Here is a 1,153,433-nt window from a genome sequence, read left to right as displayed (position 1 = left end):
CTTCTTAATGATATTGAAATTTTAGAGGTAATTCACATTACTTTCTCTTACAACATCGAAGCATACACAAATATTTCAAGGACATAGGAAGTTCTCGTGGACAATTTTTAAATAAGCTCACACTTTCCTGATTTCTACTTAAAAAGTATTTAAATTATAATCTTCCATTCCTTTAAAGTCTCAGAAAATGCTGATTCAACACTACTTAAAATGTTTACTTATATCGGCAGCAAAACACCAAGTAATTCCTTTTTAATTTTAAGGTAACCATCCACTTCTTATATTTTTAACCCAAGTTTATTTGGTTGCAGCCTGTCTTATTCTCTAATATTAGAGATGCTATATTAATGTTTACTGAAAAAAATGATTATATTTCTAATCTATGGGTATATTGTTTTTCTTATAAGAAGCTAATAGTTTTGGTTGAACATTTCTGAAGAAAGACTCCCCAGGGGAAGGTTTTATTAAATTCATCAAACATTTATTAAACACAGATGATATTCCTGGCTATGAGTAAGAGCATCGAAGATGAATAAGACTCCATCCTTTTTCTTATAGTGCTTACAAGAGATACACAACCAGAGTAAGATACAAGGCATGAGAGGATATGGGTTAGAAAGATTAATTTTAATTGAGGACGTCAAGGAAGGTGGCATTTTAAGGGAACTATGATGGTAGGGAAGGAGAGGAAGGACATTCCAGGGAGACAAAGTTTGGGGGAATTATTCATAAGACCAAGGGATAGGATGGCCATGTATATAAAGCTGTTGGAGCACAGGGGACAATGGAAAATAAGTTTGGGAGGCCAGATGGCCCAAATTCTGGAAGGCCTTGGATGTCATGTTAAAGAGATTGCATTTCAATCTGTGTTCAATGAAGAACACTGTAGAAGCATTTGAGCAGGAAAATGATCTGGTCTTTCTGATGGTATTATAGAAAATGGATTAAATGAAGCTGAGGCCAGAACCTGGGACATCATACAAAAAAAGCTATTAAGGAAAAGGAAGTAGGAAAGTAGCATATACTGATAGGCTACTGTGTTCCCCAAACAATATCGAGTATTTTCACATGCATAGTCTTAGTTAAAAGAAGGAACACAGAAGGAAGAACACAGGCAGATGTCACCAGTGTTTACTAATCTCCTATCTCTGTGTACACAGAGCATTAGGCTTCCCCGGCTGTCATATCTAGGTGGAAGCACTTAAACACTGGTTCATGGTTCTCCATATTTTCTTTCCCTACTACAGTGGTTATGGGAGTGTATGGGGATACAGAAGGGCTACAAAACCAAAATGGCCTATAATACTGAGTTATCACATGGAGGATAGTACCCTAGAGTCATCTTGACTTGCAGCAGATTTTCTGTGCTCAGAAATAAATTTTTGCTGTGTTAAACCTCTGAGATTTTGGTATTGTTACTGCAGCATAACCTATATCAGGTCTGTCTGATAGAACATTCTGAAGTGTTGGAAATGTTCTGTATCTGCACTGCCCAACACAGTATCCACTAGCCATATATGACTATTGAGTAGGTGGGGGCTGAAGGCAGGCTATGTCAAGATGGGCCACTTTGGCATGATTATTTTGAGCTGAAGGCAACTGGTACCCTGCAGGCTCAAGAGAAACTTTGCTCCTCCTTTACAGAGAAGAATCTAAATTGGGGGTCTTTCCTAGAATAAGGGTTATTAGCAGAGATAAATTTTAATTGAGTGGCCCATCTGTGTGGCAGAGCAGACATTCACCCTTTTTCTTATTGCCGTGTGAATTGGATTCCTTTCTTCTGAATTCCCAGAGCCCTGCCCCCTTCTCCTTAGCTCAGGATGACATGTAGATCTCATTTTGCCTGACTATCTTTGGAATTTCCATGTCTGTATGGATGTCCTATATGCATGTGCTATCAAATTTGATTTTTTCCTGTTAATTTGCCTCATGTTAACTTGATTCTTAGTTCAGCTAGATGGACCTTTGAGGGGACAGGAATTCTTGCACCCCCCCCCCCAATAAGTACTTGAAATGTGGCTAGTATGATTGAGGAATTGAGTTTTAAATTTTATTTAGGTTTAGTTAACTTAAATTTAAACAAACCTCTTGTCTGCTACTTTAAAAAGTTTCTTTAACTACTAGAGAAAGTCTGGCAAAAATTTTCTAACTGGACAGAAAATAGTGGGGGTGAAGAAACCTTGAACAAAAGTGAATTAGAAAGAAATGGAGATTTCCCTTATAAAAGTCTCTAACAAAAGGTGAATTCCATTCAGTTTTCAGAGCTTCACCCTTGTCTTCTGTCCCTTAAAAATAACCAGCTCAAAATAAGCAATACTCCAAAGAAATATTTTGGGGTGTTATATTTTGCTCCCTTTCAGGGATAAAGGAGTATGAGGCTAGTCTACTAGACTACTTGAATTATCATTAGTCATGTAGGATAGGCTTCACAAAGGTGGTAGATTGAGCTAAGCCCTGAAGGAAGGGTGGGTGTCTTCAAGCAGACAAAGGAAGGGTGAAGACAGATATTCTAACTACAGGCCACATTATGGGCAAAAACAGTTCTGTGTGGGGAGAGGGTAGGGGCACAGGCAGGAGCCAGATTGTGGAGTATGCTGTGGTATGGTGTCCAGGGCCTAAGGAATGTGACTTTATCGGAAACATCTGGACTGTGCTGAAGGAAGGGCAAGAGAGAAGCACCCTGAAATATGTCATTTTGGCATATTGATTATTTATTTATTTATAGACAGAAAGAGCATGCATATGCATAAGCCGAGCTGGAGGTGAGGTGGGGCGTAGGTGGGAGAAGGGCAGGGGGAAGAGGAAGAGAGAGAGAGAGAGAGAGAGAGAATCTCAAGCAGGCTCCACACCTAGCATGGAGCCTAAAGTGGGGCTCAGTCTCATGACCCTGAGATCATGACCTGAGCAGAAACCAAGAATCAGATGAATGTTCAACCAACTGAGCCACCCAGGCACTTCCATGTTGGTTATTTTAAACTAAACCTACTTAAGATACAGCCGGTGCAAGAAGGACACTTTGAACCTCCTTTGTCTCCTGAAAGCAGTAAATAAATATCCCACGTGAAAGGTACTGCTTGGAAGGAAGAATTTTCTCTACTCTTCAAGGTCCTTCTAGCTGGACTAAGAATCAAATTGACATGAGACAGATTAACAGGAGAAAATAAAATTTAATAATGTTCATACAGGCAATCCACACAGACATGGAAATTCCAAAGACTGTGAGGCAACATGACACTTATATGGGCTAAGGAGAAGAGTTAGCTTCTAGGGATACAAAAAAGAGAAAGATCTTGGCAGGAGGGTGAAAGGAGATGTTTGCAAAACCAAGGTTGCCCTATTATGAAGATAATTTCTTAGGTGAAGGGGAATCTCTGTTAGTAGGTCTCTTCCTGGTACAAGGAGGCAGTCAAGGGGGAGGTAAAGAACTTTTCTTGAATTCGTGGGGTTTTGATCGCTTTAAACTCGATGTATAGGCCAAAGTGACTCATCTTGCAGCAGCCTGCCCTCAGCTCCTATAATAGCCTTCCTGCACCAGGATTTAGAAGGCATTCTTATCACCAGTAATAGGGAATTTCATGCTGCAGGGGAGCACCAGGAAGAGAACTATCAGCAAAGATAACTTTGTTGTACATAGGAAAGACTTCTCCACATGGTGTGGGAAATATTTGTTTACCAAGCATTTGCTCTTCTTATCTCCTTGTGAATTATATTCCTCCCTTTTGAAGTTCTAAACCTCTACCCCCTTCTCTTTAGCTCAGGGTAACACATAAGTCTCATTTATCTGACTGCCTGTGGGTCTCATATTCTTATGGGAACCCTGTGTGTGCATAATTAAATTTGTTTTTTTTTCTTGTTAATCTGTCTCATGTGAATTTGATTATTAGACTAACCAGAAGAATCTAGAAGGGTAAAGGAAATTGTTTTCACCATGATGGGCTGGGAAGGCTGTGTAAACAGAACTAGTTACTTCCTTACTAATTTACTACCCCAAGCCCAAACTTCTTTGTCTTGTCAATTCGTCACAAATTTATTGTTTTGTCATCTAAAAGGCATAAGAGCTAACTGCTTTGGTCACATTTTGGAGGCCCATATGTACCAAATTAATTATTTTCTCCTGTTACTCTGTCTTATGCCAATTTAATTATTAGACCAGCCGAAGAAACTAGAAAGGAAATGTTTTCTGCTCCTACATGACCATTTTCCTACCAGACTGAAATAGACAGTTCTTACTGAAAAGAATTCAACGGGAAGAAGCTGAAGCTGTTAGTACTGAATTTGTATCTCTGAGGACATTGATGTTGTTAGATGGAATCTCAGCACGTATGAAGATTTTGAAGGTTGTATTGAATGGCGACATTTTAAAAGCCTATTAAGTGTATGTGGCTTACAAAGTTTTAACAGAAGGGGGTACTTTGGAAGTGGAAAAATGCCCAGAAAAGAGTCAAAGGCTGGTGGTTCTAGAACACCAAGAAGAAGTCAGTGTGACCTGGCTTGCTTGCAGAACAGTCCTGCAGCTTTGGGCAGGACCTTTGGCTTAAACGTAGATAATGACAATACTGGCCTCATTGAGTTGTCCTGATGATTAAATAGGAAAGCACTTTGTAAATTATTCAGTATCCTATTACTCTTTTTATCAAAAAAAGCACATAATAAAAAATTTTTTTTAATTTATTTTTAATTTATTTTTTATTTTTTTTAATTTTTTTTTTAAGATTTTATTTATTTATTTGACAGAGATAGAGACAGCCAGCGAGACAGGGAACACAAGCAGGGGGAGTGGGAGAGGAAGAAGCAGGCTCATAGCGGAAGAGCCTGATGTGGGACTCGATCCCGGAACGCCGGGATCACGCCCTGAGCCGAAGGCAGACGCTTAACCGCTGTGCCACCCAGGCGCCCCTAATAAAAAAAAAAAATTTTTTTTTTTTAAAGTCACATAGCCTTGTATTGGTCAGAGGGCTCACTAGCACCATCGCAACCAGTGGCAAAAAAAATAACGAACAGCACCAGGAAGGCTGCTAACTTACACTTGCAGTGGCTGGCTGACTAATGCCTGCCAAAGACATTCGTGTCCTAATCACTACAACCTACGAGTAGTGGCATAGTGATGAATATTACCTAATATGGCAAAAGATGTGATTAAGTTAAGGATTTTGAGATGAAGGGATTATCCTGAATTATCCAGGTGGGCTTGAAATGTCATCACATATCCTTATAAAAGGGAGATAGAGGGAGAGTCTATCTAGAGGAGAAGGTTATGTGACAGAAGCAAATAGAGATTTGAAAGTGCTACCTGCTCTCCACGAAGGTGGAGGAAGGGGCCACGAGACAAGAAATGTAAAAAGTGCAGCTCTGGAAGTGGCAAAGGCAAGGAAATGGATTTTATTCTAGAGCCTTTATAGAGAGCATGGTCCTGCTAACAACTTGACTTTAGCCTTTTCACTTTAGTGAAACTGATTTTGGACTTCTGGTCTCCAGAACTGTAAGAAAACAAGTTTGCGTTGTTTTAAGCCATTGAGATTGTGGTGATTTTACATGACAGCCATAGGAAACTAATACATTCACTAAAGACTTATTGAGGACCTGTAATGTTCAAGACACTGTGTTGGTCTAGCTGAAACTGTAGCAAAGAATAAAAATAATCAAGTATTTTCCCCTCTTGATATTTACTCTTATGTAGGAGAATGGTAAGGCCGGAAATGCCAATAAAGGTGAAAATGTCAGAACTACAGAGAGAAACAAATTATATATTACATTAATTCAGGGGATGGGGAGATTCTTGAGCCAGGTGGTAGAATCAAGAAAGCCCATGTGGAAGAGGTGAGAATTAAAATCAGGTGAAAAGCAAGTAAAAATAATGGCAGGTGGACGTAGGATAGATGGTAGAAGTGGGGGTTGTACGAGGCAGAGGGAAGAGAATGAGCATAATCACGAAGATGGGACAGTAAAAGATACATTCGAGGAATAAGGAATAGTTCATTTTTGCTGTCATGTAACATACTTGGATTTGGCTAGAAAGAAAGATCAAGGCCATACAATGGAAAGCTTTGGATGCGAACCTAGAGGATTTATATTTTTTGACTAGACAAGGGAACAACATTAAAGATATTTCACAGAATAGTGACATGCAGGAAGCCTGTTTTATATTGAATATATTTGTTTAGTCATAGATTTAGGGGAAAAGTATAATTGTTGTATATGAAAATAACTGTGGTAAATAAAATAATTTGTAGTCAGTACTTTTGTAGTGCAGAATTTTCTTATATATTATGATGACTCTAGTTGTATTTTAGATTTTCAAGATTGCTTCTGCAATCAGAAAATAAAGATGAAATAAGCCCATTAAAGGAAGACAGCTTCCCCCCCCCCCCCGAATTAAAAAGTAGGCTCCTGAGTCTGTACTTTGGAGAGAAAGTCTAATTGGAGAGGTAGCCAGTGACAAACAATATATTAACTCATGAATTGGATAGCTGTTCTCAGTCTGACAAGCATAAGTTTCTAATGTCATGAAATTGTTCAAAATGATATAATGAGCAGAAAGAAAAGACTGCCACGTGTACAGGTAGAGTCAGAGAAGTGTAGGAGAAACCGGAATTGAAATAAAGCAGAAGTGATTGGAGTTAAACAGTAGGAAGCCCATCTTTAAGGACTGGAATGTAGAAATAGTAGATTATAGTTTTGAAGAAGATTTTTACTTCTTTAAGATAAGAAGCCTCCACCAGTTTTTGTTCATGTAATTTGTTTGTGGCAGGCAAGACTTAACAAACATTTTCTGCTTTCAAATATATATATTTGGTGCCTGACACTCAACTAATGTAAAGAGGGGAGACATTTTCTTATAGCTGGTGGAAGATGGTCCTTTAAGCAGAAAATGGTGCTTTTATAAGAAAAGATTCTATGTTATCTAAATAATCTGAACATGCTTTTAAGGGAGCATTACATTCACTGGCTCATTGACCAAATGCTGGAGTCCCTCTAGTGAATCTTGCCAGTGAATGTGGGGAAAAGCAGGGAAGGTACGCTGGTGTATAGAGCATGAGACCAGGAAGTGAGCCTTTCCAATGCTCAGCGTTTCACCTTTCACGTTTTATGAAATTGGGTGTTTTGTAAGTCTGATTATATAAAGAAGCTCAAAATGAAAAAAAAAAAAAACAAGAAGTGATCTACTGTAAAATATATTAGCTAGACAAATAATGGAGTATTGTTCTCTGGATAACTGTAATGGAAGATAGAAGGCGTGTGTAAAAGCATTCATTACAAAAGCACGTATTGCCTTGGAAACCACATGAAAGAAATTAGTGACAAAAACCAAACAGACAAAAGAAGTGGCAAAAAGGAGCAAATCACACAGTAAATCAAAATTTTGAGAGAATCACCTTTGAAGGTGGAGTACAAGATAAAAGGGGAAAAAAGCAGACATAAGAAAGGAGGCTCATTCTTCCTTTCCAAGATAACCTCACCTGTGCGAATTTACCCAAGACAACACTGAATGTTCCTTTGTGTTACTGGGTGCTTTTGAGGTTAAAAGACAATCTTTCAGTAGAAACCAAGTTCTTTCAGATTCATATCTGCCATCTGAACATTCCTCAGATCAGGGATATCTGGGTGGCTCAGTCAGTTGAGCGTTTGACTCTTGCTTTTGGCTCAGGTCACGAACTCAGGGTCATGACCTCTGAGTCATGAGAAGGAGCCCTGAGTCAGGCTGTGCACTCAGTAGGGAGTCTGCTTGAGATTCTCTCCCTCTGCCCCTTACCCTGCTCACGTGCTCTCTCTGTCAGATAAATACATACAATCTTTTTTTTTTTAAATAAACATTCCTCAGGTCACAATATGGTCTACTTCTTCCCTTTGCTGCAGAAAACACCCCGTTGCTGATTGTGCCAAAGCTTTCCGTGATACTTTAACAATTTCCATCAGTGAGGGGCCTGGGTGGCTCAGTCGTTAAGCGTCTGCCTTCGGCTCAGGTCATGATCCCAGGGTCCTGGGATCGAGCCCCACATTGGGCTCCCTGCTCAACAGGAAGCTTGCTTCTCCCTCTCCCACTCCCCCTGCTTGTGTTCCCTCTCTCGCTGGCTGTCTCTATCTCTGTCAAATAAATAAATAAAATCTTTAAAAAAAAAAACAAACAAAAAACAAAAACAAACAAAAAAACCTAATCTCCATCAAGGTCGAATAGTCCAGTGAAAGATTGGCTCAAAACGGGACAATTGTAGTAAAGAGATTATGACTCCTTTAAATGAGGGTTTGGGTTAAATATTCATAAATGTATTCATAATTCACATAAAATTATTGATTTCTAATTATCCAATTATTCCCTTTCCTCTTCCTTAGTATGTTATTCAGAACAGGTTATCGCAGATACAATAAATCCAGGGAAGGACAGCAACCCTTTCAGCATCTACACCCTGAGTCCAAGATTCATCCACGTATTATGAGCTGGCCATTTGGCTTCATCTCTTCTACAGGTATTTCAGTTAACATGAATATTATATCAGCGTAGACTCTGCTGACTTATTGACTAGTGTCAAAGAAAACAGTGATTTATTCTTAACACTTGTTCGGGAATGGTAAGGCAGACTTATTCAGGACCATCATGATAGGTGTAGAGACAGTTGCAATGGGGTTTTGCAGTGGGAAAAAGAGATTGCGCTCAACTCTGAATACAAGAAAAGTGAAAATTTATAACCTAAGAGCAGAGCAGGGGTCATCAGATGGAAAATTACTAAGAGGAAACATAAGGGGTAAGGGGAGAGTTAGCTAAACTGACCTAACGGGTTTCTTGTTGAAGGGCCAAGATGATCAAACATCCCCAGGAGGATGGTGGGGGATGAGGAACTGATCAGATATTGAAGATGATCAGATATCCAGGGCGGGAGATTCTGGCTGAACTGACTTAGCGTTAAGTATTCATGGTAAAATCATATAGTGACTATCAGGGAAGCCCAAAAGGCAGGGTCTTGTTGAGAAGAGAGTTCAGGGGAGCCTGACTAAGGGTTGGTCAAGAAGAGTCTCTCTGTCACTGGATATCCTGTGTGTGTGTGTGTGTGTGTGTGTGTGTGTGTGTGTGTGCCTGTGTGTGCCTGTGTGTTCCTGTGTGCCTATGTGTGCACACACACAGAATTTAGATCATTCCAAACACTAGCATTGTTAAAACGATCGGCTTGGGTTTAGATGTAGGAAAGCAAAATTTGCCATCCCAAAATGTGTCACTTTGGCATTGCTGAATTTGGGTTATCTGGATTATGTATTATTACTTGGATAATTTTAGGTTGATTATTTATAATAAACAGGTGGCTCAGGAAGAACCTTTGACCTTCCCCCTAACTGCCTAAAAGAATTTAGATGGACGGCCTGCTGTGTGAAGGGGGCTATCACCATATATAATATAAACTAGGGTTAGTAGGGAGAAATTTGCAAAATTTGGTTGTTAAAACTTTCTCTCTATGTCCTGTTGTTTCTATACGGCCCAGCAAACATTTGTTTATCGAACATTTACTCTTTTTCATCTTCCTGTGAGTAGTTTTCCTTCCCTTTGAAGTCCCAGACCCCTACCCCCTTCTCTTGGGCTCTGAATGGCAGGCATATGAACCTCAACTGCCTGACAGCCTGTGGGCCTCATACGCTTATGGAGCCCTTATTAGGTACATGATTGCATATGCTTTTCTTCTGTTAATCTGTCTCCTATAATTGAATTCTTAGACCATCCAAAAGAACCTTGAAGGCTGGAGGAAAAATTTTGCTCCTTACCGTGGAGTGTATTTAAAATAGAAAACCCAGCAATGGCTATATGTTAGTTGTTGGTTTGACTGTACCAGACAAAATAACAGTGGTTTAATAAAACGGAAGTTTAATCCTCTCCCATGTAACATTAGGGGCCAGCTGGAGGCCAGGCATGACAGGCAGGACAATTAGCAGTCTTTGCTACAGGCTGTACTGGTCATTAATACTCCACTTAAAGGAGATGTTCATTCATTGTGCTTTATCATCACAAGATATTAAATAACAAAAGCCTGGGATTCCTATGTTAATGGTGGCACGACCTAGATTTAGTAAAATAAAAAGGAAGCAAACAGCAAACAAAGCAATACACACTGGCATCACGAAGTTTGCTTGCCACTGCTCATTTATTTTTCTACCATACTAGATAAATTGTGAACTTATTAAATACACGGTGACAAGTTAATTAATGGAGCTTAACAAGACACGGGACCAACTTAGTACTTTTAGGCTAAATGGGATTCAAAAGCACTAATTACTAGAATTTTTGAGTTGTGTGAAAACCACTCACATGTATAAACCTTTAAATTGTAGTATTAATCATACAACATGATAACTTTAGAAACCTTCATATTCTTTCTATCTTACGAAGAGCAAATTATGGGAAAAAGTTTTCTTTTTAAGTGCAATGTTTAAATTTTGATAACTGAATACACATTTCAAGATTAGTTATTCAAGACATAATGAAGGATATAAACACAGTTTCGATCTTAAACGTTTCATTTGGTGTACGGGTTTTATTGTGTCTTTCCTTAAGGAACTTAGATGCCACTGATGGCCAATGATTGCCAATCATCGGATTGACTTGTGGGGCATTAGGACAAGTAGATTCGAGAAGGGCTATTCTCTTGGAGATTCTGGTTTTGTGGGTCTCAGGTGAGGCTTAGGAACTTGCATTTTTAAAAAACTTTCCAGATGCTAGAAGTCTCTGGTTCGGGTAATTTACTCGGAAACATGGGTTTATGTAAGAATACTGTCTCGCATATTTGAAATGTTCGATGACCTGGGACGTGCTATTAGATTGTTTTCTTTGTCTTACAAAAACATTTCTTTCTTTTTTTTTTTATTAATAATGATTTTTTATTATATTATGTTAGTCACCATACAGTACATCCCCGGTTTTCGATGTAAGGCTCGATGATTCATTAGTTGTGTATAACACCCAGTGCACCATTACAAAAACATTTCTAATACTGCTACTATTTTGGCCAAAGAGGCCCTACCTGCTTTCTCATGACCTTTATGACTAATGACCTGATGGCTAAAAAGAGATCTCTTAAAAATCCACCCAACACCTAAGATGTGATTTTTTCCCCTCCCATCTCTTAATTTTTAAATATGTTTAGAGAGAAGCTCTTCCCAGCTTTTGATGCCAGCTGTATTGTTTTTCACTGGCTGTGTCATTTTCTTGCAATCCATTGCTCTAAGGACTGTTATATTAATTCAACAAGGAGGCCACCAGACTGAGGTGGCTCTAACACTGTGGTGGCCTGCCTAAGCACCCCCAAACCTAAGCCAGTTAATGCTTCAAGGTTAGGAAATCAAGAGGCTAAGAACAGCCAATCACAAACAGCCAGCTAGGCTTTAAGCAATAGCCAATCCAATACTTTCTTGTCTTTGCTTCTGCACTTGATGTAAGTCTTTCCCTGGCTCCTGTTCACCCACGGCTCCCCTTCACTGATGGGTCCTCAACGCTTCTTCTTTGGTGCTGCCCAATTCAAATGGACTTTTGCTCAAATAAAATGAAAATGTTTCATATTCTTTGGTTTATCTTTAACAGAACATCACCTAAGGGGGGCTCTGCCTAAGGAACGAGGAGTATAGAGTCATTAAGTTTTTTGAAAGTTGGTTATTTCCCATGAGCACAGTTAATCTTCATGACTGTGATGGCGAGCCGTCCGTGCAGGACCCCGTCTATCTCTGCCAGTCATGGCAAAATACAGTCTGGGCAGGTTTCCAAGTGCGGCTGACATTCCTAAGCCAATAAGAAGTGTCCAAAATGGCTTCCAGCTTTCTCTCCAGGGGGAAGAGTTGGACGTGTTGTCATGGAGACCGACCTTTACCAGCTTGAACACATTTGCCATTTGACACAGAGGAATAAATCAGCGGCCTGACAGTGGGCACCGGCTGAAGGCTGATTCTCCTGGCGCAGTACCATCCGTTTGCTCAACAGTTCTGCTGACTTTCTTCTAGAAACTGTGCCACAGCCTCTGTAAGAGCAGGACTCAACCACGCCAGCAGTCTCCGTGAGCCCGGAGCGGCCTCCACTTGAGGATTTATAGCCTTAGCAAACACAAAGCACATTTCTTTGTTTCCTCTCAGAAATCGAGGAGTGATTCATTTTCAGTAAACAAAGAGAGGATTACCGACCGCCGTGTTTACTAGTCTGGAATCCAACTCCCTCTGAATGCAATTCCTTCAGTTCCTGGGAAAGGCATTGTGCATTTCAAGCAGTTCTCTCCTTTAATCCACTTTCTTTCTTCCTACTTGGAAAAGACGTATAATTTAGCCCTCACTCACATCCAAACGAGACAACTTTCAAAGGCCATTTAGGCCCTGATGTTTGTCCTTTGCAAGAACAAGCAACTGTGATTCTGAAGAATTTAAATGCAGCTACTGTTGGCAGCCAGAGATGTTTTCTGCTGTTGAAATGCAAAAGAAAATTTCGCTTTACAAGCGCACTGTGCCACTCCTGACATTGATGGCTCCTGTATTCACCAGAGGGGGGGAAATTAAAATATCTTCCCTGCCTGCACGGTATCTTCGGTGGTTATACAACAATAAAATATTCAGTAGTCTGATCCATTCACTGTTAAAACTGACAGACCAAGCTGAAACTGGTTGAGAAACGTGTGCGATGTATCATGTCCCTACTCTCTTTAGATTAACTTGCTATCATAACACCTGCATTCAGTGGGGCTCATATTGTCTCAATTATAAAGTCAACTCAAAGACATTAGCACTATACTGACTGCTTCAGCCAAGCTGAAATATTTTTAACTGTTGACAAAAGGTTCAGTTTCATTATAGCGAACTCCAGAGTAAAACTATGGTAATGTAATCGCTTTCTCAGAGTTTTATCATTTATGGCCCCAGAAAATCATTATAACTTTCTAGAATTATCCCAAAATGGTCCAAAGTAAGCAGTTTTCAAGTCAGTGGGAATTGCAGAGGCAGCTGTTATTCACCTATTCGTTGATTTATTAGAAATAGGTCACAGATAGCTAATTTTTGACATGAAACTTCTCCTTTCAAAAGAATGTTAGAAATAGCTCGGCCAATGTACCATAAAAGTCAATTCAGGTTTTGATAACAAACCTAAAAAACCTATTAACAAAGGAACTGATTGCCTATGTGCCCCAAACTGAAAGTTTTATTTTCCCTTCTCCTCCAAACCCCAGTATAAACAAATTCTGGCAGAAACTCAGCATCAACTCAGAAACTCAGCATCAACTCAGAAAAATTCATTGTCATTAAATATTTTTATTCATATGTCACTGTTCAGTGCTGTCTCCCAGAGTTCAGAGATATCCTTAGCAGAGGAGGGGAGCTTTGAACCTTATGATTCTGGATTTTTAAACCACTAGCGTCATTAGACTCATAGGGTGTGTGGGGAATGAAATCTTTTAAAATCCAGGAATTTTGACTGGTCAGAAGGAGACAACAGGCTCAAAATAGAGTCACCTGTGCTGAGCCCACATCACCAGACTGAGACTTAATACCCAGCCTAACTGCAGTTTCAACCTCCCCCAGGAATGTAGTCTTAAACAGGCGGGTCTGGACCTTCCTGGTCAGTACTAGCGATGTCATCCTCCCCATAGATGCCATGTCCACCAAAGAAAGATGAGGTAATTCACTCTTTTCTTATCCCTGTCCCTTCTGCCTATAAAAGTCTCCCATTTTGTACAGCTCTTCACAGAGTCTTCCTATTTGCTAGACGGGATGTGGCCCGATTCACGAATTGTTGAATAAAGCTAGTTGGATCTTTAAATTTAGTTCATTGAATTTTGTTTTTAACACCATCTATTGGCAGAAGGCCCAATTTCGTTAGACTGAATAATGCAATAGCTCTGTAGCCATGTAATAAAAATGGGGTTAAAATGCTTTTCCTTCCTTCTAGCAAGATCTCTGTGCTCTGAAAATAGCCTGAGAGTGAGAAGAGTTTTATTTCTCTTTATTTAGTAAGGATTAGGTACCTTGACTTTCTTTTATCGTGTTTCAAATTGTATGCTTTGATGAATTTACCCACCTACCTTGCTTTTATATCTTAACCAGGGACCTGAGTGTTAGTACAAGTATCTCTATATTTGTATTTTAGTCATCAGCATTTCTTGAGTTTTGGTAATGAATTTGAGCATATGTTGAAATTTTAACTGTTAAATGCATTTGGTGACCCAGAGCGTTCGAGAGTTCAGAATTATTCTGATCTTGTATATAGTTCAAATTTAATCCCATTTCCCAGACAATTTTTTCTATCATAATTATGTGATTTCTCATGAGCTAAAAATTACCACTCTGGTTCACTTAATAAATGTAAAAATTGGAAACCTCTATACAGCTTACTCTTTAATACAATTTAATATTAAAATCAAGACTGTATTTCCCAGTTTGTGTAAAGACTAATTCAACTCAATTTCCATTGCATTTGGGAAAAGCAAAAAGCAAATTGCATTTAGGGAAAGCAAGAATCTAAATGTTCTAACCCTGGTAATCATCTGTCATTTCTACTTGCTAGGAAAATGTCATTTCATCTAGAACTCTCTAAAGGGAAACAATTTGAAAATATTCGTTGAGCCTTTTGGTCCCAAGTTCCTTCCCGGTTGTCAGCTCAGAGAAATGATGGCCTAAGTCTTAAAAGAGAGCACAGCTCACTGAGTAGCAGTTCCCACTGTGGGTCATTTAGGACTCCCAGAAAAAAGGGATAAGCTTAAAACAGTGGGAGGAAGAAGTGTTAACATTCTTAAGCTAAAAGTTTTACCTTTTATGCCATATAAAATAGTAAAATCTGAGCATTACTATGTTTAAGATAGCAACAATAAAATACCATCAGTCTTTGATTTGGCTATTGCATTTCAATGCTTTTACGTATATAAGCTCATCTGGATCTTTCCACATCTCCTAGATGTACTAGCTGGCTGCTACTGATGAGGGAACAGAAGGCTGGCTGAAGACAAAGCATTAACTGACATCCAGCAACCTCCCCCTATCCCCCACTCGTGGTGGGACATTCTTCCAGGAGGCCCCCAACCATGTTAGTGCTAATGACTTGCTAGAGGGAAAAACAACCTTGACTTGACAATGACAAGGCCTCTGGTATCCTAAGAGTCTTCTCTAATGTATGAAAGTACTTTCTCAACCACCCTGTTTCCTCACCTCTCCCAACCCCATAGTATGTAATCAGCTGCCCCTCACAACCCCGGACAGCAGCTCTTTCTGCCCATGGGTCCTGCCCCTGTGCTTTAATAAACCACCATTTTGCACCAAAGACGTCTCAAGAATTCTTTCTTGGTCGTTGGCTCCAGACTCCACCCCCACTGAACCTCACCGATATTCCAAAACCATATCACTACCATCTCTTTACAGTTAAGAATTTAAAGGCTCACAGAGGTTGAGTTTCTAAAGTTCATACCACTAATAAAGGACAGCCAGGATTCAAATCCACTTCTCCAATACTTTTGAATGTAATACAGATAAGATAGTTTTATAAGCATCTGGAACAATGTCTAATGTGTATTAGCTCTTTATTAAAGAATAGTTTCCATTCCCTTATGTTTCTTTCTTTTCATGTCACTCAAACTATCAGAGATCAGGTCAGTTTTATATGAAAGGAAATGCTTTTTCCTTCTCTCTAAAGTAAAAGTCACTATTACATGGGTAAAGTTGTAAAGGCCAGTGTATCCTATGTGAATTAAATGCCAAATCAAAATAAAGTGGGTGCAAATAGACCGATCAAAAAGTATATAGCAGTGAGGACCTACTATGTGCTAAGGGTATAAAGGTGAATAAGACAAGGTCTCTGCTCTGGGATGGTATGGCTTTTGGACTCAGGCAGACCGGTCTTCAAATTCAGGCTCTGTAATTGACTAGCCTTGAGACACAGGGCATATTAATTACCCTCCGGATCCTCAGTTTCTCCTCTGTAGAATAGGATGGGAGAAATCCCAAGGGCTGGATTCAGAATGGGTATGCATATGATTGTCTTAGTAATGATAATTGCATATATGCTTGGATCTGTTTCTGGGCTTTCTATTCTTTCCGTTGTTCGGTTTATCTATATTTCTTCAATACTGCACTGTCTTAATTATCATAACTTTACGGTAAGAATTTACATCTGGTAGGGTAACTATTTCTAACTTCTTTTCTTCTTTGGCAGTGGTTTTTACTTTTCCTGGCTCTTTGTTTTTCCTTGTACATTTTAGAATCAGTTTTTCAATATTTAAATCAGGATTTTATTCAGATCTAAAGGGAAATTTAGAACATTTGTCATCTTTTTGGTATTGAGTTTTACTATCCATGAACATGGTACAGAATATTTCTCAGTTTTAGAGATCTTTAATGATTTTAAGAAAAATATGAACATTATTAATCTTTTTCTAGATTCATTCATAGGATCTTTAAGATCTTTAAGAATTTTTATTGCTTTTGGAAACAGCATTTTTAAAAATTTGTGCTTTGTAACTGTGGCTGGTATATAAAAATGTTACTTTTTTTCTTATGTTGTTCCAATAATGGCTGGCTACCTTGCTAAACTCTCACATTCTTCCTAGTGTATTTAAAAATTTTTTCTATGTAGAAAGTCATATCATTTGTGAAGAATGCTGATTTTGCATCTTCCTTTTAAATCTTTATGAATTTAATTTTCCTTTTCCTTTTTCATGCTGATTAGGACCCCAAACACAATGTTGAATAGGAGAAAGTGCAATGGGCATCCTTGTCTTGATTTTAACAAACTAATTCTAATGTTTCCGTGATATGAACAATGCTTTCTCTGGGTCATTTTGTAGACTTTTAAAAATCAGATCAATGGGTTTTGATTTTCTAATGTTAGACCATTTTTGTGTCCTGGATTAAATTTTCTATTGTCTTATTTAGAATTTTTGCATTTATTTTCATAATTTATATTGGCCTGTTAATTTCTTTGTTTTCTCCTTGTCTGGTTTTAGTATCAGTGCTATACTGGTCCAATGGAATGAATTGGGGAGTATTCTCCCTTTTTCCATTTTCCGAGAGAATTTGTTTAAGAGTGAAATGTTGTTCAGTTCCTAGGAGGTTGGTCATATTTCTTTCTGAATTGTCTAGGCTCAGTGTTTTTCTCGTGGGAGGATTTCAAACTATTGCTTCGATTTCTTTAACAGTTATAGAACAATTCAATTTTCTTTTCTTTTTTTTTTTAAGATTTTTTTATTTATTTATTTGACAGAGAGAGAGACAGCCATCGAGAGAGGGAACACAAGCAGGGGGAGTGGGAGAGGAAGAAGCAGGCTCCCAGCGGAGGAGCCTGATGTGGGGCTCGATGCCAGGAATCTGGGATCACGCCCTGAGCCGAAGGCAGACGCTTAACGACTGTGCCACCCAGGCGCCCCGCCATTCAATTTTCTTAAGTTGATTTGGGTACAGTATGTTTTTCTAGGAATTTGTCCATTTTGCATAAGTTTTCAAGTTTATTGGTATAAAATTGTTTATAGAATTCCCTTGATTTCTTTTAAAATGTCTTCTGCATCTGTACTTTTATCCCATTTATTCCTTCCTAATACACTATTTATTTATGCTTTTTCTCTTTTTTCTTGATCGGTTTTGCCTGAGGCTTGCCTGTTGTATTAGTCAGTCTTTTCAAAGAACAAACTTATGATTTTATTGATTCTCTCAGTTATAAATATTTTTATTTCATGAACTTCTGCTGTTATCTCCTTTCCTCCTCTTTCCTTGGGTTGGTTTTTTTGTTTTTTTAATAACTGCCTGACTGGATACCTAAATCACAGGCAGTCTTTTATAGTATGTGAACATAACTAATGCTTTTACTGCATCCCACAAGTTTTACTATGTAGTGTTTCCATTATTTTTTGGTTCTAAAATTTTTTAATTTCCATCATGATTTCTTCTTGAACCCATGAAATTCTTTACAGTGTGTTTTTAAAAGCCCCAAGATATGGGTGCATTCTGCTATTAATTTCTTTTTTTTTTTTTTAAAGATTTTATTTATTTATTCGACAGAGATAGAGACAGCCAGTGAGAGAGGGAACACAAGCAGGGGGAGTGGGAGAGGAAGAAGCAGGCTCACAGCAGAGGAGCCTGACGTGGGGCTCGATCCCATAACGCGGGGATCACGCCCTGAGCCGAAGGCAGACGCTTAACCACTGTGCCACCCAGGCGCCCCTCTGCTATTAATTTCTAACTTAATTGTAGTGTTTTCAGAGAATATGCTTTATATGATATTGATGTTTTGAAATTCAATGATGTCTGGTCTAGTATTCAGTCAATCATTGCAAATGTTCACGTATGCTTGAGAATAATGATTATTGTCTGGTTCTTGAGTACCAAGTTTAAAATGTCATTTGGATCAAGCATATTAATTGTGTTCAAATATTTTATATATTTTTGAGTTTTTGTCTCTGAGTAATTAATAATTGAGAGATGTTTTTAAATCTCTGATTGTGATGTTGAATTTTTCAATTTATTTCTATAATTCTTTTCAATTTCACTTTATATATTTTAGGCTATTATATAAGGTGCATCAAATTTAGAATATTCCGATCTTCCTTGTGAATTGAATTTTTATCATTATGTATCAATATTCTCATCATTTAAATTTTTTGTCTCAAAGTCTGTTTTGTCTGACATTCATGTAGCCCTACATTTGTCTGATATACACTTTTTTCTTTTTTTTACTTTCAAACTTGCCATGCATTAAGAGGATCTCTTGCAAAGTACACAACACACACACATGTATGTATATGTATGATCTGACAGCCTTTGTTCTTTAACTGGCAAGTTAGTCCATTAATATTTACTATGATTTATATATTTGGAATTTTTTTTTAAAGATTTTATTTATTTATTTGACAGAGAGAGACAGCCAGCGAGAGAGGGAACACAAGCAAGGGGAGTGGGAGAGGAGGAAGCAGGCTCCTAGTGGAGAAGCCTGATGTGGGGCTTGATCCAAGAATGCCGGGATCATGCTCTGAGTCTAAGGCAGACACTTAACAACTGCGCCACCCAGGCGCCCCTATATATTTGGAATTTTTAAACTATCTTACACATAGATATTTATTTGTTGCACTTTTCCTATTTTTCTCCTTCTTCTTCTTCTTCTTCTTCTTCTTTTCTTCTTCTTCTTCTTCTTCTTTTTAAAGATTGAGTTATATATGTTCTGTGCATTCCACTTTTTTCTCTGGGTTTGAAATTTATTAATCTATCTCTATTATTTTGTTGATTATCTTTGACATCTTAATGTAATATTTAACTCCAAGTTTAAGTTCTCAGATTGAAGAATTTTCAAAAGAAATCTTTATGATAGTGTTTGACTTTAGATTTTCCAAGGAAAAATAGCTACAACACAGAGGATATCTTCATTGCTTTCCTGCCATTCATAGCCCCAGAATCCTCCCTCTTCACTGATGAACCAGAAGAAACTGGGCAGAGAAGAAAGACCATGATACTTAATGGGGGTTGCAAAATATGTAGGACACAAGGAGGGACAGGAGGACTAAGAGATGATTACTTTTATAAAGAGGGGTGAAACAGCCTGGGGAAAGGTGGAGAGCTTGTAGACGCTAGATACAAAAGACATTAAAGGAAGAGTACTTTGGAGTTTGAAGAGAGAGGGGAAGAATTGGGGAAGAAGTGATCATCCAGATGGGGCATTTCTTAGAGTTCTAGAAAATGAGAACTTTCTCCTGTATACAAGTGAGTGAAAGATTGAAACTAGGATGACAAAGCACGGTCCTCTAACCCGCCACCCCAACCCAACTCTGTCTTTGCCAACCTGCCTAAACACTACAAGAAAGAACTCCTTGAACCTTCATCAAGGTACCAGGTAATAAAGTGGTATTAGGAGCAGGTAAGAAGAAGCATCTCCCTTGATGGTCACCAGTGGACACAATGAAGACTCTTGCTGTGAGTTGCAGAGAAGTGAGGGGCAAATATCCCAGAGTACAATCCAATTAAAGAATAGTTTTCTGAGTTTTTCTTCTGCAGAGGAACACCGTATAGCACAGCAAAGGGAGAAACTTATCACACGGTTTAAATAAGTACAGTAGTGTCCAACATCATATAATGAGTACTGTGATGGGCGAAATACAGTGTGCAATGAACAGAAACCCAGGAAAGGACTTAACTTATCTGGGTGGAGGTGATGGCACTCCTTTAGATGAGGCAAATGTTTATAGCCACAGAAAACACATGATCAGGTCTTAAAGGTGAGAGAGAATATGCTATGTGTGAAGGACTGAAAACAGTTTAATGTGGGTCATTGTGAACAAGGAAGGGAGCGGCATGAAATGAGTCTGCAAACGTAAACCGGGAGCAAATGCTTTGAAAACCATGTCCTGTATTTGGATTTAATCCCCAGGCAGTAAAAAGTTACTACAGTTTCTAATTTGTGTTAACAAGTAAGTGACATGATCGAGTCCGCATTTTCTAAATGCATTCTGGTTGCTGTGTAGACTGGAAATGGGCAGGGCAGGAAGAATGGCTCCGATGTCTGCTGTCATAATCCAAGTGCACAATGATGGTGGCTGGACGAGAGTGAGATGAAGGCGGAAGTGAGCACATTTGAGAGATACTTAGAAGGTAAGTTAAGTCTGGTGATGACTACATAAAGAAAGAGAGAGAGAAGTCAAGAATGCCTCATATCTCTGAATCGATTAGGTGCGACATCATGTATCAAACCAGGTAACCTGGGAGGAGGAGCAAGTATGACAGATGCGGTAGGGGAGAAAGACAATGAGCCCAGTTTTATACGAGTTGACTTGAAGAGAGGTAGCCACGTAGAAATGTTTAGGTGTGCTCCCACCCTGGGACTTTTGCTCTTGCCTCTACCTAGAACACTCTTCCCACAGAGCCCGCTTTCCCGCCTTTGTCAGGTGTCACTTCCGTAGTGAGGCTCTCCCTGACTACTCAATTTTTAAACCTAGCAGTTCCCTCCCTTTACTTCACATTCTCTTTCTTCTCTCTCTGCCTTACTTTGTTTCATAGTTCTTATCATTTTAACTTTTCCTGTATTTCCTCTATCTGGATTGCCTCTTCACTCGGTCAAAAGCTGCAAGGAACAGCTCCAAGCTAAGCTCCTCCGGGAAGCTTTCCTGAGGTCCCCAGGCTGATTTGTGAGCACTCTGCTCAGGGGTGTCATTCTTCATCTTGAACATTTCCTTCGTACTACATTGTAATGTCTGCCAAATCGGGACTCTCTTCCACTGGCCTGTGAGCTCCAGGGCAGGAACTGTGTCCATATTTTTATACTCTTGCCACTTAGCACAATGCCTGGCACAGAGTGAATACTCTGTTAATATTTGTTGGATGGAAGACAAAATTCATCGTGGAGCACGTAAAAGGATATCTTTCCTCTCATCTGCCACTAAATGAATATTTAGTTGTTTGTTCGATTCTTGGTGTATTTTACTTTCCAGGATGTATTTCCCCTTCTTCAAAATAATGCCGCCTCTTTTGCCTTTGAAGAATTATTTCTTCCCCATCACCTATAGTATTAGTTGGATTCTCAGTCAAGATATCTTGCCTTACTAAGGGAAGGAAGAACACATGATGCAAAGTAAGACAAGCAGTATCTCTAACCTTAGAATTCAGGTCTTGAATAAAGGATGAAAAATGGTTAGGACCAAATAATCACATCAGTGTTTCCTGGACTATTCCATTTTGTAGGTCCTACTCCCCAGGTTACTGGAAATTTCCTAGTTCCTGTCATTTCTAGAGCCTGGTTATTCAGGTTTCCCTTTGATTTGGTGAGTACTCCACTTCCTTCTAATCAGTTCCTTTTTGGGGTTAAGTTGGCAAGAGTTGATCTCTGTTGTATGCATCCAAGAATCTTGATATAAACTTAGGTTAATACTAATAGTTGGTAAAACAATAAAAAAGTCTACTAATGTGTAGACTGTGTAAGGTGTACTAAAAATGACATACTCATATCTTAAACATTTTATTTGATCACCATGCATTTGATACTCATTGGCCCACCTTTTGATTTAGGGTCAAGGCCATTTATTTAAGCATAGTTTTATTTCCTTTTGTAATATACATACCCATAATGCATGTCCTGTGCTTTCCAATTCCATTTTTTAAAAGACATTGTGAAACAATTTGAGTACGGAATTCTTCTAGGTTTTCACAAAATATTCTTGATCATTTATAATTATTTTATTAGATTTAGTTGAACAGGAATTCTTTTCATTCTTTATTGAGTCTCTCTAAACTTTCTACTTAATTTTTACATGAACAAAAGCCTCTTTTTTTCTCATTCATATTTCATGTATGTTTAATTAGATTAAACAATTACACCAACAAACAACTGGCAAAACAGGTTTGGGAACAAATACATTGGGCCACTGTCAATAGAAAGCACAGGACTCAACTGGTGGGGAAAATGCAGGGGGCATATCAGAGACAACCTGCCAGCTGAGAATGCTGAACTTGTTTTGGGTATCTATCAGGGCATTAAAGGACTTAAGTCATTTTTTAGATAAGGATGCCATTAAAATGCACTTTTATTGAACTCATATTTAACTTTAGAGCCTCTCAAGGAAAAAATGCTTTTTTTTTTTTTTTTTGGTTTTGTATTGCATAATGCCTCTTCTTGAATTTCGTTAGCTAACACTGCGGTGTAATCATATTGCAATACATAAGTGAATTAAATCAACATGTTATATGCCTTAAACTTATACAATGTTATATGTTCAATTATATCTCAGTAAAGTTGGAAAAAAGAAGATAATGGATTATTTTGGAATGCGGTAAAAATACTTTTCTCAGAATCATTAATATCCACCATACTCAATGAACTACTGGTTGGGGAAATATAATTGTGGTTCAAAAATACTTTAACACTTCTAACGTGATTGACTGTGTTGCTGTATGCAGGGCATACACAGATGAATCAGAAGTGGTCTGGGTCTACACAAAACTCACAATACAGAAAGGCGAGTAGCTATTTAAGCACCAGGCTAATGAGACATGAAAGGATCAGACATGGCTTATGGCCTTGATGTGCCCACAGGTTAGTTGTTGAGAGACAGGACAAGGACACGGGAAACTAGCTAGCTCGTTATCCAAGGCAGCTGGGGATTCAGTATCAGAGCGATGGCAGCAGTGCTCCGGACGGGAGGGACCCAGGGTGCCTGTTGCCGAAGGTCTCAGGGTGCTGACGTCCATTTATTCGTTCATCATTTATGTAATTTTTACTGTGCACTACCTCGTGCCAGGCACTATTCCAGATGTTGAGGTTATGAGGGTGAACAAGGCAGGCAAGTTTCTTGCCTTCAGAGAACCGAGCTGGAAGCACGTGAATGTGCGGGGCAGCGAAGGCAGGAGCCTATGAGCGATTGGACACATTTGCGACAGAAGAAAGACAACCAGGGTTATGAGTGGGACTCGTGCTGGGAAGAGCGGCTCTATGGAGATGAAATCTCTGCCGGATGGAGAGAGGGAGGCAGTCATGTGGAGATTTGGGGGAAGGGTGTTTCAGGTGAAGGGATCAGCTGTTGCAGCGGTCCTCATGCAGGATTACTCTTGACATGTTAGGGGCAGAAAAGGGGTGACTTTCAGGAGGTGGTGGGTTTCTATTTCTGTAGAACTAATAGAGAGCATTAGCAAGCTTCTCCTGCTGTGTGTAAGTAGAGGACCACTATGGCCTTTTCCAAGCTCCTCTGGGGAGCCACGGACAGTACTGTGGGGAACTGAACTTACAACATTAGAATTACATTGAACACACCTCGGAGACACTGCGTCAGGTAGGCACACTCTCTTGCTCCTCTCATTCCTCAGGCCGTGCTTTGATCCACGTCAATTTTCAGAATAATCTAGAAGAAACGGCAAACTCAAATAGGAAACTTCGACTCTATCATTTTATTTTTCCATTTTATAGTTTTCCCTTCTGTCTGGGCTCCGTTCTGACAAGCCAAGGCTTTTTGGCAAATCAGCTGAAAAGTAAACTTAAACAAATGAATATGATTATAGGGATCCAGCCTACCAGGATTACTCTATTAGAGAACTTGTTTAAACAAACCTACTTTCTCATTCCTGCAACTGACAAAACTGTAGGAAAATCACTCATGTTTGAAAGCAAAGTGTAGTCAAGTGCTACATTATACCTCTGGCTTCGTCAAAGGGAAAATAAACAAATGAACCACAAGCAATAATATGTTGCTGAAAATGATAGGTCAGAGATTTATTTAAAAAAGGAGAAAATCCAAAAAATCAGACCGACAGTTTGATTCCAAAGGTTGATAAGAAATGTGAAATAAAAGCTTTATAAAGATCAGTACGCCATGATTTTCTAAGTTTGACTGTAAGATGGGGTGCATATATTAACAAACAAGAGTTTGGGGAAAAAATTAGCACACTGGTTGCTCAATGGAAGAATCGAGATCAACCTACATTTTTTTCTGCACATGTTAATCTCTGGAGGACTGATTTAGACCACAGCTTGGTTTAAAAACAAGGCAATAAAAAGTCATCAGAAGTTTTCTTGGCAAATATGGAACCAATGAACAGTGGATGGAGCTGATGGTGTAGAAAGATTGAATAAAAACTATATTTAGGGCAGCCGTGGTGTCCAAGATAGTTCCACTTCTTACCTGTTGTCCCAACATAATCATTAACAGCAGCTCCCTTTCACTCTCAGAAATGTTTTGTTAGCTAGAGCACATCCTGAAAGTAACAGTCCTCCCCAGGATGGAAACTGTCTGTCCAGCAACTTTGCCTTTCACTAGAATTTAAGTACGGGTTTCATCCATTTATTCACCAATATTTCTGAAAAGTGCAAAACCAGATATTTTTCTAGTCACTGAAATGAGAAAAACAAATAAGAAACAAGTATACCCCTCAAGGAGCTCAGAATATCTAAGGATCCCTATGGGATGGACATAAATTGTTTTTCTCAATTCAGTGCAATGAGCATTAATGAGAACACACTATGTGTTAAGCACTGACCAGGTCCCCAGGGAAAAAGAGGTGAGCAAGACAAGGTCTGAATCTTTAAGGAGTCATGCTGCTGGATCTACTTGTCTCCACTTATTAATCTGGTGATTAAAAGTCTCCAAAGACTTCCCATTTCACTTGGAACAAAATCTGAGCACCTCATCATGGTCTTGAGGCTCTGATCTGGCCTCTGCCTGCCTCTGTGACCCTATTTCACACTACTTCCCCCCTGGTTCACTAAACTCCAGACACATTGCCCTTCTCTGTGTTTCTGGCCTGGTCTGAGTGTGTCTCTGCCTTTCGGTGTTTGCACTTGCCAGTTCCACTATTTATAAACCCCCCTCCCCAGTTATCCTGGGGCTGGCTCCTTTGCACCTTTCGTGCCTAGGCTCAAATCTCATGTTTCCCCTCCCTCTGCCCCATTTTAATTTATCATCCTCTGAAAGTAATTTTGAAGTATGTGTTGCTTTTTTGAAAGTGTAAGCAGGCTCTTATCTGTCTTGGTCACCCCTAAATCCTGTACCTAGAGCAGTGCCTGGCATAGTAGGTGCTCAGTAAGTGTTTTTGAGTGAATGAGTAAGTAAACTTAGTGACTCTTTCCTCGGCTCTATGCAAATGTCTCACAATTCAATAAGCTTTCTTAAAAGCCTTTGTCTTTCTTCTTTTACATGATTCTTTTGGCACTTTGAGTCCTTGAGCTTGTTATTTTCAGTCCATTCTCTTGACAAGAGCGTTATTTTATGTTGCCTGCCCAATACACCAGTGTTGACTTTTGAAGCTCACAAGGATGCAGAACTGCTCTGGTTGTTGCCTTCCGTGCCTCCCTGTTCTAATAAAATACAAACCTGAGAAGATTTTCAGTTATTTCTCTTGCCTCCTTTCATATCTGGGGAGTGAATACCAATCCATTTCAGTCTGAAGGGTCAATGAGAGATCTGGGGCCTGATGCTGGCAATGGTGGGGCTGTGTTTGGGATTAGAAGATTATACTCCTAGTCCAGTGTAAACAGGAGAAACATTTTGAATATTTAATCCTGTAATGGTGACAGTTTGTCTGTTCCCTTTGGAAAAGGGGCTACGGATGTAGTTGAGCGATGCCTCATTTGTCCTTAGTTCAAAATCTGTTGGTCAGTGAGGAATTAAGCTTGCAGTGTAGGCTGCGTTACCTTCATACTTCAACCAAGGACAATAGCCAGAACAACTTATTGGAATTATGCGTAAGCTTTGCTATCCTTTTACATGGAATGATCTTGTATTTTCTCTAAAATCAACTTCTCAATGAAATGCTGGGGACCTGACCAGGGATAAAAAGAGGTGCAGTAATTTAAATGTGGGTAGTAAGGAGGGCACGTATTGCATGGTGCACTGGGTGTTATTCGCAACTAATGAGTCATCAAACTTTATTTATTTATTTATTTATTTATTTATTTATTTATTTAAAGATTTTATTTATTTATTTGACAGAGATAGAGACAGCCAGCGAGAGAGGGAACACAAGCAGGGGGAGTGGGAGAGGAAGAAGCAGGCTCATAGCAGAGGAGACTGATGTGGGGCTCGATCCCATAACGCCGGGATCATGCCCTGAGCCGAAGGCAGACGCTTAACCGCTGTGCCTCCCAGGCTCCCCGAGTCATCCAACTTTATATCGGAAACCGGGGATGTACTGTATGGTGACTAACATAATATAATAAAAAATCATTAAAAAATAATAATAATAATAAATAAATAAATAAATAAATAAATAAAAGAAAAAAAATAAATGTGGTGCCAAATATGGTGTCTTGAATGACAATGACATGCTTTCGCATAGGTTCTCTCAACAATCCTTTGAGGTCGGCAAAGCAGAATTAACCCATTCCTGAGCTTAGAAAGTTGAAGGCTATTGGGCCAGAAAATGGCAAAAGTGAGAGCTTATTTCAGGTCTTCTGAGGGCAGTCCGCTGTGATTTCCATTACATCATACTTTGTCCCTATTTCCACCCTATAGTATATTTGGCTTGAGTATGTCACTTTGTTTTTTTCCTCTTGAATGGGACCAATGCAGCAATTTTTACTTCACGTCTTATTTTATTCATCATTTACATAGAATCTACTGGTAGTCAGTCAATTCGAAATAAACACAAAGAATGTCAGTTGTCTTTTCCGAGTAGAAGATACCAACAGGGGACTGATGTGCAAGAAACTTTATTGGCTGAAATGCCCATGAAGAATAAAGGAGGAAGAAAGAGGAGTAGGCAGGGAGAGTAAGAGTAGACAGGTCTGACACCTGTGAAAGGAGGGAAGGATGGAAAGATTGGGTAGGAAGAGCCTCAGACTGTAGCATCTGAGAAATTTTTAGCTGGTCAGTGGGGAGTTCCCGAACTAAGTCCTCCCCACCTCTTAGAGTAGGCAAACTATGGCTCATGGGACAAATCCAGCCTACCACCTGGTTCTGTAAATAAAGCTTTATTGGAATACAGTCACACCCATTCTTTTACATATCTTGTAAGGCTGCTTTCATGATAAAATGGCAGATTTGAGTTGTTGCCACGGAGAGCGTATGCCTGGAAAAATTAAAAATATTTATTACCTGACTCGTTACAGAAAAAAATTTACTGACCCTTGCTTTTAAGTAATATCATGTGGGAATGGCCCATTATGGTACTGTCATTATGTTTAGTTACTGTCTGAGAATAGCCTTAAAAAATGTGGTCTTGGTGCAAATGCTGCCTCTGGGTGGACCCAAGATTATGGAGTTGAAGGCTTTTAATGAGGTATGTTTCTCATAATAGGTTCTTGTGTAGGGAGGGTTTTGTGGGGGCATCTCTGTGCCTGCCACATAAGGAGATCTTAAATAGCCATTAATTCAATAGTTTGGTTGGAAAGGGATCTCCCAACACATTGTATCAGAAGTGGAAATACAGAGACTCTATGGCTACAAATCCTGAAGCATTTACTATGTGGCTCTTCACCAAAAAAGTTTATCAACTCTTGGTCTAGATAAAAAGTATTGTTTATCCCACAAGGGAGGTGGTTCTTTCTCATAAATGGGCCAATTACAGTTGATGCTTGAACAATGCTGGGATTAGAGGCACCAACTCCCGTGCAGTAAAAAATCCATATATAACTTTTAACTCCCCCAAAACTTAACTACTAATAGCCTACTGTTGACCAGAAGCCTCACTGATAACATAAGCAGTCGATTAACACATACCTCGTGTGTTTGTTATGTGTATTATATACTGTATTCCTACAATAAACAAGCTAAGTAAAGAAAATGTTATTAAGGAAACCATAAGGAAGAGAAAATATATTTACAGTACTGTCTGTATTTATTGAAAAGAAAACAGCGTATCAGTGGGCCCGTGCCCGTCAAACCCATGCTGTTCAAGAGTCAGCTGTAATCATCTGCTTTATAAAGCAATTTCTTATAAGACTGCACAGCAGGAATTATTTTTCTAGGATTGGACTTGATCAACTCTGTTTCAGTTGATAAAGCTGAGTTGCTGAGGGAGGCACAGGTGCTGGAAAGAACAACGCACGGTCGGAAGACTGGGCACCTTGTCCAGTATTGGCAACTAATTACCTTTGTGACCTCCGTGTACTACGTCCCCTCCAGGCTTCAGAAGTCTCATTTGTAAAATCTGAGGTTTAGACTGGAGGGCTGTTAGTTCTTCCTAAGTGCAAAAAGAGGGTAATACAGAGAAGTACGAATCAAAGATGTTGTTCTGAACCAGCAGTTGGTCCTTTGGTAGATAAACCAGGTGAAGATGAGCCCGTGTGGATAGGAGGTGTTCCCTACCTAGCGTGGGAAAAACTGTAGCAAGGGGAGACTTGAAATCTTGCAGTAACACACATTGTTCCCTTTTCAAGTTTCAGAATAAGCCAGGTTTTATTTATGGAGATGTTCAATTACATGATACTGTGGTCCATCAAATGGACTCGTTCAGTAAAGCAGCTAATGGCAGGGTAGCGCCTTGGAGCCTGACTGGTGGTTGTAGCAGGGCCCTTGTGTTGGGACCTAGAAGAGAGCTTTCCTCCCACTTATGTGATCTGCTCCATCTTGTTGGAGGAAAGTGAGAGGAACATGTGCTTATTAACTGTGTGTGTGTGTGTGTGTGTGTGTGTGCACGTGCAGGAGGAGATAAACACCAAGGCAGTTCAGAAAGCACCACCGTCTCTATGAAACCCAGACCCTGAACATTTTGTATACGTGTAACAGAGATTGTCCTTGTTTGATCTGCAGATAGAGCTCTGTGGTAAGAGTACCGGTGTCAAATCCTAGCTGGGAGGGGCGCATAGAGGGGAGAACAGTTCTTCCAGTAATACTACATGCAGGGTTGTTAGAAAATAAACATACAGGATGCCCAGTTAAGTTTGAATTCAGATGAACAATGAATTTTTTAGTGTCAGCAGTGTCCTGGGCAATATTTGTTTTGTATTCGACAACCTTAATCTAATGAGATCCATTTCCTGGGAGAGTTAAAAAATCGAGTAGATTTTAATGCCATGTAAAATGGTTGGAAAGAACGAGGGCACCTTAGAACAGGGAGAGCTGTGGTCATTTTAATTCCTATCTTTACCGTCTTTTCTCATCCTCTAGCCAAGTATGTGATACATTTTTTAAAGAGATAACATAAGAAATAAGCTTTAACTTTGCCCTTAGAATGATCAGAGTTTATTTGCAGAACCTACTAGAACTTTAAGTCCAATGGTAACTACAGAACTGACCCAGACCCCATATCAAACACTGTGATAATTGAGTTTTTTGAGTCATAGCAAGGGTGAGATGGAAAGTTATATTGTGGTTGAGCTAAGAATATATTCTATCATTTTACGGGAAAATAAACTGTCCTGGAAATATAAACATCTCTTTTTGGACTTTATCTGAATCCCACTGAACTTACAAAATGTGAAACTTTGTAGTTGATTCGAAGTAACAATGAGAAATGTCACCCCTAGACCCTTCCTCAGTGGGCAAAGAAACACTGATAATACTGTCACTTGGAGGAGCGTGAAGTACTAGAGGGCTTTCTTAAGAAAAAGAAAAGAAGGCCACACTGAAAAAGTGAAAAAACTTTCCATTAGGAGCAAAATCACATTATAAACTTTCTTTTCCAATACCTTTCTCTATGATGGTTCAATGTAAGCTTGTGCTTATGGCAGCATAATTTTGACAAGCCTCAAAATATCTACAACTATAATTGCAGGATTCCTTTTTTAAATAAAATAAAATTCAATCTACATCGCAGGGGGGAGGGTAGGGAGTTGCAAGACCTAAAGAATCATCGTGCACATGTTATCAAAAGCAGGCCAATTTAACTTGAGTTTCATCCCTTAAGGTGCACAGAGATATTAACTAGAAAGTTAACCTTCACAAGGTTAGAAGCTGCTGGCAAAGTTCCTACACACAGAAACCTTTTGAGATCTTTTGCTCCTTTTTTCCACACAGTGTTTCTCTTCCTTTCATCCAATCACTCATGTCCCAGGGCACATTCTCCCCCCAGTCCCCTATCCCCTTATTGGCATGCAATTAGCCTCACTGACCCACACTGTGCTTAACATGGGGACTCTAATTTCTCATCATATGTTGCTTTTAAAAAAACTGGATTCTCAGCTCGTCCTACCTTCTTCCCAACTTAAAATCTGGCTGGCTTTTTGAGATAATGTTCAGGACATGTTTGTTCATTCTGTCGTGTTAGTCTGCTGTCTTCCAGTCTCTGTCATGGCTGGCCAGTGCTTCAATTATCCGTCGCTGCAGAGCAAATTCCCCCAAACCTTGCGCTGTCCAAAAACAACTGTTTTATCATGCTCACTGACTCTGTGGGTCAGGAATTCAGACAGGAAACAGAGGAGATGGTTTATCTCTGCTTTTAGGGGTCTGACACTCAGCTGGGAAGTCTCAAGCAATGTGTGTGTGTGTGTGGGGGGTGTCTTGAATAGCTGACGGCTGGAATCATCTGGAGACTTTTGCACACGTATCTGGTGCCTGCGCTGGGGTGTCTCAAATGTTGGACTTAGGTGGGACTCTCAACTGGAAAAAATACACGTGGCTCTCCCTGTGGCTGGAGCTTCCTCAGAGCACGGTGACCTCAGGGTAGTTGTCCTACGCACACGGCAGCTTGGGACTGCAAGAGCAGGTGTCCAGCAGCAAAAGGGAGATGCTGCATGGCGTTTAATGGCCGAACTTCAGAAGTCGCAGAGGGTTACTTCCCTTCTCCTTTATCAAGGCAGTCACAGGCCTGCCCAAGCGCAAGGGCAGGAAGCATAGACGTCACCCCTTGATGGGAGAAATGTTCAGGAATTTGTAGCCATGTGTTAGGATTGCCATACAATAGTAGATGTCAGATGGGTTTCTTATCTATGTGAAAAGCAGAGTCACCTATGGGAGCATCCTAGACATTGCTCATCCTAGATGTTGCTCATATGAAGATAGTAAGCTGAAGATGCATTGAATTCGTGACTGACAGGAGTGAAACATACACACACACACAGGAAGAGAGAGAGAGGGAGGGAGGAGAGATTTAAGAGTACCGGAGATAGACAGACATGCTTAAAAAGGGGGTCCAAGGCCTCTGGAGGATGTGCTTTTCAGGGCATGTATGTGCCTTTGAAATTGTTTGAAGCATTCTGTGCATTTTTGGTAGCGTTTTGCTATTGTACATGCGAAGACTTTCACTTTCAAAAATTTAAGAAATACCAAGTTGAGGCAAGCCAATGTAAACTAGAGTTGTATGAGGAGAGAGGCTGTGCGTATTTCATATCAAGGGAAGGATTTTGGGAGATGTTGACACTAAAACAGAGAAATCAGGCAGGACGGGTGCAAGTTCTGATGCGTTACGGGTCCACAGACGCAGGTATGCAAGAAATAGCGTATTTAAATTTTTCTATGCATCAGTTTAAATGTGGTTCTAAATCCTCACTCTGCTGAGCTCTCAGTCCCTCACACCTGGCCTGGGGCTGTGCCAATGACTTGCAGTTCTATCCACAGTCGGACACGAGGATGCCTGGTCTATGGTCCCTATTGGTACTAATTGGGCACTGTGACCTCATGCAATGTGGTTTCCTCAGGTTCAGAAATCACTTCTATACCACAGTTGTAGTCAAGAATCCTTGAGAGGTTGGGAATTTGCTGCTCAGGAGTCAGTGAACTGTGCAGTTTTTCCGTCTAGTATCTTGCCGTTTCCCATAATGGGAATTTTGTGACCCATCAAACTTCGTCTTCTGCCCACTTGGAGATGAGCTCACTATTTTCTCTCTCAACCCATCAGAATCACAGTCTCTTCTTTCCTCCTCCTCCTGGTCACCTGGAACAATCTCTTCAACAGTCTACGGCTTTTCTTTTCTTTCCTTTTTTAAAGATTTTATTTATTTATTTGACAGAGATAGAGACAGCCAGCGAGAGAGGGAACACGAGCAGGGGGAGTGGGAGAGGAAGAAGCAGGCTCATAGCAGAGGAGCCTGATGTGGGGCTCGATCCCACAACGCCGGGATCACGCCTTGAGCCGAAGGCAGACGCCCAACCACTGTGTCACCCAGGCGCCCCTGGGGCTTTTCTAAAAACAGAAAGAGTAGATGACTTCAAGGAACTTCTGTTTTCTATTCTGTAAATCTTCTATGCAAAGTCTATGAGCTTCTAGAAATGGGGATGCAAGAAAGATTAGAGAGAACAAAATACAGATTATCATCTAAAAAATACATCCTGCTGCTTGAGTCTTATTTCATTGGCAGGTGGATCACAGTATTGGTTTAGCAGTTAGTGAAAATCTTTTGGCCTTTTCTTTATGCTTACTGTCTTATGCCCTCAAAATGGCTTCAGCCACTCAAGACAAAGTGCCTACATTCCAACAATCTACGTATTGCCTGTCTTCTTCTCCTTCTCCTTCCCCTCCTCCTCCTCCTCCTTCTTCTTCTTCTTCTTCAGAGAGAGAGCACATGAGAGAGTGAGGGGTGGGGACCAAGAGCAGAGGGAGAGGGACAGATACAATCTGAAGCAGGCTCCCTGCTCAGCACGGAGCCTGACACAGGGTTCAATCTCACAACCCTGAGATCACGACCTGAGCCGAAACCAAGAGTCTGCTGCTTAACTGACTGGGCCACATAGGCGCTCACTGTATTACCTGTCCTAACCTTAGGCCATCTTCTTGGTTTACCCCAGGTTCACTTGCATAAAGCACTATAATTTGTTAATCCTAAAGCCATCATATCACCATAGGATCTCAGAATTTGAAATTAGAATATAATCTTACCTTTTACTTCATGTCTCAAGGTAAGAAAAAGAAAAGTCTTCATTCCCTGAGATAAAACAAACAAGCAAAACCAGGGTTACTCTATCTCGTGCTATTTCTCAGTGTCTGAGATTTTGATTGCTTTTGTGTAAGTCACTGATGCTTTGCTTCTGAGTTTTCCTTTCCTAAAAGGAGACAAAGGTCCAATCCCTGCTTTGCACGAACTATTCTTCTGGCATTCCTAACAATCGCCATCCAGCCCTGCCACTTCTGGGGTGGAGAATGCCCCTCTGCTAAAAAAAAAAAAAAATTTGGTCTACTCCAGTCACTAGAAAATTCTTTCTTATACTGAGTCAGATTTGTCCCTTTGCAACTTCCATACATTACCTTGGTTTTGTCTTCTTATATAATATAGTCAAACCTAGTTTTTCCTATTTATTTGTTACTTCCAATATTTGAGGACAGTTATAAAATTTCTCTTTAGTTTGCTCTTCTGCCAATGAAACAGAGTTGCTTCTTTCAACTAACTTATTTCTTAAATACCATGATTTCCACACCTGTGATTGTCTTGGGCATTCTGTTACAGATGTAACTGCTAGCTCACAGATTTGTCTCTCCCATGGCCCTGCTCTCTGAGGTCAAGACTATGCCTCTTGTTTACCACTGCGTCACTGCGTCTAACACGGTTAGAACCGTAGGCACATTATAGGTACTCAATAAATACGAATTGAATTAATGAGATTAGAAAGTGTAGTACCTGGAAATAATTTACAGTGGTTACCAGTAAACAATTTCGATATTCCATCTTAAGCTTTCCTATACTTCCCCAATTTTTTACAATGAGAATACATTGCTTTTATAATCTGAAAAGCAAAACAACACCACCACTCTATTTTTTAACATACTGTACAAGACCAGATGTGATATTTCAGATGTAATAGACTAATGCAGACCCTTGTGGAATTATTACTCTCCTTGTACTCCTGCTGTAATACTTCTGTTGTAGTTTAATGTTGCATTTACCCTTTTCAATATTGCTCATTCAAAACATGTGTTTTGTGCCTATTTTGTACAAACCACCCTGACACGTCTCAGGCAGCTGGCTCTGCCATCTTGAATTGAGCTTGCAGGTGCCTTCCCTCTAGGTATTTTTCATACGAAGGAAGGAAGGAGTGGGGAAAACGCAATCATTTCTGTTGGTCAAGTTATCCTCATGCTCAGATTATGAGTTCCTCAAAGTGGAGCTCTTTTTTCTTGGTCACCTTTGCACTGTGTACCTGTCACACAGTCTTCAAAAGATGAATGGGTCTTGAACATCAAGTAATCTTCTCAATCAATTTCCGTCCTTTGAAAATTGAATATGCTTCTTGACAAATAAAACTGGGTTCAGCATTTTCTCTGATATCTGGGAACATTTTAACATCTTCCTACATCAGGAAGCTGATCATGAACTTATGCTTTCTTTATTCTATTGCACATAGTATTTAAAAATACCTTCCCCACATTAAAAGTATGAAATGAAAGCTGCAAGAGGGCGAATATCATTTTCTCTGTTTGCACACATCCTAGGACTGTGCCCAGTACTTATTGAATGCATTCTAATAGCTCATATTTACAGCGAGGCATATATACAGAGTGCTTTACTTGCATTTTTCATTGAATATTCTCAATAACATAAGAGATATTATTTTCTCTATAGGGGTTCTATTATTTGATCCATCCTATTGATGATGAAACAGGCTTAGGGAGATTAAGTAGGTTATCAATATCGGATGGCCAGTGAGTAGTCGAGCCAGGATTTGAACCCAGAATACCCAGTATCAGGAGCTGACTTCTCACCCACTATGCTTCAATACTATCTTAAGTAACCGAATGACTAAAAAACTTTGTATCATTATGGATTGTGGCCTTCCTAGTACCATTCATTCAGCCCATCTCTGCTTATTTACCTTGACTTTTTTAAAAAAAAATTTTATTTATTTATTTGACAGAGAGAGAGAGCCAGCCAGCGAGACAGGGAACGCAAGTAGGGGGAGTGGGAGAGGAAGAAGCAGGCTCCCAGTGGAGCAGGAAGCCTGATGTGGGGAGGACCCTGGGATCACGCCCTGGGCCGAAGGCAGATGCTTAACGACTGAGCCACCCAGGCGCCCCATTGACTTCTAACTTTTTTACCTTTAGGAATGAATTTGGTACATTCAAGGTATGACAAGAAGGCCCGTGTAGCTAGGATATCGGGAACAAAAAGGAGATGAGTGGGATATGGGGTTGGAGAGAAACGTGGAGACCAGAGCACACAATCTTTGGAGAACTTTGAATTTTATGTAAGTGAAATTGAAAGTCATTTTAAAAATTTATTAGATCTCATTGGATTTAAACATTTTGTTTACTGTTGTAGATAGGAGTAGTTGGGGCAAGAAGAGAGGGAATTTAGACTGGTTTGGCTACAGTAGGGGTGATGAAAGTACATGGAATTGGGATGCATTTTGGAGGTAGAGGTCCTTAATAGATAGTTGTTGAATTACTGAGTATATAACAGGTAAAAAGTACTCAGCACAGTTATTGGCATGTAGCAAGTACTCGGTAAGTGGTGGTGATTATTATAATCATCATTATCCCTTCACTTCTGAGAGATGAAATGACAGTATTAGCAGTCATGACTGATCAACTTCTTACTCTGCTCTTTATCCCGGTCCCTTTAGCCCTTGCTACTCATTCTTCAGAAGCTACTCTCTTAAAGTGACCTCCAAGCTGTTGAAATCAGTGTAATTTTATTTTTTCATTCCCTGATATCTCTCTGAGCCTTTGACTTCCTGCCCCTTGAAATGCCTTGACACCTGGAATGATATACTCCTCTAATTCTTCTTGCACATCTCTTGGGGCTCTTTCTCTGTGGCTCCTTTTCCTCCTGCTGCCCTCTCTGAAGAGAGGTTACCCAAGAATCTGATCTTGAGACCTTCATTCTTATATGCCAGGTCCACAAGACCAAGTCCTCATCTCTGACCCTATTTCAAGGTTAGTTCTTCCTTTCCAATTGATACCTTTTTCTTTCAAAGTCATGGCTTAAAACTAGAAGAAGGAAGGGAACTTTATCTGTATCCTTCAGTTTCCCACTGAAGATTATAAAAATATATATAATTGGAAATCTAGGGAGGCACACAAAACATAATTTATCAAGGATAGGGTTCTTATAGAGAACTAAATATCTGTTGAGGGAATTAGGAAGAGTTTTGAATTTGGCCTAAAATATCCATTCCTAAAATTAATTTTACATGTGCTTTTTGGCACTAGCTTATATGATATTCATTTTTACATCTTGAATAATTCATGTACCACTGACCAGCACAATAAAATATTTCCTTTTAAGCATATATCTATATTTCCTAACTCAGCTCTCAATTCTAATTACTACACTCAATTTCTGTTTCTCGATGGGAAGTGGAATCCTACGTATAACTGAACAACAGATAATGAACCTTGTTAAATGGGACTGACTGTATAGGGCTTACTGAGAAGATTTAAGCACAAATTGAATTTTCTTTCTTGAGTTAGAAGTTTCATAAACTCTCAAATAGGTAAAAATTTATCCACAGATTTGTCAGACTTTGAGGTGGGGGGCATACCCTACTGTATTCCTTTCTAGTCTCGGGAGTTCTTTGTGACCCTTTCAGTTTGATCCTGGCATACACCCATTTTCCTGTTTTCTGAACTATGTTTTTTTAAAAAATGAAGATGAGTTTTGGAAAAGGGGAAAGGGGAGGGCTGGTCGGGTGGCTTCATCATCCTCTTGTATCCTCGAACATGTTCTTCTAATCCATGGGGGGAAATTCTGCTATGTTTAAGAAATCAGGAGATGTTCAGAACATTTCTGAGAGACTCTATGGGGCTACAAGATATGGAGCTTTGCTGGGGAGAAGCAGGGAAAAGGAAATCTATTCATGTAGTTTACTCTTCAAATTTCTGCCTTGGGCACAAGTTTCAGGGCCCAGGCTCCTGACCTTGCAGTAGATGAGGGGGTCAGACAGCTTTTGGAATTCTCCCAAAGTGAAGAATTTAGGCCGTGGAGGCCTACAAAGGAGGATCCCCCATGATACCCGGATCAGTGCCTCACACACAACGAATACTTCATAACGGTTAAACAAGTGAGCAAATGGGAAGAAATGGCTCTTTTTACTTTGATTTTCAGAAACACTGAGGTTGTCAATGCTACTGGTCTGAGTTGATTGGTATTATAGTCAGTACTTCGAAAGCATGGAGTTGAAAGGAACAAGACTGCAACTTTTTCTTCTCAGTGTCCTTTCTGACTGGATTTTCAAAATGCTCCATTGTAAAAATTCCCAGCTTCCAAAGTGCTCTGTATTAGATCCTTCCATGAGAAAAAGTAGCTTTCTAATGTTGTTTTTTTCTTTGTATCCCCATTTCCTGTTCCTATCCCCCACCTGCTCTTCAATTTGTAACCACGTTCATGTTTATTGTGATCTTTTTAGTTCTATATTTTGTAAAATATGAGTTATTATATTGTGTGCATTTATTACAGTTTACATGGTATTGGGCTACAGATCTTCTCACTATTATTATTTTAACTTTTTTTCTGTGAACACTACAGTCTACTGGGTAGCTGAGTGAATATGCAATCCACAGCCTTTAATCCTGTGTGGTCCTCCATGGGGCTCATCCATCACATTTGACATGTTCACTCCTCGGGTGTCGGATACCCAGATTGCCTAGGATGTCCCACTCCGAAAGTGGTATTGGGGCAAACATGCTAGTACCTGTCACCCTTCTGATGTAGATGATGATTTTTCAGAGCATATATACCCAGGAGCGGGATTAAGAAGGCATATGTGTTAAATTGTTTAACTTAACTGCAGCCACTTTCTCTTCGGAGTGCTTTCCTGCTCTGCCTTCCTACCAGCAGTTATGAAAGCTCCTACATTTTGTGCTCCTGCCAGCTTAGCATTATCCAGTGCTCTATTTTTTGCTGGTCCAATGGATATAAAGGGGTATCCCATTATTGCTTTAACTTACGTTTTATTTATTTATTTTTTTTTAAAGATTTTATTTATTTATTTGACAGAGATAGAGACAGCCAGCGAGAGAGGGAACACAAGCAGGGGAGTGGGAGAGGAAGAAGCAGGTTCCTAGCAGAGGAGCCTGATGTGGGGCTCGATCCCATAACGCCGGGATCACGCCCTGAGCCGAAGGCAGACGCTCAACCGCTGTGCCACCCAGGCGCCCCTAACTTACGTTTTAAAAACTAATATGTTTTTACTAATGTTTCTTTTCATATGTTGACTTTTTTGTGTTTCGTCTTCCCTAAATCGTTTTCTTTGCTTGTTCTCTCTTGGGGTTCCTGTCTTTTCCTTGTTGATCGTAGGAATCCCTTGTCAATTTCAGACATTGCAAATACATTGCAAATACCTTTTCCAAATCTGTCATGTCTCTGTTAACCTGGTCCATGACATGTTCTGTTGGAAAAAATCTTTAATTTTTATAAAATCAAATTAATGTTTTTGGCCTTACATTTTATAGTTAGGGTAAAGAGCTTTATTAAAGGTTTATTAAAGTAATATTTTTATGACATTAAAAAAGGACAAGGGGCGCCTGGGTGGCACAGCGGTTAAGCGTCTGCCTTCGGCTCAGGGCGTGATCCCAGCGTTCTGGGATCGAGCCCCACATCAGGCTCCTCCGCTATGAGCCTGCTTCTTCCTCTCCCACTCCCCCTGCTTGTGTTCCCTCTCTCGCTGGCTGTCTCTATCTCTGTCGAATAAATAAATAAAATCTTAAAAAAAAAATAAAAAATAAAAAAGGACAGAAGAAATGTTTTTTTGATAGTATTATGTCAAGTAACATTTCTGCCCAATTGAGCATGAATCTCTTCTAATAACACTAGGCTTCTGCATTACTAGGATACCTGAAGGTTTCTGTAGACCTAAGCAGAGAACGAAGTTTGCTTGTGCCATGTATGTTAAAGAGCTTTCTTACCCAAGTGGAGAAGGCTTTTTGAAGAATAATCTTATTCCCGGCAAAATCCAGCTATTTGGCTCAGGGTTGTCTGGCAAAGAAGCATGGACTTGCCCAGGGGCTGAAGAATTTAAATGCTATTTTGTCCTCCATGCATCCTCACTGAGTGACTTTCTATCAGGTCTTATTAAAAATGGATGACGAGAGAAAGACTGCACTGTGAAGCCACAATGGTTTATACTTACTAGGTTTCTGTTTTCCTTTTTGACCCATTATTATAGACTGAATGTTTGCATCCCCTCGCCTCCAAATTCATATGTTGAAATCCTAACCCTCAATATGATAGTATTAGGTAGCGCCTTGGAAGATGGTAGATCATAAAGATGGAGCCCTCATGAATGGGATAAGTTCCTTATAAAAGAGACTGGAGAGAGCTCTCTCTTGCCCTCTCCACCATATGAGGATATAGCCAGAAAATGACTATCCAGTCTATGGTATTCTGTTACAAATCTGAGCTAAGTAAGATGCCAATCATTACAATGAGTGAGAAAAATGTAGCTTGGTCCCAAAGAAACTAGGTAGTGAACAAGTCCAAGCTTTATTTACAGTTGCAATGAATTTGGTGGTGTAGTAATTTAAGTCATGAGCTCCCAAAGTTTGTGTCTACTTGGAACCTCAGAATGCGACCTTATTTGAAAATAGGACCTTTGCAGATGTAATTAGTTAAGGTTCTTCCGATGAAATCATCCTGGATCTAGGGTGGGCCCTAATCCAGTTATCTGAGGAGAGAAGAGGACACAGAGAGACATGTAAGGAAGGAGGCCACCTGAAGATGGAGGTAGAGATTGGAGGTACGTGGCCACAAGACAAGGAATGCCAGGAATCACCAAATGTTGGAGGAAAAAAGAAAAGATTCTTCCCCCAAGCCTTCAGAGGGAGCATGGACCTGCGGAAATCTTGATTTTGAACACCTGGCCTCTAGAGCTGTGAGGGAATACATTTCTCTTGTTGTAAGCCACCAAGTTTGTGGTAGTTTGTAACATCAACCTTAGGAAGTTAGGCCAGGTGGAGTGATGACATGCCTGCTTTTCAGGCTGCAGATGTCCAGTGGTTACTGGCACCTGGAGAATCAGGAACAGAATGAGGAGATTCTAAAGACTTCTGAGGAACCCTCTTGCTAAGAAAGCTGTTTTTATTAGTTATTATCACTCAGAAAGTTGCCTGGTTTTGATGTAAAGACTCTGACACTCCAGGTCAGTCCAAGTAATGGTCTAATTTTCCACCGTATAAATCTGAGACTTCGGCCACAACTTAACTCAAGTTTCACCTCATGCTCCTCCAGGCATTCTATCTGGCAGATAATCCCCAATATCCTTTCTTTATAGAAACCCTTCCTTTCCCCTTCATCTCAGGAGCATTTAAATGGCAACGAAGGTGGGGAGGGGAAGAGTCAGGGGGATAAACCCCATGTAAGTCTTGGTGAAAGGGTTTATCCAACAGAAGCCCCATGAACACCATTAATTTATGCAGTAGTTCTTTGTTGAGAGGTTTGTATCTGCCAGGCACTGGAGAGGCACTGGAGAGGGCCAACCTCTGGCTTGATGTTCTTCTCAGGTTTTCTCTTCAGATCCGTGTGATCCATGTGAGTGATTGCCAACCATCTCTGAGGCTGCCTGTCCTCTATGTGTGGTGCCTCTTGGTGCAAAGTGATGCCCTGGGCTTTGGTGAGAGCCTGATGCTTCCTCTCTGTGATCTCAACAAACCATGCTGTGACTCTAATCTTTTGGCTCCTTTTTGTGGCCTCCTGGGGGTGTGTGGCCCATCTGTTCCCTTGGCACATAGCTTTCTAGCTCTCACGTCACAACTTCAGGTGAAGGAAACTCACAGAGCTTTGAGAGCTGGCCGAATTTTATTATTTCTTATCCAGTGTCTAGGCTAGTTACACTCTATCTCCTAGATTCCTCCTTGGTGCCCAGATTCTCTTGGAGCTTGACAAGAATGTCTCAGGATTCTAAACTCTATTACATTACTTATACTTTAGGAGTTTCTTCTTGACCACCACACTCAAGGTTATTTCTAACTCCCTGGCAAAGATGTAGACACCATAAGAATATTACTGTTACTGAGAGACAAGTGTGCCAAGAAGTAGAAACCACAGCATTATGGGAGGCAAAGCACATATGACTTAATTAGATATATATGAGGAAAGAGATAGAGTGGAGATATTCACTGTCTAGGAGACAAAATTCATGGTGGGGTGTCAGTGGATCAGTGAATGTGAGGAAAATGGTTTTATAACCGCAAGAAGGATCTCAGTTGAGAAAGTCTGGGTGGCACTGAGCTGGCTTGGATGCCTCCAGAGCTGGGTGACCCCAAAGCCAGGGATATTACAGGGATATCCAGACATTCAGTCTGGGTCTCCAAATAGGCCATTTTGAGTCACATTCAATTTGCAGAGAGTAGAACTTGGGTCCCGTCATGGGTCCATCCACTGTCAGGTCCTTTAGGTGCAGTGGGAGAAGGAGTTGGTCAGTGGATGCTCAGGAAGACTCATCCTCAGACCTCATGGTGGCATCGGAGGCTCAGGGCTGACCTTTGCCTGGTAACTGCATCTGTAGGAATCCTTCGTTTCCGTCTTGGTTCTTGGAGCTACCTTTATTTCAGTTTATTGGAAAGCCCAGTATTGACTGAGGTTACCAAACTCCGCCTGACATTTAGAGCTCTTCACAATTTGACCTTTCTCTTCTTTCCACGTTTAATTCTCAGTGCATTTCTCCATACACCTGTCATCAGTCATACTCATCCCCTCACTGTTTCCCGTATGTGGCCTTCAGTCAACCGATGCTAAGCTATTGCTCAAGCTATTCCCTTTACTTACTTAAGGGCTACACAAGTCCTATGCATTCTTTATGTCTCAGCTTAAATCTCCACCCTCCCTGGAGTCCCCTTGGAGGATTTACTCTTTCCCCCTCCCCTTCCCCTTCCTTTCGAATGTCTGCTATATAACGTATCACATTTTGTCCTGTGCTGAAGTTATTTTATATACATTTCCAGTTTCTTATCCAGTTTGGAAGTACCATGTTTTTGTTGCTGTTGTTGTTAAATCTATGTAACTCTGTTATACCTAAGACAGTGCTTTGCATTTAGAGACACTCAATAAAGTTTGTTGAATTGAACTCTCTAAAGTTGAGGTAAATCCCAGATGTGATTGCATATTGAAAGTAAAAGACTGAATGGATTTTCAACATTTAAAAATACTTCCTTAACAATTGATACAACATCCCAGAAGTCTTTAGATTCTTTTTCTTGGCTCCGTTCCACTTCCTTACCATAGTCCCAGACCGCCTTGGGCTTTAGCCCTTCCTTCAGTCTCTGGAGGGCCCAAGGCACACCCTTCATTGGATCCTGGTAGAGCTTGCCGTGCTGTCAGCTTCCTGGTTCACGTTCCAGCCCAGGAGGTGCCCACAGCCCTCCAGGTCCCAACTGCCCCTGGGAATCCTGTTCCTCTGTTAATACTATTAGACTTTTCCTTTCAAGCTGATTCCTTTGTCTCTGATCTTACAATGTACCCTAGAGCCCCAAAGCCAGGAGTGTATAATAGTTAAACATGGACTCTGGAGTACCGTTGTCTGGGTTCGAATTTCAGCTCCGCCATCTACTATGTGTTGTCTTGAGACAGATACTTAACGCTGCCAAAGAAATTTTTTCAGTGGTAAAATAGAAATAACATATCAACTCATAGAATTCTCCTGAGAATTAAATGAGATGCATGCAAAGAACATAGACAGATACTTAAGTAAATAGTGGTTCCTATTCTTTGTCTCTTTTTCTACATATTTTGTTACAAGTATTGTTTGGTACTCTTCCTTGTATTATGCTCTGTAAATACAATGTACCTTTTTCCTCTACAACGTCCCCATCAGAGAGACTTAATATGTATTTGCAGGATAAAGGCAAGCTTCCATTTCCTCTGAGTAATCCCTGTCTTCTTCCCTCTCCCCAACCCTGGCTTTTGTCAATATTGCTCATATCTGAGGCCTTTTGTTTATATTTTCACCTAGACACTAATGCCCTCACTGTGGGGCTATTCCCTCAATTTACACTAACTTTTATGGAGAAAGATGTTTTATTATTTTTCTCTAGTATAAAAGAGCAGAGATATAAATTAAGCATCAAGAACAACGCTATTTCCGAAGCACACCAAAAGCAACAAGCGAATCATAAACCGAGAAGCCTCCAAACTTAAATTCCCCTTGTGTTTAAAAACCTTCACAAATGTTAAATGAGTCAACTCTTAGAGGAGCTCTTTCAGATAAGCCCTTAGCTAGACACACTCTCACAATTTTTGAATCCACGTCAATACTGGAGGCTCGCTGGCCAACCTCTTATCCTGTCCCTGAATTATGCATCTCATCTCCCAGGAAGGCCTGAAGTGATGCAGGAGGTAATCGATCGAAGGGCTTAATCGATGTTCAATAGAGGAAGGAAAGTCTAATGAACAAAATATAGGACTGGGAGCTAAGCCAGGTCTGAATCCCAATCTTTTCTTAGCCAGCAAGCAGAAACCTAACTAGGTGATTTCATTCCTGGAGCCCGTTCATCCCACTGCTTCTGTCTCCCCACAGTGGGGATGCCTGTCTGCTCCAAACCTCCTAGTGACGTGGGCAAATGGTTGACGAGATCAAGAGAAAAAGACACATTGCAGCAGCGTGAGGGCAGGACCTGTATTTTTCATCATTGTTTATCCCGGGTCCCACAGTGTGTGCTTACAAGTGTGTGTGTGTGTGTGTGTGTGTGTGTGTGTATGCAAGGTGTAGGTACACACTTGCGTGCATTTCTCTCCCTTGGTCTCTGTTTATTGATTCTGTTTCTGACCTTTGCCACTCCAACATTCATTCAATCAATGTCTATATACTGAGTGCCACTCTCTGTGGGAGAATGTGCTGGTGACCAGGAATTCAGATAAAGTATAAGAAGAAATCTCACCCTCAATTCTTAATGATTTATTAGAAGAAAGGGTTTGGCTTTATTTTGTTGCTTTTTTTTATTATTATGGACATTTTCAGGCTTGCAAAAACAAAAAAGGAAAAAACAGTGAAACAAATCTCAACGTACTTATTATCCAACTGCAAAAATTATTAGTAAGTGGCCAATTTAGTTTCCTGTTTTTACCTTCATCCACTAATTTCCCATCCTTCAGTGCACACATACACACAGACTACGTGATTAGGCAGCCAATCCCAGTGTTTGTTTGCAACGTCCTCGGGAGCTTCCTGGGTGTAATCTGAAACCGGCTGCCAGACACAGATGACAGGGGGAGATGGAAGAAAGATGGAGGCCATCCCAGATTGGCAGGTGGCAGGTTTAACAAGCAAGGGAACTTACATATGGGGTTTGTGTTGGCGGCCACAGGATGAACAGATCTCAGAACCTGCCTGCAGAATCTTACAAGTTTGTGTGGAAGCTTTAACTGGCATCAGTCACATATACGGTCCAGATGGTTTGAACACCCAATTCTATCTCAAGGCTACATCCTTGGGGCAGCTTCTGGGAGCAGGGAAGGCAAGAAGAACACACATTCCAAGTACAGGGAAGGAAGTGAGGAGCCTGTAATTACCTGAATCCAGCTCATGGGTCGACCGGCAGTCACGTCTACCCAATGACCTCCTCCAACACCCTATTTGGGCAGGACAGTTTTGGTTTCCCTAGATGGAGAATGAAGAGAGGACTCCTGTCTTATGAATGCTTCTTCTGTTTGCTTCTTTGCAGTACCTCTTCTCACCTTCAGATGTTGATTTCCACACTGCAGAGACCTATTGAGAGAACCTTAGTCAGACCAGGCCCCTGGAAGAGCACACTTACCCCTAATGCTTTTGTTTTCAGAGACCCCACACCTGCAGCAAATTTCCAGAAAAGGGCAATGACATCGGGTTTGGGTATGGGGCAGGACAGGGCTATGACCCTACTCTACAGAGTAGATATGAACCCACGGGCTGCTCTGCATGGCCCAATGCCCATGGCTCCTGAACTCCCTTCCAGCAACTTCCCAGGTTCCTTAGGCCCAAGCTTGACTAAAAGTGTCAGGTCTGTCTTGAGCTGGATTCTAGGCCATTGCCATTTGTGAGCTTTTTCTTGCCCTGTGTTAGGAATGTGGTGCTTGGGCTTGAGGTCGAACTGGCAGGGAGGGAGCTTGAGAAATAGGAGTGTGGGAATAAGAGGAGGAGTAACAAGGACAAAAATAGGAGCAGTAAAAGCACTACTTCCTGGGTTTACTATATGCAGGCCCTGTCCCGAGTCTCTTACAGGCACTCATCTGATGTAACAATTCTATAAAGTAGGTAGTATTATTGTCCCTGAGGCACAGAGAATTCAGATAACGTGACTACAGTCATATGGCAACGAGAGGCAGAGCTGGAATACAAACTCTGACCACCCAACAAGCCCTGGCAGCCTAGTTCCAGAGCCCACCCTCTTAACTGCAGTATTTCTAGGAACAACCACTAGCCTCCAGGGGAAAAGACTATGGCAAATAAAAGATAAGCACAAGGATGAGAGAAAGCCATCTAAAGAAATCAATCAACAGGGAGGTCTAGTTGCAACAAACATATCCTACTAATGCAGGACATTAATAATGGAGGGGACTATGTGTGAGAGGGGATGGGGTCAATAAGAACTCTGTATTTTCTGTGCAGTTTTCCCATAAACCTACAACTGCTCTAAAAATAAAATCTTTAAAAAGGTGGGGTCTTCCCAAGGTAATATTGAATGATACATTGGGACAATTGGCATGGTTGAAAGCAGAGGTTGGAAAAATGAAAACTTTCATGTCTAAAGACCATCAGGGGAGATTCCTCAAAAACCCGATCCCTTACCGCTTCTAATACATTGTAAGGATTCAATGAGATTCATGTGTGTTAAAGCACTGAGTTAATGGAAAAGCCTCATACTTCTGCTGATTTATATTCGTCTTCTTCTTGGGCCTGCGTCCCTGCTTTTGTGGTCTCTGTTTCCTGCAAGTATGTCCTTCCAAGTCAATGTCTGTGCTGCTGGAAACTGCTTCCTTGTGTTCTGTGTTGTGCCTGTATTTTTGTTTCTGACCTCATCCTTGCCCAAAGCACCTCTGCCCCGGGGCGACTCTAAAGACCGGTCTGGTCTCACCACAGCTAATACTGGGGATGGAGGTGGAGTTGAGGGTGCATGTGGGTTAGTGTGAATGGTGTGGATTTCCAAGCAGGATCCTGCTTCCCATGCATATTCATGAGTATGACCAGGCAGCCATGTGCCCCCTAATTATTGACTTATACATTTCCATTTTTCTTTTAAATAAATGGATTGGGCAACCTCTGTTCCTTGGGGCTAATAGAACTAAGAGCTGAGATACTGGGATTAGTGTGCTACAAGTAACAAAACAAATATTCCCGAAAGCAGCTAGATACTGTCCCATTTTGCTTATCTGCATGACCCAAGAGGAGATCACGAGGGACCCTAAGAAGGTACATCAAAGTTTTTACTTAGCTAAATGGTTCAACTTTTATGAGTAGATTATAAAACCACAGGGCAGAACTTTGACATCTTCATTAGGTTTTATGGCTCTGGGTAGACAGTGCTTAATAAATAGTAGAGGCAATACTGCTCAATTGATAAAAATAGATCTTACGACACAGAGAGCATTTGGGAAGCACGAGGATTAAGTCACAGTTTATTCCATACATTGTAATTCAATCATACTTCAGAAGTTTCAGCCATGGGAAATTTCTAGAACTATAAAAGTAGCAAATCATCCCTCTTTCCTTAACGAGTTTTGAGGAACATGTAAAATAATCTAACAATAAAATCAAAACAGGGAAAAATTAAGCTCATATGTTTGCTAAAAGAAAAAAACAAGCAGAGGTATAATTTAGGAGAAACAAAAGCACGATGTTTGAGAGTATACAAATTTTGAGAATTGTTTCCAGGTGCTACAAGTGAGATTAAAAGCTATTTCTGGATGTTAACTGACAAAAGTTGTTTTCCCCATGAGCAAGATGTTTGGGTACGCACGCTACCATTGCGTGACCGTGCAGTCGTCCCTGCATGAAGGCTCTCGGATACTTCGGGGTATCTCTTTTCAGGGCTCTGTTTCCCACCCAAAGGTCAGCACTCCCCTGGGAAACAGCAAAATCTGAATATGTATCCCAGACACTCAGGTCTTCCAATTGTGGCTCCTCCCCAAACTACAGTCAAGATTGCTTGGTCTCTGTCCTCTGCTGTCCTTTGCTTTCTGTCTATGAACATTGTCACCCTCTCAAAATGGGACCCCATCTAGAGTCTCTAAGGCATCCGATCATAGCTTCAGTTCCTGGTTTTACTTCCACTGGAGTCCCCATCATCATGTAGTATTTTCTCAGACCCTTCATGTCTCTTTGTTCAGCATGTGACACCTAGTGGGACAACCCTATTTTTATTAACAGCTGTCGCACTTGTGAGCATTTAAAATGTACAAGTCACTTTTGTATATTTGTGAGCGTACGGGGCACAAAAATAAATCAGGGCCTAGTAATTCCATTGCTCTTGTGCAACCTTAAGTGAATAATCGCCATTGTATGTTAGGGTTATAGGGTTAGATAAGATGTGTTCTTTCTTATCTTCTTATCATGTATACTGGATATTGGATTTTAGCCTCTGTTTTAGGAGGTGTGCCTCGGTAGTTATTTATTTTCTCTCTTTGGAATGGTCAACAGGGAGACCCATTACCGTCAAGACACAATGCTTCCCACATGGCACCATCCCGTACTCCATGGGTTTTGTTCTGTTGGGAACATGAAGCCCCAGCCTTGGACTTCCTTCCATCATGTATGAAAACGCTAGCTAACACTGATATAGTGCTTATTATTTTTAGGCATTCACTTAATCTTCACAAAAATCCAGTGATGAAAATACTGTAAATTTCCTTCACTTTATAAATGAGAAAATGGAGCGACAAGAAGGTGGATTAACCGGCCCAATGTCACACAGCCCGTGAGTGCTGGCGTCATGATTCAAACCAGATTGCTGGGCACCAGCAACCATGCTCTTGACTCCTCGCTGCCCTGTTTCTGATGTGGTTGATGCGGCTTATGCAGTCCTGCGAAGGCTAGAAGTCTGCGAGGCTTAGATACGAAATGTGATGCACTGGTCAAGTCTGCACCTTGCATTACAGGAAATGAACCAGGATAATTCATGGAGACGCCAGGGGGAAGGGAGTTTTGCGTTTCTCAGAATCTTTATCAATCTCTGCCTCTTCCAACCTGTACCAAATGAATATGCGATCCAAAGAAAAAGAATGTGTTTGCCATGAAATACATCATCAAAAGAATTTCTAGTATTCTATTCCAACAGACTGCTGCCTGAGGCCCTCCTTTATAGAAATTCCAGAGCCCCCTCTGTTTGGTTTACAACAGCTTCAAAGGTTACAGATGGTCTCATTGCTCTAAAAATAAATATCTTGTAGGTCTTTGAAACTCGAAACCCCTCCATCTCTTGGTACCCTCTTGATTAATGGATTCATGAAAGTCACGTAAAAATCAGCTTCCAAAGGGTTAACGTCTTTGACTAATGTTGAATTTAGGCACTTGCCTTTTCTTCATTTGTATGACAAATTTTTAACTTCTGAGGAAAACTTCTAATAACTTTTTGTGTTAGTTCCTTCATGAAAAGTTCAAAGCCAAAGCAGGTAGTAGCAGCATTGGACTACAGTAATGAAAAAAAATCCACATAATTAATCATTGCTTCAACAAGTACACTGGCATTCATCCAAGAAAGGGGAAACTTTAGAAGAGAGTTTGATATCACAACTTATGTTTACCTTGATTAATGGCCTCTTTGGGAAACCCAAAGCAAAAAAGATTATTAGTGGAATGCTCTGACTCTTTCTTTGCCAGATGCAAATGACAGGCTGAATTCTCCAGGTATGGAGATTGAATTTTCAGAGTGGGCTTTCTGGGTCCTGAGATTATTTGCTTTCAAATGCCTATTTTTTATTCATGCATTATTTATGAACTATCATATTTCACACAACTCTCAGGGACCTACTAAGCCTCCAACTCACTGATTCCATATCATGTCAAATATTACAACTAATATGTCTGCTTTCTAATTCTACATAAAACTGTTCTTTTTTGTAATTTGCACTTGGAAATGTAGAATGATATTTTCAGTTGTATGGAAAAGAGTGTGCTTGTATGTACACACACACACACACACACACACACACAAACAGAGCTAACTTCTTATATGCTTTTAAAGTGGTGCCACAGTCTGTGGAACTGAAAATGGTAAACCAAGCAAGAGACTGGCCCTGTCGACTGTAATGACAGTCCTCATTAACTATTACTAACATATCAAAGTACAGTAAAGTTATTATTATTGATTCCTGAAGGAAAATAAATGGACACAACAGAAATTCATCATTTTTCCTCTATCAATGAGTACCTTGTAATATATTAGCATTCACAAGATAAGTAGCAGGCATTGGTTAAATGAACTAATAATAAAGTTGAAAGTGGAAGTATCCATAGGCCCACTCTACTGAAGCTGTCGATCCGTGTTAGCCAGGGCATCGAGATCTACCCATCTGACAGGCTGTCCCTGAGGTCTGTTTTCTCTATGAAGACCAGTTGACAAGGAAGTCCTAGACTATATCAAAACTTAATAACTAAAAGAATTGCATTCAGTGGGAGAAGATAATTGAGAACAGCAACCCAAAGGAAACAATTATGTCCATATTAAATATTACCTCTAGATATCTGTAAGTATCATGAAGGATGCACAGATGAAAATATCATAGTCTCTAGGCTCCTGGAAAATTCACATTCTAATTAATCACAGCGATCAATCTCAATCATTCTCTGATGACTTGGAGTCTTTATAGAGTCTCTTGCCTCCACCCAGAACTGAATCTTTTCATGTATTGCTAAGGAAGCTTCATCCCCCTCTTATAGTGGATGCAACATGATTTTCGTTGGAAATTTACGACCCAGGCATTGGCTTGCTGGACATTTGCTTGACTATACACCTTATTAGACCTTGGGGTTAGAGTTCTACCGTCTCATATTTCATATGTGGACTGCCCCAGGGCTTTGGTGCTTGGGGAGTTTTATTCTGCCTTCTTTGGTGGGAAGAGTAACTTCCTGTTTGCGATCTGAGATGAAAACGAAATCATTCATTGTCAGAGATACAGACGTCAGAGCACTTCAGTTGTAAAGTCCTCAAGTCTCTCCTCTGGGTCCCACCGAAGTCTCAGAGATTCGGGGTCCAACTTTTAACCATTTCATCTCTACCATCAGGTAGGCTGTGCAAGATTCTGTGACTGCTTCTTAAGTTCCTAGAATTCTTGAGTATATTTCCACTAAACTAGGTCTAGGCACACATGACGCGGGACTTTGGGGGGATGAAAAGGATACTAAACTCCCCCTCACTTTTTAAAACTTCAGATTGATTACATAAAATTCCCAAATCTAAAATAGCAATTTAAAATGCTCAAACGGACATTTCCACGAAAGTAAAATTCGTGTAAACAAAATCATATATCACAAAATTATACAAACTTTTATATATGTTTATAATGGCATACCCCCAACCCCCCACCCATAAATAAGTTAAGTTGTAAATTGACAGGATTAATACAAAAAGAATGATTAGGAAATATAAGGAAAATACTAACTGATGAAGCTGAACTCATTTTTTTTTTAATGTTTTTTTATTAGATTATGTTAGTCACCATACAGTACATCCCTGGTTTCTGATGCAAAGCTCGATGCTTCATTAGTTGCGTATAACACCCAGTGCACCATGCAATACGTGCCCTCCTCACTACCCATCACCAGTCCATTTTAAAACATGGCGTGCTACCAAGAATGGTTTCAGAAGAGCTTTCCTTTCTTTTTAAACAGTGATATTCAAATGTGCTGGTTAACCATCCCGACAAGTTACAAAATTCAGGAGCTTAAATGAAGAACAGTTGTATATTAGTGGTGATTTTTTTTTTTTTTTTTTGTAATCAGTGACTAAGAAGTGAACATTTACCAGTTAGCCACTGAAACTCTCTGGATTTCTGGCCGACTAGAGGTCAAACCACTGACTCATATTTCACAACTCCTTTAGCTTTGATTCATAAATCTTGAATTTCTTTAATTGCTACTGGGTGAAGATAGCTGTGGAGAGCCATTTTCTTAATGATGGAAAAATTTCCTGATAAATTAGGTGTCAAAACTCGGTGAGAGTTCTTGTATTATCATGGAAGATAGGTAGGGCATTTAAAGAAATGTGTTCATGGAGAAGTGAAAAGATCTTCATGTATGCTCTAGACTTTTGGGATTGATTTTTTGAGCTAAAGCCATTCTTGAAAGCACAAGAGTACTTGAAATAAGCTGTATTTTATTTTTAAATCTCAAAACCAGAAGCTGCTTGCACAAAGACTCTGTGGAGTCCTCGGTGAGTAGACACAGTAAGAGGGAGTGGTGTTTCTGTGAGAGCGTTGTAATGGTCAAGTATCATCGTGCCTCTTTGCCCAACATTTACTCAACGCTTAAGCAGCCACATAATTTGTTATTGCTTTGGGTGCAGAGGGTCTGATCTCATGAAATATGCTTATAAAAGAGGCAAAATACATAACAGCAGAAAATACAGTGTTCATCACTGTCATTATCTGATATCGTAAGAAACCTTTGATGTCTATAGAGGACTCCATGGCTGGAAACCACCTCCCAGAGGAATAAAAGGCGACTGAGGCTATAATGAGTCATCAGAATTCTGTGAGTGCTTCAGGAATGCCCCTCGATTTGTGCCCTTTATGTCTTTCAATATCCCTTGGTTTTGACCTGGTCGTTTTTATTCACTGCCACCATCATGGGCCATTCTTGGTTTTACTCTTTCTGGTTTTCCAGCTTCTGTGGTTGAATTCCTCTTTTCTCAAAAACTCTCATCCAAGGATTTACTTCCTGGATGTCACTTTCTAACTCATCTTCACTCCTCGCTTTGACTTTTGCATGAGTTTAAGAGCAACTATACTGGTGACTGCACATACCCTCCTCCCTGCCTGTTTCTGGGCAATACACAAGGACATGATTGTGGCGGGAGATGGGTTCCAAAGTCCTCAGCGGGGATGAAGTTAAAGAAATATTTTCCAGTATTTACAAAACACAGAGAAACACATTATCTTCCTTTTTATTTACAGATTCTTAAACAAGGATCTCAAAAATATATTTATATTTTTCCTCTAAGCAAGATTTGCTTCTTCTTCTTCTTCTTTTTTTTTAAGAGAGACAGAGAGGGAGAGAGAACTTTAAGCAGGCTCCAAGCCCCGTAGGAAGCCCAACGGAAGCCTCGATTTCATGACCCTGAGTTCGTGACCTGAGCAAAAATCAAGAGGCAGAGGTTTAACAGACTGAGCTACCCACGTGTCCCAAGATTTGCTTCTAAGAATTGCTAATGTAAGGGGCTTTCACAAAGTGATATGTTGACTTACATGTGCACTAGGTGAAAAACTATCATGGGGCATAGGAAAAGAGTAGTGCCAAATTTTGACTGATGTTAAAACCAGCCATGTTCATTTTGAGCTTATTTAAGGCGGAGTCTTGTTCTCTAATTAACATATTTGCTAAGTTCCTATTAGGAAAAAGTTGTTCTAGATGCTTTACATTTACCAGGATGCTAAGAATGATATTTTTTCACTTTCAAGGAACTTATACTTTCTTTGGAGAGACAAGATATAGGCTAGGTGAATTATAAACCAAAAATGAAATATAAGATTTAAATCATGTAACTAGTACAAAATTTGGCGTGCTATATTTAGGATTTATTATTTTGTCAGGCCAAGTAATACTTCTTTTTATCTTCTTGCATTTAGTCATAAATTTGAGCCACTAATTTTTTTTTAGAGTTTTGGGGGGGTTGATGATTAAACTGCATATAAAGGGCTTATTATTAACTTTAAAAATTCGAGCTAGTGATTTAGTTAACTCACCTGCTTTTCAGCTTGGAATTTTTATGATTGTTTTACGTGCGAGAATGACTAGTTCATAGGTATAAAATCAAGAACCATATACATTACATAGTTGTTCTAATAATATTCATTATATTATTTTTACCTTTATTGTGTCATTATAATAGGGAGATATTAGATACTACTTATGATTGTATGGTTTTCAGGTAAGACTTAAGAAAGATAGGTTCCGGAGTTGTGAATCAGAAACAAAAATCAAAGGAGAGCTGTAGAACATAAGGGTTCCTGGTCAAGAAAATAATATCATTGTAATCCCCAAAGTTAAGAAGTAGAATAAGATTGTCAAAGTCCTTGGCAACAAATTGATTCTGTGACTCGAAGGGAGACTGAAAGAAAGATTGAGATATATCAGCAGGATACAAGGGGACCTCAAGGGAAAACTGACATTGATGCCACAGGAGGCATCTGCTGGTCCTGCTCATTTCACTGCTCAACATTTTGTGCACCTGTCATGGATAATAATGAAAATGAACTCATTTAGGAAATGACTCTCTTTCTCTCTGCATGGACATATCTCGAAACTTTATCCAAGGAGCAGTATTTTAAATAAGTCACTTAAAATTACAACGTTAGGCCAAAGAATATCTTATATGTCAAACAAGTTTGCCTTTGAATAAAACCAAAATGTTTTTTAAGCCAAGAATTGGGGCAGCCAGCTCATTTTTGGAGAACACATTGCTATATCCTTTTTTCCTTTTCTTTTTTAAAGAAAGTCAGGACCTTTTAAAGTGACAGGTTAGAAGATGTTTTGATTTGTCCTCTTCTCGATTCCTAGGAAATATGAAAGACTTTTTATGTAGTAACACTAATATCTATTCATTTCCCCTTATGTCAAATGTATTCACAACTCTGCAGCACAAAATAGCATATAAATTACAAAGGAAATAGTGTGCTTTCTCATTTATATTCTTATCTTCAAATTCCGACTATCAGCCCAAGTTTAAATGTAGAATTTAAAACTGAACAGGGCTGTAAGATCACCTCATCCTAGGCTGCTTATTTTACAGATGAAGAAACAAGCTTGAGAGTGACCTGTCCAAGGTCACAGGCGCTGTGAACAGAGGGCTTTTGACTGTCAGCTCAATATTCTCTTTATATCACACATCCTCTTAGGCTAAACCATGGAAAAGAAAACTTCCCCACAATGTCACGCAAAGCAGAGCTATTTTCTCAGTTATTTTTCCTTGGCCACAAACATATTTGTAATCTATATTAGAGACCTAATATAAAACAGGGCTAGCAGAAATGTTAATATACTCCAGGACTTAAGCATTGTTCTTCCTGCCAAGATACAAGAGCATACCAACTACTTACTTAGAAAGGAAATTCTAGATTTAATTATACAAAGGTGCCCTTGTAATTGGCCGTCAGGAGGTCATATGCCTTATAACACCGTGGGGCATAATCACAGACCCTAGAATTGGAAGAGGCCTCTAAGAGCATCTTATCCAAGTTTACATTTTCATATGAACTAAATGTGCCTCAGAGATGCTAAGTGACAGGCCGAGGTAGAGCCATGTTGACCTCTCCATTCTCCTGTTTAAATTTTTCTTGTGACGGAGGACCCACATGTATGAGATAGCTATTCAAGGTCAAGAGCACATATGGTCATGAAACAAAACAGATTTTCTACCCACATGAGAATCAAACCAATTTCTAGTTCTCATAAGCAGTGTTGAGCTTTTAGTAAGTCTTACCGTAAGATGTAGGTACAAGTCCAAAATACAATGAGATTCAAGGAGGGTTCAAATAAGTCTTGGATATCAGCTTTATTTAGGAGATGTTAGGCCTGTTTTGAAGTATTATAATAATATTTTGACAAAATGTGATAATTAATAATACAGGTACTAACCTAGACTGGATTAAAATGTTGGTTCTGCCACTTTCTCGTGGTGTGAACTAACTTCTCTGATTCAAAACAGGGATAAGGCTACTTCCGGTTTCACGGATTTGGTGGGGGGGGGATTCAATGAGCTAATATACACAAATGGCACTTAATCATTCAACAAATGTTGGGTTTTTTATTAGTGTTATTGACGCCATGGAAAGTAATCCAGCACTTTCCCAAGATAACCGCTGGGAAGATAGTGTGACTTAGTGGCAAGGATGTTGAATTTAGTTTCTGGAGTTTTCCAGTTGTAGCTCCACTACTTACTAGCTATGTGGTGGGTAAGCCATTCACTTCTCTGAGATTCTATCCCTCTGCTGAACATGTTGGTAATACTGTTTTTTCCTTTTACTTCTTGTGGGTAGTTGTAAAAATCAAGTAAGTTAATGAATGTCAGTACGCTTTCTGCAGGGTAAAGCTATTGACAAACACCACTATTATTTTTATTCTTTTCTGCCACCTCTGTGTTAAGTGGTACAACATGGCTGGACCAAAGTTCTAAGTCAGTGTGAGAATTTAAGGATCCTACACACCCAAAGTTTCCTTATAGACTCACGACAGCTGAAAGTGGGGGATGGAGGCCTGGTTAATCAACAACATTTATTGAATGCTTACTCTCAGTAGGACACTCTGGACAAAGAAATTGCACATAAATTCTAAGGACTCTCATTAAAGCAAAAGCTTTATTTAAAGGTGGTATTCAGGGCGCCTGGTTGGCACAGTCAGTAAAGCATGCAACTCTTCATCTCAGGGTTGTGAGTTCAAGCCCCTTGTTCTATGTGGAGCCTACTTAAAATTAAAAATAAAAAAATAAATAAAAGCAGTCTTCAGGCATGTTCCATGATAAAGGACACCACCCCTGACTGCAATTTCCAAGTATAGTGTTGTGAAGCATAGTTTCCAAGATGGCTGCCGCTGCCATCACTTCCTTTCCTCCCTGTACATGCTTTCTGCTTCATACATCATGAGATGGTGTTCAGTTTCCCTCTGCTTGAATGTGGGCTGGCCTTAGTGACTTTCTGGACCAGTAGAATGTAGCAGAAGTGATTGGGATTTCTGAAGTTCACTCGTAAGAAGGCTTTCAGCTTCTGCATGGACCTCCTGGAACGCTCACCCTTGGGGCACTCCCTCTCAGAGCCCACCTGCAGAGGCCACCTGCAGAAGCTGTCATTGGCCGCTCTAGCTGACCTTCCACGAGTAGCCAGCAGTGGCTGCCAGGCGTGTGGGGGAGCATCCTGGATATCCAGCTCAGTCAAGCCTGCACATGACTCCAGCCCCAGCTGCCCTCTGGTTGCAACTGCGTGAGAGACTGCAAATGAGAACTGTCCCGGTTGAGCTCGGACAACATGCAGAAGCTGGAGATGGTATAAATTAGGTTAAAGGCACTAAGTTTTAGGGCTGTTTCCTTTGCAGCAATACATAGCTGAAACACACACTGTCTTCTCCGGAGGTAATTTGTGAATTGTGAACATTGGCAAGAAGTGGTTAATAAAAGTGTTTGCGTGCACATTTCAAGCTTGATTTACCTGGTAGCTAAAGGCATCTGAAATAGGAAATGTTTCACTCTCACTTAAAATAACAATAAAAACATTTACTAACATGTGTATGTCAGTCACTCATCAAATATATGCTTATCTCAGAGCTGGGGTTTAAAACCAGATTTCTTTAAAAATCCCAACTTCTTATGACATCACACAGCCCACTAGAAATTTTATCTCCTTCAGACTATGAGGAATTTTATACTTTCCGGGTAGGAAGTTCTAAACCCTATAAGAAAGCGGTACCTTGTATACCGGATTTTTTTTTTTTTTTCTTTTGCGGTTGGCATAGAACCTGATACATGTAGGTGCTTAATAAATGGCTGTTAACCTAGATATTTATTACTTGACTAGTTTTTCTCTAAAGGTACCATGTATACCATGCAGCTCTTCACCACTTTACCTCCATTCATTATCCAACCATCTGAGGCCTTTTCTTCCTCATAGCTTGGTTGCCAAACTTCAGTCGTCATACTCACAATTCAAATTCAACTGAAAAGTTAGCCATATTCCTACTGTCCTCCTTTAAATATTTTCAAGATCGTATAGCCTGGGCAGAGCCCCGCTTCCTCTCAGACCTCTCCTGGAGCAATATTGCTCCTCGTTCACTCTGCTGTGGCCACACGGGTCTCCCTGCTATTCCACTCAGTCATCAGGCATGTTTCTGTCTCCACGCCTCTGTGCCAGAGGTTCTCTCTGTTCCCTTCAGGTCTCTGTTCAGGTGTTACATTATCCTGAAGTCTTTCCTAACCACCCTTTTAAAATGGCGTCCCTCGCCCCTTATGTAGCTTCTTAACCCTGCTTTATTTTTTCCTCATGGTATCTGACAAAGTACATGTTTGTTCTTTAGTCCCTTTATTAGAATGTAATCTCAGGGGTAGAGACTTGGTTTTACTCTCTGTTATATTTCCAGCAGCAAAAACAGTGCCCACATAGCAGGAGCTGAATGAGTGGATATTATTGAATGAATGGGTATCTGTGACCCAGTAGCTGGGTTGGAGTCTGGAAATGCCGGCACTGTTACAGCTTTCCCGTTATGTTTTACTAAGAGGCGTTGATTCACAGTTTGGACTTGTGCTGTAAAGAGGACAAAGCTGAAAGTGTTGAGAAATTTTTTGTGGCATACTCTAGAAAAAAGAACTCATCAGTTGATGTTGGCTGACACAAAGTGGTTGCAAAGATCTTTGCTGCAGGGTTGGCCAGGAGCTCTGGAGGCCCAGGTCTCTCTTGTGAGGGGTACTGGAGCAGGCAAGAGAGGAAACTCGAATCTGGGGACCAGACTAAAATCAGAATCAGCTGTGACCAGTAACAGTCTATATTTGTGTGATGAAGCTAAATCCTACCCAGGTTTTTGTGTGGGACTTTGGCTTAAACACTATGTATGCTTAAAAAAATATTCCACAGTTATTTTAATGAAGGGCTAATTTTTATAAAAATAGATCAAATCTATGTTTCTTACAAGCAAGTATGTTTTTAGATACGCCTGATTATTTGAATCAAGCTTCTACACAGAGACACTACCTTTTCTTAAAAGAAAGATCTAAGATAGAAAAGAAAATTCTCCTAGAGTAAAAATGCTCAAGATATAAAGTTAGAAATCTCAAGAAAGCAATAAGGTGAGAGAAAATGAAAGCCTGTGTAATAAAGCGGGATCTTTGTGCATGGCAGAGTGAGGCAGGAACAGAAGCTGTTCAATTGGCTTTCCCAGAATCAGTCCATTTTTTAATGCAACATAGGTATCATACGTTGGGACAATGCGTGTTGCTATAATGTTCAGCACCCCAGGCAGAAATTACCCTTGCTAAGATGACACTACCTGGATTTTCTAGCTCTGGGCTTAGGACCTTGATTATCACTGAGAGAACTCAGCCTTTGGCTGCTCAGGTCTACCCCTTTCTCTGTTCTTCATTTGAATCTCTAATTACTAAGTTCTTATTCATTGCATCTCAGTTAAGCATCTAACTCTTAGTTTTGGCTCAGGTCATGATCTCAGGGTCGTGAGACGGAGCCCTGAGTCAGGCCCCATGCTCTGCGGGGCGTCTGCTTGAGGATTCTCTCTCTCCCTCTCTTTCTCTCTGCCCCTCCCACTCGTTCTTTCTCTCTCTCTCATAAAGAAATAAATCTTAAAAAAAAAAGTCTCGAAGTTTAGCCAAAATAGTTACAAATTGGGTTCTAAGGAGATAATTTCCTTAAATATGGTCCACAAAGTGCTGACTGCTTCCCTGGTCTAGAAGCTTGGCCTCGTAGCGAAGAGCTTGGATTCTGTAAAGAGAGATCTGGATTTATACACTAGCTCTGCCACTTGGGTGAGTTACTTTACCTTTCAGAGCCTCAGTTCCCTCATCTGCAAAACTGGGACCTAAATACCTTCCTCAAAAGGGGTTTTGTGTGGATTAAATGAGATAATGTATGATGATTGCTTAGTTCAGTGCTTGGCATGGATTAATCACTCAACCTCCAGTGGAAAAAAGGGGGGCAAGGGAGTGAGGGAGTTTTCTGGAGTGGATGCAGTCTTTTTTTTTTTTTCCTTTGAAATATAGTTGACATATAATATTATATTAGTTTCAACAACATAGCAATTCAACAATTCTATACATTACACTGTGCTCACCACGGTAAATATAGTCACCATCTGTCACCTTCGGACATTATTAATGCTATTGACTGTATTCCCCTGCCATGCTTTTCATGGATGCTGTCCTTTTGACCACCTTTCGTGACTGTTGTAAAAACTTACCTTCTGACACAACATGCTTCTTTCTAGGTGACCACTAGCCTTTTCTTTAGCAGTGATAACTTAGGGATTTGGTTGTTTCCTTACTTCATGGTCAGTTTGCTTCACCTGGACAGGTGGTCAAGCCTGTAATGGTGTCTTCCTGTAGAGTTCCCTCCTTTGTGCTCCCCTTGTCTGGCCATGCCTGCTTCCATCTGTAAACTTTGTCAACTCAGGAGGCTCTGTCTGATACACAGAGAGTGCTATTTAACATATTAACTTTGCTTTGCTTGCCTCTAAATTTTTTTTTTTAATCCCACGTGACTATAATTCTGTGGGCCTAATTTTGTGCTTTTTGGGCACAAGAATTTCCAGTTGCTGCCATTTATCATTCCCTCACTTGGAAGGCACAGTGTTCAGCATATAGAGATAACCTAATATTATTAATAACATTTAAACCTATAAGGGCCCAACAAATGTCCCCCAAGCAACCAGAGCCAAACCTCAAATGTAATATGGCAAATCCCAGCACCTAACCACCAGAGTGTATTTAGAAAATTCACTTCGGTTTATGGATAATGAGGATTCTAGTAGGATCTGGGACTGCAGAGATACGAAGGGAGCATGGGATCATTCGGCTCCTGTGAAAAGTACATCATGTCATTAGGGGGAGAAAACAAAGCTCCCACACAAAGCGTTAGCTGGAAGTAAACTGAACATTCGAAATTATTAAAGGGACTTGATGGGGAGAGTTTGATCCCGGCTAAGCTTTCAGAATATGCAAACAAGCAAAATCAGATAGGAAGGTGTAAATGACCTCGTCAATCAAATACCAGATAGCATCACTAAAGGAACAGAGCCGATCAGCCCTCAGAGAAGTTATCAGAGGTCCAGGGAAAGGTGGGTGAGGATTTTATGCATGCCTGGCATGCAGTTGCTTACACAGACCCACACTTACTGGGCTAATAGTTTCATTCTACCTGACAGATAACAAGGAAAACCTTAAAAAAAAAAAAAGAGTCATTATTTTAAAAACTACTAACGATAATAATGAAAAACAAGAGTGAGGCAAGGTTTGGATCAGAAACTTGAGATTTCAGTGTGGGGGAGCCTTATCCCTTGAATCGAAATGGAAAGAAAAATGAAAACTAGGTTACAGAGATACAGAGAAAGAACACTTGTGTCAATACCATTACATTGAACCCTGTTATCTTGTTCTGTGGCAAATGCGGTAAGAATGCTGCAACTTGAAAAATTTGTGATAATCAAGAGATTGATTCATTAATTCGTTGCGAGCCTCCTGTGTGCCCGGCGATGTAACAGACATAGAGATAAACAGAGGTCTTTGCTTTAAAGGAGCTCATAGTTTATTTGAGCAAGCTAAATAAACAGATAAATTATAATATGGTGCTGCAAGTGTTATGATATATATAAGAAAAAAAAGTGAGGTCTTGAAAGGTTTGGAAGGACCTTCTGTGTTTTGAAAAAAATGATTATTTTTTAGAAGAGTTTTAGCGCAAGTGTATTTTGTTATTTGAAATATATGATAATTTTCCTTTAACAATGTCCTAACCAGCTAAGTAAAAGTTTGCAGTATTTGGATACAATACTCATCTTCCTGTCCTTTGGGCTGGGGGTGGGGGTGGGGGAGGAGAGAGAGAATGAGCTCTTTTCATTTCTGCCTGGAACTGTGTCCTAAAACTGTGTGAACTGGCTGGTGAGAGAGTCATGGATTGGAAAGACAGCTCGTGCAGGTTGAGCTCCCGTCCCCCACAGAAACGTCCTCTTTAGCATACTCACACGTCTCTCTGGTTCCTCCTGAACAAACCCAGGGGCAAGCAGTCCCTCACGGCTCGTCAGCTCCTGTAGGAGGAAGCTTCTCCATCCTGAGCGGAGTCCACTGTCTGGTCATTTGCTTATTGCTGCTAATTCCATCCTCTGAATAAATGACAGTAACACCATACATCACCCACAGGATGCCCTCACAGTAGAGGAACGTCTCTACTCAGGCTTTCTCTTAGAAAGACAAGACCTCCTTGTTTCTTCCAAACATTTCTTTTGGAGCATTTTTTCCGGGTTCCACACTCCCGTGCAATGCTTTGTGTCTTCCGTGTGCTCTCAAACCCCTGAAGCTGGGTACGTGGTGCTCATTCACTCCTCCCCTGTTGGCTTTGCCTGGTTGGCTTCTCTCCTCCTAGAAGTCGTCCCTTGTTGCTTCTTCCTCTCCTCTCAGCTAGAATTGGGTACCCCTTCTCTGTGCTCATTTCCTTCCTTGTGTAGACCTCTTTACTTTGGCTTTAAACGCCAATGCATAGCCTTATTAGATTTGATTGACCAAATACAAAAATCTTTTTTTCTAAGCAAGTTGTGCTTAAAAAACTTCAGCTAAGAGCAGAGCATGTGGTCCATCCAATTCCCCACCACCTAAAACCCAAGTCTCGGATGTTAACATTAGGGGGTGAGGAAGTGCCTGTCCCAAACCCACCTGCTAGGGCTGGAGGACAAGACACAAGAGACAGCATGTCTGTCTACAAAGGGCAGTGCTGAGCTGCCTTAAGACGTGGCCTGGCTAATGTCTCCATCCTGGCCGTCACATGGGAAGAAGACAAATTGTCCAAAGAAAGAAACCAGAGCTGGACATGCCTCTTGCCCATTTATTGATTTACCTTTTTGTTTGCTTGGCTGGAAGAGGAAAATGTACCCGACGTACTACATTTGAAAGCTGTATTCCTAGAAAATATGGCCCCCAAATGTCATAGAATCTGACGAACCAGAGCAAGAATTCTCCACCTTGGAGCGAAGGGCAGATTCCGTTTTTGAGAGGACAGTGTAGACGGTAGAACTGTATTGTAATCACCTGCTTCACTGTCTTCCTCCCTCACACACCTTGAGTTTCTTGATGTATTTGAATACCGAGCATTTTGAAGAAAAATACTTTGTATCTCCAAAGAGCTAGTACGGTAGTAGTATTTAGCAGAAAGTCAGTGATATTTGCTAAATGAAATGCCCCCTCATCATCTTCTAGTCTGTTAAAGTAACTCTGAGTAATGTTGCCCCTGGAGTGAGGTAAAACAGCTCATGTGTAACGTACCTCACAATGGCGCTCCCTCCATGGTTGCTTCCAGATCTGGTTACTCTGCCTCCCTGGAGAGTTTGTTGTGTCTGTGCTCAGAAGCCAGTCTAGCACTGACCAGCAGTTTATCAGTGATATTTTCTTGTTCTGAATGGACACTGAAAGAATGGAAGCACAGCCCTACGCCAGTGGACTCCAGAGTCATCCCCTCCATCATACATACTATAAACACTTTATTTTTCTTTTAAAGATTTTATTTATTTGTGTGTGTGTGTGTGTGTGTGCGAGAGAGAGAGAGAGAGAGAGAGAGAAAGAGCCAGAGAGCCAGAGAGCACAAGCAGGGGGGTGGCAGGCAGAGAGAGAAGCAGGGTCCCTGCTGAACAAGGAGCCTGATGCAAGACTCAGTCCCAGGACCCTGGGATCATGACCTGAGCCGAAGGCAGACGCTTAACCGACTGAGCCACCCAGGCATCCCCTATAAACACTTTTAAATGTATATTTAATAGAGCAGAAGTATTTTAAAAACTATACAGTGTCCTATAATGACTGTTATTTTTTAATGATTTTTATACTAAACAGCTATTGCTTATCATGTGTTATAGTTCATTTATCCCATCAACAATTATCGAATGACAATGATGCATTTGGCATATAAGAAAAGAAGAAAGAATGCCTAGCATGGAATTTGACACATGTATTTAATAAATATCGCTTTAGTATTATATATTTAATCTTCACAACCACATTACAGACAGCCAAATGGAAACTCCGTGAGTTTAGGTAATTTACTCAGTCACAAAGCTAGATAAATTTAGAGACAGGATTTATGAGTTATGGCTCTGATTCCAGGGCTGATTCCATTATATCACCATTGCCATTTGCCTGGGAATGAATAGTAAATGGTAGGCTGGTGTTGGATGGTAGTGGGCCTTGAGTGCTAGGCTAAGGGGGCTTGAATTTTATTCAATATTCAAAGTTTCATTCATGTTGGACTCCCTGCTGATTGGCTAAAACAGTGTTTCCCATTTTTGCTTGAACTTAAGAGTCACTGAAGATTTGATAAACATACCAATTATCAGACTCTAACTTGTAGATTCTGCTTCGGTGTGTCTCAGGCTTGACCTGGAACTCTATTCTTAATGGGCTCCTCCTAATAAGCTTCTCATCTGGCAAATCTGGGAAACACTGGGCCAAAAGATGTGCTTGCTCATTCTAATCTTGTTACCATTTTTCTTGACGAGGTTTACATATAATCAGATGTTACTAAAAGAAAGCATATTGTTGAATAAACAGATATTCTACGAAAGTTCGTAGAAGCAGTCTGATTGCCAGTGGGCTCTGGATTCCTGTGTTACCTGCAGCAGACACGGCTGCCTGTATCGTAGACACTCTAGGCCACTTGATTGGAGGGATAACTGTGGTCACTGCAGCTCACAGTGAATCTCGAGGGACGGCCACTCGTTCTCTTTGAAGTACCAGCTTCGGAAAAGTCTCCACTGGCAAGTGCACTTGATGATGTCTGACACATGAGATGAGGTATTGATGACACATCAGAAGCTCATTGTTAAAAGGGCACTTCTAAGGAGCTCTTCAGAGTGCGGCTGCAAGAAAGACAATTCTCTCTGCAGTTGGGAAAAATGCCGCATAAGCAGACGTTCTTCTTTAAAGAAACTGATTATTCTAACACATTTGTTTAAAATAACACTGTGTTTAATGTGCAAAACATCTCTTGGGTGGGGGAGAGGTCATATGCGTAAATGAGGGGGCAGATGCAGAACATGTCTGAAACTCTTTGTGATTTGTTCAGCAGAGCCCAGGAGGAGTAGAGGAAATTGTATTTGCTGTTTGGCCAGTGTTGAAGAAAACAATTTTCATGACACTCGTTAAAGATAGTAAGACAGATTTTATTCAAGATTATGTCAATAGATAGGTATAGGGACCACTACAATGGCATTTTGCAGCGGGGGAGAAGGCTTGGGCTTAACTCTAAATATAGCCTGGGCAAGTGGGAATTTATAACTGAGGAGCAGAGTGAGAGTTAGGGGTGGAAGTACTAAGAAACATCAAGGGTAGAGGGGGATTCTGGCTAAACCAACCGAGCAGCATTTATGCTGAAGACAGGCCAGGGTGATCAGACGTTACCTGGAGGGTGGTAGAGGATGAGGAACCTAATCAGATATGAGGGTAAAGGGGAAAATGGTCTTTAAACTGACTCAGCAGTGTCCTGCTAAAACTAGATTCTACAAAGAAGTACACAGGTGGGCCTAGGAGAAGATTCAGGAGCTGGACTAAAGTTTGGTTAAGCAAAGAATCTCTGTCACCAGCATTCTTGAAAACAGCAGAGCCTTTTTCATCTTCCCCATGAATTCTTCCTTGAATTCTTTGACTTCTTCCTTGGATGGTATGGCTCACGATGCTACTGGCACCAGAGACCAAGTCCATGGATGTTGGTGTGATCCATGTACGATGAGCAGGAAAGGGTTAATGTTTTTCTCTGCTGGTCTCAAGCCAGGTCCTGCAGCCCCAAAGTGGTATGGCCAGGAGATTTTTGGTGTGAAAAATAGAGAGATAGTATCTTCCTGTGTTCAGAAGCTGCAAGACTTTCAAATTCATGAGTTGGATATAAGTGGCTCCTCCTACAGAAAGAAGAGAACAGTAATTGTTGTCTGCTCGTGGCAATAAAATCGTCTCCTACTTAGAGTCAGAATTTTGACATTGCAGTTAGAAAGTAGATTTAGAGAAAAAGAATAATTGATAAAGTAAAAGAGAAATATCATTAGCAGTTAAGTATCTTATTATAATCTATTAACTAAACACAGAGAGTCAACCAAGAACCATGCCTGCATGATTCAGATATAAATAACCGTATATACACAAATGTGTTTTTAAATGGACTGTTTCCTAATATATTTTTTCAGTTCATAATATTTGGGCTCCTTTCAACTGATTTCTTTGCTTCTAACCTGTCCTCTATTCAAGAGCATTTCTAGAAGCCGAAAAACCCCAATGTCAGAGGAATTAGTTCATCACACAGAGGTCACTATTATGGAATCCGAGTAGTCTTGGACTTCCAGGCCATGAATCCACCCACCCCAGAACCGGGTGTAAACATGAATTGTTCCTATGTGGAAAGTAACAGGAGCCGAAAGGTCAGATTAGGGTTCAAGAACTCTTTTATTTCTGAATCCACACTTTTTTGTTTTACCAAAAACACTGTAAACTTCCTATTTTTTTGCACACAGTTGATGTTATAGCCTATATAAAATTTTGGGATCGGGACATTGTCTTTGCATATTTTAGCTATCTTTGCACATCCCAGTGCAGAGTAGGAAACATAACTGCTGCTTAATAAACATTGGATAACGGTTCATTCTGGAGAAACCGTATTTACTGTAGGATTAAGCGCAGCTGAAGAAGGATGCAAAACCTAATTGGATTCACTAGCCCCAGAACACATTTTCTTTTGCCGCTGTTGTATTTGAGGGATAAAATGATCCCTCAGCGTTTTATATTATCAGACCTATTCCTCAAATAGTTTATATCTGTAGAGATCAGAAAGACTCTGTGGATCTCTGAAAAGACATCACCCAAATAGTCAGCGATTTCTCCTTCTGTGGATGGAGTCATACATAATGAATGTTCTCTGATGGCTGCAGGACTTGTGCCGCTATAATTAATGTTATAGAACCCAGTGGAGTTCATTTAATCAAGTCTGTAATGGTGGTATTGACTGTAAAATCTAATGAAGTGATACTAAACATAGTTGATTTGAGATTGGAGTGGGAGTGTTCAAAGACGTGTTTGATGCCATTTGTAGCCTAAAATATTGTGAAGGACAAAAGCACAAAGAGTTAGGGCCCAGGAGAACCTCCTTGCTTTCATTTTGAAAGTCATTTCTACTATTTTTGATTTGGGCAAAATCTGAAAAGCCACCGTTCAACACCTGTTTGCTCTCAACCTAAACAGGGAAATTTCATGCTTTAAAGAATTAAAAACACACTTGCATCTTCAGGGGCTCGTGTGAGCGTTGAAAACCAAGCTCTTATAAAAAATCTGTCTGCCATCATTGGACATTCAGTCATAAAATGAAAAGAAATGACTGGATACGGGTAATGCAAAGGCCGAGAGTCAAGACGAGTGCATGCATCATGTTGAGAGGAGAGGAAAGGGAAATGACCCTGAGGAATTTGTCAGAAGGCCTAGGAAAGATGCAGGAATTTTTCCCTGCGGTAAGACAAAGCGCAAAACAAAAATGTTTTAAAAAGGCAGCATGTGCGTGCCGTAGATGTAACGGGGAAAATATTTGGTGTATTAGTTCAGGAGTCGAGATGAAAATCTTCAGTCTCGTCCTAGCGCCCGTTTGAACTTTAAAGAGTAAATGACCTTGGCAGAAATGGTGAACAATAAACTCGATCTCTGTGGAAAGAAAATGCTGAGACTAAAATCAACGTATTAGAATGAGAGGCATGGGAAAATGACTCAGTACATTGAAATATAAAGCAGTTATCTGCAAATATTAGTATATGAAATAGCTGAAAGTTTCATTGAAGGAGAGGAGAAATTTGGGAGGTATATCAGTACAGAATGTAATAGTTTATTTCCACGTTATTAAAGGGTGCTCCTAACCTTCACATCCAAGTCCATTATAGAAATAAAATTGCACAAGCATTTGCAGAGGCTAGAAAAGGACAAGGAGGAATAAAGAGCTTAGACACAAGATTTCTCCAACTTCTCAAGACAAATTTCTCTGGTAATAAAGCTTTCTTCATTTAGAATATCCTGAATTAAAATAAAGACACATGTACTTCTTTTTTCTGCTTGTTCATTGAAATAGCCAAATATCTAAAATCACCCATCCAGGGCTCATTTATATTTCTATTGGGAAAGATCGTACTTTTTAAAGCAAAAGTAAAATCTTGCCCCTTGATTAGGTGGTCAGTATGTGTTCACATTTCTGAGCCAGATAGAGCTGACCTGGGGCAGAAGCAATAGCAAACCCGTCCTTAGGAAAGTTCTTGGGATTGCTTTTCTCTCTCTTTTTTTCTCTCTCCTCCCCACCCCCCGCCCTCTACTCCCCTCCCTCTTTCTTTCCTTATTTCCTCTTTCCTTCCTCCGTCCCTCCTCCCTCCCTCTCTCTCTCTTCTTTGTTTAAGGATTGTCAGATAAAATACAGGACAACCAGTTAAACTAGAACTCCAAATAAATAACAAAAAAAAAAAAAAATTGGAATAGGGGCGCCTGGGTGGCACAGCGGTTAAGCGTCTGCCTTCGGCTCAGGGCTGATCCCGGCGTGATGGGATCGAGCCCCACATCAGGCTCCTCTGCTATGAGCCTGCTTCTTCCTCTCCCACTCCCCTGCTTGTGTTCCCTCTCTCGCTGGCTGTCTCTATCTCTGTCAAATAAATAAATAAAATCTTAAAAAAAATTGGAATAGAAGTATATCATATACAGTATTTGGGACATACACTATAAAACCACTCGCTGTCCATCTGAAATTCAAATTCAATTGCATTTATTTTCAAATTTTTTTTAATTTTCGAAAAATGCATATAACATAAACCTTACCATTCAGTTGTATTAAGCATATTTGTGCAGTTGTGCAACCATCACTATCCAGCTCCAGAACCCTTATCATCTTGCAGGCATGAGACTCTTCACTTATTAAACAATAACTCTTTATTCCTCTCCCCTCTCCCCCAGGCCATCCTGGTGACCATCGTTCTTTCTGTTCCTTTGATTTTGATCATTTTAAGTACCTCGTATATGTGTAATCATGCAGTATTTGAGTTTTTGTGACTATCATTTAGCATAATGTCCTTAAGATTCGTCTACATCGTAGCCTATGTTACAATTTCTTTTCTTTTTAAGGATGAATAATATTCCATTGTGCGTATGTACCCCTTGTTGCTTATTCATTCATCCGTTGATGAACGCTCACTTATGTTACTTCCACGTTTTAGCTATTGTGAATAACGCTGCTATGAACATGAGCGTGCAAACATCTCTTCAAGACCCTGTTTTTATTTCTGGTAGGTGTATACCCTGAAGTGGAATTACTGGGTTATATTGTCTTTAATTAAATTTGTTTAAATTTTAATTTTTTTAAAAAATTAGGATCCATGCCCGGCATGGAGCCTAATGCGGGGCTTGAACTCAAGACCCTGAGATCAAGACCTGAGCTGAGATCAAGAGTTGGATGCTTAACCAACTGAACCACTCAGGTGCCCCAGTTTAAACCATAATTTTTTAAATTTAAACCATAATTTTTTTAAAAAAAATTTTATTTATTTATTTGACAGAGAGTCAGCCAGCCAGATAGGGAACACAAGCAGGGCGAGTGGGAGAGGAAGGAGCAGGCTCCCAGCGGAGGAGCCTGATGTGGGGCTCGATCCCATAACACCGGGATCACGCCCTGAGCCGAAGGCAGACGCTTAACCGCTGTGCCACCCAGGAGCCCCATAATTTAAACCATAATTTTTAAACAGATTTTAATTTTTAATTTCTAATGGTCTGAGGAATTACCTCTCAATGATATTACCCATCATTGTTGTAACATTTTATATTCCCACCAACAGTGTACAAGAGTTCCAATCTCTCTACGTCCTTGTCAACACGTTATTTAATTTTTGTTTGTTTTTTTTGATAGTAGCCATCCTATGGGTGTAAGGTGGTATCTCCTTGTAATTTTGATTTGTATTTTCCTAATTAATGACATTGAACATCTTTTCACGTGCTTCCTGGTCATTTGTATCTCTTCTTTGGAGAAATGTCTATTCAAATTCTTGGTTGTTTGTCTTTTTGTTGTTAACGTTTTAAAAAATGTTTTCTATATTCTGGATATTAATCCCGTATCAGATATGTGATTTGTGTATTTGACCCTTGAACAACACAGAGGGTTAGGGGTGCTGGTCCGCTGTGCAGTTGAAAATCCATGTACAACTTTTGATTCCCCCAAAACTTTCCTAATAGCCTACTGTTGACCGGAAGCCTTACTGATAGCACAGTTAATTAACACATATTTATGTTACTATGTAGTATATACTATATGCTTACAATAAAGTAAGCTAGAAAAAAGAAAACGTTATTAAGAAAACATAAGGAAGAGAAAGTACACTTATAGTACTGCACTGTATTTATTGAAAAATATTGTGTATAATAGACATGTGCCATTAAACCCATGTTTTTCAAGGGTCAACTGTGAATGTTTTCTCCCATTTAGTGGGTCGCCTTTTTATACTGTTGATAGTGTCTTTCGATGCACTTAAATTTTTAATTCTCATGAAGTTGAATTTGTCCAGTTTTGCTTTTTTATCTGTGCCTTTGGTGTCATATCCAAGAAATCACTGTCAAATACAATGTCATGAAGCTGTTGCTCTATGTTTTCTTGTAAAAGTTTATAGTTTTAGCTCTTCTCTTTAGGTATTTGATCCATTTTGAGTTCATCTTTGTATATGGTGTTAGGTAAGGAACTTTTTTTTTTTTTTTTTTTTTTTTTTTGCACTTGGGTATCCAGTTTTCACCACACCATTTGTTGAAAAGATGGTCTTTCTGTTCACTGAATGGTCTTGGCAACCTTGTCAAAAATCATCTGATCATATATATACGAGAGTTTATTTCTGAAATATTTCTTCTATACCATTAGTCTATTGTCTTTATGCCAGTTCACACTTTTTTTTTTAAGATTTTATTTATTTATTCATTCGACAGAGATAGAGACAGCCAGCGAGAGAGGGAACACAAGCAGGGGGCGTGGGAGAGGAAGAAGCAGGCTCCCAGCGGAGCAAGGAGCCCAATGTGGGGCTCGATCCCAGGACCCTGGGATCACGCCCTGAGCCGAAGGCAGATGCTTGACTGAGCCACCCAGGCGCCCTAAGTTCACACTGTTTTGATTGCCGTAGCTTTGCAGTTAAGTTTTGAAATCAGGAAGTGTGAGTCCTTCAGCTTTCTTCTTCTTTTTCAAGATTGTTTTGGTTAATTGAGGCCTCTTGAGATTCCATATGACTTTTGGAATAGATTTTTTCTATTTCTGCCCAAAACACCATGGAGATTTTGAAGTGATTGCATTAAATTTCTCTGTGTAGTATTGACATCATAACAATACTAAGTCTTCCAAACCATGAACATGGGATATCTTTGTATTATTTATGTTTTTAATTTCTTTCAGCAATGTTTCATAGTTTTCATTGTATAAGTATCTCACTTTATTGATTAAGTTAATTCTTAAAAATTTTATTTTTTGTGATGTTATTATAAATGGAATTATTTTCATAATATCATTTTTGGATTGTTCATTGTTAGTATATAGAAATGTAGCTGATTTTTGTGTATTGACTTTAAATCCTGCTACTTTGGGGAATTTGTTTATTAGTTCCAACAGATATTTTTGTGCGTGGAATATTTAGGGTCCTCTACATAAAAGAGCATATCATCTGTGAATACGAGTAATTTCACTTTTTCTTCTCAATTTAGATGCTTTTTATTTCTTCTTGCCTAATTGCTTTGGCTAGAACCATTCGAGTACTATGTTGAATATAAGCAGGGAAAGCAAGCATCCTTGCCTTATCCCTGATCTTAGAGAAAAAGTTTTCAGTCTTTTACTGTTGAATATGATGTTCACTGTGGGTTTTTAATGTATGGCTTTTGTTATTTTGAAGTAGTTTCCTTCTATTCCTAATTTGTCAAGTGTTTTTATCATGAAAGGTGTTTGATTTTGTCTATTTTTTTTCTGCATCGATTGAGATAATCACGTGTTTATTTCCCTTTCATTTTGATAGTGTGATATATCACATTGATTGATTTTTAAATGTTGAACCATCCTTGGTCCTGTTGTCTCATTGTCTAATTTCTTTTCTTTGCATTTTTTCATGTGTTTGTTTGCTTTTATTTACATGGCATCAAAGTCACTCTGAAGACAAAACATTTCCTATTACCTGTGGTGGGGAGAAGAATGAATGTTACTTGCACATAGCTTTGGCACAAAGTTAACCATCTGTTAGCTTTTTTTTTTTTTTTTTAAAGATTTTATTTATTTGTTTGACAGATAGAGATAGAGATAGAGATAGAGAGAGAGATAGAGATAGAGATGATAGAGATAGAGATAGAGATAGAGATAGATAGAGAACAAGCAGGGGAAGTGGCAGGGAAAAGTGAACTTCCTGCTGAGCAGGGAGCCTGATGCAGGGCTCGATCCCAGGACCCTGGGATCATGACCTGAACCAAAGGCAGATAGATGTTTAACTGACTGAGCCACCCAGGTGCCCCAAACCATCTGTTAGTTTTGAGCAATGAACAAATAAATAAAATAATTTGGGGAGGAGTTAATCTTTACTTTTATTGGTCTTTTATATTTTATTTGAAATTTCACGTATTTAACATTTTAAAACTTGTAATTTTTTATTTTTTGAATTCTAGTTTTTATTTTTAACCATTTCTTTTTCTTTATCTTTTATCTTCCTTTAGAGCTTTTAGCATTGCATCTCCTAATATTTTTGCTGCATTGAAAATATTTTTTTCCTGTCCCATTCTTAGTCTTTCATATATTTTATTGATTTCTGATTTGCTTTTGTAATAGCCAGCAAGAAGCATAGCTGGCAGAGAGAGCAGAAGGCAAATTCTCCCCATAAATCAGAAGGATCAGATCCTTTTTTCTCAGCGCAACCTTCACATGCCTCCTATGTTTCTCCCAGACCTTTGAAGCTTGGATGTTCAAAAAGCCTCATCCCAGAAGACCAGGGAGACTCATGCCTACTTCTTCCCAGGGTTATAATTCTTGCGCAGGTCATATAACCAGCATTTTACACTAGTCCCACCTTATATGATCATTTGCTGGTTTAAAATTTCTGGATTCCTCTCTTTGCTTTATCTCACTGGGTGTGAATACATGGATGTGTGTGCGCGCGCGCGGGCGCCCACACGCACTCCGAGTTACTGTCCTCAGAAGACAGCACTTCCCTTACACCCATCTCAAGCACTGGCTGTTTTTCTCCTATAGCCCTTAAAGAACTGGGCCTGGATGTGAGAAAGGCATTCTCTTGCTCTCTTCTCTTCCTCCTTCCTAACTCCCACCTCTCTTTGATGCTCATGCCGCTGGATTATATTAACCGCTATTCCTTCGTTGCTGTCATCTACTGACCCTGGTGTCAGTTTCCCTCATATCTAGACGATTTTTGCCCCTGGCTCACTGTCATGCTCTCTAATGTAATCGTTGTCTTAATTCTTTATTGCAGTACCAGTTACATAATTGGTGGGCTCAATACAGATTTAAAATATGAATCCCTGTTCAAAGAGTATTAAGAATTTCAAGGTAGTGATAGCAGAGCGTTAAGCCAAGCGCAGGGGTCTTCGGCGCACATGTCTGCCTGTACGATGCGGAGGTCACACAGCCCTGAAGCGGGCCTTGCGGGGTTGAGAGCCAGTATTCACCTTCTTTCTCATTGTAACGGGTGAAGGAGCTTGTGACATCTGTCTGCGAGGACCATTAGAGTGAATGCTTCCTACCCCCTCTGCACTTTGAGCTTTCTCTTCCCTAGGAAAGCAAGGATAGGAGAGCTGGTTAGTGAGCGTGTATATCCCCTGGACTCTACTCATCTGTGGGTGGGGTTAATGTGCTGAAGGCTACCGCTCTTGCCTCTTTGTTGCCCTTTTGGTTTGTTCCTGCTCAGCTTAGGGAAGTCATCTTTCACTTCCCGTTTTCATGCAGTGAACCAGATTTTTGCTCATTGTCCCAACATTTCAGGTGAATAATTTGGACCCTACGTCCTCAATTAAGCAGAGAGAGATTATGACACTCCACCTTTGTCCTCAGGTTCAAGCCCTGTTTCTCAGCCCAGTTTACTCAACAACCCTATGAACTGATAGCTATTGAGAAGCTGCCTCGCCCCCAAGTAAAGCCGACACTTGGAGCCCTATGGGGATTCTCTGGATATTTTCTATTAATATTAGAACATCCAATATGGCACTTTCCATCTAGACCTCTCAGTAATGAAGCATTGTCCTGAAACACGGTCACATGGTTCCCCAATTGCTGGGGTTTTTTTTTTTTTTTCCCCTGACTCATATTCTTCCCCTTTAATAGACTTGAATTTGAAAAAAAAAACAAACATGTCTGCCCACATTTATGGTTTTAAACCTCCCTATCTCTGACTGGCAGGAAAAACAATTTTGGCAGAGGCGAGCATCAGTTGACCCTTTTGTTTCTGACAACCTCAGGGAAAGAAAAACATGACTGATAATAAGAGGTGATTGCTTTAGGGCTAAGCCAGCTGGCAGTCTCACTCAAGCAATGACTTTGGTCTCAGGGTCTTTTTTGACAAGTAATATTCTCCGAGTAAGCAGGAAGGACAACACCAGCAGTTTGTATTTTTAGAACATCAAGAGATTTTTTATCTGTCATTCCCTAAAACCCCGATGCATTCCCTCTATTTAGACTGCAGGACTTTTAAGAATCTACCCTGTGAGGTGTGTTGTGTTTCCTTGCAGGATATTGTTGAGGTGGTGGCTCATTATATCACAGAGTGTCCGCTTACGTGGATGCAGGTGAGTAATTTCTTTCTGGTATTAGGATGAGTCATCGTTGTGCTCCTTATAAACATCATGTTTATTTTTAATATTACGGGCACCGATAATCTCTTTGCATTGGCCACAAGAAAGCAAAGCTCTCACAAATGTAAGGTTCCTACATTGCAAAAGCTAATTAAATTCTAACTTTATCTTTCTTTTCCTCCTCCTTCCCACCCCCTTTCTCATCTTTAGCTTCTGGTTTTAGATTTTACTCATTTGCTGTTGCATTTCAACACGTCACTTGAAGTCCTTTCTAGAATAGGGAAAGGTGTGTATAAATATACAGAAAAGGAATTATAACATGGCACAAGGTCATTTGATCTTGACACATAGAATTTAGGTCACAGAAATTTGAAATCATGTGGATATGAGATGCAGCACTGGAAATTTAAATTTTTAATCCCAGGTTCCATCACTTGTCATTTCTGTGGCCTTATAAATGTCTCATAAATAGACATTCCTGCTCTGAAAAAAAATTTAGGAATCTGACCTGATGTTCAGAGGTAATGTGAGGACTAATTTGTTCGTGTGCAGTATAAATTTAAAAGCTTAGATTCATGGAAAGGAAATTAGTATTGTTAACGACGTCTTTGGGAGACAGGCAGGCTGGTGCTTCATGCAAAACCCACAAGTTGAATATTAACTCTGCCCCCGTAAGGGTCCCTTAACTGTAATACACATCATTCACCACCGGCAAAAGCCGTGTTACGGTTTCTAGTAACACCAGTGCTGGGGCTTTTCTGAACTAATTAAAAATTTACAATGACTTTCACTGAGGTATTTCCTTCTTAATTTTTACCTCCACTTCAAAGGTATTATTTAACAACATAACAATGCACCCGTTTGATTCCAACCATCCTAGTTAAATATACAGAGGATGTTCACCAGCATTTTGTCTGAAACCACTCCCTTTTTGATTAGCTGTCAACAAGAGGCCATCTCTGTGCCAAGTGAAACTAAGTCATTATCATTGATGCTTCAGCTTTTCTTTCATCTTACGGGCTCCAGGGCATTAGGATAATGAGTCTGCTTCCCTCCTTCCCGAAGTAGCCGTGTCCGCTCTGTTTCACTTAACATTTAAATTTTTGACTGCATACAACGTTTAACCTGTTCAAATCCTTGTAGCTTCATTCACCAAGGGTAATTCGGGTCCATGTAAAATATAACATGCAGAATCAAAGCATTAGACGTCATACATGAGGTAGGTTCTTTCCCTTAGTGGAATCAATACCCATTTTCTCCTATTAATTTACTGTGTATTATGTAAGTTGCTGCAAGGTGAATCCAGGACCAGATTTTCTCATTTATCGGAGCCACCAAGAGGCTTAGGTGGGGACAGGAAGTCCTGAAGGGTCAACGATGATAACCCCATTTTGCTTGTGTGTGTGGGAAATCAGCCAACTGAAGACAGCCTCATCAGCGGCATTCGGTTTTCCTGGACAGTGCCACGTAAACAGTGGTCTTTTAACATATAGGTTTTACAATATTTAGTACACTAGAAATGCCAAATAGGTATACTCACTTTTTCAATCAAAGGATATTCAGCACTCTACTAGTAAATACAGTATTTTGTCTTTAGTTTTATAAGGACTGAAATAATCTTCCATAAATTATTTTTTTTTAAAGATTTTATTTATTTATTCGACAGAGATAGAGACAGCCAGCGAGAGAGGGAACACAAGCAGGGGGAGCGGAAAGGAAGAAGCAGGCTCATAGAGGAGGAGCCTGATGTGGGGCTCGATCCCAGATCGCCGGGATCACGCCCTGAGCCAAAGGCAGACGCTTAACCGCTGTGCCACCCAGACGCCCCCCATAAATGATTATTTTACTTTAATTATTTGTTAAATTAAAACAATGACTAAAAATTCTTTTGGTGTTGTATCTCACAGCACACTCCAGTGTGATGTTTAATTTGAATTAGATATGTTTGATTGATTTTGGTCATCCTCTGTATGTAATCTCAATTAATATGTGTTTCAATGAGTTTAAAGATATAAGTAATAGGAGACAATTTAACATGTTGGAGTTAACTTCAAAGCTGTGTTGATTTGGGGCAAGGTTCTTTGTTCTTAACTTCATTTTTCTTACCCATAAAATGTAGATAATTATCCTTATATTCCAAAGCTATAGCAGAACTTAAAGAAGATAATGTACAGAAAATGTAGAGTGTCACATTTGGCATGCTATACGGACTCAATAAGAGGTAACTATTATTGATTATCTTGATTTAATAAAGAAACAATGTTATTGGGGTGCCTGGGAGGCTCAGTCACTTAAAGGTCTGACTCGGTTTCGGCTCAGGTCATGATCTCACGGGTTGTGGGATCGAGACCCGCATCAGGCTCCTCGGTTAAGCAGGGAGTCTGCTTGGGATTCTCTCCCTCTCCTCCTGCCCCTCCCCCTACTCTCTCTCTCAAATAAATAAATAAATAAATAAGGAAACAACGTTACTAGATGATACAGGAACCAATCTTTATTATGAGTTCTACATGCCATTTAGATGTTATGGTTACTGTTCAAACATTACTATGGAAACGTATGATGGCCACTGTAATTGGGATATAGGTTATAATCAAAGTTCTTGCTCCCCAGGATCTAAATTGGAATTACCATCGATGCTGAAGTGCCTATTTTATGCATTGTCTCCTTGTTCACACCAGTGAGAGTTTCTATACAGTGTATGCAAATAAATGGAATTTCAAGGTCACAGAGTACATATGTATGTTTAGCTCTAGTGGGCACTACAAAAATATTTTCAAAGCATTTATTCCATTTTATAGTCCTACTAGCAGGGTGTGAGAATTCCAGCTGCACTGTATCTTGGCTAACACTTAATTTGAGAAGACTTTTACATTTTAGCCATTCTAGTGTACAGTGGTATATTATTGTGATTTTCTTTTTTAGTCTCTTGAATAGTTTCTTTCATTTAACAGAAGTTCTTAATTTTAATGAAGATAAAGTTATTAGTCTTTTCTTCTATGACAAATGTTTGTTTTCCTGAGAGATTCAAATAATCTCTGCCTGAATTGTGGCATGAAGATATTATTTTTCTATATTATTGCCTCCCCCAAATGTGTTCTTTCACCCCTTGCATTTAGATCTGTAATTCATATGGAATGGTAGAGGGGTGAGATGAAGGGTCAAGATTCAAGTTTTCTTCACATGGATGTAAAATGGACCCAGGATCAGTTTATTTAAACATCTATTCTTTCCCAACTGATGCACATTGCTCTATTTCTTATAAATGTCCATTTATATGGTGGTCTGTTTCTAGGCTCTTTCTTTTGTTTTATGTATCTATCTTTCTATAGATACTTACAGAAATATATAGATATCTATATATCTGGAGTATAAGCTTCTAGCTTCATTTTTCTTCTTCATAAAAGAAGACTGTTGTGAGTATTTCTGGCCTTTGGCATTACCAAGTAAATTCTGGTATCAAGTTCCACAAAAATATCTGCTGAAATTTTTGATTTGGATTGTATTGAATCTGTACATAAATTTGAAGAGAATTGACATTATAACAATATTAAATATTCCAATCCACGAACATGATATATTCTTCTATTTGGTCTTTTATAGTTTTCCTAACAGTGTCTTATGGTTATTTGTATAAAGGTCTTGTGTATTACACTCACTATTATATTTATTCTTAAGTATTTGATGTTACTTTAAGTAATATTTAAAAATGGTATTGTATGTTTGTTGCTTGTATGTAGATATAAAATTGATTTTTGTATTTTAATTTAGTTTATAGTGACTTTAGTAAATTCGTTTTTTAAATCTAATTATCTGAAGATTCTTTTGAATTTTCTATGTATACAATCATGTTTGTGAATAAGATGGCAGTTATATTTTTTCCTTCTCAGTTCCTAACCCTTCTTTTTCCCTGTCTTAATGCTTTACTAATACCTCCTGTCAATGCTAAACATTGGGGATAGCAGTCAACTTTGTCTCATTCTTATGCCAAGTTTCTATGTGTCGCCATTAAATACGATATTTCCTGTATGCCTTTTATAGCTAGTCTTTATTAAATTATGGATATTCTTTTCTATTCCTAATTTGCCAAGAGCTTTTATCATGAATAGATATTAAATTTGTCAAGTGCTTTCTCTTCATCTGTGAAGACAATCATACAATTTTTCTCCTATGGTCTGTTAGTGTGTTGAATTGTATTGACTGATTGCCTAATGTACAACCAAAACTTTTATGCTTGGAATAAATCCAACTTGATCATGATGTGTTATCATTTTTGTTTATTTCTAGATTCATTTTGCTAACATTTTGTTTAGGATTTTTACATTTTTGTTGATGAGAGAGAATAGCCTCTAACTTGTTTTCATGTACATCCTTGTGAGGTTTTGTTGTCACAGTCCTTCCAAATTCAAAGTATGAGTTGGAAAGTATTCTCTTTTCTTACAATCTAGAAAAATTAATGAAGATTTATGTTATTTTTCTTTAAATGCTTGGGAAAATTAGTTGGTCCTGGGGCTTCTTTGTGAGTCTATCATTTTTAGGATGTATTTTCTTATTTTTTTAATTTTTTACATAGATCTATGAGCAATTCAAAAAAGCAGAAGATTTATAAACACGGGGTGGTTCACAGTTAACGTAAAACTGAGTGGAGATATTTCTAGAACTTTCTTATGAATATATACGTTTATTTATTCCTGTATTTAAAATATTCAATCTAAATTTGAGCATCGACTGTATATGAAGGCTCTAAAGAATCATTGATTACTTTTGATCAAAGATGTGAAGTGTTCAAAGTGATATTTTACATAGGTTAATTTGGTGGCGATGTGCCCTCCCCAGCCCCCCAAATTGGATAGGGCAGAAATGAGAGGTAGGGGGATAGGTGATGAGGCTGTTGTAATAATCCAGACATAAAGTACAAAGGACTCGAGTTTAGATAACAATTGTAGAAAAAATTAGGCAGAGAGGAAGTTGGTAAAGGAAGAAGCCATAGGATTTGTTGGCTGATTGAAAGTAAGAGGTGAGATAGAAGAAGAGCTTCCAACTGGACAAGAAGTCTTGAGTCTGGGTGATAAGAAACCAGAACAAGTAGAAGGGAGTCTCCAAGACATGACAGAAAGCAAGCTCTTTAATGGGAACATGAAGTTCTTTATTCTCATAAAGTTGATAACATTTATCTAACTCCAATCTCTGCATTTTCTTTGCTGTTTATTTTTATTTCAGGGCTTTGGTATCAGACCTGGACTTTCAGTCTTAGGAGCTGGGTCACTGTGATGTACAGCAGGAGGACTGTACCTTTTAGTTGAAAACAGGTGGGCCAGACTGAGTTAGAAGACAACTATCCGTTTAACTGTCATCTCCCTCTCCTCTGATGGTATTTAAATCTGAGCCTCCCAGGCAGAAATCATGAATAGCTTTTCTCTCTCACATGTCTATGCAAAGGGGAAAAAACTGATAAAAATTTAGAATTGTGGTGGGTTAATTATTGTAACCAAGTTTGGAGTTGATAATTAAAATTCACATACCAGAACAAATGTATGAAAATGTAATTGGACATGGGGGTGATTACATTGAAAAGAAATCTACTCATCTGGGACATAGTATTATCATGAGAAAGAGTAATAAAGAGTAGTTAATTTGGGCTACATTCAATATCTTAAATTTGTTTACCTGAAGCATAAATATTGACTGATTATAAACTCTTGTCAGTATTTTGTATTGTTCACTGTCTAATACATTTTCAGTTCATCATTGCATTCTATACCCTGTCTTTTTGAGAGAGTGATACCAATATGTAGACAGAAATTCGTCTCTATATTGCCACCTGTACAGTAACTAACAGTTTCTGGCTTTCTGGCCCACAGATTTACAAGTGGTGAACCCTTCCACTACCCTTGTTCTCAGTGATGGCTAGTCTCTCTTCAGTGACTGAATTTAGATTGTTCAACCTATAAGATATGACCAGTGTCTGCCTTACTCCACAGGAAGTTTTCATGAACTCACTTAAGTGAAAATAATAACAGCTTCTGTTTATTCAGTGTTTGCTACATGGTCAGTACTCTACCCAGGCATTTCATTTAGTTCTCAAAGACACCTGATTTTTCAGGTGAGGAAGCTGAGACTTGGCAGGACTCCATCGCTTGCCCATGATCCTGGTGTTGGAATGTACAAAGGAAGGATATAATTAGAGTTTTCTCAACTCCAAGACTTTGTGCCAACTATTGCTATTTATATCCCATCCCATCCCATCCCTTTATATGGTCCGTTTTTAAAAATTAATTTTTCTCATCTTTATTTTATTATTTTTTTTAATGATTTTTTATTATATTATGTTAGTCACCATACAGTACATCCCCGGTTTCCGATGTAAGGCTCGATGATTCATTAGTTGTGTATAAGACCCTGTGCACCATGCAATACGTGCCCTCCTTACTATCCATCACCGGTCTATCCCATTCCCCCACCCCCCTCCCCTCTAAAGTCCTCAGTTTGTTTCTCATAGTCCATAGTCTCTCATGTTTCATTCCCCCTTCTGATTACCCCCCTTTCTTTATCCCTTTCTTCCCCTACCGATCATTCTAGTTCTTATGTTCCATAGATGAGAGAAATCGTATGATAGTTGTCTTTCTCTGCTTGACTTATTTCACTTAGCATTATCTCCTCCAGTGCCGTCCATGTTGTAGCAAATGTTGAGAACTCGTTCTTTCTGATAGCTGAGTAATATTCCATTGTATATATGGACCACAACTTCTTAATCCAGTCATCTGTTGAAGGGCATCTCGGGTCCTTCCACGATTTAGCTATTGTGGACAATGCTGCTATGAACATTGGGGTGCATATGACCCTTCTCTTCACTACGTCTGTATCTTTGGGGTAAACACCCAGTAGTGCAATGGCTGGATCATAGGGGAGCTCAATTTTTAACTTTTTAAGGGACCTCCACACTGTTTTCCAGAGTGGCTGTACCAACTTGCATTCCCACCAACAATGTAGGAGGGATCCTCTTTCTCCACATCCTCTCCAACAATTGTTGTCTCTTGCCTTGTCTATTTTTGCCATTCTAACTGGCGTAAGGTGGTATCTCAGTGTGGTTTTGATTTGAATTTCCTTGATGACTAATGATTTTGAACATTTTTTCATGTGTCTGTTAGCCATTTGAGTGTCTTCATTGGAAAAGTGTCTGTTCATATCTTCTGTCCATTTTTTTATTTATTTGTTTCTCGTGTATTGAGTTTGAGAAGTTCTTTGTAGATCTTGGATACCAGTCCTTTATCTGTAGTGTCATTTGCAAATATATTCTCCCATTCCGTGGGCTGCCTCTTAGTTTTTCTGACTGTTTCCTTGGCTGTGCAGAAACTTTTAATCTTGATGAAGTCCCATAAATTCATTTTATCTTTTGTTTCTTTGCCTTTGGGGATGTATCGTGAAAAAGGTTGCTTTGGCCAATGTCGTAGAGGTTGCTGCCTATGTTCTCCTCTAGAATTTTGATGGATTCCTGTCTCACATCGAGGTCTTTCATCCATTTGGAGTTTATTTTTGTGTATGGTGTGAGATAGTGGTCAAGTTTCATTCTTTTGCATGTAGCTGTCCAATTTTCCCAGCACCATTTATTGAAGAGACTGTCTTTTTCCCACCGGATGTTTTTTCCTGCTTTATCAAATATTAGTTGCCCAAAGAGCCAAGGGTCCATTTCTGGGCTCTCTGTTCTGTTCCATTGGTCTATGTGTCTGCTTTTGTGCCAGTACCATGCTGTCTTTGTGATCACAGCTTTGTAGTACAGCTCGAAATCCGGCATTGTGATGCCCCCAGCTTTGTTTTTCCTTTTCAACAGTTCCTTGGAGATTTGGGGCCTTTTCTGGTTCCATACAAATTTAAGGACTATTTGTTCCAGTTCTTTGAAAAATGTCCTCGGTATTTTGATCGGGATAGCATTGAAAGTGTAGATTGCTCTGGGTAGCATGGACATCCCCTGTTGTATTTTCATTCTCATGGTCTCCATAAAGTGTTTAATTTGATTTTTGATTTCCTGGTTTATCGAGTCATTCCTGAGCAGGATGGTTCTTAGTCTCCAAGTGTTTGAGTTTCTTCCAAATTTTTCTTTGTGGTTGAGTTCCAATTTCAGAGCGTTGTGGTCTGAGAATATGCAGGGGATAATTTCAATCTTTTGGTATCGGTTGAGACCTGTTTTGTGTCCCAGAACATGGTGTATTCTTGAGAATGTTCCATGGGCATTAGAATAGAATGAGTATTCTTTGGTTCTGGGGTGTAGTGTTCTATATATATCTATGAGGTCCAACTCGTCGAGTATGGCATTCAAAGCCTTTGATTCTTTGCTTAGTTTTTGCCAGGGTGTTCTGTCTATTTCTGATAGTGGAGAGTTGAGGTCCCCTACTATTAATGTATTTTTATCTATATGTCTCTTTATTGTGGTTAAGAGTTGGCTTGTGTATCTTGCTGCTCCCCTGTTGGGGGCATATATATTTATAATTGTCATATCCACTTGTTGAATACTTCCTTTAAGAATAATATAGTGCCCTTCTGCGTCTCTAACTATAGTCTGTAGTTTAAAATCCAATTTATCTGATATGAGAATTGCTACCCCAGCTTTCTTTTGAGGTCCATTTGCGTGAAAGATGGTACTCCATCCCCTTACTCTCAGTCTGAATGCATCTTTGGGTTCGAAATGAGTCTCTTGTAGACAGCAAATGGATGGGTCATTTCTTTTTATCCAATCTGCAGCCCTGTGGCGTATTATGGGAGCATTTAAGCCATTAACATTAAGACTGAGTACTGAGAGATATGATTTTAATGATGCCATGTTGCCAGTAAAGTCTTTGTTTGTATTGGCTGTGACTTTCTGTTCTGTATCACTCTTGGGGCCTTTTTACTTTTATAGAACCCCCCATAATATCTCCTGTAGGGCTGGTTTTGTGGTTACAAAATTGGTTAGTGACTGGCGATTCTGAAATGTCTTTATTTCTCCATCAATTCTGAATGACAGCCTTGCTGGATAAAGGATCCTTGGCTGCATGTTTTTCTCTGAAAGAGCTTTAAAAATGCTCCCCCAACCCTTTCTCTCATTCCAGGTCTGTGTAGAAAGGTCTGGCGTAATTCTGATGCCTTTGCCTTGGTACGTGAGAAATTTCTTTGCCCTGGCCGCTTTCAATACTGTATCCTTGGATCTAATATTTGCGAAATGCACTATGACGTCACGTGGCGTAGGTTTGTCGTGGTTGCGCTTGGGAGGGGTCCTCTCTGCCTCTTGGACACGAATGTTTGTTTATCTTGCTAGATTAGGGAAGTTTTCAGCTACAATTTGTTCAAATATCTCTTCTAGACCTCTGTTTTTCTCCACCCCCTCGGGGATGCCAATGATTCTAACATTGGATCGTTTCATTGAGTCAGTAATCTCCCGTAACCTACATTCGTGGGCTTGGATTTTTTAAGAGCAGCTTCTATTTTGGTTTTTTCCTCTATTAACCCATCGTCCAATTCACTAACCCGTTCCTCTGCTTCTGTGACCCTGGCCGTCAGAGCCTCTAGTTTTGCTTGCATTTGGCTCATAGAATTTTTAATTTCTGTCAGATTCGCTCTCATTTCTGTCCTTAGGGATTCTATATTCTCAGTAACCTTTTGTTAATAGTTTTTTCAATTCTACTCATCATTTTGACCATCGTTACTCTGAATTCCATTTCTGATACTTTGGTTACATCCATATCCATTATTTCTGTGGCAGAGGCCACAGACTCACTGTGTTTTCTTTGCTGGGGGGGCTTCTCCTTCTTGTCATTCTGATGAGGAGAGGTTGCAGGGTTGTCCAGAGCCCAAATTATTGACTGGGTCCCAGGCCGTGCCCCTTGTTTTATAGGGATCTTAGGGATGTGGGCTTCTTCTTTAAAGATTTTATTTATTTATTTATGTGGCAGCCAACCAGCGAGAGAGGGAACAGAAGCAGGGGACTGGGAGAGGAAGAAGCAGGCTCCCAGCGGAGGAGCCCGATGAGGGACTCCTTTCCGGAACGCCGGGATCTCACCCTAAGCCGAAGGCAGGCGCTCAATGACTGCGCCACCCAGGCACCCGGGTTGTGGGCTTCTTGATTTTTCAGCCTGCCTTCTGGGGGAGGGGCCTGCCGCGCCGATACTCAGGCAACCCTGTTTGGGTAGAGTCTCCGCGTCCCCTGCGAGGGGGGATGGGGATGGGCACGCTGTGAGCCGGTATTTCCAGGCTTTTGTTCTCTGGCGGCTTTCCCTGGCGGTTTGCTGTGCCTCTTCTGAGAGTCAGAGCAGCAGCGGCCAAATTTCAGCCTCTGTCACGGAACAGAGGGATTGCGGCCCGTTCTCTACTAATGTTCTGGCCACTTTAACTCTGTTTCTGTTGGTGCTGCTCAACCCTGCAGCGTCCCGGGATGTGCGCCCCACACCCGGCGTCCCAGCCCTCACTTCCAGGGCCGGCGCGTCTCTGTCCTTTGTGTTTCTAACGCCGCCAGCTGCCCTGCGCGCGCTCCCGGATCTCCCGGTCTCAGTCTGGATCCAGTGAGCGCACCGGGATTCCAGAGTTCCTCGAGATGCCTGGCGGCGCGCGCACCCGGCTCACGGTCTCAGTCTGCTGTTTTGCGGGTTCGACCGCGAGCCCCGCCCGCTCCCCCGTGCAGGGGCTACCGCTTCCCGGCGCCCGAACACGGCGGCTCCCTCCCCCTTCCGTTTATCTTCCGATATCTGTGCACAGTTTCATGGCTCCCCGCTTCGTACCTCAATACTCAGCGCTGGAGATGTTCATTTGTAGAGATCCAGATGTATCTTCCTGCGTCTCAGGCTGATTCCGTGGTTGTTTAGGCTGGTCTGGTATCTATCCAGCTCTCTCATCTTTAATATAAGGTTGTAGGCTTCCTGAGAGCAGGACGATGGCTCATTCATCTGTGTCAAGTAGAAGGGTTGGTATTGGATATTAGAAAGTTAATGCCCAGCCTGTACCCCTTGTTGTGACTTCTGAAATATTGGAAATACCATGATTCATGGCAGGATGTGTATGAACTGAGGGGCCAAGAAGATTAAGGAAGGTTCTCCTCCTCTTAAGAAGGGAAGACGAAGGTTTGCAAACTTGGTCCAAGAACAATGACAGTGGGGAGACTATTTTGAATATTTTGGGGGCTGTGTTACTCAGAGTGCTCCTTAGCACTGCATAGTGTTGGCCATTCACCTCTTTCCAGAAGGTTCTGTGCAGAGAAAGTTGCAACAAGGTGGAGAGTGGTATTCTTTGAATGTCTGAGAAACATGAGGGTATCAGGTGATGGTGATAGTGGTAGTAGAACTTGTTAGTTTTCCTCCCTCATAAATGGGAATATCTTGTTTTAATCAGAATTAAACGTATATAAATGTTTCTGTATTACTTCTCAGTGAACTGAGGTTCAGAGAGGTGAAATAAATTTCTCTAAGTCTCACACCCACCAATTGGCAGAAGAGGGAGGAAATTTGTTTCTCCCCTGGAGAGTGAAATGGAGAAGAAACCACTTCTTGTGGATGGAAGTGGATGCCACAGATTTACTCTGGTACTTTATCCATGTTTAACCTGTGTTGGGACAATAAGGCTGCTTTTGTGTGGTCGGGACTGGTCACGGAGAGGAGAAAGCTGCTGGTAGTTAATAGGGGATTGCATTTGGAAGCACAAGTGAAACAATTCCTTGAATTCTCCTCAATTATGAGGATTTGAAAAGGACCAGGGATCCCAAATTCTGCAGATGAGATTGATCTCAACAGAATATTATGCATTATTGCATATTTGCATTTGTGCCATGAGGTTCTAATCCATTGTCTTACACACCAAAGGTGAGGGCTCAAGAAATACTTCGTTGATTTGAAAGGCACTAGAAGGAGAATCTAGTTTTCATGATGTGATCTGAGGTCCTATCTATCAGTTTCAGAGTAGAAATAGAAGCCACTTTAGATATTTTAAGTACAAAGGAATTTAATATAGGGAAGGAGGGGCTTGCAAAATTGTTGGAAAGGCTAAAGAAGTATGTTATAAACTGGCTTCCGGTTCTGATTCTCAGCATCATGCAGAACTGCCCTACGCTGGGAAGTTCTGGAAGCTGCTACCTCTGAGGCCACCCTGGGACTAGGTGGGATCAAGACCTTGATGCAGCTGCTTCTGTTCTCTTGCTTCAAGTGTCTCTCCTGCCCGGGGAGCTGAAGAATCACATTATCGCTGGACCCAGGATTAGGAAGTCAAATTGGAAAGTCTTGCTGCTGCGGTGATCTCCCACATGCCTGCTCAACATCCAGAAAGCTGGAATGCTGCTACAGAGAGAGCTCGTGTTTCCACAACCACGTAGGCCAGCAGAAACAGACATAAATGCAGAAGGATGGCCTCCACCTCACTCCTGGCTTGCAATCTCTCTGGGAATTCAACTTGAACTGCAAGGGAGTCTAGGAAATGTAGTTTGTAGTTGCCCGAAACCTCCAAGTAGAAGGACGCACCTATGGAGGTTGAGTGAACCAACTCACCTTGTGGCCATAGGGTAAGCCACTCAATTCTCTGGGCTCAATTTCTTCAAGTAAAAATGGGAATAATAATAATAGTACCTCTCACCAGAAGTTGTTGGGATAAAGCAAGGCAAGCAAAAGATGCATCATTTATGAAATATTATATTAAACTGGGCAGCACTTGCTCAGCTGTGATCTGCGAATCATTAATGCAACAAATAGTTAAGTTTCAAGCATGGTTCTAGGCACGTGGGATGGATCACTAAACAAAACAGGCAAAAATCCCTGCCACAAAAGCTCAACTTTTAATGGGGACAGAGGGGTAACAAAACTTAGCCTTCGTAAGTACATCATACAGCGTTTTTGGAAGCATCAAGTTTATGGGAGTGAGGGGAAAGAGCACATATGGGGTTGCCAATAGTGGGACAGGCTCACTGGGAAGGCGGGATTTGAGCAAAGGCTTGGAGAAGTACAGAAATGAGCCAAATTAATGCTGAGAAATTTGAGGGGAGAATTCTAGAAAAGGAACTGATGGGGCAGCATGCCTAGTATGCCAAAACAGGAGAAAAAAAAGAAAAAAAAAAAAAAACCCAGCAAAGAAGTCACTGGGGCTACAGAAGAAAGTAAAAGAGGAGAGTACGAGGTGATGGGGCCAGGGGGGTCATGGGGGCTGGATCACACGGCCTGGGTTGGCAGGGAGGTATTACTCTGAGTGAGATGTGAAGCCCCTAGAAAGTTCTGATCGGAGGGAACATGATCCTACTTATATTTTCAAGGATCACTCCAGGCTGGTGAGAATAGACAGATACATACCTTTATCCAGCGGTACATAACAACATACTCATCGATGCATAACTTGTTCAACATGTACTTATTAGGACCATATTACGTGCCAGACATAGTACAGTGTGCTGGAGTACCATGTCAGCAAGACTGGTGCCAGTTCCATCAGTGAGGTTAGTGTAGGACAGGGAAGCACAGCCTGGAGCCATGATGGGCTTTGAGGATGTGGGGGCATGGAGGAGAAAGGTGGAGAGTGCGTTGGTAAGGCGCCACCATGTAAGTCAAAGACAGTCCTAACGCTATTAAAATTTTCTGGAAAAAAATCATATCTATATCTATATAATCAATATGTTAACGAATACTAAAGCTGTTAAGCAACCAGTTTTGAAGAGTGTCAACTTTGAATAATTGCTCCACGTCACAATGCACTGACGTTCAATGGAGTGACTGGAAAACTGATGGACATCTCACGTGACTGTCATTAACCAATTACGACACAGGATTAGCTGCGGACTGGAAATGAAGTATTGCATCCGTTACTGCATCGGGTGGTACAAAAGCATTCCTACAACATTACACATCTGCTAGTAATATCATTCAGCTTTGCTCTGAATTACCTAATTGTGTGATTTCTACTCTTTCAGTAATCTTATCTTGTAAGATTTTATCATTCACATTTACCCAGCCTAAGCCACTGAGATCATTCTCGTGTCTCCATGCGCAGACACATCAGACTCGTCAACACCCTCCCCCCACTGTGGGAGTTGCTTCTCAGACATGTCCTTTTATTCTCGCTTCCATAAAATCTTTATTTTTAGTCACAAGGATAAAGAACTTCTTTAGCTATTTTCTGTTTTAGACTTTTTTTTTTAAAATCAAGTCACCCTCTTTCTGCAGACAATTTAGGACATCTAGATATAAACAGCTTTTTAGGTATAGAGAAAATATTGAAATATTGGATGGCTACAAGACATCCCCTATCCAATGACTGGGGTTCTGGATGTTTGGAAGTTTAATTTTCTTTGGCCCCATTTCCTAATGTGAGCTCCTCTGATTGGGTTAGAGGAGGTCAGGCACAAGCTTTATTGCTGGGGGAGGGGTAAGAATTGTTTAGAGAACTGATCGCCTCTGGGTCTAAATAAATCAGCAATCACGTGGACTATTACAGCATTGCCCCATTGATGTCTAGGTTCTGTTGACACACACACATTCTTACTTTAGGGATGAGGGTGAGGGAAGGGAGGTGCCTGCGGTGCGAAATTTAAGGAGGCACTTCTCTGGTGCAAGTGGGGTGTCGTTTCTGCAACCTTCTGTCCAACCCTGCACTTGCGGTGCCTCCTTAAATGCTGTACCCAGGTGCCTTGCTTGCTTGACCCTAGTCCAGTCTTTTGATTTCCAACTAATCATTTTGTGTCAAGGATATGAAACCTTACTACTTTCGTGCGTGCTCCTCGGTCTAGGAAGGGAGTTCTGAGCTGGATCCTCCAAGATGCCCTGTTCCATTAAACGCCCTGCTCATGGGTTTCCTCCGGAGTGCCCACTACCCCATTTCCAACCCCACAGCACTTGGCATCGACACCTGTTTGTTTGATGCCTGTTTCTCTCCAAATTTCAAAATCTTTGGGGAAACCGACGATGTCCTATTTGTGTTTGTGTCCCTAGCCCCTCACCCAGGGCCCTACACATAGCAGGCCCACCATGGGTGTTTAGTGAGTAAGTGAAAAAGTACTGCAGTCAAAAAGCACTCTATGTGTAGAAACGGCCATTTTGAACTCAACCACATTTAAAACAGAGGATCTCCTCCCGGATGCAAATGAATCCTGATGGTGTTCCACTGAGGGACGATTTGCCATTACTGTCTGTTGACTGCATAAGTGAAATAAAGTAAAAAAAAAAAAAAAATGATTTCTAGAAAAGAGATACCTAAAATGTCAGGCACATTATTATCTAAGGCTTAGCCAGCTGCCAGCTAATTACCTCAGCCACAAGTTCTAAAGTAAACACAGACGCAGCAGAAGCAATTACCTGAAGAAAGCAAGCACACTTCTGCCGCGGCCGGGGAGGCAGCCTGGGGTGGCTCTTGGTCGGGAGCCTTGGCAGGCTGGAGAAAGCCCAGAGATGGGGGCGCCGGGAGGGACCCAGGCATCCTGTGGGAGGCTGGGAGGGAGAACAGTTTAAGAAAGAAGAATTGTTGGATGGAAAAAGTGATGGGAGGGCCATAGGGCTTCCCACCCGTGTGTGAAGGACTGCGTGTGAAAGGGGGTTTCGGGTAATTCCGGGTTATTGCAGAGACTGCTACCTGCAGTTATAAAACAAAAACCATTGACCCAAAAAACCAAAACATTTACTCAGCATGGGCCTGTTATCCGTATAATCCGTACTAGCCCCTGGCCGGTCAGGCCCCTATCCCCGATTGCACAAAAGAGGAGACCAAGGGTAGCGGGGGCACCTTACTTGTCCAAGGCCACGCAGGGACCGAATGCAGATTCACGTTGTTGGCCGAGCCTGTGCTCTGTTCTCTGTGTTAGTTGGACATCGCTGGCCATCGGACAGGACTGCCCACGAGGACATGGAGCTCTCAGTCCGTACTTGCATTCGTGGGGTACCGTACAGCTGACAAGGCACTTTTGTACATGTCACAACAAGTCTCTGGAAGTAAATCCCACTACCTGGACTGACTAGTTCAGAGTCACACAGCCAGGTGTGAGCTGAGCTGGGACTCTGGCTTTAAGTGATTCTCCCGCTCCACAGGGACCCTTTCCAGAAGGGACTTTCAGGAAATGTTGGAGAGGCTATTTCTTTACCAAGAGGGAGTCTGGATTTAGTGGCGAGCAAACAATCCCAAGTGTCTGTGAGTCTCCATTGCTCGTACTTACTCCTCTTTTTATAACACTCGTCACAAGAAAAGAGAATAAAGAAGAGTTATTTTAGTGCAGGGTAATAGTGTTGAGTATAGGTGGGTTTCCAGATGGAATAATCTTGCGCAGGCAGTAGCAGTGGGTCTATAAAAAGGACAGAGGCGCAGGCAATAGAAATGTGTATAAAATGGTAAACAACAAAAAACTAAAAACAAGTTATGTGAAAAATGATGTGAAAAATTTTGTGAAATGGGATTCCCTGCAAAATGGAACGTGAAACAATTCTGGATGCCAGAGTATAATTTTCAATGAATTTTTAAGACCATGAGGGTTTTATGGTAAAAGGAATATTATCTAATATAAATGAGTTTTTAGTTAATGGGCATCTTCATTCAAATGTATATATGTCTAGATATATATATTCTCTTTATTCCAGAGATATTTTCTATTGCATTTAAGTTTTGCAAATAAAATTGAGTGGAAAATTCTTGTGTGATGTTTTCGTAAGAGGCTGGGTTTATTAGAAATGTAGATTTCAAAACATCTAAAAGATGTCAAGAAGGAGATTGGCTGTTGAAGCAATGTCACTCTGGGCAGCACTGACTTTTTGAGATCAAAACATTCCAGATAAGGCCCAGAGGTTTACTGTCCAGAATGCACTGATTGGTTACCCTGGAGGTGGTTGGGCTCTGGAGGACTGGTGCAGAACCACTGAATATCTGAGACTAGTTGGTAAGCTCCTTTACTGTGACGGAGAAAAACAGAACGGAATATTTATGTAAACGGTTAACGCAGGGGATGCCTGGGTGGCTCAGGTGGTCAAGTGTCTGCCTCCGGCTCAGGTCATGATCCCAGGGTCCCAAGATCGGATCCAGCCCTGCATTGGATCCCTGCCCAGCCGGGAGTCTGCTTCTCCCTCTGACCCTCCCCCCTCTCGTGCTCTCTCTCTCTCAAATTAATTAATTAATTAATTAAAATCTTTAAAAAAATGGTTACTGCTTTTCGACCTCAGTAAAGGCGTCAACCAAGGGATCAAACTTACACTCAGAAGACTGTTCAGAATGACTGAAGAAACGGACTAGGGCTCTCACCGATCATAATTTAAAATTATACATTTTATTGTGTGATTACTAGTTTATTTTTTGCCCTCTGTTTAGACTATTTTACTTGCCACAGCCTGTCCAGCATCTAGCACACGGATAGACACATAGTAGGAATTTGATAAACATTCTTTCAAATGAATGAATGAATGAATGGTGTCTTTAAACAATGATGCCGTCATGCAATCTCCCATCCTGGGGACTGAATTTCTGTTGAGCACTGGTCATCACACTCTCCACCCTGGGCAATATAGGAAACAGATGACATATATACTTGCTGGTTCCTTTTTTACCTCAGTCATCTTTACCTCCTAGCTAGCAGATTATTATCACACAACTATTATAATACAATTGCGTAAATTACAAGTATTGTCACATCATTTACTTCCCAGGCCTCTGGGATTGCTGAGGTAGGAGCTGTATTTATGCTCATTACCTGTGTGTTCTGCCTCCTGGTGCTCGGCAACAGTGCCAGATGCATGATGAATATTTGTTGATTGAGTAAATGATCACCTTACTGAGAAGACACCTAGTTCAGGGACAGAAAATAATGACGCTATCACTGTTGCCTCTTATGTCATGGCAGATGTCTCTATCGATCATGCGACTCTTTCCCACTGAGGTTAGGCAGGATCTTGGCCTCCTTCCTTACCAAAGCTCCAGGCAGTGTGAGAAATTTACTGGAGTTGATAAGCTGAAATCTGTTTCCTATCTCTGTCTTATTATCTTAGTTGGATCCCAGGGGTCACCCATTTAGGGGTGTTACACTGGTTAGGATTCAACAATAAACATTAATCTACTATTTACTATTCATTGTGCTACATGTTGAGGATATAACATAAGAACCTAAGAATATGCTCCTCACCTTTATTTTTTAAAAGATTTATTTACTTATTTAAAAAAGCAGGGACACAGGAAGAGGGAGAGAGAATCTCCAGCAGACTCCCTGCTGAGTGAGGAGCCAGACATGGGGCCCAATCCCATGACCCTGAGATCATGACCTGAGCCGAAATCAAGAGTCAGACATCTAACAGACTGAGCCACCCAGGTGCCCCTATGTTCCTCGCCTTTAAAAAAGTTCGTTCCACAGTGAGGAAGAAAGATCCTAAAACTCAAAATGGTAGCGTAGTATGATATATGCTATACTAGAAGCACATATAGAAGATATAGGAACGTAAGAAGGGTGAAATATATTATCTCAGGGAAAGAGTGTGCGCGCGCGTGTGTGTGTGTTGGGCAGGCAGATAGGGGAAGTTCAAGGAAATATGTGGAGAGGAAGTGACAATTGAACTGGCTTTGAAAAATGAAATAAATCACATGGGGAATATTATTTCAGACGGGAAAGAGTAGGAAAAAAGACACACTGAATATGAGTGCACAGCCCCCCGTAATGCACGCATTAGCACTGTGGCTGCCATGTCTGTAGGATGATAGTGTTTGGGCCAAAGAAATGGATCCATTCAGGTTGAAATTTTAGCCTCTGGAGAAGATATTTTGAGTAGATTCCCTTCTTGGTGCATCTGAGATCATACCACGTAAACTCATCCACACGTTCAGTTGGCCCTGCCGGCGGTCCATGCCAGAAGCGGCTTTACCGTGTTTTATCTTACGAGGGAGAAAGATGTTTGCACACTATATGGCGAAACCATCATCTTTCTCAGCCAATTAAAAAACTCTAATCCAATAAAATAGAGAGTTCAAACTGCTGTTTGACTTCCTATAAATCAGATACCCAGTTGTCACTGAAGAGTCCACCTTCCCACCTGCGGTTTTGGTGTTTCCAGGACCAAGGCTTACACACCCAGACCTGGTTCCCCGCCCCCCATAACTTTCTTTTTTTTTTTTTTTTAAAGATTTTATTTATTTATTCGACAGAGAGAGAGACAGCCAGCGAGAGAGGGAACACAAGCAGGGGGAGTGGGAGAGGAAGAAGCAGGCTCATAGCAGAAGAGCCTGATGTGGGGCTCGATCCCATAACGCCGGGATCACGCCCTGAGCCGAAGGCAGATGCTTAACCGCTGTGCCACCCAGGCGCCCCCCCCCCCATAACATTCTGATCATGCCTTGAATCTGTCTGCATTCCCCATCTTCCAAAAGTTCTGGGGTCAAGAAGAGTAAAGGTAAAGGGTAAACAGGAGGGAAAAAGTGGTTTTTAAGATTAGGGCAGTTTAATTAAATACCTAAAGAAGTTCTGGAGGCCCCTTTAAAACTTAATAGATTTGGAAGCAAGCTCCTTTTCTTCCAAACCAAACCTGTTCCTCCTCCATCCCTTCCTGTTCCACTCAATCTCTCCCCCACATTGGAAACCTCAGGGATTTCTTTCACTTTTTCTCCCTCTCCCTCACACCTATGTAGCTAATTAATTATGTTAATTCGACTTCAAAAATGTACCCCAAATCTAACCTTTCTTCTCCCCCTCTCATTACTGCCTTGTTAACCCCTCATCTTATTATTTTTTTATCTTGGTTACCATCACCACAGCCCTCTAACTGGTCTCCCAGTATCTGGAAAACTCGAAGCTCCACTGCTCAAGTTATGATCCAGTAAATTCTGACAAGCCATCCCCATAGACAACCAAGTTCAAACTCGCTCATGACATACATGGGTCATAAGCTCCTTGAGGGCAGGACCTGTGGCTGTCTTATTCATCTCGTGCAGTGTGCGTGGTAGGTCTTCCATAATATTTTTGAATGAACAGGTGAGCACAAAGTTTTTCACATTCTAGTCTGAATATATCCTGTCAGAATCATTCCCTCCGCTACTCCCTACCATGTATACCAAACCCTAGCCACTCTCAGTCTCTCACCTTTCTCCAAAAATGCTATGTCCTTCCGTAGTGCCATGTCTTCTCTTTGGATGGATTTCCCTTTGTTTCTTCTCCTTCAAGAAATTGATACTTGTCTAGATAAAGCACAAATCTCTAAATAAAGTAAAACGATGAACCTGCTGTACTCCTCCTCCTCCTCCTTACGGTTGTCATTCACGCAAATCTAGTCCATTTTAATAACAGGTTTACATATTTGCTCTCCACACCAATTTTTACTCTCTGACCTTCTTCTTTCTATTTCATAGTGTTCATAAATATTTTGTGTAGATGAAGAGATTAAGAAAGCTATTTATCTAACAAGTTCTGGAAGAGACAAATGACCTGGCAAAGACAGGTTAGAGAAAATAATTAGACCAAACCCAGTCATCATGTGTCTATATAGTTCTAGAGCTGACTAAATCTGAATAAACCATCCAAAAAGACTCCTCTATATTAGCTACCAAAATGTAATGAGTAGAGGATGCAGCCTCCCCCCGACCCCACCCTGTATATCTTTGCCATCCTTCTCACTCTGGTATTATCTAGGAGAAATCATTACAGTTAATACTCCTAAACCTGGGTCATCAGCTATTCTCACCTACTTTTCTCTTTCTCATATATTTGAAACAAAGCAGTCAACTGGCAATGATGAAAAATAAATACTGAATGCTATATTAGGAATTGCAATGAACAAATACATATAAGGAAGGTGAAACCATCCACCACTATATGCCAACTCTATTATAGACAATAGGAATGTGAGAAAAAAATATACTGCAGTGGGCATTCAGGAACATTGAGATTCTAAAAGACGCATACATGTACAGTCAAGTAGAAGACAATTAGGAACCCAGCTGGCTGGGCAGATATGAGCAAACCTTCCACTCTAACTTTACTGAAAGAGGACAATGACACTGCCTATATATTTCTCCTCTGCCCATATGGTAGTCAAAGGAAAAAGAAAAAAGCGAGGATACTCAATGATTTTGTGTCCTTGGAGCTAATGTATTCAGGAATGTATTTAGAAGGCATGAGAGTGGTATGGCCATGTCTCTTCTTGTTAGTTCCTTTTTCTATAGCCCCCTGCAACTTGACTGTTATACCTCTATGTTCCTTTGCATCTGTGCTTAGTTCCAGATAAGGCTCTTCCCAACAGCAGAGTAAGATCCTAGGAGGCAAGAACCATTGAGAGAAGGAAATAAATACAATGCAACATAATTTTACTGCGTGTTTCCTTTGTACCAACCATTGGGTTAGGCATCAAAAGCATAATAATGGAAAAAGTAACAGACTCATGAAAAAATGTTCAAAATCATTAGCCATCAGGGAAATTCAAATCAAAACCACACTGAGATACCACCTTATGCCAGTTAGAATGGCAAAAATTGACAAGGCAAGAAACAACAATTGTTGGAGAGAATGTGGAGAAAGGGGATCCCTCCTACATTGTTGGTGGGAATGCAAGTTGGTACAGCCACTCTGGAAAACAGTGTGGAGGTCCCTTAAAAAGTTAAAAATTGAGCTACCGTATGATCCAGCCATTGAACTACTGGGTATTTACCCCAAAGGTACAGACGTAGTGAAGAGAAGGGCCATATGCACCCCAATGTTCATAGCAGCATTGTCCACAATAGCTAAATCATGGAAGGAGCCGAGATGCCCTTCAACAGATGACTGGATTAAGAAGTTGTGGTCCATATATACAATGGAGTATTACTCAGCTATCAGAAAGAACGAGTTCTCAACATTTGCTGCAACATGGACGGCACTGGAGGAGATAATGCTAAGTGAAATAAGTCAAGCAGAGAAAGACAATTATCATATGGTTTCACTCATCTATGGAACATAAGAACTAGGATGATCGGTAGGGGAAGAAAGGGATAAAGAAAGGGGGGGTAATCAGAAGGGGGAATGAAGCATGAGAGACTATGGACTCTGAGAAACAAACTGAGGGCTTCAGAGGGGAGGGGGTGGGGGAATGGGATAGGCTGGTGATGGGTAGTAAGGAGGGCACGTATTCCATGGGGCACTGGGTGTTATACGCAACTAATGAATCATCGAACTTTACATCGGAAACCGGGGTTGTACTGTATGGTGACTAACATAATATAATAAAAAAATTATTATTAAAAAAAAAGAAACAATTGAAGAAGTGTACAATCTTATTTTTGAGACCAGAGTGACATAGTTGAAATAACTGGAAGTTGATAAAAACAATGCTGTATTTTATTTTTAAGGGGCTACCTTAGAAGTACAGTTGAAGTAAAGAGAAGGGAGAGGTTAGTGCCAGCAGAAGGAGAAGAAAAAAACATCAGGAAAGAGGTGAGAATAGAAAGTAGCTAGAAAAAAAGTAAAATGTAGAATTGTGCAGGGAATAAAAGATCCGTTAAGTGAATCAATGTAGAACGAAGGGCTCAAGACAAAAATTAAAAATGAGTTGATATAAAAAGGAGAATGATTTTTAATCTTGGAGAAATAAGTACAGATGATGTTTAATTATTTTTTATAGCAGGGAGTTTATTTAGAAGAACTAATTGTGCTTTTAACTTATGCTTGAACTCTGTAGATAAAAAAATGAAAGTACTAACCATCTTTAGATTTTCTCATAAAACTACTACATTGCAACTGAAAACATGAATGAGATTAAAATGGGTTTCAAAGTAACCAGCAAGCTTCTGCTATTGCAGTAGAGCAATTTTTTCACCAAAATATTGAAAGCGATTTTATCACTTGTGCTCAGGGTGAAATTCATATGAGAAAAATGATATTTTACAAAAATTAAAATTATATTATTTTCATAGATACACACAAATCTATTTTGGCCCCCCAAAACATGATTTATGAATTACGAATAGAATATACTGTAAGAGGATGATAATTTATTGAGGAAAAGTCTTATGATAATGGCAATTTAGACTTCACATGGATGAACTATCCATTGTTATATAACAAATGACCCATAAACTCAGCATCTGAAAACAACACATTTTTATTACCTCACAGTTTCTGTGGTTCCAAAGTGTGGGAGGAGCTTAGCTCGCTGATTCCGACTCAGGGTCTTTCCTGTCACAGTCAGTTACGGTGAAAGGCTCAGTAGGGGCTGCAGTCATCTGAAGGCTTGGCCAGAGCTGGAGGGTCTACATCTGCGATGATGGCTCTCACACGACTGTTGTTGACAGGAGCCCTCAGCTCATTGCTGGATGTTGGGAGGAAGCTTCGGTTCCTCACCACGTGGACCTCTCCACAGGGCTGCTTCAGTGTCCCTGTGAGGTGATAGCTGACTTTTTCCAGTGATAGCAATCCAAGATGGAGGAAGGCAGAAGCCACACTATGTTTTACGACCTAATCTCAAAAGTTGTATACCACCTACTCCGCCATATACTGTTTGTTAGAAGTGAGTCAGTCAGTGTAGCCCACGCTCAAGGGGAGGGGAACTAAGCTCTTCCCCCTGAAGGGGGAAATATGAAAGAATTTGTGGATATATTTTAAAATCACCCCCCACATGATCTTAAATGTACCTCTATTTGTACGGATTTAGTTAATAAATGAATGACAGTCTTGTTTCATTTCCATTGGCATTGAATATTCATGGAATACCAAACTAAAATGTATCACTACATTTGTGTGATTGGAGAAAGGTCCTTCCCAGCATCTCACATCCTTTAGAAAACAAGTTACTATATCCTAAATTTTCACTGTATGTTAGCTTAAGTGATTTAACTGTCTAAATAAACATTGAATTTAATTAAACTTTAAGATTTATTGTATTGCTTACCTCTGTGAGTTTTGCTCTTGCATTTTAGAGAATATGATAACTTAAATATCAAGATCAAAACATTGGAATAACCAATAAATGTCATTGAGGATCTTGTTAAATGTGAATCAACTTCTTCACTGAACTTATAACCTTTTCATGATAAACATACTGCTTTTGATACACTTTGATAATAACTACTGTATTTTATGAATATCTGAATTGCTTTTAACTTTTACATATAAGAATTAGCCCTTCACAGAAACGTGAATTAATAGAATGCAATCGTCAGATTAGGTGGTGAGATAGTTAATTTTATGTGTCAGTTTGACAGGACCTACTATAGAAGGCTTATTGCAGAAGAAAACAGCTGACCTTCCCCTGAGTAAGTGAGAACTCCTCCTGCCTGACTGCCCTCAAACTAGCACATTGGTTTTTTCCCTGCCTTGGAACCGAACTGAAACACAGGGTCTTCCGGGTCTCAAGTCTGGTAACCAACGATGCAGACTGGAACTCTAGCAGCGGCTCTCCTGGGTCTCCGGCTTGCTGACCCACTTTGCAGATCTTGGGACTTGTCAGCTTCCATAATCACATGAGTTAATTTCTTATAATAAATCTCTTTCTCGTTCTCTCTCTCTCTCTTTCTCTTCATCTTCATCTTTCTCTTTCTGTTGGTTTTGTTTCCCTGGAGAATGCTGACTAAGCCAGGTGATATTAAAACAAAAAGTTCTGTCTCCAGCTAAAGCCATGATGCGTCTTGAATCATAGGCGGTCTAGTTAGTCTTCGCTCTACCTGTCTCTTCAGCTCCATGTAAATAAAAATTTGGATTTCTTCTGATCTCTATACGTCCTTCCAGTTCTGAAAATCTGACATGTCATGACTCTAAAAGGACATCCTCCCTGGGTCTGGATCTTACTGTTCAGCTTCACCCAGCGAAGATGACCTCGGTGCAGAGGATCTAGTGGTCTGCCCGTGGTGCTTATTCAAAGCGGAATGAAAGAGGAGTTATCAGAAAAAGTGAGCAAGACGTTCATGGTCCTTCAATTAGTATGTGTGACAGCTCTATGAAAGGATAAGCCTCAGAGTGCCCAGTCTGTCTAACGCATGCTCAGGGGATTTGTTCTTATAAGTCCTATTAAGTAGGTAAATCCTCTGTGGATCTGAGAAAGCACAGACTAGCAAACATCAATTTGTTGCTGGTGGCATGTTATATGCTTCTTTGGCAGGTGCCTATGTAATTCTTCTAGAAAACATACTTGCTGAAACTCAAATTTATATGCTGTTTTACATTTGTTTGGTTTATGTAAATGGCACACAATAGTTTTTTTAGAGGATAGATTGTTAAGATACAAATACAAGTTTGAAACTTTTTTGCATGACCCCAAAATTATAAAGCATCACTCTTTATTCAGTGAACTATGTTAGGGTTATTACACTTCTGCCAGATTTAAATGTGCGTGAAGAGAAGAATTACAGACAACCAAATGGAATTAAGGTCAGATCTCACCAGTAGAGAGGTGCAGCACATGGAATTTGGGGTCCTGAAGAGCTGACTTGGAATCACAGATTTCTAAGCTGCAAGACCATTGGTTTGAGACTTAATGGCCCTTCAAGCCTCAGTTTCCTCAGCTGTAAAAATAAAAGGAAGGGTGTGGAAGGGTGCCTGGGTGGTGCAGTCAGTTAAGCGTCCCACTCTTGGTTGTGGCTCAGGTCGTGATCTCAGGGTTGTGAGATCGAGCCCCTAGCTTGCGGTTCCCTCTCCTACTCCCTCTGCTCCTCCCTCCTGTGCGCTCTCTCTCTGTCTCTCAAATAAATAAATCTTTTTTTAAAATATTTTTTTTTTTTTTAAAGGAAGGGTGTGGAGAGGACAAAGAGACCTTCCTCAGAGGTGAGTTGCAAGGGCGTGGAGCATAGTAATTACTCAATAAATGCTAGCTTCTTATGGTAACAAATCAGCATTTTGAAGGAGAATAAATCAGTTCCACATGGTCTTGGGAGTTAAATGAAAAATTAGGTCTACTCTTTTGTTTTATTTTAGCTATCACATGCATGCATTTTATTCATTTTGAAAGGAGTACCTCATTAAGACACATAGCTGTGCATGCTGGGAGTTTTTATTTACAATTGCCAAGGGTACCCCAGTCTTTTGACCGGCTGGGGATATCTGTTCTTTTTTTTTTTTTTTTAAAGATTTTTTTTATTTATTTGACAGAGATAGAGACAGCCAGCGAGAGAGGGAACACAAGCAGGGGGAGTGGGAGAGGAAGAAGCAGGCTCATAGCAGAGGAGCCTGATGTGGGGCTCGATCCCAGATCGCCGGGATCACGCCCTGAGCCGAAGGCAGACGCTTAACCGCTGTGCCACCCAGGCGCCCCTGGGGATATCTGTTCTGAGCGAAATGAGCACACGTGGCAGGAGAAGGCACAAGGTTGCACCCCTTCTTTTTCTCTGAAGGGCAGCCCAGGGATCTCCTGAGAAGAGGCAGTAGCAGGGCACGTGAAGAGTCCTCCGGGGAGACGTCGTGACCCACGACCAAAGCCATGGGGAATGTTTTTCAAAGTTGAGCTTGCCATCGCTCTGCAAACTCTTTCCTTGGAGGCCGCAGACACTGCTGTCTATCACTTTATGTGCCCTGTTGCTGGTCCGGTACCATGTCTATTATATAATGCTTTAGAATGAATAAGCAGGTCCCCTTGCATGGGTGATCTTGATCCCAAGCATTTAAAATTCTTAAAGCATTCTTAAAAATTAAGGACACTTAATTTTAGAACTAAAGCCACAACTTTGTTTTGTAGCTTCTAGGCATTGTAAATTTCACTTTTCTTTAAGCCCTAATCTGCAAGTGTTTGTTGAAATCTTAGGTACACAAGTATATTGATACCTGGAAGAGTTAATTTCCTTGACAATTTATCCCTGCAGGCTCCCTTCCACGTGGGCCCAAGAGTAGGCTGAGACGCTGCTTGCCTAGCATGTAGAACATGAAACTAAATTGAAAAGAAGCCCTGCCGTTTCCCGCACCAACCTGACTGTGGCTGCCATGTCAAACCCGCCGGGGCATATATTTTACTCATCTTAATAAGCACATTAAAATGGCACCGAATGTCTTCCTCTCAGAGACAAAGAATGCCCAGGGTATTAAAAACATCAAAAGCAAAAAAAGTTAAGTAGTTGCAACAGGTACAGATCTAAGGCAAAGAACTACATCTAGGTGTGGAATCTCAGATCAAATACGCCTGCTTTTTCCATTCGCCCTTTGGGGTCGTTCCTCTGATAAATAATTCACAGACGGCAGTGCAAAGTAGTTTGCATACTGACAAGATTAAAAAGAATGCTTTGTCTGGGTTAAATTTACAATCTGAAACCTTCCTTTAAAATGTCAAGAAGGTAATTAATTTAAGAAGGTTTGCCAAGCAGAGGCTCCGACCCTGTCAGGAAAATTTCATTTCCTGAGGGTGAAGGGGATGTTGCATTTATCTTTCCCAAATGCCTGTTTTGGTTTCCATTTTAAGACCTTTTTCTCCCTTTCTAATATTCTTTTTATAGTCCTCCTCTTTTTAAGCAAAAATTAAGCCACGATTCTATCCTGGTGGATTTTGGGAAGGTATCTAACAGAGTGTGCAAATTACCTCTGAATGGGGACTGGAGTACAGGTCAGACCTTTTGACACAAACAGAAGAGGAACATTTTTCCACAGAGCGCTCTCCCCTGCCCGAACATTCAGACAAGCCTTTTGAGTAGCAGCGGGAAATGCATAAATTCAACAGCATGAAAATTCACTTTTGGCATAGCAAAACATCCTGTCCCACATACGCTCAGTAGAGTGCATTCTTATGAATGAATGCTTATGACAATCAGTGGGGTTTTTACAGCAGCTCTTCAAGCCAAGATTACTGGTGTAAGATTTTATTAGCAATTGTGGCCCTTTAGCTAATCCCTGGAGGCACCACAGAAGAGAGGGGACAAGGCATTGCTGTTTGGAAACCAAATTTAAACTCTGTGTCACATGTGCGTACACACACACACACACACACACACACACACGGCAGAAAAAGAAAACTATTAATTACCCACTAGAACTATGCTACTTCCCCTTAAAAGTAGGGTTTGCCCAAGCAGCAAAGCTAAATAATGTCATATCATTGATGTCAATCAGGATGAAATAATTTCATCTCTAATTTACTTCGAGAAACAAAGGTCGCCTGAACTGTGTTATAATGCTAAGTGAGACGAGCCCCAAATATGTGAAATTCTAAGTAAGAACATCATGATTCTAATGCAAATCTAAATCATAAATGTGTTCAGTAGCGAGGCCCTTGGACACTAAGCTGTCCTCCCTCGTTACAGCCTTTGAACATGGCGAATGAAGGGCTTGTGTTGCTCTTTTCCGTCCGCATCTTGTGTCATCCTGGTGGGGTCAGGATGTGCTGCATCGGCTTGACAGCTGTGTTCGCTGAGGCTTTAGAAAAGCAGCCACTGGACAAATCACTTTGCCAGTCCCTCACTCACTCCCATCACAGCTTGGAAGGGGAGTATCTCATGAAGGGCGCACGCAGGTTCTACCTGTCATGGAGTCTACGCTAGAAACATGTCAATACTCAACAGTAGTCTCTAATCCTTTCACTGGGGACTTAGCTGTCCTTTCAGAAAATTGTTTTAATTGCCTTCAAATCTTTTAGGAAGTTGTGGTAGTCTAAATTAAAAACAAGTAAGGTATGACCTAGTATGAATTAGGGTAAAAGCAAATAATCTCACAGCTAAAATGTAATTTAAGTTTAAGAAATCTACATCTTTCACTAAAGATTATTTTTGGAAGTTTTATGCCATTATTCCAGTTTTTTTAAAGAAAGGGTTGGAGAAGTCCCCCAGAAATCAGTTTTGGAGGAATGCTTACTTTGAAGGTGATAGTGCTGGACATAGGAAGAAATGTGTTGGGGAAGGGTGTGAATTTGGTCCATAGGACACTATTGTAGGTTGGCCGAAGTGTTTTGATTTTCAGGCAATGACAGGCTGCACCCACTTTAGTCAAAGGCATCCAGAATAGCCTTGATTAGATCCTTGGGCTTCAACAAGCTCTGCATTCTCCATGTGTTAGTGGAAGCTCTCAGACACTGGAACCATCTCTTAAGGAAAGAGAAAAATGTTCTTACTCTACACACTGTGATTTCCCCTACCCTTCTCACTTCCAGGACTTCTCAATCACTACAATTCTCTCATTCTGTGGTAAGATACAAACTCAGTTGGCATCCCACTGAAGTACATAATGATTCAACCCAGCCGAATTTCTGCCCCAGTTCTCTCTTGAGACTAACTAGTCATTAAATAATTTTGTAGGACATTATTGATGGGAGACGTGAAATTTAGCAGAAGCAGGAGGGAGAATTATATGTATAAGGAATATCTGGACCCTGAGAAAATTTACCAATAAGCCTACTGAATGGTCTATAAAATATTTGAACAAGGGAAAACATAGTCATAATAGAAAAAATAAAATACTCCGTCTCAGACATTCTCAATTTATGGGAATCTCTGAAAATGATCGTGTAATACCATCTAGGGAGAGAATGAAAAGATAACTTGAACTTTTCTCCAACATGTTTAATCAAAATATTTTTAAATTACTATTTAATCTAATTAATTTAAATTAATTGGGATTTATAAAGTGTGCAACTTCATCAACAGCCTCACTGTTGGTGGAACTGTCAAAAGTGTGTTTTACAAATACAGGAATTATAAGAAATTCTATTTTGTGCAATGCTCCAGGGAAAAGTGAAAAAAAAAAACCCATATTGCATTTCTCATTGTATTCACTGAATTATATTTCCTAACTAACAGAAGAGAACTTCCCTTTTGATTAGGCATCAATGAGACTCAAACTCTGCTTATAATTTTACCTGTCTCGTGATTGGAGGAATTTCCCACAGATCAGCTTCTGGTTTTGTACATTTTAACCCTTGTTTTTTCTTCACTATGCACATACTTCTGGGGGCAGGTATGGTAGAACTCATTCATATTGTGATACAACCTGTGACCCAGCACCTTTGTATCATGATGTGAGTTCACACGGCAGACAATAGGAGTATTTCTGAGATAGTTTACTATAACTTAATTATATACCAGAGTGACTGCAAATCACATCAATGGATCCCATCGAACAAACAACAAACAAACCCACAGCATCTTTCCCTTAACCAGATCCCCCAAATGCCCTAGGTCATTTGAATACCATTTGACATGAAGGAAAGTGCGATGGCACTGAAGACATATTGGAAAGAGAGAACGGTCTTAACCAATGGTGCTTAAAATATCTTACTTTTGCAAAATTCCCAGAAACATAGCACCATGTGAACATATTCTTGGGCCTCTCCCAGGTCCTCAGAAATGACCTGTGAAGTGAACAGCCTGAAGTGTAAAGCTCATTAGAGTTACAGTCAATCCACTCTGTGGGGAAGTCCCCACTTTTGTTTTGGACTCGCTGACTTTAAGGTGCCAGTGGAATGTCCACAAGGAGGTGTTCAGCTGGCATTTGGTAATGGGGCTAAAGTTTGGGAGAAAAAATCAGCGCAGAAATAGCAGTGGGTGTAGTGTGTCAAGAATTCGTGCTTAGAGTCACTGGATGGGTGGATTATTAAGTGGAGCAAGTGTGTACATGAGACAGACTCTTGGATACATGTATATACGTAAGGGATAGGGAGAGAAAGAAGAACTTCAGTAGGAAGTAAAGAAAAGTGAGCCAAAGAGGCAGAGAATCAATCAAGATGATGGAATCTAGAAAAATGCCTGGAATTTAGTTGATACTTGCTGCTATTACACATTAAAATAGCACAAGATTACTATCTTCCAATTTGAGAGATCGGAAGTCTGAAATGGGTCTCACTGGTCTAAAATCAAGGTGTTGGCAGGGTTGTGGTCCTTTCTGAGGGTTCTAGGAGAGAATTCATTTTCTTGCCCTTTCTTAAAACTTCTTTCTATTCTACTTGGAGTAAACTCAAGATATCTTACCGAAGTCTGAAAGATCCCACATAACCTGATTCCTTAATCCACGCTCTTCCCTTTGCATGTCCCGCCTTGCTTTCTCACGCTGCCACCCTGGCTTCCTTTCTGCTCCTCAAGGATGTGGATCTCTTTCCCAGCCTGGACGCAGCCACCCATTCTCTCCCACACTCAGCGTGGCTGCATGGTCTCAGCGTCTCTCTGCCTTTCAGAGAGGCCCTCATTGACCTCCCTTCCTTGTTATCTTTGATCCCTCTGTCCTAGTCTCCACGTCTCATCCATCAGTGAGACCTGCCATTTCTGACTTTTAAACAAATCCTCTCAAATCCATGGCTCCTGGGCTACCTTTACTACCACCACCTATTAGTTTAACCTATGGCCATCTCTCATGTGTAACAATAATTTCCAGTCTTCCCATAGAAGACTGCCAGGAAGTCAGTGGTCCCTTTTTAGTAACACTGAATGGGAAGAATTTCAGGCCGAGGTATCTGATACTGGATGGACTTTCCTCACCATGGCTACCACCTGGTGCTCAGACAGGAGCAGACCTGCTCTGAACTCTCCCCTCCCCAGCAGGAAATGGGGGGGGGGTACAGATTGTATGTATTCAAAGTTGTCAGGTTTTCCTACCCTGGGTTGTCCAGTGGAGAGGCTGTTCTGGGGCTTTTGTATCAAATATATCTGCATTCAAAATCTAGCTTTACCACTTATAAGCTATGAACTTCAGTGGTTTAGATTCCAGGTGTCTCAGAGTTCTCATAAATAAAATGGGGACAATGCCTGCTTGGGAAAGTTGTTATGGCCATAGCGTAAGTGCCAAGCAGAGTGCCAGGCTCTTTCTGGACGCTCAGTGAATGCTCATTCCTTCTATTTTATTTTTCTCAGATTTTGCCTCAGAGGCAGGGCTGTAAATCTCTGAAAGTGATCCCAGGCATTTTTGAACCATGACCATCACTGGCATGAGGACTGCCCCACGCAGTAACTAAATTCAATCCACATGGTTTGGGATGGGAAAACTGAATTTTGTAATTCTCAAAAACGGAAGAAGATGACACACGCTGTTTCTTGTTTGCCCTGTTGCATTGTGTTTGTTTCTACAGCTCAAAGGATCACAGTATTTTAGAGCTGGAAGAGCCCGTAGAGAAATGGCATAGTGGAAATGCCACTCTGTGTGGGGTCAGAAGATGAGGATTCAAGGCCTGGATTTGCAGCACCCTGACCAGGGGTCTCCTGGTGCCTGCCCTTCACTGTGCTGGTGAGCCTCAGGCAGGGTGAACCGGGGCTCCCCAAGAGTATGCCTGAGAGTGTGTCAATAGTCAGTTGTGGTTTTTACCAACACTCAGTGTTTGTTTTGTTTAATGTTTCCAGGCTTGGTTTTTTAAAGAAAAATAAATAACAACAGGGGGAGGGCTGCTGTCAGTATTAAGAGGTGAGAAAGTGTATCTGGAGGAGCCAAGGGGTGGGAGCAACAAAGATGGTGAGCTCTGAAGGCTGTGTAATATAACCACCTCCCTTGGTGTCCTCAAGAAAACATGGCGGAACTCCCTCACCTGCAGTAGTTTTGGAAATTGATTTGCATACTTCCAGATGTCCTAGCGTAAGCAGTTGGCCACTAGGGCAGGCAGTCGCTAGTAAAGTCAGGGCTATTCCCATGAAATTCAACAACACGTGGGTAACTTGAGTGGTAAAGTAAACAATACATGGGAAAATGCCTTAGAAATGCGTGTGGAAATCGGCTGCAAGTTTTTATTCTTTGCTACAACAATTTGACTTTGGAGATGAAAAATCTGAAGCTCAGAAAGCTGATGTGATTTGGATATAGGTATTTTAGCCGATTTCATAGAGATTTTTGTGAGGACCAAATGGGGCTTAAGGCACTTGGCTTAGTCTGGGCACCTAGTAAGCACTCAGTAAACACTACCAGTCAGTATTACCGTCCTGATGCAGTTGCTGTTGACGCTGCGGGTGGTGGTCGAAGACCCGCACGGGGGATGCTCCCGTCGGTGTGCTTTTCAGCGACCAAGTGTTTATTTTCAAAGCTGCTCTTGATCCTGTTGTGTCATAAATCCTGAAAAGGTGAATTTGATGGAGCAGATTATGATAAAACAGGTCTGAAGCAAGCTTATGAAATTTTTAAAAGGCAAATTAAAAAACACTCTCGATTTAACTAAAGTTATTATCCCAACAAAAGTGAGAATGGCCAACCACAATTTACAAATGAGATACTTGACGTGAATACCCATCAAGCTCTATTATCCTTCATGCCCCAACAGAGACCTTCAGTCAGGATTTTTGGTGAGGTGCTGTTCATTCATGTTTGCTCATTTTTCAAATTCAGAAAATCTTTACTGAGCACCTTTTATGTTTTAGGCACATTTCTAGCTAATGTTCATCGGGCACTTCTTTTGTCTAGCACTGTTTTGTAAGGGAATGTAGAAGGAGAACCTCCTGGAACAGAAGACACAGTGCTGCTTACAAAGCATACATATGAAAGGCCATGTAAACAATGACAAAATATCCTATTCATGAGGGGAAAATGAGAGATCTTGGAAGGAGGCGGAGTCAAGAAGTGTTCAGAATTGTTGCAAGTTAATCCTCAGTCTTCCTGAAGTAGGAGGAAGCTGTGCCGTGATGCCTTGCAGGTGGTAATGGGCACGACACAGAGAGGGAGGAAGAGATTTCCCAAACACGGGTATTGCAGGTCCTGGTGGCTAGCAGCTATGTGGCCTTTCTTCCTTCCTCCCCCTCTCTCTTTCTCTCTCTCTCTCCTTCCCTCCCTTCTTCCTGCCCTCCCTCCCTCCTTCCCTCCTTCCTTCTTCTGTCCTTCACTACAGGGATTTTTTTCCCTTAGAAATGTGGCCTGAGAAACATATCATCCAGTTCTGTGCACCTCCCCACCTTTTCTCTAACTCTTAAGCTTCCATGGAGACACTGCCAAGAGTCTACGAACGAGAAGCTCTCTGCATTCAGTGTTGGTTATTTCTAACATTATTCATCAACCATTTAGGGCCTTAAGAAAAAATTGCTTCCTAGGATACCAAGTTCCCTTGGAATTGGGTCCTAATCACTGTCCACTTCTGTTCCATATTCCGTGAGTGATCTATATGACAAATACTGGGTTGGTTGGCTGCGGAGGCCGAGAATTCCCACATAGAGTCTGTACTCAAGAAGGCCGTATAAAATGATAAAATAACTACCACTTTCTGACTTTTTCCACCATAATTAGTGTTTCCTCTTCTTAAACTCCATATGAATAGAATCACAAAGGATGCGCTTTTTTATGTCTGGCTTTTTTTGTGCAATGTAACGTCTTTGAGATTTGTCTGTGTTGAGGTGTATACCAATAGTTCTTTCTTTCCTCTGTTGTATAGTATTCCATTATCCGAACATTCCATAATTTATTTGTCCATTCAACTGTTGATGAACCTCTAGATTGTTTCCAGATTTGTCCTGTTAGGAGTTGAGTTGTTATAGACATTCTTGTTCATGTCTTTTAGTGGACAGGCACACATTTCTCTGGCATGTACCTAGGAATGGAATTGAGGGAGTTCCACTTAATTCATATCTTTGCAGACATTGATATTGTCAATGTTTTTAATTTTAGCCATTCTGGTGAATGTGTAGTGACAGGCCAGATCTTGCAACTGATACTGAGTTTGATTTTAAAAGGTAGAGTAAGACAGGATGGCACAAGGCTCTACCTTCTTATTCCCACTAATTTTAGCCATAGGAAAATTTCTGTCAATCCCTAGGCAGAGTTGGGGAAAGAGGGATTAGTGGTGGTGCAGAGCTGGGTCCTTTCTGTCTGGTTCCACTGCAACCCCTGATTCCAGCTGGAGTCTAGTTCCTGTATTTTATTCCCTGCTGTGCAAACTTGGCAATTCACTGGGCTGGTATGGAGCTCCGTTCTCTCACTTACAGAGTGAAAAACTTGGTGTAGCCCCTCCTCAAAGTCCTTTTCAGCCCTGGTGATCTACGCTTTCTCTCACACCCTGCTGTATAGATCCCTTATGCATTTTGAAATCTCTGTTGAATTTCAAAATAAGGACCTAAATTCCTTCCCATCTTTCTTCATTCACACTGTTTAGTTCCCTTCCCCAAACTCCTGTTTTCTTCCTTATTTTTGATGCAATCCTGTCTGTTATTAGTAATATAAATAGGCACCCTTTCTAAAACGTAGTCTCTCCTTCCACGTTTTGGATCCAAGTGTCCTACTTTCCACAGCTGTATCAGGCACCTACTCTTCTATGTTCCTGAGATCTTTTCCCACTGGTCCTAAGTGACCATTTTGGTAACTCCAAAGACCTATTTTAAGTACTCCTCCTATATGGTGTTGCTGCAACATGGATGCCATTCCTTCTTAAATTCCCTCTCCCTCGGAGTCCATGAAAGCGTTGCCTTCCCTCCTTCCCTCTTTTTCTTCCTTCCTTCCTTCCTTCCTTCCTTCCTTCCTTCCTTCCTTCCTTCCTTCTTGTGCCTGATTGTTACCAACTCAGTGTCATCCTGGTCTCCTTCCAAACTCTTCTGCATCTCAGAATAGAAGTAGCTAAATTAAATTGTTCCGAATTCTTTCTCCAACAAGACCCTGGGTTGGCTTCTGCCGAAAAGAAGTACTGCATAAGATTTGGAAGACAGAAGAAAGGAAGAGCTCTTTCTCTCTGGTGGCAGCTGTAGGCGTGTGGGAAGTCAGCACTCATGTGATTTACAGCAGCTTCAAGAGAGCACCTGCAAATTGCCTGTTTGGGTGCTGCAGTCAGGGCTGATTATCAATCAGCAGAAGCTTCCCTATGATTCCTATCCATCCAAATTTCCTGAAGGCCAGCTGTAATTTTCCTTTCACCTTGGTACCTTCAAACGGTTGTGTAAATCCCTAATTATTAGTGTTATGTTGCAACTTGAAATAAAATTCTCTGAAATCACTATGCTAGGATAAGTGGCTTAACATAGTAAGTTTATTTTTTAATCACGTCTAATGGAGGCGGTGGTAGTAGAGATGAGAGTGGAAGATGAGGGCCTCTGTTTGAAACAGCTAGGGGTTCTGCCATCTTCAGTATGGCTCACGTAGCCTTGGGCTCTGGTGTCCAGCTGAGAGATGAGGAAGTAAGGTGAAGCAAGGTGATTTCATGCATCAGGCCTAGACTGGCACATACCACTTCCTCCCATATTCCACTAGCCAGTCACGAGAGCCAACCTCATTGCAAGAAGGGGTGGAAAATTTGGAGCCACCATTTGTCACAGTTCCTTTTCCACGGTCCAAGTCTTGGATGTTGGTGTTTCTTGGAGTTCTGAAACCAGATTTTTTTTTTTTCTCTGTTCACCCACCTGAAAGAGATCTTACATACTTTTCTCCAACTCCTACCCTTGCTTCTAGTTTCTCCTCCACCTGGAATGTCCTTTCATTTTTTATCCTTCTGGTGAGTGCCCTTCAAGGCACACATGGTGTTTCCTTTTTGAAATTGTCTCTGAGTATCCATTGGCGCCTCTCCAATTCTTTTTTTACACATAAATATAAAACACAAACGTAGCTACAGAATGTAAATCTGATGATGGCGCATACAGTTATTGGTTAGACATACTCACTTGTTTATCTATTTTCTTTTCTTGTCAGGGTAAGTGTTTTGAGGATAAGAAAAAAAGTCATGTATTTTGAGTCCCCTGAACCAACTTCTCAAAATGTAGTAGGTCTTATTAAATAATGTTGAGATAAATTGATACATTTGGCTGCCTAAATGTTGACAAATTTGAGTAACTAAGCAATAGTCCTAGTCATTCTTGCAGAATATAATACAAATATTCTTGATAGAAATTAAAATGAAACCACTATAGTTTGGTAATGGCATGCCCACAGTCAGTATTTACTACATGTATGTGCAATAAATTGATCAGAATAATTAATGCTTTAATAAGGCCTTTGTATACACATGCTAAAATTACTGCTCCATGGTTTTTTTTCTACAATTTGCAAGATTCTTGTGGGTGCTTTTGTGAAGTTGGCTTTCATTAAAATAGGTCATTGACAAGGTACACATTCCATAAGATCTTCCCGGTTCATGGATTTCCTGCCATATTCATCTGCTCTCCTGTGGATCCCATCTCCTCGCGTTCTGCTCTCTTTTCTCCTCTTCCAATCATCCCGCCAGCTGTCTCTCCTCCCTTAGTTTATTACCATCTTTATTGAGCTTGCAGAGTTGTGACAGCAAGGAGAGAGAAACAGAGGAAATCCATGAAAAGACAGATATTTTCCCATAAATTTTGATTCTTGAGCACTCTTCTCTACCTCAGGCTGTGATTTTTAACAGATTTTTACAAGCATTGGTTTTATTTAGGCAAGACATCACCAAGAAATATAATTGTGACATAAACAATGTCTATAATTTGTCTAGGGGCCATTATCTTTTCTCTGAATTAGTACGAGATCAATACCCTAGTAAGTTGTCAGGGGCAGTGCATTGAACCGATGTCTTTGTAAACAAATAAACTAACATTTTATCTCGTTTCACTAGGTACTCTGGTTGGCAATGGGAGAGGGAGTGTACAAAGAGATAAAAGTAAGTTCTTTGTCCTCAAATAATTTACTATATATATTTAGATGTTGGTAATTTATGCTTAAGGAAAAATTCATAAAATAAAGTTCTGCTTTAGGGTTCTATTTCAGATCAAATACTTTCTTATTCATCTTCATTACTTCTCTGGCTTTAATTGCATCTCATCATGAGATTTTTTTTTATTCCTACACTTCTATTTGCACATTATTCAATCATTCTACAAATATTTACTGAGCACCTACTATGCATGGGTCGTTAATAGCTTTTAGGAACACAGCATAAGGCAAAGTCCCGGCCCTCAAAGAACTTGCGTTCCACTGAGAGAGGAACAATACACAAACTAACATAATATAGTCAATAAGTGCTACCAAGGAAAAAATAAAACAGGTTAAAATGACAAAGAGGCCAGGGGGTATTATTTTAGTGAGAACAGTCAATGATGTTATCTCTGAGGAGGTGACATTTGAGTAGAGACATGACCGAGATAGGAATTAACCAGGAAGAGAACCACTAAATAGCATTCTAGGTAGAAGGAACAGTAAAGGCAAAGGGCCTGGGGTAGAAATGAGCCTGATGCATTTATGGAACAGACTTGTCCAAAGAGACAGACTAGGCTTTGAACCCTGGTTGAGAAAGAAAATCTAGTAGTCTGAGTTCTGGTGGAGAAAGTACTCACTTGATAGAAAATTCCTTTATTGGCCTTTTGCAAGTGACTTAGCAGGAGTTGAATTTCTGGGAATTTTTTGGATAGCCATCTGTATGTCCTAAGAGTAGTGGTCAATCATTAGTGAAAGCAAATTCATGGAATAGGGACTTATTGTGATTAAACCACAGAAATTAGCTACCAATGAATCATTAAAAATTTCCACTTTTCATTGTATTTAGGAATAAGATAGACATGTGTCTGCTCAGAGTGGCTGAGATGCTGAGGGTTGAATAGATGATTTTGAGATTTTAATTCTAGCTATAAGAATTCTATCATCGTCTGTGGTTAACTGTTACCTTCCAAAGTACAGAATATATTTCCTAAAGTTATTTTATTAAGCATGATCAAGATTTATGCTTCTTAGATAATATTTGTCTTCAGTTTTGCACAATTCTTTTTAAATATCTTCCTCTAGTCTGGGACTCACACAATAATCACCTCAGAGGATGGGAGTTTCAGCACTCTGTTTGGATCTCAGTGCTGCTACTTAACCCTGTAAGCTCCTGGAAGCCTTGCCTTTTTGCTGTATATCCTCTCAACTCCTGCCACATTCTCTCATTTTTTACCTTCTCCTTAGTCTTTCAACTTGACCCACTGGGTGGTTCTCTGAGCGATTCCCTGGAACCTACAATATCGAGACATGGGTTCTGTGTCAACATGGTCCCAGCTTCCAACCAGAAGCTGCCTCCACCATGAATATCAGGCAGTCCAGCCAGGTTCTGGACACCCCTATCAGGTTAGACCGCTTCCTACTTTCCCATCATACCTAATTCACTCGTGGGGACCCCACAGAGCAAAGGAGAAAGAATAAAATAACTTTTAGTACAAAACTATCTAGAGACTCTGGAAATAGAAAGGAGACACAACCATTATCATAAATCTCACAACAACTAGGTGGGCTTCCCTCACTGTGTCCCAACAACTGACCACTGTTTTGAAATGAAAAATTATCTCCAAGCTGAGAGATGTCTCCGATGAATACTTATATAGTTGATTTTCATTATTTGTGGGCTTCATATTTGTGAATTCACTTCCTTGCTAAAGTGTATTTGTAACTCCAAAATCAATACTCCACGGTACTTTTGCGGTCATTCATATACATGCGTGGGGCAGTGCGGGATTTGAGCTGCTTGATGCATACGTTTCCAGATGATGTCAAATAAGGTATTCCTCTGTCTTCTTGTTTCAACTTTCACATTGTAAAGGGCTCTCCTTCTTCAGGTCTATTTCGTGCACTTTTTTTTTTTTTTTTTTTTTGCATTTTTTGTCCTTATTTGTTGGTAATTACAATGTTTAAAATGGTCCCCGAGCACAGTGCTGAAGCGCTGGCTAGTCGTTCCTAAGTGCAACAGGCTGTGATATGTCTTAACGGAGAAAATACGTATGTTAGATAAGCTTCATTCAGGCATAAGGTATAGACCTGCTGGCTGTGAATCTGATACTAATGAATCACTGATATATATTAAAGTATCTTTAAACAGATATACAGATAAAACAAGGTTATGTATTGCTCAGTTGACGAAAATGTGTGCAGAGTCTTACAGGAACCTAACGTGCATTTCCCCTAGAAGCATTTGGGTTAGTATTCACTGATTCAGTGTTTGTGGCAAATTTATAGAACATGACTACAAGGAATAAGGAGAATCAACTGTATATTTTTTTATTAGCACCTAAAAGGAGTCACTTATTAACCTATCACTATCACATAAAGATCGGAGAAGAAAGTTCAGAAGTTTGTGCAATCTTCTTTAAAAAATAATAGAAATACAACTCTTTATGAGTTAAAGGAATTGCTTACAACTAATAGAGCCCATTCATCTTATTGAAATTTATTTTCTATAACTCTTTGCAAAGAATGTTAAATTTCAAGGCAAGGAAACAAAGGAAGGCCACCTCCTAATCAGCCCTTGCAGTTGTGGAGAACAAGGCTATTCTACTTACCACAGAGCTTTGTGAAACATTCATAATTCATAGATGGGGCCATCTGAAAGCATTTCCTAAAATTGTCACAAAATTCTGTCAGCTCCTGCAGTGATGAGAAAGTACAGTCTTGTGAATATGATTAAGGTGCATTGGAATCTAAGAAAACCATCAATAGTCACTCCAGCTCTCTTCACGCTCTTGGAATGTAGTCTCTAGAAGAAAGTCAGTTCTGACAGATGATTTCATGGCATTTTACTCAGTGTGGGATGTATTTTAGAAGCAGTGTATCAAAACCTTGACCTTTGCTTTATTTTTTCTTTATTGTTGATTTAGAAGATTAGAAGCACTCCAAAACCTTTTTCTAAATGTCTTCTCATATATGCAGCAAGAAGAATTCAGAAAGGATTTGACACACATTGTAGAAGCATAAATCAGCTAAGGGGAGGGTGTTTGCAAATTGCTTTCTCCTTTATAATTTCATCTCATTAGGAAAGAAGGGGCAGGTGGGTGTGCTAGCATTTACAGATCAGGAATTGCATTTACTTTCTAGAGCAGTGAGGATCTTTTGGTATGAAGCTCCCTTCTGAGAAAACCATGCAGGTTTTTATTATGCATAAAAATCCTTCTCTGCTGGATTTGTTACAGTTTACAGAAAATGCATAAACCAAAATTAGAAACTGCTTAGCTTTTACATTTTATTGACTTCTTAGGCTTGGTATAAAAAAAATGGAGGGATCGCACAATAAAATTTTTATTTCCTTGGTGGATTAAGACGAACATGTGAAGCAGATTTGTGAAATATAGTTATTCAGTCACTAACAACCAATGTATTTAATAGATCAAGGAGGAAGGCTTGTGGTCCAGGAGTTCCAAGGACTAATGAGGAATACTTGTGGTAATATTTGCATAATCATATTGCTAATAAACCCTGCTTTCTAAATACAGACCACTTGTGTTTCAACTCTGAGGTCTTCTGCTAATGCAGGGGGTAAGCATAATGATTTCAGGATATGCAATAATCACAATGATAATGAGTATTTGCAGTCATTTTCTATGTCATGCTATTTCATCTTTATTACAGCCCTGTGGAGGTATCAGTAAACAAGTATTTATTCAATGTTTCTTTTGAACTCTTAATTAAAATTTTTATTGTAGTAAAACATACATAACATAAAACTTACCATGTTAGCCATTGTAAGTGTTTATCTCAGTAGCTTCAAGCATAGTCACAATATTTGCAAGCATCACCACTATCCAGTTCCAGAATGTTTTCATCTTTCTGTTGGGGAGGAAGAATTTTCTCTGCCCTTGAAGTTCCTTCTGGCTGGACTAAGAATCAAACTGACATGGGATAGATTAACAGGAGAAAATAAAATTTCATTTCATATATACAGGGAATCTACACAGACATGAAATTCCAAACACAGGCAAAATGAGGTATATATGTTATCCTGAACCAAGGAGAAGAGGGTGAGGTCTGGAACTTCAAAGGGAGAGTACAATTCACAGGAAGATGAGAAAAAGCGAATGGTTGTAAACAAATGTTTGCTGGGCCACTCAGAAACAATGGGACATAGAAGACTTTGATCAAATAAGCCTCGGTAGGTTCCTCCCTGTCTACTATACCTAGTTCATAATATAATGTATTTATCTATGGTGATAGCTCTCTTCCTGCAGTATGTTTTCTACCCGAACTCTTTTAGGCAGTTGAGAGGGAGGTAAAGAGTTTTTCCTGAACCTGCTGGGTTTTGATTGCTTTTAACTCAAAATAGTGTTCATGCCAAAGAGGCCCATCTTGTGGGGGCCTGCCCTTGCCCCTGCAATTCCATTTGCAATGGAAACTCAGTATTCATTAATACTAACTCCGCATTTCCCCCTTCCCCTAGGCCCCAGGAAGCTCTATTTACCTTCTGCCTCTGTGAATTTGCCTGTTTTAGGTTCCTCAGGTAAGTGGAATCATACAATATGCATCCTTTTGTGATTGGCTTATTTCACTTAACCTCATGTCTTCAGGGTTCACCCATGGTGTAGCATGTATTGGAATTTCGTTCCTTTTCAAGGCTGAATAAATAATTAATTTTTCAAGACCTGCTAATTGGCCAGACACTGTTCTAGACCTGAGGTTCTCACTAGGAAATGCATGTATTTGCTTCTCCCCAGTGGTCTCCACACTCCAGAAGTTTTATCATTTTGCCTTAACTCCTGACTCCAGGGTCTATCACAATGCTTTTTTCCTTTTTCAAGCACAAACTCCAACCTGGGAATTCAAGGGGAGAGCATTTTTTTTTTTTTTACTAATCTTTACACCCAATATGAGGCTTGAACTTACAACCCCAAGATCAAGAGTCACATGCTCTACCAACTGAGCCAGCCAGGCACCCCCAAACTTAGAACTCAAATGACTACTCTTTGGTAAGGTTATAAATATGTAACTATTAGTAATCTATGTTAATCACTAAAAACGAGCCCACTCAACAATGGTGTGAGTGTAGTATAATAGTGGCATCTTCAAACCAGTGCTTTCGAGAGGATGTTTAATGCTGTGTCAGAGGAAGTGCCGTGGTGCTGCACGCAGGACAGCCAGTTTTAATTTATACCCAGGTCAGGTGGCGACTTCTTCTGCCCAATGGAATAAATCAAACTTCTCTTTTTTCCTAGGATGAGAGACAGCACTAAAGCAAACCAAAAATCTTATCCCCGTGATTAACAAAGCAAGCAACTGACATTTCTTAGAACATATCGAAAGGAGGAATCTCCACGGAATCCAAACATAGATGAAATATTTGGACAAATTCATAAAAAGACATTAAAGACTGAGGACTAGGTACAGGATGCAACCATCCTAATACAAAGTATCAGTATAACTGGGATAACATAAAGATGAAAAATATCCCAGTAGCACCGGAAGAGGATTCTCTCTTCACCTTACTCGCCAAGTTTTCAAACAAGTCCCGTATGTAGGAGCTAGAATTTTATTTCCGAACATGACTATAATATTTGCAGCCTGTCATACTAGGTTGTAAGAACATGGTAAATGTATTTTAATTTCATAGCATTGGCTTAGGAATTCTCTACATGTTTTGTTGTATTCAGAAAGCTCCAAGTTAATGAATTCCTCTTGGTCAGTGGATGGTTCTTAAACTTGAGCATATATCAGAATGACCTGGAAGGCTTGTCAGAACTAGATGGCTGCCCCACCTCCGGGTTCCGAGTTGGTAGGTCTGGTGGAGATCGGCACTTCTGACAAGTTCCAGGTGATGCTAACACCCTTGTCTGGGGACCCCATTTTAAGAACTCCTAGGAACGTCTATGGATACCAGGATCAAATGACTTAAAGTTCAGCTGAGATTCTGATACGTATTTTTCAAAACTGCTCATCTTCTCTGTCCTGTTACCATTGAGATTCAAGCCACCAAGAGTCTCTGCTCAAAGGCAATTGCCTTCAAATTAATCCCACACTTCCTGTCTTGCTTCCCTCCAATTTTTCCTTTACAAAGCAGCTATAGTTATATATGGTGTTTTAAAACCTAAATCCGATTATCTTCCACTTTTGCTTAAAGCTCACCACACACTTTTCATAGCCCTGACTTCATACCACCCAGTCTCCTTACCATGGCTCTCCAGGGCTTGTGTGAAGTGGTCCATACCTGGCTTTCCGTTTCCCCCCCTTCTTCCGTCCCATCCCTCTCATTCACGAGGCTCCGAGCACACTGGCATCCTTTCAGCTTCTTCAAACACACCAAAATTTCCTCACCATGCCCTTTGCTGCCTTAACCTCTCCCCACCGACTCTTTGTCTGGCTAGTTTTTTCAATTCTACCAGGCGTCCAAACTTAAATGTCATCTTCTGAGAGACACCTTTTCTCATCAACCACACTTAAAGTAGGTCCCTTCTTTTATCCTGTTTCTCATTACACTCTATTTTCCCTTCCCAACCCTATCCCGATGTGTAACTGCCTGCTTATTTTTTTAGTTGCTCATTCGCCATGCTTATGTTCTAAGCTGCTTGAGAATGGGACCACGTCAGCGCAGCGCCTGAGAGATAGCAGGTGTTCACTTGGTTGGATGACAGAGGGGACAGGAGCAGGCACACTATTATTGAGTGTGATGTTAATTTTCTGGGTTCATCCACAGCTTTTAGAGTGAGGAATCTGTCGCTTGGAGCCTTTGTTACTTCAATTAATGTTACTTGATGCCTTTGCTCTGAGTCACGGCCAATCCATCTTTGGTGACTGAAATTTTAGTGGCCTGCTTCAGCACGTTAGTGACGAAAGCACAAGGTTTGGCATCAGTGTTCCTCCTGTCCCCCTGTGCTATTCCAAAGAGTCTCCTGAGAGAGCTGCCCAAGAAGCTGAGGAAATTGCGAGATGCTTTGATTAAATAATTAACTGGCGTGTGCCCAGATAAAAGGAAGAGATGATTCTTTGGCACTCAACATAGAGTAAATCACAGAACACATTTAGTGATTGTATTTAGTTTGGAGTACCATGGTTTTAAAAGGGGAAAGTTGAAGTTGTTCGGTAGCGGGCAGACAGCAAGTCCAGAATTTGGTAAGTTGGTTGCAGGAAGAGCAGTAAAGGAACTGGGGAGAAACCTACAGAGGGAGAAGCTGGAATTCTGGAAAAGAACGAAACTTGCTCTGATTTGTCCCGGGGGAATGACAAACTTCAGACAAAAGTTACAGGGAAGCAGATTTGGGGTCAAAATAGGAAGAATTTCCCAACAAATAGAGTTGTTAAAAAACAGAATGGACTTATTCTGTTATTAATCAAGTAAATATGAGGGAGTGAGTCCCTCTCATTACTGGAAGTGTTTGGGCAGAAATACTGGGGAGGGTGGAAGGAAGGAGAGAATTAACATTTACCGTGAACTAGTCACTTTACCAAGTAATTATATAGAGGAAACCCTGTTTTCTTGGTAGCAGACTCTTCCAAACCCCTACTATCTTTTTGAGTGAGAGGATTGTTCCAGAAGCGTTTGGGTGGTGTTAGATGCCTCTATGCCAGAGAAAATACATGGTCATAGTTCAGCTGCTTAACAAACTTTCTTTCTTTCTTTCTTTCTTTCTTTCTTTCTTTCTTTCTTTCTTTCTTTCTTCCTTTCTTCCTTTCTTCCTTTCTTCCTTTCTGTTTCTTTCCCTAAATTCCATTTACAAACTGAGGAGGGAGCTCAGTATTTCAAGATAATGGGGAAGCATGGGAGAAACTCTTAGGGCAATTTTTGGAGGGAAGAAAAAAATGTGAGGTGAGGTGGCTGCCAGGGGGAAGAAACTTTCAGAGAAGGACAAAGATGCCTAATGCAGAATTTGATAACATTTATGTTGTAGGGTGTCCAGTACAGAATCTTTTTTCTCCATGTTCCTATATTATCGTTAAAATATACATTTCTTTATCAATGAGCTGTGGCTTTGTCTATGTTTTTTGGAAAACAATAGGTGCTAAATGTGGTCCTTAAATTGGTTCAGAGCAACCATGGTGGACCATGGGACGATACCACATCTGTGTTACACTCTCAATTAATCTTCATTGCAACAGGATGCAGCAGCATCACTGACTTCATTTATAGATGAGGAAAATAGGCAATGAGAAGATAAGTCACTTTTTCTAGGTCACTAGATGATTTGCCTGATTTCTACTATACTAGAGGCAATTTGAAGAAAATTCCTTTTTTAGATGTAATGTTAGACCAAATTACTTCCAATATCTTTTTTATCTCTTAAAATTTCATGAAGCAGGACAGAGGGTAATGATAGTCACCTCATCTCTCGGACAGTGCAAGAACAAAGAGTTGTAGTAGTGATGTAAATAACGGTTATGAGGCTGTTATTTCCCACGGCTGGGCTAGGTGCTACAGGTAGGGCTGGCTTCATGGGCGTGTGACCAGCACAGTCACACAGGGTCTTGTCCTCATAAGGAACCCCACACCCAGTTTAAAGCTCTATGGTTGTTGCCATCTCAAAATTACTGTTAGTTATTCATTTTTAATAATTTTACATAAAGAGCTCTGCATTTTCATTTGCATTGAGTCTTTCAAATTATGTAGCCGGTCCTGGCTATAGCTAAAGGAGTTTTAAACACCTGGTACCAACATATCATTCAAAGAGTCTAATAAAGTTTTAGAAGCCACAGAATCTTGGTCTTGGAAGAGATCTTGGGAGATCGCTCAATTTAGTAGATATCACCGCTCTCAGCATATCAGGATTAGCTGAAGAACTTTTGAGAAATAGGCATATTTGGATCCCAACCCCAGAGATTTCATACTTAATTGGTTTGGGATGGGGGCATTATATTTTTTAAAACACTTTCTAGATGATTCTAAGAAAGTCTGATCTAATTCATTGGTACCTAGTATTATACAGTGAAGCTTAATCTGTTATATCTTATTTATTAATTCAATAAATATCTACTAAAATTCTACTACGCACAGAACATTGTAATAAATTTTATAGGAGATAGAAAAATGAATAAACCAAGGCCATTGTCCTAAAAAAAATCTAATAATATAAGGAATTTTCCAATTGCTTTGACCATCTGGTCCAACCTCCTGGTTCTCTGGGGATGTCTCTGGTCTCCTTCCTCTCGCTTTCCATACCGGGTCTTTAACATCATTACAGAACTTCCCCCCAGTGTATCTAAAGGCTTTAAACAGTGTACCATATTTTTTCCCTCAGGAAAATATTTGGGCTCCCAATGTAATCAGTGTCCCTGCTTTTAGGCCGTACTATACTCCTAGAAGAACTGGCATATGAATTTATAAAACGCATTGTTGGAATAAATTTATTCATTTTTATAATAAGCAGTCACAAGGATTATAGCTACGCTGTAGAGCAAAGTCCATACATTCCCCTCCCATGGGATCTCATCGTCATCATCACCACCTGGGTTGTAACTTAAATTTTAGATGTTTCGTACAGTCCTGTTTTCCTTGGTCTGAAACCAGCAGAGCATGGGCTCCGATCATATAAATGTACTAGATAGGTGTGGCGGGGCCCCTGTTTTTAATCTCAGAAGGAGTTGTTTGTTGTCAATATGTTTGGGAGGATGAGGAATAAGGCATTCATTCTTTTTTTTCCTTTTAAGATTTATTTATTTATTTATTTGAGAGAGAAGAGGGGGAGGGGCAGAGGGACAGAGAATCTCAGGCAGATTCCACGTTGAGCTCAGGGACCGGTGTGGGGCTCGACACGGGGCTTGATCTCGTGACCCTGAAATCATGACCTGAGCTGAAACCAAGAGCCGGGCCCCAGGAATTCATTCTTAACGTTTCTATTGCTTTGGGATTTTCTTGGTTACAGGGCCATGCAAGGCTCTCATTGATGCCAAAACCAATGGCACATTGGTTTATGTCTTGCCAACCCCAAGTTCACTGAAGCCCCATACAGCAGTTCAGGAGCAGTTACCATCCCTTCCTGAGGGTCTCTGGCTTCATCCACAAGCCCTATGGCGGAAGTGCACAGTTTCTTATTTTTGTTTTATTTATATGAAGAATCGGTTAGAGCTCCAAAGGGTATCAAAGGGACAGTTTTACTTTACCCTTGGTCCATCAAAGGAGAGAGCCTACTGTTTAAGGCTTTTGAAAGAAGAGTGTGCAGGTGAACGCTCTCTTGTCTCAATCGCCACCTTCTATACTCTCAGTTATCTTTTCATATGGTCTGTGATGTATCTGACTGTAGGAGAAAAATCTATTTCCCTACCCCACCCTCCAGTCATGGCTGTTTGCGTCTGCTAACCCAATTTTTAGGCACCTATTTTTAGAAAATGAAGACGAAATTGTGAATTCAAAAGTAGTAAATGGTCGAACAAGAAAACAATTCACAACTAATTATTAAAGCCTTGGAGACCCAGCGTGTCTTTAGATCTTCTTAGGCAATTTTCCAGAAATGCTTACGTGGCAATGCTTCCTGATTGCAACCTCGCTTTTCCTAACCACCTAGAACACTGCATCTCTCAGCAACTCCCAGTGCTTATGACTGAAGTTTCCCTAGCTTCAGGGGGAGGCACTCCAATTCCACCCGGGTCTTCCCATCGGAGAGCCAAGAGGATGATTTACTTTGGCTTATTTGCAAGGCGAGGCACCTCACTGGTGTGAACATTAGCTTCTGTTAGAGACAATGTAGTGGTCTCTCATTTGAAGAAAGACTGTTCTTCCTCTTAAAATAACTCTAATCTTCCCACTTCTTTTTTTTTTTTTTAATAATGATTTTTTATTATATTATGTTAGTCACCATACAGTACATCCCCGGTTTTCGATGTAAGGCTCGATGATTCATTAGTTGTGTATAACACCCAGTGCACCATGCAATACGTGCCCTCCTTACTACCCATCACCGGTCTATCCCATTCCCCCACCCCCCTCCCCTCTGTAGCCCTCAGTTTGTTTCTCATAGTCCATAGTCTCTCATGTTTCATTCCCCCTTCTGATTACCCCCCCTTTCTTTATCCCTTTCTTCCCCTACTGATCATTCTAGTTCTTATGTTCCATAGATGAGAGAAATCATATGATAGTTGTCTTTCTCTGCTTGACTTATTTCACTTAGCATTATCTCCTCCAGTGCCGTCCACGTTGTAGCAAATGTTGAGAACTCGTTCTTTCTGATTGCTGAGTAATATTCCATTGTATATATGGACCACAACTTCTTAATCCAGTCATCTGTTGCAGGGCATCTCGGCTCCTTCCACGATTTAGCTATTGTGGACATTGCTGCTATGAACATTGGGGTGCATATGGCCCTTCTCTTCACTACGTCTGTATCTTTGGGGTAAACACCCAGTAGTGCAATGGCTGGATCATAGGGTAGCTCAATTTTTAACTTTTTAAGGGACCTCCACACGGTTTTCCAGAGTGGCTGTACCAACTTGCATTCCCACCAACAATGTAGGAGGGATCCCCTTTCTCCACATCCTCTCCAACAATTGTTGTTTCTTGCCTTGTCTGTTTTTGCCATTCTAACTTAATCTTCCCACTTCTTAATTGTTAAGTCCCAGTACCATTTGTTCTTTCTGGCCCTGGCTTAAATTACAAGAGGTTGCGTTTGCTATAAGAGACTCTTCCAATGCTACACAGATGGGAAACATGAACTATTGGTTTCCTATTTCCCTCGTGGAAGAAGAATGTTCCAGTGTTTCTTGCCACACGTGTGCCCCTAATTCAGAGAACAAGTGTGCGGTGGGAAGAGACCATGTTTACAGAGGTCCTCTGCATGGTCCATGCGCTTTATGGACACGCTGGTAACACGCACCAGTGCGCACATCCCTGTGCTGCCACCAGCATGGGCTGGATCAAGAATCCCAGGAATGGCTTCCAGGATGCCACAGTGGAAGGCTTCGCTGTGTTTTGAATGCAGAGGGCATTCATCCTGGCCAAGTGAAGTTTGTAAACACCTAATGGAGGAAATGACACACATTAAAATATTTTAAAAGTAGAATTTTTGTTGAACCATGATAAGCCTGGAGCTGATACTCTTTAAATGGGCACCCAGCAGTCACTCCACGCCAAACTTCTCTGGAGCATGCGTGATGGTGAGGAAGCCTGTTAGGTCAGCAAGAACATCAAATGGACTGGATAATCCCTTATTTCTCCCTCTCCGTGGAGGTTCTGTTTTGCGTGTGCTCTAGTCGAATAATTACTCAGTGTTGCTCTGAATTGTATCCGAACACGTATTTTCATGTTAGCTTTGCCCTATCTTCTTTAAGCTTTCCCTAGCGTCTCTGGATTATTGAAGGGGGAGGGAAAAATTATTGCACTAATCACAGTCTCTATCAATAGGAAAAGACTGAGAAGGAGGTGGGGATGAGTGGAATTCTGAGGAGGGCCCAGGGCAATCCAACTGAAAAAAGCAGTTGGGTCCCAAAGCAGATGCTTCTAGCCTCTAGCAGGCATCTGGTGATACAACCTCTCTGCTCCACACTCCACACCCCTCTGCTCTCCTACCACAAATGCCAAATAATTAGTGTAGCCCTTTGTCTTATGTAGAGAAGTATTTTGCTTAATATATGTAATTATGATGCCTCCACAGTTTTTTGGACAGCAATGCATAATATGGAAAGCAAACCAATAGAACTTTCTTTAAAGAGAAACATGCAAAAACAAAGCCAAAAAGAACAATTTGAGCTTGCATTCTTTTTTTTTAATTTTTAAGATTTTATTTATTTATTTGACAGAGGGAGAGACAGCCAGTGAGAGAGGGAACACAAGCAGGGGGAGTGGGAGAGGAAGAAGCAGGCTCCCAGCGGAGCAGGGAGCCCAATACGGGGCTCGATTCCAGCCGAAAGCAGGCGTTTAACGACTGGGCCACCCAGGTGCCCCTGAGCCGAAAGCAGGGCGTTTAACGTGGGATCGTGACCTGAGCCGAAAGCAGGCGTTTAACGACTGGGCCACCCAGGTGCCCCTGAGCTTGCATTCTTGATAGAGTATTTACCACTGTAGACAATGTTATGAGAAGTGAAGATATGGCTGGATTTTAGTAAAAGCGGAGTCCTGTGTCACAACAGCTCTCTCAAGAAGGTACATTATTCAAGTTATACATACCGTACTGGGTGAAAGAGTGCCCTCGCCCCTTCAAACTCATACCCACCTGATACCTGAGAATGTGATTATTTGAAATCAGTCTTTGCAGATATAATCAAGTTAAAACGAGGTCATACTGAATTAGGGTGGACCTTAATCCAATGACTGGTGTCCTTAGAAGAGGGATACTTGGACACAGATACAGAGAGGAGAACGCCGTGTGAAGGTAAGAGGCAGAGGTTGGAGTGATGTGTCTTTACGTCAAGGAACAGCCAAGATACTGGCAACATCAGAAGCTAGAGCTTTCAGAGAAAGCAAGACCCTGAAGACACCTTGATTTCAGACTTCTGGCCTCCAGAACTGTAAGCGAGTACATTTCTGTTGTTATAAACCACCCAATTTGCGGTCATTTATTTTGGCACCCCAAGAAAGTAATACACAGATGAAGAGACTCTGGTTCCAAAGGTCCTGCTGAAGCTCCTGGTCCAGAGGCCATGGCGAGTTGGCTACTCACCTGGCCTCTCGCCTGGGCGAGGGAAGCCACACATCAGACCACGTGGGGTCCGTCATGGGAAAGGACTGGATTCATAATCTCTGTACTTGGTTTTGTCCATCAGATCCATAGGATTCCGGACAGATTAAGAGTGAAAAGTGTAGGGATGGTCATAAACTGCAGCAGCAAAATTTATGTACCTATTTATTTATTTATTATTATTTTTTAAAGATTGTATTTGTTTATTTGACAGAGAGAGACAGCCAGCGAGAGAGGGAACACAAGCAGGGGGAGTGGGAGAGGAAGAAGCAGGCTCATAGCAGAGGAGCCTGATGTGGGGCTCGATCCCAGAACGCCGGGATCACGCCCTGAGCCGAAGGCAGACGCTTAGCAACTGAGCCACCCAGGCGCCCCACCTATTTATTTTTATTCTCACTTTATCCCAAAAAGGATTTAGAGTTCCTTTCAAAGATGCAAACAATAGAGCAAGATAAAGTACATTAAAAAATAGAAGGATGAAACTGACGGAAGGAAACCAATGGTAGGAAGCAGCAGCAATAAACTTAGATGACATCGTGCCCTTCCTCTACTTCCCCAAACCTGACCAGCTGAGAAGACCGACCTTCTCGGTATGAATAAGAAATTTCAGGATGAGATAATGCCAAGTTTGATTTTTCTCTAATTTGTGTAAATTCAATGAAAATTTCAGGCTGTTGCTTCACATAGAAATGAGCTCTAATTATCCTTCTGATTTCCATACCATTTCCAATAAGTCAGCGTTGGTACGGCAGTTGATCAACCAGAAAGCAGGGAAAGAAACCTCATATTTTCTGTGCCCTCTGCATCCTTTTAAGCATGCTTCTGAAATGTTTTTTTTTTTTAACAGAGTAGTCCTTTTCTTTTTTTTTTTTTAATATTTTATTTATTTATGTGACAGAGATAGAGACAGCCAGCGAGAGAGGGAACACAGCAGGGGGAGTGGGAGAGGAAGAAGCAGGCTCATAGCGGAGGAGCCTGATGTGGGGCTCGATCCCAGAACGCTGGGATCACGCCCTGAGCCGAAGGCAGACGCTTAACGACTGCGCCACCCAGGTGCCCTGAAATGTTTTAAAACCATTGTCTTTGGAGCATTTGTTTGCGTGGGGAACAAGGAGAGGATCTGGAATGGGTTAGCACCCCGCTCTCTGTGATTTCTCAAACCATGCCTGCAGACAGACTGTCAGAGGGGAGACAATGCCAGCTCACCCAGTCTGGGGGCCATTGTTTCCTCTGCTATGGAGCCTTTTCTGTGTGTATGGTCATCTCTGGCCACATATGAAAAGTTTATCCCGCTCAGTCTAAGGAAATAACAATATGAATAAATACCGGACATACCTCCATAGGAGGCTCGACTCTAGAATAATTTGCATGAGGCATCACCCACTGAATAGACCCCAAACCATCATTTGGGGATTAACACTATGTAAATCACCTTGGGTTAAGCTACAAGCGTGCTTTTCTCCCCCCCAAAGGGAATCCTAAGCACATGATTCTGTATGTTCTTGGAAGAAAATGAACTCTTAATTTGAGGAATATCTGAGACACAAAGGTCAAGGAAAACGATCTGCTCCTGGCTAAGTGCTTGTCGCTTGTATAATTGTATTCTGACAGTCAAGAACAATACAGTACATATATTACTGATTCCTTTTTTATTTTTCTAAAGGAACTCTTCTAGGTTTAAAAACAGCTTTCCCTACAAGGAGATGTACCCCTTAGGGTTATTTAGTCTGTTTATTGTTGATGTTAATTAAACAACAACCCGGGCTTTTCACAGTGAGAGTGACTACTCTTAATGAAAAATTAACTATCGTCTGCCCATGAGGAGGGCGCGGGACGCGAGACACGCAGGTGGTGTGACCTGACGGGCGTGTCGCGCGGGCGAGGCAGTTCCTGTAGATGGCAGTGTCGCACTGCCGCACGCGCTCGGAGGGCTGCGGCTGGGCTGCGGGGGAGGGAGGCGAAGGGTACAGGCTGCAGGGAGAGCGGGTGAGCCCTCCAGCTAGCAATGGAACTAAGTTGCTGGTTCGCTACTCGATTTCATAGTCACCCTCTAAATGACTCTTTTCTGAACTCAGCAAAAGTACAAACGGTTCTTTATACATCCCAAATTGTCCTTTTGGTGAAGTGGGTTTTTATTTTTTATGCCTTCCTTTTTTTTTTTTTTTTTTTTTTTTGAATTTCGGAGTTATTTTGAGGGGGAGATCCGACTTCAACATTCCTCTTCTTGAACTGTAAAAGCAATTAGTTTAGCTGCTGAGTACTCCTCAAGAGAGAATGAAAATCTCCTAAATTGAGATCATCATAAACTGAATTTATCACACAAGTCAGCACAGCACAATCCAAAATAAAGGTCTTTCTGCATAAACCTTATGACCAGATTTCCATAATTCTTTTTCTCGTGTTCTGATTGTTTTCCTTCCTTCCTTTTTTCTTAAACCTTTTATTAAAAATTGTCCTCCACTACACTCAGAGGACCTGGATGAGTAGAATTAGAAAAGCAATCTGGCAATCACAGATTTAGGGAATTTATAGTGAAATGAAGGTGTGATGTCAATTATATTCTTAATCATTTTGACTTTTAAAGCTGGCTCAGGGTTATATTCTCCTGTGGAGTAAAGATAGTTCTGAAACAATGTGTGGCGTTGGGCTAGTCTTTTCAGACTGACTTTTCCTCCCCTACTGCCTCGAATAGTCCTCATTCTCTCAGCAAGTACCTGTGCATTTGCAGTGTTAATTTCAGGTATTTCTGATACATTTGCTACACTAACAAAGCTATGTTCCAGTGATTGGAATATTTGTTGCAACTGTGACTAAGGCTTTCTTCCTGTAACTGACCATATAGCCACAAAATGTATGCATATCAAGAAATGGCAAGTTAAACACTGATCAACCTATGCAAGCCCCCCCCCCCCCCCCCCCGCTCCCGCCAGCCGCCCGCCCCTCCATGTTTCTGTGCCTTTCTTGATTCCCCTCAAGCTCCTGGAGCTTCTCCAGTCCCCTTTTTATCAGTCCTGGGAAGTGGGAGGAACAGGGGTCACCTCATTTGAAATGGGCAGGGTGTCCTTCTTATAGGATCCTTACCTTCTCTCAGCTAGCCCAGGCTTTTTCACTACCCACCAGGGTGAGCCGGCTCTGCCTGGCACTGGGACATGGAGAGTGCCCCTCCACTCCCAACACACACAATGGGAGGCAAGAACTGCCTCCTTTCTCCCACCTGATGGCAGAGTGTGCAGGACATAGGGACCCCACTCTGATGGGCCTTCTCCTGCTCCAGGCCCTTCCCAGCTCCCAGCCTCCCCTTCCCATCTATCCCCCAGGCCCACTGGCAGAATTAGTTTTGAGTCACTGTACAGTTTTTCTGTTTGTTTTTGTTTTGTTGTTGTTTTAGTGGCTTTTTATTTGTTTGTTTTGCTGTGGGAGAAGACTTTATTTGTTGGAGTTTCACTTGTTTAATGGTCTGGCTTGTTTGGAAAAAAAACCAAAGCAAACGAACAAGAAGAAAAAACAAATGGCAAGTTTAGATACAAATGATGCATAGGAATTTGTTGTTGGTATACTTGGTGTGAAAGTTTTATAGGCAGGATTCTGCACGTACTAGGCCATCGATTCACTTTGTTGAGTAAATGAAAGCCTCGATGGAAGCGAAAATAAGGAATAGACCAGAGGAAGAAGAGACATTGACTAGCTATTGAAAAGCCCAGGAAAATATCAGAAAGATTTAAGAGAGATGGGAATTCAGAGATAAGGAGGCCACAGTAGGTAGAAAGAGGGTAACCAGCGGTGCTGGGCTTATGCTCTTAGGTCCAGGACTAGGGCTAAAGAGGAGATTCAAGAACCTGGAAGGTTGACTGAAGGGCATGTCAATATGTATTAAAGGAGATTAACCCAGACCTGACAGTGCCACATTGAGTGGTAAAAGAAAGATGAGGGAATCTGGAGACTATGGAAGACCATCAAAGGACGTAATTACATGGGTGACAAATGAGGCCTAGAGGACAGACTGTTGAGGGAATGTAAGCATGGGAAATAGCCTGTAATTCATTCATTAGGTATCTTAGCAGGTCTGTTTTGGTAAAGTCAATGCTTTCTTTTCAAGACTTCAGATGAAGGTGTATTCGTGTGGAGGAAGAGCCTCCAAGAGGGAATAGTGCATCCTTTACTCCACAATAAAGAAAAAAGAAAAGAAGACACAATCAATCCTCATTTGCTTTGGTCAACTAAGGGAAATGATACCTTCTGTGAGCCAAAGGCCTGATTAAATTGGCACTGGTCTAGAATTATGGATCAAGAAGAAGTGAATTAGAAATTGTCAAGGTCTCTCCCAAACAATGATGCAAGAGTGAATTAGTTGTCTGTGTTGGACAGTCATTGATGGTGAAAACATGACCCCAGAAGAAGATAAGAGCCCCTCAACAGTACAAGACAACTGGATGTAGCTAATTTAATACTATCATTTTGAAAGGGGAACATTTGATGTCAGGACAGTTTAATATAGTTTTTTTTTTTTTTAAAGACGCTCTTTAACATTTAAAATTTTAAATTACTAAGCAATGGAGTCAATTGACATTCTCACGCCAACTGATCATCTCACCCTACATTTCCCTCAGTCTCAGAGATGAGGCGAGGCTTCAGAATGGAGTAAGGTTCAGGCATTGGGTGACTCACTATGGAGTGAGAGACAGGGCAAGGGGGAAGTGAAAGGTAGAGTGGGAGAAAGGAATTGGTCGAGATTCAGGGGGGGATAAGTGTAAGAAATGTTCATTGCATTCACAGATCAAGGGATATCAAAACAGCTGACACAAAGAGACCTTGGTGGAATGCCCTGCTTTGATTCTGGCAGATGTTAAGATGTTGACCACAATGAGAGAAGTTATGTTGTACCAGGTCATTTTACACCCACGTTCAAATTAACTTTCTTGTTCAGTGTCTTAAATTTGCATTTCTTTAGCATTCTATGTGATATGAGTTTTTCATCCTCCTTCTTTCCCTCCTTCCTTGCTTCTTTCCTTTCTTCTTCTTTCTTCCTTCATCCTCCCTCCTTTTTCCCTGCCTTCATTCCTTCCTTCCCTCCTTCCTCCTTTCCTCCCTACCTTTCTTCTTCTTTTCCTAATTTTTTCCATTCTCCCTTCTCTTCTTGTTCCTTTGCTCTCTTTCCTTTTTTTTCTTTCTAATCTTTTCATTCCTTCTTCTCTTCCTCATTCCCTCCCCTTTTTCGTTTCTTTTTTTCTCCCCTCCATTCAACAATTATTAATCACATGCTATGTGCTAGGCCCTTTGCTAAGCACCCAAGAATAATTTATATCCTTGGAGAAATACCAAAAGGTGCAGAAATTTTTAGATGAGCCAAAGAATTCTTTTCCAACCCACTATACCCTGTTTCTTTCACACATTAAGAAAAGCTATTCAAAAGGTGATAATCACTTAATATCTCCACAAAGTTTTTCCACTTGTATTAATGGAAAAATGCTATTTATATTTAGAGTTATAATTATACCCAGGGACTTAAGTTATTTTCTTATTCTCTCTCATTTGTGTGTTCCCAAGGTTTCAGCCAGAGGTGAGAAAGGCTAAGATAGTAAGAAAGTCACAAGAGAGATAAGTCGTCTTTGAGGAGCCTTGTGCTTTAAGTTGGTGCCTTAATGTAGGATGACAGGCTTTTAGGAGTACTGACTTCCTCAAAAATTAATTAAAAAAAAGTTAATCCCACTGCAGTTCTAGAAGCCTATCTGCTCCACAATCCGAAAATCACATAGCTCAAATATTACAGTTAATCCTCAGACATTTTGTGGCTATTACAATGTTTGTAGAGGAATATCTGATTGGTTCTAACTTTTTTATTTGGTAGTCCTTTTATCATTTTTACGAAAATCTGTTGTCTGCTTTATTTTTCAGTGAAGGCCTGGAGTGAAAATAACTTACACTCTATCAAGGTACTGATTCAACCAAATTGCCTTTTTCTATGTCTCCATAGCAATGATAAGAACCACCATTCATATCATGGTATGTGAAGCCCTTTCCCATATATTAATTCACTTAATACCTAAAGCAGCCCTGTGAGATGGGTATTATTACAGACATTTTTTACAGATGGTTTAACTAACACAACCTCACCGAGGAGAACAGAGGTGCTGGACCCCGACCACAGATCTACTCTAAGTCAGGGTGGTATTTTCAAATGGAATTTCTGCCTCTTGCCAGCTTGTTTTTTTGCCAGCTGTAGGATGAATGCTACTGTGTCTTGTCAGTCCTTTAAATGCATTACAGACACAGCCATGGGTCCATGCGGGTGTCCTCTTTACTCTTGGGCTGGGGCTGCCCCCATCCTGCCTGCTCCTTGGGCCAGGGCCCTGCAGTTACTCTGAGTTCCTACCTCTAAGCTCTACCATCACTTCACTACTTGCCCTAAAACTTGAAGACCATTCTAAGACCTGCCATGTCATTATTTTTGTTATTATATATATATGTGTGTGTGTATATATGTATATATATGACCAGCAGCCACACACCCTAAAGATGACCCAGAAGAATAGAAACTAACTAAATCTAACAGCACAGCACAGCATTGGGAAGCAAGGGTCAAAATTCGAGGACTAGATGTTAAAATGTTCCGACTTCCTCTCTAGTGGTTAATTCAGTATTTCTTAGTAATCACTTTCAGTGGCTACACAAAACCATGTAAGACTTACTCAATTTAACTGCCTGCCATTAAGAGGATTCCATAAATACTGAGATGAGACCTAGGCCAAGGAACGATTTTAGCTACGTTCACAGCACACTAATTAACCATTTTGCCTGGGAAAAGCTCCCTATTCTAAGGCATACTCATAAAATAGCTTTTAAGAAAAATTTAATGAAAACTTTTGTCTAGAGGCTTTGGTGCACAGGGGTACCCATATCTATTAAGGATCAGTTTATTCCTGAATGTAGCAAGGAATGAATATTAAAATCAATTTCTCCCTAATGTGACATACTTTACCTCTTTAGGTTCATCATGAAGTAAATTTTGCTGTGTGATCCCAATCTTTTGCTCATTTATTACACATTTATCAGGTACTTACGAGGTGCAGGGTTCTGGGCTATGCCATGGAGGTATGAACATGAACCAGACCATCTCTTCCCTGTAGGAGTTCCTAGTCTAATTGAGAAGAGATGGATTACTAGGGACCAAAAAATATGTGCTATCGTCCACTAATACGTGAACTAGAACAGACTCTGATGGGGTGCTTCGTAATAACCTTCATGTGGGGGGACCATTCTCATGGATCTCTCTGCGTGTCTTGTTAGTAGAGACACTGGCAGGCTTTTGGAGTAGGTTATCTTTTCAAGGATGTTTGTATAGAGAACAGCCTTAGAAGATAGGAATACTAGTTCTCTGTGGAGCAGAGAGCAGATGTGCTTACTTGCCAGTGCAATACCAGGAGATCTGGGGTTCCTGAGCTGTGAGGCAAAGCCAGGGCTTTGAGATGAGCACTCATCTCAACTGCTCTGTATTGCCTCTGCGCCACGAGTGGGTGCAAGGCCCAGCAGCACTGGCAGAGACAGAAAGCTCATGTTGCTTGGAGTGCTGTGCTTACAAAGTCCCTTGTCTCTGATCCAGGCATCTCATAGCTCCTGCCAGCATCTACGAGACTGGCTGGCTAAGTTGTTGCCTTGCAAGCAGGGACAAATCTGACGTTTCACAATTTTTGACACTCCAATCCCCGAATTTGGAATGTATTTGAATATGGTAATTTTTCAAAAGAGAACCTGCTAAGAGCTCTATCTTCCAATCTTTCATTTATACTTCATTTTTGGTCTGGAGTGATTGTATTTTTATCTTTGCCAATACGAAGTGAAAGTTTGGGCCGCCAAACTTACCCAGTGGCCTCTGTGCCCTTCTCCTGGAGAGCTGGGCTGTAAAACAAACATTTGGAGAGGGAAATTGAATCACATTATAATGAAATAACTGCAATGTTCTCATTTGCTAATGTTCCCATTCATTTGTAATTTAGTCTACAGTACCATGAAAAATATCTGCCTTTATTCCTCTTTGAGGGGGATAATGACAAATTAAATAAAATGGGAGCCTGTTAAAACAAACAAGTAAACAAAACAACAAAGTATTGCTTCTACCCTATTATTACTGCATAATTCAGGAAAATAGAATTGACTTTTTAAAAGCAAGAGTGAAGCTTCTGGGTTGGTGAACACATGGGAAGTGCCACGGAGGGCGTGCAAGCGCCAAGCCCCTCCCCGTGTACCTGGCCCTTGCCTCTCTTTCATCTGGCTGTTCCTGAGTTATAGCCTTTTATAATAAGTCAGCACTCTAGTAAGGAAAAAAAAAAAAGCAACAGTAATAGTCTGGTATCTGATTCTAGAAATCAGTGCTCAGCGACCTCTGAGCTTTAGTTCTCAATTTGCAACTTACAAAGAACATTGTTTCTTTCATTATTATTTTTTTAGCCAACATCAGAGGATGTGTAGAGTTTCAGATATCCTCAGGTAAAACAGGGGCAGATATACAGAATTTTGCATTTTAATACAAATTAGAGTCTCTAGCTCTTTTTAGGTAAAAAAATGTGGTTCAAATCCATGTTTAGAAATAGTAGGCTGACTAGGATAGGCAGGTAAGACCAGTCACAACATTTATTTGATACGGCAATCAAAGCAATATAATGCACGCATCTTAGTAAACTCAACAACTCCAGATGAGCGAAGAATAGGGGTAAGGAAGTGTTGGTGAAAGCAGAAGGCACTGACATTGATTGCTAACTGCTGCATAGCCCATGAGTAGAACTGGAAATGGCCAAGATCCCAATCTTGGCGTTTTCAACCAGCAATTCTGATACTGTGGTTTTTCTGAAGAAGCTCCACAATCAGCTTAGCTGGGAATTTGGCCACGTCGCTTCTCTAGATTCCTACCATGACGAGCTTGTTTCCAAATGCAGTGAACTGGAATAGACAAAATGAGAACCTCAGTGATTCATTTGTGCTTCTATCCCAAGAGTCTTGACCAGGAGGAGGCTAAAGGACTTTCTTGACATCTTTCCCCAGGGCCACACCTTCCTCTTGACTGGAGTTTCATGATCTTCTGGGCGGCCCAAAAGATGAATTCAAGAGAAAGAAAGTTCTCATTTCAGCCTACAACAGAGGAGCCTTAAATCACTCATTCTTTTTTCTCCATCCTCCCTTGGACTCTAAAACTTGGGGAATTGAAGGGGAGGATGCTTTTCCTTCTGGAAAATCTGTATAATTGGCTCTTATCCCACCAGCCATAAGGAAGAGATAAAGCAGAGAAAAGCAACACGAAGCAAACCAAAAGGCAAGAGTAAGAATGTAAGTTAGAGTAAGGCTAGAGTAAGACAGAGCCAGAGAGAGATCTCAAAAAAGGTGGAGATCTCTGCTCATTTCACTGAAAACGTCACCAGCATTTGGCACCATAACCCAGTTAATGTTCTCGATTTACACCAAACAACTGACTCTTTTTGTACCATATGAGCCTTGAGTTCCTCTTAAAAGAGATTACTTAATCCAATGAGTTAATCTAACTCCTCCCGAGAAGTCTCCCTTAAGGAAGAAGGCAATCACAGTCCAAGGTGTCCCGCGCATACTTTGAGAGACTACTGCTCCAAGCCAACGTTGTTTTTGTATGTTCATTTAGGCCAAATGAGTAGTTCATATTCTCAAAGAACTTCATAAATATCTTTTGCTTATTTTCTCCAGGAGTCTTCAAAAGTTCTCAAGATATTATTTTAATTAAATTACCCTGGAACGAAATGTCACCTTTATTATACAGCTAGTCAACCCCTAGCTTCCCATACTTGACTACCAAATTAATCCTTTGTTCTCATGGAGAAACTAAAACCTCACACCCCACCAAATGAATCTCTTCTTTCTGTTACCCTAAAGAAATAGGCCATTCAAGGTATACACAGAATGATTTTTCTCTTCCGTTTTCTTTTTCTTATTCTTTGTGTGTGTGTGTGTGTGTGTGGTAATTTTTTAAAAAAATTTTTACTTAAATTCAATTAATTAGCATATAGTGTATTATTAGTTTCAGTGATTCATCAGTTGTGTATAACACCCAGTGCTCATTACATCACATGCCGTCCTTTAATGCCCATAACCCTGTTACCCCATCCTTCCCCCCCGCCCCAGAAACTCTTAGTTTTTTTTCCTATGGTTAACGGTCTCTTATGGTTTTTCTCTCTCTCTGATTATATCTTGTTTTATTTTCCCCCCTCCCCTATGTTCCTCTGTTTTGTTTCTTAAATTCCACGTATGAATGAAATCATAGGATAATTGAATTGTCTTTCTCTGATTAACTTATTTCGCTTAGCATAATACCCAGTTACATCCATGTTATTGGAAATGGCAAGGTTTCATTTTTGATGGCTGAGTAATATTCCATCGCATGCATATATATATATATATATATATATATATATAATATATATAATATATAATATATATACCACTTCTTCATTATGCATTCATTTGTTGATGGACATCTGGGCTCTTTCCATAGTTTGGCTATTGTGGATATTGCTGCTATAAACACTGGGGTGCGGGTGTCCCTTCAGATCACTACATTTGTACTTTGGGGTATATATCTAGTAGTGCAATTGCTGGGTCATAGGGTAGCTCTATTTTTAACTTTTTGAGGAACCTCCATACTGTTTTCCAGAGTGGCTGTACCAGTTTGTATTCCCACCAGCAGTGTAAGAGGGTTCCCTTTTCTCTGCATCCTTGCCAACATCTGTCGTTTCCTTACTTATGAATTTTAGCCATTCTGACTGATGTGAGGTGGTATCTCATTGTGGTTTTGATTTGTACTTCCCTGATGCCGAGTGATGTTGAGCATTTTTTCATGTGTCTTTTAGCCATTTGTATGTCTTCTTTGGAGATGCGTCTGTTCATGTCTTCTGCCCATTTCTTGACTTGAGTATTTGATTTTTGGGTGTTGAGTTTGATAAGTTCTTTATAGAGCTTGGATACTAGCCCTTTATCTGATAAAACAGTTGCAAATATCTTCTCCCATTCTATAGGTTGTCTTTTGGCCTTTGCTGTGCTAAAGCTTTTTATCTTGATGAAGTCCCAATAGCTCTTTTTTGCCTTTGTTTCCCTCTCTCTTATTCTTTTCCATATCAGCCAATGGGACTTCTTTCAACAGCCTGGTTAGAATTTAACTGACTTTTGGCAGCTTCTGCCTAGTGCATCCATGGGAGTTTCTGTAATTCCTTCTGAATTTCCAAAAGTGGATTAATTTTACCCTCATTCTTTCCTATGCTCAACTTTCCCAAAGTTCCACAGGGGCAACAGGATACACAGGAATGCATCAATGCAAGGTCCGTACCTGCAACATTTGGGAAACTCAAGTACATTTCCTTAAAACATGTGACCATGCAACAGTTTGTAATAGATACAATAATTCCTATATACCATAGCATTTCCCAAGCAAAGTCTGTTTTTCCAAGATTCATTACCTGTTGCATGACTGTGGTTCTTAACCTTGTTAGCCACACAATGAAATTACCCAGGGATACTTCTTAAAGTTTTGCTATCCAGGCCTCACCCCAAACCAAGTAAATATCTGAGAGGAGGATCCAGGTATTGATAGTTTTTGAAAGGACTGAAAAATCACTGGTGGAAACACAATCTAAATCTGCTTCCAGCTGTATATTATGACACAGATTAAATTATCTAGAGAAATGGAATAGAATAATCAAGGAAAGGGAGAAGCAGGTGGAGGACTCATGATTTCCCCTTTCCTAGGGTCTCATAAATTCCTGCTGGTTACCCACAATCTGCCACTTGCTACCTTAGAAATTAGAGCTTGCCTGAAATAACCTTCCTAAGAAGAGGTTCATTGTGCATTAAGCTTTTCAGATTCCAGAAGGGAAAATAGATCTTCAAGAGTCCCATGTGTCAAGGGTGAAGAGTACAGTGAAGGCCAGGTCTGTCTGCGCAGTCAGATCCCTGTGTTTCTTCCCTTACCATATTTTCTTTCAGAGAAGGACAAAATGAGATGTAAAGCCGAGTGAGGTGGGATTCAGTAATAAATGAAATGTGTTAATAAGGGATATTTGTTAGGGGAACAAAATATTAAAATTCTTCCTTACTTAAAACAATGGTTTCCATGCTTAATGAAAACTGTCTTACTGTCCTACACACCAAAATGAAATAAACACAAGCGTACAGACATATTCACCTTGGAACATCATGCCTTCCCCAAGAGGAGTGACATTATTATCAATCTTTTATGTAGGTTCAGAAACAGGACCTTGTAGAGAACACTGGTGGGTTCATTTCCCTGATGTGCTGGGAAAAGGCAAATGGAGGCCCTCCTCAGAATGTTTCCAGTCATCTGTGCCAGAGCCATGTCCATCAGAGTTTACGCACGATTCCAAGGGTCTCAGTGTGACTTTGCCAACATAACCCTTCCATCAACTGAAACTTCCGATGCTTGCAGAGAAGAAGAGGTAAAACAGTGATTTCTCACCCTTTCCTTTCGAGACAAATGGCTCAGCAGCTGCAAAATTCATTCCTGCGCAGCTATCTGCCCATGATACTCTTGATTGGTTTGGTAAGTTTATCTGCCGATGGACCATAACTGAGGAAGATATTGATTAATTGATCTGTTACTAGCTTGTGAGGCTCTGTATGGCCATGAAGAATACGTGGTATGTAGATCAGCTTTTAATTATTTTTATTTAGGGACTATCCTGATGAAATAAGTGACAAGGCAGGATCATCATTGATCTGTGGCACAGAAAGAAATGTTCGCGTTACACGCTGTAGATTTAGAAATGGTTTAAAATGTTTATTGTAGACGTTTAGAATGGATCTTTGCCCAGTAAGGCTTTGACCTGTGTAAAATGCAAATTATAATAACACCTTGCTTTGGTGCAAAGCTTTGCAGTTTACAAATCATTTTCTCATGCATTATCCCGTTGGACCCTCACAACAAATCTGAGAGGCAGGCCAGACAGGTGTTCTTATTCCCAAAGAGATGAAGACGAGGAGAGATTCCATAGCCCCTCTACCCCAAATCATTTGCCCTACGTTAGTCTGTAGAGTACGCAGAGCAAAAGGGAGTTTGCAATTATTTCGTGAATTCCGGCTGGTCGAACATATTTAAGGTATTCATCACTGCAACAAGCGACGTCATACTTACCAACAGTTTCTTAGTATGAAGTGTGCTGAAATAGAACCTACCGCTATAATACGAAGTATTACGACATAGATTGGAGTGGGGTAAAGGGCCCTATCTCCTCCTACTTCAATATGAAGTATAAGAAAAGCTTTAGATAAAACCCATTAATTGGAGTGAGTAAAGCTTTTCCCACTGTATTTATTTATTATATTATTCCCACTCCAAAACCCATGGAGAAAAGACATTGCTATTTTTTTTCATTTTGTTTTATTTTGTTATTTTATTTGATTTTTGTTTGTTGCGAGGCCATTGACATCGAACCAGTGCAAAATTAGTGTTGACTCTTGACACCCATGGAAACAGGGGTTGAATATAGAACATTAATATTGAACAATATTTGTGTTATACAATCAAACAAGAATCACGGAGTATTGTTTCTTAAATTTCACCTATGGGTAAAATCATATGGTATTTGTCTTTCTCTGGCTGACTTATTTTACTTAGAATCATACCTACATCCAGGTGCATTCATGTTGTTGCAGATGGGAAGATCTCATTCTTTCTTATGGCTGATGAACAAAGAAAAAAGAGACAAACAAGCAAACAAGAAACCAGGCTCTTAAATATAGAGAACAAACTGAGGGTTACCAGAAGGCAGGTGGGTGAGGGGCGCCTGGGTGGTGCTGCGGTTAAGCGTCTGCCTTTGGCTCAGGGCGTGATCCCAGCGTTCTGGGATCGAGCCCCACATCGGGCTCCTCCACTAAGAACCTGCTTCTCCCTCTCCCACTCCCCCTGCTTGTGTTCCCTCTCTCGCTAGCTGTCTCTCTCTCTGTAGAATAAATAAATAAATTCTTTAAAAACAAAAAAGAAAAGAAGGGAGGTGGGTGGGGAGGGGGTGAAATAGATAAAGGGGATTAAGAGTACACTTATCATGAGGAGCCCCAAGTAATGTATAGAATTTTTGAATCATCCTATTGTACACTTGAAGCTAATATTGTAATGTATGTTAATCACACTTCAATGAAAAAGAAAAAAGAATTACCGAGTACTTTCCATGTGCCTCGGAGTATGCTGAGGGCTGTGGGAGATTAAGACAAGCTCCCCACGCACAGAGTTTACGGTCTAGTTGGGTGTAATAATCCATGCAGATCCCACCCCTTAGTGAAGAGGTGGGAGCATACGGGTCAATAACTGTTCTGCTAATATTAAAAATGATAACAAGCAGAAGACTTTTTTTTTTTTTCCGGCTCCATTTTTCTGGTCTAATTTGTCAGGACACCATAGTCTGAACAAAAGCTGTGTCAATAGGAATGTACATTAAGAAAGCAATATTTTTATCCTTTTTAATGTTGGTCTGCAAGCCGAAGTGACAGCTGATAACTGTTCAATGAAAGGTCAGAAAACAAGCATGAAGCTGGATTTGTTTAGGGCTTACCTTATCTTTTTTTGTTTTTTTTGATAGATGAAATGGTTATCCTAAGTCGCGTAACCTGAGGCTGTTCACGTCTTACTAAACTGCATAGAGTTGAAGGTGATTATGATGATGTTTTTTCTTCATGCCCTTCCCACTGATACGGCTACGTAGTTTTCAAAGACAAGCACAGTTTCCAAAGGAGGGTGAGTTTCCTTTTCATTCGAACATAAGTAGTTTTGCTTTTTACAGAAATTGAAAAAGATTAAAAATAGAGGTAGTTCAGAAATAAGAATGATTGCCTTCGAAGGGGAAAAAGACAAAAGGATTCATGGTAGGAAAGGGAGGTTTGACACGCCTGTGACGTCCAGGCTGCCCAGGGAGTCGAGGGTAGCTAGAAGTGTAATTACAGTTTTGGTTCCCCTCAGAACTATTAAGGGGTTAGCGGTCCTGGGGAGGACAAAGAGACACTGTCAGTAGAGTGGTGAAACTCTTCAGTACCAGCGGACGTTGATAAACAGCGTCACCTAAGGACAAGATTTTGATCTAAATTCTAGTACCTCTGGCCCTAGGACCTCCTCTCCTCCCATCCTTTCACCTTCAGATATGGCTAAGTTTCCGGCTCTTCTTTCCATCTTTCCTCAGGATGTTTATGAGTGCTTCGCAGATTCTGCTTCTGTCCCCGTTTGTCCTGAATGAGGCTCCACAGACAGGAACTAGACGCCCAGAGGCGCGCAACGGTTCCACGGTATGATTGGGTGCTTTGGGGTGAAGCTGGGGAGACCTGGTCAGAGGCATGGGGGAAATGAAAAGCTGGCAGAAGGACAAAGCATGGCTCCTCGCTCACCCACCTGATAGGACTTACCTGGTAGGGCTGATGGGTGCTGTTAGCACAGACCTGACATTCAGTGTTGAAAACCAGTGGAATGGTTAGGGTTCCCAATAGTGGCCAAATAGCTTGCATTAAATTAACTCTCCTATTGACAACTGTTATAGACTCTTTCTATACAGAGACTATGTAATATATTCTGATAGAGTGATGATAGAGAGAGAGAGACCTAATTTCCCAAAGTGAGCAAGAACTGGGGGAGTTCAACCTCTGAATAAAGAAAACTACACCGGGTGAAATCTACAGAATAAAGTTCTTCTCCTGAAGGCACTTCCTGTCCATATGAGGCTTATAGGAAAGTCACATTCCCATAAGTCAAGTCCTTCTTGGCCTAAGGAATTAGAAGGCAAAGCTTGGGATGCTGAGGTGGCTGGAAACGGAGACAAAATATCCCTGAATAGAAGGAGCCGAACAATCTTGAAAAATTACCCTATTAGATTTCAGAACTTTCTATAAAACCACAATATTTAAGATAGTAGAATAAGCAGATGGAAAGAAAGAAATGGAACTGAGTGGAGTCCAGAAATAGAACCAAAGATATATGGTTAATGGTTTTTTTTTTTTTTTAAACCAAGGAGCAAATTAATGTAATGGGGAGAAGACTTTTTTTCTTTCAATAAGTGTGCTGGAAAAACTAGATAAATATATGGGAAAAAATGAAGCTTGATCTCTACATCAAATTATACACAAAAGCAAATTTGAGATGAATTGTAGATCTAAACATAAATTCTGAGACGCCTGGGGGCTCAGTTGGTTAAGCGTCTGCCTTTGGCTCAGGTCATGATCGCTGGGTGCCGGGATGGAGTCCCTCATTGGGCTCCCTGCTCAGCCGGGAGCCTGCTTCTCCCTCTGACTGCTGCTCCCCCTGCTTGTGCCCTCTCTCTCTCTGACAAATAAATAGAACATTAAAAAAATAAAATAAACATAAATTCTAAAACTATAAAGCTTCTAAACAAAAACATATAAGAATATCTTTGTGACCTAGGAATAGGCACAGATAGATTGTTAGGACAGACTCATGGATAGTTATTTTACTCAATGATTTGTAATTAATTAAACCAATATGCAGTTTAATGCTCAAATTATTAGATTTGGCCAGAGGGAGCTCCTTGAACTGAATCCTGTTTTGATATTTCCCCATTATTCTTTGAGCACATCTGTTCTAAGACAGAAAGATGTTACAGACTTATTTGTCCTTTGTTCTGCAAGCTCTAGAATAAGCTATTTCTCCAAGGAGCTCTGGTTCCTTTAAGTGGGTCATGGTATAGATCTAGGCCTTTACTCGGCCTTGATGACCAGATGCCATATTTGATTTCATGATAAGAGGGACATCAATATGCGTTGAAGGGTACTCACTGGGGGACGTTCACCATTCTCCCACAGTATCCTCTCCAGTTCATTCAGAATAGGAATCTTTCCCTTGAAGGAGTTTAGTTTCACTAGAGAGACAAAACAAGCCTATCTAAAACAAGAAAGAACTATAAAAGAAATATATTTGCATGCTCAATGTACAGCCTCTAGTTGCCATGGGATTCTAGGAGAGAGAGGCATTGTGGAGTTTGCAGTGGTCAAAGAATGACAACTTTAAGAATGAATGGCATGGTGTGATCACAGGCTGAAGGAAATGTGGTGCCCTGTGGAGGAAGTGAGGAGAAATTAAACTGATGGATGATTGATGCAGAAGGTTGGACAGGGTGATGAGAATAATTTTATTTGAATGCTAAGCTGTAAGAATGTCCTGTTAGACAGCCAGCTTACCCTACCCTGTCAGACTACTCCCTCCCAGATGGAAGGCTGGCCAGAGAGAAGGGTGCTCAGCTGCCCATCCGTTTTCAGGAGGATACATCGTGCAGATAGAACTCTGAAGCACACTCAAAAGAAAATAGAGGAACTCCCTACCTGTTATCCTCCAAGGACAACTCCGTGGCTTCCAGTATAGAAAATGAATACCCAGAACTGGGCATTTATTTTCTTGAGGTCAATAACAGATGCCCCCAATCTCATTTTACAGTCCTCAAATATGTTCTACACTCACGTTAGAAATAATTTGACAATCACTTCTTCAAATCTAGGTCTGGTAATTTTCCTTCAGTTGTTTTTGGCCTTAGGGTTTTCTAACATCCGCAAAGAGAAGGGCCACCGATACCATAAAATCCTTCAAAGGCTTAGAGTTAAAACCGGGAAACTCAGGCTTACAGATGACTACAGTTGGAGAAGGGGCAGGGCAAATAGGAAGGCCTCTTCCAGCACCAGTTTTAGGAAATGCCACAGGACAGACTTTCTAGAATGTAGTGATAATGACGTCACTATTGACATGCAAACCAAGAGTTGATCTGGAACAGGACCCCATGAGAACGAACACTTAGTGGCTATTGCATGAACTAGGCATTATGCTAAATGCTTTGCAAGTAGCTTTTCATTGAATCCTCATAGTAGCTCTGTAATGTAGGTGTTGCTATGAGTTTTACAAATACTGAAACCAAGGCTCGTGAGATTGTTGTAGGTTGGGTTCCCCCAGAAAGACGGTCTGTGGTCTGTGTACAGAAGATGTATACAGCAGTGCTGAATAGTACCTGTAAAGGAGTGAGGAGAGCATAGCTGGGCAGAGGAAAACATCGAGTCAGCGTGATGTGACTGAAGTCTCAGCAAATCCCCCAGGGAGCTCTGGCGCTGGGATGGCCTTCCAAAGCTGTGTCATTTCAAGGTGAGGGGCTGGTCCTTTGAAATCCCCCATGGCCCAGTCACTGGATAGCAGCTACCCCAAGATGAGGCAGCTCCCTTTGGCTGACAGCAACTCTGGATATGTCATCAGCACACATGCTCAGAAGCTAAGGGAAGGAGTGCTTCAGTGTTGAAGGGGAGATCTAGATGGCATAGCCCTCCACTTACCGTCGTCCATCCCTAGGATCCACTTATTTTGTACAGTAAGATCCTCTCCTTGGGGAAGAACTCCAAAATTCTGATTGGTCTTATTTCCTTATGAAACTGAAAAAGAAAAGGTTAGGGGGCAAAGGTTAGCTCAGCTCTTTGACACTGTAGCTGTCCAGGAGTTGCAACTAAAACTCATTTTCTCCCTCCTCTACCATCCATTTTAGGTCCCCCTTGTCCTTGGTTAACACCTCTGCTATTTTATGTGGCTTACCTGGCAGAGGGACCCAGATTCTCATCCCTGAGGCTTCTGAGCCCCTGGTCACCATAATTTTATTAGGTTGTGGCTGCTTTATCTCTCCGTTTTCAATGTAAATTAGGTAGGGGGGTACCAAGGGACACCCAGTGGGTTACCTGGGTACCAAACACATTCTCCCCTGCCCCATTGTATAAAAGCAGCCCTGTCTCTCATTACGATCAGGGTTATTAATCTTGCCAATTTAGTGGCATTTTTCCATGCCTCCTGGTCTCCTGGCACAAAGGATTCAATGGAACTGGGTGGCAGCCATAGCTTAAAGTTAAATGAGACCTTAGCCACGTCCTCTGGTTAGAGGCATTCTGCTTTGGGGACCCAGAACGTCTAGATATGCAGAGCCTGATGATGGAGGGTTAGGAAGCACACATTCCCAGGTAGGTCACTGGGAATGATGACAAGAGAGGCCTCTACCACTCCCAGCCCCTGCTTCTTGGACAGATGTTTTAGAGTATGCACTGCATCCTGGAGAGTGCCCACCACCCTCACAGAGCATTATCTCCAAAGTGATGTCTCAGCAGTCTTGTCCAAAGACCTTGCCCTTGCTCTGTCAGGCCTGCAGCTGCAGTAAAGAGAGCTTCTCTTCTGAAGTGATGTTATGTAGCACCCGTGTCAGCAGAACAAATATTGTGTAAGCCCTTCAGAATGGTGCTGGCAAAGTCCTGTGGACAGAAAAGGCAAACCGAGACTCTGAAATAGGGCATTCTGCCTGGGAGCATAGGCAGGGAGGACAGTAGAAGTCGTGAAAAGAGGAAAGGTAACGGGGGTGATGGCAAGGCTGAGTTCCGGCAGCAGTAGTAGGTTCTGAGGGGGAAATCTGAGGTAAAAGTAGCATAAACAGGGGCAGTTCATGAACTGCCTCACTCAGGCCATTAGCTGTCAGAAATCAAGACCATTGTAGCCAGTGAGGATGAAGGGTTCCACAGAGAACATGGAGTTTGGGGTAGTCATGTGAGTTTCCCTGTCAGGGAAAGGGGGAACACCATCCTTCTTCTCCAGTCAGAAACAAGGCTGTTTTTGTTAGCGTTGTTACTGTTTTTATTAGTCACATTGCTTGACTGTCCTCTTATGCTTTTCTCTTCTTTTTTGTATGGTGTAGGTTTCACAAGGTCATAGTCTCCTTCAAGTACAGCCTTGATGGTGCTGCTGGTGGGGCGGGGAAATGAGAGAGCAGGATCCTTGGTATGGTTTAGATCTGGGGTGTGGATTCCAACAAACTTTAACCATTTTACTTGTACTTCCGTTTCCAGAGTTTGAAAGATCTCACAGAAATCAATCAGATGGTATTTGGTGACGTTGAAAGGTCTGATTCTAACACAAATATTTCCAGAAGGAACATGGGAAATGTCAAAAATTGTCAGCTCAGTGAATATCTTTTGGTGATAATGTTTTCCAGCAGTGAATTTCCACTGCTTCTTTTGCTTATTGTCAGTCGAACAAAGCACTTGCATGCTTTGCTGGTTTCTAGCTAATGAGTTGGTTTTGCTCTTTTTAAAACAGTAATATATAATATAAAGTATCTATTGAGTCAATAAACCTTTAATCAGAACTGTCTTAATGACAAACAGCACAGCATCACATGAAATAAGGTTAAAGGTTCTTAAATTGAATCATAGTTTTGGTTTGGAATTTTTCCACAGGCATACAAGAATGATAAAAAGGATCGTGTCGTATTTGTTGTGCCTGAGGAAGTACAAAGATATTTGTTCCACACCTTCCTTCTCTTCAGAATTTTAAAGTGAAATGGCCAAAACCATTTTTTCTTTTAAAACTACACTTAAATGTACAATTTTCAATACTGGAAATGGCAAGTTCCAAATGCAACTCTTTTTAATACTCTAGTCATTAAATTAATTCTTGACTACTTTTATGGCTTGAAGATAATTTTAATATTTTTATCACAAGCACACTGGGTGTCTTAAGAGTTTTATTTAGAACATGTAGAGTATTCTATTTTCTCAAATATGTGGTATTTATTAAGCAAAATAACCTGTTTTCTCCCGTCTGTATTCATTATATGGGAGGATTTAATTTCATGTAGGACTTTAAAAGCTTGTGGGATCTAATGGTGTTATACGGTTGCAAGCCACAGACATTTCATGTTTTGCACGTTGCTTAGCTTAAGCCCCACTACCAAAATTCTGTGTTGTCGCCTTCTGCTCCCTCATGGGCACTCCACTCGGTCCCTCTCAGACAGATGTTCTTCTAAGAATCTATACATGTCTAAATCAGCCCAATGACACATTTCCTCCACATGGGGGAATTTGGAAAAGTCGTAACAGGTCATCAATTACACTGAATAGAGGGCTCATGACTCCTCTCCCTTCTGTTCTCCTCTAGTTCACAAAATTTCTTCACATCTTGAGATGACCAATTGACTTCTCCCATCCTCGATTCCCTGTACTCGTTACTATAAGAATTAGCTTTCCCCAGCATAGTTCTCACCAGAAATCTTTAAGCCGCTGAAAAAATATTTTAATACTATTGTCTTTTTAAATGTATTTTGGTAATGTTTGCATGGTATTTCCTGGTAGGAGGCTAATTGGAACACCAGAAATAAGGAGAGGATGTTGTCTCAGCATTTCTGAGCTCAGCATATGTTTTCTGTTCTTCTAATGGGGTAGAATCCCAGATATTCAAGGGCATGTTCCACAGTCTATAAGCTTTCCAAAGAGAATTTATGCCAATCTTTGATAAGATAGAGAAATGCACAACAGGAGACCCTGTGAAAAACTAGGTCCAAGTGCTGTCCTAGAACAGAGCGACATGTAAAGAAGTGGAACTTTTTTGAAGAATGGAACCAGTTTTAGAATCTCTGTGGTGCACATGCCTCAAATAAGTAAATAAAGCTAATAAAACCAAACGATTTAAGGGCCAAAGGTCAACTTCCCTGGGCTAAGATCAAAGCAATCTCTAGTAGTGAGGAAGGAGAAGTCTGTAAATTTAGTGTAGGGTAACCTGATGACAAAGAACCTGCCTGTCCTTGGAGCCCGAGTAGAAGTGCCTCATCCGGAGGAACAGGGACCGGAAGGACCGAGTGGGCCAAGATCATTTCAGAGCCGAAGTATATAGCCTGATATAGGGTCTCAGGGTTAAGTCTGAAGGAATTTGAGCTGAATCCCACCAGAGACAGATCTCCAGAAATGTGACCGTATTGGAAGCAGAGTCTCTGCCGATGTAATTAATTAAGATGAGGGCATGCTAGATCAGAGTTAAACCCAATGACAGGTGTCCTTATAGAAAACCATGTGAACACACAGAGACATAATAGACACACAGGAAAGAAGGTCATGTAGCAACAGGGACAGAGGCTGGACTGATGCATCAACAAGCCGACCAATCTAATGATTGCCAGAAATCACCAGAAGCTAGGAGGAGGCAAGGAAGGACTTTGCCCTAGAGCTTTCAAGACAGTGTGGCCTTGCTGACACCTTGATTTTGGACTTATGGCCTTTTGAATTGTGAAAGAATAAATCTCTGCTTCTGGGTTTGTTTTTTTTTTTTAATTGTGGTAAAAAACCACACATAACGTTAGATTTACCCTCTTAACACACTTTTTTTTTAAAGATTTTATTTATTTATTCGACAGAGATAGAGGCAGCCAGCGAGAGAGGGAACACAAGCAGGGGGGGTGGGAGAGGAAGAAGCAGGCTCCTAGCGGGGGAGCCTGATGTGGGGCTCGATCCCATAACGCCGGGATCACGCCCTGAGCCGAAGGCAGACGCTTAACCGCTGTGCCACCCAGGCACCCCATCACACTTTTAAGTGTATAGTATATTATGAACTGTAAGCACAATGTTGTACAGCAGATTTCTAGAACTTCTTCATCTTGCACAACTGAAGTGCTATCCCCACTGATAGCAACATCCCACTTTCCCCTCCTTCCAGCTCCTGGCAACTACCTTTCTACTTTCTTTTTCTAGGAGTTTGAATGCTTTAGGTATCTCATATTAGTGGAATCATGAAGTATTTGTCTTTCTGTGACTGGCTTCTCTTACTCAACATAATGTCCTCAAGGTTCATCCATGTAACAAAGGACAGGATTTCCTTTTTTAAAAATAGCTCAATAATAGTGCAGTGAATGTATATAGTACATTTTCTTTATCCATTCATTCATCACTAGACATTTAGGTTATTTCCATCTCTTGGCTCTTGTGAGTAATGACGCAATGAACATAAAGCGCAAATATCTCTTCAAGATCCAGATTTCAATTCTTTTGGTTATATGCCCATGAGTGGGATTGCCAGATCATATGTTCTACTTTTAATTTTTTTGAGGAACTGTTTTCCCTAGTGACTGTACCATTTTACATTCCCACCAACAGTGTATAAGGGTTCCAATTTTTCCACATCCTCCCCAATGCTTATCTCTTGTCTTTTTTTTTTTTTTTTAAGTAGGCTTGAGATCAAGACTTGAGCTGAGATCAAGAGTTGGACACTTAACTGACTGAGCCACCCAGGTGCCCCTCTTGTTTTTTTTTTTATAATAGTTGTTTCAACAGGTGTGAGAAGATACCTCATTATGGTTTTGATTTGCATTTCCCTAATGACTAGTGATGGCGAGCATTTTTTTCATTAGCCAATTTTATGTCGCCTTTAAAGAAATGTACATTCAAGTTTTTTGTCCATTTTCCCTACTGAGTTGTAGGAATTCCTTATATATTTTGGGTATTAATCCCTTATCAGACGTATGTTTGCAAATATTTTCTCCCATTCTGTAAGTTGCCTATCTTTGTTATTTTAAGCCCTGCAGTTTGTGGTAATTTGTAATAGAAGCCCTAGGAAGCTAATTGGTATGGAATCTAATCTCAGTTATGAAAAATGGCTCTCTGTAGAAAAAAGTGCACAAAGAAAACAGATCAAATTGTTAATAGGACTTATCCCTGGCTGTGGAAATAAAGGTGATTTGTGTTTTCTCCTTTGTAAACTTTTATATCTTCCAGGCTATCCCAAACGAGAATTCATTACTTTCTTTGAGAAAATTATAATCTGTTTTTGAATGGATTAAGAAGTTGTGGTCCATATATACAATGGAATATTACGCGACTATCAGAAAGAATGAGTTCTCAACATTTGCTACAACATGGACGGTACTGGAGGAGATAATGCTAAGTGAAATCAGTCAAGCAGAGAAAGACAACTATCATATGATTTCTCTCATCTATGGAACATAAGAACTAGGAAGATCAGTAGGAGAAGAAAGGGATAAAGAAGGGGGGGTAATCAGAAGGGGGAATGAAGCATGAGAGACTATGGACTCTGAGAAACAAACTGAGGACTTCAGAGGGGAGGGGGATGGGGGAATGGGATAGGCTGGTGATGGGTAGTAAGGAGGGCACGTATTGCATGGTGCACTGGGTGTTATACGCGACTAATGAATCATCGAACTTTACATCAGAAGCCAGGGATGTACTGTATGGTGACTAACATAATATAATAAAAAAAAAATTAAAAAAAAAGAAAATAATAATCTGTTTTAAAATTAAAACCTCATAAAAGTATCCAAAGATATTTTGTAAGTCTTCCATTTAGTGAATAATTATTAAATATCTGTTATGCTCCTGGTACAGTTCTAAATGCTGGAGAGAAGACAGAGTTCCTACCCTCAACTTATTTACATTCGTATACAAGGAAATGGACAATACACAGTTAAGGGAATAAATCAATAAAATAATTTTCTGGACATGTAGGAAGTAGAAGATAAAATGGGGGAATATAATAGAAAGGGTCTGGGGTGGTCAAAGAATTCCCTCTGTGAGTCAGTATTTTATTGAGATCTCAGTGGTGAGAAGGAGCCAGCAATGCGAAGCTCTGGAGGAGTGTTGGAAGGAGCAGGAACAGAAAGTGCAAAGGCCCTGAGGTGGGTAGAAGCTGGTATGTTTGAGGGAAAGAAAGAGGCCAGTATAGCTGGAGTGGAGTGGTTAACAGGGAGAGGGGAAGGAGACGAGCTAGGGCAGGTGGTGTGGTGATGTAGGTTGTGGCAGAGTTCTCTGTAGTCAAGGCTGGGGCCCACAGTCCCGGGGAGGAGCCTGGGTATAGCATAACGGCGACGGGAAGTCCATTAGAGGGTTTTATCAAGGGACTGTCACGTATTGCTATTTACACAGAAATCTCACTCTGGTCATTGTGTGGAGGGCACACTTCGTGTATGTCTCTCTGTGTAAGTGGTTCAAAAATAAAGGTCAGCCTCGACAGTTTAAACTGAACAGGAATGTACTGAAGAGCCCCGGGGAGATCACAGATGTTCTGGGAGGGCCAGAGAATTAGACAGGGAGGTTGCACAGCTGGCCATCCCGGTAGGGACCCTCCTGGGTCTCAGAGGACACAGGTCCCACAGCCTGTACCTGGGTGCCAACCCTAGGACTTATGAAAACATATCTAACTCTATGTTTTAAATTAATAAAAATGCAAATTCAGATCTGAGGCAAACCACTGATCTAGTTTGAGATTTCTTGTGCTAGCTAAGAAACCTACAGGAGGTTTACTCTTATTTCTCCTTCTCTGAACAGGATTGTTCCTGTTGTTTTCCTAAGCCACCGTAGATGTCTGCATTTACCGTCAACTTTATTTTTGAAATATCTGTTATTTTTCAGACTGCCCCCTTTTTATGAGAGTGGCATTTAGGGGTGGGGAAAGGAATATATTTTTTCTTCCGGGTTTATTTTCTTCAATAGAAATATTTATACAAAACATAACCTTTGATTTTAAGAAACCTCTAAAAGTAATCTGACATAATCTATTCATGGTCAGATTTGCCAGTCCAGCATTTCAAGATGGATAAAGTGCTATATTTATAAAAATGAGGCTTCTCTCTCTCTCTCCCTCCCCACACACGTGCACACACACCCAAACACACGGATATATACACAGATATACAGGTATGTACATGTCACCTAGAAATCCCTGCTTGGTGTGGTGGAAAGACTGTAAGACTTGGAGGCTGGTTGCAATGCTCCCTCCGCCACCGACAGCTCTACAATGCCCTTGAATATGTCATTTCACCTCTTAAACCTCTGCTTGGTTAACTGTTGTTGTTAACCTCAACAAATCGTTGAAAGGTGAACTAGATCATGAACTTAAAGGGCTTTTTAGCTGGACTTTCTTTCTCTCTTGGTAGTCCTACTCTCGGGTTCTGCCCACAAAGGGAGGAGTCATATCAGAACCAGACAACTGTAGAGCTATTGCCCTTCTGCATATAATCGGCTTTCCTGTGGGCCCTAGAACTTACTGTTGGAGACGTCTTAGTGTGCACTGAGCTCTTCCATCATTTCAAGTTGCCCTTGTTACCTGTGCTCCACCAGCTCTGTGTTTCATGGAACGGGTTTTTCTTGTCTGGGGTTATAACAGATAACTGACTCTCCATTCCCTTTCCCCCCATTTTCCACACGGATGGACTGATGAGATAGGCTCATTTGCAAGGCTCAGTTAGAAGCAGTCTATCAGGCCAGGAAGAAGCCTTTACTTTTGAATCACAGCGGAGGGAGAGGGGTGCTCAGGGACAGCTGCTGGGAACCTGGAAAGAACAAAGTTAGAAGCCATAGCTATTTTTTGCTGTTTGCTCTGACGTTACCCAGATTAACTGGGTGGGTGAATATTTCATGTCACCACATCATATATATAATTTGTACTGCCTGCTTTTAATCTTTATACAGTTTTATAATCTTAATAACATTTTAATTAAAAATAAATGAACTGAATACTCCAACAGAACATTTTAAATGCAGACTACCAGGCTGGAAGCCCAGGCTCAGCTGGAGAGACAAACAAAACTAAAATATTCTAAAAATATATGACTGAGACATCTGTCCCCTCCTGCTCAGAGATCATAGCGTCTCAGTGACTAAGACCTCCCAAAAATACTGCAGGCAGGTTCCAACTCACGAACTGTGTGAAATCTAGACCTACCTCTATACTTCAGTTTTAGGGAATGTTCCTTTAATGGTCGGGCAAGGATACTCCCATCTCTCTTTAGCCACTACTCTCCCCGGACTTACTGGCTTGCAGCCCTCTCTTTCTGTCCTAACCAACCGTTGGAGGGAGCTGACTCATGCATACCTTCCCCTGAGATCCAGTAAGTTCCCAAATCCCATGGCCTTATTTGACCAAATTCATAGTATATAAATGAGTCCATGTAAATGAGCAATGCGCTGAATCTCCTGGAGAAGTTTACATTTTTAAAATGCTGTTGGTTTAAAATACATGCCTAACGGAATTTCAAACAGAACTAGAGAGCAAGTCCACAATTGAAACAGTGTGGGTAGACAGACTTTTGCCTTCATGACCAAATGTTCTAGATTTTCTGGGCGCAGATCTGCTTTCAAATAACTCATACTATTGTTCGTTGAATGTTTTAATAATGTTTTAATTTGTTTGAAATACAGGACCATTTAGCTGCAATATATGTGCCATAGTCTCTCATGACTGCATTTTAAAATTACATTATTATGAGTTTTAATTGTATGTAGTTTGGGACCACAGTTTTGGAGAAAACACATAATTTTGGAATCTCATTGACAATGGGGTTTGGATTTTATTAACAGCCTACTTTCTATTATATCTCTGGATTCTGGTTCTACTAAAATTGTTAGGCATTGAGGAAAAAATGACCATCAAATTGAGCTTTGAAACAAAGCTACGTTTCTTGCTTGCCTAGTAAGGGGTCTCTCCTCTAGTCAGCTACAAGGTCAGCGAGTGTCTCCAGGCAGAAGTCAAAAGGGCACAAGAGGAGGAATCAGACCAAATACATAGGGCGAGATTCTGAGTTCAGAGCTCTAAGTGCCTCCCATGGCAGAGACAGCACTTCTTCCTAAGTCACTTCCAAGTTTCATATGGCTGCCGGGAGAGCAGATTTCTGACCGGTCGAGGAGGAGCTGTGTAAGATTCCAGGGGGTCACTTGTCTGACATGCTGGTGTGCTCATGTTTGAAGCTTAGCATAAGATTATGCTGAAATGGGGCACCTGGATGGCTCAGTCGGTTGAGCTTCTGCCTTCAGCTCAGGTCATGATCCCAGGGTCCTGGGATCGAACCCCACTTCTTCTTCAGGCTCTCTGCTCAGTGGGGAGCCTGCTTCTCCTTCTCCCTCTGCCCCTCCCCTTGCTCATGCTCTTTTGCTCTCTCTCTCTCAAATAAATAAATAAATAAATAAATAAATAACATCTTTAAAAAATTGTTATGCTGAAATAAGAAGTCATTATGATAGAGAACATTAGGATATTTGTAGAGTACCTACTATGTGCTTTTCATTGCTGGATGCTAGGGATGAAATATACAATATATGAAATATAGACTAAATGTCACTGAGATCAAATTCCCCGTTCTAAAACCTCTGAAAAAAATCTCATGTCCTCTACAGCGTTTGCATTTGCTGGTAACTCAGAACTGAAATTTGTAGCTTAATGTCTACATCAGTATGACCTGACTATTCAACTGTCTGCATTAACCTGACTTTATTTTTCTAAGAAATTCTTACCCAGTAAGATGCCTGTTTCACGAACATTCTGAAACCCTTTTATTTTAATAGTGGACTACCAAAGTAGCCTTCATCAGGGTAAATAAATAAATAAATAAATAACATCTTAAAAAATTAGTATGCTGAAATAAGAAGTCATTATGATAGAGAACATTAGGAAAACTAGAGAACCATAGATCATTCACCTGGGTTTATCAAAGGGCTGTTCACTCCTTATGGCTCCCTTTGAGAACTTCTCGTCACTGTGTCTGCCAATCCTAAAATATTATATCACAAACTAGACCCAATTCTGCTTTCACATTGAAGGACATACCTTAAACCAGACCCTTATAAATATCTTCCTTTTGTACTCTCTCTTTCAAGATGCTGCTAACACTTGGAAGAGGTAATAATCTCCTTTATTACAATGAGCAATAAATGTGGCTTTGCTTGATCATGAATTTTTTGGTGGTCTTTTCAGGGAGTCAGCAGCCTACAGAGATTACATTCTCAAGGTCACTGTGGCTTCAATGTCTTGGTCTCATTGAACTTGTATTGCCATCTATTTTCTTCTCTTGTCTCTGCTCTTCCCTGATCCAGACACAAAACTGTGTCCCTTTCTTGTTTTCCAAAATCCCCCAACTCACAACTACAACCAAACTAAAATCCATCCTTACAAAGCATGTGGACCACAACTTTAAAAAGTTGGTGACCTAAAGGGGGCATATTTATTAACAATTACAACTTAAAATTGAACATTGGACATTCTTGTTCTTCAGCCTCCAACCCTCTAGACAATGCTACTCAAGGTATGCTCTGTTATCCATCCACCATGAGGTAAGTAGAGAAACTGAGAGTAATCAGTTACAAATAATTGATCAGTGATGATCAAACATTATAACAGCCCCCCTTAAAACAAACAAATAAACAAACAATAAAAATCTGCTCTTTCACCACAGGTATATTGAGGGCCATTCTCTACCCTTTCAGGTTTTCAGTTTAGTAGGAATTATCCCCATCCTTAAGCTCCCCCCCAAAACTTAATTTTTTTCACTGCATTATGTCGAGCAACCTACTTTCCATTCCTCTGCTCTGAGTACACCTTTGAATATGTGGGGACATAGTTAAAGCACTCTGCCAAACAATGAGATGTGTGCTCTGGTTCCTACCGTGTAACAACACCACAAAGGAGCTGGAAGAAGCCTTGCAATTTCAGTCTTGTCTTTTCTCTGTCCCACAAAATTCAAAAGTCCTTTCTGTCTAATAGAACTATGACGTTTTTCTTAATGGGTAGAGGTTGGTACTGTCAGCTTTGTCTTTAAATAATATCTTTTGTCCCATTCCTTCATAATGAATTCGACATGGTCCTGAATCATAAGGAACCCTCGTTTTGTGACGGGTGGCCATGTAAAGATATCACTGCAACACGGCAGGATAAGTGCAGAGAATGCTCTCAAGAGTCTGAGGAGTGCTGAGGGAGGAAGACTAAGTGTGCCTGGGGATTCAGGGGATCCACTGTTGTATGTCACTGAATAAATGTTGAGTAAATGATAGAGAGTGGATGGAAGTTATAGTGCAGACATGTCACGGATCTATGGTAGGATTCATGCTATTTCCCTTCTTCAGATAATCATAGTTTACCCTCCAGCACCATTACCAATCTGAAATAGAGACAGCGTTGAGAATGGAGTGATGGCAGGAGGTCTGTGGTTATGGAAACTAAATAGCATTAATCGAATCTCTAGCAGATGTAGAATATTTAAATCATTTATTATCTTTTCACAATGAGTTAATTCATAGGTAAACCTCAAATGATCAAATGGTTTTATCCAGCCTCCTGGTAAGATTTAGTATTTTTATCTGATTCAACTCTGCTATTTCCTGGCTCAATTTAATGATTAACATGGCATAAAAGTAACAATTTCTTGATTATTAAAGTCCTATTTGCTGCAGATTACAAATAGAATCTATTCTGAAGCCATTACTAAATAAATAGTCTGTAATAATAAAGTTACATCGAGCAATTGAAAACTGTAATGATAAGTTTATTAGAGAATTTTAATTCAAAACATTATCACAGAAATAAGCCAATGCAACCACTAATGTTTTTCTCATTAAAACAATTTTTTGATGTTGAATAATACATCAAACAACTCACTTCTTTGCCCATAACAGTCTGTGGCATTTCTTCCTAAATTCCATGAGAAAGCAGCGCGCTTGTGAATAGAACAGTCAGGAGATCCAACCATGGTGGTCCTGAAATGGCTTAGCCAGCTCAGTTAAAACTATCAACACCTTCCCAATGTCTAACTGCAGGGCTGACCCTTACTTTATGTTTCTGACCAGTAGCAATCATTTATGAGAGTAAGTGCGAAATATTTAACCATGCGTCAGTGTCTTCAAACTATTCCTGTGGAACTGGCCCTTCTCGTGGAAGAGACATATGGGGACGATGATATCCAGTGGTGTCAATGGTCACTATTTCACATTAAAGTATGTCTTTGTTTCTAAAATTATCCACTTCACTGTGGAAAGATGATGAATGCGGAGAGACGGGAAAGAAGGAAGGAAGGAAGGAAGGAAGGAAGGAAGGAAGGAAGGAAGGAAAGAAGGAAGGAAGAAAGAGAAAGAAAGAAGAAAGAAAGAAGGGGGGAGGAAGGAAATGAATAAGATGGTCACTGTCAATACTTTCGTGTACATCCTTTCTGATCTATGTCTGTCCTTCTCACATACTATATAAATATATATGTATATATGTAAATATCAAGGAAGGAATGCAAATATTTAGATATACTGTTCTGTAATGTGCTTCTTTTAATTTTATAAACTTATTTTGGGTGGGCTCAAAATGCTATATATTGCTGATGGGATTAGATTGGAAAACATAGCTTGATCCTGTAGTCAAAAAAGCTTCCTACTCATTCGCTTCTCCAGAATTTAATTGTCCCAAGGGTGCAGAGCCTGTATCACAGAGAGGAGACAATTGACGTCATCAACACGACCACGGTTTAATTAATATGCCTCAGCATCACAATTTTATTTCCTTGCCCATTATTTCATTTTAGGGCTATTTTAGTGAGAATCTTTTTGAGTTCAAGAAACAATCTTGCTTGAGGCTCTCCATAAAAAGGTGTTTTATCGTCATCATCTATATATGGACTGGAGCTAGAAGGCCACTGCTGTATAAGGCAGCCTTAGAATGACTGCTTCTCTCTCTACATCTCTTTTATTCTCTTTTTCTCACTCTCTTTTATGAATACCTTTCTCTATTTCCTGATGATTCTCATCTCTGTTATGTGGTGGCTTCCTCTGTCCCTACAAATACGTCACGTGACCCTTCATCTATCTTTTTGGCTCCTATCCCTGTACCCAACAGCTTCACTCCCTTGGTCTCCTGTTGTCCCGGCCCATCATTTTATGCCTGATCAATCAGACCTCTGTTGGGAGTCTACGGATTACTCACCCTTGGGATGGCTCAGCTCTTGGTCCGTTCAACTGTGGCAGGGCGATGTCTGGTTTGTTTGGCATAAAAGTTGTCCTTGCCACTCAGGAAGGACTATGGGTGGGACAGATCCTTTAGAAGGACGTGTGGTCAAGGAACCGAATAACCAACACTTTTAGTACAAATATTCTTGCAGTTGCCCGGTAATTCCCAGAAATGAAATTCCTGACTCAAAAAGTATACACATTTTAAAAGCTTTTGGTATATATTGCCAGATCCATCTCTAGAAATGTGGTGTTAATTTGCATTCTTACCAGCAGAATTAGTATTACTTTTCCCTGCACCTTCCTCAACATATGTCTTTTTCTGTCACCATTTCAATTCCAGATTTGCTACTTTCGAATATTCAAGAGTTAAAATTATTATGTAGATAGTTATGAGACATAATCTAAATTTTGTTTGACCAATATGGCCCACCCCCTTTAAAATGGCAAAGCAATGTCTTGGGTTCACAAAGAAATGCATTTCCCTACTTACTAATAAGCTAGGACTCATTTTTTATGTTTATGGGCCATTTTATTTTTTCTTCTGTGATATGCTTGTTCGTATTTTTCCTAATAAATTATTTGTATTTTTCCCATTAATTCATAATTCTTTATGTTTTAGGTATACTAAATTTTTGTTAATTAAATGTAGGCAGATACTTCTTTCCAATTTGTTGCTTGTCTTTTCCTTTATGTTATCTTTAATGAAAAAATTTCTTGATTTTTAATTAGCATATTTAGAAACCTTTTCTTTTATGTTTTATCTATTTCACTGTTGCATGGTTGATAACTGCTTTGAGAATTACAATGAAAATGCTTGTACCCACAACAGTAATTCTACTCCTATGGGTATATTCCAGAGAAATTCTTGGATTTGTGTAACTGTTGATACAAATGTATATAAGTATTTATAAGTCTCATTTTTAATCAGGAAGGAATGACCTGGGAACAATCCAAATGTTTATCAAGAAAGGAATGGATTTTCAAAAATTGTGAGGTTATTGAATGGAGTACCAGGCAGTCATGAAGAAAATGAATTGCGATTATGTTTTAGTTTTCTATAGTTGTACAATAAACCACTTCAAAATTTAATGGCTTAAAGCAAAAATGGCTTGTTATTTTTTATAATTCTTTGGGTTGGTCAGACCGTTCCTTGACTAATTTTGTCTGGGCTCACTCATGAGATGGTGTAGCTGGCAGGCCTGTGGAGACTGGACTCAGCTTCCACAGCTGGGACAGATGGACCTTTCTTTCCACGTGCCTGAATTTCTTCCAGCACAGTGGTCTCAAAGTAGCATCCAGAGGGTGAAAGCAGGAGGTGCAAGCTTTGAAAATTGCATGACATCAGCTCTTCCATGTTCTATTGGTCAAAAAGTTACTAGACAATCCCAGATTTGAGGAGTGAGGAAATGGGCTTTCTGTCTGAATGGGAGGCATAGCAAAATGACATAGCAAATGGGGATGAACAAAAAAAAAGGCATGATTCTTTGGGGGCCATTATTTTGTTTATAATAACTTTTGAGTATTTTATTATCATGCTGTTCTTACCGTTTCAACTCTGTCCAAATTTTCTATAACCACTAGATATAGTTATCCCAAAATTCAAAGGATTGTTTATGTTTTAATATGGATTCTCTGAGTTTTTGGAGGATACCTTCCAATAATTTCCCAAATGCTGACACTCTGGAAAATTATAACTTGCAATTCTTATCTGCCTGGCTTGTTTCCAAGATCTCAATAGTCCCTGTGATAGTTAATCTTATGTGTCAACTTTGTGAGGCTGTGGGTACGCAGATATTTGGTTAAATGCATCTGGATGTTGCTGAGAAAGTTTTTTTAGATGATATTAATATTTAAATCAGTAGACTTGAGTACAGCAGATTATCCTTCATAATGTGGTGGGCCTCATCCAATCAGTTGAAGGACTAAAAACAAAAAACAAAAAACCCAAAACCAACAACAACAAAAAAAGAAAACCTGACCTCCCTGGAAGAAAAGGGAATTCTGCTAGCTGATGGCCTTTAGACTCAAGCTAACACATCAACTCTTTCCCAGGCTCTTATTGGTTCTATTTCTCTGGGGAACCTTAATTAACATACATTCCTTAGGGCATCTGGGTGGCTCAGTTGGTTAAGCAACTGCCTTCAGCTCAGGTCTTGATCCCAGGGTCCTGGGATTGAGTCCCACATCAGGGTCCCCCTCTCCTGCAGGGAGCCTGCTTCTCCCTCTCCCTCTCCCTGCCACTCCCCCTGCTTGTGCTCTGTCAAATAAATAAATAACATCTTAAAAAAAAACCAAACCCATACATTCCTTAGAGAAATGGCATTCTTATTCCAGTTTAATCTACTTGTCCTTTTTTTTGTTTTATTCCTCCTCTGTTCCTGTTCTGATAGTATGAGTGATGTATATTTTTCCAACTCTCCAGCTCCCCTTTGTTTCCCCGACAAAATTTGACTTCTAGAGAAAGTTTCCAGGCACATGCCCGTTTAATTCCCTTTTCAAACTTTGAGTCTGCAATAATCGTATGGGGTTATTTCTTTCTTTACAACAACATCAAAAGGGTGACCTGTTCTTTTTATAAAAGCGATCTCATTCCTTTTTATTCATGTATTAAGAAGTTGACCATTTTTCTGCGGGAGAAGATATAATTTGTATCTTGGATTCCAAATATAGCTAGAAAGAACTTTTCTTGAATTATCCGACACAACTTCATGAGGAGGTCTGCCTGTAATGTAGATACCATCATGGAGGTGAAGCAACCATTGCAGGATGAGAAAGAAGAAACCCCAATTCTAGGTTTAGGGTGGCAGGAAGATAGAATTACCCCGGGTTCTTACCAGCCCTGTTGGCCGTTGTACTGCTTACCCCCATATGTTTTTTTATCTGGCAATAATAAGTGTTTTCCAGCTAAACCACTTTAGTTTGGCTTTTCTCTGGAAGGCAGTCTAATAAAATCCTAGCTAATATAAAAGGTATTTCAGAGTGTAGTAAAACAAATAAATGAACAAAGCAAAAACATTTGCTAACCAAACATTTCTGCGGTTTTCTTAACGTTTATATTTTTGAAGCCTTTCTAATTATTCACAGGATTTCATGTCTATTATGTCTTTTGATCTTTATAATAGTCCTAGGAAGAAAAATAGTTTTTATTATTCTCGGTATATAGATGAGGAGGAGCATAAGGCCCAGAAAAACCATAATTCATGATTTTTTAAAAATCTGGCATGTTATTATGAAGAGATCAGAATGCTGGCTTCCCAACAATTTATTTCCTACAGCCCCTGGCACACTCTAGGTGCTCAATAAATAAATGAATTAATGTTGTGTATAAAACATTTAGTTTAGAACCTGGCATATACTATGTGTTGAATAAATGGAATTTAATAACAATAATAATAACCACATGTTAGCTTCTTGCCTCGGGACCTATTGAAGCCTATGAATTGAATTATTCTTCAGCACAGACCTAAAGCTAGCTTCTCGAGCAGAAATGGCACCTACGAAAGCATCCTTAATGCTGAGAAACAAAAGAAATGAATTTATTCATTATTCCAAAGAGAGGAGTAAACAACTGTGCAAAGCTTAGAGAAGTTTCAAAGATAGGTCCCTTTGATTTCAGAATATTTATCAATGAAAAGTGTTTAATTAATTAAGTCTCCTCCCCCATAAGTATTTAAGAAATGATTGTCAGAATATAAGATAGAAGTGACTTTGGTTGGCTTCTTGGCCAGTTGATAGGATTTCTTCGCTAAAAGACAAAAATCTTAGATATGCTTTCTTTGTAGTAATGTCTGTTTTAAAATAACAATCATTTATCGTGCACACCCCTCTGTGCATACTACTGTATAAATACTCCTACTCCTGCAAGGCAGCTGCTCCACTCTGACAGATAAGGTAACTTAGAGCACATGACTGTGGGAGTAGCTTCTCTCCTGAGGAAGCAACCAGCAGGGTGATAAGAAAGAGGACATTGGCTCCGTGAAAATTCACACTCGATCGTGTAGAAGCAGTTCTTGGCCCATGCTCCATTCTACTGATGACGGGGTTGGAGTATCTCAGGAGAGAAAAGATGAGGCCTTTACATATCTGCTGGAGAAAGCATTGGTCATAGAGTAGATCGGGAACAGGCTCCATATACTGAAAGCATTAAGCAGACATGACAACGATTTCAATGACAGACCACGCAGTGTCGGTCCTTCAAACAAATTCCTTTACCAGTTTTCATTCAAAACTGTGACTCCTCCCTGACTTCGCCATTCACTTTGACTGACTTTCAATGGGAAAGAAGTAAAAATAATGCAATTACTTAGGAAACCCTAGCCAAGAATCATCTAGGAAATTACAACTGCATGGTCTGCCTTCCAGGGTTTTCCTTAGTCTCAACAGTGTGTTACATTGGTAATGTGCTTCACAATGGACCTTATGGCTTTTTCACAAGGAGGTGGGTGTGTAATGGGAAAACCATTAACGAAATACCGGCCGTGATAAAGATCTACGTTCCGTATAGCTCTCCCCTTGATTAACTGAGTTACTTCAAGTTAATCCGTTCAGTTCTAAATCCCCTCATCTATACAGTGATATTAACAAAAGTAATAAAACACCTCATTCAGCTGTTAGAACGTCAAAAACAGATGTCATGTGGGTAAGTCATTTATAAGTTATAAAATGCCATATAAATGTGGCAAATTGTTCACGCTTATTATCTTATTTTATCCTCACAGCAGCTCTGTCAGGCAGTTAGGGTAGAAATCACATACAAGCTTACCAGCCCCCAACCACACGGCTGTGATAAGCCCATTCACTTATCCAAGGAAACAAAGACATGAAGAATGCCCCAGACGTTTCCATGATGCAGAAGCTCTCAGTCATGGTGGCACAGACTCAGACTCATGTAATCACAGTACCGTGACATGGCCAGTCAGACACAGTAACATGGCAAGTGTTTCTCAAAATTGACACCGTAGCCCTTCACAATATCACAGACAATACACACATGCATGGTTGTCTTGTAAGTGAGGGAACTGAGGTTAGATAATTTAAATAATTCACTTAAGGCGATCATAAATGACAGACCCAAGATTTGAGATAAAGACGTCTCGCCCCAGAGAATTGAGCATTTACTGCGTCACCAGCCTCATATCAGAAAGGGAGTTCTCTATATCTCGATACCAAGCACTGTTCTCATGTACTGTGAGTCATTATGTCCTTTGTTGACCAGAGTTTACACTGTATGCTTCTTGCCATGGCTACTCTATACTCTCTCTAAAATACTTCGGACAGTAAAGAGTGTGGTGACAACCGAGTTTCAGAGCTTAGAGATGATCTTTATAACTCCTTCATATTAGAGAAGAATTCAGAGGAGTCAAGGGACTCTCCCTAGGTTGCTCAGCTGGTCTATGACAGAACTAGACCAGATCTGGGTCTGGACACATCATCCTGGACTCCTTTCATTGCCTCTCTTCTCAGCTGTGAACCATCCTTAGAGTCTTGGCTCATGTGCACAAGGAGGTGGGCTGTGTCCATGATGGGCACGACCGGGGAGGCGCGCCTCTCCAGTGCTTCCACAGCACAGGATGCATGTTGAACGACAGGTAGAAACAAAGGAATATTATTTAGACCCTGAAGTCATGACATAAGTGTCCATTGTGAAGTATTGGTTTGGCTTTTCTGTAATAATAAGAGAAGGAATAAAAAGAGCCAAGAGGAAAAACCGTGTGGCTGCCAAAGTAATAATTCACATCATTCGACATTTAAACGATCAACGCAATATTTAAAAGAGAAGTTGTCGCCTTGCATGAGGTGATCTATTGGCTAAATAGGCTCCATGACATTTTGAAGAAACAAAAAGTAGTAATTATCTTACAAGATGTTTTTAGTGGGAGCCCAGAAGAAAGCAGGCAATAGAGACAGGAAAGCAGCATTAGCAACCTCAGAACCTCTTACCACAGCAGGATAGACCAGAAGATTTGATTTCCTTCTGTGTCCTAAGATCCAAACTCATTTCCCCGAGACTCGCTTCAGGTTTACGGGTGGCCCCCTGAAAGATGCTATCGCGAGTCCAAGCCAGCGGAGCCCCTAGCACACTCACCTTTATGGGAAGAGCGGCATATCCGGCTCGTCTCTTTGATTCCGAGGTGCACGCACTGGGCTCTTTTCCTGGGCAAAGCTGAACTGGCTACTTTCCCTTTCATTAAAGAGAAAGGCCAGGGCATAGCCCAAAGGAGAAAACAGCATTTATCCTAGGATACGGGATTAGGGCTGGAAGGAGAAGATGATTATCCTTAGGTCGGATGCTTCCTAGCGAAGAGCAGAGAGGAAAGCAGGATGAGCCGGACTTCTGCTGTAGGGTGGCTGTGTGGGCACAAAAGGCAATTAAGAAAAACGTAGGGCTGCTTTTGTGGATAAAGGGCTATTTATAGCATTCTAAAACTCTAAACTGAAATGGAGCACAAATCCTGCACTTCAGGAAATGAAGGCCTAGGGAAGAGAAATAATTCCCAGATTCTGGGTGGTTAGTAGTAGACTATGGAGACCCAGGTGCCTGCCTCCCAGCCTAGGGCTTTTCTGTAACTCCACACAGAGATCTGAAAGTTATTAAGGCGCGAAACCTCATCCTTCCTTCCTTCCCTCCTCCTGCCCCTCCCCCTTTTCTCCTTAACTTCTATTTTTCCCGTATTTATCCAAAACCTACTGTTCTGGAGGCATTTGGGCTTGATGCAAAATTTCTTTCTTTCTTTCTTTCTCTCTTTCTTTCTTTCTTTCTTTCTTTCTTTCTTTCTTTCTTTCTTTCTTTTTTTTTTTTCTCCCTTCATTTTTGCCTAGTGCCCAGTATGTGATAACTACCCATAAATGTTGTATGAAAAAGTATGGCTTATATGTAAGAATGAAAAAGTCAATTATTTCTTTTGAATGAAGCAATGAATTTTTGGCCCAGCCAAATTAAATTCTATTGGACAATAAACTGAATTAAATTAAATTGCTATAGGTAATCTGCATTTAGAATAATACAGAATAATATCATTTTGAAAGAATTTGATCATTGACATTTAGAGGAAATAATTACTTTCCAAAAAGGTTTTGAAAGTGTAGAGTCACATAAGTGTCAGTGCTTCTAGTAAGGTTTCAAGGGGGCGTTAGCTTGTTGGACACATTTTAACTAAACTAGTGTTGAAACAAAAAAGGCAGCCAGTGAATAATTTAGAAATAATTTTAACCCACAATCGTAGTTGAGGCTTCCTGCATTTATCCTGTAATTCCACAGTATGGAGGATTTTAACAGAGAAAGGTAGAGCGTCTACTCAGAATTTCAGGACAAATGGTGCAGGGAGATCAATTCCTAATGTGGATTGGGGCAGCATTATTTTTGCCAGCATTTGCAGCCAATGTGGATGACTTCGGTGGAGAACGGTCTCACCTGAAGATGTGAAATAAACCCGAGGTACGACTGCTAGTGCTATTTTCATATTTCGGATTAAACGATCTTGGCATTTTCCGAACAGTAATGATATTTGTTTCTCTGATTTAACTAATCCCTTGCATTCTCTTTTCCTCCTCTCAAAGCCATCACACTCGGCTCCTTCATTTTCTGTCTTGAGTGAGCAGAAAGGGCAGAGGCACATTTCTCAGTAGTAATTTTAACTTTGATGAAAAACCATGTGACAGATTGAATAATCAAATAGCGTCCTCACTGAACCAGGCTCAGTCTAAATTATTTCGTTAAAGCAATTTAATTTGGGGAAAGTGATCCAGATAGCAATTGGTAAAAAGAATAGGTCAAAGAATAAATACTCGAAGTTGTAAATTGATTTTTCCCTACTTATCGGCGACATTGATTTATTACGGTTGAGGTTTTGCGAATGCTGCACCTTCAACTGCAACACTGGTGCTTTTTAAAGCAATTTTATACATTTTTAGGTTTTTAAATTGTTTTCATATTTTGTTGCTAATTCATTTCCCAGCAATGATTCCTATTCTTCATTATTTTCTAAAAGGTAGAGACAACCTAAATTCACAACAGGAAATTGGTTAAACAAAATTATGGCCTGCCTATATGGTCGAATATGCTGCGGCCATTAAAAGAATATTTCAGAAATATGTACCTTGACATGAAATTTCATGGTCTTTGGTAGGCCTAAAAATCAGTTTACAAAGTAGTTTTTACAGTATGACTCTATTGAGAATAGCATGTAATACAAGTATAATATATATAACACAGAGCATATAATTTAGTCAAAAATCTATAACGGATTTACTAAGACGATATGTGTTCAGGAGAGACAGAAAATAAATGAGAAGTTTTTGAAAAGAAAAAAAAAGTAAGGGAAACTGGGAAATTGCTTAAGTAACACATAAAATTTTGCCAGAACTTCCCCCACAGTGTACCAAAAGTACCAGAAAAACCGACTCTGAAGATTCACTTTTTAACCAAATAGCTGCTTTGGCCAATTTGTTTTTGACCAATCTGTTTTTATCTCCTTCCTTCTGAGCATTCAAATTGTCCATTTATTTTATTTTTCCACTGATAATAGAATCTTCTAGCAGCAGAGGGCCATCTCATCTACTCGTTGCACCACTTATTCCCCTGAGAACCAGTTCCTCGGAATACTGTAACAACTATGTAAATTTTTAGGTCGCCTCATAAACCCAAACACCAACAGAAACATCGATAATATCCATGACTGACATGAATATTTAAAGGTGTGTCAGAAAAGTCGGAAACATAGTGCCTGAGATAGGGCTTAGTTTTATCTGAGAGAGGGATGTGTAGCCATAGAACCATAGTTGTGTGATAGGTTTCACACTTACCAGCTTTGGACATGTGACTCAATCTCTTCGATCCTTTTTCTTATCAGCATTATGAAGGTAATAAATACAGTCATCTCACAGAATTGATATGAGGATTAAGTGAGATAGTATAAGTGTGGTGGGTAGAATAATGACCCCCAAAGATGTCCATCTCCTAATTCCTGGACCCTGTGAATATATATCAGGGAATTAATGCTGCAGATAGACTTAATCTTGGTAATGAGATAACCTTGAGATAAGGAGATCATCCTGGATTATCTGGATGGGCCCAATGTAGTCTCAAAGAACCTTAAAGGGGGAAGAATCACAGTCCAAGTGCTACAATAGGAGAAAGACATGATTGGTCATTGCTAGTTTTGAAGGTAGAAGGGGACCATAAACCAAAGGACGCAGGCAGCCTCTAGAAGCTGGAAAAGACAAGAAAATGGGTTTTCTTCTAGCTAGTGAAGGTAGCTGTAGCAGTGGTAGCAAGTTTTGGAGCAAATAAGATTTGGGTGAGTAGTGGAATCCTCTGATCTCAAGAAGATATACCTGGTTCAGGCTTTATTACCAACGTGGAAGTCACAAAAAAGAAATTTTTGCACCCAAGTCAGTACCTTCTGATATTGTTGGACATTTCAGGTGATTGAGAAGCCCAGGGAAAGCTGGAGGCTTTCCTGCCACTCTGGATAGAGACATACTCTGGGGTTGTTATCGTGGAGTGACATTGTTTATTCTCCAAACGAGTCTGGTTGAACATGACAACTCCTACAACATCATCTCATCTTTTAATTATCATCATCATTGTCCTCATTATTGTCTCGTGAAAAGAGCAGATTTGCATTGTTTTACTGAGATATTGTTGAGTATTCACATTTTAAGATTTTAAACAGTGAAGATAATAACATAATATCTTATTATAATACATTGGTCCTTTATTTGTATTGCTTCATTAGGTTTCCATGTAATACTTCATATTCCCTTTTTAAAACTATTTCTCTATGACTTTCCAGAAGGACTGAAGACTCTATTATCATTATTCCTTCAATTCCCTTTGGGATCATAGCCTCAGGTCACAGTCACTTCCCCCTCACATAGTATTGCTGGGAGGCTGTTCTTTGTTTTACCCTGAATGACAGAAGGCATCACCTACCTACAGTCTGTAACAGTGGACGCTACTGCAGCTACTTGGTATTCAATATTACATTCTTCTCCCTCCCATCACAATCAGTTATTTCTGACTGTAATCCAAATTTGCTCAGTGCAAAGTAATGAGCTTTTCTATCTATGTAAGTTTTTCCAAAGTTTTGTGCCTATTTCTTTTATTGCATACGATCCTGGGTTGGGACTAATTTTCCAACTTTATTTCTCGGGCATCTGTGGCATGGGTTGGAGACTGTATTTGCACAAAGAGCCACAGGAGGAGGCCTTTGTGGGAGATTTTTGTGAGCTTGCTATCAGTTCTTTTCTCCTCACTGTGGTCTGAAATAGGGTGATGGTGCCTTAGAGACGATTGCCGCGGGTACCTTGCAGAAATGGGGGAATAAACTCAAGCCACCAGAGAGCCAGTGGATATACACCTTGCTTCAGGCAAGAGAGATGGTGATAAGAGCTGAGAAATTATAACAATAATAATAATATGATAAACACCTACTCCAGCATTTATTGAGTGACTTCTAAAAACTTTACATGTATTATCTCATTTAATCCTCCCATTAACCTTGTAAATGCTATTAGTATAAATCCCATTTTGAAGACGATGAGACCAAAGACCGAGGAAGTTATGGAATCTGCCCCAGGTCACTCCGTGAGTCATTTTGGAGGCATGATTCAAATCCAGCCAGGCTGATTCACACATGACGTCCTCCTGCTACTAACGATAACTCATTCTATTCAGGAGGCAGTTGCAAAAGTAGAGTCAGTTGGCGCTACAAAAGATAGCTGCCTTTTAGCCTCGGAAATTCCAAAGAGTATGTACGCACAAACCAGAATGAAGGTCTTAAGGTCTGCAGGGGCACAAGGAAATGGGGACACCATTCTGCAGCAACTGCCTGAGCCTGACAGAGGCTTACCAAGAGTGCTAACAAGTGAATTGTTTCTAATGCTTGGGGAGAGAGAAGAAATCTTGGGTTTTTCTACTGACTGTTTGTGTTCCCTCTATGTGGAGAGTGACGAGCAACTTCCAAGATTAAAACAGTAGCTACTTATATTCTGGTGGGAGAAAGAGGACCATAACGGTTGGAAGGTCCCAAACCCTTTAACAACCTGATAAGATTTATGAGCCCTTCCTCAGAAATATGTTTGTATGGTCATACCAATTTCACACCTAGGTTTAGACTATAGAGATTAAAATATAAAAATATGAGTTAGGAGTTGGGCTCACGCTAAACAAAAATAATCTATCTGGGTCTTTGAATCTTCAGTGTTGGGTGGCAACGTTTCTTAACAAAGGAAGCATCATTCTTGACATTGGACAGGTACCACCATGCCACCTGTGGTAGGAAGAATTCTGACGGCCTCCCGAGATTCTTGGGACCTGATATGCACACACTTTCTCACACTTATTCAGTCAAATGCTAATCTAAGGACTCCTGTGATGGGATGTTGCAGGTGCAAGTAAGGAGATTATCTGGGTGGGCCGTACTCAATCACCTGAGTCCTTTAAAAGAGAGTCTTCTTCAGCTGGTCAGAGAAGAGGAAGTCAGACTCTCAAAGTGTGAGAAGGATTTGAGGTACCATTGCTGCTTTGACAATGGAGGAGGCCACGTGGCAAGGAATGCAGGTGGTCTCTAGGGGCTGAAAGTAGCTTCTGGGTGATGGCCAGCAAGGAAACAGGGATCTCAGTCCTATAGCTGCAAGGAGCTGAGTTCTGCCAACAAGAATTGGCTTGGAAGCAGATGGTTTTTTGGAGCTTCCATATGAGAACTCAGTTCAGCCACCACTTGATGGACCTGAGCAGAGATCCCATGCTGTATAAGCTTCTGGGCTACAGAATTGTGAGCTAACAAATGGGTATTGTTTTCAGCTGCTTAGTTTGTGGTAATTTGTTACACAGCAATAGAAAATGGATACAGCATCTGTCCAAGATGTTCATGGGAGCTCCAGAGAGGACAAAGCGGTCCCACTGCAACAAATGACCGAAGAGGGAAAACCAATATTTTCTTTGCTTTGTGTACATATATGTTAGGTAGGGCCTTTAGAATTTTTTTTTTCCTTCCCTAAGCTGGAGGAACTAGAGTCAAAACAGCTGACATGAATCCAGCAACTATACAGGAAAAATTTTACTGTGAGGACCCTTGAAATTTACAATGGATGAGCAGTGGTTTTATCCATTTCCCCCTTTCTTATCGGATATGGTCCTTTTTTTTTTTTTTTAATTTCATGTAGGCTCCATGCCCAATGTGAGGCTTGAATTTACGACCCAGAAACTAAGAGTCTCACGCTTTACCAACTGAGCCAGCCAGGTACCCTGGATATGATAAATTTTTATTTTCAATATATATATTCTAGCTTCCTTCTTGCCTCTTTTGCTAAATTCTCAAGATAAGCCTATGGTATTCACAGGATAAGCTTTAACATTGCTATCCAAGTATTAGCTATTTTATAGCCACACCCACAGGCTTGGATGTGAGTCTAGTGTCTCCCTGCTTCAACTTACCGTGGCTAAGTCACTGAACTCTCCTGCTCTGTGTACTCATATGGCAAGTGAGGGGGTTTGGTTTGATGATTCCATCCCTTCTGCTCTATCTAGAGCTAATGTCCTCACATTACAGATTTCCAGGATAAGCAGACCCACAGTTTTTGTTTTTTAAAGATAGATTTATTTATTTGTGTATTTAGAGAGAGAGAGTGGGGAGAGGCAGAGAGAGAGAGAATCTCAAGCAGACTCTCTATTGAGTGTGGAGCCGGAGGTGGGGCTTGATCTCCTGACCCTAAGATCATGACCTGAGCCCAAAATGAAACTGACGCTTAACTGACTGAGCCACCCACATGCCCCGTAGACCCACAGTTTGTTTTGTTTTTTTTTAAGCCAGAGATGTTCAGTAAATATTTGACTTGTGATTTCTAAGGAGTTAATGCCCATCCCAAGCTATCTCACACCCTTTTAACTTGTTCATTCAGGGACTTTGCTTTTTGCTGGCATTTGGGAATGCATCTCTCCCCTCCCCCCACTTTCCTTAAGCCCTCCATCAAAGGAAGCAGTAAACTTCCTTTCCACCCTAGTAACATTTCACAGACTCTGTCATGGAGACCAACAGCGAGCATGACCACAGCCCACAGATCCATCTAGAGGGTGTGTGTGGCACTTGTGGAAAAGCTGTTCTGTCTTGGTGAAGAAATTTTATGAGAGACCCTGCCCTCCATCCTGATCCCTTTCCGTATCAAATTTAATTAAAAAGTAGAATCAATACATAAGTTAACTAAAACAAAAAACTTATCAGACTATCTTGAGATGGTGACATCTTTATTCCAGCAAGGCGCCTGACATGCAAACAGGTATGTTGCACAGAAATGCTAAGCCCTTAATCAATACAACAAAGTATTTCCAGATGCCCCAGCCTGATAAAATCGAGCGATCAATTATCCTGTAATATAGGGCTGGTGCAAGCAGGATTGAAAATATTATTGAAAACAGTTCTACCTCTTGATTAATGATTGCTGGAAGTTCTCAGATTTAATTCTTTGCACTTTACTTTCACTCAAAGTCGGAAACCAAATGCCCCAAACTGTTGAATTTACTGATCACATTTCACAAAGGCAAGAGAGTTCCCAAGTACACAAAGGAAAAGGATCTGCCACCTGTAATGAAGAAACAATAAAGCCGCCTCTCTCACTAGTTCTATTCGTAACAGTCCAGCTGCTCACGTGGACAATCATGTTGTTCTAAAGGCAATAATGAATTCAAAAACATCGCATGCTCCAGAAATCTGTTTCCAGAATTATCATAAACTTCTGCTTTCTCCAAACAAAGCCTCATGAACTCCTCTATTGACTTACTTCTGGTCACACTTTTCTGGAGCTGTCTTAAGTGCATAATGAAGCATTTAAATATTTTATATAAATAAAGGAAGAAGGACGAGTAGTGTCAAAGAGCTTTACTACTTGGCAGGGCTAAATGCCAACGACAGCTTCTTTAGCCACCGAAAAATCACTCTAATGATGTCCTCACTAGAAATGGTCCCAGTAGCCTTAGAAAAAAAGACCCAGCTGGGGAAAACTCAATGTCCGGGCCCATCACAAAAGCAGGTAAACTCTGCAGCCAAGAGACGCTTGTAAAACTCTGTGAGGAACTGTGCAGGAAACGTGCAGAGATGAGAGAAGTGTCCTGTGTGCAGAGTAAGATAGACACAGAGAAACCCAGAGGCACCGCTCCAAAGGGGGAGCAGACTCTGAGTCGTTATTTATTCCTTCATTCAACAAACATGTCAAATACTTACTATTTCCCAGCTACTACAGTAGGGCAAGGGTTAGAAGTTGAATAAGACACAGGCCTTGGAACTTCTGCATTGTAACGTTAGAGAAAAACCTCAGTTTGGGGTGGGAAAGAGAAATAAAAGCGTGAAGAACCTAAATCAGAATGTGGGTCAGGCCAAGGGAACGGCAGCGTGAGTTACCATGTTTGCATAGGTCTCACTGGGGGACCAATTTTAAAAGCTGTGCAGTACACAGAAGAATGAAACATGAAACACCAGTTCTGGTATCATTTAATTTCGACCTTTTGGCCTCAGAAGAGCGCACGATAAGTTGATTGGACAAAGCTCAGTGGCGAGAAAAGGCCACGCTGGGCAGTGTATGGACAGTGAGGGGAGGGAGTTCGTAGGACGAGCTTTCTGACAGCCCCAATCTCCATGGAGATAAGAAGTTTTGTCAAGATCGGACTCATTGGTCCGCATATGCTGGGCTCTGACAGCTCAGCCATGGAGAGCTACGACTTACACTAAGTCCCTTTCAGCAACCATTCAAAATACTTATGCAATCAGGTCGAATCTGTCTCTGAAGAAAGAGAAGAAGGCTGCCGGCTGCGTTGACAGCTCCTGAACCCAAATAACACACTTCTCATAGAGATCCCCAGAAGCTGGCTCTGAGCAACTTTTCCCGTTTGCCCTTTGGTTAATTAAAGGTAAATGGCGGATGTCTCCCTACTAGGTTGTTTGAGAGCTACTGACTAATTGTGGTTGGATTCTTTAGCAGGAGACAGAAAGAAAGGGGCTAGAAGCAGAAGGAAGCGAGAAGAAATGTCAAGATGGAGAACAAAGAGAGACCATTTGGTAGCGAATTTATTTCCTGTTTATCTTAATACATGATCGGTAGGCCTTCAAGCTTGAGATTGCTTTGATTTGGTTTTATATCATCCCTAGTCCACCCTCATGACAAATAAGAGATTTAATTCATCAGTTGATGAGATTTTTTGTTTTGTTTTGTTTTCTCGAAATCTGGCTTCTCTGATAAACTCTGGGCAAATCTCAACAGGCTACCTCGTATGTGTAAGATTAGACGTGGTTTGGTTTGATGGTATGGTTTAAATGAGTCATGAGACTTTCATCAACTTTTAATACTAAGAAAATAATTGTGCAGGCTCCTCTACCTGTCTGAGCCTCAGTTTCCTAAGAGGGCCGGCTTTGAGGATCACTCACGGTTCTGGAATTGTACGGTGTCCATTGCTGGGTAACCGAGCATCCCTGATATCCTGTGTCTTTTATATCAGTTATGAGCCTTTGTTTTGCTACAGTAATTCCCGCAGGTCCTAACAAAGTATTTTGTTGCCGCAATACGATACTGAATAAAAAACCCCACATAATTCTGGGTAGATTTAGAGTATTTATTTATCATAAAGCTAATTTGAAGTTATTATCTGGTTTAGGCCTGTAAGTTTTACTTGGCGCAAATGAATTTAGAAGGTGGTGGGAAAATATTTTTTCTACCGTTTGCACAGGTATGCTTTGATATGACCCATCCAGTCTCCCCTGAACTGAGGCCTGCTTTGTTCAAAATTTGTACCACTTGTAGTCTGATATCCTAAGCCCCCAAACAAAAGTAAAGATGGAAAGCACGCTCAGGCAAAGGACTTGAGACGGCGAGCGCAGGAATGTGAGAAACAGCAGGCCAAGCACAGATTCAAATGCAAGCATTTGGAGGATTACCATGCCAGGGAAAAGCTTTTTCATAGTCTCCATTTTTGACCAATCAAAATAAATCTTTAAAATTACACTGTGGCTCAGAATTCATTTTCTTCTTCTTTAGAGAAAAACAGAAGGAAAAATCAAGAGCATCCAGAGGCAGATCTATCGCCACGGGGACAGTTCTGAATAAGTAGCACACACGATCCTTCAGGGTGGATTCCAGGAACTGACTACAGTTCAGGAAGATCCGGAGCTTGCAATCAATTATTTAGAAAATGCTCTCCTTGCTGCTAAGTAAACACATAATGTTCTCTGGCAAGGCGATTTGTTTGAATTCTCAGCCCTGAAGCTAAGAAGTCAGGCAAGGCTGCTGCATGCACTTCTAACTGCAAAAGAAAGAGGTTCTAAGAGAGGTCCCCCCCACCCGCCCACTCCTCCGCTTTGCAGCATGACCCTGTTCTAAGGATCTTAGCCTGAGGAACAGGAAGATGGTTGGGTCTTTGAGGTCGATGGGAAATGTGGTGATTAAAGGGCATTGATGAGCAATTTTAAGTGAAATGAAAATGGGAGATGTAAACATGCCACATTAACCGAAATTTCTCACTTTTTCTCAAAGGAGAGTCATTATGAGGGTGAGCAGTGCTGGGCATTTGGAGATGCTCTCCCTGGGAGGGTACTAGGTTGCAAAAGGGAGCCAGGCCTGCCAGAAGGGGCTGATGGTAGCCAGCGGAGACTGGTGGCCATTTGAGCAATGACCGAAGTGATGAAACAATCATGGAGGATATATTAGGTCGATACAACGAACAGTAGCAGGGAGGGAGTCAAGTAGTCACCTGATAAATGTCTCTCCCATATGCACACTTACAATAATATTAAAAGATAGTTCAATGGAGCTATGAGAAAGGAACAGATAAGGTGGTAATGAAGCATAGAAGTGAAAAATGCTATATTTTATGTGGGAGAACCAAGGGAAACTTCCTGAGGGAGGACCTTGGAGGAAAAGGGGAAAGATTTGGTGGGCCAAGGTGGTGCATTCCAGGTGAAAGGCCCTATAGGGACAAAGACACCAGGGCTGTAGGTCTGAGTAATGGGGAGCGATTTGGTGCAGCTGAAACAGAACATGAGAGGGGAAAGATGGGAAATTGAGTGGGAAGGGGTATTTGGGGCCAGATGGTTAAGGTTCAGATGCAAAGATTTTGAACTTTAGCAAAAGAAGCAAGAGAAGGAGAGGAACACAATTAGAACTTCCTAAGTGTGGGATATGGACTGGAGAATGAGGGGAAGCTGAGAACTGCTTTAAGGCGATTGTGTAACTAAGAGTTAACATTAACCACAACAGAAGGGGTTGGAAGAACGGGGTGGTATGTGAGAAGCATCATGGAACCCAAGTGCACTGGATCTGATGGCCCATCGCATACGGGAATAAGGGTCAGGAATGAGTGGTCATGGCTGCGGACTTCTTAAGCCTAGGTGAGTTAGAGAGACAGCAATGCCGGGAGCAGGGGTGAAGAACACAGCAAAAGGAAGAGGATGGTGGAGGATAATAGGCCTGATGATAAAGAATGCTATTTTGGATGTAGTACGTATAAGAGAACAGAGAAGCGTGCCCCTAAAATGCAGACCTAGAAGCCACCATGGAGTGGGACTAGGAGGGGCATCAGAAGCATCCCTTATTAAGCTGATAACTGAAGTCATGATCAAAATAACAACAACAGGTTAACTAAGGGAGACGATGGGAAGAGGCAGGAAGTCTACACTCCCTGGGAGATGACAGCATGTAGGGAGCAGGGAGAGAGAGGAAGGTGTACCTGCAGAAAGACAAGAAAGGAGGCCTAGGGGAGAACAAAGAGCCAAAGGTCCAACCTTCTAAAAGCCAAGGGAGGGGAAGGTTTCAAGGAGGACTGTTATGTTCCTCAGGGCTCAAAGGCTACCAGGAAGCCAAGGAGGATAGGACAGAATTGAGGTCCTAAAGTGGCATTAGTGATCATCAAGAGAATGGTGTCCATGATGGGGGCAAGAGGTTGAAACGGAAACAGCATGAGCAGTGATTAAAATATAAGGCTATCTTCCTTACGTCCAGAGAAAATACAGTGGGCATTGAAATGCCACGGGGGAGGGCTAGGGCTTGAAAACAGGTCAACGCTTAGTTAAAATGTACCTTTTGTATTCTTATTTCAACCTTGGAAATCCACTTAATCTCATATAATCTAAAGTAAACTAAACCAATAAACAAAACATTAATTTAGTCAAACATGTTCGAGTCTCATTCAGCACACAGTGTAAAAGCAAACACACCTACGGAGATGCAGCATTTCCACGGCTAATATTTGTTGAATTTTAGGGGTTACCTTTAGAGATTAGAGTAGTAAGTGGAATTAGTATTCTACAAATATTACTCGAGTCCTTACTACTTCCTGGATTGTAGTGGAGACCCCTCTGCCTTTGCAGACCTCCCAGTTTCCCCGCAGACACGGAGGGAGTACCATAGCTTTAAATATCAGGACCACTCTGTAAACACAGTGCTGCAGGCCTGAGATGTGAAGTTTCAAGCTCTGAGTTAGGGTCTAGCGATATCATGACCTGCTGCTGACTCTGGGTCAGTTATCCAGTCTCTACGATTCCTTTCGCTTTCTCTACTGACTGAGTCAGTACCTGCCAGGCACCTTATCAAGGATTATACACAGTTTCACTTAACCCTCCCAACGAACCTGGAGAAGGAGGCAAACAATCCTCGTTTCCCAGATGGAAACTGAAGTTAATTGCATCTAACTCCAAATCAGATACGTGGGATTATCTTTCTCTCTGCTTTTCCACCTAAAACTAGACCCCCTTCCCAACACTTCTGGTATATTTTTTCTGCAATTTGTCTGTCTAGTCTTTATCAGCGTACACTCACTTACTGTGTTTTTAGTCTGCCTTCTCCACTACAATGTAAGCTTTCACTGAGAAGGAACTTTTACTTTTGTATATGCCGCGTCCTCAATATGTAAAACACGCGGTAGATATTTGATAAATATTTGTTTGTTGAAAAATGCATTGAACATATGAATATACATATCGATATGTGACATATGTGAATATGTATATTTGAATAGATATTTAGGTGTGCGTTAGATCTGGCATTCACACAAAAGAAGATGAGGTTCTCAAGTTGATTTTGTTGATTTCCTGCAAAGGGTAGAGTTGGAAATTTACAAGTGGAATGGCCGATATCCTGATAGGGCCCCATCAGACCTCTTCCATGGCTAACCTGCTTTGTCAACAAACTGGGTGGTTCCTTTCTCGTTATTTTCCTCCTACGTCCATCGAGGGTTGACATTTGGGAAGCCTGGCTCTTTCTTCCAGCCCAGTTAAGTCTCCGGCTGCCTACCAGCTGTTTCCTGTCTATCATCTTTAATCACTTCAGTGCCTTTTGTCACGAGATTTTTCTCTGATCTGAGAAGCCAGAATAATCCCACTTGAGTCATTTGTAGGCCCTGAAAATGACAAACTTTTAAAACTGGATGATATCCGTAGAGCATTTAGTCCAACTGAAAGAACGGAATAGAGAGAAGCGAGCCATCGACATTTTATAGAGGAAGAAACTCAAACCCAGAGGACCGGGTGGTTTGTTCAAGGTCCCAGCCTAAGTGAGTGGTGGAGCAGAGACCAGCATCCAGTTCTTAGTTTTCCATTCCTGAGTGTGATATCAGTGGTCCTCCAGCCGCTGTGTTGATTTTGTAGTGAGCCGTTAGGGAAGCAGCGCACGCCAGAGCAGCGAGAGTGGGCCACCAATCTCCTTCCCCAGAAGCTATATTGCGCATCTCAGCATCAAGCCACCGCAGCTTTGAACTGTGTCTGTGACCAGTGCTCTTTATCTCGATTTATTTTGTGCATCTGTTAGCGAGATGTGTGTTAAGGTATCACAAAAGCCTACAAAAGATTTTTGGGGGGTCTGGGAATGCTCAAAAAGTTTTCCATACTAAGTAATGGTAATCGCTTTGCTTTATACCATTTCAGCTTGCAAAAGGCTTCCTATTAATGTTCTGCTACTGGATAGTGGGGAACCCTGTATTATGATTTCAATGGTCTGGAGCGGGGCCTGGGTATTAGTATATTTTAAAAGCCACACAGGTAATTCTGATGTGCATCCAGGGTTGAGAACCACTGAAGTATATCCTGTCCTTTCTCAGTATGTTACCTAGATATAGCCATTTCTAGACCCATTAAAATAATATATTCACCTTATTTACTTACACGTTTCAAGAAAAGGCAAGCCCTCAATTTAACGTCTCTGGGATATAACTGTATTTTCCAAAGTGTGATTGGTTCATGCTAATTACACAGACCAGGAGAAATGTCAGGTTCATTTTCAATTGGGAGAGTACTTGGTTGTTACTCTCACAGCTACTGGATTTTACTTTTTTTTTTTTTCTTCTTGGAGAGTTCTCGGGGAAAATATGACAAGAGAAAGGGTGAGGAAAAAAGGAACAAGATGAGGGTAGCAACTGAGTATTTGTGGGAGGCTTCTCTGGAGGGGCTATAATACTCAGAAGAAGAGAAAAAATTCCGTTGGAATGTATCATAAGGATTCTTGCCTTCCTTCCCCCTCCAAGATGGATAACCTTGAGCCTAATAACTGTGGAACATCAAGGAGACAGTCTCCCAGCACCACAGAGGAAGGATCCGGAATCAAAGTTTATAGGAATGTCAAACAAGCAAGATAGCAGGAAGGCTTTGGGCCAGAATCAGGAAGCAACGCCATTACAAGGCTTTTAGAACAAGACCCAGATTGAGAGAAATGATATTTAAATACTGAGCTTCCCCAGAAATTCTATGTTTGTATGTACTTTATAGAGAAGATCTAGTATTTCCCTCAACTAGTATAGTAAATACAATTTCTAAATCTGCTGATGTAACCTACTGTATTCCTGGTTTTGTTCCATTATGTCCTTCATTGTCCTCTTACTTCATAGACCGACTTTGGTTTTGTCCTGACCTCATTCCTTCAGCATATCTAGCTGTTAGCTTCAGTTTCTTTCCTTGTCATGCCGCGACACCGCCCGCAGAGCCGCAGCATTGACCGGGGAGAAGGAGGAGGCACAGACAGGCTAGCTTGCGAAAGAGAGCGTGGGTGCAGGGGACGACCGCCAGGCGCGCCACCGCCACGAGTGCGATCGCCCCGAACAGCTGCAACCTCGCATATTTATTGGCAATAAACAATCAAAGACAATCAAGGGAATGATCCGTATCACATCCTAGTGAACAGTAGTGCATCACGGGGAAGGTCACGGGATTAGATGATGTAAAGTTCAGCAAGTTTTTAAACATGTTTCTATGGACCCCGGGGACTATTGTCAAGAGCAATCAAGTTTCGGTTGGGGCAGCGCTCTGCCCCGAGCGAGCTGGGTGTTCCCAACTGCTGGGCAAGCCGGGTATTCCCGGTCGCTGTGCTCTGACATTTACGCTAAAGCCCGCAAGGTCACAAACATGTTTCCCTATTATATCCTTAGCATAAGTTCTCGGCCAGGGGCTGCTGCATTGTCACGTTTTCATCTCTTCTAGGAAATTAACAGAAAGTTACCTAATCTACCTCATTATTTGAGACCATGTCCCACCTTGTCATACGCCAAGCTTCTTGAGGAATGCCTTGCAAAGCAGAACCTGGACAGTTGCAGGTATCAGCAATTAAAGTCAGTACTAATGAGGGACCCACTGTAAACTGAATTCAGATCTGATAGTGCAGTATTTTGAGTTAAACTCGAGTCTTTCCACCGTTCTGGAGTAGGTAAATAGACCTTGGGAAGTTGCTTTCCCACTTTTAGGTCTCTAGAGTATCCATGAATAACCGAAAGCAAGCGTGCATCTATCAAATGCTCCTTGCCCCCATCAGAGTTATTCATGAGGCTTTCCAACTCTCATCTTATTCCCAGGGATCAGCCAAATCCTGGGAGGCTCTGGGTCAATGTGTCACTCTGCCAACTTGTGGCAGCAAAAGCATCAGTCATCAGAAGGGTATTTTCTGTGAGTCAACATTAGCCCTCCCTAGATCCTGAACTTTCAATATTGACAACTGCTCCCAGAACAGACCCTTAGGAAAAGTCATTTTGATGACACCACTGAAATGCCGATAACTGGAAGCCTGAGGTGAAAATGCAAATTTCTTAATATACGCTAAAAAGGCCACAAAACAATGTCAAGCTGAAGAAGTTGACATCTACCTAATTGCTTGTTGCCTTGAGTCTTGAATACAACCTTCACTTGACCTGTTCTTCCTTCCTATTACCAAACCGATGTCTCCTCCTTTCACTGCCAGAATTGCAGAGAATTGACCTGGGTGTGCTTTTCTCTTTCTTCAGAGAATTATGTATCGTCCTCATTTAATTTGACTTTTGGTGCCATTATTCTTTGAAAATTCCATTTTAGGGAATAGGAACCCCTCTCTTTGTATTGCTTTTAACTTAGGTCAGTGTTTTGCACTTGATAGGAATTTAATGGATGTTTTAATTCAGCAAATGTGTTGGTTGAATCATATTGCCAGAGGCTACTCTTGACCCCCTCATCAATACATTTTTTCTTCGCTGACTCTCTCAGATGCTCTTGACTTCCCTCACATTCTTGAAACTGTCTTTGCCTCTTTGGGTTATGGAGTAAAAAAGACCACCAGATTTTGAAGCCAAATGACTTTAGTCGAATTCTTGATTCAGCACTTAGAATCTGTGTGACTCTGGGGAAGTCGTGATCTTTCTGATTCCATTCCTTTCTTCTACAAATCTGTTTCTACCTAAGGGAATGGGGATAAGATTAAATAGACCCCTGCTAAAGTACCTTGTAAACTAATCAGTGCACATACATATACATGCATATGTGCATATGTACACTTTAAATGTAGTTGACCTACCTCACTGCGATGTGGGGAGGATAAAGTTAATGACATGTACATATGAAAGTATACATGTGAAAGTACCTAGCACAGAAGAGGCCTGGATGATGAGAAAGGGTGGGTATGCATCCATGGGGAGACACACTCCAAGCAGAGGGCACAGCTAGTGCAAAGACGCTGTGGAAGGAAAGAGTTTGCATGTACCAGAAGAAACAAAAGGATTGATATGGCTTAGTATAGGAAGCAGGAGCAGGAGTGATATAAAATGATATGGAAAAATAAGCCAGGGAAAGATCACGCAGGAATGGTAGAAATTTGGATTTTATTCTTTTTAAAGAGATTTATTTACTTATTTGAGAGAGAGACAGAGCAAGGGGGAAGGGCAGGGGGGAGGAGAAGAGGGGGAGGGAGAGGGACAAGCAGACTTGAGCCGAGCACAGAGCTTGACGCGGGGCTTGCTACAGGGTTCACTGCGGGCCTCCAAGTGGGGCTCAGTCTCAGGACCCCAAGATCATGACCCAAACTGAAAGCAAGAATAGGATGCTTAACTGACTGTGCCACCCAGGTGCCCCTGGATTTTATTCTAAGTGCAATGGTGTGTCATTTAAAGCTTTTGAGTAAGGGAGTAGAACGATCCTCTTTACATTGTTTTCAAGCATCACAATGGCTGCCATGTGGGAAGCAGACATTAGCGGGGTGGGGCCAGCATAGAAGCAGGGAGATGAGTTAGGAGGTGTTAGTGTTCAGACACTAACTGAAGGGAACTTCTCTTAGGGAGGCAATCATACAGATGGGAATGGTGGACACATGAGGGTCTGTTGTTGAGGAAGAGTCAACAATCAAAATTTAAATGCTTTTACTGACATTGAATACTCCTTCTAATTTAACTACAACCCTCTCTTCTAACTTGAACTTGTACTTCACTTCTACGTGCCCCTTGTGCCAGTCAGTCTGTGGTGCAGTTATGCCCCTTTGTGCATTCTTGCACCCATGCCTTGCTCACATCTCAGTAAAATGCCCTCTTACTATAAGTAATCTTTAAACTTTCTGATTTTAAACATGCCCCCATAATATGTGCATGTTTATTTTATAAATTGTATGTGTGAATATTATTAATTCATATGGTATTAGTAAAGCCCATTTTTTAAACATGAAAAGCGAATACACATGAAGATGAAGGATCTAATATTTCCCCCTCCACTTTAGTGGATGTCTTGTGAACCTCGCTCTCCACTCCCTTGAGGTAAGAACGTCTCACTTGGTCTTGGCTGTCAATTTCTACTGAGTCTTTAAGGTTTGACTCAAGATGCTTTCCCTATGAAATTTTTCTTAACCACTTATTCTTTTTTTTTTTTAAGATTTTATTTATTTATTTGACAGAGATAGAGACAGCCAGCGAGAGAGGGAACACAAGCAGGGGGAGTGGGAGAGGAAGAAGCAGGCTCATAGCAGAGGAGCCTGATGTGGGGCTCGATCCCATAACGCCGGGATCACGCCCTGAGCCGAAGGCAGACGCTTAACTGCCGTGCCACCCAGGCGCCCCTTAACCACTTATTCTTTTGCCCTGAAGTCCTTGAAACACTTGGATTCTGCCACCTTAATTAAATTCGGCATTTATCATTCACTATCTGTCATGATTCTATCACGTCCTATCTTCTTCACCTGGGCCATAGACTCCTTGAGGGCACTGACTAACGTCTTATACTTGCTTTAAGTCACATTAATATTTGTTGGCCGGAGGAAGAATCTAATAACACAAATTTTTTCAGTCATGGACATCAAGAGTCATTCATTAATTCAACAGAAATTACCACGGAGTGTCTAATTATAGATCGGGTGTTCAAGTTGCTGGGTATTAAGAAGTGACAGGACCAGCAAGTTCTCTTCTGCCATAGAGCTGACATTCAAGAAGGAGACTGACAGAAAATTAATAAATAAATAGTTGTCCAAGACCCTTTAGAATGGCGAGTTAGTGTTTCTACATGGAAAACCAGGTAGTAGGAGTGTTGGTTGAGGTTAATGCGATGAATGAGGCCCTCTGAGGATGAACCATTGTCCTATTTGATGGGAAGACTCGGAAGACTCAAGCCTCACTGAAGTGAGTTAAAAGATACTTGCTGTTCTAGATATACGGGTTACCTATCATCACGGATTTAGCTCTAGGTCTATGTCCATGGTCATTATTTGAAATTCCTTTGCCATAGTGACCAATTCTAATAAAGAAAAAGAAAAGTCTAGCCAGTAACTTATAAGAATGTATAATAAGTCAGTAAGCCTAATGCTAGCTGCTATAACAACCAAATCCTAAATTCTCAGTGCCTAAACATGACAGAGTCTGATTTCTTATTTGTGTAACAGTTCCTTGCTAACACTTGGCCTTTTGAGATTCAGAATCCTTCCATCTTCTGGCTCCATCCTCCTCTAGGACCTCAGAGTTCTCCACGTTCAACCAGAGGATGGGGAAAGAAAGGGAAGACTCACCTGTGGGAAGATTTTGTGGTTCTGCAGTGAAAGTGGTGATACACACATTCTAGAACGAGGCTATGTCTCAAGGCAAAGGTGGCTGGGGAAGGTAGCCTCAGTGCATGGTCCTGGAAGACGAAAGGGTTTGTGAAAAGCTGGTCAGTTTCTGCCACAATCAGCCTATTCAGAGACCCTTTTTCTAAGGTCTGAAAAATACCCAAATTTATTGACCATCATAAGGCCAGAGAAAGTGCATATGATAAAACAAACCTTTGCCTTTATCTCCAGTGACTTTATTCCCGATGATTATTTTCTCTCACTTATTTGATTTTGATACTGTTAATATCATACATTCCACTTCTCCCCACAAACTGACCCACTTTCACAAATCTAAACAATAAATCGAGATTCGATCCTGAGTTACAATTGTAATACTTCAATGCAAAACTTCTTGCCACAAGTAGAAATTCACAGCATATACTTTCCAGCTCATTAAACTCAATGCCTCAGAATGACCTGAAGCAGGCACCTCTTTTTCAGAGAAGGAAATGGTTGGCTACACTAGCTTCTAGAATGACTAACAATAAAATGTGTAAATTTATTCAATGATAAGCTCTTTGCCGTATGGTGCTACAATAACCTTTGCTGCTCTCTTTACTTGTTATATGTAATTTGAAAAATCTGGTGTAATTATTTTGACTTGACTTCTTTATGTATCATATCTTTTGATTTGGGGGCAGAGGGGCAAATGGTTAGTAGCTTGGGAAGCCTCAATTCTTTGACTTCTTCTTTATCTGTTTTGCTCCTATTCACCATGGCTTTTGCATATTAGACACTCTTTATACTTCTTGGAGACTCTGAAAATAAATGATGAAGCATTAAGCTCACCAATTATCCCTGGACTGAGGGAGAGAGGGAATTATTTTACTGATTTTATTAGGATTAAATATGAAACTGAGAAAAGTTAGGGAAAGATATGGACAAACATGTCAGTTCTTATTTAGGGGGGCTGGGATGGGTGTGGCTGTGACGCAGCCTGGAAGGGCAGCAAAAGAATGGGCTCTGAGGAACGAACTTAGCCAGAGGCGGATGCCACCGACGTAAGGTACATCAAGGAAGTGGGGTAGGAAACCAAACCGTGGCCAGAGAAATGCAGCTAAGCATGAGCTCAGAGAGGAGGGGAGGTGATCAGTAGCGTAGGAGGCACAAGAGAGGAATGCAATCTCTTACAAAGACTCGTTGAGCAAAGCAGTTGAGAATTAGTTCTCCCTCTTCTCCTCACCTTCTTTCCTCCCCAACCACTCTAGGCAACCTTGTTTGAGCTCCCAGAAAATGCTGAGCCCTTTATAAAGTTTCTTTTTCTTCAGAGCACAGTGGAAGTGCCATGGACAGGGCAAAACTTTCCTCTCCTATCACTCTACAGCAAGTTCAAGGGATGATTCTTCTATTACTTACTTATGTATAGGTAATGTAACAAAACACTCATTTATAGTCATTCCACCTAATTTATTCAGTTATTCCTTACACAACCTCTGTTTTGTATCTTCTGTGTGTCAGGGGCAGGTATATAGAAATGAAGTAATATAGCTTATACTGCAAATAGACAAGCATGTAAATGAACAATTAAAACACAATTCAGCAACTCCAGTTCAAGATGCCTGACTAAGAAAATCCATTTGCTTTTCTCCTTCCATGATCCTACTGAAATGACAGAAAAAATAAATAAAAATAAGGATAAACCCATAATGAAACTTGAAACCCAAAAAAGGCAGAGCCACTGCATACCATTGGGCAGTAAAACAAATTTCACAAACTTGTTTTTGGCCGTCCTCGGAAAGGGCACTGTCAGCAGGCCTGGAATGCTAAAGAATTTCTGGAAGACACATAGCAGATGGACTTGGATTGATAGAGTGTCTGTGGCCCATAAAAACGAAATTGAATACCATTCAAGAGTGAATTTTCCCAGCTGAATTCAGGAAAATTTCCCTAAATCAGAGATCCAAACTTGCAAGCAGAAATAAGCCCAAGGATGGTCAGGGTGGTGATTATTAAGAGGCCTATGGGCCCAACTGCTCCCGTCTCCATGGGAGAGGCTGAATCAGCATTTGCTGCAGTTGAGCGATGCAGGAACAGTTCTTTAAGCAAATGAGGCAATTGATTAATGAGAAAACCCAGCATGAGTATTGATTCCAGGGAAAGAAGTGGAACAAAGCAATAGACAAGGAGCTTCTAGGATCAGAGGCAAGCTTTATCCTTGCTCACATTCCCCCATCCACTGCAGTCAAAGTTTCTATGAAAATGGTTTCCTCTTCTGCTGAGATATGGAAGATATGTCTAAGATATTCAACATTTGTCTAATTATAGTAAAAGGAGTAAAGAAAGAAGAAATGAGCAAGGAAAATAAATAGAAGTAAAATTTTCTGATATGAACAAAGACTTGACAGAAACAGTGGAAAATTAAAACAAATGGAAAAAGAGACACACCTAGGAATGTAATTATGAAACTTCTGAACAAAAGTAAAGAGAAAATCCTATAAGTGAAGGGAAAGAAAAACTTGCTTACAAAAATAAGAATCAGACTAATAGCAGAATGTCCAGTTGTCACACAGGAATTTTTTTTTTTTTTTTTAGATTTTATTTATTTATTTGACAGAGAGAGAGACAGCCAGTGAGAGAGGGAACACAAGCAGGGGGAGTGGGAGAGGAAGAAGCAGGCTCCCAGCGGAGGAGCCTGATGTGGGGCTCGATCCCATAACGCCAGGATCACGCCCTGAGCCGAAGGCAGACGCTTAATGACTGAGCCACCCAGGTGCCCCATGTCACACAGGATGTTAAAAACTAATGAGACAATGTCTGCAAAATTTTGAAGGAACTTCTCTCTCTTTTTTTTGTTTTAGAGCGTGCATGCGAGTGGGGAGCAGGGGATAGGCAGAGGGAGAGGGAGAGTGAGAATCTTCAGCAGGCTCCACACCCAGCGTGGAGTCTGATGTTTGACATGGGGTTGGACCTCACAATCCTGAGATCATGACCTGAACTAAAATCAGGAGTCAGACACTTTACCAACCGAACCACCCAGGCACCCCTGAAGGAAATGTTTTTTGGACTAGGGTCCTATATCCACAACTTACCATTCAAGTAATAAGGCAAAAAGTAAGCCTTCAAACTTATCACTCATGCCTTTGCCCTTCCTCCCTCCTGCCCTCCCTCCCTTCTTCCTACCTCCCACTTTCCTTCCTCCCTCTCTCCTTCCTTCCTTCCTTCCTTCCTTCCTTCCTTCCTTCCTTCCTTCCTTCCTTCCTTCTTCCCTTCTTCTGTCCCTCCTTCCCTTCCTCTTTCTCTCCCATCCATCCAGACCAAAAAAGATATCAAAATATGATGTGTTTTTCTCTGGGGAGAGATATTACAAGGTATTTTGAAGTTTCTTTTGTTTTTCTGTATTTTCTCCCTCCCTCTTTTTTTCTAACAACTCACTCTTTCGCTGCTACTTCTATTATACAAGCACAACCACCAACTGTTAAATATATTTATTTGTCAGGTTCTGGCCTATACTATTTATGTATATCTCAAATGATCCTTACAATGACCCTATAGGGAATATGAAACTCAAGTCTATTATTCATAAAGTTAAAATAGTAACAATTTATTATTTAGCCCCCTACTCAACCCAAAGATCCTTTCTCCAATCCTCTTCTTGCTGCCTTAGTCTCTCGAAGGATGGGGAACACATTGCTTCATTAGACAGTTTATTCCTTTAATGGAGTTTTTAGGCTACTCTGTTACCCTGTGCTGTAGATTGTCATGTGTCCTGGGTTCTTGTTAACCTGTGCTGTTGGAAGATGAGGAAGATCGTGTTGATGTTGATTTTCAGATTTAAGAGAAAGCTTGATGACATGAACAGAATAAAAGTCTAAAAATAAAAGAATAAAAGGTGCTTCAACATTTCAGAAAATATAAGTAAATGAATAGTTCAGGCACAACTATTTCACACAAAGAGAGGAATAAACATGAAATGAGTTATCAGAGAAAGGAATTGGAGAAAAGGATTGTAAATGGGTTTGAGTTGCTTAGATAGATTTTTCAAGGAGAGTGTAGGATTAATGGGAACAGAAAACAGTAAAATGGAGGTCAATTGGTAAGACAGGGCCAGCGATATGATATCTTTGCTTTCTATTTCATGTCCTAGTCAAGTGTAGGCCAGGCTGAGCTCCTCAGCGAACTCTGAAAATGCCCATGTCCAAGGAAGTGATGAGAGAAATTTCTAGGTTTAGGAAAATGTCTGCGTTTCTTCAGCTCCAGCCAGAAATGGCAAATGGCAAAAGTGTCAGAAGCTACGAATAAAGAAAACGTAAATAATTTTTGTTGTTAAAAGGAGGTGTTTTGTTTTGTTTTATATTTTTCCACTCAGGTGAGTTTGTCAGTAAGTTCTTTCCAGATAAGTATGCTGTTAATCTACAACAATTTCTTTTTTTTTTTTTTTTAATATTTTATTTATTTATGTGACAGAGAGACAGGCAGCGAGAGAGGGAACACAGCAGGGGAGTGGGAGAGGAAGAAGCAGGCTCCCAGCGGAGGAGCCTGATGTGGGACTCGATCCCAGAACGCTGGTATCACGCCCTGAGCCGAAGGCAGATGCTTAACGACTGCGCTACCCAGGCGCCCCTATCTACAACAATTTCTACGAGGGAAAAATTCATTTTTGACAATTTCAAAATCTATACCACAGTTTTAAGGCGATACATGAGAAAGCGTACTGGAATATTTTTGTGTTCTTCCAAGAAAAATTGGCCCAGACCTGCCCTATCCGAAGTCTACCCAGCTCAGTGAAATGCAGCTCAATCCTTCCAGATGCTCAGGCCAAAAATTTAAGAGTCACCCCAACTTCTTTTCCCATCCCCGTTCCTTCAACCAATGATGGGCAAAGTGTATTGGATGTGCCTTTAAAATCAATCCCGAGTCTGGCCTCTGGGCATGACCTCGACCACCATCATCCTGGCCCAGGCCACCATCCTCTCTTGCCTGACCTATTACAGTAGCCTCCTACCTGGTCTGCGTCCACTCTCGTCACCCTGTGCTGTATCGTCCGCACAGCAGCCAGAGCGATATCAGAGCATGTCCTGCCTCTCCTCAAAACCCTACAAGGGCTTCCCTTCTTACCCAGAGTAGAGCCAGAATGGCCTTCCAAGGCCTGTAGGGTCCCACATAACCTGACCCTCGTTTACTCTTGTTCACTCCGCGCCAGCCACCACCGTCCTTGGGGTTCCTGGGACACATCAGGCCAGTCCAACGCCTTTCTGTTAGGTGTTTCCTTTGCCTGGAACATCCTCCTGCAGATAACCGCATGGCTCGTTCTCCCTCTTCCTTCAAGGGACTGCTGAAGCATCCCCTGCCAACCATCCCATTTAACATAGTGACCCCATCCCCGCCTTCTCTGTTCCTTTACCTGCTTTATTTTTCCTGATAATACTGGTCACTTTCTAATATACTGTATAATTTGTTTTATTTATTTTATCTCCCCAAGTAAAATATAAACTTTTTTGTTGGTTGTTTTAGATCTGTTTTATGTCTCTATACCTCCAGGACAGCTCCTGGCACATAGCAGGTGTTCAAAAAAATCCTTTTGTAATAAATGTGATTTTGAAGTAACACATATTTATGAAAGACACATTTTGCAAAGCTACAGCATTGTTTCTTTGGTCTCAATTTGGCAAAAAATGGGTGCATTATAAGATAGGATGGTAAGATTTGTCACAGGGCTTAGGACAATAAGCAATGACTAAGTTTTTCATTAATTAGATCCTGGAGAAACATCATTGGATATTAAAAAATAAAGTTTTATTTGCTCACTGACTTTGAAATTTTTTTTAACTATATATTTCATACACGATGCCCTCCAAAACAAGGAAGTTAACAGAAATGAGCTTTATATAGCCTGGAAAAAACTTCATAATGGCATGTAATATCTTTTGGTAGATACTTTTAATTGCATTTGGATTTTCAAATAAGTGTCAGTTTTAAATAGGTATAAAAATGGAATATGAGAGCCTAAGGTATCCGGCACAGAGTGAATTTGAAGGGATGTGAAACGTCAGTTCAAAATCAGGAGAAGTCTTGTGATTCCACTCAAACTTTTTCTGGACTGCTTTGGGACTGGTACAAAAGTCTGGTTTCCAAGAGGTTTAGGGGTTCTGCCCCAGGGAAGGCCAGGGTCAGCAGATGCAGACTTGGGTTTCTCTTCTTAGCAGTGTTAGCAGGAGCAAGCAAACAGAACGTCAGACCCAATCATTTGGTGAGAATTCCAGAGGGCCTTTTTCCAAGAAATTCAATGAGATTTTACTTCTAGAAGTTTCCGGTGCTATTTGTAAAATGCTTGCTTAATTTCTAATTCTTATTTCAACTACACAGGTAGTAAATGACTCAGTAATAGGGGATTTTCCATCAAGTCCATTACATCTCCTTCTTACTCTACTTCATCAGCCAGACTCCTCGTGATTTTCTAGGTCTCGCGATAGCTGTCTCTTCTTCCGGGGAGTGTTTCCCATTTCCTCCAAAGCTGGGTTAGGTGCCCTTCCTCGGGGGCCTCCACAGTATCCTACTTCCCGCATCAGAGCGCATGCGTTATAACTGGCCTCTTGCGACCTCTGTTCCCCCAGGATGGCTGGGAGTGGCTTGGAAGGCAGGGAGGGACTTGGTGTTGCTTCTGATCGGATCCATAGGACGTGGCTCACTGTCTAGCAGAGTTGCTGGTTCAAAACATGTAAGTAGAACACGTTAACAAATGGATGTCTTCCTAAATGCATTAGCTCATCCAGATGATAGTTAGAAATGGGGAAAGGAGATCCTAAAATATTAGGCAACCAACCACTTGAAATTCTAAAAGTGATATTTAAGGATCTAATTTTTGTCCGTCAATAGGACTAGAGCCCTATCGCAGGCCTTCTTTCATTTCCTCGTCCCCAACACTTGGAACCAATCCCAAAAGGAATTTATTTTAAAAAGAAGACCCTTGGCTTTATATGATTAGATAGAAAATGGAATTAAAGTTATTTGTTTTGGGGTTCCTTGGTTATCGCTCCTGCCCATTGCTGATAAGAGACACGTTACCAGATATTGCTGAGAGTTTGATTTCACCTACAGATATCCTTTCCTGAACGCATTTAAGTTCTCGTCTTTTCCCCTTTTAGCTTTGTGCTTTTAGTTTCCAGTGACTTGAATTAACTCTTATGCAAAAGGAGAAAGAAAAAGAGCAAGAATTCAAAGAAATGTGTCCCTTGTGTGCAATTGATTCTCAGCAGTTTGTTATTAAATCTTTAAATAATTAAATACAAGAGAAAACATTAAAGCGACATTAAAAAGCCAACCATATGTTGAAAATATAAATGGAGAGGAGGGGAGTGGAGATGGCCATAGAATTAAAACTGCTCTTCATTGACCTTGCTCCGTGGTGTCTGTGCTGATCATTTCTATGCATGGCCTGCATGCAAGATCCTATGGGTGGGGGCGGGGGGTGGTGCTGAGCTTCCAGAAGAGGGAAACTCTGAAGCAGTTTATGGGGAGGACAGCTCAGCGAGGGAGACACAAGCAAAGACATGAGTGTAGGAATGGTGAGTGGGGCATCAAGGGGTCCTTCAAACAAGTTGTTCTGTTTGTTTTTTTACAATCTGGAATGTCCCCAAAATAGAAAACTTCCTTCCTTCCAGAGCACAAGGCCTGAATTGAGAGGTGGCAAGTCAGCAGTGATAAGAATACAGAGCGCTGCCATAGGTGACTCGCGGGCGTGGGCTTATTCAATACTGGTGAGACACTGAACTGTCTATAAGGACAGGAAAGCAGGAGGAAGCCAGGCATGCAGAATGGCATGTGGATTTAACTGTGTTCCCCAAGAGTCAGATGGTGAAGTCCTAACCCACAGCGCCTTGGAATGTGGCCTGATTTGGAAATAAGGTCACTGCAGATGTCATTAGTTAAGAAGGGGGTCCTGCTGAAGCAGGCTGGGCCCCTATTCCATCTGACTTGTGTCCTTGTAAAAATGGGAAATGTGGACGCAGACCTGCACAGGGAGAATGCCATGCGAAGGTGAAGACAGAGACTGGGGCGATGATTTCACAAGCCGGAGAAGGCCGAGATCACCAGAACACCAGCCACACCGAGAGGCCTGGAGCCGATTCTTCTCCACGACCCTCAGGAGGCATCAACCCCGCTGACGTTTTGGGCTTGGACTTTCAGCCTGCAGAGCGGAGACAATACATTTCTGTTGTCCAAGCTGCTCAGTCTTTGGTACTCTGTTGCGGCAGCCCCCGAGGGAGAGCAGAGCTGTGCGGTCATGCCGTTTTTCACCTGTTGTACAATTTAGGCAAGCTTCCACCCCGTACCGCGCGGGTGCCGGTCAGTCCGCAGCGCTCCCAGGTGGCGTTGCTGCATGCCAATTAGCAAACGTCCCCACACGACAGTGCCGCGTGCCAAGGAGAGACGCGCCTTCCACTCTTTCTAGCGCTCAGCACGGTGCCAGGCACTCAGGGAATGTGAGGAATATAAAGATGATTCTTGCCGTTGAGCAGTTTGTGGCATAGACCAGATACCTCTTTGAAAAGAATACGCTGATTGTAAGCACTCGGATGAGTGCGGCACACGCGCAGAGCACGTGGGAGGCTTTGCAGAGGAAGCACCGGCCGGGGCGGCAGCAAGTTACTGAGAGCCGTGTGTCCGATGCAATGTCACACGCACATCATCTTCAAGGACAGCGGCTGAGCTAGCCAGCGGTGTCATTCCGAATTTACAGAAGACAGAGCTGCGTTGGGAGCATGTAAGGAGCTGGCCCAATGTCACACTGCCCATCAGAGCTGGAGCTGTTTTTCGAATCCAGGTCTATCAAACCAAACTGAGTTAGAAAAAAGTAATCTTCTGTATTATATTGTTGTGGCTGTTATGGTTATCTGGCTCCAAATTGCACCTTGACAGTGGAATTGGGATTTTAATCTTGGCCTCAACAAACCATTCAGACTTAATTTCATTAGACAACGCACCACTTATTTTTTTTAAATAGATGCATATTTTTAAAACTGAGATTTGTAATTAATTCTCTGTTTTGGCTTAACTTCCCACTCCTCATTTGGGGTCTTGCTTAGCCAAATGGTTGTGAGTTCCCTTGAAGTCAGAAATTATGTCACATATATTAGGAGCTTGACAAATAAGTTTTCAGGAAAAAACAATGTTAAGTTAGATCTCTTTGATTCCTCTCCACATCTCATTCCCAGAAGAAAACCTGCTTTGAACTTGCAATCATTCCTTACTCAGGTTAGTCTCTAACACCTCACGTTCAATGTATCGGCGATCCTTTGGATCTATCTTAAAAATATATCCACCGTGATCTACCTAATCCCAATTATTATAAATTCCTGCTGCATTACCGTAAAATGCTTCTAACGGGGCTCTCTGCTTCCATCCCTGCTCTCTTAATGAATGACTCTCTGATCAGAGAGTTCCATTCAAAAAGAAAGATGGGTCTCGTTTCTCCTCTCTTCGAAGCTCTCCAAGACCTTTTCTTCATACCCAGGACATACTGAGTCTGTACCTTGAGTCCTTCCTGTCCCTTTACCTCCAGACTATTTCTTTGACCACTCTGATTCTCATTCCCTGGGCTACACCAGACTGCCTTCCTGTTTCTTGAGGGCACTGAGCACACTCACTCCTTTCTCAGGACTTCCGCACTGCTCTTTCTGCGTGGAATGCTCTTTCTGCAGATGTTCCCATGGCTTATGTCTCTCATTGCCTTCAGGGGTCTTCCGAATGTCAGTGTCTTGGAGGAGCCTTCCTTGCCCACCCTGTATGCAACAGCATGCTCTCCCACCCAAATCAGACCCCGCACCGCTTCATTGTGCTTCATGGCATTTATCTCAGTGTTTGTCTGTCTCTACTAGAATGTAAGCTTCATGAGGACAAGGGCTTTGTTTTATTTATTTCTTTCTCTCCAACGTCGAGAGCATTGCCTGTCACATAGGCATTTGACACAGATTTGTCGACTGATTGAATGAATGGATGAACGGAGAAAGAGTTCAGTAGTTACAGGACTGTTGCCTCATCTCTGTATAGCGAAGTAAAGCCATTGCCTTATATGTAGGTAGTGTTTCAGAACGTTTTCACGTACATTAAGTCAAAAAATCCTCAGAAGGTCTATGAGAATTTGTGGAACACAAGTTCACTCTGAAATAAGAGGGTTATACACAGGTGAAGTGACTTAGCCTGGGTTACATAGTTAACAATGGATTCATCAGCTTTGAAAACAGGGTCTGCTCTCTCCTTAATCTGAGAGTCTTTCCACAAAGCCACGCTGCCCTTGCAAGTCCTGACAAATCTGGTAGCTACTGCGCTGTCTTGATGCGCCGTGCTCGTTTAATATCTCCGCTGGCTGGTCGAGGTTCTGAGTACAAGTTGAGGACATAGCCCATTTCGAGGATTTTGCTTGAGCCACATCAGAGTTTGCAATCACGCTGACAATGGCAGTAGAATGTACTTGGGACTATTGTTAAAGAGACACCTGTTCTCAGAAAGGCTAATGTGACTTTGAATACTTTTGAGTGTGCTGACTCTGAAGGAATCATATGAATCTCTTCAGATTTAGACTTCTCTTTGAGTTATGAGATCTTTGGTGGGAAAAAACAAGAAAAAGAAAAACTTTTCTTGAGAAATTTTCTTGTTACTTGTTAGTTATCCCAAAGGATATAGGAGGTTAATACAGTGGTAAGAGGTGGCTTCCTATGCTGTCAAGGAACTTCCATGGAGCCAGCCAAAAAGATGGCTCAGTAGGTGGGAAGAGGATCCTACGGGTGGAAGAAAAGATCAGCTTACTGTGAGGAGACAGGGAAAGGATACCAATGTGTGTAGTGTCTGTTTGCCATCAGGCACAGTGCTGGTACCCCAGCAGTGACACAGCCGAGTAGTGAACCAGTAAGGAGAAGCAGGACAGAGAACAAAATCAGCTGGCTCTCAAGGTCCCAACGGAAGTCCAAACCTTATTTTCTCTTGGGGCTTGTGAGTTTGCCATGTGCGTGACATCGACATTTCTTCTTGCTTGTTTGTTTCCCACTCTTTCCCCCACCCCCACTCTTAATTACCAATAAGCATGCATCAAGCATGCTCAGAAGTGTGTAAGAGCAGTGGACGATACACAAGATATATGAATTGTATACCCTGCCCTTGAGAAGCTTATAATTGCTAGTGTAATTGGATACTGCCAAATAGGTCGGAGAAGGAAAGTTGGCAGTATATGTTGAATTATCTTTCTCGGGACTTCTTTTAAAGCCTCATCACTTGGATAGCCCCATGGATAAGCTCTATAGATTCATTATTTATTTATTTGAAACGTTTATTTATTTATCTGAGAGAGAGCGCGCACCAAGGGAGAGGGAGAGAGAGAAGCAGACTCCCTGCCGAGCATAGAGCCCAACGCGGGGCTGGATCCCAGGACCCTGGGATCGAGACCTGAGCTGAAGGCAGTCGCTTGACCAACTGAGTCACCCAGGTGCCCCAAGCTCCACAGATTATAAGGTATCTTTTCAGCACCAGACCCAGGCTGTGTACATTCCAGCGATAAGAAGTCAGACTTCGATTCAACGTTCACCTACGAGCAAACATTTACTGTCCACTATTTGCCCAACACAGTGCTGCGAACAGAAGTACAGGGTAGGCAGAACTTTTTTCTGAACAGAAAAGTTTCCCCAGGTTTTCCCTGCCCTTCATTCCTTGCTTGTCACTGGGAATTCTGCCTTTTAGACTTTTGGTAAACACAGGAGACCAGTCACTGGATACCCAAGGAACAACATTTCATTTTCCTCAGGGGTATAACCACTTGGCAACCAGCCTGGGAGCCAGGAAACAGACCTGTCCAGCAGCCTGAATGCGGGAGAAAAATTTATTACTATTTCCTATTTCTTCCATAGGAAAAAAAGAGCTATAGCCTGTATTTTGACATTTTAAGAAGACTTACAGGAGTCATGCCACATCAAATGAGCTGACGTTATGACACGCTGACACTAATGTTCAACAAAGCACATTTACTGCAGAATTTAGAGGCTAGTCACATACCTCCAAGGCTTTTTTATTACTATGATTTCTTCTTGGGCCTCCCTGTCTTGAGGTTTCAAGAAGGAAACTCTTCCGCTTTATTCCTGAGAATGAAGCTGACCATGGGTACCTCGTGCATATTCTCTTATCTCCATTCACCAACGAGGCTGATAAATCATACATGGGCTTGTAATTATCTCAGTACCTTCCTCTGAAGGGTAATTCAAAGTATTCTAGCTTCTTATTCTAGTTTTAAGGATATTTTGGGAAAACACATTTATATTTTGCCTCTTTTGCTCTGCTTTGGTATCCACAGAGCGTATTTTCTATTGCAGAGAATGATGTGCGGGAGTCGAAGTGCCTAATGTCAATCAGTGTTGAGCATCAACTCTGTGCTCATCCCTGCGGAGGAGTTCAGTCCACTAATACTTTGATGAGCACCAGCCATGTGCCCAACCCTATGACAGATGCTGCAGGCACGATAGATAAATTCACAGTTTCAGAGAGGATGCAGGACATGCACGCAAATACTATATAGAAGGTCGGTGTCATAAGGAAGCATGAACCAAGTGCGGTAACAGTTCAAAGGCATAAATCAGCTAAAATGGAAGCTCCGTGAAGGCCCTATTTTGTGAGGCTCTGTTTCACCAGCGTCTTCCTCACCACCAGGCACAAGGTTACTTCTCAGTAAGTACCTGTGGACTGAATGAAGGTTCATTCTGGGGGTGAAGGTGGGGGAGGAAGGCTAGGGAAAGCTCTGATGGGGAGGGTTGTCGAAAGCTGATGGAGGTAGGGGGAGACTATTCCAGGTGGAGGACAAGGTCTTTGTTAAATCGCAGAGGCCCGAAGACCTGTGGAACATCTTGGCAGGGTTTGGCTAGGGTAAATGGTACTTACATGGCAGTGATAGAAAGAAAAGTAGATAATTGTTGGGGCCAAATTATGGTGATTTTATATATCGGATTGGGGATTTTGATTTTAATTGATAGGCATTGGAGGAACATTAAAGTATTTTGAGCAGGGCGTGGCATGACCCGAACCATGGTTTGGGGAGACTGATGTGGTAGTGACGTGTAAAATGTAGCTCCCAAATTTAAATGTACATTAGGTTTGGTTGAGAAACTTTTTAGTCATACAGATTTCTATACCCCACACGAGACCGAATGAATTGGTCAGTCCATCACCTGTATGTATACCAAGTTCTCAAGGTAATGGCCAACCAAGTAGTTCACAGAATTCAAGATTACACGTGTCTGGGGTCAGTGTTTTTGGGAGAGATGAGGTAAAAGATGGCAGGCTTGTGTGGGTCAGTGAAAAGTTCACAGGAAAGAGAGTTCTGAGATCGGGAGAGTCTACAGAGACCTGCAGAAGAATGGGGGGCCAAGCTTGAGTCAGTCGCCGAGGTAATAATTGTTGAGAGGAGAATCTGAACCCTAGGAGTATCTGCAGCCATAGGTCTAGTAACATGAGCAGGAGTCAGGACTAGCAAGCAGAGGTGACGCATGACTGCTGGGAGCACAGACCACTCTTCTTGTCTACACCTGCCAGGAGTGCCCCATGGAAGATCTTTCCAGCAAGCAATCGAGTACATCCATCATTATTTCCCTATATCAGAACTTTCATTTGTATCTGGCACTTGAGTGGAGATTTTGTGTGGAACTCATATGTACTCAGAGAATCAATAAGAGGTGTTGGTAAGTATTCTCGAATCCACTGACTTTTTTTTTCTAACTTGAGAATACCGCAATAATAACACTGCAAGAATACTTAGCCTTATTTCAAGGACAATTCAAGACTACAGAATTAACAGCAGCACTCTTCCAAAGTCAAAGCATGATTTTCTACCTGTAATAAAAGAAACTTGAAACACAACTAGGAAAATAAAAGGCTTCAAAGATTTATTAACTCTTTGAAATGCTATTCTAAGCAGTATGTTTAAAAGTCTATTGTAGGGAAAGGTATAAAAATTGGGGTGGGGATTACACATGAAAATTTTTATTCTATTTCATTTTATTCCCTTTAAAAGAACAAAGATTTATTTAGGCACTGAGGGCCAAGTAGTTCGGTTTTGGAAAGAAAGACCTGGGTAACATAAAATAATGGAAAGAACAATGCACAGGGAATCGAAGAACTGAATGATATAAATAACAACAATAATAGAGTGATGCTTCACTTAATTTAGTGATCTCTATTTACCGGCTCCTGGGCTAAGAGCTTTACACACATCATCTCATGTAATCCTCATGATGACCCTGTGAAGCTGGTATGATTATCATCTTCATTTCACAGAGGGAAATTGTGGCTCGGAGAGGGTCGAGAGCTTGCTTGTGCTCAGATGACTCCTAAATGGAGAGTGAGTCTAAATGCAGGCCGCTAACCAAAGCTTCCTGATTTTACCGGCAATCAGCTCTCTTATCTTGCTCTACCTGAATCCTCCCCAAAACCCTAGGAGTCAGGTACTCTTATTGCATTTCCATTTCATAGATGGGGTCGCTGAGGCACAGGAGATTTGTAACTTTCCCAAAGTCATGGCACTAACAAGTAGAGAAGCTGCCATTGGAATCAGATATTCCAGTTCAGCGTCTGCCTCTCCGTCTTGGGACACACACACAAGACAAAAAAAGAAGAAAAAACCCCACGTTTTCTAGTGGTATGTCGCCAGGCTCTCTTCTTATTCTTGTCCTCTTCAATATTTTCACTAACGCTGTGTTAAAATCTTGAGGTCGTACATCTGTAGAAATGTAGCGATTACGTTGGATGATCGATTTGGTAGTTAGAATCTAAGAGGCAGGACGGACTGAATCTAACACAAGGATGTGCAAGAGGAATAAATATCGGATCTTCCTCACGGATGTGGTGACATGGCGCCAAGGGAGAGAAGGCGATCTTTTGTAGGTAATGATAGAGGGAGTTTTAGGTGATGAGCAGCACAGTGTGAGTCAAAGGTGGTTGAGGGCACCTTGCTCCCAACCTCTCAACAACATGAACACACCTTATGCCAACCTAGGGCAGTAATAGTACCCCTCTGCTTGTAGCTGATCAGAAGAAATCTAGAATGGGGCATTTTGTTCCAGACACCAAAGCTTAGCATGCTAGAGCGATGAAGAGACTTCAAATCATGTTGTACGAGAGTGGTTGAAAAACTGGGAATGTTTAGCCAGGAGGAGAATAGGCACAGTGGGAGAGAAATAGCTGCTTTCACGTGTCTGCTGGACTTGGAAAGAGGAGATGTTATTTGATTGTTCTATGTACTCCTCTATTCCTCAGACTGTTCTTTCTACTTAAAATATGAGTAGAAAATTAAATTTATCTTAATAAAAAAAAAGATCTTTCTAGAAGTTAGAGCTTTGGAAAGATGAAACTGGTTGGCTCATGTGAGATTTTTACCTAACTCAGGTATTCATTAGAATCATGGATGGGCCATTCTAACACTGCAGACACTCAGGCCTCCACTCCAGGGAGGTGTGGGGAGGGAAATTTGTATTTTTTTAAAAGTTACCCAGGTGATTCTGATGTTCATCTGGGACCGAGAACCACTCACTTGATGGGTAATGATGGTAATGACTATTTATGGGTGCTAGCGATGTGCCATGGGTTACACTATGCACTCTATGTGTACAATCTCATTTACAACCTCATTTCATCTTCTTAATGACAACTTGTAATGTAGTAATTATGATTTCATTGTACTGATGGATAAGCTGAGCCAAATTTAATGATTTTCCCAAGGACTTCTAGGGTAGTAGATGTAAGGGGGTTGGTGCTGCCACCCTGGTTACCGGGATGATGGAGGTTCGGGTAGAGCTCCAGACTCAAACTCGGGTTAGATGAACAGGCATGAGAGTTAGTTACCTCCATGCTGCTTTGGGATTGCAGTGACAAGTTGGACTAGTAAAATTTAAGGGGGATTCCAAAATGAAAAGTTTGTGAGTTTGTTACCAACTGAGACTTCTAACATACAATCGATCTTTAGAGTTTAGAATATAACGGAGTTTATAAATGTATTTACACTTTTGGCACCAGAAACAAGTAGATTTTATTAAGATTAAGGAGGATCAGGGGCGCCTGGGTGGCACAGCGGTTGGGCGCCTGCCTTCGGCTCAGGGCGTGATCCCGGCGTTATGGGATCGAGCCCCACATCAGGCTCCTCCGTTATGAGCCTGCTTCTTCCTCTCCCACTGCCCCTGCTTGTGTTCCCTCTCTCGCTGGCTGTCTCTATCTCTGTCAAATAAATAAATAAAATCTTAAAAAAAAAAAAAAGATTAAGGAGGATCAGATTATAACCAGAATAGATGTATGGAAAGGCAAATACTCCAGACCCATAAAATGAATTCACTGTAGAAAGAATTCCAGGAAAGGAGAAATAAGATTTGAAAGATAAAGTTGAGGGGAAAGTCCAGAGAAAAGTCCAGAAGTCTCTAATGTTTTCATTACTCAGGTAAAATGATTCTCTGAAATAAAGTTCTAAGAAGACCTGTTGCCTGAAAAGAGCAAGAGTGGAGATGGTCTCCTTTCTGATATGACTGGCTCAAGGAACAAATGATTATAGCTTGTGCTCAATCTCTCTCTTTCTCTCCCCTTCTTTTCATCTCTGTGGTGAGCTTCAATCTTTCTCAGTTCATTTCAGGATTTGACATAGGGCATGAAGCCGGATGGCAGGAACATCAGATTCACGTACCTCTGGTGGTGTTACTTGAAGAGCTGGAGAGATTTTTCCCTTGCAAGCACCAGTTGAAGAATTCTGGGGAAGACTTTTTATTGGCTTAGCACAAGTCATGTGCTCATCTTTAAATCAACCACTATGTCCAGGGGATGGATGCTATCATTGGCTCAAAGGGGATCACATTCCCAGAAACATAGTCAGGAGGCAGGGCATGTTATGGAAAGACTGGGAGGATAGGAGGGGCTGCTGGGCAGATAAAGACAAGGGCCATTCGAAACAGCAAAAATCATGCTTAACAGTGAACCATTAGGGGTTGTCCAGTTAGAGTTAAGAGAAAGGCACAAATAGTCCCTGACAGCATTATTTAACATTATTCTGAAGTTTTATCTAATTGGCTAAGATAGATAACACAAAGGAGAAATATGAGGTATAAGTATTGGAACAGGAGAGACAAATACATTTTTTAAAAGATTAATAAAGGGGGAATATAACTTAAAAATATCAAATAATGCCAACTAGACACACTACTTAAAACAGTGTAATAGTATAAGAGTGGGTTCTAGAACAGGTCTTTCTCATTGATAAAAGCGATATTTCAAGTTGGTAGAAAGATGATGAATTATTCAGTAAATGGTTTTGGACTAATTCAATAAATGGTTTTTCTCCAAATGGAAAGAGAAAAAATATATTATTATTTCACATCTAACACAAAAATATTTTAAAATTGTAATTCTCATTGAGTAAAATATACATTTTTTAAAAAAATTTAGGGATGAGGATAGATTAAAAAGGACAATCTCAAACCCAAAAACCATCAAGGAAAAGAAGATTGAAAATCTAAAACTTCTTTACAAGGAAAGATATTATAGCAAAACATCAAGAAGAAACTGGGATAAAATATGTCTAATATGTGTAAATTATACTCCTCCAAATAATATTCTAAACACATTACAAATCAATCTGAAAAACACAAATGACCAAATTTTTAAAATGTGCAAAAACAGGAAATTCACAGAGATGATACAAAAGCCAATCATAATGAAAAAATTAAAAGATTAATATAATTTTGTGGTGATAAGGGGTGAAAGGGTGAAGGTGATTCTCTCATACCATTGGGGGAAGTAGACTTTGGTGCAATTCTTTGAGGGATAATTTCGCAATATCTCTCAACATTTAAAACATTCCATGTTCATGGATCGAAGAATAAACATTGTTAAAATGTCTATGCTGCCCAGAGCAATCTATACTTTCAATGCTGTCCCGACCAAAATACCAATGGCATTTTTCAAAGTGCTAGAACAAACAATCCTAAAATTTGTATGGAACCAGAAAAGACCCCAAATAGCCAAGGAAAGGTTGGAAAAGAAAAACAAAGGTGGGGGCATCACGTTGCCTGATTTCAAGCTATACTACAAAGCTGTGATCACCAAGACAGCATAGTACTGGTGCAAAAATAGACATATAGATCAATGGAACAGAAGAGAGAACCCAGAAATGGACCCTCAACTCTATGGTCAACTAAGCTTCAACAAAGCAGAACAAATATCCAATGGAAAAAAGACAGTCTCTTCAATAAATGGTGCTGGGGAAATTGGACAGCTATATACAGAAGAGTGAAACTCGACCATTCTCTCACACCATACACAAAAATAAATTCTAAATGGGTGAAAGACCTCGATGTGAGACAGGAATCCATCAAAATCCTAGAGGAGAACAGAGGCAGTAACCTCTTCGACAGCGGCCACAGCAACTTCTTTCAAGACACATCTCCAAAGGCAAGGGAAACAAAAGCGAAAATGAATTTTTGGGACTTCATCAAGATAAAAAGCTTCTGCACATCAAAGGAAACAGTCAACAAAACAAAGAAACAACCCATGGAATGGGAGAAGATATTTGCAAATGACACTACAGATAAATGGCTGGTATCCAAGATCTATAAAGAACTTTTCAAACTCAACACCCAAAAAACAAATTATCAAGTCAAAAAATGGGTAGAAGACATGAACAGACAATTCTCCAAAGAAGACATACAAAATGGCCAACAGACACATGAAAAAATGTTCAACATCATTAGCCATCAGGGAAATTCAAATCAAAACTGAGATACCACCTTACACGAGTTAGAATGACAAAAATTGACAAGGCAAGAAACAACAAATGTTGGAGAGGATGTGGAGAAAGGGGAACCCTCTTACACTGTTGGTGGGAATGCAGCCACTTTGGAAAACAGTGTGGAGGTCCCTCAAAAAGTTAAAAATAAATCTACCCTATGACCCAGCAATTGCACTACTGGGTATTTACCTCAAAGATACAGACATAGTGAAGAGAAGGGCCATATGCACCCCAATGTTCATAGCAGCATTGTCCACAATAGCTAAACTGTGGAACGAGCAGAGATACCCTTTAACAGACGAATGGATAAAGAAGATGTGGTCCATATATACAATGGAATATTACTCAGCTATCAGAAAGAATGATTACCCAACATTTGCAGCAACATGGACGGGACTGGAGGAGATTATGCCAAGTGAAATAAGTCAAGCAGATAAAGACAATTATCATATGGTTTCACTCATTTGTGGAACATAAGGACTAGCAGGGAGATCGGTAGGAGAAGGAAGGGAAGAATGAAGGGGGGGTAAACAGTAGGGGGAATGAACCATGAGAGCATATGGACTCTGGGAAACAAACTGAGGGTTTCAGAGGGGAGGGGGGTGGGGGCATGGGCTAGCCCGATGATGGGTATTAAGGAGGGCACGTATTGCATGGAGCACTGGGTGTTACATGCAAACAATGAATCATGGAACACTACATCAAAAACTAATGATGTACTATATGGCGACTAACATAATAAAATTTAAAAAATGTGCTTACTCTTTCATCTAGCAATTCCACTTTAGAAATCTATACTTGTATGATTAACGGTTCAAAGAAAGTGTTTGGAGTATTGTTTGTTAGAGCAAACATTTAGAGATAATATAAATGTCCATTAATAGATAATGTAAAAGTCCATTAATAGGGAATAGATCAAAGCAGCTACGGTATCTCCATATTCTGCATTATTATGAAGATTTTAAAAGTAATAAAGTAGATCTTATGGACTGGTATGGAAAGTTGTTGATGATATGTTATTCAGTGATAATATGATTTGCAAAGTATGTGTAGCATGATCCAATATTTGCTTAGAAATAGAAAACCTATAGGTGTACAGATCCTCATTCTTGCATGCACACGGTATAAGGCTTTGTTACAGGCACAGAAACCTTCAGTGGTGTTTTTGCCAGACAATGAGAATGGGATATAATTTTATTTTCTTTTTTCAACGTGCATGAAAGTATTTTTTGAAAAGAATTAAAAACAAGTAATTTTTCTTAATATAAGAGTTTCAAAAATAAAATTGATTTCATTTTATTTGGTTGCTTTCTTTGATGTTTATAACAATAAATCCTTTAAATTAATTGAGAAATTTACATGTGATGTAGCATTTTCACATGTATTAAAATGTAGTGATGTCAAGATACGTGCTCTGAGGATATAGACAACAGAAAAGATTTGAGGCACAGATCTTTATGAGAATGTTTAAATCTCAGTGAAGCTGGTAGAAATATTTAGCTCCACAGGCAGAAAGGAATTCATAGAACCATTATATTCTAACCTGTTTTATCCACCAGAGACTGTCATGTAAATGCCTGACGGAGCTACGCATATGAAAAGTTACACAACATCAGTATTCATTAAGATGGGTCATTCAGTACAAAGTGAGCTCATTTTACCAATATAAATTTGCAGGGATCGGATGAAGGGAAATCAAAGATGAAGGGAAATCCAAAGTGTGACCTTGAGTCATTGCCTGTGGGTGTAGTCTTGTTTCATCAATGTCAAGGAAAGCAGAGATAACTTTTAAGTTATCTTGGAACATCAGAGCATGCAAATTACCTTACGGTTCTCTCCCCCGATGAGAAATCAAACTAATACATACTTGCCTATTTCATGCAGAAGCATACTCTCTCACCTCACACTAATGACAGGGGGACCCAGTGTGGGTTACAAAATTTCAAGCTCAGAAAGCATGCAAAAGAAAATGACAAGCAAGAGTCAACCAAAACATATTACAGGATTGTGCTAATTGACTTGGACAGAACTTCTTCAGAGTATGTTACTAGGGTGTCACTGATGTATCCAAAGGGAGAATGGTGAGTAGAATGTGAGCAAAGTGCAGTGATTTGCACTCGTCCGTGGCCCATCTAAGTACTTGGGCCTCCCTGGATGCTGGGGTTAACAAGGTTAATAATGAAGGTTCCCTAAGTGACAAGGAAGGCAGGTAAGGAAAATTAAAATAGGTATCAGATTACACACCCAGCGTTTTTCTGGATTCCTCTCATTTCCCGTGAGCCTCTAACAGTGCTCCATTTATAAATTATGCATCCTTCCCTTATTACTGTTCTCTTCCTTTTCTTTTTTCCTTCCCTCTCTTTCTTCTTTCCTTTTCCTTTTCTCAGCTTTCTTCCTTTTTCTTTCTTTTCTTCTTCTTTTCTTTTTCTTTCATGCTTTCTGTTGTCTCTCTCTTTTTTAAACATAGTCCTTCATTTCTAGTAGCCGACACCTGTCTTTTTCTTGTGGCCTGCCCTCAGGCTACCGTAAGAGTGCCTGGAAAATTCCATGTCCCTTCAGGTGGCCCTAATTCAGGGAGTGCTGGGCCACAAAAGCCCACCTTTCTTGTTTTTGTCATCAAAACCTCACAGCCCACCATTCTGCAGAATCAGTCTGAAGCTATCCTTGAGGCTTGCTGAGATGGCACCCTTCCTTCTTCTCCTTCATTGTTCTTTCCCCAGTTCCCTTCCATGACTTTTTGGGATCTTCCTTAATAAATTACTTGAGCACAGATTTTTGTCTTGGAACTGCTTCTCTTAGAACACAGTTTCTACTCTTAAACAAGTTAAATTGGCAAAGAACGAAATGTGACTTTAAAAAATATTTAAAAAACACTTTATTTAAATACATTTTTTAATCACCAAAAATTCCTTTGCCAGATGACATATCCATATTTTTAGTTGAAAAACATTTTGCCACCATAGCTACGGGTAAAGCTGAAAACAATTGCAAAAGATAGTATTTTTGAATCTCACCAGGATGGAGATTAATGGTGGAAATACCCTTCTCACTCAACCTCCCTCCCCCCGCCCCTGTCTATCCACACTAAATTAGCAGAAATCCAATTCTCCAAATTTTATTTTCTCCTATTCACTTGGCTTTTACATACACAAAACAGGATTTTATTTGTGATTTCCTCAGGAACTCAGCTTCTTTTGTTGAGGTCAATGACCACTCATCTCTATCTCCTTTATACATTTTGAGTAGAGTCCTGCAGTAACTGAGGTGCAAAAATATGAACACAAGGGCCGCCTGGGTGGCACAGTGGTTAAGCGTCTGCCTTCGGCTCAGGGCGTGATCCCGGCATTACGGGATCGAGCCCCACATCAGGCTCCTCCGCTATGAGCCTGCTTCTTCCTCTCCCGCTCCCCCTGCTTGTGTTCCCTCTCTCGCTGGCTGTCTCTATCTCTGTCGAATAAATAAATTAAAAAAAAATCTTAAAAAAAAATGAACACAAGGTAAGACGGCTACAGAGTTCCCAGAGGGTTAGGAATATTTAGCTTACTTCATTCCACTAAAGAAGAAGGAAACTTAAACTTCCCAACTAAAATGACGAAACAAAGGACTTTCCAGGTAACCACCTGTACGGATAAGCTGAGCATTCTGGCTAACCAAGATGTCTTTTTATATCGTATTGCATGCATCTTGCACAAAAAACTTAGTGTCTAGTCCTGACATCTGTTGTACATGTTTTCCAGAGGGTCAGATTTTATAGTTCTGCGTCAACTGACATGAGACTTGTCAGTTCATCCCATCAATGCCTTCCGCACAAAAGCATTCTGTCTAAACAGGGTGTCTCGCTTAGAGGGGCATTTAATTACTCTGATATTTGGAAGACTGACTTCTAGCTCTCTTGCAGAGTCCTTTCCAGACAGGCACTTATGTAACTATGTTTCTATTCAAGTGTGAACAGAGAAAGCCTTGGTGCTCCTGAGAAAGTGGCCATTGGGAAGTAATGCATCTGGGCCATGAGATGAAATACCCTTGAAAATGTGTCCACTTTTGAAAACTCCCACACCATTTTATGACTTTCTAGTCTCTCTTGTATGGAATGATCTCTTCTTCACTTAGCAAGCTGCTATGCATCCCGAAAGACCGGGTCCCAAAGTCTTTTCCTCCGCAATGCTTTCTTTGACTCCCCTGGACAAAGCCAGGTTTTTTGACCTCTGGTTCTCTTGTTGTATTATATAGGATACCCTTATTATAAGCAATTACTATATATGCAATTCGATGTCCCCAGATTGTCATACGATGACTGACATGTAGAATGTACTTAGGAAATGTTTATTAAAGGATGACTGGATGAATGAGCAGGTGAGTAGATGCACAAAGGAGCAGATAATTAAGTTATTAATGGTCATGGAGAATAAAAGATAAAAAACAAATGCATGGGCAGAAAATATGTACTCCAAGAGATTAGATGTCTTTTAAGCTAGGGTGATTAGAGACAGTTTTATGGAGGAGGCTGGATTTAAATTGGGCCTCAAAGGATGAGTGAAATTTTGCTAGTCTAGTGATCAATAATATTATTCATGAAAGTGCTTTCAGAAGCATAGAAAGTGCCATAAGCTGCAAATACTTCATTAATACTTATTATAGTACATTGAATGCACTGAACTACTTGTAATTGATACTCCAGAGAATATTTATAATGGAAAAAAAGAAAAAGGAAACCTTAAACCACAGCACAAGTAAATTAAAAATTGTAGTAGATGGTACCTCTACCTGCAGCATCTTTTTACTATTAATACATTTATATACTAATAACCATTTTCAGGAGGAAAAAATAAGTCCTACAGAGTTTTTCTTACTTTCAGTTTTTGACAAGGCAATTTGATTTTGCAATTTGGGGTCTGTAATAATATTTGCATTGTGGCCCACTCAGAGACTGAAATTAATTTTAAGGGTTGGGGTTGGAATCTAAACAATGTGACACCTTCAGTGCCACATGGCCCTCTTCCATCGTCTCTCTGAGCGTCTTTATTTGCAAAATAATTTTGTAAATCTTCATTCCTAAAACTCAGAATTATGCTATCATGTTCTGGAGAGGAAAGAGAGACACATCATTCGCAGTAGTACCTCTATATTGTAATTGGTATTTATAATCCCATATTTAGAAAAATATCAGAAACAGACACAGTCAGACATAAAGGCCTGGTTCAGATTAGAACAATTGTCCAGTTAATTTTGTATGTGTCTGGAAGATTGACCCCCCCCAACCTCAAAGCTGTCAGATTTAACGAACAGCCATTTGGTTCACATTTTCGCAAATGTTCATCCGTATATATGACAGAGTGGCTGCATGGTTTTAGGAGAAGCTGATCTGATGGAGTGGAGCTGGTGTAGTGTAAATGGCAGGCTAAGAGTATTGCACACCCCTCAGTCAGTCTTTAAATGCAGTGCCTAAGTTTGCAGAACACTGTGAGTCTGGCTTCAGCTGGGTAATTCTTCTTCTGGTTTCCATGACTGCAGCAAGTAGTCCGATGTATTTAAATAATTCTAGTACCAAAAAAATTTTGCAGTGAACCTTAGAATGGAACTCACTGGGCAGTCATTAAGTGGGCAGAAACTGGGTTGGCCTATCAAATCTCTAATTTGGGGTTTTATGTTTGAAATGCTATTTAGGAAGGACGCCTTGTATTTTACTCTATCATCTCAATTTTACTAGACATGTCAAGGGGAAGAAAAAGGTCATTTGAACAATTGGAACTTTTCCATTATATGTACTCTACCATAGGTTGGGTCTGTGACGCAAAACAAAGCAGTCAATCATTTTGGCCTTGGTTCAGTAGAGGGTAACGTCTGAAAGATGGCTTTTGAACACTGCTAATCAACTGAGTGATGATTTTTTTAAAGATATGGATTGTTTCTCATTAACTGTGTTCTGAGTGCTATTACCAAATGTTTTACATAGATTATCTCATTTAATCCTCTCTATAAAATAAGTAAGCTTAAGTCATCTGCCCAAGGTCACATGGCTGGTAAGTGAAGATAATGGGATGAAGGCAGGCAATTTGGTTCTAGAATTTATGCTCACTTGTACCTTGTATTTATTTACCCTGTAGAAACATTAAAAACTTAACTCCCCTAATGGTGAAAACTGGTGGATATTTGACGAGAAAGTTTGGGTGGGTCAGTGTTTTGGCACTTACTGTGTTGGGACACCTGGTGTTCAAAGACATGTTCCTAACTTTATAGTCTTAGCAACAGACTCACATCAGCCAAGCGCAAGAGAGCTGAGTTTATCACACAGAAGAACTTTTTAATAGTTGCCAGTGGGTAGTTATTTCTATCTTATGGCAAGAATAAGCAGTGGTTAATAGTATGGGTATGAGGGATAATCAGTCTTGGATTTAAATTAAGGTCCACCACTTACTAGCTGTGTAACCTTGCACAGTTTTCAAAGCCTTGGTTTCTCCATTTATAAAATGAAGATAATAGCCCCATTGTATCAAATCGCTATGACTTACTTCATAGAAAGTGCTTTGTATGGGGCTAGAGTTATAGTCAAGCTTCAATAAGTAGCAGTTACTATTAATGAAGGTTATGGGAACATGGTCTGTTTCTGTCTTCCTAGTATCTGGAAAATCATATGAATAATTAGTAGGTAGTTTGATAAACAGCACATCTGATAAAAGAGAGTTGCTGTTTTATGGAATATTCTATGAAATATTTTATTCAAGCTTGGAAAAGTATTCTCTTCCATTACAGTGTTTACTGTATTAGGCACTGAAATACTCAGGTCTGCCAGAATAAGCTTCTCTCCTTTAAACAGTGCAGGAGAAACACCAATGCATTCCTAAGCTTTAACTCTACTTTAACAAAATTTCTGATGAAACGAACTGCCTTATGAAAGGAATACTGTCTTTCTTCAAATCTTAGATGCCATCTACAGCAAAACGGCACCATGGATTAAAGACTATTTTTAGGAGAAAAAAGAAGTGAGGTATTAAGTGCACACTATTAAAAAAAAACACTAACGGAAACTAGTTTATATTTATCTATACCATTATATACCACTTTTCCCTTAAATATCATAAAGTATGAGTGTCGACCTTCACGTTCATTCTAAAATTTCTTCTGGAGCACTTTTGGCGATCAGCAGTTAGGCATAATCTCATGGTAAAACACTGTGTTTTATAACACTTGTTCATGGTCTTTACTTCTTCAGCATGTTTGGAATTTACAGTATAATTTCAAGCCATGTTTAATGCATACGAGGGTTTATGCTACCTTTTCTATTTGGTTTAATGCATAGTTTGCTTTTTTTCTTTATTCGAATTAACTATCCCTAAAATTAATCAGCTAATTTTGAAAGTCAGCCAAAGTTTTTATCTAAAAGGTATTTGATCATTTACATGGCATGAAACGCATGGAGCAAAACCCTCCTAGATTTAGAAACCCTATGATCCAGTTCAGGGTTTAACAAACTACACCTTGCAGGCCAAACCTGCCCCACCAAATGATTTTGTAAGTAAAGTTTTACTGGAACACAATCGTGCTTTAGGAGTGCTGACAACACGGACTCTATCTTTGGCCCTTCATCTTGTTCATGTTTGCTCGATGACTTCTCTTAGGGTTACGTGCTCCAGGTCCCTTGGAGATTACTATACATACCTTAGAAATGCCCACCAAGGTCAGGGTGGGGAAAGGCTTGTTTTGGCCTCCCATCAATCTGTTAGAGAGAACAAAGTCTTTCCCCTTCCTGATGCCCGGGTAGGGCCACAAGGTCTCATTAAAGGTTAGCTGTCAGTCAGGTGCACACGAGCTCTGTGATCTCAGTGCCGTACCCGTCTGCGTATCCCCTTGCTCTATCGAATTCGTGGACTAAAATCCAGACTTTGCAGGGAATAACTTTGCAGTTGGATCGTTGTCTGCCGAATTCCCCCACCTCCCCCTGCCCCCATCAGTAAGTTATCCTGGAAAAAACTCTGAGTAAACTGTATGCCGTTGCCTGCTTTATTTTCTGATATCAAAGTGCCTTCTCAGTTTGGGGGATACTTGACTGTCCCTCTCTCACCATCTAACACAAACCCATGTGCTTATATATTGTCTGTGGCTGTTTTCATACTACGGTGGCTGAGTTGAATAGTTGCCACAAAGTCCACGTAGCCTGCAAAGCCTAAAATATTTAGCATCTGGCTCTTTATAAAAAGCTGTGGGCCCTAAGAGATTCAGGAATTTCTAATGCCTAACACACGTGAATTCTCTCTCATTACCTTCTCTTCCTCATTATTATTACCATCACCAACAACATAGCTAAGAAGTATTACTATGTATCCATCACCATACCGAGCTCCCAACATGAGTTTTATTTAATACTCATGGAACACCCTTTATCTAGCAGTTGAGGAAATTGAGACTAAGGAGGTAATTTATCCAAGTACACATAGCTAGTAAGAGGGGACACCAGAATATATAGCTTTATAAACATGATAGGACAGAAGTGAATTAGCAAGGAAATACACAGTGATTTAATAGGCCTGGAACAGGTGGCCAAACAGGGGCACAAGTGGGGAGTCTAAGAAAAGATAAGCCATGTTGCAAGGAAAGTCAAGCTCACTGGAGCACCAGGACAACATACACCTTGAATATCAACTATTTTCCATATGGAAGAATCCCTAGTTTCTTTACAGTTTCTGGTTACGTTACACGCTTCCATGAAAATGTCAGCTCCATGAGAGCTGAGACTTCTACTTTTCCCCCCACTGTTTTATCCTCCGTGTCTAGAGGAGTAGACAGTCAATAAAAAGTTGCTGAATAAATGAACGAACAAGTCCTCAACTATGCAAACTGTGGGAAGTGGGGCAAGGAAGAGACGCTATCTCTGGTGGAACTCTCTTTGACTATCTGAGTATTTTGGCAACTGTACGTTACCAAAAAATTGTCAGAGGAGAGAGCTAAAGTAGTAATAAATTGAGGTTTCCACTTGGTCCGGTTTTATCATAATCCCTGGTTTAAAAGCAGGTGCCGGGGTTTTGTTTTGTTTTGTTTTTCTGCTTGTCTTATTCAAGGACACTTGGTTACAAGTGAAAAGAGAAAAACAATTTACTAGGAAAGTGCTAGTGACATTTGGACAAGGATGGACATCTCTCACTTCTATTTCTTTCTGAATGACGGTGTCGTTATCTTCTACCAAAGACTGGCCTCTTAGGTGAGGGCCCAAAGGCGCCAGCAGTCCCAAATTCATATTCTAATCCTCCGTAACCAGAGGATAAAAGCTTTTCTTGACTCCATAGCAAGACACTTTAATTGAATGGAGCCACTCCTCATTGCCACAGGAACACCCATGTCCCTTACTTCAGGCTTTATCATTTTCCATCTGGATTATACCTATTGTCTACTTCATCCATTCTGTGGACCCATTCTTTTACTTTATATCCCCAAGCTTATTAGGTTATTCTTTTGTTTAAAATCTGCAAGGACTCCTTATTCCTTTCATACCAAAACACTATTGGCAAAGCACATACGATCCTCTTTGATTTCATCCTACTTAATTCTCCAAGTTCGTCTTTCAACATCTCCACCCCCTCCCCCACATTAAACTCTGAACTCTAGCCATACCTTATTACTTACTGGAAGTTTCCCACTAACGACCTCTTCTATCTGGAATGGCTTTCCCATCTTTATCTGATTCATCGACTCCTATTCATCCTTAAAGATTCAGCTCAGTCTTCTTTTCCTTTCCACTCTGAGAAGCATTTTTCTTATATGTTCCCACAAAATTTTGTTTTATTTATCATATCACTTAGAGTATTTTTATCACCTGAAATTGCTTGTCTCACAAATTGGACTGTGAGCTTGAGGGCAAGAACTGTGTTTTCTATTCTTTATTACCGGTAATGATCATATATTCTTAGTAAACATTTGTTGGGTGGGTAAATGTTTACGTGCACGAATGGCTTAACATTACATTAACAGATAAAATAAATTTTCCTTCATGTCGTAGACCATAAATATCAGAGTTTTCCATGATCAGACATAACGTGGAAGTATAGATCTCAGGAATCTCATTTTTGAAAAGTTCGAGAAACCGTTGGTTAACAGTGTGGTCATGAAAGCTGGACTGCATAGGTTGAGATCCCACTCCTTCCACCTACCACTTGCAAGGCCTTGGGCAAATATTTAACTCTCTATGCCATGATTTCTTCATCTGTTTAAAATTTTGTTAATAAGAGTACCTAGTTTATAGGGTTGTGTGAGAATTAAACCAGATAGATGGTGTAAAAACATAAAATGTAAGTGCCGAATAAACATGAAATTTTGTAGTAAATTTGTTTGTTGTTGCCTAACTGAATATTATGCCATGGCAAGAGTCTGTGCTAATGAGAAACTATCTTTTATAGATCTAGACATGCTCAGGTCTGAGTTTTAAAATCAAATAAGCCAAAAAAATACACAAACAAAAGCCCCTGCAGAGCCATCATCTCAACCTTATGTCTGCTAGAGGTGAAATATACACAGACGTGACCAGAGAAGATGGATTCTGAGAGTGGCACAAAAGTAAGTTAATCTAGCTTTTCTAGTTAACATGTTGATGGTCTCTTATAGGCAAAATGCGTTATTGTGGGATTGTGGCTTTTTAATTATAGTTTTAAAATGAGTTTAAAAATGTATTTTAAACTTTGAATCAAACGTTTGCAGAACTTTGCAGAATCCTTAAATAATCTGGGGATTTTTTTTAAAGATTTTATTTATTTATTCGACAGAGAGAGAGATAGCCAGTGAGAGAGGGAACACAAGCAGGGGGAGTGGGAGAGGAAGAAGCAGGCTCATAGCGGAGGAGCCTGATGTGGGGCTCGATCCCAGAACGCCGGGATCACGCCCTGAGCCGAAGGCAGATGCTTAACCGCTGTGCCACCCAGGCGCCCCAATCTGGGGATTTTTTAAAGATCATGGTTGAAACTATTGGTCTACATGATCACAATCTTTCAAGCAAGAGCCTTTGTTTAATGTTAGCCTTTCCGTAGTGTATTTGTGCGTGTGTGTGCGCGCGCATGTGTACGCATGTGTGTGCGCGCGTGCGTGTGTGTATGCGTGTGTGTGTGTGTGTGTGTGTGTGTGTGATGATTATTCCTGGGCACCACTGTCCGGCTCGTAGTGCTCCTTAGTGGCACCATATTCAGATTGGAAGAGTAGTTATTGAAGAACAAACATTGCCTTTAATATATTAAAGACAGGAAAAAGAGAAGTTTCGAGATTAGTCATTTAATGGACTAGGTCTAGTGACAGTCCTTGTATTTCTGGGGACAGAGCTGGAATTGGCAGGTGACATTGATACATCTTCACTGCAGACTTATTTATTTGACATGAATTAAAGATAAAAGGATCCTCTTAAGAATTTTGATTGGCTGGCCCAGGGTTTGAACTGAGAGTCTGGGCACTAAGTAATCTTTGCAAGTGAAAGGATGGAACAATCTTTGCCTAAAATCAAAATGGGACTTTCCGCATTAATGAAACTTAATTTATAAAAGTCAGTTAAAAATCCTGCTTACAAATTTGTATTATAAAGTCTCCCAGCCCTAAGGTGTTTGTTAAGAAAAGTGTAGGTATTTATTTCTGAATGAGGTATTAGGAAATTTATCTAGCGCATTGGTGATAAAGAGTTAAAATTGAAAGCTGTTTTGTTTTAAGGTAATAAAGCCAATTATTAAACTCAGAGCTTTGGCCTCATTTTGCATTGGAGCACGTCCATGAGAAAACCAACATAGCTGTAGGCAGTTACGGCTATAGGTACTCCGACTTTCAAAGGGAAAGAAAATTGTTTTTAAAATAAGATATACACACACCTACCCATTATATACCTAAAATGCCTACTGACTATGCATGAAAAGATGGAACACCTATTTAATAAATCTGAAAATGCACAATGGGTGATATAAAATGCATATAAAATTAAACCAAACAGGTGCATTAATCACTGCCACCAGGACAAATGGATTCAAGCAGCAAACATTTATTTAAATGACCTACGGCAGGATGGAGGAGAATGGCAGAAGATAAAAAGCACTGGGAAAAGTTTATAGGTTTTTCACTCAAATACCTCAGGGGTTAGGGGAGAAACAATGACAATGGGAAGTGAGCACACTCATTTGGCTTTCTTTCTGACAGAGATGGAGGGAAGGGGTGAGGGGGCAGCCATCTTCTTAATGACCTAATTGTAAATCCATTTGTTTTAGATGGCTAATCTGTTTTTATTGTGTCAGTGTAGATGACTTGGATAATTGCTGGCCCTGTGGCTCTGGAGTGATCAGATGGCACATTATAAATTGGAAAGTAGCCAGGTCTTGCCCAATATAGAGTTGGTTAAAACCTTTGATGACATAAGTGTCTCATAAATAAAATATACCTCGTCAGAGAAAGCTTAGCTTGGTAATTAGACTGGAGAGCAGGTTGTTTCATGTTTGAAATCCTACAAGCTCCGAGATATTCAAAAGTTGAATCAAACTCAAGAACAAATTCTAGTAAGTTTGGGTAAAGTCTGGTTTCTTCACATTGAAAGAATTGCCTCTTAAAGTGGCTTAACAAAGAGGCCTATAGTCTGTCTGATATCTGAGTATTATCTGAAAAATGTGGCTTTGAAAAATGAAGTGTAAATGAGTCATAAATGCATCATAGATTGGAATTAGTTTTCTCTTGAGAGAGATACAGATTCTAGAATTGAAGATGAAAAAAAAGGTAGCATTTGTCGTCCCTGCCCTCAGGTTTGTAAAATAGTTTTATGATGGTCTGTGTCTCTCTCTCAATCCCTCCCTTCCATGGGACGGTACGCCTAAGAAGTGTTGAGGACCTCTAGTAGGACTGTACAGTGACAGAGACCCTATTTACATCAGCATTAAAAGGGGAACAACATGACATCGGCTTTTACCTTCCTTAAAATAGCATATAAAATTCCCATAAGTTATTTCCTCTCCCCACCTTAGTCTTGTTACACTGTCCCTGGTTGGGGGCCATGAAGGGGAAAAATCCTAAAAGTAAGATACAAATTATGTTAGTCTGGATGGTTAGGCTGGATGGAGCATACAACCTCAGCAACAAATCCTGTCAAAACCCGTCTGACGCATCACAGGACCCTCATGTAGCTGTTCACCAGCATGTTTATTGGAGTCTGGGTGAGGTGGAAAACAGCAGTACGTACATGTCTGAAAAGTACTGTTCACCCTGCACCTCATTTGTCCCACGATGATTCCATACCTAGGACTGTCTGTCCCACCAGGACCTCAGAAAGGAGGTGAGTGAATCTATTCAGGTCCCTGCTCTGGCATGCCAGCTGGTCCTCAGCGCTGCGTGAGGAGCGTGTCCGCCCCACCAAATGCCTCCACATCGCTGTTAGGTATGAAAGGGGCCATTTTGTTAATGTCTTAATCCTACTGCCACACTCTTCATTCTGGATAGATTAACTCACTTCCTATTTATGTAACATGCCTCCTTATCGTCTCGATTTTTCCTCTCCTCCCTTATCTTCTCTTTTCCCCCATCTCCTCACATTATTTGTTCTGTCATCATTATTCACCTTTCCTTTTTAGTGACACGTATTACCTATCAACAGGAGAAGATTTAGGAATATTACTTGAGTAAGAGGCTTTTGGAGAAAGAGACTATGGATAATCCCTTTCTGACTTCTGAGGGTTCCCTTCACATTTTCCATGTCCTTTCACTGACCAGAGGAGCCAAATGAGTACCTATTGCTCCATTGTTGGGTCCTCATGGTCTTGGAAGATCTCATCAACCCAAACAAGTCTAACAGTCTCTTCTCTTAAGTACAGGATTTCAGAACTAAAATCTCCATATTGCCACAGAAACATGGACATTTGTTCCCCTGTTCCACAGTGACAGAATGAAGAGGAATAATGCCACGTAAACAAGAATGGGATTTGCGTTGGCAAGAAAATAAGTAGCAACTGGAATGGTTCTAAAAGGGACATATTTTGTCAGGTCAAGTATATCCAAGGGAGAATCCCAGAGACATGAGAGGCCAGGTAAGGGAGTCTGAGAGCTTACTACCTGGCTGCAACTTCACCTGCAGGGGCATGACTGACATTTGTAACCTGGTTACGGTTATGCTTCTGCTCATTAAAACAAAACCCTGAGGGGAAAGCTCTAAAGTCTTATTTAGACGGTGGTTTCAGTTCCGGCGGACCTTCTGAATCCTGGTGTTGATTGTCAATGGAAAATTCTCAAACAGGTAGAGACTTCCTAGAGGGAGTAAACGAGATTGGTGGCCAGGGGCCCTTGACCCCTCTTCTGATCACCTCTACCTCCCATCAATCAACAGGTCTTTTCAATTCTTCTTCTGTCAGACCCTCCTGTCCCACCCAGATTGCATCCTCCTTCCTGATCCATGAGACTTAAGTCGTTCCACATTGTTGAGTGCACACTACCACCAGACTGGCTTTCTTTAACTAGTGGGCCACATCTGCCCATGATATGCCAGACATTGGAGTCCTCAGGCAATTTGCTCTCATGTTAACATTTTTTCCTTGGCTTCTGCTTTTTCACTATTCAGACACCGTGCTCTGAAAAATGATAATTTTCTACCCTTGCACATCCTTATATAAGAGGAGACTGTGGGATACTTGAAAGAAAGAAATCTATTTTACCCAATTTTTTCAGCATTATCTTTACATGTCAAATGGTAGTTCTTAGCAAATGCATTGTAATTTTTGTTTATCATGTACTGGAAACTTCTCTATTTGTCAAAGGAATTCAAGCTGTGGGAAATGGATTATGCCACTGCTCCCTAACCAACATAAACTAGTGCAATAAAGCGTTCCTAATTCCAGGCACTTCAATAAAGAGAAGAGGATGGGTGTGATGAGCAAAGGGAAGAAAATGAACCCCCCCTTCCCCCCCCCGCCGCTAGTGGGTATCTCCCACCTCTGGTCGCCAAACTAGATGCTTTCGATATTAAGGCGTTTCCTTTTGGGAAAGCAATGGTGGCCATGGAAAAGAGCTAATGACTCCTCTGGATAATGATTTGAATACATGCGGGTCTAATTCATTGGTTGGTTGAAGAAGAAACTCAGAGGGACTACACTGAGTCTCAGGGCATTTGCTGGACAAATAAGATGTATACTACAGCAACTCCACCCCTTGTCTGGAGATTTGCCCTGCTATTTTTTCCTCCCCTCACTCTGCTTCCCACTAAACTATAGCCCTCACTATTACACTAGAACATGGAGCTTAACTCTCTTTGGCTTAATTATTATTTGATCAACTGTTTTACCTGCTAACTGTGATAGACGATATATATATTTGGTGCCTCTTCATACAAAGGGATTATACATTCCCTTGTGTTAAGCTTGGGCAGCCATGTGACTTGTTTTGGCCAATGAAATTTGAGCAGAAGTGACGTGTGTCACTTCCAGGCAGAAGCTTTGAGAGCCCCCACATTTGTCTGTTATGTTCTCTTTCCCCTGAGTCTTCAATCATAGAAGCCTGCATCACAAGAAACCTTCATCAGGCCCAATCCCACACTGGCCACCATGAAGCCCTCTTTTGTCAAATACAATGTACATAAAGCATGAACAAAAATAAACCATTGTTTTTAAACCACTGAGATTTTCAGGTTGGTTGTTACTGCAGGATAACTTAGCCGATTCTGCTTGATACACTTAAACAGCAAAGATTAGCAACAATTAAAGCCAACATATTTGTGTTCTAGTCTCCATGATAAGTATAAAATTACATAGTTAATATACTCCAAGCAATACTTCTGGAATATAAAAATACATTCAATATGATGCTTACTTCTTCTACTAAGGTAAGATATTCATAAACTATACTCTAGGAAATTCACACAAACCAGCTTCTTTCTGCTCTTCTTCCCTCTCTTGAGGTATGATACTTACAAGCAAAACTCTAAGAAAACTCCCAAACATTCTTTTACCAGCTTTCCTTAAGAAATGAGTTCCATATCCTATTATAGTTCTATTTTTCCAATGCAGCCCCTACACATAATAGAAAATCCGAAAATGTACATTCAGTTAATGAATCATTGTAGCAATAACACAATACTTTACCCACAGCAGGTGGTAAATGAATATTTGTTGGGTGTAGTTGAACCGCATTGGAATATAATTCTAAATGTTTTTTGAAATTTAAGCATTTTGTACTTTTGTGATCAATCCAACACATATCAAAGCGTTCTTTTCTTCATCAAAATTTGTAAATGCGTTAGTCAATGTTTACATATATATTTGCACGTTATTTATTGAAAATGAACTCCAATGCTGTAATTATGAAATCCTACCTCATTTCTAGGTAGTGTGGCAAAGGTTTTCAAATGTTAGGTAGCTTATGCCTCACCCGGGCGGGGGGGGGGGGGGGGGGGGGGGGGAGGCTTTGTGCAGCTGCACACTCCTGGGATTCATACTCAGAAAGTAAGATTTTGTAGATCTCGCTGAGTCTGCAAGTTTAACTAGCATCTTCAGGTGATCCAGTCTAGGTCATTTGTTGACTGCTTTGAAAAATGTCTTACCAGAACAGTGCTTCAAAACTGCTAACATGCAAACCGATGACTCAGGGGCCTGTGAAAATGCAGATTCTGACTCAGTGGTTCCAGGATCCGGCCTGAGAATCTGCATTTTTAACAAGCTTCCCGTTGACAGCGGTGTTGCTGGTTCTCAGGCCGCACTTGGAGTAGCGAGGAAATAAAAAAAAAAATACGTGGCATGTTTTCTTAAGTTTGCGGATCGAGATTTGCTCCTATTACGTCATTGTTTTGACTTGTAAAAATCAGTTTGTACATGTCAGTTAACTCCTTAACTAGATTTCACACAGCCTGAGGCCAGGAAGCAGGCTAATTATAGGATTTCTCTCTTTCCCTTGGCTTCCTCCTCAGCGCTGAGCACTTGTCTGCAGGCACTCGGTAAGCGTTGCTGGGTGATGGGTGAAACTGCTAGGGAACAGCTAGAGCAGCGCCGCGTACATAATCGTAGGCAGTAAAGTACCATTTTTACAGAATGAGTTTGGATCAATGTCAAAATGGATTTTCAGGGAAAATGAAAATTGACAACACACATGAAAAGTTTCGAAAAACATATCTTACTCAATTTGGAGAGTGTGATCAAACATGCCAATAAATCCGTTTCCACGCTTTAGGAATGAAATGGATCACACGGAAACTCAATTGAGTGTTCTAATCAAAAGTACACCAAGACTTTTGTGTCACGTGAGGTTGGTGTTTTCGTTATAAGAGTATTACCTAAAAACTAGAAACCTGTTAGTGATTGTGTAAACGGTGTATACTTGCTGAGGAGACACGGTGCCAGACGGTGGTCTTAGCTGTGAATTCTAGCTCTAGACGTCATCTCCTCAAGGTGAAAAATAATCCCGGAGAAGTGAATCCGAAGGGGTTTCCTATTCTTGCAGCGAAGCTCTGCGCTTCACAGCTCTGCGCGCACGGCTAGGCTGTACACTCATTCATTCATTCAGTCCCGCAAATCCGTGTCTCGCCCACTTGCGGGGCTGGTGCTGCCCCAGGGCTATCCGCTGGGGCTCTGAGCTACCCGTCTACTGCAAAGCACGAGAGGACAGGCAATCATCCCACTGGGCAGGAACTGCCAACACAGGAGAAATTCAAGTTGATGGTCCCATAAGAATGACCGGAGGCATCACGGAAGGTTCAGGATGTGACTCCGAACTGAAATCTGAATCATCGGGAGAGAGCCAGGAACTAGGCAAAGGGGGAGCAGTGAGGGCCGGGGCGGGGCGGGGGGGGGACGTCGAGGGGGCATGGGAAGAAATGCTTTTCCTGCCCCAAGCGCTGCAGGTGCTAAGGCCCAAAGTGATGGAGAGCTCCGTGGATGTGGGGAGCTGGAACCGAATGGGAAAGCTCACCCGCCTGCTGGGTGCGCGGTAGGGAAGGTAAGGCTGGTTCTGGCTGCTAAGCAGAAAAGTAAAGTTCATTTAAACCATATTAGAGTTTGCATTTTATCCTGAATACCGTGCTGGAAGCGGGAAGAGCATGAGTGGGTTTTTATTCTAGGACGTTCACTCTTGGAGAGACTTTGTGCCTAGGTGGTGACGGTCCCACAGCCCTCGCGTTCTTGTCCCTGTACGGCTCCATCTCCCCGGCTCGACTGTGACCTCCTATAAAGCCGGGCTGTGTCTTTTTCAGCTTCGTATCAGTCTTAGAGCATGACGCATACCAGTACCAAATTGTGGTACTGTGGTAACAAAGTGAAGGTTTTCTCTCTCATTACACATATTCCGTGTGTGGGTACTAAGTAGATTCTCACTGACTATAAAATGGAAGCTGGTGTCAAATAAAATTTGGGATTAGAAAATAGTAATAGATCTTTCCCATAGTCACAGGATGAAAGAATGTCATTTAATTTAAACCCTTCTTGTCTTCGGGGGAAAAATCACACTTGAAAGTCGCTGTAAACAATCTGAAATAATCAGGGGTACGGCAGACTCAAAACACTGTCACACCCACCCTGCAAATCCAATTCAAGTCTCCTTTTGTCTGGCCTAGCAGGAAATTAACCAGACAAGCCGTTGGGATTTGTTATAATATTACTTCTTAGCATTTATATGGTTCTTGCTGGTTCCAATGAACTTTACGCACATTAATTACTTAATCACAAAGGCCATTGTGAGGTGGAGAAGCAAATATAGTTATCCCCATTTCTCGGGTAAGGAAATTGAAAATGCAAAGGGGGTGGCAAGCTGCAGATTGGTCTGCCAGTCAGCAGTAAACTCGAGATTAACTCCCAGAAGGCCAGTACACAGTCCATTAGCCCAAATTGTCTCAAGATGAAAACTATTCCTGGAGTCCTGAAAGAGAAAGGGCTCTGCATTACCATAAGGGAAAGCAAATATAGTAACCCAAATTGTTCCCTCGTTTCTCCTTTTCCCGCTGAGCACAGAAACAATTTCATGGATCCTTGAGACAATTATTAACCTTGGGCCTGGATCCGTGCATGAGTAACCTGTTCCCCAAGTATAAATGAATTTCTTTTTGCAGGTACCCTCATTTGTCGAGGACACCAGGGTACGGAATCTTGCTCCTGAGCGCGAACGGTACCCTGGTGGCTCAGAGGCCTGGCCGCTGAGAGGATTTTGCCCCAGGGATTGGTTCTCTAACCCAGTGGGTATTAGGGATTAGAAGTTGCCCATTCTTCCTTTTTCTGTCGTCTGTTGACTGAGAATGGCCTGCGGCTTGATGGGGTAGCGGTTTATGTCATGTGGGCTTTGGAAGAAAAGCTCATTTGGGGCTCAGCCTACTGGAAAGCTTGGAGCAACTGGTTGGATAAATTCATGTATGTCACATATACAGCAATAGCTTCCAAGCATCTGGGAGACAACCAGGAGTTTAAAAGGCAGTCCCAAAGGTGACTCGCGGCAAGATGCATGATAGATACGTGATAGGCAAGGTGGGAACGTCAGCTGCATATCAGCTGTGTTAAACCCTGGCGCGTGGTCTAATGAAACATAGAGCATCCTCAGAGTTGTAGCAGGCAGTCCCTTCGTGTCCTGGGGCACTGCTAACTGAATACTTAACATTCTTTATCCCTTGGGTGATTGGAAGATATCTGGAACTCTCCCAAAATTCATTTGACCTCTTTAGGTGCTCAGAGGAGTGAGCTATTAAAAGATTTATCTTTTTCCCCCTCCTCTCCCCTCCCCTCCCCTCCCCTCCCCTCCCCTTCCCTCCTGCCTTCCTCCCTCCCCTCCCCTCCCCTCCCCTCCCCTCCCCTCCCCTCCCCTTCCCCTCCCCTCCCCTCCCCTCCCCTTCCCCTCCCCTCCCCTCCCCTCCCCTCCCCTCCCCTCCCCTCCCCTCCCCTCTCCTCTCCTCTCCTCTCCTCTCCTCTCCTCTCCTCTCCTCTCCTCTCCTCTCCTCCTTCCTTCTTGCTTTCATTTATTCTGAGATTTCCCTCCATTAAGAACACCTTCTCAGAATCTCCCCACCCCAAACATGGCTCTGCTGCTTCCTTTCTGTAAGCCCCTGATTTTCACCCTTGGTTTAGAGAGAGGGAAATATCAGGAGCATGCCTGGAGTGAGGTGAGCCCAAGTCCTGAAGGAAATAGTGTAGAGGACATTTTGGCCAAAGGTGTGAAAATATTCCTGCTTCCTTGGAGGAAATGAAAATATTAAGGGCTATCATTTACTAAGTATCAGGCATTTTCAGGTCATCACATACATTACCTTGTTTAATAATTATGCCAATCTTTCAAAAAGGATTAGGAGATAAAATACAGAATTTTGCATTTTTCAAAATAAATTTGTCTTCTAGAAATCAAAAATATGTGACTTCCTGTCCTAGAACACATAGAATTTTAGTACTAGAAGGGACCTTAAAATCATCCAGTCTACCTCTGCTCACTTCACGGGTAGAGAAATTGAGCTCACTGTTGGTGGAAAGCCAAGACCATGTTTTCTGCCTCCCAGTCCAGGTAGCGGAGTGGGGAGAACAGACGTGGATTCAGAACCTGAGCTCCACTTCTGCTGTTTTCGGGCACTCAGGAACTTGTTCAACCTTACAAGGCCGCCTCTGTGCACAAAGGAATTCAACAACATGCTTTCTGAGGGAGGTCCCTTGCAGCCCTGAAGACTTTATGTCATCTCTTTGCTAGACTACACTGCCTCTTACAATCGCAACAGTGACATTTAGAAATGATGTGGAGAACTAGAAACGCAAAGCACGATGCACTTCCCTGCACGAGTTTTTACTTTCTCTACCCCCACTGGTGTTTTCGGATTCTTATTAGAAATGAAAAGACTAAAAAAATTCTGCACAAAGCATATTATCCCTGAAGTTAAAACCGTAGGATCTCATAAAATAAAAACTACCTGGTCATGTACCTTTGATGTACAGCTCATGTAAAATAAAAAGGTTTAGAGTATGGGACACTTTTGATTTTTGGCTTTAAAAAGAAATACCAGGAATTCCTGCTGAAACAGGAAACTCTGGTTTTGAAGTATACAGAGACTGAAACTGTAGCCAGAAGCAGTACAATCAGGTCTTTTTGAGCAACTCCCAGGGCTGTTTTGGAAAGAGGAAGATCAGCAGGGAGAACTTGGGCACGAAGCAGCCAGGCTTGCTGGTTGCTGTCCCCGGTCGACCGCACTTGCCTCCATGGGGCTCAGCAGTCGCTGCGTGGTTTTTCACCGCAGTGGTTAGTTGCCTGCCAGGGGCTCTGAAGACAGTAGCCCGCCTGAGCTTCGGCAGAGTGCTGCAAGGCCGACAGCTCCGGCTAGAGAATTGCAGCAAACATACGGAGGTTGCTTGTTTTCATGGCCTCTTACGATTTTACACACTGATAAAGTATGCCTCCCTCTTCCGTTTTGTTGCCAGTACTTTTAAAAATCCAGTGTATATACCTGACACTGCATTAAATTAACGATTTATACTCACATGCCGCACTGGGTAGACCACAAGATTAGTGGCTAAGATTCCCTGCCATCAGCTTTTTAGAATTCTTTTCAAAAAGGTGTATTTGGGATTAGACATGAGATAAACATGACTGCATCAGAAAAGATGGTTCACTGGTGAACATATGTATGTTTATTATATTGGGAACGTTATGTTCTTTGATAATTTTCACTATGAAATATTTCGGGCTGTTTTAAATGGTGGCACTAAAAATAAAGTAGTGGGCACTGAACAGATGGATTGAATTAAGAACGGGTTTAATGCCAAGTTCACTCATGTCTGAATGGTGAAAAGAGGTATTCATTTAAAAGTCTTGTTATTATTTAAAAAAAACAGTGATTATTTTTTCTTCCTTCTTTCCTTTTTGACGACAAAAGCCTTGTTAATAACGGTGATATACATATTTTAAAGGATTATGAGAAAATGTAAAGTAAAATCACTTTATATAGCACGTAAGGAGTTGGAAAAATGTAAATGAAGAGTAAGTTTGAACAATGAACAATTTCTAGTAAGTTTGAAATATAATGAAATATTATGAAAACGAATTTTGAGTCATGCGTGATGATTTTCAGGGGTCCTTGTATTTAAGAGTAACGAACTATGATATCTACGTTTGGGGGAAACTCTTTTGAAGCCACAGTGAAGTATCTAAGCGTCAACTAACTACTGCAAAGTAAAAGACTGGGTTAATTGTAAATGAATCAGAAACACATGTTTTAATTTTCTCTTAAAATATATATGTAGCTTTGTAAATGAAAACGTTCTTCATAAATATGATTTATATCCAGCCAGACCTCAAATATTTGAGAAGTAGTTCAAGCTATTTGACAAACTTAGAATTGAATTGAACAAACTAACAATTAAATGTAGATGACAAAGAGAAAGGTGCATTGGCGTATCTGTTTGCACAGGAAGACTTCACATGGTCTGTGTGCTGCTCTTGAGTTAGAAGATTTTGGTTCTGATGTTAATTGTCTAAGCAAGTCACAGTGTTTCTGGGCGTCACGTTGGCTCACCTGTACACGTGGTGGAGGAGGCCACCTTGGGTCTCTTTCAGCTGGAAATTTCCCAAATGCTGTAGAACCCAATGAGACAACATATATGAAAGCAATCTGCAAAACATATAGCATGAGACAACTGCTTACAAGTATATGTTGAGTTTCTCAGTCACATCAAGCCTTCCTTAAGTATGGGAATCACTTAGCTATATACCTCCCAGTATTTAGTACAATGAAGATCTACAAATAGCTAATTAACAAATAATTGCTTAATGAATAAATGTATTCCCTTCAAAATCAAAATCTAATTGCATAACTATATACCCATATATAAATATTACATATATACATCTCTCTATATATACATATGTGTTTATATTTACAGCTTTGCATCTGAAATGACTTTTGCGGGTACTATTTATTTAGGTGTACATGAATAAGCCAATGGATTGAAGACCACAGGCACCCTAAAAACCATACATGCCTTCTTCATTGTCTTGCTTTTGTTAGAGTCTGTGTTGCCCTGGAAATAGCCCTATGGCTTGAGCTTGACTCATTCATTCCCTGCTTCAGAATGAAAGAGAAGTTAATCTTCAAGTTTCTTTTCATATCATCACACCAGACTCACACCCCAGAGGTCATCGTGTGCTCCTAAGCCTCGAGAGTCTCCATGAAGACTTCAGCAGACCAACGAACACTGTTTCTAAGCATAAAATTAGTTGCTTATAAAGTTTCCTATCCGCAAACTATAGTATCAGAAATGTTCTACTCCGTTTCTGCATCTTCATGCCATCAAAAGCAGGACCATTTACTACCCTATAATCTTGAGCTCGGGTCTGTCCACTCTTTGGCGGGAAGGAGAGAAAGACATCCTGCTTTGGACAAAAAATCGCCATATAATAAGCCACTTTCTTCCTTGCTGGTATTCTTCCCTGACATCAATACCCATGAATGGAATTTCAACTCCTATTATCTATCCTTTGATTCCAGCTGCTTGACCCATTTCCCCATGCCACACCTGTTAGCCAGAACTCTTTATTCAAGAACCAGTGAAAACTCACTCCAGCTTTTTCTTGATCCCAAGTTCACACCCTGCCTCAATGTGACCAGCAATGCTCCACATATGCTCTCTAATCATTATACTCTGTCAATAGATGTGTCGCTGCGTAAATTATAGCGATATTTAAATCAAGAAACTGGATCTTACAATCTTTTCAAAATTTTGCAAAAATTTAGCATCTGAGAACAAGAAAGATTCTAAAGGAGAGTCTAGTGCGCTGGTTTTTAAAATTCATTCCACAAAACCATAAGGTTGCGACATAGCTCAAGGATTCTGTAATTGTTTGACTCAAAACAGTGTTTTTCAAGCTGTATTTTATGTATTTGTAAATTCTTAAAAATAAAGAACTCCCCAAATATATCAGATACCTAAATTTTAAACATTGGAGACCACCAGTTTTCAAATTTCTCATCAACTGACTTCACGATTAATAAGCATCAAAAGTTTGAATGGGGCACCTGAGTTGCTCAGGTGGTTAAATGACCAACTCTTGATTTCGGCTCAGGTCATGTTCTCAGGGTTATGAGATCGAGCCCCATGTTGGGCTTCACACTCAGTGCAGAGTCTGCTTGAGATTCTCTCTCTCTCCCTCTTCCTCTACCCCTCCCCCTGCTCTCATGCACACACACACTCTCTCTCTAAAATAAATAAATAAATCTTTAAAAAAAATAAGAATCAAAAGTTTGAATGTATTAAATCACATTTATGGGAATAAAATGCCAGTCTTATTTATGGATGGCTCATATAAATTTGCAGGGAAGTTTCCATTTTAAAAACAAATAAAAAGCTTGAAAAAATTGATCTATTTCCCATCCGAAATAAGAATCCCTTCTAAAAGATCCTCGATAGCCATTGTTCCAGCCCCACTTGAAAATCGGGGGTGTGAACTCATCATTCTACAGCTCAGCCTATTTCATTGCTTTAAAGTTCACATGTGGAGTAGGTATTCTCTTCTGTACCTTCTCACCGTTGGCGGTGGTGCTGTTCTTAGGGAAAACTTGGGACCATTATAACTCTTCTTCTATGCGACATCTCTTCAAATATTTCCTGTCATTTCCATATTAGGACATCAATAAAGTTCCAGATAAAGAAGAAAAGTAGATGCTTGGTGAGTAGGTGGGTGCATAGTTAATTTATAATGGAGAAAACAGCAGAAAGAATGCTTGGAAATATACAAAGTAGACCCAATTTTAAGGGATATATCTCTTCTCAGTGTTCATGACAGCGTTGCTCAAAGTAGCCAAACAGTTGGACATAACAGAATTTCCAATGGTATAAGTTGTTCACGGAAATTACAATAGGGTCATGCTGAAATATCACGTGCACTTAAAAACAAAGCAGTGGAAGAATAATGTCATGGGAAAGTGATCACGATATTTTGTTGAGGAAAAATAAAAGCAGATTGTATATTTTTATATTTTATCCTTCATATTTTATGTATTTTAAATTATTCGCATATACACATGTTGAGAAGACACTAGAAGGATAGTAACCGAGCTACTGACAGAGTTTATCTGAGATGGTGAGGATGATTTTTATATCCTTCTTTCTGAATTTTTGCATTTAAAAATTTTTTTAACAAAATGTATATCTCTTTTATAATAATAAACAAGGAATAAGGGAACATTTTCTTCTCTCATTTTTTTTTTTTTTTGAGAGGGATAAGAAAGATTTGATTCCCTTCATAGTCCGAAAATACCAGTTTTCACAATTCTGCCATGCTTATTCAACAGCCAATCAAATAAAGAAGCATTTGGCTCTATAGATAACTATGAAAGTCTATAGAGTTTGGTGCAAACTGGGGATGTAAGTTTCATATTAAGCTGGCTGTGCCTATTAAAGATAAAAATCCGTTCTCCTGACACGCATGGGCACACTCCAATTCTGCCTCAGATACCTGGCTGTGTTATTCCCGTTGAGGACGCCACATGTCCCGTAAGCCATTCTTGGCTTCCAAATGCATTTATTTCGTTTTGTAAACCATGACCCTCTAGGGACGTCTCCACTGAGATGCTCTGTATGTCTGCATACTGGTCACTCATTAATTCAACTCGTGTTGTTTATTACCATTGTGAGTTTAGACCCAACTGAAAATGTCAAATGTGCTCATTACCTCTGGTGGCCCCACGTACCCAAAATATCACCTGGAAGTCCTGCCGTCTGTGCCAGGCTCTCGAGGCAAGAGGGGCTCCACGAAAGGTGGTCAAAACTGTGAAGTCCTGTTGTGTGTTTGGCAGGCACAGGCTCCTCTAGGAGTGTCTTACAATCACTCTCATATTGGGCCACAGTGTTGACAGCCTAAGTGGGGCTACGTTTGGGTGACATATAAGCTTCTACTAGACTGATACAAATGAGATCTAAAACACCATACCGTATAATCTATCCCATTCATTAACAACCCTCCCTGCTAGTCTCTGCCTTCCAAACCCTGATCTACACAAAGGGCAGATATTTCCAGCTGATTGTGACCTCTGTCACTTAGCTGAAGGAAAACACAATGCAGCATCTCAAAAGTTGAGTATTAAATTGCTGTAAAAGCTCTGAAAGGTAAAATAATCATGAAAATTGCTACAGCACGGAGTCACTAAACCAAATAAGCCTGGACCGTAAACATCGTACAGTAAACATTTTAACACTATCCTTAAAAACATGACTTAAATCTTGATAGGTCTGGAAAGAACCAAAGTGTATTTGTGTATGCCTCGGTTAAAGATCGTGATGTAAAAATTAAGCACCTTCCAATCTACAATTGTTTAACCTTCAAGCCTATTGAATTAACAGTTGTGTTTGATTTTGTTTTGTTTTGTTTGTTTGTTTTAAATCATTCAGTGGTTACCTATCAGAATTCCCAGGCACTTTGGCTCACCGTGAAGTCTTTACACCAATTAATTTTGATCAAGGTGTAAAATTTATTTTGGCTACAAGTGAGTGTACACATGGCCACAGTGATGCTGGTGAATGAATGTGGGATTGAGAGGCTTGTGGACCCAGCTGTAGAGGAGGGTTCACATCAGTGGGATTGCAAGGAGGAGGCTCAGCATGTGGGCCAGTCAGGGCCAAACCTAGAGGACTTGTTTATTGGAACATGCGAGAAGAGAACTCAGCCTCTCAGGTACAGACGAGCGAAGTCAAGGCAAGAAACAGTTCTGTTCACATAGGACCTCAGTGCCGTGCTGACGGACGGCCCACGACGTGAGCGATGGGATCAATCATGGAGACTTTCGTAGATGATGGGAGTCATTATTAATCTATAATTATCTTGTCATTGTTGATGAGGCTTTGAAGGCTGTCTTTTTGAGTGTGTTTGAGCAGCTTTCAAGAAATTCTAGCTTTGCGAGTGTGCTGCAAAGTGTATTACAAAGCCCAGTAAGCTGGAGTCAGTAGAAGCTGGGCAGTGAGACTTTCACACCGTGGCCTCTGGGCTCATGAACGGGTCTTCCCTCAATCTCGGGCACTGTCATGCTCTTCAGAGACTGCTCGAGTGGCAGGCACACTGCTTCAACATACAACTGTCCCTAAGATAAAGATATGAACAAGCACTTTCTGCTATTTGTCACCTCTTCTCCCCAAGACTCCCTCCACACGCAGTCCAAACTAAAGAATCTCTATATCCTCTTTCTAAGAAAGGCATTACAGCTTAAGCATAAAGCATTATACAGTTCCATGACTGGTGTTTACCCAAAGAAAACAAAAACACTAATTCAAAAAGATATGCCATGTTTATTGCAGCATTATTTACAATAGCCAAGACATGGAAGCAGTGTCCAAGTGTCTACAGATAGAGGAATGGATAAAGAAGATGTGGTAATACATACAATGGAATACTACTCAACCATGAACAAGAGTGAGATCTTGCCATATGCAACAATATGATGAACCTAGAGTCTATTATGCTAAGTGAAATAAGTCAGGAAGAGAAAGATAAATACCACATGATTTCACTTATGTATGGAATCTAAACAAACAAACAAACATTAAAAACAACAACAACAATAACAACAAAAGGAAATAGACCCAAATACAGAGAACAAAATGGTGGTTGCCAGAGGGTTGGGGCTTAAGGGATGGATAAAATAGGTGAAGAGAATTAAGAAGTACAAACTTCTAGTTATAAAATAAATGTCACAGATATGAAGACTACAGGAGAGGGAATGTAGTCAATAATATTCTAGTAACGTATGGTGACAGATGGTGACCACACTAATCATGGTGAGTACTGAGTACTGTATAGAGACGTGGAATCACTATGCGAAACTAATGTTGTATGCCAACTACACTTCAATAATAAAACATTTTTAAAAAACATTGTAAATCCACTTCTAAGGACTCATTGACTGGACTCCATAAATTACAAAGACAAAAGCCTAGTTTTTTTGATTTCTCTCTTTTTCATTTTCAATAGGTTTAAACAGAAGTGATAAAGCTCTTGAAATTGTACCTGAAAAATACAGTCTTCACTATGTCACTGGTCAACGTGGTCCATGAACATGTTCTCACAGGCTTCTTTACAGTATTTAGGGCCAAATACCTGTGTTTGGTGTATTCATTCTTCAGGAGTGGAATTTGAAGAATGTGTCACAGTGCAAGATTCAATACTTTTCATCTTGTTCTCTTGAAATAGGATAAAAAATAAAGACCTCTCATATGTAGGAAGAGTTTGGGGTTTTTATTTTATGTTATCAAAATTCAAATATCTGCACTTTGACCTTATTTTCATTTCCCAAATCATCACGTCATCTTTTTCTCCTTCTTCACACGACTGAACAGCCTTTAATTTTTGTCTCTCGTGCTCCCCAAAAGACATTCTTGGGTGCCTTTTCCCCCCCTTTATTGAAGCTATTGCTTTGAAAACATTGACTAAATCTCACATTTAAACTCCTCCAGTATGCTGTCGTATATATTTCTTCTGCTGGGGCCTAGAAGCTTATGTTAAAATATAGCCTGAGGTGTAAAAATTATTGCTAAGAAAAGTAAGTCATTTCTTTTTCTTTGCAAGAAACAGTTGGCTTCAATCTAAAAAGACTATGCAAGCTATTTTTTTCCCCTCTCCATAAGTTTTGAACCAGCTGGGTATAAAGGACCCTCGGAGGGGATGACCAATTGACCCATTTTCTTAGGACAAAGGCCATCGCTTCAGTAGCCTGGACGGTTGGTGATTTTCAGTCCGGCCGAATCCTCTTTGAACAGACTCTATGTGGGCAAGCTTTACGCATCCCTTAGAGTTGGTTCAGGGTTGTAGAGCACAGTAAAAATCCTATAGTTATAAGGGACCTTAGAGATGAGTTAGTATGCCTGCTTTGGAAGTGAGAAGAGGAGACTGCAGAAAAGTTAAAGGGACAGTTTCAGGTCACAAAGCACTTTTGGGCAGAACCAGCACCAAAAGCCAGGCAACTTTGCTTCTAGTTTAGAGCGTGTTCCATTATACGGCGTTTTCCATAAGACACAAACAGAAGGCCTCAGTGTCCTCGCCCAGTGATCTGACCGTGGACGTGGTATGTGGGCAGTTCAAGCAGCAGACCCCAGGGGTAGCCGAGGCATCTTGGTGGAGGGAAGCTAGCGGTGTGGGCCCAGTGGGGCTCCTGGGAACTGCGTGGGGAGAGGAAGACTGATTTCCTTCCCCGTGCAGCTTGGCTGCAGTATCCACAAGCACCTTTAGTTCCTGGGAGATGATTCCTCTCTAAAGGGCTGGAGACGGAAAGCTTCATGTGAGGCTGCGGTTTTTGGTTTTATATGGAAGGACAGCAGGAGTTCCATCCTGGCAGCAGGCACAGGGACTGTTAGTCCCTGAGATTTCTGTTTTTGTATAACAGAAATGGAGGTGGACAGTGGCCAAAAATAGCAGTAGGAGAGCAGAAATGGCAGCAGTAGCCACAGAGGACACCACTGAAGCACATAGGAGTTTAGTGGGTTTGCCAAAGTTATAGGGCAAAAGGAATTTGAACCTTGGCAGTCTGGGCCTGAAGTCGGTACCCGTACTCTTAAGCCAACTTTCCAAAATAAAATGTCAGGAGAAGTGGGGAGCGGGGAAACAAAAATGGAGGCGAAAGTTCCAGAAAGCGAGAAAGGATGAAAGCAGCAAGAGTGTCCCAAATTCCTCTGCAGACTGCAGAGGTCATGGGTTGGCAGACTTTTTTTGCCTGTAAACACTTTTGGCTTTGTGGACCCTATGGTCTCTGTCAACTACTTTTTTAATGCAAAAGTAGCCAGAGACAATGCATGAATGAATGGGTGGGGCTATTTTCCAAACACTTCAGAGAAGTAGGCACCACACGGGAGTTTGCCAGCCTCAGAACTAGATCCTTGTAGCTCCAATGGGGAGAAATGGAGAAAAGAAATGAAGAGACTCAAGAAGACATCAGGTTGTCTTTCTGTCGCAGGGCTGTTCTGGGGCTTGAATGAGCTCATGCATGGAAAACGATCAGAACAATCCCAGCATCTCAGTGCTCAATGAAATGACCACTGTTAGCTTTTTGCTGCTATTGTTGATATTGTTGATAAGTATATTTCCATATACTTTGGGGTGGGGGTAGCTATATTCACCTAACGCCTATAGGACATTCTGACCCTTTCCAGGATAAGGTAGGAAAAAGCAGAAGCTACCAACGCCTATATTTCCTCTCTCCTTGGACCTATTATTAGGACTTTTTCAGATTCAAAACGATCAAACCCAGGGGTGGGGGGATGGGTGAAGTAGGTGATGGGGATTAAGGAGGGCACTTGTGATGAGCACTAGGTGGTGTACGGAAGTGCCGAATCACACTCTCTACACCTGAAACTAATATCACACTGTATGTTAACTAACTGGAATTCAAGCAAAACTTAAAAAAAAGATCAAACCCCATACCCACTTCTATTTAATTTCGGCCTCAAAAAAGTTTTCCCTGTTAGGCAGAAGTAATAAATAGTTTTTGAGGGGACATAGGAACCTGCCAGTACCCAAATCCCACTGGCAACAATTTGGATGATTGGTTGCATTTCCGAAATATGTCCAGAGTTGGCATGTGAGATGTTAAATGAAAGGCATTTGTTCAGAGAAGTTCATTCAGTCAACATACAGGTATTCTCTGTACTGTTAAGTTATTCAATATAAGACACAGATTATCTAATTGACTAGCTCTCCTTAGTGTATTTGAAAGTATAACGTGAAAATTCATTCATTCAACAAACATAATGAATGCCATTTATAATGCCCAATGCTGTCCAGATGCTGGGGAGAAAACATCAAGCAAAAGTAAAGAAATAAATATCTGATCTAGTCTACATTCTGACCATGTCAAAACTAATAATATGCTCTATAAAATACCTTAGTGAATATCTACTCAAAAGAAATTAAGGATTAAGGGAAGGAAAAGATAAAGGTAAATGAGCCATTCTTGCTTTGTAACTCTTTCTCTTTTATTTTTCCTTCTTTCTTTTCCATTTTCCTCCTAACTTCCTCCCTTGGCCCTCCCCCATCCCCTCCCCTTCCCGTACTCCTCTACTTCATTTCCCCCTCCTTCTTCTCATCCTCTTCCTTCTTTCTCCTCTTCTTCATCTTCTTGTCTCCCTTTCTTTGTTCCTTTTTCTTTCTTTCTTCTTTAACTAGTGCCCTTTTCTCGGAGTCAGCAGTCACCGTAGCTTGAACATCTTTATTTAAATTAACATTTTCTCAATTTCCTAATTTCCTGTTAAGAAGACTACTTTCATCTTTATCAGAAGAGTTTCAAAAGCAATTCCCTTCCTTTCCACTATTTTAAAGGGGCAAGTTTACTCCAAGAACTTCTACCTTATTTTCTAATAGACTTTTCTTCCAAAAAGAGTTCTCGTTTTCATTTCTGAGTGAAATTGCTTAGATCAAAGTTCACTATATTTCTAGCTCGATTGAGTCCTCTTTCCTGAATGTGTGAACTTACTTAAAATTGTCAGAATCTCAGACTTGAAATTCTAAGTATTGCATTTTTGGGGTGTGTGTAAAGCGTATAGTTTAAAAATGCAAATATAGCAAGAACTACCTAATGTTTCTGGCCAACTTAATGAAGAAAGAGTAGTTTGATTCGGTGATATTTAAGATAAGGTCACTGTGGGATGATGTGCTTTCTTAGTGGAATTCCTAACATCTGGTTTCTTTAGAGGGCAGTCTACCAAGTCAGACAGCCTGGGTTCAAATCTCAGACCTACCTTTCACAAAAGTGTGACCTTGAACAATTCGCTATAGCTCTTAGAATCACAATATCCTCATGTGTAAACAGTCATGACGATTCCCATCTCACGGGTTTGTTGTGAGATAGTGCATGTGTGATACCTTGGTCTGTGTAGGGCATAACCATTCAATAAATGAAAACTTGTGATAACAGTAGTATTTATATTTTGTCCCACTCACAGTGCCTGAAGCATCACCACGTAAGTGACTCGTAGCACCAAAATTAATACACCCTGAGGAAGTGGTTCAAGAATGCCACTATAGTCTTACACACTTTTCTCCAATATTCTTTCTTATGCAGTATTTTTCTTAAAAAAAAATACTGATTTCAAAGATACTCTTCCATAGGAGTAAGTTTAAGATGCCACCAAAAACATATATTTGAAAGATGCATAAATTAAAATCTTTTATTGGGTTTACCCTGGAGGCATTATGTGTTTATTTTGATATTTATCTCAGAGACTGATTGCCAAATAGCAAACCTATATAGTAATCCAAATAATAGCTGTATATTTTACCTGAAACATCGTGATATTTGAAAAGTCCAACTTCTAATTCATGATGGCTCCTTCATCCAATCCTGTTGTAAAGAACTGGCAAGACAGATGTCGCAAATGAGTACATTTTACGGTCTACCACATGGAACAAACGTTTGGGCTGCCTCGAGATTATTATAAACACAGCCTAATAAACCTTAGAGACTTTCTCAGTATTTCCGAACTGATTTCACAGACAACCGAAACCTGAGTGCCAATCCAGAAGAAAGGCAAGGTAGCTCTATCTTCCTCCTTAAATTTCCAGTGGCGTAAGCGTGAAAGCAAAGGCCAGTTTTAAGCAGAACTAAAGAAACCACGTATTTTTTAACAAAAGAAATAATACATTCTGGCCCAAAAGAATCTCCCTCTAGAAGTTTAATTACCATGTCTATATTGGCTGCGAATAAAGTGTTTGGGGAACTGGGTCAATATTGCAATGGAACCTGGTTAACCATGTCTCAGAAAACTTCAACATCTCTGAAAATCTGTCTGTCATTGCCAGCACGAACCTAAACCACATCTCAGTTTGTTTGAAAAGCCCTACAACTATTTTGCATTTTGAGTGATGAGAGGCAGTTTGGAAATATTTTTTTATATCTGGCACAGAGCAGCACTGATCTGAAGATAGAATACATATAGGTCCTGGTCCCAGGCCACCCTCATTGACACGTATGTTGTTTGGCGTGGTGCCTTGAACCGAACTCCTCGTTTATGGATGGGTCCTGAGGGGCAGAGAGGAAAAGTGACCTGTCAGAGTTCATTATTGATAGTAGTGCTGGGGTGAAATTCGGAACACTTCTTATTTACTATTATCATTTTTATTTTTATAAAAGCTTCTTTTGTAAAAAGAAACAAAAAACCATATATTTAATATTTTGATATTTCCTTCTTAAAGAGATACCTACAATGTTCACCATTGTTTTTTAATTGTGGTAAATACACTTAACAGGAGATCTAGCCTCCTGACAAATTTTTAAGTGTACAATACAGTATGGTCAACTACAGGCGCCATGTTTTACAGCAGATCTCTTGAACTTGTTGTCCGGCAAAAAGGAAATTTCATATTAAATGAACACCTTCCCATTTTCCCCTCTGCTCAGCCCCTGACATCCACCATTCTACTCTGCTTCTATGAGTCTAGATATATCATGTAAGTAGTAGCGTGTAGTATTCGTGCTTCCCTGACTGGCTTATTTCACTGAGCACAGTGGTCCTCCAGGTTCATCCATGGTACATGTGGCAGAATTTCCATCTTTTTAAGGCCAAATAATATTACACCGTGTGATGCACATCACGTTTTCTTTAACCATTCATCCACCGATGGACACCTGGGTAGTTTCTATAGTTTGGCTATTGTGAACGAGGCTGCAATGAACATGGGAGTACAGATATCTCTTCAAGGTACTGATCTCATTTCCTTCAGGTAAATATCCAGAAGTGGGATTGCTGGATCATATGGCAGTTCTATTTTTAATTTTTTGAGGACCCCTCATATCGCTTTCCATAGTGGCCGCACTATTTTATATTCCTGCCAACAGTGCACAAGGGGTCCCTTTCCTCCACATCCTCTCTACTACCTGCTATCTTTTGGGTTCTTTTGATAAGAGTCATCCTAACAGGGATGACATGATATCTCATGGTGGTTTTGATTTGCATCTGATGATGAGTGACGCCGAGCATCTTTTCGTGTACTTGTTTGCCATCACATACGTTCTTCCATTCCGTAGGTTGCCTTTTTATTTGGTGATTGTTTCTTTGGCTGTGCAGGAAGCTTCTCCCTACTCAATGGAGAATCCAGTGAATGAAGGAGGAAATAGAAAAAAAATCCTAAAATAAAATTTCCATCAGGTGATATATTTCATTTCCTTTCTTCTTTTGTAAACTAGAATTATAATGAGAGAAATATGAAAAGCCGCAGGTGCTCAGTGCGTTCTCTTCCTGGACAGCAAATTCACACGGGAAGATGACCCACCAAGCAAGAGGTTGCTTGCCAGACATGATTTGGAGCAAGGAAAGTAAGCTGGGAGGTCTGGAGGTTGGGGGTCAGTAAATACTGAGAGCCTGAGGCATCTCTTAAGATGGGCCAGATATTAGCATTTTCTCCTCTGAACAATACAAAAGAAAGCCCTGAGAGTAAGATAACTTGTTTCAACCAAAACAGCAGGTACCAAGTGCTCATTTGTTAGAGCTCTTAATTGGATATTGTTACTACTGTTTGCCACCAGTTTATGACCACTGCTACTATTACCAGACTGTCACTGGTGATCAATTATTATAAACAGAGAGAATAGCAGGCATTACACATCTATTATTATATTTCATCTGTAATTACAGTTATAACAATTGCAGGAAAGGGTATTATCTTCCTGGGGTTAAGTAAAGTATGGCAACTTGGTTGCCATAGTCCTGGATTTATCATCAGGAGAGGAGACCAGACAAGGTTACCATAGTCCTGGATTTATCATCAGGAGAGGAGACCAAATTGACTCAGGCGTAAGAAACACAAGCTGTTTTAAGTCAAGAGTCATGCACACTGTTTGAGTGCAAGTATTGAGGGAGGGGGAGAGCATAAAAACAATTACCTTGGAAGTTGGTTTTTAACAGTGTCATATTATCATTAGCAGTAAAGGAGCAATTATCACAGTTAATAAAATCACATTAAAACATATGACAGATAAAGAAAGCACAATGGGAGAAATTTAATGGACTACATTTCCTGCCAGACTTTATATTGGGTGTTAGATTATTTATAGGACATATGTTCTAGGAAAACAAATGTTTAAACTGGAAATGAGCAAATCTGAAGACATTTGCTTCTTTGAAGCATTGCGGTTTTACATTATTCTGGTAATTTATATGCCCTAGAAAATATGCTGTTTCTTTTATTAAAGCATATATGGCTTTCTAAATATATATTTATATAGCATTATTTTATTTTGTAAATAGAAATTTCCATTTTAATTTAAAGTAAACCAATTTCATAATATTAGAGGTGTTACATCATCCCACAGCACCCTCTCTCTGCCCACCTCAGCCCCCGCTCTCCCCCACCCCACCTCCCTCCCTCTTTCAACCGGCCCTCCCTCTAGGCTGTGTCCCTTCCTCATGACACTCTGTCATCTGCTTCCCCACATCACCTTAGCTGCTGCTTCTGCTGTTCTGCTGCTGTTATGTTCACCTCTCCCCTACCTTCCGCTCCTAACATTTTCATTCTTATATACCGTACTGGAGAACCCAAAAGGTACTATGATCTAAACTATGTTTTGAAGTTGAGCTCACCCAGAAGAAAGACCCAAGTTAGGAACCCTGCTTGATTACGTATCAGCTACACGACATTGAGCAGGTAACTTCTGTGGATCTTGGGTTCCTCATATATTCCATGAGGATAATAACAGCTGTTGTTCCAGACCACGGTGAGAATCCAATTAGAGAACGTCTATAACGTTCTCAGTGTCATGTCTCCTACAGAGCAGGCGCTCCAAGAACGGCAGATACAGAAACTGCCAAAGGAAAGCCCTCCTGTCTGGAAGTCCAGAAAGGTCTTGCCTCTCACCTGGAGGCCTTGGCACCCCACATCTGTCTACATCGGAAGCTTGCTCTGTGCTCTTTTCTAGATTATTATCAGCCTCATCACAAGTCTGCGACCCAGTGTTTTTCCAAGACAGTGTTTCTCCAACTTTACTATGCATATCTCACCTGGTGGAAGGTATAGAATTTCGGGCCCTCCAAGAAGAGATTCCGATTCCAAACACAGAAAGCTGTGTTTTTACAAGTGTTTCTAGTTCCCAGCCAGGATTAGGGACCACTAATGTTAAAAAGCACCACCATGACTCAGAGTCAGTGGCTTCTCTGGTCACATTGTTCCGGGCTTGCTGACCACTGTGACAACATGCTGGTCTTCCACATTTATCCTAAGGCTAGAACAGATGTGGTCTTAAGACCGGTTTCTCTCTAATTACTCTTCTTTCTTTTGCTTCTGGACTTAGCACCCTAGAAGGTATTATTCATATTGCCATTTCAGTTTAGGGTGGGAAGAAAGAGCTTCTGGGTAGATCGCCTCCTGTGGGCTTCTCCCTGGTAACAAAAATCCCCCTTTCTCTGAGACGGTGGTTCTCAAAGTGTGGACCTAACTAGCAGTGCTGGCATCACCTGGGAACTTCTTAGAAATGTTGACTACCAGGCCCTATCCTAGACTTACTGAAACAAAAACTCTGGTGGTGGAACCCAGAAATCAGCATTTTTTTAATTAAACATTTTATTTGGGGGTAATTGTAGTTTCACATACACTTGTAAGAAACAATACAGAGATCCCCCATGTTCTTTACTCAGTTTCCCCAATGAAAATATCTTGCAAAGCTGTAGTACAATATCACAACCAGGGTATTGACAGTGACACAGTGGAGATCCAGACGTTTCTATTCCCACGGAGATCCTGTTGTTGCCCTTTTAGAGCCATACCCACTTCCTTTCTGCCCTCACCCTCTCCTTACCTCCTGGCGGCCACTAATCTGTTCTCAATTTCTATAATTTGTCATGTCCCACATGTTGTTGTATAAATGGAATCATACAGTATGCATTTTTTTAAATCTCATTCAAATTTATTCTCTGGAGTTTGCTGCATCAATAGCTTATGCCCTTTTATTGCAGAGAAGAGTCATGGTACGGAAGGATCACAATTTACAGTTTATGCGTGGTTATACTCACACATTAAGGACATCTGAGGCTTTTTTGGCCATTGCAAATAAAGCTAATATAAATACTTGGTAGGTTTTAGTGAATATAAGTCTTCCTTTCTCTGAGATTAGTACCTAGCAGTACAGTCGTCGCCTTGTATGGTAGTTGCATAATAAGTTTTTAAAGGAATTTCTAAACTATTTTCCAGAGTGACTGTATCATTTTACGTAACTTATCTAAGTCTTGGCATCATTTTAACAGTTTAATTAAAGTATAAAAATATACCTTCCTATGTCCTTTTGCCTTCCTACTTATCATATAATTGTCTTAAGTATCTCTTCTACATACATTTAGAATCACATCTATGATAATCGAGTGTTATAATTTTTGTTTCAACCATCAAACATAATTTTTAAAATCTGAGATGAAAAGAAAAACCTACTGTGTTTATCTGTAATTTTGCTTACCGTGTTCTTTTTCCCTTTCTGATGTTCCAAATTTCCCTCTTTTACTAGTTTTCCTTTTTTAGAGAACTTCCTTGAGCTGTTCTTTGTAGATCTGCTTGAAACAAATTCTCTTAGTTTTCCCTTGTCTGAGAATGTCTTGATTTTCCTTTATTTCCTGAAACATATTTCCTCTGGGTATAAGATTCTGAGTTGATATTTCTTTTTTTCCCCCAGAACTTGAAAAATACTGCACCATTTCCTCTGGAGTCCATGGTTTCTGATGAGAAATTTATAATCATTTGAATAGTCTTACCCTCATAAGTTAAGATCTTGTTTTTCCCTAGCTACTATTAAAATATTTTTTTGACCTTTGTTTTCAGAAGTTTAATTATGATGTCTCAGCATAGATTTCTTTGGGTTTATCTTGTTTGGAATTCTTGTCAAATTGGAGAAGTTTTCAGCTATTATATCTTTGAGTACTTTTATAGTTCCTTCTTCTTTCTCCTCTCCTCTGGGACTCCAATGATGCAAAAGTTAGATCTCTTTGTCTAGTTCTGAAGTTCCTGAGGCTTATTTGGTGGTGAGGGTGGGAGGAGCTTCTCTTTGTTGTTCAGACTGGGTAATTTCTTTTATTTTTTATTTTTTTTATTTTTTAAAGATTTTATTTATTTATTTGACAGAGAGAGACAGCCAGCGAGAGAGGGAACACAAGCAGGGGGAGTGGGAGAGGAAGAAGCAGGCTCCCAGCAGAGGAGCCTGATGTGGGGCTCGATCCCAGAACGCCAGGATCACGCCCTGAACTGAAGGCAGACGCTTAACGACTACGCCACCCAGGCGCCCCCAGACTGGGTAATTTCTGTCTCCCTATCTTCCAGTTCACCAATTCTTTCACCTATCCTCTCCATTCTACTGTTGATCCCATCCTTGAACTTTTAAATTTCAGCTATTGTATTTTCTATTTCTAAAATTTCCATTTGGTTTTCTTTATATCTTCTATTATTTTGCTGAGACTTTCTGTTTCTTTGCTGAGGCTTTTGATTTTATCAATTGTTATTATCTCAAGCATATTCTTTATTGCTCATTGAAGAATTTTGTGATAGCTGTTTTAATATCTTTGTATTGCATGGTGCACTGGGTGTTATACGCAACTAATGAATCATCGAACTTTACATCGGAAACCGGGGATGTACTGTATGGTGACTAACATAATATAATAAAAAAAACATTAAAAAAATAATAAAATAAAATAAAATCTTTGTCCAGGGGCACCTGGGTGGCTCAGTTGTTAAGCGTCTGCCTTCAGCTCAGGGCATGATCCCAGGGTCCTTGGATCGAGCCCTGCATTGGGCTCCCTGCTCTGCTTGGAGACTCCTTCCTCCTCTCCCACTCCCCCTGCTTGTGTTCCCTCTCTCGCTGGCTGTCTCTCTCTCTGTCAAATAAATAAATAAATAAAATCTTTTTAAAAAATTTAAAAAATAAAAAATAAAAAAAATAAAATCAATAATTTCAATTTGCCCATCATCTTAAGGTTGACATCTATTGATTGTCTTTTTTTCCATTTAGTTGAAGATTTTCCTGATTATAAGTATGATGTAATTTTCAATTGAAATTTGGACTTTTTTTTAAAATTATTATTATGTTAGGAGACTCTGGATCTTACATAAAACTTTTGTTTTAGTTGGCTTTTTCTGACACTGCTCTGGCAGGGGAATGTGGGGGCAAGGTGTCACCTTGTTAGTGCCAGATGGAAGCAAAAGTCCGGCTTCCCTACTCAGTCTCCACTGACACTCAGGAGAATGGGGGCTCCTAGCTGCAGGTGGGGTGGGAGTTTGAGCTCACATGGTCTCCACTGATCCCGTAGTAAGGATGGCCTCATAACCACTGAATAATAGGTAAGGGTCCTGACTCTCCATTAGGCCTCCTCTGATACCACCTCAGTGAGGAGAGAGAGAGGTGCCTCATTATTGTTAGGTGATGATGGGAGTTGGGGTCCCCACATGGTCTCCACTCACATGAGGTGGGAACTCATTAATGGATGGAGGGAAAGAAATTTCTGGCTTCTTGCTTAGCCTTCTTTGACACCACCCCAGCAGGGGACTTGGGGCACTTCATTACAACCTCCCTAGGATGAAAGTCTAGGTTCCCCAGTCAGTCTTTGCTCAGCCAGGTGAAGGTGTGGCTACAGTTTTTGGTGTTTTAAAATAGAGCCGTTATTTTCTAAAAGTTTCTGTCTTGCTGGCTGCCCCTTTCTGGGTCCTTTTGTCAAGGTGTTTTGTTTTGTTTGTTTGGTTGGTTGGTTGGTTTTCTCCCTTGGTCTGAGACCCTTGGCATTTCCCAATTGCTCGTCTCTTTCACTCCAAGTCTGGGATGTATGAGGCAAAAAAGAAAATTCAGGGAACACATTGCATCCTTTCTTGGGTCTCAAGGTCCTTGTCAGTCTGCCTTCTTCCCTCCACCTCTCAGAGCCTTCTTGTGTCACACACACGCACACACACACACACACGATGTCCAGTGTTTTTAGTTGCACTTAGGAGAAGGAATAGGCAAAAGTGTCTACTCCATCTTCTCAGAAGCAGCGGTCACCCAGTCTGCATTTGACAAGCCCTCCAGGTGGTTGTGGTGCACGCTGAGGTGCTTACAACCCTGTACCACCTTTCTGTGGAGCAAAGAAATGAGTGTTTGGTGGTTGGCGTTAACATGAAAAGCTTTATGTCACTGTTACTATCTTAGCAGAAAAACCCTCTCCTTATCCGTAAACCCTTTTACAGTTCCCTGTTGTACCTTCCATCATTTTAAACGCAAGGCTTTGGGGTCATTTCAGAAGGCAGGGTGGGCTTTGGGGCCCCAGAATAGACAGAGAACACAGTCAAGAGTGGCCTTTGAGTGTCGTGGCCCAGACCAGCATTTGTGGTTCATACTGAATGTGAGAAAACATGCAGAAAATATGGTACTGATGTGGATATAATTCAGAAATGTGGCTAAGCCTTCTCGAAAACAAAGCAGGGGATGCGACTGTCATTCCCACTGTGGGCATGTTTGCCCTGTGTTTCTTTCTTTCCCAGTGAGGGAAGATTGGGAATTGGCAGCAGCAGGGAGTCCCCTGGGGAAGCCGTCTAGGAGAAACAATATTACTGAGGATCAAAATGATATCTTTAAATTGGCCTTAATCATGCAGTCATTTAGAAGCTATTTATTGAGATCACTAGGTCAATAAGATTGCCCTAAAAGCAACATATTTTGTTTTTAAGATTATAATGCCATCATTATTATTGGAATTTTCTTTTTTTTTTAATAAAGATTTTATTTATTTATTTGACAGAGAGAGACAGCCAGCGAGAGAGGGAACACAAGCAGGGGAAGTGGGAGAGGAAGAAGCAGGCTCCCAGCGGAGGAGCCTGATGTGGGGCTCGATCCCAGAACACCGGGATCACGCCCTGAGCCCAAGGCAGACGCTTAACGACTGAGCTACCCAGGCGCCCCAATTATTGGAATTTTCTGAAGCAATACTGTATACTAATATAGTCACTTCATTGGATTTCTTTTTTAAGTCAAGATTAATCATCAAGACACTCCTTTGCTGTTACATTCTGTCATCATACCCCCTTAAAGAGATTTAGTTCTCAACAATTGTTTGTTAAATTTATTAAAAATGATAGCAGCAATTAAGCACTTACTGTGCATGGAGTGGTGTTCATATGACTTTATATACACGTGCACGTTGTTGGGTCCTTTAATCCTTACGGTAACCTATTGTTACCATTGTCCTCATTTTTCAATATTGTCTCATTTGTACCCATAGGATTTTAATTTATGAAGGTGACTGAGTAGTAACACAGAGAGGTCAATGCCACTGAAAGAAGGGTTTATTACTTACATTTCCCAAGAGAAGGGGGCATACCACACCACACAGGGCCATGAGAGAAGCACCAGATTTGGTCAGGAAGCAGAAGCAGGAACAAAGGAGAACCGAGGACAGACCCCTTACTGGGGTTTCCATGGGGAAGGCAAGGCAGTGCCGAACTGGTAATTTGAGTAATTTCAGTCAGCTTTGGTTGATAGGGTTATCTCTAGTTGTCTAATACTTGGCCTTGATTTAGGGCAGGCGAAATATGGGTTTGGTGTGCGTGTTAAGTAAAGAGGTGGGTTGGGGATATAGACTCAGTATTGGTTAGTTTGCATCTGAAAGGCGTGCTCTAGAAGCAAGTGGTTTATTATCTTTAGGAATTAACTAGCTCTGGGACAATCAGGTTTCTAAATGTCAAAACATCGTAAGATACAGAAAATTTTAAAAACATGATTAATACCAGTGTGGATGCCGAGGCAGGGAAAGTTTGAAGGACCGGCCCAAATCACACAGCTGGGAAGAGGCAGACCTGGACACGAACTAGCGCTGGCTGCCTCTGAAGACCCTGCACAGATTCACCTTCAGGATGGTTTCCTGGGTCTTGTCAATACGCCACAGAGCCTTTAATGATCTCAGGCACAAATGGCCAATGAGATATGAAAACATAAATACTTTTAAAGAGTGCAAAGAGCAACTCTTGAAACTTGACATTGGGAGATAAAGCTAATAGAACTGGGGTCATTTAGCCAAGTGAAGAGAAGGGTGAGGTTCCATGTTGGTTTGTGAAGGATTGTGACACACGGGACTGTGAAGAGCTGGGATTTATCCCCAGCTCCACGAAGGACTCAGGAAAGCAATGAAAAGTTTTCTAGGAACATGGATTAAAAACAGTAGTGGATTGCTGGTTAAGACATGAATCTACTTCTCAGGAAACAATCTCACGCCCCAGTAGCCCTCCCATCTGTGCTTATCCACTATTCTTTTTTCTCATAATTATTATAATAAAGTGCAGAGTGAAATAGAATCATATCTTCAAAATGCTTTATTTTATGTTATTCTACCTTAAATAATTGTCTTTTCACATAATTATTTGTGAAAAGTTTGGATTTTAATCTACTGTACTCCAGTGTAGGAAATATCTCACAATCTTTTAAGTCAGATTCCAGATCTCTAACTATCAAGATGGTGAGAAATTCATTACCAGTCAGAAGGGTATAGGATGGGTCTCGGGGGGTGGTGGCGGGAAAGGAGTCCTGGCCCTACACTTCCAAAGTCACACAATAGAACAGGGGTTACGATAGTTTCTGCAAAGTAGAAGGAGTTTCTTGTCTTCCCTATGATGATTACAAATAACTGTATTATTCAAATTTTCATAATCATTAAAAAGAAAGGACTATGCTTCTCTATGGCTCCTTTGAATCTGGGTGGCTCTGTTACACCTGGGCCAAACTCAGGCACAGACGTGACCGTCCCAGTGCCTGGTGCACAGCTTCTCAAGGTGCACCACGTGGTTTGTAGGGGAGTCAGGGTCAATTCTGCTATCCCATCAAGTCCCTGACATCCTGTTCCCAAGCTTGCAGAATCGCGCCTATCGAATATATGGAAATTTTCTTCCAGTTTTCCAACCCCAAAGACCTTCTTTCCCTTTCTCCTCTCATTCATTCCCTTAATTCAGGCTTTCAAGACAAGTGAATAAGAGGGGTTGTCTTTGAATAATTTCTGTAAACCCAAAGGCTTTCCCCATTTTAGTGAGAGAAGGAAAAATACAGTGAGAACAAAATGCAAATGGCTATCTCAATAAACCACGCTGCCATCATTCTTATAGATTCAGAGAAAGGTTGGGTCTGTCACAGCAACAAGGTGCTGCAAATCTATTCTTACCGAGACTCGAACCTAACATTGCCATCTGCCATTGTCTGCTGCCTCCAATAAAGGGCTATGTAACTGCTAGTGACCAGCTGGTCATTTCTCTCATTATTCAATGCAAATATGTTATACCAAGAAAGTATGACATGAAATAACATTTCAAAATATAATGCCACATTAGAAAAAAATCCTAAATACCAACAGAATGCAGTTTTTGGCCATGGGAGTAAAAACAGCTTGTTGGAACTCATTTTGTTTGTTATAACTAAGCCACTCTGGAATGATTTCTTCTTTTCCAATGTGTAATGGTTCATTTCATGCATGGAACAACTGTAATGAAAACAGCTCTTTACTAAGTCTTTGCCTTTTGGCTTTAAATTGCAATTAAAATAACATTACTCAGGTCTTGATTGTTCTCCATCTTTACCTCTGGTGCTTGGGTTGTGGCATTTATCTAAAATTCTTTGTCTCATATAGAAATACGTGAGAAGCTGAGAAAATCAATTTTAATGAAAGCATGGATGGGAGAAACAGATAGTACTCCAAAAACCCAGAGATTGCAAGAAGCTTTTAAACAGAAGCAACAACCCTCATGAATTGCATCAATAAAGGAATTAAAGACTTGGAAGGCAGCCAAAATATATAGTTGCAGGCAAGCGACGAAAGGGTGTTAATAAATTTACATCCCATTATGGGGGACAGTCAAGGTTAGGCATTATGGCCAAACAGAGATGTTCAGAAATAAAATAGAAGGCTTCCACCCTATTGGAAGGGGTGGAGGGCAGTTCTGTCTTGTGGACTCTGAGACCACACAGGGATCTGCAGGAGGAGGCAGCCGCTCACTCTCCACTCTCCCAATCCATCCCCATCTGTGATTTTTCTTCTTCCTCTTCACAGAAGACAAGCCACCAAAGCCATGACTTTTCCAAGTATCCAGAAACCCATGTTGATAGCAGCAGAGCATGGGAGAGCGCCAGTTCTCTACCACCCTTCTGATCTATCCGGATTCCCAAATCTGTGCTTTCCTGTTCTCTATTCGTCCCCCACCCCGACACCACTGTCCTTACTTCGGTCCTCATCCTCTCTCAGTTATACACCCCTGTAACAGCTCTCAATCTCCTCTCCCTAACTTCAACTCATTCCCACCATTGCAAGAATCATCTTTAGATGAATAATACAAATTGGAAGATGTCGATCCCTTTTATGACTGCTGGTTGTCTGCACGATGAAATCCAAGTTCTTCAGAGTGTGTTTTTGTTTTATTCTCTCTTTTTTAGTCTTATTGCTTTTATATCTACAGCTGATCCCTTGTTTTATTTTAGGAAACCAAACCCTGTTGGTAGGACACAGCACATTGCTTCTGTCCAATAGTTTTCCAGAAAATCTTTTCTTTTTATGTGATCCTGGGTCTATTTCTGTTGCTTGCCAGTGCGACTCTGATCTACAGGGACAATAGTTCCCCTCATGGTCTCTTCCTTGCTCCTTTAGCCATATTTCTCGATATCCCGAATTCCTTCTCTAGGTTTAATCCCGTCCTCTGAATCTACCTGGAGCCCCCGGAATGCCCTATGCTCTCTCTCCTCCAGGTATTTGTACATGCTATCTCGTCCTCCCTGAAGATCCTTCCCCTGGTGTCGTTTTTTTTTTTTTTTTTTAAAGATTGTATTTGTTTATTTGACAGAGAGAGAGGGAACACAAGCAGGGGGAGTGGGAGAGGAAGAAGCAGGCTCCCAGCAGAGAAGGGAGCCCGACGCAGGGCTTGATCCCAGGACCCTGGGATCAGGCCCTGAACTGAAAGCAGATGCTTAAGGACTCAGCCACCCAGGCGCCCCTCCCCTGGTGTCTTCTTACAGATTCTTCAGTTTAGAAGTCAGCTCCTTCAGGAAGCTTTTGCTGGTATTCAAACAATAGGCTATCTCCTCTTGTAGGGCTGTAGTTTTACTCCTCTGTTGGCACCAAATTACCTGCTCACCTTTCCTTTGACTATAAGTTTGAGGATATGGACTTCTCACTTTTTAACAAGACTTTTATTTTATTTTATTTTTCATTAATTAATTAATTATTATTTTCACTCTCATTTCTCTTGTACCTAGCTTCTCAAGGTGCGACATAGGAAAACAGCTATTATCCCCCAGCAAATAAGCTGTCAAGTTAATGTAGTTGTTGGTGACCTACAAACATGTATATTTTCCCTTTTTTTGGATATAAATATTGTCAAATATTATTACAAGCCAGGATGGAATTTTCTACATTTCAATTATTCATGTATCATCTTCATAACTTTTGTCAGCTCTAAATAATGCCTGTGCTATTATCTGCTTAAGAGTTCTCTTTACATAAATTCATTTTTATTAAAATATGCTTATTTAAAAAGGCAACTTTATACCACTAATGCTAAGTGAAAAACCCATAAAACCCATATTTGCCATAAATAGAAGGTTCAGATCAATATGAATGTAAAGCAATATGCAAATGTTAAAACTTTACACAAGAATGTTAATATTAAACAATGTACATGTACTTTGAAATGTGTCTTGTGTTCAATCACTGAACACTGAACTGTAAAAGCCATGCTTTGAAACCTATATTTTATATCGTAGGAAGAACCATCTATAGCCTTGTTTTAAGGTAGTCTTTGCCCTGCATACTTCACAGCGTTAAGATAAACATGTGAGATCAAATTAAACTCTTCTTATACACTGTAAGCTCTATACAAGGGTAAATGGTTATTAGTTTTATTCTATTTCTCTTGGAGAAGATAGGCAAGTGAAGGAATAAGACCACAAAGAAGGAAGGACGGGGAGAAGGAGTCATATTTCATTCATGTAGTTGCTCATGAAGACGTAACTCAGTTTTGCTTACACTTCCAGAAAATGCCAGAATTCAAAGCTATTCCAGGAAATTGTTTTTCATGTCACTAACTCATTATCAAAGTGATCTTTCAGATTGTGAAATTCAAAATATTTCGTTTTAAATTAATTACAATTTCAGTCTCAGAGAACGTGTTAGTTGGAGATAAAGGTTACGAGTACATTAACTCTACCACCAACATAAATTTTTATTTAAAAGTAAATATTCACACAAAGTAAATGCTCACAAAAATACACACCATAGTTTTATAAAACAAATCCGAAATGATTCTATTACAAAGAAGTTTCATTCTTATTTTTCTTACGCGTGTGTTTAGAGTGCCTTTATTAAAAACATGAGGAGCGAAACAAAAAACAAAAGCAAAACAAAACAAAACAAAAAGCATGAGGAACAACCACAAACACACTATCCAGACCAAGAACTGGAAGGTTAATGATGACTTAATCTCCCTAGGTGCTTCCCCTCATCTCATTCTGTCCTCCCTCCCTTGTGGTGGTTGCCATCTTGAATTCTGTGTTTATCATTCTCTTTATCAGATGCTTTCTTCCTCATGGTTTTATGATACATCTCTGTCTAAACGATGCGTTACTTAGCTTTATTTAATTTGGAAAATTATACAAAGGGCAGTGAGCTATATGTAGTCTTCTGGGAATTGTTTTTTGCACTCAATATTGTATTATATCACTAAGATTACTGCATAGTGTTACATATGGTCGCAGTTAATTATTTTTTATTGCACACATGCATACACATGTGTGTAATATAAGTAAATTACTTATCCATTCTTCTGACTTGGGCATCTAAATGGTTTCCGATTTTATTGCCACTCTAACTATGCTATTGTTGTTGAGCAAACACAGGTGAATAATCTGAGAGCATACCCAATAGCACTGGGGAAACTCGTTGTGATGGTGGCAGGAGTAATCTAAGGACTCACAAACTTATCCTTTGATGTTGCCACTACCTGTGATCATTAATATGAGGTAAGTAGGGGCTTGTTACAATCGGTAGCTCCCATATTAAGGAGATAAAGCTAGTGAATCTTCGGATACCCTCAAGAAGAAGGAAAATGGATATGACATTTTATTTTCACAGTCTGCATTTTTAAAGTTAATTATTCAAAATAAACAATAAATTCCATATTCATTTGATTTTGGAGATAGTTTATAGAAAGGCTGGAGAATGTTATCCATCAGGAGCTCTTAAACTTTATTGCGTATCATTTACAAATCACTAGGGGGAGATTTTTAGAAAATTCCGAACTTGTACTTTTAAAGAAAATGTATAATTATCCTGTTATGAGATTTTTAAAATATTTACTCATTTATTTAATCTTTACACCCAACATGGGGATCGAACCCACGACCCCGAGGTCAAGAGTCATGTGCCCTTCCATCTGAGCCAGCCAGGCGCCCCTGAACTTGTACTTTTTGATAGATATCACGAGCAATATATGGAGGTGTCTATGTCTTCACTTGGTTGCCAAAACACAATGTTCCTTGAAATTTGAAGTTTTGCTGACATGACGGGTGGTGACTTTTGCTGATAATGCTGTGAGGTTAATTTGCAACCCTTATTGTGAGTGAGACTGAACACCTCTTTACAGCACCAGTGTTATGTATGTGGGGGTGAACTTTAAATTAGGTAGAATAGAAACAATTTATCGTCTCTGCCCTTGTGGTGGGGAAACCCAACGTAAGCACGTAAGTTTGCATTGGATTCTTCTTCAAAATGCCTTACCAAGTCATGGTAAAAGCATGACAAGGACATGGCTTTTTTGGTTTATCCTTTTCTATCCTATTCATTCTACTTGATCTTTTAAAATACACCACGGCCTCAGCTTCTGGATTGCTACCAATGTTTTCTACAAGTTTGATTTTCATTCAGCTTATTTGAACTCATGCTTGTCACCATTCAGATGTTTTGGTGACATTTTTGCTACTTCCTCTTTTCACGTGCTTTTCTGCAGTTCCACTGCATTATTACATGCTTAATTCTTAAGCACATAACTACAAGAAAATTCTAACTTGTGAGCATTTTAGGGTTTACAAAGTGCCTTTAGGTAAATTATCTCATTTAAGGCACTCAACAGCTGTCATTTACTCTCGAGAAATTGCCTCCATTTTAACGCATAGAAACGAAGATATTTGTCATCAGCCTCACAGCTAGCCTCTCCTGGGTCATGCTGGAATCCACATGCAAGAACTCGAGCTGCAAATCCAGGACATCTAACTAGACTTGAGGTAGTTGACTGTGACAAAATAATCTTTGGTTCCCCTTTGACTCCGTGTCTGTCTCCTGCATCCACAGAGAGGTCATTAGCACCTGGTGAGCAAAGGCACGAACAGGCTCTCGTTCCCCTGATTTCCCTCCCCAGACTTCACTTGCATTGACTTTTCTTTGGGTCCAGCTGTCAGAACACAAATTCTAGTCAGAGAGACTTAAGAGACTTACTTCATAGGCTGGTCGTGCACCATTGATTAGGAATTTCTTCCAGCTTCCTCCTGACCTGGTCTTGCTATGAGGTTTGTCACTACAATCAGAAGAACTGAATCACCTACCTTGTCAATTGGGATATTTGTTCTTTGGCCTAAAATAAATCAACACAGCCCTGAAAGAAACCTTTTATCACATTGGTATCCATCATCACCATTCTTTGAAGTGTTTTCGAAAGGAGCAGTTGAATCAGAACATTTTATGAAATTGTCAGTCTGAGTCCTTGGAGGGCCAGACCTAAACAGCAATGCAAAAAGAGCCGGCACACATTATTTCCCTCTGCTTCAGACTCTTTCATCTTCAGCACAGAAAGCTGTGTGTGGTTTCCTTCTTTATAAGGACACTCTATTTTATTTTGGCCTGAGTCTCCACAGCATCAACTGAAAATTTCATGAAAGATTCTGATTCAATTGAATTAAATGGTGAACTACAGCAGTCAGAGGGTGTGACCTGACCCCCATTACGGTTATTACTAGGCTTCATAACTGTCTTACCTGGTAATATTAGTGATTTGCAATGAGTCTCTTGGCCACATCTCTGTGGATGTTTGAGAAACAAAGCCAGCTGAATAGTGAGTCCTGCCTTGTGGAAAGCCACGAAAAGAAAACACTTTGGGGACAATAAGCTGACCTTTGATTCAGCGAGCACAAGACGTGATAAAGACACAGAAATGATTTTACAAACAAAGCACAGTTATGGATAATTGGCTGGAAAGTGCAATTAAATTCAGTGCTTCCCAAAGAGTTAATGCGGCCTTATTTACTATCAAATTCCATTCTTACCATGTTCAAGTTCAGTTTCTGTTTTTCATCTTTGCCTCCACAACACTTACTTATTTACTTTTTTCCCACCTCTATGCCCTTTCACTTCTGTATCTCCAGAACTGAGCGAACATTCAATAAATATTTGTCGAGTTCATAATTGAATGGGTCCCAGGCTGATACTCTTTGCCCCGGCTCTGTTTCCTCCCCTGCCTCTTCTGGGTGAGTGTCTTCTCTGTCCTGTACTTTTTACCTTTCTGCTTCTGCAATTTTTTGTTCTTCCCTTTCAACATTTACAATTACTCATGTGTCTCTCTCTCACCTTGGAAAATAAGTAGGAAGAGGTTTTGTCCATCCAATGTCCCCTGCAACTCTCGCTCTACCATCCTACTGCCTTTCCAGTCAAACATCATGAAATGCCTATCTATGCTCTCTGCCTTGCTTTCCTTGCTTTTTCTGCATTTTCCAACTTCTGTCCCTTATGGTGCCCCCCAAGGAACTGTAGGCCCCTTCCCAATGCTTATGAAATGTGTTCCTTTGGTACCATTAACATTGTCAGCCACTCACTCCTTCTTGAAACACCCTTTTCATTGGCATCCCGACCCAGTGTTTTCCTACTTGTTCTTTTTCCCCTTCTTGTTTCCTTTTAAAGCTTCTCTCCTTTGCCTGTTTCTCAGACATTGGTCCCTCAAATATTGGTATCCTTCAGAGGCACTCGACCTCCTCTCCCCAGGTAGTTTCTCTTACTCTCCTGGCTTCCATGATCTCCCCCTCTGAGTTCTCCCAGAGCCCAATACAAGTGCTACAAGGATCCGCGCCCGGATGCCCCTCGGCACTTCACCCCAAAATGCTCAGACTTTTGTCATCTCTTCCAGAATTTTACTTCTTATTTCCCAGTTTCAGTGAACGGTGCCCTCATCCTTCTGGTGGTCCAGTCCCGACCAGAAAAACAGGCGTCACCCATAACCTCTCCTTTGTCCTCACCCCTCTAACGAATCACAAGGTGCTTCCATTGAAACATGTAAAATGTTTCTTCTTCCAGTCCCCACTGGCTCTGCCCAGGTACAGGCCACCTCCCGCTTCACATTTGTTACCAAGACTTTCTTCCAAGTGGTCCGTCCAACCTTCATTCTTGCAGGCCTACAGTCTGATTCCATACATGGCCAGATTGATCTTTCCAGAATGCAGATTTGGCAACATCCCTCTCTACTTAAAGTCCTACATTTCCCTTCTTGTTGAATCAAAACACGTCAGCATGTCAAACTGGATCCAACAGGAGGCTCACACCCCGCTGTTCCGGTCTTGTATTCCGCTTCACACCCTCACCTTCGGGTCCTGGGTTAGCTGTTACTTCCTCCAGAAATCTTTCCTGACCACCAGCGACTGAATTAAGAGTCCTTTTGTGTTTTTACCACAGCATACTAATATCACATTTTTTTAGTGAATTGTAATTAGTTTTGTACTCATAAATCCTCTCAACTAATAAGTTCCTTGAAGGCACAAGTCGCTTTTATCCTTCTTATCATTATGTCCCAAGGATATTTCCTGGTATATACTAGATACTCATTTAATATTTATAAGACAAAAAAGATGAGTCTGCCTAAACTACTTGACAGGGGTCCTACTGTTCAGTAAAATGTTGGAATAGGATAATATATATAAAATGATCAAGATAGTCCTTTGATAAACGTTATTTCTTTCCCCTTTCTTATTTGGTTCCTAAGAAATATTTACTTAGAGCTGTGGAGTGGGTTAATTTGGTCTTACAATGATTTCAGTTTTTGTACTAAAACCTATTGCCATTTAGAGCCAATAGAAGTATAGAACTTTATGGCTGCAATTGTCTTATCTATAGTTCAATGCCCCGTGAAAGTACTGCAATCACATTTCTAGAATAAATTGAAGTCTGTTGAGAATGAGCAGAATGTACTAGCCATAGGGTAGCTGTTCCATAGAGTGACACTCGGATTGGTTCTTGAATTTCCCAGTTGGAAATTCAATCAATTATCAGATGACTTCACAAAAGAAAATAATACGGATAGTTATTAGCAATGATAAAAATATCTCATGGATGGATGCGTCTATGCTATTTACTAAACACATGAATGCACATGTGGATTCCATTCAATTAGTACTTACTGAGAAGCGGAGAGCCAGGGTCAGATAACGTAGCTATACAGACCATGGCAAAGCACATAGAAAAATGCTGTTCAAATATTACTTTTGTTCTTTTTTCCTACTTTCACATTTTGAAATTGGTGATAAAAATAATGCATGTCTCACAAAAAGGATAACATTTAGATAAGCCTTGATTACCATGTTTGACCCTCACAACAATCCTAAAAGGACTGAGCAGATATTATTTTCACTTTAAATACGAGGACACTGAGGCAAAGTCTATGTATTTGTCTGTTTAGTTATTCATTACCTATTGAGCATGTCCTATGTCCTGGATACCTGGACAGGCACTGAGAGGTGAAAACAAAAAAGGTCAGCGCCTGCTCAATCACTTCTACTTGTGAGATTCATTACCTCCTTCCTTCACCCTCACATAGCCCTGTCTCCATTGCCCCGTTGTTTAGTTTATGCTTTAGAGCTCTGTGTACCTGGGGTGGGACTGGAGGATGGAGGGAAAGGGAGAAGGAGAGGGTGAGGAGAAGAGTAGAAGAGGAAGAATGGGGATGACAATGCATAGCTCTTGAAAAACAATGAGTAGCCTTGGGTCACTCACTGATTTTCCCCTTTTCAGTTCTCATCTAGATACGTCCAGCCACATTGCCTTCATTTCTTGTCCTGAAATGCCACAGCATTCTGTACGGCCTTAGACACCACCCTCCCTCCACACTTCCTGGGCCGGATATGGTTAATAGGTGTTCTGCTTCTCCGCCAGCCTCCTTGGACGTGCCTTGTTGGATCTCGGAGTCTGCAAAGCCAAAGTCTGCATTCGTAGACTCTTGCAGCTAGTTCTGGTTACCAGCTAGCTGTACTTCTGCTAGATCTGGAAGCTGGTGGTGAGGAGGATGCTAGCACCCTTCTGCTGTTTCTGCTGGCAAACAAGGTCTAGGGACGTGAGGGTTGAGAAGCCGTGTGTGGATTTTTGATCCCTGCATCAAATGTATGGCTTTAATTTTTGCACTCGGTGGTTCCACTGGCGGTCTCCTCCTCATAGCTTCTCTAACACTTCTCATGATTTTAGTGGCATTTCATTTCTGTATTAAATTCCTTTCTGTTTAAAATACCTATAGAGGGTCCTGTTTTCTCTACAGAACTGTAGAAAATACACAAGCTTTTGCTTAAATTAAGTTGAAGAATTTCTGTTTTCCCAACCAAATTTGTCCTGACCGAGACAGGGAAGATATCATGAAAGCAGAAAAAGTCTTACAGAACATACATTCTAGTGACTTGCTTTGTTTCATACAGCTTGTAACGAGGGAGCCTGGGTTTGATCCAGATCCTTCGACCCTGGATTCAGAGTCTTTTACTTATATTACCTGTCACTTTTCCAAAGCAGTTAGAATATTACTTCAGTACCTGGCAAAAAGTAGAAAATCAGCATATGTTTTTCTATTTGAATCAAATTTTCAACATCTCACAGGATATATTTTAAGCATAAACATAGGGATCACTATGTGAAAACCATTTCATTCTTTTTGGAAACAAGTAAAGAGAATCCTCTATATTTAGAAAAGCAGAGTAGAAGTGAGAAAAGAGTAAAAAGGTAAGACTTTAAATATTAGAAAGTAGGTAATTTTTCCTATTACAGTAAAAAATACATTTTGATTATAAAATAAAACAGTTCTACTTTCAAAGATTTAAAATTCATGGATATGTCATTTATGAAAATTATTTCTGACTTTTAGTTTTTATTTAAATTCCTTCTCATACCAGAGCCAGTTGAATTATTCAGCAAAACTTCCATTATTTCAGAGCAATATAGCTTAACAGCTAACACGGACCCAGTGAATGTTGTCTAAGGTCACTGGAATGATCTTGACCTCATAGAATTATGTAGATTTGCCTGACGTATCTATTTATCTTATAGAATTTCAATTATATTTTGTTGATATTTTATGCAATCTGAAAGCCCTAAATATAAGATCTATAATAAGTTTATACAACACTTATATATATGAATTAGGGATAATTTAAGTAAATTACTGTCAAAAATAATAAGTGATATGACATAGATATGACCAAATAACTGGATGAAAAAATGACTTATTCTACTCACAAGAGATAAGCAAAGCATCTGTTTCAGGTTTCAAAAATAAGCAAGAGTGTACAGACCTGGGGTGTGGGAGCAAGTTCAATACAACAGAACAGCAGTGAGTAACAGGAAATTACTGTATACTTAAGAAGTGTGACACATAAGAAGGTTATGTTTGTGTCACTATAGAGTAAGTTACCAGGTGTAGGACAGACTGAGACTGCGTCGAAAGGGTTTAGAGGGTACGCTTGCATTCTCTGGGTGGTGGGTGGTCACTGAGACATTAACAGGGGACTGTCATGTGCAGATCTATGGCCAGAGGTAAATTTGGTGGCAGTGTTAAAGATACACAAGGAGTTTAAAAAGGAGGTCTGTGCAAAGAGTCTGGTTAACGATAATGACCATAATGGTTCTGGAAGGGAGGGGCTGAATCTGAGAGAAATTTTGAAACAGAATAGGCCAGCTTTTATGAATAATTGTGTGTGTGTGTGTGTGTGTGTGTGTGTGTGTGTGTAGTGTGTGTTAGGATGTCTGAATGAGAATTAATTCTGTGTCCTAGGTTTCTAGCTTAGAAGACTGAGTGATGGTGACACTGTAGATCTGAGAAGGAATGTAGGAGAAGAACCTTATTTTCTGGAAATGATGACAGATTTATCTTGAACAAGTTGGATTTGAGATGACAGTAGACTATCAGGTTGGACTAGTAAGAAATTATGTGTGTGTATATATATATATATCATATTATATTATGTATATTATATATATTCTATTGTGTATTTTTTATACAAGTGTGTAAAGTTGGAGGTTGGTTTACAGATTATAGCAGAAGCTAGAAATTTGTTTTTCATCAATGGAAAAATACTGAAGAATTTGATGAGCTCACCAGATCAAAGTAATTTCATTTAGGCCACAAAAATATTTTATAACAGGGGTACAGATATGGGTAAAGATCATAAAGATTATTATATTTCTACACCATTATTTTCCATCCTATTGAATTATACAGGAAAGAAACAGAAAATCTTCACTTCAGTTACGTAAGAGTTGTTTTGTCCTTCCATCTTTAAGATGTACCTAGGGGTGTGTGTGTGTGTGTGTGCGTGTGTGTGTGTGTGCATTCACTGCTGTACTACTATGATATTGATTTTGATTTCATTAGCATCAATCTGAAAACATACCCTAAGGTACCTAAATCCACCAAATATTGCTCACCCGTTATAGAGTTGAATATTATTTGAATTCATTGTTTGATTAGAGTTTCATAATATAATAAATCCTGTGCCACAAAACCTTCAAACTCTATAGCTTTGTGATATTTGCCATCACTTAATAGATTCATTTTTGCAAGTTTAGTTCAGAAAAGAAATGGTTATTCTTTCCTAGGTATGTTATAATGGCGATTTGAATACTGAGATAAGATGATTGCCAGTGAGTGAGTGGTATGCCTGCCCTTGACTGCACTGGGTAGACTGTTATCAACAATGTAGGCTGGTGTAATGACAGAATATAGCAAACTATCTGTATGGGTGAGATGCTGGATTGACAATGGGATAACATGACAGCACGTTAAGCAGTGCGATCAGCTCCAGCTATGTTCCTTACCAGCTATGCCACTTACCAGGATGATAGCAACCAGGCATATATTCCCACCTCTACTCCCAAGACTTGGCAAGAGACGTGCGTACCCATCTCTGAGAAACAACTATCCCAACTCTTCCAAACTACTGTACATTCTTACATCTAGTGTCCTCTAATAAAAAATTCAGTAATTAGGAGCACCTGGGTGGCTCAGTTGGTTAAGCTTCTGCCTTCAGCTCAGGTCATGATCCTGGGGACCTGGGATCAAGCCCCAAGTCAGGCTCCCTCCTCAGCGGGGAGTTTGCTTCTCCCTTTCCCTCCCCCCCTCCCTGCTGCTCATGCTCTCTCTTCCTCTCTCTCCCTGTCAAATAAATAAGTAAAGTCTTTTAAAAAAGTTTAGTCATTATTCAATCCGCCTAGAGCGAAACCTATCAGTTAAAAAGCTGTATTCATACAGATATATTTTTTAATTAGCTTTTCAGAATGTCATCACTAATAATGAATAGGCAGCCAGAGATCATCTGATATTTGAGGAAAGACTTTGACAACAAAAATGATAAACTCAAAAAAGTAAAGGAAAAACCATTTTAAAATGTAAGGAACATAAAATTTCAAAGAAACTAAAAATCAATATACTCAGAAAGATGGGAGAAAGTTTTGTAATAATTACACAACAAAGTATTTAATTACAAATTTCCAGACCCCTGGTCATAAATGTCCTAAACCTTTTTTTCAAAGAAAATAAGTCACATACGAAGGATTAAGAATAAGAATGGCATCAGACTTCTCACATACATCAGAAGCTACAAAACATTAGCTTCAACTATGAGTGAAAATTATTGGCACTCCAGAATTCTGTACCAAGTCAAACCATCAGGCAAGTGTGGTGATAGAATAAAGATATTTTCAGAAAAACACCATCTCAAAAAATTGTCTCTTATGTACTTTTCTGAGAAGACTTCTGAAGGATGTGCTTCACCAAAATAAGGGAGCAAAGAAAAAGAGAAGCAAATTGCAGGATACAAAAGAAGAGAAAGGCAAAGGGATTTCTCAGGATGAAAATTATTAATTATGCCTGGTGAGCAAGTAATAAAGATTAGAACAAAAAGATGGAGTTTCAGAATGGATTTTTCCTGGAAAGACATAAGAACCAATAAATTGTCTAATAGGTTGATTGTGTGGAAATATTGCGTTCAGAGACATGAATAAAGTTATTGAATGGTGCGGAAAAATAGCTATAAACTGTTTTTATAAAGAAAACAAAGAAAATGTGAAAATGAGGCAATATTCACCCTAAGAACAACAAAACATTGTTCTAGTAAGAAAATAAAATCAAAATACTCTACTTGGCACAAGCGTGAAGAACAATATTCACATAGTCATAATAAGAAAAGCACAGAATAGGAATTTTTAAAGCCTTCTAATAAAAATGTCAAACAGATACAAAATTAGAAAGAATGGTATAATAAATCTCCGTGTCCATTTTACCCAACTTCAACAATTATCAATCCTTTAAAAAATTATCACATTCCCATCATTCTAGTCCCCTAAGTAAACAATAATTTCTTAATGTCATTAGCGACCCATCCAATATACACATTCTCTAATCTTCTTATAGAACTTTTTCTTTTTTAATACTATTTTTGTTTAGATCAGGACCCAAGTGATCACTCCTTGCAACTTAGACTTTCCCTCCATGTCTTCTCTTTTTTTCTTTTTAGTTTTTCTTTCCTTGCAATTTTAAAAAAATAGAAAACAGATTTCTTTTTCTGTAGAGTTATTCACAGTTTAAATGGTGCTGATTGTATCCCATGGCATTCTTGAAGATACCTACAATACATAAAATATGTTTAAGTCTATGCATTCGTAATGATCCCTGATTGGAGGTCCATTACCCGTGAGACAATCTCACTAAGAAAAAAAGTCCAACCTGAATCTGATTAAGCCTTAAAAATTTATTTATAACTATATAAAATAATACATAAGTTACATAAGAGAAGGACTAGAATTTTAATTTAACCGAATATTATGATAAAACCATATATGGAGAGTAGAGCGGAACCATAAGAAAGGACTAAATCCTTTAGACAGCGATAGATAACATCCAGCCATGCAAACTAGGATACGTATATTATTTAGAGGTATGGAGATAAATATTAACCACTAAAGAGTTTAAGGGGGTTCCCCGTGGTGACTAGGTAAAGGAGGGAGAAGTCAGAGGTCAGAGTATCATGGTTTTTTGTTTTGGGGTTTTATTTATTTTTTTTTTTTAGCATTACTTGATTATTTGAACCACATACTACTTTGATGAAATAATTTTAAAGTTAAAGAAATAAAGAACAAAAAAGTAGAAATGTCTAAATTGAGTATCTTCTCCCAAAATTGTGTGTCTCCTCCCAATACAGTCAGCAGATGTTACTCACCGTTTATCCTGCATATATTTTATGTATGTTGCTGTTGTTCAGTAGAAACTTTTTTTGTTTTCTAATGTCTCCACCTTTTGCGCCCTAGAAGGATTACCTCTTTAGGTTACTTTTCACCCTGCAGTCCCTTCTGTCTCAAGATTGTCTGGGCTTGGACAATGAATTTTAAAGTCATGCTATAAGCTATCAACAACTTTTTTTTTTTCCTACTTGGGCCTGTTCCAAACCACTTTAGCCCCTTAGACATTCCAGAACAGAATTGGAAATAAGCTCTTAACCATCAGGTATTGGAGAGGTCCACAGGTTACTCGAGAGAAGGCGGATCCTTCTTACTTTTAACACGTACTTCACCTCAAACTGATTAGCTTGGGGGTAGAGGGAGTGGGGGGAGATTTCTCTAAACAAAGGTCGTATTTCATCTTTGACCTCCTAGGCTAGCAGAAAAGTAAAATGGCCATAAAGGTATAAACTTTATTTTTAATATCATTTCTAATTATATCCTCATGTTCTTTTCCAGAATTAGCAGAGATCCTTGGAAATCAAGTTATTACTTTACATCGATTCCTTCTCAATTGACTGTGAGGCCCAGAATCACAACAAACAATCATCTGTATAAAGTCACAATGACGACACAGTTTAGTGTCAGAGCAATTCCGAACTGCTTTCGGGTTTCATATAGAGATTCTCTCTTTTTCTTTCTGAGCTATTTAAACAGAACCGTCTCTTTTATTTACATTAAATATGTATAAACGATCTTCTGAAACTTGGGAAGCTGTAAAGAAACGTAAGTTATTGTTTTATGATTTCTTCTCAAACACGTGTAATAGACACAAGGAGGGAAGGCTGCCCTCGTGGTTCATGGAGGTTCGGAGCAATCTGTGTATTGGGAAGAGCGTTAAAGATTAGGCAATACTTTAATCATTTACTGTTACTAATTTTGTATTATTTATATCAATTTCATATGTTTGGCATCTTAAAAAAATTGGTAGAAAAAGAAGTCTATTGTCCAAAATAGGGAAAGAGAAAATACACAATTTAGTCGTAGATGTCATAAATTGATGAGTTAAATCAGTGGACGTTTAATAAAGAGCAGGATTTTTAGCAGACTGTGACTGTACGAAAATTATTATGATCACATGGCCAACAAAAAATGGTAATGGATGGAATGTTTTCAGTTGAAAATCTCCCTCTCTCTCCCTGTGGTCATCAGGTACATTTCAAGTGTATTTTTATATATGTGGTTCCTGCTTACCAGTCACTTAAGAACTTGAGCTATAATTGTCTTACAAACCAAATGTGAATTTTATTTTTGTAAATTTTATTGTGTTGGCAATCTGACTTTTATTTTTGAAGTTCAAAAAATGTTCTTGTTTTATTTGAAAGGCATTTACAGAACTTCTACGCTTCTCTGAAAATGTAACCCTGTTCCTGTCACTTGGCTTAATGTCCCACACATGTTTTCTCACTTAAACTTTGCCTCATTTGGCCGTGGGTTTCTTTCTTTCTTTCTTTTTTTTAATGTAGCCTTTGAAACCATCTCTAATGGAAAAATGCAGCTGTGAGCAAGATTTCCTAAAATGTACATGGAATTAATTTTCCAGGCATTTCGTGCAAGGGCCCTGATGTATCTAAAGCAGAGATTTTGCCAAAAGGAGTTTTAATGTAACTAAATGAAAGAGGGAAACAGCCAGAAAAGAGGTTAAAGAGGCAAGCAAAGCCCGAATGCAGAAAGGAGAGGAGAAAAGGCACAGCGAAAAAGAGAAGAGGAGGAACGGAAAAGAATGTGAATGGTGGAGGGAGGGAGGAAAAGCTAACACCTTCTATGGGAGGGAGGAAGAAAGAGGAAGGAGAGTGGAACACAGCAGGGGTCTGGGGGGACCCTACTACCCCGGGAGAGAAACCTTATCTCCCCGTTTCCATTAAAGCGTTTGCTTTACCTAATCAGTGTCTCCACTGTCACCAAAAGCATGATTTTATATCCGATCAGTGATTTTACGGTCTCAGAATTTAAACAGATTAATTTCAGCTAAAAGGCACACTATTAAAAAATAACAATATTTTAAGTATCACCGTCGAGAATTTATTTTTTTCCATAAGCAATCCCTCCTGGCCACATATTGTGTTTTTATTGACACTCTAAGGTTAAAACCTGAAACAACAATGTTTGAGTTTACTAATGCACAGCTGGTGAGCTTTTCATGCCCAGGGGATTGTAAAAATACAGAATCGTGTGGCTGACTTCAGACCATAAACATAAAGACTTTATTTTGTCGATTCTTTCTATCTCAGTTGTTTTGCCTCTTATTTACTCTAAGCTCTCAAGATAAATGACAAAAATCTGAAAGTCACAGAAGAAACAAAATGTATCTTTAATATGCATGTGAGGGCTCAGTGATGTATTTTCCAACATTGCTCCCAGGGAGAACATAAACTTCAAATGTATGTGTAGCACATTTTCCATAGTATAAAATATTGATCGTATTAAATATAATACAAAGAAATTAATAATTTGTAACTATGTGGGACTACAGGGTTCATTTATACAAGTTTATGATGACTTTACATATACTCTTCTGATAGAGATGGTTTTACAAATGACCAAATTAGCTCAATTCCTTGGACGCAGTCTGAGCAAAGAAATTACCTCATGTGAATGAATGCGACATAACGGCTCTATGAGGCATTATTTCAGTATTGAAGGCTTGTTCTTATAGAACAGAGAATAAAGTGAGCAGTGTGACATGACCTGTTTAATGTTAGGCAAGCACAAAATATTAGATTTCCCAAATACCCCAAGTTATTTTTTTTTAAGCATCATAAAATCTCGAAGAAAAAAAGATGAGAAAAAATTTGAAAATTCGACTAAAATACAGCACTGTATTAAAGTCAGATGTAAGACCATGATTCTGTTATCTATGCACTGCAGTTGAAATATATCTTTAATAATCCTAATATAATTAAATTGCCATAAGATGTAATAATTGCTGCCCTATATACTTTGAAAAAATGTAGATATACTGAAAGTAGTTTGATGACTTCATATAAAATAATCAGGCTGGAAACAACATTTCCTCGTCTTCCTCTCTTCTTGTCTGTTACCATATTCTTCTTGAAACTTGACTCTGTAGTTATTTCTTTGTGGAGTCAGTGTGTGTGTGTGTGTGTGTGTGTTTGACTACTGTTTGGTTCAGTTGTTTGCTTTTCTATGATAAACTAATTAATATAATCTTATCAAAATGTGTGAAACATTCGTGGCACGACTGACCCTGTTGAAGAATGATATCGAATGCTTAGGAAGAATTTGTACTATAACCTTAGTAAACGCTCATGCCCTCCACACTCTGCACAGTCCTTTTAAAATGTTTTTACTTGGTAGAAATAGTGAGTATGGGGGCCATCACGTTGGACTGCTATAGTGTTTATGGCCCTTGGAATCATAGAACTGATTTGTCGGACACTCTGGATATCTCGAGATAATGTGAGCTAATGGAAAGAACTCTAGATTGAAAGATAGAACACAGGCTTTTATTCTACCTACGCCGTGTTGGTTAATTACTTTTCTTAGGAAAATCAAGAATAGGAATTTTTTTCCCCTTTAAAATAGTGGACAGATTAAGGGGAAAAAAATAGGAAGAGCATTGTTTTTATTAGAACCGTATTTAATTTTCACCAGCTCATGGCAAGACGGATGATAGCAAAATGCACCTTTTAATTGCAAAAGATAATATCTTCTATTAAATCAAAATTTGAGTGGCTCCAACGATGGGCTCCCCTCTGAGCACCCTCTGAACTTCCTAGTGCTGATCACATGACATTGTAGCAACTTCATTCATTTGCTCATCCAATCATTAATTCTTTTTGTAATTTAACTCCAAGTCCTTGCAGCAACCTACAAGATGGCACATGATCTGTCCCCTCCCGCCTCTCTGACCTCCTCTCCCGGCTGCTCACTCTGATCCTGGCCCAGGAGGGTCCTCGGTGTGACTCTAGTGTGCCAGGCACACTCCTGGCTTACTCCCTTTGCCCTAGCTCTTCTTTCTTCCTGGGGTTCTCCCCCAAATAGCTACTAGACTCACCTTCTCCAAGTCCTTGCTCAGATGTCACCTTCTCAAGGGGGCCTCTCCTGGCGCCTGAATTAATAGCACAGCTGACTGTCCTACCTCATTATAGTGTATTGTTTATTGCTCATTGTCTTCCCTTCCCTCTTCCTGCGTGTAAACAGCAGAGAAACAGACATTTTTGTCTAGAACAATGTCTGGCCCCTAGAAAGCACTTAAATATTTGTGGGATGATTGAAGTTAACAAATGGGTATCACGTGTCTACTCTGTCTTAGGATTTGTGCTTAGCACTGAGAATACAATGAAGAACATGGCACAAGGTCTAACCCACAAGAAGTGGTATAACTCCCAGGACACTTACCACAGATTCTGATTCTGGAGATTTGGGGACAGCCGAGACATTTGCAATTCTGCCAGATACACCAGCGGCTTCAGATGGACCCTGCTCTCACTGTGTCCTCCTGGCAGCCGATGAAGTTGTCTTGTCTTTGCATCTTGGACGCCTAATACAATGGCTGAAACATGCTGGGTGTTGAATAACTCATCCCTCAGTGATGAAAGGAACATTATGATAACTAAGATGTACTTTCTGCTTTCCAGAAACTCATAACATTGATGAAATTTTTACCTGGCTGCTGCTGCTGCTGCTGTTGTTGTTGTTGTTGTTGTTGTTTCCAAAATCACTTCTAACATGATGAGAAATGAATGCCCTACACACAGAACGGTTACATGACAAAACAAGGAAGTGTGTGAATATGGAAATTCAGAGGAGAGAACACAGCTCAGACACATTCCACTAAGATTGCCACTGCTCTGATCTTAAAAGCCATAGTTTAAAGTTAAGATCAATGTCCTCTTTAGATATTATTTAAGAAGTCAATAAACGCAGTGCTTAGTACCGGTGGGAAAAATGACTTTGTGGCTGACATTTCACCTGCACGCGGGGGTGGCCACGCCGGCTGCATTGCAGATAAAGTGGTCAGTGGACAGGCTGTTCTTAGCAGACTTAGCAGACTCACAGTACGCACGTATGTCATACCAGATCCGCATCTTCCAGGCAAATATGCAGGCAAGTCACAGGCTTGAATTTTCACCAGACAAGAACTCAAATTTCCCCTTTTATCATTTAATACCTGGGCCAGAAATTGTGTCAATTTGCCTCGAAGGCACTTAGACTATAGTTCAGAAAGGCAAAGTTTTCATACACCACAATGAAATTTTACTATGACACACCTTGTCATAGCACAGCCTTCAGAACAAAGCCTGTGTTTATTATTGGCATTAATAGAAAAGCCTTATTACACAGCATAGGTTTATTTATCATACGGTTGATGAACATAATATGTCGCCCAAAGACCAAGATCACACAAAAATTGCCTTCCAAGCTGGAACCGGCAACACATAGCCATTCTCAGACAAAAGTTAAGATAAGTAGTACTTACTTTGGGGGCGCCTGGGTGGCACAGTGGTTAAGCATCTGCCTTCGGCTCAGGGCATGATCCCGGCATTATGGGATCGAGCCCCACATCAGGCTCCTCCGCTGGGAGCCTGCTTCTTCCTCTCCCACTCCCCCTGCTTGTGTTCCCTCTCTCGCTGGCTGTCTCTATCTCTGTCGAATAAATAAATAAAATCTTAAAAAAAAAAAAAGATAAGTAGTGCTTACTTTGGATGGACTTAGGTCTCCTCTTTTTAAGCATTTCCTCCTTCTGTTCATTCTTTTCTTACTTCAGACATCCAGGACTCTCATTGCTTACATGCTCTCTCTCCCTTTCTTCTAAGAAGCCCCTATTTTCTGGAAAGAGATGTGTATCAATAAATTATACCTCTCTGTGAATTTGTGAGTAGGTTGCTTATCTCAAGCATAACTTATCCCAAGTGTATTTGCCTTGTACGGTATCTCTGTAATTGTGCGGTTGGAGTATTTTCCCCAAGTTAAATGAATTTCAATATCTGGAATTGGGAATGATACAGGTTTTGGAGAGTATGGAGGAGTGACTTATTGAAAGTCTATTGTGCCTCAGGCCCCATGCTAGATATTTGGTACTCATTATTCAATTTAGTCATGATGAAGAATCCTATCAGATAGGTAGTATTAAGCTCTTTTTACAGATGAGAAAACTAAGACTTAATGAGGTTAATCTATTTGCCCAAGTTTATGACACTCAACCCAGTTCTTTCTGACTTAAGAAATGCACAAGCTCCTGCCTTTCCATAACGCACACAGCCACAGGGACATAAAGATGTGGGTGGCATATTCTGATGGGAACTGGGAAGGAAAGCAAGAATAAAGAGGAAAAGGGAAATGGTGAAATACGTTACTTGTCTGTGCGCACCTATAACTCAAATTATGAGGTCGAAGTTTTTAGATCATTTGGAAATAATATTCTTGATGAAGTTGTCAAAAAAGTATCTGGAATTTAAGGTGGAAAAATGAAGTTTTACCATGTATTAATTTCCTACTCCCAGCCTGGCACTTTTCGTACACTATCTCTAATCCCGATAAAAAGAGTTGTATCATTATCTTTATTTTGTCCTTTCAACTCACTGATTCCTTCTTCAGCCACATCCACCTTTCTCTTATCCCATGTATTGTAGACTTTATTTCCACTATTATATTCGGGATAACCAGTATTTCCTGCTTGTTCCTCTTTTCAGTCCTTTTTTTACATCGCTAATACCTGCTTTTATCTCCTTCAATACGTTTATTTTGGTTATTTTAAAGTTTTGGTTGGTCTGTTCTAATACTTGTGCTTCTGATGGTAAATACTGTTGAGCTGTTGGATTTCTTTTAGGTAATTTTATCCCTTAAGTGTTGTGTTATTTCGGCCTGCGAGTGCCTGTAGTTGAGGCTGTTAGCTTGTCTGGAAGGTTGGATGTATTTGGAAAGAGCCAACAGGCAGGGCCAAGTTTAAGTTCCAGGGTGAGAATCTCAATCAGTGCTGGTAACTCCTACTTACTAAGGAGTTTTTTTAAGAAAAATATTTTGATTAAGGCAAAGTCTACCATTAACAAATATTGGAATGCCTAAAATAAAAAAAAATTAAAACATGACAATGTCAGTGCTGATGAAGATGCAGAGACTTGAACTTTTCACACGCTCCTTGAGGGAACACAAATGGAAGTTGGCTTGGTAATTTCTTATCAAGTTAAAAATACACTTAACATTGACCCAGCAGTTCCCCTTTTAGTAATTTACCCAAAAGAATTGAAAACTTATTTCACACAAATGCCTATATGCAAATATTTATAACAGCTTTGTTCGTAATTACACCAAACTGGAACAAAACCCAGATGTTCTTCGACCGGAGGATGGATAAACAGCTTGTGATAGATGAACACAATGGAATACGCAATACGAAGAAATATACTAATGTTATAACACCGTGAATCTCAAGTGAATTATGCTGTGTGGAAGACGCTGGTCCCCAAAGGCTACATACTGCATAATTACACGTCCATTTCATTCTTTTTTTTTTTTAAGATTTTATTTATTTATTTGACAGAGAGACAGCCAGCGAGAGAGGGAACACAAGCAGGGGAGTGGGAGAGGAAGAAGCAGGCTCTTAGCAGAGGAGCCTGATGTGGGGCTCGATCCCAGAACGCCGGGATCACGCCCTGAGCCGAAGGCAGCCGCTTAACGACTGAACCACCCAGGCACCCCCCTCCATTTCATTCTTAAAAAAAAAAATGACCGTTGCCAGGGGTTGAGGGTGGATTGAATAGGGGTAGACTACATAATGATGGTATGAGGAAACTTTTGGGTTGATGTCAAATCTCATTGAAATGTACACCAAAAAGTGAGTTTTACTGTATGTAACTTAAAAATAAATACATTTTTTTAAAAAAAGCAAAATCTACTTTATTTGGATAATTATCATACTCACTTTTCAGATAATAAAAGTGGGATTAAAAAATACTTTGAAATATTTTGTGTTTTAAATTTAAGAAAACATCTCTTGGTTTTGCCACAAAGTCACACCTGAATTATTTTCATTGGATTTATTTTAAATGTTTAATAAGCACGAGAGTCTGAAAAAATTTTTTCAGTTTTATTATTTTTTATGTTGTGCCAAATCTTGCATGTGTGTGTGTATGTTTTAAGATCACTTCGTTTTCTTAACAAGTTCCTTTTGAAGAGAAAGCTTTCAGTTCCATTAATGGATTCTTCCTTTCCCTCAGCTTATTAAACTTGATGGAGATGAATGAGTTCAAGTGCAGGTGGCCATAAAAAAAGGTCAATTCCCACCCACCTGGAGTTGGCTGGCCCTTTATTCAAAATTATGGGCAGAAAATGTTAAGGTGATCTCATACTCATAAAGGTGGGCCAGCATTCTCTAACACAGGTGTTAAAAAGAATTTGGACAATCAGAGAACTGTTGAAACCACATCTGTCCCCCTTTAGTGTGCACAGCTGTCTGAACATATATTGAAACTCTTGGGCCTTTTTTGCAGTAACTTGCCTGAAATGATGTATAAACAAACCACATTTAGAGTTTTCAGTTCTAATAAACACATTGAAGTGGCCATTCAACTCCAGAAAACAGATCCTTCCCCCACCTTAATAGCCCGGGGCCATGCCTAGCCCTTGGTAATTAGTGGGTATCTAGTAAATAATTGAAGAGCAAATAAAATAAAACTTTCTAGGTCTACTAAATACGTGACTTCTCGCAGATTCATTGCTTTTTTGCGTATCTTCTATAGTCTGAAAATAATACCTTACATCGCAGGACCTAGAGAATAAAAAATAAGTTCGCTGCTAATATAAATGTGTGCTGGAATAATACAGAAGTTTTAAAATATAAAATTGAACCTATGGTGAGAATTCTGACATTGTAACTGACTGAATCCTAGATTGTCGCATTCCCTGAGTCCTTCGTTTCACTGAAATATATTTTCAAAAAGGTATCTTTCCTTGGGTCTCAGAGCATCCAACAGGTGATTCTTACAGAATCTGTCTACAGAGCCATAACACGTTTCAAAGAAAATGAAATAAGACACCATCAGATCCTGGGCTCACTCTTTCACGACACTCAAACTGCGCTTGGTAATAGAATCCTTGTTTCAACTTGGGTGGGAGGTAGAGAAAGGGAGAAGAAAGAGGCAGACGAAGAACAATAAGTTAATTATTTATAAAAGTCTAAGTCTAAGCATTTCTCCGTATGGTGACTATTTCTCAACATCCTGATCCACCCACTGTCTGGGCACTACTTGATTTTTTTCCTTTTGAGGGTAAGTTAGCCGATTGCTTGAAGTATCCCCAGTGCCCCAGGCTTAAAAATAAAAATAAAAAGAACAACCACAGTGCATCCTGGGATGAATCCGCTTAAGAGCGTGATGGCTGCCATGGCCATGAGACACTGCTTTATTATCTTTGTCTTCGGCTGGTATAGTTTGGAGGAGAAGAGAGCTGCGTATGATTTACAATCTTCAAGCCGTTGGTAAATGCTACTGCTTCTCTTTTGCTTGCATAATCTTACCTGAAAAATTAGAAAATCGGAATTTGAATTTGTAGATTCAGCTGGGAAGAACTGGGACTGGCAGTTAGCACATTGTCCTTCATGAGGGAAGGTGGTGGTGATGATGATGATGGAAATAAATACAATTATAGTGGCTCTCCGTCCTTGAGTATTTTCTATAAGCCAGGTGCTCACTAGCATAATGCATGCATTATATAACTCATAACCAAAAGTTGCAGGGGTCGGGTATTTGAATGAGTCCTCCCGAACGCTGTGATGCTAGCTAGCTTCATGACCAGATCGCCATCGTTATCACCCTAGCAACCCCAGGCACTCTTCTCCCCTACCCCACTACAGTCAGCCAACCCATCGAAGCCTGGTGTGCCAAGCGACCTACCGCCTCCAAAGCTTGAAGCAAACTGGCACAGGAGCCTTCCTTGGGGAACACTTCACACTGTGGTGACCCCGGAAGTATGCGGGTAATACTTAGACTCTGTGGTTACCCAAAGTAGTCAGAAAGTCTTGTCAGGTAAGTCACGTGAACGCACCTACCCTCAACCCTGCTGATTCCCCCAGCTCCCTCCCTACAGGCAGGGCAAGTTCTCAAAAGGAACTGAACTGAGTGCCACGGGTTTGTCAGTGAATGCACATGCTGTGTTCTGCTTCCTCCACCTCCTCACCGAGGACACAGCAGCAATGGGGGCCGCTTCGTACAAGGAAGGTGCTGACCCAAATGTCAGGGCTCTCTGGCCCTACCTCAGGTTTTCTTTTCAACCTCTATTGACAGCGTGAGCCCTGAAGAGACTGACAGAAGACTCAAAAAGAGGAGAAGAGTAGGAAGTTTAGGAAAGAAAAACTGTGGTAATTTCCATAGTCAATATATCCTTTTAAAACAGTGTCTAAATGAGAAACCCTTACTATTTTTTATTTGTAGTGCACAATGAACACTAGGGCCCTCAGCACATGTTTTTTTTTTATTATTAAAGATTTTATTTATTTATTCGACAGAGATAGAAACAGCCAGCGAGAGAGGGAACACAAGCAGGGGGAGTGCGAGAGGAAGAAGCAGGCTCATAGCGGAAGAGCCTGATGTGGGGCTTGATCCCATAACGCCGGGATCACTCCCTGAACCGAAGGCAGACGCTTAACTGCTCTGCCACCCAGGTGTCCCTCAGCACATGTTTGTTGAATGACTTATGCCAGTTCCGAATTACCTGGTAACCAATTTTGAAGACTGGGTTTTCTGGATAGTTGCTTCTCTTTGTTGCCAATTTATAGATATTATTCTACCACTTAGGGTCTTTATTGATTTGAAAAGAAACAAAAGATGAATATAAGTCCAGTTTGGTAAACTAATAAAAAATGCAGTCTTCTTGCATTATTTGTCACTTTGAATATTTTTGGCAGGGGAGTGACGCATAGATAGATTAATTTTGGCTTCAAGTTTTAATTTTCAAAATAGTGCCTTAAGTTTGGTTTAAAAAGCATTTTTGAGCCAGTGCTTAATATTACGATCTGGTACACAAAGATGAATAATCCACGGCCCCCATCTTCTGGTGTGCTGAATAAGCTGTTATTTGGTGGACACCAGTGTGCTTGATGGCCATTTCTGCTTATCTGCCATATTTATAAATTTCCTTTCTAGGTTCCCCTTCTTTTAATTAGATCCAAATTGGGATTTTTTAAAAAAAGATTTATTTATTTGCGAGAGAGAGAGAAAGAGTGATGGAGGACAGAGAGAGCAGGAGAGAGAGTCCCAAGCAGACTCCGCTCTGAGCATAGAGCTGAGCGCAGGGGCCCTGAGATCAGGACCTGAGCCGAAACCAAGAGTCGGAGGCTCAACCCACTGAGCTGCACAGGCGTCCCCCAGATTCGGATTATTAACTGGACTTTTCTATCTTTAATTTCGAGCCTGGAGTGGTATTTTTAAGTGAAGATATGATTGTATTCCTTTTTTTTTTTTTAAAGATTTTATTTATTTATTTGACAGAGAAAGAGACAGAGACAGCCAGCGAGAGAGGGAACACAAGCAGGGGGAGTGGGAGAGGAAGAAGCAGGCTCATAGCAGAAGAGCCTGATGTGGGGCTCGATCCCATAACGCCAGGATCACGCCCTGAGCCGAAGGCAGACGCTTAACCGCTGTGCCACCCAGGCGCCCCGATTGTATTCCTTTTTTAGTTAAGAACTTTCCAGGCCCTACCTCCTTCAAACCCCCAAAACTTCAGAGCAAACTCTCAGATAGATACCTACTAAAATACATTAGTTACTTGTCAGCTTTTCCATTCAGATATTACCTTGTTAAAGGAAGTAATCATATCTTTTATCTTTGTATTCTCAGTGCCTTCTGGCATGTAGAAGGTACTTCACAATGTTTGTTGAATGAAAAATGGAATAAATAAAGAAAATATAACATTTTGTGGATTATGAAAAATCAGCCAAAGCCAAATATTGTTGATGTGATTAAGCCATATTGGTACCTGCAAGTGGCAATCGATGAGGCAGGAGTATTTTTATTTTGGCAAGCTTTTTGGAAAATACTTCTAGGGGCATAGGATACTTTGAGAATGCTGCTTTACGTACTGAGTTGAAATAGCAGTCATCAGGGAATAAACGAATAGTCTGTGGTTAGGCTGAGTATATTCATAGCCCATTAGAAATGCACTGTAAGGCACATGTTGTGTTTATTTTCCTGTCAAATAAATTCTAGCTATTTTGATGGCAAGAATATTACAGGCAATTCCTAATAGGCTATGTCAGATATTTAGCAGTATTGGACAATAGCATGGTTACATTTAATTTGTCATAAGAACATACATGCGACAAAATAATATCTACTATTATGGAGACTTCTCAATTGTTTTTGTGCAGCTTTAGTTCATATATGAAATATTTTACCCATACAAAATACATCTTTAAAATATAATGTATTTTCAAAATTTTGTTTTAAAACTAAAGAACTAGGGGTGCCTGGGTGGCTCAGTCGGTTAAGCATCTGCCTCTGGCTCAGGTCATGATCTTATTAGGGTCCTGGGATCGAGCTTTACATCGGGCTCCCTGCTCAGCGGGGAGTCTGCTTCTCCCTTTCCCTCTGTGACCTCTCTCACTCTCACTCTCTCTCAAATAAATAAATAAATAAAAATCTTTGAAAAAAAACTAAAGAACGAATCAAGAAAATAGAATGTTACATAAATGGCATGACTTAGTATTTGCTTAGATCATATCTTTTGCAAGTATTATTAAAATTCACTTATTTGTTACTGGATGATTATTTTCACAACTATTATTCTATCAGTGTAATTAAGATCAAAATGCAAATTTTTAGAAGGATACAAAAAACATAGCAGAGAATAAAAACAATTGTGCTTTTTTTTTTCATACTACAGAAATTTGGAGAAAACCTGTTGTTTGCAAGATAGTTGTAAAACCAGCAACTGGTTCTTAATTATTCTGATTTTCTTTTTTTTTTAAGTAAGCTCTATGCTCAATGTGGGCCTGGAACTCATGACCCTGAGATCGAGAAGTCACATGCTTTACTGGCTGAGCTGGCCAGGCCTCCCATTCTGAATTTTTAAAAGACATTTGGAATGGGGGTACTTTACCAAGAAGAAACATCAACCCACGGAGGATCACAAAACAAAACAAGCAAATGAAAAGGGTAATATTTGAATGCCTCAGTTCAAGGATCACTAAGAACCAGATACTTATTCTAAAGCAATGGATCAAACAATACCAAAATTTGCTGTCTCAGCCATTATCTTTGACTTTTTCCAAAAGAAAAACTCCAGAATATTTTATCAAATATAATAGAAATTTATGATGAGTTTTCTGGTAAAGATATTTAGTGGAAGTTTTTAAACTCTGGAGACATTTGAGAAAGCTGCTGGAAGAAACAAAGACAGTATTGAAATTTCTAGATTTATAGTGAATTGGGATTTTTATGAATCTTTGCCAAACTTATAATTATTTCCCATCCATCACTATCCATTGTTTCAAAATCTCTTTTGTTAGTTCAGCAGTAGTCTTTCCAGGAATGAGAAAGAAGCCTGAGAAAGATTCCTTTATTTTCACTTTATTATCTTCAGTATGGACATATCCTTTCACTCTGAGCATTTGTTCAGTGTGTGAAACTTCTTCTTTTTTTTTTTTTAAAGATTTTATTTTTTCATTCGACAGAGATAGAGACAGCCAGCGAGAGAGGGAACACAAGCAGGGGGAGTGGGAGAGGAAGAAGCAGGCTCATAGCGGAAGAGCCTGATGTGGGGCTCGATCCCAGAACACCGGGATCACGCCCTGAGCCGAAGGCAGACGCTTAACCGCTGTGCCACCCAGGCGCCCCTCAGTGTGTGAAACTTCTTGAGTGCTGTTGGGAGGAAGGAATTATAGAAGTTGGGCTCAGCTCCATTCCCCTCCTTAATAGGAAAGAAACACTCATCTAGAGGAAGAAAAGACTAGTCTGTGCTCCTTGTCAACTGGACCTCCAGGTAAATAAACTAATGATATTTGCCAGGAGGAGGAAGTCTGATTTGCAGGATGTCTCTGGCTAAAGGATTATTTATAATAAATGAACCTATAGCCCATGAGGCATGACTCCCTAGAATTTCACCTAAGCTATATACCACATTCCGAAGTATAACATGGAGATATTTCATAAAGTTAATGTTCTTCGCAGTGTGAAGAATCCCACAAAGCCTCATGGGGACCATGTCTGTTGTTCTTAGGTCCAAAGTGGTAAAAAAGATAGACCCATGGAGACACGTGTGAGATTCCAGACCTCTCTAGTCTATCTGAGTCTCTTGATTGTCTCTTTCCTTAAAAGCTGTTAGTAAAGGTTGATACTGGGTAAAAATCTCTGACTCCTGAGAGTGGGATTGACAATCTCTCCTTTGCATTAGCCCAGCCATCACAAGTAATTCTTTTTTTTTTTTTTTTTTTAAGATTTTATTTTTGTGACAGAGAGACAGCCAGTGAGAGAGGGAACACAGCAGGGGAGTGGGAGAGGAAGAAGCAGGCTCATAGTGGAGGAGCCTGATGTGGGGCTCGATCCCATAACGCCAGGATCACGCCCTGAGCTGAAGGCAGACGCTTAACGACTGTGCTACCCAGGCGCCCCCATCACAAGAAATTCTAACATATATATATATATTTTTTTTTTTTAATAGCCACTGCTGTTTTTTCATTGATGTGATTTCCTAGAAGATGACTTTTGGAGAAAAATATGAAATTATTTTCCTTTCAGAAGGAAAAATATGTTTAATTTTAACAAAACATTCCTTCAAAACTGGGTTGCAATTTGAGAGTAATTCTATCAAAACCAAAAATTTCCTTTGTTTATAGATGACATCTTCTCAGTGACCACAGAAGGGAAGGTGTTGTGTAGCTGAAAACAGAATTATGTCAAAAAGATGGTGCAAAATGTCTCCCCATGTTTTGTCTCTTTATTCATTTCCACATGATGGGTTTTAACAACTTTTTTGGAGTGTCAGTACCATTGCTATTGTCTTCCATTTTTCTAAGTGACCGAAGTGTTCACGTGTCTCAAATTCAGGGGTTTGAGAATTTAATTTCCAGTGTGTTTTAAAGCTAGTTATAAAGCTAGATGTTCCAGGTTTGTCTCAATATCTGCAGATAATCTGCAGAAACATAAAAACAAAACAAATAAATTTTTGATTTTGAATAAACCACGTCCTCAATTTTTTTGACATTTGATACATATCTATAGAACCATGTTGTATGTTGACCATATCGTCTGGTATTTCTTCCCTTCTCATTGAACTGGAAAGGCTCATCTTTAGTCAAAAGAGGTTCACTTCCTCTCTTAACCAAATTAATTCTCAAATCATCTGGAACCAGTACTGGCCAAGCAGCAATATCAGAATAAATTAAAATGTCATTGTCACTTCTGCATCAAATTTTGGTCTTTACTGGTCTGTCTGTCTGTCTTTTTTTCTGCATGTGTGTGTATATAGATAGATAAATAGATAGATACAGTTGATCCTGATTCTTTCCAACATTTTCTTTCTCTTCCTCATTGTCAGGGCTTGTAGAACATGATTCATTGTTCTCTTTTAGGCCTGCTCTTTCTGACTCTTGTGTCATTTTTGTACAGATCCTTTAGATAAATAAATTTGCATCTCAACAGAATTTTTGCTGGCTATACACAACGTTGAAAGATAGTGATGTTACAACAATAAATAGTGATTTCATTAGTGTTTAATGAAATATTAAAAAATTAAATCTGAAGGGCACCTGGGTGGCTCAGTCAGTTAAATGCCTGACTCTTGATTTCAGCTCAGGTCTTGATCTCAGGGCTGTGAGTTCAAGCCCCGTGTGGGGTTCCATGCTGGGCGTGAAGCCTACTTCAAACCAAACCAAAACAAAACAAAATTTAAAAAAAACAATTAAATCTGAGGGTTTTTTGTCTTTATGAGTAATCGTTATCTGAGCCTTTGCAGAAATCATTCTGGTGGGAGTATTTTTCTTCAGGGGTGTCATTTTTGGAACTTTGAGGAAAAATTATTTATTCTTTTTAGTCTCACCTCATTACTGGAAAATGCTGCAGAATGAAGGTCTAATAGTGGAAAGTCCTTCCCAGCCAAGCTGCAATGCTCATTATGAAGCTGTGTGTGTGGTACAGACACGTTTTTAAAAGTTAATCTCAACCTTTGAAGTACTGTGTGATCTAATAGGAAATATGGATCCAAGAAAATCAGCTTATATTTTGCTCTCTGATGCATGGGATTTGTCTTTTCTGAGTTTTATCTTTTTTACTTGTTTGAAGTTTTAAATGAAATTAATCAAACACAAAGCATATTTGCAAACACTGGAATCAGACTTGAACAATGAGCAGTGAAATACCGAGTTTTAAAGTGGCTCCTTCAAGAATAGCCCCCAGACATTGAGAAGTCACCTATGCAACAACTAAGTGCAAGAAAATGAATATTTATATGGAAAAATGAATCCAGTGTGAAGAATAATGCCAGGAGAAATGACCAAAAAATGATGGTCATTCATTGTCAGGAGAAATAGAAAGAGCAATGTTTGAACCCATCAATTGTTTTCACTAAGAACTGGACACTCATTCTAAATAAATCAGGAGATCAAATAAAAAGAATGTTCATATTGTTCAGCCATTTTCTCTGATTCTTGCAGGAAGGAAGTTCCAGAAGGTTTTACCAAATATTATATACATTTATAATGAATGTTGTCATGAAGATAGAGGGAATTTTTCAAGTGTGGAGATATTTGAAAGCTGATAGAAGAAACAAAGATGTAGAGAGACTTGAAATTTCTAAATTATGTCGTGAATGGGATTTTTATGAATCAACACTAACTTTCTTAGTATAGCCAGGTAGTAGAGGGGATGTAAAGGAAGGAGAGAGTGAATCTGAGGAATATATAGGAACCGGACTCCACAGAACTTGGATGTGGGAAACACGGGAGGGATCTAATACAACTCCTCCTTTCTGACTCAGAGGATTGAATGAATGTTGGAATCACTTTCAGAGAGAGTGCTGAATATACAAGGAAGTCAAGGGCACGAAGGAGGTAACCACCGAACCTGAAGCACCCGTGAGACTTTAGAGTAGACCACTGCACTCAGAGATGGGCCTAAGATCCTGGAGTTTAGGGGGGCGCCTGGGTGGCACAGTGGTTAAGCGTCTGCCTTCAGCTCAGGGCGTGATCCCGGCGTTATGGGATCGAGCCCCACATCAGGCTCTTCTGCTGTGAGCCTGCTTCTTCCTCTCCCACTCCCCCTGCTTATGTTCCCTCTCTCGCTGGCTGTCTCTCTCTCTGTCAAATAAATAAATAAAATCTTTAAAAAAAAAAAAGATCCTGGAGTTTAGGAGACAGGGCTAGGCTACAGGTTTAGAAGTCGGATTACCGTGGAAAAGAGGGAGATGGACCCACAGAAGTGTAAGAGTTCATTCAATAGTGAGAATAGGGACATGCATGGGACCCTGAGTAAAGGCAACATTCATGGGGTGGGAGGAGCAAGCCATGCAAATAAAGATGATGTTCAATCAGATGCCAGCGGGAGGAGTGGCCAAAACTGATCAAGTGGTACCGAGAGGACAGAGAAGTGACAGTGAACGGGATACGAAGGCGTAGGGCATCAAGGGGCCGCTACTCTTTCAAGAACTTAGCTTCAAAGGGAAGGAGAGATTAATAATTAGAGTAAGAAATGGAGTTTGATCAGGGATAGGTTTGATTTCCTTTTAAATGGAAAAAAACTTCATCCTTTTTATTTTCTGAGTGTGAAAAAAATGTTTCTTATAAATAATTCAAAAAGGTCTACATTAAAATGTGAAGACCATTGATTAGTCCAACACTTAGTAACAGAAACAGAAGTACTAGAAACCACACCTCCCCTTTAGTTTTTGATAGCTCTTTGAATTTCTAGGGTAATTTAACAAAAGACGCAGAAAGAGGTTTGTTGAAAAGGAGCCTTTAACATGGTATCTCTTCTGTCAGATCTCAGTCAAGCCTGACTCAAGAAAGGAGGACTTTTACAAAGTTTTCAAAAGCACAAATAGTAGAGTGCTTTGTCCACCACCTTTCAGTAGTGGCCACTTTCTATCACCCTGCAATCCATAATAAGAGGGTCAGCCAGAAGCATTGTCCAGCAGTCTCGTCTCAGCTTTGAATATTCAAGACTTAAGTCTGGATTCGCGTTGGAATGTGTTCCTACCAGAGAGAGATAAGAAATAATAGGAATACCAAAAGCCCTTTGATAGGCAAAAAGCACACAAAGCCAACAAACAGAAACAAAAGGAACTTCCAGTACCACAGAGCCTGAATTTGATTATGAAGAAACATTAAACCCAGATGGAGAAACAGTCTACAAAATAGCCAGAGGTACTCTTCAAAAATGCCAGCGTCATGAAGGACAAGAAATGACTCTGAAACTGTTCCAGATAAAGGAGGTAAAGATACATGCCATACAAGTAATCCTATAATCCAAGATCTTCCTTAACTTTAAGAAACATTGTTGGGGCAAATGTAGAGATATGAATAGGACTAAATGAGATTAGATAATAAAGGTGTATCAATGTTAATTTCCTGATTTTGATCATTATACTGTGATTATGTAAGAGATTATATTTAGGGTTTGTTATGATCTCTCTGCAGATGAAGGATGGACCTTTACCCATAATTTGGTTTTGAGATCGAGATTTATGATACCATACACATCTAACAAGGTATGAAAAGGATTATTGCTCACACAATTGATGGGTTTTGGGACAACAGGGCAAGCCTCCCAAGCAGGTCAGAGGGAACAAAGGTAGAAGACCGTCTCAGGGTATTCATTGTGGTTAGGGAGTGGAGCGGACTGAAGGTTTCCCTGCACAGGTAGGGGCTTCAATGAGCTTCATCTCCCCACAGCAACTAAAGAAAGAGCATCAGGCTTTCTCATCAGATTGCTCAGAGGGGAGGTTGAGGGTGGGGGCTTGAAAGCTGTCAGTAAACATCAGAAAATGGAGACAGACTCTTTATCACAGGGTTAAAACAATATTATTTCTGCAATTTACTCTCAAATAGATCAGAAAAAATATTATATATATGTACATATACATATTTTTATATATATGGAGACTGACAATAAGATAAAGCAAATATAAAATATGAACATTTGGGAAATTTGGATAAGGGCTATATATAGTTCTTTGTACTATTTTTGCAACCTCCTGTGTCTGAAATTATGTCAAAATAAAAATTTTTTTTTTTTGAACTAAGGGAATATTAGGCCACTTAAAACTTTCTTCTTAGTAAGAAATTTTTAGATTCCTAGTAGAGAAGAAACAGTAATGAGGCAAAGGAAGCATTCTAGAAGTTTTCTCTTTTCTGAGTAAATTTCTGATCCTATTTTAATGACAGACCTTCTCATGATTATAAATATACCAGAGTAGTACATTTTGACTACATTTTCACATATATTCTTTTTTTTAATTTAAATTCAAGTTAGTCAACATACAGAGTAGTACTAGTTTTAGGAGCAGAATTTAGCGATTCATCACTTACATATAACACCCAGTGCTCATCACAATACCCTCCTTAATACCCATCACCCATTTAACCCATCCTTCCACCCACCTCCCCTCCAGCAACCCTCAGTTCATTCTCTGTAGTTAAGAGTCACTTAAGCTTTGCCTCCCTTTCTGTTTTTATCTTATTTTTCCTTCCCTTCCCTTATGTTTTATCTGTTCTGTTTCTTAAATTCCACATATGAGTGAAATCTTATGATAATTGTCTTTCTTTGACTGACTTCTTTCGCATAGCATAATACACTCTAATTCCATCCATGTCATTGCAAATGGCAAGATTTCGTTCTTTTTGATGGTTGAGTAATATTCCATTGTATATATCTACCACGTCTTCTTTATCCATTTGTCTGTTGATGACATTTGGTCTCTTTCCATAATTTGGCTATTTTGGACACTACTGCTATAAACACTGGGGTGCCTGTGCCTCTTCGATTCAGCAGTTTCATATCCTTTGGATAAATACCCAGTAGTGCAATGGCTGGGTTTATTTTTAACTTTTTGAGGAACCTCCATACTGCTTTCCAGAATGGCTGCACCAGTTTGCATTCCCACTAACAAATGTAAGAGGGGTCCACTTTCTCTGCATCCTCACCAACAGCTGTTGTGTTCCTGACTTGCTAATCTTAGCCACTGTGACAGGTGTGAGGTGCTATCTCGTTGTGGTTTTGGTTTGTATTTCCCTGATGCTGAGTGATGTTGAGCATCTTTTCATGTGTCTGTTAGCCATCTGGATGTCTTCTTGGGAAAAGTGTCTAGTCATGTCTTCTGTCCATTTCTTAACCCAGAAATGGTCCCGCAACTGTATAGTCAACTAATCTTCAACAAAGCAGGAAAGAATAGCCAACGGAAAAAAAGTCTCCTCAACAAATGGCGTTGGGGAAACTGGACAGTGACGTGCAGAAGAATGAAAATGGACGACTTTCTTACACCATACATGAAAATAAATTCAAAATGGATGAAAGACCTAAATGTGAGAAAGAAAACCATCAAAATCCTGGAGGAGAAAACAGGCAGCCACCTCTTTGACCTCAGCCACAGCAAACTCTTACTAGACACATCTCCGGAGGCAAGGGAAACAAAGGCAAACATGAACTTTTGGGAGTTCATCAAGATAAAAACTTCTGCACAGTGAAAGAAACAATCAACAAAACGAAAAGGCAGCCTATGGGATGGGAGAAGATATTTGCAAATGACATATCGGATAAAGTGTTAGTATCCAAAATCTATGAAGAACTTATCAAACTCAACACCCAAAAAATACATTTTCATATATATTCTTCTAGATATTTTTCTATGCCACTACACACATTTCTAATAAGTAAAATTATATATCCTTTGACTCGAGAGTTTCACTTATAGAAACTTATCACGAGTAAAAACTGTAAGTATACAAACATATATTGCCACGATGTTTATCACAGCATTGCTTATAATAGCAAAGGGAAAACCATAGGAATAATCTGAATGTCCTCACCAAAGAAATATGACGAGTTCCTCTGTCTGCATATGAGCTAACAGAAGTTGGGATTGCAATTAAAATAAATGTGGATTTTTACGGGCGCCTGGGGGGCTCAGTCATTAAGCGTCTGCCTTCAGTTCAGGGCCTGATCCCAGGGTCCTGGGATTGAGCCTCGCATCGGGCTCCCTGCTCTGCTGGGAGCCTGCTTCTTCCTCTCCCACTCCCCCTGCCTGTGTTCCCTCTCTCACTGGCTGTGTCTCTCTCTGTCAAATAAATAAATAAAATCTTTAAAAAAATACATGTGCATTTTTAGAATACAGCATGCATTGAGTGTTCGATACTTACTCTAATGGGAGTGAACGTAGCGGACATCAGTTGTTTTAATTTATCCAGCATCAATTATCCATTCATTGGTTAATAGTACTTTCAGTTTGGCTTTGAAAAACTACCTATCCACTAATGGATACGGTCCTGGTGAGCATTTCTATGCAGGTGCTGCCCACCACTGACCAAGAGGTTGGCGTGCTTCCCAAGCTGGACCAGTCTTTCTCCCTCTCTCTCTCTCTCTTTCTCACACAGAGACACACACACACACGTACACACACACACACACACACACATGCACACACGCACAATATTCAGGGCACATTCAGCCACTACAATGGTACCCTAAAGAGAATAAAACATCCATCTGTTTTCCTTCTTAGATCGCTGGAGAGCATCTGGTTTGGGCTTAAACATAAGAAAAAAAAGTGGCTTAACATCTTTTCTCTGATTTTGTGAGCTTTCCATGTCTATGCAATAATTTATTCACTGCTTGAGTTTTGCTGTGCTGGTCACAGTCCTTTTCTATAGACTGCAACCAAGGAAAGCTGATAGATAGAGAGATTGGACAAATGAATGAATGAACTAACCAACACCAAAGAAGGACACATCAGGGATACCTAAAAAGTATGTGACATTTTATAATCTATTCATAAGAGACAAGCTGGAAGAATAGAGAGAGAACAAGTTAATTTCAAAAATAGTAAAATCCAGCTAATATTTTTTTTCCAATCTCCTGACTTGATCAAGCTGCTTTTAAAGGCCTTTGCTTTTTATGGAATTAGAATGAAATCTTCTGGCAGAAGCTCATTGCCAATTTAATTAGTAATTAGTAATCCCAAAGGTTAATGTGGAGTTGCTATTAATTTTACTTTAAGGCTGATACTCTTCTGTAAAGGACGAAGCCAATGCATATTCAGATAGCAATCACTGGCTTAAATATTCTAAGTAAGTAAAATATTAAATAGCTATAGCATTAAAAAACTTGAAATAATGTTTGGATTCTCACATTTATTTTATTTTATTCATATTTTATTTCCTCACAGAGACATAAAGTGCTAATTTTTAAAAGATGCTTAAAATTCCCATAGTCACTTGATTTCCACTGTTCATTAGAGCACCATGTTTAGCGTTTAGAGGAAGAATTGCAGAAATTAACCAATTCTATTCGAAGTCCACTCATAAAAAAAAAAATGAAGTCCACTCATATCAATGGCATCGTTTTTGCACTAATGTCACTTTTTCCTAATTTTTAAATGGTTTTAGGGTAGATGACCTTCACTGAAAGATTTTCTGTTATATCTCCGTTGGCGTTGGAATCATGATTTTAGACAGAATGTCAGAGCCAAGAGTTTAGAGGTAAAAAGTAAATTACTAGTAAATTACTAGTTGGATGTGTGGGCAGAATTATGGTATCTAAAATGCAACATCTCCTCTAATTATCATCCAATTCCTGGATGAAAGTGTATGGGAAAGTGGGTCCAGTTTCAATTGAAGAGACTTGTCATGAACAGGGGTGAGTAATGAAAAGACCAGCTTGAAGTACTACCCTTGTAGGCACCTTCTGAGACAGGGATTAGGGAAAATGAACAGCCGTTGTCCACCCTGGAGCCTGTGTCTGTTTCCTTTTACTGGCCACTGACTGAGGGGTCTTATTTGCATGGTCATGTTCCTTTCTCCCCTGGATGCATTCCCACAGGTCCTAAAGAAAAAAGTTGAGGAGTCTAATCTCTGGCTGGCCTTTGCTCTGGACACCTACTGAGCATCCTCCTGGGAATGTAACCATTTGGAAGATCAAAAGGCACGTAGGTGATTAGACTCTGCTACCTAAACTATGTCTGTTACCACAGTGCTCATGCTGTTGACTGTAAAAGAAGATAGATATTTTCCTATTGCTTTGGAATAAGTAAACTTCCTTCTCCGTCTCAAATCATCCTGGACTGCCATATTTATATGGTGGGTTATGAGGTAGATTTTGAAAAAGGGAATTACCCTGTGTGGTGTGGAAAAAAAGATTTTGTAAGTTCGATTTTAAAAGGTATCTCTCTTGTATATGACATACATAATTTAATGCCTATACGCCGTGGTGAGTGTCCAGCCACTTATCAGAGAATTTCGTGCACGAAAAGCCATAAGCATAATACAGAATCAAGGAATAGCCGGACTCTTACTAAAAGTGGCTTATGGCTATCATTTATTGAACTCTTGCTGTGAATTTATTATCTGATTCGATACTCATTTGGTATTTACTTTCATTCTGCCCCCAGACTCGAGACTGGTGCATTTGCGCCCCCACGATCTACGGTTCCATTCAAGAGTCTGTAACTATGACACGTGGCTAAGAGACTCAATGTGCTGTGACCCCACAGTCAGGAGTCTCCCCCTCATAGTTTTGTTTCTTTAATAACACTAACGGATGAAGGAAAAATTTTAGCTTTGTACTCACCCCTACAAAATCTAGCTGGCTAGGATTTCAAAGTCCTGCTCATGTTTTCCCATATCCAAGAAATCAAAAGAAAATTATGAGTCCTACAAACTTGTACTTAAAATAAAATCAAAGACAAAAAAATAATACCTGCTAATGCTGATTGATCTATACATTCTTTAATTGGATCACCCATATTCACCAATGTCATTTTTACCTTTACCGAACTATAGTCATTATTCGTTCTCATCTCATCTCATTTATTCAAGCATTTAGCAGATCTGTTAAGTGCTACTATATGCTTAGTATTGTTCTGGAGGCAGGAGATCCATCGATTAAAAAAACTTCAAAAAAATTACTGCCTTCACGTAGCTTACACATCTCACCTGACACTTAGCTTAAGAATGTTCAGAAAAGTAAATTTTACTTAAGATCATTCTTTAAAATGTAGATGGTCTTCAAATGATGGTGAAGTTATGAAGTATATGACAAAAGTTTAAGGACTTGGACACACGCATGCTTTAGAAGCCAAGGAAAGCCTGTTGTTTTTTTCTAAATATATACAAGTTCAATTTAAAACATATGACTCATTTATGGAACATAAGAAATAGGAAGATCAGTAGGAGAAGGAAGGGAAGAATGGGGGGGTAAACAGAAGGGGGAATGAACCATGAGAGACTATGGATTCTAGGAAACAAACTGAGGGCTTCAGAGGGGAGGGGGGTAGGGAAATAGGATAGGCCGGTGATGGGTATTAAGGAGGGCACGTATTGCATGGAGCACTGGGGATTATACGCAAATAATGAATCATGGAACAGTGCATCAAAAACTGGGGATGTACTGTATGGTGACTAATATAACAAAATAAAAATTATAAAAAAATAAAATAAAACATATGACTCTCTCTTCTTCGGAACTTAGAATGCTTTAGTCACTTTTCTCTCACCTCTGAAAAGAGAGGAAGACAAATCAGAGTGGGAAAGAATAAAATATAATAGATAAAGGAACAATTGGGGGAATAGAAGAAGAAACACGTGCATAATGATACAGAGGAAGAGCAAAGGGGGAGCAGGAATGGGAAAGAGATGATTCATTAAATTATGTGCAACTCCAGCCAAAAGTCATCACGATTAGCCAAAAATTGAGGAGCGGGGAATTGTTGTGAGACTGAATTAAACAGCCTAGAATAGTACTTGCAACACAGTGGGTTCAGATTGGTTGAATAAGCAAATAAATGAATTTTTCACTTATTTATTTATTGGAAAAATGCGCATTTACCACCTATTGTATGCCAAGCATTGCTCTAGACAGAACATAGAATTCTTGACTTCATGGGTTTTATATTCTGGTAAAGGGAAATAGACAATAAAATTAAAAATGTGAGTTAAATATAAAACATGTTAGATGGTTTTAAGTTAAGACAGTAAAATAAAGCACAAAAGTTTATGGGATGAGTTTGTAATTTTAAGTAGGGAGGTCAGGAAAGGTTTGCTAGAAGACTTTTAAGAAGGGTGGCGGGAGATGCTGTGGGAGATGTCAGAGTGGGACCAGATCATGGCCAAGTCACTCGTGCTTTTATTCAGTGAAACGGGACACCAATGGAGGGTGTTGAGCAGGAACTCACGTGTTTAATAGGCTCACTCTGGCTGCTGCATTGGGAATAAACACAAGGGGCTGGTAATTGCAGATGCAGGAAAATCACATGTATGGAAGCTTGCCAGGGTGATAGCAGGGGAGGCAGGAAGAAGTTGTCAGATCTTGGATATATTTTCAAAGTTGAGATGATAGTATTTGCTGACATATTGGATATGCGATGCAGGAGTAAGAAGAACTCTAGAATTTGGGTCTATAAATGCCGTGGGAAGTTGCCACTGCCTGAGCAGAGCTGTGTGGGCTGGAAATCAGGAGTCGTGTTTTGGACATGTCACGTTTAAGATGCCATTAGACATTTAGGTACAGATGTGCAATAGGCAGTTGGATATGCGTGTTTGGGGCTCCAGGGTCTGGGCTGAAGTTATACATTTGTGAGTCATTAGTGATAAAGTCCTGAGACTGAATGAGATCTTCAAATATTTGTGCATCGATGGGAAGGAGGAGATCTAAGGACTAAGTCTTGGAACATTCCAACCTTAAGGGACCTGAGTGATGAGGAAAAATGAGCACAGGAGACAAAGAACAGCCAACGAGGTAGAGGAAAAACCCCAGAGACCGTGCTGCCTGAAAGCCAAGTTCACTCATCTGGGATTTGTAGGACTTGAAAACCTGGAGTTTATTCCTTCTTCCATCATAAGCAGCTATTCTGTCCAGGCACCGTGCTAACCCGTGCTGCTACAGAGACCGGTAAGACTTGATCCCCAGTCCCCTGTCAATAAGGAAAGATACGAATACACAGTTTCAGTGTGATGGAAAACGTCCTGTAATGGAGATATGCATAGACTGTTTTTGGAGGTCAGAGGAGGGCAGCTAAATCACATGGGTGGACTTGAGACCTTGACTCGAGAGAAGATTCCAGCTAAATGAGGAAAGTGGAAACCGGAATTCCTATGAACAGTTTCCTCTCTCTCCCTCTCTGTCTCTCTGGATTTATTTTCTTTGTTTCATTTAGTTGATGATAATTTCTTCTCTAAATTTTAATGTTTGACTTTGACTTTGAATATTCTATTCCATTCAAACAACTTACACAACTGCCTTTTCGATTATTTTATAACTACGACGTGTTCTTACTCTGACCGATTTTTAGACCCCAAAACTATTTTCATTTTCTCTTTTTCAACTTGGTTTCTGAAAAAGCTTCCTCTTCAGAAACTCGCTTAAAGTCTAGTCCATTACTATCATTCAAACAAAAAACAGTTCTAAGTTTAAAACATGCAGATCATCTCAAGAAATCTGGTGATTTCTATGGACATGTTAAGGGCCTAAATTCCAAGTTCGGAAATGAAAACAATACCAGTGGAGAAAATATCAACCTGCACAGTTTTCTTTTGTCAGATTCTTTTTCTCAGAATCAACCATACAACACTCGCCAGATCTATAGTGCAGACGTCGTATCATCCCTCTATTGTACAGCTCACTCACTTTTCACTTAACCCTGTGATTTTTTGTTAACATGGTTTGCTGAGAAACCTCCCACCAATAGGTGGCGTTTGGACTCTAAGAAAATATCAACTATATCTTGACCCAGGAAACAGTATAGTGGGAGTGGTTCAATTTCCTCCTTCCAACAGAACTTGCGAAGGCATTATCTAATATGTGGCTAGTGCGGTCACTGTTGTTGTTGTGTTTTTTTTTTTTTTTTTTTTTATCAGTCTGGTAAGCATTAGCGTATCTTGCAACAGAAATAAAAGGATAGGGTAAATATTTTTATATCAACTCCTGACATTAATAATCTACTTCTTCACAGTGTTCTTCCAAACAACTTCATCTTCAACAGACAAATGGAAAAAGAGTGACCTAACATTTGAAATTAAAAATATGCATGGGGAGCCTGGGTGGCACAGCGGTTGAGCGTCTGCCTTCGGCTCAGGGCGTGATCCCAGCGTTATGGGATCGAGCCCCACATCAGGCTCCTCCGCTATGAGCCTGCTTCTTCCTCTCCCACTCCCCCTGCTTGTGTTCCTTCTCTCGCTGGCTGTCTCTATCTTCGTCAAATAAATAAATAAAATCTTGAAAAAAAAATATGCAAGCTCTTTGAATATGATTTTGTGTGAAGCAATTGAGATTGAAGAAATCGGCTAGTCAACTCCAGAAAAGAACATAACGTTCTGAGAAGCCCGAAGTTATGTACAACCGACTTTGCTCATATATTGGATTTCTATAGAAATTCGTTTGTAACAAAAACTCATTTGTGAAGTCTGTGTTATTTCCAGATTAAAGAAAAATAATGGTATTACAGAGAGCTACGACCATGGTATTTAGAAATGATCGGGATGACTGAAGAGGAAGACTAATGCAGCAGAGAGTGGCAGTTCACAGGGAAATAAATTAGGTTAGTAAATCAAAGCTATTGAATGAGTGTTCTTTAAGCAATGCAACCATAAAAATATAATTTTACTCACTATAACATTTTACAGAGAACAACAAAACAGCGACGCTTAGCCAATCGACCTGTTGTTTAACAGAATATTTTATAGCAAGGACGAGGCAGTTGCTTTATTGTAAAATCATTGAATAAATCAAGTAGTAGATTTTACACCTCCTTCTATACACCAGCGTGTTGCTCTGAGTTAATCTACCCATTTCCATACTAACTAGGTGTTTGGAGATGCTTTTGAGGTGGGAAATCACCTCTGGCTTTTGACAGGAGAGATTCCAATTCATTTTGTTTTCCAGAGGGGAAAGCTGGTTACCAGAAGACTTAGTTACTTTACATTTTCATATTGTATTATTTTCATTACTGAACACATTATTTTAAACTTTCCAGACTGTTGCAAAAATTAATAATTGGAAAAATCGAAACCTGGACACGGGTTTCGATGAGTTCGCATCCCTGAAATGTAACTCTTCTGCATTGGGTAGGACTTCTGTGGTTGCATCGACTGAAGGTCACCCTGGCTAATTTAATCCAAGAGAGGAATTGATTCAAATCCTGACTTGCAGGAACTACTTGTGGTACAAATATGGATCTGCCTCTTTTATTTTCCAGTTCAGCTCTCAGGCCACTCTTGCTCCCATTAATAGGAAATCCAGTATCTCTCCTGGAAGGAATTCTCTACTCTGCAAATTGGACTTTCTCCATCCAAATGGGTCAGACGGGTTCCCAAAGGCCAAGTAGAAAGAGTTGAGGAGTCTGGCCCATCTTTTGTCATCACCCCAGTGTCACAACTGAAAAATGATAGCTTAGGTCAGTTGCCCATCTGACAACCTTTGTCTACTTGCACCACCACTGGTGAGTCAGCCCCCTCTGCACATGGCAACTTGCCTCCACGTTTGGGTCCTCCAGGTAAGATGCTTATTTTAAGTTATGCACGTATATGCTCAGCCATGGCTCTCAGGCAAAGCTACATACTAGAATGTACAGGTCTAGGGAAGCATCCAGCCTCACCCTCCTCAGCCTGCTTCTAGCCAATGCCGCATGGGGAAAAGAGATTAAGACTGCAGTTCCTTGCCTTTTGAAGTCTAACGTAACTAGAACCTTTCTGATGGCTTGTGATGGTTCTCCATGAGGTCCATTGGCAGGAAAAGATGCCAAAGACCACCAAATAGAAGTCACCAAGATGGAAGGGACGATCTGTACTCTTGCCCAGGGAACAGTTCCAATGCCTTGAGTTCATAAGACACAACATTCTGGCATAGCGTAGGGTGAGGCTGGATGCTTCCCATCTTATAGGTTTCATAGTTAAGAGGCAGTAGTCAGTGTTTGGGAAAAAATGAGAAAAAATCTGCCACCAAGTGACTCTCCATGTCTGACTAGACAAAGGAGTAATGGCTGGTAGCTTCTCTTATTTAGAAACAAACAAACAAACAAGTGTGTGTGCGTGTGTGTGTGTATGTGTGTGTTTGTCTGTGTGTGTATCTGTTTCTGTCTTTCCAGGCAGTCGTCTACCAAGGGAGAGAGAGTTGGTTTCTGGAACCGAGAGTCAGAGATGCAACCAGGCCTCTAGTACGGCAGGAACAAGGCACTTAAGTGACATCAAAATTCTTTTTGCATTTTCCCCACCCTCTCTGCAGACCAGATTTTTCTGTTTGCTTTTTCTGTTCATTCTATGAGACATGGCTACTGACTTCTAATTTTGAATGTTTCTGGTCTACCTATGCTAAAAGATAAATCCCATCCTAGTCCTACTAAGGGACTGTGATTCGTCCAACTTCAGTCAGTTCCACATCGTTGTGGTCAAAGAGTCAAGGACACATAGTATTAAATGGTTGCCTGTCATTCACATTTTAATTAAGGGACAGATTCAGTTCCTAGGGTTGTCCTGTTCAATTATTCAGGTTGTGCACTACACAATAACATCACATCAGAACGCCATGCACATCACAAATATCTTTTCTATATTGTAACAATGTCAATTTTGTTATTATAACTGTTGACTTCAATGATGGACTATTTCCATATTTATATTGACAACTTTTTGGTGGTGGTAGAGTCTTGCTCTATAAAAATAAATATGTTATGACAATTTTATGACCAATGGGAATAAAATGTGTTATCCTAAGACATAGTATATATTATATAATTACATATACATATAATGTCATACCCCATAAACTTATGAAAGAGGAACAAGTTTAATAATTAAAAGATCTTATTGATTTGATCAAATCTAAAAATATGCTTTGTTGCTAAACAAGATGCTGTTTTTACAGATGATATATTTAGTGATCAAGAAATAATCTAATTTTTAAAATTCCCTATTAATATTAGTACATAGCTAAATTTGGCCTTCTATATTTTAGTTCATTGCATTTGCCATTTACTTATTATACCAGATAGTATCAGTGAATTCTTGATTTAAATATGAAATGTTTTCATCATATGAATCACTATGCAATCAGCAGTATCCATGTGTCATTAATAATTTCCAAAGTAAATATTTCCATACATACAAATTAGAGATTAGCATGTAATGAGCAGCAAAATAAATAATAGGTATTGATTATGCTTGTTATGAAAAATTCACCAGTACAAGAGTTAACTCTTAACAAAATTTTGCAACTCATTACGCAAATATATTTGAAATTGTTTTAAATGATAAAATGCTGAGCTATTATTAGATATTCAAGAAAATTTTTTTTAATGGTGGCAGTGGCAATCAAAAACAGCTATTATAAAAGAAAAAAAAACATTGTAATGCTTGAATAAAATTTCTGTGAAAATAGAGGAAAAGGTAGAAAAAATGAAAAGTGCTTCAGCGTTCCTAATGTGAGCAGAATGGGGCCATAGCTGGGTTCGGATGAAGCGGGGGTAAATTTACTGCATGTCTCCATGAAAGCCGTTACTATAGAATGTCAAGAAAAACCAAGAACAGAAAATTACGAAGAGTACATTACACCAAAAAGCATACTGTCTCTCTGCTGATCGAGTATGTAGCGTATGCTGAGTAAGTAAGAAATTATAGTTTCCCAAAAAGATAGTACTAGTAGGGTGTTTTTAGAAATTTATTACACATGGATTTTTCAAAATGGTAAAAACAAAACAAAACAAAACAAAAACATCGCATTCTTTAACAGTTTATTATCTCTGATGATTATGTAATTTCTTTTTATATTCGAGACTCTGGGAGGATGGAAAAACCAACTGAAGATCGAGGCTGATTGTACGATTATTGGCAGCATTTACACCACTTTTGTAAACATGAAGAGAATGAAATATTCATCAATAGTAGTGTTTTTAAGTTGAAATCACCTTTATGGATATAATTACCAATGTCATGATGGAGACATTATATACTAATGACAAAAATGTCGGCGTGCTGTTTTGAACTCATAAAACCTGATTCAGATTTTGGCGAGGTGGTGCCCACCATCCAGAAAGTCATCCAAGAAACGTTACGTGCGTGATGATGGGAGTTTTCATTTAGCAGAAACCAAAGCCAAAATTTCAAAGCATTATGGCAGAGCTTTTATGCAGAAGACAAATATTGACAATAAATAACAGTGCACATGGGCACCTGGGTGGCTCATGGTTAAGGGACTGACTCTTGTTTTTCACTGGGGTCATGATCTCAGGGTTGTGAGATCGAGCCCCACGTCGGGTTCCACACTCAGCACAGTCTGCTTCAGATTCTTTCTCCCTCTCCCTCTGCCCCTCCTCCCACTCCTGCTCTTTCTAAAATAAATAAATAAAATCTTTAAAAAAATAGTAGTGTACATTATTTAGGGGATGAAATATAAGACCAGATTCTGGAGAAGGGTTGAGATATATATATATATATATATATATATATATATATATATATATATACATACACACACACACACACACACACACACATATACATATGTATATATACATATACATTATTTTAAAAAAGTAGATAAACAAATACATTTAAAGACCAGATAAAAAGAGTGTATCTTAGCCAAAAAATTTTAGAAGTCTGGGATTCTAAATTCTTAATTTAAAAAACATGGAAAACATAATGATTTGCTACAAAAGATCCTTGAAAAAACTTCAAAACTTTCAAATTTTTTTGTCTGTAACAAAAAAATGAAGCAGAAACTGATTTACTATCACTTAGGGTTATTTTTTTTCCTTTTTTAACCTTATCCAAGGGCTATGAAATTACTACTCTTTGGCTTTGATAAAATATTGAAATATTTTGAAAACACATTTAAAAAACACAAATTTGAAACCATTTCAGAATCCACAATGAAAAATTCAAGTTATTTCTGTTAAGCCATTAAAATGCAATTAGATGCAGTGTGTGAACTTATAGAAACTGGTAGTGATAGTAATAAAGATGTAAATTCTAGAACACAAGCCAAAAGTTTTTCTTTCTTTTTTAATGTTTATTTCCCCAGTAATATCTTGGCTCAGTGTTTTAAGTAAAATGATGCATAAACCAAAATTAAATATAATGTCCTTGAAAGTGTCAAAGTGATTTAGAATTTTTGAAAAATTAGAAGTGATAGCATTTACAAAGTCTTTATCATTGATGAGAGAAACAATGGCGAATATCATTACATTGATGCCAATTTCTCCAAAATAGAAAATACTAGAAAAATGAAGACTATTTTGACCTCAAACCCCATTATTGTTTGGTTCATGACTTAAAACTAAATTTCAAAATCAATTTCTTTTTTAGAATTTTGTACATAACAGTATCATTTTGGAAAAATAGATTTATGACCATAAAAATTTTCATGGCCTTTTAATATTCTTGTGACATTTAATTTAAAGAATTATGATTAAACTAATCAAGGAAAAAATAACACAGACAGAACAAGTGCTCTGCTGTGGTTTCTGCCTGACAGGACGGTAAAAATCTGATCAAACACAGAGGGATTAGGTCTGTAGGAAGAGGTCTTTGGATTAATCATCAAAGAATAACTCTGAGACAATGTATTTAAAACACTGAGGATTTATTCATACAGAAGGAAACACAAAAACTAGGGCAGAACTCATGAGAGCAAAAGCCACAGAATTTCACTAGGAAAAGTGTTTGGTTGGTTTAAGTAAAATCTTGGCATGTGAGTCCAGAATTGGTGGGTTGTACTGGAGCTTGGTGTAGGTCAATTGTTGAACCTCAAATCCCTTTGTATATTTTTTAAGAACAATGCCGCAAGAAAGACTGTTAAATCTAGTAACCATTTCTGTACAGAAATAGCACAAATGAGCATTGAAGCAGTCATAGTTTTGTTTCCCATGAAAGTAAGACATATAATTATTTTATAGTAAATTGCATTATATCTTGTAACTCTGAATTTCTAATTATCATGATTAAAATTTTAATTTTCTATCATTTTATGCTTACTGCTTTGATTTGATAATTCATACTAAAGTCATTTTATATTTGTATTACTTGTATAGACATATTTAAATATACTAAATTTAACATTCTTAAGTTCAAGAAGCCTTTTCTAATTCACATTTAAAGTACTATTTGGACTACCAGTGGTCTTGCTCATATATCCTCCATAGAAAATAAACCTAAGAAAGTTTTAAAGAATTTTCATGGAAACAACCTAAGTGTCCATTGATAGTTGAGTGGATAAAGAAGGTGTGGTATATATACACAATGGAAAGTTATTCAGCCATAAAAAAGAATGGAATTTTGCCATTTGTTGCAACATGGGTAGACCTTGAAGGGCTTATGCTAAGTGAGATAAATGAGGCAGAGAAAGAAAAATACTATATGATGACACTCGTATGTGGAATTTAAGAAACAAAACAAACAAAACAAAACAAGCTCATAGGTACAGAAAACAGATTATTGGTTGCAGGGGGTGTGGGGTGGGGTGGGTAGGGTGCCGGGGGTGGGCAAAATAGGTGAAGAGGGTCAAAAGGTACAAACTTCCAGTTATGAGATAAATGAGTCACAAGGAAGTAATGTAATCATGGTGACTCTGGTTAATAATACTGTATTTCATATTTGCAAGTTTCTAAGAGTAAATCTTGAAAGTCTTCACCACAAGAAAAAATTTTTTTCACTGTGGTGGACAAAATTTTCAACATCTTTCTGAAACTATACTTTACCATGTCCCTCATCTTGGCCTCCAAGGTCATGTACAATATTATTTCAAATTACTTTTCTGAACATGAACTTTCACTTCACTACCCTAAATATACTTTAAATTATTTGGCATTTATGTTTTGTCTATCATCCAGAATTCCACTTGCTGCTTGTCCACACCCCAACGGTCCTTTGGGACTCAACTCAAATCCCACCTTTTCCAACAAAGCTCCCCCTGACCCCTTCACTCCCAGTGAACCCTCTCTCTTCTGACTCGTAAAGTACCAATCACAATCACAGCCACCTGGCACTTGCTCTAACTTGAGTTTTGCCAGGGAGCTCAGAACAAGCTCCTTGAAGGTCATTCTAAGACTAAATGGTCCAAGAGAACTTTCTTAGATAATGAAAATATTCTGTATCTGTGCCGTCCAATATGGTTGCCACTGACCGTGTTTGGCTCTTGAACACTTGAAATGCAATTTATTTAGTTTAAATTAATTTAAGGTTAAACAGACCCATGTGGCTTGTGATAAAGTATAGCTCTAAGGTCTTCTGTAGTACTCCCACCCAATGGCTAGAGGAAGAGGTCCCCACATCCCAAGAGAGGAGAACTGTTGCATAAACTCAAGATTAAATTTAATTCATGAAGAGAGATCAGTTTTTACTGTGACATCCTTAAATTTTAAAGTTTACACAGAAAACATTCTTGTCTTTAGACTCTGCTTTGTTACAAGTTTGCAAACATTTTGATTTTTCAGCATTGTTGGAAGATGCAACTGACCCTTTGAAAATCATTTCTTGTCCAAGAGCTAAAGCCTAGTGTCTGATAATGTCAGTTATTCAATGCCATTGACTTCTTCAACCAAACATTTTATGAAGTTAAAAAATGTTTTTTCACCTGTCAGAATAGAACCTGAAAAATCAGTTACAATCTCATTCCAAAATTCCCATAAGGCATTTAAGTTAAGGGTGAATTATGTACACTTTCCGATTGGCTTATATTATGTTAAAATGCCAGAAACTGTACAGCTAGTCCATGTTTCCTCTGATGTAAATTGGGATTGCACTTGCATCAGCAGCAGCAGCTTTTGGATGCTGGGATACATTCTAGAAACAGGCGCGCTAAGAAGAGGGAGAAGGGAATGGCTCTGGTTTCTGCTTCCTTGCTGGTCTATGCTGCCTGGGATAAGCCCTGCTGTGAGCAAGTCTCCTCTGCTACTTCCCTACCACTGCCTCCCTCCAGAGTCTCTGCTCTCCACCTCCCCTCCCTGCCCTGACAGATGTGGCTGCTCCAGCCCTCTGGTGATCTAAGGTTCTTTTAGCCCCAATCTTTCAGCTTCTCGTGGGAGAGTTCCCGTGAGACACTAGTCTTTGCTGAAACCCTTATGTTTGCCAGCACCCCACGCCCCAGGATTTTACTCCTCAAAAGCAAAATGAGAGAAAGAGAGGGAAAAGGAAACAAAAAGAGAGAAAAAGAAGGAGGGAGAGAGGGAGATGACTTCTTCCATTTTCCAGCCAACGCAGAGCATAAGCCGGCCCCACGCGGTGCCAGTGAAAAACAACAGGGGTGACTCATTAAGTCTCAGTATTCTTAAACTTTGTATAAGAGGAATTCACCGTGGGGGAAGGATTACTGTAGGCCTTCGTAATTGCTACGGATCTAACCCAGGGATTCGCACACAGCAATTGTCAAATACTTGCGGATTAACCAGAACACTGGGACGGCACCTCCCTTCCAAAATGCCCTTTTTCTCTCTCAACCTGAATAGCCCTTTCAATAGTGTACTGTCCTAATAACTGAGTTTATAGTGCATTCAGAAGTAGTTTTAATCTTTTTGATTTAGTGAGCTGAAATGCACGTCCAGGTAGCAGTGTTGGTAAATGTGAGAGATGAAATAGTTCATACAGAGACGAGAGGAGGGTGGGTACACCGGGAAATCACATCAGACGTTGCAGCCAATGCCCAATTCCAGCCGAAAATGCCATGTTTATGCTCACCCATCACCGATTTCAAAAGCATAAGAAAATTAAGCCTCTCTAAATGGTTGATTTGAAAGGAGCACTTGGAAAGGAGGCTGCAGATTTTTTAATAAACATTTTTTTATTGAAATAAAGTTTGTTTCCCATGTAAATGCTCAAAAGCAGGTGGTAGTTTATTGAGATTTTCCAAGAGTTCATTTATATTGTCCCAGGTGTTCTGCTTTACCATTATTCTGTAATCTAAAGGCCTATAAAGAGATGGACAGTGATTTAATTTCTGTTTCTAACTCAGTGTTTGCAAAAGCTCTGGAAGGCACATGAAGCCTTTTTCTTCTTGCCTACACAAACACACACACATTCCCTCCGCAGGATTCCACAGAGCAGTCATGATACTGAGGCCCAATGGATTCCAGCTTACTAAAACAGACAGGCAGACACACAACCCCCCCCACCGCCCCGCGGGAAGTCTAGCTTGGCAATCTGCATTTGTATTATCCGTAAAGGGTTTAAAGGGTTTGATGGGACAACAGAGCAACGAAGCTCTTTCTGCATAATCAGAGAATTAATTCTTAGTTTCCTTGATTACCTAGCAAAACTGCCCCACCATGGAGTTCTCTTCTGTACTCATTCATTCATCATCTTTGTTTCTACCTCTGAGTTTCCTCACAGAAAGCAGGGCCTAAGACAAAAATTTATGTGCAGATAATTGCTTTGGGGGAAGTAATCCCAGAAACAGAGCAGGAAGCCCAGGGAAAGAGACATGGCCAATGCAAGGGTGTGTTCTCAAGTGGTTCACTGCTGTAGACGACCGGAATCCAATCCCACAACATCCTTCTCGTGAGCCACGTAGAGTGGGCCGCAGAATTGTCTGCCGCAGAAAGGGAGCATTTATTTTTTGGTTTCCATCCTTCGTTGGTTTAGGGCTGCCCTTTGAAGCGTAAATTCTCTTAGTTCACCTATGGAGACAGGTGTGCCCAGGTGTCCCAGTTCATAGCGTTAGAGAAGCCCAGAAGCTGATGACAAATGACACATGGTACAGTAGAAGCGGGTTGCTGTCAGGTTGCACCTGTGCAAAACTGGCCGCCACGGAAACGGACGGAGGAAGCAGTGGGCTTACAGATGTCTGAGACGTTCCTTTAGCAACTGCTGGGAGTACACTGCAGAGACTATGGAGAAAACAACCACAAACAGGCCATTACAATGATAGGCAGAGTGTTAAGGGGCATAACAGGGTAAGAGAGGAAACAACTAACCTTCAGCACAAGGTTGTGTCTGTTACACACACTCTTGGACCTTTGCTGTGAAAACTCAGAATGATGGTGGGGTGGGATCAGGGAGGAGCACAGACTAGCAGAGATGATGGTTGCTGGCAGCAAAGACGGTTCCAGTGGGTGAGCCTCAAACAGATTTGCAAAGAGGGAAAGTCACACCACAGTAGCAGGCTGGGGTTTAAATTGGTGATGGGAGTCAGGGCAGGGGCTGGGGCAGCTGACGCTCTCTGAGACACGGAGGAGGAAAGAAATGGGGAAAAGGGGTTTTAGGAGATGTTACTGTCTGTGAACTGAAACCACATTTGGTGCTTTCAGGAAACTTTGATAGAGATGTTTTTCGTTTTTCTCAATTTTAGTTGCCCAACTATTGTTTTCTCTCTTTTTCTTTGTAACCCTGTCTAGTTATTTCTTGGAATGGATGCTTTATTCGCCCAGGTGCTGGGACGGCCCTCGCTGTCAGCTTCTTTCAGGGACTGCCTCAGTTCAGCGAGCCACCTTACCCAGCGTGCCCCATTCCCAGAGGGGCCCATATCCAGTGACTGCTCAGCGTAGGGTCTAAAGGCCCGGCCCCATCACCCAACTGGGGACAACTCTGAGGGATCATCGCAGCTTTAAAACTCTCTGAAGGGTTGGCTGGGTCCTCAGCTGAGATGGCATCATACTCAACTTTTTCCACCGTTCATAGTGCCTTATCATAGTATTAATAGTATCAATGCATGAAAAACATATTAATTTACCTTACACATAATTTTTCTCCCATTGGTCTACCCCGAAGATGCTATAAAAACTCTTAGTTTCCTAGTAAAAGTAATCAAAATGTCTTCTTGTTTTTCATATATATATTTTTTCTATTCAGAGTCACCTTATAGCTGAATAAATCTTCCATGGCTTCCAGAATGGGTCCCTTCCAGAATGGGCCCTTATTCCCATCAGTCCATCACTCCCCTGCCTCCTGCGCATGCCATGCCCAATATTGTTTTGTGCTTTTGCTCACATGGTTCTCCTTTCCCCAGTGCCTTTCCCTTCACCCCGATTTCTCCCTCAATTTGCTGAAGTTTTGCTCATTCTTTGTGGTCCACTTCACATTCTGTCTTCTCTGTGATTCCTCGTCTGACTTCCACTTTCTTTGATTTTTCTCCTCTTTGATGTGATAGAGTACCCATTCCCTATGCCGAGCAATAGCCCTCCTCGTTACGTTTTTGGTGTTTAATTACTTATGTGAACGTCTTGCTTACTCAAACTAGATGACAAAGCATTGGGGGCAGGTCCCAAGGTCAGTTCTTCTTTGTACGCATGACAGTGTCTCACTCTACTACCAGGTGCTATCATTTATGAAGCACTTAGTCTTTGCCAGATCCAATGTCTAGCACTTTCCATATACTAACCAATTTAATTTTCACAAGTGCCTAGTGACGTATATGCCACTATGGTCCTTGTTTTGCATTTGAGGAAACTGAGTCCCAGAGAGATGGAGGGACTGCTCAGATCACACAGTTGGAAACAGCGGAGTTTGATCTCTTTCACTGCAAAGTCTTGGCTCAGAGCCACTCTACCACATGCTTCCCACACATTCCCGAAAGTGTAATGGATTGACTGACGTTAATCTAAATTCCAAAGTACGGGATTTGTTTGCGAGGCCCCAGAGGACAAGGTGAAATGTCACCCCCTAGGATACAGCATTTGGGTTTTTCATGACGTGGTTAGGAGCAGCAATGAGAACACAGCTGTGAGCAATAATAATAGCGAATACAGGACTTCTTGCAATCTCTTCTTTGTACTAAGTTTGGCATCGAATCATTCGTCTGTTCCCTACATACAATTTGGCCTCGCTACATGCATTTTAGTCATCATGAGGGACGTCAAGATCTCAGTCACGTCCCTCAAGGAGCTTACTTTCTAACTAGAGTCACCATGGACCCTGCAGACATCTGCGTTCCATGGAGCTAAGGGTTCCTAAAGGAGATGCGATGCTGGAATCACGACGCATGCATATGGAAACCACAGATTAATTCAGTTCATCAACGTTCCTTCACAGTTACCGATTTTGAGCACTGAACAGCTTTCCAGAGAAGAAAATGCAACAATCCGAAGACGGTATCCAGAAACACATCATGCTCAAATGACATACATCTGTGTGCCACTTGTGATTGTGGGATTTGTGTCCCCAAGCCCACCAGACAGATCTCATCCAGGTCTAAACAATAGCTTAAAACAGCCATGGGTAGGGAAAAAAAATCTTTGAGATCTCCAGGCTACCTTAAAATTGTATATACATTCATTTTTCTGTGTGTGTTTTGATTTTTAAACAATTTTAAATTACTACCAAACCAAATCAAACCAACAAATAGACCCCAGATGAAAGTCATGCTCCAGTCATTATCTAATGGGACATTTACTGTTACACTGAATTGTAGCTGATTTTGGAAAAATGACACTGAAGAATTGAAGGCAACTCACACTGTATATGAATCAATGCCATGCAGCTACTCTGCCCCAGTGTCATAGTATTTTTAGATCTATATGGATCTTAGGAACATGGCTTTTTAAAAATTTCATTCTTGGGGCACCTGGGTGGCTCAGTCGGTTAAGCATCTGCCTTCGGCTCAGGTTATGATCCCAGGGTCTTGGGATAGAGCCTAGCTCTCTGCTCAGCAGGGAGCCTGCTTCTTCCTCTCCCTCTGCCTGCAGCTCCCCCTGCTTGTGCTCTCTCTCTCTCTCTCTCTGTCAATCAAATAAACAAATAAAATCTTTTAAAAAGATCATTCTTGTCAGCCATGCCAGCTATCAGTGAGCAGAGAGTCCCAGAGTGTCACAAATAGGTGGCAAGGTACAATATTTAAGGACACTCTGGGTGGAAATTTCGATAATTGCATCTTTTTTGCTATGAGGTCACATCTCTAATCCATATTGAGAATTGAAAGGGTATCTCGCCCACTGGTAAGTCTCTTTCTGTGTCTCACAAAATGATTCCTCCAAAACTATTTTAGTGAAAAAATATGTCTGATATGATTGTCCTTTATCTCTAATATTGCAATTTTCATCACAGGTCAGCGAACTGAGACTTTCAAGTAACTTCAAGAACTTCCATAATCAAGTCTTTTCATCGAGTCTCATGTTTCATTTACCGCCCCACAATCCTGTCAGGGGCTGAGAAAACATTTACAATGTTGCCTTGCGGTTGTTGATTGAGACTGCTATACTCTGGGGGAAAGTGCTATATAATCCAGCTTCGTGAGCAAATCTTTATCATTAGGATAAACAATGTATTCATATGTATAGATTTCTGCCCTTTTTCTTGGTGTCCTTTGGCCAGTATCTTTCTCTCAGCTGCACCAGTAAACATCTCTACCGTGGTGTAAGCTTCCAAAATCATGTCTGTTTTATTTCACCTTTGTCACAGAAGATCCCAGCAACTGTTGGTTATTTCGTGGTGTTAACTTCATCTCTTCTCTTAATTTACCATTTACTGATCCACTTAATGCAATAGCTCAGCCTCTTGACTGGATTCCATAGCCAATTCTCACAGACACACACAGACACACAGACACACAGACACAGACACACACACACACGTAGAGATATAATTTCAATTCAGTTATCCATCAGATATGTGCCAATATGCTTTTGATAAAATAACGTTTACCCTTTCGTGGAGATCAAGGTCACCTGGCAAGAAAAATGATCCAGGTTGATAAAAATAATAATTAATATTTCACTTTTATAAATTAGCTTGTAAGTGATTTATAATTTATATCTATTATCTCCATCAACTCCAAAGGTTTTAGATTTTCTCCGATCCCTCTAAACCAACAACATGCATCATTTTATAATTCTGATAAATGGGAACAGGAGCTCTTACCAATATCTGCTTCAGTTTCAGGGCTTTATAGAAACATAAACCAAGATTCTCCGATGTCAACAAATATTTCTTGAGTGGCTGTGATGTGCTACAGATACAGTAAAAATAACATAGATACATCCTCTGCTTTCAAGAAGCAGCCCATAGGAGACTACAATGTTTTTTCTTATGTATTTAACATGGTCATTTCAACCTGATGGTGGAAACGTGCTTTGTTACAAAGTAGTTGTTAACTGTTGCTTAGGCTCACAGTCTACAGGGATTCTACCAATATAATAAATGCCCATCAAAAGGAAATTGCTACATAAACTGTGACATGTCCATACTGTAGAATACCAGACAGCAGTTAAACTGAATGACGTAGATCTACATGTGTGGTTATAGAAAGGTCTCAAAGATGCATTGCTAAATGACAAAAGGAAGCTGCCCCAAATTCCTACAGCATGAGGTCATTTATGGAATCCAAAATCATAAGAGATAAATGCATAGAAAAAGTTTGATAAGAATGGTTATTTTGGAGAACACTGGAATTGGGGGTAGGATAAGAGGTCTAATTTGCCCCGATCATTTGAATTTTCCGAATGAAAAATAGTTATGTATTACTTGTATAATTAAAAAGACATTTTAGACATACCCTCTTCCTGCATCGGAATACTCAATCCAATAAAGATATTAATTCTCCCCAAATTGATCTATAGGTTTAATGCAATTCCCATCAAATCCTAGAAAGTCTTTTTGGTACTTTGTCAAGCTTATTCCAAAATCTATATGGAAAGGTACAGACCTTAGAATAGTTAAAACCACCTTGACAAAGAAGAATAGAACCGGAAGGAATCACTCTACCGTAAGTTAAGTCTCACTATATAAATATAGTAATGAAGACACTGTGATAGCGGTAGAGGGAAAGACATATAGATCAATGGAAGAGAACAGAGAACCCCAGAAATAGACCCATACTCGTATGTCCAACTGATGTTTTTGACAGAGTTGCAAAAGCAATTCAATGGAGGAAGGATATTATTTTTTTTTTAGTAGGCTCCACGCCCCACATGGAGCCCAACACAGGGCTTGAACTCTCAACCCTGAGATCGAGAACGGAGCTGAGATCAAGAGTCAGATGCTTAACTGACTGAGCCACCCAGTCACCCCAGGATGTTCTTTTCAACAAATGGTGCTATAACAATTGAGCATCTATAGGAAAAAAATAACAGACTATCACATTTTATACAAAAATAAACTCAAAGTGGATGAAGGGCCTATGTGTAAGATCTCTAACTATAAAACTTTTAGGGAAAAAAAACTTAGAGAAAATCTTTAGGTTTTAGGGTTAGACCGAGTTCTTAGATTTGATACCAAAACATGATCCATAGGAGAAAAAAATTGAAAATTGGACCTCATCAAAATTAAAACCATTTTCTCTGTGAGATTCTGTGTGAAAAGGATGAAAAGACAAACTACAGTATTGAATAAAATATTTACGAGCCACATATTTGATAAAGGAATGGTATCTAAAACATATAAAGAACTCTTAAAACTCAAACGTCAAAATTCTCAATTTTCAAAATGCGTAACTCAACAAAGCCAAACTATGCAATTAGAGAATCATCAAAAGACATGGACAGACATTTCACTGAAGAGGATATACAGGTGTCAAATAAGCAAATGAAACAATGTTCAGCATCATTAATTATCAGGGAAACACAAAGTAAAACCACAATGAGATATCACTACACACTTATCAGAATGGCTAAAATTGAAAAATAATGGTAACACCCAATGCTGGCAAGGATGCAGAGAAACTGGATCACTCATACACGACTAGTGGAAATGTAAGATGGTACAGTCACTGTGAGACAGCTTGGAAGTTTTTTGTAAATTAAACATGCAACTCCCATATGACCCAGCAATTTCACTCCTGCTCATTCATGCCAGAGAACTTAGAAATTAGTGTTTACACAAAGACTTGTACATGAATGGCCCTAGCAGCTTTATTTATAATAGCCCAAACTGGAAACAATCTGGATGTACTTCTGTGGCTGAATAATCAACTGTGGTACAGCCATACTCTGGAATAGAGCAATAAAAAGGAATAAAACATCGATTCATACAACGACTTAGGTGCAGCTCAAAGGCATTATACTGGGTGAAATAAGCAAATCTCAGAAGATTATATAGTGTATGGTTCCATTTATGTAGCTCTTTAGGAAATGAAAATATTCTAGAAATGGATAAATTAGTGGTTCCCAGAGGTTAGGGACAGTGAGAGAAGAAGGGAGGGTAGAGTGCTTGCAAATGGGCAACAAAGTATGCTTGAGGTTACGAAACTGTTTAAAGTCTTGTGGTGGATAAGCAAAGTTGGACATGTGATAAAATTACATAGAACTAAATATACAAAGAAAGAGAGGGAGTAAGAGGAAGCTGAAGGAGGAAGACAGAGAGATGAGCACAAGTAAACGTGGGGACATGAATAAACTGAGTGGATTTTGTCAATGTCAGTATCCTTGTGAAATTATACCACAGTTGTACAAAATGTCACTGTTGGAGGAAAGCGTACACAGGATTGCTCTGTATTATTTCATATAACACATGTGACTCTACAATTTTCTCAATAACAAGTTCAATTAAGATATATCTTGGGACATAATGGGGGGGAAGTGCTTTGCTTTGGCTACTAGCTACCTCTATGGAAAGGTGAACTGGCGATTTATTCATGTGAGAATCTTGGTTACATTCTTTGAAAGTGTGTACTCCTTGCAATCCTCTCATTTAATTCCCATAGTGCCTATTTTCTAGTATAACGCAAAATATCTTTACTGCAGTTTCTCACCAAAGAATCTGATCTTAAACTATCTGCTGTCCATGACACCTTTTCACATCACATACTATTCCCTGAATATAAAGAAAGCATTGACCCTTGTCAGAAGAAATCACACATTTGTGAATGCATGAACACACATGTGCACATACACGTTAGGACACGATTGAAGGGAGCCCACACACACTGAGAAGTCCATTTATGGACCCCTTGTTAAGGATCCCTCTTCTTTGTGCTCTGAGTTTTGTCTTTGGTGCAAACAAAACTGTCAGAAAGCTCCAAACTCACACATCTGGATAATAAGGTAGATGACATGGGTGAATTGTTCTTTCTCATCCAGATTCTCATTGAATTTATGACAGATAATTAAAATAGGTGGAGACAATACCATGCCTGAATGCTGGTTATCAGTTGCAAATTCGCGGGAAAAAAGAATTTCAAGAATCTTTTGTTATTTATTTGTAGTGCAGATAGTTCCGGATTGACCTATGACTTTATACGTTTCCCCTGGGAACTAAGTGGGGAAAAACTGTGAAACAACCTTCTTCCCTCAAACCAATAACTCCTCAGAGGGACAAGTCATGGGGTCGAGGACAGGATGTCAGGCGGTCAGGAGGCACATCTCGATTCCATCAGCCCTTCTGGGAAGCATGCCTGTGGTCAGAGTCCCAGCCCAAGGCAGCAGGCAGCTCCAGCTTAAACTCGTCTGAGTGTGTCCCCATTACACAAAAGGGCAGAGCCCTGCCAACACATACTGATAACGAGGGCAATCTCGTCCTCGAAGTGAGTACCCTGCCTCAGCTCATGTCTGACACAAAAAAAATATTTAGAAAAAAAAAAGTAAAATAAAAATATACTTTTCCATAGAAGCTCTGATTCCACTCCACCTCCCTTCTCCCTTACTCCAGTGACGTAGAATGATAGTAAATGTAAACTTTCACTCCTTTTACTTGAAACATCTGTATAGGACAATCTTTGACACAGTCCTCAATGTTGCCAAATGGTCAATCCTCAATTTTTCTCTTATTTTGATATCTCTTAGCAGTATCTGGTGTTTGCTGACATTCTCCTCATTCTTTTTTTTTAAATTAAGATTTACTTTTTTTTAATGTTTTTTTTATTATATTATGTTAGTCACCATACACTACATCCTTGGTTTTTGATGTAAAGTTCGATGATTCATTAGTTGCGTATAACACCCAGTGCACCATGCAATACGTGCCCTCCTTACTACCCATCACCAGCCTATCCTATTCCCCCACTCCCCTCCCCTCTGAAGCCCTCAGTTTTTTTCTCAGAGTCCATAGTCTCTCATGCTTCATTCCCCCTTCTGATTACCCCCCTTTCTTTATCCCTTTCTTCCCCTACTGATCTTCCTAGTTCTTACGTTCCATAGATGAGAGAAATCATATGATAATTGTCTTTCTGATAATTGTCTTTCTCTGCTTGACTTATTTCACTAAGCATTATCTCCTCCAGTGCCGTCCATGTTGCAGCTAATGTTGAGAACTCGTTCTTTCTGATAGCTGAGTAATATTCCATTGTATATATGGACCACAACTTCTTAATCCATTCATCTGTTGAAGGGCATCTTGGTTCCTTCCATGATTTGGCTATTGTGGACAATGCTGCTATGAACATTGGGGTGCATATGGCCCTTCTCTTCACTACGTCTGTATCTTTGGGGTAAATACTCAGTAGTGCAATGGCTGGGTCATAGGGTAGCTCAATTTTTAACATTTAAGGGACCTCCACACTGTTTTCCAGAGTGGCTGTACCAACTTGCATTCCCACCAACAATGTAGGAGGGATCCCCTTTCTCCACATCCTCTCCAGCAATTGTTGTTTCTTGCCTTGTCAATTTTTGCCATTCTAACTGGCGTAAGGTGGTATCTTAGTGTGGTTTTGATTTGAATTTCCCTGATGGCTAATGATTTTGAACATTTTTTCATGTGTCTGTTAGCCATTTGTATGTCATCATTGGAAAAGTGTCTGTTCATATCTTCTGCCCATTTTATGATTTGTTTATTTGTTTCTCGTGTATTGAGTTTGAGAAGTTCTTTGTAGATCTTGGATACCAGTCTTTTATCTGTAGCATCTTTTGCAAATATATTCTCCTATTCCGTGGGCTGCCTCTTAGTTTTTTTGACTGTTCCCTTGGCTGTGCAGAAGCATTTTCCTCATTCTTAAAACATTCTGTTATTTGTCTTCAGGGCCCCCCAACCTCCTGCTTTCCCCCCTTGTCCTTCGGTTACTTCATCTCAGACTCCTTTGCTGGCTCTCCCTCATCTTCCCAAGCTCAACTCTTGTTTCCCTGGGGACGCCATCCTGTCACAGCTCCAGTCCTAGGGGATTTCTGTAATCTCAGAGCCTCCAATAGCACCTCCCGATCGATACCTCCCACGTGGACATCCCCAGCCCCGCCACTCCCTTGAGCTCCAGATGCCTTTCTAACCTGCCTGCTCAACACCTCTGCTTGGATGTCTAAGCAGCTTATCAAACTCAATATATCTAAAACTGAACTACTGATCAATTTCTGCTCGACCCTCCTACCCAGTCAGCCCCATCATCATGGTCCAAGGCACTGCCACCTCTTTATTAAGTTCCTCCCAATTATCATTCTTCTTCAATTCTTACTCATCCCAGCAGTGACTAGTTGTTACAAAGTAGCCGGTGTAATTCTGGCAAATGTAAATCTGATCCTGTTAAAACCTCACAATGGTTTCCCGTTGCACTTAGAATAACATTTAAAGGCATTTCTCTGGCCAAAAGGCCCCCCATGACCTTGCCCCTGACTACTATTCCCATCTCATGTCCTCCCACTCTTTTTTAACTGTCCAACCCCACTCACCTTGCAGTCCCTGAACACACATCCTCATTCCCATCCTAAGGTCTATGTATTTGCCACTTTCTTTTCTTGGGATATTTCTCCCTACACCTTTACATGCCTAACTCCCCTCACTTTAGGTCCTTATTCAAATGTTACTTTTTCAGAGAAGCTTATCCTATATTCTTTATCTATTTATTAATCACCCTTTACTCTATTTTATAATTCTCCACAGAATTTATCGCATATAAGTTTTGTATTTGTTTATTTATTCCTTTACAAGAACGTAAATTCCATAGGAGCAGGGACTTCTACTTTATTTTGTTCAAACTTGCACCCAGAACAGTGCTATGTGTGTAGTGTTGTCTGTGGGTATTTGTTGCATGAACAAATGAATGAGATGATCTATCGAAGCTCCCAGACCCTGTCTAGGCTCTCTTTACAGAAATGAAAGAAGAAAAGTTGATAGACATTTGATGTAATGGTTAAAAGGAACCCAATTGAGAGAAACAAAAGTCACCCTATGTGATAAGAAAAAAGGAGAGAAATATATAAATCATGCATTTAATTCATATAGTTATCAAAATATAAGAAAATAAGGAGGGGCGCCTGGGTGGCTCAGTCGTTAAGTGTCTGCCTTCGGCTCAGGGTGTGATCCCAGGGTCCTGGGATCGAGCTCCACATCAGGCTCCCTGCTCTGCTGGGAGCCTGCTTCTTCCTCTCCCACTCCCCCTGCCTGTGTTCCCTCTCTCGCTGGCTGTCTCTCTCTCTGTCAAATAAATAAATAAAATCTTTAAAAAAATATATAAGAAAATAAGGAGGGCATAAAAGGGAAAGACATTACTCAGAAAGGCACATTTTAGCTGTTTGGGGTCTTAGGTGGTTCCATATGAATTTTTAGAATTTTTTTTTCCATTTCTATAAAACTGCCATTGGGACTTTGATAGAGATTGCATCAGATCTATAGCTTGTTTTGGATAGGGATGGATAGTTTAACCATATTAATTCTTCTGATTCATGAACATGAAGTATCTTTCTATTTATTTGTGTCTTCTTCAATTTCTTTCATTCCTGCTGAGCAAGGAGCCCGATTCAGGTCAGTCCCAGGACCCCGGGATCGTGACCTGAGCCAAAGTCGGACACTTAACCCACTGAGCCACCCAGGTGTCCCTATGGTGATTATTCTTAATAATACTGTATTGCAAACTCAAAATTTGCTCAAAGAGTAGATCTTTAATGTTCTCCTTCCAGGTAACTGTGTGAGGTGATGGATACACCAATGAGCTTGACTGTCCTTTCATAATGTGTAGGGATATCAAAACATCACATTGCACACTGTAAATATATATACTTTTTATTTGTCAATTATACCTTAATAAAGTTGGGGGGTGTAGAAAAAGCACATTTAAAAAAATTTTCCCTCTTTTCCTGAAGTTGTGATTTTTCATGAATCCTCACTTTCCAAAGGGGGCTATGATCAGCTCTCAAACCTAGTTAGGTGCAAGGCTTGTCCCCTTTCCCCTTATGAATGTAGAAGCTCTAACCAACTGGATTCCCACGTGCCCTCTGGGGAAGCAAGCAGTTTCATCACCACTCTCTACTCTCTCAACCTGAGCTCCTGAAGGCTCACCATTTATTTAAAAGGTTAATTTAAAAACATTTTTTCTGGTATTTGTGTGTGTGTGTGTGTGTGTGTGTGTGTGTGTGTGTGTGTGTGTAATGGAGCAGAAGTGTTAGGATCTCTGAATATTGCAGAATCAAAAACTGACATGTTATCCCTCTATTCAAATAAATTACAAGCGTACTTTTAGGATGAAATAAATTAGCCCTTTGTTAAAGGATGGGGTAAAAAAAAAAAAAAAAAAAAAAAGACACACTTGCACCTATTTAATGTTCATCCCTAACAGAATTGCCTTCTCTGACAGGTATTCTGATCCTTTGAGAGAGTCTTATTGCAGGATAAGGGGATTTCTTGGCTTGTATGGGAGATTCACCCAGATCAAAGAGCAGATGGAGGAATCAGACTTGGAACTGCTCCAAAGAGTCTCGGTAGCAGCACTGATAAAGTGATTAACACTGTCTCTCAGATAGTGTCTCTCAGACATTGAATTAACTTCAACCATTTTGGGTTGCTTAATGAATTTGCATATTTCAGAGAAGTCGCCTCTAATTGGTTTATCTTAGGTTAACTTGCTAATCCCTTGATGTGGCAAAGAGTGATAACTCTTTCCAAGCATCCATTTCTCCTTCCTTTCCACAACAGAACTCCTGGGTTTCAGCTGGGCACGGGCTCACCAGCTAGAGACCACGTTTCCTTTGCAGCCAGGTGTGACCTTGAGTTTGTCCTGGCCAATGCAATGTGAACAGAAATGATTTTTGCAACATTCAGATTCTCTTAAAGGTAAAGCCACTTTCCCTAGGACTTGCTTTTCCTGTCTCCACATGCAGAAACATGGACATGTGGCGTGCTAGCTCTGACAGACCAGGAGGGTAGGGATGGCAGATGGAAGGAGTGAAACCCTGGATGATGTTCTGGAGCAAAGCTGATCTACCAACCTAAAATGACCACTCCTAGGAGAGAGGATTAAACTCCTGCCGCATTTATTTAGAAGCTTCTTTGTTACATCTGCTCATACTTTAACATGACTGAGGCTGTCCTGGGGAGGATAAGACACCAGGTTAGCTGCCTGTACTTAAGAAGAATGGGGATTCAGGAACCACCCCCAAAAGTGGAACCAACTCTGGGCAGCCAAAACAACAAATGTTCAGTACAGCTCTCACAGGGAACCAAATACATTTTATAGCTTTTATAGAAACAGGCAATTTAAACTTATTATTACTGTGTTTGGGCTAAGAATATTCTGAGGATTTTGTCCAGTACATCACTCCTTATATTAAAATGTCCCTTAAAGTACTTTATTTAGAGCCAAATGCTCAGAAAAGCTTTTGTTCCCCTGGGGTAGCAATCTGATTTTGATTTTGACAGAAAAACTATGTGCACGAAAATATTCTCCCCTTCCTTTGGTACCAGGAAGCTTAGAGTCAGATTTACAGGTCAAATAATGTGTATATTCCTCTTCACATCCCGGAAAATATTGTCTTTTTTGGTTTTTGATCTCACTTTCTTAATTTACTTTCTATTTCCCAGATTTTGACTTTCAAATTTCTCTTTTTTATTTTGGTATTTTATTCCATATGACTTCATTGTCACCAGACTCAACTACTATATAAATTGGTAGACCGTAAATGAATGAGAAGGTGATTCAATAAACAGAATGTCCATGATTCTGAAAGATACAAGTTCAACTTCTATTTTTTCAGGGAACTCTTACCTACTTATCTAACCTGGCCAAGGTCCTATTCTCTTTCAAAGTTTCTTTCTTTCTTTCTTTCTTTCTTTCTTTCTTTCTTTCTTTCTTTCTTTCTTTCTTTCTTTCTTTCTTCTTTTTCTCCTTCTTCTTCTTCTTCTTCTTCTTCTTCTTCTTCTTCTTCTTCTTTTCTTCTTCTTCTTTGATTTTATTTCTCTTTTTGTGTGTGGGTGAGAGAGAGAGAGAAAAAGAGCGAGCAGGCACAAGCAGGGGGGAGCTGCAGGCAGAGGGAGAAGCAGACTGCCCGCTGAGCAAGGAGCAAGGGTCCCAATGTGGGACCCAACCCCAGGACCCTGGGATCATGACCTGAGCCGAAGGCAGAAGCTTAACCAACTGAGCCACCCAGGCATCCCTCCTTTCAAAGTTTCTGTATATTTTCTCCATTCTCCTTTCCCTCACTCTCCCAACCAAGCTCTTAGAGCTTTAATTATGGCCATTGAGCCTTATGTTTAGGACACATTAGGATCTAGGTTTAAAGTTTGTACAACACTGGGGACACTTCTTTACTAAGTGCACACCTAGAAATCACAGTGAATATTTACTAGAATGAGAAATCATAACGATACATAAGTTAAAAATAAGAAACTGACAAATACCAAAAACACAACAAAATCTGGGAAGAAAAGCTTGTTATTAAAGTGCCAGACATACCCGTATAATGCTCATTTTCCTACGTTTTTTGGTTGCATACTCAAATTGAGGAAATATCAATGACCAATAGATATCAACGTATAAAACGTGATTTCAGGGGATTTTTTTCCAATGTAGGGACTAGTCTTAAATACTTTCAGGATCTTTGACACTTCTTAAACAGTTTGTTCTTTAAACACTCTTTGTAGTCACATAGTGTAATTTTTTAAATCAGTGTCAGTATTTCATGTTCAATCAACCTGAAATTAAATAATCTTCTAATGTGTTCATTAATTCATACATTTTCATTAATTCGATTAATAAACAGGCAGAGTCCCCACTTGAATTTGAAATGTATATCTTCCTCTTAATGGATGATTACTTTTGCTACTGCGGAAAAATTTTTCTTCTAAATTGCTTCCTAATGTAAGAATAATTTCCATTGACTTCATTATTCATCTTTATCACTTTTGTTTCAAATTCCATTAATTCCGTGATTCTTTCCTCTTGGTGTTTTTAAATTTAAAGGTAACGCAAGAAGGACGTCTTCCGTATGTCGCAGTAGTACGCAACTTCTCACTGGTTTTAGTACATCCCAAATGTCTTTTTAAATTGCAGTTAGCAGCACATTTTGAGCTGATCAAAGACACGCTTGCTATAAAAATTAGTACTTTCTATAACGTGATATTGGGCACCATGTAGTATATTTTCGACAGAAGAGAATGTCTTTTTGACTGGCATTTGATGAAAAATAAATGTTCAGTTTAAGAGTGTTATAGACCTAAAGATTGCAACACTTTCTCCCAGACTGGCATGTTGCCCCTTACATTTCAGACCTGATTTTTCTACCATTACCTTCCCACACTTCCAGGCCCAAGTGCCACTAGTCCTGCTCATACCACTGTGTGGCCCCTGGCCCTGCAGCCTGTCCACAAAGCGTTGTAAGTCAGCATGGCGGGGACTAGCAGCATTCTTAGAAGCTGTTCTTTCTCTGGGACAGCTGGTAAAAGGTTGAAAAGGACAGCAAAGTGCATAAATACATTCTACAAAATTCAAACTAAAGGTACCTCCAACACAACTACCCTAAGCCTGATCCTGGAAATGCCTGTGGCCACTCTAGTGCCACCTGACCAAGGTGACGACAGAAGTCAGGCTGAAGACAGACCAGCGTCCTAACTCAATGTGCTCAGCGTTTGTAAATTTACCAAAACCTATGGCCATGTGAATGCACTACTGGTATCCTTTCAGGAATGCCCTGGAGCATAAGCTTTATTTGCTTCATGGCAAATCATCACTGGGTTGAGTGTAGATTGAAACTTGTACAGAGAAATACACCATATCATAGAGGTCCTTTTTTGAAAGGCCATTCTTAGAAGATTACTTTAAATACTACTTTTAGTGGTAATTATTTCAATAAGTATAAGAATATATTCTTGAGTGGAAAAATTCAAGGTAAAATTATCTTTTAAAAGAACTTGCCCTTGATTTTGTAAGTAATACATGCAAATGACACAAAATTGCACTTTGAATCACATCCTTTCTTTTTTTTTTTTAAAGGTTTTATTTATTTATTTGACAGAGATAGAGACAGCCAGCGAGAGAGGGAACACAAGCAGGGGGAGTGGGAGAGGAAGAAGCAGTCTCCCAGCGGAGGAGCCTGATGTGGGGCTCGATCCCATAACGCCGGGATCACGCCCTGAGCCGAAGGCAGACGCTTAACCGCTGTGCCACCCAGGTGCCCCTGAACCACATCCTTTAGAGAGAACCACTGCCAAAATTTTAGTATGTTTCCTCACAGTATTTCAAGTAGATTTTTAAATGGTTGATATCTATAAACAGAATCGTACTATTATTTAAAAATTGTATGATATAAATTATATACCCAGATGAACTACCTGTATCTATAATACCCACATGAACTAACTTCTTTCTTTTTCTAAGTATGTATTTTCTAGCTCTGTCTCCTGAAAAGGCCTAGAAACAATAAAAACTCAATGAAAATGAACACACCCAGAACACAGATGCTGATGTCTGAATTCCACGTCCTTTATTTCTTCAAATACATTCTCTACCCCTTCCTCTCTTCTCTGTCTTCCAGGTCACTGATCCCTTCTTCTACTTCATCTGCCGTCGAAGTGTTCTAGTGTATTTTTTCAGTTCAGTTGTTGTGTTCTTCAGCTCTGTGAGGTCTGCTTGTTGCTTCCTTATGCTCTTTATCTCTTTGTTGAGGTTCTCACTGTGTTCACCCACTTTTCTCCTGACTATGACCAAACGGTATGGTATTAGCATAAAAACAGACAGATAGACCAATGGAACAGAATAGATAGCCCAGAAATAAAGCCACATATATATGGTCAATTAATTTATGACAAAGGAACCAAGAATATACAATGAGAAGGGACAATCCCTTTGATAAATGGTGTTTGGAAAACTGGACAGTCACATGCAAAAGAATGAAACTAGACCACTATCTGACACCATACCCCAAAATTAACTCAAATGGATTAAAGACTTGAATGCAAGACATGAAGCCATAAAATTCCTAGAAGATAACATAGGTGGTAAACTCCTTGATGTTGGTCTTAGAAGTGTTTCTTTGGATCCAACTTCAAAGGCAAGGGAAACAAAGCAAAAATTAACAAATGTGACCACACTAAACTAAAAAGCTTCTGAACAGCGAAGGAAACCAACAACAAAATGAAAAGGCAATCTATTGAATGGGAGAAGATATCTGCAAATCATACATCCAATAAAGGATTAATAACAAAAATAGATAAAGAACTCATATAATTTAATAACAACAAAAAACAATCTGATTTAAAAATGGGCAGAGGATCTGAATAGACATTTTTTTCAAAGAAGACATACAGATGGCCAACAGGTACATGAAAAAATGTTCTACATCACAAATTATCATGGACTATAAATTGGTGCAGCCACCATAGAAAACAGTATGGAGATTCCTCAAAACAATTAAAACAGAACTACCATATGGTTTAGCTATTCCACTTCTGGGTGTTTATCCCAAAAAAGGAAACGACTATTTCAAAAAGATATATGCACCCTATGTTGATTGCAGGGTTATTTATAGTAGTCAAGACATGAAACAACCTAAGTGTACATCACTGGATGCCTGGATAAAGAAGATGTGGTGTATATATACACCCAACCCCAAAAAAGGAGGAAATTTTGTCATTTGCAACAACATTGGTGGATCTTGAGGGCATGACGCTAAGTGAAATAATTCAAATGGAGAAAGACAAATACTGTATGATTTCACTTACATGTGAAATCTAAAAAAATAGAAGAAACAAACAAACAAAACAAAACTTGTAGATACAGAAAACAGATTGGTGGTTACCAGAGGGGAAGGGGATTGAGGGATAGACAAAATGGCTGAAGGCGATCACTTGTATGGTGAGGAATGGTAACTAGTCGTGGTGGGAATCATTTTGCAGTGTATACAAATGCTGAATTACAATGTTGTACATCTAAACTTATAGGATGCTATATACCAATTTTACCTCAAAAACAAACAAACAAACAAATTTGAACGTTTATCTGATCTTGAGTATAAACTATATTTCAAGGGAACTAAATAGTCCAGGATGGAGGGAGAAAGCTTTCATTGAAGAATTCCAGCTCATGATTTTTTTAAACATAAAAGAATTAGAAAATTACCATCTCTGGAACCCCCTAGTGAAGAAATTAATACAGGCAACTATCATTCATGGGTATAGATATTAGACCAAAATTGATGTGGAGTATCACAATAGAGGGAACAGGCTGTCACCACCTGAAATCACTGCTCAACCTCAGCCTCGCTAAAACACTTCAGGTCTCGGGGCGCCTGGGTGCCTCAGTCGTTAAGCGTCGGCCTTTGGCGCAGGGCGTGATCCCGGCGTTATGGGATCGAGTCCCTCATCAGGCTCCTCGGTTGGGAGCCTGCTTCTTCCTCTCCCACTCCCCCTGCTTGTGTTCCCTCTCTCACTGGCTGTCTCTCTGTCTGTCAAATAAATAAATAAAATCTTTAAAAAACAAAACAAAACAAAAACACTTCAGGTCTCTAATATGATGCAAATTAAAGCATACTGCAATGTCAAAAATAAGAACAAAAAACATTCTTGCCAAAAACGTTAAACCTAATACTGATCAAGATTCTAGAAGTAATTTCCATTTAGAGAAAATATGGGGGGTGGAGGAACAAATTAAATGACCTTCTGAGAAGTCAAACAGGCTAATCCAGGGTGTGGAGCATTCTACAAAGCAATAACCTTGTTTCTGGAAAAGTAAATCAGACAAAGGGGGGAAAAAGATGAGTAGGAAGTGGTACATTAAAGTGGGTTTAAGGGACACATCAATTCAATGTAATGTGTGAATCTTGTTTGGATCTTGTTTCAAACAAACCAACTAGAAAAACATACTTCTAATATAACAGAAAATTTATTTATGGACATTAGATGATCTCAAGGAATTATTTTTACTTTCTTACAAATGATAATTGCATTGCAGTTAAATTTTTTAAGTGACAAATATTTAGTTATATGACAGAGAATCTGGGGGTGAAAGAACAGGATATCTACAATTTGCTTTTAAATTTTTTGGTAAAGAGAAAAAAAACATCCAAAGAGACTAGATGTAGTGAATCAATCATTTCTTAAATCTGGTTGACGGTTGCACGATCTTCATGAATTAAAAATATGTACTTCATATCATTGGTTTTAAACACTATGAGATTGAATGTTTTAAAATAAATTATTTTTATATTCAAATACTACATTTTCACTGTATAATATTAAAGTAAAAGTAAAATTAAAATCATTTGAAATCTGCTCACTGACAAGTACCACTGTTAATATTTGGGTCTAATATTTACAGAAGTAGGATACTACTCTAATAAGTTTTTAACCTGCTAGAATCCAGTTGATCAATATCATCATACATGCACGATATGGAATTATTCCCCCAAAAAACAATTTTTAAAAAGTTTATCTAAAATTTTGATTTATTATTACTCACATATGACTTAATATCTAATAGACTAACCAAACATTACCTGTGATGTGTGTTGTTGAATTTGTTTGGCACATACTTTAATTTTCTAAATTCATATTTTCTCATCTATTTCTCTTCGTCAACTCTCACAACAGCCTGCACATAAATTTAACAAGCATTTATTGAATGCTTACGATGTGCCAGGTGGGATGCACTGATAAATTAGATATTGTTGCAGTCCACAAAGAATGAAAGTCTATTAAATAATATGGATATATGAATTTAAGGTGTGCAATAAGACATGATATGTACTCTAATGGACGTGTACTTAGATAATATGGAGCACAGAAAAGGGAGCAATTGACTTTTCCTGGGAATGTATAAAAAGAATAATTAGCAGGGCTATTTATGCTCAATTTTGAAAGATGATCAAGGTTTGGGGTGGAAATCATAGTGAAAGGGCATTCAAAACGAAGCTAGTAGAGTCATGGAAGGCAGGATGGCATAAACCCGAGTTGTATGGTCAGCACAGTAGAATTCATGATGAATGTAGCACCGTGAGTGGGGTGAGGAGGGTGGGGCATAGAGAAAGAGGTCATGGGGCATTTATGAGAGGCAAGACTAAAAGGTAGGTACAGCCAGATCGAGCCTATAATATAAAAGTTTGATAAAAACTTATTATTGTTACAAATTCACACATAATACATTAATGCACAAAAGCTAACTTCAAACTATTTTCTCAGGTATTCACGTATTTTTTTGTTCCCCATCTTTAAAATTAAGACATTAGAGTATTTTACTTCCTCAGGAGGAGGGCAGGAATAGATTTAAAACTGTGATCAAGCAAGACAGACACAGATGATCCGATACATGCATATATGAGATCGTTAATGTTCTGGAAGGAGAGTTCTGGAGGTTTTCCTGGCCAGTGCCTGGTTGGGAGCAACTAAGGAGCTATTAGAACCATTAAAGGCAAAGCAAGCTCATTCGAGCTCACTGTGGAAGCTCATGGCAGATTTTGGATGTCAGCTTTATTATAAAACTGAATATTATTTCATTTGAAGAAATGATTAAATTGCATCAAAAGAAGAATTCACTTGTGAAGTCCAAAATTAGAAAAGATTTGTTTGTTTTCAATTTTGTTGTTTCTACACCTGTTTCTTTGTTTGATGACAGGAATGGTCTACTTATCCAGACCTGTTAAGGCATTCTGAGGACTCACAGAGCTTGGCTTGTTATCAAGTTTCCAAAAGTTCAACTTCTTAGAACTATAACGAGTCTCAGTGAATACCAGCATTTTTCTCTACCTCCATATTTTTGGAATTAGAGACAAGGTGTTGGAAACCTATAGTTCATTTATTTATTTATTTAGTATCTCATTTTTTACATTTCCAATTTTAAAGAACTATCTTCTATCCCTCATTCGTTTTGAAAGAAACAACAAGAATATTTTTGTTCCAAGTGGATGGAATGTTAAACTGTCAGTTCTAGCTTTCTCCTTTTTTTTCAGCTTATGAAAAACACCGGTTCAAACAAATTGCACAGATCATCCATTTAAATGACATATAGATGTCTCATTTCCAGAGGTAAACTATATTCCTGCAAAACTAAAGTACATATCACAGGAAAAACACAATGCCAGCCTTCTCGGCATCAAGTGCGCACAAGTGGAGCTCACACCCTGGAACTACCCCACGCCTCTGGATTGGTGTGATTATGTTGTCATGCGAACAATCCGCAGGGGTTCCTTTTGCTCTAGCAATTGCAAAATAAATTGCTGTCAGACACTGGAAATCTTTGGATATGCCCTCTTAATATGAAAAATAATCAGAGATCACGTATTCCTGAAATAGCAACATTGAGCAAGGTAAACTACGTGAAGAAAAACAAATGGAAAAATTCATTACAAAACAATTTTCAAAGAGCAAAGAAGTTGTCAACTACATCTGGTTATAAATATGTGTGAAGTTTCTCCCTTATAGAAGTTTCATATGAGTTTCCAAAGTTCAAAAAGTTAGAGTACAGAAAATGATTTTTTAAAACTTTTAATGTAGCTCATTTTGCAGGCAAGATAGTGACAATTGTGAATAAACCAAAGACGACTGAAAATTTTAAACCACTCCTTTCGTGAACCTGGCAATCAAACAACAGAGAAATGTGTCAAACCTCCTGCATGCTATTTTAGGAGGCATCTATGCAACAATTAGAAATAAACATCAGATTGACTGACAGCTTTGTACAGCCACTCTGAAACTTTATTTGCCTCATAAAATAAATTTGAAAGTCTCGGAAATCATAACATTTTCAATAGAGACAAAGATATTGGTGCTAAGTGCCCTTTCCCTGTAACGTGTGTGTGCTCACGCGTGCGTGCACGTGCGCCCACACACATACACATCAAGGCGCTTTCCTTACCCTCCTTCACGCCGCTCTTTGACACAGCCAGAGTCAACTTCGCTCAACGCCACAGGCTGCATTCCAGAGTAAACCTCTCAGGACTGATGCATGAAAAAGAAAACCCACCTATTACTAGGATACCAAGGTTCTTTATCTTCTGACATTCAATAGTAAATTGCAAGCAAGTCGAAGACACACTCATAATGCAAGAAAGCCGTTTGGAAGGCAGGCTTCTTCCATAGACATTCCATTATACACTGGCTTAAAGAACATTTCCCATTTTAAATGCATCGGTAGACTCTTCCAAAAAGTGCAAGAGTCACTAAAATGTGGATTAGAAACAGTGGAAAAATTTAATTTAAAGAGCCGCATGAAGTTTGTGTCATACCACCAAAGACAGAATACACCATTGCCTGCTTTCATTTTCGTGGTACTAGGCTTAAGCTGAGCTAAATGAGAAAAATGTTTGAATATGTTCGAAAGCCTGGAAATAATTTTGTACTTTACATGTGCTCTGTTACTGTGCCTATCAGGGAGGAACTACATGAATACTATACGAACGTCATTATTAAGTTCTAGACCTGTCTTCCCTGTCCTAAATAATACAATTTCCCCTAACATATTCCCATAGCTTCCATTTCTCAACTTTTTAATTATTTGTATTGTTTATTAAGACTTCTCCAGCTTTTCTCTGCCTCCTTGACTTGTGGCATTGGAAAAATCTGGTCAAATGGCTTTGTAATATAGCTATTGACATTTAAACTTGTGTCAGTTGTATGGCGCTATCATGGTGATTTTCATATGACATACTGTTGTGCACGTAATAGTAATATTTTCTCCTAATTGTAGCACTTTTGTGAGGCATCTAAGGAATTTCTATATGATTAATTAGAAGAGCAGTATAATTTGAGAGTCTTAAGACTTAGTTTTAGCTGGTTATCATGTTACTGAAGTCAGGTATTATTATAATAATGTAAACGCAATCCAAATACACATTTTCTGCAATATTTCAAAGATTGTAAGCACGGGCATTGAAAATGCATCACTTAGTGTTGTCCTCTTTTCAAAGAAATAAGAAAACATATCGTGGGTGGTTTTATCCATGAGAGTGCATTCAGTCATCTTTGCCCAGCAGTTGTCTTTCTGTCCCCAGCCTTATGCTCTGAGTAGTACAGTACCAAGAGACTGCCAGCTAAAAGGACTTAAGACCAGGTCATTTATGTCAGCAGAGTGTTTTGTGAAATTAACACAACTGTGCTTGTCATAGGGTTATTGTAGTGGAAACCTATTCTTCTGCAGTTGACTCCAGAGACCACAAATCATTTTCCCTGCCCGAAGACATGTTTTCACGAAGAAAGCCAAGAGATGGTTGTTGTGGAGGTGATATTGCTGACAAAGAAAAGCTGAAATACACGAAACAGAACCATAGTCAAGCTTACCTTGTTTCTAAAAGTGACAGCTACAATCATTAAAGAGATACTGTAATAAAAGAAAGAAAAAAATCTCTGACTTTTCCATACTCTACGGGAGTATGATCCTCTAGGCAAGGGTCTTTTAGAGGTTAGTGTCTTTTCTAGTGACCATAATGTGAGGTCGTGGAAAAGGCCCTTTGCTAGGATTCAGATCTGCGTTTGAGAGCAGCTGTGCCATTAGTTGGCTATGTAACCCTATAAATGCCACTTAATCATTACAGGCTTTAGTTCTTTATTTGTAAAATGAAGGGAGTGGATCACCATTCCCATCATACCATAAGAAATCTATTTTGTTCTCTAACTTGCTGGTTTCCACCCATTATCATTAGTGAGATGAGTTCAAGAGATAACTGATACGATCATAACATAACTGAAAGGTACAGTCTGTGAGGCAAAATAGGGGGGCGCTTGTGCATTCGAGGGTTTCCCCATATCATAGGCTTTAGTACAGACTTTGTAAACACCCTCCCAACCTGACTTAAGAATGCAGTGCCCTGATTGCTGCATGTGAACAACTGTTCTCTATGCAAAATAAATATATTTTCAGCTATTTTTATTGGGGGAGATACTATCTTGGGGCATTTCATCAGCAATCCTCCATGAATTGACCATTATTATATCTGTATTTAGAAAAAATAGACACATGATATTTCATATAACAGATAAAATATGGACAACATTATCAAGTAAGAGCAGTTACCGCAATCTGCATTCTTACACATTTCTACCACTGACACGTGTTCAGATTAGTTGAACAAAACAGAACTGACTCATTCTTACCCGGACACAATCCACACACAGCATTGCTTGTGATTGCCACTGGCAAACCTCATACTAAAGTGTAGTAATAATTGATGTTACCATTTATAACCAATAGAGATTGGGAGAAGTGAATCATTGTTACTAATAACAATGTTAGAACCACTCAGAAGTTGTTTACCAACTGTAGAAAGCTGAAATCGGGTTATGCAAAAAGGTACAAGTAGATAATTATGTAAGACTACAGCTTGTGTCTTGTAATTGGTTTTGCGTAGGGCTTTGCTTCTCTACTCCTGTCTATGCTTGACCATTATCCTGGATTAACAATCCAATGGGCTAATCACCAGTTTATTTTAGTCTACTTACCAAGGCAGCTTAATCTTTTTTTTTTTTTACTCTAAAGTGGTATTTTATTTTTCTGATTATTAATACATTCTCAGAAAACATTTAAATAATACGGAAATGAATAAAGTATCAGTCGTAAATCTCCTATAATTAGGAGGGGGGTTAGGGATGGATTAAAACTCAGGAATGTCTGTGGCATGATATTCCTTATAAAGTACTGTGTCCAACAAAAAGAAAAATCTGAAACTATGAGGGAGAGTGTAATAGTACACCTATTTTCCAAATATCGTCATTCAAATGGCAAACCAGCATTTCTGAAATATAAAGACAACCATGAGAAGAGGGAGCCATAGCACATCAAATATCTGGAAGACAATCTTGTTTTCCATTTTATTTCCTAACAGAACACACATTTAAACATGTCCTTTCATGGTCAACAAAGTAGAGTGCAGCCCAGCAAGACAGTCTAAGAAGTCTGGAACTAGACATAATAATAAGTAAAATGATTAGAACATGAATCAAGTGTACATGTGAAGAAAATGAAGACATACCAGAAAATTGGCTTTTAAAATACTTACATTAGAGAAGTATGAACAACTTATGACCACAATGTTCTTTTCTTATTTTTTTAAAAAAACATGTGTAAGTGGGGAATGAAAAAGGCCTTTCTTAATATAGAAAAGAAATCTCTCCTAAACCAAAAGTAAATATTATAATTAACCATGAAACACCAGAGACATTATTACTACAACCTATTAAAGAATGAGAAGATTAGGCTGCTGCGATTGAAGTAAGAACATAAAGTAAACATGGAATTCACGTTCATCTCAGCTTCTTTTATCTTCATGCAGTAATAACGAACATTAAGGAATTCTCTCTCAGGCTCCAGTGACGCTCCAGCAAACTGGGGAGATGTCAGAGATTTTGGCGATAAGTCAACACAGTTGCCATATTTAGGGAGTTCTCCTCCTAGAGAGGAGATACACAAGGATACAAGCGATTTTAGATGGTTATGACAACCACGGTGATAAAGGTGAAGAACTGATGGCCGGGGAAGCATTTAAGAAGGGATCACATCACAGGAAAGGGTGGCCTCTACGCTAAGTCCTAACAAACAAGGAGACTCAGGAGAGTAAACTGAAGACAGAGTGCAGATTATAAATAAGGAAAGGGATAAGAAAAACACTGACGTGCAAGACAGAATGGTGTCTGAACCGCAAATATTCAGGACAGTTTTCAAGAGAGTCGTTTAAATAGCCTCCCGTAAGTCAAATCCCGCTCATTTTGGATTTTGATGCGTTTTGAAGATAACCAAAATATTATATGGCTGCATCTCTTATGGCTATGAGTTGGCATTAATTATTATTGTCATTAGCTTGACTTGACTGCCAATCACAGCAGAGACCTCACACCTACCAATTCTTGCTTGTCCATTGTTTTTAATAATTCATTTACTCAAAAGTCAATGCCTATTCTCTGTGTTCATACTTAATATCTGCTCCAGAACTCCAGAGTATTGCCAGCTTTCTCAAAGCCACAGAGTAACCACGTAGAATTGTTCTGGGAAACCTTACACAATTCATTACTTACAGTAGAAGCACTTGATTAGGTCATGTCTGGAAGCCAGACAGGGTTCACATCAAATCTGAAAGTCATCTTCACAAGGTTGTTAATTTCCCCCCATTTTTACATCTTTCAAACCTTTAATAACCCTCTGGAATTTTCAATGTGCTCTACTAGGATGAAACATTTTATCTACAAATAAGTTATCATGTGTTATTTCAGCAAGATATCATTATTTACCTTTAAAATGAGCTTTATCTTTCATTTGCAGACAGAAGTCAATTTTGAGTGAAAGTCGAGTTGTATTGTGGCCTCTGTCAGAAATCTTGCAATCTTTGACTACTGACTTTAGAAACTAAGCCCAGTCCTCAGCAATTATGTCTAGAACATACTGAACAACCAATAAATATGTATTGAATAAATAAATGAATGTTGTTGGTCTGTATTAACATTAATGACTAGACAGTCTCTGAAGGCCATTTTTTGCTCTAAATCTTTAAGATTCTGTAGGAAAAAATGTAACGAAAGGTCCATATCTGCTTGGAAACTTTCAGAAGAGGAAGAGGAAGAGGAAGAAGAAGAAGAAGAAGAAGAAGAAGAAGGAGGAGGAGGAGGAGGAGGAGGAGGAGGAGGAGAAGGAGGAGGAGGAGGAGGAGGAGGAGGAGGAGGAGGAGGAAGTGGAGGAGGAGGGTGGGGGAGGGGAGGGGAGGAAGAAAAAGAAGAGGACTAAGAAAGAAGAAGAGGGAGAAGAAGAAGGGGGGAAGGGAGGAAGGGGAAGAGAGGAAGAAGAGAAAATCTGCAGGTGGGAGACATAACACACAAAATGTGGAGTCTTTTGTGATGGTCTGGAGCATTCCGTGTCATAGACTCAGTCTACACTGTTCAAATCATTACACCTGCTCCCTTGGGCGGTAATTTGGTCCCTAACAGGTAGGTAAATGCCAAGGTCTGTTTCATTCATTTGGAGTATACATCCCAGGTAACACAAGTGTCCTGACCGGCTAGAGAGATTTTGAAGATTCCAAAATTGATTTATTTAGCTGGGCAATGTCATTTGCCTACTGCAGAAGAAGCTTGAGAAATTCATTTAAAAGGAAGGACTTTTTTTAATGAAATACAGTAGCCTGACAGTTAAATGAAAGTTGATATACACTTCGGGAAATTTCACTTCCTTGGTATGTCCTTCATAGCACATTCACAGAACGTTATTTTTCCTAGACACACCATCAAACTCAGATCCTGCCTATATTTAAACAGAGTTGCTGTTGTTTCACTGAGGCTTCACTCAGAGTTCAGGTGGGTGACATGAGGGGACTATGGAAGTTAAAATTCGAAACTGATACAACCAGAGGGAATATCTAACGATGTCACACTGGTGAGATAAAGATATCCGTAACTGTCCAATTAGGGTGGCTTCTTGTGTTCAAAACAATTTTGGAAATGACTTATCGCTCTAAGAAAATTGGGTTATGAAACCGTGCCCCACATATTGCAGCCAAACAGAGGCACAGGAAGTAAGAAGTTGCGACAAATAAAGTAACCTTTGGATTAGAGAGAGAGAGAGAGAGAAGGAAAGAGACAAAACCTCATTTGGTTGTTCATTCATTCATTCACTCATTCATTTATACAGACGGCATATATGGAGTGTTTACCATGTGCCAAGTGCTGTTCTACTCTCTTATAATAGAGCAGTGGGGGAAGAAGACAAAATTTTGCCTACTTGGATTTTACATTCTTGTAGAAGATAGTAAAAAATCAATCAATAAAAATAAACAAAACAGAGGCTGTCAGAATATGACAAATGCTATGGAGAATAACTATTCAGAAAAAGAAAGATAAAGATTGGGGAGTTGGAGGAAAGGGGCAGATGTGAAGATTTTAACATGGTGGGTCTGGAAAGGCCTCCCTGAGAAGATTAATTTAAGGAAAATCTGAAGCAGGTGAGAGTGAGCATTAGGGTATCTGGGAAAGAGAGAAATGCTGGCAGAGTAAGAGGGTCTTTTTTTTTATGTAACAAGAAATTAGGTTCATTATTTTATTTAGCATATTGAAGAAAAACCAATGGTCCTTAGAAATATACTTGATGAGGACTTGCAAGTGTAATCTTTGAGCAGTTTCAGAAATTTCGAGCAGTTGATATGTAACACCCTACAGCAAGGAAATAACTGGTTGACAAAGACAAGCATGTCCTTAAAGGAGCAGAGAGCCTATGGGTTGTGCAGGTGGGTTCGTATGAAAGATGATGTAGGGTAAATTCCTTCAGTTGCACCTGGGGCAGAGCTTTACCAAGGCATAGGTTAATACCAAAACCACCTACTCAAGAATTCGTCTGACCAACACTTATTGAATGCTTGTTAGGTGTCATCTAGTGTACCCCCTGCTTTCCAAGCATTGTCTCATAGAATCCTCACCTTGAACGATCGGTAGGACTTCTATCTTCATTTTATGATGCATAAAATTAAAGCGTAGAGAGATTAAATAATTTGCCTACAAAGCAAGGAAGTTGCGGAGCCAACACTTGAACCAGGCCGCTTAGTTACAGGTAGAGAAAAATGTACTCATGTTTAACTATATAGACAAATAACATCAAATTCTCACTCCTTCTGTTGTTTTTAAATAAGTAATTTTTAAAGAAACACCAAGAATAAGAATGTAAGATATCTTCAGACATGACTATAGACATATAAACACAGTGGAAGCCCCAACTATCGGTTGCTGTCAAGACAAACATTCTCTCCCATAGGAAGCTGTCCTTTGATATGGCATATTCCTCCATGTGCCATTCTTCAGTACCCTTGAATGTGGACATTTACCATTGGCTGAGGAAGCTGAATGGGATAAAGGAAACTGAAAGCCACCTCTTCCTTATTGCTGCAGAAGGCTAGCGTACAGGTAATTACATATAAAACACCAATAAGAACAATGGTCTCTGAGAAGAGGAACAGTAGGCTTTTGTCTAGGAATTTACTGGGAATTTGCCAAAGGTAAATTACAAACACCTGCTCTTTATTAGGCTCACACGCCTTTAGCAAACTTCATCTGATTTTTCTTCCTGCTCTAATCCTCTTTCATGTACATTATTTCCTGAAAGCCGTTTGAATAAAATCTGGAAACAACATGGAGACTCTGGAAATAAAAACACCATTTTCTCATATCAGGTGTTTTAAAACCTGACATAAACTCTCTCTTTTTCAAAGAGGGATGTTAATAATACAAGGTAATTTTTTTCCACAATTATTTTCGAGTATTAATAAACAATCGTTGGAATATTTTCTAGGAAAATATTCACATAAGGGTCCGGTTGTCATTGACAAAACAAGTAATAAAAAATATATATCCTATATATATATATCTCCTAAATTATCTAGCCAATTGCCTCTTATTTCTACCTTATTCTGCAAGATAAAGTCTTGGCATTTAGTTACTTCAAAATGGACACATTTATTGAAAGCTATTATTTTTAAGGTGTTTGTTGTTCATTACTTCTCTGAACTAGTGAATCTTAATTATTTAGGTCAACAAAGTGCTTAGTTACTCATGAGCACAATATCCACATCTATGTTTCTATACATGACTATTAGCTGGCAGTGACCTCAGTGAAAGTCAGTTTTGAAAAGGCTTTAACATAGCATCTCTTACCATTTCCAAAAAGCCAAGCCTTCTGAATACTGGGAATATCACAGAGAAGAGGATCCGACAGTTCCCGACTAAAATTGCCTCTGTTTAGTGACAGGATGAAATCACTAAGTTATAGGACCTCTACTCTCTTACTCAAATTGACCCTTTCTAACAACTTAATTCAGTGTATCAATCTCGGGCTCTTCAGAGCCATCCCTGATTTCACGGACAATAGCGTGAAACTAAGCACGTGCAATGCTTATGAAGTTGTCACGTGTAGAGAGATCTCTGTTTTCCCTCAGACTAAGAAACCCCACCTTCCTATTCTTTCTTTTAACAATACATTTTTAAGTTTTTATTTATTTTTAATTGCTGCTTACTCTTGTTTAAATTTTAATTCCAATATGGTTAACATACAGTGTTAGATTAATTTCAGGTGTACAATACAGTGATTCAACACTTCCCCACATCACCCAGTGCTCATCACAAGTGCCCTCCTTCATCCCCGTCACATGTTTAGCCCCTCTCCCCACCCTTCTCCCCTCTGGCAACCATCAGTCTGTGCTCTATAAAGAGTCTGTTTCTTGGCTTGTCTCTCTCTCTTTTTTCCTTTGTCATTTGTTTTGTTTCTTCAATGCCGCGGATGAGTGAAATCATATGGTATTTGTCTTTCTCTGACTGACTTACTTCAATTAGCCTTATCCTCTCTGGCTCCATCCATGTCATTGCAAATCCACCTTGCTGTTCTTTGCACACGGTACCTTTGGACTTCTTTACGGGTACCATAATTCTGTAATTTAGACTGGAGTCTCACAGACGAAAGGATCCATGCTTCGGATGGACTTTTTCCTTTTGAAGATCTAAATTTTCATGCTCCTGCTGCATGTTTCTGTATCGTTACATAGTCTGTATATTTGAACTTCTCTCTACTTTCACATCCAAGACTCAGAGAATCTTTGTGAGGATTTTTCTTCGTATCTACTGGAATATTGAACGGTGGCAATGTATTCATTTAATCTCTCAGTATATCCATTTGGATAGTGATTTTTCACCTATAATATTCAGCAACTCTAATGCCCTAAGGTCATGATTACAAGCATATTGTTAGTGGTCTTTTCCTTTATGATAAAAAAAAGCATTTGACTGATGACAATGGGACTTCTTTTTTCTCATGAATGAGCTTTGACTTCATATTAGAAGATTAATATTGACTCTTTCATAGGGCTTGATAGTCCTCATCCTAGTTTAGGCTCGTTGTGGGGGTTGGGTAGCATATACTTCATTATGGACTGCAGCCCCAATGCCTATCTCTTCACTTCAAGAAAGCTCCAACTAATATTTTTAACATTTAAGCCCAACCTTATCTTTTTGCTTTCTTTTTGTTTAACTTTGCTCTCCAAGTCAACATTCATTCAAGTTGGTAGAAATTCTGTTCAAATCGTTTTTCTTGGCTGAATATGTCAGCTGTTCTTCCTCTTGTTCTTCACTCGTTCCCCATTCTTGAAAGGCTTAGAGGTAATGCCAGCTGCTGGCACTGTGCCTAGTCATTGCTCCCCCACAAGGCTTAGAAGTCTGTCACACAAAGGAAGCCCAGACACTTAGCCATACTTTAAATCTCATTCATGTACTGATATAGAAACTGTGTTTTACGTTGACTTCCAGAGAGCAGGCACTTTGGCTATATTTACAAACAGTTTTCAAAACAGCAAGTTAATTTTTAACATTTTTTTATTGGGGGGGAGGGGCAGAGGGAGAGAGAGAATCTTAAGGCGGCTCCACGCCCAGCACGGAGCCTGTAGCAGTGCTTGAACTCATGACGCTAAGATCATGACCTGAGCGAAAATCAAGAGCTGGATGCTTAACTGACGGAAGCACCTCCAGCAATTTAGTTTTTAAAGATTTGATCAAATAACCAGTTGTGTAGTTCATAACCTATCAAATAATGATATTCATTTCAAATTGACTACATGGACAGTTTTTTCATAATGTATATAGCCAGAATTTTAAATTAAACTAAGTCTAAAACCCTATGATAGTGCGTTAGTAAAATAGATTAATTGATACAACAAACAATCCCCAAGTCTCAGTAACTTAGCACAGTGAAAAAGAAAGAATCCAGGGGGCACCAGATGGCTCAGTTGGTTGAACATCTGACTCTTGGTTTGAGACCAGGTCATGATCTCAGGGTCCTGAGATCGAGCACAACATTGGGCTCTGTGTTCAGTGGGGAGTCCACTTGGGATTTCTCTCCCTCTCCCTCTGCCCCTTTCACTTGTGCTCTCTCTCTCTCTCTCTAAAAATAAATACAATAAATCTTTAAAAAAAAGAGAGGCTCTTGTCTTCTTGAGCTTTCCCTTTTCTGGGTCCATGGGCTCCTCTCTATTTAATTAGAAGATAAGGAAAGTACACAAGAATTATGCATGGGAGCAATTTTAAGTCCAAACCTGGAAAGGCATTACATCACTTCTGCACACATTCTACTGTCTAGAATTAAGCCACATGCATCTCCTAATTGCAAGGCAGCTGAGAAACGTGGTCTATGTGCCTGTGTGCCCTACCAAAGGGAACTAGTTTAGTAAATGCTTAGGACTATCTACCACCAATAGTACCACATAAACATGGGTCTTTCATCTTCCTCGTTCAGGCAGTTGGGATAGCAGTGGAAATGACCAGTGTCAAAGAGATCCATGAAAATCTCAGGTTGGAATGTGAAGAAAATGATTCCCATACTTCGGATTCACACCTAATATATTTAAAGAGATGTATGAGTTTGTTTCTTGTTTCTTATTTTCAGCCTCTACAAGGTTTTAACTTTTGCCCATTTCTCTCCTTTACAACAAAATATCTGCAATAATGTTTGGCACGTGGAAGTGCTTTGATCTTCATTCTTTCCCACATCACTCTGAAATTTGAGGGGTAGGTATTATTATCCTTACTTAAAGGGACAATTAATCATTTAGATTGGCAACATGGAAACTATCAGATTAGAAATACAAATCTGGAACTTCAGTTTTCTGACACTCAGGGTAGGTCTTTTTCCTTAAATAATGTCTTCTCTTTTCAACATTTATACCACAAGAACAAGGGAAGCGAAAGGAAGTGAACAGCAAGTTTGCTGGTCCATTATGCCCCTATTTTCTAGATCGAGTAGGTAAATGAAGAATTTGTACTGGCTAAATCAAGATTGGAAACTTAGTTGTAAATTTTTTCTTCTTTACACAGCTTTATCATGGCTGCTATAGTTCTATTTGACTGTGCAGTTTCCCTCAGAACCTTCTTACCTACAACAAAGGTAATTTTCAGAATCATCAGGGAAAAAATTTTTTTTAGTGTTCAATTCAGTTGTAAGGACCCAAAGACTCTACATAGTTTGGACCAGCACTCAAATTTAAGATTCTACTTTACTTCTTTAAGGATTGCCCATTTATGGTTGGGAAGAGAAAACACAAGGAGTATTCAAATCTAACATTGCATAAAAGGTTTTTGCAAGGATTACAGTAAGTCTATCCACTATTTCACATCAAAATTTCTCTAGATATAGAAGTATTGTTTAAAAATTTTTATGGCTCAAATACTCATCTTGCAATAAAAGCCAGAAAGCAAACAGATTCTTAGTTGGGTGAAAGTAAAGATGCCTACCACCAATGGGGGAATGGGATTAAAAAGGAGATGGAGAGAAAATATCCCCAGGCCCACCCACTAGGAGAAGGGTTTCAGCTGGGTCCAATAGCTGTAGCCTAAAACCAACACGACAAGAAACAGAAAAAGGAACGAAAACTTGGGCTGCATTCCTGCCCCCCCCCACACACACACAACTGTAATGGAAAGAATCACCAAACTAATTGCCATCTGATAGTTTGCATATTAAGGGAATCAGCAAATGCTTTCTTGCTTATGTTTGGTTTGAATACTCTTTTCTAAGCCCACACTCTACAATTATGGACATATTAATCAAAAAAATCATGCTATTTGTATTCATGAAGAAATGCTAGAAAGTATGGAAATAAATACAAGCAGTAAATAAACATCAATGGAAAGATCACGTTTCTTTTGCTATTATAAAATTTATGTATTCTATATTAGAAAAGGAAAGCCATAATGCAGAAAATCTTTCTTAATCATTAAGACCTGTCATCTTTTTTTTTCTTTTTACTACTTTAAGCTTAAAAAGGCACCAGATTTATTGAATTATCTGTAGTAATAAATCTCATGTTTAAACACTGATAATTGATGACTATAGTGATGAATAATGTAATGGAATTTGTTTTATTAAATTGTAAATATAAGTTTATTTGCTTTGCATTTTTCTCCCCAAAATATAGTATCAGGCCTTTCACATAATAGAAGCTTAATATATCATTGTTATAATCAATACAAACAATCATAAGAATAATAATGGTGGCTGCCTCGGATTATCATTTTCTTCTCAACCTACTAGTTTTTCAAGCCAATTCATCATTTGGAGACTTACATGTGCCAAGATATATCTAAAACTTGTTCAACTCATTTGAATTCTATTAACATGTCAAAAGTTTTATTTTTTAAAAAAGTCTTAAATTTCAAAATATTTGCCTTAGGAATAAGGAAGCAACTACAAATAAAAGTTTGCTATAAAAAGTATTTGGTATGTTATATATCCACTGACTGTAACTTGTTTGAGTTGGAAATGAAAAAGAAAAATGTCATCTCAAGAATTGATACTGGATGGCAATGGGAACGACAGAGTAAGAAGCTCTAAAAATCTTCTTTCATAAAAGCAGTGAGAACACTGGTCCAAATTAACTTTTGAAAAACTCTGGAAATTAATCAAAGGCTTGCAACAATCTCGGGGACATTTATTTGGTAACAATGGCTAAATCTCAGTAAGAAAAATCTTGTGGCACTTACCTTGTGCTAGTCCCACCCACCTTCCCCAGTTCTTTAAGTCTTAACCAACAGGGGCAGGGGGTGGCTCAGTCAGGTAAGCTTCCCACTCTTTATTTTGGCTCAGGTCATGATCTCAGGGTCTTGGGATTGAGTCCTGCATTAGGCTCCATCTCCATGGAGTCTGCTGTCCCTCTCTCTCTGCTCCTCCCCCCACTTGCTCACTCTCTCTCTATCTCTCAGGTAAACAAATAAATGAAACCTTAAAAAAAAAAGAGTCTAAAAAAGTCTTAACCAACAACACTTCAATCATGGTGAAAGACAGCAGCCTAGGAGACACTGGAGAGAAAAAGAGGGTTGGAGCTCCTCCAAGGCCGCCTTGCCAGATAACTATTATTTGGACTCTGGCACTTCCCTAAAAATCCCTTTCACCAAACTCGTCTTTATTTGAGCTGACTCAGAGCTGTCTCTGGGTGAGCTGGCTTTTTCCCTGGGGCATTTGTCAAAAGCAATCAGGAACAGTTGTTCAACATCACAATGTCTTGAAGCAGCATTAGCAGTTTGGCCAAACAACAAAGGGAACAAAACACTCAAATGGAATACCTGGGGAATGTAATGTCCAGAGGAATGTTTTAAAAAGTTTTGACCCATTCCTGAGAATCTAGAAAGCAACAGGTAGGAGTTGGGCCCTGTATCTTCCCAGGAAGGACCTGAGAGAGCCTTACCATCTCGCCTCTGGCTGACTCTGTGGCTCTGCAACCGGAAGTGAAGACTAAGAGTTGTCAACTGCCTGCCTGAGCATTTAAAGCAAGCAGTATCGTAACTGATGGATTACTTCCAAAGTGAAAGATTCTCTGGTGCTGTTTTAAAAGATCTGCTGTGATCAGTGTTTCCCGTCATGTGCCACATTCACAGGGGTCCAGGAGCTCATGGAAAAATAAATGGCGAAGAGTAGTAACTGTTAACATTTTACACTGAATCACCGAGTTGTACCGATGTGGGAAACAAAGGTAAAAGGAAACATAGACAAAATTAAATGTCCTTACAACCTGCAGCCCATTGACAAATACTTGAGGCAGGCAGAGTGTAAAGGTCCTCGAGGAAGCTCCTAACTGCCTTAATGTTAATACCTTGCTAGAGGGAAAAACAAGCTTAGTTTGACAAAAAATAGCAAGGCTTCCTGTATCCTGTGAGTCTTCCTTAGCATATGAAAATCCTTTTGGAACTTCCCTTATCTTTACTTCCTCCAACCCCAAGGCATATAATCAGCTATTCCTCATAATCTCAGGCAGCAGAAAGCAGCAGGCAGCAGCTCTTTCTGCCCATGGGTCCTGTCCGCGTGCTCTAATATAACCACCATTTTGCACCAAAGATGTCTCAAGAATTTTTTCTTGGCCGTCAGGAGCTCCAGACCCCACCAAATCTCACCTATATTTAAAAACTACATCAATGCTAGGAGAGTCTTTTTTCATTTTGCTTCAATTTCTCCTAATAATACTCTCTCCAGTAATGCTTGACTAATATATTCATAGTAATTATTTCTATACCTTTTCTACCCACTCAGTACCCATTTTAAAAAAAATCAGATACTTGAATTAACAGATTTTACTATAACCTAAAATTGCTCTAAAAATCATCTTTTATTATTTTTTTAAAGACTTATTTATTTATTTTAGAGAGAGTGGAGGGGGGCAGAGGGAGAGGGTGGGAGAGAATCTCAAGCAGACTCCTCACCGAGCACAGAGCCCAGATGGGCTCTATCCCAGGAGCCTGAGATCATGACCTGAGCCAAAATCAAGAGCCAGAGGCTTAACTGACAGAGCCACCTTGGTGTCCCTAAAAATAGCCTTTTAAAAAAACACACTAAAACCAAATTTTTGCTATAAGTTATTTTATAAGAAAATGTGAATTAAGTGTTTTTAATTGGGTCTATACTATACAATATTCTAAATAAGTACAAGTCTGTTTTGCAATCTCTACAAAATGATAGAGTTATTACAGTTAGGGAACCATCTGCTTTCTCTAAGTTCACAAGACATGTTCTCCTTTTCAAATGTATAGTAGTTATCTTTTGCTATATTTCAAATTAATCAGACTTAGCAAATTAAAAGAACAAACAGTTTAGCTGGTTCAGCTAAACTCATGTTTCTCATGTGGTTACAAGCAAGCCATCAGGTTTGCAATCATCACAGGGCTTAATTAGGACTGAAGACTTCCAACTTCACTCATCGGATTATTGGCAGGGCTCTGGGAAAGACCTGTTAAGTGAATGAAAAGACAAGCCTCAGGATGGGAGAAAATATTTTCAAAAGACGTATCTGATAAAGACTATTATCCATAATACATGAAGAACTCTTAAAACTCAACAGTAAGAAAACAAACAACTCAATTTAAAAATGGACCAAAGACCTTAACAGACACCTCCACAAAAAGATGCATAGTGTATGAATGAGTATAGGAATAAACGTATGAAAAATGCTCCACGTTCATGTCAACCGAGAAATAAAAATTAAAACAACACTGGGATGTTGTTGCTTAGTTGCTCACATGCCATTTGCAGCTGAGGCTTCCCGGTTCCTTGATGTGTGAGCCTCTCTGTAGGGCTATCTGAATAACCTCCTGATACGGCAGCTAGCTTTTCTCAGTACAAGGGTTGAGTGAGAGAGAGAGAGATCCAAGACGCAAGCCGGTCTTTGTTACCTAATCTTGGAAGGACCTCTCATTATTTCTGCCACATTCCATTGATTAGAAGTGAATCAGCAAGACCAACCCACTCCCAAGAGGCAGGCATTCGGGAGAGAACGAATACCAGCGGCAGCATCGTCCAAGGCCATCTTAGACGCTGCCTACTACAATATGCCAAAGTCACCTTAGGTTGGTAGGAAGTCAGGCCACATAGAGCTGTACTCTCTTCTTGAGAGAAAATAACTTCTGGTTTTCCACTTTGAGCAGCTAGACAGATTGTAATGTCATTTATTAAGCAAGAGAACATTGGTAAAAGACTGGAGGAAAAGACTATGAGGAAAGAGACCATGAGCTCAGCTATGGGTATGGTTAAGTTGGTTACCCTTGTGGTTAGTTTGAGACTTCCAGCTAGAGATGCTGAGTTGACAGTTTATTAGGTGTGATGGAGCTCAGAGGGAGTCTGGAATGGAGATACTCCCTGGAAAGCGTTTACAGATATGGGCATGGATAAAACCAGAAGGGAGAAAATATAAAGTAAGATGAGGAAGGAAACAAATTTAAAGCCTTGAATACCAAGATTAAAAGCCAGGTCATGGGCAGTAATATAGCAAAGGACCCTGAGAGGAATTAGTTCCAGAGGTAAAAGAGGATGGGAGGGAGTCTGGTGATATAGAAACCGAGGATAGAGTGTTTCAAAAGGTCAGAGCACTTTACAATCTCAAGTGCTGCTGAGGGAGGCAAATAACAGGAAAACAGAAAAATGCTCGTTGGCTTCATGGTGAAGGAGTAGGGGAGAAGCCCAGACGGAAGCGAGGTGAGGAACGGCAGGTGAGTGATCAGCGATACAGGCAATTTTTCAAGGCTTTGTAAAGGAAGGGGAAGATACAGCCTCAGTCAAAAGGGAAGTAGAGTCTAAGATGGTGATTTCTTTTTAATATGAAAGTGAATTACATATGTTTGAATGATGATGGGAAGGGTACAATAGAAAGAAATGAAAAGAACCAGAAGTAAAAAAAATAACAAATAGCCTGAGGTTCTAGAGAAAGTGCGTGGGATGGGGGAGCTATAAGACGAGGGTATGTCCTGAACTGTAATGAGAAGGAACGGAAGCAGAAGGGATGAGACGTGAGTTGCAGAAGGGATTGTAGACTTGATGGCGGGAAAATGAAGTCTTTCTTGGCCTGATGGTTTTATTTCGCCGCGAAGATGGAAAAGAGGTTATACGTCTACGCGCCTGGATGTGAGCGTGTACGTGGACTGACAGTGAAGAGAACACACAAGGAAAGCAGTTGTTGGTAGGACCTCAAGGAAGCTGGCCCAGGAGGAAATGAATAAAAGTTTTCACTGATACAGCTTCATCCTTTGGAGAAAGTTAATCCCAGGCTAGACTGTGAAACTGGAACATAGGCCATTCCACTCTCATTTTTAACCCTTTCTCCTTCCGTAATGCTTTTATGCCTCTCCTGCTCCTTTGATCATAATGAAAGGAATCTACAAAAGGAAGCTCACCCACGTGCCAGGGACTTGAGTGACAGTACCTCTCAGGACGGTTTGCATCTACAAAGAAGATGTCCAAAGGCGGCAGGGCTCTGTCTAACCCGGGAGAGCGAAGCTCTAATACAGACAGAGAGGTGGAAGCAGAGTTCGGAGTAAACAGCTCTACCGCTTGCAGGCCACGCAGTTTATGTAGGCCTCAACTTTCTCAGCTGTAAAATGTGGATAGTAGTTAATTTAAAAGGTTTTGTAGAGATATGATATATATACAAAGTTCTGGACACTCAGGCACTCTTATTTTTCTTCTTATTTTTCTGAAGATTTTATGTATTTATATATCTATGGGTCTATATATCTATTTATTAGAGAGAGAACATGAGCAGGGGGAGCAGCAGGCAGAGGGAGAGGGAAGCTCCCTGCTGAGCAAGGAGCCTGATGTGAGACTCGATCCCAGGACCCTGGGATCATGACCAGAGCTGAAGGCAGAGGCTTAACTGACTGAGCTACCCAGGTATCCCTTATTTTTCTTCTTATTATTATTGAAATATAGTTGACATACAATGTTTTATTAGTTTTAGGTATACAACATGGTGATTCAACAATTCTATACATTACTCAATGTTCACCATGATAGGTAAAGCTACCATCTGTCACCATATAATGTTATTATAATATTATTAACTATATTCCCTATGCTGTACTTTTCATTCCTGTGACTTATTTATTTTATAACTGAAAATGTGTCCCTCTTAATCTCCTTTATCTATTGTACCCATCCTCCTACACCCCTCTTCCCTGGCAACCACCATTCTCTGTATTTATGAGTCTGTTTCTATTTCGTTTATTTTGCTTTTTAGATTCCACATATAAGTGAAATCATATGGTAGTTATCTTTTGCTGTCTACTTATTTCACTCAGCATTATACCATCTAGGTCCCTCCATGTTGTAACCGATGGCAAGATCTCATTCTTTGTTATGGCTGCATAATATTCCATGTGTGTATACACACCACATCCTCTCTCTCCATTCATCGCTCAGTGGACACTTAGGTTGCTTCTCTATCTTGGCGATTGTAAATAATGCTGTAATAAACATAGCGGTCCATATATCTTTTCAAATTAACATTCTTGTTTCTTTGGGTAAATACCCCAGTAGTAGAATTACTGGATCGTATTTTTAACTTTTTGAGGAAACTCCATACTGTTTTCCACAGTGGCTGCACCAGTCTGCATTCCCACCAACAGTGTACAAAGGTTCCCCTTTCCCACATCCTCACCAACACTTGTTATATCTTGTCTTTTTGATACTAGCCATTCTGACTGGTGTAAGGAAATATCCCATTGTGGTTTTTATTTGTACTTTCCTGCTGATTAGTAATGTTGATTCAGTCACGAGTGTTACACTCGAGAAAAATAGTAATAGCTGCCATTGCTACCAGTACTATAATTATCAATGTGGTTATTAGGATTCATGTTGTATTTCTGTTAAAGGAACTATTTCAGAAATAATGCTATAAAAATCATCACCTAGTGGGGGAAGAGTCAGTTTCTTCATTCACCAGCCAAATATTTCCGAGTGCCTGTGTGCCTCCCCAAACTCACAGGTGACTCAAGAGGACAGGAATACGAACAGTCTCAATGCAATCAAGCATGACGCCAGAGATACAAACAAAACAAAACAAAACCCAATGTGCTGTGGGACCATAGAGAAGGCAAAGCTAAATGTGCCCAGGAGAATTGGAGGAGACTGCACAAAAATGGAGAGTACAAGATGGATTTGGAAGAATGAATGTAAGTTTGCTGGACGGAAAGCAGGTAATTACAGGCAATGGGGACAGCACGGATGAAGGGTCACTGATCAAGAAAAAATACACTTATTAAGCAGTTTTAAACTCTCCAGGTTTCTGTGACTTCAGTCTAGGAGTAAACACCTCCCAGATATTGCTTCTGATCTAGGCATTGGACGTATAGCCTACGAAATAGTTCCACAATAAGAAAAAGTCATTTTAGTCAGAAATAACTGGCAAGTATCTATTACCTTGAAACAAAATACAAGGATATGGAGAAGCACACGCAAGTCCAGTTTTAACTTAACAAGTTACTGACAGGCAAACAAATTCCCTTCGTACAGATGCTGTTACTGTAGTTGAGTTATGAGGCTAACACCCCAGTCTCCGTGGGGAATAGGAGAGCAAGCTCTGGCAAGAGCTGTTAGCTGTCTCCAGTATTTCCTCTTCTCCTATAGTAATAAAACCCCAAATTTTTAGCTGGATATATCATCATCTGAAGACAGATTTTATTTCCCAGTCTGCTCTGCTACTAGTCGTGATAGAGTAAGTTCTGGCCAGTAACAAGTGAAGGGAAGGAGTGTGGCTATTTCTGGGATGTATTCTTAAAGGGGAAGTGTATCTCCTTCTTCCTCTCCTTTTGCTCCTTGGAATGCATATGTGATGACCAGGCTCTCTCTTGAAGTCTAAGGACCACGATGGTTCACTTTAGGGATGGTGGGACAAAAAGCTGGAAGCAGCCTGGGGTCCAGAGGACTTCAAAGTGATGGGTCCAACTCTTAATTGCCTATGTACACAAAATTATGTGATATGTTATAGTGCTATTTTTTTTAAGTAACTGACTTAAAAAATAAGTGTAACCAAACCTTTATTAAAATTAATATATCAACTAGGAAATAAAATTCTACTGCTTTTGTAAAGTTTCAGATTGGTTATACATTTCTGTGCTCTTATTTCCACTCAACAGGCTCTCTTTTGGGGTGCCAGGGTCCTGAGATGGAGTCCTGCCTCTGACTCCCTGCTCAATGGGGAGTCTGCTTGAGATTCTCTCTGTCTCACTCTCTCTCTCTCCCTCTGCCCCTCTCCTACTCATGCTCACGCTCTCTCTCACTCTCTCTCAAGTAAATAAATAAAATCTTTAAAAAAAAAGGCCATCTTTTTTAGATGGTAGATTTTTTTTTCCTTCTAAAGGACATTGTGATAATTATTTGATAAAAGCAAATAAATAGAAAGAGAACTCATTAGAGTTTCACATAAAAGAGTAAAATATGAGTTTCTTACCCTGAACCTCCCTAAACGTGTAATTAACTGCCTGGCTCCCGCTCTGAATCTTCCAGTCTCTGAGTTAAGTTCTTCCCAGGGACTCACTCATTCAATCCTCCCAACAGCTCTTTGAAAGAGGTGCCATTTTCAGCCCCATTGGACAGCTCACGGAGGTGAAGTAATAGACTAATGCCTCCCAGATAGAACTTGAAGGACTTGGGCTTTTGGCTCAGGCAGTCTGACTCCGCAGCTCAACTATTCAACACCACTCTCACCACTCTGTAGGTATGGATAGTCCTAGAAATTCTCTGATTGGGGCTTGTGCACAGCAGAAAAAAAGTGTAAGTAGAAACTAGCAAGTAAATGACTTGGCACGAGACATTCTTGTTGATCTATTCCTTAGTTCTTTTTAGATTTTCTTCCTTGCTCCCGAGATATTTATACACTGTGTTCCTGTTTTGCTCTCCATGACTGAATTTTCTGTTTCTCAGTCTAAAGTATTTTCTGTAACCCGGCTCTGCATAGTCCGACACTTTGGACCTGAATATAACTTGGACCATTTGTTGGCCATGATTATCTTCTTCTTTCCATTCTCCTTGTGCTGCTCCATTTTCAGTTCTGACTTTAGATTTGTGTCCTTGTCTCTTTCTCTCTCTCCCCACCTCTCTGTCTCCGGAAAGGCCAGTCTCTGGCTTGGAACCTTTCTTCCAATTCCATGCTCAGCTGGGGTTTTGAATCTGATTTGACCTTATTTCTACACCGAAATTCTAGACACTAAGAACTGAGAACGCCAAATTTGGCGGGCAGTTTGATTCTACAACAGAAATACGATGAACTTTGGCATTAGACATCCTTTGGCTGATTCATTTACTCCTTTATTCACCAAACATTCATTAAGCACAGGCATCTTGCTGTGTGCTGAGATAAAACTATGAATGAGCTGGTTCCTGTGCTTACAGAATAGTTACACTAGTAAACAATAGTTGCAAGAGTAAACAGTGGTTACAAAAGCAAAGGATGGTTATAATAGTGAACAGGTTACAAAACTCCCGTGCTAAGGATAGAACCAGGAAATCATGAACTGCTAGTGGTCAGTGAAGCTTGAGCTGAGTTTGGAAAACTGTATTTTTCACCAGGTTGGTAAGGGGAGGTGGGGTATTATAACCATGGGAGCAGAATTTACAGCAGCACAGAAGCATAACTGAAGTTCAGGACAGGACAAAGGGAATAGTCGGAGACGGTATGGAAGAGAGGTTTAGAGTTACATCAGGAAATGCCTCATATGCCATGCAGACGGGTTTGGGCTTTGAAGGGATTCAGGCAATCCAATGAAATGATGAGATTTGCCAGGTTTACCCACTCCTTCAGGCTTCTGCACATCAATGTGCCACCAGGCTAGTGAACACAGAGAAGTGATTAATGAGCTCTGTGACCACCCAGAAAACATTCCTGGCAGCTGCAGGCCCCAAGATACATCGAGGAATCTGCTTCTCTGGCAACATTTAAGTCAGAAATAAGTCTATTTTTTTTAGAGTTTTTCTGCTGCTTTAGCCACATCTCTTTTTATCTGCCCTACCACCTTATCATAGTTGCTGGTTGCTCCTTCTTTCTAGGGATTATTTTCAGGGATTAACATAAAGATTAATGGATACAGAGAAGGCTTATATTTCCTCAGTTTTGAGGTAAGCTGAGATTGACCGTGCAAATGCAAACATAATTTGGTAGGACACACCAATTTCTATTAACAAGAAGCATAAAAACTTATTGTTCCCTGTGAAATAACAATACTTTATTAAAATGGAAAATAGCAATATATATGTGAGGATGCCATGTTGACAGCCCTGAAGATTCCTTTAGCCTCGTCTTCACTGTGATGACGTCAGCAGGGGCCATTTGTAGGGAGGTCCTGGAGTTACCCTCCCTGACTCCAAAATCCTCCATCCTTAAGGCTGATGATAAAGTCACATTTACTCGATAAACCCAACAGCTCTACCTCCATGTGTATTTAACTTCGAGTGTCATTTTGCATCTTGCATTGAAATACATAGCAGGTTAGCACCAGAAACTTATCAGGACAATGCTATTTATTAATATAAGAGTCCTTTGGAGCAAATAGGAAGCATCCAATCTAATTTTTGGAAGATGGAGAAATGGTGTGGTCCTGAAAACATGATAACTGTATAATATTCTGCTCATTTGGGGCTTTCTCATCTAGCCTCAGGGATCTGCTTCATGTTTCTATCTTTTTTATCATGAGAACGGCGTTTACCTCCTGTTTTACAGTGATTGAAATTCCCAATACCTCAACTCAAGCCAAAGAAATGAAAAAGAGGACAAGCAAGAAAATAATGTTCCAGGGACAGAATACACATTTCTGCTCGATGTAACAATACCAGGAATTGAGTATCAAGACAAGGATTATCTCCCTGGATTTTTTTTTTTTTTTAATAAATGCAGAGGTGGTTACAAGAAGAAATGTTGAATAGCAGAAGCAGCAGGGAGAATTTCATATTGGATAGTAACTAGTTGAGACATTTCGGATGTCTTCTTGCAGACCAGTAATTGGAAATTAAATAAATATTCCCCTGTAGAAAGGAGAGGCACCTGCTTGCAGCTTTGTGTTCTATTATTCCTGCTTTTCTCCTTTGATGCCTGATTTCCATGTGCTTATAATAATTCATGAGAATTACTTAAAAATTTCAGGAAAAAGTAATGGGCAAGAGCTTGCTGCCTAGAAAAATATTACATAGCTGATTTCTGACATTACAAGGAAACTTGGAAATCTTTCCACCTGTACTATCTGCAAAACACCCGGTGTCCTAAAAAAGCAATGATTTTAGAGTCAGGCGTCCTGGCCCCAAGACGCCACTTCCACGGGTAGCTCATTGCGTATCACTGGACAAATTCATTCACCTCTCTGAAACTCAGCCATGTGATCTAAAAAATGAGGGAAGGCCTTTGATAATCAGTAAGGACCCTGCTGGCTTGGATGCTCTGTGATAACGTCTTACATTTTAGATAAAACACAAATGAAAAAGAAAGGCAGAAATGAAGCGGACCGTCATTATTGTGCTTGGAGGTATATGGAATCACACAAGAAAAGTTGAAGGGGCTTTTTGCCCACACTCTAGACAGGAATAAGCAACCATGCATTTAAAAATGAAACTTTGGAACATAGTGAAGCTAATATGTCAGACTAGAGGAACTGAGCCACAGCCGTGGGGGTGGTAAATGTCCCAGGGCAGGCTGGATCCTATGGTCCCAGTGCATCTGGCACTCAGAGAGGGAGAGGATGACTCACAAGGCCAACCTTTTCCTTCATCCCACAGACCTCAGTTCTTACTAATATTTCGGATCAGTGGGAGACCACTCTGTCTGCCTTGGAGAGCCAACCCAACATCTTGGCTTGCATAATGAAAGGAAAATACAATCTCTCAGGGCCTGGCACATGGGCCTCCAAAGAGGTCCAAGGATGGGATTCAGGTGGTTTTAAATGAATTTTCTTTTTCTTTTCTTTCTTTCTTTCTTTTTTTTTTTTTGAAAGATTTTTTATTTATTTGTTCGACACAGAGAGAGACAGCCACCGAGAGAGGGAACACAAGCAGAGGGAGTGGGAGAGGAAGAAGCAGGCTCCCAGCAGGTCAGGGAGCCCGATGCAGGGCTCGATCCCAGGACTCTGGGATCACGCCCTGAGCCAAAGGCAGAAGCTTAACAACTGAGCCACCCAGGAAAATTCAATAAATGAATTTTCTTTCATTTTGTTTTTATTGCATTGAAAATTGTCATTTGAACAAAGTGTTGTCAAATTATTAAGGTCCAATTATTAAAGTATACATTCAGGCAGCTGTACAGTAGCTTGAGACGCTACTGGAGACAGCTAAGTGACATATGCTTGTCATTGTTGCCATGTTATGAGGTCCAGAATAATTTTTCTTTGATAAACATTAGGAAAAAATGTATCTTATCATTATGACTATAAATATCTCATTACAGACTTCTCATATAAGGAACAGCTCAAGTTAGAAGATGTCAAAGAAAAAACAACGGTACAATAAAACTTACAGATGCTTTGGGTTTACTTTCACTGCCAGAAATTATGGGACATAAACAGTGCATCTTGAGTAGTTGTGTTTTTGCCAAAAGAAGCATAAAGTCAACTAAGCATGCTTTTAATGTATGCTGAACAACGTGGGGTTTGGGAGAAGAGCTCAATTTGAAACTTTACACTTATTCATTTACAACCGTCAGAAACTCAACTCAAACTAGTTCAAGCACAGAAGCATTTACAACCCTTAGGTTAGGTTATTTCACTGAACTGCAGTCAAGAACTACTTGGACCCCAGAAAACAACTAGAGCAAGAGACATTAACGATTTGAACCCCTTTGTTTCTTATTGTATTCATTTCTGTCCGTTTGCTTTATTCTACTCTCTCTGAAGATCAGCATCCATCATTTTTCTGGTCTAGGGTTTACATGATAGGAAAATACGGCCCCCAACATACCTGTATTTTTCATAGCATGAATAAGTGCAGCAACCCAGAAAGGATCTGGGTTTTTTCATTTTGTTTTTGTTTTTGTTTGTATGGTACCAGTCTGAAAGTTTCCGGGCAGGGATCCAGCTGACCTAGCTTGGGTCAGGTGTATATCCACGAGCGGATCAGTCATGGCCAGGGTTAACATCATAGCAACATAGCGGTTCCTGCCATCACCAGTGGACGAAAGGTGTCATGTAAGCTCCTAGAAAGGAGTCGGTACGACTCGGTATGAATGCATGGAAAGGTACTGTACATCCTTGGCCCCCCAGTGCACATGTATAGTGTTCTTCTCTACACACAAGTGTATTCTGCCTAAAGTTCTCCAACTTTCCCAGGTGAACTCTGTTTTTGGCCCCAAATCATACTTGCCCTGCATTCTGATAGAATGACCTAGGCAGGGGCGCCTGGGTGGCACAGTGGTTAAGCGTCTGCCTTCGGCTCAGGGCGTGATCCCAGCATTGCGGGATCGAGCCCCACATCAGGCTCCTCCACTATGAGCCTGCTTCATCCTCTCCCACTCCCCTTGCTTGTGTTCCCTCTCTCGCTGGCTGGCTCTATCTCTGTCAAATAAATAAATAAAATCTTAAAAAAAAAAAAAAAATGACCTAGGCAGTAATTTTCTGTGGCCAGGCTTTATGAGTGCAGCCCAGTCCTATTTTATTCAGTCTCAATCATTTATTTATGTAGTCCTTTATAACATGTTATATATCCAAAAAAGCAACATAATTATAATAAAACTTATATTTGGTTAAAAGAATGAAAAGGTTGCAATGTATATTGGTTGTTAATTCTCAACATATCCCGATGGAAAGGGATACGAGGTAAATTAGAAGATGAGCAAATGTCTTGGACGTGCATTTTTTAACTCTCTTCTTTGGAAATGAAGTGGCTTCCCTGATTATTCCGTCCACTGATTGGGGTGGCTTCCTATGACAAGTGTTCTCAGGAGCTGCATTTGAGGTTGGAATTTGGGAGGATCTCCCCTAAATCACCTTTGAAATTCACTTCTTTATCAGTGCCTATATCTGGGGCTTGCTTTTCTGGGTTTTCTGTGAACACAGTTTCTACAAAATGTTGTTCAATTATCTGTCAATTTCATCTGAGAGAATTCTATTTTTAAACAACCAATGAAATAAATGTGTTGAACTGAAACTGTAGCCAGAACTGGGTCTTGTTTTCTTGGATTCTACTGAAATCACCAGTGTTTAGGGCTCCTCCCCTCCCTTTCTTTCTCAGTCTAACGATCTTTCTCACGAATGAAAAACAATGGGTTGGGACAGGGACGTTTGTGATGAGTCTGTAATGAGCTGTAATGAGCCCTCAAGTCTGTAATGAGCCCTCGACCCCCAGCCGTATTCCAGCTCTAGCAACATATATATATTTTACAAAGAGAGGGTCATCAGCGTGTCCACCCCTGCAGTACTGGTGCTGTGGAGGGGCACCTTGAGTTCTCTGGGACTTCCCAGATATTTCCATTCCAGTTTCTAGAATGGAATGCCTTCATTTTAATTTCAGAATAGAATGCAACAGAGGATTTGGTTTTTGCAGCTCAGCAAGATAAAATATCATCTGATCCCCAGCTGGTCAAAGGCAGAGGTTATAAATATCTGCTATGGTCCTTGAGCTGCTTTCATTTGAGCCACCTCAAACTGAATGTTATTCCTTTTATGAAAAACCTCTAATGAAGGCTGAATGAAGTAGCCAACGTATTAAAATATTCTGACATTTGTCACCAATCCCCTAAAAATCCTGGATACAAGATGCAAAAGAAGATGGATGACAAAGAGCTCTGCTATCGCTGCGAGATGAAGTCTCCTTCTGGTCCTAGGTAAGGGGTTATCAGCCCCCCACCCTGCCTTCGGTCAAAGTGCAATGTCGTACTTAAAATTCTTTCTTGCAAAAACAAGTCTTGTACATTCATACAATGGAATACTATTCAGCAATAAAAAGAAAGCACCTTAATGAACATTTGACTCAGTGATGCAAAAATATGGATGTCGAAAACATGCTGAGCGGACGATGCAAGGCATGGCCACACATACCGTAAGACTTCATTTGTATTAATTAGGAGATCGGGCAAACCTTACCTACGGTAATAGAAGGCAAAGGTGATTATCTCTGAGTGGGAAGTGAAGAACTTCCTGAAAAGGGACACAAGCAAAAATCCAACAAAATATTTTTGTTGGAGGAGGTCATCAAGAGGATGTGCCATGAGCCATCGAAGCTCCTCATGCCCTCTCCTGGCCCTTGGACCGTATGTTCTGCCCGCTCCTCCCAAACTCTGAATTATTCCAAGGACAAAGCCTTAGAGAGTGATATGTGAGATCACCTGAATGGTATTTGTGATTAAACCCAGTTAAAGCCTTTACGTAAACTTTTAAAATTCTGGAGGGTAGGTGAGGAATCTACTCATCTTGTTTCCACCCAAGACAAGCCTTACATGTAAGTTCCCTTGCCTGTTAAACCTGCCACCTACCAGTCTCATATGAGCTGACTTTTTCTTTGGTCTCTCTTTGCCCTCTGTGTATAGGGGCCAGTTTACTCGGGGAATCTCAAGGTTGCAAACCAGTTCTCTTTTGGGTGGTTGTTACATCGATGCTTGCAAATGTGGAAATGTATCACAATGGACATTTAAGATCTGTGCGTCAATTATACGTCAATCACACTTCAACTTAAGAAAAAATATAACTTTTTTCAGTAGCGGTAACAAATCTTAAATTAGCTACAGCAAAAAAAAAAAAAGGAATTACTTATAGGGATTTGTGAGAATTTCAGGAAAGACAAGAGGAATGGGCATAAGCTTAAGGAATGATTTAAGTGCTCTCGGGACTTAGTCTCCCACTAATCCTAATCTTATTTTCCGTCTGTACCTTCCTCTACTTCTCAGGTCCAACTGGCAGAAAACACAGATGACAGTGGTCCTGAAGTGTCCCATGGTACAGGATAATTCAATCCTTCATTTGCTCAGTGAGTATTTATTTATCCTGATTATTGATTGTTACAGTGTGCCGGGTACTCTTCTAGGCCTTGGGGCCATAGCAGGGAACTGGCCACACGAATCAACTACAAGAGTGCATTCTAGCCCAGGGGAAAGGAGATAAGAAGTAAAACAAAAAACAAAAAACACACACAATAAACATGGGGCACCTGGGTGGCTCAGTCGTTAAGCGTCTGCCTTCGGCTCAGGGTGTGATCCCAGAGTTCTGGGATCGAGCCCCACATCAGGCTCCTCCTCTGGGAGCCTGCTTCTTCCTCTCCCACTCCCCCTGCTTGTGTTCCCTCTCTCGCCGGCTGTCTCTCTGTCAAATAAATAAATAAAAATAAAAACAAAACAAAACAGAACAAACACAACACCATACAGTGTAATATCAGGTAGTAATAAGCATACTAAAGAAAAGGGGAAGAATAATACAAGTCCAATAATGCATGCCATATTTCAGAGACAGAAGGACTAGTGGGGTTGGGTGAGGGGTAGAGTGATAAAAAATACAGTCAAGAAGGTAGGCAGCAGCTGTCCTGGAGAGCCATAAAGACATGGGTAAGGAATTGGTTGTACTTCAAGAGCAATGGCAAATCATTGTGTGATTTTAATCATTGGAGAAATAGGTTCTGATTTATATTTTTAAACCAAAGAAATAGACTCTCGTTAGGTAATTCTGATATCCCTTTCTTAAATTTATACTTTTCTATAGAAAAGATTTCTTTGTCCCGTCTGGATCAGGTGCCCATCCCTTAGTTCAATGGCTGTGGCCACTGACTAGGATCATTTTACAGAATCATGGTAGGTCCTGTTCAACTATAGATTTGCAGGAAAGAAGAATTTTGAGAACGGTATATTAGACAGACAACCCTATAAATGCTCGCTCTAAGTCCCAACACAAAAACTAAAGCTCTCTGTGAGGTGGGGTTTTTTTCTTTTTTCTTTTATTGTACTGCCAAGTAGAGATGTGACATAAATTGGGAAGGCTTCAAGGAATCTGTGCTTTAGAAATACGAGAAGTGGTTTGTGCCTTGGTTTGTGGTTTGTGCCTCTGTCTACATCATCCACCCCAGAAATGCAGATATTTCACTTAATATGTTGAAGGAGGTCTTAGAGGAATTGGCCGATGTGCCACTTTCCTTCAACATAAACTGGATGGAATGGCTGATGTCTGCAAATGCAGATAATTCCTAGCTTTCTTCCTCTCCAGCTTACTAGAGGGAATGGGATCGGGTCTATACTGTTTACTGCTGCATCCACAAAGAATAGCATACAGTAGGTACTCAACATATTTGCTGAATATGTAAGTTGTGATGTCACCAAAAATGCATTCCTATTTTATGTTCCATTCTGGAAACTTCTAGAAAATTGATGTCTCTGAATTGTTAAAAAGAAAAGTACAGTGTCTTTGACTGAAAGAAAAATGTTGGGACATTATGGTTAAGTAGAGCATTTGAAACATTTGGCAGGACATCTGGGGTTTTTTTTGTTGTTGTTGTTGGCTGAAGAGAGAAACTGTACACATCATCATAGTTCATTGCAATAATTATCTTAACTATTCCCTGCCATACCCCAAAGTCTAATAGAAGTTCTGATATGCACTTGGTACTTAATAAATATTTGCTAAATTATCATGAATATATCACAATGTATTGACATTAAAGATTTTTTTTAAAAATTATCTTAAAATAAGCCTTGTCTACTGCTATGATGTTGTCACCTTCATGAAAAATAGAATTTCTTCAAGCGGTTTCTAAGAAGTGGAAATAATAAAAATTTCTTTTTCATCATGTGCAAAGATCTATGATTTTCCAGAAGACAAATCTCAAATGCCTTCATTGACCCCGAGGAAGAATTTCTACTTTTATTGAGGATTCAAGAAAGCCTGTTCGAAGCAGTTTGACAAGGAGGGGCTCATTACTGACCTGGATTATTTGGTGGATAATTTTACCCACGCTAATCTGGTAATGTTCTATGTTGATGCCTTGCAGTAACTAACATGCTTTTACCAAAGGCCTATAATCTCTTTTGACCAAGACGTTTCAATAGGAAAAGTGGAGGCAGGGTGCTCAGAGCTAATATCAAAATAAATCCTTCTGTAGAGTGCATGTTCTAAGCAACAAAATAAACTGTGGCAACAATTTCTGTGAATAAGTCTTACATGTTTCAGAGGAGGCTGTCGATAGCTTTCAAAGGATTCTCAATGAGCCTTTGATGCCAGAATTTATTTATTTATTTTTTAAAGATTTTTATTTATTTATTTGACAGAGATAGAGACAGCCAGCGAGAGAGGGAACACAAGCAGGGGGAGTGGGAGAGGAAGAAGCAGGCTCATAGCGGAGGAGCCTGATGTGGGGCTCGATCCCATAACGCCAGGATCACGCCCTGAGCCGAAGGCAGAGGCTTAACCGCTATGCCACCCAGGCGCCCCTGATGCCAGAATTTAAGAACCACTGTTACCCTAACGTTCAATTTATAGATGAACTATTCTGTCTTTCCAATGAGGGTGCAGGAAGAAGAGAAGTAAGTTTTGGACCAGGTACCCTGCCAGCACTTTACACGCATTATCACAGACATTCTCTCTCTCTCCCTCTGTATGTATTCAATGCTGTCCTGGTCCAGCTGCGAGCCCCGGGCTAAAGGTTCAGTCCCTCCGGAGCAGCTGATTTAGCCCACACTCCTTAGCCCACGCCACCTTCCTTAAGCTCCCACACCAGGTCACTATGCATCAGTCCTCACCCGCCGCCCCTCACCCCCACCCCGCACCAGATACCACACAACAAGGGACAAACGCCATGACCTGAAGCCCAAGAAAAATTATTCAAATTAGTCAATCTGCAGACAGCCTGTGAAACCTAACCCACCTGTCGAAAGCTGCTCTCTCCTCCCCTCGTCCCCGGGAAACAAACCCTGTGCTCTCCGGTGGGGTTGTAAGTAACTTGGAGTTCTGCCTTTCACCTATCTGCCTGTCACTGGCTTGCGTCCCACCACCAAAAGGATCTGTAATTCTTACAGAACACCTTCACAATCCTGTGAAATAAACATCATGGATTCTGCTTTGCAGAGGAGGAAACGGAGCCTCGGAGAATTTAAGGTAGCTCGAATTTAACAATCTGTTAACTGGTAGAGCTGGCATCCCAATCGACATCCACCGATTACACTACTACACCTGGTCCTGAGAACGAACTTCAAATTTATAAATTCAAATAACCTCCAAAAAGGATATAGGTTTCGATGATTGTCCTAGACTTCTTAGATCTTCAAACGCAAATGAGAGAGATGACCTAATATTTGTTAAGAAAAAGTGACTGAAAAAGCTGTATGATTATCAATAATCATCACAACTGATAATAAGTCATCATTAACAATGAAATAAGCTTACCTATATCACTCTAATATTTGTTATTAAATAGCGTTTCATCTAGTTTTCCCTTTATGAAATAAACAAGGAAAAATAAAAGATATTAAAAGGTCTTGCTAACAGAATATATATCCCAGCCACGCAGAGGTGGATTTGAGCCAGCTCTTACAAGCTTGCAATCTATTGTTAAAATTTTAGGAAATTTGCAAAACAGTTGTTAGACAATTGGAAAGTTGATATGATTTGGAGGCATTTTAAAGGGTCACTTATGTGATTGCCGAACAATTCGTCTCTGAACTCTCTTCCAAATTCCATCACCCTCATTAGAAAATCTTAACTCCTTTTTCCTATCACCTTAATTGCCTCATTACCGATCACCTTAATCAACTTTTTCTGGATTTCTATATTCCATATTCTATATTGTGCTACTCATAATTCCCATAAGTTTATATTTTTGAAATGTTCTGTTAAAAACTTACATTAAAAAAATTTTTAGAACATCATATCCGCATAGTGTTACCACCCCCTGAATGATAAGAAATAGAATTCCACTATGAATTACAAAGGAGAAAGTAGAGATTGATCATTTAATTTAACATCAACGAATTACTACGTAAAGTGATAATAAGGAAACATATGTGCCTTGAGGACAGAGAACAATGAAAATGTACAAGTGAGACTTTGGGAGGCCACCTAATCTTCTGTGGCTTAGTGCCATTACCTGCGGGATTGAAAGCTTCACTTCTGTGTTCACAGGAAAAAGCCACATATGAAAGAGGAGGGCTTAAAAGAAAATACATTGCCCCACAGCGGAGACTTACTTAAAGGTGCACTAATTTATTTCTGTGATTGTAGTTCACATTTTAAGGTTTTTTTTGTTGTTGTTGTTTAAGATTTATTTATTTATTTTAGAAAGAATGAGAGTGGGACGGGTGGGCAGAGGGACAGAATCTTCAAGAAGACTCCCTGCTGAATGTGGAACCTGATGCTGGCTCCACCCCACGACCCCTGAGATCATGACCTAAGCTGAAACCAAGAGTTGGATGCATAACGGACTAAGCCACCCAGGCGCCCCTAAATTCTAATTCCTTTCTCGTTTAATGCCTAAGTTTCTCACAGTAGCACAATAGATTGGAAACTTTCTGAGATCATGCATGGGGCTTTCCCCAGCACCTAATTCAGTCTGTGGCACATAGTAGCCACTCGATAGTTATTTCTACAGTAAAAGGATGAATGCCTACTTAACACCCCAGAATGGAGTGATAGAAATACAGAAGTGGGTACACAGAAACAAGCATTATGGTTTGTGTGAACAAATTTAATGATGTCCTTTGTGACACTGAGGGTATACCATCTGCTTCCTTTCAAAGAGAGAAGGGATAAGGTTTGACCTGGAACAGGAGGAAGGCAGGAACGTAGGACATGCCTGGTCAATAAGGCCAGTTGACGGTGGTCAGTTTTCCATCAGAAGCAGCCATATCCGGTGGAGAGAGAAATGAGAACTTCGTCTGTGGTGATCCAGTATTTCCAGAATCCATTGCCAGTGCTTCCCCCCCCCCCCACTTCACATCCCTGACTCCTCTGTCCCATTCTGCCACCACCAACTACCACTTCTAGCCTCTAAAAGGTCATAATGGAAAATCTTTGTTCTGTGACCTGCCTTCTGTTTCTATATCTTTGCCCCTCACAAATAATTCTAATGAAAATCATTGTTCCACTTCAACGTATGAGATATGGTTTCTCTCAAAAGCCAGACTGCTCTTATGTCCTTACCCGAGGTGTTCTCTTAGCAAGAGAAGTCTGTGTACATGGATGTTAATGACTAAATCACCTTCTTATAAAGTTAGGTCCATCTGTCACATAAGAAGGATAGTACGCTTTAGAGAGTGCTAAAGAAAACTAGGGGAAGGGTAGGGAAAATGAGCTGCTATTAAAAGAAGTAAAATGCTGCCAGAGTATAACTGATAAAAGCAATTAATTAAGCATTAAGTGTAGAGTAGGGAATGTACAGCACGGTATAAATTATAGCCACACTTCATGCTTCTTTTGTCCCTAGACATTGACATAGAAAACCCTATGGCCTTCCAAATCAATAAATTCAGCCCTCTTTATGATAGTTTGTTTCCTTGAGAATGTAGCAGGTGTCTCTCCAAGTGACTCAATTGCACGAATAGTATTAAAGTTATGTCACAAAGAGCTGACGTGAACTGAAGCCATTAGTAGGGGGTACGAGGTGCAAGGGTGTGGAGGAATAGGATTTGGGCAATTAGGAATGATGAAAAGCGGTTATATATTTAAAGCTACTCTTTCTTTGCTAAAGCATCTTAAATTTTATCAGCAAAAACCATCTCTCTGTCTGCTCTTTCACACAGCAATTGTAGCAATTTCTTATCTCAGGAGGATGCCAGTATCTTCTAAGGCAATAAAACCTGTTCTAGAATGATGTTATGGGCTTGCAAAATAGTTTTTTGAAGCCTTCCTAACAATGCCATCTCAAGACGTTTCCACTTTAGAGATGATATCATATCCCACCTATTTGACATATTTAAGGTGAGCAGGGATTTAAAGTACAATTTATTTCTAGTAAAGACAAAACGGAAAATGTGTTCCATACTGATTGAAAGGCAGCCACGAAAATAGGTTTGCGTCAGGCCTTTTTGTTGTTAGTAGAAGCCATAAAGCTCTGAAAAAAAAAAAAGATATATGATCTTAAATCTGAGTAGGTCCAAATAAACTGATGGCTTTTTCTGAGCAAGTCGTGGGCTGATGGCCTAGAAACCTGTGTTGTGTGACGTCGGTGAGATAGATCATACCAATTTAATTGGTATAAAGATTGAAATGGTTGCACAAAATTATTCCTCTGGGCTATTTTCCTGCCAAGATAGTACAGATTTACACTCAGAGAGGTAAAACTTCTTGAAAAGGGCAATTTCTATCCCGAACACAAAGTCTGAAAAGAGTTAAGAAAGAATGAATTCATGCAAACTGACAGTTGACAGTTTCAAAAAATGCATCTATAACTACAGGGGATAAGGCAGTCCTTCCTAATTGGACACAAATTCCGTAAACCTCTCTCCTGCATGGATCCCAGTTCAGTGAGTTACTAAAATGCAAGATTCTATAAAAATAGAACTGAAAAGAGATCTTAAAGGAATTGCATTCCCACAGGTCGATGGATGAGTCTCTGAAGGTATGCCGGGTCCACTCGGCTCGCATCAGATCAGCGAAATATGGAAGGGATATGAAAGATTAATGACATTATAATTCAACATTATAGGGTTTGCCAACCATGTTTCATTCATTATCCACTAAATTAGCGATGCGAGGAGCTGCCAACAAGCAGCAAGACCATGCAGAGGAGATAAAAACCTGAGCAGTGTTACTCATTCACTGATCACTCTAAAGAAGAAACCTGTCCCTGCACAGCTCGATACGAACCATGTCGCACTGAGATTCTTTGTCAAAGAACCCTAAAATGAGTGAAGACACAGAACATTTTTATGAAGCACTATTTCCCATGGAAATTGCAGAGATGCTTTCTTGAATCACATTGGGGAAGCTACGGCATTCTGGTCCCCCTGGAATTGTTCCCTCTTTACCAGCACCAGTCAGTGCCTGGTCCTTTGTTTCATCTCACCCCCAAAGCAGCTCTCTGAGGCATGAATTATTGCCTTTGTGTGAAACATGAGGTCATAAAGTCTTAAGAGAAGCCCAAATGGCTTACCCGAGGTCTCTAGCCATCAGGTGGGGAACTAGAACCCAAGTCCTCTCAAGTCCTGGAGGACGCGCTCTAAGGTAGTGCTTCTCAAATGCTCCTTTGTGAAGGCCTTGTCAAAATTCCGATTTGTTACTTCTGTGATGATGCAGTTGTTTAGAAAAAATTACTAGGTGCCCTTCAACAGATGAATGGATAAAGAAGAGGTGGTCCATATATACAATGGAATATTACTCAGCCATGAGAAAGGATGAATACCCACCATTTGCATCGACGTGGATGGAACTGGAGGGGATTATGCTAAGCGAAATAGGTCAAGCAGAGAAAGACAATTATATGGTTTCACTGATGTGTGGAATATAAGGAATAGTGCAGAAGACCATGGGGGAAGGGAGGGAAAACTGAATGGGAAGAAATCAGAGAGGGAGACAAACCATGAGAAACTCTGGACTCTGGGAAACAAACTGAGGATTACAGAAGGGAGGGGGGTAGGGGTAGGGGGTAACCTGGTGATGGGTATTAAGGAGGGCACGTGTTGTGATGAGCACTGGGTGTTATATGCAACTAATGAATCATTAAACACTATAAACTTATGATGTACTATATGCTGGCTAACTGAACATAATAAAAAAAACTACTAGGAAAATGAAATTTTTTTAAAAAACCAAAAAGATGTAGCATACAGACTCAACTATTTTAGGATTCGATTCAAAAGGTATAAAGTTACTCTGTCAAATTGCTCCCTTCAATTACCAATTACCATCACAGACGGGTAACAAATAGTTCCTTGGCCAACATTGGCCCATAGTCCACACTTTGAATAGTGTTGTGTTCAAGTCTGGGTTCAATGAATATATATTTAATGGTCCCCAAACTATAAGCAACATATGGAAAACTCCTACCAGCTTACCAGCTTCAAAATGAACAGAGTAATGAACTGGGACTGCTCACAATCAGTCACTCCATCTTCACCTGGACACTCCTCCAAGGAACCTTCCAGGAGATTTCAACATTTGGGCGCTACTCGGTATCCACGTAGGGGACAAGCTTTTGTTCTGGTGACAGCTGAGCTGCATGTGTGAGTGTGGCTACTGTTCCTCTTGTGCTGGGGGAAATGGAGCCTGAAAGAGGTGGGGGATGAAGAGGGCAGTCTGGGTTGCACTGACCTCCCTGGATCTTGCTTCCCTGCCCTCTCGCCAGGGAAGGCCCAGATCTCACGCACTGCACATGGCAGATGCCGTCTCTAAGCTGTGCTTGCTGGCAGGTGCTTCGTCTTTACTTAGTTTATATGTGAGAAATCAATACAAACAACAATTTTTCTGGAGATGTTTTTACATCTTTATATAACATTTAAAAATATATATGCATTGTCTCTATCAAAGTATGATGTTTTTGTTAGTTCAAGTCTTTTTGTGTTCAAGTCTGGGTTCAATGAATATATATTTAATGGTCCCCAAACTATAAGCAATATATGGGTTCACTTGAGAGAACTGAGAGAAATAACAGGTCAGGGCACTAAATTTCCTCTGTCTCTTCGTCAGCTTTTTAAGAAACATGTCCTTCAACTTTACTTCCTTCCCTTGCTGCCCTCCCATCTTGTTTCTCCTCTTCCAAGTCAAACTTTTGAAAGAGGTACTTATACGACTTATGACCTCCTATTATTCTTAAACTAGATACGTTTTCTTTTTTGGACCCATATCATTTTCCTGAAACTGCCATAGCTAAAATTACCAACCACCTCTTTACTACTAAATACAGTGGATACCTCTTCGACCTTCCCTTACTTAATATTTCTGAGGTATTTGATATTATCTACCAGTACCACTTTTTAAAACTACATGGTGTAGGAAGAGCTCAAGTAAAAGGCAAAGCATCTGATCCGTCTCCCTTGAACCATTTCTCCATTTTCTTACAGTTTCCCCCAAATCTATTTGACAAAGACTTCTGAAGTGCTTATAAATGTAAGACACTGTGCTAAGCACTTGACCAATGTACACCTACTTAGTCTTTGTAATCACTTCATGAAATAGGTACTTTACTGTGGTCATCTCAGGGTGGAAGAAATGAAGACTTCAGGTGAAGCTTTTAAAAAAACTTTTTTTTTTCTTGCTCCAATCTAGACTTTGATTATCTGAACCTGAGAAACAGCTTTCATCTTGGGAGCTCCCTTCACTTCCCTCCTGGGTGGGATCTACTGTCCATTTGATCTGGGATCTGGTGTCATCCTCTCTCTTGATTTTCTATCTCCTTTATCTTTTTAAAAGAAAGGGCACATGGGAAGTAAAAAATGTTTTGAATCCTTGCATATCTAAAACTATCTCCATTCTGCTTATCTACTTGAGTGATCCTTTGGCTAGAAATATAACTTTGGATTGAAAAAAGAATTCCCTTAGAAATTCGCAAGCATTGTTTTAATGCCTTCTAAAAGCTATTATTGCTGAAGATAAGTCTGTTTCTCATGCCATGGTATGTGATATGATTTTTCTATTCTGGAATCTTTTCATTGTTTTGGTGTTTGTATGAAAGGTCTAGTGTAGGCAGAATTATAAGATCTCTCCTAAGATTTTTCCACCTCCCGGGTCTATATGCTTTTTATAATCCCAGGGTCTATGAATGTGATGAGTTTTACTCCCATTAACTGGGTTCTATTTATGGCACAGTTGACCTTAAGATAGAGAGACTACTGGGGACTTGAATTAATTATTTGAGTCCTTTAGAAACAAAGAGCATTTTTGCTGGTCACAGACAAGGAAGCCAGAGATCGTAAGCACAAAAATGATTTGACGCACCATTGCTAAGGCATGCAGGTGGCCTCCAGATGTGGGAGTGGCCCCAGCTCAGAGTCAGCAAGGAAATGGGGACCTCCGTCTTACAACTACACGGAACTGAATTCTGTCAACAAGAATGAGCTTGGAAGCTGACTCTTCCCAAGAGCTTCCAGATGAGAGCTCACCCTGGCCAGCACTTTGATCCCAAGCCTTGTGTAGAGAACCCAAAGTGCATTTTATTTTAGATTATTAAAATGTTTGGTCTTTCTCTGGTAATCCTTTTAATATTGTAAGTTACATGAGACCAGAGACTCTGTTCTTTTCCCACTGCTGATTAAATTCTCAATAAGTAATTCTCAAATTAATTGAATGAGTACATGAATGAAGGAATGAGGTGATAGAACTTTGTGTATGGGGGAAGAGCACTGAGGACAGAGCCCTACTTCATGGCGAACAGACTAGAAGAAGGTTTCTTTCAGAGATGAGTCCTCCATATTTTTCCTGGGGTAAGTGCTTAGTCATTATGAACACAGAGATGATTAAAGGGGAATCAGAAAGGGTCAAGGTTCAGGATACATATTTATTCTGTCCTCTTGTCCTCAACCCCCCTTATTGCTTCTGGTCTTCATTATACCAACTGTCCCCCCATGCTAATCGGAAAGACTCTCCAAGGTTGAGCTGGGCACATAGGCACCTTCCTGGCCTATAGCCCCTTTTCCTCACATATTGAACAGATTCTAGTTTCCTCTACATTGTTTCATCAGTATTTTTAATGCATTTTCCAGAAATTTGCTCATGTCTTTATCTGCTGAAGGTTCTCTCCATTCTCTTCATTGTTGAGGATTTATAACATTTTTATTCCATTATTTTCATTTTAATATAGTATTGAGAGCGGGAGAGGAAGGGAGGAGACAAACACTTATGCTCAGTTCACAATCTTGGACTAGAAACCCACTCCCTAATTCTCACCACTTATTCCTACCTTTAGGGCTGTGACACCACAAAGCTTTTATCAGAGTTTGGAGAGAAAAACAACCAAACTAAATTGATATATATTAATCTGTAAGTAAATGTTGCTACTATTAATGATGTTTTATTGTTGATTTAAATTAAACTAACTGGTGGGATTAGAGACTAAGTAAAAGATTCTTTTGAGCAGAGAGCATTTTCTTGAAGCAACTCTCAAATATACTTTTTTACAGAAGTCTTGGGAAAGAAAAATGGGAAAATGAGTATTGAGATTCCCCAGTACCCCCTTCTAGTAGAAAAGGCAAGAAAAAAAACGTTAAGCATGAAGCTCAGAACTCACAGATCTCTAAATTCTTGGGTGTGTCCCTGGAGCAGAAGAGCGAAATATTTGTACCCAAACAGATTTCTCCTATGTTCCAGACACTGTCAGAAGGAAATTTCCACAGCCCTAAGGCAGGGGTCAGCAAACTGTGGCCAATGGGCCAAATCTGTACTGCCAACTGTTTTTATCAATAAAGTTTTATTGGAACACAGCCATGCCCTTCTGCTTATGTACCGTATGAGGCGACTTTTGCAGAGACTGCACAGCCCACAAAGTCTAAAATATTTACCATCTAGCCCTTTCCAGAGAAAGATTGCCTGCCCCTGGTCTAAGGCAAAGAGGAGAATCCCATTCCTCTTGCTAGTAACTGATTTAGGAAAGGGCATATGACCAATAATTGTCAGTGAGGAAACTGTGGAGAAGACAGCTGTGGGGCTTTAAGGGCAGATTTTCACCCTTTTAAAGGAACACTCCTTTATCTCCTGCTGTGTTGTGTCTGGAAGTGTGAAAAGGCCCTGGCCCCTGGATGGTGTGTTTAAACCATTAAACTGACGAATTTAGGAGCTGCCCTCCCTCAGGACTCCTTGTTTTGTAACTATCCCTTGTTGTTTAAATCATTTTGACTTGAGTTTCTCTTACATGCAGCTCAAAGCCTTCTCACTGTGACACCACCCTGCTTCCGACGTGAAGGCTGGCAGGAGGAGAGGCAAGAAAAACTAGGCCTCTGTTTCTATTTTCTTTTCCACACTGTCTTGAGGACTGTGCTGCCCTAGTTACATACCCACCTTTTAAGGAAAGGAAGCCATTTCTGTGAAGGAAATGTTTCTCAGAACTGCAGCATCGTGTCTGTGCCAGCACCTATTTGGGTCCTTTTCTCTCTTGGAAGCTTCTAGAACATTAACGCTGCAGAGAGAAACTCTTGCTTTAGAAGTATGGAAATATGTCTGCCTGGACTCTTTAAGGTGTCTCTAGGTTGCTTTCTTGAGGATTAAAGAAAAAAGATAGCATTTAAATACAAACATCAAATATATCAGGTTTTCTAGTTTCTATAAATTTTTAACACGGTTATGGATTTCAATTCATATTATGTATATATAGGGTTTAAATATTTTATTTTTTTTCTCCAGGTAATGGTATAAAATCATGATAGTTTCTAGAAGCATAAAGTGATTATTTCATTTTGTCTTACTAATAAATACTGAGTGAAGCATTTTATGTGCTGTCCCAAAGTAGTATCTTAAATTGAATTTAGTAAATCCAGTAACTTAAACTCCTTTGATTCACCATCTAATATACATAAATCAAGGTTCCTCAGAGAACTAATTGAGGCTATTTTCTCATTTGTAGTTGAAACAAGTATTTTTGCAGTGCAACCCCATTTCATAATACAATTCTTGCTGGTAAATTCTCTTCCAGCGTGCAATTGTGATAGTCCTGAAGGCACTTTTAATTTTGTTAGGTGCAAATTGTTTATGCTACTAGGTGGAAAAATCATAAAATAAAGGTGAAATTCCCAATACATGCAGAAAAATTTAGATCTCATTATTTATATTGCTCTATTTTGTCTGTTTAATCTTTTATAAAGTCTCTTTTTGTCTTAAGAGGACAAATAGACACTGACACACTTTTGAGAGGGGATTTTGAAGAATATAGTAAATGAAAGTTAAAGAAATGTTATATTCTTACATGAAAATATTCACTTTTTTCCTATTATTCCATTTATCTCTTCCTCAGTCTGATTTTGGCAGGAAACAAACAGCAGTTGCAATATTACAGTCTTAATCTCTACTTGGGATAAATACATAAATTCATTTAAGCTTGATAAGAGCCCTGCTATTGTTATATTATATTACATTACCACCATTATCTTGCAGTAAAAGAAACCAAAGTTTTTAAAGTAAGGTGGTCGAGGCCACACAGCTCACAAGAGGCAGTCACTCTACCATGTCTGTTCTGTCTGACCAGAGAGCCACCCTACAATATTCACAGACATCCAAGATCAACAAGAGGAAATGAATTATTGATGTGAATTTAAGTTAGTAAGAATTGTTATAATAAACAAAACATGTCTATCAGATACCTGGATCAATCAGTGTTGGAAGAGAGAATTTAGTTACCAGTTAATAGAGTTTCCACTCACTCCTCTTGTTTTTCTGATAAAAAATAATAACAACAGTGAAATAACAGCCCCTATTTTCTCAGAACATCAAAGTATACAGAGGTCTTTCACCTCCATCTAACTCGACTTTTCCAAAACAAATAGGAACTCTTACAACTCAATAGCAAAAAAATAAAAATAATAAACAGAAACAAATAATCTGATTACAAAATGGACAAAGGACCCGAGTAGACATTTTTCCAAAGAAGACATGCAGATGACCAACACGTACATGAAAATGTGCTGAACATCACTAATCATTAGGGAAATGCAAATCAAAACAGCAATGAGATATCAACTCATGCCTATTAGGATGGCAATCACCAAAAAGACAAAAATAACAAGAGCTGATGAAGATATGGAAAAAAGAGAACCTTTGTGCACCATTGGTGGGAATGTAAATTGGCACAGCTACTATGGAAAATACTATGGAAGTTCCTCAAAAGATAAAAATAAAAAGGAAACTTGATATGATCCAGCAAATCCACTCCTGGGTATTTATACAAGAAACATAAAAATCTATGTCAACAAAAACTTGTATTTGATTAAGAACCTTAATGTCCATCAAGAGGTAAATTGATAAGCTGTGGTGTGTTCGTGCAAGGGGTACTCCTCAGCAATAACGAACTGCTGAAACACAACAACACAATTCAATCTAAAGTGAAAGAAGCCAGGTACAAAATGCTGTATGATTCCATGTATAAGAAATTTTAGAAAAAGGGGCACCTGGGTGGCTCAGTCGGTTAAGTCAGTTAAGTCAGTTAAGTGTTCGCCTTCGGCTCAGGTCATGATCTCAGGGTCCTGGCATCAAGACCCACGTTGGGCTCCCTGGTCAGTGGGGAGGCTGCTTCTCCCTCTGCCTCTGCCCCTCCCCATCCCTAGCTCATGCTCTCTCTCTCTCAAATAAACAACATCTTTTTTTTAAAAAAGAAATTTTAGAAAAAGGAAACTTATAGCAACAGAAGTCAGATTAGTGGTTTCGGGGGGGCTTGGCTATAGAGGGAAAGGTTTGGCTGCAAAAAAACATGATGGGATTTTTGGGGGGTGATGAATATGTTCTGTGTCGTAATTGTGGTGATGATTATGCTACTGTGTACATTGGTAAAATTTGTCAAATTATACACTTAAATTGGTGAATTTTATTATATGTGAATTATACTTCACTAAAGCTGACCAAATGAAGAAAGAAATAACAAATATTCTAAGAGTTGGTCAGATATGAACTTCCGTGAATTTTGTTTTCCTCACAAACATACCTTCATCTGTTCTCCTTCTTCCCTCCTTTCCTCAGACCATAATATGTCCCTTCTCATATTTAAGACCAAACTCTCTATCTTGACTTGATTTCATTCCTTCTACTGCACTGATTCTCTCCATCTCCTTTAGTATACTGTCTCTCTTCATTTTCTACACCCTTGGATCTTCCCTGGCTCCTCCCTCTTAGCCTTTAAACACAATAAAGCAAAACAGAAACATACATTGGCCATAGTTTCAGCTGTGTTTCTCTCCTTCCCTCTTCAGCCAATCCTTGTAAAACAGGTTATTCTCTGTGTCTTGGCTCATACTATTTCCTTGCCTGGAATTCCTTTCTTTGTCCCTTCATCCTACACCCTCCATTTTTTATCTGATCAACACCACCGAAACAGTCAATGTTATCAGTTCCTCTGGAATCTTTCCCTTATATTTTCTTCACCTTTGGGCCTAAATGTTGCATTTTCTGTTCTCTGATTTGCTTATTCCATATTGCTTTAAAATCAACTCGTTTTGGGGCTGTTTTAAGGGTATGGAATTTGTGTCACTACATCTAGAACGTAGTACCTGTTTTGTGTTAAATATGAATAATATAGTTTTGTAATGTATAAAACATATAGAAATGAGAGTCTTCATTTAAAGTGCTGGTGGGAAAAAATAAAATGCGGATGGTGAGCCATTTATAGAAATTAAATTAAATTACCTTTGGGGAAAATTTTTAAAAATAACTCCAAAGATGGTTTACATACTTTAGAAATACCGATCTCCAGCAGAGTTTGCGAGATGCATTGTGTAATATTTAAAGCAATTGTCAGATTCTGAAGTTACGTCATACAGATTAACCAATTCCTCTAGAATTCTGGATAGACATGGCCTTTGTCATCTTCGTTACGCCTTGTAGGAGAACTACACACATTTCAAAATGCCTTCATATATACTATACCATTAAATATGTTCAGCTGCACGACAGCAGGGCTAAGGCACGTATTGCCATGTTATATTGTATCTACCTCAAGGTATAGTAAAATTCCTACCACTGGAGGTGTTGAAGTTAAAGCTGATGACAGACCATCCCCACTGGGCCTTTCTCCATCTTCAAAAAGATACAGATTCACCACATAAAAGTCAGTGTCCTCTTGGCTGTTGACAATTACCTTTTAGGAGAAGTTATTTTTTATATAGGTCATCTGTAACATAAAACTTAAAGCTTTCATTTTTTTCTTCAGAATTAGCTATAATTTAATCCAAAGCTGTCATATTTCATCAGGCAGTCCTTCATGGAACTATGTCATCATAATTCACAGTTTTCTTTAGTATTTTAAAAACATGCCTTAGTTGTGTTTTCATGTAGGCCTTTTCCAATCCTTAATGACTTGCTATTTAAATGGGCATGGATTAAAATACCACTGCTGCTGGATGTGTGAACTGCCAATAAACTCGACAAACCAAATGTTCCTGGTTCAGATGTCCCTTGCTACAAAGAGCTAGCAAGTACACTTTGCCTTAGATGTGCTGTTATTTATAGCTCGTATTGTTGACACAGGCACAAGTCAATGAAGGTGGTAACAACAGAAAACACCCATGAGCATCTCTTGAACAATAGGTGTCACTCTTCCTCCTGAATCTGGCCCCTATTTGCTTTGGAAGAGCTCAGGAGTTTAGTTTTGTCATTCGCTGTTTGTAGATATTGTCTTCAGAAGTCAAGTCTTTCATTAGCATGAATAGAAAATAGTGTTTCCCTTGTCACTTATAGACAATAATCACCCACTTTACAAATTGCTGATTGAAAAGATCATGGTCATTAACATTTGTTGAGCAGCCCCTGGGTACAATGGGCTATAACAGGAAGAAGAGAAAGGAGAAATGAATGAGAAAGTCAAGGGCAGGTTCCAGAGAGAGTGTTTAAGCTGCCTATCAAGACTCTTAGACATACTGTGTGTGCTAGAAAGGCAATTTAATTTAGCAAATATTTATTTACTATTAACTGAAGCACTGGGATAGTTTTAAAAGATGATTTTAAAAGGCCCAGACATGGTATGCTCCTTCCAAGAATGAGTGTCCACCTATACAGACAGAACACAAGCATGTAAAAAGTAACTGACGATACCATTCAGTAAATTAGGTTAAGAGTAATGAAGAGCATAAAGGCTACAGATGTGGACAGCTGTATAAGGAAGAATACACGGACTTAGGAGGAATCAATTTTGAGGTGGATCTCTAAAAAAGGGCGACATTCGATGCACAGAGGAGAGAGAGGGAGGGTGGATTGAGAGTCAGTGATAGGTTCCTACCTCTGCTGTGCTGGGGAGGATGTAGAAATCGTTCTGGAATAATAGGAGACAACCACCAGAAGATGGTTTGTGGCATGATGGTACTCTGAGTAATAATAAACACATTTTGCTTTAATGGATTCTGCAAGACAAAAACAAGAGGATGACAAAATATTTTTTACTTTCCTTTTTGTGCTTGGTAGTTGGCTTTCCTATTGTCTTTACTAACTTCCCCAAACACTGACTTGTATTTCAACTAACTCACATATCTTGGGTAACTACTCTGAAAGGCACGGGACCAGGTAACAAAACTATGCTCAAGAGCTTACTCTGGGAAAATAGATACCTGGAACACAAATCACTCTAATCTAGGCCAGTGTACCCTTATCTGTGTAAGAGAGGTTTCAGGTGAGCTGCGATTCACTTGAGGAAGAATCTGTATCTTGCTGAAGACACCAACATACATATATCCTACATGTGTTTTATCTTAGTGCCTGAGACGGCACCACCACTTGAGTTTGAGAACTCTTCCAAAGGTTCTCTGCATAACAATAAAGACTGTCAAAACTCAAGAAGTGCTGCAATTTCAGGCTCTATGACCAAAAATTGAGGAGATATTGAAAGTGAGGACTGTCTCAGATATCGGACATCTTTCTCATTGGGTGACTGCCAAGCTGACTAGACTCATTGGAGCACGAGGAATCCTTACCTCTGCTCTCTGTCAATAGTGGAGTGCACATTTGAGCAAATCTGTCTGCCTCTGAGTCATGCACGTGGAGAAGACCATGGGGTCTTCAGTTCACGAGGAAGCAGAGTCTGCATAGTTCCCTCTCAGGGCTGCTAGTGATCTTCTGGCATAATGTCTTTCTGTCAGGAAAAATGTTTACATCAGCTTTCATATTCAGAAGAAAAGTACTCCACTGACTTTTCCAAAAATACATTTATTATTAAAGCGAGGGAATAGGAGAACTGGCAACTGAATAGACACAGGGAAGAATTTCCCCCGTTGTGTCAAAAAAGTCTTCATTCCTTCAAAGAATGAAAATATTGATCTGTTTTAGAAGTAGCACTACAAATTAGATGTGAATTGACAAAATAATTTCTCTTTGATTCAGTTAGTTTAAGTAAAGAAAATTTTCCCACCATTAGTGTTTTAAAATGATGATTCAATGCCTGTCATATACTATGACAACCGAAAAAAATCTGCATAGTGGTTTTTGGTTAATTAAACAGTTTTTCATTAAAAGTTTGTTTCCGTTGCACAAATGATCTTAGCTATAGGTTAGGCAAATATTATGCTTCCTTCTTGTTTTACAAAAGAAAAAGCATGAAAAGTACAATGTAGGGAATATAGTCAACAATCTTATAATAATGTTGTATAATAATAATAATAATAATAATAATAATAATAACTGAAACAGAAGAAAGAAAACCAAGAAGTTGCTTGGTTAGAATTATATATCTAGACAGTCCAAAACCCATGTTCTTTCCAAATCACAGCACTAAGGAACTCATAAAATGACACTTTGAAATATGCCTTTCCAAAATGAAGGGGGGGTTAAAAATCCAGAAACTGATCTGAGCAGACATAAGAATTTAGTATATGATAAAGGAAGCATTTTATATCAATAGAAAAGGAATGGATAGTGTATGAATGGTCTTGGAACACTGTTAAATCATCTGAAAAAAAAAAAAAAGTAGGTCCCTTCCTCACATCAACATAAATTCTAGATGGACTAACAATTTCAATGCAAAAGGTGAACCCCTGAAAGAACTAGAAGAAAATAGGTGGCTATTTCTGTACCTAAAGAGCACTTGCTAAATATTAGAGCAGAGCAAAAGCCATGAAAGAAGCAACTGATAACAGTAAAGAGATAAACTAAAAAAAAAAAAAAAAAAAGCAAATGATGTATTCGAGTATATAAAATATAAGACTTCTTTAAGCTGAATTACCATACACAGAATTAAGACAACTGACTCACCAGAGAAACATTTGCAAACTGTATCACAAAACATGTTTATGGTTGATATACAAATAGTTCTTACATATCAATAAAAGATGAACACCTTAAAAGAACAATGGGAAAATGTCTTCAATAGTAAATCCATAAAAGTAAAAGAAAGAACCAATAAACATACACAAAATTCAATTTCACTGTCATAGAGATTAACTAAGCTCAAAGCTGGATTGTGTATGTTCAAATTCAGGCATTGCTACAAAGCTAAACATTTTTTTGACCAAGGATAAATTATTTAGTTTGACATTTTAATCTATGAAATGGACTTAACTTTTCTGTGCCTCGTTTTCCTTGCCTGGATTATGATAGTATTAATAGGGCATACTTCCTAGTCTCTACTTCATAGGATTAATGTGAGGATCAAATACTGTAATTCATTTTTAGTGCTCTAAAAGAATTTTTTTTTTTTTTTGGCAAACACTGGAGAATTTTTATGTAAATTAAAATAGCAATGGGAATCCATTTTTTACTTTTCAGATTGTCAAAAATTTATAGACATAATACTTCTGGTAAGGACTGGAAAATTAGTCCTTCATATACACCACCAATTGAGTATAAGTTGATGAACTCTTTCAGAAGAATATGTCAAGTTTTAAAATGTATAAATCCTCTGATCTAATATTTCCTCTTCTAGACATTTGTTCTGAGCAAATGAGTAATATTTGTTAACATGTTATTTTCATTAGGAAAAATTAAGTAACTTAAATGTCCAACAATATGAAAATAGTTAAATAAATTATGGACCATAAGGAATAGCAGGGAGATCAGTAGGAGAAGGAAGGGAAGAATGAAGGGGAGGTAAACAGAAGGGGGAATGAACCATGAGAGACTGTGGACTCTGGAAAACAAACTGAGGGCTTCAGAGGGGAGGGGGGTGGGGGATTGGGATAGACCGGTGATGGGTAGTAAGGAGGGCACGTATTGCATGGAGCACTGGGTGTTATAGGCAAACAATGAATCATGGAACATTACATCAAAAACAATGATGTACTGTATGGTGACTAACATAACTTAATAAAAAAATTTAGAAAAATAAATGATGATACATATATTCTTTTTATTGAGGTATAATTGAAATATACCAGTTTCAGGTATTCAATATAATGACTTGTTTTTTGTATATATTGTGAAATGCTCACCACAGTAAATCTAACTATATTCTTTAAAAGTATACATGTATTAAGTATATACATGTAATATATATATATGTATATATACAGGTATATCATATTTAATGCTATATATATATATAATTTGTATATATGATGTTCTATGTGGAAAGCACGGCACAAAAATATGATCGGATTATATGTAAATAATACATCAATATGTGGTACACACAGGCTTATCACTGAACAAGGGAAGGACAAACAATTTGAATTTTCTTTCTTAACTATTGTTTCTAAAGCTTTACAATGATTACTTTTATAATAAGAACAACAATAAGTGCATTGCTGTTGTTTCCCTTAAAAAGACAAAGGAGACCTGGGGAATGCACTAGGCATGTAGGGGAAGTTGGTTTTAGATATCTCTGTGGTTCAAAGTCTAACATGGTAAGTGGGAGCATTATCTCTAGGGCTGCACCTCACCCAAGTGGTGAGAGCCAACCCCACTCTTGTTCATGGATTCGTAACTAACAAGATTGAATGTTTCTTAAAACCAAGGCAGAGGCTGTGAATGTCCTCAGCTAAGACAAAAGGCAACCTCTTGACTTTCCCATTGACATCATTTAAACTTTAGCAAACCACCCGCCTAAGTGCATATAAATTAGTAGCGTGGATAATAGAAAAGTTGCGTTTGGTTTTCTGACAAACATGTATTGAACATCTAGTTCCATGCCAGTGCTTTGCTAGGCCTGGGGATGCTACAGAAAAGAATAGTCTCTGACCTGCTCTAGCAAATTGCTCCCCCAGGTGAGGCAGAGAGACATGTAACAAGTACTGGCTGTAGAGTAAGGCAGATGTTATAACGAGGGAAGGGCAGAAGCTGCTACTCACTAGATATTTACAAAGTGTCTACTATGTGCAAGGTGCTGCCACCCACGCTGAGGATATAGCCATGAACCTACTGATCCCTGCCTTTGTGGGGCTTACACTCTAGTGAAGGAAGAGAGAAAAATAAAAGAAAGAAAGAAACTACAATGTAGGTAAGATGGTGGGAAGTTGTAAAGAAAACCTAAAGCGAGAAAAAGGGTGGGGGAGCAATTGTAATTAGATAAGGGATAAAGGGAGCCTGCCAGAGAAAATAATATTTGACTGAAGACCCGATGGGGTGACAGGAGTGAGCCGTGTGAATATTTAGGGTAGGATCATTTTGGAAGAGGGATAGGAAGAGGAGGGGGGAGTCAAGTAGAAGCAGAGGGCCCAGCAAGGGCGAAGACTCTGAAATGACAGCATGGTGGTACTTTCCAAAGGCTGTAAATGGTCCATGTGGTTGGAGGTAGTGAGGGAGGAGAGAATATAGCAGGTGATGGTGTTAAAGAGGTAGAGGTAATAATCCAGATCCTATATGGCCTTGTAGACAAATGCAAAAGTCTTTGCCTTTTACTGTGAAGTCGCTGCAGTGTTTTGAGCGTAGGAAGGGCATGACTGTATATTATAGTAGGATTACTCTGTTATTTTCTTGCAACTACAAAAGCAAGGATACCAATTATGAGTATATTGCAATGATTTAGTGAGGATGGAGGTAGCTTGGAATAGGTTGGAGGCAAGGGATAAAGTGAGAAGTTGCTGGATTCTGGATATATTTTGAAAGCCGAGTCAACAGAATTGGCTGATGGATTGGAAATAGGGTATCACAGAAAGAAACAAGTTAAAAGTGACTATTTTTTTTTTTTTAACATGGGCAAGGAAAGAATGGAGTTGCCATCAAATAAAATGGGGAAGACAAATAGGAGGAGCAACTTTTGAGAGTGAAAGATAGGAGTTCAGTGCTTGACATGTAAAGGCTGAGATGCCTGAAAGCCATCTAAAAGGAGATGTCAAAGAGGCAGAGGACTAGTTCAGGGCAGAGGTTAGGGCTAGGGTAAGACATGAGCATCATCAGCGTTTAAATGGTATGTAAAGAGATGAGATAGAAATGCAGAAACAATATGCAGAGAGACTGGGTGTAGACTCCAATGTTAAGAGACCAGGAGTATGAAGTGGAGCCACCAAAGGAGAGGGAGGAGGGGCAGTCCTTGGGGTAGAAGGAAAACAATCTGGAAGCCAAGAGAAGAAAATGCTTTAAGGAAGGGGGATTGACCCACTATCAAATGCTGTTGGTAGGTAAGGTATTGGTAGGACTGAGAAGTGGCCCTGGATTTGGAAACATGGAAGTCACAGGTGACCATAAACCATAAGAAGGCAATTTTAGAGAAGAGGTGGGTAGAGAAACATGGAGGGGGTGGGTCCATGAATTTGCAGGAGGTGAGGAGTTAGGTACAACTGTTCCAAGAATTCTGTGATTTAAAAAAATAGAAAAAGGGTGGGGGAGGAGGAAAACTGAAGCATATGGAGAAGGAAATGGTGTCCAGATGGCAACCAGATTTTTATTTTTAATATGAGAGAGATAACACCGGTCTGTATCCTCATTTTAAAAATGCAGAATAGAGAGAAGAATTGATGATGCAGGAGAGAAGAAATTACTGGATCACGGGGCATTGAGAAGGCAAGGGAAGATCGTGAGTCTTACTGTTGTTCTCTAGAAAAACAAAGCTTCATATGTTCACATCTGATTGGGAGGGTCAAATCACAAGGAGGCAGAAATGAGGATAAAGGGCATGTGGTGGGGAAGGAAAGAAAACAAATATGAGGGAATATTACCAATCTGACCACAGCCGTGTGACAAACTGCTCCGTCTTGCAGGACAGCTTCAGAGATGCCATATCAGAGAAGTTAGGAAGTCCCCACATGGTGCGGAATTTGTTCAATGGTTCACAGCTCCCCTCTGAAAACTCAGGCTAGGAAGCAAGAGATGTGCTTGCATAGCAAAGGAGTAAGGAAGTTGCCAGTGGGTTGTGCCCGCAATGACTCTGGAAGCTGGGAGCAATGCTCCGAGTGCGCCTCTTGTCTGGAGCAGCGGTGGTGGTGGCTGCAGGAATCTAGTTCTTTGGTTGTGTAAACTGTGGTTACGTTGCTCCTGGCAGAAGAGCACTGGTCAGTGTATTGATCTGAGGTGATGCATAAACTGAAAATAGGACAGAAGTTTCCGGCTTTTGACAGGAGAACTGGCAGGTCCTCCAAAATAACAAGAAAGACAGGAAATTGTTTGGGCATAAATGCTTATAGGTGGGTCATGGTGGAGTTCGTGAAAATTCTCTTCTGTTTCCTTCTCTTTTCTCGACAAAACCAGCTGGGTGAGAACAGGGGATTGATGAATTTGGGGAGGTTCATGGTGAGAGGGGGTTAAAATGATCATCTAGGTAGGAGAGTGGGAGGCATAAAAAGACCAGGGAGCCTGGGAGTGCCCCTCTTGTCTAGGGTGTCTGCAAAGTCTACCTGGAGAAAGGAATCTGGAAATTGAGATGTGAAGAATGAGCTGGAGTTAGTCAAATGGGCGGGGACCGATCTTCTGGAAAAGGAAATACAGTATGTGATAAGACCTAGGAAGTAGAAAAAGCATAACACATATACATATTGCTGATCATGGTGCACGATGAGCGAAGCAGGGGGATTGAGTCTGTACAGGTAGGTGGGTAGCAGATTCACTTTTCAGGGCTTATGGTTCATAGGGGTTTGGTCTCGTCCACATCGATAATAAAAATACTTGGTGAATTAGGATGATTGAAGTGCAAGTCAAAGGTTAGGAAATTTATACATACTTGTGAAATCAGATACACTGGGAATTCCTGATGTCCCCAGTGAAAGTCACAACTAGTCTCATGAACAGGAAAGTAAGCATAACTGCAATTCAGAAATATGAAAAGTGTTAATCATTTTGCAAATAATAGACTACATTATTTTCAGCTCCTCTGTAATATCTCTATGGCTATTACATCAGAGAGGAATTTGATAATATACTTATGATACTTAATATCTCTAATAGAAGTACCCTAAGAGCACACTCAGAATTACACAAACACACATCTATGCACATACGTAGCTATTCATAACTTTGGCAGGGAAGCTAGATAAAATGTGAAATGGAAGAACATAAAAATAAAACCAATTCCTATCTTGGCAATAAGGGTTCTTTCACTCTGCTTAGCATCTCTCTGAAAATAAGAGCGCATTAGCATCAATTCAGATAGTAATATGTTCCGATACTTATATCTCTGGGAGGCTTTTATCCTTCCCACAAATAATGGAAAGATACTTGGACATAATGACATCTTAAACTGTAGAGAATTAAGAGCGAATATGACAAAGTAATGAGACTCCATTTTTTAAAAAGTCGCACTTGGGGTATATTCAGATTTTAAGTCTTCAACTGAACTTGCTAATAGTGTCCTACTTCTCTTGTGTGTCCTGAAATCGTGCAACATCGAGGACACCCCTTTGATTTTATTCATTCCTCACTGTCACGTTGACGTGTCTACAGTGTTCTCAGAGTTATGTTAAAAGCGACAGAGAATACTAAAAGAAGTACGTACCCTTGGGAAGATTCCCAGAGAAAACTCATGAGAACTACAGTTCTCCTTTCATCCCCCACTCAAATAAGGTAATTGGCTTAAGTCCATGAGGCTTCTCAAAGTGAAAGAACGGTCTGGTAGAACCACATGAATCATGAGTGCTTCCATCATTAGCCATTGAAATACAGTGGAAAATTTAAGTCACCGCATGCATGACATGCTGTGGTCCACAGAGGGGGAGAAGTGGTGTGCCTCCTTTAATTACTCCCACGGAACTGAGCACATGTCTAGCCATGGTCTTTTCTTTTACTATTTTCCAAATAATGAGTACTCTAATTGTTTCAGCTGGAGCGGCCCTTGCTCGTTTTAATGGTTGCCTGCCCGTGTTCTTTTTCTTTCTTCCCTCTATTCTCTACACACACAGTCTCCCCTCCCTCCCCTCTTTTTGGTCTGAATTTGATGAAAGTCTGGTTTTTACTCCCTGAAAGTTTAAGTGGTTAAATTAAATCACAACTCGCCTTGGTCAATCATCTAGGGAGCTCTTTAGGAATTGGGGAAACATTTTATTTACGACTCAGCTTTCCACCTGTGCTGACATGGCATGGAATTTACAGCTATATTGAAAGCGTTATAACCAGCACCTCAGAAATTCCACATTCTCCTGAGCTGCATTATTATGGAACATTTGTCAGGCAGCCAATTGCTGTGTCAGCCCCTAATTGATTTATATTAGCATCTGTAGGAACGAGGGGGGGGGGTGAGCCTTGGCCCACTTCAAACTACCCAACTGCTGAGTTTCCTATGGGCATGGGAGATTTGCAGACAGAATTGAACGTAGATACAGTGTTTTCCTTTTGTTTTATTTTTAGGCAACATGTTTAAAATTGCAGATGTTAACAAGGCCAGTATAAACTTTTACTACTTTGTGAAAAGTTCAGGGAGCTTAGTCTCTCCCTCCCAGGCCTATCACTTAACTGTAAAGAACACCTGGCCCCCTCAAGGAATGGGGTGGGAGAGGAGAGGATGAAGAAACCTAGAAACACCTTCAAAATGTTTTCAGCTGTCAGCCTTCATTTACAAATAAAGTAGTTAGCTCTAATGGCTCTTTTTTACACTTAGATTCCCCTCCTCCTGGATTAGAAACATAAATCTATATTACTCATTTAGAAACACCTGGACTGAGGTTAGGTCCAAATTGAGGGAACCTGGAGAAATCAGCAAAAGGGATCATAGAGAGAATGCCCAAGACACTCATTCGCTACAACACTATTCTTGGGTACAAATGGTTTGTACAAGGGCTCCCAAACAGTGGTGCTCCCAGAGTGTCTTGGACAATATGATTTTAGATGTTAGCATCCTTGATGGGCACCACGCTCCCTGCCACTTCTTAATGTATCATATCCCACATTTAGATTATGTGCTTGGCCCCCGTTGGTAGATGAGTTTGCAATGATTCACACACTGCCATCGTGAAGCTTTTGCAAGAGGTATAGGGCAGGGATCGAGGATGTTAGGAAACGGGCATGATGTGAGTGTGGAGACCACTAAGCTATGTCATGAAAGGAAGGAGTTCTTAGGTTCATCTAGGCTTTTGGTTATGGGGCAGCTATGGCAGAGAGTAACTTTAGGAAAGGCCTGCCTCTTTCTACTGCCCTCAGAGAACTACTGGCTGGTCAGCAGAGGTCCTGGTGACAGGGCTGGGCTCAGCATGCTTGGCTTGCAGAGCTCCCAGAGCTCCCAGTGTTCCTTGATCTCCATGTGTCCGGGTTATGGTATACTTTGATCATAGCATGCCTAAGTCATAAGGTACCATGTGCCTTGGTCACAACCTGCTTCAGTTACACTCCTTAGACTTAACATACCTCAGTCAGAATGCACCTTGGTCACACCATGCTTGTGCCACAGTGCTCCTTGATCCCCATGTCTTGGTCCCAGCATATTAGTCACTGAACCCCTCTTGACATGGTACCTCTTTGTTGAGGTACCATATTCTTTGGTCATAGTATATCTTGGGCACGGTATGCTCGTTTTCTAGTCCCTGTGTCTATGCGGATGGCTCACAGCAGCCCTGGTCATTGTGGGCCTCTGCCTCTAAGGTTTTGGGTCACAGAGTGCCTAGCATGCCTTAGTCACGGCCTAATGATGGTCACTCACAGCTGGGTAACTGGGTGCTTGAATCATGCCTCATCTGGGTCACAGCATTATTGTGGTTATAATGTGACTTCTGTTTACAGAGTAATGGTCATTAGAAATCATGTCTTAGCACGTAGTGTTCTCATGGGAGAAGGAGAGACGGGTGGGATTCCAGAAGCCAAGTACGAGAGACATCATGGAACCAGTAAGATAGGTACTCAAAATCAGGTTGATATACATAGTAACAGAATCTGTGTCCCAGAATGCTGAAGTGGGCACTTTAAAAACTCTCTCTATGCTAATGACTCCTGAATTTATAAATTCTTCCCAGACTCGTATATCTATCTGCCAGCTTGACATTACTGCTTTAATGTCATTCAGAATTGATGCAGCTCCGAAACCGAGCTGACATGCTCTCCTAACCTGACCTTCCTGCAGTCTTCCCCACCTGAGATCGGACAACTCCATTCCTTGGGTGCTCAGACCAAACTTATGGTCATTCTTGACTTTACTTTTTCTCGTATCCCACATCGATCACATCAGCAAATCCTGTTGACTCTAAATTCAAAATACGTCCACGATATAATCCTCCCTACCTTCATAGCTGGAACTCTAGTCCAAAGGACACCTTGCTTGGATTATTAAAACAGTCACATAATTAATCTCTTGCCCTCTTTATCTATTATCACCACAGACACTGGGTGAACCTGTTAACATAGAAGTCTTTCCTCTGGTGAAAACCCTTCAAAGTCTATGCCTGCTGCACTGGGAAAAGGCCAAAGTCTTTGCAATGACTTTTAAGGCCCCACATCTGACATGTGGGACCTCTCTGGCGTTCTCTCCTACTCTTTTCGCCCTTGGCCACCCCCTTCCGGTTGTGTGCTCCTGCTTGGACGCCTTTGCTTTTGCACTTTTTCCACCCCATGCAGAGTGCTCTGCCCCCAGATATCAGCAGTGCTGAATCCCTCACTTATTTTCAAACACTTAGCTCAAATGATCCTGAATTTTGTCTTACTGCTAAGCACATTTCCTTGCTTTATTTTTCTTTTTAGCATTTGCCACTGTGTACCCTACCATGTATTGTACTCATTTATTTTGCTTACTGGTGTCCTCCACAGTACATTCAGGGAGGGCAGCCACTTTTATTTACTGTGTCCTTGTATTCCCTGCTAGTGGAACAATGCTCGACATATAAAAGAGTGCTCAATGCATGTTTGCCGAATGAATGAATATTAGGCAATTACTACAGTTTAAATTTCATTTCTGTTCTTTGTTTTTCTTTTGCCCTTCTGAAAACTCTTTTGAGGCTTCAGCGCTAATCCCACGTTCCCTATTTGTCCCCTATACTTTTGGCTCTTTTATTTACTCCTGCTACAAACTCTTCATCTCATTACCCTGAGGACTTAGACTAATGTCCATGCTAAGCATTCCCATCTCTTCATCAGGAGCACTTTTCACTCTCCTGACCTTTCTACTCTCTTTCTAACAGCCTGTTGTGATTTCCATGTAGTTTTCTAATAAGGTCCTCAAATTGTATAAAATAAAATTCATTGCATTCTACCAAAATTGCCATGTTCCATAGCTCAGTTAATAGTGCTACAATCTATCTATTCACAAAAGTTAGAACTTTGGTGTCTTCCACAGTTTCTCCATGATACCTCTAACTTCAATTAGGAGACCTCTTTTTGGTTAGGATGGCATTTTGATTTCTTGTTTCAATCTTCACCTAGCAAATATAAACATCTATGTATGAATCTATGGGTGTATGTTTATAAGATACACACACACAGCCCACAACAATAACAGAGGCTAAAGTCACAGTTTTTTTTTTAATTTAAATTCGATTAGCCAATATATAGTACATCATTAGTTTTTGTTCTATTAAGCTCTAAGTCAGAAAACTGGCAGATTGAACCAGAAATTTGACTAAGAGCCAAAAGTTCCTCAGGTATGAAAGGGAATGAAGCCAGGCTCACTGCATGAAATTGGACACTGGGGCAGGGCTCTCTACCTGTAAGTACAATGGAAAAAGTAGGGACTACTGACCAGGGCAAAGGTGTTTTTCAATCTATATACTTGCAGCGCTTGAAGGAGATAGACTGGGCTTGAATCAAGCTGACTGCCAGCTCCCATGCCTGAATTTGCTAAGTGCCGCGTATCACCCATAGCTTCTACTGTAAGAACTGCTTCCAGACTAGGGGTCTATCAGTGCCCCCAAGGCAATCATAAAAAACACTATAGAGAAAAAAGTGGTCCTAAAGGGAGCAAAGGAAAATTATAAACCTGTAAACGAAAATTCTAAAGCACACAGCTAAAACTAACACTAAAAGAGACAGTCAATAATATTGACAAGTGGGAGACTGTGTCAGTCTTCCAAAAAATAAAAATAATGGACCAATCTATATGGGATTTTAAAATACTTTTAAGATTCTCAGAGACACAAAAAAGTAAGACCCAGGGAAGAAAAATTGTAAAAATGCCAACTAGCGGATATAACTCAAGAAGTGGTTAAAAACAGATGCAACCAGGAATCATGTATATATAGAGTCCTTGACTTTAAAAAAAGAGGACCTTCTAGAATGTAGTCAAAGAATTAGAGAATTCAGACACTACTGACCGTCTGCCTAGAATGAACACAGGAGAGTAAATGAAAAATGTAGAAGATAATTTGAGGTTCCGAATTACCTCTTAAAGAATTTGAGAATTCAAAAACAAACAGAAAGGCAGATAAGCAGTTTTCTAGAAAATAATTTTCCAGACTTTTGGATATGAGTTTTCATAATAAAAGTGCATCCTTAGTTTCAGGTAGGGTAAATAAAAACAAACCCACATCTACACCCATCACAGTGAAACTGAAAAGCATGAAAGATAAAGTAAAAAGTCTAGAAAGTTATGAGAGAAAAGATGGATTAACAGCAAAAGAATGACAATTATACTGAGAGCTAATTTCAACAAGTGATACTGGAAGGCAATGGAGTACTATCTCTGAAATGCCAAGAGAGAACTTCCATCAATTTAACACTTTATACCAAGCTAAACCACCATTCAAGAGTGAGGATGAGATGAAGATATTTCTAGACTCATAAAGGCCATGAAAATGTACCTTTCAACAAGTTAAAAGAACTCTTAAGGGATAGAGTTCATTGATAAGAAAAATGCACCAAAATTAATGAAATCAAGTATTAAAACAAAAATGATTGAAGGAATGGTAAAATTATGTTGGGCAATCTATAAGCCAGGTGAAAGAAAATTCTAGAAACATCATTGACGATAGTGGAGGTGGTAGGAAGTGGTAGGAACTCAGTGTGTAGAAAAAATGTGTTAAAGTCATTAAGAGAAGGACAGAGAAGCTTTACCTCTTGTTAGAAAAAAAAAAGAGAGAGACAGAAATGCATGTTAAAATTTTAATAGTAAATTCCCAAAGAATGAAAGTACAAACGATAGGTTGAAATTAGCAAGGGAAAAGAAAAGTGAACAAGAAAAATTTCAGCAATCTAACAGAAGTCAGGAAAGGGGGAAAATGAAGAAAGCATAGGAAACAGAACAAAAGATAATGGGAAAAAAATTCCGAATATATTAGCAACCTCACATAGTAACAGTTGAACTCCTTTATTGGAAACTGAAGATCATGTTGGGGAAAAATTTCAAGTATGTTCTGATTATAAAAGACATTTTTTTTATTGTGGCAAAAAAGACAACAAAATTTAGCCTCAACCATTTTTAAGTGCACAGTTCAATAGTGCTAAGTGTACTCACATTGTTAAGGAACAGATCTCCAGAACTTTTTCATCTTGTCAATCTGCAACGCTACTTACTAGAGCAGAGCTCCCCTTCCCCCTAGCCCTGGTAATGATCATTCGACTTTCTGTTTCTATGAATTTGATTACTTTGGATACCTCAGATAAGTGAAATTGTACTTTTAAAATCACACAGAAAATTGGAAAATGACAGGGCTGGAAAAGATACACAGAACAAATAGAAAATTAATCGGTGTAGAATAGATAAACATTGGACACTCCAATCAGCTTAATCCCTGAGCAGCACTGCTTTTTAAGGAGTGGGGCGTGGAAGAAGCATCCATGGAGGAGACCAAGAAAAAATGATTGGCAGGACTAGAGTAGAATAAGAGAATGTAGAGATTCAGAAAGTAGGGATTATGCAACAGTGTATTAGGTCCATCAAGTGAGGACCTAAACACATGAGGAAATTTGGAAGTTTGGAGTACTGGTGATCTCTGACGGTGATCTTGGCAAAAGCAATTTCAATTGAATTTGAGCAAATTCCTCTCTCTTAGATTGAAGTGGAATTATGCTTTTGAGAAGTTTAAGAAAAATAGGAGAGAATGATAATCTAGAGGTAATGCTGAGGGAAGATAAATATTGATTTATAGGACTCATATAACCATATTGATAGACTGAGGGCAAAGAGATTAAGATGGAGGGGTGGCAACTTGTCTCTCCAGCTACATCTCATTAGTCCCCACAAAAATTACATTTTCTTTCACCGGCGGCCACTCACTGGTCCCTGAACAACCCCATGCCTTCACCATTCTTGGATAACGGTTACTATTTCCAGGGCCTAAAATTTCCTTTCCCTCTTTTGCCCCTTCTTATCTCTTTAGACTTAGCTCAAATATTCCCTCCTTTGTTAAATCTTCTCTGACTCTCCTACGAGAACCAAACACTCATTCCATTGTATTCATTGATAATATAATAAGATAAAATGTTCTTTATATATGGAATATAGTTATAAGTTTTTAAGCATCTTGTCCACTAGTTCTATTATCTATGTCATTTCTAGGTATGATTTTAACCATGGAGTCCCCCCTCCCTTGTTACAAGCCATATTTTTTCTGCTTCTTTACACACCCAGTAATTTTAAAATTCTATATCAAATATTATGAATTTGAAATTATTGAGTGCTGGGTATTTTGGTATTTCTGTAAATATTCTTGAGTTTTGTTTTGGAAGTAGCTTGATCCTTTTGAGCCTTGATCCTTTTAGGTGGGACCAGAGCAGTCTTTAGGGCTAATTTTGCCCCATTACTGAGGCAATGTCCTGAGGACTCTTCCTGATGCCCACGAAATTATGAGGTTTTCCACTCTGGTTAGTAGGACCAACTACTGGCCCTGTAGGAACTTCAGGAACTGTTCCTTCTAATCCTTTTGAATGGTTCTTCTTTTCCTGGCCTTGGGTAGTTGCCTCACATGTATGTGCTAATGGGTATTCAACTAAAGACTCAAAGGGGACCCTCCGCAGATCTCTGGAATTCTCTGTGTAGTCCTCTCTTATGTAGTATCTTGCCTCCCAGCTCTGTCTCCTTGACTCAGATAGATGGCTGGGCACCATTTGGCCCCCTCTTCCTGAGCCATAGTCTGGTATTATAGGGTTCACCTCATTAATTTTTATTTTCTTAGGGATTGTTGCTTTTGTGATTCCCAATGTCTAATGTCTGAAAATGATTGTTTCAATAATCAGTATGCTTCAGCCAGAAAAAAAATGGGAAAGCTAGGAGTATAGTTTTCAGATTAAAAAAATGTCAATAGTAAAGTTTTTAAAGTTATAAATGCATAGCTCTAAAATTTAAACATTATCAATTAAATTCTAACTGTCAATGAGATTTTGTGTAGATTTAATGGCTTTTTTTCTATACAGTTGTTATTATTAGCATAGAGCTTTTTGGATATTAGCATCCATGTAATATGATATGTAAACTATCAGGCCACTCAAAGGAACTATGCTATGTGGGCAATAGCCCTTTATTTTCTGGTAGTGATCAGCTTATAACCAGTTGTGTCCTGAGAAAGGCAAATCACATCGACTAATTGATTATGTGAATATCTACTTTCATTGTGAATTTTACCCTAAGAAAATCATCGTTTTATCAGGGTATGACTTCCTCAAGAGAAGAATATTTCACTGATCCAGGCCATGTCTTATTCATTTTTGATATCCCAAGAGCCTATCACATTGCTGGTTCTCATGTATTGTTAGGAGCTAAGAGAACTTGAAACACAGTTGCAAAAATCCAGATGACCAAGTATACCCAATAAGCCTCCTTTAAAACTGTATCCACAGTTGAGATGGAACTAGGACATTATAACAGCTGCAGGATGTACAACTGCAAGAAGGTATCAGTAAACGCTGGTGGGGTCAAAGGCTTAGTGACCTGCCATAACAGCGGAACCAATGTTCTGGCAACTGTGTTAGGGCTGCTCATTGAAGCCAAGCTGTTCATTTTTAAAAGGGAGCTTTATAAATTAATGAAGAACAAAGTCAATAAGAACATTGGGAAGTTCTTCACATTCAAATTACTACTTCAAAATGGGGCAGGACAAACTGTTGTAAGTACACTCAAAATACAATGTTCGAGTGCAATAAACACTTTTTCCTCACTTACATTAAGTTAGCCTTCAAAGCAAATACTCTGGGTTGGTGGGGAGACCAGATTCCATATAGCCATTCAGAGACCCAGTCTCTTCTACAGGTGAGGTCAAGCAAGAATAGTTCTGGGCTATGGCTTTCCAATCATGGCTGCAGGAAAAGGCCATGGAAGGGTGTGTGTAAAGGTTTTGTGGACCCGGCTTGAAAGTGGCACTTTACACCTCTGTTCACATTCCACTGAGGGAAGAAGTCACATGGCTACAGACACACCTAAATGCAAGGTGACTGAGTAATACGTAGTAGCTGGGCGGCCATACATGCAGTTTCAACCAAAAAAAAAAAAAAAAAAAAAGATTTGTTGACGCACCTGGCCATCTGTTTACTTTTAGTAAACTGAACAGGAATTCATAATCCTACTGAATGTTAGACCACATCATCTGGTGATTGTTTAAAAAAAATACAGATCTTTTGATTTCCTCTAGTTCTTCCTAGATGTCCTATTGACATACCGGTTAACTGTTCTTAGTATTTCTCATAAATGACATCACAGCTAGCTTTGTAACTAACAGCTTCTCTCTGATTTTCTCATGACAGTTCATATAAAGTTCTATGGGAAATCATTGCTATGTGTGGAGCAAAAAGGAAAGGTTTGCTTTTGAAAGAGGTTCTCGATTCTAACAATGAAAAACAGTTCATGGCAATAATTTCATCATGTATCTAGGAGTTTCTTTGGGGAAGAATATTTATTTTAATATTTGTTAATAGCCCAAACATCTAAGATAGGACCTACTACAGTACATACTCAAAGAAATGTTTGCTGAAACAAAAATGAGAAAATACGCACAAGTGTGCTGTTGCCAAATTTCAACTTTGAGCTGCACAAAGATCAACACAAAGCCACAAAGGTGCATAGGGGTTGGTCAGGAGTACTGTACTGTACTGTACTGTGAAAAGTTGGGGGGGTATGGCTTGAAGGGTGGGCTGGATCAATGAGTGAAAGGTCTTATACACCATAACTGGGATTTAAAGTTAAGCCATCAATAGTTTTTAGACAGGAAAGTGACACATTCATATCTATTTTAGAAAAATAATTCTGTGAAACAATGAACTGGGTAAGAGAGGCAAAGGACAAGAAGACACTGATGCAAGAGACAGATAAGGGTCTGAACTTGGCAGTGGCAATCAGCTAAGAAGGGGGGCATAAACAATCTTGAGGACATTCAGGTGCCAAATCCACAGGAGTGGTGATTACTGATAATTAAAGATGGAAGGGAGTACCAGAACTGCAATTGTTCTAGGATACAGATGGAAAAACCCAGATAATCAACGTGTTCTAGGACATGCAGAGTGAAATGCATGTAAAACTTTCAGGTAGTTCAATCAGAATTAGAGACAAAATTAGTGTCCGTTTCAGGGGCCCTACTAAGCTGTTGCACTTAACACAGTGTAGTATAAATATTTATGAACCTGCTTCCTGTCCCACTGATAATTAGGACAAGGATCATTTTACTCGTTTCTACGTCACCTATTCAAAACATACAACTAAGTATGTATGAAATGTTTGACAACTGATAGTGTGCTATCAAATTTCAACTCTGAGCTGTAGATAGATCAAAACAAAACCATATGCAGAAGCATCAAAGTACCAAACTACCAAAACAACGGCAACAATCTCATGAAAGCATTAGGTGTTATGTTCAAACAGGACTTAAAAAAAGTTAAACTTGTTGGGGCGCCTGGGTAGTGCGGTCATTAAGCGTCTGCCTTCGGCTCAGGGCGTGATCCCGGCGTTCCGGGATCGAGTCCCACATCGGGCTCCTCCGCTGGGAGCCTGCTTCTTCCTCTCCCACTCCCTGCTGTGTTCCCTCTCTCGCTGGCTCTCTGTCACATAAATAAATAAAATCTTAAAAAAAAAAAAGTTAAACTTGTTAAAAGCCAAAATCAACCATGAAACCCAATAATATGAGAAAATTATAGCAATCCAAGAGTGAAATTGTAACAGTTGTGAATTGCTTTGCCTTATTCCTTTAAAGGCATTCTCAAAAATTCTTTAATTAAAAAAATCTAATTCTAATAAAAAGCTACATGTGAATACTGGTCATAATTTCTGTGTTCATGGATATCAATCATCATATGGGAGGATATAGAATTCAGACCCTTGACACTAAATACAGTAGGAATAAGAAATTAACTTGCAATTTTTACGGTAGTGAGAATCTGAGAAATTGTACACATTTCAATCTATAATGTAGACTTAATATTTTTTTATCTTGATAACATCTCAAGTAAAATCAAACATCTTTATTAAAAGACACCTATCACTATCAGATTTCTCAAAAAAACCCAAAAACAAACCCAAAAACAAATGGTCCCAAATATTGGGATAACTCAGTAAATATGTGTTGGTAAACCCTCTTCTCTCTTAAAAGAAAATCCCAAGTGAAGTACCTCTGTGCCATTTTTGGACAAATCTGAGATTCTTCAGGCCTTTCTTTAATACATTAGTTTAAGAAATGCCTCATGGAAAAGATAAGTTCTGGTAACTGGATATTTCTAGAATATTGAAATTATTCAATTCACGAAGAAACTGTACCCCTCTTTGAAGACTCTAATAGTTTTTTTGGCAGGACACTGAGTTATTCAATGTGTTAATAGAATGCTGTCTTAAAAAAATAGTGAGTTCTAAATTATCCTACTACACGAGTCCAACCACTGCAGATTCCAAAAGTGGGAGGCACAGAACGGCCGCTCTGCGGTAACATTTGGTTCTCATTCTCTTTGAAAAATACCACTGTAGCACACCTATTGTAATACTGGTTATGAATTACTTCCTATCACATTCAATCAAAAGGATCAAAACCCCTCAGGTGTGTACAAATATCAAATCACTTTCCTTTTTTGAATCAAGTTTTTAAAAATAGTACCATTGGGTTTATTCTGAGAAATAACTTCTGTTTTCTTTCCGTAAGACTGTGAAAATAAGTTTGTAAATGTTCCAGAGATTTTGTAAAATGTTGCCTGCCACAGTTAAGGAATATTCATCTCCCAATATCTTGAAAAACAGACAAGATTATGCATAGTAACGATGTTTTCATTAGCATTGGTAATGAAGAAAAAACAGTGCCAAAGTTGGGCGAATATCTATTAAGATACATTGTACATGAATTGGTCTTTGTCGGAAAGCAAAGAAAGATTAAACTGAAAATTTTAAGCATTTCTTCTCATAAATAAGCCAAATGATTTGATATGTAACTACTTTTTTCTGAGGTCTGTATTATTTTAGGATATTTTAATACCTAGTAGATACATTTTAATATGGAGTCCCTCTCTCTATATATTCTTTTCCTGCAGATGTCCACGAAAAATTGAGCTCCTCCTGTTTCTCCATACACCTAAAATTATATGTAATCCATAGGTTTCAGCACACAGAGTGAAAGGGGAAAGTTGTATTAATGTAGAGTGAATCTAATTTTTGAATTTCAAGTGTTAGTGATCTAAACCTTTGTGGCTAAGTCTGGAAAAATTAAATCCTTTAAAAGAGGTTCATAATCATTGGCTAGAACCCTATCAATGCTTGCATCACATCTGGCAAGAATGAAGACAAATTAACAGTAAGAGTTTGAAAATCTGGCAAGATGATAAAGCCAAAGCATACAAAATCACTTCTCTGCACTTAGTCCCCGGTGGTCCAGGGAAGATCAACTCCCTGGACTCTGGTGTCCAAACGAAAAGAGGAAAGTCTTATTGCAATCTGGGGTCCAGGTTTCTGGCCCACAAACAACAAAGCTGTACACTCACAAAGCAGGAAAACGTCACCCCCAGCATATCCTCTGAGAGGAACCTGCTTTTCTAATATCTGCTTTCACTTTAGTTCAAAGAACTGACAAGGGCGTATATTCACACACCTTCATCAGGTTAGATTTTAAAGCTTAATGTGTGGTGTTAACTCTTCCCACGCATGTTTAATGTCTCTTGGCCAAGACGATATTTCTTTAAACTACAGATGTTGAGAAGAATTTGCTTTAAAAAAATCATTTGAATTATTAAACTTAAGTTTATGTCAATTACTTGGAACAATGTCGCCTAATTTTAAAAATGACTATAATTCATTTTCTGTATATTTGCCAGTCAAGTAATGCCATTTTCATCTAAATACTGTCTAAAACAAATACTTTAAATAACAGATTTGATGCTTAGTTTTTAACTCGTAGAACAGGATGACCAAATTAGAAACATATTTTAATTCTTAAAGAATATTGCAGAATAGTTTAAAAGTACCTTTTCTATTAGAACTGCTCATCCAGCAGGAAATCAGTAAGAATATCCAAGAATTCCATCAACATCCCATCATCACCTGGAACAGTGGATGAAAATCCACCTATATTATAGCCATTTTAACTATAGAAATGTGCAACAAACCACGCTCTTGTTGTAATTAAAGGGATGGTAAATGTGAAACTATTTGGAAAAGAAAAGGCATTAGACCACATAAGGCATTATTATAATTAAAGAAACATGGCTTGTACAGAGACTTAAGCAATGGTGGCTGTACTGCATTATACCAGACTATACCAACAAATCTTTTTCATTTGTAAAGTTAGGGATAAATTAATATACCCCAAATCTTTGGCGCTCTTTTTCATTTACAATGTGCTTTCACATACACTAATCTGATTTGAGTCCGTATTACCTCAACTGTGTGATAGGCAGAATGGTCATTTTTCGCTCATATTTTAATGTGCTGAGTATAATTTCCATCCATTTGAGACATGATAATGTAAAATTATTAAGCCTAAAATATGTTGAAAACAATAAAAACTGTAATCATATAGATGGGGCTTGGGATCAAAATGACACATTTTATTAAATGCAATGTGCAAAATAAAATTAAGTGAACTCTATTCAAAAAGGGTACAAGACAGGTATTATTTAAAATGCTTTAGTACTCATTTTCAATAAAAAGAAATCTGGCATTATAAAAATACATAAAATAGTCATGGATTCATACCATTAATTTACATAAGATTTTTTTTTTGCATAAAACAAAGTTAAAATAGTTTAAAAAGGTATTCTTATATGAAAGTTACTCCCAGTATAAAATTTTTTATAACGTTTTGTAATTTTGGTCCATCTGTATAAATAAGACATTTTATCCTTTTAAAATTCATAACTCCACTTAAAAACATAGGATTCTCTCTTTTAAATAAAAGTCCACTTGAGGTAGTATGTTCGAGCTCTTCTTTGCTCCCATTCGGTCTATGTGTCCAAGTCATAAGACTGAAAATGTGGAGTCCTGTGGTTTTCTAAGGTCTGTTTATAAGTACACGTGTGATTTTCTTGCTGAAAATCTGTCCTTTCTTTCCCATATTCCTCTGACTCAGAGTCCAAGTCTGGGGAAGAACGAGCTTTCAGGTGAAAGGCTCTTGGCTGACAATCTACTGGCGGTCCAAAGCTTGAAAACGCATCCAGATGAGCTCTCTTCAGAGGCTTTCCAAATGTTCCTGAAAGAAAGAAACCCCTTGAGCATATGGGTCCTTTGGCTCGCATTTAAATCAAAACACATTTCAAATGAAGGAGCATCTTAGTCCGTAAGCACAAGTGTTTTCTACAAGTCGTTTATGGTATCAGATATATGTGCATCTGTGTTACGGAGAGAGAACTTACAGAATGGCGCTGGGGAATGAATACGTATGTCCATTCTTGATCACATTTCCTCACCTACAGTAATATTAATCATTGGGCAATGAAGTTCCCTAATATAATTTCTTCCAAATCCTGGCTTCAGTTCTTGACAGTCCACAATTCTCTATGAAGCAGATCTGGATTATTGGTTACAAGTAAATTATGCCTGGATATGGAAAGTTTCTTTCAAAATAATCCTTATGCCTTGCCTTTTCTTCTTTACTGGCAAAATAATATTTAACTGAGTCAAATTCTTGTCACAGTCATATAAAAGATATTTTCATTTTTTTAAAAAAGGAATAAACATAAAACATAAAATTTCCTAAAAGCTGGGTAAAATATTTTAAAATTCTTTTTTTTTTTTTTTTTAAAAAACAAGACAATTTGTGGTTCATTTTCCCATATCTCCATTCAGTGAAAAGATGATCTCAGTTCTTCCATCCACTGTCCCCACGCACTAGACAAAAAAATTCACAAATGAGTCTTGGCGCTAGCCAGTGTCTACCACCACCAACTTATGCCTTAAGGCTCTGGCGGTCTCCTCCACCAAGCAGTCCAGCTTGGCTGACAAGCAGTTGTTGCCAGGGGCACGCTGTCCACCCTTTCTTTGACTGTGGTCAAAGGGTGACCCATCAGACATCCCAAACCACAATCATTCAGCGCATACAACTCCACCCCAAAAGCTGCTGTGGCCCAAAACCACTTTTTCCACATGGCTGACAAATGGAGCTCCTATGTCACTCCCCAAACTTGTCTCCTAGATGATGCCACACACAGAGTTAACCAGAAAGCTCCTAAGGCTTAGTTACGGATTAAACACATAATCAAGTAAAATCCCCCATGTCTGACTTTGCCTTTAGGAACACACATACTAACTCACAGCATGTCCTGACAACATTAAAAACAAAAACAAAAACAAAACATTTTTCACAAATTTGGCATTTGAGACTCATTGCTTTCCCATATGTAACTTGGAATAGGTGTCCTGAGTCAAAGTGTCTAATAATTTAATAAACTTACCCATGTAAGAATTACTTGAAGTAACTGGTGCTGGCTCTGGACTTGGGCTAAAATCTAAAGAGGACTTGTTTAGACACAAACTTTTCATTCCAGGTCCTTCATTTTGAGAGTAAGTAGAGTTGATTAATTTCCTCACATGTGAAGGCCATCCTATGTCACTGACACTCTGTTCACAAGATTCTTCTGAAGGATAAGGGCATGGGTAGCACTCCTTCTTCTTTATGTAACTGGGCTCACAGTGGTCCATTAAGGCTGTTCTCAGGTCAGGACCACAACCTTTCAAATTTGGGGATAATATCAGAAAGAGACAGAGTTAGCGCTTCCGAAGGTCTCTCCAAGAAACAGAACAGAACTCAGGTAAGAAAACCACATACCTGTATGATAGGCTTCAAATGGATCTGAGCCGTACACATTCCCCTTCAAATACACAGGGCCTGAGGACCCCAAAAAGGGACAAAGGAATGGATCCGTGGCAACTTCCACGTCGGCTTCACTACTATTGTCAATATGGCATGTCCCTTTAAAACAGACACCTCAGTCACTGAATGAATTTGATTTAAGTACCCTTCAACATTCTCTCCACTTTGGGGATTTTCTATACATATAAATAAAAATTTTGGATAGAAAAGCATATAAAAGAAAAAACTGGAGAAATTTATCGTAGGGTTTTAAAACATTTACCGAGGCCTACGGAACAGTAACTGACTAAATCTGTGCCATCTTACAGAGAGAGGACTTGATGAACCATCGTACTGGATGTGTTCCCCTGGGCGCGGCCCCCAGTGGCTTCCAAGAGAAACTGATCTGTAGATGCACACTGCAGCCAAAGCAGCCATGGTCCGGAACACACAATGCCATCAGCACTGCCCCTTCCTCCAGAAAGTCAGATGAGCAGGACCAGAGGTGGTATTTAACACATCAGCTCTGAACGCTCAGCTCAAAAATGAGCTCAGACAAACCAAACCAAACCAAACCAAAAAACAAAAACCGCTATTGTGAGTATCTGAGCCAAACAACCCAGAAATGACATGCCAGTTAGGAGTGGCCACCGCAGTTGAAGGACAAGAGACGTACTGCAGCGGAGAGATGCCGTGACGGGCCATGTGCCTGGGAAGCAGGAACTGGTCAGTCTCAGAAAAGACTGTGCAACACGTGATCACTAGGGCTGTAGCCCCCAGAGCTGCTCACAGCACATGATTGCCAGCCCCAGCATAAAAGACGCACAACATTATCATGTTCCAGTTCTGTCGTTTTAAACTTGCCTAAATGTCTTTTCAGTAAACCCTGCTACCTTTGAACAAGGTTGCACCCAAATGAGTCTAACCAGAACACCCACCTGTACGTGCAAATCTTCTCTCTCTATCCCCTCCGTCACTGCCTTGCCAAGCACTTTGTGACTATTTGTTGCAATTTTCATCTCACCACTGCCTACACTAAGAGACTGAAAACAAATACTGTTCTCTCTCAACTACGGGGTCCACCAAGAGCAGATAGTCAGTAAATGTTTGTGGGAAAAGATGGTAAAATGTTTGAAAAGAATGCCAATAGTTTCTTCTTTTGGAGCCCTTACTATGTGCCAAGCACCATGCAGTTTTCCAACATCATTGTATTTAATTTCACAACAACCTAAGAAGGAAGTGCTATGTAACTGCCCAAGGATACACAGGGAGTAAGTGTCAGAAGTGGGTCTTGAACCAAGCCTGTATGCGTGTATTATGGTGCCTCCATGATTATTCTTAAAACCATGCAGTTCTTAAAGCACGAGTTCGAATTTGATTTCTCTAATAGAATTTTAAATCGTTTGACTTTTTAGACCATATATGAAACCAGTTAATGTCATTTAAGAAAGGAGAACATTCAGGGCCAAAGAACATTTGTAACGTAAAGAAAGTATCACATTGCATGGAGAAATTAAACTTTAATTCTCCTACTTGTCTTCTCTTATTATCAGAAACAAAGATTTTTCTGGTATGTAAGAAAAAGGCATAATAGTATTTAATTTCAGCTTTGCCAGTGATCTTGGGCCAGTTCCTCAATATATGAATGTATCGATTGCTTGTGAAAATTGATCCTGTATTTGAGCCTTCCACTAGATTATTTCAAAACAACGACAGCCTGTGTTCATTTTAAACACTTACCATTGCTGTCATGTTGGGGTAAGAAAAACCCGCCTCCTGAAGACGTGACGAACTGGTGGTGGCTTCCACTTTCTGAGGAGATGTACCCATCCTGTCTGTCGGCTAAGGTTCCCTGAGATGACAGATAACTAGGGATATCTGCCGGCAAGTTGGTCTCATCTATAATCCAACAACAGCATTCTGTTAACCAAGAACGACCATACGTACCCCACAGCCTTCCCCGATGAACTGTATATACTGTGTGGTTTCCGTACAAATCAAGTACATCTACCCCTGAAAACCCACGTTGACTGTCTCGTCTTCAGGTAAGGAAGATGAGGGCTCTGCCGCTCTGGGAAGCCCAAATCAATCCTCTATTTTATCTTCTATAGGATGCCCCTCCCCAATCTCAAAAACAGATGTTTCAAAAGATAAAGCCTTGGGAATTTTCGTGGGGCAGTATCTAAGCTTTTGAATTAAACTTGAATTCTGCCATATTTCCCACTTAACATGTATCAATATAGGAGTTTGCACCTAGTAGGCAAGTCACAGCCTGCTCCCACTAGTAACAGAATCCCCCCAGACGCCTGCTCACGCATATGCACACGGGCACACACGTGACGAGAGAGAGAACTACGTCAGAGCGTAAACCGCGTAAGTGAAGGACTGCTCCTGTTCTCCATCACCTCTGTGTGAAGGAGCGAGACTGTATCTCACAGCCAACAGCATATTCTGATGAGGTTTTAACAAAAAGGGTTAATCTTTAAACATCAGCTTTATTTTGGGCTGGGGTGTTATTTCTAGCTAACCATATATTCCTGCAGCTTGAAACAAATGAGTCACCCTTCTGACTTGGCCTCGGGCTATGAGACACATATTCTGGAGGAAAATCACCACAGGACCACAAACACACATGACTACGGCACTCCGTGCCAAGCTTCTGTTTACACACCTGTGTTGGTAATGCTGCAATCTTCGTTCCTCCGCCTTGTGTGGTATATGATGACCACCCACACGAGCGACGTGCCCACCACACAGCAAACCACTGCTATGATCACGACACCCACGGTGGCCCATCCGTCATCATCTAATGACGAGGCGGTCATCTGAGGGGAGTCACAGGTGGGAGTGGGGATCACGCTGAGGCGCACGTTGCCTCTCTCAGTGCCGAGGGTGTTGGACATTTCACACGTGTATTTCCCGGCATCATTGACATCAGAGTCCACAATGATCAGCAGCTGATTGCCTGCTGCAAAAAAGTGCCTTTCGGTGACCACCAAGGGGCTGTCATCCTTGGTCCAGTTCAATCTGGGAGGAGGGCTGCCTCCAGCAATGCACTGCAGGACCGCGGTTTCTCCCTTGGTTACGGTTCGGTCCAACAGGGGCCGCAAAAATGATGGTGTTTCTGAAATGACAAGTTATGTTTTGAATCTCCTAAATGAAATTAGGTTTTGCATACTGTAAGACCTACCACTTGAATCTACTAAAATTGGAACCTACCATCATATTCTTCCACAACTTCTTTAAGAGCCTAAACACGTATACAACATTCAGAATTTCATTTCATTAGTTGCCTGTCATTTATTAGAACACCTGTTAAGGATTATGTTTACTAATTTTTAAACCTCAATCTCTCTCACTCTTGACAAGATTGGGAGTGGTGGAAGAGGGGCAATGCAAAACATTCCAGACGTTTTTTAGAAATTGAATATGTATAAAAGTAATTTCAAGCATGGGGGAATGCTGATGGATGAAAAAAGAATGTTTAAATTTTTAAAGGGAAACTTTCTAGTGCTAGATGTCCAAACCTGTACATAAATTCTGAAAGTACTTTTATTATTTGGTGTTCATAGGTTACTCTGCTCAACTCTTTCAAAGATACATGTATGATTAACAGGTTCACTATTTTTTTTCTTTTAAAGGTCCTATTCAGGCAAAAGATAAAAGACAAACTCTGATTTCCAGAATGGTAGGGTAGGCCGAGAAAAGAGAGTAGATTTTTCCCAATCTGCTCACATGTTTTGTTTTCTTGTATGTGCTTTATAGTGTGAAGACTCCTGATAGAGCCTGTGCGATGGGAAGAGCAGAGCAGAGGAAGGTGATCCCTATGCAAAAAGGGAGGTGACAAAGCATTTACTTTTCCCTGCCTCTCAGAACAGACGAAGCAGATTCATCTCACTGGCCGCAGACCTTAAGATGTAATGCACTCCCGGCTTCAAAGCTGCTGAGAAGCCATCCGTTCTCTCTCTCCAGGGAAGGGCAGCGTCACCCCTACAACTTCTGACACTTAGGGCCTTTGGGTGAGCTAGTACCTTTACTTTCTATCACAGAATCTGACAACAGCCAGTTACCTAGGACAGTCAGAGTTGCATTTGCAGAAATGCTTCCTGCGCTGTTCTGAGCTGTGCAGCTGTAAACGCCGATGTCCTCTATCTTCACATCCACGATAAAGAACACGTCGTCCTCAGGCATAACATGCATGCGTCTCTCCCTCGCGGCAGGGAAGTCTGTGCCCCCATCCTTCTGCCAGGCTATCTGCGGGGCTGGATGTCCCAGGGCAGCGCACTCCAAGCGTGCCATGGCCCCGGCGCGGATGGTAAGGTCCATGGGGGTCTTGGTGAAGGAAGGAAGCACTGAAATCAGATAAAGCATGCGGGCTTTAGCGCTATGGAGTTTTAGAGGCTCGTTTTCATTCTGAGTTTTTTTTTTTTTTAAATATATACTTACAAATGCCCCTGCCATAGTCAGGCTGGGGTTATTTCTGATTGTAAGACAAGGAATCTGAAGTTGAGACGAAGAGATCCCCTCAAGGTTACACACAGGTACAGAAATGATGAAGTCAGGCCGAGACACAGGTCACCTCCTGCACAGACTGAAGGTCTTTCTCCTATTTTCCAGTTACTTTTTAGTTTCCTCAGTAATTATCTGTGAGATCTTGGGCAAATCAATTAATCTCTTTGTACCCTGACCACTCACTTCATCATTATCTTTTTTTTTTTTTAAGTCCCTCCTGGCTCTGACATTCTATGACTTTAGATATGTGTTTTGTCCTACAGTTTTAAACTCAAAATTGTTCTATGCGTCAGGCCTTAGCAAGCTTTTGTAGAATGAATGCATTAATGAATCATGTACAAAAATCTTCTGCCATGGAAGGTACAAATGATTAAATAATACAGTGGTAAGGTTCCTGTCGTAAAAAAATACATTCGGGTCACACAAAACAAACAATTATATATTTTTATTAAAAGCAGCTAATACTTACTGCATTTGGTGAGCATTCATTGTATTCCAGACTAAGTCTTTTACACCAATTATTTTATCTAATTATCATATCTCTGTAAGGTAGGTACTATTGTTCCTAATAGAAAGATGTGGAAATGGAGGCACAGGAAGGTTAAGTAACTTAATAAGAGTCACACAGCTGTAAGCAGGAGGCAGGATTCAAACCCAGCTCTCTGAATGAAAGGTGGGGTGCTGTAAAGCTATAGTTCATGGCCTCTCACATCAGACTAATTTATTGTGAACTCCCAAAGAGCACAGCCCTTGTATGGTTCCTCTCTGTGCTACCCACCATGATAGGGTCCTCAATGCAATAATTGCTCACTGCTCACGTAGATACCATGAATCTTAGTTTTGTGGAATGAGAGGTAGAGAAAGGAAGGGTGAGGTGGGGACTATGAACAGAACACAGGGTTAGGAATAAGAGAAAGAGAGCAAACCCAATCTAAAAGGTGTCTTTAAATGCAAATGGAAAAGTTAGATCACATACTGTTTACTGTAAGCTTGGCTTTGACAGAGTAGGAGGAGCCGAAGTGATTGGAGATGACACACTGGTATTTCCCTTCGCTGCTGAACTCCACATTGCGGAGCCGGAGGATGGTTGTGTACTCCATCACCTCGCCACCTTGGGCCCGCAGGTGCGCGTAGTTTTCCATTTCGGCATCGTGCAGTAGCTCATTGTCTTTTTTCCAAGCAAAAGTCATTGGGGAGTCACTGCTGCTGGCAGCCGAGCAGATAAAACTCAAATTGGAACCTTTTATTGCCGACTGCGTTTCTGGCTGAACAGTGATCTGGGGTTTAGGAAAATCATCTGTTCAAGATGGAGAGGAGGAAACAGAACAATTTTAAGGCTTGAGAGTCCAAACGCTACTCAGTTTTTAATAGCAAGAAACTCAAAACAAGTGAGGGCTTGGGTTTTACCCTTTGTGTATGTTTCACAGATGAACTAACAGTCCTCATGTTGAAATGATGGCCTGGGAGAGTGTTTATAAACTAATGTGTTCACTTCAAATAGAGACTGACACCTATTTATTAATCATTAACTGAGGGGAGACTATAATTTTGGAATATAGTTTATCCTAGGCCCTTTATGCTTTTTTTTTTTTTAATATAAATACAAGAAGAAATCAGGTAAGAAACTTCTAGGCTCATGGATCATCTTTAAATGCTACTAGTAGGAACTGCAATTTTTCCCATGTTATCCACAAACAAGCAGCAGCAAAATTAAGAAATCAATATCACTAAAGACAACAATTAACACCCCATTTACCAAAAACAGAACCTGTATTAAAGAGCAGTAATTTTTAAACAGAGTTGAAATAAATAATCCTGTAGCAAAAGAAAAACCATCTCTCCAACTCCCTGTGAGACCCTGGTTTCAGCCTGGGGTTGAGGGTGGACAATCAGTCAGGACACTGTGCTCCACCGTCAGAGCTACATGATAACTGGAGCTGGGCAACTCTTTCATTCCTAACAGTTATTTTTAGCTCTCTGTTACTTTTTGGAAAAGTTACCTTTTTCGAACTGCAGTTTCTTGGAAATGGTCTAAACCCAGAAGGAAACAGCTTATATCTACCAAAATGTATTGTCTGGGTGCTCTGGAAAAAGGACACCTGCATGTCTGCAAGCGTATGCGTGTGTGTGTGTGTGTGTGTATGCATGTGAACCAATAGGCTTTGGGAATGCTCTGGGAACTCCAATGCTTCTCACTTCCAATACCATGTTGTCATTAAAATGGTTTCTTCTTCTGTATGATTATTCTAAAATTCTCGTCTGATAAACCAATTTTCAGATTTGCAATGGAGGGACTGAAAGAAAAGTTTAAGGATGCCATATATATATGGTATCCTCTCCAAATAATAGAGAGTTCTTATCTTGGGACTAGAGAACTGCGAAATAAGCACCATGGGAAAGGCATGGCTCAGGCCCTTGCAGATGAATGCCAAAAGCTTATTTAGACCCAAAAGCTACATCAGACGTTTTATTTCCAGAAACCATTGGCACAGTTTAATGCTGCAACCTAAAAAAATATATTTTTCTTGTACTTGACTAAACAATCGTAGGCAAAGCAGTTTCAAATAAATTTTTAAAGGCCAATGTAAAATTAGGTTCTGTAATATCTTAACACACATGCTAAAATTTAAGCAAACTTTGATTTTGTGTTCTATATGCGCATTTATTTTTACAAAGGTCTCCGCGGCAGTGAATAGTAAACAGCACTGTAGTGTAGTACCAGGGAGATGAGAACCTGGGGTTTTGATCCACATCTGCTGACTAGCTATGTGAGGTGTGAGATTTCTAGCACTGAGATTCTCAGACACTAAAACAATGGAACTTATGCTGACTGATAATAAATTCAGTTTCTATTACTTGTAATGCTTTAACCAGCAGGAGCAAAATTTTTAGCAGCCTGTAAATCACGAGCTGATAATTTTCCCTTTGTACCCCAAACCGCAGCACTGATAGCGGGGTTAGCTCTGCCTTTCCACAAGCCCGGAACTGGGAAGGGCAGTCAGCAGACTTCCCACTTCGCAGACGCAGACACTGAGATTGAGGGAAGAGGGAGCGCTGTGACTGCCCATCAGTTCTCCCAAGATCCAACATCTTCGTTCCACCAAACCCCCCTGATGTCCAAACAAAGCCATTTAAGGAAACTCTTTCTCATCTGTACCATTAAAATCATCAGCACACTATAGATCCATTTTCCTTTACCTCAACAGAAATAAAAGCTTCATTAAGACAACATAAGCTTATTTAAGACCATTCGTTGGAGGAAAAAAAAGAAGAATGAAGGCAGAGGCAACAGTCACACTCACCACACACAAAGCCATCTGGGCTAACAGCAAAAATACTTCGTCCTTTTAGCAGCTGAGGATGGGCGCAACTGGCATTTACAAAGCTCTGAAAGTTGTTTTCCGCCACCCACTGTGGGAGCCATTTTAGTTGGCAATCGCACAAAAGGCTTGATGTATTTAAATGCCTGAGGAGAGTAATTACGTTCAATTTGTTTTATATGAAATGCAGATTCTACAAGTAAAGTAACTCAAGTAAATATTAACAAAGCAGTGAATGTGGAAACCAAATACACACCCCCCATGCAATAAATATTCTCTGGTCCATCTTAAAATGTATGAAATGTATTAGCACCATGTTGTTCTTATTGACCTGAGGGAGAAGTGCTGATACATCGCAAACACCTCACTCCTGAAGACCTGCTACCATGAACCGATCAGGACGTGCACTACATTAGGTCCCACAATTTTAAATCGCAAATTCATAACAGAAACAAAAGAAACTCCTCTTCTCAACAAAGGGAACAAACTGCCAACTCCCTTTGCTTTCTGGTATAAAAATTAAGGAATGCTAAGAACGCACTAGCTACTTTTTACAGACACGTGATCTAGGCTGACATGCCCCTGACAGCTCCCCTGATACCATGTTTCATTTGAAACTCTTGGAAAGAAAAAGAAAGCTTACAATTGCTGAAGTTTCTTCATTTGTGAAAATGCATTGCCTTGTAATGACATGATTGCGTTGTCACTCAGGTCTCTGAAAAAAACAAAATCAAATACATTAGAGCGAATTATGGTCACTACATGCCTCAGGCAAAAGCTGGGCCCAAACTGCCTACCCCATGCACAAAACTACTCCATGTGCTGAAACGCACCAACCGGGCAACTCCAGAAAACCCATTAGGAAGCTTGGATCAAAGAACATGAATATTTGTATCAGAGGCAGAGTCTGTTATAGTAGAAAAGATTGCTTCATATCATCATGTCCAGGTTATTTGGCTCATGAGGACCTAAGCTGCTCTGCTGTATTTTTTTTTTTATTGTAGTCTTATGGTTTATTCTGCTGTATTATTTTATTGTGTTTCTCAATATTCAAATTCGTAACCAATAGTAACTTTTTTTTTTTTTTTAAAGATTTTATTTATTTATTCAACAGAGAGACAGCCAGCAAGAGAGGGAACACAAGCAGGGGGAGCGGGAGAGGAAGAAGCAGGCTCCCAGCGGAGGAGCCCGATGTGGGACTCGATCCTGGAACGCCGGGATCATGCCCTGAGCCGAAGGCAGACGCTTAACGACTGTGCTACCCAGGTGCCCCACCAATAGTAACTTTTAAACACACAAGAAAATTTCTCATAGTTATGCTTTTTAAAAAACCCGTCATGTATAAAATACTTTCTATGACATGCACTGGGTTAAATGATTTACATTTACTTAGTATTACATTTATTCCTCACAGCAACCCAAAAGAAGATGGTTTTACTACCTTGTTCAGCATGAGAGGGGGCAGATAAGATGTGAACTCAATTATTTTCCATTTCAGAACCTATGCTCTTGGTCAGTAGCCATTCTGCCACACACAACTCACTCGTAGAGACAATAAGGCGTTCAGACAAGACGTACTTGCTAAAACACACTTTGGATGGGACATTTATAAAACCAGAGAATATTCTAGGCTGGCTTTATTTTTAACTAGTGCTTACAAGCAGTTTGAATTAAAGCACTCTCCACAATGACTACTACTGTTTTTCTTTATGGGGTCAGAGTATACAAAAACGATTTTGAATGAGATGAGGGGCAACAGAGGACAGAGTGAAGGTACCAAACATGGGCAGAGAGAGAGGCTGGGAGAGTCAAGAAGCTTTCGAAAACTGAAGCAGAGGTTAATACTCCACTGATCCACTAATTCCACTTTCCCAGAAATGGAATGGGTCAGATGACAAACCCTTTGGCTAGTTTCCCTTTGAAAATAATTTGTTTCAAGAAGTCCAGCAACACCGGTCCGCCCTTCCAAATTCTGCTTTGCGGAATCATCCTGCTCCAGCCTGAACTGCTTCTGTCAGCGTGGCTAGCAATCCAAACCCCCCTCAAACTAATAAGTGAGTCACAAGACAACAAGGTGGCTACAGATAACGGCGAAATCGTCTCTCTCAACACACAGTGCAAACGGGGGTTTGCCCAAATGTGTTCTGAACTTCTTTTGTCCAAGTTGATAGATATTAAAACTTTTGGCTAAAAACATTCCCTAATAGAGTAGAGATATTTTAGGTCACTTGGTACTTTTGCTGTACAAGTGCAAATATTCCCATGGTTCTAAGAAGCTAGTTGAGTCAGTGCTCATGCAGGTTTTGACTGCTATCAAGACTAGCTAGCTTGCCCTCCTAGTGGCTGGAAATATCTGCACCCCTAAACGTCATTTTAAAAATGTGTGCCAGCAGTTACTAAGAGGGGTTGGCGCAGAGACTGTGAAGATAAGAGCTAGTGAGACACAGGGACGAGGACAGTAGAGGCAGCCCTGGGTGAGTCCTGCCTTGGGCAACTGTGAGCTGATGGACTGGTAGCAAAACCGAAGAAGAGAAAGAACAATGGTGGAAAAACAGGTTGTATGTTTTATAATTAAACAACAGCAATGACAAACTAATAAAAGTCTCAAAGTAGTGTCACTACCCTCCTAACGTCACTCCTAAGGACCACAGGGAACTGCTTTTTTAATCTTTAAAATGCAAATCACCATAACTGTTGCATTAACTGTTCAATGGAATCAATGGATACTCAGAACCTCTACTTCTTTACTTAAAAATAAAGGTAACAGGAGCTATTGAATAATTTTCTTGTGAGGATTAAATGAGACTATATATAAATACCTGGCATAATGCCTGATGTATAGTAAGTGCACAATAAATGGTAGGTTTTTGAAAATTAAATATATCACTACTTAAGAAAAATAACTCAAAGAAAACCCAATAATGTATAGTGATGTCCTCAAATGCAAAGGAAAATGTATAACTATATACTTCCATATATAGATACGTAAACAGGATAAGCAGATATGTAAATATGTAAATATACTTTATGATACAGAAAGAATGCCAACAAAATTACGTTCTAGTTTATCTTTCATGACACATAAATAGACAAGCATCTTAGACTCCTTTAGGGTAACTAAATTCCAGTCACTCACAGATGTTCTAATGCGTCCAAACCGGTAAAGGCTTTTTTGGTAATAGATCGAATCCGGTTTCCCTGGAGTATTCTGAGGGGAGAAAAAAAAAAGTTACATTGGAATAAAGCCATTTGGGGGTGGAATTCTCATGAAAAGAATCTCTTTTAGGGGTGCCTGGGTGGCTCAGTCGTTAAGCATCTGCCTTCGGCTCGGGTCATGATCCCAAGGTCCTGGGATTGAGCCCCACATTGGGCTCCCTGCACAGAGGAGAGCCTGCTTCTCCCTCTCCCACTCCCCCTGCCTGTGTTCCCTCTCTCGCTGTCTCTGTCAAATAAATAAATAAAATCTTAAAAAAAAAAAAAAAAAAAGCTTTAAAAATCATTGTAGAAAAAAATCATTGTGAATAATTCTATTTTCTTCAATTAAACGATATATCCTGTACAAATGTACTCATGCCATCTATTTCAGTAATATAGTTCAGCATGGTCTCAAAGCATTCAACAGAGAACCTGGCAAATATAGGTATTCAGTAAGTTACTCTGGCAGTTAAATTAAAGCTGTGATTTTCAAAGTCTTCTTAGGAAGAGGTAGAAACTTCCTTCCAGGTAAATGGTCTCAGAACTATAATTAGTGAAACAGATAATAGTGGAGATCTTCTTACCCTCCCTCCCCATGGATACTTTCATCATCCACGGAAATTTAGGGCTATATGGAACTCAACTTGAAAACTAAAAACACAGGATCTGGCCATCTACAAGGCCACTTGAAGGCTGAAAAGAAGCATGTTTTTCGCCTGTACTGCTTGGAACCCACTGCAGTCTTATCAGTGGACACTGGATCACGTCACTTAAAGGTTCCTGCAAGCTGAATGCAACACTGAAAGTTTCAAAATGGTGAAATTAGGAAGTGTCCTTTTACACTATGATAATCCCAAGATTCTAAGCACTCAAAAGAATTTATAATTCTTGTCTAGATATTAAAATAAGTCACAACTCACCAAAGTGTTGAATAAAACCACCATACCAAGGAAGAAAAACTAATTAATACCCATCTTGTATCACAACACTCATTTGGGGAGATGACCAAGGGAAGCAACCAGATTCAGCCTCTAGTTCTAAATTCTCTCAAATCTCAACCTGCAGAATGGACTTCAAGGGGTATGGGTCAGACAGGGAGGCAACCATGAAGAAAATCCTACTCACAGCCGTCTCAGTTTGTCAAGCCCAGAGAAAGCACCGTTCATGTCTTCAATAGTCCAGGAAATCTCATTGTTCTTCAGATCCCTAATTATAAGAAGAAACGTTACTGAAACTAGTACCAGGTACTTAACAAAAGATACAAGCGTTCTCCTTAGAGAGATACTCAGAAAGCTGAGATCACCACCCAGGTGGCATGTAATTAGTAATAAATTCCTCATAATCCCCCACATCATCTCCACCCCTTTCAAAACAATAGAAAACTCTTTCTGTCTCCCAACACTAAGTTTTTGCCCAAAATCAGGATGGTTGATTCTGTCCTATTAATTCCTCTATCGAGATGACTAAATTCTGAAAGACCTGGACAGTCTGAAAAATACATTAAACTTTAACACCACTGCTCCAAGCACACAAGTAGGAGTTGGCCAAAGCACACAGCATGTCTTGCAATTATGTAATGCTTCAAAGAGCGAACAGAGCAAAAGTCTCTGACAGTGCAAAACCCAAAAGCCCATTGCACGACATTAAAATGAACATTTCAAAGATTTTTTCAAAGGTCAATTAATTCAACTCTCTCTTCTTCCTCTTAGGATAGAGATCAAGTCTGGATATAACTGTCGTGATAAACAGGCATCTTCCTTTGCTGTCCTTTGTATATCTTTTTGTTCTGGGTAATTGCCAACCTGCATTTTTATAAAGAAAAATCAATGGATTTAAAACGTTTCCCTTTTGAGCAGTTACCAACTTCCTGGAGATCCTGAGAAGGCTAAGTGTAATCACCAAACCTATCTGATCATTGTCCTTTTTAATCCCTCCAAGAAACACATATGGATGAAATGGACTGATTTTAATCAAACTGATCTGGGAAAGATTAAGACACTACTTCTGAGGCTGTACATAGTTCCTTCACAAGAAAGGAAATCTGTTTGGAGAAAAGTGGGCACATTTAGGAACCAATTAGGTTCATGCACAGAGAGCAGAGTGTGTAACTTACAAAGTCTTTAAACTGGAAAGCCCCCGGAAGGCACAATCAGCAATGTAGCTGACTTTGTTATTCCCAATGTGCAGTGTATTTAGTAAGCTTAGGCCCAGGAAGCTCGAATCATCCAACCTCGATAAGTGATTGAAAGTTAGGTCCCTGTAAAAACAAAACCAAACCAAACAAAACCAAACAAATAATAGCCTTTATTTTCCAATTCAACACAATGATTTGTTTTCAAACAACAAGCAATATATGTAACCACAATAATCCTTATTTTAACACTCTGCCTTTTTAATAATACTCAGGTAAACATTATTGCTAATCCTAGCAATTAAAAAAAATTCTCTTTATTTGAAAATAACCATCACTGATTTAGCCCGTGTGCCCTAGAACTCAAACAGCACAGTTGGCTTCAACTTATCACAACAAAAATATGACTAGGTTGCATGTGAAAAAAGCTGTCACCTTGGAAACTTTGTTATGAAAATTTCACAGATCAGTGGTAAGAAGCTCATGCTCTGGCATGATCCCTGCTCTCAAACCTGAGGAGAATAAAAGGCAACTCACAGCTCACTGAGTTTCTGGCAGAACTCCCAGGCATCAGGGCTGATCCTGTTGATGGCATTTTGGCTGAGATGAAGTTCCTGCAGCATCAGCAAGCCATAAAGCCAGCCTTTGGTAATCTCTGTTAGGTTGTTATGGTCCAGCTGCCTACATTTACAGTAAGAATCAAAAGCAGGATCAAAAGTTCATTATCTAGTCTCTTCAAAGGAGACACATGATTACAACCTATTACATATTCCTATTGTTACAAGATGTTTAGCTTTTGTTATATAAAGACATCAGCAAAAAATACCATGGGTTTATAAATTCTCAGTCATGTTACCTGAAACAAAACGTAGTATTAAATTATACGACTGTAAATTATGAGATTTTAACACAGGATTTCAAATAAAGCTACTGTGTGCTCAGTGAGCACTCCATGATCATACTACCTAAGCAGGAATTGTGGTAAGACACACTTACAAGATTTCCATGTTGCTCAGCCCCCAAAATGCTCCATCCATAAGTTTTGTTACTCCATTTCTTTGCATTTTCAGAGACTTCAGAGCACCGAGCCCTTGGAACGTGAGCCCATCTACGTTTTTAATCTTGTTTCGGTTCAGTTCACTGCATTGGACATAACAGTTAAACAGCTTATATGACAAAATTCTGGAGGTAGTAATAAAATGTGACATTACCACAATATAGTTAAACCAACCAGTGTTAAATTACATAGAATGTCTTAAATTTCTAAACATTTTTATTGAGAAGAATTCTGATTTATTAGCAGGGAGTGGATTTTCCTGAAATGTGTGATGTATTTTTGGAAAAATGAAATACTGAAACTAGACTACACTTTCATTTCTAAAATGCTTATCTACTCAGTGTATTTGTTTTTATTTTTTTATTTTTATTTTTTAAAGATTTTATTTATTTATTCGACAGAGATAGAGACAGCCAGCGAGAAAGGGAACACAAGCAGGGGGAGTGGGAGAGGAAGAAGCAGGCTCATAGCAGAGGAGCCTGATGTGGGGCTCGATCCCAGAACGCCGGGATCACGCCCTGAGCCGAAGGCAGACGCTTAACCGCTGTGCCACCCAGGCGCCCCTACTCAGTGCATTTGTTTTTAAATTACCCAGAGTGAGTATACTGAATATTATGTTAAAACATGAGTCTATTCAGGGGCAGGGCTGCCAAGCTTATTCTGCTTACAAAAGCTGGTTACTCTCTCATGATTATTCTTCTGTTCAATGCTTTCTCTTTAAGGCAGTCATTTTCAACCTTGGTTGCACACTGCAATCACCTGGAGAGTTTTAAAAATTACCGAAGCCTGGATCTTACCCCCAGAGGTTCCAATATAATTGGTCTAGGGTGTGGCCTGGATACTGGGATTTTTAAAAGCTCCCCAGTGCCTATAATGTACAGCCAAGGTTGAAAACCACTGTACTGGAGGAGCCTGTTCACAGGTCATTCCAGCACTATTAACGAGACAGCTCTCTGCAGCCACTTCAGCCATCAGAGCCTCCTGGAGTTGTCGGTATTATTTTCATAAACCACAGCTGCTGGGCGTCACCATGATTTCGCCAGTGCCACAATGATGCCTTTGTGTGGAGACTGTTCATGATGACACTGTTCATTCCTTCAGTAACACTCCGACCTGCCCTGTCAGGCGGGAGTTTGCACTAGGGGACTGTGAAGGCTCTTTCCGATTCAGAAATTTGGCCACTCCAGTTCTCAGTGGGAAGAGAGCCACATCCTTGCTTCAAAACTCCTTCGGTCACGTTGTGGATTTTAGGCAACAGACACCAAGGGTTTAGAGGTAAAGAAGCACTAAAAGAACATCTTTCTTACAGGTGTTGCAGCTGGGGCAGTTTAAACATCTTGGGTGGGACAGCTGAGATTCGGTTCCTGTTCAGCTTCAACACCAGGAGTGTGTTGGCCAGATTGTCAAAATACCCAGGTTCCACTGAAGTGACTCGGTTGCTGTTGAGATACCTGTTAAAAGTTTGAAGATGAGCTCCTCTTTTTGGCTCTTTGGAAAGTTAAAGCACATACATTCTCTCTCTTATAATCTCCAGAGAACCTATAACCATCATTTCTATCAACAGACACCTAAAAATTAAGTCTTTAGGTCTTGTGGACCAACACTGACTACGATTCACACATACTGCTAAGGAAAGAGTGATCAGAATATTTGAAGGGTATAAAAATTTGTTACAGATGCTTGTCCGCTTTTTATAAAATTCATTTATTGATGAAACAAAGAGTGATTTAATTTTTTAAAGAAGTACTTTCAACTCCACACAGTTTTTCCAACAAAGGACGTCTAATTCTTTGTAATCCAAAAGTGCAACAACAAAATAAAGACTGGTTATTTGGGTTTATAGCAAATTACACATCAATAAGAAAGTTATACTGCGGATACACCAGCAGTTAAAAAAAAAAAAGGCAGATTTTGTTACACCTTAAAGTTGATTTTTTTATTATTATGACATGGTATTTTCATCATCGGTGAATATTTTTGTTAAAGAAGATTGACTTACAGATATTTGAGTTGTAGGGGTGGAAGGGGAGTTTTAAGCTCTGATATATTATTGCTGCTCAGGTCCAAAGTTTCGAGGGACTGAAATAGTTTCAGATGTTCAGGCAGTATTTCAACAATTCTGTTTCCAGCTCTAGAATTTAAGGAGAGCAAAGAAGGCAGGGTTAATAGTACAACAATCTGAAAGGCAAGAAGTATCTTCTATTCCTAAATTGTTCTTCAGAAATACGGACAAATGGTTGCTCTAAGCTGTACTTCTAAAAGTTAAACAGCAATTCTTATGTCACTTTAATTTCACCTTAAATAGTAAATCATAATATTAGAATGTATGGAAAACATTCCTATATAAATGTGGGTGTGTTAAATAGCTGTGGTTATCCAAGTGTTAAGCACTTAAAAACTGTCTGATTTGTTGTTGTTGTTGTTACCAGTCCTTCTTCCTTATCATTTTTATTAAATGGTATATAAAATGACTAACGCTGAGTTGGCATTCCAGGCAACTGTGTTCGTTCCCTATTCCTTTTCTTAACTCCTAATCTATTTCTAGATACCCACACGACAGGTACTAATGAACTTAAAATACTCATCAGATTGGGATTTTTTTTTTTTAAGCCAAGCTAGAGAGCTCTCTTTCTCTTTAAGAAATAGCAAGTTTCAAGGTATTGCCATAGTCTTTGAAATGAATAAATGTGCTCCAGGGCTTTGAATATTATAAAGATATTACATAAAAGCACACCAGTCTAAGTAATCTCTAGTTAATTAGGTTAATAAAGTTTGACATTAACGGTCTTAAACACCAGACCACGATGACCAATATGGTAGCATATTTAGCACTTTAAATTAAAATTAACTGTTAAAAATTCAGTTCCTTAATCGCAGTAACCACATTTCAGATCCTCAATACCCACACGTGCCAGGTGGCTGTCACATGGGTCAGTGCACATACAGAACATTTCATCATTGAAAGTTCCATTGATGAGCCCGACACTAGACCACAAATGAAAAACAAAACAAAATAGAGGCCAAGTCAAATCTCTTAAAAGGTCATCAGTACAACAGCTTTCAAGGGGAAACTCCACATTAAATGACAATCTTGCTAGAAAACAGGAATCAAACTGACGGCAAGCCATCTTATTTGTCACAGTAGATCAGGGAGCCTGGACTTTCTAGACCATCATTTGGCGGGGAAACATGTCCAGGTAGGAAGGCCAGGGCGGAAACAGAGTCCACTTACAAAAAAGATCTCTTTATAATCCACGGAACAATGACACAATCTGAAGGCTGCAGGCAGAGCTCTATATGTGCTTTGTCACATGCTGCTGCTTTTATACATAGTCTATCGGGAAGCCTCATCTACTGAGAAAACGTGGGAAACACATCTCGTGTGTGTATCTTTCTACCAATAATATATTCCTATAGTGCTCTGAGAGTTTACTAAGCTCTTTTGCAATATTGTAACACACAGGCCTCTCACCATGTCAGAAGGTCCCTGAGTTAACAGTACCTCATGTGTATTTTTCCCAAAATCCTATGCTGCATTCTGACACAGCACTTTCACACTGCTGGTCTTCTCTGCCATACTCTGAGCTCCTCTGAAGTAGGGGGATAGGTCTCTACCCCTCTGTCCTGGACTGTGTATGAAACCTAAGAACGTTGAGAACATCTCAAACATCAAGCTGAGGCTAAGCATTGTTCATATATTTTGCCACTTAATCATAGTAATGTTTCTCTAGTATAGATATTATAGATAATTGTAAAATTAGGAAACTAGAGCTTTTAACCTACGAGGCCATATTGGTCTCAAAGCAATCACCAAAGGCTAGTTTCATAGAACACAGTGTCAAATATATTTTGGCAATTAAGTTCTTATGTGGAGATGCACCCCCAGAAAGGGCCACAACTTCTCACCCTTGCAGAAATACTGAACTTCTGGGTTCAAACTGATGTGGGAATCAACACTGCCTCACGGAGCCATCACCATGCTAACACTAAGAGGCCCTGGAAACAGGGTCTCCCCAGTCTTGCCTGCACCCAGAAAGACAACCCAGGGGTGTGCATGTGTTTGCCATCCACCAGACTAGAAGACCAACTTCCCAAATACGTGCCCGTGTCAGGTGCGATTTCCCCACAAGAGGGAACAATAAGGGGAGAAAACAGGTTGGACCTTTTCTATTAAAATAACAACGAACTAACAAAACTTCTCAAAATATTGTTAAAATCCTCCATATGTTACTTTTAAGGACTGTCATGTGTTTTGATCCAGGTCATCCGGGAATCTAACTCTACGTTCTGAAGTAATCCTATATAAGGTAACAGGCATAGGTGATGTATATGTTAAGAGCTGAATTTGTCTGTGATTACAGTAAGGTTAAAAAAAAAAAAAAGGGTTAACAGTCCTATTTACAAGTAACAAATATCAAGCCCTTGGTCTCCCATAAAGTCTTACAGATTTTGTTTAGAGTCAAGTCAGCCATGACCTCTGATTTTGACCATTTCCCACATCTGGATTTGCCAGTGTATAAACTCCTTGATCTAGTTGTGAGGTACAGGGTAATGCAAGCGAGACAATTAGTCAATTTCTAGATCCCGGAGATGGATTTAGTCCAAGAGACAAGCCACAGGGCCTTAGGGTCAGGGTGTGTGGGTTAAACAAAACCACACTTTAGGGGACAAAAATGTTCTCTTAAACACATAACCCAAATGTTTGCATTACCAGGATGTCCTCCCACAAACAGCAGAGTAACCCTGAAATGCTCCCCTCTCTCCATCGCCCTCCCCTGTCCCTAGTCACTACCTCCCATCAACTCCGCATCTGGTTTTGGCCCCCAGGCTGTCTGAGGGTAGTAGAGCTACACTTAACATTTCACAAGACAAAGAAAATGCTCAGCTATAGATTTTTGCAATAAATGGAACAAACTGTTTTTTTGTGGGAGGGAGAGGGAGACCCACAGGTGTCTATCACATTGGTCAAATAAGGCTACGAGTTAGATAACAGGCCATACAATCTTTGGTTTATATGTTCGTTTGTTTATTAAGTAATTATGAACAAGGTATTAAAACTGCCAATTACTTGAGTGACGAATAAAATTTTCCTTGCAGTTAAAGTACGCTCCAGCCAAAGCCAGCAATTTCCTGAACTGCACACTTCCTAAATTGCAGTGTGAAAGTGCTCAGTTACAGACGGAGCACGCACAGTGCCCTCTTTGTCAGCCCTGCTTCCTCGCACAAAAATCCCTTACAACTGCCAGGATAATAGCCCCTGTATCACAGAATTTTACCTCTGTTCTAATGGAACCGAATTAAATCCAAATACCAGTTTCATATTAGCCCTCAGACCAACTGACAAATAACCACCTGATAGGTACCAGTTTAAACAAAACAAACTTGCTCTATATCATGCGAGAGTTTTTAAAAAAGGAGACAACTCCATTAAAAACTAGATTGAAAAATCTTTTTAATCACCTAAAACCCTCAAAATAAACATAATTCTAATAGAGCTGGTCACAAATAGCCACTTCTAAAAGACAAAGACTCAATTCAACTCCAGCTTTAATTTTTCTCCAAATATGGATGAATGCCAAAACTGATGAACACACTGAAAGCACTGCAGTTAGTTAATATTTTTGGCAGGATGTGCAATGCTTTAACAAAACAAACAACAAACAAACAGTGTGAATACCTTTTTCCATGGAAAAGATGGAAGTCCCAACTTTCCATTGTTCAAAAATCATAATATGTAAGTAGTGTAGTATTGGAAGGCATTGCAACCTTGTGCAAATCCACCTCAAAAGGACAGTGAACATTTTGGTCATCTGTGTTTGACAGTACGAGGTGTTCCATGGTCAAATCATTGCTGAGGTCAAGTATAATTAGTCCCTTGAGGACACACAGAGACCTGGGGGCTTGGTCTGTCGGAGCACAGATGGTTCCCTTAGGCATCCAAGAGGCCACAGGTAAAACAGGAATCCCAGGTGGTTCATTCAGCCTTGGCTTCTCAGGCCCAACCATATCTGTTTCACTTTTTTGCTAATTTCCCCTTTCAACCCACTTTGCCAAATACCTTTAAAATGCAGAGCCAAACATAGCCTACCCTTTTCTTATGGTGATATTTGCTCCGAGAGTGCTGAAGACCTAATAAGCAACAAGACGGATACGGTCCATGACCTCCCAGAACGTCCATTCTAGCAGGGAGAAGAGGCAGACAGATGGAAGTGGTCACCAGAGTGATAACCGCTGTGATGAGATGGCAGCAGAAGGACAGCCCCCTAAAAATGGTGGGAGGGGTCAGCAAAACTTCCCACGGCAGGGAGACAGGCTAGTGTTCCAAGCAGAAGCAAGTGTGAGTAAGGCAAGGCTTCCCTTTGAGGAAATGAAAGAAAGCCTTGAAGGGTGGAGTAGAGAGTCCATGGGTGAAGACTGGGGAGAGATGAAGTCCAAGAGTGAGGTAGCTGGGAGGAGAAGAGTGTAGGTCAAGTGGGACCCTGTAAACCACGCAGGCATTGGGCCTTTATCTCAAGATCAGCTGGGGGAGGAGGGCAGAGGATTTCAGATATGGGGTGATGACATCAGACACGCATTTTAGAAAGCTTGCTCTGGCAACACTGGGTAGAAACACCGGTGGGAGACAGGCACGACCAGGTGCAGGGGCACCAGGAGGTGCAGAGGACCAATGACAGTATGTCGGGATAACAATGACCTCTGCCTAGCGATCCACTTTGGGGGTGAAGCACTACTCTGCATCGGGCTCCCCAGAGCACAGGCTGTGCTGTTCTCCTCGCCTGACATACAGGCTCTGGTTCCAGCTCTGCAGCCTCTGGACACTGGAACCTAGTTCAGCACTGGTAGAGTTCCTATCCACTCTCCATTACCACTCTGTGTGTGCTGCTGACATGGAAGGCCGTCTAGAGCATGGGCTGCAGACTGGGATCCCAGCTGGCTCACGTGTGAGATGCTACTGACCATTTTAATGTCTGTCGTTACTAGGAAAATGGACAAAGACGTTATTTCCATTTTTAAGACTGTGCTCATTTGTTCTGATCCTCTGAACACCTGCACTGAATGTAAACCCAGACTAAATTTTAACAGTGAAATAAAAGTTATGAGGTTAGTGACATGATCACTTGGTAGCCTGATGATTGGTTTCACTCTCTGACTCACCACTGTCTCCACAAAGCGTAAGAGTCTCAAAAGAATTTCATGGACGTTTAAGTGGATATGAATGGTGTCAGTTTATATCCAGCGTCTAAAAGGAGAGTGGAATATTCTTTGTGAGGAACTAGAATATCAGGTTTTTTTCACCCTGGAATTCCTGACCAATTAAACCGCAGCTTCTTCATGAATAAGAAATATCTGTCAATAGTTTCAACTGTCTCCTACCTATTACAGATGATAACAGGCAGCTTGTGGCTTTGCCACTGTGATGTGTGAAGAAAGATGCGCAATCTTGGCTATGTAAGAGAAGGTTATGTGCGTGTGGCATTGACCTTTTAGAGAAGGTGTGCACAGTGATGCTTCCTTTTTTATGTTGCAATGCCCACTCGTCTTAGAATGCATCACTCTAACCACACCCCTTGAGCCCAATTCAGTTAGTGTAGCTAACAAACAGCTGAAACTGTGGTCATTCTGCACAACCACAGAGAGAGCATTATTAACTGTATTGACTGGGACAGTTGGCCTGGCCCCAAGGAAATACTGATTTCTCTACATAACTTGCAAGCAACCACTTTAGCACCCATTTATAAAAGAATTACAAGTTGTTAAAGAAAACACTACATTTTGCAAATACATTAAAGATCACTTACATTTCCAACAATAACCCTCGTCCCCCAACAAAATGCTCCTTGAAAACCACCTTGGTTGGAATAACTAACACCCCATAATATTAGACTTCTTTTAACAGAGAGACTTGGCAAGCAAAAGAACCTCTCCCATGCAGATAAAAATAAACTGTCTCTGCTCATCTTTTTTCTAAAAAGATAATTAAGAAGTTTCATTAAAAGAACACATGTTCAGACTGGTCCACTGGCACTGTGGCATCAAAGAATAAAGCCAACTGAGGGAACTTTTTCAAGGAGAAATATTCTTGATTAAGAACTAATGATACTAAGCGGCAGATGGGCCACTGTAAGGAGGAAAGAGTCCGTTCTTAAAACTTTTCTAAAAGCCAGGTCAACATATAGTTGCCTTTTGGATCAAGAACATGAATAAAGATAGCCATAATATTTTAATACAGACATCCTACAACGATCAGGGCCTTATTTATGTGCCAATTATAATACATGCTAAAAATGAAAAAAAGAGATAGGGTCAAAAACCCATTTTCACCACATAGAAAACAACCCTTTTGGATCCCCAAGTGTGAATTCAATTTAGTTTTTTATGTAAACAGAAATTTAAGGGTGAATCCCTTAAAATTTAAGATGCCAAAGATACTTACTGAACAAGTATTTTAATCTGAAATAATTTAATCATGTACAATAAAAATTAACACTAATTTGGTAAACTTTAGAAGTCTTCCCTGCCTCTCTTTGAGGCAGAGGCTTTCTATACGGGTCTTCATATGCCAAACCATTTTAACAGTTCAGCTGTGAGTTTGCATTTCCCCCCAGCTTGTGATTTGCTTGTCAGTAATTCCTCTTTGGTCCCCCAGAACTCGGGATTCAGTGAGTGGGCCTGAGACCATAAGTAACCAGTGCCTGATCCAGAAATTCTAGATTAAGCTTTAGACTGGCTGGTAAGGATTTATCTGAAGTATGGTTCAAGATGCATATGTGCGCCAGCAAATGGTATGGCCACTACAGCTACCAGCTGAAAACAGTAACGCTGCCACTCCAGACATGAACCAACCTGTTAAAAGTAGGATTTTGTTGAAGTAGCAATTCCAATCACAGTTCCCTAGCAAGGGGATTTTGATTCTCTTCTTGGTTGTATTTTGATTTACTAGACTTTTTGGACCTTGATTTTCTCACCTGTGAAGCAGGAGGACGTGGAATGGAATGATCTTAGGCATGCCTAAGGAGCGGTGATTCTGGATTTGGATGACAAGCCCTGCAGAAGACCAGATTCACTACAAAGGCTTTAGGCAACCATTATGTAGAAAACAGAGCCTCTTGCAGAACCCGGCCTCACTCTGGGGGGACTTCACCTCTGTTGGGAGTCCCACTGCCTGGCTGCCCATCTTCATCCTTGGTTTCCTCCCTCATTTTCCTGGAGCATATCCTCTGCTAGCTTTCCAAGAAACCATGAGCAGAAGTGCTTCCTTCAGCCCCCATGTTTGGAAATGTCTTTATAGTGTTGACAGTTTGAGCGTGTACAGAATTTAGAAGTCATTCTCCCTTGGGATTTTGAAGACAGTGTTTTACTCTATCCACAGCACTCATGGAAGTACTGACTGAGGAGCCAGAGGCCATTCTGATTCTCTATCCCCGTGTTTCTCAAAGGTGGGCAGGCATCGGAGCTGGGGGGGCGGGGGCTTCTCTTCCAGCAGGTTAGATGGAACCTGAGAATCTGCATTCCTACCAAGTTCCCAGGTGATGCAGATGTTGCTGGCAGCACACAAGGAGAACCACTGTCAACCCCTACAGGTGGCCTGTGTCATGTTTTAGCTTTTTTTCCTCCTCTCAGAGCTTCTCTTTATTCCTGGTATTCTGAAACTGCCCCGTAATGTCTCCAGTGTAGGTCTTATTTCAATTGCTGGCACTCAGTAGGGTCTTTCGACCTAGAAACGTGTGTTTCTCAGTTCTGGGATACTTTTTTAGATGTCTGATCATTTCCTCCCTTCTATTTCCACAGATGCCTCTGCGGAATTCCCATTAGATAGGTGTTAGTCTTCTGCCTGATCTTTGTACTTTCTCATTTTTTCCTCTCCCATTTTCCATCCCTTTGTCTTTTGGTTCTTCTTTTGGAGAAAGTTTTCAACTTTCTTCCAACACTTCTATTACCTTTTAAAGCGTCTGTTACATTTTTAACTTCTAAGAGTTAGTCCTTATTTTCTCAATATTCCTTATCATTATTACTAATGATTTACCATTCTTTACTTGTTTTTGGATATCACATCTCTTTTCTTTCTGCATATATCAGGTTGTTCTGAGGTTCCCTTTTCCTTCCACTGTCTCTGGTTCTCTTTTCCTATTTATTTCAGAGACTGATATTATTTATTTATTTATTTATTTATTTAATTTTAGGGAGAGGGAGAAGAGGGGCGGGGAGGGGGGCAGAGGGAGAGAGAAAATCTTAAGCAGGCTCCACACCCAGGGTGGAACCCGATGTGGGGCTTGATCTCACCACCCTGAGATCATGACCTGAGCTGAAATCAAGAGTCAGACACTTAACAGATTGAACCACCCAAGCACCCCGTAGACACTGATCTTATTTGAAACCTACAAAAGTCTGGCGATCACTGGGCTAACCATTCATGTTCAATAAAAAGCACTCAAAAGCTTACTGAGGGCTGTGTGAAGAGAGTTGTTGACTGGTGAATTCCACCACAGGTGGCAGAGAGGGGACCTATTTCATGATGGGATCTCCACATGTTTTATGGTTCCAATCTTCCAATCACTAGTCTGGTGGGTATAAACATGATTGCTAATATCTGGGAGGGCTCATAGGTAAATAAGCTGGGGCAAGGGAGTGTCATCCTCAGTGTTCAGATAAGATTTAATTTCCCTGATTGCAGAATATGCTACCTTCAATCCCCAGCCCTTCCTTGCCCAGCCATCTGGGGTTGTGTCCCAAATTCTAGAGACTTAACTGTTTCAACTCTTCAGAGGGTAACTTCTAGTCTTCTGTCGATGTCAGTTATTAGGCTTTGAGTTTTGGAGGATAAGTATGGAGGAGAAACTTGGAGGTCTCATGCTTCTTATAAAAGAGTTTTAACCTTTCCCCCATTTTCAGTCCTACTCTGCACCCCTACCCTTATATAAGCTTTGAATTTCTGAACTCAGAATGGTTCTGCATAAAAAACAATCTACTGCTTTTGGGAACCACTCCATTTTCTTTCTTTTAAGTCAGTTACAATTTGTCCATTTGCTTGCAAAATTTTTATGACATCTCTTATTTGGACTGTCTTCTTTCCTATTTTATCTTTGTTCCTGTCTGTGTGCTTTTTAGACCTTACTTTCATTTTAAGGGGGTTTTAAGAAAGAGCAGAGTGAAATGAATACTTTCAGTCCACTATGCTTAATAGGAAGTCTTCAACAGAAATCCAATCAATGAATAAAAATGGCTTTTCTCTATAAAAAGCAAAATAAACCACAAAACCTCCTCTCAAAAGAGCTACTGTAATTTTTTACCCAAAAATTCACCCAACTTAGCTCTGTATATTTTAATGAAAAATTAGTCTAGATAAAGGATTTTCATTTAAGATGATAGTACAAGCCAGAAAACACAACATCATTATTCTGAACCTCAAATTAATAAACAGTTCTCATACAGAAGATTAATTCTGTATGAACACATCAGGTTAAATTAATGTTATTTTGTTTTCTGATATGGTTCACAGACGAATGGACTAAGAACATCACATTTAACCAAGTATTTAAATTGTTCTTGTGAGTAAGACATAGATAACGTGGTGATGATGATCGTCCAGGCAAGCGAGCTCGTCCCTTATCTTTATCGGCAGACTGACACGAACCTTTAAAGGAACTTGCTAGGATACAAAATCAATGTACAGAAATCTGATGCATCACTATACACTAATAATGAAGCAGCAAAAAGAGAAATTAAGAAGACAATCCCATTTACAATTGCACCAGAAATAATAAAATGCCTAGGAATAAATTAACCGAAGAGGTAAAAGAACTATACTCTGAAAACTATAAAACACTGATGAAAGAAACTGAAGACAACACAAAGACAGGGAAAGACATTCTGTGCTCATGGATTGGAAAAACAAATATTGCTAAAATATCTATACTACTGAAAATAATCTACAGGTTTAATATTATCTCTATCAAAATACCAACGGCATTTTTCACAGAACTAGAGCAAACAATCCTAAAATTTGTATGGAACCACAAAGACCCTGAATAGCCAAAGCAGTATTAAAAAAGGAAAACAAAACTAGAGGTATCACAATCCCAGAGTTCAAGATACACTACAAAGCTATAGTCATCAAAACAGTATGGTACTGGCCCCAAACCAAAAAAGAACAGAAAGCCCAGAAATAAACCCCAATTATATAGTCAATTAATCTTCAACAAAGGAAGTAAGTATAAGCAACAGGAAAAAGACAGTCTCTTCAACAAGTGGTGCTGGGAAAACTGGACAGATAACATGTAAAAGAATGAAACCGGGGGCGCCTGGGTGGCGCAGTCGTTAAGCGTCTGCCTTTGGCTGAGGGCGTGATCCTGGCGTTCTGGGATCGAGCCCCACATCAGGCTCCTCCACTGGGAGCCTGCTTCTTCCTCTCCCACTCCCCCTGCTGTGTTCCCTCTCTCGCTGGCTGTCTCTCTCTGTCAAATAAATAAAAATCTTAAAAAAAAAAAAAAAAATGAAACCAGACCACTTTCTTATACCACACACAAAAATAAATTCAAAATGGATTAAAGATGTAAATGTGAGACCTGAAACCATAAAAATCCTGAAAGAGAACACAGGCAGTAATTTCTCTGACACCGACCATAGCAACATCTTCTAGATGTCTCCTGAGGCAAGGGAAGCAGCAGCAAAAATAAACTATTGGGACTACATCAAAAATAAAAGGCTTCTGCATAGGGGAGGAAACAATCAGCACAACTAAAAGACAACCTACCGAATGGGAGAAGGTATTTGCAAACAATATATCTGATAAAGGGTTCGTATCCAAAATATACTAACAACTTATATAACTCAACATCCAAAAACCAATGATCCAACTAAAAAATGGGCAGAAGGCACAAACAGATATTTCTCCAAAGAAGACACCCAGATGGCCAACAGATATATGAAAAGATGCTCACCATCACTCATCATCAGGGAAATGCAAATCAAAACTACAAAAAGGTATCTTCTCACACCAGTCAGAATGGCTAAAACCAGAAACATAAGAAACAAGTGCTGGCAAGGACACGGAGAAAAAGGAACCCTTTGGCACTGTAGGTGGGAATGCAGACTGGTGCAACCACTGTGGGAAAGAGTATGGAACCTCCATACTCTTTTTGAGGAACCTCAAAAAGTTAAAAATAGAACTACCCTACAATCCAGTAATTAATTGTACTACTGGACATTTACCTAAAGAATATGAAAACACTAATTCAAAGGGATATATGCACCCTTATGTTTATTGCACCATTATTTACAATAGCCAAATTATGGAAGCAGCCCAAGTGTCCATCGATAGATGGATAAAGAGATGGCTATGGCCATACACACACACACACACACACACACACACACACACACACACACACACACACAGTGGAAGATTACTCAGCCATAAAAAAGAATGAAATTTTGCCATTTGCAATGACGTGGATGGAGCTAGAGTGTATAATGCTAAGGGAAATAAGAGAAAGACAAATACCATATGATTTCACTCACATGTGGAATTTAAGAAACAACAAATGAGCAAAGGAAAAAAAGAAAGACAAACCAAGAAACAGACTCTTAAATACAGAGAACAAACTGATGGTTACCAGAGGGGAGGGGATGGAAGGTGGGTAAATAGGTGATGGGGATGAAGATCACACTTATCTTCATGTGCATTGGGTAATATGGAACTGCTGAATCACTAAACTGTACACCTGAAACTAATATAACATTGTGTTAACTATGCTGGAATTAAAATTAAAAAAAAAAAAAAAAGGAAGCTCCTAGTGGCTGCGACTGGGTCTGACTGTGGCCCTTGTGATGTCAGCATTTGTATGAGCAAGGAGAGAGGTGGGAATAATCGAGGACAAATGTCGCAGATCTACATGTCTAGCGAGCTCACCTATTAGATGAATCAGGATCCCAAACCTCTCAATGTACTAAAATGATGGTCTAGAAGCAACCAGAGAAATTAAGTTGGGATAAGGCAGTATTTTAATCATTTAACAATCATTTTCAAAAGGCTTATGTGAAAGCAATTTTTATGAAAATGACAACAGACCTGGGGAGCTTGGGTGACCACAATTCAGTAGGAGCCTCTAATACAACACGGTCCTTAAAGGTTAACATAATTATAAGCTTCATTAATGTCCAGAATTCTGGTGAACAGGCATGGTCCCACCATATTTTTTTAAATTTAAATTCAATTTAGTTAACTAATCCATCATACGTAAGCCAACTATTAGTTTCAGAAGTAGAATTTAGTGATTCGTCAGGTGAACACCCAGTGCTCATCACATCACGTACCCTCCTTAATACCCATCACCCAGTTACCCCATCCCCCCACCCACCTTCCCTCCAGCAACCCCCAGGTTTGTTCTTTATCATTAAGTCTTTTATGGCTTGCCTCCCTCTGTTTTTATCTTATTTTTCCTTCCCTTTGCCCCGTTCATCTGTTCTGTTTCTTAAATTCCACATATGAGTGAAATCATAAGGGCTTTGTCTTTCTCTGACTTATTTCACTTAGCAAATCTTGTTTGGGTACCGTATTTCCCAGTGTCATGCTGGATGAAGTGTATATGGGAGGACTTTTAAGAGTCTAGACCTGCACTGCTCAGGACAATAGCCACTGGCCATGTGTAGCTACTTAAATTAAATGAAATAAAATTAAAAACAGAATTCTTCAGTACACTAGCCACATTTCAAGTGTTCAATATCCACGTGTCTAGCAGCTACCACAAAGAACAGCACAGATACAGAACCTTTCCACCACCGCGGAAAGTGCCCCTGCATAGCACTGGCCTAGACCATGTATCACACAGGAAAGGGCAATTTGGGATTTGAGCCAGGAAAAAGCGAAAGCTTTAAGAAAACCTCGTATTTTAAGACTTATAGGTATTAATTTGCAGAAAATAGAACAAAGTTGTTCTCCCCAACACACAGAACTAAGACAACAGGTAAAGGTAACAGACGAGTATGGCTTGACAAAAAGTCCTAGTAATTAGAACTATTCACAGTGGAATGGTTTGTCACCAAGAAGCAAGCTTTTGTCCCTGCAAGTGCTCAAAGGGAGGCTGGATAACCTCTTTTTTCCAGAGATCTCTCCATAGGGAGAAATGTCTCTTCCCATTCTAAGTTACCAGAATTGCATGCAGACACTCAAAACCAACAACAAAAAAATTGGTTTTGACCAATTTTGACCAAACCATTTCTAATTCCTCTCATCCTTTAGTTGATACTTAAATGGGGATGATGGTGAGGAAGTGAAGGCAAAAAAGACAGAAGGAGGAGAATAAGAGAAAGAGGGATTTATACAATTGAGAACATTTCCTGATTCTGTAAACATCCATTCATCTCCAAAGAGTACTGCCTCTATTCCTAGGCCAGTGCCTTGTGCAGGATTACATGGCAATTAGTGATTAACTTCAAAAAGCATTTTATTTTTTACTTCTAAAAAAGAAATGTTCGTTTTGATTCTATTCCAGCATTTGTTTTGGAATAAAAACATTTAAAATTGCTCACGCACAGTATAACTGACAGTCCAAGAATGTACACCACGTTGATCCTGTGCTGTAGGGTACTGGCAGCAGGAGGAGGACCTTGGTATTTCGTTTTGCCTTCAACCTTGTTCTAGAGACTGCTCTATCTGCCAGCTTCACAGGGAGGAAGGGAGACCGTCAAGCAGGTGATTTTAGAAAGGAAGTGCTTATACTTATAATTGCCTTTTCTTTCATGTTTTGACTTTAGTACTTAAGCAACTTTCAGCCAAGGAGAGAAGTGGTGGTACTGGTTAGATAGCAGCCTGTTTCATTGTTTTGGTCTCTCTACCCAACCAGAGCCCCGAGCCTCTCATCTGAGGAAGATGGCAGAGATACTCAAATGAGGATGAGAAGGAGGAAAAGGAACTAGGCCAGGAGAGAGACATGTTGACTCTTGCCACCCCTATCATGAAAAGCAACTGACTGTAACTTTATTGTTTTGGCAGCACGAGCCCTGCTCAGCACAGAAACGTCCCTGGCAGAAGTTGCACTCGAGACTTCAAAGGGGCAATCAAAATGGCTAGCATGACGTCGAGGGGAGAGATGAGAAAATGGTGCAGGTTCAGAACAAACACTGGTAATACGGAGATTTTGTGGCAAGCTGTGCTGGAAGGTCCAGTTCAAGGGACTGGGGGTCAATTTTATGGGCTCTGAGAACCACGCCTGAACAAAGTTGTCTGCTGGTTCACCATGTCACCTCTAAGAATGTTGTTACCTTGGAAAAAGCAAGTTTTAGTAATGAAAACGATTTTAAGTGTATACAGAGAGGCATGAACAGAAAGGTTAACTGAATAGTTTTTTCTACAATTAACTATATACAATATTAATTGGGTCTGAGCTATCCATTTAGTCATTCATCAATAACCACGCACTGCCTCCAGGTGCCAGACACTGAGCTACATGCCAGGGTTACAATGGGGATGAAAACACACATGCTGTCAGCTTTTAGGAAGTTTCATTCTGGTGGGGGAAATGGGCATTAAAGAATCCCAAATATACAACTGACCAATGTCACCGCGTATATGATAATAATGTGGACACTGTAAGTAAGGGCGATAGGAAAATGTGTCAGGTGAATCTAAGTCTGGCTAGCAAACGCTGGGTAAGGGTGGGTACTGCAGGCAGAGAGAAAAGTCTGGAACAGGACCCGACAGAACAAGCTGGCACATTGCTACAAAGTGAGAAATGAGTCTAGAGGAGGCCCAATGGGAAAAGAGGATTCAGATCAGTCAGAGCATTGTAGGTCTTGTGACGGATTCTGCTCTTGACCTAAGAGCAGTGGGAAATTCCTCAAGGGTTTAAAGAACCATGACAGGATCACAAATTTATGTTTCAAATCTAAATTGAGAATTTGAACACCTAGCAAATTTGTATTGTGGGGACTAGTTTATGATTAATTGTGAAGATAAACGTAGAGGGTAAAGAATACATCTTTGTGTAAACTCTTTTATGCGCAAATCACATATAAACACTTTAAAATCCAATAAAAGAACACAACTTATCATATTACGATGTTTATGTGTTTATTTTCTAAGACTTGAGCTTTATGAGCTTATTTCCGTTAAACACAATAACGTCTGGTTTGTTTATACGGGTGAAGGCTGCAGCCCTCTGATGCAATGTCCTCTAAATACAAAGACACTAGTCCATTCGTCCACATCAGCAGAGCATACATTTGGGGATGAATTTTCAGTTAAGGGGGTCAAATTCTATGGGCTCATCTACACCCACAAATGGGTAAATATGGGGAGGGGCTGTATGTCCACTTAGTCAGAACAAAGCTCCCTGATTCCCCAGAAACTTAAATTCTAATTTGGATTGAAGCTTCTCCCCACTTCCCTAATTAATATGACATACTGGTAACCTCCTTACAAATGCTGACTTACATAGGTTTGGTTTAAAACAAATAAACAACTATTTGAACTCTACCACATAGTTACAAAATTACTTAGCTACATCATCACTTGAAAACCTATGTAACACTTGCCTTCCCTACGTGAAGCTCTATCTCTGAGCTGTGAACTATTAAAATATCGATATGCTTTAAAAATCACTAAGTGCATTTGATGAATTATTTAAATAAACTCTGTGCCATACAACCAAGCAAGTCTCTTAAATCACTGTCTCCCAAGATGATTTTTTTTATTAGGCTGATTTTTTAGATGCTCAATGAAAAATGCTTGCTTATGGACGAAGTTCCCACCGAGTATGGTGCTGGGGTCAATACATAGATAACAGAATACTGCAGATCTGATTTCTAATCACTTGCTCAACTCCACCCTTTTCCTCATACATAAGCCAACGCTTATATGACACCAACCCTATGGTCAATTTCCTTTTGTGGGGAAAAAGAAAGATGTGGCCCTCATATAAACCAAGGCTCAGAGCTCGGGATAGTTCTAAGGATGGACGGATAGCAGGTATTTGGCAAGTCATAATTGTTAATTAAAAAAAGCACATTATTTATTTGTCTTCATGGCATTTGATCTTGAAAATGAACATGGTTTAATGACTACTTGAAAACGAGGATGGAAGACGATTCTGTGCTTCAATGAAATGTAGTCCTTTCATTCCCCTGCTTAACAAAATCATCATTTTGTCCCACAAACCTTTAACACACCTAAGTGCATGGCTACCAACTTACCGTCATGCCCCTTCCTTCTCTGGATCTCATGCACCCGCGCCCTCTGCTCACACTGAACCTGCAGCTGTCTTCTGCGCTGGCACAGCCCCAGGCATCTCCCCATCATCCAGGGCATCACCCCACTTGGAGCATGTCTTTATTGTCTATCTTCCCGTTACCCATTATTCAAAGCCCCTTGAGGGCAGAGGCCAAGTTCTATTTTTCCTTTTTCCCTAGCACTTAGCACATAGTAGGTGGTGTTGTTGGGCGCCCGGAATAGCTTACAATCCACCCTATAGGTGCACAAGCCCTTGGGCTAAAAATGTTGCTCAGTTATTAATTATAACTGAGTGTTCACCAATTCTTTGAACTATTTGAAGAGAGCAGAAGTTTTCCAGATAACCCGCTCCAAATACAAAGTTCTTTCTCCCTCCCCCATCTACTGCTGCCAGGACAAGCTTTCTAAATCCTGCCTTCTTCCTGTGACCCCACTGTTGCAGCTCACACTTCGCAGAGTCCTCACCTGTGCATTATACCCTTCGATTCTGTACCGGAACTACCCGAGATAGAGGGGCAGACATCTAACATTGTGTTTATAGATAAACAAAGAAGAGGTAATTAAGTCTACCTAAGGGCAGACAAGTCGCTAGTGAGAGATAAGACAACAATGTGTACGCCCTGTTTCCAGCTTGGGTCTCTCTCTCATCCACTCAGGTATTTAATGAGAACCTCCCATGTGCCAAATTCTGGCCTGGGCCGCTGAGGGGACTGATAGCTCAGTAAGACCTGAGTTCTACCCTGGAATGAGACATGTGACAGATGCCATTGGACAACTTGCAGGAGTTTCAAAACTGAAGGGAAAAAAGTCACCACTCTTCTCAGAATTCTACAATGTAGTTCAGGCCACGCAAGCTGCTAACATTCCCTGCTGCCCAGGACTGTTCTCTGTAGCATATAAATCACATTAGACCTCAGGCAAGGACATAACTCCCATACTTCCCTTCATCCCAGAGCATCCCCCGTACAGGAGGACACGTGATGTGATGGACCACATCCCACACTGCATCAGGCTCTGAAGCCAGTGCACAAGGGGAAACATCTATCACTAACACACCTTGAAGATCCCTTATAACACCAGCAAAGTGTTCTTATGCAAACATTCTCCTTCCCTCTCTCTCTCGGAGTCCTATAGGGCCAGTTTTGCCTTCAGTGGTGGAACAACATTGATTTTGTGCTTTGTTATTGTTGTTTTTTATTTTGAATTTTTAGTTTAGGACCCAATGAAGTACTTCACATGTGTGCTGCACACAGAAGTCTATGAAAAACCTGTATCTCTGAAAACCAAAGTCATCCCTGGTGGGTTGAGATACTCAAACTGAAAAAGGCAAATACAAAGGGGACTTTTATTTCCCCACACACTTCCATCTCAAACACACTGCAGGGCACGTGCTCACTGGTGAGAGTAGTGAGCTGAATCCCTTCCCTACTTAAACTACTACTTTCTTTTACTTATTATTGTTGCTGTTGTAACAATTTATTATTATTATTTACCAAGCACGCAGAGTTGAACATAAGCTAAGTAAAACATAGGTGTGCTTTGTTTCCACTGTAAATTTTTAGCCACTAGCATAGACTAACTTAATAGGAGATCTGCCTGAATAATGCTAAGTGCATGTGGCTTCCATAAATATTCCTTAATTGTTACACCCAGCACCAATTATATGCCACACACTTGCATTAAGTGCTGGGGAAAACAGGAGCCAGTCACCAGCCCCCAAGTATAGCATGGGAGAAAAACAGAAACAAAATCATTTCATTACCGGGTAAGAGTTGGACATACAGGCAGGATGGGCCTGGACAGGGTAGGGGAGGGTTAAGGAGATGACCTTCTCCACCAGGATGCTGCACACAACCCTTCCCTCCCCCTGTCCCTGATTCAAGTGTCACTTTCCCAGCAAGCCCCTCCCTGCATCCCCATTTAAAACTGTAAACCCTCCTCTCTGCTTTTCCCTCCCTCGCACTCACCACCTTCTGACCACATCTCTTATTTGACTTTCTGTCTTTCTTCTTCCATGAGAAGGCAGCTCTGAGGGCAGGAACTTTGTTCACTGCTGAATCTCAACCTTAGACCAGTACCCAGCACATAGTAGGATTTGGTAAATAGAAAGAAGCCTTCTCGGACCACAGTAAAGGGCAACTGCCAGGGCTCTTCTGGTCCTCCTCGCTTTTCTTTGACAACATTTATCAAGAAATCGAAGTAATCTTTTAAAAAAAAATTTGTTACTTATTGTTCTTTTAACTCCTCACTAGAATGGAAATTTCTAAGAGTGAGTTGTCTGCTTTGTTCACTGCTGCGTCCCCAGCCCTCAAACCAGAGCCTGACACTGCTGAGTCCATGAATTCCACTTGAGTGCGTGATTATCACCATCATGATCACAGCTCATGGTCACTGAGCACTCAGCATACGCCAGATGGTTTCATCTGCATTCTCTCTCCAAATCCTCACAACAACCCCATGAGGTGGGCACTGTTAGCATTCTCATTTTGTAGATGAGGAAACAAGACAGTAACTTGCCCAAGATCTCGAACCTAGCAAAGGGAAGAGCCAGCAAATAACTCCAAGCCATCCAACTTGAGCTTTGCTTTAATCACTGTTCTGCTGTGACACAATGCTCTCATCACTTCTGGGCTACTGCGGCCATTCCCTCCCCACCAGGGTCATCTGCCCTCTCTACACCACCCTTGGCCACCGCTAGGACATCCTCCACACTAAAGCCAGAATGATATTTTCAAACAGCAAAACCGATCACCTCACTCTGCTTTAAATCTCTTCACTGGCTGTCCATTGGGAGAGCACACATTTTGGAGTTCCACTAGCAAAGTGATCAATATTTATAATAACCACTCTGCAAAAATGACGTTGCCGTTTCCAGAAAAATTAGAGACTATGAAGAACATGATGGATGTGGGAGAAACGCTCTACCTTTCAGATAAGGAATGAGAAAAGGCTTATGTGATTATAATAAACTGGAGTCTATCAGTAGTTCCAGAAATATTTATGTAATATCTAATTAGAACCGGTAAGGTAGATGTGTTAAAATGGATATTCCTGGGCCCCACCCCATCCCATTAATTCAGAATCTCTAGGGATAGGGTCAGGAAATCTGCATGTTTTAACAAGTAATCTGGGTACTCCTTGGACATTCAGGGACCTAAATCTTTTCAATTCTAACATATAGGCAAGTACTTACATGTCGGGCAATATTATATAAACCATCAATGTCAAGGCTAAGACCTAACTAGCTTTCTTAAACGACCAATGAGAACTCTCTTGTTCAACAATAATGTTATACGACCTGTGGATTCAAACCTGTCCTAACTCAAGTCACAGTTTTCAAAAATGTCCAATGTTTGAGTGGCTCATGCCACCTCACAGAAGCTGGAACTACCACATCTGGTAAAATCAGCTTACTTATGCCGGGTCAACAGTTTTATTATATGTTCATTTCAAGCATTATTGCATTTCTTACCTTAACATATAGCATCCTGCCAAGGCTACAAGATAGAGGAAAAAAAACAACAAAACAGAACCCACAAACCACGTCCTGCCTCTAGCGTGTCAGTTGACTTCTGAGCTCATGTTGGGTGGGATTCAAAGGAAGACATATCTATTCAGGTCTTTTGCATTCTGACAGACCCCTGAAAAGGTTAGAGATGAACTTTGTTAATGGGGGAGTTCAATGCTCATCCAACCACCATTCCAAGACCCTGGTATTTTACCAGCCTTCCCTGACATCATCAGAAAGGGTCTGGACATTATCAGATGTTCATCTCTGGACACGAGGTGCCATTTGCTCCTGAGGATGAGAAAAGAGGAAGGTCTCACCAGTGGACTTCTCTGCTTCCAGCTGGGAAGGGTCCCCACTGCGCAGAGCAGCAACAGGACAGAACACCAACATCAGAGCTTTTGCTCAAGACTCCAACTGATTTTCCTTTCCTTTCACATATTTTCAAATGATTTAACTTGTGCAAATGACCCTAAAAATCTGTTTTTCTCCACAAAATGTTAAAAAACAACAACAAAAAACCTTGATCAAATAAAAGTCAAATAGTCCTGAGAGCTGCTTGGAAAGACCTGGTGTTTAACTGTGGTGCCACAGCAAGGTTCTAATCTAAGCCATGGTATGTAGTTTAAGAATTTCTTTTGAAATTTCAGAAATATAAGTACCAGTTTTTAGCTCTGATGTTCAAGTGCTTCTATATTCAAAAAAATGCTCCACCCTATATAACACAAGACAGAAATTAATGGTGCTTTAGAAACAATGACTGTGTATTGCAATATCCAAAGAGGCCTACAGGAGAAAACAACACATTTGCAGAAGAAAACAGCCAGAGAAATACATTTTTCAACATATTTCATAGGTATGAAGACAATTTTTCACTACCCATATTGAATTAGCAGTCCCATCACATAAATACCCTTTGCAGATGCTACGTAATCTAGGTAATAAATTGGAGCTCCTATTACATAAAATGAACAAAATAACCCCTGGTCAGATGCAAAGCGACAGATTAAGGAGAAAGAAAAGTGTGATTATTCAAGGTCAGTAAAGATTATTTAGCACTCACTAAAGTGAAACAAATGAAAATAAGGAGAACGGTTCAAATTGTGAAGGTTTCCATCTTTCCAGACTGCATTTCAGTTTTCTAATTATAAATGAAAGCTTGGAAGTGTATAATCACTAGGTTATTTATTTCCAATAGAAGTTTCTAATTTCCTTACAAGTTCTTAGGATTTCAACTCTATACCAAGCCAAATGAGAAGATTGTTTTCTCCACCCTACCCAGATTCCAAAGCTCCACTGTGGACCCTCTCAGCCATGAAGCACGTGATGACCCTCAACTCAAGACTCTCTGTAACATGCTGACAGAACCTGCCAGTACACAGGGCAAGAACAGCAGGGGGGAGCAGCATTCCCTGGGATTTAGAAAGGCCCCGTTGGTCAGATGAGAATTAGCTAAAGCTGTTTAAGATACCAAAACTGGTACTCCACTTAGACTCTAAATTCTTAAGCAAATGTGAAAGACAAACAGGTATTAATGCTAGCATAAAAATGTTTTTTAAACTTAGTGTTTATTTGTCAAATACCAACTCCTTTTTCTTTCATTCCTTTCTGTTTCTGATCTTTGGAAAAACCACGTCAGTATCAAATGTCACTTAGTTCTTATTCAAACAGAGGAAAGCAGACACAGCGGCTGCCCTCGTGACTTAGGTGACCTGGGCCCTCAGTAAAAACCAACCTCTATAAATCACCAGATGTAAGCAATTGGGTAGTGATCACTTTAATTAATTGAACAGCTTTCCTGAAATTTACTGTATAATTTTAACCCTCACGACACCTTTCCCAGAAGCAACCAACAACGGTGGGCTTTTCTTAACTTGTTTAAGGAAGGAAAACATTTTAACCTCAACGGCTAGGATATATTTTTAAATTATTCAAGATTAAGGTGGCAAGCTACTTAAATTTTAGAAATCAAATACTGAACATTCTAAATGCTAGCTTTAAGTGCCAAAAGTCAAAATTATTCCAAAATATCTCCAAAGTGTGACTACAAACATGTTACTAAAAGAACAGAAAATTTAGCACAATTTTAATTTTATTTGAAAACTCATCTTTGCAAAACAACATGCAATGGTATTTATAACTTCAATCACATATTTGATTTTAACTGTATAAAGCTGATATTTTGATTTGATGTTTCTGAACCTTTTTTCTACTACAGGTGCCATACTTAAAAGAGAACACTCCAGTGCCTTATTACCAACTCCCGCTTCCTCTCACAAAACAACTCCGATCACCTCCACTAGGAACTATGTAATACCTCATCCACAGATACCATGTCAACCACTGAGTAATAACCTGAATTAGTCCTCGTCTGCAGGACATAATCAAACACATGTCCCTATGAGGTGAAGGCAGCTTCTCTGAATCTGGGATACCAGTTCAGCAATGAGGGCAACATGGAAAGTGTGTTGTTACAATGTTACTTAAAATCTAGGAAAGAAAAGAGGTTGGAAAGCAAGTCAACCAATTTAAAAAACACTTCTCCATTATCTACAGAAGGAAGTATTCATATTTTGCTTGTAAGACCTTTACTCCAGACCATATGGAACTGCTATCCACGGTCCCTGCAAACAGACATGCAAAATCCTGCTAACATTCACTTACAAGGACAGAAGTGTAATATTTGCTGAGACTGGTCCTAGATGTGGAATGGTCTCCAATTCATTGTTGTTCAGTTTCCTTCAAGTGCCAAAAAAAAAAAAAGGCTGATTAGATCATCTGTAAGTCACAGAGGTGAAAACTTTATAAAGTTATTTAAAAATACCTCCCAAGTTAAAAGTTTTTAATAATTTATTGTAATCCAAATGTTCTTTACGGTTAAGTAGCATATTTTATTCAAACGTCAAATAGAAAGTAAGACTCACACTTCTCGAAGGTTTTGCAGGTGGCTCATGGAATTTGCCTTGATGAAAGACAATCTGTTGTGACTCAAGTCCCTACGAGAAAACAAAAGTCAAGTTGTGAGTAGTTTCCAAAAATCACTAACAGTGCTTAATGATGTACAAGACAGAATGGATTTATGAAATACCTCTATCAACACAAGTGACAATATCAGAAATAATTGGTTCATCCTATCCCCAAACTGGATGGCAACCAAATTGCCAAAATCAAAAATACAAATTCTGAGGACAAAATTAGTTTAGGAGCCTGGCAGGTTTAAGTGTTTTAAGCCCACAGAGTTTTAGGAGATGTTTTTTGGCACAGGGTGAACAGATCTTCTGTGAACTGTTTTGCTTCACCCTCCCCATCCCCTACCATCTCCTCACTCCCAGCCTGATATGATGAAGTCATGGCCTATGAAAAGTGGCTAATTAGGCAGGATGCTGAAACTCAACCCTCTAAAGAAACCTTTTTATTATTATCATAAAATTAAGCATCAGTGTTCTTATTACAGGCAAACAAAATAGAAATTGCTTTTCACACATATTTGTTTCTCTGGGTTTAGGCACCAAATTATTTAAGGTATCACCGTGAGTGTATGTGTTGAGACAGTCAAAAACAACAATTCTGCTTTCCTGAGTTCCCCAAATCTCAGTATCTATGATGTATAATTTAAACCACACAAACCACCATAAAGTAGGCTATGTTGGAACCTATGATCAGATTTCTTTGCAATCATTAAATAAATGTGCTTCTTAGAAACTTCATCTAACTTAGTAACAATTACCATAAGACATCTTCACTTAAAAAAAAAAAAAAGCAAAACAAAACTCCTACATATACAACATTCTAGACTAGGAAATCATTTCGGCATTTAAGACTCCACGATATTAAAGAAAGCCCAGTAAATATTCGCTTGCACTCCTTTATGTGCTGACACACTGAGTGTGTGCCTGCCATGTGGTGAATTGAAAGTGAAATGGCTGGAACAGCTACTGAACACCAGACTTACAAGCAGTACGGCTGAAAACGCTCCCTCCCAAAGAGGTGTACCAACCCTTACCAAATGAATTCTTTCAGCTTTTAACTAACCAGCATTTTAGATAACCAAACTGGATTGGCGCAAAGCATGAACCAAAAAAGAAAGGCAGAAAAATCACACCCAGAGAAATACAGTGTAACTTCGTGCACGTCTCGTCTACGAAGTTAATAATTAGAAATCAGGAATCCTTTGTCTTTGCATGTTCGTTTTGAGAATAAACCGGATTTCTCTATTTCACCTAAAAAAAAAATCTGCAAAGGTTTTATTTGAAACATGTTTGCTTAAAGACCTACCAGACAGTAACAGACATGAGTAGATTTGTTCTGGTAGAGTTATAACATGAAAAAAAATCTGGCACAGTCTTTAAACTATAAAAATCCTGCAATTACAACCACTGCTGTGCACGCTCACCACGCTGGAGCCAGGCACTTTCCCTCACAGCCCAGCTCACGTCCGTCTGGAGTTCATCAAGGAACCCGTGAGCCCAACAACTCATGTTAGGATTCAAACAAAACCTGTGTGCTTTTAGCACCACAGACAGTCACGGATTTCCCACAGGGTTTCAAAAACAACCAGTGAAAAGAGTCCTTCACCTGGGAGGTAGCCTGAATCAACAGAAAGTCTCATTTGGATCCACTTAACTAAAGAACATTGAACCAGCATAAAACTGCATCCCCCATTGTTCCAACGTTTAGAGGGAAAAAGGAGAACCAATCTGGCATTTACATTTAATACAGGTGGTTTTCTTTTTAATTAGAAAAAAATGAAAACCACACTTCATTTTAAGGATTATTTTGTAGGGCAATCCTATGAGAAAAGACAGTGTTTAAATCCCCCCCCCCCCAACCAGTAATGGGAAGAGATCTCCAACAAAAGACCTTTAAAATGAGAAACTGCCTTCTAAGGAGTGTGCACATGCAGGGGACTACTCGTTTCTCATCCAGAAGCGGGAGCTGGCAACCTTAAATATTTTAGTTATTGCAACACACTTCCATTCCTGAGTTTTGTGTACTATTAAAACCGCATTATATGTGGGAGAAAAAAAAATCACCTCTTAAGTGACTTTTACTGCTAAATACTTAAAGCCATGAAACTTGTAATGTGTCTAAATTTAGATTTAATACAGTTTATGTTTCAGAAATGATTACTTTCCAGTTAAAGGATGTCACATTTTCCTAAATCTTCCCTATATTGTTTTTATGGCTAGACCACATTAAAAACAAATACAAGCTGTACAATGTCGATATTTTCTTAAACCCATGAGAACATTCAGTAAGAAAAGCAGATTCTTCTTTTAAAGAGTTCCATTCATGAACATCTTCCCCAGGTAACCTTTTTAAAAAACTTTGTGTAGTGAGGTTAATTAATGGGGAAAAAAAAGTGGTAAGGTGGGGAGGTGTTAACTATTTATTTACCTAGAACTCAGCTGGCCAAATGCTTGAAAATCAAACTCTACATGATAGGAAAAAAAGTCTTTCCTCCTGCACATTACCAAGTGGATACATATATACGAAAATAATTAATTTACGACACTTGATTCCAGCCATCATTTTGTTCCTTTTAGCATTTGGAAATCTGACTTCCAAGTCAAATTTTAAAATGCAAATCCAGCACAGCCTCTTAATCAATCCCACTGGGGCCTGCAGAGCTGCTAATTCAGCAGAAATCTGGAAAGCTGAAACACAAAAAGCCAGGCTGTAGCTGTTTTAAGACACTGATCCAAAGTGACTCATAAATCAGCCTGCTATGTTCAAGTTTTAGTCTGGAAAATATAGAAAAACAGCTGTGAAAACCATAAGGACCATGACCCCCACCCCAGCCCCAATTCTGGTACCGACCAGACGATTTATAACAGGCGAACACTAAAGAAGCCACAGCAGCAGAAAGTACCTTTCGGACTTTCCCCTCAACCCAGCTCATGCAAACATTTCTATGCGATAAGATAAATAATTCTGAAATTCCAGTGAGATTTTAATACATTAAGCTCTCACTGGCAATTGAGCAACTTTTCTCTCCTTCGGCTAAGTAACATATTCCAACAAGCAACTCCTCTCTGGGTTCAGAACTCTTTGTAAGCACAAACTCTAGATGTAAACTCAAGTCTGCCTTTAAAGGCAGTTGTAAGCAAAACTTCAGATAGTTCCTAAAGCCACTTTCATTAAAGTACAAGTCACTTTTTGAAAGGAGAACTACAATATTATTATTTTACAGCTCAAACTATTCAATTTTTCACATGTGAGATTCTTAAGGCAATAAATTACAACAAAATAAGGTGAAAAAAGTACATACACACATATATTAGAGAAATTGACTTTTTTAAACTTGTAAATTCAACAAATGACACGAAAGATAAAGTTTTCCTGAATGGTGCTCTCATAAATTAGTCCTAAGGCAAATGTGTACTATCTTAATTACCCAAGAAAAAGTTAAGGTATGGGAAAGAATGATATGTATTTTTCTACTTATTTCTGAACTCCGAAACAGTCTACCTAAACACTTCTATAATTATGCAAAATTTAAGAAACAGCTATCTTATGCCTCTTGTTCCAAATACCAAGTAACAGAGAAGTTAAAGCCCAATTCCATGTGTTTTTCTGCTCCTTTCAAAGGTGGAGAGAGGACACCTCTAGAGCTTTAGGCACAAACAAAAGAAACATTTACGATAAAGAATTTAGACCACATGGTTTGGTGACAACTACAAAGTTGGTTAAAAGTCACACAAGTACAAGAATGACAGAGCTGTCCAATGAGTGATCACAGTGGGGCTTCTGACAACAGACCTAGTGCTTATTTATACAAGTGGAACTTATTTTCACATATATTTAAGGAATGTGGACTTGTATTGAGACAATTTACTGCTGGCGGAAATGTAATTAAAGATTGTGCTAACCAAATAAACTGTAATTTGTTTTTAGTGTGCCACCAAATTATCTGCAAAACAAAATCCTAATTAGGTCAGCTACTTTTAAGACAATGTTTAAACAGGTATCAAAACCCCTTTGGTTTAACTCAACTTCTAATCAAGACCAATAGTTATTTTTTTTAAAGACATCCAAATTCACACACAAAATATATATTATATGCTGGCTACTTGACAATGAGAAACTACTAATATAAGCTAAATTTGGTGAATCATTGAAGCATTTCTAAACACACCCCAGGAAGAGCTATTCATTTTCTTTTTCTCATCTCTCTCTTATTCATACATGTTCACCTCCAGTCATTCAAATGTTCAGTTCCATATGTTGTCAATAGAGCCATTCACATTTCATGAATAAGGCAGCATGACCTCCACAAGAGCCAATTGAACAGAATTAGCCACAACTAATTGAAAGTCTTCCTGCTTCAGGTTAAAGCCCTTATCTCCTTCTCAATTATAAAACAAAAACAAAACCAAAAACTATTAAACAAGACATCCCATGACAAGAGATTAGAAAATCTAAAACTCTAATTCCACTTTTTTATTAAACTAAGGTTTATTAACACAAAGAATATGTTTTTGATGGCCAACCATCTCACAATTCACAAAGATTTTTTTTATAATTTTTATTTTGTTATATTAGTCACCATACAGTACATCCCCAGTTTTTGATGCACTGTTCCATGATTCATTAACAAATAAAGATTTTGATCATCACAATGACTTAAAAACAATTTCTTAAACTATGGAACCAAACTTCATACTACTATTACTAGGATTTTAGGATAGTCTAGAATTGTTTTAAGAATGTAGAATTTCCATTGCAATTCTGCTAGGCCCAAATCGAAGGGTTAAGGTTGGACTGCACTTTAATTTCTTTTAGACAAGATAATAATATTTTTTTAAAGAAACACAGGTTGTAATTGTTTACATTTTATACAAGTCCACCAATTCTAACAAAACTAGGGCTGGGAGAGAATAAGGAGATGACATTTGGAAAGAACCAGCCTTTCCAACTAAACTACATTTTCTTCCTTGTTCTTCTACGCAGTTGGCAATGAATTCAGGTTTTCAGACTTCACAGCTAGCATCCAAAAACTTGCATAACAGCGCCCAGTCCTCTCTCCTAAACTGTTTGCTGAGAAGCTACAGAAATCACACCCTTCGTTTTGAAAACTCTAGTTCCTTTCCTTCCATATCTACCGATCAGTTTCGTCAACTTCCTACTGGAACAAGGATGTGTTACAATTTGGTTGAGGCTTTATGGAATTTCCTACAGCGAAATTAAGCACAGGGGAGAGAACAACGAAACGATGTCTACTATAGCTTGGACAGTGACCGACTCTGTTGAGGAGGCTTCTCAAATGAAAGGAGCTCATTCAATTACTGGTTGGGAACAGGAAAGGGGGCCTGAACCAGTTAGAAACTGCAGTTGAGCCACAGGATCTTAACACCTTGGGAGAACTGCGAACTCTAGCAACCCGCAGACCGCCACCTCTCCTGTCCCGCCCTCGCAGGGGCGCGCATTTGAATCCACTTGGCAGGCTCTGGGCTCACGACGTTGACTCTACTCCTAGGAGTTGTCAGTGGCTCCCTTCCTTCGCCCACCTGCGGCCAGGTGGGGTAAGCCCAGGGCCCACCGCGCGGCCCGCTAGGCACTAGTGTAGGGCGACTGAGGCCTCGCTGGCTCCTTTTCCATTTCCACCGAGCGCCGCTTGCGGCCTGTCAGGAGCAACTGCCCCAGAAAAGGCAACCGCGCGCCAATCGCCCCGGCCCCTCGCGAATCTCGAGCGGCTCCCCCTCCGCCCTCAAGGAGAATACTTACAGGCGAGCGACCCAGGGCGGGAGCGACTCAGGAAGGCGCACCAGCCGCTGGCGGCTGCAGTCCAGGAGGTCCCCGAGGCAGCGGCAGGGAGCGGGACACAGGCGCTCGGCGGCGACCCCGGAAGGCTGCCCCACTGCCCCCGGGCCTCCGCGACCGCTGCCCTCGGCCGGGCCCAGGCGTCCCAGCACCGCACCCAGCAGCAGTCCCAGTGCCACTGACGGCGCGCGAAGCCTTGGTGCGCCCATCGCGCTCTTGCGGCCTCTCGCTCTGCCCGGCGCTCCGCAGCCGGCGCGCGCTGGAGGTCCGGCCCAAACTTGCAGCCGAGAGTGGCCGTCCGCGCTCGGGGCCGCGTGCGCGCGCCCTTCTCTTGCGCTGTCCGGCAAACTCCTTTCTTTTACGCCCAGCAGCTAAGCCCTTTCATGCCCCGGAGCAGCGAGAGGGAAACCAGAGAGGACTGCCGGCTGCGGCTGCTCGGCAGCCCGAACAGCGTCGGCGCACCGAAGTCCCTCTCGCCCGCAAAGAAACTTTTTCGCCTCCTCCCCGCGGTGGTGCGCCAAGTCCCGGCGCTGCTGAGTCGGGAGGCGGGGCGTGCGGAGCCGCCGCGCGTCCATTGGCCGGCCGGGCCCTGTCGCCCCGAGTCCACGTGACAACAACAGGGCTCCAGACCCTGGCGGGAGCGCGGGAGAAAGTGGCGCTGAGATTGTAGGAAATTCGGAGTTATATTTTCCAGCCTCTGCGGCCAGCAGTCTCCACTACGTCCTGGGAAACATATCAAATGGAGTTGAAGAGAAAAAGGGAGTGTGCAAACAACAACAAATATTAGGCCAGCTTTCGGTGTTGGAGGTATTTTGGCGAACGTGAGGGGAGTAAGGTTAGCTGTTACCAGGAAAATTTTAAATGCCAAATTAAAAAAGGATTAGAAATTATCCTACCATCCGCAGATGAAACAGTGGTTTCAGTGAAAATACAGTTATATTGGCTTAAAAAATACAAACGATAAAATGTAGAAGTTGTTGGAAATGGTATATTGCGTTACAAACAGCCTTAGTGCGCTGGATAGGGCTGGGGGCAAATTATGGGAAATGACCTCCTAATAAGTTGTGATGGCAATCATAGAGTGTATGAGATAGCTAGAAATAATTTTAAAAAAATTAATAAAAATAAAAGTTATTTCAAGGCAAAATGAAAACTAGGACCTTGAAGGAAAAGATTGACATAGGCACCGTGGTCTACCTGGGCTTTGAATGATGACAAATTCTGACTGAGAATGCTACCAGTCTAGAAGTACTTGTCTACCGGCTTGGGGTGGGGGTGGGGGTGGGAAGTGGATTCAGGCCTATGGAGCTTCCCCAGTGAAGTCTGTGTTCTAACTTAACTCTTGCAGGTGATTGGGGCCACAGGATGTTGGAAACCCCAGAGTTCATCTGTGAACACCCTGCTACTCTAGGTGAGGATATATATCCAGAGAAAGTAACTAACCTGTGTGTGGTAAAAAGAGGAAATTTATTTTAAAATTAGGCTTCTGCAGTCCTTGTTTCTTATGCTGTCTGCCAAAGCATTCCTTAGGGGCTGTTTAAACTGTTCATTATTGAGGAGTGGAGATAGGTTGTAGAGTGGAGACTTTAACTCCAATTCCAGTGCTTTTTAAATTTCCACTGTAGCAAATCACCTGGAAGCACTCCCATTCTTGAGGGAGAGAAAAGACTCACTTTGAAGGTGAAGACCACTTTAGATATGATATCCCATCCACTTCCTTCCAGCTACCGTTAGTGTCAACTCCACTACTTTTTTTGATGCTGTACAATTAGGATACATTTATAATGATGGTACCTTGGTTTTGAATAATCATTCTGCCTGCTTGGAGTGGTCAAGAAACATCACAGTCATGCTATGGATTTTCCAGCTCAGTCTTCTCTATCTCTTTCATGTAAGGAAAGTCAGGCTTAGTGCATTGAAGTTTTTAAAAAGAGGTATGCCATTATACACATGCCATTATGTATAAGTATGGTGACTTGTTAATTGACATATCCCCCATATGACAGGAATAGTCAGAAATGGGCTACCATTGTGAGGAAGTTTGGCTCAGTTTCTTTCCCCATTTTCCACTTTCCTTATTTCATTTTCTGTGAATTTTATTCACACCCATATGCTGATATTTACCATATCCATTTCCAGCCCACATCTTTCTCCTAAACTCTAGACTTATGTATTCACCTACTCATAGGTCATCTCAAACTGGATATTCAAATGTAACACGTCTAGAGTTAAATTTCAGCACCCCTGAGCCTTACTCCTTTTCCTCTTGAGTTCGCTATCTCAAGGAATGATACCTCCCTCTATCCAGATGTCAACTACTCCAGAAACCTCATTCACCCTTAGTATTTCCTCATTGTCGCCACCACCTCTATATTCAATCAATTAGCAAGTCCTAATGAAGCTAGCAGCTAAATGTATATCTCCTCTCCATCTCCATAGATGCAATGCAAACTCAGACCACCATCAGCTCTTGCTTGGATTACTGCTACAGCCTCCTTCCTATCTGCCATTGCAGTCCTTTCTAAACAGTGCACTCAAACGTGATAAGCCAAGAGCTCAAATCTGAGCCTGTGACTCAAAAGCCTAATTCCTACTGTCCTCAGAGTAAAGTTTAAATTCTCTAGCATAACATAGTCTTTGTATTTGGCTTCTACTCACCTCTTTAATTCATTTTATTTAATCATGTTTCTTTTACTCTAGGAACTACTGGCAATTCTTTTCCCATGCTGTCCTCGTTCCCTTTGGCTCTCTTTCATACCCTGGGGCCTGTCTCTCTTCTGTCTGGTTGGTTTGCGCTTCAACTTAAGCATTGAAGAAGGCTTCCTTGAGCCCTATTTTAACTACCTCCACACTTCCAGCACATCCATTATTCACTGGAATGTAATTGGCCAGTTTTACTCTCCTACTTCCTAGATAATGCTTAGAATTTCCATATAATCATGTTTCCTGTATATCCTTTAAGGATTTTAGCAGATTTGTGATGTTAATTAAGTTACTTAAAATTTCAGTAACTCTGTTTCTCCATCTGTCAGTTGGGAATACAATAAAAAAATTAAATTTAAAAAGCTGATTTCCATTATCAGTGCACTGGATTATCTGTCACTCTCTATTCCCTCTGTAAGATTTATTAACTAATACCTATGAGTAGCTGAAATCTAGAGGCTACCAGCCCCTCCCTAGTACATCCTTTACATATTTGCTCCTTCCAACAGGATGTTGATCCATAGTAGTTCCAGGCTTGTTTGTATCTATAATTACACAAGCGAATTAAATATTATGTTAACCAAATAAATCTGAGTGCAACCAGAAAGTAGCTTTATTCCTTGTAATGAATAATGAATTTGATAGCTTAATGGTAGCTAATGATGAATTTGAAACTTGGGAAAGATTCTTAAAAGGTAATTACTAAAACACAATGCTATCAGATTAGATATGGGCAAGACAATTGAGTAACTGGGGAGAAATTACAGATTAGGAGATTTCTTCACACAGATTGCTTTGCAAGCATCTTGAAGTTCTTATTTCACTACAAAGTAATCGTCATTGGGAATCAATCAGCAGAGGATGTTTTATGGATGTGGCTTATGCTTGCTCAGAACTTCACATGGTCATGGAGAGAGCAAACTGTGATGACATGGAATGGTTTTAGCACACATTAAGTGTGTCTATTCTTCATCTCAATATGACCTCAACCGTTCAGTCAATAGAAAGAGGAACTGGTTCTACATGGGAACTTTAAATCACTGTAGTATTTTCCCAGACTTCTCAAACCCTTTATGAACCATAGGACAGAACTTCCATGGGGTGGCCACTGAATGAACAGGTTCCTCGTACCCCTGTGCAGCTTCTTTTGTAAGTATGCAGGTAGGAGGAATGGAGGCAGAGTGCCAGGAGAGATGGTCTGTAATTCAGGAGGAAAAGAAACATGAAACTCTTTTAATCTCCTCAAATTTATCACTGAATAACAGTGGTCCAGGGACAGTTGTAATGTGTCATTGAATTCTCCGATCTTCTGAGGTAGTTTATCTGTGTATGCACAAACCCACCCACACACCCACATACACACCCACACCCCCGCCACAGACAGACACAAATACAGTAGTATCAAATGTTGATTCTCTGTGCTTGTGGCAAATCTCTCATAAATCAGGATTTGGGGTGAAGGATCCAGATTCATTTTGAATGGAGGTCTCTTAACATTTGAATTAAAATGAGATCAAGTCCTGGATTTCTGTACTCCTTCAGAGGTTTACACTGGTTAACTGGGTAGTTGAAAATTGACTCTATTGGAAATGACCTAAATCACACCAGACAGTTTCTCATTAATAACTTTGTCCTGGTGAATGGCAATTCCCATTCTTTTTTTTTAGAACAGCCTCCTATGGCCCATTTTGTGGTTCGTATAACCCAGCCCCAGTTCTCTTTTCAGTTTTCCTGTTTTTTTTTTCTCCCTCTGGCAAGTGTGAGACTTTCTTATCTTGAGTGTTGGCAAGGGCAATGACTCACCGATAAAAAGTAATAGAGGTGCTAAGCTGTCAGTTTTAACATCCCAGGGCAAGAATGAAAGCTAAACACTCAATACTTGCTTTATCATTACAATGAATGACACAGTTTGTGTAAGTGTGAACTGTGAAAAGGGAAAAGAGATAAGGCAAAGGAGGAAGAAAAGCACAAAAATCCCCAGATAATGGTGCCAAAAGCAAACGTTGCCCGTACTCTGTAACCTAACCATATCTTTTCCCATTCATTAAGGCATTTTGGAAGGAATAGATAACCCTCCTTTCTCACAAAAAGTGCAATGCTTTACTTAGAGAACGGTAGAATAGAATCTTACTTTATAAAAGCCCTGGTATGGACATGTCTTAACTCTTTAGAAAATAGTTAGAAAAATGAAGATAACCACCCATCTGTTTCTCTCAAGTTGGCCAACTGTGTGATATTACTGTAACTGAAAACAAACAATGTTATCTGAACATTCTATTCATTTAACCACAAATTACACTATGCCATCTTTTATTTTACCCATTTCTCAAGTTACCCACTAGGAATAATATGTGCTCTGAGGAGAATTCATATTGTGGACAGAACTGGAGACCTTGGAAATCACCTAGGTGTAGCCAGGGGCCAGTGGAAGCTGGGAGTCCTGAGGTGGGGATGGGGAAAAGGTGAAGGCTCAGGGCTATGACCCCCTCCAGATTCTCCTCAGTGGTGTGTCCTTCCCCAGCAACAGATCCTTTCAATGGTCTCCAGGTTCCCCCTTCCTTTAAGGACTTCAGGGCGCATTCCCTTCTTTCAACGTCTGTTCCCTTCTTTTTCTGTAACCAGCAGTATTACTAAGACCCTACTGGGAATCTCAGCACATAAAAAATAGCCCACCCTGTCAGAAATGCAGAAATCCAAATGATCGAGAGTTTGTTATGGAGGATGCAGAGTAGTTAGAAGTCTGACAGGGAGGTCGTACACACCTTAGCTTTGGTGTACATCACCTCATGGTGTTGGTCTGTAAAACAGCTGAAGACCGACACATGGCTGAACAGTAGTATTGCCTGACTGCAAAGTCCTGTGTAGAGTCTAGTTCCTGTTACTTAACTCCCACGTTGCTGTTTTCTTTTCATGTTTCAGGGAGATAAAGAGAGTTCACTGCAGAAACATTCCGCTGCTGGGATTTTTGACCAATGGAATGTTGGAATTAAGGAAACCCTCAACTATTTGTCCTGAGGAAAATGATATTTAATCTTAAAATGGAAAACAAACAAAAACATTTTATAACCTTAATATAAGATCCTTAATCTATGTGTTATGACAGCATACTATACATATCCTGAGATTTTTAATAGGTCTTTTATTATGCCATCTCAAAAAGTTACTGCATAACTCAATTTGTTATGATTTATGCCATGAGGTCAAAAAAGAATCATTAGGCATATTTACTAAAAAGACTCATATATTCCTCCTGGGAGCTTTTCTACAGAATATTTTTCTTCCATTTCTTGGATGAACAGTTGGCCTATACACTATTCTAAGAATTAATTTGCATTTCCAAATCGCGAGAGCACTCATAAATGAGTTATTTATTGCTTTTATTTATGGATTCATCCTCTTATACTTTTAATGTTTACCCAAGTCTATCAAATTATTAAGGTGACTTTGTCATGAATATTCTCAAAATCAAATCCTCTGCGTTAAAAACTCTGCTTCTATCCCTAAATATAAGGATCTCTATCAAGCTACAGTGTTTACTATATCATTACGCATCATAAGGATTCTCAAATAGAGAATGAAGAAGAATTTTGGTTAAATGGGGTCAGCTTCAACATGACAGTGTGCTCCTGTCATAGTAAAGACAGAACAAACATTTTCCTGTTATAATCTTAAGTTTTTAGCCCAAAGCTTTACACATTTCTATTATGTTTATACATACAGAAAGATTCCCTTGGAAATACTGACATAGAGCTTGAAAAAGGTTTCAAGGGCACCTTGCTTATCCGTTTGCCCCGGGCACAACCATGTCTGCAGCAGGAGGCCTCCTCCACTCCCATGGCAATTCTTTCAGACTTGAACACCTTTTTCAGTCAGAGCATTCGTCCTTACAGCCCACATAAATTCCTCCTGCTCTCTTGCTGTCATTTGAGCTTTTCTGCTTCTTCTGGGCAAAATAGAAGCTGTTCCCCGAAATATTCCTTAGTTTTCTCCTTAGTGAATTAAATAATTGCAGTTCTTTCTTTCTCACAAGCACTCCTGTGTCTCTATCTAACACCCTTAGGAGGATCAAGAATGTCTCCTTTCTGGTTTTTTGCCTTGCATAGGTGAGTATGGCAAAGTGGAAGTAAGAGACTCCTGGGACAGCACAAATGAGGATATTCAACCCCTGTCAAGCTTTCACTGTTCTTTCAATTTTCTAAACATTTGCTGTGTGTTCACTCATTTATTACTTACCACCACGCTGTATGATATCATCCCCATGTTGCAGACAAGGAAACTGAGGTATGGAGATGCTAAGGAATTTGCCCGTGTCGGAGTTGGGATTGCAGTCCAGTCTATCTTACTCCAAAGTGCACCCTCTTAACCACTATGCTACACTGCTTTCTACTAGAGTCAGAAGTAGCAAGTTTCCAAAGCCTTCCTAAATGCTCCAGAGAAGGGGGTTCTCCTTGGTAGATTGGGATCAATAGGGGAAGCATGCATGGAATTTGCCTGGTAATTCTTGAAGTTGGCTGACTACAGTCACTGCCTCTCCTTTCTTTTCCTCCTTCTCCCCTCCTTTCTTCATTGATCCACGTTTACGAAAAAATATTTATCTTTATGTAGATGTATATATGAGTCACCTTACTTTCTGATTCATAAAGGTTAATATGCCTGCCTAGTATCAGAAATCTAACCATTAGAGATTAACTATGTGCTCAGACATGACTGTCTCCCTAAAGTTCTCTTCTGCAATGTCAATACACCCTCACCTGCAGGAGTGTCATGTAAGGTGTTGTTGGCATTTTAGAGTCAGTGTTCTATAAAAGTACAAATGGCTTGCAGGGGAACCCAGGTAGTTGCTAATCAGAAGAGGGTAAAGATGCAGAAAAGGAAACAGGCTTGGCTTTCTTTATAATTTTGTCTAGGGCTGTACCTAAGTAGAGGAACCATGAATGGGATACATTTGTCCAAGAAGCCCAGAGAAATGAAATATTTATACTAGAGATTATATTTCAGCTGTTGAAGATGCTTTACATGTGGTAGCAGAATTTTCTTTTAGCTTTTGGTTTATTAGGTAATGCTAATTTTTATGTTTTTCTAACTCTTGTACAGTGTAGGGAGAATTTTTCTTAAAGTGTCTCAAATTGGCTAGTTTTGAATTCTGGCTTCCCAAACAACTTTTTTTTTTTTAAAGGGTGCCCTTCAAGTCCATTGCCGCAGGAACATCTCAGAAACTTCCTTTCTTTAGGGGACTCTGTGCAAGTCCTCTCAGTGATGCTTGAGCTAGAGTCTTTCTCACATTCAAAGACCCAACTCAAGTTATGAGAGAGTAACTTTCATTGTCTTCTTTACACTTATTAAGTCATCCCCATGACAGATAGTTTCTATTCTGAGTAATATAAGAGACATCGTGAAAACCAACTTACTGGAGTTCTGATAAAAGTCTGTATTTTCTCATATTAGAAGAGAAAGTGCTAGAGACACAAGCTCCCCTGTATTAAAAGTTGTGAGTTCATTTTTGAATTTTTATTATCATCTAATAGTGAGAGCTCTCATCTATGATTTTATGAGTCTGTACACAAAAATAATTCATACAAAGTATATTGATTTTTTCAGGTATTTCTTAAATAAGTTATTAAAAATTAAAGTTCATTTGAAGTTTTTCCTAGGACATTAAACTATTTAATGCAGAAGTAAAAATTTTAAAAGCCAAGACCTATCTTAAGAACAGGAATTTGGACACAATCCTTATTTCACCTAATGAGAGTATACCATAGGAAGTTAATGAAAACATGAATAATTAATTATAATAAATGCCGATGGGTCTGTCCCAAAAGGATTCTATAGTATTAGAAGTTGATGACCATTTTCCTGAAGTTTGTGATTATTCATTGAAATTGATATGCTTGTAAAGGGAACTATAAAATGTACTATATTTTTTTCCTTGTAACTTTGGATCTTTTCCTATAGTTTCTAATGGGAGTACATGCTAAATGTCTTAAGGTGAGGGTAGAATTCTCCATCTTGTTAGTAATTATACTTGACTTCTTGTGATCCAAGATGAGAATGTTGGAAACAAAATTATGCATAATTTGAACATACTGATTGCAGTCACCAAAGCTCTTTCTAAAATTTTTGCCCTAGGCCAAAAAAAATTAAATCAGCTTTTATAAAATCACTCAAATGTATCGTGCTTGCCTCCATTAAAAATAACTAAAATATCCTAAGGCAATCTGTATTTGGTAACTATAGTTACTTCTTTAAGATGTGTTTTACGTGTGACTAGATCTGAAATTAAGAGAAATTATACAATCAGCAAATACTAAAATACCACATATCTCAACAGGCCATACTATTCAGTGCCTATTTATGCTAAAGGCAAAAGAAGAAGTGCTTAAAGTTATGGAAATTCCAGAGATCAGGAAATTCCTGAGTATATTTCTGTTGCAACACCTGTCAGGTGTGTGTGTGTGTTGGTTTATTCCCTATGACGTGAGCTCCTTGAGTCTTTGAGGCCAGGAACTGTCTTGAGTCCCCATCTCAGCTGGTGGTACCACCTCTCACCTGGTCACTGGGAGTTCTTCTCCACTCTTTCTTTCACAGTTTGCAACTCATGTCCCACATTAGCAAGTCCTGTCGGTTCTGTTTTTGAAATATTTGAGAAATTCTCATCAGTTTCCACCCCTCCATTCCCACAACCCTATTCCAGCTATTGTTGTCTTTCTCCTGAATTAATAGACAAACAACCTCTTACCCAGTCTCTGATGCCACTCTTGAATTCCTGTTATCAATTCTCCACAAAGCAGCCCAAATCTTTTAAAACATAAACCAGACTCCTCTACTTTTCTGCTCAAAATCTATCTGCAGTTTCTCTCACACTTGATATTAAACCCAGAGTTTTCACCATGATGTGGTCTGCAAGACCCCACAGGAGTTGCTTCCTTCCCCAGTCTTATTTCCTACCCCTCTGCTCTGATTTGTATCACTTTTCCTCTGGCAGCACCACACTTGGTCTCTTTCCTCTAGTTTCTGGAACATACCAACGTTATTCTCACCTGATGATAGTTGTTCATTCAGCCAGGCCTGGACTGTGCTTCCTTGATCACCCCCTAGCTCATTCTCGCCTCATTAAGGTCTCTGCTCAAATTTCACCTCCCAGAGAAACTTCCCTTCCACAGCCTCAAAATAACCTCCCTCTCCTCCATCCTCCCCCCAGATAAGCTCTAGTTCTTGCCTTATTTTACTTCTTTGTATTATCACTACCTGAGATTACATCCTCTCTTTTTCCTTTCTTTTCTTTTCTTTTTTTCCTTTTCTTGTTTCTTTTCCTCTTCCCCCTCTTCGTCTTCTTCTCTTCTCTTTTCTCTTCTCCCTTCCTTCCTTCCTTCCTTCCTTCCTTTCTTTCTTTCTTTCTTTCTTTCTTTCTTTCTTTCTTTCTTTCTTTTTCTTTCTTTCTTTCTTTCTTTCTTTCTTTCTTTCTTTCTTTCTTTCTTTCTCTCTCTCTCTCTCTCTCTCTCTCTCTCTCTCTCTCTCTCTTTCTTTCTTTCTTTCTTTCTTTCTTTCTTTCTTTCTTTCTTTCTTCTTATGTCTTCCACTAGAAATTAAGCCCCTTGGCAGAGTGGGAATTTGGTCCTTTTTACCAGTAAAACTCCATGCCTAGAACAATGTCTGGCAGGGCACAGTAATCAGTGGAACTTCATTGAATGTCTGTATCTCCAGAGCAATCACATAATCAGAGGTTTGTATATGGGGCTGAATGTCTGACTGAATGACTATTAGAAGCTTTGTGTTTCCAGTTGCAAATATTCCCCTTAAGCAGAATGTGCCCCTTGCAGATGAATGCCCTTACCTGGTCCTCTCGTCTGTCTCCTTGATCATATTTTTCCATCAGAACAGATTTGTTTTCTCCTGTTTGGATGAAAGAAAGTCAAAGAGAAGCTAGTTCTTATTAAGTAAAAAGCTATTTGGGACTCATTTCATCCTATAAAATAAGCTAAAAATTAATTTTTCCCAACGAAAAGATATAGGGTGACATTCAAATTATCATGAAGCAAGGCAATGTTAGAGATAAGACAACAGACTAAATAATAGGCCTTGTCACTTGTTTCTCTCTTTCTCTCTGCCAGTGAAGATCTAAATACTCTATATAATAATCCACCTGTTATTGGTATTCTTCCCATTACATGTTTCCGATTTCTCATCAGATTCTCAGAGGACACCAGTTTAGATTTCAGGCACTAACTGCCTCACTGTCACATTCCTAAACAGAAAGTCTGTCTTTATGGAATGGACACTGTAGAATGGGTGTAATTGAAAAGCTGAAGACTCCCAGGCGGTAAGGTGGTCCTATGGAAAGTTGTCTTCCTATTAATACCTTAAGAAGTATTTGAAAAATATCACCTGCTATTATAGGAGGGGAAGTACGGGTTTTGATAATATTATCTACAATATTTGGGAAATAACATTAATGATTAATGCAGATGAAATAAAATTGCTTTATGTTATAGTCTCCCCCTGCCCCCACTCTGCTTAGAATTCAGTTTGAGGATAATTTCACATTGGTGGACAACTGCTTCCCACATGTGAATTATACTTAAATTATACCAGTGATGTCATTGACATGGAATAAAAAGTGCTGTGATTTTTAGTGATGGCTGTTTCACCACAGCTGTGAGCAATGTGTTCCATAAAGACTGGTATAATTCCCCAGGAGCCATGTTAAAACCTCACTCTTGCAACTCTTTAGTGAAATAATAATGATTAAAAATGGATGCTAAAGACGTTTACCCACAAGGTCAGTATTTCCTAGTTAATAAGTGAAAAAAAGGTTCTGATATTATTACATACATGATATATTAGGCTAACATGCAGTACATGCTTTATTATTAAGCAAGTCTGCAAATTAAAATAAGAGGGTGATCAAGTACAATAAGGGTGATTTTCTGGTTTGAAATAAAAGTATAAGCACATGGTGCCTTTGAACTTTAAATATTTGAAGAAAAATTGCCTGGGTCAAAGGTAGAGCTAGATTTTTTTTTTTTTCTTTAAAAGCTTTAAGATTGCCTACTCTTATTTTGGTTGGATTAAAGCAAATCATTAGCATTACTGTAACCTGGGTCAGAGCCGGCCTGGGGGGGATGGCTGTGTGCCCAGCAGACCCATTCTGTGGGCAGCTGCCATGGTGGCCCTCTGCCCAGGTGTCCGCCATGGAGCACAATTCTCTCCTTGTGGGGTCTCGATGATTCACCATTGAATTTTCACTGAAGGGAGAGAGTTTTCCAAAATGGGAAAAGAAAAACAACACCCAGCAGCTGAATAGAAGCAGCTGTATTTAGCCTAGAGAAAGTAAAGTCACTCCTTATGTTCAGAGCCCTTCACCTGTACACCCCACATCTGATGTGATGTGACTGAGCAGATTGCTGCCTTTGCCTAAGACAGTTGTCTGTCTGGGTCCTGGTTCACCACATTTTGCAGAAAGACTGTTTATTCAAGTCATTGCAAAAATAAAGCCTCCTGGGTGGGGTTTGTATGGGGAAGGATGGTTATCCAGGAAGGCCAAAGGCTTAAAGTGAATGTGGAAAATGCCTTTGTTGTTATTTGTGTTCTGAGCTTATGCTTTCATGAGCTCTGAGAATGCATAAGTTATTTCTAAATTATGTATCATGATATTCCCTGAACTTAGCCATGTGCCTAGCACCGAACACATTTTATATGCTTGAAAGGGCTGTGTCTATGTGTGTGTTGCAATGAGTAAAAGGGAAAGGAAGAAACTTGAAGTGGGAAAATAAAAAAGGATGCTGAGTATCGGGTCCAAAAAAGTGGTATGTGGCCATTTTCAGAGAACTACATGGATTCCTGAACTGGAAGACCTAGGCTGTTGAACAGAGTGCAGGTCAGTGTGGGTGTTCAGGACTAAGATGGTGCCTTCTGTGAGGTAAGGATACTGAATGTCCTTCTAAACGCTCCTCACAGTGTGGAAACAGGGCTGGCCTGACAGTTTACAGAAACCGCCCCTGACAGGGACAGACCCTGCAATGGGCACACATCCTCCTGTGGTTAAGTCCTGCTCAGTAACACCTGCCTCACTGCCCAGTGCATTTTTCCCTTGTGCTGTCCCCTCCTACTTTCCCCACTGGAGTGCACATAAATCTAAAGAACACCATGGATTGGCCTCTAGGCCTGGGAGATGCAGAGTGGTTTCCAAAGACACTTAATTTGCAATCAGGAAGTAACTCAGACATCAAGCTATTTTGGCTTAATTAAGAAAAAAGATCTTTGACAACTACAAGTGGAAAGTTCTTGGGATGGGACAGCCTTTAATAGCTCCAGACTTGGCAACCTTCAAAAGAAATGCTGCCAGGTCTTAATTTTAAAACTAAGGCTATATTTATGCAACATTTAAACAACTGGTGAATTCAGTGAAACTATTGCCCCAATTTAATATGACTACATGTAGATGAACAGACCTCAGATTAACCAATTCACCTTCCAATCACTTGTCAAGATGTTGCAAAAGTGAACTGATTTCTATTTCACACAACTGAGATTTATGGTATCATTAAAGAGCCAAGGTTCAATGACTTTAAACTATGCTTGAATTATGACTTAAAACACTGTCTTACATTAATAATGGTGGGGGTATGAAGATTTGCTTTTAAACCTAGGGTGACTTTTTGGCTTTTACTTTAGTGTCCTATTTATCAAAGATAAGTATGTGCCGAGGGCTCGAATGTATGTTTAACCATGCTTTTATCTTATACTCAGAAAACTACAGCAGTTTTTTTATTTTGCATTTTATGATGTTAATCTCTTTCCTCCAATCTATCCTATATTGTTAAGGAAATCTTAAATATTACTTCATAGTGTAATTTTCATCCTTAAAAACTTTAACACTATATATATGTACAGATATCATCATACCCAATCTAACTGAACATATGAAAAATAATACAATTTTGGGCAGGTATACACGAAGGTAAGGAATATGAAAAGTTTAATCGAATTTTAAAATTCTTTTTTCTTCTCTGTGTTTTCTGTGATGAGCATATCTTGCCTAAGGAAAAAAAATTAATTTCTTTTTATTTTTAAAAGTTTCAATAATGCCTATTGCCTTGATTTAAAAAAAAAAGTAGAAAAAGTAGAAAGCACAGAAGAAGATTATAGAAATAATCCAAACATAGTAATCACATCATAGTCAATGTAAATAAGTTAAACTCTCCAGTTAAAAAACAAATCTCATATTGAATTTTGGAGCAAATACAAAAATTTGCCATGTTCCGTTCATAGGCTATGTATTTAAAACATTTGGATTAAGATCTAAAGTCAAAGGATAGAAAGTTTGTTTACCATTTAGTGGTAAACAAAACAAATTGGTGTAGTTATTTTATTGTCAGAAAAAGTAAACTTAAAGTCAAGAAGCATTTCTAAATATGAAGGCTTCAAGTCATGTCTCAGATATAATAGTTCTATTATTTTTTAAGTAATCTCTACACCCAGCATGGGGCTCAAACTCATGACCCCGACATCAAGAGTTGCATGCTCTACTAACTGAGCCAGCCAGAAGTCCCTCACAGTTCTATTTTTATAGGCACCTAATGTAGTCTCAAATTGCACTAGGAGAGCTTATAATACATCTCTCAGTAACCGATAGATCAAAGCAGACAGAAACATCAGCAAAGCGATAGATGATTGAACAGTGCACTTAACAAGTTTGATCTATTTAACATTCAGGAAACATTACACTCCACAATTGGAAAATAAATATTAATATAATACAGCTCATATTTCCTAAATCCAATGAAGTTAGAAATTGATAACAAGTATGAATCTAGGAGGAAAAAACAATTAAAACACTTAAAAACACATTTTCAAAGAACTAATTGATTTTTAAAAATCATAATTGAAATTATAAGTATTTAGAATTAATCAGTAACAAAAATACTATATGATAAAAATTCGGTGTAGAAACTAAAGTAACTTTTGGTATGGGTTTTATAAATACAACAGAAGTAAGCTCAAAATTAATGAGCTAGATTGTTTATACTAGTAATACAAGATGGTTTAATAGTAGAAAATCAATTAATGTAACTTACTACATTAACAGATAAATGAGAAAAGTGTTTAATTATATTAATGAAAACAGTAAAAAAAAAAGTTTGACAAAATTCAACATTCATTTATGATCGTAGATCTTAGCAAACTAGGAATAAAATGGAGCTTCCTTAACCTGAAAAAGGTTGTACACAGAAGTGTACAGCAAATGTTATACTCAAAGTGAAACGTAAGAAGCATTTTTTTAATAATCCAGAACAAGCCATAAATGCCCACTGTCATTAGTTCTAACCAACGTTAAGCCAATAAGAGAGTTTAACAAGTTTATCTGGTACAAAAATCAAAATACAAAGCTCAATTCTATATCCATGTACCTATAAAAATCAGGAAAGGTAACTAAAATAAAATGGAAAAATATATTCTTTCTAATATCCACTAAATTGAGAAAAGCAACTAACCACCATTACCCACAACAAAAAAACCTATCAAAATATGCATGCGTCTTATGGAGAAAATCATCATATTTTACTGGAAGATATTAAATAAGATCTTAATAGGAACATATATACCATGTTCTCAGTTCTTATACTACAGAGAAGTGAATTCTCTTGAATTTTATATAAATTCAAAGTAATTCCAATTTGATTTTTCATGGACTTGAATAAACTAATTTTAAAACATACGTGGAAAAGCAGAGATGAGCAATGTGATGTTACTTGCACAACCAGAGGTTATAACAGTGTATATTGTCACTCTCTTTCTTCTTTCTCCTGACCAATGGACCAAATAAAGGGTCTAGAGAGATCCTTTCCTATTTGCAGTGTGACCTTTGGAGAACAGGCACTGTGAATCAGTGGGAAAAGAAGGAAAAATATTATAAATGATGCTGGGAAAAGTAATAATTCCTGTGGAAAAAATAAAAATAAAATTGTCTCCCCCCATACACAAAAACTAATTCTAGGTGGTTTAAAGACTTAAATGTGAAATGCAATATTTGAAACAGATACTTTGAGAAGACTGCATAACAGGATATCTTTATATTTTGATATTAGGATATGGAAGCATCTCTTAAGATATTTAATAGACATTTAAATAATTCTGTTTAGCAAAAAACACCATAAATAAAAAAGAGTAAAAAATAAGCCAGGGTCTGGGACAAAATATTTCAAATATATGTCACGGAGAAATGTTTGCTAACTAGTATGTGTAAAGAATTCCTTTGGTTCAGAAAGTTGGGAAGAAAACCCAACAAAGCCTAATAGGAAAATTGGCAAAAGGCATGAATAAACATTTCACACAAGAGGAAACAGGAAAAGTTCATAAGCATATGAAAAGATGATAAACATCATTAGTAATTAAATAAAATTCAATTTAATATATTAATATGTTAAACCACAATGAAACATTTCATATGCACCAAATTAGCAAGGATTTTAAAAGTCAGAAAATTCCAAGCGTTTACAAGGATATAGAATAGGGGTTGGCAAACTTTTCTGTAAAGATCTGGATAGTAAATATCTTAGGCTTTGCAGTTTATAAGGTCTTTTGTGACAACTCAGCTCTGCTCTTGATTCATGAAAACTGCCACAGACAATGAGTAACCAATTGGTGGCTGTGTTCCAATAAATCTTTATTTACAAAACAGGTAGCTGGTTTGATTTGGCTCATGGGCTGTAGTTTGCTGACCCCTGATATAGAGAAAAGAGAAATCACATGGGTGTATATGTTGATATAAACCTTTTGAAGTTATAAACCGAAGAGTCCATGCACAAGCCCCTCCTACATATGTGATGTAGCGTAACTTCAGCACATGTACACTGGAGGCCTATGCAGGAATGTTCATATCAGTATGTTTACAATAGCAAAATACGAGAATCATCTCAAATGTATGTCACCAATAACATGGGTAAGTTTATTTTGAAGTAGTCATACAAAGAAATACTATACAGCAGAGAACATGGATGAGCCACAGCTAGAGGCAAAAATATGGCTTCATCTCAAAATCATAGTGTTGGAAAAAAAGGAATAAGTCACCAAAGAAGACAGTATGAACCCATTTGAATAAGGTTCAAAAGAAGAAACACTAAAAAACATATCATTTTTAGGATTACATATGAGGTGTGAAAACTCAGTTGAGAAGTAATAGAATGATTACACAAAATGCAGGCTAGTGTTCACATCTTTCTGGAGGGACAGAGTATGATCTGGGAAGGCCACACAAGGGCTTCTAAAGTACTAGGGCTGTGCTGTTTCTTAACTCATTTGGTAGATCTGTTGGTTAGGTTTCATTTTATTCTTTAAATGCTAAATAGGTATGTTATCCATCTTTGTGTAGTATTTTGTAATAAAATATCAGTTTAACTACAGTGTGTGATCAAGGCATCTGGGTGCCTCGGTTAAGCACCCGATTCTTGATTTCAGCTCAGGCCTTGATCTCAGAGTCGTGAGTTCAAGCCCTGCATTGGGCTCCATGCTGGGGACGGAGCCTACTTAAAAAGCAATCAAACAAAAACTATAGTGTGTGATCAAGTTAAGTAACGTTTCAGGCAGATTACTGTGGTGGAGGTACTCAGGACAAACCAGAGAGGAGGAAGAGGTGTCAGGAGGACTAGTTAAGAGTACTGCATGCACAGGGAACGGATGTAAAAATCTTGGGTAGAGGGGATGGGAAGGATGGATAAGCCTAGTGAATTTTTGATGTTGATGATGTTGCTAATTTGGGTTTCTTTTGTATTTTCTGAGCACTTATTATAAATACTTAAGAAAATGAGGGAAAAACTATTGAAGAATTTTTGAGTAAACCAAGTAATTTCCCCCTAGAAGAGCCTTAATGAAATGTTTACTGGAATAAACACAAAATAGAAGGAAAAAAAGAAAAATTTGTAAAAATTCCCAAGTAAAGTTGAACAGCATTTATTTTGATGTAATGAAAGAATAGGTCATGTTAATATTATTTAATGAATAACAAACCAACCCCTGGCTCCATACAAATAGTAGCTGCTTAGAACACAGAAACATGGGAAGAAATGGGATCATCTTACTATGGTGGTTAAGAGCACGGGATTCAATTCTGAGTGATCTTTGGCAACGTTTTTAGTGTTTCTAAGGCTGAGTTTCTAATCTGTAAAATGGGTGTAATGTTATCTCTTTCAGAAAGTGTTTGTGGGGCTTAATGTAATGCTCTTCTTATGTGCTTACTGTATTGCATTGCACACAATAAAAACTTGGTAAATGACAGGTGACAAATATATAATGATATTTTTTATAAGCATAATTAGGTCTTTTTAAAGAAATAACTGGTAACTTTTTCCCTAACATTATCTGGATATATTTATAATAATACTTTTACAGGTGGAACTATCAGCCACATGGCTTTGCTGCTTTGCTGGTATTGTTCTTTTCCTCCATCACTTTAAAGAAACACTGGATAATACAACTGGATTTATTTTAGCTCATACTTTGAGACATTTACTTTTCTTTCAATGACTTTGGAAAGGGCATATTCACTGAGTAAGACTAGTTATGATTTTACAGAACATATCTCACACTTCTGTGATCTGGGGTGTATCCTTAGAGAAAAAATTGAACATACACACCTCACTCCTAGCCTTCTGCAAAAGATAAATGGGTAAAAGCTGAGCTTCTGTGCATTTAAATTCTGAGTTGTGAGCTTCTCTTTCCTGTGAGAAGCTCAGTTATAATAAAAAATAGAGTGTGTGAAAGGAAAGAAAGAGCCCTTGCAAAGGAAGGAAGACTGTCACTGTTTAGAGTGAATAATTTAAATCAACTACCTATACAACTCAAAGTGTGCTGATAAGGGTTGAATTTCCTGCCTTATTTTTTATTGACAACATTCAGTCTTTAATGGCTCAAAACTCCCCCCCCCCCCCATTTAATAGTAAGAACAATAGTCATGTCTTAGCTACATGAATGGGGATTACTTTAGGATTTTAAAAATATGCATTGCCTTGGGAGAAAAACATACAACCTTCAAGGTGAAACTTGAAATATTGCCTTTAAATTATTAATTATATTTTATGGAGATACTATTTCAATCTCACTTGACTTTTGAATTCGATTATTTAGTGCTTGGGGCTATACACAGCTACTATAAGAAATTAACTTCAGAAATATTTTAAAAGAAAATAAAGACAAAGAAAATGGAAACTTTGCTTCTTTATGAAAAACCTGAAAAATCTGTCTACTAATTTTTCAAACTGATCAAGTAGGTGATCTGTTATTTATCATAGTTATAATATTTTAGTAGTTAAGTTACTAATCACCAAGCTAACGTGTATATAGTACCAATTTGCAGGTGGTTTTGGGATGTTTTACATAAGAGGAAAAGTTAGATTTTCTTGAAGATGTAGCTAGTCTTTGCAATTTTGGAGGAGGCATGGAAGGTAGTGGTAGGCTGATCATTTCTAAGTATAATTTGTTTTCATTCACTTGGTCTACTTACCTAGGTTTTCCTATGTCAACATAAGTAGATAATGAGAAAAGGAAAAGATCAAATAGATACACATGGAATAACAGAGACATTTTTGCCAAGGAATACAGTCATTAGAAAAACTCCACAACAGTACCTCACAACTTCCTTCAAAACTAGGAGAAAATAGGTGATGACCAATGTGATGTTTACATAGATGAAAAGCATGGATACATTCAATGGTAGCAATTAAAAAGAAATTCAGTTTAGTAAGATGACTTCTTCAAACAAATGATCTGAATGCATGTTTTGCTTTTTGAGAGTTATATAGAGAGGAGCAAATCTCAGCGTTGGTTTGGTAGGATATGCATTCTCATGAAAGTGGATCAGACGGTTACAGTGCCCACAGCTCTCTCTGATGGGTGACACAAGTAATGGTGAAATGAGGATTGAATTGAAATCCTTGTTCACTCAGACTGTTTACCGTCTCTCAGTGATGAAGGATGAAGGAATATGACAGGCAGGAAAACCCGAGTGTGTGAGTAAATAAAGTGAAAAATGATTGATAGGCGCAGGCTCATTAACTCCACAGCAATAAGAACATAAATGACAGAGTCCAAACTTCACGAGATTGAGAAATGATTCCAATGGCCAATACTTTTTAGTGCTTGTGATATACTAGAAACTTGACTAAGAATTGTATATCTCTCATATCATCTCTTGACCTTCCTGACAATAGTATATAGTAATTACTTTGTTACCACCATATTATGAGGAGGAAACCGAGGCCAAAGGAAGCTAAACAAATTGGATCAAAATAACAAGCTAAGTGAATGAATTATCTAGGTTTGGACCTTAGGCTCTGATTCCATAGCCTATATTTTCAATCTCTCACTGTGGTTCAGGGGTAAGAGAAGACTACATGACTCCCAGCGTAGGAGATCTTACTATGACACCAGGATTAAGTATTCATTTGATGCTAACATTCTTGGTCAGTTTGATTTGAGGATCGAGTAGAATATCTGTGTCCTCTGGGTGACAACGGTAAATACGCTACGAAAGCTCTGGTAAGAAACATTATCTGTAATAATTTAGATAAGCTGAAGGAAACATTCTTTAAATGTTCTATCTCTTGGCTAAAAGAATTCATTTAAGGGAAGCTGTGAAATAAATGAGGGACTAGGCACTAAGTTAATGATTGCAGCCATTTAAGATGATAACAAAAAGTCTATGTAGCATCAGAAAGAAAAGTGACGAAAATAATAATTAGCATATGCAGAGTATAAGTTGCATATATGTTATAATTAAGGGTATATTTTAGAAGGCACTCTTTAAAACACACAAAAATATATCAAATGCTAACAAACGGTTTTGTCAAGTTGTGAAGATTTTTTCTCCCTCTAATTTAAATTTTAAATAATGTAGTTCAATTATTTTTATAATAGAAAAGAATGAATAAATAGAAAACCAAAACAGAAAAACAAGAATATGTTTGAAAGAGACATTTAAGGCTTGTAATACACAGGATTTCTTGACCTGTGGACGTGGTTGATGATCAAAAAGGAGGAGCTGAAGATGATTCCTAGTTTTTCTGAAGAGTCAAATGCATTCTCCAAAACAAGAGGAGGAGGAGGTTTGGGAGGAAGGTAATTGAGTTCAGTTCAGATACTGTTGGATGTTGCAGTTAACACAAATTTTGAATGCAGGAGAAGGAGATAGAGATTTTTGGAGAAAAAAATCTGTTAAGTTTTTGTCATTAGGTTTGTTATATGCTGAATATCCATCAGACATCTGGTAATTTTATGCTGATGTTTGGAACAGAAGTTAGGGGTAGCGATTATCATAGGAGAGCTACCTGCTGATGCATAGCGACTGCAATTCTGAGAGTGTGAAATTATCCAGGAAAAAGATTCCAGGGAGAAAATTCTGTCCTGCCAATGACAGAATCTTGAGAGACTTGGGTGTGTGCAGTGGATTTAAGCAGGTGAGACAGGGCATGGAGTCCATTTCAAAGGCTGGTCCTCTGTTTCTTCTGTGAGTTACTGAGAACATTGAGAATGGAGGTCGACATGGAAAGTAAAAATGATTTAAGTGTAAAACTGTGTTAGAAAGGGGATGAAGAAGAAATGAGGATAACTTCAAGGTACCTACTGGTCTGAGAGATTGAGTGAAGGGTGGTGTCACAACTGATGAATGGGATAAAGAGGCTGAACAGATTTAGCAAAAATTCATGGATCTAGATTTTGAGTCTCAAATGTCCATGGTCCATCCAGGGAGAAGTAGCCAGTCAGCAAATAGATGTGATGAGTGAGGTCAGGGCCAGCAATAAAGACCAATGTGGAGATGGTGGTGAAAATCATGGTAGTGGGTACAATATTCTGGAAAGAGTAGGTCAAACAGCATCAAATGCTGCCAAAAGGGCCAGGACAAGGACTAAGAGGTGATCATTGATTTGGCTATGGAAAGAGTCATTGGTACTTTGGTCAGGGTATAAGATCAAAAGTCCAGCTGTGTTGGGTTGAGTAGTGAGTGGGAGTGAGAGAGTAGTAACAGCAAAGACAGACTACTTTCTTAAGAATGTTGGTAGTTATAAGGTGTTGAGTCTTTTAGACTGAGGAAGAGAGGCATGGCATGTTTTCAGGATGTTGCAAAGGAGTTGGAGAAGAAAGAATGGTTGAAAGTACTTTAATATGGAGCTAATGGATAAAGTAGGTTCTCTAGAGACGGTGTTGGGATGGAGTGGGAATGGAGTTGCCATGGAAAGAATAGTGATACTTAATGCTCTGAGGAGACCACCCTGAAGTGCTTTGCAAACACATGTTAAAACAATAGTTCTCTCCCTCTCTCTCTGTGCCAACTTAAATCTGTGTTACAACTAGACTGGCATTGTTCCAGAAAAATAATTAGCAATCTTCAAACTAATAAGTTCTTACCACTCTTCACCCTTGAGCTAGCTATTGGAATTACCCAAGTAAGAAGTAGCTCTATTAATAATCAGCTCCTGATATTTGGATTGTCTTTTTGACTTTCAAAGTCAAGTCCTTTTGACTTTGAAATCACAGTCTATTTCCTCTCAATCCTTTGGCAGTGGAGACTCTCTTACATTTGAGATGCCACTAGGCCTTCAATGTGAATATTCTGTGGCGCCTATATCTTAAGTCAGATCACCCCAAAATGTCCTCCAAATTTAGTGAAAATTCGTGAGGCAGCAATAGAGAAAAAAATCAATTTCACTTACATGTATTTTAAGCATATATGACATATTTTCCATCTCTTGCCCCAAACCTTCATTTTCAGAATGAAGAAAAACTTAAGATATCTGGAGGGATGAGGTAACTTGTTCGGGGTCCTAGAGCTGGTTGATAACACAACAGGAGCAATGAATGAGACTTCCTGCCCTGAATTCTAGTCCTTTATGCTGTGGCATACAGTTAGGGATTTACATGAAATATGTGGATGCACTTTTGTTCTTTTACCTTTTTCCTCTAAAAGTATATCTATACATTATTGTAGGTGGCCTCCAACAGTAGGTGCATCCTCTTATGACCCTGGATGACCTAAATTCGGTCTGTTTGAAAGTTCTGTGACCTATGTATGTGAATGGAGCTGGCTGCCAAATAAATGAGATGCTATTTCTTCCAGCCTTACCGGTGATCTTATAAACCAGCTGTGAGTGGTCTATTTTCCAATTATCCCCTTTGTTGGGAGAGCTGATTTGGAGGACTTCTTCAGCTTTAACACTTGCATGGTACAATGTACTATGTCCTGAGTAATATGTAAATAAAAACGAGGGGTGCCTGGCTGACTCAGTTTTGGTAGAGCATGTGACTCTTGATCTCAGAGTTGTAAGTTTGAACCCCATGTTGAGTGTAGAGATTGCTTAAAAAAGTAAAATCTTAAAAAAAAAAAAAGAAAAGAAAAATGAAAATAAACAAATGTATCTTAGAACTGGTATGTTATTTGTCCCAGAATTTGGTTGGTTCCAGTTTTATAGATTTAAATATAAAACATATGAAAAGATTCTTTTGAAAATTGAGCCTTTAAGATTTTCGTAGAGGAGGAGGGTCTGCATGTGTCGATTGAATTAAACATGACATGGGATTCCCAGGGTGGAAATGCGAGCCTTTCAGAGAGTGTTAGGTGGTTGGACTGAAGGGACAAATAAATCAGACTTGGAAAGCTTATAGGTCTTACCAAATCGTATTTACACTCTTGGGGGTAGCAGTGTGTAAAACAAATTAAGATGTGTCACTATTGGTATCTAAATCCCATGATAGTTTTTCAGTGCTTTCCTGGAGTAATAATCTTCCTTAGTTTGGGTTGATGTCATTTTGTTTCAGAATTGGAAGTTCTTTTCTATTCCTCAGACCTTTGTCTTTCATTTTAATGATATTTTTTGAAGCTAGAGATTGAGCACAACTAAGCAAAACAAACCAATACCCATTGTTGACTGTGTTGTATTTAAGGGTATTCCTTCAAAGAGAAGACATAAATAAAGTGTATCAATTAGGAATAGGTTGGTCTAACTTTAACAATTAAGTGGGCAGGAACAGGCTTAAATTATAGCTCAGCAATTGGGGAAACCCTTCTCACTCTAAGAAGCTGAAGTCTGTAGCTTAGAAATAACACTAGTGTGTTAGAAGTTCTGACATGTAATCCTTATTTGCAGTGAGGATCGTTATAGTGCATACACTTTGGCATTTCAAGGTCTGAAAATTGTCACAGCAATATATTTTTTTATGTTTATATCAGGTGATTTTATTTTTCTTTGATTTAAAAAGACTTACATGCATCTTGTCCTAAATTTATAAAAAACAGAAAAATATGAATAGAAACTAATAGTCCCATATTAAACCTACTGTATAGAAGTAACCACTGTAAACATTTGGGTCTTCTTTTCTCCTAGATTAAAAAAAAAGTTAATCATTATCACAATATAATAATACTAACAATGCCAGTAGTTATAACAACATTTATTGAGAATTATGAACCAATAAAGCCATAGTTTGTTTCTTGAATTTATCGAATGAAGAAATTAATGTAAGCACATAGAGTAGTGCTTTATATATTCTAGGTACTTTATGTAAGTTTCCTTATTTGATCCTCAGAAGCATATTATAGGGTAGGTGATATTACTGTTCCCATATTACAGGGGACTAAAATATGGAGAGGTTAAGTAACTTGCCCAAGAGTACACAGAGTAAAGTGGTAGAGTATTTGAATTCAAATTTAAGCAGTCTTACCCAAGAGTCTGAAGACTTAACCATTACCCTTTGCTGCTTATACACATGCTCATTTATATTTAATTTAAATCATACTTCAGAAGTGATGTAATATCTGCTTTTTTCCACAAATATATTATCACAAGGATTTCCCATGTTAATAAGTTCTTCCTAAACATAGTCACCTAAAACATCACTATATGACTATATCCTGTTATATGTAGTCATTCCCTTTAAGAAATAATTAGGTTATTTATAGATTTTTGATATAAATAATGCTATGATTAAGTTGCTTTTACGTAAATCTTAGCATTTCCTATCATTTTCTTAGGAAAGATTTCTAGAAGTCTACAATTATTGCTTGCTATGAAGACATTTTAATGTCACACTTTTAAAAATTACAATGAGTACAAGTTAATTTTGGAAAAAAATTACCACATCTATAAATAAACTCCAAGTCTCTTTAAAAGTTAATTAATGGGAGTACCTACATTTTAGAAGCTTTTATGATGTGATGAGAGAAGGCAGGGGTCCAAGCAATGGGAAACCATTCTCTAACTCCAGCCTGACCTTTGCTCATTAATAAGCCACTGCCTTATCTTTGTATGAAACCCCTGGAGCTAATCCACACATGGATTGCCCATTGATTTTGAATAAACTGTCTTCTCAGAGCAGCTTTTTAGGGGCACCCAGAAAGAAAAGAAATTAGGCCAGAGATTGCAAAGCTCCTATAGATGCTTAAAAGTTACAACATGCAATGTTGTTTTTAATCACAATTCACAAAGACCTCTTTGTAACATGAAAATAAAATAACAAAATAGAACTCTGTTCTAAAGTAGCATTTAGCATGAATATGGGAATTTGAAGGTACATTATAAAATAAAGGCATGATGAACTCCCTACAAACATCTGTATTTTCACGCAGAAGCCAGTTCCAGTCAAGTGAGTAGGTCTAAGGTTGTGTTGGTGTGACTCAGTAGCTGACAATGTGGCAGGGTAACTCGCCTGCTCTTTGCTCTATTCTTGTTCAGTGCTTCACTTCTGTTGCTCATCGTGGCTTTATCAATCCCATCCCCTGACCCCAATCTTATTGAACCACCATGCTGCTCTCTTTTTGTCCTCTAATAGGTTCCTTTATATTTTCTATCTTGCTATCCTTCCCTGGACTCTCAAAATTAGAAAACCATTTATTTGGTTCTGTCTAGGTTTTTATATACATATATATATTTACATAATATGTACATATGTATAAGGATGTGTGTCTATACATACAAATGGTACACGTGTGTGTGTGCACACACACACATATTTGGGAATATTTTAAATATATATTGTCTTCATTAACCAATAGGCCTGACCCCCAGCTGAAAATGTTAAATCGTTATTCAGTGTTCTGTCTTTATTCCTTCTCTTCACATTCAGTGCTTTCTTACTGTCCTGTGTCCGGGCAGGTTTTCCTACCTGGGCCCAAATTTGTCACGACTATTTTCTGAAAAATGACAGCTAAGTAATTGAATGAGCAAGTTCAAGCTAAATGAAAGGACATGGTCCTGGCTCTGGTAAACTGAAAAATGAAAGCGAGAGGATTAAATACAAAGTGATTACAACGAGAATACATCAGTATGCACTTAGGATTGGCTAGGAGATTAAGTTCCTGCAGTTACACCTTTCCTTAAATAACATACAAATGCCCCCTTTCCAGTGCTCCCTCAGGGAAGGTAGAACTATGTATAATGTTACCTATTATAAAGGATTTATCGGTTCTTTATTTAGAAGCTTTAGACTGAAATTCCTGACTTTTAAGGAACACTCTGTGAAGAACTTCCTTTGGTGAGTCTCTAAATACTAAAGAGCAGGGGCTTCCAAATTTGGCCGCACGTTAGAATCATCTGGGGAGATTTATAAAAATGCAATGGGGCCTGGGAATTTATATTTTTCAAAAGTTCTGCAGCTGATTTTGATGCTTAGCCAGGTTTGGGAACTGCTGTTTAAGTGCCTGCTTGGATATTAGCTAAGTCAGCTTCTGTGCCTTGAGTGGGTATGCAGTAGGTGGTTAACAGTTATTGAGCTCACATGTTGTGCCAATCACCCTAACATTTTATATCCCAGGAAATTTGCCTAAGTTTGTAGGTGGCAGAAACTGGTCAAAGAGGTCAAAACAAGACTCTGCACACTCATTCTTATATAGCCTCTCAACAAAATGTTGATGACTAAGATACAAAAAAGGTAAGGGACAGGCTGAGGTTAAAAATTCACTCTTTAACTCTCACATTAGTCAATCAGTTTCTTCACCATAAAATGGAGATAATATCTTTGTAGGATAATTTTTACTTAACTTATTCTAACATAATTTCATTCTTTGAGAAGTTTTGCAAAGCCAGTACAGTCCTCCTATATACCCTTCACCTAGCTTCCTCTAATGTTAACATCTTATGTAATGTAATACCTAATATAAAGATTGTGTATAACCATGGTATATTCATCAAAACTAAGAAATTAACGTTTGAATTTCCCCAGGTTTCCCATTAATGTATTTTTTTCTCAATTTTGTTGAGAAATGTTAAAATACATCATTATATAAGTTTAAGGCATACGGCATAACGGCTTGATTTACATATATTGTGATATGATTATCACAATAGGTTCAGCAAACATCCATCTTCTCGTATAGGTGTAATAAAAAGTAAAGAATAAAAAAAGAAAGAAGGAAAAACATTTTTCCTTGTGATGAGATCTTATAAGGTTTACACTCTTAACTTTCCTGTATCTCTTTTTCTATGAGTTGGTGTGTGTGTTTAGTTTAGATCTGCGTATAAGTGAGCTCATACAGAATTTGCCTTCCTGTCTAACTTATTTCACTTAACCAATTACCTTCATGTTTCACCCATGCTGTCAAAATGAGCATTTCCTTGTTATTTTTTAAGGCTAAATAATATTCCATAATTACCCCAACTTATTTATTCAACCATTGATGGACACTTAGGTTGTTTCTGTATCTTGGCTATTGAAAATAATGCTGCTATGAGCATGGGGGTACAGATACCTTTTGAGTTAGTGTTTTCATTTCCTTTGGCTATATTCCCAGAAGTGGAATTTCTGGGTCATATGGCAATTCTGTTTTTTTTGAAGTTCCTCCATACCATTTGCATAGTAGCTGTACCAATTCACAATCCCACCAGATGTGCAAAAGGGCTACGTTTTCTCCACATCCACTCCAGCATTTATTATCTCTTGTCTTTCCTTATCATGGCCATTCTGAAAGGTGTGAGGTGATATGTCATTGCAATTTTAATTTACATCTCTCTAATGAGTAATGATGTTGAGCACCTTTTCATGTACCTATTGGCCTTTTGTAGATCTCCTTTGGAAAAATGTCTATTCAGGTCCCTTGCCCATTTTTTATTTTATTTTTTATTTATTTTTTTTTGCCCCAAGAATAATTTATTTTTTATTTTTTTAAATAATATTTTTTGTTATATTAGTCACCATACAGTACATCCCCAGTTTTTGATGCAATGTTCCATGATTCATTATTTGCATATAACACTCAGTGCACCATGCAATATGTGCCCTCCTTAATACCCATCACCAGCCTATCCCAATCCCCCACCCCCTCCCCTCTGAAGCCCTCAGTTTGTTTCCCAGAGCCCTTGCCCATTTTTTTTTTATTAAAGATTTTATTTATTTATTCAACAGAGATAGAGACAGCCAGCGAGAGAGGGAACACAAGCAGGGGGAGTGGGAGAGGAAGAAGCAGGCTCATAGCGGAGGAGCCTGATATGGGGCTCGATCCCAGAACGCTGGGATCACGTCCTGAGCTGAAGGCAGACGCTTAACCGCTGTGCCACCCAGGCGCCCCTCTTGCCCATTTTTTAATTGGGTTATTTGGATTTTTTGTTTGTTTGCTTTTATTTTCAACCTTTCACTGTCAAGTATAACAAATCTTTTGTTTGCTATGGATTTGTCATATATGGCCTTTATTATGTTGAGATATATTCCTTTCCTGCCTAGTTTGTTAAGATTTTTTATCCTAAATGGATGTTGAATTTTATCAAGTGATTTTTCTGCATCTACTGAGATGATCATGATTCTTTTCTTTCATTCTGTTAATGTGATGTGTCACATTGATTGATTTGCTTATTTTGAACCATCCTTGCATTTCAGGGATGCATTTCATGGTCCCTTTAATGTGCTGCTGTATTTAGTTTGCTAGTATTTTATTGAGAATTTTTGCATATTCATCAGTGATATTGGCCTCTAGTTTCTTTCCTTGTAGTGTTCTTTTCTGGTTTTGGTGTCAGGATTATACTGGCTTTGTAAATGAGTTTGGGAGTATTCCCTCTTCTCTGATTTTTTGGAAGAGTTTGATAAGGATTGGTGTTAATTCTTCTTTGTTTGGTAAAATTCACCAGTGAAGCTGTCTGGTCCTGGACTTTTCTTTGATGGCAGATTTTTTGATTACTGATTTATTCTCCTTACTAGTAATTGGTCTATTCAGACTTTCTATTTCTTCGTGATTCAGTCTTGGTAAGTTGTATATTTCTAAGAATTTTTGCATTCCTTCTAGGTTGTCCAGTTCTAGTTCTAGTTCCTTAGGGTGTAGAGTTAGTGTATTTATTTTAGTGATCATAGTGATCTTTAGTGATCTTTCTTGCTTCTTCAGGTAGGTGTTTATTGCTTTGAAGTTCCCTCTTAGAATTGCTACTACAACCCAGAAGTTCTGGTATGTTGTGTTTCCATTTTTGTTTGTCTCGAGAAACTTTTTTATTTCCTCTTTAATTTCTTCTTTTATTCATTGGTTATTCAGAAGAGTGTTGTTTAATTTTTATGTGTTTGCCCTGATGTTAGATGCATAAATATTTACAGTTGTTATAACTTCTTGACGTATTGACACTTTTTCATTTTATAATGACCTTTGTCTCTTTTTACAATTTTTAGTTTAAAATCTGTTTTGTCTGCTATAAGTATAGCTACCACTGATTTTTTTTTTTGGTTACCATTTTGTTGAAATGTCTTTTTCCATCTCTTCACTCCCAATCTATATGTATCTTCAAGGCTAAACTGTGTCTCTTGCAGGTTGTAGGCAATGTATTGTTGAATCTGTGTGTGTGTGTGTGTGTGTGTGTGTGTGTGTGTGTGTGTGTTTAAGCCATTCAGCTATACTATGTCTTTTAATTAGAGAATTTAATCCCCTAATGTTTAAAGTAATTCTTGATAGGTAAGAACTTACTATTGCCTTATTGCTAATTGTTTACTACTTATTTTGTAGATCCGTCATTCCTGGTTTCTTCTCCTTCTACCTTTTTTATATTTTGGTGTTTTTGTGTTTGTATGCTTTGACTTCTTTATCATGGTTTTTTTTGTGTAATTCCTACAGGATTTTTCCTTGTGCTTCCTGTGAAACTCACCCAAAATACCTTACACTTACAACAACTTACTTTAAACTGATAATAACTTCAACATAATTTTCAAACTTTAGACTTTTACTTCTTCTCCCCCTCACATTTTAAGTTATTGCTGTTATAATTTACATTTTTTATATTGTATAACTAATATGTTATTGTACTTATGGTTATTTATACTACATTTTTTTCTTTTAATTTTAAACTAGATTTGTAAGTAAATTCTGCATCACTATTACCACATTGCAGAATCTACAACTATATATTTACCATTACTGGTGAGATTTACACTACCTTTTTGTATTTTTATGATGTTAATTAGTGTTTGTTTACTTCCACTCAAAACTCCTTGTAGCATTTATGTAAGGCAAGTCTGGTGGTAATGAACTCCCTAAGCTTTTGTTTGTTCAGGAAAGTTTTTTTAATCCCTCCTTTGTTTGTGAAGGACAGCTTTGCTGGATATAGAATTCTTAGTTAAGAGTTCTTTTCTTTCAATGTTTTGAATATGTCATCCCATTCTCTCCTGGCCTGAAAATTTTCTGTTGAGAAATCTGCCTGTAATCTTATGAGGCTTCCCCTTGTACATGACTACTCTCTTTTTTCTTGCTGCTCTTAAAATTATTATTATTATTATTATTATTATTATTATTATTATTATTATTTTTGTCTTTGACTTTTGACAATTTAATTATAATATGTCCCAGTGTAGCCCTATTTGGATTCAACCTATATGGGATCCTTTAGGCCTCATGGATCTGGATGTCCAGTCCTCTCCCTAGGTTTAAGAAATATTCAGCCATTATTGCTTCAAATATACTTTTGTCCCTTTCTCTCTCTTTCTCTCTCTCTCTCTTTTTTCTCCTTCTGGAATTCCCATGATGTGAATATTGTTTCTTTTCATTGTGCTCCACAATTCCCATAGGTCTTTTTCACTCTTTTTTATTCTTTTTGCTCCTCTAATTGAGTAATTTCCATTGTCCTATCTTCCAGTTTGCTGATGTTTTCTTCTACATGGTAGGTCCACTTTTGAAACTCTATTGAATCCTTCAGTTCAGTTATTGTATTTTTTCAGGTCTAGGATTTCTGGTTTCTTTTCTTTTTTTTTTTTTTTTTTTTTTTTTTTTGTGGTTGCTGTTTCCTTGTCAAACTTTTCATTTTGTTCACACATTATTTTCTTAATTTTGTTTGGTTGTCTGTAATTTCTTGTAGTTCACTAAAGTTCCTTAAGGGGATTATTCTGAATTCTTTGTCTGACAGTTCATAGATCTCCATTTCTTTAAGGTTGTTTTTTTGGAGTTTTATTAGTTTCCTTTGTTGGTGTCATATTTACCTGATTTTTATGATCCTTATATTGGCATCTGTACATTTGAATAATTGATCTCCTCTTCCAGTTTTAGCAGATGTGGTTTGGCAGGGACAGTTCTTCACCAGTCTCCGCAGTTTGGGTTTCTGGTTGTGTCTGCTGGTAATGTCTTTAGGCAGGTGGGGCCTCCTATTATGGTCTATTTTTGGTCAAGGCAACTCTTCAAGGTTGTGGTTAGGGATGGGGGATGTACCACTGGCTGAGGTTAGTTGGATAAGACTGCCGGCTTGGTTCCCAATCCAAGTGAGTCTGTAGGATGGGCTCTGCAGTTCTCTGATCAGGCTCACTAGCTGGGACTGGGTACTGTATTCAGTAGTACACAGGCCTATGAATTAACTTCCCTGCCTTGGTAGGTCAGCAGTTCAGCACTCAAGGCCTGTACAGCTTATTGTTAGGGGATCCAAATCAGGCCAGAGTGTGCACTGAATTTCTTGGTCAGGTGAAGCCACTAATTTTGCTTTGAAGATGAGGGAAACCCATGAGCTGTACTCTTTGTTCAGGTGCCATTATGTATGTATGCATGTATGTATGGTATGTAGGGCTTTTGAATGGGCTGTGTAGCTTCCCATGTACTCTGGTTAGGTTCCCTAATCAGAAAGGCTGAAGGCTTTATTCGGTGATGAGTGGGGCTATGAATTCGATTCCCTGCCCAGGGGCAGTGGGAGAAGCATCTCCTAAGCTGGTAAAACTCTTTGTTTGTTATGTTAACTCAAGCTGACCTGTACCACAAGTGTCCTGACTGAACAGGGCCACTGGCTTTGGTCTGCAAACTGTCAGCTCTGCCTGTGCACCTCTTGGCTCGAGTACCACTGGGCTGCACAGCTTCCAGGAGTTGTCACCAGCCCTTCTTGTCAGATGGTGTGGAAAGACACTCTCCACAGTGGGTGGGGCTGTGTCTTAGCTTTCTTGCCTTGGTAGGAGGGGGAGAAGTTATTCTAGACTTACTGCCAATTTCCTAAACAGGCTGTCAGGTTAAAAGGGCTGAGAGCTACCCTCAGCCTTGACTATGAATTAATCCCCCTGCCTGCGCATTGCAAGGCTTTGATCTGGGGGCAGTCACTTCAGCCCACCTGTCTCTCAGCTCAATTACCACTGGGCTGCATTGCTTCCAGGAGTTGTCACCAGTCCTTCTTGTCAGACAGGGCCTGAAGATACTTTCCACAGTAGGTGAGCCTGTGATTCAGTTCCTTACCTTGGCGTGGGCAAACCAGGCTCTAGGGCTGGAAGAACACCTCATTTGAGGATCCAAATGAGGCAGATCTTCACCCTACTGAGTTCCCTGGTTGGATTGTGCCCCTGACTTTGTTTTGCAGATGAGCAAAGGCACTGGTTGGATTACTACTTGAGTACTGCAGGTATGAATTTGGTCTACTAAGATGCATGTGCTGTTTGTTGCAAACCTTTACTCCCTTCTTCATCATAGTTAGATTCCCTGTTGTTGAGCTCCTTAGATTCCCTTGCAATACCTGTGGTATGAAATCAGAGTAGAAGCTTCCATGAAGCAACCCACCATGCTGGGGGAAGGGAGTTGGTTGTCCCCTTCCTACCAGTTATCTTTTCCCACTGGAGGAGTTGGAGGCTCAGGGGAGACCTCCCTGTGTGGTGCCCTGGGGGAGGGAGAATGCAGTCACTATGTAGCCAGTTCTCTAATGCTTTTAATGCAGTCTGTTTGGGTCTTTATGGTGCAGGAGGTACTTCAGCCTCATTCCAATGTTCTAGGAGTCCCTCACTGGTGTCTTGTTCTTGAATAGTTGTTACTTGTTCTTCTCATGAGGGGGAGTGAAGTCAAAACAGCCTATGACATCTTGATGATGTCGCTCATCCTAATGTATTTTTTTGTTCCATTACCCAGCTCACAATACCACATTGCATTTAATCACTGTATCTCCTCCAATCTGTGATAGTTTCTCAGTCTTTCCTTGTCTTTTGTGATGTTGACATTTAAAAAAAGTAGTGGTCAGGTGTTTTGTAGAATATCCTCCATTTTGGATTTATCTGGTGTTTTCGTATAATTACACTGGTGTTATAAATTTGGGAAAAGTATACTATAGAAGTGACACACACATCCTTCTTGTTCCATTGCGATAGGGCCTTTGTCTGATTTTTGACAATGTATTTCCTCTCAATAAAGATTTTTAAGAAGACACTACATGACTATTTGCAATGCTCAAATAATCCTTGCATTAGGTAGGATCTTTGAGACCTTTTCCAACTCTAAAAGTCTAAAACTAGTAAGTGAACATCACAAATAAAAAACCACACATATGAGATGAATATGGGATTTGGGTAGAGTTCAAAGACTGGAAGTAATCAGCTCTCCAAAGAATAACCTCCATCTTAGAAAGTAGTAGGGTTTTCCTACATGGGGACTGAATTCAGAATGTGACATCTCCATTACAATGGGGGCTTTCCTTCACATGAAGGCTTTGTTAGAGCTCCTGAAGAGGCATCTGCAAGTAAATCTTTGCTGTGTGTAATTAAAGCCACTGGGTTGCTCTTGTGGTTTTCCTCTGTGTTACTAAAAATTAAATCGATGTGTAGTTAAGTGGAAAGCAATCTAATTGGAAGAAAGCAATGATCTGATTCTAACTATGACTGTGGTTTGGATATGTTAAGTTACCTTTTTTGCTTAATTTCTCTAACTGTGAATCCTAATTCTTACTGAAACATACTGTCTTATACTGGATTCAGATCATATCTCCAGGAGCAGAAGCTGTGGGCAGGTGACTGGAAGTGGTGCTTGGGATTTAACCTATACACACATGCCTTCCTGTCTCCTTTCCAGTTTGAGCTCGGGGGGGTTGTTTGGGCTGCCCAGTGAAAAGAAGTTACTTTCTAGTTCTTTGATAGGCCCCAGGTAGGGAAGGCAAAGCTATGTGTGCAATGGTACAGACTTCCTAGCTCCTTCCTTCCGGAACTTTTGCCAGCTCTAACTAACCCTGAAGGCATAGGGGGAAGAAATGCTAGCAGGAGAAAATTCTCAGAATTTTCCAGAAATGTTGATATTCGAAGTTGTGGAAGTACCTTCCGGGCTGAGGCAGTGACCAAACCATAAGAAGCTTTATTGTCATGCCTTCAGGATACGTCGACAGGCACCCTCTAGAAGTATTTATTCTTGTTAAAACCAGTGTTTCTGTTCTTGGTTCACTAGAAGTGAATGGAGTTATTAGCTCTTGCAAGGCAACTGTGAAAGATAAATACTGTAGCATGGAAAACAAAACAAAACATATCTCCAGAAATACAATGCCTACCCCTGGCAAATGGGATTAACATGGCTAACCTAGAAGAGTTAATTTCATATTTCAACATATGTATTATAAAGATGCTTCATTATAAAGTGTAATTTAAAGAATAAAGACACCAGGGGCTCCTGGGTGGCTCAGTTAATTGTTTGACTCTTGGCTTTGGCTCAAGTCATGATCTTAGGACTGTGGAATTGAGCCCTGAGTCGGGCCCCATGCTCAGGGTGGAGTCTGCTTGTCCCTCTCTCTCTGCTCCTCCCCCTGCTCTGTCACTTTCTCGCGTGTGTGTATGCGCTTTCTTTTAAAATAAATAAATAAATTAATTAATTAATTAAATCTTTTTTAAAAAAAGAATGAAGATACTAAATAAACTGATTTATTTGAAATGTACTAAAGTTCCTTTGGAGAAGTGGGGGACAACTGTGACACTGCAAATGCCATGTAGGAATGTTTAGTGTATATCTTGGAAAGACTGGTGCCAAGGAAAATGCTCTTGGAAATCAGAATGCCTGATTTAATACCGAGGATGCAGCCACCTACCAGAAGTATGCACCCAACAAATCCTACCGTTTGGCTTCTTCATCTGTTCCATTAGGAAATCAGACATGATTTCTAATCCAGTTTCTAAATTCTATAGTTCTTTGACTTTTTTTGAGATTTCTTCCTTTATATTGATGAAACCATTGATTCTGTATTGCTATTATACTGTATGTAAATACATTATACTTTAATTCCTTTAATATTCAGGAAATATTTGACCATATACTTTTCCAGCTTAAAAAAAAAACAAAACCTTGTAAGTATCCTCACACAGTTTAATCATTTGTTTGAAAAATTGATACATTTTTGTTTTTATGTTTAACTAGATAAAATGACTGCTTCAATCTCAAGGGAGAGAATAGTTTAGTTATGATTTGAATGTTTGAAATAGAAAATAACCTTATACATGAAGATATAAACAATTTAATGAATCAATTGTTTATCTGCCCAAGATCTTCCAAGATATTTTATTGGCAGGAAAATGGTTAAGTGTTTGGAAAACAGTTTCATTGTGATAAGTATAATCAACACATTTCCTGTACTATAGTTAGAGACCTGTTCATAAACAACATTAAAAGAAAAATAAAATGACATAATGTCTGGGAGAGAATTCTCTAATAGGAACAGACTCGAGTCCATGGTTTGTGGTTTTGCAAGTACACGCTTCCTTCCAGGAGGCTCTCTTGACAGATTTATCCTGATCATAGGAGTATTGTGTCGTTCTGGACAAAGGTGGGATCATTCCGCTGTGGCCTGTTCCATTCTGTTATCCTTGCTGACCAAAGATGGAGAAGCAAATTACCCAATAAACTCAAAACCATACTACAACTTCTGAAACTTTTGCCGGGTCTAACTAACCCTTGAAGGCAGAGGATTTTGAGGATCTTTAATGACACCTTCAGTAAATCCCCCATTACACTGAGAGGCAAATGGAGTTTGTGATGGGCCAGACGTTTCATGAATAAATACACATGTCACTTCACATTAAATTCTAGTCTGAGACTAATCCCAATTTTAAAGTTAATTGCTTTAAAAAATAATGGGGAATCAAGTTCTTCATTAGTGGTTTTCTACAATGGTCTTAATAGTTTGTAATAAACAAAATAAAATAAACATGTGAACTACTTCGGTGATCATTTTCCAAGTCAGAATAGTTGCAACCTATATAGGAAATAGCAGAGTCAAACGTTTTCGACAATATATCTGAAACTTGTCATCACACTGTGAATAAGGATACCATACTTCATTGTCAGTTGTGTGATAAATATTTAACAGCTGGCTCTCTGGGGAAAAGCTCTGACTTTTGTAGTGTTTGCCCATGTCTGTGGTGTAAATATTTTCACAATGGCCAATTTCAAGCTACTAAGGTTACTGTATATGGAATTGGGAAGAGCTGTGGCAAGGTCAGCTCTCAGGAGCCAGTACTAGCAAGCTTTATCACAACACTGATTATGCCTGTTACACGAATGGAGAAAGAGGAAGAACAAGGGGCAGAGTTAGGGCCATGGATTAATAAACAGAGAGGAAAATGCATGTTTCCCAGGTTCAGTCAGGTAAGCCCAGCAATTTCACAGACATCCCTGTCTAGAAAATTAAGAACAACCGTCTGTATAAAAGTAGATTAAGATCAAGATGTAATTCTTTTTTGATAAGGCTTTCTTTTTTTTTTTTTTTAAAGATTTTATTTATTTATTCGACAGAGATAGAGGCAGCCAGCGAGAGAGGGAACACAAGCAGGGGGAATGGGAGAGGAGGAAGAAGCAGGCTCGCAGTGGAGGAGCCTGATGTATGGGCTCGATCCCATAACGCCGGGATCATGCCCTGAGCCGAAGGCAGACGCTTAACCGCTGTGCCACCCAGGCGCCCCTTGATAAGGCTTTCTACCACTGTTTTATAAATTGGATTCTTAAGAATTATGTGTTTTTCATCCAAAATTATGTATGTAAGATGCTTCCCTGTATGAACTTAGAGAGTACTCTTGGGCTGTTTAGCATACCAAACAGGAGAAACCACGTGAACAGTGAGTGTCCTGTTGTTGGACTTCTGAATGAATGCAACTCTGTAGATCTCAGCCAGTTCAGCTTCTTATAACTTTGAGGAAAAGAATTTGGGAGCTAGGACTTTGCTCCTATGGGCTGTGCAGTATGACTAGGGTGCCTTTTGGGGTAATGTTTAAGTATAGTCACATCCCCTTTCTTACTCTTGGTCCGAATTGAGCCTTATTTCTATATGTGTAACCAAAGAGGAGCTAAAGCTACTATCTTGGTGTTTGACAGGAAAGACTCTGAAGACAAAGCTGATAATGGTGACTTAAGAGTCTTATTTCTGAGAGTTTTTGTTTAAGTGTTTTATGGTGTTTGCTATAATCAAAACACATATAAGCCTTTTTGGATTGCTGGTATTCCTTAAGTGTCTGCTTAAAATAGCTCTTCTTCAAGCCCAGGAGTTTTTTTCCCCTTTTGTGAGGGGGAAATGAGCCTTAAATGTTAGCTTCACAATTTTTTTTTTTAAGATTTATGTATTTATTTTGAGAGAGAGAAAGAGAGAGAAAGTGTGGGGAGGGGCAGAAGGAGAGAATCTTTCAAGTAGACTCCCCGCTGAGTGAGGAGCCAGCCGTGGGGCTGGATCCCACAACCCATGAGATCATGACCTGAGTGGAAACTGAGTCAGATGCTCAACCAGCTGAGCCACCCAGGTGCCCCTGCTTCCCAAATCTTTTAAACACTCTCTTTTTCGCCTGTTTCTTTTCCTTCTTTCCCATCTCTCCTTTTTGTCCTCCTGCTCTCCTCCCTCTCGCCCCTCCCTCACCTCTTTTCAGGAAGAATGAGTAGAATAAACCTAGAAAATGAATTACCATCGAAATACAAATACAGGAAATTCCAGGGCTAAGCTTCATAAGGCAAAGTTAACTTGGCCATCAGTATGCTGCGGTTTTTATTTTTCTGAGGTACTGACTACATTAGTATAAGGTAACCAGATGTCCTGCATTAGGCAAGACATGTCTTAGATTTCAGGGTTTTTTTTTCCTCATGACAGTATTTCTGCACAAACATTCCTACCAGGGCCACTCTGCTGAGTGGCTTATTTTGATTACACAACGCTAAAAACCTCCTGACCAAAATTGTCTTCTGGAGTCCTTGAACGTGGACATTTGATCTGACATAAACTGCAAAAGTCCGGAGAAGCGACATCAGAGAACTAAATCATTCACTGGTAAGATCTCTTCATGTAATGGATAGGTTACCGCTTATTGCCATCTAGCAGGGAACACGGCCCATAACAACGGACCAGGAATTTCTCTCTAGAAGGGGGAGTAAAAAAAAGGTGCTTTGCTTGAGCAGCGTCAGGGCAAACAGCAACGGGAGGCAGGAGAAAAGAGAGGCTAGATACAGGTGGAAGTAAATACCTAAAGGAGGGTGAGAAAGTAGGAAAAGCAAGAGACTACCGGGGCACACTTGACTTTTGTGACTGCCTGGTGGCTCTTAGAAACCTCGACTCTTACCCCAATTCCCTGATCTTCTGTTCCTCACCCTTCCCTTTCTTCAAAATTCATTTGCTTTTGCTGCTCAGGATAAGATTCATTTGCTAATCCTTAGGGCATTTATTTCTCTAATTTGCATAACTAAGGAGAAAAGCCCATCCACCTGACTTGATTCATTCTCCGCTCTCTGCTGATGCTCCTGTACTGATTTGACACACCCCTCCTAACCTGCAGCGAGCATGCATTCCACATCCGTGCTAGGAATCTCTAAATTTGAAATCACATCGAAACATATGGTGACTTTATGCTAGTGATAGAACTCTAGGTTTAAATTTGTGCCATCACATAGTTAAGTAAATGGTGTTTGGTCAAATCCTATGGAACATGCAAGTCGTCCGTGAGCTGACCCACTCTTACATTTGTAGTTTGACCTCCTGTCGTTACCTACCACCCCCCAAACCTGTGCTTAGTTACCAAACAATGTCACATACTGTTCTGTCTCTGCACGAGCTTTTCCTGGAGTACTGGAATGTACTCCTCCCAGTGTCTCTTTTCTCACTTCCATTTGAAATGTGTATACTTTTCATAATGAAGAAGATAAAATACAGTTTATCTTAGAACTAAAGTATGCTAAATATTATTTAGTAAAGTAAGTGGACAAGAACAGGTTGAAAATTTTTGAAAAAGAATAGTAATGGAGCAGTAGTAGGAGATAGCCTAGTATTAACAATATTATCAGATAATAATAATGAGTGAATTAAATTCAATTAATTAAATTTTATAAAGGCTTGGAGAGGTAGATCTAAATATACAGAGCCACATAATGATAATGATCATAGATACAGAGTCAATCATGAAACAATTGTTAATTCTTCCTAAAGTAATTTCTAAAATAAATACTATTTATATTACAATTTCACAGTCTTTTTTCACGGAAATTGATAAGCCAGATCTGTTATGGAAAAATGTCCAAGAATTGACATTTTTTAAAAAGGAAGACAAAAGAAACACTTGCTCTACTATATACCAATAAAAAGTTAATAGTAATTAAAACAGTGTGGGGCTAGACGAATGAATCAGAGAGATACAATAGAATCTCCAAAATGGATGATATGTATATTAAAATTTGATACATGATAAATGTGACACTTCAGGTATTATGGGAATACTCTACTTTGAAAATACAAACTGTGTTTCTATTTCCCACACTTAAAGAATGAAAACAAAATGTATTGAAAACTTCAAGAAAAAATATAGAATAGTATCTTTAATGCCTCGAGCTAGTGAAGGCTTTCATAAATAAGTTGAAAATTGATTAAATTGATTTAAAAAATAAATGGTAAATAAAGTTTAAAAAAACAAATGAAAGATGGGATAAGTACATGTAACACATATAACAAAGGGCTGTGTTGTCTGTATTTTAAATTTTAAATAATACCAAATTTCACTAAGAGAAAGACCACCCAATAGAAAAATGGACAGGTATGCAAACAGTCAATGTATAGAAAAGGAAGTATAGATAGATAATAAATGTATAGAAATATGTTTTACTTCATTAATAATCAAGAAAATTTTATAAAACAGAAATTAGCTGCTACTTTTAAACTGCCAGATGGGCAGTCTTTAAATATTTGCTAATAGCATATTTTGGGAAGGGTGTGGGGAAATAGGCACTCGCACACAGCTGAGAGAGCAATGTGGCTCCATTTATTAACATTTAATTGCACATAACCTTTGAGCCACCAGTTTACTTCTCAGTAGACATCAGAGAGATTTGAACAAGGAAGCATTTGCAAAGATATTCACTGAGAAACTTATTTTGTTTTATTAGTAAGGGAGTGTCTAAACATAAAGAAACTATAATGTACTGTAGACATGTAAATGCATCTATGATGTATCATTGAGAAGAGGGCATTTACATAAGAATAAATGATATTTGTTTAAAATGCATGTGTACTTGGTGATTTCATATTTGTATGCAAATGTATAGAAAAAAACTTTGGAAGGATCTACACCAAACTGGTAACTTGGCTGTCTAAGGGGATGTGCCTTGGAGTGGGAAGGTAAATGTCCAGCCTCTACCAAAACAAATCCTCTCATTTTTCTGAAACACTGGTTCTGGCACTAGGCTATGATGTATCCATAAAAGTTTGTCTTTGCACTTTTACTTTCACTGCTCAGTTCAAAGGGACACAATTGTCCCTTTCAGCAAAGCTGTAGGTCCTCCTTGTTATCAGTAGATGCATATATTGGCAAGTCAACTTGGTAGAAGCCCCAAAGAGTGACGGAAAAAGTCCTTCTGGAGTATATCCTGCCCTCTAACCTTTGCTGCAAGAGCTGTCAGGAAACAACCTAATATAGTTTCTCCACTACGGGATCTTCTTGTGAGACTGGGTGGCTGCCCTGTTCTACGTCCTCTGAGGAGGCTTTTCATTTAAGGAAAATTAGTGCTAACATGAAACTAGGTATTTTGGGGAAACTTGAACGTGAGACAATGCCACATGGTTAGGGTTACCACACGGATTTGCTGTTATGTTTACTGATATATCTCTGAAGGGAATCCTTGCTTTGAAAGTGAATTTTTGGGAATGGAGAACCTATTTTTTCCCCTCCCTTTGCCTTGTCATTCTTTTTGGCCAAATGGGTGCTTTGGGAACATCCACTGCAGCTCCTGCTGTTCTGAGCCACTGAAGGCTGTATATAAAATTTCTACCCTTAGGTCTTGGGAGAATCAACATTTAAAGCTTTAGTCTTAGGGGATCCAAATAGCCACAGTCTGGTCTTAGAAGATTATTTTCAGACTTCTTAAATGTGCTGGCTTTTTGTTCCATCCTTAAGTTGATCAGGTGGTTGTAATTACTTGGAAAGAGGTATGTATAGATAGTTGTTCATTTGGAATAATTGATGGTGACTAGGAAAATGGCCACACAGAGATTTCTCTATTGAGAATCCATGTGAACGTTGAAGACCTTGAGCGTCTGACCTATGTGCACACGTGGTTGATAGGGCTTGAACCTAGTCTCTGTGATGTATTCTTCCCCAGACTCTCTTGAATTTTCCAGGTAAGAGCTTCAATTCCTAACTTTTCTGTGTTAGCAGAGACCTGATTGTGTGGTAGGAAATGTTACAGTCTCTCTTACTTATTGGTGGGAATATTTAAAATGTCAGAAAGGATGCTATTTAACTTTGGAGTCCTCAGTACACCTATGAGAGAGATGAATAACATTATATTCATTGGAATTTTAGTACACAAAATAATATCACATAAGCATCCATTATAATTTATATTACATCCAAGTTATATATTACGTCCAAGTTATATATTACGTCAGGGATACTAATTATGGTAAAATTTCAAATAATTTATTAATAATGGGCCAGTGAGTGACTAATACCACAATTCTGAGGGGCCAGCTTATGTTTAGTGTGAATTGAAATGTGTGAGCCCCCTTCTTGTTTCTTTAGCTCTCTTTTTGGCTTGGTAAATGTTAAAAACTTGGGAATGAATAGATTTTTGTGTGTGTTTTGAATTATCATAAACATTATTTACTTCCTCATCTTTATGTTAACAGTAGCTTGTTTCTGTTTTGTCTTTTTTTTCTCCTACAATTTCATCTGACTTTGGGCTGTTATAATGTACTGTTATAATGACTGGCTGTTATAATGTACAGTACTTAGGATTGGATGCCGTGTGGAGAGCATGGACTTTGGTATTAGGGAGGCTGAACTTCCAAGCCTATCCCTGACACATGCTAGTTTACTTGTTGTGTGACCTTGGGCAAATTATTCTTAACCTTCTTGTTTAATAATAACATGGAGTATTGCAGGGACTTTATGATAATTATGGAAAATTTTCTTCATGCGCTAATGCATACACGTATGTGTGTGAATGTCCATATACATGTATGTATGTACTTGTGTTTACAATAAACAGTACTCTATAAAAGATTAATTTGTTCATGTAGTATATGAATTTTTTTCATGTGTACATTTGTCTCTACCACTGGAGTTCAGTCTTCAAAATAGCATTAACTATGTATTATTTATCTGGCATTCTTCCGATGGTACTCAGTGTAGTGATTTGCACAAATTAGGTACCCTTTAAATGTTTGTTTCATTTAATAATTGAGGGTTTTTTTAAATATAAGAATAAGTTTTATTGAGATCTGAGATCTAAGGTCCTTGTGAATTAATTTTCAAAAATAAAACTTTGATGTATTAGCATCTTTTTCTTTTCTAAAAACAAAAGAAACCAGCTTTTGTTAAGTTCCTTGGCTTCCTTTTGATTTTTGGGCCAGGTCAGGGCTGGATATCAGATGGATGACAGGAAAACACAATACACTGAACTACTCTGGGGGAAGCCTCAGCCATCTAAGCACCCAAATGTTTGCAATTTTTCAGCCTTGCTTCATCTGTAAGTGATTCTATTTTGGAGACCAGGAAGAGAGAAGTTAAAGGTCAAGGGAATCTAGTTCACTGGAGTAGTTTGTAACAATCAGGAGAACACAGAAAGCTGAGGGAAGCCGAAGGTCTTCCTGTCCTGGCTACGTGTACCACATGGAAATCGATTTGCACTACAAAAAGGGGGGTGGTGTAGGGAGAGACCTAAAGAATATAAACAGATTTAGTTCGAAACTGTAATGAGAAAGGGGAAAGCAGAAATACAAAGCTAACAAATGCCAATAATTGGCATTTATGTCTAAGTTGGTGTTTTGAACCTTGCAATCTTTTGAAGAATGATCTAAACAAGGACATTTTTATGCTGTTCTTCTAGTGCTCCTTATTTCTTGTTGGTATAAAGACCCCACTGATGTGAACCTTCACTCACCAGGGGTAATTTGTGGCAATCCTAGCAGCTTCATTTGCCTAATCAACACGACATCAAGGTTGTGTTACTATGCCAGGTTCATGAGGCCACAGAGGCAAGAAGGGGAAGGCTTTGGTTTCTGATGTATGTACAAATGGCAAAAGCCCCAGCAGTCTTGAATCTTTCTAAGTATGACATGTGTATGTACTTAAATGTAATATAACTCATTATCTATATTATATATAAATTTGAAAGAAAATAGACTTTAAAGTATTGTTCTTGAATGTTCTAGAGCAAATATTCCTCTTTCAAAATACAACTTTTGTAACACACAGATGATCAATAGTAGCCAAGTGCTTCATGTTTCATTCATGCAACGACTATTTTTGAGTTCCTCCTATATGCTAGATACTATATTAGGGAAGTAGCATTGGATAAGCAGTATCATTTTTAAAAAATTTATTTATTTATTTATTTATTTATTTATTTATTTATTTGAGAGAGAGAACAAGTAGGGGGAGGGGCAGAGGGAGAGACTCTCAAGCAGACTCCAGCTGAGCATGGAGCCTGATACGGAGTCTGCTGAGGGGGACCCCTGAGATCATGACCTGAGCTGTAATCATGAGTTGGACACTCAATCGACTGAGCCACCCAGATGCCTCTGAACAAGTAGCATCTTTATAAAGCTGATAGTTTAACAGGGAAAGGTGGGAAATAATAATGATAATATTAATAACAATATTAACAATAATAATAATGAATTGTGACCAGTATTTATAGGATTGTATGCAGGGTACCTTAGTCCATCTACCAGGGAAGGATGGAAAGCTTAGCTGAGAAAAATTTTGTTTTATTTTAAAGATTTATTTATTTATTTTGAGAGTGAGAGAGAGGGAGGAAGAGTGGGGGGAAGGACACAGGCAGAGAGAGAGAGAGAGAGAATCTTAAGCAGACTCCCCACTGAGCAGGGAGTTTGATGTAGGGCTCGATCTCAGAACCCTGACAGCATGACCTGAACCAAAACCAAGAGTCGGATGCCCAACCAACTGAACCACCCAGGTGCCCTGAAAAACTTTAAGTTTTAAAATATTAGCTTTGAAAGCTGCTAAGAAGCAAAAGAACTTGATCAAATTTGCCCTTGGTAAGATAGATCATCCTGTGGAGAATAAATTGGGCTTCGGGATGGGGTCATGCAAGATGAAGGTGGAATTTTTCCTAGCTCTTTGGTGGCAGTCTTCTAGAAGCTCAGATTCTTCCAAGTAGGTACAAACACATCAAGGCACTATGGGAATACATTCCAGGACTGACGACGCATGTGAGGGGGTAGGAAGCAGGATGGTTGTCAGGTCTTGCTATATTCAGGTCTGTGGAGAGTCATTGGCTCATTGCTAGGCAGGTAAGATGGAGAAGGCCCTAAACACTGGATACACAGTAATCAGGTATCAGAAGTCCTGAGTGTTCTCCCTGCCGGCAGTGTGCCTCTCCTGACTTGTCTGTGTTTCGACTTGTGATCAGCTTAGACCTTGACTCAACAAACATAACTGTTTTTCCGTAGGAGACTTTGCCTTTTGTTTTGCTGCTTCAGCTCACGACACCCCCCCCCCAAGTCTCTGGGCAGGTTTACAGCCCCCTTGCCAGTTGTAGAAAATTTCCTCTCTGAAATCAACTTTCTAAATGAAGCTTTAGGATTTTAAAGATATTGACAAATTGCAATATATCTCAGAAAATCTTGAAAGTTATTTAAAATAAAAACCCAAACAACTTGTCTGTTGAAGTAGAAATCTAGACATTAATAAATAGTCTCACTAGTTATTCCATTGCCACCCCCATTTTAAAATGTATGCATACCTTTTAAGCTCTTCACTATATTGCCATTGAACTTGGTTAGACACCATTTGTCAACTGCAGATTAACTGCTGCATTGCAGGTGGGCAATGCATTTCCTCTAGATTATAGCACATGCATGACTAGACAGCTGTTGCATGACTTCGTGCCTAATCCTCTATATGTGCACAATGGAAAAATAATATGAAGGGAGCAGAAGGCCAGTTCATTCCAGGAATGTCCTAATCCTTAACGTTGAAAGTGATCATCGGAGGAAATGAGTTGCTTAAAAAGGAACAGAATTTAGATATCCTGAAATTCAATTCTAAATGTAAAGTCAGACTTAGGACTCACCATTGAGAGTATACTTAAATCCTTGAAAAGTTCTTGCTTTGCTGTATAGTTCTTGATGATCTTTGATACTCGGAGTCACACAGGATTACACTATAAGTAATCACACATGTACTGTGAGAGAATGGTTTCTCATGCATACTGATACAGTTAGATTCGACTTTTTTTTTTATTTTGGCACAATACATAGCATAGTAATCAAATTATAAGCTCTAATTTTACTTGCTGTGTTTCCTCATTTATTTTATTGATAACTGGTATATGATTTATGAATATGTGTGCTTTTTTCTGCACATATTATGTGCTCATATTTCCCTTCTTTAGAGTTTTAGCTCTAATTCTTTCAGTAAGAGAGCTATTTTTATTTTAAACTAAATTATATTTTGCATATTTAGGGTAGATTTTATTCTCCTTGATAATCATTTATAATTAATGAAATAAGTTGTAAAGTCCTTAGTGGAATACCATTTGAAATTCCTAGAGTTTTGAAATTGGAACCTTAGTAAGGTTTAGAATGAATAGATAAAGAATGAATCATTTCATTAAAAGCAAATTTCTACCTAAATCTGTAAATGTGCCCTATTTTCTTCATATCTAAATTTACTTAAAACTATCAAGTTGTCTGGGAAATTTATTGTGATTTTTGGTTTTCATTAGTCATACTTTCTTTTGTATAGTAAACATACATACATTTTTGGCATAATCTTCACACAGTGTTTTCAGATTATGCAATGGATGTCTTTGGTAACATAAGTGCATATCATTTTCAAATATAAAACCATTTCTAAAATATACTAGGAACACATTCAAATGAATGCTGCAGTAGAACCTTTTGCAAAGTAAATAACACCATGATATTGACCATCTATTGTATTTTTTTTGCCTTTCTGGATTATTTTCATAAAACAGGGCTGTTTCCTTCCAGGAAAGGAGAGAGAAACTGCCTCTCCTCTCTGCTCTCACTTCCACCTGTGGCTCTTCAGTAGCTTCTTTCTCCAGTCCACATCTGGTAAAGCAGCCTCTGGACAAGAAAGTAGCTCCTGCAGGGAATGCATTTTTGGCCTCCTTTGTAAAGAGGACTTCAGATGAAGCCAGGCCTCATTAAGAGCTACCCATCATTTTAACGTAGCCTTTGCCGAATTCATCCGAGGTAATCTTTACATTCATTTGCAAGGGAATTGTAATCTGTTGTGCGTTAATTGTGGTTTCTGAGAGTCACTTCTCTGTCTTCCACACTTTTCTCTTAATATTTTCTCTGAGCCAGCCTGTCTAGCCCAGTCCTGAGTATAAATAGCTCCAAGTTTGCATGTCTTGAGCACTAATGCCTAATGCCCTGTGCTATTGCTGGGTTATGTGAAACCCTTTCTTAGGTTGAACACAAGAAGCCCATGATTATTGGTACCACAGATTCTCACATTCTTAATCAGTTCCACCTGGCCAATAAACAGTAAAGCCAGGACAGCTTCTCTTCTGTGTGGGTTTTCTACTTTATGGGTAATAAAGCTGTCCACGGTGTGATTTAGGAATCCCTTTGATGCCTGATATTTCAGGGGTGTTGGCAGTCCCTGGTGTGACTGCACCACTGGCATCCCCACACTGTGGCGGTGAGGTGGTGTGGGCAAATCATGGGCGAGCCCCCGCTGGTAATGCATTGTTTTTTTTCAACTTAGGTCCATCAAGGAAAAAATTAGAAATGGTCTTGTTGAAGCAAGCAAGCTTAAGGGTGGTTAGATTTCTTTCAAACATGGGGAATGGAAAGAAAGACGAAAGGAATGGGAGGGGAGAGCAAAGGGGAAGAGGAGATGTAATGTCATTTCATGAATTCCATGAAAATTCCCCATTATTTAGTTGCAGTGGTATTTTGTTAAAATCAAACCATTGCTGGAAATCAGGCTCCTGGTCTGCAAGTTAAAGAAATGATTGGACTAATTCTTAGCTTTTCTGTATCGAATTAGCTAGTGAGTCAAAGTGCTCTCTGCAATTTCAGGGAAGAGAGAGGTATTAAGAACATTCTCTCTTGGCCCTTTTCCAGCTCCAAGTTGAGGTCTTTTTATTTTCAAAGCATGGTTTTGGTAATGGTTTGGTAATATTTCTGGGGGTGGGGTGGGGGGTGTAGTGGTCACGGTGGTGGTGGTTTTTATGTTTTTATTTTTGGTTTTTCTGGCTGATTTGTGTAAGATACTTGAAGTGGGAAAGACTAACTGGTGTAGGAGTTTAACTCAGATCAAAAGAGAGAAACTGAGGCATCCGCAAGAAGTTGATGCTTTGTGAACTTGGGAAGCTCTCATTGGTTGGCACTATTTATTTTGAACTATTTCTTTTAACCACATTAAGCAATAACTGTTAAAATGGGAACTCCTTTGGAATTTGAAACAGTTTTGCTACATAGTACCCTTCCTTATATTAGTATTACGTTTTCCTGTCTTTAAGTATCATGTGGATCACTTATTGAATGGAATAAATGCCATAAGCCTTATCATTACTAGCATCATCACATTTTAATCATAAGCAATATTACTTGACTACAGCTCAAAGAGCTTGGGAAAGTTCTAAAATATATAAAAGAGAGCTCTTCTGTGAGTCCCTAGAGGCAAGGGGTATTTATCAAATGTCAGATAATTATTATCATCATCTATGTATATTTTAAAGATCCAGATTTTCTCCTATAGTATTCCCCCCATCAGTTAACATAACTTAATAAATATTTTCAAATTATTTGTATAGCTTTCAAAAGATTTTACTGTAAATATTTATTTATTTTTACTGTAAATATTTATTTATTTTTACTGTAAATGTTACTCCATTTTGCAGATGGTAAAATAAGCTATTACTAGAGACTGTATATGGGACGTTAAGAATGAGCAGAATCTGTATATATGTGGGAGACCATCTGACCTACATCTGCTAGATACTGTAATAACTGCTGGAACTAAAAAAGTAAGGAAGGCATAGTGCGTGTTTTTAAGAACTATACAGTGTGATGGAATGATAGATTTTCAACTCATTAATTATAATAGAAAGGGACAGAGCTGAAATAGAGGCTAATTTTGTCTGAGGTTGTTGAGTCAAGCTCCCTGAAGAGGTAGCTTTTGAATTGAATTCTGAGTGATGAGTAAGGGTTTGGTAAAAACAGGGCAAAGAAGAATACTGCAGATAAAGGGAGAAGTCGAAAAAGTCATCCAGGAGTGAAAATCCATGATCTGTCTGGGAAGAGCTGGAGTATGGAAAAGAAACACGAGAATCAAGCAATACAACTTCTTCTCTCTGCCTAGTTTTTACTTTTTAGCTGCTCTGACAGAAAGTTGATGAGAGAGCAGGTTGACACTTGTGTTCAATGTCCTACAAATGTAAATAATTGGAAGTAGTTTAGAAGAGTGAAAAAATACAGCAATTCTAAACCAAAATGGTGGAGTCTGTAAGCAGTACCTCATGACCACATGTCTAATTCTCCCAGGACTATTATGCCTGCTTCTATGAATTCTTTATGCATGTATGCAGTTATTAGTAACATATTCCTGGCCTTTTAAAAAATATTTGAAATAATAATGATTTTGATAAGCTTACATTATTTGATAGCAACACAGGAATTTCTTGCGTTTATGTAAAGTCAACATATCTGGTTGATTTTAAAGAACTAGTTATTGATAAAATTGGGTTTCAGTAAATCTTGACTGTGAGGGGAAAGACTGTTTTATATTAGTTTTTTCTTTTTTGTCTACCAAAGTTAATATTTATAATACTTTGTCTCATGTGTTTCTCCATGGAAATACAATTTATTCAAATACTAGTAAGTTAATGTGCCATCTTAATTGAAGCTTAGCAAGTAAGAGATGCTCAGTTATACTCCCCACATTCTACATGGCCTACCTCTTTCACCCTTGGGGCATCTGGGAAGGGAAATGTCAAAATATCTTTTGAAATGCTTTTATTTTAAAACTTAAAATAGCACAGAGTACGATTTTTGGCTTAGGAAATGATGTGGGATATCGCTGAAGAATACCTTGCTGGACAATTAGAAGTTTCCTAGAGAAATAAAATATTCTATGGAAAATTTAAATATTTAACCTATATTACAGGGTAGGAAAATTTTGTATAAAAATACAGGATATTACTCAATCTTATAAAAGAAGGAAATCCCATCAAATGCTACAATGTGGATGAACCTTGAGGACATGCTGCTAAGTGAAATAAGACAGTCACAAAAAACAAAAAGTACATAATTCCACTTATATGAGGTATCCAAACCAGTCACACTCTTAGTGCTAGAAAGTAAATTGGTGGTGCCAAAGGTTGGAGGTGAGGGATGAAAGGGGGAGTAGTTGTTCAGTGGGCATAGTGGTTCAGGTTTGCGGGATGAAGAAACTCTAGAGATCTGTTGCACAACGTGTGCATATAGTTAACACGAACGTGCACTCAAAAATGGTTAAGATGGTAAATTGTATGTTAATGTGTTTTTTACTAGGCTAAAAAAAGCAACGAAACAACAAAAGCAAAAGGTATTCATTCTACCGTGAAGATTCACATTAGAAAGAATTTCGAGATGCAGCCTTTTAAATTCTTGTAATGTACTGTGGACATATTTTTGAGGCTCTGTCTGGGCACATAAAATTTTAATTTAAGTCAGTTAAAATACGTTAATTAAAGATGTAATTTGTGATACGTGATATGAAACTTTGCTTTAATTCGTTCTTTCATTTTATGGTTGAGTACTTTATAACTTGTAGATGTTGTTCCTTGCCAAATGCATTGTTTCATGCATTTGGGCAGGAAACCATTTCCTTCCCCTGAAATCACAATTCATTATCGCTTTGTATTTCATACATGGGAAAGGCTTATCCTGACTGCCTTGCATTGCTGCTGACTGGGTAGGAAAAACCAAGAGTGAGGAAATATAATGACTCTGGACTATGAGAAGTTCTGGGCTTGCTACTTCTTACTGCTTGATTTCAGAGCAAGGAGAAACTGTTGGGGGAGAGATGGCGATGAGACCAGTCAACCCAGATTTCGTGTTTTGGGTTTTTTCTTTACAAGTAGGGGGATGGGCTGGTTACAGCCAGAGTTGTACTTGGAATTGTATTTTCTTGGGCTGTAGGGTTTCCTGAGCCCCACAGGGTGGGTCAGGGTGATGGAGTATTGAAGTGCACTTAGGAGAGTGCTTCCAAAGGACTATCCAGTCAGTGGTTTGCAAAACTATCCTTGTCCCTCCTACACCCTGATGACCTCAGCGTTAAAGCAGACAGAAAACTCACTTGTAATTTGCTGATGTGTCCACTAAGGGAATCATTAGAAATTTTCACAGGAGTCTTAGTAAGGCCAACCATTTTTGCTGCTTCTTCCTTCATAGTCTCACCTTACATAGTATCACTATTCACCTCCTAGCATATGATATAATTTACTTATTTATTATGTTTTTATCTGTGTTTCCTCCACTCCTTCTAGGAAGATAAGCTCCAAGAAGGCAGAGATCATTTTGTCTGTTTTGTTCACTGATGTATCCCAAGCATCTAGAATGGTGCCTGGTCTGAGTAGATACTCTCTCAATATTTCTGGAATGAGACGTAAAAAATATATCCCTTCCTTTGATTACTACCAACACACCAGTGACTTGCAGATCTCTATCTCTGGTCAGAACTCTAGCTTGATGTTCAGGTTTTCATAACCAACTACAGGGATGGTTTCAGGGACGCCTAACAACTGGCTGATACCCTGTAATCCAAATGCTAAACTGAATAGTCTTAAAAGCAAGACCATGCTATCATATAGACAAGGATTTGAAGCCTACAGGTTGTGTAACTTTGGATACATTGTTTAAGTTCTCTGAGACTCAGTTTCTTTACCTATAAGAGTGGTACAACAATATGTAATTATTGGGATTGTCGAGAAGAGTAACTGGTCTTGTTTGTGCATGACACATAGTAAGCTGTTAATGAGTGATAGCTTCAAGGAAAAGGAATAATTATTCTGATAGGTAGAGCTCTTTGATTACAACATTATTGAAAGTATTTCATTTTCCAACACTGTAGTAGGACCAGTGTCATCCTATGGAAGATCAGTACCGAGGCCATGTTTTTCATGATATCTTTCACTAGCGGTACCAGGTAGGACCTTCCCAGAATAACAGTTATGCTTTATATAAATCAAAGATCAGTTTGCCATTTCTGATGAATGATCAAGGGCATCCCTTGAGAAAATCCCATTAGTTGTAATGATTACCATGGGAAAAGATGGAAAAGGCCAAGTATTTTTTCTACTGGTTTACATTTCAGGCAAATTTTTAAACGCATTTGAGATCTTTGAATAGAATTCATGGTGAATAACCAATTTCCTGACAGATTGTTACAATCATTTTCATCCCCCTCATTTGTTCTCAGAGTGAGTTCTAAAGGCTTTACCTTTACACATGGAACAAGAGTGTGAACACTTTGAGGGCCTTGAGCTATGAAGAGATGCTAGGTTATAGGTCCCTGACTGGCATGCGTCTGCTCTTGAAGCCACCAGCACCTGTAAGAACTAGTCAGACTCTTTCTGGAAGTGCCTCCCTCAGCTCTCGGGTCAGTAGCTGCTACATGATCTTGGGCAAGTCATTTCTCTTCTTCATATTATATGATTTTGTTTTTCATGGCCAAAAATGCTATCCTACGGAGTTTAATATCTTTTTGAAAGCTTAATACTTTCCCAGGATAATCATTATATGCAGAGATTTTGATTCCTAAGCAGTCTGACAAAATGCATATTTGATAAGCCCTTATTTACACGTAAATAAGATGAAAAGGGTGAATGGTGTTTGTTAGACCATACTGACATTTGGTAAGCTCCCCAGGTAAAGACAAGATAGCCTGGGAGCCAATTAATAAAAGTTGAAGAAAATTCGATCATGTGATGTCATTTTCTCCAAATTGTTCCCTTTAGCAGAATACCATGTATCACGATCCTGGCTTCACTTTATTCTCTCTCAGTTGTCCACCATCTCAGGCTATTCTGTTAATCAGTCACAAAAGGCACATGACTTAGGACCCGAGAGCTATTTTAAGTCCCTTTGAAAATATTCGAGTCCTGGAAACAAATGATGTGCTCCAAAATCTGCAAAAGAAAACCATAAAACTAACATTGATCAATGTCTAATTAAATGTGTGCAGAATATAATATTAAATCAAGTTCATTAATTGTTAAATTACTATTCATAAAATTTTCATGACATTTGGAAGCAATCTGTAGTTTAGATTTCCCTTTTTGTAAGAATTCCTGAATATGCAAGATGTTTATTATAAAATATAACCAATTATAAATTTACTGAGATGTCTAGCCAAAGAATTTCAGAAGCAAAACTATAAAAATCCTTTCATAATTTTCTACTAACAAAACAAACGTCTGTGTGATTTGAGTGTATTTTAACATATTGTTATAGTAAGTATAATAACAAGAATAATAAAGGCTAACATTTATTTAATTTCCATTATGTGCCACATATTATTGTAAGCTCTTGTTCAATTATGTATGTGCCACTGTTTTTTTTCCCCTTCCCTCTGCCTCATTTCTAATCAGTCTCCCGTCCAACATTTTACCTGCAGTTTTCCCTTAAAGCTGTCTAATTCTTTTTCTCTCCATTGAGACTTGCCTCTTCCCCCAATCAGGACCTCACTGTCTCTTGACTGAACAATTGCAAAAGTATCCATGCATCCCCTCCTGTCTCTGCAGTTCAGTCTCCAGTGGTAGAATGCTCCTTCAAACTGAAAGTCCATTTAAAGTCCTTCATGTCTCCTATTACTCTTAGGAGAAAGTATAAAATCTTAAACATGGCCTACAAATGTCAACCGTCTTACAAACAGCTTTTTCTCAGGAGCCCCCTCTTTATGCTCTGGCCAGAGGAATGAGATGTGTCCTGTAGCCTTCTGCCTCAGGAACCAGGAGAGAGGACACAAGCTGCTTAAGCTGTGTGTGTCTGATATGTGGAGGCATTGGGAGTAGAGGAAGATGTATGTAAAACCGAGGAGACTGTCAAGGAGAGACTGAGAACTGGTGAGGGAAAAGAAGAAACACATATTTGTTGAGACTTGAGGCATGCAAGGTCTGGCTAGGTGCTTTACGTGCGTGGTGTCATCTGGGAATAATGCTTGGCACAGCCTGTGAGGTTAGTGTGGTTGAGTGCGCTGATGGGGGAACAGACACTAAGGCTGAGCTGCCAGGACAGCGCAGCTTGTGAACATCAGGGTTGGGGTTTGAAATTGATTCCAAAGCCAGTGGTTTTCCCACTCACTACACCATTGCTGTTTGATCACCATTATAACTCCAGTTGCTTCAAGACACCAATTATCTACCCAATAAATGATGGGGACATTGAATCCCAAGATAAGTCACCTCCAGCTTAGGGACATCACTTTTGAAGCAAACCATCCCGCTTTTTCCTAGGGCTTGAGGTAGTTTCTGTGGGGGGCCGAGTGACTTTTTCTACATATATCTTTCTTCACAACTGTATTCTAGAGATTTGAAACCATATTAGTAATTTACTGTTAGGGACAAATCTGATTTTCATATATCTGTATACATAAATTCTTTCAGCATGACTGCTGGGAAGTATGGTTTTCTCAGAAGTAAAATTCAGCAATTCCCTGAGTACAATGACACAGTATTTCCATGACTTTTAAAAGTACCTGGGTACATTGTACTTTTTAGTTTTTATTAGCATGTATGCATAAATAGTTTAAAAGTTCCTCTGGAGTGAGGCAGGTAACCACTTGGAGGCTTGCCTGGCAGCTGCTTACCACCAGCCAACAAATTTCTCATGCCAAAAGCTCCTTCTCTTGGCAAAGGAGCCGATGAGCACCCAGATGATAGCCACGTGTGAGAGGTGGCGTGTCAGCCTCCATCAAAGTTCCTCAGAAGCTAATGCATAATTCTTTTTTTTATTTGTTGCTTTCTCTCCGTGTAGTTTAAAAAATCTGTTTAAAGATGTAACAAAGACTTATGACACTTTTAGATCAGCTCTCTGACTCAAATGGAAACCAGCAATGGCTTCAAATTGTTCTCTCAGGGTTGTTCCCTGAATGTTTAAGCTAACAGCTATGAATATTTATTTGTACAAGCTACTACTTAGTATCTCCTTATTGAAAGTTTTCATTATGGGAATTTTTGATTATATTTTCTTTCCAATAAATCAGAATTCAGCAAATAAAATATCTCATATCTGATTAAATGTGAGATGAGAGGAAAAGTATGGCTGTCCAGGAAGCGACTATAGGCATATAACTGATGTGAAGGGAAGCCCACAGTGGCTCTACACTTTGTTTTTATTCCTGGACCTTACCTCTCCCTCTCAAATCAGGTACGGAAAGAACTTGTAGCTCACTACAGAGGTTAGCTAAAAACAGGGCTCCTCTGGGATGGGTGAGAATAGTGAAGTAGAAACTGGGGCTCTGTTGCATAAGCCAGAAAGCACTCATGCCCTCAACACTACAGTGTGTTATATCCTCTGGGTGAGTGCGTGTTGTCGGTGTTAGTAGCATGGAGGAGGGAATAGGAGTGAGAGAAGTATAGATCTGGGCGGAGTTCTGTTCCTACTGTTTTCTAGAGTATGACCTTGGCCAAGTTTTCTAACTTCTCCAATCTTAGTTTCCTTATCCGTTATTGAAGATCACAATACCTTTCATAGTATTGCCGTAAAGAATAAATTAAAGCAAATGCATTAGTTTCTTAGGAACTAATTAACACATACTAGGTGGCATAAAACAGCAGGAATGTGTTCTCTTACAGTTCTGGAGTCTAGACGTCCAAAATCAAGGTGCTGACAGGGCCATGCTGCTTCTAGGAAAGAATCTTTCCTTGCCTCTTCTAGCTTCTGATGGTTACCAGCAGTCCTTGGCATTCCTTGTCTTGTGGTTACATAATACCAGTCTCTGCCTCTGTCTTCACATGGCTCTCTTCCCTCTTCCCTCTTCCCTCTGCATCTGTGTTTCTCAAATTTTTCTCTCCTTATAAGGACACTAGTCATTGGATTTAGAGCCCACCCTAATCCGGTATAACCTCATCTTAACTTGAATATGTCTGTAAAGTCCTTATTTGCAAATAAAGTCACAATCATGGGTCCTGGGAACTAGAACCTTAACACAGCTTTTTGAGGGACACAGTGTGAACCACAATCGTATATAAAATGTTTAGTACTCTGACCATATGTATGCCCATTTGGAAGCTTCTTATGGTTTCAATTTTGGATATGTGAAAGACATATTGGAGAGCTTCCCTTTGATCCCATAGAAATAATTTTTGTGAGCTTCAGTTTATTCCCGTTTTCCTCACTTATATTCCATGGTTCGTAGACCACTATATTCCTACTTTTGAGACATCAAAGTCCTGGAGTGCAGCTACCCCATGCAGCTAGTTCTGGAATAGGTTCTAGAGCATCTCTGACAAGTTGTTGTCTAGCCCCTGCCGAGAGAGCTGCAGGACAGGATCCTCAGAACCATGCAAAGAGACTCTTTCTCCTTCTGATTATCAGTAAGTTCTTCCATGTCGAAGGTTCAGTCACCAGTCCTAGGTCTAGATCTGAGAGTAATATAACAGCAAGTCTCATTCCTCTTCCTTATCTCAGCCTTTCACAGAGTCCAACACAGGGATCAGGCACATCTGACTCCTCATTTTTTCACACTAACCAACCCTGAGTCTTTATCTGGGCTTCTCTGATAAGATTATAAGTTCCTCAACATTTTGGTTATGTTTTTATTAATACTCTTCAGTTTGCCTATAACAAATAGGGTTATTTTCCTTGTCGGAACAAATAGTGGAATAGAATCCCTTGGAGGTTTAGCTCTGAAGCTGGGTGATGAAATGGGTGCTGGGTCCAATGCCAAGTGAGAGTACATCTGAAGCTGAGCTCTCGAGGTTAGCCAGTGGGCCCAGGAAGGGGACCAGAGGGTGCCAGTGACTCCAACAGTGTCTGTAGTATGGCCTGTATTTCAAGTAATGCAAAAAAAGAGATACGTATGTACTTCATATAAATAAATATTGACAGTTTGAGCAAGTTATTTTAACTCTTTGGAAATGGGACAGTCATAATAGGCAAACCATTTAGACTCATAGGGACTACATTTCTCCAACCGTTAAATGATAGTACAGGCAGAACTTGTGTTTTCTATCTGAATTTATCTATGCATTTTTTGTTTGCTATTGTTGCCTAGTATCATATTATATTTCTGATTGTTATGTTTTTATCTACTTATTTGCAAGTTTCTACCAATGTCCAGCAAACTGATGCATGAACTCATCAGTATCATTTTCATCCATATTGCTATCATAATATACTTCATGAAAGCCTGCTGTATGCACATCAGTATGAAATTCACAATCAGGATAGAAGGCATGTGTGTAATCAGGGTTTTAACACATATACACACAAACATAAAATGTAATCCACAAGTATATAGTGCATTAAAAAAAAACTGGGACTACTTGTATCTATTCTACGTAAAATATCCTGGCTAATTCAAAGATCAAATGATACACGGTATGAAAATAACTTTAGCAAGTGACAGTGGACGCTTAATGAGAATCACTGTGTGCCGGCCTGTGTTCTATAAGCTTTACATGTGTTCACTAATTTATATGCCTTCACAACAGCTCTGTGTGGTACAGGCTAATCCTTTCACCAGTTTATATAAGGGAAAACTGAAGCACAGGATGGCCAAATGACTAATTGAAAGCCGCATGACCAGCTAGTGGAGGAGTTGAGATTCAAATGCAGTCACTGTCTCTCAAAAATCTGTTCTCAGAACCACTATGCTTTACTGCTACTCTGGAAACCTACCTAAAAATATAAAGTGGCCTATTCATGTAGTGTATTACAAAATGGTATATTTTGCATGGAAATGGAATTGCTAGAAATAGGCAAAGTCAGTTAATTTTTGAAGTTTACATTTACTTGATTATTTTAGTCTAAGATCAGCAAATTAGATATTAGACAGCCATATTAGGATAGATCTAAATATTAGTAACTGTGAAGTCTGCATTATGTTACAGGTGTTTCGTGCAATATTAGGATGTCCTTGTACTTGGATTTAGCTATAAAAAATTTTTCTCATACCTTTTCTGTGTGTGTGTGTGTGTGTGTGTGTGTGTGTGTGCGTGCGCACGTGCGTGCCCTCTTGGGAGAAAAATTAAAAGGACCACTTTTTAATAACATAGAAATTATATTCTACTAGTCTGAAAGATTGGTTTTTATCCCTTGATTGTTAGAGGGTTTACTTCCCCAATAAAAGCAAGATATTCATAGTTTGCCTTAAATCCTGTTCTCATGTCTGACATACCATACTCATAATCAGGCGACACCCCTACTGTGACCGACTATGAGTTTCTAACTTTTGCTTTGTACCAATTTGAAAAGGAAAACTGTTGATAAAACTCGGTATCTTCTAAATTCTTCCAGTACTAAATACTTCCAGTACTTTTGGTGACATTGATAGATGAAGTAGCAGGTGATTCCCAGGGATGTGTATCCTGTTCCAAATCTAATTGATTGTGGCACAAAAGCCTTTTATGTGTTTGTCCCATGACCAAGGGAGAGGTAAGGAGATTATATCCACTGCTTTCACAACATGTGGGAAATCAGTGTTTGAGGAACAGTCCTCATAGGGATGGCTGGATAGATAGTGATTGAAAGGAGGATTGTTTATTTCTCCCATTTAACTTTTGTTTGTAAAGAACACTAATTAGATATGAGGTTAGTGGAATGTAGTCTGTGCTATAGAGAAAGAGTAGGACATGATTATGAGTAGGACATGATAATTTCTAGAATTAGATTCCTTAGGTTCAAATGCATCTCTTATTGCTTCGTAGCTCTGTGTTCACAAGCAAGTTACTTATTAACTCTGGGCTTTAGTTTCCTCATCTACAAAAGAGGAATAACTGCAGTAGCCATTTCATGGTTTATTATTAGGATTAGCAGTTAATCCTTGTAAAACACTTAGAATAGTAACTGACACATAGTAAGCCCCCATTGAATGTTAGTGATTACCATTATTGTCAATGAAGAATGCCATCATTTCTTCTTCCATTTATGACTGGCAAGCTTCTGTTAATTCTTGAATATCCCATTATCCCCTCCATAAAGTCTTCTCCAATAGCCATTTGCTCCTCCTTGGGACTATCATATTAAATTCCCCACCACTTTCCAAGAATATGCTTTTATATTTTTCTTCTCCATTAACATTTGAACTCTCAGATATCAGAAATTATTTAATTTGGGGACAATACCCAGCACAGTACTTAGTATATTAGACAGCTGTGATTAGTAAGTAAGTAAAAATTGAGAGTTTGCTGAGATACTGCATAGTCTTTTCTATATTTATTATCTATTCTTTCTCCTAAGTATGCTACCAAGATGCAGTTCATTGCCAGAATCCATTACTGGTAACAGCAAGACAGCTGAACTAACCTAAAGAAGGTTACCAGAATCCCACTAAAATTGAGGAGATGGTTTTGGAATTATACTTACTTTTGGCAGAATGATAGGAGGTCATACAAATTCCAAAAGTCATAACTGGTTTCCCTGCCTTCAATCTCAATCCTTTCTAATCATTTCTACTTCTTTCCAACAGATTATTCTTTCTAAAACACTGCTTTCAACATTTTTTTTTCTGCTCCGAAGCTTACAGTGTTTTCTGATACAATTATAGATACAATTATAATAGCTAAAATTTTGAGTGGTTATTTGGTGCCAGGTACTCTGCTAAGCACTTCCATGTGTATCTCACTGGATAAGCACATGTAATACATTTATTATTATGATATCCTATTAGAATGGAAACTCAAAGAGATTAAGATCCCTGACTTTTTAAGTCAAAAATGAAACTATTTCCAGATTAATGCCTAATTGACACTCTCAAAACATCGAGTGAATGAGTTAGGCATTATCATCATTACTGTTTTATAAATAAGGAGAGCAAGAAACAGAAAATAACCCAGAAAATGAAAGCTAGAGCCAGGTTTTTAACATGTATAGTCTGTCCACCTCTTGGACAGCCTAAAGATTAAATGCCACACTTTTCAGCCTGGTATTCAAGGAGCAACAAATTCTGCTTCACCTCAAGTTTTAGACAGGCTGCTTTTCTCACCTGTTCATTAAACTTGCCATGCTCATTTACAGTGGCAAAGTGTTTGCCCTCCCTAGATTGTCCTTGTATTTTTATTTAATTTTGTTGTATGTATTGACCTTGTTCGTCTAAATGGACTTTAGCTCTTAGAAGGCAATGTGTTTTACTATCCTTTATTATTTCTCAGTGGTTCAATTCCAATAGTTAAGCTTTACACGTAAGAAACATTAAATATTCATTAATTCAGTGAATATTTATTGAGTACGTAGTATGTGTCTTTTTGGATATGGAGATGAAGCAGTTTTCATGAAAGACAGTGCTGTTATTTTCAAGAAACATATCAGAAGGCAAAAAGTAAATAAATATATTAACACAGAGATGAAGGTAAGTGCAGTGAAGAAAATAAAAGTGAGGAAAGAGCTGGCAAGTGATGGGAATTGGCAATGTTTGATGGTGGTGGTGTGGGGGTGGGGGATGGGTGAGGAGAAGCGTCTCTGAGAAGGTGGCACTTGAGGTAGGTTTGTGAGACTTGAAAGAAGGAGGCAGCTGTAAGACAATCTGGGGCAGAGTGCTCTGGCTAGAGGCAACAGTGAATGGAAAAATAAGAATAAGCTTGACATGTCTGAGGAAGGAGGATTTCCCACGTGGTTGGGTCATGGTGACTGGAGGGACAGACATAGGCAGTGGCTAAAGTATGTAGCATTTTGTGCGCCAGAGAAAGAAGTTTTTAATTTATATAAACTGCAGTGGAATCCCACAGAACGATGTTAAACAGCGAAGATAAAGACTTGCTTTGTATTTTTAAAGATCATTTGTATTAAAAGATAATTGTGTAGCAACAGGAACTATCACTCATTGCTAATTAGGATGCAGAATGATATTCCATTTTGGAAGATAGTTTGGCAATTTTTATAGAACTAAGCCTATGCTTACCATATCATCCAGCCATCACATCCCTTGGTATTTACCCAAAGGAGCTGAAAACTTATGTTCACACAAAAACCTACACACAGTTATTTATGGCCAGATTTATTCATAATTGCCCAGACTTGGAAGCACACAAAATGTCCTTCAGTAGGTGAATGGATAAACTGTGGTACATCCTGTCAATGGAATATTATTCATCACTAAAAAGAAATGAGCTATCAAGCTATGAAATAACATAGGAGTGTCTTAAATGCATATTACTAAGTGAAAGAAAACGGTCTGAAAAGGTTGCAATACTGTATGATTCCAGTTATATGACATTCTGGAATAGGCAAAATTATGGAGAAAAAGATCTTTGGTTGCCAGAAGTTGTGGGTGGGGGGAGGGATGAAAAGGTGGAGTACAAAGATTTTTTAGAGAAATAAAAATTCTCTGGATATATATGTTATTATATATTTGTCCTAACCCATAAAATGTACAACACCAAAAGGAAACCCTAATGTAAACCGTGGGCTTCAGGCACCTGGGTGGCTCAGTCGGTTAAGCATCTGCCTTTGGCTCAGGTCATGATCCCAGAGTCCTGGGATCGAGCCCCACATCAGGCTCCCAAATCAGCGGGAGGCTGCTCTTCCTCTCTTCCCTGTTCATGCTCTCTTCTCGCTGTCTCTGTCGCTATCTCTGTCTCACTCTCTCAAATAAATAAATAAAAATCTTTAAACAACAACAACAAACCCATGGGCTTTAGGTGATCACAATGTGTGTTAATGTAGATTCATCAATGGTAATAAATGTACCCCTCTGGTGGGGGATGTTCACAACAGTGGAGGCTATGCATATGTGGGGATAGGAGGTATAAGGGTTACCTCTGTATCTTCCTCTCAACTTAGCTTTGAACCTAAAACTACCCTAAAAATATAAAGTATTTTTTTAAAAAGTACTTAGAATAGAGTAAGAGGAGAATAATGGAGAGTTGTTAGTAAGCTCTTGTAGTAATCCAGAATAGAGATGGTAAAAATGTATTCCAGGGCAGAGGTGATAGAGATGGAGGGGAGAATTAAAAAAAATCAAGCAGAATATCATTTGATGAAGAGCCAATAGAATTTATTGATGAATTGTGCATGAAGGATGATAAAAAGAGAAGAAATAGAGATGATTCCTAGGTTTTTGGCATGAGATCTGGGTAAACAATGGAGCCATTTACTGAGGTGAGGATGGCTTGGGAAGGGACAGAGGATAATGACATTAATCAGAGGATCAAGGTTAACCGGTGGATAAAGAGATCAATCATAAGTACTCATTTAGTTTCTTACTTATTTGCCACCTCAACCCATAAAGGATCTTCATGAATCATCTTATAGTGGTAACACATATTTATAATAATGATAAAATAGCCATAGATAATAAAAATGAAGGGGAGCCTGGGTGGCTCAGTCGTTAAGCGTCTGCCTTCGGCTCAGGGCGTGATACCGGTGTTCTGGGATCAAGCCCCGCATCAGGCTTCTCCACTGGGAGCCTGCTTCTCCCTCTCCCACTCCCCCTGCTTGTGTTCCCTCTCTCGCTGGCTGTCTCTATCTCTGTCAAATAAATAAATAAAATCTTTAAAAAAAAAAAAAGGAAAGAAAAGAAAAATGAAAAGGAACATAAGCAGAAGTAGAAAGTCATGTGCAGGGTAGGAAAAATATTTGCAGGTGATTAGACTCTAAATAATTACTATTATTCAGCCTCAGATTTGGCTCTGATGGAAACGGGAACTTGGTCAGTTTGTTAATTTCCATGATCAGACGGACAGAGTATAACCATGCCTCAGGAGAGGAAAAATTTTCAGGCTTTAAGTTTTTAAAACAGATTCTTCACAGTGAAGCTTAGAGGAGGGTGGACTGAAGGATGCAGTGTGAGAATTTTGATTCAGCCCCCATCAAGAGCCTTCTAAAGAGACCTAAAATGCCAGAGTAATTCAGAGAAGTCAAAATTGTGACTAGCAACTGTACCTGAGGATTGCCCGGCCCTTATAGTTTCTAAGCTCAAATTCTCCTTAAAGGCTGTCCTGAATGATACTGACGGGCTTCAGTAGAAAGACTCAGCTGCTAGTCTCTTAGCTGCATTTAGCTATTGTTACTCGCTGAGGGCTCTAAATAGTCTACACTAACCCACAGTCTACACTAACTTCGTACTTGCTGTATGATGATAAATGTCTTGGTTTGTTCTATTAAATCTCAGAATGACTACGGATTCAAATTGCAAAGGCAAACTTCTCTGCTGTTTTTTTTTTTTTCCTTTTCTTTTCTCCTTCAATATTTTATTTCAAAAAAATTCTTTCCATGTATCCCCAGAGACAAGTTCTTTGCAGAACCAGATGTAGTGGCATTTGTTGATGAAGAGCATACACTCCTCAATTCTACAAAGACCAGGTTATCTTGAACTTTGGGCAATGTCTCAAGACACACATGTTTATTTAAACATCTGGTTCATCTGGTAATTAAAAAAAATTTGAGGGTGCAGCTCTGTTTCTCTGAGATAAATCTGTACAAGCATTTTATCTGCAGTCTGTGGTTAAGGATGGATTTAATAATTTGAACATGAGAATCTCTCCTTAAAATGTACTACAGATGTAGAAAGATAACTTTACAGCACGGAAGTCTACTCAATGTGTTTTTACAATAAAATATTCAATCAAGTAGAATGAATATTTCAAAGTATTACCTTTCTTTGTATATGTAATGAAAATGCTTATAATACATAGAAGAAATCATTTATAGGAGAGCTCTATAAAATTCATGGAAATACAAAGTTAAGTTTCATATAACTTAAAATTCCAGATATTAAATATTTAAGATGGGTGATGCAAATATTTTATTCACTTGTCTTAGTCCATTTGGGCTGCTATAATGAAAATACTGGGTGGCTTAAACAGCAAACATTTATGTCTCACGGTTCTGGAGGCTGGGAAGTCCAAGATCAAGGTGCTGTCAGATTTGATGTCTGGTGAGGAACTACTTCCTGGTTCATAGATTGCTGTCTTCTGGTTGTGTCTTCACATGGCAGAAGGGCTAAGGGCACCTTTCAGATCTCTTTTATAAGGACACTAATCCCATTCATAAGGGCTCTGCCCTCACGACCTCATCAGCTCCCAAAGGCCCTACCTTCAAATACTATCACGTTGAAGATTAGATTTCTGTATATGAATTTGGGGGGGGATACCAACATCCAGTCCACAGTAATATTGTAACATGCAGAATTGTAAAAACTAATGCCAAAAGGACAAAGGCATTAGTTCGCTAAAAAAATAAGTACTTTCAAAGCAAGGTAATTCCATAGAAACCAGAGGCAGTATTGAGTTGTTAAAACCATGGCAATAATAAAAACACAATGTACTAATATCATGTTACATTATATTTAACGCTTATCTTTGAATGATCTCACTATGTATTAGTATATGTTATCTTGATTTTTTCCCTATGATGACAGTCACACTCTGTATGTTTTAAAATCATAAAACACATACTTTTGTGCACTAATTTATGCAATTACACAAGTGTTTATTGGGCACCTATGTATAAGGCCCTATGTTAGACATGGCCAAGATGATTTATAGTCTAGTTGAGAGATAGTTCAAACACAACTAACTCTAATAAATGCTTTAATGAAGGACAGTGAACTAAGAATAGATTAATTTCTATTATGTAAAAGGTCTTGTGAAACGGAGATATATGGAGGAAAGAAATGAAGTAGACTTCTGCTAAATGGACGTGAAGAAGTTTCTAAACTTACTAGAAATGTGTTAGCGTATTCCATTCTATTCATCACCTCCTATTCTTCCTACTAGTCTTCAGATATTACGAGACAATGTTATTAAACGCTGCAAAGAAAAGTTTTTTCTTGGTTCACACACACACACACGTGTTTGTGTATACGTGTGTGTGTATGTGTTTTGTTCTGTTTTGCTAGATTGCATGATAATTACCATTACTCTGAATCTAGCCTGTAGGCTGAAAAGTCCCTGTTCAAAAACTCACATGTATTTGGCTTCTGGCTTCTCTCTTCCACTGGTAAGGAGTATTGGAAGCCTAGGGTTTGGTGTTTGATATCAGAATACCTTGTCAATCATTAACTTCTTAACTAAATTGAAAGTAATGGAGCAAAAAAAGATTTTCCAGGCAAATAGGAACCATGTACTTGAGATAAAACAAACAAAAAACAAAACAAAGAGTCTTCATAAGGGACAGAGACATTTGTAGAAAACATACGTAATCATCTATAAGGTAGATTGGAAGGAAAGACGACAAAAGAATGATGCTCAGGTAGGAGGGAAAGGAATGGGACTGGGGATAGTATGTGATAATCAGAAGGACGTGAACTAATGGTGATAATGATGATACGTGCCATGTTCAATTCTACCCATCTGATGATGCTCAAAAGAACAACAGTAAAAGGAAGAGGATGGCAATGGGTGCCCTGAGAGACATGCAGTTAGAAAATATGAAGGTGGCGAGGGAGCCCTTGATTGTCACGAAATGCCATATTTTGTTGTCTAATGTGTTGATGGAAAGATACCCTCATGACTACTTAGGGGAATTATATAAACTAGCAAATCAGTTCAAGGACTTTGGCATCAAACAGACTTGGGTCGAAATCCTGACTCTACTTGTATTAGATGCGTGACCTTGAAGAAGCTGCTTAATCCAAGCTTCAGTCTCTTTTTTTATAACTGGCACAAAAGACCTATCTTGTAAGGATGATATAAGGATGAAATGAAATAATACATGCACACTGTTTATTGCTTACCATGTGATCCCTTTAAGAAAGGTGTGTTTCAATTCTCTTTCATTTCTCTGATAATGTCTGTTGTCTTTATATCCTCTTCACTGCATATAGGATTCAGAGTCAGTCTTGCCTTTTTCCTCCTGTTTGAGAAATTCACAGCTGCAGAGAAATACGAGACACCAAATTCATTTTCCATTGTAAGGCACTTATTTCCTTAGTTTTGGTTATTTTTGGAATATTTTCTATGTCTTTGCATTCCAAAAACTTTGCCGAAATATATGTAAGTATGGGTCTAATCAGTGATTTAATCTAGAACACGTGTGACTTTTCAATCTATGTATGTTTGTTTTTCAACTCAAGAAAAATGTTTACTGTATTTTTGATAGTTGCATTGGTTTCATTTTTAGTGGGGTTTTGTGTTCTAACATACTATTAATCTTTACAAATATTCCATGCATGATGCAGTACACAGTCTGATGTGTGTGCATGTCTGTGAAATCAACCTTATTAATTATATTATCCTCTACATTCATGTTTGTTTTTGAGTATTAGAGGTTTGCCTTTCAAAATTTTAATTAGCCCTCTCTAAATGCAGTAACTCTTTTCTTCCCTGAAAGACAATTTTCCTACTTTTTATAAGGACTTGAATTTTTAGTATGTGTTGATTTCACAATGACATATTGAAACATAAATTTAATGTTCCTGAATTTGATGTGTTCAAGAATAACTGTCAATACTAAATCTCCTATACTATTGTGATTTGGTCATTTCTCCTTGTATTTAACAATATTTAATGAACTATAATTTAGGGCATAAAAGCATATGTCACTTCTATATGCACATGCACAGTAAACACACCCTTTAAATGTTAAAATTTCACTCTTCTAAATGGTTTCATTTGATTTTTCTTTCTTTTTTTTCTGGTGTTAATTTTGGAACACCTAAACTTATTCTGCATTTGCCTAAAAGGTATTTGTTCATTCTTTTTGGATTTTTGTTACTTTTTTTTTTAAGGTTTTTTTTCTTATAAACAGCATCTAGTTGGATTTTATTTTTTGATTCAATTCACAAATCTTTTAATGTGGGTTGATTATACATCTAATGCTTGTAAATTTTTAAATAACTGATGTATATTTCTGTCATGTTGTCCTTTGCTTTACATTTTTCTATATAGCCCTCCTCTTTTGCTCCTTATAAATTTTTGTCTTTTTTTCTGTATGGTCTGTGTTTTCTTTACTGTTATATCCTCCATTGTTTTTGGAAAGTATAATCTTTGTAAAGTGGTTTCCTTTAAATTATTCAAAGTTATGTTTAATCTCTAGTTAACTAGTTTTCAAAGTTGAATAAAATCGTATATTTGTGTGTCCATAGTTAAGGCATGGCATTTAATATGCTGTTACTTTCTTTGATTTCTTCCCTCTACGTCCTTTTTCGTGTAACACGAAATTTTAGATTTATATAACTTTCATAATACTGTATAATTTTTAAATCATACTTTTATAATGAATTAAAAGTTATATTGCAGAATTATATTGCTTTTTTAAGCCTCAGCTCAAGTATCACCTCCCCCTTTTCCACTCCTACTTAATAGAGTCTCTGATTTCCTTATCTGGACTTAATCACTTCTTTCTCTTTGAATCTACTACATGTGTTCTTTCCAGCCTGATACCCATTGGTATCATAATTATTAGTTTAGATTTGTATATCTTCAACCAATGGTGAATTTTTTGCTGATAAGAGCCACCTCATTAGTTCTGTATCTATAGGACTCAGTGTAATGTCTAACATTTAATAGAAGCTTAGTAATATTTGGTAAATAAATGAAGATGTAAATGAGTATGGAATGTCTAGCTTTGTTTCTGGAACTCTATATGGATTTTGTTAAAGTAGTAAGGGGGAAGTTTGTGACTTTGCTTCTAAAAAATCTTCAAGTACTTAGATTTTATATAACAATGCTAGGAATATCATCAGATTAGCAACTGTAAAGGGCTAGAGCCTGAAAGCTACAGTCATTGCTCTTAAAGAACATTCATTCACTGAATCGTCAGAATGTTCAACATTGAATAAATGCCTACAGTTTGCCAGACACTTTATACATAGTCCATCTTCTCAGAAAGGATTCTGAGATGTTACCATAAACCTTGAAGATTGCTGTAAGAGTGATGATCCATTTCAATATGTTGATAAGTTCATTAAGGTCCAGCAGGTAAACTCAAAAAAATTTAAGTGACTCACAAAGTCCTTAATTTTCCAATCCTCAGCATTGGGATTTGCCTAATAAAAGAAGATCATCCATGGTTTGGCTGTGAATCCATTTTGTCTAAAATCATTTGGTCATGCATTCTAGGTACAAAACATATTGGCAGGCACTGTGGAAGAGTTCCGTAAATTTAAACCACTCTCACAAGCTTTACCTTGTTGGATTAGGGTCATATAGCCCTGCTCTCTGGTTAGTATTGATTCTACGTAGTAACTCATATAAATTCTTAGTATACCTTTATTCTGATTGAAATTGTGTTTTTTTCTCCTAGATGGGGGATGAGGTATGGAAGGAAGGAATTTCAAATGATTTGGATTTGGGTTAAATGTATTAATTTCATTTTCTAATTGAGCTACTGAACAAGTAAGATGTTTTCTAAGCAAATCAAGCATGACGCTGTGTCCTTTGATACCCTGTGCTCTGGTTTCAAACACGCTGCAGCTGCGGCTGATGCCCCCATCACTGGGAGCAGATATTCCCTCCCTCACGTTATTTGTGTTACTGATATTATTTATGATTCTGTACACACCACTCATTGATAATGCACTGTTTTACTCTTAAGACTACTAATCTTATTGATTTCTAGGGTGTATCCAAGTGATGTTACTAAATTTCAAACTTATGTTTGTCAAAATTAATAGGAAATTTGCATAAGAACTATCTCATTTCAAGTGTAAATAACATATCTGATTATTATAATTCCAAGGGTTAAATTGAAATATCAGAAAAACATATATGTGTGTGTAATACACATATATTTGTGTATATGTATATACATAATAGGCAAAAATAGACTCATTAGTTTCTGCTCACATCATCTTATTTATTATGCAAGTTATATTATCTTAGAACACAAAAATGAAAACTTTCGGTAAAAAAGAAAGAAAGGAAGAAAGGAAAAAGTAGGGAAAAGTAGTAGAAAATGAGTTCTCTTATTCATTCCATCTCACGTCTCCAGTTAACTTCAGTGGTATCAATTGACTCCTCTCCTTCCCCACTCCTCCCTACCACTTTATAAAGCTTTGAAATTCTACTCTTCTGAAAGAAAAAGGTGATACCCTTTGCTTACATGCTTCCTTAGCTAGGTGAGATAGATTTCTCTCTCTCTCTTTTGTTCACCTACTGAGTCTTGAAAATACATAGAGACACTACTGTTTTCACAGTCATTTGCTTGCCTTAAAAATTTTCCTAACTTACACTTCCCATGTCAATTTGAAACTTTTCTTTATAATAAAAATATATGAGAAAGTTTCAAATGACATGGCTAATGATATATGTAGAAAATCCTGTACTTTCCTTCTCCCTAAGAGAATAATGTAGGGGCTATAAGGGTGTATCTTGTTGACAGGAAATAGTTAAAACTGTGCTTTCATATGTTCTTAACAAGAGCAATTCTTTTGTTCCCCTGAAAACAAAGGATAGGGCCCCATGGGGAGGGGGGGCCAGTTTGTCTGGTTTCCTTCTCTCCAATCTTTAGTGAAGGGCTTAGCCTAAGAAAACTGAGTAAATGTTGAATGAATAATTTTTGCACAACTTCTTTAAAGAAAGAAGTGGTTGGGAAGGAGTGTTTGATAGTTTTATAATGTGTTCCTTACACATTGTTGAATTAAGTAGGTTTTCCTATAGGAAAAATTTTTTTTTATACTTAGAGATAGTATACCTCCGTGTGGATAAAAGTATATCTAAGTTCATAAATACACACACACACACACACACACACACACACACATAATTTAAAAAAACAGATTTAGAAGATTTAACAAATTAAATATACTTTCACAACTTCTACTTTGAACCAAGATAAAGTAACCAGGGCTGGATTAACTGTCCTATATGAAACAATAAGAAAACAAGATGAAATATATGAGAAACATAGAGTCTCAGGTAGTAATGGACAGTGTTCCTTGAGGGATGGAAAATTCATGGTATGAGTCCTGGGATGGTCTCAGCTCATTGCCTTGAGAGAATGTTGAGGCCATTGTATAGATAGAGGAACCCAGGCAGAACTTAGTGGATTCCCTGAGTTGGAGAGATGGAGCTGGGACATGAAGGGATCAAAAAAGATGGAGTTCAGGGGACAGGGTGCCATAGGAGAGAGGGCTGCATGAGGAGAGAGAGTTTAGAAATCTGAGGAGAGTTCCATTTGGATATACAACCGAGTACTGGTGGGCCTGGTGGGCACAAGTATGTGAGGAAAATACTTAAGGCTTAGGAAGAACCATCTAAAAGTATCAGAGGGAAGAGTGACTGGCAGTCACATAGGGCTGTAGATGGTCCTACCAGTCAGGTGGGAAAACCTCATAATTCATAGGGCACAGGGCAGAAAACTCAGAAGGGTCTTGCCTCATTAGTGAGGAATAATTAACCTTATCCTAAATGCTGTTCTAATACCACCTGACACAAAATTACCCAAATCAAACTCCTAGAGAAGAAAACTACAGTTTCTAAGATGAAAAATATACTGGTTGAAATTAACTTGCAGATCAGATATTGCAGAAGAAGAAGTAGTGAACTTGAAGCTGTAGCAATAGAAACTATCCAAAATGAAACACAGGGATAATATGCACAATATAATTGCATAGAGCATCACTAAGGTATAGGACAACTTCAGACATCTCAATGTCTGTGTAATTGGAATCCCTGAAGGGGGAAGGCAGAACAAATATTTGATGAAATAATGGCTGAAAAGTTTCCAAATTTGATGAAAACTATAACTGTATAGATCCATAAAGCACAAAAAATCCTTAGCAAAGAAGTATGAAGAAAAATATACCAACACACATCATAATGAAATAAAAGATAGATTGTAAAGAAGGAGGTAAAACTATCTTTATCCATGGATGACATGATTGTCTGTGTAGATTGATGGAGAAAAGCTGCTAGAATTAATAAATAAATTTAATAAAATTGTAGGATACAAGATCATATAAAACCAAATTGTATTTTTATAAACTTGTAAATAATATCAAAAATTGAAATTAAGAAAACATTGCCATTTATAATAGCATAAAATGTGAAACATTTAGGCATAAATCTAACAATGTGCAAGATCTGTACACTATATCCTAAAAACTATAATCTAATGATAAAAAGGGAAAAGAGACAAAGGGAGAGAGAAACCATGTGAGTAGGCTAGGAGATTCATTATTGTCAAGTTCTCCTCAAATTGACCTGTAGATAGAAGGGAATCCCAGTCAAAACTCCAGCAGACTACATTTTTAAATAAATTGACAAGCTGATTCTAAAATTTATATGTAAATGGAAGGATCTCAAATTGCTCCAGCAACTTTGAAAAAGAAGAACAAAGGTGGATTTAAATTGATTTCGAGGCTCATTATAGAGCTGTGGTAATCAAGACAGTGTGGTATTGCTATCAAGGTAGGAATATAGACCAATGGAGCAGACTAGAGTTTGGAAACAGACTACATAATGACACCCATTTTCAATAAAAGTGCAAAGGCAAGCCACTGCCTTTGAAGGATAAGAAAGAATAATCTTTTTTAACAAATGGTATTGGAGCCGTTGGATATACATATGCAAGAAAATATTGATCCATACCTAGCACCAAATAAAAAACTCAAAATGGAATATAGTTCAAAATGTAAAATCTACAACTATAAAATTTGTAAAAGAAAACGTAGGAGAAAAATTTTGTGACTTCGGATTAGGCAAAGATCTCTAAGATATGATAGTTAAAGCAAAACTTACAAAACAAAACATTGAGAAATTGGACTTCATAAAATTAAAAACTTCTGATTTTTGAATGACAGTTAAGAGAATGAATGAAAAGACAGCCATGCACTTGGATATCATATTTTCCAAGCATAGTTCTGATAAAGGACTTTGATTCAGAATATGCAAAAGAAATCTCAATATTCAGTAGTAAGAAAACAAGCAATCGGATAGAAGTGGGCAAATGATTTGAGGATACTTCACCAAATAAAACATATATGACACACAAGGGCATAATAAAACATTTGCTATCATTAATTACTAGAGAAATGCAAATTAAAATCACAATAAGACTACAGTATAGGCATATTAGAATGGCCAAAAGTAAAAAGACTGACCAGAACAAGTATTGGTCAGGATGTGGTAGGCATGCACACTGGGAAACAGCTTGGCAGTTTCTTAGAAAGTTAAAAATAAATAGTTACCATACGATTCAGACAATCCTTAGGAATGTACCCCATAGGAAAGAAAGCATATGTCCAAATACCTACATGAGTACTTTTTTTAATGATCTTTATTTCTAAGAGGCAAAAACTAAGAACAACCTAAATGTCCATCAACAGATAAGTGGATAAACAAGTTGTAGTATAGTCATATAATAGAACACTACTCAGCAATAAGATGCTACGAGCAGTTGACAAATACAAGAGCATGGGTCAATCTTGAAATGATTGTGCTGAGTCAATGAAATGAGGCAAGAAAGAGTAGATACTGAGTATACTGTACATACTGTGCCAGATTATTTTGTTTGTATAAATATTGTTTTAAGTACAATATTTAATTTATAATATTTATTTAGATTCTAGGTAGGAATCTCTACAACTCCTTACTAAAATAATTCATAATATTGATCTTGATTCTTACTATTAAAAGAGTAAATTGTTTGGGATTTAGGATCGTTTTTAAACTGGCTTGAAAGAGCATTAAATCTTTTGGGAATCTTTGACTGAAATTAAAGAATGTGAAGTAGATTTTTCTTTTTAACTCTCTCACAAAGATAATGTATACTTCTTGCTTAAGTTGGATGTATGGTGTAAAAATGTCTGTTAAAGTTTATATAGAAAATTGTACGGAATATGACTTCAGAGAGTAATAATGAATTCAGCATATTTTATCTTTTTAAATGGAGGTGTAATTGACAAATAAAACTGTAATAAAATATACAGGGTGTATACAGTGTGATTTTTGATATATGCACATATTGTGTAAGGGTTCCTACCATTGAGTTAATTAACACATCCATTGCCTCACATATTTACCTTTCTTTTTGTTGCGGTGGTGATAAGAACACTTAAGATCTACTCTCTTAGCCAATTTCAATTATATGATACAGTATTATCAACATTAGTCACCATATTATATATTAAATCCTCAGATCTTATCTTGTAACTGAAAGTTTTTATCCTTTTATCAGCCTCTCCCTATTTCCTTCACCCCCAGCTCTTCCTGGCATCTACCATACTACTCTTTTTTTCTGAATTCAGCCTTCTCGTGTGTGTGAGTGTGTGTGTGTGTTTGGTTTTTATTTTTATTTTTTTTTTTAGATTCCACATTTATGTGATACCATGCAGTATTTATCTTTCTCTGATTGGCTTATTTCACTTAGCATAATGCCCTTCAGGTTCATGTTGTTGCAAATGGCAGAATTTCCTTCTGTTTTATGGCTAAAGAGTATTCCATTGTGAGTGTGTGTGTGTGTGAGTGTGTGTGTGTGTATCGCTCTGTTGGATAAATCACTTATCTGTGTTTCATTAAGATTACTTGCTGGAGATTGGTCTTGTTCCCTTTTTTGGAACATATTTCCTTGTTTCTTTGATATTCTTGACTCTCTTGGCTTCTGCACATTAGATAAATGTGGGAGATGAATGTCATCAATCAGCCTGGCCCAAACTTCCAGTTGCCTTTCAAATCTTGGTGATTATCCAAGCCATTGTCTTTCTTCTTAGTGGCTCTCTGTAGTTAAGGGTGTGCCAAGACCCATCAGTGTCCCAGAATGACGATGGCAGCCAGCACCTAGATGCGAGGGGATTAGAAGCTTGACCCTCAGGCAGCAGGTGGGAAAGTATGTAATCAGACCCCCTCCAGAGAGGAACGGGGAGATGGGTATTTTCATCTGCTTCCTCTCTGCTGAGAGTCTGGATGTATACCTCCAGTGGCTGCCTCCGTACCTTTTTAAAAGCAGCTTCTTTTTTTTTGCTATAATCCTGTGGGATTCAAGAATACCTTGTTGCCTATCAGACCTAGGTGATTAGGGACAGTTCTTTTAGGGAACAGCCTTAAAGGTACGGGTGCTAGACATGTGGTCCAAACCCTTCACCCCTCAAGGAGAAGCTGGAAGTTGGGGTTTTTCTCTTCATAGTATGCTGCTGTGGTAGGGATGGAGTTTATGGTGATACTGTGCCTCGGCCTTTCCCACCCATTTTAATGTTGATATTTTCTCAGTTGCTGGATGTGTAGGAGTCACTCAACTAGTTTTTGATTTTTCTCAGAGGAAAGTGCTTTGTGTGTAGCTGTACATTTGGTGTGTCCATGGGAGGAGGGAAATTTAGGAGCCTCCTATGTCACCATCTTGGTCTGGAGTCTCTCCATTTTTTCTAGTTTTTTTTTTTTTCCTCTAAAGGAAAAACAATGAGGAAAATACAACTTGTATTGTTCCATCATCAGTAAACAAACTTGAGTTGAAAATGTACTATGAGATGGGTATGTCAATCCTTCAGAAGCTATAGAGACTTGTCTAGGTAGGGAGTATCTTCTGATAATGGAAAACTCTCCTGGGAATGTTTGCAAAGTGAGCCTTTATTTTGGCCTTAGTCTCTGCATAATTTCTAAAATATTTTAAACCAGGTTTTATGGTATTTCTATTTTTAAATGAAGAATAACCTCAAATATACATCAGGGTCAGTCCATTCAGGATAAATCATGTCATGTGACTTGTGAGGGATCATTGAGTTTCCTCGACTTGAAATGTCAAAGAGGACATCTTGGAATGCACTGTATACTAGCATCTATGTTTTCTAGGGAGATAATTGCTCATCTAGAGTCTTTTTGAAATTTGAGATTATCAGGAAGAAGTTACGGTTCTTCTATGACTATGTACATATCCTCTTTAGAAACTCTGCATTGTTCCAGTGTGCCATTTTTCAAATTTTGTATTCATCAATAAGTTTGCTATTGGCATTCCTTGACTTTATGTATTTATTATTTATTTTAGACCAAGAGATGGTACAAAAAGCATCTGGGTAACAAGTAAGCCTGAAGGAAGATGTGTAAGCATTGGCAGTTAAGTTGAATACAATGCAAAATGTTCTTTAAATAAATTTATAATGTTAGGCTGAATTTAGAAAAAAATTTCGACAGTTAATACAGACAGTTTTTCCAAATATACATATATTCATGCTCTGTCCTGATATCTGACTTGCAGATGCAATACCCAATTGAAAAGGGTAATCATTACAGTATTTAAATTCCAAAAATAGTCTCAAATTAAAAACAAAAGGACAGATTTGGTAATAGGCTGATGATGGCCAGAAAGAAAAAAAAAAACTTTTCAGTGTAGCTTTGTGGGTCATGTTTTTAATAACAAAGATTTCCGTCATTTATATTTAAGGAACAAATTATCAATAGTTCTTTTTGAAGTGTTGGAAGAATGGAAGATCAAAATTGAATGTGATGATACCATATTTAATTGGATGGATTTGCTTAAATAATCCTCAGGACAAGAGAGCTTTGAGCCAGCCCTATCAGTGAAAGTTGGTTTCACTCACCAATTATTGTTGTTGTTCTCTATGAGAACATTTTTTTAAACCCATTAAAAAGAGAGAAAGAAGATGGCTGATATTCACAGGAAGGGTGCCCCCCCTTTTTTTACAGGTTTCAATTCTGTTGAATTAGAGCAGCATGTGTAGCTGTGTTTTTAGCCATTCGTCTGAGTAAACTTCCACAATTGTACAGCATGGAGATCGTAGAACACATCTTCAAAGCTAATTAAATCAACATGATGGGCTTCTACTGCTGCTTGCTTTTTGTCTATGACTTTCCAGTGCGTAAAGCAAGTGTGTGGTGTGGGGATAATAAACTTCTTGCTTGTTTCCACCCCCCTAATTCCTTCTCTACATATCTTTACATAGTTATCATCAAGCACAATTTCATCTATTCCTGCTCTGTATTGTCATCTACATTAAACATATTTTGAAGAATGTTTTAGTAACACAACCATATTTTCTGTGAACACTATTTTATCCACTTTGATCCAATAATAACTTAATTCTTATATAGGAAATGGAAAAAAGTCTTCTCTACTGAAATTATGAGCCTGAAGAGAGAGTACAATTTCTATAGCATCATTAATATTTTGAAGTGTTTTCATATCCATTATCAGTAGCCAAGCTGCAAATATTTAATGTGTGCTTATTATTTTATTGTTAATTCCACAGTAATCCTATGAGGCATTTTACCTTCAATTATCAAGAAAGGAGAGAGTAAGGTAACAAAGGTAGAGTGATTTCTGGGCAGAGAGAGCTGAGATTAACATCCATTTCTTTTGATTTCCACCTTAGTTTCTTTGCATTCAAGCAGAATATTGGCTTTGGAAAATAACTGGGATCTTTTCATTGAGGGAATAGACTATATTCTACTAGCGTTAAATAATTCCTTTCTATATTTATTAGCCAGATAACTGTGAGCAACTTATGGTCAAGTTCTTTTTTGCTTCCTTGCTAACAAGAAATTGCCTTCCCTACAACAGAAGAGTGCAGTTTGGCTTATCCTGACTTATTTCTTTCAGAGGTAAAACTGTTCAGTTATGTACATGTAACTCTTGATTTTTTCACTGCTGTCCCTGAAAGTAGGGCACCGAGGACACCCCCATGTAATTAAAGGCAGAGCAATTTGCATGTGACAAAAGAGAAGCTAGTTCTTATCCACCACTTTCGGTTAAGTTTTTCTTACTCTTTTAAAGAGGTATTGCACTGCCACCATGCACATAACATATTACATATGCATGTGTGCACACAGAAACTTGCAAAAGATAGAGTTGAGGTGGAAGCGGCAGCCTCAAGTTTCATGGAAGTGTTTTCTATTTCAGAGCAGAGAAGTCTATTCTTCCAAACCATCTGGCTCCTGTTAGTGCAGGTTCTGCTGTCAGCATTTACTTAAGTAGGGAGAGGCTACGCCTGTGTCACCTTAGGGAGGATCATTATTGAGTGGCTGGATTGGGTTAAGTTTTTATTTATCTAATAGGAAAAAATGGTAACACAAATAAATACTTTTTGAGTTAGAGATGATTCATTTTCAGAATTTAATCATATTCACTCAAATATAGCTTCAGTCGTTCATTTCCATCAGAATCTTTATAAACTGAAGCTATCTTAGGAGACTGTCAAAGCAGCATAAGACAGGCATTTGACTATTGACACGACTACTGGAGAATATAATACTTAAATTTTTTTCCAGATTCTGTTTTGTCAGAGTTGATACATTTGATAGTTCCCTTTCTATCCTTACAAGAAATAGTATGGTGTGGTAATTAAGAACCTGGACTCTGAAAACAGATTGCCTGCATCTGAATCCTACCTCTGCCATTTACTCACTGTGTGACCTTACACAGTCACTTTACCTATCTGTGCCTTGGAATCCTTATCTGTAAGATGGAGATCTTCGTAATACCTAATTTATATGTGTTTGTGAGGAATAAATGAGTTGATGTACGTTTAATGCTTAGATATTGTCGAGTACATAGTACTTAGTGTTAGCAGCTATTTTATTATAAGGGAGTATATAAAAATGACTTTAATGTTTTCTTTGAAATGTACTGAATAATTTTTTTGCCAAAGAAAATTTGACATTAATAGTCATTGTTAGAGTTATATTTTCCATCTATGCATTTAAAAAAAAAGACATGCAAATTCTTAAGGCAACTCCAGTAATTGGATATTTGGAGACTAAGAAGGAAGTAAGTTTACTTTATAACTAGACCCATTGGGGTTAGATGTAAATTCATTTCAAATTCTTTCAGAAAATTCTACTTCCTCTCTTTTAGTTATTCTCTCCATACTGTGAAGAGAATATTCCCTCAGGGGGTAGAGAGAAGAACTTTAATACCCGTCTTCTCCATTTCCTTGCCCCAATTTTATTTGGTCAAATAAAATCTGGGAATCTCAGTCAATTGCTCTCTCTCTCTCTCTCTCTCTCTCTGTCTCTCTCTCACACTCTTTCTTTCCCTTTGTCTCTCTTGCACTCTCTCAGCCTCCCTCCCTGCTGTCTCTCCTATCCTATTTTCTCCTCCCTCAGCTGCCTATGAAGCCTTTCTTCATTTTGCTTAGTAAACTCTTATTTACTTATCCTTTAAAACTCAGCCCAATTTTCACCTCCCACAGAAAATCTTTCACTAATCTTCCAGAAAGTGTTGCTTTTTCCCTTCTCTGTAGCCTCACCAGACTTTGCTCATTAGGACTTATATCGTAATTAATTATTTAATATGCTTATTTACCACTCTCGACTGGGGCTTTCTTGAGAATACCAACTTTGTCTTATTGACCTTTGTAGTGCCAATATGTCACGTATCGTCCCCTATATATTATGGAGTCAGGGCGTATTTCTTGTGTAAATGAATTAGGTGGAAGGTGTGCATCAGGATCCGGGCAGAGTTTTACTAGATGTAACTGGAGAAGGTGTCTACCCAGTATTATTTGTAAGGTACCAAGGAACCCAGTCTCTTCAATTTGTCTTTACAACTGGCTTGCTGCTGGCATTTATAATTCCCTATTAGTGATTACTTATAGGTCTTGGTGTATTTTAATCTAATTAAGACATTACCTTATCTAGGATTAGTGAAAAATGACAAACCAACCAACCTATTAGCGAAGATTAGCTTATCGGAGAGTGAAGAGATTGATAGAAATGGTAAATTATGATGTTACTAGGGTCTAGCGTATGGACTATTGGAGGGGGTATTAGTCACTAAGAATGGTCTGGGACACTGAACACTTTGTGAGTAGGAGTGGGCGTGGAATGGAGTCCAGATGTTGATAGGAATATCCCCAAGGTCAACCTATGTTAAAATTCAGCTAAGATCTGGCCTGACTGAGCTTAATACTCAGTAAAGGGGGAGCTCTAGGTGAATGCTTTGCTTGAGTCTGAGTGCAGCCCTCCTTTCTTTCAGAGGCTGAAAACCAGTCTCCTTGTGTTGGTGCTCACTAGGTTCTTTGTGGTTATGCAGGACAAGGCTCTGCCTACTCTTAGCAAAATAAATAAGGTTCAATGAGATTTTTTAAAATAATTCAATCCAAGGCAGATCTCTGCCTTATCATTTCTCTCTTGAATCCTTGCTCAGTAGAGTTGCTCAGAAAGTTAATCTATTCACACGCAATTCATCACATCTGTTTGTATTTCAAAAAGTTGCAGAGACGGAAATTATTGGCTTTACAAACCCTGTCTGACTAACTATTAAATCATTTGCAGACTGTCAAATAGTGTTCCTTTTGGAGGGGTCGGGAGGTCCCAGAACTGCAGTGCCCCCATTTCCTCCCCTGGAAAAATCTGTTGATATGTGAAAAATAGGTATTTAAATAAGCTATCCGATTTTTCAGGAATGACTGCAGGCATTTTCAACCATATGTACAGTTGGGTAGGGTACCTCACACACAACATTGGAGCCAGATTTACACAATGTTTCAGATATATTCTCTGGCTAGAAATTAGCCATGTTTGGAAATTCTATGAATAGTTTTAAATGGCCAGTTTTATTAGCATTAATTACAACATCTTCTGATTTACCCCTTTCCCGTCCATTTCCACAGATACAAATAACAGTGCCAAGACTGCCTTTACCTCTTCAGGATTTGATACACCACAGCAAGAATTAATTTTCTTTGAATGCCATTTTGATGATCTTATCTCTTTTATTTTTATACACGAAGTGGCTCTTCCTTCATATTAAGTCCCCACTTTAATTTTGTAGTTCAGGACTGGTTCTCAACATTATAGACTACCCTCTGAACAACATCCTGTCTTATACTCTCTCTTCTCCCCCCAAGGCATCTACTACATCTGCCCATACAACTTCTAGAAGTAGCTTATTGGGAGCTTTTGTGTCCTGCTCTCAGTATCTAAAAATTCTTACCTGTTCATCTTAGCCAATGTTTCCTTTTTTCCTGTAAGACTTTTCTCTGAGGCACTGAACAATCAGAATAACCTGGGGCTTTTGTGCTTAGTAAACCTTAATGTGTTTTATGAAGAATTGCAATATAATCAATTGAATCAATGAATCGATCAATGGATTACTGATCACAATGTCCTTGTATAGTAAGCATTGTAAAGATTACAAAATAATTATAAAGATAGTTCTTAATTGTAATAGCCCTTAATTGTGGTAGAATGACCACTTAGAGCACACTACTAACATAAAAGACTACTGTGATATAGAGACTGATAGTATATGATATACTCAATGGTTTAAGAACAATACTATAAACCCTACAGACATTCACTCTCTCAGGTACTTACTTTGTATCAGATTACTGGTATTCTTCCTTTAGCTATCCCGTCCGGGGCTAACCACTACCTGGTTCTAGTTTTCTGATCTGTCCACTATGGTAGCCATTAGCCACATGTTTGGCTAAGGTGCACTTGAAATGTCACCAGTGTGACTGGGGAACAGAAATTTAATTTTCTTAAATTCTAATTAATATAAATCTAGATTTAAAAACTAATATTCAATTCAATTGTTGGAAAACTTTTATATATGTTTGGAATAACTTGGGTTTGTGAGTTTACTTTTCCAACTGTACATTTTATCAATCTAAATACAGGTCAGATATTATCAGTGAAAATTTTTCATCTGAGTTGATATGTGCTGTTAAGTATAAAATACACAGCGGACCATGAAGACACAATATGGAGAAAAGAAAGTAAAATATCTCATTCGATTTTTATATTGATTGCATGTGGGAATGATAATATTTTGGATATATTGGGTTAAATTAAAAAAATACACTTCTTAAAATGACTGTAAGAAAATTTTAAATCACACACGTGAATTGCAACATATTTCTATTGGATGGCGCTGCTCTAAATAAATAAGAGCTATACTGGATTCCTATATGTTCCTGGGCCCCAGGACCAGGTACTTCAGTGCTGTTTCTTGATCATTCAGAACTCTAGTGCATTTTGGCTTCCTGCTGATTCTACCATACAAATCTGTAGTTTGAGATTGTGTTTAAAAACACAGTCCTGGACTGTCCTGTGCTGTTGGAATAAAATATAGACCTCTGCCCCTGTGGTCCATTATAAATGGATATGCCATATAACTTTACTTTGATGTTTGTCTCTTTATGTGAATATGTTTATTCCCTCTTGTCTACTCCCATGTGTATTTGGTACAATGGCTTTAGTCTCTGTACTAGAGTTTCTTCTTTTCCTTCCTGAATCTTGTATGAAAAAAAACGAGTTCATATTTTGCATTAGTTTCTCTTTGCAATCGTTACATTCTGGGAAAAGCTTTATTTTACATGTTGGCTTTGAGCCTTTCTTCCCTACCCTCTTCCTACCCTGTTCCAGGTAAACAGATAAACTGGAGGATAATAGGAGCTTTGGGGAAAATCACTCAAGTTCTATGGACATAAATCCATGCAGACTAGTCAGTGTCATACTCATGATGCTTAAAATACAAGAGGCTCTGGGCCCCTGTCTTTTTACATTCTTATTTTTTGCAATCTTCTGTATGAAGATTGCTTCACTAACCAATTATTCATCATTCGTCAGTTTAGGTCCACAGAAGCAATTTCCTTAGGCATTTCCTCTCTTTGAGAGAAGTCCAGAATATTCGTTTATTTAACATTCTGCATAATTTGGCCCTAATTGAGTGTCCGTCTTTACCTTCAGCACCCTAACTCTACTCCATCCTGTCTTTCCTGGCTCTCCTAGCATTAATTCTTTATATCACATTCTAATGCAGCTCGACTTGATTTTCAGTTAAATGGAAATAATAGCATTCAGGATGACCGAGAGTTGTGAAGCTATAATAATAATAGTAGTAGTAGTAGTAGTAGTAGTAGTAGTAGTAGTAGTAATAGTGGTAGTAGTGAACATTCGTATAGTGCTTAACATGTGCTAGGTACTGTTCTAAACAATTTATATACATTTTCTCACTGCATCTTCTCTCAATAACTTATGAAATAAATATTGTTTTTTTAAAAGGTTTTATTTATTTATTTATTTATTTATTTGAGATAGTGAGAGAGGGTGAGAGAGAAAGCATGAGCAGGAGGCAAGGGGGACCAGAGGCAGAGGGAGAAGCAGGCTCCCAACTGAGCAGGAAGCTTGATGCGGGGCTCCATCCCAGGACCCTGGGATCATGACCTGAACTGAAGGCAGATGTTTAACTGACTGAGCCACCCAGGCACCTCTGAAATAAGTACTTTTATCATCTCATTTCACAGGGGGAAAGATTGAAGTACAGGGAAGTTAAGCAATTTGTTCAAGACCACACAGCTAATAAGTGGCAGAGCTAGAATTCAAACTAGGCAATCTAGCTTTCAGGTCTATATTTATGCATTGAGCTAAGTTGTTTTTGGATACTTTGTCCCGGGCACTTAACATGGATTTTATCATTTAAACTTCACAACAATAGGTGGGGAAAGGAACAAAAAGGGTTTTGGAAATGAAAGAGATTCCACTGGACACATAAGGCAGTTACTCAAGAAGAATTAGTCTTGACAATGCGCTAGACCAAAAGTTAGGCCTGCAGGTGAATTGTGGCCCACTACTTGTGTTTGTAAATAAAGTTTTATTGTATCACAATCACACTCATTCATTTATTTGTTATATATGGATGTTTTTGCCTGGCAGTGGAGGGGTTGAGTAGTGTGGCAGAGGCTATATGGCCTCAAAGCCATGTCTTTTCCATTTGGCTCTTTATAGAAAAGTTTTCCAACCCCCATTCTGCACCACACCTGAAGAAATGAACGCACTCTGCAATTAATGTTAAGGTGATACAATAAGAGAAGTGACTCTTTATTATTGCCTTCCCAAACCACTATTTTTTTAAGACTCCCTTTATGTTCTCTGAGAGGAGATTGGGAACTCTCTATGAAGAACTAATAGGTTTTTCATTTCCTGTGGTTCAAATCAGTGCAACAGCCTTCCCTGCTCCACGTCGTATTGATTCCTTCTAGGGCAGGTGTCATGCGGCCAGATCCAATTGATGTGTTCTTGAGAAGCTTAGGTTAATCAAAGTTTGGTACATTAAAACACATTTTCTGTTCATTTGTATTATAATTTGTGCAAGGCTTTATCCATTTGCAATGGCCTATGACTTTTTAAAAAATGTTGTGTGGCTGTACTTTCACCATCTCCCCAATACTTGCACTGCAGTTTCTGCCCAGTTGTTATTGTTCTATGGAAGGAGATACATCCGCAGTGTCAGTGCTGAGGTTATAAAAACCCGTTGTCATCATCATTATAAAAAATAACAACGAATTATGAATGCTAACTGTAGCACTCTAAGTGCTTAACCTGCATGATTTAATCATCCCAATTATCCTATGAATTCAGTTCTACTATTGTCCTCATTTTGCAATGTGTATTTTGTAATGTCTCCTTTGTAATGTATATTTTACATTAGTGGAGGAAAAACTCAATCTACTTGTATATAAAATAAAAGATTAATTGATGAGTTTCTTTTAATTTTTCAGTGAGTTATAATGCTATATATCTAAGAGTATCATGCTTTTTTTTTTTAAGCTATCATGATATTTCTAAAAAGCAGAGTTCTGTGAATAAAGGATAACATTTGGGATATTTGAAGTTATCTATTTAAGACCAGAAAATTGAGAAATGTGAGATAAAATCTAAATATTTGTGGGTTCATGTATTCAATTATTATTTAGCGTTTTTTTTTTTTATTATTGAATATTTACTAGTCCATTCCTCATGGATCTTATATTTATAAGCGGGAAGGATTCAGCAAGCAAGTAAATATACTACTGAAGATTGTGAAAAAGACTGCGAATAACATGAACCTGGTGGTGATATAAAGAATAAGAGATCATATAGGTTGGTCAGGTGAAGTTCTTCTGGGAGAACCTAAGCTTATAGCTTAAGGACGTGGGAGGGGCTAGCACATATAAATAGAAAGAGCAGCATTTTTGAAGAGCTTGACTTTAAACTCATGGATCCATGGGTACCTCCCCCAGGAGAAAGTTTTATGGTCCATCCATCTGCTTACTTTTGCTGGTCCCTACTAGCAAAACCACATATTTATTAAAAACTTCCTTCATCAGAATAATTAGCCATAGGCACCTCAGTGGCTCAGCTGGTTAAGCACCTGACTCTTGATCTCCGCTCAGGTCTTGATCTCAGTGTCATGAGTTCAAGTCCTGAATTCAGCTCCATGCTGGGTTTGGAGTCTACTTAAAAATAAAATACTTTAAATAGTTAAAATAAAAGAAAATAAAATAAGCCATTATTGTAGCTGCATTTGAAAATAACTATAATATTGATATTAACTAGTGTAGAAATTTTTTTAAAAATCCTAAACCATTAAATATGAGCATGTGGGGTACCCCTTAGCAGACTCCTGGAGGGCTGGCTGACAGTGAGGCTGCCATGGTGCTCATTAGGTCAGTTCTCAGCTCAGTTGCATGCCGGCTCTGTAAATTTGGGTAGTGTCAGTAACCTTTCTGAGTTTTAGTTTGTTAGCGTAATGGAGAGGACAATATGTACATATTACTATGAAAATTGATTAAAATATGTTAAAAGTACCCTGTGCTATGTTTGGCATGAAATCAGCATTTACATATCACTTAGAGTCTATGTTATACATGTTAGTGATAGCAATGATTCCTGTTTATTGAGAACTTACTATGTACCAGGTGCTCTTCAAGAACTTTCAGTGTTCTTAACTTACTTTATCCTTGTAACAATTCTATGGAGCAGTAACAATTTTATATATTTCCTTATTTCACATGTAAGGAACCTAAAGCTCAGAAAATTATGCAACTCACCCAAGATCACAGAAGTAAATGGCAAAGCTAGGATTCAAACCAGGCAGTCTGGCTTTGGAACTTCTGCCCTTAATATGTTTTCTTGTTTAGAAAGAAATCATTCAAAAAAATTGAATCTTGTCTCTCAGGTAAACAGCAGAATGCAATCAGTGCTTTGGGGTGAAATCTGAAGCTAAAACAACTTGCTTGCTTTACACAGAACCTATGCATTCTATTAATAAGTGACCTCTACACAGATTAAGGCCAGTTTTCAGGAGGAATATAAAAAAAGAAAGACAAATTGGCCATTAAGATATACAGCTTGTTATTATAAAGGTTCCTGCATGGGTATCACATAAAGGATTTACACAGCAATTTATTGTCAAACAGATAACAGCATATAAATTTCCAAGAATCAACTTGGCATCACTGGAAAATCACACTCTTGAGGCCCAGGCATTGTAGACAGTTCCACAGCAGCTGAATCATAAAGACTTTTATAGATCAATAACCCTCAACCTTGCTGCATTAAAAAGCATCTTCATCAACAAAGAGAGTTTCAGGGAGCCACAAAGACACACTGGGATTATTAGAACAGGTGGATTTTGCATGTGTGTGTGTGTGTGTGTGTGTGTGTGTGTGTGTGTGTATGCTGCTTTCACAAGGTCATTGTTGCATGGCTACCTTATGATTTAGTTTTGATATTCCTATGTAATGTAGTGAAATGGTATGATATCCAGACACATGTTAATGTCTTCTCCTTTTCTGGGGGAAAAGAATGCTTTGCATACTATCCTTAATCATTTGAGGAGAGATGAATTACTGGAATACATTTGGTTTTGGGCAACAATCTAAATTACTAGTCTGACTCTTACTGGATCCTTGAGCCTGGTTTCTTCATCTGTAAATTTAAAGATTAATAATAACCACTTTTTAAAGTTCTTGATCCCCAAAGGACACATATCATGGAGCTACTTACCTGAGAAAAATATGAGAAGTTTCATTCTATAACAATTTATTCAAGAAAAGTTGAGATTCCTAGTTATCTTTATCATCTAACATAAAAGAACAAGTAAATTCTTGTATCTACTTAATGGAAAAGTTAAAAAGTTGTAAGTATTTGTTAAATGATTACCATCTATTGTTACTGATCATCTGGGACAGTCGTATTTGAAATATTGTACAAGATGTTTAAATCACATTTGAACTAAGGATGATTTTTAGATTGCTTCCATCTAATTGTTGAGTATTGATTAGGAGGCTCCCCAAGGAGGAATTTATGGAGTATTTATCATGTGGCAGATGGTTTACATACATTGAACTCATGTAAGTCTCACACTAGTAATAATGGCATTTTTATCCCCACACTACAGAAGAGGTTATTGAAGCTCAGGCTATTAACTAGCTAGTTGAAGTTAACAAAGTCATTAATTAAGTAGCAGAGTAGAGAATGGAATGTAGGTTTGTGTGCATTCCAAAGCTCTCTTTTCATAACCTCACTGCCTCTCTATATTAATATTTTGGAGTTATCTTGGCATAATCTAATTGCTTGATTAATAATCAACTATTCTAATGATTACATAATTTGGCATCTATATGACTTGAATATGATGTGATTGATTTGATCCAGTGTATACATACTCAGATGCTTATTTTTAAGATGGGGCCTGTAACCACAGATGGCTTTACTGACTTGGCTGGTTAATACAGGGGAAGAAAACCCTTATTACAGTATATAACTGAATTTACCAGTCAATTCAATTAAAATATTAGATGTGGATGATATGTGTACTAAATTCAGACTAAATATTTACATTTAGATATTAGTATGGAAATAATAAATTATATACACTCTATTCAGTATGATACAACTGATGAATTTACTACTAAACATAATCAAGTATGACATTAAAGGATTATATTAAAATGGAATTGGAGATTATGTAAAATCAATTAGATATATATACTGAAATTTAGGTAAAATAACATGATGTCTGAGTTTTGCAGTAAAATATTCCAAAACACACACACACACACGCACACACACACACACACACACACACACACACAAAGTGCTTGAATAGAAGAAATAAGATTGAAAAAAATCTTAAAATTGAATGAGTGTGTAGGAATTCATCTTTTGTACATATGTGGAAACTTACACAGTAAAGAGTTTAGAAAAGCAATCAACTACTCCTGTCCACTAGGTTGAGGCTCAGAAACGAGATAAGTTTGATTGCTCTGACTGAATATGTGTTTGGGATTTTTAGCTGTTCTATGTGTGGAGGCCTGTATTTCATATTGTTGGTATAATCACTAAGCATCCAGAATGTATATTCTCAGGAGGCACTGATATCTGATCTCTTTCAACAATTTTTGATAAGATATATCTGTTATTTAAAGTTCTTATTAAAATGGGGTCGAATATATAACTTTTTAATACCAAGAAACTGGAATCCTTTAATTTTATGTTTTTTTTTAAGGTGTGCAACAGATGAGAAGTTATCTTTCCTTTATTGCTAGAACACTTCTAGTTGCTTGCCTTTTTCTACTCAATTTCAAGAGCATCTTTTTTTTTTTTTTAATAAATCATCAAGTCCAGTCACTTCATTTTCTATGAAGCATCTTTCTTTGGCCCTAGCCAAATCATGAAGTAAGTTTGACTTGGTTTCCCTTTAGGTTTTTGTTCTAGTCACTTCCTTTTTTCTTGTGGCATCCTTTTCTTCCCAGACTCATAATTACATTGAGAAGCAGTGCATCACCAGAATTGAGGCACTTATCCCTCACTGCTAGCCTTTTCCCTGTTACTGAATCTCTATCTCCACCCACTCTTTCCATTTAAAAAAGAGGAATCAATTTTAAGTAGCCAATGCCCATATTTGCAGCATCATGCTAACTGATCATTAATGGCTTAAAGTGTACCAACCCTCAGTAGATCTTCCAGGGAGTGTCAGAAGCGCCACGCCCCACTATCTTCATATGTCAGTTTTAATCCAGATAAGCACTTCAATTTTTGTATCAAATCAAACAGATACATTAGGCAGCAGTAAACACAATTTTCATGTATTTTAAAGCTATACAACAAGACTTTAGGGAAATTTCAGGTTGGAGGTGGGTTGCTTTGGGACCTGCTCTCCAACCTCAGGGTGTATGTATTCACTCTTCGGTTACTCCCTCATCAGTGATACCCCCATAGAAAAACTTAAGAAGTGCCAGAATGTGACTCCTCTTATGCACATTGATGTTTTAATTTAGTGTGAATAACATAGCCAATGTGGCATTCCATGAAACAGTGGAAATATAGATAATTTGGAAAGGGATGGTAGAATCTTACTGTTTTCAAATTGCTCCTTTGTAGATAGTTACCTTCATTTATAGAGATTCTGGGGGTATTAATAGCATATGTATTTTGTTTAAGAAAAATAGCAGATGTATCCCTTTTCTTTAAGCAATGTATAACCTATTAAAGGAATTTATAAAACAAAAGCAAAAACCTATTGGTGCAAGAGTGTCCAAGATTAAGAGGTAGTTGGTATAATGGACACCATCAATTCTCCAATTTTCTGTGGAAATGAGAAGAAAGACATACTTAAGAACTGGAATTTATAAATTATTTTTCCATTTCCTATATCAAGTATATTTTAAAATGTACTTGGTTCTAAAGCTCACTTTTCTTTTAATTTTTGGGTTTTGTGTTTTTTTAGGGGGGGGGAGGGTGGGAGGAGGAACAGAGAGAGAACCCATGCTTAGCATGGAGCCTGACACAGGGCTCTATCTCTGAGAGCATGACCTGAGCCAAAATTAGAAGTCTTAACCGACTTAAACAACTGAGTAGTCCAGGTGCCTCTCTTTTAATTATTGTTAAAAACAAATATCTGAAAGGTAAAAAGTTGTTTCAAAAGTAAAACAATAGATCACAGGTCCAAGATGGCAGAGGTGTAGGAGACCTTAATTTTTTCTGGTCCCAGGAATTCAGCTAGATAGCTGTCAAATCATTCTGAATATCTGTGAACTCAGCCAGAGATCTAAGAAAAGAATTGATGCAACTCTATGCATAGAAGAGCAACCTCTTCTGGAAGAATGACAACACGGAAAAACTCACCTCAAGAAAGAGAACAAGAGGCAGTACTGACTGCCAGTGACCTAATCAGTATGGATATAAGTAAGATGTTGGAACTAGAGTTCAGAATAATGATTACAAAGATATTAGCTGGGGTTGAAAAAAGTATAGAAGACAGTAGGGAATCTCTTTCTGGAGAAAGAAAGAACATAAATTCTAATCAAGTCAAAATCAAAAAGGCTATTAATGAGATGCAATTAAAAATGGAGGCTCTAACTGCTAGGATAAATGAGGCAGAAAAGAGAATTAGTGGTATAGAAGACAAAATGATGAAGAATAGAGAAGCTGAGAAATAAATAACAACCGGATTATGAGGGGAGGATTCGAGAGATAAGTGATACCATAAAGCAAAACAATATTAGAATAATGGGGATCCCAGAAGAAGAAGAAAGTGTGTGTGTGTGTGTGTGTGTGTGGGGAGGCAGAAGGTATATTGGAGCAAATTATAGTGGAGAACTTCCCTAATCTGGGGAAAGAAACTGGCATTCAAGTCTAGAAGGCACAGAACACCTTCCTGGAAAATCAATAAAAATAGGTCAACACTTCAAAATAATAATAGTGAAGCTTGCAAATCTCAGAGACAAAGAGAAAATCCTGAAAGCAGCTCGGGACAAGAGGTTTGTAACCTACAAGGATAGAAACACTAGACTGGCAGCAGACCTATCCACAGATACCTGGCAGGCCAGAAAGGACTGGCATGATATATTCAGGATGCTAAATTAGAAAAATATGCAGCCAAGAATACTATCCAGCAGATGTCATTCAAAATATGAGACATAAAAAGCTTTCAGGACAAACAGAAACTAAAAGAACTTGTGAACACTAAACCACCTGTAAGAAATATTAAAGGGAATCCTTTAAGTGAAGAGAGAGCCCAAAAGTAACATAAACAGAAAGGAAGAGAAAATATACAGAAACAGTGACCTTGCAGGTAATAATATGTCACTAAATTCATATCTCTCAGTAGTTATTCTGAATGTAAATGGGCTAAATGCCCCAGTTAAAAGACACAGGGTATCAGATTGGATTAAAAAAGCAAGACCCATTGATATGCTGTCTGCAAGAGACTCATTTTAGACCCAAAGACACCTGCAGATTGAAAGTGAGGGGTGGAAAACCATTTATCATGCTGGTGGACATCAAAAGAAAGCTGGGGTAGCAATCCTCATATCAGAGAAACTAGATTTTAAACCAAGGATTGTAATAAGAGATGAAGAAGGACACTATATCATAATTAAAGGGTCTTTCCAACAAAAAGATCTAATAATTGTAAATATTTATGCCCCTATCATGGGAGCAGCCAGTTGCATAAATCAATTAATAACAAAAGTAAATAAACAGATTGACAACAGACCATTCCATCCTAAAACAACAGAATACACATTCTTCTCGAATGCACATGGAACATTCTCCAGTATAGATCACATAGTGGGTCACAAATCAGGTCTCAGCTGGTACCAAAAGATTGGGATTATTCCCTGCATATTTTCAGACCACAATGCTTTGAAACTGGAACTCAATCACAAGAGGAAATTTGGGAAGAGCTCAAATACATGAAAGCTAAAGAGCATCCTACCAAAGAATGAATGGGTCAACCAGGAAATTAAAGAATTTAAAAAATTTATGTAAACAAATTAAAATGAAAACACAACTGTTCAAAACCTTTGGGATGCAACAAAGGGGGTCCAAAGAGGGAAGTATATAGCAATACAAGCCTTTCTCAAGAAACAAGAAACGTCTCAAATATACAACCTAACTTTACACCTAAAGGAGCTGGAGAAAGCAGCAAATAAAGCCCAAACCCAGCAGAAGAGAATTAATAAAGATTAGAGTAGAATCAATGAAATAGAAACCAAAAGAACAGTAGAACAGATCAATGAAACTAGGAGCTGGTTCTTTGAAAGAATTAATAAGATTGTTAAACCCCTGGCCAGATTTGTCAAAAAGAAAAGAGAAAGGGCCCCAAAAATAAAATAATGAATGAAAGAGGAGAGATTACAACCAACATGGAAGAAATACAAAGTTATAAGAACATATTCTGAGCAACTATATGCCAACAAATTAGGCAATGTAGAAGAAATGGATGCATTCCTAGAGGCGTATAAACTACCAGAACTGAAACAGGAAGAAATAGAAAACCTGAACAGACCCATTACCAGCTAGGAAATAGAAGCAGTAATCAAAAATCTCCCAACAAACAAAAGTCCAGGGCCAGGTGCCTTCCCAGGGGCTTTATACCAACATTTAAAGAAGAATTAATACCTATTCTTCTGAAGCTGTTCCCAAAAATAGAAATAGAAGGAATACTTCCAAACTCTTTCTATGATGCCAGCATTACTTCAATCCCAAAACCAGACAAAGACCCTACCAAAAAGAATTACAGACCAATATCCCTGATGAATATGGATGTCAAAATTCTCATCAAAATACTAGCCAATAAGATCCAACATTACATTGAAAGGATTATTCACCAAGACCAAGTGGGATTTATTCCTGGGCTGCAAGGGTGGTTCAGCATTTGCAAATCAATCAGTGTGATATACTATATAAATAAAAGAACAATAACCATATAATCCTTTCAATAGATGCAGAAAAAACATGTGACAAAGTACAGCATCCTTTCTTGATTAAAACTCTTCAAAGTGTAGGGACAGAGAGAGCATACCTCAATATCATAAAAGCTATCTATGAAAAGCCCACAGCAAATATCATTCTCAATGGGGAAAAGCCAAGAACTTCTCCCCTGAGGTCAGGAACACATCAGGGATGTCCACTATCACTACTGCTGTTCAACATAGTACTAGAAGTCCTAGCCTCAGCAATCAGACAACAAAAAGAGATAGAAAACATCTGAATCAGCAAAGAAGAAGTCAAACTCACTCTTTGCAGATGACATGATGCTCTATGTGGAAAACCCAAAAGCCTCCACCCCAAAATTGCTAGAACTCATACAGGAATTCAGCAAAGTGGCAGAATATAAAATCAGTGCACAGAAATCAGTTGCATTTCTATACACTAACAATGAGACAGAAGAAAGAGAAATTAAGGAGTCGATCCCATTTATAATTGCACCAAAAACCATAAGATACCTAAGAATAAACCTAACCAAAGAGGCAATGGATCTGTTTTTCAGAAAACTATAGCACACTCATGAAATAAATTGAGGAAGACACAAAGAAATGGAAAAACATTCTATGCTCATGGACTGGAAGAACAAATATTGTTAAAATCTCTATGCTACCTAGAGCAATCTATACATTCAATGCAATCCCTATCAAAACACCATCAGCTTTTTTTCACAGAACTAGAACAAATAATCCTAAAATGTGCATGGAACCAGAAAAGACCCCAAATAGCTAAAGGATTGTTGAAAAAGAAAACCAAAGCCAGTGGCATCACAATTCTGGACTTCAAGCTCTATTACAAAGCTGTAATCATCAAGACAGTATGGCCCTAGCACAAAAACAGACACATGGATCAATGGAACAGAATAGAGAACCCAGAAATGGACTCAAATCTATGGTCAACTAATTTTTGATAAAACAGGAAAGAATTTCCAATAGAAAAAGGACAGTCTCTTCAACAAATGGTGTTGGGAAAATTGGACAGCTACTGCAGAAGAATGAAACTGGACCATTTTCTTACACCATACACAAAAATAGACTGAAAATGGATGAAAGACCTAAATATGAAATAGGAATCCATCAAAATCCTAGAGGCAAACACAGGCAGAAACCTCTGTGACCTTGGCTGCAACAACTTTTTGCTGGACACATTTCCAAAGGCAAGGGAAACAAAGGCAAAATGAACTACTGGGACTTTTTGAAGATTAAAAGCTTTTGCACAGCAAAGGAAACAGTTGACAAAACCCAAAGACAACTGACAGCATGGGAGAAGATATTTGCAAATGTCTTGTCAGATAAAGGGCTAGTATCCAAAATCTATAAAGAACTTATCAAAGTCAACACCCAAAGAACAAATAATCCAATCAAGAAATGGGCAGGAGACATGAACAGACATTTCTACAAAGAAGACATACAAATGGCGAAGAGACACATGAAAAAATGCTCAACATCACTCGACATCAGTGAAGTACAAATCAAAACCACAATGAGATACCACCTCACACCAGTCAGATTGTCTAAAATTAACAGTCTGGAAACCACAAATGTTGGTGAGGGTGTGGAGAAAGGGGAACCCTCTTACACTGTTGATGGGAATGCAAGCTGGTACAGCCATTCCGGAAAACAGTATGGAGGTTCCTCAAAAAGTTGAAAATAGAGCTACACTATGACCCAGCAATTGCACTGCTAGGTATTTACCCCAAAGTACAAGTGTAGTGATCTGAAGGGGCACCTGCACCACAGTGTTTATAGCAGCAATGTCCACAATAGCCAAACTATGGAAAGAGCCAGGATGTCCATTGACGGATTAATTGATAAAGAAGATGTGGCATATACATACATATATATATATATGTGTATATATATACACATATATATATACACATATATATTCACATACATACCAACATACAGTGGAATACTACTCAGACATCAGAAAAACATGAAATCTTGCTATTTGCAATGACATGGATGGAATTAGAGGGTATTATGCTAAGTGCAATAAGTCAATCAGAGAAAGACAATTATCATATGATATTGCTCAAATGTGGAATTTAAGAAATAAAACAGAGGATCATAAGGGAAGGGAGTGAAAAATAAAACAGAGTGAAATCAGAGAGGGAGACAAACCGTAAGGAGGGTTTGTTGGTAAACAAACTGAGGGTTGCTGGAGGTGAGGGGTTTGGGGGGATGGGGTAACTGGGTAATGGACATTAGGGAGGGCACATGATGTAATGAGCACCAGATATTATATAAGACTGATGAAATATGAACTCTACCTCTGAAACTAATAATACATTATATGTTAATCAATTGTATTTAAATTAAAAAAAAACTTTTCTTTAAAAAAAGTAAAATAATACTTCACAACTAAAATTCTATTGTACTCTAAATACTTTCCTTGAAAATACTGATAGCTTTATCATCACAAAACTGGGACTTAGAAATTAATACAAAAATGAAATAAACAAAAATGTAGGATAAAATATGCTAAATGAGCTTTTCAATGAAACAAATGCCTGCCATTCATAGAAAAATGGGAATCTCTGAGTTTGGGCTTTATTTCAGTCCTTTTTTATTATAGTTATTATGAAAAAATAAATAAATAGATGGAGGCAGGGAAGGCTCCTTGCTAGCAAATTGAGTTCTTTGGGGAAGAAGGAAAGGAGAGAGACCAATTTAGTCGGGAAATTATAATACACCAATCACCATGATTGATCCTGCATGAGCAGTAGGCACATGGAAACAATTTAAATGTCCACAAATACCGCTTTCAGACTTAATGGCATTTTATTTATCAGGATCACTGCTTTCAGAGGCACTGTCGAGTTTCTCTCATTCCAAGAAGGAATAAGAAGTTTGGTACCTCTTCCTTGGGATTAAAAGTGGAAAATGTAGAGCAAGTGGGGAGGCAACTACTACCACTTCTTATTTCTTCGTCTGATGCTTCTCTGAGAATGAGAATTTTCCTCTTAAGCTCCTGTATTCAAGTGATTAATGCAAATACTCCATGTGGGTGTGTTTTAGAGAATCTGGAGAAGGCATTTCTATAGTGTTCCAACTCTCGCCCTTTATTTATTAGCTAACTTAGTTTCCATCTAGGAGGTAGGAATTCACTTAGTGTGGCTTGCCTTTATAAAACTAAAGAAAAGACTATTATTATCATTATGGGGGTTTTACATAGAAATACTCTTTCTGTTTTGAAGTATGACTTTTTCTTGGAGTCACTTGAAGGTAAGACAAACATACATGCATACTTTTCTTTCTTACATATATAGGAAAAAATAAAACTATTGCAAAGAAGCGACACTTTTTTTTTCAAGAAAATTCTTCTGGTCAATTTCTTGCTTTCATTTGAAGTAGATTTCCCCCTAGTGTTGGTATTTTGTTTTGAGGGGAAAAAGTAATGCTTTTGTGATGATGGCATTTAGTACAGGGATTATCTGATCCTCCAAGGTCATTTGGAAACTTTGGGCTTGGCAGGAATTTTTTGGTATTATGCTAGACTGATTTCTGATTGTGAAGATTATAAGCTTATGATTGATTGAAAGGAGGGGAAACATTCCTCTGAGTTGCTAGCAAAATAATATGTTTATTTTTAATGGATACACTTTTTCTTACAAAAATGGTAAAATTGGTTATTTGAATAAATTGACTTATTTGAAAGTCCTTATACAGATCATATATCTAGAGCACATGAACAAATACTTTTCTTCAGTTTTGTATTTGGTATTTGAATTCTTTGTTTATTGACTTTGGGAAATATCAGTTAACATCGCTAAACTTTAGTTTTCTGGTCTGTAAAATGAGAATGGTAGTACTATTTGCCTCATGGAGTTGTTGTGTTGTTTAAATTAGATAATCTATTATCACAATGCCAGCACAATAAACATTAGCTATTAATATTCGGGTTCATAATAGCATACCTGGATTTCTATTTACCTTTTAGGAAAAGGGTCAAAATTCATAATTGCTTATAGAGAGAGAGAGGAAGGCATTTTTCTTCTGTCAAAAAATCGAGAAGCTTAGACACACGGAACTCATGAACACAAGTTACCTATTATGCGGCCTCTATTTCTGTTTTGTTTCCACTGTCCACATTTCCCCATCCCCAATCTTGCCAAGCTCTTCTCCTCTCCTGTGTCTGTTTTCTGGTCCTTGTGTACGGTGCTCTTCTTGCTACTTGCTGTTCCTTAAATCACTATATAACAGGTACTAACATTTCCTTCTTTGGGCCTTTAGACATGTTATTCTCTCTGACTGAGATGCTCTTCCCCTCCAATCTCTCTGCTCATTGAATTTCACGCGAGTGGTCAAAGCCGCATGCTCTAATTTCTATAAATTATTTTCTGATTCACTAACGGGGTGTTCTTTACCCTCCTCTAAGCACTGACGGTATTCCGAATCTCTCTTAAACCATTTTTCTAACTGTGGTAGTAGTCATTTATGTACTTGATTTTATATGTCACCATAGTGCATATCCTATGTGAGTAATGGTCTATAGGAAGTGGTAGGTTATAGAAAAGGATCTGTCAAATAACCATTTAATTTTGTGGACATTAAACTTCGCACAGCACTTGATTTCCTGTGCTCCATCACATCTTCCATTGCTAGGAGATCTATGCTTCCCCAAACCCTGACTTCTGGGAACTTCCCTATTAATAGAGCTGATCTGAATTCCTCCTGAGGATAATGATCTACCCAGACAGATGGAAGATGGGAATGTACTGCACGCAGCCTACAAATCTATGAATTTCCCATTGCATTTCGTTACCTTCCATGTCTTTCACTAAACAGAATCAGTGTGTGGGGGACATACTCTTCTGTAATGTGGACAGTAAGTGCACAGGTTCAAATGAAACCTTTCCCTTTATATTTCTGTGTACCCACAGCATTTGGTATTTATCATTACTCTATTTCTCACATTAAATTCTAGCTATTTGCATAACTAACTCCCTCTCACTGGACTATGAGCTCTTCATTTTTATAATCTCGCCTTCCCACACATTTCAACCATCCTCTCTTGGACAAATAACAGTACCTGTTATATAGTAGATGCTCAATTTACTCAAAAATAAATGAATAAATAAGAACAACCACAATTTAAATAAAATATTTAAGTAGACCAAATTAGTTTTAGAATGGAAGTACTTACATGCTGTTAATGTTAGTCCAAATTGACCAGTTCATCTTATAGTAGTCTAACATATGCTGTAATAATCACAGTGCCTTGATAAGTGGGTGGACTCTCAGGATATATGCCTTTTGTGGGTTTCTGTTTTTTTTTTTTTTTTTACAAAACAAACAACAGCAAAAAATTCCTGTTATTTTACTGTAATGAATTGCCTAAGTAAGAGCAGCTATTTTTTTCCTTTTAAAAATTATAAGACCGTTCTCAAGTCAAAAAACTTAGATTATACTGACAACCACATATGAAGACAATTTCTTGAAGTGCAAAGTTCATAGATTAACAATGCTGATTTGTTGACTTTCGCTAATATTTTAGCTAGTGAACTAGACTTTATAGTCCAATTAAAATGCCTTTTTTTCCCCCTGAAAACCCTTCAGTGTCTTTGGAGGGCTCAGTTATAGAGTGTGATTAGTTAAGAAAACATGCACATTCAGTTACTTAGTTACGTTGCCTTTGAGTCTTGGATTTTGATTTTAGATCTCATCTTAAACATTACATAGACTCTGGTACCCCACTACTATTTTTCAAGTGTTAATGGAAAAAACTTCAAAGACCTGGATTCTTTAGTAAGGAAAAAAAAAACAACAATTGGAAAATTCTCACAGTTATTTGAGGTTTATCTGGTGTAACTGAAATTATTTGAGTTGTACTCTTATCTTATTGATTTTTTTTTCTTTTTCTGGCAAGATTACCCATTCCAGACTAGAACTCCTTGATATCCAATTTGAATGCCTCATCTTTCCTCCAGCTGAAGAAAGGACTTTAAAAAGATGCTGGTTGAGCATTTTAACATTATCAGAGAATAGTTTTCTCAGTATCCAGTATTGGCTTTCACTCCTCTGTCTTTGGGCAGAATTGAAGAGGTATGAAGAAAACTGCTGAAGAAGAGTTAAATAATCAACCTTTTCCGAGTCAAACCGTGGGCCTCCTGGTTTGGGTGAGATCAAATATCAGCAAACATTTTCTAACTTGTGTTCTTTAAAAGGGTTCTTTTCAGGACGCTGAGAGGAATGTGAGGTTTGGCCTCCTTTTCACATAGGAGTTGCTGAAAGGAGCACTTTATATCTTTCATGACTATATGTTTCATGAAGAATTTTTAACTTTGTCACAGTGTATAACTAAAGCAGTATTTAGTAGCTTTTAGCTCTCCATTGGTGTGCACCTCCACAGCTAGGTCCAGCTACTTCTCCTGTCTGCGTGCTTATACGTTCATCTCCTTTATTCCTGCCATCCAACCAGTTGCCAGTTTTATGGGTTTCCCATTTGAAATGCTTCTAAAACACACCCCTTCATCTCCTTCAGGCCTTTCTGTTTTTTAGTCCTTGTTCTATGTTCTCATTGATTCAAGCCATTCTTCATGGAGCTCTCACTCAACTTCACTCCCCTTCTCAGAAGCTGCCCTATTTATTATATTAAATGTAAATTGTTCTGCCTAGTTTCCAAAATGCTGTTTAATCAGTTCTTATCTTCCACACCCAATCTTTCTTTTACTGCTCTTTCCCACATACACCCAAGTTTCCTGTTTCTCAAAGTAGGGAATTTTTAGCACATGCTTCAGAATCAGAGCTGTTTGTTAAATAACATAGACTGCTGATTTCAGACTTTCCCAGCCTGGAGATCTGCATTTAAGAGGATTCCTCCAGGTGATTCTTTCTTTTTTAAAGATTTTATTTATTTGTGTGTGTGAGAGAGAGGGGGGGCGGTGGAGAGGCTCAAGCAGACTCCACGCTGAAAGCAGAGCCCTACGCAGGGCTCAATCTCACAACCCTTGGACCAAGACCTGAGCTGAAATCAAGAGTCAGATGCTTAACCAACTTAGCCACCCAGGTGCCCCCCTCCAGGTGATTCTTAATGTGCCTCAAAGTGAAGAATCTCTGCCCTCTTGCTTTGCCTGTCCTCATTGATTCCCCCTGTCTGTAATTCTAGAAAACATGCCCCTTTCACATGGGACACAGCCTCTAGTACATGTTAATTGTGTTGCTTTAATTGTTTGCATTTCTTCATCTGGAGTGTGACATAGTCCCTGGGACAGAGGTCACGTTTATACAGCATGATAAGGTAGAAAGATCACTGGGCTGGGAGTTGGACAAGTTGGCTTCTATCACAAGTTCTAACTTTGAGGAAAAACATGGGTTCCTATAGTCTCACTTTGCTCTTAGGCAAGGGTGAACCAGAGAAGATGATGTCTAAGTTTCCCAGTGCTCTAAAGAGCCTGTAGTGTCATCGTTATGGAAAGGTAGGAGCTTCTTCCTCATACCTGCGTTCAAACTTTAGCTGTGCCCTAGCTTCATAATTTTAAGTGAAGAATGATTTCCCTGAGTCTCAGGTTCAGTGGAGTAATAACATACACCTTTTGAGGGAGGTACGAGGATAATATATGAAAAGTGCCTGGCACAACAGACCGCATATAAAGGTCTTGGTTGTTATTGCTTTTGTTCTGTGTTCTCCCACACCTCTCATTATGCTTGATAAAGACAGGCCAAATGTGACCTCTTCGATGATCACATTCTTTTCTGAACACTGTGCTCCTTCATAGCTTTCTCTCTGTAGATAGTTTAGTTTAATGATAACACATGAAATTGGTCGCATTCAAACTTGGCTCCGCTAGTTAACAATTCAGTGGCTCTGTGCATGTTACTTTAACTTTTTTGAAATGAGGATTCTACTACTATCTCTACCGTAAATTTGTTGTGGGGCTAAGATAAAATAGCAAATGTAAGTGCCCAGCCAATGCCCAACCCAGAGTGAATGTGAATTATTATTTCTTGTGCCCAGGGTTAGCCTGATCCAACTGAAAGTGCATTGTTCTGGGAATCAAGAGACCTGCAGTAAGAGTTCTCAAATAGATCCTGGGTTGGTTACGTCATTTGCCTATACTTCAGTTTCCTGCTCTACAAAATGATGCTAATAATACCCCATTCCGTGGGGCCACAAAAGGATTAGATAAAGAAACACATGGGGAAATATATTCAAAAGGCAAGGAGCTGTACCAGGCATTACTTATATTTATTGTTATTATTTTCTCTGTATTTATAAAGTGAAAGAATTAAACCAGAAAATAGCCAGTGTTTATTTAACATTTACCATATTACAGGCATCTAATCCTCTTTCTTAATCCTCACAAAATCCACTGAAATAGATTTTATAATTCCTCTTTTATAACACGTGAAAATTGAGGTTCAAAGAAGCCAAGTATGTTGCTCAAGGACTCACACCCAGTAAGTTGCAGAACTGGAACTGGAAACCAGGAAGGCTGATACCAAAGAGCAAACATTTAACCACTATCAAATGACCTCTGAGATCCCTTCTGGCCAAGTGATTCTGTCCTTTTGGTTGTGGCTCTTCATGAAGAGATTGGACATGGTATTGGAAAAACAAGATGGAGGCTTTCGGTGCAAGTAAAAGAACCCCTAGAATTTAAAAACAAAACTAGGTAGTGGTAACACGCCTGAACTTGGCCTTCAGTAGGGACTCTGGACTCTTCCTGGTGGGAGATAAAAGGCACTGCGGGCCTGCAGCCCTGTTCTTCATCTTCCTGGAATAAGGAAGGCTGTACTATTTAGTTCCCTCACAGAGAAGACTAGCTCCTGCCTCTGCTTAATTTTCTCTGTATCTTAGATCACAGCAACACTGTGAGGTATTACTAACCTTTTTGTAGATGTGGATGGAAATTGAGGCTCAGAGTGGTTAAGGGCTCTGGTCACAAAGGTAGAGCTGTTGGGACTTGGATATATGTCTCTTGATACCAAGTCTAGTATGCTTTCCATTTTGCCACTCTCTCCAGATGATGTTCTAATCTCTAACTGGTCTAACTTGCAAGGTGTGATTTACATAAATATTACCGAAATATCTTACATTGACATGGTGTGTTACAATACATTCATATCTCATTTGTCTTCACAACAGCTCTTGAGTGAAACTCTTTTTCACACATGAGGAAACCAAGGTTTAGTTAGGCTAAATGACTTGCCCCAAATTCAAATAGCTAATCGGAAATATAGCCAAAATTACATTTGACTCTTCCATATGGGTTTGAACTGTGTAGGTCCACTAATAGACCATTTTTTTTAAATAAATAGAGTACAGTACTATTGATGTATTTTCTTTTCCTTATGATTTCTTAATAGCATCTTCTTTTCTCTAGCTTACTTTATTATAAGAATACAGTATATAGGGGTGCCTGGGTGGCACAGCGGTTAAGAGTCTGCCTTCGGCTCAGGGCGTGATCCTGGCATTGAGGGATCGAGCCCCACATCAGGCTCTTCTGCTATGAGCCTGCTTCTTCCTCTCCCACTCCCCCTGCTTGTGTTCCCTCTCTCGCTGGCTGTCTCTATCTCTGTTGAATGAATAAATAAAATCTTAAAAAAAAAAGAATACAGTATATAATACAAATAACATACAAAATCTGTATCAGTGGACCATTTATGTTCTTAATAAGGCTTCCGATCAACAGTAGGCTGTTAGTAGTTAAGTTTTGAGGGAGTTAGAAGTTATATACTGGCTGGGGTGCCTGGGTGGCACAGCGGTTAAGCGTCTGCCTTCGGCTCAGGGCGTGATCCCGGCGTTATGGGATCGAGCCCCACATCAGGCTCCTCCGCTATGAGCCTGCTTCTTCCTCTCCCACTCCCCCTGCTTGTGTTCCCTCTCTCACTGGCTGTCTCTATCTCTGTCAGATAAATAAATAAAATCTTTAAAAAAAAAAAAGAAGTTATATACTGGGGGTTTTCAATTGTGCAGGGGGTTGGCATCCCAATCCCTGCATTGTTCAAAAGTCAACTGTGTGTTTCTTTATGTTTTTTATATTGCACAACACCATTGATAGTGACTTGGACAATAAGATACTTCAATCATTATTCATTTTCTAGAAAAGGTAGGCAAACCAAAGAATAATATCAAGAATTCAAGTCACCAGAAAATCACATTTGAAATTGTGTTTTCTCTTAAAGTAATTGGAGGGATTCTTTTAAAGGTCTGTTTTAAAATTGAAGAATAATGATAGAGAGTTGAGCTAAGAGAAGTCAGTACTTTTTTCTTTTAAGAAATGAGAGGATTGTTCTATTATAATATTCACGTGATAACCCCAAAGAGGCTTTTAGCTTTGATTGGGATCTTAAGCAAATAACTGAAGACATCTGAAACTTATATTCTTTCACTGATTAATTAATTTTTTCATTTGTTATTCAGCAACTGTATTGTGCCAAGTGCTATGCAACATTTGTTGTACTAATGATTACAAAAGAAATTTCAGATCTATTTATACACAAGTCAGAAGTAGAGCTAACTAGTTTGGCTTTCATGCGTAGAAGATTAGACTTTATGTCATTCCTTTATTATTTCCATAGACACGACAATGTCGATTAGCGTCCCTCCAGCTCCATTTAATCTAAGCCGAGATGAAGAGACAAAAAGGAGTTCAGCTTGTAGTTGAATAGTTCTTATTCTTCTATTTTGCAGGTTTTCTTTTCTTACCTCCCAACCTTTCTGTGTGTGTGTGTGAGAGAGAGAGAGAGAGACTAATTTGAGGTTTATGTTTTCAAAAATTTTTTATTTTATGTATAAAGATAAACATTAAATGAAACTGCATTTAAAGAATCAATTCAACATTGTTGCTCTAGATATTTAAAATTTAATTTTTTAAGAACATTCAAAGTTGATTTATTAAGGGAATGGGAGTGAGTAGTTGGCCCATAGGCCAATCCATACATCTTGAAAAAGCATGCCAATACAAGTTAACAAAAAGGGAGCCTGACAGTGGGTGTGATGGTATAAAGATTGGCCCTATCAGAGGCCAGGCTGGCCCACCATCAGCCACATTCTGCTGGCTCACACAGCTCTGCAGGTCTCCTATCATCTCATCGGTTCTTCTGACCCTGCCATTTAGAAGCAGGCTGCCGTCCAACTCAAGAACTAAGTCCATCATTGCACAATCTAAATGAGAAACAAACAAAAAGCCCTAAGCAAGTCCTCACTTGTCTGATTTAGGAAATAACATCCCTGACGATCCCTACACACGAGATTGGCTAGAGAGGTTCTTCTCCGTTTCTACCATATGCCAGCCATTTTTGCTACATGTTTAAATGTAGAAGGTAATAACATCTGATTGGACTGCCCTATTAACAATTTCTGCACACCCACACTGGGGTTTTCTGTAAGAAATTTTTCCTGTGAAAGTGGAATACTCTTTAGCTCTCACAGAATGTAGTTAATCCTTGAGCCTTTGACTATACAGTAATCCTGAAGTCTCCTAAAAACCAAAAGCTGTTTCTTCACTGAGAATCAAAAAAAAAAAAAAAGTCCATGACCCCAGAATAACTTTCTTTCTTAAGAAAGAATATTTCTCTTTTGACTGTAACTTTAATTAAACTCTATTAACTTTAATTTAATTTAAGCTACTTAAATAGTTCAAATGCTATTAAACTCAAAGAACACATTTTTTTTAAAGGTATTTAGTTCCTGGGCATTTTTCCTCGATCTCAAACAGCCTTAATTACTACCCACTTATTGTTAAGTGTATCATAAAATAAAATATACTGTATAAATTGCATTAATCTCCATAAAAGTAAACTTGAAGCAGAGCCATAAACTAACCAAAATCAGAGTACAATAAAAAGGCAAAGTGCATAAAACATCTTCAAATACTTGGACCTCCATGGATGGTGAACAGATTTTTGTGCATTCTTCTATTATTTCTATGGAAATGAGAACAGGCATTTTCATGTATGGAGTATTATTATATAATTTTTCCTTCTATTATGTGATTTTCTTCTTTTCTCCCTGCCCTATGTTAATGTCTTTTCCCCTAAAAATCTTCTCTGTATCTATAATAATTTTTGTAGGTTCACCAACACATTTTCACTAAGAGGAATGAAGTAAATTTGATTTTGAAGGAGTACATTTTCCTTTCATAATTACTCATGTAATTATGACACTCTGGCACATACTAGTAACTAGGGAAAGAAGACTATTTAATTATATTCAAATGAGCATTTGCAATTGTACAATTTTTTAAATCCATAGGAAATTTAGAAAAAAAAATCTTTCCAGATTATTGCTTGCATTCTATTGTCAAAAATACTGTCCATTTAATCACTCTGAGTCAAAATTTTCATTGTCATGAAACTATAGATGTTAACCTCAGGATATAGAATCATTGATTCTTGGGTTTGGAAGCAATTCTAGATGTCTTCAAGTCCAGTTCTTCTATGGCCTAACAGATGTTTTATTAAACCTTTTCTAATTTGCAGTACACAGTTGTTAATGAGACATTGCTTAAATATCTCCAGGGATGTAATGTTTACCATCAGAGAAGCCAGCCTGCTCCAGTGCTGAGCAGTGCTAATAATTAGCAGATATGTCTTGAGCACCTAATATGTGCAAGACACTCTACTAGATGTTATGTGGGATATAATTTGAGTCAGACTTTACTTACAGTACATCAAGTGCTGATGCTCAAGTCAAGGATAGAACATGTTTTTATGAAAGACACGGCATGGTTGGCTGTAGTAGAGAATCCGTGTTCACTCATCCATTGAGATTTCAGGTGCTTTGACCTCCACTAGACAGACACTTGAGGCAGGCCAGGGATGACTCCCTGCCACACATCATAGCCTCTACTTTGAACACTGTCTCTCCCGGATCCCCTAAGCTGCATTTCCTTGAGTTTGTACCTCAACTTTCCTTTCCTGCCCCACAACCTTTAATTGACAGCACATTTACATAAGCATCTGGGAATTGGACTTGGCACTTCCTAGAGTCTCTTTGCCTAATTACACTTTCAGTTCCTGTGTCACAATTCATGCCCAAGCAGTTCCCACTCTCACATCCTGTATAAGATTCTGGAACACTTGGACACAGGTGCTGGCCCAGCCTCGATGTCCAGCCCTGCTGGAGCCAGTGGAGCCAGCCGTGTATATCATGGAGAATAGCTGGTCATAGAGACCAGCTAAATGCATGTTCTCCTTTAAATGGGTCCATTGAGAACTGGAAAACCCTTCTAGTGAATGTAGGAACTACTACCCTTTTCAAAAATGGAGTCACTTTTAACCTTTGAAATCTCCTGGCCAGTCATCTGATACAGTTAACATTATTAGTCTATATTGATAAAGAAAATAATAATAAATATTAACTGTATTCAAAATACTTTTATATTTCTGATTTTACCAAATTTAATATTTTAAAAAATAATGGCATTTATGCATGTGAGACATTATTTTCTCCAACTATCAGCAATGCTTAATGTATTTATGGCTTATGAAACCCTGGCAATCAGCACTCCCAGGGATACATGTTTCATGGAATTTGAACCAAATGATGATAAAAATATAATTATAGAATCATACTGTGCAAAGCAGATTATACATGCTATCTATTTTAGGAACCTGTGGGATCCCTATGGTATCTGCATGGTCATGCTCTATTTTATGAGTGAGAAAACTGAGGCTTCCAGAGAATAAGTAACTTGCTCTGGACATAGAGCTAGAGGTGACAAAGCTGGGGTTTAACTCCAGTCAGACCTTTCTGCCCTGCAGTCCCCTACCCTAAGCCTTTAGAACCCGGCACCAGAAAGGGGGTTGTAAATAAAGGTAAGAGAGTCTGAGGTGGTTGTTTGCAAGAACTGCACCCAGAATTACTACCATGCCCAGCCCAGCCACCTCTGTTGTGTTAGCTGATGTGTCAGCCATTCTCCCAAGCTAATAGGAAGTTGACAGTGAAAGTAACAAGAAAAGTGTGTGTTGGCGGGGGGGGGGGGGGGGGGGGGCGGGGGGGGATGTTGTTTCAGTTTTCTATAGCAGCCACTGAGTTGATGTTAAAATTTGGTTTTTAGTTGATTCCACTCATCCATACAATTGTGTTTTCTTAGCATTGCTTTTCTTACTGCATTTCTGCAGTGTGATAACCACTTAGATTTGCTGAACACATTCCTTGGATTTACCTCCTAACCAAAACAAGATAATCATGTAATAAATAATCTAAGTTCTTCAAGTGAACACGAGGACAATAAGAAGTTTCGATTGCAATAAAATATAGGAAGTGTCAAGTATAATAAAAAGCAAATAAAATACAATAGGAGTTAAGAGGAAGGTGGTATTTTGACCTTATTAAGTCAGAAGAGGCTTTATGTAAAAGTAAGTTGGTATTTTTTTCTGGATGTTGAGGAACAGTTGGACATTGGGAGTTTAAAGTTGATAAGGGGTTGGGTCTCTACATAGAGGGAGCATTCCTTTGTCATCTAGATCAGGACATATTGGAAAGTAAAAGGGGTCACTTTTCATACTTACACCTAAGCAACAGACCAAACTTGGACTGTCCTGGGCAAGCCAGCATGTATAGGGGAAAGGATAAAATAGCTCTACTTAGCGCAAAAAAAAAGGGGAATTGTAAAAAATTAAATGAGGAAAGTGCATTGGGATTACATTGTGAAGGACCTTGAGTGCCAGGCAGTATTTTATAGACATCTAGTCATTGAAAGTTTGTAAATAGGTGGATACACGATGTAAATGGAACTGTCTTTCAGAAAGGGTAATCTGACAGTAGCGAGTAGGGTGAATGGCAGGGGCGGACACTGGAATATTTACTTGATATGCTCATGGCTTCTTTTCTATCTACAAGTCTTCTTAGAGAATTTGTCTTGTCAAAGTTTAAATAACGATAGCCCTATGTTTCATGTATACATATTTTTTTTGTTTACACTTGATAGAACCAGGGTGGACATATGACTTTTGCTGGTCCAGGGAAATATTTTCCTCTTCAGAAATTTAGAGTTGAGACCAGAAAGCAACTTTTAAAGGTGTAGGAATTCATCCTTTTGAAATACTTTAGGTGGGTCATGAGCAGAAAGATTGGGCCATGAGCAAAAAAGATGGTTTAGCAGAGAACTTCTATATGGAGAGAGATCAATGCTGCAAACGTGCAAAATGGGAGAGAGGAAGAGAGCTGCTGCTTGATGGCTTTGAGATCCTGTGATACCCGCTATACCTCGTGCTCCACGATGTTCTTTTGTGTGATCATTATTGACTAATTTTTTCTTAATATGATTTGATCAAGTTTGTTTTTCGTGAAAATGAGGGTGCTCTGAGATAAAATGCTCTCCAGTAAGATTCACCCTTTGATTCTGGATCCACCTTTTTGAACAACACAAAACAAATCTCATGATATCTTTTCAAACATTTCAAGATCAGCATTGCTGTTTTATGCAGCTTCCTCTTCTTTGGGTTAAATATTTCTCTCTTCAGCAACACTGTTTGATCATCTGTTTCTTGTTAAATAAGGTGCTCAACTGAGCACCCTATCTGAGATATATTCTGACCAGTACAAAAACCAGACAGGCTATTGCTTCACACGCTTCTTTTCTCCTTGTGTCTCTTGACTACAGAGGCAAGAAAATTAAAGCATTCACTCTCCCTGTTTCTCTCAGGTACGAGAAGGTGGGGAGGACTTGTAGAATATCCTTAGCTAATGTTATGTAGCTAGAAGTCTCTAGGAAGAACATTTCTTCCGAATGAACAGGCAAAAATCCTCTAGGAGAAGCATCTTTTATCTTGTCTAGGATGAGGACAAGATGTCTGGAAGGATAGCATCCCTCATGCAAATATGAGGATGTTGCAAGGATGCTGGTGCTGGAGAATAAAAGGAGCCCGGTTCTTAGATTCTATCATTGAGCTAGACTGCCCTCCATGGACTGCCATCACCACAGTGCTTGTTGCCTGAGAAAACAAGATCCTTTTTGCTTAAAGCAATGTAGCATACTTTTTTCTAACTTGCATACAAATTTAATTGATAAACTTTCTAAGGCCTGGATATGATGCTTTGTAAATATGATTTAAGATTATATTGGCTTTTAAAAACCCTCAATATCATATAAACACTGTAATTCATTCAATCCTAGTGAAATTTTTCCTAATTTTCAAATTTATCTTCTGTGATAAATATTCATAATTTCTACCTATAAAATATAGAGTTTAATTCCATTTCCTAAACACTTCTGTTCTGTGTACCTGCTTTCCTTCTCTCTTTTATAAGAAAAAAGAGAATAATCAACGTCTAATAAATCAATATAAAAATCTGGCAGAAGATTTAAAAATTGCTAAGGCTAAGTTGTAATACAGGATAAAGAGAAGAGTAAATCACGATTTGAACACTGTGGGACCAGTGAGGAACTGAGGACCGTACACGTGCCCCGGTCTCCCAGCCCTGCCACCAGGATGTTTTCTAGGACTCTTGATGCTGAGAAGCTGCCTTGGGAGAAAAGAGAAGATACAGGGCTGGGGCATAACTGAGAACTCATGTTCCTCAAAATAGACCAAGTAAATTGCAAGAAACTAAGTGTCAAACAAAAATCGACTATGCTACCTAGAATGGGTATTTTTTTTCCATTGCTATACAGAGAAACAGAGGCTTGTGATTAAAACTACATTTCTTCACATCTGACTTAGAATGTGTGAACTGTAAAGTCACTTTAAGTATAGAATACTTGGTAATTTTAAGAAAGTGGTAGGTACAAAGGCATAGGGGAGTTCAAAAAAGGATCTCACTTATAGTCAGAGGATTAAGAGGTGACATTTGAACAAAACCATAAAGGAAGTGCATGGTTTTTAGTGGAACTGAAAAAGAAGAGTAAAGAAGGACATTTTAGTCAGGACACTGGAGCAGAGGAACAGGGCCTGCTTGGGAAAACAAGTTGTCTATAGCTGGAGCAGATCTACATTGACTGAAGCATAAAGTTTCAGAATCAGAAAGGATATTAGAAATGTATATATGTTTAATCTGGTCATCTCATTTTACAAGTGAGGCCTCTTTTTTTTCTTTTTAAAGATTTTATTTATTTATTTGACAGAGAGAGAGAGACAGCCAGCGAGAGAGGGAACACAAGCAGGGGGAGTGGGAGAGGAAGAAGCAGGCTTTCAGCAGAGGAGCCTGATGTAGGGCTCGATCCCAGAACGTCAGGATCACGCCCTGAGCTAAAGGCAGACGCTTAACGACTGAGCCACCCAGGTGCCCCACAAGTGAGGCCACTTAAGCACAGGGTAGTAAATGGTACCGTCACCCTCATACTGGTAGGGATCAGTCTTAAACCCGGCTCCCCCAGGTGCAAGTGAGGGCTCTGTTCTCTACGTACCCTGCAGAATTGCAGAAGACCATAATATGAGCTATTTCATTGGCTGTGGAAATTCACAGACTGTTTTTGAGATGAGGATTTAAGAAAAGTAATCTGTTTTATAGAGATGAATAGAATCGATTAAGGGGAGGAACAGGATAGACAGATTGAGGCAGGAGAAAAGGAACCTCTAAAGGATTATTGCATTTGTTCAGGGAAGAGGTAACAGAGCTAGGGTGTAGCACTGTAATAATTATAATTTTTGGATTATAACTATCATTGCTCATTAGGCAATTTCCTGAGGTTCTCTGGTTTCCCAGTGACTAAAATCGTGATTTTTGATCGGGATTCTTGAATGAACTGTTGAATGAATGAGTAAACAAATTAAGGTTAGTGATCATAGAAATGCAGAAGGAAATTTCAGGGAAAGAAATATTTTTGAGTCTCATGACATCAGCCGACAGTCAAGCTTTGGAAGAGAGATGCTGAGTTGATTTGCACCTACAGAGCTTGATGCAGAGAAGTGACTTCCACAAAGATTTCTCAGTCAGGTAATCAGAAAGCGAGCCTGGAGCTCTGAAAAATGTTGGGGCTGCAGATGTACAGATCTATGAAAAAAATCAGAAATATGGTGTCAGTGATTTCAAGGTGCTACACAGGGCTCTTTACATAACTAGCAAAATGAAAACTGGTCCCACTCTCCCCCTACCAAAGGGAATTGTGCCCTCCAGTGAAAAATTAGAACTTGACCCTCATATATTGTGATTGGTCTCTTTTTTTGGTTTTGTTTTGTTTTAGTACTTTCCTAGCACACATATCAGCAGTTATAGTCAGCTGAATTCTGAAACTGAATAATGCATGGGTGTGGTGTTGTTTACTAGGAACAAATAATTTATTTTATTGTCTAAATCTCAAATTCTTTAGTATGTTTCCTAAGAAGTCATCTGATTTGGACAATTATCACAAAAATAAAACTGGAGAACAAGAACTAAACCCATGTCAGTCAGGTGAAGTGAATTATTAAGTGTATCTGTTTTCCTAGAATGTTTTTACTAATAGAAAATCAGTGTCTCCCATTCCACACTAAATAGTGTGAAATATTTAAATTATTAGTTTGAAGATGTGCCAACATCGCAGTCTGCATGTCTCAGTCCTATGCTTGATGGAGGAAAGGAAGAAAGACAGAGAGAGAAAGAGGGAAAGCAAGAGAGAAAGAGAGACAGAGAGAGAGAGAGAGACAGACAGAGAGAGAGAAAGAGGAAGGAAGGAAGGAAGGAAGGAAGGAAGGAAGGAAGGAAGGAAGGAAGGAAGAAAGGAATTGGAATAGTAGAATAGTATCCCAAGAAGAAAGTTTCAGAGAAAGGACTGTATTTATATGTTTTTGCAAGATGGAAACCTTCACACCAGCAACATTATAGCTATTGTCACATCCCAGACATTCATTGTATAGAATTAACAGTAACAGTGAGTGGAAATGTGTTAGGCATGGCAGCTGACTAACTTCATAGCCCCCAGCCTGTGGATAAGCTGAGAGCCTTCACAGATCATCCTTTGAGAACCACCACTCTGATGGCATCAACACTGACCTTGATGTCAAGGGACTCACATTCTTGTTAAGGCTCTGTCTGTGGCTAACCATATGTCCCGGGGAAAGTCATTTAGCGTCTGCTTTAGTTTCCTGTCTGAATACCTGACCCTTCCTGCTTTACAGTGATGTTGCAAAATGAATTAGAGAAGGTATGAGAGAATGCTTTGTGTTCTCATAAGAAAGGTGCTCTGTCATTCTAAAAGATTATTATTAATTCACCCAGAATAAAGACTATAAACTAAGCTGAACAATAAATAGGCCTGATAAAAGTGCTCACAGTTTCCTGCCTGTATAACACAAATCTCTGCCTTGGCTACTATTAGCACCAAATGATCTCAGCTGCTTGTTCCAAAAGTTTAATCAGTAATTTTATGGTCGTGCATTTGGAGATGTTTAAATGAACGTGCATAGAGATGAAACTAATGTTATCTGGGGACAGACTGATCCAGAGATGGAATTTTTGTAATTAAGAACAGTATTTTATACATCACCACAACAAGCACCCAAATAATTTTTTAAACAAAGGGACAGAAACCAAGTGCCACCTCATGTTGAATTGTTTAGTTTAAAGATTAATCCCATAAATAGCCAGCAACGGAATGTTAGCCTACAAAGGACTGAAGTATCTTGTGGCAAATCTTCAATTTGTGGCTAATGACTAATTCTATCCCATGTAATTTCTAAGTCAGGAAATCTGAGAAAATAAATATATGAGAGGTTGAAGACCTGAAAATAAAAGCCAGGCAACTTAAACCCTCAGCAGTTAAATTTATATTTAACAGTGATTAAGTACCAGGATCATATAAGGGGCTGTAATTTCATCAGGAGGCATGAAAATGGCTGTGTTCATTTTTAACTGAACAAAGCAGATTTAGTGCTTTCCTAAGAAAGGAAGGAGAAATTGAACTGTTAGCAAGACACAAATAATTCTAATTGACTTATGGAGGGCTAAATAGAAACTAATTTTTGAGGGAGTCAATAAAAATAATTTTTATTGGGTAGTTTTCTACAATATCCCTGAATCTATAAGTTTGTGATTTATAGGTCAGCTATCCAAAGAATGTAAACAGGAACATTTTCTTCATATATCTCTTCCATTAAAGAGTTAAGATGAAAATAACATTGATCTGACTTCTGCCTCATCTCCTGCAGCTGTTCCGACGAATCCAGCCGTCAAGCCAACTGTGACAGGGTCTCAGAAGCTGCCATGTCTTTTCTTGGGGGGGGGGGTGCCTCTTTCTGGAATGTTCTTTGCTACATCTGGTTAACTCCTGCTCATTCTTAGAGAATCAATCACTCCTTCTATTAATATCTCTGCAGACCCACTCTCCCTTGCATCTCCTGCTGCACCACAACTGAAGCCCCACCCTCACCCTTTCTGTTCTCAGATCTTTATACATTTGCCTTTATTCTATCCCATACTGACTTTTGGAAACTTGCCTGGCCTCCCTCTCCCTATAAAGCCAGAGATCGATAAGCTGTATTTTCACTTTTTGAGCAGTGTTCTTCTCTGCCACTATCACAGAGAAAGCTCTCCTTCATTCTAGATCCATGCAGTAGTACAGGTTTTGGACTTGTCGCCTCATCTTAGAATCTCTCTTAGCCTTTGAATCTCTTGAAGAATTTTGACTCAGTTTCACTCTGAAGTGGATCTTTCTGCCTCAGTTCAACTCTGTGATGATTTTCTGGCCTCTAGCACCTAAATTCCATCTTGAGTCTGCTGAACCACAATCCCAGTAAGATGCAAGTGGAGGGAGAAATGGCAATTAAGGCATTTATTATATTGTTTCGTGATAGGTAGTCTGCTTGTCTGTCTTCTCCTGTTGACTACAAGTTCCTTGAGGCCAGGATTTGTCTTATGTTCCTCCTGTCATCTAAAAGACCTGGCACAGTGCCAATACATAGCAGGGGCTTATAGAACAAATGAAGTATCTTTGAATTAGAGCATGATATTACTTTTATAGTTTAATCCCTGCATGAGATAATTTATTCTTCAACTAGGACAAAATAGGTTTGTTTACAAGGAGGCCAGAGGAAAACATGTAGATATACTGGTCAGAATGAAGACCTCCTTCTCCTCTCTGCTTTTTACCAGTGCGAGAGTATTTCATGGCTTTGTGAAACTTTGAAAAATACTTGTTTAGTAGACTCTGATTGTCATGTCTCCTAGTTACTTATTTGTATTCCGTCATTGTCTTGAGTGGGGAAGTCTGATCTGAATGTTGGCCTCTGATTTTCCTGCCAAGGAGAGCTAGAGCCTGGCCCATGAATACAGATCCCTTGCTGGCTTTCTGTTGCCTGTGAACTAGGTTTCCAGATTGCAGTGTCCATCATGTTGATCGTTGAACCTTAACGTCAAACATAACATCGATAACATAGTAGACACCCAATACGTGTTTGTTGAAAGGCTGAATGATGATCTCCAAGGTTCTTGTCTGCTGTCTCCTGCCCTGGATCCTCTGTCATAGGCCATGTCCACCCATTAGGAAATCACTATCTCACTTGGCAGCTATCACGTCCTGCCCATTCAGAAACACCAATTCTGGACGTTGTGTGGTATATCTGGTGCATCTGGCTGTGCTTTCTAAGCCCATTTCTTTAGAGTAGTCAGTGCTCTTAATATTGGGTTCCCTCTAATGCTCTGGGTTTCGAGTCAAAGACCAGCGGTCTCTTTTTCCTCTACTTTCTTCCAAAGCCCTGAGTTGCCCATTAACATTTTTTTTTTTTTTTTTTTTTAGATCTGGGATACACTTTATGATGCTGTGCAGCTCTTGGCACCCACTTGGCCCACAAAGGTTGGCTGGATTGAATTCAATTTGAATTTCCATGGCTAGATGCCCATTTCCCTGTGTTCTCGGTTACTGTGCACAGTGGGCCTCTATGATAAGGGGAGATTAACCTGGCGAGGGCTAAGGTTCAAGCCTCTGAGTGCTGCTCTGACATTCTTCCAGATTCTTCATGAGCTTTGGAAGAGGCCACTTAAATAGGAACTCATGTCCTTAGTAGGAAGTTGTCCATTTTTACTGAAATTAAGATTAAATTAATAATAAATTCAAGCCCGATCTGTTTCCTAATTGTCATTCTAGGTGGAGGCAAGTTTTTAGAAATGGGGCAAAGTCATTGGAGTGATTTCATTCACACTGTGGATAGCTAGAATTCCAAGAGACCCAGCCTCTTTCCCTCCCTCCTCCCGTCAAGTCATTCCCTGCTGAAGTAAGCCACGGCAGGATATGTTGTGTTGTCTGTTTTGATACAATTTTTAGATATCTTCTTTCTAAGTTCATTAAAGCTTTTCTTTTCTCCCCTGCAAGTGTACGTTGTTAGCCTTGGGGTTCTGGCCAAATTCCAATTTAAGCAATTAATTACATTTCAATGCTCAGCCCTCCCTGCAGTTTCAGAAAGAAGATGCATTCTTTGTGTTCCTCAGCAAGTAACTGCTGATGGTGAAGCAGCTGTTGCTGCCTCCCCAGAGGAGAATAGTTGCAGAAGTGGTGAGAAAGCTTCCTGCCTCTTCGAGGGAGCTGCTTGCAAAGTGATCTGGGACAAAAGGCATCCCTGTGAACGTGAGGCATTTTTACTACAGTGGCCTCCAAGCCATCCATCATTCCTCTTTTGAACCACTGGCTTAGCCCAGAACAAAATGGGAAGTGATTGTGTTTTCTTGAAGAGCTGTTCCTGAATGTGATGGCTTCCTTTGAAGCCCTGTCAAAGGGATGTTTTTATTTTGTTTTTGTTTTTCTGAAATCCCTTCAGTTCGCAGCCACCTCCTGCAAGACCTCACACCACAGCCTGACATCGTGCTCAGTACCTAAGTGGCTGCCTTCACAGCTAACAAAAGACAAAGAGCATGCAGATACAGTGTGTTCTAATGGAATAACTTAAAGAAATGAAAGGTGTTTTCTTTTTAACTTCAAATAGCAAAAGCAATTAATATTCGTTGGAAAGCACAGGTGATAACACAACACCCAAATTCACTTGTAGAGGTTCTCTGTGACATGATCTAACAAGTCAGAGATGCAGTAAGTGTAGTTGTATCCTGCTAGTTATTTTGGAAAGGTATAGGAATAACCCTTTCTAGATGCATACTCTATGTTTTACTTGGCCCAGACAACAGTGCCTGATGGAATGATAATTGGATGTTGATGAAAAACATCAATCATCGTTGCATTGTGACTCGAGTTATATTTGTTTAATGTTAAACTTTAAGTTGTGAAATCAACCATTTGAGCTGGGGAAGGCCGATTGCGTTTCTAAAACTTCATTCTTTTTACTTATTAGGCAAGAGTGACTCATTCCTTATATCAATAGGGCTTATTGAAAATTCTGGGTTACTCACAAAGGTTTGAAGCATTTGTCAGGTAAAGAAAAATCCTTTTTCAGGTTGTTGTCTTTAAACTCTCCTTCCCAAAGCTCATGGTTTTTGGTGAAGCCCTGTTGCTAACATTCTTGTCCAGGCAAGCTGCATTTACTTTTACATTTTTCAAAACAGATCACCTATATATTGCTCTGGGACCCACTACCTTTTATTCATTTCTTGGCAGCAAACGCCAGTCTCACAAATATAGGTCTCTCCATGCAAACAGCTGGTGACACTCAGTCTCCTCCCATGTTTACCCATCATGAAGGGAAACAGTATCTCTTCCTCACCATTTCATTCTCTTTCCCCTTCTGGCTCATTCCCTCACAGGAAGCACAAACAAATCCTCTTATTCCTGTTTTCACCAATCACAATTCAGTTCATATTTCATCCCATAGATCATTCTCACATATGAGCATCCTTCCTGATTGCCTACCCTAACCTTCCTCCGTGTTCATCATCCGGGGAAATCCTTGTCCCTGTCATTCTCACCCATGCATCCCAGGGGCATTATCTCAGCCTTAAATTATAAATCTGTTCTTAAATATCTCCCTCACTAGACTGTTGACAAGAGGACAGTTTCCCCATCTTCATTGGCACACTGTTTTTGTTTGTTTCTTTGTTTTGTTTTTCCTACTTCCAGTGCCCAGCATAATGCCTGGAAAAAGACATTTGTTAGATAAACAAAAAATCATGAGAAAAACTCCATGTAATTTCAATTTTCATTACTAAACATACTTTCTTTTAAAGTACCAAGATATTTAGATCAAGATATTTAGATTTTATGTGGGAACATAAATTTAATCCCTCATTTTGAAAATGTCCATGTTTATTGATTAAGAATGTGACAACAATATATTTTCTTCTGATTTATGTTTTTCATTGAGCAGGCATATGTAGTGTGGCTATCTAGTTCTTTTCTTGTGAGCTACTTGGAATGTAACCACTGTCTCTAATATCACTTTGATGTCGAAAGGAAACTTATTGAATCAGGCATCATGCTAAGTGCTTTTGCATATTTAAATCTATTCCGTCCTCACAATAGTTATGTAGGATTGATACTTTTAATTATCATTTTACAGAAAAAGAAATTAAGGATCAGAGAGGTTAAGCGGCTTGCCAGGGTCACATAGCTAGTTCATAAAATTATCAGGAAGATCTGTATAACTCTAAAGCCCATGCTTCCTTTATTGTTTGAACTGACTTATAAATAAATATTTTGAGACCAAGAAAGGAAGACTTCCTAATTAGGTTCTGTTTTGGATTAGTGAAATCAACCTTCTGACGAAACCAACAATACAAGCTAGACAGATTGGTTAATAATTGAACTAAAACTTTTGTTCACCAAATTGACCATCCCTTTGCGCTGACAAAATCAAATATAATTTTGGCATAGACGTAGCTACAGGCTGTGTTTAACCATATACGTCAAACCGCTACAAGCTTACTCATCAATTAAAACCAAAAATTCAAACTTGATGATGTGGAAGGTCAAAGGCTGGGGCCAAGACTGGTGGGCGGGTGTCAGAGGGACTCTCTAGGATCCACAGACACTGGAGCATTGCCCCTGTTAAATATTACCCAATGATGGCCCTGAGTATTAGGGGCTAGGAAATTTGTCGAAAAATATAGAACTCTTATGAAGACAATCTAGTCACTCCAGCTGAATTGCATCATTTCTGGAGAAGGGCAGAATGTCTGACAGACCAGCAACCAGACAGTGGCTCTCACCTCATGGTATGTTCAAAGTGCTGCCTGTCAGTTTTCACATGGACAGCAAAATATCTTTCTGTTTCTGCATGCAGTCTAAATTCTAGTACTTTAAAAGCAAAAAGTGAAAACACAGGTGAAATCGGCAGGAAAAACGACATTTTTTGGCTGGGACTGCATGATACATAATGTTAAATAATCAAATTGATTGGATTTTTCAATTTGTAGTCCGTTATTTTGGCTTCGTGCGCTCACGGTTCTAGGCAGAATGGATTTGATTAGAGAAAACAGCTTACAAAGATTCATCTCTTATTTGGGCCTCATGTACCCAGGAACATTTTTGAATGGCCAAGCTAAGACTTTATTTACATACTTATATAATTTTCTTTCATCTTGGGATTTCAAAGAGCTTTATAATGTTGCTTTTTGAGTTGATTAAGCCTCACAACTTCACTAAACACTGTAGTGCAATATTACAGATGAACCAGGGGAAGAAGCTGGATTTCAGTTTCTTGTATGGATTTTCTTTGTGCTTGAAACTAGCTAATAAAGACAGAGCGATGCTACATATAAAGGTTTCTTTTTTAAATGAAATTTTCATTCTGGAATAATTTTTGATTTACAGAACAGTTGCAAAGGTGGTCCTGAATTTCCCTATCCTTTACTCAGTTTCTCCAGATGTTGACACCTTATAGAACTGTGCCACACTTGTCAAAACTAAGAAACTAACATTGGTATAATACTACCAACTAACTTATAGACTTTTTTTGGATTTCACAAACTTTTCCATTAATGTCCTTTTTGTGTCCCAGGGTTGAATCTGGGACACCACACTGCATTTACTTGTCATGTATTAGTCTCCCCTGATCTGTGGCAATTTCTCAGACTTGCCCTGTTTTCATGACCTTGCCAGTTTTGAAGAATTCTAGTCAGGTATTCTGAAAAGTGTCCCTCAACGTTTTTCTCGTGGTCGGGCTGGGCTTATGGGTTTTTGTGAAAAATACCACAGACATGAAATGTCCTTCTCATCATATTATCACATTATGTCAGGGAACACGTGATATCAATGTGACTTATCACAGGTGAGGTTAACCTTGATCATTTGGTTAAGATGTGTTTCCCACACTTCCCTACTGTAAAGTTACTATTTTTCCCCTTTCCCTACTGTATTCTTTGTAAGAGAGTCACTAAATTCAAAATCCAGCCACTCTCAAATGGGAGGGAAGTTTAAATAGTAGAGGGAGAGTATCTACATGTTATTTGGAATTCTTGCATAAGAAGGATCTGTCCCTTCTTCCCCTTTTATTTATTTACTCTATCATTATTTATAACAGTATGGGCTCATATTTATTTTATGCTTTGGGTTATAATACAATATCACATTATTTTATTGCTCAAATTGTTTTATATTTGACTATTGGGAGCTCTTTCAGATTGGCTCTTATATAAAGGCTTGTTCCTAAATTATTCTTTAGGAAAGAATATTCTTCAGTATATTTTTATTCAGCCATATATTCCACCAATATTTTGGAGATTTTTACAATATCAAATGTATTATGACAAGAAAATATTAACCCATATTTATTGAAGTACCATTTGCCAGGTGCTTGTAGACATTATCCATTTAATCTTTAAATAAGTCCTAGGAGATATTGTTACTCTCCTTTAAGCGATGAGATAGCTCTAGTTTAGAAAATTTAACTTAGGTTCCTCAAATTAGTAAGTAGCAGAGAATTGCAGAAGTGTTATATCCTTTGTAGATGATAACTGGCATGTGTAATGGGAGGCAGTATTTTTCCAAAACTTTAAGGATATGATAATTACCAGCAAATACAGTGGGAAAGCATATCTTGGCATCAGACAAATCTAGATCTTTTCAGTTGCCAAGAATTTCCAATCTGCCATCCAACACGCATGCACACACACGCACGCACACACACGCGCACGCACATGCACACACACGCGCGCGCGCACACACGCACACACACACACGGACATTTCCTGGTATACTTACCTAGCATCCAGTTACATCAGCTACAAAAAAAAAAATAGATTACACATATCCGTTTCGTTTACAGTTTAGTAAATCTGTGGTAAACTTTAGTAGGGATTTTTGTCTCCTTCCCCTAGTTTTGTTTGGTACTCCTATTTTCTAATGTTTTAGCAGCTAGTTTTCAAATTCAGTTTACTAGAGGGCACTGTGATTTGTCAGCATCCCCTTCTCTATTTCTAAGAATGGTCTGTGTCCATACTAGGCATTGAACACTGATGCATAACTCATGGGTTTCTCGAGGGGAATTAGATAATATTCAATTTGCCATCTCTGTTAACACACCACCCCTACCACACACATACACACACACACACACACACACACGCACAATTGTAATTGGAGCCACTTTCTGATAATAGCAGATGGCAGAGTTATGGAGGGAAGGTCAAACTCTAGAAATAAGAATTGGTTGTCAAAGGTTTTATGCACAAATGAGGGATGCTACATTAATGTTTCCTTTGTCCTGGAATATGTAAATGAGAAAACTGGTTTACATTAAAGCAAGAGGAATTTCAGTTGGCAGTACATAAAGAAGAATCTCTTACAAAACAGGGAAACTGAATGTAAAGCCCTCATAGTAGAAAATAAACTAGTCTTCATGAGTTGCCATCCAGAACATCATTTTTTAAGGATTGCCAAACTCAAATAGATATGTGTGGCCACCTACTAATATGTCAGACCCTTTCTGGGAATTTTGGAAATAAGATGAAAAATGACTTTGCTCTTAAGGAGATATGAAAATTGTTACTGGAACAGAATACAGAAAATCGACACATACAGAAAATCGATACATATATGTACAAAATTTTAACCTGATTCTGAATATATAATATATATCTCAATCAGCATGAGCCCATGGTTAGTAGTCAGTAATCATAAATAAAGTAACTAAAGTAAGACAAACACGTCTAATGTCTTAATTTCAAAGCACCCTAGGTATTTAAGTGCCTATTGACATAACACTTTTGAAAACTGGCCACTGATTCAGAGGACTGGGATTGAGTGGGTGTTGGGTTTCTGTGTGGCATGGGGACCAAAGGACAGAGAACTGATACCCAGCTACCAATTCTCTACTTTCCATCGGTAAGAGAAATATACACTGACACACTTCTGGCACACTGAATGTCACTATTGACAGAAAGTGTGCCATTAGCAATAGGCTTGTACATTAAAAAAAAACACATTTTTTAAAGACTCATGGCACTTCTCTGTATGTTTCTGGGTTTGTATGGGATTCTTGTCACTAGTAAAGATGTCCAGTTACCTGCAAATGGGGAATTCAGTAAGTTGGCTTCTTGAAGACCTTTTACATTCTCTGATTTTAGAATTTAAAATTCATTTTCATTCCATTTCTATCCTGTTTTTAAATTGTGCAACACATTATGATTGGGAATTTAAGATAAAAGTTTAGAAAATGGCTTTTCATTAGTGATTTACAATGAAGAGTAGTGATTTACAATAAAGAGGCGAGGTAGACAGGTATGTAATAAAATACAATATCATGTAGAAGGAAAGTGTGATTTGGAGAGCAAATACACATCCTATTTGGTAGAAATGTGGTAGAGAAAGACACTAGAGGATGCTCTTCCAAAAAGAAGTATTTGGGATTGCATTGTGGAGACCAAATTTCTCTGCTGCCAGAGTTGTCAACCTCATGTTTAGTTCCCGGGTAGAACCCATAAGTAGTTCAATCGTTCGCTGATTATGTGGGATAGAACATTTCTTCAGAAGAGAAAACTGGTTGAATTATCTGATTTTGCTTAATCCTGTAATCTCCTGGATTTCTTCCAGAAACAGAATTAGATGGCATATTTGCAGACATGCTTATTCTTGCTGCCTTGTTTCCTATTTACCTTTTCCAAGCTGAAAGTATATTCAATTAAGCTATGTTACACCATTGAATCATTGGCAGTTAGGTCTTGGATGGTGCGTAGTTTGTTTTAACAACCAGTTTTTGAGGCCAGGGCATTATACCAGGCCAGCACAGACATGCTTCTCATTAGCCCATCTATTTTAAAGGGGAACACACTGTATGCTGAGCTAACTGGATTGCTACTCACTGAAGTTTGTAGCAAAATCATCTGAAAATGGCCTCAAGGGATCTCACTTCAGATTTTATTAAAGTTCATCAACTATATATTTTGCAGATACATAAAAATAGATTAGCAATCATAAAAGAATGACTCATGTTTATTACCTTGAAGAGTAATTGCATAAGACTAAAAAAAAATGGAACATTGCTTAAGCTTAATGAAGTTGAAGAGAACTACTTCCTCTGTCAAGCACAGCAAAAATAGTTTTTTTGGAGAGAATGCCACATTATATCTATCAGCTGAGCTGTTATCATATAAAATTTCATTGATGATTTTAAGATCATGAGAGTCAATATGAATCCAGAAAAAAATGATCATGTTACATAACTTTTGTCCTGTGTGGCTAAAACCACTTGCTGTATGTTAATTGTCTCACGGAAAATGCCCAAGTATTTATGGACAACAAAGTCCAATCCGTAGGAAAACAAAACAGCGCAAACCTCTTCATGTCTGTGTGTAGTTATTATATGTAGAATTGTGTCCTCTCCCCAAATTCATATGTTGATGTCTTCGCCCCCAGTACCTCAGAATATGACTGTATTTGGAGATAGGGTCTTTACAGAGATAATTAAAATGAAGGCCTTAGGGTGGGCCCAAAGGAACATGACTGACCCTAATCGAGTAAGAAGTGGGAATTTGGACATAGATACATACTGAGGGAGACTATACGAAGACATAAGAGAAAAGCTGGCCACCTGAAAGCCAAGGAGAGAATCCTGGCACACGTCTTTCCCCTCAAAGCCCTAGAAGAAACCAACCTGGCTGGCTTCTTAACCTCAGATCCAGCCTCCACAACGGTGAGTGATAGATTTCTGTTGTTGGAGCCCCCCAGTTTGTGCCACTTTGTTACAGCAGACCTAGTGAATGAGTAAAATAGGAATACCTGGAAATTAAGTCCATTCACCAATCACGTGCTCCCTGTCTTTCGAAAGCATGTTCCGGCGCTGTTCACTGCTAATGTTTGCAGGGCCAGAGGAAGGAGAACATATGGAGGCCTATATATCACTTAAGAAAGATAAAACACTGATTAATTGATCAAATCATTCCCTTTTAGCATGAATAAAATAGATTGTTGCATGATAAAGTATTGTTTCCCGGTAATTTAAATATTTAACAATTATAAATCCAGCAAACTGTCAAATGCAAGTGTTTTATCCTTTTGCATTGACACAGCTTTCTAATGATAACAATTAAAAAATATGTTTCAGCTATGGTTTTAATATAATTGGAAGGAACTAAAATGTCAGACAAATGAATTTAATTATTGTGCAGATATGGATGCTCTGTTGATGAACTGGCAAAGTTTGGGGTAATAAAATAAAAGCATATGAAATTTGTAAGTTATACATTTATTGAATCAATTTTATTTTTATCTTCATTTCAGCATAACCGCTAATTATTTAACTGTAATCAAGACTTTTTTCTGATTTATGTTCTATTATAATTTTAACTTGCACAGAATTTGAATATATCTTCATTGCAATAGAAATGAAATAAAGTAATTATTTTAAAAGTGTATACAATTTGAGTACATTATCATCAGAAATTTAAATAGAATGCAAAAAATTAAAATTATTTTCATAGTTTTCTTCTAAAATATGCAATATTATCTAACAAAATTAAAATGTAGGCTTCGAGTTAAAACTAGTAAAAATAAAAAATCAGATCTTAATTATTTACATAAGAGTATTATTTTAAATATTTAGCTAATTAAATATTAAAAAATAAAACTATTCACAGTTCTCATGTTCAGTGTTCATGTACTGAACAAAGTAAAGAGAATCATACTTGATGCGTGTCAGATTTTGACATCTATAGATACATAATAGATATATATACCAGTTTGAGTAATATTAATAGTTTAATACTGCAAAATGTTCCTCGGCTGCCAAGTGAACCTTTGGTGAATACTGTACTAGTTCACACACATTTTGGGTCCCAAGTTGGATCCACGAATTAAAGCATGAAAAGAGAAACAAGTAAATGGACACTCAGCACTACCTGGGAAACAATACTTAAGCAACAGTGTGTTTCATTCATGCTATTTGGGAGGAAATATTTGGCAAATGAATGAGTCTCTTTCTTACTTGTTTGCAACACTTGTACTCTTGCTGTACTCAGAACCACTGCTGTCAACCCACATACTTATGGCATTCCTCTATAGATGCCTTTCCTAAGGGTGTACAACAGTACGTGAGGAGAAGTGGTTCCCGGGGGGCTTGATTTCTGTTAGTTGCAGAGTGGGTGTATAGGCTTACGGGTTGGGCTCCGATAGTGCTAACTGCCAGACCTCAAGTTACAGAGGTGCTCACGTATTCTGTAATAAACATATTTTTGCACGTGTGTCTGGATGCGTGGCCATATTTTTGTTTGTTATATGTGAGGCTTTCTGGAGAGTGAGGACTAGCGTTGGGATCCCTCCAGAATTCACGTCCACCTAGAATGTCATTATGTGACATTTTTTGGAAGTAGGGTATTTGCAAATGTAATTAGAAATCATTCTGAATTTAGGATAGACCTTAAATCTACTTTATAAGGACAGTGGAGGACATAGACACACATACTCAGGGAAGAAGTCCATGTGAAGACAGAGAGATTGGAGTTATGTTGCCAAAAGTCAAGGGATGCCTAGGACTATTACAAGCTGGAAGAAGCAAGAAAGGATTCTTCTCTAGAGCCATCGGAAGGAACATGGCCCTGCTGACACCTTGATTTTAGACTTCCAGCATCCAGAATGTGAGGGAATAAATTACTGTTGTTTTCAGCTACCTAGTTGTGGTATTGTGCTACAGAAGTCCTAGGAAATTAATATAGAGTGATACTGGTTACAATGACTCTCCTCTGGACATTGACTCCTGTCTTTCTATAATCAGTAAGAATAACCCAAAAAATCTTTTCTCTTCATGTACTCTAGTAATTTTTATATCAGCCTGATGGAATCTCATTATAGATCATTTGACTTAATTAAATTTGACTTTTCAAAAAAGAAAGAAAGAAGGGGAAAATGGTAATTTCAACAATGTTGACGAGTGGTATATGTTCACCACTCACTATGTATGTATCTCATTCGGAGTGAACTTCAAAATTGAAATATGAATCTTTGGCTTTCTCTCAGTCTACTTTCTTTATGTTGCTTACAGTGGCAGCTCCTTTTTTCTTTCCTTTCTTTTCTTTTTTCTCTTCTCTTCTCTTCTCTTCTCTTCTCTTCTCTTCTCTTCTTTCTCTTCTCTTCTCTTCTCTCTCTCTCTCTCTTTTTTTTATAAGAGATTTTATTTATTTATTTGACACAGAGAGAGAGAGTGTGTGCAAGCAGGGGCAGAGGGAGAGGGAGAAGCAGATTCCCTGCTGAGCAGGGAGCCTGATGCGGGACTCAATCCCAGGACCCTGGGATCATGACCTGAGCTGAAGGCAGACGCTTAATAGACCCTGATCAAATGGAACCTACTATTCTTTTTTTTTTAACCTTTTATATATATTTTTTTACAATATTTACAAATTATACTTTCTTTAGAACTATTTAGTATCACAAGACCTGTTCTAATTAATAATAGCAATAAAAAAAGAAAATCATGTGATTTTTTTTTTGGTGTGTAACATCATATTAGTTTCAGGTGTATAACATAATACTGCGCCCTATGTATACACTACAAAGTGGTCACCGTAAGAAGTCTAGTTACCGTTCTTCATCATACAATGACCCCTTTACCTATTTCACCCATCTCTAACCTCTGGTAATCACTAATCTCACCAAACTGTTCTCTGTGAGTTTTCTTTTTTATTTCTCTTCTTTACTTTGTTGTTGTTGTTTTTAGATTCCACATATAAGTGAGATCATATGGGGTTTCTAGTCTCTGTCTGACTTACTTCACTTAGCGTTATACTTTCAAGATCATCATGTGGTCACAAATGGGAAGATTTTCTTCTTTGAAATGGCCGAGTAGTATTTCTGTGTGTGTGTGTACATATATACACCACATCTTCTTTATCCATTAATCCATTGATGGACTCTTAGGTTGTTTCTATATCTTGGCTACTGTAAATAATGCTATAATGAATATAGAGGTGCATATAACTTTTCAAATTAAAGCTTTAATTTTCTTCAGAAAAATATCCAAAAGTGGAATAGTTGGATCACATGATAATTCTATTTTAAATTTTTTGAGGAACCTCCATATTGTTTTTTTTTTAGTGGTTGCATCAATTTGCATTCCCAGCAACAGTGCATGAGGGTTCCCTTCCCCTTTCTCCATACCTTTTCCAACAATTATTTCTTGTCTTTTTGATAGTAGCCATTCTAATCAGTGTAAGGTGGTATCTCATTGTGGTTTTGTTTTGTATTCCTGATAATGATGTTGAACATCTTTTTCTGTGCTTGTTGGCCATGCATGTGTTTCATTTGGAAAATTATCTATGTAGATCCTCTCTCCATTTATTAATTGGGTTGTTTGGATTTTTTGCTATTGAGTTGAGTCTTTTATATATCTTGGGTATTAACCACTTATTGGATATATGATTTACAAATATTTTCTCCCACTCAGTAGGTTGCCTTTTGACTCTGCTAATGATTTTCTTTGCCATGCAGAGACTTTTCAGTTTATAGTATTTCTATTTGTTTAATTTTGCTTTTGTTGCCTTTGATTTTGGAGTCAGATTAAAAAATTCAGCACCAAGACCAATGACAATGAGCTTACTGCCTGTGTTTTCTTGTAGGAGTTTTATAGTTTCAGATCTCACATTCAAGTCTTCAATCCATTTGGAGTTAATTTTTATGTATTGTGTAAGACAGTGGTGCAGTTTCCTTCTTTTATCTATGTCCAGTTTTTTCTGTTGTTATTATTTTGTTTTTACTCAAGAGATTGTCCTTTCCTGATTGTATATTCTTGGCTCCTTTGTCATAAGTTAATTCAGCATGTATGTGTGTTTGTTTCTGGTCTCCCTATTCTATTCCACTGAGCTATGTGTCTGTTTTTATGCTGATACCATACTGTTTGCATTACTATATCTTTGTAATATAGTTCAAAATCAGGGTGTGTGATACTTCCAGCTTTGTTCTTCTTTCTCAAGATTGCTTTAGCTCTCTTCAGGGTTTTTTTGTTTGTTTGGTTAGTTTTGGGTTTTTTTTTTGTTTGTTTGTTTTTGTTTTTTGGTTCCATACAAATTTTGGAATTATTTGTTCTAGTTCTGTGAAAAATGTCATTGAAATTTTAATAGAGATTGTATTGACTCTGTAGATTGCTTTGGGTAGTAAGAACATTTCAACAATATTAATTTGTCCAATCTATGAGCATGGAATATCTTTCCATTTATTTGTGTCTTCTTCAGTTTCTTTCATCAATATCTTAGAGCTTTCAGTGTGCAGGTCTTTCTCATCCTTGGCTAAATTTATTCTTAGGTATTTTATTCTTTTTGATGCAGTTGTAAATGGGATTTTTTTCTTAATTTCTCTTTCTGATAGTTTGTTGTTATTGTGTAGGAATGCAACAGATTTTTGTATATTGACTTAATATCCTGCAACTCTATTGTTATTAGTTCTAACATTTTTTTCTGGCATCTTTAGGGTTTTTATATATAGTATTGTGTCATCTGTAAATACTGACAGTTTTACTTCCTTCCTATTTGGATGACTTTATTATTCTTCTTGCCTATTTGCTATGGCTAGGATATCCAATCATATTTTGAATAAAAGTGAATCCTTGACTTGTTCCTGATTTTTAAGGAAAAACTCCATTCTTTTTTTTACCATCAAGTCTGATGTTAGCTGTGGGTTTGTCATATATGGCCTTTATTATATTGAAGTACCTTCCCTCTACCACCACTTTGTTGAGAGTTTTTATCATAAATAGATGGTGATTTTTGTCAAATGCTTTTTCTGCATCTATTAAGATGATCTATCGAGATGAATTTTATCCCTCATTTTGTTAATGTGGTATATCATTTGATTGATTTGGAGATGTAGAATCATCTTTGCATTTCTGGAATAAATCCCGCTTGATCAGTGTGTATGATCCTTTTAATATACAGTTAAATTTGGTTTACTAATATTTTGTTGAGAACTTTTGCATCTGTATTCGTAAGGGATATTGTCTTGTAATTTTCCTTTTTTTGTTGCCTTTGTCTTGTTTTGGTATCAGGGTAGTGCTGCCCTCATAAAATAAGTTTGGAAGCCTTCCTTCTTTTTCAACTTTTTTGGAAGAGTTTGAGAAGGATATGTATTAAATCTTTGAATGTTTGGTATAATTCACCAGTGAATTAGTCCTGGACTTCCATTTGTTGTTAGTTTTTTGATCACTCATTCAATCCCCTTGCTAGTGATCTATTTATATTTTCTATTTCTCCCTAATTCAGTCTTGGAAGAGTGCATGTTTCTAGGAATGTGTTCATTTCTACTAGGTTGTCAATTTGGGGTGTAAAATTTTTCAAGAAGTCTTATGATCCTTTGTATTTCTGTGGTATCCATTGTAGTTTCTCCTTTTTCATCTTTGATTTTGTTTAAGCTATTTCTCTCTCTCTCAGTTTTTTAGTGAGTCTATCTAAAGGTTTGTCCATTTTGTTTATCTTTTAAAAGAACCAGGTCTTAGTTTCATCTTCTCAATTTTTTTTAAGTTTCTATTTCATTTGTTTCTGCTCTGATCTTTTTTCTTTAAAGAACTACTTCTTTAAAAAAAAGATTTTATTTATTTATTTGAGAGAGAGAGGATGAGGGCGGTGGGGGGAGGGGCAGAGGGAGAGGAAGAGGCAAGTTCACTGCTTAGCAAGGAGCCTGACATGGGTCTCAATTCTAGGACCCTGGGACCATGACCTGAGCTGAAGGCAGACCCTTAACTGACTGAGCCACCCAGGTGCCCCTCTGCTCTGATCTTTATTATTTCCCTCTTTCTACTAACTTTGGGCTATGTTTGTTCTTGTTTCTCTAGTGCTTTTAGGTCTAGAGTTAGACTGTTTATTTGAGATTTTCCTTATTTCTTGAGGTAGGCTTGTATCACTATGCACTTCCCTCTTACAACTGCTTTTGCTGCATCCCATTGATTTTGGAATATTGTACTTAATTTTAACCTGTCTCAAAGCATTTTTTGATTTTCCCCTTTCTTGGCCTATTTGTTGTTTACTAGCGTGTTGTGGAATCTACAAATATTTGTGATTTTTACAGTTTTCTTCTTATACTTGATTTCTTGTTTCATACCAATGTGGTTAGATACGATCATGTGATCTTGATATGATTTCAGTCTTCTTAAATTTATTGAGGCTTGTTTTGTGGTCTAGTAGGTGACCTATCCTGGAGAATGTTCCATGTATACTTGAAAGGAATGTATATTCTGTTTTGGGATGCAATGTTCTATATATATACTTCTGTTTGGGTATTTTCTTAGCTCTTTATTGAAGTTCTCATTGTATCCATCCATTCTTCTCCCAAGTTCAGTGAGCATCTTCATGACCATTACTTTGAACTCTTTATCAGGTAAATTACTTAACTTTTTTTGATTAAGGTATGTTTCTGGGGTCTTATGTTCTTCTATTTGAAACATATTTCTCTGTTTCCTCATTTTCTTTGTCTCCCTGTGTTTCTTTCTATATATTCAGCAAAATAACCGCCTATCCCAGTGTTGAAGGAATGGCCTTGTGTTGGTGAGGAATCTTATCGTACAACTTTGCCCTAGCTCTTGGTTGTCTCTCAAACCTTTGTGATTGTCTAAGCAGTCTCATTTATTCTTAATAGGTCCTAGTTGAGGTCGTTCCAAGCTCTGTGAGTGTTCCAAAGGGAGGAATTTCAGTCAGCACCTAGATTCAGGCTTATTAGAAGCCAGACCCTCAAGCAACAGCCTTTAAAGTATGCAAATATAAACAGTCCTGTGGGACCACCGTGGCAACTCATGCTGGCCTCCAGACCAGGCAGTTTAGAGGTGTCTCCTTGGCAACATTTGCAAATACTGGGGCTCCAGATAGATGTATATGGTACTTTCTGGGAGGTACCAGTAAACTGTAACAAGGCCAATAGAGAATGCAGAGATAGCATGCCCCAGCCTACATTCCCTGAAAGCTCTTCCATAGCCTCTAGATGTGTGGTTAACATGAAGCCTGCCCCTCAGGCTGAAACTCCAAGAGAAGTAAATAGGCCTTTCCCACAGGAAGTCTGGAGTTGTGTTTCAGTCTGCTATCTGCTGTCTGTGCCATGCCCTGGAGGTGGTAGCCTGCCAAGAAATGTCTCTCTGATCGTTTCAGTCCGAGGGGCCCAGAAAGGCAGGCTCTCCTGGCCACTAGGGCCAGATGCTTAAGGGACATCCCCTGTGTGGACCATGGGCACCAGTTTGACAGGTCTTGACAGGGTTGTGGGGGTCTGGGGCAAGGGCAGTTTTGCTCTTTGTGGTGGGGCTACAGGAGAGCTTGGAGCAAGGATAAGCCCACCAGCTGCAGTGGGGCCACAGGAGTGTGCAGAGCAGGGCAAGCCTGTCTGTCTGTCACAGGACTGTGGGAAATCCTAAGGGCTGGGCAAACTTGCCTGCCTCAGTGGGGCTGCTGGTGGTGGTGGGAGAGGGCACGGCAGACCAACTGGCTCAGTAGCAAGAAGGAGTGAGAGTATAAAATGGTACCTGTTAGCACCTTTATCCCTGGAGAAAGTCCTGACACACCCCTGTGTCTCCAGTAAATGCTTTAAGATTAATTAATCTCCTTCAGGTATGGTCTGTGTGACTATTTCAAACTGCTGCTTTTGTGCTGGGTTCCCAGGGTAAGTCTGCATGCGAGCCCTTTAAGAGCAGACCTTCTGTTCCCCACACCTTTCTGGTTCTCCTGGACATAAGCCAGTTTTTGAAACCAGACACCTTAGGGGCTGCTCTCTGTCAGGCAGGTCCCAAGGATTGGGGTTCCTGATGTGGGGCACAAGCCCCTCACTTCTTGGGGATGCATTTTTTTATTTATGAGATTCCTTCTGATTGTGGTCCGCTGCTCTGTGGGTGGGGTTTGGGGTGAGACCACACCTCTGCATCTCTTACGTCTTGATGTGGTCCTTTTCCCATTGTTGTGGAGAAGCTGTTCAGCTGGTTTTCTGGTCTTTTTCCTCTGGTGTGGGAGAAGGTGAGTTCAGGATCTTTCTACACTGCCGTCTTTGGAACTTACTATTCTTTACCCTACGTCCCAGAAACGTGTGTGTGTAGAATATGTTTGTATAATAGGTATTACTGTAGTTAAGACTTTTTTTGGAATGAGCAGTACCCATCAACAGCAGGTGTATTTTGACATGATCTTCTACCTGAAGTGATTTCAGTTGGTGCTGGTGATTGCTACTTCTACTTTCAGACAGTTTTGTTACATTTAATATTCTGGGAACACGGAGGATAATCTCAAATCAAAGTTACTCACTCCCCATTACTAGTACTTCTCTCTTCTGAATGCGTAAGCTGGAAATACCTCTGGAAAACATAACTGGAGTGGAGGCACCGGTGCCGACTGTGAGGCTCCACGCTCGTTCTCTTTAAAGCGGTAGATGTGAATTCATCTGTTGATTCGCAACGGAGAGCTTAATTATGTGCTCTCTCAGTGGCAAAGTAGAGTATATTTGTACTGAGACCAATTAATATTGTAAAGCCTAGTCTACTTGGTTTTTGTTTTTCATTAAAAGTCACCACCACTTGCTAATCATCCCTCCCATCTTGGCCAGGACAGGATGAATTTTACAGGCTGTGTTCAGAGTACAGACAGTCTCATGGTGCACTGGAGACAACCACAGTGTTTAGAAGGCTTACAGCAAATTATTTTCCACTTAGTAGTCCTAATATTTAGGGTTCAGAAAACCAATTAATACAGTTTACTGGTAAAGAAAGGGAATTAGGCCGGATTAAGGTCAAATTCAGCTCAATTTTCTCTCCTCTACTGGTGCAGAAGCTAAAATAAATAATAAAAAAGAAGGAAAAATCTTAAACTGTCTTCTGACATACCTGTAATCCATCCACATATTATATAAATTTTATGTTGTTCTGAGGTCTTAATTCTAATAAAGATCTGGTAAATATTTGAGATGTTTAATATGCTATTATTTTTATTCAGAACTCTAGTCAGGATCTGTTAATATTTTTAGTGTTTTGTTTTGTTTTCTCTTTTTACTTAGGTAAGCCTTATTGGTCTTGGAATCTTTCTGAGAACTACCTCTTTTAAAGGACTTTAATGATGCCTAACCTCAATCTTCTTTATATTACTAAGACCATATTTCACAGAAAGTAGGAATTACTAAGAATAAGGAAAATAAAAGCCGATCATTTTACTTTTATTGTTTTTAAAATCAAGTGACTGAAAAATAGGCATACCTTTTCACAACACAATTTGAGAGCTGTGACTAGGACCTACTATGTACATGTGTACCTAAAATTCTAGCAGGTTCATTCTTGCATTCTGCTGCCTCTGAAAACACGCATGCAAGAGGCAGAAGCAAAGTAGAGAGCAGAGAGTAGGGCTAAGAGGACAGCCTTGTGACTGGTCAGGCCAGTGTAGTCTCCAACAGCTTACGTACTCTTTCTCATTTATAACATAATATGACTTAGCATTTATATAGCATCGACTATGTAATAAAACATTGCAAATTTCTAGCTCATTTCTCTTAAATGATTTACTCATTTCATGAACCCAGAACAACAACAACAACAACAACAACAACAACAACAACAACAAAATACACTGCAGGGTAACAGGTGCTTAAAAGCACCTTGAGGGGAATACATCTATCAAAATGTCATTGGTATGTTGTATACATGTTATTTTTTTTAAAGTATTTTTCCTTCCTGGTCCTGAGGTAGAGTTAGCACCTGTAACCCACAGTAATGCTTTTTAAGGATGCTTCCACTTTCTAGGCAGTTTTTATCAAAACATTGAAGTTTTGTGGCTGTGACCTCCTTTAGATATTTCATATATACCACACTTTTCAGCTAATGTGAACATAAAGAAACAGAGTTACAGAAACTCATTTTCTCCACTACCTCTTCCACATCTAAACATCCACTTTAAAATAATATTTGTATATCCTGGAGTATACCCTCCCCTTATTCCTGCACTCACAACTTTGTGTCTCCCTAGTATCAGGTTGGAATACCACATCCTACATGTTTTCTCAATGCATCGTAATTATAGAAAGATACATGCTATATAACTTTATGCAGGTTTTCCTTGTTATAAAAATCCAATGTGCTAACAACCCTTAAAATTTCTCATTTCCTTCACCAAATATAATGGTTTTATGATTTACACAGGGTGCTGCAGCGTAAAGGAAGTAAAACCATTCTGAATGGATTATAAAACAGTTCTCTATGGTAACTAAGGATCCATATGATTCTATCCTTCCCCATAGTAAGATTTCTTTTCTGGTGTGTGAACACTTAGGAAAAAAGATGCTTTGGTATAAATATGGTCTTTGGCTTTAGTTTAACAGCTGACATGAACTACAAAGATTTTTTTTCAAAAAGTATAAATATGGTCTTTGGCTTTAGTTTAACAGCTGACATGAACTACAAAGATTTTTTTTCAAAAAGTAAATGTGATAAAGGGGAATAATGGAGCCAAAAATTGTTGAAAGCTGGTGATAGGGCCATAGTTATGGGGTAGATGGGTCTATCTTACTGTGTGTGTTTTTCATTTATTTTTTTAAATTTTAATTCCAGTATATTTAACATACAGTGTTATATTAGTTTCAGATGTACAATATAGTGATTCAACAATTCCATTCATGACCTGGTGCTCATCAAAAGAAAGTGCATTCCTTCATCCCCATTACCTTTTTCACCCATCCTCTCTGGTAACCATCAATTTGTTCTCTATGGTTGAGGGTTTGTTTCTTGGTTTCTCTCTCTCTCTCTCTTTTCTTTTCCTTTGTTGATTTGTTTTCTTAAATTCCCCATTTGAGTGAAATCATATGGCATTTGTCTTTCTCTGGTTGACTTATTTTGCTTTGCATTATACCCTCTAGCTCTATCTATGTTGTTGCAAATGGCAAGATTTCATTCTTCTTCATGGCTGAATAATTTTCCATTATATATATAATATAAATATCTATATCTATATATATCTCTCACCTCTTCTTTATCCACTCATCTATTGATGGACACTTGAGCTACTTCCATAATTTGGCTATTGTAAATAATACTGCAATAAACATAGGGGTGAATGCATCCCCCTGAGTTAGTGGTTTTGTATTTTTTGTGTAAAAACCCAGAAGTGCAATTACTGGATTGTAGGGTAGTTCTATTTTTAACTTTTTGAGGAAACTCCATACTGTTTTCCACAGTGGCTGCACCAGTTTGTATTCCCACTAACAGTGCACAAGGGTTCCTTTTTCTCCCTGTCCTTGCCACCACTTGTTGTTTCTTGTGTTTTTGATTTTAGCCATTCTGACTGGTGTGAGGAGATACCTCATTGTGGTTTTGATTGCATTTCCCTGATGATGAGTGATGTTCAGCATCTTTTCATGTGTCTGTTAGCCATCCGGATGTCTTCTTTGGCGAAATATCTATTCATGTCTTCTGCCCATTTTTTAACTGGATTATTTGGTTTTGGGGTGTTGACTTGTATAGGTTGGTAATGTATTTTGGATACTAACCCTTTATCTGATATGTCATTTGCAAATATCTGCTCCCATTCCATAGATTGCTTTTTAGTTTTGTTTATTGTTTCTTTCACTGTGCAGAAGCTTTTTATTTTGATGTAGTCCCAATTGTTTATTTTTGCTTTTATTTCCCTTGCCTAAGAAGACACATCTAGAAAAATGGCTGATGTCAGAGACATTACTTCCTGTGCTCTCTTCTAGGATTTTTATGGTTTCAGGTCTCACATTTTGATCTTTAACCCAATTCAAGTTTATTTTTCTGTATGGTGCAAAAGAGTGGTCCAGTTTCATTCTTTTGTATGTAACTGACCAGTTTTCCTAACACCATTTGTTGAAGACACTGTCTTTTTCCCAGTGGATATTCTTTCCTGCTTTGTCAAAGATTAATTGACCATATATTTATGGGTTTATTTCTGGGTGTTCTGTTCCATTAATTTATGTGTGTATTTCTGTGCCAGTGCTATATACTGTTTTGATTACTTCAGCTTTGTAATATAACTTGAAGTCTGGAATTGTGACGCCTCCCAGTTTGCTTTTCTTTTTCAAGATTGTTTTGGCTATTTGGGGTCTTTTGTAGTTCCATACAAATTTTAGGATTGTTTGTTCTAGTTCTGTGAAGAATGCTATGGTATTTTGATAGGTATTGCATTAAATCTGTAGATGGCTTTGGATAATATGGACATTTTAACAGTATTTATTCTTCCAATCCATGAGCACGGAATGTCTTCCATTTCTTTGTGTCATCTTCAATTTCTTTCGTCAGTTTTTTGTAGTTTTCAGAGTACAGGTGTTTCACCTCATCGGTTAGGTTTATTTCTGAGTATCTTATTTTGGGTGCAATTATAAATGGAATTGTTTTCTTAATTTCTCTTTCTGCTGCTTCATTGTTAGTGTATAGAAATGCAGCAGATTTCTCTACATTGATTTTGTATCCTGCAACTTTACTGAATTCATTTATCAGTTCTAATAGTTTTTGGTGGAGTCTTCCTCCTGTGTGTTTCTATTTCTTTTTTCAAAGTATGTACAGTTACTTATTCTATTTTTTTACTAGTTAGGAAATATCATTGAGCAAGTATTTGGCAAAGGTGAGTGCATGTCCTTCCCAGAATAGTTTGGCTCTAAAAGATGTTCTCATTAGATTTCCAGTACACTGGGCCATAGAGTAAGCTGCTGAAAAAGAGGAAGTGGTTGATAGTCTTAAGAAATAGTCAACAAAAATAATAATAAAAAAAGAAATAGTCAATAATTATATCAATCAATTTTGTTTTTCAATTGCTGGTGTCAAAAAGCCCAACTCGAAGTAGCATGAGCAGGTAAGGGTGGTTTATTGGTTCTTGTAACTGAAATGCAGTTAGCATAGTCATGGAACTGGCCTTAAGGTTGATGGAGACCATCATTTGAGACTCTTCTGTGTGGGTTGGACTTATTTTTTTTTTAAAGATTTTATTTATTTATTTATGTGACAGAGAGCCAGAGAGAGAGGGAACACAGCAGGGGAGTGGGAGAGGAAGAAGCAGGCTCCCAGCGGAGGAGCCCCATGTGGGACTCGATCCTAGAATGCCAGGATCACGCCCTGAGCCGAAGGCAGACGCTTAACGACTGTGCCGCCCAGGCGCCCCCTGGACTTATTTTTTTTACTAATGCAGATGGATTTTCTCCATGTGTGGTACAAACTTCAAATTACATTCTTCCAGCTCCATAATCTGAGAAGAAAGTAGTTCTTTCCCTCCCAGTTCTAGTTAGTAAATTCTCTGGTGCTGAAAATTTCTGGAGCTGGTTGCTCACACCTCCTATCTTCCTGAGTTCTAACTGAAAGAGGATAGACCAAATAATAGACTATTAGCCCAAATAATAGAGTGATTATAGAATAAGCTTACACCTTCGTCAGCTCTCTTATAACCATCTGTACTTCTAAAGGATGCTTCTACAGTCCACATATCTACCCAACTTCACAGAACATTGGAAGCCCACCTCAGACGTTCCTTGGCTGGCAGAAATGAGAGAAAGGGGAAGATATTTTGGGTGGGCTTGTCTGTAGAAAGTAGATATTATGGACCCTAACTTTGTATGGCAGAAAGGAGAAGAAAAGAGACGATTTTGTTTCTTAGAGTTCCAATAAAACAGGCAACGTGATGAAGTATAGGAACTTATTACTTATTTTGAAGAGTAGTCATCCCACCACATAGCCAGTGAATGTCAAGCTCTGACCAATTCTGTTAGCCATTCTTCCCATGGTTTGGAGGCCTGGTAACAGTGCTCCTCTAACACTGCCTTCTCATGAGGAGTAGATGTTCTGTATCCTTCGGAAATCTGAGATGGGGGGAAAATATTTCTCTTCACTCTATAAAGAAGAACCCTGATTGGTTCAGGTGAGGTCACATCCCTTACCAACTTATTGAGACCAGGAGAATCAGATACTATGACTGATGCAGTCTGGGACAGTGTCTATACTAGTGGCTGAAAGGGTGCCATAGGAATTTTATCACAAAGAGATGGATATGGGTTTTATTATTCAAACATGACCACCAATAATCATTTTGAGCCATATAACCCCAAAGTAAGGATAAAAGGGTAGGTTGGAGTGTTAATTTGGAAACTTTCATAGAGGAGTCAAGGTATCAGATACCAAAGTGAGTAAGAGACAGACCATACACAAAATTGTCAATGAAAAACATTTAGAAGTGTGCCACAATTTTTGATCCTCTTAGATTCTTTATGAATATAAAAGTCTAGTGAAAGTGGAAAGAAGAGGAGGATTTGCAATATTTCTTTGGGGAGAGAAGTTATCCTGTAAATCTTCATCTTTCATCCCAAGGTGGGTCCATGGTATGCAACCACTGAAATTGTGGGGATGTTTTTGCTGCCAGCTTTCTGGTGAGCTCTGCTGATGTAAGGACAGGTTGAGAAAGAAAGTTGCTGCTATTTGGGGAATTAATGGTGGTCCTCCAAAATGGCTGGTCAAAGGTACATGAAGTCCAGGAACAGATGTAAGTAGAAATTTGGGCCTGAAATTGTTTCTGCCATGGGATAAAAGGCCACAAAATTGAGTTCGTGTAGGCTGAGCATTGGAAAACCAAAGGTATAGGGAGAATTGGCGATGTCTTGCTGAAGACCTACCCCCATTATCATAGGAGTTGAAGCCAGACTGGGTGGTAGTCTGCAGTCCTGTTTACCCATATCCAGTGCCTTTCCTTGCAGGAGGATTATAAATTCCTGCCGTGATGAACTCAGTGTGGCCAATAGCAGGTGATTATAGTGTTGTGTGTCTCTTATGGGCAGGTGTTGTAAGAGTCAGTGCTTGCTCCTGTGCTCTTTCTCTGGTGCCTTGATCTTAAAAGAATGTGTTGTGATGTGGAACCTTCCTTAACCGACTCTCTGAATGACTACAGTAAACAGAGCTTCTTTGCCCACTTACTCCTGATGTACGTGGTAAGTGAGCAGAAAATAAACTTTGTTGTCTTGAGCCAGTGATTTGGGGGGCTGGTTATTTGTTAGCACCACATAAACAATTCTATCCTAACGGAAGACAGGGACCTCCAAAGGTCTCTCAGAATGACTCCTGAACCTCAGCCTTAAATATCTGCCAATCCCAGAGAGGGAGGCCAGGTACCAGCCAAGTAAGAATTCTTTTCTCTGATTCCTTCACTGCTTCCTTTCTCCCCATCCTGGAAATCTTAACTGGCAAGAGAGAGGTGATGGACATCTAATGATGTTAATATTTTGGATTATTATCTGGGACTAGATAATATAATGACTGAATTGAGATTGTATTGGTGACTTAATGTGATCATAGACTATTTATTGCCTGCAAGGGACCAGAAAAGATAGGATACTGCCAGAGTGTTGATCCAGTGGCGAGACAAAAACTTTTCTCTACCCACCCCACAGCCCCTAATTAAAAAACTAAACTAAGCAAATCAAAACAAAATAAAACAACCCAAAGCTTTCCTCCATAGAACAGAAATATAGGAGAGTGGGAAACCATACAAAAATGAGAATTTTAAACACATCTTCTACATTATGCTTGTTTAACATATCAGCTACATAAATAAATCAAGAGTTGATAAACAAATGAGCAAAAGGGGGAAAAAAAGAGAGAGAGAGGCAAACCAACAAACAGACTCTTAATTATAGAGAACCAACTGATGGTTACCAGAGGGGAGGGGGTTGGTGGGATGGATTAAATAGGTGATGGGAGTTAAGGAGTGCACTTGTGATGAGCACAGGGTGATGTATGAAAGTGTTGAATCACTATGTTGTACACCTGAAACTAATAGAACACGTATGTTAACTAACTGGAATTAAAATAAAAACTTATAAAAAGAGTTGATTTTAAAGTAAAGTATTTTTTTTTAAAGATTTTATTATTTATTTATTTATTTCATTTGTTTATTTTTTAAAGTAGGCTCCATGCCCAGTGTGAAGCCCAGTGCAGGGCTTGAACCCACAACTCTGAGATCAAGACTTGAGCTGAGACTGAGAGTCAGACGCTCAACCAGCGGAGCCACCCATAGGCCCCTAGAGTAAAGTTTTAAATTGACTTCAGAACTAAACTGTATTTTTAAATGCAAATGAACAGAGAGCACTTACATCATACATTTATATATAAAAACAACATTAGGCATTAAAATTTAAACATCAAGGTGGTGGTTTGTTTTTGTCAATGCATGTATCCTGTGGTAGAAAGAAACTGAAACACAGAATTTCATACCCTAGGAAGACGTGATCCAGTTTTAAGAACAGCACTGAGAGTCTGACACTCTTGCAATCTTGTCTTCACTGTTTTGCTTTGTGATTTTGGGCAATTCACTTAACTTTCTATATTCCGGTTCCCTCGTCACACAAAAAGAATAACTTCATGAAGTTTATGTGATGAATATCGAATTAGTGCCTGTAAGAGTTTTGAAAATATTAAATGCTCCAGAAATATTAAATGGTACACATCTTCTTTGTGAAAATTATAGGATTGTTAAAATTTGAAAAGTTTAGATCTTCATTCCTCCAAAATGGAAAGGACTGTACTCCAAATAGGGAATCACAGACTATTTTTTTAAATATACCTCACAAGCTGAAAATTTGGTTTTATACTCACGTAGATGATTTCTGAGACATTTAGTCAACTCAAAATAAAAACATGCTATGCATATTTGCAATAATACTGGTATAAATTTCAAAGTGTTCCCATATTTATTACTTTAATCGAATCACAGAATTGTAGGATAGGGAGAAGTCTTAGCCAACACATAGTGTACTTCCATTCTCCTTTTTATCCAAATTTTGCGATCTGAGATCATGAAAGACTCAATAACTTTATTCGTTGTCTCACAAATAATGAGTCTGATCATCCCATAAGTCCCCTGAGGTAAGGAGGGGATTTTATTTATCTTCATTTTCTAAATAATGTATCTGATTCAAAATGTTTTGAAGGTTTTAGAGAAAAGTCTCAATTTTGGATTAAGAAACAGCAATAGTGAAGTGAGGTGGCTTGAATGTTGGCTTATGGACAGAATTGGCAGGAAAACCCAGGTTTTCTGACTCTTAATCCTGGTGTTCTTTCCACTCCACCTAGCAACAATTAATCCTTCCTGTCACGTTAGGCCCCCAAATAAAGGTCTGAGCTGTGTAGCCTGCAGTTTAGGTTTATATCACATATCTCAGGGCTGGTAGAGTATGACAGGAAAAACAAATGACTGGCTTTGTCTGGCTTGGCACTGTGGGAGTGAGATCCCAGAGCTGTTGGAAAAGGACTCCGTTTTTAACCAGAGAGAGAGGGAGGGAGGAAGAGGGAGATAGGGAGAGAGACAAGGAGAGAGAGAGAGAGAGATGGCATGCAGTAGCTTGATTTGAAGAGTATGGACCTGTAGGTGAAGGACGATAAGATACCTTGAGGAAATGCTTAAAGTTTCTGGCCTCATTTTCTGTGAAACTGTGTCTGAGACCTAAAGGCGAAGGAGCCAAGAGAAGCAATCCCAGCAGCCTCAGTCATAACAAGGTAACGCTTTCTCTGTGAAGACACAAGGACAGTTGCATAGAGACTAACTTTGGTGTGTTCCATGACTCTTAGAGTTATGTTCCAGTAACTCTTCTCTCTTCCATGCAGAGAGTGTTGGAAAGGAAAGTTGATTGGCCAGAGTGGAAAAGAGAAAAGCATTTTGCTGAGTATGTGAATTACTCAGATACTGATAGTGGCTTGCCTATATTCCACATGGTACAGGGCATTAAGAATGGCTTGTCAGCCTTCCCATTTGCAGGCAGTCTTACTCTTGACTCATCTTTCCAATGGTGACTTTTCATTTCTCAAGCTCTCCATACCCTCCTGTGTGGACCCCTTGAGATGGATGGTCTATACTTGCAGGTAGAAGACTGGGGTAAGGAATGAACATTAAAGACGGTGGAACATAAAAAGGTCAACTTGCTGGTATTAAGAGTGAACGGCTTAGTGATATAGCACAATGGTCCAATCTTGAAGGAAGTACATGGTGTAGGCTCACTAATTTTATTTGTTCAGAACATTTTCAAATTATTGAGTTTTGTTTTTTGTAAATAAAAGTCGAGAACAAAATGTTCCCGCTTGTAAGTTTACAGGTATGCTTCTTACTGTTTGCTCCTCACTTCTGGCCACCTCTTTGACCCATCTGTTTTCCAAAAATAGATTTAAGGCCATGACTAGGGTAATTAATGTTAAGAATAAATATCATTCTATTAAGAAACATATTTGTTATAACTCTTTCCTTTATGTACCACTGCACTCTCTATTTACCACGATCTTTATTATTAAGTGACCTTAATTATCGATTAGTGATCAGTTACTTTAAAATACAATATAATTATATGTTTATATCATGTAAATATATTTTCACATATGTATATTCACATTAATGTATGGAATCATGTAACTAATACCCTAACTCTACATATCAATAACTTTGTGCACACTTTTCAAAATCTCTGTCTTTGGGGGCACCTGGGTGGCACGGTCAGTTGAGCGTCCGACTCCTGGTTTCTGCTCAGGTCGTGATCTCAGGGTCGTGGGTTTGAGCCCCACATCTGGCTTCACACTCAGCATAGACTCTGCTTGAGACTCTCTCCCCCTCTCTCTCTGCCCCTTCCCTGCTTGCTCGCACGTGCACACATACACACAAAATCTCTGTCTGTGTGTATAGAAGCCATGCTGCTAAAACAAATATATTCTCAAGGGCTCTATAACCCATTAAAGTCCTATAGGGCCATCAGAAACCTAATGTGTGGTGTAGTTGCCTGGGGGCATCGATGATTGTTTAATTTAGACTTGTTTCTTAGTACTTGGAAAAAAGAAAATAACAACACATCTAAATCAGATGGGTCATTGTGCATTTTAATGAAAAGCTTTTTTTTATATGAAAAAAATTCTAATAAAATACCTGAATACTAATATGATCAACAATATCCAGGGATCCTCAAAGGATTTAGTGTTCTGTGCTGTGGCCACCAGCCAACGAACAGGTAACTAACATATTAGACACTCTATGGATTATACCAGGAGATATGCTTTGACTCATATTTTAGCTGTGAATTCATGCCATTGCATTAATTGTCTCTTATTCTGCATGCTTCTCGGTTGTAGATGATTCTGCCACACCTGGATTCCAGTACTTCCAGACCTGATCCAATTTGACTTCCTAAGTAACCCCTCAGGCTCAAAACCATCCGTCCTACTGGCTGGCACAGTAGCTGAAATTTCTATCATTAAACTCATTCCTTTAGGATAAATTTCATTGTCCTTTTATATATTATCTAGAGAGAGTAACAAATCTTTTCTCACTGCAGTAATAGTTTCCACCCAAAGTGCAAGAGATGTATAAATAAAGGGGGAAGGAGCATTCCTCACCCATTTCCTTTTAGGGAGAATGGGTTACACAAACCATGTGAATTAGGGAGAGATGATAAAAACTGACCATTGATAGGAGGAAGGAGAGAGCATGTAGGGAAGTTTTAGACCACAGATACCTGCTTACATAGGGCAAGTTGGATACTAGGGAGTAAAACCCCAAACAGCTGTGTGGTCAGCATAAAAAGACCAGGTGCCTGGAAAAGGAGCCCTTCTGGGTTGGGTTGGGTTAGGGAGAGAGAGATGCCAATGCAGAGTGGATCGACTTCATAGTTTTGAGCTTTCTTTCAGTAGACAGTATAATAGAACCAGGTGAAGGAAGGAGACAGGGGATCTAAATTATTTATGGGAGTGATAAGACTTGAAGAGTTTAAAGCAGGTGGTAGAGACAAGTGAGGGGAGACTGAGGGGAAGGGTATGAACAACAGAGGGGGTCTTAATAGCTTTTTTGAGGAAGCAGTGATGTCAGTGGTGCAGGTGTGGATCCAACTTAGACACCCTGTTTTAGTGTGTAAGTGCATATTTTCTTTTTACACGGCTGGGTTAAATTACTTCCTCTAGGTCATCCAATTAATCACTTGGAGAGCAAGGAGTAGAATTCAGCATTCAAGGCTCTCATTTCACATCTGGAGCAGGGAAGCCAGGCTTCTCCCTCCTGAAACACCTCTTCATTTTAAAAAAGTCTTTCGCAAATCAATTAAGTTTTGAGCTCTTTTATAGAGAATATGCGAAACCCTCTTTCTATTTGTGTGATTTAAAACTGGGGTAGTGTTGGTAAGCAAAAACACTATAACTTGCTTTCTGGCTAATCTTTCATTCAAGAATTTAAAATATCTATCGAAATTACTTTGACTCTCGCCTCCCCCCTCCCAGTTTTCAAGCTATTATTCTGGGGAACAAAAAAAAAGTTACAGATCTGAGAAAGCCGTGTGTGCTTAACTGCTGCATGACTGATTGTGTGATATATTGCTCTTTTCACTAATAACCACAAAGCAGGTAGAGGCATGGCAGACTAATTTGGTTTATATGTCCAGCTGTAAGGCTAGACACTGCATCATTCTTTTCAGAAACCAGTGACTTTAGGCATGTGGAACTCGTAGTCATGACAACAATAAACCAGCTTTGAGTCTGAGTTTCAGCTCAGAAACTGCCTTGTCTCCATTACTTCCTGCTCATGACCTGACTTTTCGTACTCTCTGGGGCTGGGGGCTGGGGATTTATGAAAGATCTATTGAACAGAGCTCCAGTATATGTTTAATGCTTGAAATGTCTGGGTTGAAAGTTTTGCTTGCACAGATGGCTAAAGACTGGAAGGAGGATAGATCAATCATTATTATAGCTAATGACATGGTTATAAGGGCATACACAAAGGTGAGCTGATTTGGAAAATGGGAAAAGGCAATGTGAAAATAGTGACTTGGAAGCATTTCTTTGAATAACATAAAAATATCTATCACAAATAAAATATTCTTTTAAACACATAGGGGAATTAAACTAAGATTCTGAGAGTACCTATCCAAAAGGCACAATGAGAAGTAACGAAACAAACATTAGTACACAAAGTTGAGTGAGTGTGTGTGTGTGTGTGTGTGTGTGTGTATGCATGCAGTTTTTTAAATCTGAAGACACAACAGATGTTTGTGACAAAATCTACAAGTGATCATTTTTGTCTCATATGTTTAATGGATTTAATAGTGACTACTTTAAGGGACAGCATGCTCCATGACAAAAGTATGACTCCATTGGGTTTAATGGCCTCCCCAAAATATCAGCTGCAATATTGGAAAGTTGTCTAACTATACAAAGTCTCTGGCTATTCAGCTGTAAAGAGAAATGACACGATTTGCACTGTTGAGTTGTTGAGAGATGAAATGAGATAATGGAGAGAAGTGGATCCCGGTGCCTGGGAGAGAGTAAGTACACAGTGCTGGGGGCTGTCACTGTTGATGCTGCTGGTGTTGTTGGTTTGTCCGGTAATGGAAATCTGCCCTTCACAAGATTAAAATGATTGAAACATTCATTGTTACAGAGATTGTTACAGAGATTGATCACAGAGATGGGAAGCCTTTTTTTGAGGGGGACAGATGTTTTCTGGCTTTGCTATTTTCTCCATATAATCTACCCTTTAAGGAGGGTAGAGAATTATTGGCTGGAGAAGGCAGGAAGTGCAGGGTGTGAATTGCTAACATAAAAGATATGTCTGGAGACTTTTGTGCCTTTTTACTACACATCCCCCACGCCCCCCACAGGAAGTCAGAAACTCCAGCATCATTTTTGTTTCCTATTCCTTTAGCACATTGACCTAGTTCTGTATGATTACCTTTTTTAAAGCTTCTATTTTCCAGCCAGTTGCTACCCCAAGCCATTAGGCAGAGAAATAAGACATAGATCAAATCCTAGAGAGAAGCCAAATGCTTCCTTTCTTTTCCGTGTGCTGAGAAATTGAATGATTTGCTTTCCTCAGAGATCAACTTCATGATTTCATGATCGTGTGGTTAGACTTCCTAGTGAACGAGGTGCTGCCCAGAGGCCATTTTATTCTCCGTGACGTGGCAGAGTGTGGATCACCACGTAGAAACCTGAGAAAGTACATTTGTTTGTTAAGTTATAATTTGAGAAACCATGAACCACAAACTGATTATGTTTTTTTTTTCTTATAAAAGTTTAGTGGTGTTGCAAATAATTGAATTTCTCTTTGCATTAGTCTCCAGACTGGCAGTTACAGTTTACGGCAATGTAAAATTATTTTTTGAGATACACAGATCACATTTTTATCTTACAAGTTTATGAAAGAAATAAATTTTCATATGCTCCTCATTAGCATGAAAGAGTTAATATACCTCCAGAAAAAGAGAAATGTATTACTTTTCTCTAGTAATATTAATTTTTGTACATTTTAAATTGCTCAAGATAATAGGCTGATTAATATGAGAGAAATGTAAACATGAGCCAATAGGACATTTGGAAGTATAAAATAAATATACATCATATAATTATTGTATTGCAGAAAAGATGTGATTGAGTGAATAACTGTTGTGGACATCACAAGCATTAATGAAAAGTATCATTACAAGCTTATAAAGGACCATTACAGTAATGTTACTATAAAAACAATATTTTTCATCCAAAATGGGTTTGCGTTGATAGTTTTTCACCGTCTTCTAATTAGATTCAGATAAAAAATGTAGCCAAAGTTTGAAGAATTTTCCTCTTGTTTCACAAGACCTCATAATTTCATAAATAGTGGTCCTAATGTTTCCAAGCTTTAAAGGGGATTTTGGAAAGCACAAGTCATTTCTTTTTACAAAGTTAGAATGTTTAGTCTATGCAAAAGATAAATCTTTTGAAGATTCAGAGTCTCTAAATATACCCAGAGGAAGCAATTGTCTCCTTAGGAGTTTCTTCTTGGAATATTTCTGTCTCTTCAGTATTGGTATATTTTTGTTATTGCTCACAAATGTTGCTGATAAAAGGGTTTCAAGAAAGGAAATTGAAACAATGGAAAAATAAATCTATTCCTTAATATGTAACAGAAGGCTGATTCATCAAATGTGGATTAATGTTTATGATGTGCTTAACAGCAGAAAGCTCCAATTTTTCTGGTGGACATACAGGAATATTAATGACAAAAGGCCAGATTCTTCCCCTTTGAATTCTCTGTGGATTTCTCTCAAGTACCAGGGCAGAGGTGGAATCCAGGAGTATAAATACAGACTTAGTCAAAGTAAGCCTCTACTCCAGAGCTTGGTTATATACTGTATGTATTTATACATAAAATATATAAAATATTTTGAAATAAAATATATAAAAGAAGAAATATATATTTAAAGATATTCAAGGTTTTTACTAATGAGTACAATACGTCAATTGATTTGTACTTGCATAATATCCAAGTTATTCTTTAGCCCGGTTTTCTTAACTTGGGCTGGAACTAAAAATACCACATCGTCTAGTTTACAGCAAACTTTCTGCAAAGTAAGATACTGCTTGCAAAGATTCATCATAATTTATTGCCAAGAATTGATATACAGTAGCGGGACTGATTTTTTGTGGTTTATATTGATATATATTATGATATCATTTCATGTTCCTTTACCTTTTGTCAGACTCATTATTTATGCATTATTGTTATTAGTAGTAATATTATTATGCTCTGAAAACTTTCAAATGATTTTGTGTTTATTTTTTGTTGTCTGTCTAGCGTTATCACTGTTAAATGTGAGAAACTGTTTTCTTCTCACAGACCTTATCTTTTGCATATTCTGGTTATTCTTGAACCAGTAGCTTAAGGATAGATGCAAAAGTGATGAGAGTTTGATTTAGCTTTGGCTTTTATTATCGGATACCCACAAGGAAATAAAGCTTTGATCTACTTCCTTGGAAAGTTAATCCTAGTGATTATGTGGAGATGTGTGCAGTGGTAGCTACAGGGATATACATCTTTAATCTCTTGGTGTTGAATACTTAATCCAGTTTGGATTCTTGGCAAGGAGATTTAAAGAAAGAACAAAATAATTACACTCTTCATGGGCTTTGTTTTCTGGAATGAATATTTGGTAGCTCTGCTTGCTCTTTTCCAGTTTAACAAGCATACTTAGGAAAATAGACTGAAGCTTACATAGAGAGATGTAAAAATTGATTTTTGTGGTCCTCAGTAGGTAACTTTGAAGTATATATATTAACTATGGGGCAGTTTGGGTGGGGTTTTTATTATTCAGCTTGTGTATTTTGGCCGAGTGAAGGTGAATAAAGAATATGCTAGTCTCAATGGAATAATTTAAACATTATTCTAGAACTGGAACCACTATTATTAAAAAGTGCTCATTTTCCTTTTTTCATAGATACTTTGTATGCTGATGTTGGCCATAAAACAGCCACTAAATTTAAATATAACACAGCTTCATTAGAAAATGTACTTAAGCCAAACACATTTATTTTCAAATTGCTATTCCATTTTATTGAGAAAAAGTTAGGTTAAAATATATTAAGTCAATTTTGTTAATTAATCCATTTGTAAAGGTAATATATATTATCTTTCCATTTACATTACCCATTATAATTTATAAACTACATTTATATTCTACAATGTATATAATACATTTATAATTATTTATAAACTACATAAAAAGGAAAATAAAAAAATAACCAAAATCTCATCAACCTTATGTAAACATTTAGCATGCATGATATTTTAATGTAGTACATATACAAGTTCATATCTTTTTAAATTAATATTATTTATGAAGTTTTTCACATTCTTCCTTATTAAGCATAATCTTATACCTGTATAATACGCCATCGAGTATATTACCATAATTCACTCACCTACACTCCACTTTTCTTTTTCTATTGTGAATAATACCAGAACTTATATGTATTGAACTCTGAAGTATTGGCAAAAGAAATAATACCATTTCATTACTAAATCTACATTCTTGATTAAAATATTATAAATAGACCTGTTAGAAATTAATCCTGATATCAGAACAAAGACAAGTAAGACTTTTGTACAGGTCTCACTGATTTTCAATCTAATAATTAATAGTTTTGAATAAATTGCTATATAAAGCAAATCTTTAAATTATGAGATTATCTCTTAGAAGTATTTTTTGGTCAGTGATGTATTAGCAGTTTGATAGTAATTCAAATTCAGCCATCTATGTTAGTTTATCACAAACAGAGGTGGCCTTATGCACCATCCCTTCCTTAGGTGTAGTTCTTGTTTCTTTTGTGATTGGGGCTTCCAAATTTTGTAGCCTTTTTTATTAGCTTGTAAAAGTACGTGTTCCAAGTGAGGTAAGATTTAATCTTCAGAACTTGTCCTAGTAATATATGAATGGCAACTGGGCAATAACTGAAAAAAGCTTTCTGCGTCATTTGGGGGAAGACATATTTGATTTTACATTGTATCAAAATGTACTTTTTAGGAATTCCTAAAACATTCCCTGAAAAAGTGTGCCATGGTTTACATGGATCCAAAGTTTTCATAGAATCCCCAAAGAATTTTTAGCATAAGCACATATAATTTAGGAATATACTTTGGGTTTTATAGACCCCTCCAAAGAAGAATTCAACTAGGTGTTTAAATTGTGCTTGTGTTGGTCTTGAAATGAATTGATACGATGTCCTGGCATTAGGTAGACAAAGGATAAATTCTGTTTGTAATCAGCTGTAAATATTCCTTATCATATATATCTTTGCTTCCTGTGCTTTACCTACTCTGCTCAATGGCAATTATAGGGCTGGGTGACCTTGGTACTTTCTCTGTTTATTATGCAGGAACTTTCGCAAGACTAGGGAGAATAAAATCCTCAAGCAGAATTTTTTTTATTTGGCATGAATCCTTCTCCCCTACTTCCTTTTGCAAGCTAACCTCAAAATTGTAGGTGACACCTGGCTGAGGCAAAATTGCTTCCTTTTCCTCTTGATCCCCTGGCTATTGGTGTACATGTATGAAAGGTGTGTGGCAGTGGCAGAGAAGAGGAAGCTGGTAGGGAATGAGCCCTCATGTGCAGAAGAGACAAGATTAACCTCATTCTTAGGGAGTATGTGTGCTTCTTCAACACAGAAGGAAAAATCAGTTCATTGATTAGGTGAATGTCAGTCCTTGCAACCCAGACTTTTGGAGTGTTTTTTTTAGTGGTTATTTGGGTATTTTTCTTCTTGTCCATATTGCAAAAGCTTTAGTGTACCCAGATTTCCAGGTTAACTCTATGAGAATTTACTACGTCAGTTGTCACTCAACATGGGTTTAAGGACCCATATGGGTCCTAGAACTGTTTGTTAGTAATTCAGGATGAGATAAGGGGTTGGGGCCAGACTGACAATCAGCCAAGTTGCTAAGTACACTGTTTAGTTCACCCGATGCTTATTATATAGCAAGACTTTCTTGATTATTCCTGGAGTGCTGGTAATAAACAGTTCAAAGACAGACTACTTCAAGTAGCAGTTATTTAGATCTTTCTTTCAGACTTTGTATTAATGTTAAATATGTAAAAACTATTTAAGTACTTGATGTGAAAAATGAGTGTTTGCTGATAAAATTGGACAGCTGCGTGGGGGGGCAGGGTGTCAGAGAAACTGGGTCTTGGTGTAGACTCTGCCACTTACCAATTATGTGACCTGAAGTGAGTCATTTAATCTTTGTGAGTTTGAGTTTGTCTCATTTGCAAAATGACCTGGAATTGTTCTGGATTAAATATTTTAATGAAATGTCACAAATTCAGTGAAACTAAGTGCACGGATGCATCACACTCTCATATCTAGACCTATGTTGTTACTATGAAAACTGACTATTGATTAAATAAGACATATGCTCGACATGTTAGTTTAAAAATTCAACTTGGGGGGCGCCTGGGTGGCACAGCGGTTGGGCGTCTGCCTTCAGCTCAGGGCGTGATCCCAGCGTTGTGGGATCGAGCCCCACATCAGGCTCCTCCGCTATGAGCCTGCTTCTTCCTCTCCCACTCCCCCTGCTTGTGTTCCCTCTCTCGCTGGCTGTCTCTATCTCTGTCAAATAAATAAATAAAATCTTTAAAAAAAAAAAAATTCAACTTGGACAACCCCACATCTCTCCTCCCTTGAATATTTCCCATCTTTAAACACACACACTTTGGTCTTTGATAAAGTCTTCTTCTGTGGCCATGGTGTCTTCACTGCATATAGTAATAATCTGGAATTCAACCTTTGGATTAAGAAAATACACTTTAGCTAAAATCCTCATTTACCATGACAACATCCGTTTTCTCTTCTGTACAGTCACAAGACCAAGCAACCTGTATTTTTTATTTTTTTATTTGTTGTAACCTTTAATCTATAGGAGAATACATTTAAAATTGTCACCTTTTTCCTGCACTTTTATATATGGCAAGAACTTACTCATTCTTATTCATGACAAAAACATTATAAATAGATATTGCAAATATTTTAGGAATAGTTCAAACTCTTGTCCATGAGAACGGCAAACTAAATACAGTGAAGAAATTGAGGAAAGATATTTTCTTGGAAATGGAAATGGCATCAAAAGAGAATTGTTTTGGGGGCGCCTGGGTGGCACAGCGGTTAAGCGTCTGCCTTCGGCTCAGGGCGTGATCCCGGCGTTACGGGATCTAGCCCCACATCAGGCTCCTCTGCTATGAGCCTGCTTCTTCCTCTCCCACTCCCCCTGCTTGTGTTCCCTCTCTCGCTGGCTGTCTCTATCTCTGTTGAATAAATAAATAAAATCTTTAAAAAAAAAAAAGAATTGTTTTGGGAAAAGCTTTCAACATTACAAAAAAAAAAAAAAAAAAAACCACGTTAATTTTCTCCTTATTAAACAGGCTAATCATTCAATAAGCTGGTCAACTCATATCACTCCAATTATCAGGGTAGAAGGAGATTTTTCCTCCGTGTGTGTGTGTACACATGCATGCATGCGTGCACGTGTGTGTGTGTGTGTGTGTGTGTATTTTGCCGTTATTGTGCTCCTTCTTCCATTTTTCTCAGTCACCATCCTCTGGGGTTTATTGCATTGAGTCTCTCTTTAGCACCTCATTTCAGGTAACTGCACAGTATTATAGTATCTAGTTATTTCTCGGCTTCTTTTCACTCTACTTCTCTAGCATCCTGTAACTCAAAGTAGACCATGATCCCAGATCACTTCCCTTACACCATATCCCTTTCTTTTGCTTTTATCTCTCCATCTAGAGCCTTTTGTCTAAATTGACCAATTACTCTTTTTTTACATTTGAAGTTAACTAGCCATCATCAATTATGTTTACTGCTGTATTTGGATAGGATAGGTGCTCAAATAAATATTTGTTAAATTGCATTATTGAAGGGCGATCTGCCAGGAGCTGGGCCAGTTGCTTCTTTGTTTATGTCTATTTCTTAACACTTTAGTTGGATGTGATTGCTATCTCCCTGAGACCCATAGCACTTTCTTTGAACCTGTCTTGTACATCACTTAGTATGTAAAAATGTAGGCTTTGTTGTCAGACAGATGAAAGTTCAGACTCTGGCTCCTACCTAACTATATAATCGTGAGCAAGTTGCTTAATCTCTCAGGAACCCACTTTTTTTCTACCAAGTGAGGATCATCATGTCCCCGCTATCACGTTTCTATGAAGATTACATGCTGTACCATATATGCAAGGTATTTTGCTTTTAGTAAGTATTTAATAATAAGAAGAACTAAGACTTGTATGATACTTATGTTGTAAGCATTGTTTTAAATGGTTTATATTTATTAATTCTTTTGTTTCTCACTACAGTGTAGTGAAATAGGCACTATTCTCCCCATTTTGCAGCTGAGGAAACTAAGGCGTGGAGGGTTAATTATCTTTTTAAGGACACAGAACTGGCAAGATATAAGAGTCAGGATGGCACCAGGGTGCCTGACTTCTGCACTAACCACTTTGCTGTGCAGCGTCTCAGTCTGTGTGTATTAGTCTCTCCTTGTTGTTAGGAAGAGCACAGAGTAATGGAGTCATAAACCTGAATTTTACTCCTAGTAAATTATCAGCAGCTCTTTACTCATGGGTGAGTCACTTATTCTTTTTAGGCCTTAACTCAATATTCTTTTTTTGTTGTTGTTGTTTTGTTTTTTAAAGATTTATTTATTTATTTATTTATTTATTTGACAGAGAGACACAGCCAGCGAGAGAGGGAACACAGCAGGGGGAGTGGGAGAGGAAGAAGCAGGCTCCTAGCGGAGGAGCCTGATGTGGGGCTCGATCTGGTAACGCTGGGATCACATCCTGAGCCAAAGGCAGACACTTAATGACTGCGCCACCCAGGCGCCCCTTAACTCAATATTCTTATCTATAAAACAAAAGAATTGTGAGGTAACCTCTTTTTGTCCTCCCAGCACCCTTTTCATTACGGACTTGCCCCTCCCCCAACCTATCCCAAAGGGACTGTCAGTCACATGGTCACCAGCTTCCTTACTGCAGGGCCTCCAGAGTTTTCCAAATCCCCATATAAGGTGATTGGTCCATGACTGAACATGTAAACTAAGCAAGAACACTGTGTGTGTGTAAATCATATGAAACCAGGAGAAAATGAGCCTTTTTAAATTTTCAAAATATATAAGCTGAAATAATCATGAAGGCATTAAGCTGCCAGGGACCATCTTTCCCACCAGGTGGAGAGAATCTGCTTAAGAGTAAATCCAAACCAAAGAAAGAAGGGCTGTGAAATTGGGGTTTGGAGAGAGAACGAGAGAAAGGTTGGGAAGGAGAGAGAGAGAGTGTAAATGACAAGAACGGGCATAATTATTTTGGTACCTGGATTCAGCTATATCTGGTCAGTGTACCTCTTGACTTTGAGTTTTGTTATTCAACAAAATACTTTTCTCCTGTTAATACTACAGTATCTGTCATTTATTAGAGGAGTAGTTTGTATTCACACAGATTTGAAAGGATGATCTCTCTTCCAGCCATAGCATTCTGTAACCGTAAATTTTGTTATATCCTCATAGTACTAAAGAAGTATATTTTTTGAACAAAGCAGGTACTAAGTAAATATTTTTTAATTAGATCGAATTGTTCAACCTGCAATCCAGGACAAAAAATTAGGTGTGCTTGGGATCAGGAGCATATATTTCAAATGACTTTTATAGATTTCTGGTGATTGACTACTTTGATAATGATCTAAAATAATTAAAGCCAGTCTTCCATTGGCTTAAGAGATTGTTCCTGAACCAGCTGACTGCTCCTGGACCTTTTGGAAAGCCAGCTATAACCAGTGGACAGATTCAAATAAAAGGATGGTTTACTGGGCACAAAGATGAATTTGTTCCTGAAATTAACAAGCAAAACAAAAGAAGGACTTGTCAAGGGATATGTAGGATGTAAAGAGATTTTTCAAATATTGTCCCTATAGAATATTAGGGTCAAAAAATTCAAAGAGGCTCTTGGAAGAAAAGAACGAAATGGCTCTCTCTTTTGGGATCATATCCACTCTATGTTAGGTCCACTTACACCTACATACCCACACCTGCACACACAACACTATTTCATATTCACGAAGATGAAGAGAGATTCAGATGCAATGTGTGAGCAACACACAAAGGTATTCAGAACTGCTTTCAGTTTGATAAATATATATATAAGGTTCAGGAGATGCAATACACACACACACACACCCCTACTGTTTCTATGTCCAAATGTATTCAGATACTTAGAACTACATGAAGAGATCCCTTCATAATCATCCACAATTGAATCCTTCAAAAAGAAAGCAGACTGTCTTAAATCCATCCCGTGTGCCAGGAAGTATGTTAAATGCTTTGTGCATGATCTCATAATCCTCTCAACAGAGGTATGAGACAAATAATATTATCATCCCCATTTTATAGATGAGGATATTGAGATTTAGAGTTTAAATCACTTGCCCAAAGTCTCATACTTGGTGAGTCGTGCTAGTTTTTCTGACTTTAAATGCTCACCTTTCATCACCACACTTATGCTACCTCTACCAGATCTGATTAGTTTTAATGATAAAAATACAGAGATATGGCCTGCCCCCAAAAAGAGGGAGTAAATAGTTGAGCTGATATAGTGTAATATCTCAGAGAGAGGGAGTAGATGTATGGTACATGGGAAAAGAATCAAGCTATAAACATTTAGCGAGCTAATATTGGACAAAAATAAAACTAAGACACACAGTCCCTTCCCGGGTGATAAATCCTTTCCATTTACTGTGACTCGGTTCATTTCATGTAAATTCTATGTTTAACATGAACTCATAGTTTCATAGCTCAAACCTGCTTGGCTGCTAGCATCCTCCTTAGGGCTCTGCCAGGCAGAAAGTGAACAGTGCTGCCAGCAACAGCAAGGCCATGCGTGCTGCAGCCTGCCAGATGTAGCTGCTGAAATTCAGCAGCAGATTTAGTGTTTCCTGTAGAGGCCTTCTGAGAAGGAAAGTTCCCAGCTTGCTTGTATGGGACTAGCTTGTGTTTCCATGATGCCTTGAACCATGGCTTCTTAGGGGTCATTTCTTTTCATAAACAGTGTTCTGGCTCTATAGGGAATCAGCTACATTCACACAGTCGTGCTTATGGAAACAGTGACATTTGATTTTAAGTGGAAAATATATTGTTTTCTATGAACTTACAAAAAAGAATTTTCAGAGTCATGGAAAAGATTAGGGCAGTGTTCAGTGCAGTGTTCTTCCATTTATTGAGGTGATGGAGACAAGGTAATGCTCACTGATGAGATAAAGCTTTCAAAGCCACAGAAATGTGGGAGGTCTTTATAAGAGGATGCAAGGAACACCATTTAACACGATACAACTGAGTTAGCTGCTCACATCTGTATGTAGCTGAAGCAGAAATGGTGGTGGAGTCTCTTAGATCTAAGGATTGGTTCCCCATGGCCTCACTCCAAAGAGTTACAGAAGCTTTGGGGAATAGCCTCAGTGTGACTGCACATATGGTGCCTTTTTACGATGTCAGTTGAAGAGCTGATTCAACATTACTGAACCTTGGAGTTTGGGCTCAATCATTTCTTTAAAAGTTCAGCAGATGCAATACTTCTTTATACCTACTGTATTTATTACTTAAGCTTTTATAATGAATTGTGTTATGTGAAAAATACTTCTCATTTTTACTTCACAAGTATATTGGTAGATTGAGATTTTTTTTATCATTGATATTTACTGAAAGCTTTCTATATGTTAGACATAGGATCTATTTTACTCTCTATTTAACCTTAAATACCTTTTATCTCTTTGCTTTGTTTATTGCTGTCTCCTTTTACTAGAGTGTAAGCACCACAAGGGAAGGGAGTTTTGTTTGTTTTATCCACTGCTAAATCCTAAGCGCCTACAATCATGCCTGGCTCCATTAGGCTTTCAATAAATGTGTTTCCCACAAATGAACAGGGACTATGTGAAAGGTTTTGTAACCGTATCTTTTTTTTCATAATAATATTTTTCTTATATTATGTTACTCACCATACAGTATATCCCTGGTTTTTGATGTAATGTTCCATGATTCATTATTTGCATATAACACCCAGTGCACCATGCAATGCGTGCCCTCCTTTGTAACCGTATCTTTTTGAATCTTCATACTAACCCATTAAAGCATTAAACCATTAAAGTATGTTATGTTTCCATTTTACTGATGAAGAGAATGGGGCTTTGAGGATTTAAATAAATTTCTCAAGGCTGTATAGCAGATAGATTACAAAACCTGAGTTCAAGTATAGGACTCTGTCTCCGAACATCATATTCCTAATCTCTGGCTCATGCTTTTCTCCTGAGGAACAATTCTACATAAAGTCTGAGCCCACATGACTAAAATATCTGGCCCTCTTCTGGATAAAGCCCCCGTGGGTGGGTGGGGGTGGGGAAGGTTGTCATGTTCTCCGAAACCCCAGCTGTGTCTGTCAGTAGACAAAGTCATACCTTCAGATGTTTCTGGGATGCATCACTTTTTTTGGTCACCTATCTGACCGTCAGAAGTCTGTGGGAGAGGTCACCATCTTGGAGTTTCTCCTTCACATACCTGACAGATGGTGAACCACCTATGTAGAAGAAAGAACCAGACCCATGGTGAAGCATTAAGAAATCATTCAGAGCTCTGTCTTTCAATGTCTCCATGTGCCTGGGCGTGTCTCATATTCCAGAAAATACACACGTTGTACAGGGTATGTTTGTGGTTTGGGGTGAAAGGAGAACGAGAGAGGAGAACATGACAGAAGCAAAAAACAAGGTAGTTAAGGACCCTGAGTGCCTCCAATATGTGAAAGGAATAAAGTTCTAAAATAAGCAGTAGGGGCACCTGGGTGGCTCAGTGGGTTAAGTGTCTGTCTTCGGCTTAGGTCATGATCTCAGGGTCCTGGGGTTGAGCCCCACATCGGGCTCCCTGCAGGGAGCCTGCTTCTCCCTCTCTCTCTGACCCTCCCCCCGCTTGTGCTCTCTTGCTGTGCACGCTCTGTCAAATAAATAAATAAAATCTTAAAATAAAACAAACACTAAAACTGACATCTCCATTGTAAGTTATTCTCTGTCTAGAACAGGAGAAAAGTTCGCCACAACACTGGTGACAGAAGATACAAAGACAATTCTTCCCAGAACTCTTTGGGTCCTGGCCTGCCCCCAGCCACTTGCCACTGTCCTTCTGCCCACCTGTAGTCTCATCCTCTTGGTCATTCTCCTTTACTCCATCAGCCCTTTGTCCATTGTTTCGCATGTAAGTCTGAGAGGTGATTCAGACATATGTAAGACCTACTTTGGGGGCCAAGATTTTAAAAATGATATGTAGCCACTACCTGACGTGCTTTTCCTATGCAGAAAAAACGTGTCCTAGGATTCTGTATCAGAAAATCCTGAAGAAGTTTCGCCAGTGAAGAACTAATGCCTAATACCCCGGTCCTCATTTTGGGGACCAAGATTTAGATTGAATATTATCTGTGATCTTTTAGTCTACCTATTCAATCTAAACTGAAAAGCTAAAATTTTTTCATTGAGAGCAGTATTCTGAAAATGAAGTGTGTCGTGGGTGGTGGGGAGGATGAAATAGGTGGACAAAAGTTTGCTTTCTCCCCCTTTGATTTATTTTCCCAGCAATTCATATCACTTTTGGTGGTAGTATTTGGTGTGGTACTGTGATTGTCGGCACTTACTGTCCATTATAATTACCTGGGGAAATTTTTAAAAATACTATTCTTGGGTCCACCCCAAACCAATTAAATCAGAATCTCGAGGAGTGAGACTTGGGCTCTGAAAATCGTGTGAAAGCTCCCCCGGGGATTCTAACATGCAGCTGGGGCTGAGAGTCACTGGCCTAGAGGAAGGACCCCTGGTTTTAGAGTCTGATAGGCTTGTGTTTGAATTGCAGATATGTCACTTTTTGTGCTATGTGACATTGGGGGAATTTTTGCAGCTTCCTAAACTTATGTTCTTACCTTGTAAAATGGAGATGGTGTGCCTTCATCAGAGGATCATTAAAGATAAAATGAGAAAATGTGTATGATATAGCGAGTACAGTGCCCAGCATATAATTGGTGTTCAAAAAATTAGTGTTATTATCATGCTCATCATCATTATTAGGCTTGGAGAAGACCGTTATTTCTATATGTAAACATTGCATAGTAATAGAGAAGAGCAGGCACCCAGCAGAGACCACTCCAGCCATCTGCTCTTTGTCAGATGGAATATTGTACTATGATTATCTCTACTGCTTTATCCAATCTATTTAAAACCCTAGTGCGACGGTGCCTGAAAGTATCCTGACAGATTTCTACTAAAGGATAAAGAGTTCCCAAAGGTAAGGCACTTTTTCCAACATTTAAATTTAGTTTATTCATTTTTATTTTGGTTCTGTTGTTCTTTTAGTTCCGTCCTTCCGATATGCGGAAAAATTTATAGCATTTAGATTATTCTATTGTGGATTGCTCTTCTATCTCCCTTTGGCAAGATCAAGCACCATTTTTTCTCAATTTTTCCCTTCAAAATAGGTAAGAAGCCATACTACATTTTTGGTTTTTGAATAACAATTGGCTCCTGAATCCATTGCCACAGATTCTACCCTCCTTTATGTAGCCCAGGCATTTCATTAGCTGCAGAGTTGCAGACTGGATTAAACCCATCATCAAAAATGGTAAAAACACAAAGTACACAAAGTACTGTTCAGTGTGGATGAGACTTACTTGGATTATAACAAATCTTGCACAAAATAACGGCTCATCTGACTCTTAATCGAAAGGCCACGCTCGTTGGTTTAACAGAAATAAAATGATTTTCCTAATAATATTTTGTGTACTTAAAACATCTACAGATTTGCCAAGGAGAAAGGTTAACACCCATTTTCCCTATTCTTGCAAGGCAGACACCCTATGTAACCGACGGCACCAACATTCTTACAGGCCCTGTTTTTTGGAATCATTCATGACTTTGCCCAGTAAACCCAAGAGCTTAGCCCTGTAGGGGCCACCTCTGACAGATCTCTCCGATGTTTTGCTTTTTTCAGTTACTAGCTTGCTTCTAATCTTCATTACGCTCTGCTTCTTTTTCTCTAGTCCGGGTACCTGCCAGTGCTTCCCATGCAATGAATCCAAATAACTCTCTTTCATTCCTTTATTTATAAACCTCTAAAAAACTCCCTGCATTTCCAATAAAATCCAAATCATGTGGGGCAAATGGAAAGAGTTCAATTTACATGAATTTAAAGCACACAGCTCTGGGTTTGGATACTGGCTTTATGGCGTTTTGGCTTTTAGTTGTGCGAATGTGGGTATATTATTTTTCTACTCTACGCCTGTTTCATCATCTGTTAAATGAGGATAAAGATAATTACCTTAGGGTTCAATAAGCATTAAATGAAACAACTTCTGCACATTACCTAGTATAGTGTCTCCTCCCCAGTGAAAGCTCAATTAACATTAGTCACCTCCTCTGACACCCTGATCCTAGACCTGACTGACCTACCTTTCCAATTTCATCTCTCACAGCACTGTCCCTCTGTCTTTCACACAGCCTCATCTCCCTTCCTTGTCTGCTATCACTGGATGCATATGTCTTCTCTTCCCTTGCACCTATGTTTTTATTTGTTTTTTTTTAAAGATTTTATTTATTTATTCGACAGAGATAGAGACAGCCAGCGAGAGAGGGAACACAAGCAGGAGGAGTGGGAGAGGAAGAAGCAGGCTCATAGCGGAGGAGCCTGATGTGGGGCTCGATCCCATAAGGCCGGAATCACGCCCTGAGCTGAAGGCAGATGCTTAACCGCTGTGCCACCCAGGCGCCCCATTGCGCCTATGTTTTTATTCATCTGTATATTCATGTGGTTCTCTTTGCCACAAATGCCTTTTTCTTAGTGTCTAACCAGCTCTTCTCCTACTTTACCCCCAAGACTGCTACTCAAAATTAATTTCTGGGACACCTGGGTGGTTCAGTCGGCTAAGCATCCAGTTCTTGGTTTTGGCTCAGGTCATGATCTCGGGGTCGTGAGACTGAGCCCTGCGTTGGGCTCCATGCTCAGTGGGGAGTCTGCTTGAGATTCTCCCTCTTCCTCTGCCCCCCCCCACTCATGCTCTCATGCGCATGCTCTCTCTCAAATAAATAAACAAATAAATCTTAAAAAAAATCAATCTCCATCCTCCTACTCAGTGACCCTTGTCACTGCTTTGCAGCGATCTTTCCATTCTGCCTCGGGTTCCGTTCCATGTCAGTGTTCTGCGTCTATTGCCTCCAACTGATTATAAGCCTTTCTTCTCTTTGTCTGTACCTACTCCTCTCCACCACATGTTCCTGAGGGCTTAGCAGGATTTCTTGAAAAAGAAACACTCACAAAGTTTACTGAATGTATTAATTATTTAATAATTCCATTACATTGCTAAAACTATAACACACGGACATATACAAGACGGTGGTACTATTTTTATTGATCATATATAACTGGAAAATTAATCAAGTCTGCTAAGCTTAAGTAACTTCCTGGAGTAATACCATGCATACAAATTCTCATGTTTTGGGAGCTGTTATAAAAACCCTTAATAGACACTGGGGACTAAAGTATGGCCAGCAAGCTCAGAGCAATGCAACACTCAAAAATAGTAAGGTTAAGCAGCAAAAGAAAAAAGGCAAAACATTGAGATGCAGGCTAAAATGCTCTTGACTCAAGAGGATTACTCATTTTAGGCTAATTGGAGAAACTTTAGTCATGTTTATTGTGACTTATGGAAGCCTGTGGTACAATATTCTCTTCTTTCTCACTTATCCTATTGGCAGTAAAGATATAGAATAAATAAGGGGGAGGACTGAATTCTGAGCTTAACACAAACCAACACTCCATCAGCCTTTATAGCTTGTATTTTTCATACCTTTTTCTTCCTCTTGTTTATATATTCATATGCAACAGATCTATGAAAATATTGTATACTATCCATTCAGTATATTTCTCTGCTATATTTTAATTCACTTAATGACCACCTTTGGTTTTTCCATTTAATGAAAACATTATAATTATTCAGTGTTTCCACACTCAATCACAAATATTTTTTATATTTTTAATTTATACTTAACTGATAGGGTGATCAGCCAGCCTGGTTTGCCAGAGACTGAGAAGTTTCCTGGGACATGGGAATTTCAGTATTAAAATTGTTAACAGTCTCTGGGAAACTGGAAAATTTAACACCATACTAAAGTGTATGGTGTTTAACACCAACTTAACACCATACTAAAGGACTAATCAATTTTTCAGAGAGAAATATAAGACATTATTCTTTTCCACAAGGTGTTTGCAATGTAGTTGAGGAAATAGAATGTATGAAACCAAGTATGGACGATTCAAGAGGGAGAGAAATCAAGCATAAATGTGTGTGATGCAGAATATAATGGACACAGTGTTTTGGAACCAGTAGTGGGAAGGCGATGATGAAGGGAAATCTTCTTTGCAGAAGTGAGCAGAGATTGGGAATGGTAGATGGGATAGGACTTAGAAACTGAAGAGGAGGGGGTGAGGGGGTAAATGGAGAAGAGAGGAGGTGTGAGTGTGAGCAGTAAGAAATGCAGCAGCCTGACCTGGGCTTGGTGGGGCTGAGCTGGGGTGGTTTAGAAAGGCATGTTAGAATACAAATTGAAATAAAATCGGACAAGTAGCTGTGGTTTGGGGTGACTTTTTTCTGGCCTTCCAGAATTTGCTTGAAATTGAGAACTGACTGCAATTAAGATTTGCATTTGGTTGTTCAAATTCCTGCAAAGGAGAATTTATGTTTCTCATGGAATAATGGAATAAACATACATGTTCCCGAAGCTCATACCTGCTTACCTGGTATGACTGTTGTGCGTAAGTCAGAGAAAGAGGCAACCTCTTTCTTGTTCTGTGTGGTGAAATACTCTATAGCAAAACCAAAATACCAGAATAAAGAAGTTTCAGCAAAGAAAATAAATAACTGCTCTTTTCACATAGAATTTGCCCTTTATCTGATATTGGCAGCTCCAAATGTTTGGCTTACAGGAGCACCCTTGCCATTGTTTTATTGCTTCTCTGCAAGTTATTTGTCTCCAATTTTAGCAGCTGAATTATTTGTCTAATCCTTCTCAATTAACATGCCTTCTGCATCATCAAGGAACTGCAGTGAAAAAGGAAGTTACATGGGAATGACATTCCATCTTTCCTGAAGAACAATTTTCTTGTCAAAAATTCAAGAGGAAACATGTGAGATTTTTTTTTTTCTTCATTTGTTGCCAGTCTCTGCTTAAAATTCAAATGAACTGCATTTTCTCTGGCTGGTTTTGCTTTAATATGAACTCTGTAAAATATTCCATTTTCTTCTCACCACCCCGTCCGTCTCCTCAAAAGCAAGATTCTGCTTCTCAGAGTAAACAGGCCCTGCTGAGCAGAGCCCTTGGCCCATAGAAAGCCCACCCCTTCAGAAGGAAATCAGATCCTTGGGCAAAATAGGTGAAAAAAAAAAGGGGGCAGCTGTTAAAACATTTAGTCTGTTTTTCTCCTCAACCCCTGCTGGTCCCCTTGCTTCCCAGCCCCCACCTCCACGTGAGCTTTTCCATCCTCCTCACGTGCTGCAAATGCAGGACCCTCAGCGTGGAGCGAATATAGGAAGGAGAACATTCCCCTGGCCTCCGCATCCTCACAGCCCTCTTTCGCCTCTCCACCCTCCTTTCCACATTCCTGGAGGATAGTCGAAAGATTGATTGGATGATTTTTTGGCAGCTCTTTACAGAGCCTGTAGCCACAGCTTGGTTTAATTAGGGAATCAGCGTTTCTTTTATGTAGGTCACATCAGGTTTTGATTCCAGATCTCATATAGCTCTAACCTTTCTAAAAAGTCAGAAATGCATGTGCAATTGGAGGAAGGGTTTTTTTTTTTTTTTTTTTTTTTTTTTTAAGGGTTTTCATAATTCTCACCAGAGTCGTTTATGCTAGTGTTGTTGTGGTCTTTCTCTTTCGTCTGATTATCAGACTCAGGGTGCATTCTACAAAGCCTTTTCTTTCTCAGGGCTCCTGTTGTCTGAAGCACATATGCCCGTATTATAAAATTATGATCAAAGATCTGGGGGTAGGGGGGGAGTTGATGGTCTTTTGCTTGTTTCTTTGTGCATTTGCACCCAAAAGACTTAATGGGTTCCCTTCTGTGGACTCTAATATTAAAGAATCTATTTGGGGTGGCTTGAAAAACATTTAACCAGTTAGATTTTGAGATGCAATCAGAAATAAATACAATATAGTAAGAGAGATAGCAGACTGGGCACCATAGTGACACATCATGAAGTGAAACCCCATAATTAAATATTCTCAGTTCATAGGCGGTGCTTAGGAAACCTTTCTAAAGAATTTGTAATGAACAAAAAATATTCTTTGGCAGCTAGCCACGTAAGAACAACTAATGATTTCAGAAGTCTGAATGATGAACATGGATCCTGATATTGCCTTTGAAAAATTCTGAGCTGATACTAATTGCCTTTCGGAAATTTGTTGCAATCAGGGCGTGATTTGATTTAAATTGTTCTCCAGGTACCACATTTTATGTTTACTTTTGCTTGTGGAAATTGTGAAATTTTAGCAGTCAAATAAAACATAAACACTACATATTCAAACATTAAAGAACAAGGCAGCTACCTTCACCACCACCTCCAAAATATCACATGTATATATTGATAAAGACGATGCATACTTAACCAATTAACGTGACCACGTGTAATCTGCCGCCCACAGATAATTAATTAGGCTACTCAGCGAGTGTCATGCAAACACGTGAACATTACAGGCTCTCAGGGGTGTGAAGCAGTGTCCTGTTTATGTTTCCTGGATGGTTAAATGAAGAGCTGTGTGAGACACTGAAATGAAATGCCATGAGCCATTTCAAGTTGTGCACCTCTCAAAATGTTAAGAGGGGCTATTATCCTTCAAAGGCTGCAGGTCCAATCAATTTCAAATTGTTAAAAGCAGCTGGAAGGAGATGCCTGTCCATGGAGGAGGCGTCTAGTCTGTGGGAGAAGCTCACAGACTCTTGGGCTCATTATTTTCAGAATGAAAAGGGAACCACAGCTGTCTGTTCTGATACATTTGATTAAACTGCTCAACAGAGGGTCGGAAAAAGATCGAGGAACGTTCGTTGAGTTTCACAGCCAATAGTCTGGGTGCATATATTGACTTTCAGAACTTCTTACTGGGCAGGAAGTATCACAGTAATAGGACTTGCCACGAGATCTCTGGAATGTTCATTGTTGGAACCACATCATTGAAACTGCCTGTCTCAGGATATTTTACTCTTGTTCTCCTTGCCTGTGACTCTCACCCCAATGAATAATATCCAAAAAGAATAAAATGAAATCATTATGGTTTCAAATTGCCTGAGGTGGAAACTTCGCCTTTTCTTTTCAGAGGAGGAGTTAACAGTGGTACCAAGTACACGGTAAGGGTGGGGTTTGTATACTCCCACATTTAAGTCACCAAAGGCCTGTTGGCTGTGATCTTAAATCCTATAAGAAAAGGTTTCTTGACTATAGCTCTTGAATCACTTTTGCTTTCACTAACTTCATTTGATAGCGTGTAGAGTTTCATATTTTTGTTATGGCTGGAGATAAACTACAGACCTTCTCAAATTTGCAGTTGGTGATAGTTCAGTACCTCTAAATTAAAAACAAAAACAAAAACAAAAACAAAACAATCCATAGTGTATTCTACAGAGCTGCAATGCCCCCTCCTGTCCGCACTGCCTCTGGTGGAGAAACTCGCTTGGGTTTCTGGGAGTCGGCTGTGCCAAGTGAAAACTGTCTATACTTCTCTCTTTCACATTCGCCTGCCCACATAAAGGGCTGTAACAGCCAGATCTGTCGGTAGTGACTCTGACCATGCAAATTCTATTCCTTTCCTCATTTGGCCTACTAATGTCTGGGAAATGAAACATGAAACATAACAGTTCAGGTTGCTGCCATTTCTATTAAATTGCCCAGTTAAGCGCAGTTATATTTGTGGCTAGAAAGATGGGTTAGTAATATCTTGTTTACTCTGATGTGTGTGTAATCTTAACATAGGTATAAGCCGCAACAAAAATCTTTTTCGACCAGTAAAATCTTGATGAAAATGATTGGAGTTACCTGACTTCTGTCTCTGTCTTCAATAGGACTTCATTATTTATCGTATAAAACCCATGTAATAATTTATAAAAAAATATTCGATATAGATCATGTCTTAACTCCTAGTAACTTCTTAAAAAGTAATCTGTGAGACCCATAGCCAGGACTAAACAAAGGAAGAAATATCCCTGATTTGGCCTGTATTCTCCGTTTCCACCATCAGTCTGGCATTGCTTACTCCACTTTTCTATATCCCCTAACATTCCTGCCTCCACAAGGTCCGCATGTGCTGGGTGTTTCCCTGGGGAAGGCTTTTAATAAACATTGCAAAAGATTCTCAGGACTTCTTACTGCATTTGTTCAAAGTTCAGATTTTCCATGGAGTCTTCATAAATCACCTTTTAAAATTAGGTTTACGTGTTTCTAATATATTCTGAAAATTAGCCCAAGTTCTTATTGCACAGATGGAATATATAGGTCTTCTCTTAAGAACTGCAGGTGTGTGGGGGTGCACGGTATGTATTTGGGTGTGCTGTGTCTGTGAGAGTGAATTGTGTTTCAGCGACTGAAGGAGTTTACAAATGCAGACTTTGTGTTGGGAAGAGAGAAGCTTTTTTTTTTGTGAAGCGTAACCTAAAAAATCCTTCCCCATTACATAAAAATAACAAATGCTAAAACTTCCTGCACACCAATATTCTCCTCACATTTTAGATTTTCCTATGCCTTTAATTGCATTGGTGACAATAATTATAAGGTTGGACAGCTTTTAACCCACAAAATGAGCTAGTCGATTCTTGTATATTTTGTTTTCAAATGAAGTTAGGCTTAGAGACATCACATCATAACTTCTGTTAGGGGCTGGGGTACACCTTAAAGCTCTCCTCTTTACAGAAAGATGTGTGTGGTGGTCAAAGCACAGGAGGCAGGCCTGCTTCATAGTTTCTTTCCTTGTCATACATTTTGGGACCGCCATAATATTAGTGAATCTTAGTGTCCCTTGGCTGGTGGCGGAGAGGCAGAATGAAAAGACTGCAAATAGGAAGAGATGGCCTCTTGATACCCTATTTTCTTTAGCTTCTCTCTTTATTTGATAATCACTGAAAGGATTATAACTGAGACATGAAGCTGTAAATACTCTCCTTTGGCTCACTGTATATCCATAAAAGGTTTAGTGGGGTGAGGCCTCAGGAGGAGGCCTTTCAGGTTGAGATGCTGTGTTCTGATGTGTCAGCTATATCTCCAGCTGGCTACAGGATTCTTGGAAAAGACATTAATTCCAGTCAAATTTTCCCTCTGGGTCTTCCAACTAGTACTCAGCAACAATGACCTATTTTTCTTTACCATCTGCTGGTAGAATTCTTTAAGATGCCTGGTAACTGAATCTTGGCTCAGAAAGTTACAACTTTTCATGAGTCATGGTGAGGCTGAACCCAAAGTTGAAATTGTAAGGGGGAGGGTTTGATATTTAATATTTAAGGTTTGATATTTAAATATTTAAACACCTATCTGATTACGTGAGCATGTTGTTTTAGAAGAAAGAAATCTTTAGCTTGCTCTATTTTTATAGCACTCCTAATAGCAAAAGTTAGACAAGTACAGTCTCCCGTAACATCTCTACGATTTGAGGGTAGCTCTCAGGCAATTAAATTTAGAATACTTTAGGCACAAAGGAACAAAGTGGGAAAAGTGGCACTTGGAATGAACAGAGAGGGTACCTGTGAATATACTGGCTCTGTCATATGTAAAGGTCTTAGTCACCAACAGTCTATTAGGAAAGTTCTGTACATGGGGGCGGGGGGTGGATAAAATAGTTAGAGGAAAAGTAGTTAGAAAAGAAAGAGTTCAGACCTAAATTATGTCAGCTAGACTCAGAGTCAAAATAAGCTGTTCCAATAGGGGAAAAAAAAAAAAGAATACTTGCTTTTAAGATATTTGTCATTCTTTAAAATGTATTTTCACTTCTAATTAACTGCATTTCAAAAAACTGCATATGCTTAAGATATTATCCCCTCCTCCTGAACATTTTGAATTTTAATTTTTGAAATAAAGGGCCCAAAAATATTGTAAAATGTGCAAAAATGGTGAAAACTGAGTGTTTTATAGCAATTAGTGGGTGCTGAGAAGTATGCTGAGAGCTTTCCAAGTTTTTGCATATTCATTCATCACTGCTCTCCTATGGGGTAGATGTTACTGTTTACTAGAGATGGGACACTGAGCTGCAAAGGGGAGGACCTTGGATTTGAACATATGTGTCTAATGGAGGAGACCAAAGTCCTAATTTGCTGCATTAGAAATCACTGGGCGATAGGATGCTCCTGATTCAAATACAGTGACTGTTTCTTTTTTTTTTTTTTTAAGATTTTATTTATTTATTTGACAGAGATAGAGACAGCCAGCGAGAGAGGGAACACAAGCAGGGGGAGTGGGAGAGGAAGAAGCAGGCTCACAGCAGAGGAGCCTGATGTGGGGCTCGAACCCAGAACGCTGGGATCACGCCCTGAGCCGAAGGCAGACGCTTAACCGCTGTGCCACCCAGGCGCCCCTACAGTGACTGTTTCTAACTCTTATGAGGTCATCTTTGGGAGTGCTTAAACAAAAAAATCCCAACCATTATTTGTTCTGAAATTCTTTGGTGAACCAACCAGTTACTGAATTATTGCTAGTCAGTCAACAACACTTATTGACTATCCACTTTCTCCTTTCTTGGTTCTTCACTTTTCTCCCATAGTTTTAATGAAAGGAATCTGGAACTTTAGTGATTATAATCATCATAAAAAATCATCATAAACATAATAAACTCAAGTTGCCCACCTCTTTGGGCAATTCATGGTGGTTAAACATACCCTTATTCCTTAAGTGTGGCTGTGCACAGTGACTTCCTTCCAGGGAGCACGGTATGTGAAGGGAGGGGGAAAAGTAACTTTGCCGTGAGCAAACCTGACAGCCATTACCTCATCCAGGTGATGAAGGTCAACATCGGCAGTGATAGTCATGTGATATCATGTGCCCTTGATATGACATGATAGAAATGGCACTTTACCTCTGTGGTTTTCTTCTGAAAAACATATTACCCCAGTCTAAGCATGAGAAAAACATCGGAAAAGTTCCAGTTGAGAAACATTTTACAAAATACCTGACTAGTACTCCTCAAAACTGTCCAGGTCATCGACAGCAAGGAAAGTCTGAGAAACTGTCATAGCCAAAAGGAGTCTTGAGACATAATGACTAAATGTCATGTATTACCCTGGTTGGGATCCTGAAACAGAAAAAGGAAGTTAGGTAAACATGAAGAAAATCTGAATGAGCTATTAACTTTAGTTAATAATGGATCAGTATTGGTTCATTAAGTGTAACAATGTACCACACTCATGTTAGACATTTATGACAGAGGAAACTGGGTGCAGGGCATATGGGAACTCTCTCTAGTGTCTTGGCATTTTTTTTTTTTTCTGTAAAAACCCAACCCTGCTCTAGAAACAAGACTATTAAAACAAAAAGATATTGGGAAAAATCAGTAACACTCATGTAAGCCTCTGTTGATTTGGGAGTTCCTGTGGTCATGTATTTCTTTAATTTCTTTCCCAAAGGTGATAACTTCATTCAACAATCTGAAGTAAAGAATTTGCTTCTTCAAAAAAAAAAAAAAAAAAAAAAAAAAGAATTTGCTTCTTCATCTATTCTTTGCATAAGCATCTACTGAATATAACAATAATAGCTAACCTGTATTAAGTATTTATTATTTGCCAGACAATGTGCTCAAGACTTGCCTGACATCATCTGACTCAGTTCTTACACCAACGTTTTAAACTAGCTGTTAAAATTGTCCTTACTTACAGAAGAAGAATCTGAGGCTTAGAGGAGCTAATAGCTTGTTGAAGGTTATTTGGCTAAGTTGTAAAGCCAGAGTGTGACTAAAAGCCACCTGTCCATGGTCTCCATGCTTTCAGACACTTTATCAGATAGGCTTGCATTCAGCTGCATATAACAGAAACCCACCTATAATTGCTGGGGGCTGTTTTTCTCATGTGAAAAAGACTGGGTCTTACGTGGCTTAACCAAGAAATAACCAAGGACTCAGACTCCTTGATTTCTCCTTTCTCATCTTGAGTGTATGGTTTTTCTCTTACAACCCAGGCTCATATATGTATTCTAGGATAAGAGAAGGAAGTCATAAAGAAGAAAGGCTGTCACAAATATCAGGAAAGCAAAACTTCTCCAAATTCCCAGCAGTCTTCTGTTAATATGTTATTGTCAGAATGTTGTCATCTAGTGCAAGAGGGACTGGGGGATTTAGTTCAGTATTTTTTTTAATTTAAAATAAAAACGTTAAGACTGTAATTGCCGTTCAGAACAAAATGGGATTCAACCTGTAGGGAAAAGGGGGGAGAATATCTAGCATATTGTTGGTGAGTAAATTAAAGAATGGATATTGGATGGCAGCTGGAATGTCTGTCATAGTCATTGTGCTCTGCTAGGCTCCTGGGGTACAAATCCACTGGAAGCACATTCCTGCTCTTAAATCACTCATAGTTAACTAAAGGACACAATCTTAGGTCACAGGGAAAAAGGAATGACACTGAAACCTGAGAGAAGCCTGAGAGAAGTGGCAAGGTCTACCTGGAGGAAGGGGTATTTGAACTTGGAATAAAAGGATGAATAAAAGAAATGCTAAATGAAGGGAAAATTTATTTCATTCATTGAGGTAAAAATGTATGGTGCATGGTAGGGACCAAAAGCAGTCTGGCATTGAGGAAGCTCTGTATTAGTCTCCCCTGATGCACATCTTCAAACTACACTGGTCTTTCTCTTTTTCTTTCCCACCTCCCTCATAGCTCCTTCTTCATCTGTTAAGTCTCAGGGCGAATACCTTCTCAGAGAGACTTCTCCCATTGCCCTCCCTAGAAATCCCCTTCCCTGTCCTACCTGTTAATCTCTAATGTAGCTGTTGTTCATATCTTTCTTAATATTTACTCTTTACCAAGTATATGGTAACAAATCATCAAATATTTGTAGAATGGCAGAAATGATAGCTACTCAATTGTTTAATTTAATTTAATTTAATTTATTTTATTTTTTTAAAAAGATTTATTTATTTATTTGACAGAGAGAGGCAGCCAGTGAGAGAGGGAACACAGGCAGGGGGACTGGGAGAGGAAGAAGCAGGCCCGCAACGGAGAAGCCTGATGTGGGGCTTGAACCCAGGACCCTGGGATCATGACCTGAGCTGAAGGCAGACGCTTAACAACTGAGCCACCCAGGCGCCCCTCAATTGTTTAATTTTAGTGGTATGAATCTCAAGTTGCTTTCTTCTGGGTATAATTCCATACATACCTATCAGATATTTAATCTTTGATTATATTTTAACATTAATGTTATAATTTTTTTTCTTTTTTTCCTCCTGAGAATTTCTTTTACAGTTGATTTAGCAAGAACCAAGGGCACTCAAATAGGGTTATGTCTGCTAAGTCTCTGGATTCTTCGAAGTATTTAATAGAATATCTACTGACAGTAGATGAACAATATAATGCTAATGAATGTACATGTAATACGAAACTAGGGATCTATGAAAATATATTAAATGCAACCATTTCTATTGTGAAAGGAACTGAAAAGTTCATTCCTACTGCCATTTAAAAACATTCTGGGGCACCTGGGTGGCTCAGTCAGTTAAGTGACCAACTCTTGATTTTAGCTTGGGGCATAATCTCAGGGTGGTGAGACTGAGCCCTATACCAGGCCCTGGGCGTAAAGCCTGCTTAACAGTGGTCTTACTTATCAATAGATCAGTTGATATTTTGGGAAGTTCAAACAAAATTTAGCTGCTGGGGATTACTGTGACACAGTAGAATAGAATGCATGACATATTTTATGATTCAGATTTCTATATGATTGCAGAGAAATGTTTATGTATACAGGTCCTCTGCCTGCTGAGGACCCATCAGCTGCAGAGAAATACAGTAATAAGAAAAATAAGTTCATTTCTTAGAAATTCTGAAACAATTGAATGCAATCTGTAGAAATTTATTCTCATTGGGTACTCCTCATTTATACTGGCATGGCCAGTTTCCCAATAGTTTTATTCCCTATTTATGATGTGTTTTCTGCTTTTGCCTCATGCTGTGTCACAGCGAGTAATCTCGTTATGAAATGCAATATGACAAGGAGCCATGAGACCAGATCCCTAAAGCAGTCCTTTCCAGGATGGAGTCCAGGACTCCCAAGGGGCCCCAGGACTTCATGTAGTTGTCAAAGCCGAAAATGTTATCTGGGTGGAAACGCTTAAAGAGGGACCTGGGAGATAGCCCAGGAGGGAACGTGGGTGTCGGGGAGAGGAGAACAAGGCCATAAAATATTTATTGACAAAAGGGAAACATACAGAGACCCAGAGAAAGTCCTTAATTTCAATAAATAAGCTTTTCCATAAGAATCAGAAAAATAAACCTGACCATGACAACTATGGAGCTTTATTCATTGGAGTCAGTATAAAATCACAGAAATACAGATTTAACCTCTCAAGATCAAAGCAGTTAGGCATTTTTGTGGGTAGGGCTGCAGATTGAGATCCTGTCCATAGGGACGCCATAGGAAACAAATCCAGGTTAAATAAGTCACGAGCTGATGCTGTGTCTCAGAGATTCTTCCTGATTCTGTCCACTGTCTTTTCCTAAGGTTCTCCTAGCACGGACTGGACACAGTGCCTCTGTCCAGGTCTATCCCATAAAACTGCTAAAAGTCACATGACCCACCATAGCTTCTGCTCTTCCAACATTGCCTTTTCCCATCACAGGCTCTCACTGCCTTGGTTTCTTCTTGCTCATTGGTGTGCACCTGCAGGTTTGAGGAGAAGGATGAGCTACCGTTTCACATAAGGAGGCAGCACTGAGAACTTTGAATGAGAAGGCTATCTCAAGGATCCAAAGCGCTTTATTCAGCACAGAGTTTGGATATCTTTTCTCCATGACACTTTAGAAAGAATCAGCTGTCTTATTCTTAGTTTCTTTTTTTTTTTTTAAGATTTATTTATTTATTTATTTGACAGAGTTAGACAGCCAGCGAGAGAGGGAACATAGCAGGGGGAGTGGGAGAGGAAGAAGCAGGCTCCCGGCGGAGGAGCTTGATGTGGGACTCGATTCCGGAACACCGGGATCACGCCCTGAGCCGAAGGCAGACGCCTAACGACTGCGCTACCCAGGCACCCCTTATTCCTAGTTTCTAGTATATAATGCATTGTATAGGATTGCCACACAAACTTGCATATCCTTCAGTAGTAGCCTCTAAAAATAAGAGGTAAACTGTCAATCATGGTTGGAAATCAGGTTTCTTAGACTTCTATGGAGATATTTTACCAAGAGTATGATAGAAATTGACATTATGGTTGAAGCATGTTATATTTAATGTGTGATAACCACTAGCAAAGTTTGATCTTGCCCATGAGATGGGGACAAGGTGAAGATTAATTTCATGGCGATGGTATTTCAGGAGCATTCAAGGTGCAAGAGGGTTTTAGGGTTGCTCACAACATAGGTATTACAGGTGTTACTCCTGAGGAAGCAACATCTGGAGGAAAGGATATTTAAATAGAAATCTGAAGAATAAATAGGAGTTAACCAGATGAAAGGAAGGTGGAAAATTTGAGGTGAGTGGAGAAGAACATTCCAGGCAGGGCCAAGAATATATTCACAGGTTGAGAGGTCTGTGACATGTCTGAGAGAACTGCAAGTCATCAGTATGGCTCAGTTACAGTTTACAACTGAGGGAAGATACACAAAGATGAAGATAGAGACATAAACAAAGTGATATTGTGAATGACCTGTGAAAAGACTCAGAGAGTAACATGAAGAGATTTAGAGTTAGTTTTGAAAGCAGCGGGGACCCCCTGAAGGCTGTTAACCAGGGACGTTATGTAATCAGAGAGCTGTTCAGAAAGATTCCTCTGTCATGTAGAGAGTGGAGTAGAAACCGACAAAGACAGAGGGCAGGGAAGTGGTTAAAAAGATGTTGGAGAAATCCGGACAAAAAGAGTGGTGACCTCGGGGCTCCTGGGTGGCACAGCGGTTAAGCGTCTGCCTTTGGCTCAGGGAGTGATCCTGGCTTTCTGGGATCGAGCCCCACATCAGGCTCCTCCGCTATGAGCCTGCTTCTTCCTCTCCCACTCCCCCTGCTTGTGTTCCTTCTCTCGCTGGCTCTCTCTATCTCTGTCAAATAAATAAATAAAATCTTTAAAAAAAAAAAAAAAGAGTGGTGACCTGAACTCAATCAGTGTCCTAGTTATCTATTGCTGCATAAGAGTTCCTCCCCCAGCCAATAAAATAAAATAACTTAGTGAATAAAACAGCAACCATTCTATTACAGTTTTGGTGAGTAAGAAATTTGCACAGGCATCAGGGCATGGATTGTCTCTGCTATTTGATGATGGGACTATCAGTGACCGATGGACGGTTTTTTTTTTTCTTTTTTTTTTTCTGATGGGGCCGCAGTGTCCCAGAGGCTCCTTTTTTTCCCATCCCCACACAAGAAAGAATGAATATACCCTTTAATCTGCATTCCCATAAATATTTTATACATCCTTTTATTATAAACACATCATATTGATTATATTTTATATAATGATACAAGTAAAGCAAATATTACCATGCAATTTCGCCTTTTATCATTTTCAATCTAGAACCTAGAAGCTATTCAATATATATTTTACTTCAATTGAATTTAATAATTACAAAATAATGAGATACAGTGGTTTTATGTAAATATTTCAGTATCTAACAACGAAATTGGCATCAGCATTTAATTTCAATTAGGACACCAGTCTAGTAAACCACAGAGGTAAATGTCTCAATCTTTTCGCATATAAAAATTAATGTTCTTTTGTTAACTAGTAATAAGAAAAGATTGTCAAACATTGTGTTCAACTCTGCGGTAGTCAAATTTTGTGCTTAATCATCAAAGCAGCTGAGTTAGCCCCCATTAATATTTACTTCTTCTTCTCTTAATGACCTTGATTCTACCTTTTTATTTGTTCTAATGAACCACGTGGTCAATATATCCTAACTCGTATCTCTTTTGGGAAGAGGTGGAATATAAGAAGTAAGTGCATGCATAAACTCAGGTGAATGTTTCTATCATCAGCTAGAGAGATATTTATGACTTTTAACATCAGAAAGTTTATCTTTTTAGCTGATTAATTAATGGAACACTATTTGTAGCTCCCTCCCACACATTTGGCTCTATTTAATGATCTGGAAAAGAAAGTAACACAGCAATGAAATTTTTAATGATATTAAATGTGGTGGCTTGGCAAGCAACTATAGGAATAGAGAGACTGCATGAATGAGCCTAAGGAATTTAGGAATCTGAGCAAAAAAGAAAAGTAGATTCAAGCAGGAATTAAATGCAGATTAAGACATCTGGAGAGAGGTATTAAATGCAGACATTCAGGAGGCAGGTAAAATCATAAAGGCTGAGAGAAAGCAATGCTGAGGTAATAGCACATCAGCTATTCCATTATATAGTGGCAACATAATGACTAATTCACTTTTGTGTCTCCAATTTTGAATCCCTCTACAGAAAAGTGATAGATTATGTATCTCTTGAAAGAACTTTAGAATTCCAGAAGCTTCAGTGGAAGTGCCATATAATTACCAGAATGAGGAAACTGCCTAGTATTATATTACAAGATCTCCACCTGCTTCTCCTATTTATTTCACACTAAAAAAGGAAGCATACCAACGTCTCTATCAAGGGAGCCACTAATGTGATGCATACAAAAAGCATTCATATATAGAATCACCCAGAACCTCAAAACCCTTCATTAACTTTGGGGTTCTTATCCCCTATTTATTTAAAAATGGCCCATGCAGACATCACATTGAAAGGCAAGTACTGGTATCCAGTGTCTATGTCCTACACATGACTATAAAGGGAAGACTGACTTCCCATATTCATTTGTAAACCTTATTATTGAAATATATATATATATATATATATATATATAGTAGAAAATGAATTTGGAGGATTCCATGTACCTATTATCAAGCTTGTCAACTCATGTCCAATCCTTCTATACACATTCACGCCCACTCACTCACCTCACACTCTGGGTTAGGCTGAAGCACATCTACATGGTATATAGATCTAAAAGATAAGTATGTACCTATGTTTATCTATCTATCTATAGGCAGGGATAGATATCTATCTATAAAATACTTTAGGTATTATACATATGCATACATACACCTAAAGCATCACAACTGTATCATTACCATTCCTAAAATATTATCAGTTCCTTCCTTAATAACATCATATTCACATTTATACCTTTAATATTCAGGCTGGTCCCCACATAGTAGTGCTCAGTAAATGTCTGTAGGAATGAATGAATGATGACTTCTTTACATTTATTCAATTTATTAATTCAAGAACACAATATCACTAATGCCATGTAATTGGGTCTCTTCCATCTCTCAAAACCCTTCCCAAGGGTCTCTTTTCTGTGAAAACTTCCGTGATATTTATAAGTAAAGTTTATTATTACTTCCGCCTTTATCCAACTGTAAATTTGGAATGTGTTTGAGCAGGAACAATATCCTGGGAAGTGTGCTAAACGCTTAGCATAACTAGATATATTTTGGACTCAGTTTGGTTCTAGAGTCCATGCTTTTCATGGTTTTTATTTATATTTGTATTGCACTTACTAGCAAGGTTCCTGATACATAATAGAAACTCAAAAAAGTTTTGAAGGTAGAAAGAATAAAAGAGGAAAGAAAGGGAGAGAGGGAGATGGAGAGGTAGAATGAAAGAGAGGAAGGGAAAGAATGAAGATGAAGGGAGGGACAGAGGGAGAAGGGTTGTAGGAGGAGAGGTAAAGAAGAGAAGGGAGGGAGGAAGGAGTGAGTTTTGAGACTACTGGAGAGGGAGAGAAATAAGACAAACCTTTATATAGCACTTTACAGTTTCAAGATGTGTTTTCATTCACTGTGTTTGCTTTTCTTAATAACCTGTAAAGTGGATATCATAATCATCTTGACCCTCTAGAGAGAGAAAGAGACTTGTTGAAACTGGTTGAACTGGCTCTGTATCCTCATCTTTTGACTCCACATGTCTCTTGGTAGGACAAGGATCCCAACTGAAAGAGCTAAATGGCGCTTGCCTAGAATACAATACTCTAGATCCCGGGTCTGTAGTGTTTTTTTGAAGAGAAGCAAAATGGTTGAACAATTAAAACCTCAAAATGACTGAGATTGATGATGTGGTAGTGGGTGGTGTGAGGGGTGTACAGACAGGGGAGACAGTCAGTGGGATGTGGAGGAGGATAGAGATGGGGCATGTCCACAGGGCAGCATCCAGCCACATTTTTCTCCTTTGCATTTTGTAAACTGCCAAAAATCATGGCCCTGGAGTCCGTCATTCCTGATAAGAACATCACCAGCAGAAAACTACCTCTTACAAGGTGGTCTTAACTGCAAGGTAGTCCATGTGGTCATTTTTATGTCTGAATTACAACCAATCTAAAGTAACACCTGAGTCTCACCCTGTAAATCTCCTTCAGAGCTCTGTTTGATTCTTTATAGTTTTCATCACACTTTGTACTTCAATATTTAAACGGTTTCCATTAATTGTCAATTAGATTATAAATTAAGCAATGGCAAAAACCATTTCTCTTTTGTTTATCACCACATATAGAGCTTATAATAGTTCCTGAAACATAATAATCAGTTATTTAATATAAATGAATAAATGGATGAATGAGTGAATGGTAATGCATATGCCATTTTCCTTTGTGACTTAGCATTAGTGCCATTTTCACAAAGTGTGAAATGTGATTATATAAACGTGGTGTACCTACAATTGTCCATTTGTAGCTGGATGACTATTAATTGAGTATTACCTTTGTGTACTATTTTATATTTTATTTTTTCAGTTCAGTTTACTAATATTAGAGTAAATGTTAATTAAGGAGGAAGAAGAGGCATATAAAAGCCCAAGGGGTGATTGCACATAAGCGATGTAGATATCTTTTTAGTCATAAAACTTATGAAGACCTCTTAGAATCAAATGATCCAGTTCCTTTTTCTCCCTGATTTTAGAGATCAAGCTAAAGGTTTTACAAAAGATCACAGTTAAATAATAGTGAAACTGGGACCAGATTGAAGGCTCTTCACTTTTATCTCAGTAATTTTCCCTTAATTCATCCTATCTCACATTGTCACAATCATCCAGCTTTAAAATTTCTAGTTTATGATGACTGCAATCTGGAAATTTAACGATGAATTTCCAAGTGTAAAATTTAACCTGCCCTCACTTTTCCAAAAAAGCATTCAATACTAGTTCCAACTGTGCAAAGGAGGTAAAACATGAGTGTTTCTTCTAAGCATTATTTAAACCCACCATTTGAAGTCATGCACAATAAACCATTTATCCATGGGTACAACCCTCCTGGTGTCCAATTTCTCACATATGTGATACCCTTTCAAAAATACAACTTGAACTATTTTCATGGTAATGTAACATTGCAATATTGTTGTGTTTCATAAACAAAGGAAAAGTCCCAGGTTGGACCATTTGAGGATTCACACATAAATCTGGGTTGCAGATCTAATTTCTGAAATATTTCATTATTGTGACAGACATTGCAAATTAACAGGCATTTTTCTTTTGGGGAAAATCAAAGCCATACCAGTTAGCACTAATGAGAAATAAACTCAAAATAGCTTGACAATTAAATAATTCAGATGTTACGTAAAAGCCAAATCTATTTAAAAACTAATTTCCCCCAATAAGTTACTACAATTTTCACTTTGTAAATCACTCTAGAAATGATTTCATGGGACTTCACTCCTATGCCTTAATACTTAGGAAGAAAATAGTGTGTCCAAGTTAAGCGTAAGAAAGGAACACATTATTTAATCCCAAAACTTCAAGTTAATGATCAAAATAAATTCCTTAGACTTTTCTTCACAGGTCCTGTCTTTCCTTGTTAGTAAATTGTGACCTTTACGAAGACATATATTAACCCTTTAAGTTTACTAGTGGATTCATACTCAATGTCACAGGGTGCAGCCAGCTTTTACTTTTCTAATCATTCCTAATAAAGTTAGCATTTTGATTGCAACAGGGTTGATTAAAGGACATCAAGATAAGCTAACTGCAGCATATACTATCTGTTTCAGTAGCGCTTATAATTTTAGCTGGATCTTTGGAATTCTGGTAAAAAAACTATAGCCCACCCCCCAAAAAAGAGGGGTGCCAGGTGGCTCAGTCAGTTAAGCTTCTGCCTTCAGCTCAGGTCATGATCTCAGGGTCCTGGGATCGAGCCCCATGTGGGGCTCCCTGCTCAGCGGGGAGCGTGCTTCTCCCTCTCCCTCTGCTGCTCCCCCTGCTTGTGCTCTCTCTCTCTCTCTCTCTGACAAATAAATAAATAAATAAATCTTAAAAAAAAAAAAAACAAAATAGAGCTTTTGTTATGTGAAATTCATAGATTCTATTGGAAGACACCTTAGAAATTCCTCCTTCCTGAATCTCCTTGACAAATTTTGTGACAAATATTTGTTTCTACTTAAATACCTTTCGCGAAGGCAATTTGCCTCCTCACAAAAGCCCTCCTTCCATTGTTTGTTAGCTTTTCATACTAGGGAATTTGTTCCCTACACTTTCATAGTTCTGTCAGGTCATAGTTCTGTCCTCTGGGACCCCACAGAACAAGCCCAGCCCCTTTTTTATCTGACAACCTGTCATATAGGAAGAATACTGTCATAACTCTAGACATGTTTTTATAAAGTGACTAAAGGAGCTGACATTACAGGCAGAGGAGGAGGGGGAGAGGAGTTTACCTGGATTGGATGGTTCTTCTGAGACTTGGTTCCTGGCAGGGTCGAAATGGTGGACAGGATCCAGGCACATCATCCCTGATCTGTACTTCCGCATCCTGTTTCCTCTTGGTTCTCCTACTACATGCACAAGCAGAGTAGGTGGGTCTAAATCCCTCAGAAGTGGAACGACAAATGCTCCAGGAGGCTTAGAAATGGATTATGAAAGTCTGGCAAAAGACAGAATGGAGAATAATGAAAGAAAGAAGTAAACAGAACTTAAGGAGAGAGTCCATCCTATAAGAGAATTAAATGGGCACCTACTAAAATGCATAGCCCATCATCGGCTAAATAACTGGACTCCGGACAAGTATAAGGGGTTTAGAAAGTGATATCTTTGGAGACTCTGGTAGTTTCCAATACATGAATATTTCTACAGGGCAAACTTATTAACTGCTGCAAACTACATTTCCTTGCTTGTGTCACCACATCAAGTCATTCACTTGAGAAACATGTGTATAACACTTAGAAGAAACATTTTGTGGTTGCAGGTGAAGGTGAGGAGACATATTTTAAAAATGAACACACTGGCACCTCTGCTCTTGAGGAGCTCACAGTCTATTTTGGATAGAAGATAGAAACAGATAAATTGTAATATCAGGTGTAATCATAGTACAGAGTTATGAAAAAAAGGACTGTGAGAGCAGAGAGATCAATGCAGTCTTTTCAACCGTGCCAGAGAAGTTTCACATTGAGGACCTCACCTTACAAGATTTATAAGATAATATGGAGATGAATATTGAGGGATGAGTTGGAGTTTATTAAATTTAAAAAAAAAAATTGGGGTGGGAGGAAGTGTTCCGGAGGGGAGAGGGACTTAGGCACAGGTAGCATTGTGAAAGGATCTGGGGCGTCCAAGACCCCAGAAAAGATCAATGAGACAGCAGATGAAAGAGGAAGAGATGATTTGGAAGGTAAAGTGAACTGGGTTGTGAAGAGTTCTATTTGCCAAACCAAAAAGTTGGAATCTTCATTCAATAACCAACTAGAAATAAGAGTTTTGAGGTTTTCAAAGTTGAAATGCAATGATCAGCTTTTTTTCCTAAATTCAAAGGAAAGAAATTTTTTAATGAAGATTCTCTAGAAGCAATGTAGGAAATGTAAGTAGAAAAAAAATCAGGAGACTTTTTTTAAAAAAAGATTTTATTTGAGAGAGAGAGAGAGAGCATGGGGGGAGGGGCAGAAGGAGAGGAAGAAGGAGACTCCCAGGACCCCGAGATCATGACCTGAGCCGAAGGCAGACACTTAACCAATTGAGCCACCCAGGTGCCTCCAAAATCGGAGACTTTCGCAACAGTTCTGGAGAAATATGATGCAGGATTACATTGAAAAGCAGTGGCAGCAAAGATGGAAAAAGAATACATTTTTTTCAAGTTGGAAAAAAGCATGTTTACTGTCTAAAAATATATATATAATTCACCACAAAAGATGCTATTTTCTCATTTCCCCTCTTCTTCAGTACTCCTGATATAAAGAGCATTATTACGCTCTATTAAACCTCACTCAAATGTCCAGACAATATTCCATCTATGCATTCTCTGCGTTTGCCAGCTGCATGTTCATATAGCCACCTACAAGTACCTTTGTACTTGTACTTTGTACTCCATTCCCCACTGAAGTTCCCCCATTACTGGCCTTCCTGGTAGTCCATTGAGAAAAGGTTCGGGATTGAGGGGGGTAAACTCATCGCAAAGACAAGCAAATGCTGCAGGCCACTCACCACGACCCAGCTGTCGTCCATCCCTTGTGACTGGAGTAGCCAAAAGAATACATTTTTAAAGAGTCATTTCTGAGGCGTAACTTAGAATTGGTGTCCACCTGGATATGACAGTGAGAAGCAAGGTGAATGAGCTTTTTCAGGCTTCTCAGTGGGAGGCTGGGCGGAGTCTTGTGATTAAGATTATAGGACGCTAAAGTTTTTGAGGAGATTACATTGGAGGCATCTGTGTACAGACAGGTGTGCAGATGGGCATGTCTCCTTGGGGTTTGTGGGAGGGCACCTGACAGGTCAATGGACAGGTCCTTGGGTGGGCATGATTGGCCCCAGACTGCAGCCGAATGGGGCTGGAACTGTGTCACAGGGCCGCTGTGTTGTCTGCAGTTAGGTCAGTGTTGGTGAGCCTACTTTTGGGGGCGCTAATGTCTTCCTGCAGGTCCCAGGGCAGGCGAGACTGCTTCCAGACTATGGCTTTGAAAGGTGGAGTCCAGTTATGGGGTGGCCTCAGGAACGGCAGGTAGACCAATGTCCACGAACTTGTCTCAGAGACACAATGGGCATGCCTCCCTCCGAGCCCCTGGACAGGGACGACTGGCAGCTGAGAGGGGCTGGAGCTGGGTCACATGCTGCTTCAGGGTCCACAGCGGGGACTGAGGTCGGTGGGCACAGGTGCATGGTGCCGGTAGCAGGACTTAGGCAGCAGGGCTGTACTAAATCCAAAGAGGGACACGACTGTTCCTGGGTCTGTAGCCAGGACCACAATTGGTGAGCCTTCTTACTACCTGGGCACAGGACTGCCTTCTCAAAATGGCCCTCCTTGATCTTGGGCTTCACCTACCCGGATTCTATAACTTCCACAAAGGCACTTTTGTCTGTAGGTGTCTGCCAAATTATCATTGCTGACTAGGGATGAGGCAGGGGACCTCCTATTCGGCCATGTTACTAATGTCATTCCCCCTCACACCTCTCTTTGATTAGCACTTCATGATTATTTATTTCATTTATTACAGATTCCATAAAAACAGGATTTTTTTTGACCATTTAATAATTTATGGATGGTTTTCTAGTATGGTCATACTGACTTTTGTTCATTTTGCAGTTTGATCACAGTTTCTATTGCAATTTTATATTTGTCCCCTTTGGGCTGGGTGTCTGACGTCGTAGACACGAACACAACGGTGACCATGCTGGGCTTCCTTTCTGTGTCTTGGTCTGAGGTTGTGTGCAAATATCATTTGATAAATAATTGAGGATAAAATGTTCACATTTAAGATCAGTCTGTGATTATTTTGTCCTGAAGAGCTCTTTTAGAGAAAAATGCTTCATTTTTTGCTTTTATTTATTTATTTTTAATTGAAGTATAGTTGACATATAATATTAGTTTCAGGTGTAGAACATAGCGATTTGACAATTATATACATACGAAATGCTTACCAGAAGAAATGTAGTTACTATGTGTCACCACTCAAAGTTATTACAGTTTAATTGACTATATTCCCTGTGCTATACTTTTCATCCCCGTGGCTTATTTATTTTATAACTGGAATTTTGTACCTCTTGATCTCCTTCACCTATTTTGCCCATTCCGCCATCCCCTTCCTTTTGACAACCACCAGTCTGTTCTCTATGTTTAGGAGTATGGGAAAAAGTATCCATCTTTGAAAAGTAAAACCATTCCAAATTTCCTTCTGAAGCATGTATATTCTTCCTTCAACTCATAATACCTTTAACTAGCCATTATAAAATATTCAGTCTCTGCTAGTTACATATTTCTTATGATTTGGCTGAGAAGTAGAAAATACCTATCATTATTGAAAAACATCTGAAGCAAGATCATATTGAGTTACTGTTTTAAAAGATCAACCGCTGATTAACAATGGAACAATTATTATTCATTTTTGAAGTTGGATAGTGGAATATTGCAGGACTTTTGTTCTTGGGGTAATAAATCGTAATGCTCTGAAATATATTCTTTTGCATACGTAATAATAAATGTATATGTTTAATGCAGTATCCTAGGGCACCTCTTGTGGCTCTTGGAATACTGCTGTTGATTGACACTTGCTGCAAGAATGCCCACAGCAACTTCAGCCCTAACTCCTCCCTAGATTTTCTGCTTCAGGCAACTCATGTAATAGCAACTCCCAGCTAAGGAGCTCTGGGGACCTACGGGGATACCAAACATAAGAAGGAAATCATCACAGACATTTTTATTTTTAACCTAGAAGCAAAATGGTTACCAAAGGTAAGATTTTTGTGAAATCTCAAATGGTCACTTTTTTTTTTCCATCTGCATGATTGTGTAGAACTAAAAATATCAATTAACTCTACAATATTGGTAGAACTGAATATAAGGTCATGGAATAAAATTAAATGTGTGGCTCAAATAAACATACTTCTTTATAATTGGCTTTTAATCCTATTTGCATCTCAGAGTCATCGGTGAAGCTTAATACAATTTATACAGTTTTGTCAATTATGTTTGTGTCAATTAAAGCTGAAAAAAATGAATCATCTGTGAAGATGGTTAAAGCTTAGATGCTTCAATTTCGTGCATCTCTGCCACTTACTTTGGGCAAATCACCTAACCTCTCTGTGCCTCAGTTACTGCCTCTGTTAAATGGGAATAATAACTGCATCTTCTTCATTGGAATGATATGAGAATTAAATGAGTTAGTGTATGTAAAGATACTCGAGATAGTGCCTGGCACATTGAAAACATGCCCTCATATAGTATTTGCTACTGTTATTCTATGTATGGGTAACTTGGATCTTTGTTTCTCAGGGTTCTGGTCTGACTCTCAATATGGGTTTATTCATAGCGGGAGCTCAGTTTACCTAACCTGGTATTGTGAATATGGGGCTAAATGGAGAGAAAAAGGTGTACATATCGCACCTGTTAGGCCAGTACTCCTATTAGTCATGTGTGTGTGTGTGGGGAGGCAATCATCAAAGGGAGAAAGGGAAGGCATGCAGAGGCTATATATTGGAACTGGAAGCAGCTATCCCAGCACCCTCATGATTCTAGAATGAGATTTTGCCTTGGTAGTTTCCCAAAGTTTTGCACAGTCTCCTGAAATGTTTTTATTTTTTAAAATGAAAATAGATATGTTTGTGCAACAGAATCCCATTCTATAAGTGTTTCAACTTAATTAAAGCGTGTATTCAAAATTTCAAAATACAGTAACAAAATGTGGAACCAGTCTTGGACACAGTCGAGGAAGTTTGGCAAGAAACGTTTGGCAGAAAGAACAAAATCTGTAAAATTATAGAAAGTCCACCTGAAATTATGGCCCGAGATGCATACCTGTTCCATGGTAGGATTTGTTTGGTATTATTAAGAATTCTTATGCACTGTGACAATGATCAATTCATCACCTCTCAGCTCCCAATCTAAGCATTCACCACCTGCTTTGCAACAAGCATGATGCTAAACTCATCAGTAGAGGGCGCTCGAGGGACATTACAGGAGGAAAGCGTTTGTTTTTCTGGTTCCTTTGTGCTGTCAGGTTTTTTTGCTCTGCTCCTTCTGCATTAAGTCTAGAGGCACTGTGTCCCATCATTGCACCCAGCATGCGCAATCTCCCAGTAAACTCATTGCCTCAGTCTCAGCCTGACGACCACCTCTCACACAGTGACCCTGTTGATGTGGACCCTATGTGCCCCGGGCTGCCGGCTACCCAGCCAGTAAGCAGGTTCTCAGCGGCCCCTGGGCGGCTGTTTCCGCTTGCCTAATGACTGTGACCTCGCTGTGGCAGGGCAATGCAATGAATGAACTTCACCATCCCGTGGCCCCAGGTACACCTCTGCAAGAGGTCTGAATATCAGCCCAGGAAGTCAACCCCCTTTCTTTCCTTGGTCCTTCTTTGGGTTCTCTCCTCAGCCCTAGGGTATTCTTTAGAACAGGGGTCGGAAACTTTGTCCTGCTGTTGGTTTCTGTAAATAAAGGTTTATCAAAACACACCCAAGCTCATGCATTTATATTTTGTCTGTGGTTGCTTTGATGCTGCAGTGGCAGAGTCCAGCAGTTCCAACAGAGACTTGATGGTTCACAAACCTAAAATAACTAGTCTGGCCCTTTTGAAGACAAAGCTTGTTGACTCCTGCCCCAGAGTTCTTTGTCTTTTATAGTTTACTCCATTCTTACAGTTAATAATTCTTTATGTTAAAATGCCCTTGTTCAAATTACTGTGTGGTTTCCGTCTCCTAGTTGGACCTTACTGATATGTGCACTATGTATCTGTACCCCCGCTAGGGATTACAACCCGTAGGATTGGTACTGTTTCCATTTGGGAAAGAAGCAGCTACTATTGTACCTGAGACCAGTCCCCAACGCAAGGGAATACTATGGATCTCGCTACTCCCCACAAAGTGGGAGAGGGAAAAAAATAGGGAGAACAATCATAAGTTAGCTATAGAGATAAATCACCTCACCACATCCATACCTTATTCATTTGTTATACTTGAAAGCAATCCAGATGCCTAACTCGTCGTAAGAATTTAGTAAGTGATTTTGAACAAATGAATTGAGTACACGACTAATTAAAAAAAAAAAAAAACCTGAAAATACACTATAAGCAGCATTTTCTTTTTAATTCGAAGAAATGACAAATAATAAAATGTAGATAAGCTATGGGTAATTTTTTCCTCAAATATTTACTCTGTGTGAAAATTATGGGAAATATATAAAGAAAAGAGATGTGTCTGTGAATATATTATCTTAAGCTATACATGCAGATGAAGTGGAAAACACAAGAAAAATAATTTTCTCCTGAAACATTCTGATAATTGAGACAAGCATTGCATTTTTGGTTTGAATTAGCTGAGCTGAACCAGTTACTCATTTGACTTTGCATGTGAGGCCACAGCCACAGAGAGGTTCATACTGGGTTCACTTCAATAAACAGCTGTGGACTGGGGTCAATTCTTATTTTATTTAGCATTATTCATTCATTCAGATTCCGTATTCAGCTAATTACTTGCAGGAACAGTACTCATTAAGAAGAATAACTCATTTACATGGAAGAAGGCTACGGTTTGCCCTTTTGCTTTATCTCCCTTCTGTCCCTGTTCATTTATTCTTCTTTTATTTGGAGTAATGTGAAGCACGAAAAATCAAGTCAAGCCACTTTAAATTCTGATTTCTTGTTTTCCAAACATTCAGACCTTCTTCTGGGCAGAAATTAGCCTTTGCCAGGTAATTCAAACACACCTTTACGTTTTATTTTACCCTCTTCAAGTGAGCATCCCGCCGTGTTTATCACATCTTCCTGTCTGCTCACAGCCCACTTTGCAGGGGTTACCTCTGCCTTCCCTCTAGCTGATAGCAGGGCACTGAGGGGAAAGCTTCAGATGCCGTGATATTTTCTCTGCTGTTTACAAAAGCAGAAAAGAATTTCACACTTTTTTGAGCACTTCAGCTGTTCCAGCGCCTTTAAATGCCACTTATAAGCCATTCTAAACAAACCAACCTGCCTACCAGGAAACCAAAATACCTGGTAGCACTTTTTTTTTTTTTTTCCATGAAGGATGAAGAGTTTTCTTTAATGCACCAAGTGAATTCAAGGAATGCATTTTCTTTCTAGGCCTGACACAAAGATCAATGTGTTGGTAGCCCAACATTAAAAAGACAAAGGTAGTTTCTCTTGTTAGCAGCAGTAGGAACTTGAGAGAGTGGTGATTATTCTTCAATGACAATCTTATAGAAGAATATATAATATCAGTTATCCTGTCATTTTGTTTAAACCGACACCCTAGGTTAGTGGTTCTCAAACTTGTTTGCACATTATAATCACTACGGAGGTCAAAATAATAGTAGTAGTGATGATGATGATGATGATAAATAATACCTGTATCCACCCCCCAGAGATTGTGATTTGATTGGTCTGGGGTGTGGCCAGGGCTTTGGAAGTTTGCAGCGCTCCTCAGGTGATTGTAGCATACAGAGGCGCTTGAGAACCTTTGCCCTAGGCTGACCTTTGAATTCGGAGACAAGGGTAGCGCTATGCAATAGAACTTTCTGAGGTGATGAAGAGAGCTACTACAGGAGAGCAGGAGGAACCCAGGGAAGACGTTGGTGTTTTCACAACCAGGAAGCATATAAGAGGACCCTATGGAACTGAAAGCCAGACCTCTGAGAAGAGGGTGTGGTCCAGCTGGTGCTGGTGCCGTTGAGTGAAATGCATTCTTCTGGGAGCGTGGAAAGAACATGGAATCAATTGCTGCGGCAGGGAGAAGAGCCAGTGCTAGGGAGACTGACAGGAACAAAGAGGGTCTTTATCCTCCTTCTGCCGCCTGGAAGGCTCCTTTGTGGCCTCCTAGTCACAGGGCCTAACAGGAGAAGAGCTGGCTGAAGGGAAATAGTTTGCAGAGACCTAGCCCCAGTCAGTACCTCCAAGCCAGGTATTGAAAGGTGGGTTTGGAGCTGAAAAACATTTAATGCCCAACATAATTTTAACCAAAGAAATTCACGTTTATATAAGATGAACATCTTTACATATCAATTAACATAAATTTTTCAAAACAGTGTCCTTCTAGGTTTTGTGAGCTTTGCGAGCATGCGTTCTTACGCACTACTGGCGGATATGTAAAATAATATCTAGAAAGCAAGTTGCAAGTCCTAAAGTGTTTATAACCCTTGACTCAACAGCTTTGCTTTCAGAAATTTATTCTAAAGACACAATGAAAACTCTGATCTAGGATTTACGTACAGTATATTTGCTGAGACATTGTTCATAGTAATAAAAATCTTAATGACCCCAATAGGAAATGGTTAAGTACATTATTTAATAAGATATCATTTAATTTATTATTTAATTGTTATTTAATTTATTATTTAATTTTGTGAAAGGATTAAAATTGGGTTTACAATGGAATTTATGAATGAAACATATTTATGGTTTAATGGTTGAGATGTCGTCTTTTCATTTAATTCTTGACCACAAGCATTGTTGATTTATTAATTTTCTTTTCTCTGTATTGCTGTATTTTCTGTTTCCTACAATATGCCTATATTACATTAATAATAAAACACCACAAATAATAAAATAAATGATAAAGGAATAAATCCATTACTTTAATAGCGTTAAAATAAGAGTGTATGAAAAAAATAAGAATGTATGCAAACAAACCATGTGAAAAAAAACAATACACTGGAAAAAAACCTGCAGGAACTATAAAAATGTTTTGCTTTAATATATAATAAATTCATATAGATTTATTAAAAAAATCAAAACCCATAAAAGATAAATGAGTGAAGGATCAAAATTATTTATAAAAGAAAAAATACATGTGATTAACGAACTCAAAGGAAAATGTTGACTTTCAAGCTAGCAAAGATCACACAGCTTGATGGGCATGGTACTGCCTTGTAAAATCATGGAACCATTTTGGCAAGAAAATGAACTATTTATTAGTAGTTAAAAGACACATATCCTTTAATCTTATAAAAACACTTCTTAGACTCTATGCTAGGATTATAATTTGGAATAACAGGAAAGACTTTATTTCCAAAAGTATTCATAACTTTATTATTAAATATTAAAAGAAAAAACACTGAAAACAATGTAAAATAGGAGTATTTTAATAACTCTAATGTTATAAAGAATGAAATTTAAAGACTCCATTTAAATTATATTTATAAAGATTTTTAAAAAGAATTAGATAATGTTTATAACGTGTAACTTTTAGTAGTAAACGTGACATGCAGGTTACATAATTTAACTTTCAGCATTATCTCAGCTAGGCGATGATACGCACACAACAAAGTTGAAAAGAATGCTAAGGAGTTAAATGTGATGGCTTCTACTCACTAGAGTAAAACATGATCTTCATTTCTTTATGCCTCTGTCAGTTTCCAAAACGTTCTAAAACGAGCATGTATTTTCTCATGATTTCAAAAACATGCATTTCTAAAATCTAAATATCGAAATTAAAAAATAAGAATACGGTTTGCCCTGATTAAGTTCCTTTGACCTATCACATCCCTAAATTCTCCAGTTTTGAAATAAGAGACTCTTGGTTTTGTAGGACTTTGACATAGGAAACCCTGTTTGAATCTCGACAATATAACCTGGAAGGACTAGGGATATAAAGGAAGTTTGGTCCCTGCTAGAGGTGGTATAGTCTGTTCCTTCAGAAATTTGTGATTTAAATCTACAAACTTTTTCTGTAAAGAGCTGGATAGTAAATATTTTAGGATTTACAGAATTCTGTCTCATACTTGTCTTTCTTTGTTTTTAATGACCCCTTAAAATGTAAAAACCATTCTTAGCACACAGACCGTACAAAAATAGGTCACAGACTAGTTTGGCTTGAGGGCCATACTTTGCTGGCCTCTATTCTAAATCGCATGTGTAGTGAAGAGCTAGGGATTCTGCGTGATAAGTACTGGCACAGCTAACCAGATTCTCCGTTCTCCATATCTTCTGTGCCTCCATGTAACCACCAGGAGAGACAGAGATTGATGAGTAAATATGTCTGTTACAGCCAAAAAAAAAAAAAGCTCAAACTTCAGAGTTTTATAGCAAAAGTCGCTTACTCTTGCGGACCTGAGTTGGTCAGTTGGCTGACTCACACATCTGAGAGCTATCTGGGACCATTAGGACTAGGCTGCCCTCAGCTAGGGTAGTCTGGCTCCACTTAAAGTATCTCTCACCCTCCTCCTAAAACCAGTGGGCTTGCCTGGCTTGTTTCTTCTACTGCAATGGTGGGGGTACGAAAGAGGAAGCCCAAACATGCAAGTGCTTTTCAAGTCTTTGTCAAGGAGTTGTTCAACCACAGCAGAAGCTGAGGTAGAACGAGTGGTTGAAGGTCCAAGAAGCAAGTGAGGTTGAGGGAAGGTGTGATGTAAGATATTTTCAATGCAGTCCACACCACAAAGCATTCAGATCCATGCCTACCTTCATTTATATCTGGTACAGAGTCTACAATGATGAGCCCATAGTTTTTGTCATAATAAGATGTCCTCACTCTTTCTTCATTTCAAGATGGGGCTGGTCATAATCTCCTGGGAAACTTAAGAAGTTTAGTAGTGAAGTAACCAGAATCCGTATTTCTGTAGCTGGCTCTATCTAGTTCAGATGTCCTTTGGACCAATTAATATGGCCAGGGATCTGGGTACTACAATTAGCAGCTCTTCTCTCTCTCTCTTTTTTTTTTTTGCTTTATTTATTTATTTTAGAGAGAGAGAGAGAAAGCATGTGAGTGGGGGGAGGAGCAGCAGGAGGGGGAGAGGGAAAGGGAGAGAAAGAATCCCAAGCAGACGCCCTGCTGTGCATGGAGCCTGATGCGGGGCTCAATCTCATGACCCTGAGATCATGACCTGAGCTGAAATTGAGAGTTTGGCACTTAACTGACTATACAATTAGCAGCTACCCTGTCTGAAACAGATTTAGGAGAGTGCTGTTTCCAGAAGAAAGGGGTGTTGTAAAACAATAGGAAAATATTTCCAAGAAAATAAAAATAGCTATATATATATATTGATTGTATATTAGAAACTGTGTTTAGTGATCTATACGCACATGATACTATTCCATATTACAATCATCCAATGAAGTAGGAATTACTAATTTCTGCTTAACATATAAGGAAACTGAAGTATAAGAGGTAATTTGTGTGCCCAGGTATGTGGCAGTATGTGGCAGAGTATGTGGCAGGATCCTAATTCAAGCCTGGAGATCTCCAATTTCAGAAACTAGGCTCCTAACCACAAGGACTATATTACCTCCTGTCCTTGGAGTCAGATTTGTTTTCTCTAATTTTTATCTCCAGCATTCCTTTGGAAATTATCTTCCTTCATCTTCTGTTTCCTTGTGTTTCTGTTTTTAATGGGTCATCACTCTACCTACCCACCCCCAGTGTCTAGGAATCCACTTATGTTTTACTTTTGGTGATAGTCTGATTTCTTGTTCAGCATATATCTATTTTGCATTGATGTTAGGTTTGGCTGTCTGACAGGCTTTGGCTGATAGAACGTCAGTGGTCATGTTAGTAGACACAACAGATACTTTAAATGTGCCTGCCAGATTTGACTGGTCTCTGGTGCTCTGGGGTTCAATCATGGGAAGAACATGCCATTTTATTTTTTTATTTTTTTATTTTTTTTAATGTTTTTTTCTTATATTATATTAGTCACCATACAGTACATCCCTGGTTTCTGATGTAAAGTTCGATGATTCATTAGTTGCGTATAACACCCAGTGCACCATGCAATATGTGCCCTCCTCACTACCCATCACCAGCCTATCCCATTCCCCTACCCCCCTCCCCTCTGAAGCCCTCAGTTTGTTTCTCAGAGTCCATAGTCTCTCATGCTCCATTCCCCCTTCTGATTACCCCCCTTTCTTTATCCCTTTCTTCCCCTACCGATCTTCCTAGTTCTTATGTTCCATAGATGAGAGAAATCATATGATAATTGTCTTTCTCTGCTTGACTTATTTCACTTAGCATTATCTCCTCCAGTGCCATCCATGTTGCAGCAAAAGAACATGCCATTTTAACTTAGGTGCCAGAATGAAATGAATGGACTAAATTCCATTCCTGGAGCAGAGCAGTCCAGCTGAGTCCATCCGGGATGGACTGTGGAAGAACCACAGTTGATCTGCAGACTTGTGAGAATAAATGTTGTTGTAAGTCACTAAGTTTAAAAGTGGTTTGTTATGCAGCTCATACCTTTGGCTTCTTAGTTGGATTAAGGACTTCTAACAAACTAGAGGTCTCCAATAAATAGCAAAGCATTACGAGATAAAGAATGTGTGGAAGTTCTCTGAATGATGGATAGCACGGTGTTGCATCAGGAAATGTGTCCTTTTCCAACATTGGGCAGTAATAAGTTTGTCATTGTAGGAAATCGTGAAGTGGTAGATCACCATTATTAGAGAGTATTTTGTCTTTTCAGCAATTCTATCTCATAAAGAACATAAATTCATAGTCACTAGTAAAGTTTATCGTAATTATAATATATTGCTTTAACGTAGCAATTCTTGTATTTTCATGCACTTCATTAATTGAATGTCTTCTGTTTTCTGGGTATCATGTACCAATAGTCTCATTTAAATCTAATAATGCTACATTTTAAGGAATTCAATCTAGAAGAGAAGGTAATTACTGGGGGTCAAAACGATCTCTTAAGATATCCTAGACCAGGTGGGCCAGCCTGGATCTCAAATGAGGGCAGAATTTGGAAGGGAGCAGAAGGCTCTCCATTTGGGCAAAAACTACTAGAATAAGGATTAAGGAATGGTGGGGTTAGAAGTCGGTTAGGATTCCAACTGGAACAGAGAATTTGTTTGGGAATTGGTAATAAACATGTTAGAAATGTTAAGTGAAGAAATATTGTCAGACATTAAAAAGAATGAAAGAAAAGTTTACTCCTAATAGAATAGGCGGTGGAGAGTTTGTACAAAATCTCATTGAAAATAATGATTCATGAAGATCTGTATTATAATGATAGTTAAAATCTTCAGAATTTGAAAGACATGTTTTAATGGACTACTGTGTGCCTACTATATGCCAAACGCTGCCTTTGGTAGTTATATTCATGTAAGTGGGGAATTAGGCATTGCAGGGTTTAGAAAATTGAGGAAGATACTGTCCCTACTCTCAGTAGGATAGACAGATAGTTTTACAGCTATAATGCAAGTTATACTTTAATAAGTGCTATAATAAAGGTAAAAATTAAGAGAATATAGATGAGAGAAAGATTAGTTATTAGGAGGATAAGGCAGTTTTATATAAGAGGCTGCAAATGACCTTGCTAGTAAATTGCTCATAATGGGCAAAAAGAGGACAGAATCAAAAATGATGTCAAAGCTTTTAGTCCAGGAGACTGTGATTATGGTGTTGGTACTGACCAAAACAGAAACCTGGAAATTATGATAATAGTAACTTTGCATCACTTTTATAATTGATACGGGTTGTGATGAGTCAACTCAACTTTTAAAATTTGGTTCTAAATCTTTCTGTGGCATGGTTATAAAACATACCTGTTTTTAAGAGTTAACCTCATTGAACTCAAGATGTCTAACTTGAATAGGGTTTGTATTTAAATGAGTAAAGAATGAGGAAATGTATCCCCATTTGGTTTTTCTTGGACATAAATGGTGTGTTCTGGAAAATGTAAGTAAACACTTAGCTTTGCTAAAAATATATTATCTTACAGGTTATTTATAGTATCTCACCTTTGGGGAAGTTACAGAAGTAACTTAAAAAAAATTTAGCTATATTTAACTATAACCCTGAAAAGTTTGTTGATAAGACATACATAGAAATGTAAACATGTGAGAAGAGGAATCTCATATTGTACTGCAACAGGATTTCAGCAAACATGAGCTTTGGTCGAAGGAAAGAAAAATCTCCATGAAGTCTTGGAAAATATGTACAAAGACATTGCCAGTAACATTACATTCCAATCAGTAACACATGCTTTTCTTGAGGTTAAAATTACTATTTTAAATAAGTCAGCAAAGATGGTAACATTCCTACAGAGGTTATTATTTTTAAGTTTCGTATCAATGCTCTAAGTTAAACTCCCCTCCCCCATATAAGGCGATCTGGCCTGGAAGTTCTAACATGCTATCTCTGTGGACTGGATAAGGTACTTTTATTTCTCAGGATCTCAGTTTCCTCATCCGAGAAATGAAAGGATAAGACTTAACTTCCTCTCTCCCTCCCTTTTTTCTTAGCCTTCTTTCTCCTTCCCTCTTTTATTCCATGAACTTGTACTGAGGACCTCCTTTGTATCCTAGTTTGGACTCCTACATTTTACCTGGAATACTACAATCCCTAAGAAGTCTCTCTACTTTTCTTACTCTGCCATAGATAATTCTGCCTGAAGTACCTCCCATTGACCTTTTCATAGTTTCATCTGTGGCTGTTTCCCCCCCATTATCTCATCCCCTGGGTACGGTAGCATTCTCTGAATGCCAGGGAGAGCCCTCTCCAACTTTGTGCAAGTGCAAACTCCCATTCATTCTTCAAACTCTTATCAAATGACCTTTCCTCTGTAATACCTTCAGGAAGAGTTATTCTTTTTTTTTTTTTCTTTAGTCATTATACTCAGTATTTGCCTCTACTGTAGCACTTACTCCATTGTATTATACATAACTTTTTTATATGTCTGTCTCTTTCAGGACTGGGCATAGTGATTTGCACATAATGGGTGGTCAATAAATATGTGTTGAGTTGTGAACATTGCAGCGATTTTTATTTGGGATTCAATTATGTAAGTGTCTTCAGTTTTCAACTTATTTTTGATAAATCTAGAAATCACTGAAAATAGGAGCAGGAAAATGTGATTTTAGTATTTCTTTTTTTTTTAAGGTTTTATTTATTTATTTGACAGAGAGAGAGACAGCCAGTGGGAGAGGGAACACAAACAGGGGGAGTGGGAGAGGAAGAAGCAGGCTCCCAGCGGAGCAGGTATCCCGATGCGAGGCTCAATCCCAGGACCCTGGGATCACACCCTGAGCCAAAGGCAGACTCTTAATGACTGAGCCACCCAGGTGCCCCCTGATTTTAGTATTTCTTAATCTAAAAATTATATTTGAGGGGCGCCTGGGTGGCACAGCGGTTAAGCGTCTGCCTTCGGCTCAGGGCATGATCCCGGCGTTATGGGGTCGAGCCCCACATCAGGCTCCTCTGCTATGAGCCTGCTTCTTCCTCTCCCACTCTCCCTGCTTGTGTTCCCTCTCTCTCTGGCTGTCTCTATCTCTGTCGAATAAATAAATAAAATCTTTAAAAAAAATTATATTTGAGATAGAATTTCTTATCAATTTCAGGGTATCGATAACTAAAGCAGTAAAACTTGTAATCACTCTAAGTTATGGAGACATGTCTGGCCTTTTTCTAGGTATTGAGAAGGCATTGGGTGATTGTTCATATTATGGATTCCTGAGCTATTTCTTCACCAACTGCCCCCAAGAGCAATACATCTGTTTCCTGAGGCCTGGAGAAAATTCTTTGCTCACCTGTAGCTCGACTTTGTGTTATATCTTCTGATACGTACTTGGAAAGCCTGTATGACATATTTTCCTATAAATCTGGCTACAGCTTTCATTTGAGCTAACTTGACCACTTTGCCTTATAAAAACACTGTAAATTCCAAGATCTACGTGGCAGAAGGATTACTTTTCCAGAGATGAAGCCAGATGTAGAACAGCTCCCCAGTTACGTTCTCTTAGCTAGAACTTTCCTTGTTTTGTTTTGTTTTTTTCCTTCTAACAACATCTCTTTAAATACTGTTAGGAAATTGAATAGAAAAAAATATTTTTGAGGGGTAGTTGGGCTATAATTTGAAGAAACACATAGAAAATGTTATTACTCCTTTATCAAACCTGGCTGATTTTTCCACATGTATGAAAGTTTTACAAAAATTCTACGTTTTAAATATAGACTAATACCTATTGCTTCCTTGACACAGTTTTGAGTATTAATATCTCAGTGCAAAACCTTAACTCTTATATAGTTCTTAAAAGAACAGTTTTTTTTAAAGGAAAAATGACATAATAAACATTTAGCTTTATTAGTAGTAACAGATAAAAACTTTAAAGGTGAGGGTTGAGATTAGAAATTTGGGGTTGACCCAGTCAGTAAAAAACAAACAAGGTCAACAATTTCATGTGAACTTAGAGTGAACAAGCCTTTCAGCCTGGTGAGGAATTACTTTTAATGACTTATATGCACAGTTTTAATACAGTGATAAAAATTTTAGCCATTCTATAATAGATGAAGTAGGTAATAGATGGTAAGAAAAGTAAGTACAATATAGTTAAAACTTATTTTAACAAACTTGGAAGGGAAAAGGAAAATGCTAATCTAATAAGTAAATCAAAAACTTACTTATTAGAAGATACTAAAGAGCAATCAAAAGCAGGCTGAATCTAGTGAGAATTCAAGCCCATTTATGTTCATATTTGCTAAAGTGTCAGTCTATGGTATGAAGTTGGTGGACCTCAAGGAAAAAAACCACAGTGTAACTAGCTGGTGGTTTCAGAGGAGAGAGTTTGAGGCTTCCAGGGTGGGGATTAAGGAAGAGATTCTGAAAAGGATGAATCCACAGATGGGAAACCCTCAAATCTTTATACACACTGTTGCTGGGTTGCAAAGCCGGAGGTGACTTCAAGGAGATCATGGAAAGCAAGAGGAGATACATGACAGAAAATATTGAACAGAGATTTTAGCTGCTGCTAAATTAGATTGGTTAAATGTAACAATAGTTGACCATACCAAGTGTGCTGGAGAAATGGCAACTTTTATATATACTTCTGGTGAAAATACAGAATGATAAACTACTTTGGAAAAGTTCGACAGTTTTTTTTTTTTTTAATAATGTTAATCATGCATCTGCCATATGACTCAGCCATTTCACCCTTAGGTATTTGCCAAAACAAAATAAAACATATGTTCACATGAAGATTTGCACATGAATGTTCATGGCACATTTATTTGTATTAGCCACACACTGGGAGATAACCCAGAGGTCCAGCTTGGGAATGAATAAGCAAACTGTGGGGTATCCGTGTAATGGAACACTAGTCGGCCATAAAAATGAACAAATTATTAATATATTCAATCACTTGGATGAATCTCAAAATAATTATTCTGAGTGAAAGATGCAGGCAATTAAACAGTGACACTACGTTGCATTTATATAAAATTCTATAAATTGAAAATTAATGCTTGGTAACAGAAAGTAAATCAGCAGTTGCCCCATGAGGGAAGCAGGGAAGGGCTATAAAGGGCAAGAGGAAACTTGGAGGTGATGGAAATATTTGTTATCTTGATGTGCCAGTAGTTTGTGGGTGACTCCATATGCCAAAGCTTACCATATTCTACTGTAATTATGTGGAGTTTATTGCTCTTCAATTATGCCCCCATAATGTTTTGTTTTAATATTTTTATATTCTCTGTTAAAACACATGCTACTTACCTAGTTCAGTCTTTTCTCACAGCAAAATTTAATTTTCCTTGGGGACTCAAAAGTCAGTATTGGTGACTGGACCATGTTAGACCCTACTTTGAAATATTGAAGCATGGGGAGGTTGTTTCTCTGTTTCCACAATTCTAATATACTAATCCATATAAAAACACTAATCTGTATGAAATTTTTCTCACCCAATATATTATTGCCCAGAAGCTGAAAGTACGAAATGGTAGCACACCATTTTAGGCGATAATCTAGGAAATTAATTTAATTGCCATTATCGATCTCCATATACTCACTACCAACAGTAAGGTGTATATTCAATGTTGAGCAATCAATCCAGCCTAACCCTACCTCCCAGGTTACTAATCCTGGAGCCTAGGTATAGACACAGAGAGACTGGAAAATCTAGGAGCCCGAGAGATTTAAGGTATCAAGAAGAGGCTTCTGACACTATTGGTGGCTTGTTCTTCTCCAATCTCCTTTAATATATACTCTGCCTTGGTTACTTGAGAGAGATTTCGTGCCCTTCATTTTCAATCATTAAAAACTGGAATTCTGGCCACATTGTATATTGAAATTTATTGTATCTTAAAGTGTATGGTCTCTCCAAGTGTGAGGATTGATAAGGACTATCCAACACAAAATATAAAGCAACTAAACAGATCTGGGAACGTTGACAAGTTGTTGAAAAGAAACGGAGAGTGAAAATCAGAAAATGATACCTAGACCTTTCCCAAATGTAAATCTTTTAAAATAAATTCTTATTTTCTCAACAATATGAGATATTAATTGCATCTGAGTAGCCTTGATTTTGAATGTCAGTTCTCAAAGAGTACAGACTCTAGTAAGTAGTTATCCAAAGAATTATTTGGTCAGAGGAGTTTTCACAAACTCAACAAAAGGCATTCTTGCTCCAAGCCTTATAGACAATGCCAGGATACAGAGCCTGCATAAGGCAAATCCCACCATAATCTAAATCCTCAGGAAACTCCCTCCTCATGTATAGCTGAATAAAGAGTTCAAACTACCTCAAGCACTTACAGGATGCTTTTCTAACCCTAGAATTTTTAAAGGTCTTCTTTGACAATTAATCCTTACCCATCTATTTACTTTTTGTCAACACTAAAGATATCGATAATGTATTTATTTTGTAAACAATATGCTTTTTGCCTAAAATAAGCCATCCTTTATTATAATCTAGTAAATATTGTATTTCAGTATTACCTAGCTTTAAAATATTAATTTTCACACAATTATGAGAAAGGTATACATTGCATTCCTTATTTTCCTAGCTGAAAAATTGTAAAGAAAAAATACTTGCTTTTCTTTAAAGAGTCAGTATTAGAATTCATCTCAAAATTCAAGAATCTGCAGGTGATCATATCATTAATAACACTGTCTTGATAAAAGAAAAATGATTTCACAGATGGAACCAGGGACTAGTGAATGAATTTAATGGTATAAAAATTCCACCAACTTTACAAAAATTATGCATAAAACTTGGTTTGCATTGTCAGTTCAACTAATTCTTATATTTATATGATGGTATTTGTTTAGTTTAAAGTGTTTTTATATAATGTACATATCCTAACAAATCCTCCATAAAAAGTAGCATAAGGAACATTACGATTAAATTTTTGTAATCTGAAAAATAAAGCTTAAAAATGCCTGGTGATGCCCTTGACATATTTATTTAGTAGCAAAGCTTTACATCTACTAACTTTCAAACGATCAGATTTCAGTGTTCCAAGCATTTCTTATTTTACTTTGACTGAAAACTTTAACATTTACTGTTAACATGCAAGGAGGAAGTGCTTGGAAGCAATTAGTATTGTAATCTCTACCCATATATTACTTATCTCTGAAGATTTTGGAATATTGACAAAATATTGACAAAATTATTTTTTTCCCCTCACAATCTCCCCGCAAAGTAGGTTAAATGAAGTGACAAGCCTCATTTTAAAGTGTGGACATTCAAGGAGGTGATTTATGACTTTGTTTCAGTCTGAGATCTGGCCTGGGAATTGCCCTGAGGGTCCCAAGATTTGAAACAGCAGCCTCTGTAGCAGATCCTGTATGGATCTTGGGACTGTGCTCCCAGGGGTGCAGCTGTTAGAGGTGGGGCCATTCGGGGTGGGGCCATTCGAGGCGGGGCCATTAGGTGGTAAACTGCTGATAAGAGCCCTCTACTAACAACACAAGGTGGTCCATTTTAAAAAAAATTTTTTAAAAAGATTTTTTATTTATTTACTTAGAGCATGGGAGCATCAGCAGTGGGGAGGAGCAGAGGGAGAGGGAGAAGCAGACTCCCCGGTGAGCAGGGAGTCCAACATGGGGCTCCGTCCCAGGACCCTGGGATCCTGACCTGAGCTGAAAGCAGACGCTTAGCTGACTGACCCACCCAGGCGCCCCAAAGAACCATTTTAACTAGGGTGTCTAATTTAGTGAAATCCAAACAAGTATTTTTTATGTCTATTTTTAAATTAGCACTTACTCTTTAGCTGGAATCCAGAGATATAGAAACGTATTTAAGATTTCTTTTACCTTGGTTAAATTAGGTATAGTTTTTACTAGCATCTAGAGAAAATAATCTACGTAGAATTTTTTTAAAAGATACCCAATAATACATAAATTATATAAAAATGGACAGGGTATTATATTAATCTGGGGTGAGGGGCACACTAAACAGAATTGAACATAGAAAAAGAAGTTAATATGCCATTATTTCCAGTTATTTTATTGGATTTTTTTTTGTTGGAGTATTTTATACATTCCTAGGGTTTGAGCAATATGGAGGAGAAAGTTACATGTGTATGTAATTTTTCTAATTTTTTTAAAGCTATATCATTAAGTTTTTGTCTTGCATCTAGTGGAAAAATGGGGAGGTAGTTGCAGAGGGTAGCTGGCTTGCGTTGGCCTAATTTGATGTTGTAGATACAACCTTGTGAGTTTAGACTTAGTAAAATTTTAAAAAGTTTAAAATGGAAGAACAGGCACAGAAAAAGCAGTGCACTTTTTTTTTCTATGAACAATTAGATTTAATGTAAGCTAAAAGAGTGTTTTAGATTATTTTTGGAGAAAGTCCTGCTATTTCCATGTTTTTAAGATCGACTTGTTATTAATTAGATAATTCAAATTGTTTCTTAAGGAAGGAGTTGAGGAGTGAAAGGAGAGTAATATTTCACACAGAGCCCTTGTCAATTATCAAAAGAATGTCTGTCCATTGACGTTGCCTCAAAAATACCAAAGTCTATGCAGTATGTGTATGTGTGTATTAAAAAGTTTTTCTCTGGAACTGTGATTTTCACTTAGAGGATAAATTTCCAAATTTTGCATTTAAATTGACCAGACTAAAATTTTATCCCCCATAGTGTGTGTGTGTGTGTGTGTGTGTGTTGTGTGTGTGTGTGTGTGTGTGTGTGTGTGTGTGTCGCGCGGGATCATACAGGCTGAACTGTTTTGTAGAAATGGGTTTTTTCTCCTTTGTATCACATTTTAAAATAGCTCACATGAGTGAGTCAGGGACTGCCAGCTCCTTGGTTCATAATTCTCTCTGTGCAAGTGCAGTTTGAGGGGGTAAGAGAGAACTGGCTATGAGAAACCCCAGGCCCTTTCTCATCTTTATCATTCTACGTAAACCAGAAGAACGACAGAGAAAGAGGAGAGGGAGGAAGAGGAGTCAGAAACGGAGAGAGGGAAGGGAGGGGAGAGAGAGAAAGACACAAAGACAGGGAGGTGGAGGAGGGGGAGAGACACAGGGAGGTGGATGGGGAGGGAGAGAGGGAGAGAGCTTTGCATTTAACAGTTCACACCTGAGAAAACACCCACCAAATTGAAATTTTTTTTCCTCCCTCTGGCCAACCTGCATTTGGTTTTTGTTTTGGTTATCCTCAGAAAGGCTTTATTTATCTGTGCTGGCCACCTCGGCTGTGACAAATTAAAATTAGGCCGCTATTTATAATTCAAGGTATGTGTAAAAAACAAACAGAGAAGATTGTTTTAAAGGTAAAGACATTTAGTAAAGAAGACAAGACAGAGATGGCTTTCTTGAATAAAATAACATTTTTAGTTATTTTCCTGTCTTGAGCTATTTCCCCTGAAGGCACCTTTTGGCTCAATCAGTGGAGAGGGAACTGAAAGAATCCTAAACATCCCTAGAGGTCTCTATTGATTTTGCAGATGTGTCTTTTCAAGAGGTTTGTTACTTGTACGTAGGGTGAACATGCCTTAATTATTCAATAACTCCTAAAGTTTTACCCAAACTAGGTGTCAAATAAATAATTTTTCCCTTGCTGTAATTGTCGGTAGCCTGTACTTGACTATAAATTCTACAAAAGATTGTTAAACTTCAGGTTTGATTTTAATCTCTAAATGGCCAGCTCTTAACTTGCTCTATTACATTGTCTCTTACGGAGGGTAGAATACTGATTATCCTTAAAGAATAAGCTTTAGTCCCTTTGTTTTCAGATGCCCTAATATATATGCCTGTGGGGATCCATACCCTAAGAACGTGGGATACAAATCTATCATGAAATCCAAACTTTAGGGATATAAATATGATAGATTTGCCCTAAAAGTCAGATTTGTACCTTCGGTCTACCATGGAATTTATAGTACAAATATAATCTTTTTTTCCTGTTTGTTTTAAAATAAGAAATGGTAGTCTCTTGAGTTCTAGAGTTTCTGTAAGAACAACAGAAGGAACTCTCAGCTAATGTTTAGTATCCATATGCTTCCTTAAAGTGACCAGATGTCCTGCATTTGTCAAGGGGGATGGGGAATTGTGGGGTTTTTTTCTCCCTCCTGATTATTTCCTTCAAAAAGTCTATCATGGATACATTTTGTGCCTTCATTGGCCCTCCTGGCAATTCTTATTCATGCCTTGCTCTAAGAACATCATAATTGATAACCTACTCCTTTTGTACTTGGAAGTTCCTAGGGAGAAAAAAAAGTTAGCTGTTTTTTTTTTTGTTTGTTTGTTTCTTGGTTTTTGTGGGGTTTTTTTTTTGTGATTCTGTAGTTTATTGTATATAAAAAACAAACAAACAAACAAACAAACAGACTTATAACAGAATTCTCACCCTGCCTATGTAATCATAGGTAAATCCTGTTTTGTTTTTTTATAGGCTGAGCTCCAATACACATTTTAAATCTTTCCTTAAGTACTGAACATTCGAATAATAAAAATGTGATCTCTTTACACAGTAAGTAATGTCAGGAAAAATTATCCAAGATTTGGAAATGGTAGAAAGACAGTACTGGATATCCTTCGAATGGAGTGCTGGGTGTTGTCTGTCAGACTCTTCAAAGATTATCAGATTCTTAAAGGGTCTGCACCTTTGCGTAACTTTCTATTGATTAGGAGGGTATTGGCAGACATTGTAGTTTCAGAGTCCCATTACATTCTTAAAAACTGGGGCCCCCAGAACTTTTGCTTATACGGGTTTTATCTATTGATATATACCATATTATAAATTAAAACTAAGAAAATAAAATATATTTTTGTTAATTTAAACAACAATAATAAATCTACCCCCTGTTAATATAGACCCCTACTTATTTTTATGAAAAGTAATTTTCCAAAATAAAATGTTTAGGGGAAGAGCAACATTGTTTTACAGTTTTGCAAATTTCTTTAATATCTGGCTTAATAGAAAACAACCAGATCCTCATATTTGCTTCTGCTTTCAAATAGTTGCAATCTGTTGTTTTGGTATATGTAAAAACAACCTAGCCCCACAAAGATAGGTAGTGAGAAAAAGGAGGGGTATTTTAAGAGCTCTTTCATGTAACTGTGATGTTTTCTTTGATATAATACCAACAGTTGACAAGTGGTAGCTTCTTAAAAGTTAGTTGCAATGTGGAATATGAAACCACACCAATGAACGTTTTAAACTGTTCCTTTTAAGTTCATTGTCCTACCTTGCACTTCAAATGGAAAATTTCTGATGTTTGATTATATAACATCATGAATTGGCCATTTGGAAAATATTTTTGTGAATATACGCAGCTTTTTAAATATACAACATCAAAAAAATCAAATTCGTTCATATCACTACCAATGTCATCAGCTATTTTTGCAAGTCAGATGGCCTAAGGGAAGCACACATTAATTGTGGTTTGGAGAATAACTTTAAAATGTACATGCCATTTGACCCAGGGAGCCCACTAAAATATATTTTCTTAAAGGGATCATGGCACAAATATGTAAAAAATGAGAAAATTATAACCACGAAAGTATTTATCACAACATTGCTTATAATAGAGAAAGATCAGAAATAACCAAATTTAGATTGTCCTTAATAGATAACTTGTTAAATAAAGTATGGGAATACAAAAAAACAGATTATTTTATACCCATTAAAATATTCTGTATATATATATTTAATGGCATGAAAAGATGTCCATGCTCTATTGTGGAGTGAAAAATCGTGTTATAAAATAGTGTAATGGCATAATCACATTTACAGAATTTTTGTGTACATGTTCGCCTAGTAATATATAGGTAAATAAAGTTTCAAAGGAGATTCTCCAAAATGTTAATCATAAATATCTCTGGGTAGAGAGATCTGGGGGTTTCGTGGTTTTTTGGTAGTATTTTGTTTAATTTTTTGTTAATGGAAGCATGTATCAATTTTTATAATGAGAGAAAACAATAAGGTTATTTTTCTGGAAAATGAAAGCTTTTTTTTTCTAATGTTAGAAAATGTGCATGTGTTTTACTTTGACAGTCAGTGTTGGCAAGAGTTACTTGCATAAAACAAGGTGTCGCTTATGAGCTACTAGTAGTATAATCATCCTGACAAGCAATTTGGCATAAAATTCTTAACCTTTATATACTTGCTAACTTAGGCAGTTTACCTCCATTATTGAATCCTGTAGAAATACTCAGAGATATCCTTAAAGACCTGTGTAAAACATAAGTGCCAAACAATAGAAAATAATTTAAATGTATTATGACATATCCATTGGATAGACTACCATGCCGGGGATGCTGTGAATCACGTAGATTTTTGCCTGTTCGAATGGCTATAGTTGCCTTCTGCTGTGATTTGGGTGAAGAAGGAACAGGAAGTTGAGAAACTGAGGGCATAAGGATTTCTTCCTTCCCTTTCCTTGCTGCTGCTTTGACCTCCACTATTCTTTGTCTCTAGTTGCTGCCACCTGGTGGTTAGTGATCCATGGTTCTAGATGTCACTTAGAATGACAGTTCAACATTTCTAAACTTTTCTTGCAATATTTTATTTTTGAAACTCAGGAATAGTATTTCAGAAAACATTAAATCAAGAAAGAATAATTTTTAACCGATTATTTTACATTATAAAAAGGTATACAAATGAGTGTGGATATGCCAGAGATACTCAGAGATACCATACATTTTTCATTCAGAAAATAAAATTAAATATTTAATAGTTATAGGTCTTTCTTTTAAGAATATAAATATAATTTTTTTCATTTTTTCTCACAAAACTACTGAAAATTGTTTTAAAATACATTTCCTAAGTATACTTAAGACATTTTTTGAATAGTTTTTCTTTATATTCAGTTTACGTTTCTGTTCACCTAAGAGCAACCATAAAAGAATCTAAAGAGCACTCAACCTGTGATCCAGGAGACATGGGTTCTCAGGGCTAACAGCTAGAAAAATTCCTCATGAGTGAAATTAAATCGCCTATCTACAGGATCTCTGAGTCTTTCTCCAATTTCATTGTAAAAGAGAAATTCCCATTCTGTCCAAAGGATTACCTTTCTTTTTCTTTTAAGTAGAATTCTGTAATCCCAGGTTGACTGAGATAGAATAATATGTTTTGTAAATACATATTTATGTTTTTTTAATAAGCAAAGGGTCTATATTGCATTGGTAATAAAAAAATTGTCCATCTTTAGAATGTGTTCTTTAAACCAAGCCCAGCTCTGAAGACAGGTATTATTAACGCATCAATAGAAGCCATAGGTTTTGACTTGGTTATGCCAGTACAGGAGGAGAAAAAAAACCAGAAGATATAACATTTAAAAAGCAAAGAAGAAAATCATTTTTTATCTTAATCATAACTTCCATCTTAATCTTAGATAATTTTTCATCTTAACTATGAAATGATCTTTACTGTCCTAAAATATTCCTGTATGTCAGTTATAAAAAACAGTTTCACTACCTCTGGACAATGTAAGGTTTATTTTCCCTGTATTCCCATTTTGTTACTATGTTTAATGATTAAATCTAAAAAAACTTTATATAGATATCTCACTAAAAGTAAACATGAAAAGCAGTGGCCACAAGAAAAACAATAAAATAGCTGTTTCACTAAAGGAACTAGTAAAATATTCTGTTTTAATTTCTTGGCATCTGTGATAGTGTTTGTGTGGCTTTTTAAAAAGATTTTATTTACTTATTTGAGAGAGAGAGGGAGCATGAGTTGGGGGAGGGGCAGAGGGAGAGGGATAAGCAGACTCCTAGCAGAGCAGGGAGCCCAGGCCTAGCAGGGAGCCTCACCCGCAGCAGGAGCTCCATGCCCAGTGGGAGCCCCATGCCCAGCTTGATCCCAGGACCCTGAGATGAGATCATGACTTGAGCCAAAATCAGACACTTAACTGACTGAGCCACCCAGGTGTCCTGTGATAGTGTTTTTGTTGTTTAAGTTACAGGCAGATTTAAGTTACAGGCATTTAAAGTGATGTAAATTTTTGGGAAAAATTCACAGGGTTTGGGGTTGGTTTGGTTCATGTGGATTCACCCATTCTAGTTTTATTTACATTAGGTTTCAAATGCATCCAAAATTTCTAAGCAAGGCCTTATATTACTGCCAATGTTTGCATGGGTTAGAGTGTGAACTATTTTTATTCCTGAGGATAACAAAAGCAAGCATTACATATTTCTAAGTGCTCGTTGCACACGAAATGTGTAATGACATTTTCAGCTTTACTGCCGTTATGGTATATGAACATGAACATATTGAGCTAAAAGGTTGATTTTATAAAATTTCCGTTTTAGTAAAATGCAAACAAACTTAATTTTTGTCCTATTGGAAAAAAATAAGGGTACTTCTTATGAATAAATGAAAAAATATACACTATTATAAAATGTTAAATCATACATTTATTTGTATGGCCTGGAATCTGCATACTATCCAGGAAATAATTTTTCCAAAAAGTGCTTTGTTTTATATTAATTCATGTACATGGGAGCATGCTTTTTTCTTTTTTCTAATACATACATCAGCTTTTTTTTTTTTAAAGATTTTATTTATTTATTTATTTAAAGAGAGACAGAGACAGAGCATGAGCAGGGTGGAGGAGGCAGAGGGAGAAGGAGAAGCAGACCACCTGCCGAGCAGGGAGCCCAATGCAGGCTCTATCCCAGGACCCCAAGATCATGACCTGAGCCGAAGGCAGACGCTTAACCAACTGAGTCACCCAGGTGCCCTACATTTGCTATTGTATTTTAATACCAAACTACTTTGCTTTACAGCCTTCTTATTTTTTTTTGTCTCTTATGAACTTTTATTTATTTATTTATTTATTTATTTATTTATTTATTTATTTATTATTTAAGTTCAATTACTTAACATATAATGTATTATTAGTTTCAGAGGTAGAGGTCAGTGATTCATCAGTCTTATGTAATACACAGTGTGCATTACCTCTTATAATGTCTTATTGAAGAAAAGTTCATGTAACCCTTTACAAAGTGTAATGTGACGGTGTGGGGAGGGAGTTCACAGTGAATTCATTATATTTACATTTACATTTTAGCACTTTATATTTACATTAGTTATTTACATATAATGTTTCCTTGCTCATCAAAATAATTCGATTGTGCAAATATTACAGTGATCAGATGATAACAGTATTGCCCAGAGAGATTAAGAGTTGATAGTTAAGTGGTGAATTTGAAAAAAGCATCCAAGTCTCCTGACCTCTTCTCCAATGTTCTTTTCACTGCCACATCGAGGGAGGGGATCATTAACTCAGATACTGGAGGCTATCCTGCTGACATGAATCCTTGATCATAATTGACCTAAATTATTCTGATCTACAACTGTTTAAATTAAAATTCAACAAATAATTGCTCAACTTCACTTTATGCTGACTACAGAGACTTGGCCTTGGAGGGCCTGAAAGGGAATCTATTACTCAGAAAATAAAGAAAAGCTTTTATTGAATTGAATTAAAGTGATTCATTTCTTCTTTCTTCTTTAAAGATCTTTTCATTGATTGTTATTTGAAGAAAATCCCTTGGGAAATTCTTCATAAATGAATAAGGTTAATTTTGTGATAAAACTAAGTTCTGCTACTTACTTTTTCCCTCCTTTGCAGTGCTTGGGACTCTCTCTTCATGTCTACTTTTGCTTCATCTGTACACCCATTACCCCAAGTGGCTGTTCTCATTCCTTCCATCATTTCATCCCTCTTCTGCTCACTGAAGGTAGGCTTACTGCAAAGACACATTTCAACCTTGTGGTGGGGTATTTAAAGTCAAGATTTTAAAAACAGAATAATGTATTTAATATTCTTCCAGTATTGATTCTGACTTTATAAGCATATATTGAGCTGAGAATATTTTTATTTTAGTGAAATTTTTAATGAGCTCCTTCATGCTTTTGACCAAAATCTTTTAGATTTTACTATTTGTCCTAGGTGCTGAGAATTAAAAGATGGTTAAGAACCAGTCCCTGATCTTAAGAACTCCTTGAGTTGAGTATAAACTTCCAGTTTGAGTATATTGGCTTGTTTAATTTTGGCCTACTTCCAGATTTTTAACGAATTTTTTAGTAAGTCTTTGATTTAGCCATCACTCTGTGATTCTGGCACTCCATACAATGGAATTTCATTGATGGCATTAAATTGGAAGTGAAAGGATGGGTCAGATAGATTGAGAAGACTTCAGGGGTAATAAAAGCAAACTTAAAGAGGAATTGATTGCTTACACTGATTCGGCGTTGTCAAATGTGTAAAACTTAGAATTTGGAGAGCCATAATTAACTATGTATGAAAAAAATTACAATTAATTTTCTGACATTCAATCTGATTGGTTTAATTCTTTTTTTTCTTTCCAAAATTGGTTTGAATTTCCTAGCCACTATCACCACAAAACCTTTCTCTTTTTAGTTCAGAGGAGTATTTTGAAGAGCTTTATATAAAGTATTTCATGCACTTATCAATACTAAGGTTTTTCTTCATGAACATTTTTTTAGGTTAGCTGATTAAATATTAAAATCTTATCTAGCTGTGAAGAAGGATTTTTTCCCAAGATTTCCAAAGCATGGTTATTGAAAACAGTGAAACTACATTTCACTGGCAAAGAGCTGTAAGGATTTGAATCTTTAATCAAGAATTGCTAAATGCTTTAGCTCATAAATTGTTTATGAGTTAACCAGCACTCCCCACTCAAATCCGTTCTGCTTGAGTGTAAGGGCTGATTCTTTGCTTACAGTATCCGAGACAGTACAGGCTTCTATGGTTCACATGTGACTGAAGCCAAGATGAGATGAGAGTGATCTGGACATGTAAAGAAATGCTTACACATTGTTGGCATGGGTCCACTCAAAGTTACTGGGTTTTCACTTGAGAAGAAGTCTGGAAATGTGTTTTAAATGACATTCTATCTTCTCCTCTGCTTGTCTTTTAAAAACCTTGCCTGTCTTTTATAGCTGATGTAACAATAAACTCTTCCAGGAGGACAGGCAGACAAGCACAGGGTTTGATTCGCAGCCAGCTTTGTTCTGACACAGTTGTACAAGTGCCATATTCATGAAGCTCATGCCTCTTTTCTGGCCCTCCTACATACAGGATTCCAAGTTTTCTTTCCATACAGCCGTGCAGCTTCAGTCCCACCAGCAGGCTGGAGCCTTTATCCGCCCAACAGAAGAGATGTCTACTTGACTCTGGAATGTTAGCATGTCATTTCTAACTATGATGATACCAAGAATCATGCAGCTGGAGATACATATGTAGAAGGAACATTGTAAGCTAAATAGGGGTATGGAAATTTTTTCTTGGCCACACACTGGAAGGAATGATATATCCTATCTTTATAATGTCAAGAGAGTATATTCTTTCATTTAAGTATTCAGTCAGTTATTAAAAAAAATAATTTGCTGAGCACCATTCACTGTCTCTGTGCTAAGTGGTGGGTATATGGAAGACATGTTTTATTTCTATAGGCCATAGACTCATAGACAATTGATTATGAGACTGATGAGGAGGATATGCCTGAAGATAACAAAAGAGACAACAGTAAACAACACTGATCTCAGGGAGACAAAATTGTAGAAGCAGAAAAATCTCCACAGAGGAGGGACGTTTAGGATGAGCAGGTGGCATTTTTGTTAGATTTATTTGTATCTGTTTTTTATTGTCTCCCAAAGTGAGGGAAATTCATCTTAATTTAACATTCATATTTTTATTTTTTAAATTTGTTTAACATTCATATTTTTAATTTTACATAAGTGATCTCTTTTAACTCCCATGACAAATGTGTGATATGTGTGTATTCTTCCTTTTTACATATGAGAAATTTGAGCGTCAGAGATTAAGTGACTTACTCAAGGTCATATGGCTGGTAATTGGAGAAACTAGAGCTAAAAATACTCCCTTGGGACCAATTCTCCTGTTTTTTTCACCAACCTGCTGCCTCTATTTGATGGTATTTTGGCTTCATAGCCATAATATTTTATAACTTAAAGTCAGCTCAAAACTGATTATCCAGTTTGATTTTGATCTGCCCAGATGCTAAGGAATTTTCCTCTGCTTTTGATTGCAAGTATTAGAGTATTTGTATAAAGAAAAATTATACAAGTAATGCTTAACAAGTAATATTTTTAATTTAAGTTTTACGTAGTTAATGTACAATGCAATTTTGGTTTCTGGAGTAGAATTCAGTGATACTTACATACAATACCCAATACTCATCATAACAATGCCCTCCTTAAATATCCATCACCCATTTACCCCATCCCCCATCCACTTCCTCCATCAACCCTCATTTTGTTCTCTATCTTTAAAAGCCTCTTATGGTTTGTTTCCCTCTCTCCTTTTTTTTCTTTTCCCCCTTCCCATATGCCCATCTGTTTTCTTTCTTAAAGTCTACATATGAGTGAGATCATATGGTATTTGTCTTTCTCTGACTGACTTATTTCTCTTAGCATAATACACTCTAGCTCCATCCACGTCATTGCAAATGGCAAGATATCATTTTTTTGATGGCTGAGTAATATTCCATTGTATATTACACATCTTCTTTATCCATTCATCAGTTAACGATATTTGAGCTCTCTCCATAGTTTGGCTATTGCTGACAATGTTGCTGTAAACATTGGAGTGCGTATACCCCTTTATCTGTATTTTTGTATCCTTTGTATAAATACCTACTAGCACAACTGCTCTATTTTTAACTTTTTGAGGAGCTTCCATACTGTTTTCCAGAGTGGCTACACTGTTGCCATGAACAGTGCAAGAGGGTGCCTCTTTCTCTGCATCCTCGCCAATACCCCTTGTTTCTTATACTGTTAATTCTAGCCATTCTGATAGGTGTAAGGTGGTACTTCATGGTGGTTTTGATTTGTATTTGCCTGATGTAGAGTCATGCCGAATATCTTTTCATGTGTCTGTTATCCATCTGGATGTCATCTTTGGAAAAGAAGTCTATTCACATCTTCTGCCCATTTCTGAACTGGATTTTTGTTTGTTTGTTTTTGTTTGTTTGTTTTGGGTGTTGAGGTTGATAAGTTCTTTGTAGATTTTGGATACTAACCCTTTATCAAATAAGTCATTTGCAAATATCTTCTCCCATTTCATAGGCTGCCTTTTAGTTTTGTTGATTGTTTCTTTCTCTGTGCAGAAACTTTTTATCTTGATGAAGTCCTGGTAATTCATTTTTGCTTTTGTTTCCCTTGTCACTGGCGACGCATTTAGTAAGAAGTTGCTGTGGCCAAGGTCAAAGAGGTTTCTGCCTGTGTTCTCCTCCAGGATTTTGATGGTTTTCTGTCTCACATTTAGGACTTTCATCTGTTTTTAATTAATTTTTGTTATGGTGTTAGAAAGTGGTCCAGTTTAATTTGTCTGCATGTTGTAGTCCATTTTTCCCAACACCATTTGTTGAAGAGACTGTCTTTTTTCCATTGGATATTCTTTCCTGCTTTGTCAAGGATTAGTTGACCATAGAGTTGTGGGTCCATTTCTGGGTTCTCTATTCTGTTCCATTGATCTATGTGTCTGTTTTTGTGCCAGTATCATACTGTTTTGATGAATTTAGCTTTGTAATATAGCTTGAAATCTGGAATCGTGATGCCTCCAATTTTGTTTTTCTTTCTCAGAATTGCTTTGGCTATTCAGGTCATACAAATTTTAGGATTGTTAGTTCTAGCTTTGTGAAAAATGCTGGTGGTATTTTGATTGGGATTGCATTAAATGCATAGATTGCTTTGGGTAGTGTAGACATTTAAACAATGTTTGTTCTTCCAATTCATGAGCATGGAATGCTTTTCCATTTCTTTGTGTCCTCTTCAATTTCTTTCATAAATGTTCTGTAGTTTTCAGATCTTTTACTTCTTTAGTTAGATTTATTCCTAGGTATCTTATTGTTTTTGGTGCAATTGCAAATGGGATCAATTTTCTTTTCTTTTCTGCTGCTTCATTATTGGTGTATAGAAATGCAACAAATTTCTGCACATTGATTTTATATCCTGTGACTTTGCTGAATTCATGTATGAGTTCTATCATTTTTTTGGTGGAATCTTTCAGATTTTCTACAGAGTATCATGTCATCTGCAAGTAGTGAAAATTTGACTACTTCCTTGCCAATTAGGATGCCTTTTATTTCATTTTGTTGTGGATTGCTGAAGCTAAGACTTCCTATGTTAAATAGTAATGGTGAGAGTGGACATCCATGTCTTGTTCCTGACCATAGGGGAAAGACACTCAGTTTTTCCCCATTGAGGATATTAGCTGTGTATCTTTCATATATGTCCTTTATAATGTTGAGGTATGTTCCATCTATCCCTTCTTTGTTGAGGGGTTTTATCAGGAAAGGATGCTGTATTTTGTCAAATGCTTTTTCTGCATCTACTGACAGGATTATATGGTTCTTATCCTTTCTTTTATTAATATGGTGTATCACATTGATTTATTTACAAATATTGCAAATTCCTGCAGCCCAGGAATAAATCCCACTCGATTGTGATGAATAATTTAATAATTCATAATTAACTAATATAAATAAATAATTAATAATTACTAATGTAATGTACTGTTGAATTCAATTTGCTAGTATTTTATTTAAAAATTTTGCATCCATCTTCGTCAGGGATGTTAGCCTTTAATTCTCCTTTTTAGTGGGATCTTTGTCTGGTTTTGGAATTAAGGTAATGCTGGCTTCTTAGAATGAGTTTGGAAGTTTTCCTTCTATTTCTATTTTTTGGAATAGTTTGAGAAGAATAGGTATTACCTCTTCTTTATATGTCTGGTAGAATCCCCCAGGGAAGCCGTCTGGGCTAGGGCTTTTATTTGTTGGGAGATTTTTGATTAGTGATTCAGTTTCTTTGCAGGTTATGGGTGTGTTCAAATTTTCTCTTTCTACCTATTTCAGGTTTGGTAATTTGTAAGTTTCTAGGAATTTGTCCATTTCTTCCAGGTTGCCCAGTTTGTTGGCATATAATTTTTCATAATATTCCCTTGTATAATTGTTTGTATTTCTGTGGTGTTGGTTGTGATCTCTCCTCTGTCATTCATGATTTTATCTACTTGGGTCTTTTCTCTTTTCTTTTTGATAAGTCTGGCTAGTGGTTTGTTAATTTTATTAATTCTTTAAAAGAACCAGCTTTTAGTTTCATTAATCTGTTATAGTTTTTTGTTTGTTTGTTTGTTTCTATATCATTTATTTCTGTTCTAATCTTTATTATTTTCCTTCTTCTGCTGGCTTTATGCTTTATTTGCTATTCCTTTTCCAGTTCCTTTAGATATAAGGTTAGGTTGTGTATTTGAGACCTTTCTTGCTTCTTGAGGTAGGCCTGTATTGCAATATATTTCCCTCTTGTGACTGCCTTTGCTGCATCCCAAAGGTTTTGGGCTGTCATGCTTTCATTTTCATTTGCTTCCATACGTTTTGTTAATTCTTTAATTCCCTGGTTAACCCATTCATTCTTTAGAAGGATGTTCTTTAACCTTCACGTATTTGTTGTCTTTCCAAATTTTTTATTGTGGTTGACTTCCAGTTTCATAGCATTGTGGCCTGAAAATACGCACGGTATGATCTCCATCCTTTTGTATTTGTTGAGGGCTGATTTGTGACCCAGTATGTGATCTATTGTGGAGAATGTTCCATGCACATTCAAGAAGAACGTGTATTCTGCTGCTTTAGGATGAAATGTTCTGAATATATCTGTTAAGTCCATCCAGTCCAGTGTGTCATTCAAAGCCACTGTTTCCTTGTTGATTTTCTGTTTAATCTGTCCATTGCTATAAGTGGGATGTTAAAGTCCCCTATTATTATTGCATTATTATCAATGAGTTTCTTTATGTTTATTATTAATCAATTTATATATTTGGGTGCTCCCAGGTTGGGGGCATAAATATTTACAATTGTTAGATATTCTTGATGGATAGACTCTTTAATTATGATGTAATGCCCTTCTTCATCTCTTGTTAAAGACTTTGTTTTAACATCTAGTTTGTCTGATATAAGTATGGCTATTCTGGCTTTCTTTTGACATCTATTAGGATGATAGATGGTTCTCCATCCCCTCACTTTCAATATGCAGGTGTCTTTAGGTCTAAAATGAGTCTCTTGTAGGCAGCATATAGATGGATCTTGTTTTATCCATTCTGATACCATATGTATTTTGATTTAGTCCATTTACATTCAGAGTGACTATTGAATGATATGAATTTAGTGCCATTGTGTTACCTGTAAAGTTGGTGTTTCTGGTAATGTTCTCTGGTCCTTTCTAGTCTTTGTTGCTTTTGGTCTTTTTTCTCTGCTTGGAGAGTCCTCTTATAATTTCTTGCAGGGCTAGTTTAGTGGTCATGAACTCCTTTAGTTTTTATTTGTCTGGAAAAATCTTTATCTCTCCTTCTATTCTGAATGACAGCCTTGCTAGATAAAGCATTCTTGGCTGCATATTTTTCCCATTCATCATTTTAAATATTTCCTTCCACTCTTTTTTGGCCTGCTAGGTCTCTGTGGATAGATCCTCTGTGAACCTCTTCTGTGTCTTTCCTTGTAGGTTAAGGACCGTTTTTTTCCTTGCTGCTTTTAGGATTCTTTCCTTGTCTGTGTATTTTGTGAATTTGACTATGATATGACTTGACAATGGCTGACTTTTTTTGAATTTAATGGGAGTTCTCTGTGCTTCTTGGATTTTGATGTCTTTGTCCTTCCCCAGGTTAGGAAAATTTCAGCTATAATTTGTTTGAATAAACTTTCTGCCCCTCTATCTCTCTCTTCATCTTCTGGGACTCTTATGATATGAAGGTTATTACATTTTAATAAGTTGCTGAGTTCCCTAAGTCTACCTTCGTGGTCCATTACCTTTCTTTCCCTCTTTTCATCATTTTATCTTCTGTATCATTGATTCACTCCTCTGCTTCATCCATCCTCATTTTTATGGCCTTCATCTGTGTTTGCATCTTGAGTATATCATTTAAAATTTTGGCCTGACTAGATTTTTGTTTTTTGTTTTTTTATCTCTGGGGTAAGGGGTTCTCTAATGTCTTCTATGCTTTTTTCAAGTCCAGCTAGTATCCTTACAATCATTGTTTTAAGTTCTAGTTCAGATATCCTACTTATGTCTGTACTGATTAAATCCTGGGCTATCTACCTTGCATTCTTTCTTTTGGAATGAATTCCTCCATCTTGTCATTTTGTCCAGAAAAGAAGAGAAGAAAGAGAAAAAAGAACAACAACAAAAAAGCAAAACCAAAAAAACAAACAAAAAAGTAGATTCTGGGTGTGCTTTGGTCTGCTCATTAAAAGAATCTAGGTTGTGAAATAAAATGAAGGTAAACAAAAAAATAAAAAATATATATAAAAAGTATATATATAAATAAAAATTTAAAAAATAATAATAAAATGTAAAAAAGTATTGGAAATATAAGAAAATAAATGAAAAAATAATAATTTAAAAACACAAAGAATAAATGTAAAAAAGGAAGCTAGATTCTATTTCCCCTAGAGCTGAAGCTTTGCAGCGCTCTATGATCAATAAACTTGGTGTGAGCTAGTTGTTTGTGCTGGTTGTCTGGGGGTGGGGCCTGCTGGGCAGATTATCAGGCCGACTTGTTTCAGTGGAAATGCACCTCCAGGGTGCGGGCGGGCGGAAGAGGCGGGGGGGGGGGGGGGGGGGGGGGGTCGAGCTTGGTGTACTCAGCTCCAGCCTCCACTAGGTGGTACTGTTTTGCTCCCTGAAAGCTTTCAGCACTTTTGAGTGGGGTTAAAATGTCTTCACCCTGCTGTAGCCTCAGAGCTGAAAGTTGGAGCCAACTCTTCAGTGAGACCTCACGGAAGGGCAATCAATCACCCTATTTGTATCCCCGGTTTCCGTCTGAACCCTGCATTCACCCTGCCTGAGTCTGAGCCTTTTTATCTCATGCATGTGACTCAGTTTCAAAACCCCAATTTTCAGGAACTCCCAAGGAGTGGACCGCAACTGTTTTCCCCCAGGGAGGGTTTCTCCAAGCTTACAGGCCTGTCCCAGGAAAGTGGATGCCCGACTGCACAACAGTTCACAGTTTATAGCAGAAAGGTGGCACCAAAACCTGCTGCTCTCCCGGCTTCTCAGCTCCTATGCCTGGGAACAGCGCAGCACCTTGGTGTCACCCATTCTTTCTGCAACCCAGGGGATCCTCAGCGCCGCCCCTCCCCCCCATCACTCCTGGGATTCTGACCCTCTTTGCCACCTGAGACCCTTTAATCCAGACATGTCCCACATGGTAGTGAATTTCCAAAAGTTCAGATTTTGTGCTCTGCTGCCTCTAATGCTTTGTGGTAGCCTCCTTAAGCAGGCTCCCTTCCTGCCACTGCATCCACATCTGAGTGTCCCCCAAGTGAACTTCCACACCTCCTACCTTTCAAAAGGTGGTCAGTTTTCTACTTGTAGACTTGCAGTTTTTGTTCTCTCAGACTTCCAATTGATTTTTTAGGTGTTCAGAATGATTTGATAACTATCTAGCCGTCTTGGAGGGATGAGACAAGCGCAGGGTATCCCTATTCCTCCGCCATCTTAATTCCTCCAATAAGTAATTATTAAATGTAGTCATGGCATATGTTCTTGGTTTAGCTGACAATTATCTTATGATGCAGCTACTTTGTTTTCATTTTACAGATAAACAAACTGAATCTTGGAGTAATTAAGTAACTTGCCCAAAGTTGCATAGTTAGCATATAGGAGAGCTTGGATTTAGTCATGGCAATCCAATTCCAGAGCTCAGGAACTTAACCACTATATTCTGGTATCTCATAAGACACTAGTTTAGTCCACCCTATGATAGTTCCAGAATTAATGAAGTGGACAATGCAAACTATCTGGAGACCCTTTCTAGAAATTAAGAATATAAGATTATTCTGTATAAACCTGAAGGGAAAGTAGAATAGAAGTGGTTTTGGGACACCTACACTTTGCTTTTTCACAATTCACCACTTTATAGTTGCTTCCTTTTAAAACATAAAATGATATAACAACTTCATATTTATGCATAATGCATTTGCATATTAATGATGACTTTCTAGACAGCAAAGCAAGTATATATAGAAAGTGTTGGATGCTCTCACATCTCTTCTGCCCACACCATCAGAGAAGTGCTCTCCTAAAAATACAGTAATGTCTTGTTCCTAACACTTTGGCACACCTTCTGGATTTGCCCAAGAACTGAGGAAATCTATCTCTTCAACAGATTCAAATTTGTTGTATTTCTCTATCCTACAAGAGCTTCTGGATTTTTCTCTCCAAAGCATTTAGGAAAAAGAGGAGAAAAGGTAGAAGAAAGAAGAAAAGAGAGAATATAAATTTTAGGAGCCTGAGAATTAGCATGCTTTTTTTTTTGATTCATGACCCAGAGTTGGGTTCCATAGAGTACTAAATTAGAGTGCAGTCATTTGGTAGAGTCACAGATGACTGAATCCTCAGAGGAGCATTATGGCTGGTGTGGTATATCACACAATCTTAGAAATTAGTGATGAAAATGATTTCTATGGAGAAGTCGGCCATTTAGTGCAACCAATGCTCTGGTTCTTGTCCGCTAAGTCAAACAAAAAGCCAATATAAACACCCACTATGACACTTAGAATGAACTTCCAGAATATCTGTTTTAAGATTAGTTTCTGAATATGTATGGTCTAACATTTTTATATTTGATGTGCCTTTTCTTAGCATTATACTGATATGAAATATCCAAGGACAATTAGAGAAGTCCGTAGGGGGAGGAGGAATCTAGATGAGCTGTGGGGGTTCTTCAAATAATTACTAGGTTGCTTCTCTTCATTCATGTGATGAAGGTCAGACACCTCACTATATCTGAAAAACTAAAGAGTCACCTTTTGTCCCCAAATTTGGCTTTTTTATCAATTGTAGTACAGTACATAGATTAAATAGAAATTGAAGAGTAGAGAAAATACCAAGAATTGTGTGCACCTGTTACAGATGAATGTGGTAGTGTAAGGGTTTGTGAGCTCTTCCATGAATCAGGTACAAAGAGCAAAACTTAAACCTAGAAGAAAGAACACCATTATTGACTCAGGATGGCGGTTGATTTCATTAGACACTTTGTATTGAGGGTATATATTTCTGTTGAAAATAAATTGTCTGAGTAGTTCTGATATGTAGTACATGGTTGACAATGACACGGTCTTCTGAATACCGAAGTTCTTTTCTGTAGGTTTGATACTCCTAATGGTCAAATTAATAGCAACTACTATACTAACGAGGTAATTCAGGGGAGTCAAGTTAGCATAAAATGAACGTGCTTTACAAACTTACTTGATAGTGTAAAATGTCCACATTCTTAATTTCTTATTATGAGATTAGTTCTAATTCAGTTATACTTCCAGTTGCTTCAGGAAATGGCATAAATCAGGTATAATGTGGGAGTGCTATTTACCCCAGTAGTTAAACTTTTTCTGCTCATCTTCTGAACTGGTTGAGTGCTTCATTTTCTTGGGCTGGTTGGCTCTTAAAGAATGCTTTCAGAAAAGTGTGTGGAGTAAAACACTGTACCTTTCTCCCCAAAACCAAAAATGTGTATATATACAAAGTGCACCTGAATAGCTGGAAAAAGAGTTGCTTAGAAGTTGTTTTCATTTCTAATAATGAATAATATTTGAAAAATCATTTTAAAGTGAAACATGAGAACACTGAATTACTGGTGATTTTGGTTTAGCTCTTCTGGAATTGCAGAATTATATTTTTGCAGCCATTACATGAGAATAATTTTTAAAGCATTATCTGGAAATAGGAATATGTATCTTAAGTGCTAGCCCAAAATTAAATACAGAGCAGCTTTTTAACAACATCAGAGAGAGAAAGAGAGACTATAAGGGGGAAGAGATAGAGAATGACAATTAGATAAGTGTGATAAGCGAACGAAAACCATTTATATAGCATATGCTCTCTGAATTATTCAGCTCTGTTTTTCCATAGAAACAGGAAGTGCTATGTCACATGAAATGATGAAAATCATAAATTCTCATATCTTCTTGAGGGAAAATTATGTAGAATCTGATTACAAAATAATGTAGTGACCAAAGCAGGAGATTATCAAAGAACATCATTGATTTGATTGTCCTTCAATATTCTAAGGTTATTAGTGCTTCATTTGTGATGAGGCATCTTATCTCCTCTGCCAATTATGTTAAAATCCCACAAGAATCTATACTGCTTTCCAGAGAACTAAAGCACTAACATAACAGAAAGATTGACATGCCCTTGTGATCAAGTTGTATAAAAAAAAAAGAAAATAATATCTTCATCAAAAGTGAAGTCATTTTACATGTTCTGTCACTAGACGTAATTAGGTAGTTAGGTGACTTAAAAGAAAGTTCTCTTTGATATATCTAAGGTAGAGTTAAACTTGTGAATCCTCCTATTTGGAGTGAGATTTTAAAAAGATAAGCTTTACACAGAAAGTAATTTACCGATCATTTCCAGAATCCATTTCTCTTTCTTCAGTTATTGCTGTTGGGTTCAATCTGGTTTCTCCTGCTTTATCCTAAAGTAGAATTTCAGTAGTGCTGATGACATTATAATTCATAAGACAGAAATTCTACCACTTTCCGCAGAGTCAGAGCATACATACTAATGTCATTCCTGTGGCAATTAGCCATTGTAAATTCAAGATATAACAAAAATAACATAATAATAAAGTCAACATGATTATGTACATAATCAATTGCAGCCACATAATATCAAAAGTAGTATTGACAAATATTCCTTTAAAAAAAAGATGAAAGTTCTGAGGAAAAGTGAAAAATACCAAAGTATCCATGGGACTCTTGGAAACTTTGTCTCCAAATTGATTTTTTTTAGTTCAATTTTTGTTTTAAGTGATGCAATTTCTGTCGTTCTTCCTCTTCTTTTATTTTTTAGTGTTAGGCCAGAAAAATATCTTATATCTGAATATACCAACTTAGCGATGTGTAAATGATCATAAAGTCTTGCAGTTTTAAAGTGAAAAAGGAAACCTAGCCATCATTTTGCCCAGTATTTACAATAATGGCAGATCATTATAATTACCTAGAATTGCACACACACACATGCGTATGTGTATATATATATGAAGTTGGACGTATGTGTGTGTAGATAAATATGTGTGTATGTTCACATATATACATCATATATACATATGTATTAACATTGTTGAGCTTTATTTATGGAGATTCAGTTCTAATTCAGCAGATCTGGAGACTGGCAAAGCAAGATTTCTGATAACCAACCGAATTCAGGGATCATTTATGTCACAAATTCCATTACTTTGCCTATGAGACAACTGAAGGCTCTGCAGATTGCCCAGCCTACCAATTGTCACTCGGTCAGTGGATACTAGTCAGGGAGAAAACTCAGGTTTCCTGATTCTTGACTTTTCCCATTAACCCAGACTTCTTCTTCAAGATGTTTTATGAGAAATGACTAATCTTGTCTGTCATTTCACTTACAACCTTCTCTAGTTTTTGTTTAATGAAGAATTATTTATGCTGCTGATTCACTACTTAGCCTTTATATGTAACCCGATATTGTGTTTGCACATAAAAATAAAGTTTTTAACACTTGGTCCCTTTGATTGGAAATGATTCTCACGTTTTCCCATTTCCCTTTGTTAAGATTTATCTTCTAACTTGTGGGGGGTTTTTATTCCAAAGTTAAACTATTTAAATTTAGAAAAAAAGCAAATCGTTTATTAAGCTCAGTTGCTTAACAATTTCAGCGAAGTCAGCCAATGATTTATCGAGAGGATTGTGTTCTTTCTCTCTTTCTTCCTTCCTTTCCTTTCCCTTTCTTTCTTTCTTTCTTTCTTTCTTTCTTTCTTTCTTTCTTTCTTTCTTTCTTTCTCTCTCCTTCTTTCTTTCTTCCTTTCTTCCTTTCTTCCTCTTTCTTTCTTTCTTTCTTTCTTTCTTTCTTTCTTTCTTTCTTTCTTTCTTTCTTTCTTTTTCTTTCTTTCTTTCTTTCTTTCCTCTTTCTTATAATCTCCAAAGGTAATGGCAGATGTGAATAGATGAAATGTATGTAATAATATACCGACTTGTTTGCCTAGTGTATGTATGACTGCCCTCTGTTGGATAAAATTAGATCTGCTCTAATATGTTAGATTGTCTTGCCCTCTAGTGGTTTGTGCAGAAGACAGTAATGAGGACACTGGAAAACATTGCATGAAGGATCAGGTAGCTGATTTTTTACTTTTAAATACCAAAATTCAACCCAAAGCCTGATTTAATAATAACTGTAATTTAAGATGTAAGAACTCACCTCGATTTTGCCTCCAAGTTTAATTATGGATAATCAATAGAATCATTAAGTTAAATTAAATGAATGGGTTATATAAGGAGTGTGAAATTTATGGTTTTTTTTTAATATGCAACTCAATTTATCACTTCTTTAATTGGAAACTTCTAATAAGTTAGTTTTTGAAAGTAAAATTTTTAAATTGAAGTGAATTTTATTCACTATGGCAGAGATTCTGCCAACTGAAGCATAGACATTCAGCAGAGATTTAAATTTTTTTAAAAAACCCTCATTTTTGTGGAAAAAATACTTGTGACTTAAAATATGAAAATGAAGTTGCCTATACTAAATTTACTTACCCTTTAAACTTAATTTAAACATAAACTCCATAATTGCTCATTTCATTAAGTCATCCAAAATTAATTGAGCATAACCTATTTTTTCCAGCTCTTGAGTGAATAAGAAATAAATAACTTGCTCTTTTGTAGCTTATAGTATCAGATTTGAAGATTCTGGCAGGGTTGTCTTGTTTCTAAGAATAGGATAATTTTTTCCCCATTTGTTCCATCACCCTAAAGTAACCCCTCACATGGCTCTTATGAGTAATTTTTTTTTTCTTGTTTCTCATCTCAGTAATTCATCTCTGAATCCCTAGGGTAGAGTATAATACCTGAACTGTGGTGGGCCCTTAAAACATCTTCGTGCCTAGCACCTCTTCTAACCCTTTACTTTTCTCTTGCTCCCTCTGGTGTTCAAGAAACCCTAAGACCCTACCATCAAAACCTCCCCTGAAAGGTAAATTAGGCATCTCTAGCCTTAAAACAAAGTCAATAATTTCTTTGCCCAGTGGTACAAACATGTGAAACCTTTTCTTCAGTTTAAAATTGGAGACTTCCAGGTATCTTCATATGCATATATATTTATGTGTGTGTGTGTGTATTTATATATATATAATACACATTTCTGGCCCAATGAATGAGATTACCATGTAGGTATTTGTGTTCTTTAAAAAAAATGGTTTTCTTGCTTCATAAGACCACACGCCTTAAAACAGGAAAGCTACTCATCTTTTTTCTCCCCAGTTTTTATTATTTTCATTTTTCTCAGCTCATATTTGCTCATTTTTAAAACTGTGGTTTGGGTACCAAACATCTGAACTTTCCAGTCAAGCTAAAAACTTGCACTTCGCTGTTTGTACCAGCAGGAATGACTGTCAGCCAGTTTGGTCATACTGGTTGTGTAGAGCTGGTATCTATGCTAGCCGATTGCTGCATCTGTTCAATGAGCTGGTGCTTATTACATATTTTCATGATGAGCACAGGGCAGGCAACAGGCAGTTTTCATCTGTCCATGCCAGAGCTTTGTGGTGCTCCCTCTTCCTAGAATCACTCGCGTTCCCTCCTTTACTACTGAATTCTCAGCCATTTTAGACCTACATTTGTGCTCTTTTGCAACTTCTAGGAAGTCCAGGATAAAGTTGATCACAGCTTCGTTTGTGTACTTTGTAGAAACCCTATCAACGCACTTACCGTTGTTTTAACATATTCCTGAGCCCTGGGAAACTAGCTATGAACATTGTTTTTTAATTTAAAATAATTGTTAAACTTGCCTTGCACTTTTCATTTTTACCTTTTTATCCTTTGGGGGGATCGCTTTTTAGTCAGATGTTACAGATTTTGGCTAGGTCCTTTTGCATTTTATCTTTTATCTCATGTATTCTATTTATATATTCTAGAAGGGTTTCTTTTTTGATAATTGCTTTCATCTTTCAATTCAATAATCTTGCAATATTTCTTTAATTTCTAAAAGCAGTTTCTTGTTCATGGATAATTTATTTTTCATAGTATACTATTCTTATTTTGTGGATACTATATCTTATTTAGTCTCACTGGAAAAATGTATTTGGTTTTAAACGAATTCTCATCATTACGATACATAAATTATGTTTCTATTGGCTTTCTCTCCATGTTGCCAATATCCTCCAATCTAATGTCGAATATTGACTTTATGCTCACTTTTAAGAAGGGATACATTGGAAGCTTTGTGTGCGTGTTAAGTTCAGGAGATTTCATATTGCAGTGAGTGGGTGGGAGGATCCATTAAACGAGAAAACCTCTAAATGCCGAAATAAGGAGAGTTTCACTCTACAGATTTTGATGTGAAGAGTTCTTCTGGATATGCAGAGCTAGATAATGCAGTTTCTTTGGAGAAGAATCCTGTGGTTGTCATGCATAGCCAAGTGGTAGCAAGGGTTCTGCATGTGGTGGTGGGAGACTTCTATTCTCTGCTCGGCTCATGGTCCATAAATCAGTCACTCAAGAGGTTCCTTCAGCAGGTTAAATTTCTCCTTTGCTTTGTCTCCTGCAGTATCCTTCTCAGTTTATTCCAGTGTCTAGTGCCAATTCTGGCTTATCCTTTTTCCTTCTGCCTTCTAAAATGTTATGAGTTTCTTGTTCATTGATTGCATCCTCATCATTTTCTTCATTACTGTGGAATTACACCACTTTATTTCTTTTTTTACTGTCAATTCTAAGAGGTTGTAGGGATGGAAAGCAGTACAGCTTGTGGTCAGGCCACCATTTTGAAACAAAAGTCCCAAGAAGGACCAAGAGAGAGAACACAAATACTTGTATTGTCTTTGTGATGAGAAAATAGAGAGAGGCAGAGAGTAGTTCCACCATACATATTTTGATTCCCTTCATGTTCTTGAAGCTCACTGATTGGATTCAATACACTCTCTTTATTTAAATCCAATAATAAAATATCACAGTTAAAGTGCGCTCTGAAGTCATCTTGCCAAACTTCAATTTGGAGATTGGAATTCCTTCTATACCATTTCACTCAATCTGCTTCCAAAATATACTTAATGATCCTCACTGAGTACTTAATGAAGCAACACACGTCATCGGAAAATTCTGCTTTGTTAGAAACTCCTTCTAATGTAGAAATGAAGTCAGCTCTTCTCTTAGCTTCACCCACTAATTCTAACTTATCCATTAAGAAATTGTGCTTCAGGAGACACTCTGAACAATTGAAATTGTTTATAAAAAATAATTTTTATATGTGCATAAGACCATTTTTCTGGGAAGAGGGTCCATAGGTTTCATTATATTCTCAACTTGATCTACAAACAAACAAAAGGGGAAAAGTCACTGGTCTCAAAACCGTACAGAGAGAGCTGGCTTCCTTTAATTTTGGGCAGTTGTTCAAATATCCAAGAATAACTATAAGCCTTTTATGTTTTCAGTATTTATGCAATGAAATTTTCAAAGTCATTAAATAGCATGATACTGTGGCTATTTGAATAGGATTCAGATTTTAGAGGACTCAATCTAAAATTATAAATCTGTGCATGTCCATACCCATAAATAAAAAGGGGTCAATTAGTAAAACAAAGCAGTAAATTCAGGACTCTCTAAATGATGGGAACTAGAGGCTTATTGTCTTTCTGAAGCAGTGGGATGAACAAAATAATACAGGGAGTTCTCTTTATGCTCTTGTGTTTAATCCCCACACTTGTAAGCTTTTCAGTAACAAAGAATGGGATCAAATCAGTGGAATTTTTGTTTCACTGACAAATACATCAGCACTATTTGTAAAAATCATTTAAAATCTTGAGCAATTTTTAGAAAGCATACTATTTTGTATAAAATTATCATGGCTTCATGAAAAGTATCACAATTACCAAGACTTCATGAGGAATTTCAAGTTTCTTCATTTTTATAGCATATAATTTTTCTTTGTTTAATTATTTAAATAATAAATGATAATTGTAGACATAAAGCAGAAAATTAGATAAAATTAAAATTATATGAAATATCACTACTCAGTGTATCAATATTAAGATTTTGATGTATATACTTTCAGAATAAAATATATACTTTGATCTTTTTTATGTATTAATATATTATGAATGTCCTTTCATGAGAGTGAATATAGACCTCCCTTTTTATTTTAAATTGTAACATAGTATTTCATTGTTTAGATGTACTAAAGTTTACTTAATGTGTCAAATAGACATTATGTTCCCATTTTCTGCTCCTATGAATAACAGTATTGTATAGAGAGACAGTGCAGGGGGCAAGGGCAGCAGGAGAGGGAGAAGAAGACTCCCCACTGAGCCCCGAGCCGCATGTGGGGCTTGATCCCATGACCCTGGGATCATGACCTGAGCTGAAACCAAGAATTGGATGCTTAACTGATTGAGCCACGTAGGCCCCTGTAGCCACAAGATTTGTAAATAAATGGCATAACTTGATATTCAATGCTTTAACATATGTGCCACCCTCAAACATATATGACTGAGAACATTATACCTAGTGCTTTACAAAGAGACTACTATGGATGCCACTGTGAGGATCCATTTTGATCCCATCTGAGCTGTCTGCATTACAGGGATTGGGCCTTCCTGGCAGCCCTGATTGGTCACCTTCGGCCTAGCTGACCATGTCATCACCATGTGTGTGGATGATGCCAGGTTAATTTCTTCTTAGGCCAGTCTTAACTAATTGCTCCATAGGCTTGCTGCACCACTGTCATCTTAATTCTCCCCTTCATTATCATACCCTATGCTTTTAATATCATTGTCTTGGCATTTCTCTTATGTTGAATTGTTCCTTTTTTTTTTCTTTTTTTTTTTTTTTGATCCCATGCTTGCTTCTTTCCTGTTTTAATCTCATGTTTTGTTGGAGGTCACTTTCCCTTAGCTTCCTGAAAATCAGGTTTTGAAAAATATATGTCTGAAATGTGTCACAATTTTAATATAGTTATTTTTTGTACTCTGATCATTACTTTTTAAAAAACCATCCTGTTCTCATTTCATGGATGAAAAATCTCTTGCCCAAAACTTATATTTTTTAAAAAATGTCTTCTATTTACTGCCCATATTTTTCCTGAATTTCTCTATTTCTTCTGTGTTTTGTTTTCATCTGTTTGTGTCGGTCTGTTTGTTCATGTTGGAAACTTTATTAAACTTATCTGGAGATGCTTGAGTAAACTGAGTAATTTCTAGGAATGGGGCAAAAAAAAACGGAGAAATGGAGGGTAAGCTTTGTTACCTTATAAACTCCTGTTGGGTTTCACATTAGAATTATTAGGATAAGAACCTGACCATGAGACCCCCAGATGTCAAAGTCTGGAGCTCTTTTCTCTTGGGACAGGATGCATAGTCAATGAAAGACCTCAAACTTTGGGTGATAGGCCAGATCACAGCCTCCTAGGGCCCAGCACTGGGTATCCAAGTACCGTAAAATCCTAGGAAAACATTGGGGATCCTTCCATTCAGCGTGTAGGTATTCGTTTACCCATCTTCTAAACATAGGTCTTACACACTTGCCCTCCTCCTTGTCCCAGAAGTCAGATTGTTTGGTTCGATTTTTTCCAGAGAAAGCCTTTCTCTTTTGTACTTGTAGGGAAGAAAGCTATCTAAGCTGTGACGGTGAGGGAGAGGAAAATGATTTTCGTGTTCACAAGTTCGCCATTGTTTAAGACATCCATGTTAACAAATACACTCGACTGTTCCAAAGCTGTATGGCTCAAAGCCTGAAAAAAAGATAAACACAGTGGGAACTGATGTGCATATCCATCTCAAAAACTTTGGTGAGGGAAGACTGGCAACAAGGAAAGAAATTTGCACTAATCATCTTCATACAAATGGTGCTTTGAGTAACATCAGCAGTAGAAATTCAATAAATATGTTGCATCTAAATCCTAAAATACTTCCTGAATATGCTAAGTGGCATAATATGCTTAAAACATTCCCTTTAAATTTTACTGTTAAATTCTCTTCTTTTTAAAGGTAAAACCAAAGTAGAAAGTTTACTAACCTGGAAAGAGACCAAGATGAAGAAAAAAATACTGAGAAAGTTCATTTTTTTAAACTAACACAGGCCACCAATGGAAGAATCAAAACTAGAATTAGGCACTAATTATCCAAAATGCCAAAAATGAAAAATAGAATATTAAATTAAATAATGTCATTCTTTATGAATTAAAGAAAACCTGAACTAAAAATTTCCTCATAGGGTTGGATTTCTTCCTATACACTTGAAACTGGAGAGATATCTGTAGTTTTCTATCTGTAGAGACTGTGATCATGCATAGAATTAACCATGTAAGCATTGAGTACAGACGGCAAAGATGAAAGATTCTAATGGTAATAATTCTCAATACTAAACTTGCAGAAAGGCAGTTTTTAGGGTTAAAACAGACAGATTAATCCTGTTTATCAGTGAATAGTGAGAAATACAATAGCATAATCAGAAGGGTAGGTGGTTCTTGAACTCACAATAATAACATCAGTTTTCTTTAGATATTTACAAAGCAGCTTAAAAATTTAGTTTTGTATTTATAGGACTTTTTATCTGAACTTCTTACTGCATAATTTGAGGACTTGAGTTGAATCATGAAATGTCCCTCTGCAAAGGCAACATGCCCTACCATATATGGCTATTAGTATATAGAATAGAATAAATCCTTGTTTATTCTATTTGTTTACTCCTTTCTTCTCCCAGCAACTACTTGGGACCAGTATGTGAACAAAGAGTAACATTAGGTGTGGTGAAATTAACATGAAGCATACATTTACCTGTTGGATTTTTTTTTAATAGTTGTAAGAATGGGCTATGAAAAAAGTGAAGGGTATAGGGCTTTATTGTTACCAGGACAATAAAAGTAGAAATATGGGGATATTAGTTACTGAATTATGGAAATAAACTCCTATATATTATGGGAGTAAATGTTGGAAGGGCTACGAGGCATAAACCTAAAGGAAAGTGAAATTTGATTTAATTAATTCATTAATTTGCTCAATCATTAAATAAATATTGCATGAATACCTACCACGTGTTAAGTATTGTGCTAGGCCTTGCAAGTAGAATAAAGATGAATAAAACATGTCTCTTGCCTGGGGGCACTCAGTCATGGTCTAGTGAACGATAATAAAAAACTAAGTACACGAAGAGAAGGATTTGTGTGATCAATGTGCTGGGAATTAAAGTCTGGTAGGCCATCTATCCACAATGGTTGATTTATTGATTTTTACCTTATCTTATTCCAGAAATAATGTTTTAGGAATGAGATAGACACAACGAAACAAATATGAAATCTGGGTATTAAGGAAAAAGAAAAAAATAACCCTTGCTAAGGTGGAAATAAATATGCGCCTCTCCTTCTAAAGGATAAACTACAACAGAACCAAGTTTGAAATGAGGCTAGACAAAGAAAATACTAAGAAAGAAAAAGATGATCAGTAGAATGTTGACTCCTTTCAGATGAAAGAATAGAACAAACTGTGTATATTTCAAATATTATTAAAGTTACTTGCTGGGGCGCCTGGGTGGCACAGCGGTTAAGCGTCTGCCTTCGGCTCAGGGCGTGATCCTGGCGATCTGGGATCGAGCCCCACATCAGGCTCTTCTGATATGAGCCTGCTTCTTCCTCTCCCACTCCCCCTGCTTGTGTTCCCTCTCTCGCTGGCTGTCTCTATCTCTGTCGAATGAATAAATAAAATCTTTAAAAAAAAAAAAAAAAAAGTTACTTGCTAAGGCTTTGAAAAATCAAATATCTCTTAGTATGAGATGATATCCATTAAGTGTGCTTTAGACTCTTCGAGAGGCAGTGTGTGGCATTTACTCTTGGCTATTTTTTATGTCTTTATTCATATTTTTATTGTTTTGCTGCTTATTATCAAATCTCCATGCCATTAAAAATGGAAAATGTAAAGAGATAAAAAACTTAAATCACTGTTGTTTTAGTTTTTACAGCTTCAGGAGAGGTTTGATGAAAAAATTTTAATTTGGCATCATCTTGACTCTTGAACTTACTCTTAGATCAGCTAAAAATTTGTTCTATGGCCTGAGGCATTGAAACACCGCAGAGCTCTGCAATAATTTCCTGTCAGATCAGACAACCCAGTTATTCCATTTTCCCAGGTGTCCCAGTGACCTATATTATTGTCAACAACAGGGTTGCTTCAGCTTTAAGTTTGGAATGTCTGCGGATTCACAGACTCAGATACTCATCTAACTTCTTAGCTGAAAATGTAAAGTGCATTTTAAAGTGATGAGGTTTCCTTGGCTCATTGGTCTCTCCATCCTTACTATTGGATTTGGTTCTTAGTGCAAAAGAAAGAGTGCCACCTACTGGATGTGGGATACGTAGAAATGTATTTACTCTGATCGAAGACTGATTCAAACAAAGTAACTGTGTAGGAAAAACTTCTAAAGAATGTCTCACTTTTATAATAATAATAATCGCATATATTTGCTTAATTACTTTTATTATCAATAAACATTGAGTGGAAATTATTTTAGAAATTCCATGTAGGTATTTAGAAATAGAGATTTCTATCTGTTGTCTTATACTTTAATTTGTAAAGAGATTATTTTTTTAGAGCAGTTTTAAGTTCATGGCAAAATTATGAGGAAGGTACAAAGATTTCCCATATACACCTGCCCCCATACATGCATAGCCTCCCCTTCTTTGTTTCTATTTTTGTCTTCAACTTTTTCTTACCTTTTGTGGGTTTTTTAAAAGATTTTATTTATTTATTTGAGAGAGAGAGAGCAATAGCATGAGTGGGGGAAGTGGTAGAGGGACAGGGAGAAGCAGGGTCCCTACCGAACAGGGTTCCTTAAGTAATCTCTACACCCAATGTGGGGCTCAAACTCAAAACCCCCAGATCAAGAGTCACTCATCCCACCAACTGAGCCAGCCAGGTGCCCCAATCCATTATAGTTTTTAAAAAAATAGAGCCCCTGGGTGGCTCAGTTGGTTAAGTGGCTGCCTTTGGCTCAGGTCTTGATCCTAGACTCACCAAAACGAGTCCCCATGTCTGGGTCCCTGCTCAGCAGGGAGTCTGCTTCTCTTCTGACCCTCCCCCCCACCCCCTGTGCTCTCTCTCTCTCTCAAATAAATAAAATCTTTAAAATATATATATATATATATATATATATATATATATATATATATATATATATTAGTGGTTACCTTATAGTTGGCAATATACATTATAACTAATATAAATCTACTTTTAAATAACACAATACCACTTCACTGGTTGAGTGAGTACCTTTTAATTAGAAAATATTTCTAATTCCTCGCTCCTGGCCCTTGTATTATTGCTGTCATTCATTTCACTTATATATTATGTTCATCCATAGCATATATATCTGTATGTATATATGCACATTTATATGATGTATATGTAAGCATACATAATCAAATTCATGGTTACTATTATTTTGAACAAGCTGTTATGTTAGATCAATTAAGAATAAGACAAATGGGGCGCCTGGGTGGCACAGTGGTTAAGCGTCTGCCTTCGGCTCAGGGCGTGATCCCAGCGTTCTGGGATCGAGCCCCACATCAGGCTCCTCCGCTATGAGCCTGCTTCTTCCTCTCCCACTCCCCCTGCTTGTGTTCCCTCTCTCGCTGGCTGTCTCTATCTCTGTCGAATAAATAAATAAAATCTTTAAAAAAAAAAAAGAATAAGAAAAATGAAAGTTTTTGTTTTACCTTCACTTAATCCTTCTTTTGATTGTCCTGCTTTCCTTATGTAGATCAAGTTTCTGTCCTATATTATTTTCCTTCTCTTTAAAGAACTTTTAATTTTTTGCAAGGCAGGTCTGCTGGCAACATATTCCCTCATCTTTGGTTTGTCTGAGAAAGTCTTTGTCCTTCACTTCTGAAGAATAATTTTGCAGAGTACAGAATTCTAGGAAAGCGGTTCTTTCCTCTCAGCACTTTAAATGTTGACTCCATTCTCTTCATGCTTGCATGGTTTCTGAAGAGAATTTGGATACAGTTATCTTTGTCCCTGCATAAGTAAGGTATCCACCCCCCACAATTTCTTTTGAGATATTTTCTTTGTCTTTGATTTTCTGCAATTTGAAACCCTAGGTGTAGGGTTTTGTTTTGTTTGTTTGTTTGTTTTTGGCATCCATTCTGCTCGTAGTTCTCTGAGCTTCCTGCATCTGTAGTTTGGTGTCTGACATTAACTTGGGGAAATGTCCAGTTATTGTTTCATGTATTTCTTCTACTCCTTCATCTTTCTCTTTTTTTCTTCTTCTGGTATTCCCAACAAATGTATGTTATACCTTTTTAAATTGTCCCACAGATATTCTGTTCTGTTTTTCTCAGTCTTTGTTCTCCTTACTTTTCAGTTTTGAAGGTTTCTGTTGTGGTGTCTTCTAGTTCAGAGATTCTTTTCTCAGCTGTGTCCAATCTACTAAGAAGCCCATCAGAGGTGTGCTTCACTTTTGTTACAGAGTTTTGATCTCTAGCATTTCATTTTGGTTCTTAGGATTTCCATCTCTCTGCTTACATTACCCACTCGTTCTTATGTACTGTTTATTTTACCCATTGGGGCCCTAGCATATTAATCATAACTGTTTTAAATTCACAGTCTGATAATTCCAACATCCCTACCATGTCTGGTTCTGATGTTTGCTCCATTTCTTTCAATTGTGGTGTTTTCATTTTTTTGCCTTTTGGTATGCTTTGTAATTTTTCCTTCATTGCCAGACATGGTGTACCAGGTAAAGGGAATTGCTGTGAATAAGCCATTAGTAATGTGGTTGTGAGGTGGGGTGTGGGGAGGGGAAGAGTTCTAGAGTCCTGTGATTCAGTCTCAGTCTTTTAGGGAGGCTATGCCTCTCTGAACTGTGAACGTCACAAGTGTTTTTAATTTTTATTATCCCTTCGTAAGTGGAAGGGGATCTAGAGTGGGCTGGATTTGGATGTTGCCTTTCCCCCAGGTGAGTTAGGCTCTGGTAAAACCCCAGCAGCTTTGGGTCTGGTTAATTAGTTTTCCCTGAGGTCAGTCTTTCTTAAGAACAGAGCATGGTGGCATATTTCAAAATGGTTCCTTTCCTCTTCTTCTGCCAGAAGCCTGAGGGGATTTTTCCTCTATATCTTGTGGAAACCTGGTTGAGCTCCTGGACGTAAATCTCGGGTTCTTTCCATGGTTTTTGACCTGTGAATCTCTGCTCTGGTAAGTTGTTATTTTCCATATTTGCTTGTGGATCTTACCAATATTGAGGGCAGTGGTTTGCCCCGTATGCTCATCTCTGTTATGGATCCTAGGAGGGTTGTTGATTTTTTTCAGTATATTCAGCTTTTCACTTATTAGGATGGGGTGGCCCTTTACAGAATCTTTTCATGCAGAACTGGGAACCAGAAGTCCATCTTACACATTAATATATATATATATATATATGTATATATATATATATATATATATATATATGTATATACATATATATATATATATATACTAGTTGCCTTTTTCCTACTAATGTAGAGTAATTAAAGAATATTCTCTTATGTTGTCTATGTAGAAAAGATTAGTGATCTTGACAGTCTAATCCTACTTTATAATAGAGAAAACTCAAGTTATAGGAACACTGAGAACCTTATTATATGTATTCAAGCAATTAAAGATGGTCAAAGTTGAGAAGGAGTAAACAGCTTCCTTGGTCTAAACATTTCTTCAATCCTAAGTTAGCATTTAAGATTTAAATGGCTGTGGCTGGTTCTCTATCTTATTAAATTGCATTTTTTAAGTCTTTATTATTTACTCCATAGAATATTAGTTATGTTTTAAAAATACTCATTAGTCTCTTTGCTTTCACATGCTCTAATATATACGCCTATTAGGTGTCTATATCCAAACATCTTCAAATAGCAGTTTGTCATGAAATATAAACTCTCGGCATATATATATGATAGACTTTCCCTACAAATCAGATCCGTGCCTTCATCTATCATGGTATTTATATTATCCTACAACCCTTTTGTTTTTCCTGTTTGTGTTAAAATAAGGAGTTATACTCTCTCGAGTTCTAGAGATTCATAATCTATTATTTAGAGTGTATTTATTTAACAAATATTGTGCATATTTTATGCCAGGCGCTAAGAATCAAGAATCAACACACAAAATGATCTGATGGAATTCATAGTTTAGTGGAGAGTTTTTAGGAAATTATTTAGACATTATCACAACCTATTGTATAATCTTATGCTATATATCCATAATGTGGGTCAAATTTAGGGAGATCAGATGTAAGGGGCATATTTTTCAGGTTGGTTCATTCAATTTCCACTCCTCTCATTGTAGACTTCCTTTTTGTATTATGAAGTTTTCTGTAAAGCTAAAATCTACATTTTTCAGAATTCTTAGTCCTGGGCCTCCTCTCCTAAGCTAGGTTCTAGAGAAGCACCCAGGTAAAAATAGAAAGACAAAGTGGACGCTCTGAGGTAACATCCAGGGAAACCTTGGCTGTGGCTCTTCTGTTGCAAGCTCTAGTGTATGGTGTCTGGCAACACAGGAATTGAGGAGTGGACATTGGTTGCAGTGAGCTCCATTGAAACATTCCTGGGCTGTGGTATACTGTATATTTCTTCAAGATGTGTGACTCTTCCTTGGCTATGTAGTAGCCAAGCTTGGTTTCTTGGCCCTTACAGAAATTCTTTAAGTTACTCTAATACCCCGATATAATTCCCTTTCTCATTAACCTAGCTCAAGAAGATTCTGCTTTCTGTAAAGGCCCTAGACAATGAAGTATGCTTTCTAAGTCTCTGTTAAAGATCTTCCTTCAGTAACCTGCATTATAAATGATCCCTAATCTGATTTTGTATGTTAATTTGAGTTTGAGGTGCCATAGCCCATAGCAGTATAAATTTTAACTTTTCACCTATTTGTGTGTAGAGCCTGGAATTTGATTTCTGGTGGGTGTTTGTTTTCTCCTTTAGTTTTATTGAACTTGGACTCAAGACCCAAGACCAATGGCAAACTCTCTTGAAGCATAATTTTTTTTTTCTATCCCTTTCCCACAGACTATAGAGGACTTTCAGGCTCTGGGATTTACGATGTCCCCTTTACCAACTCTTGGATTTAGAATCCTAGCCCTCTGCGATCAAGACCTGATAGCAGGGTGTAAAATCTTAAGGGTTGCTGAGCATCAATTCTCAATTTCACTATCTCCCTTTTTCATCTCTTCATCTCTAGTGCAAGTGGCATTTACTTTCTTTGAGTTTATAAAGTGTTAAAATTTACTTAACTCTTGTGACTTGTAGTTAATGAGGGCACAGTCCATATCCATTTATTCTTCCATGTTGCTCTAAGTCCATCACTAAAAATGTCCATCAACATTAATCAAAATGATTAGAGTGTATTCTCCTTAGATTACAACACTGCTGAGCTGATGATGTCCTACAAAAAGGGCAGTGGCTGGTATGTAGTCATGGTGGAAGACAAAGATATCCAAGGAGGAAATCTTTTAGTGCATTTCCAGCACCATCTAAGATAGCAGCTATTTTGTTTTGGAGCGCTAGAATTGATTATCTAGAACTGTGCTGTTGATTATGGTAGCTATTGGCCACACGAGTCTATTGAAATTTAACTTAATCATATTAAACAAATAAAAATCTAGTTCTTCAGTTACACCAGCCACGTTTCAAGTGCTCTATAGCCACATGAGCTAATGACTACTGTGTTGGACACCTACCGTGTGTGACACACTGTTGTAATCATCAGGATGAGGGGGACATAGTCCTTGTTCTAAGGAGCTATGCTCTTAAAGTAAACACATAACAAAGTAAATAACATTTAAGAAATAACATTTAAGGACAATAACAACAAAAGGACACTTTAGATATCGGTATGCAATGACAAAGTTAAAATAGGATAACGTAGGAACGAGAGAGTTGTTTTGTAGCTTGGTTTATTAGGAAGGCTTTCTGATTTATCGATTGAATTACAACAAGGCGGTAGAATGCAAAAATCTTGAGGAAGAGTATATAAAGAAGGTGAAACAGTAAGTACCAAGACCCAAGACAGAAAAAGCTTGACATGTTTAAGGTACAGACAAAAGGCCTACGTGACTGAAGATTGTGAAAAGGATAAGCATGGAAGGAGAGGAAATCAGAAGTTGGCCTAATAGTCTGGGTTGCACTGAGGAGCCACTGAAGAATTCTAAACAGAATCATAACATGACCTAATATATACTTAAGAAAAATCATGAATAAAATGAGAGCTCGCAGAACAAATTTAACAGAAGTAAATCTTCAACTGAGTTTTGAAAGCGTTGCTTCTCCGTCATCATCCATGATTTTGCACATTTCTAGGGTATGAGGGGAGGATGCTCTGCCATGTGGTCTCCAGTAACGGACTTTATTTCTAGGCCACTTAGTGGAGCTGTTTGGGCAGGGATCTTGGTGTACGGGGAGGATAGACTGGGGGCTGGGCTGGTAAGTTAAGGCTGGATGAACAGGTTGCATTTATTGGGATGAAGTCATGTATGTTAATTTAGCTAAAGTCACAAAGAAGATAAAAATGATCACATGTAAAATTTCCTGCAAGTGTATGAAACGTGCCCAACTGATTTTTCATCCTATCTCCCTAATATTATCAAAACTAAGGGTTGGAATCTTTTTTTAAGAACATCAATTAGCTACCTGCATATGACTTTCTTGAGGCCCCATTAATGCAAATGTAATGGGGCAGATGCAAGTTCAAAGCACTGGAGGATAATATTTTCAACCCTGTCTGCGTTGTTTAATGAGACAATGAATTCAGTTGACTTCAGATGTGTCCTGTCTTGTAAATCATTGAGTTATTAACTTTAACAGGGTGAATGAATGTACTGCTCCCATCTCCATTTCACAGCATTAGCACACCAGATAATAGCCCCAGAACATGGGGCGATAATTCCTACATTATTGGCTCATATGTAGAGTGACCCTCTTATGTGTGAGGGATTTATGTGCATGGGGGAAAAGAAAAAAAGGTCTAGATTAAAAAAAAAAAAACACCCAAGTTATACATTTTCTCTTCATTTCAGTGAGAACGTTAATAGGATGGAAAACGTGTGTTTATGGGCACAAGTCATTCTTCAAATTTGCTTATTTCCCTAACCATTGATGGTTTTATGAGTTTTAGTTTGGTGTCATAGTGAGAAAAACTGCACTTCTCTGGGTTTTACTTAGTCTTCCAGTGTGTATTTGAGCTCTTTGCTGGTGAGCGGGATTGCTACTGAGTAAGTTGTAGTGTTGTGTGATATTGCTCTAGTGGTCCTGAAGAGTTAAGATATGCTAGTGCCTTAGTGATTAGTGTCTGCATGGTTGGGTAATTTAAATTGTTTCTACATAGCTCACTCTATTTTGAACTGATTTGACACATAATAGCTGGGCTGGTTAGGGGTCTGAGCAAATTCTGTGTTTTGAGGACTAATTGATGTATCAAGAGAATGCAGCTGTCACAATTAAGAAGGAAAGACCTTTAAGCCACCACAGACACAAGATACTGCTGTAATAATTGAACCTACGAAATGTGGAGTGAGTGGCCTAGTTATGCATATGCAATCTTGTTTTATTTCATCTCTCTTCCTTGTTAGACTCTGAATCTAGCCTTAGGCACCAGGCCGAGGAAGCATTATTACTCAGTTGCCAAATGGCCTAGATTTAAGATTCCCTTTCACTTACAAGTTTGTGAGCTTTATAAAACAGAACATTATGAAGAGGGAAGGGAACATTTTGCCTTTTCTTCTTGACTAAATTAATTACATCTAAATGACAAAGGTCCTGCTTCTGAGTCACACTTGTCATTGAGCTGTTCTGCTGGCTAAAATCATGTGACTTTTCTGCCTGTCCTCTAAAAAAAAAAGTTATAATTTCTGTACCATTATTAGAATCAGAGAAAAAAAATAGAGTGTAAAGTAAAACACATATCAAGATTAATATGGTAGTTTTCCAATTTTTGCTAGATGAACCAATCTTGGTAACTTTGTGCTTTGAATTCTTGTCTGTGCTAATTGGATTGAGAAGGGAAAGAAAAGTTTCCTGCCCTTTCGTTCCTCTGAATTTAAAATCACTGAACAGATGCAGTGATAGAAACCTGCATTTAAGTCCCTTATATTTTTCTTTATAGACACAATTGTGAATTGTGTTCTTCCTGCATTTGTAATTAGAGAGTGAAACAGATGGCAAAGGCTCAGCGTAAAGAGATGTCCATTAAAATAACTTATGCTGCCAAGTGATTGTTCACTCCAAGAGGGGAACTCTATTTCCTCCATGCAAAATAAAGCAGCAGCGCGTTTTGGAGGAACTTTGTTGGGCAGGGCAAACAATGCAGTAGCTGGACCATATACTGAAAATATGAAAACAAAAGATGTGTAAATAACTTCACCTTTTTTTTTTTTTTAAGATTTTTTTATTTATTTATTTGACAGAGATAGAGACAGCCAGCGAGAGAGGGAACACAAGCAGGGGGAGCGGGAGAGGAAGAAGCAGGCTCATAGCTGAAGAGCCTGATGTGGGGCTCGATCCCGGATCGCCGGGATCACGCCCTGAGCTGAAGGCAGGCGCTTAACCGCTGTGCCACCCAGGCGCCCCCACCTTTTTTTTTTTTTTAAATAAAAATGAACATTGTTAGAGGTGGAAGTTGAAGTTTAGATGGAAGCCCTCTATGCCTGCTGTGGATGTATAGGAAATGTGTGAAATGATGTTTCTCTCTGAATTTTTAGCCATCCTTGTGGAGGCAAATGTAGCATCATTAGTAGTGATTTGAGATACATTCTCTATGTGTTAAATATATATCAAGGAAGGACACAAAGTTATGACATTTTAAGTATCTTGTAAGGCAACATAGCATTAAGAGTGAGGATTCTGGAGTCAGTCCCTTCAGGTTTGAATTGCATCTGCCATTTGCTTGCTTTGTGACCTTGGGGTAATTATCTTATAACTCTGTGCTTCAATTTCTTCCCATATCATAAAATCCCATAACTAAATCCCATATCCCATAACTAAAAATGCTAATCTCCATAGTGTTTTACCCAGTGGATATTATTGAATCCTTATTTATTAAACAAATAGCACCTTGCCACCAGAATTTTACTAAGTATCAACCCAAATTTTATATTTACCTAATTTTTTTTTTTTACTAAAACCAACTTTTAGTAAATCCTTTCTTTCTAGAAAGAGGCAACTGCCAAAAAAAAAAAAAAAAAAAAAAAAAAGGAAGTGAACTACCTAAAATTCAAGGCAGATCTGTATATAACTCCAAATCTCAAGTTCTAAGTATGGAAAGATTCCTTATATGGTGCCTCTGTTTTTGCCAGCTTTTCTGTCTACACAGAACTGAAAATTTAAAATGTAAAACTGTTATCAACATGAAAATTACAGAGATAATCTTTCAGAAAGGAAACTATAAAATTATTTTGTTAGCGCAACATGTGAGAATCTCCAGTTTGAGTGACATAAACATGTATGTTTCCTTATGAAACAATACAAAAAAAACCTAGTTTTGATGCCTTTAGATCTTGCACGATTCTGGGCACTGCATTTTGGGATTAACTCACATTCTCCTCTCTGGGAAGCTTGTGTTTTAAAAGGATGAGCACCTCTGTCTTTTCAACAGTGATCTCCCCTCAAATACAGGAAAGGAGAAGAAAGACCCACAGACCTTGGTGTCCTCTCTGAGGTTAGTAGAGCCTGCACATTGTAGGATTCCTCCATCTGTAGAACTTCAGTCGGTATTTAAATATTTTGTCAACTTCATATGTAACCCTGGTTGTTACTTTACCTTCAATTTGAAAGTAAGATTGCAGCTCCGTAAAGAGTGGTTATGGGGAATAATTGCGTTAATCTAGTGCAGTTCCTGGGACATACCTAAAATTCAATAAACAGAATAAGTACCTTTCTCCACCAACCCCCTTTTATAGATTTCACCCCAAATTGCTTCAGTGCACTCTATTCAAGGTACAACTGGAGTGCTAATGCTATGCAATTCTTTCTGCTAATATTTGCTAATAGATGGTTCAAATCCCAGAGACTTATGTCTAGACCGAAGGGCATAACTCTTAAATCAAACATCATATTTAATGTCAAGATAGGAATAATAATAGCTAACATTTACAGAGCGCTTACTGTGTTCCAGGCACTGTTCTCAGCACTGAGAACAGTGCTATGGAGTAGGTGTTTTTTCTTGAGGCACAGGGAAATTAAAACTTGCTTACCGTCACGTAACTAGTAACTCATGAGGTCAGGATTCAAACTTCACATTTGGCACAACATCAGTGTACTCAAGAACTACATCTCAAAATTAGAAGGATTTCATAAAGTCCGGAACAAGAAAAGCATTGCATCTTGTATTTTATTCAAGATCCTTGACTAGAATATGATCCAAAAAAGCTGAAAAATAAATGATGGGGAGAAAAATATAAAAGCATCCTTCTATGTGGACAGTGCTGTCCTCTACACACACACACACACACACACACACACACACAAACCCAACACAATTAACTGACAAATTCTGAAAAATACTAAAATCAGTAAAGTGATCATATATAAAATCAAAGTATAAAAATCATGTTTTACAAGTAAACAGCAATTTAGTTTTGAAAGTTTCCACTCCAGTAAGAAAATACATTAAAAGTCATAAGAATAAACCTTGTAAGAACAATGTGCAAACCCTTTAGGTTGAACTTCAAAACTGAACAGAGCTTCAAAACTAGACCTAAGAGATCTGAGTGCAGAGCTATCACGTTGGTGTAAAATATCAATATTCTGAAGTTTTAGTTTTCAAAGTAATTCTTAATAGTCATATAATTTCTAACAGGATTTTTCATGGAATTTTTCTTAAAATTCATATGGAAAAGAAAATACAGAAGAATAGTAAAAACAGTTATGAGGGATAACCTGTATCCTATCAGATATCAAAATGTGATTGAAAATGTAAATAAGGTGTCTAGAAATAGATGTATAGAGATTTAATAGACCAAAAATTTCTTTTCAGATCAGTTAATAAAATATGGACTACTTAATAAAATGGAGTTGGGATAATTTTTATCCGCCTGGAAAAATACTACTTTGATTCCTACCTTTGAAGATTCACAAAAATGTGTTCCAGATGGATTGAAAACCAATATATAAAAACAAAAACAATAAAAATGAAAATTATATAAATATAAGAAAAATGGGAAAATGTCTCTGTGACCTTAGAGCAGGGAAGATATTCTTAAAAAAAACAAATAAACAAACAAAAACCAAGAAAATACATGAAAATAGATAAATTTGGTTATGTCAAAATAATTTCAAAGACAAAAGCACTACAAAGTAAGAGACTAAGTGACAAGCTGGTAAAAAAAATACAGCATACAACATAAGAACTTTAACAAAGATCTAAGAAAAAAAAGCTTTTTATAAAAACAGTCAAAAGTCAGATGAGAAGAAGAAAGCGATAGACTCAGGAAAAATCAATTCCACTTACTTGCAGTTGGGGAAATGCAAATTAAAAGAGTGAGATACCATTTTTACTCATCAGAGTAGCAACAGATTTGATTGTCTTAAGGACCTTTGTTAACAACTGAGGAACAGGTGTTCTATGTTGCTTGTGATTGTATGAAGATAGAGTAATTTTGCAGAACAATTGGATAGTTTCTAGGAAAAAAAATTTTAAACATTTTTAATTTCCAATAATTACCCTTCTAAATATTTATTCTGGAGAAATTCCTGCACATATATAAGGTGGCATGACCAAGAATGTTGCAGTATTAAAAAAAAAAAGTGTTCTAATATTATCTGAAATGTAAAACCAAAAGGAAAATGGAAACAACCTAAATAACTGTCAAAAGAAAACTGTTAAATAAATTATATAAATTATGGCACATTCATGTAATACTTTGGAAAGTTTTTAAAAAGTAAAACTTACGGATTGCTCTGCAAAAATATGTAAGACCTACTTCTGCGTGAAGAATGCAAGTTTCAAACTGATCTCTTCAGTGTGGTACAACTATTATAGAACACATGCTCACGTTTAGAAAATACTGTATATCTAATGTGGAAATGAAAGAAAGTACTGGAATAATGCACATAAATGCTGTTTAGTGAGATCTCGAGAATGTTCTCAGATCGGTTGTGGTTTTTAAAAGGTGGCATTAAACTTTCTTGTCATATGTTAATATTTTCAAGGTGCATGTGTATTCACATGTGTGCACTGTTTGTAACATAAATATATGTTTTATTTATGTAATACATTTAAATATATTTATACTTTATAACAGGTATAAAATATGTTTGTATATTATATATTATACCTAAACATTTATATACAACTTGTATAGTTTTGAGGGATTGGGAATTCTTTTTAGAAGTGCAAATTCTTGGAGCACCTGGGTGGCTCAGTTGGTTAAACACCAACTTTTGATTTCAGCTCAGGTCATGATCGCAGGGTTGTGAGATCAAGCCCCTTATTGGGCTCCATGTTTAGCAGGGAGTCTGCTTGAGACTCTCTCTCTTTCTCTCAAATACATACATACATACATACATACATACATAAAATCTTTTTAAAAAGAAATGCAAATTCTTTTTAGTTGTAATAATCACTTTTGATTTATTAAGAATGGAAAAAAGAATGACATCACTGTGGCTACCAGAAATTAGGAAAGGATCTATGACAGAAAAGGCTCCTAAATTAGGACTTAGCATGGAGTTAAATTGAAAGAGTAAAACTTAGTGGAGGTAGGAATTAAAGACTATAGAAATACTTGTCAAGTACTTTTTCCAAGATTGTTCAGCATTTCGATAGCACACCTCTCATCTTGAGTAGCTAAAGTGAGGATAAGACCACTAAAATTGACTGTTGTATTTTCGTTCACTTCATATTGAATTGCTATTAAAGTACAATGATTTTCAACCCTTCCTTATGTCTTGAACTAGTAATTTGGCAACAACTCAGAATATAATGATTATGCATGTAAAAATAGCAATAGATATTTCATAGCTTCCCAAATTTGTATTAGTACCATTCTTGTTATATTTTTTCCTGAACTCTTCTTTTTGGTACCAACTCTAGCTTAGTTGGTTATTGCCTCAGTTTGATATAGAAATTGCTATAAAAATAAGATGATGTTACAGTCCTTACAGTGACAAATATCAAGGCAGTTTAGAGAGGAACTTCATAATCAATTCTGTTGTCTCTGTTATTTAAAATATTTCTCAAAATATTGAGGTTTAATAATAAATTGTTATGTTAATAGAGTTTTTTAAAAGACCTTTCTAGCTAATTTAAAAATTGTATTTTAAAAATCATGCTATCGATTTGGCAATTTGAAGACTAACAAAGTTTTTTTGTTAAGGTATAAAAGTAGGGGCGCCTGGGTGGCTCAGTTGGTTAAGCATCTGCCCTCAGCTCAGGTCCTGATCTCAGGGCCCTGGGATTGAGCCCCACATTGGGCTCCCTGCTCAGCGGGGAGCCTGCTTTCCCCTCTCTCTCTGCCCCTCTCCCCTGTTCATGTTCTCTCTCTCTCTCAAATAAAATCTTAAAAAAAAAAGATATAAAAGTATACAAATTTGGAAAGTATTTTTTTCCATAGAGAATACCATCAGAAATTTTAGACTATACTAAAATATTGTCAAAAAGGGACTGAACAAACATCCTATCATTTTTAAAAAGAAGACAATCTTCAATGGTGCTGTGGCTTCTTAGATTCACCTCCACATTAAATTACGTTTTAATGTCAGATTAGCTCTGGGAATCAACACTGAATGATCCAACTGCTCCCAGTGCTGCTCGGCTCTGAAGCTGCAGGATCTGAACCAGCCGAGGGATATACAAGGAGTGTGAGAAGCATTAGTAAATTCATAGAAGCATCTTCGAGATTTTAAAAGTTCTTCTTCTTAAAAAAAAAAACCTTTATCCAAACCTTTCTTAGAAGAGCATGTTGGTGAACCGGCTAACAGCATGAACTTTGCAATCAGACAAATCTCACTTGAATTCTGGCTCCATTTTTACTAGCTTGGGATTGATCACAGGCATTTTCTTTAACTCTCTAAACCAGACTTGTAAAATAGTGATAACCATACCCACCTGAGGGTTATTATGATGATTCAATGAGCTAATGCATGTAAAGCACTTAGTACCTGGTATCTAATAGATGCACAAAATACTGTATTTCGTCAAATCTAGGATACCATCATTGTAAAATGTACCATTACTTTATGTACCATAGGTAAAGAAAAAGACTGCAAATTATACCACTGAGAGGCATCTCCATTTCAGAAATGTTAACATGTGACAAATATGTGTATTAGAATAGATAAAATGCAGTGATGACCTCTTTCATCAGATTGGGATTCTAGTGAAAAAAGTAACTATTGTTATCCATGCTTATTCGTATTAAGTCTTTAAAAGGTATTTATTTTCTTAAACTTTTTAATAGAATATACAAAAATAAGGTGTGTTTCTTTCGAAAGAATTTGTAATGAATTTGGATAAACAAATGTGCATTACTCCTAAGGTAATTTACGCTTCTCAAGCAGTAATAGCTTCTGTAACCTCTCTGACCCGGAGTCCTCTAACCCGTGTTTGGATGCCTCCTGTTGGCAGCTATGGCTCTCTAAGCATGTCCTATCTTTCTAATTCTGGATAGACCTAGTTTTTATTTATCTGTTTTTTTTTTAAAGATTTTATGTATTTGAAAGAGAGAGTGAGCAGGAGAGGTTTGGAGGGGGAGAGGCGGAAGGAGAAGGGCGGAGGGGGAGGCAGACTCCCAGCTGAGCAGGGAGTCTGATGCGGTGTGGGACTGGACCCCTAAGCAGAAGACAGATGCTTAACTGCCTGAGCCACCCAGGTGCCCCTGCATAGACCTAGTTTTTAGAACGTTGTTATTCCTTAGGTAGAGGAAGCCTATTACTTTGGCAGTTAGAAAGTAGCACTCGGTAAGATAAGTTTATACTTGCTTCTTAAGCATGTATAGCATGCAGGAGGCTCTTTGTGACAGTGTTCGAGTGAACCTTAGGATCTTATTTTATAAGCATCTGTCAAAATTTGTAGCTTCTATCTTTCGGCTTATGGCATTGTTTGATCACTTTTTCAATCTACTTTTAGAAGCAACATAGAAATTGACATGTGTGCTTATTAAAATGCATGTGCATATGAAAAGTCATTGAGATACTGTAAAATTTAAAGTTTATTTCCTAATGTGTTAGTTATTCCTCCTGGGAGCCGTTCATATTCAAAGCTTAGTATTTTATTTATTTTTATGATTATATAACTATTCATTTTAAGGAATGAGAATATATTAAAAAAAAAAAAAACTCAGCCTCTGAGGCACCAGTATCCCTGCGGATGAGCGTAAATCTCCTACATAATATCTACATGTCTCTACTTTTCTAGATCAGAAAGCTCTGTGGCCATTTGCTGGGGGACCTGGTTTCTGGTGTGTACATACTGTTACTCTTGTAGATACTAACAGTTATGGGGGACGATCCTTTCATTTAGGGGGGAAAGGTTGTGATAATCCCTGGAGCCTGGATGATAATCTTTATATATCATACCTTTTAAAAGTTTTGTCTTACATCATTTTTGATAATTGCAACCATTAAAGTAATATCACCATACGCTGATAGTAAAACTGCTTTTCTAATGGATGCTTTTTACTTCCAAGATCTAGGACTTGGTCAAAAAGTCTATCTTCTGCAAAGCAATGCACTTTGTGAATTGATAAATATCCTATCACTCAGTTTTCATTCTCTGCATAGAAAATTCATCTACTCCTCCGATAAGGTTGATTTTTCTGAGCATATAAATTAGATCGTGTTCTTTGCTAGGAAAGGGGAGCAAAATTTCAGGAAGGAGTCAACACAGGTGTCTGTATGGGGTTTTTCCTCTAAGGAGCTGGAATTTTTTGTCTTTGTTTCTTGTTTTTCTTCTTGATAAAGCTTAGTCTTTGGTTGTTTTTACTTCAGCACCACAGTGCTGAAGTGTTTTTACTTCAGACCACAGTGGTCTCATATCTTCAGAGAATAGTTTATGATGAATGTTCACTATGAAACATAATGGTACAAAAACAATCCTTCTAATCCTTTGCCAGTTTTCCAAAAAGTATTTTACTTTTGCCCAAAGTGACACTCATATGCTCTCGTGGCTTCCTGTATCTTCCCCTACTGATTCATATTTGACCACCTGGAAGGGCTTTAGATGAATCTGAAAACACGTAGATTTCTCTATGCAATTCCTTTTTAGATCATAAAAAAGTTAAATATATTTGTTAAGGATTCCAGTCATTAACTTCTCTGTTCAGAAAAGCGCCCATTTGTTCCAATTTCTTGTCATTTTTCAAATGTAAACAAACGTTTACTTAAGAAATATGTATTTTCCCCCAAATACAATCAATTGATCTTAGGATCAATTGAGGACCTTAGAAGTCATTGGTGTTCATATCTGCCCAAGGATTGAATTCAGCTGAAATATAAAGAAGCCTTAAGGACTTCTTTCTGAAGCAAACCATTTCCCCTTTAGTCTGTGTTGTCTGCTAGATGATGTTACCAAAGGAGACATTACCAAGGAATTCACCACAGAATTTCTTTAAATAGTTGAATTTTCTCATATATTAGGGGAAAAACATAGAAATTAAATTTGCATACACTTGTGTAAGTCTAAAATAATGTTATCTATTGCTGTGTAGTGTGTGAGAAAATCTCATTTCTTTGCAGGTATACAATATATTTCTATTCAGGAATCTTGTTACGTCCAAATTACTCTATAGAATGATCTACTCCTTCTCCCTATTTAGTGAGCTAAAGCAGCATGACAGGGTATAAAGAGCAAAAGGTCGAAAATAAAAACTAATTTTGTATCTTATTTTTGCCCCTTGCCAACTCTGGAAACTCAGTTAACCAGTCTGAGCTGCAATTTAACCCTAGGTAAACTGTTAAGAGTAACAACATTAATATGTATCTTATCTATGTCTCAGGTTAATCATGTGGATCTTGTTGTGAAAATCCTTTGGAAAATGCAAAACACGTATTTAATAAAGAGACTTTGACATATTTCTAAAGTATATATTAACGGATTGATTCACATGAGGCAAAGAAGCATGCTCAGTCAGAATACCCTGTGTCTTTTTGGTTTCACATGAGAATATTATAACTCATTTAAAAATTGTACTTGTAAAAATCAAATATAATCTGGGTTACCTAGCCATTCTATAAACCATACTATGTGATTAATTAAAAACAACTCTCTGGTTTGGCACTATTTTCCCAGATATTCCTTTTGGAGAACGTGGCAGCCAATTATTGGACTTGTCTGTTAATCGGATTTATCTCTGATGGGAAGGGCTAGAGATTGGGGTTGGTCATTTTAGGACAAAGGTAAATGTCACAATTTCTAGGATAAGCAAATGGAAATACATGTGAATAGTTACTTAAAGAGCTCTGTCCCTGCCTGCATTTCTTAGAATAGAGTTTATTATATGCTAAGATTTTATCAGGGATGCTATCCAGGAAAGCAGAAGTAAGGGAAAAGGGAAATGAGACAAGAAAGAAAGCAAAGACACAGTGGGGGCACTGCCAAGCTGGCCACAGCTTCTCAAGAAAACACACTTAGTTCCTGGGTCACAGGTAAGGTCTCAGAAGAGAAAGGAGTGAATCTTACTTGTTGGCTCCTCCTCCTTCTGGTCTCTTTTCTCTCCTCGGCCAAAGTCTGACCCACAAGATGTTAACTCCTCTGCACACGTAGGTTATGTTATGTGGCCTCTTAGGGCAGCTATTGTGGAAACCAGAGACTGTGTGGTAGAGATGATCAAATCTCACCCCTGAAGAGGTGGAGGCTCTAGTGTTGGCAGGAGATGAAGTGTGGTTGCCAGGGCTTTAGGACCGGGAGAACAGCTTGAGTAGTCACCGGAACCCTTCATCCGCCCAGAAGCAAGGCATATGGGATGGGAGGCATATTGGATGGGAGGTGGACATATATACTGGATTCGGTACAAGCCCCCCTGCCGCTCTGAAAAGAATTACATAATTTGCCTTATTGAATAGGAAAATGCAAGAAACTTTCCCAAACCCATAGGACTAATTTCACCTACTTAGAGGAATTGCAACGTAAAAAGAAGTGAACTAAGAAAGAAGTATCTTTCGATTCCCTACCAACTCCATGCTATACTTATAAAAAATCATTTATACAAATGACTCTGCATGTTGTAAATGACCAAGATCATTATCATCTAATTGCAATCATTACCACTATCTAATGGTATTTCTGAAGGAGACCACCTGCACATTTCTAAGCAGATGTACCAAGTGATGGATTGATAAGTAAACCATTACATTAGGGTACATTTAAATAGGTTAAGAATTTAATTTGGAATTAGACCAAGATAAGCGTGCCCCTAGTTTCCTGAGTAGAAAATACATTTAGAGGAAGAATATTTTTTTTAGGGTTGTTGGAATTTGTAAATAGTTTTTCTTTCCTTTTTGTTTAAATTTTTATCTGAAAGGACAGAAGAAAATATATTGCAATAAAAAAAAAACGTGTTATTTCTGACTGGAAAAAGTAGTTACATAGAGACTGGGAAAATAAATAGAGCCTATTAGCAAATACATTAAAAGTGAAAATTTACTATTTGAAAATATTTGATATTAACACATAGTCACCCCCTGAAAGAGATAAAGGCACAGTAAATTGAAAGACAAAGAAGGATAAAGACTGGCTAGCTGGATCATTATTGGAAAGTCAACAAACCAAGCATTCAGGGGCCAGCTTAGTGACATAACTGCTGACTTGAGAAAATTAATCCTTCTTTAAAATATTTGATTAAGTTATACAAATGCGATTCCAACTTAATCAAACCAAATAAATTCTTTCTTGAGCAGCATAAATTATGCTTTGCCCATCTTGGCACGTAATGTTCTCAGGATTGTAGACTGTCCCTTTTAGAGTGAAGTACTGTATTTAACTGCTTGTATCATGCCTGATGGAAAATGTACTGAGCAAGATGGTTATTCCATTGAATTTTTGAAGCATTTAGGGACACTAATAGCCTCTTATTTTTCAAACATGCTTAATGGTATAATGAATATAATATAATTCCCTCTGCAAATCAACATGACCTTTTTATAACAAAAGAGGAACAAAAGGTCCATTACTTTACAGAAATTCTCATCTATAGCAGATGCTCCATTGAATTTTATCCTCAGGATTTTATAAAAAGCACAGCCTGTGAGGTGAAAAAAGACTTTTTTTCTCCCTCACACATATTAATTAAGATGAGATTATAAAGACCAGGTGATCCAAGCAATTTCAATGGTAGATATTTTCATAATAGAAACTTCTAACCCAAGAGGTTTACAAAACATAATAATGAACCAATTTTAACATATCGGATCAGTTTTATTAGTATTTTTAAAAACAAACTAGTTAATATAAATTACTAATTTACTTACACTCACTGGTGAGAGAACTGCCTGTTAAAATCTGCTGAAGCATAGGTAGACAAACTGAAGAAATTTGCATTAAAACAAAACAAAACAAAACATTTGAGCAGAAGTAATGTCTGCAGAGAATTGAGTGGAAAGTTACCCATATCAAAACTATAGAAGTCATTTAACACTAATTTGCGTGAGAAAATCTTTAGATACCTAGCCTAACAAATTATCACAATTTGCAAGGACGATATATTACCCTTTTGTACAAAGCAAAAGATCAACACTATAGAAACAGATAATGATATAAGTCAAAGATTTGGGATATATATATATATATATATATATATATATATACACACACACACACACACATATAATACACACACACACACACACACACACTAATATTAGTAGGTCCATATAAAAGTTACAATAATGAGTTTTGGGGTTAGGCTATTCCTTAGGCTCTTGTTTTAGACGCCACTACCTCTTCTACCCACCTGCTGGCTGCTTCCATTTCAATACCCTGAATCGTATTAGGCTTTAAATGGGTTTTGAATTTAAGCGACTTAATTCTTTTATGAGCTACAAATGTGCCAAATTTGTTCTGTCCTGTACAGAGAGTAATCTTTTTCCTGGAGAGCAAACCTATATTATGATTTTCGGAAGAAGTGAGGGAAAGAGAAAGAATAAAAGGCAGGTGAATAAAATTGAGATAATGCCTGTGAAGAAAGGAGCACTTTGTAGAACACGTTGGAATCCTCAAAAATAGGAGTTATTATTCATGATGAGATGAAATGAATTCATACTTAGGAACTTCGTTAACTTGTGTTCTGAGAGGCCATTTAAAAAGCACTGAAATAATAGTAAATTAAATCTTATGAATATTTATTAGAGGAATCTGTACGTTTGGATATACATGTTTGAATGAAAGTGCTTTTAGTAAATTGCTCTCATTTTGGTGCCATCCACCAAGAGCTCTCTACGAAAGTCCCACTCCAAATATCTCATCTGCTCCTGAAGACTTACATCTTTTGTATCATTTTAGGCGTCCATGGACAGGAAGACTATTATTATAGTGTTATTTTTTTTTCTTTTGTACCACAATCTTAAGCCCCCCCCCCAAAAGAACCCTACAAAAACCCTATGGGTATGGAAATGAGAGTAGCTCCTAGTGATTTTAATAAGTGTATACCTGCGAAATCGGAGCATATGTGTGTGACAGAGAAAAAATCTATCCCTAAGCCACTAGGGCACAAGAGCAACAACAATTAAATGTAAGCCAGTGAAGAAGCGTATATGCATGCGTATGTCTTGGCAGAGGAAGATGGTGATGGGGAATATTGCATTGGGAAGGGGTAATTGCAATCTTTAAAACACATGAAATAAAAGGGAGGCAGCCATCTCATTACAAAACCAAGTATCACAGTCCTTTGTCTCTACATGCAAACTGATTTAATAAAAGACACATTGAATACATTTCATCTAAATATATATTTTTCTACAAGTGTTTAATTTCTGCTTGAGTTATTATAACAAGATTTCACTCTTCCTTTAAAAAATTTAAAAAATTTTGGGGCGCCTGGGTGGCGCAGTCGTTAAGCGTCTGCCTTCGGCTCAGGGCGTGATCCCTGCATTCCGGGATCAAGTCCCACATCAGGCTCCTCCGCTATGAGCCTGCTTCTTCCTCTCCCACTCCCCCTGCTTGTGTTCCCTCTCTCGCTGGCTGTCTCTCTGTCACATAAATAAATAAAATCTTTAAAAAAAATTTTTAAAAAGTTAAAGTACAAATTCATTCTAAATGTTAATTTCAAGATACAGAAAATAGAAAGGAAAAAGGTAAAGGTTTTGAGATATAGATTTTCTGAGGGAAATTATTCCCACATTTTCAGCTGCTCATGTGGTGATGATGTTGAGATTGTTACTTTTTTGGGAAGGTCGTTTGGGCTGCTGCTCTCTTCCCTTCACTTGTCATAACCGATATAGTAGATAGACAGACTTTAGCATTTGTTTGTCTGTGTTAGACAAATTCTCAATACGATAGGCAGATATAACCCCAGTTCAAGAGCTTGAGTGTTCCCATTCTTTATTGGTTATCTTTGTGAAAGTTTTCTATTTCCTCAGAAACCAAAGTGACTTTTTTCCTTTTGTTTCCTTTTATAGCATGAAACTCATAGCTGGTAATTTATTTCAAGGACATTGCTTCTAGTTAGCTTCAGTGATACTTTGTGTATGTATGTAAGTTTGCCAGCATGAGGGAGAGGGTAGAGAAGGAGTAGAAATAAGTAGTTTGTACTGAAGTGAGTTATAATTCATAAGCATTTTCAGGTATGTGGGAAAATAAATAACTTACAAACTAAATGAACTTTTTAATCCACACTGTGTCTCTCCCCTGAGCACGTGAGGAGAGGAATTTGAACAGGTAAAATACTCTTCTTCATTCTAGTGGAACAAGAAACTGTCAGGCATACAACACCTGACTGATATTGCTCTCCATGGCTTTTATCTAGCTAAATAAAACTTATTCTCCTTAGTCAGGCTATAAACACATTTTTTAAATCTTGGGAAAACCAACAGTAAAACCCAACTCTCTATTTTATGCCATCCTCAAAGTCACGTGTATTAAATTGTCAGTTTTCTGTTGATAAAATAACATGGTGGATGATATTTCTTGGAAGTGACTCATTGAGCAATGTTGCCGACGAAACTGTGTAGAAGGTTAAGTTTTTTAGTTTAATTGATTGAGTCTGAGAATTTCAGAATACAGTACATGTGGGTTTTTTTTTTTGTCATTAATAAAGGTTTCACAAAAAGGAAAGTTTGCAAGACTTAAGCCAACTCTTTCCCATATCAACAAAATTCTCTGTGTGTGTGTGTGTGTGTGTGTGTGTGTGTGTGTGTGTTGGGATACTTCAGTCAACATTCCTCTAGTTGTATTCATTTAGAACTGCTATAATTGAAGGAAAATGTTTCACATCATATGATAGAAAAAGACTGTAATCCTGCGACAATACCATTAAATTCTAAGCCTAGAATCCAATAAGAATTATGAATAAATTGTAAACCCTGCTAATGCATTTTCCAGCTCCAATTCCAATTTCTTAAGTAATGCACAGCCATATCTCCTGAAAGCTTATTTAAAGGAAGTCCCTAATTTTACTTTGTTTTTTAAAGATGTGTTTGTTTATTTTAGAGGGGGGAAGGGCGGAGGGAGCAGAAAGCAAGAATCCCAAGCAGATCCCCACCAAATGTAAAGCCCAACGCGGGGCTGGATCCCATAACCCTGAGATGCTGAGATCATGACCTGAGCTGAAATCAAGAGTTGGACGCTTAACTGACTGAGTCACCCAGGTGCCCCAGGAAGTCCTTGTTTTAAAAGAGTAAACTGAAATAGCTCATACCTGAACAAATGCCTATTGTTTTAAACAGTTAAAGACATGACTCAACCTGCCCTCATTCAGCTAGTATACTGTCCAATAACTAAAAAAAACAAATAAAGTACACAATAAAAAGGAGATTCTTGCCTAAATTTAATTGGGAACAGAAGAGCAGAGAAAGGGGGAATAATCAACACGAGGCAAAAAGCAAGGGTAGTGAATAGGAAAGGAAAGCGTTTTATTTTTCAACTTCAGGGTTAATTATAAATAGAAAACTACAAACTACAAATAGAAAACTATTTGAACTAAAAGTTCAAATTGGCACTCTCTACTATCATTGTGCAAAACGTTCATGGCTAGCTAAGTAACTAAAAATACATGCAATAAAAATATTTGTTTTCTTTCCTCGTTTTTCCCTCTCCATTCATTAAAAATGGGAGACAAACTAGGTAGAGAAGCTGTATCTCTATGGGGTCACCAAAGTCCTGGTCATCAAACCTAGCACAGATTGGGGTTATAGGAAGGTTAAGTAGTAAAATGGGAGAGAATTAACTTGTCAGGATAAGGCTATGAGACTGGCTGGTGCAGGCTGTTAATGTCCCTTCGTGTGGAAGCAGCACACTGACTCAGAGGTGCACCAGGCAGGGAGGAGGTCACACCCCCAGAGGCTGGATGACAATCAGCCAATTTAGCCACCGGCCCAGGGTCAACCTAGTTTTACTAAGTAATATCTCAAACTAGGAGTTGTCTGACAAGGTGTGTGCAGGAGGATTGATTGCAGTGAAATGGATCCCAGAAGCAGGTTCTTTTCCTGTTCTGTTAACTGCAGAAGCCCACAGACATGTGTTTAATTAGATAATGTGCAATGAAACACAACACAGTACTTGCTACTGAATAGTCATGGAAAGAGGAAGGAAATTATTTGTCTTTTGTTTATTGAATTCCCTTCAGTTAAGACAGTAACTTATTTTCATTTTGGTATTTAAATGTGCCTCTTTGAAGCACAAGACAGTTTAAAATTTAAAAAAAAAAAACCTATCAGACTGGCAAAAATGCAAAAGTTTGACAGCATAATATGTTTGGGAAGGCTGTGACAAGTAAGCAGTCTCACATATTGCTGCTGGAAGAGCAAAATATGACATTACCTATGGAAGGGAATTTGGCACTATCCAGAAAATTACATATGAATGTAAGCTTCCATTTCTAATGGTCTGTTCTAAAGAACACTGACAAAAATACAAAAAACCACATGATTATTAGGTTATTCACTGAAGGCCTTTTTGTAATAGCAAAAGCCCGAAACAATCCAGATGTCCTCAGTAGGGTTTCAGTTGAATAAACAAAGGTACAAGCCAAGGGGTGTGCAGTTGTAAAAGAAAAGGAGGAATATTTTTATATTTGCTGTGCAGTGATCTCCAAAGTTATTAAGTGGGAAAAAATAAGAATGCATGTATTATATGCATCTACTTATCTACGAAAGAAGATGAGATAAAAAATGCATATTTATTTCCTCATATTAAAAATATAAACCAAGGGGCACCTGGGTGGCTCAGTCAGTTAAGCGTCTGCCTTTGGCTCAAGTCATGATCTCAGGGTCCTGCAATCAAGCCCCACATCAGGCCCCCTTCTCAGTGGGGAGCCTGTTCTCCCTCTGCCTCTGCCTGTCGCTCCCCCTGCTTGTGCGCGCTCTCTCATTCTCTGACAAATAAGCAAAATCTTTAAAAAAATTAAAATAAAAACCTTTAAAAAATATAAACCAATACTGAACAAAAAAAAAAGTTCTCATTGTGGGGAAGGAGGAGACAGCAGAAAGGATAGGAATAAAAGTGGTCTTCACTCAGTATATCTTTTTTGGCAGATTTGATTTTGGCCCTATGTAAATATTTTCATAACTAGTTAAATTAAACTTCAAAAATGCAATTCCTAAAATGGCATAGCATATGAACCTACCTCTGTATGGAGATGATGACATAATCACAGAGAAGAGTTATTTCAAGTGACTTTAAAATACAAGAGTTTAATTATGTATCTATTATGAGACATACTCAAAAAATAAAAATTTGAGTGTAAGAAATTTGGTTATAAAAATGATTTTCAGTAATTTCAACCACTTCAAATCGTTGGTGTTTGAGATTGGTGCATTTATAAAATAAAACATAAAATTATGTTCATATTATTGGGACCTAGGGTTTTTGGTATAAGAAAAATGAGCTAGAGATATCAGATCAAAGAGAGTAGTAAAAACTGTGGTTTCAAATCTGAATTTGAAATACCAGAAGGAACTCATATTGTGTTTTACCTAAAACAAACAAAACTGAAACTTTTGGAGAAGTAGCTGATTCCAGTTCCAGGATGAAAACTGTTTAACATAAGCCTGGAATGTCATGTCACCCGAAAATAAAGAGACTCAAAAGTTGGTGGAATTGTATGAAAAGAACTAAGGTGTCCATTTAAAGAGGCTCTCACTTGCCGAATATGAATGAATTCATACGTGAATAAAAACAAAACTGCAATGTTCTAGAATACATCAAATGTATTTACTACCAGGAGTTCATAATGATAATAATACTGATTGGATCAAGTTTGGTGGTTGCAATAACAACTGATTATAGCAAAAACTGGTAAAATGTAGCAAATTGTATTTTCCAAGATGATGGCAACAACGTCTATCATTCCGTGTGATCTCCTTACTGTATGACAGACATTCTTTCCATTGAGATGTGAGGTCCACGTGTCCCCCACTCAATCTCGTGGGCATGGGACTATGGTCTGTGATTTCCAAGACTAGATCATAAAAGATGTTGCAGCTCTTATTCTTAGAAAGCAACCACCATGCTAGAGAAAGCCCAGGCCGTGTGGAGTGGACATGCAGAGGTGTTCCAGCAGACAGACCTATCTGAGGTCCCAGTGGTTAATCATCATTAACCACCGTACATGTGAGGGAGGATATGCCTTCAAGATGACTCCAATCTCAGTCACTGTCTGACTACAATCACATAAGAAATTCCAAATGTGAATCAGTGAGCTGAGTATACTCTTAGAACTGTGAGAGATAATAATAAATAGTTATCATTTTTATTGAAATATAGTTGGCATACAATGCTATATTAGTTTCAGGTGTACAACACAGTGACTTGATAATTCTCTACGTACCGCAGTGCTCATCACAGTAAGTGTAGTTACCAGTGGTCATCCAACGATGTTGTTAAAATGTTATTGACTATATTCCCTATGCTGTACTTTTCATACCCTTAACTTATTTTATAATTAGAACTTTGTACCTCTTAATCCCCTTTGCCTATTTTGCCCCTCCCCTCCGGCAGCTGCCAATTTGTTATATTTATGATTCTGTTTCTATTTGTTTGCTTGCTTATTTTTGATTCCACATATAGGTGAAACCATGCCATTTGTCTTTATCTGACTTATTTCATTTAGCGTAATACTAAGTCCATCCATGTTGTCACAAATGACAAGATCTCATTCCTTTTTTTTGCTCAGTAATACTCCTGTGTGTGTCTTTTTGATCCATTCATCTATTGATGAGTGCTTAGGTTGCTTCCATATCTTGGCTATTATAAATAATGATGCAATAAACATAGGCGTGCATGTCTTTTCAAGTTTGTGGTTTCATTTTCTTTGGGTAAATAGCCTGTAGTGTAATTACTGGGTTGTATGTTACTTCTATTTTTCACTTGTTTAAAAAAGATTTTATTTATTTATTCATGTGAGAGAGAAAGAGAGACGGAGTAGGGAGAGGGGTAGAGGGGGAGGGCGATAAAGAGGGAAAGAATCCCAAGCAGACTGCACATTGAGCACGGTTCTCTCAGAACCCTGAGATCTTGACCTGAGCTGAAACCAAGAGCTGGACGCTTAACTGACTAAGCCACCCAGGCGCACCTGACGTGATCTTTTAAATAAATGTATTTCAAGAGAAGGAGGAAAATCAGTAGTTTAGAAGAGAGATAACCAGTTGCAGTAAATCTTATTTTGATCTTGATTGATTAAACAAACCATTAAAATAATGTATGAGACAGGTAATTTTATGCATTAGAGCAATCTTTGTTAAATTCTAAGTGTGATAATGATTTTGTGATTGTGCTAAAAAGAAGGAAAGAGTCCTTGTCTTTTAGAGGAACATGCCGAATATGCTTTGTTAGCTAAGTTTTGCTTCAAAGTAATCTCAGGCAGGAACATAGGTGAAATAAAATTGGCCATGTGTTGGTAATGGTGGAAACAGTGATGAGCACATGGGAGTTCTTTATATTATTTTATGTTATATTTAAACTTTATGTATATTTAAACTTTTATGTTAAGTTTTAAAAAATACATTTGAACTACTGAATGATAATTTTTGAATCTCTTACCTTTGGGGCAGTATCTTTTTTCCTCGTCCGAGGTGCCCTCTATTGGTAAATCAGAGTCACTGAACCTGGTTATGCAAGTTTCTAAAGGAATTTCCTAAATGAAGTAAGAAAAATTAAAAAAAAATTTTTTTTCAGGAAAAAGGGCCCTTAAATCTTTCTCCTTCCTCCACTGATATTTTTCAAAGTTTTTACTTAAATTTCAGTTAGTTAACATACAGTACAATATTAGTTTCGGGTGTATAGGTTAGGTGATTCAGCACTTCCATACATCACCTGGTGCTCATCACAAGTGCCCTCCTTAATCCCCATCGCCTATTTCACCCATCCCCCACCCACCTCCCCTCTGGTGACCACCTGTTTGTTCTCTATAGTTAAGAGACTGTTTCTTTGTTTGCCTCTCTCTTTTATCCCCCAATAATTGTTTTGTTCCTTAAATTCCACATATGAGTGAAATCCTCCATTGATTCCTATCATAAAACTAAGTTCAGATGAAAAATCTAGGCATAAAAATAAAACTAGTAACAAACAAATGAAAACATTGCTTCAGAAGTGAGCAAATTATCAGAGGCTGCATAGAGGGAAGAGTGTGTCTTCCCTCTAGGTTTTATATTTTTAGTTTTACTGCTGTGTCAGTAAATTGGGATTCCTTCTCGGAATGTTCCACTAATAATGGGAGTGACTTTAGGCAGATTACATAATCTTGTTTGGCCTCATTTTCCTTATCTGTTCGGGTAGGCCATCATCTGACACAGTTTTCCTGGAATCCAATCTAATACAATCCAAGTCTAATTCAGTTCTGTTCTGCTCTATATTCTACAATTTTTTAAAAGTAAAAATTGCAATAAACAGATGAATCTGTTTTGCCTAGAAATGAGTTTGCTGTCAGGGGTGGGGAGGACATTCTCTTTCATAAAAAGAAAAAAAAAACTCACTATGCCAACAGTTAGGTTAAGCACTAATTCATTATTTTTAAATATCCTCTCTAGTAATTAGATTAGACATGAAGTAATACATCAATCTTTCAGTTCCTTCTATGAAAAAATGCAAGAATTCAGAGGAAATTCACAGTGATATTACATTTCCTTTTATTCAGTGATTGAAAAGTTCTAATCTATTTATATGACAGCCAGAAAGTGTTCACAGGATAACTGTGGCTCTTCTACTACTAAGGTTTCAAATGTTTGCATTGACTAATCTTAAAGAAGCACTTCCTTCATTTAATATGCTCATTCAGTGTCTATATATCATTGATGGTGATATTTAATTTCCACTCCTGTTTCCATGTGAAATAATTTCCGTTAGAATAACATCCCTGGCCCCTTGTGCTTCTCATGCCCGTCACTCACTCTTCCCTAGAGGAACAAGTATCTTCCTTGGCTGATGGGTTTGTAAGAACGAGATGGATTTGCTTGGCTGGCTCCTTGATCTTTTCTCTGTCTATTATCCAGACCACAGAAGTGATTCAGGGCTGATTTCATCCTCTATGAGAGGGACTGCAAATGACCAACTCTGCATGAGACTGGATTAATCTTTCTTTTTTTGTGGTGATGTGTTAGCCCGTTTGTTCACAGATCTAAAATTGTGTCCTATTTAATAATCCCCTAAATTTTGTTTAATATTCACTACCCTTGCAGTGAAGTAGGTTTTATATTTTTAGTTTTACAGGTGGGCAAACTAGGTTTCAGAGACATGGTGAGATCACATTACCAGCAAATGTAGAAGTCAGTTCTGATCCTATTGGGAATCTTCAAGGGGGTTAATTAAAGAGTATCACATCCTTTCCCCTGAATCCAGTTCTGAGAAAATTGAGGAATAAATCAAGAAATGACAGCTAGGGGGACAAGAATCAACAATATTCATATTAAGTGTTAAGTTGCAGCTCATATGCTTGCCAACACCAAATCCTAGAATTAGGCAGATTTGCCTACATAAAAGTGGCACCCTCACCCCTCTTGCCTCCAGTTTCTTTTCTCACTTTCTCCCTACCCCTTCCCACCCCTGGGAAGGATAGAGCCTATTAACTAGTCTAGAGAAACTAAGGAGAAAGCTTATTCCCTGCAAGTAGCTCACTCTCACAGAATCTCAGAGAGGAAATAAGCACACTAAGCTTAGTGTTCCCCAACTTGCTAGTCAGTTAAGTTACTGAGCTTTCCTTGGGACAGAGTGAATAAAAGTTCACAAAGAGGCTATAGGGTAACTCTTAATAGTTCTGTATCTGCATGGAAGGAAAACTCAAGAATGGGGAATAAGCATTCACACCCAAATTTCCCAGATTAATTTTTCTCTTAAACCATTACGTTCAAATGATAATATCATGCTTAGCCCTCAGAGGAGAAGTTACACAAAATATCAGGACAGTTCTCCCCTATCTTCATGAAGTTGTTCTCCAAATTCTTATTGCCCGCTCTTTTGGATTCTCCTGGGACCCCTGGACCACTGTTAAATTTGCCTCTAGAATGCCCTGAAATGGATATGCATGTTTCATTTAGTAAATCAACTTTAAGGCCAATCTCAATCCAAAGTCAAAAATTCATTCTTTATTCTATTTCCATTTCCAGATTATGTCCAGTTGCATTTTCCCATAGCATGTCAGAGGTTCTTTGATGACATTTAATGACAGCATGAAAATAGGAAGTATAAAATTTCTCTACTAGGGAGATGCCACCACCATAGAAAGACCCCAAATCTGAATATAAAGACCCCCACTATTATAAAAGTCCCAGAGCAAAACTGATGTTCAAAGATTAAATCTCTTTTTAAGTTAAAGTCCAAATATAGTAACATCCAAATGAATTAAAGTCTAATATCAAATTATTTTCCCTGTGGAATTAAGTGTTTGAAGTTTGAGATGTCTAAGTTGTAATTAAGACTAAAGCTATCCTCCCAAATTTAATATTCATCTCAGTCTGAACAGAGGGATTCTGGATGCCTGGGTAGAGTTAGTCCTCTTTCAACAGCTGCTTTTGAGATCTCAGAGGAATAGGTATAATTCCTTCGTTCAGGGCTTCAGAATTTGTAATGTCGTCTGTAATGCACCTCATTTTAAAGAATACAAAGGATTAATAAGAAATGACATTATTACAGCATTGGCTCCACACCCACCAAATTTAGAAAACAAACTAATCTGTAGTCCCTGGAGTTATCATCCCACATAAAATAATGTTGACAGGAGCCAGTGTTACCAAAGACCACTGCAGAGATTCAGCACTCTGTGAGAGAAGGACAGAAAGATGCTGGTCAGTCCATACAGTTGTCTATACTCCACTACCTAGAAACATAAACTCCATGAATCTTCCAACAATAAGCTAATGAAGGTACTACCAACTTGCAAATCTGTGGGTAGGGGGCGCCCCCTGTGCATGCTGCTTTCTCTCTCCTAGGGTGACATTAAGAGCCATTCTTGTCTGTGCACAACATGGAGAAATTCACATCATTGACAGTCCCATACATCAGGACTTAGCTAAGGTGCCTTTCTAGCCACTTAGTAGTGTATTCAGAACCTCTTGATTTCTCCTGCTGCCTGCACTGGGTGTGGACCCCATCTAGTGTCACAGCCTCTGTCTTTTGTGAACAGGATGAGTTCTTGGGCCACTATTATTGCTGCCATACTCTCGTATCTAAAGTCATATTTGGGCCCCCACAATTGTTTCACTGAGGATGCTTGTCATTTTAATTAGATTATGACTGATCAGTCTAGATCCAAAATGCGTTTGCGGACAAACCTCATAAATCCAAGGCTAACCTCAGCATGTTTCCCTTTGTGCAGTCTGAACACAATTTAAAACATCCGAAAGAGGATAATTTTGGAAGCCTCTTTAGGCCTGGCATGAGAAAGTTGAAGCTGGAATCTCATTAGCGCTCTCTATAACACTAGAAAAATCACTTTCACTCTAAAGCAGTAAATATCATTCTTTCCAACAGTGCAGATAAACCTCGAAAACTTATAGCAATGGAACATCAGCCACAACTACTTTGGGAAAGTTGTATCTGCTTTTTATAGTGAGCTGGGGCGACCTGCAACCTGCTGAGGGCCTCTCAGTGGGTCTCTGTTATTAAGCCTCAAGGTGGCCAGGTATTTGACTGAGGCCAGACCTTCTCCAAGGCCAGCACTCTTTGCTTAAACCCCAGTATCTAAAAAAACCCAATAATTTGCCTGTGGATGAGGCTGCCCTCACCTGTTTTCATACACCAAAGTCAAAATACAATGTTCCCCAAGGTTTAACATCTCTTCCTTTGTCCCAGCAATTAAAAATCTAACCCCATATACATCTCAAAAAAGAAAAATACAAGTTCAAAACACTCCTCCCAAACCCAAGCCTGTCCCAAAGCCTGTCCACATGTATATATTTGGTCTTCCATTTCACTTTTCTGTTTCATTCTTTAAGGTTCCTGGCCCATGAAGGAAAGGCTGGGCATCTTTGGGGGAGAGGGAGCAATATATTCCTCTTCCACAATTAGGTTCTGAACAAATGCAGAGGTAAAACAAAGGGAGACAGATGGAGTTTAAAAATATCAGCTTATTTTTGGTAGATGTTAGGTTGGAGTACACGGCTACACATACAAGCAGGTCAGCTTCCGAATGCTGTATTTCAGAGCTACAACCACCCACATGGTTACAGACAGCAGTGAACTGATGCGCCTCCTTCCACAGGATGCTAGGGTGACCAAGGAAGTTTGCTGGCAGCTCCCAAGAGAAAGAAGGGCAGCCCTCAGCTGAAAATGCCCAATTTATTCTTCATAAATGTAGCAGTTGCGAATGTCTTTCCGCCTCCCCAGGGAGGAATGAAGAGAGAATGGAGAGTGTAATGTTAATGAATACCATGCCCAAAGAAGGAAACATCTTAGGGAATGATTCCACCCCCATCCTCCACTGTCCCTTATCGGATCCAAAAGCTTGTGACTCCCAATCTTTCTATTAGCACCTATTTTCCTACTGGTAAGGAATTTGTGCTATTGTTCAGATGCATATCTAATATATATACAGGGAGTTATCTTTAAGCAGACTGTTCTCTCTGCTTACTATATCCTAGTCTGTATGTATTTAAAGCTATCTACAAGTCTTGCAAAATATGCCCCGTCTTTAGACTCAGCTGAGACCATGAAGGTGGTGGTGAAATTAGACGAAATTAAACTGGTCTCTGGCAAACTGCCTTTACCTTAGTCCCAGAATGCCAGTGTGTTAATGTGCCTCCCACCCCCCTGCCCTGGGGACCAGTGACATTATCACTTTTCCCTTCCCACAGCCTCTGGAATTAGAATAGAAAACAGAGTCAGTGAGAGGCCATGCATCTGCAAGGCATTGCTGGGCAATTAAGGCACAGTAGTATTAATTTTCCCTCCCCTTTCCTGTGAAGAGACACCTTCCTAACACATTTGAGAATGGAAACAAATGAGTAGAACTTTATTCTTTATGCTGAAGCGACATGATTTATTTAAATGTTTTGATGACACTTGGAAGAGCACAATAATTATTGTGATAGCTGGGAAAATGCCATTTTTTAACTTTCTCTATTTCTTAAGAGAGGAAACAATGAGAGATTCATCAGAATGAGTCAGTCTTTACTGGGCTATGCCTGTTGATTCTGATTTGGGCCACAGAGTCTCTCTTCCTTATTGTCTGAGACCTGTTGTTCGTAAAAGAAAAGGAAGCCTGCTGGAATTATTAGAACTGGGGACTTGGAAAGCAAATCATGCTAATGGGATAAATAATACATCATTTATTAGAATTGTTCTTTAGGGATTTATACCAAATCACTTTATTAGCCTCAACAGCATAATATTTAGCAACCTCTAACAAGTTTCAGGGAGAGATATTACTTTGTGACTCAACGAGGATCCTTGATATACTGCCTAAATTAGATAGCATATTAAACATTAATGGCAGGCCAATTTCTTACGATTATACTTTTATCTGGGGAATAGATTGCCTGATTTGCATGACATTAGTAACTTTTGGCTGTGCATTTTCTTTACAATTTCAGCTGAGTTTGTCAATGAATTGTCTTCACGCATGAGCATGTTGATAAGCAAACATAATTTAAATGGGTATGAAACACAACATGAGGGGGTCCCTGGGTGGCTCAGTTGGTTAAGTGTCTGCCTTTGACTCGGGTCATGATCCCTGGGTCCTGGGATCGAGCCCCATGTTGGGTTCCCTGCTCAGTGGGGAGTTTACTTCTCCTTCTCTCTGCTCTTCCCCTTACTCATGCTTTCTCTCTCTCCCTCTCTCTCAAATAAATAAATAAATAAAATCTTTATTAAAAAAACACAACATGATAAACATTTTGAATGAACTGAACTGTCAATGGTATCAATTTAAGAAGGTGGAGAGGTGGACTCTGGGATGCGCTGGCTAGACCCCCTTTCACTATTGAAGGACTAATTCCCATACCTGCTGACAGTGGGGGGATTGAACATTTAGCCGCCAGCTCTTTAAAGGAACTGCCCTTAAAGCAGAGAATTGCCTCACTCAAGGTCACATCTCCTTCCAGAGGCAGCCCACATCTGATGACTGATCAGTGTAGCACCATTAAGACTAAGTCCTCAGTCCCAGGTTAGGAGAACTTTTAAGTTTTATCTTAGTTCCAGAACTCCCAGGGGCTCAACTGAGAATTTGATTGGAAGTGAATCACAGGTCAACTTACTCCTTTGCCCAATCCCTGCTCCTCATGCTAATGTCTATGTCACCTATCTGCTTTTTGGGGAACCTGACCTGCAGCAGGATGTCAATTCAAAATTAAATTCTGAGTCAAAGTTTCTACACACACACACACACACACACACACACACACACACACACACTAGCTACTCTTCTATATTTATCTGTTGCCTGCCCGCCCTCCCCCGGGAAGATGACAAATTTGCCCTATCTTTTCCCTCCTACCTTACTATACCAGTGAGCAAGAGTAGTGTTGCTACAGGTTATCAAATACAGGGGTATCTTATTGGCACAATCCCAGGGTTTATGTGCTAATAAATTTGACAATTTAAAGTTATTAGGAGATACAAAATGTCAAATTTGGCAGAAGAATAAGTAGCTGAATGGGTCTATACTTACTAAAGATATTAAATTCCTAATTGAAAAGTTCTCCACAGAGGTAATCTAGATCCATATGGCTTTCCTGGTAAATTCTACCAAATATTTGAGAACAAAATAATTCTAACACTACTCAAAATCCTTGGAAAAAGTAGTATAGGGGAGAATATTTGCCAATACGTTTTATGCTGATAGTAAAATTATGCAACATTACAAGAAAACAACAACCCCCCCCCCGAAAAACAAAAAAACATAGTCATAAAAAATTCTCTCAAAAAAACATAGGTACAAAATATTTATTGAAATATTAGAAAATTAAATATATTATGTTTATATAGATATACTAATATACATATACTTAATTAGAACAAATATATATTTTTTTCCTATTACCAGATAATCTGTCACGACTAAGTGTCATTTATTCCAGGGTCACAGGGTTGATTTAACTTTGGCCAGTCACTCACTGTATTTACTGTATTAGCAGAATAAAGGACAAATATATATGATCATGTCAACAGATGCTGGAAAAAGTATATTTGATTATATTTAAACTCCTTCGTGATAAAAATCTCAATTAACCAGGAATAAAAGAACTTCTTAAACTAATTAAGGGCATCAGCTAAACCCAAGAGCTAACATCCTACTCTGACTGCTTTTATTCAGCATTGCTCTGGATACAGCGCAGAATGGGGAGAAAAGAAAAATAAAAGGCATAGACATTTCTTAGAAAGAAAAAATTTTTCTTTTTCACAATCTAGAAAGTTCGTCTTGTGTTATTGTGTTATTCACTTCATTCTTTTCCAGAAGAGTTCATTTGCTGAGTTTGCCTCTTTAGATCCCGCATATTTTCAAGTATTTTCTCTATAGCCAGTGCTCAGATCTGCCAGGTCTCATACCTGTTTCAGAATTTCTGTAGTTTGCTTTGGCCTTGCCATTTTGGATATGATTTTGTCTGAGCTCCATTATCTTCTTGCTATCCCATCTCTCCAGGTACTACCTATTTCCATCTAGCCCTGTGGAGTGAGGTCTCAGTTATGTCTGCTAAAATTTGGTGTTAATTTCTTTTCTTATACGTAGTTTAGGGTTTGTGACACACTCAAAGAAGGCAGTTTTATGTGGTTTCTTGTGCCCTCTTTGTTGATTAGTGGACTATTTTGGATGAAGTATTGAGAGATTTTAATCTAAAAAGCTGGCATTATTCCAGCATAATCCAGAAGGACATCCCATCAATTTAGCAAATAATTTTCCATTACTAACATTGGTGTAATAATTATCTCATTAAGATAACCATATGTGAAATTGCCAGGAAAGGCAAAATCTATAAAGACAGAAAGTAGATTTGTGGTTGCCGAGAGCCAAGGGGATAGAGAGAGGAGGAGTTACTGCTGATGGATATAGATTTTCTTTTCTTTCTTAATAGAGTTCATTTTTTAAAGCAGTATCAATTCCAGCATAATTGAGGAGAAGGTACAGAGATTTTCCAAATACTCCCTGCACTCCTCATGTATATAGCCTCCCACATTGTCCACATCTGCACCAGAGCTGTTCATTTGTTATAAGTGATGAACTTACACTGACACATCAGTGTCACCCAAAGTCCACAGTTTACACTAGGGTCCACTCTTGGTGTTCTACATCCCATGAGTTTGACAAATGTATAATGACATGTACCCACTATTATAATATCATACAGAGTAGTTTCACTGCCATAAATATCCTCTGTGCTCTGCCACTTCCTTTTTGGGATGAGAAAGATGTTGAAAATTAGATTGTGCTGATGGTTAAACATCTGAGAATATAGTAAACAACACTATTAGTACACTCTAGTGGGTGAACTGTATGTATTATATATTAATAAAGCTGTTAAAAATATTTTGTGAGTTTCGTTGTCTGGATGTTTTCATTGTTCAGATTTCTGGGTAAATATATACACTTATAGAGTCATGAGTCCTGTAAATTATTAATATTAGATTATTTCTAACCTTTCCCTTCTCTACCTAGTAGATGAATCCTTGCTTTGCTTGCAATTTTGTTCCCTCTCCTCCTCCTCCGAGGGCTCAGTTGTGAGAAAAATTCTTCCTCTTTTATCCCTCATGCAGGTTTTAAAAAGGAAGAGGGACACTATAAAAATAAGGCATGCATGTACTAAGGCTTCAGTGGGAATTTTTCAGCTAATTTGAAGAAAGGCGCTTATGTTACTATAGAGAATGGATGGAAAGGGACTATTCCTAAGCATTGCTGTGATCTAGTATGATTTCCATATTGAAAAATGCAAGTTCACATTTGCTTATTTCCAAATTACATTTTGGTTGTTAAACTGTTTTCTTAATGATTACTGGACCATTTGGATCATGGCTTCAGTATATTATAATTTGGGAGGGAGTGGGGCATAAGGTTTGGCCCTTAGCTGAATCCCAGGGGGAGAGAAAAATAAAAACGAACCTCTAGACTTGGATCATTTGTTTATTTTTTCCATATTTATCAGACAGTTGGAACTGGAGTACTAAAGAATAGAGGATTGTGAAGGTGGAGCCAGGAGGTTATCAGAATATCATCAGAACAGAAGAGGCATGGTAGAGATTGTGCTAATGTCAGAGTGAAAACTGTAGGAACATTTGCTTGTCTGGACTGGATGTACCAGCCAGAGAACTATACTCACACAGTGTTTGTGAGTCACATGAAAGTGAAAAATTAAAAAAACAAAAACAAAATTAAAACACCCTCTGGAAGTAAAGTAGGAATATTCTCATATCTATTGACATATTTTTTCAGATGCTTACAGGTGGTTAGTGCCAGGCGTGAATGAGCTCGATGTGAACCACATGATCTTAAACAGTTATCTTAACCACAGGAATGCTCAGGGGTTTTTATTCGTAAACTAGGGATTATACTAGAAATGTCATGCAGATATTGTGAGGTTTAAGTGGGATAATATATCAAAAGTACCTGGCACATAATAATTACTTAATAAATGCTAACTTCATTTGCTCTCCCCCTCCTTTCCTCTTTATGCAGAATTTTTACTAATCTCAAAAGAATCCATACATTTACATGTAAATCTTCTTTGGTTGAAAACCATAGGGAAACATAAGTACATTTAATCGATGAGCAGATATAAACACATATTAACAGATGCCCCATTTTATAGTGGCAAAGGCTCACTGCTTTACAAATGCTTGTTATAAAACATGACATTAATCAAGAAGACTAATTTTGGTGCTGATGTGATTTGAAGCATTTCCACTCAAATTCCACCTAGGGAAAGTAATATATTCACAAACAGTAGCAACCGGGGCAAATCCCTGTTGCTGATCTTACCTATATTAGCTTTTCTGCCTATGGGAACATGATTAATTTCAAAGTGTAACAAAGAGAATAGGATGCCAAGAGAACTTTAAATTTAATTTCTTGATTAGTTAATGCTTCAGCTCTTAGGATTTCACTTTTATTCAAGTCATTTCCCAAATTACTATTTTAGGTGATCAGATGTGGAACATTCAAATATAGGAAAGCAGACATAATATTTTCAGCACATAGCCCCTTAATTCACCTGATAATGAAATTTAATTTTATTATAGCACTTACCACATCATATTATATTTGGGTATTTATTTGTATGTCTGGATGTCCAGATTTTCAGTGTTATCTCCTCAATGTCTCGAATCATGCCTGGCATGTCAGGGACATAGCTCAATGTGGCACAAATCAAACCATGATTGCTCAATAACATTGTTTGGAAAACAAATACTTAGAGAATGTTTGATATGATTTATAATATAAATCTTTAGGGGCGCCTGGGTGGCTCAGTCGTTAAGCGTCTGCCTTCGGCTCAGGGCGTGATCCCGGCATCCTGGGATCGAGCCCCACATCGGGCTCCTCCACTGGGAGCCTGCTTCTTCCTCTCCCACTCCCCCTGCTTGTGTTCCCTCTCTCGCTGGCTGTCTCTCTCTGTCAAATAAATAAATAAAATCTTTTAAAAAAATAATAATAATATAAATCTTTAAATGCCACATACTGAAGTAGACAAAGGGAGTAGAATAAACAGGAGAGATATACTGTTATAAAGGATGCACTCTAGCTGTGCAGAGCATAGTATAAGGTTAAGAGCACGGACTCCAGAGACAGACCACCTGGGTTTGAAACTCACTTCTCCTCTTTTACAGCTGTGTGATCTTGGTCAGGTTCCCTAACCTCTGTGTGCCTCTATTTTCCTCATTTGAAAAGTGGGCATAATAATAGTATACTCCTAAAGTGGGAGGACAGTGCCTAGTACACAACAAGTGCTAAATTATGGCTTGCTAAATATAGCAAAAACAAGTATTTACCATTAACTGTAAGATAAGGGGGGACAAGTCCTCTGTATTAGACAGAATTCTAAGAATGACCCCCAATGATCCTAATCCTTGTATAATCTCTTTAACTTAAGTATGAGTGGATATATGATAGGACAGTTTTACTAGACAAGTCTTCAAAAGATGTACTTTAGGAATTTAACATTGACTATAGAACCAGCTTCCACACTGTACAGAAATGAGCTATCATGTAATGGCTCTATTCAAATCTACCATTTTTTTTTCGTGGGGGGGGTGAGAATTTTTTTTAAATCACATATGCAAAAGTTTTTTGGGTTTAGTTGCAAGTTCCTTTTTATTTCAAACTACTTTTTATAAAAAGAACATTTGGTTTTCTAGTGTGATTTTAACACTTAAATATTTCTTACATGTTCAGACTGGCACTTAGATTTGTATCCATTCTATAAAACACATCATGTTAATCATAATATATATTTCTTAAAATACTACTCTTTTAATGATGGTTTTAAAGTAGAAGATGACCCACTTGTTTCCTTGGTTAAATAGAGAAACCAATTTTTACTTTTTGAAAAATATCTACATTTAAAACAATCTCAGTTTAGTTTGTTTTCTTAAATGTTGAGTGTTATTACCAAAAGAAATTCAAATAAACAAGTTTTGAAAAACATTCTTCTGTGAGTATGATAAGATATCACTCTCCTTGTGATTACGTTATGATGAAAGGAATTTTTACATACGTAATTAAGGTTTTTAATCAGTTGGTTTTAGGTCAGTTAGTATCCGGTAGGCCCGATCTAATGAGGTAAGCCCTTTAAAAGCAGAGAGTTTTCTCTGGCTGTAGCAACAGGGGAAATCAGAGAGATTGAAAGCATGAGAAAGATTTGATGTACAATTGCTGATTTAAAGATGGAGGAGGCCACTGGGTACAAGCCCTCTCTCAGGGAAGAGCAGTCCCTCATGGACAGCCAGCAAGGAAAGGAGAACTCTCAAAACCATGAGAAACTGAATTCTGCGGACATTCTGAATGAACTTGGAGGCTGATTCTCCTCTGGGGCTTTCAGAGAAGAGCCCAGCCAGGTTGGCCAACACTTTGATCAGCCTTGTGAGTCCCCAAACAAGAGAACGTAGTCGAACCTGTTCAGACTTCTGCCCCCACAGACTGTGAGACAATAAATGGATGTTATTTCAAGTTGCTAAGTTTGTGGTAATTGGTTACATGGCAATAGAAAAAAAAAATATACAGGTCCAGTGGAAATATACAGGAGGCTCATCCAATTTAATCTCGAAAGATCCTTAAGGCTTCCCAGAGGCAATGATATGAAGCTGAGACCAGAAACGATAAGTAAGAATTAGCAAAAAAAAAAAAAAAAAGGCAGTGGGAAGAGGAACTCATGTTGAGAGCTGTGCAGAGGACTAAAGTGAAAAATTCATTTACGTGGAGTGGAAAGAAGATCAGAGGACTGCCTGGTGAGAAGCATGACAGATGAGTGTGCATAATTAGCAAAATCGAACCAGCCAGGCCAGGATGGGACTTTTAAGCCAAATTAGGGTATTTACATACTGTCTATTTTTGTGGGAGATGTCACATATATTACACACATAAATGTACGTATAGCTATGGGAAGCTATTGAAGGACTTAAATAGTGGGAGAGTAATGTGGTTAAAATTTTCTCATCTTCTTTCTTTGGTAAGGACATCATATTTCAAATGCATCCTCGTTTGTGAAGCTTTCTGGTATTCCCCAAGGCTAATCCACCGACTTCTTCCTCTGTTCTTCCACACATTTAAAGTCTCGCATTCACTGGGCATAGATTGTTTTGGACAAAATTCTAAATGCTTTACACTTATTAATTCAAGTATTCATTATTCCAACCCCATGAAGTAGACATGTGTACTTACCCCTATTTCATTTATAAGGTGGGCCAGATGTGGAAGATATTATTGTAGACATGCAAGTCTTCACAGCCACCGGTAGTCATTCTGTAAGTAATAGCCACTTCATTTATGTATGCTTATGACGGAGCAATCAACAAGTGTTTATTGAGTGATATTTCATAGCTTATCTAGGGCTAATTTTAGGAAGGTTTTGATGAGGCATTCTAAAAGGAATCAGTATATGTTCCCACTAAGTATACAGATTTGATTTTTAGAAAGATAAAGATTAATCTTTTTAATCATGGTATTGAACATATGTGAATTTTAGCTCTGTACTCTCCAAAAATAAAACCTATCTTTCCATCTCTGTTCTAAAATAGAAGACACATTTCCTTATTATCTTAGAGTTTTATTTACTTCCAAACTTTCCCTGAAGCTCTTTTGTTTGCTTTTCCTACCATGAGAATATTAGAGAGTTCTGCTAGGTATTGTAGATAGTTCTAATCAAGGCTTCATTGTGCACAATATATACTCAGAAAAATCCACACCTGATAATGCCAAAGCAAGTTGAAGGTTGTTTTTCTTTTTACTCAGTTGTGGCATTTTTATTAGGTCCCAGATTGCTTGCTTTGCCTTAGACATTTCCTATGTTAATTAAAATGATGATGGTTCCACTGCTTAAATTCTCCTCTTTTTTTTAAAGAGTTGAATAAAAGGGAGAATGCCTTAGAGTATTTTTGAAACTTTTGTGTTTTAACTGCACTATGAGTATGTAATCTCATTTTTCTTCCTTATAACCATTGAAATTCCAGAGAGATAAATATTTGGAGCCCAATTTACAAAGTCTTGATTGACAATTGAAAAATCGCTCTTTGTCAAATGAAGGAACATCTCTTTAGCAGTCAACAGAATTAAGCACAATGTACAAACCTTTTTTGAATATTTCAAGATGATCTCATAAAAGGAAATGATTTTAAAATAAAAACTAGTGTGATGTTATGTCATAACATTGTCAGACAAAATTTTGCATTTATTTGTAATTAGAGGGGAATTACAGGCTCTGCAATAATTTGTCTAGATTTGAAAGTAAACACTGATGGTAAAAAAAGTATCTTGAAACCCTTGACATCAATTATAAAATTATTCCTTTTAGATAATATGACATTTGAGTTTAGAGAGGATGAGTTAACTATATTGTACTAGTTGCTATAACTATGCCAGACATCCTTACCCCTTAGCAGGTGCAGTAAGGATCTGAGGATGTTTCTTTTCCTTTGGCTACAATTCCTTTGCAGTGTTAGGAATGGAATAACACCTGAATGTCCTGACTCTGTCCTGACTCTATTTGCGAATATGGAGTCAGAACCATTACATGGCTCTTGCATTAATACTTTTAGAGACAAACAAAGTAGGTTCTCTAAGCGTAAAGCCTAGGGCTGAATGCATGCACAATTTCCACGTCAGTCTTAGATTGACCTTTGTGTTAAACCAGCCCACTCCACTTGCCCCACTAAGGCATTTGGTAAAAGTGTCCATAATGTGAAACTGCCTCCTAAGGGTTGAGTGACTGCAAATTAACAATCGTGTGATGTTTTCGAAGTGCAAAAATAAGAGTTGACTATTATCCACTCCTTTCTTCTCCTGCTCACATTTGCTCTGCTGAAATCTGTTCAGATAAATAAATGCCTCTTTTCGCTTACCTGCAATTTTATGCATTGCTTCCAGGTTTCTCCCTTTATTTGCCAAGATAAAGACTCTTTTCTTTAAAACCAATACTTTACTATTACAAGAAATAAATACATTTTAAAAAGAAAAAGAGACAGGGTAGGAAGACTGTTTTTGGTTCCAGAGGCTACAGAGGAAAAGATTTTCTTGTTCACTGAGTATTGTCTTTAAAAGTTATCTTTTAAATGCATCTCGGTCAGTGGGAATTCTGTTTGACTTGGGAGTGAATACATAAGCAAGTGGTATGTGGTTATATTTTTTAAAAAACCCTGAAGGTAACAAAACCTCTGCAGAATGACTCAGAATGAAGAAATACTTTCTGTCGTGGCCTTTAGTATTCATCAAATCTACCTGATTGCTATTTACTTTGAAAGCAGCAAATAGGATTAGATGTCTTATATCACAAGAATAAACTTCTAGAAATTGGGCCATTAAAAGATAGTCTAAAATTCCATTCGTGCACATGGCAAGGACTTAAACCCTTAATTTTATTTGTGTGAAGTTGACATTAGTTTTATTAAAATTTTACTGAATATAGGTTATGATCAAGAACTCTGTTAGGAGCTGGGAAAACACATAGGCATAGTGTCTGTATTTAAGGAGTTTGGAATCTGTATTGTCCATTGCCACATAACAATTTATATACACTTAATGGCTTAAAACGATGTATGTTTGCAATCTCATCATTTCTGTGGGTCAGGAATCTGAGCATGACTTAGCTCAGTCCTCTGTTTAGTCTTTCACAAGCTGCAGTCAAAGAGCAGCCAGGGGCGCCTGGGTGGCACCGTTGTTAAGCGTCTGCCTTCGGCTCAGGGCATCATCCCAGGCATTGTGGGATCGAGCCCCACAACAGGCTTCTCCACTAGGAGCCTGCTTCTTCTTCTCCCACTCCCCCTGCTTGTGTTCCCTCTCTCACTGGCTGTCTCTATCTGTCAAATAAATAAATAAAGTCTTAAACAAACAAACAAAAAACCAAACCAAAACAAAAAAAACAAACAAAGGGCAGCCAGAGCTGGGTTCTCAACTGAGGACCCAACTGAAGAAGGATCTGATTTCTAAACAGATATGGTGTTGGCAGCATTCAGTGCCCTGAAAACCATCAGTGTGAGGAGCTCTTTCTTGCTGGCTACTGACCAAAGACTGCCATCAGTTCTTTGCCATGTGGAATTCCCCAACATGTCCAATTTCTGTATAAAGCTGTGTACTGCTTATTTAAAGCTATAAAAGCTTTAATTATAATTTTTTATTTTCATTTTTTCCCTTTCTCTGACACACACATGCCCCCCAAAACTTTTTTTTTCTTTTGTTTCTTATCAACTGTGCCTTCCCAAGGCCTCCATAGCTCATGGCATTTCACATTGTGTTTGCAAATATTTTCTATCCAATGAGAACTTGTGTAGCTACCTCTGGTGTCATATGACCCCATACCTTTTGAGGTCCACTTGGATGCTTTTCTTAAGGACACCTACAATGAAAAGGAATAACCAAAGGAAAGTAATGACAATATAAAGGAACTTAAAGGAAATCTCCTAGTTTAACTAGTTGTCTTAGAATGTTTCTATTCGTTTTAGATTATAAAATGCTAGAACTTAGGACCCATTTGCGTCTTGTTTTATTTTCATTTCTATTTCATTCTGTAAGTGTCCACTGTAGAGTCTCAGTAAACGCTGGTTTTTATGCTTAAGTGGGACTCATCAGCTGATTATGAGGCACTATGCCTGATTTTGTCCATTAGTGAAGACCTCTATTCACTAATTAGATTCCCGGAGTTCTTGAGCACATTACCACAGCAGATAAAAGAAACAAGAGCCTTGTAAAAAAACAAAATCTACAATATGCCAAAAGAATTGCCCTCAGGTTAGCTGGCATTGGCTTGTGTCAGTTAGAAGGCTTTTCTTTTTCCTTTCCAGTTTATATTATCCCACAAAGGCAGACTTTTTTTTTCTCCTGAATGAAATTTTGATGTTATTGTGATTTAAGCAAAATCATTACCAAGAAACGATTGATGCATAGAATGTGTCTACTACACATGGCCTATTGAGATGTCATCTAGCTTCAGTTTATTGACCATCACTTTGCTGTCTGATGAATCTCAACATGTCTCCTTCAATCCAATCATGATAATGTTTCCACAATGGATACCTTATTTTTCTACAATACCAGCATCCACGTGTAACACAGATATGTTGGAAAAAATCTATATGATACCAAAACTTCCAAATGAAAAAATTTCAGTAAGTCCAATATTTAGTTAACATGATATGAAACATCTAGACATTTGGAAACCTGGAGCTGACAGGCACAGTGTTCGTGTTTTGCTCGTGTGTCTTTGCTGTGTTGATGATGCACCGATTAACTTCCTTCCCAGAGTATAAATTTGTTCCTTCCTTCCAAAAGGAAACTGAACGATTGGGTGAGAAAAATTTCTTCTTCTTTCTTCATTAAAGTGAAAACTGTAGAGATTGAAATGTACTGATGTGTGGTTTCCAGCAGAGCAGATGGGTGTAGCTTTAGCAAAGTGTTTGGCTCTCTTTAACCTGGTTCTTTCAACACATGGCTCCTCTACGATTTCTAAGTCATCATGAGCTTTCTGTAATCTACTCACCCCGGCTCACCAGCACACACATACATTCATTCCTATCAGAGTCACAGCTGAAGGGAGTTTTCTCTGAGAATGAAGAAAGTGAATAAATATTTTTGCAGATTTTTTAAAAGCAGATTTTATACTTGTATTTAAGAGAAGAGAGAGAGAGCAGAAGCAGGGGGAGTGGCAGGCAGAGGCAGAGGCTGAGGGAGAAGCAGGCTCGGAGCAGGGAGCACAATACGGGGCTGAGTTCTGGGTCCTGGGATCATGACCTGAGCTGAGGGCAGATGCTTAACCAACTGAGCCACCCAGGGGCCCCAACACTTTTGCAGATTTTATACATATTTTACACACCCTAGTTTCAAGGGCAGCAGGCAAAACATGAATTGTCTAAAAACATCTATGGCTTGCTATATTTGAGAGACACAATTTTATCTGTTCAGTTTTATTTCAGCCCTGAACTATATTTGTACAGTTTCAAGAACATAATTCATCATCACTTTTCTTATTTGTACAAAAAGAAAAAGGCCAATAGAGCATCACAATAAGAACCTAAGCTACTAAATATGATAAAGCCTTTAGTTGTTAAGAAGAGTTCGAAGAGATACTCAGTGGGGAGCCTGCTTCTCCCTCTGCCTGCCACTCCCCCTGCTTGTGCTCCCTCTCTGACAAGTAAATAAATAAATAAATAATCTTAAAAAAAAGTCAGAAGAGACAAAAAGTGGTGAGGTGTACCATTTTATGGCCTAGTTCTTTATAGATATATTTAAATATTGAGGGTCAGAGATCTGAGTCTAAATGCTGTTTCAAATTTCTGCAGCTTCCTTTAAAAACATTGGTCTAATCTTCCGAGCAACAAGATGGGGGTGACAATTTCGAGAAAATCTCTAATAATTTCATTTCCCTTGGAGTATTCCAATATATATATGTGTATGTATATATATATATATATATATATATATATATATATATATATATATGTGTGTGTGTGTGTGTGTGTGTGTGTGTGTGTGTGTGTATGTGTATATATATATATATAAGATCATATCTAGGAAGTACTATAGAGCATGAACTCTATGCACAATGAATTAAAAGAAATTCAAAGTCTGCATTTTGTTTCAGTTTGTCTTTATGGTAAATGATATAAAATGATTTATATAGGAAGTTATTGAAGACCTCAGGAAAATGTTAAAGTTAATATGTTTTGTTGCTATACTGAGATTTCTATTATTGAATAATAAATGGATACTTATTTTTTAAGAACCCTGGTAGAACAATACATCTCAAAAGAGTTCATTACTTATGAAATTTTATTATATTTAATTTTTATGCATTAGCCAGCTTCTATTTTCTGTTTCCTGGCCCCTTGCTCATAATTCTTCTCTGTTTTCATAAGCCACAGTGGGCTGATTTTTTCCCCATGTTTTGCTTGTCTGCCACATAGTCCATTCAATTCAATACTCTTTTACCAAAATCTGCTGCAGAGACTATGCCGTGAGAACGTACTATTACCTTCTCAAATCCCAATTTAAATATTAGTTTTGCCCCAAATTTTATACAACCAGACCATTCTTTATATGTCAGAATATCTTGTAATTGGAAAGCATTTTTGTATTTTCTGCCCAAATTAATATTGTACCAATCTATTTTCTAACTAACTTTATTATAAAAATTATACAAAATAGTAATTCCTGTCAGTAATACTAAAATTATTTTGTTCAAGTCCTATTTTAGGATTGTTATTCAATACGCTGTTCCTTTTATCTCTATAATTCATGATGCGGTTTTTTAATCTAAATAATATAAAATTTCTTAAAATGACCAGGGGAAATTAAATAATTTATATAATTAGATTCCAGAATAAAAAATATGAATTGACAGCAAATAAATTGTTACTCAACCCTTTTAAATACTAAAACAGTGCAAATCAAAATAAGGAACCATTTTTTTCACCTATCAGATTAAGAAAAGATAAAAAAATTACTAAATGTTTGTAAGAGTGTTGAGAAATAGAAGTTCCAGGTGATTTTAGTGGAGGGGTCAATTAATACAACACTTTTGTAAAAAACAATAGATATCCATATCCTTTGACCAGCAAATTCACTTTTAGAAGTTTCTCTTATTTTAAACTATATTATAGTAATCAAACCAGTATGGTACTGGCATTAAAAACAGACACATAGACCAATGGAACAGAATCAAGCGTCCAGAAATAATCCCACACATGCACAGTCAACTAATCTCTAACAAGGTGCCAAGAATGCACAATGGAGAAAGGGTAGTTTCTTTAATAAGTGTTGGGGAAACTGGATAACCTTGTGTAAAAGAATGACTTAAATCCTTATTTTACACCATACACAAAAGTTAACAATTTTGTCAATTAGATCTCAATAAAGTTAGAATAAAAATAAATTTATTTAGAGTTTTCTTTACATGAATACTCCAAAATTATGCACACAAAAATATTAAGTACAGTAATAGAAACCAGTAAAACCATCTGAGCTTTTTTTAGGAGTGAGATGGCTAAGATATTGTGTTGGGCAGCTATGCAACTGTGTACTATGTAGATTTTTGGGAACATAGTATAGATTTGTATATGTTCATAGGGATAGTTGCCCACTATTTTGCAAGATTTAAAAAATGCAAATTCTCAAAAATTATGTATTTTGTGGATATAGATACAAAAAGTTTCTAAATTTTTCTAATTTCTGTTTTAATATTCCCTGCTTTTCTTGCGATACTGCCTTTTCTTCTCAGACTAGGAGGACACTTACTTTTAATTTTGTAACCTTCTCTTCCTTTTGAATTTGTTTTCATAAGATAATTAAAAAATATGAAAGGGATAAACTAGAAGAAATATCCTAAACATTTTATTTTTACAACTAATGACAGTTCAGTATATGGTGTCTTAAACGTCAACATAAAGATGTCCTGTACACAGTTGAGAATAATAAGAGTGAGATCTTGTAGGAGAATTAAGTTTTAGAATCATTACCAGTGGATTTGGATAAAGCTACCTAGGTAAATGTGTATCCTGGGGAAAGCAAGTAGATTGAGGACTTCAATATTAAGGAGTAGAGATAGCTGAGGAGCCAGGAAAGAGAACTTTACTTTCAGTAGCATTCAATAGAATTTGTTGAATAAATGAATAAATTAATTAAAAAGTTTTCATGGAGAACCAGGAAAGAAAGTTGTGTCTGATATTAAGAAGTTTTCGGGGCGCCTGGGTGGCACAGCGGTTAAGCGTCTGCCTTCGGCTCAGGGCATGATCCCGGCGTTGTGGGATCGAGCCCCACATCAGGCTCCTCCGCTATGAGCCTGCTTCTTCCTCTCCCACTCCCCCTGCTTGTGTTCCCTCTCTCGCTGGCTGTCTCTGTCTCTGTTGAATAAATAAAAAAATCTTAAAAAAAAAAAAAAAGAAGTTTTCTAAGACAGTGTTTCAGTCAGTTTAAGGGTTGGAGAGAGATTAGGTAAAAACAAAAATATATCTGTTGGTTTTGTCAAAGTGGAAGTTATTAGTGTCCTTGGTAAAGTCATTTCATTATGATGGTGGAGATAGAAACCAGATTGTACTAGGTTGAGGAGGAAATAAAAATTAAAAAATAGACATCTTTTTTTAAATAAAAAAATAGACATTTTTTAAAAAACAAACTAATTGTGAAGGGGAAAATAAGAGTAAAGTAGTACCTACAAGGAGCTTTGGGCACAGGGGTGTTTTCTTTAAGACTCCTGTCGTTAGAATTGAGTTAGCTGAAAAGCAATGTGTTCTGAGATAACATCTGAAAAAGAAAAAAGCCTCATGAAGGCTTAAAACTGTATCTCTCTAATGCCAAAAAATAGAAAAAATAGAAAACACCAGTATTAACAATATTTAAATTTTAATGAGAAACTATTCAAATAATGGGATAGTATCCCCCCCCTTAAAAACTTATTTGCCTGTATGTCACTTTCAGGTGTAAAGTATGTTAATGCTATTTATGCTTAAAAACTTCATGAAAAGATTTTTTTAAAATAAGAAATTGAAAATTTATTATGTTATGTCCAAGAGAACACATATTTTCATGCAGAAAACATTGCTGAAATATCATAGCATAATCTTTCAGAAAGATTTCTAAATTGCACAGAAAAGTTTTGGTGAGTTTATAATTTTCTTGGAAGTTTAAATGGCAAACCAAAGTTATCAAACAATAAAACCTTGCTCAATGAAACTTTCACAAAAGGGAGAGTAGACACTTTTGTATTTCCTTATTCCAAATAAACGATTCATGCCAGAGCTTCAAAGAAAACACATGATTGCTTTATATTTTTTTGCCCTATGCTTGAAGCATAGGAACTTGACACAGGCCAGTTAGAAGAAGTGTGCACTGGAGGAATAGACTTTTGGATTTTATGGCAGTAGGTCCATCCTCTTGAGATGTGATTTTATTTTATTTTTTATTTTTTTTTATTTTTATAATGATTTTTTATTATATTATGTTAGTCACCATACAGTACATCCCCAGTTTCCGATGCAAGGCTCGATGATTCATTAGTTGTGTATAACACCCAGTGCACCATGCAATACGTGCCCTCCTTACTACCCATCACCGGCCTATCCCATTCCCCCATCCCCCTCCCCTCTGTAGCCCTCAGTTTGTTTCTCATAGTCCATAGTCTCTCATGTTTCATTCCCCCTTCTGATTACCCCCCTTTCTTTATCCCTTTCTTCCCCTACTGATCATTCTAGTTCTTATATTCCATAGATGAGAGAAATCATATGATAGTTGTCTTTCTCTGCTTGACTTATTTCACTTAGCATTATCTCCTTCAGTGCCATCCATGTTGTAGCAAATGTTGAGAACTCGTTCTTTCTGATAGCTGAGTAATATTCCATTGTATATATGGACCACAACTTCTTAATCCAGTCATCTGTTGAAGGGCATCTCGGCTCCTTCCACGATTTAGCTATTGTGGACATTGCTGCTATGAACATTGGGGTGCATATGGCCCTTCTCTTTACTACGTCTGTATCTTTGGGGTAAACACCCAGTAGTGCAATGGCTGGATCATAGGGTAGCTCAATTTTTAACTTTTTAAGGGACCTCCACACTGTTTGCCAGAGTGGCTGTACCAACTTGCATTCCCACCAACAATGTAGGAGGGATCCCCTTTCTCCACATCCTCTCCAACAATTGTTGTTTCTTGCCTTGTCTATTTTTGCCATTCTAACTGGCGTAAGGTGGTAACTCAGTGTGGTTTTGATTTGAATTTCCTTGATGGCTAATGATTTTGAACATTTTTTCATGTGTCTGTTAGCCATTTGTATGTCTTCATTGGAAAAGTGTCTGTTCATATCTTCTGCCCATTTTTTGATTTGTTTATTTGTTTCTCGTGTATTGAGTTTGAGAAGTTCTTTGTAGATCTTGGATACCAGTCCTTTATCTGTACTGTCATTTGCAAATATCTTCTCCCATTCCATGGGCTGCCTCTTAGTTTTTCTGACTGTTTCCTTGGCTGTGCAGAAACTTTTAATCTTGATGAAGTCCCATAAGTTCATTTTATCTTTTGTTTCTCTTGCCTTTGGGGATGTATCATGAAAAAGGTTGCTTTGGCCAATGTCGTAGAGGTTGTTGCCTATGTTCTCCTCTAGAATTTTGATGGATTCCTGTCTCACATCGAGGTCTTTCATCCATTTGGAGTTTATTTTTGTGTATGGTGTGAGATAGTGGTCAAGTTTCATTCTTTTGCATGTAGCTGTCCAATTTTCCCAGCACCATTTATTGAAGAGACTGTCTTTTTCCCACCGGATGTTTTTTCCTGCTTTATCAAATATTAGTTGCCCAAATTGCTGAGGGTCCATTTCTGGGCTCTCTATTCTGTTCCATTGGTCTATGTGTCTGTTTTTGTGCCAGTACCATGCTGTCTTTGTGATCACAGCTTTGTAGTACAGCTCGAAATCCGGCATTGTGATGCCCCCAGCTTTGTTTTTCCTTTTCAACAGTTCCTTGGAGATTCGGGGCCTTTTCTGTTTCCATACAAATTTAAGGACTATTTGTTCCAGTTCTTTGAAAAATGTCCTCGGTATTTTGATCGGGATAGCATTGAAAGTGTAGATTGCTCTGGGTAGCATGGACATTTTAACTATGTTAATTCTTCCGATCCATGAGCATGGAATATCTTTCCATCTTTTTATGTCTTCCTCAATGTCTTTTAAGAGTGATTTATAGTTTCTAGAATATAGGTCCTTTACGTGTCTGGTTAAGTTAATTCCAAGGTAACGTATGGTTTTTGATGCTATTGTAAATGGGATGGATTCCCTAATTTCTCTTTCTTCGTTCTCGTTATTCGTGTACAGAAATGCAACTGATTTCTGAGCATTGATTTTGTATCCCGCCACATTACTGAATTGCTCTATAACTTCTAATAGTTTGGGAGTGGCTTCTTTTGGGTTTTCCATATAGAGTATCATGTCATCTGTGAAGAGAGACATTTTGACTTCTTCTTTGCTGATTTGAATACCTTTGATCCCTTTTTGTCGTCTGATTGCTGTTGCAAGGACTTCTAGTACTATGTTGAATAATAGTGGCGAGAGTGGGCATCCTTGTCGTGTTCCTGATCTTAAGGGAAAGGCTTCCAGCTTTTCCCCATTGAGAATAATATTTGCAGTAGGCTTTTCATAGATGGCTTTTATGAGATTGAGAAATGTACCTTCTATTCCTACACTCTGAAGGGTTTTAATCAGGAAAGGATGCTGTATTTTGTCAAATGCTTTTTCGGCATCGATTGAGAGGATCATATGGTTCCTGAGTCTTTTCTTGTTGATATGATGTATCACGCTGATTGATTTGCGAATATTGAACCACGCTTGCATCCCAGGTATGAATCCCACTTGATCGTGGTGGATAATCCTTTTAATGAACTGTTGGATTCTATTAGCAAGTATCTTGTTGAGGATTTTGGCATCCATATTCATTAGGGAAATCGGTCTGTAATTCTCCTTTTTGAGGGGGTCTTTGCCTGGTTTGGGGATCAAGGTAATATTGGCCTCATAGAATGAGTTTGGTAGCTTTCCTTCTGTTTCTATTTTTTGAAATAGCTTTAGGAGAATAGGTATTATTTCTTCTTTGAATGTTTGGTAGAATTCCCCAGGAAAACCGTCCGGGCCTGGAGTTTTGTTATTTGGAAGGTTGTTTATCACTGACTCAATTTCTACATAATTAATTGGCCTGTTTAAGAAATCAATTTCTTCCTGTTTCAATCTTGGTAGTTTATAGGTTTCCAGGAAGGATTCCATCTCTTCCAGATTGCTTAGTTTATTGGCATATAGCTGTTGATAAAAATTTCTAATAATCCTTCCAATTTCAATGGTGTTCATCGTGACCTCTCCTTTTTCATTCATAATTTTAATAATCTGGGTCCTTTCTCTTTTCTTTTTGATAAGTGTTGCCAGTGGTCTGTCAATTTTATTGATTCTCTCAAAGAACCAGCTTCTAGTCCTGTTGATCTGCTCTACTGTACTTCTGGTTTCTGCTTGATTGATTTCAGCTCTAATTTTGGCCAACTGCTTCCTCGTGTGTGGATTAGGCCTGTCCCTCTGTTGCTGTTCCAGCTTCTTGAGGTGAGAATATAAAAACTGCATTTTAGATTTTTCTATTCTTTTGAGTGAGGCTTAGATGGCTATGTATTTCCCCCTTAGGACTGTCTTTGCAGTATCCCATAGGTTTTGGACTGTTGTATTTTCATTCTCATTGGTCTCCATACATTGTTTAATTTGATTTTTGATTTCCTGGTTTATCGAGTCTTTCCCGAGCAGGATGGTTCTTAGTCTCCAAGTGTTTGAGTTTCTTCCAAATTTTTCCTTGTGGTTGAGTTCCAATTTCAGAGCGTTGTGGTCTGAGAATATGCAGGGGATAATTTCAATCTTTTGGTATCGGCTGAGACCTGTTTTGTGTCCCAGAACATGGTCTATTCTTGAGAATGTTCCATGGGCATTAGAATAGAATGAGTATTCTTTGGTTCTGGGGTGTAGTGTTCTATATATATCTATGAGGTCCAACTCGTCGAGTATGGCATTCAAAGCCTTTGATTCTTTGCTTAGTTTTTGCCAGGGTGTTCTGTCTATTTCTGAGAGTGGAGTGTTGAGGTCCCCTACTATTAAGGTATTTTTATCTATATGTCTCTTTATTCTGGTTAAGAGTTGGCTTGTGTATCTTGCTGCTCCCCTGTTGGGGGCATATATATTTATAATTGTCATATCCACTTGTTGAATACTTCCTTTAAGAATAATATAGTGCCCTTCTGCGTCTCTAACTATAGTCTGTAGTTTAAAATCCAGTTTATCTGATATGAGAATTGCTACCCCAGCTTTCTTTTGGGGTCCATTTGCGTGAAAGATGGTACTCCATCCCCTTACTCTCAGCCTGAATGCATCTTTGGGTTCGAAATGAGTCTCTTGTAGACAGCAAATGGATGGGTCATTTCTTTTTATCCAATCTGCAACCCTGTGGTGTTTTAAGGAAGAATTTAAGCCATTAATATTAAGACTGAGTACTGAGAGATATGCTTTTAATGATGCCATGTTGTCAGTAAAGTCTTTGTTTGTATTGGCTGTGACTTTCTGTTCTGTATCACTCTTGGGGCCTTTTTACTTTTATAGAACCCCCTGTAATACCTCCTGTAGGGCTGGTTTCTTGGTTACGAAATTGGTTAGTGACTGGCGATTCTGAAATGTCTTTATTTCTCCATCAATTCTGAATTGCAGCCTTGCTGGATAAAGGATCCTTGGCTGCATGTTTTTCTCTGAAAGAGCTTTAAAAATGCTCCCCCAACCCTTTCTCTCATTCCAGGTCTGTGTAGACAGGTCTGACGTTAATTCTGATGCCTTTGCCTTGGTACGTGAGAAATTTCTTTGCCCTGGCCGCTTTCAATACTGTATCCTTGGATCTAATATTTGCGAAATGCACTATGACGTGACGTGGCGTAGGTTTGTCGTGGTTGAGCTTGGGAGGGGTCCTCTCTGCCTCTTGGACACGAATGTTTGTTTATCTCGCTAGATTAGGGAAGTTTTCAGCTACAATTTGTTCAAATATCTCTTCTAGACCTCTGTTTTTCTCCACCCCCTCGGGGATGCCGATGATTCTGACATTGGATCGTTTCGTTGAGTCAGTAATCCACCGTAGCCAACATTTGTGGGCGTGGACTTTTTTAAAAGCATCTTCTATTTTCATTTTTTCCTCTATTAACCCATCCTCCAATTCACTAACCCTTTCCTCTGCTTCAGTGACCCTGGCCGTCAGAGCCTCTAGTTTTGCCTGCATTTGGCTCATAGAATTTTTAATTTCTGTCAAATTCGGTCTCATTTCTGCCCTTAGGGATTCTATATTCTCAGTAACATTTTCCTTAATACTTTTTTCAAGTCTACTCATCATCTTGACCATTGTTACTCTGAATTCCATTTCTGATAATTTGGTTACATCCATATCCGTTACTTCTGTGGCAGAGGCCACAGACTCACTGTCTTTTCTTTGCTGGGGGGTGGGGGCTTCTCCTTCTTGTCATTCTGATGAGGAGAGGTTGCGGGGTTGTCCAGAGCCCAAATTATTGACTGGGTCCCAGGCCGTGCCCCTTGTTTTATAGGGATCTTAGAGATGTGGGCTTCTTCTTTAAAGATTTTATTTATTTACTTATCTGAGAGAGGGAGACAGACAGTCAGCAAGAACGGAACAGAAGCAGGGGAGTGAGAGAGGAAGAAGCAGGCTCCCAGCGGAGGAGCCCGATGACGGACTCCTTTCCGGAACGCCGGGATCACGCCCTAAGCCGAAGACAGGCGCTCAATGACTGCGCCACCCAGGCGCCCGGGTTGTGGGCTTCTTGATTTTTCAGCCTGCCTTCTGGGGGAGGGGCCTGCCGCGCCGATACTCAGGCAACCCTGTTTGGGTAGAGTCTCCGTGTCCCCTGCGAGGGGGGATGGGGATGGGCACTCTCTGAGCCGGTATTTCCAGGCTTTTGTTCTCTGGCGGCTTTCCCTGGCGGCCGGCTATGCCTCTTCTGAGAGTCAGAGCAGCAGAGGCTGCATTGTCACAGAACAGAGGGATTGCGGCCCGTTCTCCACTGATGTTCTGGCCACTTAAACTCTGTTACTGTTGGTGCTGGTCAACCCTGCAGCGTCCCGGGATGTGCGCCCCACACCCGGCGTCCCTGCCCTCACTTCCAGGGCCTGCGCGTCTCTGTCCTTTGTGTTTCTAATGCCGCCAGCCACCGGCCGCCCCGCACGCTCCTGGGTCTCCCGGTCTCAGTCTATGCCCGGTGAGCACACCGCGATTCCGGAGTTTCGTGAGAAGCCTGGTGGCGCGCGCACCCGGTTCAGGGTCTCAGTCTGCTGTTTCGCAGGTGCCGACCGCGAGTCCGCCCGCTCCCCCGTGCAGGTGGCCCGCCAGCCGCCAGCTGCCCCGCGCGCGTTCCGGGAGTTCCCGGTCTCAGTCTGGATCCCGTGAGCACACCTCGATTCCGGTGGTCCGGGAGATGCCTGGTGGCGCGCGTTCACGGGTCACCGGTCTCAGTCCGCTCTCTCGCAGGTGCCCTCCATGAGTCCGGCCCGCTCCCCCGTGCAGGTGGCTGCCGCTTCCTGGCACCCAAACGCAGCGGCTCCCTCCCCCTTCCGTTTATCTTCCGATATCTGTGCGCGGTTTTACGGCTCCCCTCTTGGTACATCAATACTCAGCGCTGGAGATGTTCATTTGTAGAGATCCAGATGTATCTTCCTGCGTCTCAGGCTGATTCCGTGGTTATTTAGGCTGGTCTGTTACCTATCCAGCTCGACTCAGGGGACCGGCTGAAAAAGGGGTCCCCTACTCCTCCGCCATCTTAACTCCTCCCCCGAGATGTGATTTTATGTTAAAAATGGAATGGCTTGCTAACTAAAGAGGTAAAAGATCTGTACTCTGAAAATTATAGATCACTTATGAAAGAAATGGAAGAGGACACAAAGAAATGGAAAAGCATTCCATGCTCATGAATTGGAAGAACAAACATTGTTTAAATGTCTACACTACCCAAAGCAATCTATCCATTTAATGCAATCCCAATCAAAATACCACCAGCATTTTTCACAAAGCTAGAACTAACAATCCTAAAATTTATATGACCTGAATAGCCAAAGCAATTCCGAGAAAGAAATACAAAATTGGAGGCATCACGATTCCAGATTTCAAGCTATATTACAAAGCTAAATTCATCAAGACAGTATGATACTGGCACAAAAACAGACACATAGATCAATGGAACAGAATAGAGAACCCAGAAATGGACCCACAACGCTATGGTCAACTAATCCTTGACAAAGCAGGAAAGAATAGCCAATGGAAAAAAGACAGTCTCTTCAAATGGTGCTGGGAAAACTGGACTGCAGCATGCAAAAGAAATAAACTGGACCACTTTCTTACAACATAATGAAAATTAATTAAAAACAGATGAAAGACCTAAATGTGAGACAGGAAACTTTCAAAATCCTAGAGGAGAACACAGGCAGAAACCTCTTTGACCTTGGCCATAGCAACTTCTTACTAAATGCGTCGCCAGTGACAAGGGAAACAAAAGCAAAAATGAACTACTGGGACTTCATCAAGATAAAAAGTTTCTGCACAGCGAAGGAAACAACAAAACTAAAAGGCGGCCTATGAAATGGGAGAAGATATTTGCAAATGACTTATCTGATAAAGAGTTAGTATCCAAAATCTACAAAGAACTTACCAAACTCAACACCCAAAAAATAAACAATCCAGTTTAGAAATGGGCAGAAGACGTGAATAGACTTCTTTTCTAAAGATGACATCCAGATAGATAACAGACACATGAAAAGATATTCAACATCACTCTACATCAGGCAAATACAAATCAAAACCATGATGAGATACCATCTCACACCTGTCACAACACAAGAAACAAAGGTGTTGGCAAGGTGTGAAGAAAGGGGAACCCTCTTGCACTGTTGGTGGGAATGCACATTGGTGCAGCCACTCTGGAAAACAATATGGAGGTTCCTCAAAAAGTTAAAAATAGAGGAATTGCACTACTAGGTATTTACCCAAAGGATAAAAAATACAGATTTGAAGGGGTACTTGCACCCCAATGTATATAGCAGCGTTGTCAGCAATAGCCAAACTATGGGAAGAACCCAAATATCCATTGACTGATGAATGGACAGAGAAGATGTGGTATATATATATACATACACATTGGAATATTACTCAGCCATCAAAAAAATGAAATCTTGCCATTTGCAAAAACATGGAAGGAGTTAGAGTGTATTATGCTAAGAGAAATAAGTCAGAGAAAGACAAATATCATATGATTTCATTCATATGAGGAATTTAAGAAAGAAAACAGGTGAACATATAGGAACAGGGAAAAGAACAAAAGGAGAGAAGGAAACAAGCCTTAAGAGAGTCTTGATGATAGAGAACAAACTGAGGGTTGATGAAGGGAGGTGGGTGAGGGATGGGCTAGATGGATGATGGGTATTAAAGAGCGCACTTGTGATGAGCACTGGGTATTGTATGTAAGTGACGAATCACTGAATTCTCCAGAAACCAGTATTGCATTGTACGTTCACTAAAATTTAAATTAAAAAAAGTGGAACGGTTTGAAATCAATTCTGTTGCATGGAGGACAAAAGGAGCACAGCGTACTAAGAACATATTTTGCAAATGCTTTCTTTCACCAAAACTCATGTGTGGAGGGAGGGGTGCGGGGAAGATAATGAACTCTTAGCTGAACTCATCTTTCTCTCACTGCTTGTAAGACAAAAAAAAAATTTTTTTAATGCAAATGAGAGCAATATTTCTGCTGGTAACAGCAGGAGGTCATGTTGGATCAGATGATTTATAGAATTGTTAGTAACCCTGCATGATTAGGATTGGCCCTACCTTTTTCTTTCTGCCTTTTTGTGCTACGCTTTCTCCATTTATTCCTTCTTAAAAACTCTGCACATGGAAAGTGGGTTAATGTACCTGACAGCAGGAAAATCAGAGAACTTATATCAATAAAAACCAGGATATCTCTCTTTTTAATTAATGTGATTTATTAGATTTGCAGTTAGATAAACAACTCCTACCAGAGTTTCAATGTAGTTCTCTCATTACTAGTTTAATTTATTGAATCCTTCTACTGTGCTGTCCTGGTTCACAGTAGGTAAAACCTACCGTTGATGCTGTTGTTGTTTGTAAGAACTTTTGCAGTATTCAGCTTCTTTCCTGTGCAGAGATGGTCAGGTACAACAGAGAAATGTGGCATTATAAAATAGTCACAGTAAACAATCAAGATCTTCTTTGTAAACCACAAATAATGCAGTAGAAAATGTTAGGAAGAAGAACATTGCTGGAAATATTATTTCTCCCAAATAATACCGATGGGAAAGAAAGTTTCTTTTGAAATAATTACAACACTTCCTAATTTCATTAAACGGAAAATGGTATGAGTTTTATCCCTGTGGTTAAAAATAGATTTTTCTCCAAAATGACAAAGACAAATTAAACTTGTATCTTAATTTTAATCCTGGTCTAGTTCTAACGTTTTATTTAATACTTCCATATAGTGAGATCTATTATTGACAATTGCATAATTAGCGCTAACTCAAAATGACATTGTGTCCATTTGACTCCATTTTTAAAGGCACTATTATATAACACTTATGCAAATGTTATCAAGATCAGCATTTGAGGGGTGCCTGGGTGGCTTAGTCCTTAAGTGTCTGCCTTCGGCTCAGGTCATGATCACAGCATTCTGGGATCAAGCCCTGCATGGGGCTCCCTGCTCAGCGGGAAGCCTGCTTCTCCCTCTCCCACCCCCCCTGCTTGTGTTACCTCTCTCACTGCCTCTCTCTCTGTCAAATAAATAGGTAAAAATCTTAAAAAAAATCAGCATTTGGGTAATTTTCCTACTTGTTGTTATAACCAAACCCTTTATTAGTTCTGTCATAAACTTTGACACCCCATGTATATGCCAGTGTTTATTTTTCATTGAATTAAAATATATCCCCATTAAGAATTAAACTCTTTAATATAGTAATTATGTAATATTTTTATTCTCACTGTTACTAACACAGTCTAGAAACTCAGCAAAGATTCAACAATTGCTTAGTTTAGAGAACTGAAGCTATGAGAGCAGTTCCTCTACATTAGACAACAAAAGGAAGACTGTTTTGTGGTTAAGCTTTAGGACTAGACTTTGCATCCCCTTGAGAAATCTTTCTTTCAGTTTTCACAGTAACAAAGAAATACTAGTGTTGGAATGACTCATGAGGAATATAGTCTAATTTCTCTAATTTGCAGCAAAACTAAGAAGTGGTTGGCCAATCTCTGGTGAGAAGGAACTTGCTACTTCCTAGGGCAGATACGCCTTTTCAGACAACTCTGACAAGTTTTATATGAAGCTGAAATTCATCTCCTTATGACTTCTACAAACAACAAAATCATGCACTAAAGCCGTCTTCTTGGAAGGAGCTTTGGTGTTCCCATTTGGCTTCTCTTCTCTAGATGGTTTAATACTTCCTCACACCCCTTCATATGTTTGTTGGTATGTTTTGGCTAAAAGAAATAGCAAACTTTGACAATAACCTTCAGCAGTATGTAAAGTTACTTCACATTAGAGTAAGAGTTAGAATAGATTTCTAGTGTTAGTTGATTTAGCTATTCAAGGATGGTATCAAAGACTCAAGTTTTATTTTTCTCCCTTTTTGTTTTCTCCTGTCTTCCTTAATGGTATCTTCATCATTAAGCTGGCAGGAAGATGGGTTCTTTTCACATATCAGAGAAGATAAGGATGAGAGATTTTCTTTTCTTATATATCTCTTTTAAGAACAAGATACAGTTTAGCAGCACTATAGTAAAATTGGAACAATACAGAGATTAATATGGCCCCTATGCAAGGATGACATGCAGATTCGTGAATCATTCCATATTTTTTTAAAAAGAGAACAAGGGGGGCGCCTGGGTGGCAGAGCGGTTAAGCGTCTGCCTTCGGCTCAGGGCGTGATCCCAGCGTGATGGGATCGAGCCCCACATCAGGCTCCTCTGCTATGAGCCTGCTTCTTCCTCTCCCACTCCCCCTGCTTGTGTTCCCTCTCTCGCTGACTGTCTCTATCTCTGTCAAATAAATAAATAAAATCTTAAAAAAAAAAAAAATAAAAATAAAAAGAGAACAAGGAACACGTTTCCACACTAAGCAGGTTTCATGTATTATTAAAAAAAAATTGGGCCCGAAGCAATTTCTGGCAAGGCTGATGAGATTACCATAATTGTCTTTAAAAAAATGATCTGCTATGAAGTAGTCAATCACATAGGTACTACACATGGTTTTCATATGCTTTTTTGTTCTATTTTTTTTCCTTCAGGTTTGTTGAGATATAATTGATATATAACATAGTAAAGTTTAAGTTATACAACGTGTCGATTAGATACACTTACATATTACAAAATGGTTACCACTATAGCAGCTAACTAACATCAAATAATTACCTCCATCATGTGAATTAATTACCTTTTTTTAATGGTGAGAATATTTAAGATCGCCTCTATTCTTCTTCATCCAGTTGATAACAAACTATGGGATTTTAACCCTATATATTGACGGTCATTAATAAGTCACTATTTTATGTTACCACCAAGCTGTATTCTTCTGATAGCATTTTGATAAAAATCAAGGAAATAAATGAAAAATTCACCTTTTCAATAAGTAAAGGGGTTAAGTAAAAGAAAGGAGGGGAAAGAGTTTCTTGTGGAAGCAAATGTTGATTTACTTATATCTAATCTATACATATCCTTAGAGTATATCTTTGTATTTTGTGTACATTGTAAATTATTTTAGATTTACATTAATTGTAGCACTTGAAAACTCCCACACACTCAAAAACAACCATTTCATGTGTTGAAATATGTGATGAGCTTATCTAAAGGTATTGTTGGTTGTTCTCAAGCAAAAATTGTATTTTTGTTTGTTTGGTAACAAATTTTTGTTCTTTCAAGCTAAGGATAAACTGAGGCTTTTTAATATTTCTTTTCCACCGTGCTCATACTGGGTAGTAATTTAATGTATAAATGGTAAATACGTTGGATGAGACTCACCATATTCTATACAATCAGATCACTAATCAATTTCTCCTTTAGAAAGATTAAAAAATAAACAGCTAAAAATTTCTGAGGCATATTGTCCTTTTGGAAAATGTCAGGCCCCAGTTTGTATTCAATAGGAGTAATTTCAGGAGGTTCCTCTGATGCAGTCCTTCTAAAATTTTGTCAGGGTGACAATACCTTGTTTATTCCCTGATTAATGTATTACTTTTAAAGAACCGCTGAAGATATCTGATGTGTCAGTTCATTTAAATGCTGCCATTTTGCTTTTGTTGGAAGAGCACAACAATCGCCCTCACACCACAATGAATAAGATCTTGCCAGTTGCTGCTGTAAATGTCTGATCAATCTTCATGCCTTAGGCAAAGGGGGATCAGGAAGAAGGAAGGAGGAGGAGTTCCTTTATGTCCGTATTTCCCAGAACTCTCCTGACAGTCTGTGCAACTTCTGATTTATGTGATGTGGTAAGGCGCAAGCTAGAGAATGGCTCACATCATTTGCAGCTGAATTTCTTTGAAAACTAAAACACAGATGCACGAATTGTCAGCAAGTCACACAGATGGCCTCGACTTTTCAGTGGAATAATCAATTGTCTAAGCGTGTCACCAAAAACATATATATATATATAAAATTTCATATGTTGGCATTATTTTACTTTATAAATGTGGTTGGATTTAGCATATGCTACTCTGGCCTTGAAGAATTTACTTCTTTGGCTTCTCTAACCTTGGTCAGTGTCACCACCATCTCTCTGTTCAGTTGTTTATGTTAAGGAACATGGAGTCCTTCTTGTCCTGTTTTGTTACTCACAACATCTTCACTATATTTCTCAAGTCTTTACCAAATCCTTGTACTCCACCCCGTTGCCATAACCTCTGCTCTGCTTTAGTTTTTATCAGCTTTAGTGTAAGTAATTCCATAACCTTTTTATAAGATGTTCTCCACTCCAGTTTCCCCTCAATAACCTGTTCTTTACACTGTGGCAACATGGCAACATGTTCAAAGATTAACTTCATTATTTCATTTGCTTATTTGTTTAACATCTCCCAATCTCAACACTCACCTCCCAGAATTTCTTGTAAGGATAAGTACAAATAACATCCATGCAGTGTCCCTCCAAATATGGTTTCACGCTACTGTTTTGACCTCAGGGTCCTTACAGTTGCCTACATGGGCTGCTCTCCCTTTCTAAGCCTAGCAAATACATTGGATGTGAGACTCAACATAGAAGTATCCTCCTAATGTTACTTTCCTTTCTCTACATTTCGACATAGTGGACACTCTCATTTTCTCTTCCCATAGCATTTTATATTTTTCTATTAGAGATTTTTTATTTCTTTCTAGTTATTTTATGATATTGCATCTTTTTCTGTGTATAAGACAGATTGTGCTTTGTTCCAGCATCTCATAGCTAATTACTACTAATCACTCTAACAAAGAAATCTGGTACCATCAAAATGAAAACAACAGGGGCATCTGGGTGGCTCAGTCAGTTAAGCATCTGCCTTCAGCTGAGGTCATGATCTCAGGGACCTAGGATGGAGCCCCACACCAGGCTCTCCACTCAGCAGGGAGTCTGCTTTTCCGCCTTCCTCTGCCCTCCCACCCCACTCGTGCATGTTCTTTCTCTCAAATAAATGAATAAATAAATCCTTTAAAAAAATGAAAATAACAAAAGCTGCTTTTTTTTTTTAATTCCCCAGAAGGACATATGGTTCTAGGCCTTCCACTAAATTCTTCAGTGATTTTTACACATCACTGGTTGAGAACTACTGAAAGATCCATATTTATAACTTAAGTCCTCAGCGCAGTTCCCAGTAAAAAGTAAGCACTCAAGAGACTCGTTAAATGGCTGACTCAAAGTATACTTTCTAATTTAGTTGTTTCTTATAGGTCTGGCTTATTTGTCATTATCATAGCTCCTTAGTTTCAAAGCATGCTCCTTTGAACACTCTTATAGAAATCCCTGATCATTTGAGGATTATGTAATCCAGAAACATCACCTTCCATTCCTCTTCATCACTGTTGTCTACTGACCTGCTGGCATTTACCTATTAAGCAGAATTTTAGCACCAGACATCTTTTCCTTTAACCCAAATCTTGTCTACATCCCACATTAATTCAGTAATTATTAAACTACTTCCTGCTGAGCTTTGGAGTTCCTACCTTTCTATTTTTTTTTTTTGAGTTATTTATCAGCTCCTTATCATTAATCTTTTCATACATTTATTTCTCCAGAATATAAAAATACTCTTTATTCCCATATCTTCAAAAATACTCTTGTCTCCGGCCTTGCGCTAGCAACAAGCCTCTTTCTCCTTTACAGTTCAGTATCTTGAATGAGTTGTATGCATTTTCCACATACACTTCTTCCTCTCTTATTTCTCAAATGATTGCCATCTAGCCTCAATCTTTATGACCTCAAATAGATCATTTCAAAAATGATCTCTGTTTTGCTAAATTCAGTGGAAAATGTTGTGTTCTTTTGTTTCTTACTCTACCATATGACAGTATTACTCATTTCACTTTTTTTTTGGATGCTTGTTTTGGCTGTCTCATTCTTTTTCTCTCTTCCAGTATGTATTTAGTCTCCTCCTCCTTTACCTATCCCTTAAATATTAGTGTTTTCCAACATTCCTTCTGTCCCTGGTCTCTTCTTTTACTGTCATTCTCACACCATAGGAGCTTAGCCAGTGCCCCAGTCATATTTGTGGTTTGTAATCTGTGATCAGTGAGCCCCTGATGGTCCATGCAATGCCTTTAAGGGACTCAATGCATTGCCTTTTGGAAGGGTTCATGAATCCTTAGAACTTTCATTCAAAATAAATTGTGGTATATACATATAATGAAATATTATTCATATTGAAAGAGGAATGAAGTGCTGATACATGCTATAACTTGAATGAACCTTGAAAACATGCTAAGTGAAAGAAGCCAGACTTAAAAATGTATATATTGTGTGATTCTATTTATATGAACTATCCTAAATAGGTAAATCTATAGAGACAGAAAGCAGGAGAGTGGTTGACAGGGGCTGGGGAGAGGGAAAATTGGTAATGATTACTTAATAAGAGAAGGGTTTTTCAGGTGATGATATGGTTTTAAATTAGAGCGTGGTGATGGCACAACATAGTGAATGTACTATGTACCACTGAACTGTAAAATGGTTAATTGTATGTTGTGCAAATTTTACTTTAAATATAAAAAATTAATGGGCTTATTTCCTAACTCCCACCAAAAGAAAGGTCCAAAGAGGGGGTGCCTGGGTGGCCTAGTGATTAAGCATCTGTCTTTGGCTTAGGTCATGATCCTGGTGTTCTGGGATTGAGTCCTGCGTCAGGCTCCTTGCTCAGTGGGGAGCAAACGGGGAGCAAGTGGGGAGCCTGCTTCTGCCTCTCCCCCTGCCTCTGCCTCTCCCCCTGCCTCTTCCCTCTCCTCATGCTCTCTCTCTCTCTCAAATAAATAAATAAAATCTTTAAAAAAAAAGGTCCAAAGATTTTATTGTATCAGATTTTTTCCAGTTTTATTGAGATATAACTGACATATAACATTCTATTAATTTAAGGTATATAATACACTGATACATGTATATATTGCAAAAGGATGACCACAGTAAGTTTAGTTTACATCTATCACCTCACAAAGTTATAATTTTTTTCCCTTGGGATGAAAACTTCTAAGACATACTCTCTAAGCAATTTTGAAATATACAATGCAGTATTGTTAACTGTAGTCACCATATTATACATTAGCTCCCCGGAACTTATTTATCTTAAAGCTGGAAGTTTGTACCTTTTGATTGCATTTACACATATCACCCACCACCTAACCCTCACCTCCAGCAACCAGCAGTCTGTTCTCTATGTCTATGAGATCTTTTTTTTTTTTTAGATTCCACATATAAGTGAGATAATAAGGTATTTGTCTTCCATTGTCAGACATTTCACTTTCCATAATGGCTTCAAGGTCCATCTATGTTGCTGCAAATGGCAGGATTTCCTTTATTTTTATGGCTGATAATATTCTACTGTATAAATATACCACATTTTCTTTGTACATTCATTCCTTAATGGACACTTATGTTGTTTTCATGTCTTAGCTATTATAAATAATGCTGCAGTGAATAAGTGGGTGCAGGTATCTTTTTGAGATAGTGATTTGATTTCCTTCAGATATATACTCAGAAATGGAATTTTTTGATCACATGATAGTTCTATTTTTAATTTTTTGAGAACCTTCCATACTGTTTTTCATAGTGGCTGGACAACTTTACATTCTCACCAGCAGTGCACAAGAGTTCCTTTTCTTCACATTCTTGCCAACACTTCTTATCTTTTATCTTTTTGATAATTGCCATTCTAACAGTTATGAGGTGATGTAACCATATCTCATTATGGTTTTGATTTGCATTTCCTGATGATCAGTGATGTTGAGCACCTTTTTGTGTACTTGTGGGCCACTTGGATGGCCCTATGTCTCATTTGGAAAATATCTTTTCAGTTCCTCTGCCCATTTTTAATCAGATTGTTAGATTTTTTGCTATAAGTTGCATAATTTATATATAATTTGGGTATTTATATATAATTGGATATTTTATATAATTTGGATATTATATAATATATATTACATTTCTATAATTTGGATATTTATATATATATAAATTTGGATATTTTATATAATTTGGATTTTAACCTCTTACCAGATATATGATTTGCAAATATTTTTTCCTCATTATGTAGATTGTCTTTTAACTTTTTTAATGGTTTCCTTTGCTATGCTGAAGCCTTTCAGTTTGATGTAGTCACACCATTTATTTTTGCTTTTGGTATTAAAACCAAGAAATCATTGCCAAGGCCTATATCAAGGAGCTTGTTCCCAATGTTTCTTCTAGGGATATTGTGGTTTCAGGTCTTGCATGCAAGTCTTTAATCCCTTCTGGGTTGATTTTTGTGTATATTTAATATAGGAGTACATTTTCTTTTTTCTTTTTTTTTTCTTTTCTTTTTTTTGCATGTGGCCATCCATTTTTCCCAGCATCATTTATTAAAGAGACCAACCTTTCCTCATAGTATATTCTTGGTTCCTGTGTCATAAATTAATTGACCATACATGTATGGGTTTATTTCTGGGTTCTCTATTCTATTCCACTGATGTATGTGTTTGTCTTTATGCCAATATCATATTGTTTTGATTACTATAACTTGGTAATATAGTTTAAAATCAGAAAGTTTGACATCACTAGCTCAATTCTTTCTCAAGATTGTTTAGCTATTCAAGGTCTTTTGTGGTTCTATACAAATTTTAGGATTGTTTTTTCTCTATGAAAAATGCTGATGGAATTGCATTGAATCTGTAAATTATTTTGGATCGTATTGACATTTTATCAATATTCACTCTTCCAATCCATGAGCTTGGAGTATCTTTTCATTTATTTGTGTCTTCTTCAATTTCTTTCATTAATGTCTTACTGTCTTTAGCATATGGAACTTTCACCTCCTTGATTAAATTTATTCCTCAGTATTTTATTCTGTTTGATGAAATTGTAAGTGGGATTGTTCTCTTAATTTCTTTTTCAGATAGTTTGGTGTTAGTGGATATAAATGCAACTGAATTTTGTGTATTGATTATGTATCCTGTATCTTTACTGAATTTATTAGTTCTAACAGTTTTTTGATGGAGTCATAAGTGTTTTCTGTATATAGTATCATGTCATCTGCAAATAGGGTTTTACTTTTTTCTTCTAATTTAGAAGGCTTTTCTTTCTTCTTCTTGACTAACTGCTCTGGCTAGGACTTCCAGGACTATGTTAAATAAAAGTGGTGAGAGTGGGTAGCCTTGTCTTATTTCTAATCTTTAAAGAAAAACTGCCAGCATTTTTCACCATGTTAGTTGTGGGTTTATCATATATGGCCTTTGTTATATTGATGTTCATTCTATTTTCTCTATACCCAGCTTGTTGAGAGTTTTTTCATGAATGGATATTGAATTTTGCCAAATGCTTTTTCTACATCTGTTGAGATGAACATAGGATTTTTATCCTCTATTTTGTTTGTGTGGTATAACACATTGATTGATTTGTGGATGTTGAACCATCCTTGCATACCTGGAACATGTTCCACTTGATGATGGTGTATGATCCTTTTAATGTATTGTTGAGTTCAGTTTGCTAATATTTTGTTGAGGATTTCTGCATTTTATTCATCAGGAATGTTGGCCTGTAATTTTCTTTTCTTGTGGCATCCTTCTGTCATTTTGATGTCAGGGTAATGCTGACTTTGTAAATGAGTTTTCATGTGTTCCCTTCCTCTCTGTGTTTCGGAAGAGTTTGACAAAGATTAGTATTAATTCTTCTTTGAATGTTTGGTGGAATTCACCAATGAAGCCATTTGGTCCTAGACTTTTGTTTGTTGGGAGGTTTCTGATTCCTGGTTCAATCTCCTTACTAGTACTTGGTCTATTTGGATTTTCTATCTCTTTATAATTCAGTCTTGGTAGATTGTATGCTTCTAGAAATTTCTTTATTTTATGTTGTCCAATTTGTTGTTGTATAATATTTCATAGTAGTTTCTCATGAGCCTTTGTATTTCTGTGCTATCAGTTGTAATGTCTCTTTCATTTCTAATTGTACTTATTTGGATTCTCTTTCTTTTTTTTCTTGGTAAGTCTAGTTAAAGATTTATCTGTTTTGCTTATCTTTGCAAAACACCAGTTCTTTGTTTCATTGATCTTTTCTATTGTCTTTTTAGTCTTTATTTTATTTATTTCTACTCTGATCTTTGTTATTTTCTTCCTTTTATTAACTTTGGTGTTCATTTGTTCTTTTCCTAGTTCCTTGAGATGTGTAGTTAGGTTGTTAATTTTAGCTAATTCTTTTTTCTTAATGTTAGACTTTTATCACTTTGAACTTCCCTCTTTGGACTGATTTTGCTGTATCATATACATTTTGATAGACTGTATTTCCACTTTCATTTGTCTCAAGATTTTTTTTTTATTTTTTATTTTTATTTCTTCTTTGACCCATTGGTTGTTAGTAGCATGTTGTTTAATCTCCCCATATTTGTGAATTTTCCAGTCTTTGATTTATAACTGATTTCTAGTTTCATGACATTGTTGTTGGTAAAGAGCCTTGATACAGTTTCAATCAAATTTATTAAGACTTATTTTGTGACCTAACATATTATCTGCCCTAGAGAATGTTCCATGTGCACTTGAGAAGAATGTGCTTTCTGCTAATTTTGGACAGTATGTTCTATAAATACCTGTTAGGTCCATCTGGTCTAATGTGTAGTTTAAGTCCAGTGTTCCCTTATTAATTTTCTGTCTGGATGATCTATCCATTGTTAAACGTGGGTATTGAAGTCCTGTATTGTTGTATTTCTGTCTACTTCTCCCTTCAGGTCTGTTAATATTTGTTTTATATATTTAGGTGCTCCTATATTGGATATATATGTATCAGATTTTTAAAGAATTCCATGGCTTCCCATAATAATACTTGTTAACTAAATGATTACTTTCAAACCTTTATAGCCCAATATCTCTCTTAAATTCCTTGTCTATATACCCAGATGACTCTAATGTACATCTCAATCTGGATATTTCACAGAAACCTATATATCAGGATATTCAAAATAGCATTTCATTGCACAACGTATGCCTGCTGTTTTGTTTCTCCTTTTCCTATGCAGTTCAAAAACCCAGGAGTCAGCCTTGCTTCCTCCCTTTTTCCCGTATGCAGTCTTGAGATCTGTTTATCTTCTATTTGGATTTCTTTGTGTATTTTATTTTATTTTATTTATTTTTGAGAGAGAGAGCAAGTGGGGGAGCAGAGGCAGAGGGAGAAGCAGGCCCCCTGATGACCTGGGGCTTGATCGCAGGACCCCGAGATTATGACCTGAGCCAAAGGCAGACACTTAACCAACTGAGCCACCCAGTTGCCTCTGTTTATTTTCTATTTGATTAAAGTATCACTGTTTTCTCTTTGGATTATTTCAGTATTCTTTTAACTCAACACTGTCTATTACTTTCTGCGATGGTGGAAATATTCTATCTATATCTTTGTTGCAGCTATTATGCTCTTGAAATGTGGCTGATGTATCTTAAGAATTAAGGTTCGATTTTATTTAATTTTAATTTTTTTTTTTTTGAGTAGTCTCCATACCCAGCATGATGCCCAATGCAGGGCTTGAACTCATGACCCTGAGATCAAGACCTGAGCTGAGATCAAGAGTCACACATTTAACCGACTGAGTCACCCTGGCACCTCTAATTTTAACTATTTTAAATTTAAATTTAGAAAGCCATGTGTGGCTAGTGGCTGTCATATTGAACCACATAGTCCTGACCCCTTGCCACTTAACCTGTGGTCCATGGACCAGCAATATCAGCATCACTTGAGAACTTACTAGAAATGCAAAATCCATATCTTCATTGCATATTACTAATCTGAGTATATGATTTTCCTCTATAAAACCCTTCTATAGATTCCAATAGTCTAACCCCAAAACATCCTCACTTCTCAACCTTAAATTCTAGACAACCTATACCTTGACTTTTTCCAACCTCATGTTTTGTCATGTCACCTCCCATTTCTCTCTAGTGTATATCTTACACAAGTGATTTAACTTCACACTAACTCAATTTTGTCATATGAAAAATGGAAATAATAGTAATACCTACTTCATAGAATTGTAAGGATTTAATAAATGTTTATAACATGTAACATAGGGCAGTCCTACAGGCAAAGCAATCAATAACTATTACCTAGTGTTATTATTTAAACATTTACTTTCTCTGCACAAATGTTTGTTTTTTGTTTTTGTTTTGCAAATCAGTCTGTGAATAACCTGCATTAGAATCATCTGGTGTGAGTTTGTTTAAAAAAAAAAAAAATCAGATTCCTAGCTGGCCCCGTAGGAGACCTATGGAATTACAGTCTCTGAGGCTAGGTTTTAAACATCTTAATTTTTAGTAACTATCCTAGATTATCAGCTTTATACAAAAGGTATACATATCTCTAGGGGCACATAAAGACTTCACAAAGAAGTGTAGAGGCTCAAATAATTCTCAGAGAATCAGTCTTCAAATTCCCAATTTTCACATATGCTATTCTAAAGCTAATCTGCTTGAGAATGTACTTGGATTATTCTGGTTTTCTTTTCTCACATCCCTTCTTATACCAGGTCATCTAGTTCACAAAACAAGGCCTTACCCACTGTGAATCTAACAATGGTACAGCAACTCCAATATGTAAATCCTCCAGTGCTGAATATAGAGATAATTTAAAATATTGATGTTTATGTTGAGAAGGTAAATGCCACTAATGACTAGAAAATAAATCTTTCTGCAAGCACAGTGACTTCTAATTATTTTCTTTCAACAAAATTAAAAGAGAACCAATTGAGTTGTCAGCTTATAGATCATTAAACATAAGTTTTGATAACGGATTACTGAAATTTTTGACATATAACTTAAAAGGAGTTTAAAGGATCATGTTTTATTGCTATTATGAAGCTCTTCCCAATTCTGTCTACTTATTTATGTGAACAATGTTTCTCAGTGATTAATTTAAAAAAATAGGAATAGATTGGTGTTAAAAGCTTTCTCATTCTGGTCAGAAATAATATTTACTTTTGGATACAGTATCTAATTTGGGATGGAGTAACTTTCATCTCATTAAGACATAAATTTCCAATGAATTTAAAAAATTTTAAAGTATAGTTGACATGCCATATTATGTTAGTTTCAAGTATACAACACAGTGATTTGACATCTATATACATTATGAAATGCTCAGCACATGTGTAGTTACCATGTGTTAACATACAAAGTTATTACATACTATCTATATTCCTTATGCTGTACTTTTTTTTTTAAAGATTTTATTTATTTATTTGACAGAGATAGAGACAGCCAGCGAGAGAGGGAACACAAGCAGGGGGAGTGGGAGAGGAAGAAGCAGGCTCATAGCGGAAGAGCCTGATGTGGGGCTCGATCCCATAACGCCGGGATCACGCCCTGAGCCAAAGGCAGACACTTAACTGCTATGCCACCCAGGCGCCCCTTTATGCTGTACTTTTTATCTCTGTGACATTTATGTCATAACTGGAAGCTTATAACTCTTAATGTCCTTCACCTGTTTCACTGTTCTCTGTATTTGTGAATGTTTCTGGGATTTTTTTTTTTTTTTTTGGCCTGTTTGTTTATTCATTTGTTTTGGTTTTTAGGTTCTACATATAAGTGAAATATGGTATTTGTATTTCTCTGTGTGACTTATTTCACCTAGCATAATGCCCCCTACATCCATCCATGTTGTTGGAAATGGCAATATGTCATTCTCTTTTTATGGCTGAATAATATTCCATCATACATATATACCACATCATCTTTATCCATTCATCTATTGACAGACACTTAAGTTGCTTCTATATATTGGCTTTGTAAGTAATTCTGCAATGAATATAGGGGTGCATTTTTTTGAGTTAGTATTTCTGATAAATAGAACTGGAATTACTGAATTATATATTTCCATTTTTAAATTTTTGAGGAAATATTTGAAATTCTTTGAGAATTACTTGAAATTTCTCTAGATCTGAGTTCCATGGATGCATGGATTGCATTTACTTTGGGTATATAACCAGCACTCAAAAATATTGTTGATAAAAGAGTTGGATGAATAAAGGCCCTTTCATTAATATTGTAACACATCTTACGGTATGAAACTAACACCACAAAGACCAAACACTGCTCACAGTAGGCAAAGAGAGCCACTGCAGACTGTACTGAAGAAAAATGCAGCTCACCTACAACAGCAGGGCATCACACAGAGGAGACACCCCTGAAGCACCAGGTTCTGGTGAACAGGGGACACTGCATTGCAGGACACTACAGTACCTCTTCTTCATAAGACCATTACTTACAAGTGTGGGAAACATAGCTGTCTACCCTCACACAGAGAAACAGAGAGTTACAAAATGAGGAAACAGAAATGACACCTGGGTGGCTCAATCAGTTAAGCGTCTGACTCCCGATTTCAGTTCAGGTCATGATATGAAGGTCATGAGATTGAGCCCCACATCAGGCTCCACACTCAGTGGGGAGTCTGCTTGTGATTCACTCTCTCCCTCTCCCTCTGCCCCAACCCCACTCTCAAATAAATAAATCTTAAATAAGGAGACAGAGGAATATGTCCCAAATGAAAGAATAGGACAAAATCATAGCAAGAGACCTAAGTGAAACAGAGATAAACAATATGCCTGATAGAGAATTTGAAGTAATGGTCATAAAGATACTTACTGGACTTGAGAAAAGAATAGAGGACATTAGCAAGACCCTTAATGAGATTTTTTTAAAAAAGAAACAATCAGAGATGAACATAATAAATGGAATTAAAAATATAATAAAAAGTAGACTAGAAGAAGCAGAAGAACAAATCAGCAACCAGAATGACAGACTAACAGAAATTAATCAAGCAGAACAGGTGAGAGAAAAAAGTATGCAAAACAAGGATAGACTTAGGGAACTCAGTTACATCTTCAAATGTAATAGCATTTACATTATAGGGATCCCAGAAGAAGAGAATGAAAAGGGGCCAGAAATTTTAATTTGAACAAATAATAGCTGAAAAATTTCCAAATCTGAGGAAGGGAACAGAAATCCAGATGCAGGATGCACAGAGAGACCTGCAAAAAATCAACCCAAGGAGATCCATATTAGGACACAGTAACTAAGATGGCAAAAAAAGAAAAAAAAAATAGTGGTAAAGAGAGAATTTTAAAAGCAGCAAGAGAAAAGAAAGCAAATCCATACTAGGGAAGCCCATAAGGCTATCAGCTGATTTTTTGGCAGAAACTTTGCAGGCCAGAAGAGAATGGTAGTATATATTCAAAGTGCCGAAAGGAGAAAAATCGGCAGTCAAGAAAACTCTATCCATCAAAGCTATCATTCAGAATAGAAGGAGAGATAAAGAATTTCCCAGACAAACAAAAGTTAAAGCAATTCATGCCCACTAAACCAGCCCTACAAGAAATGGTAAAGGGGACCTTTTGAGTGGAAAAGAATGACCATAAGCAAGAGTAGGGTAAGTAGGAAACACCAAAGCAGTAAAAATAAGTATATCTGTAAGAATCAGTCAAGGGATTCACAAAATAAAAGGATGTAAAGTATGACACCATATACCTAAAACATGGGGAGGAGAGGAGCTAAGAATGGGTTCAAACTTAAGCAACCATCAACTTAATATAGACTGCTATATGCAGAAGATGTTATATACAAACCAAATGGTAATCACAAATCAAAAACCAGTAATAGGTATGTAAAAAATAGGGAAAGGAATCCAAGTATATCACTAAGGAAAGCCAACTAATCATGACAGAAGAGAGCAAGAGAAGAAAAGAATGGAGAAAAACTACAAAAAAACCCATAAACAAGTAACAAAATGGCAACAAATACATACCCAACAATAATTACTTTGAATGTAAATGTACTAAATGCTTCAATCAAATGATATAAGGTGACAGAATGGATAAAAAAATAAGACCCACCTATATGCTTCCTACAAGAGACTTGTTTCAGACCTAAAGACACATGCAGATTGAAAGTGAGGGAATGGAGAAATATTTATCATGCAAATGGATGTGAAAAGAAAGTCAGAGTAGCAATACTTATAATGGACAAAATAGATTTTAAAGACTGTAGCAAGAGACAAAGAAGGTCACTATATAATCATTTAAAGGACAATCCAACAAGAAGAACAATTATAAATATTTATGTACCCAACAAGGGAGCATCCAAATTCTTAAAGAAGTTAATAACAAACATTTAGGAAATAATTGATAGAATACAATTATAGTAGGGGACTTTAATGCTGACTTACATCAGTGGACAGATCACCCGAAAGAAAATCAATAAGGGAACAGTGGCTTTGAATGACTCATTGGACCAAATGGATTTGACAGATATATTCACAACAGTCCATTGTAAAAGAGCATAATACACATTGTTTTCAAGTGCACATGGAACATTCTCCAGAATTGATCACGTATTAGGCCACAAAAGAAGTATCAACAAATTCAAGAAAATCAAGTTTTTTTCTACGCATCTACTCTGACCACAATGGTATGAAACTAGAAATCAATATAGAAAACAATCTGGAAAGAGCACAAATACATGGAGGTTAAATAACGTGCTACTAAATAGTGAATGGATCAAAGAAGAAATCAAAGAGGAAATTAAAAAATACATGGAGACAATGAAAATGAAAACACAACTGTCCAAAATCTTTATACAGCAAAGGCTGTTCTAAGAGGAAAGTTCATAGCAGTAAAAGGCCTTCCTCAAGAAACAAGAAAAATCTCAAACAACTTAACCTTAAACCTAAAGGACCTAGAAAATGAACAACAAACAAAACCCAAAACCAACAGAAGGAAGGAAATAATAAAGACTAAAGCAGAAATAAATAAAATAGAAAATTAAAAAAACAATAGAACAGATCAATGAAACCTGGAGCTGGTTCTTTGAAAAGATCAACAAAATTGGTAAACTTTTAGCCAGAATCATCCAAAAAAGAGGACCCAGAATCAGAAATGAAAGAGGAGAAATAACAGCTAACACTACATAAATACAAGGGATTATAAGAGAATATTATGAAAAATATGCCAACAAATTGGACAACTTAGAAGAAACAGATAAATTTCTAGAAACATATAACCTCCCAAAACTGAATCAGAAATAAATAATATATTTGAACAGACTGATTACCAGCAATGAAATTGGATAAATAATCAAAAAACTTCCAGAAGTCCAGGACTAGATAGCTTCACTTGTGAATTCTTATCAAACATTTAAAGATGAGTTAATACCTATTCTTCTCAAGCTATTCCAAACAATATAAGAGGAAGGAAATCTTCCACATTTGTTCTATTAGACCTGCATTACTTTGATACCAAACCCAGATAAATACACTAGAAAAAAAAAAAGAGAAATGTAGGCCAATATCTCTGATGAATATAGATTCAAAAATCCTCAACAAAATACTGGCAAACTAAATCCAACAATACATCAAAAATATCATTCACCATGATCAAGTAGGATTTATTCCCAGGGTGCAAGGTGGTTCAATATTTGCAAATCAATCAATGTGATAGATCACATTAACAAAAGAAAGGATAAAAACCATATGGTCATTTCAATAGACGCAGAAGAAGCATTTGACAACATGCATTCATGATAAAAAGCCTCAACAGAGATGGGTTAGAGGGAACATACCTCAACTGAATAAAGGCCATATATTAAAAACCCACAGCTACCATCATACTCAATGGAAAACCTGAAAGCTTTCCCCCTAAGATCAGGAACAAGAAAAGGATGCCTACTATAACCACTTTTATTCAATGTAGTACCAAAAGTCCTAGCCACAGCAGTCAGACAAGAAAAAGGAATAAAATGCATCCAAACTGGTAAGGATAAGTAAAACTTTCACTATTTGCAGATGACATGATACTATATATCAAAAACCCTAAAGTCTCCAAAAAAAACCCTACTAGAACTGATAAATGAATTCAGTAATGTTGCAGGGTACAAAATCAATGTACAGAAATGTGTTGAATTTCTATATATCAATAATGAAGCAACAGAAAGAGAAATTAAGAAAGTAGTCACATTTTTAAAAAATATTTTACTTATTTGTCAGAGATAAAAAGAGTGAGTGAGCATAAGCAGGGGGAGTGGCAGGCAGAGGGAGAAGCTGGTGAAAGATCTGTACTCTGAAAACTGTAAACTATTGATGAAAGAAATTGAAGATGACATAAAGCAATGGAAAGATACTCCATGCTAATGGATTGGAAGATCAAATATTGTTAAAATGTCTCTACTACCCAAAACAATCTACAGATTTAATGCAATACCTATCAAAATGCCAACAGCATCTTTCAGAGAACTAGAACAAATAATCCTAAAATTTGTATGGAACCACAAAACAAACCCAAGTAGCCAAAGCAATCTTAAAAAAAGAAAATCAAAGCTGGAGGTATCACAATTCCATATTTCAAGTTATACTACAAAGCTGTAGTAATCAAAACAGTATGGTACTGGCACAAAAATAGACACATCAATCAATAGAAACAGGATAGAAAACCCAGAAATGCCTGATTATATGATTAATTAATCTTCAACAAAAGAGTCAAGAATATGCAATGTGACCAAGTTTCTTCATCAAATGGTGTTGGGAAAACTTAACAGCAACATGAAAAACAGTGAAACTGGACCATTTTCTTATATTATATACAAAAGTAAACTCAAAATGGATTAAAGGCTCAAATGTGAAAAATTCCTAAAAGAGAGCACAGGCAGTAATTTCTCTGACATTGTCTATAACAACATTTTTCTAGATAGTCTCCTGAGGCAAAGGAAATAAAAACAAGAAAATATTGGGACTACATCAAAATAAAAAGATTCTGCACAGTGAAGGAAATAATCAACAAAGCTAAAGGGTAACCTATTGAATGGGAGAAAATATTTGCAAATGACATACCCAACAAAGGGTTATTATCCAAAATATATAAAGAACATCTACAGTTCAATACCAAAAACCCCTAAATAATCTGATTAAAAATAGGCAGAAGATATGAACAGACATTTCTCCAAAGAAGATGTCCAGATGTCCGACACATGAAAGGATGTTCAACATCACTCACCCATCGGGGAAATACAAATCAAAAGTACAATGTGATATCACCTCACCTGTCAGAATGGATAACATCAAAAACAGAAGAAACAACAAGTGTTGGTGAGGATATGGGGGAAAAGGAACCCTCTCGCGCTGTTAGTGGGAATGCAAACTGGTGCAGCCAGTGTGGAAAATCAGTATGGAGATTCCTCACAAAATTAAAAATAGAACTACACTACAATATAGTAATCACACTACTCGGTTATCCAAAAAATACAAAAACAGTAATTTGAAAGGATATATACACCCCTGTGTTTATTGTAACATTATCTATGATAGCCATTTTATGGAAGCAGTCCAAATTTCTATTGTTAGATGAATGGATAAAGGAAGTGGTAGAGATAGATAGATAGAAAGATAGATATAGATATAGATATAGATATAGATAGGTATAGATATAGAACTATGTCACAAACATATATTAGAGTTAACAAATACGATATATTTTCCAAGAAATCGTATTTATCTCTGTGCCTTCTATCTTTTTCTTTTTACCTATATCTTTTCTATATCTATATCTATATCTATATCTATATCTATCTATCTATCTATCTATCTATCTATCTATCTATCATCTATCTACACAATGGAATATTATTCAGTCATAAAAAGAACAAAATCTTGTCATTTGCAACAACATGGGTAGGGCTAGAGAATATAATGATAAGTGAAATAAATCAGAGAAAGACAAATACCATATAATTTCACTCATATGTGGAATTAAAGAAACAAAACAAATAACAAAGGGGAAAAAGAGAGAGAGAGAGAGAGACAAACCACAAAACAGACTCTTAACTGTAGAGAACAAACTGATGGTTACCAGAAGGGAGGTAGGGGAGGATGGTTGAAATGGGTGATGGAGATTAAAGAATACACTTATCATGATGAGCACTGAGTAATACATAGAATTATTGAATCACTATCTTGTACACCTGAAAGTTATGTAACACTATGTGTTAACTATACTGGAAGTTTAAAAACTTAATAAATAAAATTTTATTACAGTATCACCATTAAAAAAGAATAAAACTTGTCAAATTTTGAATTTAAATAGCTATTTAACTAGCTTTTAACATACATATTTGTTTCTTTAAAATATTGACATAATTAATTAAAAGTTTATGTAAGGAGACTAACTAGAAAGCCATTGATAAGATACTGCATTTACTCCATGTTACTAAAGGAAAGCAGATCATGAATACTGGCATTAAAGTAGATTTAATCCCAATTGACTTAATTCTTGAACTATTGAGGTCTGGTGAATTTTTGTCCCAGATTTCATGATAAAGTTTACTTTTGTGTCAAATTTTACATAGGTATCAGGAAAAAATAAAAGTATCATTAGAAATATTGCACACGTTACTTAACTAGATATATAAGAGCCTAGGTATTTGTTTTGAGAGAGCACTCAACAAAAGAGTGTCCTATACATTATAGAAGAGTAAATTATAGAATTAGTAAAGAAATTTTATGGACAATGCTGCTATGAACATTGGGGTGCATATAGCCCTTCTCTTCACTAAAGAGAGGTTTTGGAAACTCTGAATGCTGCTCCCTTAAATTATGTGGAAAGCATTATTTCTGAATGGAATGGCTTACTGTATTAAGATGCAATTTAAAATTTTATAGTGTATCGAGTTCTGTTTCTTTAGTTCTGAAGAAAGCAGACATTTATAGCTGATCTTTTGCAATGAATTACTCCCTGAATTTAGGTGATAAATTCATAAATACAAATTGTTCTCAAGTGTCTTTCACTTTACAAAGGACACCATAATAAGTAGACAACTCAAAAGTCAGAATATGTCACAAGGGCATTATATAGAAAATCAGTATTAGGGTAAGATAATTCTTGAAACAAGTGAAGGAAAGAGTGACTATAAAATTATTTTATGTTTGTGGCTTTCAGGCTACAAACCATTTCAGTTATCAAAAAAATCCTTCTGATTACCTGACTTATCCATACCTACTCATCACTGAAAAAACAAACAATATATGAATAACCATAGCAGCATGTGGTTTGTTTTTTCACTTTAGTTACAGAGGGATTTCGCCTTCTTTTATCCTTTTAATATTTACAATAATCCTTAAAGTTGCCATCTTACCTCATCATTCACCACACAGCTCCATTGTTAAACTGAACGGATGCACATAGGAAAAGATAGTTTGAACTATGTCACAAACATATATTAGAGTTTAATAAATACAATATGTCTTCCAAGAAATCATGTTCATCTATGTGCCTTCTATTTTTTTCTTTTTTCTTCTTAATACTCTCTATTCTGTGCATTGTTTTTATATCCTGCCACATTGCTAAAATCCTGTATGAGTTCTAGCAATTTTGGGGTGGAGTTTTTTGGGTTTTCCACATAAAGTATCATGTCATCTGCAGAGTGAGAATTTACTTCTTCTTGCCAGTTTGAATGCCTTTTATTTCTTTTTGTTGTCTGAATGCTGAGGCTAGGACTTCTAGTACTATGTTGAACAGCAGTGGTGAACTGGAGCATCCCTGTTATTTTCCTGACCTTAGAGGAAAAGCTCTCAGTTTTTTCCTATTGAGAATGATATTTGCTGTGGGCTTTTTATATATTGCTTTAATGATATTGAGGTATGTTCCCTCTATCTCTACACTGTGGAGAGGTTTAATCAAGAAAAGATGCTGTATTTTTTCAAATGTTTTCTCTGTATCAATTGAGAGGATTATATGGTTCTTCTCCTTCCATTTATTAATATGATGTATCACATTGATGGATTTGTAGATGTTGAACCACCCTTGCAGCCCAGGAATAAATCTCACTTGGTTGTGGTGAATAATCCTTTTTATGTACTGTTGGATCCTATTGGCTAGAATCTTATTGAGTATTTTGGCATCCATGTTCATCAGGGATATTGGTCTGTAATTCTCCTTTTTGATGGGGTCTTTGTCTGATTTTGGTGTCAAGGTAATACTGGCCTCATAAAAAGAGTTTGGAAGTATTCCTTCCTTTTCTATTTTTTGAAAGAGCTTAAGAGGAATAGGTATTAATTCTTCTTAAATGTTTGGTAAAATTCCCCTAGGAAGCCATCTGGCCCTGGGCTCTTGTTTGTTGGGAGATTTTTGATTACTGCTTCAATTTCCTTGCTGGTTATGGGTCTGTTCAGGTTTTCTATTTCTTCCTGTTACAGTTTTGGTAGTTTATAAGTTTCCAGGAAAGCATCAATTTCTTCCAGATTGCCTAATTTTTTGGCATATAGTTGCTCATAATATGTTCTTAAAATTGTTTGTGTTTTTTTGGTGTTGGTCGTAATCTCTCCTCTTTCATTCATGATTTTGTTAATTTGGGTCCTTTCTCTTTTCTGTTGACATGTCTGCCTAGGGGGTTTATCAATCTTATTAATTCTTTCAAAGAACCAGCTTCTAGTTTCATTGATCTGTTCTACTGTTCTTCTGGTTTCTATTTCATTGATTTCTGTTCTAATATTTATTATTTTTCTTCTGCTTTGTTTAGGCTTTATTTACTCTTCTTTTTCCAGCTCCTTTAGGTGTAAGGTCAGGTTGTGTGTTTGAGACTTTTCTAATTTTTTTGAGAGAGTCTTGTATTGCTATGTACTTCCCTCTTAGGACTTCCTATACTGCATCCCAAAGGTTTTGAACAACTATGTTTTCATTTTCATTTGTTTCTATGAATTTTGCATTTCTGTACACTAACAATGAGACAGAAGAAAGAAATATTAAGGAATCAATCCCATTTACAATTGCACCAAAAACCATAAAATACCTAGGAATAAACCTAACCAAAGAGGTAAAGAATATGTACTCTAAAAACTACAGAACATTTATGAAAGAAATCAAGGAAGACACAAAGAAATGGGAAAACATTTCATGCTCATGGATTGGAAGAATAAATATTGTTAAAAAGTCTATGCTACCCAGAGTAATCTACACATTCAATGCAATCCCTATTAAAATACCATCAACATTTTTCACAGATCTGGAACAAATAATCCTAAAATTTGTATGGAACCAGAAAAGACTTGAAATAGCCAGAGGAATGTTGAAAAAGAAAACCAAAGTTGGTGGCATCACAATGCCTGCCTTTAAGCTCTGTTACAAAGCTATAATCATTAAGACAGTATGTTACTGACACAAAAACAGAGACATGGATCAATGGAACAGAATAAAGAACCCAGAAATGGACTCTCAACTCTATGGTCAACTAATCCTTGACAAAGCAGGAAAGAGTATCTGATGGAAAAAGAACAGTCTCTTCAATAAATAGTGCTGGGAAGATTGGACAGCCACATGTGGAAGAATGAAACTGGACCATTTTCTTACACCATACACAAAAGTAGACTCAAAATGGATGAAAAACCTAAATGTGAGACAGGGATCCATCAAAATCCTAGAGGAGAACACAGGTAGCAACCGCTTCGACCTCCGCTGCAGCAACTTATTGCTAGATACGTCTCCAAAGGCAAGGGAAACAAAAGCAAAAATGAGCTATTGGGGCTTCCTCAAGATAAAAACCTTCTTCACAGCAAAAGAAATAGTCAACAAAACTAAAAGGCAACCTACAGAATAAGAGAAGATATTTTCAAATATCTTATCAGATAAAGGGCTAGTATCCAAAATCATAAAGAACTCATCAAAGTCAACACCCCAAAAAGGAAATAATCCAATCAAGAAGTAGGCAGAAGATGCGAACAGACATTTCTCCAAAGAAGACATACGAATGGCCAATAGAAACATGAAAAAATGCTCTGCATCACTCGACATCAGGGAAATACAAATCAAAACAACAATGAGATACCACCTTACTCCAGTCGGACTGGCTAAAGTTAACAAGACAGGAAGGAACAAATGTTGGCAAAGATGTGGAGAAAGGGGAACCCTCTTACTGTTAGTGGGAATGCAAGGTGGTACAGCCACTCTGGAAAACAGTATGGAGGTTCCTCAAGAAGTTAAAAATAGAGCTACCCTATGACCCAGAAATTGCACTACTATGTATTTACCCCAAAGATACAAATGTAGTGATCTGAAAGGACACCTGCACCCCACTGTTCATAGCAGCAATGTTTACAATAGCCAAACTCTGGAAAGGGCTGAGATGTCCATCAACAGAAGAATGGATAAAGATGTGGTGTGCATATATATACAATGGAATATTACTCAGCCATCAGAAAGGATGAATACTTACCATTTACATCAACATGAATGGAACTAGAGGGTACTATGCCAAGCAAAATAAGTCAATCAGAGAAAGACAATTATATGGTTTCACTCATATGTGGAATATAAGAAATAGGGCAGAGGACTGTAGGGGAAGGGAGGGACAACAGGATGGGAAGTCATTAGAGAGGGAGAGAAACAATGAGAGACTCTTAACTATAGGAAAAAAACTGAGGGTTGCTGGAGGGGAGGTAGGTGGGAGGATGGGGTAATTGGTTAATGGGCGTTAAGGAGGGCATGTGATGTGATGAGAGCTGGGTGTTATATGCAACTGATAAGTTATTGAACACTGCATCTGAAACTAATGATGCACTGTAAGTTGGCTAATTGAATTTAAATTAAAAAAAATAATCTGTACTCCATAAAAACTTCGGAGGAAGAGAAATCTACAGAAAAACATGAAAAGTTTAAGAACTCTATTAGCATACTGTTTAACCAGGCCAATGCCATCTGTCACAATATTTAAAATATTTTTTGCTTGAATTTATTTTTTAAATTTATTTATTTTATTATTATTATTTTTATTATTATTATGTTCAATTAGCCAGCATATAGTACATCTTTAGTTTTTGATGTAATGTTCAATGATTCATTAGTTGCATATAACACCCAGTGCTTTGGACTCCAGAAACTAACTAAAATCTTATACTTTCTCAGTTTTCTTTCTTTTTAACCATGTATTTTTTATACGCTCTTTTCCTACATTCTTATATATTTATATCCATTTTTCATCAAGCCTATCTTAAACTTATATCTTCCTTTCTTATATGAATGTTGTTTCAACCTCACAACAACACAAAATCACTCAGAAGACATCACAGCAACTTTTCAGTGGCAATAATTGAGTTTGCTTTTATTTATGGGACAGCCTTTTGCCATTAATACACTCATAATCCATTCATCATTAAATATTTCAAAATCTTGGTTTAAATTTTGTTCAGGTCTGGTGCCATCCCTTTTTATTCAGTTCACCTGGGTTTTACCTCTCTGGTAAAAATTCTGGATCTTGTACTTTGATTGAGTGGGTTCAGAATATATGGTAGTTGTAGAATCCTATGAAGTAGAAATTATACTTAGATCTTTAATGCTTAAAATCTTTTACTTTTCCCAGCATATACTCTACCCAACAAATAAACTGTGTAGAGGTGTTCCATGTCTTAGTAAGTTTGGAAACACTAGCATAGCTCTTTGTTGCAGAAGTCATTTTGATTTTAAGGCTCTGATAATCGTATAGTGAAGAAATTCACTGATATTTCCCAGAACTATTTTACCATAGACATCATATTTTCAGCAATTTCTATTAAACTCTGGGATTAAAATTGTAGGGACACTTTGGAAAATGCTAATATGGCAAATTGTTTTCACTTTATAAATGAATCAAATGAAACCCACATTCGTAATGATACAATACTACCACTAAGATAGTTATTGACAGAAATGGGAGTAGAATCCAGCTCTTCTGCCTCTCAATCTTGACCACAAGGTTCATATTCTTAAAGAAGACAGATAGGTTTGCAAGTTCATGAAACAATCTGTAGAATCATTAAAATTACTAAGTCACCATATATAAAACAGATGGCTGAGCTAATGCTGTGATTTGACTAAGTTTATGTTTAATATCACTTTTAATGATTTTAAAATATATCAGTGCGGTGAAAAATATTTCATACTGACATTTAAGAAAGATAGTCAAGTAATCCACTTATAAAATCACATGAGATTTATGGTGTATTCTCAGTTTGGCCATGGAAACTGACTTGAAATTAGTTTCTAGATGGGAGCATTAAGTCAAATATAGTGCATATAATGAGACTATATTCTAGTAAAATATTCGACAGGGACTTTTACTTGTAGAAAAAATGGAGAAATGCTGTTGGGGTGGTCGTGTAATTTGCTGGATTAGTAACTAGCTAAAATAACCTACTTATAGTGTTAATTAAAGAATTGAGGATAACTTGAAGCTTTTTAGTACTCTCTTCTTGATGTTGTCTTATTCAGTGCTTTTATCAATAACCAAGAAGAAAATATAAAAGGGACAATTATAAAAGTTGCTGGTGGTGTAAATTTCCAAAAAGCTGTGAATTAGTTAGAAATCAGAATGTGGGTTTAAAAGTGTTTTGATAGGCTATAGCCATTCAATGCATTGAATCTAACATGATGAAATTCAGCAGGGATAAACGTAAAGTTCTGATGATCTGTACAAGGCAAAGGAAACAAACTAAGCACAGTCTTGTACAAATCCAGGATGGAGAAATGTGCATCTTCAAGTCAAGTGCAAAATTGTGATGTGGGTCATTTAGCGAATTGTACTCCAAATTTTCAAACATGGTGAGAGTTAAGAGAAAAAGGCTGGAAGCAGAAGGGTGTAATGAAAAGAAGGTAGGCTTTAGAATCAGGAGTCCAGGATTTGATATACTTGTTCAAATTACAGATCCATTATTTACAGGTACACAGAAGGGCTATGCCTCAGTATTGAGAAATACTTAGACCTGGACCGAGCACTGGTTCCTTCCCACCTATCAAATCTGAAGGGCAAGACCTGAAAGGATTAAACTGTTTTCAAGTAATTTAACTGCAACCCAGAACAAAACAAAAATATCCGTCACTCATAGGGATGTACTGTATGGTGACAAACATAATAATAATAAAAAATTATTATAAAAAATGTCCAGCACTCAAAGAAACAAAAATCACTTTATGTATCATCTAAAAAAATTTCCAGGCATCCTTGCTAATAAACTAGATGTAGTAAGAAGAGATGAGGCACAGAAATGGGAGGATCAATAATGAATCTGAATGTTTGAGCAATAATATATACAGTGATGCCCTTTACTGAAATGGGGAGACAGGACTGGGGTGAGTAGAACAGAGTTGGGGAAAGCTATAATAAATCCAGGTGAAGTTGACAAATATGCAATTGGATATGTGAGTCAGTAGCTCAAAGGAAAGTCTGAAGCCAGAAATATACATTTAGAACTTTCCAAAACACATAGCTCATCAGAAATGGAACTATAGGGGCGCCTGGGTAGCGCAGTTGTTAAGCCTCCGACTTTGGCTCAGGGCGTGATCCCAGGGTTTCAGGATCGAGTCCCACATCGGGCTCCTCTGCTGGGAGCCTGCTTCTTCCTCTCCCACTCCCCCTGCTCGTGTTCCCTCTCTCGCTGGCTGTCTCTCTCTGTCAAATAAATAAATAAAATCTTAAAAAAAAAAAAAGAAATGGAACTATAGAGTTCTTCCTGGAATCATTAATAACAAGTAAACATATTTTGCTGTTTGTCTTTTAGCTGTTAGGTGTATTTTGCAATAAAATTTCCAATATAAACTTAAAAAGAATTTTAGGCATGCAAAGAAACAAGAAAATATGACCCATAATGATGAGAAAAATTGGAGAATCAAAACCAACCCAGTACTAAGTTTAAAATTATTATTATGAATAATTCTTGAAACGTTTCTAAAGATGTTACTTTTGTACTTCGTAAATTCATTTTGCTGGCTTGGGTAAATACATATTGAAAAGTTTTAAATTTTCTATTACCTGTTTACTTATTTTCAAGAAATCCAAATCATTTTTTCTCTTATTCAAAGTTTTCTTAAGCCTCTTTTGTTGCTATACTTTGTGTTATGGAGAATGCATTTATTTAGTAGATACAAATCTTTCCTTCTCAGAACCTACAGTGTGAAGGAAAGATTAGCAAGGCATTTTAATGTGTTTAAAACAATAAGTGCTCATATATTAATTATGTAAACATGGGGTGGAAGAGTGCCTACTGCTATCTTGGAACAATTTTAATAGTTATATAGATTAAATGACACTAGACCTGAATCTTGAAGATACTCAGAAATTATCCAGGTGTACTATCTTAGTTCTGATTTCCTAGAAGCAGGTTGTCAGATGAAGATTCATGTGAAATTGATTTATTGAGGAGTAGTCTCAGGAGCAGGGGAAGGAAGGGAAGAGGAAAGGGTTGGAGAAGAAAACTAAACAAGGATTCAGATTCTGTTGAGAATTAGCTTCAGTCCAGTCCACGTGATGTTCTGAAGCATGAATTACGCTATTAGGTCCTAACATGAAGCAAAGGGGTCATCTTTTGTACCCCTATGACAGTCACTAATTGGTTATCACTTCAGGTAGTTCAGGTTGTCACTTCAGGAATGGAGTTAATTTCCTAGCCAAATAGCTTCTGTTCAGCCAAGGACAATGCTCTGGAGAAGGGGACAGCTGTAAGCCAATAGCACAGACGTTAGGGCTTCCTTCACTGACCCATTAAGAAAGGATCTGGACAAACATCGGGAGCATTGACTATATCAATAAAAATGGGAAGCATATTTGAACAAAAGACCCCCAGCATGTGGGAAATAAATGTGTGTTAATAACAGGCCACATTTGGGATTCTGTTAGTATTTTATCATGTGTGTGTATTCATATTTATATTTATATTATATTTATATATGATAAATATATATAATACATATTATGCATAATATATAAATATCATATATATAACAAAATACATTTGTATACACACATGCATACATATATGATGAGTAATATGGCTGGAACAATAAATATCACCAATGGTCTCGATCAATGCACAAAGTTTAGATTTCAGTCTTCAGGTAGTATAAATCTGCTTTTCTCCTTTACATCCATGACAAAAGTGGACAAAAATATTGAATAGGACAGAGTGCTGTAGCATGCCTATAAAGACCCCTTTCCTGTTTGATCCATGAACCAGTTTTCTTGGGAATTATTAGTTTTATCTATAAAATTACATAAATGGCCTCATATTCTCCAGAGGAATAACATTAAAAACTTTTTGGCATAATATTTAGTATTAGGTTTTTTAAAAACTGTCTTTCAGGAATTTTTTAAGTTTCTAAGAGCAGAAAACTTCCACTTGATCATTTTAAAGAATAATGAAAATACAGTTGTCCCTTAAACAACCCCACACAGTCAAAAGTCTGCCTATAACTTTTGGCTCCCTCAAAACTTAACCACTAATAACCTACTGTTGATCAGAAGCCTTATGGATAAAATAAACAGTCAATTAACACATATTTTGTATATGTCTTATATTTTCAGAATAAAGTAAGTTAGAGAACAGAAAATGTTATTAAGAAAATCATAAGGAAGAGAAAATACATTTATTGTACTATACTATATTTACTGAAAAAATCCAAGTACAAGTGGACCCATGCAGTTCAAACCTGTGATGTTCAAGGATAAACTGCATATTAACCCACATAGTCAAAATACCTCAGAGATAAGTACCTCTAGGATTGATAAAATCATCTCCTGCATAATGGCAACAAGATCCTAGTTCTTCTTTCTTTACTCTCGCTGTTTTGTTTTTTTTTTTTTTGAGACAGAAAGAGAGAGCATGCGGGAGTGTGTGGGGTGGGTGGGAGTGGGGAGGGGCAGAGTGAGAATGCTAAGCAGGCTCCTGATGACTTGGGGCTTGATCCCACGACCCTGAGATCATGACCAGAGCTGAAATCAAGTCAGGCGCTGCACCGACAGAGCCCCCCAGGTGCTCCAAGGTCCCATTTCTTTATTTCCCTATCCTGCCACACTCATTGTGTCACTTTCAAGATCTCAACACAGTTATCCCAGTATTAGTCACAATAATCAGATAATGCAACATTTAGTGGAAGGAGGTGTTTCCTCCTATGTTTCACATTCTTCCTAGTGATGTCTTCCAGAGAAGAACCTGAATAGACTTCCTTCATATTTTATCGGCTAGAAATATATTGTATCCATGCCAAAATCAATCACTAATAAGAGAAATGGCACCCCAATGATTGGCTTCAACCAATCACAGTTAAGTCTCTATATTTAGACATGGTTTCAACCTACATTAAGCATACTCCTAAGAACAAAATGAGGACTCTATTAGGAAGATAAAAGTAAATGTTCAGTAGGCAACTAACAGTGCTACTATGACATAAAAATTAAAAACAAAAATACTGCAAAAATCAAAATAAGATTAGGTTGGCATGATTGATTATAATGAACACATGATAATTTCTAGTATGTGTCCCTTTCTTCTAAACCATCTCAAGGTATCTTCGTTTGGAGCAGAAACAAATATATCCAATTGATATGCCACAGACATAATGAAATAAAATAAAATGATGCCAGCAAATAGGCAACTTTCTGTTCTAGATCCACTCCTCCTTGATGTGCAGTGGAAAGATTCTTAACCATAAAATAGCTAATAGCCTGGCAGGTATTACCAACATACCGTCTCCCTTCTAAAAAAAAAAAAAAAAAAAATCAACATTATTTTTTCCTCGTATCTGCAGGGATTAAATTAATATATACCCCAATCATTTGTTATCCAAACTTCCTTTCCAAATATTAAATCTTACATGGAATTATGGGACACTGGTCTCCTTGTAGAGATATGGTACAATTGTCTGTGAGTAAAAATGTCTAGGGACTGAATCCAAACTCAATGAGGGACGAACCATCAAACCAAAGTACTTACTGGAAAGCAGGCTCAAAAAGCGAACTCTTTGCAATAGTAGGAGCTAACATTTGTGGAAGGTTGGCAAAGTGCTAGTTTCTCTGCTAAGTGCTTTTCACCATTTGTAAATAACTTCACATATTTAGGTAAGTGAAACTCCTATACCCATTTAGCAGAGGAGGAAATTGAAATGCTGACAAGTTAAATAACGTGTTCTAAGTCATGCAGCTAGGAAGCGTCAGAGCCACGAGTTAAACTTGGATTGGATTTCAGAAGCCAGGGGGCTTAACTACTGCACTGTTTAACTTCCAGTAATGAACCTTATGATGGAAAATGGAAGGATTTGGAACCAGGGGTGAGGAGTGGAAGACGTGGGGTCTGGAAAGACTCTTGAATTCTGGGAACCTAAAATGGGTAATTTCTTACTGTTGCATATGTCCTTTATCATAGAAGGCTATAATAAGGACACTTTTTGTTTATTACAAAATATTTTAATTACAAAGTATCCCTTAGATACAACCGTTATGTTTGGTTTTAGAACAAGAATATCACTAGATAAGATCTGGGATTTAGAACAAAATATCTCTAGACTTGTATTCTCTATGGTCTGCATCCAAATATGTAAAATATTAGTAAGATCCTGTGCAAAATGAAGACTTTTAATATAAATTGTACAATGTAGTGAAAAAACTGGTTGTCCTCCTGAGGTAAATTATTTTAATTATTATCATTACTTCTTGATAACAAGTCAAAATCTGGTATTGGGCATATGAAAAAATTATGGCCATTCATTCATACTTAAATTCATAACATTCCTGCTCTGTGCCAATACTGTGTTGGATGCTACGAATATAAAATAAGATCTAGGTTTTACATTAAGAGCTTACAGTCTTTTACGGAGAGATACAATAAAGTTATACTGGGCATGTATACGTTAAATAGGAAAACGGCTGGGAAATCTTCATTTTTGAAAGACATAGAGAACAGAATATTCCATATGGTGTACCTAGGAGGTTGAGAGAGCGGGTAGGTCTATTATCTGTGGCTCCATAACAGACTGCCCCCAAAACTTAGTTGCTTAAAACACAATCATCTATTTGCTTATAGTATGAGCTGAGCTCATCTGGGTTGACTTGGTGCTGCTTCAGGTGGCTTCAGCTGGATTCATGTATGTATTGGGCTTAATTTGTGATGGAAAGGACTTGCACCTCTCTACATATGCTCTTTTATTCATGGGGAAGCTACTTCAGACTTTTCCACATAGTAAGTAAAAATGCTCCAAGAGACAACAAATCTTAATTCAGAAGTGCTTTGGTTCTCTGCTTGTGTCACATTTGCTGATGTCGCACAGGCTAAAGCAAGTCGTGTGGCCAAGATCAGGATCAGTGTTGGAGGGTCCTGCACAAAGACATGAATACAAGGAGGTTGATCCCTTGGGGTCACTATATAGTAATGTAATACCACAAATGTCCTCTGGCCCCAGTGGATCTCAACTTTTCTACTTGTTAACTAAAACAAAAAATTATTTGCCCCCCCATCCCAACACAATATGCAGTAATGAGACAGGAAAATGATAACTGCAATAGACAGTCCCATTCAAAGACTGTTGCTGGGTCATAGCAATTCTGAAATATAGCCAGATCTCCATATGCCTACTGCTATCTCAAGGACTATTCCTTTATTATATCCATTTCTACTTCCTGAGTGGTTCTCTAATCTTCTGTGCTTCACAGGTCTTGGCTCTGCCCTTTGAGAAATCTTTTCTTTTTAATAAAAAATGGCTGAGTAGGTTTCTCGTCCAGTTTCCTTCCTATAGAGTTAGATCCCAGAGACTAATTTTGCCTTTGAGTGGTCTCTGTCCCTGATCCAATTCTTTTTAAAATGTCATAGGTTTTCTATGGATTAGATTATATTCTACTCTATTAGACAAAAGCCACATACATAATTCTTTTTCTTTTGAGATCTACTTTCTTAGTCATCTTCAACAGTATTTTGGAATTAGGCTTTCATGAAATTATAACTTTAAGAATCTTAGAGGTTTTCTGTCAAAGTGAGAGGGTCTAATAGGTACTGTCTTGACTATTTCAGAGGTCTTATAACCTTGATGGGATATTTACCCTGGAACCATTTCTTTCTCTGAGAATCTTTTTCTCTCTAGAAGAACTGGAAATGAGAAATAGTTTTTATATTCTAACTCGGAGATCTTGGCTTCTCTCTATTTCTTCTAATTCTACTTGAGAATTTAGCAATTCTGTCCTTAGCTCTTCTTTTGTTTCCTGCACTTCATCATATACCATTAAAAGTAGACAATTGACTTTTCAAACATTTTGCCTAGAAATAACCTTAGCAGATTCACAATTACGTATATATTTTTTTATTTCATAGATGACCTTTTTGTGATTTTTTCATTACTCCAGGCATAGCTCACCATTTTTTCTAGACTCCAATAGCAGTTTCCTCACTCATCTTCTGGACTCTACTAACAGTTTTTTTAACATAGATTTTGATAACAATTTCCTCAGCTCTTTTATAGCCAGTTCCAAAGGCAATCCCAAATCGGGGTTCCTGCAGGTGTGTGTGACACTCATGAAAATCGTGTCCTGGTAGGAGAGTCTTTGGGACCTGCAAAGTGGAGAAGGGACTTCTAAGCCACTGGTTCACTACCAGATGAGAAGGGAATCATGGAGAGAGGAATCGGTCTTGTATTTGGGAACATGAGGATTTATGTTCGTTCAAAAGAATAAGGTGAAGGTGTGATGGAGAAGAGATATATTGGGAACACTCAGACTGTGGAAAAGCTCAGATGTTTAGCATTGAAGAGAGAGAATTTGGCATAGAACAAGCAGAGAACTCATGATGTCAATATGCTTAAAAGGTCCTTATTATATAACATGTGCTACATTTTAATTTTCTAGTAAGTTACAATTTGAAACACCAAAATGCAATTTGCAAATACATCTTTCAACTATGTGTCATGGTATATTAGAAAACTTTAACCTGAAGAATTAGTTATATCATAACAAAATAATTCTTCCCAAAGTTTATTTTAAACATATCACTTCTTAAACAAAATGCGAACAATCATAAAAATAACACACATATATAACCATCTAAGTATAATAGTGTTTCACCTGTATCCTCTTGGATAAGTTTCTTTTAATAATATGACTTTTGAATTGTATTCTTACTGTCTGGTAGTTCTATTATATAACTAACATAAAGAGTGCTATGCAAAGTAATTATGTGAGATATGAGGTAGTAGTGGTACATAAAGTTATTATTTACAACGGGTTTATGGCATATTTATTACAAATGCCTAATTTCTTCCACTCCAACCAAGTAAATAAATTATATCACAGTGGTAGGTTGAGAATTACCAGAATGAAATATTATGCTAAGATAACATCACTCATGGGAAAAGTACAAGTTTATGGTTCATGGCCAAAGAGAAAAAAAAATAGAAAAACAATAGCTAACACTAGCATATTTCACCAGAGAAGGCCCTACTTCCTCTTTTCTGATTATCTAAACTTCATTGTTTCTTCGCTTCCTAGGTCCACTCTCAGATCCTCTTCGGTAGCTTCAAGTTGCCTTATCCTTCAGGACTGTGCTTTCTTCTACACTATTGGAGATCTTCTTGGCTTGAGTTTTTATATGAACACTTAAATATCAAGTCAAATTTGTATACATTATCTTTTATGGATATTCCCTGCCTGTAAAATTAGTTCTTAAGCCCTTGAAGAAATTTATTCACCAAACATTTTTTGAAAGTCTAGTCTACCATGCACCAGACACAGTACTGCATTCTAGGTTTATGATGGTGAAGATAAAACATCTATACACACACACAAAAAAACATATTTATATCCTCATGGAACTTATGTTATATTGGAAGATCTAGAAGTTAATCAAAGATTACATGAATACATTTAAAGATATCTGTGGTAAGTACAGTGAAGATGAGGTACATGAATGTAAGAACTTGTGATAGGGAAACTTATGAAGCTAGGTAGGTAATAAAAGTTTTCCCTAAAGAAATGAAGATTGGCCAGGAATCTGAAGGAATAGTAGGAGTTAACTAGGTAAAGTGAAATTGGAAGATGGGAAAGAACATTCCAGACATTGGCAGTAGCATATGCAAAGCTCCTATGGTGGAAGATAGAGTGACAAGTGCAGGGAACTGAAAGCATAGCATCATGATTGTAGTTCAGAGAACACAGGGACATGGTGTGAGAGGGGCTTGAGGCAATAGAATCCAAAACATGTAGGTCATATTAAAGACTTCGGTCTTTCTCTGCTATGGACTGAATGCTGTGTCCCCCAAAGTTCATATGTTGAAGCTCTAACCCCTAATGTGATAATATTGGGAGGTGGGCCCTTAAGAAGAAAGTAGGTTTAGATGAGGTCGTAAGAGAGGGCACTCATGATGGATTTAGTGCCCTAATAAGAGACACCAGAAGTTTGTTCTCTCCCTCCCCCTCTTTCCCTCCCCCTCTCTCTTCTTTGCTCATCTCTCTCTGCCGTGTGAGGACATAGCCAGAGGGTGGTCATCTGCAAACAAGGAAAAGAGTCCTCACCAAAGTCCAACTGTACTTCCAGCTTCCAGAACAATGAAAAAATAAATTAAGTCACATAGTATATGATATTCATTATGGTAGCCCAGATACACTAAGACATCATCCTAAGAGCAAAGGAAAGTCATTGAAGAATTCTAAGTAAATCAGACCCATGGGCAGGGCTTTGCCATTACATGGGGCCTGAGTCTGTGCCCCAAAATTGAATGGAGCCTCAGACTGGGCTTCATCATCAGGTTAGCCCACTGCCTATGCTCTAGTGTCAGACTAAGCTGCTGGCTGGATTCTCTGGTTGAGCTAGGCCTCTAGCTGTACAGTTGAGTGTGGTTGAAGACTGTGCTCTATGGTTCTTTGGGGTTGCCTTCTGAGCTCCCTGTTTAGGTGATACTATAGGCTATGTTCCACATTTGGATGGGGTCACTGGCTGTGGGCTCCACCGCTGGACAGAGTTGTAGGGTGGGCTCTGTGGTGGGCAGTTCCATTGGTCACGCTTAGAGGCTGCCTACTGTCTCTCTTCAGACTCTCTTCAGGCTCAACAGTTGGTCAGGCCTGCTGGCTTGGCTCTCTGCCTGAGCAGGGCCATAGGAAGGGCTTCATGGCTGTCGGGGTTCTCTGGCCAGGCTTCTTGTTGGGGCAGTACTAGAGGCAATGTTCAATAGTTGGATGAGGTTGCAATTTTACTCCCCTGCCCAGGTCAGCCAAAGAATGTGCAAGAGGAACATTTTAGTGAAAGGAAAGAAATTCTTAATCTCTATGCACACTCTCCAGGGTTACTGAGAATTTGGGGGGAAAATTGCAAACAGAAAAATAGCCATAAGTGTGTAGAGATGACCATGTGAGACTGTCCCTCATCACAGTTTCTAATATTAAAAAATTAGAAACCATCTGAAAAGTCGTTAATAGGAAATTGGTTGGACACACTGAGAATCATTAATTCATAAAATGGAATACTATTTTTGGTAATTTTAAAAATGAAGCAAATTTGTTAATATAACAATTTTGATATAACAGTAATAATTATATTGGTAGCTGAAATACAGATTGCTTTCCAATTGCTAGGTGATGTGATAAGTGCTTACTGTACCATATTTAATCCTCAAAATAACCCTATGAGGTAGACGCTATCCCCATTTTAGAGATAGGCAAGGGTTAAAGAGATGAAGTAATTTGCCTGATTTAACACCGTGCTGCATGGAGGAGATGATATGTATGCATATTCAGATAGTGCAATTACAAATCCCATATGCATTGCTGGTACTGATGGGAGAGATGCAACACCACGTATTAGTTTTAGGGAGCAGCAAGTTAAGGAATATTCTGTATTGTGGGACCACTTTGGGAAAAAGTGTGTGTATATTTGAAAAGTGGAAGTATACATAGCCCAGGGAGTAGAAAGGGGGCGGAAAACTAAAATTACTGAGTAGTACATACCTAACAATACCCAAAGCTTTGCAAATTATAGGATAGAAATATGATTTAATATCTTCTTTTGTCTTAGGGAAAACCCCCAGATACTCTCAAAAAGCAGTGAAAGGGGAGCTCAAGGATACAAGTTTGTAGGTAAACCCTTTATTTGTGGACAGCATATTTTTCTATTCTACTGTCTTGGAAGGGCTTCCCCAATCTGATCATCTTGGTGTATGACAGAGCTGCTGTCACAAATGGTGTCGAGAAAAATTACATTTGGTTCTGAACAGGAAGCAGAGAGAGACATTGAGATTGCAGGATTGGTAACGGCTAGTTCAGAAGAGCTGAGAGAATTTTGTTGAGCTGCCAGGAGAAAGAATGGTGGGGTGGGGAGAGAGGAAGCTTCCCCCGCCTCTAATATGGGTGGAGGGGAGAGACTTGAAGGGATTTACGGCCCCGGCCTCACAGAGAAAATAGTATTCACAACTCAAAGTGCTCATTAAATTGCTGAAGTAAAAAGAGCTTGGGAACTCCTCACGTGAGGAGGCAGCAGGATGCTGACAGTAACAGTCGGTGGACGGATGTAAGTATTCAGCTACTGGGAAGCAACTGAATCTTTGAAAAGAGGCTCATGATTAGAGCCCAGCAGTTTTGACACACTGCAATCAAGCTGTAAAGAAACACAGCTTAATAGGGGATAAGCTTGTCAAAAGAATAAAACCAAGTATATTCAGGTAGAGCTGAGATAGAAGCTTTTGGAAAGAGAAAAACAAATTAACCAAACTAATTTCAGACAGCATTGTTTTCGCTTGATTCAAGTATTTGAGATGAATAAATATCCTTACCTTGGAGGTGTAAAAACAAACTTATAGGAAACAAAATGCCCTAAAGAAAATCTCACCCAAATTAGAGATGAGGACGTAAATCCTTGTGGAAAAATGAGTAATGAAATATTCTCAGAGTGATTTTCTTAATACCAAAAATCTTCTATTTCTGACAAAGAAAACTATATCTCTGACTATGGAAATAAGCACATCACTACATGAGCTGAGCTATTATGATTAACACCAACTCAAGAATAGTCATTAAAGCTTATTGAATGTTTACAATGTGGCCAGCAGTATTCTAAGTGCTTTATTCACATTCCTCACAAAATGACTAAAAGGTAAGGCCTATAATTAGCTCCTGGCTGAAAAGGAAACACGGAGGCACCAGTTAGTTAAGTAATTTACCGAGGATTATACAGCTAATACATATTAGAGCCAAGATTTTTTTAAAAGATTTTATTTATTTATTTTGACAGAGAGACAGCCAGTGAGAGAGGGAACACAGCAGGGGAGTGGGAGAGGAAGAAGCAGGCTCCCAGCGGAAGAGCCTGACGTGGGGCTCGATCCCGCAACGCCGGGATCACGCACTGAGCCGAAGGCAGACGCTTAACACTGTACTACCCAGGCGCCCCTAGAGCCAAGATTTTGACTGGGGCAGACTGGCTCCAGAATCTGGGCTCTGGATCACTACCCTGTACTACCTAATAGGAAATTGATAGAGAATTGGGTATTATTAATATCTGCTGGACTCCCTATAATAACCAAATGTAAGAAATAGCTCTAAAAAAAAAAAAAAACAACTGCTCAGCAGGTCTGCTTCTCCCTCTCTCTCTGCCCCTCCCCCTGTTCATGCTCACGCTCTTGCTCTCGTTCTCTCTCTCAAATACATAAATAAAATCTCTTTTAAAAAATTCTTTGAAAAATTACTTGTAAAAGAAAGGAATTTTGAAGACAGACTCTAGTATACTTTTGTTTCTATGTGGATTTTTAATTTTTTCTTTAAAAAGAATGAGTTGATGTTTTTTATTTTATCAGTGTTTATTATTAGGATAATGATTTTGCACATTAATTCATAGCAACTTAGGTAATGGTGTCTAGCTTGATTTGTTATTTATAGAGTTTATACCCACCTGCATGGGTTTTCCTGGAATATTCTCTTTGGAGCTGCTTGCTTAGTACTATTTACATGTCTCCTTTCTTGGGAAATTAAGTACTGAACAAACTTTGAATTACCTTCACAGCTGCCTTGTACTCTACGTTTGTCTAAACCCCTAGTTCAGAACTAAAAGTTGATTTACTGAGGAAATACGTGCCTGAGATGAGACAATTTAGACTGCTCCATTTCCACATTTGGATAGGACATGTGGTTGCTCAAATACAAAAGTAACAACCTTAAACTTTTCAGTAGTGCTATATTCTTGGATGGAGACCAGATCTCTAAATCTTAGTATTTAGAGCACTTACCACATAATAGACATTCAGAGTTATTTGTTGACCTTTCAAGGAATTATTTCTTTTGTTTTCTTACAATCCTGGAAAGTAGTTTCTGTTACTGTATCAAATTTGGAAGTGAAGAAACTGAATCATACAGAAGTTGTTTTGCCCAAGGACAGATAATTTAGTAAGTGGAGGATTAGAGAATGAAAGAGAAATTTTCTTGTCAAAATTTACTGCAACTTCTATTATACCTATCTAGAAAATCATTCTTTTTGAAGAACTATTTGCATTGAGAGAACTGCTTTCCTTTTTTTTTAAAGATTTTATTTATTTATTTATTTATTTATTTATTTATTTATTTATGAGAGAGAGAGAGAGAGAGAGAGTGCCTGAGCTGGTAAAGGGGCAGAGGGAGAGAGAGAGAGAGAATCTTTTTTTTTTTTTATAATGATTTTTTATTATACTATGTTAGTCACCATACAGTACATCCCCGGTTTTCGATGCAAGGCTCGATGATTCATTAGTTGTGTATAACACCCAGTGCACCATGCAATATGTGCCCTCCTTACTACCCATCACCAGCCTATTCCATTCCCCCACCCCCCTCCCCTCTGTAGCCCTCAGTTTGTTTCTCATAGTCCATAGTCTCTCATGTTTCATTCCCCCTTCTGATTACCCCCCCTTTCTTTATCCCTTTCTTCCCCTACTGATCATTCTAGTTCTTATATTCCATAGATGAGAGAAATCATATGATAGTTGTCTTTCTCTGCTTGACTTATTTCACTTAGCATTATCTCCTCCAGTGCCGTCCATGTTGTAGCAAATGTTGAGAACTCGTTCTTTCTGATAGCTGAGTAATATTCCATTGTATATATGGACCACAACTTCTTAATCCAGTCATCTGTTGAAGGGCATCTCGGCTCCTTCCACGATTTAGCTATTGTGGACATTGCTGCTATGAACATTGGGGTGCATATGGCCCTTCTCTTTACTACGTCTGTATCTTTGGGGTAAACACCCAGTAGTGCAATGGCTGGATCATAGGGTAGCTCAATTTTTAACTTTTTAAGGGACCTCCACACTGTTTTCCAGAGTGGCTGTACCAACTTGCATTCCCACCAACAATGTAGGAGGGATCCCCTTTCTCCACATTCTCTCCAACAATTGTTGTTTCTTGCCTTGTCTAGAGAGCGAGAATCTTGAGCAGACTTTGCACTGAGCACGGAGCCCGAGGTGGGGTTAGATCCCATGACCCTAAGATTGTGGCCTGAGCTGAAACCAAGAGTCAGACACTTAATCAACTGAGAGAACTGCTTTCTGAAAAGTTCTCACACATTGTAAATATCTATAGATGCTTGCCGTGGATGCATAGATGCTTTCTATTGCTCAGGAAATTAACCCTACAGAGTGAGTACCACTTGCTAGCCTGAAAAGAAGTGTTCCAGGCTCTAATCCATTCCCTGCCAATATTGACTTCCTAAGAGACCCCACGCAGCTCACTTAACCTCTCCGAATCTCTATTTTCTTCATCTGGTAAACTGTTATGCTAATAAACACTGAACTTAATATAAGGAATAATGGATAAAAATTGTTAAAAAGTCTTTGCTGGGATGCCTGGGTGGCTCAGTCAGTTAAGTGGCTGCCTTCGGCTCAGGTCATGATCCCAGGGTCCTGGGATTAAGTCCCGCATCGGGCTCCTTGCTCAGCAGAGATCCTGCTTCTCCCTCTGCCTGCTCTGCCTGCCGCTCCCCCTGCTTGTGCTCTCTCTCTGACAAATAAATAAAATCTTTAAAAAAAGAACGTCTTTGCAAATTTGGCATTCAACATAAATTTAAAACTCCAGCTTCTTATTAAACTTTCTTGTTCTTTTGCCTAGTATTTCTGTGGTCTACATGGTTTTAGATTTTAAAAATCTTTGTTTCTTTTCAGATAAGTATTTCTTGCTTATAATTTTTGCCAATTATGGAACATGATAAACAAATGCGTTAAGGAGTACTACATCTAAATATCATTATCTGTCATAGGAAACATTATATTAAAACAACCTGGTTCTATGTTTTTTGATACGATGATTTTTGTTCAATAGGTGTCAAATTAACACATATCTAGGCCATTGCTATGATAACAAAGTGTTTTTGCTGTGAATGCAGAATAACAGGCTGTAATCTCTTACTAATTACTTCTCAGGATTATATAGCTACCCTGGGGCTGCAGTTTCTTTCACACTTATCCTGGTTGGCAAATTACTTGGCTATTGTACTAAGGATGCTAGGAAGGCTTACCTGTTGGGGAGTCTAGGGAGACCTTAATTAAAGTCAATTGAGCTTGTCTGTGTGTCTTTGATACTAAGGGAAATATACCGATGAGCTCCCTTTAGAGACTATCTATGCTGCTACTCACCACCATTTCAGTATTGACTTCTGATTTTCAAGGAAGCCACCAATAACGCCTTTAGAAAGTCTGTCCACAGTAATCTTTCTCTCAAACACTAAGAAGCTCAAGGGGTTTGGAGGGAAGGAACTAAGCAGGTATAAGTAGTCATTGAAGGCTTCATCGTAAACCGTACTTTAGTTTTGCATTGCCTTTTCTCCTTTCCTTTGCCTTTCTTCATCTCTTATTACAGTCTTTGGTTTAAAATCTAGTTTGTCTGATATCAGTGTGGCTATTCCAGATTTCTTTTGATGTTCATTAGCATGAGAGGTAGTTCTTCACCCCCTCACTTTGAATTTGGAGGTGTTGTTGGGTCTCAAATGAGTTTCTTGTAAGCAGCGTATCAGTGGGTCTTGTTTTTTACGTGTTCTGATACTCTATGTCTTTTGATTGGATCATTGAGTCCGTTTACATTCAGAGTAATTACTGATAGATATGAATTTAGTGCTATTGTATTACCTGTAAAGTCATCATCCCTGTAGATTGTTTCTGTTCCTTTCTAATCTTTGTTGCTTTTGGTCCTTTTTTCCCATTCAAAGAGTCCCCTTTAATATTTCTTGAAGGGCTGGTTTAGGGTTCACAAACTCTTTTAACTTTTGCTTGTCTTGGATACTCTTTATCTCTCCTTCTATTGTGAATGGAATGACAGCCTTACTGAATTTAGTATTCTTGGCTGCATATTTTCCCCATTTAGCACGTTGAAGATATCATGCCACTTTCTTCTGGCCTGCCAAGTTTTTGTGGACAGATGTGCTGCTAACCTTATGCGTCTACTCTTGTAGAGTATGGACTTTTTCTCCTGAGCTGCTTTCAGAATTCTCTCTTTATCTTTGTATTTTGCAAGTTTTACTATGGTACTTCCTGGTATTTACCTATTTTTGTTGGTTTTGAAGGAAGTTCTCTGTGCCTCTTGGACTTGAATGCCTGTTTCCTTCCCCAGATTAGGGAAGTTCTTAGCTATTATTTGTTCAAATAAAGCTTCCACCCCCTTTTCCCGCTCTTCTTCTTCTGAGACTCCTATCATATGAATATTATTGTGCTTTGCAGAATCACTGAATTCCCTAATTCTAAATTTGTGATATGATAGTTTTCTTTCCCTCTGCTTTTCTGCCTCATCATTTCCCATAATTTTATCTTCAATATCACCTATTCATTCCTCTGCTTCTTCAGTCTTCGTTGTGATTACCTTCAGTCAGTTTTGCATCTTAGTTATAGCATTTTTTATATTGGCCTGACTAGTTTTTAGGTCTTTTATCTCTGCAGCCAGGGTTTCTCTGGTATCTTCTGTGCTTCTTTCAAACCTAGCTAGTATTCTTATGACTATTGTTCTAAATTCTTGTTGAGATGTATTGCTTATATCTCTTTTGAACACATCCCTGGCTGTGATTTCTTCTTGATCTTTTTGGGGGAGATTTCCTCCATCTTGTCATTATGTCTAGGTTTCAGTCTTTTTCATGTTATGAAAGCTTGTTATGTTTTCTGCTCCTGAGAGTAATACTATATTAAAAAGTGGTCATACACTGTCCAGGGGCTGGCACTTCAGGAAATGTTTCCTTGAATGCTGTGTGCACTGTGCCATTGAGTTCTAGCTGTTCTTTCCCACAGATCTGTCTTCTGCAGAGATCCTCCTTGCTTGCAGTGGGGAGTATTTGACCTTTAAGTAGGTGTGCTTTGACTTGTTTATTAAGATAAGCCTTATTAAAAAAAAAAAAGCCCGATCCAAGAAAAAAGGAGAAAGAACGAAAAAGTAAACAAACAAAAAACTATATGACTGATTCCAAAGAAAAAGAAAGAAGAAAAGAGAGAGAGAGAGAGAGAGAGAAGCCTGATCCAAAAAATAAGAAAAGGAAACAAGCAAACAAACCAATAAATGAACAAAATGCTGTAAGCCTGATTCCAAAGAAAAAAGAAAGAAAAGAAAAAGAAAAAAGAAAATAAAGTATGAAAAAGATGAAAGCAAGCAAGCAAGCCTGGTCTTATTTCCACTAGAATTGAAGCTAATACTTTGGAGCACTCTATGATCAGTAGACTTGTTACATGCAGGGGTCCGTGTTGGTCTTCCGAGGGAGAGGCCTGCTGTGCTAGCTCAGTCAGACCTGCCCTTGTAAAGATGCCCCTGCCAGGTGCAGGGGGACAGGGCTTGGTGTAAATGACTCCAACATCCACTGGAGATGTAGTCTTTCTTTCTGAAGTCCAAGGGTGCTGGTGAGCAGAGGTGGGGGTTTGGGGTTGGCGGAAGATGACGTCACCCTGCCCTCTCGTCCCTGGGGAGGGGAGTTGCCCTCACTGTTGAGAAAGCCCTCACAGAAAAGTGAACAATCTCCCCTCTGGTGTTTCAGGCCCTCCTCAGATCCCTGCCCTCAACCTGTCTGTGCCCAGGGCGTTGGCGTGCCTGGTGCCACAGTTCTGTGTTTTATCTCTGGCTGTTGTCTGGGATTCAAAACTCCAAATCTTAAAGGACCCGGCAAGGCGCGAACGCACTCTACCCTGGAGGAGAGCCTTGCAGTGCTGCACCAGCACTATTCTGTCCCAGAAAAGCAGTCAAATGGTCATGGAAGTGTCTGGAGTCTACGGTGAAGCACAGCAAAAAGCTGCGGCCAGGTTATCTGCCCTCTGCACACGCTTCTGTCCCCTGCTGTTTAATGGCTGCTCAATGGTGCCTGACAGGTCCTTTGTTCTTGGAGAGGCAATATACCCTCTTTCAAATGTACTCCAGGAAGGGAAATATTTATTCTCTACCAGTGCGACCCAGGGGATCCCCACACCATGACATCTTACACAAAACCTACACACTGCTCTCTCTCTCTCCCTCTCTCTCTCTCTCTCCCCAACTTCTCTCTGCAAAAAGGCCTCCCTCCCCTCCATGGCACCATGGCTTTTCTTTCCCCCAATTCATGTCTCTGAACCTCGCATCTGCCATGTTCTCTCCCTCCAATTGTACAGATTGTTTTCTTAATCCTCAGATCAGTTTCCTACTTCAGAATGATTTGATGTTGATCTAACTGTGGTAGAGGAATGAGGCAAGCCCTGGGTCCTCCCACTGCTTCCCCATGTTAACTCCTCCCCCCTCTTTTCCTCTGAAGCATGGCAAAAAACTAGGTTCAGATTATGTATGACTCTCAGATGTGGCTGCTCTGTGGAGAGTGAATTTTTGCAAGGACGGGGAGAAAGTGAGGAGATCCCTAAGGAGGCTCTTGAAGTCATCTGGATGAGATGTGGTGGTGACTTGTCCAGGACCAGAGAAGGTCCTCAAGCTTCTGTGTTTCATTTTCACCATTTATAAAATGTGAGCAAGTTTGCAAGACATTTTATCTTCGTAAAATGAAAGGATTAAAATGTTGTTTCTTAATGTTAAATAGTGTAAAGACTTTATTAATTCATCTAACAAATATTTATTGGGGACTTGCTGGGTATCAGGTATTATATTAATTGTTAAGGATACGGTAGGAAACAAAATAGATACTTTCCTGACTTCGTGGGGCTCACACTCTAATAGGGGAGACAATATTAGATGATTAAACAAACTAATAAATGTAAAATCTGTAGTTGCAGTAAGTAAGGAGTCTATTCAAAAATAAATTCTCAACAGAGGCCTATTTGAAGAAATGATATTGACTATAAAGATGGACAGTGAGAAGGAGCAATCCAGAAAAAGAAACAGAATATGCAAAAGTTAAAAAATGGGAAAGAGCCCAGTGTGTTAGAGAAAGAGAGTGAGTATATGGGCAGAGTGAATTCAGGGAAGAAGAGTAGGAAATGAAGAGTCAGACAAGTCACAAATTATGCAGGTACTTATAAGTTGTGGTAAGGAATTTGAATTTTTATATAAAGTGCAAAGGGGACTCATTAGAAGGTGTTGAGTATGATTATATTTGCAATTTTTAAAATATTCTGGCTACTCTTTAGAGAATGGATTTTTGTAGGGAAAGAGTGGGAAATTTATAGGAATTGGGATAAGATTTGATGATGGTGTGTCCTACAGTAATGGTAGTAACCACAGAGAGAAAAGGAAGTATATAGTTTGGAACTCACATACTAAGTATATGAATATTATATTTCTGGCTTAAAAAACTGGGTGTTCTGGTTATAAGAATGTTGGGGAAGATTTGGAAAAAACTATTATGTGTTGGAGTGGGGGTTAAGGATTAAATGTTCAGTTTTGCACATGTTAAGTGTGTGTAAATTTCAAAGACAACTTTTCATATCCAAGTTTGGAACTCGAGAGATTGGCTGGAGAAGTAAATTTGGGAGTGATCTTATAGAGGTTTGATACAACTCAATGCAAAATAATGACATCACGTGGGGTTTAATACAGAGAGAGAAGTGAAAGGGTATAGGAAATGGCTCTGAGTAAATTTTGATCTCAGAGAATGAGACATGAACAAAAAACCTGAGAAGGAGCACACAAAGAGAGAGCCTCAAACTAGGAGAGTGTGGTGGTGTATAATTAAGGGGGAAAAAATGCATATTGCAATGTGTCAAATGCTAACAAGAGACCTAGCAAAGGTAAGCACTGAAAATGTGCTTTAGATTTGCAGTGGTTGTCTTTGGCCAGATTTGTTACAAGAAATTTATAGGGTCAGAAGTCAATGGAGGTAAAGAAATGAAGAAAGCAGGTGTTAAACTACTCATCTCTTCTGCTTCTAATAACTTCCTAGTTCCAGTACCTTAGTCCCTCAAAGCACTTTTGCTTCCTGCATGAGTCATTACAGTATGTGAAATGATCCCTTCTCTCCCTCCCCCCTCCACCTAGAGACAACTAAGAGATTACAGTCCTTTTCTTCTATTTGCTTTGGTAGGAAATCTGTTTGCAAGAATCTGTTTGCTCAGTTTTAATTATTTTTCTACTCAAAGAATAGGTGTGAAATGAGAGGCTAGGGAGACAATGCTGTCACCTGGCATGTGTGTAACATGTTAGTCACAAGGCATCTGTGCATGGGAAACAGAAATGTGTCCCCCTTCAAGAAAGGACTTGGTGAACAGAAGGAAGTTCAGTCATTAGACAGCTATAGCTGTTAACTTCTCAGGGTATGCCTTCGTCCAGAAAACTATCTCATTTGATAGTTTGGTAGTATCCATATCTTCAACCCGTGACTGACTGAGGTGGGAACAGAAAGTCCTTGCCATTTTGGTGGATAAGCAGGAGGACAAGTCTTACAGGAATTTTTTGTTTCAGAATTTCTCACCAGGTTGGCTGAGATTGTCAGACCTGCTTTAGTAATATGACTTATCCCACTTCCCAGTCTTGTTTCTCCATTCCCTCCCTTCCTTTCACAGGTGTTGATCCCTAATAAACATCTTGTACCCCAAACTTCTCAGTGTCTGCTTTCAGAGAACTCAGCATGTAATAGTATATGTGTAGAGACTGACTTCTTTCACCCTCTCATAATTTTTGTTTCCTCACATGAATTAAAATACTGAAAGTTGGAGGGGAAAAAAAGAAAAGAATCTTTTGGACATTTGGGATATTCCTATTTGATCTTTTGTTCCTTTTTACATTGTGTTCATATAGTTGAGACCATAGTGGATACATGCATGTATATATGATATATATGATTGAATATCCTCATTTATCACCTGAAATCATAACATAAATGTTTAACATATTTGTAACATGCTAGGATGTAAAAGTGTTAATTGTGGAAGCTTCTGGTTGCTGAGTTCAATCTTATTTAACATTTTATAATGAATCTGGAGGAAGGAATACAATGTGAAATATAAAGTTACTTGATAGAGCTCTTCTTCAAGTAGACATAATGCACTGTGGATTTCAAACAGATAAGTGCCAGGAAGAAGAATTGAGAGGAGAATTTCTGTGAGACAAATGTAAAATGATGCCCCTAGAAATACTTGCTTCTAGGTCTCAACCCAGTAGTCAGAATGATCTAGTTAAAATGTGAATCAGACAGTATCATTTGGCTGCACTAAGTTCTCCAGTGGCTACCCAAGTCCTTCAGAATAAATTCTGATATCTGGAAAATTGTCTGTAAGACCCATAATCATCTGGCTCTGATAACCTCTTAGTTCCCATCTCTTCATATTTTCCCCTCACACACTGTACCATATTCACTGACCTTGTTGCTTACCAAACATGTGTGCACATTCCCACTGCTGGGCCCTTTGCGCCAGCTCTTTCCTCTGTGTGGCACATTCTTTCCCCACACATCTGCATGGCTCTTTAAAATCTCCTGTCATTGAGGCTTTCATTCATAATTCCATTTAAAATTGCAACTCCCATCCCTGCCATTCCACATTCCATTTTCTTCCCAAGTTTTTTCAGTGCCACCCACTGTCCTCTAACATACAACTGACTTTACTTATTTTGACATATTTTCTATCTCTACCACTGGAATGTGAGAACAGATAATTTTGTCTGTTCTGTTCACTTACATATCCTGGTATGTAAACACAATGACACATAGTAGGTATCCAAGAAATATTTTTTTAATGATTGAATGAATTTACACTATTAGTTTGAAAAGTGCAACCGTGACTCTTTTGTCTTTAGAAGCTTTAAATAGCAACAATTTGAATTCCCACAGATGAGAATGTGTCTATGTGAGGGAAGAATTCTGGTCAGCGGTGTTCTAATTTCTAGATAGGTGTCTTTTTTACATGATTTATGGAGGCAATACACAAGAGTGTCTACTATTAGAATTTAAGTAATAATTAAAACACTTTTGATACAAAATACTATTAATATGAACCGTGCTTCTTAAGAATATTCACATTTTCCAAGGAAAATCTGCATAAGCAAATTCATTAGAACTTTCGTTTACAGGAGTTTTGTCAATGGGCCCTGATGGCCTGAGCATCCTTCTCCTAGAAAGGATGTAAAACAGGTTTCTAAGGGTAGTCATGAATTTGCACGCAGGGCTACCTTTGCAACTTCCAAGAGAAGTGGGGGTGGGGGATCTCTAATCAGGAATTCAGTCCTGTCAGGCTCTTTATTCTTCCTCAGAGATAGGTAGTATTATATCTAGATTGGTTGTCTTTAAAGCCTATGAACCTGAATTTAACCGGTAATTCAAAATGCATACCCCATTAACATGTTCTCCAGTATAATGTAACTCTTCTATCAACAGATAGGTGTCAAGACTGAGCTAAGCAAAGGACCTCTTGAACATTTGACTGTCCATTCAATTAGATATCCTAAAAGTGTTACTGAAAAAAAAACTGTGCCCACAGGGAGCTGAATGTCATGATGACAGTGTATTGCCTGTTTCCTTCCACATCACCTTCACATGAAGTCAAGCCTCTATTGTAGGATATTTAGAAAAGTAGCACTCTGAAACTTCTATTTATTTGAAGGCTGTTGTTGAGGGAAAAGTCTCTAACACTAAGAATAGTTGTATGTCTCATGAGTAACTGGTTCTCTTTTATTTTATGGACACTGCGAATTATGTAGTATTTCTGGTTTTCCCACAGTAACATTGACTAGGAGGTTTTTTTGGTCAGCACATTTGGTGGAGTATCAGACATTGGCCCGGAAAACAAAAACTGTTCCAGATATTCCAAACAGTAGGATTTCAGCACAGAGAATTAATGGCTTACCCAGCTGCTGGCAGGCTTGGCCACAAAGCTGTTAGAGGTAGGTGACACACAGGTGCTCACCTGGACACCTTGGTAACTCTCCATCATTTCTGCAGTTTCCAGTCTTAGCTGGCGCCCAGAGCAGATGATTCTCAAAACCTATCTTCTGCCCAGGTAGCTACCTGCAGTTGCTGCCAGAGGATATTAATGGTGGCTCCTTTCTCTTCTCCCCCCTTCCAAATTTCATATAAACAGAACCCTTAGAGTGTGAAAGGCATAGTGTGAGGGCCAGTGGACAATAAGCACAGAACACTTACAAGCTTTAGGTTACTTAGAAATTCAAGGGTTTATGAAAACACACATGGCAAGAAAACGCCACTAGAAGGGTCATCCAAGTCAGCTGTCAAGAGCTCACTGACCCCAAAGTCTGCTCACCTCCCTTTGGGATTTGATTATTTACCACAGTTATTCTCCTGGGATGTTTGAGCTGCTGGAGGATTTAACCCTACTTAGAGAAACAGTCTGTCAGCACATTTGGATGACCTAATTACTTCTGTATTTTTATTTGTTTTCATATTTTTTATTCTGGCTGGTGCTTGAGTAAAGTTTTTGTATGCAGTCCAGAGTTGTGGCTTATCCTTAACATTTTAACCCTTTCCAACCTCAGGACCTAGACTCTACAAATCCGACATTGCAGAGCAGTATTTTTAGTCGTGCAATAAAAGGCATTTCCTCACTCTAAGTTTTATCGGGTATCCCCCAAAGTGCGATTTCCTTTGCTGATTTATCACAAAACTATAGGAAGTTGAACCACACATACACAAAAAAGAGGTTTTGATAACCATCTTTCCAATTAAAAACTTTGACCAAATTTGTAATGTATGCATCAAAAAGATACTCATTCCCTATTCTCTGGTTAATCTTGCACCTTATCATTTTGCTTCTAAAATTAATCTCTGTTCTCTTATTTCATTTATGTATCATTGTAAGGTACCTTGTATTCTTTCTGGACAAAAGCAATATATACACAAATACAAACATCTTTTGTTTACTTGAAAATGAAATTTTACTTTAAGCAATTTCTGGTTTTTTAGAGATCATTTCAAATTAAACTCTTATGAGGTGAGCAGGGAAAATGCTTTCTCACTTTTTGCTGAAATTATTTTTTTTTTAATCTGCACCTGGTTAGGTATGAAGTCTAAGTTGACTGCTATACATATTTATCATTACATCTTTTTAAAAAAGATGTAAATAGGGAAGTTATTTTTTTTAATCCCCACCTGGTTAGGTATGAAGTCTAAGTTGACTGCTGTACATATTTATCATTACAGTCTTTTTAAAAAGATGTAAATAGGCTACTCTTTGCCTGAGTCCTGAGGACTGTGGATTGTGTTGGCAGCATGTTTTGTGGCACTGTTTGGAAGGAGTAGAACTCTGCCCCAAAGAACCTCAAAAGTTTGAGTGGTATCTCAGAGAACTGTCACTTCATCCCCAGAGACATCAGCAGGTAGGGGAGAGAAGACAAAGCAGAGTCAGGAGTTAGGAATCCTGGATTCTAGGTTTCGTTAGAAATAGTACAATCTCTACTCATTCTTGTAATGGCTCATTTGTAAATCATTTATTTAAAAAAAACCTCTCTTCTGTAAAATGGAGATATTCCTGTATTCACTGACTCAAAAAGCTCAGGAATGTGTGGTGGAAAGTGTGCATAATGGTAGAGTCAGGAGAAACTAATCTGAATTCTAATATTGCCCTTTACTCATTGTGGCACTGGACAAATTAGCCTTGGGGAACCAATTCTACTTTCTCCAACTAATTAAATTTCATTTCCTACTTAGTAATAGAGTATAAGACCTACCTCCCAAAGTCGTTTTGAGGATTAAATGAGATAATGCATTGAAAGAACTATGAAACCTGTAAGCTCCATATGCACTTTTTATTCCAGCTCAGGGAGTAGCCAGCCAGGCTAGGAGGCAAAGAGAGACTTAGATGCTTTTGATAAACAAAGGCTTGAGCTGCCATTGGCGTGCTAACTGAATTCACTGAAGGGGGAAAGAAGCACCTGTTGCTCCAAAAATGCCAAAATAGATACCACTGCTTTAGTGCCAACTACCAAAGTGCAGCTGAACCCAGCAGGCCACCAATTAGGCTCCATTAACATACTCATGCCCTTTCTAAATTATTGCATTGGCTTGACAAGTTCCTAACTATGTTGAAATATTATAATTACATTTTATTACATGAGTATCTATGAATAGCTCACAAAAGAGATAATTTTACTGCTCTGATTATAAGGACTTTATATTCCCACTGTTAATGAAAAATCAGTATGTATATATTTTCCAAGACAGGTATATATGTGTTTAAATTGATAAGCAGAGAGATGGGTATAAAACTTTTCGATTTGGAATTGTACCACGTGCAACAGACATTACCAATGAGCGGTGATATCTGGTTGTCTTTCCACACCAGGAATCGGTATGATCAAGTTTTTCCAGTACTTAGCTAAAGACTTCTTTGGTTGCTGTTTTAATTTGCATGTTGATAATTTGAAGTAAGTTTGAATGTTGAAAAATGTTTTTTACCCTTTGTATATCTTATAATAAAATCCTTGCCAACTCTCAAATCTTAGTTTCATGGGATGTGTACCTATTTTTCCAGTGAGTTGCAAAATATTTATATTAAGAAAATTAATCCATTGTCTGTTCAATATGTGAGGATATTGTGGGGATTTTTTTGCCTTTTGATTTTGATTATCTGTATTTTGAGATCCTGATGATTTATTTGTTTTTACTTTGTTTTCTTATTTTGGCCCATATTTATTTCTACACAATCCCTCTGTTCTGTATTTTCAGTTCCCAAATTTCCATTTTTTTCTAATAGTAATAGTCATCATTTCCAATAGCAATAAAGTTAATATAAGGTACAATAGAAAATAAAACATTTTTTACAAATATTCTTTGCACCTTGACTACTACATGCATCGTCTGACTACTGACATCTCAAGAATAAAATGTAGAGTGAGAGCATTCCAAGTGGGAGAACAAATAAGATATCATACTGCAGTGGAATATTGAAACAAACAATACATTGTATGTTAATAATAAAAAATTAGAAAAGAAATAAAAAAAAAGAAAATAATTTTCATGTTCCCAAAATGTTAAACACAGCATTACCATATGGCCCAGCAATAGCACACTCAAGTGCCCAATGAAATTACACCTAGTAGTCTCAAGAGAGGTAGTGGAGTCTAGGCTCTGAGTTCTAGGGAATAGAAATGAAAGGATGTCCGAAATACCTTGTAAGTGGGAGGCTGGGGGCCATGATAGTCTTTTCTTGAGCACTCTGAATTCTCTCTGAACTCCTGCGCTTAGAAGGATCAAAACTAGGGAAGAGTATTCCTCGTCTGATTTCTTTAGACTTCCTCATGACCGCTTGGATGTCTGGAGAGTTCTTACCTTTTCTCACTTTGTACCTTCCCTGGATAGGGTTAATATTCTTCAGAGAGCATAGGGTACACTATACTTCCAGTTCTGGGTCCTTTAATCTTAATAGTTAAAATTTCTGTGCCCATGAAGTTATAATGATTCTTGAGTTGGTTAGTTATTAGGTATGAAAATAAAAGGACTGGAATAAAAATAAAATAGAATCGACAGAAGCAATAGGACAAATGTATCCTCCTACAGTTCTCCCATACTTGAGATCAGGAAGGAAAAAAAGATGTGAACAATACAATTAATGAGAATTACATAATAAATGAAAATAGAAACCTTTGCCCAACAATTAGAGAACATATTTTTCTCAAGGACATGGGGAATATTTCTGTAAACTAACTGTATAAAAAGGCATAAGACAAGTCTCAGCCAGTTTTAAAGGATTGGTATAATATGGCAACTTTCTCTAACCACAATGTAATTAAGTTAGAAATCAATTTGAAAAAAAAGGAAAAAGAAATTTAGATTAAAGAAAAACACCTGGACTTCTAAATAACTAGATAGACAAGAATTTTCATGCCTATTTTCATGAGAATAGTTGTTGGAGTGATGGTGAGTAAGCATTAGATAGAAATGTATAATATCATAAGCTTATAATAGGGAAGAACAAAAGCACTGAAAGGCAATGAACGTAAAGTTCAGTTTGCTAGAGTTAGAATGATTATAGATCAACTCCAAAGAAATTCAACAAATGGCAGTATAAAACATCCAAAGAAATGGAGTAGGAAATGAAGATATAATAAAGAGAACCAACAAAGCCAAAAATATATTCTTTGACACTAATGGATAATATATTGATCATAAGGAAATAAATAAATAATAAAATGAATGGCAAAGTGCGACATAACTATAGACACAGCAGAGATTTTAAAAACAATACTGGAGAACTTACCAGTTTATTTAATGGACTAGACCTCTTTGGATGTAAGCAGAAATGAACTTCACTTTTTCTCACACTTGCCTTGCAAAGATATAGTGAAAAATATTCTATGTCTTACCATTGAAAAAAATCTTCAGCAAGTTCCACAACTTTTCTGGTCTCTTAGAAAATAGCCTTTACTTTTAGTAAGAAAAGTCCAGTCCAGGTTAATGTCCATGCTCTGAACTTCTTAAAAGATTCTCTTCCTCTTCTAATGAGGGCCTGGCTCAGTCGGCAGTAAGTGGTGGGAGTGGGGAGGATGGTTGTCTTCTCTCTTCCTTTCCCTTCTCTCTGTCTTTTCCAACTGACTAGTTTTACTCCTTCAGGGAAGACATTAAGCATAAAGTGGACTAAAAGAAAAGGACAGATGTATATGTGATTAACACAGTTGGCCTCCAGGTATGGCTGATGCACTCTTATTCAGTGTTAATTTCATGAACACTTTTGTGTGTTCCTCAGATATCCCCACTGGAGATCTCCTCATAGAGGCTATTCCTACTGCCTGGCCAATTATAACTCCCCCTCAGCACCTGAGTTTCTAGTTGGGTCCCATTGTTCCCCCAGATGACTCTCTTGGACTGAATCCCTTTTTAAGATGACTCTTGGCTTATTCCTTCTGGGAACACACACACTTTTGCCCTTTTGGAAGAAGAGTCTTTGGTTAAAATGCAGCCTTTTCTGTCACTGCTGTGTTAGCTCCAGACCATCTCTTGTGTTTAGTTTGTCCCTTTGAAAATTAAACACCATTCCATACATAGTCATGGCTCTAGGAGGCATGTATAAACTTCTTGCATGGCTCTTTTTAAGTCCTCCACTCAACTTCCTAAGGCAAGGGGGGAAAGGAAATTAATTCTGTCTCACGAAGAGAGAGGAGGACATGAAAAGCACCTTGGCACACTCCCTCCAAGCATTGTTAACCCTCACTCGCTATATCATAACAGTGGGTGATTAAAAAATGCTGGCAATCTTGCAAGGGTAACTCACTTTAAGAAGTAAAGTACTTGGTAGCTACTTTATTATTTGTCTTGAACTTTCAGCTGAGGCTGAGACAAGAGGAATTCTATTATATCATAGGTAATTATATGCCAGTTAATTTGAAAACTTAGGGTGGAAAATGAATATTTATTTTTTTTATTGAAGTATAGTTAACACACAATGTTACATTACTTTCAGGCATACAACATAGTGATTCAAAAAGTCTATGCTTTATGCTATGCTCACCACAAGTACATCTACCATCAGTCACCACACAATGCTATTACAATACCATTGACTGAATTCCCTATGCTGTACCTGTCATTCCTGTAACTTATTCATTCTATAACTGGAAGCCTTATCTCCCACTCCCCTTCACCCAACAAAATGGAATGTTTTTTAGAAAACTATAACTTACTAAAAAAACTCAAGAAGAGGGTAGAAAAACTGAATAGACCTAATCATTAAAGAAATTGAATGAATACAAATTCAAGAGCAAAACAAACAAACAATCAAAAAATGGAAATATGCGTATATTTCACTAGGTGAAAATTGTAATGGAGATTCTAACAATTGAAGTAAGACAAGAAAAAGAAAACCTTTGAGGATTCAGAAGAAAAACCCAAAGTTATCATTATTTGAAAACAATTTTTCTGCCCTACATGGAAATCCCCAGAGGATGTGTAGGAAAACTATTAGCATTTATGAGTCTAGCAATACACTGAAATCAAGCACATTCCTATGTATTAGCACAAGTAGTTAAAACTATAATTTAAGAAAGGAGGATGCCAAGAATATGGCAGAACTTTATGAAGAATTTTAAAAAGAATTCTATTGAAGTATATTAAAGAGAACCTAAGTAATTGGAGAGATACATCAGATTCATGGATCAGAAGAATTGCTGTTATAAAGATGTCAATTCTTTTGTAAACTATGAGGACAATGAGTTCCCAGGGAAGCTTAAGGTATGGAACTTCATACCTTAAAATTACCCATATTGACATATCATTGGGAGGTTTTTGCATGCCACCAGGGATAAACGTACTCTTATTTCAAGACAACTGCCTTAAAGAAATTCTTATATATGCACAAAGGAATCCTTATACCAGAATTATTGTAGCAGCATTGTAATGAAAAATAAGTGGAAATGACTGAACATTCATCAATAATAAAATACATAGGTTGAGTTATACATGTGTAAGTGAAATACTATTCAGCAGTGAAAATTAATCAGAGTTACATGTTTCAATCTGTGGATAAATCTCACAAAGATAAGGTTGGTCAAAAGAGTCAACTTGCAGAAAAATATACATATAGCATGTGATTATTCATATAAAACAGTAATTTATAGATATATATGTGCATACATAAAATGTATGTATATTTTAAAATAGAAAACACACATAGTGCTGATAAATATCAAATATTGGATACTAATTGTTTCCAGGGTTGGACAGGTGGGAAGTGTGAAAAATGTGATTCACATTTCTATAAACAACAACAAAATATAATGGAAGATTTCGTCTGTTTCAGCATGGCGGGATACCTCATTTCCCTCCTCTTTATGATAAAAGATATATAAATAAAATAATAAATCCTCTTTATGAGGTGTTCTTTTCAGATCAAAGTAAGTCCTATTATACATTCTACACATTTAGTAAATTTTATAATTTTGTGTATATTTCTCCTTCCTTTGAAAGGAAAAACAAACAGAAATCTCTCAGTACCTATATAGGGTAACAAAAGACTATCTACCTCCAATTTAGAAAAGGGTAACTTTATTTTCTACCCTATGCAGTGGATAAATTTCAACAATAATTTCTTTTGAAAGAGCAACCAAAAATGCCATTTGTTAAGTAGCAATAGAAGCATTCCTCATTCTGTGGCTTTACTGTTAGACCATTTATTTTCCTTAATTGGTCCCCATCTCTACTGTGATTAAATGAACTGTATGAGACAGGAATCAAAGGATGGATTTAGAAGATCCCAGCCAGCTAAGATATTACAAATAAACTAGTAGAAAATATGGGCAAGACATAGACCGGCATCTCAGAAGTAGCAGACGAAGAAATTTTTTCTAGTTATCAGTTACCTATTTAAAAATAACCCCTGAAAGGAAACCTGAATTCATCCTCTTTTCTTGTCATAATTAGTATTTCCGGAATGTTTTCTTCCCTTCACATCTTGAATTTTAATGCTGCGCTAAAGAATAATGGAAAAATCATTTGATGAAGCCAAAGATTGCATTTAATTCTAGTGTGTGTTAATTGGCTTTATTAAAAATTAGCATTTTTGAATTTCTAATTCTCTTTCTAATTTATGAAATGTCACTCATTTTCTCATTTATCATATTGTAATTAAATTTGCATGGGAGTAAATTTTATTTGTCTCTGTTGCTGAAACACTGAAGATTTGTCTGCACAACAAATGCAGGATATTTCTGTATTTGTGTGTGGACAATAAAATATTCATTAATTTTAAACATGGCAACAGTGGTACACATCCTGCAATTGTAATTACCATTGCTTGGTAACAGCATGTCTCTGAGTGACAATGGGAATTAGCTGAATAATTATTACATGTGCTTCTGCTTGCAATATTTTTTCAATGTAGTTCTGATCCCTAGGCAGAAGTTGCCAGTTTAGGTGAAGACATTTGAGCCAAGTACAGATTCTGCTCCGTAAACCATCAATGTAATCAGTCTAAGAGCAACAGCAGTCCACAGTTAATCACATAATAATTGGATCATTCCTTCAATGTCAATACATTAGAACCTGCATGCAGAGCATTCGGGGAAACTGTTTACCAGACCCAAATTTCTCTAGAGAAATCAAACATTGTACAATTAACAGAAAAAAAAAATGAAATGTTCATTCTCTGGTTTAATTAGAAAGGCACCACATCTGAAGTACCCACTGCTGGCTTCTTGAATTGTCTAATTCTCCTGTGATCCCAGAGTTATCTTTTAGCCAAGTCGATTTTGCAGCATACCTTCACTTGCCTAGGTGTACCTTTACCCATATCGATAACAAAAACAGTAACAAATAACAATCTTCTATCAATACTCGGCATATTCTTTATTGGAGAAGTTACAGCAATAAAGCAAAATCATTGCAAAATTGTGGGGTTGTTTTTATTTTCTCTTTAGAATCTGATGTTCCTTATACATTTTAGTACCTTCTTTCTATTAATACAACTGGCATTTGGATAGAGTAATTTTTGGTCACAAAACCTGATATCAAAAATGCTATTTTTATGATTTATTGGATTGTATTAATGTATGGCCATTAGGATTTTTCATATCAGTTATTGTAAGTGAGTTTTCCCAGAGTCTGCTTCCTCCCACGTACTGTTGTTGGGGCTTTGCCTTTCACACTATGACTGCTCCTTTGGGAATCAAATAACACACCCTTGTTTAGGGGAGGATGTTAATGAATGTCCTGGTCCATGTGCCATGGCTGTGCCTGTGGGGCACAGCTTTGTCATCTTGCCAGTTCAATAATTAATAAGTTAAATAATACTGACACAAATTCACTATATTTATAAGAATTAGATGTTTTTAAGAAGTTTAATTTGAAATAATTTTAGGCTCAGACAGAATTGCAAAAACTCCAGAGAGTTCCCATTTACCCTTCACCTCGATTCCTCTAGTGATATCCTTAAAAACAATAGTACAATAGTCAAGACCAGGTAGTTAATATTTGCATAAAATAGCATTAACTAAACTACTTGCAGATTTCACCAGTTTTTTATTTAGCAGTGAAATTCACATTTCATCATTTTTTTATAGGCAGTGTTTTGTGGGTGTACAGTTCTATGAATTTTATCATGCATCCATATTTACACTACCATAATCAAAATAAAAAATGTTCCATCATCCCAGAGGAACTCCCTCATGCCATCCCTTTGTAGTTGTGCCCTTCACACAAACCTCACACCCAACAACCATTCATCTGTTCAATATCACTATAATTTAGTTCTTTTGAGGATGTTATATAGATGAAACTATTCCATATGTATTCTTTTGAGATTGGCTCTTTTCATTTAGCATAATTCCCTTGGAATTCATTCAAGTTGTAGCAGACCTCAATAGTATGTTTCTTTTTACTGTTCAGTAAAATTGCATTCAAAGAATGCCGTATGGTTTGCTTATCCGTTTACCCCTAAAAGATATTTGGATTGTTCCCAGTTTTTGACCATTACAAATAAAGCTGTCATAAATATCCATGTATTCATCTACATGTATTTTTGTGAATATAAATTCTTATTTCTCTAGTTAAAAACTTAGGAGTGGGATTACTGGGTCATATTATAAGTGTATGTTTAACTTTATAAGAGACTGCCAAAATGTTTCCCAGAACGTACCATTTTACATTTTGAAGTATTAACTGAGAGACCCAGTTGTTCCTCATCCTCACCAGCACTTGTGATAGTCTTTTGTGTCTTAGCAGTTCTAATAGCTATAAGGTGCTATCCAATTGTGGTTTTAAGTTGTGTCTAAATAGTGGTTACTGATATTATACATCTTTTCATGTACTTATCCTATCTGTATATTCTGTTTGGGAAGTGTCTGTTCGTTTGTCCGTATTTTTTTTATTACGTTTTTACATTTTAAATCTGGTATAGTTAACATACAGTGTTATGTTAGTTTCATGTATATATACTACAGTGATTCAACATTCTTGTGCATTACTCAGTGCTTATCATGGTAAGTTTACTCATTAATTCCCATCACCTATGTCACCCATCCCCCCACACCCTCCCCTCTGGTAACCATCAGTTTGCTCATTTGTTTTGTTTCTTAATGTTTGCCTGTTTTTTAACTAGCTTGTTTGTGTTCTTACTCTTGAGTTTTAAGAATCTTTTATATATTCTGGATATATGGCTATTGAGCCCATCTAATGAGTTTTTAACATTTCAGTTATTATAATTTTCGCTTCTAAAATCCTCATTTGGTTCTTCCCTTAATTTTTTACTGAGACTATTTTTCCAGTGGTTTCAAGAAGGTTCATAATTGCTTACTAGAGCACTTTTATATCTGCTTTAAAATTCTTGACAGATAACTCTAATATCTGTCTTTTCTTAGCATTGGTATCCCTAGTCTTTTCTCATTTGACTTGAGATTTCTCTTAGTTCTTGGTCTGCTGAGTAATTTGGGATTGAATATTTTGAATATTATACTCTGCCTCTGTTTGCCATTTAAATCTTCCATTTGAGCTGAGTGTACTTAGGTTCAGAATATAGATCCCACCCCTCTTTTGTGAATTGTGGTTCAAATGGCAATTTAGAAAAATTCTGCAGCGCTATTTTGGTACTATGGAGAGACCAATTTAAAACCTGGGTGGTATTCCATACCACAGCTCTGCTTTCAGAGATTTACTGTTTTGACTTTGCTTGGTTTTATGATGGGCCACATGAGGATGAGCCTAAGCTTCATATGCAGACTTGAATGATTCTTTTCTTTAGATACCTCCTTTCTGTAATCTCCCCTTGCACACTAGCTAAAAAGGTAAAGGATACCAAGTCTTACTGTCATTTGCTTAGTGCAAGGTAAGGATAGTCAACAGGATGCCTCCCATAGTCACTATGTTCCATTGTCTATAAGACATTACCTTTTGATTCTAAAAAGCTTAGTTTATACATTAAAGCACTGAGTATCAATGATTCTTCCTTGTCTAATAATTCTCTTTCTCCTCAATGCTGTGTGAATGCCCCTGACTGCTCAAAGGCAGTCTCAAGTTACATAAAGAGAGAAAACAGACATGGTTTAATATTTCAGAATTTTATCTCAGTGCCAGTTAGCTATGAAAATATATGTTTTTTATTACTATGCACAGCATTGGCTTTCTGTTTGTATTATTTTGTTGAATTGACATATCACCCTGGGTGTTTGCTCTAACACATACTTGCTGCTTTCACTCTAGTGCTTTCTTTAGAGCTATGTTGTTAGGTGAATGTTCACAAAGTTTTCATATCTTTACATAGTAACATCAGATTTAGTACTAGGACACAAGTCAGAGATGTGATTAATAAAAGACTGTTTTAGTAGAAGCAGCAAGGATTTAGAAGTTAAGCAGCCCTGTTTTCAAATCCTGGCTCTGCAATATAAATTTGAGGAAGGCTACTGCTCCCTGAGAGCCTGTTTCCTCATTTAGAATGAGAGATGAAGGGTTGGAAGGCCTAGTGAACATTTTCTAGAAAGAGACCATCAGGACACTTCCTGGCACAATGGTTGTCAATTCATTTCTCTAATGGACACAAAAGCAGAAAATGACTGTAAGTTTTGCTGTAATGTAAATTTTAAAATAAAAATTATGATCGAAGGCAGAGAAAAATTTTAAATCCAGAGGGATTCTTTAATGCAACTCCTCACTTTATAGATGGAAAACCTGAGGCTCTAAAGGGTTAAGTGGTTTTCTAGGTGTAGATCATGTGTGCAACAGTACGTTTGGGACCAGAACTCTAATCACTAGACCTTAAAACCACAATCCATATTTGACGTAAAACATTGGAATTCTGACGTGAGTGGGACCTTCAGTTCTGTTTTTCAAAAAGGAGAAAAATCAAAACAATATTTCTTAGAAAAATAACTTATTTCCCTTCCTTTTTATTTTCCAGTATTAGATAATCACAAACAGAGCCCTAGATACTAATCCAAATAAGGAACACTTTGAATTTGTTTAGGTATTCATTTTTTTATTCCCCATATTGAGTTATCTGAACTGGGGCTTGAGTCCTATACCCCAGAGACACATATAAAAGAAAATTATATTTTTATTTACTCTCTTAAAAACCAAATGACTACCTCTTCTACTCTAGGGAGTATGTACCGGGGAGTCTAATTCACATGACAAAAATGTATATGTGCTTTTCTTTATGTAATAAATCTTCCTTAGGTAGTTTAAATACCACTTTGGGGCAGAAAAAGTTTAGAATGAAGCAGGCAACACACTGAAAATGAAGCAGTTCCATTTGGAAACATACTGCCAACAGGCTTTGTCACTTTCAACCTCTAGCGTGAGAGTTGAACACAATATTTCAGTGAATTTCTCTCCTCCATTGCATGAACCCCCCCGCCCCATCCTACAGACAGCATTAGCAGCTCCTGCCTATTGAAGAGCAAAGATGAAGATAAAACATCTCAGAAGCAATAAAATCAATGAATAAAGATTTGATTTACAGTCCAAATTCAACTTTCTCCAACAAATTTAGATGAGGTCTCCCCACTTGCATGATTCCCTGCAGGGCTTGTTAAATTGCTCCTCTAAACTAGGATGCGTTCAGAGTCTGTGTTCTTTCTTTGAAGGAACTATAATAGATACTGAATGGTCATCATTTTTGTTATATGTCAACTGAACACAAATATAGTGGTTTTCATATGGAAAGTATGAGTGTTCTCACTAGTTTCATCCAGCCTCTGAAACCATGACAGTAACCAAACTTGTGGGAATTTTATGAAAAAACTCCACAGCGGTCTAAATATACAGACTAGTCTAGGAAAAAAGACATGTGCATATACAAACACTGTATAAATGCATGTATAAGATGGATAGATGATAGATGATAGATAAATAGATAGTTAAAATGAGACTCTGAGACACACACGCGCACACACACACACACACACACATGCACACAAATTAGGAACCCAACAATTGCAAAACTCACAGAAATCCTTGCTGTATTAAAATATACTAAACTATTCACTTGTAATCAAAGAAATATTTTGTGTATTTTTAAGCGGACCCAGAAAATGCACCCCATTTTCCCATAGGAGTTCACTTGGTAAAAGATATGAGTGAAGCAAATAGATAGAAAAACACCATCACCTTAACACTTTCAAAGAGGCCGTTGGGTGAGGCTCACATGTGAAGTGCTCTTGTATGTCCTAAAAATGAACCCCAGTGTTAGATCTTTTTTATACAGCCATAAGCAATGCTCTGCACTTCACACCTTCCTGAGGAAGAGTTCTCAGAACCCAGAGTACCGGATAAGAAATGTTCTCTCCAAATATGAATGTGCAACTATATTTGCTCGAAGGTTTCCTATATGCCAGAGCCTGTGCTACACACCATATATAAATGAATTCGTTCATAAAATATGTAATAGATACTGATACTGTCTTTATTTACTCATGAAGAAACTGTGTATTGGAAAGTTAAGTAACTTACCTAAAGTTAGAGAGTTTATTATAGATAAACTAAGGCTCAGAGTCTAGGTAACTTGCTCAAGGTCACAAAGCTCAGAATCAAACGCAGGGCTACTATAATCAACAACCCAATCTGTTACACTGTATGACATTGCCTTGCAAAGAAATGCAATAGGCATAGTTTAAATGTTTATTGCTCAAAGGCCCTCTGAGGAAACTGACCTTATCAAAGCCTTCTGAAAGGCATCACGTATACTTTATATCATAAGACTCTGTGCTAATGGCCAACTGAATCAGGAGTGACCCTTGATAATGGTGGTGACCATCCATTGACTGCATGGTTAATTATGATTTGTGAGGCTTAGATCAAGAAAACTGAGAGGAGTTCATTGGAGTTCTCTGAAAAATTGAAACAAAGTAATTGAAAGACTCGAATTGAGATGTGGTGGACAAAACTGAACGCTGAACAAAACTCTTGACACTGAACGAAACTCCTAAAGCCATGATAATCATCAAGAAATTACGAAAGAGAAGGTGAACTTCAGAAAACCAAGTGATTCTATTTTCCATATACATATTGGATTTAAATATAGAACTTTATGTTCACCCAGAAAAGTTGTACTTTTTTTAAGCAAAAAAGTTAGCAAGTGAATGAATATAATACTAAAAGCATGTAACTAAAATTGGCAAGATATTTTAAAAGTTGGATTTTTAATTTTACATTATGGTTAATTAAATGGTTTAATAAAATAGTATTTAAAACGTACCACTCTTCATTGGCCATGAAATTTAGTTAAATATTTGCCTCGCGTTCTTTAAAATATAAAGACAAAAAAAGTACCTTATTTTTGTTCTCCCCAAAAGTATGGATGTTACTCAACACGCATTGCTAGGGAAACAGTTGCAAAGTAGAATAATTTAACTTCTTTCTTCAGACACTGAATTGCCCTTTAAAAAATGATAATTGGTAAAGTAAGTTAAATAAAAATTCTTATGAGCTTGCCCTTTGCATGGCTATCAATATTTGTCAAATTTTTATATAATGAAATGATCTTGGCATTTCTCTAGCAGATCATATACCAATGATTGCCAAAGTTTGATAACTTTTTAGATAGAGATTTTTTAAAAGAAAAAACTATTTCTTGAACAATCTTTATCATCAACAATGATTGGGAGGATTGGAAAGCAAAAGAAGAAACTATTTCAAAATATGAAACAGTAATGAATAGGTGGGGTGAGAAAATTAGATCTTGTGTATTAGACTTTAGGAAAGATATGTATAATAACTTTGAGGTTGGGAACATTTTGTAAATACTCATCATCTTAATAAGCATGTTTTTCAGAAACTCTAACATTCATTTATCAACAGTTAATATTTTCGGTTTATAAATAGAAATGTGAGAAAATACACTTTCTGTTATAATTTCATTGACTGTGAACTGTCAGAAGACCTTTTAAAAATACCAAAGCTTTCTGGCTACTTTGGTTCACATGTGACTCTTTTTTTCCTGTACGTAGCTTCAAAAATAGCCATTTGGTTTTCTTTCCTTTCGGTTTAGTGGATATCAAACAAGGATATTTAGAGATTTCTGGCTAATGCTTTAAAAAATAAAAAACCTCCTGAGAGAGTATTTATCTAAAAGCAACAAAAACACAATGAGACATACACAAATGAGAGGTTTATTTAGGTACAGGAAAGTGTTTTATTAAATCAGTGAATTAGGAATTTCAGATATTTTAGAAAAATAATAAATCCATGTTTTATAACCAAAGGGTCTTTAAGGAAAATATGTTTTTAAAGAGTCAATAGGACAATAACTACAACTGCGATCTAAATTCCATTTGTAGAATTATTACTAAAAACTTTCAGCCTAAAGCTATAGTCGCTGATCACAGAATTATAAAACACAGTCTACATTTCAAGAAATTTAAAAATACAACTGGATAGAATTAAAACATTATAAATTTTTGCATCTACATGGATGAGTACATTGAGCAGAAATAAAACTATTGATAACTTAGAACACAGTAGGTAATCACAATTTCCCATATATTTCACTTTAATTTTATGATGCTTTTATCATGTATATTGATGATCAAAATCTTGAAGATATTTTAATCCATACTTTAATTCGTATCTGCTATTACATTGCCATCTAAAAATTAACATTTTTTGTCATGCCTGGTTTTTAGTCTAATCTTGTCCAATTTGATTTTGATATTGAATATGGTCACTGGAGGATGGGATTAGGATGTACATTTAGAATACCTCAAATAAGGTATTTTTATGATTCTTAATTAAGTACCACTTAAATATTAATATTTTTTCCTTCTACAAACTGAAAAATCCCAATTCCTAATAAGGTTTCAAAAAATAATTGATAAAAACAATGGTATTTGGAATTGTCATAGTAATAGGATGTCATGAATAATGACATATAATAGTTGATATAATTTAACTGGTGAAGCATGCATTGTTAAAAAAACTTAAGGCTTTTAACTTCATTCACATTAAGGATAAATTCCTTTTAGCAAATGCATTGGAAATAACATGTCTGATTTGGTGGACTCTTTAAATAACTAGCTGGTATTTGTTTTTGTAAGCAGTGACAAAGTGACAAGTTTGAGTTAGACAGCCGCTTACTTAGAATTGCTACCCACCTGCAAACAGTAAAGTACTGTTTGCTTTACTTAAACAGATGTTTCAATTCACTTGAATAGGATAATTATGTACACACCAGATATTTGTGAGGTTCCAACATATACTGATTGCTAGACTCAGCCCTTTTAATAATGTCCAATTAAATAAATGAGCAAATCACAGAAGATATCATGTGTATAGATTTTAGCCTAGTAAATAAATCGCAATTACTTAAGTAGGGAAATTCTTCACTTGAAGGATCCAATCCTTCAATCCCGGTTTTTATTTAAGATCAACAAGAAGACACAGTCTGAAAGTAAAATGACAATTTTGGGTACCCTACTTTCAAATGACGGTTAAGCCAACTGTCTGCCCAGGCAAAGAAAATTATTTTTGTGGGGAAAATTGGACATTACCGGTGCCTAATAGACTAATGCAGACCAGAAGGATCATTAGAAACAAGGCACTTAAACCACATTGGTAGTATTTCCTGGCATGAGATTTTTGACCCATGTCTTGCTCTCTTGTTTTAACGTATCTTGTACTTAACACATGGTGGCCTGGGTTTGCGCATCTGACCAATGGCATATTCAGTCTCTGCTGCTTTTAATTTCTTTGTAAATTTTTGTTTTAATTCCGGTTAGTTAACGTTCATTGCTATATTAGTTTCAGGTGTACAATATCCCGCTTTCTGTGATCTGGCTTCTTCACGTTCTTCTGATTAGGTAATGCAGGCACTTGGTGGAAGAGGGTTATCTTTAATCGAGGGAAAGGGAACAAGATGATTCTTCATTTTGGCTTCATGTCCAAAATTATTTTCTAATTTATCATTTATGGAACCGATATTTTTTTTTTTTGGAACCGATATTTTGATTCCCATTTTTCTTCTCATAATTATTGTTAGTGGTTTAACACCAAAAGGGAAGAGTAATGCATGATTGACAACAATCTCCAACAATTTACAGTCGACTAGTCACCCACTTAGTGCAAAGGGTGGAAAAGATTGAAGCAGAGATATAATAGCTCAGTAGCCAACAAATTCAACATTTTTTTTTTTTACTCTGCCTAGGACCTCATTTCCTCTTCTATGAGTTGACTATGTAAGCCATTCCTAAGTCTCACTACTCTTCTGCTTGACCTCATTTAATCTTACATTTTAGTTGATTATATCTATAATAAGAAGGAAGTTAGATAAGAGCAGAGAAATATTAGGCATTTTAAAATGCCTATTTTTGGCAATTATAAATAGAGTTGCTATAAACTGTCATGTGCAGGATTTTATGTAGACATAAGTTTTCAACTCATTTGGGTGAATACCTAAGAGCGTGATTGCTGGATCATACAAAAAGACTGTGCTTAGCTTTGTAAAACAAAGATGTATCTAAGCTATTAGCTCTTAGAGGAGTGTTGCATAGGGAAGTGGAATATTTTTGAGGACAATCAAGTAACCCTATGATTATTAGGTCTGCTTTTCCTTAAGATAGTTATTCCTTTGGCCAGAGAGGTAATTTTAATTCTAGCATCTGAGTTTGTATTGTTTATTAGTTGATGAAACTCAGTTGTCCTTTGAAATTAAAGATGTTTTGGTTGTCCCAACAAAGTTTTATTGCTATTTTAAGGCCCTATGCAAGATTTCTGTTAATTTCTAGGAGTCTTCCATTTTTAGAATTAGTTCTGATTCTGAGTTTTTGTTACTTCTAATCTATCCATTTTACTTGTATCTGACAGTCATTGACTATCATTTTCCCTTTACTCTTTTGTGAACATAGAGTTCAACCTTATAGGTTCTCTACACACACACACACACATACACACACACACACACACACACACACATTCACAAACACACTAAAACAAACTTTATACAAAGCACTTGTGGGAAGAGCATATCTCACTAAAAGATTGAGGAGAACAAAATGATTTTTTATTATGGACTTGCTCTTCCCTGTTTCCTCTCAAGACTCTTTGATTAGAACTCACCTTTTCCTTTTCATTAACCCCCACCTTTAGGTTCCCTCACAGATGCTCAAATCACCTTCTTATGCAGAACAATTTAGTTCTCTAAATTATGCTTGGCAAGACTCCAGGCATAATTTTGTGTATCCAAAGACTCAAAGCCTTTACTAGAACAATGGGCTATTTATGCCCATTCTTCCCTTTCAGTGCCATGGACAGGCTGGCAGAGGCTTTGACATTTCATTTTTTTCTATTCTCTCATGCCTGTCAGTCTTTGAATAAAAGGGAGTAGTGTAGAGATTTATTTTTCCTTTAATGTAAAATATGTTATCCCTTTAGGGGTATTAAGTGGTGATAATCATTTTGATTCTTAAATAATACTTTCTTCTATTATCCAAATACCAAGGTTTTTCCAAATTGCTTTACATAATTGCAGCCTAACTTTTTCATAGATGTTTACAAACTTTACCATAGGTGAAATCTATTCCAAAATATATTTCATTAAGTGAAGTAGTGAGTAATAAAGCAACCATAGGGTTGTGATGTATTGAGCAGTAATAATGGCTCTTGTTCTGAGAATTTATGCATTTTCCCCTTCTGAAACCCACTACACACACACACTCACTAGCATTCACTCGGGGCAGAGCACTTTCAAACTATTTTAGAAAGGTAGAATATTCATGTGGTTTGTCATTAAATTTATCAATTAGCATCCTCAGTTTTCATTAGCATGTTTACTAATAACTAAGGAAACTACTGCACTAACCCATGCACACATATTTCGTGATGGGGATTTTACAGGGGAGGAATGACCCGCCAAGGCAGAAGGAACACATTGGGCATTATATGAATGTAGAAGTTGTGAAGAAGAGAAAATGAGTATCGTATGTGGAAGAGAAAATGTACTGGGGCACTTAGCTGGCTGTAAAATACCTGCATCCTCTGGCTCTAACCCCTTCCCACCGTCATTGCATATTGTGGTTTATCTTCCTTGCTACACTTCCGTTCCTCAAATGTGTCCTATTTACTCCTACCACGGAATCTCGGTCATCATGCTGATCTTTCTTCCTGGACCACTCCATTTCCCCATTTCCCCTCCCCATTTCCCTTTACCCTACCTTTCCAATGACTAACTTTTTTTTTGTTTTCCCCAGTCTCAGTTTATCTCTTACTCAGAGATCTATTTCTTAGTTTCTATCTACATTATCTCCTATCTTGTATTTTTTGAAGCCCTTATTTGTCTTCTTCATACCTCTTGTTATAATCTTAAATTATCTATTAATCAATTTACTTGTTTAATACTGTCTTTCTCACTAGACACTATGGTTCATGAAGATAGACTCCATGATCACCACTCTTGCCTTAGGTCCCACCACATTAGTTGTCTGTGTAAATATTTATTGAATGAATGAACACAGAAGGAAAAGAACATGAAAACAGGCTGCAAATGATAATATGCATCATGTTGTGCTTAGGAAATACATTTGCATGTGTCAAATAAGACTTGTGTTATTCTTAAGTACATCATATTTGTCCAAAAGGGTTTGACTTCAGTGGTTAAGCTCTACATTAAGAGATGGCTTGCTAAAGCTGAGACAGTTGTCCATTATTTTGGAAAGTATCACATTTGGGCTTATTTCTGGCTGCAAAAATTTCCGCTCTACTCCTACATCCTGGTCAGAATGTAGTATAGTGGTTCTGGGCTAGACATATAAGTTCTTAAAGACACTCTCACATAGCATTAGTTCATGCCCTTTGACAATCGTGTTTTACAATCTCTGCCAGGGGATAAGCCATAAGACAGTTTTGTAATATTCCTCATAATCTGAATCTTGAGGCTATAATGTTCAGGAATGTTGTACGGAAAAAATGTCTCCATTATAAGAAAGATGTTAAATTATTTTAAATAGACTCGTTACTCAAAAATAATTATTTTGTATGAAGCATTAAGGTGCTAACAGAAGTGTTGCACATATTTGATTATGGGTCATCATCTGCGTGTTTGACATAACTCAACACTTGTAATTTGACAGTGCTACAAACATTATTTCAAGTAGACAATGAGACTGTACTGTTCTAGAGATATTCTGGTGCTTTTATGCTTAATGCAATAACAACTAAATTATTTTCATTTAGAATGAATTTATTTTCTGTCTTTAGAGAATGCTAGTTACCTTCAAGATAAGAGACAAGCAGACCTACTTCCACACAGGGTGCCTACCTTTTCACAGTTTATGCTGCTTTCAAATGCTACCTTCTTAAGCCAGGATCTTCATTTTAACTTCAGAAGCTTTAAATCAAACACATACATCAAGCAGTTGTAAGTTAATGAGTTACCTCCACAAAAGAAACCCATTTTGAAATTCAGGCAATGAGTCACTTTGACATTTAAAAAGCAATTCAGTGACATATCAAGACATATCAAATGAAAGGAAGGGGTCCTGAAATACATTTTTGCATCTTTTCAGAGGTAACTCTTTTAAAGATTTTATTTATTTATTTGACAGAGAGAGAGTGCAAGCACAAGCCAGGGGGCAGCAGGCAGAGGGAGAGGAAGAAGCAGGCTCCCTGCAGAGCAGGGCTCAATCCCAGGACTCAGGGATCATGACCTGAGCCAAAAGGCAGATAACTTAACTGACTGAGCCACCAGCCACCCCAGAGCTAATTTTTAAAACTCTGTTTTAGTGACACAAAAAGATGTCTCAGCCACAATCCTCTGATTTCATAAGGAGCTCTGCAAACCTTTTTGCCTTGTGAGTTTTTAACTCCTAAATTCCTAAATCCTCCACCTTCATGCAAATTAACAGGAATGTTCACACATCAGAAGAGCTCTGTGAGACTTCCATTTTCTGATCTCAACTTCTGTACTTCTTTCTCTGACTTAATGACTACTTTTAAACCTACTGCTTGGCCACATTAAGCTTTTATTTCCTCAATCCCTGCCTATTCACCAGTCTATACACCCCTTCTGGTTCTATTTGCTTTGCTCACTTGTCTAGAGACCGTAGTCAGTTTTGACAATAACTATTTCAAGAACCCCTGTACCTATCCCCTCACTCTGCCTCTTGCTTCATGAAGTTGTAACTTAGAAACTCCAGCATGTACATTCTCCACTCCCAGGTTTTGGGACAGCACTGGAGAAAACCATGAACTTCTGATGGTTTTCTATGAACTCATCCTGTCGCAATCTATTGCCACTTACTCCTTACTTTCATTGAATCTTTATAATGTTTCCATAATTTATTTTCCAAATTATACTCTTTGTCCTGTCATTGGCAATTCTCCTTTCTTCCCTTGTAGGGACCAAAGAGGTTTTCCCTCTTCCCTTGAAGGTTCCTTGAATGGTCTAATAATTAAATTAATATAAGACAGATAAACAGGACAAAAAACATTTAATTTATTTTGTTTAAGGTGAATTTTGATAATTAAAAGTTCTTAATTTTAGTAAAGTGAAATTTATTTTTTTTATTTTGGGGGAGTACTTATGTGTTTTGTTTAAGAAACCATCCTCTATTACAAATTGAGAAATCTACTCATATACTTTCTTCTAAAAGTTTTAAATTTTTGCCTTTAAAATATAAGCTACTAATTTATTTAGAGTTGATTTTTGTGATGGGGTGAAGTTGAGTTTTTTTTCTTACCTTTATGAATAACTATTATTTCAAGCTCATTTATTGTATAATCCCACTCCTGAAGTTTACAATGATGCCTCCTCTCTCTTATTTGACACAGTTCCAGACAGGCAAGACTTGATTTAGGTTTTCTATTTTGTTGCAGTTGTCAGCCTGTCTATCACTGTGCTCATAACATGCTTTTAAGAACTATTATTTTTGGGGTGGTTAAGCGTCTGCCTTCAGCTCAGTTCATGATCCCAAGGTCCTGGGATTGAGCCACATGTTGGGCTCCTTGCTCAGGGGGCAGCATGCCCCCCACTCATACATTCTCTCGCTCTCTCTCACTCTCTCTCAAATAAATAAATAAATTCCTTAATAAAAAAAGAACTATTAATTTCAAATAAGTCATTATATATTTTAAGGGAAACTCATCCTTTTTCCTCCTTATCCTTCTTTGCAAAAGTCTTGGCTAATTTTAGCACCATGGTCTTTAATACAAATGTTAAAGTCAATTTATCAAGTCCCATCAGTAACCCTACTAGAATTTAGGTTATAATTTTATTAATAGATAAATTTGAGGAAAGTGGCATCTGTAAATATTCTCTTCTTATCAATATGTGTGGGCTACCTCTCCATTTTCTTAATGTCCCTCAGTGAAGAATATCATCAGTTTGGTCTGAAGCAGTGAAGGATTCTGAATATTCAGTCAGTTGGTATAGGACATGTGTGACCTGGAAAACACTTTTACGTTGTGACCAAATTGTAAACAGCCAGAAGATAAACTGAAAGCATCAGGGAAACTTTAAAGTTTACTTAGAGAACAAAAGCAAACTTCTGAATGCTCAGGAACACTGCAGATTTTTTTCTTTCAAGCAGAGTCTGTTTAGGGAACACAAATAAAGATTTAAAAATAGCTCTCACTTATCCATTGTAAAGCAGGACAGTTGCAGTGTAGATAATTAAACTACACAGATGTGTGCATGGACTCTTTAATCCATGGAGCTCGCATAAAGCTATTTTTGATATAGAAATATAATCTTGGAATCCCAGAAACAGTCACAGATGCAACATTCTGCCGTCAGATGCAGCGTTCTGCCACTTACCATTGCCCATAGACAATTACTGAAGATCATTATTTCCTATCACCTTCTGCACCAGAACATTTACCAGAGCTAACAAATAACAAAACTGACTAAATTGAAATTATCCTTCTGTTCCTCTCCTAACCTTCTTGATTTGGAACAATTAAATAGTCTAAATATAGGCAGCAAAAAAGGAGATGATTAGACTTGAATTGGAAAGTCACTAGATAACTATTTGGTTTGAAGTATTTAAGTTTTCTTAACTGAACCTCTTAGAACATCAATAATTTAGACGATGGATTCCGTCATTTCCCCAAATGTATAGGAATGTTTTGTAACTGTAGCAGAACCACATCCTCTGTTTATCCAGAGATAAACAGAAAATACAATAAATCATCACTTGTCACAAGATAATTCGACCATCTAATCAGTACCTCTGTATATGACTTACAAGTTACTTCCATAAAATATGCCTTCTGAAATTTCCATCTGTAAATTCTACTCAGCCTTTAAGGCCCAACTAAATGTAGTATTATGCTTCCCTAGTAATCAAAATAAAATGTGATTTTTCCCCCTTAATCCCCATGCTATCTTATACCTATTGTGACACCAATAGCATTTTACTTGTTTCTATAATAATTTTGGGGTTGTCTCACTTCACACATCCACTGCTTAGGGCAAAGAAACTATTGGCAATTTCTTTAAATGGCAATTTCATAGACACGACCTATGAGATGTAATATGTATCTCATAGCATAACACTCAATAAATATTTGGTCAGTCCAGGGACACCTTGGGTGGTTCAGTCAGTTAAGTAAGCATGGACTCTTGATTTTGGCTCAGGTCATGATCTCAGAGTTGTGAGATCGAGCCCCGTGTCAAGCCCCACGCTAAGAGTGGAGCCTACTTAAGATTCTTAGAGTCTCTCTCTCCTTCTCCATCTGCCCCTCCCCCTCTCCCATGTGTGGGCATGCACACTCTAAATAAATAAATAAAATTTGATCAGTGTGTTAAATACTAGTGTACCATGAGACAGCAATCAGTTGCCTTGTGTGGCTAAATGTGATGATTTGTATATGTACACTTAATATTTAGATCATCAGAATGTGAATTATCGACACTGATGGGAAAGGATAAGCCAGGATTATCACTGATGAGGGTCAGTCGGAATTGGACAGTGTGTTATAATAAACTCCATCTATTTATGTTGATTTCATGCTGCCTGCTTAGGAGAGCTGCAGGCAGCCACCTGACCCTAATTCTCATTGCATAGAGGGCAATACTTTACCTAAATCTTAATTTTTTTTATATCACAAACTTTACCAATAGCATTGTAGTGTTTTTATCAAGGTGTAGAAAACAAGCATCTCCGAGATAACAAAGGAGAACCAATATATAACCTAGTTATATTAGGTTTAGGATATAAGTGGTTCTTTAAAAACATTAATTAATGAAGTAAAATAAATTAATTAATTTTCATTATGCTTTTTAATAAAAACAAACAATTAGATAGAATATCCAGAAAATGACATATTGCTGGTATAGAAAGAACAGGCACCCAGGATATTGAACCCATTGTAGTAAATCTGAGGAATGAATGTATATGCTAGCCCTAATAGATTCCCTTAGATCTTGCTACTGGTCCTCCTTAAAAATCCATTGACCACAATCATCATCAATCAAATTTTACATATACATATAGATTACAAATTTATACTTTCAACAAAAATGGCTTCCTTGTGCTTGGCACTGTGGTACCAGGTTTTATCAACAGAAGATTGAGAAAAACTTCCATTCATGAATCTCAAATTCAGGTTAACGAGAAAAAGGAACATTCCATTAATACAGGCTAAAACCCAGGACTAAATCAGAACTTCAGTTTTTTAGTGCAATAATTTCACAAGCATTTTTTTTTCTCTTCACAATAGATGTGGGCAAATGTATCTAATTATAAACAGTTGGTGTCTTTGCTCCATATTTAATGATGGCTTCATGAAATTAAAGAAATAAAGGTCAGCAATATAAGCAGTTATTTAAATAAATGATCGGTTATTGGAGTCACTGAGCCTTTCACTTAAAATTATACTAGCACAAATTTGTTTTACTTTTACAACATTACCTTTGCATTACCCCTTGAATCAGTACACGAAATACAATCCACGAATTAATAGCATAATCTGTCAGATGAATGCTGTAAATGCAACTTTCATTATTGATGGCTCAAATTAGTGTGTTTAATCACTGCAGGCAACTGTTAGCAACCTGACAAGAGAACTGTGCTTTTTAAAGTTCTATTAAAAGTTGAAATGGTAAAAAGACTAGGCTATTTATAATTTATATTTGAATCAAAATAAAACTATTAATTAGGGGTGCCTGGGGGGCTTAGTCAGTTGAGTGTCAGACTCTTGGGTTGGCTCAGGACGTGATCTCAGGGTCCTGGGATCAATCGCCCCATGTGGGGGTCTCTGCTTAGCAAGGAATCTGCTTATCTCCCTCCCTCTCTGCCCCTCCCCCGCTCATCCACACACTCTCTGTCTCTTTCAAATAAATAAATAAATAAATCCTTAAAAAAATAAAACTATTAATTAAAAGATACTTTTAAGTGAGACAGTATGTTTTTCAATGTATGTGGGGCTGGGAGTTATGAGGAGTGATCAGGTCTGCACTTGTTACTTATGGGTAAAATATCCCCATGGAATGAGACCGGTGGGACTGATGGTTTTTGAAACTTGATGCTATTGTTTGTAGTAAGTTTGGGATGTACATGACAATCCTTCACTGGTCAGACTAGGTTTGGTATGATTTATTTATATCATGTACTCTTTTTTTTTTTTCCAGATTTCCTTAATCTAATCATGAGCCTGTTTCCTGACTCCTCGTTTTGTAATCTGGAGTAAGGTACCTTGTCTAATTAAATATTTCCTTTCTTATTTGGATAAAAGTTAGTCTCTCTAAGGTTTATGTAACTTCCCAAAGGCAAAAAAAAAAAAATTACTGAACTTTCTAGGAAGATCTTACCTAGGAAACTGTCATTTATTTCCTAAGATATATGTATTGTTTATGTGAAAGGGACTTGTCAAAGCATCTAGTTTTCAGAACATTCACACTCCTGGTCATTTTCCACTTAAAAGGAGGCAGAGATATAATAGTGGTGATTTTTGTCTCTGAAGGAGATGGGTTCTCTTGGTCCAAGTTAGGGAACAACATCGAGAGTGTGTGAAGTAGGTAATGAATATGAAGTAAGTGGGTAATGTTCACTTTCAGCAGTTGAAAGAGTATGGATTTGGAGCTAGACAGACCTCCTAACTCTGCTACCTGCTGCCTGGGAGGCTTTGTGAGTTTTACTTCTTTCCCCACCAGCAGAGAACTTATATAGGAGAAGCAGTAATTGAATGTGTACTAAAAGGTAATGGAAGGTAAGAGAAAGCAAAACTGAGGAGTTCATATGTAAGCTAGATTTACTGCAGGTCATGTCATATGTGCTTTTTGGAACTTACTAAATTCTCACAGCAAAATTATGAGATAATTTCTGAAAGGAAATATACTGGTTTTATGGAACTACAACTGATTTTTAAAAATCACTGTGGCTGGGTATAGAATATACGAGGGAAAAAAAATATTTATAAATGAAGATGTAGAAGTCGAAGGAGCCAGATCACCTTGGATGGAAAATTAAGGAATATTAATATTAGTTTTTAGGCAATAAGGATAGTGATAGAGAATCCTTTCTCCAAACACAGAAGAGACCAATTCTTTCAAATGGGGTGATTTGTTGAAATAGTTGGTCCCTTATATCATGAAGTTACTCAGAGCAAATTACAGCGGGGATATGCACCAGTGACCTTATCCATTGGTCCCAGCTTTCCTCCTGATCTCAACTCATATATTCAACTGCCTGCTCAGTGTCTCCCCTGAATTTCCAATAGACACCTAAACCTAAGAGGCCCCCAAAATAACTCATTTCCAGTTCCTCTATCTCCAAATATGCTCTTCCCCCAGTCTCTCTTAGTTCAGAAATGAAACTAACCATTGCTTAGAAAACAACAACTCTTTTTCAGTCATATTCCACATATTTCATGTCCTCTTAGATGTCACATATATTCCTTTTAAATATTTATCACAAATCTTATTTTTCTCCACCTCCACTGCTACCATCCTAGTGTAAGCCAAACCATCTGTTGCTAGAATATTTAATATCTAAAAGTACCCGGATTCCAATCTTGCTCTCTTATAAGAGGACTCCAAGCAGCAACCTGAGCAATGTTATAAACATATATAACTAATTATGTCAGTCCCTGCTCCAAAATCTCCCAAACACACTTAATATAATCCAAATTTCTTATCATGACCTACAAAGCCCTATAAAATAAGGTTTCCTGGCTCCCTGTCTTCATTTTGTCCTTCTTTCCACTTGTTTATTCCACTCTATCAAAACCAGCCTTACTTCTGCTTCACAAAGATATTCATTTCCATCTCTGGGCCTTTGAACTTGATTCCTTTGAAATACTCTTACTACAGACAATCACATGGCTTTTCCTCATTTAATTGTTCTCAAATCAAATATTCCTTCCAAAGAGAGTCTTTTTCTGTTGATTCTATTTAAAATGGCCCATTGTTGCTCTCTCATCTACTTATTCAGTTTAAATTCCTATACATTATCTACCAATATCTAACACAGTGTTATGCATTTATTTGTTAATTATCTGTTCCGCAGAATGTAAGCTTCTCAAGGAAAATTTGCCTTAGTCATTAATAGACTCTCTCTAGCGCCTGAACTATTTCCAGGCATGTAACAAATGCTTATTATTTGCTGAATTGTTAAAGGGAATGGAATTATAAGCATTTTGGGATCCGCAAAAGCAATAGTAGAAGCTAGAAGACTGTTTTTAAACCATTGTGAAATTTGTGCGGTGATGAATGGTTAGGTCAATAGAATGCAGGTGAGAGCTCAGAAGCAGAGCCAGGAATGTATGGCAGCTTGAATTGTTGGAGGTGGAATCACCGATCAGTGTGAAAAGAATGTGCTACTCAGTAAATGGCATTAGGATAATTGGTTATCAATAGGGAAAAAAAGTTAAAATTGAATTTCTACCTCTCATCCTATACAAATAAATTTAAATAAATAAACAAATAAATAAATTCCGGAGAGAGTTTAGGTAAAGCTTATTTAAAAATGTATCAGGGAATAAAAAAACATATCATTATCAACTAAGAGTAGAAGAAGATTTCTTTGACAAATCCAAAGAATAAAATTCATAGACAAAGATTGATATATTTGTCTAAGATCATAACCTAAAATTTACTTTCATTAAAACAATACCACAAGTTATAAAATAATCAATTACAGACTGAGAGATGCTGTTTGCAACACTTCCAACTGATAAACAATTAGTAATCTAGAATAAGAGGAACTCATATACTCTATATGCAGGCATATAGTAGGGGGAAAATGGGCAAGAGACACATACCAGCAATTCACAGAAGAAACCGGAGTATCCAGTTAACAGCAGATGCTCAATCACACTTGCAAGCAAGAGAATTAGAAAGAAAGAAAGAAAGAAAGAAAGAAAGAAAGAAAGAAAGAAAGAAAGAAAGAAAACATGAGATATAATTTCCCTTCCATTCTCATCATTTTCTCTTCATTTCCTCCCTTTCTCCCTCCTTCCCTCCCTCCCTTCCTCCTTCCTCTCTCCTTTTCTCTTTTTTTCCTGCTTTCATTATTGTTCTTGTTGAGAGAGTTAGTCTGATACAGAGTCACTAGTGGGAGTGGAAATCTCTTTTTGATTTTTCATATTTATTTATTTTTAAGATTTTTATTTATTTATTTGATGGAGAGAGAGACAGCCAGCGAGAGAGGGAACACAAGCAGGGGAAATGGGAGAGGAAGAAGCAGGCTCCCAGGGGAGGAGCCCGATGTGGGGCTCGATCCCACAACGCCGGGACCATGCCCTGAGCCGAAGGCAGATGCTCAACGACTGAGCCACCCAGGCGCCCCTTGATTTTTCACCTTTTAATTTCAATATTTTGACAAAAGCTGTGTTAATTTTCCTTAAGGTAATGGGTGTATTGGTGGAATAGATATTTTTTACTCTTTCCATTCCTAATGATAACAACAAAAAAAGGAAATAACAACTATCAATTGCAAAACAGAGCTGTCAAATACAATATAATTTGCAAAAATACATGGCCAATTGCAGGAAGGAGTGGGGGGAAGAAATCATTAGTGAAATGAAGGCAACAAAATGAGAAGAAACATTCATCTGAAACACTCAGAGGGTATAAAACACAGACTTGATAAAATGAATCAAAATGAAATGACAATGAAAACCTAGAAATAATCAGAGAGAAAGTGATATAGAATAAACACAAATATATACATAATGTATGCTTAACTTGCATACAAGAATAGAATAGACTGAAATAAAATCACTCATAATTTGATTTTAGAAAAAAGTTTTTATTTTCCTTCTGAAATAATGTATGACATTATAAATAGACTTATATAAGTCATGCTGTTTCATAAGAAGAATTGATACAGAATTATCAGTATTGAGATGTATTCTAGCAGTGCTCCTGTCTTCCAATATCCTTTGGACATTCTGGCAAACTACTCAATTACATATAACAGGGGCAAACTAATCTCAGACTCCTTCACCTCATATTGAGTGGTAGGTTATAGTGATAAAAGGTCCACAAAACCTTCAAAGTACTAAATTTTATAAGATTTGTCTTCAAGTGAAAAAGCAAGAAAAATCATTTCCAAACATGCTAAAATTCAAAAACTGTCACACATTCAAACTCCTTTACATAACTGAGTGAATGATGAAATCCTGCTGAGAAATGTATCCAAATGAAGAGTTTAGGAATGGAGAAGTACTAAATCTATCTAAATATGTAAATGTGTCCTGAAAAATTAGCAGGGGTTAAGAGAACAGAAAATAATTAAAGACCTTAACTATATGAAAACTTAAAAATACAAAAATCAGGACATCAAAGCATGAAGAAATAAGTAGAAGAAAAAATGCATCCTGTTTTCTTCATGTATTATAATAGAGGAAGCATAAAAATTTAAATATATTTTATTAAAAAGCTTTTCTTCAATAAATGATGCTGGAAAAACTGGACAACCACATGCAGAAGAATGAAACTAGACCATTCTCTTATACCAAACACAAAGATAAACTCAAAATGGAGAAAAGACCTCAATGTGAGACAGGATCCATCAAAATCCTAGAGAAGAATATAAGCAGTAACCTCTTTGACACTGGCAACAGCAATTTCTTTCAAGACACGTCTCTAAAGGCAAGGGAAACAAAAGCAAAAATGAATTTTTGGGACTTCATCAAGATAAAAAGCGTTTGTACAGCAAAGAAAACAGTCAACAAAACTAAGAGGCAATCCACAGATGGGAGAAGATATTTGCAAATGACATTTTACATAAAGGGCTGGTCTCCAAGATCTATGAAGAACTCAACACCCAAAAAACAAATAATCCAGTCAAGAAATGGGCAGAAGACATGAACAGACACTTCTCCAAAGAAGACATACAAATGGCTAACAGACACATGAAAAATGTTCAACATCACTAGCCATCAGGGAAATACAAATTAAAACCACAGTGAGATACCACCTTGCCCTAGTTAGAATGGCAAAAATTAACAAGACAGGAAACAAGTGTTGGCGTGGATGTGGAGAAAGGGGAACCCTCTTACAATGTTGGTGGGAATGCAAGCTGGTAAAGCCACTCTGAAAAACAGTAAGGAGGTTCCTCAAGATGTTAAAAATAGAGCTATCCTATGACCCAGCACTTGCACTACTAGGTATTTACCCCCAAAATATAGATGTAGTGAAAAGAAGGGGCACATGCACCCCAATGTTCATAGAAGCAATGTCTACAATAGCCAAATACTGTGAAAGGAGCCGAGATGCCCTTCAACGGATGAATGGATAAAGAAGATGTGGTACATATATATAATGGAATATTACTCAGCCACCAGAAAGGATGACTACCCACCATTTGCATGGACATGGATGGAACTGAGGGGGATTATGCTAAGTGAAATAAGTCAAGCAAAGAAAGACAATTACCATATGGTTTCACTCATATGTGGAATATTAGGAATAGCAGGGAGGATGACAGGGGAAGGGAGGGAAAAAATGAGAAGAAATCAGAGAGGGAGACAAAGCATGAGAGACTGGATTCTAGGAAACAAACTGAGAGTGACAGAAGGGAGGGGAGTGGGAGGATGGCACAATGGGTATTAAGGAGGGCACGTATTGTGATGAGCACTGGGTGTTATACACAACTAATGAATCGTTGAACACTACATCAAAAACTAATGATGTACTATATGCTGACTAACTGAACATAATTAAAAAAAAAGGAAAAAAACATTTTTCACCAGGAAAAAAATACTGTTATCAACCATCAGTATATGAAAAGGAAAATATGTATAAACTAAACCCAAAGAACATATGGATGATATGACAGATAATAGAAACAGGTATTGTTCAAAACAAAACAAAAAAAAATCTAACCTACATTAAGATGATTAGTCAAGACCAAATGTAATATGTTTATCATATTAGTAATGTATCTATTATATTATTGTACCTGAGATAAATTAACTTAGCAAATAAAAGTTATGATCAGATTTTATATACATATGAAATATATATTTCTTACCATGTGTGAAAGTTAACCATAGTTATATAACATGAATCTAAAACAAGTTTATTTTGTAATCCCCATTTAAAAGTGAAAATATAACTAAAGACAATGAAGCATATGTCAAAAATAAACAATAAAGAAAGCAGTGATTGGGCTATGAATATATATATAGACTGAATTTATGGTATAATACAAAAATACAGGCTCAAACTTTTTTGACATAAATATTTTATACAGAATAACATTGAATCAAAACCAATAAAGCAAAAGCTGCAGGAAGCACCTATAAAAGTAGGCAAATCTGCATAGAGGGGTATTTATCCTTAACTTCTTTGACTCTTCTCAATGCAAGACAAATCAAGTAAACAAAAGAAGTTAAGGATACAAATACTATTAACAATTAAATAAACCTAGTACACACATTAACCTGTATCCTAAGAGGAAAGAAAGCATCTTTTCAAGTTCCCATGAGATATTGACCAAATGTTAAAAGCCCTGAAGGACACTTTCTTAAATTCCAAATTGTTGAAATAGAATAGACCACATTCTCTGACCAATGTGCAGGAAAGCTAGGCATAGATAACCAAAATGGAACCACTCCAAATCCAGCCCCATCAATCTGAAAAGAGAAATCTCTTTTTTCTTTCCCACAAATTGAGTCAAAGGAGAAATCAGAAATTAAAGGATTGCTGGGGAGAAAATGGTAAGGAAAAGATGACATATTTTCATTGAATGATTTAAGTAAAGTGTGCAAAAAGGAAAATTGTAAACAGAAAAGGAAAGCATAAATTAGATGTTATAATCTTAAATTAGGAAAAAGATTAATTAAGGTAAGGAAACCAAAAGGAAGAAGTAAAATACGTACACAGAAATTGATGAACAAGAAAACTGTCAAAGTAACCAGCACACAATTCTGCTTCTTTGAAAATAAAAGTAAACAAGTAAGTAACATGATCTTAAATAAAGGGGAAAATCCCAAAGGCACAAAACTTATAATAAGAAAGGAAATCAAACATTTGCAAAACATTAGATCAGTAAAAGAATACTTAGCTTAAATTTATGCACATCTTAATTTTTCATTTTCTAGATAAATATAAATTAGATACTGACTCTGGAATAGGTAAAATAAACAGATGAACTTTGGGTTTAAAAAATGAGAAAAGTTGTCAAACCCCTTGCCCTCTCCAAATATAAACACATATGGAGCACTAGGGCATTTTGTCAGGTGAATTCTAAGCCTTCAAAAACATATAATTCCTATATTATTCATATTAGTGTTCTCAAACTTACAAAACACCTAAAGATGTTATTAAAATGCAGATTCTCCTTTGGTTTGAGTAAGATCTAAGAGTCTAGCAAACTCCCAGGTGATGCTGTTAGTGTTACTTAAGCCAGATATCAAGTTGCAAAGGTTTAAACTGTTACATAACCTAGAGAAAGAAAGCCTCCAGACACTTTTTATAAGGTGTATTCTAAAATGGGTATTAAAATTTTATAAATATATTTATTATAAATATAAAAAACAACTATAGACTAATTTCCATTGTAAATATTGATGGTATTGGTGCTAAGGCAAAATAAAATATTTACAAGTAGAATCAAGTAGTTTATTAAAAGAAACTCAGAACACAACAAGCAACGTGATTCTACAAATGCCCACATGGCTTGGTGTTAGCAAAACATTAGCATAATTCACCATGTTAATAGGTCAACTGAGAAGAACTAATACTTTCCACAGATGATGAAAAAAAATTTATGAAATTTCCAACACATTATTTCTTTTTAAAAGTCTAAGTAAAATTTAAAATATGGATATAAAACCTAATGATGAAATCCAAAATAGTCATTAAAATTAGGAACAAGGGGCACCTGAGTGGCACAGTCGATTAGGCATCTAACTCTTGGTTTTGGCTCAGGTCAAGATCTCAGGGTTGTGGGATCAAGCCCCGCATAGGGCTCCAAGCTCAAAGTAGAGTCTGCTTAGGATTCTCACTCTCTCTCCCTCTGCCCCTCTATGTCTTTCTCTCCCTGTCTCTCTCTAAAATAAATAAATAAACCTTTTTTAAAAATTAGGAACAAGATAAGGATTTCCACTGTCACCTTATTTATTATTGTATTCTGGGTGTAGAAAGCAGTGAAATTAAGAAAAGAGTGAGATATTTTAGAAAGAGAAGGGAAAAATGTTATTTGTAATCAACATAAATGTATAATAGGAAAATCCAAGAAAATTGGGAATCACTAGAAATTCTTTATTATAAAGGGTACATTTCAAGTCTGTGAAGAAAATATTTTCAATATATTGCAATGGGTCTACTTGGAGAAGCATTTGAGGTGGGAGAAAGAGCCTACTCTGCCTTATACAAGAACAAATTCTAGGTGGAGCAAAGGTTTAAATGTAAAATAAATTTAAAAAAAGCAAACAATAACTATAATAAATACACAAATACACAAAACTTAATACACACACATAGAGAACATAAATGTAGCAGGAAAAGGTAGAAGTATTTTTCATAATCTTGTATGAATAATAACTCTTTATGCATATCAGGAAACAAACAAGCCAGTGAGAAGAAAAAAATTAGAACAATTAGAAAATCAAAACTCCTGAATGGCAAAAATAGGTTTTTAAAAGTCAAAAGTCACAAAAACTGGAAAATATTTATAACATATATCGAAGTGTACAATTTTTCTAATGTCATGTTGGCAAAGATTAAAAAGTTAGATAATACAAAGTATAGACATTGCAAATAATATTCATATAATCTTATACTATCATTGGCATTATAAGAGTACAACATATTTATGTGTGTTGTAATGGAAATATCTCCAAAGGACAATGTTGTATTTATCTTAGCAGGTAGAAATAAAGACCTGAGTCAGATGAAAAATAGATGTCATAGAAAAAAAAACAACAGAGAGCAAAGACATTATGGAAGTAGAATCAGCAAAATAGAGGAAGAAGTAAAAAAAATCTCAGATTTTGAGCTTAAGTATCCGAGATTTGTTATTATTACTATTACTGTTATCATTGTTATTATTAAAATCTGAAAGAGGAGCTTATTGTTGTTAAAGGTAGTACAAAGAACAGCACCAGCAGGTGGCTAAGTCTGAAGATTCTGGAGCCAGACTTTAATTCCCACTCTGCTATTTACCAGCTGTGAGATATTATACAAGTTATTTTTCTCTCTGTTCCTCATTTTCTCATCTTTGAAAGAGAATAAGTACTCACAAGACTGTTTTGAAATTCTAAGCTTTAAAGAAGTCAATATTATCAAAATGTTAATTATAGTGCTTGGCTTATAGCACATGCTAAATATCTGTTAGCTATTATTTTTCTAATAAATTGTGGATTTTTGAGTGTGAAATGCTGCTTGAGAAGTTAGGACACAAGGTACAAAAGACAGTTGGAAGCGCAGGGCTAGAATTTAGCATACAGGTCAGGGTTATAGATGGGCACATTTGTCTAGGCTGAGGAGTTTCCTAGGATTTGGTCTTTCAGAGCTAAAAGTGGGAGTGACTCTACATTACCTAGATGAGACAGACAGCGCTCAGCACCAGGGTAAATATTCTAGGCTGGAGCAGCTTGTGTATTCTCACAAACTGATGTCATTCCAATGTCCTGAGAGGAGACATACTGAAATAAAACAATGCAGTCTACCTCTTCCCAAATCAATCTCTTGGGAGAATGAAGTAATGAGGAATGGCAGTGCTGGGCTGAGAGTCCAGAACCTAGCTGTGCAATGGCTTCGTGCTACAACTGTGTGAACTGATTGAATGATCAGACCATTAGTGCCTAGATAGAGAATTGTCCATTTTATTTCTCTGTTAGTTGGGCTAAATGTGTTCTGGAGAATTACTAAACATACTGATTTTTTTTTTTTTGTATTGCCATAGTCTGTAAGCCCAGAGACTATCCTAGTAAGAAGCAACTCAATTAAAAATCAATAAATCAATGTTGATACTTAGCAATGTGGTATTTCTCCTGTCCACAGAGTTTTTTTTTTTTTGTTTTTATTTTTTAAATTTTTATTTAAATTCAATTTAGTTAACATATAATGTATTATTAGTTTCAGAGGTAGAATTTAGTGATTCATCAGTTGCATATAGCACCCAATGCTCACTATAGCAAGTGCCCTGCTTAATGCCCATCACCCAGTTACCCCCACCCACCTCCCCTCCAGCAACCCTCAGTTTGTTTCCTGTAGTTAAGAGTCTCTTATGGTTTGCCTCCCTCTCTGTTTTTATCTTACTTTTCCTTCCCTTCCCGTATGTTTATCTTTTCTGTTTTCTTAAATCTCCTGTCCGTAGTTTTAAGAGAGCATATCTTTCTCAGCCAAAGTCACACGAGCCTCTCTCAGTTCCTTGAAATCTCTCAAGAATTGCTATTTATCTCTTTCAGTTATCCCTCCACCAGAATCTCACAAGGCAAAATTTATGCCTCTTCGACAACCCGAAACACACCATAACTATTGATTGTACCCAATATTCTATAATGGGTCATCAGATAAATGGAGATGGGGACAGATAGATATATATGACAGATACATATTTTTTCTTGACCAAGCTTATGAAATTTTCTCTTTCATGGAAAGCTCTTCTTTTCCCATCAATTGAGAGAATTATAACTTGCCCTCTATGTCTGAATACACACTGAACTTTGGTGGGGAAAACTAGAGAAAATTAATAGTTCACCAAAATATTAGAGCTAGGAGGGGGAGGGTCAGTTAATTGTTCCAACTTAGCCTGTATTTTATGTTATTTCCGTTATGTCATAGATTATTGTTCCATTCAAAGCTCAAGGTAACTTCATGCTGCAGGTGATTATATTTTACTCTCCAGATCAGATCCTTGAATCTAATACACTCTCAAAGAAATCTGTATACGATGTTTAAAAGAATTGGTAAGAAAGTTCATGTTTAGGCAAAGTTGAAAGATGTTAGCAGAATTGTGTTTCAGTTTTCTAACACACACACACACAACAGTGTCAACAGAAATGTACTTCTTCCTACAAGAAATTTTTATTTACTTACTGGTTTACTTTCACGAAGTAAAAGTTCTAAGTTTGGAACTATCAATAGATTTACAGCATACTCAGATTAATTTTTAAATATATTTTCTGACAAATTGGAGGTTGCTACTGATGACCTAGTTTCCATATCAAATAGCTGCCATTCAGACTTCTTAAGAGAAAGCAAAAATTCATATTTACAAATACAAAATTTCTCGATATACTATAAGATGTTTATAGAACCATGTAAATTATCATCGTATTAAATTAACATCACAAAGATGGCTATGGAAAATACTCCGAGAGACAGAAATCTCTTAATATAATTTGAATCACCAGTAGTCTATTCACATTGTGACATTATCCAAGCATGCAACACAGAGTATGCCATGCACTGGCGGTACCTTATTCCAATCTATATAGCAAACGTTAACACAGAATAGCTTGATGTAAAACGGACTGATATGGGACAAACGTCAGTTCTTTTTAAAGAAGCAAATATGAGAGGAAGAAGTGAAGCAACAGAAGTTGACAATTCTTCATTGAGCAATTTAATGTGATAATAAGAATTGGTATTTTTTTCTTTGCAAAAAAATGCATATAAGAAGTAATAATTGTGGAAGCATGAGAATTTACTGCAATAAACTAAACAAAATGTTTAAAATTCAAAATGAGGTTCACCCTAAAGAACTTGAGATTAAAAATGAAATACAACTCAGAATATACATATTTACACTTATCTCTTGTAAAGCATATGTTCCTTCCAAGCTATGCAAGGATTTACCATTTGCCATGTTTTTACAGATTAAATATTGTTAAATGCTCCAAGGCACAGTTCATAGCTACTTTCCAGATTAAAACTAATAAAAATCGGTTTTAAATACATCCTTGTTATTTGACACTTTAGTAGTTCTAAATCATATGAAGACAGCCTATTTTATTCCTCTAAAATTCAGTACTGCAAATGTCAGCATATTGAATAATAATATGATCAATAGCAAAGCATCTAATCCAATTGTTTATCTTTTTAATTCTATGAAGTAATGTATTGGATACTTTTAAAGCTGGGAGGGATATCAAAGTCTCGAATATTCTTTTTATTTCACTTTTACTTCTATGTACAACTATGTGTTTATGTTTTTATCGCTTTTTGCTTATTTGCACTTTTTGCAATCTGAGTAGGTTTTTGAATTAATTATAGAAAAAGTCTCCCTGCCTCCTGCTGAGCCTTTTCCCCAGCTGAGCTTCTAGCTGAGTTCAGGTTTCTTGTCTTAAAATGAAGGTACCATAAGTACTTACCTCATAAGATTATTTTGTTGATTAAAAAAATTTTAAAACACTGTATGCCAGTGTGTAATATTCAGTAAACTCTTAATTAATATTAGCTATTTTTATTAATGCATATTAACATATTAAAGGTTCTCTAAGAAACCCTTAAGAAAAGATACTTGCTTTGCTTAACTTTACCTCAGTATTTCCTGATCATATTAGGGCCTATTTATATTCTACTACTTATTTAGGAAACAAGATTGTTTGACAGCTGTTCTGCCTGCCTGTCCACGTTGTTTAGAAGGGTGTGTGTGTGTGTGTGTGTGTGTGTGTGAGAATTGTCATTTGCCATTGTACCACTGGCCTAGTTGAAGTGTATGTAAGACTCTCTGTTTTAGAAAACAGAAATTTAATTTGGTGACATTATCCCCTAAATCACAATTTATAGGAATCCTCTGCATGAAGTGTTTCTATGTTTCAGGACCAGGAAAAGAGATAGTTCCCTTATGATGTGATTTATTTTAATTAATTTTCAAAAGACTGTAAGCTCTAAGCAAAATAATTTAAAGTCTAAGTAGCAAAATTATATTGTCATCATATCTTTAACATTTATACCACTAAGAATCAAAATAACATTTTATTCCAAGTTTCTACCAGAGTCTTGGCAAATGTAGAAAACAAATAAGTGCTTTTCTAAAGACTTTATTTATTTCATCTAGATCATTATTTTTATAATTATAATGCAAACAATTCTAGAAAATTCTATCATTTTAAAACAGTAGATATATATATACTCTTGAGGTGGCCTATGAAAACCTCTCCATCCCTGACGTCTTTCCAAGAATTGACTTTGTTCATCTTTCTGTCCTCCTTTGCACTCAGAGTCTGACCCATCTATAGTACCAGCAAGTAAATCCTAATTTGTCTAAGGCAGTCATGGGATTTAATTCTAGCCAAAGTTTTTGTGGAAGGAAATTTTTTGAGGGAACAGTTGGAAAAGATTTCTTCACTCTTTAAAATGAAGATACAGAGTTTCTCTCTTTTGATGATGGTTATTATTACCAAGCCTCGGTGTGATGTCTGGAACTGTGGGTAAGCCAAAGAGCAAAGCCAAAAAATGTGGGCACTGGGGGTAGAGCGGAGATACGGGAATAAACTGAGTCATTAATTTTCTTATCATGTCACTGAACAAAACCACCCTGAAAGTGTTCTTTCCTATCCATCTCTGAGTTTCCCGTAGAGATTCTTGTTAACAGAATAAGTAAATTTTCATGTAATGTCCAATTAAGGCTATTTAAATCTCAATTTTCTGTTATTTGTAGTCAAAGCATCCTAATTGCCATACTCATCTAGCTTCTAACACTTTTACTTAGAATTTTTAATCACGAAAGCCAGTTTTTGTATCTTACATTTATTAGATGTAAGAATTTTGTATCACTGGACTTTATTTTTCTTACTTTACTAAGATACAGATGCTAAATAGTTCTTTCAGATTCAATGGATTGCATTGTCATTGAGATTCTCTGTCTTGAGGAATATCAGTGTGAATAGAAATGTTCCATGTTTAAACATAAACACATTAAATTTAAGTTTCTGCAATAAGTAAACCTGTTACAAGTTTGTAAATTATAAAAACTTTTTCTGGTAGATTTTTTAACTATTTTTGATTCAAATGATTTTTTTTTCTTAAACATATAAAATATTGAACATTTGGTCCTATACTTTTAAAGCAGAACTTTAAAAAAAATCCCAGGGTTGATTGACTTAAATTGAGACACTCTTATTTATTATTATTATTATTATTACCTTTTTTTTTTTTTGAGAGAGTGAGAACAGGGTGGAGAGGCAGAAGGAAAGAGAAGCTCCAGCAGACTCCCTGCTGAGGGTGGAGCCCAACACAGAGCTTGATCTCAGGACCCTGAGATCATGACCTGAGCCAAAATCAAGAGTTGGAGGTTCAACCAACTGAGCTACCCAGGTGCCCCAGACATTCTTTATTAAAGTTTTTAATGGCACCTCTAAAAACTATGTTCTTCTAACTTGAAATTTTCAGTCCTTACGGTGGTATTTCTTTTGAGAGAATTTATTATGTGGAATTTAGTGCAGTGCACATGGCCCTTGCATTGCTCTCTATTTCTCATCCCAGTTTTTTGTATGATTCAGTATTTTGAATTGTGAACATCCTGCTAGAACCTGCCATTACTTTTTGTTTGTAAAACATAATGAGAAAAAAAAAAAGTCTATTTCTCTGGGGAAGAAAATAAGCCAAGGACAATGAGTTCTGTCTTTTTGTTGAAATATGTCTCTCTCTTGAAGAAAAATCCATTATATCAGATATCAAAGAGACTGAAAACTAAAATAAGTTTTTTTACTGGAAAGTTTGGGACTTTCTGAAAAAAAAAAGAAAAGAAAAAAAAAGGACCCAATAAAAAGTTCAAAAGTAGTAGCATTTTCATTCAACTGTGACACGATTAACTTTATCCATGTCACTTTTTTTTAGGGTGACATCACAATTTTACTTCCTTTTATTACCCAATCCTATTATTTAATGTCTTTCTTCTTCCTCTCTTTCTTTCTTTCTTTCTTTCTTTCTTTCTTTCTTTCTTTCTTTCCCTTCATTGCATGGGATTGACAGTTTATTTAATATTTTTATTAATTTTTATGATTTTAAAATTTAATTCAACTACTTAACATATAGTGTATCATTAGTTTCAGAGGTAGAGTTCAGTGATTCATCAGTCCTATATAACACCCAGTGCTCATTACATCACATGCCCTCCTTAATGTCAATCACCCAGCCCATCCCTGAACCCCCATTCCTCTCTAGCAACCCTCAGTTTGTTTCCTATGATTAAGAGTCTCTTATAATTTGTCTCCATCTCTGATTTCATCTTCTTTTATTTTTCCCTCCCTTACCCTATGATCCTTTTTTTCTTAAATTCTATGTATGAAGGAAATCACATGATAAATGTCTTTCTCTGATTGACTTATTTCATTAGCATAATACCCTATAGTTCCATCCATATTGTTACAAATGGCAAGATTTCATATTTTTCAATGGCTGAGTAGCATTCTGTACCACATCTTCTTTATTCATTTATCCATCAATGGACATCTGGGCTTTTTCCACAGTTTGGCTATTATGGACATTACTTCTATAAATATTGGGGTGCAGGTGCCCCTCCAGATCACTACATTTATATCTTTGGGATAAATACCTAGTAGTGCAGTTGCTGGGTCATAGGGTAGCTCTATTTTCAACTTTTTGAGGAACCTCTATATTCACCAGCTTGCATTCCCACCAACACTATAAGAAGGTTCCCCTTTCTCTGTATCCTCACCAAAATCTGTCATTTCCTGACTTGCTAATTTTAGCCGTTCCAACTGGTGTGAGGTGGCATCTCATTGTGGTTTTGATTTGTACTTCCCTAATGTTGAGTAATGTTGAGTATTTTTTCATGTCTGTTGGCTATTTGTATGTCTTTTTCGGAGAAATTTCTGTCCATGTCTTCTGCCCATTTCTTGATTGGATTACTCTTTGGGTTTGGGTTTGATAAGTTCTTTACAGATATTGGATACTAGCCCTTTAATAAGAAATTTGAAAATATCTTCTCTCGTTGTCTTTTGGTTTTGTCGACTATTTCCGTTGCTGTGCAAAAGCTTTTTATCTTGATGAAGTCCCAGTAGTTCATTTTTGCTTTTGTTTCCCTTGCCTTTGGAGACCTGTCTAGCCAGAAGTTGCAATGGCAGAGCTCAAAAACGTTGCTGCCTGTGTTCTCCTCTAGGATTTTGTTGGATTCCTATCTCATATTTAGGTCTTTCATCCATTTTGAATCTATTTTTGTGTGTGGTGTAAGGAAATGGTACAGTTTCGTTCTTCTACATATGGCTGTCCAATTTTCCAACACCATTTGTTGAAGGGACTGTCTTTTACCATTGGATATTCTTTCCTGCTTTGTCAAGGATTAGTTGACCATAGAGTTGAAGGTCCATTTCTGGGTACTCTATTCTGTTCCATTGATCAATGTGTCTGCTTTTCTGCCAGTACCATACTGTCTTGATGATTACAGCTGTGTAATAGAGTTTGAAGTCCAGAATGGTGATGCCTCCAGCTTGGTTTTCTTTTTCAACATTCCTATGGCTTGTTGAGGTCTTTTCTGGTTCCATACAAATTTTAGAATTATTTGTTCCAACTCTGTGAAAAACGTTGATGGTATTTTGATAGGGATTGCATTGAATGTATAGATTGCTTTGGAAAGCATAGACATTTTAACAATATTTGTTCTTCCGATCCATGAGCATGGAACTTTTTTTTCCATTTCTTTGTGTCTTCCTCAATTTCTTTCATTAGTTTTCTATAGTTTTCTGAGTACAGATCCTTTGCCTCTTTGGTCAGGCTTATTCCTAGGTAGCTTATGGGTTTTGGTGCAATTGTAATGAGATCGACGTCTTAATTTCTCTTTCTTCTGTCTCATTGTTAGTGTATAGAAATTCAAGTGATTTCTGTGCATTGATTTTATAGCCTGCCACTTTGCTGAATTCCTGCATGAGTTCTAGCAATTTTGGGGTGGAGGCTTTTGGGTTTTCAACATAAAGTGTCATGTCATCTGTGAAGAGTGAGAGTTTGACTTCTTTGCCAATTTGGATGCCTTTTATTTCTTTTTGTTGTCTGAATGCTAAGGCTAGGAATTCTAGTACTCTATTGAACAACAGTAGCGATAGCGGACATCCCTGTCATGTTCTTGACCTTAGGGGAAAAGCTCTCAGATTTTCCCCATTAAGAATGATATTCACTGTGGGCTTTTTGTATATGGCTTTTATGATATTGAAGTATGTTCCTTCTATCCCTGCACCGTGAAGAGTTTTAATCAAGAAAAGATGGTCTACTTTATTAAATACTTTTTCTGCATCTATTGAGAGTGTCATATGGTTCTTGTCCTTTCTTTTGTTAATGTAGTGTATCACATTGGTTGATTTGCAGATGTCGAACCACCCTTGCAGCCCAGGAATAAATCCCACTTGGTCTTGGTGAATAATCCTTTTAATGTACTGTTGGATCCTATTGACTAGGATCTTGGTGAGATATTTTGCATCCATGTTCATCAGGGATATTGGTCTGTAATTTTTTTGGTGGGGTCTTCGGTTTTGGGATTAAGATAATGCTGGCCTCATAGAACAAGTTTGGAAGTTTTCTTTCCATTTCTGTTTTTAAAAACAGCTTCAGAAAGAACAGGTTTTATCTTTAAATGTTTGGTAGAATTTCCCTGGGAAGCCACCCGACCCTGGATTTTTGTTTCTTTGGAGATTTTTGATTACTATTTCAATTTCCTAGCTGGTTATGGGTCTGTTCAGGTTTTCTATTTTTTTCCTGTTTCAGTTTTGGTGGTTTATACATCTCTAGGAATGCATCCATTTCTTCCAGATTGCCTGATTTGTTGGCATATAGTTGCTCATAATATGTTCTTGTAATTGTATTTCTTCAGTGTTGATTATGTTCTCTCTTCTTCCATTTATGATTTTGTTTATCTGGGTCCTTTCTCTTTTCTTTTTGATAAGTCTGGCAGGGGCTTTACAATCTTATTAATTCTTTCAAAGAACCAGCTCCTAGTTTCATTGATCTGTTCTACTGTCCTTTTAGTTTCTATTTAATTGATTTCTGCTCTAATCTTTATTATTTCTTGTCTCCTGCTTGGTTTAAGCTTTATTTGCTGTTCTTTCTCCAACTCCTTTAGGTGTAAGGTTAGGTTGCGTATTTGACACTTTTCTAGTTTCTTGAGAAAGGCTTGTATTGCTATGTGCTTCCCTCTTACGATCACCTTTGCTGCATCCCAAAGGTTTTGAATCCATGAATTTTTAAAATTCTTCTTTAATTTCCTGGTGGACCCATTATTCTTTAGCAGGATGCTCTTTAACCTCTAAATATTTGAGGTCTTTCCAAATTTCCTCTTGTAATTGAATTCCAGTTTCAAAGCACTGTGGTCTGAAAATATGCAGGGAATGATCCCAATCTTTTGGCCCAGTTGAGACCTGATTTGTGACCCAATATGTGATCTATTCTGGAGAATGTTCCATGTGACCTCAAGAAGAATATGTGTTCTGTTGCTTAGGATGGAATGCTCTGAATATATATGTGAAGTCCATTTCATCTAGTGTGTCATTCAAAGCCCTTGTTTCCTTATTGATCTTCTGCTTAGATGATCTGTCCATAGCAGTGAGAGGGGTATTAATGTCTCCTACAATTATTCTATTATTATCAATGTGTTTCTTTAATTTTGTTATTAATTGGTTTATATAATTGGCTGTTCCCATGTTAGGGGCATAACTATTTATAATTGTTAGATCTTCTTGTTGGATAGACCTTTTAATTATGATACAATGTCCTTCCTCATTTCTTATTACAGACTTTGGTTTAAAATCTAATATGTCTGATATAAGGATTGCTACCCCAGCTTTCTTTTGATGTCCATGAGCATGATAAATTGTTTTCCACCCCCCTCACTTTCAATCTGGAGGTGTCTTTGGGTCCAAAATGAGTCTCTTGTAGATAGCATATCAACAGGTCTTGGTTTTTTATCCAATCTGATACCCTATGTCTTGTCTTTTGACTGGAGCATTTAGCCCATTTACATTCAGAGTAACTGGTGAAAGATATGAATTTAGTGCCATTGTATTGCCTGTAAAGTGACTGTTTCTGTATTTGTCTCTGTTCCTTTTTGGTCTGTGTTACTTTTGGGGTCTCTCTTTGCTTAAAGGATCCCCTTTAATATTATGGCAGGGGTAGTTTAGCGATCACAAATTCTTTTAGTTTCTGTTTGTTCTGGAAGCTCTTTATCTCTCTTTCTATTCTGAATGACTGCCTTGCTGGATAAAGTATTCTTGGCTACATATTTTTCTCCTTCACACCCTGACTATATCATGCGAGTCCTACCTCTCCTGCCAGGTCTCTGTGGATAGGTCCGCTGCCGGTATACTGTTTCTACCCTTGTAGGTTACAGACCTCTTTTTCCAATCTGCTTTCAGGAGGTTCTTTGTCTCTGAGATTTGCAAGCTTCACTATTATATGTCGAGCTGTTGACCTTTTTTTTTTACTGATTTTGAGGGGGGTTCTCTGTGCCTCCTGGACTTGAATGCCTGTTTCCTTCACCATGTTAGGGAAGTCCTCAGCTATAATTTGCTGCAGTATACCTTGTTCCCCTCTCTCTCACTCTTTCTCTTCCTCTGGGATACCAGTTATTCTAATATTGTTTCACTTTATGGTATCACTTATCTCTCGAATTCTCCCCTCATGATCCAGTAGTTGTTTATCTCTCTTTTTCTCAATTTCTTTATTCTCCATCATTTTGTCTTCGATATCACTTATCCTCTCTTCTGCCTCATTTATAGCCAAAGAATCCTTATAGTCCTTACCTACCTCCCCTAATACATCTTTTGCTTAGCAAGAGGTATTTTTCACTTTGTTGCTCTAAACCAAATATTTTTAATTGCTATTTGATAAAATCACTTATTTTCTTTTAGTCCTCTTATTTCTGGACCAACTATGTCTTTGATGGAAGAGCAGTTCTTTATTAACTGCAAAGGACTAACCCTACTGCAAAGGATTCAATGGTTGAATCACTCAGAGGCCACTGGAACCTTGTTACCTCTTCCCAGAAAACTTCAGCTTGCTCATTTGGATGGCATAGTTAAACAGTTTGTGGTCTGTTTTTGACAATTTTCACTAGTCTATTAGGATATGCTTTAACAGACTTAGATTCCCTCTTCCCTTTTGACACCAGAAATTTGCTTAACACAATTATTGGGACATGACTAACCATAACAGCATACTAGTAAATAGTAAAATCATGCCATCTGTCACCAGACAATGCTTTGAAAACTTTTTCTTCACATCATTATAAGCTCAGTAACCTTGACTGTACACCAAATTATAACTTTTGGTTTTCAAGCACCTGGCTGGCTCAGTCAGTAGAACATGTGACTTTTGGTCTCAGGGTTTTGAGTTTGAGCCCCACATTGGATGTAGAGATTACTTAAAAAAAAAAAACAAAAAAAAAAAACCTTTTGGTTTGTTTTTCTCTTTTGTAACATTGGGATTATATTCTTGTGTGAAGTCTGCTGGGGCTATTTGGAACTTGTCAATATGTAGAAGTTTTAATATGGATGATGGGAGTATTTCCCAAAAGTGACTGATTACAGGGAAAACCAAGCTGCTCTTTTCTCCCAGATGGTTTGTGAAGGGTAAGCAGCAGGGAGAACAAAACCTTTGGAATAGAGTTACATGGTAGACCTATGTCTAAAGGGTGAGTTTGACTTTTTTTTTTTACTTTATTTTTTTATTTTTAAATTTTTTAAAAAATTATTTATTTATTTATTTTTATTTTTTATTTTTGGAGAGAGGGGGGGAAAGAGAGAGTGTGAGCACACGAGTGGGGGCAAGGGCAGCAGAGAAGGGAGAGAGACAAGCAGACTCCACACTGAGCACAAGCCCAAGGCAGGGCTCAGTCTCACAACCCAAAGATCATGTCCTGAGCCATTATCAAGAGTCAGGCACTTAACTGACTGAGCCATCCAGGTACCTCAAGACTATTTTTTTAAAGAGAGCTTTAAGTTCACAGCAAAATTGAGAGGAAGGAACAGAGATTTTCCATATACCTCCTGCTGACATGCAGGCACAGCTTCCCCTATTATCAACATCCCCACTGGAGTGACATATTTGTTACAAGGGATGAAGCTACACTGACACATCACTATTGTCAATAGTTAATGTCCATTGTTTAAATTAGGGTTCACTCTTGCTTTTGTATATTTTATGGGCTTGGACAAATGTATAATCATATATGTACATCAGTATAGTACCATATAGAATATTTTCATTACCTTAAACATCTCCTCTTTCGCCTGTTCATCCCTGACAACCACTGATCTTTTTACTGTCTCTATAATTTTGCCCTTTCTAGAATGTCATATACTTGGAATAACAGTATGTGGCCTTTTCAGGTGACTTCTTTCACATAGTAATATGCATTTAAGTTTCTTCCATATCTTCTCATGGACTGATAGGTTATTTCTTTTTTTTTTTCTTTTTTTTTTTTTTTTGTGCTGAATAATATTCCATTGTCTGGACATACCAAGTTTATCCATTCACCTAAGGAGGACATCTTGGTTGTTTGCAGGTTTTGGCAATTATGAGTTAAGTTGCTACAGACATCAGATCACTTGGTTAAATATTAAAGAGCATGATTACTAGATCATATGATAGGATTATGTTCAGTTTTGCAAGAAACCACCAAACTGTCTTCCACAGTGGGTGTACCATTTTGCATTCCCCCTAGCAACGAATGTGAGTCTCAGTTGTTGCACATTCTCATCAGCATTTGGTGTTGTTAGTATTCTGGATTTTACCATTCTGATAGGTATATAGTGGTTAAAAGGAGAGTTTTCATTAAAAAAAAAACCTAAGTTGTGTTATATGACAATTCCTTTCTAAAATAAAATAAGATGCAATATGTACTTTTCTTTCTTTCATTTTTCTTGGCTCATAGCCTTCTCTCTTTTTTCTCCTTGTTGAGCCTTTCCAAGGTTTGATTTTACCTCCTATCCCTCTCTTCTTACCATACAACTTTCTTATTCTATTACTGTTGTTTTACTAGCAATCGTTAATAAGATATTAACATTTATTAAGATATTTTTTGTTTTACATGTTCCTTGTTCTAGGTGAAGTCACATGGCTATATCCAGAGGTAAATGTTAGAAAGACTGGGTAAAGACAAGAAGGAAATTACCAGAGAGTGATTAAAATTATGTTCTTTGGGTCTGCTTGTAATATCCAGGGGTCAGAATGGAATAGGTTTGTTCAAGAAATGAGGTAAAATTGTAAATGAAGAGAAAACAGTATATGTGATCCTAGTATGTTAATATAAAAATTATAAGTCAGTAAATCATGGAATCCATGGAAAAAAATTGACAGAGAGAGAATCAGAAATGACGTTTGGAGCTGGGATATTAATTTTTTTGTCCTCTGCATATAGAAGATAATTGAACACTTGTCTGTGGTATGAGAGAGTCAGTGAAGAATAATGGGGGCATGAGGGTTTTCAAGAGGACAATCATGGGGCAGTAACTGGAAATGAAAGACTAAGATATTTTTGTAAATATTGAACAATTTAAAAACAACAGGAATGATATATCGAGAGGAAAGTTTAAATAATTTTTAAAAAGATAATTGATTACTTACAGTTTTTAAAGATGAGAGACAATAGAGTCCAAAACAGAGGTGGAAGGGGCACCTGGGTGGCGCAGTCATTAAGCGTCTGCCTGTGGCTCAGGGTGTGATCCCAGCATTCTGGGATCGAGCCCCACATCAGGCTCCTCCTCTGGGAGCCTGCTTCTTCCTCTCCCGCTCCCCCTGCTTGTGTTCCCTCTCTCGCTGGCTGTCTCTCTCTCTCAAATAAATAAATAAAATCTTAAAAAAATAAACAGAGGTGGAAGCATCAGCCTTAGGGAAGAGGAGAGGCAGGTTCTCTACTTAATAACATAAAGTGAAAAAAAGTATATGTACAGATGGGGGTAGGTTGGAATGTTTTATATAAAGAAAATTAGGAAGTTTCCATTTGATGGTTTTAATTTCTTTAAAATAGAAGTCAAGGTCACTTAGCATAAACAGGATAAGGTTAGTCCAATGTTTGAAAAAGTAGTAGAGAAGTTTCGAGGTAATTGTGGGTAATCTAAAAGTTAGTTATCAGAGAATCAGAGAGATGTGGCAGTGCTGAGGGCTCATTTGAAATTGTTACCTCTCAATGCACAGTGGAATTAATATATTGTCTAATGAGACATTTTCCAGTGGTTTTGGAATAATCAGTGCAGGCTTAGAGCAAACAGATGGTTAGGTTCATTCAGGGCAGAGGTTTGGGTAGATTTGTTCAATTAAAAATTAAGGCAAATGTGTTTAGTTTTGTAAGAGGGTTACTGAAGTGATGTACCATGAAATCTAAGTAGGAAAGGAACAAAGGGACCACCAAAATAGGTGGTGTTTTTGTTGAAGAAAAAAATAAATACGCAAGTTGAAAAGAGTACTTGGTATTCAGAGTGAAATGTTTGATTATTAGCTTTCTAGTTGTTATACATGTTGACAAGAGTCAAAGTGTGATGGTAAGAGTTGCTAAAATAGAGGAAAAGACAAGCATTGGAGGTGAATGGTTTGAATCACTCAGAAGCCATTGGGTTGAACATACCATTCATGGGCCCATTTAAGTCCCCAATTTATGAAGAAAAACAATACATCGATTTATGACATTGACAATTTATGAAGAATCAATTCATGAAGAAAAAAGATGAATTATTTCAGAATTATGATTTTTTATTAAATTAAACAAGATTATCATTTATTCACATATTCATAGGACTAGATTAAATATCTTGATAAGTATAGTATTTGTATCAGAATGTCACAAATACATACACATATATGTATATATATATATGTTTATCTGCATATATATATATCAAATGTATATATGTAATAATGTAAAGTCACATTCAAAGCACAAGTGATGCCTTTATCTGTTTTATTGCCGTTCAGGTATCACAGAGAGAAATCATCTTTCTTATAACCTTGAACTGCTTCACTAAAATCTGACAAAACCTGTGTTATACCCATTATTATGGAAAGATTTAAGTAAATAAGTCTTGATTTTCTTGGTGATTATGAGTCCTGAAAACCTAAGATATTTTAAGACTTACCTTTCATAATGAGATCCATTTGATGTAATGTTAAGTGAAAAAACTCAATTACAAATTAGTATAGACAGCATAAATGCTATGCTTTGGTTTGGTATTTTTCCTTTTTTTCCTCCGTAGGTAATATGTGGTGTAAATGTGTCTTTCTAATTCTTAAAGAAATAAAATTTGGAGCCCATATGAGAAAAATGATAGTTATGTATATAATAGAATAGAATAAGAATTATTAGCATTTCACGATATTCTGAAAAACTGATTTATGCCCCCAAATTATCTATATTTAGGTACTTAATTAGTTGTTTATTGTAATTTCTAGTGCTATCTGTAGACTCATAAATATGGGCTAAATTTATTTTTTTTAAATAGTGTGGATCCTTATTTACAATATTTTGTTTTAAAAAGGAGAAAGGATTTTTAGAGCATAAGAAATGCACTTTGCTTTATTCAGTCATTGGTACACCAGTATCTCAGATGCTTTAGGTTCAAAGTTAAATTTTGCAAGTGACTTGCTTTGATTGTGACACTTGAACAAGTTTCTTTCTGCCAGTCTCCTCACTTGAAAAATGGGGAAAATAACATTGACCTCATGGAGACAGAAAAAGCCAGGGAAAGAGGTAGCTATTCTCAATTGCAGTGGCAAGAAAAGCTCTTGATCTAAAGTGTTTAAGATCAGAACATCTGGGTCATGATCTGGATGATGTGTTAACGCCAAACAACCATAGGACATAATCAAAGACTTTTTTTTAACCTAATAGAAAAAGGAACCCTTCCATGAACTGTGGAAGGGAAGATATGACCTGTTTAAACAACCCGTGCAAATATAAGGTGACATTTGTACTATAGGAAAATTTTACTAAGCCTTGGTCGCATCTTTCATTTAGAGTAATTATTCATGCCCCTCATAGACATGATGCATATGGCACCTTTTCACTATAACATAGAAAAACAGAAAGATTGTTTGTTACATCTGTTACAACTCATTGTCCAATGTCTTTTTTTTAGATCAGCATCATAACTGGTTTGTCTTATATTATTAATAATTAGTTAATTTTGTGAGGTACAAAGACAACAAATGACTAAAGCAATTAAGGTATTGTGGGAATCATCATTGGCTAATAGCAGAACAAACTATTTGATAAACATTTTTTATCACTATTATATTTTATATATATATAATATATATATATTATATATATATTATATATATATATAATCATTTTAAAAGAGAATAGGGGGTGGGACACCTTGGTGGCTCAGTTGGTTAAGTGTCCAACCCTTGCTCAGGTCTTGATCCCATGGTCATGTGTTCAAGCCCCACACTGGACTCCATGCTGGGCCTAAAGCCTACTTTAAAGAAAAAACAAAAAAGAATATGGGACAATGATATAATACTAAGATGGGGTAGTTATACCTATTTAAGTCACAAATAAAGGGAAAAAAAACTAAAAATAAGAACAATAACTAAATAAAATCATCATAAATAAATGATCCTAATTCTTGTCCATTTTCCTAGTTTGGAGGAGCTTGCCCTTGGATGAATTGCTTTGCCCTCACCTTGTAAGGCATTTTATGAGAATTGCATTTGATATTCTATCACTTAATACGTTATCTAATATATTACGTTATAAATAGCATATGTATTATTTTAGATAATATTTTATAATAAATGATACAGAAATGTGATGAACATGGATTTGGAGTATAATAGTCACTCACTAAATGGTAGTGTATAATTTTTAAAGTCTACATGTGTTTTCTGTAAAAAGCTGGGGAAGAAATGACCTCAAAGAAATCAAATAAAGGACAAGTACACTATAAACACATTACCTAAGAGTATAATTTCAGACATATGAAACTCTAGCGTGTTCATCCTATGACATTAACTGACTAGGTCACACACTTTTCAACCTTATTTCTGTTCCTGGAATTCACTTTCTCTGTACACCTTAACATTTCCCCTCAGCTTGTCTAAAACCTTTTTTCTCTTTATGGACTTCTTCCATTTACAATCTAGCCCTACTTGTGCAGCTCTTCCTAGGCAGATTAAATGCCTTTGCTTCTCAGGCAGGCCATTACTGACATTGAATTTAGGTCAACCACACGCCAGTGTTTCCCTAACGTGGTGGCATGTAGTACTACAGTTTAGAAATCTTACTTGAGTTTCCACGTAGCCATTCTCTGTTCTCACTGAACTTGACAACTTACTGAGTCTAGTTCCTACAATAATAAATTGCATATAACTATAAAGAGCAAATTAGCAATAATGTTCGGGCATTCACTCCTGAGCAATCTCTTCTTCACTACTGCTATATATTTGTAAAAATGTATAGTGGTTTAAGTCATTTTCCATACTTTATTCTGCTGAACATCAGCTCTGGAAGAATATTAATCAGTACTCCTCTTCCTAAAGAGACTCCGGTGGTCAAATTGTTTCAGAAATGCTGGACTGTAATCATTCCTCTTAGAGATTCACCAGACACCTTGGCAAGCCAAAGAAAAACCTAGAGAAGTTTTGCATCAAAAACACCTGATTAACTGTGACTAACAAAAGATTATGGCTAAAGAACACAATGAATTTAAGTTCCCTCTTTTAGCCCTATATTAAAATATTTTCCTACTGTTTTCCTTTGTTGTCATATCTCATAAAAATAACAAATAAATTAGGATGAACCATTTGCTTCTTCTGGCATAATGTGCATAGAAATAGCTCTATTTTTCGTAATTAATCAAGATCAGAGTCATAAATGGCCTCCTTCAGAACTCGGTTAGAACCTCAAAAGCCACATGTTGCAGGAAACCAGAAGGGAAAAATTCTCAATCCAGACCTTTTTGGAGAGCTCATTAAAATATGCAGATTTGGGGGGCACCTGGATGGCTCAGTCGTTAGGCATCTGCCTTTGGCTCAGGGCGGCGTGATCCCACATCGGGCTGCTCCACTGGGAGCCTGCTTCTTCCTCTCCCACTCCCCCTGCTTGTGTTCCCTCTCTCGCTGGCTGTCTCTCTCTCTGTCAAATAAATAAATAAAATCTTTAAAAAAATAAAAAATAAAATAAAATAAAATATGCAGATTTTAGCTCAACCTCCTATCTACTGAATCTATCCTCTTGAGAGCTGTGGCCCAATAATCTGCATTTTAAATCAACAATGTAACTGTTAGAGCACGCCAGCCAGAGTTCATTCTGAAGTAGCATACTCCACGATACACAATGAGAGAAATTCCAACTGAGAGAATAACTTTGTACCATAAAATTATATAATTCCAGGAGGAGAAGCTCTTCTATAAAAGGACTATCGATATGGTGGGGGAGTGAGACTAGTTAAAATACACATTTCTCCAGTAATTCTCAAATAGCTTAGTTCATCTCCTTTGGAAATTACCTGTCTGTTGACCTAATTCTTTTTCCACTCACTCTGTTGCTTCCCACCCAAACTTGGGCTGATTAGAACATTTTCTTTTCTATGTCCTATATTTAACTTCTTTCCATTTTTTTCTGGGCTTGTATATGTTTTCTAATGGACTCCTACTCATATCCACCCAATTGAACCTCTGCACAGCCTTCCATGAGTTCTCTATATAATTTTGATACTACTTACTTGAATCAACCCTGATCACACTTTGCTAGGAAGTTGTGGTCAATTTCCGCCTTCCTAGTGTATATACGTCTTTGGCTCAAACCCTGACAGCTTCTGCATCTGTGTAAGTTGTGGGGTCTCTTTATACCATTCACTTATTTAATCATCCCACTTTGTTTTTAAAATCTAGTAAATATTTAGATAGGCATCTCAGAAGTAAAGACATTTCATGGGTTGCATCTTATCTTTTGTCTCATCTCTGGTTAAGAAATCTAAATACTGCCTTTGGTTTTTTCATTTGTATGCTCATCAGCTTTCTGTTTAGCCAAGAAATAGAGAAATATGCAGAAATTGTGAAAGTTGTTTGCATTCCACTGAAATATTTCTTTAGCTGAAGGGGAGCAAATCAATAAAATATGATGAAACCATATGCTCATTATTTCAAAGGAGAACAGCTGCTTCAGGGAATATTGGAAGATTTATTAATTCTACCATTACCTCTCATTAAGGCTAGATATCTCCAAACCTGATTTCCCAGATAAAATGTACCTCAGTAGGAAAAGCACACTCGTGGAATTTGTATTAATATTCTATTTTTTCCATGATTACTTTTATGGCAGAGAAAGCATTGTACAATGTGAAATTATTAAGCAAAAAAAGAAAAATACAATTCATTACATGGAAAGGGTTTATAGCATAGCCATGGTTTGGAAATGCCATAGAGAAATGAGTCTTGGCAAAGATGAATGCTTACTGCTCTGGGCCATATGTGCATTTAATTGAGTTTGCAACTTTCCAGGCAAGATGCCAGATGGATAGTCTACTGTCTAGTGAGAGAGGTAATGTTTCTCTCTTCTTGTTCTCACCAATTTTAGATGCCCAGGAAGATTCGGATTTGTTCTTTGGAAGACTTCTATCCAAGTACAAAATCAAGTAAATGAGGAGACCATGTCAAATAACCAGTGCATTTGTTTTAAGTGTTTAGTCAATTGGGTTTAAACTCATGTTCGCATACCCATGGAAGTTCAAAGTCATGAAAAATCCTTGCCAACCCAAATGGTTAATTCCAATTATGAAATTTCAAATAAATATCACGAAGGAGGCATTTAATCTAACCACCTGTGTCCCATTCTTTAAAACAAAGCATAAAAAAATAAAAATAAATAAAACAAAGCAGAAAGGGCCAAAGAAATAAACAACCAAACCAAAACAAAACAAAGCAAAAAAACCCAAAACCAAAATCCCTAGGAGGAAATTTTAGAATCATTATAGAGTTTTAAAGGGAGGTTTTAGTTGGGCATATTATTGCATTATATTTTCTCATATTACTAAAAGTTAAGACAACTTATCTAAAATCATTAACAAAAATTGTTTTCATATATTATTGATATATAATTGACATACAATAAGTTGCACATATTGAAAGAGTACTATTTGATAAATGTGGACCTTAACACAATCAGGATAATGAATATATTTATTAATTCCTCAAATTTCCTTATATTCCCCAAATTTCCTCTTTCCTGTCCCTTCTCAGCATCACTCCCAGGCAATCACTGATTTTTTTTCTTTCACCATAACTCAGTTTTTTTTTATATATAGAATTTTATATAAGTGTATTTCTGGAGTAGATTCACCTTCTTTGGTCTGACTTCTTGTGTACAGAATAATCTTTCGGGAATGATCAATGATATTTCAATTATAACAAAAGTTCATTCTTAGTATTGACTAATATTTAATTGTCTGATTGTATATCACAGTTTTTTATACACTTACATGTTGTTGGACATTTGTGTCCAGGAGCCCCGAATTCCTTTATATAATCTTAGAACCAGCTTGTCAGTTCTTCAAAAACGGTCTGCTCAGATTTTGATTTAATTATATTGGAACTATAGATTGATTTGGGGGGTATTGGTAAAGATATGGAACAACTAGAATGTTCATATATTCTAGTAAAAATACAAAATGGTACAGCCACTTTGGAAACAATTTAGCTGTATTTTATAAAATTAAACATACACGTACTGTATGACTTGGCAGTTCAACCCTGAGTGTCTATCCAAGAGAAATGGAAGCATATGTACAAACCAATACTTTTACTTGGATGTTGATATCAGCTTTTCACGAGAGCTGTAAAATGAAAACAAGTCCAAATTTCTAGCAGGTAGTGAATGCATGGACAAATAATGATATATTCATATAATGAAATACTACTTAGCCATAAAAAGAACAAACTATTGAAACGTGCAATAATTTGGATAAATCTGAAAACCAATATGCCAAGTGAAAGAAACCAAACACAAAAGACTATGTTTTGTATATTTTAAATTCTGTTCATATGAAATTTTTGAAAAGGCAAAACTATAATAAGGCAGTTTAGTGGTTATCAAGAGCTGGAGTAGCAGTGAGAAAATTAATTGCAAATGCACATTAAGGAGATTTTAGGGTGATAAAAGTGTTCTATAACATGATTGTGATGGTGGCTACATGACTATATAATTGTCAAAATTCCTGTAATTGTATGATTATAATTACTAGATTTTATTGTATATAAATTATAACCTAAAAAGGCTGACAAAAAATGTGCAGAACTGTAAACATCTTGGAGATCTCTAGATATAATCAAAGTTGAGAAAATTCCATGTGACTCTGCTGTTACAATTTAAGGTGAATTACTTTTTGATGATATGCTTCCTATGCATATTAGTATTTAACATAGTCTAAGCACTAAATAAGAAAATTCACTTACCAGTTAAAATTGCAAGAGATATTTGAGTAACTAGGAAGCAATGATAAACCTATAATCTGGTATAAATAATGTCAAATAATGTTAAATTATAAATAATGTTAAGGAATAATTTCTTTCCATCACAACCAATATATTTTCATACTCAATATTATTTCTAAATAATCTTTTTCCTAAGACTTCGAGACTTATAGACACGACATCTTCAGCTAAAAGTGTTCACACCTGATTTGAGTTGACACAAGTGAAGTCTAATGTCTAAGTATGTTTTCTTTCTACAACTCTGTTTTTTCCCTGTTATTATGAAAATGCTCCTCAATTTAAGAATGCTTAACATTTGGAGTGTTGTCATATAGTCTTTATTATGCAGCATCAACATTTGGTAATGATTCCAAAAATACTTTTGAAATGTTTACTTTGAGTTTTGTATTAAATGTTGTGCATCAAGGGACCATATGGTCAGGCATTTTATAACTTTTCTCAACTGGTATTATGGCAAAACCACTACACTGAATGTAACTGAGAATATATTAAATCTTACTAAAGTTTAAATGTTCAAACAAGAGACACATTGAGTAAGTGACGATGCCAGAATACAATAAAAGCCCTTTAATTTATAAGCTACCAGAGGCAAACACACTTTAAAGTTGGTGTAAATCAAGAAAAAAAAATCTGCTTTTTGTGCAAGAGAGATACAATCAAAGGAAATAGAAATTTTCTTGTTAGCACAAAGGTAGAATTAACATTTAGACTCCCAGTATCCCCTGTAAGTCATAGATGAGAACACTATTTTCTTCCCCTTTATTGTCAATTAATTTTCACTTTGTTAAAAATAAGTAGGCAGAGCTTAATTCTAAAGCTGTCTATGTTCTAGAATCTATTGACATGGCCTAATTCCAATGTGTACCTTTGGGGCCAATGACAACAATTACTTTCAAGGGACATTGCTAATGAAACACTAATTGTAGAGGTGACACAGCATGGTAATATGGATAGAAAATCATATGGAGAAAATGGCAAAAAATAAAAGCAAATCTTTACTCTTACCTTCCTAGGGACAGGAATACAAATGAATAGAGAAAACATTAAACATGGACAGAAGGAGGAAGTATTGAAAATACTATTGCTGTATCATATCCAGTATCAAGGAAATTTTGAAAAATTTAGTCTAATATTCAGATATTTTCTGAAATCAAAATATTATATATGTAATCTATATAATATCAAATGTATATGTAAACATTTTGATACAGTGATATCAGATATATTTGTCTATCTACTTATCAATCATTTCTTGAATCTTTATAACACATACTGGTTAGTAGAGTTACAGAGATGAATAAGAAGATGTTTGGTCCTTAAGAAGTTCAGACAGTGAAGAAATTATAATGACATCAGATGCAATGGGAGTACAGAGGTTAGAGTTCCCAAACTGTCCTGAGTGACCAGCTGGATGGCTTGGAAAGCAAAGGTAGACAAAATCAAAAAGGGGATTCTTGGCACAGGAAACAGATAAAATTTTGAGAATATAGTCATTGTGTAAAGAGTTCTGTAAGACCAAAAATGTTCATATTTGGAAGGGCGCTGCAGTGCAAGAAACTATCAGAAACAGGCTGGTAAGCTAACATAAGCTAGATGGCTAAGGGCATATTGTGCAAGCCAGGGAGTTTTGTTAATGGAAAAAGAAAGCCATTGCTGAATTTTTATCAGAAATCCACCATGATCAAAACTGCAGTCATGGAAGATTACTTGATGTCTAAAACTACTCTGACTTCCATTGTTGTAGAACTCTTTAAAAGACCATGGCCATCTCTTTGAAAGCTAACACATCTCTCTGGAGAACAGAGTTAATGTTTAGTAGATGCTTCTGACAGATCATTTTTTCTTCCCTGAACCCTGTAGATAGAAGAGAAATATGTTTATTGTTTGAATTAAATAGTATAATCATTTCCACACATAGAATATTGGGAAGAAGAGATCATTTTGTGCATCTTCATATCTACAGTCATAGTTCTCCAATAAATAGTTGAATATCTAAGTTTCACTGAACCAAAGAGTAATGGAGGGCATGAAAACAGACATGATATATGAGTTCACGTTGGGAAACAGAAACAGTGAAACACCTGCAAAGAGCAAGTGTTGATAAATGACTGTTATTTGATGAAAAATTTTGATGGCAAGTAGGAGCTTTTGGCATCTTAAAATTATATCTACTTTTTGTGCTACATATTGTTATGTTAGATAGCTTATCTTATGAAAATGAAATTTGAGAAGATAGAAATGTAATTAACTCTTACACCTACAAAATCCAGTTTCAAAAAATGTCATAACTGCTTTTACATTAACTGAAAGACGAGCAAAACCAAAATATTAACTGCTAACCAAGCTCTTAGATATGAAAAGTTCTTTGTTTAAGAATTTAAATAGGGAAATATTTTTTGAAACCAGGGGAAAATGAATTATGCCTCTTATTGAATACTTCTGCAAAAATAAAATACCGTTAACTACTAAATGAAAAAAATCCACTGAGGAGATCAAACAACCAATGAAAAGTGAATCATGTTGACAAACTTATATAGTAAGAATAGATGATACAATAGGAAAAAACAGACCATTGCTTTGCTTTTCCACAGTGAGATTGCAAGAGGCGTTTAACCAAGAATGGTAGCTCTTTGGTAATTCCAAATTTATAATATATATATTTTTTTATTTTAAAAAGTAAATTATTGTGACCTATTCGTCAAAAGGCATAATGTAAGAAAATTATTCTGCATTTCAAAAATATCTTAGAAAACAGTCTTGAGCAACTACAAGGTGCTAGGGATTTCTTTCTTTCTTTCTTTCTTTCTTTCTTTCTTTCTTTCTTTCTTTCTTTCTTTCTTTCCTTCCTTCCTTCTTTCTTTCTTTCCTTCTTTCTTTCTTTCTTTCTTTCTTTCTTTTAATTTCAGTATAATCAACATACGGTGTTATATTGGTTTCAGGTATACAATGTAGTGATTCAACAATTCTATATATTACTCAGTGCTCATCACAGTAAGTGTACTCTTAATCCCCTTCACCTATTTCATCCATCCCCCATCGACTTCCCCTTCTGGTAACCATCAGTTTGTTCTCTGTAGTTAAGAGTCTGTTTCTTGGTTTCTCTCTCTCTCCCTCTCTTTTTCCTCTGCTCATTTATTTTATTTCTTAAATTCCACGTATGAGTGAAACCATATGGTATTTGTCTTTCTCTGACTGAGAAAGACTTATTTCACTTAGCACAATACTCACTAGCTCTACCCATGGCGCTGCACATGTCAAGATTTCATTCTTTTTTATGGCTGAGTAATATTCCATTGTATTTATATACCATCTCTTCTTTTCCTATTCATCTGTCAATGGACACTTGGGGTGCTGGGATTTCTTCAGAAAAGAAATTTTTAAAATACTTTTCTGGAGTATTCAAAAACTGTTGAAAAAAATAACACGTTAACAAATAATTATACTCTGGCAAATGATACAGTACAAGTGCATTATTATAAAGTACTATGAATATAAGTGAGAAAACAATTATTTTTTGGGCTAGGTAAGAGAAGAATACAAATAGAAGTAGCTCCTGAGTTGGACATTGTTGTAGGAAAAGAACAAATGAGTGACAGTTTATTTTTGCCATATGGGTAATAGTTTATTTTTGAAAATGCTTTCATTAGAGTAGAAGATGTCTATTTAATCAAAAATATGGGGAAAGAGATGGTGGCCGTGAAAACTACAATATAGTATGAGGCATAAAATTCAGAGTATAATCAGAGCCTCTATTCATTGGTACTTACTAGTTATTTTTGGAATCTAGCAATTCAATAAGTGAGTACTGAGCTCACCATGTGCCAGGCATACCTCCTAGATGCCAGGCACCCCTTTCAGAGCTAGTCTAGAGGCACAGAGGTGAGAAGAGTCTTTGCTGTCAGGGAGCTGGCATTCTGTGAAGGAGGCAAACAGTGCATGAGATAAAATCTGCTCAGACAAGTGAATGAGGAGGAGGAGGAGTCTACTGTATGACCGCAAGAGCAGCTGCACTTGTCTATTAGAATTTCCTGGACAAAAAAAAAAAAAAAAAAGATCTTGAGAGTTTTAAGAAATCTTAATAGGTGTAAAAAAGAAAAAGGCCATATATTTTTCTGGATATAGACTTTCCAGTCACTTTTCAAGAAAAGTGCACTTTTGTTTTAGGGAAATATACCTTTTATTTATATAAGCACGTCCCATATTTCTAGAAAACAAAACCAGTATTGGAATGTAAATGTTTATCTTAAGGACAACACTGTTCTTTCAGGTAAAGCACAATGCTCTCTGTATTTTTTAGCTAAGGCTATGTCTGCAAACCTGTTGCCCTTTTGGAAGAAATGTTCCTTGGTTTTGTAAGAATTTAGAGTTCACTGAACTGTGAAACTGATCTTATACTTGTAGCTTTATGTGTACTGGTTTTCAAATATTTAAGGACAAAGCTAATGAGGGGAAGCTGGTATTTCTAGCTGAAGACAGTTGGGGCCCAGCAGATTCATAAAGCACTTTCTCCCCTCCCCCACCCCTTAACTGCCTAGAATTTAGATAGGGGACCCCTACCAGAAAGGGAGCTATAACCAGAGATAACTTTTTATATATCAGACTTATCTGCATGGCATGACACACATTTGTTTTCTAAACATTTGCCCATCTTACCTTCTTGTGGATTATATTCCTCCCCTTTGAAGCTGTAGACCCCTACTCCCCTCTCCTTAGCTCAAGGTGTTAAGCCTCAATTACCTGACTGTCAGAAAGTCTCCTCTTTTTACAGGCTCCTACACATTACAGAATTTGTTTTTCTCTTGCTAATCTGTTTTATGTCAATTTAATTATTAGACCAGCCAAAAAATCTAGAAGGGAGAAGGAAAAAGTTTTCTGCCCCTACACTGATACTACAGGAAAAATCTATAGGTACGCACTTCATGCCACACAACACAGACTGTGAATCAGAATTTGACAAGGTTTGTTTTATAATTTATATGTTACTATTCAGATGAATGACTTAGGTATGCCATTCTTGAAATATTTTCTAAGCGATAGAACTGTCTGTGGTGGCCAGAGGATGGTTTCACATCCTTTGGGAAAGAAAATGGAATTTTTTTTTAAAGATTGTATTTATTTATTTGACAGAGAGGGAAATAGCCAGCGAGAGAGGGAACACAAGCAGGGGGAGTGGGAGAGGAAGAAGCAGGCTCCCAGGGAGGAGCCTGATGTGGGGCTCGATCCCAGAGTACCGGGATCATGCCCTGAGCCAAAGGCAGATGCTTAATGACTGAGCCACGCAGGTGCCCCTGGAATTCTTTTTTCTAAATGGTGCGGCATTTAGAAGCATCCTTAAGAAGAGCTTTATTGGAAACAAAAAGTGAAGTATGAGATAGGAGTCTAAACCTGGGACCCTCTGCACCTCAAGTCAATTTAACTTTTAATTTAGAATCATAAATATGCACAGAGATATGCATAGAATCAGTAGTTTCTCAAAAATGTGTGTGTGTGTGTGTGTGTGTGTGTGTGTGTGTGTGTGTGTGTGTATTCTGAGCAGGAGTAGGCATCTTCCCACAAGCTAGGCAGTATGATAAGGGATGCTGAGGATGGCCTTGGACCTGTGGACCCTGAGAACAGGCATATTTAGGGGGTAGTTTTACATTACTTTTGGTGTTGTATTTTTGTATTTTTGTCCTCACACTATCATTGAAATATCAGTTAAATGGTCACCATCATTAGAGTCGTGCAGTGGTGAATTATGAGACAGGCCTGCTCCATGTTAAGGATGGGGTGACATTGGAGACATTGGGAAGACCATCCTTCCAGGGGCTGCAACAAATGGCAATCACTAAGAGGCTGAATGTACTCTGCTTTGTGGTTCTCTATATGAGATATTGTTACCAACATGATTGCTAATGAATTAATGAATAAGCTGAAGTGTAAATTCTGAGGAACCCATTCAATGTGCACTCATATGACAGCTCCCTGGAGTGCTTTTAGAAATAACCAGAAGAGCTTGAATAAGGGGATTTGATGTAGAATTTAACTGGGGTGCTTAATGAGAATAGAAGTTAATTTCCCCTACTGTCATATGAGGTCAGGATGTGTTGGTAACTTGGAAGATAATGAGTAGGAAGAATTGGGTCAATATTGGAAGAAGTGCAAGTCTGTGTAACCTTGGGTATTGATGCTGAACTCTTCAGGGAAGGAAAATCGGTGGCTCTAAAACAAAGCCACAGTAACTACAAAACTGGGGGGACCACAAATTCCATCTTCTGAGGCTATAGAAAAGATGACACATTGCTTACAGGAGGATACTTTATTCTAATCAAAGTGTAACAAACTATTAAATTTTAAAGGAATAGGTTTTGTCTTATATTATCCCTGTATTTCCAATTCCAAAGCACTCTACACTGTAGGAAATTTTGGAAAAGTTGATAAATTTTTTCATTAAATAAAATCTAAATTATTAATTTTAAAAATTGGTCTCTGTTGCTAGAGGAATAAATCACAAATTCCAGTATAGAGCCTAGCTCCAACCTACTTAAACAATCAAATCTCCCAGTCCTTCTCTACATGTAATCTATAATCCTGTTAACCCTCAGCCTTTCACCAATGACAGCTTGCCTGATCCTGTGGTCCTGTTTTCGCTCAGCTTGTCCCTTAACTGGGGATGCATTTCTCCCAGTCCCCCTATTTGATCTCAAAGTCTCTACTAACTGCTCATTCTTTTAATGTACTAAGTCTGAATTAATCATGCCTTCCTTTTCATTCTTTAACACCTTAGATTTTGAGGAAGGTAATCATTTTTGATAGCTCTTTTGCTACTTCCACTAATGCCCTACAATCTTTTTCTCAGCATTAGCCAGAGAGAGAGAGGTTCATGATTTGTTTGTTTAATGTAAATTAGGTCATGTCTCTTCATTGCTCAAAATCTTCCCATGATTTGCCATCACACTTAAAATTCAAGTGTTCATTATGTCTTTCTAGGTCCATACTTCTCTGCTTGTGGCTGCTTCTCCAAAGTCATCACCCTCTCACTCACTCCCTTCCCACCATATTGTTTCTTGCTCTTCCTTGAGCCTGCCACGTCTGTTGTAGCTTCAGGGCTTTCCCATTGCTTTCTCCCCTGCCAGGAAATACCTTTCCCCAACTTTTTTTGTGGCTCACATCTTTATTTTATTCCTGTTTCTACTTAAATGTCACCTTCTGAGAGAGATGTTCTCTAACTTACCTCTAAAATAGCCCCAACTAAAATTTTTATCCTTCTTTTATCATCTACCCATTATTTAACAAAGATCAATTATTTTATAATGTATAATGTAAATTCCAAAAGCTTTCTAGCCAAAAGCTGATATATTTCTACAAAAAACAAAAACTCTAAAATGTATTAAAAATAACTTGCTTAGTAATAAAATATTGAGAGTGATCTCTCTAACCTGTGTGTAGCTGTTTTGCTCAACAAATTGAACCTTCTATAATAAAACCTAAATAACATCTTACCTCTTAGAAAGGAAAGAAATGGGATGTGTTTCCTTTTGGTCAGTAAACACACTCATGATGATTGCTCTTGAATATTGCAGTATAATTAGTTCGAATCCAGTCTCTCTTCAGTGAAGCCTATCAGTATGGGGTAAAGGTGGACCTAGACGTTTATGTGGCTTGATATATGCTATTGGTCTGGATGAGGTTGATTCACTAAGCAGAAATTTTGCTTTGACCAACTAAAACCTGTTTCTCTTTTTTTACCCTGAAACTGTATAAGCCTTAGCCTTTTAACCTTGGTTTAACTTTGGTCAAAACCTTAGAAAGTCTCTGTCCATTACCTTTTTTTTTTTTTTTAAAGAGGGCGAGCATGAGTGGGGGAGGGGGAGAGGGGAAAGGAGAGACAGGCTTCCCGCTGAGCAGGGAGCCAGATGTGGGGCTCAATCCTAGGACCCTGACATCATGACCTAAGTGGAAGGCAGACACTTAACCAACTGAGCCACCCAGGCAACCCTGAAAGACTTTTCAACCATGAAATTCTGTTCTGAGCATAATGCTAATTTTAATTTCCCTAGTGTTCCTGGATTATCAGTTTCCGCCAGTTACTCCTAAGTAGCTGCCAGAAGTATATGGCTAATTTTAGGTTGAAACCACAAACTCTCAACTCCCTAACTATGTGAGTTACACATAGACTAGCTTTAGGAAGTTCATTTAGTTCTCATCCCTCCCAAACGATAATTATTTAAATTTATTTTACTTTGAAAATTACTTTGTGGTGCAAAATTACGATACATTTATGGTATGAAGTGTTTTTTTGTCACTTCAGAACGATCACGGAGTAGCAAACTGTTTATATACAATTATTATTACTGCCATATTTTTTCATCTCAAATAGGCTATCATTAATAGCAGTTAGAGAAATATTTCATTTATGGATATCTATTTCACATTAGGTCAAGCTTAAGTTGGAAGGATAGAAAATAATGGAGGCGTCTGTATTCATTGGTTTTATTTTCTTTGCTGGATATAATGCACAAGTATGGAAAGAGTCTTGCTAATGGAAACAGAAAATAAAGCTAAAGGGACATTTATGCTACATACTGCCTACAGCAGTTGGCATCCTTCAGCACCCTCTTCTACTTTCCTCTTTACAACTAAGGTTCTGGACAAAATCTATGTTTTGCCAAGGACATGTACCCCTGTGATATTTGGAAGTCAGAGAGCAGGTAGAGGCTATTTTCTGTAGTGATGCTGGCTGGCACGTTCCACTGTCTAGGCAGCACCCGAGGAGTGGGGGGCAACACAGCCATTGCAGTGGAGAGAGAATGGTTAACAGGTTTCCATTCTCTGCATCATACCTGGTATGCTGTTATTTGAGGTACAAAAACTTAAATCACCACCTCAATTTTACTTTTCCATCCCTTTGGGTGATTTTAAGTACCTAATTCTCTGTGTTAAATTTTCTTCTGCTTGAAACATCCAAAGTGGTTTTTGTTTTTTGCATTCAAACCTGCCTGACACAGCACTTAATATCTCTGCATCCCAAGAATACATTGGGAAGTGAGGTCCTTTACTAAAAGAAAAGGCTGTTTATCAACGACTGGTATGTTACCAAATCGTGGGTTTGTTTCAACACAAAAGCCAGAGAATTTGAAGCATCTTTTATTTTATTTTTATTTTATTTTATTTTATTTTATTTTATTTTATTTTATTTTATTTTATTTTATATTTTATTTTTTTATTTGACAGAGATAGAGACAGCCAGCGAGAGAGGGAACACAAGCAGGGGGAGTGGGAGAGGAAGAAGCAGGCTCATAGCAGAAGAGCCTGATGTGGGGCTTGATCCCAGATCGCCGGGATCACGCCCTGAGCCGAAGGCAGACGCTTAACCGCTGTGCCACCCAGGCGCCCCTGAAGCATCTTTTAAAGCTTCCTACCTCACTTCTATACAAAGCCAACCTGAAAGGACCACAAACACCTTGCTAAACTCCTACACTGTGGAAATAGGTGAGCTAGTGTGAAAGAGAGAAATAAAACTGAAGTAGCATCAGTGTCAATTGGCATTATCTACCCCTGATATCCTGACGTTTTCTTTAATGTGAAACATAACTTGGAGGAATTGATAGCTAGTCCATTTCCCTCAAATAGGCAACTGGATGAAATCCCTGAGTGCAACAAGTTCATACTCTATTGACAGTCTTAAAATAGTTTATATTTTACCAAGAAAAACTTAAATGGGAGAAAAAAAAATCAGTATTCTGTCACAGATGGACTGACCCCTGTTGAGATGATGATTAGAACACACTAGGTTCTGTGGCTTTGGTAAAGAAAGTCCATAGTTCTATGGTTCACTGTTTCTATCAGCATGTATCCAAAAGTCTCTTCCAGCTGAAAGAAGTCTATTAGCTGACATAAAAGTTGTCAACTTGGCCAGATCTAGCACCATAAATTATTTGTCAAATGATTTTGTCAAGAAACGACAATGAGGGTTGAAGTTATTTTCAATTACACAGATGCTTACTGACTTATTGGTAAAATGTTTTTAATTACACAGATGCTTACTGACTTATTAGTAAAATGTTTTTAAGCTTTAGACTAAATTTCAAGCAAAGGGTTGTCTTATTGAGGAAAAAACAGCAAAATTTAAGTATAATTTAATGAAGAGAAGTTCATTCATGACTTGCCATTCTTTCAAAATAGTTTTAGACTTAGAAAATGTCTAAAATTTTGGGTTCATTGTAATATCACCACTCTGCAGGTAATGTTGACTTTGGACAGTTTTCATGCTGGATAAAGGTACTGCAACCATATATACACATACATTTCTTAATAAAAGAAAATGTTTTTGTAAACCAGAGTTCAATGTTTTTATTTCACAGGTGTCATATTATTTATCCTTTCTTATTTTAAGTTGATTTTTATTGATATGTTGAAATGCAGATATTAAATGTATGGTTTGATGAATTCTGACAAATGCATGAGATACCATATAATTATTTCTAAAAGTATAGAAAATTACTCTATGCACTCTTACAGTCAAACTCTCTACAACACAAACTTTCCTGATTTCTTTCCCCATAGATTATTTTTTCCTTTTCTTGAATGTCATATAAATGGAATCATACACCACGTAATCTTTTGTGTCTGGCTTCTTTTACTCTATATAATGCTTATATCAATTCAAGCTATGTGTAACAGTGTTTCTTCCTTTGTATTAATAAGTAGTGTAAGAACTCTGCAGCTCCCCATATAAATCTGTATACTCCCTGCTCTTCTCTCCTAGTCTTTGGGCTATTGTAACTGTATATGTCACTTTCACATATGCTATAAACACAACATATCTTGATTTTTTTTCATCAGACAGTTATCTTTTGGACCAATTAAGAATGACAAAATATCAATTTTTAAAAATTTAACCTTTTTTTCCCTCTAATTCTGATTTTCATTTTTTGTATGGATCCTAGTTTCTGTTTGACATTATATAACTCCAGCCTGAAAAACTTTCATTTTCTTTTAGTTCATGTGTGCTGGCAATGAATTCTCTCAGTTTTTGTTCTTCCTAAAAAGCCTTGATGCCTCTTTCATTTTTAAAAGATATTTTTGCTGGGTAGAGAAGTTTTGGTTGACTTTGTTTTTCTTTCACCGCTTTAAAGATGCCACTACAGTGTCTTTTGGCTTGCATCATTTGTTATAAGTCTTTTATAATTCTTATCTTTGTCCATCTGGGTGCAAATTCTCCTTTTTCTCTGCCTGCTTTCAATATTTACTTTTCACCTCTGTTTCAATATGTTATGTTTATGTGTGATATTTTTGTTTGTTTGTTTTGTTTTTAATATGTATCCTTCTTAGGTCTCTCTGAGCTTTTCAGGTATATGATTTTTATTATTTTTGGAAATTTTCCAGCCATTACCTCTTTAAATATTCCTATAACTCCATCCTCTGTCAATTAGCTTTCTGAGATTCTAATTATAGACATGCTATATTGTTTTATAATGTCCTACAGAATACTCCATTCTCTTTGTTCCTGCTAATTTTCCTGTAATTTTTGTATTACATTGTGTGTAATTCTTATTGACCATATGTCAGCACCACTGATTCTTTTCTTAGCTGTGCCATGTCTACTGCTAAGTCCATCAAAGCCATTCTTTATGTCACCATTTTTCCTCAACATTTCCATGTCATTCATGTCTCTGCTAAAATTGCCCATCTGTTCACATATGTTATCTACCTTTTCTACTAGAGCCTTTAACTTATTCATCATAGTCCTTTTAAATTTCCAGTCTGAAGCTGATTCTGTTGATTATTTTGGCCTTTAATAGTGGGTTGTATTTCTCTTGATTGTCCCTTAATAGTCACTTTTTTAGTCACTTTTTTCCCATGTGTTTCATAATTTTAAGAACAGAACAGACTGAAGTAATCTTTTTGCCAAAAATTGGCAGGCTTCTCTTTCTGCTCTGCCTTAAGTGTGAGGGGTTGAGTTAATCTAGTTAGGAGTTTAGCTGGGCTTGGATTTTACTGTTTACTTTTGTTTGATGTCTTTTATTTTGTATAATTTCTTTTGAGAAGTTTATGATTCTTTTTCTTTTTTATTCACCTGTTTGGAATATATATCCTCCTTAGTCTGGTTGTTTTAAAAATTTTCTCCACAGTGGTTTTTAGTAATTTAATTGTATGCCGTATATAGTTTTCCCTGTATTTATACTGGTTTGGTGTATTAACAATCCTGGATCTGTGTATTTCGTTTCCATAAAATTTGGAAAAGTTCCAGCCATTATAATTTCAAACTGTTTTTCTGATTTCTCCCTTTCTGATACTCCCAATTAACAATGATACTAAACAGTTTGAGTTTGTCCTGTAAATCCCTTAGATTTTGTATATTCGTTTAGTTTTTATCTCTCTGTTCTTTATTTTTTATAATTTCTATTGCAGTGTCACAATGCTCACCGATCTTTTCTCCTCTGCATTGTATAACCTGATGTAAATCCCATCCAGTGAATTAAAAAATATGGATATGTGCTTTTCATCTCCAGAAATTTATGTCTTCCATTTCTTCCCTTATTATTTTCATGTTTTTGTTTGTTACATCCTTGAGCATAGTTCTAATGAGTGTGTTGAAGCCCTTATATTTACTTCCTCACCTGTTATTTCTGTATCTGTTTCTATGGACTGATTTCTCCCCTGATAAATTCATCAATTTTTCTACTTTGTACATATCTATTATTTTTGGAATGGATGCTGGATATTGTTGAGTGCTGAACTTTGGGTTCTTACTCTTAAGATTGTTGCGGTTTTTTTCTAGAAAGTGGGTAAATTATTTCGAGATCAGCTTGATATCTTTCCAAGGTTTATTTCTAAGCACGGTTTGGACAGTTATACTGTAGCATGTCTAGCTTAGCCCTACTATGAAGGCACTATCCTTCTAGAGTCTCCTGAATGCCCTGACTGTTTAACATGGTTTCTCAACTTTTTATGGCCAGTATTCAGACATTCTCAGACCTATCTTAGCTCTGAGGAGTATTCTTACAATTTCCTGCCATGTGTTTTACTGCACAGATATTTGGCTTATTATTTAACCACAGACTTTAGGAAACATCTATACAGATTTCTGAAACTTTTGTTTATTGATCCCTCCTCTCTGGTACTCTGCCCTCCAAACTCCAGGTGCCTCTATCTCACCCATCTCTTCTTCCCTATATCACTATTTGAAAAGTGCCTTTAAGCAGGAGACTGTGTCAATTATTATACTTATTTCATTTGTTTATCTTCTTTATGGATCACTTCCAAGTATTCAGAGTCTGAAAAATAATCTTTTCATATATTTTTCTGGTTTCTAGTTTTTTAAGATGGGAAAGCAAGTGCAGTCCTCGTTAATTATGGGTGCAAGCAATTTTTGAGCAGTTTATGCATTTGGAGATATTCTGGGTTTTAGTTAATTTCATTAGCCCATCCTGTAATCTAAGACCTGGGTGATTTTCCTTTGTTCCTAAAATGTCTCTATATATGTGAGGCCCAACTCTATGCAGATAAGGTATTGATCTTCATCTATAGAAGCTACTGACAGACAATTTATTCTTCTATGAGAGTTCACTTCTCTTTGAGAATTTAGTTTATCAAAGTTTCTTTGCATTCATCACTTTTCACTATCCCTGTGGAACAGTATGATTTTTATTTTGACTTAATATTTCCTTTTGTTGCCAGGCAGGTGAAAATTTTCACATTCATCTACATCCTGACCTGGAGTGGAATTGTGTACTTTCGACAATATATTTTAGTAAATCTTACTAATACCACTTCTTTTTGACATGCTGTAATAAATTAATTGGTCCATTTTATAAAAGCAGTGAAGCAAGCATTTGGATTTCTTAAAACATAAATCAACCTACAGACTTTTTCAAACAAAATTCTTTATGACACAGGATCTACAGGCTGTCTTTGCTCAGCTTTGCAGAACTGCAGCTTTTGGTAAAGGGGCATTTTACAAGGTGAGTATTTTGGGGGGGGGGGGTTCCAAATGAGCATAGGGCAAGAATTATTCTTCTTTCCCTTATTTTAACATGCCATGCCCTTCTTGGACTTCTGCACAGAGAAAGCAAGTTACATATGTATTGCATGTATCCTCTACCTCCCCTGAGACAGGATTTTCCAGTCTCTTCTCCTTTGGTATAGAATTAATCTCTGTTCTTTCTAAATCCATACCCAAGTTACAGCCTTAACATTTGGGGTGAATGCAAAGAAATTGACTTATTCTAGGACACAAATCTGTAACACTTTCAAAACTACTAACCTGAAAGTGAGAATACCTATGAAAAGCCTTGTTTTGAAAGCAAACTATTTCAGAGATCAAAATCATAGATTATAGAACTAAAGTTTTGACAAAATCACAAAGAATGCAGGCTTCTTATATATCAACTAACACTGTCTTTTTCTTTTTCTTTCTCATTCTGAAACATTGATCTCTTTCCACCGTCTGTCCTTAGTGCTCTTCCGTATTATATCAAATGATGCAAAGAAGATGATTAAAATTGTTGTCCTGTTTTTATTCTCCAGGTTAAAAATTATAGAGATAGCACCACTGATTTTCAGAAACACTCTTCACTGAGTAAATTCCTTAAACATGGAGGGTGGACATAGATGAAAGTGAAAGATTGTTTTTTGTTGGGTCAGCTTCTTAGGAAATCCTTACTTCTTTTGAGGGCAAATTAAAGACTGAAACAATTTATATAGCCAACAAATACATTTATGAAAGTACTGATAATAGGGGTACAGATGTATAGGAATTATGTGCACAATCTTTTTGCTAACTATTTACCAATCCATTAAGCAAATAGTTTTGAAAGCTAACATTGTAGCGTCCAATGGTGTAGCCACTAAACACATATGACTTTTTAAATTTTTATTAATCACAATTAAATAACAATTAAAATTCAGCTCCTCAGTGGCATTAACTGCATTTGAAGAGCTCAGTAGGCACATATGTCTAGTGGCTATCCTACTGGACTGTAAATATAGAACATTTCCATCATTACAGAAAATCCTATTGGATAATGCTGGCCTAAATTGTACTTTATTCTGTCCTTGGCAGTTGGTTATATAAATATACAGAATCTTTGCCTTCATGGAGCTAATTTATGTTGGTATATTCAGACAATAAGCATGCAAATTAATAATATTAACTAATGTTAAGAATAAAATAAAAGTGTTGGGGTGAACTTTGGGTATTATATGCAACAAATGAACCATTGAACACTACATCAAAAACTAATGATGTACTATATGTTGGCTAACCGAACATTAAAAAAAGAGAATACAATGAAAGAGGATCATAGGAATCAAAGAGAAATTTCTGAGTCAGGATGGAGTTGATTTTTAGCCAAAATGATTTCAAAAGATTTCTTAGAGGATGTGGCATAGAAGTCAACCATGCTGATACCTAAAATAAGAGCATTTGAATCAGAAAGAATAGGAAATACAAGTACCCTGCATTTTACAAGGTTATCTGAGATAGAAAAAAAGAAAAGACAGTGTGACTGAAGCATGGTGGTCACTTGAGAAGATTGTTAAAAGATGAGATCAGAGAAGAGGGAAGTACCAGATCATATGAAGTCACTGCAATAGAAGATGTAAGTTGGCTTACTAGGCATCTATTACAACTCCCTAAATTTTGACTTCCTGTATAATAAAGCTAGTGACAATAGGTTTTCCAGACACCTTTCCTACTAGGTTGCCATATGTGAGCTAAGCTTTACCAACTAGGTGTGAGTCTGAAATGAGCAACTGAAGATGATAGCTATACACTGGAAGACTGTTCTCTGGGCAAGAACAGAAGTAGAAGGCATTTGTCTGCTTGTGGCAACTATCGCAGTACCTAGGGCACTCATCCTCTGCTGCCATAGGTATCTACAGGTCCTATAGTGTGGACAGTCATGTTCCTTGGCTTTTTTGGTCCTGACTGTGCAGTACCCAAAGCTAGTTCTCTGACTTTCCTGGATAGTGTATTTGAATAATTTTTTACTCAACCATTAAAAATAGATTATGTTGGGGGTGCCTAGATGGCTCAGTCAGTTAAGTGTCTGACTCTTGATCTCAGCTCAGGTCTTGATCTTAGGGTTGTGAGTTCAAGCCTCACGTTGGGCTCCACACTGGGCAAGGAGCCCTACTTAAAAAACAAATACATAAATACATAAACAAATAATATAAGATTGTGTTGTTGTCTGAAAATAAAGACCAACTATATGATACAGCTTTTGAAGTTGTAGAGGGAGGAGCTTAACAAAACTTTCCCTCGAAAAACAATGATAAAAAGGACAAAAGATAAAAGTTACCAAATCAGAAAGAAGGAACATTGGTACTGACCCTACAGAAATGAAAAGACTTATAAGGAAATACTATAAACAATGTTATGCCAATAGACAATCCCAATGAAATGAGCAAATTCCTGGAAAAATGCAATTATCAATATTGACTCATGAAGAGAAAAAGTATGAATTTATCTGTTACAAAGATATTTATTAGTAAGTAAAAACCTTACTAGAGAGGAAACGTAGGCTAGGTAGCTCCATTAATGAATACAATCAGATATTTTAGAAATAAATACCAAGACTCCACGAATTCTTCCAGAAAATAGTGGACAAAGGAACACTTTACAGCTCATATAATATAATGAGGGCAGTCTTTACAAATGACTTGTGAAAGGCGAAGAAATCTGAGACAGGGACTGATCCAACAGTTGCTCTTTCAGAGCAAATAGTTGCTCTCTCTCAGTCTCTAGAGTGGTGGTAATGGGAGGGTTAGCGGTGGGTTATTATAGTGGCCATACTTATCTCAGGGACCAAATGTTTTTCACCCTAGTTTAGATTCTTTTGGACACACATACCCATCAATAGATCTGTACATCATGGAAACCAATAGTATGATGAGGATTATTTCTTTGTTTTGTTTTGTTTTGTTTTTGTTTCCAAACTGCGTTAAAGGCCTGAGCACATAAAGAGATGTGGAAGAGCACCTGTTTCTCTTTCCCAGTTCATTCCTAAGTTCGGAATCCACAGCACCTCAAAGTCCTCTAGAGGGTGGTGTTGCTTAATTCCAAATACCAAGTCTTGGCAGTCTTGGGTCTGAAATTCCAGTCTTGGATCCGAAAAACACTGGTGCAACAATTGCTAAGATGAAAATTTCCCAGAAGTTTCCTTGGAAATGGAAATAATTTAACACAGTTTTTGAAGGTTGTTCTTGGGAAAATTTCTGTAAAAAGATACTTTCCCTTAAACATGTGCAAGGATAAATGAAATACATGAGGTGAAAGTGTTCTTCCTTGCCCATTCGCTTATATCATCTGTCAGGTTCTCCTCATAAAATCAAGCTCTCTCCCAGTGATTCCCACCAGCCCTTGTTCACCTTCTGCTCTGTCCAGGTAACACTTATTCATCCTTCATATTTCATAAGTCTATTTGGGAGTGTTCTTGACCTTTTGTTCCCTGACCACACCTCCCTTAACCCCCAATCTTATACCTTTCAGGAAACAAACTGGAAGTGCCTGAGAATAAGGCTTGAGACTAAAGTTAAAAATAAGTGAATTTTTTGTGTCCTTCTGGGGCCAAAAGAACAAATATTGCCAGTTTTGTTATTTTATAATATTACATCTATTATAATAGTGCTGTGTGAGACAATAAAAATCATATTTCAATTCTATAATCTACCATAATAAATTGTACTTTTTTGTACATATCACTTGCTTTAATAAATATATGCTCAATTGAGTTGCCCTAAGTTTGAGAGAGTAGAGAAATGATTTCCACCTCAGGGCATTTTGAAAATTTTAAAAGTTGAGTTTGGGATAAAACTTACAAGATAGGTAATATATTTTTTGGTAACAATAAAAGAAGAGTGTGTTGGTTGGAGGGAATGGAAGAAAGTGGAAATGCCATATGATAATGATAGTTGTCATTATTTAGTACTTACAGTGTATAATTTTATATATATGTAAATGTAATTTATATACATGATCTCATGTAATTCTCACAATGAACCTTAAATACCCATTCTGTACATGCGGAAACTCGGGTTCAGAGATTTTGAGTAATTTGCTGAAGGTCACACAGCTCCTAGGTTACAGAGGCTGAATTCATTCCTCAGAGCTCTCTGACTCTTAATCACCATATGCAACACTCATCCACATAGATCTCTTGTTACTGGATCAGAATTTATATTGGAGAGAATTAGATTTTAAGACTAGAAAACTACTCCAGGAAAGCCTGTAGGTGAACAACTACATCTGTCAGTAGCTAAGCAATGTCTTGTTTCAATGACAGACATGATATTTACAGTGAAACTGACCTTTTTTATATGTAAGAAATTCAACACAGGATTCCATTTACTATGGCAGGATATGAAATTGACTCATGAGATTTGACCTTCCTAGTACTTCCAAACCTAGACTTAAAAAAAAAAAAAAAAAAACCTCTGAAATTGACAACAGGCATTTAACAACTAGTGACTAAATGGGATACTTGGAGAAGCATAGTTGGAACACAAAAGTTTAGATAACTTTTTATTACACTGGACTGTCTCCTGCCTTAGTTCAAGTTTCTGTTACTATATTTCATTGGCGAAAAAAAATGAACTGAGATTACATCAAGATAAAGTAGCATATAATGAAAATTATGCATGGAATATCTCTATGAAATTAGATTTTCCCCATCACTTAAATTAGAGCTTTATTGGAGGTATAAAGACTTCTCATAAAATACATAAATTACAGTCCAGCTAATATAGGATTGATTGTATTTACATCAACTTTGAGTTAATCTGGAAGGTAAAATGTAGGTGTGGTATGTGCAAAACTCTGGATTTAATACTGTGGTGATTATGGTAGCCTAAGAGCGCAGAGACCTCCAACTTAGAAAATGACTGAAGAGTAAAGAAGCAAAGGAAATCTATGCTAAACTGACTCACATTTTCTACACAGGAAACTTCCATTCACCTCATGTATACACACACACACACACACACACACACACACACACACACACACACTTACTTCTGAGCTGCCTTTATATTCTACGAGGTAGAAGCCTGCTGAATTTACTTACTTTTGTCAGTCAAAGACAGCACAAATCAACATTCTCAAATTACACCTTTCTATCACACACAAAGGACCTATAATTTGTATTGTGATCTTTTTGTCTCTTTTTATAGACACTCTGATGGAATTCCATCACTATAGAGTATAGTGATGGAATTCATTGCAATATTAGGAAAACATATTTTCTCTTTTGGAGATGAGTTGTAAATTGACATTTTTGAGTTTTCACTGGATTTAGACATAACCAGCCAGGGGGAAAAAGATAGTTAAAAATGAAAAGTGGAATATAGCAAGTTCAGAAAAGCTATCCTTGAGTTCACAGTTTGCTGCAAAAATTAGTTTCCTTAGTTTTTAAAATTTAACTAGAAAACTTTCAGTGGAGTTCTAAATTTAATTCAGTGGTCATATTTTAAAAAATCTAAGGTGCAATATCTAAAGGCTAATTTTTAAAATAATCTGGGCAATATTTTCTTGAATCAAAGAAAATGATATCATTAAATATAATTTAACAACTCCGTTATCATGAAAATTAAAACTAACATTGTATCAACGGTAGTTATAATGGCTTAAAGTACAGGAAGATATTTTTCTTGGATATCCATAGTTTGTATATTGAGTGAACCAAAAATGATGTCTGTACTTGTGATCCTATCATTGTATGCAGGTATTTCTTTTAGTGTAATGGCTTCCTGATATAATTTAGTTAATTGACATTTAAACAGCACAAACTTTGTAGAATAAACTAGGCAGTTGGAGTGATCAAAGAATAGATACAGTTTGTGATTTCAGGGGATATACAATCTTTTGTTTTAGAATCAAATTCAGTAATTTTTCAGCTTTTGGTGAGTATCAGATTCGTGTATAGTCTAGTCTGGGATTTGACTTTACCTTTTTAATAAGCTATTCTATTAGTGTGTTACTTTTTCATGGATGCTAGTAGAAGACACACGACTCCACGGTCAGAGACAAAGGACTTCATTACTCACAATACTGCAGGCAGCATGTGAGCATCAATAGATGCCTCAGTTCCTCATCCTCATCAGCCTCCAAGGCTGATGTGAGTGCCTAACTAGATTCCAGGTTTCTGAACTAGAATTATGTTTGAATCTCCTAGCTTCTCTTTGCCTAGGCTGCCACTCAGAGAGTATACCAATCAGGCCCACTGCAATTTACTAGTAGAAAGATAAACATCATGTCCAGGAATGGTCAAGGAATAATTCTGAATTTTCAAGATAGTTTTATACATTTATCCTCCCCTTTTCTCTGATCATTACCCAGGAGGGAGCCAAGAGGAGATCAGCTCATTCTGGGATGGTCACATTCAGTAACTAAATCATCTTACTAAGAAGTATAGACCAGCAAGAATTAAAGTACGTAGAATCAGAAATTTTTTTAGGTGATTTCTAAAAAATCCATTCCACCTCTCAGTAATACCAGCAGCCTAAAAATGATAAGGGGCATGAATGTCTCTCAAATGCCATAACAATCTGCCTGTTTTTCAGTGGCTTTTAAAGGGAAAACCACTACCAGAGTATAGATGGTTTGGAAAGCAGAACATAGAGCGCAGCCTAGGTTTAGGAATCATATCTGGGTTGCCAGAGTTAGCTGGTTAGACTGGAACAGCAGCACTATGACCAAAAAAAAAGTGTTGACAGTCATGAAATACCATAGATAGCCTTAAAAAAAAGGGATTAAAAAAATCCCATATAGTCAATTTGCCAAAGAAGGCAGGAGCAATTACTTCTGCAATGTGCCTTTCAACGGCGAGTCAAAGGAGCCAAGTTTTAGCAAGAGCCATGTTTTGGCCTGAAGTGGTTTCTGCATCAGAAACATATAGTCCTTTACTTTATTCCCTGTCTACAAAAGTAGATGTGTTGCCATGTCTAGTATGATGATGAATGTAGGTAGCGACGGTAGCCATCTGAGCAGGCTTGATCGGCAGCTTGATTTTAGCTATTCTCACAGAGAATGGGCCTTTACAGTAAACATCTACATGAGTGATGATGTCTGTCTGAGTGCCAGCTGAGATTTGTTTCCACAGTTCATGGCTCCAAAAAGGGGTGTATTTAATCTGCTACTTTGTGGTCTTCCAAGTGGCAGACAAGACACCTGGGACACTGGCAGCAGCTCAAGTGTTAATAAAAACGTAAAAAGATTCATGAAGGGTAGTATTGGCCAGAGCTATTAAGACTGTCTTGAGTTCTGCCCACTGACTGAAGTAACCCATCCACCTTTGTTTACAAGTAGCTGGCACAAAGACTGAACATCAGTAGTGGTTCAGTGGACACCACTAAGTTGTAATTTAGCTGAGCCATCAGTAAATCAGGTCTAGAAATTTAGAAGAACACCTGTGAATCAAAGACCCCCCATTGAACCAACAGTGTTGCTTCATGAAGGAGTGAAGTTAATGTTTTCTTCAAAGATGTAGCTGCCTCATAAAGGTGACACAATGTTCTAGCCAGTCCAGCTGTGCTCTTGACTGTACCACTTCCATTTGACTAGTGAGGCTTGCTGAATTTCCTTGTTCAGGATCCTAGACATCTGTTTATATGTTTATCGGTTATTTCTATTTGTTGTCTGTGTGTGGTGTTTCCATTATTTGCCCAGTTTTTTATTTACTTGTTTGTACCCATATTGCTTTGTTAAAGTCTTTTTTAAATAATAATATTTTTTTATTATATTATGTTAGTCACCATACAGTACACCCCTGGTTTTTTATGTAAAGTTCCATGATTCATTAGTTGCATATAACACCCAGTGTACCATGCAATACGTGCCCTCCTTACTACCCATCACCAGCCTATCCCATTCCCCCACCCCCTCCCCTCTGAAGCCCTCAGTTTGTTTCTCAGAGTCCATAGTCTCTCATGCTTCATTCCCCCTTCTGATTACCCCCCTTTCTTTATCCCTTTCTTCTCCTTCCGATCTTCCTAGTTCTTATGTTCCATAGATGATAGAAACCATATGAGGGGCGCCTGGGTGGCTCCACGGTTGAGCGTCTGCCTTCGGCTCAGGGCGTGATCCCAGGATCCTGGGATCGAGCCCCACATCAGGCTCCTCTGCTGGGAGCCTGCTTCTTCCTCTCCCACTCCCCCTGCTTGTGTTCCCTCTCTCGCTGGCTGTCTCTATCTCTGTCAAATAAATAAATAAATAAAATCTTTAAAAAAAAAAAAAAAGAAACCATATGAAAACTGTCTTTCTCTGCTTGACTTCTTTCACTTAGCATTATCTCCTCCAGTGCCATCCATGTTGCAGCAAATGTTGAGAAATTGTTCTTTTTGATACCTGAGTAATATTCCATTGTATATATGGACCACAACTTCTTAATCCAGTCATCTGTTGAAGGGCATCTCAGCTCCTTCCACGATTTAGCTATTGTGGACAATGCTGCTATGAACATTGGGGTGCATATGGCCCTTCTCTTCACTATGTCTGTATCTTTGGGGTAAATACCCAGTAGTGCAGTGGCTGGGTCATAGGGTAGCTCAATTTTGAACTTTTCAAGGGACCTCCACAGTTTTCCAGAGTGGCTGTACCAGCTTACATTCCCACCAACAATGTAGGAGGGATCCCCTTTCTCCACATCCTCTCCAACAATTGTTGTTTCTTGCCTTGTCAATTTTTGCCATTCTAACTGGCATAAGGTGGTATCTCAGTGTGGTTTTGATTTGAATTTCCCTGATGGCTAATGATTTTGAACATTTTTTCATGTATCTGGTAACCATTTGTGTCTTCATTGGAAAAGTGTCTGTTCATATCTTCTGCCCATTTTATGATTTGTTTATTTATTTCTCATGTATTGAGTTTGAGAAGTTCTTTGTAGATCTTGGATACCAGTCTTTTATCTGTAGCATCATTTGCAAATATATTCTCCCATTCCGTGGGCTGCCTCTTAGTTTTTTTGACTGTTTCCTTGGCTGTGCAGAAGCTTTTTATCTTGATGAAGTCCCACAAGTTCATTTTATCTTTTGTTTCTCTTGCCTTTGGAGACATGTCATGAAAAAAGTTGCTTTGGCCGATGTCGTATAGGTTGCTGCCTTTGTTCCTCTAGGACTTTGATGGATTCCTGTCTCACATCGAGGTCTTTCATCCATTTGGAGTTTATCTTTGTGTATGGTGTGAGAGAGTGGTCAAGTTTCATTCTTTTGCATGTAGCTGTCCAATTTTCCCAGCACCATTTATTGAAGAGGCTGTCTTTTTTCCACTGGATGTTTTTTCCTGCTTTGTCAAAGATTAGTTGCCCAAAGAGCCGAGGGTCCATTTCTGGGTTCTCTATTCTGTTCCATTGGTCTACGTGTCTGTTTTTGTGCCAGTACCATGTTATCAGTTGCATTTCTATACACGAACAATGAGACTGAAGAAAGAGAAATTAGGGAATCCATTCCATTTACAATAGCCCCCAAAATCATACATTATCTTGGAATTAACTTACCAGAGGCGTAAAGGATCTATATTCTAGAAACTACAAATCACTCTTGAAAGACATTGAAGAAGACACAAAAAGATGGAAATATATTCCATGCTCATGGATCGGAAGAATTAACATTGTTAAAATGTCCACGCTACCCAGAGCAATCTACACTTTCAATGCTATCCCGATCAAAATACCAATGACATTTTTCAAAGAACTGGAACAAACAGCCCTTAAATTTGTGTGGAACCAAAAAAAGGCCACGAATCACCAAGGAAGTGTTGAAAAGGAAAAACAAAGCTGGGGACATCACAATGCTGGATTTCAAGTTGTACTACAAAGACAGCATGTGAAAGTTCTTTTTATGTTATGTGTACAGACATTTGTTACTTGTCATTTATGGTATCTTTCACTATACAAAAGTCTGTAATTACTGCATATTCAAGTCTGTCACGTTGTACCTTTATAGCTACTGGCTTTGGTACATTACCTCAAAGGTATTCTTCTACTCTAGTATTATTAAAATATTTCTGTATGTTTTCTTCCAAGCATAATAATGTTTGAATTTTTAAACCATCTAGAATTCCTTTTTATATTTGAAGATTAGTAATCAAACTTTATTTTCTTTTAAATAATTAGTCAGTATCCTAAGAGCATTCATTGTATTATTCTTCCATTCACCATTGATTTAAAATGCCTCCTTTTTTTCATGAAAAAATTCCAGATATGCTACGATATATATTTTGGACTCTTCATCTGAGTCTAAAATACTAGCATAATGGTGCTGACAGGACAAGAAAATAATTATGTGATATTGTTTGGAAATGAATAGTAATTTTTAGATATTGCCTTGGAGCTCATAGTATCATTGCATTTCTCAGACCATGCTTAAATGTGCATTTTTTTTCATTTTTTATAATGTTACAAGAAGAATTATTAATAGATCTTACATTATGCTTAGGAAAAGATAGAATGAAATTTAGTTTTTATAAGTAACTATTCAATAGCAAAAACGGATTAAATGATAAAGCATCCCAATAACTAGGATCGTCTTTTTCAGCAAGGAAAAGCATCACTACATTCTGTGTTTATGCCTACTCCATTGCCAGAAAACCAAAGATGTGAGTGAGGTTAAAGGAGATTAAGGATCTACATTTTTTTTTTTTTTTGGCAATTTTTTTTATCTTTGTGTCAAGACCAAAGTCTACTGAAGTCCATGTAACTGACCTCTCAGTCTTATGTGAGGGAAATCTTGAATACTTACTATATTTAATTATGGACTGCAGAGGTTTCATCATCACCAAAGCAGTAACCTCTCTTACTCCTAAATCTTGGTGTATGAAATCCCTCAAATAAATCCTACATTAACTGAGACATTGATATGGAATTCTATTTCAAGCTTAATTACTGCCATTTGGTTCTTGGGTTTAGCCTTCAATCATGTATACGGAGTGTAGTCATTCATAGTTTAATGTTGGATATACTAACCATTCTAGCAAAGTGGAGACTTGATTGCTTTTCTTAGGGAAGAATGCATGCCCAGCACTCTTTGCCTAATTATGTCATTTATTTTTTACTACAATCCAGTAAATTTGATTTTATTATGTTCACTTTACTGATGGGAGAAATCATACTCAGAGAGATTAAGTGATGAGCCCAATGCTAAGAACTAACAAAGAACAAATTTGGAATTTAAAACTTTGTAGAGTTCCCAAGTCCATGGTCTTCCTGCTGTATCACCATTCCAATTAATCTTCAAGGAGCTAACTTAAAGGTGCATTCTAATAGCCCTAGGCGGTGACCCTGCTGATTGAATGAATGGTAGTGGCAAGCATACCAGTCCAGAGGCAAATTTTGGTTACTTCTGGGCTCCAACACATATATTAGGAAGAGTTAGAGAAATTTCGTTATTTTGTTTTTAAATTTGAAACATGTTTAAAATACCATTTCAACTGTTACTTAGATCATTTCTCCCCACACTCCTTTTTTTAGGGCAGTTATGTTACTTGAATACAGCTTGGCTACTTTGTTTCTGTTTGTATTCATTTCTGAATATGCAGAAATCTCACAGGAAAATGTTACTGCCTTCCCCTCTTTCTACCTTGTTTCCTTCTACTCAGTTGCTGTAAGTCAGCAATTACTTTAGTTCTGATTTATACTTTCAGTTCTCTTTTAACAAAAAAAGGGGGAAGGAGATAAAGCAGATACATGTAGTCTTATTTCAAACACTATCTCTTTAAAATGTAAATTGTGTCTTTCTACTGCTTAAAATCCTCCTGTGGCTTCCCATCACTCTCCTGATAAATCCAAACTCCTTACATGATCTTGCAGAATCTAAATTATCTGGTCTTGGCTAACTCTTTGGCTTCATTTTCCAGCATTCTACGCTTGGTCATTCCATTACATCTGCTTGAATATACACACACTGGTCCTTGCCTCATGGTCTTTGAACTTCCAAAACTGCCCGGAGTGCCCTCTACACAGTTCACTCTCATAGGCTATTGCTTTTAGCTGCTCAAATGTCATCTTTTTAGAGAGGCCATCCCTGGCAACCCCATTATCATTCCTTCTCTTCCTCTTACTTTGTTCTGGTTACTTCCATAGCATTTGATACTACCTGAAATTATTTTATACACTCATTTGCTAATCGATTATTGTCTGTATCATTCATTGCAATTTAACCCCTATCAGGCAAAGACATTTTCCTGTTCACCATTCTATCACCTCTACTTGCAACATGCCTTTAAATAGTGGGTGCTCAAGACATATTTAAGTGAATTGATAAATTAACGAATCAATATTTACTCCGTCTCTTTTTTCTGAGTTTGTTTCCCATCCTTTTTTCTGAGTTATGTTTTTTAAAAACTACTTTTTTCTAATTCATTATTCTAGTTGTCTGTAGCATTCCCATTGATTTTTGCTGTTTCTACTGCTTTTTAAAATTTTGCAATCATGTTTTCCCTTTCCATGCATTTTTGCCCTGATGTCATAATTTCCCTTTTTGTGCCTGTCTTCCTCCAGCAATGTCTAGTGTCTTATCGAAAATAAAGATTTTCTAATATCCTAACCTCTATCTTGTAGAAATCGCGTTTCAAAGAATGGGAGTTTTTCATTCTTCAGATTGACTCCCTTCTTTTGAATTGCTGAAGCGTTTTTCATCCCAGTGATTTTCTTTTCTTTGTACATCTTTACAGAGGCGGATCTGTGCTCTTGCTGTATTGTGACTTAAGGGGGGTTCTCTGAAGAGACTATATGTATCTCTGGGAGAGTCTGCTAGGGGGAGTTAAAGGGAGAAGGAGAATTTTTGTTTTACTGTGACTTTACTTCGCTAGTTTTGGGGACATCAAGATATCATATGAGATAGACCATGGAAGGAGGACCTGTTCCTTCTACAGACTTCCTCAGTAAGGAGCATCTCTTTGCTGAAGAAGGTCTTACTAAGTTTGTTGGGGTAGCTGACTGTGCCACTTTCTAAGTTAGATGATCACCCTTATAGCAAGACTATTAAATATGCCAAGCATGGAGTAAACATTTTTTAAAGTCCCTGCTCTTTTATCTACAGTTCTCCCAAGGTTATCAGTAAAACAAAATTGTTCCCCAAATATACACTAAACTATGTGGACCATTTTCACCACAGAGGCCTGTGCTTCTGACTAAGGGTATATCATCAGGGCCCATTTCACATACTGCAGGAGTTCCTTGCATGTGCTTTTCACTTTCCTGATTGACAGACTACAATAAATTTCCCCATATTTTTATCTTTCTTTCTCAAACTTGGAGAATCTGGAGGAGAGGTGTCCATGAAAGACTATATTCAAGCTACCATTACAGAAAGTTGGTTGCCTGTCTTTCAATTTTTAATGTTATGTAAAAGTACAGAGACTAGTATAATCACCTTACGTACCTACCTCCCAGTTCATTTGTGTATCAAATATGACTTCCTTGGTGATGATATTTTTGTTCACTTAACATATTACAAGACTGACATTTTTAGATCTATTTTCCTATATCTTATTTGTGATAGGAATTATATTTTCATGGATCTCAATTTGTTTTTCACCTTCTATCCTGAACATATCAATATCTCAGAGCCAAGATTTGCCTTTATCAAATGAACAGTCCAAGAAAAAAAAGGAAGCAATTGCTGGTGAGAAGAGTATATCAAGAATGAATAGTAATTTTTAAAATATTAGAGGAAACATGTTAACTTGATATATTACATCTGTTTTCCCTCTTCTCCTCACTGTGCTCTAAGAAGCTGAGGGAAGGGAAAGAGAAATTCACAGGAGGAAATTTTCCTCGAATTCTACTTTGTTACTTTAAATTAGCCCAATCCACCCATGATACAGTGGCTAGTAGTCTTAACACAGTATGTAAATCCTTTCTGGGCCGTCCCTTGGACTCCCTTACTTTAATACTATTTCATCTTCCAGTCCTGCCTGTTTCCTGACTATCTCCTCTGCTTTTAGGTTCTGGTCACATACCCTTGGCTCTCATGGTAAAATTGATTTCGCAGGTTTTGATCCCTCTGTGTGTCTAAGCACTCAAGACGTCCTCATCCTCCGGCTCCTGGTGCCAGAGTTGAGCTGCTTCTGTTATTTTTATTTCTGACTCAGGCAGCAGAGTATAGTATGTAAGGAAATAGATTAAGGAGCCAGAATGTCTGGATTTGAAAGCTGGTGTCACGTTTAGTCAGCTGACGGTCCTGGGTAAGCAACTTTACTTCTCTAGTTTCCTTAAAGTTTTCTAAAAAATCGGGATTATACTAGTATGGACCTTATAGGCTTATTTCAAGGAAGAAATAAGTTGGTATTGGTAAAGTGCCTAGAACAGTGACTCATGCATGAAAATTATTATGACCATGTTATAAGTAAATAAAATAAAATGGTCCATTAGCCCAGCCTAACGCCCACAGTGTGAGAAGCAAACTAGAAATTTCTTGGTTTCTCTTTTCCAATAGGAAGCCCTGGTTTTTAAAACTAAATCATTCTCTGCTTTGGATTTACCATCTTCCAAACCAGAATCCTGGGCGGCAGCTTTTCTTTTTGGCTCTTGATGTCATGCTTCCTGAAAGCCCCAAATTTGGCACTGAACACCAATAGATGAATGTTTGCAGAGTTTAGGACGCTAATTAACATAAAAATGCTTAAAAACTATAAGAACTTTGCACTTAAGGGGATATAAAATGTACGACACATAGAAACTGGACATTTTGTGGGGTAGTTTCTTTAAGTGGACCCGAAGGCCGAGGCAACAGGACGGTCAACGTACTTGTAGATGAATAAGACCTGGTTCCAAGTTAAAAGGTTAACTCTAATTTTTTTTTCTTTTTGAGATTTTTGAAATTTTTATTGATCTTTTTATCTCCTGTGCTCATAGATGTGGCCTAGAGTGGTGATAGTATATGCCTAATTTTTATTCTTTTTTCTTTTCCTTTTTAATTCCAGTATAGTTAACATACAGTGTTATATTAGTTTCAGCTGCACCATACAGTGACTCAACAATTCCATATATTCCAGGATAAGTGTATTCTTTTTTTTTTTTTTTTAAAGATTTTATTTATTTATTCGACAGAGATAGAGACAGCCAGCAAGAGAGGGAACACAAGCAGGGGGAGTGGGAGAGGAAGAAGCAGGCTCATAGCGGAGGAGCCTGATGTGGGGCTCCATCCCAGAACGCCGGGATCACGCCCTGAGCCGAAGGCAGAGGCTTAACCGCTGTGCCACCCAGGCGCCCCAAGGATAAATGTATTCTTAATCCCCATCACCTATTTCACGCACTCCCCACCCACCTCTCCTCTGATAATCATCAGTTTGTTCTCTATGCTTAAGAGTCTGCTTTTTGGGCTGTCTCTCCCTTTATCTCTTTTTTTTTCCTTTGTTCATTTGTTCTGTTTCTTAAATTTCACATAGGAATGAAATCATATGGTATCTTTCTCTGACTGATTTATTTCACATAGAATACTACTTTCTAGATCCATCCATGTTGTTGCAAATGGCAAGAATTCATTATTTTTATGGCTAAATAATATTCATATATATATCTATATATCTATAGATACATATATCTATATATCTATAGATATATATATATATATATATATATATATATATATATATATATAATCTCACATCTTCTTTATCTATTCATCTATTGATGGACACATAGGTTGCTTCCATAATTTGGCTATTATAAATAACACTGCAATAAATATAGGGGTACATGTATACCTTTGAATTAGTGTTTTTGTACCCTTTGAGTAAATACCCAGTAGTGCAATTACTGGATCATAGGGGTAGTTCTATTTTTAATTTTTTAAGGAAACTCCATATTGTCTTCCACACTGGCTGCACCAGTTTGCACTCCTATCAACAGTGCACAGGGGTTCCTTTTTCTCCACATCTTCACTGACATTTGTTGTTTCCTGAGTTTTTTATTTTAGCCATTCTGACGGATATGAGGTAATATCTCACTGCGATTTTTATTTGCATTTCTCTGATGATAAGTTATTTGATATCTTTTCATGTCTGTTGGCTATCTGGATATCTTTGGGAAAATGTCTGTTCATGTCTTCTACCCATTTTTTTTTAAAGATTTTATTTATTTATTCGACAGAGATAGAGACAGCCAGCGAGAGAGGGAACACAAGCAGGGGAGTGGGAGAGGAAGAAGCAGGCTCATAGTGGAAGAGCCTGATGTGGGACTCGATCCCATAACGCCGGGATCACGCCCTGAGCCGAAGGCAGACGCTTAACCACTGTGCTACCCAGGCACCCCTTCTACCCATTTTTTAATTGGATTATTTGTTTTTTTGATGTTGAGTGGTATAAGTTCTTTATATATTTTGGATACTAACCCTTAATCAGATACGTCATTTGCAAATATTTTCTCCCACTCAGTAGGTTTTCTTTTAGTTTTATTGGTTGTTTCCTTTGTCATGCAGACAGTACAAAAATAGACATGTAGATCAATGGAACAGAATAGAAAGTCCAGAAATAAACTCACAATTATATGGTCAATTAATCTTTGATAGCGGAGGCAAGACTATGCAATGGAAAAAAGACAGCCTTTTCAACAAATGGTGTTGAGAAAACTGGACAGCGGCATGCAAATGAATGAGACTGGACCATTTTCTTACACCATCCACAAAAATAAATTCAAAATGGATTAAGGACCTAAATGTGAGAACTGAAACCATAAAAATCCTAGAAGAGAGCATAGGCAGCAATTTCTCTGACATTGGCCATGGCAACATCTTTCTAGATATGTCTCCTGACAACAGCAAATAAAGTATTAGGACTATATAAAAATAAAAAGCTTTACTCTTTAATACCTCAGATTCATCTAGTTTATTCAATAAAATCACCTTCAAATTTCATTTGATTCATCTCTTACGTTCTTATCAAACAGGAACCTCCCACACATTTTTCACATTCTCACTTCATTCTCAAATAGCCTAATTCTTGACTGAATTTCAGTTTCTTCAGATTTAGAATTTCTGATTGTTTCTGAATTGCTGGAATCTTATCCACCCAAATGATCTCATCTGTATTGCTAAGTTTCTGTTAGGGTCAAGTTGACATTTTGTTTTTCTCCAAGTTCAGATATTATCCAAAGATTGAAAATAGCTCCCCACATTTCAAATTAGCTTAATTAACATTTATTTACACCCAATTCTCATTAATTCCTTTTAAAAATTCTGTCAAATATTTTAATTCTGGAACTTTTTATTCTGACTTGTCTTTGATGAGTTTCTATTTTCACTTAAGAACATCTTTTATTTTCAGGTTATCTCTTGAGTTATATTGATTTGAGGAAAGAACATCTGTCTTTTATCATTAGTTTGGAAGGGATTGTACAAATACTGGTTCTGTTTCCATGACAAGAAAGAACAAAAACATGTGAATCAAAAGATTCAGTTTGAGTCCTGTATAATGTAACTACAGTCAAATGTTGTATCTTCTTAGCTACAGGAAAGAGAATGGTAGAAAAAATGAGAAACCCAAATCTGACCTGAAAAAGTGCACTTGCACTTCCAAGTGCAAACATGGGCCAACATAAAAAGGTAAGAATAAATTCTTCCAAAATGTAATAAAGAGACTCATTTGGCCCAGTGGAGTGATCAACATTGGAACTTAGCTGTTCATTTGATGTCCAAAAGAATCAACAATAGTCTGTTTTGTAGGTAATAAGCAGATTTGTTAAGTAACAGTTCTTCCAAATTGTTCATATATAATGTGGATATTTTGGTATAAGAATTTATTTGAATCAAAATAGCTACTTTGTTCTCTTGCCTTATTAACTTCCCCCACCCAAACTGGTCCCCAGTCCATTTGGCAACATTTGCCAACATCTGTGGCTTTTACAACTGGTGTGGTGGTGGCTACTGGTGTCTGGTGAGTGGAGAACAGAAACACTGCCAGATATCCTACAACGCACAGGACATTCTCCTACAACAAAGGATCATCCCACCCAAAGGGTCAATAATGGCAAAGTTGAGAAACCCTGAATTAGGTGTTCAAAAATATAGATAGTGAAGGTTATTCATAACCAAAAACTCATGCCATTTCAAGAAACTTGAAGAAATGTTCCTCACATTCCAATAACAAAATGAGACAGAAATCTCAAAATGCCTTTCCTGAAATAGGGCCTATGTGGCCACAGTTATGTTTCTGTTTCACTTGCCTCCTTGGTTTTCCTGATGTAGGATTTTAGGGAGGTGGTGGTTGCAATGTGTTTTAAGTGTTCTGTAATCTGTAGAGAGCTATGCAGTTATAAGGAGCTCTTGTAAAGATAAAAGCCCAGGGCATCCTTGAACGGGGTTCTTTGTTGTTGGATGCTGTCGCTGACTTTGTACAGCCACTACTCCTGGATATTTCATTTCCCCTATAGGTCATTCCCTTTGAGCATAGTCTTTATCCTTACTCTTTTCACCTAGTACTGCCTTGTGGTGTTTTCAGCACAAAACATACTGATGCAGCTTTAGTATTAAGCTCTATTTTTCTGAAATGTCAGAGGTTGAGTTTCAAATTCTATACAGATGACTAAAACCCAGTTATTCTCCAGTAAAAAAAAAAAAAAAAAAAAAAAATCTGTAGATGTATTTCCTGGCAGCTGTAGGGCAGACAGCCATTGTTGCTGCAATCTGATCAAGTCTTTTGAAGCGCTTTAGTACCACCCAATTGTCTCTGGGCCCCTGAATCATGATTTATTACAGCAATACTTCCCATTGCTCACCCTAGGAGCTTTCAGAAATAGCTTCCTTGGTAGTTCCGAATACATTTGGAAGATCAACTGAAGGAACGAGTGTTAGAGGGACTCTGAGCCTTTACTTTACTGATGAGAGGGATCAGAGAATATATTATCATCGCAGCCGAAACAAACATCCTTACTTATAGAAGCTGGAGTGTTTTTAAGATAGAAGGAATGCCGCTGCAGCCTGGATAAGCGAATAATTTTGTAATATTGACCCTAAACCCCTTAGATACAAAGAGGGATTTCTCTCCTATCTACATCTGTTACTTCATATACAGAAGATGACCCCGTCCTTGGTTAGTAACTGAGTCTAACCATTAACTCTGTGTTGCTAAATCTGGGAAAGAAATATTTTGTATATGGGCCAGAATTTGAATAATTATACTTCCTGGCTGTAGATTTTGACAAGGGATTGTGAACTAGAAATGAAAAACATCAAGGAGCCGTTAAGACTGATTTGTTTTAAAATACTTTCTCCAAAGCATTGTCTGGTAAAAAGTGACGATTTTGTCTTTTCTTGAAAGCTAAGGCAGTATCTCTGGGATGCCTCTCATAGGGCTGTCCCTGACTTTTCACTGAGCCAACTCCTGAGGATTTGCAAGAAGACACTCCAGATGGTTCTATCCATCTTCTAGATCTGAGAAAGGCACTTCTCTGTTTTGGAAATTCTTGGCTTCCTTAAGGCCCACCATTCGAAGAGGAAATAGATTGATCGCTCTCTCTCTCTCTGTCTGTCTGTCTCTCTCTCTCTCTCTTTTTTGGTAACAGATATAGTGAATAGATATTTAATTCAAAATTAGATGAGAATTTCTTTATGTTTCTAGATTCCAAACAAATGATTATAGAAATCCTGTCGTTTGGTACATTAATATAAAGCACTGTATCTTGATAATGCTGAGAGAAATGCATCAGAACAGGTCACAAGCTTAACATCAGCTGCCAAACTGCTGTTGTGAAGTGTTGGTCCGATACTGGGAAGCTATTTTTTGAGATCCTCGATGTGGGTATGGCTTTCTAGGATAGTCTTGAATCTTAGAGACATAGAGTTTAGGGCAGAAATGAAGGGAGGAATAACTCAAAAAGTGAAGCAAAATGAAATGGAAATTTAAAGTAGCTGGTAAGAATGCGGTGGCATCCTGTGACTTTGACCATAAGTAGTACCAGACCGGTGGGGGCGGGGTGCTAAATCTGTGCCAGCAAACTCCTGGGGCCGTAGGTTTTCTCTGATTAATAGTTTGAATTCCTTACATCTTTTCACTTATAGCTAAATCTGCCCCCCCCCCAATTGATACTCGGATGCCTGCTTTTCTCCTTCCCTAAAATCTCAGAGGGAGTGGCGGAACTCCTCCTTTTCAATGCTAATCCTCTGCTGTACTTTTAATCCTATCCCCATCAGCTTCCTCCAGGGTCTTCTAATTATTCTCTCTCTCCCTATTTTATTTCCATTTTCCTGTCTATTGAGATATAATGACATATAGTAAGGCATCAACTTGATCATAGCTATACAAATTGACATTTTTCATAAACATATATATCCATGTTTTCAACACATTATATATGTGTATTATATACATACCTTAATATATGTATATCATATAGGAGCTGTTATATATATTGACCTTGTATCTAGTAACATTGCTAATTTACCTCATTAATTCTATAGTTTTTGGGCCCTTTTAAGAAAAGTACAGTTTTGGGGCGCCTGGGTGGCACAGCGGTTAAGCGTCTGCCTTCGGCTCAGGGCGTGGTCCCAGCGTTCTGGGATCGAGCCCCACATCAGGCTCCTCCGCTATGAGCCTGCTTCTTCTTCTCCCACTCCCCCTGCTTGTGTTCCCTCTCTCGCTGGCTGTCTCTATCTCTGTCGAATAAATAAATAAAATCTTTAAAAAAAAAAAGTACAGTTTTTCTAAGTACAACCAAGTCATCTTAAAAAAAAAAAACAGTTTTACTTCTTTCTTTTCAATCTTTATACATTTATTTATTTTCATTACCTTACCTCTCTGGATAGGACCTCACTACTGTTTATCAGAGTTAGGTTTCTGTCCTCCCACAGAGATGGGAGACATGGGCCTTATCTTCAGGTGTTGAGTGTAACAAACAACAAATTATTTTGGCATCCTTGATCTTTCCCAGGCAGGCGTTTTTTAAAGACTGTCTTCCTTCCTTCCTTCCTTCCTTCCTTCCTTCCTTCCTTCCTTCCTTCCTTCCTTCCTTCTTTCCTTTATTTTAGAGAGAAGGTGAGAGAGAGAGAGAGAGAGAGAGAGAGAGAACTAGAGGGGGAAAGGGGAAGGCTGGGGAGGAGCAGACAAGAGGGACAGGCAGGCTCCATGCTGAGCAAGGAGCCAATGCTGGGCTCAATCCCAGGACACTGAGATCATGACCTGACCCAGTTTCCCCTCCTAGGAGGCATTTTAAAGGCACTAGGGTAACCTCACAGGCAAGGCCTTAAGCTGCTAGAAGCCATGCTGGAATTGAGAAAGGGTCTTAATTATTTCCAAGAATAACTCATGCTTGCATCTTTACTTTTTTGAATAATTTTTCCTCAAATGACCATAATACAGTTTGGATTTCCATTAACCATTCAGATAATTTTTGTTATATGGTGATTTCCAAAGCAAAATTAACATATTTTTGTTTTAATATTATGACCTTTCTGCAGATGTTGTCTTGTTTAGCTACCACTTTCTTCATGAAAATTTCTTTTTCTTTCTTGCCTACAGAAACAAATTATACTTAAAATTCTTCTAGTTCTTCAAATGCTTCTTTTCTTTTCCCATAGCTGCTTGTTTCGAGTAGTGTTTAATCCTCAGCACTTGCTGAGCTCCTTAAACTCTACTATTGCCTTAACTTTCCCAAATCTTAATCTTGAATCCCTCCCAAAACCCAGACATATTTCTAGTCACCTGGTAGAGATCTTCTAGCTGGGGGGGAATCTCTGACAGTAACTGACAACACCGATTTCTCAATGCTGCTGCGTTTGTAATTACTCTACCTGCTTCTTAGAAGTTTTTCTCTTCCATCAGTTCATGCCTAGTTTCAGTGTTTAGCATTCCAGGCTTAACTCAAATAGCATCTCTTGTGAGAAGTCTTTCCTAACCCTGTTTTAGTCTTTTCTCCTTTTGTCTTATCACATTTGTTCTTATTTCAATTATATGACTTATTATAGTTATTGAAATTATTGGCTTTGTTTTTGCCCTAACAGAAATTTGTGGTAGCTTACCTTTATTTAGCATGACTCTTTTAGAACAGAATTCAATCTTTGGATATTGAGTTACACTATAATTTTCTTCCAATTCCCTGAATGGTAGGACTTTGTTCATATTTCTCTCTCGAGCACCAAATTAAGAGTCTTCCATTTGGAAGATAACCAATGCAATTTTTTTTTTTTTTTAATAAATGTCCACTGTGTGGCTTGTGAATAAGGGAATGTATGCAAGGTAATCTCATACTACAATCTTGCCTGAATTTTATAATACTGGAATACAGAGAAACAAAAGAGAAAGTCATGGTGTAACCATCTTTAACATCACTGAATAGTAGGACTCTCTTTTGGGGACTGGTTAAGTAAGCCTAGACTAACCCTACTGAGATCTTCCTGAAGACTTTGGTTGTCGGGTGGGTAACTATCACATATTGGAAACGACAGGAACAGTTTTTATATATTTGGAAAATTCGCACATTTCTAAGTCACAAATTTCAATATGTTTTGAAGTTCAGTTTGTCTTTATTTAACATACTCATTTTAGAACAGAATTCAAGCACTGGATATTTCATTAAACTAGTGTTCCCTTTCAAGTCTAAATTTTGCATTTCATTCATAAGGCCACAGTAAATAAAATAAATGTATCCATTCACACATGAATGAATCAATTAAAGAGTTATTCACTGATTTTAGTTAATTTGCAAGCGTTTGCTAATTTATCTTCAAGTTCCATTTTTACTTCCAATTTTAATAGCACCTAGACTTTCAGAGCTATTGTCAGTAACATGAAAATTTAGAAGTCTTTTGTTGGTGGTGGCTTTTTAGGAGTAGAGTACCATATTTCTAGTATTTCTAGCTCAAAACTTTATTTTTCAAAGTCAGCAAGCATTTCATTTCTAACTACTGTCCTGACTTCATTTCCATTCTGGAATTAATAACTAAACATTTTTTTTATGTTTTTTTATTGTTAGTCACCATACAGTACATCCCTGGTTTCTGATGTAAAGTTCCATGATTCATTAGTTGCGTATAACACCCAGTGCTCCATGCAATACGTGCCCTCCTTACTACCCATCACCAGTCTATCCCATTCCCCCACCCCCCTCCCCTCTGAGGCCCTAAACGTTTTCTTTCTTTTCCATCATTCAGTTCCTTCCTTCTTACACAGGCTTTGCCACTCTTCTTCTCTTTGACCTATTCTATTGCTGACAATCCTAAACAGAAAATCACTAATGTATACCTTCTTTCAATTTGAGTTAAATCATATTCATTTTCAATTTACTTCATTATAGGTTTTCTCCTTTCTTGTCATTTTTGTGTTCTATTCACTTAGCAAACTTATTAGCATGTTTAAGATCAATATTTATATTTTAAAACTGCATCTACAGGTGAAATAATATAATTTTCTCTTCAGCAGATGAATTTTAAAAATAAAAAAAAGATAGTTTAAAATGTCAAATATCTTCCAAATCTACAATTTGGAGAATAAGTTATTCATAAAGAAAAATACAAAATTGTAACAGCAATACTGTCTGATATCTATGAAGTGATTAAGATGTGTCAAGAACTCTGTTAAATGCTCCCAAGGCATTCTTTCATTTAGTATTCAAACCAACGTTATGAAGTTACTACTTGTGTTATTCCAATTTTACAGATGAGGTTACTGAGACTTAGAAAACTTAAGGAATGTGTCCAATACCCCACAGCAGTAGGAGGAAAAGTTATAGAACTTAACTATTGCTCATGACATGACCCTTGCTCATTTTTTCTGTTAAATAAATGTGAACTTTAAACAGGCTGTAGAAGGCCGTCATGATACTGAATGAAGCTAGAACTATCATTAATGGTTTTCATTTTATTATTTTCCATTAATTGACTGTCATATGAAATAAGGATGTCCTAGTATTTTTTAAACTAAGTGCGTTACCCAGTTTCCTTAGTTTTCCTTGGGAGAAAGCAGACAGTCTATCAAATAAAGTGTCAGCAAAATGACCTCAGGTATGAACTCATCAAAAGAACAGCCTGCCACTTCAACTAGAAAGCAACGGACCCCCTCTAAAAGGCCAGCTGGTAGTAGAGTACTCAGACGTTGGGAAACAGCTTCGGCTGAAAGGAAGGAAATGCTTTTTTGCAATATAAAACGTTTGCACTTTTGTATAAATTTACCCCACAGCATATCTTCTTTTATAAATTTGTATGACTGTATTTACTCAGAAAATATTTCATGCCAAATTCTTCATTTATTCCAAAATTAACTATATTTTAGTCTTCCTCAAAGTCCCTTGGAAGTTCACATTTCTCTATCTCAACTGTGATGTCTTCTTTAATCTTTTTTAGCACCTTTATAGTCCGGATTTTTAAGAATGCTTTTTAGTTTTTTTCAAGTTGTGAAATATTTCCAACTATATGATTGCTAGTTGAACTAATCAAATACGATCAGAGATGAAAGCAGGATCAGGTTGATTTAACTCCATGGGAATGGAATTTAATGAGGCTGTGTTTTGAATCCATGTTCCATTTATTAACCTGATCAAATCAATAATTTGAGAATGGATAGACAGTTTTAGGAAGACTCTAAAAAGAGTAAAAGGATTAACAAACTTTACTCTGATATTGTTGCAAAACTTTCTTTTTGTCCATTATATGTAGTCTGGGGAGGTGGGCCTTAATTGGTTATCATGAAGCAATTCATGAGGATGTGGACACCTAACGGTGGTGGTAAGGGAAAGGGGAATATAAAGGTCTTCTTGCCTGTATGTATACTGTTTTCCTCATAGGAAGATGCACTGCTTCTTTCTGTCTGCTAAACTCTTACTTCCAATGAGATGCTATTCTGGTAATTGGTTCAGAAATGTGCACTCTCCGATCTATAACTCCTCTGAGGTTTCTGTAATCACTACTCTGGGTCAGGGAGCTAGACCTAGGTCATCACAGAGACTACTGGCAGTGTCTAAATCCATAGTTCTCTTATTTTTACCCTTTTTCTTGCAACCTAGAAAGTTACCTGTTATTTTTAAAACTGCTCTGAAGTTGAGAAAAAAATTAGAGCAGGCCGTCTTCCAAAACATTGCATTTTATATCTCAGCATGAATGTAATGCCTGTTTTCTGATATGACAACTACCTCTTGGATCAGTGGATGCTTTACAGGTCGCCGTCCATATGGAAGAGGTCCTCAGGATCAAAGAAAGTACAGTGCCATTTTCAAAATACTTATTCTATTTTGGGGTTAGTACATGTTAATCTAATCATTTATTTATACTAATTTTGAAAAGCTGAGCTAATTAATAAGATAATTATCAAACTTAGCGCTAAATAGGATTCTGGATGACAATTTTTCACCCTCTCCTAAGACCACATTTAACCTGTACAAGGCAGACAATTATATTTTTCTACTTCTAATTTTACAACTTCTGTTTATTATCCAGCATAGCCATTCCTTATGCATAACTACATGACCATCTCAAAGTTGGTTGGAGTGGAAAGGGTAGAAAATAGAATTCTTGATGAATCAAGCATTCTTTTGGTAACTACATACTAGTCAAACTTGATTCTTTTTTGTTACAAATCTTTAATGATCTCAATGTGTCTTCCAAACTACTCACATTGTCTTGTTTTAAAGAAAAAATCTAGTATCCGTAGCAATAATTAGTCACGAAACTCAAAAATTTTTGAGCACTTATGGTCTGGCTACTATACTAGTTGCTAAGAATAATTGATGAGAAGGACAGACCCAGACCCTAAGTATATAAAACTTAAAGTCTAAAAAAAAAATATTTAGAAAGTCAATTCTCATGCAAAAAAATTTAAACAATATGCCAAAGATAAAAGCATTTTGGATTATCTGCAGTTCTGGAATGTATTTATCAGTCCACTCATCTGAGCATGGATAATGAAAGATTTTTATTTGCTGAAAAGCAAATAAACATACAAACCATGATATGTTAGAGTTCTCCAAAGAAAGAGCACCAATAGGAGGTATATATATATATACACACACACACACACACACGTACATACACACACACATATGTATACATTAGTTAATTAATTATGGGGATTTATTATGGGGATTGGCTTATTCAGTCTGTGGAAGCCAGGAAGCACCACAAACTGCCATCGGCAAGCTGGAGAACCAGGAAAGCCTGTAGTATAATTCAGTCTGAGTGCAAAAACCAAGGAACCATAGGAGCTGAATGTGTGATTCCCAGTTTGAGAACTAAGGCCTGAGAACAGCGGTTGCTGGTATGTCTCAGATGATGAAAGCTTGTGAACCAGGAGCTCCAACATCTGAGAGCAGAAGATGAATCCCAAGTCAAGGAGAGAGAGAATTCACCATTTCTCTGACTTTTGTCCTATTTGGGCCCTCAACTGAGCAGATGATGCCTGCCCACATTGGTGAGGGGCAGATCTTCTTTATTCAGTCTACTGAGTCAGATGCTAATCTCTTTCAGAAACACCCCCACAGACGCGCCCAGAAATAATCCTTCAACAGCTCTCTGGGCACCCCTTGGCCCAGTCAAAATGACGCATAAAATTAACCATCACACATGATAAATAAAAGGTAGTAAATGGTGATGTAATTCTGTGTCAGGTATAATTGATAAAAGTCGTAGTATCAGTCTTGGTAATTAGGAATCAATAATTCCTGATGCCAAAGCCCTCTCCAGCATACAGCATTGTGGGGCAGTGCCTTGAGGCCATGACTCTGGAGTCAGACTCCTTGCGATCGAATTTTAGCTTCACTACTATACTAACTGTGTGAAGGACGGTGTGATGCAATCTTTGTCCATCGTTTCAGTGTCCTTATTACCGTAGTGAGGATAATGATAGAATCTATTTCATGGATTGCTACAAGGATAACATGAGGTAATATAAGTAAAGTGCGCACAAAAATAAGCATTCGTGTTTTAACCATTAGCCATTGTAAATACTGTTATTGCTTAACAGTTATTTACTGAGTAGAAGTTATCTAGCTGAGTTGTAAGATGTCAAAGGTGAGTAAGACCAGGCCCCTGTGTCAGTGAGCTTACTTTCCAGTGAGGACGGTGAATGTACAATCAGCTACACTTCACATTAAGTGGGTAGTAGCAATGTGCCAATCATGCTGTGGAGACGAAGGAATAAGATCCACGGGGCAGAACAGATAAAGATGTGAACACTAAAGTTAAGTCTGTTTATCTGAAACAAGATAGCTTTTTGGTTCTCTTGAAATAGGAGAATTTAACATTTCATGGAACTCCAACTTGAGTTTTACATCGGAGTAAATGAAATGATGCTGTAAAACCAAGTTTATTGGCGTGTAATAGATTAAGAATGGGAGTGGGGAACTTAAAATTTAGCAACACTGTCTCATCTAGGGACAAGAGTAAGGTATTATGGAGAATATTATGAGACATGTTTACAGAAAAATATGTTTTCCAAATAGGAGAAGAATTACCCGAAAATCACAGGCAAGGAATGATTTCAGGAACAGCACTGATGAGAGTGATTTTCCCTCAATACCAGCGTTATCTCAAGTAACTGACAAGTCTAAACACATGTATGCAATAGAAATGGAAAATCACTGATTTTTTTTTTAGACCGAGGTCTTTAGCAGGCAATGAACAGTGTTTAATGCCATATGGAAGTAATTTAATATGAATTTTGCAATACTTGAACAAGCATCATCACCAAATCTGCTAAATGGAGTTCCTGATTTTGTTTCTTTCTAGCGTGATGATTTAGTTGTGCAATGGTACTGTCACCAGATGAGATTAATCACAATAATGATGCGTCTTTTTGCTAAGGACATTATCATAAATCATTTGAATACAGCCCAAGAGAAAAGGTTTCTAGTTAAACTTTCTAAATGTTATAAAATGGTTATAAAGCATGAGCTGTTGGAAACAGACATTATTTTTATTTCACTTTGGGAGCATATGGCAAAATGATTATTCATTGATGCTGAAGTGATTTAGCAAACACCCATACACATGAGTATCTTAAGAGACATTGAAAGTAATGGCATCCTACAATACCGACTTCACGTCATTCCAGTTGCATTTATATGACCTTAGGTAACTCATTTAAAAATTGGGCCTAAGCTTCCTTGTGTGTAAAACAGAAATAATACCCATTTCATAGGATTTTTATGAGGTCACATATCTTATAAATGCTCTGTGGCCTAAAAGTAACTCTCCCTTTTTCTCCCTTCCCCATTCCCTTCTCCTTTTTTCTTCTTCTTGCTCATTCTTTCCTTTTCCTATTATTAATTAGCCATAATTTACCAGGGCACATATATTTAACGTATACCCTCAGAAATACGTTATAGTTTCACTTCGGCATCAAAGAACTAAAGCTAAAGCTACACTCAAGGAAATTCTTATTGTGTTAAAGTTTTAGGTTGCAGTTTATTCTATTTTCATATCATGAGATTGTTTATCCTAAAAATCTACATACCAATCATAACAATATAGTCTCAAGTTGACAGTATAATCTTCTAGTTGGAGCTTAGCACATGAACTATAATTTCCTTATCTTTTAATAATAACCAACTTGAAACTATTGTGCATACAGTGTGGCTTAAAATATTCAACTGCACCTAATTGTAATCACACAATACATAACACCTACTTTCTTCATAGCAGGATTATGGAAATTAAAAAATTGCAAAGCTCATTTCTAATTCAAATGCTATTGAGATACTATATAATGGAAAAGCATTGAAAATATCTTTTTCAAAATTTCAATTCCAAAATAGTTTAGTTTTCAAGTTTGTTTTTTTTTTTTCACCAGTGCTTTTCATTTGAGCATTAATTACCAATAACAGGTATAATGCTTAATGTAGCCACACTTAGTGACTATTGGAAAGTTGAAGAGAGAATGAGCTTGGCCTGAAAAAGCAAAGGGTTAAATTTTTCAATATTCCTTAGAGAAACAACATTTAAAAAATCTTTTAATTATATATACCCTATATCTCCCGCCTCCTAATCGCAATAGAAAAAATGAAGGTTATTTCAGTACTCTCAGAAACATCCTAAATATCCAGTGGTTGCATTTTTATAAGTAAGATGAGACCTATGAATTGATTGACACTGAGGGGTTGATCACAGATGGGGTTGATGGCAGAACTGAAGAGTATGGTTTTCTGAGCGCGTCACTTATAAAGTTTAGTAGTCGAGGGCGGGCTTAAATGGGAGAGGTCAGGGTGCCTTCAATGGGATAAAACCTCTTGAGGAGGACTTGACTTGATTATCCATGAGGAAAGGGGAGACACTACTGTGTGCTTCTTCCACTTGCTTATTATTTCTAAGCCTAACTTTCCTTGTCTATAAATATAGTAATCACAATAGTGTCTACCTACCTCATACTGTTATTGTAAAGAATAAGGAAGTTGAAATACTTAAAGACTATGGCATGAAAGCAGTGATAAGAAATAAATGTGCTGTCCCTGCATGGCGTCATGTGGTTTTCAGAATAAGCTTCTTCTCAGCACCCACACTCCACCTGTCTTCCCTTTCCTACTCTTCTGTTTCTTCTCTCCTCTCCCCTTGTGCTCTTGCTGTCTTGTACTTATGACCATTTTGTTTTTTCTCTCTCATGCACTTTCTGACACCAACTTCAGATTTTCTCTCTGAATTCCTAGCCTCCCATTCTTTTTTCTCTCTCGGTCTTTCAGTTCTCATGTCTATTTTTGCTATTCAAAGATTTTTTTAATAAAGTAAAATTCTCTATGACCCATGTTTGGTGTGACTTGGAATCTGATGGTCACTGGGAGGTTGACCTTGGAGTATGAATGTTGTCAGAAGATGGTCTTCCAGAGAGATGCCCTCAGTGTTGTAAGGGATGCCCTTCACTATTGTGGGTAAAGGGATGACAGTGGAGTCACTGGGCCTGCCCCAAGAGAAAAAGCACTGATTTCATAGGTTCCTATCACCAGGGAAATCTTTGCATTCAGTGAATGTCTTTATCCTGATCACATAGGGTGCTGGTGAGAAGTTTAATGCCAGCTATGTTCATTACTACACTACTCATTATAGTTGGTGAGGAGCCAAAATACAAATGAGTTTGTGTCTTTCTCAGTTGAGAGTCACAAAGCTGAATTGAAAGCTTTTTGCAGGCTAGAATCCAGTGGTTTGATTGTATCTCACTCTTTTTTTCTCATCATGGTCTCTTTCTTATTTTTTAACCAAATATGTTTGAGTCTTAACAGTTTAATCTTATTAAATGGCTAAAACTTGATAAATATGTACTCTGTGTACCAGGTCCTAAAACAAATACTTTAAAGGGGCCCTCATATGTGATCTTTCCAGTGCTAGAAGGTATTCTTTTTATTTTGCATATAAGGAAACTGAGGCTCAGAGAATTTATGTCATTTTCCCAAGTTTCTACAAGAGATAAGTATCAGATTAAGGATTTAAACCCAAGTAGTCTGCTCCCAGAGCTCACACTCTGAATCATTATAGATTGATAGAGGGAATGAGATAGAGGGAATGTGTGGCCGCAGCTACTTGGTTCCCTGTAGGACATACAGAGTTGCATCTTCAATAGGACTTCTATTGAGCTGGAAAATGTAGCGATATTGATATAAAATACAGAGTGGCTCTATGTCGTGAGTTGTGAAATGCACACATATTTGCACATACATCTTCTTTCTCATTTGAAAAAAAAATCTTTAACTAGATTCTCCCTTTTAGTCTCTCTCTCTCTCTTTTTCATATTTCAAATGTTTTATTTCCTTTTCCTTTTTTTAATGTTTTTTTATTATATTATGTTAGTCACCATACAGTACATCCCTGGTTTTTGATGTAAAGTTCCATGATTCATTAGTTGCGTATAACACCCAGTGCACCATGCAATACGTGCCCTCCTTACTACCCATCACCGGTCTATCCCATTCCCCCACCCCCCTCCCCTCTGAAGCCCTCAGTTTGTTTCTCGTCTCTCTTTTTCTTATCTAAATTTTTCCCAGCATATGTACTTAGTTTCTTGTCAAGATGTGTATACAAATAGCACTTAAATAGCAATCCATTGATGAGAACTACCATTATATTCTGAGCTGTATTAATTTTTAATGAGCCAAATGCAAGCAAGTTCCTAGACATTGCTGAGTCATCTCAAATCCTGAGGTTCATCTTAAAGGATGTCATGGTCTTACCAGGCAGGAAACCAGTTCTCTGCAGAATGACCGCCTTTGAGGGCCAGTGTAAACCATGACCAATAAAATCATTACAGAAAAAGAAACCATTACTTTAAGATAGGAAAGGCTTCTTGTGTGTTTGTTTTGGAGCTTGATTTTAAGTGTTCTGTTTATTTTCAAGCACAGGCTAGCACACTTTTATTCACGTATTATCTGAATATAGAATAGACTGTAAAATCAAAAAGACCTTTGGCCACACAAAGATATTCTTGGAGGGAAGCACAGAATGAGAATCAGTCACAACATCTCTAAATTATAGACAAGAGCCAAGTACCTCTACAGCTTTTTGCAGTCATTTTTGTCTGTTTCATCGTCTGGCTAACCCTCTTGAGGAAATTGGAGGCATCGACAATGCAAAGTAATGATTTATCTATCTTCCAGATGTGAAAGCAATCTATTTGAATAGCAGAAATATTGGAAAATGGTGCTCCATTTTTTAATAGACTTAGATCTACAGAAGTTAAATTACCCAGGAAATCCTTTGGATGCTGTGAGGATTTTGTTATTTCTTTGGTAAAACTGAAGTAGTACATTTGAAATTAAAAAAAAAAAATTAGCTGAGAAAACTATTAATAGTTCACATTTTAGAAAATTGAACATTAAATTTCTCCTTTGCATATGACTTCAAATGCATATTTCACCTCACTGAAAAACCTTATAAAGTTTTGTAATAAATAGTCCGTAGCTCATTAATATGGCAGAAACAAGTGGAAAATATGCACTATAGTGATGTGTTATATAAAAATACAATGTTACAAACTACAGATTTATGAACCAAAAGGGAGGTAGATTGGAGATCAAAAAGGGAGAAATTTTAGGGGCGCCTGGGTGGCTCAGTCAGTCAAACGTCCAACTCTTGATTTTGGCTCAAGTCATGAACTCAGGGTCATGATCTCAGGCTTGTGAGATCAAGCCCCACCTCAGGCTCTGCCCTGGGTGTGGAGCCTGCTTGGGATACTCTCTCTCTTCCTCTGCCCCTCCACCCTCTCTCCACTCCCCCTCTAAAAGAAGGTGGGGGGAGAAATTTTAACTCACTACACCAAGAAAAAACTGTATTATTTTCAGGTACATCATGATTATCAATTGTTCCAATAGTCTCTCTTCCCCCTCCTTTCCTTTTCCCTCTCCCTCCCTCTCTCCCTTCACCCCGCTTAGTCCCTCTCAGTGAGGACATTTATAGATCATAAATGTATGAAAGTATTCATTATGAGAAGCATAATGAGAGGGACAGATTTTAAAAGGGTGACTTTCTTGGTCCTAGGCTTAAGTCTTCATTATTCAATTAGCTATGCTTGCAAAATTGAATGAGAAAATAATTTTACCTGAAACTAATTAATTGCATGTCCTTTAATTTGAATGTTCAAATTATCTAATTCAACAATTGTAATACACATGTAAAAAGGGAGCTCTAGAAAAGACGTCTTTAAAAATCTACTTCATAGTCTTTTCTCTGTTCATTTCTGATCCGAAGAGAAAATGCTATTAATTGAGCCATTTTTGTGACACGAAATAGCTTCCTTTATGCTTACAATGACAAAAAAGAAGATTAACATTGCATTTGTAAAAGCTACAAGGCTTTTAGAAAATTATTCATTATATAAAGAAGAGTCGTTAGTTTTATTTTGTTTGTGACAAGTAAAATATTCTATGGTTGGTATTAAACATAATCTACTTGGATCCTTGTGAGTCTAGAGTTAGTACTTAAAATATTTGTATCTCTGTTTATTCCTTATTATATTATCTGATTTGAAATACTACATATGAGAATCCTAAGGCACATTATGATATTTATAAGCCTTCAAACATCAAACCAGATGCATTTTTATCTTAAATGTGGGAAATGTCTTCTTCCTTACCTAATAGTAACTGGATGTCTTGGCTTAGCATTGAAACAACAAATTTAACAGCCAATAGATGGCACTGGAAGTATTCAAAACATATTCTTTACCTTTTCCATTCAGCTGAATGATTATCTCGGAAAGTAAATGACAATTTACATAGTTAAATTAAAAACAAAGGCATATCCAGAATGTCCATTGCTGAAAAAACTCAAATATTTAGTTGTTGCATTCCTGTTGAAAATTTTGGCACCCTAATTTTAGTCTTCTTTTTCTATCATGTAACTTATTAGCGTGTCATTCAAAGATATTTTACCACCACCTGCTAGGATTTCTGAGGAGTCTGTAAGCTCACTTGGTATGTGTGATGTCTGCAGAGATTTCATTTTTTGGTACTATTTCCCTGCTTATGTGATCCTGGTGGGGTGAGGATTACTGAGAGATGTAATTAAGTCTTTTCATTACTGGTCCTCACCTGGATTTCTATAAAGCCAACTTCACAGTAACCTTTTCATTCTCTGTAGTAAACAAGCCCATAATATGTTCAATGAATCACACAGAGTAAAATAGAAAATGCATGCTAGCACTTCAACACAGACTGCAGTGAACAGAGTAATCCATTTATAGGATGGGACTAATTTCCCTCTAAAACTGGCTAACAATGGGCTTGATTATGTAGACTTGCTACTACGGAAAGATCCCATGTGGAGTTCAAATGGAATGCCACACACATAGGAAGCCAAACCAGCCCTGTATCTGTTCTAAGTGAGATCTGCTGTCTGTGCCCTAATCTTTGCCTTTTTTTTTTCAGTTACATTGAGTGTCTCACAAAGCCAGGTGATATTTTCAGAAAAATGTTATCAGCATGATGTAGCATCAAACATTATACCTATTCCATCTTCAGATTATATCCCACCACTTTTTCTAAATTCTGTCTTAGAACTGTTGAAGAAACCATTGCTTTCATCTCGAAGAGTGTAAATCAGTGCTTTATGAAAAGTCACCACCAGGAGAAACTTACACATAGCTAGAGAAGGACTATACTTAAGCCTATTCATTTATGCATAAAATAATAAAACATAAATTGTAAATGTGTTGATATTTTGTTAATACTCTTTCTTTTATATGGGACATTGTCATGATATAAATAAATGCATACGTATGTTTATGTTTGTATGCACATTTCATGATGATGGCTATGTATCTGGAGGGTCTAATACAATGCCTAGTTATTTTTTGAGTATCTACTAAAATAGGTTGCAAGACAATGAATTGAAATAATCTGCTGCCTGTTCAAATACTAAGTATGTATTTATAGCAATAATGTTCATGCAACTCTCTGCACCTCACTTTACTAAAACCATTCTTTAATATCTGGCTCTAAGAAATTCTCTGTATATTATTTCTCATAGGAATACTCAATGCCCTAGAAATCATTGCATAATGTGATCATTTTCCCCTAACTTCCTATAACCACACTGGCTCTATATATTATACAAGGAGTAGGACAATTTTTGAATTCTTCCCAACAAGATTAGATGTATTTTCATGAGCTCTGTGGCACCTGCAATTGAACTAAGGCAGTTCCCTAATGTGCCTAAGGACATTTGAAGTTCATATATGGGGGGGGGGAGTGGGTAGACACATAAAAGAAGTGTCCACAAGTGATACTCAGAAACTTCTGGAATTCTAGAAGGGGAAATTCATATAGAGTACTGCACTGCGGCCTGCAGATACTCTTAACACAACAGTGTGACTTTGATGCTTGGGAGTCTAGAATGACAACATTTATCTTGATATCTGCATTTGAGCTTCAATGACATTTCCTTCCTTCTAAAATTAATAGGTTCTCTTCTCCAGCAAAGAAACAAATGGGCCACAACTCTTAGGTAAAATTAGGTTAAAAAAATTAAGCAAATTAGGTACAATGTTTAGAGCAAAGAGCGTAGAATTGTATTAAAGTTTAACAATGAATATTCAGCTATTATGCTGCAAGGTTGTCAAATAATTGTTTGTTGCAACTGAATGAAAAAATTAATAGGTGCACTAGATAATCCAAACAATTTTAAACCATGCCAAGGTTGGTAACAAGAAGTAACTCAAACTAAGAGGATATAGGAAATTTGATCTGGACTATTTAATTCAGTTTACAACAATGAAATAAATGGCAAAATAAAGCTATAAAGTGGTCTTCATATCCGGGGGTGGGGAGGTGGGGGAATGCGTGTCAGAGATGTTACCTGTCTGTGTTTAGAGTCTCAGACTTATGGCTGATGAGCTCTAAGTTTAGTCAGGTAACCAACAAATTATAGGTGGTGACCTGGGGTAAGTTACCTAACTTCACAAGCCCTCAGCCAGTTTATCAACATAATAATTTAACCTACCTTATAGGGGTGTTTTGAGAATTATATTTAAAACATACATATGGAATGTAAAGTGGTACAACTGCTGTTGATTGACAGTTTGCCAGTATCTGAGTAAGTTAAACATAGCTAAACATGTGATTCAATAATTCTACTCTTAAGTATTTATCCAAAATAATTGAAAACTTGTATATGAATGCTCACAGCAGCATTATTCACAATAGTCAAAAGAACAGAAACTAACCCAAATGTCCATCAACTGATGAACAGATAAACAAATGTGTTATATAGATACAATGGAATATTATTCAGTCACAAAAGAGGAATGAAGTATTGGTACGTGCTATATAACACAGAGTAACCTTGGAAACTTGCTAAGTGAAAGAAGCCATATACAAAAAGCCAAAAATTATATGATCTCATTTATAGGAAATATCCATACTAGGCAAACATATAGAAACAGAAAATAGATTAGTGCTTGACAAGGGCTGGGGTCAGGAGGAAATAGGGAGTGACTGCTGATGGGTACAAGGTTTCTATGTGTGATAACGACAAAGTTCTGGAATTAGGTCGTGGTGATAGTGGCACAACATCATGAATGCTTTAATGCCTGTGAACTGTACATCTTAAAATGGTTAAAATGGTAAATTTCATGTTGTGTATATCTTGCTACAATTATAAAGCAATAGAAACAAAACTAACAACAACAACAAAAGTATGTGCTAAAAGTTCTGAGCTCTCAACATTGACCAATGGATGCAGTTTTGAGCTTGCCAGGATTCTTTATGATATTCCGCATATGCAAAGATTAAGAATCACTCAAATATTGATAAAAGACTCTAGCTTGGGTAAGCTACAATGATACTGTAGCTTCAAATCTTAATAATACATCAACTAGTCAAAAGTTGATGTATTAATACATCAGTAGTCAAAGCTGCATTGTAGAGAGTTCAAGCTCTAGTCTGGTAGAGTTTTGATAGCTGTTGATATTGCTAAAAATAATAACAAATATCCTGTGGCAGAAAAGATACTTTATCCATTGTGCTTCGTCACATAAAAAGTGGACTTTAAGGATTATACTCAGGATCCAATTATGTTTTGTTTGCCTTAAACGATTACTGTTCCACAGTCTTTTAGAGCCAAAGATAACTTCAACTATTTCAATTTTTAAACGAGAAAACCAAGACAAAGTATGGACAAATAGCTTGCTTAAGATTAGTAAATGAGGATATGTGACATTTTGATCCTACTAGCACCTTTTATTGTCAAAAATATGGTCAAGTAACCCATACCTTTCTGGTTGTTTCTGATCCCCCCCCTAGTCCATTATTCAATCAGGCTTGCAGATAATCATGCAGATTGGAGAGGTCTGTTACACATACATTACTTGGAAATACATTCCAATATTTTTACACTCTGATGCCAAAATATCATATTTAGTGATATCACATAATTAGTAGCAGATTGAATAAGAAATGTCTGCTGATTATCAAATGGCTTTCCCATATTCCAAAAACTGGTGTAAGCATACCGTTATAATTAGAGTATGCTATTTGCCCTTCTGCCTGGTCCCTGTCCCTTGTAACCCCACCACTATACCTTGTGTTTAAATGGCACATAGTTAAAAGAACTAATCTTCTCAGAGCTGGTTCCTTTGGAAAAATAGTCTTGCTTTCCATCATTCCTTAATGGAGAGACTTCTCAGCTAGCATCTCAAGGACATCCAACTCTGATTTTAGCTACCTTGCAGCAATTAATAGAAATGTCTAATAACTGATTATGATCTACTCTCTGATTGTCAGATATTAATAATTGAATGATTCAAAGAATTGTGGATTCTGCCCTTACCATTACCTAAGGCAGTGAATTATTTCTGAATATAACAGGTTATGGAGTAGAGACGTTCCTACATCCCCATCTCTATCCCTTCTCCTGGCACTCTCCGTAGTGCCTGACATCTTGCCTTGCACATAGCTGTCCCTTAGTGAAGGTTTGCATAATGTACAATTGAACTCCGGATAGAAAATATCCTCTCTAAGAATATAGCCTATGATCATATCTCTCATCTTGGAGTCATCTCCCAATTTCCACTGAGTTTAGAGTGCTCAGAACTGCACACCCTTCTGACTCTGTCTTGAAAGATATTCGTTACGTACAACATTAATAATAATATGTGTCTAGTATCCATTTCAACTGCTGCCATGTTCCTGGTGTCAATATATCTAAAGTTGAAAAAATTCTTGCTCATCTTTACCTCCTGACTAAAAACTATTGGCTTAATTCTATTTGATGTTTTCAATGTCACTCCTAGAGGCTAGACTAAGCATACTTCAGGTATATACTGGTTGATAGTTTGGGGAACGATTACCAATTACCTCAGGAACAATGATCATGAATGTCTCTTCCTAATCATTTTGCTTTTAAAGAAAATCAGGATTTTTTTCCAATAGAAGATTAGAAAAATTCGGCTATACCGTGTGAGGAGCAGATAAATATTTTCTTGGTTTAATTTAATACCACCTTTACTGTTAAAGATGGAAAACAGATGAACAAAGATAAAAATGTATATGCACATATCAGTCAAATTTTCCAGATATCTTTGACATATTTTGGCAAAAATACTTCTGGTTTCCATAAAAAACAATCAACTTCAGAAACCATATTTCATATAGCCTTACCTAGAATGGCTTTATAAAAGTAAATGCATATTGAATTCAAGCTTAAAGAAAACATGTGCTTGACTTACTGTCTTAGTCCGTTGGGGCTGCCAATGGACTAACAAAATACCACTGACTGTGTGGCTTACAAACAACAGAAATTTATTGTTTATAGTTCTGTAAGCGAGGACGTCCAAGATCAAGGCACCAGCAGTCGCCTTCTGTTGAGTACCCTCTTCCTGGTTGAGACCTGGCACCTTCATGCTGTTCCCTTATAATATGGAGCCACTTTTTAAAGGCATTAATTCCCATTCATGATGGCTCCACCCTCATGGTTTTAGCATCTCCCCAAGGTCCCAACTACTAATATCATCGCATTGAGCATTTTAGTATCTCAACATGTCAATTGGGGGGTGGGGGACACAGACATTCAGATCATAGCATCTACCAAAATTACATGGTGGTACTAGGACTAAAAATCCAGGATTTAACCAATCAACGCTCTTTATATGTATTCCCGTATTAAGTTAATTACAATATGTTAAAGTAAGAATTATTTATATAAGTATATTGTGTTAGATTGTGTGTGTGTGTGTACACACACAGGTGTTTGATATCTGTAATGACGGTGAGAGAGGAGAGACACTTGTGAATAGGTCTGAATAAAACCACCATTTTTGCCCTCAAAACTCTTTTTTGCCTTAGAAACAGTTAAGTAAAGAAGACTTATTTTCACTTCTGTATAAGTGGTTTTTATTAATATTTGCTTAATCACTGAAATAGAAAAACTGTCATCATATGAAAAATTCAGTTGCCTTCAGTGCAAGTCAGCAGTTCTTTACCCATACCCTATTGACTTCCTACTAAATTTCTTACCAAAGTAATTTCAAATTTCCTCTAATCTTCTCAAATGGCCTGAACTACCTGTTTTTCTTCCCTCCTAGCAGACAACCCTGCATTGACTTTCTTGAGAGTAAGGTCACCAGATAAGAACTCTCTTACCTATCTTTCCCTTCCATCAAAATTATCTTTGAATTATCACCCATGAGTTTCTATAGTTCCTCTGGCCTAAGGAGAAGTGTCCTTTCTGAACCAAGCTTTCTCTGTTAATAACAGTCCTGTGTTGATTATTCTACACTTGTTCTTCCCCATCCCTCCCTGACGTCTCTGCCTTTCTCTGTTCTGCTCTGAGTCACAGAAGACCAGCCTTTCCAGACCATATCACTTAGCCACTCATGCCCACTCATGGATTTCTGTTGGGTTTGGACAATGACAAGAAGTAGAAGGAAATCAGAGGATAGAAAGAAGAAGGTACCAGGAGATTTATTCCCCCACTCCTGTCTTCAGCTCATGCCCTTTCCCTGCTTTACTGCAATGGTGGCAGGGGCTGCATATGAGCTCTGGCTCTTGGGATAACCCCTCTTCCTCAGCTACAACTCTCACTTGGACCGGGCTAAGCCATTCATTTTCTTCCTTGCCCCGCCAGGGCAAGGGGTTGTAAAGACTCCCGGCTGCTACAAGTCCCTGGGTACTTCACCAGTCCTTGTTTCTTTAGTCCTGTTCCTTCCTCACAACTTTACATTTTTTGCTTTCATTGATTTGTAAATATGTTCAAACCTTATCAGTATTAGGATACCCCCTCTCTCATCTTTCTTTTTCTTTCAAAGTGTTGCCCTGTGGTAATCTTTCAACCCTTTTGTCAAAGAGTTATCTACAGACATTAAAATGTGGTATTTGCTGGGATGCCTGGGTGGCTCAGTCACTTGAACATCCAACACTTGGTTTCGGCTCTCGTCTTGATCTCAGAGTTGTAAGATTGAGCCCCACATCAGGCTTCACACTCAGTGGGGAGTCTGCATGAGATTCTCTTTCTCCCTCTGCCCCTTCCCCCACTCATGCACTCTCTCTCTAAAATAAATAAATAAATAAATAAATAAATAAATAAATAAATAAAATCTTTGGTAGAAATTTTGTATCTGCTTCCATAACTTTTAATATAATGACATCTTATTTTTTATTAATATGTAACAGAGTTAAGAAAACATGCCTAATTTAAGAAATTGATGGAGCACAAGCCCCCTGTATCCTCTGCTCAGATCAAGACATGAGACATAGCAGTTCCCCAAAAGCTTCCTACATAGGCCTGCCTGATCATAACCCTCCCTACTTCCCACATTAATAACTATCCTGAATTTTATAGTTTTCTCTTTCTTTCTTTACTTTTAGAGCTTTACTAAATACGCATCAGTAAAAAAAGATTAATTTTGTTGTATTTGAATTTTATATAATGAAATCATACAGTATTTTTCTTAACTGTGTTGGCTTCTTTCTTTTACTATGTTTTTAAAATCCATCAATGTTTTTGTATGCATCTGTAGTTTTTATCATTGATCTTTATTATTCTTTCATAGAAATACACTATAATTTGTTTATCTACTTTACAGTTTGTGGACACGAGTTATCTGTAGTTTTGAGCTATGCATTATGAACTTTAAAGTACATGTGTCCTGGGGCGCCTGGGTGGCTCAGTCGTTAAGCGTCTGCCTTCGGCTCAGGGCGTGATCCCGGCGTCCTGGGATCGAGCCCCACGTCAGGCTCCTCTGCTGGGAGCCTGCTTCTTCCTCTCCCACTCCCCCTGCTGTGTTCCCTCTCTCGCTGGCTGTCTCTCTCTCTCTCAAATAAATAAATAAAATCTTTAAAAAAAAAAATAAAGTGCATGTATCCTAGTGAACATAAGGAAGCTTTTCTATGGGGTTTATCCCTAGACATAGTCTGTGTCATATGTCTGTCTTCCAGGTTTACTAGATATGGCCAATTGTTGTCCAAAGTGATCCTCACAGTTTACACTCCAACCAGCAAGTTATGAAAATCTCTGTCCTTACCAACACTTCGCATTATCACACTATTGGATCTTGCCATTCTATCCACTGATGAGTTGTATCTTATGATTTTAGGTTACATTTATTTCCCTGATTACTAGTAAGATTGAATGTTTTCTGAAGTGCTTTTTAAAATTTTTGCCCATTTTCCCATTTTTACTTTTTTCTTATTGCATTTTAAGAATTTTTAATATATTCTGAATATGAGATTTTATTGGTTACACATATCATAAATATATATTTCCTATGTGTAGGATATATATATATATATATATATATATATATATATATATATATATATACTCTTAAGTACTTTGCTTTGATGAACACGAGTTCTTAATTTTAATGTAGTCCATTCATCAGTCTTTCTGTTTTTGCCTACTTCTTTTGTGTCTTGCTTAATAAACCACTCCCTATCCTTTAAAGATTATATCAAGACTACTACATGATATGTGCTTTTCACATTTAGGTCTATAATTCATCTGGAATTGATTGATTGTGTGTGTGTGTGTGTGTGTGTATTAGGTGAGGTAGAGTTCATTTAATTTTGTGTTTTACTTGTGGATATACACTTTTTGCAACAATATTTTTTGAAAAGACTTTCCCTCAGTGTTTCACAGACATACCATTTCTAAAAATCAAATTTTTTATATTTGTGGGTCTATTTCTGAGCTTCTATTCTGTTCCATTCATATGCTTATCTGTACTTCCACTAATACTATCTGCTTTTAATTACAGTATCTTTTTTTTCCCCTATGTTTCAAGTTTTTATTTAAATTCTAGTTAGTGAACATATAGTGTAATATTAGTTTCAGGAGTAGAATTTAGTAATTCATCACCCAGTGCTCATCACAACAAGTGTCCTCCTTAATACCCATCACCCATTTAGCCCATCCCCCCCATGCATCCCCTCCAACAATCCTCATAATTATAGCGTCTTTGTAATTTTTCTTGATATTTGTAGAGCAGGTCCTATAACCTTGATCTCTTTCTTAAAGCAGTCTTAAATATTTTTTACCCTTTATATTTTATACAAATATTAATATTTGCTTTCGAGTTCCTCAAAAAGTAAAGTAACTATTTGGTATTTTGATTATAATTGCAGTAAATTTACATTTCAATTTAGAGAAAGTTTATACAATTCCAATATTAAGTTTTCTTTTTTCTTTTTTTTTTAAAGATTTTATTTATTTACTTGACAGCAAGAGAGACAGCCAGCAAGAGAGGGAACACAAGCAGGGGGAGTGGGAGAGGAAGAAGCAGCCTCCCAGTGGATGAGCCTGATGTGGGGCTCGATCCCAGAATGCTGGGATCACGCGCTGAGCCAAAGGCAGACGCTTAACGACTGAGCCACCCAGGCGCCCCCCAATATTAAGTTTTCTAACCCATGAACATAAGAATATGAAACACTTTTTGAATTTATGAATTAGCCTTGCAAAGGACATGCTAATATCCATACTGTTCTAAAGCAGACCTAATTATGAAATGGGAGTGAGTTAGAATTAGATAGAGATGGTTGTCAAAAAGTGAGATACTTGAATTTGAGCCTTTGAAGGTGACTGTTGATGAAAAAGTCAGGGGGTAAAACCAGGGGAATGGGTAGCTGAAGGACAGTGGAAAAAATAACCATTAGAGATGAAAGATCTGAACAGTTGAGAGTACAAGATCCATACTCCAAGAGTCATTTTTGAGTTGTAATGAGGATAATAGAAGTACCTACCACTAAGTGTCACTGTAAGGTTTAAATGAAATAATCCATATGGAACACTAAAAATGTGTGTGGTATAGTGTAAGCACTCACTAAATATCAGCTACCTTTTTTTTTTTCTTTTCAATTTTATTAAGTTCCTCTTCTGATATTAAGGTGGATTTATTTCTCAGAAAGCTTCATAAGCCTATGTGTACTATTCACATTTATGTTTCCTCCTTTGACCCTGAGCTGGATGGCTATTTGAAAAGGGGCAACTGAGATACATGCACATGAACTATATATTTTTAAATATGTTAAAATATTAGGGATAGAACTAAGTATAGCTTCTGAAGTTATGTGTTAGACAAATATGCATTTTATGTAGGGTCTACTTTAGTTAACCATAAATAACAGTTCAAAAAATATTAAAAACTATGAAATATGACATCGTGAATCATTTACTTTTCAATGTATTGCAAAATACCTCTTTAGATATTGTTCTAGAATAAACATAATCTGTGTGAACAGGATACTACTGGTGCTGACTCTCCAAGTGAGTCAGTTCTTTTTAAAAGTTATAAAACAAAAAGACAAAAATCAAAATTCCCAACTCCTCTGAATACCTCAGTAAAAAGATTAAGTGTAAACAGCTGATGTGATTTCACTTCACAGTAACTCTACTCTAAACTTCTGATCCCAGGTAAAAAATAATGGATAATTCATGTAGTGCACTTCTTAGAATAATGGTCTAGAAGACAGCCATGCTGATTAAATGTGTACCACCATAGCAGCCTACAGCCACCTTCTAACACCCAGTCGTTGTGTAAGTTTAGCGAATATTCAGAAAAGCCCGTAAGACTTATATAGAAAGATGAACATTCTGGGGCACCTGGGTGGCTCAGTCGTTAAGCGTCTGCCTTTGGCTCAGGGTGTGATCCCGGGGTCCTGGGATGGAGCCCCGCATTAGGCTTCTCTGCTGGAAGCCTGCTTCTTCCTCTCCCACTCCCCCTGCTTGTGTTCCCTCTCTCTCTGGCTGTCTCTCTCTCTCTGTCAAATAAATAAATAAAATCTTTAAAAAAAAAAAAAAGAAAGATGAACATTTTAAGCTGTAGAGTACCAAAAAAAAAAAAAAAATCAGAGGAGGCAAGGATATAAAAATATTATCCATAAATATATCTAGAAGAAATACAAGTAAGAAGGTAAATGGGGGCCACAAATTTGAAATCCTTTCCACTGTGCAAATAGCAAAATCTTAAGAGTTGAGTGTCTCAAACTACCTGAGACCACCCCCCCCCCCAACCCGGTCAATCCTGAGATCAACAGGAGCAAAAATAACCACTGTGGAAATTCTTCAATCAGGAACCAATTTGTGAAAATTAATGCGAATATATTGGGATTAAATTCTCTAGGAGGATGCAGGAATGATAATATCAGTAGTAACAATTTACTGGTGTGCATGCTGGTTAGCCTGAATTTTCTTTCCTGACCACCTTAGGAGACTACCTCTGAAGCAAATAGTAGCCCTGCCTGAGGCATATGCTGGGACCTTTCCTGGTACCTGCAAGGGAGGAACTCTGTAAACGTCCTTCTCACCCACAAGTATGTTAATATCAGACTGCCAGCTACATTGCCCTCAGTTCCCTGGCAAGGGCATGCTTGAGCCTTATTTAAATACGTAATTGCTTTCTTTGTTACTTATTTATTAGAGCTTTCAGATTGGTGAGTAGCATGTGACTAAGCACTTGACCCTCTTCTGGGTTATCCAGACTTTTTCAGTCCCTTCTGACATTGTTTCTTATTTATTCATTCACTCACGAAATCTTTATTAGGCACCACCAATGTGGGTAGGCGCTATGCTGCATGTCATATATGTCGATGAATGAAACAGACATTCTCCATAATTTTATGGAATTAATAGTTTGGGGATAATTATTCGGTTCCTATAGTTTACCTCCTGTCTTATCCTCCTTAGTAGTATACCCCATAGCACTTATCACTACTTTACAAACAATAAATGTTTCAATAAATGTGTGTTCGATTAAGGAAATGAAAATAAGAAATTGAAAGGGCCTTTCGAGCTCGGAAATTCAAGTTACTGGAAGAAAATTTAAACTATTTTTCTGTAACTAGTGTTTATCCCTTCTTTCTTTTTCTTTTTCTTTTCTTTCTTCTTCTTCTTCTTCTTCTTCTTCTTCTTTCTTCTTTCTTCTTCTTCCTTCTTCATCATTCTCTGAGGCTTGGAAATTGCTGTAACTGTAAGAAAACTCCCGAAGGGATGGTCATCTATTCTCTATTAGGGATGTTAATGTTGCTCTCCATTAGTGTGGAGAACCATGTGCTGACTCTGTGCTCAGAGAGGGAAAACCAAACAGAAGTGAGCATGATTAGAAGTTATTAATTTATTATTAGGACAAAATAGTCTCATTATTTTTGCTGCTTGCTGCATGCATCTGTTAGCAAGAGTCCAAGGCCCTATCATTAATTCTTCCAATAATCCTTAATTTGACTTTGGGTTTGTTAATCTTTTAACATTTATTGATTGCATTTTAAAACTAATTTTGGTTATGGAAGAAACTTTCATGAATAGAAAAAGATTGCAGGATAGTGATTTTATCTATGGAGTATATGAATTACTTTGCCTTTGGAATGAATTTATTGATATGGTCCTCTGACTATATTACTATATATTACACTCAGGTCTAATAAGTTTTTAAAAAGCGAAAAATAGTTTTAATGGTTGTCCTCTGTAATTTTCTGTCTGAATATATAAACATAAAATGAGCTGACTTCATTTCATATCTGTTAAGTAATCTGCTTTTGTTTGAAAATATCCAGTTTACATCAAAGTGACTCAGAAGACAGAATCTCCAAATGAAGATGATTTCTTTTTTAGAGATTTTATTTATTTGAGACAGAGAGAGAGACAGAAAGCACAAGCAAAGGGAGGAGCAGAGGGAGAAGCAGGCTCCCCACTGAGCAGGGAGCCCAATGTGGGACTTGATCCCAGGACCCTGGGATCATGACCTGAGCCGAAGGTAGTTACTTAACCAACTGAACCACCCAGGGGACCCTGAAGATGATTTTTTTAAAAATGAAGGTGTACAAAGGTAATAGGATGCTAAGAAAAATGGTGATTCTATACCCAAAGACTTGCCCCTCTGATTTGTGGCCTATTCCTGCATGAACATTCTATACCCTGGTTGGTTACAGAGCAAGGTTAGTCCTAAAATTTAAGTCAAATTCAATTATGCTTGGAGAAGAAGAGAAAATGCTCTGGAGAATTTGGGAATGTAAGGTAGTTTATTTGCTATGTAAAAAATGTCCAACGTGTGCTGGGTAAAGAGTAGGAATACAGAGAAGCAGAGAAATAGAATAAATTAATTTGTGGATAAGAATTTGTGAAAGATTGAGAAATAAAGCATCTTATATTTTTGCAGAACCAAAAATAACTGGGGTGTGAGGCAGAGAGGAAATATCTAGCTTCAACTTTCTAAGTCGAAGTCTGACACATATTAGGGCCTTCATAAATATTCATGAATGAATGAATGAATAATGTCAATTCAATTGTAATGTCAACCCAGACAGTGGCAGACCACAACTTTTGACTGGTGGCCCAAATACAGTGTAAGATGATATAAAATGCTAAGAATAGTGTCTGATATGGAAAGTTCTATAAAAGTGTTGGCTATTAGTATTATATCTATTTTTATTATCATTATTAATACTTTTAGTATTCTTTTCTTAGTTTGGAAAAAAAATTACATCCTCTGGTGAAAAATATTGTCTCTCTGAAAGGAGATAGGCTTGATCTTGATGGGTGGCATACAGTAGGAAAACTGGACTACTTTGGCAGTATTAGCCAATTCTCAGGACCCTTTCCTACATAGTAATAGCACCTAAATTTCAACACTTAGAAAAACTTAACTTGACTTTTCAACCTATGCAATTACCCCATAAGATACTGGAAAGAGGCATTTTCTACAATGTGTTAATTCTTTCCAATGCCACTTTGAGATCATTTTGAGAAAAATAATGTATGTTATCAATTCAAGTAATATAACACCATCTTATATTTATGTATTCAGATTAACAGTTTGTGAAAGCACTTAAATATCTATGTATAACTAAGGTCTTAATTGTCGCTCTTTTAGAGATGTGCAAACTAAGGCTCAGAGAGGTTCCCTGGTTTGAATGACAAGAGTAATAAATCTGGGGGTGCTGAGACTAAAACCAAGATCCTTTGCCACCTAACCTTTTATTCTTAGTGAGCAGACAGGTGTTTAAGGTATCTTCTCTAGGGAATTTACTCTCATTTGAGAAATAGTGTTTTTCTTCTTCTTTCCTAACTCAGCAACATGAAGAGGAAAAGGCACAAAAGAGGACAATATATTTGATCTAACTTAATTCTTTGCAAAATAACTGTTTTAGTCCAATCAGGCTGCTATAACAAGAATACCATAGACTGGATGGCTTGTAAAAAGCAGAGATTTATATCTCACAGTTCTGGAGACTGAAAAGCCCAAAAGATCATTTATTCTTCCAATAATTTGGTATCTGGTGACACCATTTCCTGGTTCGTGGATGGCCATCTTCTCAGTGTCCTCACATGGTGGAAGGGGCAAGGGAGCTCTCTGGTATCTCTTTGATAAGAGCGCTAAGCCCTTTTATAAGGGCTCTGCACTCACAACCTAATCACCTCCCCAAAGTGGTAGGTGCCTCCTAAAACTATCATATCAGGAATTAAGTTTCAACATAAAAATTTTATAGGGACACAAACATTCAGTCTATAGAAGTGACAGAAGTTTCATCTTGTATTAATAATGATAATAACAGCAATAAACATATAACACTTACCATGTGCCAGGCACTGTTCTAAGTATTTCACATGTACATTTATTGAATCTTCATAAGAAACCTTTATCAAGAACTAGCATTATCTCAACTTTACATGTGAAGAGACTGAGAAACAGAGGGGGCCTGACTTTCCCACTGTCACACAAACAGAAAATGGCAGAGCCAGTATTCTAAACCAAAGTGAACTCCAGAGTGCGTGCTCTTAGCCATGAATATGAGAAACCAATTCCTTAGACCTGGACTCTGCTCTAACATAATCAGAAACTGATCCTGGCTTCCAGAACACTATTTTACTTTAAGAAAGCCAAATTGTATCTTTTGATAATTCATCTTCATCATTTTGTTTTCTTTGAATGTAATTGAGTTTTGCATTTAAACTGTCCTAGGTTGGCTACAATGTTATATTATTACGAATATGTCCAGAAATTATTTCAAAACACAATTTTTTAAAACAAAAATTAATGTTGAGAAAAGATACACTGTTATTAGATTGTCTTCAAATATGAATGTCTCTGGATTGAATAAATAATTATAAATAATTATAAATTTTATCATATGAGAGTTCACACTGTTTTATTTTTTCTTTTATTTATTTTTTTGATGCTAAATACAGGTTTCACTTTTTATTTTATTTTTTTTTTAAATTTTGTTATATTAGTCACCATACAGTACGTTCCCAGTTGTTGATGCAATGTTCCATGATTCATTATTTGCATATAACACCCAGTGCACCATGCAATATGTGCCGTACTTAATACCCTTAATACCCATCACCGGCCTATCCCAATCCCCCCCCCCCCCCCGAAGCCCTCAGAGTCCACAGTCTCTCATGGTTCATTCCCCCTTCTGTTTACCCCCCCTTCATTCTTCCCTTCCTTCTCCTACCGATCTTCCTATTTCTTATATTCCATAAATGAGTGAAACCATATGATAGTTGTCTTTCTCTGCTTGACTTATTTCACTTAGCATAATCTCCTCCAGTCCCGTCCATGTTGCTCCAAATGTTGGGTAATCGTTCTTTCTGATGGCTGAGTAATATTCCATTGTATATATGGACCACATCTTCTTAATCCAGTCATCTGTTGAAGGGCATCTCAGCTCCTTCCACAATTTAGCTACTGTGGACAATGCTGCTATGAACATTGGGGTGCATATGATTTCTGAGCATTGACTTTTTATCCCACCACATTACTGAATTGCTGTATAAGTTTGTAGTAGTTTGGGGGTGGAGTCTTTTGGGTTTTCCATATAGAGTATCATGTCATCTGCGAAGAGAGACAGTTTGACTTCTTCTTTGCCAATTTGGATACCTTTTATCCCTTTTTGTTGTCTGATTGCTGTTGCAAGGACTTCTAGTTCTATGTTGAATAATAGTGGCGAGAGTGGGCATCCTTGTTGAGTTCCTGATCTTAAGGGAAAGGCTTTCACCTTTTCTCCATTGAGAATGATATTGGCTGTAGGCTTTTCATAGATGGTTTTTATGAGATTGAGGAGTGTACCCTCTATCCCTACACTCTGAAGGGTTTTAATCAGGAAAGGATGCTGTATTTTGTCAAATGCTTTTTCTGCATCAATTGAGAGGATCATATGGTTCTTGACTCTTTTCTTGTTGATATGATCTATCACACTGATCGATTTGCGAATGTTGAACCACCCTTGCATCCCAGGGATGAATCCCACTTGGTCATGATGGATAATCCTTTTAATGTACTTTTGGATCCTATTAGCTAGGATCTTGTTGAGAATTCTGGCGTCCATATTCATCAGGGAAATTGGTCTGTAATTCTCCTTTTTGAGGGGGTCTTTGCCTGGTTTGGGGATCAAGATAATACTGGCCTCATAAAATGAGTTTGGTAGTTTTCCTTCTGTTTCTGTTTTTTGAAACAGCTTCAGGAGAATAGGTATTATTCCTTCTTTGAATGTTTGGTAGATTGCCCTGGGGAATCCGTCAGGCCCTGGACTCTTGTTTTTGGGGACGTTTTTGATCACTGCTTCAATCTCTTCATAATTAATCAGTCTGTTTAAATAATCAATTTCTTCCTGTTTCAGTCTTGGTAGTTTATAGGTTTCCAGGAAGGCCTCCATTTCTTCCAGGTTGTTTAATTTATTGGCATAAAGCTGTTGAAAAAGTTTCTAATGATCCTTCCTATTTCATTGGTGTTGGTTGTGATCTCTCCCCTTTCATTCATAATTTTATTAATTTGGGTCCTTTCTCTACTCTTTTGAATAAGTCTGGCCAGTGGCTTATTGATCTTATTTATTCTTTCAAAGAACCAGCTTCTAGTTCTGTTGATCTGCTCTACTGAGCTCCTGGTTTCTAATTCACTGATCTCTGCTCTAATCTTGATCACCTGCCTTCTCGTGCTTGGGTTAGGCCTGTTCTTCTGTTCCAGCTCCAGCTTCTTAAGGTGAGAATATAAAAACTGCGTTTTGGACTTTTCTGTTCTTTTGAGTGAGGCTTGGATGGCTATGTATTTTCCCCTTAGGACTGCCTTTGCAGTGTCCCATAGGTTTTGGACCAATGTGTTTTAATTCTCATTGGTCTCCAGAAATTGTTTAAACTGATTTTTAATTTCCTGGTTTACCCAATCTTTCTTGAGCAGGATGGTTCTTAGTTTCCAAGTGTTTGAGTTTCTTCCAAATTTTTCCTTGTGATTGAGTTCCAGTTTCAAAGCACTGTGGTCTGAGAATTTGCAGGGAATAATCTCAGTCATTTGGTATTGGTTGAGACCTGCTTTGTGACCCAGTATATGGCCTATTCTGGAGAAAGTTCCCTGTGCATTCAAAAAGAATGAGTATTCTGTTGTTCTGGGGTGTAGTGTTCTATATATATCTATGAGGTCCATCTGGTCCAGTATGTCATTCAAAGCTATTGTTTCTTTGTTGATTTTCTGCTTAGGTGATCTTTCTATTGCTGAGAGTGGAGTGTTGAGGTCCCCTACTATTAACGTATTATTATCTATATATCTCTTTATTCTGGTTAAGAGTTGGCTTGTGTATCTAGCTGCTCCCCTGTTGGGGGCATAGATATTTATAATTGTCATATCCACTTGTTGGATACATCCTTTAAGAATAATATAGTGTCCTTCTGTATCTCTAACTACAGTCTTTAGTTTAAAATCTAATCTACTTGATATGAGAATTGCTACCCCAGCTTTCTTTTGAGGTCCATTGGCATGAAAAATGGTTTTCCATCCCTTCACTTTCAGTTTGGATGTATCTTTAGGTTCAAAATGAGTCTCTTGTAGACAGCAAATGGATGGGTCATGTCTTTTTATCCAATCTGCAACCCTGTGGCATTTATGGGAGCATTTAGGCCATTTACATTGAGAGTGATGATTAAGAGATATGATTTTAATGATGTCATGTTTCCTGTGAAGTCTTTGTTTCTATAGATTGTGACTTTCTGTTCTGTATCACTCTTGGGGGCTTTTTACTTTTATAGAACCCCCCTTAATAGCTCATGTAGGGCTGGTTTGGTGGTTATGAATTCCTTCAGTTTCTGCCGATCCTGGAAGGTCCTTATCTCCATCAATTCTGAGTGACAGCCTTGCTGGATAAAGGATCCTTGGCTGCATGTTCTTCTCAGATAGAGCTTTGAAGATACCTTGCCAAATCTTCGTAGCCTGCCAGGTCTCTATAGACAGGTCTGACGTTTTCTGAGATTTTTCCCTCTGTACATAAGGATTTTCTTCCCCCTGGCTGCTTTCAATACTGTATCCTTGGATCTAATATTTGTGAATTGCACTATGACGTGACATGGTGTAGGTCTGTTCTCATTGACCTTGGGAGGGGTCCTCTCTGCTTCCTGGACACGAATGCTTGTTTCCTTTGCCAGATTAGGGAAGTTCTCAGATACAATTTGTTCAAATACCTCTTCTAGACCTCTCTCTTTCTCCACCCCCTCGGGGATGCTGATGATTCTGACATTGGAACGTTTCATTGAGTCAGTAATTTCCAGTAATCTATATTCTTGAAATTGGATTTTTTTGAGGCAAGTTTCTGTTTTAATTTCTCTTCTACCATCCCATCCTCCAATTCACTAATTCGTTCTTCTGCCTCATTTACCCTGGCTGTCAGAGCATCTAGTTTAGACTGCATTTGATTCACAGCATTTTTAATTTCTGCCAGACTCGCTCTCATTTCTAACCTTAGAGATTCTATATTCTCGTTAATATTTTCATTAATAGTTTTTTCAAGCCTACACATCATCTTGACCATTTTTACTCTGAACTCCATTTCTGACAATTTGGTTATATCCATATCCATCAGTTCTGTGGCAGAGGCCACAGACTCATTATCTTTTCTTTTCTGGGGGGGGATTTCTCCTCATCATCACTCTGCTGAGGAGAGGTTGTGGAGATGCCCAGAGCCCAAATTATTGATCAGGAGCCAGGCAGTGTGCACTTGTTTTATAGGGACCTTAGGGATGTGGGCTTCTTGATTTTTCAGCCTCCCGTGCTGATACTTAGGCAACCCTGTTTGGGTCGAGTCACCCTGTCCCCTGCGAGGGGGGATGGGGATGGGCACACTGTAATCCAATATTTTCGGGCTTTTGTTCTCTGACGGCTTTCCCTGGTGGTTTGCTGTGCCTCTTCTAAGAGTCAGAGCAGCAGTAGCTGTATCCTAGCCTCTGTCTCAGAACAGAGAGATTGCAGTCCACTCTCCACTGAGCTCTCCTGGCCACTTTAACTCTGCTTCTGTTGGTGCTGCTAAAAACCCTGCAGCGTCCTGGGATGTGCGCCCCACAGCTGGTGTCCCAGCCCTCACTTCCAGGGCTGGCACGTCTCTGTCCTTTGTGTTTCTAACACCGCCAGCCACCCCCGGTTCCCATGCATGCTCCCGAGCTCCCTGTTTCAGTATGGTTCGTGTGTGCTCTGGAGCGCCGGTTTCCAGTCTGGTCGTGCGCGTTCCCAGGCTCACGGTCTCAGTCCGCTCTCTCGCGGGTGCTGGTCCCAGAGGCCGGCCTGCTCTCCAGTGCAGGTGGCTACTGCTTCCGGTGCCCAAGCACGTCGGCTCTCTCCCCCTTCCGTTTATCTTCCTATATATGTGTGTGCGGATTCATGGCTCCCTGTTTCGTACCTCAATATTCAGCGCTGGAGATGTTCGTTTGTAGAGATCCAGATGTATCTTCCTGTGTCTCAGGCTGATTCCATGTGTGTTCAGGATGGTCCGGTAGATATCCAGCTTGACTTGGGCCCAGCTGAGAAAGGGTCTCCTACTCCTCCGCCATCTTTTCTCCTTCTTGCAGAAAGTGGTCACTTTTCTGTTCATGGAGTTTCTGCTACTCTTTTCGTCATTCTCCAGTTGCGTTTATAGGTATTCAGAATGGTTTGGTAGCTTTCTAGCTGAATTCCTGGGACCAGAGGAACTTTAGGTCTCCTGCTTCTCCGCCCCACACTGTTTTCTATTATAAAGGTAAGATGTGCTCAGAATATTGAAAGGCCACTCATATGTAGCTCAACACTTTAATCTTTTATTTACTGTTTAATTAATAACTTAACATCTTCTAAGTATGAATTGGGGGCTCATTCCTCTGCTTCAGAGATGTAAGAAATTACAAGTTGAATAAATCCCTTATCAACTGTTTATAAAACAATAATCATATAGTTCAACTTAATAAAATCATGTGTACTAAAATATAAATCCCCTTGGACAGGGTGTTTTATCGTTGTTTTTGCCTTGTTTTTTATTACATACTCAGCAACATCTAAAACAGTGCTTTGACATAATATATAAAAATCATTTCCTTAATTTTTGGAATAAATGTTAATAGTAAGTAGAAAGAGAAAATGAAAATCAAGGTTAAAGAACAAATTTAGTTAGCAGTGAAAACAATGGCTTAGTCTTTTTAGATTTCTTTTTAGAGCAGTTTTCGGTTTGCAATAAAATTGAAAGTGAGGTACAGAGATTTTCCACACACCCACTGCCTTAAAACATCCATAGCTTCCCAGTTATCAACATCTACCACTAGAGTGGTACATTTGTTACAATTGATGAACCTACATTGACAAATCACAATTACCTAAAGTCCATAACTTGCATTAGGGTTCACACTTGCTTTTATACATTTTATGGGTTTGGACAAATGTATAAATGACATGTATCCATTATTACGGTACCGTATAGAATATTTTTACTGCCCTAAAAATCCTCTATGCTATTCTTCTTTGTCTCTCCCTAACCCCAAGGCTCTAGCAATCACCGATCTATTTTATTGTCTCTATAGTTTTGCTTTTTATAGCATGTTATACAGCTGAAATTATACAATATGTATCCTTTTTAGATTGGTTTCTTTCACTTAGTAATGTGTACTTAAGGTTCCTCTATGTTTTTTCATAGTTTGATTGCTCACTTCTTTTTAGTGACAAATAATATTTCAATGTCTGGATGTACCACAGTTAATGCATATTCACCTACTGAAGGACCTCTTGATTGTGTTTTGTTTTGTGTGTGTGTTTTTTAAGGACCTCTTGATTGTTTCCAAGTTTGGTCAATTATGAATAAAGGTACTATAGACATTCATATGCAGATTTTTGTGTGGAAATAAATTTTCAACTCTTTTGGGTAAATACCAAGGAGCACATTTGCTGGAACATATGGTAAGGGTATGTTGCATTTTGTAAAAAAAAAAAAAAAAATACCACAATATCTTTCAAAGTGACTGTACCATTTTGCATTCCCACCAGCAATAAATAGAAGTTCCTGTTGCTCTATATCCTCACAAGCATTTAGTGATATCACTGTTCTAGATTTTGGCCATTCTGATAGGTATATAGTTAAGATCTCACTATTGTTTAATTTGCATTTCTCTGATGACTTATATGGGACACTTTTTAATATGCCTATTTGTCATCTGTATATATTTTGTTTGTGGAGGTGTCTGTTAAGATTTTTAGCCAGTTTTTGAATCAGGTTGTTTGTTTTCTTATTGTTGAGTTTTAAGTTGTGTATTTTGGATAACTGTCTTTTATCAGATGTGCCTTTTGCAAGTGTTTTCTTCCAGAGTGTGCCAGGTCTTTTAATTCTCTTGATACTGTCTATCACAGGGAAATGTTCCATTTTAATCAAGTCCAACTTACCAATTATTTCTTTCATGTCTTTCATGTTGTGTCATTGGTATTGTATCTAAAAAGCCACCACCATACCCAAGGTCATTTAGATTTTCTGTTGTTATTTTTGGGAGTTTTCAAGTTTTATCTTTTGTATTTCGGCCTATGATACATTTTGACTTAAATTTTGTGAAGGATGTAATGTCTATGTCTAGATTCATTTTTTTCAGGTGGATGTCCAGTTGTTCCAGCACCGTTTGTTGAGGAAACTATCTTTGTTCCATTGTATTGCTTTTGCTCCTTCGTCAAAGATCAGTTGACTAAATTTATGGGCGTCTATTCCAGGGCTCTCTGTTCTGTTCCATTTACACAATTGTCTATTCTACTGCCATTACCATACTGTCTTGATTACTATAGTTTTATAGTAAGTCTTCTAACTTTGTAATTTAATACTGTTTGGCTGTTCTGGCTCTTTTACCTATCCATATAAACTTTAGAATTAGTTTGTCATTATCCATAAAATACTTTCCTGAGTTTTGATTGGGGTTTTATTGAATCTATAGAATAAGTTGGGAAGAACTGGTATCTTGACAATATTGAGTCTTCCTAACCATGTGCATGGACTATCCATTTACTTAGTTTTTCTTTAATTTCATTCATCAGTTCTGTAGTATTCCTCACATAGATCTTGTAATTATTTTGTTAGATTTATACCTACATATTTCACTTTTGAGTGTGCTAAAGTAAATGGTACTGTGTTTTTAATTTCAAATGTCACTTGTTCATTGTTGGTATACAGGAAAGCATTGACTTCTGTGTATTAATCATGTATCCTGCAACCTTGCTATAATCTTTTTATTTCCAGGAGCTTTTTGGTAGATTCTTTTGAACTTTCTTTTGAATTTTGACAGACAATCATGTCATCTGCAAACAGATAGTTTTCTTGTCTTCCTTCTGGTCTTTATGCCTTTTATTTTATTTCCTTGCCTTATTGCATTAGCAAGACTTACAATACAATCTTGAAAAGGAGTGGTAAGAGGGGACATCCTTGTCTTGTGTCTGATCTTAGTGGGAAAGCTTCAAGTTCCTCACCATTAAGTATAATGTTAGAGGTAAGCATTTTGTAGATTGACTTTATCAAGTTGAGAAAGTTACCCTTAACCAGCTTACATTTTTTTGAGCACTTACAATGTACCAGCCACTGAGTTCAGCACTCTTTGTGTACTGTTTCACTTCAGCCCTATGAATTTGGTAATATTATCTATCTTTTACAGTTATTTAGAGATAATCAACCACTTTCCAAAGATGACAGAACTGGCAAATTGATCTAATAAGCTGGCAAACAATACCTTCTCTACATTATAGTAATCACTGTCTGTTCTTACTTTATTGTTCTTTATCTTCCACTTTTTCCTGTGTCCTACCACTAGAATAATAAAAAATAGGAGGGCAGAGACTTCTCTGTTTTGCTCACTATTTAATCCTCAGTGTTCAAAACTGTGACTGCCTCATACATAATTGTGAATGAATAAACGAATTAACAAATTGCATCTGAGCTCAGGTATTTAATTCTGGTGCCTAGGCTCTTAATTTAATTCTGGTGCCTAAGCTCTAAGTTCTGTTCCACCTGTGGAACAGAACCATGAGAGTTTCACTGAATACCCCTACCCTCTGGACCCGAGGTGATCAGGTGATAGTGTTCTTTTTTAGGTTCCTCTGGCTAAAGGTATGAAAGAAGGTAGATGGGTCCCTATTATGGAACCACAATCCTGGGTTTGACAATATAGAATTATACCTAACTACTGGTATCATTGAACAAACCAGATTGTAAGAGTCAAAATATAGAAGGAAAACCTGAAATTAAAAAAAAATAATAATCCCTTTATATATTTACAACTAGTTTAATTTAAACCAAAGAACAAAAAGACTTTTCCTATTAATCTAAACTTGTTGGTTGCAGTATATCATTATTACTCTTGAGATCTTCCTATTATTTCAGAATTGTGAGCTATATGAAGTTAAAATTAGTAAGGGGATTTGAGTGTCTGTATTTCCCAGCAGGATTTCTTTTAACCTGAATAATTTGCATGTACACACTGAGGGTTTTGATTCTGTAATTTTAATGCCAGCTATAAAACGGTCAGGTTACAGCACTGAGTTAATAAGGAGAGACCACAGTTGTGTTACCACAACAGGGCTTGGTGGCATTCCAAAGAAATCAAAAGCAAAGGTAATAATGTTTGGTTAGGTTCAACTGTGTGTTTAGAGTGAGTTCATTTTATAGTCCTTGTCTAAGGTCAGTCCAAGTATTTCCCCGTTTGTGTGTTCCTGGATGACACCTTACAGTCATAATTAGCTATGTACTCCATGCAGTTGCTGATACACAGTTTCCTTCCAGCTGATTCTGGACAGATAAGTTTGTTTAGAGCTAGTTCCATAGCAAAGAGATTCAAGAAACCATATTAGTTTTGCAGATTAATACAGGCCCTGAAACACATATGTGGGAGAAAAAAAGCATTAATAAAACTGGAAAATATAACTCATATTATTTATGTGCTTCCCCAGACAGTTACCCATGGAAACATCTTGACAAACTGAAAGTCTCATAGTATAATTCAAATGTATCTTATTTTAAAAAACTTACTGTTTTCACAGAGCCAGCCAAAGAGGACACCTCCTTTGTTTTCCACCATAATAAATGCCAGTTACTGGGGACTTATTTGTCAATAACTTAGTGATTCTATTTCTAATCCTTATTACAAACACAAACGTAGCAATAATTTTGCCCATTCTTAGGAGGAAACTAGGGATTTGCCTAGCATCATATTACTGGGTTTAGAAGTCTGATTTGTCTGACTCCAAGCCATATACTCTATTTAACATTCACTTAAAATGTGAACTGAATAGGTTGTGATTAGTAAAGTGTGTGTGTGTGTGTGTGTGTGTGTGTGTGTGTATTTATAATAAGGTCTGCTTTTGGGTTACCTGAAAAATCTAATATATATCTTTTAATGATGATGAACTTCATGTCTATCATTTGGGATTCTTTTCTGAAAATGAACATGCATTCTCTTCCTATGTTTGTTAGGCTATGTTTTAGTATGTATTTTTCTTTTAGTAGTCACAGTAGAAACGGATGAAGAAATCAGGGATCGTCTTTCATGAAGAAGTAAAATACAACTATATCCAATAGCCCGGGGAGGGGAGTGTGGATTATTCTGTTACCAGCAATGCCAGTTCTTCTATTCATTCAGAACAGTCAGTGCCTACTGTGAACCAGACACTATGCCAGGAAAGACTGTTGATATTCTAACATAAACAGTCTCATCAAAAGACCCCTATAATCTTATGAAAGTAAAACTTCATGCTTTCAGGAAAAATTGGAGGAATATCATTCATTTCAATATTTAAATAAACATTTATTATTTTGTAAAGTATTATGGAATAGTGTTTGGAGCTAAACAGACCTAAGATCCAATCACCTGTCTGTTAATCTTTCTTTTATAAGGTCAACTGAAATGAATTGTTTAACTGCCCAAGCCCTCGATAATCTCAACTGTAAAATGAGTATTAAAGAAATTAACAGTTGTGATCATTACATGAGGTAGTGTACGTAAAACACCTGGTACATAATCAATGCTGTCATTATTGTAATTGAGGTGGAACATGGGTGAATTCTAGTTAAATTTTCCAATTTTTTTGGCAAAGAACAGTGAGAACCAAAGAGTTTTGGGTGGATCTCTTTAGTTAGAAAGCAAGACAGAGAAAGCATAGTCTGGTGCCCATAACTCCTGATCAATGATGAATATTTTGTATTTTAAAAAAATCTTCTGGAAGGGCACCTGGGTGGTACAGGTGGTACAATCGTCTGACTCTTGGTTTCAGCTGGGGTAGTGATCTTGAGGTCAAGATCTCAGGGTCGTGGGATCAAACTCGTCTTGGGCTCTGTGCTGACTGTAGAGTCTTCTTCGGACCCTATCTTTCCCTCTGCCTCTCCCCCTTGGTCTCTCTCTCACTCTTTTTCTCTCTCTCTCAAATGAATAAATAAATCTTTTAAAAAATCTTATGGAGATAGTATGCCTTTAACTAGGCCCAGTTTCTGCTTTCTTCCTCTCTCCCTCTCTGTCATCTCTCCCTTACCCCCATGATAGCATTACTCAGCAAATTGAACATTGTATCAGAAAATATCAAGAGAATGTGAGTGCTAGAATGACGTTTTAATTGACAAACTAATGAATGACTCACAGAGAAGTAGCTGGAATTAGCCTGTCTCTAAAGTTGGTAATTCCTGCCTTTCTATCTGCCTTCTCCATCTCATATTAACAAGAACAGGCTGGATCAGAACACCATTAACCACAGAGCTAATTCATAACTACACATTATCACTTAGATCTTTCTTCTACTTCACAATCCAGGAAGGGCAGTCAGCTGATGTTAAAAGACTCTGGACCACTTGGAAATGTCTATATAACCTTGATCTCTCCTATCTCAGGGAGATATTATCACTCTATTGTCCCTAAATGCACACTCAATTTCTGAGACAGTTTGACTCCTGGGGAACTGGGGAGGTCATGGCATTGAAGGAGTCATTCTTTCAGATCTAAAACTTCTTATCCCCAGACCTCTTGTTTCCATTATTAGGAAGCAGAAACCCTGACACTTTCACAGTAGAGTCTATTAAGTGCTGCCTTTTCTGTAAATATCATTAAATACATCCTTTCCTTTTTGGATTTCCTTTTGATAATCCTGATCCATATCTTATTTATTGTAATTATTCATATCAAAGATTCAAGCCAGGCTCATCATGCCATGATACATTTTGTTGCAACATGATGTGATGAAAAGTGATGTTCCAAAATTCTGAATCAATATTCTGCATCCAGACTTGATTGTTAAAGTTGAATTGGATACTAAGACTAATTTTTCATCTGAAATGCTAATATAAATGGAAGCTCCAATGAATATTAATGTTGCCAGATCAGAAAATTGTTTCTGGATATAATATCCCATTTTGGCATTTATTTATTTATAATGGATGAATATCAAGATATAACTAAGACCCATATTTCAGATATGCCCTAGTCCTTCATTCTATTCACTTTTTGAAAGAATATGATAAGGAGACATTAATATAGGCTGCTTCATATTGTTTATAGCTGTTGAGGACAATGAAGTTTTTTTTTTTTTTAATGCACTTGTTAGAAATTTTGGAAAAAATACACTCCAATGCTTTAAAGGAAAGATTGGAGAGAAGAAAACAGTTTTAAGAAGCTTACATTATATTTAGATGAATGGCATACCATGGTTACAAAGCAAAAAGAATTCACTTTCACACTTATCCTAATACTCATATATCAAGTGATTTGGCATCCCACATAAAAACCAGAGGCCACCCATCTGCAAAATACATTTTTCCATTTTATCTGGAAGTTCTGTCCCATTATGTCTGATACAGAACTGTAAAACTATTTCTTATGGAAACTCTTTAGCCTGAGCTCAATAACACATCTAGTATGTGAAAAAGTCATGAGAGAGTAATCACATTGTATTCTCAGAAGAATAAAAAAAAAGTGTTTTATCTATTGACATAATAGAATGCTGTAATAGAAGTAGCATAGTAAATGGAAAAGAGCCTGAATTTTAAAACTCAACTCTGCCACTAAGAATTTTGTGACCTGGAAAAAAATATTGAACTCCTCTCAATATCATTTTCTTTATCTTTAAAATTGCAGAAATCAATAATCACTGTTATCTGCAACTGTATTACACTATGTGCTTTTAGTGTGTACTATTAAGAAAAGAAGTCAAGTCTGTTTCTTAGGACTTGGATCAGCCAAACTAAGGACTTCAGCAGCCATCGTTTGAATTTGAAATGTAGAAGTCCCATATACTCCTCTAAATTCACCTCTGTGTACAAGCAGTGATTATGGGGGACTAGGCAATGTGGCAAGGATCCATGTCCTTACCATGTCACCCAGTTTCATTATTGCCCTTTTATTTTCATTTTTTCCTCTCTTATTAGTACTCTCGCCATTCAAGGATTTATCTTATAGAAGGAAGACATTCAAAGTAGTTTATCTCACTGAGCAGAGACTTCATTGGCTGCACATGACAAAGACTTTATTGAATTAGTTCAGGAAAGTCACTAAACAAGCAACAACAACAACAGCAAAAGAAAAAAAAAAGTGAACAGAAAGCTCTGGGATGATATCTAATTACCAGAGTTGCCATATCATTTTATTTCAAATGTCCAATTTTCAGCAACAGCAAAAAAAAAAAAAAAAAAAAATACACAAATTATGGTCTGTACCTAGGACAAAAAGCAGTCAAAGAAACTGTTCATAAAAAAGCAGAGACAATGGACTTACTAGACAAATAATTCAAATCAGCCATTTTAAGAATGTTCAAAGAACTAAGAGAAAATGTGTCTGAAGAATTAAAGGAAAATATGAAAATTATATCTCACCAAATGAAGAATATCAATAAAGATATAGAGATTACTTTTTTAAATTACCAAAAAGATATTCTGAATAACTGAAATGAAACATTCACTATAGTCAATCTGAACTGACAGAAGAAGAGATCAGTGAATTTGAGTATAGTTTGCAATTGTCCCATCCGGGGGAGCCAAAAGATAAAAAAATGAAGAAAAGTAACAAGACCTCAGAGACCTATGGAACAATATTCACTGTACCAACATACACATAATGGGAGTCTTCAAAGAAGAGGAAAGGAATGGCAAAAATAGTATTTAAATGAATAATGTCTGAAAACTTTCCAAATTTAGTAAAACGTATCAACCTGCAAATCCAAGAAGCTCAACGAACTTCAGTAGCATAATTAGAAACATCATAGTCAAACTGCTGAGAGTCAAATTCAGAGATTGACTGACAAAAATAAGAATAACAACTGACTTTACAACAGAAATCATGCAGAATATAAGACAGCAGGATGACGTATTCTAAGCACTAAAAGAAAAAGTGTAAAACAAGAATTCTATATCCAGCAAAACTATCTTTTGAAAAGGAAGGAGATATTACGACACTCCCAGAAAACCCCAGGCCCTGATAGCTTTATGGTGAATTCTACCGTACAGTTAAAGGAAACTTAATAACAACCCTTCACAAACTCTTCCAAACAGAAGAGCAAGGAACACATATCAACTTATGTTGAGTCCAGTATTACCCTGATATGAAGCAGACCAAAGCATCAAAAAAAGAAAACAATAGACCAAATTCAACACCTATGTAAGATAAAAACACTCAAGACTAAGTGAACTTTCTTAACTTGATATAGGTTATGTACAAAGAAGCCACAGCTACCCTCATACTTATTGGTGAAAGACTGAATGTTTTCCCCTTAAGATAAGGAACAAGAGGAGGATTCCATTTTCATCACTTCTGTTCAGCATTATACTAGAGGTTCTAACCAGGTCAATGAGTCAAGGAAAAGAAATAAAAGAATACAATTGAAAAGGAAGAATTTCAACTATAACTATTTGAAGGTCACGTAATCTTGAAGTAGAAAATCATAAGTAATAAAAAAAGTTAATAAAGAGTTCAGCAAGTTTGTAAGACACAAGTCCAATATACAAAAATCAATTGTATTTCCAAGTACCAGCAAGTACTACATGAAGAGGAAATTAAGAAAACAATTTTATTCATTATAGTATCAAAAAGAGTAAAATGCTTATGATAAATGTAATAAAACTCAGACACTGAAACTACAAAACAACCTACCAAAACCCCTACTGTCTTTTTTTGTAGACATTGACAAACTGAACTTAAAATTTGTATGGAAATACAAGTGACATAGAGTAGCCAAAACTTTCTTGGAAAGAAGAATAAAGTTGCAGGATTTATACTTTCAGGTTTCAAAATTTTCCTACAGTATTACAGTAGTCAAAACACTGTGAAACTGGCATGAGGGTAAACATATAGATAAATGGAATGGACTTGGAAGTCAAGAAATAAGCCCTTACATTTATTGTCAATTATTTTTTGACAAGGATTCCAAGACAATATACAGAGGAAAGTATTGTTTTCAACAAATGTTGCTGAGGAACTAGACTTTCACGTGCAAAAAAAAAAAAAAAAAAAGGAAGTTGAGCCCCTACTTCACACCATATATTAGGCAACTAATTCAAAACGGACCATAAACATAAGTGTAAGAGCTAAAAGTATAATACTCTTATAAGAAAGCATAGGTGTAAATCTATATGACTTTTGATTAAGTAACAGTTTCTTTAAAATGATACCAAAAGCATAAGCAACTGAATAAAAAACATAAATTGGATTTTATCATAATTAAAATTTTTTGTGCTTCAAAGGACACCACAAAGAAAATGAAAAGACAGTCCAGAGGATAGGAGAACATATTTTTAAGACATCTGAAAGGGTCTTATATCTAGGGTATATAAAGGAAACTACAATAAAAAACAAATAACCCAATTAAAAATGGGCAAAGGATTTGAATAGATATTTCTCCACAGAAGATACACCAATGCCTGATAAACACATAAAAAGATACTCAATATCATTACTGTTAAGGAAATGGAGGTCACAACCATGGTGAGTTTTCACTTCACATTCACTAGGATTACTATAATAAAAAAGGCACACAACTGGGAGTGTTGGCAAGGTTATGGAGAAGTTGGAACCCTCGTACATTACTGATGGGGATTTACAATGGTACCACCACTGTGGGAAACACTTTGACTTAATGTATTAAACATAGAATTACCATATAAACTAGTAATTCCACTCCTAGGTGTATACTCAGGGGAACTGAAACGTGTACACATAAAAGCATGTACACAAATGTTCAGAGCAGCATTATTCATGAGTCAAAAGGTGGAAACCACCCCAATTGTCGTTGAGTACTGAGACATGCTGCAACATGGATAAATCTTGAAAAAAGTATGCTGAGTGAAATAGCTCAGATACAAAGGCTCAGACAGCAGGTTCATACCAACAGAAAGTAGTTTATTGATTCCCAGGGACAAGGGTGGGAGGGATCACTGCTAATATGGATCTTTTTGAAGTAATGAAATGGCTAATTGGTTGTTCATTTTTTTTTTTAGTGTTTCTTTTTGAGGTGATGAAAAGGTCCCCAAATTAAATAGTTGTGATGATTATGCAACTTCTCAAGTATACTAAAGAAACACTGAATTGCACTCTTCAATAAAAAGAATGCATTTTATAATATGTAAATAATGTCTCAGTAAAGCTATTTTTTAAAAAAATCACGGGCACAAATAATAACATCCTACGAGTTGTGTCTTTTTGGAAACCACTGTACACCGTCTCAGTGTTCGTCATTCAGGAAATACAGTGGATAAGAAACATGAACAGAAGTCGATAGAGCTTTTAATAAAAGAGTGACTTATTTTGAGATGAGATTTTAATAAACTGCAAGTTCCATCTGTGCTTCCTATTAGTACAATAGTCTGAATTTTGTTATTTGGCCTGCAATGCCAATAGATGTTGACAGCAGCAATATTCTCAATAAACCTATTAACCGATTCTGCTGGATTTTAGTTAAATATATTCCTGCAATAGCTAGTTTCATTTCCCTACTTCATAAGTAATTATAACCTCAGGCAGTAATGCTTCTAACGAATGTAATTCCTATCTCCATCAATCTGTTTCTTTATCAGCCTATATATTGACACCTCACAATAAGACCATTGCTTCTCAAGCCACACTTAAAACTTACATTCAAAACTGAGTTTTATTTATAGTGTATCTTTATCTGAAGGTTAGTTGTGGCTTATTTAGGAGAAAATACAAGACATAAGTCCTACACACTCTTTTATTATAATACGACTCTGTTTCTATTTCTTTTATGTCTACATTAAAATCTAAGTACTTCAAATCTTGGGAGAAAGAAAAACTATTTCCCAGCTTAAGCAAAAAATAATTCTGTTTTTCTCTCACATAACAGAAGTCCCTGACGGGTATAGTGGCTCCCTGTTGTACCCTCGTAGTTTTTGGTATTCCATCTCTGATACAGTCCTCATCTTCTCAGTCCAAGATGGATGCGTGCACTCCAACCATCTCATTTCCCTCCCTGTTCCAAGTGGCAGGACAAATAAAAGGGCCAGGAAGATCAATACAGCTGCCAGGGAGGCTGAAGTTTATAGCATCCCCCCCTCCTCCAGGAAATAGACTAAATTGGGATTCTTACTACTAAAAAGAAGAGGGACAGGGCACTGGCTTAAACTAACAGTCTGTACCATACATATGTCCAGTCCTTTGCTATTGTTTGTATGACAATTTTTCAAATATTGTGCCTATTTACTGAAATTTCTGTCCAAAGTGCATAAACGAATGAATATTCAGTTTATAAACACCAGAGTAGATTGCCTTAAATTCAGTTAGATCACAAATTCTATGTAAAATAAAAGGAAGTGCTTTTTACCTGAAGCTAGCTTCACAACACTGAAATCCTTAATTATCTTTCTTTCAGTTCACAATTTTATACACACTTGCAATTTCAAGAATCAAAATGCTTTATAAAGGGCAAACTATATTGAAATTATTTTCATTCTCTATAAATAATAATTGAAATAATGTTCCTGGCTATACATGCAAGAGATGTATATCATTGTTTTCAAAAATTAATTTTTAAATGAAAATATTGTATCTACCCGTTTAAAAATCAAAGATTATTAATAAAATCAAAGACTTGCACCTACTCTTAGTTGTATTTGTAATACAAATAGTAATAAAATATTGATGTTAAAAATTGTCTTCTGGAATGTTCCTTTCTATCTACCTGTATTATTACCCAGAGGCAACCACTTTCAAGTCTTTTAGCTATTTCTTCTGGTACATATATTCATTTATCTTAATAAAATATTTATACTACTTCTTCTTAACTTAATTATTTTCTCATTATCTATTACCTTCCTCTATGGTCATTGAGAAGATGGTTCTCTATTTTATTTCTCCAGCTTCACTTTCCCCATTCCCTCAAAATATTTGTATTACTTAGGGTGTTTTGTTTTTTGGGTTTTTTTGTTTGTTTGTTTTTGTTTTTTTGCTTTTTGCTAAAGCAGTAGAGTTTACATTATTAAAAACGATGTTTAATCTGCTCACTCTTTCTATCTCTTGTCCAACTTTTTTGCTTCTCCTATAGTTATTTCATTTTCTCGTTGGTTTAGTATTCTATGTAATCATTAGAATTTTTTCCTATAAATTTGTGAGGTATCTATCAATAATTTTCTCTAAATATTCAAACATAGGAAATAATCCATCATCTGTGCTTATGTCCTGGAGACCTCCCTGCCTTCTCCTTGCAGCTTTCTTTTTTTTTTCTTTTCTTTCTTTTTTTTTTAAAGATTTTATTTATTTATTCGACAGAGAGAGAGATAGCCAGCGAGAGAGGGAGCACAAGCAGGGGGAGTGGGAGAGGAAGAAGCAGGCTCATAGCAGAGGAGCCTGATGTGGGGCTCAATCCCAGAACGCTGGGATCACGCCCTGAGCCGAAGGCAGACGCTTAACCGCTGTGCCACCCAGGCGCCCCTCCTTGCAGCTTTCTGATCACATTTACCGAGATTGCTCCTGGACTGAGTGATCAGTTGCTTTCAAAGAACTTTCTTTTTCTGATTCCCTCTCTTGGATCCTTCTTTTCTGGATCCCATGCCTTACTCTCTTTGTATTTAAACCCTCATTTTGCCCAATGAAGAACGTCCTCTAGTGACTTCCTAAGAAAAGATGCTTGGGTGGTGGTTGTTGATGTTGTTATTCTTGGATATCTAAAAATGTTTTAATTTTACCCCTTATATGATTGATTTTTTTGCTTGAATATGGAATTCCAGGTAAAAGAAAAAATTCTTCTTAGCAGTTTGAGGGCTTTTATTTCTAATATCTAGTGATGTTGATTAAGTCTGATAACATCCTGAATCCCACATTTTGCTGCTTTTCCCCCCACACTTGGGAAGCTGTTAGTCACTTCTCTTTATCCTTATGTTTGTCTTGGTGATGTGACTTTGTGGAGGTCTTTTTATTCATGTTCCTGGGACCATCAGGATGCCCTTTCAATCTGTTGGATGATATACTTTCCTTGACACATTTCTTCGGTAATTTTGTCTGTTCTGTTTTTTCTCTTCTTTTTATTGGACTTGCACCTACTCTTAGTTAGATATTGGATGTCCGACACCAGAGTACTCATTTTCTTATCATCTCTGTACTATTTTCCATCTCTTTGTCCTTGTATTTCCCTTTGGATGATTACCTTGACTATTTCCTCTGTTTTCAGTAACTTACCTCACACCATCCTATTTCTGTGCCTATTCTAAATAGACTTGCCTCTAGTTTTGTATGTGTATGTGTGACATATATGTGTATGCAAATTAATATACATATACAATATGTGTATTAATATGTAATGTGTATAATCGCTATACTTGTATTAATATATGTACATATGTATGTATGTTAATATACATGCATGTATATTAACTAATTGAGAGATTGGCTCATGTGATTGTGGTTGCTGGTAAGTCTGAAATTCACAGAGCATGCCAACAGGTTTGCAGGCTGGAAATTTGGGCAGGATTTGATGTTGTATTTTGAGTCTGAAGGCAGTTTGGAGGCAGGAGAAAAGACTTCAGTCTTTTCTCCTAAGGCCCTCAACTGATTGGATGAGGCCCATACACATTGTGGAGACTGACATGCTTTACTCAAAAGCTATTGATTCAAACATTAATCATATTTTAAAAGGCCTTCACAGCCACATCTAGGCTAGCGTTTAACCAAAACACTTAGGCACAGAAGCATAGCCTAGTAGGCACATAAAATTAATCATCACAGAATGTATCAGGAGAATCATCTGTATAGAGAATTCCCCCCCTTTCCAAGTGTCAAACCTGTCAGGTTTCTCCAGGGATTTCACAGGACCTTCAGCTCTTCTCTTCTTATGGATCTAAAGGTTTTACTACAGTTAGCTGAGTCATCCACTTTTCTGTCTTCCAAATTGCATTTAAATTTCTTTTCTGCTCTTTTCTCACCTCTTTTACTTGAAAAGAACAAAAACAAAAACAATCAATTCTGTTGTTATTACAGCCTGGTTATAAGAGAAAGAAGAGATTACCTCATGTTATCATTGTTCCATGTTTAATTTGAATTCTTTCTCACTCTTGCTTTCATGGCTCTCATTACTTTCTCATATGCAAAGGAAAAAATCGTTTTCAAAGATCTCCATTTCTCCCCCATGCAAATATTAGTTATATGAATGCCAAATCAATCTGGTTTTACTTTTTGCAAAGGTTTTCTGATTTCAGCTTAAATAAAACTCTTTCTCCTTTTGCATATGCCTTTAACTTTTGATATCATCTAGGAAACATCTCATTTATTTTGGTATTCTTGTGGATTGAAGTTCTAAGCATTTTTAAAGAATATCAAACTTTACCATATTAAACAAACAAGAGCTCCACAAAACCACTTTAATTTGGAAACAATTTCAAACTTACAGAAAAGTTACAAAAATAGTATACTATTTTGTATACAAAATAACTTTTTACAATTTCACCAAATTCACGTATTGTTAACATTTTGTCTCATTTGCTTTATCATTTGTTCTTTCTTCATACATTCTGTTTATGTTTAAAGTTTTAGGAGAAAGTTACGTAAGTTGTGACCCTTATCTCTAAATGCTTCAGTGTACTTCCACAGAATAAAAATGTTCTCATAACCATAGCAGAGTCATCAGCTTTAGTTATTTATTATTGATGCAGTTTTTTCCAAAACTTGGAATGACATTCCAAAATGTCATTTTTAATGTTTTATATTCTCCAGTGCCAGAGTTAGTCCAAGATAATGTATTTCATTTAGTTGCCAGGTCTTTTATTCTATATAATTCCTCAGTCTTTCTTTGTCTCTTATGATATTCATATTTTTATATTTTTTAGTTTTTCAGATTTTTATTTAAATTCTAGTTAGTTAACATACAGTGTAATATTGGTCACAGGAGTAGAATTTAGTGATTTATCACTTACATATAACACCCAGTGCTCATCATAACAAGTGCCCTCCTTAGTACCCAATCACCCATTTGCCCATCCCCCACCCACCTCCCGCCATCAATCTTCAGTTTGTTTTCTATTATTAAGAGTCTCTTATGATTTATTTCCCTCTCTCTCTTTTTTCCCCTTCTCATATATTCATTTGTTTTGTTTTTCAAATTCCACATACGAGTGAGATCATATGGTATTTGTCTTTCTCTGACTGACTTATTTCACTAGCATAATATACTCTAGCTCTACCCACACTGTTGCAAATGGCAAGATTTCATATTTTTGATGGCTGAGTAGTATTCCATTATACATATACGCAATACCTCTTCTTTATCCATTCATCAGTCAATGAAAAGTTGGGCTCTTTCCATAGTTTGGCTATTGTTGATAATGCTGCTGTAAACATCAGGGTGCATGTATCCATTCAAATATGTATTTTTGTATCCTTTGGGTAAACACCTAGTAGTGCAACTATTGGATCATAGGGTAGCTCAATTTTTAACTTTTTGAGGAACCTCCATACTGTTTTCCAGAGTGGCTGTACCAGTTTGCATTCCCACCAACAGTGTAAAAGGGTTCCCCTTTCTCCACATCCTCACCAACGCCTGTTTTTTCTTGTGTCATTGATTTTAGCCATTCTGATGTCTGTCTGCCCATTTTTAAATGATTGTTTATTTTTTGAGTGTTCAGTTTGATAAGTTTTTTTTAATAGATTTTGGATACTAACCCTTTATCAGATATGTCATCTGCAAATATTTTCTCCCATTCCACAGGCTGCCTTTTAGTTCTGTTGATTGTTTCCTTTGCTGTGCAGAAGCTTTTTATCTTGATGAAGTCCCAATAGTTCATTTTTGGTTTTGTTTCCCTTGCCTCCAGTGACATGTCTATTAAGAAGTTGCCATGGCCAAGGTCAAAGAGATTTCTGCCTGTGTTCTCCTCTAGGATTTGGTAGTTTCCCATCTCACATTTAGGTCTTTCATTCATTTTGAATTTATTTTTGTGTATGGTGTAAGAAAGTTAGTCCAGGTTAATTCTTCTACATGTTGCTGTCCAGTTTTCCCAACACCATTTGTTGAAGACTGTCTTTTTTCCATTGGCTATTCTTTCCTGCTTTGTCAAAGATTAGTTGACCATAGGGGAGCCTGGGTAGCACAGTCGTTAAGCGTCTGCCTTCGGCTCAGGGTGTGATCCCAGCGTTCTGGGATCAAGCCCCGCATCAGGCTCCTCCACTGGGAGCCTGCTTCTTCCTCTCCCACTCCCCCTGCTTGTGTTCCCTCTTTCGCTGGCTGTCTCTCTCTCTGTCAAATAAATAAATAAAATCTTAAAAAAAAAAAAAAAAGATTAGTTGACCATAGAGTTGAGGGTCCATTTCTGAGTTTTCTATTCTGTTACATTCATCTATGTGTCTGGTTTTGTGCCAGTACCATACTGTCTTGATGACTACGGTGATGTTCACATTTTGAAAGAATACTTCTCTTATCTTGGTAATAAGAGGCCCCTAATTTTTTTATTTGTCTAATGTTTCCTCATGATTAGATTTGGTAAAGCATTTTGACCTGGGAAACTACAAAAGTGATGTTATGTCCTTTTCAGGGTATCAAATCTGGAGGCTACTGGTGTTTTTAATTTTGATCACCTGTTCAAGATATTATCCAATTTTCTCACTTCGTAGTTACTATTTTTCCCTGTAATGAATAAGAAATCTGTTGAGAGACATCTTAAGATCATCACAGATTCCACTCCTCATCAGATCCCCTCCTTATGTGGGTTTAACATCCACTGATATATCTTGGATGAAGCAATCCAAACTATGATGGTTTGACATAATGGTTTTCCAACTCCAGCACTTCCTCCAAATTTGCAAGGTGACCTTCTCCCCAATTTATTTTTTTAGTTATTTATCTTTTTAATATTGATATGGGTGTATGAATTCTCATTCCTTTAATAATTTATAATTACTTATAATCCTGGGTTATTTCAATGTCCAAATGCCTCAGATTTGACCAGTGGAAGACATTTTAGGCTCTTATATTCTTGTGACATAACCCAATCATATTTTTAGACAGTTTTTTCATACATAACAATTGGTTTCCAGCTCAATTTTTTCCTTCCCTGCCCCAGCTCGGGAATCTGTCATTTCTCTGGGAGCCCTAGTTTCCTTTAGCAAGGAATGTTATTAGAAACCAAGTTCTGGGCACTAGGTGTGCTCATTGTCATTAATGTGTCTTCAGTGGAAATAGCTAGAAGATACATGGATAGATAGATAGATAGATAGATAGATAGATAGATATAGATATATAGCTATATAGATATAATAGATATTGCCACATAAATACATGTATACATACACACACACATAAACATGTTAAAATATATGTGTAATTTCACACACACATTTTATTTACATATATAACACACATTTATACATATATAAATGATACCTCTAATCCTACTTCATTGTCAGAGGTTTTCTTGTTTTTCCCTCCCCATGTTAGTGTCTCCCTTTTTCTACAGTAGGAACCTGGCTCCTAATAACATCAATATCTATATTCATTTGCTCATACTCCTATAACATATCTAAAATAAGTTCTGAATATATGGCTAAATAAACATTCTCTTGCTACACTGTAAGTCAAACTTCAAAACTAACATATTTATTTTTCTCAAGACACTAAAAATGGTTTTATCAATTAGTATACTTTCAGCTACAAGTAAGAGAAATACTGATTCAAGCTGTCTTTAAAGCAGCAGAGTTTGTTATTTACTTATTAATTTGACAAACATTAGTACCTACCGTGTACTAGCCACTGATCTAGGCTTCAGAGATACAACTGTGAACAAAATAATGTCTTTGCTTCATAGAGCTTCTGTTCTAGTGGAGGTGGAGACAATAAGCAAATAAGCAAATGAGTATAATACTATATTATGTAATTGGAAGTCCAATGTAGGGTATGTTCTCCAGAGTTGGTATTTGAGATGTCAACTATGCTTCCACTTTCCTTGATCTGATCTGTAATCCTTGGTACTGGCTTCATGTTCAGGTAGGTAGAAAGATGGTTGCAAGTGATAAACTATTTCTTCTTGTTGCTCCCATTTAAGAGAGAGAAAACTTTTTCCAGAACTCTCCGTTAACTTTACTTTTAATCCACAATATTTGGGTCACAATATTTCTGAACTAATCGTTGGCAGAACAAAAAAGAAAGGAATTACCAAGACTGACTAAAAAAAAAAAATCATCTGGGATGAAATAGATGTTGATGACTCATAGATTTTAAATGTAAAGATTGTTTTTAGTAAATGGCTTTTTAAATATTTTCTCTATTTTAGAAGTTCCTGGAGAGAAAGAAAAAAGTTTCAGATAATTTCATTACCCCTCTTTTATTCACAATGATCAAACATCAACTAGCTCTTTTTGAGAAGCCTACTTGTGTCTTATTTTATTACAATTTTCCTGGATAATTTTTTCCTTCCTATTTCAATTAATTTTAAAGCAATCTAGTCATAAATTTATTATAAGAAGTCATAGATTCAACTAACTTTTGTAATATATTTCAAATATTAGAAATTATATGGAAATACATTCACAGAAGGGAAGTCATTTAATTTCTAGCATGTAGACCATAAGGCAAACTAATTAAATTCAGTCTGATAAACCTGAAATATAGCTGTTTTATGATAGAAATGCATAAGTTTTCTATATTTGTTGCTGAGGGTACATCACTTCTTTTATGTTTATTTATTAGAGCCCATGCCAATTGAAATGGTTGAAAACTTCACTCGTTTTTTTTGAGCCCACTTTTCATAAATATTAAAGGTTAGTTTCTAGGAAATATTCATTACTAACAATAGTAAGTATTTTTTAAGTAACACGACATTGGTTGCATCTAAGTTATACTACACTGCTGTTCATTTGGTTGGGGTAGCAGGGACAAAGAAGACATTGGTAATGTTGTCTAAAAGCAAACTAATTAATTTCTCACTCTTTAAAGAGAGTGTCTAGTATAGATATTTAACATTTAACAAAAAGGTCACTCATCTTTATTTCTGGATTTAACGTTCATGAAATATGCTAGTAGGCTTAATCTAAGTGACATATATATTAAAGATTGTAAGAAAAGAATAAGGTAGAAAATATTTCTGGCTTTTTGAATATTCTGAATTTTCATCTAATTATTATATGTCTTTTGAGTACTGTATATGAGTGAGAGCCAGAAATAGCATATGAGTTCTGAGGAATTGAGTCACATATGGATTTCCTTCTAAAATCAAGGCACACATTGAAAATCAAGATGAGAATACTATAATTATAAACCCTTCAATGCTAGTAATATTCAAGTATCTTTTACTTTGTCATGTGTTACACATGAACTGAGAAGATAAAGAATAACATTGAATATTGAAGATAAAGAATAATATTGATCTTATCAGAAATTTCTATCTATGTTAGTAGTATGTTCTACCAAGTAGTTATCTTGAAAGGCAATGCTTCTCCTTTAATGATGCTGTTCTTTTCCATATTACTATTTGCTACGCCTCTTTTCAGAATCCTTTTGGTATGCATAAGAAACCAGCCTCATCACATTAAAGTTATATCTTTAATTTTCCCCCCACAAATATTATTTTCCAGTTCAATTACCACATAACCACAAAATCATTTGATCCCAAATCACTCATTAGATTTGGGTCCAACTGATATTCAGTCATTCAAAAAATAGATGAAATCTGTCCTCAATAGAGGAGAAGTTGCTTATGCTGGTGATTATTTTGAAGAGAAAATATTCATTTGAATCTAATAATATTTAAAGTTGTGACAAAAAGACTCATTCTCAAGAACTTAAACATTGGAACATATAAAAATCAGTGCCTTAAGTAAGTAATTATGTCACTTGGAATAGTAAATATATGTATCTCATTCTTAACAGCATTGATTATGCTGATAAGGACGATTTGGTATGGTTTTAATTTTTAAGACAAATACTAAATACATATGACAGAAACAATGCTTTTGCAATTCTCTCACTTGGTGTCTTACTGGGCAATCTCGCAACCTTTCCAGGAGCTGAGATTTTTTTTTTTTTGACACTTTTTTATATTTGTGGCATGGATAGCTGGAAAGATATTTTATCTAGGACTTTTTATTCTATAACACATTATGTTGTATCTTGAGAGGATAGTGTAACAAGATGCATAATGGAAAGATTTCATTCTGTTTGGCTAAGTCCCTAAGTCAGAATTTCTACCTCCTCCTCAAGAAGATTGCCTATGCAAGACCTAGAAAGGAGCTGGTGAACACTAGTTTTTGACCCTTGGTTCCTCACTCACTCAGGGCTTAAAGTATAGAAGCTAAAACATTGGATATTAGATTTGTCCAGAGGAAGTTATCCATAGGCTGTAAATTCTATCCTACCCCCGTTATAGGACAGTGAAGGAATTTGAAATCTCATTCTAAGCCCAGAAAAGGGTGATTCAAGAGACCATGTGTCTGGGGCACTTCGGTGGCTCAGTCAGTTGAGCGTCTGCCTTCGGCTCAGGTCATGATCCCAAGTCCTGGTATTGAGTCCCACATCGGGCTCCCCGCTCAGCGGCGAGCATGTTTCTCCCTCTGCCTGCCCCTTCCCCTGCTTGTGCTTGTTCTCTCTTTCTCTCTGTCAAATAAATAAATAAAATCTTTTAAAAAAAAAAAAAGAGAGAAACCAGGTGTCTCTTGGACCGCTAGTTATGTACTCATTGGTGTTGGACTCAAATCTGAAAAACCTAAAGCTTGAGGGTTCTAGCTGCTCTGAGAGATGAATACGATATTGAAGATGGCCTGCATTCCCAGAATTTGTTGGGTTAAAGGATGTATGACTACATCCTGTGGGATGAAAGTGGGCCCCTGGAGCAGGCAAGGAAAACTGGAACTGTCTGAAATCTTGTCCAAGAGGGCCACGTGGAAGTGGAGGGGACCCTGATGGGAAGCAGCTGGGACCATACTGCGGGGATGAGCAGAACATATATGGCTAATCGAAACTGATAAAGTAATTCATTTCAAGGGATCTGCAAGAAGGAAATGCTCAGTGTTGTAGAGTCTCTGCAGAATTCCAAAATCAACCCACGAGAAAAAGTGTCTGTTTTAAACTCTCCCAGATCCAGAGAACACTAATGCTGGCTCACAACGATCTCCATCAAAAAAGAACTTACCCGCCACTGCCCTCTCCTGCAGGGGGGACACTGTAGGGTGGGGGGGCACTGTAAGCAAGAAAATAGATGCAAGACCACCAGGCCCCTCCTTTCCATTGCACTTAGACCCTATGACACAGGAATGTGCTAAAAGTGACCAGGAAAGTCCTGGAATTTTCTCTAGGTTTTATTCAATGGGTACTGGGGGGAAAATGTTCCATAGAACAGGTTTGAATGTGCTATGGGAAACAAATTTAAATATTTTTTTAAAATTATTATCTTTTATCTTATTATCTTATCTTATTATCTCTGTGAGTCTGGCTTATTCTATATAACTGTTTTCGATAGACTTTTTGGTGATATAATGCCAGAATTCTAGTTCTTTTGCTCAAATCCAAAAGTTATTTCCAGAAAAGATAATAACGTCTGAGCTGAAATCAGTGACACGAGTGCTAGGCAGCCAAAATAGACAAGTGAAGAAGACAGCTTGTCACAAAGCCTACCTTATACTGTGCCCAGTGCCCAACACTTTACATACAGGATCTGACCCTAGTGGTAGTTTTAGGAAAGAGGTGTCATGATGCTCATTTTATCATTGAAGAGATCACGGTTTGGGAAAGTTAAGTCACATTTTGTAGGTCAGATAGTTCATTAGTGATAGAGACAGGATTTAGTCCAAATCTGTCCAACCCTGTCTTTTCTTCACACTCTCTCAGGGAACCTGTGGCCGTTAAACCACAGTCCTTCTACCTATCCATCCTGTAGAATCAGACTTCAACTTCCTGCCTCTCCCCTTTATTTGTGACACATGCTAGTCCCTTCCTTTTAGAACTAAGGGAAAGGAGACTCACAGAAAAGGACATAAACAGTATAGGGAAGAATCAGCCACAGAGAGACAGCCCTGCCAGCCCCTCTCTCACCCTGTGTCAGCATTCTTCTCCCCAACTCACTTTACTCCAGACACTGACCCTTTCCTACAAGAAAGCCAGCCATGGCCCCACTGTAGAGCCTTAGCATGGACAGCTTTCTCTTCCTCAAAGTATCTGTATGACTAATTCTTTCACTCTCTGAAGGTTTCGACTTGAAGTAGGCAGTATCACCTTCTCTTTTAGACGTGCAGGAATCATCCCACTTAAATTGTAACCTGCTTCCACTCTTAAGGCGGCTCTGATTCCTCTTGCCCTGCCCTGTTTCTTTGTTTTGTTTAATTTTCCCAAAGCATGTATCATTTTCCAGCAGTTACGTATTTGTTATGTTTATTATTTATTATTTCTTCCCTTCACTATGATGTAAGGTCCATATGGACCTCTACCTCAAACCTCTAAAAGATTGCCTGGTGTGCAGTAGTCATGCACCATATATTGAGTAAAAGAATTACTGAACACTGACTCAGATTCCCTACAGGAACTATCATATACTACTTTGACTTCCTGGCACCTTACTTTCTGGTTTTTGCTCTGCTTTACTTGTCAAGCTTCCACTAATCATCTTGGAAGGGCCCATTCTTCAGTCTCCACTTTATCCCATCAGGCCTGTCTGGGTTTCAGCTGTAGAATTTCTTGATTTTGTCCATCCTAACACTGACTGAGCTCTTGCCCTCATTCTGATAAGTCTTTAGTCAAAGTCAAGTAACACGAAAAAGATCTTAATTTCTTATGGTACTTACCTTGTCAACATATTTGGGGTTTATAAATTATAGCCACTGCCTTTGATACACATGAAAAATTTCATTAAAAAATATTGGTTTTCACCATAGTGAATTTTGATACGTGAGTATATTCCAGTATTTACTAGGTAGGCTCTTTCCAAAATTTTATATATTGATTTCTGATTCTACTTTGTAATTAAGATATAAGCATGAACCAACATTTGCACATAATATATGGTAGCTGATGTTGCATAAAGCTCAGAAATAAATAAGTGTATCTGAGATTGGAATAAAATAAATTTAACATTGTCTATGGCTGTGAAATTCATAATCCTTGATCCTACAATGAAAGATTTGTAGAGAAAATTATCTATTCACAACCATTCCCATGTGGATCCATTTAGTGAAACTTTACTTGCTAGAATCTGTAAAAATGCTAATAAACCACATTTCTCACCAGCTTAGGCCTAGCATTTTATTTGTTTCTGGCTTTGAGATAACTTTGAATAGGCAATATAGTGTCACCATGGGTAATGAATGATGCATGCATGAAATAGTGACCTTAAAACAACACATTTCTCTTAAAGGAATCAATTTACACACCATTGCTACTTAAATTTTATGAGCAATTATGTATCATGTCTTTCCTATATAAATGATAGAAAATCTATTTTAATCAACATTAATGTTTATGAAATTGTAACTTTGCTAGTGTCCATTAACAAGGATGAAATAGATATGGGAAACAGTTTTAAGAAAACAAAGAATTTAAGGGAAAATATAGCAAAATATAGCAAAAAATAGCAAATATAGGAAAAATGCACTTCAAAAGTTAAAGGTTTTAGAAAAAATACAGGAAATCTCAGCCATGTGCTTGGGGCAGGCATAATGTTACTAGCAATCCTGGAAGATTCTCCAAATGTAGGTACATTCAAACATTGTGTTATAAATCAGAAAAATTTCTAGTACTTCCCAAATTACAGCAAATTATTTATTATGGGTAACTAGTTATGAGCATTTTTGTTCCCTCTTCTTAAATTCTTTCTTCCAGTTTTAATCTTACAGAATCACAGTTTGATGCATCATTATTAATTTCTTGTTTACTCATAGTAATCCAGTAATTCCTGGTAGCAATGCAGTGGGGGGGGGGTGGATAAAATGTACATAGATTTAGGTTTACGCTCTTAGTTTTCTATTCCTTTGCAAATATTGTCAACTTCCAACTTCTTGCCAAAACAAAATAGAACCCAACTACCACTTTCTTTTACCTGGATCATACAGCGTATGGTGGAAGGGTTCAATCACAAAATCAGGCTGGCTGGTATCACTATGAATCCTCACAAAACTCTAATGAGTACTGACTACCACATGAGAATCTCACCACGCTCCTGTAAGCTTGTCTCCCATGTTCTGTAGTTACTATTTCATATACTTTAAAATCTCCGTTTATCTCTTGCACCACAACCACTGCAGCCTTTAGTTGATGACTTTGCCTTATGCATCATGTAGGAAGAAGTACTCAGCCAAGAAGGGATTCACTTTCCTACCAGCGAGTCTGTAGTTCTCAGCTTAGGGCTCCAGGTCAAATCCCATTTCATTACTCCCTAATTGTGGGACCTCAGCAAATTGCTTACACTTCTTGTGCCCCATACATAAAACAGTGAGAAAAAAATACCAATCTTACAAAGTTGTTAGAAAGGTCAATATAATAATTGAATTAATATATATTAAGATAGCATTCATATAACACACACACAGACGTACATATACATCAAAAAGCGGTATAGCATATAGTAAAACAGTTAGTGTTAGCTATCATAATCCCTGTCCTTTATTATTCCTATTATAACAGGACAAGTGTCCCTCTTCTGCCAAAGGTCCTCCACATGTCCTCGTCTTCTCAAAAATGTTTATCCTTCATTTATTATTTTTGCAGATCATTAATCTTCCTCTTTTTTATGCCCTTCCCATTGATATATGAATAGGCTCTACAGTAGAGCTCTAGAAAGCATACTCCCTTAACTCCAAATCTCCAAAGTTTACCCTGATTCCCTATGCATTTTTACTGCCAAGATTTTTTAAAGTCAAATAGGCCCGAAACTCTCCCGGAGCTTTGACCATGTAAAGAACACTTTTCACTTCTCACCTTGTCAACCCTTGCTGAAATTCTCCACAACTGACCACCCCATCCATGAAACCCTCTCTTTCTTTGGTTTCCATGACACCATCAGGCTCCTGATTTCCTGTCTCTGGCTTTTCCTGCTCAGTCTCACTTCCTGGCTCCTTTCCTGCTTAACCTCTTGCTCTTTCTTTGTTTCTCATTCTAGACTGTCTTCTTAGGTAAGCTCTATAATTGTCATGGATTAAAATACCATCTTTGAGCTCAGAAAGCCAGCACATGTATATTTCCAACCAAGCCCTCCATATTTCCACATGCTCCTCTATAATTTTCCTTTCCTCAACATATGGCCCTCTATTCTCTCTTCATCTAGTTGCTAAAGACAGAAAATTTGAAACCATTTTCAGCATAGCTTTGTCCTTATGTCTTCATCTCATCAGTATGAAGCTCAGACAATTCTAAAACCAAACTTATTTTTAAAAATCTCTCTCCATTTATACATCTTTGTTGCCATTTAGTTTTATTTATTTATTTTAGTCTCAATTAGTTTTATCCATCTTTCCCATTTGAACTATACCATAACCAAACTGATCTATCGACAGAACACCCAAAATGATGTTTTAAAATGTAAAACAGATCTCCTTCTCCATCTCTGTTTTGACATAGAAGAATTGCCAAGAATCTTTGATTTTACCATCAGAGACCTCAGTCATCTGGTCACTGATTCCAACATCATACTGTACCACTCATCCTTTGTCCTCCATGCTGGCCGCACTGTCTTCTCCGTTGCTAAAGGACCGACTTTTTTCTGCCTCCTAGACTTTTCACATTATATTCCCTCTGCCTGCAATGTTTTCCTCTCACTTTTTACATTGCTAATGTTACTGAAACTTTGTATCTTAGCTCAATTGTCACTTCTCTGGATAAGCCCTCTTTGGGTTCCAACTCTCAATTAGATGTCTCTATTATTTTTGTTCTGACTGCATTTATCACAAATCGCGATATAGAGCAATTTACCTATTTGTCTCATAAACTAGTCTACAATCTCTGTGAAGGCAGACACAAGGCATGCTTCGTTCAACTGCATATCCAATCCTTTGGAGATTTTAATATGTAATAAATACGTAAATAACTGAATGTATGAATACATATGTGTTTATCAGCAAGTTACCTAACCTCTCTGTGTCTCATCTATAAAGTTGGCATAAGAATGTGTTCCTTACCAGTTTGTTCTATTAACTGACAGAGCAAATGCTTATTAGTTAACATGAGCTTGTTTCAAAAAAGTATTGCTTCCTCTGCCCCATCCAAGCCAGTAACCTAATATAGTAGAAAAAGCTTTAAAGTTTGATGTAACTAGGTTTTTTCATTTTCCTGTTATTATCTGTGTAACTCAGATAAAGTTATTTAACATTTCTGAGCTTGTTCTCTTATCCATAAAACTGATATAATAATGCTTACTCCCATAAGATTGTGGTTAGGAATATATGAAATAATATGTATAAAGCATCCAGCATGTAGACATTCTATAGATGTAAATTCCCAGTTCCTAAATACCGAAGATACCATATATAGTACAATTTCTGAACATTTTTATCCAAATCACATGTGGTTTTCACACTTTTAAGCTGAAGGTTACTTTAGAAGACAAATAAAGCTGAGAAGTATGTCCAATCTCTGTCTTCAGAAGGCATGTGAAACACCTGGGGAGCTTAATCAAAATGCAAATTCCAGGGCCCCCCTCACTGACATTTGCTTCACTAGATCTGGACTGAACCCAGGAATTGGCATTTTGATAAAGGCAACAGAGTGAATCAGATGTTTCATTAACTTCATTCTGAAACCCAGCTTTTTAATGCATCTAGGTTTGGGACATAGAAATATTTTCAGCCCTCTTAGTATTTGAGTGAACTTCGAGTGACAAATTAGCCTATGCTTCCTCAAAGGGCACATCTATGTCATTAAATATTGAAGGTTTATTCATGCTGCTTTATGAAATGAACTTAATGTTGAACTTAGGAGGGACAGAGCAATTCCCTTCTCAAAGGCACTGTTCGTAGACTGTAAGTGGGTGTTCTAAGCTGTGCATAAATCTTAACTTCTATACCTGTGCTTACTTTCTAGGAAATCTATCCACCAATGAAAAGAGTGATATTATAGGTTTACATATGTTTCAGAAATAATGCATTTCCTAAACAAAAATTCACTATTTTTATAAGCCTGAAATGTAAGCTTATATTTTGTAAAGGACATACATTAGAAGAAATATTGCTACATAATAGTAGTCATGGGATCTAAAAAGATCAAGAATAAACAATGGAATGGTGATATTAATAGACATTTCATGTAATATTTCAAAAAAATTCAAGAGAGTCACAAACATCTCTTTATAAATCAGTACCAAATACACCACCTTATTTTTCTTTTAAAATGATTTATATTAAATATTTTAAATCTCAGTGGCTTCATATGTAAAAGCTATTTAGTTGTCTCTTTTTAAAGCTAAAGGTAAAAAAGAAAATTGAATGTCAAGTTACTAAGACACTCAAGACATAAAAGCCTATAAAAACTGTAAGAAATATCCCACAGGTACCATATGCATGTAACAAACATCCCAGAGTTCTTTCAGCTTTTGTATAAATATATGATTGATTTTTGCTTACTCTATAAAATATTCTTAAAAGATGATTAAATTGCATAAATGTATAATACTTACATTGATAAGTGTTAATTCAGTTCGTAAGACATGAATGATGATATTTGTATTCTTCCACCTTGCTATATAGGTATGTTTTCCTCCAGATTGGTAAAAATAGTGTTCTGAGTTTGCATTTATAACTAAGATGACTCAAAGACACATTTCTGGTTCTTTAAGTATCAGAATAAATATTTGAAACTTTGAGAGGCTATCTTAGATTTTTACTTCTTGATATTGACACTGGGGCAGATTTTCTCTTATGTCATTTAGAGGAATTGAAAAGTAGGGCTGAAAAGAACCTCAGTCTTTGAAGTGACTGCTCCTTTCCATGATTTCTGGCTTTAGAAATCTATCCGTTCTGGAATTCAAAACAAACAAGTGAAACAAAACAAGAAAAGAAATCCACTTGGCCTTTAGGATCCAATGTAAAGGCCCCTCTTGTATGAGATCAACCCAGTCACAGTATCTCCGAACACCTTTGACAATTTTTTTAACACAAATGCCAATGCATGTTTTTGAATATCCTTTATCACCCTGTCCCCATCACATACCATATCTAATTGTTCATTAAGTTCCAATCTTAAAAACATCTCATGTATCCATTCTCCACCTACCATTCTCACTTGTATGACCTTTGCACCAACACTATCCATTGACCTTCTGAAATGTGACACCAATCTCTTACCCGAACCCTAGGTTTTTGGTCTCTCATATTATCTATTCTGTCCTTCACACTCCAGAGTCATCTTAAACCTATACTGAAATATAAAAATTGCACAACACGTGATCTTAATGATCCAACCCATAAGTCATCCATGTTCTAATGTGCTTATATACGCTAATTTGCTTTCTCAACTCAAAAGTTTCTTCCCCTCAGGACAACCAAGATTTTTTGTTTATTATTTTTTTATGAATGACCTTGTATATTATATTTTCTCTTTCTGGAATGCCCTTATTTACTTTGTCATCTGTCCCTAAGTTGCCATGGGAATTTTAATATCTTAATATTTTAGGACCAACTTCAGAATTAGTCACTCGCCTTTGAAGAGAAGCCAGGGGACTTTGATCCATGAGGCTTATTAACCAATAGTATATACATTTATGAACTTATGTTGGAGTTTACCTATTTCCTCAAAAAAAGACCATACATTCTTCCAAAATAAGGAAATACTTGATTCATGTTTACATCTTCATATCCTACCTAGGTAGGAAGGACTCAATAACAATAATAATAATAATGATACTTTCATAATACGGTGTGAGGCACTGTTCCACTTAATCTGCAGAGAGTTAATTAGCGTTAAAACAATACTGTGGTGTAGATAATTTTATTATGCCAATTTCATAGAGGGTAAACTGAGGCAAGGTGGTTAAGTAGCTTCTCTAAAGTCACAAAGCTAGTAAGGTGGAGAGTCAGGGTTTGGATTCAGGTGTCTAATTCCACAATTCATACTCTTGTGCTCTAGAGGAATAAAATATGCTGACTTAATAGATGAGAATTAATTTGGTTTTGTTTTTATCTATCTTTTTATCAAACCAGTCCTCTGGTTATGGTAAAATCAGACTCTAGTCTTCCCAGAGTGAACCTCATAGATAGGTTCTGATAATGAGAGGCATACTTGAAGTTATTGATCAGGCAATATAAATCTAAAAGCAGATGCTTATTTGAATATATAATAGAAAGGTCACAGGATGCTGGTAAGTTTTAGATTAATGAGTCATCAAAATACTAATAGCACATACTCTCATGAAATAAAACAACAACAAAAAATTGTGTCTATGAAATAAACACATGAGAAAATTTGTTTGCACCTAGGTAGTCAAGGAAAAGGAATCTTAGCAGAAGAATGAAGTACATAGTCTCTTATAAGAGTAACATGCGATCTTCTGAGTGTCACGCTTATTCAGGACCCTCCATCATTTCTAGAACTAGGCTTTAGATAAGTACCTCAGATGTATCCGTGAAAACCAATGTGAAGAAACTAACATTGTTGTCCTCAAGGAATTTACTATGTAAAACAGAAAAAACTACTGAAAATAAACTAGTAGTTTTACTTCTAGTTATGATATAGTCATTACATATTATTTGCAGTGTAATCTTTAGAAAATATTAATAAAAAATAATCATAGATACAAGATTATAACAGATTATAACAGTCACACACACACACATATATATTATAATATGTTAAAGAAATTATAGAAAAATCTGGACAAAATGGGTGGAAAGAAAAAGAATTTAAACAGAGAAATGAAATTTCTAACAAAAAATGGACATTATAGAGCTGAAAAATAAAATTCAAATTAAGAATTTATTGGAGAGTTTTAGAGCTCAATAAAAAATGAGCAAAAACCTTGACTAAGCATGTAACAAGAGAAGATAGCTAAATGGCCAATAAATGTATAACAAAGTACTCAAAATAATTATTCAACAGGAATGCAAATTAAAACCATGAGAATGAGAGACTAGCAATATCAAATATTGCTGAGGTTGTAGAACAACTGGGGCTTTCATATAATGTTATGGACATGAAAAGCAGAGCAACCCCTTTAGAGAGCCCTCTTGCAGTTTCTAATAAGGTTAAGCATATACTTAATCAGGAGTACAACTTTTAGTTACGTATCCATGAGAAACATTTTCCTATTTTCATAAAAAGACTTTTCTAACGATAGACGAACAACATTTTAATAGCAATGTAATTTGGTCATAATGGATAGAACTGTTAACCCTAAATATTCATCCAGGAGAATCAATAAAAAAATTGTGATATATCTATAAAATAGAATACTGTATAGCAAAAAGGAGAAGAAAAACAAACTGCTTATAAACTTGACAAAACGGGTGAGTATCAGAAGCACTATGTTAAGCAAAAGAAATGGCATAAATGGATACAAACAGTCCAATTGGCCTCAAGAAGAGACAAAACTAATCAGTGGGGTTACAAGTTAGAATAATGGTTATGAAGGGCTGGTATTTTTTTTTTTTAAGATTTTATTTATTTATTTTGACAGAGATAGAGACAGCCAGCGAAAGAGGGAACACAAGCAGGGGGAGTGGGAGAGGAAGAAGCAGGCTTCCAGCAGAGGAGCCTGACGTGGGGCTTGATCCCATAACGCCAGGATCACACCCTGAGCCGAAGGCAGACACTTAACGACTGAGCCACCCAGGTGCCCCAGGGCTGGTATTGTTAATCAAGTGTCATGAGGAAACTTTCCAGAGGAGGAATGGAAATGTTCCCTGTTTCACTCTATGTGGGTTGTGTGCCTGTGTATGCATATATAAAATTCATCAAATAATAGTCCTAAAATTTAGGACTCAATTCAGGATGGATTTTTAAAAATATTTTATTTATTTATTTATTTATTTATTTATTTGAGAGAGAAAGCAGGGCGAGAAGGGATAAGCAGACTCTGCTATGTTCAGAGCCTAATGTGGGCACAATCCCACAACCCTGAGATCATGACCGGATCCAAAATCAAGAGTCAGATGCTTAACCAACTGAGCCACCCAGGTGCCTCATTTTAAGATAGATTTTTTTAAATACATATTTAAACTTTTGAAATTAATTGTATTTATTTCTGGTGAAAAATATTTAAATTGGTTAAATATCTTTTACTAAAAAAGATTGATATCTTTAACTTAAAAGAAAATTGCAAGTCCATTCACTTGATATGAATTTTAAATTCTAATCTCTTATTTTCTAAGAGGTTTTAGTGCTTTTGTTTCTATAATGCAAAATACTTAACTTTGTTTGTTACTACATCCATTAAATGATTATTTAGTACAAGCCTATTAAATTTCTCCAAAGCTCTTCTATAAATAAAAATTCCTGCCTTTAGGGAGCTTATTGTCTTTTTTATTTATTTAAATTTAATTAATTAAGATAGAGTATTATTAGTTTCAGAGGTAGAGCTCAATGATTCAACAGTTGTATATAACACCTAGTGCACATTACATCACATGCCCTCCTTAATACACATCACCCAGCTACCCCATCCATCCACTCCCCTCCCATCCAGCAACCCTCAGTTTGTTTCCTACAGTAAAGAGTAAAACTTTTATGGTTTTTCTCCCTCTCTGATTTCATCTTGTTTTATTTTTCCCTCCCTTCCTCTATGCTCCTCTGTTTTGTTTCTTAAATTCCACATATAAGTGAAATCATATGATAAATATCTTTCTCTGATTGACTTATTTCACTTAGCATAATACTCTCTAGGTCCATCCGTGTCGTTGCAAATGGCAAGATTTTATTTTTTTAATGGCTGAGTAATATTCCATTGTATATATGTACCCCACATCTTCTTTATCCATTCATCTGTCGAAGTATATCTGGGCTCTTCCCATAGTTTGGGTATTGTGGACATTAATTCTATAAACATTGGGGTGCAGGTGCCCCTTAGGATCACTACATTTGTATCTTTGGGGTAAATACCTACTAGTGCAATTGCTAGGTCATAGCTCTATTTTCAACTTTTTGAGGAACCTCCATACTGTTTTCCAGAGTGGCTATACCAGCTTGCATTCCCACCAGCAGTGTAATAAGGTTCCCTTTTCTCTGCATCTTTGCCAACATTTGTTGTTTCCTGACTTTTTAATTTTAACCATTCTGGCTGATGTGAGGCACTATCTCATTGTGGTTTTGATTTGTATTTCCCTGATGGTGAGTGATGTGGAGCATTTTTTCATGTGTCTCAGCCATTTGTATGGTTTTTTTTGAGAAATGTCTGTTTATTTCTTCTGCCCATTTCTCGACTGGATTATTTGTTCCTTGGGTGTTGAGTCTGATAAGTTCTTTATAAATTTTTGATAATAACCCTTTATCTGATAAGACATTTTCAAAAATCTTCTCCCATTCTGTGGGTTGTCTTTTGGGTCGACTGTTTCCTTTGCTGTGTGTTTTATCTTGATGAAGTCCCAATAGCTCAGTTTTGCCTTGGTTTCCTTCCCTTTGGAGATGTGTCTAGCCAGAGAAGTTGCTGGGACCAAGGCCAAAGATGTGGCTGCCTGTGTTCACTTCTAAGATTTTGATGGATTCCTATCTCACGTTTAGGTCTTTCATCCATTTTGAGTTTATTTTTGTGTATGGAGTAAGGAAATGGCCCAGTTTCATTCTTCTGAATGTGGCTGTCCAATTTTCCCAACACCATTTGTTGAAGAGACTGTCTTTTTTCCATTGGATATTCTTTCCTGCTTTGTTGAAAATTAGTTGACCATAGAGTTGTGGGTCCATTTCTGGTTTCTCTGTTCTGTTCCATTGATCTATGTGTCTGTTTTTGTGCCAGAACCATATACCAGCTTTGGTTTTCTTTTTCAACATTCCATTGGCTATTCGGGGTCTTTTCTGGTTCCATACAAATTTTAGAGTTACTTGTTCCAGGTCAGTGAAAAATGTCAATGGCATTTTGATAAGAATTGCATTGAATGTGTAGATTGCTCTGGGTAACATAGACATTTTAACAATATTTGTTCTTCGAATCCATGAGCATGGAACATTTTTCCATTTCTTGTGTCTTCCTCAATTTCTTTCATAAGTGTTCTATAGTTTTCAGAGAACAGATCCTTCACTTCCTTGGTTAGGTTTGTTCCTAGGTATCTTACAGTTTTTGGTGCAATTGTAAATGAGATCGATTCTTAATTTCTTTTTCTTGTGAATCATTGTATTTCTGTGGATTGATTTTATATCCTGCCACTTGGCTGAATTGTTTTATGAGATCTAGCAATTTTGGGGTGGTGTCTTTTGGGTTTTACACATAAAGTATCATATGATATATGAAGAGTGAGAGTTTGCCTTCTTCTCTGCTGATTTGGGTGCCTTTTATCTCTTATTGCTGTCTGATTGCTAAGGCTAGGATATCTAGTACCGTGTTCAACAAGAGTGGTGAGAGTGGGCATCCCTGTTATGTTCCTAAACTTAGGGGGAAAGCTGAGAGCTTTTCCCCATTGAGAATGATATTTGCTGTGGGCTTTTCATTTTTGGCTTTTATGATATTGAGGTATGTTCTCTCTATCCCTATACTGTGGAGAGTTTTTATCAAGAAAGGGTGCTGTATTTTGTCAAATTCTTTTTCTGCATCTGTTGAGAGGATTATATGGTTTTTGTCCTTCCTTTTATTTATGTAGTGTATCATGTTGTTTGATTTGGGGATGAACTTCCCTTGTAACACAGGAGTAAATCCCACTTGGTCATGGTGAATAATCCTTTTAATGTACTGTTCGATTCTATTGGCTAATATCGTGGTGAGAATTTTGGCGTCCATGTTCATCAAGGATATTGGTCTGTAATTCACTATTTGGTGGGATCTTCGTCTCGTTTTGGGATCAAGGTAATGTTGGCCTCATAGAATGATTTCAGAAGTTTTCCTTCATTTCCATTTTTTAATATAGCTTCAGAAGAGTAGGTATTAGTTCTTCTTTAAATGTTTGGTAAAATTCCACTGGATGGCCATCTGGCCCTGGACTCTTGTTTGTTGGCAGATTTTTTATTACTGCTTCAATTTCCTTGAGATTATGTGTCTGTTCTGGTTTTCTATTTTTTCCTGTTTCAGTTTTGATAGTGTATGTGTTTCTAGGAATGCATCCATTTCTCCCAGATTGCATAGTTTGTTGACATATAGGCCTCATAATATGTTCTTAAAATTGTTTGTATTTCTTTGATGTTGGTCATTATCTGTGCTCTTTCCTTCATGATTTCATTAATTATTGTCCTTTCTCTTTTCTTTGATAAGTCTGGCTAGGGGATTATTGATCTTATTAATTTTTCAAAGAACTAGCTCCTAGTTTTGTTGATAAGTGCTACTGTTCTTTTGGTTTCCACTTCATTGATTTCTTCTCTAATCTTTATTATTTCTCATCTCCTGTTTGGTTTATGCTTTATTTGCTGTTCTTTCTCCAACTCCTTTAGGTATAAAGTTCATTCTTGAATTTGAGAGTTTTCTAGTCTTGAGAAAGGCTTGTATTGCTATGTACTTCCCTCTTAGGATTGCTTTTGCTGCATCCCAAGGTTTTGAATAGTTGTGTTTTCATTTTCATTTGTTTCCATGAATTTTTTAAAATTCTCTAATTTCCTGGTTGACCCATTCATTCTTTAGTAGGATGTTCTTTAACCTCCAAGTATTTGAGTTCCTTTTATATTTCCTCTTCTGATTGAGTTCAAGTTTCAAAGCACTGGGGTCTGAAAATATGCAGGGAATAAACCCAATCTTTCAGTATCAGTTGAGACCTGATTTGTGACCCAGTACGTGATATGTTCTGGAGAATGTTCTATGTGCACTCGAGAAGAATGAGTGTTCTGCTGCTTTAGTATGAAATGCTCTGAATATATGTGTGAAGTCCCATTTTGTCTAGTGTGTCATTCAAAGCCCTTATTTCCTTGTTGATCTGCTTAGATGATCTGTCCATTGCTATGAGTGGGGTATTAAAGTCCCCTACTATTATTGTATTATTATCAATGTGTTTCTTTAATTTTGTTATCAACTGGCTTATGTAATTGGCTGCTCCCATGTAAGGGGCATAAATATTTACAATTGTTAGATCTTCTTGTTGGATAGAACCTTTAATTATGATATAGTGTCCTTCCTCATGTCTTATTATAGTCTTGGTCTAAAATCTAATTTGTCTGTAATAAGGATTGCTATCCCAGCTTTCTTTTGATGTCCATTAGCATGATAAATAGTTTACCACCCCCATCACTTTCAATCTGGTGGTGTCTTTGGGTCTAAACTGAGTCTCTTGTAGAAAGCATATTAATGGGTCTTGCTTTGCTCTCCAATCTGATACCCTGTGTCTTTTGATTGGAGCATTTAGCCCATTTACATTCAGAGTAACTATTGAAAGATAAGAATTTAGTGCCGTTGTATTACCTGTAAAGTCATTGTTTCCTTATTGTCTCTGTTCTTTCTGGCCTATGTTACTTTTGGGTTCCCTCTTCACCTAAAGAATCCCCTTTAATATTTCTTGTAGGGCTGGTCTAATGATCAGAAATTCTTTTAGTTTCTGTTTGTCCTGGAAGCTCTTTATCTCTCTTTCTATTCTGAATGACATTCTAGCAGGATAAAGTATTCTTGGCTGCATATTATTCCTCATTTAGCTCCCTAAATATATCATGCCTTTCCTTTCTGGCCTGCCAGAGCTGTGTGGATATGGCTCCTGCCAGTCTACTGTTTCTACGCTTGTAGGTTACAGACCTCTTGTCCCAAGCTGCTTTCAGAATTTTCGCTCTGTCTCTGAGATTTGCATGTTTCACCATTATATGTCAGGGTGTTGACCTATTTATACTGATTTTGAGGGGTGTTCTCTGTGACTCCTGGATTTGAATTCCTGTTTCTCCAGATTAGAGAAGTTCTCAGCTATAATTTGTTCCAATATACCTTCTACCCCTCTCTCTCTTTCCTCTCTTCTGGGATCTCAATTATTCAAATATTGTTTTGCTTTATGGTTTTGCTGATCTCTCGAATCCTCCTCTCATAATCCAATAGTTGTTTATCTCTCTTTTCTTCAGTTTCTTTATTCTCCATAATTTTATCTTCTATATCACTGATTATCTCTTCTGCTTCATTTATCCTAGGAGTTAGAGCTTCCATTTTTTTATTGCATATCGGTAATACCCTTTTTTATTTCAACCTGATTAGATTTTAGTTCTTTTATTTTCCCAGAAAGGGATTTTCTAGTGTCTTCTATGCTTTTTTTTTAAAAGTCCAGCTGGGGCACATGGGTGGCACAGCGGTTAAGCACCTGCCTTCGGCTCAGGTAATGATCCCGGCATTCTGGGATCGAGCCCCACATCAGGCTCCTCTGCTATGAGCCTGCTTCTTCCTCTCCCACTCCCCCTGCTTGTGTTCCCTCTCTTGCTGGCTATCTCTATCTCTGTCAAATAAATAAATAAAATCTTTTAAAAAAATAAAAAATAAAAAAAATAAAAGTCCAGCTAATATCTTTATAAATGTTATTCTGAATTCTAGTTCCGATATTTTACTAATATCCATATTTATTATGTCTCTGGCAGTTAGTACTGCCTCTTGTTTGTTTGTGGGTTTTTTTGTTATTGTTTTGTTTTGTTTTTCTGGGAATTTTCCATCATTTCATTTTGTGTAGCAAAGTATAGATGAGACAATAAAATAAAAGAATATCAACCATGACCTCAGGAAAACATACACTAAACAAATAGAGATCAGAAACCTAAAAAGAAAAAAGAAAAGGAAAAAAGAATATAATCAAACAGGTCGACAGAATAGGATATACACTAGTTCCTAGGTGTATTTTGGTCTGTTTGTTAGAGGAAACAAGATCCCAAGATTTCAAAGAAAGAAAGACTAATATATATATATGAAATTGAATACAAAGAAAGGAAGCCAGAAATGAAGAATATATATGTAAAATGTAAAAATGAAAATTAAAAAAGACTTTAAAAAAGTTGATAAAATAAGAAACTAGTTGAAAAGGAAAGAAAGAAAACAGAATAAAGAAATTTTAAAATAAAAGGCTAAAGAATCATGACAAAAAAATCCACAAATTCTATATACTATTTTCCCCTAGTGCAGGAGTTTTTTAGTTCTGTGTGATTGGTAAACCTGGTATTAGCTAGATGTTCCTGCTTGTCTTCTGGGGGAGGGGCCTGTTGCACTCATTCTCAGGTGTCTTTGCCTGGGTGGAGTTGCACCAGCTTTGCCAGCTTTTTTCTCTTGTAGAATTGCAGCAATTCTTTTCTTAGATCTCGAGTTGAGTTCACACATGTTCAGAATGATTTGATAGCTGTCTAGCTGAATTCCTGGGACAGGAATTTATATTGGAGTCAGAGGTATGGGTTCAGCTCCTGGCTCTATCGCTTGTAAGCTTTGTGATCCTGGGAAAATTATATAATCTCTGAAAGCCTGAGTGTCATCATCTACAAAGTAGATGGAGACTTGATGAAGATTAAATGGACAAATGTAGCATGCTGCCTGGTATATAATAATTGGTTTGCTAGTTCTCGTAGTAAGATTACTAGTACTACCACTACACTAAATCAGTGGTAGTTGGACATTCTCTCAATTTTTAGGAATGCTTCAAGGTGCAATAAACTCAGTGAAATCATTACAGCTTCTAACAGTTAGGATGCATTTAATCTCCTTAGTTCTATAGACACAATTGAGAATTGTGACTTGGTGTTCATTTTTATTTTCATTAGGGATTTATTTTTTTTTTTAAGATTTTATTTATTTGACAGAGACAGCCAGCGAGAGAGGGAACACAAGCAGGGGGAGTGGGAGAGGAAGAAGCAGGCTCCTAGCAGAGGAGCCTGATTTGGGGCTTGATCCCAGAATGCTGGGATCACGCCCTGAGCTGAAGGCAGATGCTTAACGACTGCGCCACCCAGGCGCCCCTCATTAGGGATTTAGTAGTATTTTAAGATAATTATGATACATTAAAGTAAAGGAAAGATATTCTTCTGTTTTATATCTGCAAAATGAATTGAATTTGACAAACCAACTTTCCACATAAATTAGATTTTGATTTTACCATAGGATTCTTTCTGATTTGAAAGAATTGGAGCAATTAGAAAAAAAAAAATGAATAATACTTTGTAACCACCACCACAAATGTTATTTTATTATATTTTAATACAGCTCAGTAGTAGAACTTGTCCAGAAAAATATATAATTATTCATATAAAACATAACTGGGAATATTTTAGAAAAATACCATTTCTTCTTATTGATGAGTATACTTATAATAAAACATGTTTTAGAAATGTAAACTTTATTGTAGTAGTTTGATTTTGTGTATTAATATACACATAAAAAGAGTTGTCCTTTCTGGAAGAGAAAAAAGATCATTTTATCATATAAACTGATCATTTTTGAATAAAAATAATACCCATAAATAAGTGCCAATTTTTAAAGACCAAGAAACAGTTTGGTCTTTATGGTTATAAGCTTTGAGAGAATTTAATTTAAAATGAAGGAAAGAGTGTTGTTGCCTTGGCCCATCTCTAACTCTATCCCATGCACTGTCCTTGGGGGCACAGGCTCTGGGCACACACACTCCATGCCCTGAGAGCCATATTTTCACCTGTACTGTTGTTAGGGGCAGTGATAACCAGAATGGGAGACAAAACAATTGTAAAGTGAAGCTGGAAGTGTTTGGACCACCAAAGAAAATGAACCTGTCCATATTTGTAACCCTGAAAAGGAGTGGGAAAGATTTGACTTAAGGGGAAATTAAGCTTCATTGATTACCTAAGAAAAACGCAGCTAGAAGAAGGTATGAAGAAATAATTTGTGGAATAACTGAGGAAGATTTTGTTAGAGGCAGTTAGTTAGGTTCTAACAGGATGCCTGGAGGCCAAAAAAGAGGAAGTCATAGCCAGCTCTCAGGAAAGTCAGAGACAAGGCAGTACTCCAAAACAAAGCCACAAGAAGCCAGATCAAATAAGACAGGCCCAAGATGGCTGAGAAAGTAGGCCAGAAACCCCTGACCAAATAAGGAAGAAAAGGCTTGAAACCCTGCTTCCAAGAAATCTATATACGAATTAATGAATGTTGCACCCTTTAGTTAACTGCCTATAAAAGATAGAAACCCAAACCCCAGGACACACAGCTCTCCCCTCTTGCATCTCAAAAGTGTGCCTTTGCTTTAATAATTTTCCTGTTTGCCATGTTTGTCCACTATATTGTGCCTGTCCTTGAATTCTTTCTCTTGAGGAGACCAAAAACCTTAGGAGACATCATTGGGACAGTCTGGGTAGAGGTCTCAGGGCTCAGGGTCTCCCTGATTCACCCAGCAACAATTTAAATGGCTAAGTCCAGAAGAGGTTTAACAGTGCAGTGCACAGCCAAGATCAAAGGGCCCAAAAGCTGAAAGATACCTTGTCTTTTCCTGTAACTCTGAGGTGAAACTCATTCTCAGACTTAAAGAGGCTGTGTGGTCCAATAGTACTATATGTCACTTTCTAAAGACAGATAGTAACAGGGGTGCCTGGATGGTGCAGTCAGTTGAATGGCAGACTCTCAGTTTTGGCTCAGGTCATGAACTCAGGGTCGTGAGATCAAGCTCCCCACCAGATTCTGCACTCAACACGGAGTCTGCTTCAGATTCTCTCTCCCTCTCCCTCTGCCCCTCCCACTTGTGTTCTCTCTCTGTCTCTCTAAAATAAATAAATCTTCTAAAAATATTTTAAAAGTAAAGACAGTAACAGATATAATGTTAATTATTCATTATTCTTTGGCAAACATAAGAAGAATGCCTACAAATGTAATTCTCCCAATCAAGGTGTCCAGTAGAATCTGATTTCACTTTATTGTGTCTGTCCTCCTAATAGTGCAAAAGCTCTTGTAGGTAAGGATCATCTCCAGCAGAAAAAAAAGGGACATAATTGAGACACATATTTCTTCCAGAAACATTTCCCGACACAGATCCCTAACATTATCTGTTATCAGTGGCAAGAAACTTGATGATCAAAATACATTTTCCCAGGATCCTTTTAATCTATTAATGAGTTAGAGATAAAATGCATATCTATCTATCTATCTATCTATCTATCTATCTATCTATCTATCTATCATCTATCTATATCTATCTATCTATCTATCTATCTATCTATCTATCTATCTATATCTATCTATCTATATCTATCTATCTATATCTATCTATCTATCTATATCTATCTATCTATCTATCTATATCTATCTATCTATCTATATCTATATCTATATCTATATGCTTTATGTTGAAAAGCCCTCATTCAGGTTTATTATAGAAAAGACTCTGAAAGACACATGATCTAGTGGTTTGTGTGCTTCCCCACACACTAAGTCCCATATACTTGAATCTTCTTCAGATTATTTGGTAACTCTGTTCCATATTCCACAATTATTAGGATCAAATATATATTGCCACATCTACAAATAGATACATCAAATTGGGTTAGGCAGGTTTTGAAAGATGAAATCTTATGTTAGATAATAAAGGAAGACAACTATGGCTGAAAGGAATTGAAGAATGATAGACAATAGGTAATCCTCTATGAGTGTGACCAATGTCAGGAAGGAAGAATTTCCTGTCCCCTTCTAGGTTCTTTCTAGCTGGACTAAGGATCAAACTGACATGAGACAGATGAACAGGAGAAAATCCAATTTAAGTGTACATATATAGGGAATACGCACACATATGGAAATTCCAAATATAGTCAGGCAAAATGAGGTGTATATATATATATATATCATTCTGAACTAAGGAGAAGAGGGTGGGGGTCTGGGACTTCAAAGGGAAAGAATGAAATTCACAGGAAGATGAAAAAAAGTAAAAGTAAATGTTTGGTAAACAGTGGGTCACTCAGAAACAGTGGGACGTTAAGGACTTTGATCAAACAGGTCTTGCTAGGTTCCCTCCTTTCTATCATACCTAGTTTATAATATAATGGAGTTATCTACGGTGATAGCTATCTTCCTGGAGCAGCTTCTCTTTCTTTTTAAATTCTTTTTAGGCTTTTGAAGGGGGAGTTAAAGGGCTTTTCCTGAATTTGCTGGAGTTTTATTGCTTTTTAATTCAAAATCATCTTCACGCCAAAGTGGCCCATCGTGGGGCAACCTGCCTTTGGCCCCTACACTCAGTGTTTGGAGAGAAGTAACTTAAAGTAACAGAGTTTCTTGAATAAGATGATGACCTCAGATATAAGTTTTATTCTTAATAGGCATAAGGCATTAATACATTTACTTAAAATTTACTTAATAATAATTTACTCTATATTTACTTAAAATCTCTGAATCTTTTAAGTAACATCTGTGAACAGAGGATTTACTATTTTCTTTGATTGGCTCTAAATTCTCTGACATTAGGAACAATGGAAGTCTTATTCATTACTATATTTTCTACCTACCAAAATGCCTTCCCGATGTTCAGCACAGATACGAAGACCTTAAAATGGCCTGTAAAGTCCTAAATATCATTCTAACCTTATCTCATATTCTCTTCCTCCTTTCCTTCAACCAAATGGGACTCCCTCTTTATTTCAGTTACACCAAACTTGCTATTGTCTCAAAATCTTTGTATTTGCTGTTTCCCACTCTCCTGGAACTCCCTTCACCCAAATATCTAATTGACTTACTTCCTTTAAACACTGCTCAAATGACAAAATTATCACAATGTCTCCTTTGAAAACTATAAAAAAGCACCTACAATGTACTTTAACCTTCCTTACTTCTGATCTCTCTTACCCAGTTTTATTTTTTCATACAGCTTTTAACATATGGTATATTTTATATGTCCTAGTTCATTTATTCATTGTTTACCATTAAGAGAAAGATCCACAGGGCAAAATATTTGTTAGTTGAGTTGTCTGTAATAGTGCTAGTAAATGACAAAGCCGGGATTTAAATGCAAGCTTGATTTCAAAGCATGTGGGTATATGTGTTTTATGAGGTAATACTGTTTCTCATTGTAGAATAACAAATTTTGCCACCCTAAGTTATGCCTCTTTGGCATGTTGATTATTTTAAGCTGGTTATTCTTAAGAAACTGCAGACAGAAGAGAAGCTCTGAAGACCAAGTGGAAGTTACCCTTTTGTAAGAGACCTTTACATGTATAAGGGAAATCTCCATTTGTGAGGGTGGTTCCCTCAGTACCAGGAAGAGCCTGGTGGTTTTAAATCTCTAGAAACTTTACCAGTGAAGAAAGCTCAGGTGTAAATCTCCCTTACAACCTGACCCTTGTTTATTGTGCTTTTCCTGATAACCTCCCATAACGGAATCCCTATCCCCAACTTCATCTTTTCTCTTTCTCTGAAGACAATATTGAAGGTGATAACTTTGGCCGTTTGGGGGAGTTAGTCATTTTCCCTGAGTTTCTCCCATGCATACTGGAGGTATACATGCTATTAAACTTTGTTTGATTTTCTGTTACTCTGTTTCATGTCAATTTGATTCTTAGACAAGCTAGAAGAATTTTGAAGGATAAAGGATATATTTTCCACCCCAACACCATAATTTCCTAAAATGGATCATTTCCAATACTTTTATGTACTTAATATTGTAGCTGTTTGAGGTAAAACAAAACAAAAGTACCTCTTATATATCTACTCAGTACTTAAAACAGTATCAAATAATTGTTTATTGATATGGAGAACAAAGACAAAAATATGTAGAAAAAATTAAATTTCCTTACAACTTGAAGCCCACTGACAAGTACTTAAGACAGGCAGAGTGACCTCCTCAAGGAACTCAGCTGCCTCACTGTTAATACTTTGTTAGAGGCAAAAGGCAACCATACCTTGACATTAGCCTGACCTCCAGGAACCCATAGTATTCTTTAACATATAAAAATCCCTTTGGAAGTTTCCTTTATCTCTAAGCCCCCAAGATATATGTTAGCAAACATCTTCCAAACATTTGGCCCACTGACATACATCTGAAGAGTCTCATGACTAAGGTTTTACTAGACAGTAGTAGTAAATGACCTTATCTTAAATAGCAGCTAGTCCCTCAAGGTCTTGAAAACCTTGCTTCCAAATTCCTTAGAGACTTACCCTCTCCCTAACCCCTTCCCAATTTAAAAGTATGTAATTAGTCACTCCTCACAATCCCAGCAGAGCTCTTTTTGCCCATTGGCCCTGCCCCTGTGCTTTAATAAACCCACCTGTTTTACACTGAAGACATCTCAAGAATTTCTTGACCACATACTCCCGGACCCCAAAACACATCACATCATTTACATTTAGTAGTACATGTTGACTAAAAGAAACTAATGAATTATTTTTTGGGGGGTCTTTTGTACAAAAAGAAATTACTATCATATTAGAATATTTTTATTTTACAATACTTCTATATCTTAAAATCCATTCTCTTAAAAGTTCTTAAGCACTCAAGAATAATTCTTGAGAGAGACAGAGACAGAAAGCTCCAGACATCTTCAGAAGGCCCCTCTGAGACTAGCTAAATATTGTCATTGCATTTGTATGAAGAACCTACAGAGGCTGGTAAAAGAATGACCAGAAAAGATTTGAAAGAACAATCTCTGGATATCTCACAGGACTGAGAAAAATTTCTGTTCCCACTAGCCAGAGTGGAAACCCTCATAATTATAGGATATTGGGGAGAGTACTCAGAAGGATGTTGCCTCAATAGTAGGAAAAAATTAGGGCTATATGAAATGTTATGCTGGCCCTGCCTAACAGAGTTTAAAATCAAGCCCTGAAAGGGTTAAATTCTTAGATATAGCTGAATCCCAGAAAAATGCTCAAGTTATTTATATGAAATACCTTTATATAATAAGGTAAAATTCACATTGTCTGGCCTCCAGTAAAAAATCAGGCATGCAAAAAAAAAAAAAAAAAAAAAAAAAAAAACCAAGAAAATGTGGCTAAAATGAGGAGAAACATAATCCTTAAAAATAGACCCAGAAATGTCTCAGATGATCAAATTAAAAGAAAAGAACAATAAATCAGCTATTGTAATTGGAATAGATAAATGAACATTTTAAGTAGAGAGTAGAAATCAAACTTCATCTCCAACAAACCTGTATTACAAAATATGTTTTTAAAAAATCCTGCAGGCACAAATAAAATAAAAACAGTTAAAAATTTCCACCTGCACCAGAAATGGTAACTACATGAGTAAATATAAAAGATGTTTTTCTTAATATTTACATCTATTAAAAGAAAACAAAAGTAATATACATAGAAGTGAAATGTATAACACTTAATAACACAAAGGCCAGAATGGGGGAAAAAAGGAAGTATAATTTTAAAGGTTATTATAGGAAAGGTGAAGAATACAACTTGAATGGAGGCTGTGAAAAGGTAAAGCTATATACAATATCACTGAAACAACCACTGAAAGAACTAATAATCCAACAAAGGAGATAAAATGAACTTATATACAATACTCAATTCAAAATAAAGAAAAAAAAAAAAGAAAAAGGGAAATAAGAAAAGGTAAATAGGAAAAAGTAACAACATGTGAGATTTAAAATCAGTCTTATCAATCACATTAAATGTAAATGGTCTAAGCACATTAATTAATAGAGATGTCAGAATGGATAAAAAAGTGAAGACACCATTATGTACTGCTTATAAGAAATCCACTTTAAATATAATGACACGACTAGTTTAAAAGTAAAAGAATGGGTATTAACTCCTTAGATCATTTGCAAACATCTTCTCCCACCAGTAGGTTGCCTTTTCATATTGTTGATGGATTTCTTCACTGGGCAAATGTGTTTTGTTTTGTTTTTATTTTGGTTTAGTCCCAACAGTTGTGTGTGTGTGTGTGTGTGTGTGTGTGTGTGTGTGTGTTGTTTCTTTGTTTTTTGCCTTTGTTTCCCTTGCATTAGGAGGTATTTCTAGAAACATGTTGCAAGGGCCAATGTCCAAGAGATTACTGCTTAAGTTTTCTTTAAGGAGTTTTATGGTTTCAGGACTCATATTTAGGTCTTTTGAGTTTATTTTTGTGTATGGTATAAGAAAGTGGTCCAGTTTCATTCTTTTGCATGTAGCTGTCCAGTTTTCCCAGCACCATGTATTGAATAGATCATCTTTTCTCCATTATACAGTTTTGCCTCCTTTGTCATAGATTAAATGACCATTTACATGTGAGTTTATTTCTGAGCTCTCTATCTTGTTCCATTGATCTGTGTGTCTATTTGTATGCCAGCACCATACTATTTTGAATAATATAGATTAGTATATCTTGAAATCTGGGATTGTGATATTCCAACTTTGTTCTTCTTTCTTGAGATTGCTTTGGCTATTTTGGGTCTCCTTTGGTTTCATACAAATTTTAGGATTATTTCTTCTAGTTCTGTGAAAAATACTATTGAGAACTTGTACAACTCAACACCAAAAAAACAAATAATCTGACTAAAAATGAGCAGAGGACCTGAATAGACATTTTCCTAAAGAACACATATAGATGGCCTATAGACAGTTGAAAAGATGCTCAGCATCACCAATCATCAGGGAAATGCAAACCAAGACTACAGTGAGATTTCACCTTATACTGTCAGAATGGCTAGTATCAAAACCACAAGAAATATCAAGTATTGGTGAAGATGTGCAGAAAGGGGAACCTTCATGCACTGTTGGTGGGAGTGAAATTGGTATAACCACAGTGAAAACAGTATGGAAGTTCCTTAAAAAATTAAAAACAGAAATACCATATGATCCAATAATTCCACAGGGTATTTTCCCCAAAGAATACAAAAACACTAATTTGAAAAGATATATACAGCCCTATGTTTACTGCAGCATTATTATGGTAGCCAAGATATGAAAACAACCTAAGTATCCATCTATAGATGAATGGATAAAGAAGATCTGATATGTATACACACATATGTATACATATACAGATATACATGTACATACACACATTGAAATATTACTTAGCCATGAAAAAGAGTGAGATCTTGACATTTGTGACATCATGGATGGACCTGGAGGATATTATGCTAAGTGAAATAAATCAAAGAAGGAAAGATAGATACCATATAATTTCACTTATATGTGCAATCTAAAAAACAAATCAAACAGAAACAGAACCACAAATATAGAGAACAAATTGGTGGTTCCCAGAGGGGAAAGAGTTGAAGGCATAGGTGAAATAGATAAAGGTGATCAAGAGGTACAAACTTCCAACTATAAAATAAATAAACCACAAAGCATGGGGAATATAGTCAATAATAGTGTAGGGGTGCCTGGGAGGCACAGCTGGTTAAGCATCTGACTCTTGGTTTGAGCTCAGGTCATGATCTCTCAGCTGTGAGACTGAGCCCACGTGGGGCTCTGTGCTCAGTGCACAGTCTGCTTAAGATTCTCTCTCCCTCTGTCCTCCCCCCTCAATAAATAAATAAATGTTTTAAAAATGCAAATCCTATAAAAAACATTGTAATAGTGTTGTTTGCTTATGGTGGAGAACATAATTTAACGTATAGAATTGTCAAACTACTATGTCATACACCTGAAACTAATATAACATCATATATCAACAACACTTCAACTTTTAAAAAATGTAAAAGAATGGGAAAATGTATACAATATTAACATTAATCAAAAGAATCTGGCGTTCCTATATTAATATTAGACTAAGTATATTTCAAAATGTATATCGATATTAGACAAAGTATATTTCAAAATTTGTAATTTCTTGAATGCTACATCCATGAAAAAGTGGAAAAAATATTTGTTAGAAGCACATTGAGAGTATTTACCAAGTAAGATCACATGTGCCATAAAAAGACTAAATAAATATAAAAGCTTTCATAAAAAGTTCAAAGTTATATCTACCATATGACACAGTCATTGCAATCCTACAATTACCCAAGAGATATGGAAGTGTATTGCCATACAAAGAAATATATGTAACTATCCGTAGCTATTTACTTGCTAATAGCCACAAACTGGAAGCAACCCAGATGTTATCAACAGGTAAGCAGATAAAGAAATTGCAGTATATCTACACAGTACAATATTTTTCAGCAATAAAAAGCAATAGATTATTGAGACACACAAAAACATAAATAAATCTTAAAATAATTATGCTGACGGAAAGAACCCAGTCAAAAAGAGTACATATGGTGTGATTACAGTTATATTAATTTCTAGGAAATGCAAACAACTTATGGTAACAGAAAGCAAACCAGTGGTTATTTGGGGAAAAGGAAGAGGGGCAGGACAGAGAAATTATGAAAAGGCCTGAGAAAAACTTTGAATGTAATTCATATCTTCATTTTCTTGATTGTGGTATTAGTTTAATATTTGTATACATACATCAAAACATTGAGCTAAATACTCTAGATATGTGTAGTTTATTGCATGTCAGTTATAACCTCAATATAACTGTTTTAATAAAATAGTCACATACAGTTAACCCTTGAGCAACACAGAGGTTAGGGTTGCTGACCCCTGCACTGTCCAAAATCTGTGCATAACTTTTGAGTCCTCCAAAACTTAACTACTAATAGCCTACCAATAACATGAAGAGTTGATTAACACATATTTTGTAAGTTATTATATACTGTATTCTTACAATAAAATAAACTTGAGAAAATGTTACTGAGAGAATCATAGGAGGAGAAAATACATTTACAGCATTGCTCTGTATTTAACAAGAAAAATTCACATATAAGTGGACCCATGCACTTAAACTTGTGTTATCAAGGCTCAACTGTGTCTGCCTTCTGCAAAAATTACCATGGAGTTATTTGAAATTTACACATAGTGCAAAAACCTAAATACCGTGGTTAAAAAAATGGGCAATGGGATATATAGGCTTACTTATTTTCTAAAGTTGCTCCTTCGTTAACTTTTCTAGACAAAACAAAAATAACAGCAGAATTTTATCATGATACCTATAAAATATTCCCTGGGAATAATTTAGGCTTATAGGAACATGCTTTCATGATTTAAACCACTAGTGTCATTAAATGCACAGTTGAAGTAATTCATTTAATGATTCCTCAGTGACCTAAAAGAATGAACACACCTGTCAAGGTTTCTAACCAAGTCTTACGCCAGAAGATGGAAACTGATTGACAAAAATCTTTTCTTTTTTTATTTTCATTCGCCCCCACAAAATTACCAAAGCATATCACTCTAGTACAACTCAGATTTACATGAATTACATACAGATTAATAGTGCTTAGTTTTCTTTTCATGAATGCCTATATCAAATTACTTTTGTTTGGGGGATGGATATAAATTTTGTATTTCTTATAAGTAATTAAACTGGTTTTCTTTCCTTAGATTATGGACCTTTTATTTTAATAATCTTGAACTTTTGAGCTTTGAACCTTTTATTTTAGTAAGCTTGGTAACTCTTCTAGAAAAGTTTCTCCATGTTTAGTGCTCATGGTGCCAAATGCTGAATTCTCTAATGGAAAGATAATGGGAAGAAATAAACATATCTTGATGATACCAACAATTAAGACAGGTTTAAAATGCCATTCTACCAATATTAAGCAAAACTTTTGCTAATATATTTTGAGATCTGTATCTTATATGTAAAGATATCACATTGATAAGAAAAAATGTGAGTACATAATAGTGATTTAATGAAATCAAATGTATTCATTTTGTGGAATAAATGAATGAAAACATTCTACTAAAGTATTTTTCTCACTCATAGGGAAAATTCACATTTCTGGTTTAGTGATAGAGGAGAATTGGACTAGGAGTTAAAAGAACTAAGTTTTTAACCATGATTCACCATTTATGAATTATGTGATTGTTAGGGAGGAAGATCTTCTTCTGCCCTATGGTCCTTCTACCTGGACTTATAAGCAAATTGACATGAGACTGATTAACAGGAAAAAATCAAATTTAATAGGTGTACTTGCAGGGAATCCACACAGACATGAAATTCCAAAGACATTGAGGCAGGAAGCTTATATGAACTAAGGAGAGGGGCAGGGTCTGAGGATACAAAGGGGAGGAAGGCCCTTAGCAGGAACATGAAAAGAGATCTTTCAAAAACAAAGGTTACCCTACTATGCAGATAGTCCCTCAGGTAAAGGGGAATCTTTGTTGATGGTTCTTTTCCTAGTATAGGCTCTCCTTTCCAATGTAAATTTGGCAGTTGAGGAACAAGAAGAGAGCTTTTCCTCCTCCTGTTGGATTTTGGTTACTTTTGACCCAAAATAATGTTCATACCAAAGTGTCCTGTCTTAGGGCAAGCTACCCTCGGACCCTACATAATCAAGCAATGCAATATGCTATTGCTATTTTCCTCACTATCACAATCATTATTTCACAAATATTTCATAGTATTCTGTTTTATGCATGTACCATGATTAACCATTTCCTTAATTTTGGACATTTAAGTGATACCTAAGCATTATCCCACATTAACATAGTTAACAAGTAATAATACCATTGTTAGTTTTCATAGTGATCTATACACCACAATAGCCTTGTGTTGGTAGAATTCATATATCAAGATACGCCACAGATTCCATTAGCATAATATTGAGACTCATGGTCAATCAGAAACCCAAAAGCTCCTCAAGATAGAGATTAGCACGTACGACCCAAGATGGCTCCACCTATAATTCCAGATTCATTCATCATTTGCCTCTCCATCACCATGCCTTTTGTCCCTTAATGGGCCATAAACATGTGCTTCTGTGCCTTTGCACATGCGGTGTCCCCATCCCTATATACCACTTCCCTGCTCCTCCCCCTCCATGTGGAAAATATTTATGTTTCAAAGTTCTGCTGAAATGTACCTCTTTGATTATTTCCCAGTTCTCCAAATGGATTTAGTCTGTTTTCCTTGGGCAATTCATATGTTGAAATCTTAACCCCCCAACATGGCATTATAAGGTAGAACCTTTGGGAGATGATTAGGTCATGAGGGTAGATTTCTCATGAATAGGATTAGTTCTCTTATAAAAGAATCCCAGGGAGCTCTTATCCCCTTTCCTTCATGTGAAGTTACACAGTGAGAAGATTGCTGTCTATGATTCAGGAAGTGGTCTCTCACTCAACACTGAAACTGCTGGCTCCTTGGTCTTGGACTTTCCATTTCCAGAACTGTGAGTGATGTACGAAAGATATTAGGGTTCAAAGCCAATAGCCAAGAAAGAATTCTTGAGACATCTTTGGTGCAAAAAGGTGATTTTATTAAAGCACAGGGACAGGACCTGTGGGCAGAAAGAGCTGCAATGGGCTCATAAGGAGTGGCCCATCATATACTTTCAAGTTGGGAGGAGGTTAGGGACAGCGTACATCTCTAAGGAATTTTGGAAGCAAGGTTTCCAGCACCTTGAGGGGGCTAGCTATTGTTGGGAAAAGGTCATTTATTATCATCTAATAAAACCTTAGTCATGAGACCCTTCAGATGTATATTGGTGGGCCATATGCTTGGAGGATGATTACCAACATGTATCTTGGGGGGTTTAGAGACAAAGGAAGTTTCCAAAGGAATTTTCATACATTAAAGAAGACTTACAGGATCCCGGGGGAGGGGGGTGGTTCAGGCTAGAATTTAGCCTTTTGCCCTTAACAAAGTATTAACATCAAGGCAGTTGAGTCCCTAGAGGAATGTCACTCTGCCTGTTTCAAGAACTTGTCAGTGGGCTGTAGGTGGTAAGGAAATGTAATAATTTTTCTTCTGCCTTTGTTTCCCACATCAAGAAGGAAATGTTTTTATTTAAGCTACCCAATCTATGGCATTTTAGTTATATCAGCCCAAAGGAAACAAAACAAAACAAAGGAGAGAAGAGATGAGATAGGCACAGAGAGGATTTGTCCTTGAGTATCCTACAGGATGCGGTCATTCACATTCCTTCCAAATTAATTCTTAGAGTATTTTTATTTGGTTTTAAACATAAAAAATCTACTTTTTCAGAGCCTTAAAAAAGCTTTAGTCAATTCAGAGCCTTTTCATCAGTGTTGACCAAATGAGCTGGAACACTTACAGAAACCTTTCTTCTAGCGTTGAAACCATTAGTAGAGCTACCTGAGGGTGAAAGTGAGGCTGATGGTGGGGGGCAGAGAGTGGGAGCAGGAACTGACTGAAGATCACAGGTGAACTTGCCTTCTCTGATATTCCAGGAGAATGTGTGAATCAAAACCAAACACTATGAGAGTAATAACTGGACTTTAGAGTGTTAAGAGATAAATAGTATGATTATTAGAACAAGAGATAATAGTTATTTCAATTAGCACAGGCATCAACGAAGACAAAATTAGAAATTAAAAGAAGATAAGATCAATATGTGAAATTAACAGAGGTAGCCCCTCTTACTTTTATTCCACAAGAGCATCACCTCCTCTTACCAGTCTCTGGGCTGATACGTTTTTCTCAGAGTTAGATACTTTGCTTTAGAAATAGCTATAAATGGGTGTGAAGTTTAACCCATAATCTTTAATAGAACAATTATACATTTATTTTTGTAATAAACTTAGTATTTGCTTCTGTTCAGAGTTCCTATTTAAGAATCAAGTAGGTTTAAGGTTCTTAATACCTAAATGTAGAATCTGATCACTATGATGATAAATGTAGAATCTGATCACTATGATGATACCTCCAAAAAAGCCAATTCCTCTTAATATGTCAAAGTTAGGGAAAACCTAAAAATCGATTAGGTGCAGTTATGGAAGCCTGAAGAATTTCCCAGGAGAAGCCATATAGCTAGATAATTCCCAAAAAACTTGAATTTCATAAGAAAGAGATTACTACTGAAGCACTTTGGTAACTAATTGTATGGGCTAAAATGATGCATTCTATCATATTAACAGCAAACACACAAATTCCATTCATAGATCAGAAATTAAGATGGAAAATGATGAAATCCATTTCTACTGCAGGATCTTACAGTGTACTATATAAATTTACTAGACGAAACCTCATGTCTGAGATTGAAACTCCATATCTGTGTTCTAAAAAGTATTGAGTCAAAGTTGTATGCTGTTGTATGCTATGTCTTTGAACAAAACCTTAGAAAGAAGTATGCACATTTATGAAGAATAAATGTTTTACTATAAGTTATAAATAATTATGCAGTATAAATTAATTTGATACTATAAAGTTTTTAGTACCTTTCTGGATAAGTAGAAGTCGTCTTTATTTTGCATTATATTATTATGTATTATATAATGCATCATTTTAACACAGGAAGACAAGTGATTTTTTAAAGGTTGGTTACCCATCAAGGATTAAAGGCTTTCTTTTTATTTGCCCTTCTCATACTCAGTTGCTACTGTTTTTTAATCTCAAGCTAACACATCTGTAGGTCAAAAACTATCAAATATCTACAATTTTGTATCGTTTAACCTAATAACAATAATCTAATGAACAGAATTATAAGCTAGATATATGAATGAATTGAATTATAAACACAATAAAAGCTATTTTAGGATATGTAAAAAGAAGATGTCCTCCAGGGAGAACAAACCAAAGAAGAATATTGGGGCAGCTAAACTAAATAATTTCAGAAACCCAAAGTCCAAAATAAATTGCAGACTGCATTAATATTTGTAATATCTTGATTATTGAAGTCTTACAGTTAACAATATTTTTTTAAAAATTAATTGTATTGCTGAGCCCATGGGTTACATTTGAAAGTAAGGAAAAACCTGCTAAAATATAATTTTCAGTATTTCCTCTGCTTAGGAATTTAGTCATAAAACTGTCAATATCATCATTAAAACAGCATCAACAACATGATATATTTGTACTTTATATATTCTGTCATGAAGTAGATTTGTTGTAAATTCCTCAGTGGTAATGAATGCCAAAATATCAGATATATTAACCATATTCTTTCTCATATACTGTAGAATTTATTTGTAAACATAAGTAAGAAAATTGTACCATGAACTGGGTTAAAACAATGGGTTGTCCATTTTTTAACTTATTATACAATTGAGTCATTCATATTGTGAAAAAATAGAAATTTAACTCCAGATAATAAAAAATTCACATTTGGGACTTATGGCTATATAGTTTAAAATTTCTTTAACCATAAATGAACAGTTCATCTTTCACCTTTCATTTTTTGATTGGAACTATCAACAAAGGACCTCACCTAAAATGTCCTAGGAAAGATATTTTGTTTTATTTTCACTATATTATAGACATTTAAGGTTTTCCTTTGCCATATCTATGTGAGGAAATCCCATTACCTAGTGCAGGGAGAAAGGATGTGGGGGAAATGGCATGGTAGGAGGAAGAACTTCTGAAGTCAGGACACTTTGACAGGAAAACATTCCTTCACAGAAAATAATAATAGTAAAATTATGGTGATATGTCACATTTATCTAGTGTTCAGTGTTTTCCAAATACTTCCTTGTACTTTATCTTATGTGCCAAGGATTTGATATATTCCTAAACGATCAAGCATCAGGTGTTAGTATGGCAAATGACAGATAAGGAATCAGATCAAATGAGATACAAATTAAACTAAAACATAGATAAGTAGGTAGGTGGGTGATAGATAAAGGAGATTTCTTTTATAGAGTACACTAGCACATAAAACCTGGTGTGCCTATATCATGAGTTAACACTCCTTTTACAGGTTGTGTGCAGTCATAAATAGTTAATGTTCTACATTGTTTCAACAGTTATACTCATGTAAAAGAGTTATTTCCTTCCCCAAAGCATAGATTGCTCTTGGCATTAATCATATTATTAGTCAAAGCTATCTATCACAAACACATAGCATAACCCTGTCTTCATAATTAAACATTAAATCCAAAAACACTATTTGTGATTAATTGTAAAAAATTTTAAAGCACTTTTCCATTCATGAAGTTTATCATAAATATCTTAGAATATGAAAAACAATGCATTTTCAGAGATTGACTTTGAAAATAAAATGACTATTTTTATGTTCTAGATGAGAACAAGTAAAATATTCTTTCACTCAGAAATATAGCATTTATTTTCCAACTTTTAAAAGACACATATAAGAATATTATTTTAATGATTTCTACATTTTATAGATTAAATATTTTCAGTATAGCATTTGTAGGAAATTTGGTCTGTTTCAGATCTTATTTGAGAATTTGAAACCATACATTAATTTGATAAGTCAAAGGTCTTGATATTATATTTTTCCAAGATGCCGGCTGACCTTTAGAAAAGATATGATATTTTCTTTCTAATGTCTTATCTCAAAAAGAACATGAACAAAAGACAAAAGGCCTTTGCACTCTGAATCTCAAGGTGACATTTAAGACTGACGTCCAGCTAGCAGAAGATCTCAAAATTTATTCTTGTCCTGTGGGGATAAGCAAATCATTAATATAAGAAGGTATCAGGCCATTAAGTGCTTTAAACGTCAACAATAAAACTTTAAAATCAATGCAAACCCTGACAGGAAGCCAATATGAAAACTGGAGTACAAAACTGATGTACTTTGAACAGGTAAGTGGTCTCATACTGTGAATGAACTGAACCTTGGAGATTGATTTATCAAGAAATCGAAGCATCAGATGTTGAGCCAGTCCAGTCTCAGTGATTATCACATTGTATTAGTTTGAGTACCTTTCACACGCCTTTGCTCTACTCAAATGATGTGCTGAAGAAGAGAACTAGTTCTTAACAAGAGCTTCATCTTACACTGAAACCAATAACTAGACTCAAATTAATAGTAACACTAGCCTTCGTATAATACTTTAGAGTTCACAGCATTCTTTTTAAAATGGAATTCTCTGTGATAAAGGAACAAGGAGATTCGCAATTGAAAGAATATATTCACCTGCTTACTTTTGTGCTACTATTATTCTAATCATGAACTTAAAAGTGTTGAAGACAAATTTTAAAGACTGAGAGTTATGTGGTTCTAAAACTACTCCTAATGTGCAAAATCTCTAATTTATGGAGACTAGTTCTAATTTATTTTCAATATGCTTTTTTCCATTTGATACCTTACTTTAAATATAATATAAATGGGGCTCCTTGGTGGCTCAGTCCATTTAGCATCGGACTCTTGATTTCTTCTCTGGTCATGATCTCAAGGTAGTGGGATCAAGCCCTGCATCAGGCTCTGTGCTCAGTTGGGAGTCTGCTTGAGATTCTCTCTCCCTCCATCCCTTCCCGCCCTCTCCCACACACATGCTCTCTTTCTCACAAATAAATAAATAAATCTTTTAAAAAGCCACATAATTATAATAATGATAACAACAGCTGACACTAACTGGCCACTTATTATAAGACATTCATGGACTGATTTAATCTACTACCACTATCTTCATTTTACAGATGAGGAAACTGAGGTGGGTACCAATGTGAAGTTGGCTATATGATTTTATAATTTAAAAATGCTGGAATCAGGATTCTTTTTTTTTTAATAATGATTTTTTATTATATTATGTTAGTCACCATACACATCCCCGGTTTCCGATGTAAGGCTCGATGATTCATTAGTTGTGTATAACACCCAGTGCACCATGCAATACGTGCCCTCCTTACTACCCATCACCAGCCTATTCCATTCCCCCGCCCCCCTCCCCTCTGAGGCCCTCAGTTTGTTTCTCATAGTCCATAGTCTCTCATGTTTCATTCCCCCTTCTGATTACCCCCCCTTTCTTTATCCCTTTCTTCTCCTACCGATCATCCTAGTTCTTATGTTCCATAGATGAGAGAAATCATATGATAGTTGTCTTTCTCTGCTTGACTTATTTCACTTAGCATTATCTCCTCCAGTGCCGTCCATGTTGTAGCAAATGTTGAGAACTCGTTCTTTCTGATAGCTGAGTAATATTCCATTGTATATATGGACCACAACTTCTTAATCCAGTCATCTGTTGAAGGGCATCTCGGCTCCTTCCACGATTTAGCTATTGTGGACATTGCTGCTATGAACACTGGGGTGCATATGGCCCTTCTCTTTACTATGTCTGTATCTTTGGGGTAAACACCCAGTAGTGCAATGGCTGGATCATAGGGTAGCTCAATTTTTAACTTTTTAAGGGACCTCCACACAGCTTTCCAGAGTGGCTGTACCAACTTGCATTCCCACCAACAATGGAGGAGGGATCCCCTTTCTCCACATCCTCTCCAACAATTGTTGTTTCTTGCCTTGTCTATTTTTGCCATTCTAACTGGCGTAAGGTGCTTTCTCAGTGTGGTTTTGATTTGAATTTCCTTGATGGCTAATGATTTTGAACATGTTTTCATGTGTCTGTTAGCCATTTGTATGTCTTCATTGGAAAAGTGTCTGTTCATATCTTCTGCCCATTTTTTGATTTGTTTATTTGTTTCTCGTGTATTGAGTTTGAGAAGTTCTTTGTAGATCTTGGATACCAGTCCTTTATCTGTAGTGTCATTTGCAAATATATTCTCCCATTCCGTGGGCTGCCTCTTAGTTTTTCTGACTGTTTCCTTGGCTGTGCAGAAACTTTTAATCTTGATGAAGTCCCATAAATTCATTTTATCTTTTGTTTCTCTTGCCTTTGGGAATGTATCATGATGTCGTAGAGGCTGCTGCCTATGTTCTCCTCTAGAATTTTGATGGATTCCTGTCTCACATCGAGGTCTTTCATCCATTTGGAGTTTATTTCTGTGTATGGTGTGAGATAGCGGTCAAGTTTCATTCTTTTGCATGTAGCTGTCCGATTTTCCCAGCACCATTTATTGAAGAGACTGTCTTTTTCCCACCGGATGTTTTTTCCTGCTTTATCAAAGATTAGTTGCCCAAAGAGCTGAGGGTCCATTTCTGGGTTCTCTATTCTGTTCCATTGGTCTATGTGTCTGTTTTTGTGCCAGTACCATGCTGTCTTTGTGATCACAGCTTTGTAGTACAGCTTGAAATCCGGCATTGTGATGCCCCCAGCTTTGTTTTTCCTTTTTAACAGTTCCTTGGAGATTCGGGGCCTTTTCTGGTTCCATACAAATTTAAGGACTATTTGTTCCAGTTCTTTGAAAAACGTTCTCGGTATTTTGATCGGGATAGCATTGAAAGTGTAGATTGCTCTGGGTAGCATGGACATTTTAACTATGTTAATTCTTCCGATCCATGAGCATGGAATATCTTTCCATCTTTTTATGTCTTCCTCAATGTCTTTCAAGAGTGATTTATAGTTTCTAGAATATAAGTCCTTTACGTCTCTGGTTAAGTTAATTCCAAGGTAACGTATGGTTTTTGGTGCTATTGTAAATGGGATGGATTCCCTAATTTCTCTTTCTTCAGTCTCGTTATTCATGTACAGAAATGCAACTGATTTCTGAGCATTGATTTTGTATCCCTCCACATTACTGAATTGCTCTATAACTTCTAATAGTTTGGGAGTGGCTTCTTTTGGGTTTTCCATATAGAGTATCATGTCATCTGTGAAGAGAGACATTTTGACTTCTTCTTTGCCGATTTGAATACCTTTGATCCCTTTTTGTTGTCTGATTGCTGTTGCAAGGACTTCTAGTACTATGTTGAATAATAGTGGCGACAGTGGGCATCCTTGTCGAGTTCCTGATCTTAAGGGAAAGGCTTCCAGCTTTTCCCCATTGAGAATAATATTTGCAGTAGGCTTTTCATAGATGGCTTTTATGAGATTGAGAAATGTACCTTCTATTCCTACACTCTGAAGGGTTTTAATCAGGAAAGAATGCTGTATTTTGTCAAATGCTTTTTCGGCATCAATTGAGAGGATCATATGGTTCCTGAGTCTTTTCTTGTTGATATGATGTATCACGCTGATTGATTTGCGAATATTAAACCATGCTTCCATCCCAGGTATGAATCCCACTTGATCGTGATGGATAATCCTTTTAATGAACTGTTGGATTCTATTAGCAAGGTTCTTGTTGAGGATTTTGGCATCCATATTCATTAGGGAAATCGGTCTGTAATTCTCCTTTTTGAGGGGGTCTTTGCCTGGTTTGGGGATCAAGGTAATACTGGCCTCATAGAATGAGTTTGGTAGCTTTCCTTCTGTTTCTATTTTTTGAAATAGCTTTAGGAGAATAGGTATTATTTCTTCTTTGAATGTTTGGTAGAATTCCCCAGGAAAACCGTCCGGGCCTGGAGTTTTGTTATTTGGAAGGCTGTTTATCACTGACTCAATTTCTTCATAATTAATTGGCCTGTTTAAGAAATCAATTTCTTCCTGTTTCAATCTTGGTAGTTTATAGGTTTCCAGGAAGGATTCCATCTCTTCCAGATTGCTTAGTTTATTGGCATATAGCTGTTGATAAAAATTTCTAATAATCCTTCCAATTTCAATGGTATTCGTTGTGACCTCTCCTTTTTCTGGGTCCTTTCTCTTTTCTTTTGGATAAGTCTTGCCAGTGGTCTGTCAATTTTATTGATTCTCTCAAAGAACCAGGTTCTAGTCCTGTTGATCTGCTCTACTGTACTTCTGGTTTCTGCTTGATTGATTTCAGCTCTAATTTTGGTCAACTGCTTCCTCGTGCGTGGATTAGGCCTGTCCCTCTGTTGCTGTTCCAGCTTCTTGAGGTGAGAATATAAAAACTGCATTTTAGATTTTTCTATTCTTTTGAGTGAGGCTTGGATGGCTATGTATTTCCCCCTTAGGACTGCCTTTGCAGTATCCCATAGGTTTTGGACTGTTGTATTTTCATTCTCATTGGTCTCCATAAATTGTTTAATTTGATTTTTTATTTCCTGGTTTATCGAGTCATTCCTGAGCAGGATGGTTCTTAGTCTCCAAGTGTTTGAGTTTCTTCCAAATTTTTCCTTGTGGTTGAGTTCCAATTTCAGAGCATTGTGGTCTGAGAATATGCAGGGGATAATTTCAATCTTTTGGTATCAGTTGAGACCTGTTTTGTGTCCCAGAACATGGTCTATTCTTGAGAATGTTCCATGGGCATTAGAATGGAATGAGTATTCTTTGGTTCTGGGGTGTAGTGTTCTATATATATCTATGAGATCCAACACGTCGAGTATGGCATTCAAAGCCTTTGATTCTTTGCTTAGTTTTTGCCAGGGTGTTCTATTTCTGATAGTGGAGTGTTGAGCTCCCCTACTATTAAGGTATTTTTATCTATATGTCTCTTTATTCTGGTTAAGAGTTGGCTTGTGTATCTTGCTGCTCCCCTGTTGGGGGCATATATATTTATAATTGTCATATCCACTTGTTGAATACTTCCTTTAAGAATAATATAGTGCCCTTCTGCATCTCTAACTATAGTCTGTAGTTTAAAATCCAATTTATCTGATATGAGAATTGCTACCCCAGCTTTCTTTTGAGGTCCATTTGCGTGAAATATGGTACTCCATCCCCTTACTCTCAGCCTGAATGCATCTTTGGGTTCGAAATGAGTCTCTTGTAGACAGCAAATGGATGGGTCATTTCTTTTTATCCAATCTGCAACCCTGTGGCGTATTATGGGAAGGTTCAAACCATTCACATTAAGACTGAGTACTGAGAGATATGATTTTAATGATGCCATGTTGCCAGTAAAGTCTTTGTTTGTATTGGCTGTGACTTTCTGTTCTGTATCACTCTTGGGGCCTTTTTACTTTTATAAAACCCCCCGTAATATCTCCTGTAGGGCTGGTTTCGTGGTTACGAAATTGGTTAGTGACTGGCGATTCTGAAATGTCTTTATTTCTCCATCAATTCTGAATGACAGCCTTGCTGGATAAAGGATCCTTGGCTGCATGTTTTTCTCTGAAAGAGCTTTAAATATGCTCCCCCAACCCTTTCTCTTATTCCAGGTCTGTGTAGACAGGTCTGCCGTAATTCTGATACCTTTGTCTTGGTATGTGAGAAATTTCTTTGCCCTGGCCGCTTTCAATACTGTATCCTTGGATCTAATATTTGCGAAATGCACTATGACGTGACGTGGCGTAGGTTTGTCGTGGTTGAGCTTGGGAGGGGTCCTCTCTGCCTCTTGGACACGAATGTTTGTTTCCCTTGCTAGATTAGGGAAGTTTTCAGCTACAATTTGTTCAAATATCTCTTCTAGACCTGTTTTTCTCCACCCCCTCGGGGATGCCAATGATTCTAACATTGGATCGTTTCATTGAGTCAGTAATCTCCCATAACCTACATTCGTGGGCGTGGACTTTTTTAAGAACAGCTTCTATTTTCATTTTTTCCTCTATTAACCCATCCTCCAATTCACTAACCCATTCCTCTGCTTCTGTGACCCTGATCGTCAGAGCCTCTAGTTTTGCCTGCATTTGGCTCATAGGATTTTTAATTTCTGTCAGATTCGCTCTCATTTCTGTCCTTAGGGATTCTATATTCTCAGTAACCTTTTCGTTAATAGTTTTTTCAATTCTACTCATCATTTTGACCATCGTTACTCTGAATTCCATTTCTGATACTTTGGTTACATCCATATCCATTATTTCTGTGGCAGAGGCCACAGACTCACTGTCTTTTCTTTGCTGGGGGGGCTTCTCCTTCTTGTCATTCTGATGAGGAGAGGTTGCGGGGTTGTCCAGAGCCCAAATTATTGACTGGGTCCCAGGCCGTGCCCCTTGTTTTATAGGGATCTTAGGGATGTGGGCTTCTTCTTTAAAGATTTTATTTATTTATTTATGTGGCAGCCAACCAGTGAGAGAGGGAACAGAAGCAGGGGTGTGGGAGAGGAAGAAGCAGGCTCCCAGCAGAGGAGCCCGATGAGGGACTCCTTTCCAGTACGCGGGGATCACGCCCTGAGCCGAAGACAGGCGCTCAATGACTGCGCCACCCAGGCACCCGGGTTGTGGGCTTCTTGATTTTTCAGCCTGCCTTCTGGGGGAGGGGCCTGCCGCGCCGATACTCAGGCAGCCCTGTCTGGGTAGATTCTCCGTGTCCCCTGCGAGGGGGGATGGGGACGGGCACTCTCTGAGCCGGTATTTCCAGGCTTTTGTTCTCTGGCTGCTTTCCCTGGCGGTTTGCTGTGCCTCTTCTGAGAGTCAGAGCAGCAGCTGCCGAATTTCAGCCTCTGTCACAGAGCAGAGGGATTGCGGCCCGTTCTCTACTAATGTTCTGGCCACTTTAACTCTGTTACTGTTGGTGCTGCTCAACCCTGCAGTGTCCGGGGATGTGCGCCCCACACCCGGCGTCCCAGCCCTCACTTCCAGGGCCGGCGTGTCTCTGTCCTTTGTGTTTCTAATGCCGCCAGCCACCGGCCGCCCCGCGCGCTCCCGGGTCTCCCGGTCTCAGTCTATGCCCGGTGAGCACACCTCGATTCCGGAGTTCCGTGAGAAGCCTGGTGTCGCGCGCACCCGGTTCAGGGTCTCAGTCTGCTGTTTCTCGGGTGCCGACCGCGAGTCCGCCCGCTCCCCCGTGCAGGTGGCCCGCCAGCCGCCAGCTGCCCCGCGCGCGCTCCGGGAGCTCCCGGTCTCAGTCTGGATCCCGTGAGCACACCGGGATTCCGGTGTTCCGGGAGATGCCTGGTGGCGCGCGCGCTCCCAGCTCACCGGTCTCAGTCCGCTCTCTCGCGGGTGCCCTCTGTGAGTCCGCCCGCTCCCCCGTGCAGGTGGCTGCCGCTTCCCGGCGCCCGAGCACGGCGGCTCCCTCCCCTTCCGTTTATCTTCCGATATCTGTGCGCGGTTTCGCGGCTCCCCTCTTCGTACCTCAATACTCAGCGCTGGAGATGTTCATTTGTAGAGATCCAGATGTATCTTCCTGTGTCTCAGGCTGATTCCGTGGTTATTTAGGCTGGTCTGTTACCTATCCAGCTCGACTCAGGGGACCGGCTGAAAAAGGGGTCCCCTACTCCTCCGCCATCTTAACTCTCCCCCTGGAATCAGGATTGTGACCCCAGAAACTAATATGCCACATATATATATACACACTTTTTTTTTAAATTTTTGTGCTTTGTAAGTGGTGTTTTTTGTGCTTAATTTGAAATGATAGCCTTGTCATATTGCAGTTAGAGAAAAAGCAAAGTGAGAGATAAGTATGTTCTCCAAATAATATCACTCTTTGTTTAGTGAGTAAAATCGTTTGATGCTAGTGTCCATACTCAAGTGACTATTTCAAACAATGGTGATTAGAAAAGTAATTCTGTGGCTCTTGCTTGTTTTTGGTTTTTTTCTTTCCTTAAAAGAACCTTACGGAGTGTGTGCTTTCATTGATTACATAGGGTCAGATAATTGAAAGATGCACAAGACTCCTCAAGGTGTACTCACATAAGCTTTGTTAAATATAAAAGATATAATGCAATAGGAGGAAGACTACAGGCAATCATCAAAGAGTTCCAGGCCCCAGGATTCTTTCTCAGCCACACAGAGCATGTTTTGTTTTCAGATTATGAACCACCAAGATATGCACAAAGTGTCTTGATTTCAAGGGAACCCAAGCAAAAGTTTACAACTTTATAACCTGCTACTCATGTAAGTAAAACCATTGTGTAACCAGACATTTCAGGTATAAAACATCAATGGGAACATTTCTAAACATCATAGACAAGCTTGCACCAGGTGCCTCCAGGGAAGTTTGAACTTTCAACATCAAATCACAAATGACTAACACATCTCATCCTTACTGTGGCCAAAGATCAGTTCCAAATTTCAGGCATCCACATACATAAGCAGCGAGCTTTCCTAATCTAGCTATAAAAAACCCTATCTTACGCAGTGCTCATTATTGAATGAGGCAATTTATCGAGCAGGTGGCTCAGTAAGTACTGGTGGCCTCTCTGGACACTCAGCTAAAACTTGATACTTCTTCCTCTGTTGGTCCCATATCCTATTATAAATGTACCAGCCTCCTCTGGAAGGGGTGGTGGTAAAATTAAGTTGATGTTTACTATAGAGCTTAGAGAGGGGACCCACCCAGTTTTTAAAAAAAAATGAATGACAAAGTTAAATCATAAGAAGAAAGAAGTGAGAACATGCATGAGCATATCTTATTCTGGGACTGGGAGTTATGATCTTAGTGCCCTCCTTTCTTCCTTTCTTTAGCAGATGCAAACACAAAACTAAGAGATGGGGATATTAATAGGAAGGGACAAAGAATTAGCCAATTCATTTGAGCAAGCTGGAGGCTAAGTATTCACCTATTGCTCAGAAATGGTAATGCAACATTCAGGTGTTTCCAGTTTGATTGGTGCCAACCTGAATTATAAATGGCAGCTCAGAAGCATAATTTTTCTTGCAAGTTGCAAGAGTTGCAAGTCAGAATGCTGCACCTTTTTCCTGCATTGTATATATAAATCATGTCCCAATCACCACAATCTCTACATCATGATTTTGATTATATGTTACAAATTAACTTCTACTTATTTACTTATTGCTGCTATGGTAACATTATTATGCATCTGATAAATATTATAACATAACGTTGTTATTTTTAAATAAATGTTACACAGTGAAATCCAAAGATATTGAGATTTATTTTTATCTTTAGGGCTGGGTGACTATGTAAGTGTTCAAGCCTACAGGTGATGTAGGTGGGGATGGATGGAGGTGGTGGAAAAAGGTAGATGGTATGTGTGGAGAAACAAAGAGCCATACGATCCTTTAAAAGCAGTGAACTATGGAGTCAAACTGTCCTCTCTGTTGTTGCTTATAATTCAAGATTTGTACCTTTTATATCATATTGTCTAATGAATTTGTTGTATATCTTAAAGTAAGCTGAAAGTGTTAATATCAAGACTCATACTGATCCAGACAGGTAGGATAGAATCAGCAAATTGTCTTTAGTGCCATAAAATTACCATATCCCCATTCATATCAAACCTGAATTTGAAACAGCAGGGTATCAAATTGCTTTTGCCTTCCCATAGCCACACATGTGTAGTTTATGAAAAAGCTTGAATACTGATAATGCTACAGGGAATGTGCAGAAATGAAACTTCTAAAATAGTGCTTATAATCAGTGAGCTAGATCTTTAACTATCATCTGTTCATGCTTATATCATCTTGGTAAGCAATTTTCCATTTTTTCCTCTAGAGGAAACTGACTTTTGTCCATTGTTCCAGCTGTTAAAGTGTGCACATTTCAATTCAGATGCAAATTGTTTCAAAAGTCTTATACATGTGTTTTAATCTAATTTAATAATGCTTATTAACAGAGGAATAGACCACCGAATACTTATTTTTAGCAAAGATTATCAAGTTTACCAAATTGTATAACAATGCATTTAATATTTTATTGGTTCACTCATGAGTCTTTGACTTTTGATAAGATAATAATAGTCCTGTAAAAAAACAACACTGTGGTTCAGCAGCAGGAGAAGCTATTAATTTGCTGACAACTGGCAGTATGAACATAGTAGGTATTCATGTTCTCATCAAAGGAAATCAAGATATTGTGTGACCTCCAAGCTGATGACAGCAGAAATTCATAGCTGTGATTAAAGATCTTTCCCTTCTTTAGGAAATGCTTTCTTTACTCTGTGCAAATTAGTAGTATGATGTGTAAATGATAGCAAAGGCAAAGAGGAATGTTGCTGCAGTATATGCTAACAAGAATGGGATCTTTGGGCTTGTTAGACTGTAGGTGTTTCAATCAATTGGTTATTTAGTTTTGCTCCTCACATGGGGTGCAAGGACTCTCATAACTTTTATTTGTCTACATTTGATTAGAACCAGCTTGAATACCACATTTCTTTCTGGGAGAAAAGCTGGCACCAAATGCCTGGAGCTAACATCTTCTCCTTGATCATCCAAGTAACTCGGGGGCACAAAATGGATTCTCAGGAGGCTTCCATTCTCAGGCAACAAGGAATGTTTGAGTTGGTCAGCCCACATCTGCTATACCTGCCTTCGTTCCTTGCTGCTCCACGCCTGTTGTAGAAAACTGGTCCTCTGCCATCTTTCCAAAGATGCTATTTGCATTCCAGTGAAGTCTTACTTGCCTCAGTTTCCTTCTAAGGGGTTCTTCTCTGGAGGATATTCTTCCTTTTGTAATCTGTTCAACCCTGGCTGACCTCTACCTTGGTCCTTAATTAATGCTCATTCTTTTTAGCAATCACCCCTAGCTGTCCTATTCCCCTGAAGTCTCACTGCCCAAGAGATTTTCTGCTTAGAAAAAGCTGGGCCTAAAAAAACTTCAACTACTGTTTTTCTTACTGAGGGATACCACCTAAGGGCCTGCTTTCTTTCAATAAATCATTCATAGGAAGCACTTAGCTCTTAATTGTAAGGAAGACCTCAACATATGGGAAGTCTAATTTACCTGGGAAGTGAAGGTCCTTCTAAGGAGTGGTGCTTTTCTTTCTTCCCATGTCCACCACTGTCCCCAAATACTCAGATAATAATTTGACACAAAGTAATACTATAATACTCTGGTGAAAGAAGTACTATAGACAGTGGTACACAAGTTAAAGGCCTGAGGATCAGAATATGATTGGCAAATTTTGTAATAATAGAAGATCAGTGTAACCAGAGCGAAGTGAACAAAAATCATGGTAGTAGGAGAAAATTTTGGAGAAAAAAATTTATAGATTTATGGGCCCCGTAGTCGCTGGGAAGCAGTTTGAATTTTATTGTTTTGAGCAAGGGCTTGGTATGATCTCATGTCTTAAGAAGAGCACTTATGAATGTTATTAGGAAAAAACTCAGACCTAGAAATTTGTGGACAAAAATGATGCAGTATTTATTTCCCACATTTGTTTAAGAAATCAACTTAACCAATGTAGTTGCAGTATCCTATGTACATTTCCCTGATCAGATCCTCCTCCTGTCCCATTCTTCTCATACACAGGTAATTGTTATTCTGAATTTGGTGGTTATAACTGCCATTTCTTTATACTTTTAGAACATATTAAGTATTAATGGCATTATCCTGTACTTGTTCATATTTGCTCAACAATTATCTATGTTGATATGAATTATTCTGGTTCATTCATTTTTGCTGCTATGTATTATTCTATGGCTAAATATTTTCAGTCTTTTCTCCTCTTAATATTACAGTGATTCTATGAATGTTCTTACAGGTCTCCTTCTGAACTCTATTATATTTGTGTACATTGAACCATCTTTGCATCCCTTCAATAAATCCCACTTGATTGTAGTGTTTGATCTTTTTAATGTACTGCTGAATTTGGTTAGCTAATATTTTGTTGAGGATTTTTGCATCTATGTTCATCAAGAATATTGGCATGTAATTTTCTTTTCTTTTAGTGTTCTTTGTCTGGTTTTAGTATCACAGTAATGCTGGCCTCATAAAATGAGTTTGGAAGTATCCCTTCCTCTTCTATTTTTTAGAAGAGTTTGAGAAGAATTGGTACTAATTCTTTAAATGTTTGGTAGGATTCACTAGTGAAGCCATCTGGTCCTGGACTTTTGTTTGTTGGGAGATTTTTGATTACTGATTCAATCTCCTTACTAGTAACAGATCTGTTTAAATTTTCTATTTCTTCATGATTCAATCTTGGTAGGTTATGTATTTCTAGGAATTTATCCGTTTCTTCTAGATTTTTTGGTGTTTAATTGTTCAACAATTATGTATGTATTTGTACAATTAACCCCTTAAAATGAAGCTGAGGAAAATACAACTTTACTGCAGTGCAAATAGTCTTCTGACCCTTTGTATTTTTGTGTTATTAGTTATATCATTTTCTTTTTCATTTCTGATTTTATTTAAATGTACTCTCTTTCCCTTGATGAGTCTAGTTAAAGATTTGTCTATTTTGTTTATCTTTTCAAAAAAACAGCTCTTAGTTCCATTGTTTTGTTTGTTTTGTTTTTTAGAGAGAGAGCGCTAGAGAGAGAGAGAGCAAGCATGAGTGGGGGACAGAGGGAGAAGGAAAAGCAGGCTCCCTGAACAGGGAGCCTGACACGGAACTCGATCCCAGGACTCTGGAACTCTAAATCAAAGGCAGACACTTAACCAGCTGAGCCACCCAGGCACCCCACTTTTTTTTTTTTTTTTTTTTTTTAGGAGAGTGAGGGAGAGTGGGGGAGAGGCAGAGGAAGAAGGAGAGAGAGAATCTTAAGCAGGTTCCATGCCCAGCACAGAGCCCAATATGCAGCTCGATCTCACAACACTGAGATCATGGCCTGAACCAAAATCAAGAATTGGACACTTAACTAACTGAGTCACCCAGGTCCCTAACCATTGATCTTTCCTATTATCTTTTAAGTCTTTATTTCATTTATTTCCCCTCTGATCTTTGTCATTTACTCCTCTGTACTAAATCTGGGCTTTGTTCTTTTTTTTTCTAGCCCCTTTCAGTGTTAAGTTATTTATTTGAAATATTTTGTTTTCTTAATGTAGGCATTATTATTATGAACTTTCCTCTTAGGACTGCTTTTGCTGCATAAGTTTGGGCATGTTGTACTTTCATTTTTTTTGTCCCAAGGTATATTTTTATTTATCTTTTGATTTCTTCTTTGACTCATTGATTGTTCAGTAGCATGTTGTTTAATCTCCACATATTGTGTATTTATCAGTTTTCTTCTTGTAATTGATTTCTAGTATCCTACCATTATCAGAAAAGATGCTTGATAGGATTTCAATCTTTCTACATTTATTATGATTTGTTTTGTGGCCTAACATATTATCTATCCTGGAGAATATTTCATATGTGCATTCTTCTTGAGAAGAATGTGTTTTCTGTTGCTGTTGGATGGAATAGTCTATAAATGTCTAAGTCCATCTGATCTAAATTCCAAAGTTTCCTTCTTGATTTTCTGTCTGAATAATCTATCCATTGTTTAAAGTAGGCATTAAAGCCCCCTACTATTATTATATTGCTGCTTATTTTTCCTTTCAGGTCTGTTAATATTTTCTTCCATGTTTAAAGATGCTTGTGATCACATTGGACCCAAGGGATAATCCAGAATTATTTCTCTATTTTAAGGTTAGTTTTCTAACAATCTTAATTCCATCTACAACTGCAATTCCCCTTTTCCATGTAACCTAACATATTCATATGATCCAAGAATTACAACATGGACATTTGAAGGGGGGGCGTTATTCTGACGACTACATGCACGCACAGTAGTTCTCGAGGAATATGATTGCTTAGGAAATAAGCAATTATGATAGCCATTGCTAAATTGGTCTTAAGTAGCAATATTGCTTCATATCCTTACCAACATTATTAGAATTATTACTTGCAAATTTGATATATGTGAAATGGGATCTCATTCTGGCATTAATTTTCATTTCTCAATACTTATGCAATTAAGCAATTTTTTTTTAAGTACACTGGGTATTGGCTTTTGTGCTTCTATGATTTGCCTGGTAATATCCTTGAACCATTTTTTTCTTCTGAGTAACATTTTTCTTATTGATTTCTAGAACTTATTTATATGTTCTGAATTCCAGAGAAATAACTTCACTAGATTTATCAGTGCTCCTTCAAAAAACTCTAGTCTCCTATGACATGAAGTGTATATGATATGAAGATATGGAATGTTTGTTTTACAACCCCCAGAAATATTTTACTCTTCATATAACTTGAGTATCTGATCTATTTCTTTAGTTAATTGCTCTAACACAAAAAAGATAATAAAACTTCTATTTTATCCCTAAGAAGGCCAAATGGTTGCAGCCAGTCTAGGTACTCAGATTAAGCCTCCAGGAAGACTGGAGCATGATCTTGCCAGGTATTTATAATTCACTGTGGAATGAGTCCTAGAACTTGTAGACAAGTGTCTTAAAAGGCAAGAACATATGGGATTATCTGACTCCTTGAGATTTTATTTACACACAAAATGGCTGGAATAGGAAGGAGACCTTTTTAGAAGAGAAGGGGATGACTGTTTCCTTCATCTTTATAAGCAAAGAAAAAGTCTTTTTTCCTTATCTCTCATCTATGGGGTGTCTAGCTACTTGCATAGAACAATTGATTTTGCTTTCATTCTGTTGCCCTAGACGTAAGGACTAATAATGAGACATAATCTCATTATATTCTGTGAGATATATATAAAGGAGTCTATCTTTAATCCAGAACCTGGCATGTGTACATTCAGATAAAATTAAAAAATATAAAGATTTGAAAAATCAATAAAAAATAGTAATGCTAATTCATTTCACTGTCACTGCTTCATGTCTGAAGCCAAATAAATATTTAAAAGGAAGGATGCAAAAGTCAGGAATTGTAGGACATCTGTCTATCCTAGTTAACCCACCCTGTTTCCCACAAGTGATTTTTTGGTGGTCCCCAAATGAGCGATAAGAAGTTAAAGGTTTCAGCATGTTGTTATAACTGACTTTCACTGGGAGACTGACAGGATAGACCAAAATCTTTGTGGGCAGGATTCAGATCCCTACAAAGGAAATTTGGTTGAGGTCCAAATAGTAGAAAGGGGGAGAAACTGTAGAAAATCATCCAGGTAATGGATATGAGGGATATCTATTAGTAACCAGTGACTATTCATCCATAGAGACTTGAGTATGGGGCAGAGGTCATAATCTCTCAAGTGTTTGGATACTTTGGGGAAAATATTGAGCAGGAACGAAGCTTTTCAATTTGGCCTTGATTGTCAGGAACAAACACTGGGTGAGATAGTGGGTGTGGCAGGTTTTCACAGTAGGTTGGAGGAAAGATGAAATGAAGATGTCATCCTGCATGGGTCAGAAGGTCAACAGAGATGGGCCTATATATTGAAAGTGGTAAGATGGTTAGAGAGCAAAACCTAGATCCCAACTGAAGGATCTACAGTAGAACCAGACAAGATAGAGCAAGATTTTAGGAAGTATAGACACAGTTTAACAGAGGAAAAAGCAAGTGGGAAGTTGGGAGTCGGGGGGCTTTACTGAGCACCCTGGACTGTAAAGTAGCTGTGGACACAGCTGAAAAAGAAAGGAGAGAGAGAGAGGGAGAGACAGAAAGAGACAGAGAGAGAGAGAAGGGCAACATTGATGTCCCAGAGAAACTGGAAAATTAATGTGGAGTCAATTATGGGAGAGAAGATAGAGATCCAGTTACTAGAACTACAGAATAAAATGAAACATTTTTATATTAGGCTAATCAAAGAGTTATTTTTTTTTTCTCTCTCTCTTTTTTCTTTTTGCCTATCTAAGTACTTATATTAAGCAGGGATAAATAAAGCTAGTCATTTAACCCCACCCAATGACTATGACAGATCATTTCTGTTTTTAAGTAGATGTTTCAAAACAAGAGGAATTCCTTTTAAGATGGAGAAATTTTAGAGTACTCGTTTCCCAAATTATGCAGTCAACTCTTATTTTGTAAATTGAGAGGAATTTCTTAAAGATGAATGTCTCCAATGTGTATGCTTGCATAATTTCTAAATAGCACAATCATTTAGGAAATATGTTTGCCATAAGATTCAGCATGAAAGCATCTTTAATTATCCGCCATAGTATGAAAAAATAAGGGCTACACCTGGATTTTAAGATATTGGGGGGGCACAGGGTTTGTACCTATTTTAATCATCTTTTTACCCTGCAGTAATAAGTATCAACTTGTTAAGGACGGTTTACAACCATTTTCAAAATGTTCCCCAATCTTAATGCAATTTTAAAGTAACTCTCCCGTCTTTTAAGGATGTGCCAAGCCTGAAATTGCAACACCAAACTATCAAAAAGAGCCAAAAAAAAAAAGCCCAAAAAACCAAAAAACCCAAACTAACAAAGAGCCAAAAAAGCCAAATGAACAAAAGAGCTGTGTTTACCATCGTGTACTTTTGTTACGGAAAAAGAGAAGATGGTGTGTTAAAATAATCTGAAATGAAGCCATGAAGAAAATGTTAATTAAATGAAAGCATCTGAAATACATCTGGCAGTTCGTCAAATGCAGTACCCTGCTCTGTTTAAGGCGTATACAGGGTGCTCTAGCACGGTGCTTGAAGTATGGCCACTGTAACTGAGGACCTGAATTGGAATGTATTCAGTTTTAGTTTCAATATCTACATATTGGATAGCGTAGCTCTAGGGAAAGTAAAAGTTGGTATCTGAGGGAAGAGAAGAAACATGTTTTGTTCATGCTGAACTTTATTTAAAAGTTGAGGGAAAATTTTTTAAAAGCATTTTATAATATGTTCAAAACTGAAACAAATTAGTAGAAAGGGTATTTTAAGTTAAACATACATGGGTAGTTTGCTATATACCCCCATATAGGGGATTATAGGAACATTTTACAGAAGAATTATTGGTCTAAGAGAAAAAAGAATATACAAATTTCGAAAACATGAGATATTAATATTAACATAATTGCATTTATTTGGGGGAAAAGTGAATAGTTTTTGTGAACCACAACCTGCTGATCCTTGCTTTGTTTTGAAACTATTAGGGAAATATGGTTATATAATGATTTAAATATTCCAAAATTTACAAGTTGCCCATTTAAAACCTTGACGTCTTCTCTGTTCCTCATGTCCCTCAAGGCGTACAAGAATTTTGATTTTAATCTTACTAGAAACTGATATCTTTATTCAGGCAGCAGCTCTTAATTTTTCACTGTATGCAGACCTTTGTGCCAGGTAGTGATAGGAATTAGGGGGGAAAAAAAAACAAAACTAAGTAGGAAGACAAAATATGCATGTGTCAAATGTTTGATGAACTCCTACCAAATGGCATCAAAAATAAAAAAGTGATATGCAGAGTACCTGGGAGGATTTCCAAGCTCTGAGCAGTAGGAGACACTGCTGAGTGCTTGAAAAATAAGAAATGAGCACGGGACAGAGAGCCCTGGGTCTTCTGAAGCTTCCAATGTATACTTCTGTAGGAGTACAAATGCCTGTGAACAGTCCATCCTCTATTATTTACCTTTCTATAATCTGCCTTTATCTAAACCTGAAATGGTGAAACCAGATTAGAGTTGATAAGAACAGAAGTGAGAAATAGAATAGCTTGCCGTTGTTCATGTCTTTGTTTTCCTTGTTTTGTTCTCCCACTTTCATGTAGCACAGGTCGCCAAGGTTATGTTGTGACTGTGATGCGTCTGTGAGGCCTCTGCCTGACGGACCCTGAAACTTGTCTCAGATCTGAATGGCCTGTTATTATCCAGTTGAACCATTCAAAATTGCTAATATCTGATTGTTTTTGGCCATTTCTTTTTTCTTTCTTTTCTTTCTTTCTTCCTTTCTTTTTTGAGAGAGAGAGAGAGCAGGGAGGAACAGAGGGAGAGAGAGAATCTTAAGCAGTCATATACTTAACCAACTGAGCCACCCAGGCACCCCCAGAAATGGCAATGTCAAATGTTCACCTTATAATATTAGTAGGTACAATTTAAAGAATCTTGATTTCAATAATCATAATTATAAAAATAAAATTAATTTATAATTATTTATAAGCATTGTTTCAAGTAGTAGATTGAAATAAAAGCAGTTCATTTTATTTTCATATAACATAGAAAATTTAAATTGTTTCAATTTGCCAATCTTTATCATTAAAAATAAAAAAATTCCAACATGTTCTCAATTTCTTATCTAAGTCCTGCTTTCATTTGTGTGTCTTCTAGTACTCCCTCCTTCACAAATTAAAGACTTTGATTTTATGATAAACAAAATTGACTGCTAGTCTCTTTTGAACTTCAGCTTTCTTAATTGGATCATCTACTCCTTAATGATCTCTTTTTTAATGCTGTAATATAATATGAAGTATTACCAATATCAGTAAGGCAATTTAATTTAATAACACAGAGAAAACCTTGTAGCCTAAGAAGTAGAGTTAAGAATATTTAATGAGTGAAAATGTGCACTAATATGAAAGGATCTTCATGATATGTTAAAGTGACAAAAACAAGGCACAGAATAGTGTATGAGTTCTAGCTTTTGTGAAAGAAAGAAGGGAAAATAAATATCTCTATAAAAACATTAGCAGCATATACAATAAACTAGTAAAAGTGATGAAGAGGATGAAAACAGGGGTGGAAGCAAGAATAATAACTATATATTACTTTATAAATTAAATGTTAAAAAATATATAGGGGCACCGAGGTGGCTCAGTCAGTTGAGTGTCCCACTCTTGATCTCAGTTCAGGTATTAATCTCAGGATCATGAGTACAAACTCCATGTTGGGCTCTACACCCAGTGTGGAGCCTACTTAAAAAAAAAAAAAAAAAAAGGAAAGAAAAGAAAGAAAGGAAAGGGAAAAAAATGATTATAAAGGGACCAATTTGACACTTAATTGTTTTCAATGTAAGAGTAGAACTGTTACAGAGGTGCCTGAGTTTAACTATAGAGGCAATGTAGGAAAGAAATTCTCAAAAATGTTATGTAAAAGATAACTAATATTTAGTACAGTGGTTCTCAAATTTTATTATGCATAAAATCTCCCAGATGCTTTGCTAAAAATCCATATTGTTGGGGCCTAACCCAGATTATAAACTAATAGGTTTGAAGTAGAGTTTAAGAATAAGAATTTTAATAAACCGTAGCTAATGGTCATGCAAAAATTTACTGACCCTACTTTGAGTAATGCTGTTTTATATTAGGGTGTCTAATATTTTTACATTTTTATGCTGTTACAACATTAACAGTCTCTCAAATATAGTGAATAAATCATTGCTTTAATGACTGAAAATAATAATTTCCTAATAGGAATTGTTTTCTTTCTTCAAATATGATATGATTTAATTATGCCATTAGATGATTTTAAAAATTAACCTATAGAAGTCAAAATTTTTCTTTATATGTAACATTAACTGGTAAGGTTATATAATAAACCATAAGAAGACAGTAAAGAACATTATAGGTTTATCATTCAAATAAAGAAAAAGGGTCCCTATAGCAATTACAGAATAAAATTCAAACTTTTAAAGTGGAATAGTAGACCTTAGTTTCATCTGGTCCCAGGAATTCAGCTAGATAGCTATCAAATCATTCCAAAACCTGCAAACTCAACCAGAGATCTAAGAAAAGAATAGCTGCAACTCTACAAATAGAAAAGAGACCACTTTCTGCAAGACGGACAAAACGGAAAAAATCACCTCAAAAAAGAGAACAAGAGGCAGAACTGAATGCCTGGGACCTAATCAGTATGGATAAGTAAGATGTTGGAACTAGAGTTGAGAATAACAAATATAAATTTACTAGCTGGGCTTGAAAAAAAGCATAGAAGACACTAGAGAATCCCTTTCTGGAGAAATAAAAGAACTAAAATCTAATCAAGTTGAAATAAAAAAGGCTATTAATGAGATGCAATAAAAATGGAGGTTCTAACTGCTAGCATAAATGAAGCAGAAGAGAGAATTAGTGATATAGAAGACAAAATGGTGGAGAATAAAGAAGCTGAGAAAAAGAGAGAAAAACTACTGGATCATGAGGGGAGAATTCGAGAGATAAGTGATAAAATAAAATGAAACAATATTCAAATAATTGGGATTCCAGAAAAAGAGTAAAAAGAGATAGGGGCAGAAGGTACATTGGAACAAATTATAGCTGAGAATGTCCCTAATCTAGGGAAGGAAAAAAGCATTCAAGTCCAGGAGGCACAGGAGAGAAACTCCCTCAAAATCAACAAAAATAGGTCAACATCCTGAGATATAATAGTGAAACTTGCAGATCTCAGAGACAAAGAGGAAATCATGAGAGCAGCTCAGGACAAGAGGTCCATAACCTACATTAGTAGAAACATTAGACTGGCAGCAGACATATCCATAGACACCTGGCTGGCCAGGAAGGACTGGAATGGTATATTCAGGGTGCTAAATGAGAAAAATATGCAGCCAAGAATATTTTATCAGCAAGGATGTCATTCAAAATAGGAGAGAGAAAAAGCTTCCAGGACAAACAGAAACTAAAAGAATTTGTGATCACTAAACCAGCCCTGCCAGAGTATTAGAGGGGATCCTTTACACAAAGAGAGAGCCAAAAACTAACACAGGCCAAAAAGGAACAGAGACAGCATACAGAAACAGTGACTTTACAGGTCATACAATGGCACTAAATTCATATCTTTCAATAGTTACTCTGAATGTAAATGGGCTAAATGCCCCAATCAAAAGACACTGGGTATCACATTGGAGAATAAAGCAAGACCCATTAATATGCTTTCTACAAGAGACTCAGTTTAGATCCAAAGACACCTCCAGATTGAAAGTGACGGGGTAGAAAACAATTTATCATGTCAATGGACATCAAAAGAAAGCTGGGGTAGCAATCCTTATATCAGACAAATTAGATTTTAAACCAAAGACTGTAATAAGAGATGAGGAAGGACACTATATCATAATTAAAGGTTCTATCTAACAAGAAGATCTAACAATTGTAAATATTTATGTCCCTAACATGGGAGCAGCCAATTATATAAGCCAATTGATAACAAAATTAAAGAAACATATTGATAATAATACAATTATAGTGGGGAACTTTAATACCCCACTCCTAGCAATGGACAAATCATCTAAGCAGAAGATCAACAAGGAAATAAAGGCTCTGAATGACACACTGGACAGATAGACTTCACAGATATATTCAGAGCATTCCATCCTAAAGCAACAGAATACACATTCTTCTTGAGTGCACATGGAACATTCTCCAGAACATATCACATACTGGGTCACAAATCAGGTCTCAACCAGTACCAAAAGATTGGGATCATTCCCTGCACATATTAGGACCACAATCCTTTGAAACTTGAACTCAATCACAAGAGGAAATTTGGAAGGATCTCAAATACTTGGAAGTTAAAGAACATCCTACTAAAGAATGAATGGGTCAACAAGGAAATTAAAGAAGAATTTTAAAAATTTATGGAAACAAATGAAAATGAAAACACAACTATTCAAAACCTTGGGACGCAGCAAGGCTGTCCTAAGTATATAGCAGTACAAGACTTTCTCAAGAAACAAGAAAAGTCTCAAATACACAACCTAACATTACACCTAAAGGAGCTGGAGAAGGAAGAGCAAATAAAGCCTAAACCCAGTAAGAGAAGAGAATTAATAAAGATTAGAGCAGAAATCAATGAAATAGAAACCAAAAGAATAGTAGGAGAGATCAATGAAACTAGGAGCTGGTTCTTTGAAAGAATTAGTAAGATTGTTAAACCCCTGGACACACTTACCAAAAAGAAAAGAGAAAGGACCCAGACAAACAAAATCATAAATGGAAGAGGAGAGAACATAACCAACACTGAAGAAATACAATTATAAGAACATATTATGAGCAACTATATGACAACAAATTACGCAAACTGGGAGAAATGGATGCATTCCTAGAAACACATAACTACCAAAACTGAAACAGGAAGAAATAGAAAACCTGAACAGACACATAACCACAAGGAAATTGAAGCAATAAACAAATAAGAGTCCAGAGCCAGATGGCTTCCCAGGGGAATTCTACCAAACATTTAAAGAAGAATTAGTACCTATTACTCTGAAGCTATATCAAAAACAAAACAAAACAAACCCACAGAAATGGAAGGAAAACTTCTGAAATCTTTCTATGAAGCCATCATTACCTGATTCCAAAACCGGACAAAGATCCCACCAAAAGCGAGAATTAACAGACCAATAACCTGGATGAACATGGATGCCAAAATTCTCACCAAAATACTAGCCGATAGGATCCAACAGTACATCAAAAGGATTATTCACCAAGACCAAGTGGGATTTATTTCTGGGTTGCAAGGAATCAATGTGATACATGACATAAATAAAATAAAGGACAAGAACCATATAATCCTCTCAATAGATGCAGAAAAAGCCATTGTCAAAATACAGCATCCTTTCTTGATTAAAACTCTTCACAGTGTAGGGATAGAGGGAACACACCATAATATCATAAAATCCTTATAGGAAGAGCCCACAGCAAACATCATTCTCAATGGGGAAAAACTGAGAGCTTTTCCCCTAAGGACAAAAACATGGCAGGGATGTCCACTATCACCACTGCTGTTCAACATAGTACTAGAAGTCCTAGCCTCAGCATTCAGACAACAAAAAGAAATAAAAGGCTCCTGAATTGGCAGAGAAGTCAAACTCTCACTCTTCACAGATGAAATGATACTCTATGTGAAAAACCCAAAAGCCTCCACCCCAAAATTGCTAGAACTCATACAGGAATTCAGCAAAGTGGCAGGCTATAAAATCAATGCACAGAAATCAGTTGCATTTCTATACACTAACAATGAGATAGAAGAAAGAGAAACTAAGGTGTCAAACCCATTTACAATTGCAATCAAAATGATAAGATACCTAAGAATCAACCTAGGCAATGAGGCAAAGGACCTATACTCCGAAAATTATAGAACATTCATGAAAGAACTTGAGGAAGACACAAAGAAATGGAAAAAAGTTCCATGTTCCTGGATTGGAAGAACAAATATTGTTAAACTGTCTATGCTACTCACAGCAATCTACACATTCAGTGCTGTCCCTATCAAAATACCATCAACTTTTTTTCACAGAGCTGGAACAAATAATCCTAAAATTTGTATGGAACCAGAAAAGACCCTGAATAGCCAAAGAAATGTTGAAAAAGAAAACCAAAGCTGGTGGCATCACAATTCTGGACTTCAGGCTCTACTACAGAGCTCTAATCATCAAGACATATGGTCCTGGTCCAAACACAGACACATAGATCAATGGAACAGAATAGAGACCCCAGAAATGGACCCTCAACTCTATGGTCAACTAATCTTTGGCAAAGCGGGAAAGATTAGCCAATCTAAAAAGACAGTCTCTTCAACAAATGGTGCTGGGAAAATTGGACACATGCAGAAGAATGAAACTGGACCATTTCCTTACACCCTACACAAAAATAGACTCAAAATGGATGAAGGACCTAAACATGACACAGGAATCCACCAAAATCCTAGAGGAGAACAGAGGCAGCAACTTCTTTGACCTTGACCACAGCAACTTCTTGCTAGACAGGTCTCCAAAGGCATGGGAAACAAAGGCAAAAATGAGTTATCGGGACTTCATCAAGATAAAAAGTTAGCACAGCAAAGGAAAGAGTCAACAAAAACAAAAGACAACCTACAGAATGGGAGAAGACTTTTGCAAATGTTTTATCAGATAAAGGGTTATTATCCAAAATCTCTAGAGAACTTATCAAACTCAATACCCAAAGAACAAATAATCTAGTCAAGAAATGGGCAGAAGACATGAATAGACAATTCTCCAAAGAAGGGTTGCTGGAGGGGAGGAGGGTGGGAGAATGATGTTAAGTGGGTGTTGGACATTAAAGAGGGTATATGATGTAATGAGCACTGGGTATTATATAAGACTGATGAATCAAAAATAAATAAAAAATAAAGTGGAGTAGTAGACACTGTTCATTTTTGTACCTGTTCATCTTCTGAACCCCATCTCTACATTTAGGGAAGTTCAAGTTTTGTTGAGAAGCAGAACCTACCTCTCATTTTTTTTTTTAAGATTTTTATTTTTTAATTTATTTGACAGAGACAGCCAGCGAGAGAGGGAACACAAGCAGGGGGAGTGGGAGAGGAAGAAGCAGGCTCCTAGTGGAGGAGCCTGATGTGGGGCTCGAGCCCAGAACGCTGGGATCACGCCCTGAGCCAAAGGCAGACACTTAACGACTACACCACCCAGGCACCCCAGAACCTACCTTTCAATACAGAAGCTGGATACTCTCTTTTCAAAATATTATTTTGAACTACAAGCAAACATATAGAAAGGCTAGAAAAAGCAAAAGTGGGTAAAGTAGGTTAAAAGAGGGGTAGGTAGCATAAGGATTGCCTAAATCAAATTTTAAACATTAATGAAGACTTATTACAATGTTATTAACATTTGGTTAAAAAAGAAGGGGTAGTAATTGTAACATTGTAGTGTCAGAAACACACTGATCTGTGTTAAAGGTGATGGGCAACTTATAGTTGTTTACTTGGTGATATGATATCCATTACTGGAACATCTTTTCAGCATATTGTTTCACGCAGTGTAACATTAAACTATTTCATGCAAATGGTTTGTATATTCACTTAGTTTCTCATCGAAAAGATGAGATTAATTTATGATTAATCTTCTTTTGATAGTAATTTCTAGCTACCAACAGATAAGGTTTTCTCTTCATACCTTTTCAAGTTAATTACATGAAAATATTTAAATGCGTAATTGGTACTTCTATTTTAACATACTCTGCTTTAGTATTTTTAAGTGAAATAAGCAATAATTTCTCTGTGAAGAGAAATATACTAGAATGTTTCACAAGTGTTTTCTTTAAGTTGTGTTTTATATAATAGGTTTTCTCAAAAGGGAACAAATTATTACCATGTATTGCATTTTGAAAATGGATATACACAGGTATCCCAGAAAACATGGATTATAATTATATATAACTTTATAACTAACTATATAAAATTGTTATATATTTAAAATTGTCCTAGGCTTATAGAAATAGGAATATTGTTTTAAAGGAATCTGATTCAATAGGTTTTCAACGCAGGGCATTATTGTTTTCATATGAACTTTTATTGAAGACTTTTCACTGGGAAATAAGTAAACATTAACAGAGTCCAGGCTATGAAAAATCCATTTAGACCACTTTGAATATCATGCTAGATACTATTAGACATTTATAAAGTGATTCATGTTGACACTCAGGAGTTCTGATTTATTTATTTTAAATAATAAAAATGCAACTTTCCATGGAAATTTGATGGAATATAAGAATTACTCTGAAAATTTAGTTTCTCTAATTTAAGAAATTCCAATTGAATTACACCTTCCAGTAGAAGTAAAGTTGTCAGTTTGTGTCAACAAGTTGCACGAGAAAGACAATGTAAATTTTCAAATAAAGCAAATTTAACATACTATTTATAGCAACTTTTCTTTTTTTTTAAATAATATTTATTTTGTTATATTAGTCACCATACAGTACATCCCCAGTTCTTGATGCAATGTTCCATGATTCATTACTTGCATATAACACCCAGTGCACCATGCAATATGTGCCCTCCTTAATACCCATCACCGGCCCATCCCAATCCCATCTGAAGCCCTCAGTTTGTTTCCCAGAGTCCACAGTCTCTCATGGTTCATTCCCCTTCTGTTTACCCCCCTTCATTCCTCCCCTTCCTCTCCCACCAATCCCCCTATCTCTCATGAGTGAAGCCATATGATAATTGTCTTTCTCTGCTTGACTTATTTCACTTAGCATAATCTCCTTCTTTAAGTGATATTCTTAATCCTCTATTTTGCATATTTGCATTTTTAAAAATCCAATCCTGATGAGATATGTGTTAATAAGGTTATAGCTACATATATTTAATAATTATTAAGTTAATTTTGATAAAAGTTACTATACCTTAGCAATTGTAATTATTTTAATAAATTCAAATTTTTATGGGGTATCCCTTTGACTCCCCACCAAATAATAAAATACAGATCACTATAGACTGACAGTGTATTAGTTCAGTCTCTGGTTTGTTTCAGGATTGGGAAAAAACAGTCCTCATCTTCTCAACTGTCATTTAAGAGGAAAGTATCAAAATTCTACATTGAATAAATGATACAGTATGTTTGTTTTCTAAGATCTACTCCCTTTGAAGGATGATAAAACTCATAGACCAGAATTAGAAAATTTGAACTCTAGTCCGAGAATCATCTTTGTAGATTACTTTGAAAAAATAACATACTTTCTGTGCTTTCCTCTTTTTAGCTATAAGTGACAGCCACATTTGTCCTTCCTAACTCATAGTCTTTTGGTGATAAAATTATTTTAAGGGTCAAATTAGTATCTATGACTGATTATAGAAGGCATAGGCATAATCCAGTAAGAATTTGCTGTTTGTTTCGATGATAAAAAAGGAGAAGACAATTTTTGGGATGTAAGTTCAATTTTTACATACTTCTGGTAAAGAAGAGGATAATGGCATATGGGTATTTTTAAATGCATGTATGTTTTATTGGAAAAGAGTGGATACATTTTTGGTTTTATGCAAGGCGGAATGCGTAATGTAGACCACAACTTACACATAAGACAATTCTAAAACTATACAAACTATTTCAAATACCTTCTCTAGAATATTAAAGAGCTAACATCAGTACTCTGAGAAGTAGCAACAGATTGACAGCTGTCTCCTCAATAACAAAAGGGTATCAAAAACCTGGAATAATTTATGCTGAAACTAAGCATTTTTTGTCTAAAAGAATCTCCTTCAGAATGAAACTTGAAATGAAGTCATTCTCAAACCAAAAATGAAAGAATTCAGTACTAGCAGACTGATGCTAAAGGCAATTCTACCAGATGACAAGTTAATACTGAGGGAAAAAACAAAAGAGTGCAGAAACTACCGAATATGTGGAATAACTAAATTAGCATTGGCTTGTAAACTAATAATAGGTATAATAATAATAATAATAATAATAATAATAATAATAATAATGTTTCATGGCATTTAAAAGTATATAGTGTGGTATTCGCCTAGAGGTACCGAAATAGATCGGTAGGATGGAGGCTCTAGTAGCAGACTTGGTGATGAATAAACCCTTGGCATTTGACAAAGGTGGTTTTGCATAACAGTGCAACAATAAATGGTCCTGAGACAGTTGAGTGGAAAAATGAAATAGGACCCTACTCCACACTGCCAGTATTTATGGAACTAAATGTAAAAGGGAACATGATAGATAATAGAGACTTTAGAAGACAATAAAGAAGAATATCATCATAATATTAGGACAGGAAAATATTTCTAAACAGGAAGAAAAAGAATGATGAAGATTTATAAATTCAGTTACATTAAGGGCACACTGGGGGTGTAAAAATGCAAATCACATAACAGGAGAATATACTTAACAGCATAAATAATTGACAAAGGGTGTGTATCCAGCACATATAAAGAATGCCTACAAATCTTAAACAGAAAAGACAACCCAATGGAAAAATAGGAAAGACGAGGAACAGCCACTTCACAAAAGAGAATACATAATTGACTGACCTATACGTGAAAAGGTACAACCTCATTATAAGTCAGGGAAATTAAAATTAAATTCATAATGTGTTATCACTATGCAGGCACCAAAATGGATATAATAGAAATATCTGATGATACCAAGCATTAGAAAGAATGTGGAGCAACAGGAATTCCTACAATGCTCCTAGGAATATAAACTGATAAGACTAATTTGTAAAAAGTACCCCGAAATTGTCTGAAGTTGAAAATATGCAAAGCCTAAGGTAAGAAAATCTATTCCTATATATTGACCTGTGGAAATTGTGGGCATATGGCACACTAGGAAATAACCATGTGTATGTGGCTAGCAGCATTGTAGGAGTGAACTAAAACTGTATCAGTAGCAAAACAGATGCATATGTTTTGATTCATTCAAACAATGGAATCCAATAAAATTAAAGTGAACACAACTGAAACATCATTGGCAAAATTCTAAAAGCAGTACAGAGCAATGGAAGTCAAACATTGAAGAAATACATGTATTTCTGTATGATTTAATTTGTATAAACTTTTAAAATAGCAAAAACTAAGTTATGGTGCTTAGGAATGCCTTTTCAGGGCATAGATATATACAGCAAAACAAGGAAGTGATTACATAAAAGTCAAGAAAGGGAGGTGTGGAGTGTAAAGGGACAATTGGGGAACTTCTGGGAACTCACAATGTTCTCTTGACCTGGGTAGTTCAATTGCTGTTCATACCTTAATAATTTGAAACCGTATACATTTATGTTTTGTATAATTTTTCTGTGTGTAACTTCATCACGTTTTTAAAAAGATAAAAATTTTAAGGGAAATAGCTAAACTCTGGAAATCAAATGGTTAGACAAAAAGCCAAAATACTATAAAGATTAAGAAGATAAGAGACAAAAAAATTATATGGCATATTTCAAAGGAGGTTGATAGATCTAAAAATATAAATTAATACCTTATTTGAATAGAACATTTACAATACTCTTAAGATACCATAGGAGAAATACTAAAAGACTTGACACATCTGGGAAGTAGGTTCTTTGTTTTTGTTTTTCAAATCTCAGTCTTCTGATTTATGCTAATACTAACTTTCCTGTAGTAAGGAGATATGGGAAAAAAGAACTGCAATTCTTACTTCTGAGTGTACCCAAGAAAATCAATTTGTCTTCCATTATGAAAAAGAATGATTGGGAAGTAAAATAAGAGGGGAAAATGCAAAGAAGCAACAACTAGAGAAAAAGGGTTTCTGACATTAATATTATTTTTAATGGTAAATGCTATGAGGAGTAATAAAGAATCATGATTTTATGATAAAATAGTGACTGGAGGGAAAATCTCAGACCATAAAAAAATGTGCTGTTCAAAACTGACCAAGAAGATAAAATACATCAAATAATATGGGCAGAGAAAATGCTGTAAGAGGGGCGCCTGGGTGGTTCAGTCATTAAGCATCTGCCTTCGGTTCAGGTCATGATCCCAGCGTTCTGTAATGAAGCCCCCCCATCAGGCTCCCTGCTCAGCGGGGAGCCTGTTTCTCACTCTCCCATTCCCCCGGCTTGTGTTCCCGCTCTCACTGTCTCTCTCTCTGTCAAATAAATAAATAAAATCCTTAAAAAAATGCTGTCAGAGAACACTGAATATCTGCATACCATATTTTTAGGAGATAGAGATATGGAATTAAAATGTAGCGTGTGTCTGGAATTTCTGTCCATTTTCTTCAAGAACGAGAAAAAAAATTGTAGATATACACAATATTAACTCTTCGTTATAATAAAAAGTGTGAAAGTTGCATGAGGTTGAAAAAAGGAGTGATATAGTAGAGTGAATAGTAAAGAACTATTAAAAATAAGACAACAGGTCCAAAATGGAGTCACCTATGCAAAGCCCTCATCACCAAACTGAGACTTGACTTAATTATGGTTTCAGTTTTCCCAGAAATGGAATCTTAAAGCAGACAATCAGGAATAGTCTGATAGACCCCTGACATTCCCCAAAGGAAAGTAACCTTGAAGTAACCAACTGCTATTTCATCTGGTATAACTTCCTTATCCATGCTTCCCTCTGCCCGTGAAAGTCTTTCATTTTAGACAGCTCCTTGGAGTTCCTTTCTATCTGCAAGATTAGATGTTGCCTGATTCATGAATCATTGAATAGAGCCAATGAAATCTTTAAAATTTATTCAGTCGAATTTTTTTTAATGGTCAAAGTAACATTTTTCTTTATCTTTTAAGGAATCTATGTCGCTCTGCTCCTACTTCCATGAAAATTCCTTATTTAAGGGGTCTCTGCTCCTCTGCTATCCCTCAAATGTACATTTTTACCATGGTTCAGTCCTTGAGCCCCTTCTATTTTTCCTCTGTTTTCCTTGGTAACGCCATCCTTTCTAGTGATTACAATCACCTACATGTCACTGATGTCCAAACACAGTCCTTATTTCTGTTGTTTTCATTGCCTGCTGGATATTTCCATCCAATTCCTTACTTTCCCATTTCCAAAAAGGAATACATACATTTTCTGTTCAGAATCAGAATTCCGAAATCAGAAACTCTGCATGAGAATTTCTTACATTACATACCTGATTTTGGCAAACAGTATAATGATGCACATAGTAATTCAATTAGAAATGTTAAGAAATTCCCTTAGCTCCTTTTTCTCCTTCAGCAACATTTTCAACCCTCTCCTCCTAGACACACACAGATCATCATCGTTCTCCTCATCATCATTACCATTACCATTCTTACCAGCAGTCTCCAAATAACTTTGGTCTCTATGATACCACCAAAATTCCCTTCTTAAAAAGCAAGCCTGAATATATAATATAGTTGCCTGCTTAATGTTCTCTACTACTGCATAATTCTTCCACCTGGCAGAGAATTTTTAAGCCAGCATATAACAACCTAGTTTTATATCTGTTTTATACTTGTTTACATGTCTGTCTCTACCAGAATATAAATTCCTCAAGAACCACTCATAGACTTCAATCCTCAGAATAATGATTATCAAATACAATAAATATTTATAGAATGGATGCATTCTTTGTGTGGCTTTTTGCTATAGACTGAGCATGCTTTAAAGCAGGAATTATTAACCTAGAGTCCTTGGATGCCCACGGAGTCTGTGGATAGAATTTGTGGGTCAGCATACTTGGTTCAAAAGTATTTGCTTAATTTTCACTAACCTCTGACTAAAGTTAGCATTGTCTTCAAACCATAAATTATGGTTGTACCAATAACTTTGACACTAATAAAATAATAGATTTATTCATATTATATGTGAGTTATTATAGATATTTGAAATATGTTTAAGCCCATAACTTCTTTGGAATATGGTCATTATTAGATCCATGCTATACCATTCTGTGTAATATGTTAATAATCGTATGCATATATTACTGCATGAACATTTCAAGTATTTGGCAAATGCATGCCAAAGTAATACATCCTTTGAATTTTGTTTTCTTCCTATATTCTATTAAGAAGCTTTCACCAAAGACAGCCTAAAAAACTCCCATTTATGTTTCATTGGCAGGAATTTAGTAACATGATGTGACTTAGTTGGAAGGAGGGTTAGAAAGTATAGTTCTTTAGCTGAGCACCCTGCCACCTCATCAAATAAAATAGCAGTTCTCTTATTAAGGCAAATGGAGGGAGCAGATAACAGGCAGGGAATTAGCAATTCCTGCAAAAGACACATTAATAGTTTTATATTCTAACTGAAATGGAAACCATAGAGATTTATGTTTTTAATTATATACTTTCCAACCTTTCTCTCTACAAGAAGTCATCCTTGATTCCTTCAACCGTAAGAAATTGCTTCATCCACCGTAGCCTGAATTGCTATACTGCTTGATCTGGACTTCTAGCCAGTCGTTTCTAGCCACCATGAGTTATAATTATTTACATCAGTGTTCTAATTAGATTATCTACTAGCTGGCAAAGTTCTCCGAGGCAAGGCTTCCCGTTCATTTTTGTTCCTACAACCTAAAAGAGCATAGCGCTGTTGCCTGGTGGGTAAGAGCACAAAGCCTAGACTCATGTAGTCTTGAGCAGACTGGATGGGACTGATTTGCTGTGTCACTTGAGCACAGCCCCTAAAATTTATATCCCTGTCTCCTGACTTGCAAAATGGAGTAAAAATCTTTCTCTTGTGTTTCTTCTAAAGATTAAATGAGATAATGTATATGAAATTTTTAATATAGCTCCGCATACATGGTAAGCAGTCATAAAATATCTATTATTTCCACTTCCCAGGACATAATAAAGCCTCAGTAAATATTTGTTGAATTATCGATTCTGTCTTTGAGATCACATATGGGTCTGGTTGGTAAAAAGCACAGCCTTACCTAGTTAGTCACGGGAGAAGTGTCTTAAAATATAATTGCAAGCAAGTATTTCTACTTCAAGGTCCAGTGACTAATTATCCATTCAGATTTTAACTTGTAAGGAATAGCTGTCAATTTTACCCAGTAGCTTATTTATTCTTATGCATATAAAAATAACATTCATGAGATGAGATCAGATAGGGAAGACATAGGGGCAGCTTTATTTGAAAATTTACCCAGAATATTGCAATATTTCCATCTGTAAGTGAATAATAAATCAAAACCCAAGATTAAGGCTAATTATATTTGTAATTTAGGAAATGAAAATAAGAAATATTAAACATAATTATTCAAATTAAATCAATTGGGACTGAGAACAAATAGGTTTATGAGCTGTTTATTGTTCTAAATAGCAAGAAGAAAACCAGATGTTTTCTAAGAAATAGGTAGCAGATAATTATTTTCATCCAACCCTGGGTTGTCGTCTTTATAGATCTCCCTTCTTTGATTCTTATGTTGAAACACTAAATGAATTATGACTTAGTCAGGCAAGTAAGATTGTATACTCGAATTTCTTTTCTCAGACTACTGAAAGATATAAGAACATATAACTCCCCTAATCTCCAAATCACCCTCTCCTGTTATATTTACTTTTGGCTGATGGGAAATGTTATATGAACTACAAATTATTGCTATAGTGGAAATGCAAACATGACATGTGTGTATTTCATGCTCGAAAGGACTTCCCCAAAAGAAAGTTATTGTATTCCTTTGGTTGGGGAGCAGAGGCGTTACTTTAAATAAATCTGCATAGCATTTTAAATGCCGCACGTGACTTATGCGGTTTCTCTTTACCCTTCACCTTCTTAAACCTTCACTCTCTTAGAAGACTTGAACATAATACTGATAATACCAACGCTCTTGCAAAGGATGAAATGCTGAAGGGGAAATAAGATTAGAGGTAAGGAAATCATTTAGAAAAGTGTATTAATCATCCAAGTATAGCTTGATGGAGTCTTGGATTTCTGTTATCTAAAAATAAGCTTTTTATCCTTTATAACTTTTTAGTTCAAGTTCTAGTAGTAAAGGTGTTTCTCAGCAAATGGACTCACAACGTAATGAAGCAGTAAGCCATTCAAATCTGAAACTTATAGGGAGAAAGTAGGTGATATACTCAGAGTTACTAGAGTTGACACATAAATTCATTTGATTTCATGAGTCCTGGAGCATCTGTGTGATAAGTCAGTTCAAGTGGGGAATCTTTTGAACCTTAAAGCAGTGAACTCTGAGGAAAAAAGGAGCTAGCTTGACTGATTGGAAAAGGCAGAAGGTGAAGCCCCGGAGGTAGGTAATGTGGAAGCTGGATTAACACTTCACATCTTGCAGCAGCAGAAATTCTCTTGAGGTGAATGTAAGATGTTCCAGAAGATGCAAGGGAGCTATTTCCTGAGGGGTTGCCCTGATGTCTCCACATTGGAATTAGCCTAAAATACCAGGCATGATCATGAAGGGGGATAGAGTGTTAAGAGAAAGGGAAAAAAAGTTACAAAGTGGGGAGAAAAAAGTTAAAAAGTAGAAAACAAAAACCCAAATCGGTTGTTGCCAAGGGCTGGGAGTATAAGCGGTGGAGTGACTACACATTTGTCAAAAGTCATAAGACTATTTTCATAAAAAGCATGAATTTTCCTGAAGGTGAATTATACCTCATTAAACTTGAACAAAAAATATTAAAAACAAACATGATTTTCTTAGAAAGGCGAACATGCTGGGGCACCTGGGTGGCTCAGTCGTTTAAGTGGCCAACTCTTGATTTCGGCTCAGGGTCCTGGGATGAGGCCCTGCATTGGGCTTCCTGCTCAGGGGGGAGTCTGCTGGGGATTCTCGTTCCTGCTCCTCCCCCGGCTCATACTCGCTTTCTCTCTCTCTAAAATAAATAAATCTTTAAAAAAAAGAGAAGAAAAGTAGACATGCTAATAGCAAAAAAAAAAAGAAACTACGTATGTGAGAGATTTAATCCACGACAATTTTAAATTACGGCACGTGGATGAAGAGATGATCAGAGATTAAAAAGAGGAGGGGAATGGGGAATTACATATTAACTTGATTTTGTTATTGCTGGGTCAGTGGTACTGTGTACTCTTTATGTGCAGGATTTTCACCTGGTTCTGTGTGTTGAATGTGGATCCTGATGGTAGAGACCAGGAGAGAGGGTGCTGGGTTTGCCTTTCTAAACTTGTATGTCATTGGTTGGGTTCTCCAGAAGTTAACAGTGACACTGCATTTAGTCAACAAGGTGTTTCTTAGCGAAGGGAAAGGGGAGTAAGCAAGACTGGGCGGAGGAAGAAATCCAACTGTGATGAACTCAACAAAGCCTTGGCCATTCGACACGGAGTTCTGGAGAGAACTCAGGTGATCGTCGGGGGCATCTATGGGTCCTCCCTTACCCAGTTGTCATAGTGAACCCCAGGCTGCCTAAACTGTGCCGTGGTGGGGCACCCTGCCCCACGCCTGCCTTAGCCATCGCCAGGTGCAGGGGAACCCGCATGCTGTAGCTGAGGCCGCCCTGAGGAAGCGCCTCCTGAGGCCGTCTGCTGCCTGCGCTCTGCAGCAGTTAGTATTTGAAGGGCATCTGGGTGGTGCCTCTTCATATTTATCACCATTCACCCTTCGCATCACCGGCATATACTTCTCCATATATGTTCAAAAGTCAACTTCTGCAGCAGGACCTGGCAGGCCTCTCTTCCTGAAGGACTCTTAAAAGTGGGAGATTAGTGAGACAAATGACAGGCCCTGAAATGGCTGTTGTGCTTGGAGCCACAGCTGATACTCAGTTGTGATCTTCTCCCTCCCCCGCTATACACTCTAGGTTTTCCTCAACCTTAGCTACCCTTCTGCTGACATCAGTGATTTACCTAGTGGTGTGGACCAGACCCTCATTGCAAAGGCCTGAGTCCCGCCATGCCCTTCTTGGCCTGGGGTTGATGTACCTATCTACCATCCCCCTTGGGTAAGGGGTTATCAACGGATGCCAGCGTGGATAACCTGAGCTGCACGTGTATTCCCCTCCTGCTCCTAGGGCATTGAAAGTAGCCCCATTGCCTCCTGACGATCAGAGTCAATTATTCCTGCCAAGAAAGTTATTTCTTGGTCCCTGGACATAAAGAACTCAGAATGGCCATATAGCAGCTGTATGTTATCATTCAGTGAGACACTGGCAGTGGCCCTTGGAGAACATGTGTTCTCTTTGGGAACCAGAACATGGAGCATTGTAGGGCCCAGAGCTGTGGGGACAAAAACACAGAGTCATTAGGAATGATTATAAGTGGGGCCACTTTTCCTTCCACTCTCTGATTCTGGGTCCCATTTGTTCTTTATTTGGGAAATATGGCATCATTGAAGAATATTCGATTTAACGCATACACTACACTCTGGAGGATGGCGCTTCATCCTGTAGATTGTTGCCTCCAAGCTGTCACTCTAGCTGTGTCCTCCACAGTCCATTGCAATGCTTTATGAGGCCAGAAACCTTTCAATGCAGCAAGTGTAATAACCAATAGATAACATGGTCAAAGGTTCTCTCTAGCATTTCCTTTGCTAAAAAAGGCATTCCCTGATCAAGCTGTTGTATGGGATCACATGCTTGGAGATCAAACACTCTGTAAGTCTTCAGAATATAGTGGTGGCTGAAGCCCTGAACACAGAGAAGACAAACCCATATGTGAATATGCTGGCTCTTCATGACCGAAGGAGCCCAACGTGGTCCACCTGATCTGGAGCGGTCAGCAGCTCTCCTTAAGGAATGGTGCCATATCAGACCTCAGCACTGGTCTCTATTACTGGGAGATTGAATACTTGTCAGAAGCAGTACCTAAATCAGCTTTCGTTTGTCAGAGTCCAGGCATGACCTCCATTTCCACCTCATGGCTGCTTTGTTTATGTGCCATCATAACATCACTGGAGGGGCCAATGAAAGAACGTGGCTGTCATCAACCTGCTGGTCACTTTGAGTACTTGATTGTTCAGTAACTATTCTATGGTGAATGCTCTCTTGGGGCCATTAACACGTGAACATTTTTACACTTTATGACCACTCTCCTATGTTCATCCATATGACTATACTCCCGACATTTCCGTCCCCAGTCTTCCAATCTTTTTCTTTCTAGGCCTCTGAATAGCAGCCAGGTCATTGGCTACTGCCCATGAATCTGTATGTATTCTAGCTGTGAGCCACAACTTTGTCTACACAATGTGGATGACCAGGTGTCCCCCCGAAACTTTTCTAATTAGCAGGATTCCCCCTCATCACTGTCTTTCAAGGCTGTCCCTGAATAGATCTGAAATACAATTGTCCGTATTGAGTGGATCTATCCACAAACCAAGTTTTACCTTTTATTTCCTCCTTCATGGAGTGGTATGGGCTCATACAGCCATAAGTGTGGGTGAAGGGAAGTGTGCCGAAGTAGCAGTTGTGGGTGCCATGACAGTCTGGACTAACTGCTCCTATCACTTGCTTATACCCTCTGGTGCTGCTTATGCTTGGTTTCAGATGCACTGTTGCTATTTTTATAGTAGGTTGTTCCTGGGTTTGCTGACCTTATTGGTAGGGCTGCCAGGACTAAGCTGATTCCTGGCAATACCATCTGCATGGTCATTGGATGTCCCACGAAGAGGCATTCTATCTTTAACAGGGCCCAGTAGTCAGGAGTTGTTTATCAATAGGTATAAGAGGTATAAAATACTCTGCCACAGATGACAGAATCTTGTTTCGGAACCCCATTCAGTATGTTCCTTCCACTGGGGATTGCCACAAACCCTGTATGATCTTTTTTTCCCACCGCTGTTACCACCAACACAAACAGAATGTTGAATTATGTTTCTCAAGAAGTAGGGAACTTTCTTTCTCCAGGCCCCACTCAAAGACAGCAGCTTTCCACATCCCTCGGTCTATGGGCCACAGCAGTATCTATGGGTGTAAAATATGCTGCCCCCAAAACTCAGAGGTGAACAGATGGCCTTCTTCCCTTTCCATGGTGGGAGGTGCAAAGTGTGATAATTTGTCTTTGTTTTGGAGGGGATATCCTGTCACACTGCGAAACACTAGACCCTTATAAATTTTACAGAGTGGAAGATTCCTAAATGTTTTTATCTCCCACCCATGTGTCTTGCCAGGACTCTAGTGTGCTTGCCATTTCTTGGTCATCAGCCTGATAAATCTAATGTTATCCACGTAATAGATCAATATGCTGTTCCGTAGGATATCCAGATGGTCAGAGCTCTTCAAACTATACCATGAGAAAGGACAGAAAAGTAGCAGAGTTGAAACAAAACTCTGAATGCATATTATTGGTCATTCCATATGAATGTGAACTGTTTCTCGTCCTCTTCTAAATGGCGTAGAAAAGAATGTATGTATCATCACCAGTGACCCCGGGCCATATATTGAAGCTGGATTCATCTACTCTAGCAAAGATACCATTTTTGGCATGGTGACAACAGTTAGGGCTACTCCATGGTTGAACTTGTGGTAGTTTATGATCATCCTTTGGAAATAATTTATTTTCTGTAGGAGCTAATTCAACTCATTAAATGAAAAATATTACGGCATCACCATCCCTTCATCCTTTAGGCCTTTAAGGGTGGCACTGATCTCCTTAGCTCTCCCCCTCCTCCTTACCATGTGCTATTGTTTTTGATTTCCTATCTTGGTTGGAGGGGGGTAGGTTAGTTTCTAGGGCCTTTACTTAGCTTTTCCCTCCATAATAACTTTCACCTGAAAGACCAGGGGTTCAATGTGGAAATCAGCTATCCAGTGTTTAAATCCTAGATGGGAAATGACCATTGATGAATGGGTACATTGACTCAGTGAATTTACTCTAAGCTGGATGTTGGCAGTACTTAATTTATTATCTGGAGTCCATATACACAAAATCTAAGGAGGAGTGTGATGATACATTAGGTTTTTAGGTGTCAGTGTCCACTCATTAACTCTTTCCTTCAGTCCTCATGATATCTGAGCTTCTCCCTTTCCCATTGAAGGGAAACCACCCAGGTATAATTGTTATAGTGTTGCAGGATTGTTTTTCTAGGAACCAGCCACCTCTGTGATCAGTGTTCCAATTCCAGATCTGGAAATAGGGAAGTGATTTGTGGTTTTTTGCCTTTTTGTTTTGAGGTGACTGCCATCCACTTTCTCTTCCTCTGATCCAACTTTGATTTCTTCTTCTGGTTCAAGATGAGTAGTGCCCTTGTCAGCTGTCCATCTATTATGCCCATTGATAAGTCATGTTCTATTAATTGTCTTAATAACTTGCTGTGAATGAACCCCACCAGGATGCCAGAGAAAACTTATTAGTCATTAAAATAATCAGCATATCCTGAGTTCTGGAAGTTAAGCACTGTTATCTAGATTATATTATTTTGGGATCATATCAGCCCCACTGTTAACAGTGAGCCTAGTTCTGGAACAGCCTTGCCTGAACTACAGAGGAGAGCTACCACTGAACATTTTAGTGATGCTGGTGCCTCTCTCACCAGCATGTTTCTCATTGCCTTGGTCAACACTGTGCTGTAGGGGCCTTCCTGTAGATTATCTACATTCTCTTGAGCTTCTCTGGAGAATGCTAAACACTCATCATGGGCCATTGCTTTTTCTATTTTTCAAAGAGCCTTTCTAGTAGAGAGTTCATACCAACCCCTGATGTGGGTGCCACTACGGTAAATCCTGTATCATGAGAATGCCCTTTTGGGTTCCTGGACACAAGTCCAGTGTGTGTGTGTGTGTGTGTGTGTGTGTGTGTGTGTGTGTAGGCTTCCCTACACCCAACAAGCAATTTTCAGGCACCAGCAGAGTATCAGAGAATTCAGCTCAATTCTGAAACTATCTACCTAGAGATAGAGTCAGATTACACAGGTAAAGGGCTTGGTTCTACAAGACTGCCTTCCACTTCAGATGACAATAGCATGCCCAGGTTGTTATCTATGCTTCTGAAAGACTGGCTACAAATTAGAGGCTCCTATGACCCCTCCCCCGGTTTGATTAATTTGCTAGTACAGCTCACAGAACTCACAAAACCTGTTAGCTCACTAGATCACCAATTTATTGCAATGGATATTAAAGTAGCAAATCAATAGCCAGATGAGTAGATATATAGGGTGAGGTCCCAAACAAAGAAGCTTCTGTCCTTGTAGAGCTTGGGACTCAGCATGGTGGCACATGGAAGCTGAAAGCATTCAGTTTCCTCAACCTGGAAGCTCTCTGACTCCCTTCCTTTCGGGTTTTATGAGGGCTTTGTTACATAGGCATGAATTATTAACTCAATGACCGTTGATGATTGCTTTAACCTCCAATCTCTCCCTCTTCCTGGCAACCCTGCAACTGTCCCTGATGCTTTCCAAAAGTCATCTTATTAACATAAATCCAGTTATGGTAGAAAGGGGCATGTTATAACAAGACACCCATTTCACCTCTATGGCTCTGAGGCATTTCCAGGAGCTGAGAATAGGAGACCAAAGAGTATAACAAAAGATGCTCTCATCAGTCTTATTGCTCAGGAAATTCCAAGGGTCTGGGAGCTGTGAGGCAGGAACTATGAATGAAGACCATGTATCCATGGTTATCTGAATGACCAAATATATCTATCTATCATCTATCTATCATCTATCTATCTATCTATCTATCTATCTATCTATCTATCAATCATCTTATAAATCACAATATCACAACTGCCAAGTCAATCAACTCTTCACTATTTAATTTTATGTTTTGACGCTCTTGATTAAGCATCCTTAGAACCCAGTCACCCAAGCACTCCCCCAGTTTCACTGACCGAGTCTCATAACTGCATTGGAGTAGGGTCCTGTTATCCTAATAGATACTGTTTTCTCCATACATCTAAACAGTCTGGTACTTAGCTCTCACTAGTGCATACCTTGTACTGGCATGTCCCCCAACACTGTTGAAAAGTTTTAACAAATGGACCACTACCTTGTCCCAGAAGCTGTTTGTGACGAGATCCTCGCTGCCAGCGAGGTGATCAATAATGCAGCCCTAAAAGCCTATAGCGACACTTGCATTCGCAAATCCCTCCTGAGACCAACTTTCAAGGGTTTGATTACCTACAAGCAGATTCTGAGAAGTTTGAGGTGCAACATATTTATTAAGAATCGACACCTAAGAAGGGAAAGGGGAGTTAGCAAGATTGGGCAAAAGAGGAATCAAACTGTGACAAAACCCAGCAGGGATCTCTGGAGCAAGTACGACCCATAAGCATATTTCTCATTGGTCCAAAATGACTGGGTTTTTATACATCTGCCACACTCAGTCCACGGACGCAGTCTACCCACAAAAGGAGGTGACATCAGAAGATGTGACTTCCTGCAGCTAAGGCAGGAGGTGAAGTTGCTGACATGTGGAGGCTGCCTGCTAACCACACTGTCCATCCAGGCTGCTCGTAGGAACTTGGAAACCCAAAGGTGTTTACCACATGGTCTAAAGTTTTCAAAAACAGTAGATAAAACCAAATCAAGAAACAACAACAGCTTGGTTCTTTCCCTTTATCTCAGGCCCAATTTTCCTAAGAAAAACTATAAGCAGGTCCACTTACCCACTTACTGTTTAGCAATTTTCTGCTAATATTCTTCTACTGGTTTTCCAAATAGGGGGGGTGATAGAGAAAAAGAGCAAAGGAGGAAAGTGTGGCGGGTTGTGTTTGCCAAACTGCAACATCTCCCATCCCACATGCTTTCCTAAAATATACCCTTGCTGCTGCTCCCTGTCTAAAAGTAGAGTCTAATTCCTCTTCCCTTATGTGGTAGGTAGAATGGCTTCCCAAAGATATCCTTGGATCCTGTGAGTATGTTGTTACAGGACTTTGCAGATGTAGGTAAGTTAGGAGCCTTACAATAGGGAGATTATCCAGTGGGCGCAATGTGATCCCAAGAAACCTTAAAAGCAAAGAGGTTTCGCCAGCTGGAGGCAGAAGAGACGTAACGAAGGGAAAGTCAGAGAGATTTGAAGCATGAGAAAGATTCCAGGCATTGTTGCTTTTTGAAGACAGAGGGTAAATGTGAGAAAGAATAGAAGTGACCTTAAGGAACTAAGAACCACCAAAGAAATGGGGACCTCAGCCATTTAATTCAAGGACTGAATTGTGTAAGTAACCTGAGTGACCTTGGAAACAAAATTTCCCCCAGATTGTGAGACCCAGGGCAGAGAAACTAGTCAAACTCACTCAGATTTCCAACTTAACAGAACCGAGGGTCCCTAAATTCATTTCGTTTTAAACCACAAGGTTTGTGATAATTTGGTACTGCAGCCCTAGAAAACTAACACTGACTGTGACTCACTAGTTACCAATAGAATGCAGTGGAGGAGACACTGAAGAGCTTCTGCGTTTAGGTCAATTTCCACCTGCCTCTTAGAAGGCGAGTTCTCACGAGGCTGCCTTTTGGACACCCTTCATACTGTCAGAATCCCAAGCCATAAGGAGAAGCCCTGTTTCAGGGCTCCAGTAAGGAGACACAGGTGAGCCTAGCCTTTGACTCATTCCAGCCCAGGAACCAGATATGTGATTTGAGAAGCCCCTAAATGATATTAGGACCCTGTGTTCCATTCTTTTGAGTTGAGGCTGTAGACATTATGGAGCAGAGACAAGCCATCCCTCTTCTGCAAACAGAATCCACGAAGGTAATGAAATTGTTGCTGATTTACAGTAACAATTTTAAACCTTTATATAAAAATAGTAACCAGATTAGAAAGAAAAGAAGAAAAACCTCTCAAATAAAAAAGAGGGATAATCTTTAAAGATCTCATACCCAGATCCATACCTAGGAAAAAAAGATAAAATTCTCCAGAATAGTTCTGAGGAAGAATTTTATTCTCAAGTTATAATTTGGTTGAAAGAGGGAAAGAATATCATTTTATGTACTACTCTACAAGTGGGTCTGTAGCTCCTATATAATAAATGTTTTTCTTATCATTACTCAAATATATATGTGTAATCTTAACTGAACAGGAACTTAAAGTATGAAGCCAAGAAGTGATTAATTTTTGTTTCTAAAACTGTTTTTGGATTTTGCAATCATCTGATTTGTTCTTTAAGAAATCAAGGAGATAAATTTCAAATCTTAATTAATTTTACATTGTCTTTGATTGTTTTCATAATTCAAATTATGTCAAATCAGTTTGTTTTACTTAGTTATTTTATTTCTGAGGGATTATTTCCTAAATATGTACGTATTTAACATAAGATAGTACCACCTTTCATTTCTGTTACGCTTTATCATTTAGAAAGCAATTCCATTTACATTGCCTGATTGACCCTTCTTAATAACCAAATCAAATTTTTAGTACTTAAGAAGAAAGTAAAGTTTAAACAGAGTTGTGTCTTTGCCAACTTAGTGCATTAATCAAGTGCCCAACTAGGTGGATATCCAGTTATTCAGATGCTGAGTATCTGAAATACTCACTTCAGACATTGTATTGTTTTTAAAGTTTTTATTGTATGTATTAAAAATCAGGGGCGCCTGGGTGGCACAGTGGTTAAGCGTCTGCCTTCGGCTCAGGGCGTGATCCCGGCGTTATGGGATCGAGTCCCACATCAGGCTCCTCTGCTATGAGCCTGCTTCTTCCTCTCCCACTCCCCCTGCTTGTGTTCCCTCTCTCGCTGGCTGTCTCTATCTCTGTCAAATAAATAAATAAAATCTTTAAAAAAAAAAAATCAAACGATATGATAACGTATGTCCACGGAAATACTTGTGTTTAAATATTTCTAGAAGCAAATAATAAAAATCATCCAAATATCCATCAACATGTGAATTGATAAAGAATCTGTGGCATTTCCACACAATAGAACATGACTCAGCAATGAAAAGAACAGACTGTTAATGAGTACACAGAACTAAATGGATGAATTAAAGATAAATATGCAGAATGAAAGACACTTACAAAAGCGTACAGATTAAATCATCCCATTTACATGACATTTAGAATAGGGAAAACCAGCTAGTCTGTGATGGTAAAAACCAGATCAATGATTGCCCGGGTTGCACAGAAGATTGACCAAAAATAGCCAGAGGGAACTTTCTGGGATGACGGAAGTTCTCTGAATCTTGGTTGGAGTAGTAGTTAAGATCCATCTAACTGACTTAAAACGCAAGCATTTTAAGGTCTGTAAGTTATACTTCAATACAAGTGTATTTAACATAAAATAAAGCTGGTATATCGACAAGAAATCCACAATTTCTGTTTCGGTCTTTGGCATCATGAAAGAAAGCTCATTCTCCTCCATAAAGTCTACTGAGGAAGAACTCTATGTGTCTTTTTTGAAAGATATATCTGAGTCTGTAGATGAGTCCTCAACTCAATGACTAGGGTGGTCTATTCCAGTTCAGACTAAAAAAAAAAAAAAAAAAAAAAAAAAACCTGCAAAGAATATCATTCAAAAAACCTAATATCTCAATTTTATACTCTGGTGTTTTTCTATGAACAAACAGAATGATGCAGTGGATACAATCACAGCATTAGGATCATAACCAGTCTGAAAATTAAATAAATAGTGCATAGGCTTCTTGAGAGAAGTGCTACTTACAGCTAAAAAGTTTATCATAGTGCCTGACAGACGGCTTAACAAATATGCCGAATGAATGAAGCTCATTGAAGATAAATATTTCAAAGTCATTACTGGATTTCTTGACTCTGGACCTGTATTGAGAAATGAAATTTTGGTGGACCAAGATTAAAAAAAAAATACAAGATCGGTAGACCTCAGGCAATCACCTACGTTGCTAGGCTCCAGCTCCAGTCACAGGGCTGAAGGCAGAATCACATTTTGTGGACTGAAACTGATACCGCGTTTCATGTAACTGATCTCATACAGATTATTTCTCGGGAAAAAAATTTGTCACAAGTGATTGTTCAAGATTGCTATTAGCATAATCCCGGAAAAATTAGCCAGCATTAGGAAATCAATTACCATCACATAGCAAAACGGCACAAAACAAATACGCAGTTTGAGTCAATTCCTGGCAGAGAGAGAGCAGAAAAAGAGCTTCTGAATGAAAAACGAAATGGCAATATGGCCTGAACTTCAGCCAAAGAAACAAAGTAAGGGCAGTTGAAAATTTAGCTTGCTGAGAGGAAGGTAGCTGAGAGTATTTTAGCTTGAAACTCTCTTGTGACCTGGGAGGCATTATGGAAATGCAAACAGTGACTCAACCTTCAAGGACATTCCAGGCACAGGGCAAGTTACACAATGTTACAAGTGAAGCAGGTAACTTCATGGTTGCATTTTATAAAATGTATCCTAATCAATACTCTGTCTAAAAGATAGGGAAATACCTATTTTGGGTTAATTAGGAACAACAAAAAAAAACTCTACCATACATAAATATTTTCATTTGTTAAAATTATGCATAATCTCTGTGGATCTTTGCACCCTTGAAGTACTTGAAATTACCATAGAGTTTTAGAAAGTAAAGCTATGATTAAGTGATCCATCTAAGACTATCACCATAGGGAAAGGCACTGAAATCTAGGTTCCTTGGTACCATATTCAGTCCTCATTGATTTATTTGATAAAATTATTAAGTATTAAATAATTATAAGCCACTATTTACAAGAACCGTGACAGAAAGGTTTACAGTTTATAATGAAAACTTTTATATGCTTCAGAATAATTAAAATATTCAGGGGTGCCATGCTGGCTCAGTGGGTAAAGCATGCAACTCTTGATCTCCAGGTTGTAATTTCAAGCCCCATGTTGGGTGCAGAGATTACTTAAAAATAAAATATAAATATAAATATATATATTTTTTTCAGATGAAGACATCTATAAGACACTTACAGTTAGAATCCATTAAGCTCACTTTACAGATAGCATTAAATAAAACATAAAATTAGAAGAATACCAATGAATAGGAGTTTGCATGCATTATCCATCAAGAGATTTTTAGAGCCCCAAAGGTCATTTATTTTGACAAAAGACCTCTCTGGGCTATCGTATAGTTATGGAAAGTCACACCATACAAAAATGTCCGACACAATTGTTTTCTCTTTCTCTCTTTTTTCAAAGATTTTATTTATGAGAGAGAGAGAGAGAGCACAAGCAGGGGGAGGGGCAGAGGGAGAGGGAGAAGCAGGCTCCCTGCTAAACAGGGAGCCCTATGTGGGGCCCATCCCAGGATTCTGAGATCAATACCTGAGCCGAAGGTAGACCAACTTTAACCAACTGAGCCACCTAGATTTGCATTCTCCACAATTCAATGCGAAGCTTCCATAGAAGGTATTTCCAAAGTAGACTCAAGACATACATCTACAAGCAGGGGACAGAGGTCTTTCATATTCTGTACATTCTATGAAACCAGGTCAGAGCAATCACATTCACAGCTGCTAGCCAGCTACAATCTCAGTCACTGCATGCGGCCACTGGATGGCAGGTACATGTTTCTTTTCACTCAGGCCAAGAGAAAATATTTGGACAGTTAGCCTTTTGCTCTTAGTTAAAACCAATCTATTGTGTATAGTTTACACACACACATGCACACACACACACAGTCTACTTTGGTCTTACAGAGACTGGCCATGAAAAAGCTGTTAAATATCAATTTTTGGGTTGTGAAATATCTATTTTTAGCCTTGATTTAAGAACACGTTAAAGCTTCCTCTTAAGCTCAATGTTTCATTGGGTCTTTACTCCATTATGATGTATAGTCTTATTAAGTAACATTCTGTATTGGTTAGAATAAGCTAGGCTATGTTCTTACAACAAATAATGCCTCAAATAACAGTGGCTTAACACAATAATGGTTTCTTGCTCACACAAAGTCCAGTGTAAATCAAGCAGCCCTTCTTTATCTTTTAATGATTCTGTTTTATAGCTACTTTATCTAAAACATGAGACTGAGAAAGGCAAAAATGAAGGTAGCACACTGGCTCTTAACTCCCTTTGCCCAGAAAAGGTCGTTAAGAGCCATGTCACTTTCATTCATACTTTATTAGTTGGAACTAGTCACGTGGTTCCAATACAACTGTGAGAGAAGCTGGGAAATGTAATGTCATGCAGATCATGGATACTGTGAGCAGCAACAGCCTCTACCATATATCTGTTTCTTAAAGCCACACTATCATTTCTTTCCTCCAGTTAGCAAACATTATTGATTACCTTCTATCTGCAAGAATTTGTACTAGATACTGGAAGACTGCCAAGATGAATAATACGTCATCTCTACAACAACCTAATAGATTGGGGAGACAGGAAAAAACAGTTATAATACAGCCATACTGTAAAGCAGAAAGAAAATGCCCCCAAAAGAGGCATACACCATGTTCTATGAAAAAGAACACAGAGGAAGATGGAATTAATTTTTATTGAAGGAATCCTTGAAATGCTAGAGAGGTGATGACACATTTGCTGGACTTGAAGGAAAAACAAGGCTCAGACAAGTTTGACATGGAAAAGAGAAGATGGGGAGTGCAAAAAGTCAGCAAACTGTGAGAAGAAATGTCATGGCTGAGGAATGAAGAACCTCATAGCTGAGGGTAGAGGCTGTGGGTAGGCAGTGCAAGACATTTGAGCTTTATTAGTTTATATGCTATTTATGTATTTACTAGTTTACTTATTTGTGGAAAATGGGTTGCTAGAATATTGAGTATGTTGCTATTCTTTGTTTCCTCCACTGTTACTTCACCTTACGAATAGAAATCCAGGCAAAAAATTTTACCAAAAGCATTTCAAGTTCTGATCATGTGGTTTGTCTTTTCCCTTAATTGTATTTTTTTCTCAACTTCTGAATAATGTTAACACTATGTCATAGGATAAATTGACTGGATTTATTTCCACCTAAATCTCCTTTCAGATTCCTTTCTATTCCAGTCAAATATTTACAGAACCTTCCTAGCCATAGCAATAAGGCAATTTAAAGATGAATCCCCAAATACTAACACTGGGGCAGTAGGTAAATTAGAGCCAGAGTTTTAGCTGTTGGAAAAACAAGACTTAAAAGAAAACTTGCTACAGTTATGATTCATGCTCTGGGTAGTGATGTTTAGGAATTTGACAATGAGTTAAATAGACCAAGAATGTGGGGATGTAAAAACAAACAAGCAAAAAAAAAAAAAAAAAAAAAAAGAAAGCAAAAAAGAAAAACTCAAAAAGAAGGAAAATGGAGAATGGGGTCAAAGTTCAGGAAATATATGGTTTTTCTTGTCCTTTCTCTTCTTTGAAAGGAAATGAGCGATGAATGAGCAGAAAAATGTCAATAGCAAACACTCAAGAACATGACCTAGAGATGTGTGTCTTAGTGTGGTTTCTTTTCAAAATTTAACATTATTTTTTGTAATGAAAATGAAATGTTTATAGTCACTGCTAGACATCCTATGACTATCAAATGCCTACTATATTTTATATAAGTGTCACTTTACACATTTTTAGTTCAAATAAACTAGTTCTTCCTAGAATTTTCTGCCTTAGTTCCTTAGCTTCCAACATCCCCTCCTCTGTAAAACTGTCTTCCAAACTTCTTGAAATTACTAATAATAGGCCGCATTTATTCTCTCCTATTATTTACCACCTGCTATACATATATCATCTCACCTATATCTTATGACAGCAATAACAAGTTGATATGATTTCTATTTTGTAGCTGCAGGAACTAAGATTCAAGTTTTGTACAAGCCTACAAACTAGCTGTGGCAGAAGCAAGACAATGTGAATTTAGCTAAGTGACTTTAACTTGTGAAGGGGGCAGAAAATGCCACCCCCAAATATGCCACCTTGGCATACTGATTATTTTGAATTGAAGTTACTTGGGAAACAGCCAGTGCAAGAAGGACACTCTGACCCTTCTTTGTCCCCCTGAAAGCAGGAAGTAAATCTCCCATGTGAAGTTACTCTCCCAGTACCAGGAGGCAGAGAGAAATCCCTATCACCAGAGATAGAGAATTCAGGGCCTAGAAGAAGGTATGAACAAACCTGTCCGCTTTGGTCACTTCTTTGAGTCTCATATTTTTATGGGCTCCTAGACATATAAGTTTGTTTTTCTCTGTTATCTGTCTTTTACTTATTAAGCCAGGTTACTTATTAGGCCAACCAAAGAACATAGAAGGAAAGAAGGGAAAACATTTTCCTCCCCAATACTTGTCTATTTCCAAATTTGTAAAATGTGAAAAATCATAGTATTCACCCAATAGGGTTATTCTATTAATTGAAATAAGCCATAAAAGTGTAGTGCCTGACAAGGATAAGCACTTAGTAAATAAGTGTAATTATTATTATTGTTGTTACTGTTATTACCATTTTGATTCCTGTCGCTTCGGCTTCAATGTTTCAGTTATTTCAACTAAGTTATCTTGGCTTCTTATAAATGATTTCAGTTCTAGAATAAATAAGAAAAGCTTCCAGGAAGTTATATTAATATCTAGGATTAACATAACTTTGTATCTTTTCCACTTTTCAGGAGCAGAGATGTGTGTGTATTGTAGATGATGGTCTGTTAAATCCGCAGAAAAATGGCTATACCATTTTCAAATTCAAACCCACATTTCTTCTTCTGTTCCTTTCCTTCTAAGAAGCAGTTCAACTATAAAGACATTTAAGGAACCTAGTCTTTGGTGTTACTAAATGTTCAGTTCCAGCCCTTCCTCTTTCCAGCTTCCCCAAGAAACATGTTCTAGACAGTGGAGAAAAAAAATGTTAAAAAATGCAGAAGAAACCAAACCATTATCCCTAGCACTATTCGTTGACAAATACTAAGTCCTACTTTGAAGAATTAAATAATTTGAGAAACTAAAAATGGAAGGAATTGTTTACAAGTGACTTTCTTCATTTCTTTCCTGTTTTCAGGTTCTTCTTGTACTATTTTCGGTACTCCTTGTCCCATGGTTTAAATTTTATTTTTCCCTTAGAGTATTTTGGTTGGTGAGCCTAATCTCCAACACTGCCGTTCCTCTCTTCGCCACGAAAAAGACCTCAATCGAAAAAACGGCCCAACTTCCCTGCCACACTCAAGGAGAATCTTCAACTCCCCCCGCACTGCGCATGCAGGCTTCTCTCCCGTGCATGCTTTCCCGCTCATATAGATTGCACAACTCCCTGCACACCTGGCTCCTAGGTTCCCCGCCAAAGTACTTCGGTAAAATGTGTCACGACCGATCCGGAACAACAGTTCTCCCTATCTGATTCTTGACTTTCTGTCTTGGCCAAAACTAAACTCTGAAGTGGAGTGCCCCGAGCCCCAGAGGATGTCTACAGCGGTGACAGGCGCTGGGAGCATGCTCAGTCGGCCCTGAGTCACAGGGCGGGGTTCGCCCCCACCCGCGGCCGGCCGGCTCGCGGAAAGCCCAGAGCGCTCGCCCCCGCCCTCCTCCTCCACTCCCCCCACCCAGCGGCGCGCGCTCCCGGGCACCCACTAGGGCGCTCAGCAGCCGCGCCTCCCCTCCTCTCTCCTCCCCCTCCTCCCCCGGCTGCGGCGGGCGAGGACAAGTCTAGGGACATAAATAAATAAATAATTCCATTCACCCGGTGACAGCGAGGCGAACCGGCTGCGGCGGGGGGGCGGAACGGACTGCTGCAGCACCCACCCCGTGCCAGACACCGGGTAAAGTAAGTACACCCCGGGAGGAAGGGGGGAGGCGGCGCCGGCCGAGAGGAAGGCGAGCGTGCCTCTGCCAAACCAGCTGCCAGCGGAGCCGCACGCGTGTGTAAAAATAATGGCTAGCCGGTGATAAACGCGCCGACGCAGAGCGGGCCTGCGAGCCCTTATATAGACAAAAACCCCCGAAGCGGCCGCGGGAGGAGAGCTCGCGTCAGTGAGACGCGCGGCCAGCTGCGCGGGAGCTGAGGGGCCGCAGCCGGTGCTGGCTCGGGCGCGCGCGCGTCGGGGAGGTGGGCCCGAGGGTCCCGGGCGGGGAGCGCCCGCGCGCCCGCGTGCTTTTGGGTGGGAGGTGCGGACGCGTTGGGCTCTTGCGCCGAGACTCTGCCCACGCGGTGCTCCCCGTTTCCTGGGCCCACGAGTCTCCCAGGGCTGGTTCTCAACAGGCGTATGCCCAGTGCGCTTGTCGCCAGCATCCCGTCCCAGGCCCGCGAGCACCCTGGGGTGGCCTCCTTGCCGCAGCAATTGCGGACGAGTGGTGGTGAAAGTGTGTAGAGAGGGTCTTGTAGCAGATGATCGGGGTTGGGAGAGGCTGGGAGGAGGGGACGAAAGGGGAGGAGGTATCCTCTTCCTAATTTTCTGGTCCCCAGGTTGCATGGTGGGGCGGAGGCGGTTGGAAAGATGTGTGCGGGAGAGGCCTGCGCTCGGGCAGAAGGGAGCTTGACTGGACCAGGGCCGAGGAGGGCCTGCGCCTCCAGGTATCATGCCGGTTTCCTGGGCCGCTGCGCCACGCTGGGGGCGCCAGGCCTGGCCAGGTATTGCGGGAGGCTAGAGACGGGGCTCACGTGCCAGCTGCCTCCTCTCAGCGGGTGCTGCCGAGCAGCTGCCCCCTGCAGCCCCTTTTCTCCTTTACTTCCGCGAAAGAGATTGCAGACTGAGTTGGCAAGGGCGGTCATGACCAAGGCCGCTTTCCTGGTAGGGCTGGCAAGGGAATTTTGTGGTTTACTCCGGGGATGTTAAAATACACGCGCGCGCGCGCGCGCGCACACACACACACACACACACACACACACACACACAGGAAATGAGCGGTTTCTCTACAAGTGACTCTACCATCCCTTCCTGAAGAAGTAGTACTCAGTGGGTTGGGTTGACTGAGGGCTGGCTGGTGTTGTAGGAAAGCTAATATTTCATGTCCTCCTCCCTTTCCTGGTCCAAAAAGAGACACAGTAGAGAATTAAAATAGTGAGCCATCATGAGGGTGATGGGAAAAAGACTGGGCAGGAGGAAACAGTGGGCGCTGGATGCCCTTTCCTGGCACCGCGTGCTTTATGGCTAAACACAAGCTGAGAGCTTAAGAGGGCTGCAAACTTTCTAAAGACGCATTAACTTGAATGCGCTGTCATTGGAACCACAAGCACTAAGCGCGCATTTCGGGGGAGTGTGGCTGAGAAATCAAAGCTGGGTGGTGGCTGCAAAGGGTAGATGAGGGTTGAACAAGGTGACCCTTATTTAGCCCTGGTGAAGCAATCTTAGCTCCACTTTCTGCTTCTGAACACACTGCATTTAAAGCAATCTAGGCGAACGAGCAACTGAATGATTCAGTGAAAGGGAAAGATTATTACCTTAAGCAACTCAGTGTGTTGTGTAACAACTCATAAAGTCAGAAACTGTTTTTTTTTTTTTTGCAAAACTCACATCAGCAGTTTGCAATTACATACTGCTCCCCCCCTCCCGGGAGTGTTTTAATAATAAGTGATCTGAAATTTTAACACCCATTTCCCAATGTCCGGGTTCTTGAATCCTCCTATAAATGCTCAGTTTATTTCTGGATATGCATTTATTCTTTTATAATACCTGGCTTATATTTTCAGCCTTGGGTCCTCCTGAAGGGAAGAAGGGCAGAGTGACCTATAGAAACATACCTTATCCAGAGTCATGCACCTGGATCATGGATCTGGAATAAAGGCAGGTCTCCTGCATTTACTTTTTGACTTCTATGTTCATTCACTAACCGTTTGTTTGTTTGTTTGTTTGTTTCCTGAGACATTCAGATGGAAAAAGGTAATTACCTTCAGAGTTAGACATAGACTTCAAGGTCAGTTTTGTACTTTCGCAAGGTTGAATAATTATTTAACAATCTCCTCGGGTTTTCTTATCTCTAAAATGTGGTTGGTGGTATCTACCCTGAAGTGCTATTATGAGAAATAATGTGTATGGAAAACACCTAAAACATAGACTAGACTAGCTGTTTTTGAATCCCTGGGATCATTCCAGACACTGCACTGTGGTTACCAAGATGGATGAGGGTGGAATTCTGCTCTCAAAAAATTCACATCTGGTCATGGAGGTTAATCTTCCTCCCATACTATTAGCGCTTTGTTGTTGTTGTTGTCAGATATAAGTGTTTTTAATTTTTTTTAATTTTTCAAGTTTTTATTTAAATTCCGGTTAGCATACAGTGTAATATTAGTTTCAGGTGTGCAACATCGTGATTTGACACTTGTATACAACACCCAGTGCTCATCACAATATCCTATCAGCTCTTCAATCAATTTCCTTCTCAGTGTAAGAGACATATATCCTAAATAACTTGAAAGGGAGTTAGCAGTTGTAAGAAATGTTGTTAAGAACTGATAAAAGGCGATTTGAGAAGGACAGCTCACCTCAGAAACTGGTGTCTTCAGCCCCCGGTGTGTTCTTTTGCCTGTTGAGTGACCCTGTAAAGACAGGAAATGGAGGATTTTCTTCTTGCTATGAGGGAAAGACACTCTTTCCCTGGAAATTATCTTTGCCAATAATCGATTTCCATCTTTTTTTGGAAGAAGAGCCCGAGCTGCAATTTATTCTACACTCTGGGCAGTCACAATCCACCTACTCTGAGAAGCCCAAGAGTTCTGAAACAACATCTCTGTAATGGTTACCAAGTTCTAGGCACTGTGCTACTACTTTCTGCAAGTCTAGCGATATCTACATTTGCAGAAAAGGAATTTAGGCACCAAGAGTTAACTTGCTCAGATCGCACAGCTAGAGGCCTAGGTCTCTGGGGCAGAGGAGGGAAGAGGGTAAAAGCAGGGCCTCCATAGTCTGGTCTGTCTGGGTTTTGATCTTGGCTCTGCCCTTTACTAGCTGGGACAAATTGCTAAACCTCTCGAAATCTTGGTTTCTTCATGTGTGAAAACTTCTCAAAAGCTGTTTCTTCATTTCTTCATGTACAAAAAGAGGATAATACTCAATTTCATATATTGGGAGTAAAGATCAAATGAGAGAATAGCTGTGAAATGCTTAGACTGTGCCAAGCACATGCATAATGGCAGCTGTTCGTACGTATTAGTTATGTGGCCTTGAGGCTGTTAGGTTGTCAAAAGGATCACTGGCTTATTCTTCTTAACAGATATTTGGGAACTCTCGGAAATGCCATGTTTCCCATTAGATGGCCTAACAGTGTTGGATTGCATCATAAACCGTTACATAGACTCATTGTCTGAGAGGTCATTTTGGTGTGTCACAGGCTTTCTCAAAACTGGATCAAAGTGATTAGGAAATGTGTTGAGAAACAACTGTACACCAAGTCTCAGGGAGAAACAGAACTTGAAAAATTTTCTTAAAGAGAAATCTTTGTTTTCTTAGTTGATCCCTTAAACGAACCTGGGGGCCTAGTCTGCCTACTTGGGTTTTGATCCAATAGTTTACAATCATAATGTGAGAGAATAGCCTAATATGGACCATTGTCTGGAGGGAAAAAACCCCAAAAACATTTATCCCATAAACATGGCCATTAGTAAACAAGAAGGGGGTATGTGCGTTTATGTATAAACTGTAATAATCAAGAGCACTGGGAAAAAATTAACCACAAGTTAAACAAATTGAACTTGACTATAATAAAACTAGTCCAGCTAGCACTGGACTAATTGGTGCTTGGGTACACCAGAGACGTTTTCAACATATTCATAAATATCTGTGTTAACATTAGTGATGCCAATATTTTTGAAAACATTTTCCTGTCCTACCATGAAAACCTCTTGCAAATGTTTTCATTAATATTCATTTAAATCCCAAATGAGTTCATGAAAATCTTACGGGGCATTTGAGTGACAGCTATGCAGTGCTGGTATAAAGATGCTTTTGTTAAAAGTTTTGTGCAATTAGGATAGCCCTACAAAAATTGACATATGTGGTTCAATTATCTAAACTGGTAATTAATTTTTGGTAATATTTGGCATTAAAACAGCAATTTTTTCAATTAAAAATATTTAGTATAAGTGGTGAACAGAATAGAAATATTTGTTTAGAAAAATAAAGTTCTGCATAAAATGTTGGTATCTTTTAGAAGGCTTTTTGGTCAAACATTGGCCGTTTCCTCACCTAATAACACAATAAATGTGTTCTTATTAATCATCTATACCCCTAACCACATTCTGATTAGACTTAATATGCAGGTGAATTATAATTCGCAAGAAACTGCACTGCTAAGTCATTTACTTGAAGACCCCTTCTTTTGGAACTAGATTAGATATGAAGAAACAGCGAAACTAAAAGGCATGAATTTACTTGAACATTTTCTAAGGGATGAACTGTATTAATCATACTTGCCTTATTTTAAATCTGATTCTCCAAAATGTAAGAATCCAAATTTCTATCAGTTCTTCTCAACTATGCCAAAGGTGTATTCAGTGATAAATGCATCATGTGACAGTGTTTCTCAACAGGTACTGTTGGCATTTTGGCAGGATACCTCTTCTTTGTGTGGGAATGCCTCTTTCATTGCAGGATGTTTACTGTCTGTGACCCCTGTCCTCTATATGCTGATAGCTTCCCCTCAGTCATGGTAATTACCAAAAATGCCCCTGATGTTTAAATATACCTCCTGGAAGGATGGTACTAGATGCAGTTGAAAATTACTGTCCAATAGGATCAAACTGAGACTGTTTAAAGGAAATTATCCTTGTGACCAGAGTACCTCCTAGTCTTCTGTTTTTTCTTCAAAAGATAATCTCATGTGAAAATACCTTGATTTGAGGGAATAAGTTCTTTCTTGTAAGATATATTAAGTATAATCATGTAATAATCATGTTATCCTAGGTTCTAAACTTGCGTTTGTTTTAACCTGTCATCAGTCTTTGGCAACATTGGCTCCTGTTGCTTCTTAAACTTTTGGCTTCCAGGCACTCCTTGTTTTCCTCTTACTTCTCTGACTACTTATTTGCAGCTCCTTCTTTCACCTCCTGCTCAGTTTTTCTTTTGTCTACATTCTGTTGATTGACAGAGCTCATCCTCTCATGACCTCTGCTTTCTTCTTGGTAGGAATAACTCCCACATCATTATCTTCAGCCTTGACCTTCACATAAGCCTCAGGCTGACCTTTCCAAGTGCCTGCTGGACAGCTCCCCTTCCCTGTGCTGCTGACACCCGCAACGACATTCTCTGAATGGCTCTGTCTTCCTTCTTTGCTTTGCTCTGTTATTGGTATTAGCATTCTAGTCTAGAAGATTTGAGGCCTCCCTCCTCCTGGTCTTGCATCTCCAAGTCAGTTGCTGAGATCTGACAATTGTACAACCAAAATACTTCTTCCATACTTTGCTCTTTTCTGATGTTGCCTGACACAGAGTCTGGGCACTTTTGACATACTACCTAGAATCATGTCAGTCTCTTAACGGCTCTTCTCATCTCTAGCCTCTCACTCTACCAGTTAATTCTGTACCTGCCACCAGATAGTCTTACTGAAGTACACCTCCCTCTCTGATATGTTCCTGACACTTTGGTGACACCCATCCCTGGGTGTAAGAAGTAGCATTTTAGTCCCTATAATTCCAAGAAACTTTTCCAGGCTCATCTCTCACCATCATCATACTTGAGTCCAGTCCAACTGTCCCCTCTGTCTCATTCGTCTGCATCCTGTTTCCTGCCACCATACTTTTGGCCATGTTGTCCTTTCATCTTAAATGAATGCTCTAACTTTCTGCTCTTTTCCTTTCTAGCTTTAACTTCACTTTCATAACTGAGCTTAAATACCATGTTCAAATTTCCTTTGAAGGCTCTAGATAAGTAAAAGAAAATTTTAAAAATTTTAGTAATGTTGCATTTTAATCTGTCTTACTTCTTTTAAACGTTTTATTATAGTTACATCTGTGTAAGTTGTTAGTTTCTCTATGTAATATGAATTTCTGGAGGTCAGGTATAATTATCTGTATCAACATATCTTTTAACACTTTGGTGGATTGTGGAGTTGCAAGGAATTTAGAGGACGTCTGTTTCCTCCTGTTTCCTCCCATTTTTATGTACTGTTTCTTTAGCATCTGTAATAAACCACCATCTATTGTTTATTTTAAGTATATACACTGAGGCAGTCTGTTCTTCTGAAGGCATTTCCAATTGTGACAAAGTTCTTGCTTCTACCTAGAGTCCTTACTCAGCTTTCTGAGGCCACACAAAATAAATCCCTTTTCATTTTTATTGACAACCTGTACATATTTGGTGGCACTTTACATGTCTTATATTTTCTCTATCAACTTAACATATTCAGCCTTTCTACCTGTTGTTTTTGTAACCTGGTTAGGGCCATCGTGTTTTATGGAGGCATTCAGTTTTAGAAAAGTCTAGATAAGAAATTAGTGAGTGGTTACCTCAAATCAACCTTGGGAACCAGCTTAAGTCGTGCTTATGATTTTCAGAGGCATAAGCAAGAACCAACCCAGGTCAAGTTAGTCTTGCTAAATAAGCTAAATTAAGCTTTGTTTGTATGACTAAACTGGTTTTGTCTACTCAGGAATTTTCAAAGCTGGTCTGCGTTTGTTTTTGATTTTAATAATACTCTTTAAGTGCCTCCTGTGTGTCTGATTTTTTATATATAGTATGTATACTTCTCATTATTACCATGTAAGATAGATTATATTCATTTACAGATAGACTAAAGACTCAGCAAGATAAGGATGTCCATTAGGGAACCCCAAGAGTCAGAATCTCAGTAGATGTTTTAATGCAGGTAAGATGTTAATGGCAACTTCATCTTGTTCCCATATTTTAAATCATTTCAAATCAGTAAATAATTAACATTGCTTTATGAAATACTCTACATAGAGAGCTGAAAATATGTGTAAGATATCCTTCCTGACATCCTGAGGAGACTAATTTCAGAGACATTCTCAATGTGTGTACCAGTTATAGGTACGATCCAGATTAGAATTGTCAAAATAAATGGTAGAGAGTAGGGATAGTCTGCAATAGAGGTTGACAAACTGTAGCCCTTGGGCTATATCTAGCCTGCTGCCTGTTTTTGTAAAAGAAGTTTTCCTGGAATACAGCTACTTTCGGTGGCCAATTAATTTCCTGCTGCTGGATAGAGTTGAGTAGCTGTAACTAAGCCTATAAAACCTAAAATATTTAATATGTAGCACTTTAAGGAAAATATATTTGTTGATCCTTGCTCTAGGATTTTAGAAGAGGGAGACTTTACTATGTGATGGAGGAGTCAACAAAGACTTTAATGAAAGAAGTGGAAATGTTTTAGAGCTGGAAAGATAGTCTTTAAGTGAAATGAGATGGTCAGTTTAAGTGCCACAAAACTGAAAAGCAAAAGCAAACACATGGATAAATACAAAAATCTGCTAAATAAGGATCATAGCATTGTATATAATTCATATAACATTATAACCATTTGTCTGTGAGTGTACCTTTTGTAAGTATTCATCTAAAACAATGATTCTTAAACTTGATGAGACATTTGAACCAATTGGTGATTGATTGATTAAGATTTTATCCATTTATTTGAGAGACAGAGCCTGAGTGGGAGGTGGAGCGGAGGGGGAGGAGTAGAGAATAGAGGGGAAGGAACAGAGTGGGAGGGAGAGGTTCAAGCATACTTCTCACTGAGCAGGAAGTCCCATGCGATGCTCTGTCCTATGACCCCTAGATCATGACCCTGAGATCATGACCTGAGCTGAAATCAAGTTTCAGATGTTTAACGGACTGAGCCACCCAGGTGCCCCCAGTTGGTGAATTATTTAAAGATAAAATTTTACTCAATAATCTATGATACTAAAGTATAGTCCATGTGGAAAATCACTGGTCCAGAAGATTACTCAATAATCTATGATACTAAAGTATAGTCCATGTGGAAAATCATTGGTCCAGAATATTACTCACCTGATAAAATTGATTATTTCCTGTAGAGGACAGAGAAATTTTTTTCTCACAAGTTATCTCAATCTTCAAAAATTATATGCATGCTAAATATGTGTTAACTATTTTTGCTAATCACTAGTTATAGTAAAAAAAAAATACTAGATATTGAGAACACAACTAAGTGCCAGCACTGTGTCAAGAGCATTTCATACCTTATCTCATTAAAAACTTACAATAGCCCAGTGAGGTAGATGTTGTTCCCATTCCACAGAAGAGAATACTAAGGATCAGGTAGAACAGATAATTGGCTTAAAACTGTAATACTAGTGAACAGATCACCATTATTCAATAGGATCAAGAAACTGACTTTTTTAAAAGGAAATTTTTGGAGCTGGGACATAGATAGGAATGGACTTCAACCAATTAAAAAAAGTGAATTTGACAATTTGTTCTATCATGTGACTGCATTCTATTAAAAGCATTGTGCCATAGTTTTGTAAAAGTTGAGTGTGCTTTCACTACAAATGTGTCTGCAAATTTTTATTAAAAATACTGATGTTTTGTTGGCCCAGAACTTTCTATATCCTCTCTGTTTCTTTTGTTTCTGTTACTTCTGTCTATAATCCTTTCTTCCTTTTCCTTCTTAATGTTTAGTTGGTTATAATGCCTTCTTTTTTTCCTCCTTTTTCTGCAGTATCCCTTCCTAATATTCATCTAGGTCCTACTTGCTTACTCCACAGTGTCTTCAGTGTAGCAATAAAGTGCTTCGATGCATTTTCCTAAAGCAATGGCCTCTTTGAAAGGAAAAACAAAGAATCAATGCAACTTAATACCAGGTTTTGGTTTTTTTTTCTTCCTGAACTTAGAAAGCAGTAGATACTGCAGAAATATTTGCATATCACTAATGGATATGACAAAATAATAAGTAGATAGGAAAAGGTGAATGATTCAGAAGAAGCTGCAGGGAGTATATGAAAATGTAAATCCATCCCTCATGGGCCACATTAACATCCCTGTGGAGAAGTAATCTGGCCACTTGTGCCATGGAAAGAACGTTAATTACACACAGTAATGGCCTGCTGCAGGATTCACAGATACCAGTTCTAAAGCTCACTAAAAATTGTTTCCTCTTTTATCATTAATTTTCTAAGTAATAAATGCTGTTAATTTAAGAAAAAAGCTGCTTCAGTGAGGAGACATGCACATTTTTTGTTATTTTATTTTTATCAATAACATAGACTTGTTACTCTAGCTCAGTAAAATACCTGGGCCCGTTGTCTACATTTGTTTTCAAATGTTCAATAAAAAAGGGGAAGAGACACTTTTGTAGACTTATCACCAATTAAAAATAAAATATATTTTTAATTAATTTTAAAAAGTTTTAAAAAGATTTTTTAAAAATATTTTATTTATTTATTTCACAGAGAGAGAGAGCGAGAGCACAAGCAGGGGGAGCAGGAAAGGAAGAAGCAGGCTCCCTGCTCAGCAGGAAGCCTGATGTGGGACTCGATCCCAGGACCCTGGGATCATGACCTGAGCCGAAGGCAGACACTTAACCGACTGAGCCACCCAGGCGCCCCTTTTAAAAAGATTTTTATTTATTTATTTGAGAGAGAGCAAGAGAGAGAGAGAGAGAACAAGCTGGGGGGGGGGGAGGAAGAGGGAGAAGCAGACTCCCCACCGAGTAGGGAGCCCGATGCCCAGTGTGGGGCTTGATCCCAGAACCCTGGGATCATGACCTGATCCAAAGGCAGATGCTTAACTGACTGAGCCACCCAGGTGCCCCAAAAATAAAATCTTATTTTAAATGCTTAGAAATTTAATTTTTGTTCATTGGGCTACTTCACTATTTATGATAAAAATTATACATATTTGGTCTATAACTTTCATTTAAGAGTGAATGTCCAATCCAACTTTTTTAGTCTGTATAAGCTATTTAAATTATTTCACATTCGATCAGGCCTTTTACTAGCTTTTCAGATATTGAGTTGTGGTCCATAAAATCTAAATTTAAAAATGTAATTTTTTATGTATTCTCTCGTGTCCTAAGGATTTTCAAAAAGATTTGCTCACTCAGATGTTTGAAATTAGAAAAGGGGAAAGAAGGCAAATAGCATGCTTGGTGCCGGTTGTGCGCCAGAGAGAAGGCGTGGGGGCTTTATGTGCCTTACCTCACATAATCCGGAAAGTCATTATCTGTCAACCTCAACAGCCCCGTCATGTGGACATCATTCTCACTAATCTAGGATGGAAATGAAGCAGGTGGGTTAGATAACAAAGCTTTATTTTCAAAATCCACATTTGTCCTATTACATGTAGTCTTCCCAGAGAGGAGAATCTTCCCTCCCTGAAGACACATTTTCTAGAAAAGGAAAATGTAGGGAAGATTAAAGAAAAATGTTTAGGATTCTGTCCTTTTAAATTGTGCTAATTTAAAAAAATTTATCAAAATCACACTTGGAAGTCTTTCTCAAAAAACAAAAGATAACATTAAAAGGACAAGAAAAATGTTGACAAAATTTTATTTTGCCTCTCTTCCCCATTGTCTTAATATGTTCAGGCTGCTATAACAAATACCACAGACTAGGTAGCTTATAAACAACAGAAATTTATTTCTCACAGTTTTCGAAGCTGCAAGTCTGACATCAGGGTGCCAGCGTGGTCAGGTGAGGGCCTTCTTGCTCCAGGTTGCAGACTTCTAGTTGTATCCTTACATGGTGGGAGGGATGCAGAATCTCTTCGGGGGGGTTTCCTTTACAGAAGCACTAATCCCATTCATGAGGGCTCTACCTTCATGACCTAAGCCCTTCACAAAGGCCCCATCTCCTAATGTCATCACATTGGGCAGTAGGGTGTCAGCATCTGAATCTGGGGGGCCACAAACATTTAGACCATAGTACACATACTTCTTTCAAAAACCGTCAACTCAATTAACTGTGTATGTTGTGACTGAGGTTAGCACCAAGAAATTAGGTAGACATGGATAGCACTATTAAATTAGGACTGTGTTTAAGTAACTGGGATTTGAATATTGTTTTACTTTTTCCTGATTATGCTTTATTAAACAAGTACATTGATCTCTCATATACATTAACGAGGAACTATTCACATCTAAAAAAGTAAAATCTTATTAATAATTGGCTCATTAAAATCCCAGAACTTCATCATGATTTGAATTCAATGTAAGAGTCCATCTTAAACCCATTTCAAAGGGATTTAGGAAGGCCTTCATTATATGCAATTTAGCTGTTAACCGTGGCATCAAAGGTCAAGTACATTCAGCTGTAGTACCTAGAAGATGGTGCTATAATGAATTCCAGTATAAATGATTAAAAATGTGTTTCTTTTGTAGTGAAACAATTTCAAAATACATGATCGAGATACTACGTGTTTCAAAATGTGAGGCAGTTGAGTGTGAACCTGTCTTTTTTATCAGAGTTTTGTGTCTAATGCTCATTCAGTGTGAGTGGGACTTTTCTTTGTAGATGACAAGAGAATATAATTTGTGCATTGTAATTAAAATATCCCTTCCTGACTCCAAAAAGATATCCAATCCAGGAGGTATGGGAAAATTATCAGGTATTATTAACACTTGCCAAATAGTATTTTATGGGAGAGTGTTGCTGGGTAAACTAGGGAATGTTCCATTGTTAATTGAACATTGTTATGGACAGATTAAGAGTTTAGACCATCTATTTTTAGACAATCTATAGTATTAAATATGTAATTTACCAAAACCAAGAGTTTAAAGACAATAATTCAAACAGAGAGAAGTTATGCAAATCAGGTATTTCTGTATACATAGGGCTTCTTCCACAAAAGTGGATTCAAGTTGACCTATTAAGAATTATTAATCCTGAATTAAACAAATATGATATCCCCGTATAGTCTGTTGGGGAGAGAAAAATTTCTACATAGACTATTTTGGCTCTTAAAAAGGACCCTCTTTTGTAATCAAATTATTAATGATTTCAAAAGAAGTGGTTCTGATGTGCTCTCCATGTTACTAAAAGGCATCAGAATAATGTATGATGATCAAAGTGCCATGATTCTTTAACTTTATTTCATTAGGGAATCCAACTTTGCATTAAAAAGTAGATATTCTTTGCCTATACAGCCATCTCCTTCCTGCATTCATGGGAAGTCTCCAATTCCTAGAAATCTGAAAATAGAAACACACATAACCACTTCATTTCTCAATTTTCAGTTTCATTTCTGTTTTAAATATGCCAGTGATAACTAATAAAAACATTCTTTGCTTGACATTGACTTTTACCTTTTTTTCCCTTTATAATCTTTTATATGAGGAATTTCCTGATAGGTTGGGAAACAGGTATATGGAGAGAAGTGTGTGTGCCAAGACTGGTAACCATTCAGATGCTGAATTTGGTGCCTCAGTGAAACCAGCACACTGTGCAGTCACACAATTGCTCCAGTAATAATACCAGCACAGTTACCAGTTGTTCTTATCTTTGGTGACCCTTCCTGTTCCTGGAGTGTCGTAGATGTTGTTGCTATTGCCCCCAAAATCTGCCTTTGACCTGTTGCTGAAAGTGTCCTAAGCAACATAAAGACACTTATATAGCCAACATTGGATTTTCTGGATTTTTACCTTGCTCATAAGATGTGGATTTATCCTGTGAGTTCTAAAGGGCCAGAGTCTAAAAAGATGAACCTGTTGGAGCTTGCTGGTTGCCTCATCTTGGACCCTGGCCTGCTTCCTGCTCCATGACTTGACTCTGTTGGATCTTGGCATTGACTTTGGCCAGGACCTGGGGACTGTTCCCTGAAATGCCCTTCAGTTTTACTGGAAGGGGAAACTACAAATAATAGTCATGGGAACCTAACAGTTGCCAAAAGCCAGACTGAGAAAGAAAAGCCTAATGGACAAGCAACAGCATGATGCCTAAAGAAACTGGCTTTTACCCTTACTACCCTGGGCCTGCGACCTTTAAGTATAAACACAAAGAGTGGGGATTTTATTGTATGGTATCCTACCTGTCATCTAACGGAAGAGTAGGGGGTGCTTACTGAAGTGTTCTCTGAAGGTAGGAAGTGTCCTGATAGTACCTAAATAATTCCATTTTATGGGATTTCTCTCTTTTGCTTCAAGTATTTTATCATTTAATTTGAACAAAACTAAAAAAAATAGATAATCACAACAAAAATCATTTGTCATGCAATTGAGATATTCTGGGTAGACGACTATAAGTGTCTGAATTTGTGCTGAAAATCTCTATAAGTAAGCTCATAGTTTTTCTTGAATTTATTTTAAATTTTGATGGCTGCTTTAGTTTTTAATGAAAACAATATTGAGTTAGTTATTTTTCACAAAAACAAAAAAGAAATACTCTGAATTGATTTTTAAGTTACCGTATTTGGGTTTTTTTGTGTAAAAATAACTCCATCATCCTGCTTAAGACTCTGCTTGATTCTATTTCTTAGTTATCCAGTTGTCTCAAGTCAACTATTTGTAAGGGTATAAAAATAAAGAATGTTCAGTAGAATGAGAAAGAGGAACTGAGTCACTTTTATTCTGGAAAGAAAGTATCATCCATGGATATAAAGGAATTTCGGCATTTCCAGAATAAGCCCATTATATGAGGAGAGCTTAGATACATGTTATTTACACCATTCCCCTGGCATTCATTATTTAAAAAGGCAACTGACACTCATCTCTACTATTACACTTAATAGTATATTTTCTAGCATCGTCACCCAGTTAAAAGTCATATTCTGTCTGAGAATACTTAACATGAGTGAAATTTCATAGAGTATAATATGGTATGTGTTTTGGCACGAATACATTCTTTGGAGAGTTGGCTGACTAACTTTATAAATAATCTAGATTTTTTTCTAATATATAGTATTTTGCGTTAATATGTAGCGTGAGGAGAAAACCAGTTCTGTTTTTTAAGCATTATTGTTAGGCCCATCTCACCATGAAGTATGGAATCAAAAAATTTAATCTGGGGGCGCCTGGGTGGCACAGCGGTTAAGCGTCTGCCTTCGGCTCAGGGCGTGATCCAGGTGTTACGGGATCGAGCCCCGCATCAGGCTCCTCGGCTATGAGCCTGCTTCTTCCTCTCCCATTCCCCCTGCTTGTGTTCCCTCTCTCGCTGGCTGTCTCTTTAAAGATTTTAAATAAAATCTTTAAAAAAAAATTTAATCTGCATATATCATTGCTCTATTCTGCAAGTCCTTAGTCATGTGAATGTATTACCTAAATTAATGCACCTTCATAAGATTTATAAAGGCAAAATAGTGTCTTATTAAACATATGCACCCTTCTCGTCCATCATTATTAGTATACTCATTAAACTCTACTTGGCTTTGGACAGGCACTAGCCTCTAATCTATAGTCTATTCAGGTGATGCCTTAAATTCAGCGTTTTCCAAACTTACTTGATTACAGACGCCATTTTTGAACAGAATTTCATGGCATTGTAATTTAAAGGAGCACCATTTAGGAAACATTCATTGCCTTGAGGCAAGACCTTTGTGTTTAAGACAAAATAGAGTTTTGAAAGAATTATTTATAAGGCCCTGCATGTGCCTGAAGAGTAAGTTCTGGATTCGGGTTCTGGATTCACAGTTCTAAACATGTGACATACTCCCAAGTGTCTTATGAAGCCTAGCAAATCAGGTAGCCACTATCCCTGTTTTCATAAGAAAATGGCAAACATCAAGGTCGTTTGGGTTACTAAAATTAAATATTGATATGATAACGATAAAAAGCCAAGTGTTGAATGGCATTACTAAGGCGGGGAATTAGTTGTTGAGACCTAGGGTCTGTCCTAATACACTCAAATAATTTAAATCTAACTCATGAACTAAATGAACAATTCCCATGTGAGAATCCTGTGGTTATCTTTTTTATTATTCATCCAATCACTCTGCCTCCAAAACTTGGGGTTTTAATCATTAGAAAAAGCGTTTATTTTATTGACATCTCGTTCTCCTTATTTCTCTGGATTGCCACATCATACATAGAGGTATTCTAAAATTTTGAACTCCTGTGCTGGTAAAAACTTTTAGTTACTGAAATATAGCTTTATTTTATGATGGTTGACTGTCCAAATTTTGTGTCATCCTGAGGGTTGTTGTTTTGTTTTGTTTTGCCTTATAGGAGGCAAAGACATCTAGTGTGTATTACAGGAATACTAAGAAAAAAAATCGAAACTATTCCTTGTTATCTGTAACCCAAATTATCTTTTCTTCTATAGTGTGGTACTATAGCTTATGGCCATATATATCACTGAATTGCTTAATTATCAATACCATTTATATGCTTATCTGCTGAATAGACTTTACACATTTCCTTTAACACACAACTCAGCATCCGTAAATTACTCTTCTCACCACATTCAAAAACTGTATTCCATATACCTCACGTTCAAACATTTATTAAACCACATGTCTAACCAACATAAATCGTTACATTGTTAGAGATTTTAAAATACAGATACTTTGTATTTTGTGCTAATTATCTTTGCATACAATATCATTCCATTCTGTCTAGTGTAATCGAGACCAATGAACCTAAAAATATTGTTGTACTAAATAATGGGGCTGAAAGATGAGTAAAAATCACCTGCATTCAAGAAGCACAAGAGCAAGTTTCCTGACTTTTGACTAATGTTTGCCAGTCTACTAAAACAGCGCACTGGACTTTTCCTTCCATACTTCCTACACACTTTAAGGTAATGAAAATTAAGATTATGCAAAGCCAGTCGTTTTAAAGTAGAGTATTCCCTTCCAAGTCCCAAATGCATGACAATTAGCAGTCTTCATTGTTCAACACTTACCCTTATGGTGTATGACTTTCCCTTCTTAATAGTGGTTCTGGTCATAACGTACACAAAGATATTAAGGTCAAGCAATTCTGAAGAGACATGGTTGTTACTTTTGATCACTGGTACCACCGTCTCCTCCTTCTTCCCCACGACTCACTTTTTTCTTGATTTTGTGGGAATCATCTATCTATACTTTTGGTACAATAAATGGCATCTTTTATCATAGAAATTATGTTTTACTGGGAAACTGGCTACACTTTCTATGTAGAATTATGCTGATAAAATGTTGTGATTTTTCTCTTCCTGTACTTTTCCATTACAATACCCGAACACTTCCATGGATACATTTTATTTCTCAACCACACTAAAAATTCTATATGTTAGATGGATCTAAAGTGAGCGTTTAAACTTTTTGGGTGAGCTCGCACTTTAACATAAAGATTTTACCAAATATTTTCTATTGAAATGGACATTTAGCCTTTACGAATTCTGATTTACAAGATATATACCCTTTTCCTTTTCAGATTTATAGGATTCAAACAAAGGAAAATTTAAGTTCTAGATTTGCATTGAAGACTTTATTTGAATTTAGTATCATGGATTTTATACAATGTCTGTGTAAATTGAATCATGCACTCAAAGAAACTTGGAAGTTGTCTAGCCCAATATTTCACCCAGTATATTAATATTATCTACTGAATCCATGAAAAGTGATTACCCAACTTCACTTGAAAGGTTTGCAGGCATACAGTGAACTCACTGTCTTATAAGCAGCTCATAGGTTTCTTAGCCAGCTTCGTTTCTTAGTAAGTTTAGCCTGAGAGAAAAAGTTTCTATGCATTATGTTCTTTACATTTTCCTTAATCTAGGAATTGGCAAAATTCATACTAGAAAGGCAGCCAGAGAAAAGAATGGCACATATGCTCCAAATGAGCACTTATAAGGTCATCACAATGACTTATATTTACTTGGTGCCTATGGTCTCAGGCACTATCCTAAATATGTCATGTGTTACCTTTAGTTCATATGCATAAGATAGGTACCATTATTACTTTTTTTTCCCCCAGAAAAGAATGAAAGTACTGAGGCATTAAGTGACTCACCAAAGTTCACAGAGTTAGTAAATAATAGAGGTAATGTTTAGGCGTAGACACTCCAGATTCTACTTTTTAATACTTAGATCGTATTCTTAGCATCTGAGCTAACTGTGCAGGGTCCTAGAAAGACAGGGAGGGCAGGCTCCTGCCCAACCACTTGTGAGATCTGCAGTTGAGTTCTGAGTCAACACTGTGTTTGTTTTCTTCTCCTCTTCTCCTTCAGCTATGCTGAGTGGGTTTTGGTTTCTTGCAGCCGTGGATCCCTGCCTTTGAAAAGGGTTTGATTAATCATGTTCTTCTCAGTTGGGACTGCATGAAGAACTCTGAGGGTTATGGATTCGTCGTTGAGATTCTAGGTGCAAAGCAAAACGTACCAACTTGGAAAGTATCTACTGCTTCATATAAAAACCCTTCCCTCTGAAACCATCCAAGTTATTATTGAATTTATAATCAAGTATGTTTATGAAAAATTGCATATGGAGATCTCACACTATGGTCTGCGTTAGAATTAATATTAAGGAGGCAGGCATCAACCAAGTGGTCCTCCCTATGGGTTTAGAATGCAGTTTTTGCCATGTAGTGCTCAAGAAGTTATAACATTTCTTGGCATTTCCATTAGCCTGGAAAGTCAATGACTAAGGCTCTTGTCATCAGTTCCTGTTCCTGGTTTTGCAAAAAGAATGATGTCTGCACTTACACCTTCTGTAACAAAAGGATATTAGGGTTGTGTGTCTCCTTTGGAAGGAACAGAACATAGGAAATTGTCAAGAGAAAAGGAATAAGAGTCTGTGTAGCAGGGGAGGAGTAGGAGGCATGCATTTGTGAGGAAGAGAAGTCAAGCACACAATAAGAATACACCTCAAAAGAGAGCCATATGGGACTCTTGATCAGAAATATAAAATTATGCACAAAAATTCACCCCCTCCGAATCTTATGGCTTTTTGTCTGCTTTCCTTAGCTGTGCAAAGTTGGCCCACTGATTGTAGTTACAGGCCAGCTCAAACATGATCTGCTTTGACAGGCCAATCTGAATAGAGGCAGAATATATAATTAAATAGCCTCTGCCTAGGATCATAGGAGATAGTGAGGCTAAGCTGGAATTGGGTGCCCCATTACTGACAGTTGGAGGGATTAGCTGTTAGCAGTGTTTCTCAACAGCAAGTCTGATTCAAGAATTGGTGTACCATGGTTGACCATTGTTCTCTCAAGTCTAATCTCTCTCTCTCTTTCTAAATAATACGAGTTACATGCCTGCATTCATGAGCCTGATTTCCCCAACCTCATTTTCTTCTGCTATCAGGGCTACTTTATGCCTGGCTCCACGTATTGATTATTGGTTGTAGAATTCTCTGGCTCCCCAGTCCTCTTTGAGAACTTGGGCACAGCCCTGTTCTTTACAGTCTCCTTTCCTGGGGAGAGGAGTCCTTGAACCTCAGCTCGGGAGCTGACGTCCTGCTACCCTAAAGTGGATTATGTTTGTGGTAACTTCTAGCTGGCTTAGACTTCAGGCTATCACCCATCATGCACTCTCTATCCATTGGGTCAACATTCTGTTTCATGGTACGGACTCTTCCTAATTATTACTAGTGATTGTCATATGTCCTCTAATCATCACTCTGACTTGAATGTCCCATTCTCTCTGCAACTGTCTAACACTATTCACCTTGTACCAGAATTGCCAAACTACTAATTGTTTTCCTCTCATTCTTAGACTACAAAGACCTTGAGAGGTGAAATCATGTCATAGTCTCCTGGGATCCACACAAAGTATTCCCATTGTCTACTTCTTTCTGACAAATTGAAAAGTCTACTTGAAGAATCATTGGCTCATACACTGCCCTGAGTGGGATCAAATTACCATGTATTATGTTTGGCACTTCATGATACTAATTAATAGTTTAAGTTATTTTGAAGTTGTTTAATATTGTTATTTTTTTATAGTATGCCAGATTAGAGGGTCAAAAGTCTTCTAATCCTTCTTGTAGAATTTGGTTAAAACTAAGATCTAGTGCGAACTATGCCACTGGGATATGTGATGTGAGGGTAGTTTTGTTGCAGATTTTGAGGTATGTAAACATCAACTTTTGAAATTCACTTTATTAAAATAGAAATTTTTTTCCATGTAGAAGCTAGGAAATTGTGACTTGTTTTTTATCCTGTCCATGTTTGTTCGTTTGTTTGGTAGGGGTGGTAAGGAAGTGGATGGTCCGTTGAATACTTAATCATATTAATTCAGGATTGAAAATTTGCTTTGCTTTGAGGAAGCTATGTGTTTCAATTATATTTTCAGTATGTCCTCATATGTTTATAACTTAACCTACTTTTTCACTCCCCCGACCAATCACACCTTTGTGTTCTCCGATTCTTCTGACTGAAGTAAATATGAAATTAATGCCATGGTCACCACCAAATTTACACCCAGCATGAGAAGGTGGTATAAATATGCTTTGTGCCTCCCGAGTACTTTTGTGTACTCAAAATAAGGTAAAGTTACATTGTTAAGGGAACTAGAAAACGATCTTTTAATGAAGGGTAAGCTAACATTAGAAGTATCTACTTAACTACACGTTCAAACATTATTATCGGCCTACTTATATGTTGCTGGGCTGCTGTCTAAACCAGTATAATCTTCCTTCCAGGCCAAAAAATAGGTGATTCTTCCTCTCCTTACTCATGTTGATTTAAAATGAAATATACAGGGGCACCTGGGTGGCACAGTGGTTAAGCGTCTGCCTTCAGCTCAGGGCGTGATCCCAGCGTTATGGGATCGAGCCCGACATCAGGCTCTTCCGCTATGAGCCTGCTTCTTCCTCTCCCACTCCCCCTGCTTGTGTTCCCTCTCTCGCTGGCTCTCTCTATCTCTGTCGAATAAATAAAATCTTTAAAAAAATTAATAAAATAAAATGAAATATACAAATTTGTCAAACATTTTAGCCTACATATATTGATAAAATAAGTCATACTGTAATTATCATTTTCTGTCATCAAATAATGTACCTGAGAAGTCTTTTATCTTTTTTTTCTATATGAGTGTTTATCTTTTTATTGCTTAGATAGGTTTTTATGTAAGTGGAATATTCTGTACATACACATTACAAATACCTTCCTTCTGACAGAGGCATTCTTTTTCATCTTTTGTATAGTGTCTTTTGATACATTCTGAATTTTAATAGCTGAATTTATCAGTTATTTCCATTTTTTTGTTTGATTTTTTAATTTTTTGCTTAATACATCCTTCTCAACCCCAAGGTCATAAAGATACTATCCTAAATGTCTCCGGGCACGGTCTGTAGACTTTTCTACACTGATGGAAATATTTTATATCTGGCATTGTCCCATTTGCTAGTCACTAGTCACATGTGGCCTTTGAGCACCTGAACTGTGAAGAGTGCTACTGAGGAACTAAATTTTTAAATTTTATTGTAAGCAGTTTAAGTTTAGATTTAAATAAACTCATGTGGCTTTTTGGGCTGGATAGCACAGGCCCAGATTTGTCTTATCTTAAATGGCGATTCATTTACTGTTCATTTTTCTGCATGGTATGAGGGGAAAACCTCGTGTCATATCTTCCTGTGTGGATGACCAGTGCTTTTCCCTACTCCTTGATGATACCAGGTTTGGAATAAAAAATAACTTGTGTGTGTGTGAGTGTGAGTGTCTGTGTATTTCCTGGCTTTCTATTCTATTTCTTGGTGAATTCATCTATCCCAACACTAGCACCTCTCAGTCACCATAGCTGTGAAATAAACCTTGATATTTAGTAAAGCAGGTTTAGAACTCACTTTGCCAGTCCTGGCCTTTGATCTTTCAATATATTTTAGACTCAGGTTTCAAGTAAAAAAATAAAATAAAAAGAAAGAAAAAGAAGGATTTTTTCATCGCATTTGAATCAGTACATCAGTTTGGCAGTTTTATGATATTGAGGCCTTCAGTCCATGTGTATGGTTTATCTCTCTTTTCATTTAGGTCTTCCTTCATGTCTTGCATTTTTAAAAACTATCTTAAAAGAATTTGCCGTACTTTGTTATATTTTTAAGAAAGAACCATATAATGAAGATATATGCTATCTTTTAAAATTACATATTTTATATTTTATGCATATTTATGACTGTAATTTATTCTTACATATTTTATCTATCAAGCTGACCAAACTAATTAACTCTAGTGTTTTATTTGTAGATTTTTCCTCTTGTGCAGGTAGATATATATGTAATCTGTGTATAAAAACAATTTTGTTTCTGACCCCTTACACAATTTCTTTTTCCTGTGCCGCACTATTTTGCCTACGACTGAATAAAACATTGTATAGATCTGATGGGAGCAAGTATTCTTGTCTTGTTCCTAATCTCTTACAGTGATAATAGTAAATATGATGTTACAGATTTTTATTTGTTTCATTTTTTGTTGTTTTTATAGATTTTATTCATGAGATTAAGGAATTTTTCTTCTACTTTTAGGTTGGTAGGATTTTCAGATGACTATGATTTTTCCTGGATTCTATTAATGTAGTGAATTGTAATAATTGTTTTTTTAAATATTTCTGTGTGTTTATGTATGAATGTGTGTTTTTGCCCTCAAGTTTGTGACCTGCTCTCATTATTCATAGGTATTTTAAGTTATTTGTTAATAATACAGTGAAAACCAGTGACCCCACTAACCAACTCAAGAATTAGAATATTAATAGAAATTGAAACTTACCTGTGTTCCTCTCCTTTGCCTCCTTTTTACTCCTCATTCTGCCCTCCTCCTGACTCTTCTCAGAGTTAAACACTACTAGAAATTTTATATTTATTATTCATTTGCCTTCTTTTGGTTTTGTTTGGTTTTAATAATAAGTTATTTGTGGGCAAAAGTTTTTAAATGTTCATTCAGGTCTTGTATAATCCTTCATGGCCTCTTACTCTTTAATCACATTTTACTCCTTTCCTTTTTAAAGCATATTTAATTTGTATTTTCTATTTGATTATTTTGTTATCTAATGTCTTTATGGACCTGATACTCCATCTGGAGTTTCTCCTGGTTCTTGCTTAATAATACGTTATAATAGGCATTGCTTGGATCTTTGTCATGTGGGAATTATTTGAAGTTTGGGCTAAGCTGGGTTCCCAATTGAGAGAATTTATATTTCCTTTTGCCAGGACCTAGGGCATTAGCCAAGACTGTAAACTGTGTTTAGATGTTTGAACTATCTTGATGATATGAAATGGGCTGCAAAGCCATGTGAGAAATGACTATTGGTCATGAATCCTCAGGTGAATTTTTGTTCCCCATCACTGGTGCCAAGTTTAGAGGCAGACTGGTTTTTTTGCAGTTGCCAGCTGTGTGTCAGAGGTGTGTGTGCGTGTGTGTGTGTGTATGTGTGTGTGTGTATGTGTGTGTGCGCATATGTGTGTATACGTGTGTGCTATTGCAAACTTACTTCTGGTACAATGATGATATAGTTTTATTGGATTACAGGAGGGCATATCACCTTTTGGACTTTCCATCTTGGGCTAGCTTTGGGAGCTGTGATCTATTACAAGCACCCTTTGGGCTGTGAAATGTCAAGTCCAAGTCCAACCTGTTCATCAAATGTCCCAGGAGAAAACCTGAATAAAGTACTCCTCTTAACCATCTGGTTTCCCCTTTCAGTTAGTTTTATTCTCTGGATATTTCTTTCTATCTATTTTTCCTATTTTATGTGCAATTTTTAATTGCTTCCCATGGAGAGATTTTTTTATACTACAAAGTGCAGAGACTTGCACAAATTAACGCAAGTAATAAACTCCGTAATTGGAAATAAAGAGGGATTTCCTAGAGCCTAATTTCAGGAAGTCTAGTCAGATCTTGCTGTAATGGTAATGTAGGGCTGATTTTCCCCATGGTCTACCCATTTTGCATTTTGTTGCAATGCTAAATGGCCTTATACTTCTAGTGTCCAACACAGTTCAGCGGACTCAGTCTTTCCATGTGGTTCTTCACATTCTTGAGATAGAGAATAAAATTGTCTTCACCTATAGATCGTAGTACGGTGGCGACTATTTCAGGACAGTATACCATAGTGGTTAGAGTTCAGCTTCTGCAGCTGGGCTGACTGGATTTGGATCTCAGCTCCAAATCCTGCTAGCATTGCAACCTTAGGAAACTTTCTTAATGATTCTGTGACTCAGTTTCTTCATCTATAAAGGGGGATGATAATGATAGTAACTACCACATAGTGAGGAATAAATGAGTTACTACCTATGAAAAGTAGTAAGAGTGGTGCCTTGTGTATGGTAGCTACTCAATAAATAGTCATTATTTCTTTCCCTTTACTTGATGTAACCGCTGGGGTTAGGATTGTGTGGTACAAGCCTGCCTATCTAGGTATGTACCATCATCACCATCAAGAAGCAAACTGAAAGAAGGGGAGGCAATAGCAAATACGTCTAATGTAGACTGGTGAATTAGAAACAAAACAACTTGTCAGTTTGGGGAAAAAATTTTTTATGGAATTTCCTTTACATAAAAATATGCTTAAATGATAAAATTGTTATCTAAAGAGACAGAGGTTTTTCTTAAAATTTTACATTGATTGATGTGTATTATGTATAACATTTCACAGCTGATATTTTTCTAATTTCAGTTTGTCATGTATTTAGTGCCTCTGGACTTTCAAGCTCACAGTTGATGACAGCTTGGTCAGACTGAGTGATAGGGAAACAAGTTTTGTTTGGTAAGAACTAAACGGGTATATAGATTGTAACCAGGACAGTTGTAATTTCTTTGCCCCTGAGTAAATAGATTTAACTTTCCATCTGAATATATATCATGTGGAAGTTCAATGTGTACCAACAAGAGACTTTGTTCTTAGAACGTTTATAAATATTCCTTAATATAGTTTTTTTTTCCTACTCTCAAGAACATGGGGAGAAGTTGTTTAAAGTACTTGACCTTTAAATGCAGGGTGTATAAATTAATTCATGTTATGACTTCAGTTTCACAGCTGAGTTGCCTTGTAAATAAAACTTCTCCCTCATTAGAAATGAAGCCAATCTTGCAGTTCCCTGTAGGTCTCATATCACTTACACCATGCTATGCTTCCTATGTTGACCGGGCACCCAAGAGAGTTCATGCACAATTGGTGAATTAAACCAGAAATAATTTCCTATGGCATTATGTCATAACCTTAACGATGAAAAAAATCCATTAATTTCTTTTGCATTTAATTAGAAAAATTTAAATGAATCCTTCCAGAAGTACATTAAATTTGATAGGTCACTATTTAGATTTCTTATGTGGTGAAACATACGTAACCTTTTCTTATGTAAACTGTGTAATCATGTAATTATCTATGTGTGTGTATGTTCTAGTCTTCTGATTTTTAGTTATTTATCTTGTCATGTCAGATGTTTGTTATTAATTTTGCTACAGAGAAACTTTAGCCTCCTGAAGAAAGATTTTTTACCTTTAAGTAATGACATACTTTTGCCCACAAAGCTTCAGTAGAAGTAAGATTAAATACGAGGACTCTGTCTGGATAAATCCATCATCTTTACTTAGTTCCTGTTTTTTTTTTTTTTCTTTTTATGCATCTGACAGTCTTCCTCCCTATCTTTGTCTCCCTCACAGATTTAACTTTTTGTTTTTTAATCACCCAACACTGTTTATTTCTGAAACATCTGCTTTTTTCTTTCCTTACTCATTTTTTTTTTCAGTGACACACCTGTCTTCAGTATTTCAGCTCAACCCTTCCAAGCTGATATTTTCCAGGTCTACAAATCTTGCCCTAATTGACCTCTTCTGATTTAGTCCTGCATGGCCATTGTCTCTATGATGTTCTCCTACTTTTTTTTTTTAAGTTTTTTTTTAAAGATTTTATTTATTTATTTGAGAGAGAGAAACAGGGATAGTGACAGAGAGCAGGAGCAGGGAGGAGAGGGAGAAGAAGGCTCCCCACTGAGGAAGGAGCCCTATGCAAGGCTCGATCCCAGGACCCTGGGATCATTAACTGAGCAGAAGGCAGATGCTTAACTGAGTGAGCCCCTGATGTTCTCCTACTGATTGCTGTTCTTACATCAGTAATATCCACCCAATCTTCCACATTGGAAATACAAGGTCATTCTTGGTACTTCTAACCACCTACATTCACATTTTCAACAAACCCTTAAGACTCAATAACCCTCTTCTCTTTTTTATAATTCTCCACATTACCGTCAAAGCAATTGTACCAAAAAACAAAACTAATTTTTTCCCTCCCATGTTAAAAATTGACCCTCCATTTACTGTTGTAACCCTTAACTTTCCTTTTACTGTCAAGCACTATCATACATTTTCAGTCTTCATTCTTGCCCCTTCTGATCATACATCCAATGATTCAGGGCCCTTCAAAAACTATGATTTTGAATATTCTCCTTCTCTTTATATCTGAAATGACCTATCATTGTAGCTTTTAGCACATTTACTGTAATTATATGCTTGTATAATCTATCACCCCTACCGTGCAGTAAGGGGAAAATGCATCCATCATATTCTGTGTGTGTGTGTTTTAATTTAGCACTTAGCTTAAGGCCTTCCATGTAGTAGGTCCTCAATTACTGGCTAAATAAATGAATTAATGTCCTACCCAGCACTCAGATTAAAATTTTCCATCCTTAAAGATAGAAATAATTTCTTTCTTTGGGGTGCCTAGGTGGCTCAATTGGGTAAGTGTCTGACTCTTGATTTCAGCTCCGGTCATCATCTCAGGGTTGTGAAACTGAGCCCTGTGTTGGGCTCTGCGTTGGGCTTGGAGTCTGCTTAAGATTCTCTCTTTCTCTCTCCCTCTGCCCCTCTACACCCCTTCTCCCTGCTAGTGAGCTCTCTCTCTCTCTCAAAAAAAAAAAAAAAAAAAAAGAATTGGAATTTCTTTTTTTTTAAAGATAGAAATAATTTCTTAAGACTCTGTTGATTCTTTAAAGACTGTTCTCTGTTTTCATTTATATGACTTGGAGGTCAGTTTGTCTGTTTGTCATACTATCTGCCTATTCCTCTGCCTTCGTTCGTTGTGCTGTTGTAACAAAATCTCATAAACTGGTGCCTTAAACAACAGCCATTTATTTCTGCCAACTATGGAGGTTGGGAAGTCCAAGATCAAAATGCTGGTTCCTGGTAAGAGCCCTTTTCCTGGCTTCCAGATAGCTATCTTCTTGCTGTGTCCTTACACTGAGTAAGGAAAGGGTTAAGTTATAGGCAGGGAGAGGTGGGGGGCGCTGACTAGGCTCTGAAACCATTTCTGGCAGGCAGAGGCTGAGACAGAGTGAACAAGAGATAAGGAAAGGGACCACCTGGCCTCCAAGGCTCAGGAGTATTTTTCTCTCTGGTGACTACAGTGCATCACAGAGAATGACCAAACCTCAAAGAATTAAGTTGTTAAGAGTGTTATCAGTAGTCCATGCTCAAACCAAGATGGCACAAGAATCTCAAGGCCACAAGCTTCCCAGTCAGGTCTCCATAAAAGACTGCCACTAAAAGCCCTCAGGGGCAACCCATTCGAGACCCCTCTCCCTCGAGAGAGCTGCTTCCTTCCTTTCTGCTTCCACCTTCACTTCATAAACTTTCATTTCACTTCACCCTGTTGTGTTCCTGAGATGACAACGTGAGACAAGAACCCTGTAATCCTGTAACATACACGATTCCCTGAACAACATGATGGGACAGAGAGAGACAAAAAGAGAGAGAGGGGAGAAGAACAAGTTCTCTGGTCTCTTATAAGGACACTAATCCCATTGTGAGGACCCCCACCCTTCTACCCCCATGAGCTCATCTAAACCAAATTACCTCCTAAAGGCTCCACCTTATAATGTCATCACAATGGGGATTATGGCTTTAACATATGAATTTGGGAGGTGTTCACAAACATTTAGTCCATAACATTTTTTACCTGACTGTATCTGTCTGTCACCATTTTTGCCAAATGCAGCAATAGAACAGTAAGTACTTGGACAACCCAGTTTTCTCAAATGGTAATAATCAAATTTTCTATCTAGAAGCTCTATGCCTGACTGTTAAAATGATATGCCCTTCTCATATTTGTTTATAATACTTTATTATGACCAGTGTCCATATTATACATTAAATTACAAAAATTATCTACTCATAAGTAATAAAATGAAAGAAAATAGTTTTCTGAGCAACTTTTTTTTTAAAGTTTATTTATTTATTTACTTTAAGTAATCTTCATACCCAACGTGGGACTCGAACTCACAGAGTTCTGATGTTCTTCCCACTGAGCCAGCCAGATGCCCCTGTTTATGAGCAACTTTTTTTTTTTTTAAAGATTTTATTTATTTATTTGACAGAGAGAGACAGCCAGCGAGAGAGGGAACACAGGCAGAGGGAGTGGGAGAGGAAGAAGCAGGCTCCCAGCGGAAGAGCCCGATGTGAGGCTCGATCCCAGGACTCTGGGATCACGCCCTGAGCCAAACGCAGACGCTTAACGACTGAGCCACCCAGGCGCCCCATGAGCAACTTTTAAATGGAAGTGGTTGATGATATTTATAAGTCTTTGCTATAAAAACCTCCCTTCACAAAGTATTTCAGAATGTGTGCCTACGGAGAGTTTCTCAAACTTCACATTTTATTGTCATTTCCCAAATATGTTACACAACTTTCTGTATGCAGACTTCTGATCTCTCAGCTTGGTCTGTTTTCTTTTACAGTCTGTACCTGTTGATACTAAGCCTGTCCTTCAAGAGCAGCTTAACTTCCATCCTTTTTAATCGTGCATATCCTCATGATCCCAGCAAGAATAATCTATTTCCCCCTTTGAATTTTCATAACACTCACTGATTGAATAATATTTAGAACTCATTGTATATTATCTTGCTTTTTAAAATTTTTATACATTTCATGTAAAGTTTCTGAAGAAAAACATTTACATCTTCCTGTGCTTTATAGGAGGCACTAAGGTGCCTTCTACATAGCAGGTCCAAGTCAACAGTTTTTGAAACAGGGAACAAAGGAGTGTGAACTGCATTGGCCTTGTGGGAATCCTGATACTTCCTCATTCTCCTTTGCTTCTCTGTGTGCTCAGCTGAAAGCCCAGCAGAATAGTAGCTTCCTGTTGTTGTCACTTTCCTTGATGTGCATTTCCTCTTGGGAAGCTCACAGTCCTTGCTTGACCTTGAGCATTATTCTAGTTCAACATCAAGTTGCATGTATTGATTCACTAGTGGAACACTCATTTAAGATAGGAGCGGACTGTCTGCCCTTCATAGGTTAAAATGTAATCCAGAACATTTTGCAGATAGTAGTAGTCCGACATAGTTGGAAGATCATGCTTTAGAAGTCCTGTTTACCGGTGGTATGAAAATTGGCAACTTGCTAAACCTCTTTGAGGCTCTTTCTTCATTTGCAAACGGTGGGTGGTAAAACCTCTCAGCAGGGTTGTTGCAAGTATTGAATGACACACACGTGGAAATTACTTGGCTCATACTGGGTGCTCAAAACAAGTCAGCTGTTTGTTCCATGGATGAACAATTAAAATGATTCTTAGCACAAAATCAAATAGCACTATGAGAAAATCTAACGTGGTGGCTCTATGACCTTGCGTTTTGGAAGTTATGTAGATGGAATATATATGCATTTAATCTTTAGTAGAATTATTTTATCACAGTATCTATTGCATAATCAACTTATCAGAATTTAATCTTTCCTGGTACTGGTTAAACGTTATGCCAGTTCTGGTAAGAAGATAAAATGATTAAAATCATTGATTTCATGGTACCCCTAGGGGGAAGGCCCTCAGTTTCCTTTCTCTTAAATCATATATTACATTTATTTCAACAACATATAGCCAAAAAATTTGACCGTATTGTATTGTATTCTTTTGTATTTTATATGCATTTTATTCTTTTTCAGTGTTTAGAGTTACGTATTAATCACTTAGGTAGTCCTAGCTTGTTTTTGGTTTAAAGTCAAAACTAGTAATGTTTCAGAATAAGTCAAGGTGAGGGATTGATGGAGGGAACTTTCAAGCGGCGTCGGTTTGGCTTCCTGAGGAGTTTGACTTACTACAAACCCATTCCTTCTACTTACTAGGAATTGAGTTTATTTTCTTATGAATTTGGGCTCAGAGCTCAAGCAAAAACAGAGTTCTGCTGCTGCTCGAATAGACCTTTGGGAAGGAAAGAGATTCTGTTCTGAGCGTTTGTTTATAACAAAATGTCAAGACAGTTATCTACTGGAGACAAACCTCAAGTCTTCTGACATAGGTGGAGACATCTGCAGGCAAAGAAAATTGCTGCTGAATTCAACAAGGCCACGAAATATTATGGTCCATGCTATCTGTTGTGTATTATTATATATACCTGCCTCACTGACGCATGTAAAATATATCTTGAGTGCTTTACATAGTCAAAGCACTGTGCTACATTTATGTATGTATGGTTGGGAAAATGAACATAAAGAAAGCCTGGTCTGTGCCTGTAAGGAGGTTAAATTACCGTGTGTGCATTTGCATGTATATTCGTGTAGTGTAGGGAGAGGTAAATAAGCAAATAAGTGACTGCAGGGTAATAAAGGAGAGAGAGAAAGAGAGAGAGAGGGAGAAATATTCTTTAAATTTGAAAAGGGAGGGGTCACATCTTATTGTAAAGGTATGTTGGCCTCGGGGAGTTACACGCAGATTGGGTGAGTGAGAGCAAGACATGGAAGACTAGGGCCGGGGCACAAAGGCTGGGAAGGAAAGGGTGGAATTGATTTAACTTAATTGTAGATGTGGATGGGAATAAAGTGAATTAAAGCTAAATGCTAGAGTTTGGTATTGTGTCACTTTTAGGCACATTTAACAAAGTGTGATTTAAATTTGTAACTTTAATTGGAAGAGGGAGGGAATCAATTTTCCAACCCTGATTTTCTTGGGTTCTTTAAACCAATCTGGGTTTCTCAGTCTCAGCGCTATTGATATCCTGGACTAGACAATTTCTTTTATGAGGGCTTTTTAGAGGCATCCCTGGTCTCTACTTAGGGTTGGGCCACAATATTTAAGGAAGCACTGGTTCTCAGGGCCACATAAGTTTAATCTTGTGCTTCCATGATCCTAAGAATGGGTGACTTCCTCCTTAAATGTTGAGCCCTAGGCGCTTCCCTTGCCTCACCAGAGTCTAGGACTGCCTCTGTCCCCTAGAAGCCGGTAGCACTTTCCCAGCTGTCATAGCCAAATATGCCTGCAAACAATGGCAGATGTCCCCCTGGGGAACAAAGTGGCCACCAGTTAAGAACCACTGCCATCTAACTAGAATAACTCAGCATATTTCTTTCTCATTGGTAAAATGTCCAGAAGAGCAGCCAGCAGTTTGACCTTTTTCATACTCAAGGTAGCAATTAAATACAGGTGTATTTGGGGCAGCATATGAGTGACTGAAACACCTTTGGTACTCAAACAATACAGGTGTATTTTGCGCAGTGCGAGCATCTGCAGGGAGAGCTGTGGAAAAGAAACTGCTGGGGGCGCCTGGGTGGCTCAGTCAGTTAAGTGTCTACCTTCTGCTCAGGTCCTGATCCACAGCGTGTCCCCTGCTCAGCAGGGAGCCTGCTTCTCCCTCTCCCTCTTCCCCTACCCCACCTCCCACCGCTTCTCATGCTCTCTCTTTCTCTCTCAAATAATAAATAATTTTTTTTTTTTTAAAAAAAGAAGAAACTGCTGTGATTAATGGGCTGATGGGCGTTGGCATTAGGAATAGACAAAGGTTTGTAATCTTCGGGTTACCTACATGTGACGAATTCATTCTGTCATTAATAATATACCTGGATATATCTAGGCCTTGGGTGCATTGAAGAGGAATACTTTTGCTGTTAATCTTGGGTTGGCGGTGACAAGATTTCCAGGTACTCTTTCCTGGTCCTTGTACAAAGCTCAAAAATTCTACAATGTGCTTGTACTTTATTTTCTTCCTACAAAATTAGGCAGTCTTCTGGGTTACTAATTCATTATGCCATTTATATTTGTTCTTATCAATTCTGCTCTTCCCTGCTCTCTTTTCTTGGACTTGGGGAAACTGTGGCACTTGGGCAACTGCAGTCTGTATGGTGTGGCTGCTGCTAAGGTTCCAGATTCTTCAGACCCTAGTGGGCTGCTCACGCCATCATACTGCACGATCCCAAAGCCACATCATAGTGCACGCTGTCTGTTTTCCTGGTAAGCGTTAAATAAGAGTGATGTGGTTACTTAATGTTTAGCAGTAGACTTTAGTTCCTAGAATTCCACGAGTCTCTCATCCAGTGATGTGTCAAGGAGCGTGTCGGTTCATATTTTTTCCATCACTTCCTGCAAAAGTTGCTACATGCTCATAACAATAGCAAACTAAGCAACTGAGTTTCACAGCTCGCAGACTTCTGCCAGGCAGGGTCCTGTGTGTTTCATTTGCATTTCTTTCTCAGTAACCCTTAGTGGTGGTGAACAATACATTCCCCATTTAACAGATTTGGGAACTAAACTGAGCGAGGTTCATTAACTTGCCCATAGTCACGTGGTTAGGATCCCTTGATTTCAGGTCTGTCAACTCTGGAGTCTGTGTTACTAAATGTTACTTCTGAGCAGCTTTACATGGCCTTGCAGATTATGCAGGCACAACTCCAGGTGGCCCCATACACATTATGTGCCTTGCGAATGCACTGGGATTATACTGGTAGGTACACGATAAATGCCAAGTGAATTCCAATGCATTTCAGTGTTATTTAGTTTTACATTTTTGTTCCGAATGGTTTCTAGTGAGTAATGGGGCACTAATGTCTCTTCCCTCTCTTCCTCCCTCCTTTCCTTTCTTTCTTTCTTTTTCTTTCTTTCTTTCTTTCTTTCTTTCTTTCTTTCTTTCTTTCTTTCTTTCTTTCTTCAGGGACAGTGCTTAGCAGTAAATTCATTGAGGAAAGTATGGAATTCAGTTAAAAGATTGTTCCTTGCCTATTGTATTTCCCTGGATTCTAGTGCCGCCGATGCACTGAGAATGAAAGTACCCCTTTAGAACTATTCCTGTAGCTAGTGTTGTGAAAATTGGTAGTGCCACTAGAGTTCTTTTGCTGAAGCCTGAGGCTAGAATATTGTCTTACCATTATTTATTATTGTCATGGAGCCATTAGCTTTTGCCATTAGAAACTATACTTATACTAAAGGTGTTACGGCTGGATGTATGTGCTCCAGATTCTCATTACATGCTGCTGACCTTTCCCTATAAATCTCAGCTTGGAGTTATCAGCTTTCTACTTGTTGGCCCTAATTGGAAAGTTCTCTGCTATATCCAGGTACAAAATGTGCTCTCAGAGCTTGAATTTCTGCCCCTTATTAACATTGCCTTTGTGACTTATTTCCTCCATTCTGTTTCGATTGGCAATCTAGCTGAAACAAATTCCATAGTTTTATATACAAATTGAGCTTATGGTAGAACGCATTACAAATCATGCAGTGCAATAAGTGAGAGAGCACAGTCTAATACTTTTACCATTAGAGAATACTAAAATGTTCTTTACTAATTAATTACTCGCATGCCATTTTTTTTCACTTAATAATCTAGAAATAATTCCATGAATTTTTCAGCAGTCCTTTTACAGTTTGAAAATCCAAGTGTCAGGTATACAATAGCAGATTTCATGAAGGGTTTCCAGGGAGTTGTTTTATAATTTCTTGAAACCTACCTACATTTCAGATGGATTCCCATTGGGCAAGATTTGTGTAATCTAAAGATAGTGGAGAAAATGTTTGTGACTTGATTCAGGTGTCTACGAGAAAAAAATTTCCCTGAGAGAATCCTTCATATTTCCTATTCAAGTCATTTGTTGAAGCTGGTGGGATTCCCAGTGTTTTATTACCATGTTCCCTGTACAAGGTAGGGATGCTATATATTGTACTTAGAAACTCTTAAACACTCAAACATCCCTGTTACAGGTTATTTACATATATTAATAATGATATACTAGAAATTAGTATTACTCACAAAGATCCACCTTAAGTGCAAACTTAGAAGTATTTGTGTTTTCAGTACAGATTTAAATATTTAAATATTTAAACATTTATTTCACAATCTCAGTTAAATAGCACTTACTTTGAAATAATTGTTTAGGGTATGCTGAATGTGAGCTTTGTTCTTCTTAGGCTTTTATTTATTTTCTATTAAAAACAGATTCAACAATTCAAATGAATGAACTTGAGCTTCATAAGCTCATGAGATAAAATAATCAACACTGTATAGGTTCTAAATTAAGACCTACGTAGAATTATAGGGACCATGGGCAAATTCACCTGGAGAAAATAGGTATGTTAAAAGATAAACTGAGGCACACTAAAAATTTTAAGAGTTCATTTGAGCAAAAATCTATTGAAATTGGGAAGCACCAAACTGCGAGTGGTTACGAGCACTCCATCAACAAAAATGTGGGGAGAGACTATAGAGAAAAGGTGGACACAAAGTAAGGAAATTATTGACTGGTTGTAACTTAAAGCCTAGCTGGCTCTTTTTGATTGGTTGTCTACAGTGTTTTGATTTTGCAACCTTGAGGCATCTACAGGCTGAGATTTCAGTTGGCTTATGTAGGCTGCCATGGCATCAGAGCCACCTCAGTCCAGTGGTCTCCTTGTTTAATGAATTTAACAAGTAGTAGCACATACTTAAGGATATACATTATGAATTTGATTACGTGAGTTTAAGATGGGAGATTTCAGCTTTCAAGTAGCACCAGACACAATGTATTAATCTAAATTTTATTCACCGAGCATGTAGACTTAATATTTTTCAGACAGTTTGTAGATTATGAGAAAATAATTCCTTATTTTGAATAATTTACAAAATTCTGTTCTATTTCCAGTATGGGTCCATACCAGTCAAGTACCAGTGACCTCTTTATTCATTTTTTCGTAGAGCAAATGGAGATCATACTAATGGTTAAGAATGGTTAGCTTCAGCCCTTTCAGTATTAAAGAAGAAACTATCAACCAAGTCACACTTTTCAATTGTAAATCTGGTCTCTTCCGGTTTAGTAGAGATTCTGTTTCTCTGTTTTCTCCTTCCTCTTTCTGTTTTAGCATTCCCCTATAAATAGAAATGTATCCTACTCTCATGGCCATTGCCTTTTTTAGTTGCCATTATTTTCCAATCTTGTGTTTCTTATTTTATAGAATTCTAGACAGAGGAAGAATTTTTAATATAAAGCTTTTAACAATACTCTTCTGTTGTCCATTCCAATGGCTTAATAACTCCTTTCTGAAAAAAAATTAATAGTGCTATGTGTCATACAGGTACTAAGCTGTGTGCAAGTAATACATCATTTTATTCTTTCAATGACCTATGAGCTATTACCATTTAAAAAATGAAGAAATACTGATTTTTAGGAGTTCCCTAAATTTTCCAAATTCACATGTTCATTAGTGGTTGACTAAAGAAACAAACAAACAAACAAAAAAACCCACATCCTGACTCTTAATTTTTAAATAGTCTACAGTTCTTGGATATCTTAGAATTAAATATTTATTGAATTTTTACTCCAGTCCGTGAAGTATAGAAAAACTTTTTTTTTTTTTTACAGGTTCCTAAAAAAAGTGGACCAGAATCTCTGACAGTTCTCTTTTTTAAAATCTCTGATAGTTCTGTTTGCTTATAATTAACACAGGAAATAGGATACCTACTACTTAGGTGAATATCAATTTATAAGAACAGTATAGGTATTTTCATGTGTACTGTTGGGTTATTACATGTTTCTATACCTTTTCTATTAATAATTGATTTGCATTATACCACAGTTATTGATGTGATTTGAGTTAGAAAAATTAATTCGTATTTCAGCATCAAATACTGATTTAATACCTTGTAATCCTATCCGGCTTTTAATATATCACTGGTAAGTATCAATTTGGCAATACATACCTGAGCAAACTTTATAACCCTTCTGGTTCATGGGCTTTGACCTTAAAGCCTTTAAAAAAATATGTTGATTTATTTTCCAAAGATTCTTAGCAATTCTAAGACTTGATTCAGGAGTTGAAAGCTGATTTTTCATAATGGTCTTGTAATTGTTACCGTCAGTCTTTGGTTTTATCATTCCCTATTCTGAAAATTAGTTTTTATTTTGCTCCATCAGTTTTTGTTTGATACAAAACAGTGTTGCTGTGCCAGTCTTGTTTCTTTTCTCATATTGTTTTTACAGCTATTACTGTTTATAAGCAATAAAGCAAACGCAAAACAACCTAAAAGTACAGCACAAAACTCTGCAATAGCAAGGGAGTTGAAATCATGCTGTATAACCAAAATGATGTATCAAAAAGCAGTATTGCCAATAAGGAATGGTAGCCATTTTCACTGGATCGTTCTCTTCAATAGACTTATGATTCACATCTCTACTTAGAGCCACGTCAACAGCCTGGTGACCTATATTTCAGCCTTGTGCCAAATTTAAGTGGTTGTAGGGAAACCCAGGAATCTTGCTAGAAACCTAGGAGACATTGGACTTGTATGTTAAAACAACGTTGGACTGGAGACATTGGACTCATATGTTAAAACAACATTTGTGATTAATTTTTTGTTTTCAATATTTAACTTTTGGGGGTAATTTCATGATTTCAACGTATACATTTGATTTAAATTTTGGTGAATGTCCCTTTTTTGTCATTTGAAATGAAATCTTACGTGAACTTGAGCTCTGCATTCTGACAGAAAAAAAATTCTTTAGAATTTTATTTTTCTAAACATTGTGATCATTATTTTTGTTTGCTACAAGAAATTAAATGACTGAGATTCTGAAAAAAAAATGTAGTGCTTTCCCTAAAATAATCTTGTATTCTATCTACCCAGATAACAGGAGGATCCATGCCATCATTGGCTACTAAAACTATTTGTCATGCCAAGTTCTTGCAATTGTGTAGGATTTTTTTTTCAATGATATTTTTATTTTTTACCATTTGATTGACAGATATGATGAAAGTCACTGGTGGCCCCTATTAAAAACAAGTGCTGCCATGTATTAGCAACTGAAAATACTCACCTTTCATCTTGACAATCTAAAAACGAGCCTAATATTCTAAATGTCTTTTCCAATTTTTTTTTAAAGATTTTATTTATTTATTTGACATAGAGACAGCCAGCGAGAGAGGGAACATAAGCAGGGGGAGTGGGAGAGGAAGAAGCAGGCTCCCAGCGGAGGAGCCTGATGTGGGGCTCGATCCCAGAACGCTGGGATCACGCCCTGAGCCGAAGGCAGACGCTTAACGACTGCGCTACCCAGGCGCCCCTACCAATTTTTGTTTTTTTAATTTTAAAAGGGAATATTTTGGTGCTCAGTCCAAGTTCTCTCAGGAACCTTTAAACTAATATAGTACCAGTTTTTTGAGAGGACTTGCATGTATGAAAAATGACTTGTATGGGCAAACTGAGAAGTCTAATGTGGTTTCTAGCTAAACAAAACATGGAGGGCAACATCTGTATAGAAATTCTTTTTTCAGTTTATGTATATATACACTTACACATAACATATGCACATATATATTATTTGAAACCATCTTATATAAACTTTGTAAGCTTGAATTTCTCTGTCTATAAATTGGAGATGTGAAGGCTGCCAGGATGCATTGTAATGAGAACTATGGAAAACATACAAAGTATTTATCTAGGTAAATCTATCCTACCCCCACCTCCTCCCTCACAGAGGCCTTCCCTACTCAACTAGCTCAAGGAGCCATTTCCCCCACTCTTTTACTTCGTATAAAACAATCCTTTTAATTTGTATCCCCTGCTAAGGCAGAGACGTGTATTCATTTGCCCCCAAATTCTCCTTAGTGAGTCTTTTATATAACATGCATTCACTCATTCATTCATTCAAAAATATTTCTTGGAACTTACTTTTATTGAGGTGGGGAAGTGTGATGAAAAATTGAAGGCCCTGCCTTGATGGGACATAAAACCTGTTGTTGTATTAATAAGTAAATTTCTTTTCTGATGGGCCCAAATTTATTTTATAATTGTGCAATGGTTTCTAGGGCTGTTATTATATATGTATCAGAATGGAAATAAAATTAGTCTTGTTTTATTTTTTCAAAATGTCTTTATAATGTTTTTACTTTTGCATTCAAGGGAGTCGTCTTCGAGTGCATATTTCTGACTTGGAGACAATCAGTAAACCTTACGGATATCCCTTGTTATTACTTTCTCCCTTTGAAACGAGGGAGCCAATTGCCAAGCTTTTCTATAACTTAGGGCTTAATGAACCGTTATCAGTTGTGCCTGCCAGTGTGTGTCAGTTTCTCTTTAGAGAGAGCATTTGTGGTCTTTCCTAGATATCACTAATACGACAGTTTAGAATTTGTGTTTGGTGGGGATATGTACAGTAATGCTAATACTCTGCCATTTTGGAATCCCATACTGTATCCATGTGACCCAAAACACTGAATAAAATATAAGAAAACAGATGTTTCCTAATATTGCCTTATATGGTGTTGTGAGAAAAATGTTTGAGTTTACAGATTAAAAAAAAAATTATGATGTTAATTCCTCTTAAACACAATCTAAAACAAACCCTTTCCCACTCATTTTTATGCTGGAGACATCTTTGTGAACTGATGTAACAAAAGAGTTTTTTTTTTTTTTAATTTAAATTCAATTAGCCAACATATAGTACATCATCAGTTTTTGATATAATGTTTGGTGCTTTGTTAGTTGCATATAACCCCCAGTGCTCATCACATCACATGCCTGCCTTAGTGCCCATCACCCAGTTACCCCATCCCCCCACCTTCCTTTCTACAACCCTCAGTTTGTTTCCCGGAGTCAAGAGTCTCATATGGTTTCTCTCCCTCTCTGATTTCTTCCCCTTCAGTTTCCCCCTATACCCCTATTGTCCTCTGCACTATTCCTTATGTTCCACATGTGAATGAAACTACATGATAATTGTCTTTCTCTGCTTGACTTGTTTCACTTAGCATAATCCCCTTCAGTTCCATCCCTGTCGATGTAAATGATAGATATTCATCTTTCTGATGGCTGAGTAGTATTCAATTGTATATATGAACCACATCTTCTTTATCTGTTGACAGACATCTAAGCTCTTCCCACAGTTTGGCTAACAAAAGTGTTTCAAAGTAAATTTGTTGTCTTAGTGGCTGCTACATGAATAGATGATTATTTGTTGCAGTGCTTCCTACTGGCCCTCAGGCCTGGAACACCCTTCTCCTTGTCCTTGTATCCCCTTGTTTCCTCTTTATCTTCTAAGAACCATTGCTTTCCAGGATTCTGTTCCTGTCCATCACTTTCTCCAGGCTAGTTAGTTATCCCTTCTCTGCTTTCATAAAGCCACGCACATAGTTATTTCACTTACCACGTTTTTCATAACTATTTGTAAGTTTGCATCCCTAATTAGACTGTGAGCTCTTTGATACTAGAGACCATACTGTGTTCCTCTTTGTAACTCTGTAATCTAATGTAGTATCTGGCATATAGATTTTGCTAGTCCGTTTGTGCTACTATATCAAAATTCCATAGACTGGGAGGCTTATAAACAACAGACGTTTATTTCTTACAGTTCTGGAGGCTGAAAGTCTGAGATCAGGGTGCCAGCGTGGTCAGATGGAGGCCCTCTTCTGGGTCATGGATTTCGTGTTGTATCGTCAAATGGTGGGAAAGACAAGGCAGCTCTAGAGCCTCTTTTAAGGCACTAATCCCATTCCTAGTCACCTCCCAAAGACCACACGTTTTAATACCATTCACTTAGACATTGGGTTTTCAACATATGAATTTTGGGGGACACAAACATTCAGACCAGAGCATAGATGGTACTCCATGTATGTCCATGAATGAATAAATAAATGCTAAGACTTTCGATTGGATCTGATTCTTCATTCAGAGGAAAGAGCCTGGAAGAACTAGGGGCCAGAAGGGAGAACACAATTGAAGGAAGATTTGCTTTTTCTGCTATGATAGTGGTCAAGGTTATGCAATATCAAGGTTATGCAATATAGGGGTAATAATGAAATGAAAATTGATTGAGAAAGAACATGCAGTCTAGGCCAGAGAACTGAACTAACCATGAATTAAGATTGTGGTTATGGAGACCCATTGAGAGAGATTCCAAATAGTTGTGAAGGATTTGGAAATAGTGTACAGAATAACAAATGGTGAAATTCAATTGAAAGTAGCTTATTTAAACACCTTGTAATAATTGGGAAAATAGGCATGAAGGTATTGGAAAATTCCTTTTAGTGCCATAAATTATGGATGAATTATCACTGCCAACATATGCTCAAAATAGATTTATTTTGTCAATTTCACAAAGCCTGGGGATAATTTGTATTAATATAATTCACTTAAAAGCTATACGAAATATTAGTAAGTGATATTACCTACCACATTAAGGCCTTGCTCTGTGCCATGGACTGTGCTGCATACTTTTGTATGCATTATCTTTAATACTTAACTCCAGTGCAAAACAGAGGGTTAATGAGTTCAATCTACTTGCCTTTATCACACACCTATTAAATACCAGCTCTGCTATTAAATCCATCCCATTAGAATTGAAAGTCTGTGCTTTGTTACAGTACAGCACACTCTGTCCCAATAAGTGTCTGGCATATGTATACATTTTCAGCCTGAGTTTAGAGTGACAAGCATAAATGTATGTAAATTTAGTTATCTCTTACATGGTCACCATTCATTCATTCATTCATTCATCAAACATGTATTGGTTGGTCCTCTGGGCACTGTACTAGGTACCTCATATACAATGCTTCCACATGCCCTTGTGGAATTTATAGTGGAAGAGAATGACGTTAGAAACACAAATAACTGTGTAACAACAATTTTGATAAAGGCTATGAAGAAAAATATAAAGCCTTTTATTAAGTAGATTACAGAGCAGGATTCTCATGTACTTACTTTCCTGTGGGCAAATGTAATTAGATTTACAATATAGCTTACTGTAACCCAAGAAGATGCTTAAAATAGCTTTAGATAAGTTGTACCGCACCAGCGTAATCAAGCTGAACAGTTTGAAAACATTGGTCTTCCAGCAGCCTTTCCACAGCACAGAGGGAATTTTGGTGAATGGAAGAAAATTGTGTTACACGATCGGGTTTTGAAAGTTTACCAAATGTCAAATCTGTATTCCAGCATGGGAAGGTGACTTTGAAACTGTCTCAAAAATGACCTACATCTGTTCACAAAAAAAAGCATAAATATCCATGGAGACAATTATTATACTGACCTTTAAAGAGTAGTATCTATCCTGCTGCAACTCTGAACATGTGGGTTTTATACTAAAATATTGAGAGTATTCATTTAGTTTGAATATTTGGCCTCATATATTGCTCACATTTGGCATAACATCTAAATAGCAGTAAAGCCAGGAGGATTTATGTCATATAGGACTTAATAAAGCTGGATGGCCAAAATAAAACAAACAATTAAACAACCAAAAAAAAAAAAAATGGAAACAAAGCAAAGCAAAACAATGTGAAACATGGCCAGATGTTAATAACACTGAGACCCTGTCTTTATTGCAGTTCAAGGTTATAAAACCCTAAATTTCAGTTTCAGAAGTTACCTTAGGGCTGTATTGTGATGATATTATAACTAACTGGTAGTTAAGAAATTTGTGAAAATTGCAGAAAAATCTAAATCGGTGATCTCTGTTTATTTGATTTTGATTTCCTCTCCAACAAACATGTGTGTTATAGCTTGACTTCTTTTTCCGCCCTCCCCTTTTCAACTCGCTTCATAAACAGATGGAAAACTGGTAATTTCCTGACAGTTGGAGATATTTTCGTAATTATCTGCAAATTTGAAAGGCTTAAGACTCGATTTCTTAGCTGTCAGGGAGCAGTTGAAATGCTTTTCATGAAATAAGTGTAAATGTATTGGAAGATAGAAGTTAAGCAAGAAACCCGATATCATAATTGAAAGTCATTATCATCTATCAACTCTAGATATTGTGGGGCTTTCTTATTATCACCTTTGCTGGGAGTTTTTTATCCTGCCAATACTTCTCATTATCCTCTCCCTTATGTCTTTCTTATGCACCACTCTCACAGAGGAGGAACTCTTAACTTGGGTCTTGAGGAATAAATAGGAGCTTGCCTAACAAGAGTGAGAAGGTTCCTCAATAGGCATTGACGCTGACTAAGGTAGTAAAGACACAAAGATGTGACACAGTATGGGAATGAGCTGGAAACTGAAATTAATTCAGTGTATATAGTGCAAGGGAAGAAGTGGCATTACAGGAGACTAGAGGGGGGTTAGATCAGATGGCAAAACCTTCAAAGATCAAGAAGAAATGATCACCTATCAGGTGAAGGCAGGTGGGAATGAGTGAAGGACTAATTGGCATACAGGAATGTGTACAGACAAGAGCAAGACTTTCTGAGACTTTATGCCTTGTCTGATGGCCTTTTCTGAGAATAAGAAGCCAGATGGACCACAGATGATGACTGGGGGTGGTTAGGGAACTTGAGGAGACAGGAGGATGTATAGAACTAGAGTGGAAAGAAAAGGGAAATGGCAACAGGTGTGAGGAAACCTTATTGGAGAGGCATTGAGGAGCATGCTGAAATTGAAATGTATAGTGACATAGTGACATCAGTCTACACGGTTAATCCATTTTTTCCTAGTTCTACTCAGCATTATAGTCACAAGGCCCATTCTGAGTTTGGAATTTTCAGGCTCCTTGTTGCAGGAAGACAAAGGCATGATGATGTTAATATTTACTAAGTATTTATAATATGCTAGGAATTATACTTAGTACATTATATATGTTGTCATGTTCATTACCTTCTTTCCTATGAGGTATAAGTGTTATCCCCATTTTTAAAAAACAAATTGAGGATCCAGTTAAGTAACTTTCCCAAGGTATTTTACCAATAAATAGCAGAATTGGGATTTGAATGGAGATCAACATTGCAGCTGAACAGAAAAGAAATGGAGGTTAGAAAAGGACTAAGAGTTTGGGAGAAGACGTCAGTGTTAAGGGAGTGGAAAATTTTAAGGATTGATGGAAATAACATTTTTAAGGTTGCACGAAAGATAAGAAACTAATTGAGTAGACTTTTAATGTTTCAGACTCCAGTGGTAGAGGCATTCAGCTTGGCTATTAGGTTTAAGTTAAAAGGGAGTTACTAAAATGAGAGTGGGAGTGGAGGTCATGAATTCTCTGGAGAAGATATTGATCGTGGTGCAAGGGTATTGATTATGCATATTGATTATGCTGGAACTTTAGAGTGAAAAGAAATGGGTTTTGAAGAAATGACCTGAAAGCCGATGAGTCTTCGTATTCAGGGTAATACAGCTTGGTGAAAGGAACTTAATTGAAGAAAGATTTCCTTGTATAAGTTAAAAAAGAAATGATATAAAAGCCACAAAATGGAACTAGGAATTTGCTGAGCCTGTGTTCTGGATTTGATGATATGGATATGTATTCAAGGGTACTACTACCTGTACGCTGTGAGTCAGGTCTTCAAGGAGAAAAGAATGTGGGGGGACAACACAGTGTCCATGCTAGGAATAAGAAAGTTTGTTTATTTAAAAAAAAATGGGAGAAAAAAGAGGGAGCTCAAGAAGATATGGTGGAAAATGTTAGGAAGGACTTCAAGAGGATGTGGTAGGGTGGAGAGCATAAACCTGATGGGAAAAAATACCTAGCCCCGGGAATGTGAGATCAAGATAGAGGATTAGTGATTAGAGGAACAGTTCATTTAGAGCTTGTGAGTGATGAGACCAGAGGCACCAGTGGAATTTGATGGCTTCAAATTTGTAAATGGAACTTTGATATAAAGGTATTTTGCTTTTTTGATTCCAAATAGTGCCATGACTTGACTTCAACCACATTAACATATGAACTAAGTGGAGGGGGTGCTGTCTAAAGTTCTCTAGGTGCTGGGCTGATCCTTGTTGGTCAGTTCAATATAAAAGTTGGATAAAATTAATTGGATTTATACCTCTGGTTTGTGATCTTGCTCAATAGAATTTTATCTAAAAAAATCCTAAACCTGATATTAGTACATATTTTGTAGACATATCTTTGTAATATTTCACTTGCTCAAAGCATTACACTGTATTGTTTTAATAGTTAGTGTTTAGGATTTATATGTCATCATCTTTTGATTATGAGAACAGATGCCTAATTAATGATATTAATTTCCATTGCTATTTTTAAAAACAACATAGTCTCTTAGCTCTGTGGCAACTATAATACAAATTAAGAATTTTAAATTGGCTCTATCTATACATTTCCTTGTTCCACAATGCATGAAAAGGGAAGGTGGCTTATATAAAATAAAACAGCCATGACACTGTCACATGAATTTTCTCATAAAATTCATCAAAGTTTAGCACTGGATGTGTTTTTACACACCACATAGTTTGACCATCCCTTGGTGACTGGTGCAAGCATTCAGGATCTTTTCATGAAAAGTACGTCTTCTAACTGTACGGTAATTGTGGAAAGAAAGAGTTGGAGCAAGTTTGAAGTTGGAATATTGGCTCCTGCTCCTAAAATTGTGTAACCCTGAAAACTTGGCTTCTCTAAGCCGAGTGTTTCCCGCTCTGTAAAATGCGGTTATAAGTATTATCAAAGAATAATTGAGAGGATCGGAGCAGTCCATTTAACTTTTAAATACCTGTGATTATCAGAGGTTATATTTACATGGAACAAAAATCTCTGTGTAGTTTTCTAACTCATGTGTTGTACTTCAGCTTCCTGGAATAACATTGGGAAGCTGGAAATTATTTTAAAACAAAGTTTCACATTTAGTCAATTCTGATGTTTGTGGAGCAGTCTGGGTTTGACAGCTTAGTAATAATGGTTTACTTTCCCCAGAGATAACTATTGAATATCCAACTAAGGCCAGGCAAAACTATGTGGGAATCCCCGGGCCAAAACTGGTCACTAGAGGAGTCCCATGTGTCCCAGGTACAGTCTGATTTAATGTCCATGCTATGCTCAGGTGTAGGCCGGGAGCAGCCAGTGGAAAGTGTGGACTCCGCAAATCCAGCAATGGATTTCAGAGCTCAGCAGCTTGGGACCTTGGTCGATTACATTTCCTCTAGTTGAAGGTTTTGAGGCACAATAAGAGGACCATACCATATTTGTCCACCCTACTAAAATGTAGAAATAATATTGCTAAAGGCTCTGGCGCAATTTGCTTCATAGAGTGAAAGATAAATGTAAATTTGGCCGTCAGGGAGACAGCAACTAAGCAGCTAATAGAAGCTCCTATATGTTTGTCTCTCTTCGCATTTCCGATGTAAGCCTCCCTCGCAGCCACCCCCACCTCATCATAGAAAGATACTTGGTGACACATTAACAAGACAGGATCATGAAGATACGCTTCTGCAATGTGTTTTGGGTTTGTCCCTCTTCATGGTTAATTTTCAGTACAATACTAAAGAAATTATATTTGTTACCATTCGATTTTCTTTCATGTTTGACTTCCTCAATTAGAAGGGAGGACGATTTATATCTCCATAACAAAGATACATGAATGAGATTAGTGCATTCAGGGTTTTTTTTGTTGTTGTTTATGTTCTGCAACAAAAACCTTTTGTTTCAATGTTTTCTCACTTTGTGTTCATCCTGAGATGGTATAAGGCATTTCCTTAGATTCTACTCATATGATTTTATTACACTTGTTTAGAGATTCTCGATTATACTGCTTATGAAGGTGTGCAATAGAACGTCTTGAAGTTGGCCATGAAAAGGGCTACATAGAGTGGCTGTAACTACTGTTTCCGTAGTTGTATGTAACAAGGTTTGGGCGAATCTGTGTCCTTTGACTTTCAAAGATCACCTGTGGTGGTTGTGTCAACTTTAAACAGTGGATTTGTTTTGGGATATCTAAGAGTATGACTTGGTGCCGCATGCCAGTCATTGAAGCAAAAGGAATGTTGCTCGTTAGCTTTGCCATAATGTCCTCACTGTTCTCCAACCTTGGGTCTGTCAGCCACTTATCAGCTGATGTGATTTTACATTTTTCCCTTGATCATTGATAACTTACTTTAAGTTCTCCTTTAAGTGTTTGCCATTTGCTTCCAAAACAAACATGTGTTCTGGGCTTGTGAGGAAAAGAAGGGAGAAGGAGATTTAAAGGAAAATAATAGAAGGGTTCTCAGTTATTTTTGGCTTTATTACTAATGCTAACTACTGTCATAAAGTATGGAGCTATGATTGAGGGACTAATGAATAATTCATTTGAAGAATTTTTTCTTAAGCCCTAATGAACACTGACTGTTTATAAACATAAATGGATGATGCTGCAAGTTTAAGGGGAAGACTGTCTCCTAGGAGAAGAGGATTACATGCTGTTTCTTTTGAAAGTTTGAGTGTGGATTTATATAGTGTTAAATATTCCTTTTAGCTTTACTATGTTTTCCAAAACAGTTCCTTATTTTGGGGGGAATTCTTGTCTATTGTGTCAAATATATCAATAAAATTACCTATTTCAGCTAATATACTTTTTCATTTTTATCACTGTAGGTAATAACCAACCATGTATAAAAATGAATAATTTCTCTCCTCTACATCATACACTTGGCCCTTTTAATAAATACTTGATAAAAATGTATCTTATTTATGTCTTAATTAAATTTTTTTCACAAGTTAGAAAAGATTGTGAACCTTAGGTAATGATTTTAGTTGCAATGAAAATTCCTGTCAGTTAATTGTGAGACAACCATGCAGCAGACATAGAACTCTATGACACCACGAGGTATTTAAATAGCAATATTGAAATAGCTGCTGGTTCTTTCTAAAAGGTATGGCCATTTAAATCACCTAAGTAATGGCCTCTGGAATTACAGGATTAAAAATGCCATATTTTTTCCTACTTGATAGTTGGATAAGAGATTGGACATTAACATAACCTTCCAAAGGCTTAGAGATTCCTGTTTATTGTTGTTGTTTTCTTTGCTTCCTCTTCTTATCTGTGTTTATTTTCAGCAGAATGGATCAAGCAATTTCTCTTGGCTTCTAACCATGAAATACACCTAAACTTTAGGTATTGTTTTTATATTCAGGGGACTATAAAATAAGGGTTTGTTTTTTTCAATTTGTAAAAGCCTTTGTAAAACTTACCTGTGATATAGACTTGCATGTTTCAGAAGGTCTTATTTCATAACTTTTGTACAAGGTGAAGAGTACTCAGAAGGTCAAAGAGCATGCCAAAACAAATAGAAAATGTTTTATTTCATATTAACTACCTCTCTTTAAAAAATATGTAGAAGATGGGTAGGAGAAGGAAGGGAAGAATGAAGGGAGGGTAAACAGAAGGGGGAATGAACCATGAGAGACTGTGGACTCTGGGAAAAAACTGAGGGCTTCAGGGGGGTGGTGGGGGACTAGGATAGGCCGGTGATGGGTATTAAGGAGGGCACATATTGCATGGTGCACTGGGTGTTATACGCAAATAATGAATCATAGAACATTACATCAAAAACTAAGAATATACTGTATGGTGACTAACATAACATAATAAAAAATTATTTAAATAAAATAAATAAAATAAAATAAAAAATATGTAATGGATATGATCATATAACTGTCAAATTAGTCCTTTTGTTTTTTCCTTATCAGCCACAAACACATACTTTGAAGGTTTGTTTCTGTTTTTTTTCTTAGAAAGGTGCACATTAAAGCAAATGAGAAAACTTTTACTGTCTTGCATATCAAAACACTGTAAATTAAAATTAACTCTGATATCTAATGTTTTAGAATAAAATCAGAGAATTTCTAAACTCACATTCTTTTTTGGGAGGGACGGGGGTGTTACCACCTTGAGATTATGACCTGAGCCAAAATCAAGAGTCTGACACTTAAGCAACTAAGCCACTGCAGTGCCACTAAACTCACGTAGTTTTAATAGGTTTATAGTTGAAAAACGAAGAACAGAAAAAAAAAATCCTTATTTCATCATTTTATCTCATGTGAGAATCAAAATATGAGAGACATTGCTTAGGCATGGGGTAAGGAATGTAATTACTGCAGACAAAAGTGGATTGTAGCAAATAGTACCAATATATCATTGTATCTATAAATGCAGTGAATTCAAAATTATATACTTCAGTGGTAGTCACTGAAGTCAGAAAGAAATTTAATTGTAGTAGGATGTTATGTCCTTAGATATGTTAACTTTATCATATAAATTTTATTTATTATGGTATGATAATGCTAGTACTTTTATAAAACGTATTCTAATATTGATTCTAAATTTAAATGGATTTAATTGTCACTGCAAGGAAATTCTTTGCAGGTAGAATTGACAAGTTTTCATGTGATATTTACTAAAGGAGACAATTACATGTCCCTAGTCTGCTTATTTATAGTCTTGGAACTTAACACAATAAGCAGATTGACTGCCAATCTCAAATTCCTTCCATTTTAGACTATAATGTCACAGTTCTCTGGTGAAATTAGGTAACAATACTAGTGCTGTCCAAATGACACTGTATTTCCTCCATTCTTTCCTCTTAGTCTTTTCTCCTGTGAAGTATATTTAAATAATCTTTAAAAAATTTTGATGATCTTAATTTATTGTTAGAGCTTAGAAATCTTACTCCTGCTTTAATTTTTTTAATTAATAAATTTAATGTAAATAGAGTTTTCATGTATTTATGTAACAATTTCATATTATTGCCTTATAAACAGACATATACATACGCTTATACATTATCCTACCAAAAGTAGAGGGAAGAGTCTCCCAAAAATTAAAAACAGGTATTGTTTTGAAATCCCAAATACATTGGACTGAAGTGAATCTCTTTGATGTTTTTGTAGGAACTCCTTATCACTTTGGGAAACAGGATTTGAGACAGAAAATGCAAAGGCGGGGCACAAACAACAGTTTTGATGTAGGACTCGTGGTGATGTGAAGTAATTTAATTAACTCTGTCCATATCCAGAGAGGGCCTTTAAAGAAAATCTTGGAGATTTAGGGAAGTTTCAGCCAGTGCAATAGAATGCTACATTGCTAAGTCTTTCAGAGATGGAGTTGGATACCTTTTTCGTTTTTTTTTTTTTTTGAAACGTGCATCTCAACAGTTAGTTGGTTATTCTCAGATTCTTTTAGGAGTCACTCTTCAGATGTGATGCTTTCCTGTGAAAACTTAGACTTGGGAATCTTGGAAACCAAAGGACTCCAGGATTCTCTGCTGACAGAATTTGTGAGCCGCCTCAATGTGTCTAGTTAACGCCAAGTCACACTGCTTGTGGAATTGGTGGATCTTAATGTGAATGGGAATATTGACTTGGCTGGTGTTTAAATCTGTTTTTAAACTAGAACGGATTTTAAAGTTGGCACTAATAGCCTTTAGTCCTTCTATGACTCCATATTCAGTGTAATCTCAGTCAAGAGATTAAGCTTCAGTTTCTCTGTGTATAAAAGAGAGCTGGATGTAAACCCTTCCTCCGTCAGAAGAATATTTTAAAGGTAATAAATGATAAATTTCAATAGTAATAAGCATTATGTTACTATTACTAATGTGAATGCTGGTTTTAAAATAAATGTGGAGACTATAGGTGATGTAGTTTTTTGCATGTTTTTTTTGATGAGGTTTGGTGGGGTCCAGAGCCAACAGCCAAGAAAGCTTGAGGTGTCTTTGGTGCAAAATGGTGGTTTTATTAAAGATTTAAAAAAAAAAATATTTGTCAGAGAGAGAGAGCGCACAAGCAGGGGGACAGCAGGCAGAGGGAGAAGCGGGTTCCCCGCTGAGCAAGGAGCCTGATGTGGGACTCGATCCCAGGACCCTGGGATCATGACCTGAGCTGAAGGTGGACACTTAACCGACTAAGCCATCCAGGCATCCCAAAATGGTGGTTTTATTAAAGAACGGGTACAGGACCTGTGGGCAGAAAGAGATGCTGTCCCAGGATTATGAGGAGTAGCTGATTATATACTTTGGGGTTGGGGGAAATAAAGATAAGGGAAGTTCCAAAAGGATTTTTGTATGCTAAAGAAGATTCAGGGATATAGGAGGCCTTGCTATCATCAAACTGAGGTTGTTTTTGTGTCTAGCAAGGCATTAACATTAAGACAGGTAGGAGCTTCCTGGAGGAACATTATACTCTGCCTGCCTCAAGAATTTGTCCACGGGATGCAGGTTATAAAGACATTTAATTTTAACTACATTTCCTTCTGCCTTTGTTTCCCACATCATAGGTACATTTATTTATTTTTGGAACCCTTTAAAAATAACTATAATTTGAACAAAAATAACGATATTGAGTTTCTTATATTTGTATTTTATTTGTATAAGGCTTTCTGACTTACAGAGAGTGTCCACACTCGTGGTTTAATCTAATTTGGTTCTTGATACAGTCTTGGTGTAGAGCAGGTCAGGTGTTACTACCCCACCGTGTAGAGGAGGAAACCGGTGCTCAGCACTGAGTCAAGACTCATAAATTGTTCAGAGAGATAATTTGAAATCAGATGTTCTTGTAACCAATAACTCTTTTCAGAATTATATTTAATTGGCCAAATTTCCTTTTGAATTTGGATTGCTAGCTATTTTTAGTTGTATTGTTAGAGGAACGTGATAAATTTACAAAGCCGTGTCAGCGGTTTATCACGAACAGTTCCTAGACCAACTTACGGTCTTCTGCCTCAAGTTCACGCACTAATCACAGTATGTCCGTGTGGTAGACAGAATCATGGCTCCCACATCCTACTCCTCACACCCTATGGAAATGTTACTTGGTGAGGGAGAAGTTAGGGTGCTAATTGGATGACCTTGAGATTATCCTTGATTATATGCCTGGACCCAACGTCATCACCAGGGCCTGATAACTGAAGGAGAAATGGCAGCATGTAAAGGACTTCAGGTGGCATTGCTGGTTCGGAGTTGAAGGAATGCAGCCACAGGCCATGGAATATGGGTGACTTTTAGAAGCTGGAAAAGGCAAAGAAACTGATGCTCCCCTTGGCCTCCCACTGACACCTTGATTTTAGCCCAGGAAGACTTCTGACCTTCAGAGCTATAAGATAAATAAATTTATGTTGTTTTATGCCACTAAGCTTGTAGTTGTTTATTACAATAACTATAGAAAACTAATACAGGCTGACACTGCAACTGTAGGGGAAGCCTGAGAGTAGAGGGAGTTATGCCAGGGTGCCATTAGGTCAACCATGGGAGGGATTTGCTCCTTTGATTTGTTAAGTTTTGTCCCATACTGAGCGTCTCATCTTTGAGGCAGGTTATAGTACGTCCTACGGTTCCTTTGAGATACATGGTTTGCTAAGGGGACTGGCTGTGCCTGTGTGTTCCTTATTAGTTAAATGCACAGATTATGGATCCTGAGTAGATGAGTTCAAATCCTGGCCTTGATTCTTACTAACTCTAATCTGCTTAAGCATCACTTCTTTCATCTGTGAAATGAGAAGAGTAAAGAGCATCTTTTTCATAGGGCTGCTGTGAGAATTAGCCGTGTTAATTTATGTTAGGTACTTAGAAGGGTACTTAGCACACAGTAGGGGCTATATAAGGATTACCTGCTGTTATTATTATTACTTTTATTCCTTAAATATTATACTCTCTAGAGTCATACTTTATTTTCGGGTACAATCAGGAAAGTGTCCAAAACTTCAGGGTGAATGCCTTTGGGGTAGAGTCATTTTAATGCAACTAAATTCTCTCAACTTCATAACTTGCTATTTAAGGTAATTTTTAAAATCTCTTGTACTTTTTTTTTTTTTTAAGATTTTATTTATTTATTTGACAGAGAGAAAGCCAGCGAGAGAGGGAACACAAGCAGGGGGAGTGGGAGAGGAAGAAGCAGGCTCATAGTGTAGGAGCCTGATGTGGGGCTCGATCCCAGAACGCTGGGATCACGCCCTGAGCCGAAGGCAGACGCTTAACGACTGCGCCACCCGGGCGCCCCTCTCTTGTACTTTTAAGTAACTCTTTTCCTTGTCTGTTCTCATTATCACTAACAGGTGGATGGAGCAAATTTTGCATATTCTATAATAATTCACTTCATTTAATTCATGTGTATTTCTATTTTACCTGTCATCCAGTGTCTTTAGGTTTGTTTGTATGTCACTGTTTCAGCATGCACACTTCTTGGTTCTAGGAAAAGTATGCAGCACCCTGTAAAAAGAGGTCCTAGATTAAAAAAAAAAAAAGTACTTTGCAAGTGAGAAACTAGTCTGAACGTTGAATTTTCAGACATTCCGTTAAGAGAGGAGCCTTAGAAGTAGATGGCTAGAAATTGCTACTTCTGTCGTGACGTTCTATGTGTGTGGCAGGGGTGTGCTGGGTCTTCTTTAGGCCCGACGGCATATATTGGATCAGCCTTTTGACTTTGGCCATAGCAGCTATATTCCAGGGTACAATATATTAATTAATTCAGCCAACATGTGTCATGCACCTCTCAATGTCAACAGATGAATGAAGTCTGTTCAAGGCTTCCCTCGTACGGTGGGGAAGAACCAGTGATCCCAGAAATACCAGAGTCCTAGTGGTGGAGTTAGGCTGGATGTGAGATCTACTCACTTGGTCTGGCTACCTACACACAAGGCCGGTAGGAACATGCCGTGATTTCTTAAATAGTTTGTGACCATGCGTTGTTCTTATGGAATAACGTATCTCTGCTTGTTTTTTTTTTTTTTTTTTTTTTTTTAACTCCCCAGGTTTTCTCTAGCAATTGGATATTTAAAAACCACAGGCCAGTTAAGTATGTGGTTTAGAAACAGACACGGAGAATCACATGTGTTCTTTTAGTTAAATATTTCTATTTTTCTTCAAATACGTTTGACATCTTAGTGGTGCCCTTTAGTCAGTGCTTTCAGCCTCTATTTTACAGCCTCATTCCTCCCACACTTCACTAAATCGCATCTCATTTGCCTGGCTACAGCTAAAAAATCACAGAAAATTAGGAGGGGCTATCCCCAAGGCCCTCAATTGTGTGGAAACGGTAGGTCACTGTGTGGCCTCAGAGAAACTTTTGAACACCGCAACTACAAAGGATATCACTCTTTCTTGCCTCTGTTTTAACTTAAATCCACAGTTGACAGGGGGTGGCAGAAAAGAACAAATTATTTGAACAAAAAAGTCACTGGAATAATGTCAGTGGAAGGTTTCAAGTAAATTATATACCAAATACCTTGTCATGTTTTCTTTACTTCTATATGCCTTTCTACCTTGATGCCACATCCACAGATCAGTAGGGAGGTAAACTGAGCATGCCTGACAATATTCTCCCTATTAGTCATTCCCCTAAGTCACTCACCGTCTCCTCATCTCCATCATCCACATATACAAACCGTGGATTCTGTGGGTTAATGTCAATGGTGATGACCAATAATTGGGCTTTTCTTTCAGGCAGGATGGCCAGATTTTTTTTTTTTTTTTAAAGGATAGGGAAAGTGTTTTTTTTTTTTTTTAAAGATTTTATTTATTTATTTGACAGAGAGAGACAGCCAGCGAGAGAGGGAACACAAGCAGGGGGAGTGGGAGAGGAAGAAGCAGGCTCATAGTGGAAGAGCCTGATGTGGGGCTCGATCCCAGAACGCCGGGATCACGCCCTGAGCCAAAGGCAGACGCTTAACGACTGCGCCACCCAGGCGCCCCAGGATGGCCAGATTTATATACTCTTGGCAGTGTCTTAAACCTAGGGAAAATTTTAAATTAAGTATTTAGTCTTCTCCATTCATGGTATGGTCCAGAAGTAATAAATTGTGAGTTCCTGCTATGAGCAACTCAGTCACATTTGCTAATGTGTCCATGGAAAATCTGGTGAATAATGAATCTATTGGTTTCAGATACAGGGGAGCACATTTCTATGATATTGTTCTGATTATCAAATCCTAACATTTCTTAACAGCCTTCTGATGTTGTGACAGATGCCTTGAGTAAGTAGTTTTACGATTTTGGTTCTTACCTTTAGTGTATGTGAATGTATGTAGCAATGAGTTAAATTATACAAGAACTACAGTATATGACAACTCTAATAATACTTTGTATCTCTATTTTAGCTTTAATAATTCGGGCTTGTTAACTATATATTAATCTGTCTTCATTCATGGAAGAGTGACTATTTGAGAAAAGAGAACTTGTCTTATTTATCTTGGCATCCCTACTATTCCTAACACACTAGCTTTTGTATTGTATGCTAACTGCTCACCAAATGTTGGCTAAATTGATTAATTAACGCAAGGGAAAAAATAGATTCAGCTAGTCCTTTCAACTCATCTATTTAATTCTTAAAAATAATGCTAAACTAGAGAATGTGGCTTGGATATCTCATCAAATGGGGTTTCCAGTTGAACTTATTTCCAAGACGTAGGCATTTCCTTTGTAGGAACAGAACTTGCACTAGTAAAATTATTACATGGCGTAGACCAAACCAGAATGCCCCTCCTCTGTAGGAAGGCACATACAGGTAAGAGAGAGCCCAGAAAGGTCTGTACTAAGCTTGCTTAGTTTTTTTTCTTCTTCTAAATTCAGCCATCACATGGGAAATGAACTGAAGTGTTATTTTACCAGGAGTATCTCCATAAAGAAATGTGAAAGCAGTAGGTAGATCAGAAGCCTGAGAATCACAGAGGTTAGATAATTTGTTCAAGGTAGGAAGTAGAGTGTATGTCTGAACCCAAACTTTCTAACACTAAATCAAACACTTATTTTTAAAGAATCCTTTAAAATAGTGTGAAGAAGGACAGCAAGGAGCTATGCCGCACCATGGTTGGAAATAGAAATAGCTGGTTCCCCAGGTTGATGAAACCTAGTGAGTAGGCTGGGGCCCGCCTGACAAGGCCAGCCGAAGGCAAAGAAGGTCCCTGTGCTCCATCTGCAGCTCAGGCGGACACCAGGAAACCAGAGAGGAGTAAAAAAATTGAAGCCGTGTTATTTTTATTAAGTCCTAGGGTGTGGTTATAACTCCTATGAACTGCCTTTACCATATGACTTTACATTACTTTTCTTTTTTTCCCAGCTCTCTTGTGATACAGTTGACATGGAACATTGTATAAGGTGTGCAGGGTGATGATTTGCTACAAATATATGTTGTGAAGTTATTATCACAATAATAATAATAATTTTCTTCTTGTTATGGTGAGAACAATTACAGCTCTACTCTCCTAGCAACTTTCAGGTGTACAAAGTGGTATTAACTGTAGTCACCATGCTGTCCTCACATCTGCAAATGTATTCATCTCATAACTAAAAGTTTTTACCATTTGAACATCTCTTCGTTTTCCCCACCCTCCAGCCCTCCACCATTCTACTATCTCTATGAGTTCGATGTTTTTAGATTCTGCATGTACATGAGATCATCCCTATTTGTCTTTCTCTAACTTACTTCACTTAGCATAATGCCCTCAAGATCCATCTATGTTGTCATAAAAGATTGAATTTCAATCCTTTTTATGGCTGATTAATATTCCTGTGTGTGTGTGTGTCTGTGTGTGTGCGTGCCTCTGTGCACCTATGCATATCATATTTTCTTTTTCCATTCTTCCATTAATGGGCACTTACACGTTATTTCCATATTTGGGCTATGGCGAATAATGCTGCAGTGAACATAAGATCACAGATATCTCTTCAAGATAGTGATATCTTCAGGTGTATGTATGCATAGAAGTGGGACTCCTGAGTCACATGGTAGTTCTATTTTTAATTTTAGAGTAACCCCCATAATGTTTTCCACAGTGGCTGCACCAATTTACATTCCTATCAGCAGTACACTAGGGTTCCCTTTTCTCCACATCCTCTCCAGCATTTATTTCTGGTCTTTTTGGTCATAGCCATTTTACTTTTCTTGCTTATATTCCATTGCATCAGCATTTGAAGGTTTTATGCTTCCATTTAAAACAATTTAAGGGACGCATGGCTGACTCAGTCAGTAGAGCATGTGACTCCTGATCCCAGGGTTGTGAGTTCGAGCCCCACACTGGGTGGAGAGATTACTTAAAACTAAAATCTTTAAAAAAATGAAATAAAATAACTTAAAAAATTTTAAAGGTTTTTATTAACTTTTAGTCAAGATATAAACTTATTTTGAAGTGTGGAAGAATCTCATACCTGGTTAGGTATGACTGGGCCAGTAGATGGAATGTTGCCTTAAACTCCATTTATTCGTATTTTGTTAATGTCTAATGTCTCTGTAGTATTTTTGAAACCAAGAGAATTAATGGCTTTTAATTTACTAATGGCAGTGAAAAGTCAAAGTACTTTTAGTTATAAGATGAATACATTTTGCGGATGTGAGGACAGCTTGGTGACTATAGTAATAGATAGAAACTACACACTTGATCGTCTTATTTTGTAACCTGTTCCCCGGTATTCGTGTATGTGTGCGCATGCGTGTGTGTGTGTGTGTGTGTGTGTGTGTGTGTGTGTGTTTGCATGCATATAGACGGCACAGCCATCTATGGTGTGTCAATGTTGGGAAGGGGAGGCAGGGAGTTACTGACCAGTTTTGACTAGGAGTGTGCCATGGTCTGGGCTTATATTAGCTGTATAATTTAGACAGAGATATTGAGGCTTTACTCAAATAGATTGGATGCTGGGATAACAATTGGAAAGCTACCAAATTTATTGAAATTAAATGGTTCTTGTGGGAAAGAAGAAAAGGAGATAGATTTGATTCCTTGTGGCAGATAGAGAAAGGGAGACAGTGTTGCTGACTCTGAGACTTTGAGCTGAGTCTCTGGCAGGATGCTGGTATATTTAATAGAAAGCTGTGAGGTCCCAGTGCATGCTGAGGGGAATGGCAGAGAGCTGAGTGGAATCCAAGGCCCTGGACTCGAAAAATATTTTAAAGCACTCTTTCTCTGAACATGTTTCCTAGATTGGCTGAATATGGTAGGATCTTCTGTTGACTGGATGACAGTCAAAGAAGGAAGCCTCTTAAATGTTTCCATGTACACAAATCACTCTTCCATACTTCAACTAGTGAGTCATTGTTGTCGGCAAAAAGGGGGAAGTGTGTTGAAATGGTAGAACACTTGTATATTTTGTGTTTAGGACCACGTTGCTCCAATTATATTTTCCTGTGGCATGTTGAAACCTGAAGGCGATTATTCTGTGAAAGCAAATTTAACTGAAGACTTTTTCCCTTTTATGCTTATCAAGGTTAAAAAAAAAGATTCCTTTTTACATTGTAGCTCTGAGGAATAAGTAACTCAGGATTGTTTTCTTCTGCTACGTGCTCTTTTTATGTCTGTTATAATTCTGCAATTCAGAAAATAATAGGATCGCAATCGGTTGTGCAAAATGAGTGTTTAGGTTATGGTACAGGAAAAGAAGAAGAAAAATAGTTTTATTCAGATGAGAAAAGCAATCCATTAGAAGTTTACCATTATGTTTGGGACGTATTTGATTTTTTTTTTTTTCTCTTCTGACCAGCTCCCTGCTTTTCTTACCCTAAGTATAGACCTGAACTTTCTGCTCTGTGGAATTTCTTGCACATTTTATTCAGATGACAATCGGGCTTTCCACATTAATTCAGTTTTCACTCCTTAGTCGTAATACACAACATCAAAATCTCACAAGGGAAATGTACAAATGCTGCGTGGAACTTGGGAATAATGCTATAAACAAATTCATTGCCAAGAACTTATTGTCATGTTTCAAACGCAGAATTAATAACCTGTTCCAAGAGCACACATGCTATTCATCAAGGTATTCCCCTGAGACTATATTTCCTCTCTCTACTGTCCCCACTTTATTGAAGAATTCTAGAAACTGGAATTTTAAAAAGTCTCACATTATCATATTTTTGAAATTGCTCTTGAGAATTTGTAACCTTGGCAAAGGTTAGTCACCTTCAGCCATTTTTCTCCCCAGGGCTCATGATGAACAAGTCTGTGTTGCATGTGACTTTTCTTTTCTCAAAGGTTTATGTAGCAATAAATACAGAGCGGCTGTCTGTATTTATCTCACATCCCATAGAACTTACTTGTTCAGCTTTAATAACATGATTTCTCTGTGTGTTAACTAAGATTTCTCATTTTAAAAGAGAGTCAAATTGTTGAATGTTTTAATGTGATTCCGTAGGTGTCCAAAGTTGCATATTAAAGCCAATTAGTTATATTTGCCATTTTTTCTACTTCAGCAAACACTAATTTAAATTAGGGAATTTTGGCTTTTTGGTAGATCTGCTAAAAATGTGTATTTAAGATGATAAAATAATTTAGTAGGAGAAATATCTTCTATGAAGAAAAATAAATTCTGCATTAAGAAAGCAAATATATTATTTATAATGAAGAGCTCTTTAAATTTTTCTGACAGACTCTATTAACAGAACAAACCATAGGCTCTGTCATTTGGATAGTAATTTTTCAAGGATTTGATATTGTGATAACAATAAGCAAAATCATACAAAATAAGTACAAAATATATTGGAGAGCCTCCTTCCAATTCTAATCTTTCTAGACCTTATGTTAAGTTACTTTCTTGATGATAGAATTTTTACATATCAAAATTAGATATATGTTTGTATTTCTCATTTTGTTTAACTTTAGAAATAATACTAAGTGGAAAATATTAATTATACATTTAAGAGCTTTTTAAATGTAGCATTCTCAGTATAATTAATAGCATGCTTACTTAATGAAAGTTAATAATCATTTCTTTGCATAAAATTGAGTCTCATTGTCATATTTGCAATATATATAAAAGCTGTTGATAAAGCACTTGATTTTCTTGAAATTTTATTCTTCTACTGTTTTGAAAAATAAGCTACTTTGAGGAATAGCTACAGAGTACAAAATGAAGTTATTAATTGATTATTCACCTATATCCCATCAGGTAATTTGACCCCAAATAAACATAATTAAACATTTGCTAGCTACTAAACACTTTTCTGTGTTGGAACGAAGGTATTTGAAGAGTTGTCAGTAAAGATGTTCTCTGCTTTTGATCACCAGATACACTACGTAATTGTGAAATCCATAGTACGATTTGTTCGGTATATTACAGCTTCACTGTATATCTAATTTTGTATTAGGCAAAATTTCTTAACTCCTTTATTTTATTTTATTATTTTATTTTATTTTATTTTATTATTTTATTTTATTTTATTATTTTATTTTTTGAACTTAGTTTTAATAAAGGAGACAGAAAAATACCACATGTCATATTATGTAAAGGCATTTGTTTTATTTCATTAAATAAGTTAGAGGAAATGTCCAGAGATTATTTATGTTATTACTTGGTTATTGTAACCAGTATATGCATTTAGAAATGCAGTCTATTAAAATATTTGGGGGGCTCCTGGGTGAGTTAGTCAGTTAAATGTGTGACTCCTGATCTTAGCTCAGGTCTTGATCTCAGGGTTCTGAGTTCAAACTTCGTGTTGGGCTCCATGCTAGGTGTGGAGCCTACTTAAAATTAACTAACTAACTAAATAAATAAAATATTTGGGCAGCATATTTTACAGCTAGTGCCTAGTGTCTCAGGTCACAGACCACTATAGTGCCTAGGTCTCAATAATGAAGTCTTTTACGTGGAGAATCAAATTCCCCTCATCCACTGACCATGGGTAGGATGGCCTCTTGCTCAGTGGAAAGGAAGAGGGATTTGGATCCAAACTAGAATTGGAATCCAGGACCCATTATTTATGAGCCAAATGGCCTTACTTAGGAGTAATCAAAACTGTGAGCTTCAGTGTCCTCATAAAGTATGTATCATAATGTCTATATTATATGGTTTAGAGAATGAGGTCGTGGATATAAATTGTTTGGTAAAAAAACTATCTAGCATATGAAAAACACCCAGTAAATGATAGCTCTTCATTTCTCCAAAGGTTAGTGTATTTCTTGAAATACAAAGATGGCCACACTGACCCACCATCAGAATCACTGTCACACTCTTAGTTGAGGACCCTTTCTGACAGAGGGCATGATGCATTTATAGAATGGCTGGTCGAATAAAGAGTGTGATTTGTGTTAAGCAACTAAAGGAAGCTAACTGCTCCTCGAGGAGTTCAACACATGACCTTGGCCTCTTTTTTTTTTTTTTAGAGGTTTTATTTATTTATTTGAGAGAGAGAGAGAGAGAGAGTGAGCATGTGAGCATGCGAGCAAGCACTTACAGAGAGGGGGGTGGGTGGGGGGAGGGGTAGAGGGAGAGGGAAAAGCAGACTCCCAGCAGAGCAGGGAGCCCAACACAGGGCTCCACCTGGAGCTTCCAGGGCTTGATCCCAGGACTCCAGGATCATGGACTCTTAATGACTGAGCCATCCAGGTGCCCCTGACCTTGGACTCTTTAAATTGTTCTTACCTTATTGAATTATCTAGTCCTAGACTCAGTGAAGATTCACTGGCACATTAATTTATGTATTATAGGACTTTTGCAGTATGTTCCAGACATGATACAAAATCACATGGTGGTAAATACACTTGAAAATTTACATGATATCAACTCAGAGAAAAAGAATTAAAAGATTAAATTTAGCAGTTCAAATTGACATACTTGGTTACCTTCTTTACCAAGGATATAATTTAAGCCAAGGTAACTTTACAGTGTGATAAGTATGAACTCACTGTGCCTGTCAAAGCATGTTCTTCAAGAAAAGAGAGGGCTACCTTTCCCCTATTTGAGAGAAGAGAGAGGAAGGGAAAAGCAGAGAGTCTCTTGAGGTATGTGTGCAAGTTTGCTTCTGGCTAAAAGTTAATCATCAGTTGCCTCTGTTCTCAGCTCTGAGCCCTGAGCAAAGTGGAAAACTCTTGTTCTCTATTGAGGTAACTTTTCAATTATACAAATTGTACCTGTGTTAGGCTATTCTTTAGATTATAGACTTGTGGATTTTTTTTCATTTCTTCAATATCAACTGATTTCATGTTCTAGGCTAAATGAAAGAAGAGTGAAAAACTCTAAATGTTGACTAGTCCTCTAAAGATTTTGCTTTTTGAGTTGTATGGAGTTACAGCTAATGAGGTATTCTGTGGTTGCTTTAGGGAAATAGGATTTTGAAATGTTTTTCTAAAACTAACTTGTCGTTCTTAAGCCTCTTGGCTGAACGATGCATTAATCATAATTACTTAAAATAATATGGTATATTATATAGCCTGCCAAGTCTTCATTAGTAAGGAAGATTTTAAAGTTCGCTTAACACTGACATTTTGAAAATAACACTGTCTTTAATCACTAAAATTTCATTTTTATTTGATGTTATATAACAATGTCAAAGATAATCTGGTTTTTCTTATTTTAAATCATTGTGTTTTATAAATGTCTGTGTGTACTTTGCTGAAAAAATTGTAAAAATAAATTGATTTTTTTATGGGGCTTAGGTAATTTGTTCCCCAAATGTTTGGGATTGTATTATGGCAAGATAAGGAGTTATTGCCAGTTACATTGCAGGTGATGCTATCTGTATAGTTTAGATGTAATTAAAGACATCGCTTACTAAATTTTACAGTTTTCAAAGCTGGTTTCTAAAAATAAAAATATTTGCTCTATACGTTTATAGAGTAATTATATTCTGCATTGAGTTTCCAAGATAAAGAGAGATATTGCTTAAGCCACTAGAGCCACAAATTAGAAGAATTTATGTAGAGTCCTGTTTTTTTCTAGAGTGTCTGGCCATTGTTATCTTAATTCAGCAAGTATTCCAGGCCAAGAAAACTTATTTTACAGGTTGTATGGAGACTTAAGTGATAAAGATGAGTAAATATTAAAAGCTAAATTTTATTGTGGTAGTTTTCCATTTCCATTTCTTTTGAACTGCAATTAAATGTCAGTCAATGATCAGTGATTTTGCTGTTGAAATTTGGAACTAGCAGGAACCTTGTATGTTATATACAAGGAGCTGAGTCCAGAGAGGGAAAGTAACAACTATTGGGAGAGCTGGGACTAAAACCAGTCTCTATTTACTGGGGGACAATAGAGTTAATGGTTTATCAGTCAGCGTTTCCACTGTTTTTGAGTGGGAAGTCATATTTTATGCCTTAATACATTTTTATTTGGAGGTATAGCTAAATAAGCACTGGCATTTAAGGTATAATTCTCTAATGATATTTTCCAGATTCACTCTTGACATTGCTAAAATTTGTGTGTCCATTGATTATCGTGCATATAGTCGCATCCTTATTTCTGTATATGGACTTTCTTAGGTATATTTAAGTTCTCAAGGCTAGAGAAGAGAGTATTGCCAATACTCAGTTTGATACACACTAAAACCATGCCTGCATGTTCATAATTTATAACTTAATGTTTAAGTGGCTGTGGTTTCACTAATGAAAGAAATGTAAAAATGAGTAAAAAAAATATGCAGGTAAATATGAATGATCTTCATTTAAATTTTGAAACAATCTGCATGCCATCGAGAGATAAAACAATTATTTGACTTATGATGATTTAAAAAATTAAGTTTTGAGACACTGACAATTAAGACAGTGGTTTTTTTAAAGTAGAGTATGTATGGATGACTTATCATGTTTTTAGTAGACTCTTCTATTCATCTTTTATTATTAGATATTCCGAACCAGGCCTGCTCATATTAAAATGTAGGTACTGTTCTAATTCACCGTGTCCATTGGATGTTCACCTTCTTCTCAGGTGTCCTTTGGGAATATGCAAATCAAGTTACCATCAAAAAGTCCTCTCTGTTCCTTTAGCCCATTATCAGATGTACTCCATGAATTGAACAATCAACTAAGGCTCTTTGGCATTTACCTATAGATAGCGCCTACACACACACACACACACACACACACACACACACACACACACACCCCGGATGTCTCTAAAAGATAAACACAGAGTACCAATGCTTTGAGTGCTGTAAAGCGTAAGTGTTGGAAAACCTAGCTCAAAGCCTCAGCATCACAATTAACTTGCTTTGCAAATCATGGGTAAATCACATAACCTGTAAGAGCCTCTCTTAAGTGAGTTAGTTATAAAATGGGGGCTATAAAAAAACCAAAAATAACTAAATACATAAATGGGGTTTATAACAATAATAATAGTATTCCTTTGCTTGTTTAGTATGAGAATCATGTGAATTTATAGAAGAGTTTACCTGGCAGACTATAAATCCTTATTGAGCTCTTCCTAGGGCTGCCACAACAAAATGCCACAAAGTAGGCGGCTAAAAACAACAGAAATTTATTCTCTCTCAGTTCTGGAGACCTGAAGTCTGACATGAGAGCTTTGGGCCCTCTGTGCTTTCTTGGAGGCTTCTAGGAAAGAATCTATCTTGTCCTTTCCTCTTCTGTCTACTGACAGCTCCAGGCTGTTGACAGCATGACTCCGATCTGTGCCTCTGTCTTCACGTGGCATTCCGTCTGTGTTTCTGTCTTCAGCTGGCCATCTTCTTATAAGCACACCTGTCATTCTGGATTAGGAGTCCACCCTACTCCAGCATAACTGTTTCCAAATAAGGTCACCTTATGAGGTATTGGAGGTTAGGACTTAAATGTACTTTTTTTTTTTTTTTTTGAGAGACACAGTTCAGCGCATAGCCGTCTACTTCTGATTCTCCCCAAAGTCATGTCCTTCCCATGTAAAAAATACATTCACCCAATCCCAATATCCTCCAAAGTCTTAACCATTCTAGCATCAGTTCTCAGTCCAAATTCTGTCTAAATCAGTTAAAGAGTGGGACTTGGGATATTTGCCCTCAGGGGCAAAATTCCTCTCCATTTGTGTATCTGTGAAGCCGAGAAAGTGAGTCATCTGCTTCCAAGATAAAACAGTAGGACAGATATAGAGTAGATATTCCTCTCCAAAAAGGGAAATGAAGGAATAAAGGGTCACTGATCTAAAGCAAGTTTGCAACTTAGCAGAACAAGTTCCATGAGGTTTTCAGGCTTGAGGACAAGTCTCTGTGGCTCCATGCTCTGTCCTCTGTATCAGTCAGGGTTCTACAGAGAAACAAAACTACAAGATTAATTTTAAGAACTTGGCTTACACAATTACAGGGGCTGGCAAGTCTGAAATCTGCAGAGCAGACTAGCAGGCTGGAAATTCATGTAAGAGTTGATGTTTCCGTCTTGAGTCCAAAATTCACAGGGCCTGCCAGCAGGCTAGAAACTCAGGCAGGATTTCTATGTTACAGTTTTGAGGCAGAATTCTTTCTTTGGGAAACCTCAGTTTTTGCTCCTAAGGTCTTCCGCTGACTAGATGAGGGCTACCCATGTTGTGAAGGATAATTTTCTTCACTTAAAGTCAGTTGGTTGTAAATGTTAATTACATCTACAGAATACCTTCACAGCAGTTATCTAGACTATTGTTTGACCAAACAACTGTCACCATAGCCTAGCCAAGTTGATAAATAAAATTAACCATCACAGATAGGAAGTATAGGAGAAAGGATATGGAGAAGCACTTTTTTTATTTTGCAAAGTGTTTTGTTCTTTGTCTTTTTTTCCTCCCCCGATTAAAAGTTGAGTGGAATTTGGAAATTTTCTAGGGAAACTAATATTTCCACTTTTTATCTTTCGCCTCTTCAGACTTCATTCCTTCTGTAATTACTTATTCTCAGAGTGACATAGGCTCCTTAGAAGTTCTTGGAGACCTGAATCCATGTATAATGCATTTTTCTCTCTTCCACCTAATCTGATAGTTCTGTTAAAATAACTTTACATCATAACTATTCTTTGTATAGCTGTGTATAATTTACAGTATGCCTCTACATCTGTTTCATGTTGAACTTGTCAGGCACACGGCAGCCTCAGGACCTTTGCATGTGTTCTTCTGTCTACCAAAAACTCCTTCTCCAGGCAATTTTTTATCTATACTCACACATTCTTAGATCTTTACTTAGAAGTCACTTTCTTAGTGATGCTTTCTCTGTGAAGCATTTTCTGACATGAGGTTTAAAATTGCAACACCCTACCCCCAGGTCTCCACATCTCCCTTTTAGGTTTCATTATACTCCAGAGTAGTCATCATATGTCATTTATTTGTTTCTTCTCTGATTCCTCCTCTCTTTCTACTGGAATATAAGTTCTGTAAGGGCAGGAATTTTAGTCTGTTTTGTTGATTGCTTATACTCAGTGCCTAGAATGGTGCCAAGCACATAGTATGTACATTATATAATTATTGATTAATTGAATGTTGTCTTAGTTACTTAAGTGCTAATATTATATACTATAATGTATAGTGTATATATATATATATATATATATATGCTTCTATATATGTATTATATGCTTCCATATAAAATATTTTATATTGGGGCACCTGGGTGGCACAGCAGTTGGGCGTCTGCCTTCGGCTCAGGGCGTGATCTTGGCGTTATGGGATCGAGCCCCACATCAGGCTCCTCCGCTATGAGCCTGCTTCTTCCTCTCCCGCTCCCCCTGCTTGTGTTCCCTCTCTCGCTGGCTGTCTCTAACTCTGTCAAATAAATAAATAAAATCTTAAAAATAAATAAATAAATAAAATATTTTATAAAGTTTTATGAGTTATCAGACTTCATATATTGGCATCATACTCATGAATCCTTTGCCATATGCTTTATTGGAGCCGGCTCAAACATGTAGCTTTAGCTCACTCTTTTTAACTCTGTATATTCCATTCCATGAATATACAGACTTTTTTTCTGTTTATCATTTTTTTTTCAAGTTTTTATTTAAAATCCAGTTAATATACAGTGTAATATTAGTTTCCGGTGTAGAAGTTAGTGATTCATCACTTGCATACAACACCCCGTGCTCATCACAAGTGCCCTCCTTAATCCCCATCACCCATTTAACCCTTACCCCTACCCACCTCCCCTCTGGTAAACACCAGTTTGTTCTCTGTAGTTAAGAGTCTGTTTCTTGGTTTGCCTCTCTTTTTCTCCCCCTATGTTCATCTGTTTTGTTTCTTAAATTCCACATATGAGTGAAATCATATGGTATTTGTCTTACTCTGAACTATTTCACTTAGTATAATACTCTCTAGCTCCATCCATGTTGTTGCAAATGGCAAGATTTCATTCATTTTTTATGGCTGAGTAATATTCCATTATATATGTATACTGCCTGTTCTTTGTCCGTTCATCAGTCATGGACACTTGGGCTGTTTCCATAATTTGGCTATTGTTGATCATACTGCTATAAACATCAGGGTACATGTGTCCTTTTGAATTAGTGTTTTTGTATTTTTTGAGTAAATACCTAGTAGTGCAATTGCTGGGTCATGAGGTAGCTCTATTTTTAACTTTTTGAGGAACCTCCATACTGTTTTCCAGAGTGGCTGCACCAGTTTGCATTCCCACCAACAGTGCAAAGGGTACCCTTTTCCCCACATCCTTGCCAAAATCTGTTGTTTCCTGTGCTGTTAATTTTAGCCATTCTGCTGGTGTGAGCTGATATTTCATTGTAGTTTTGATTTGTATTTCCCTGATGATGAGTGATGTTGAGCATCTTTTCATGTGTCTGTTGGCCATCTGTGTCTTCTTTGGAAAAATATGTATTTATGTCTTCTTCCCATTTTTAAACTGGATTATTTATTTTTTGGGTGTTCAGTTTGATAAGTTCTTTTTATATTTTGGATACTAACCCTTTATCAGATATGTTATTTGCAAATATCTTCTCCCATTCAGTAGGTTGCCTTTTAGTTTTGTTGATTGTTTCCTTTGCTCTGCAGAAGCTTTTTATCTTGATGAAGTCCCAATAGTTTATTTTTGCTTTTGTTTCCCTTGCCTCCAGAGACATGTCTAGTAGGAAGTTGCTATGGCCGATGGCAAAGAGGTTGCTACCTGTGTTCTCCTCTAGGATTTTGGTGGTTTTCTGGTTCACAATTAAGTTTTCATCCACGATGAATTTATTTTTGTGGATGGTTTAAGAAAGTGGTCCAGTTTCATTCTTCTGCATTTTGCTGTCCAGTTTTCCCAACACTGTTTGCTGAAGAAACTGTCTTTCTTTCCATTGAGTGTTCTTTCATGCTTTGTCAAAGATTAGTTGGCCATATAGCTATGGGTCCATTTCTGAGTTTTCTATTCTGTTCCATTGATCTATGTGTCTGTTTTTGTGCCAGTACCACGCTGTCTTGGTCAGTACAGCTTTGTAATATAACTGCAAGTTTGGAATTGTGATGCCCACACCTTTGCTTTTCTTTTTCAAGATTGTTATGGCTATTTGGAGTCTTTTGTGGTTCCATACAAATTTTAGGATTGTTTGTTCTAGTTCTATGAAAAATGCTATTGGTATTTTGATAAGGATTGAATTAAATGTATAGATTGCTTTGGGTAGTATAGACATTTTAACAAGAATATACATACTTCAGTTATCTATTCTTTTATTGATACACATTTAAATTGTTTCCAATTTTTTAAAATTCTTATTTTCATGTAGCTATAAACATTTTTTACTTGTCTTCTTGTGCACAAACATGTGTACGTAGGCGAGAAATTGATGATTGTAAGATATGCACAACTTCAACAAGCAGTTTTCAACGTGTAGGAAGCTCTCAGGGCTCCACATTCTGTGCTTGTGTGAAATCTACAGAAATCTAGATGTAAGCCATGGACTAGCTTCATTTAAATTTTTTTGCAAAGTTCTGCCTGTGACCCATTGGGCTCTAGTGTAAAAAAAATATTGTCCCAGGTGGTAAGGGGCAGCAGTTTTATTTTTTCTTCCTCCATTCAGGAGGAATTGAGAGAATGGAGGATAGGCCTAGACCGGCACCTGGCTTACATCAGTGGATGATTCTCTCATCCCTGATCTTGCATGAAACACTTTTCAAGTCCTCCTCTCTATTATGCAGAACATAAACTTTTGCTTCATTGACTGCTTCTGGCTCCAGATTCCAGGAGACTCATGTTTCACCACAGTGTGCTCTGGTCAGTGGAGATCTTTACTGTTGTTGCTATTATTGTTATTGTTATTGTTATTATTGTTAGGTTAGTTATTACTTTGGTTTTCTCTTTTCAGATTTTATTTTCCACCATCAAGTGCTTCCAGCAAAGGGCTTATACCCAAATGCAAATTTACAGAAATACCTTTTTTTTCTTTTAAGATTTTAATTTTAATTCCAGTTAGTTAACATATTGTGTAATATTAGTTTCAGTGGTAGAACTTTGTGATTCATCACTTACATACAATACCTAGTACTCATCACAGGTGCCCTCCTTAATCCCTATCACCTAGTTAAGCCATCCCCCCACAACACCTCCCCTCCAATAACCCTACAGAAATATCTTGATCTGTCAGCTGACTTTTCACTAAAGTTAGATAGCAAACAATAAAGACTGAAGTGGTTGGCAATTCTGTATCACCTGTTGCAATAAGATAGACCCGCTTTATATTCTAATTGTGTGCGTTGCAAAAATGACATTATTATATAAAAATCAGAGCCTTTCTTGTATTCTTATCTAGAGAAAGGATGTGCCGTCTCCGTACCAATATGGTTCTGCAAGAGTACTTTATAGTAGCCCAAGGACTTTAATTCAAATACAGTTTTGGATCTAGTCAGCTATTTGAACCAAAGCTTTAGTAAAGCTGCAGAATTCTGCTCTCTAAAGCGGAAAAGAGTTGACTCTGACTTTTGTAGGCAGGAAGTTTCCATTTCTATCACCTCTATCGTAAAATAACTTACAAGGCTCTTACAAAACTTAGAATTTTGAGCAGTGTAATAAGCATGTCAGGATGATTTTGCCATATAACACTCCCACGTATAATGAAGCTAACCTGTTGGATAGAATTTTTAGCACTTTATATCTGGGTGTAGAAGAACATCTACCAAAAATGATGAGTTAGGTTTGGCATAATTAATACTGAGCTGTTCTTTCTGACAGTAATTGGCAAATAGATTCAGTTGTTTCTTGGGGCTACTTCCGAAATATCCTGGTAAGACCATATCATCAACACAGACAGAATAAATGCTGAAGGTAAGAATTCCAACATGTTGAACAAAATTAAACCTAATTCAGTAAAGGGATGCACCATTACATATAGACTAGACAAGTTACCAGTGATTTTTTTTTTTTTTTTGGTCTACTGGTAGTCCTTTCTATAGTTTAGCAATAAAACATTTTATATTAATAATTAATACATATTTTTCTCCTTAGCATAGGTTAAAATCATGGAAATAGTGAATAACTGTCCCATATAGCCTAGGAAGACATCAGCAGCAATGAAAAAAATCATAACATCCATTTCTTATCATAACCCTGAATTTAAATATTGGAAACACTTTATAAAGATGCAGCTGTGTTTTTCATTCTATTAGTTCTTCCAAGTGACTTTAGTCTCTGCGGGACTTTGCTGTGACGTTTTCTGGGGCATCATTGGTCAGCTATCAGAAAGAGGAAGTCAGCTTTATCTTTTAGTTCTCCAAGCGTATTAGCATCTCTTTACCGACAACCTGTGCAAAATATTTTCTTTTTTTTCTTTTTTTCTTTTTCTTCTTGAACAGCCTCCGCGCCCAGGGTGGGGCTTGCATGCATGACCCTGAGATCAGGAGTCACATGCTGGGGAGCCTGGATGGCTCAGTCGTTAAGTATCTGCCTTTGGCTCAGGTCACGCTGGGATTGAGCCCTGCATCAGGCTCCCTGCTAAGCGGGAATCTGCTTCTCCCTCTCCTCCTCCCCCTGCTTGTGCTCTGTCTCTGTCAAATAAATAAATAAGATCTTAAAAAAAAAAAAAAAAAAAAAGAGTCACATGCTGTACTGACTGAGCTAGCCAGGCACCCCCAAAATATTCTTTTTGGATTATTCTCTTTTCTTTTCACTTGACTGTTCATGTTCATCAATAAAGACTAAAGCAAAATATATTTATAATCTTCTCAGGCTGGTATGATTGTACTTCCTAATACAATGGTTATTACCATAGACTGTTTTTTTTCAACTGGGGTTTGAGGAGAAAATTACAACTTAATGCCGTAAGTCTTAGAATGGATTGAATTAATTACCTCCTTTGTATTGAGGTGCATAATGTTTACGTAACATACTTGGGACAATTGAGGAAATAGTCACTCCAGTCATTTCTGTTTTTGCTGGTTCAGGTCATTGCAGTTGAGAAAAGTTACCGTAGAGTACTATGACTTTCTACCTTTTCTTGTTGTTATCTCCCAAGGAATTACATACTGTGTGAATGCATGGGCTGCATCTTGCTCCATTGTGGTGCCCCTAATTTTAGTCTATTGAATTCTTTCCATGTAGGAGTTGTTTGATAAATATTTATGAATCACATGCTAGAATAAAAGAAGCTTCTTTTGGCAGAACTCTGATGGTAGAACTGTTTAAGGTGACCATTAATGAATATCACAGTGTCCAAGGAAGAATAGTGGACCTAAGTCACAGATGGAATAGCGTTAGTGTTTGAAAGGCCCAATGAGGTGGGGAGAGTGGTGGTGATCTGTGATTATGATGGTCTCAGAGAGCGGTAAGACGGAGCCTCAGCTCTCAGGTCATTTTATTCATGACTGAGATAATCTGGATCAGCAGGAATGAAGATGGAACAAGGCCATATGCTCCTTTGTAGCAGCAGGCCAGCTGGGGTTCTTTTATAGGGTTCCTTTATAGGGTAGTGATGACAGGGGTCTCAAGAACACAAGAAAGGAGGGTCTCAAATGCACAAATGATTTTTAAGTATCTGCTTGTTTCATATTTGCTATTGTTCCATTGGCCAGTGTTACAGACCAAATGTTTTTGGGCAATACCTTTTATTGAAGTCCTAATTCCCAATGTAAAGATATTTGGATATGGGGCCTTTGGGAGGTAACTAGGTTATGAGGGTGGGGGACAAAGATCTGATGGACTGGTTGCCCTTGTGCAAAGAGACACCAGAAAGCTTTATCTCTTTCTATCTACACATACACATCAAGAAAAAGCCATGTGAGCACACAGAAGGTGGCTTTCTGCAAGCCAGGAAAAAGGTTTTCAACAGAATTCAAGCATGGTGGCACCCTTGGACTTCCAGCCTCCAGAAGTGTGAAAAAATTACTTCCTGCTGTTTAAGCCACCCAGTCTGTGGTATTTTGTTAGGATGTTCCACACAGACTAGTACACGCAAGTAAGTCACATGGCCAAGCCCAGAGTAAATGTGAAAGGGAACGATTTACAGAGGTACATACAGGGAGGGGAATAACTTGTAGGCAATTTTGCATTACTACCATTTTTATGTCATGGTCTGTAAATAAATATGATGCATGATATAATAAAATTTATATAGGTATCATGAATTAATGAATTATGCTTCTTTGGATATAAAACATTTCTTAAAAACTCCAAAAGCTAACCCTTTAGAGAAAATGCCCTGGAGTCAGATATCCTGATGTCATTTGGTGCTTATATGTCACGCACTTACTTATGAAGTGTACTTCAGGACTGTTATGTGTTTTACTAGTTTTGCAGGCTGTTCATACTTTCCAATGGATATCTACATGAGACCAAATGACAGTGCAAGCTGTGTATTCATTAGATCCACCTTCACATAATCTGTTCAAAATTTAACATTTCTATTATTTCATTGCCAATTGACCTTGAGGCAAATTGTCAAGAAATTTATGAGGGTAACAGCATGAATATGTGTTCTCAAGTGTCTCTTGGGTAAAATATGACTCATGGTTTTCTTGCTTCTGAAATGATTAAGCCTCAAACCTGAAGTTGACAGCAGAGTCATTGTACAGATTGATGTTCTCAATGACTAACATTTGACAGAGTTTGCTTCTGATTTATTATGCTCCTAGGTAAAAAACAATTTACCTCATTTTTTAGTATTTTGACTATGTGCTTTCACTAATTGGATGAAAAATTTAATTTCTTTTATATTGAGGACATGTGCATTTTGAATAAACTAATCATTTTAAATTAAAACTTTATTTTTAAAAAAGTATAGTTGCACTGTGTTTCTAAGTATACTGATGTGGTCCTGCTCTTTTCTTTTCTGATGTCAAGTAGCTCCTGATTTTTTTTTAATCTGTACCTAAGAGTAAACCTAATACTTATATAAAAATCCACTTACTAATTATTGGATTTTTGTTACAATTATCTATTTGAGCACAGCAAATGTACTTGAAAAACAATCAGACACAATTAGGTACAGCCCTCACTAACTGAGCTTATAATTTTTGGAAAACAGAAAGCTAAGAAATAACTTTCTCTTTCTTCTCAGCAGTACTTTCAACTATTACAATGTTATAATTTTTTTTTTAAAAAGAATTGAAGTATGTCACCTTGAAAAGGAAACAAAATGCAGGAAATGGAGGGAGAGAAAATAATATACATTTCCTTCCTACAGTATTTTCATCTACCAAGAAGATAAAATAGCATTACTATTATTATGTGTTTTCTTTATCACATAAACATATTTGATAAATACAAAAAATTTTAATATATACATAAATTAGAATGCATATTAATATAATGAAACCTACCATTCAACTGAAGAATTTACTAGAAACATCCCTTGAAATGACTTTATTCCTCTCCTGTTTCATCCCCAATCTGCTCCCAAAGGAAGTAACTGTTATTCTAAATTGTTTTATTTTTAAGAGAGAGAGAGAAAGAGTAAGGGGAGGGGGGAAGGTGAAGGAGAGGGAGAGAGAGAGAGAATCTTAAGCAGCACAGAGCCCAAGGCAGGACTCAATCTCACGACCCTGTAATCATGACCTGAGACAAAATCAAGAGTCGAATGGTTAATTTTTTAATCCACTGAGCCACCCAGGCACCCCAGAGATAGCTGTTACTCTAAACTTTGTATTGATCCACTGCTTTTGTGTGTGTGTTTTCTTAGCTTTATTGAGATATAACATTGTGTAAATGAAAGATGTATACTGTGATGATTCGATACATTTATATATGATAAAATAGTTACCACAATAGGGATAGTTTACACTTCCATCACCTTATATAATTACCATTTTTATTTTGTGATGAGAGTATTTAAGATCTATTCTCTTAGTAACTCTGAAATATATAGGGAAGTTTTGTTAACTCTAGTCACTGTGCTATATATGGAAAAGACCTTATCTTCTAATGCTCCAAAAGTAATTGATTACCTAGGACCGGAAGCTGGGATGCAGGCAGTAATGGCAAAAATGCCCCCTGTACAAATCTATACCAAACTTTATCTTCTGAATCTTAAAACACCAGTGTGTACAGAGCTTCAACGTCTTAATGGACTCTCTGTCCATGAGAATCTGCAGGCTGGACAGCGTGGGTACCATGCCATCCATCTTGTTTACTGTTTTATCTTACTGTCTTGTGGGCCTCCATGCATTCTTCTCTCAGCCTGTAGCCACAGAGCAAGACGAAACAACAACGATGAAACAAAATTGTCAGTTCATGCAAAGGGGTTCCTAGGATCATCTTCAGTTCACTAGCTCTCTGAGCATAGTTTGAAACCTCCATTTTACCTTATCAGTACAATCCTCTGTATAAATACACTGTTCTCCTTTGAATCTAGAAACCTCCATTGCTCATTACAAACATTTTCTTGAAAATAGAACTACTTCAAAAATTGTAGAAAATGTGTTGATAATTTTTTTCCTAACCAAATTATCTGCTGTAATAATCTCCCTATTTATCAAAAGATGTATAGTAGTTAGAGAAAGGTGTAAGCGTGGTGGGGAATGAAGAGGGATGAAGAGTGGTTCTCGTTTTGCAGCCCCTTTTAAGGTCAAGGATTATTGAATGTAATATTTCAAATAGTGATTCAACCTATGGTATTTCTTATATTTGGATGGGGATCTCTGTTACTGGTTCCTTTGAGAGAGTCAGCTCTAGGCATAAATGGCGTTAGTGACATTTCAGGTTATTTTTTCGTAGGTCTGTAAGGGACATGGCGTAGTCAGTCTGAACTCCTCTCAAGACAGGGCTAGATTCAAAGGTATATTTACTTCCATCACTTAGAGGGGACATCTTAGAGCCAAGTAGTCCTAGACTCCACAAATCCCTTGATGCAGCTTTATTCCCCAAGGTCCTTGATAATGAATTTTGTATGTTTGACCCCAAAGGAACTGGGTGAAACTAGAAATTCTAAGTAGTTTGACTGGAATTTGACTGGCTTTTAAAAAGTTTTCTGTGAGACCAAAATTTACCTACTTTGATTTAGTGCTGTGTGAATCCTGTATTCCATTTACCAAAATGAATTTAGCCATTTAAACTAAATCCATTGAGTAACTTTTGTCATAATCTGCAGGCAATGATTCTAGCCCCAATGTCTATTTTAGGACTGTATGAGTAACAAACACCATGTTAGGATTATTATGTTATTACTAAGTGCTAGTTTATATAATTGAATGTACATAAATTTCTTCATTCTAAAGGGCTAGAAGAACTGAAGTACAGTAAAAAAATAGTGTCAAGTTTTATATATCCTGGAATAAAGTTATTTACTCAATTTGAGGTTACTGTGGTAGGTACTATAGAGAATATAAATATGATTTATTCATGGTTCATTGTCTCAAGATACTTACAGTCCAGGATGGGAGATAGACATGAATAATTTCAAAAATAAAACATAGTATAATCAAATAGCTTTGAGAGTTTAGAGAAGGTATATTTTCCTTTTTCATTATTTATTAGACAGACTTTCATGATTTTATCTTAAAAGGCATCGTTTATTTGTGTGGAAGGATGGGTGTCATTTCTTCATGTGACAATGTAGGAGGGTTGGGTAAATGAAAGGGTGGTAGATTTCTTGGGGAAAAATTACTTTCTGCACCAAAACAAGTCTGGGAGCTTTTTGTCCTATAAAACAAATTGAAATGCATATTAATATAGTGACGACTTTGAGAAATTGTGAAATAAATACATCATTTAGCAGAGAATTCCTCAAATCTACCTGATTACTTATATCCATATAATGTATGTAAGCATCCTGTGGGATAGCTGTTTCCTTATAGAGTATTATGCAATTTAAAACATGGAGAATGGTAAAAATGAGCAAGAAAGATTTAGTACAGTCAGATTTTGCGATGCCTTGAAATAGGACTCTGCGGTGGCACTGAAGTTTCTGAGAGATGGGGTAACCCAATCTGAGAATACTGTTGGGAGATTAGTCCTGCTACGCACATCAAAGGGAGGCTGGATGTGTGGAGAGGTATGGGAGGCAAGCATGGGATACTGAAGATGAGACAGTTCCTTAAGGGACAGTGGGAGATGAACAGGGGTGTGAAAAGAGAAATGGTGGTCAAAAGAGAAATGGAAAGAAAGATGCATTCAAGAGCTATTAAAGAAAATTATGCATGCAGGAGAAAGCACTTGGGGTTTTTCAGCCTAGGAACTGACTGTTATTACAATTAACAGACTTAGGGGAATTTAACATTTCAGTAGGGTATCCTTTTGAAATGTGTAGGAAGTAGTAAGAAATAAAGAATTATAAGTGGTAACTGAATTTATAGAGGTAGACAATATTATGGAGAGCGCAGGTAAAGGGAAGAGAGAATCAACAACATAGGCTTTACGAGAATCCACCAATGTTGTACCTGATGAGGAAAACCAGCCATAGAAGGAGGCGTGGTGAGATAGTGAGAGAAGCCAGAGTCTCAAGTACGAAGTACTATTAAGTATTGTTAAATACCTTAGAAAATTCTAATGAGTTGAGCCACAATGGTTTTGGAGATTAGGAAGTCATAGCTCATTTTCAAGAGAAAATTTATTCAGTGAAGCTTGCAAGTGAAAGTTTCAAAGCAAAGAATTATGAGTAGGTGGTGAGAAAGTAGAGCTTATAAGGAAGGATGGCCCTTGCATGAAGTTTTGAAGTGAAGATGAGAGGAATATAATGACAGTACAAGAAAAAAAAAAACAAAACAGTAACTAGAGAAGGTCATGCTTTCTTATTCTTTTTTCTTTTTTTAAGATTCTATTTATTTATGTGAGAGAGAGAGTGAGAGCAAGAAAGTGAGCCCAAGCAGGCAGAGGGAGGGGCAGAGGGAGATTCCGTGATGGGCAGGGAGCCCAGTGTGGGGCTGGATTCCAGGACCCTGGGATCATGACCTGAGATGCTTAACTGACTGAACCACCCAGGTGCCCTGCTTTCCTGTTCTTTTTAGGCTTAAGGAGATAAACACGTTTTGTAGGCTAAAGAAAAGAACAAGAAAAGACCAATGCATTAAAAATGAAAAATAAAGTGTGAAAGCTATTGGAGCCAAATCCCTTAGAAAGGCAAGAGAGACTTCATTAACAATGATAAGTAAATGAATTAGCATGAGAAAAAAGGATATCCTTTTGTCTAGAACAGACAGGAAGAAAAGGTTTGTTTGCCTTGGGGGTAAAAGATAGGAATCGCCTTTCAGCTGTTCCCAGGTTTGGAAAGCTGTGAAGCTCCTTGTCCTGCCGTCAGGCACACTGGGATGTGTGGGACTGGCAAAGAAAAAGTCAAAGAAAGCTTAGTGCTCCCTGGTAAAGCAGGAAGGAATGTAAAGGAAGCCTCAGGGCAAGGAAGTGAGAGCTCTTCCCTGGCCTGGGCAAGGTCAAAATAAGTATGAGTGAATCACCTGGAATAGAATGGTACCTAGCCAGGCAGAAGAGTCTGCTCTGAGAGAATGGGTGGATGCCTTCTCTGAGAGAAGGACAGGGTGGAAACAAAATTAAACTAATAAAATGATTAAAAGGTAGAGAAATTAAATTAGGATTCAGTTGTTTGGAGTTATCAATATCTTCCCTGGCCAGGTGGTAGCGAAACCTGAGAGAGGAAAGCCTCCTAGCCCATAGGAGAAAGCTAAGGGGGGAAAATGGAGGCACTGTGCAAAGGTGAAAGGGTTCTAATAATTTTGTTACTTCTGACTTGGTGTGGTGCAAGTACGTCATCTGTTCTCAGAGGACTGAGTTTGTTTGTTTCTGTATTTCTGTGGGATTCACAGTCTTGACTAGTACTGTAAGGAAAGGAGAAAGGGAATGAGCCGATTTTCTTTTCTCTGCCTTTAGGATGATGCTTCTTTCTGGTGACCTTCCAGAAGTGACAAGCAGGATCGAACCAATTGATTTATTTTCAGCGGCTCCTGTAGCGCTCATCTAGGTTATATTTAACTTCGGGTTCATTTTTGTCCCGGTTGGCGCTGACTTCATTATCAGTGTTCAGCGCATATCACGTAGCAAGAACATCAGATTCTAAATAGGAGGGCTTGAAATTGTGAATGCTGGGGGGCTTCCTAGCGAGGCTTCCTTAGAGAAGATCTTCATAGAGAATCTTGAGAATGTCATAAAACAGGATGAAAGTAATCACTTTCAGCTCTGCCTCCTATTTCAGCTGGGTTTTATTGATCTTTTCTAAGAAAAGACTGCAGTTAGCGGTCCCTACCGATGTCGGTGTCATAAAATTTATATACAAGTTTGACAAGAGGAATACCTTTTGGTGTTTGTAAATAGTTCTTATGCATTATTAATGGTATCTTTAGTGACTTTTTAAAATTCTATCGAACATGATATTTTTACTGAATATATGACGACGTGATTCTCATTTGGTAGTTGTAAAGTATAATTTTTTAATTGAAGGATATAGAAATTGGGCAAATATGGGAACTAAAAATATATAGCGTATGAGCTGAAATATTACATAGTTCTTTAAAATACTTTGAATATATAATGCACAAGGTGCTGTTTTCATTCTGTCTTGGAAAAATGTCTTCATGTGATTTATTTCCAACATTGAGCCAAATTGTCCTGATTTTATGGGAACATACTCTGTTAAAGAAGATGGAAATATGCTTCACTATTTTAACCTTGATAATGAAAAACCATTCAAACACATACCAGGTCCTCTGAGGATCTCATATAATAATTTTTATGGAAATTAAATTGTGGTATGGGAATGGAATAAAATTCTAAGCACACTGAAGGAGCTGACACTTGGCCTTTAGGATCGTCGTGTATTTAAGCACGCTGCTCAATCCCCTTACGTAGTGGAATTCCTTCAGAGGATTCTTTCAAAGGAACTTTGCTCATTCAGCCCATAGTTTTTAGAATCTTGGAAAACTTGCTCAAATAATGTCTGTCTGTTCATTACTTACTTTCGAATCGCAGTAGCATTTTTCCAGAGAAGGAAAGAAATTTGTATTTCGCGAGCTAAGAAAGTCTATAAAACAGAACTATTTTACTGTCACAGAATCAAATAGCAACCAAAAGGGACCTCAGAGAATGCTTAATCCTGCTGTGTTTTTACAAATAAGGAAACTAAGAGCCAGTGTGAATGTCACTTGCTCAAAGGATGACAACACTTTAGTGACATTTATTGTGATATATGTATTTGAATTCTCCAGTGTCATATCTCTGTATGTCACATAAAACAAGATCCAGGATATGGGTGTCATTTTAGTCACTTGGTCATTTTACATGCCCCACAGGCACTATTCCTTTCTATCTAGGCTTGTAGTACATTTTATAATATAATCCTTTTAAAAAATATTTTTAAGTTGATTCTAGTTAGTGTAAATAAGCACACTTAGTTCTTTGCGAGATACGCCTCTCTAAGTACACCTAATTATAGACAATTTAAGTTTACTAGACCTTCTAACACTATTCATATCTTCTCCACCCTTACTCTCAACTTTTTTTTTTAACTGAAAGAGTTTACTGCTGTCTGACTTAAGCCTATAAGAGATTTTAAGAAAAAGTACTAAGGCTACACCCTTGGTTTGGTCTTTTCCCTTGGTTTTGTAACCTTTCAATTCAGTTTTTGCATTGAGGCAGTGTGTCCATTTGAGAATCTTTTACCAGGCTGGGGATGGGGAAAATGTCTTATAACCCTGCAAGTCCCAGTAATACATGGATTGTCCATTCTTCCTTTTCATCCCTGTTTGCAAGCAGATGAAATCTATTAATGACCTCATTGCCTCTGCTACTGTTTATTAAATGTAGCTAATTAAAATCAGTTCATGCGACCAACATTCTTTATCCAAATCTCTTGTCCCAAACCCCAACTGCATTGTGTGCATTTTCCGCGTTCCACGATATCACACACAAATAGTCTTACCAAATATTTTGTCTCTGCCTAACATAAGTTGTCGTTTCTCTAATCTCTTCTAACAGGGTCCTCTGGACCATCTGCCCATCCCTGAAGCCATTGCCAGACATTTTAGGATTTTGTTTCATACACACCTCCTCAGATTTTGTTGTATCAAACAGCTCTAATACCTTAAGGCTTACAACAACAGACATCACTTCTTATTCATGCTACTTAGATATATGGGTCAACTATTGCTCTGGTGGCTCTTGGCTGACCTTCAAGCATGTTCTCATTTTCACGGATCTAGGGACATGTTTTCATTTTAGAAGCTAAGAACTATAGGTATAGAGTCAAAACATGCAAACATATTTGAAGGTGACTCTTGCATATGGCCTAAACTTTATTGGTTTATATCCCATTGACAAAGCATGTCCAAAGTTAGTGGGAAGGGAATATATTTTGCCTACAGAGAAGCATGGCAAAGATGGGTAGGCCAGGACAGATACTTAGGAATAAAAAACATAATTGTCAATTGAACTCACTCACAAATGTATAGTAGAAGAAACAGGTGACAACTTGATTAGGTTCCTAAGAGTTCCACAGCCCTTCCCTTCTAAATTTTATAATCCTGACTACTAATATCATTTCCTTGAATCCACTGGATGGTTAATTTTCTGTGGGCTCTAGCTTTTGTTTCCTCTTCCTATTTCGGCAATTACCAACCAATTGAGTGTCTCCTGAAGTCTCTGGGGAAGGACACAGCTGAAATGGGGGGAGGGCAAAAATCCTAGGCAAGTCACTATAAGTGAAGCAAGGATCAGGACAAGTAAAACATAGTAGGGTGCAGAAAGGGCGGCAACATGAGCACTGCCAGCAGTTCATGATTGCAGAGTAACATGAAGGTGGTAGGAGGTGTACAGTTCTTAACTCTGTGAGAACCTCGTCCTAGAGTGAAACCAGTGCTGCAGATAGACTCAAAAAGAGATGCTTGAGATGATTGCACCTCAGTTTCACTATCTGCAAAATGGAGACAACAGCTACTAAATAGAATAGAAAAAATAAATGTCAAAGTGTCAGGTGTCTTAATCAGTGATGTTTACTTGTAACTTAAGAGGCAACAACAAATTTTATTTATATGGGTAATTTGTAATCAGCAAATGTAATTTATATCTAAATTGATGCATGGAGACCATCTCTGGGTATCTTCTTTACAACTTATAGAAAAGCCTCATAATTTCATTTAGGTACAACTAAAAACAAAACAATATAAACAAGACAAAAAGAAACAAAAATGAAGGTAAGATCTTTAAAAATATAGCTCCAATTTCACTGTATTACTTACAATAACCATATTTAAATTGGTTTTAGATGAATTAACCTATTTTTCAAAGCAGACATAAACCCCAAAATTAGGGCAAATAATTAAATGTGTAAGATTAACTTAAGAAATTTTATATAATAAGATATTATAATAAGTGTTATTCCAAATTAGTAAAATTAAAAAAAAATATATATATATATATATATATATTTTTTTTTTTCTACAAACCTCACCCTGAGACTATAGCCTAGGTATTTTTTTTTTAAGTAGGCTCCATGCCCAGCATGGAGTCCAACATGGGGCTTGCACTCATGACCCTGAGATCAAAACCTGAGCTGAGATCAAGAGTCAGATGCTTAATCGACGAGCCACTCACTCACCCTTCATATATTTTTTTAAATGCATCTCTTTTGTCACCTATTTTGAATTTTGCTGTCATACAAGTTTATATCATCCTTTTTTCACTGAACATTGTATGGTAACTATTTCCCATGTTATTACACAATTTTCATAATCATCATTTAACATATGATAGCAGTCTGTCAAGTGAATGACAGTAATATATTCAACCACCTCCCAGGTTTGTGCATTTAGGTTGTCTTTAGTTTCCCCATACTATAAACATGATAACTCAAGGGAGAGAGGAGCCAGGGGTTTTAGAATCACGAAACTATGCTGCCAAGGCATTGGGTGACGAAGATATGTCATAGATGGAAGTAAGTATGTTCAGGCTTCTAAAAAGAGCAGTGCTTCATTGGAAGCTTCAGCCACCGGTGCGGAGAGGAGTCAGTAGACCAGGGGAGCTTGTCTTGGTAAAATGGAAGACCGTATTACTTCATGCCTCTGGCCAGATCGATTCACCTTGCTTTGGTACTATTTCTTAATCCTGCCCCCAATGGTATTGTATTTTAAAGAAACTTTTGGGGAGTCTAGCATATTTCTAAATCTCATAATTGGTAGCAGGAGATCTTATGGATTTTTTTCTTTACTCAAATTTTAAAATGGGCTTTTTAATAGAAAAGTGAGAAAAATATTCTCTGGTCCTGTAATCTTCCTAGAAAAATCTAGGAGTTTTTTTTTTTTTTTTTTTTTTTTTAAACACCCCTTCCCTAGTGCCAGGTTATTATCTTCTTTTCAAATTGAGGAAAGAAACAAACACCAGAAAATCTTTGAAGACTAAATGCAAAATGGAAGACCCAAAATGGGTTAGATATAATTCAATTTTTTCCAGGTTGACCAGAGAATGTCACTGAATATGAAGGGTGAGAAAGATAATCTGAATGGCTTTCCAGCTATGCTCCAACAACCTTAGGGACCATTTCAGGGAAGGAGTCAGCGAATGATACTAGAGAGAGATCTAGGATCTTTATGACTCCCCCATCCCATCCCACCCCCCATAAACCAGAGTAGTGGGTTTGGGTACTAGGGTTCTGAGTAACACTTTGTTTCTAGAAAGGATTCTGTGGCTTTGAAAACTGTAGAGGGATAGGAGGGATGGAGTAAAACCACACTGCTCTATGGTGATCCTCCCTAACTATGGAGCCATACATATTTTATGGCTCTGGGAGGAAGAGAAGACGATAAACATGCCAATAGATAAAATAGGTAAGTTTTTCTCTAGACATGAAAACATATTTAAAAGTTTGGGCCGACTCCTCTTATCCAAATAATCTAGACTGCATACTGTTAATGCTATTGGATAATAATTCTAATAATTACTAGAGCTTTACTGAATGCTTAATTGATCACTAAGTTTGTGTGACCGTCACTTAAAATTCTCATTTTACAGTAGAGGAAACTAAGAAATTGAATGTCACATCTTGAATGTGGTGGGATAGAAGTTTGAATCCAGGGAGTCTTGACTTCAGACACAAGGGTGTTTAACTTTTTTTTTTTTTTTCTGTACTGCATAGCTGTATGCAAATTTCGTAAGTGACAAAAATTCTTATTTCCAAGACACTCATTTCTCTTGCACTTTCATTCCTTTGAGGATATTTATTGAACACCTACCAAGTTCTGAGAATAACGTTAAATAAGATCGATTCTGTCCTCAAGAATAGGGGAGAGTGCCAAGAAGTGTGATATAGGTTATGGGATATATGTGTTACGGTAAAAGTATGCACAGGGAGTTAGGATTGGGGTTACAGTCGGGCTTCATAGTTACGGGAGCTGAGGTCTATCTATACCTTAAATTATAGACAGGAGTTAGATGGAGGAAGGTAGTGGTGAGGGACACGTCAAGTGGAAGAAATAGCAGATGTGCTACGCCATGGTGAAACACCAGGATGGCTCAAGAACTACAGATATTTTACTGCTACAACTACAACACATTCTTGCAGGTGTGTTGGAGCCTAACCAGCAATTTTCAAACATGTTGTTTGAAATCAGGATCACCTGGGGAATTTATTGAATGTGGTTTGCTGGGTCTCACTCGCAGAGTTTCCATCTAGCAGATCTGAGTTGGTGCCCTAGAATTTGGGTGTTTACCAAGTCACCATGTAATGCTTATGCTCCTCAACTAGGAGCCACACCATGAAAACTACTAGGTAAGGGCTAGAAACAGGGACCAATTTCTTTTTGCTGTAGTATGATTAAAATCTAGCTAATAGGAAAAAAAGCATTAGGGAAAAAAAGACATGAAAATTCTATATGGAATACAAACAACTATCTGCTACAACTCAACAACCAAATTAATATATAAGGGAATATATATTTGCATACTGAAGTTGTGTGTTAGGCATTTTTGCAAAGATTAATAGAAAACTAAGATATACTCATTATAGAACATTTAAAAATTTCAAAAACATATAAATTATATGTCACTTCTTTCCAAAGTCACCCCTGTTAATAGCTCTTCACATGTATGTAGAAGACTGGCTTGTGGCTGCATGGCTTCATGCTCGGCCTCCGTGTTCACATCAGTGCCTCCTCTCTGTGTCTTCTCTTCTGTGTGTCTGTCTTTAAACCCCCTTTGCTTCACTCTTATAAATATAGCTTGTGATTGCCTTTAGGGACCACCTGGATAGTTTAGGATCAGCTCTTCTTTCAGGGTCCTTAACTCAGTTACCTCTTTTGCCATAAGCCGTCGTCCGTTGGGGCTGCTACAGCAAAATACCATAGGCGGGTGGCTTTCTGGAGGCTGGGAAGCCCAAGACGAAGGTGCCAGCAAGTTCTGTGTCTAATGGGAACCAGTGTCCTGGTTCATGGATGGCTGTCTTCTTGTGCCCTCACATGGCAGAAGGGGTAAGGGAAATCTGGGCCTCTTTCATAAGGACATTGGTCTCATTCACGAGGGCTCCACCCTCATGACCTAATTACCTCCCACAGGCCCCACCTCCAAACATCATACTGGGGATTAGGTTAGATGAATTTTGAGAGGATACAGCATCAACTCAAAAGTCTAATGTCCAAAGTCTCATCTAAATATCAAAATCAGATATGGGTGTGACTCAAGGTATCATTCATCCTGAGGCAAATTCTTCTCTAGCTATGAACCTGTGAAATCTTCCAAAATATGATGGTGAGACAGGCATAGGATAGACAGTCCCATTCCAAAAGGGAAACATAGAGAAGGGAGGGGTTCCAAGTAAGTCTAAAACCCAGCATTAAGTCTTCAGAGCCAACAACATTAAATCTTAAGGATCAAGAATAATCTTCTTTCATTGGATGCCCTGCGTTCTGGACCCACTGGGCTATGGTCTCATCTTCGCAGCTCTCACAGGTTAGCGTGAACACTCTCAGGGTTCTAGAAGAGAGCCCTGTCCCCAGGGCTCAGAGCATCATCCTTGTTGGGGCTTTCTGCAGTAGCCCTGTCCCTGTGGAAGTATTGTGTCTGGGCTCTGTCCCAGCAGGATGGGGTCTTATATCCATGGCTTAATAGGATCCTGGTCCTTAATAGGATCCTGACCCTGCAACTCTCTCAGGCATCTTCTAGAATCTAGGTGGAGGCAGCCATGCCCCCATGGCTCTTGCATTCTGCATGCTGACAGAGATGGTAGAGGAGTGTGGGTACCACCAAAGTTTGCCTCCTGTGTCCTCCAGAGCTGCACCTGGGACAGCCAAGGAGCTCAGTTCTGGAGTGCAGCAAGCAGAGCCCATGATGTGAGGCAGCACTGGGCAGCGCACCCTGATGTCCCAACTTTGAAACCACCTTCAGGCAGCCCCACCTTTGAAATCTCTCTGCCCCTGGGGCCCTAGCACTGCGGATCTGTGATGGAAAGGGCAGCCCTGATGATTTCTGAATTGTCTTTGAGTGATTCTTCCTTTGCCTTTAACAATAACGCCTGCTTCTGTGGAGATGGCAAATGTTATCAAACGGTGTTTTGCCCACACTTTGAGTGTTCTCTACTGACCACACTTTCTCATTCTCTTCAGTATAGATTGGCTGCAAGTTCTCCAAATCTTTAAATTCTGCTTCCTATTTGATTAACAGTTCTACTTTTAAATCATTTCTTTCTTCAGGCATTTTACTGTAAGGAGTCAGGAGGAACCAGGGCCACTCCTTCAACACTTTGTGTAGAAATAACTTCAGCTACTATCCCATTTCATCACTCACAAGTTCTACAGTAGAGCTGGAAGATAAACACTGTTCAGCCAAGTTCTTAGCCACGTTATAACAAGGATTGCCTTTCCCTCACTAATAACACGTGCCTGATTTCTGTCAGACCTCATCAGAATGGACTTGACCCTCCATATTTCTACTAACATTCTGTTCAGGATTAACTTTGGTATTCTTGAAGAAGACTCAGGCTTTCTTTACAGTCTCCTCTTTTCTTAATTGGCTGTCACCAGAATCACCCTTAATAATCCACTTATGGTAATAGCCTTTTTCTCACATGCACCTCAGAGCTGGTCCAGGTTCAATCCACTCCCCAGTTCCAAAGCCACTTTCACATTTTTAGGTGTTTGTTATGACAGCATCCCCCTCCCAGTACCAATTTTTGTCTCAGTCTGTTAGGGCTGCTGTAACAAAGTACCATACACTAGGTGGCTTATAAATAACAGAAATTTATTTCTCTCCATTCCGGAGGCTGGGAAGTCCAAGATCAAGGTGCCTGCAGATTCAGTGTCTGGTTGGGGCCCTTCCCTGGTTCATAAACAGCCACTTTTCTTTTCTCTTTTTTCTTTTTTAAGTGGGTTTATAGTTTTTTCTTTAAATTTTTAAAAAAGATTTTATTTATTTGTCAGAGAGAAAGAGAGCACAAGCAGGGGGAGTGGCAGGTAGAAAGAGAAGCAGGGTCCCCACTGAGCAGGGAACCCAATGCGGGACTCAATCCCAGGACTCTGAGATCATGACCTGAGCCAAAGGGAGATGCTGAACCAACTCAGCCACACAGGCATCCCCATACACAGCCATTTTTCACTGTGTCTTCACTTGGCAGAGAGAGTATGGGAGCTCCCTGGGGCCTCATTGTAAGGGCACTGATCCTATTCATGAAGGCTTCACCCTGCTGACCTAATTGCCTCCTAAAGGCCCTACCTTCAAATACCATCGCAACTGTGGATTAGGTATCAACATATGAATTTTGAGGGAACACAAACACTCAGTTTCTGGGACCATATAAGACATATTGCAGGTTCTAGGGATTAGGACATGGACATACCTTTTTCAGGGCCCCTATTCAGCCCACAACAATTGCTTTTACACACTTCTTAAAGTATAGTATTAGAAATCAGGAATCGTTTGGTGTGGGATGTCCATTTCCAATTCCTTATAATATGTGCTGACATGTATTTTTTTTTAATTTGCCCATTATAAAAACATCTTTAGTTAGTTTGACCTTTATTATCAATTAGCATTCTCAGAATCCTTTTAACTACAGCAGTTAAGTTTAGTTCACATCTAAAAATAGGTTTTGTGTTACTGACATTTTGTGGGCCATGCACTATTGATATGTCTCTTGTCTAGTTGTCAAAGTAAATCAGTCTATAGGATTTAAAACATGGGCTGTCTGGAAGAATAAAATAACCTCTCAGGATTAGATTACAATTTTAATTCAGTTACCTGTTGGAGAAGAGAAGATTTGGTTCTGTTTAATTTCTGTTACAAAATTGGGTGAGTTGTCATCTAAACTTAAACATTGTACATTAATTTGACACTACTTTATCCTTTTGTATAAGAAAAAGGAAATAGAAAACATAAAGACTAGCTCATAAAGGAACACAGTAATTCCTTTAGGTGAAAACACAGCCTCTTTATAGGTAGGATGTGAAGAACAAGTCATGCTTTATCCATAGGCTCTCTAGATTAATTTATAGTGAAGTCAATAGTCTCCTAACGTCCATTGATTTAATTTGGGACTTAGTTTGCTGAGTACCTTATTTCTGGACTATAATTTGAAACATAACTTCTGGATGGCTTAGACTATTGATAAGGGTTCATAAAATTGATTCATCCTGATTTAGATTTGGGTAGTTGAAGAAATAATTATTCACAAAGTATATAAAGGAAATTCTGATATTCTGTACAAGTAATGAGCAAAGACCTTAAATATAACACTAGAGTCTAACCATTGATCATCACTAATAGTTTTATTATTTCTTTGCCCTACATCTTCCTCTCCTTAGATTAATCAACCCATATTGATTTCTAGAAGATAAGGCAAGGCTTGGGGCTTAAGCACATTCCACCACGTAAGTTTTTAAAAAACATTTGAATTAGGCGAATGTTTTCAGCTGTCATTAAGTCACCCTTTTGTCAAGGACAATGATATATTGTAGTCTATATACTCAAAGAAATTATAGATAGCGTAGATGTAAATAAGCTGAAATGATGAATTTCTAAAGACTTTGAAGGATAGTTGAGGTTTAGAATTACAAAGAACAAATATTTGAATTCCAGTGGACAGGACAGGCAAGGACATGTGCAAGAACTGAAATGTGGAAATTCACCATTGGAAATAAGACCGAAGGAGTATATTTGTAAGCAGAAAGAGCAGCCTCTAAGGTGCTGTGTTGAAGGTGGAATCAGTAACAAAGGACCTAACGAAAATACTAGTCGTGGTACCAACTTAAGCACTTACTGGACATTACACTTTGGAAAAATCACTTTGTGCCTCTGATTCTTTATGCTCTCATCTCTAAATGTGATTAAAAACATCACTTCCTCTTCACTCATGGGATTATGATAATTAATTGAATCTTTGGGAAATAGTTAAGCGTTGTCATTGTTGTTGATGTTTTTGGTGCATCCTGTTGTAAGTAAAAGTTATCATGAAACAAGTGACAGTATATGGAAACTGCCAACAAACCAAAATAGCTTAGAGCGTAGTTCAACTTCTAGCTGTCGTAATTAACGCAGCTTTTGTAGGGGCGGATAAACTTTATGCCGCCTGGGACTTTAGGAAGCAATCTCCAAAATAGTTGCTTTCCCAAATGAAAGGAGAACTTTCCCATGTTCTGAAGGATTGTTGATCTTCTACTGTTTTTTTTTTTTTTTTTTAGTAGGACACACAATTCTAAAACACTACTTTTCATCTTTAAAGCTAAAGACCAACATATGGATCGTATGAATATATTTGCATAAACGTGTATTAAAATATGATAGTTTAGTAGACGTAGAGAAAGGGATGTAAAATAGATTAATATAACTACCAAGCAGGAAGTTATAACTTCTTGGATTTTTGGCCAATTTGTTGAAAGAAGCCATGGATGTGAGTTGGTCTTTCTATAAGAAAATAGACTAGTCAGGTTAAAGCAGTATGAAAGGTTTGTAGAAATGTTGGAGAGCGTTTAGAACGTGGACTTGTCAAGATCTCTTGTAGCCTCTGTGCTGACCTCCATAAAGCGTGATGATAATTAAGTATAGACTGGAAGGTCAGAGCCCAGTTTTCAGAAATGCGTCAGGCTTTCCTCAGAGGTTTTGCCCCAGCTCTCTCTGCCAGAGGACACTGACAGGAAATATATTTCCTCAAAATATAAAAAGGATTTCTGCATTTGGATGGGCAGGTTACATGTAGTAGGATGGGGCTGCCATCCCTGAACTACCCGGCTTAAAAAAGTTACCAAGGCTCCCAAGGCCCCTGGTAAGACCAGAACAGATGTTTCTCCTCACCGCTGTTACCCCAGACCCGGGAGACCCTGTAACTCTTTATTCTGAGCACAAGTTAAAGTTTTAATTTCAGCCTGGGTGGCTCAGTTGGTTGTGTCCGAATCTTGGTTTCAGCTTGGGTCATGGTCTTAGGGTCCTGGGATCAAGCATGTGTGTGGGGCTCCGAGCTCAGCAGGGAGTCTGCCTGAGATTCTGTCCCTCTCCCTGTGCCCCGCCCCCCACTCATGTTCTCTCTCCCTCTCAAATAAATAAATAAATCTTTTAAAAAACCTTTAATTTCAGCCTTATCTATTTCTCAGGTTTTATTCATGACTTTATAATTCCCTGACTAATCATTCTAGTTCCCACTCACAGTTTCTCACTGACTTGGCAACTAGATCACAAGCTTTCCTCATCCTCTCATACAAATCTCATTTAGCCTGGTGGCTGCATTGCCTTTTTCAACGCTTCAGGATACGTGGCCCTACATGCAAAGCAGGGAACTGGTTATTTAATTCAGAGTTGACTTTTTTCCAGCTTTAATCTAGGCAAAGGAATGTCCAACTTAAACAAAATAAACTCTAAGTACTAGCTTCTATGTATTCAGCACAAGATTTAAGTTGAAATGAAAGTATTTGATGTATTAGGAAATTTGAATGTATCTGTCACCTAGTTCTTTTTTTTTTTTTTTTTTAAAGATTTTTTATTTATTTATTTGACAGAGATAGAGACAGCCAGCGAGAGAGGGAACACAAGCAGGGGGAGTGGGAGAGGAAGAAGCAGGCTCATAGAGGAGGAGCCTGACGTGGGGCTCGAACCCGGAACGCCGGGATCACGCCCTGAGCCGAAGGCAGACGCTTTAACCGCTGTGCCACCCAGGCGCCCCTGTCACCTAGTTCTGATTAGGAAGTTTTAATTCTAAATCAGAAGATCCCTAAAATACTTTTAGTCCTTTTCATGACCAGTCTGTCTTATAGTGAGACATATATATTACTGATAATGTTTCTTTTTTTAATTATGTTAAGTTAGCCACCATACAGTACATCATTAGTTTTTGATGTAGTGTTCAATGATTCATTAGTTTCATATAATACCCAGTGCTCGTTACAAACTGTGCCCTCCTTAATACCCATCACCTGGCTACCCCATCCCCCACCCCCCTCCCCTCCAAAAAGCTTTTTTGATAATATTTCTAATAATTCTCTTTTCAATAATCTGTTTCCATTGTCAATGGATAGTTTCTTTAACTGAATTTTAGAGTAAATTATTTAAATGAGTATAGGAAATTATTTGAGTGACAGCTAATGAATGCCAATGAATTTCTGTCTCGGAATGGTAGTTATGCAATCTAATGTTATTTATTTTAAAAAAACTATTTCTTCATTTTATAGTTATAATTTTTTTCACATGCATATATGTTTGATCATTTTGTTCATACGTTAGCAGTTCTGTCAATGGATTGACAAAGAAATTTTGCTAATTATTAAAATATGGTCATAATATCCTGGGATAAATTAAAGCCAGCTGATCTAATGAGGCTCATGGAACTCAATTATACATGTAACCTTTGTTTTTTTCATTTCTTTAGATAATCCAGAGTCTGCTCTACCTCTCTCCCTTTGCATTGCCCTCATATATCACTTCAAGGAATAGTGACTAGACTTAAAATTCCACGGATAATCCAAAAAAATCTGTTCAAGTTGGCATCTACCAACAGGTAAAATTACACTTTTAATTCCTGCTTTTCTTGATTATTTCCGTAAATAAAAGGAAAAAGACACAACAGGTATAAGTCGTGGAAAATATTACAGAGCTGTGCACAGAAAAATAACATGAGGCCAGTAAATGTGTATGAATCAGATCTTGATCATTAATCAACCCAAGAGTTGTTTAATAATGAACAGGTAGTAATCTTGGAAGTGGAATTTTTCAAGGGTTAATTGGTTAGGGTCCACTCTTTAATAATTTAGTTAAGAGATCATAAGATATCAATTTATATGGAAGAAACTAAACAGCTAGGAGATAAGGAAGTGAAGAGGCATGAATAGTGACTCTCAACCTGGACTATGCAGTTATAATTAAAATCAAGTCAATATTCTGGAAACAGATACAGAAGATTACATACAGAGATAAACTGGTGAAAAAAATAACAATACAAAAAAAGGAGGATTGAGGAGAAAAAAATAACTCAGTTACATAATCTTTTTTAAGGCCCTTAGTTTTCTATGAGCATAGATTCCTGTCTATACAATAGAAATCCCAACATTAACCTAGCTCATTAGTAAATTTTAGTATTCATATTCATAACATGATTTAAATATTAGTAAAATTCAATATTCCTATTGATATATTTAAACAATGTATTTAAGATTATTTAGAAATTTTTTTCTGAAGTTACTGAGAAATCATCTAGTATTTCTAAGTGTTTACAGTAGCAGATGTGATAAAAGCTACAATAGTTTAAACTCATGAATTAATAATGAAAGGTTCTTTTATGCAAACAGGAAAATTGCAGAGAACTTCTCTACCTATTTTAAATTTCATTTTTATCATTTTTCCTCTATGAATTTCTGAAAGCCAAGTCCTTTGGTATAACTCTGGACAAATTACAGAAGTTTAATGTAGAGAATATTTTCATTCGAAATCTGAAAAGTACATGAAAATATCCTTGATATAATTTGACACTAAACAAAAATTAAACCTGTCTCCGCTTTCATAGCTATGTGTTTAGTTTTTTGGTGGGTTTTCTGAAAACATGTGGCAAATTTAGTTTTCTTAACTTATTTCCAACATTATTTTACCAATAGAAAATTGTTTCTTTTTCTTCTACATTTCAATTGAAACATATTCACAAATAAAATGAGAGTAGTAAGAAGAAGATATTGAAAAATGCTGGCAATTACAGCTAAAAGCTAAGCAAACAGCATTACTCCACAAAGAAACATTGATGTTAGGGAACCAATATTTTTAATTTAATTTCAGTTATGTGAGGTTGTATGTGATCATTTCTTCCGCAGGAGAGTGTGAGCTCTTACACCATAAAGCTAGCGGGTAAGTGTTCCTAGGCATATCCAAAGAGAAAGTCCTTTCTTTTAACAAACAATAACATACCATTTATTTGTTTGGAAGAATTTTATTGCTACAAAAAATGCATAAAATGTATCATTATTAAATAATAGCTAGCCCCATTTTGAGAAGTGCAGTAAAATTAATTCATTAAAACCATATAAGTTCTAATGTGACAGGTCTAGAAAATAGGTTCATGCTGAAATATTTTTAAGTATTCTCAATTATTAAAAGTAGAAAAATTCTAAAATATTTCTAATAATCTAATATTTCTAATAATAAAAAATCTATAATTCTTTACAATCTATCAGATTTAATACATACATGGTCCTTTTTAACCTTTGTAAAGAAAATCTTAAATATTTTGGAACAAGAGAGTATTCTGTTTCTAAGTGATGACACCTCCATTTTTATTATGCTTAGAATTCAGATAGAGATAGCTTTTATTTTTGGGTTGGTACTTCAGTGCAGATCTGAATTCTTTGAGTAATTTTTGAGTAGTTTTTATTTCCATAAACAAACGCTTTCAGTTTTAGTTACATACATTGTTCCATTTTGGGGGTTGATTTTCTGAGTATGAGAATATTAAAAATATTCACGAGAAATTATATGCTTGTAACTATAAAATATTATTTTGGTGACTCTCAAGAGTAATATCTGAAAATGGAAATAAGGTTTAAACTGTTATTTCATTTTTTTAAAATAGGTTGCTTGAATCTCGACTAGAGGAGCAGGAATGCCACCACCAGTAGGTCCCCCTCTACACCCACCTCCTGATGGAGGCTGGGGCTGGGTGGTGGTTGGAGCGTCCTTTATCTCCATTGGATTTTCATACGCATTCCCCAAAGCTGTCACAGTATTCTTCAAAGAAATTCAGCAAATATTCAACACTAGCTACAGTGAAATAGCCTGGATATCATCCATTATGCTGGCTGTTATGTATGCAGGAGGTAAGATTTCTGGGAATAAACGGAATTCCAGATTAAGAAAACAATGCTTCCACGCCACAGTGCTTTACATGTAATGTCTTCGTATATTAAAGCGCTGTTTTTGTATTATAGTCACTTAAAACCAACCAAAAATATAATTCCAAATGAATTTTTAATAATTTTATCGACTCTGCATCTCGAGCTGTTCACTTCGTTCTTTAGTATTACTAGAGTATTTATTTGAATGAGGATTTCTTTAAACAAAGTAATGTTTACGAAATTATGGAGTTTCCAAGGGAGGCACTTTCCATTTAATCTGCAATAAAGTCTATACCATAGTGTTAGTATCATTTTCTACCATTGTTACAGTTGGTAGAAATCCTTTCTTCCTAATGAGAAAGAAACTCCAGTTGCTGATAATCTGTGAGCCTACTAAGTACTTCACCTTCAGCTGCAGAAATGGAGTGTTATCATGTACATTCTGGATCCATTCAGGTTCTTGTGATCAAAATAATTCCTTATCTCTGTAGTACTCATTAAATATGACATTAAAATAAAAGATTTTATTTATTTTGAGACAGAGTGGGGTGAGGGGTAGAGGGAGATGGAAAGGGAGAGAGAATCTCCAACCAACTTCCTGCTGAGTGCAGACCTGATGCAGGGCTTGATCCCACGACCGTGAGATCATAACCTGAGCTGAAGTCAGGAGTTGGACATTTAACCAACTGAGCCACCCAGGCGCCCCTAATACGACATTTGTAAATGTAAATGGTTGCCTGACAATTATTTTGTTACATTCCATGTTCAGATGAGGGTAAGATTCATGAGGGAGAACAAATCAAAGAACGATATCACTTCCGAATGCTTAAAAAAATGGAATTATTAGTGTATCGTTATGTCACTAATTTTCTTTAAATCAATCCAACAGCAGACCAGATGGTCTCTACATTTTTTAAAGTCATCCTGTAAAATATTTAGGTTTTAGAGTTTTCATTTTTCAACTGGATATTTGACTTTAAGAGGCAGGTGTAGCTCAGAATATAAGCACTGGAAGAAATCATACAAATCACCTAGCACAATTTCTTACCTTACAGTCGAGGATAATATGGCTCATAGTGATAGGGATATACCATTAGCAATAATATCCAATATTTATTAGTATTTACTTTCAGCTAAGTCCTCTCTAAATGCTTGCTGTGTATCACATGATTTAATCCTCGTGACAATGCATGAGATCAGTATTATTTTCTCTCCATTCTATAATTGAAGAAATAGAGACATAAACTAGTTTCCCAAGACAAAGAGCTCATTAGTGTCAGATAGAAATCGAGACTCCAAACATTGAGTCATGCTCTCTGCCTTTCTCATATCTTCCTCTTTACCTCTAGAAAGTGATAGAGCCAGATCTAGGCCAGGCCTTCTACAGACCTGACTCAGGTGTTACTCCCACAAGGTCATTTGTCAGTGACATAATAATTAATCTACAGGATACTGTCTCTTTATGGTACTACCAAGTGAAAATGTGACCCCTGTGATCCTGTGTGTGTGTGTGTGTGTGTGTGTGTGTGTGTGCCGGTGTTCACAAGTGCATATTGGTATGTGTTTTCTGCTTTCTATATGTCAGTGATTTTACATTAATCCAGTATGTGTCCCTTACCCTTTTTAGTTAGGTTAAATGGGTGCATTTTTGTTCCACTACTAAAAGGTATCTTTAAAATGCTGTTTGAGTGGATCAGTGAAAAATTTTGCTTCTAAAACACTTTGAGTATCTCCTTTGGACCATTGCTTTAAGGATTCTAACTGTGTCATTTCTGATGATATAGAAACAATAGACACTGTGTACCTGGTTTTGTTCCTCTATTGCAAGGGTTGGGTGTTATTTAATGTTTTACTAGAACAACACACAGGTCATCTTGTCCTGAGCTCCAAAATATGCTAACATTAAGGTACGTGGTTTCCCCCCTTCTTAAATACAACTGAGACAGATTCCTCTAGTGACTTCATAGAAATCTACTGAATTTGAACTATACAGTCATAATTTTATACTGAATAGGGAGTTGACCAACTCATAAGCAAGACAAAAATTTGTATAACTTTTTCGTTAAGTCAAGTCTTAATTGACTTTATTAGTTTTAAGCAAATAACCTCAAAGTCCCCGTGCCTCAAAGGAATACAAATTTACTTATTGCTCAAGCAGTGTTTCATCTGATGGTTTTGCCATCACATGAGACTTTGTGGTGTTTCCAAATCTGCTCCACTTGGCTAGACAGAGAGTGAATGCAAACAGCATGGAAGATCATGTGGGATACTTTAGGGGCCAGGCCTGGAAGGGATAAACAACATTTCTGCACATAATCTACTGGTCAGAATCTTATGTAGCTCTACCTAGAGACAGGAGCCAGGGTTGCTGGAAAATGCAGGATTCCTAGAGGAAGAAATAGAATAGGATAGCATCCAATAAGTCTCAGACAGAGCTTGATACCTCAGCAATCATTCTTCATCCAGTGAAAGTAGGATGTATTTATAGACTTGCCATGGTCATATGATAGCCTTCGATTCCCTGGCTGGATCTACAAAAAGGTGTAGAATGAAGAATAATACAGTTTCTTTTCTCAAACCATTAAATCTCAGTATCAAATTATAATATGTAAATAGTTATAATATATATTTATTATTAAATTTTTCAATTTATTCATATTCTTATTTCCTATTTTTAATATATATAGTATACATGTAAAAAAAAAAAACACAAAAGAGGGGCACCTGGGTGGCTCAGTCGGTTAACTGTCTGACTCTTGATTTCAGCTCAGGTCATGATGTCAGGGTCATAAGATGGAGCCCTGTGTTGAGCTCTGGGCTTAGCCCAGAGTCTGCTTGTCTGTCTCCCTCTGTCATTCCCTCTGTTCTCATGTTCTCTTTCTCTCTCACTCAAATAAATAAATAAATAGCCAAAAACAGAACTCTTTTGAAGCTCATCAAAAAAATGGTAGTTTGGGGGTGCCTGGGTGACTCAGTTAGTTAGGTGTCCCACTCTTGATCTTAGCTCAGATCTTGATCTGAGGGTTGTGAGTTCAAGCCTTGTGTTGGGCTCCATGCTGGGCATGGAGCCTACCTTTTAAAAAAAAAATGTAGTTTGGTTAAATAAGTAGTTATCAATTCAGGAAAAAAAATACCTTAAAATGTTTAGGGTAATAGATGAAAAAAATCTGTCTAAACTAAAGATCAGTGGGGATTTTCTGCTTATTTCAAGAAAACCAATGCTAGACACACGAAGATACTTATGTAGTAGTTGATAATGGTAATGTCTAGGTGAGAGCCACTAAGTCACTGGAATATTGCTCAGATCGTTAGTTGTCAAAACTGAGACATTTTGTTTATCATCTCTGGCCATGGAGAAAAGTCAGTAATTGCAGAAATTCTGTGGTCTTTCCCTTGAAAGTGCAAAAGCAATCCCAGGCCCCTGGCCTGCAGGATAGAAATGTTATTACCTGCCATATCCACTGGTTAATGGAGAACTCATTACACTTTACATGGTTTGTTGCAAATAACACAGGTGTCTTATCTTGATAATTGTTTTGATCTTTTAATAAGAAAGAATTGGTACATTTAAAACTGTAATCTCAATATGAAAACAGTCCCCCTTATGTGGATACAAATAATTTTTTTCAGAAACTTAATAACTATTTAGAACAATAAATTCCGATAGTTTCAATTAATCTAAGACACAGATTTTGCTCCTATTACCAAAGTGGTAGTATTTTTTCAAATATGGTCCACAGACTTTCTGCTTCTGAATCATGTGTCTTTTGTTAAAAACACATAGTTGCAGGTCTTCTCCCAAACCCCGTGTTAGCAGAATTTCTGTTGGTGGAGTCCAGAAACTTGCATTTCAACAGGAATCCCTGAAAAACACTTCATGTACAACATAGAGATTCACTGTTGGAGGAGAAGATCAATAATTGATTTAAAAATATTTAAATTATCCTTTAATATTTGAAAGATCTCTATTTATAGTGGCCTTTTAGGTTGATGATTATAAAATAAATTCAAAGACCATAAGGTGAAAAGGCATATAGTTTAGTATGAAGTTTAATGAGGCTGTCTACCCAGTAACTGAAATACTCTGTTCAACATAATGCTAATTACGTTAGCCTAGAGAACATCTAAGATCTGACATACTCATTAGGGCTTAGCACTCAACCTATTAATCACCACGGTGGGGTCACTGGGTAAGATGGAGTGTGTTCTGAGGCCTGGCCTGTGATGTCAGGACTGGAGTCTCTCGTAGTAATTAGTTGGCATCCGAGCCTTGGTAGCAAGGTATTATCTTCCCTTCTGATGTCTGAATTAAAAATGAAACTAATAAAAGGTATGCAGGAAGGATGGAAAAGAATGCAAATTATGTTTATCCCTTACTTCATCCTTAGAATAGTGACATTAAATTACAGCAACCCATCTGGTCATCCATATGGTCTCCTGGAGTTCTAGCAAATTTCAGCAAATAGGTCAAACACAGTGGTCACTCCATTAATAAAGCACTAAGTAGAGATAGAAAACATATTACAAATTGAACTTTCCACATTGTTTAGATGGATATGGGGATTTATTTTATAAACAGTGATTATATGGGATTATCTTTTAGTACAATGTTTGTCTTTGTTACTCTACGGAAAGATAGTGTGAATCTGCTTAGCTACACAATTACCGAATACAGCTTTGGGGCTGCCAATCTCTGTGAGTACCTCATGTTATTTTTCTGGTAATATCTGTTATGACTTGGAAGAATCAGCCATTCTGGAGGGGAGAGGTGGCTTTGTCTCCATGGTAACATACTCTTCTGTTCTTTGTGAGCAGTGACTGCCAATTGTACTAAGGTAAGGGTGATGGTTTTATGATGGAAAACTTTACACAGGGGGCCAATCATCAGACCAATCAGCCTTTTTTTTTTACTGGAGGCCAAGAAGGAAAGGTTTTAGGCATGGGAGGTTGGTAGTTGTAATATGTAGTGTGTATTTTTCTATTCTTTTTTAAGTCTAACCTCACTACATTATTTTGCTTTATGCTCTAAATATTTTGCAGAATGAAGGAGCCTACTAAAATAATTCATATAGGGCTGTCTCTTAGCCGCAGCCAAAAAAAAAAATAAAAAAGTTCATTCCATTCCTGAGATTGAGACCTACCTGGGGCGTTCACCTTAGTTTTGTAAAGTCCCAGAAGTACACTCGGATAGTCCTATGCAAGCAAGGAGGCTATGCATCTTTTTTTTTTTTTTTTAAGATTTTATTTATTTACTTGACAGAGAGAGAGAGACAGCCAGTGAGAGAGGGAACACAAGCAGGGGGAATGGGAGAGGAAGAAGCAGGCTCTCAGTGGAGGAGCCTGATGTGGGGCTTGATCCCAGGACTCCGGGATCACGCCCTGAGCCGAAGGCAGATGCTTAAGGACTGAGCCACCCAGGCACCCCTGCATCTTTTATACCTACTCTAGGATAGATTTTTTTTAAATCCATGAACATAGATACTGCTAATGTTTTCCTACGACATATGGTATAGTGTGGCAGAAATCATTTTGCTCACTGTATATTCATGCGCTCCTATATATTTTCCAACTTCCCTACACGCAGATGGAGACCAAGTGATTAGTTCTGAGCAATGAAATGAGAGTAGAAGGATATATGTCATCGCGGGACACCTGGACTAAAGAATTCCAGCTGGGGTGCATCTTCCTTTTTCCTCCTCTCCTGGCAGCAATCTTGTTTCATATGACCTGGCTGCAAGGGGATGATCCTTGACCCACTGGATAGTTTGAATAATTACGGAAGAAATCTCGATTAAGCCTCTGTAGTTAGTTGTACAGAAAAACCTGTATTATACAGATCAATACAGACATAAAGGCTTAGATTACTGTGTAATTACATTATAAATTATGTAAATTGTGAGCGCCGGCTAGAACAGACTATGCAATGTCTTCAGTCATTTAGCTCATGTCATGAGAACATGAGAAGGTTTGTGCATGGGCTACTTCAGAACTCTGGTAGAGAAGAGGAAGCCTTCAGTGTCTCAAATGAAATTGAAATTGCCAGTTTTCACGGGGATAAATGAGAGGCAGGCACTTGCACTTCAAGGCACAGAAATAGGGATCAAATCATGCCTGTGGAGCTTTCTATGATTAAATGTCTCTGTGTCCCTTCTAAGACAGGAATGGAAGGAGGCCTGGATCAAGGGCAGATCTTGAGTATGCTTAGTCGTAACCTTATTCAGGAGATGCTGTCCCTACAGAGAGCTGATAATTCAAATAATATTGGATTATTGCTAAATTTTATTTTCAGCAGAACAAAAAATGTAAGAAACTTTATTTAAATCATTTTTGATAGGTGTTCTTTGGACAGTGAATGTTTTCCTTACCAATGTATAAAAAGAACCTGCTTATTAACTTATGGCCTGGTAAGAATATCTTTCCTGATTTTGGACTTAAATTCCTCCAACATATGTTATTGCATTATTACATATTCTATGCAAATGTGTTTCGGTTGCAAATGACAGAAACCTGAGTCTAAAGAGAAATGTTCCTATGTACAAATGAGAAGCAGCAGAGAGGTACCAGGCTTCCAGGTCCACCAGCTACCCTGACTTCTGTCTCTCACGTTGCTCTGTCTCCTCTCTCCTCTGCTTCTCACAGTGAGGCAGCTTTGTTTATTTATTTTGGTATACTTCCCCTGACAGAGGGAAGATGATTGCCAGCATCTCAGTGTCAAATTGGACATGAGACTGCCCCTCTTCCCTAAGTTATAATCTGACAAATGCTAGGGAAGATGGCTAGGATTTGGCCTACTTTGCATCAGCCCCTACAGGCAGTGGGTGAATGGGGGGCTGGCAATGGCAGCCGGAGTGGAACTATATACTTGGGATAGGAAAGGAGCAATTCCCTAATAGAAGGATGACATTCTCCCCAGAAGAGGGAAAGTATGTGAAGGGACGGCACAATCAGTGCTCACTACTTTACTATTTTAAAAGTAAACGAATCTATAATTTCCTGAGAATAAAGCCACATGTTGCTTTTTTACTAATCACTCATGGGTCACTTGATGTTTAGATAGTTTCTTTGTAGTTAAGGAGCTGGTTAGATATATGTCGAAATGCATATTCTTTATTTAGAAACAATCACATAATGAAATGTAAAACTTAGTAGTTATCTAGAGGATTTAGTTGCACTTACAAGAGTTGGCCCCTTGAGTGGAGCTCAGATATGGAAAATCCTGGGATCTCAGGAGGGTTTATTGATGGTTTAATAGTGCAGTGAGAGGCAGGAAAGCATTGTCATTAAAATAATGAGCTCCAGAATAACAGATATAAAATGTGGACTTGCGACTTTGTGGCTTGGGCCACCCATTTGACCTTGGATCTTCATTTTCCTCATCTGTAAAATCATAGAAAAAATATGTGTGTGTATATATGGTATCTGCTGCTCAGAGTCATTGTTACGGACGAATGATTACAATGTATATTAAGCACCGAGTTTCATGCCTAGGGATGTTTCGTGTTTGATTCATGGAGTTTTGCCTGTCGTTGTTGTTGGTCTTGATATTAGCCATTATAAAATGAAACCACAGATCAGGTACAAGGACGATAGTAAGTCTGATTAGAACAACCTGTGCCAGTAAGATTTTTAAACAGAGGGTAATCTAAGAGATAAATAGGTCAATACTCAGTTCTAAAAGAAATTCCATGGCGTTTACTCATATATTTGCTGTGGCATTTCCCCATGCCTCCTGCTATCCAGGTAGTGGAGTGGACATTTGTCATTCTTTCGGGCTCTCATGTACTGTTGAAATCCTTCCTATGTTAGAGGATTCCCAACTTCATGATTTCCTGCCTTCCCAAGTAAAAAGCCAGAAATTCACTTTTTCAGAATTCCTTGCACCTCGTACACCCAGGCCCCATCAACCTAGTGTTATAAGGCCAGAAACTACTGACAGGAAGGAACAGATGCCTCAAGGAATACATTCGGGTGAGGTGGTTACAGCTAATCCGTGATCCAGAAGGAGCGTAAAAGAGGCGTCACTGTTGGGAGTCAGTGGGATTTGTGGTAGAGGCTACAGAGCCTGCCGCCATGGGGAGCGCCGGTGCCGGGCCTACCGGAGCAATCAGCTTCGCAGCGTGATTCAGGCAGTGTCTCCCCACCAAATCTCAAATTCAAATGCTGTATTTGGATGCAGGGTTTTAGGAATTAAGGTTAAATGAGGTCACGGGGTGAGGTCCTACTCTAGTAGGGTTGGGGGCTTTATAAGAAGAGGAAGGGAGATAGCTCTCTCTGCATTTTCGTACACCCGAAGCAAAGGCAGTAGGAATGCACAGCAAGAGGGGCAGTCTCGCCAGGAATCAAATTGACACCTTGGCCTTGGACTTCCAGCCCCCAGAACTGTGAGAAATAAATGTTTGTTGTTTAAGATGCCTCGGCTAGTATATTTTGTTATGGTAATGCAAGCAGACTAATATAGGCAGCTTTGGACTTTTTTTTTTTTTTTAATCTTCCTTAATATTTTGTGAACTACTGTCCATCCTCACTGAGTGTGTTCTTTAAGTAGTATAGGGTATGTGATAGATACTTGTGAGGTGAAGTTCCTGAAAGGTCCTAGTGAGGTCTAGCAGGAAATGCTTTCCTGAACTACACTGATTAATTTGAAGACTATTTCTGTGAATATTTATTTCAAAGCAAGGAACCATTCTATGCCCTCTCAAACAGCATTTATATTAGGATTGAGAATATGCAACAGGTTTTTTTTCAATTAACTATTTTAAAAGGACCTTATAAAATAGTAATTAAATTTCATTTTTTCATATGCTGTGAGTGACTCAAGTTTGATGGATTATGGCAGAGATTTTGAAATACCATTTGATTTCTTTTCTTTCCTTTTCTTGCCTTGCCTGGCCTTTTCTTTCTTTTTTTTTCTTTTCTTTTTCGTTCTCTTTTCCTTTCTTTTCTTTTCTTTCTTTTCTTTTTTTCTTTTCTTCTTTTCTTTTCTTTTCTTTTCTTTTCTTTTCTTTTCTTTTCTTTTCTTTCTTCTTATGACAGTAGTGACTTTGGCAGAGTAATTGCACTATCCAGAGAGGTTTTTGAATGATTAATCTAGATGGCTGTTCTTATGTAAGTATTTACTTAGCTGATTAAAAATAGATATGCACATATGGGGCTCATAGATCTGACCTTAAGACAAGGCCGCTGGCTGTGACAGAGACACTGGGTCAGCCCAGGTAGCATACAAGTATTTGTTTGTGATCATCAGAGGTGGGGATATGTGGGTAATCCAGTGTCATAACTAGGGAGAAGACCCTATATAATTTCATTCATCATTTATTTATTCTACAGATATACACTGGGCATGAACAATGGGCAGAGTACTGGCTTGGCTCAGGGAAGTCACACAGAGCCATCAGACACAGGCTGTGCTTACTGGATAATAAATTTTATTTTTTATTTTTTATTTTTTTTTTAAAGATTTTATTTATTTATTTGACAGAGAGAGACAGCCAATGAGAGAGGGAACACAAGCAGGGGGAGTGGGAGAGGAAGAAGCAGGCTCTGAGCAGAGGAAACTCTGCTCTGGGATCACGCCCTGAGCCGAAGGCAGACGCTTAATGACTGTGCCACCCAGGCGCCCCTGGATAATAAATTTTATATATTTAATTGCAGTTTTCAAATATATGAGTAAGGAAGCACAGTAGTTTCCATGAAACTGTGTAGAAAAGAAACAAATAGAATTTATATGAAAAAAAAGAATTCTCATAAGCATATGATCAGGAAATATTGTTTTTGAGCTGAACTTGAAAGATGAGGATGAAGTGTTTTTTTTTTTTTTTTAAAGATTTTATATATTTATTTGGCAGAGAGAGAGAGAGAGAACAAGCAGGGGGAGCAGCAGAGAGAAGGAGAAGCAGACTCCCTGTTAGGCAGGGAGCCTGATGCAGGGACTCAATCTCAGGACCCCCAGGATCATGACCTGAGCCGAAGGCAGACGCTTAACCGACCGAACCACCCAGGTGCCCCCAAAGATGAGGATGAAGGGGTAATGAAAGGAAGGAAAGTATTTGGAGCAGAACAAATAGTATAAGTGAAAGCCCTAAAGGGGGAAAGGCCATGGAGAGCCCTAGCAGCCCAAAGGAAGTGAAGGTGATGGACATATGATGAAAAGATGGAGAGAAGTGTAGTTGATGGCCTAAAATCTACTGAAATTATCCTGGGTAACATATTTTGTGCCTGTGCAGACACAAAGAAGATGGCCATCTAGAATACCAATGTCGGCACTCTGGGCACTCTCCCTGTGTTTGTTCTATCTTAGGGTCATAATTCTGAATGTGTTAAAATGCAGTTGAGTCTCATTATTCATATTAGTTATGTTTTATGAAATTGCAGCAGACACTGAACCAGTGAGTATTGAACTCCTGCTCCTAGGGAAAATACAAGGTTAGGTTCCTCTGAGCCCATGGTTCTATTTTCATCAACTGATCGATATATAACCTTGTTTTATGTGTGTTTCTGCTCAAAGACATCTCATTTAATAGTTGATTCATTAATATTGAACTCACAGCAACAGCAGTGTAATGCATGCCTAAATAAAGCTTATATAACATATATATTTTCTCCATAAGGCTCAACACAGCCTTCTTGTGCTTAGTAACACTAGCCCGTACTTAAGGCCTTAGGCTGTAAGACCATTTTTAAACAGCAAAATCATCAACAAAAAGTACAAAAGTGGAAAACATGGCACATTTAATAGGGACAAGGACACTTGTTTACATTATGAGAAAGGCAGTGTCACCTTGCTTGACCTTGGGAACTTGCATGGCAGGAGGTTTCAGTTTTTCCCCACTCTGCACATCTCTGGCGATGACCATGAAAGCACTGCAAGTATTGATTTGGGAGTTACAAATAAATTTTAGTGAGTAGGCCTGTTTGTTTAAATATAGAATCTGAAGATAAGGAGGATGCACCCTACCCGTGGACTTTCTCTGATAGAATTGCTGTTTCCCATGCTGTACGAAATGATTTGGAGTTACCCAATGTTTTATTACAGTTGTTTTATTTACATTAGCATTTGTTAGGTATGCATTGATTATAACTCTAGATTTTACCAAAGTTCTCCTGAAGGAATACATCTTTCTCAAGCTATTAAAATAATCATAATTACACCTAGAATCATTATCATCAGTAGAAGGGCATTACGTCTAAGCCTTTGGAGAACTGCTATGGAAGCTTTGGTAGATTTTTGAGGACCGATGCTAAGGTGGTGCTCTGTAGCCCTGAATGATTCTGATTGGCATGTGTTCTGCAAAGTCTGGGAATGTTTGACGATTGTAGCATTTTCTTGGTTCGCATTGTTCTTCTTTGGCCTCACCAACTCATGCAGTCGGTGATTGGATTAGAGATTCATTCAAGGGACCAAATGGAAGCAACCTGTACATTTTCTCAGCACCCCAGGAATCCGTGTATGTTACTGGAAGGCTGAAAAGGACTAAGCCCAGGAGATAGAATTCTGATCTACTTCAGATTCTTCTGTTCTTTTCAGAGGATAACTAAACAAAGAATCTGGACACAAGGATACGAATGAAATATGGATCATGAACAAAGGGGACTAAAGGGAGAAATGTGTGTGTTTGTGATTTGGAGTTTTGTTTAGATTTTCCAAACTTCCTCCAGGTGATTCAATGTTCATAACCATGACTTACATTGATATAGAAAGTATAAGAATCTTCTAGATACCCAAAGCTTTAAAGTACCATTTTAATATTAATTAACATCCTGTTAATTAGGAGAAAAATTCAGAGAGTAAGTTAAAAATGTTGGAGATTTTATCTCAACTGGTGTAAACTGTCATGATACTCGTGGGAAGATGAAGTGGTTATGTGCTGTGGAAATGCCGATTGTGAAATCCATGTGGCACGAAGAACAGACAATTGGATATTTGACTTTTGGGCAAGAACAGGGCTACAGAAACATTGAAACAGAGGTCTGTCTCAATGGTACAGATTTCTATCATCCTCCAAATCGTGGACATTAATCTAGAGATTGAGAAACTTTTCAAAGCTTTTCTGTATTCCATGCCCTTGTTGTCTGGGACAAACTTTTTTCCCCCTCTACCAGAAATATGCAAAGGGTTGAATTTTAATAACCTTACTTAGAGTGCTCTTGAACACATAGAGGCTTTCATTAACCTTCCAAATGCTGCTTGGGTAAGACAAGTATTTCACAGTTAGTTTAAAATATATGTAAAATATCCATGTAGAGTTAATTTTTCCTTCTCAGATAAAGAAAAACAAGTTCAAGGAATTAACTCCGATAAAATGAATGATGAGCCTCTCTCATGAACACTCCTTCACACAAGAAAGGATATTAAGTACCTTTATGTTGTGGCAAAAATATTACTTGGAGGTGTTCCTTAAATTAAGCACGATGTGTTTTAGAAGCTGGATAAACTTTTCAATGGCAGCATAACCTCTGCTCCTTAAAGTTGGCTTCCATCTTAGTTCAAACACAACTGAACTAGAAGCTTGAGGCAATCTGTTAAGTGCTTGCAAAACCACAGTCCCCAGGAAAACAGCCTTCTCCATCCCCCACGTACATTATTGATATTCCAAAATAAGTCTATGGGAGAAAAAAGGAGGACAGTTTTAATCACTTCATATTTTAAGTTCATATTTGTGACCTCTTATTTTGTCTTTTTGAATCATTGTATTCTCTTAGGTTTAATGAATGAAACATCAGTTAATGTTGAGTAATTAGATATAGGTATTTTTCCTCTCTACTTGTAAAGAATCAAAATTGAAAACAGCAATGCGATCTGCTTTCTCTATCTTCAGCATTCATTCATTCTCCCTTAGGGGTCAGTGGTAACAGCAGAAAAACACGTCTCAAAGAATCCAAGTTTCTGTTTGGTTTCAGACAATACTTTTTTGTTGCTTTAGCCAGGTCATAAATATTTCTTTACCATTGAATGAATATAATAGGCCTAAATTAGATTAGCTTAATTTGGATATTAGTTTTGCCTGCAATTATAGTTATTCATGACCTTCCAACTGTAACTGTTCATGTTTTTTCTTTAAGAGAGAGAGAGAGAAAACGCAAGGGCAGGGGGTCAAGAGAATCTTAAACAGACTCCATGCCCAGCGTGGAGCCCCATGCATGGCTCAAGCTCAAGGACCCTGAGATCATGACCTGAGCCGAAATCAAGAGTCGGAAGTTCAACCGACTGAGCCACCCAAGACTTGAATTTGGCTACATTCAGATTCCAGGGCTGCCCCATACTAGCTGAGTAGCTCTGGCAAGTTACTTAATACTTCTCAGCTTCAGTTCCTTATAAATAAAAAATCCATGCTGCTTTTCATGAGTATATTTCCAAACTCTCTGTTGGTGAGCTTCATCTCACCTAATTACACACAATAAGGAAGAACAGTGTGGTTATCTGAGCAAACATATCTCACCATCTAAACCTATGTGTTGTTAAGGTAATGTTCTAACACTGAAATGTTTTAAGCTGTTTTGAAAATTCAAAATTATACAAAGACCTGGACAGCACCTCCAGTGTGGAAACTAGGAAAAATGGATTAAGAAGAAAAGAAAGTCTCATGTGATAATGCCAATTTTGCCTTAGATGTCCACCTACAAAAAAATTACAAAAATAGGGGGGGAAAGATCCATCTTTCTCTTACTTTGACCACCTTTTGCTTATCTTTCTTCTAGACATTGTCTAAATTAGATGATTTAACCTTTAGACCAGATTTATGTTCTGTCTTCTAGGTTTCTTCCCCCCCCTTGTCTATTTCAATGCACTAGACTGAGAAAAGCTATCTGATGTGAAAGTGCATGAGTTGCAGAATCCATCATAACAACAGCGAAGCCATTGTGCTTTATCACCTTCTGCTGTGAATGGCTGTGCATTGTGTTTGAACAGATTTTAACACAGTGTATGCAGACAATGAGCACCATACAAATAACATAATGCAGCCGGAGAAAATTTGAAACAGAGAAACTAAAATGATCAGAAACACATATTTGTGAGTGTGTATTTGTTTTTGAAATGGAGAATCCTTTTCTATCAAGACAGGCAATCAGATTTTATCTTTACACAGTGGAAATACCAAGTCTAAGAAGAGATATAATAAAACAATATGAAGTTATGAAGGGTAGGGACTATGTGAATAGATGTGTTAACTAAATTCTACACTATTGGAATCGTAGTGAGAGAGGAAGAAAATGTAGGGACCAAGAGAAGACTGAAAAAGATAATTTTTATTATATAAGGGAATGATGATCCAGTAGAATTTATGGTCCCCAGAAAAAATGAATTAGACCAAATTTTTAACAGAATCAAAGTTGAGATAAATTCATGAATATTTCTACTTATAAATGGAAATAAAGTGGTTTAGTATATATTCTTAACCCATTCTTACTGTTTTTGTTGAATTGTGAATTTATTAAGAATAAGATAGCATGTTGCTCTTTAAAGGAGATAATGGAAACAGGACTCATACCTTGGTCTGTCTGGTGTTAAAGCTCATATTTCTGTTAACTTTTTTTTTTTTTCCTGTTTTAGTGATATAAGAATTCTTACCGTTATATCTCATCCTTTCCTTCTTAATCTCACCTGTGTACATCTGGACCTATCTACCTCACATTCTCTCCTGTACTGTCTGTATCCTAGCTGAGGCCCGTCCCTTTATTCATACATTTCATCTTTTACTGCTCACCTGCTGCAAGACATTTCCTCTTGCAAACGTACCTTCTCGCTCCTTCATTAGCAATAGTTCCCCTTACAACAGAATTATTCCCGTGCCATATAAACATGATATTTTATCTTCCAACTGGGGAAAAACAAAACAAGATAAATAAAAAACATTCTCTAGACCCATATTTCCTGTCAGCTACAACCTTACGTATTTCCTTCCTTTTAAGCAAAACTTCTTGAAAACATTGCTATATTTAGTATCTCTGATTTCTCTTTTCTCGGTCTCTTTACCCCATTCCAGTTAGATGTTTGCTCCCACCACTTATCTGAAATTGCTGTTTTCAAGATCTCCCATGACTGCTGCTTAGTCATTTCTCAGTTTCCATCATACTGACCTTTCAGCAGCATTTGACATAGTAGCTGTTCATTCTCTCTATCATCAAACACTTTCTTAATTTTACTTGTAAAAGACCACACATGTTTTTTCTTCTGATGCTGTTAGCCCTGCCTTCTTAGTGTTTGTTTCCAGTGTTTCTTTATTTCCTTAAGCTCTCAGCATTGAAGATACAGCCTCTTGGATTTCTTTTCTGTATATATTTGCTCCATAGGTGACTTGTACTTCTGTATGACTGTAGCTATTATTGATAAGTTGATGCCTTTCAAATTTTATCTCCAGTCCTAATCTCTCCTGAACTCTAGACCTGCATATAAAGCATTCTTTCAACATTTCCACTCAAATGCTTAGTAGCTTTCCCTAACTGAACCTATCTAAAATTGATCTCCTGAAATTCTCCCCCCAAGCAACTGATCAGACCAAAAACATAGGAATGTTTCTTGATTTCTCTCTTTCTCTCTCATTCTCGCAACTCCGATTAGCACATCTTTTGGTTCTACCTCCAAAATAAATCCAAAATTTGATCACTCTTCATCACTTCTGCGGCTGTTACGTGGTTCAAGACACTATTCTTCGTAGTCTAGATATTTACTGTAGCCTGTTATCTGGTGTCCCTGTTTCTGTATATAGCTGCTAGTGAAATCCTCCTGTAACCTAAGTCCAATCTTTTCTTTCCTCTTTGCAAATGTACCTGAGGCTTCCCATCTCATTTGGACTGTTTGCCATCCCCCATTACTTCCCTGACCCTATTATTCTTGCTCACTCTGCTCTAGCTGTATCGCCCACCTGCTGTTTCTAGAATATGCCAGCCATGCTTTCACCTCAGGGGCTCGTACTTATTCTTGCCTTTATTGGAATGATATTCCCTTGAATTTATAAATGACTACCCCCATACCCCCACTTCTTTCAGGTCTTTACTCGAAACTCACCTTCCGAAAGAGGTCTTCTAGAACTAGCCTATCTGAAGTTTCAACACTGTATCTACCCAATTCTGTCCTCTTTTCTTGCATCATTTTCCCCATCTGTATCATTTATCACTATCCATTATTTCATTCTTACTAGAATGTTAACTGCCCTATAGAACTTTCTGTGATGATAGAGATGTTCTGTAAATCTGATTGTCCAATAAATGTTACCCACTTTGTCACATGTGGCTATTGAACCCTTCCAAGTTAGTTTGAGAAAGGAACTAAAATTTTTTTTTCATTTCCTTTTAATTTAAATTTTAAAAGCTTGGCTAATGGCTCCCATTGTGGGAAGTGCAGGTTCAGAAGGTAAACTTTCAGCCCCAAAGTGGAATGTAAATCTCATGGAAGCAAGGACTTTTTTCCCTGTTTCGCTCCCTTTTGGATCCCCAATGGGTAGATAAGCCTTAGCACATAATAGGTGCTTAATGTTAAAAAGGAAAAAACAAATGGACCATTATCAAAATTTTTGTAACAATCATAAAATAAGCTATGAAAAGCTAGGTCTCTACTGGTATAAATGATTTTTCATGGTCACTTACTTTTTCAGAACCTAAAGTCCTTCATTGAGATTTTTTTTTCTTTTATTTAATAAACATATATTGAGCTCCTCCTTTGGTAGATATTGATGTCCAAAGACAAAAAAGATATGGTCCCTACCAGGAGTTTTATCCAGTTGGGAAGAAAAAGAAGTAAAAAATTTTAAATCTATGTGATAATTTTAAAGTCAGAGATATGAACAGCTATGGGAGAAAAGAAATAAAAAAATAATCTTCATGGTCAAAAGAAGAGTTGGTAGAAGTGGGAATGATAAGACTTCCTGGTGGGTAGAGTGGCTTTGAACTGTTTAGAAAAAGTCAGCATTTTAGTAGAAGGACCACAGAGGTCATCTTTGAAATTAGTTCCTTCCTAGAACATAAAATGTGAAAACATGGGATATTTGAGTGCAGGGCGTGGCATAATAGGACTTTGTGTGCTAATATGAGGTCACAGTGTAAATATGCAGAGAATACTATCATAAATTTGGAAATCCTTCAACTACTTTTTGTTACAAAGCTCTAAAACAATAATTACTTGTTTTCGATTGTTGTTCCCCGGTTTCCATTGCTTTTTTATTTCCATTGGTCTTTCCATGTACATAAATAATTTCTTGCATACAGTTAGTAAATATTTTACAAATTCTTTTTTTCATTTTTAAACAGGCATGCAGTTTATAAAGGCCGACAAGGAAATTTTTTTTAGATAAACTAATGATTCATTTTACTTTCAAAGATTATGGTCAAGTTCTGTCTGCTATGCAGAATCTTTTTCAATAGTCTCCTTTCTTATGAAGATTTAAATTTTAATTCCAAAATATTTAGCATAGTGTTATATTGGTTTCAGGTGTACAATATAGTGATTCAGCAATTCTATACATTATTCAGTGCCCACTGTGATACGTGTACTCCTAATCCCCATCACCAATTTCACCCACCCCCCAACTCATCTCCCCTCTGGTAGCCATCAGTTTGTTCTCTATAGTTAATAGTCTGCTTTTTGGTTTGTCTCTTTTTTTTTTGTTTTGTCCATTTGTTTTTGACAATGAAAAATCTAATTGTAGAGATTAAAAGATGTATGTATACATAATGTTTTTAGTTATAACATATATGTATATGATTTTAATATCGGAAATACCTCATCAGCTCCATAGCTTGTCATATACACTCTAAGACAACTTTAAAGCAGAAAAGTCTGAAAGACTGTCAGGTGCAGGGCAGCATCTCATAGATCCTCAGTGGAATACAGCTTTTGTGTCCTTCTCTTATTCTACTGCTGAGGATTAGGTGACAGTAGAATAAAGAGTACTGTTAATTTGGTAAAGCAAGGTGCTGTTTCACCTTTCACACCAGCCAGGGAACGTATCAGGTAGCTCTCCTGAAAGCAGAGCTCACTGTCATAGTTCAATATCAGTTTTCAGGTGTGTATATCTATAAGGAAAGAAAAAAAATAAAATTGTTAAATAAAACTAATATTAATATTAATAATACCCTTTAAAAACCACATCTCAAATCTTTCTTGAGGTTAGTCTTCAGGTTTTTATACCAACCATAGCCAATGAAAAAAGAATCATAATTGAGTTGCTAATCTGATATGTTATTTACCAAGTATATACATGTTGTGTTTTATAAGATAGAACGTATGGTAGACTTGCTGGAACCCGTTGGATGCTTCTGTCTGAGGTGTTTGCCAAGTTACAAAGAATTTAAGACATAAATGTGATTCTAATTTAATTACACACAACGTTGTTAACTAGTTAATGGTGTCATAATATTTTTGTTAAAAGTATAATTAGAGAATGGCGGTGCTTTTGTATTTTAGGAATAATTTTAAAAAGTTGAGATATACATGGCATTTCTACATTTAAGAGTATAGTAACAACAGAAAGTCCCATATAAGTCTCTTACTCGTGCAATGAAGGTGATAATAGAAAACTTTTAGTTATGAAAATACCAGTTAATTAGATAAATCACACAAAGTGTAGTATATTTCCTACCATGTATTCAATTCCAAAAAAATGATAGCTATTGATATTCCAGTGCCAAAGAATAATAGTACATCTTCAGAAATACTGTTCCCTCAAGAACTTTTCCCTTGAGAACTCATCCCCATTGAATCACAGAGATACAGGAATTAATCATTTGCTTATATTCATAACTAAATAGACTGTTGCTGGTGGGTTCTTAGCATATGTTATTGGAATAGTTTATTATTAAACAACTAGAATCTACTTCCAACTCCATATAATTTAATATTATTTAAAGAAACATTTCACACTTCCCTTCATAATTTTATGCATTCATAGACCTTTACAAAGTGAAAGAAACTTTCCTCCACTTTACTGCTGCTTTATTTTACGGATAAAAACAGACCAAGAAAGTTCTGAGTTTTTGGAAAGCCACATAGCGAGTAGCGGTGGTAGGATGAGGGCATTGGTGTCTGGCTTCCAGAAGTCATCTTTCAGGATTCTTTCTCCTTGTTAGGTCGTTCTTTATCCTTCCTATTAAAAATAGTACATAACAGTCTTCCACTAGAAATAACTTTCCTCAAATTATTTTCACCACAAAAAAAATGTTTTATGGATTTAAAATTTCTGTACTGCTTAATTATGCTCTGAGGTATGTGAGATGTATTTTGGAAATTATACTAAAGAAACACAAGCTATATAGTGAGTATTATTATTATCCTACTTGGTGAATAATAAATACTTTTCCTTTTCAACACGTTTGATCCTTTCAAAAGATATAAGCAGTTATTTCATTGCCCTCCTCAGTATGATTTGACCAAGCTACTTATTTTCTGTTCTCTTAATCATCCCTCATAAATCAGTCCCTAAACCTTTTGGACATTTCACTTGTTTCTCCCTGAACTGCCTCCTACATGATCTTAATATTGTAATTTATTTTTGAGTGTTGACAGTTTACTTGGCACCATTCAAAACATAACGTCTTTCTATTTAGAGAGGTTATTCGAATTGCCGCACTGCAGTTCGTGTGGTCTCTGCAGACCACAGGCGTGTGGCCTAAACCATCCCAGTCAAGTTGGGGATATGAGGAAGGGATCAAAACAGTTAGTGGGTTGAGCTCAGAAGCATTTTTTAGCCTCAAACTCATTTTCCCCTGACTGTGTTTAAAGTTATCTCATTTATAGTAAGGAGTGAGCACATACGGCTAATTTGAGTTGCTTTGGACCTATGGATTACCAGAAAGCCCTGAATACCAGTGGCATTCATAGAGAAAATTAATGTGACTTGAAACTCTTTTGAGATAGGTCTTTGGAATATGAAGAATGACTTTTTTCAGTTAGCCAATATGTGTATTTTTTTCATCAATATTTTAAACTGTTCTGAAAACAGAATAAAGTTTTTAAGTATACACTGGTTGATGTTTAAGTATATGGCTTTTTTTTAAAAGATTTTATTTATTTATTTGACAGAGACAGCCAGCGAGAGAGGGAACACAAGCAGGGGGAGTGAGAGAGAAAGAAGCAGGCTCCTAGTGGAGGAGCATGATGTGGGGCTCGATCCCGGAACACTGGGATCACGCCCTGAGCCAAAGGCAGACACTTAACGACTGTGCCACCCAGGCACCCCTAAGTATATGGCTTTTAAGTAGACATTCCATTTTAAAAGAGAAAAAGGAATGAAAAGGAAGGAAGGGAGAAAAGGAAGGGAAGGGAAGACACAGATTTCAGGAACTTTGACAGAAAGATTGTTTACTACAACCTTGTCACTCTTCTTACTGACCTTGGATAACAAATTATATAGTCTGAAATCTTACTAACCAATTTCTGATCCACTAGATTTTAATGACTCTGCTGGTAGTGAGCAAGTTAGTCAATAGCATTGAAAATTAACGGGATACAGAACCAGGCACCAGGAGGTCTGACTGCCAGTTTTGGATCCTCCATCTTTGGGCCGTTAGGGCTGCTGGCTGTGACGATACGGGTTGTGCTGTGCCTCTGGCTCCTGTCCTTAAACACCCTCAATTCAAGTCCTCCAAACACTCACCACCTAGTAATCATTACTTATATCTCTGGAAAAGGTTAGGAATTTTATGTGATACAATGCTTGGAAATAAGATTGTCCAGTAATTTATGCCCTATGGCCAATGCTTAAGTGCATCAGAATAAAGATATACAAAGTCACCTTAAATATTAAGAAAGAAACTCAAAGCTGCAGTAGTAATCATACCAAATCCAATTACTTAGCTAAGTAAGAATGTTATTCAAAAGGAGTGTCATGAGGCAAAACTTGTCAGTATCAATCCGAACACTGTCCAGCGTGAAGGAACCTTACCTAACTGATAAAGAATATTACAAATATATTAGCAAGATCATTGAAAATATGGAGTGAGTACAAATGTTGTATTGGGAAGGGATAAGTGTGTACGTTTAGGTAGAGCGGGATTGTAGTCCCAGTAAGATGAGTTAGTCCCTGGCGATGACTTCTCTGGTCTCTCCACCTGCTGGCTGTAGGGAGGTGGGTCTGGGGTAAGGGAGAATTGGTGTCTGAGGACTGAGGGAGTTGTGTGTGAAATCTCAGACAATGGGAAAGCTAGATTATTAGAAATCATAAAGCAAGTAAAATGAAGGGCCCAAGTTGGTGAGGGGGACGTTTGCATTTGAATTGTGGGGGGAGAATAATGTCAACCATCTTGGTTGATGACAAATTCCAACTTACGACTATTTTAGTATATGATTGAGGTAGAATGTGATAAAAAAGAAAATCAAAGGTAAAAGATCAGGTTGGGGGAGCCCAAGAAAATGAGAAGTCACACGTACATTGATGTCCCTAAGATAGATGATTGGCAGTGAGGTAGAGAAAGACCCTTAGCCATGTGCCAGCCTTGAAAGTATGATTGGGATTAGACCCAGGTGCCAATCAATAATGAGAGAAGGAGGTTGGAGGGAGTGCTGTAACCTGGTGGAAATAGCTTTAAAGAAGCACAAAGATTAATAAAGGAAATAAAAGAAAGGGTAAAGATGGAGAGAGAGTGTAGAATTTGATAGAGAACAAGGCGAACACTTATGCTGCCCTGGCCCTGAAGTATCTGGGTGGGATAAAACAGTGATGCAACAGCCACAAGACTCAAAAAAGCTAAAACAATGAAACACACACAGACAAAGCACCTCCATGGTGCACAGGAGAAAGGTAGAAAAGCACAATGGGAACAGGCCAGCTGGAAGAGCATGGGCACTCCCTCGGTTCTAGTTCTCCTCTTACACGTTTCCTTTAGTGATGCGGTGACACTAATTGCATATTCTCTTCTTTACGCACCAGGGTAGGAGCCTGATGGCTCTGAGCAGCTCTTTAAGCAGCATGTAACAGTCTATTGGTAAATGACAGTGGCTGAACTAGGATGGCGAATGGTCAATCTGAGTTTGCCCTTGAGATCCTGGATATGCTCTCAGATTACTGACAAAACTAGTGTTTGAGTTTATGAGACTAAAACCCTGTCATCAGGGGCACCTGGGTGGCATAGCGGTTAAGCGTCTGCCTTCGGCTCAGGGCGTGATCCCGGCTTTATGGGATCGAGCCCCATATCAGGCTCCTCCGCTATGAGCCTGCTTCTTCCTCTCCCACTCCCCCTGCTTGTGTTCCCTCTCTCGCTGGCTGTCTCTATCTCTGTCGAATAAATAAATAAAATCTTAAAAAAAAAAAAATAAAACCCTGTCATCAAACAATGTTCTAGATAATGAATGTCACACTGTGACACCTATAGTACGATATTCAGCCGTGTGTCCCCCAGAAAGGACACACACTTCTATATATTGTGGTATACTTTTCTTTTTTCTATTATACAGGAAAATAGAAACCTAGAAATCCTGAAAGTCTACCAACTTCGGAAATAAGGAAATATCGAATAGATAGGTGCTCTATGTAGATATTTGTCTGAAATTGTTTTTTCAATTTGTCTAAACTTTCATCTTAGAACTCGTTTTTTGTAAATTAAAAATTGTGAAAATACTTCTCTATCCAGATTATTAGTGGTACCATTAAGTTGAGTGAAAGTCCTGCCCCATATATATTGTCACTGGATATCCAACACTTTCTCATTAATTGTGTCTGTGCGTGGTTGTGTAATTAAATTCATAGTTATTCACGTTTCCTCTTAAAGTCATTTCTTCTTAATATTGAGCTTACCATTGAAATCTACACAATTTCACAGAATCCATAGGCGGTAAGAGAATCTGTTGGTATTATGTCACCATAATGATTACCAGGCTGGTCAGGTGGGTATTTCCTCTCGTTTTTCTCATCATCTCCTTATTTCTTACTTCATGTAAGTGTTCTATGAAAAAAAACAAGTAATTTGTCTAGAAAAATGGTGTCCTCACTCTGTCTCTCTCTTTTTTATTTCTCTCTTTATTAAATGTCACTTTCTAGTTCCTATATCATTTTTCATTCAACTTTTTCATTCCTCTCTTTCGATTATAAATGTTATAGTCTTAATTCTTTATTTGTGAAATCCAAAGCTTTTATGACTCATCTTTCTCCACAAGAAGTTCGACTTTAACAACAAAATTCTAGTATAGATAGGTTTTACTAAAATATGCTTTCGTGGCTTTTAAAATAATCAAGCAACAAGTGGATAGATTCCTACCTTGTAAACAGATTAGCTTCTTTCTTTCTCTTTCTTTCTTTCTTTCTTTCTTTCTTTCTTTCTTTCTTTCTTTCTTTCTCTTTTTTTTTTTTTTGCCTAGACCAAGTTGTTGTTACTTGGTCAAAAGTAGGCATCTGAAGACAGAATGACAGTTCAGGAAAAACTAAACACAGCTGTTTGAAAGCTTGCTGACAGTGTAGCTGACTTTGATACCTAGCTAGTGCTGTCCAGTTGTCTGATTCTGTGGAAAAGTTAAAATTAGGTCTAGAAAGGGATTTCTTTAAAATTATTGATAATTGGGGCACCTGGGTGGCTCAGTCAATTAAGCATCTGCCTTCAGCTCAGATCATGATCCCAGGGTCCTGGGATCAAGTCCCGCTTTGGCCTCCCTTCTCAGTGGAGAGCCTGCTTCTCCTTCTCCCTCTGCCACTCCCCCTGCTTGTGCACTTGCTCTCTGTCAAATAAATAAAATCTTTAAAAATAAATAAACAAACAAACAAATAAATAAAATTATTGATAATTATTGAGGATTTACTTTTGTTGTAGTAGGTGGCCTGCCATCTTCACATTTACAAAAAGATTCTTAAGTGTCTACACAGAGGTCAGTTATGACCCAACCACGTGTGAGAATCTAGAATGAATTTTCAGGACAGAGGTCCTCAATCATTAGTTCAAGATCTGCCAGGAATTATCAATGCCTTATCTTGCAGGTATCCTCACCACTTATTGCCACCACATTTTTTTACTGCTGTCAGTGTTCTTTGGGGATCCCTCACACCAAAGGAAAATTCCTCTGACACTTACTTGGGCACATCTCTGTTAGCACCGTCTAGCGAAAGAATTCTTAATCTTCTAAGCCCATCCACAGGAATAGTCTTAAGTCTGCTCTAGAAGATTGAGTTCTCTAAAATTAGATCTTACCAGAAAATGCAGCTCCTAAAATGATAAACTCCTAGTGTTTCCAAAATTTCCCTTATTTCCTGTGCCAGTATATAAATACATTTTTAGTGTGAGAATTAGATATGTTAACAGTCAGTATCTATGGACTTACTGTTAGGTAGCTGCAGCTGTGTAAAATATAGGTAAAGCAGAAACAGTATTATTTAATAAGGGAGGTCATCCAAAAACACAAGGAATGACCTAGCTAAGGAGGACTAGATTGGTGGCCGTATCACAGAGAACATTTTGCCTCAGTATCTGGGCAAAGTCCATCTATTTTACTTTTTCTTTCCCTAATTTATTTTGACATGTATTCCGATTCCGGGTGGCATTTTCTTGTGCTCAGAAACTCTCTTGAAATACATGCTTTTCAGAATGGAATGGTTTAGTACTATTCCACTAAAATATGACTGTCTTCATAGATCTCAGGAGCTTTCACATTCTCAAGTCACTTCACCACCTGTGCTTTCCATAATAGTGTTTATCCATTCAGCCTCCCCACGCATATCCCTAGACCTGTGGAGAGCTTTGTAAGAGATTAGGAACAAAAGGGGAGGAAAATATATCACTCCATAAAATTAATAATCATGAAAATGTAATCTAAAGCCAACACGTTTATTAAACATCTGCCCGGGACAGGTTCTAAATATCTTTATGCCCAAGTGCCTTCTTTTTTGGCTTGGTCTGGCTCCTTTTATGTAATAAACAGTTAATGATGCATACCACAAGTGAAATTATATGCAAAATATTCACGCTCAAACATGTTTAGTCTTTTACATTTTATTCTTACGTTCACTCAAAACTTATGAATCAAGTAAGAAACTACCCTTCAGACATTTTTTGGGAAATCTTAAGTGACAAAATTGACAGTAATATTTTATATTTGTGTAGCATTTTAAAGTTTATAGCATTCTTTAACATGAATTACCTCGTTTGAATATTTAACTCCTTATGAGTTTGGGGAATGATAGGCTCACCATTTTCTAGATTACAGAACTTCTGAACTACAGTTCAGAAAGGCTAAATGACTCGAGAAAGATCACAGGACTAGTCTACAGGAAAGCAAGCCTTGGGGCCCCTGGCTCATGCTTTGAAGTGTATGCTCGCGGGATAAGGGTCCCAGATATAAGTCCCATTAACTTTTATCTCTACTTTTTCAAATCCTTGAGTTCATTGGCTCTCTAAACACTTCGGATTTAATATAAAAAGACCATACTCCAGTCTTTATTCCACTAGTTGTTAGCCATGTGACCCTCATGCGAGTCATCTGAGCTCTCTGAGCCTGACTCCTTCATCTGTAATGTGGTTATACTGCGGCTCCTGGCTCCTCCTACAGAGGTCACGTGACCCACACTCAAAGGGGAAAGCGTTCTGAAAATGACTTAAGTGCTGCTGTTCTAGAATGTAAACCAATGTTATTCCATAACACCGCGGCATTTTGTAATGATGATGCCACCCAGACGTAAAGACATAGGGTCCAACTTCAGCTCCACCACTGGGAGCTTTGTGATTCCCGGCAAGTCCTTGAACCAATGTGAGAATCCGTTTTTCTCCTATAAAGTAATAATCTGGGGTGATATTTATACCACTGAAATAGTGATAGTCATGCATTCCAATGCTGTGAGAAGTCAAATGGAATAAATAAAAGTGTGAAGGTCTTCATACCCTGAGAAGGTGCTATGCAACTATACTTATATGTGCAGAAAAGCCTCATGAATGTGTAGTATGTTTTGAAACATTGCATGGTTTAGTCCTTATGTCGGACAGTGTAATGGCTCTGGAATCTTCCTGGGTTCTACAGGAAATTAGCCGAAGCAAATATGTGAAGGCAAGAAGGCCTTACATGACTAAAGCTTAGTGGATGGCTTTTAACTGGCTCATCTTTTGCCATTCTCTGGGGGTTTCAACCATTTTCTTCCCTTATTTCTTAATTTTCTCTAATACCCAAGGTTCATATTTTTCTGCTGCTTTGTAAGGAACTTCATAAAAGTTGAACCGACATTCCACACTGACTCCTCCCTTCATGTGTGATTCACACCCCATCCACTCCTTTCAAGGGCCTGCGTGCTCCAGCCGATCCAGTTAGACTGCTAGCCTGGTCAGCTCTAGGCCTCCTCACCCCCTTCTGCCAACACCAACTTTGCAAAAGAGAGGGTGTTAAGAGCTGATTTCTATAAAAGTTGACATATGGGGTCACTTTTTAAAATATCTTTGTTGCAAAAGTATGCAGTGCATTCTCAGTAGTATGTGAAAAATATCCCTGAAGTTGCCAACACAGGAGAGACCCAAGCGATCTGGGAGGTGAACAAACATATCTGAGTGGTTACTTTGTAGTCTCGATGTGAAGATGATGGGGCTTGTCTCAATTCAAACCTGACTTTCTGGCTATAGAGGGAATCCACAAAATTATCTGGGAAATTCAGGTTAGAATCACAAATAGTCCTAAAACCTCCTTAAGGTTATATAGGTGAGGGGCTCCTGGGTGGCTCAGTCGGTTAAGCAGCTCAGTCGGTTAAGCGTCTGCCTTCAGCTCAGGTCATGAACTCAAGGACCTGGGATCAATCCCCACATCAGGTTCTCTGATCAGTGGGGAGTCTGCTTCTCCGTCTTCCTCTGTCCCTCCCCCTGCTTGTGCTCTCTCTTTCACTCTCGCTCTCTCTCAAATAAATAAATAAAATCTTTAAAAAAAAAGATTATATAGGTGATAATGTGGATTTGGGGACTTGGATGTAAATAATTGAAGTTCTTTATTTTTGTAATTAGATACTGTTCAAATGTTATATTCCAAAGAAAAATTATGAAGAGGTTAAGAAAGTTGTTTCATTAGGTTTATAATCGTATTTTTAAAAAGTCCTACAATATTGCTATAAATTCATACATTCATGCATTACTGTCTAGTTTTTAAAAATTCAGCTTGAAGTTTCCTTTTCTGTGACACCAACAATAAAGCCCAGTGCATTTCCTATATAATTAAATCATCTCGAAAAGAGTTTAAAACATGATACAAGAATGGAAGCAAAATTGTCTTTTATAGTTCATGAATATATTTTGAACACTCCCTGTGTGCTTTGTGATTTAGGTGGCAAACATCTAAGATATAAATAGTATACCACTATGAGGTTCCTGAAAAAGTCGTTTTGATTTGAGGCATATTTAATTACTACCTCAAAAACATAGTTTTGTAATGGAAGAAATGCGTTTTGCTACTAGGAAACCTAAATGATATTCTCATCACAAGCGTAACATGCTAGATCCTTCCTGAAGTCAGTGTATTTCATGGGATCATTTTAATGTGCTCTGACGGAGAATATCAATATCAGTCTTCAGATGAAAGGTGGTTCCAGTAATGCCTGATGTCTAAGCTTCATTTGTAATACGAATGATGAGGAGCCTGTGGCTTAATGGCCACTAATTTATTTTGAATTTATGATGCATTGCAACCATTAGAAGTAAGCTGCTTTGCATCAGTTCATGGGGAATAAGAATTCTGTTTGTGATGGGTTTTATTTCTTGATGTCAGATAGGAATATATGCCCATTTCCAAAGGTAGAATAAGGGAACAACTCTGCAGTGAAGTGAGATTAGGTCAGAAGTCTACCAGTTCTGTGTAACGGTTCTCATTCATCATGCATTTCACTGTGCCGTATCACAGGTAATCATGAAGTTGTGTTTAAATGAAAGAATGTGGATTGATAATTTTGCATTATATTTAAATATAAATTCAACAATAATTTTCACTGTTCCAATAGTTTCTTAATATATATGTGTCTTTAAATATTTAAGGATTAAGTAAAATATTAAAAAATTTTGTGTAATGGAGATTGCCATATATTTAAATACACATCAACATTAGAATAAAATTAAACTCTAGATCTAACACTTATCAGTTATAAATATTCTGTGGTTGGTCCTATAGGAAAAAAGAGGAACAGAGCATTCATTTGTCCGTTGAGATTATCATCTACTTGAGATAACAAAATTTTTGTAGGAAAATACATTTTAATGCATGGTTTTAGTGAGAATTCAAGGCAACAGGTAGTGAGATTTATTTCCACTAACCAAGAGATTTATTCCCACATCGGACAATAGATGGCGCCAGTGGTTGGACACATGAGAGCAAAGCTCCAAGGACAGACCCTCTTAGACTTTGTAGAGTTTAAGCTGGATCTTTTTTTTTTTTTTTTTAAGATTTTATTTATTTATTTGACAGAGAGACAGCCAGCGAGAGAGGGAACACAGCAGGGGGAGTGGGAGAGGGAGAAGCAGGCTCCCAGCGGAGGAGCCCGATGCGGGACTCGATGCGGAAACGCCGGGATCACGCCCTGAGCCGAAGGCAGACGCTTAACGACTGTACTACGCAGGCGCCCCTAAGCTGGATCTTAAAGGAAGAGCAAAATATGAGCAGGAACCACATGTGTACGGTGTAACATGGTGGAGTCAAAAGAGGAAGAATTCCTAGAGCATGGATGTTATAGTCAAATGGTTCATCTGGGAGCAGAGATATCATAAATATGGAATAATAGAAGGAAGAGTAGGCTTGGGTGAAATGCACGCCGAAACCAACCAAACAAAAACAAAACCAAAACTCTTCAAAAGTAATTTCAGACGCAATATGCAGATTTCTCACTGTAGCAGCCACTAAGGTCCACTGAAGGGTGAATTCCTGTAGTGAATTAATTCGCTCCTCAGCCTTCTGTTCAGGTATCACTTCAAGGCTGGATTGGTGCAGGAGGCTACAGATGGTCTCTCGCTGCACTATAAACTGCCACAGATGCCGTAAACACTGCAGCGAAATAATCCCTTCCCAACAGCAGTCTGAGAAGACATCACGTCAGGGTCCTAACAAGAGTTTTTGAGCAGCCTCATTAGACTTCACTGCCTAGTGCTGCTTGGAAATTAAGACAGTTAAGTAGTTCCTTATTTCTGTCTAGCCTTTAGTACAAGCATACATTTTCCTGATCATCTGTTCTCACGCACACCTTCCTCCACAGGCTGACCAGTGTTTTTCCGATGATTTCTAGGCCCCCTTGGCATCCCTCCCAGTTCTTCCCGTGGAGCCCTTGGAGCTGCCTTTATATGCTGTGTATTAGCAGACCTGTACCACGTTCTCTAGTCTCTACGTCGTCAGCCTCTTTCAATGAATAAGCCCTCTGTCTCCTTATCGTAGGCCATTCCTAGTTTCTTCTCGGACTCTGCTTCCTCTCAAGTGGTGGCTGCATGTTGTCCCACAGTATTGTACCAGTATGTCACCCACACCCTCCCAAGACTCAGTATTTGTGCTTAGGCACCAAGGGTGCAATTGCAGTTGTGGTAGGGGAGCCAGTGAAGCGGAAAGGACATTGCAGGTCAGCTTCAAAGAGGATGTACAACTTACTTCGCCTCCTCTCTCTCATGCTATCCAGAAGGCTATCCTCTTTGAAGGAGTTTTGGTATACACCTAAAAGCTTAGAGAATAATAATAATGATACTACTACTAATAATAAAAGAGACTGCTTATTATCCTATGAAATCATTGACAAATTAAAATTAAAGTTTTATAACTAATGAAAATGCCAGTATTGGGCTGATGGCATTTTGGAGAAAGAGGAATTTCAGACCAGTTTATTGGAGTTCTCAGAAGTGATTACTGCTTAGTAATGGGCCTTTTAAAATAATCAATGCGGTCTCTAAAACCCTATTCCTTTTGCAACATCATTAAATAATTTTATTACCAACAAAGTGTTGATGTTCCTTAATTGCTCTGGCTGGAATAAAAGGGAGCTGACTTTTTGAGCAACTGGGTAAATTAATGAGACTTTCCTTAGTCTTTCTAATGCCGTTGCTGTGATATGAAGAAACTAGACTTCTTTGGAATGACTTGGCCTCTCACCCTGACTCGAGATTTGCCCCTGTCACAGCTTCCCCAGTCTTTGAGCCAGTGTTCCTGACCCAGGTCGAACAGCAGCATTGACTGATAACTTTGGCTCTGGTTTTGTTTCTGTTCTACCGACTCATGAACCAGTCCAACTAACGCAGTAGTTCCCTGTCTTTTTAATGGTTTAATGTCTCAGCCTGTGTCCCATAAGTCATTGCTCTTAACTAGACTACATCCGAAGAGCTCTCGGATTGCAAAAACTAACAATGCCCTGCCTCTATTGTATAAAATAATGATCACCATTCTCATATTTCAATTCACTGTTTATGAGATTTATATAAAATTAAACCCTGGGAGAGCTCTAGGCTATGCATTATCCTGCTGCTTTATCACAGAAATAGTGCACTTGAAAAACAATGGGTTCACAACACCTTCCAGGACAGATATCTGGCACAGGCCTTCGTGCTCAGCACACCTCCCAGAACTGATCTGGGAAGTTTCTGGTTTTGATTTGGAGAATCACTTTAGCAGTCTCGGTCATCACAAGAATAAAATCTTTCTTCTAAGGAATACATTTAAATGTTTCCACCAAGTACGGAACTATACTGTAAGATTTTCAAAGATAGCCCACCATTTGCTAACAAAAATATAACTCTTAAAAGCATATGTGTGAATGATTATGAAACACAACTATAAATTGGAACTGAGTATGGAAATACCGCCAAATTTAAAAGTAAAATTAGGGTGTTAAATATTGCAAAAATACTTGATATTCAATCTTATTCTTCTTAATATTTCCTGAGTTGGTGGGTTGCAAGGAAGTTTATGGGTCTGAGCACTGGAAGCAGTTCTTGTCTGATGCCTTCTGTGTTCTCCGCATAAGTCTGGGAAGGTAATCTGCTGAGTGATGATGGCAGAGTAAGAAAGAGAGAGGCTTGAAAATTTGAAGAGATTTGGGAAAAAAATCGAATAGCCATTGCATGTAATGTGAGTGACCTGACTTGAACTAAATAGGGTGGCCGAGCAGCTTGGAGATACAGGCACCTTTAAATGAAACAGATGACCGTGAATTTCAATGAATTACAATTGCTTACTAGACCTTAAGGGAATAAATATTAGTCAATGTCAGATGACTGCGGCAGGCCTAATGAGTAACTGGTGACATTGTCAGAAATCTGAGTAGGGCAGCTTGCGGTTGGGAACAGGACAAAGAATGCATTCATGCTGGATTACGATCACATTTGTAAAGGGAGGCAAGTTGATGATAGGAAGACTTTTTGCTTTGAAAACTTCCACAGTTTCATCAGATTGGGGGATTATTTCTCAAACATTAGCATCACATTGACTATTAGATCTGATGTTAGATAGCTGACTTGTTTGGCTATACCTTTCAAAGGCAGAAAAGTAGTACCAGTCAACATGTTACCTTATCCTAACAGAAATGCAGTGGCTCAGACAAATCTCTGAAAGAATTACTCTGGGCTATGTCCTCATTAAAATTCTCCTTCCTCATCTTCTTATTTCCCCCTGTGATTTTTTTTTTAATTTTTAGTTATTTTTAAGTTTTATTTTGTTGTGGTAACAACACTTGCCATGAGCTCCACCCTTTTAACAAATTTTTAAGTGAGTAATGCGGTATTGTTAGCCATAGGGACAGTGTTGTACAACAGATCTCTCCAACTTCTCTCGCTTAACTGAAACTTTATGCCTTTGGATTAGTAACTCCCCCTTTCCCTGTCCCCTCCTGGCAACCATCATTCTACTCTTAATTCTATGAACTGGACTATTTTATTTTTATTTTATTTATTTATTTTTTTTTAAAGATTTTATTTATTTATTTGACAGAGATAGAGACAGCCAGCGAGAGAGGAAACAGAGGTAGGGAGAGTGGGAGAGGAAGAAGTAGGCTCCCAGTGGAGGAGCCTGATGTGGGGCTCGACCCCATAACGCCAGGATCACGCCCTGAGCCAAAGGCAGACACTTAACCACTGTGCCACCCAGGCGCCCTGGACTATTTTAAATACTTCATATAGGTGGAATCATGTAGTATTTGTCCTTCTGTGACCAGGTTATTTCACTTGGCATAATGTCCTCAAGATTTGTCCATGCTGTCCCATACTGTGGAATTTACTTTTTTTTAAAAAAAGACTTTTTTAGGGGCTCCTGGGTGGCTCCATCAGTTAAGCATCTGCCTTCAGCTCAGGTCATGATCCCAGGGTCCTGGGATTGAGGCCCCGCATCAGCTCTGTGCTTGACAGGGAGTTTTCTTCTCCCTCTGCCCCTCACCCCCCCCCCCGAAATAAATAAATAAAATCTTAAAAAAAAAAAAAAGATTTATTTATTTATTTTAAAGAGAGATTGAGTACATGCATGTGTGTGAATGGGGATGGGGCAGAGCACGAGGGAGAGAGAGAATCCCCAAGCAGTGGAGCCCGGCAGGGGGCTTGATCCCAGGACCCTGAGATCATGAGCTGAGCTAAAATCAAGAGTTGGTCACTCAACTGACTGAGCCATCCAGGCATCCCTGGAATTTCCTTCTTCTTAAAAGCTGAATAATATTGCCATGTGTGTATGTACCGCATTTTTTAGCCATTCATCCATCAATGGACATTAAGATTGTTTCTCCATCTTTGCTGTTGGGAATAATAAGTACTTCAATGTACATGGGAAAGTGCTAATATCTCTTTGAGATTCCGATTTTCAGTTTTTTGACAAATACTCAGAAATGGGGTGGTTGGATCATAGGGTGGTTCCATTTTTAACATTTTGAGCAACTGCTATACTATTTTCCAAGGGCTGCACCTTTGTATGTTGCCACCAACAGTATAAGCGTTCTAATTCCTCCACATCCTTGCCAACACTTGTTGCCTTTTGTTTTGTTTTTAAATAGCCACGCTGGCAGGTGTGAGGTGATCTCTCATTGCTGTTTTGATTTGCAATTCTTTAATGATTAGTGATATTGAACATCTTTTCATATACCATTTATATGTCTTCTTTGAAAGACATACAAATGGAAAAAATCATTTTTAAAAAATCAACTCTTAGTTTCATTGACCATGTAGGTTTTTAAAGGTAGAGTGACCTATGTGTTTCTCACAGTTACTCTCTTGGCTTTTTTATGTCTTGTTTACTAGCTCCAAATTCTGACATAGGCCAGCTCTTTGCTCTGTTTCTAAAATATGGACTGTGTTTTGACATTCATCCTACCTTTTACTGGCATTTCAACCTTTTGCTTGCCACTGGTTTTGTCTCTTTGTCTTACTGAGTGTCCATATCTGGCAATACTACTGGCTCACTGCAACCTTGCCTCAGAGAAACAAAATGGTATGAGCTCAAAGCTTAATCCCGAATTAACCTTTAGGTACAAAAGAATCACTTGAGGATACTGATGATTTGTAATAGCAGATTTCTTTTCCCATCCCCAAAGGTTCTAATGCAGTAGACATAGAATATACCCTTTCTACCGTGGGGCACTTTGAGAAACCTTGCCTAGTGTGTTTGCAAATGCAGTGTGAGGAGCAACAGTTCTTTCACAGCTGTGTGGCATAATTGCCAGCACCTTCTGCTTCTTTGCTCATGTTTCTGGGTGAGTCCTGGGACCAATGAGCTTGCTTAGGTTTACTATAGATGCTTACTAAAAATAGGGAAAAAGAATCCAGAGATACAATGAAGGGTGTGAGTTGTTCTTCCTTTAGAAGAAAATGAAGGGTGAGTTGCCCTAGAGGTGGCGTGCTGATGCATCACCGTCCTCAGCTATCACATCCTCTCCACTCAGTTTTAGAGCTCTTCTTTCAAGAAGCCAGAAAACATTGGTGTGAACCTCAAGAAAATCTCCTGGGACCCCTGAGACCAACCAGTAGCTGAAAGCAGTAATTTTATACTATTGATGAGTTGGTTCACAGCTAATTTTAGGAGATAGAGGAAAGAGGTGCCTCTGCTATGTCCCCGCATGGCAACCTAGAAGGGCAAGTGAGAAAGTACTGTGGAAGAGGGGAATTCAAGAGTGTTCTGCAGTGGAAAGAGGAATTCGAGACAAGGAAAAATATCCTAAAGGTAGTTGATGGAAGCAGGTTTAAAAGAAGCACCTACAGAAACTATCATGATCTAAAAGATAAAGGGGAGAGGCATCATACAAATTGTTCATAGAAAAATAACTATTATTTAACAATATGAATTTCTATAGAGATCTTTTAGGTCAGGTGAAAAGGAAGGAAGGAGAGTGACTGATGTCCGTGGGCTTCATCATCACCAGTCTCTTCATCAATAGATCAAAATATATTTTGGAGATTCCCTGTTCTTCAGCATATTACTTTTTGTCCCCCTCTCTGTAATAATCCTTGCACAGTTAACTTCAGTTAATTTTTATCATAATTTTTATTTTAGTTTTTTTCACTAAAGCTGCATTTACTAGATATTTAAGAAAGGATCTTTCCATCTACAAGAAATCGTATGTGTCTGCAAATTGTTAAACAAATAGATGATTTAATGCACAGAAAGTATTCCGGCGAAGGAGGAGCCATACTCTCAGAGCTTAGTATGTAGAACACTAGGGCTGCAGGAGGAGCAATGCTTGATGTACCGGAGGAAAAATACATAGGAATACAAGCTATTCAATGCACTCACTGTGCTGTTTTACTAATAATTAGCAACATTGTGTTAAAAAGAGAAATTTAGGAGGCTGGAACTAGAGAAAGAGAAGGTAGAATAATCACTAAGGAATCAGGACAAAAGGCACACTTTGTAAATTACTTACCTCTAAACCGATAGGATTTTTCTGCATTGATTTTAAAAAACAGCAAACTTATATTGACAAAACATATCATTTGTCGTGTAATTCCATTTGTTTTTAAAATTCATTCAGGCAATATCTCTAACCTAGAAAAACATACTAAGAGAAAAGGAGAGATCAGAATCTTGCATGACAAACTACATCTTTAAGTGCATTTTACTATAGAAGCCCTAACCAAGTCTTTTCTCCCATTTCATTGGTTCAGATTAGTTCTAATCTTCCCCATACCGTCCCAGCAAGAAGGATGAGATTTCTGTCACTGGCTTAGGGACCTAAACTTTTCATCTGGGGTTAGAATGAATGTCGGAGAGTTAACCACAGCGTCCACGATAATGATGATAATGACAGAAGGGACGAAGGGTAAATGCCCTAGAAATTGATACAGACGTCGCTAAATTTCAAGTAAAGATTTAAATCAACAAATATGTTAATGGAAGAAACTCTGTGCATAAACAACAAAGTAGACATTCAGTGGGTTAGTCACCAAACCCACAGTGAATGACACAAAAGAATTTACACTCTGGCGAAGGAGACAGATGTATCAGAAACAAAGTAATACATGTCATAATGCAAACTTGTACCGGTTGTGATACGTGCAAAGTAAAGAAGAAAATATCTCTTCCTGAAGATAAAGTCCACAGGGAATTAAGATGAATTTTGGAATTTATGTAGACATTTTCTATGTTGGCAAAAAAGCCATCCCAAGCAGAAAGATTAAAATGAATGTGGTAGGAGAACAGGAAGTTTAATTCTCTTTTGTTGATTTTGTACCCTCAATGCCTAAAACTGCCTAAAACATAGTATGCACTCAGTGTTTATAAGATGTGTTAAAATAGCACTTGCAAAGATAATAGATCATAAAAGAATATAAAAAAGCAAAGTGGAAAATTGTGAAGTTAAAGACAAGTAATATGATGAATGGGTCATATCTTACTTTTAAATATTTGGTCTTTATTCTGAAGCTGATAGTCAATTAAGGGTTTTGAGAAGAAAAACCATGATCAATAATATGCTTTTTGAAAGATCACTCTGGTCGTCTATTTGTGTCCAATAAAAGGTGGTACCAGCTTCAAGTAAGGAAACAGAACAAGGATGAAAAGAAGGAAATGGTTTCAAAGTATAATTAGGAACTAAAATTGGCAGTACTTTGTTATTATTTTGATGTAAGATGTGAAACACAAAGAGTTATCCAAGATGGTGTCTAGCTCTCTGGATTGATTGAATGGCTAGTGGAGTTACTAAATGAAATCAGGAATGTAGGAACAGAGCAAATTTTATTTCTGAGGCTTGAATGAAACAGTATTTGTGACTTGACTGATTTTTATTTTTATTTTATTTATTTATTTTTTAAGATTTTATTTATTTATTTATTTATTTATTTATTTATTTATTTATTTGACAGAGAGAGAGACAGCCAGCGAGAGAGGGAACACAAGCAGGGGGAGTGGGAGAGGAAGAAGCAGGCTCATAGCGGAGGAGCCTGATGTGGGGCTCGATCCCATAACGCCGGGATCACGCCCTGAGCTGAAGGCAGATGCTTAACCGCTGTGCCACCCAGGCGCCCCATTGACTGATTTTTAAATGTCTGCGATATACACTGCTGAAAATGCTGGAAAGAGCTTGTTTGTCCTGTGTTATAATCGTTTAAGTGTTTCGGTCTGGAATTTTGGATTTGGGACTCCTCTCGTAATTTAAGTCTACAGAAAGCTTAGAGAGTAGAATGAGAAGAGGGTTTCACATTGAATGCTGAGCTGAGCCAAAGCAGCCAGTAAGGTAATACGGCTTTTTTGTTGTCTCCAACAAGAGCATCCTTAAGAGTATCCCAGTTTACTCCCAGCCGTATTGGTATTCCTCATAGACTCTACCCCCATGCATCTGTATCCAGCAGAAACTTATCTTAGTTTTCCTTGAAAGAATATTGACATAGTAGACAGCAGAATAATTAGGGATTTTATAGATGAAGATGTCTATGCCATCTGATTTTTTTCCTAAAGGCAGCAGGCAAGATTTAGTATTCTTCTTCTTCTTCTTCTTTTTTTTTTTTTTAAAGATTTAGTATTTTTATATTTAACATGAATGAGAATTAACTACCAAGAAATACACCTATATACCTATAGTGACATAATTACATGGAATGAAGGCTCTGAACATTTTAAGTTACTATTTAAGCAGAAATCACTCCAACTATTAGCTGGAGACATAAAACAAAATTATCATTTAATATAATTTAAAAATATATCTGCACAGAAGAATAATACAATATACTATGTTTTCTGATTATAAAATTTATGAACAATTTTTCTGTTTTCTCTTTATTCTAATGAGTTAACACTAGATTGTGTCTTCCTATTCTCTGATCCCTACCACATATCTAGAATTTGTGATCTTACCTTTTTTTGGCTTGCTAAAGGGAGGAGCAAAATCAAGTCAGAAATGAAGAGCATGTAAGTAAGACGTGGTGAGTGAGAGGGTGAAAGGTGCCTAGTTCACATATTTTAAAGCAGATGATATCATCAAATAGATTCAATCCTTTCTCAGACTCTAACCAATCAGATCAAAATTCTTGCTCTTCAGGCCTAGAATGGGTAATGGTATTGCAGTTGGATAACTGAAAAGAGTGTAAACAGAGGTGGTCTTGGTGTAGGAGGAGGAGCTGAACTTTATTTCTTTAACTATTTCAGAACTCTTTCATGTGCATTACATCATTTGATCCTCCAAAGATCCTGTGAAGTAGTCTATAGATCATAGATTGAAAAGTCTGTTACAGAGGCAATATGATTACCCTAAGTCACTAATTGACAAATTTGATCTGAGATTTGACCATAGAAGTTTCCTGATTTTTTTTTAAAGAATTATATCGTGACTGTGCTGTGTGATATGCTGCAAATAGACTTCACTTTCTCTCACACACAGCATATCTGTCTTTTGTGCTGAACCTGTGCGTTTGACACATACAAAGCCTGTGTTTGGTACAAATGCTATACGGTGTTTTTTCTGACCGGTGGGTGAACTTGGCTGGGATTAAGATTAGAATTCTTTTTGTGTGTGTATGAAGTCTCTTTAAGACTACTTAGCAAAGGGGCAGCTGGGTGGCTCAGTTGGTTAAATGCCTGACTCTTGATTTCGGCTAGGGTTGAGTAGTGAGATTGAGCCGCGAGTGGGGCTCCCACTCAGTGCAGAGTCTGCTTGAGATTCTCTCTCTCCCTCTCCTCTGCCCCTCCCCCCACTTGCATGCACCCTGTAAATAAATAAATAAATAAGTAAGTAAGTAAATAAATAAATAAATGTAATCTTAAAAAAAAGAAGGAATACTTAGCAAAGTTGAATATGAACTGAGTCACCAGTGGTTATCCAGTTTATATGTATATAATGCATATTTGAATATAATGTGTAAACCATTGTCCACTGTTATGAGTTTTTAGTACCATTTCTAGATCTTACAAATTTAACACATTTCTCAACTGTGGCAGTTTTCCATCCTGTTGCATTTTTGTATGCACATTTCTGTTTCCCTCCATTTTTTTTTTTTTTATTTTTAAGATCTATTTATTTATTTCAGAGAGAGAGAGAACACACACATTAGCAGGGGCAGGGATAGAGGGAGAGGAGAGGGAGAATCCTCAAGCAGACTCCCTGCTGAGTGTGGAGCTGGCCATGGGGCTAGATGCCAGGACTCTGAGATCATGACCTGAGCCAAAATCAAGAGTCAGTCGCTTACTGACTGAGCCATCCAGGTGCCCCTGTTTCTCTCCATTTTAACTGTATTTTACAGTTAACTGGTTCTTTTTTTTTTTTTTTTTAAGGTTTTATTTATTTACTTGAGAGAGAGGGAGAAAGCAAGCTAGAGAGAGAGCCTGAGCAGAGGGAAGGGCAGAGTGAGAGGGAGAAACAGACTCCCTGCTGAACAGAGAGCCCAATGCAGGGCTGGATCCCAGGACCCTGGGATCATGACCTGAGCTGAAGGCAGACGCTTAACCAACTGAGCCACCCAGGCGTCCCTACAGTTGACTGATTCTTTAGCATCTATTTCTGGAAAATCTTCATTTGTCAGACTGCTTTAGGATAACATTATTTTAATGAATATTTTTTTTCATTTTTGTGTCATCTTGTTGCCATTTTTAAGGCTGTCACTTTATTATATAATTTGATATAAAAGATATTCTTGCATCAGCCATAAATTTTTATCATGACTTTTCTGGATGGATTTTTTTTATACATAAGGAATGACTTCTGAATGTATATTCTGAAACTAGACATATTTTAATTCATTGTGTGATAATTACTAGGTACCTGGGGGGCTCAGTCAGTTATGTATCTGACTCTTGATCACAGCTCAGGCCTTGATCTCAGGGTCATGAGGTCAAGCCCTGTATTGGACTCCACACAGGGTATGGAGCTTACTTTAAAAAAAAAAAAAAAAATCTATCAATCTATCTCTATCTACCTTCCTGTCCATCTATAAAGATCCATTTTTCATATGAGATTATATTCTTAGAAACTTTAAAGAGTCATTAAAATAATACCCCATTTTCTTACTCACTTTGTAAAATTCACTTCATACTTATGGGTGTTTTTCTTAATACATCTTGACATAATTAGGGAATAATGAAATTATAAATTCCACTTATGTTCCATTGTTTTTCTACAAATTATTAGGCTAAGAAAAAAAAAAAACTGGACTCCAAAAAAAGGGATATAGCTTTTTTTTTTTTTTTTTTAATGAATGGAAATAGACATCTCCCTAGAGACTTATGGGTTCAAGACACAACAGGAAATGTTTAGTGGATAAATTTAGGATAAATTCAGAGGAAAACATTTTAATTCAGAATGCTTTCATGTTCTGCCTCTGAGTGATAGAACAATGTAGTGGTATATTTAGGGGTAAATTATGCAAATACTGAAAACTGTGTCTGTTCAGCAGAATTATTTTTAGGTCAGTTCTTACAACTCTTTATTTCTTCAGTTGTATTGGTTACTAATATTAGCATGACATTAAACCTAGCCATTGTGTTTTTCTAACGAGATTTATTTGTGGGTCAGAAATAGATGGCCTGTGTTCTCAGTGGTCATGAAGAAACTAAATGTTAAGGTTTTTTAGCACCCTGGAATTTTTCCAAATCTGTGGATCACATTAGTTTAAAAATCATAGATTATAGTAGCTAAGAAGTACACACATAACTCTACTGCTACGAGAACAGAACAATCCAGACTTTGTGAAACTTAAGTCTAAACTTAAAACTTTCATTTATATTACAGCCAAAAATATTGACATTTCTAGGAGTAGATCTAGATTTTGTTGTCCCTATAATATTATACCATTTGGAGGAAACTTTTTAAGAAAAAAAAACATAAAAATATCTTACTTTTCGGATTTTACTCAATACATGACCTAGTGAATGTGTCTCTAGGCCCTTCCAGGGCCTTGCCAGAGACCCATTTAAGTGCAGGATTCTGGAGCTTAAGCTCTTTAGACTGACAGTGAATCTACATTTGGATATAGTAAAAAGATACAAAGCAAGAAGCAGATTGGCTAATGGCTTCATTATCATTAGTTAAATATTTTATAACAGTGTACATGGATTCTCCTGTTAAATATCAAATCAAGTATTTTTTTAACCAGCTAGTTCTCAGTACTCAATATTTAATTCTCTTTGCCAAAAAATTCACATATATCTTGACAATATGCTCTTTAATTTCAGGGATTACTCCAAAATGTACGTGTTTGCAGGTGGAATCTTTAAAAGTTTTCTTTTCTCTACAGCTTTCATTCCGCGCAGCTTAATCAGAGGGAGTTTTAGGGACATAGAACTATTCATTGTTAAAACATCAGTAGATAAGATTCAGGTTTTTTTTTCCCCCCTTTTCCTGCATTAGAGATATTTGTGTCCTCTCAGTATCCCACAGTAGGTTTCTAACTGTTTGAGTATTTGGGTTGATACTTTTACTGCTTAAGTTCAACTTGGGGGATATACAAATGCTTTCTTTATTATTTGGAATGGATAACATACGAAACCTCAGTGCCTTTGTGATTCTCTCACTAGCAATCTGTGTTAGAAAGACACAGGAAATAGCGATTCACTTTAAGCTCTGTTGCATCTGAATCTATTTATTCAACCCTTTTACATTTTTTATTTGGCTATCGTAAGTTATTTTATTTTTATATTTATCTGATACAGTTTTATTTGAAGCATAGATTGCTCTCTAAAAAATACACCATGAGTACTTCTATCAGTGAATATTTGTCATTTGGCATTTCAGGTTAAACAGTAACTATTTCAAGTGAACAACACACATTCTTAGCAAGAAACAGAAGAAAATGCCTGATTCCCTGGTGCTGAGCACAATTTCCAGAAAACAACAATGCCAAAATGCCAGAGGAAACTCTTGGCAAGGCTGTATATTTTCACACGTTTCTCTGTTTATTCCCTTATTGTCAAGCCTCTAAACACAAATTCAGAGCATTTGCATGGTGTCTGGTCATAGTTTCAATATTTAGTCAAAGAGGAGTCCTAAAGGTAGACATTCTATGGGAGGAATGAGTAGGAAGGGCCTTAGGAAGTGTTGTGCTTTATCCTACCAATTTTGCTCACTGTGTCCTCTTAAGAGGCTTCTTTCTTTATGACTTCGGGCCCTCATGAAACTACCATATAGGGTGGAGGGATGGTACACTTGAGCTCGGCTGAATTGTACTCTAATATTAACTGACTCAAGCAAAATAAAGGAAGGGGCTATATCAGTCTACTGCTTTATTTATGGATTGTCTCTCATTCTAGAGTCAGAGTTGGTCTGGCCTTAACCGATTATTGGAGAAATTCCATAGATCGTGTATCCTAAGCCAGAATTGCTGGGGAGGGGGGGGAGCTATTCTCTTTATATTGTCTCTTAGAACTCATCATGGAGAGCTTCCTTTTGAGTTGCTTTATTCTGTCTTGAATATTCAAATGGAATGTCTCAGATGAATTCATAATTCTATTTCCTTTATTATAGAATGTATTTAGTCATGACATTGATGGTGGATTGGATATAAGGTTTCATAAAATTTTGAAAGTTGTATCTTTGTTCATGTGTTATTTCTAGGTGTGCTTAAAATTAACCCGTAACCTTGCAAACTGTCCCACAGAGACACAGTAACTATCAAACAACCATTCCCAGAACTCAGATATGTCTAGAGGTTTTTCTTTGAATTTTCTCCCTGCTAAAAATTTTTGTACAAGAAAAAAGAAATAGTGACTTTTTTCTGAAGCAACAATGGAATCTAAATACCAAGTGATCTGTTGACCATTATCATTCATCTAAAGAAATAAATGAATGAGTGAGCATTCGAACACAAAATGACAAATTTTGCATTCAATCCATATTTGAACTTACGTTTCCATTATACTTCTGCAAATTACGTTCATGTTTTTAAGTATTTTTAATTCCTTTTTTCTTTCTCCGCAAAAACATTGCATATAAATCCAAATTAATTTATTTTTAATTATCTGGGATTATAAGGCACTGCATGTTAACAGAATTATTCTGATTGAGTTTCATTATAATATTATTACAGCACATTTGATCAAAATAAGATACTTAAACAAAAAGTAAGCATTTAGTGGAAAGGTGTCTTTTAAGGAAATTAATGAGCTGCCTGTGTTTTCATAGATGAATATTCTTTAATGCTAGCTGAATACATACAGATTTTATCTCAATTATATTCCTGTTTTGTTTTATTTCTACAGATGTAAGCACTGAGTAAGCTGTTTATATAATGAAGTAGGTCACAATTAGAAGTATTTGATTTTTAGCAATCTCGGTCAGCTTTCTGAATTTGCCAAAAATAACATAATTTATAATAAAAAATCATGATGATCTATTGGCTAACAACTCAATTAAGTCTTCCTTCAATTTTATGAAAAGAAGAGCACTGAAAATCATCTCACTTACCAAATAATTACTTCTCAGTCAATAGATCTCTCAACTTCTGGGAAGTTTGCTTAAAATGTTTACCAAAACTAACTAAATCATAAAATTTATGCTGGTCTTTTATCATTTAGAGGCAAATTTTTAATCTAGTAAACTCATAGAGTAAAATTAAAATACACACCTTTTTCAATAGAGTCTTTGTGATTAAAAGCTTTGTCCTATGTTTTATGTATATACTTGTGAAAATGTTGGAGATGCAGACTTTGTTTGCTCATGTGTGAGAAAATGATACCCACTAATTTAATTAGCAAAGCCGATCCCTACTCAAACTAATCAGCTAAAACAATTTAATTGCAGTCAGAGAATGTCTGAATTGATTTTCAAGTTCAAATAAACATTTTAAAGATCTATTTATTTATTTATTTGACAGAGAGAGAGACAGCCAGCGAGAGAGGGAACACAAGCAGGGGGAGTGGGAGAGGAAGAAGCAGGCTCATAGCGGAGGAGCCTGATGTGGGGCTCGATCCCGTAATGCCCGGGATCACGCCCTGAGCTGAAGGCAGACGCTTAACGACTGTGCCACCCAGACGCCCCAGAGTTCAAATAAACATTTTAATATGCATTTGAAGATTATTGTAAAAACACCAAAAGCCACTTACAGGATGCATCTTATAAAAGTTAAAATTAAAATAACAATGAAACATATTTATGTGTTTCTGCAAAAAGCTTAAAAACAAGAACACATCTATAAGCTGTTATTGATACTTACTTTGAAATAATTTAGCATAATATGCAGCTGATTATTATTTATGAAGTCAGAATATGACAAAAGACACAATATCATTTTAGTAAATATGTATCAGAAAGTGTTTTAAGGGGTGACTGGGTGGATCACTCAGTCCAACTCTTGGTTTAGCTCAGGTCAGTACCTCAGGGTCTTGGGATGGAGCCCCACGTTGGGCTCTGCACTCAGCATGGAGTCTGCTTCAGATTCTCTCTCTCTCTCCCTCCCGCTCACTTTCTCTCTTTCAAATAAATAAATAAAATCTTGAAAGTGTTCTAAGAATCAGGTGTAAATATTCAGAAATATCTCACTTTATTTTTAGATTCATTATAATGAACTTTTCTTACGAATTTAACAAACAGAAAAGTATAAGCTGGCATATAAATTATACTATATATATATTTGTTGATTGAATAAATGAATTCCAGAACAAGTTACTAAGGCATAGGATTGTGAAACTTATAAAGAAAGCTTAAAAATCACTTAGCCTAGTGGTTTTCAACAATCATTTAATCAAGTGAACCAGAGTCTTCATTGACAGAAACAAAAACACTTCTGAGAACCTTTTTGAATGGAAAATCTGCCTCTCTTTGAAAAGTACGATCTCCATGACTGCTCAAGCACAGATGGCTGACTGATAATTGGAGATACTCAGAGATGTGCTCAAGGTTTAGAACCATGACCCTTTTTTCTCCAGCTTACTAAACAGCATTGGCATTTAACCTTCATTTCTCCATTTGAAATGAAAAACCAATTATCCATTACAAAATGTTTGAAAGAACATCTCTCTCACTACCTTCCCAACAGTGTGCTCAACATCTAATTTATGATGAGCAACTAGTTAATGGAGAAAATTCTTCTATTACCTTAAACAGGAATGAACTGTGTATGTTTCAGAATTCTGAAATTCACTTGCATCTTTTTAAAGTGCTCTGCTTTTCTAGCATTCTTTTGTAATCATGTTATTTTTTAATGCTATAAATATATTAAAAATGTTGGGAATAATGACAGCTAATACTAAAATAGCAAAATCAACAGAAGGTAGAAAAGCTGATACAACACTTTACCTAGTAATGAATCTACAGATTGCATGTTTATTGTAGGAAACTAGTTTTGATAAGTAATTTACATTGTTTTTTAAAGAAATATAAGGTGGGGTGCCTGGGTGGCTCAGTTGGTTAAGCCTCTGATTCTTGATTTCAGCTCAGGTCATGATCTCAGGGTGGTGAAATGGAGGCCCGTGTTGGGCTCTATGCTGGGTGTGGAGCCTGCTTAAGGTTCTCTCCCTCTCCCTCTGCCCCCCCATCTCTCTCCCTCTCTAAAAAATAAAAAAATTAAAAAAAAAAGAAATGTAAGGCTCACTATAGCAAATTAGACTCAAAAATCATTTCAAAACTAGATTGGAATTAGTAATTTAACAAATCTGTAATTTAATATATTTTGAATGCAGCTTTTATTTGTAAGATATATGAAATGTTTTATTTGGAAATCTTAGGATTAAAAGACCATAAATGTCTGACCAACTTTCAGTCTTTAAATCTCTCTACAATATTCTTGATATGTGGTCAAATTACTTCTGCTTGAACAGATTAAGGGCAAATAACTACTCTCAAAGAATTAAGAATATCTTTTCTATACAGAATCAAGCTTCTGTAACTCCTGTCCTATCTAATAACCGTCTCAACCGAATATTCTTCAAATCATGAAAGGAAACCATTATGTTTTTCCTAAATCATCTTTATCCGAGCTAAATATATACTTTTTTCAACCATTCCTCATATAACATTGTATCAAGTGTTCATGTGTGAAAGCACTCTCCTTTTCAGATCATCTACTTCTATTTGTCAAGCCCAGGGTATTCAATGGGAGCTTAATGGAATTTAGGATTGGACAAATCTTTCTGCAGTGGGTCTTGCACATTGCAAGAGGCTAAGCATCTCTGATCCCATCCACCAAATACTAACAGTGCTCCAAATACCCATGAAAATAGACATATTCTCTAAAATTGTCAAATGTCCCATGTGAAGAATAGATTTTACCTCAGTTAAGAAGTTCTGATGGGCAAAGGACTTGAATAGATATTTTTCCAAAGAAGACATCAAAGGGCCAATGGGTATATGAAAAGGTGCTCAGCATCACTAATCAGCAAGGAAACGCCAATCAAAACCACAATGACATAGCAATGACCTGTTAGAACGTTTATTATAAAAAAGTCAAGAGATAACAAGTGAAGACAAGGATGTGAAGAAAAGGGAAACTTTATGCACTGTTGGTGAGAATGAAAATCATTACAGCCACTATGGAAAACAATATGACGTTCTTCAAAAAATTAAATATTGAATAGGATCTGCCAATCCCACATCTGAGTATATATCCAAAGGAAAGAAAATCACTGTCTCTAAGAGTTGTTTGCACTCCTATGTTTATTGCAGCTTTTTTCAAAATAGCCAGGATATGAAAATAACCCAAGTGTCCTTTAACAGTTGAATAGTTAAAGAATATGTGTATCTCACATATACACAGTGAGATATTGTCCAGCCCTAAAAAAGAAAAGAAAAAAAAAGAAAAGCAAATCCTGCCATTTGTGACAATATGGATGAACCTTGAAGGCATTATACTGAGTGAATTAAGTCAGAGAAAGACAAATACTGCACGATCTCACTTATATGTGGAGTCTGAAAGAGCTGAACTCATAGAACCAGAGAGTAGATGTGGAGGGCTGGAGTTGTCAGGGGCTGGGGAGAGTGAAGGAAATGAGATGTTGGTCGAGGGTACAAACTTCCTATTATAAGATGAGGAATTCTGGACACCTAATATATCACATACTAAGAACAATGTACCGTATACCTGAAATTTGCTAAGAAAATAGATTTCGTAAGTTCTTACCGCACACACACACACATAGACACACACACAAAAGATAACTATGAGAGATGGTGGATATGTTAATTAGTTTGACTGTGGTTATTATTTCACACTATATACACAGATCATCATGTCGTACACCTTAAAAATATACAATTTAAAAAAAAAAGCTCTGACAATGTAGGTGAATTTGGGAGGAGGGAGATCTTGATTTTTGGTAGTCACAAGTTCTCTATTACTCAAAGTCAGTGTAAAAATGTTGACCTGGGTGGGACTTGCCAATCTTCATTGGTAGACAATTAGGATACTTCCTGTAACTTTGGTTAATATTAATCGTTACCATTACCATGGTTAATATTAATCATTACCATTGGGTAATATATATATATATATATACATATATATATATGTATATATGTATATATATATAGTTCCCTGAATAGATAGCAATGTTACATAGATTAGAAATATATGTCCCACAATTAATAATAATGAGATTTCTGAGGCCATTCTTTTTTTTTTTAACTTTCTTTATTTATTTTGGAGAGAGAAAGAGTGCAGGGGGGAGGAGCAGAGGGAGAGGGACAAGCAGACTTCCCGCTGAGCGCAGAGTCTGACCTGGGGTTCCATCTCACAACCCCAAGATCGTGACCTGAGCTGAAGTCAAGAGTCAGATGCTTAACCCACTGAGCCACCCAGGTGCCCCTCTGAGGCCATTCTTAACCTTTCTTAAAATTTTATTTTGAATTCATATATGTGTGTATGTGTAAAAGATAGTTGTTATGAGAGGCTAAAATATAAACCAACCACAAAGACCTATCTAGACAACATCATATATTTTCTCTAAATCCCCATGAAATTCAGAACACCTGTTTGTCAACTTAAAGTTTTTATTTAATTTATGAATACATGTCCTGCAATAAATTCATGAGTGCCACTTATTTTGGGAAACCTGTAAAACAAGCTATAAAACAAAACACCCAGATCTTCAAAGTAAAATTACAGCTTTTCAGTGAGACATGTGATTGAACCAAAGTTTTTTTGTTGTGATTACTCTGTATATCCAACTCTATCCTTCATTATACCCCAATATTTAAGGAAAAGTCATCTATTTTATCTGCTAGGAGGCTTTCAGCTTAAGCACTGTAGGTTTAAGCCCTAGGTAAACACATTCCCTCATTTAACAAGAATTTAAAATATAAAGTGACCCTAGAATGGCGTCATTAGGGTTGCACTTCACTGGTGCTCCTGGAACTTCTAGCTTCTGTGCTTCCGCTTTTTCTTCAGCCAGTTCTCTTCATGTTCGCAAGATGGGCGCCGTGCTTCATGGTAACATGCATAGACAAGGTAACACTTATACCTCTTTTTAAGAATAGGAGAACTTTTCCCAGAACTAGCTAGATTTCCGCTTGTGTCTCACTGGCCAGAATTGTGTGATAAGCCCAGCCCTAATTCATTCAATGGAGAAAGGAATGAGCCTATCACAGTTGGTTCTCTATGTAAATCAGGGTTTACTCTCACCTCCATAATTCTCTTAACACGTGGCTGTGCAGTGAAAAGCAGAATCCTGAAAGGAATCCGTGTTTTCTCAAAAGAGAAAGCAGGAAGAAATGGATGCAGAGTCGATAACCAAGAGTATAAGGCAAGGGTGGACTCATTTAAAGATTAGTTATTATTTCTCTGATGATGACTGTTCCCTGGAATAAGTAGAGAATACTAGTTGTTATCACTGTGTAGTACTTTATACTAGAACTTATGTAAAAAGTGCACAAAGGATAGTGGGAGCACATTCTCTTGGTACTGTGTCCCTTAGGTTCAAAACACACCCATCCACACACAAATAGCTACACTATATACAGTCAAATATGGTTCAAAACACACCCATCCACACACAAATAGCTACACTATATACAGTCAAATATGGTAGTAGGTAGTGACAGAGGTGTTGGGGTAAGTGGACCTCATACCTTTAGAGAGGAGTTTTGTTTGCTTAATATTAGTTTTTACTCATAAACCAAGGCACTTTTAAAGAGAAGAGTTAAAATGAATGGAGATCATGTACATGTCTCTAGAATGATCTTTTTTTTTTTTAAAGATTTTATTTATTTATTTGACAGAGATAGAGACAGCCAGCGAGAGAGGGAACACAAGCAGGGGGAGTGGGAGAGGAAGAAGCAGGCTCCTAGCAGAAGAGCCTGATGTGGGGCTCGATCCCATAACGCCGGGATCACGCCCTGAGCCAAAGGCAGATGCTTAACCGCTGTGCCACCCAGGCGCCCCTAGAATGATCTTTAACCTGGCATATGTATTGTATTTTTGGTTTTATATATGGTTTAGAGAAGGAGAAAAAGGAACCCAGTAGATTAAATACCCTCTTTAAAACCTTGTCTGCTATGATAAATACTGATATCATTCCAATGAAGTGATGGTGGCATCATATGGCAATTCTAAATTAACTTAGAAAATAATAAAAATAATAAATAATTACTATCTACTATATAAAATAATTTGTCTTAAGCCTAAGTAAATTATAAATGAGTCACAACATGCCCTTACCCTCCAAGAGATGAAATTCTGTTCATTAATACAAATATCAAATAAATATATCACAAAGTAGAATATTAATACTAAGAGAGAGGAACAAAAGTAGTATATAAGCTAGAAGGTTAGAGGATTATATTGGACGGGTGGGTTCATGGAATACATTACGATAATGTTTTTTAAAACTAATTTTAAAGAACAGAGGGAAAGAACGTAAAATTTCATAGGACTTCATGTAATATTCTATGAACAGAAATATATTTTAGCATGCTTTAGAAATGGTCATATTGCTAATTAGTTGCCTAAGACAGGTATGAACCCTCAATTTACAAATTGAAATTTCTTGTTGGAAATATATATATTTTAAGATCCATTATGAATTACATATCCACATTTCAAAAATTCTATTGAAGTTAAATTATTATAACATTTAATTGAGTAGAACAAATTAGAAAAATATCAGAATCACTTTAAATGTTCTGCAGTTAGAGCACACTGAGTTAATTCTGTGAAACTAAGTAACCTTTCGAGGTTTAGAGGAAAAGAGGGTATTTATCAGATTTTAATGACTTTCTAGTGTGAGATAATATTAACAGATTTTATGAAATTTTTAATAGGAATTGAATTTTTTCTATTATTATATTAGGATGTCTTAGCCTGCAAGGAGGCGAAAATCCAGTGTCCATTGGTAAACTAACCAATACTTAAGTTTTATGATATCATATCGTATCTGTAGGTAGTAGCTTCTGGTTTGGTTGATTTTATTGGCTCTTTGATCTAATCAATGGCTTAAATATCTGCCTTATCTTCATGCACCCTTCATAGTAGGAAGAGGACTATGGTACTTCACGGCATCACTTTCTCCTGAAAACATGCAGAGGCATTTTATTGCTTTATAAGACTAAGGACATCTTTTTCCAGAAGCCCCCAGAAAACTTTAGCCTAATAAATTGCCCCAGAATGCTCATATTCAAGCCAATATTTGGTAATGGGAATGGTCTTACCATGATTGGCTTACAGTATTTATGATTCATTCCCAAGAGTTAAGCCTGGGGTGTCACTGAAGAGACTAAATATAAAACAAAATCAGGATTCATTTAAGAAGGAAGGGGGCATGGCTCTTTGGTAGGCAATCAACAGTTTCTGCAGTATAGTCTTATTTTTTCTGCCCTCTTAAAAATTATTCCAAAGAGCAGACAATATAAAGTATAAATATTGAATAATGTAAATTAAATATAAATATTTATTTTGAAGAAATGAGCATCATACATGTAAAAGAGATGTAATCACTTCTTCCAGGAAAAATGACACTTCACGGGAATGCGAGGCATATTCTAGCCCAGGCAGTCATAGCAGAGTGCTTGAGCAATCCTTAAAAGCTGTTACTCTGCACGTCAGTCTCCTTACATATTAAAATGGGAATGAGGAAATACTGCCAACTCTTAGAGATTATAAAGATTAAATATGATTTTATACGTGAAGACTTTAGAAATATGCCAAGCACTGAAGAAATGGGTTTTTTTTTTTTTTTTTGGTTTTTTGGTTTTGTTTCTTTGTTTTATGTAGCCATTGTGCCAGCCTTAAACAAATAAAAATGTCTTTCCTGATTGGGAATAATGTAACGTATAAACACCAGTGAAATTGTTTGGCATTTCTGTCCATGGGCACAGAATGCTCCCTTTTAAATCCTTTGATTTGTAGTTAAAGATTTTGATAGGATGTCAATTTGTCTACTCTCCCTTCCACCCCCCCCCCCCCATATGAGTAGAACAACCATCTCTTTAAACAGCTGTGATGATGCCAGTTTGGAGCAATCTGTGGTCAAATGAATATAGAAATGCAGAAGTTTGTGTAGAGAAAGGAAAAGATGAGGGAACATTAAAAATAACCATCTTCTCATTAAAGTAAAACTCAAGAACTTTTCTCACAACTACACCAATGGCAGACAGGTATCAAGATTCATGAAGAAAGAAAAATGTTTAATATAGAAGGTGTGAAAAATGAGCTATTGATGTTTAAGTGTATTTTAAAATAGCATTTAGCACCTTATTAAGGTTTGGTAGGTTTATCTATTGGAATGGTGGGAAGTCTCTCTGGGGAGCCAATATATTGCAGAGACCTGAGTATGAGAAAAATAAGCCATTTATATATAAGGGGGAGAGAATATTTCAAACAGAGAGAACAGCAAATGCAAAGATGTGTTTATAGATCATGTCACCCTCCAGTCCCCTCTGTCCCTGCATCAGGTATACCTATCATATTCATCAACCCCTTTCTTCATTTCTACAGCTACTCAAACCATTCATTCACAAAACCTTTATATACTTAAATTTGAAATACTAGTGGAATGCTGAGTGAATATACTATGAGGATCTGCCATAAAGATTCATCTTTTGTAAGTGCTGGATGAGCTCTGGTAAATCAAACTGGCACAGTTACCGTTGAGCAACATGCTAACTGGAGATGATTTACCTGGATAACATTGATATCTCCATCCTTTGTAAAGGCAAATGTAATAGCTGCTTCCTAATTATTAGGGATCTCCCCTCCTGTTTTTCACTGACCTTAAATGAAAAGAGATCACATGGACAGAGAAACCAGGAATTTTTAATCCAACTTCAGTGCAGGGATAAACCTCAGGCAAACGCATAGTTAATGAAGAGGATGCCATCCCCTGTCCAAATTAAAATAGCTACAGTTTTCTAATTCAGAAAAACCTCTTTGAAAAATCTTTCAAATTTAGAAAGCCTCTGTCAGTGAGAAAAATACTACAGTAGTAAACACAGATAAATTTCTGTAATTGCAAGCAACTTTTTCCCAGTCCTGCACTAGTGCTTTTTATCATTTGATTTGACAGGACACCACATATACAAATTTGAAATAAAGCAAATGAAAAATAAATTATAGCAGTTTATCATTTCTTCTGTTAGTGTTTATGCTATGCATAAAATTTTTATATAGCTCAAATTGATAGTCAATCCCAATTCATGGTTTTAGATTGATCAAATATATTTTATGAAATGTTCATTACATAACATATTTTCAAATTTTCTCACAGCATTTGTCATGTACTCATGCCATACACAAAAGAAATAAAATAAGCATTATGAGTTCATGTTTACAGAACAGAATAACAATATACAAAAGAATAGACCAGTTCATATATATATATATATATATATATATATATATATATATATATATATATATGTAGGTCATACGTAAAATATTTAACGAAAAAAATCACTTCCCTATAACCATATGCAAAACTCGAAATTAGAGAGATATACTATAGTAGTGATATTCAGAATCCCCAAGACCACTTTCAGGTTTCATGATTCACTAGAACGATTCACAGGACCCAACAATGCCTTTTTCATGGCTGTGATTTATTACAATGGAAGAATGCACAACAATATCAGGAATGGGAAAAGCGCATGGATCAAAGTACAGGAGAAACCAGATGCAAACTTCCAAGAGTCCTCTCCCAGTGGAATCACAAAGGATGGGCTGAATCCAGCAACTAGCTGTGACAACGTAGGTGAAGTGTTGTCTATCAAGAAGCTCATTAGAGATTCAGTGCTTAAGGTTTCTCGTGGGTTGCTGGTCATATAGGCATTCTCTGTCTTGCATGTCCTAAAATTCCACATCTGGGAAGGAAGGCAGATGTTCAGCATAAACCACATTGTTTGTGACACAGCTTAGGTACAGTGAGCCACTCTTATCAGTTAGGGAATGGTGGAAACACCTTCTTCTTCTTCTTCTTCTCCTTCTTCTTCTTCTTCTTCTTCTTCTTCTTCTTCTTCTTCTTCTTCTTCTTCTTCTTCTTCCTTCTTCTTCTTCTCCTTCTCCTTCTCCTTCTCCTTCTCCTTCTCCTTCTTCTTCTTCTTCTTCTTCTTCTTCTTCTTCTTCTTCTTCATGTAATTTTTTATTGTGTTATGTTAGTCACCATACAGTACATCATTAGCTTTTGATATAGTGTTCCATGATTCATTGTTTGCGTATAACACCCTGTGCTCCATGCAATACATGCCCTCCTTAATACCCGTCACCGGGCTAGCCCACCCCCACACTCCCCTGGTGGAAACACTTCTGAAATCCCAAGTTCCCAGGTGCCAGCCAAGAGCCAGCCCTGCAAGCAGGCCTTTCTGAGGATGGCAGTCTCATACCTGATAACATACCTGTTAATTCTTTCCTACATGGTAGTGAAAATACAAGTTTTATAATCAGATGACCCTGGGCTCGTATCCACATTCTACCACTTATATTGTGACCTTGAATAAGTTATCAACACTTTGCATGTCTCAGTTTCATCAACTGTTACATTGCTATAATTATCAGATTGCCATGAAAATCATATACAATAATGCATGTACAGTTCTTAGCACCCTGCCTGCAAAGAGTAATAACTCAAGAAATTAATGAATAATAATAGAATAATGATGGTATATATGGCAACTATCATCACAGAGCTTAGAATAGGATGTAGGAACAGGACTCAAACAAATACAATAGAGGGTAAATCAGTGTTATGGGGTGTGTGTGTGTGTGTGTGTGACCATTATAAGTGCAACAGGAGTTCTAAGAATGGGCAAACACTCTGTAATTTATGAGAACGCACATAAGCTTCCTTACCAGAATAAGTGTCATGGAGCCTCAGCCATAAAAGACAGAAGTAGCTTTCAGAAAACAGAAGCAGCTGAAGTATAGGTGACAACAGTGTGATCTTACACTGCTCTCTGATGAGGTCCTTTACAGCTTCACGGCCAGCATGAAAGTGACTTTATACTTGACACTAAACATTCTGAGACAGTTTGGAAAGCTGGAGCAGAAGAAATTAGTGGGTAGATCAGTCTGGTTTAGATACAGTCTGATGCTTGCTGAACGTTTTTGGAAATAATATTATCCTTGTACATCATAGTTTTTAACCGCTCAACAGACAAATAGGACAAATACCTTTGCTTTATTTAGATATGGTCTCAGATGTAACTCTCAGCAGGTAGAGAATTTTCTTTTCTGACTTAACTGATGGTTAAACATCATGACTACTTGAAACACATATGCTGAGTAAAAACTTCCATCCTGATCGAATTAATAGATAAACGAATAAATGACCTCAGAATATAATTAGGCCCAAGATTCATCAACAAGGGACACCTGTGAGGCTAGCTCATGTTTAACAAAAACCACATGTGCTGAGAATTTATTTGTTTTCTTGAAACTCCATCTTTCTTTTTACTACAGTAAGCCAAGCTGCCCGTAGGTTGGAGAGAGGTATTGGGTAGCGTCGTGATTTATATCTAATGTTGGATGGCTCCTCAAGCTAATATTAAGCATTTAAAGATTCTTTACAGGGGCGCCTGGGTGGCACAGCGGTTAAGCGTCTGCCTTCGGCTCAGGGCGTGATCCCAGCGTTATGGGATCGAGCCCCACATCAGGCTCTTCTGCTATGAGCCTGCTTCTTCCTCTCCCACTCCCCCTGCTTGTGTTCCCTCTCTCGCTGGCTGTCTCTATCTCTGTCGAATAAATAAATAAAATCTTTAAAAAAAAAAAGATTCTTTACAAAACAAGTATATTTTGTTCTGTATCATAATTTTAATTAGATCTACAACTATCACAAAGTAGAAATATTTTATGACATTTTATAAGCATTTCATATTAAGAAGTAAGGAACTTTGATTATTTCTAAACAAATCAACTTAAAAAGTATATCTTTTTTTGCTAGAAAAAGATTATAGGTTAATTATGTAGATACATCCCTTATAGATTATCTTATAGATTATCACTTAACCAAAGTATATTACTTAAAGTAAAATCATTTGTTAAAATTAGAACTCTTTTTGCATCTTGACTGATAACACAGTAGAAATATGCCTCTTCAAAAAAAAAAAAAATCAACACCTCTAAATGTTTTCTTTAGTGGCCACTTTTAATCACGGTTGTGGGGGGAAAAGCCTTGATGTGGTTATCCTGAACTATAGATATAATTATTTGCCACACATTGCAAATTAAGTTGTGATTCATTGCCTGTGTTCAAATTTAGATTTACACCATTCAGGCAAACACAGTTATAACATTTAGTAATTAGTACATTTGTGAGTTATCCCGGCATCATGTAGAAAATGGTATAAATTATATCAGCGATACTGAGAAAATTGTTATTAGTCCAAGTAATTGATAAATGCCTTTGGATTCATTCTGATAGTCTAGTATTTATCAAAGCATCCATCACAGTTCTTAAAATAACTTGATAATGTCTCCTATATTATAATGGGTTGATGATTATAGTTGTGCTTGGCATGTGTCACCTGGTTTTATATTAGGAACTCAAGAAATAGTGCATTGAACTCAAATAGTGCGATTTGAGTTAAATTGAATTGAAGCAAAGTGAACTGGTTAAGTAATTTTAAGAAAAGGAACCCACACTTAAGTTCAAGAAATGATCAAAGCTATCAATTCATTTCTCACAAAGGCTATTTGAATTTAGCTATGTGCTTTTTAATGAAAATGCTCATTTCCTAAATCATATGAGTTTTTACCATATTAGGAACAGAAATCTATTCTTTTCACATCATCTTGTACAATTTTCATTGATTTTTCCTCTTAACTCTGTGGTTTTTATAGAGCTATCTTTCGTATGGCCCATTTTAGTTTTGGGTTTTTTTGGGGGGAGTATGAAATGCGAAAGTGGTATTCTATTTTTGAGTTATTTTGTCAGTTTATGTCTTTTTACCAATATGTTTTCAAAAGATATTGTGGAATAATATTAGGCCGTGAAGTTTTTATTTCTACCTTGTATTTAAGGATAATAACTATAGTTTTGTGAAAGAATAAAGCTATATTGACAAATGGATCTCAATGTATTTTAAATACTATCCATGTAGAAATTCTCAAATGCAGTACAATCGCACTTAGCAAATTTTTGTTATAGTATTAACTAAAAATCATTTAAATTTTTTCTAGTCTAAATATTGGACTGAGAATTCTGACCTAATGTAATATTTTTCCCTCAAATCAATGGCCCTTGTTTTAGATGAAATATAATTTTAAGTTAAGAAGGACGTGTCAAATCCAACCATTTACACATTGACAGGTCTCATACAATAGTATGGACTTCCACTGCGTCTAAGATGACCTCAGTTGTTAAGTTCCACCATTATTTTATGATGCACCGCTAAAAAAAAAAAAAAAAAAAAAAAAAAAAAAAAAAAAAAAGAATGCTGTGATTAAAATAAAACACAACACTTTATTAATATTTAGAACTTTCATTTTATAACTACCAAAAGAGCTTTTTTAGACATAGTTAAACATAGATGATTTTAATCATCTTAATCACTCCTGCATATTTTATATGGACACACACACACATTGGGAAATGTACCTTGAATAAATTGAGTAAAGCATTCCTAAAACCTCTTCCCATTCAGTATCTGGCTCTCCTAAATTAGCTTTTGAGTCCAGTTCTCAGTGTTCATGTTTCACACATAAGTCTGTTCTCTTTGCCCATGAGGCAGCATATCTTAGTAGAGGGATCCACCATTTTCTCTGGTAATTTCATCGAAGCTGCTCTACCCATTCAGTAAGTTTTGATGCTGGTACTTTCTTGACATTATCAGAATGTGTCAACAGAAGATTTTTTAGACAATAATCAGGATTCATATTTATATTCCTTCTTCAAATGGCCCTTGAATGGTCTGATTGAAGTATGAAGAATTGCTATTGTCCAACCAAGCCATGGAAATAACATCCAAATTCAAGCATGCATAAGCGGTGATCGCTACATTGCTATCTATGACCACCACCTGATCAACAGGGATTGTTAAGAGACCTCAAGTGGGAGACATCTTTACTTCTAACATAGTAAGATATGAAAACAGTTGGTATCTTAGAATCAAGGAAAATGTGGTATTAAAAATCATACTGTAGTAAAATAAACAATTTAAGCTCTAATTAAGAGGATATATGTGTGTGCACACAAAAATTATTCTAGAAAATAAAATCATTATACAGGCAAGTCATTTTTATAATCTCTAGATTGTTATTACATAAATTTGCCTGCATTTATTAAATATTTGTATAGTACACCTATGTCCTGTTGAAAAATTTTTCTATCAAAAGTCAAATGATTATGGTCATAAACTATATGTTAAACACTTCTAATTTATTGTTTTATGTGTTGTCATATATATGGTTAAAAATAACCAGTCAAAGTGATTAGGAAGTATTGAAAAGTCTTCATTATATTTTATTAAATATTAAACTAATATTTTTCTTTTATCATTAAAATATACTTTCAAAATTAACAACTGTTAAAAATAAATAAGTAAATGACCCAGCAACTGATCATTTCTTAATTTCCTCTCTACCTCAGGTCCCATAAGTAGTGTTCTGGTGAATAAATATGGTAGCCGACCAGTGGTGATGGTAGGAGGTTTATTATGCTGTTTGGGAATGGTCACAGCCTCTTTTAGTACCAGTGTAATAGAGCTTTACCTCACTATGGGATTCATTTGTGGTAAGTCAAGTTTTGTTTTCTGCTTACTCTCCTCTTAACACTTCCATCCATAGTGTGCAAAGCTCTGTAAGAAGCCTAAACAACAGAACATTCGTATTGTTCTGAGTTTGCTTTTTATATCAGATGCTATCTTAAAGTACTGAAATACTAGCTTGGAATGGCCAATCCAACTTATCTCAAGAAATGGAAAAAAGAAGTTATCAGCTACATTGGGTGCTATGATATCAATGTCAAAGAGAATATAGTTTTGATTTAATTTTACCATTTCACCCTTTATTCACCAGTTAAGATGGTATTATGGCCACAGACTTCCTGGCATGTAAATAGCTTCATTTTTTTAAGTTATTTTTCATTACTTATTACTATTTAGAGTACCTGACTTGTCTATCACTCATTGTAGGTTAAAAATGATGCCAGAATATGTTTTCTGCACGCACTGATTTAGCTTTAACAATAGAATTCTTGTCTGTGTTCTGGTTAGCGGTAGGGCTCTGTATCGGCATCCCTTCTTTTCCTAGAAAAGATTCTAATTGTTTAAAGGCTCTGTAAGGCACATTTGCCACTAAACACATGTTTTTAAATGTCATACTGTCATTCTCTTACCGTTGCTCCTCATGCGTTATGTCTGTTGACTCAAACTGACCTAAATATGTACATTTGGAAAACACTATTCTTATTAGTCTCAACAATAAACTGCATTAAACAAATCTACACTCAAAGTTTTAAGAAAAATCAGATTTTAATATATTAAGAAACTGAATCTTTTCCTTATGCTCACAGAAAAATGGTTAATATATTCTCTTTTTAAAGTAATTTTAAATCAATCTAACCTTGCACTTTTCTATCATTTGATGGAAAAAAAAAGATGTATTAAAGCCTATAGTAATAGGGATGTTAAAATCTTTCTCTTTACAATCTTTCCGCAACTGTCTTCCTTTTTGTTGTGGTAAAACACCTTTTGACTTTTTCATAGTGCCGAGAATTTCCTTTGTGCAGAAATACTATATATTGCATTTGACCATAGAAGTCAGGCCAGACCCACAAGTAGATGTATTATGGAAAAGATGATTTTATTATTACTGTACCACAAATTTCAACAGCATTATATGTTATTCTAACTTCAGTTCTTGAGTCTTGAAGGCTTTGGTGCTTCTAGAGGCAACCATTAAAATATACCATGAGAGATTTATCTTAAGGCATTATCAGCCAATACTTTTTGGTTGGCAGTCTAATTTTTAAAACTAATTCAGTACATATTAGCTGATCATGAGAAAAGTAGCCTTTTTATATCTCAGCTTCTTTGTCTTTAAAATGGGGGAAATGATAAGCTCTTTCCTTTGGGAGTCATTGGAAAGATTCATGTAAAAAATGAATGCATAGTACTTTACAGAGTACCCAGAATTTTGTTACTTTTAAATAAATACTAGCATATAATTATCATCATACATCATCATACAACGTCTTACAGTTCTAGGAATTACTTGACTGTGGCAAAAAACTTTTGTTGTAGTTGAGGGGATTGGAACTCGAGAAGTCTAAGTGTTAGGCCAAATAATGTACATAGGTAAGTAGTCAAGGCAGATTCAGGTCTTTGAATATCAAATCTCATGTTCATTTTACCATGCCAGAATAGCAAATAGATGGCCACCGTCTCCTAAGGAGAAGTTGGATTAACACTCCAAGGCAAAACTCTAGGTGACAGAACGGTGCCAGGGGTTGGGGGAGGGTGGCATTAGGTAAAGAAATTTGATCTTCAAAACAAAATTCCTGGGTTTTAATTTGGATTCTTCCATTTACAAGCCACTGACCATAGGCTGACAGTTTTCTTATTTATAAATTACACTTATTCTGCATGTCTCACAGGTATGGTAGTATCAGAGAGCATACTGCCCTGTTACTCTTCATATTCTTGGTTCGTTTGTGTCAGCTTTTAGGGACCCTCCTACTCGTAGAAAATATTTGTTTCAAAAGTTTGCAATAAGTATTTGTACCGAGAACTGAGTTGTTCCCGAGTCTAAATACTTAAGCACTTTGTAATACCCTCTCAATTTACATAAACTGGTAAATGCAGAATTCTTACTTTATAACCCCTAAACTGATACAGAATTAATGCCTAAGCTAAGGGGGAAAGAGAGGTACCTTATCTAAATCAATTTTATGTGGTTTTTAAACAAACTTAATCATTACTATTGCTAAATAATCCTTGGCAAGTTATAAGAAATAATTCATCCCTTTCAAAGGTGATACTTAATACTGCCAAGTAATTCCCTCGGAGTCAGTAGGAACAGTAGGAACCTTTGAATCATATAAAGAATGAGTTTTAATCCCTGAAAAATATTTAAAGCAAAAATTTTATTTTTTTAATCAACACACATGTGCATCTATATTCATGAAATGTGGAATGTGAAAGACGTACAGCATGACATTAATGGTGTTAATTTATTACTCTTGTTTATTTTTTGCACAGTTTTGAAAGAAATATCTCTGGAGAGACCTAAGATTTTAATAAATGACAGTCTTTTTAATCTGTTCACTCTGTTCCACTCTTAAAAACAGTGTTCACATTTTAAATGCACTCTTGCCCACAAGGAAGAAATCTATTCTATATATGTGCATATAAACGTAATGCATATAAATATATATGTTTATGTAAATAGAAGGGATTAATTTATCTGTGATATTAATGATTATAATTAAGAACTAACAATTTCATCCTAATTTCAACCTGTTCATGATTATGGGAACATCAGTAGAAATTCTTGATTTTATTTTTGTGCTTTCACATGAAAGGAACAGGAAGTTGTCATATATATCAAGTATCCAGTTTTGAGAACCTCTTCGTTTATGCACAATTCCATGATATTTATAATTATCAAAAATTACTACTTGCTTTTGCACTTTTAGTTCTGCCTTCCTCACTTGAATGTACATTTTAAGGAGTAATTCCTTTTGTGAGTGCCATAATGTATTTATGTTTTTCTTCCTTTTGTTCTGTTCTTTTTAGGTTTAGGTCTAGCCTTCAACCTGCAACCTGCCCTAACAATCATTGGCAAATACTTCTATAAGAAACGACCCATGGCTAATGGCCTCGCCATGGCAGGAAGTCCTGTTTTCTTAAGCACATTGGCTCCTTTCAATCAGTACCTTTTTAATACTTTCGGCTGGAAAGGAAGCTTCTTGATTTTGGGAGGTATACTGTTGAATGCCTGTGTGGCTGGGTCCCTCATGAGACCCGTTGAACCCAAACAAGTTACCAATAAGTCTAAAAATAAGATTGGCATAAGAGTGGATGATATAGGTGTGAAGAAAAACCAGAAGAATAAATCAGCATGGGAAAAAGTTAATACGTATTTAGATTTCTCCCTTTTTAAGCATAGGGGATTTCTGATATACTTATCTGGAAATGTCATTATGTTTCTAGGGTTTTTTGCCCCCATTATATTCTTGGCTCCATATGCTAAAGACAAAGGAATTGATGAGTATTCTGCAGCTTTCTTGCTGTCCATTATGGCTTTTGTTGACATGTTTGCTAGACCTGCTGGAGGACTCATTGCAAACTCCAAACTTATCCGCCCCCGAATCCAGTACTTCTTCAGTTTTGCAGTCATGTTCAATGGAGTATGTCATCTCTTGTGCCCATTGGCCGAGGACTATACAAGCCTGGTGTTATATGCTGTATTTTTTGGTCTTGGATTTGGGAGTGTTAGCAGTGTCCTCTTTGAAACTCTCATGGACCTGGTTGGCCCTCAAAGGTTTTCCAGTGCCGTAGGACTTGTCACAGTGGTGGAGTGTTGCCCCGTTCTTCTTGGTCCTCCTCTTGCTGGTAAGAATAATTCTCATCCAGAAAAGCAAAAAGCATAAAATGAATATCTGCTAGCCAGGACATTCTTTTTAGTGTATGATGTGGCTTGTAATAATAAATACTAATAGTCTGAAAGACTGTGGGTGTGTTAATTTTAGGGTTTTTTATGTATGTATTTTTAAATTTCATAAGTAGTTGATTTTAGACCTAAATTTGTTTCAGAGCCAGGACCTATGAACTTAAGAATTTAAGTTAGACTGATAATTAGTAACATAATTTTCATGTTCTTACCCATATCCATTGTTTTGTGCTTATAAAAATGTGTCATAATAATAGAATTCCACGTTTTCTTCATTTTATCATTGATGAACAAATTTCTCTTCTGCCCATATTAAAATGAGTCAGAAGTTTAAAATAATGCTGCTAAAGGTCAGGATTTAATTTTTTATTGGAGCACATTGGTTATATTAATATGTTACATGCCTAAGGATAACATACTTTTACAATATTGCCAACAGAGTATATGTACATATTTATACTCACATATATGTACATATATACTCATATATATGTATATATGTATATGAAATGCAATAAGGAAAAGAAATTCATTTGAACAGACACATTCCACACATATAAATTACAGTGATTACCTATAGATTTTAAGATCTGAAATATTTTCAGTGATGCCTATGAAAGCATCCATGCTAAATTACACAGTAAGGAGACTAAGACACATGTATAAGTGCATTTTTGAAGTTAAGACTTTGTTCAGTCTTAGACTTCAATGTTATAAATATTAAAAACCTAACGTGGGCCAGTCTTTTCCAGCACATTGTTTTGGTTAATATTTAAACTGAGGTATTCACTTGGGCTCTTGGCCTGACCCCTAGTGGTCGCAGTAACTGCCAGGCTAAATGTAAATGTTTCCAGTTTTCAGACTGTTTCCCTACATGACATCAAGGTATCATTTTTTAAAACTCCAGTATAGTTAACAGACAGTGTTATATTAATTTCAGGTGTGCAATATAGTGATTCAACAATTTCATACATCAAGAAATCATTTTGAATTGGGAAAATTCGTCTTTAATTTGTTGTTTAGGTATCATTGACCTTTTGCCTTGCTTTTTCACTTGGTCAGGAATGAGTAGCATAGTTACCGAATTTTTCTATCCACCGGGGCTGTCCTCTTGTATCTAGCACAGATGTTTTGGGTGTTATATCTTTTAATATTAGATACTATGGCACCAAAACAATTTTCACAAAGAACGAAAGCCAGTCAGTCTTATTTATCAGCTAATTGATTTTGTTGCAGAAGACAACTACAATTGACCTGTCTTTTCCTACAGAATTAGTTTTACCAAATGGGTTTGAGAAGCTTATTCATTAGCAGCAAAATTTTTAGTATCAAGAGAAAATTGTATTTCACCAGCCATGGTGGGATTAAAAAAAAAAAATTAAGTCAGGTCAGCAGACATAGTGGGTGGGCTCTAAGGATGAAAATGAAGGAATCTGATTTGACTATTCCTTCCTACCATTGCCTGACCTGCCATTGCCACTACTGGTGTGGCGGTTTGGCAATATTAACACAGGAAGCACTCAAGATCACCGAAACCGATACAAAGAGCTGAAGCTTTAGTTCTGGAAATCGGATCTTGTTTCTTGATGATGCTAAATAGTTCCCCGGACATTTAGGAAGTATGTTGATATGGCAGCCCAAGTGATATTAACTTTGATGGGGCCATAGACCTAATGTTTATGTATTTAGAAGTATAACGATCATTGTATGAATAAAAATATTTGACTAAAGCTAGAATGGAAATTTAAATTATGCATTTTTGTTATGTTTATGTATATGGCACACTCAAGCCTATTCCACCATTCAACCAATTAAAACAGAGAACTTTGTTCAAATAGGCAGTTTCACAAGTAGCTAAATTTAATATTGAGCCACTAACTAGATTCTAGCCAGATAAATGAGATTCTCATTAAAGAAACAGGCCTCTATCAGAATCATCTAGAATATGCATATAATAAATAATATGGATTTGCATACACTATCATTGTTAAGAATTAGGTGCCTGCATAAACCAGAGGCAAAATTGAGTATAAACCGAAATATTTTTAAAAGTCAATAAACTGGGGTGTCTGGCTGGCTCAGTTGGTTGACCATCCAACTCTTGGTTTTGGCTCAGGTCATGATCTCAGTGTTGTGAGATGAAGCCCCACATTGGGCTTCATGCTGGGCTTGGAGCATGTTTAAGATTCCCTCTTTCCCTCTCCCTCTGCTTGTCCCCCAACCCCGGCTTGCTCTCACTCTCTCTCTCTAAGAAAAAAAAAAAAAAAGTCAATAAATCTTTAGGTTATATGATATCAGGCTAGTTTTTAAATGTCTCGATAATCAGATGTAATAAATACTTTCTGATTAGTCTGATCTTAATAATTTACATTCAGATAAACTAAAAAATTGTGATTAGCCCAAAAAGTTATGATATGACTCTTAACCAAGAGGTATGATGAAGCTTTTTTGCAGAATAGTTAAGAATCTGAGATTCAGACAGACTTCGTTTGATTCCAGATTCTGCCACTCACTGGCTATGTAACCATGATCAAATTACTTCATAGTGATCTTATAAGGATTAAATGAGATATTACCTCATTTAAAAGTGTTTAGCCTAGGGGCGCCTGGGTGGCTCAGTCGATTAAGCCTCTGCCATTAGCTCAGTTCAGGATCCCAGGGTGCTAGGATTGAGCCCCATGGCGAGCTTTCTGCTCAGCAGGGAGTCTGCTTCTCCCTCTCCCTCTGCCCATTTCCCCCACTCATGCTCTGTCTCTCTCAAATAAATAAATTAAAAATCTTAAAAAAAAAAAGTGTTTAGCCTAGTGCTGGGCATAGAAAAAGCATTGAGTAAATATTATGCCGTGTCAAGAACCTTAAAAAAGCCTTTGGGTCTTTCCTAAAAAATGTAATTTTTTCCTTTTTATTGAAAAGAAGCATGGAAAGGATGAAACAGTCTCAATGTATGAATATTAATAAATAAGTATATCTATTTATATACATGTAGATACAAAAACATGCCTCACACGTACATGTCTTTATGATACACACACAAACAGATATATGCGTATATTGTGTTGGTTGTACATTTTTACTGAGGGGAATAATCTTTAAGAAATTGAATATATTGGTAATATAATGCTGTGTGTGCATACATGCCTTTTTTATGCATATATAGAATTCATAATCTAGAATACTTTTTGTTAAAAACTCATTCAATATTAACTTAAATAAGAAATAGGTACATACTTGGTGGAAGAATTTATTGGAAATGTTAGCATTCTACGGCTGTTTTATTATGCTGTTCTAACAGCTGTTCTCTGCCTCTTAGGTAAATTGGTGGATCACACTGGACAGTATAAATACATGTATCTAGCCTGTGGAGCTATTGTGCTCCTCTCCAGCCTTTGGCTGCTCATCGGCAACGCTATAAACTACAGACTGCTTGCAAAGGAAAGGGAGGAAGAAGCAAGGAGTAAGAACCTGCATGCGCCCGAGTCCAGAGAGTCTGAACCCTTGAACAAATCTAATCATGATGATGTTAACGTCAAAAGTACAAGAACAGAGAATAATTCTTCAGAAAGAGAAACTAATATTTAACAAGAATCACATCTCTGATTTCAGTGTTTATGACTTTCTTAGGAGTTTTTTTTTTTTTTTCCAAAATATCGGGAAACTCTTTCCTTGAAATGAGGAGTCATACTGAAGGATGGAGATGAGATTTTTATAAGTTTGTTTTTTAACACTTGTTTGGATAGTTCAGTTTTGAGATTATGCCTATAAAGAATCCACACAATGGGTTTATTTCCGTACATGACTCTGGCTGTCATGGTTAAAGTAGTTTTCAAGTCTTCCAGGGACTTCCAGTCTTGGTTATAGAGATCTGAGTCCCAAACCCCTGGCTTCAGCACTTAGAAGGTATATGTTTAATCCTATAAGAAGAGCCTGTCCAAATTTCATTTTTTAGTGTGAAATGGAATTGAAGGAAAATGAATTTTCTAGTGTGCACACGCACACAGACACTCACCTGTATGTACACACGTGCACAGAGTATCCAGCGAACAAAAGACAAGTAAGTTCAAAAAGAATATTATCCCTTTTTTAACTTTCAAAATAAATCCATGGAGAATGAAGAAATGTGTTATATCTGCATACTACTTTACAATGTGAATTTTAAAGATAAGAACATGGGTGAAAATAAGAATGATCTTAATTTGAAAATGCAACTAACTGCTTAAAAAAAGGTATTTGCATGTATAAAATAAATTTGAAAAAAAAAAAAAACTCCTCCATTTTAAACTATTATTTTTAAGCACTGTTAGATTTGATTAATCCATGCACGTGATTTCTTTGAGGACGGTCATTAGTACCTGGTGCTAGAGAATAGGAGCCTCAAATAATTTTCAGAATTCTTACTTAACATGTAAATCAAATTAAAAGCCTAAGTGACTCCTCACAATGAGCTGTGTTCATTGATTTTAAAAGGATTTTAGTTACTAATCCAGAAAATAATAACCAGGGATTTCTTTTAATCAGAGCTCACTCTAGACTCACTGTCATACTGAGACTTAGAAATGGAATTTACCAGAATCCTGGTTGACAGGCTGACAAATAGGCCAAATTCTAATTTTTCCAACACATACAGTGATCAGAGGATTACTGTTATGAGTGATCTGAGTAAAGCTGACTAAGAGTGAGAGGTGCTTATACCGAGCCCTCTAAATTCTGTCATCTCTCGCCCCTCCCTAAAATGCAAACGCAAAACACAGAAACCCAAACTGGCCTTTCACTTGGCCACTGAAATTCCTCATGCTGTAGGACTGGCAGCACTTCAAAATCCCACCCCCTCCCGATGAGACTTCCTCCTGCCTGGGAGCATAACCGGGAGACTGTTAGATAACAAAAGGTTTCTAGAACTGGAGGCTGCATGTAACTCAGTATATATACTTGGGAAGGGTAGGCATAGTTTATCACACCATAGCAAGAAGCCTGCAACATTGTCGGCCAGTTTAATTTAGCAGTTTCTTATTTTCATAAAGATTTAACATCTGAGATTTAATATCTGAGAATCTGAATCACCCTTGAATATTCAGGCATATGATAGTTACTGTGCACTCAGAACTATAAATACCAGTTAGAGTAATACAGTGCTTTTAAACAAGAAAAAATGTGTGCCTTATGGCTAAAGTTATAAGTATTTACATCAGCAAATCTGAAGTTTAAATTAAGAGTATGATTAATGAAAAACATTTAGCGCCTGATTATTGAAGTGATGTTACTCTTAAGATGTCAAAAGGAATTTGCTGTTCATTTTTTTTTTTTTTAATTGCAGTGGAGGCAGGTGCTATCTTATTTCTTGTAAGATTGCACCTGGACACCAAGCTTTTGTGATAATTAACATTAAGGATTTGATTTGTAAAATTTATGCACTGGTTAAGCATGTGGCTCATACTTAAGCTATATAAAATCCCATATTTCATTTAGCATTCATTTTGTTTGCAGATGAAGAGGAATTTGTATTTTTTAAATATTAAATGAAACAACTTGTGCCAATACCATAGACAAATAAATCAGGCAAAATGTGGCAGTGTATGGCTGTTTTTAATTTAGTTTTGCCCAGTCTTGAGTCTTCAAGGAGCTACTTTCATATTGTTAGTGCTTTTGTATTCAACTCTGACTCGTCATAAGAAATGCAACATCGTAAATTGTGTAGTAGCTCTCTGGTCTTAAACATTTCCAAAAAATGTCTTCAATTCTCCGAAGAAACGTATTTAAATTAATATGCATATCAGATCCCAGGGGGAAATAAACAGCAAAGTCATGATAGTGAGGTATTGGGCCCAAGGCTTTAGTCCTTTTTGTCAGTTGCTGGTAGAGACAAGCTCGTGGGTGCGTTCCAGCGCCTTCCTCCATGGAAGGTGTATTTACTTACTGATGAGGTTTTTGTCAGGTCAAAACCAATTCTTATTTGTTCTGTTTGTCTTTGGTCACCTTCATTAACTTTTCATTTCTGACACTATGTATTAAATTGTTACAAAAGAAAGGGAAGTAAAATTGCACATTAAAAGCACATGGCATGTATACCGCCATGCCTGGCAACAGCCCTACACGAAGTTACAAATATGCACACATGTTAATTACCATATTAAATGTTGAAAATTAATTTAGAACACACTTGAAACGGCGACATAGACTCACATACAGGATTGAGAGTCGTTCCAGGGTAAAATAATTTTCTAGTCGGTCACTCTCTCCGCTCCCTTGAACTTGTAAGAATATTTGTTGCTTTAAGAGAATCTTTCAGGGGCGCCTGGGTGGCTCAGTCGTTAAGCGTCTGCCTTCGGCTCAGGGCGTGATCCCAGAGTCCTGGGATCGAGCCCCACATCAGGCTCTTCCGCTATGAGCCTGCTTCTTCCTCTCCCACTACCCCTGCTTGTGTTCCCTCTCTCGCTGGCTGTCTCTCTGTCAAATGAATAAATAAAAAAATCTTTAAAAAAAAAAAAAAAAAGAGAATCTTTCGAAGACCGAGAAGAGACTATCAACCCAGAAGATCCACACAGTCTAAAGGAAGCCATGTGGTTGGCTTCTGTGTCTGCAGTGATCAGTGTAGAACATATTTCTTTCCCTAGAGAGTGACGGGTTTTAGATGTTCAAGATGTCATGAAGCAAAATCAGAGCACACCATTAAAATTCCTTTTAGTCCCATCCCCCCACTGGGGTACTGTAAAGAAGGGAGGTTATCAACCAGGGTACTAAAATAATTCATGATCACTGGCTACTTTAAGTATTTTTCTACTTGGGATAACTAGGTGCCCGTATTTGTCACAATTTAACCTTAAATATGCCTTCACTAATTTATGAATAGAATATTGGGTATAGACTTGTCCTGACCCATCCCTACCCTCTTTCCTGATACTTTATTTTGGGGGTGGGGGGGCGTCCAGTCAACACACGTGTAAGAGTCACTGGGTCAGGCTCTAGCGTACTTCACATTGGAAGACATGATGTTTCTCAATGTAAATTCATGAGTTTTACTTCTCTAGTATCAAGTTCCAACTGTCTTATCTCATGCCCCACCCCTAGACACTAGAAAACAAGTAAAATAAGTTTGATATATTTGAATGTGCAGTTTAAAAATCTAGGTTTTTGTTTTATTTTTCACTCCTCCTCCTCTGGCTGCACGTGACAATTGAGGATACTGAGAAAACATGTATGATGTAAATGTAAGTTTTTATATTGATATTATAAAATGTAGAACAATCCTTAATCAGTTAACTGAAAAAAATTTTCCATCCAAAAGTACCTTTTAAAGTCCTCTCATACATATAATGTTGCACACTTGTAATAAAACAAGATTAAAAATCATGATCGTTAGGCTCCATTTAATAGGGAGAAAGGGTATGAAGTTGAGAAGGGACTAATATTTATATCGTGCATTTTGCCTACAGAATACCTTTTAATATTCAAACCAAATTGTAAGTAGAGACTATTGACCTGATATTAGAGATGAGAGAAACAAAACAAAAATCGGACACACAAAGTTCAGCTAATTTACCCAAAGTGAAAAGTTGTATGTGACAGACCCAGAACTAAAACTTGGATTTATCTCGAAGCAGAAAGAGCCCCCAGGGTGTTCACTAGCTTGCTGCCTTCAACAGAACCTATAGAAGCAACAGTAGATAAAATATAGATACAAAAAATTTAAGCCCTATACAGTAAACCAATTAGGTTTAACTGCAGTTTGTATTCTGATTTATTTAGTGTTCATTAGAGACTGTTTGCTATAAACTGAATATATAATTTCAAGTTGCCTGCTTTTCTAACCAATGCAAATTATCCCAAATAGTGGTAATAACTGTATAATAGCCATAATTGTTTTAATACGACTTTTTGCACAAAAATAATGACATATTTATATGACTCAGGGATAATATATTTTCCCTGAGGTTGGATTTAGAGGAAAAATATTATTTTCTTTATGGATAAGTAATTCCCATATTGGTTGCTACTTATTATGACTCCAAAAGTGCTTCATATAAAACATTATATTCAGAGTTACAGAGATTCCCATTTATAGGATCATCCAAGCTACCAAAGAAACTTAAAAAGATTACAAGATATAAATGATTGGTTCATCTATACAGTATATATTTATTTTCATCATTTAATGCAACTGCCCCTACGTCCTAACTCATTTTTCAAGTTTCCTTGAACGTCTGTAACTGCCATTGTCCTCTCTGTCCATTTGTTCTATGGATAGAACAAGTGGCCTTGCTTTTGTCCTTTCCCTCTAAGACTTTTGACATCCATAGAGTAGTGTTCTCCTTAGCATTATTTTAGATGGCATACTTCTAGGGTCTTACACCTTGCACAAAATCACACATGCTGCATCTGGTCTTATTTAGTTGTGATTTGTAGGAATGGCCCTCTTCCTGGAGTCAGCAGTTTATACTTTTGGCCATGACCTCTCATCTTCACAAGTGAGGGAACTCCTGTGACTGGAGGCTTGAGGTATCCTGGAAAAGGAAGGTGCTTACAATCTAGAAGACGTTTTGTTAATATGAGTCTTCCTTGTGCATGATAAATTTATAATTGAATATGATTTTTAGGAATCTTGAAAAATCAATCTCACTGTCCTTGGCACTAACTATTCTGGATGTTTCTAATCTTCTTAAAGTGCCTCATGACTTCGAGAAACAAAGCTTACCACGACAGCCCAGCACCATTACATATCCTATATGCTCTTTCAGGGCAATGACATCCCCACACAGCATGCCAAGTAGATTCCTTACCACAACACTTCACAGTACCAAGCAGCCTCAAAACTATTCAGATATAAATTGAAATTAGAATCTTTATTCAACTCACTTTGTTTTTTAGGTTTTAATTTTTACACATCCATGTGCACAGTCTCCCTGCACTTAAAAGCTGAGAGCCTCAATTATCAGTAATTAAATGCTTGTATAATCAAAATCAGGAATTATCTTTGTTGGTAGTTAAAACATGAACAATTTGCTGAGCTCACATCATTTTTTGTAGTTCTCATTTTCTCTTCTTTGCCATTAGCTGTTTGTACACTATTTAATTTTTAACTCCTACAAGATCCTGCAATCTGGTTTAAGTTAGTCTTCCCCCACACTGCCTTTCCTTCGCTTTATTCCACTTACGTGCAGTTCATGAAAGCACTGTTACAGCACTGAGAATCATACTTTTGGGTCCCTGCGCTAAGAGGAAAAGTAATATTGCAAACAGAATTTTGGGCATTAATAGAGCATATGGGAATTTTTTAAACTGAATTATTTCTCCCATCCCAATCCTGAGCTGCCTTACCTTCTCACCTCCTTTTTTTCTCATAATTATCTTTTAAAATAATATTCTTTTCATTGTTTTTCCACAATATCTCTAGCCAGCTTCTTAAGCATTTTTCATCAATTCTGGGCACTTTTCATACAGAATTCTTGTTTCTTTAGCGGGTTTAGTTACGCTTCCCCTGTGTGCACGAACGCCATAGTTTTCAGTCACCATATGTATTTGTTAATAGTGTGAGTAACATTCAGGAACATTTTAGTAGGTGATTAATTCATTACCGTTTCAGCAAATATTTTTTTCTTCACATAGTAAAACAAGCTTTTTGTTTAAAATTCAAATATGGGAAAATAAGCTAAAGAAGCTTCTATAGGAAAACATTGCTACTCAATATTGTATCAAGGAATATTGTTCAGATGAACCAAAGTTTGGAATTCTTATATGAATTTCAGGGTGAATTTTGAGACATATTCCTCTAAGCTTTTTCTTCTGGGTTGGTTGTGATTTTACTTTCGTACGGATCTAAAAAAGATTTTTGAAGTTAGACCTAGTTTATATAGCTTGTTCATTGGAGTGGAGTACAAATTTTGGATATACTATTTAAAGGACTTTATTTTTCTACCACATGCTTTCTATTTGTAACTGAAGTATGAAGATTTCTGGATTTAGTGAGAAAGGACATGTGAACTAAAGTATTATTTTTGGGGCGCCTGGGTGGCTCAGTTGGTTGAGCGACCAACTCTTGGTTTCAGCTCAGGTCATGATCTCAGGGTGGTGAGATCGAGCCCCAAGTTGGGCTCCATGTTCAGTGTGGAGTCTACTTGGAGTTCTCTCTTTCCCTCTCCCTCTGCCCCTCCCCCTGCTCGTGCTTTCTCTCTCTCGCTCTCTCGCTCTCTCTCTTAAATAAATAAATAAGTCTTTAAAGTGTTTATTTTCTAAGCATTAGATGTAATTGTATTTTGATTTGCATTGTATTTTGGTTTTGATATATTTATGTATCAAAAATATATTTAATTCATTTCATCTTCTCTACCCTAGGTTTGTAAGATATGTACATTTTTATAGAATAAGACTAGAATAGTTTAAGAGCTTTGCCTAAACATATATCTATCTTTTGAGTTAATGCAGGGTAAGAAGTAGAACCCAAGTCTTGACTCCTGACCCACCTTTTTCTCCTTTGCACTGCATAAGCCATCCTATTTTAATGGTAAACTTTATAGACTGAATATATATATACCTGGAAACACTTATTCTAACCTTGCTTGATAAATCCTTTATTTCCAAAATGAATGTATTTCCTCTGAGTCATACTTTGCAAAATCGTGTTTGTAAATTTAATTTGAAGAGTATTTAATGATTCCCACAGTAGATAATTCTGAGTAAACTGGACATAATAATTGGTGGGTTGAATGACTTTGCACAATATATGTTGTTACAGCAATATCTAAGTCATTGAAAATACTCACCAATAATATGCTTATAGAATCCATGTGTCAATATTCCATTAATTCCTCCTTTCTTTGTGTTCATAGTTTATTTTAGTAGCATCATTCACTTGTTTCCTAAAAATTTAATTCCAGAACACACGATGCAAGTTTGTTAAATATTAAGTTGTATGCAAGAAATTATCTTCATTGTATAACTTTGAGGAGGTTACTCCAAAAATATTACTTGATCCAAGAATCTGAGGATGAGTTAATAAAATTAATAAGACCTAGCTCAAAAATTCTTCCTTTATTAAATAGTCATTTCAAGTAGTTAACACAAAACCTGACAACAGGTGTCTAGCAATTGTAGAACTATAGTTTCTTTTATCTTAGTGATACCATCTTCCTCTGTACCCATCTTATCTAGATTTTTTTTCAGATTTCCCCTTTTGATTCTATTTCAGAAAAAAAATCACTTCTAGATAAAAGGGGAAAATGGTTTCTATTAGGGACTTGCTCTGTAAAAGTGTGAAAACAATCTGTACTCATTGTTTGCCTAATTCATCAAAGATATTTACCCTAAGAACATACTTTAATAAAAGTTTTGATGAACTGATGTGTCACAGTAAAATCTTTCACGAACAGAGCCCATGATGCACTTGTAGTCAGTGACATGTTTTGGTTAGACTGAGCCAAACTGACATCCATATATACTGGATTTGTCTTGTCTTTGTGACAGGGTAATCTTCAGTAGCTGCAGTGAGTGCATCAATAAATAGAAGGTCCCTTCTTTGTAATATGATAAAAATGAGATCGCAAATTACTTATATATGAGTCAGGTATAGAAATTCCTATGTTGAAGATGGGACAGTAAGATATTTCCATGTATTTGCTAAAATTTACATTTGATTTGAATCTTCTTATTTAAAAGCACTTCCCTCCAAATATTGTAAACTACTATATTGGTGAACATTTCCTAGAATGAATAATTCCTTATTTCTGAGGAATTTCTGAAAACATTTCCTACTTATGTTCTTCAACAAATATTTCTTTCTTATCCCATTGGTACGCTTGGGCAAATATCAAAAGATTATTGGGATAAAAGTTATACATAATGACATGTTGCTAAGTAGACATGTAAGACATTGCTTGGTCACGGCCAACCTAGCTAGCTTTTGCAAGAATTCTTTAGGGGTTAATCTGTAGAATTTTTTTTTAATATAAATTGTATCTTGGGCTGTATTTTTATGATTTTTAAGTGAAAAAAATGTAGTTGACTTGTTTGTTCCCTAGGCACTTTTAGAGACCCCTGAACAAATGATCCTACTGTCACATGGTCTATCAACTACAATTACTATGATAGGGAAATGAAGAGAAAGGGTAGATTTGCTTGACACCTAAGATGATCCAGTCAGTTATTTTTACATGACCTAAATCATGACTGTACATATTTCATTTTTTTAAAAATCAATATGATATGAAATAATTTAAATGCCAGTCAAAGTTTTAAAATGTAAGATAGAATGTACTTCTTTTTGCCTTCTTACAGATGAATGTACTTAAAGTGATTGTGATTTGATCTTGGAATATATATTTATTTCTATCATTTTTGCATATACAGTAGTTCTGAACTTGGCAAATAAAACGTGGGGGAAAATTAACAAAATGAAAAAACTAGCATTTTCATACAAATACCTATTTTGTTTTTAACTAAACAATGTAGATTTATTTAAATTGGGAATACGGTATGTTGTTGATTATTTTAAAAGTATATTCAGTTCAATATGTTCCTACTTCATTTTTTTCCTAATTCCTCATTTTTAAGCAAACTTGTTGACTACTGAATCATTTATCACTCAATTTTCATTTATACTGTCTCTGTTAATTGTAGTTTCTGTTTCTCTGCACAACTAATTTGAAACCAAATGTTAAATTCCTTTATGGCAGTACATATTTTGCCTGAGTTTTGAATATACTTTCAAGTTCATCTCTATCTTACTAGAATGTGAGCTCCTTGTGGACAAAGATGTTATCTTAGTTATAATATCAGCTTTAATGCCTAGCAGAGTGCCATGCACAGAAAAATTCCTCTATTGAAACAAATGGATGGATCTAGATTATTAAATTAATACTACAGTATCTTATGATGCAAGCTGAATGGGTATTGGAGGAATTCTCTGGCTAATTTTCAAAGTGAGATACAGAAAACAAATACCTGTAGCATTTTTGTTTTCTAAAAATTGATACTCTATTTTGAGGATTTTCTTTTTATTCCATCAGTAAACATTCCTATGCAAGTTCTGAAATATGCAGCAGTTAAACGTCATGGTACATATTAACTAGTTTTATTTACAAAGTCAGAAATGCTCTCTTAGGCTTCCTAGAAATAAATGTTGACAATCATTTTATTGACCAAAGGTGCTACTTATTTTCTAATATTTATATTCATCATAAGTTCTCTTGTCTACTAAGCTTCAGTTCTTCTTTTTGGGTGGGGGGAGGGGGAGGAGCACACAAAACTAAAATATCTTTTCGTCTGAATTATGCAATTTAGCATTGTATATGTTCCTTTTGCTCTATTCTTATTGTATTTTAATTATTATTTCTTATTGCTCACTAACTTGTATTGCAGGCCTATGCTGTTTCTTGGAAAGTATATGCATATATATTTGTATAATATGCAAGAAAAAAAACCTGTATTGCACATTAAATTAAAATTAAAATGGCAAATAAATGTTCATGTTAAATTTTGAAATGAAATCTGCAGCGTTTTCTTAAGGACCGTTAAATGCTTGCTACACTATGCTAATCAAAACAATTTCCAGCATCAAATATGAGGGTACTACTTTTTTTTTTTTTACCTTTTTTTCAGAATACACATAATTGATTAATGTCATTGGAAGTCAAACACAGCCGAAATACAAATCATTCTCAAGGGCTGAAATGAATGTCTACTGTTTATTAGTTTTTCATGAGTACACAGAAGGAACACACTCAGTTTGAAAAGAGGACATTACCTGCACCACAGAAGTACCCCTCAAAACACGCTCAGCCTATTTTCCCTTCTTTAACTTTTTTTAAGTAGGCTTAATTTTTTAAAAAGCAGTTTCAAGTTCAAGCAAAAAAAGTACAGATTTCTCATCTTACGCCCTGTCCCACACATGCGTAGTCTTCCCTATTATCAACATCCCCCAGCAGAGTGGTTCCGTACCTACAACTGATCTCTGTAAAAATACAAAGTATTTTAAAATTTATCTTGACATTTCTTCTTTGACCCGTGTGTTACTTAGACGTATGATGATTAATCCCCACATGTTTGGGGATTTTCAGTTCTCTTTCCGTTAATTGATTTCTAGTTTAATGCCATTGTGGTCTGAGAACGGACATCGCCTACTTTCTACTATTTTAAGTTTATTAAGGTCTGTTTTATGGCCCAGAATGTGATCTGTGTTGGTGAATATTTCATATAAAT

General features: G+C 37.9%; 2 protein-coding genes, 1 long non-coding RNA gene and 1 pseudogene across 27 annotated transcripts; 2 read left to right on the top strand and 2 right to left on the bottom strand.

Moving 5' to 3' along the window:
* Positions 1-358,200: 358,200 nt before the first annotated feature.
* LOC123001151 (uncharacterized) lies at positions 358,201-366,125 on the bottom strand. The gene is made up of 3 exons (XR_006409769.3): positions 365,830-366,125; positions 360,718-360,875; positions 358,201-360,150 (listed from the first exon to the last, which is right to left on the bottom strand). It is a non-coding gene; the product is annotated as an uncharacterized LOC123001151 (long non-coding RNA).
* Positions 366,126-380,932: 14,807 nt separating this feature from the next.
* Positions 380,933-428,426, bottom strand: LRIG3 (leucine rich repeats and immunoglobulin like domains 3). The gene is made up of 19 exons (XM_026500131.4): positions 427,870-428,426; positions 422,067-422,138; positions 421,807-421,881; positions 399,408-399,539; positions 398,716-398,859; positions 397,348-397,491; positions 396,889-397,032; positions 396,334-396,477; positions 395,346-395,426; positions 394,162-394,233; positions 391,669-391,740; positions 391,008-391,171; positions 388,682-389,002; positions 387,264-387,545; positions 385,865-386,317; positions 384,934-385,092; positions 383,170-383,313; positions 382,796-383,071; positions 380,933-381,594 (listed from the first exon to the last, which is right to left on the bottom strand). The coding sequence occupies exons 1-19, from the start codon at positions 428,112-428,114 to the stop codon at positions 381,350-381,352; spliced, it is 3,369 nt and encodes a 1,122-aa protein (XP_026355916.1). The 5' UTR covers positions 428,115-428,426; the 3' UTR covers positions 380,933-381,349.
* Positions 428,427-428,509: 83 nt separating this feature from the next.
* SLC16A7 (solute carrier family 16 member 7) lies at positions 428,510-1,152,716 on the top strand. Of its 25 annotated transcripts, none has more exons than XM_057316175.1 (12): positions 428,510-428,712; positions 429,254-429,316; positions 540,396-540,452; positions 631,110-631,265; positions 632,165-632,273; positions 656,659-656,764; positions 785,633-785,692; positions 1,075,550-1,075,678; positions 1,077,734-1,077,977; positions 1,135,225-1,135,368; positions 1,138,373-1,139,191; positions 1,142,560-1,152,716. In XM_057316175.1, exons 9-12 carry the CDS (start codon positions 1,077,764-1,077,766, stop codon positions 1,142,826-1,142,828), a joined length of 1,446 nt encoding a protein of 481 aa, XP_057172158.1. In that variant the 5' UTR covers positions 428,510-428,712; positions 429,254-429,316; positions 540,396-540,452; positions 631,110-631,265; positions 632,165-632,273; positions 656,659-656,764; positions 785,633-785,692; positions 1,075,550-1,075,678; positions 1,077,734-1,077,763; the 3' UTR covers positions 1,142,829-1,152,716. The 25 variants fall into 25 exon arrangements, with proteins under 25 accessions (XP_057172158.1, XP_048073799.1, XP_057172159.1 ...); XM_048217850.2 differs by lacking the exons at positions 428,510-428,712; positions 429,254-429,316 and adding exons at positions 465,968-466,052; positions 1,072,500-1,072,565; XM_048217842.2 differs by lacking the exons at positions 631,110-631,265; positions 632,165-632,273 and adding an exon at positions 1,072,500-1,072,565.
* LOC113256482 (U6 spliceosomal RNA) lies at positions 713,096-713,195 on the top strand (annotated as a pseudogene).
* Positions 1,152,717-1,153,433: the final 717 nt, after the last annotated feature.

This window comes from Ursus arctos, unplaced genomic scaffold (assembly GCF_023065955.2).
Source record: "Ursus arctos isolate Adak ecotype North America unplaced genomic scaffold, UrsArc2.0 scaffold_21, whole genome shotgun sequence".
NCBI lineage: Eukaryota > Metazoa > Chordata > Mammalia > Carnivora > Ursidae > Ursus > Ursus arctos.
This window is presented reverse-complemented; position numbering and strand designations above follow the sequence as displayed.

Coding starts and splice junctions, on each gene's coding strand:
- SLC16A7 (XM_048217844.2), top strand. CDS start 1,077,764: ATGCCACCACCAGTAGGTCCCCCTCTACACCCACCTCCTGATGGAGGC. Junction 1,077,978..1,135,224: donor GGCTGTTATGTATGCAGGAG/GTAAGATTTCTG, acceptor TCTCTACCTCAG/GTCCCATAAGTAGTGTTCTG. Junction 1,135,369..1,138,372: donor CACTATGGGATTCATTTGTG/GTAAGTCAAGTT, acceptor TGTTCTTTTTAG/GTTTAGGTCTAGCCTTCAAC.
- LRIG3 (XM_026500131.4), bottom strand. CDS start 428,114: ATGGGCGCACCAAGGCTTCGCGCGCCGTCAGTGGCACTGGGACTGCTG. Junction 396,478..396,888: donor TGCCAGAAACTCAGTGAGCT/GTGAGTTGCCTT, acceptor TTGTTTTTACAG/GGACCTAACTTTCAATCACT. Junction 385,093..385,864: donor TTGCAGCATTACCAACACAG/GTGTGTAAACAG, acceptor GTTGGATTATAG/ATGAGACCAACTTGCCGGCA.